The sequence below is a fragment of the Schistocerca serialis genome, chromosome 5 (assembly GCF_023864345.2).
Source record: "Schistocerca serialis cubense isolate TAMUIC-IGC-003099 chromosome 5, iqSchSeri2.2, whole genome shotgun sequence".
NCBI classification, from domain to species: domain Eukaryota; kingdom Metazoa; phylum Arthropoda; class Insecta; order Orthoptera; family Acrididae; genus Schistocerca; species Schistocerca serialis.
Window position 1 is genome coordinate 270,920,228 of NC_064642.1, and position 1,153,433 is coordinate 272,073,660.

The 1,153,433-nt window shown below is 42.6% G+C and overlaps 1 protein-coding gene and 1 long non-coding RNA gene across 2 annotated transcripts; both read left to right on the top strand.

Moving 5' to 3' along the window:
- Nucleotides 1–76,876: 76,876 nt before the first annotated feature.
- On the top strand, nt 76,877–791,291 carry LOC126481897 (nephrin-like; the record flags this gene model as incomplete). The annotated part of the gene is made up of 12 exons (XM_050105855.1): nt 76,877–77,687; nt 544,372–544,504; nt 560,215–560,420; nt 586,362–586,475; nt 588,319–588,522; nt 698,127–698,278; nt 707,782–707,926; nt 733,449–733,579; nt 755,266–755,425; nt 764,639–764,935; nt 783,387–783,683; nt 791,188–791,291. Coding segments are annotated over exons 1-12 (2,169 nt in total), but the record flags the coding sequence as incomplete, so codon positions are not given.
- Nucleotides 791,292–791,388: 97 nt separating this feature from the next.
- Nucleotides 791,389–839,109, top strand: LOC126481558 (uncharacterized). Its single transcript, XR_007587589.1, has 3 exons — nt 791,389–791,484; nt 806,542–806,672; nt 838,980–839,109. It is a non-coding gene; the product is annotated as an uncharacterized LOC126481558 (long non-coding RNA).
- The last annotated feature ends 314,324 nt before the right edge of the window (nt 839,110–1,153,433 follow it).

Consider the following 1,153,433-nt stretch of genomic DNA (forward strand, 5'->3'; position numbering starts at 1 on the left):
CTAAAGCGACCATTTAAATAGAAGCCCATGAAATGCAATCTTACATAAAATTATACAAGGTTGGCCTAACATGCTCTACAGTACACATATACCGCCTCTCAAGATGATGGGCAAGATAAAAACATATTTCAGGAACTAGGCCGTTACACTTCAAGCAATAAATTCGTTAGCACACCGAATCCGACAAGCATGACAGAGGCAGCTATTAACGTACGGCAGCTTGATAGGGAGATTACTAAACAACCCGAACCGCAGGTTGCCCTAACCCGCCCCTACTCCACAAGGGGAAAACGGACCATCCAATTCATGAATAACCACCTTCCCGCGGGTGGGCAAACGGAGAAGAATGGTGGGACGACCCCAAAACAAAGCGGCTGGCGACCTTGTAACACCATAGCTCTAAAGCTGTACGGATAAATTTTGCCTTTTGCTTTGGTTTAATGTTATAACATTGAATGTCTGTAAATGTGATTGAATCGATAACATAAAATTGTATACTCCTTTCTTGGTTAAAACTTTGATGTTGTGGTTTGATTCTGTGAAATGTAGTATATCTGTAATTTAAATTCTTTGTCCCATTTGGAGGGAACAAAACTTACTATATATAATTGTAATTTCTGTGTGAAATTTTTTTTGTAGAAATGTCAATATGTGCAAATGTTCTGTTTTATTTAATGCATTTGGTTGCTGTTATGTAAACTGCTGATCCTCACTTAGGGTTCTTAGTTATTCTGTAGGTAAAAGCTGTTGTGGTTCCCCTCGGGAACGGAAATGTGCAGCGCGCGTAAATTGTGGTTGGCCTAGGTAGAAAAGGTGGAACTGAGAGTCAGTCGGGGTCAAGCTACCAAACTGTGCACTGCCATGTTAAAGTGCTGGTTCCGAGAGAGGCTTTTTCTGCCACTTTCCAATGCCTCGGATGGATGGATAAATAGCTGGAACGATTCTGGAATTGGTATCCACCATCGCGACCAAGAAGGGACAGAGTCCAGCAATTTTGCCTGCAAATCCACCTACCAACATACAGTTGCTACCACACTGTGCAATCACTGTAACCGAATGCTATAATAATGTACAGTGAAGGATCAGCTTATTGGATGTGTTATTGTGCTCACATATAAGGTAACTTATAATTGAATTCATGTACCTACCTTGATTTTTTCCCTATCACAACACCTTTCAGGTTCTTCTCCATTTAAACTATGATTACCGAGTGTCCTAGTCTGTGGAAAAAATGAAAGCCTCAGAACATTAAATAATGTTGTTTGATCTTTGGTAAGAAGGGAGTATTCAGATTTACTGTGGATTTAGTGAAATTGTGGGAGGTAGTAAATGTGGTTTTGTGAAGTTTCGAAGTCACCTATTTAATCATTTACTTGAAAGTAGAAGACTGTGGTAATAAAGACAATTTACTGTTTCTTTTATAAATTAAAGTTCTTAAAGTTGAGGCTTATAAAGTTATACATAGTTAATGATCATAGTGCTACCTGTAGTAAATTTTAAAAGGTGAGTCAGTTTCTTGAAAATTTGTCAACATTGTGTTTCACTGTAGTAAAATTGGAAAACTGCAATAGTAGAAAATTATATGTTCATGATTGCTAAGTGTTTGTCTCTCTTGTGTACTGAAAGTGCATATTAATAGTGTAATAAGATCCACAGGTTATCCTTTACCACTGTTTATGAAAACAATAATTTCTTTATTCAAAATACAGTGAGAAGAAACCTGTTATTGAATTCCAATTAACTTTCATTTTAAATAGGAAAGTATTTAACTGAGAGAGACTTAACCTGTGACCAGCCCATAATTTTGCAGTGAACTGCATTTATAATTTTATGTCAGTTAGGAAAATGTTTGAACAATAATACTGAACTTATGTCCCATTAATAATTCTGTAGTGAATATTAATAGTAAAGTTATAAAGACCATTCAGTTTGAATAAGCCCTGAAAGTAATAGTGTGTTTCGGTATCTGTTATATTTTTGCCAATAGTTTATGCTGCTCTAGCTGTTAGCTTCAATCTTACTGTAAACATGTGTGTGTGACAGAGTTCATTGCACTCGCGTGTGACAAAGTATAGGTTGTGTTTACCCGTTAAAGTTATTGATAACTATTTTCTTGGACAAGAATGTTAATCGTTCTCTTGCCTAATTAGGCTGGCGATCGTTTTCTTTATCCGTTAAACAGTGCAGATGGGAAAAAATTTTGTTTGTTATTGTTCAAATATTTACGCAATTCTGACTTTCATTTCCGACAAGCCACCCCCGTTAGGTACAACTCGGTCAACACAACAAAATTCCTCTCAGAGAGTAAAACTGCTCTGTTGCGTTATGCCATAACTGCTTTAACAAGATAGTTTTATTTGACAACCCGCCTCCAGCTTTAAGGTTATGGAATAGCAATAGCAGACGGTAGTGTTGCAACCTCACCAAGAAAACAAGTAGAATTTAACAAGTAATTGAAACAACGTATCAGCAATCACTTAACTTCTAATAAACTGCGATTTCTGGCGAAGACCTGGCGCAGCACTCCCAAATCGCTCTCACGAACCGTCCGCTGCCAGCCGCTTCAACGGACGCAGGAAGGCGCGCCGATCTCCCGTCTTTCCTGGTCCGCACCGACTGCCCGCTGCTCCATCCGTGACTGTTGCTCCGTCGCGACTGCACTGCTGGTGCGTTTCCCACTCACTTCCAGGCTCACGATGGCGGAAATACTGGCTCGTACCCAACCATGCAGAGGAAACACGCCCATTGGCAAAACTACGTCCCTGTACCAGGAAACAACCGAGCCAAGCTCCACAAGATGGTAACTGAAGGGGCCCAGAAGCACTCGGAGAACCAGTTACACCAGGGCGTCGCAGCTCGCACCGTCCAGACCGATGTCGTGGGTTGACTCTTGTTGCTCTTGTGTCGGCCGTGAAGCCACTACCGCTCGCTATACGGCGCGGCCCACTAGACTCACGTGGCGACCTCACATGCGCAGACGCTCAAGGCGGACAAGTCATCTTGTGTCTCAGTGTGCGACCTACCAACCGATCGATCGACCCGCCAATGACCGTTGCCTGAACAACTCGAGAAGACTGGCGGCCTAACGCGCAGACTCAGATGCAGGAACTAAGCCCTCGACCGAGCGACCACTCGTTGAGTTCTCTCACTGCACCACAAATTCGGACGAGAGAGAGTCTAGCAAGCTGGGGACGAGAGACTGACGCCAGACTGACTCCAGACTCACCCAGTCTGACCACAGACTGACACGACTGACCAACTGACCGACTGGCGAGCTCATAGCGCCCCTTAAATGCACGTGAACAGGCATTTAAGTTTTTATTTCCTAATCTAATTCCCTCAGCATCACCTGATTTAATTCGGCAATATACCATTGTCCTCCTTTTGTTTTTGTTGATGTTCATCTAATACCCTCGTTTGAAAATACTGTCTATTCCGTTCAACTCCTCTTCCTAGTCCTTTGCTGTCCTTGACGGAATTACAATGTCATCGGCAAACGTTAAAGATTTTATTTCTTCTCTTTGGACTTACATTCCTCCTCCAAATTTTTCTTTTGTTTCCTTTACTGCTTGATCAATGTACAGATTGAATAACGTCTGGGATAGGCTACAACCCCATCTCATTCACTTCCCAATGACTGCTTCCCTTTCGTGCCCTCCAACTCTTGTTACTGTCGTCTGGTTTCTGTACAAATGTAAATACCCTTTCGATACCTGTAGTTTACCCCTGCCACCTTTAGAATTTGAAAGAGAATGTTTCAATCAACATGGTCAAAAGCTTTGTCTAAGTCTACAAATTCTCTTTTAGATTTCCAGAAGGCTTTGGACACGGTACGACTCAAGCGGCTTGTAGTGAAATTGTGTGCTTATGGAATATCGTTTCGCTTATGCGACTGGGTTCGTGATTTCCTGTCAGAGAGGTCAAGTTTAGTAAGTCATCGAGAAAAACCGAAGTGATTTATGGCGTTATCCACTGTATCGTTATAGGCTCTCTGCTCTTGCTTATATGTATTAACGATTTGGGAGACAATGTAGGCAGCCTTCTTAGGTTATTTGCAGATGATGCTGTCGTTTATCGTCTGGTAAAGTTATCAGGAGATCAAAACAAATTGCAAAACGATTTGAGAAAGAAATATAAATGGTGCGAAAATAGGAAGTTGATCCTAAACTATGAAAAGTGTGAGATCATCTACATGAGTGCTAAAAAGAATCCGTTAAGCTTCGGTTAAACGATAAATATGTCAAATCTAAAGCCCGTAAATTCAATTAAATACCCAGGAAGTACAATTACGAACAACTTAAATTGGAAAGAACACACAGTTGTACGGAAGGCGAACAAAAGACTGCGATTAATTGGCACAACATTTAGAATAAGCAACAGATCTACTAGAAGGATAGTCTACACTACGCTGGTATAGGATTAACGGGGCACATCGAGTAATTTCAAAGAAGAGCAGCACGTTTTGTACTATCGAGAGATATGGGAGAATGAGTCACGGACCTGATACATGATTTGAGGTGGACTTCGTCAAAACAAAGGCGTTTCTTGTTGCGGTGGGATCTTCTCCCAAAATTTCAATCACAAACTCTCTGCTGCTAATGCAAAAATATTTTGTAGACGCCGACCTACATAGGGCGAAACGATCATCTTAATAAAATAAGGGAAATCAGAGGTCGCACCGAAAAATTTATGAGTTTGTTTGTTCCGCGCGCTGTTTGAGAGTGGAATAATGGAAAATTATTGTGATAGTGGTTTTATGAACCCTGTATCAGACACTTAAGCGTGGATTGCAGAGTATCGATGTAGACAAAAGTGACGCCCGAAAATGGGTCTTTACCGCCGGTATTAGACACCGTGATTGAAGGAGCTAATTTACGTACACACAAACAATAATACTATAGCTCATTATACGTTATCCTTCGACCTAAGGGAGCTCCTTCAGTAGTGCATTGCCTTCTGGAAATTTCTACGGTATCTTCTGGGTGTTCGTGTGCGCGCCTCGGCGATGCGAAGTTACACAAGTGGGAAGAGAAGTTTCGAGTGTATTATTAGTCGTGAGACCAAGTCGGCGCCGAAGTATGGGAATAATACGCTGGGAGGCAGACTGCGATTGAAAATTTATTAATACCAAGTTTAGTAAGTTAGGAATATTTTTGTTATAAACACGCTGTCTCTAGTCTGAAGACTCTATTTTTTGTCTTTTATTCCAAAGTGTATCTGAGCTGCAGCTTCATTCGCTAGGACCATATTAATTTTTGCAACGTTACATCAGCGTCAGCGTTTCATCTGTCAGTACATGAATGACGTAGCTGTACATTTTACGTACAAAAAAGTCTAGGCACGAGATAACATACCTCATTTAGCGTCGACATGTTCATCTTCTGCATTGTGGCGAAATTAAGGTACTAATTAATAAGAGGTTTTGTTATACGACAGATAGATGACAAATCTGATTTTTGAACGTAACTGGCAACACCATAGTACATTGTTTATTCAGGGCAGTCATTGACAACACTGCCGCACTTGTCACCAAATTACTAGAGATCTGAGAGTAGTATTATACAGTGTTGTTACTGTGGTAGCGCCACCGAGTAGCACACAGTCGATTTGATTATTTTCTAGGTTGTTAGTAGTACCCCTTGTGAACGGAGATTGTAACGAAAAAATACTACTGCAAAATATTTTGCCGAAATAATACCTGTGCTTTGTTTGCACCACTAACCCACCGTTTTATGCCATTGTCAGCTAAGATATAATTCTTACCCTCATTTAAATTTATACTTTCCATATACTCAGGCCTTAAAATGTATTCCGTTGACATGTACCATTACCTAATGTGAAAACTCGAGGCATCTGTGACTCTCGGATTACTGGATTGAAGCTAGATGTCGTCCTTCACGTCGAGACGAATCAAGTGAGGCACAGTTGCTTTCAGCACTGCAGTTCAGCAGGCCGCTGCTACAGCCACTCTGCTGGTGAGCTTCAGCACTTGTGCCTCATGCTACAGTGAAACCACAGTCTTCCGGTAATCGTTCATTTCGTGAAACCACATACGCTCTAGAATTATCAAGACCATATGCAGTTAAGTTATAGATAAAAATAATGTAAAGGAAATAATGCAAAAGTTAAAATGAGCACACGTATATTCACTATTACTGAATCTACAGCCAGTATTTCTTACCATTTCTCCGTGTTACCATCCATTTAGATCTAACGGGTGACAGTTCACATATTTGATGACAATGAATGAAAGAGGAAGAGATCTGAGTTCTCGCAGTGGGTGTCGTGAATTCCAGTGGCGTTCAAAACATCAATAAAAACTTTCAATTATTCGGTACTACACTCTTGCTAGGAGTGGTATCAAAGAACCCTGACAGTTCAGTACCTAACATAATGTTGCGACAGAAAGAACAAAGAAAAGTCTGAAAACAGATCCATTGTTTTCGATGATTTGATGCCACTGTTGGACTAGACGTAAATGAAAATCTGCTCTTTAGCTGACTCCAGTAAGACTAATTTGCCAATGGTAGAACGAATAACAATATCAAAATCAGAAGCAAAAGTTCGCATTCCTGTCAAGGTGCTAGCTATGCAGTCAGTACGCACAACCCAATAGCAACTAGGTGAGCTATTCTGAGGTTTTAGGATGATATTTAAAATACCTTCCTTCAATGAGCCAATAATTGCCTTTCAGAAAAAAGAAAGAAAGACAAGTTTCCGCTGGAGTTACCGAGGTATCTGTGGCGAACATGTTTAGTTTCATGAACTCCAGTATGTTGCTGGTGAAAGGAACTCTCACCATCCACTCTCAGTAATCATTCCGCTTCATGCTAGTGGAATATTAGTTTCTGACAGTAAGTGTACCACTGACCTCATTATTCCGAAACTATGGGGAGTCTGTCTATTGGTTTCGTGTGGAGACTTTCATTTCTTAATATAGAAGAACTGACCCGTCTTTCACTAGAGTCCTTCTAACGTGCCCTACCAAAACACAGCGCTTGCGAAATAACACATGAGAATGCTGCGAAACTGCCACTACGTACCTAAATTTCGAAAAATATTTAGGAATACCATGTGTGAGAACGTTGTTAATTTTTAGTGATATATTTTTCATCTTTTTTTCACTTTATTCAAATTTTTACTAGTTCAGATAATTTTTTATATTGCAAAACGTCGCAAGTGTTAGTAAACCAAACTCTCAAAATTATTTAGGTGACAGATATACATTTAAGACCCAAGCTGAATTATTCTGTGGAAACGGAGTAACTAACGGGATGAAATGTCCTAGCTGTGGATCCCTATGTGGGGAATTGAGTAATAATGAAATATGGTTAATGAAAGGTCAGAAAGAAGCTAATTTTAAATGAACACATTAATGTATTTAAGAGAACAGAAACGTGAAATACTCTAACTATACGACCATACAAAAGAATACAAAATTTTACAACGTGAATAACACCAAATGAACCTGCTACTTCCGGAGTTACTTGAACGGTTTGAGAACATGCCCTGCAGTAGCAACTGACAGTCTGAAACGACACATAAGTTTCTAACTAAATGGGTATAGTGACTGTGAAGATTGTTCTAAGATACTGGTGCGGCTAATAATACTAGCTTTAAATGATCAACACGAGACGCATAGAGTGTTGCCGTAACAGTGCTCTCTAAAGCACAGAGTAAAGAGCTTGCTCCTACAGGCACGAACTCTGGAGTCCTGGTTGCCTCCTCGAATGGAGAGCGCTACTTAGAGAGTTGTTCACATCCAAGACACGTCTGTACTGACTATTTTCTGTCTGAATCACACATCCCACTCTTTCCTTTCCACCAGCTGCTGTTGAAGAATTCTGTCCGCCATTGGCGTACTGGTAATTGCTTCTTCTGCAAAAACCCGCCTAGAAAAGCCCTTTGTGTCAAAACTGCCATGACTATTTGATCCACCCTCTTTTCCATAAAACTTTTCCCTATGACCCATCCTCCAGGCGTTAGAAGTATTTTTACGCATCACTCATTTCCACATCCAGTAGCTAGCCTCGCGTCACAGGTAATAACAAAATAAAAAACTGTGCTTCAGGCCAGGCTCTTATCTTGCGGTGCCCCATGTTTCTTTTGGAAAGCACGAGAGTTTTATCTGCTGAACGCACTACTCTGAACATGGCATAATGAGGGCTCCTTCTGATGGTTCTTTCCCTCAACATTGCTTGGCTACTAGGGTGGAGACGTGTCGTAAACGACCAATAGCACCCGTCCCCCAGGGGACTTGCCCGACGATGCAGCTTTCACAATGACACGACTTCATACTACCTGTCCTGTTTCCTGTGAATGCCAGATGATTGCTTGGGACTGCATATTCTTTACATCAGACACTGACTTTTCTGTCCCAGATCCAGTGCGTGCCCTGTTCCGAAGCGTTCTCTGAAATCGAAGGTGGACCAACACTATGTTACATGTAGTTAAGATATAAAGTTAGGGGTAAGTATACACAATCACTGCAATCTAATTTGTTTTTCTGTGATATTTAATGTTTGACCTTCTCATTATCCTCTTAGATGGGAAAAATTCTCATACTAAACGAAAAGATACACACCAAATATCTTGCTGTTTTTCTATAAATAGTCTCGTAAATGACATAGGGTTCCAGGATAAAGGTCATGTATAATGGACTTTTTTCCTCGCTTTGGTCCATACTACCATCTTTCAAAATACGGAAAGCAAAGAGCTTGAAGTGGAAAAGATTTGTTTCACAACATCGAAGATGAAGTGCTCATGGCTCTTACGATACGAATTTTAGAGCCCATGTTTAACATACATTTTTGCTTCGATTGACCGTTTGTCATATCGCTTAATATTGACCATTGCTCCTCGGACATCCTGTATGGTGTCAGTTACTTCGGACCAGTCTGTACACAATGGAAGTCACAGAGGAAGAATGGTACTGCTCAGTGGACCATGCAGCAGACAAGAGAGCATTTTACAACTGAAGGATCTACTGTCGTTCCGCCGCCACCACAAGTCGCACATCTCCTCCCGCGCACAGATAAGTGTTGACGTAGAGCATTCTCCCAGTAAAGATCTGGAAAGCAGTTGCAATCATTTTCATGTAATTTCATTTCGGTGTTTCCCTGAATAAACGTAGTTTGATAATTAGTGTATTCAAATTTTTTTGGCTGTGTTTACTTATTACTGATCTGTCTTTATTGTTTGCCAGTTTTGCCTTTTTTTTTTTGGACTGCCATACCTTGTAGCATTTAGGGCAGTGTCTCCCAAGCTATCTTAGACCACAGCTCCCGAGTGCAGTCAGAGAGTAGCTAGTAACCCCCTCCTCTTCTCTGACCCCCCTCTTCCTCAAATTATTACCAACTTTAGCATCTAACTAAACTGTAAAACGAAAGACTTTTCTTGGAACATTTTTATTTTTAAAATGATGAAAAATGAATGATGTTTAGTTTGTGTGTGTGTGTGTGTGTGTGTGTGTGTGTGTGTGTGTGTGTGCGTATATGTGCGTGTGTGTGTGTGTGTGTGTGTGTGTGTGTGTGTGTGTGTGTGTGTGTTAGAAGGAATGACGAAGGAATTCGTCGTGTATCGTTCCGAGTCATTTAAAATCAAACAGGTTCAGGTGTGTCCACTATGCTTACTTTTTGTAAATATGCTTTTGTAAATATGCTTACTTTTTGTAAATCATTTGATCGCTGCACTCCTTACTTCTGAACCGGCAGAAATTTGGTGCCTTGAGTCTGTTAATGCCTTACTTGTAACCACTCTAGTAATAATAATAACAAGAACACTGTGCCCAGCACTCTAGTAGTCGTTGTGTAGTTACTCGGCAGAAATTTAGTGCCTTGAGTCTGTTAATGCCTTACTTCTAACCACTCTAGTAATAATAATAACAAGAACACTGTGCCCAGCACTCTAGTAGTCGTTATGTAGTTACTGCTTTGTTGTGCTGTCAATGGATTCATTTATCTGTCTCTTAGCAACTAATGAAGCAATTTATGGACTACGGCAGTTACTATCCACAACTTGGAGAAGATATTTTCTTGAGATATTCAGCTATTGTTATGTGCATGTCTCACTTTTATCGTCAGCAATGTACGGGGCAAGGCACAACGTATATGTCTAGTGGGTAATAATTATTGATATATAATCAGTATTAAAGTCTTACAAAATTGTGATAATACCGATGATCTTTTGACAATAATTTAGCTTCGTGACTAAAGAGAAACGAATCGTTTAGTTTCACCCCTCAAAAAATTTCATTTTACCTCTCAGGTTCTCAGGTGGTAACTACCCCCAGATTGGGGGACCACTGATTTAGGAGATGTACTTTGATATATGTGTGTGAAGTGAATTCTTTATGTAACTTTACATATTAAAATTTTGTAGTTAGTAAACTGTATATCAACACAGTGAGAGTTTTAAATCTGAGACCTGTCCGATGCTAGGAACATTTGTCTAAGATTTGGAATTCGCCACACTGCCGCATGCTCATAGTCATTGGCGAGCTTACTAGCACTTATATTTATTTTTGGGCAATAGGTACTTTTATAATTTATATTCCTTTGAGTTTTGTTTACTAAATTTGAATGTAACATTTACAGTATCTTTCGTTGTAAAACGAGTTCTTCCGAGTCTAAAATCATGAAATTTTACTTCATTGCGTTTCCGAGTTAAATCCTTAGACACACTCACTGTTAAAATTCGGTATCTAAATCTTTTCAGTGTCAGTTTCGCCTGTAGAGTCGGTTTTGGGTGGAGTGGTTTCTGCGCTGGGCACTGTGCATCCCGGGCAAGCTTTAACAAAGAATTTTTACTAAATCAAAAGTATCCTCCTTTGAAACTCACAAAATAGCAGTTTGACGGTTGCATGTTAATATGTGGCCCAGTTGCAGTTCCTGAAGTTTTGGCAGCACAACAACATAGTAAGTTAATTAAAATTTCTTCAGCGCAGTACTGAAAGAATTAAAAATTAACACCACACCATGAACACTACAACTAGCGGTCAAAACAAGAACATAACCAGTTCAGAATATTTGACCTCTTGGCCAAAAAAATACAGCAACTACAAAATGAAACAATACATACGATAAATTAAGAATTCAGCCCTCAAATTTAATTGTTCCTTCACACGTTAACACTGAACTATGCCACTCTCTCAAAAACAAAAGAGAAGATGAAAATATGAATCTTCCTTGAGACTAACAGCCACACACACAAATATGTTTTTGTTGTTGTTGTGGTCTTCAGTCCTGAGACTGGTTTGATGCAGCTCTCCACGCTACTCTATCCTGTGCAAGCTTATTCATCTCCCAGTACGTACTGCAGCCTACATCCCTCTGAATCTGCTTAGTGTATTCATCTCTTGGTCTCCCTCTACGATTTTCACCCTCCACGCTGCCCTCCAATACTAAATCGGTGATCCCTTGATGCCTCAGAACATGTCCTACCAACCGATCCCTTCTTCTAGTCAAGTTGTGCGACAAACTCCTCTTCTCCCCAATCCTATTCAGTACCTCCTCATTAGTTATGTGATCTACCCATCTAATCTTCAGCATTCTTCTGTAGCACCACATTTCGAAAGCTTCTATTCTCTTCTTGTCCAAACTAGTTATCGTCCATGTTTCACTTCCATACATGGCTACACTCTATACAAATACTTTCAGAAACGACTTCCTGACACTTAAATCTATACTCGATGTTAACATATTTCTCTTCTTCAGAAACGCTTTTCTTGCCATTGCCAGTCTACATTTTATATCCTCTCTACTTCGACCATCATCAGTTATTTTGCTCCCCAAATAGCAAAACTCCTTTACTACTTTAAGTGTCTCATTTTCTAATCAAATTCCCTCAGCATCACCCGACTTAATTCGACTACATTCCATTATCCTCGTTTTGCTTTTGATGATGTTCATCTTATATCCTCCTTTCAAGACACTGTCCATTTCGTTCAACTGCTCTTCCAAGTCCTTTGCCGTCTCTGACAGAATTAGAATGTCATCGGCGAACCTCAATGTTTTTATTTCTTCTCCATGGATTTTAATACCTACTCCGAATTTTTCTTTTGTTTCCTTTACTGCTTGCTCAATACACAGATTGAACAACATCTGGGAGAGGCTACAGTCCTGTCTCACTCCCTCCCCAACCACTGCTTCCCTTTCATGTCCCTCGACTCTTATAACTGCCATCTGATTTCTGTACAAATTGTAAATAGCCTTTCGCTCCCTGTATTTTACCCCTGCCACCTTCAGAATTTGAAAGAGAGTATTCCAGTCAACATTGTCAAAAGCTTTCTCTAAGTCTACAAACGCTAGAAACGTAGGTTTGCCTTTTCTTAATCTAGCTTCTAAAATAAGTCGTAGGGTCAGTATTGCCTCACGTGTTCCAGTGTTTCTACGGAATCCAAACTGATCTTCCCAAAGGTCGGCTTCTACCAGTTTTTCCATTCTTCTGTAAAGAATTCGCGTTAGTATTTTGCAGCCGTGACTTATTAAAATAATAGTTCGGTAATTTTCACATCTGTCAACGCCTGCTTTCTTTGGGATTGGAATTATTATATTCTTCTTGAAGTCTGGGGGTATTTCGCCTGTCTCATACATTTTGCTCACCAGATGGTAGAGTTTTGTCAGGACTGGCTCTCCCGAGGCTGTCAGTAGCTCCAATGGAATGTTGTCTACTCCCGGGGCCTTGTTTCGACTTAGGTCTTTCAGTGCTCTATCAAACTCTTCACGCAGTATCATATCTCTCATTTCATCTTCATCTACATCCTCTTCCAATTCTACAACATTGCCCTCAAGCACATCGCCCTTGTATAGACCCTCTATATACTCCTTCCACCTTTCTGCTTTCCCTTCTTTGCTTAGAACTGGGTTCCCATCTGAGCTCTTGATATTCATACAAGTGGTTCTCTTTTCTCCAAAGGTCTCTTTAACTTTCCTGTAGGCAGTATTTATCTTACCCCTACTGAGATAAGCCTTTACATCCTTACATTTGTCCTCTAGCCATGCCTGCTTCGCCATTTAACACTTCCTGTCGATCTCATTTTTGAGACGTTTGTGTTCCTTTTTGCCTGCTTCATTTACTGCATTTTTATATTTTCTCCTTTCGTCAATTAAATTCAATATTTCTTCTGTCACCCAAAGATTTCTAATAGACACACACACACACACACACACACACACACACACACACACACACATATATATATATATATATATATATATATATATATATATATATATATTGTAATGAAGTGTTGTGAATTTAAAATTGTTGCCTCTGATTAATGTTCCAACCAGCAAGGGCTATAACTGATTTGTGGGAGCGGTCATTAGCTCTGCGAAAACAGCAGTCCCAAGACGGTATCGCAAAAAATTCATTCCCGGTTGGACTGCGATATGCGGTGACCTGTACGCGGAGTTCCTCAAGAATGGGGATCGGGAAATTGCGGATGAACTATTATACAACATCGACTTTACTAGAGGGCTAAAATGGGAGAATACTGTTGAAAATCTAGACTTTTCAAAGTCAAGCCGTCAAACCCGGTCCCTACTGCGTAAACTTGGAGGCGCAAATCCACCTGAACATATAAAGGACGAACCATCTCCCAACAAAGTTGCATCCCGCACAGTTTCTGCGTCTAGAGCCCCACGAGATAGAAAGCACACAACAAAAGTGAAGAAGGACTTAAAATCATTAAAAAGGACTCGTGCAATGAACTCAGAATATTCATCAGATATTCGTATCGTGAAGGTTACCAACGCCCTGAAGATAAACCAGGCAAATTTCCGGGTTTCGATGGTATCCACCCTGAGTTCCTCATACATGTCGGAGCCTACAAAAAACAATGATTGGCTAAGTTCTTTAAGGACATTCTCCAAGTGGGTAACATTCCCCCCTCACTTAAACGAGCAAAGATCATCGCAGTCCTGAAACTTGGTAAACCAGGCGATAGAGAACAGAGAGCTACCACCCCATTTCCCTTCTCAGTATGGTCTATAAATTACTAGAAAGACTGCTCCTTAACAGAATAGGCCAAACTATGCTCAAAAGAATCCCTGCCGAACAAACAGGATTCCGTCCTTATCGCTGCCGTACAGATCAAATCCTATCACTGACAACATATATAGAGGCGGGTTTGCAGAAGAAACATAAAGTAGCTGCAGCATTCATAGACCTAACAGCAGCCTATGATACAGTTTGGAAACAGAGACTCATGTTCAAATTAATGTGTGCCGTCCCCTGCAAGAAGATAACCAACCTCATTGACGATATGTTGTCAAACAGAACCTTCCAAGTAATAATGGGGAATGAGAGAAGTAAACAGATGAAACTCAATAATGGACTCCCACAAGGCTCTGTCCTTCCGTCCCTTCTTTTCAGCCTTTAAATCGCTGACTTGCCTGCAACCAGATCGCACAAATTTGGTTATGCTGACGACTGGGCTCTGGCAACAGCCAACAGAAATATAGACACTGCCGAAGATATCCTTACGAGTGACATACGGATTCTCAGCGAGTACTTTAGAAAATGGAGGCTACAACCTAGTGCTATAAAGACGGAAGTATCTGCCTTCCATTTGAACAACAAAATGGCCTACAGAGAACTACATGTACATTTAGACAGGAAAATACTAAATCACAACAAACACCCATAGTACCTTGGGGTTACCCTAGATAGGACACTAACATTTAAAGAACACCTGACGAAAACTGCAGCGAAACTTAAAACACGCAACAACATATTGCAGAAGGTCTGTGGCACCACTTGCCTTGGTGTATCCAGTGGCAGAATACTGTGCCCCAGTGTGGCTCGACAGCAAACACACACACATGGTAGATAGCCAACTTAATGCAGCAATGCGTATTATATCAGGCACAATCAGGCCAACTCCTACAGTGTGGCTGCCCGCTCTCAGTAACATAGCCCCTCCTAACCTGCGCCGAGAACACGCTTTGGTTAGATAATTTCAAAAAATCATGACCAACCCTCAATTACAAATCCATGAAGATACTCACGACATCCAAGGAAACTGACTCCGGTGTAGGCATCCTCTCTCAAAGTGACGCTAGGTGCGACACGAATGTTGCCGGCCACGCCCTCAAGCCAAACTGTAGCGCGAGAACAGCGGGGTCGGCTGTTTGGGACAGAACGACCGATGTGCCACGAATTTAAAATTCACGAAACACTTTACACGAAGGTGTGAGCTGTCGTAGATAGTCAAGTAACTTTCACTGCTAAATCCAAATACGCCTTTAGGGTCGTTATTATCAAATGATTATGGTAGGGATGATAAACATAACTGGCTACAAGTGTGGTGCTCAGATACGAGGGCTATCCACAAAGTACATTACGTTGTGTAATTAAAAATAAATAAAGTATTGTATACAGAAGAAAGACACACTTAAATACTACTTTTCGACATAGTTGCCATTTAAATTAAGGCTCTTATCGTAGCGATGGACGGGCTTGGAAATTCCTACGTCGTAGAATTCGGCCGCCAGCGCCTTCAACCACTTGGTTACCTCTTCTTGAAGCTGTGCGTCGTCATCAAAACGCTGCATAGCCTACCACTTCTTCATTGCTGGGAATAAGTGGAAGTCGCTCGGTGCCAGGTCGGGACTGTACGGCGGATGAGGAAACAACTCGCACTTAAAAGATTCGAGAACTTCACGAGTGACATTTGCCGTGTGGGCCCGGGCGTTGTCGTGAATCAGCAAGATCTTTGAGCCCAACTTTCCCCTGCGCTTGTTTTGTATTGCTCTTCTGAGGTTGTGCAGAGTTTGGCAATACCTTTGAGAGTTTATTGTAGTGCCTCTTTCCAGGAAATCCACAAGAATCACACCTTTTCTGTCCCAAAAGACAGTCACCATGTGGTTGAAGGCGCTGCCGAATTTTACGACAAAGAAATTTCCAAGCTCGTCCATCGCTACCATAAGTTCCTTAATTTAAATGGCAACTATGTAGAAGAGTAGTATTTAAGTGTGGCTTTCATCTGTATATAATTAAAAAAATTTCCAATACTTTTTTATTTTTAATTCGAAAACGTAATGTACTTTGTGGATAGCCGTCGTATTTATAAGACTGGTTTCGCATCTGGTGGTCTCAGCAGGGAGTACATACACTCCTCGCGCTAGTCAAGGGTGTCATGCATGGTGGTCTCTACGCTCTCCCTTGTTGGCGTCACCTTGTAAGTAGGCTGTTTAGGGTTTTTATGTTGGTAGCGCCACGTAGAGCTCTGTATGAAAATCACTTGCTGTTCTGTGTGCAGTCAGTGGCTGGTTTGCATTGTTGGAATATTTGCTATTGTAGTGTTGGGCAGTTGGATGCGAACAGTGCGTAGCGTTGTGCAGTTGAAGGTGAGCCGCCAGCAGTGGTGGACGTGGGGAGAGAGATGCCACACTTTTGAGAGCGGACGATCTCGACGTGCGTCCGTCAGAAAAAGGAAATTTGTAACACTGGATGCCATGAACTGACTTTTGAACACTATTAAGGTAAATACATTGTTTATTCTCTACCAAAATCTTTCATTTGCAAACTATGCCTATCAGTAGTTAGTGCTTTCGGTAGTTAGAATCTTTTATTTAGATGGCAGTACTGGCGCTCGCTGTATTGCAGTAGTTCGAGTAACGAAGATTTTTGTGAGGTAAATGATTCATGAAAGGTATAGGTTATTGTCAGTCAGAGCCATTCTTTTGTAGGGATTATTGAAAGTCAGATTGCGGTTGCGATAAAAATATTGTGTGTCAGTTTAGTGATGATCAGAATAAGTAAATAGAGAAATGCCTGAGTACGTTCAGTTTTGCTCAGCTGTTTGAAAATCAAATAACACCAGTAAGCTAAGGAACGAATATCGACGGTTGTGGTTGTCCGTTGGAAATGTCTGTTATGCGTGAGAGCGGGACCAAATATCATGCAGATGGCGGATGAGGTCCTGACTGGCTGTTAGCGTAATTTTAAACAACGACGATATCAGAAAACCAATATGTGAACTCTGATATGAGAGCACATGCGATAATATGGGCTGATAAGTGGTATCTTCTGAATAATCGGACATATTATATTGGAAAGTACAGAATTTGGGAATGACCTGTACGGCCGAAATTCGACAATCATAAGAAATTAAATGAAGTGAAGACGTGCAAATTATACTGAGGTGCCAAGACGTCTGTGATATCCACAGAGGAAAAATATTTAAAAAAATAGTAATTATACTGTTTATATTACGTTACAAAATGATACATATTAGATAGTAATACTATAATTCGGTTACAGCTAGTTCATCTAATTACACTGTATTCAGAAATACGTACATTATTTACCTCTTTCACGTCTCAGAAACCCTTCACGTTGTGACACGTGAAACACGACTGAAGAGATCTAATATAAAAATAATATGGCCACGATATGTTTTCGTCTTCTGACGGCTTGATATAAATCCGCAGAGATTACAGCGAAGGACGACTAATATGCTTTTAAAACTGTATTACTGATTCAGAGTGCGTGAGGTGGTAGAGCGGTGGTTGGGTTTTACGTGACGCGTTCTTCTTTGATCTGAATCTTTGCATTATTCCTACACGTTCCTGCTATATTCAGGCCTTAACATCTCAAAAAATGGTTCAAATGGCTCTGAGCACTATGGGGCTCAACATCTGAGGTCATCAGTCCCCTAGAAGTTAGAACTACTTAAACCTAACTAACCTAACACATCACACACATCCATGCCCGAGGCAGGATTCGAACCTGCGACCGTAGCAGTCCCGCGGTTCCGGACTGAAGCGCATAGAACCGCTCGGCCACCGCGGCTGGCCTTAACATCTCACATGCAAATAAACATATGTTTGTCTCAGTTGAACTAAATCGATACCATTGTCTGGATTGTACCCTCTGCTTCAATTTTAAGTATCTTCCATGGTGGCCACTGAACATTACATAATCTAAAAGTGTGGTTTAGGGGCAGAATGGGATAGGGCACAACTGGGTACTGCCATACTAATAGCCCATAATGCTCCGTGTTAATTATTTCTGCGTTTATCTTTTTTTTAAATTTTGTACATATAAAACGTTTTGTTTTCTGTACAGAATGGTTCAGATATACAAGGTGAGAAAAAAATTCTGACAGTCAAAGTTCGTCTTGTATTCCCTTACAAAAGGTTCTACAACCTGTAATAACAGAAAGAATGGACAAGAACACAGCTCAACATCCCTCACACCACATTCATGAACATCTAAATCTACATGGATACTCTGCAGATGAACTTAAGGGCTTGGCAGAGGGTTCTCCGGGACATTTTCACAATATTATTCCAATCTAGAAGAGCGCGTGGAAAAAATGAACACCTACATCTTCCCGTGCGAACTCTGATTTCTCTCATTTTATTATTATGATCGTTTCTCCTTGTGTAGGTCCGGTTCAAGGAAATATTTTCGCATTCGGAAGAGAAAGCTGGTGATTGAAATGTCGTACGAAGATTCCGAGGCAAAGAGAAACGCCTTTGTTTTGATCCTATATCACGTCAGTGGCACTCTCTCCCCTATTTACGATAGTAAAAAACGTGCTGCTCTTCTTTGTATTTCCTCAATGTACTTCATTATCTTTTCTGGTAAGATTCCTGCACAGGGCAGCAGTACTCCAATAAAGGACGGATAAGAATAGTGTATGCAATCTCTTTAGTAGATCTGTTGCATATTCTGAGCTTTTTGTCGATAAAACACAGTCTTTTGTTCGCCTTCTCCATAACAATTTCCATGTGTCCTTTCCAATTTAAGTCGTTCGTAATTGTAATTCCCAGGTTGAACTTAATGCCTTTAGATCTGACTGATTTATCGTGTAACGGAAGTTTAACGGATTTTCTTAGCGCTCATGTGGTTGACCACACACCTTTCATTGTCTAGGGTCAGTTGCCAAATTTCGTACCATACAAATATTTTTCCGAATCGTATTGCAGCTTGTTTTGATCATCTGATGCCTTTAACAGAAGATAAACTGCTGCATCATCTGCAAACAACGTAAGGCGGCTGCTCAGATTGTCTCCTAAATCGTTTATATAGATAAAGACCAACGTAGGGCCTAACTTGGGGAACGCCAGTAATCACTCCTTTTTTACTCGATGACTTTCCCTCAATTACAACGAACTGTGACCTCTCTGACAGGAAATCGCGAAACCAGTCGACTAGCCGAGACAATACTCCAGTAATTTGACTACAAACCGCTTGTGAGGCACAGTGTCAAAAGCCTTCTGGAAATTGAAAAATAGAGAATCTATTTGTAATCTCTTGTCAACAGCACTCAACACTTCATGTGAACAAAGAGCTAGTTGTGTTTCGTAAGAACGAGATGACTGTGAGTCAATAGATCGTCCTTTTCGAGGTAATTCGTAATGTTCGAATACAATACATGTTTCAGAATCCTTCTGCGTATCGACTTTCATATGGGCTGTAATTTATTGGATTATTCCTGCTGCCTTTATTGAATATTAATGCGACCTGTGCAACTTCCCAGTTTTGGGTATGGATCTTTCGTCGAGCGAGCCGTTGTATATGATTGTTAAGTACGGAGCTTTTGCGTCAGCACACTGTGAAAGGAAACTAAATAGCATACAGTCTGGACAGAAAGAGTTGCTTTTATTGTGTGATTTAAGTTGCTTCACTACTCGCAGGATATTTATTTCTATGTCACTCATGATGGTAGCTGTTCTTAATCCAAATTCTGGAATATTTGCTTCATCTCATTTGGTCAAGAAAATTTCGGAAGGCTGTGTTTAGTAGCTCTGCTGTGGCTTGTTATCGATAGCATTTCCATTGCTGTTGCGCATAGAAGGCATTTATTGTGTCTTGCCGCTGGTACACTTTACATACGACCAGAACCTCTTTGGAATTTCTGCTAATCTTCGACACAAAGCTTCGTTGTCACAACTACTCTAAGTGTCTCGAGCTAAATTTCGAGAATCTGTAAGAGACAGCTAGTCTTTGGAATTTTTCATTCCTTTATATTTAGCATGCTTTTGTTGTTGTTTCTGATCCGTTTTGTGAACCAACGGGAATCAGCTCCGTCGTTTGTTGATTTATTTGGTATAACTCTCTCAACTGCTTTCGATATCATTTCTTTGAATTCAAGCCACATCTAAGTCTACGATGACTGGTGCATTGCTCATGCGGAAGGAGGGGACATTGTCTCTTAGGAAGGCGCCAAGCTGACTTTTATCTGCTTTCTTGGGTAGGTATATTTTTCCATAATTTTTGGAGGATTTGAGAGTTACGGTTTTCAGTCTCGCTACGACAACCCTTCGTTCACTTATCCCTATATCCGTTTTTATGCTCGTTATTAGCTCAGGATTATTTGTTGCTAAGACGTCAAGTGTGTTTCCACAGTCCATTACTCTTTGAGTGGGCTCATGAGCTAACTGTCCGAAATAATTTTCAGAGGATGCGTTTCGCACAATTTCGGACGATGTTTAATGTGTGCCTCCTGATTTAAACATGTATATTCGCCAACATATCGAGAGTTAATTGAGTCACCACCTACTATAATTGTATGAGTCGGGTACGTGTTCAAAATTTTACCCACGTTTTGTTTGAACCTTTCAGCAATTGTATCGCCTGAGTTGGGAGGTCAGAAAAAAGATCCAGTTATCATTTTATTCCGGTTGCCAAGAATGATATCTAGCTATACTAATTCACAGGAGGTATCTACTTCCAGCAGCGACACAGACTCCACCGCCAACTGTCTTTAGCCTATTATTTCTGAACACCGCTAGGTCCTTTGCAAAACTTTCGGCTGAACTTATCCCCGGATTTAACAGACTTTCAGTGCCTATAACGATTTGAGCATCAGTACTTTTTATTTGCGCTTGGAGCGACGGTACTTTCCCAACACAGTTACGTCGGTGTACAAGTGTTGTACGGATGGTTAGTGGATCTATGTTCTTCCTGTGTTTAACCTACACCCTTTGAGACTGAAGCCATATTTTTGTTTCCCCGAGACCCTCTAACATAAAAACAGCCCAGTCCATGTCACGTAGCTCCTGCAACCCGTGTAGCCACCTTCTGAGTGTAGTGGGTCCCTGAGTTATTTAGCAGAAAGCGAAACCCAACCACCCTATGGAGCAATTCGTGGAATCTGCAGCTTACATGGTAGTAGAACCATCTGAGCCTCTGATTCAGACCCTCCACTCAGACCCTCAGCCCTTAATACTTCTGACAGATACTGGAATCCTGAGAGAGTCTTTACCAGCCGGCCGATGTGGCCGAGCGGTTCTAGGCGCTACACTCCGAACCTCGCGACCGCTACGGTCGCATGTTCGAATCCTGCCTTGGGCATGGATGTGTGTGATGTCCTTAGGTTAGTTAGGTTTAAGTAGTTCTAAGTTCTAGGGGACTTATGACCTCAGATGTTAAGTCCTTTAGTGCTCAGAGACATTTGAACCCATTTGAAGAGTATTTTCCGGTCCAGAGCGACACATTTCATTGGTACCGACGCGAACCACCACCCGCATTTGGCTGCACTCTAAGCTCTTCATGGTATCCGGAAGGACCCTTCCATGTCTGGAATGCCTCCACCGGGAATGCACATGGAATATACAGATGCTTTCTTCCTCTCTTTGGCATCTATGTCCCTAAGGGTCTTATAACGCTCCTAACATTGGAGCTCCCAATTACGGGTACTCACGCCCTCTGTGACTATGCGGATCTTGCAGGCTGAGAGGTTTCCGCTGAAACAGGAGAAGCGACTGCATCTGGCTGTGGCACAGTGTCAGCCACAGAAAGCACTAGTTTGTCATACTAACTGAGGAGGCCTTACATTCAGAGGCAATCGCCTTGCCGCAGTGGATACACCGGTTCCTGTCAGATCACCGAAGTTAAGCGCTGTCGGGCGTGACAGGCACTTGTATAGGTGACCATCCGGGCCGCCGTGCGCTGTTTCCATTTTTCGGGGTGCACTCAGCCTCATGATGCTAATTGAGGAGTACTCGACCGAATAGTTGCGGCTCTGGTCACAGAAAACCATCATAACGACAGGGAGAGCGGTGTGCTGACCACACGCCCCTGCTATCCACATCCTCAGCTGAGGATGACACGGCGGTCGGATGGTCCCGACAGGCCACTTATGGCTTGGAGACGGAATGCTAAGTGATAACGTTCAGGACCCTGGGAGATCTTTCGCCGCCTGAAACGCCCCAACGCAATCTGCCAATCGACCATAGGCGAGTGGTCAACCAAAATGCGAGCATTAACTGGGCTGGCCGCCAGTGCTGAGAGATCGGCGGACTCAGACGTCCTGGAAGTCCGTTGGATCCCCATGACCTGCTCACAACAGTGATGGCCATCTACTGCAGCCTCAAAGAGTTTAACCGAAGCCATCACAGCCTCGGTTTGAATTCGCACACAGGCATCGCAGTCCCCATCCATACCAAAGACTGTGGAAGACTACACTACATAGACGAACAAAGGACTATCGACACACACTGCGAAACTCTACTGTAAATACTGATGAAAGCGCAAGAACTGTGTCTAATAAATTAGATTAACACGCAGAGATTGAAAAGTTGATCTAGCAAAGCACTCAACTGACACTAAATATTTCTCTCCTGATTAGGAACTTTTAATGTGTCAGAAAATTTATTTACTTTATGATACGAACGAAAATGCGAGAACTGTGACTGTTAAATATTAAATTAACATGCAGAAATTCAAGAAATTAAACTATCAAAGCTTACAGATGAAATTATACAACTTGTTCGTATTTAGGAGCTCGTTAAATGTCGTGAAGTTGGTTACTTCCCCGCAGCTGCTTGTGCCTCGACCAGCTGCTGCTGCCTGGCATTAGAACGCATGTGAAGAAAAAACTTCTCAACAAAGAGTGTTGTATTAAAAATGCAGTGGGTCATTTTAATTGTATCTTTACTGTACAAGAAGAGGCCAAAATAGTGGGATATTCGACTAAAATGTATGCTCAACTATCTTGAATAACAACTAATGAGCCTTGGGAGTCAGCATGTGAACTGTATAATCGTAGCAGTTTGCCTCATCCATTTGGCACTTATAGAAAAGTACGAGTAGAGTGGACAGGATCTTTGAGGCAGCATCAAATACTGAGTTTACGGAAACCAGAACCTAATTTAGCGGCTCGCGGTATGGGCTTTAATAATTCAGAAGTTGGCCACAACTTTGACTTGCTGAGTACTGTTGTCGACGGATACAAGCTTATTGGGAATAGAATATTTAATTGTGTTGAGGCTGGAATATCAGTGAAGCGTAAAGGCCATTCAAGAATATTTTCTCCGAAACGGCGCAGGCAAGTGGGAACTCTCTCCTCTGGTGAAATAGGTGACATTGTGAGAAAAGGGATCTGCTTTTCCGCATGTAATGTTTACGTCCCTGCAGTGTTAATTTTCCCAAGGAAACGAAGGAGGCAGCAGTTTCATACTGGTCTCCCAGCCGGTGCACTCTCAGTAATTCACGAAACAGTCTGCATGACTAAAGAGCTTTCTGTAGAATGGTTCTGACACTTCGTATCGTTCTCAGGGGTGAATGAACTAAATCCACTTCTGATCGCAGCCGGACATTCGCCTCGAAGTCAAAGGTGGTAACTAATCGATCTACCTATTGATAACGGGTTTAAAGTTCTCTGTTTGCCGTCCGCAGCTCGTGGTCTAGTGGCTGCCGGCAGGGAAGCTCAGCGTGTTCTATCAGAGAGTTAGCTGCCCTCTGTAATAAAAAACTGAGTCAACGACTTAACACTGAACTTGAACGGGTGTCATGGGACATCCGCACCAAACAAATGCAACGAACAAAATCGAACAAATTCAGAACAATTATAAAAAACGTGGGTAACGTTGCAAACTATGAATCATAGGGTCCCGGGTTCGATTCCCTACCGGGTTGGGGAGTTTCTTTGCCCGTGGGCTGGGTGTTTGTGCTGTCCTCATCATTTCATCATCATCATTCGTGAGAGTGGCTACACTGGACTGTACAGTAATTGTAACTTTGTACGGGCGCGGATGACCGCGCAGTTGATCGCCCCACAAACCAAACATCACATCACATTCTTTGTTTGCCGCCGCGCATATCTTACACCTTACAGCCATACAGCCACTGGATTAGCTTAAATGAATCCCCTTACTAAATACTATGAGGTTGAAATTCGTAAATGGCTGAAATAAAATCCTGGAAAATTTATAATTCTGTTTCAAACTGCGACCTCGTTTAAATATTTATGAGGGTGAAACTAGTAAATGGCTAAATCAAATCCTGTAAACGATCACACTGTTTCAAACTGCGACCTTGTTTGGCACTGCACATTTGCAGTCCCCGTCGATGTTACATGCTGTTTATGGCTTCCGAAAATCTGAAATTTAGCCTATTGAATGACTGACATCAGATCTTAAGATTTCACACCATCATCAACCCTGATATTGAGTTTCAAACTCCGGAGAATACATTAACAGAGCCGCGACACTCGTCTAGCACAGCAGAACTGGAAATTCCATCACAGGGGACAATTTCTACAACACATTTATCGAACATTCCTTCTGCAGAATGTAGCTACCACGTATCCTGACGAGACACAGTACGTTGCCAGTTCCGAAAGTACCACAGAAAATGAAAAGCGTGTCAAATAAAACTTAATTTAAGAATTTAAAAAACCCTGACATTCGTCATTTCGGGGGACCTCTAAGTAAAGCTATCCTTTGTAGAACAGAATACTTTCATTATTGTTGGGTATTGTAAGGCTCTTCTGTTCGGCATCATATCTCCCACTCCTGCGTATCCCGCATCCACACTTCAAAATACCTAGCGAAATTGTAATTACTTATGTATGTAATGTGACGACCAATCCGCCTTCAATCAGCATAACATTCGTAAAGAATAGACGTTCCTATTTGTTATATATCATATTTTTACATAATTACGTACTAACTTAGTTTCATGCATTAATCCACATTATGGGGCTTATGTTATGCAGTGGTTTAATGATAGTGCACTAATTCTCGATTCATTAAACCGAGAGAGCAAAGCACGCGATGCGCGGTCTGCTGCACGCGGGGCGTGACCAAGTGCGGCGACCCAAACGGACAGTCGCGCAAAAGGCCGACGTCGTTGACAGTTGTGTCTATATTGCGAATTTTTTTGGAGTAAATTAATGAAGACTATTACTCAACGATTAGCTATTGGTATGTTGATATTTACCCATGTTTCTTGGGTAGCTTACTCATATTTACATTTCATACTTCATCATTTTTAGAGGTATTCCGTTCTAATTTTATTTATTTCGTGGCCCCCAAAGCGACGACGCTAAGGATCAAAATATTCTTCTTATGCTAAATATAAAAGGGAAATAAATATTTGTTTTTAATTTTTAGAGGTCTTTTGGGGTAGGGTTTTTCAAATTGTTAATGTAACTTTTATTTCACCGCTTTTAAACTTAGTATTATACTAGTAGACTCGGTACAATCGATATTGCATTCCCAAATTCATACACACACTTTATGGGACGATAACGAAATGGTCACGTAAGATCTTGCCTCGTCGGAGTCTGCTTATTCTGACAGTAGATGTATTTATCTAAACAGTACTACAGTTAAGGGGCTCCGGAAAGGTTCAAAATCATGAAACGTTCAATTTTCACTTTTTTACGTTTTAAAAATCTACAGACTTTTACCTCTCAATTGATATATAATGTACTCATTTCAGAAGACTACAACAATTTCTGAAATATGTTCTGCATGGGCGTGACCCACTGTGGCGCTGCTAAACTGCTGCCAAATGTTTTACTCATGCATCTACATGCTCATCATGAACGGTTTAGTGATGTGAGAGAAAATACGTGTTAGAAGATAAATGTTGTGGCTAACCTGTTATAGTTCGGTATATATCGCTCGCTCGATTGTCGTGTGTCTCACGTTTATTTACTCTTTTGTAATTCTGAAAATATTCGCAGTGAATTATGTTAATTGAAGTCCCTCTTTTATTGAAGAATAATCATAGGTAAACGTAACGTGACTAGAAATGCTCTGAAGGCTTTTAAGAAAAGGAGAAATGTTGGAAAGTATAGGATAAACTCCGATAAAAAAGGAGTATAAGTAGGATACCGATACGCAACAATAAAGAAGCGTGATCTGCGCTCTCCGAATCGAAATAATTATGATCTTTGTTCAAAAGAACGAGCTTCTTTTGTTTCATTGTCTTCTCGATTCTGATGTTCTAGTTGACGGACGCTTATTATTCACGGTCTGTAATTTATAGAATTTTCTGTAGCAATATTACAATTTGCTTGAATATATATGAAATTACTAGTTATGAAATGTGTTGTTGTCAGTAGTGTGAGTACCTTTCCTGAATACGATTTAGTTACGTAATAATTAAATGTTGCCCTGACCATTTTTGTGTAGGCTCATTGTTGTAGAGACGCCATTAATGGTGAAAATGATATAAGCTCTTTTAATAGTAATTTCATGCTAAAAGTGTTAAACAGAACAATATCAATAAATGGAAAACGACGTCTTGTAATATTTTCTAATTAATATCAGGCCCGAGGTACACTTTTTTATTAACAGGAATTTCTATAAATGCTTACGCTGCCACTGCACATAGGTAGCTATCCTGGAACATCAAGCCTCACGTAAAAAAAATTAAGCATTGTGTTTAATGGATTATCGCGTAATATTAAGGAAAGATGTGTAATCCATCGTGAGTAAGACGGATGTCTTCACGTTCGGATACGTATGATATTTCTGGCGATAGCACACTGAGAAAATTCAGTCGTGGCTTTTAACAAACATAAAAATTTTGAAAACCATTTCATACAACAGGAATAAAGGCACAGCTATCGTTGTATGAATTAACAGCATTTTCAAAAAGTTAGCCGATAAAGGCCAAAGGTATATGTTTTTACCGTAAACAATAAAGACAATAACAAAGCCAAGTATGTGAATCTAACCTTACTGGTACACATCGGAATTACAATGAAACTGAACATTAGATTTGTTTATGCTTTGCGTGCAATTGGTAAGGGTGCTCCTGCAGGTACAGTTTTCCATGGCATGACGAGTCTTCCAAATCCCCCAGCCGAGTTCACGAACTGTAACATATTTAAAGGATCTAAAATAGTAGATGTCTGTATAGATTCTATGAAGAAAGCTGTGGAAGAACCAGTAATAGTGGTAATAGAGACTTGACCGCAGCATTCGATGTACCTGGCATAAACGGGGACACAGGTCTCTTCGCGGTGTAGTATCTGCCATCAGTATCTACATAGGAAAAGATATAGATGTAATAGCAATGTCTAAATATTGCACAAAAAATAAAGATACACATGAAATTAATTGCACAGCTAATATAGCGGCAGTAGTGCGGGAAAGGAAGTGCCTGGTGTTGCAAGTATGTTTTTTAACGTCCTGTTGCCTGTGATAGAGTGCGATATGTGAGTTACCTCGGTGACAGTGATTCTGAAAGTTTCAAACATATTCAAGAACTGTAGCCCGAAGTTGATGTTTTAGTATAGAAATCTGAGTGTATTGGACACGTACAAAAAAGAATGGGACCAGGATTTCGGCAACTGAAAGCTTTGTACAAAAAACAAAAACACAGTAATGGTAATGATTTGGATGGGTAGGGAAGGTTAACCAATAGTGTAATTGACAAAATACAGAATTATTATGGAGTGGATATTAGGCAAAACACACACAGTGTTGATGAAATGAAGAGGGTTGTTTGTGTTCTTTTTTTCATACTTTTTCAACTGATGAAAGTCCCTGCATTACTTGTGTCCCATGGGGGAAACAGTTGGTGTAAGTACAACAAGGGATCGCTAACTACTGAAGTATACGCTCTTAAACATAGTCTGCCTAAAGTGGTAATGGAGGTGATACAACCTATTTTCAGAGGCTTACCAGCACCTGAACTGTTGAATAAGTGTGTGGACGAACTTAAAACCCCAATGCAAGTGTAAATAGTGTTATACGGTCAAGAATCCCCAAGACTGTGGTTGTTGGTATAAAGACACTTCACTTTGGTGTGTATGATGCTGTTCCTACTTTCAGTGATGGCAACGTTGTAAAGTGCAAAGTATTTCGAAATATGGGAATGAAGATAGGTTTCAACATGGTACGAACGATGCTTGCTTTAAACAAGGAACGTCTTCGGGCTGCTTACAAAGCTACAAATAGCCTATAAATACAATCCGGTGTAAACAAGAAGAGAGCAAAGAGGAAACTGGAGGAGGAGTTTGCAGAAGGTGAAGGTAAGCTATCCTATGGGCCCGTAGTGCACTAAAAAGGTAATCTAAACTTTGTCACTCGATTACCAAGAGTTTTATTCTTTTTTTACAAATTACATGTTTTCTCAGCATACACCAAGGCAATTTACACTGTTCATTCAACGTAACTTAACAGTCTTTTTCCAAAAACCTGTACACTGTTAAATTTATAAACAAAACAAACGGCATAAAAGAGTAGTCAATTTTCATTACAGTAGAAAAATTAATCTCTAACAACTGAATTCAAATTTTTAAAAATTCCTGTGTTGTAGCCAACACTCCAATAAATGTCTCGTAAAAATTTCAACTTCCTAGCTCAAATACTTTCTGATGAAAGATGTAATTTATGAACGCTATTTTAACATTGGAAAGATAGGACTTTTCGGAGCCCCTTAAATCGATGGGAGGGAGTCTGAAAGACAAAACAGATGGCTTTCAATATAGCAACAAAGTCTGATGTTTCAGGGTTCTTAGAGAATATGTCTACATCGAAAGAATAATCTTCCCCCCCCCCCCCCCCCAAGTTTAAGTTGGGCTGTTACTGTCGTAAGTTGCCAGGGATCTCTGTAGAAAAGTTTTCATTCATTTAGGCAAATGTACTTTTACAAAAAGTCATGCTTACGTGGCCTTAAGTCGCGTAAAAAGCTTGCAGGGCATTGCTATTTATGAACTCAATCACATATAACTGTTCAGAAATTCTCATTACAGACTGGCTTTATGAGAATTGCAGGGAGTGAGGAGCAGTACTTCAGTACGTTAATTTTGTGCTAAGCGTAACACTTTATTTTCTTTTAATATTTTTACACTTAGAACACTTAGCAGTTCTCAATTGTTGCTAACATTAGAAGAAAAAGGTCTATTCTGACTTCTTTTCCTTATAGGGCGAAGCTAATTAATACGGAGTAAGTAAAAAGAAAAATGAAGAAGAAAACCAAGCGATATAGGACAAAGTCAGCAAATACGTGGTTTTAATTAGTCCAGGAGTCTAGGAAAAGTCTGGTGTAAGCAACAAACATGGAGCTACAACTGAATCGAAAATAGTTTCTGTGTGGGGGTGGACAGTGAGGACAAGTTTGTCCGTGAATGCACTCTACTCGGAACATAAAAGTTTGTAATTTGTATGCCATTTGTAACGAATTTTTGTATGTGCAATATATATATATAAACTGTTAGGATTTATTTTTACAAATGTATATAAGTGTTAGAATTTATTTCTACCATCAGTTTTTATGTGAATTATTATTCCCCATGTTGCCCCACCGATGAGGCAAAACAGGGAGAACTACCATTTCTCATGTTTTTCAATAAAAATGCAATGTAAGGTATTTAACTATCGATACAGTGTAATGTTCTGAAAGTTAATAGTTGCATAATATAATATAATATACAAGTTAATCTTTGTATAATAAAGAGGCCTGAACCAATTCAACAGCTTATAATTATCTTGTACTTCAAAATGTCTGTTGAACATTATACCCCGTTCTGTCATATGTTTCCCTTCTCTGAAATTTGTTTCTCCAATAAAAGGCAGTTTCATCAAACGAAGGCCTAACCTTCGATATTCATCTGTGCGAGCTCTGATTTCTCTTATTTTATCGTCATGATCATTTCTCCCTGCGTAGGTGGGTGTCAACAGAATGTTTTCGCAATCGGAGGAGAAAATTGGTGACTGAAATTTCGTGAGAAGATCCCGTTGCAACGAAAAACGCCTTTGTTTTAACGATAGCCACTCCAATTCGCGTATGATGTCAGTGGCACTATCTCCCATACTTCACGATAATGCAAAACTAGCTGCCCTTCTTTGTACCTTTACGATGTCATGCGCCAGTCCCATCGTGATGTGGATTCCACACCGCACAACAATACTCCAGAATAGGGCGGACAAGCATGGTGTAAGCAGTGTCCTTAGTTGGCCTGTTGCACCTTCTAAGTGTTCTCCCAATGAATCGAAATCTTTGTTTGGCTCTACCCACAACATTATCTACGTGATCGTTCCAGTTTAGGGTATTTGTAATTGTAATCCCTAAGTATTTAGTTGAATTTACAGCCTTCACATTTGTGTGACTTATCGCGTAATCAAAATTTATCGAATTTCTTTTAGTACTCATCTGAATAACTTCACACTTTACTTTATGAGGGGTCGACTGCCACTTTCCGCATATTGCCACTTTTAGATATCTAAAACATTTTGCAATTCGTTTTGGTCACTGATGACTTTACACGACAGCAAATGACAACCTCATCTGCAAACCATCTAAGACGGCTACTGAGATTGTCTCCTGCGTCGTTAATATAGATCACGAACAAGAGAGGGCCTATAACACTTCTTTGGGGAGCGCCGGATAATTTTTCTGTTTTACGACGTCCCACGCAATTCGACGCGCCTCTGGTCTCGCTATCCATTAATCCAAACTTTCGCTTCTCGGAGCGTGGATTAGGACGCGAATCCCTTCCCCAATACCGTAAAAGAAAGGTAACGAAATAAATACAAAGGCTCTGGGAGCGTATGTAACATAAAACCTCAAACCGAGACGGCAACCGTTACACGTCAGTACTAAATAAAATTGGGTTTTCAGTTCGATTTAACGCAAGTGGCCGAAATCAAAGCATTTTCTGAAATAATCTTCAAGAAGCATCAATTACCGGCCACTTTTAACAGTTCGAAATTATTAATAATTACGGCTTTACTGACTTTGAACAAAATACTTCAAGTGTAACAGTTCTGTCACTAAATGTAACTGGGTTTTCTCTTTGCATGCTAGTCAGTTGTAAGGATGAGCATTACTGCAAAGGGCATTTGATTCTAAAACATTATGTCAGGGTGAAAATACTAAATAAATTAATTTTTCTCTCTTAACAAGATGTGGGCAGGGTGGATTCTTCCTTGGCTCGGGTATGAGGTAGAATGAAACAGCACTTTTACATAAGATAACTTTTATTGCAAGTTTCGTACAACTGTTTCCTTACTCGATGTTCTGGCTCGAAGAACGGCAGCTGCGTCGTTTGCAAAGCCTTCTGCTGCGGCAGCGGCGGCGTCTCATTACGCGTGGCAGTGTGTATCTCGTGTCGCCGTCTCACCCAATTGACAGGAGACGCGCAGCGCGAGGTGGCAGGTTTAATTATTGCGAGCGAAGTCGTGCATCGGATGGTGATACCTTGGATGTGGCGTCCCAGTGTTTCTCTTCTCTAAGCGGCCGCGTGTGTTGTGCGTCGGCCAGCGGAGCGGCGCGGCGGGGGAAGGCCAGTGTCCCGGACTCGAACAACGGACTCCCACTTGCCAGTCTTCGGCTGTCAGATCTTCATCCCAGCTCACAGGTGACTGTTGATGTGAGGCCGTCTCCTTCCCGTCCTCACGAATCACCCGGGTACATAAAAATCAGACTTCAAATACCTTTTAATTTCTGTCTTCTGGCGCCGAGGCTGCTGTTTGCTATTCCATTACAGCGGCCGACTTGGTGCGTCTGTGTATGATGTAGTCTCTTCTTGCATGACGGTCTTCAGCACCGAAACTGACCGAAAACTACTGCTACTCTCTTCTCTTTTCTTCTTTCGTCTGTCGGGCCCACTGCGTCTCGCGTATTTATTCACATCAGTTTACTGGAAGTGAACGACTTCACGGTCATTGCCTCTTCTGTCACGTTGAAAAGCTTCTCGAAGAATCTTCTTAACGTCGGTCATTGGCTATTGGAATGTAGGCGAGGGCCTTTGCTCACATGTGACAACTGAGAAACACGTGAGCCGGTCGGGCGATGCCCTGACGGCTGAATCGACAGCGTCCGCTTATGAGGAACTTGCTGACTTCACGGTCATTGTCTATTCTGCTCTGCTGTTCTCCCCGCTGTTTGCCAGTATGTAACTCTCTAAACTAAACCAAGTTTTTCATTTATTTTCTAATTTCTACTTCACTTTGATTTCACTAATTTATTTATTTATCTTAAGTACCACTCAACACAAGAGCATACTTCCGGAAGAACTAATTAAAGAACAACACTGAGCTGAATAAAATAATTAGAACTCCCAAGACATGCACACATTCAAGCAGATGATATTAAATCAAACGTACACAAAACAGTGAGAAACAAACAACCTCACCACAATGTAGATTGCCGTACGATGGCACACAGAAATTAATGCACTTTGGTAATTATAATAATCGTCTCGTACCACTATGGAAACCTATGACTCACTTACTAGACATGCGAAATATTTAGGTAACAGAACGGCGTGACAGATCTTAACTGAGCCGGCCGCTGTGGCCGAGCGGTTCTAGGTGCTTCAGTACGGAACCGCGCAGCTGCTACGGCCACAGGTTCGAGTCCTGCCTTGGGATGTGTGTGATGTCCTTAGGTTTAAGTAGTTCTAAGTCTAGGGGACCGATGACCTCAGATGTTAAATCTCAAAGTGTTTAGAGCCATTTGAACCACTTGATCTTAATTGAGGATCTCTTCATAAATACGTCATACTAGCCAGTACAGAACCTCATAACTACGTACACAAAACTGCAAACAAACTGTGCATGATTCTCCACACAACAGGTGTCCTTACAAATGAACTTAAAGGAATGGGTTGTTTGGGGTTGGGTTGTTTTAGGAGAAGGAGACCAAACAGCGAGGTCATCAGTCTCATCGGATGAGGGAAGGATGGGAAAGGAAGTCGGCCGTGCCCTTTCACAGGAATCATCCCGGCATTTGCCTGGAGCGATTTAGGGAAATCACGGAAAACCTAAATCAGGTTGGCCGGACGCGGGATTGAACCATCGTCCTCCCGAATGCGAGTCCAGTGTCAAACCACTGCGCCACCTCGTTCGGTGAACTTAACGTTCAAAGCGTGCGCTGTCTTATAATACTTTCACTTAAGAAATCATATCCGGTTCGCAAGACACCACACAGTTTATCTAAGGCACCATAATGGCTAGAAGATCAGCCCCATTTTTCAATTTTTACAACTTGGAGCTTAATACTGTTGATAATTGCCGTCCTAAGCAATGGAAGTAAGGCTTAACAACACCAGCTAAATTCACAAGCCGGTATGATTTACCAGCAGCACTTCTCTTGACCTCTCAAAGCTCAATACAGTTACACAGAAGATTTCTCCTCAATCTTAGTGAAAATACACTGGGCACATGCCCCCTCTACTAAAGCCGTAACGCAATTGAGCGGCAAAACCGAAACACTGAGGACGCTCTTACACCAACAAATGTATCTTGAATCACCAGCACTCTCACCGTGTTCTCGTTAATGAGCAGAGTTCAGATTTCCCAACGAGTTTTCCTGCGTTTACGGCCTCACGAATGAATGCCAATTGCCCGGCCGCACACACAGCACGCACCATCGCCGCCGTATTCCTCGCCAACCCGGGCTGCTCCGTGTCAACACCGTATTGCAGCGCTCTCCGTACACGAACCCAGCCAGCTATCATTTCCTGGTGTCGACATCCACCGCAGATCCAACTTTTATCCTTCATTGTTTATTTCATTCCCCTCGCTCCATATGGGTGGGGAATGGTTCCGATCATTACGACACGCTCCTGATAGGACAGGGAAAAGTTAAATGTTCACTTTGCAGCAGTGTAACAATGTCTGGGAGACACATTACTACTGCGTGTCCGGCCGGCAGTCGAACCCAGTTCCACTCATTCTGCGAACAATGTTGTTGCCGGTTTAGCAACGCTGCATGCCTTACGTCTGCCAAGATTGTCTCTGCCAGTATCCACAAAGGCACTGTGCGTAGACTGAATAATAAAAGAGGACGAAAAGTACACGGGGTCGTCTGGATATTACAGTCGAGGAAGCGCGTTATTGAGATTGAGGCGTGTTCTTTTCTCACCATCATTGTGATGGGAATGACACCAACTAATCTCTGTATCCCAGAAGACTACCAAAGAGTGTGCATGGCAGGGATTGTGGAACGTGTACAACTACATGAGTGAGAATAGGTCGTTTTTCAGTTTGTAGTACAACTTACTGTACCAAGTCAAATTTCTTATTCAGCAAGAATTTTTCACTCTGCAGCGGAATGTGCACTGATATGAAACTGCCTGGCAGATTAGAACTCTGCTAGTTAGGGACTCGAACCATGAACCTTCGCCTTTATTATATAATTCTTCCAACTAAATATTTCGGAGGATATTTACGTTAGTCCTAAAAGGTTGGAGACTGGATTAAGAAAAGGTAGAAAAGACTTAAGAAGCTTTTAATGCTTCCTGCGTTCTGCATTTTCTCCTTCCAAATAAGTACAACGCACAGAACATTCGTAGAGTGTTACATTGGTTTGAATGTCGGTTGCGTCGTCAAAGCTTTGACCCTTCAGGTGAAGTTCTGCACTTTATCGTTTTGTGACAGTTTCGTACTGGTAATACAAGTCTCGGCATCAGTGATGATTTCTTCCAGAAAAGAATTCACCGCATTTTGCATTTCAGTAAATTCGCAGCAGGCGTCCACGCGTCGTTGTTTTTGATAGGGAGTCGACGTACGAATTTTCTTCGAAATAAAGTCCTGAAAACGTCTTGAACACTGCGACTAGAGATGCTGTTCCATTGCGATTTGTCTCACAACTTTGTTGCAGTACAGCCGCACATTCGCTACCTAACGCTGCTTGCTCATCACTGACTGGTGCGCTGCATATACGTTGTTTACCAATATAGTTAGTTCAAGGTGCCATCTTAGTTACTACGATGACAATACTTCTGGCCCAGGAATAAAATCACTCTCGCAACTTTTTGGACAGATGGTGTATGCATCTCTCCTCGTGTGATTTATGTTAATTAATGAGGCCTGGATGTATTAGATATAACACTTTCGTGTAACCACTGGCATTAGCTGGATGCACAGCACACACAGACCTATTTTAGTACTAATCTCAAAGTTATCTTAATATTTTGATTACACACACTTAAATTTTGGTGACGTACAAAAGTTTTTTTCTTCTACTGCCAGATAACGACAGAGGTTATCAAAGAGTCGTACGTACAATGCAGCCGTGCCTTGTTCACAGAAATGAACCTGGCGATGGAACTACAATGTTTCAAAACGTATAGTTAAATGTATACAGCCGGCTGCTGTGGCCGAAAGGTTCTTGGCCCGGTCGCAGGTTCGAATCCTGCCTCAGGCATGGATGTGTGTGATGTCCTTATGTTTAAGTAGTTCTAAGTCTAGGGGTCTGATGACCTCAGATTTTAAGTCACATAGTGCTCAGAGCCATTTGAACCATTTTTGAAATGTATACACATCAAAAAAGCTCCGGAACCTGTACAGAAAATTAGAATAGAGATCAACATAAACATCATTTCCGACATTTTATTGCTGATGAAAACCACACTTTGCCTGCTGTACCACCATAGAGCGAGACCTTCAGAAGTGGTGGTCCAGATTGCTGCGCACACCGGTACCTCTAATAGTCAGTAGCACGCCTTCTTGCACTGATGCATGCCTGTATTCGTCATGGCATACTATCCACACACTCATCAAGGCCCTGTTTGTCCAGATATCCCACTCCTCACCGTTGATTCGGCGTAGACACCACAGAGTGGTTGGTAGGTCACATCGTCCATAAACAGCCCTTTTCAATCTATCCCAGGCATGTTCGATAGGATTCATGTCTGGAGAACATGCTGGCAACTCTAGTCGAGCGATGTCGTTATCCTGAAGGAAGACTTTCACAAGATGAGCACGATGGGGGTGCAAATTGTCGTCCATGAACACGAATGCCTCGCCAATATGTTTCCGATATGGTTGCACTATCGCTCGGAGGATGGGATTCACGTATCGTATAGCTTGTACGGCGCCTTCCAGGACCACCAGCGGCGTACCTCAGCCCCACATAAAGCCATCCCAAAACAGCAGGGAACCTCCACCTCGCTACACTCGCTGGACAGTGTGTCTAAGGCGTTCAGCCTGATCGGGTTGCCTCCAAACACGTCACCGGTGATTGTTTGGTTTAAGGCACATGCGACACTCATCGGTGAAGAGAACGTGGTGGCAATTATCAGCATTCCATTCGGCATGTTTTTGGGCCTATCTGTACCGCGCTGCATGGTGTCGTGGTTGCAAAGAAAGTCTTCTCCATGGACGTCGGGAGTGAAGTTGAGCATCATGCAGTGCGCACAAGTTGAGTCGTGGCACGGAAAGCATTATTCAACATGGTGGCGTTGCTGTCAGGGATCCTCCGAGCCATAACCGTAGGTAGTGATCATCCACTGCAGTAGTAGCCCTTGGGAGGCCTGAGCGAGGTATGTCATCGACAGTTCCTGGCTCTCTGTATCTCATCCATTTCCGAACAACATCGCTTTGGTTCACTCCGAGACGCCTGGACACTTCCCTTGTTGACAGCCCTTCCTGGCACAAAGTAGCAATGCGGACACGATCGAACAGCGGTATCGACCCTTTAGGCATATTTGAACTACATACATCACTCCTTCCTGGTGGAGTGATTGGAACTGGTCGGCTATCAGACCCCCTCCGTCTAATAGACGCTGCTCATGCATGGTTGTTTACATCTTTGGGGGGCTTTAGTGACACCTCTGAACAGTGAAAGGGACTGTGTCTGTGATACATTATCCACATCAACATCTATCTCCACGAGTTCTGGGAACTAGGGGGATGCAAAAAGTTTTTTGATGGGTGTGTAATACAATACATGTAACTGGTTATAGCAAACTGTATTTTCAGTTGGTATTCACAACAGTCATAGTTAAGCAAAAATAAATATTAGTTGCTTATAAACCTACTGAATCTCTCTGAGTGTTTCTGGCATCTATGATTCTCCTCGAAACGTTTTACGATTACTACAAATGTCAGACACAGCTGTTTAATTTCCTCTGTCTTCTACTGCTACACGAAACTCAGAGCGCCAGTAGATCAGTTCCAAAGTGGAACGTCGGTCTAGATGACAGCTTGTGTGGAAAGATAGAGACACACGTTAATATGTCAAAAGTAGTGGGATGTGATTATTAAGGCGTACTCCTCAAAAACTTCTGTCATGGTCAATGCCAGACCACTGCGGAGGATTTGGTACTGACCCGTAATGATTACGTGTAACAAAAATATGGGCCATCGGACACGATATTAACGCAGCTTCCTTTACGGCGAGTCCACTGCCTCAGACACGGCGGAAGCATTTAGCACATTTGCTGTAGCCATTTACTGATGTAGTATATACACAAAAGAATGTTACTTTTTTCATATTGGCGGTTTTGCTCTCAGAACATTTATTACTTGAGTAGCCGCCATTGTCCGCGTATACATTTAATCAAATCTTGTTATAGCTCATCTCCTCTTCCTCTCTCTCTCTCTCTCTCTCAGTCCATCGCCAGCTTCCCCCCTCACTATTCATCTCTTCCACTATTTTTCTCTGCGATATGTGTTGTAAATATAGTTTGTAGCAAAGAATTTATAAATGATGCGGCAATCCTGCACGCCTTGTTTATGACGTCGTATCTCCTGAACTCTGTGTCATACACAGATATAATTTTGCTGGTGCATTCATTGTTATATTTGAATACATCCTGCAAAATGTGCCGTAAATACAGTTAGTAGCAAAGAAGTAATGGATTAAAACGTCACACTTCCTGCGCCAGTTTTACTGCGTATGCAGCGAAAATGCAGAAGTGATAAATTTTTTCCTTTCATCATTTTGTGGGCGTTGCCAGCGAGAAAAGTTTCGTGGAGGTTTTTTATTACGTGTAATGCTCGTTGCGAGTCATTAAATGCTATCATTCTCAAATACCGGATGAATAAAGCACGGGCGTCCCCCCCCCCCTTGGCAGGTAGGCGTGGTTCTTACCTCCTTACCTCCATAGCGATTTTATCCAGGCACTAAATGATACGTGTACCATGTTTCGCTGCAATCGGTCGAATTGTTTAAGAGGCGATGAATACATACGTGCATACATGCATAATACGTGTGGGTTCATTTGTTTCTGTTGACCGTAGACAATTGTATTTGCATGGTGATACATTTCCATAAAGCGAAGGAGATCACAAAGTTTCGTCATGGCTACCAGAATGTCAGTACACAACCAGTAGCGATGCGATCTTCTGTACTGTCCACCCTACAGTTTCACCTCTTTCTCCACCCCTAACTTGCACTGTGCTGTTTGTATGTAGTAAATGTTGGCATAGGTGAGATTGTGAAAGCAGCAACCGGTTCAGTGCATCCTGACTTACGTGGACTGTGTGCTTCCACTTCGCTTATTCGTGGAAATAACGTAATAACGTGCCGCCGTAAGTGTGTGTGTGTGTGTGTGTGTGTGTGTGTGTGTGTGTGTGTGTGTGTGTGTGTTTGTGTGTGTGGGTGTGTGTGCGTGTGTGCCACGTGATAGAATCCACTTCAACCGCCCTTCCTCAGTCGGAAACGTAAGATATTATGTGGAAATAATTCAATATTTTCTTTTAAGTCTTTAGCCTTAGTTGAGAAAACGGTCGTGACACATAATGGTTTACAACTACAAATTTGAACCTGAAAATGAAATAACATAATATGTTCACCTGTTCCAAGGAATGAATCCAGCATATGTGTGATTCAAATAACATTAAACAAATCAACCTGCTAATTATATTAACGAGGCCAACTCCTCAATAACACCGCTCAACGGAGCATAAGGTCCCCGGATTTAATTCAAAGCCTTATCACGTTGCTCTAATGATAAGTAGTTACTGACAATAGTTGGTTCCACACTTGCAATAACTTTTGTGTTCGTGGTGAGCGGAGTCCTGTGTGCTGACAAAAGTGTTATTCATGTCCTTTTCTTGCATTTGCATACTCCCTTTGTATGATTGGGGCCGAAGAGCACCAAATTATATTGTTGTTTTCTATTTCCATTATAACAGTTAATTACTCCATTTATTTTAGTTCAAAAAATAGTTCAAATGGCTCTGAGCACTATGGGACTCAACATCTTAGGTCATAAGTCCCCTAGAACTTAGAACTACTTAAACCTAACTGACCTAAGGACATCACACACACCTATGCACGAGGCAGGATTCGAACCTGCGACCGTAGCAGTCCCGCGGTTCCGGACTGCAGCGCCAGAACCGCACGGCCACTGCGGCCGGCTTTATTTTAGTTCTGTGATTTATATTGTTCGTTATCCGCACATCATAGTACCTCCTAGTTCATACATTTTGATGGTTTAGCTATCGTTCGGTGTGCGCAAAACTGCCAGTTGTCGCCATTTCTGTATAAATACTTCGCACATGTACTGTTTGAGTTGGCTGGGAGGAGCAAGTGATTTACGCCTGGGTGGACAGTGGTGGCAAGTGAGTAGCGTGTTTAGAGATATGCCGAATGAGCCTGGTGCCCCAGTGGAAGGAATAAGAACCGCCTGGGCTCCTCTTAGGGTTTATATTCCGAAAGCGAAAAGCATCCATCCGGCTGCGTCACCGTCGTCACCTTTGCTGCCGGCGATCTGCTTCATATAAACATACCGCTTGCCCCACTGGTCATCGCTAGCCCGAGTCTTCATTGCCAGTGTTCGCCTCGACCAGCAAGTCACCACCGTTTCATCGCCTGTTTGTCACCGCCACCAACTCCATCTGTTCATTGACGGATCGTATCACGTCGGAGATAATCTTTTTGTTCCCTACTCCATCACAGTTTCTCACCGTTGTTCCAGCTCCGCTTCGATGGCCGCTCTCCCCAGTCAACGCTACTCACCACAGTCAACGTCGCCCGCGACTTTCTGCCATCATGGTCCATACTGTCTCTCCATCTACTGCTCCCACTGTCGCTACATGGAACATATCCTACTCACCCCCGCCCCTCATCTACCCCCACTTACCTATGACATCCTGAACCACCAATACAGCAACGCAAGCATCTCATGTCCCCATGACCCCCTGCCTCTTCTCTTTCAGCCACAACTCACCAGCCAACTCCACTACTGCCACACACATCACCGCTCGCTGACTAACAGTTACAACAGATGATATCATAAGCATCAATTCACTGAGCCTCACTGCGCTGGCTGACACAAGCCATGTTGAAGTGCCTCCACATCACTGAGCTAACAATCACTAGCGTTATATCCCAGGACCCCTGATCCCATACCCATATTTCATTCCAACAGCCAATAAAAAACCTGAAAACTGTCAGAGCATCAACATCTCTACCACTCTTATAACTAAAAAATCACCAGCTGAACCTGCAGACAACGTACAGTCACCAGTCCTTTCCCTCCAACTCCTTCCCTAGAATCCAAACTTTCATCCCCAGCAAACCTAACCCAAAGTTACACAACCCCAAGACTGTCATTCAAGAAATAAAAAAAAATACCTACGAAACCTTCAGATCCAGCAAATTTTCCCATTTTACTAAGGTCCCTGAACTCCCTCTTCAACACTGACATCCTCTCCAAAATTCCTCGCATTACCTTTCATCATAATGCCTTCATAACCTCTCTAACCACCACACCCAGTTCCAAAGAAACCCTTCACCCTGCCAACTCCCACCCTCACTGTAGTGATCACAGAAACAGACCTTCAAGTCATGGATGAAGAAGTGGCATCTGAATTCAACAACCAAACTGTTTCAGAAGTATAAAAGGCCATTTGTATTATAAATTACATTCATCCAACTCAGCTTGTCCATATCTTCTGTGAACCTGCCTTCACCATGGAACTCTTGCAAAAGGGAGCCCTGATATACCACCACTTTTAGTCCTACCATTCCCAGATACGTCTCTCTTACAATGATCACCTTACTACAGATTCGAGACCCACTTCCCTATCCATGGCACAAAGACTACCATTTTTTTAATGTGCGCCCTAACCTTGCATCTCCTCCTACTTGCATCAACCGAAACGTCTCAAACCCCACCTACTCTGCGAAAGGTCCCAATTCGTCCCACTGACGCCCAATCACTACAACAATCCACTCCATCCTACTGTAACTCCGAAAGATATTATTAAATTAATTACCATTGTCCTCCAAAACATCTATCCATTCCAATATCCACACACTACAACAAATCTCCCTCACTGCCTGTTCCATATTCCATCTTAATGCCCAAGCCTTATTCTTCCACAATCAGGTCTACTTCGTCTACACCCACTTTGACATTCTTTGCCTAAAGTTCCTCATACCTTACCGTCACAAACCACTATTCTAACCTCTCCCTACATCCTCCACCACACACTCCCCCAGCCAGAGGTGAAGTTATATTTGATAACCAAAGGAAGCTCTTTGTTCGACCAAAATCATTATAATGGACTCCCACCAACCACCTTATCCTTAGCATCTTTTTCTAAATCCTAGACATTGTCTGAGCCAACATCTACATCTGATATAATCATCACATTCCCTGTGACTTCCTTAACCACATATGTCAAACCTATATTATTGCTGCTGAGCTCATCATCCATAGTTGATCCTCTGCCGAGCAAAATGAAACCACCCTCTATGCCATCCCGACATCGTCCAATATCTTAGAAGTCTCAGTGCAGAAGTCCTAAATCTGACTGGAAGGGGTGACAAACCTGTGCTCCTCACCATCACCTAGACACAAACCCCTGCCCATCCCATCGCAATCTCCATCCAAACGTTAACCAAGAATGCCCCTGTGCCAATTGGAATGCCTGTTGGGAATCTATTGGGAACCACTCCATGACCATCCTGCAACCTGACAATATGCATCATAGCACATAATTCCTACAGTAGACACATACTCCCAGCAAGACCATATATTCCTTCACAATACTACTCCTCTGAGAAGCCCATCACATGTTCCATACTTTCTTGCAAACTTGTGACCAAAATACCCTCACATGCTACCAGCAAATACAGAGACACATCAGAAACTTATTAAATGGAAAATGACAACTCAGAGACTTATGCCACACGAGCACCAGATTCAACAATACATTTCACATCAGCTATTCCAAGTATTGGAAAGCATTTTATCGATTCACTGATGATAACCCCATACCTCACTATCTGCTTCCTCACAATAACCTTCCATTATCTGACAACTTGATCAGAGCAAGCTATTTTGCATCCTCTCTCCCTAAAATGTTTTCATCCTAATGACCCACAATTCGATGGCTCAGTTTCCCTTCCATCCACGAATGTCAAATAGCTCTGTCCACTCATGGTCCCAGCATCGAGGACTTAGACAACATAGCACAAACCAATCACAACAAGAGTACACAAAGGTTACTCTAGTCACAACTGCATTACTTATGGACACTTTGAGGAATGACAACCTCCTTCCTCGTGACCCTTCCATTCCATTACTCCACCCTCTAACCCAACCAGGCATTTTCCAATAACTTAAAAGTCTCAATACAGAAGTCCTCAATCTGTGCAAATTATCCTCAACAACGTAAACCATTCAAAATCTTACTGTCCCCAAACTGTACAAACCTCCAACTCGTACCTCCCCCTGCCGACCTATCTGCGTTACCTCAGTATTTAGCAAAGTTTCCTAATTCATATTCTCCCAACACACCCATCAACACATGACGCAACATTACCTCAATTTCGTTAATCAGTCTGGTATCTGGACCAGTTTCTCCTGTGAAGAACACGTCCTGCGCCTCACAAAGCTCCTATCCCACCAACGCAACTCATGTAAATCCTCTCTTTTTGTCTCCTTCGACACACAGAAAGCCATGATCATGTATAGCATTCTCGTCTCCTTTTCAAACTACAGACACACAATTTCTAATTAACTATGTGTCCTTATTATATCCTTCTTATATTTCTGCCCCTTCTGTGTTACTATTAACAATACCAATATTTTTCCCATGCATCCCATCCAAGCGTAGGAGTGCTGTAAGGCTTTGTCCTCTCTCATGTAACGGTACTACACAGCCGATTTGCCCAACCCCCCCCCCCCTCCAACACCCACCGTCTGCCTCCTTCAGTAGGCTGATGTCGCCACTTTCCTTGCCCACTTAACTACACCCCATAAATGCCAACGAACACTTCAAATCCGTCTCAATCAGTCTGCCTCCTTGTGTAAGCAATTTCTCCTAAAACTAAACCCTCAAAAACCCAAGTTATAATTGTAGGATGAATCTCCCATGATTTTTAGCCTACCATTTACAACCGTGATATCCAGTTAATTAACACACTAAATTATCTTGGACTCGCCCTTGACTGACTAATGCGAAATCCTCAGCTACTAGACGTCCAACACAAACCCCCCATAAGACAACAATTACTAAACGTCTTAACTTGGGATTAACACCTACATAAGCCTGAACCGACCTATCCTCTGCTATGCAAAAGTTGCATGAAACCCCCAATCCACATAAGCTATAAAGTATGTGTCTGTGAATTCCTGAGGGACCAAACTGCTGAGGTCATCGGTCCCTAGACTTAAATACTACTTTAACTAACTTCTGCTAAGAACAACCCACACATCCATGTCCGAGGGAGGACTCGAAGCTTCGGCGGGAGAGGCCGCGAAATCCGTGACATGGCGCCTCAAACCGCGTGGCCAAACAGAGCGGCCATTCAGTGCGGCTGAAGTTCTAGATGTTCCTGGGAAATCCTCGAACGCCATACACTCCTTCTCACTGTCTGTGTCGTTTCACCTTCATCCCTCTACCATGTTATAAGATTCCCACTCCTCCTAACCTACATCGCACAGCTTAGAATCTCCTATACTATCTGCAAACTAGATTTCAATAGCTGCATTATCTGATCACCAGCCTGGTATGCTGCTGCGCCTCCTCTATCACGTCCCCCAATCCCTGCACCTATACACGCCTTACAGTCTATCTCAACGTAACTCCAACCAACTCCCTCTAACAGACACTGAAATCCAAATTGTTATCTACCTTTCCTACCACCTATAACTCTTACCCATTTACCCACTCCACATCAGAGCTTCTCTCTAATTTTCGCTCTCCATTCACCTGTATCGCTTTCCTCTTGTAACCACTACCCTCTCCACTCACCATACTTCTCATCACCGGTCCGTGTTTCCCACTGTACTCGAACTTATCCGTCATTTACCCAACATAACGACTGGAAGCTATTTGCTCCGGCTCGATCGTTTGTTCGTTCTAGAGTACTAAAAATTTTGCGTGCATTTTGCTGGAAACTGAATGTAATGTATTTCGTACGTCAGCCTGAAGCTGGTGGTAGAGGTATGCGACCATTATTATTAATATAACTGACTCGATTTTAGGAAAGATGAGCAGTCGCAAAGAAACAGGTACTAGTTGTTTTTCGGTGCATTTATTCAAATGACATGTTTCAGGCTTTGCCCACCATCAGATTTCCTGGTGTAAACAATAAAACGAATAAGTAGTTATACATTTTTGGATACGAAATACAGTACATTCAGTTTCCAGTAAAATGCCTGGCGGGCTGTGATGCTTGTGAATGTGGTGGAGATGGCTGGGGGTCAAGGGTGAAAGACAAGAAGTAGGAGTTGCCGCGGATTAAGATTCATGTGTTGCTGCTGTCGTGGGACAGTATGTCATAGGCAAGTACATGGGGAAGGAGTGGTGTATACATGTTCTATGTTGTGAAAGTGCGAGCAGGAGACTGAGAGATAGGATGAACCATGATGCCAGACAATCAAGAGCGGCGTTGACTCAGTGAGCGGCCGTCCAAATGGGTGGGGAGGACTGTGCTAAAGTTGTGAACGATGAGAATCTCTCAGATGTGATGAAGTGGCGGCACTAAAAAAACGGAGTTAGCGGCGGTGAAGAAGAGGCCATGAATCGATGGTGATTGGCTGGTGAAGGCGAATACTGGAAGTGAAGACAATTGCTATCGTTGACGAGTTGTGCGGGCGATATCTGAATGCAGAGATGATGACTGGTAGTAAGTGAATGCCATGACAGATACCGAGGACAGGCAGCGAAGAATTTCTGCGAAGGCGACTACGATGAGATAGACGGTTCTAAACTTTTCATTTTTTTCTTTCAGTCATCAATTTTCTGAATGGTTTGATGCGGCCTTCCACGAATTTCTCTCCTGTGTCGATCTCTTCATCTCAGAGTAGCACTTGCAACCTGCGTCCTCAATTATCAGCTGGACATATTCAAATCTTTGTCTTCATCTACAGTTTTTGCCCTCTACAGCTCCCTCTAGTACCAAGACAGTCAGCCACTGATGTCTTAACAGGTATCTTATCATCCTGTTCCCTCTCCTTCCCTTTGTGCGCAGACCCTCCGCATTCCTTACCTTATCAGTCCACCTAATCGTCAAAATTCGTCTGTAGCACCACATCTCAAATGCTTCGATTCACGTCTGTTCCCGTTTTCCCACAGTCCATGTTTCACTGCCATAAAATGCTGCACTGCAAACGTATATTCACAGAAATTTCTTCCTCAAATTAAAGCCTACATTTGATACTAGTATACTTCTCTTGGCCAGGAATGTCCTTTTCCCGGGTGATAGTCTCGTTGTGATAGCCTCCTTGCTCCGTCTGTCATTGGTTATTTTGCTCTTAGGTAGCAGAATTCCTTAACTTCATCTACTTCGTGACCATCTATCAAAATGTGAAGAATCTCGCTGTTCTCGTTTCTGCTAATTCTCATTACTTTCGTCTTTGTTAGATTTACTCTCAATCCGTATTCTGTACTCATTAGACTGTCCATTCCATTGAGCCGATCGTGTAATTCTTCTTCACTTTCACTCAGAGTAGCAATGTCATCGGACAATCGTATCATTGACACCCTTTTACCTTGAATTTTAATTCCACTCCTGAACCTTTCTTTTATTTCCATCATTGCTTTTTCGATCTACAGACTGAACAGTAGGGTCTAAAGACTACATACGTGTCTTACACGCTTTTTAATCCGAGCATTTCGTTCTTGGTCGTCCACTCTAATTATTCCCTCTTGGTGCTTGTACATACTGTATATTACCCGTCTCTATCTTTAGCTTACCCCTATTTTGTCAGAATTTGGAACACCTTGCACCATTTTACGTTGTCGAACGCTTTTTCTAGATCGACAGATCCCATTAACATGTCTTGATCTATCTTTTGTCTTGCTTCCATTATCAACCGCAACGTCAGAATTGCCTCTCTCGTGTCTTCACCTTTCCTAAAGCTAAACTGATCGTCATCTAACACTTCCTCAATTTTCTTTTTCATTCTTCTGTATATTATTCTTGTCAGTAGCTAGGATGCATGAGCTGTTAAGCTGATTGTGCGATAATTTTCGCACTTGTCTGCTCTTGCAATCTTCGGAATTGCGTGTATGATGTTTTTCCGAAAGTCGGACGGTATATTGCCAGACTCATACATTCTACACACCATCGTGAATAGTCGTTTTGTTTCCACTTCTCTAATGATTTTAGAATTTCTGATGGAATGTTATCGATTCCTTTTGCCTTATTTGATCTTAAGCCCTTCAAAGCTCTTTAAATTTTGATTCTAATACTGGTTCCCCACCTTTTCTAAACTGACTCCCGTGTCTTCTTCTAACACCTCAGACAAATCTTCCCCATCATTGAGGCCTTCAGTGTACTCTCTCCACCTATCCGCTTCTCCTCTACATTTAACAATGGAATTCCGTTTGCACTCTTAATGTTACATCCCTTGCTTTTAATTTCTCCGAAGGTTGTTTTGACTCTCCTATATGCTGAGTCAGTCCTTCCGACTATCATTCCTTTTTCGATTTCTTTACATTTTTAATGCAGCCATTTCGTCTTATCTTCCCTGCACCTCCCATTTATTTCATTCCTCGGCGACTTGTATTTCTGTATTCCTGAATTTCCCTGAAGATTTTTGTACTTCCTCCTTTCATCCATCAGCTGAAGTACGTCTTCTGTTACCCATTGTTTCTTCACAGTTACGTCTTGGCGCCTATGTTTTTCTATCCAGCTTCTGTGATTACCCTCTTTAAAGATGTCCATTCCTCTTCAACTGTACTGCCTACTGAATTATTCCTTATTGCTGTAAGCCTCAGAGCACTTCAGCGGTATCTCGTCATGCCTTAGTATTTGCGTATCCCACTTCTTGGCGTAATGATTCTGCGTAACAAATACATTAAACCTCAGCCTACCCTTCTGCTCTAGTACATTCTGATCTGGGTCTTTATATGCTCCTGGGAATGCCTTACATTCCAGAATTGGATTTCGATATCTCTGTCTGACCACAATGTACTCTAACTGAAATCTTCCCATGTCATCCTCCCTTTTCCAAGTATACCTCGTCCTCTTGTGATTCTTCAGAGGAGTATTGATATTACTTGCTGAACTTAATTACAGAATTCAACTAGTATTTCTCCTCTCCCATTCCTAGTCCCAAGCCCACATTCTCCTGTGACCAACCCTTCTACTCTTTCCCCAACAAGTGAATTCCAGTCCCCCATGACTATTAGAATTTCATCTCCCTTTACTTACTGAGTCACCCTTTCAATATTCTCATATACCTTCTCTACTCTTCATCTTCAGCCTGCGACGTCGACATGTGTAACTGAACTATCGTTTCAGTGTTGGTTTGCTGTCGATTCTGATAAGAATAATCCTTTCACTGAACTGTCCACAGTAATAAACTTTCCTTCCTACATACCTACTCATAACGGGTCCTACTGCCGTTATACCACTTTCTGCAGCTGTTCATATTAGACTATAATCATCTGACCACAAATCCTTGTCTTCTTTTCATTTCACTTCACTGACGCCTGCTATATCTAGATTGAGCCTTTGCATTTCCCTTTTCCGGTTTTCTAGCTTCCCTACCACGTTCAAGCTTCTGACATTCAACGCCCCGACTCATATAACGTTATCCTTTCGTTGATTATTCAACCCTTTTTCTCATGGTCACCACCCTCTTGGCAATCTGCTCCCGGAGATCCGAATGGGGGCTATTCCGGAATCTTTTGCCGATGGGAAGATCATCATGACACTTTCTTATCTGCGGGCGCCTTCTCCTGTGGATACACGCTATGGTCTCTGCTGCAGTGGTTTCCATTGCCTTCTGGATCTTTATGCCGTTGATCATTGCTGTTCCTTCCCACCCTAAGGGCAAGAGAGTGCCCTGGACCTGTGTCCGCTCCTTCGCCCTCTTTCACAAAGTTGTTGGAAGAATGAGGGTGACTTATGCCGGAAGCCTTTGGCCGTCAATGTTGATTATTAATCAAAATTTCAGCGATGGAGTGTTTCGAACACAGGACCGAAGACTTTTTAATTATGAATCAATGACGCTATTCCTAGAATATAGATAATCCTCAACTCTCCCCTACCGGAAATTAAACCCTAATACCAGCACAGGCACTTATTATTCCCTCCAATGTGGTTCTAGGCCCAGTCGGCATGCCTCTAAATACGCTACTCACTTGCCACCACTGTCCACCCAGGCATAAATCACTTGCTCCTCCCAGCCAAATCAGACACTACGTGTGCGAAGTATTTGTACCGAAATGGCGACCACTGGCAGTTGTGCGCACACTGAACGATAGCTGAACCATCAAAATGTATGTACAAGAAAGTACTAGGATGTACGGAAAACGGACGATATTAACCGCAAAACTAAAATAACCGGAACACATAAGTTTTATAATGGAAATAGAAAACAACAATATAATTGGTTGCTCTTCGGCCCCAATCACACAAAGGGAGTATACAAATGCAATAAAAGGACATGAAGAACTCTTTTGTCAGCACACAGGAGTCAGCTCACAAAGGGCACAAAAGTTATTGTAATTGTGGAACCAACAACCATCAGTAACTACTTACCATTAGAACAACGTAATAAGACTTTGAATTAAATTCCGGGAACTTATGCTCCGTTGAGCAGTGTTATTGAGGTGTTGGCCTAGTTAAAATAATTGGCAGATTAATTTGTTTAATGTTATCTGAACGACACATATGCTGGTATCATTCCTCGGAAAAGATGAACAGATTCTGTTATTTCATTTTCAAGTTTAAATTCGAAGTTGGAAACCATGTGTCACGACTTTTTGGCAACTAGGGCTAAAGACTTAAAGGAAAATGTTGAATTATATCCAACGAATATCTTACGTTTCGGGCTGAGCAAGGGTGATTGAAGTGGATGCCACCACGTGGCACACACACACACACACACATACACACACACACATACAAACACACATGGTGATAGGTTATTACGTTGTTTCTATGAATACGCGAAGTGGAAGCAGGGGTAGCGTCAGCACACAGTCCACGTCAGTCAGGATTCACTGAGGCGGTTGCTGCTTTGACAATCTCACCTATGCCAACATTTACTGCATACAAACAGCACAGAGCGAGTCAGGGCTGGAGCAAGTGGTGACACTGTGAGCACAGCCTTAAGGGTGGACAGTACAGAAGATTGCGTCGCTACTGGTTCTGTACTGACTTTCAGGTAGCCATGACGATACTTTGTGATCTACTTCGCTTTATGAAAATGTATCGTCATGGATACACAAAAGTTCTTGGGACAACAAAAAGATATGAACCCATACATGTTATGTATGTACGTTCGTATGTATGTATCGCCTCTTAAACCGCTCGACCGATTTCATCCAAACTTGGTGTGAGTATCATTTATTGCCCATATAGAATGGCTATGGGGGTAAGAACCACCTACCTCTCTAGGAGACGGGAGAGGAAAAACAGTGTAGCCCAACCCGAAAATGCCCGTGCTTTATTCACCCGGTATTTGAGAATGAGGTCACTTAATGACTTGAACGAACATTACAGGTAATAAAAAGCCTCCACGAAGGTGTTTTCGCTGGCAACGCCCACAAAATGATGAAAGGAAATGGTTTATCAGTTACTTCGTTTTCGCTGCATATGCAGCGAAACTGCCGCACGAAGCATGGCATTTTAATCTATTTCTTCTTTGCTACTGTGTTTACGGCACATTTTGTTGGTGGTATTCACATATAACAATGAATGTACCAGCGAAATTATATCGATGTACGACACAGAGTTCAGGAGATATGACGTCATAAATAATGAGATGCGTGAAGAACGGCTACATCATTTATTACTTTTTCACTGCAAACTCTGTTTAGAATCCAAATGTCAGAGAAAGATGGTGGATGAAATGAATAGAGAGGGGTTTATATATTGTCCGTTAGCACACATTTTTGAACACGTAGTCATAAGGAGTCAGTACCGTATCCTCCGCAATGGTCTTGCACTGATCATGACAGCCGTTATCGAGGACGACTGTGAGTACGCCTTCCTATTACATGCCGTTACTTTTTGACACAGTAACGTGTCTCTCTATCTTTCCACACGAGCTGGCATGTTCACCGAGGATGCACCTACGAACAGATCTACTGTCGTTGTTTCAAAAAAAAAAAAAATGGCTCTGAGCACTATGCGACTCAACTTCTGAGGTCATCAGTCGCCTAGAACTTAGAACTAATTAAACCTAACTAACCTAAGGACATCACGACATCACACACATCCATGCCCGAGGCCGGATTCGAACCTGCAACCGTAGCTGTCACGCGGTTCCAGACTGAAGCGCCTTTAACCGCACGGCTACACCGGCCGGCCTGTGTCGTTGTTTCAGTCACGATGTTCACTACTCCTGTTCAGTTTCACGTAACGGCAGGAGACAGAGGAAATTAGTGTCTGACATTTGAAGTAATCGTAAAACGTTTCTAGGAGGAACATAGATGCCAGAGACAATAAAATTCGAAAATTCTCGGGAAGCAAAGGCAGTTGCACTCGCGAAACAAGAAAGACCAGGAGTATGAGGACAGGCAAAAGTTAGTAGAGATTCGTGCTGCTGTAAAAAGAGCGATGCGCGAAGCATTCAACCACTACCACCGTCATACCTTAGCAAAAGATCTTGCTGAAAACCCAAGGAAATTCTGGCCTTACGTAAAATCGGTAAGCGGGTCGAAGGCTTCCATCCAGTCACTCACTGATCAGTCTGGCCTGGCAACGGAAGACAACAAAACGAAAGCTGAATTTTTAAATTTAGCATTTGAGAAACCTTTCACGCAGGAGGATCGTACAAACATACCGCCGTTTGAGTCTCGTACAGATTCTCGTATGGAGGACATAGTGATAGACATCCCTGGGGTTGTGAAGCAGCTGAATGGGTTGAAAATAAATAAATCGCCAGGTCCTGATGGGATTCCAATTTGGTTTTACAGACAGTACTCTACTGCATTGGCTCCTTACTTACCTCGCACTTATCGCGAATCTCTTGCCCGACGTAAAGATCCGACCGACTGGAAAAAAGTGCAGGTGACGCCTGTATATAAGAAGGGTAGTAGGACGGATCCTCAAAATTACAGACCAATATCCTTAACATCGGTTTGTTGCGGGATTATCGAACATATTCTCAGTTCGAATATAATGAATTTCCTTGAGACAGGGAAGTTGCTGTCCATTCATCAGCACGGCTTTAGAAAGCATCGCTCCTGCGAAACGCAACTCGCCCTTTTTTCACATGATCTCTTGCGAACCATGGATGAAGGGTATCAGACGGATGCCATATTCCTTGACTTCCGAACAGCGTTTGACTCGGTGCCCCACTGCAGACTGCTAACTAAGATACGAGCATATGGGACTGGTTCCCAAGTATGTGAGTGGCTCGAAGACTTCTTACGTAATAGAACCCACTACGTTATCCTCGATGGTGAGTGTTCATTGGAGGTGAGGGTATCATCTGGAGTGCCCCAGGGAAGCGTGGTAGGTCCGCTGTTGTTTTCTATCTATATAAATATATAAATGCAAAGGGTGGATAGCAATGTGCGGCTGTTTGCTGATGATGCTGTGGTGTACGGGAAGGTGTCGTCGTTGAGTGACGTAGGAGGATACAGGATGACTTGGACAGGATTTGTGATTGGTGTAAAGAATGGCAGCTAGCTCTAAATATAGATAAATGTAAATTAATGCAGATGAATAGGAAAAAGAATCCCGTAATGTTTGAATACTCCATTAGTAGTGTAGCGCTTGACACAATCACGTCGATTAAATATTTTGCTTAACATTGCAAAGCGATATGAAGTGGGACAAGCATGTAATGGCAGTTGTGGGGAAGGCGGATAGTCGTCTTCGGTTCATTCGTTGAATTTTGGGAAGATGTGGTTCGTCTGTAAAGGAGACCGCTTATAAAACACTAATACGACCCATTCTTGAGTACTGCTCGAGCGTTTGGGATCCCTATCAGGTCGGATAGAGGGAGGACACAGAAGCAATTCAGAGGCGGGCTGCTAGATTTGTTACTGGTAGGTTTGATCATCACGCGAGTGTTACGTAAATGCTTCAGGAACTTGGTTGGGAGCCTCTAGAGGAAAGGAGGCGTTCTTTCCGCAAATCGCTACTGAGTAAATTTAGGGAACCAGCATTTGAGGCTGACTGCAGTACAATTTTAGTGCCGCCAAATTACATTTCACGGAAAGATCACAAAGATCAGATAAGAGAGATTAGGATTCGTACAGAGGCATATAGGCAGTCATTTTTCCCTCGTTTTGTTTGGTAGGGGAAGAGGGAGAGAATTTGCTAGTTGTGGTACAAGGTACCCTCCGCCACGCACCGTATGGTGGATTGCGGAGAATGTATGTAGATGTGGATGTAGAAGAAAAGATCCTGTCAGTTTGTTCGCAAATAACGGGCCTTTATCTTACAAATTTTTATTTGTGCTTGACTTAGACTGTTACGAATACCAAGTGAAAATACAATTTGCTATAACCAGCTACTTATATTTTATTATAATTTTCCCTAAACGTTTCGAAGCACTGCACTTACATCATCAGGTTCATTTCCGTGAACTGTACGTACGACTCTTGGACAACTTCTGCCGTTGTCTGGTAGCAGAGTAAAAAAAAATATTTTTAGTACGATACCAAATTTTAAGTGTGTGTAATCGAAATAGTGACATATCTTTGAACTTTGTACTAATTTAGGCTCAAATGGCTCTGAGCACTGTGGGACTTAACTGCTGGGGTCATCAGCCCCCTAGAACTTAGAACCACTTAAACCTAACTAACCTAAGGACATCACACACATCCATGACCGAGGCAGGATTCGAAACTGCGACCCTAGCGGTTTCGCAGTTCCAGACTGTAGCGCTTAGAACCGCTCGGCTACTCCGGCCGACACTAATGTAGATCTTCGTCTTGTGCATACAGCCAATGCCAATGGTAACTCAAACGTCTAATATATAATACACACACACGCCTTGTTGAATAACATAAATCGTACGATGAGATCTGCGAACACCATCTGTCCAAAAAGTTCCGAGACTGATTCTATTCCCGGGTTGGATTTAATATCATCGCAGTAACTAAGGTGGCAGCTTTAACTAACAATAATCGTAAACAACGTATGTGCATCCCATCAGTCAGTGATGGGCATGCAGTTTTAGGCACCGAATGTGCGGATGTATTGCGACAAAATTGTGTGACAAATCGCAATGGAGCAACATCTCTAGATCTAGAGTTCAAGACGATTTTAAGGATTTCTGTGAAGATAAGAAAAGTGCTTGCAAAGCTTATCCCGCTGCTTTGACCCCGTAACAAAACCTACCACGCGTGGACGCCTGCTGCGACTTTGTCAACTTCAATATTATCCATTATAAATTAACACTAATTCAACATATATTCAATATTCAACCACGTGTCAACTTCAATATTATTTATTTACAGTAAGGCTAAATTAATCACAGTGGTTCAAAAAAATGGTTCAAATGGCTCTGAGCACTATGGGACTCAACTTCTGAGGTCATCAGTCCCCTAGAACTTAGAACTACTTAAACCTAACTAACCTAAGGACATCACACACATCCATGCCCGAGGCAGGATTCGAACCTGCGACCGTAGCGGTCTCGCGGTTCCAGACTGTAGCGCCTAGTACCGCACGGCCACTCCGGCCGGCACACATTGGTTCAGTTTAAATAACAAAATAACGAAATGTACTTGCTCTCAACGCAGCAAACAAAATGTGTATAGTTTCTCTTACGTTAAACATCAGTTTACAAAATACAAGATGCCTTACTAAATGCAAGTTTTGAATTTTTGTACAGCTAAAATTATTTTGAAGGGCAGCAGTTCTACCATTTGATAAGTTCTGCAAGACTCTGAGTTAATGGATATTTGCGGACTGAGCACTGGTCATTTTTCTTGTGTTTTACTTTCATTCGTTTCTTCTGATTTATTGATTTCTGATGCTAATATATGCGTTTAAGAGGATGGCAGGAACGTATCACCTACCGTCGAGAAGAGGGAGACTTGAAGTGTACAGTGGATCAGTAATTCACACCGCAGCAGGTAGAAGCACGACAGAATGCGTGTTACTTGACTTATTACTTCTGAGATGTGACGAGTCTTACACCTTTGACGTGTTGCCATGAGGGCAATCAACATCTCAGTATACTCACATGAGATGAATGCAACTAGACTGAAGTCATATAGCATGTGTGTGGTGGTTGATTCTTAATGACCACTGCATCCCCCACAGATGATTAAAATTCGTCTATAAAATTTTCTGAGAATCTATGTCCTGATGCTGCAGCCTCTTCGCTTCGAAGGTCTAATGACTGACTCTTGCGATTTCCTGAGTCCAGAACAGCACTCACCATTTGTTAAACATTTCAGCTTAATAACTGCTGAACTTTTCGATATCGTAAGTTCAGGAATTCTCCTGCCCTTGAGGTGGGAAATTACCGCTAAAAGACAGAAGGAGCAACAATGATCAACAGCGTGAGGGTACACTAGGCAATTAAAACTACTGCATTCAAACACATCAGGTATACCGACAGGATATGAGGGCTGTAACTGAAAAAGTGTGATTATGATCTCTCCACTGACAAAAGATTCCGAATTAGTCTCCCATTCAGAATTCCTGTAGGGGACTATGAATGGGGAGGTAACCGTGAGAAGAAGATTAAATAACCAACGGAAGGTTAACATTCTATGAGTCGGGGCGTGGATTGTCAGACGTTTGATTGTGATAGGAAAAAAAGAAAGTATGTTGTATATAGGAAGGTAGATCAGAGAGTAGGTTACTCTTAAAAGTTCAGCGATAGGATTAATATCATCAAAATAAGCAGCGAACCAGTGCTGAAATCGTCGACGTCACATGCAGAACACGAAGAGATAGACAAAGTAAACGAGGATACTGAACGGGCAATTCCTTATGTAAAGGGAGACGAAAATCTTATAGTCATGAGTGGCTGGGACGTAGTTGTAGGGGAAGGAGTAGAAGAAAGTGTTAGAGAGAACTGGGGCTTGGCAGTAAGAGTGAGAGTGGAGAAACACTAATTCCATTCTGGAATAAATTTCGAACGGTAATAGTGAATACTCTTTTCAAGAGTCACAAGAGGAGATCGTATACTTGCAAAAGACCTTCAATTTCAACATTTTGTTGATAGAGAAGCAGCAGTCTTCTTTTATGTACTGTAACTGTGATGGATTTGTTAATAAATGCATCAAGAAATTCCGAAATCTGATTTTGAATTGTAAGGCATACTCTTAACCGGATACAGCCTCGGACCAGTACACTACAATTCAGTTATGATGAAAGGAGGTTGAAATTTGAGAGAATTATCTGGAAGAATTAACGTGGTTGTAAGCAGAACACTGAAGTACTGAGAAATGATGATGTGTGTACGAAGTTCTATGAGGCATTAGATACCATAGTACACACATCAGATGAAAAGGACTGGAGATCTGTAAATAGGTCAGTCACAGTTAGGCAGACAAATGGAGATAGAAGGAAAGTTAGTGAAAAGAAACCTTGAGCAACGGAAGTACTTCAGATGATCGGCGAAAATGAAAGTAAAAAAGGAAAAAAGCAGGAGGAGACGGAAGTACAGCAGTATAACACTTCGGAAAGAAATGAATAGGAAGCGCAGTAAAACTGTAAGCGAAATGGCTGCAGGAAAAACTTGATGAAATCGGTAAAGAAACAGTAGTTGAAAGAATAGTCACCACGTAGAAGAGTCAAAACACCTTTCGATGATAGTAAAAGCAATGGCGTCAAAATGAGGAGTATATGGTGGAATTATGCTGATAAATGTATAGGGGAGGTAGAATTGGTAGAAGGAATACACTGAAGTTCTCGTCAGCGGGAAAGAACCATCTGATGACGTGACAGAGGAAAAAAATAGAAGTCAGTTTGGAAGACACAGAGGATCCCTTCTTCCAGACAGAGTTCGTCAGAGCTCTGGAAGACATGGCGTCGAATAAGGCAGAAGGCACAGTCAACATTCCTTTCGAATTTCTAAAATTATTGGACGAAATGACAACGAAACGACTATTCAAGTTCATTTGTAGAAACGATAAGACTGGAGTCATAAAATCCGCTTTTGGGGTAAACATTATTCCCAATATGCTGAAGATATCAAGTGCGGAAATCATAGCACATCAGCCTGACAGCCAATTCACTGAAGTTGCTTATTGGAAAAATGTACAGAAATTACGAAAAGAAAATTGTGGGCATCTTAGGTGACGATACGTTTGGCTTCAGGAAAAGTAAAGGCACCAGAAAGGCAGTTCTGACTTTCCACTTGATAAGGGAGCGACACTTAGAAGAACGTACAGTATATGTCAACCTAGAAAACCTATCGACAATTTAAAAAAATGATGTATAGTGTTCGAAATTCCGAGAGATTAGTAAGCTATAGGCAAAAACAATACAGAATATGTATAAAAACCAAGAATGGACTGTAAGAGCGGAAGATCAAGAAAAATTGCTCGGCTTAAAAACGGTATTAGCAAAGGATGCAGACTCTCTACTCTACTGTTCAATTTGTACACTGAAGAGGAAATGATGCAAATAAAAGGTGATTCAGGACTGGGATTGAAATTCGGGGTGAAAGGATATAAACGGTAACAAACTCTACGACAGAAAAAAAATAAAACTATGCAGCATGGAGTAATCTTCCGAACTGTACAAAAATTGGTAGACGTGACAAAAATATTGTTTCAGTTTCAGAAAAATTTGATTCTAGCAGAGGGAGCTTCACGAATTGAGCAAGTCAGTAACTTGTTGGTGCACCTCTGACCCGTATGGAACTAATTCTTCGGCTTAACATTGACTGACAGCGTTCTTGGATGATCTCCTGAGGAATATCGTGACAGATCTTGTCCAACTGGAGCGTTAATCATCAAAATACCGAGCTCGCTGGAGGGCCCTGTCCATAATAATGGCCAATGGTTTGGAAAGCACAAAGGCAAACAGTGGAAACACTCGTCATGTGTGTGTGTGGATGCATGATCTGAAATGTAAGCCTATGGTGGCTTGCTACGAAATTGACAAAACAAGGTGTACAATGACTCCGACATACCGCTATGGTTCTACGATGCCGTGGATGACAACCAAAGTGGTCCTGCTATGAAATGAAATGATTCCGTAGTGGGGAGGTTCTCAATAGGTGGTCCGCGGGCCCCCAGGGGTCCGCGAGGTATGCCAGAGGGGTCCACAAGTGCTATTAGAATAAAAAATATATTAAATATATTTCGTATGATGATTTTTTGTTTTGGCCGCTTCCTACATGAGCAGTTATAAGCGCGATGTTTTTTCAATAATGAATATGTCAATGTTTTTTGTAAGTACCAAAAATAGAAAACGTATAAGAAGACTCTTAATTTGGCTTTTTGTGTACATAATACTGTGATGTGACAAGGTACCAATCATGCCCCATGAGGGATTCCTCGAGACAATTTTGTTGGGAACCCCTGCCGTAGAGCATCACTCCTGGCTGTCGGACAGTATGATGGGCGACAGTTGTGTTAGTATTCCAGTGCTGTCCTGGATGTTCCCAAATACGTCTTCGCCGGTCATCGGGGGTCAGTTCGAAGCAGGGCCTTTACTTAAGACGACTCCAGTCATTGAGCTTCCAGGCGGAAGCGCTTGGAGACGCCCTGGACTGTGGTAGGATATCAACTTGAATGTCGCCCGCCATACGGCCTGGGGTGGCATTTCTTTATACGATAGGACCCCTTTGGCTGTCGTCCGCCGCACTAATATGGCGCAGCTGTACGTCGGCGTAGAATAACGTCGACGTACAGCTGTGCTATAATGGTGCAGCCGAAAACAACTAAAGGGTTCCTGTCGTGTAAAGAAATGACATCCCAGGCCGTATGGCGGACGACATTCAGGTTGATATCTTACACCTGTTTCGTTAACTTTCATGGAAAGTCATCCTCGGCCGCATTTCAGCAAAATAATTCCAGCCTGCACGTGGCGAGAGTTTCCAAAGCTTGCTTTCGTGGCTGGCAGACCCTACCTTGGCCAGTAAGGCTGCCGGATCTACGCCCAGTTGAGAAGGTTGGGAACATCATGCTCAGGGCCCTCCAGCAACCTCGGGATTTTAATTATCTAATGCATCAATTAGACTGAATCCCTCTTGAGCACAGCAAACAACAATTAATCAATGCTTAGCCGAATAACTGCTTGCATGAGGGCTAGAGGTGGACCAAAGCGTTATTGACTTGCCCAATTTGTAAAGCTCTTTCTCTTGAACAAATCATCCCATTTTTCTGAAATTGTATTTATTTATCCGTACATGTACGTCACTTCTACCGATTTCCATCCCAAGATGGTGCTGGCAGGAAATTCAAAACGCTAGATGGCACTCTTGGAAAACCCAAAATGCAAGGTGGCAGTTGGGAAAAATTTAAAAGTTGCAAAACTACAGCTGGCCCAGTTGAGATTCTTATCCTGTCTTGTTCCTCAATCAACCACCTTTCTCCCCTCCATCTTGGTGCTCTCCAGCCAATATAAGTGTAATATTTTAACGGACATTAAAATGAAACAACGAGTCACAGAGAAGCCCCAGAGTTGCCATCTTCGTTGTGCTCAAAAGTATCTGAAAGATCAATTTTCTGTGGAATGTTTTCAAAAGCGTTTGTTAGAAAAATTACATGAAGAGTGTATCTTGCAGTATTTCACATGTAAAATACGTCGCCCCCCCCCCCCCCCCCCCCCACACACACCAACACTTTAAAAATGTGCAAATTTCGCTTGAATTGTGTAAAATTGCACCCCGTAAGAAAATTGCGAACTAGCATTTCAGACTTCACTACATAAGTGTTTATGTGAAATAGTGTACCGTCTCGTCAATGAACGTCATCTCAGATCTGTAAATATCATTGGAAAACTATTTAACATTCGGCATGGATTAAGCGAATGAGTATAACGCATACTATCCTTAAGTAATTAAGAACTAATGCTCACCTATGGAACGTAACGAACGGATTAAAAATATATAGTTGAGTTTTACTTCAACTGCTATTCTGCAAAACTTCAGAATCCATCATAAAATCAACTGTTGCTTTACGTTCCTACTGCATGTCTGATACCATTTGCAGGTACTAATAATTCGATTATAGTACCGTGCTCGTTGTATGGCACAACACACCTTCACTTAAAGTATTTACCATATCCAAATTGTTCTACTACGCTTTTGAAGAATCATAATGTTCTTTGTAAGTCAATAAATGTTCGCAAAATTACACACACACACACACACACACACACACACACACACACACACATGCATGCATATTCATCAAAACAAGTGCTTAAAACAGATTTGTGAATTCTCAAATTAAGTGCACCAATGTTATTTCCATATCTAAACACACGTGGCTAAAAAATAAAACATTAACCATGTAGTCGAGCTTCACGTTTAGCCTAAAAGAGGTGATGTGCAAACTAATCCGACTAAGTTTATAACTGCAAAAATACAAGAACTGCCTAGAATGCGATGCTAAGCAGACAAGAACACAAACCTTAAGCAATCAGACTTACAAGCAACTACTGGGAGAATCTAAATAATTCCATTTTTTACGCCTCCGTAGTTTGTAAGGCACAAGAGACCCTAAAACTCAATATTTTCATGTCTAGATAGTTCTATGATGCTTGTCGAGTGTTACAATTACATCGCCATGCGTAAAATATGTAAAGTTTGTTAGCATTTCAATCTGATGTATATGATTGGTGGTTCAGAGCCCAACTGTCATTGCAACATTCTTTCACTTTAACAAGAGGCAGTTTAGGGGAGAAGAGGGTAATGTATCGTTATCTACTTTAGAAAAGTATTATATATTTGCTATTAAGACTATAAGATTGCTTTTTATTTGAATTTGAACTGGATGTACTTGAGTTTATTTATAGAAACTAATTTTGAGGGAGGCTGCAATAGGTACGAACCGGAACTCTTCTGCCAAGGCTCTCTAAAACGTTTGCAGACGGTGTTTCTCATAATCAACTACTACACGATACCAAAATTCTAGCCGGCCAAAGTGGCCGTGCGGTTAAAGGCGCTGCAGTCTGGAACCGCAAGACCGCTACGGTCGCAGGTTCGAATCCTGCCTCGGGCATGGATGTTTGTGATGTCCTTAGGTTAGTTAGGTTTAACTAGTTCTAAGTTCTAGGGGACTAATGACCTCAGCAGTTGAGTCCCATAGTGCTCAGAGCCATTTGAACCATTTGAACCAAAATTCTAATCACTACACAGTGTGAAAACGCAAACACACAACGTAGCCAAAATACAAACAAAAGGATAAAACATCATTTTAAGAAGAAAAGAGGTTTCGACGATATTTTCGTTGCGATGTAGCTCTTAAACTATACATTTTCGTAATACAGAAGGAGGACTCCAAAAAAATGTAGCGACACCACAGTTTAAAAAAAGGAAGTTAGGTTTGGCGCAATATTTGGGACCGCACAAGTTACAGCCAGGTGTGGGCCGGATTGCAGTTAGTTACACTGACCAGGAGACGCAAAGTGGAATGGAGGCCACAGGGGTCATCGAAGCGCTGAAAAGCGTAAACGTAGCGGTTTGCATGTCGCAAGTTACAGGAAGAAGGGGCCCACTGGCGCAATCGAGGTGTGGGGCGTACGTGACTCGGAGCGATGTGTTAGCGAAACAGAGGCGCGCAGGCAAATATAAATAGGTGTTGTTTTCTAATGAAATTAATTCAAGTATGACAGCTCTCCTGGATGGCAGAGCGTGTCACACTACCGGCGACACACAGCAACAGATAGGGCGACAGCGTACCTGTCCAAGGCGGGTCGTTGGTTCGACCCTCTGAGGAGGACATGGGGTCCGCAGCAAGCCAGCCACGGCGGGCCAATCTTTGGGTCGCTACCGCGGGCAGTCGTCTCGTCTCCCGACACACGCCGGATATTTACAAGACGAGGGCCGCAGGTTCGGACGCTGGAATTGGGGCGGTCGTTGCTGCCGAGTTCCCAGCTATGCCAGCCGAGCAAGAAGCAGCAGTGGGGCCGGCCTACGGCTCCCGGCGGAGCAGCGTGGAGTCAATGGGGATGGTGGCCACTGAGTAGGCTGCTGGCGCAGCCATCCTGACGTAATCGGAACTCTATAGCTGGCGAACAAGGCCGGCACGACACAGCGTTGCGTTGCACAGGTCGCTGGGGCAGTGGCCACAGCATTGCGGGGCCTGTGATGCGGACCGAGGTGCATGAAGCTCTGTAGTGGAAACAAATACATCATTTGCAAAGTTCTCGCCGAGTTTTAATACGGAAACTCCTGGCACCCACCTACTACATTTGGTGTCAGAATAGCGGACGTCGACTGTCCAGTACGACGTTGGAGCACCTGCAGTACAGTCACAAGACCTGGTGAGTGCTGTCAAAATTGTTCTTTTGAGTGTTGGACATTTTCTTTAGTTTTTGTTTATGTGTATGGCTCCTGGCAAGCCACATTTTAGATGTTTTGCGTATGCATATTATTTATTTTGTCAGAATAAGTGTTAGTGTATTTGGGACAGTAAGATGTTTTTCGTGGCATTTAATTACTTTGTACTGGTTTATGCTGTTACTGAGTATGATGATACGGAGTTGTAGGAAGTCAGATTATTCTTGTACTTAGTCCCGAAACAAAACGACTAACTGAGAACGAAAGCAACACAATGGCAGAGTCAAGGATGCAAGGCGTGTCGGAACCAGAAGCGGTACGAATTTTAATGGAAAAGATAGCACAATTGATAATTTATAACAAGCAGTTGAGAAGTGAATTAGCATCTAGAAGTGAGCGGGAAACCGCATCTGATCGGTAGTTGTTGCCTAGGGAGCAGGAGATTGATCCAGCCGCCGTGAGTTTGCCGTCAGGGTAAGGGAAATTAATGAGTTCACTTACGAGTTGGGTCAGAGCGATGAAGCGAATAGCGGTCTGTTGCAGGAGTCCGAGCAAAGGACACTTGATGTATTTTTCAGATGGTTACCGGCGCATATGTCACGGAAAGTGCGTGAAGGAACTCCGAAAGATTTGTATTCGGCCATCCTGCTGGCAATTCAGTGTGAGGAAATAGACGTGGCAACAGGAATACGCGAGAGGCAAGCAGTATTTGCAGCGGGTATGAAATGTTATAAGTGTGGTCATTTGGGACATGTTCAGAGGCAATGTACCCAGTCTCGAAGGACTAGATTAAGGGGTGGAATTCAGCAGCGTGGAGGATGGAGAAATGGAGATAGGACAAGTGGACAAGCGTTAAACTACAGAGGGGGCCCAAGACCCACCTAAAGGAGCTCCCGTTTAATTTCAATGCTACGAATACGTATGGAGAAGTGGAACGTTCAGTGGTAGGATCCGTAGGAACTAAAATGTTTAAGATTTTGTTTGACCCAGGGGCGCAAGTGTCAGTGGCTACCAAGAATATAATGGGACGAAGGTAGTTAGACCCACCACGTTACAGGTTGCGTGGAGTGGGGGATAAGGAGGTCACGCCTTTTGGGTCGGTGACAGTTGACTATCGCATAGGGAAAGTCCGATTTAGTGCATGCATGGAGGTGGTGCCATAGGTGAGCGAGGGCTACGACATGATCCTAGGAGTACATTACTTGCTTCAACATCATGCCAAAATTGTCCTTGGACAACGAATAGTGGAACTTGGTCGAATGTTATTTCCGCCAGGGGAAACTGTTGTTAATGCAGAGCCGTCGCGAGGGGCGTTCAACGTAATGAACAAACCAATTGAACCGCTTACATTAGCATTAAGACTTAATTCGCATGAGTGTGAGTCTAGTGGAACCGGGAAGTCGCTTTGGATAAGTGTGGAGTCGAATCTACCTGTGGGTACAGTATGTGTTATTGAACCATTGGAGGATAATGAAGATTTGGGTTCATTCGGTTGTTTTGTGAAACATAGTGTTGTACGCGTACAGGAGGGGAGCAAAGGGCGAGTAGTTCCCATGAACGTGGATAATTTTAGTGCTGTAGACGCGAATTTGAGTAAAGGAGTTTTAGTAGCAAATTTGGATGTGGCAGTTGATGAAGACTGGTGTTCGAGAGGCAGGTGAAGCGATCAACCACTAAATGCCGATAGAACTGTATTGCATGACAAAATTTAGCATTTGAAAGGAGAAGAAAGAGAGCAGATGGAAGAATTATTGTGGGAATTTAAGGATTTGTTTTTTCCACAAGGGCCGTTACCAGCAACTCCATTAGATCAACATAGGATCCCAAAAGGGAATGAAGCACCTGTTTACCGTAAACCATACATGATACCGAGGTATTTGCAGCCGATTGTGGAGGATTTCATTGATCAGCAGCTTGCGGACGGTATTATAGAGCATAGTAATAGTTTCCGGGGAGCAGGTATTGTCGTTGTGCCTAAAAAACCTGCGGATGGAACTGAGAAATACAGGTTTTTTTGTGACTACCGATACATCAATAATAAGACAGTAACGGACGCATATCCCATTCCAAACATATCGGGGACTCTGGATCACTTACGATAGTGCCAGTACTTTTCTACGACGGATTTGACATGTGGTTATCATCTGTTAGAGATGGCTCCAAAGGATCGTCCAAAAACTGCTTTCTCTACACCTGGAGGCCATTACTAGTACATTAGAATGCCATTCGGTTTGAGAAACACTTCGGCAATGTATCAGAGGTTGCTAGACAGTTTCTTGAGGGGTTTGAAACCACGGCAGTGTCTGGTCTATTTGAATGACATTATAGTATTTTCAAGTAGTATGGAGCAACACAGACAGCAGTTAAGGGAAGTCTTTATGAGTTTAAGAGCAGCTCTTTGGACGTTGAGCCTGGAGAAGTGTCATTCCCCTTTAGAAGAAGTAAAATATTTGGGTCATGTTATCAGTAAGGACGGAGTGCGAACAGATTCGAGGTTGGTACAGGTTGTAAGAGATTTCAGGGAACCGAATGCAGTTAAGGAAGTGCAGTCACCCATCGAAATTTGCAATTTCTATCGAAAGTTCGTGAAGGGTTTTGCAGATTTAGCATAGCCGTTGACGCGATTGTTACGGAAGGGTGTGAAATTTGAGTGGACAGAAGAGTGTCAGAAAGCGTTTGACAAACTGAAAGAAGTGTTAACATCAAGTCCGGTTCTTGCGTTTCCAGATTTTGAAAAGTAGTTTATATTAGCATTCGATGCATCGAATCAAGCATTAGGTTGTTTTCTTAGTCAGGAAACTGATGGGAAAGAACATTCTGTAGCCTATGCGTCTAGGCAGTTAAATACAGCAAAGAGGAATTACTCAACAACAGAGAGGGAGATGCTTAGCGTAATCTATGGAATCACATATTTTAAATGTTATTTATATGGGAGAAGATTTCGGGTAGTGACAGATCATGCTGCGTTGAAGTGGTTGTGGGGGTTGAAGGATCCATCTACTAAGATTCGCTCGATGGACTGTGAGGGTTAGTGAATTCAACTACGAGTTGGTGCACAAGCCTGGGAAGAAGTTCGGTAACCCGGATCCACTAAGTAGGAAGGTGGCAAAAATAGAAGTCATACGTTAGGTGACCTAGCAGTATGGCAAAAATTACAGGACGCGGACAACGATTGTAAATTGTATCGGACACAGCCACAGTTTAATGTGTACGACGGTCTTCTGTGTAGGGAAACGAAGTTAGGGTCAAGGGCAGTAGTGCCAACGAAACTGAGGGATGAGGTTTTAAAGGAAGCACATGATCACGTGTTGTCCGGTCATGGAGGGTGTAGAACGACGAACAGGAGAGTGGCGGAGAGGTATTGGTGGAGAGGTGGGAAAGGAGATGTGGATCAGTATGTCAAGAATTGCATACCATGTACGCAGAGAACAGATTTGCGTCAGAAACACATACAGCTACAACGATTACCGGGAGCAACATGTTCATTCTCTTTTCTGGGGATTGATGTCTTAGGACCTTTTTGGCGAACACCATCTGAGAACAGATTCGTTCTGACAATAACGGACCATTTTTCAAGGTATGTGGAGATGGTGGCTATGCCAAATCAACAGGCAGCAATAGTCGCGCAAGCGTTAGTAAATAACTGGTGTACCAGAGGCAATAATTACTGACCAAGGGACCAAATTCATGTCGGATTTAATGAAGGAACTATGTAAATTGTTGAACGTAAGGAAGTTGAGGACGAGCGCGCGTTGCATCCACAGGCGAACGGAAGGAGAGAACCAGTACACAGAAAAATCGGGAAGATGCTGAGTTATTAGGTGGATTCTCATCACCATCAGTGGGACGAGTATTTGAAGCATATTGTTACGCATACAATGCAAAAGTCCATACAAATACCGAAATACCGGTTTGTCTCCATATGAGGTAGTGTACGGGTGAAAAATGCCGAACTACACAAAACGCCCGATATGCTGGTGGACCAAGACACAGATGAAACATGTCCAAAGATACCTGTGGAAGAAGACATATACATATATCTCGAAAATACGATCTTGGTCACCGAAAAAAAACTGTTTATCGTAATATGTAACGCTTCATCTACACGCACAGCGCACGCGCACACGCTCAAGGTTCTTATTCTAATACACAGAAGTATAATTACAGCCCTATGACTGCCAGGGAAAATTCATACTTTGCACCAAATTAAAATTGTATTATATAAGGTTTCGTGCACAAAACACATGTTGCACTATCGTCGTAGGTTAACTGTTCCACAAGATTTTTAAAAACTGCACATGGCTTACGTATTGAACTACGGATAAAACTTATATGTTAAGCAATACCTGTTGATGATCAACGTTCATTTGTTGTATCACACACTGCAAGTACAGCAGACTTTCAAATTAAATATTTCCACTGTAAGTAGGCTGTTTATGTTTTCTTATTGGCAACGTTACGTAGCGCTCAATATGAAAATCACTGGCTGTGCTGTGTGCAGTCTGTGGCTAGTTTGCATTGTTATCTGCCATTGTAGTGTTGGGCAGCGGCAGCTGGATGTGAACAGCGCGTAGCGTTGCGCAGTTGGAGGTGAGCCGCCAGCAGTGGTGGATGTGGGGAGAGAGATGGCGGAGTTTTGAAATTTGTCATGAACTGCTATATTTATATATGATGATATCAAGGTAAATACATTGTTTGTTCTCTATTAATATCTTTTATTTGCTAACTATCCCTATCAGTAGTTAGTGCCTTCAGTAGTTTGAATCTTTTATTTAGCTGGCAGTGGTGGCGCTCGCTGTATTGCAGTAGCTTGAGTAGAGAAGATTTTTGTGAGGTAAGTGATTTGTGAAAGGTATAGTTTAATGTTAGTCAAGGCCCATTCTTTTGTACGAATTATTGAAAGTCAGATTGCGTTGCGCTAACAAAACATTGTGTGTCAGGTTAAGCACAGTCATGTATAATTCCTCAAAGGGGACGTTACATATGGCGACCCTGCCTCATAATTCCTGTAACACTGATGTATATGTTTATTTCTATTCTATTGTAAAGCCTGTGTTACTACAATTGTTATCTATATTGCTATGTTTTTAATGATGTATTTTGTACCTTTGTTATTGTATTCTTATGTTATAAAATTGTAATTGTCACCAGTTCATGATATTACTAACATGTAAGTTCCATTTCACTGCACACGTTTCTGTTGGTCATAGTATATGGACAATATGTGAGAAGTAGGGACTGTTAGTGTTTGCACGTGTGTTAATAATTCTGCAAGGGACTGGATAACAGCATTGCTGGATCTAAGGACAATTCCAAAAACTTCGTGAGTGCACAAGTGGTGGTTATGGACTTGCTACATTATCCGCAAGACTGTTCAATGGTGATTGTGCACCTGCACAATCGCAACAGAGGGCTGCTGGCCATCTCTACAAGGACTACAGTGGGCCTGCATCTATGATGACCCACCAACGCCATTATTTCTACAAGGACTACAGTGGGTCTGCGTCTTTGATGACCCACCGATACCATTATTTCTACAAGGACTGGAGTGGGTCAGCACCTCTGGTGGCCCACCAATACCACAATCTCTACCAGGACTCCAGTGGGTCTGCTCTGTGATGACCTACCTACCAATACTCTTCAAAACTTCGATTGACTCTGCTGTGGGTTTGCTCTGGTGTGGCCCATTACCTGTCTGCATGTCAAGAGTCAGCACTGTCTTTCCGTTGGAAGGACAACACTACTTCTTCAAGACGGCATGGAAATCCACTACTTCCGTGTGCATTGTCTTTTACTGCTCAGACTTTGAGAAAAGAAACGGCAGTTTCACTGTGATGAATGATCAGGACTGTCTTTATAGACTGTGAGAAAATTTGAGCTTTTGACCAACATAATATCAATAAGTGTGTGCATTTGATTTCTTTGTTATTGTAATTATGAAAAAATTTTTCAAATCTGTATTGGCCACTGCCCAATCCAATTTGTAAATTTTTTTGTGGGGAGCATGGGGGCTATGTAAGTAGGCTGTTTATGTTTTCTTATTGGCAACGTTACGTAGCGCTCAATATGAAAATCACTGGCTGTGCTGTGTGCAGTCTGTGGCTAGTTTGCATTGTTGTCTGCCATTGTAGTGTTGGGCAGCGGCAGCTGGATGTGAACAGCTCGTAGCGTTGCGCAGTTGGAGGTGAGCCGCCAGCAGTGGTGGATGTGGGGAGAGAGATGGCGGAGTTTTGAAATTTGTCATGAACTGCTATATTTATATATGATGATATCAAGGTAAATACATTGTTTGTTCTCTATTAATATCTTTCATTTGCTAACTATCCCTATCAGTAGTTAGTGCCTTCAGTAGTTTGAATCTTTTATTTAGCTGGCAGTAGTGGCGCTCGCTGTATTGCAGTAGCTTGAGTAGAGAAGGTTTTTGTGAGGTAAGTGATTTGTGAAAGGTATAGTTTAATGTTAGTCAGGGCCCATTCTTTTGTACGAATTATTGAAAGTCAGATTGCGTTGCGCTAACAAAATATTGTGTGTCAGGTTAAGCACAGTCATGTATAATTCTTCAAAGGGGACGTTACACCACGCCTAAATCGTATGTGTTTCATATTAAGATACATGCATCTTGCTTGCTGGCGCTGCTGAGATAAATTACTAGTTAGAAAACAGTTTTAGTTAGAATGTAGTACCACGCAGTAAAATCCTCAAACTACATGAGAATTCTTTCTATGGCACCACAAAACACACTTGACCACTACTGCTGCTCTAACAACTTAAGGTACAGCTGTTTACAAGACTTAGCAAAGTAAACAAAGTTATTCCCATGTCCAAATTCGTCGAAATATCATCTCCAAAACCAATGTGATTTTACACTGAAAGATATCGTGGCCGTATGAATCTATCACAGTCTGTTTATGCAAACATTAAAAAATAATTTTAAGAAGCTGGAGCTCCCAAGAATAAAATACATCACCGAAAAAGAGCAATAACTGAGGACAGAAATGCATCTGACATTTTAAAGCGGTACAAGAAAGCCCACATGTCACTACAACGCCAATTTATGGCATGATTGAGATCTCCCAAAGGAGTGTCCTTTCTCTCCATCATCAACTTCATGACGATAACCTACAAAATCGCTTACAGTTCACCGAATTGCGTCTGCAAACTGATGAGGCGTTTCCACGAAAAATTGTGTTTGTGCTAGAAGTAGCGTTTGCAAACTATTGGCATATGTATCTTGGCAATATGAACTACCGAACTGTTAAAAATAAACGCCGTCTGAGAGAAACAAGATGTACTACGAAGTATGTCGAAAACGTGTTAAGCGGGCTTACCCGATCACTTCTATGCTTACACTACAAGGTATTAACATGAACTGTTTGGAAACGGAACTCGGCTGCATGCAATTTACGCGAAGAAGAATCAAAGATTACACAATCGTATTCCTGTCAAAACTTGTAAATTCAGTGCTACTGTGTATATTACTAATGCCGTGAAATTTCTACGGCATTTTACACTTGGAATCACAGTCTGAACCTGGCTTACGAGTCTTTTTGACCTCTGAGAACATGAATGTACAATGGGAAGGTTTTGTAGTTATCCTACCTATGTGTAAGAGGACAAATGCTGCGTTAACCCAATGCAGGTCCAGTGCGCCTACCAGTCGGCAACCAGCTGACAGACACTTTGTGTCGATGCCATCGTCTGAAGTGTTAAGTTCAGACTTGTTACAGTTGTCGAACGACGTGCCGTAGGTCTTCAATCCTGGTAAAAATGGCAGTGGCCTGCTCACCTATGAGGCATCTGTTTTGAAGAGCTCTCTAGATTTGTCTCGTACATGTCAATTATAGAAGTCCTAAGCTCCATTTGTAGCATTGTTTCTGGGTTCTGGAGTTACTTGAAATTTATACTGCAGGCCGTGCCCCATTATAAGCTACCGTATAGTATGGTGGGTTGAACGGTTTCTTGGTATAGTCTAAGATTTGTTGAAGAGCTGAGATTTCTACTGAGGGACGATGGCGTATTGGCCTGTATCATTTTAAGTATCGCCTTCTTCTTCTGCTTGTTGTGGTTTGCAAAAGTTAGTTCTTTATCGAACTGGGCTCCAAGATGTTTGTAACTGCAAAGGTATCCAGCCATCCGATCTTCGCATGTTATTAATACTATGCGTAATCTCTTAGCAGCGTCAATGGTAGTCTTATTCTGCAGCGCCCAATTTTCAAGTCTGTCTAGTTGCCGCTGTGTATATCGCTGGCGTATGTTGCGTCCCATGCTTAAGAATATCGTGTCAATGGCGTAAAGACTTGTAGAAACGTCGTTTTCCAACGGTAGATCGTTAATATACACACTAAAAATAAGGCAATAAGACGAAGCCGTGCAGGGTGCCTGCTGGCGATATTTCATTTCGGATTTCTTGCGTAGTACTTACACAAAAAATTCTCTATCCTGCAGGTAATTCTCGAGGAATATTAATGTAATAGTCTTGAACTGGAGGGTTAATTAAAATATTCCCTAGGAGATTTGGTCGCCATACTTCGTCGTACGCCTTTTTCCATGTCTTTAAAACACTTAAAGTTGATCTGGACCTGTTGAAGTCATCCGAAGTAGCAGGACTTCCGGTGAATTCCTTGGAACGCAAGCTGCAGTGTTTTTTGGTGACCACGTTCTAGGCTGGTATTATTTTAATATCCATGCAAGCTAATTTGGAAACCCTCTTCTTTCAACTAACGATCTTAGTGTCCAGGGCATCTGCCGCTTGATGTTGAAAAGACAGAATCCTAGTAGGTTGCGGTGGTCCGTATACAGTCGTTTCCCCGTCTTGTTCTAATTCATTCAGAATTCTACCTTTTGAACTGGTGTTCGTCAAATGTCATACTGTATTCTTCGCATAGAGTTCCCTCCAAATAGTATTTTGTCGTATGTTTGGAATATTTGGCGGTATTAGGAATACTGACCTATTATGAGGTAGTTATGCCACAAACAGCCGGCCGGAGTGGCCGTGCGATTCTAGGCGCTACAGTCTGGATCTGTGTGACCACGATGGTCGCAGGTTCGAATCCTGCCTTGGGCATGGATGTGTGTGATGTCCTTAGGTTAGTTAGGTTGAAGTAGTTCTAAGTCCTAGGGGACTGATGACCTCAGAAGTTAAGTCCCGTAGTGCTCAGAGCCATTTGAACGATTTTCTTTTATGCCACAAACAAACTGCTGTTTGTTCTGTTACCGCCTCCACTTAAAAGGACGCCAAACGCTGTAATGCTTCAACAGATTGAATGAATGTTTCCTTAACACCGCAATGCCGCCACCTCTGCGTGCAACTCCGTCTGATAGACTTGATCCGTGGCGGGGTTGCTGTGGCAAGTTTTTGAATTCCTGGCGCCGCTAACTAGTTCTGTCGCGTGATGTCCCTCTGGTTTCAGGCCACTAGCCACTAAGATCTTTGCTCGAGTTTGTTGATGGGGACGGGTAGTGTTATGGCGTGGCGAGTTGGGGAGTGATCACGGAGCGAGGACGACGGTGTAAGAGGTCCCCCCAGCGAGTAAGGCGAGGACCTGCGTAAGCGTCTTGGCATGGAGTCCGGCGAGTGGTTGCTGGGCATATTTGTGGGCGGATATGAACCCGTGGCTGACTTCGAGTTCCATTTGCGTGCGTAGCCAGGGCAGTCAGCTCTGGATCGTGGCACACCGATGAGAGAGTTGAAGCCAGTTTCGCTGTGCTGAATTCTGCGTCCCCTTTGGAACCGGAAATCTTCAGCTTCGATGCGTGAACTTCAGTTAAGTTTTGGGTTTTGAGATTGTAGCTTATTTTCTTATTGAAACCTATAGGTCTGTTGGAATGACTGCGATTTCTTAGCTGATCTATTCCACCACCATTTGGTTGCTTGAACTGTGGATGTTTGCTTTTCCTCAGTCGATGCTGCCCTTATTTGTTTATTAAGAGAATATCTTAAGCTGTGTGAGCCGCAGCCGGACTGACAACATGTTTCTTCTACGCTACGGCCGGATCCCCGCCCCCTCCCCCACACCGTCACGCCAGTACCTAGATTTTTAGCCAACCTCCCTGCCAAATTTCTTCCAGATAAGCACCTTTCTCTTGTAATACGTCCGGCTGCCGGTTTCGAGATGCCTTCGGGCATTGCAGACGTTATAGCTCTGTTGATTATATTGGCTTAGGAGGTGCCTGGGCCTCAAAATCTGCAATTGCTGAGGCTATGTAATTGAGTTTGGCAGCATAATTTCCTTTCGGGCGTTTCGCCGTCGCGGTAGAGGCGGTATCTTGCAGTGACGCGGGTATATCATTTGGCCAGTTATTGTTGCTTTCACGTAATTAACTTTGCTGTGTTAATATCTAATTTGCCGTTCTGTACCCAATGAAAAGAGCCTCTGAACGCCGGTCCTCTCGTTGTATATAAACCTTCTGTTGCACTTCTTGTGAGGAGGGAATTAAAACTCTCGATTACTTGATTGAAACACTTGTTCATGAAGGCCTACGTGTTTTCTGTTTGGTAGTGTTACTCAGTTGAAGCTGTTATTAATGATAGTCCACATGTTTTCATTTTGGTAATTTTTCTTAAATGAAGCTGTTATTATTGAAAGCCTGCATGTTTTCTATTTGGCATTTCTACAATGAGAGGCCCGGCCTTCCTAGGCCCTTTTCGATGGGTACAGACCGGAAAAAGTAATATTAACACAGCAAGGTTAATTACGTGAAATCACCAATAACTGGCCAAACGGTATACCTCCGTGACTGTGAGACACCACCTCTACAACGACGACGAAACGCCCGAAATGAAACTAGGCTGCCAAACTCAATTACATATCTTCAGCAATTGCAGATTTTGAGACTCAGGCACATTCTAAGCCAATATAACTGACAGAGCGGTGACGTCTGCAATGCGTAAAGGTATCTTGAAACCGGCATCCGGTCGTATTACAAGAGAAAGGCGCTTATCTTGAAGAAATTTGACAGGAAAGTTAGCTAAAAGCATTTATGTACTGAGTGATGACGAGTATGGGCGGTGGCGAGGGGAGGAGGGGGGGGGGGGGTCCTGACACGGCATAGAAGAAACACACGCTATCGCTCCGGCTCAGGAAACACCATCGGCTCACACAGGTTAAGACATCCTTTTAACAAACAACCAAAACCAGTATCGACTGAGAAAAAGCGAACAACAGCCACAATTCGTGGAATCAACTGGTGGCGAAATAGATAAGCAAAGAAATCGCAATGATCGACAAACCTAGAAGTATCAATAAGAAACAAGAATTAAACTCTCAAAATCGAAAACTTAACTGAAGTTCACGAATCGAAGTTGAAGCTAGCTGGTTCCAAACGAGACCCACAATTCAGCACAGCGAATAAGGTTTCAACTCTATCGGTATGTTACGTCGCAGAGCTGGTTGGCCAGGTTACGCACGAAAACTGCACTCAAAGTCAGACACGGATTCAAATCCACCCACAAATATGTCCCGCAATCGCTCTCCGGACTCGGTGAACAAGACGCTTGCGCAAGTGCTGGGCGAACCTCTCACACCGTCCTCGTAGCACCGTTACCACTCTCCAGCTCGCCATGCCATAGCACACCCCGTCCTCATCAACAACCTGGAGGGGTGCGTATCCTCAAGCACGGCAGATCGAGCTAATGGCGCCAGGTACTGGAAAGGCGACGCCAGTGATCGCAATACATAAATATTTCGGACTTTAAAAGGCTTCTTCTTCCGTATGGGTCTAAGAAACGACGTCAATCATCTCAGTCTTCAGTTCACTGTCGTTCTATATTCAGAGGTGGAGGTGAATAGTTGTCTGTCGATTAACCATTTTTAATATGAGACGATTGATTTCATTATACCTTCGACATGTGCGAGTATACTAGCATCTGTACACTACTATTCCAAAAAGAAAAATATGGTTCCAGAGACCAGGGTGCTGAGAAGCATATATTGGAGCCCTACGCCGTAGCAGCGAATACTTCACCCATCTGGTGGTCAGGGCAGTATACCACGATGCGTGTGGCGACTGAAGTCATGGACGGCAGCAATCTGTTCTTAATGGCACGCGCCCGAAAAATGCAAGTACGCGGTCTGCCGTTCGGCTAATTCAGAACACAGGTACTTCCCTATGACCCTCTGGAACCCCGGTGTATTCCAGTTTGCAGGTGGACCCGATTGCTGGTCTGCCAAACCAATTTGACTCCGTCCCAAGATTATGCATGATGCAATATATGGAATGTATAGACAGCCGGCTCAAGACAAATAAGTACATACACGTATCACTCATGTGTATGTGATGCTAGAAGCAGTACCTATGACGGTTCAGAAGGTGACTGGCACAGACTCACCGTTTAGATAGAGACCTGCAGTTCTTTACTAGCGAAGCGCCAGTACAAGAGTGTCAGCTGTCCTCGCCAGCTCGGTAGCAAAGCACACTTACATCTTAGACTACTCCCACTTTAGCACAAGCCAATCATGAGCTGGGGCTCTCCATTCAAGATTAGAGACTGCCCCTTGCTCTGCATACACAGATTTGACCAATCAGAGACCTTAAATTGGGAGAAAAGGAGAAAAAGATTCAGCTTTGTGGCCTCTTTCCGACGCGTTCATGCCGTGTCTTTTGCTAACGACATGACCAGGATGTAACCACAGCCCTCCATAAAAAGACTATCTTCCCTGTAATGTCCATTTCGAAGTTTCTGAAGAATGGCCATAAACTCACTAAAAGCCTTGTGCCTTCACAAATGCGTTCTGTAACAGAGTCCAGACGTCTGGGCGCCAGTGACCTGCCCCACGGAAATTCGCAGAAGGCTCACAGTTGTCTCATCGACTTCCTGCCTAACAAGGCACCATCCTCTGCTTCATTGCCAGTCTTCAATGTGCTGGCCTTTGCAGCGGAGCCTTCTCAGCGCTAGTCAGCCCACCTGGACGCGACTGCCGACCGACCGGCGCTGTCCAACGTGTCTGCACAACGAGACTGCGGAACTCGACAGTCCAGCCCATCCTCTGCTTTATTGCCGGTCTTCAATGTTTTGCCCCCTGCAGCGGCGTCTCCGCGGCGCTAGTTAGCCTACCTGGACGCAGTCCCTGACCAACCGGCATCATCCAACGTGTCTGTAAATGAGACTGCGGAACTCAGCAGTCCACAAATTTTTTCACCAGCTTCTGCAGAAAAAAAACGCTCCCCTCGGCGCTCAGTCGCCTTACGCTTTTACTGCAGTCATTTAAAATGGCACCCCATTCCCTTGAACGCAGGTAAAGCTTACCGCTATTCCGCCACTAGAGTACACAAGCAAGAGCATTAATTACTGCCCACCATTTCATCATGATGTATGAAGCCAGATCGTAATAAAGATCATCTTCCCTACGAACATTAAGTGGCATGACACCAAATAAGAAGTGAGAGTGTCATGCAATATTTAGTTGTTGTTGTGGCTGCTGAACTGGTGTGGTTGATGTGGCCTGCTCCTCTTAAAGTTGCTATGTTTCTTTTGACGTTGGTCTAATGATCATTGTGCGTCTGGACGTTGGTGGATGGACACTGGCTTATCGTTGATATATGTGGAGCATTTGTTGGTACTTTGGACAACCTCTCCGTAAGAGGGGGCGATCCTTTTCCAATTTTCATTATTTGGAAGGAGTCGTTTTCGGCACTGTAGAGTCCCGGGAGTGGTCATTACAAGCTCAATGCTGGAAGATGGCCCTCATTTGTCATATGCTCGAAGAGCTAGCATGACTCACATGGCCCTTCTTTTCGAAATGCAACCGTCCACTCAATGTTTAGTGTAGAGTGTGCGTTGAAGAGTATTTATTCTGTCATTGCTTGTACCCTTTGATAAGATGATGATGTAAATAAGTAGAAGTCGCAAATTTATAATTTGTGTTCTTTAAAAAAGACAACGGCCATGGGTTTTGTCTAGTCGGTGCAGGAATCTAGATGATATTTTGTTCTGTAGCCTTGGTGGATCTTAACTTCTCATTTGATGTGCATTTGTTGTGCGGCGTTGAGCTCAAGAAACTTTTCTGCCTAATAAATGATGACGGGTAGCATTTTATTTGTTGATCTCCGAGTGTCGTCCATTGTTGTCTCCTGATGCTACAGTTAAGATTGCTGATGTTTGATGATACACCTTTGGGTCTTCCTCTTTGGGTCCTTGGCGGTATAATGAGAAGTTTACAGTACGTCTAATGTTCGTTTGGATGGATTAGAGTCTGTTGTCGATGGATGAGGTTTGTGTTGGCGTTTGCTTCACTTGTGTGACAGCAATTTTTTCTTTGTTGAGGGTTAATTGGTGGGCGACATCATGCGGTTTTCCATGTCGGACTTCCTAGCCCATCAAAATGTTCAAATGTGTGTGAAATCTTATGTGACTTAACTGCTAAGGTCATCAGTCCCTAAGCTTACACACTACTTAACCTAAACTATCCTAAGTACAAACACACGCACGCATGCCCGAGGGAGGACTCGAACCTCCGCCGGGACCAGCCGCACAGTCCTTGACTGCAGCGCCCTAGACCGCTCGGCTAATCCCGCGCGCCTCCTAGCCTATCCCTAGAATTCTTCGCCTTACTAGAGGAACGTGTGCTTGTACACACAGGTAGGGCCTGACTGCTCTTCGTGCCCTAACAAGCTGGCCAGCCCAGAATGTCTCGCCTAGTCCTATTCGGCTATGGGGCAATTTTGTGAAAAACTAGCTACTTAATTAGACGTCCTTTGTTTCTCGGGCAGGAATTATCTCCGAGCAGCAGTTCGTTGCCAAAGGCAGGTTGGAAGTTAACACACTGATCGCGACACGCTCGCGGCTCTCCGGATTCCAACCGGTGTGTGCAATCCTCAGCAATTGGCTCGGGCTGCTCGTAGCTAAATGAGGTCCAGGTCAGGATGCCTACTTCAGACGGTAAAAAGCGGCGACCACGATAGTTACAGATCGACACCTGGGTCGTACTAAAGAGACCCATATGACGGTTTACGCTGGTCCTCCTCCATTGATTGCGCCGGCGACACCCGGCGGCAGCGGCAGCGACGGCGACAGCGACGGAGAGCGGTTGTTGCTCCGCCGGCGACCGACTGCGCTCGGCCGTTTCCGGCAGCGTCCGGCGAATGGCGGGCGGCGACGGTGGCGCGCCCGCGGTGCGGTGGCGCAGTGGCCGCACTGGCGCGGCGCCGGGACCACGTGTTGGCGTCGCCAGGCCGCGCGCCCCTCGTAAACAACGTGACTGACGGACGCGCTCGGCCGTCTGACAGCAGCCGCTGCCGCGCGGACCAGCTCCACGCCTCTTGCGGAGCTTCCGCCCTCGTAGGCCTCGGCTGCGTAAATAACGCGCGTACAAGCGGCCATCCGCTGCTTCCAAACTATTAGGGATTACTGATCACTCGCTGATTTTTCAGCTTCCGAAATTTTTTTTTACGCCACTCCTCTTCATAGAGTAGCGCAAGCGGAGTGACACTTGTCAGTTCTCGGATCAGTAGTGAAACCTGCCGTCAATATAGGCTGTAGCTATGTCGTTTCGCTTCATTGCAGATGTTTCCACTTTCGTTATCTTCTATTATTAGCTTGCTTAGAACTTTCTTCCACAGACCCACAAGGTATATCCGTTTGCGTTCTCGTTCTTCCAGTGACAATGAACTTCGTCAGAATAGCCAACGATACGAGCGCGTTTCACGTGGTTTCTACTGATGAGGTCCCACATGCAGAATTGTGACATCTGTCAACTGCGACATGAGAAAGCTACTTTCGTATGAATGTTTATGGGATTTATTTTCTGTCAGTATGGAAGCAAAATATTGATGCCTAAAATGAGGACACTAGAATTTCTCTCTTCGAAGAGAGGAAGGAACTTCTCAGTGAAAGCCAAGACTACGAACATCCACGTACAGATGACTTTCCTTGCGACAAACTGTGTGCTGTGTGGATTTATCCTTCTACTACACGTCTGCTGCACTTCTTCCAAGCTGATGACCGAGGATGGTAAGTTATTGAAACATTTACTAATTTCTCTTTCGCTTTTCAGGCCGTTGAATATGCAGCGCACGCACGGGCTGGAAATTTCTTTTGAGATAAAACGCAAATGCCCTATTTCTTTTGCACTGGGATAAACGTTATCTTCCCGTGACATTCAGGTCATTGCGTGCAAACATTCTGATAAACGTAAAGGATTTGAAGATTGCAAAACAAGCGTTATTATGTGTAAGATTTCACTCTAAAATTATCCAGCGCACCGAATTTCGTGCAGGAAATGTGACACGGAAGGTCTTAATTTAACTATGCAGCCTGCCTGGCGTGGTTTAGCGCGATTACGGTAATAGTGGCTTTTCGTTCCTAGGTTCTACACTACTTTTCTTCCTTTTATTATACCTGCAGCTGCTTTTGATAATGGAACGTAAGCTTCATGCAAGGTTGAGATAAAAACCAATATTTCCCGACGTAATATTTCTGTTCCGCTATTAATGTTCTATGCTTAATATAATATCAAATATCACCATGAAGAAGCAACATTACCGTACTACTTCAGCTTGTGATGATATAATATTGACAGAATATACATTTACTCCAGGGAGGAATTTTCGAAAACATCAAACTTTCACCTTAAGACGTCGATGCATCCGCTGTTCACAATGTATAAATGATCGGAAGAAATACCTTGTCGTGATATTATCATACTCACCGAACGCTGCGCTCCAGTCACGTTCTTCTCGGCTAGTAGAAAATCTTTTTAATGACAGCTACCTTCCACAAGCATTCAGCATTCTGTGATTACATAAACGAGTTTTGTGTTTCCTGTCGTGCTTACCACGACGAATAGTACTTAACACTTATTTATGAAAAACCTTCTATCGAGATGAACATAAGAAGTTTATATCAATCAGTGCTCTACGTATCAAAAATTATCTCATTGTGCTTGTACGTTGGTCCTCAGCCACTATAATTTTTTTGAAGAATAACAATTTTCCACAATTGGTTTTAAGTTTAACGTCTCTTTATTCCTACTTACAGAGTTGTTTCGGCTATGAGTCAACAAGTTCCCTCATTTTATACCATCGTGAAAAATTCTCTAGGTCCTGTGCAAAATACACTTAAATACATTGTGAAAGTTTATGACGTGCCCCTATGAACTCAAGTCATAATTTTGTTAATGTCTTCGTTGCACTGCATACTAAGGAGAGGTACAGGTCCGTTACATTTTTTTACAGATGTTGATAAATGTTGTCATAAAAAACAATCAAACAAATAAAATGCTTATAACAAAGGAACTGTTCTGTCATCAAAGAATGAAGTAAATATTTGTTTCCTTGTAATAATGAGTAGACTGCACGGGTTGACCAAGGTGTTAAATTATGTTCACCTTCCAAGGTATGAATAATTGAACAAGTTGCTGTGTTTAAGAAAACACTTTCAAAAACGTACTGAAACACGTCCTCAAATAACGTCACCAAATTTTGGGCCCGGAGTGAAGTTAGACACACGAATAATTAGTCAGTCCAAGTAGATTTAACATCCAGATAAAAGTGACTGCATGCGGCGATTAGCACATTGTGAATGTGTCCGTGATCAGAAGACAATACTTGGGATACACAGAGGAACAACGGACCGGTGCGAAGCTCCAGGCATAGCAGACGGTTAGGTGTCGGTGCGGCCGCCCCCACTACTGAGTACAACGGTATCAGATTACAACGTACGATGCCACCCGTAATTACCAGTCTTGCGTGCAAAGGTTTCCGTTCTTCTTCAACAGGAGAGACGTAACGTGGCTACTGCTCATCGTTGAAACGACAGGACACATTTCTTCTACACAGCTTTAACATTTCACGAGCCTACTTTAGTATGATCACTTCAACGGACTCGCAGTCTAGCTCATCGGACAGGTAGCGGAAGCCAAGAGCTACGTACGCCTGTTGGGACACCACTGTAGATATCTCGAGAAGTGAAAAAGAAAACTAGACCCAAAGGACAGTGTAGCAATCCAGGTGCCGACTTGCTGCCAACAGTTTCGTGTTATCATCTCTTGATCTACATAATTGGTAGGAACGCGAGACGTGGTTCTCCTCTGCTCATTAAACTGTCTGAGTCGGCCCGCTCCCAGCGACTACGGCTTAGAACGACAATGGAGAACAGGGAACTGTATTTAATTCACCTTCTGTGAATTTACTGCCGGGCGTAATGTGCCTCGTGCAGCGTTTCTGTAATGTCAGTTTAATAATTCCCACAAAAGCAGGAGGGCATTTGTTTAATAGTTCCTCATTTCATTAGCCAGCTACTTTGTATGAACGCGGCGTTTTGATGTGGATGTTTAATACGTTCCTAGTATAACATTGATTTTACGTTTCCATAGACCTGGTGTGTAAAATCCCATAATCTACATATTCGTTCGTGTTTCAATTGTGGACTGAGATAATTTCCGGTAACCAGTATGGTTTAGTGTATACCATAAATGTCGGTGATCTTGTGCAGTATCTGGCAAAGGGGAATGTAGGAGAGTCGTATGTGCAATGATGTGTAACTTCACAGATTGGAATCACACAATACCGTCGCACAATCTGGGTTTGGAAGTTTGTTTGTCCGTTTGAGTCATATGATCTACCAGAAAATAGGAGAGCGACCCAAACGGTAAATCATACAAGAGAAGAACCAAATCCGGACAGTGTGTAAATAACAAATGGACGGTTTGTGGACACAAACATTTGGTCTACGCACCTAAAGCCTACAATCAGAAGAAAAGGGAATAACTTCAATCCACTTTGCCACATGACGCATGTTCATAGTAAGTCGCGAAACTGGCAAAGAGAAATTTAATATGTCAACGTACTTAATATCTATGGGGTGCCATTGACTGGCAGTTGACAGCCGTTCATACAGAGGAAAACACTAATCAACAGGCTAGCATCTCTTCATACCTAAAACAGCTTCTCTAGGCCAAGCTGAAATTACTAAACTATAACATTTTAAGGATAGCACATTCATGTAACAGAGACATACTGTCACATGGTAGCTCCCAGTTGTAATACAATTCATTTAATGCTAAGATATTCATTGGAATTTGTGATACTTCCGCATACGGCCTACATCTGTACAAGTATAACGAAGGTTTCGATCAATGCGACTATGCACCCAGTGAAAACCGTTTGTCCATATCGTGGATCTCAAAATAGGTCACTACAGCAGGTGATGAAGTGGCGTATTATAATTGCAGGACTTGTGTGTTATGTAACTTATTGCCCACAATTTACTTTTACCAAAGAGTACGTTAATTTCGTCCGTTCAATTATTGCACTGTGCCATTCTTCTCGGTGATGGGACAGTAAATATAAAGGTAATTTGACAATAGTCCAACATGCGACTTGATTGCATTTCGCAGAAAATAATTACAATTTGTGAGACCCATGTAAAGAAATCTGTAACATCGCTGGTTTTGACAACAGCTTAAGAGAGACAGGAAATCATATCCCCTGAGTGAAATAATTGGAAAGATCATGGAGAGTTAGTGCATGCTAAAGCGAGTACAGTGGTTTTTATGGAGATAAGTTTAAATACATTACTTATGACATACGTTTTGGAGTTCGCATTGCCGTTAACTTTTGTTTAACGTTTACGAAAATGACGGCCGTTAATTTAGTCTCAGAAATATCTGAATAAACCGATTAGAATTATATTATACAAAAATAATTACGGAACTGTGTCAACAGTTACGTAGGATATATTCAAATCGTATGGAGTTATAACGTTTACTTTTTTTTTCACTTATGGCCCTAATGTTGTTTAATATTAATCGCCTCAGTTACTTTAGAAATACTTTTTTATTGATTATGTTTCATAGTTACACTTGCATGATAAAGTTTTCAATTAATGAACTACAATTTTTCAAGTGGCTATGTAGCACCAGATCAGTTGTCAGTTCCGCGAACTGACGTCAGTTTTCTGAGATACATATACATCGTAGCTCTGGATACAGAATGTCAAGAGCTCTGAATGAGAGGCTTTCCTTACATTTATGTTTTCCAGCGACTGTAGGCTAGAGCCAATGAGGCACTTCCATCTGTTACATGTACGTACCGAATCGTGGTCTGAATCTGCAGCGAGGCATCGTTCCATAATTGCGGACATGACCTAATCTCCCGTATCATAGTCTGAGACCAGGCGGCTTAAAGACTACCGTTAACATGATGCTATCACGAGCTGGCCTCTTACGTGACACGTGCGATCGGAGTAATGCATGATAAGGAAGGAAGGTGGCCTCATCCTGCGAAGAGAACAAAGCGATTAGCAGCGTCTAGGATCTGTTTCCATTGTAATATCTCATGATGCAGATAACGGAAAACTGATTGACCTTCTAGTATTATATAGTGGGTGAGTAGTTGTTCTATCGTAATGAGCGACATAAGTAAATACATTTGAAAATTTAACTTTTCAAACATTTTCAGTGTAGTCGTGGGTGTATCACACAACAATTTCAAAACTTCAATCAAAAGAGAAAGGTATAGCAACAAATTTAAAATTCGTATTGTTTGTATATCCGAGCCGGAAGTATAAAGAGAGCTCAGATGGACGTTATTTCTTATGTCTCCATTAATTTTCATTTCAGCGTAATGGCTGGAACTATAGCATTTGTTCCGCAGTCTTTAACTTTTATTGAGCACGGCATTAAGTACTTTTGGTCTAATTTTGGTCTAATAACACTGATCACAGTTGTTCTTTCCGGTTATTTTCCTCGGCACTGATACCTGTATTCTGTTTTCGCTGCGTTCGAGTCCGCTTAATAGCCCACGAATGTACATAAATTTTCATTAAACGCAAAGTACGAGGTGCGGGCTAAGCGCGCGTTCCCTCAGATATACGACCCTTTTCAGGGGGCTCCCGCACGTTCCCCGTGTTTGCCGTTTACTGTCGTCGGTCACGCTAAGTGGGGTGAAATTCTGTGGGGGAAGAGCCGGCAGTATTTCGTACAGTTGCAACAGGAGGGGTAGCGGGCTAATGTTATTAGAAACCTGGTCGCTAGGGAACCGTTGCTGGGGGTCGGTGTCGCGCGTGTGTTGTTTGCCTGCGCGCAGGGCACTTCATGAGAGTTTAACGCTCTCCCGGCTGGCTCACAGTTTTTCTAAGCTGTGTAAGTTTTACGTGCATGTGAGGGAGGGAGGGGGGGGGGAGAGGGCGCACCTGCACACACACACACACACACACACACACACACACACACACACACACACACACTCTGAATATCTGAAAGTGTATTATGAACAACGGACGTTGAAATCGCCTCCTCTCTGATTTCTTCGACTGTTGTCTTTTGTACCACTATATTGTAACCAGCAGCTGTCTTTGTTTTCTCTGACAGAATTGTGTCCAGTTTCGTAGGATAATTACGCGACACAGTCTTCAAATAAATTTTATGAACTAGAGTTGCTGATACTCGGAATACGTAATCAGCACTGGAATGGCTTTATTTTTTGTAACTATAAAATACCTGAAAAATTGCTATTTTTAAAGGCAGAAGCAACGAATCTAGTAACTCTGTATTTATCAAACATCGTCTCCGATGTTACTTTACATCTCCCCTCTCTTTTACCAGAATCATCAACTGAAAATGGCACGCTAAACTAATGCAACAACTAAATGCATCTCGAATCTTCTCGAAAGATTCAGATTTGTTGTTAAATGTTTTTGAGGGAAAATACTACTTTATTTATTTTTAATTATCCTAAGGTAAGAGTGGAGTACTAATTTTTTAGAAAAGAACTACGTGGTGCCCTTTTCTATGTGTGTGCTTCGAAGTTTGACATTGCCATATCGGACTACGTGCAATAAATGTATATTTATTGGATTTCTAATTGATTGCTTTGCAAAAGACTGACACATCGATAGTCGACCTGGGAATTATTGTGTGTACATAAACTTATTAATTCAGTGCTAATTTCCGCGTCTTGTCACTAGGAATATGCATCAGAAACTTACTGCTCTCTGTGAAGCTAATGACCACATAACGCTTAGAGACTATCATTTTGTTTAAGAGATGTAAGTATCAAACTTACACTTCTTAATGTTAAATAAGAACTGCTCGGTTTACTTCCTCCAATGTAATCCAGACATGTAGATGAGGCGGAAACGTGGGATATCCAATTCTTCAGGAATGAGTTTCATAGTAATGTGATAGATGACAATATCACGACTAGTATGGAACTGTTTTATAGACCTCTGACGTAGTAATAGCTTCTTCGACTGTTGCTAAAACATTGTTGAGGACACGTATTCTACCTAGTGAGTCAATTGGATCTATCCTAAGACCTTACACAGACAAGTGTAATTTAGAACAGTGGTGAGCCCAAAAATATGGCTGAGTGATTCAGAATGAAAACTGCAGTCAGAGTGGTCAAGCATTACTGGGAGTTTTCGACGTTATGTTACGACCAGTCCAAGTCTTCTGTACTGACGATTTCAGGTGAACCACTCTCGACATCCATTTCTGTCGCGACTGTCGAGTATGACATCAAGCGGAGATACTGGGTGGTTATAATTAACGTGAAGCTAGTCGCAGAGATCCAGAATCGGCTGCAATCATCGTACAGCGGCGAAACTTGGTAGATATGCTAATGCGTTAATGCGGAACGGATGTACGCTGGAAAATAATGAGTTCCAATTTTGGCCACCAGGTGCAAGTGTCGCTCTGTACAGCATCTCGTCGACCTCTCTCGTGCTCGTATTGAACAAACTGTGTAAGCAGCCTTCAATAATAAAATTAACATTATGCCTTCCCGACTTGTTTGACCGTATCTGCTCACGTATTCTTACTACTTCATCACACACGGAAATATTTCTATGCGTCTTTCTCGCATTCTCAACGCCAGATTTTCACCTGGAGGCCAAAATTGGAGCAAATTTTTTTTACAGCCTAGTTCGGTTCCGCATTAATGAATCGGAATATTTACACAGTTTCGCTGCCATACGGTAATTAGAGCCAACACTGAATCGCTGAGAGTAGCTGCAATTTAATTAGAACCATCTGGTACCTCGGCTTGATTTCACACGTAACAGTCGCGGCAGGATATGGTAAGAGTTTCACATAGCTCCGCTCGCGGAGTCGTGGTTTGAGGCGTCATGTCACGGGCTGCGCGACCTCTCCCGCCGGAGGTTCGAATCCTCCCTCGGGCATGGGTATATGTATTGTTCTTAGCATAACTTAAAGTAGTGTGTAAGTCTAGGGGCCGATGACCTAAGCTGTTTGGTCCCTTACAAATTCACACACATCTGAACATCTGTATGCCCGTCTGCGGCTCCTTGTAGAAATTCCTTGAATAATCGTGAATGACCGCCCAACCCCCAGCTTTTTTTTAAAATTTGTCAGGGACAACGACATTTACACCTACATCTATGTTCTACACGCCATCGTATGGGGAGTGTGGGGAGTGGCGGAGAGTACTTTGTATACCACTGTCAGATTGCCCCAATTACTCTTCCAGTTGCGACTGGTGGGCGGTAAGTACCACTTCATGTGAACAAGAATCTCATTTTACATTCATGGACTTTTAACGAGATATACGTAAAATTAAGCAAAATATTGGGTGACTCCTCTAGGAACGTACGCTCTCTGAATTTTAACAGTAAACCACACCGTGACGCACAATGCTTCTCTTGTAGCGTCTGATACTGCAATAAGAATCACCTTCACGCTTTCGAGCTACTAAACTATACTCGCTGCTCTTCTTTGGATCTTCTCCATTTCCTCTGCCACGCCTGTCAGACAGACGAGCAATATTCAAGCATCGGTCGAATAAGGGTTAACCTGTATTCTTTGTGGGAGGATTAAACCTTCTGAGGATTCTTCAGTCAATCTCACTCTAGTATCCGCCTTACCTGCAATTAGTTTTATGTGTTCGATCCACTTTTATGTGAAACGAATGACTGCTCGTAGATATTTGATGGATTTAACTGCCACCATTTATTGTGTACAATCGTGTAATCAAACAAGAATGAGTGTTTTCTGCGTAATTACGCGCAATGCGTTAAATTTACGTTGAGGGTCTATTGTCAATCCCTTTGACAAGCGTAAATCACCTGCAGCTCCTCCTGCATTTCGCTGTACATTTCCAACAGCCGCGATGTCTCTGTACACAACACAGTCATCCGCGAAAAGCCTCATGACACTTCCGATGCTGTCCAGTACGTCATCTATTATACTAAACGACTAACTTGTTGCAAAGCGCATGGTTCCGATTACAGGTTTCCTATCTAACGGCTTGCCGGAGGCACCAAAAATCTTACTTTCGGTATTTCGTTTAATTATTGACTACATTTAAAAAATTTAAAATGCTGACATAATCTACTCGTGAAAAGGTATAATCTTACGTTAAAGGTTAAAAACATTAATTCCGGCTGAACAGGCTTCGGAAGGATCAACGGCACCGACCGACCTCCATCTTATCCTCATCGTAAGCCTCACTGAATGCAGATGATGTGGGGCATATGATCAGCACACCGCTCTCCCAGCCGTTATCAGTTTTCATGATCGGAGCCGCTACTTCTCAACCAAGTAGTTCTCAGATGGCCTCACAAGAGCTGATTGTACCCCGCTTGCCAGAAACGCTCGTCGGACTCACACGGCCGCCCACTCAAGCGTTAGCAAAGTCCGACAGACATGAACTTCGTTAATGACGGGAACCGGTGTTACTACTGCGGTAAGCCGTTGGCTTAACCCAATTGGCCAAGTGTTAAGGTTAGAAACACTGTATATGTCTTCAGACAGCGTAACTTATGGCGCACAAATTACATAGACTATATTCACCCAGTGTTTGAAAATGAGAGCAACTAGCAACATCCATGAAATTTTCCATACAATTTCAAGCAGAAAAGGATTTTTTTGTCGATGACACTCCCCACAAAATAATTACTACATTTTTGCTGTTCATGCAGTAAAACTTAGGCATCAGACATGATGTTTTAATTTAGTACTTGTTTACTATTAATTTTATTGGCGTTTTGCAGAGAATATTTACGTACACCACTGAATTTACCTGCGAAGTTATCATTGTACGACACACAGTTCGTGAAGTATGACGCTGTTTTCACGCAGTGTTGCTTGTTTGGAGGCAGCTGCGTCGTCCATGGTGAGAGGTATTGTCTAAGATTTTGTGTTCTCGGCATATTCTTGACGCTGTGGATCCCGCAATATTGAATTTCCTAACGATTTCCGAAATGAAACGTCCCATGCGTCTCGATCCAATTAACATTCTGCGTTCAAAGTCTATTTATTCCGGTCGTTCTACCAATAACTAATCGGAAACCTTGCACATACCTGAGTACCTGTCTAAAAATGGCAACTCCGCTGTTGTACAGCACTTTTATAATTTGTATACGCGAATTACCGCCGTCTCTATACGTGCATATCCCTATACCATGAACTTCGTCACCTCATTTAAAAAATGGCTCTGAGCACTATGGGACTCAACTGCTGAGGTCATTAGTCCCCTAGAACTTAGAACTAGTTAAACCTAACTAACCTAAGGACATCACAAACATCCATGCCCGAGGCAGGATTCGAACCTGCGACCGTAGCGGTCTTGCGGTTCCAGACTGCAGCGCCTTTAACCGCACGGCCACTTCGGCCGGCCACCTCATTTAATATCCGCAGCTACTGTGTACTGAATTTAAGTTTTTTCGACAAGCGTTGTTTACTGTAATTGGTATTTGTACTTCTCTGAAGAAACTAAGAACAATATATGATATTCGACAAATATAGCCGTATTTATATATTTACTGAACATTCCAGAAACAGCAGTTTCAGTCCTTATTGGAATGTCAAAATATTTACTGGTTCAGATTTTAGTGGCAGATTTATCCGAAGGATCCCATTTTTGTGGTCAGCTGGCCAAAGCCTTACTTAAATTAAAACCTTTCACACAGTAAAAAATTATGTTTAAATATCAGTGGACCAGATACCGTATCAATCACAGCCTGGAGAGATGGCTTTGATTCGTTTGCATACTGAATTTCAATGGATTAATCATCACGCTGTAAAAGCGAAAATACGTAATATCAAGAGAGAGTATGTTAAAATCACATTGGTTTTCATCAGCTGTCATAATCCACCTCATCGGTAAATACGCGAGCTGTTGAGATTCGCAAGGTCCAAAGTGACTCCCTGGTCAATAACGATGTTGCTCGCCTGCCGATTCCTGCAGGCACAGGAGGAAACATTGACCGAAGGCTCTGCCCATGGCAGACGGCTACAACGACGCCTCTGACCAGGAGTGTCTAACCCGCTTGCCGCAAGCAATCCACAACAAGTACCAAAGCGGTCAAAAAAGTGAGCATCTACTACAGGAGTGGTAAAAAAAATCCATAAAATTCTATTTATGTAAAGTTATGATAAACTGAATATTTTCAATTTGAAACTCCCGCCACGCGATGCTATTCTCTCGCTGGTCCAATCCTTTTCTTCCCCAGCAGTTGTTGTTGGTGTTAAGTATAATAAGCGGCTTTACAGTGCGGCCAAGGAATTAATGGCTGAAAACTCCGTATCTAGAATGTCCCCATCCATCGAAAATGGTGAGCCCTCCAAATCTAAAGGTCCTAATGTGAGTTAACGAGCATTTCGCTCTCATTTAAATATATGACCGAAAGAGTCAGCCCACAGGAATTGTGAAATGAACCCTGTCGTCCAGGACCATGTCCCACAAAGACCGCAGTTTCGCGACGGGATGAGGAAATTCACAGACGTCTATTGTACTGAATGAGGCCTAAGCGCTGTAGTGTGCGAGTGAGACAGACGAGACCCAAGGAGACGTAGCAGTGTTAAATATGGTGGACCTAAGATCGGCCATAAAGACAAAAATTCATGAAAACTATTTAATTCTGTAGTAATGCAGGGAATCAGGCCACAGGAATTTTAATCTGCCATCCTCCTTAAATTTTCATGGTGATCTCAATAACACTTGAATATTGATTATATCTATAATACTTTAGGATTTACTGTTAAAATGAAATTAACAAGTTCTGTAACAAAGAACTGAATGCTAAAGTCTGAACGGTTTGGTCGATCTTAACGATCGATATTTCATATAGAAGAGGATCATTAAAATGACAAATGTTGTAAATGTCAGTTCCATAACTTCATTTGTTTAAAAGATATAATAAATTTAAATAATCAGTATTTTCAGTTAAGCATGAGGTCATCATTTCCTCCACACAAACACACTGAACGATGACAGCATGACACTTTATCGAATCATTAGGTAATACAATATTTGTTGTAAAATTTAGTGCATAATAGTTACTTTTGTTCTTTGTTTATCAGATAGCACATTGGTGCAAGGCTACTGACCGTGACATTCAAAGTTAAGATGGAAACTGTATTGGTTTTATGCAAAAGAATTTAACAATGGATATCATTGTTACTTTATTTAGAACGTGAAAGTGGTTAAACGTTAACTATTTAAATATGTTAAATTGTAAAATAATGTAGAACAAGCTGTAGCCAATGAGATGGACGGCCTCAGGAAAGGGAACTGCCCTAGTCACTTGATCGAAGATGATCGGCGCGGAAAACGCGGCCGGGGACGGGCAGAGGGACAGTGCTGGTGGAGACGCGAAGGCGAACGGTCGGTCTTTAGGCAGCTAGGAAGTGAAACGACTTAGAAAATTTCGCGTTGTGTGGTATCGCGGGACTTAGTCTCTGAGCGGTGAGCGGCCACACGCCTGGTGTGAACTCTAACTTTTCGCGCGGATTACTTGTATTTCGTGATGAGATTGTGAATGATCGAACTGTGTCAATTGGATATGGCCTCGAGTGTAACACTAACTCTAAATACGACCACTTTCACTATTAGTTTGGTTTCTGAATGTATATTATTCTAATCAAATCGCAACTGTGTGGCCTACATCATTTATTGGTCGTTAGTTTTCCCGATATTATTATTACTGTTATTATATGTTATATTAACCTTGCGTTTCGCAAACTTGGCATCAGCCAGACAATTTAACCAAAGGGTAATAAGTGTCGAATTTATGGAGTGTAGTGCGACACATGCGGTTCAACCCCTAGACGAGTTTGAGCAAAGACATTTCGACGAAGAGGAACCGCATGTGAGCCCCAACATCCATGGGATGTTAGCTCGCATTAACAAGGATATTAAAACTCTGTCTAGATGTACTGATTGGGTAATTCAAATATTTTTATAGAAGTTTCTCTTCAACATTTCGGAATTTCCCTGATGTAGAACGGAGACTACTGTTGTGCACTGTCTTCCAACAAATTTAGATTGCTATTTCTCATCAATTACAGACACATAATGCGTTTCTTCTACTTAAATAAGGCTTATTCTGAAAAGTTGAAAACGTTCTTCCAATGCTGAATTGATCTGGGAAGATCCCTACGGTCTGTAATGACGTTTCACTGAAGTGATGCCTTGTTTTCCTCAGGCATTCCCTGTCAAAATGTCGGTGTCTTCTCGTGATCAAGTTTATCTGGGCAACGTCTACTTCTCCAAGTAGAAAACAGTATAACTCCCTCATTATTAGCGGGCATCGCCAGACAACACTTTCTAAAGTACTTTCTCTGGTAAATCACACGCCTCTGGGATTAAAATTAACAACCTGCTCAGCATCGGCTCCTTACCTACTTGTAGTGTGGCCCTCATTAATTACGAGTCTCAGAGAGCTGGATAGTGGTTGCAACTCGAATTTAATAACAGATTAGAGTTAATAATTAGTTCCTTTTTGAGAATAGAGATACAAATATGCACCCAGAGCAGCCCACACCGCAAAAGCAACACAGAGTGTTTCAATGCATGGACTTGAGATAAAGAGCATTTCCATAAAAAGCTCAAAAGGGACATTTAGACGAAATCCACACTAACATAGGGCCTGGAATAGAGTATCCAGACAGGGCTAGATGTGGGAAGGCACAATGCACCCACAAACGTTATCAAACATGACTGTTTTAGTGGTCCAGCCTTTATGGTGTGGGAAGGATAAAGTTTAATGGGTGTACTGATCTGCAAATCTTTGAACGCGGGGTACTCACCGGTCAACGTTATTGTGACACTGTACTTCTTCCCCATGTGCGTTCTTATTGCCTTTGAATAAATGTGTCTTTTTCTTTCGTCTCATTGAAAGTGTAGGCTACTTTCTGTAATACCACGTTGCAGCTGTTTCTATGTATAGTTCAAGTTTCCTCGAGTTATGTTTCATCATGCCAAAGTTACTTTCTTCCTTAAGTTTGGAGCGTTAGTGTATTTGTACGGCTCATTATTTGAACCTCAATTGCTGCAAGCCAAAGGAGCACAGAAAAGACATCACGATGGCATGGAAGTAGTGCCTGGTACGGCGTACAGCTTGGGCAGTTCATACTTTCGTTATTAGGTGAAAGTTACGCCGACTTTCAAAAACAATTGATCCGAGGTCACGTTATTTCTTGTCGCTACCGTCGTTCTCTGCTGTATTTTCGGCTATCGATTTGGTGTCGAGCTTACTTTCTACACGTCACGTGTTTCGTGCCGCTGACCTGTCTATAGTATCAGGCTACGACACTTAACTACAGGCAATGTTGCTCCACGTCACGTCACTAAGTATGTCATACGCCATTAAGTACATACATAGTGGACGCTGGTACACTCATAGTTAAATACCCTGAGAGACCTAAGTGATTTACGCAACTCTCTAGTCCATCAGTTCCAATTCTTACGCATATTGATTCAAATTTCTTACTATCTCCTGTGTCGTGTGTCTAGTCGTCGACAGTAACAGCTGTAAATTTTGTTTTTGTTGTGTTCCGACACATTTTTCTACCCCTGCACCGAACGGATTCAGAAGGGTAAGAGGGAATAAGAGTATTCACTTAGCGGATTTTTTGTGATATGCTTTTCATTACCGACTACCGGCTTCCATTTGCGCAGCAGATCATCTTCAGGTCTGACACCGCAATGTTCGGTTGGTCCACTGTGGCGTTGTTACTTTACTTTCATACGGGAGATAATATTTTCATACAGTGCACTCTGCAGTCTGAGATTTTAAGCCGGCCGGAGTGGCCGAGCGGTTAAAGGCGCTACAGTCTGGAACCGCACGACCGCTACGGTCGCAGGTTCAAATCCTGCCTCGGGCATGGATGTGTGTGATGTCCTTAGGTTAGTTAGGTTTAAGTAGTTCTAAGTTCTAGGGGACTTATGACCACAGCAGTTGAGTCCCGTAGTGCTCAGAGCCATTTTTGAGATTTTAAGTTCCAAAACTTGTGAATTCGAAATGAAGGCGAACAGACCTAAGGCAGTGTGGTTTCTCCAATTGCTGTTGCAGACACATTTAAACTTCACATAACACTCAATCACTGAAATTATGCTGCGTGCTTTTAACCACGTGCCTACCCCTACTCTTCTTTATCTTGTAAGTTTTCTAAAAAAGACTAATATTCAGTGCAAGTTTTCTTTGTTGATTCTCCGGTTCAGTTTTTAGATTTGTAAGTATCTAAGCATACATTTTTCAGAAAAAGTTATTAGGATTACATCTCAGTAAAACCTTTAGACTGCAATTTGAATGAAGGCAGTGTAATTTTATGCTCACTCGTGGCTGTATGTAACGTTATTTGCGTTGCATACGAAGCTTCTGTGTTTCAAGGTCCTATTATTACATGCTCTGTATGCAGTCCTCATGGACAATATTCGTCTGACCTATCACGTGTAATAACTATATTGCTGTGTAAACTTTGCACTAATCTCAATGCTTACATTTCCACTTAAAAAGTAATACACAAGCACTGAACTACGTACACCAGAATGTGAAAGTAATGTGCGTGATAATCACTGTTCCGCAAGTACGAAACACAATATTTGATTCTGTCCCTAATAATCTCTTTGGTTTACCTGTGTGACAGCAGATGAACAGCTTTGCCCAGAAATAAATGAGGCTGCTTTGTCATCATTTAATTAATCTTGCCATGTGCAGTGCAAGATATTGCCCAGCTTAACATGCAGTTAACTGTCGAATACTGCAGGCCACAATGAGAGTCCAAAATCTTTTTCTTTTAAAACCTTTGAATAGCAAGTGGGATATTGTGCCTTAATGTCAAATAATCTGAAGACTAATTTCACTTCAAATTTGTATTACTTAGGAGATATAAATGTTGAGCTCCTACACAACAGTAACGACAGGTGAGCTACTGATTGGTCCGACAGCTGTCGTCGTGGGAAGCTTGGACGGGAGCGGAAATGATTAGCGAACAAGTTATCACGTTAACAGAAGGTTTAATTGAGTTTTTCCAAGCGAACGAAGACTCATTTCAAATAATGCAGCAAGAAACAGTTATTAAAATTTCAAGGAGGATGAGGCACCATATAAGTGGTAATAACGATGGTGTAGTAGTGATGAGGCTCGAAGTCCAAGAGAGCCTGCGTACTGCCGCCAACCATCCCATATCGTGGTAGCAGCAGAGGGCACTCATAGTCCACAGCTGCTCGAGGCGCGAGTCAGCGGCCGCGCACCATTGGGTCCACCACAACCCGTGCGACCGCTTTCGGTATCAGACGGAAACTTGCAATTCCATTGCCAACAATAACACCCATAGGGTGGTATCGATATGTCATATCACACCATGTATTAGTAATACCTTCATCAATGAACAGTGCTATTAATAAATAGTTGATACTTGGAAATATAATAGTAAATGTACAAAACTATCCCCTCGACAAAACTTTCATGGAATTTAGTTCATTAAACAAAATTTATATTGAGCATTTAAGAATGAGAAGGGGTAACGAGTGATACATTTATATGAGTTTGTGCGTTTATGAGATAAAACAACAGTACCATAATAGAATGAGAATTTCACTCTGCAGCGGAGTGTGCGCTGATACTAAACTTCCTGGCAGATTGAAGTGCCGGACCGAGACTCGAACTCGGGACCTTTGCCTTTCGCGTCAGGTGCTCTACCAACTCTACCAACTCTCTTTTTTTTTTTTTTTTTTTTTTTTTTTTTGTTCGTTTTCTTTCGTTGCAATTGCTCGGGGTGGATGTCACAAGACATCCGTGTCAGTTCGTCGTTGATCCTAAACTCAGTTTTTTTTTATTACAGAGGCCAGCTAACCCTCTGACCGAACGCGCCGAGTTACCGTGCCGGCGCCAACTGAGCTACCCAAGCACGATTCCCGCCCCGTCCTGACAGCTTTACTTCTGCCAGTACCTCGTCTCCTACCTTCCAAACTTTACCCAAGCTCTGAGGACGGGGCGAGAGTCGTGCTTGGGTAGCTCAGTTGGTAGAGCACTTGCCCTCGAAAGGCAAAGGTCTCGAGTTCGAGTCTCGGTCCGTCACATAGTTTTAATCTGCCAGGAAGTTTCAGTACCATAATAGTCAAAGAATTGAAATCAAATCCAGATCAAAACTGAAAATGTTCTCCAAACGCGACATCCCACTTTCTGCAAAGGTAGCGCACGTGGCTGGATGTCCTTTAATATCTTCCAGATGACAGCAACAGCGTTCCGGAATTGGGCCTCTGCACCAGTACACACGTCTGCTTCCAGTCACATTCGGCAACACTCTCAATAATTCACACTTTAAAGGATTCTCAGGATATTCGTTTTTTGGGTTCTATTGTGAATTTTATGCCTTTAAATTCTGTTTGTTTTACGAACTGGCTACTTGACAATTCTGGAAACCAGTGTGTCTCTTATGTACACGTACTCGGGAAAAATGCTTAGCCCTGCCACTATATATATAACCTGTCAACCTTCAGTGTACCCCTCACGTGCTCTCGGCTGTGGTATGTCATATTTTAGTGCAGTGTTCCAGTGAATGTTCAGTGTTGTTTCATCTTTTCCCGTGTTGCGAACAGAAACCATGCTGTCGCTGGGTGTGAATTTTATGTCCTTTGCGAACACAAACCAGACTGTCGCCGTGTTTTTTTAATTGTCTGTCTATTATTTTACCTGTCTGCTTCGTATGTATTTTTATTAGCATCATCATCCCTTTTTTCTATGTTTTAAGTTCCACGATTTTTTCGCCATGTTACCCTTTAAGTCTTCGATTTTATCGCCTGTTTTTTTTATTATATATTATCTTCACCTTTTTAACACAAAGTCTGTAGGCTGAAGAGCGGAATACTAAGCTGCTGCCAGCCCGCCCCCTTCGGGGGGAATAGAAATTCAATATATATATAAAAAAAAAGCTTCAGTGTTCCGATGAAGCCTACTGTCGTTTCTTCCAGTATCTTGAGGAAGTCTCGCTGGACACTGGACCGGTCTGCCGCTCGCACTAGGTTGGTGGGCTATGTTAAGACCTAGATATAGAGGTGACCACGGTCCAGCCGCTACCATCCCAGAATTTCCGTCCAGCGACAGAACTCCGTCCTTTGTCCGGCTGAGCCGAGAGCGCTTCTCTCCGCGTTTAAAACTGAGGCTCCAGGGCACCGGATGTACGTGAAACGAGCGCACGAGGAAACTGCGTTTTACGCCGGCTCGCTTTATTTAGCCACCGCGAAGGGGCAGTGTCCGTCCACACCGCTATGTATACATTATGCTTCATATTTATTTTGTTCTGCTGCTGTTACACTTGCATACGTGTCAATAAAAACTTGTCTTCAGGACAATTTTCTAATACATTTCCGTGATGATTGTACCATACAAAAGCGTTAGGTATATGTATCAGCCCACTCACTGTATTGTGAATCATTAAGGCGATACTGAGATTTTCGTTTTGTGAAACGCCCAATTTCACATTCTTGAATTTTTAAAGCACCGTCACTTTGTAATCTTATCAACATTTCATTGAACATTTCTGCAGCTCTTAGTTGAACCGCACTTCGTTATCTACGAAGCTTCTGAGGCTACTGTGAATACTATATACCTGGTAATTAATATACAACATAGAGGGCGAAGATCCTAACACACTTCTCTGGTGCCCACCTCAAGTTACTTCTACACCACTTGACGACTCTCCATGCATGACTACGCGCAGTGTAGTTCCTTTCACGAAATTCTCAGTTGCGCAAGACATTTGTTTTAATATTCCTATGATTTATGTATTTCGGTATATAATCTGAGAAAAGTGCGAGCTGGGATTCGCATGACCGATGTTCCCGGTATTCGTGCTGGTCGACTTCAAGTAGATCATTCAGTTCGAGGTGTCGCACTATATACGGGTTCAGAACATGTTTTAGGATTCTACAAAAGACAAGCATTGATACTGGACGGTAGTTTAGCATATCCCTTCTGCTATCATTCTTGTAAACGTGTGTGTTATGTGCCTCCTTCCAAGCCTTGACCACAGATTTATTTATTCTAGCGATCTGTAGTACGATATATTATGAATAAAAAAAAGAGTTAATTCAACTGGGAATTCCATATAGAATCTGATAGTGACCCCATTATGCTCTGGAGCTTTGTTCATTTTTTTGTGAATTCAGCTGTTTCTCAATGCCACTGACACTAATATAAGCATTACAAACTTTTGCGATGGTGTGAGGATTAAACTGGGGCACTCTTTCTGGATTTTCCTTTGTAATGCAACTTTCGGAAACAATTGTATGATCACAAAGACTCAGTCGTTTGTAAAGCATGTAGCAGACTGCAGTTCATTGGTGGGAACTGGGAAAATGGGATCAGTCTACAAAGGATTTTGTGAAGTTCGCAGGCGTTCGCGACCGATGAGTCAGTCTGAATTAAAGTATTGTGAGTGTTAGGCAGCTTCATTATAAAACACGAAAACAAATGTACAAACGGACTTACGACCAGCTAGATCAGATTGTTAGGCCTGAAGGGGACCGTTCCGAAAATGACCGAAATTTCGACTGTACCTTTGTTTAGATGCTCTATAACTGCGCGACCTAGGACCGAAAACGCTTTATTGAAATTGACGCTGTTTATTCAGATGCAAAGGATTGCTAGCAAGACAGTCATGCGCCAAACCTAGTCTTTCGCTCAAATTTTTGGAACCATACGAAATAGGAATAACAGGTGACATAGAACGAATACAGAGAAGGGCGGGACGAATGATCACAGATTCGTTTGATGTACGAGAGGCGTCACGGAGATGCTGAACAAGCACATCTGGCAGAAGCTTTAAGATGAGACGCCGACTATACCACGGAAGCATTCTTAGTAGGTTCCACAAACGAGCTCTAGGTGAGGATTGTAGGAAAACCTACAACACTCCGCCTGTTATTCCCCTAGGCATCGCAGTGAATGTATTAGACAAATTATACGGTCCAGTGATACTGATGTGGCCACCTCCTGTGTTCGACGTCAACGTGCTATAACCACTCACAGACGGCAGGTGGTAGCACCAGCAGTGGAGGGTGGGGTGGGGTTGGGCCGGTGGCAGAAGAGAGGGGGGGGGGGGGGAGGGAACGGTGCAGTCGTTGTTGTACTGCGCAAACAGAGTGGTTTACCTCACTTGTAGAAGGGAATGATCATTGGCTTTCGGGACAAAAGTGGAATCATTTCCGAAACGGCAAAGTTTGTAAACTGTTCACGTGCCGCCGTGGTTAAAGTGTAACGAGCATGGCAAAATGGTGTGTTCAAAACCGCCGCCGAGGCAACAGTGGTGCACTACGGACCGTAAATAAGAGGTGTGAACGACGGCTGTGGAGACGTATTCGAGTGAATAGACGTGCAAGTGTTGAGCAACTGACCACCCAGATGAACCAAGGGGCCACCAACAGTCTCTCCTCTAGGACCGTACAGCGAACGTTGCTCCATATGGGTATCTGCAGCAGGCACCTGGTTCACCCACCCATGCTGACTGCTGCTCACCGACGACGAAGGCTGTAATTTGCAATCCAGTACTGCAACTGGACGTCTACTGAGTGACGACTTATGACTTTTGCCAATTAATCGCGTTTTAAGCTCCGTCGTACTGAAAGCAAACGCCCTGCAACAATCGCCGGAAGGGTTCGCGCCGGAGGAGGGAGCCTTGCGGTCTGGGGAATGCGTTCGTGGCATTCCGTGGATGAACTCGTCGTTCTGGAGGGCACAATGAATCAACACAAGTATGCGTCCTTGGTACCACGTCCACCACTACATACAGTTTGTTTAATCCTCAGCATGATGGAGTCTACCTGCAGGACAATGCAAGGTTTCACACAGCTCGCAGTATACGTGCATAGTTCGAAGAGCACCAGGATAAGTTCACCGAACTCCCCTAGCCACCAAATTCCTCTAATTAAAACGTAATCAAGAATCCGTAGGACCACCTCGATTGGGATGTTCGCACCATGAATCCTCAGGCGACGAATCTAGATCAGCTACCGGCCGCGGTGGCCGAGCGGTTCTAGGCGCTTCAGTCTGGAACCGCGTGACTGCTACGGTCGCAGGTTCGAATCCTGCCTCGGGCATGAATATGTGTGGTGTCCTTAGGTTAGTTAGGTTTACGTAGTTCTAAGTTCTAGGGGACTGATGACCTCCGATGTTAAGTCCCATAGTTCTCAGAGCCATTTGAACCATCTAGGTCAGCTGGCCACGGCACGGGGGTGGACATGACTCGGCATCCGTATAAGTACCTTCCACAACCTCACTCGCTCTCATGCTCTACATCGCGGAACGGTCCTCGTGTGATTGTTCAGGCTGTTAACAAAAAAATAGTTCAAATGGCTCTGAGCACTATGGGACTTAACATCTATGGTCATCAGTCCCCTAGAACTTAAAAGTACTTAAACCTAACTAACCTAAGGACATCAGACAACACCCAGTCATCACGAGGCAGAGGAAATCCCTGACCCCGCCGGGAATCGATCCCGGGGGCTGTTAACAGGCGGTCACATTAATGCGACTCGTCAGTGCAGAAGGCGAACACAGGCATTTAAGCTATCATTCCTTTCATGGTACATTTGTGAGTGGAATGGAAGAATTCGTGATACCTGGTACAATGTTAAAAACCTCTGCTTTACAGTTGATATTGATTTGCGAATGTAGATAGTCTACAGATGTATTTGTATAAGTACATCTGCATTTTTTTTCAAAACAAGCCAAAAATGTTTTTAATATTTTTTAATTTTTTGGACCATCGAATCAAGTGCAGAAGGAAAGGTAACCTCATGTAGTACTGCTAACGGATTGGTGTTTTGGTACCGAGATCACGGTATTTTGCTTAAGTAACAAATGGTAAGATCGAATAAACTGAAAAACATACCTCTATAACCCGACTGATTCAGCCTGTTCGAGAATGTTACTAGAATTTTGGATATAGTTTTATTTGCATCAGTGCAGGGGAGCGGTGTATAACATTGACTATAGACCAATTGTGTCACTTTCTTTCAACATTTCTCATAAATAAACCGAAAAAGTAAAGGAATTACGACTCATACATCGAGATTAGTATCTAACGCATTGCAGTACTATTTATACGGGAGGGATGTAGTCATCTGTTGTTTTCGCGAAACGAGCAGGTGGGGGCGGGGACTACGGCGCTCAAAAGAGTTCGATTTTACAGAGTACGCGAAGGAATTTGCCCCACTTCTTGCAGCGGTGTACCGTAGGTCTCTAGAAGAGCGTAGCGTTCGTCAAACAGATGTGCAGAACTATAGACCTATATCTCTAACGTCGATCAGTTGTGGAATTTTGGAACACGTATTATGTTCGAGTATAATGACTTTTCTGGAGACTACAAATCTACTCTGTAGGAATCAGCATCGGTTTCGAAAAAGACGGTCGTGTGAAACCCAGCTCGCGCTATTCGTCCACGAGACTCAGAGGGCCAAAGACACGGGTTCCCAGGTAGATGCCGTGTTTCTTGACTCCCGCAAGTCGTTCGTTACTGTTCCCCACAGCCGTTTAATGAACGAAGTAAGAGCATATGGACTATCACACCAATTGTGTGATTGGTGTGAAGAGTTCCTTGATAACAGAACTCCGCATGTCATTCTCAATGGAGAGAAGCCTTCCGAAGTAAGAGTGATTTCAGGTGTGCCGCAGGGGAGTATCGTAGGACCGTTGCTAATCCGAAAACAAAGGAAGTAGGTTACAGCACGTTTGTTCGCCCACTGCTTGAATACTGCTCAGCAGTGTGGGATCCGTACCAGGTGGGGTTGATAGAAGAGATAGAAAAGATCCAACGGAGAGCAGCGCGCTTCGTTAGAGGATCATTTAGTAATCGCGAAAGCGTTACGGAGATGATAGATAAACTCCAGTGGAAGACTCTGCAGGAGAGACGCTCAGTAGCTCGTTACGGGCTATTGTTGAAGTTTCGAGAACATACCTTCACCGAGGAGTCAAGCAGTACATTGCTCGCTCCTAAATATATCTCGCGAAGAGATCATGAGGATAAAATCAGAGAGATTAGAGCCCACACAGAGGCATACCGACAATCCTTCGTTCCAGGAACAAAACGAGACTGGAATAGAAGGGAGAACCGATAGAGGTACTCAAAGTACCCTCCGCCACACACCCTCAGGTGGCTTGCGGAGTGTGGATGTAGATGTAGATCGGTCGGAGCACCGTCGTTTGCAGCGCACATAACATCGGTGTAGATGCAGAGAGTATCGGGTAGCCATTTCATTCTTGTCACCACGCCAGCCCGACTACACATGGCCTATGTCGTTGTGTTCCGGAAATGCTTTCAATGGGTTCGTCATGCTGCCCTGCCCATCAGATAATCGCAAGATTTTTATTTGCACTGCCTGCAACGGTGCGCATAGCTGTGGCTGCCTTGGACTTCGCGCACTCGTCCAACCAGTTCCTTATACGCTTTCCCTCTCTTCCTCACCCCCCCCCCCCACTCTCTCTCACTCTCTCTCCCTCTCTCTCTCTCTCTCTCTCTCTCTCTCTCTCTCTCTCTCTCTCTCCCATCCGATAGTGCGACGCTCAGCGTTCAATATAGTGTCGATAAGATCACGTATATTGTCAAAAGCTCAACTCCAGTTTCATCACCAGATAATGCTTCAAATAATCCATCATAAAATATGAATTACCTTCTTGCTTAATCTGCTTAATCTGAAATACGCAGTTAATGTGTAACATCCAGTGAATCAACATACCATTCGTACCCGTGGCTATGCCGGATGTTGTGCCTTTCAATTTCAGTAAAGTATATACGGAAACAATACATTGTACGACTTTCTACTTACTGTAAGTTTTATGCCGTTGTTTCACAAAGTGTAAAACACAACACGATGCCAAAAGTTGGGAAAACAAAAAAACTCGTCATTCTGTCTCATGCTATAACAAACTGACTTGAAATACTTACATATTTATAAATTACCACATAAAATATATCTAACACTGCGTTAAATGCTATATTAGAGAACAATAAACAGCAATAGAGTATCGGTTTTAACTTGAGACAAGTAAATATCTCGAAAACGCCGCATTGTACCACAACAATTTTATAGGTGAAAAGTAATCTATCTGTTCTCAACTGACCGTCTCCTAACCAATTCCCTGCGTGGGCGGGCTATTGCATATTCGAATTCTACGCCAAAAAATACGTACTGCTTGCTGAAGTCATTGTTTCCCATTCGTGGCAGACGGCGCTTCTAAATTGCAAAAGCAGTTCACTTGATATTTGTCGATTACATCGGCATCTGCCACGAATAGGCGTAGAATCAGAATATGCAATATACAATTGGAATAAGCAATAAAGGGGGGTGGGGGGTTGGTTCCCATTTGAAAATACAAAGCTGACCCCACCAATGCAGTAACGGTGGTTAGGAGATGCCAATTGTAGGACACACCGATGTCGCTAAATGTGACGCCAAGAGCTGCACCATTCTACAGGAATATGTACTCTGTCTCTATTAGTTACTGATTTTCTACGTAGTCTGGATAATGAATGTTACGTGTATCTTACACAGCCGGAATTCATGACTCAATCTAAACTGCAGCTAAGTTTGAGTGAGACTATAGAAATTCACAGATCTCTGTGGAGGATTGGAGAAAACAGAAGTTACATAATAAAAGGAATTAGTGCCTTCATCTGTAACATAGAAATTAAATATAGATTGTGTAAATATAAATAAGACACTTATGTCTCCTGCATAGCACAGTGATGCCTGGTCTGTTAACAGTTACCTGGATTGTGCACCGCTTGAGACAAATAACGTTTTGTTTGAGATAGATAGGGTCTGTTAGATTTTTCTAACAGACACTTTAGTTTGTAGTAGTTTACAGGCAAAATTTATTGGTACCAATGGATAAAGATTTGAGAACATAACTGTGAGAGAACTATAGCTGTTCAAAGTCCTATATTTATATCAATTTTTAGGACCATTCTTTATCAAGAAAATCCATTCGAGCGCTGCGTAACTGGCGTTAAATCAATTAAATTCCCATGCCGTTTCCATTCATGATTAAAAATAAAGTATCGTTAATTTCACTACGTATCTGCAAATGTCTAGAATGGGGACACTGTATAGCGTTTGGATAGCAGTCAAACTTAAGTACAGCATTGTCCGTTCGGCGGTTACAGAGAGGGTCAGAAATTTGAGATGTAAGTTCCGTAGGGACCGATATCAACTTGTCAAACACTTACTGGTGAACCAGCAAACCGGATTCAAAATATCGTGTAAAAGCTGTTAATTGGTAGTTGTCCGATATGTAGCATTTTCTTGTGTTAGAGGATGCACTGATCGCCAAAGGAAAATATTTTCTAAGACTAAAACTCATATCTTTTGGATTATACTTTTCATATTACAAACGACGCCAACGGAAGTAGTTAAATGTATGCTGATTACACGCCATTCCGTGAGGAAATACCCATGAGAAAATGTCTCAATCAACAGCTACTTTTTCTGCAGCGAGGAAGGACATATGTTTGTGCTGATGTGAATGACGGCAACGGCCTTGCCGCAGTGGCTACACGGTGCCCGTGAGATCACCGAAGTTAAGCGCTGTCGGTCGTGGTCGGCACTTGGATGGGTAACCATCCAGGCCGCCATGCGCTGTTGCCATTTTTCAGGGTGCACTCAGCCTCGTTATCCCAATTGAGGAGCTACTCGACCGAATAGTAGCGGCTTCGGTCAAGAATACCATCATGACGACCAGGAGAGCGGTGTGCTGACCCCATGCCCCTCCTATCCGCATCCTCCACTGAGGATGACATGGCGGTCGGATGGTCCCTGTAGGCCACTCGTGGCCTGAAGATGGAGGGAGTGAGTGATGTGAATGAAACCTTTTCCGAGAAGTTTTTTCTCTTGTTTCTCACAATCTCTCGAATGTAAGAACATCACCAATCTGTAAAATCCCGTGCACAGGAAAAACATTATGGGTGATTCTGACATATGATACATATTGGACAGCAAGGCAGTTTGAAGCAGATTGTGAAGGTATCTTGAATCTATAAAAATAGGTGGGAAGGCCAGAAGAAACTTTATTGGCTTATGGTGGAGTAAGAACATCATGAAAGTTTCATGTAAACTTACAATTTATGTTGACAAATACACATACATTTGTCAGGCGTGGTCAGCGGAAACACGTGATTTGGCTCTTTAGCATGTATGTGTACTTTTTGTCAACACATAATCATACCCGTATATTGGATTTATCACTCACGTACCGAAGGTGCACAGTAATTAATTACAACAAAGTCTCAGGAAAAAGTCGATCCTCGCACAGTGCAATCACATTCTTTCAGCTCTAGGAACAAATTTGTCTGGTGAAATCCAATCCTACTGTTATTGTCTAGCCGGCCAGTGTGGCCGAGCGGTTCTAGGCACTTCAGTCTGGAACCACGCGACCGCCTGCCTCGGGCATGGATGTGTGTGACGTCCTTAGGTTAGTTAGGTTTAAGTAGTTCTAAGTCTAGAGGACTGATGACCTCAAATGTTACGTCCCATAGTGCTCAGAGACACTTGAACCACTTTTTTGTTATTGTGTATTATTGTGGTTCAAATGGCTCTGAGCGCTATGGGACTTAACTTCTAAGGTCATCAGTCCCCTAGAGCTTGTAACCACTTAAACCTAACTAACCTAAGGACATCACACACATCCATGCCCAAGGCAGGATTCGAACCTGCGACCGTAGCGGTCGCGTGGTTCCAGACTGTAGCGCCTAGAACCGCTCGGCCACCACGGCCGGCTGTATTATTGTGTATGGAACAGAAAATCTTTCTGTAAAACAAATGATTATTTGCGGATAAGCAAATAATCAATCTAGTTGCTTACTGGTTAAATTGTGAGCTACATCAGTGCCACTTACAGTTCACGGAAAGTTTTGCATTCCGTTTGTGTTCTTAACTAGTGAAATATATTTAAATGTTGCAACAGTCCATTACTAGGCGCGAATATTCCACTCTGCGGAGACGAATAATCACTGTCGCAGGGGCACGGTAGCATTTCAGTCCTCCCTTCCGCTGCTTTTGCCAAATAAAATAAGCGATCAACTGATAGCTTCGTCTTTAATGCCCTGGAGTTTTCTTCTCTGCAGGTGACAGAAATTAGCCGTAATCTTCACGAGGTTCATTTACTGATGTGAGCGCTATTGTGAAAATAAAGCTCGTCATTGAGTCAGCAGTGATTCATAGATCTTCCTCAACGATTACGTTAACTAATTGAATGGCGGTTCTAGGAAACAACGGGTGTCTGCAGATTCGTTCCATGGAATAGGGAGGTTTTTAATAAGGGCTCTCTCCTACACAGTCTGTTAAACGGATTACTCACTCCGACAGTTAAGTGCCATGAATTGAGTATTGTGCTATTAGGTGGAGCAAGAGACTATACTTCCTTCGATGTACTTATAATGTCCATAGTACAGTGTGGTATACTGCGGATCCACAAAAAGACGTTTGTAAGTATCACTATTTTTAATGTCGCGAAAAAGCATTTAGTCTTAGTTTGTGCTTGGATAGAGACTGTCAAGCGGTCTAATAAAGATAGGTGGTGAATAATTGAAACATTGTGTTTTTGGTAGAATTTCCAAATTGGAGCATTTAACATTATCACTTACACTGCTAGTTTATCGATCACCGCAGCATTCGCTTAACTAAACAACAGTTAACGCTTAATGCATTGTCTGTCAAGAAGATTGTTAATGCGGCGGGCGAGTTTCCCATAAACTGACACAAATACCAGTTACTTTGAACGAATAAAAAAACGAATATCCATAAACACATACAGTAAATTTTTTCATAAATATTTGGATCCAAGTCAAAACACTGTGCTACAGTAGAGATATTAAGTTTTAATTGTATGGTAAACAATACTTTCATTAAATCAAAACACAGATTTGTGATACACACACTCATTAGTCCTAATACGGAATGGAACAACCTTGCCACTTAAATCAGTGATATCATTAATATTGATGCTAATCAACATTTGGACAGTTTATACCCATAAAAAGCTGCAATCACATGCATCAACCTGAGAAAGCCAAGGATTTACTTAATTTAGAGTTATATCTGATGTGGAAAGGAAATCGACGTAAGCCTTTGTCTGGATGCGTGTATCTGATGTTTTTAACGGAGGAACGATGTACGCATCCGCGTAAATAATGTCATGTTGGTGATTGATTAATGCATTGCAGAACATGTAATCTGTACGTTGTGGACTTAATGGTCCATGTATTATTAAACTCCGTGAATTTGTAATGCCATCTACAACCATATTAATTCGAACACTCTAGCTAAAATTCTGCTTTGTCGTCCCTATAAGTCTAAACGACTACTGATAAATGTGCAACGAATATTATCTATATGAATGTGGCAAGTGTCCTACTGAATCACTCTTCGCGTTGTGCAACTGAAATAATTTCTTCCCTTACAAACGTTACTCCTTCCATGGACATAAGTTTGACGCTGGTCGGTGTTAAATGGGAGTGAATTACAGCTTATCCTCATGAGAACTATCCATTTACTCTAAATTACCTCCAAGAAATAACACGGCAGTATCTGGTCCTGACAATGCTCACATTGTCAACAGGAGTGTGACCTCTGAATTTAAAAATATAATGTTTTTACTGGAGAAGTTCCGTTGTCCCAGATCGCAATAAATACTCGTACAAGTATAAACGACTAGTTTCAGCTGTTTAAACTGGCGTCCTCAGCTCATCTACATAAGTCAACCATTGTGCCATTACATGTAGTGCGCTGTTGCCTAGTCATAAACCATATTTGGGAGCCACTCGAAGAAGACGCACCAGTGTAGCGTCATACATAATAAAGCCATAGTTGTGGTAAACAGTCACAAAGCTTTCAACATGTGTTGCTTGCTGTGTTTGTATTGACAGACGGCGGCACACTAAAGAGGTTGGAAAGTAGGAGACGAGGTACTGGCAGAAGTACATCTTTGAGGACAGGTCGTGAGTCGTGCTTTTTAGTTCAGTCGGTAAAGAGCCTGTCGGCGAAAGGCAAATGTCATGGTTTCGAGTCTCTGTCCAGCATACAGTTTTAATTTGCCAGGAATTTTCAAAACATATTTTATTTTCCCTAACACCAAAGCGCCGTCCCTTTAGACAGAAGTCCACCTTAAATGCAGAATAGAGTATCGCAAAACCAAGACAATGTCTTTAAGAGGCAATAGGATCAGTAATTTTCGTCATAACATTTGACCTTGTTAAAACGCTAAGGCTAGAAGCTATTAACTTTCCCATTAGTGCCTCACGACACTGCTGGCTGCTCGGAACATGGTTTTAAAACAGGGTAAATACTTTGAGAATATTGCAAGTTGACTAAACTGTTACACATTAACATACAGAGTCATCCTATTTAACAAGACCTCATCTTCTAGACGAAAGAAAATAGAAACATAGTTTGAATTTTAACTCACGCATTGAAACTAAAAAATTACGTTGGCGGCAGTTACAAGCTGCGGGTTCATGTGGTTGTCAGTACGGGCGCCCAGGCACAGCTAGACGGGTCGTTCCTTCCTTTGTCGCCCAGTGGGGGTCAGATTAATGGCGATAACACAACAGCAAAGGGAGTTTTGCGTTAAAATGTTGCAATTTAGATACAGCTCAGCAGTGTGATTACCGTCGACAGTACGGTCCCATTGATGGACCGAGATCAGCCATAAGGGGTCTCTCATTGCATCAAAGTCGCCTGAACTCACAATGTGTTGCTGTAGTCCTCCGTCTGAAGAATGGTTTGATGCTGTTTTCCACCATACTCTCTCCTGAGCAAGCATATTGAGCTCTGCATAATTGCTGCAGTCTACTTTCATTTGAAGCTGACTACTGTAGCTAGGCCTAAGCCGTAGTCTCCTACAAATTTTGCCATCCCACACTTCCTTCCTTCACCAAACTGACGAATTTTTTCTGTCTCAGAATGTATCCAATCAACCTCTCCCATCTTATAGTTACGTTGTGCACGAATTTATTTTTTTCTCATTTCAAAATCAAATGGCTTTGAGCACTATGGGACTTAACATCTGTGGTCATCAGTCCCCTAGACTTAGAATTACTTAAACCTAACTAACGTAAGGACATCACACACATCCATGCCCTAGGCAGGACTCGAACCTGCGACCGTAGCAGCAGCTCGGTTCCGGACTGAAATGCCTAGAACCACTCGGCCACAACGGCCGGCTTTTCTCAGTTCGATTCCGTACCTACTCATTAGGTATCTTAGGCAGATTTAAAATGGTTAATATATTTTCTTTCCCTTTTTTTATATCCTTTCCCTTGAAGCAATTCTGATAGAACTACAACCGCACATAGCAAGAGCAGTGCGAACAGACATACGCGATTTACTATGCTGTCTGGATGTATGTCGTGCGTCTGATGCAGAACACATCGGACATATGCATATCAAAACTGCGATCTTAAAAATAATTGTAAAATGTGCTCCAAGGCTTAATCTGAATATACACACCTGGAGAAAAAGTGAAGCACTCCGACGGGAAGGGAGAAATGAAATGGAACTTCACGATTTGAGAGTCTGCGATCACAATATAGAGTCAAATTTACAAACTTCTTGGCAGAATGAGTCCACTCATCGCCATGACGCTGCACCCTCTCTGGTCTGACTGCACGCAATGTTTCGGTTGAGGAAGATGTCACAGAGCCGTTGTATAATCTCCTGAAGCCTGCTAGCCAACAGCTGTTAGAGTTGCTACTCGATATTTTGGATACTGGCTCTAAGACGGAGCTGGTCCAATAGAAGTCCTATCTGGAACAGATCTGGGGGTCTTTCTGGCCACGGGAGTACATTAACATCACGAAGACAGTTCACACGCGTGCCGTGTGTAGTTGAGCGTTATGCTGTTCAAATATTGTGCCATTCAAATATTGAACGACGTTACACTCGCATGGGCGGTAACACACGAGGACGCAGAATTTCCGTGTCGCGCCGTTGTGCTGTCGTAGTTCCCTCATTGGTAACAGCTACGACCTCAAATCTTACACGGGGGTTCCCCACACTGTGATGGCTGTGCTCATCTATATCTACATCATGGATCACACTAAATGCCTGGCAGAGGGTTCATCGAAAAACCTTCACGATCTCTATTATTCCAATCTCGAACAGCGAGCGGAATAAACGAACAGTTGAGATTGAGATTTTCACTCTGCAGCGGAGTGTGCGCTGATATGTAACTTCCTGGCAGACCAAAACTGTGTGCCGGACCGAGTTTGGATGGTAGGAGATGGGGTACTGGCAGAAATAAAGCTGTGAGGACGGGGCGTGAGTCGTGCTTGGTTAGCTAAGATGGTAGAGCACTTGCACGTGAAAGGAAAAGGTCCCGATTTCGAGTCTCGGTCCGGCACACAGTTTTAGTCTGCCAGGAAGATTCAAACGAACACTTATATCTTTCCGTGCGAGATCTGATTCCCCTTATTTTGATGATCGTTTCTTCTTATGTAGGTCTGCGTCAACAAAATAATTTCGCTTTCTGAGTAGAAAGTTGGTGATTTAAATTTCGTGAGAAGATTCTGCAGCAAGGAAAAAGGCTTTTCTTTTAATGATAGCCACCCCAAATCCCGTATCATGTCAGTGACACTATCTCCCTTATTTCTCGATAGTACAATAAGTGGTGTTCTCTTTGAACGTTCTCGATGTACTCTGTTAATCCTATCTGGTAAGGATCCCACTCCGTGCAGCAGTAGAAAGTCTCTTTAGTAGATTTGTTACATTTTCTAGGTGTTCCGCCAATGAAACACAGTCTCGGGTTTGCTTTCCCCAACAGGTCGCTGCCTTACGCATCACCCGGGTTAGGGCAGAGCCGAGATTCAATGTTGAAAGTAATGCTACACCTTTCATCAGCAGTTCATCCTTCCTGGTCAAAGCATTACTCCAGCCCCATCCGTCTGTGCGTTAAGTTAACGGCAGCCCAAGCACAGAACGGCAATGCCATAGTCTGTTTGCTATCTGTGTCCTAAGAATGGTACTTATACTCAGATGGCAGGCGCAGATGTGGAAGGGTTACGGTGAGCTTATTGCAGAGTAGGGCGATCAACAGTGGGGGCAGTGAGATATGGTCGACCCGAACTTTGACGACCGTACCTCTCTTCATTTTGCTATGTAGTTCATTGTTCCACTGCCACATCCGAATGTCCCCAACCCCTCACCCCCCTCCCTCCTCCCAAATCTGGAAATTGTATAATTCAACGAGCCGACCAAGTGGACAGCCGCAATGAGGCTCCTTTCAAACTCTGTCAGGTGCTGATAACGCCGTCTCACACGCGTATGCTACAGACCCGTCTCCTTCACAGCTATTACTCGGTGAAGCTGGTAGCGGCTTTTACATACTCTTATAGGCCTGATTACAACGTTAAACACAAACAACACTAAAGCACTCAGGCGGGCCGTCCCACATGGCACACAGAATTGCAGCTCTGATCATTTGCATAACAGCCGGTGGTGTGTAGGAAAACTAAGTTACATTTACATGCACCCACGTCTTTTGAATGTTCCACTTTTTTGTCCATCATAAATAGAGAAATCTTTAGTCCTGTGCCTAAGTTCAAATTCACCACAAGTTTCTGCATTTACTCATGTTAAAGGCTCAGCGTCATGAAATCGGTTGAATCTTTTTGAAAACCTTGCACGCTGATGTGAGTACGATATTATACATCGCAATTGCTTACCTTATTTTCGATGCATATTTACTGCATTGCCAGTTTAAGTATTTCATGCTGTGGATATGAAGATGATGATGAAAGATGTTATGAATCCATACATACTATGAAAGTATGTATGTTCGACATCTCCTCCTTAAAGACTGGACTGATTTTAACCGAAAATGGGACATATTGCCCTTACTGTCTGCCAGCAATTGCTGTGGCGTAATAACCACCTAACTATCATAGTTTAGGAGATATGACATCACAAAGAATGAGATGCATGAAAAAGTATCGCATCTTGCATGACGTAGAAATTTACTACTTCTGTGCTTCTAATATCATTCGCTGTAAAATTTGCAGACATCGCTAAACGTACGAGTACTTACAGAAGTATACCATAGTACCAGAGATGGTTCAAGAGATATTACGTCATAAACACTGAAGAGCGTGAAAAACAACCGGATTGTGCATGACTTTTAATTTATTACTTCTTTGCTACCAACTTTTAGTATCAACACATTTTGCAGACAGTATTCATATATGCCGCTGGATGTACCTACAAAACTATGTTATTGTATGACACTTGAATCAGGAGATACGACCTCATAAACACTGGTAGGCGTGAAAAAAGAACCTCATCATGCAGGAAGTTTTAATACATCCATTCTCTACTACTTAGACAGTCCTAGCGTCCAGTCAGCTTAAGGAAATCAACGACATCTGACAGCGCTTTTGACAGCTTTCAACTGCGAAGCGCTTACGGCTGTAGGCGAAACAGTAACCGTCTATAGAGTTGTGACGAGGCTTTGACGCAGAGACCTTTACAAAATCGCACTGTAGACCAGCGAAGCAGCTGCGCCCAACGTTCTATAAACATTGTTTATAATCATTTTCTGAGTTAAATAAACATTACAGACAATTTGTATTGTGCATAGTATGTTTCTTAATCTGGATACTGTGTTTTTAGTGTAATATCGAAAAAATTTCATTTCCCATTTTCGTGGAGACACCTTTGAAGCTATGAAAATGTCTATATTACGCGTATTTCTTTGTACAACTCTTCCATAACTTCAAGGGTATTTTCAATGAATTTCTTCCAGTGTTAAACTACAAATGCAGTTCAGCTTCCCTTTCGTTTCTAGTAAAAAAACAACCCGAAACGCATGGCTTTTCAGCTAGTATGGACTAAACAGATTAAAACTTTGAACATAGGTGCAAAGGTTCAGTGACCGTGTCAGAATTATACTGTAACAAATAAGCCCTCGGTCACAAATATTAAGTCAAAATTGACCTGGTTTCGACGCTACTATGAGCGTCATCTTCAGAATTAGACTAACTGTACTAAAACATTAGGTATATAGTACATTAATAAAATTAAAGTTTGTACTGGCTCGAAATTATGGAGTACTTACAAGTCACATATCTTTTTAATATGTCACTTGTAAGTACTGCATCGTTTCGAGTCAGTATCTTTTTTAATATGTGACTTGTAAGTACTGCATCGTTTCGAGTCAGTACAAACTTTAATTTTATTAATGTACTATATACCTAATGTTTTAGTACAGTTAGTCTAATTCTGAAGACGACGCTCATAGTAGCGTCGAAACCAGGTCAATTTTGACTTAATATTTGTGACCGAGGGCTTATTTGTTACAATGTAAACAGATTAAGTCAGTCCAGCACATCACTGAGTGTAACCGTTTCTATTCCGCGTAAAATACCTTCTTGTCACAGCTCATGGTCTCGTGGTATCAATTTTCTGCAAGACTGAGTTCAGAATCAGTCCAGTCACATTTCATTATCCAACTTCCTCAGAGAGGAACGTAACGTAGATGGCCTTTTCGAAACGCAGAGTCTTGTGGAAGTGACAGTGCTGGGACAAGAAAGTGGGAAATGAATTATTGAGGCGCTGGCCGCCGTTATGAGGAGACTGAACCGCGCCACGCCGTGCCACGTCTCGTGACGTCACGTCCCATTGGGTGCGAGCGATATCGCGTGGGCGCAGCCTCCCCTTTCTTCCTCCGTGGCAGGCGGGCGACGCGTCCACCCTGCTCGGGACCAGCACCAGCCAGTTATCTGTCGCGCAGGCGGGGCAGCAGGAGGAATGCCGACTGAGACGGCACTCACTCCGGCAGAGTTTGCGCCGCTCGCGCTCTGCTTGACGGGTCGTAGTTTCTCGGAGGCTGGCCGAGCAGCAGAGGTGTAAGTGCCTCGCGCTTCTCGGAGAAGCTTTAAGCTGCTGCCAGAACGGCTCTGAACTTCAAGTAAGACATAAATGTAATTCTGTGTCACCGAGAGTTGGGTGTGGCGGGCACAGGCAGCATTATGCAAATCATAGTCGAAGTCACTCCCATGCTCAGTTCTGAGCGACGGGGCAAGGTGCAAAACCTGCACTATACTCTCGGTTGGGTCTTCAGATCAATAAAGACTTCAGTACCTATGGATGGGTGCCCAGACAGCTTGTGCAGGACAGCGTTATGTGTAATATTATTAAGTGAAGTCGGTTGCTTCCGCGCACTGTGCAGGTTTCGAATGACACCAACGGGTCGTCGATCGTCCACCATCCAGAAGTAATACCACATGCCTTCATGATACTTTCCCGCGTCCGGCCATCCTGATTTAGGTTTTCCATGGTTTCCCTAAATCGCACCAGGCAAATGCCGGGATGGTTCCTCTGAAAGGGCACAGTCGACATCCTTCCCCGTCCTTCCCTAATCCGATGAGACCGATGACCTCGATGTTTGGACTCTTCCTCCAACCAATCCAATCCTTCGTGATACTTTCTTTTTCCTGAACTTTATCCTCTATCCCAAAGGAGTAGGCATGTTAATTATTGGATCTGGCACTGTGAATCTAACTTTTTGATAGTTTTTATACTAAACACTGGCCCACAGAATTTTCCCTGACAAAGGCAACTCAAACTTAAACTATTCATTTATTAGCCACAATGTACAAGCCCAATGCAATCTGACTGCTTCACGTTGAAAACAGTTCTATTAATTAACACAAAAGAATGGCCCTGAATTGCAAAAAAAAAAAAAATCCTAAACATAATACAAATCCAAAAATTTAGAACTTAAAGAAATTTGAAACTACCTCCAACTCTGTTAATTGCCTAGACTAGCTTCAGTCCCGAAAACCCAATTCTTTTTTAAGTCACTTACCTCACAGAAAATCTTCATAGCACGAACTACAGCAATCACAGTAAGTAGCAACAACAGCCAGCTAATTAAAAAGATTCTAACTACTATAGACTCTAACTACTAGGAGGCATACGGTAAGCAAAAGAAAGATTTTGTTGTAGAGCAAGCAATGTATTTAGAAAATTTTACCTTATTTATGTGACATCCAGTTCCAAAAATTATATAGTTGTCAATAATTCCACTCCTCAAACATTATCAACTATACATCCATTATCATACCTTTACTTGTATATTTTCTTATAACAAATTTCATCTTACCTTACACCGCGTGTCCTACAAACACAGAGTCTCCAGTAAGAAAAACATGTCCATATACACTCCTGGAAATGGAAAAAAGAACACATTGACACCGGTGTGTCAGACCCACCATACTTGCTCCGGACACTGCGAGAGGGCTGTACAAGCAATGATCACAAGCACGGCACAGCCGACACACCAGGAACCGCGGTGTTGGCCGTCGAATGGCGCTAGCTGCGCAGCATTTGTACACCGCCGCCGTCAGTGTCAGCCAGTTTGCCGTGGCATACGGAGCTCCATCGCAGTCTTTAACACTGGTAGCATGCCGCGACAGCGTGGACGTGAACTGTACGTGCAGTTGACGGACTTTGAGCGAGGGCGTATAGTGGGCATGCGGGAGGCCGGGTGGACGTACCGTCGAATTGCTCAACACGTGGGGCGTGAGGTCTCCACAGTACATCGATGTTGTCCCCAGTGGTCAGCGGAAGGTGCACGTGCCCGTCGACCTGGGACCGGACCGTAGCGACGCACGGATGCACGCCAAGACCGTAGGATCCTACGCAGTGCCGTAGGGGACCGCACCGCCACTTCCCAGCAAATTAGGGACACTGTTGCTCCTGGGGTATCGGCGAGGACCATTCGCAACCGTCTCCATGAAGCTGGGCTACGGTCCCGCACACCGTTAGGCCGTCTTCCGATCACGCCCCAACATCGTGCAGCCTGCCTCCAGTGGTGTCGCGACAGGCGTGAATGGAGGGACGAATGGAGACGTGTCGTCTTCAGCGATGAGAGTCGCTTCTGCCTTGGTGCCAATGATGGTCGTATGCGTGTTTGGCGCCGTGCAGGTGAGCGCCACAATCAGGACTGCATACGACCGAGGCACACAGGGCCTAAGCCCGGCATCATGGTGTGGGGAGCGATCTCCTACACTGGCCGTACACCACTGGTGATCGCCGAGGGGATACTGAATAGTGCACGGTACATCCAAACCGTCATCGAACCCATCGTTCTACCATTCCTAGACCGGCAAGGGAACTTGCTGTTCCAACAGGACAATGCACGTCCGCATGTATCCCGTGCCACCCAACGTGCTCTAGAAGGTGTAAGTCAACTACCCTGGCCAGCAAGATCTCCGGATCTGTCCCCCATTGAGCATGTTTGGGACTGGATGAAGCGTCGTCTCACGCGGTCTGCACGTCCAGCACGAACGCTGGTCCAACTGAGGCGCCAGGTGGAAATGGCATGGCAAGCCGTTCCACAGGACTACATCCAGCATCTCTACGATCGTCTCCATGGGAGAATAGCAGCCTGCATTGCTGCGAAAGGTGGATATACACTGTACTAGTGCCGACATTGTGCATGCTCTGTTGCCTGTGTCTATGTGCCTGTGGTTCTGTCAGTGTGATCATGTGATGTATCTGACCCCAGGAATGTGTCAATAAAGTTTCCCCTTCCTGGGACCATGAATTCACGATGCTCTTATTTCAATTTCCAGGAGTGTACTTCTCTAACCACTCGCCAACTGCTAGTCCGTCCAAACACAGAATCTCTTGCCGAAGGCTCAGAGCACTGTCAGCGATATTAACACAGTCTATAGTGCTGCCAACATACAAACAGGCTGTTATTGGTAGAGGGTGGTCGAGTGCCCTTTCCCACCCTGGGGCGGAAATTGTGTACCCCAACTTCCTGAGTCAGCTGTTATCTTATGTGAAAGTCTGCAAACGGTTTCTGAATGTTTGCGAATCGTGTAAATGAGACGGGATGTGGATACCAGCCCGATATTGACGTAATAGGATGTAGGAAACCGCCTAAAAGTCACATTCACGCTTGCCAGTGCACCGGCCCTCTTCGCTGAGCCGCCGGAAGGATTCGATCGGGAGCTGGCGCGTCTCCACGAATCCCACAATCGACCAGTAAACGAGCATGACCATCTGGCCGGGTTCCTCATGATGTTTTGGAAAGAGGAGAGGATTCTGACGCAGATTCCACCGTCTGTCTCACGTGGATCAAATTTTAACGATGATAATTTACTCTCCCACCAAGATTCGAATTGTTAAATCCGGATCCAGCATCACCTGCTAGCGAGCGTTGGTGATGTCGACTACCATCACCAGTGTTACTCTGTGTGTCATCAATTTGCGGAAGTCTAATCCAAAATATGCCAATTAGATGAATGTTGATGAGGTTAACACATTTTTCTCGCAGCTTAATCTTGTGAAATAAAGAGCGAAAATAGGTATTCCACTGTTCCATAAGAGTTTTCCTTGTACCATGGAGAACAGACAACGAAACGTTAAAGTGTAAAATTAGGTGTTACTTCTAGATATCCCGGTATTTGTCTGGAAATAATTGCGAATCAGTAATGCGTCGAATGTAATTGTCCGCTCTACTCCTTGGAATAAAGATTGAGAAATGAAAAGAAAATAAAGGTGGTCTCATACGAACTCAAGATATACTTTGCATGAGGAACAAAGCATTCGCCGTCTTCTGTACAATAATGTTTTTACACCTTCGTAGTGGATACTGATTGAAGAAACCAATGAATGTTGGACATTAACACACAGTCTAGAGTGAGCTCATGTCGGTCTTGCCGTAAGCCACGGGTGGGCAGCAACAATGTTTTTTTTATTTATTGTCTATAGTAAGAGGCACTCAAATATTGCAGATGGTTTTTAAGTTATCTTCTTTTTATCAATGAAAATAAATATTTTATTCTGAAAAACGCAGAAGATGCTAAAATGCGATGCAGGATTGGAAAAAACTAAGTAAGTATTTATCAGTTGTTTTAATAAGAAACATTTTACTGACACATTTTGCAGATACGCTATCCTGTGATTAAATTATTTTAGTACTTCTTTTAATTGTATAGTACACAGAACAAATGTTAGAAAAATATTCTACTTTCATACACGGCAGCATCTGTTGCAGATTCTTTTTCTTTTCAGCGAACAAGTTGTTCTTAAATTGTTTTGACGTTTATGTCAGTGGAAATCCTCTTCTTGAAAAGCTTGAAGGTGTTCCACTCTTCAAGTTCGTTAAACATTTTTCTCGTCTGTACGACACCAGGTGCAGTTTTTTTTTACTCGAATGCAAAGTACACTTGGAAATATAATTATATTTTTGTTGTGTTACTATGAATATCAGCTTCATTTAAGCAAAAGAAAAGAAAAGTCCTTAAGCCGGAGCATAGTACCTACAAATGGATTCAGAATGAGATTTTCACTCTGCAGCGGAGTGTGCGCTGATATGAAACGAGGTACTGACAGAAGTAAAGCTGTGATTACCGGGCGTGAGTCGTGCTTTCGGTAGCTCAGTTGGTAGAGCACTTGCCCGCGAAAGGCAAAGGTCCCGAGTTCGAGTCTCGGTCGGGCACACAGTTTTAATCTGCCAGGAAGTTTCATATCAGCGCACACTCCGCTGCAGAGTGAAAATCTCATTCTGGAAACATCCCCCAGGCTGTGGCTAAGCCATGTCTCCGCAATATCCTTTCTTTCAGGAGTGCTAGTTCTGCAAGGTTCGCAGGAGAGCTTCTGTAAAGTTTGGAAGGTAGGAGACGAGGTACTGGCAGAAGTAAAGCTGTGAGTACCGGGCGTGAGTCGTGCTTCGGTAGCTCAGTTGGTAGAGCACTTGTCCGCGAAAGGAAAAGGTCCCGAGTTCGAGTCTCGGTCGGGCACACAGTTTTAATCTGCCAGGAAGATACAAATGGATTGTTAGATCTCGTCTTCTCCGTAAGTTTTACAGGATCCTTAGATACTTGACACTCTGACATTCTCCCAGACTCTTACGTTTTTCAATCTGGGGAAAATCGCAGTCACATGCTGCAAAGAATTACAAAGCTTTGTGCCAATTAGCCCGCTTTAGCCCCACCAGTGGGCCGGTACATACCGCGCGCTATTCTTCGGACCTCATATCCACTACTAGAAATGATGGTACCGCTTGCCCGCTTTTCAGTTTGTTGGCAACGGCACTTAGATTGGTTTTTAGGATCTAACTCAAAAAAATTATTTTTGGGCGCTTAGCCCGTTATTGATCTCCACTCCACAATTTATAATGAACTAGCTGCAATCATTTGCTTTTGTAAGAGTGTTATTTTCCACGAGGACATTTGAAGATAATTGACATCCCATGCCGGTCGGAGTGGCCGAGCGGTTCTAGGCGCTTCAGTCTGGAACCGAGCGACAGTTACGGACGCAGGTTCGAATCCTGCCTCGGGCGTGGATGTGTGTGATGTTCTTAGGTTCGTTAGGTTTAAGTAGTTCTAAGTTCTAGGGGACAGATGACCTCAGAAGTTAAGTCCCATAGTGCTCAGAGCCATTTGAACCATTGTTTTGACATCCCATCTCCTGATGTTTACATTTATAACATTTACATGTCATCAACGTTTTCTCTCCACTACGGCGTTGCAGAACTTTGTAACGGCAGTTTAGGGCAGCTATTGTCAAATGTTGTAAGTAAAGAGATAATGTTCATGACCGCTAAGTAAATGTAAACATCTGAAGATGGGATGCACATAAAATGAATGTCGTTTCTAAAACGCGTATTTTGAGGCATAATTTGTTGGCCTGAAGTGTCGAGATTGGAGTGCCATTCACATCAGTGCGTTATCCCATAACCGTTAACATCTAGGAGTGCGAGCTTAATTGTGTGAATCAGGCCAGCGGGTCACCTAAGGTTGAGCATGCCTGGTGTAAACCAAACTCATTTGTATGATAATATTTAGCGAGAGCACTTCTACGTCAGACCGGTGTAATGACGATACAGCCCGTGGGAAAACCAATTTTATGGGACAGTACTACACCAAGACAGACAACAGACTGTTCGCGGCAAAAATACTACGTATTTTGTGTTAGCAGAAGAGCCAACACCGTGTTACGAGTGGAGGCCGAAATGCACGCGTTTTAGCTCACGCAGGCTGGCGTGGAGAGGGAAGAACTATACTGTCGTGAGGTCTGGAACATCACAAGGAATGAGAATTCAGGAAGCGCACGTAATTAGTTTGATACTTTAATCCATTGATGATGAACGTCACTCTTGACGGTACATGATTCACAATATTATCTGTCCAGAATACATTCTGGAAGATAATAATTATAGTAACTGAATATGGTGCCTTGCTAGGTCGTAGCAAATGACCTAACTGAAGGCTATTCTAAACTGTCGTCTCTTGAAATGAGAGCGTATGTAGACAGTGAACCATCGCTAGCAAAGTCGTTTGTACAACTGGGGCGAGTGCTAGAGAGTCTCTCTAGACTAGACCTGCCGTGTGGCGGCGCTCGGTCTGCAATCACTGATAGTGGTGACACGCGGGTTGACGTATACTAACGGACCACGGCCGATTTAAAGGCTACCATCTAGCAAGTGTGGTGTCCAGTGGTCACTCCACAATGTATAGGGTCCAGTCACACTAATGTGACCACTGCCTATGTTCGCCATCAACGTGCAGTAACCACTCACAGCCGGCAGGTGGCAGCACCAGCAGTGGTGGGTATATGAAACACGGGGGGGGGGGGGGGGGGGGGGAGGTTGCGTTGGTCGGCAAATAGTGTAATTTTCGTTCTAATGCGGAAACGGCGCGATTTATCTGACGTTCAAGAGGGCATGATCACTGACTTTGGATCGATGGTGGACGTATTTGAGAAATGGCTAAGTTTGTAAAGTGCTTACTTGCCGCCATGGTTCAAGTATACCGTGTACCGTGAATGGCAAAATGCTGATATTAAAGACCGTCACAGAGACAACTGTGGTGCACAGCGGGCCGTAAGCGACAACGGTAACCGGCTGCTGCGGTGCTGTGTACCCTGCAACAATCGTCGGAAGGGCCCAGGCCGGAGAAGGGAGCGTTGTGGTACGGGGAATGTTTTAGTGATTCTGGAAGGGGCAACGATCAACACAAGTGTGCATCTATACTTGGGGACCAGTCCACCCGTACAAGCAGTTTCTTTTTCCTCGGTACGATGGCGTTTACCAGCATAACAGTACAACATGTCACGCAGTTCGAAGTGTACATGTGTGCTTCGAAGAGCACTAAGATGACTTTACCGTATTACCCTGGTCACCATTTCCCCGGATTTAAATCCAATCGACAGTCTCAAGGACCACTTCGATCCGACTATTCGCACTATGAATCTTCAGCCGCGAAACCTAGTGGAGCTGGCCACGGCACTTCAGCCGATACGCCTTCTCATCCCTGTCAGTACCTTCCAGTATCTCACTGAGTCTCTTCCTGCATATCTCGCAGCGATCAGCACTGTAAAAGGTGACAGGTGGTCACATTAATGTGATGGACAGTGTAAGATACCCGAAGAAGAAGCACTTAGCCGGCCGGTGTGGCCGAGCGGTTCTAGGCGCTTCAGTCTGGAACCGAGCGACCGCTACGATCGCAGGTTCGTATCCAGCCTCGGGCGTGGATGTGTGTGATGTCCTAAGGTTCGTTAGGTTTAAGTAGTTCTAAGTTCTAGGGGACTGATGACTTCAAATATTAAGTCCCATAGTGCTCAGAGCCATTTGAACCATTTGGAGAAGTAGTTAGAGGAAATATTTAGCTCATGTGCACGTAACTGCTGTGTAATAGAGAGTAGTCTTAATGGTCATACTTCATTCGATTGCAAGCGATATGCCCATTTTATGGTTTCTAACCAAATTGTCTTTTGAGTAAATTGCACTTAGTGGGAGACAAAATTGAGTCCAGTACGGGAATTGTACCCATTAAATAATAGCATTCAGCTTTTGTCTTAAAGCCGATCGTTGTGGCCGAGCGGTTCTGGGCGCTTCAGTCCGCGCTGCTACTACGGTCGCAGGTTCCAATCCTGCCTCAGGCATGGATGTGTGTGATGTCCTTAGGTTTAAGTAGTTCTACGTCTAGGGGACTGATGACCTCAGATGTTAAGTCCCATAGTGCATAGAGCCACTTGAACCATTCTGTCTTTAAAAAAAAAAAAAAAAAAAAAAAAAAAAAAAAAAAAAAAAAAAAAAAAAAAAGCGACCACACACGTTTTTCGTTAGCCCGAGCAATGATAACGGATTTGGCCAATAATTATTTCGGCTACATCAGTTTCACGTTGTCTCCCAGAAGCGGATACCAAGTCATTCACTGCTGGGGTGGGCTTTCTTTCAGATGGCGAGAGGAAGGCTGTACCTGGCACCAAGTCTGGCAATAAAGTGGCCGCAGAGCAGCGGTAGCAGCGGTCCGACATCCGCTGTTTATTTTTTTCTCCATGGCCTCTTAATCGGGCTGCTCCTTTTGCATTCGCAGCTGGACCGGCTGGGTTGGTTAGCTCTGCATCCGGCCACTCATCGAGAAATACTGCAATTGCGAAGGCGCTGCCAGTCTCCTGTAACCGTACAGGAACGTGACAGCGAGAGCTTCTGGAGAAATTCTTCGTGCCTGTTGTTTCGACATAAATCACGCTAGAAACAGGAATTTCATCGCGTTACAGCAGTAATATTTCAACAACTTCCTCTTCATCTAGTTTAATATTTCGTCAGCGCTCTACAGAAATTTTTAATTACGTCCGTTCATTCTGGTGTCCAGTACACCGAAATGTATAAGAGCAAATAGTAGTGCAAGAAAACGTACACATTACATAGCGTCATACCGCATCATTTATTGCGGCAACCTGATGCTAATTTTTTTCTGATTTCAAAAGTGTGTAATACGAATTATTTGCTATGTGAATTACACAACTTACTGCAGAGGCCTGTTCAAGGAACTAGGAATACTAAGTAGCAGTTCCTAATACATTTTTCCTTGATGAAATTTATACTATATATAATGTGTCTCGTTTACAAAGCAACAGGTAGAAACTAGCAATCTACGAATAAAAAATAATTTACTTCTATCAAGGAACGTGACCGTCATTTAGAAGAACACATTTTTCATTAAAGCTGTGAGGACGGGGCCTGAGTACGTGCTTTGGTGGCTCATTTGGTATAGCACTTGCCCGCTAAAGGCAAAGGTCCCGAGTTCGAGTCTCGGTCTCGCACACAGTTTTAATCTGCCATGTAGTTCCATATCAGCGCACACTCCGCTGTAGAGTGATAATTTCATTCCAGAAACATCCCCCTGGCTGTGGCTAAGCCATGTCTCCGCTGTATCCTTTCTTCCAGGAGTGCTAGTACTGCAGGGTTCGCAGGAGAGCTTCTGTGAAGTTTGGAAGGTAGGAGACGTGGTACTGGCGGAATTAAAGCTGTGAGGACGGGGCGTGAGTAGTGCTTGGGTAGCTCAGTTGGTAGAGCACTTGCCCGCGAAAGGCAAAGGTTCCGAGTTCGAGTCTCGGTCCGGCACATAGTTTTAATCTGTCAGAAAGTTTCACATTTTCCATACTTGCCAGAAGCCGTAAGAAGTTTACCTCGTAATAAAGTACCATTTAAGAGGAGCCAAAAACACTGAGAAATTTCTTAGGAAAACCTGCCGACGCACGTACTATTAATTATACGAAAGGATAAGACTATTACGTAAAAATCTTACATCTCCGCATCTACATGCAGTGGTGTGAAATGAATAAGTACTGTAAACGGCTTTCTGTTTAATGAAACGTGGATATAATATCCTAAGAAGCAAGTTATGATTTTCGATGTATATACTCTTATATTTACATATCTGTGCCCCGTCTGGTATTAACTGTCAAACGAAAATGTATTTCATATTTTAACTTTTTCCACGTAGAGGACTACGTGGAAGAAACATTAGCAGGAGGCGAGGTACTGGCGGAAGTAAAGCTGTGAGGACGGGGCGTGAGGCGTGCTTGGGTAGCTCAGTTGGTAGAGCACTTGCCCGCGAAAGGCAAAGGTTCCGAGTTCGAGTCTCGGTCCGGCACATAGTTTTAATCTGTCAGAAAGTTTCACATTTTCCATACTTGCCAATTCTTTTATTACGTAAATCTCTATCTTTGGTTTTGTGTCAGGTCCACCATATTCTGGATCTACGGAACCGAAATTAACTTTATCTATCTTTGAAGATTTTTAAAGATAAAAGAAACTAAGGGCGAAACATCAGGTTCGTAAGTAATCGTTAAAAAAAATGTAACCTCCATTTTTATCTCTACGCGAGTAATGTCTTAGTTTTCCATATTAGGAGACATGCTTGAGTCAACGATAAATGAAAAAGGTTCTACTGGAGGTTAGTACCTATGTTGATTAAATATCGTGTTTCTAAATAAAACGAAAGAGGGGCACAAGGGCCGTAATTTGGATTTATCCTAGATATTCCAAGTAAAGACCTATTCAATTTATAGGTGACTTGTGTTTGTCATAAACGTTTTGTATCCAAGTTGACGTACAGAGTAAAGGTCTTAAAACTGTCGCACATTGCAGTTTATGTTCAGCATCATAATTCTCGACGAGAGGAACCAGCAGGGTGTGGGATCAACGCAGCTAACTGAATCACTGCTGCAGAGTTCGGCCCTATTTGATGTAACTAAATTTTATGTGAGTCATAGGTCAGTGATTCCGGATTAAATTTATTACCTCGTAATTAAGAACAGTATCTAATAAGGAGCCTACTCAGGGTTCTCAGACAGGAGTTACATTGTACAATTAAAGGCAAACATAGTTAACTTTCGTAGCATACACGGTAATAATTGACAGATTTTAGTAAAGCCATTTGCATTAATGCTATCGAAAAAGTGAAACAGGGATGTAATCGTTTCATCCATTGTGTATATGCTAACTGAATACAAAGGTAATGTCGTTTTTTCCCATATTTCTGTGGTATGATATCTTAATACTATTCAATTTTCCATAACAAGGCGGAAGCTATTGTCGGAAGCTATAGTCTGAAGGCCTGTCATAAGAAAAAAGCCATGTTACATGTTACCTATGACATCTCTAAGTGCGAAAACTTTTATTATGTATGTCCAGACTTATTTCTGATAAAGTTGCAGATGTCATGTTGGTTTTGATATTTTGTCCTGTTACATTATCTGAGTAGTTCTATCATTTGTCGCAATAAAGTACCATAAATGTTTGTAACTAAAGACGATGGTACGAGGAATGAGAAATGTTTCCGTATTTAGGTTGATATGACGTACAGTTGGCCAGTTAGCGCAGCCTGTTGATCTTTTCGCATGAGGATCTTTGAGCGGGACCGCTGCGCACATCCCAGGCCGCAGGAAAAGCCTAATGCGGGCAATTAAGCTCCGTGCGCCGAGGTCTTTCAATGAGGTATCAAACAGAGCTTAGCGGATACTCGGCACAGAAATTTCGCAGCGTGGCGTGCATAAATCGCCTTGCAGCGACCTGAATAAACAGGAAACGAGGTGAGAGGCCAATAAATCACCCTGTCGCTGAGCGAAATAAAGCGGCTGCAACACAGGGCGGGAGACTTTTAACCCGAATCGTTGCACCTTTGTTCAAGTGACGCATCGGGGAAAAAATAGCACGTGATAAATGCTTTTGAAACAAAAAAAAAAAAAAATTCGCCCTAATCAAGTTTCTCTCTGGCAGTTTTCTGCCAGGAGAATTTTTCTGTTATTTTTAGATGCTGCTTGCAGGCTGCAGATAACCTGATTACTTACTGAATCAATAGTTATTTACTTACTGACAGGAAAGAAGTGGCCTATGGCACACAAGGAAGACATGTCGAAAAACAACGCATCGCGATCGTCCGACACATTGTGATTTACTAGACCTGTTTAGTCTAGAAGTCGACCTTCTCTTGAGTACACTGCTTTTAGAGTTCCATGCCACAATCTGTAAAAACGGTAACATTATAGGATCCCTTTGTTGTCTGTGTACCCGACTATTTTTCTCAGGCTTGAGTCGATATGTCAATTTGAAACATATGTCACATACTAAGGCCCACTGTCCTTTGTCGGTGAAAAATTTGAAGCTTCTAAATCAATTCAACCAAAAGATATAGCCATTTAGGTCACATATTTTGATATTCCCACACACCCATCAAAACTGATAGTGTGCTTTCCGTTGGCCTACAATCATGAATTGTGGAAAAAAGGAATGTTTCACAATACAACCAAAGCAAAAAAAAAAAAAAAAATAAATAAATCCAAGAACTATAAACCTGTAATTATATCACACGAAAAATGTATTTTTATCATTTGTTATAGGACTATCTGTCTGTCTGTGCGACCGTCTGTTAAAACCGCTTTTTCTCAGGAATTGACAAACATATCGAGCTGAAATTTATGTTGCGAGGTGCCGGGGCTAGCAGTGTAATTAACACTAAATTCTTCTCGAATCTTCATATGGAAATGATGCTCTAAGCCCCCCTCTTCTAACTCCTACTTTTGCTGTTGCACATGGATTAAGAAGAAACGCGAACTGACTAATCGACATTGCAAGTGGAGTAGAAATGAGTTTGGCACCTACAATAATTTAATTTGATAGACATTAATTAAATAAAGTAAAGTTTCAGTAACGTAGTGAGAAATGAAAGGGTTGCTCTACCGATTAATAGAATGAAAGTTCTGTCCAAAATAACAATTTGATTTATTATGACTAAACTCAAAATCATAAACAAAACACATGAAGCATTCACAATACATCAAAATGGATCAAACTGGATACTCAAATAAATGCTGTGAAGGTGAAGTTGTCCATAAACTAGATTGTGACATTTATGACGAAGTGGTATGTGGAGCCAATCCCTTTTTACTCAAATCTTAAGAGAAACACACAACCAACCCAACATTAATTTCTGCTACAGTAGTGAGGACTCAGACAATGAACACCCAAGAAAGAACAAAGTTAGAAAAAGACGAACAGGCGCGCTCTGCTGAGCTCTGATTATCACAGTGCAAATTCCCTACTCTGCCGGTGCTGCGGACATACATTACCAAGCTGTCTTCTTAACTGCAAGGACACGATCTGGCGTACCGGAAGCGATGGCTGGTTGCTTTGACATCCCATCGCGAGTATTGCCCGAAACAAATTGTCCTGGTCTGGTTGTTCCAGACTAAAGACTTCCTATCAATACAAATGCGCCTCTGAGGGAGACGAAGAAGGCTTGCCACACAATCACTGATGGTACAGTGATTGATTTTAACAAGCAAAGTCACACAGTAACTCCGATACAGCCAACTTTAGCCAAAACTGCCCAAGAGAGACAACATAGGCCGCTTGTATGCAGAACGCTCAATTGCCAACTGTACTCAGAAAGTTACATTGAAGTCGAAACTTCAGTAACTTCGTTAAACAGTTACAATCAAATAAAAGTATATTAGACAGCCAACGGAAGGCAGGCTGTCCAGAGCAGCGTGAGCTCAGTCTTGTAACCTACTCCGACCGAAAGGTAAGAGCCGACTACCACAAGAGCACCCGTACAAACCGAAAATAGAACATTCCCGCCCCCACTACAGTGGTCGTGGTTAAACGTTCCAATCAGCAACTCTAAAACCGGCGGAAAATTCCACTCTATTGCCAAAGCACTACCATTCTACCAATGGAGATTCTTGGTGCCAATTTCTGCGCCGATTTTGCTACGTCACGGAGCTATGCCCTGAGTAAGCCAATCACAGTTACAATTTTCCAGAAAACGCGGGAATTTGTCTGTCAAGACTGCATGGGAACACAAGTCATTCCCACGCCTCGCTGGTAGCCCGCCGGTAAGTGTTTTCGCTAAGTTTCTGCGAAGTAACGGAATCTATAGCCCAGCCGCTCCTTCAGGCCCCTGCAGGCGTGTCTCCGCCGCTATTATGACAATGTCGGCGTCTGGAAAGCATTCTCTCGACTCCCTCACACCCGTCGGCTTAACCTTCTCAAGATCCGCAGAGCCCGCCTGTCACCGGACCACCTGGGTGACGAGAAGTCCGTGTGTGAAGGAATAGCAACTTTTCACCGCATGCAGTTAGAGAGGAAAATCGAATTACACAGAGTAAGATAGAAATATGAGAGAGGGCTTCTGCCACCTCTCAATGTCATGTTCTAATGTCTATGGTCCATTGGTAGTGTGATAAAAGTTATCTATCAAGTCAATGTAGTAACACGGTATGGCCATTTACGTCACATATTCTGACACACGGAAACTCACCCGTCAAAACATACATGGTACTTCGGGGGTTGATCTACAGTCATGTAATTTGGCAAGAAGCAAGGTTTCACAGTACGAGTAAAAAAAGCACTCCATCGTCAGGCCACGAGTGGCCTACCAGGACCATCCGACCGCCGTGTCATCCTCATTGGAGGATGCGGATAGGAGGGGCATGGGGTCAGCACACCGCTCTCCCGGTCATTACGATGGTATTCTTGACCGAAGCCGCTACCATTCGGTCGAGTAGCTCCTCAATTGGCATCATGAAGCTGAGTGCACCCCGAAAAATGGCAACAGTGCATGACGGCCTAAATGGTCACCCATACAAGTGTCGACCACGCCCGACAGCGCCTAACTTCGGTGATCTCACGGGAACCGGTGTATACACTGCTGCAACGCCATTACGAGTAAAGGGATAAAAATCAGAGAATCGTTAATCTGGAATTATATCACGGAAGAACACATTTCCTCTGTCAAACTCGAAATTACAACAGTCAATAGTTGTGTTTTCAGACTGACTGGGTCGCAAATGGTGAAAGTAAGACATCAGTCAACGAATGTCTTTATTGCTCATAGGACGCATTTTAGAATGTATCCATGATAAGGTATCCAGGAGCGATTACTGCACGTAAATGGGCTTTTCAATTTGTATTTGAAATAAACATTCGCAGAGGAGTGTGTGCCTCATGCATGTGACGAACACAGAAGGCAAGTTTATCCACATGTTTCCTTAACGTTTTTGAGGAGGAGGTTCAAATTTTCAGACGTGTGTGAGTTCCATAAGGGGCCCAACTGCTAAGGTCATCGGTCCCTAGACTTACAGACTACTTATATTAACTCATGCTAAGAACAACACACACACCCATGCCTGAGGGAAGGGCTGCGCAGTCTGTGATACAGCGCCTCAAACCGTGCGGCCACTCCGATCGGTGAGGAGGAAGTCTTAATTGTCTGTAAGCGGGGGTGGTAAGGAGGAAGGGTAATTTCTGCAGTGCTCACAGACAGGCGACAGTCGTACGACTGAACTACCCATGAATCTTAAATTTTCTTACGAAATTGGGACATGTATTCAAGTTAACCAACTCTGGTTTTCTATGGCTGCAACAGTGCTCTTAACAATGAAAATGGTATTTAATGTACTGTATATACTTGTTGATCATCTGTATTTTAGATATTATTTCAACTCTGATGGGTATTTGACGACTTCTTGCAACTGCTACTGCCGTTTTGAAGTTGTTCATAGTAATATGATGATATTGTACTACATGTAATAAAATTTTTTAATATGACTTTATTTCTTCTGCGCAACTTAGACCTTGCCTGTAGCCTAAATACGAAATTTCAGAGATCACTGAAGTTTCAAGACGTGCTGAAAGAGCGCTGTAAATGTTTCCAAAATTTAGAATTCCGGCGGTGCGTCAAATGGCGTGAAAAGTCAGTTACTCTCAGAGGACCTGAACGCTTTCATTCAGGATCGTTTATAGACCCTCGCCGATTAAGCGCTGTACTTTCTCACCCGCCAGACTTGCTGCTTCGCCGCCTGCTAGTTCGGGATCGGGGGCATTGAAAGCCGATGTGGTCGTAATTTGTGGCCGGCGTTCGGAGTTTGCATAATAAGACCCAACAAAGGCGCTCCCGAGAGACGCAACACAAAGGGGAGATTGTGTGTAGAGGAATTCGGGGAGGAGGAGATTTCTTCTCAGTGCGTGAACTATGCTCGAAGTAAATGCTCGCATGTTGCTTGAGTACACGAATGCGTGACTGCCTGTATGTGTGAATGAACATCAGTACGTTTGTGTGTGTGTGTGTGTGTGTGTGTGTGTGTGTGTGTGTGTGTGTGTGCGTGTTCATGCTTAAGCTGATGACGGAAGGGAGTCCCTTACCGCCACGATCAAAGTTGACGGACGCTTGCAGAAGCGGATTTGTTGTTTAAGGTGCATTGTCTCGAGGTTCTCCCTCATGATTTATGTATAAAACCACAGGAAATCCGGATTTATCTGCGATCGACATTTGCGTAATCCGGATTTTCGTCGCAGTTCTAAGGAAACAAAGAGCCGTGTCGCCGTTATTTGAACGCGTCTCCCCAGAAGCGGGCAGTTCGCGGCTCTTCGGACGGAACAATTGGATTAAATCCCGTCTCAGCTCAGCGGAGGCGCCGCTTTGAATAGCGCTAATCTTATTTTGCAAGAGTACTTAATTTCTCTGAAGAGCTTTGTTTATCTACGGTGGGAGCATTTCACGCAGAGTAAACATATCGTACACGTGATAATTCACGCTGACGCAAATTGTACCCGGAGTCGCAAAAGATGAAACGCTACGTAAATGGTACCGTTTAAGGGAAACATCTAAGTGACGGCGCAGATTATTGTTTAAGACAGGGAAACTTGTGTAGTGGAAAGGGGATCCACTAAAGCCACAGTCTTAACCGTCAACTCAATGAAGAAAGCTCTTCGTGGCTGAATTCAGAGTTAATGTCTCATCGAAGCAGCGCTTCCATTGATGCCAACACTTTCAATGAAAGTTGCAATAAAAGAAGACACATCAGCTTCAAATATCGATATTTCTGAACGTTTTTACAGATCTGATATCCATAGTCACAGAAGTATTCACCACCAGATCAAAATTATCAGAACACCAATCAGTGGACCGTAGCATGGAATGTGGCGACCCCTCTCCTTTATGACAGCTTGAGCTCCCCCGAGGACGCTTTCAATGAAGTATGTGAACGTTTCTGGAGGAATAGCAGCCCAGTCATCCTGAAAAGTAGAAAACAGAGAAGCTGTTGATATTGGAAGCTGGGATGTGTCTCATTCCAAAGGTTTTAAATTGGGTTGAAGTACGGGCCAGGCTATTGCAAAGCTATTGTTGTCCACAAACCATTGCCTCACAGAGGTTATTTTATGACAAGGGGATTGTCATGCTGATACAATAATCGTCTTCGAACTGTTCCTCTTCGCAATACACAATGACATAAAACCTGTTCATAACCTTCCGCATTTTGTGTTATCTTAAACACAATAAGGGAACACATAGTAACCACGAAAAATTCACCAGTAGCATAACACTAATTTCTCCGTAACCACTGTTGGAACTAAACGTGACGACAGGTAATATTGTCCCTTTCATCGGATTGTCACAAGACATCACCCAAAATTACTCGTTGCCAGTCATCCAGTGTTCCAGTGCTGCCACTCTTTACTCCGCCTCATGCGTCACTATCTTCTACTACAGAAATTCGTAGCTTATGTGGTGTTGCTCGACCATTGGACGCCATTATCTTTAACCCCCTACGCACGGTCACTGAGCTGGCTGGACTACTGGTAGTCGTTTGGAGCTCACGTGTGATTCCTTCTGCTGATTTAATGCGACCTTTTTCAACAACCATCCGCAATGCCCCCCCACTGATCTTGGTTTAGCAGTGGTTGTTCCTTCGCGTTTTCGCTTGACAATCAGGTCATCAACAGTCGACTTGGCCAGATTCTGAAGAGTTGAAATGTCTTCGATGGAACTGTTGTTTATGTGACGCCCGATGAATAGTCCACGTTCGAAGTCACTCAGCTTACCTTATCTGACCGACACACTCTTCTGTACTGACAACGCAGTACTCTCCTCTCCTTACCTTTCTGTGCTGGCGGGTCCGCATCTCACGACATCTACAGGGCAGTTCAATATTATGATACGTGTCCAGGTAATTGAAGAGGTAGTGTATACGCGACCCAAAAGTTTGGTATAAATTTATTTTTCTTGATCGCATTATAAAGGAAACATCGTTATACAATGGCTTTCAGTTACTTACAAACAATCTTTAGATCATATCTCCAAATGCAGCAGGTATTGTGGGTCGTAACCAATAAGGAACGATTCCAAACTGTAAATTTCAAGGACTGGAGTCTGATAGTCGCTGTCTATCAAGCTGCTAGTACTTCAGGCACATTCTGAGCGCCTTGACAGTTTTCTGATTGTAATGCACTCGGTAGTTCTTTCGGCAAGTGCTAGATTACAAGATCAAAGGCTTCAGGTTCAATCGCTACACATTCACACGACCTTTATCTGATACTTATGAAATCTTTCACCTCTGGAAATGTCTGTTAATACGAAAAGTGCCGTCCTGCACCGTGGTTCGTAGTCCACGTTAAACTGTAGAGTCCTCTATATGTGACTGGGTATTTTCAAAGGTCAGAGGAATAGAACGGTATACCACCTCAGCAGGGCCATGCGTGGTAATGCACTGTCGTGTTCAAACTAACCATAGGCCTGATGACAGATTAATCTTTAATGCACCATTATTGGTTACATATCACATTTTTCATGTGATACAATTTGTATTAGATCTTACAGATTTTATTATTATATCTTTCCCCCATAAAAATATAATTATAAGATATGTAAGATCACCTACGGGCCGGCCGGTGTGTCCGAGCGGTTGTAGGCGCTTCAGTCTGGAACCGCGCGACCGCTACGGTCGCAGGTTCGAATCTTGCCTCGGACATGGATGTGTGTGATGTCCTTAGGTTAGTTAGGTTTAAGTAGTTCTAAGTTCTAGGGGACTGATGAAAAAATGGTTCAAATGGCTCTGAGCACTATGGGACTTAACTTCTGAGGTCATCAGTCCCCTAGAACTTAGAACTACTTAAACCTAACTAACCTGAGGACATTACACACATCCATGCTCGAGGCAGGATTCGAACCTGCGACCGTAGCGGTCGCGCGGGGGACTGATGACCTCATATGTTAAGTCCCATAGTGCTCAGAGCTATTTGAGCCAGATAACCCATGATACAGGACTTTCCCATTATGTCCAACGCTGGGGTGCTATTCCAATGTCGGAGAGCCCTGGCAGTAGTGACAATATGAGAGAAAATAAGCTGATGATATGAACTGAGGCTTGTGTTGCGGAGGGCACTCAACTTGGGTAGTTCGTGCAGCACTGTAAACCATAGTGCTGTGATAGTCTAATGGTCAGCATTTCTGCCTAGCAAGCAAGAAGACCTGGGTTTGAGTCCTGGTCGTAGCACAAATTTTAACTTATTTCTTCTACTTCAATCGTTATCGTAGCTTGTATTAGCTTTAGGAACTATGATCTGAAGATGGATCTTCGACAACTGAAACTGCTTACCTTACTGTTTCTTGACACTGCGATCGAGATAGATTTTAGTGATTTTTGCAATTGAATTCAAACCAGGTATAATTTCAGTACGACATATTGTACTAAGAACGCCACTACGCTGTATTCTGTCGTTGTCGTCTACAGCAGTTAATTATCAACGCTCCAGTACTTCAGTGGAACAGTGAATCACATGAAATTCGTGTTAACTGTAATCAGGGCATTCAGTATACTGGCATTGTTTGCAGTTATGTAGCAATAATTCGGACTGCTGCACAGAAATGGCTAAAATGAGACTTTAACGATTTCCCAGCCTTACATAATCCATCTCTAAACCCTTGTCCCGCTTCGCCTGATCTAGGAAGCCTTTTGTTTTGAACTTTGATCAACCAAAGCACTGTGCACGACATTGTTTGTGATGCCTGTTCAATTACTCCTAATTCATTAGTGGAAATACTTCAAACAAATACTAACCGATTCTAGTTACCAGATATTAATAATCGCGGCTGCTGCAGTAGCTTATCTGCGCAGTAATTTACAGCTTTTTAAATACGACTGTAAGTCCATTAGAATTCAAGCATGAACTTTATTGCAGAGATACGAAAACTGATCAAAATTTTCATTTTACCTAGTTTTTACTGCATTCTACCCGTGCACTGTTATGTAGTACGTCCGTCATTAAATTACGGCTTTCTACCGATATTGTTCTATTCGGAAGGGTCAATAATCTACGCGTCGTGCAACAAATCTCCCGACATTCCGGTCTATTACCTGCAACATACAAATAACAACATGTTTATTACAAGGTCTCACTTGAGATATCGATTTTTGTAAATTATTGAGTCGTGAGTCAGATACGTCTGAGAAAAAGGTCAAAGAATGGCAAATATTACCAGCTGGATCATATACCTTCAAACTTTACTCCAGAAATAAGACTGCTTCTTACCGTTGTCATCATAGGATACCTTCAAGATCGGTTTTAGTTTTAAACGGTATCCAGTCTCGTAATCCTTTCTCGATCCTTAAATTGTTTACTTGTGAAAAAGGTTAACACCTCAATAAAGAATGAGACTCCATAATGTAAATCATCTAGAAGGAAAGGGGAAAACTGAATGAAACTTCACATGAGGAGAAAGTATATGATGTTGTTTCACTATTTACAGTATTAGTAAATACTGTAAATACAGTATTTACCCATCGATACGACGATCCACTGCTTCTAGCTTCGAAGCACGCACAGGTTTGCATGTGCTGATTCGATGGCAGAGTGCCAAGGTGTCTTGCGTCAAGGTGTCTTTGTATCCTCTCCTGAGGCATGCTGGTCCACAGTTGTTATAACTGGCCCTGATATCCTGAATACTGGCGCCTGAACGGTATTGACGTCCGAACTGGATTACATTACATTACGTTAACACTTGTTCCATAGATCTCGAATACGACATTGTGGAACGTGTCAATTCAACCAAAGGATTCTTTACGTACCATGATTAAAGATTTCTTATTTTTATTTATCTACTTTTCTTGTACTATTACTAATTTATATCTAAAAATTCATCTGTTGTGTAGGAGCTGTCATTCAGAGATTCTTCTGTTTTTTTAATGTTCGTTGGCTATCTTTCAGACTTTTAGTGCTATTTGACAAGTGACAAAGAATTTTTGTGACAGCATACTTCACCTCCTTCTGTGCCAAATCTAGACTTAACCCAAAGTAGCCTTTCTCCTAATGCTGTAGCTTTGCACATTGCCATTTCTTTTTAGTTGGGATGGGTTATTAATTACAAATTTCTTGAGTGTCAATATTTCGAAGCTAAAGGGTGCAAAAAAGGGCAGCTCGTTTTGTATTATCACGTAATAAGGGAGAGAGTGTGGCAGATATGATACACGAGTTGGGATTGAAGTCATTAAAGCAAAGACGTTTTTCGTCGCGGCGAGAACTGTTTACGAAATTTCAGTCACCAACTTTCTCTTCCGAATGCGAAAGTATTTTGTTGAGCCCAACCTACATAGGTAGGAATGATCATCAAAATAAAATAAGAGAAATCAGAGCTCGAACAGAAAGGTTTAGGTGTTCGTTTTTCCCGCGCGCTGTTCGGGAGTGGAATGGTAGAGAGATAGTATGATTGTGGTTCGATGAACCCTCTGCCAAGCACTTAAATGTGAATTGCAGAGTAGTCATGTAGATGCAGATCCCTATCTCCTTAAACCCAAATAGCGTAAGTTGCTGAACCCAAACGTTTCAACAGATAATCAAGGTGTTCCTTCCAATTCAATCTCTCATCAGTGCACACAACCATATATTTGGAATATTCTGCCTTAGCTACACACTTCTGCTCAAACTTTTTACTTATTAACTATGCTGTGCCAATTACTGTACAGAATTGTATATACTGTGTTTTATCAAAGTTTAACGAGAGTCCTTTTGCAGAGAATCACTTATAATTTGCTGAAACACATTCCACAGCTAATTCTTGATTTGTAGGTGAAATTATTATATTTGTATCATCAGAAAAAAGAACCAGCTTCGCATCTTCCTGAATACAGAGTGGTAAGTCATTATTATCTATTATGAGCAATAAGGGACCCTACATTGAATCTTGTGGATCCCCATTATTGGTACCTCCCCAGTTTGAGGAATCCCCTGATATTTGCACATTATGTGAACTGGTTATTTCAACACTCTGTACACTTCCAGTTAAATATGAGTTAAACCATTTGTACTCTGACCCACTCATACCACAATACTTAAGCTTATCTAGAAGAGTTCAACGATCTACACAATCAAAAGCCTTGGAGAGGTCAAAGAAAATCCCGCTTGATGATGTCAACTTACTGAAGGCGTTTAACATTTCATCAGTGAAAGTATATACAGCATTTTCTGTTGAAAAGCCTTTCTGAGAACCAAACTGGCATTTTTACAAATATATGATGCTACTCTTGAATACATTACTTTTTCAAGAATATTGGGCCAAGATGTCAGGAGTGAGAATAGGCAGTAGTGGTTGGCAGGATACCTATCCCCCCTTTTATGCAATGGTTTAACAATACACAATTCAATCTATCAGGAAAAATGTCTTCTTTCAGTGAGCTATTACATGTGTGGCTGAGAATCCTACTTATCTGTTGGGAACAACCTTTTAGTCTTTGTTGGAGATGATATCAATGCCATGCGAGATTTTACTTTTGAGTGAGCTTATAATTTTCTAGCGTCGGTGGAGGATGTGGGAAAAATTTCAATTTTATCAAATTGCGTAAGTATTGCCTCTTCCATATATGGCTTTGTCTTTTCTAACGAAGATCTGGATCCTACTTTCTCCACAACATTTACAAAATGATTATTAAAAATATTTTCACTCTCTGACTTTTTGTTAGTTTGATAGAAATACAGTCGCTCTGTGCTCTTGGTTGCTGTGTGTTCCTTTCAACAATGTTCTTCATTGTTTTAATTTTATTATCAGAGTCAGCCGGCCGGGGTGGCCGAGCGGTTCTAGGCGCTACAGTATGGAACCGCGCGACCACTACGGTCGCAGGTTCGAATCCTGCCTCGGGCATGGATGTGTGTGAGGTCCTTAGGTTATTTAGGTTTAAGTAGTTCTAAGTTCTAGGGGAGTGATGACATCAGATGTTAAGTCCCATAGTGCTCAGAGCCATTTATTATCAGAGTAATAATCTTAGACATAATTCACATACGTCCTGACTTTATAAAGACTTTCCTTAATAAGGTACATCAGATTTTATTATATTTGACTGTTTCAGCGTCATTACTCTTTCTTACTATTAGATAGATTTCCCGTTTTCTGGTTACAAGGTATTTTTGTCTCTTTAGAAAGCTATGGTTTCTTACAATTGTATTTCATTGTTGTGTCGAGGACAGATCTGGAAAACTTGCTGGCCACGGGACTACCTCAGCAACACGCAGACAGTTCAGAGATCTGTGCCACGTGTGGACGAATATTCTGTTGAGAAATAACACCACGTTACTGTCACGTGAGAGGTAACAAATAAGGATACATAGTGTCCGTGTACTCCTGTGCCGTCACAGTTCCCTTAGTCACTACCATCGCCGGCCGTGGTGGCCCAGCGGTTCTAGGCACTACAGTCTGGAACCGCGCGACCGCTACGGTCGCAGGTTCGAATCCTGCCTCCGGCATGGATATGTCTGATGTCCTTAGGTTAGTTAGTTTTAAGTAGTTCTAAGTTCTAGGGGACTGATGACCTGAGAAGTTAAGTACTATAGTGCTCAGAGCCATTGGAACCATTTGAACCACTACCATCCGTGACATGTAGTCATACCCGGTGGCCACACACACACACGCACACACACACACACACACACACACACACACACACACACACACACACAAACTCTCTCTCTCTCTCTCTCTATGGTGCCAGGAGTAATATCGCTGTGCGTTCGCAAATCATTAGAAAAAGTGTTACCTCTCCACAGATTGCCGTTGCATTCACCGGCGATGGTTATTTGGAGTACTGCAGAACTACGATTTATAATTGATTACAGTGAGATACCATTCATGCTTCCTGGTCACGGTACAACTCCAGACGTAGCCGTTTGTGTTGTGTTAACGGCAGCCTACACAAGACGGTGATTCCCGAGTCCGGCTGCTGCTTATCTCTGACGAGTGGCGGGGGATGTCGCATGGAGTCCAGTACTTGCTCTCGGGTGGCAGGGGCAGCTGTGAAGGGGTTAAGATGTCCTGGTGCTCAATACGGCGATCGTCCCATGTGGTGGACAGATGTAATCGACCGGAGCTTTTGCAGCGAGTATGCCTTCCTGACGTTCCCGTGCAGTCCAGCACAGGTCACTCTCTCATCCGAATGCTCCACAAATCAAGATATTACACGATTCGACTAACAGACCAAACGGAGATCCACAATTAGGACTATTCCAAACTCTGTCAGATGCTGGTATGCGTTATCTCCTCGTCCTTTACAGTGACCGATAAACAACTGACGCTGTTCACGTTCCTTGTACGCCCTAACCAGGCCTAGTAACAAAACTAAATATAAACAAAATATGAGAAACACTGTTTCACTTTTGTGTTCGTTCTACATGTCACAGAGAGTTGCAGCTTTTACCATTTACACACTCACCGACGGTGACATCTGACCACGACTTCTGGGTTTTTTTTCCCCAAGCAATGTGTTTCTGTCACAGTTAGGGAACAGTTGTTCTCAGCGGACGGTGTTCTTACCGCTGAACATGCTTCATGAAATGGTACTATTACGACAGCGGCATGCTTATGGGATGTTTTGTTTGTAGACGAAAAGGAAGGAAACATACATCGACGTACACTCTTCCAAAGTTCGAGAACGATAAGAAGTTGATGGTATCTGGTACTGATTACGACACTGCTCGTTCAACGACCGTAAATGTTCAGTTTTAGTTGCAGAGAGATTTGCGGTACCCTGCTTTGTAATGAGTATCGACAGGGTCTATCCAAGCAGACACTTTGTCATTTGATGTGCTCTACTGATGTTGGAAGTTTGTTGTATGCCTCCTCTAGTACGTTGCGCTTTTCGGTTAGTTTCGCATTGATCTTTACCATACACAGTGTGGACCTCGAACACTTCTCAACCATGTGACACAGTCCTTAACAGATTTAAGCCAGGAGAACTATCGAATCAAATAGAGGATGTTTAGTATATTTTCTTGCTTTCGCCTTTGACCATTGGGAGGACTTAACGGAAAAATAGCAGGTATGGAGATGGAACTGTAGTGATGAGGCCACAGTTGTATGAATTACTAATTGAATACCAAAGGAAATTTGCCTGCTTGCCTGCCAATCACATCTATTTTTTCGTGGTAAGTAGTTCCTGTAGGGTCACAAATGTCAGCTTGTCCAAGACAGTAAGTGATTGCTGGGTGTCAACAACTTCTAATCGCTTCTCCAAATAACTCTTTTCTGATTCTGATGCAGAATTGTCACGGCTGGGCGAACGGTGGGAACGACAACATAAATTTGAATAAAGTTTGACAGGCAAGATCGCATTCTCTATCACTTGTATTTATCACTGATGACCGGTTCCAACAGTTAAAGCTGTCATCTTCTGATCTTTAAAATACTTGTTGTCATACGTCCTGTTCCACTGCACATCGCCGGCCGTAGTGGCCAAGCGGTTCTAGGCGCTTCAGTCTGGAACCGCGCGACCGCTACGGTCGCACGTTCGAATCCTGCCTCGGGCATGGTTGTGTGTGATGTTCTTAGGTTAGTTAGGTTTAATTAGTTCTAAGTTCTAGGGGACTGATGACCTCAGATGGTAAGTCCCATAGTGCTCAGAGCCATTTGAACCATTTTTTTGAGCCACTGCACATCGCTCCTTCTTTTCTCGAATTATGAGAAATGTGAAGAGAACAAACATCTGTTCTCAGGAAGTAATTGTCCGCTGTTCAGGCCGACATTTGGAAGATGACCGTGGCTCTCGCTTCCCTGCCGGCCACCGATGTGATCATCAGAGGTGTCTTCAAGGCTGTGGTCAAGAGTAGGCTTCCCCAGCACTAGCACGGTACGATGTCGTGGTAGCTCTCTGCCGCCTACCGTGTCACCTATTCGTCAAGAGTCATGTGACTTGGAGTCGTGCGATCAAAAACTCTCACGGATACTTTTTATTCGCCCTTCCTCAACGTCAGTTAACGCAACAAAGCATCTTTTCTGACGCCTTCTATGCACTACACTCAGGCCCTGTAAGTCACACAAGAAACAAATTTACACCTTGAACAAGTCGAGATACGGCCATTAATTTGCACACCACTTAGTTATTAATCCTGTGTCCTGTGACCATTATCAGTTAATCATTACCAGTTCTTCATACACACGTTCTGTGTTGAGGAGTCCTTTAGGACTGCGCGTATCAACAATGTAAAGCCTCTCAGTTGCCTGATGATGAGCAAGCCACCGTTTTTTTTCCTGTTAATTCCGTTGCGTTTCTAAAGAATAAATAGTCTGTTTCTATATCCCACGAGGAATTACACCGAGACGTGTGCATCGCATATATTCTGAAACAATAGAAGCGAATGAAAGATACAAGCAACTGAAACAAGACGGACGGAGGGGAAGCATCTTCATTCTGGATCACCGGGTGAGCACTCTTATCTCAGCGGTGGCATTCACTTTGTGCTGCAGCGGCAGCTACGCAGTGTATATATTCCCAATCTCATTAAGTGCCACTGTATTCGCGAGCGTTTCTGGGAAAGAGGTTCGATGTTAGCTAGACGGCATTCTTCGGGTAATGGAGAACGGAGGAGAAGACGAGCACGGGACGAGGAAGAGTGGAAGAACTGAAAAGGAGGAGGGAGCGGATAAAAGATGCGAAAAGGGAACGGTTGTTAGGTCGGAGCTTGTAAGCAAGGCAAAGGGAAACACGGAGGCGATACGGTCGCTGGAATTCCAGCTAGGCGCACACACGCAGAGGGGCGAAAGTCGCCTCGGCGTTTTGCGAGACCATAAAAAAAATGAAGTGCGCGCCTCAACCGCGCGTGAGCCTGCTCGCGCATGTGCACTCGCCTGTGAGGAGTATGAAAACGGCTTGCGCCGAATCTTTACACACGTCAACACTTCGGGCTGCCTTTGGCTTCGGAGTGTCTATAGACAACAAAGCAGTCGAATTTCCAAGCTATGCAACCGTATTTACGTTGTGGGCTTAAGTCTTCACGAGAGAGGTAACTGTGAAATGCACTTCGGTACAGTAACAGGAGCATTTAGATGCAACATCACAGGTATCTACATCTGCACTCTCGAAATCATTAGAGGAGGAGGAGGAGGAGGAGGAGATTAGTGTCACGTCCACGAGGTCATTAGAGACGGGGCACAAGCTCGGCTTAGGGACGGATGGGGCAAGAAATTGGCAGTGCCCTTTCAAACGAACAATCCCGGCTTTTTCCAGAAACGGTTTAGGGAAGAATACGGAAAACCTAAGTCAGGAGGAGAAATGCGTACCATCACGTTTCCGACTTTGATAAAGGTCGGATTGTAGCCTATAGCGATTGTGATTTATCGTATCGCGACATTGTGCTCACGTTGGTCGAGATCCAGTGACTGTTAGCAGAATATGGAATCGGTGGGTTCAGGAGGGTAATACGGAACGCCGTGCTGGATCTCAATGGCCTCGTATCAATAGCAGTCGAGATGACAGGCATCTTATCCGCATGGCTGTAACGGATCGTGTAGCCACGTCTCGATCCCTGAGTCAACATATGGGGACGTTTGCAAGACAACAACCATTTGCACGAACGGTTCGACGACGTTTTCAGCAGCATGGACTATCAGCTCGGAGACCATGGCTACGGTTACCCTTGACGCTGCATCACAGACAGGAGCGCCTGCGATGGTGTACCCAACGATGAACCTGGGTGCACGAATGGCAAAACGTGATTTTTCGGATGAGTCCAGGTTCCCTGATGGTCGCATGCGTGTTTGGCGACATCGCGGTGAACGCACATTGGAAGCGTGTAGCCGGCCGCCGTGGTCGTGCGGTTCTGGCGCTGCAGTCCGGCACCGCGGGACTGCCACGGTCGCAGGTTGGAATCCTGCCTCGGGCATGGGTGTGTGTGATGTCCTTAGATTAGTTAGGTTTAAGTAGTTCTAAGTTCTAGGGGATTTATGACCTAAGATGTTGAGTCCCATAGTGCTCAGAGCCATTTGAACCATTTGAATTTTTGAAGCGCGTATTCGTCTTCGCCATACTGGCGTATCACCCGGCGTGATGGTATGGGGTGCCATTGGTTACATGTCTCGGTCATCTCTTGTTCGCATTGACGGCACTTTGAACAGTGGACGTTATATTTCACATGTGTTACGACCCGTGGCTCTACCCTTCATTCGATCCCTGGGAAACCCTACATTTTCGCAGGATAATGCACGACCGCATGTTGCAGGTCCTGTACGTGCCTTTCTGGATACAGAAAATGTTCGACTGCTACCCTGGCCAGCACATTCTCCAGATCTCTCACCAATTGAAAACGTCTGGTCAATGGTGACCAAGCAACTGGCTCGTCACAATAGACCAGTCACTACTCTTTATGAACTGTGGTAAAGTGTTGAAGCTGCATGGGCAGCTGTACCTGTACACGCCATCCAAGCTCTGTTTGACTCAATACCCAGGCGTATCAAGGCCGTTATTACGACCAGAGATGGTTGTTCTGGGTACTGATTTCTCAGGATCTATGGACCCAAACTGCGTGAAAACTTAACCACATGTCAGTTCTAGTTTAATATATTTGTGCAATGAATACCCGTTTATCATCTGCATTTCTTCTTGGTTTAGCAATTTTAATTGCCAGTAGTGTATTTATTGAGAACTCTACGTGTTGGTCGCACATTGTTATGTAATTCACAGATTGATCGCTGACGGATTGCTGCAGTCATCAGATGAGTTAAAATGAAATGGAAAATGACACTAATGTAGCAATAATGGACCAGTTACCTGGCAGCAAATTCTACAGGAAAAAAACTAACAGTACATAATAAGCGCAACATCGCTGACACCGATATCGTTAGGATATTCTGACTAGTATCAATGTCATCTTCCTTGTGTACGCAGATACATGATTGTTAGCAATGGACTGAGAACTTCCTATACTTGCGCAAACAGGAGCTATAGACAAAAGAAGGCGCCAGCGATGAGGTAACGTAAGCATCCATCGTCATAGATTCAACAGTTTCATTAAATTACGTGGTTTGACGAGGCTACAGTATGGTTCTAATATTAAAATATAATATAAAACGTATTTAGCAACTAAATAAATTCTACAGGGCTATGACAGGAACAATCATTCGAAGCGAAGCTGTTTGGTAAACATAGGCTCTAAAACTTACACCTTAAGAGCTATGAACAATTCATCTTCGATAAAGTGAAACAAATCTATTCTACTGTTAGGTCTTTACTTTCTATATTGTGGGAGCAGGTAGTGTGGACCAGAACAAGAAAAAAAATCGTCTACCAAACTAGGGCTCCAAAATGCATACTTTAAGAGCTGTGAGCAGCTGTTCAGTAGTAGAGATGTGTTTCACAGTAGCGAAGGTGAAGTAGAAATCATAGCGCCTAAAGTATACGTTTAGGATCCCATGTTTACTAGACTTTTGTGTTTCTAACGATAGTTCCTGTAACATCGAATATTGTCCATTTCTCCTGGGACACCCTATATTGCGTAAAAGAAGTATACAACCTACTTACTGGTCCCTTTAATCCCCCAAACCAACCAACCAACCAACCTACTTACAGAAAGCTTTTAAGCATGACAAGGTAAATAAGACAACTCTTTGTGTGAAAAATGATAGTGACTTTCATTGAAATAGTTATTGTTTCTAAGTCGTACAATTTCCGTCAACATAAATAACAGTTCGTGGAATTCGTTATATTCCACTATCAAACGCTTATGTAGAGCTACCTCACATTTACAAATTTGGGCTCCAAGGAAAAGAAACAGTGCATCGCTGTTTTACTTTCAAGGGTTTCTTAGAAAGAGCGTCTGCCTCCGTCAATCAGTTGTGTGTCGCAGAATGCTGGATCCCTTGGAGAACTGTTGTCCAGTACAGCATCTACGACTCTCGTGTGTCTTCCTTTGCGAGACAAAAGCGGTTCAAATGGCTCTGAGCACTGTGGGACTTAATTTCTGAGATCATCAGTCCCCTAGAACTTAGAACTACCTAAACCAAACTAACCTAAGGACATCACACACATCCATGCCCTAGGCAGGTTTCAAACCTGCGACCGTAGCGGTCGCACGTTTCCACACTGTAGCGCCTAGAACCACTCGTCCACCCAAGCCGGCTTTTGCGAGATAAGGACATATTTTTGTGAGAAATGTCTCCTTTTTAGAGTGCAAGTATCAACTGCGACCATCAGAAATTAACCAATATTCGTTATAATGGACAAAAAATGCAGTAGCATGTGGGATCACATCAACTATTTATGAAAACAAGTCTACCTAACTATTACTGATACTTTATGACAGTGGTTTGTCTCTAGCGAGAGCATAATAAGGGGCGGATCTGAACCTTAAAAGCTGCTAGCGAGGTGCCGTTGTGAAATTATGAAGTTCAGGCAGCCGTTGTTATCGGTACGTTACTGCAGAAAAAAAATACTTGGTCGTCCGAATGGTGATTACTGCGAAGTGTTACATACACCGTTTCATCGTACGCTCTCCGACGACGGTGACCGAAGTTTCAGACTCCATTTCTTGATTATCTCCGCGAGAATTTCACGAAAGTTTTGGGGCTGCACTATTCCGGCCGCGCATTCCTCATTCGACAACTTTCATTCTATCGATATCTTTGGATTGGAGCTGCCATTGTCTCCCACAGCTATTCACTGCTAGACGGAGATAACTTTCCGGCACTGGCCGGAGTTTTCCGGTCACTCCCTTCAGTCCGGTACCCTTTTGCTCCCTGCTCCTTCCAACTTGTGGCAGAGATTCAGAGGGTATTCAACAATTCCGAACTGCATTCCGTTAAGACTTCAACATAGTCCTACCACAGTTGTGATTTTGTCTGAAATATAGTATAACAAACTGCGGTAGAGCTGTATTTTCTTACATAAAAATGAGATACCGTACAGACTACTCTCAGAGGTTTGTGTGTGTCTAATTTACAGTGATGTAGGGAAACTACGTAATTCAAAGTTATTCACACTTTGAGGCTTCTTTTACATGAAATAAGAATAATAGCGTTTGTGTGGGAAAAAAATATAATTACATAAATTGAATTAAATTGTATATACAGAAACAAGGCTGCTTGCTTTATTGTTTATTTTAGCAGGACCAGTATCAGAAAACATGCAAAAAATTCGGCGCTCTTTAACTTTTAGTTGACTTTTTAGTGCGTCATCATCTGGTTACGGATTCGGCAGTGTGCTATACGTTACCAACGATGTATTTTGTAATTTAATGTAATCGCTGATAACATAAACAACACTGCCTCATCTACATCGCAGTAAGGAGCACAGAAGATGGGCATTTAGCCTGCCACAAGTCCGATCGAAGTTTTTAAAACAAAGCAATAAAACCAGTAGCCCTGTCATCAACTTCATACAGCCGGCGGACACCGTGCACAGAAAAGAAGTAATAATGACCAAAACCCTTCCTAAAAAGTATGGTGTCAACAGGATATTTGAAGCTACTCGCTAAACAGTCCCAACGCAATAGCAGCACATTTGTCGAATATTAATAAGTGTATTTGCTTGTTAAAACAGTAGCATTAACCATCATTGTGAAAATTTACGAAAAACCTCTACTATATATCTTTGTCAATTGGTTCAAATGGCTCTTAACACTATGGGACTTAACTTCTAAGGTCATCAGTCCCCTAGAACTTAGAACTTCTTAAACCTAACCAACCTAAGGACATCACACACATCCATGCCCGAGGCAGGATTCGAACCTGCGACCGTAGCGGTCGCACCATTCCAGACTGTAGCGCCTAGAACCACTCGGACACGCCGGCCGGCTATGTCAATTAATTACTAATATCTATGCATAATTACTACGAAGTGCAAGGAATATGTCGTCTTTAGTCAAGGAAGAATAGCCTGAAAAGGCGAGAGAAAGCATTTTCTTTTTCATTCCGCTGTGGCCAACAAGGGGTCACGTTGCAATTTCTATCATTTACTTTGTTCTCCAATGTGAATTCATATTTTCACCCTTTGTCTTTCATCTTCCGTCCGATAACTTACCAACTGTTCTCTTACTCTTCGTGTTTTTGGATCATTTTAAATTTAGCACTTTCCGCCCGAAAATATGTCTGTCTGATACTCCTTCTTCTTTACATTGTGTTATTCAATTTTTTTTAACTTTTCGGATAAATTTCTTTGTTAATGTCGTTTCCCCAGATATGCTTCAAGATCTGTTATGTTGACGTATTGGCTTTCATCCTCTATAAGTGTCCACAATATGTATTTTATGTTATGGAACGTCAGAAGGTCCTTCGTTAATGCAACGCAAGACAACGCTTATAGAAGTGTGTGATACTGGTAATCGCTAGCGGCCTTGCCACGGTGGCAACACCGGTTTCCGCCAGATCATCGAAGTTAAGCGTTGTCGGACCTGTGTGGGTGGACGTCCGGGTCTGCCGGGCGCTGTTGACGAGTAGGAGTGCACTCAGGCCTCTTGAGCCACATGGAGGCGCTACTTGGTTGAGAAGTAGCGGCTCCGGTCTCACAAGTGACAGTAGCCGTCAGAGCAGTGTACTGACCACATGCCCATCCAAATTCGCACCTAGTGACCCCTGTGAGCTAATTCTGACACTGCGGTCGATCGTCGTCGTTGGGCCTTAAAAGGCCTGTTCGGACGGAGTTTTAACCACGGTTTCACTCAGCTCCAAGGCGAATGAAAACACCTCTTCCCGATAAACAGCTTTCAGGAGGGAGAATAACGTTGAGCAACAACATGCAGCCACATCACAGATATACTCTCTTTCATCTTTCGTCAGATGGAAGTAGACACAACATGCGTGTAATTATTTACCGCTGAAGTCGCGTTTTCTAGCATCATCAGATCAGATGATATTTTATCAGGTAAGACGTTACGTGATAAAATATCATCTGTCGCTCCTGGATACTAAACACCTTTTTCCAAAGCTGTTTCACAGAGGAAGACCGCACTGCAGTTCCTTCTCTAAATCCTCGCACAAACGAAAAAATGGCTGACATCGAAATAAGTGTCCAAGGATTAGAAAAGCAACTGGAATCACTCAATAGAGGAAAGTCCACTGGACCTGACGGGATACCAATTCGATTCTACACAGAGTACGCGAAAGAACTTGCCCCCCTTCTAACAGCCGTGTACCGCAAGTCTCTAGAGGAACGGAGGGTTCCAAATGATTGGAAAAGAGCACAGATAGTCCCAGTCTTCAAGAAGGGTCGTCGAGCAGATGCGCAAAACTATAGACCTATATCTCTGACGTCGATCTGTTGTAGAATTTTAGAACATGTTTTTTGCTCGAGTATCATGTCGTTTTTGGAAACCCAGAATCTACTATGTAGGAATCAACATGGATTCCGGAAACAGCGATCGTGTGAGACCCAACGCGCTCTATTTGTTCATGAGACCCAGAAAATATGAGATACAGGCTCCCAGGTAGATGCTATTTTTCTTGACTTCCGGAAGGCGTTCGATACAGTTCCGCACTGTCGCCTGATAAACAAAGTAAGAGCCTACGGAATATCAGACCAGCTGTGTGGCTGGACTGAAGAGTTTTTAGCAAACAGAACACAGCATGTTGTTATCAATGGAGAGACGTCTACAGACGTTAAAGTAACCTCTGGCGTGCCACAGGGGAGTGTTATGGGACCATTGCTATTCACAATATATATACGAATGACCTAGTAGATAGTGTCGGAAGTTCCATGCGGCTTTTCGCGGATGATGCTGTAGTATACAGAGAAGTTGCAGCATTAGAAAATTGTAGCGAAATGCAGAAAGATCTGCAGCGGATAGGCACTTGGTGCAGGGAGTGGCAACTGTCCCTTAATATAGACAAATGTAACGTATTGCGAATACATAGAAAGAAGGATCCTTTATTGTATGATCATATGATAGCGGAACAAACACTGGTAGCAGTTACTTCTGTAAAATATCTGGGAGTATGCGTGCTTAGCGATTTGAAGTGGAATGATCATATAAAATTAATTGTTGGTAAGGCGGGTACCAGGTTGAGGTTCATTGGGAGAGTGCTTGGAAAATGTGGTCCATCAACAAAGGAGGTAACTTACAAAACACTCGTTCGACCTATACTTGAGTATTGCTCATCAGTGTGGGATCCGTACCAGATCGGTTTGACGGAGGAGATAGAGAAGATCCAAAGAAGAGCGGCGCGTTTCGTCACAGGGTTATTTGGTAACCGTGATAGCGTTACGGAGATGTTTAATAAACTCAAGTGGCAGACTCTGCAAGAGAGGCGCTCTGCATCGCGGTGTAGATTGCTCGCCAGGTTTCGAGAGGGTGCGTTTCTGGATGGGGTATCGAATATATTGCTTCCCCCTACTTATACCTCCCGAGGAGATGTGATCTTCTCGTGAGGTATAAGTAGAATGTAAAATTAGAGAGATTAGAGCGCGCACGGAGGCTTTCAGACAGTCGTTCTTCCCGCGAACCATACGCGACTGGAACAGGAAAGGGAGGTAATGACAGTGGCACGTAAAGTGCCCTCCGCCACACACCGTTGGGTGGCTTGCGGAGTATAAATGTAGATGTAGATGTAGATGTGTACACTCGACATAGGAATCCACAATTCAGTTCTGCATTTTGAAATAATTCATTAAAGAGGTCAACTGGATCACCACAACGGTAGTGCGTACTTGACCTTGTGCACTGGTCACAAAGAATCGTTCAGTTTACCAGGACAGCTTTTAAATTCATTCAAACATTTGCCTCATTGTGTGTCTACTGATCTGTGCTTCACGTCCCCTGTGGAAGAGCTTACGCTAGCTTCCATAGCCAGTCAGCGATTGGTTTGAGTCTGGCCCTTGGAAAAAATTCATGGGAGAGAGAGAGAGAGAGAGAGAGAGAGAGAGAGAGAGAGAGAGAGAGAGAGAGAGAGCGAGGCGCTCGCTTTGAACTCGGCCCGGTAAGCATTTTCGGATATTTCCATCGACGACCGGCTCGAGTTTGTAGCTCATCATGCAGACCACAGAAAAGTTTACTTACTCAGGGCATTTGTAGTGCCTTCACTGACGCTGGATTTTAACAACGAAGAGCACTACCTTTTCAGTCTCAGCGGAAGTTATGAACCATGTGCTCGTGTGCCTGAGGAGATTGGGAAAAAATGCTGTCTCCCATGAAGGGCGTGTATTTTCGCCTCTGTAGCAGTGCTGCCAACATAAACACTTTGTTTACTGATTACTGCCTACATCTGTGCTACGCATTGACAAATCACAAATTCTGGTAGGATGCGATAATGGGAGAAAAATTAGCGACTATTTCGAAACGTGCAGATTTGAACAACGTCAGTAGGGGCGATAACTTGGTGATCAAATTAGGTTCTCGACTGGCTCTATTGGTAGACTTACTGGGACTGCGCAGAACTTTCTTGAATCCGTCGGACATCATCCTCTGACACATATGGTGGGGTTATATTTTTTCCTTTGAACACACTCCCAGTCTGTATAAACTGCTTAAGCCAACGGCTAATGCTTTAGCGAGTTGGTGGTTGAATACCGAATTTGATACGAAATGCCACTGCACTGCAATTTGCGACTCACTTTTCACAAACGCCGGCGGGTGTGACCGAGCGGTTCTAGGCGCTTCAGTCTGGAACCGCGCTACCCCGTCGGTCGCAGGTTCGAATCCTGCCTCGGGCATGGATGTGTGTGATGTCCTTAGGTTAGTTAGGTTTAATTTGTTCTACGTTCTAGGGGACTGATGACCTCAGCAGTTAAGTTCCATAGTGCTAAGCGCCATTTGAACCATTTGCCATTTCGCCGCCGCCCGCCAAATACTTTGAAACTTTCTCCTTTCCTTGGTATAAAGCTTGTTCATTTTGGATTTGTACTTGAATACATACGAATTTTTGAAAATGGGTCCATCATTTAGAATAACCCTGTGCAACACTAACGGCCACCTTTGGAGTCGTGTCGTGGCCGGGAAACATGGTCTGCTGATGAATGGTGTTGCATCGTGTTCAGCGATGACCTGTGGTTCTGCACTATCGCAGATGATCATTGTCTATAAATGCGGTGGGGACTGGTAAGTGGTCCCATTTATTTAAGGATGCAGAGTACTTATAAATGGTGGAAAAATCTAAATTATTTTATGACTTTTTAAATTCTACAGTCTTGACTGATTACATTGATACCTGCATTATAGGGTCTGAAATGAAAAAAAGACCTATATAAACCAAATTTTAAAGTTAGAGTCATGTCTGCCTCCACGCCCCCTTTATTTCTGTTACAGAAACTAGTATTATTTCGAAAAGAACTGTGAACTTTCTGTTTCCAGCGATTATACATATGATACATTGTAAATGTTGGTAACAGTGCAAGTTTTTAGCGTCTCTAAATGATTATCTTTGGTAGTATTTATTTTTGTTTCCCTGAAGCAGTTTGTTCAAGCTTTACTGAATGTTTGTTGCCCAAGTGCTACATATTTTTGTGGAACTACATATCCTTTAGTTTGCAATAAATACGAACTATGCTACGCATCAAGAAATTCAATAAAAGGAAATTCTGTGGTAACCAGTTCACAAGCAAAGCAAGCCCACTGTTGGAAGTAAACTATGTATCAGTTCTTCAGGGATGAAACTCCCACATGGCCGCATGGCCGCCTCCTGGTGATCTGATTCAAGATTTTGTGTTAACAATGTCACTGTTTGTAGTGGATTTGTTGTTGTTGATGTGAGTATCTTATCTTCTTTGATAAAGGAAAGTGGCGAAATGTAAGCAATATGATGGTGCAAGCTGTCTGGAAATAACTGAACAACAAAGTAGCAGGAAGGGTTTAGCGTCAAAATTAGTTTTCAGTGTAGATCCTGCAATAAATCTACCTCGAAAATGACTTCGAACATTGTGCATAATTCATATGATGTGAATCTGAAGTTATTGTAAGGAATGCGAGCAATAGGAAAACGAAAAAAGGCTGCTCAAACGTTTTGTGGTTTGATGGTTCTTCCTCCTCCTCCCAGTATTTTCAGCAAGTACATAAAAATACTTTTAGGTGCCTTAACGGTTGTGTCTAAAGCATCTATGAAACGTGCAGTAGAAGAAACTGTAAATATTATTGGAACCAGGGACGTTGCTGTTGCACTTGATGGGCCATAGCAACGTCGAGGGCATCGTTCCTTGAATGATGTTGTAAGTGCTCCTTCTCTGGAGAATTGAAAAGTTGTTGATGTTGATTGCTTATCTAAGTACTGCCACACCTGCCATGGTAACACTGAAACACATATTGAACATCAGTGTTCTATGAATTATGATGGTTACAGTGGAGGTATGGAGTGTGATGGAGCTTTATAGATATTTCAGAGGGCGGTGCACATTCATAACGTTAGGTATACGAAGTACCTAGGCGATGGGGACTCTAAGGCTTTCAATAAAAATAATGAGTTTAATGTTTATGGTGATATCTTGGTAACAAAACAGGAGTGTTGTGGACATGTTAAAAAGAGGGTGGTTGCTAGATTGAGAAAGCTACGAAGAGAAATGAAAGGAAAGTTGGTATCTGATGGAAAATCTCTGTCTGGCCGAGGAAGATTAACAGAAACTGAAATAGACGTTCTTCAGAGTTGCTGTGGACTGGCCTTTAGACGAACTGCACATCTGAATGATGTTACAGCAATGAGAAAAGCTGTATGGGCGATCCACTTTCACAAATTGTCCACTGATGACCACCCTGTTCACGGACTTGGCCATAAAGGAGCAGATTCTTGGTGTGGTTACCAAAAAGTAAAAAAAAAAAGTGGTCAAATATACCGTCACAAACATTCTCTTCCTGAGTCTGTTGTGAATGAAATGAAACCAATTTTTAGAGACCTGAGTGACCCTGATTTGCTTAGTAAATGTCTTCATGGCGGCACTCAGACTAGAAATAAAAGTTTCAACCATTGCATACGGGAAAGATTACCCAAGAATGTTTTTGTAGGACTACATACATTAAAAGTTGGTGTACCCGATGCAGTGATATGTTTCAATGATGGAGTGATAGGAAGGTTGGAAGTCCTGAGAAATTTAGGGATAAAATACGGCTCTAATATGGAAGATCAATTGCTAGGGTGTGACAGACAGTGGGTGCATAAAGCTTAAAGATTCACTCTTCAAGTTACCAAACAAGCAAGAAGTGCTAAAAGGAATGTCAAGAGGAAGGCTGAAGACGAAGAAATGCTGCAGGCTGAAGACTATGCTTCAGGAATGTTGTGATACACAGTTTTATTGGAATCACACGTTCATTCACAATTTCCCGCAAGTTATATTTTTCAGAATTCAAGTAAAAATATTTTGTAAAGTATATAAAGAATTGCTCTAATTTTTTTCTGCAACTTGCAGTAGTCCATAGTTATGTAGCAGACCTAAGCTTTATTGCAGAATCAATTAAATTATAGAAAAAATAACGTTTTTACTAGGAAAAAGCTATATGAAAATTAAAATTTAAGATGTGATATTTTTTATCCTTATATATAATAGGGGGAATTAAATAGGTCTAGTACCTCAGCCATCATGTTGTGCTTATCTGGTAAAAATTTGGTCTCCTTGAAATGTATGACATTGGATTAAATGGTACCTGAATTGGAAGAAGCATTTTGGAAAAAAATTGCATCAATTTTTTTGTAATTTTTTAATAACCCCAAACAGGTTCAAAAATATTCAATATACGTCTAATTTGTTTAGAAAGTATGCTGCATTACCTGATATCAACATAAAATCTGTTAAACAGATACATTATAAACAGTGCCTGAAAGAAATCGATGTTGATTTTTACATAATATTGAGCCGGAAAAGTACCCTGTGTCCTTAACAGAGGCTTAGCGATGTTCCTCTTGGCGTCATTATTTCGAGATCCTTCGGGTTTGACCTCAGGCCATGACTGGTACTGACTGAGGGAACATAGGGGTAAGTCGCGGACGTATTGCGTCCTTATGTGTTAGCTATCATGCGACGTATAGTAGTGCTATTTTTCTTCAGGACATTGCTCGTCCACGGCGGGGCACGTCTCTAAGAACTTCCTGCGTGATGCTGAGGTGTTCCAAAAGCCAGCACGAACCCCAGCTCTGGCCCGGTAGAACTCGTGAGGGACCAGCTCGGACGTCTACACCGTGCCACTGCCAGCATCCAGTATGTAAAGGACCTGTTACAACAGTTGTGGGTCCACTTGCCGCAGGAGAGAGTACGGTTCCCTTCGCAATACAATTTCCAATTGAGTGAGAGCATGCATTCAGGGTGAAGGGGTGGTGGAACGTCATGTTGATAAGTTGGCTCATACTGAATAGTTCTTTGTGTATTTGACTCGACATTGTAACTACATGCCCCCTCAACCCGTTAAATTTTTTTCCGTTTCCTCCTCCCTTTCTGGACCCTCATTTTTTCTCAATTAATCCCTTGATCCAACTGCCAGATGACTTCATATAGTAACGTTCCAATGAGATAGTGGCTGCTTGCTTGATATTAGCATACACATGATAATGATATCAATTGTGTTACGTTGTGTTTCACACGATGTGTATGAAATCGATCCATGATGAATAAGGAATATGTAAAAGCATACATATTGCACATTCCCTTCCCTCAAAGCGAATGATATGTACTGAGAACTATTTGGTTTATTTCTATATAGCATAACGGAAACAATCTTAGTTTTCACAAAGATACTGAAAATTGTCAGCCATAGTCTTTTGGAAAGAAATATTACGGGTTAATAAATTTTAATCTGACTACAAAAGACACAAAACAGTTACATTATGATGGGATTTTATCGCGGATATTCCTCAATACGAGCACTGATTTTAGCACTGTAAGAATTTAGCACTATAAAAATTTGAAAGTCTTCTGCCTTACCTGAGGTAAATTAAATTCAGAGAAACCTTTACGGACGCCAATCAAAACATCATCTTTTGAATGTTCTACACTATAAAAGTGGGTATTTAATCACGTTCAGAAACGTTGTAAAGGAGAAATTCTCTCCTCGAATGAAATCTAAAAACAGACGGAACAACCCACAATACGATATGAGGAACAGGGACTCTCATATTACAGAATTTAGGTGTCTGTCCAAGTACTGTTGCAGTCAAATTTACGCCGACCTGCCTTACAAAGGGCTTACATAATGGCCTGCCATTCTGTTTTACGACTTCTTTGCTAAAACAGTTTTATGTGGACGTCGTTTCACGATAGCTTAGCTCTTCATTAACATGCGCTACAGAACACTAAATCCTTAACGACTATCTTCTAGACTGGAGCACAAGATCAAAACTGTTGTGTGTTCACTACTTGGCCGTTGCAACTTCTTTACTGTACGCAATCTCCACTCCCTATTGGGATCCAAGTGATAACATGACCCGAAAAAAAAACAGTTATTTATACTATCGTCTGCCTTGTAATCCGATTTTACTCTTCCGGACTAGATTAAGAAAACGTACTATTTGTTTATTTTCAAACTTTTCGCACTTCTAGGTACTAGGTTTTGTGCAAATGTCCTCAAATTTCGTACCTAGAGTCCCTCAGTTTGGTGCTCACTTTTCAGTTAATTTTAAACCGCGCGCAGTGCTTAAAATGCTAACAATTTCTTAATTTCTTGTCTTTTTTCACCATTTCCGTCGTATCTTGTGCAACGGTGGGAACGGTACGTGATAACGTGCCCGTGTTCAAACTGGACATGAAATAAATAAAATTTATTGTGCCAGACAATCAAAAAAATGACATTTCGGAAACGGTTCATTAATTTCTTTTCCTTTTTCCTATTGTCTTCGTATTGTGTATAACGGTGGGGACCATGTGGTGGTACATCAAGCATGCTGGTGTTCAAATTGGACATATGACAAATAAAATTTATTGTATCAAACAATCCAAAAATTACACTTCGTTGGAGAAATCAATCTGCAATTCTCAAAAGATACCACAGTCTCTATCACTGTTCGAAAAAAAATTCATCTTAAAGGACACTAAGAACATTTACCAAGAACAGCAATAGATATGATATTTTGTTTTGTTTCACATGAAAGCTTCAACTGGTCCTGCAAGTTAGCATTAAGGAAACATTCTTCATTTTCACAAAGATACTGAAAGTTGTCAGCCATAGTCTTTTAGAAAGACATATTACGGGTTATGGCTCTGAGCACTATGGGACTTAACATCTGTGGTCATCAGTCCCCTAGAACTTAGAACTATTTAAACCTAACTAACCTAAGGACATCACACACATCCATGCCCGAGGCAGGATTCGAACTTGCGACCGTAGCGGTCACGCGGTTCCAGACTGAAGCGCCTAGAACCGCACGACCACACCGGCCGGCTATTACGGGTTACCAAATTTTAATCTGACTACTAAACATTCAAAATACTTACGTTAAGATGGGATCAAAAATTTCTTTTTAACAAAACACTTGAAATAAAACGTACTTTGGGTACAATACTTCACTGCTTGTAGGTCGAAAGTAACAATCCAATTGCCAAGTGTGCTGAACACTAAGTTTAATTCTAATTCTAGAGTAATAGGAACAAGAAGAAATCTAGGATCAGCACCATAAGAACACCCCTTCCTTACATTACACCAAAGTACACTAGCCTATACAGATTGACAATACTTATTCTAGGAGACAAAATGTAACAGAATCAAGTAACGACACAGAAAAGTACAAGACCACTGCTAAAAACAACTGTGTAAAAAATGCAATATCTGCTGAACGACATCACTCATGTACCAATCAGCACCTACAGGCCCAACAAAGTATCCATAAAACCACACTGAAAGCCTCTACCAGACAAAACGGTGCTATATAGCACCAGCTACTATTAACAAGTTCCACTTTGCTGTTGATTGCAACCTATGATCATTTGCAGGCAAAATAAGAATGATGTTATCATTCAAGCATTACTTCCCATATGTACTGATATGACGGGTATTGTGGGATACCTCCTAATATCGTGTCGGACCACCTTTTTCCAAGCGTAATGCAGCAGCTCGACATTGCATGGCCTCCACAAGTCGTTGGTAATCTCCTGCAGAAATATTGATCCATACTGCTTCTATAGCCGTCAGTAATTCCGAAAATATTGCAGGTGCAAGATTTTTTGTGTAAACTGACCACACAATTATTTCTCATGTTGGATGATCTGGTGGGCCAAATCATTCTCTCGAACTCTACAGAAAGTTCTTCAAACCACTCATGAACGATTGTGGGGTAGTGACATGGCGAATTGCCATTCATAATGATCCCATGGTTATTTGAGAAGATGAAGTTCATAAATGCCTGCAAATGGGCTCCAAGTAGCCAAACATAGCCATTTCCAGTCAATGATCGATCGGTTGGACGAGATGACTCAGTACATTCCATGTAAACACAGTCCACACCATTAAGGAACCACCACCCGCTTCGATAGTACCTTGTTGATAACTTGGATTCATAGCTTCGCGGGGTCGACGCCACACTCGAACCCTAGCATCGGCTCTTACGAACTGAATTCGGGACTCGTTTGATCAGGGAACGATTTTCCAGTCGTCTCGGATGTAACCGCTATGGTCACGAGCCGAGGAGAGGCGCCGCAAGCGATGTCTTGCTGTAAACAAAGGCATTCCGCCTGCTACTGCCATAGCCCATTAATGCGAAATTTCGCCACACTGTTATAACAGATACTTTCGTTGTACGCCTCACATTGATTTCTGCGGTTATTTTACGCATTGTTGCTTGTCTATTAGCACTGACAAGTCTACGCAGATGCCGCTGCTTTAGGTCGTTACGTGATGGCCGTAGGCCACTGCGCTGGTGCAAGATAACGCCTGAGATTTGGTACTTTCGGCAAACTCTTCACACTATGAATCTCGGGATACTGAATTCCCTAACAATTTCCGGAATGGAATATCCCATGCTTCTAGCTCCAAGGAGCATTCCGCGTTCAAAGTCTGTTAACTCCGGTCGTGCGGCTATAATAACGGGAAACCTCTTTATATGTCTCACCTGAGTACAAATGACAGTTCCACCAAAACATTGCCCTTTTGCACCTTGTGTACTTGATGCCACCGCCATCTGCATGCCGTTTACTCTAGGCGCTCCGTAGTTGCAGCGCCTGCCTCGTTGTCGGCTGGCTAACTCGCTCCTAGCAGACCACACCAGTGCAAGGTCGCTTCTTCGTCAAAGGGCTTTCTCAGCGCCTTGCAGTGACACTTCTCCGGAATCGATACATCCGAACGGCTGCAAGAATGGCTCATCGCATGTAAAAGCTGCTGCTGCTTAAGTGTATAGTTCCAGCATTTACTGCTTCAGTTTCAAGTTAATATTTTACACTGGCCGAGTATGTTGGTGTTGCTTGTAGCTTTCTTCGTTTATACATCACTACTTTCAAAGCCTTTGCCCACATAATTCTTACAAATCTACCTTGTTCTCAACCAGAAATGAAATTTGGCAGAGATACCCCGACTGGGGAGTTGGCCGCAGGATACAAGTATTTCATTTGATGTCATTTCGGCGTATTGTGCTTAGATCATGATGTAATGATTATAAGAGGCTACACATACACACAGTCCGATCGGAGAAAATCCATGACCTAGCCATAAATCGAACTCGGAGCCACGTGAACGCTAACCAAAAGACGACGATCTACTGAATTTCAACTATAAGGACAAACGATGTCAGTTATGCATGTTCCCAAGGACTCGACATTTGTGGAAGTGTCTCTCACTCTCTGTGATGCCTCTTCAAGCTATGGTCCCTTTCACCATTTCTATAAACTCTTTAGTCAGGAGAGAGATGCATCATATCCTTTCTAACACATTCTTTGCAAACGAGTGAATTTTCAGTAACACTGGTGGAGGTGTTGATGGAATTGTAACTGATATCTGTATATGCAGTTTCTAATCGAGACACTGATACCGGAAGTAGCCCAGAGGCATCTCGACGGAACCAAACGCCTTAATGTGCTCCTCTGATTCGGAGCAGCAATATTTCTACTGTTTCGTCTATATCTTTACATCAGGAGCACGTTTTGTCGAACTTGCGCACAATCTCCCTCCCTCTCCCTCTCTCTCTCCCTCGCCCTCTCCCTCTCCCTCTCCCTCTCCCTCTCCCTCTCCCTCTCCCTCTCCCTCTCCCTCTCCCTCTCCCTCTCCCTCTCCCTCTCCCTCTCCCTCTCCCTCTCCCTCTCCCTCTCCCTCTCCCTCTCCCTCTCTTTCTCTTTCTCCTCCCCCTATCTTTCTCTCTCTCTCCTCCCCCTATCTTTATCTCTCTCTCCTCCCCCTATCTTTATCTCTCTCTCCTCCCCCTATCTTTATCTCTCTCTCCTCCCCCTATCTTTATCTCTCTCTCCTCCCCCTATCTTTATCTCTCTCTCCTCCCCCTATCTTTCTCTCCCTCCCTCCCTCGATCATAATTGCTTGTAAAAGCTGTGGAAGAGTATAACATTGTAAGTTTTTATTTTAATATTATTTTCCATAACCGCTGACTTAAACTACTTTAAACATCACATTCCAGAAAAATGCGTTGAGCCCATGTATAAGCAGTGTTAATTATTTTCGTAGCAAACTTGTTTCTTATTTTCTGAAAATTCATCTATTATGTTCTCTTAAGTTTATTACCAAAGAGGAGAACACGGCGAATGCCATGACCGACTTCTCAGAAACTTCACTCAGTGGAATAGGGGTCAAAATAAATGAACACAGGTATCGGCTTACAGTACTCGACAGTTTCTGAGGAAACAACGATCAAAGTTTTTGAGGTGCTGTTTGTGCCTTTTACCAAGAAAGCAGAGCAGTCGAAACGCTGGCAACAGTCAACGACGTGGCTTTACACTTTTGCGACCCTTGTTTGAAACCCGATTATTATTATTATTATTATTTTATTTTATTTTATTTTACTTCCCAAACAATCTTGTAGGTAGAGCAACCACAGATATGACTAGTCATCTTGGGTATTAGTAAACAGCTTCAGATGTATTTAGTCCTTTATTTTTGAGTCACTACCGGTTTCGTGGGCACTGAAAACCACATCTTCAAGTTAACATCTGTGTAACAATAAATCCAGACGTAATAACTGCACTGAGATATCCACTGACACGGTAAATTTTCTAAAGTTGTCTAAAGATTTAGAAATTTTTTAAAAAGTATAAAAAACTTCCACTTGAGCATATTAAAGTATTTCTACTCACATCTCAGTGGATGTACCAGGGTAGTTATTCCTTCTGGATTTATTCTCATATAGATGTTCACCTAAAGATGTGACTTCTAGTGTCACGAAACCTGTAGTGATCTAGAAACAAAGGACTAAATCAGCTGAAGCGGTTTATTAATACTCAAGACTATTTTATTTATTTATTGTTTTTCGCTTATCTGCCCCCGTCCACTGAAAATTACTAAACGAATGTTTTCCCGTGTATATTGGAATAACTTTGTCCTTATTCGACTACTAGCTATATGGAGAATGAACTAAAAAGAAGAAAGACAATAAGTGAATCGAAAAATTGTTTCTAATTGGTTTCGATGAATTTCCTGCGGTGTATTTTGATTTATAAGCAGCTGTAAGCGCCAGTTTTCGGAAAAGTTATCCATTATGCGTGATTTGGAGAGGAGTTATAGCCAACGTTGGAAATCTGTGCCGAGTGAGATTCACACGAGGAAATGTCCCTGTCACAAACCTACCTTCCCGCGATACTCACATTGTTTGGAATTTCTATGTTTCGAACGTTTCTATGATAGGTATCATTCAAGGGAATACACCAAATGTTCCTGCACAAAAAACATAAATATAAAGTAGAGGAAGAACAGATATAAGAATGAAATATTAAAAAGACTGTAATTTCAGAAAATACCATAACATATGTAATAAATGTGTAATCAAAAGAGAACCACCTGCATGAATACCAAGTGCTCAGATGCAAAACCAGTCCTAAGCAAAGAAGGGAAAGCAGAAATGTGGAAGGACTTTATAGAAGGTCTATACACGGGAGATGTACTTGAGGGCAATATTATGGAAATGGAAGAGGGGTAGATGAATATGAGAAGGGAGATATGATACTGCGTGAAGAACTTGACAAAGCACTGAAAAACTAAGTCAAAACAAGGCCCCAGGAGTAGACAACATTCCGTTAGAGCTCCTGATAGCCATGGGAGAGCCAGTCATGACAAAACTCCTCCATCTGGCGAGCAAGATGTAAGAGACAGGCGAAATACCCTCAGATTTAAAGACGGTTATAATAATTCCAATTCGAAGCAGATGCTGACAGGTGTGAAAATTTGCGAACTGTCAGTTTAATAAGTCACGTTAGCAAAATGCTAACACGAATCCTTTGCAGAAGAATGGAAAAACTGGCAGAATCTGACTTCGGGGAAGATCTGACCCTACGACTTCTCATAGAAGATACATTAAGGGAAGACAAACCTGCTATGCTATATCATTTGTAGGCTTAGAGGAAACTTTCGTCTGCGGTGGCGTTCTCACTTTCCGCGCCCGGGTTCCTGGGTTCGATTCCCGGCGGGCTCAGGGATTTTCTCTGCCTCGTGATGACTGGGTGTTGTGTGATGTCCTTAGGTTAGTTAGGTTTAAGTAGTTCTAAGTTCTAGGGGACTGATGACCATAGATGTTAAGTCCCATTTGAACCAAACTTTCGTCAATGTCCATTGCAATACTCTCTTTCAAATTCTAAAGGTGGCAGGGATAAATAACAAGGAGCGAACGGCTATTTGCTATTTGCACAGAAACCAGATAGCAGTTTAAGAGTCGAGGGACACGAAAGGGAAGCAGTAGTTGAGAAGGAGTGAGACAGGGTTTAGCCTATCCACCAAGTTATTCAATCTGTCTATTGAGAAAATAGTAAAGGAAACAAAAGAAAAGTTTAGAGTATGAATTAAAGTCCAGAGAGAAGAAATAAATACTTTGAAGTTGGCGATGACATTGAAATTCTGTCAGAGACAGCAAAGGACTTGGAAGAGCAGTTGAACGAAATGGACAGTGTCTTGAAAAGGAGATATAAGATGAACATGAATAAAAGCAGGATAATGGATTGTAGTCAAGGTAAATCAGGTGATTCTCAGAGAATTAGGCTAGGAAACGAGACACTTAAAATAGTAGATGAGTTTTGCTATTTGGGAAATAAAATAACTGATGACGGTCGAAGTAGGGAGGATATAAAATGTAGACTGGCAATGGCCAGAAAGGCGTTTCTGAATATGAGAAATTTGTTAACATCGAGTATAGATGTGTCAGAAACTGCTTTCTGAAAGTATTTTTATGGAGTGTAGCCATATATGGGCTGGAAAATGGACAATAAAAAGTTTACACAAGAAGAGAATAGAAGACTTCGAAACGTGGTGCTACAGAAGAATGCTGAAGATTGGATGGGTACATCACGTAACTAACGAGGAGGTACTGATATGAATTGGGAAGAACAGAAATTTGTGGCACAACCTGACTAGAAGAAGGGATCGGTTGGTAGGACACATTCTGATGCATCAAGGGATCACCAATGTATCCAGGCGCTACAGTCTGGAACCGCGCCTCGGGCATGGATGTGTGTAGATCAATACGTTATATAGCGTGATTCAGCAGTCCATAATGCTTTCGTATTTTGCAACCCGCAATGTTGTTTCTGGCCTTCGTAAACCACGGCCGAGATTTTCATTACGTCTCGCTTGCTACGCGTGTGTATTAGTTCTACAGAAAAAATGAACAAGGCTTTTTTATAGGAAATTTAATGTAATTAAATTTTCTGGAGGTCATAACTTTCGAGTTATTCAAGAAAAACTACGTAAGTGATCTTCAAACGCACTTCTAACTCACATCATCCCTCACCAATCAGGACTTTAAGAAAATTATTCATGACAGCTCCTAGCATTTTACACTACGCGAACTATTACCGGTATTCGACCTTTTTTGGTCTATTATCTACGCTACTAAGCCACCAGCAAAGTCGAGTACTTTGTTGACATTAATTAATTAAACGTGGCCGTGTGGATAATGAACAAAAAATGACTTCTGTAAACGGTACGCCAAAACTAAATACGTTGAAAATTCAATCCAGACTTAACCCGTACAAGTGGATTACTTCTGTAGTCAGAAGATCTGACGAAAACAGCGCTGTAAATGCTTATTTTATGCTGTTAAAAGTCAGAAGGTTGCTAGATAAAATTTACAAAAACGTCATCTTTATCAAAAACGTCATCTTTACCATTTTTGAGTGCTCGGCTAAGCCCGTGGTCTAATAATGCCCGTGAATGAAGAGCAAGAAAGATCAAAAAATCACTTTTGTACGTATTTCCTGACTAACTCTAAAACTACTACCTCTAACGAAAACGTACCCCAGCACAAAACTGAAATTTCCTAAAAAATGGTCCTCTTCATTTTTCTGTCGGACTGATAGTTTCTCGCGTAGCGAGTGAGAGAATATGAAAATCTCGAGTGCGGTCTATGAAGGCCAACATAAAATTAAGGGTTGCATAAAACGACAGCCGTAGGAACAGCAAAGTTATCCCGTACATATATTTAAGTTAAAAGTAAAGTTCCAGTCACTGTACCTAGTACAGGTCCTCACCGAGTCTTCCTTCATGCCGCTAAAGTCTTGTGTCGTTTCCTCCTTTTCTATGTAAGACTGTCCGCAGCTCGTGGTCTCGCGGTAGATTTCTCGCTTCCCGAGCACAGGGTCCCGGGTTCGATTCAGGGCGGCGTTAGGGATTTTCACCTGCCTCGAGATGAATGGGTGTTATTGTGTCGTCTCCATCATCATCATCATCACGCATCCCCATTACGGTCGGAGGAGGGCAATGGCAAGCCACCTCCACCAGGATTTCGCCTAGTACGGTGGTGCGGGTCTCCCGCATCGTTCCCCTACGCTCTGTCAAGGAGTATGGGACTTCATCGTCATCATATACGACTCAACATGGAACCCCGTTAGTTTTGTTAGCACATCTGAACATATAAACAAGTTCGCAATCAATGCCGTTTGTTGCATTGAAAAATGTTAATTACATCCGGAGATATTGCAACCTAAAGTTGACGCTTGAGTACCACTCCTCCGCTGTTCGATCGTGTATCGGAGAGCACCGAATTACGTAGGGATCCAAAGGGAACGGTGATGGACCTTAGGTACAGAAGAGACAGGAACAGCACATTACGCCCACATGCTAACACCTTTTTATTGGTCTTTTTCACTGACGCACATGTACATTACCATGAGGGGTGAGGTACACGTACACACGTGGTTTCCTTTTTCAATTACGGAGTGGAATAGAGTGTGTCCCGACATGTCAGGCCAATAGATGTTCAATGTGGTGGCCATCATTTGGTGCACACAATTGCAATCTCTGGCGTAATGAATGTCGTACTCGCCGCAGTACATCTGGTGTAATGTCGCCGCAGGCTGCCACAATACGTTGTTTCATATCCTCTGGGGTTGTAGGCACATCACGGTACACATTCTCCTTTAACGTACCCGACAGAAAGAAGTCCAGGCGTGTAAGATCAGGAGAACGGGCTGGCCAGTTTATGCGTCCTCCACGTCCTATGAAACGCCCGTCGAACATCCTGTCAAGGGTCAGCCTAGTGTTAACTGCGGAATGTGCAGGTGCACCATCATGCTGATACCACATACGTCGACGCGTTTCCAGTGGGACATTTTCGAGCAACGTTGGCAGATCATTCTGTAGAAACGCGATGTATGTTGCACTGTTAGGGCCCCTGCAATGAAGTGGGGACCAATGAGGTGGTCGCCAATGATTCCGCACCATACATTTACAGTCCACGGTCGCTGTCGTTCTACCTGTCTGAGCCAGCGAGGATTGTCCACGGACCAGCAATGCATGTTCCGTAGATTCACTGCCCCGTGGTTTGTGAAACCTACTTCATCAGTAAACAGAACTGCAACGCATTCTCTGTTAATGCCCATTGACAGAATTGCACTCGATGATTAAAGTCATCACCATGTAATTGCTGATGTAGCGACACATGAAACGGGTGAAAGCGGTGACGATGCAATATGCGCATGACACTACTTTGACTCAGTCCACCGGCTCTCGCAATGTCCCGTGTACTCATGTGTGGGATCATGGCAACAGCAGCTAACACACCAACTGCACCCGCTTCTCCAGTGACGGGCCTGTTACGGACCCGTTTGCGTGCTACGACCATACCTGTTGCATACAGTTGGCGGTAGATGTTTCGCAATGCGCAGCACGTTGGATGCTCTCTGTCCGGGTACCGTTCTGCATACACCCTGCAGGCTTCAGCTGCATTTCGTCGACACTCGCCATAGATGAGTATCATCTCCGCTTTTTCAGAGTTCGAATACACCATGGTCACAGTTCCTACAACACTAGACTATTACAGACGTCTGGGAACACGGTGTACTACAGTTGGTCTGCGTGCGGAGACGAATGCAGAATAACAATAGCAGCAAGCGCTACATGCGGACACTGCGACAGCTAGACCAAATCACAACAGTGCACTACAGCCACACTCGTAAACACGGTCGTCATCGTAAACATGTCCCTGCAGATGCTGCTCGCCGACCGTGGCCCGTGTTTGTTACCACATGCAACTGAACGTCGGAGGTTTCAAGCGTCAATTTTAGGTTACAATATCTCCGGATGTAATTAACATTTTACAATGCAACAAACGGCACTGATTACGTATTTGTTTATATATTCAGATGTGCTAACAAAACTAACGTGGTTCCATTTTAAAAAAACCGTAGGTTTGTGTTAAGAAAAAATACTTCCGTGCATTTTTGTATGGTTTGCATTAAACAATTACACTAGCCCCTCTCGTCACGTTCGGTCTGTGGAATCGGTTGGTCAGTATTTGATGTGGTTTACGAAATATATCCAGCGGTAACGTTATGTGACTCACCCTGTATATTATGAACAGTAACTCTCGTACACACTACTCTGTTGTATCTCTGTGGATGATTTTTGAGCAAACTATTTGGCCCTCTGAAGAATAATGTATTCAAATTCCCCCACTGGAAAATCCGGAACTCTGTCAAAAACCTCATCTCGTGTTCTGTTCTCTCTATTTTTGTCCTTCTAGGTGGGAGTGCGACACTCTATGACAACTTTCCGAAATATAAGAGCATCAATCAGGCTTGAGTAACAGCGAAAATGTTGCATTAGCTACATATAGCCTTCAGGAACACACTGCAGATCTACTGTTGGATAAGCCGGCCGCTGGTGGCCGAACGATTCTAGGCGCTTTATTTCGGAACCGCGCGACTGCTACGGTCGCAGGTTCGAATTTTGCCTCGAGCATGGACGTGTGTGATGTCCTTAGGTTAGTTAGGTTTAAGTAGTTCTAAGTTCTAGGGGACTGATGACCTGAGATGTTAAGTCCCATAATGCTCAGAGCCATTTGAACCATTTTACTGTTGGATAATGTGCGAGGTACCGGGGCTAGCAGTGTATTTAACACTAAATTCTTCTAGAATCTTCATATGGAAATGATGCTCTAAGCCCCCTCCTTTTCTAACACCGACTTTTGCTGTTGCACATGGATTAAGAAGAAACGCGAACTGACTCTAATCGACCCTGCAGGTAGAGTAGAAAGAGTCTGCCACCTGCAATAATTTAATTTGATAGAAATTAATTTGATAAAGGAGTTTCATTAACGTGGTGAGAAATGAAAGGGTTGCTGTACCGATCTACAGAATGAAAGTTCTGTCCAAAATAACAATGTGATTTATTATGACTAAACTTAAAATAATAAACACAACACATGAAACATTTACAATACGTCAAATTGGATACTCAAATAAATGCTGCAAAGGTGAAGTTTTCCGAAAACTAGCTTGTGACATTTATGACCAAGTGGTATGTGGAGCCAATTCCTTGCAGCTCAAATCTTAAGAGAAACACCCAGCCAACTCAACATTAATTGCTGTTACAGCAGTGAGAACTCAGACAATGAACACCCAAGACAGCACCACGTAAGAAAAGACGGGAACAGGCGCGCTCTGCTGAGCTCCGATTATCACAGAGCAAACTTCCCTAATCTGCCGGTGCTGCGGACATACATTACCAAGCTGTCTTCTTAACTGCAAGGACACGATCTGGCGTACCGGTAGCGATGGCTGGTTGCTTCGATGTCCAGTCGTGGTGATGATAATGTCACGAGTACAGCCCGAAACAAATAATCCTGGTCTGGTTGTTCGAGACTAAAGACTTCCTATCAATACAAATGCACCTCTGAGGGAGACAAAGAAGGCTCGCCACACAATCACTGATGGTACAGTGATTGATTTTAACAAGCGAAGTCACACAGTAACTCAGATACAGTCAACTTTAGCCAAAACTGCTCAAGACACACAACATAGGCCGCTTGCACGCAGAACGCTCAATTGCCAACTGTACTCGGAAAGTTACGTTGAAGTCGAAACTTCAGCAGCTTCGTCAAACAGTTACAATTAACTAAAAGAATATTAGACAGCCAACAGAAGGCAGGCTGTCCAGAGCAGCGAGAGCTCATTCTTGTAACCTACCCCGTCCGAAAGGCGAGAGCCGACTCCCTCAAGAGCATCCGTACAAGCCGAACACAGAACATTCCCGCCCCCACGACTGTGGCCGCGGTTAAATGTGCCAATCAGCAACTCGTAAACCGGCGAGAAATTCCACTCTATTGCCGAAGCACTACTATTCCACCAATGGAGATACATGGCGCCAATGTCTGCTCCGACTTTGCTACGTCACGGAGCTATTCCCTGAGCAAGCCAATCACAGTTACGATTTTGCAGAAAATGCGGGAATGTGCCCCCGCCAAGACTGCCTGGGAACACAAGTCATTCCCACGCCTTGCTGGTAGCCCATCAGAAAGTGTTTTCACTAAGTTTCTGCGAAGTAACGGAACCTCTAGCCCAAGCCGCTCCTTCAGGCTCCTGTGGGCGTGTCGCCCCCACTCTTATGACAATGTCGGCGTCTGAACAGCATCCTCTCGACTCCCTCAAACCCGTCGGCATAACCCTTTCAAGATCAGCAGAACCCGCCTATCACCGGACCACCTGGGTGACGAGAGACACTGTGTGGGAAGTCAGCGTGTGAAGGAATAGCAACTTTTCACTGCATGCAATTAGATAGGAAAATATTCATATCTTCTGAGTTCTCAATACTAGCCTTGTAATGACCATACTCGACTATACTTTCCCAAATCGAATTACTCAGAGTAAGATAGAAATGTGAGAGAGGGCTCATGCCACGTCTCAAGTGCACCGTGAAGGGATTATCTGAATTGGAAGGAAATGGGCAGATGTGGCTCTGAGCACTATGGGACTTAACATGTGAGGTCATCAGTCCCCTAGAACTACTTAAACCTATCTAACCTAAGGACATCACACACATCCACGCCCAAGGCAGGATTCAAACATGCGACTGTAGCACTCTCGCAGTTCCAGACTGAAGCGCCTAGAACCGCTCGGCCACCGCAGGCTGCTGGGCAGATGTGATGTACATGTACAGTCAAATGAATGATTACAGTTTCAGAAAAACTGGATGATTTATTTAAGACAAAAAGCTTCACAAAATGAGCAAGTCAACAATGCGTTGATCTACTTCTGATCCTTAAGCTGGTTTTGACTTTTACTGATAGACTTGCTGGATGTCCTCCTGGAGAACATCGTCCCAAGTTCCGTCCAATGGCGTGTTTGATCGTCGGAATCCCAGGCTGGATGGAGGGCCCTGCCCATAACGCACCAAACGTTCTCAACTCTGGAGAAATCCGATGATCTTATTGGCCGAGACAGGGATTGTCAGGCACGACGACAAGCAGTACAAACCCTCGTCGTGTGCGAGCGGCTATTATCTTGCTGAAATATAAGGCCAGGATGGCTTACCATCAACTGCAACGAAACTGGGCGTAGGATTTTGCCGACGTACTTCTGTGCTATGAGAGTGCAAGGATAAAAACAAAAAAATCTCCTGCTACAAAAAGAAATGGCACCCCAGACCATCACACCTGGAATTCGGGATGTATGGCAGGTGGCGGTCAGTTTGGTATCCCTCTGCTGTCCGGAGCGTCTCCAGATACTCCTCTTGGTCCGAAAGAGCATACACCATGCTTTCATATAATTCATTTCCTCGTTGAGCATGAATCCACAACATGCAGTGCGGGTGCATATTGTTCGACCTCCAGTTGGAATTTAAAAGTAGCGAGCATGAAGGACATGGACAGGGACTGCGGATAGGTTGATCTGACTGGGCCGGAAAACGTGCCGGAATAGTCCATGCATTTATGATGAAGGCTCTGTCCGGATGGCGCAGTGGTTAACGCAACAGCCTCGTAAGCAGGAGGTCCCAGTTTCCAGTCCCACTTCAGTAAACATTTTTCACTCTTCGCCGTCGATACTGCATAAAATCCTGATGCAGCTGATACCATCATTTCTTTCCTTTTCCTTTCTCCTCCTTCTCCTTCCATTTAAATAATATGGACTAGAGCTGTCTTCAGTCATGAGTCCTACTTCGGAGTGAGCTCCGATGACTACGGGAGACGTCCCGCAGCAAAAATACGAAAAGAGGAAATATATTCTTCTTTTACTCATAAGCAGGTTACGTTTTCCAAAACTTTGTTTCACAGACACCACGGAAAGATCAGAGGTTTTGTGATCTTTATCACAGTGGGCCCATGTATGAGGCGTGTTTTCTGAAGTAAGTGCCGTTTTGAAATTAGAAAAAGACGTGCTAAGATATCTCAATAATTTTATTTTTACATGAAAGCCTGTACCTTAATCTACTTTCCTACATAATTTCCGTCAATATTGAGACACTTGTCATAACGTAATAGGTTTTGAATACCCTCCTCATAAAAGTCTGTCACCTGACTTGTTAACCACTGCATCACCACTGTTTTGACTTCGTCATCGTCTTGAAGACGCTAACTGGCCAGGTGTTTCTTCAAGTGCAGGAACATATGGTAGTCACTGGGCGAAAGATCGGGGATGTACGGAGGATGACCTAGTGTTTCCCATCGAAAAGATGTGATGCGAGCTTTGGTCTGATTCGCCACAAGCGGACGGGCATTGTCTTGCAGCAAAACGATGCCCTTGCTCAATTTCCGTGGACTGTTGCTTTGATTCTGGTGTGACGTAGGCCACCCATGTTTCATCGCCCGTAACAATTTGGCTTAAGAAATCATCACCGTCGTTGTGGTACCGCTCAACGAAAGTCAATGCACTGTCTAAAAGTTTGGTTTTGTGCACATCCGTCACCATTTTCGGTACCCAAATTGCGCACAATTTTCGGTAATTCAAGTTCTCGGTCACAATGCCATACAAAACACTACCAGAAACATTGGCAAAGTCATCCCGCAAGGAGGAAATCGTAAAGCGTCTGTTTTCTCTCACATTATTGTCCACTTCCTGCACCAAACTTTGATTAACGACCGAAGGACGCCAACTCAGTTCTTCATCTTGCACATTTGTGCCGCCATCTTTAAATGCTCTCACCCACTTTCTTACCATTCCATCACTCATAATGTTTTCTCCATAAACTGCACAGATCTAACGATGAATATCGATCGCTTTTAGGCCTTTAGCACTAAGAATTCTTACAACAGCCCGTACTTCACAGTCGGTGGGACTCACGATTATCGGAGGCATCTTAAACACTCAGTACACAACGTAAACAAGGAAGAATCAGACTGTAATGGCGTCAGTGCGTAGATTAAGATGCAGGCTTTCATGTAAAAATAAAGTTATTGTCATACCTTAGAGCGTCTTTTTTTTAAATTTCGAAACGGTACTTAATTAAAAAAAACACGCCTCGAACATTCTCTTAGCCATTATCTCTTGCAGTTGAAGTCCCTGAGACGTCTCTACAATGTGTCGTAAATTTCCGTACATTCGCACAATTCGTACAATGATTACATAATGGTTAATTCAGTATAAATCATAAAGCGATAATTTCGTGCCAACGTTTTTCGCACCATGTGTTTGAGTGACGTCAATTACTTGAATAGAATTAAGTGCCAAAATTACGTAATAAAACTCGCAATTACAAATCTGGGTTGAATGATATCACTCTGAACAATGGCGCGGTCAATGTATAACACGCCGGCAATGCGTAAATTATTACTGTAAATTGGATGATACTCTGGTATGAAATCGAGCAAATCGAATTAACGCCCCATAATCAATCAAATCTGTCACAGAATTTAAAAAAAGTCTTACGTCATATGACCAAGCGTCTCGATTTTTGATGCAGGCATGGTACGATGAAAAAACTAACTCACACTCTGTCCTGAGGATCTTAAAAAGCAAACTGCACGAACTTTTCTACTAAACAGTGTCGTGCTGCAGAATGCTACCCGTGTTTATGTAGCGCCGCATTTTTTATCATTCATTTTTAAATGAAATCATTTAAGTTAGAATGAACATATCTATGTGAAATTTTGGTTACAGGACCGCTACATACCCCTCAGGGTGCTGGTAAGTATAGTTATTCCGCAAGGCTCAGCAAACATGCTCTACATGTGAGTGCAGATCTCAATGTAGAAGTCAAACCAAATGCAAATATCTTAACTATAAATGGAAGAGAGGATTTTCAGTAAAATGCAGAAAGCAATATGAATGACTACAAAACGCACAGTGAAAAAAAAAAAGAAGTTGATCACTTGTAGTAGTTGTACAATCTATAATATGTGTACTGAACGCCATGTCAACCACACATCTGAAGTTGTCACAAGTTCACCAATATCGTAGCCTGGCCTATATATTTACGAATATAATTGATTATAAATGACAGTATGAATTTTCATGATACAAAATGTGTAAGTAATTTTTGGGGCATGTACGTGAAACGCAGTTTCAGTAAGTCTGCTATTCTCTTGGCATATATTTTAGATTGCCTGAAGAAATACACCTCCAGAGGTTGTGCATATTTTGTAGTTTTAAGTAGAATGATGCCAGTAGCACTTATTCATCCGTATGCCCAGATTAGGGGCCACAAAGTACTAGTGACTATGTTGGAAAATGTAGATTTGAAATGGACAGAAAAAACGCTTTCAAATGTTCATTCGTCTTCTACCCACTCAAGCTTGCATCTACGAAGACATTCGGTGGGTAGCGTCTTTCTGTTTCCCTTGACACACGGTGTCCAACTTTCCATTTCGTTCTTGGAATCATATATAGGGTTTTTCTGCCATTAGTCCGTCCATTGACTTATCAATAAGGATCAAGTTGCTTCGTGTTGCACTGTTAACGTATTGCAACTTCGAAACAGTGTTTCTGTCCCTTTTCGTGGATAGCGTTCTTTTGGAAGGAAACTCATAGCTGAACTGACTCTGACCACAGTTCCATACAGAACGCCTTTTGATGTTTTCTGTAGTGATATGAGCAAGACTTAAGCAACATGTGTTTGAGCTCTCTGAATCATCCCTTCTTCGTCGCCCATAGCTTTTCGTGCATGAGGCGTAACAATACGACAAGATTTTATCCTAAACTCGTTTTTCAAATTAGTAAAAAATTCCATTGACGCTGTAAAGTTTGTACATCCGAGATTTCTGTTATTCCGACTGTTAAATGTTGTAAGTGCCAATTACAAACGTAAGAACCCCATTCTCACGTATCTCAAACTTGCCCATTACACTCTGCTTGATCGTATTGAACAGGAGTGTACGATTTCCTTTCAAAACTGTGTTGCCTTCTCTTTTCTTTGCGATATGATCTAGCACGCTTCTAGTGTTTCTTTCAGCCTTCAATTTAGGGTCTCTTTTTCAGGAGCATGTCACATGTGTTGAAACCTCTGACGTAATAATCATCGTATTTGTTCTCTAATGTGTTGTGACCAAACATCTTGACGCTCTCGAATTTAAACTGCGTATGAGGTGAAGGTCTGAATTTATTTTCACTGCTTTTACGGTTTCTTCTGGAACTTGCAGTGCCGGCCGGAGTGGCCGAGTGGTTCTAGGGGCTACAGTCTGGAATCGCGCGACCGCTACGGTCGCAGGTTCGAGTCCTGCCTCGGGCATGGATGTGTGTGATGTCCTTAGGTTAGTTAGGTTTAAGTAGTTCTAAGTTCTAGGGGACTGATGACCTCAGAAGTTAAGTCCCATAGTGCCCAGAGCCATTTGAACCATTTTTGGAACTTGCAGTATAACTACCGCTTGCAGTGAGATGTTTGTCATTATCACGACTAGCATCATAATTATGTGTTAGTTGTACAACAGTTTCCGTTTCTAACGAATGATAATACTTTTGCGCTATAATAGATACCAGGACACATGCAAGTGATCCATTTTTAAGACAGGTACCATCTTTACGAAGAAGAGTTCGTCGTACCTTCATCTCACAGCAGTTGCAATACATTAGGAGGGTTGATTACCAGTCGCCGACCCATGTGACGCTTTACTACGCAAATGCAACTTCACATACAAACTGCACCATGTCTACTGGTCTCGATTGGCATAGCGGGAGGCAAAGGTCGAAATCGGCATGGCCTCTAATGGATGACTGCAAAGATTTGCAGATAAACGAATATCACTGCGCAGTAAGAGATTTCTAAATGATCCCTCACGGGCTTGTGGAATAAATGTGTTTGTTCGAACCCAAGTACTTTCCTTGTCGGTAAGCGCAATGTATAACATTTACCAGACTTTTGCTGCAGACAATATGCACCCACACCATAACTCCTGGACCACCAATAGGGTCACGTTCGACAATGTTCCTGGGCATTCAGCCTGTTCCCACCTCTGGCCGTGTAATCAGGAACAATGTCGAACGTGATCATTTTAGTGGTCCACGTTTTACGGTGTGGGCAGGAATAATGCTGCGTGTCCGTACTGACCTCCGAGTCTTTGAACACGGTGCATTTTCCCATCGACATTATTGTGACACGATACTCCTTCCCCGTGTCCGTCTTTTCAATGGTGCATTCGGCCCTGACTTCATTTTTATTGATGACAATGCGCGATCGTATGGAACTGCGCAGGTGGAGAAGCGGTTGGAAAGAGAAGATGTTCGGCGAATGGACTGGCCTGCGTTTCCTCCGACTTAAATCCCATCGATTTCTTGTGGGATGCGTTGGAAGTACTTACTGGCACGTCCACATGCACCAAGACCACCCAACAGTTAACAACCGGGCTGGTGTGGGAATGGACCACAAGAACTCCATATCAAAATTATGTCCAGCGTGAGAGCACGTTACAGTGCCTTGGTTAGTGATCACATAACTCATTAACAACTGTGTATCGCAATGCCGGAACCATTATGAATCTTGGTACTTCGGCGCAGTTCTTGTCTTTGAATAAAAGTGTCGCCCGCATCTCGTGGTCGTGCGGTAGCGTTCTCGCTTCCCACGCCCGGGTTCCCGGGTTCGATTCCCGGCGGGGTCAGAGATTTTCTCTGCCTCGTGATGGCTGGGTGTTGTGTGCTGTCCTTAGGTTAGTTAGGTTTAAGTAGTTCTAAGTTCTAGGGGACTTATGACCACAGCAGTTGAGTCCCATAGTGCTCAGAGCCATTTGAACCATTTTAGCCAATAAAAGTGTCATTTCTTTCAGTTACCTTTTGTACTGTACTGTAGCAGTTGTTTCTGTGTATGGTGTGTATGGATCTAGTTTCATCTACCTATGTTAGTTTGCAATGACACATCGTCCATAAGTTTGTACAGCCACAGAGTTACAGCATCTCATCAAGATAAAAACAGTAAAGGAAATTAGCCGCGCAGTCCAAAACTGGGAAGGAGACTACTGCAAATACACCAACTGTGATACTACATACATTTCATTTGGGGATTAAGTAGCAAAATAAAATACAAACAAAACTCTGCACTTCATTTTCTATTTGTCCCCAACACGAAATTGAAACATAGATTACGTAAGTGTACCTCTGTACAGTGGTAATTTTGGGCCACTTTAATGTTAATGCAACGTCTTTCAAAGATGCTGGTGACCATGAGAGGGGCCTTTAATTTTGAAGAAGGGCGCCAGAAGCACAAGGAGCCCTTACTCTTTTTTTATTTTATATTACTAATGCCGATCAGGTAATAGCAACATAACGGATCTGGAAAGTTCGCTCAGAACTTGCTTGTAGAATGGGCGTAGCTTTTTGTTGGAATGGCCAGTTAGAGCGGCATAGAAGATAGTGCCTATCCTGACAATCTGCCGTTATTCTGCGCGGACAGAGTTTTTAAATAGGACCCAGAAGGGTCACTGAGCTTTGCCTTCTGTCAGTGCCCTGGAGTAGTCAACATTTAATATCCGCGTTGTCAAAGTCATAAGATAGGACCTCGTGATAGGCGCCATGTAGCCAAAAGTCTGGCTTTAAGGTTTCACGCACTTAGAGGAGTATCTCTATGTATACATTTATTTTGAAAATATACGCTCCTGGAAATTGAAATAAGAACACCGTGAATTCATTGTCCCAGGAAGGGGAAACTTTATTGACACATTCCTGGGATCAGACACATCACATGATCACACTGACAGAACCACAGGCACATAGACACAGGCAACAGAGCATGCACAATGTCGGCACTAGTACAGTGTATATCCACCTTTCGCAGCAATGCAGGCTGCTATTCTCCCATGGAGACGATCGTAGAGATGTTGGATGTAGTCCTGTGGAACGGCTTGCCATACCATTTCCACCTGGCGCCTCATTTGGACCAGCGTTCGTGCTGGACGTGCAGACCGCGTGAGACGACGCTTCATCCAGTCCCAAACATGCTCAATGGGGGACAGATCCGGAGATCTTGCTGGCCAGGGTAGTTGACTTACACCTTCTAGAGCACGTTGGGTGGCACGGGATACATGCGGACGTGCATTGTCCTGTTGGAACAGCAAGTTCCCTTGCCGGACTAGGAATGGTAGAACGATGGGTTCGATGACGGTTTGGATGTACCGTGCACTATTCAGTGTCCCCTCGACGATCACCAGTGGTGTACGGCCAGTGTAGGAGATCGCTCCCCACACCATGATGCCGGGTGTTGGCCCTGTGTGCCTCGGTCGTATGCAGTCCTGATTGTGGCGCTCACCTGCACGGCGCCAAACACGCATACGACCATCATTGGCCCCAAGGCAGAAGCGACTCTCATCGCTGAAGACGACACGTCTCCATTCGTCCCTCCAATCACGCCTGTCGCGACACCACTGGAGGCGTGCTGCACGATGTTGGGGCGTGAGCGGAAGATGGCCTAACGGTGTGCGGGACCGTAGCCCAGCTTCATGGAGACGGTTGCGAATGGTCCTCGCCGGTACCCCAGGAGCAACAGTGTCCCTAATTTGCTGGGATGTGGCGGTGGGGTCCCCTACGGCACTGCGTAGGTTCCTACGGTCTTGGCGTGCATCCGTGCGCCGCTGCGGTCCGGTCCCAGGTCGACGGGCACGTGCACCTTCCGCCGACCACTGGCGACAACATCGATGTACTGTGGAGACCTCACGCCCCACGTGTTGAGCAATTCGGCGGTACGTCCACCCGGCCTCCCGCATGCCCACTATACGCCCTCGCTCAAAGTCCGTCAACTGCACATACGGTTCACGTCCACGCTGTCGCGGCATGCTACCAGTGTTAAAGACTGCGATGGAGCTCCGTATGCCACAGCAAACTGGCTGACACTAACGGCGGCGGTGCACAAATGCTGCGCAGCTAGCGCCATTCGACGGCCAACACCGCGGTTCCTGGTGTGTCCGCTGTGCCGTGCGTGTGATCATTGCTTGTACAGCCCTCTCGCAGTGTCCGGAGCAAGTATGGTGGGTCTGACACACCGGTGTCAATGTGTTCTGTTTTCCATTTCCAGGAGTGAATATAAGCGTAACAAGAAGCGCGACAGGAAAAGTGAGAGGTTTTGAAAATCGATAAGGACCTTTACTATATGTAAATGACATAGGTGATTCACCCGATAGAAATGAAACCGCCGGCGTAACACGGCGAGACGCTATGGGCCACAGCATTGGTAACACAGCATCATGCCACAGTGTTTATCCGTATTACTAATATTTCCCAGTTTTACTTGACGTAGTCAAATTTGAGGATCAGCGATCTGTTGTGGATTCAGAAATACCCTTAATAGTCAAGATCGCATCCACGATTTTATTAATCTCTAGTTTCGGCTTATCTCCAAGCCATCTTCGGATCATAACAAAATACATTGATTAGCGTGCGTCTACCAAACGGCGGGACATATTGGCAAAATATAATCCAGTAAGACAATGATATAAATTATCCTAACAGAATCAGTTTAGATATGTGAAGACTAAAATAACGATTGCTACATTAAGTTATTTCGCTCTCTCGCTTATCATAACCCCATAATGGTTTTCGTTTCTAGTAGATAGATATGAGGTAACGGCGGAGTTAAAGCTGTGAAGGCGGCTCTGCAGTCGTCCATGGATAGCTCAGTAGAACACCTGCCCGAGGAAGACAAAGGTCCTTGTTTCGAGTCACGATCCCGCCCATCGGTCTAACCTGCCAGGAAGTTTTTCACTCATGCCTGATTGTATGTGAAACCTGATACTGAATACTAGAGCAGTGCTTACAACCGATGAAAGCGCTTAATATTTGTTTTTCTGCTTGTTTGTAAATATTAAAGTCAAATGGTTCAAATGGCTCTGAGCACTATGGGACTTCACATCTGTGGTCATCAGTCCCCTAGAACTTAGAACTACTTAAACCTAACTAACCTAAGGACATCACACACATCCATGCCCGAGGCCGGATTCGAACCTGCGACCGTAGTAGTCTCGCGGTTCCGGACTGAAGCGCCTAGAACCGCTCGGCCACCGCGGTCGGCTTTTAAAGTCAGAGTACTTTCCAGTTAATGAATCAGATTTGTACGTATCATTGTAACGACTATGATAAGGCCTGTCTTCTGAATCGCTTGATGCGGCCCGTCACGAATTCCTATTCTGTGCCAACCTTTTGACCTCAGAGTAGCAATTGCAACACACGTCCTCTATTATGTGCTGGATATATCCCAATCTCTCACGCTCCGTCTAGTACCATGCAAGTTATTCCCTGACGTCTTAACAAGTATCCTCTCATCCTGTCCCTTCGTCTTGTCTGTGTTTTGCATATATTCCTTTCCGCACCGATTCTGCGGAGGACCTCCTCATTGCTTACCTTATCGTTCCACCTAATTTTCAACAATCTTTTGTGGCACCACATGTCAAATCCTTTTATTCTATTCTGTTACGGTTCTCACACAGTCCGTTCTCGCCGTCATACACTGCTGTACTCCAAACTTACAGTCTCAGAAACTTCTCCCTCAAATTCAGAACTATGTTTGGTGGAAGTAGACTTTTCTTTGCTAGGAATGCCTTTTCTGCCAGTGCTAGTCTGCTTCTTTTATGTCTCCCTTACTCCATCCGTCATGGGTTATTTTGTTGCCGAGGTAGCAGAATTCCTTAACTTCATCTACTTCGTGATCACGAATACTGTTGTTAAGTTCCTCGCTGTTTTCATTTCTGCTACTTCTCAATACTTTCGTCTTTCTTCGATTTACTGTCAGTCCATTTTCTGTGCTCTTTAGACTTTTCATTCCATTCAGCAGATGCTTTAATTCTTCCACAGTTTCATTGAGAATAGCAACGTCATCAGCGAATCTCATGATTGATATTATTCCACCTTGAATTTTGATTCCACTCTTGAACCTTCTTTTATTTCCGTCATCGCTTCTTCGATGTGTGTAGGTTGAACAGTGGGAGCGAAAGACTACAACCTTGCATTACACCCTTTCTAATTCGAGCCCTTGGTTCTGGGTCTTCAACTATCATTGTTCCCTCTTGACTTTTCTGCGTATTGTCTATTACCCGTCTTTCGCTCTAGTTTACCCCTATTTTCCTCAGAATTTCGAACTTCTTGCATCACTCGGCACTGCCGAACGCTTTTTCCAGTTCGATAAATAGTATGAATGTGTGCTGATTTTCCTTCAGTCTTGGTTCCGTTATCCACCGCAGCGTAAGACTACCTTTCTGGTGCCTTTACATTTCCTAAAATCAAACAGATCGTTATCTAACAAATCTATTTTATTTTCCAGTCTTCCCTATATTATTCTTGTCAGCAACTTGGATGCATGAACTGTTAAGCGAATGATGTGATTTCCCACCTTTCGGCTCTTGCCATCTTCGAAACTGTGTGGGTAAAAGTTTTTTCGGAAGTCTGATGGTATATCGCCAGTTTCACACATTCTACACACCAACGTGAATAATCGTTTCGTTGACACTTCCCCCAACGATTTTAGAAATTCCGATGGAATGTTAACTATCCCTTCTACCTTATCTGATTTTAGGTCTATGAATGATCATTTAATTTCTGACTCTGATAGCGGATCCCCTATCTCTTCTCTAACGACTCCTGTCTCTTCTACTGTCGCGTTATCAGATAAGTCACTGTCTCATAGAGGCTCTCAATGTACTCTTTCCATTTATCTGCTCTCTGTTCTGCATTTAACAGTGAAGTTCCCAGTGATAAGCTTTGATTAATGGATATTCAAAATACAGCTTGAGCACAGCTGTAAGTAGGGTCGAGTCAGACGCACCCTAGGCCATTTGGTACGGATCACAATCTTTGGATTGTATTTGTAAGCGGAGAGCGATGCAGGCGAGCTGTGCCGCCAAACAGTGGCTCGGCGCTGAGTTATTTTGCCTATCACGGACCAGGTCCCATGACATGGAGTAGGCCTGAGCAAGTGCACCGGCTCCTAATTAGTGGCTCACCACGGCAGCACGTTGCGGGGACAGTTCCCATTGTTTTCCCTCCTCTGTCTCTCCGTTACTTCTCGAGTCAAATCCACCCTCCTCCGGACACACACGCAAACAAATAATTAAAAAAGGTCAAACGAGGAGGCGTCAGTTCTGATCCGGTGACTCTGTGGAGGAGTGGCCGTCGAGCACGCGACACTCTGAGGCCGTGCCCCGTCCCGAGTTGACAGCTGCTCTGCGTCGAGGGGTGGGTGTGGGGTGGCGGTGAGGGCGGCCGCAGTCACGCGCGGCGTCGCGAGCCCCACCCCGTCCCCCCACCGCGTGCCCGTACCCACGTGCCCTCTTCCACACGACGCACACACACGCGGGCACGCACTCACGCTCGCTGGCGCCGGCGTCCCGGGCGAGGCAGGCGCTCTCGACGACGCACAAATTGGAGGGCGCGTTTTCGTTTGGCCGGTTACACCGAGAGCGGCCCGAGACAATGGCGAGGGTGCGCGGCGAGCCCCGCCACCCCTGCGCTAATTGGCGCTGCGCCGGCCGGCGCCTGCAGAAGCCACCTCGCCCCGACACCCCCTGCAGCTGCTACCGCTGCCGCTGCTGCTGGTCCTGCTGCTGCTAAAGGCGGACTGTGTCACTCCGCTCCTCGTTGGGGATGGCACCGGTGGCTTTTTTTTTTTTTTTTTTTTGGTCATCAGTCTACTGACTGGTTTGATGCGGCCCGCCACGAATTCCTTTCCTGTGCTAACCTCTTCATCTCAGAGTAGCACTTGTTGCAACCTACGTCCTCAATTATTTGCTTGACGTATTCCAATCTCTGTCTTCCTCTACAGTTTTTGCCCTCTACAGCTCCCTCTAGTACCATGGAAGTCATTCCCTCATGTCTTAGCAGATGTCCTATCATCCTGTCCCTTCTCCTTATCAGTGTTTTCCACATATTCCTTTCCTCTCCGATTCTGCGTAGAACCTCCTCATTCCTTACCTTATCAGTCCACCTAATTTTCAACATTCGTCTATAGCACCACATCTCAAATGCTTCGATTCTCTTCTGTTCCGGTTTTCCCACAGTCCATGTTTCACTACCATACAATGCTGTACTCTAGACGTACATCGTCAGAAATTTCTTCCTCAAATTAAGGCCGGTATTTGATATTAGTTGACTTCTCTTGGCCAGAAATGCCTTTTTTGCCATAGCGAGTCTGCTTTTGATGTCCTCCTTGCTCCGTCCGTCATTTGTTATTTTACTGCCTAGGTAGCAGAATTCCTTAACTTCATTGACTTCGTGACCATCAATCCTGATGTTAAGTTTCTCGCTGTTCTCATTTCTACTACTTCTCATTACCTTCGTCTTTCTCCGATCTACTGTCAAACCATTCTGTGTACTCATTAGACTGTTCATTCCGTTCGGCAGATCATTTAATTCTTCTTCACTCTCACTCAGGATAGCATTGTCATCAGCGAATCGTATCATTGATATCCTTTCACCTTTTATTTTAATTCCACTCCTGAACCTTTCTTTTATTTCCATCATTGCTTCCTCGATGTACAGATTGAAGAGTAGGGGCGAAAGGCTATAGCCTTGTCTTACACCATTCGTAATACGAGCACTTCGTTCTTGATCGTCCACTCTTATTATTCCCTCTTGGTTGTTGTGCATATTGTATATGACCCGTCTCTCCCTATAGCTTACCCCTACTTTTTTCAGAATCTCGAACAGCTTGCACCATTTTATATTGTCGAACGCTTTTTCCAGGTCGACAAATTCTATGAAAGTGTCTTGATTTTTCTTTAGCCTTGCTTCCATTATCAGCCGTCACGTCAGAAGTGCCTCTTCGTCCCTTTACTTTTCCTAAAGCCAAACTGATCTTCACCTAGCGCATTCTCAATTTTCTTTTCCATTCTTCTGTATATTATTCTTGTAAGCAGCTTCGATGCATGAGCTGTTAAGCTGATTGTGCGATAATTCTCGCACTTGTCAGCTCTTGCCGTCTTCGGAATTGTGTGGATGATGCTTTTCCGAAAGTCAGATGGTATATCGCAAGACTCATATATTCTACACACCAACGTGAATAGTCGTTTTGTTGCCACTTCCCCCAATGATTTTAGAAATTCTGATGGAATGTTATCTATCCTTTCTGCCTTATTTGATCGTAAGTCCTCCAAAGCTCTTTTAAATTCCGATTCTAATACTGGATCCCTTATCTCTTCTAAATCGACTCCTGTTTCTTCTTCTATCACATCAGACATATCTTCACCCTCATAGAGTCTTTCAATGTATTCTTTCCACCTATCTGCTCTCTCCTCTGCATTTAACAGTGGAATTCCCGTTGCACTCTTAATGTTACCACCGTTGCTTTTAATGTCACCAAAGGTTGTTTTGACTTTCCTGTATGCTGAGTCTGTCCTTCCGACAATCATATCCTTCTCGATGTCTTCACATTTTTCCTGCAGCCATTTCGTCTTAGCTTCCCCGCACTTCCTATTTATTTCATTCCTCAGCGACTTGTATTTCTGTATTCCTGATTTTCCCGGAACATGTTTGTACTTCCTCCTTTCATCAATCAACTGAAGTATTTCTTCTGTTACCCATGGTTTCTTCGCAGCTACCTTCTTTGTACCTATGTTTTCCTTCCCAACTTCTGTGACGGCCCTTTTTAGAGATGTCCATTCCTCTTCAACTGTACTGCCTACTGCGCTATTCCTTATTGCTGTATCTATAGCGTTAGAGAACTTCAAACGTATCTCGTCATTCCTTAGTACTTCCGTATCCCACTTCTTTGCGTATTGATTCTTCCTGATTAATGTCTTGAACTTCAGCCTACTCTTCATCACTACTATATTGTGATCTGAGTCTATATCTGCTCCTGGGTACGCCTTACAATCCAGTATCTGATTTCGGAATCTCTGTCTGACAATGATGTAATCTAATTGAAATCTTCCCGTATCTCCCGGCCTTTTCCAAGTATACCTCCTCCTCTAGTGATTCTTGAACAGGGTATTCGCTATTATTAGCTGAAACTTGTTACAGAACTCAATTAGTCATTCTCTTCTTTCATTCCTTGTCCCAAGCCCATATTCTCCTGTAAACTTTTCTTCTACTCCTTCCCCTACAACTGCATTCCAGTCGCCCATGACTATTAGATTTTCGTCCCCCTTTACATACTGCATTACCCTTTCAATATCACCATACACTTTCTCTATCTGTTCAGCTTCAGCTTGCGACGTCGGCATGTATACCTGAACAATCGTTGTCGGTGTTGGTCTGCTGTAGATTCTGATTAGAACCACCCAGTCACTGAACTGTTCACAGTAACACACCTTCAGCCCTACCTTCCTACTCGTAACGAATCCTATACCTGTTATACCATTTTCTGCTGCTGTTGATATTACCCGATAGTCATCTGACCAGAAATCCTTGTCTTCCTTCCACATCACTTGCACTGACCCCTACTATATCTAGATTGAGCCTTTGCATTTCCCTTTTCAGATTTTCTATTTCCCTACCACGTTCAAGCTTCTGACATTCCACGCCCCGACTCGTAGAACTTTATCCTTTCGATGATTATTCAATCTTTTTCTCATGGTAACCTCCCCCTTGGCAGTCCCCTCCCGGAGATCCGAATGGGCGACTATTCCGGAATCTTTTGCGAATGAAGTGATCATCATGGCGCTTCTTCAATTACAGGCCACATGTCCTGTGGATACACGTTACGTGTCTTTAATGCAGTGGTTTCCATTGCCTTCTGCATCCTCATGTCGTTGATCATTGCTGATTCTTCCGCCTTTAGGGGCAATTTCCCACCCCTAGGACAAGAGAGTGCCCTGAACCTCTATCCGCTCCTCCGCCCTCTTTGACAAGGCCGTTGGCAGAATGGGGCTGACTTCTTATGCCGGAAGTCTTCGGCCGCCATTGCTGATAATTTATCAAAATTTAGGCAGAGGCGTGTATCGAACCCGGGACCGAAGACTTTTTGATTATGAATCAAAAACGCTACCCCTAGACCACGGGTACGGTGGCTTTAGTAGGGCATTTCGACCACGAGACGTTTTGAACCACCATCAGCCGCTGAGTTCTTTTATAGCTTCTGAAACTCCATTTAAGAACCGCAAGACAGCTGTACTCGGTGATTGTTAGTTCTCACAATCTGTTTCGCTACAATGAAACAGCATCCTAAAGTGAACTACATACAAATCTTAAATAATTTCTATAGTATTTTCGTCATGTGTATTACACGGGATTCTTTCCGGCTTGCATACTTCACCTGAGGATGCTGTTCTAACGCAGCGAAACCGGTTGTGATAATAAAGGAATCACCACGTACAGCTGTCTTGCTATTAATTTTAGTTCGTTTCATTATAAAGTTAAACGGCTGTGACAGCCTGCATTTCAAAGTTCTATGTGTCCATTTACCCATTGCCTCCTACTCTCCATTATTGTCTTTTTCGCAAGTTTTCTTAAAATTTTTGGATGGATGAATCTGATGAAAAGGGAAATTACTCTATAAACCTGCTACTATATTGAAATTATTTGCTGGATCGAGACGTATATATTTCAGTCTGCATCTATACTCCTCGAGCCATCTCGCGGTGAGTGTCGGGGGTATATCTGCTGCCAGCATCTCCTCTCACTTCTTTTTCCATTCACCAAAGGTGCATGGAAAGAACTGTTGTTGGTTAACGTCCGTATTAGCTCCAATTTATCGTATCTTCTCGTCTTGATTGTTTTACTAAGCTCACACTGTCTGATCAAATGTACCCGGACACCCCCAAGTAATTCCGAACTGATCACTAGAAATCATGAGAAGTGGTTCTGCGCCGGCCGGAGTGCCCGAGCGGTTCTCGGCGCTTCAGTCTGGAACCGCGCGACCGCTACGGTTGCAGGTTCGAATCCTGCCTCGGGCATGGATGTGTGTGATGTCCGTAGGTTAGTTTGGTTTAAGTAATTCTAAGTTCTAGGGGACTGATGACCTCAGAAGTTAAGTCCCATAGTGCTCAGAGCCATTTGAACCATTTTTTGAAGCGGTTCTGCCAGCGTAAAGTGAGGGAGTGCTGCGCTGTCAGTACAGCAGAGTGGGTGGATCAGAAGTGTTCAGTGAGTTCGACGTGGACTCGTTATTGTATGTCAGCAGGGCAACAAATCCACCAGGGGCAGTTCATTATTTATAAACCGGAAACACACGTCTGCTAGCGACAAACATAGGCTATAACTTGAGGAAGAAATTTCTCAGCATGTACGTTTGGAGCACAGCATTGTATGTCAGTGAAATACGGACGGTGGGAAAACGGGAGCGGAAGTGAATCGACGCATTTGAGATGTGGTGGTAAACAAGAATGTTGAAAATTGCGTGGACCGATAAGGTTGTAAGGTGGCTATAATTTCGCACAAGAACTCATCCACATACTTTGCCGTGATCATGTGATAGGTTGTACATCGTATACAGGGTGGTTCATTGATTGTGACCGGGCCAAATATCTCACGAAATAAACATCAAACGAAAAAACTACAAAGAACGTAACTTGTCTAGCTTGAAGGGGGAAACCAGATGGCGCTATGGTTGGCCCGCTAGATGGCGCTGCCATGGGTCAAACGGATATCAACTGCGTTTTTTTAAATAGAAACCCTCAGTTTTTATTACTTATTCGTGTAGTACGTAGAGAAATATGAATGTTTTAGTTGGACCACTTTTTTCGTTTTGTGACAGTTGGCGCTGTAATAGTCACCAACTTATGGCTCACAAATTTAGATAAACAGTTGGTAACAGATTGGCTTTTTAAATAGAAATTCAGAACGTAGGTACGTTTGAACATTTTATTTCGGATGTACCAATGTGATACATGTACCTTTGTCAAATTATCATTTCTGAGAACGCATGCTGTTACAGCGTGATTACCTGTAAATACCACATAAATTCAATAAATGTTCAAAATGATGTCCGTCAACCTCAATGCATTTGGCAACACGTGTAACGACATTCCTCTCAACAGCGAGTAGTTCGCCTTGCGTAATGTTCGCACATGCATTGGCAATGCGCTGACGCATTTTGTCAGGCGCTGTCGGTGGATCACGATAGCAAATATCCTTCAACTTTCCCCACAGAAAGAAATCCGGAAACGTGCGGGCAATGGTATGGTGCATCGACGGCCAATCCACCTATCACGAAATATGCTTTTCAATACCGCTTCAACCGCACGCGAGCTATATGCCGGACATTCATCATGCTGGAAGTACATCGCCACTCTGTCATGCAGTGAAACATCTTATAGTAACATCGGTAGAACGTTACGTAGGAAATCAGCATACATTGCACCATTTAGATTCCCATCGATAAAATGGGAACAATTATCCTCCCTCCCATAATGCCGCGCCCTACATTAACCCACCAAGGTCACTGATGTTCAACTTGCCACAGCCATCGCGGATTTTCCGTTGCCCAATAGTGCATATTATGCCGGTTTACGTTTCCGCTGTTGGTGAATGACGCTTCGTCGCTAAAAAGACGCGTGCAAAAACTCTGTCATCGTCCCGTAATTTCTCTTGTGCCCAGTGGCAGAACTGTATATGACGTTCAAAGTAGTCGCCTTGCAATTCCTGGTGCGTAGAAATATGGTACGGCTGCAATCGGTGTTGCTGTAGCGTTCTCAACACCGACGTTTTGAGATTCCCGATTCTCGCGCAATTTGTCTGCTACTGATGTGCGGATTAGCCGCGATAGCAGCTAAAACACCTACTTGGGCATCATCATTTTTTGTAGGTCGTGGTTGACATTTCACATGTGGCTGAACACTTCTTGTTTCTTTAAATAACGTAACTATCCGGCGAACGGTTTGGACACTTGGATGATGTCGTCCAGGATACCGAGCAGCATACGTAGCACACGCCCGATGGGCGTTTTGATCGCAATAGCCATACATCAACACGATATCGACCTTTTCGGCAATTGGTAAACGGTCCATTTTAACACGGGTAATGTATCACGAAGCAAATACCGTCCGCATGGGCGGAATGTTACGTGATACCACGTACTTACACGTTTGTGACTACTACAGCGCCATCTATCACAAAGCGAAAGAAGTTGTCCAACTAATACTTTCATATTTCTTTACGTACTACACGAATGTGTAATAAAATATGGCTCCCCCTTGAAGCTAGACGAGTTTCGTTCTTTGTAGATTTTTCGTTTGATGCTTATTTCTTGAGATATTTGGCCAGGTCACTATCAATGAAACACCCTGTACATAGAGATTGTAGTACTGGTAACTAAAATACTGAGAAACCATGGAGCAGTGCAAGAGGATCCCCACATCAGGTCCATCAGTAAAATGTTTCGCGCTAACTGTGCAGATACATCTGTTTGGATAGCTAGTTTCTTCCCTTCATCTGCTATTTCCTTAACAACTTCCGCTGCTGTTGCAGAAAACCCTCTTTTCCCAGGCTAAAAGAAATACAGACAATCTAAGTTTGCTCTTCTGTAGAAGTCTTCCTGCATAATAGCGAGTAGCTTCTAGTTTGAAGAGATATGAAGAACTCTGTTCTTTTAGTGTCATCAGTTTGTCAGGTGCCTTCGCTGTCTGCCTCCTCGAACAACAGGCGTGGCCACACAGTCGGCACCTACTTAATGCATCTGTGTACTAGAGTGTTAAAGAAGCAGGGATATAACAGGAGCGATTACTCAGACAACAAGCCTAGTAATCATGGGCCCTAAAATGCATACCTTAAGGTCTATGGGCACTTCTTCGCCTTTGATTCTGTAAGACAAACCTGCAAGCTCTTTGCTTTCTATACTTTGTGAGGTGGTAGTAAGGACCAAGGAAAGGTAAAGGCACAAGAGAGGAAGATCTGGCACTGCGCTTGATAGTGGAAGCACGCACGACTAAGAGAAACCAAGAGACGCTCATAAGGTTTGACGATCTAGAAAAAGCAAGCGACTATGTAAAATAGTGCAAGATATTGGAAATTCTGAGAAAAATGGGAGTAAGTTATAGGAAAGATGAATAATACACAATATGTACAGAAACCAAGAGGAAACAATGAGAGTGGAAGATACAGAATAAAGTACTCGGATTAAAAATGTCGTAAGACTATGTTATAGTCTTTCACACCTAGTGTTCATTCTGTTCTTTACAAAATAAATGATGGAATAAAAGAAAGGTTCAACAGTGCGATTTAGATTCAGTGTGAAAGGATATCAATGACATGATCAGCTGATAACATTTTTGTTTTCAATAAAAGTGAAGAAGCATTAAAAGGTATGTAGAACGTGTGAGTTAACGAGCATTTCGCTCTCATTTAAACGTAAGGCAGAAAGAGTCAGCCTACAGGAATTGTGAAACGAACCCTGTCAACCAGGACCGTTTGCCTCAAAGGGCGCAGATTCACCACGAGATGGGGAAACTCACAGGCGTCTCTTGTCTATTGAGGCCGAAGCGCTGTAGAATACCAGTGAGACAGACGAGAACCTATGTCATAGGGAAACCCAGGAAAGCACAGCAGTGTTAAATATGACGGACCTAAGATCGACCAAAAAGGGAAACATTCATAATACAATAAACTGGTAGCCAAGATCGCAGGAATTCTTTTTATTCCATGATTACCGGTTTCGGCGAAACTAAAGTCGCCATCATCAGATCTTAGGACACATACAGGTTACAACTTCAAGGCAAACAATGGTAATCATGGAATAAAACCGAGCGAGGTAGCGCAGTGATTAGCACACTGGACTCGCATTCGGGAGGACGACGGTTCAATCCCGTCTCCAACCATCCTGATTTAGGTTTTCCGTGATTTCCCTAAATCGTTTCAGGCAAATGCCGGGATGGTTCCTTTGAAAGGGCACGGCCGATTTCCTTCGCAATCCTTCCCTAATCCGAGCTTGCGCTCCGTCTCTAATGACCTCGTTGTCGACGGGACGTTAAACACTACCTACCTACCTGGAATAAAAAGAATTCCTGCGATCTTGGCTACCAGTTTGTTTTACAAGCCTCTAGATCGCTCCCCACATGAGCACAATGTGCTCCCTACAATACAGGAAACATTTATGAAAATTATTTAATTGTGTAGTAATGTAGGGAATTAAGCCACCGCTATTTTACTCTTAATCTACCATCCTTCATAAATTTGCATGGTGATCCCAATAAAATTTAAGTAATGGCCATATCTATAATAGTTTAGGATTTACTGTTAAAGTTAAATTACCAAGTTTTTCACAAAGACCTGAATGTTAAAATCGGAACGCTTTGGTCGAACTTAACGATCAACATTTCATGTAGAAGCGCATCATTAAAATTATAAATGTTGTAAATATCAACTCTGTAACTTTATTTGTTTAAGACATATAGTAAATCTAATTTAACAATATTGTCAGTTAAGCATAAGATCATTTCCTCCACACAAAATACATTGAACGATGACAGCATGACACCTTATTGAATCATTAGGTAGTAGAATATTTGTTGTAAAGTATAGTGCATAATAGTTACTTTTGTTGTTTATTTATTTATCAGAAAGCACATTGGTGCAAGGCTACTGGCTGTGACATTCAAAGTTAAGAAGCAAATAGTATTGGTTTTATGTAAAAGTATTTAACGTTTATTGTGTAATGGATATTATTGTTACTTTATGTAGAACATGAAAGTGGTCAAGCTCTAATTATTTAAATATGTTAAAATGTAAAATAAGGTAGCATAAGGCGTAGCCAATCAGATGAACGGCTTCAGGAAAGGGAACTGCACTGATCAGTTGAGTGAAGATGCTCGGCGCGCGGGAAACGCGGCCGGGGACAGGCGGAGACAGTGCTGGTGGAGACGCAGAAGCAGGCGGTCGGTCTTTAGGCAGCTTGGAAGTGAAACGACGTAGAACATTTCGCCTTATGTGGTATCGTGGGACTTAGTCTCTGAGCGGTGAGCAGCCGCGCGTCTAGTGTGAAGATAACGAGGTGGAATATTAAACTTGTGTTTCGCGATGAGATTGTGAATGATCGAACTGTGTCAAATGGATATGCGCTAGAGTGTAATAGTAATTATAAATACGATCACTTTCTCCAATAGCTTGCTTTCTGAATAAACATTATTCTAACCAAATCGCAACTGAGTGGCCTACATCGTTTATAGGGTGTTAATTTAGTTCCCGATATTCCTATTACTGTTATTATATGTTATGTTGCCATCAGCCAGACAATTCAACAAAAGGGTCAGAGGTGTCTAATTTAGGGCCTGTAATGCGACACGTGCGGTTCAACCCCTAGACGAGTTCCAGCCAAGACATTTCGACGAAAAGGAACCGCATGTGAGCCCGAACATCTGTGGCATATTACCTCGCAAACGGAATGGTCGAATGACTACACAATATGGATTAAGGGTAAACTGAGAAAAGACAAAAGCAATGAAAAGCAGCGGAAATAAGAATAGCGAGAAACTAAACATTGGAATTGATGGTAGCGATGTAAATGCAGTTAAAGAATCCTGCCACTTTGCAAGCAAAATAATCATAATGGGCGAAGAAAGGGGACGCGAAAAGCAGATTAGCACAGGAAAGAGGGCAGTTCTGGCCAGAGAAGTCTGATATCAAATATACACCTTAATTTCAGTAATAAATTCCTGGGACTGCACGTTTGGAGCATAACATTGTGTGTGTTGGTGGATTACGGAATGTGCGAAAACCGACACAGGAGAGATTCCAATCGTTTGACATGTCTTGCTACAGACTACTGCTGAAAATTAGGTGGACTGATAAGGTAATATATGAGGAGGTTCTCCGCAGAATCGGCGAGAAAAGGAATGTATGGAAAACACTGATAGGATGATAGGACGTATGTTATGACATTACGAAACTACATCCATAGTACTAGAGAGAGAGCTGTAGAGGGTAAAAACTGTAGGGGAGGACAAATACTGGAATACGTCCAACAAGTAACTGATGAAGTAGTGTGGTGCAAGTGTTACTCTCAAATGAAGAGGTTGGTGCAACAGAGGCTTTAACGAGGAGGGGGGGATTTAACGGGGAGGGGGGAATTTAACGGGGGCTGCATCTTGCCAATGAGAAGACTGATGACTCAAAAAAGTACAGACCCAAACAGGGAAAAATATCCAGTATACATGTGCTCTAAAGTGCATACCTTGAGGGTTACGAGCACTTGTTCATCTTCGCTACTATGAACCATGTCTCTTCTAGTCGACAAGTGCTGATAGGTGTTAAGGTATGCATTTTAGAGTCCATATTTATAGTACTTTTCTGCTTCGATATGTCGTTCGTCGCATTTCCATGTGTACTGACCATCCGTCTTGGGACGTCTTGTATGAGAGTGCTTGGGAGCCCTTTTACGACCGATTTCTCCATATACGACATCATGCGGCTTAGTAGCCATGTTACAACAGTTTGCATTCGTGGTGCTCATATATGTTATTAGTCTTATACCCTTGCAGCAAATAGCCTGAAATACGTAAATATTAATAATTAACAGTTGTGATAGAGAAAGGCAACACCTATGTCAGACACTTCTCGTACCAAGCTGTATTGTCCACTTTCACTACCACTACATAGTTACTTGAATATAGGTATTAAGCATCAGCAGGAGCTCCATTACTCAGTCACCTTCAAGGACAAACTGATACTACTGTTTGATGTGCTCTATCGCAAGTTGCACTGCTGGCCAGTATAACTGCAAAACCATGTAGATAGAAGGTAACATACATCAAATGGGAGTGAACGGAACCACATGCATTTCAGCGTAAGGTCACAAATAAACTAGGAGCAACACTATGTCCCGTATACGAGGAAAGGTTGTGTAGCGGCTTTCCTATTCAGAAAGTATATTTTAATGTTACTGTGCTACGCTTCGTATAAGAAGCCGAAACATATGCTAACAAGTGTCAGAAATCGATCGTTGCCTGCGGAGGCTGAAATTTGTCGTTCCTTGACATAGGTCGGGATCGCACAGCTGCCATGCGAACATGAAACCGATGAGATCAGGAGGGCCATATGCAATTCTTTCGGGGTTCACTCTGGACTTGTGAGGCCAACTGATGAGCTACTTGACTGAGAAGTAGCGGCTCCGGTCTCGTAAAGTGACATACGGCCGGGAAAGCGGTGTACTGACCACATGCCCCTCCATATCAGCTTCCAGTGACGCCTGTGGTTGAGGATGACACGGCGGCCGGTCAGTACCGTTGGGCCTTCATTGCCTGTTCGGGTGGAGTTAAGTTCAGTTTTATATTCAATTCTCTGTAGATTTCATCGGCTCCAATCGACTAGCGACCTATAGGACAGACACATTGTTCGCTATGCTGTGCAGGATAACAGTACTACGTCAAGTACCTTGAGTCAGGAGATGGTTTTGTTGACAAGAGTAGTATACACGATAGCTGTGTGACGAACTCCTGAGCAGCATGCACTGCCAGCAGAGTGAAGGTTTTCTAGACGAGGTCCAGTTCTGCATACAGTATCACAATTAGTGTATCAGTTCGTGGAGTCTCGGAGGAGATCGTAAGGTTTTTGTATGTCCATCCCGAGGGACTAGAGCCGTTCACTTACGTAAGCTCTCATTTCGATGTTGTTTATTATACAGCTACCAGTTTCGGCTAATCAGTAGACCATCTTCAGGCATTAACTGACGCTGAGAGGGTGAAGTCAGATTGCATACACGTTCCCATTAGTGGCCAACATCTAAGAACTGGTTTCCATAGACTTCTGTAACAGCGATATTGTGTCCTTAACCAGCAATTACCAACTACAACTAGTTGACGGTTGCAGACACAAATTCGCTCTGCAATATTTCGAACAGTAACCAATACATTCGGTTCCTACGCCCTGCTTTCTACATCTTTCTGGTGTTATCTTTCAGCAAGACAGTAGAAGACTACATCTACTCATGCTGTCTTGATCTGCCTTGGTACACGGACTGGAATAGTCTTTCCCAAGCCAGCACATTATCCAGACCTCTCAGCCATTGAAAAAAATCTGATCTGGGTTGTCGAGAGGATGGCAAGCGTCCTTTCAGAAGGAACTACGAGTGATGAACTGTGGGAGAGTGTCCGAGTATCATGGAGAGACGTACCCATTTCCGACCTCCAAACCGAGTTGGAGTGTTTTCCCAGCCAGGTTAGAGCCATTGCTGCTCTCAGAGGTGACAGCTCTATGTACTTAATGTTTCGTCCTGTGTACTCTCAAGGCACCTGCAAATTTAATCACGTGTTTTCCTACTATACTAAATAAGGACAATTAGTAAAATTTTATTTGACTCGTACGCGCGCTCTTGTGGACGAGCGTTACACAGAGGGGAACTGTACTGCAGCGGCACGTGCCTGTGTGTTGTGGGGCGGTGTCTGCTGAGCTCGGCAGCAACACGTGTCTGGGGGCGGAGGCGCAGCGTCCGCCGGCGGCACATTAAATCAGGAGCGAGGCCACCTGCCGGGAAACGCCGCGCCGAGCGGAACGGGACGCGGCGGGCGCTGGCTGCGCGTGAAGATGCGCGCAGATTGTGCGCCAACACGTTACGCCACCCAGCCCGAGCCGTGGAGTCATTTGCCGCGGCCTCTAAACCGTGCGACACTACCTGGCCACAGCTTAATAACAGCTGTCTGCTCGCACCAACACCACGTCCTGAACGTCTCGCGGTACACGGCTTTCCTCAAGGAAATAATTCGGCCGACAAACAGGATACGTATACAGGATGGTCCACGGATCGTGACCGGGCCAAATATCTCACGAAATAAGAGTCAAACGAAGAAAACTACAAAGAACGAAGCTTGTCTAGCTTAAAGGGGGAAACCAGATGGCACTATGCTTCGTCCGCTAGAAGGTGCTGCCATAGGTCAAAAGGATATCGACTGCGTTCCTTTTAAAATAGGAACCCCGATTTTTTTTATTACATATTCGTGGAGTACGTAAATAATTATGAATGTTTTAGTTGGATCACTTTTTTCGCTTTCTGATAGATGGCGTTGTAATAGTCTCAAACGTATAAGTACTCGGTATCACGTAACATTCCGCCATGCGTACGGTATTTACTTCGTGATACATTACCCGTGTTAAAATTGACCGTTTACCATTTGCCGAAAAGGTCGATATCGTGTTGATGTATGGCTATTGTGAACAAAATACCCAACGTGCGTGTGCTATGTTTGCTGCTCGGTATCATGGACGACATCATCCAAGTGTCCGGACCGTTCGCCCGATAGTTACGTTATTTAAGGAAACAGTAAGTGTTCAGCCACATGTGAAACGTCAACCAAGAACTGCAAAAAATGATGATGCCAAAGTAGATATTTTAGCTGCTGTCGCGGCTAATCCGCACATCAGTAGCAAACAAATTGCGCGAGAATCGGGAATCTCAGAAACGTAGGTGTTGAGAATGCTACATCTACGTCGACTGCACCCGTACCATATTTATATGCAGCAGGAATTGCATGGCGACGACTTCGAAGGTCGTGTACAGTTCTGCCACTCGACACAAGAATAATTACGGGACGATGACAGATTTTTTGCACGCGTTCTATTTAGCGACGAAGTGTCATTCACCAACAGCGGTAACGTAAACCGGCATAATATGCACTATTGGGCAACGGAAAATGCACGAAGGCTGCGACATGTCAGCGACCTTGGCGGGTTAATGTATGGCGCTGCATTATGGAAGGAAGGATAATTGACTCCCATTTTATCGATGTCAATCTAAATGGTGGAATGTATGCTGATTTCCTACGTAATGTTCTGGCGCTGTTACTACAAGATGTTTCACTGCATGACAGAATGGCGATGTACTCCCAACATCGTGGATGTCCGGCACACAGCTCGCGTGCGGTTCAAGTGGTATTGAATAGCATATTCCGTGACTGGTGGATTGGTCGTCGATGCACCACACCATGGCCCGCATGTTCACTGGATCTGACGTCCCCGGATTTCTTTCTGTGGGGAATGTTGAAGGATATTTGTTATCGTGATCCACCGACAAAAAAAATGGTTCAAATGGCTCTGAGCACTATGGGACTTAACTACTGTGGTCATCAGTCCCCTAGAACTTAGAACTACTTAAACCTAACTAACCTAAGGACATCACACACATCCATGCCCGAGGCAGGATTCGAACCTGCGACCGTAGCATTCGCGCGGTTCCGAACTGCGCGCCTAGAACCGCTAGACCACCGCGGCCGGCCGATCCACCGACAAAGCCTGACAACATGCGTGAGCGCATTGTCAATGCATGTGCGAAAATTGCGGAAGGCGAACTACTCGCTATTGAGAGGAATGTCGTTACACGTATTGCCAAATGCATTGAGGTTGTCGGACATCATTTTGAGCATTTATTTCATTAATGTGGTACTTACAGGTAATCACGATGTAGCAGCATGCGTCTTCGGAAATGATAAGTTCACAAAGGTACATGTATCACATTGGAACAATCGAAATAAAATGTTCAAACGTACCTACGTTCTGTACATTAATTTAAGAAACCTATGGGAGGCTTGCGTGCCTCAGCGATACAGGTAGTCGTAGCCTAGGTGCAACCACAACCGAGGGGTATCTGTTGAGAGGCCAGACAAACGTGTGGTTCCTGAAAAGGGGCAGCAGCCTTTTCAGTAGTTGCACGGGCAACAGTCTGGATGATTGACTGATCTGGCCTTGTAACACTAACCAAAACTGTCTTGCTGTGCTGGTACTGCGAACGGCTGAAAGCAAGGGGAAACTACAGCCGTAGTTTTTCCCGAGGGCATGCAGCTTTACTGTATGATTAAATGATGATGGCGTCCTCTTGGGTAAAATATTCCGGAGGTAAAATAGTCCCCCATTCGGATCTCCGGGCGAGGACTACTCAAGAGAACGTCGTTATCAGGAGAGAGAATACTGGGGTTCTACGGATCGGAGCGTGGAATGTCAGATCCCTTAATCGAGCGGGTTAAAGTTAGATATAGTAGGAATTAGTGAAGCTCGCTGGCATGAGAAACAAGACTTTTGGTCAGTCGAATACAGGGCTATAAATACAAAATCAAATAGGGGTAATGCAGGAGTCGATTTAATAATGAATAAAAAAATAGGAGTGCGGGTAAGCTACTACAAACAGCATAGTGAACGCATTATTGTGGCAAAGATAAACACGAAGCCCACGCCTACTACAGTAGTACAAGTTTACATGCCAACTAGCTTTGGAGATGACGAAGAAATTGAAGAAATGTATGATGAAATAAAAGAAATTATTCAGGTAGTGAAGGAAGACGAAAATTTCGTAGTCATGGGTGACTGGAATTCGGTAGTAGTGCGAGGTGCCGGGGCTAGCAGTGTATTTAACACTAAATTCTTCTAAAATTTTCATATGTAAATGATACTCTAAGCCCCCTCTTATTCAAACTCCGACTTTTGCTGTTGCACATGGATTAAGAAGAAACGCGAACTGACTGTAATCGACCCTGCAAGTGGAGTAGAAAAGAGTTTGGCACCTGCAATAAAGTAATTTGTTAGAAATTAATTAAATAAAGGAAAGTTTCATTAATGTAGTGAGAAATGAAAGGTTTGCTCTACCGACTAACAGAATGAAAGTTCTGTCCAAAATAACAATTTGATTTATTATGACTAAACTCAAAATAATAAACAAAACATATGGAACATTTACAATACATTAAATAGGATCAAACTGGATACTCAAATAATTGCTGTGAAGCTGAAGTTGTCCATAAACTAGATTGTGATATTTATGACGAAGTGGTATGTGGAGCCAATTCCTTGCAACTCAAATCTTGAGAGAAACACACAGCCAACCCAAGATTAATTGCTGCTACAGCAGTGAGAACTTAGACAATGAACACCCAAGACAGAACAAAGTTAGAAAAGACGAACAGGCGCGCTCTACTGAGCTCTGATTATCACCTAGCAAAATTCCCTAAGCTGCCGGTGCTGTGGACATACATTACCAAGCTGTCTTCTTAACTGCAAGAACACGATCTGGCGTACCGGAAGCGATGGCTGGTTGCTTTGACGTCCCATCGTGGTGATGATAATGTCGCGAGTATAGCCCAAAATAAATTATCCTGGACTGGTTGTTCCAGACTAAAGACTTCCTATCAATACAAATGCGCCTCTGAGGGAGACGAAAAGGCTCGCCACACAATCACTGACGGTACAGTGATTGATTTTAACAAGCGAAGTCATACAGTAACTCCGATACACTCAACTTTAGCCGAAACTGCTCAAGACAGACAACATAGACTGCTTGTATGCAGAACGCTCAATTGCCAACTGTACTCGGAAAGTTACGTTGAAGTCGAAACTTCAGCAACTTCGTCAAACAGTTACAATTAAATAAAAGAATATTAGACAGCCAACAGAAGGCAGGCTGTCCAGAGCAGCGAGAGCTCAGTCTTGTAACCTACTCCGACCGAAAGGCGAGAGCCGACTCCCCACAAGAGCACCCGTACAAACCGAACACAGAACATTCCCGCCTCCACGACAGTGGCCGTGGTTAACCGTTCCAATCAGCAACTCGAAAACCGGCGGAAAATTCCACTCTATTGCCAGAGCACTACCATTCCACCAATGGAGATTCTTGGCGCCAATTTCTGCGCAGATTTTGCTACGTCACGGAGCTATGCCCTGAGCAAGCCAATCACAGTTACTAAACGGCAGAAAACGCGGGAATTTGCGCGCCAAGGCTGCTTGGGAACAAAAGTCATTCCCACGCCTCGCTGGTATCCCGCCAGAAAGTGTTTTCGCAAAGTTTCTGTGAAGTAACGGAATCTCTAGCCCAGCCGCTCCTTCAGGCCCCTGTGGGCGTGTTTCCGCAACTATTACGCCAATGTCGGCGTCTGGAAGGCGTTCACTCGACTCCCTCACACCCATCAGCTTAACCCTTTTAAGATCAGTAGAGCCCCCCCTGTCACCAGACCACCTGGGTGACGAGAGACGCTGCGTGGGAAGTCTGTGTGTGAAGGAATAGAAATTTTTCACTGCATGCAATTAGAGAGGAAAATCGAATTACTCAGATTAAGATAGAAATATGAGAGGGGGCTTCTGCCACCTCTCAGTAGGAAAAGGGAGAGAAGGAAACGTAGTAGGTGAATATGGATTGGGGGTAAGAAATGAAAGAGGAAGCTGCCTGGTAGAATTTTGCAAGGAGCACAACTTAATCATAGCTAACACTTGGTTCAAGAATCATAAAAGAAGGTTGTATACATTGAAGAAGCCTGGATATACTGACAGGTTTCTGGTAGATTATATAATGGTAAGACAGAGATTTGGGAACCAGGTTTTAAATTGTATGCATTTCCAGGGGCAGATGTGGACTCTGACCACAATCTATTGGTTATGAACTGTAGTTTAAAACTGAAGAAACTGCAAAAAGGTGGGAATTTATGGAGATGGGACCTGGATAAACTGACTAAACCAGAGGGTGTACAGAGTTTCGGGGAGAACATAAGGGAACAATTGACAGGAATGGGGGAAAGAAATAGAGTAGAAGAAGAAAGGGTAGCTTTGAGGAATGAAATAATGAAGGAAGCAGAGGATCAAGTAGGTAAAATGTGAGGGCAAGTAGAAATCTTTGGGTAACAGAAGAGAAACTGAATTTAGTTGATGAAAGGAGAAAATACAAATATGCAGTAAGTGAAACAGGCAAAAAGGAATACAAACGTCTGAAAAATGGCTAAGCAGGGATGGCTAGAGGACAAATGTAAGGATGTAGAGGCTTATCTCACTAGGGGTAAGATACATACTGCCTACAGGAAAATTAAAGATGTGGTGTCACCGCCAGATACCACACTTGCTAGGTGATAGCTTTCAAATCGGCCGCGGTCCGCTAGTATACGACGGACCCGCGTGTCGCCACTGTCAATAATTGCAGACCGAGCGCCGCGACACGGCTGGTCTAGAGACTTACTAGCACTCGCCACAGTTGTACAGCCGACGTTGCTAGGAAAGGGTCACTGAGAATTACGCTCTCATTTGCCGAGACGATAGTTAGCATAGCCTTCAGCTTAATCAATTGCTACGACCTAGCAAGGCGCCATTTATCCTTTTCTATGTATCTAATGAAGCATGTACAGTAACAAGACCGATGTTCACCAATTGTGGATTAAAGTTAAGTATTCCAGCAGCTACGTACTTCTCTTTATAGCATTCATTACGTATCCTGTTTCAGACCTCACGCAAGCCTGCGTGAGTTTAAGCGGGTGCCTTTCGGTTACCCGTCACTGTGGATTGGCTGTCTTGCCAGTCCACAACAAAAGAGACCTTTGGAGAAAAGAGAACCAGTTGTATGAATATCAAGAGCTCAGATGAAACCCAGTTCTAAGTAAAGAAGGGAAAGCAGAAAGGTGGAAGGAGTATATGGAGTCTATACGAGGGCAATATACTTGAGGACAATATCATATAAATGGAAGAGGATGTAGATGAAGATGAAATGGGAGATACGATACTGCTTGAAGACTTTGTCAGAGCACTGAAAGACCTGAGTCGAAACAAGGCCCCCGGAGTAGACAACGTTCCATTAGAACTACTGACAGCCTTGGGAGAGCCAGTCGTGACAAAACTCTACCATCTGGTGAGCAAGATGTATGAGACAGGCGAAGTACCCTCAGACGTCAAGAAGAATATAATAATTCCAATCCCAAAGAAAGCAGGTGCCGACAGATGTGAAAATTACCGAACTATCAGTTTAATAAGTCACGGATGCAAAATACTAACGCGAATTCTTTACAGACGAATGGTGAAACTGGTAGGAGCCGACCTCGGGGAACATCAGTTTGGATTCCGTAGAAATATTGGAACACGTGAGGCAATACTGACCCTACGATTTATCTTAGAAGCTAGATTAAGGAAAGGCAAACGTACGTTTCTGGCATTTGTATACTTAGAGAAAGCTTTTGACAATGTTGACTGGAATACTCTCTTTCGAATTCTGAAGGTGGTAGGGGTGAAATACAGGGAGCGAAAGGCTATTTACAATTTGTACAGAAACCAGATGGCAGTTATAAGAGTCGGGGGATATGAAAGGGAAGCAGTGGTTGGGATGGGAGTGAGACAGGGATGTAGCCTATCCTCGATGTTATTCAATCTGTATATTGAGCAAGCAGTGAAGGAAACAAAAGAAAAATTCGGAGTAGGTATTAAAATCCATGGAGAAGAAATAAAAACTTTGAGGTTCGCCGATGACATTGTAATTCTGTCAGAGACAGCAAAGGACTTGTAAGAGCAGTTGAACGGAATGGACAGTGTCTTAAAAGGAGGGTGTAAGATGAACGTCAACAAAAGCAAAACGAGGATAATGGAATGTAGTCGAATTAAGACAGGTGATGCTGAGGGAATTAGATTAGGAAATGAGACACTTAAAGTAGTAAAGGTGTTTTGCTACTTGGGGAGCTAAATAACTGATGGTCAAAGTAGAGAGGATATCAAAAGTAGACTGGCAATGGCTAGGAAAGCGTTTCTGAAGAAGAGAAATTTGTTAACATCGAGTATAGATTTAAATGTCAGGAAGTCGTTTCTGAAAGTATTTGTATGGAGCGTAGCCATGTATGGAAGTGAAACATGCAGGATAACTAGTTTGGACAAGAAGAGAATAGAAGCTTTCGAAATGTGGTGCTACAGAAGAATGCTCAAGATTAGACGGGTGTATCATATAACTAATGAGGAGGTATTGAATAGGATTGGGGAGAAGAGAAGTTTGTATCACAACTTGTCTAGAAGAAGGGATCGATTGGTAGGACATGTTCTGAGGCATCAAGGAATCACCAATTTAGTATTGGGGGGCAGCGTGGAGGGGAAAAATCGTAGAGGGAGACCAAGAGATGAATACACTAAGCAGATTCAGAAGGATGTAGGTTGCAGTAGGTACTGGGAGATGAAGAAGCTTGCACAGGATAGAGTAGCACGGAGAACTGCATCAAACCAGTCTCAGGACTGAAGACCACAAAAACAACAACAACAACATCTGTTACCAAGTGTTGGTCTAAAATTGTGAGGCACATGTTTGTGACTATTACAGCGCCATCTATCACATAGCGAAAAAGTGGTCCAACTAAAACATTCATATTTCTTTACGTACTACACGAATTTTAATAAAAAATGGGATTTCCTATTTAAAAAAACGCAGTTGATATCCGTTTGACCAATGGCAGCGCCATCTAGCGGGCCAGCCACAGTGACATCTGGTTTCCCCTTTAAAGCTAGACAAGATTCGTTCTTTGTAGTTTTTCCGTTTGACGCTTATTTCGTTAGGTATTTGGCCTGATCACGATGAATGGACCACCCTGTATATAAGATGACCATAGTATTATTACACCTGGAACTGAGGGCGGTACAGTCAGTTTAACGTGTCTAACGTGATATTTCACGAAGAAATGCCGAACGACTTGATATGCTTTGCACATCTGTCTTGAAATCATTCACAATGCTATGAATTTTCCTTAGCCATTACTGTACTAGTTTACTGTAACATCGCCGCATGTTTCCGATAACGACCACGGGAGGCCAAGTGCAGTAATACCGTGGTCGAGTTGTACTGTCTGACCACGATATTATTTCCCTCAGCCTTCCGGAGCCATTATCAGAAACACGTGGTGACGTTACAGTAAACAAATATAGTGGTGACTAAGGAAAACGCATCATATTGCGAATGATTTCAAGACAGTTACGCATGTACTGTCAAGTGGTCAAGCGTGTCCTCACGAAATATCGCGATAAAAGCTCATGATTACCTGACTGAAGCACAGTCACCCCCTGATGCAATAGTATCGTAGTTGTCCAATACAGACACTCACAGTCTAGTTGGATACACTCATGCGCCAAAACATTATGGCCACTGCTCACTGAGACAATGAACGCAACCAGTTTCCATTGCGGGCACTTAATGCTGTAAGGAAATTATGTAAGTGGAGGAGAGACGAAAACGGAACACGTAACCGACTATAGAAAATGGCAGACTATTACGCAGTGAATAACGTCGGCTCTTTGCGTGCAACTGTTGTGAGCACCTATGAAAATTCGTTGAAGGATGATGGAAAGATGAGTAAGTGACGAGATTTTGAAAGTCCAAGCCTCAAAACAGTACGCAGGAGGCTTCCCGGTTCTGTAAAGTAGGGTTCAAATGGTTCTAACAATGGAACCTCCCTATCGCACCCCCTCAGATTTAGTTATAAGTTGGCACAGTGGATAGGCCTTGAAAAACTGAACACAGATCAATCGAGAAAACAGGAAGAAGTTGTGTGGAACTATGAAAAAAATTAGTAAAATATACAAACTAAGTAGTCCATTTCAAGATAGGCAACACCAAGGAAACTGGGAGTCAAGGAGCGCGGTGGTCCCGTGGTTAGCGAGAGCAGTTACGGAATGAGAAGTCCTAGGTTCAAGTCTTCCCTCGAGTGAAAAGTTTAATTTTTTATTTTCAGTTTATGTGACAAACTATTACGTTTTCATCACTTTTTTGGGAGTGATTATCACATCCACAAGAAAACGTAAATCGGGCAAGGTAGAAGAATCTTTTTACCCATTCGCTAAGTGTACAAGTTACGTGGGCCGACAACATATTCCTGTCATGTGACGCACATGCCGTCACCAGTGTCGTATAGAACATATCAGACGTGTTTTCCTGTGGAGGAATCGGTTGACCTATGACCTTGCGATCAAATGTTTTCGGTTCCCATTGGAGACGCACGTCCTTTCGTCTACTAATCGCACGGTTTTGCGGTGCAGTCGGAAAATACAGACACTAAACTTATTACAGTGAACAGAGACGTGAATGAACGAACGGACAGATCATAACTTTGCGAAAATAAAGAAAGTAAAATATGCGGTCGGGGGAAGACTTGAACCAAGGACCTCTCGCTCAGCAGCTACTCACGCTAACCACGGGACCACAACGCAGCTGAGCACAGATTCGCCTGAATGTTGCTTATGTTGCGCATGAACTACTCAGTTTGTATATTTTATTAATTTTTTTCATAGTTCCATATAACGTCTTCCTGTTTTCTCGATTGACATGTTTTGAGTTTTTCAAGGCCTATCCGCTGTGCCAACTTATAACTAAATCTGAAGGGGGTGCGATGGGGAGTTTCCCTTGTAAGATCTATGGGACTTAACATCTAAGGTTATCAGTCCCCTAGACTTAGAACTATTTGAACCTAACTAACCTAAGGAGATCACACACATCCATGCCCGAGGCAGGATTCGAACCTGCGACCGTAGCAGCAGCGCGATTCTAGACTGAAGCGCCTAGAACCGCTGGGCCACAGCGACTGACTGTAAAGCTGGGTAGGCTGCGATCTGCGGCAGGTCTGATGACAGATTACAGTCCTGGTGCAGGCACAAGTGTTTCGTAGCACATCGTTCAGTACACATTGTTGAACATCAGGCAGCAGACTTCTTCTACCATTTCCCACATGGGAAAAGACGGTATTGTCCCTTACGACTTCAGTGGCCTGCAAACATCGAGATTCGATCGTAGAGGAAGGGAAGCTGACGTCTTTATAGAATGATTAACTTTTCTTGATACACCATGTCATTGGTCGCCGTCATTCACGCAAAAGACTACTGGAAACACACACTGAGCCGTGGAAGCAGGTCTCTGCGGTCAGTATTATGGTATAAGAACATTCACCTGATTTACCGTGAGACCTGTCGTAATAGTCGAAGGTTACCATGGTGGCTGTGGACTATTTGAATATGACTGCAAACCACCTTTTTCGACACACAGTTCAAGTCTTCCCCGATGGCATCTCCAAGCAGGACAACTATCCGTGTCACTAGTAAGAATCATGCAACCATACGTTTCAGGAGCGTGACAGTGAACTCAAATTATACTCTGGCCCCCAAATTTGCCTGATCTGAACGCGATTGAACGCATCTGGAACATAATAGCCAGTCATCGGCCTGTAATTTATGTGAACTGCGAGACTTGTACATAGATGTCTGGTGCCACACACTTCTGGAAAGCTTACAAGGGCTTGATGAATCTATGCTGAATTGAATCGCTGCTGAATTGCTTTCCAAAGGTGCCCCAAGTGACTATTAAACTGGAAGTCCTAATGTTTTGGTTCCTCAGTGCAGCCTGTCTGCGTTAATTATAAGAACGTAACACAGTGTTGCCCATTTAAATTACGCCAGGACGGATAATAAATACTGACATTTTATATTTTGTGCATTTACGACATGGTAGGACGAATACATGATGAAATTCATAAATTATTCGTAGTTAGGAACGGTACGAAATTTAGTACATCGAGCTGTCACCCCTAGCAACACAAATGGTTCCATCCGTGGCGTGTATCGTGTAGAACTGAAATTCTGACAGATACGGGTACTTCGTTAATGTGCTGGAACTCCGTACTAGAGTTTATCAGTCATAATGGCATTGTCACAGATAACCAACACTCAAAAACGCTTTCTGAATGAAACACTTGCTGCCAATTCGTTACTTAAATTTTGTTGCAGAGCAGCGTTGTTTGTGGGTGCTCCAATAAATTGTTCGACACACCGTGAAAGAACCCTATCGACTCAGACCTGCATCACAAACATAATCTACAGCTCGTGAGAAGTGCCAGTTCTGCAAACGCAGGACAACTCCTATAACTCATTGCCACACAGCAATCTGAGATATAGCAAGAAGCGCAAACGATATAGTATGAAAGTACCCGGAACTTTGTTCTGAAAACTCTATAGGTCGCAATAACAAAATGCAACATTCGAGACCCGCTGCTAGTATTGACAATGAATGCGGAGGCAGGGAAAACCGTCCGTACTTGAAGCACCACCACGTGGACACGACTACCGATACATCTGTTTAAACGAGATCAAGTGGCAATCCAGCTTTAAATACCCGTGTTTCAGACAGCTCGCGCTCAGTGTGTGTGTTCATTCCGTTTGCATCACCGATTCAGGCGGAATGACGGTTTCGCTACTTACTGCTGGCGAACCATGATGTGCTGCTCGCTGTCTGTCTGAAGACTTTAAGAGACTGCAACCTGCCGATAATGGGTGGACTTGTTCGCTCCTTATAGGTTGCAGCCGTGACTGATGTAGGTCTATGGACCGTTCCTCTGGTGAAGGACGTATCCCACCAACAGCAAGCTGCCATTTTCTGCTTCCTAGGTGGGCGCGTAAGTGCGGCTTCCCATGCTGTACGCTGTGCGCCTTCGTGGCTGTGCACGGTGTGTTTGCTGTAGGTACCTTGGTCTTCCACCTCCGCGACAACCGCCATCCGGAAGAGGCTGTGGGTTGGAGTCTAAGCGCGTGTCCCCCTTCCAGCGTCCAGAGGTCTTTTGCGTCAGGGTGTATGACCTGCCGCACGCTAGGCAAGCTGTTTGGGTGCTGTGTCCTGCTCTTCTCGCCGACGCCTGGGAGAGCTGCCCTGACTGTTTCCTGACCACCCGAGAGAGGCAGTATTCATTACAACAAGCTTATTAATAAATATTGTTTCAGAAACCTCTATTTGTCTGGTGTCGTCAGACGTAAGACTGAAACAAACACCAGCCATCGAACTCGGTTTCCGACGCTGTAAAGTCGCCACCTCACCAGTTCGAACTCGACGCCCACTGATCTCCCGATCCGAGAGGTGACCATTACAATATACACATAATGTGGACCGTGTTACTCCTTTGTAACTTGTGGGGTTAGAGTAAAGTATTAATAATGTCGATATCAACGCACGTCCGTTAAACATTTGTGACATATCGTCTTGATAGCGTAATCCCAGAGACCAGCTGTGTAGTTGCAGCAAGTTTCTGGCACCAACGCTAGACCAAGGAAGTTCGTCGGTAATACCGCTTTGCCCAATATAGGAATTGACTCGCCATGTAGGAAACGTTTATACAGTCGCTTGCAGAAAATTATGCAGCCGGGCTGTATAAATAAAATGGCCGTAGTATTCTCATTTCGGATAGAACTGACTCTGCAAGCCGGACGTCTGTTATCAAAATAAACGTGTAGAGAATGAATATGGCACGCTCCTATTTTTAGTCATAAAATTATTCTGCGGGTGAATGACAGAAAACTATACGATTGTTTTCTTAATATTATCATTTCCGGGGTGATCTCACAAGGAATAATTTGACCCATGAGTGTTCTGTTTTAAAATGACGTTCTGTACTGATGCTGTTCCGTTCCGAGATAGTATCGCGCTTACTCTAGACTGGATTGGATTCAGGTTTACATTTCCAGTGCCTATCCTAAATAATTATAGCTAAGCAGCTGTGATGATTCCTTCGAATAGGTCATTACCAATTTATTTCGCCGCGCGGGATAAGCCGAGCAGTCTAAGGCGCTGCAGTCATGGACTGTGCTGCTGGTCCCGACGGAGGTTCGAGTCCTCCCTCGGGCATGGATGTGTGTGTTTGTCCTGAGGATGATTTAGGTTAAGCGGTGTGTAAACTTCGGGACTGATGACCTTAACAGTTAAGTCCCATAAGATTTCACACACACTTGAACAATTTATTTTCTCCAGCCTTGTCTAGCTGCGCAGGAGTTCTGGTTCTAATGATCACGTGGAGATGTATACGTCCTCTTGTCTTTTTACGTTTAAGAGATAACAGGATGAACGTCTACTTTACAGCATGTAGTGATAATCACTTTTGAACTTTTATGTAAAATAAGTGTCGTTTTGTGTGCACACGTAGTTCACCGCTTTGCTGGAAACCGGATCTAGTTGGTGTCTCTCTTTTTTCCGTAGATGTGATTCGTCTTTTTTACGTAACAGTTTACGTACACTAGACTGAGTCTGCTCTTCGTGTTCTACGCCTGATTCAAAGACGAACCAGGAAAATTATATATTTAAGTTTCTGATTTTCGGAGTATTGAAGGGCAATCTGTTTCAATAGTTAAAAACCATTCAAAAACCAAGTTATCATAAAAATTTCTTTTTTTAAGACGACCGGTTTCAGCAGTCATTGCTGTCTTTTTTTGGTCTTTAACTTTTTTTTTTTTTTTTTGCTGTAACAAATGTTCATTTTACGCTGAATCTCCCGTACTAGATGTCAAGTGGTTAAAACTCAGTGCATTGTAACGTTATGACAAGCGTTTCTAATGTGCTGAGTTTTATCCACTTGACATCGTGTGCGTGAGTTTCAGCGTAAAATGAACATGTTATACAACAAGATGTTCAGGAACTGAAGATGGCAACAATGACTGTTGAAACCGGTTTGTCTTAAATAAAGAAATATTTTTAAGCAATATTGTCTTTCGAATGGTTTTTGATTTGTATATATCCTGCGATCACAGGCCCTGCAGACCACGCATTGCTTCGCCAAACTGACTTCAACCTCTACGTTTCGTGCTCGGTCCCTCCAGGTGTCTCAAATCCGCACAGCTGCCAGGTTCTTCGCCAGGTCTTCCATCCAGCGCCACTTCCGACATCTTATGGGCCGTCCGGTATTTGGTTTCCCCTCAAGTTCCTCCTTCACCCGTCTTCGCTCTGGCGTACGGGTTATGTAGGCCGCCCATTGGATTCTTATCCGCGTCACCTTCTGACATAAATTCCTTGTGGAATTTCCGATTGGGAGGGCTGGAGGAAAACATCTGCTTGTTGACATTGTCAAGTCAGTCGAAAGATAGGGATAAGGTCAGAAAGGTAGCGAGCGCAAAGTTTTAATTAGTCAGTGATAAGCAATTAAAAACATCGGTTGTCATCATTTTCCAAGTGTAAGTGGAAGTTCCATTTATTTCAGGTTTCCGCTGACGTAAAGGACAAATGCTATGCCGATATTGCTTGTTTTGTATACAATCCAACATGGTTCAGTTATACATGATGTATCATAATTAATATCGAAAACTGACACAAGCGTAAAGTACACGATATTAGAACGAAAAACTATCGAGTAAACTTAGGTCTGCAAATGAGCAGTTAGGGACATAATTACGAATGTATCGTTGTACTAGCCACCACAGACTTCAGTACGAGCTGTTGTCCTAGCTGGTGTTTCAAATGTAAGCTTTCCCATTACGTTCCCATCTAGATCAATGGTTCCCAACCTTTTCTACCCTCCCCCCCCCTCTCCCATTCTGCAATTCCAGAATGTCTCATGGCCCCATATGTTTATTTAATTTACCTATATTTATTAATTTTGCCTCTTTCGGAGAACATTAACAATTTCATTAACACGTCGCCAATAGTATGTAGTTTTTCGTTTCTTCTGTTAAGAGAGAAATTTCGTAGGACGCTCCAGTAAGTTTCACATTTCCCTTTTCGGATATCCCAGGAGGGTCCAGTTTCAAGCGATTTAAAGAATTCCTTTTTCCACAAAAAATTCTTCTAGTTTATTTTTCAACGTGGTTTGAGCTGTTGTTAGATGACGTTTCAGACGCGATGGCTGCACTCATTCGTCACTGAGAGCATTGTGACTAACAGTACACTGTGGCAGCTGGACAATGTCTTTTTCAATTATCGTGAATTCACACTTGATACATTTTTGTTGCACAAACTTGTTTTAATAGATATTTTCACTCTACTACTACACAGCACAACATGTGCAATACAAAATTAAGAAGGCAGAGCGCAGACTGAAGATGTGTTGTGTCAGTAATAACTTGGTGGCGAGCGAGGAAAGTTGATACTGCGAACTCTACAAAAAAGGCACTCACTAACTGCAGTAAGAAAAGAATATAAAATTTTTGACATGTGTGGCGCATATTTCTCCATTCTTCTGAGCTGTCTCCGTTCCTACTCCCCGCCCCAGGGAGGTGCCCTCGCCCCCCCCCCCCCCCCGTCCCGCCTTCGCTCGCCACTGACTCAGTTTCGTTTGTAGTCAGTGATCGGGAAGTGTGGTACTTGCGTGATGGGCCACCAGCTGATCTAAGACGACACAAATCGTGCCTGTATAGTTTTCGTTGGGTAGGTCGAGCAAGGCCTGTACTTCGGCGTTAGCTGCCCTCACTCCTCTTCATTATTGTTTGTTAAATCTGAGATCATCTCAAAAGTGAAGTATACAGGACCCCCCGTGATAGAATTGAGGATCTGTAGCAATGAACTGTAAGTCGTATCATCCTTTAGGAGATGACCCGTTGTCTTGGAAAGAATTTATTACTCACTGCAGGTACCAGTGTACCGTTTATTCGAAATAAGAGATCAACAAATAGAACTTCTCCACTGAAAATCCTCTTCATACAGTTCATGTGATGACCGCTGTTACTACGTCTTTAGTAGTGGGGATAATTCCTTAGGCTGTACTTGTAGGTCTCATTCGATTTCGGTAATACCTCACACCATCTTCTTGCCGTCCAATACGGTGAACATTGTTTTGTTATATCTACACAAAATGTAGTAAGGGACCGATGACCGTAGCAGTCTGGTCCCTTTAATCCCACAAACCAACAAACCAAAATGTAGTACCAAACTATTTGTAGCTATTTTTAAAATTGATAATAAAAAACTCCATAAATTTTAAAAAAATCAAGTTTTCGTGCGTACGTATGACCAACAAAGTGTTTAAATCGAGCTTCTGAAGACACAACGTAGGCAGTATTCAGACCCCAAGGGACACAAGTATAAAGATGGAATTAGGGATAACAGCCCAGTACATGTAACAAAGGACGTACGTGGAATGGTACCTCAGACAACAGACACAATATCAGAGGGCGTCCTTCCGAGTCTCGAGCAACAATTTGAACAGAATCGGCCTGAAAATGACACTGCAGCCGCTCCTGGGTGACAAGAACTTCGGACGTAACACAGCACACCACCGTAACAGAACGCCTCAATTCACAGAAGGACTCTGATGACGACAGTGGGCAGATAAAACGTCTAGCACAGCTTGGACGCCATTCAGAACTTAATTCAGCTATGAAATGAAATGAAATTATCGTATGGCATTGTTGGCCGGGAGGCCCCATTTGGAAGAGTTCGGCCGCCGTATTGCACATCCTTGTTAGGTGACAGCACATCGGCGACTTGCGAGTCAATGATGATGAAGGACACATAACATCCAGTCCCCTGCCGGGTATCGAACCCGGGCCCCCTGCGTAGTAGGCTGTAACGCTACAGCTACGCTACGGAGTCGAACAGTACAGCTATATTGAAAACGGATAATAGCCACAAAGTACGCGCACAGCGTTTGGAACAGCCGCGGCTAGAAGGAAACGCTACAGCCGTTGCTATTGGTCGGCGCACTCCACAAACAGAGCGCCAGACGCGGCGCAGACCGCAGAGGGAACGCCTAGAACAACGTAGGCATAAATACCGGACACGTTCCACACTGGAATCAGTATCGGACAGCACCTGAACAAGACTGTTAGTCATGCAGTTTAAATATCGTGCAGGAAAGACACGAATAATCGGCAGAAACCCGATTAATCAACAAGGCAACGCCTCGCCGGGAAAACCTGAAGAATTACAAGTTACTTACTTGAATCGACAGAAAGATCGACTGCGATAAACCCTTGCTCGTAGTAAAGTCAGTATATTCTTCAAGGATATCACACAAACGAGTTGCAATGTAAACTGCAGGCAAGGCTTTATGTTTGACAGCAGTGTGACAGCTACATCTACATCTATATCTACATCTACATCTACATACATACTCTGCAATCCACCATACGGTGCGTGGCGGAGGGTACCTCGTACCACAACTAGCATCTTCTCTCCCTGTTCCACTCCCAAACAGAACGAGAGAAAAATGACTGCCTATATGCCTCTGTACGAGCCCTAATCTCTCTTATCTTTATGGTCTTTCCGCGAAATGTAAGTTGGCGGCAGTAAAATTGTACTGCAGTCATCCTCAAATGCTGGTATTCTAAATTTCCTCAGTAGCGATTTACGAAAAGAACGCCTCCGTTCCTCTAGAGACTCCCACTCGAGTTCCTGAAGCATTTCCGTAACACTCGCGTGATGATCAAACCTACCAGTAACAAATCTAGATGCCCGCCTCTGAATTGCTTCTATGTCCTCCTCAAACCGACCTGATAAGGATCCCAAACGTTCGAGCAGTACTCAAGAATAGGTCGTATTAGTGTTTTATAAGCGGTCTCCTTTACAGATGAACCACATCTTCCCTAAATTCTACCAATGAACCGAAGACGACTATCCGCCTTCCCCACAACTGCCATTACATGCTTGTCCCACTTCATATCGCTCTGCAATGTTACGCCCAAATATTTAATCGACGTGACTGTGTCAAGCGCTACACTACTAATGGAGTATTCAAATATTACAGGATTCTTTTTCCTATTCATCTGCATTAATTTACATTTATCTGTATTTTGAGTTAGCTGCCATTATTTACACCAATCACAAATCCTGTCCAAGTCATTTTATATCCTCCTACAGTCACTCAACGATGACACCTTCCCGTACATCACAGCATCATCAGCAAACAGCCACACATTGCTATCCACCCTATCCAAAAGATCATTTATGTAGATAGAAAACAACAGCGGACCTACCACATTTCGCTGGGGCACTCCAGATGATACCCTCACCTTCGATGAACACTCATCATCGAGGACAACGTACTGGGTTCTATTACTTAAGATATCAGCTAGGCATTCACGCTCCACATCTGCTTTAGAAAGACATTTAAACACGACATAATGCGGTACTATGTATAAAGTAGAGGTTTTATAAACTAGAAGAATCACAAAGTTTTTTTAAATAAAGATATTCCATTTTTTTGGGGCCTCCAGACGTCGAGGTCTACTTAATAGTATTCTTTTTCTTGATAAAGGTGTATCAGGGATGAAACTTAACCACAATTTGCACACAGTGGGCAATATTTCTTGCTAAAGTCAGTTGCGGCTCCTTACCACGAAGTCAGCTGTGTCGCCAACGGTGTATGAGCCAAGTCACGTTTACTATAAAGCTTTCGCTTCAGTTGTAGTACCCTTTTACCTTTGGGCATATTGGGTATTAATTATAATTACCCTCTATGTAGCATAAAACCGTAACGGTGGCAAACTTCTGGGAACTTTTTGGCCTAGGCTGAACTCTCAATAGAGACTGCAGCGGCACTCGCGTAGCAGACAGTAGGCGTGTCCCGCGCTGCAGCCTTCTTCCGGTCCAGCAGCCCTTGCCCCTCCTGGCGACCCCATTTTCCTCCTCCTCCTCCTCCTCCTCCTCCCCCACCCACCGGCCTCGCACGCCTGCCTGGGTAATGACCTATAATTGCGGGCGGCGCTCCTTCAGCCGCCGGTGGCGCGGCTCTGCCGGGTGTGTAAGCTCGGAACCCGACTGGTGTCCGCGCTGCTCCTGCAGCAGCTATTCAGTCTGAACCCTACACAAAGTTGCCCTTTCAGCCCCTCCCCCCTCACTCCCCCTCCCTCTGGTTTCTAAGAGAAGCGTGTTTCCTCAAAAGAGCACGCGAAACTTATTCGAGTAGAAAGTTACCCTTTTATCCAGCTTACTGCTTAGCGTCTGGCGAGTCATGAAATTTCTCAGCTGAGCTCCATCTGACGATGTTTTTAAGGCACTAATTTTACGCAGGCTGAACTGTTTCCAGCAAAGAGCCCCTGAACCCTATTAAACTGTGAAAAATATTTCACATAAAGGAGAAATATTTTGGTTCTCCTTTTCTGCAGGTACCTACTTTATTAAAGACGATTATTATTTGCTTTCCATTTCGATGAATGACGTTGTATGAACAAAAAAATCTCGAACTCTTGTAATCTTTTTCGACACATCCTTCAGGGAGACGAAAGTCCGCATCTTGATTTGGAGGCATTCTTCCTTCTATAACACATCCCGTAAATACCTCCGATGATGATTACACCCTTATCAGCACATGGCACGTAATATTAGAAAGCTTTGGCCATGTCCTCTAGACTTGGCAGTGCAGTGCTGCATCACATCAATGTGGCAGGGTTACAGATCTGAAATTACTACGCCAAATAGACTGACGAAAAAGAAAAAAGATCACAGCACTAAAAATGGCAGCACAACACGTCGAATCACAGATTGAAGTACAAACTTTCGGTCAGCGTGCGTGAGATAACCACCAGAGCGCACCTGTTATACGACATCGTACCCAGGCTATAAAGCCGGGTGTAGTTCCAGTGTGTCTAGCTCGCGCACAGGTAGGTTGCAGGGCCTTAACTGGCCTCCTTCTAACCAGCACATGGCCATCACTGGCACCGAGATAGAACCAACATTCGTCAGAAAACATAGCAATCTCCATCTCTCGCTTCAAAAGAGTGGCTGTGGTTTGCTTCAATAATGGCTCTGAGCATTATGGGACTCAACCTATGAGGTCATCAGTCCCATAGAACTTAGAACTACTTAAACCTAACTAAAGCAGACATACTGTAACAACAGCTCATTTGGCAGGGTTCAGAAATTTGTTCTGAGTGATAAACAGTAAGGCTGTGCAAGGGTAATGAGAACCGTCTACTTGAGGTTCTATGTACAATGCAATACTGCGTTACAATTCAAATCTGTTAGAGAGGGCACTCAATTGAAACTACAGAAACTCGACTGATGTGCATGCATGCAGAAATTGACCTCACTTCATGTTCCCATATTCGCCATAGTTAGAAAAAGGAGACACACTTAGCAACAAAATTTAAACCAAACTTATACACTCATACCACGTATCAGAATTCCAGAGCCACCGGTAACAACCAGCATTCCAAGGTGAAACTACTTGGCAGATTAAAGCTGTGTGCCGGACCTAGACTCGAACTCGGGACCTTTTTCTTTCGCGGGCCAGTGCTGTACTGACTGAGCTACCCAAGCACGACTCACGCCCCGTCCTCACAGCTTCACTTCTGCCAGAACCTCGTCTCCTACATTCCAAACTCCACAGAAGCTCTCCTACGAACCTTACAGAACTAGCAATCCTGAAAGAAAGGATATTGCGGAGACATGGCTTAGCCACAGCCTCCGGGATGTTTCCAGAATGAGATTTTCAGCTAAGCTTCTGTGAAGTTTGGAAGTTAGGAGCCGAGATACTGGCAGAAGTGAAGCTGTGAGAACGGGGCGTGAGTCGTGCTTGGGTAGCTCAGTTGGTAGAGCACCTCCCCGCGAAAGGCAATGGTCCCGAGTTCGAGTCTCGGTCCAGCACACAGTTTTAATCTGCCGGGAAGTTTCATATCAGCGCACACTCCGCTGCAGAGTGAAAATCTCATTCTGAAAGCATTCCAAGGTATTTAGCGACATGCAAGTCTAGAAAGCTGCAGGCTTCAGTGGGAGAAACCGCCTATAAGGATTTGTGAGAACCTATCAGAGCAGCCGGTCTTGTCTGCGTCAAACCGCTAGAAAATTTCCATTGTCTCACCACTCATCATGTACAGATGAATGCACCTGAAATCTATGTGAATGCCCTCGCTGAGTGAACAACAAGAGGCAGCAAAGTCGCCGTGAGAAACTCTTGATTAGCGAAGAAATGTAATCGTATAAATTCCAGTCAGCGGTAGCGTCATAAGCCACGGTACTACAGAATTAAGATGAAGGTGGTACACTTGAGATTTTAAAGCCTCGACACTGGAGCAGGATGTTGTTAATATATTTTTTCTGACGTTCGATGCCAAATTTATGGGTCTAATCCAGTTATTTGATATATACGTTTAATGAGATTATTATTCTGGTCAAGCTCATGGCTAAGATTTCAAGAAAGTTAACAAGATTGTTGCCTCCTTCGCAGTTTCACAATGGATGAATAAGGCTACAGCTGGTCGACAGATTCGGTTATCTGGCGAGTAAAAGTAGGAACTTCTGGTAGGTCTGCTCCCTCTGATTATTCATGGTAGTATCGTAAATCTTCATTAGCCATCAGGGATGGCCTGACACAACTGCACAATTTTCTGCTCCTGCCGAAAACAAATTACCACGCGAAACACCACTTTATCACTGGGCTGTGCCATTTTGTTTTTGCTTCACTAGTGGTGAGTTAGGGTACTGAGGCACGAGATTTTGATGTGTACCACGGGTGCAGACGAGTTTCACATAGACAGAAGTTACTCGGTTAATCCTCGCAATAGCACCATATTTTCGATGATGTCTATTACCAGAGGGGGGAGGGGGTGCCTTATGTCCAACGCGTCCTCCCCTCAATCCCACAAAATTACATAAATAAAATAAAATTCAAAATTGGTTAACTGTTGTATACTTATATTTACAAAGTGGTAGTCAACCTGGTCCCAATCGCCCTCTGGAAAGAGTTCCGGTTTTTATGATGGGCAGCAGCCAGTAAGGGTTTTAAAAATATTTTCATAAAATTTTGACAAAGCTTTTGGTAAGTGATTATTATTATATGCTATAACTTGCTGTGACCTTACTTTATTCATTTTGAAAAGTTACTTCAATACTTGATAAATCACCATTACTAAGCGACTAGTGGGCGATTAGAAAATTGTGGTTCTAACAGAGATGTAACAGCGTGCAAGAGGTAAAAAATGTTGACTACCTGCCATTAACAACATACCTTTTAAAGAGGTTCTGATAGGTAAGTAAGGTCCAGAACTTGAAAACATCTTTTAGCACACCCTTAGCAATAGTAATGCAATTTAGTTACGCATACTAATAGGTGGGGGTGGGATAATTTGAGAACACCATAAAAGATTTAAAAATAAAAATCTCGTTAATTAATGTTGGCTTTTACTCACAACAAACCTTTTAGAGGTATGCTAATGTGTAATGGGATGTCCCCAGTCTGAAAATATTCAGTGTGACGTTCATTGTGAAAAGTCACACCCACCACTGAGACATATTTAAAACGTTTATGGAATGTAGTAGAAGACACTTTTCTTCAAATTTTTAAGTATAAAATACCTGAAGAAGATTGTGTGGATAAATAGTGTAATACCGTGTCGTGGATTCGAATTAAGTGAGATGTAAAATTGCGTTGGTCAGGGGGAGATATGTCGAGTGAAATATTTTGTCGCGAATGGTTATTAATTTGTAATTAATTTAAAAAAACCACAAATTTTACCAATGGAGAATTGGATGACAGTGTAATGAAGTACGAATGATGTCACAAAATGCATTAAGAATAGCAGAAAGCATAGAGAACCAAAATACACTCCTGGAAATTGAAATAAGAACACCGTGAATTCATTGTCCCAGGAAGGGGAAACTTTATTGACACATTCCTGGGGTCAGATACATCACATGATCACACTGACAGAACCACAGGCACATAGACACAGGCAACAGAGCATGCACAATGTCGGCACTAGTACAGTGTATATCCACCTTTTGCAGCAATGCAGGCTGCTATTCTCCCATGGAGACGATCGTAGAGATGCTGGATGTAGTCCTGTGGAACGGCTTGCCATGCCATTTCCACCTGGCGCCTCAGTTGGACCAGCGTTCGTGCTGGACGTGCAGACCGCGTGAGACGACGCTTCATCCAGTCCCAAACATACTCAATGGGGGACAGATCCAGAGATCTTGCTGGCCAGGGTAGTTGACTTACACCTTCTAGAGCACGTTGGGTGCCACGGGATACATGCTGACGTGCACTGTCCTGTTGGAACAGCAAGTTCCCTTGCCGGTCTAGGAATGGTAGAACGATGGGTTCGATGACGGTTTGGATGTACCGTGCACTATTCAGTGTCCCCTCGACGATCACCAGTGGTGTACGGCCAGTGTAGGAGATCGCTCCCCACACCATGATGCCGGGTGTTGGCTCTGTGTGCCTCGGTCGTATGCAGTCCTGATTGTGGCGCTCACCTGCACGGCGCCAAACACGCATACGACCATCATTGGCACCAAGGCAGAAGCGACTCTCATCGCTGATGACTACACGTCTCCATTCGTCCCTCCATTCACGCCTGTCGCGACACCGCTGGAGGCGGGCTGCACGATGTTGGGGCGTGAGCGGAAGACGGCCTAACGGTGTGCGGGACCGTAGCCCAGCTTCATGGAGACGGTTGCGAATGGTCCTCGCCGATACCCCAGGAGCAACAGTGTCCCTAATTTGCTGGGAAGTGGCGGTGCGGTCCCCTACGGCACTGCGTAGGATCCTACGGTCTTGGCGTGCATCCGTGCGTCGCTGCGGTCCGGTCCCAGGTCGACGGGCACGTGCACCTTCCGCCGACCACTGGCGACAACATCGATGTACTGTGGAGACCTCACGCCCCACGTGTTGAGCAATTCGGCCGTACGTCCACCCGGCCTCCCGCATGCCCACTATACGCCCTCGCTCAAAGTCCGTCAACTGCACATACGGTTCACGTCCACGCTGTCGCGGCATGCTAACAGTGTTAAAGACTGCGATGGAGCTCCGTATGCCACGGCAAAATGGCTGACACTGACGGCGGTGGTGCACAAATGCTGCGCAGCTAGCGCCATTCGACGGCCAACACCGCGGTTCCTGGTGTGTCCGCTGTGCCGTGCGTGTGATCATTGCTTGTACAGCCCTCTCGCAGTGTCCGGAGCAAGTATGGTGGGTCTGACACACCGGTGTCAATGTGTTCTTTTTTCCATTTCCAGGAGTGTATATAGCATAGCTGCTTTTGGAAAAACGATTTTGATTTCTTCATTTCTATGATAAAATCACAATGGAAACATCCTGGTCAATATTATATGGCCCCAGTGTGACTTGCCTAGTCGTCAAAGTGAGTAGAGTTTATCGGTACCTTTTCTCAAAAATTATGTACATAGTGATCCCTCATTGTATATGTGGGATTTTATGAACCGAAACTGCCCTAAGATCACGGAGACCGGTTGATTGCAATTTCCGCGCTCCTTATGCAACTGTAGGAAATAGTGAGAAAACTCCGGCTCTGGAATAACTGCTCCCCGGGCAGCACCGAATGTGATGAAATCGATGAGTCAGTGGTTCTGCTGCAGGGGAAGGACTCCTTTAAGCGACTGTTTATGACTGGGAGAGATTTTCCGTCGACAGCGTATCTCAATGTACGGTACGTCTCTCGACGGCGGCAGCCCTCACTGATTGCTTCATCAGTCGAGATTACTCCTGCTCTATTCTGGCGAGGTAAGGCGACGCACGGGCCTCTGACAGCCGTCGCGTGTCTTTTAATGACGTGTGAGACGCGGCTGCTCTGGAGCCGTATACTTGCTACCAAGAGGAGCCATCCACTCCAGCAAGCAACCCGTTTCTAGTAGCGGATACACAGAGTATTACCAACTTAACGTCGTGTTGATGAGATGTTGATTCTACTCGCAATGCACAGATCACTTGCAAATGGTACATGCTTTCATTAGGCAAACGATGCTCGTGTTAACAAACTAAATTTGTGTCTGATACGTCACGACAGCATCTACTGTAATAATTTTTTAAATCTACATTTCAGTAGGATTTAAGATTACTTTAGGTAATTCCTTATACATAGTTCTTAGAAGAGATGCTTTAAAAACGAGCAGACTTTTCAATCAGGGCACCTCTGACCAAGGGAATATGGGCGGTGCTGTAGACAAGGCCATCACTGTGAACGTTGCCAGTTGATCATTGAAAATAACAGCGAGCTGTTGGAACCTTCCTTTCAAACAATATGGATGCAACATAGGTTACAGCGCGAATTAATGTTTGTTCTGGAGTGCAAACCATTGGCAGGCATGTAAAATCGTCTGCTTTTCATGTCCATACGATTAGTATAAAGTAATTTCACAGTGATATCAGGAATCAGGAAAGTAGAAATCTAAGCTACATTTATTTATAAACTTGTCTTCCGTCACTGACGTCCTTAGGGTACGTGGGATGGTTGCCACCTTACATACAGGGTTTGTACAAAAATATGGAAACACGAGAAACAAAACATATTACCATACCTCGTTTTAAGACGTAGGAAACCAGATATTCGAAACAGCTTCCAGTCGTATGGAGTGGTCTTGTATGGTTTTCAAAGGACTTCCTGAAAAACATTGGCAAGCTCAGGCATCCTTCTCTCCAAAGTAGACCACAAAGGTTCAACAATACGTTAACAGGGTAGATGCCAAAGTTCATCCTCGTGGCCACAAAACGAATCCTTGATATGTGAGCTGTGTGAGTAGGGGCCCTGTTGTCTTGGTACACAGCGGCACCATCGGGGAAATACTGTATCGTGTTATAGACCTGATCAGAGAAGATGGTCAGATAATACGATCTTGCAGGGTAACAATGCTGCCCACGGCTGCCCAAATCATCACCGCACCCCCTCGCCCCCCTACTCATACACACCTCCGCTGTGTTTGCTATTCGGACGTATATTCGGTCAGAAGTTGGAAACAGTGTGAACCAAGGCCCCTCCGGTCAAATAACCTTCTTCCATTGTTTCACAGTACAGCTTTTATGGTTTCGAGACTAAGTTTTCTTATTATGTGATTTGCATCGCTGATGAGTGGTTGCAGAATTATGGTTTGCCCTGCAATTCTAAGCTTCTGGAACTCCCTTCGTGTTGTTTTGCTGCTGACAGGGTTGACGAGCGCGACATTCAATTCTACGGTGACTTCCTCTTACTTCTAATCGCAGACTTCTTCAATTACCGTTTGTCAGAATCACTCAACACATAGTTTCGTCCGCGGTGTGACTTAATGGATGATGTTTTCCGCTTTTCCTGTATGCGGTGTAAATCTTCGGTATGGTATCTTTTGAAAGACCGAACACCTGGACTCCCTCGGTTACGCCGGCCGTGGTGGCCGAGAGGTTCTAGGCGCTACAGTCTGGAACCGCGCGACCGCTACGGTCGCAGGTTCGAATCCTGCCTCGGGCATGGATGTGTGTGATGTCCTTAGGTTAGTTAGGTTTAAGTAGTTCTGAGTTCTAGGCGACTGATGACCTCAGAAGTCAAGTCCCATAGTGCTCAGAGCCATTTGAACCATTTGAACCCTCGGTTACGGAAGCAACCATCATATGAGCACCAACCATTTGCCCACCTTAGAATTCACTTTGCTCCAGAATAAAACATTCACGACTACAAAGAGCACTGTTGTGACCACGATTGACAAGTGCAACGTATTGAGGACACCGTGCGGATGCAGTTCGTGCTCAAGTACAGCAGTGCAACCTGCATGCTTGGCTAGTTTCTGTATCTACGTTCAGGCGTGCTCTTCTGGTGGTGTATCCATATTTGTGTCCATCATATGGAGTTGTGTAAATAGCGACCCCCTTTTCACTACCGCAGTATCTCATGGAAAGAATGCAGTATTTCCCGGTAAATTCAGGTTATCCTTTCGGTACATTTCCTCTCCCCATCATTAAGAACAGAACCGCGGATGTGAAGCTGCGTGAGTCATCCTCATCAGTGGAACTTCATACGAGGATCAGCTGACCAAGTCGCGTGACGCAAGTGCTGTCAAAAAGAGATAGTTGAGCAATAATGCCCAGGAGAATTGTGGATTAAACGTGTTGTGTGCCGAATGTGGGCATACTTGGATTTCACCTGGGATGAAAGAGCCATTTACGCATGGATTTTTGTAAATCAATGTAGATTTGATGTGCATTACACTCTTTGTTGGCTAATCTTCTGTTTTGTATTGTTATATTAAAGCATTGTAAAACAAAACTTCCTGGCAGATTAAAACTGTGTGCCGACCGAGACTCGAACTCGGGACCTTTGCCTTTCGCGGGCAAGTGCTCTACCACTGAGCTACTGAAGCACGACTCACGCCCGGTACTCACAGCTTTACTTAGAAGTAAAGCTGTGAGTACCGGGCGTGAGTCGTGCTTCAGTAGCTCAGTGGTAGAGCACTTGCCCGCGAAAGGCAAAGGTCCCGAGTGAAGTAAAGCTGTGAGTACCGGGCGTGAGTCGTGCTTCAGTAGCTCAGTGGTAGAGCACTTGCCCGCGAAAGGCAAAGGTCCCGAGTTCGAGTATCGGTCGGGCACACAGTTTTAATCTGCCAGGAAGTTTCGTATCAGCGCACACTCCGCTGCAGAGTGAAAATCTCATTCTGGCATTGTAAAACAGTTTTGTAACTTTGTTGTGGATGGCTCACACTTACATCACACGTGTCTGTTGCTATTTTAGGAGCTTTTTGTGAAGATATTAATCGTAATTTTTACCTATATCTTTTAGTAATCTTTTGATAGTTGTTGATGAAGGCCAAAAACCTACAATTTCTCGAAAGAAAAGTACGTTTTCGTAAAAAAAAAAAAAACACTCTCCCATATTTACATACATATTATCCTGCAGTATTTAATTACTTTCATTACCATCCTTAAGTTCTTAGTTATTACAAGAATTAACATCAGTTTATGCTTTATATTGGTGGCTGAGTGTGCAGTGAAAGTGCATTAAATTACCTGAAGTGAAACAGCAACCAGCCACTACTTATCTTCAAACATGGTTCAAATGCTTCTGAGCACTATGGGACTCCACATCTGAGGTCATCAGTCCCCTAAAACTTAGAACTACTTAAACCTAACTAACCTAAGGACATCACACACATCCAAGCCCGAGGCAGAATCCGAAACTGCGACCGTAGCGGTTGCGCGGTTTCAGACTGTAGTATCTAGAACCGCTCGGCCACACTGGCCGGTCACTACTTATCTAATTTTATCTGTCCCGAGATTCGCTTCGGGTTTTCACCTATATTCAGTTGCAGTAATATCTTCCAGATTAAAAAATAGGCGAAATGAGTTTGGCTCATTACTGTGTACAGCAATGTGTACTGTGTACAGCAATGTGTACTGGATATGTCTCTGGCACAGTAGATAGCTTATTTAACACAAAAATAAAGGTTAATCACAACCTAAAATGAAAATTATGTTAAAAGGTGTAGAGAGAAAAAAAACAGGCTTGTTACACCTCAATATCCTATAAAACGGAATAGATTTTTGGTAATTGCAGTATCTGCTTTTTGCTTTTCTGGCAAATATTCCCACCTCTGTTGTATCAACAGAGTTAGACATGTTCTCTTCCTCTGGTATTATTTTCTGCGCACTCTAATTTGTTTTCGTTCGAAATGTTTTCTTCTTTCTTTTACGACATTCGGTTCCTCTCTATAATCGGATATAATTTTCAGTGAATTGTTTCTCTTTCTTTACTATTATGCGCAACTCATCGTTTAAGAGAACTTTACCGGAGTGTTTCTAAGTTGCATTCTAGTACCTTGGAGTTGTGGAACATTTGAAAACATTCACTTCTGAACGTTAACAAAACCTCTAGAACGTTATAGACCAATCTCGAACTTTCCCTTGAAAAATATGTTGATGCGAAAAGACCGATGACCTGGCGACCACCACGATGCTATTGCTACCACTGAAGCACTCATATCTCCAAAGCTACAACAGCTGCCACCGCAAAAACACGATAGTGAACAGCTGTTTTCGTATACTGATTTACTAGACCCAATTTCCACAATCTCTTAGGGGCATGTAAATAAATGTGTCTGTAACCGACTGCGAATGCACAGTTTCCTAGACCAGGATGGGGCTGGACATCATTTTACATTTTCGCTCTTATTTCCTGTATTCTGAAATCTACTATATTTTTCAAAGTAGGCATATCTGTTGTAATATCTCTAAGTTATAAAAGCAAAAGCGCATTCTGAAAGTTCAGAATTAAAAAAAAAAAAAAAAACTGAAGAGACCCTGATTATTGGCTGTGCCAGATCCAGAAAAACGCCTCCTTAATAGTGGTACTAGGGACTGCTTTCTTATATGGACTCTCAGGTTTCCGATTGACAGAGAGGAGTTTCTCCCACTTTAAGACATTCTATGACATGATATGAGTTAGTATCGAACACCTAGAGCGCATCGAGAGATGCAGTAGAAGATAAATGAAGGGCTAACTTATTAATAGGGTATCATTTCTTTTGGACATGTTCGATAGAAAAGACACCATTTTGACCCAGTAACCATTATGAATCAAATAACAAAGGTGTTAGAGACATTAGTTGCTAGTGGGTGCGGATTTATGTCAATGAGACAAGTTTAAATTTTGTGACAGACCCGAAATCGAACCCGGCTCTCCTGCTTACTAGGCAGTTGTGCTAACCGCTACTCTATCTGAACAGTGTTCTCTAAACAGCTATGTGGGCTACGCTAACACGTCAGTAAGCAGGGGACTCGGTTTCGAGTCCCAATACAGCCTCAATTTTCAACTTGCCCCATTGATATAAATCATATAAATCAGTGCGCACTGGCAGCTAATGGCTTTAATTACCTTGTGCCTTGGTTCGTAGTGACTGTAGGATCAAAATGGGGTGTGTTCTTTCGGGCATGACCGAAAGTGCAGACACCATATATACATATATAATTAAGGCGAGACGACCAATGATCCCTTCAGAGCAGATGCACACCAAGCTCGAACTTTTTGAGGGAATCGGCAGGATACTGTGAGTAATGAGTCTAATGAGTAGGGTTACTACATCAGTAGTGTATGGTGCAATTTGGGAATTTGGTCTAATGGGAGGCGTGCTAGGGTAGTCCGTTCGATTGTGGTGACCACTGCGTCCGGATGACATAGTGGTCAGCGCAACTGCTCAGTAAGCAGGAGAGCAGGGTTCAAATTCCAGTCTGACACCAATTTTCAGCTTGTCCCTAGTTATAAATCAATGCCCACTGGCAGCCAACGTGTTTCATGCCGTTGTGTCTTGAAGATCTAAATACGAGTACGAGAAGTTTCGGTAAAGCAAGGAAAGAAGGTTGATGTTTTCCACCCCGTTAAATGAGTCATTATAGACGGAGTACAAGATAGGAAATTTTTAACGATATGGAAGGAAATCAACATTGTTCTTTCAAAGGAACAATTCCGGATTTTGCTTGAAGTGATGTAGGAAAATCACGGAAAACCTAAATCTAGATAGCCGGGCATGGGTTTCAACCACCGTCCGCCCGGATGCAATTGCAGTGCGCTGAACTCTCCGCCACCTCGCTCGATGTGTTTCGGTAAAGTGTTGTATAGATACTAACATGAATTGCGATTTTGCGATTTCAATGTCAAAGCAAAATTATGTTTTGTGTGTTATTTAAGACAGAATTTTTTTTACATATATTACAGTTTATTTTATAGTTTTAGTGCAAAAATGCGTGTCGAATAAATGCAAGGCATTTCTACAGTGAAGAATCTAGTGTTCACATATGACAAAAAGATTAATTGTTACTACATTTTTGCGTTGTATGTAGTCTCCTAAGATAACAGGTAACGTGCGTGAGAACATGTCACCGCCTGTACATTCATGCTTTTCCGTACTCTTGAATGTGATAATGCCAGAGTAAATTCCATTTTTCCTTGGCAAAATCTTCCCTTATTGTGTGTCTGCTTGCAGTGAATATTCATTCCTCCTGGAATTAGAATTATTTTACTTTTTCCTGTCTCCGGTGCATCTTGTAACTCAAGTGAGGAAAGAAAATAATGCCATGCACTATCTGTCAACGAATAGTGAAATTTCCTTTCACCGTGTATTAACTTTCTCGCTGTACGTGGGAGGGGGCGATGAGTACTCAATCTGATATTAAATTCAGTGCTTTAAAAAACTGGTCTGCTTCCCTCGGTACTGCCTAATCTTGGCGGAAACTGGCTTGAAGATACGCCTGGTGGACTCTGTTTTACACACCGGATGCCTGCCTTACTTTCTCAACGCACAAAGCTTTGCTATACAACTTATGATATACGAATAGGTCAAATGTAACGAGACTGTTATTCGCAGATCGCCCGGTGGTTTTGAAAACTGTTAGTCACGGAAATATACACGAAACGTGACGCAAGACGATGTTGTTTTCTCTCAAACTAACTGGGTAGATTAAATGAACTGTCATTAAATGAAACAGTACAGTAACAGTCGTACCACCACCGTCGTATAACACATATGGCTGTCACAAAAACAGACTAAGAAATACTAAGTAGTATACCTTTTCACCTCGGTACACATGAAAGTGGAACGAAGCAGAAAGTGAAATACACTGCTGAGAAAAAACAAAAAAGTGTAACGGCCACTGGAGGAGGAGGAGAAAAAAACAGTGAGAGCGTGTGTATTTTATTTCACTGTTTACAAAATCGAGTTAACTGCAGAAATAACTTGGCAGTATGAGCCCACTTAGCACTATGACGTTGCTGCCTCGGTGGCCTTGAGGTGTACACTGATTCGGTTGGAAATGATGTCATAAGGCCTTTGCATCCCCTCCAGAGGCCAGCTGGTCCACAGCTGTGTTACCTGATCCTTTACATCCTCCATACTGAGACGGGGATGGAACTGAGGTATAAGCTGGTCCCAAACGTGTTCTGTCGGGAAGAGATCCGGTGACTTCGCTGGCCACGGGTATACTTAAACATAACGCAGACTGTTCATAGACACACTCCCAGTTGTGGACAATAATTGTCTTTTTGAAAAACTGCATCACGATATTGTCCCGTGAGAGATAACACATGAGGACGCAGGAGGTCCCTGATGTATGGTGCATCCATCAGTCATTACCATACCACCCTGAAGTCATACCCAGCAACTCTCCACCCAAGACATCAAGAGTGAAACCACTGTGGCTCTCCCAAACGTTGTAACAACGAGACCTCTCACAAGATCGCCATCAATTCGCTGAACGGGGAGTCCATCAGAAGTCCGCACAAGATACCTGGCACATGAAAAGTAACAAATTTTTTACCGAAGCGTTGGGCGAGTTCATTCGTTTGCCGCCTTTCGGCCAGTTGGCGACGAGCTGTGGTGACAGAATCGAGGTGGACACCCTGAAATCTTTGTCAAACCATCTAATAGTAACCGTTCCGTATGAAACTTCATTTTTGCGTTGCTTATGGCTTTATAAGTCAGCCTAGTGCTAATGTGCCCATCATTTCGTTAATGGTCATAGTTATTGTGATATTTGCATTAAGTATGAGTCTCCTTTTCCATTGAAAAACTTGGTTCGCTATGATTTTGCGTTTGGTGCACGTTACATCACACATCGAATTTTTCTTTGCACTTGTGTGGAGGTCTCTAACTTACAAGACTTTCGTGAAAATTGATCTGATGTAGCACACTCGTTTACGATCGTGTGCACCAGCAATAGAACCGGAATGATATATCCACAACATTCCTCATATTTCATAAGCCGTTTGATGTATCAAGATGACATTTTGGCAATGGTAGCACACAAAGAAGAATGCATTTTGCCTTATATTTACTATGCACAACTTCGTTACCTACCACGTTATTTCGCTACCTGCAGCTTTTTTGATAAACGAAAGTCATTTTTAAGGGCAATCGATAACTGGTGAAATGAGAATGGTTTTAGAACAACGTAATTGAAGACATTACTGGTTATTTTCGTATCGTGGATGTGTTTTTTCGTAACCTACTTACCTTACCTTTCGTCAGTTAATAAACTTAATGAACCACTGTTTCAGAATTGTCTCACAATTACATCTGCACATGTTAGTAAGGTTCAAATGGCTCTGAGCACTATGGGACTCAACTGCTGAGGTCATTAGTCCCCTAGAACTTAGAACGAGTTAAACCTAACTAACCTAAGGACATCACAAACATCCATGCCGGAGGCAGGATTCGAACCTGCGACCGTAGCGGTCTTGAGGTTCCAGACTGCAGCGCCTTTAACCGCACGGCCACTTCGGCCGGCTTGTTAGTAAGGTGACATAGTGTAAACTACGCAGTGCTTTCGCAAAATAAGCAAATTTTAACATGGCAACAAGACAAATATAGATTTTACTACAAATTCTCCACTCACTACACTTCTATGAATGCTACAAATCGTTAAAAAGCCAAAAGAAAATAAATGGCTCTTTGTTGCATTGTCAGTGGAACTTTTTATAGATACTAACCAAAGTGGAGGTGGCAGCTGATATTTTGGAATCGTCACTTTGCAAGTGTGAGTGTGGTGGGTAGGCTTCAGTTCTGAATGGCACTTCCCTCCAGCGTTCGGAATTTCCCCTACAGTGCTTGCCCGCAACCCGCAACAGTATCACTCCCCACGCATCACCTACCGACCGCACGTACACCGGCAACCTTATTTTGCACGCACCCTCCTTGTTCGGATAGTAGGGACAGATGTGAATGGGCTACGACATGCGTGGTGCACTACTGCAGTCAAATGGTTCAAATGGCTCTGAGCACTATGAAACTTAACTGCTGAGGTCATCAGTCCCCTAAAACTTACAACTACTTAAACCTGACTAACCTAAGGACATCACACACATCCATGCCCGAGGCAGGATTCGAATCTGCGACCGTAGCGATCGCGCGGTTCCAACTGGAACGCCTAGAACAGCTCGGCCAACCAGGCCGGCACTACTGCAATCCTCCAGTGTAATGGTCACACGTGATCGACCGAAACGATGACGACTAGTGTTCCTGCTCCACGTTCTCATGCAGTCCAACGCCGAAACACAGTTACATTTGAATGCCCCATAAATCTGGATACTGCGCAATTCGACCAGCCTGCCAAATGGAGACCAATAATTAGTCTTCTCTCAAGTAGTCAGGTGCAGATAACGCTGTCACACACGTGTACACTCCATCTCCATGTCCTCCACAGTGGCCACTGAATATATGGCGTTGTTGGTTGGTTGGCTGATTTGGGGGAGGGGACCAAAGATCGAGGTCTTCAGTGCAACCGGATTAGGGAAGGATGGGGAAGGAACTCAGACATGCCCCTGTAAAGAAACCATCCCAGCATGTACCTCAAAAGACATTAGAGAAATTTCGGATAACCTGGATCAGGATGACTGGAAGCGGGTTTGAACCGTCGTCCCCCCGAATGCGAGTCCGGTGTGCTAACCACTGTGCCACGTCTTCGGTGGATGCTTGTAAGCCGTACCAGACCTGGTAACAACAATGAATATTAACAACGTTAATGCATTCTTGTCGCAGGAGAAGTTGCAAATCTAATCAGTTACATACTCGCTGTTGATGTGTAAGTGTACGAAGTTACTTTGCTATCCAACTATGTCTTCTAGGTGCTTCACTTTTTTGTCAGGAAGTGCAGATGGAAGATCAGGGTCAAATATCCCGTCGACGAAAAGGTCAATAGATTAGGAGCACAAGCTCCAATTCAGGCTGGCCGGCCGGAGTGGCCGAACGGTTCTAGGCGCTTCAGTCTGGAACCGCGCGACGGCTACGGTCGCAGGTTCGAATCCTGCCTCGGGCATGGATGTGTGTGGCGTCCTTAGGTTAGTTAGGTTTAAGTAGTTCTAAGTTCTAAGGGACTGATGACCTCAGATGTTAAGTCCCATAGTGCTCAGAGCCACTTTGAACCAATTTAGGCTGAATGTGGAAGGAAGTCGCTAGTGTCCTTTTCAATGGAAACGTCTCAGAATTTCACTGAGGTGCTTTAGGGAAACCGCGAAATGCTTTAATCTGGATGGGAAGACAATGATATGACAGTGATATGATCCCGCATCCTCCCGATGGCGAGTACACTGTCGTAACCACTTCATCATTGCGTTCTCTGAGAGAGACAGAGTAACACTGGTACTTAGTGCGTTCCGACATCTGTCCCTAGATGCAGATGCTAAGTTAACCTGCCGTTTTCAGGTATTGTTAACGTGACCTCCTAGTTGCTGATTAGGAAAACCTCCTCCTGGGAGTAGCCGAGATTTTGCACCAAACAGCAGAGAGCTAAGATGTTTTGATAACGGTACTAATCATCTATCTCTGTACTACCCGGATGGAGAACTTTCTAAACGTGCTGGCCAAAAGTCCTCGTCACTAGAACAGAAAACAAAGTACTTTGGAATTCCAGGCCCACTTCGATGGTTAAATGGGATGTTACAGATTTCTGAAGAGGTGCAGGCTGGACTGTTTCGAAAATTGTGCACATAACTATGGTATATCTGCTTTACCATTTCGAAACTCATGCGTGATCTTGACACTGAAAAAGCCTCTTTATACCACTGACGAGATGATACACATTCGCTGAAATAGTTTAGTTGATTTCACTATGTTCGAAGTGCCCAACTGGTTTTGTTACATATCTGAAGGAAGAAAGCTTTGTAGTCGATATTTCACATCTGAATATGACAGCTGTTTGCCGAAGCTGGTAATGTGAAAATATACTATATCGTTGACGTAATAAGTTATTGTACAAAAAGGACTCTGTGACGATCGGCCGTGTACTTGAAACGCAGTTCGCAACCACAGGATATTGTTGTTGCTCGTTACATATCTCTGAGTGACGAAACCAGTTCTTGAATATAGTATTGAATTCGTGGCAATGAACCGCCTTTCAACGAGACGATCTATTCGCCGAGACAGAAATCGTTGCTCACTTGAAACTAGAGTGTAAAAGTGGAGACTTACATTTGAGAGTGAGTGACAATTGTCAGGCAATGTACGAATCGTTTATGCTTTTTAGCCCTTTGTGTGTTTCACCACAGCCTTCTGACATTGCAGCTTACCTACATAGTATAGGTCTCAAAGTGAGCTTTCGATACCATTTGTTGGCTTTCAGCAGGTGACGTCATACATCTGAGGAGAGTTGGTTTTTTCCTGGTGCTTCACCTTTTTATCGGGAAGTGTAGATGGAAGATCAGGTTAAATATCCCTTCGAGGAAGAGGTCAATTGAGTTAGAGCACAAGCTCCAATTTAGGCTGTCATTGTTGTCTTCGCAGCATGGTTATGTGGAGAACTTTGTGAATCGTGATACGGATAGCACGATATTAAATCTACAAGATTAGCTATGAGAACAGAAGATTGTAACGCATCAGCTTAAACATTGACTTTGGTTGTCCTGGTAACGAACATAAGCAGCGACTACAGTACGCATGGGATTTCTTTCGACACTTACTTTTCGTCAGATGAGAACGAACATACAACGTAATGAAATTAATATAATTCACTGAATAATAACACAAGTGTTATTAGAATAAGAAGAGTTGATATCACGACGATTACGGATTACGTAAGTCTGCAAAAGTTAACTGTATATGAAGACCTTTAACGTGGAGTATAAGGAAAGTGATTTGAATAATTGAAAGTAACGTAGCGAAGTGGATCATAATTTGTTGCTATAAGGTTGAAAAAATCGGTGCAGAGCGATACGATAAAGCAAATCATCACCACTAGGCAAGCTTTCGTGTGTACTATCTCACATCTAAGTTATATCGAATGTAATTAGTTTTCGTGAGTTTGGGTTTCTATGCTGATATCTGACTTTTCAGTCGAACTATATTTGTCAGTAGTTTCATCAGTAGACGCGATTTTGGTATCGGTTTTTGCCTTTCCCTGTTGTTATCTGTTTTTGTCCTCTTACATTTGTATTGGGCTTTTGACTTCAACAACATATGTCAAGTCATGTTTTCAGTATCAGATACCGCCTTTGATAAGAATCGCTTTATCGTGTATCTGTGTTTTAGTAAATATATTTCATTATTTTCGTGTCTTTTGTTGTTGTTTTGGAGTTAAGACAGTCCTGGCCAAAATTCGCTATTACCCGCTGTTGTCCTGGTAGGTTCAGTATTTATTATTACAATTTTTATGTTTCTGTAACTGAAGTTTCTGTTGTCTATACTATAACTGTGATGTCATTTTTGTCATTTTAAAATAAAGCTGATTTTGCTTTTCGGGATTTGTGATGCTGTCATTGATCAAAGACGACGGTTGATTCATCCGATAATACCATCATCGACGAACTGCCTTACGAAGGTTCTTAGGCTCCAGTTACATGGTATTTCATTGTTTTTCATTTTCGTAGAACATACATAACTTTTTATCTTGTTCGACTTACTCGGAATTCTTCAGCTTCGTTTTCATTGGAAAAAATGTGTAAAGCAGTGACTTTGTCCAGCACGGAGGATCAGTCCACACCAGTCCTCTCCACGAAGGAAGAGAGAGTAATAAAATTAGTCTCTTAAATGATCACACATTCGAACACCAGATAAAATTGCGAGTAAACTGATACCTACCTCAGACTAGTCGATGAACTAATTACCAATTCACCAAACTTAACTACTGGTAAATTATTTTCCCAGGTTCACAGACACTACCTAGATGGTATCTACATAGACCATCAGTTGGAAGGGGCAGGACAAATTTAACATTCCCCGTTTTATTAATACAGAAAAAGCCAAGATGGCGAAATCTAGTTTGGTTTTCTGGTCGTTATTTCGAATCGCAGTTGAAGCCACGCGGTGATGGAGGTAAAAACAGTTCTCCCACGTTCTGAGAATTAGCCAATTCATGTCATCCAACTTGTGGGCCAAAACTCGGCTATTTCGGGAGGCCAGGACAGCAGAAACAAGTCCACGTCTCACCGCTGTTAGATTGGCTACAATGACCTTTTCGTACACCGCGGAGGCGCACGGTAGCTCGTAGACAGAGTCTTTAAACAATCTGGGGAACAGCTCTCCAGCCCACTCCGTTGCAGTTTTCAGAGGCGTCAACATCGCGAGATTCACAATATGGCAGTTTAAGCCACTTAGTGGCTGCTGGGAACAGCTTAGTCATCCGTGAACCACTCACGATGTTCAGAGTTACAAAGTAGATGGCAGTTACAGTGATTGCGACTGTACTGCTGTGCCGCAAGATCCTGGCGCTGCAGATCGGTATATGGCTTGGTATTCTGTTTCGGCAGACCTGTGTTACTGGTACTGTAAGCGTGACCCGTGGTTAGTTTCTTGTGTTATCATCCTCGTTATTTAATTTCTGTGATCTCTCTGGGGACTGATCTTTATTCTGAAGACGGTTTGAACTTGTCCTAATGATTGCCCAGCGGCTGCATCCAGTGAGTGGTAATTTACGGAAATTTATGTTAGGGATATCTCTCATTTATGATTCCATTTCGGAATATGTATTTCTCCTGATAATCCCCCCTTTCTTTGCCTATAACTTTCCTACTCTTGCTTTTGAAAGTCAGTTCCTAGCTAGTTGGTGAAACACTTATTGTAAGAAACGATATTCGACGTCTGTGGCACAAGATCCGCAGGTGAGCATCTGACTGGGAACAACGATAGTCGGTGCCGCTATAGTTTCGTCCACCAACACTCAAAGACTAAAAATGACAATTTCTAATTTCCGCGTGGATAGCACGTGCGCTGAGGCAAGTATTGCGACTGAGCGAAATACAGAAAATCTGCAAAGCAAGCTATGCAGTATTGTTTCTTCAGAGGCCTGTTGCAGGGTACTCAGAAACAAAATACCGAATAACAGTGCTGACGCACCGGCTCCGAATAGAGTGGAATGAGCTGCGGCGAGTGGCGCCGGGGCGCACGCGTCGGGTCGCGGAAAAGCCGTTACCATGGTAACGCAGTGGGCCGCAGGGCTGGCAAACCACAATGCGGAGCGGCAGCGCTAATGCAGGGCACTCGGCCTGGACCGATGCGGCCCGCGGCAGACCAGAGACGAACAGGGGGCCAGCCGGTTTGTCTCCCGGGACACGCCGCGAGGACAGGGCACTGTGGGACCCGAGCACAAGTGGGAGGCGAGCCTCAGTGTAAGGACGGCCGCTACGAACTGTCTTCTGATACGATTACTGCGACTTGTCTTGTTAATATATGAAGTAATTCTTACTTAGCGGTTACTTCAATTCAACAATAGCTGTTGCATCTACTTATGTTGAATCATCAGCAATGCATGAGGCGTTTTTTTTAAAGTAAGTACCGTTTTGAAATTAAAAAAATAACGTTGTAAGATATCTCAATAATTTTAGTTTTACATGAAAGCCTGTACCTTAATCTACTTTCCTACATAATTTCCGTCAATATTCAGGCATTTGTCATAACGTTGTACGAGTTTCTGAATACCCTCCTAATAGAAGTCTGTCGCCTGACTTTTTTACCACTGTATCACCACCGTTTTGACTTCGTCATCGTCTTGAAGACGCTGACCGCCCAGGTGTTCCTTCAAGTGCAGGTACAGATGGCAGTCACCTGGCGCAAGATCGGTGCTGTACGGAGGATGATCTAGTGTTTCCCATCGAAAAGGTGTGATGAGAACTTTGGTCTGATTCGCCACATGCGTACGAGCATTGTCTTGCAGCAAAAAGATGCCCTTGCTCAACTTCCATGGACTGTTGCTTTGATTCTGGTGTGACGTAGGCCGCCTATGTTTCATCACCCGTAACGATTTGGCTTGAGAAATCGTCACCGTCATTGTGGTAAGGAAAGTCAATGCACTGTCTAAACGTTTGGTTTTGTGCACATCCGTCAACATTTGCGGTACCCAACGTGCGCACAATTTTCGGTAATTCAAGTGCTCGGTCAAAATGCCACACTAAACACAGCTATCACGTAAAAATAAAATTATTGAGATATTTTCGCACGTCTTTTTTTTAATTTCAAAACAGTACTCACTTAAAAAACCTCCTCGTATAAACCAAATATAATAATTTAGTTATACACATTTGACTGCAGACTGTTAGAGAACAGGGAACAGGTTCTCAGAAATGTGAGTGGCTCGAAGATTTTCCGACCGCGGACATACAGCCCGGAAGATTCATCAGCAGCATGACCAATAGCTGTGAGTGTGTAACACAAGTGCTCTGTACTTGGCCTCCTTTACAGATGAACAATAGTTCCCTAAAATTCTCGCAATAAATCAAAGTCAACACACTGTCATCTCCACAACCGACCAAAACGTGCACGTTCCATCTCATGTCTCATTGCCACGAGAAGTTCAGATATTTAATCAGCGTCACTATGGTCATTTCGTATCCCTCTACAGTCATTCAACGACGACAATTTCCCAAACACTACAGCGTCGTCATCTAACAGTAACAGATCGCAGTTCACGCTATCACGGAGTTTTTGAGTATAGAGAACGTGAGAGCGGTCCTACCACACTTCACTGGGGCGCACCTGACTATACCTTATATGGATATGTTATCTGTTCTTTCTGATCATATCCATGTAAGTATATAGTTCTGGCAACACCGGCCATGACCCGCTTCTTCTGTGCGGATGCACACATGTTCCCCGTGCCCTTACGGAACTTGGCAAGAATGTCTTCCACGAGTAACGAGTGTGTTGAGGTGGGACACTACGAATGTAGTGTGTTGACATACAAGGTGAGAATATGGGTCTCGCGGGAGGCGTGCACGAGATAGTCCCTGCAGTCGTTCTATCCTCTGTGCCCTCAGTGGCTTAGATGGATAGAGGGCCTGCCATGTAAGCAGGAGATCCCAGGTTCGAGTCCCGGTCGGGGCACACATTTTCACCTGTCTCCGTTGATGTATATCAACGCACATTAGCAGCTGAAGGTATTAATATAATTCTAATTTGACTATACCTTTGTCTCTGAAGATCAGTCGGCGTCAACGAACTGGATTCTATTACTTTTTTGATAACAGTAGGAGAAAAACGACAACGATAAAACACAGCGATGGAAGAACACTGTTTCTTTCACTTTTATCAAAAACGTAACTGATCAGATCGACAAGAGTCTACAGAAACATATCATCACACCGGTCTTTAGACCAACTAAGAAAATATGTCAAGTACTCCGATCTGTAAATGACAAACGACTTCCTCCGTCAGCAAGTGGAGTATGTAAGATTACGTATACTTGCGTGAAGGTTCGCATTGAAACTAGCAAGAGAAGCATGAATACAAGACGGAAAAATAAAAAAGTGTTTGCCGGCTAGGGAAAACACATCCAGCTGTAGCAAAGTATGCTCTTCAGTCAGGAAATCATGACGTTTTATGAAAACAAAATTTCATCAACCATGACAAGCTGTTACACACGACTATATAGAGAAGCCATCCAAAGATATTAACACAGTGATAATTGTAACAGAAAAGAAGCAGACATGAAACAGGATGATACATGGACCGTAGCTCTGCAGAATAGACAGATAGCCGGCCAGAGTGGCCGAGCGGCTCTAGGCGCTACAGTCTGGAACCGCGCGACCTTTACGGTCGCAGGTTTGAATCCTGCTTCGGGCATGGATGTGTGTGATGTCCTTAGGTTAGTTAGGTTTAAGTAGTTCTAAGTTCTAGGGGACTGATGACCTCAGAAGTTGTCTCATAGTACTCAGTGCCATTTGAAAAGACAGATAAGTTTTTATCGTTGGCAGGTGAAAATCTATATTTAAGTTTTATGTCTGAGAAAGATTGTCTACTCATCACATGGATCATGCCCACTTTACACAGTATTCATGATGCTCTCCGATGTCCGACTCGTCAGTCGGCAAGACCCACCGTTACCAACAGTACCTCCGGTGATGTGCAGTGCAGTAATGGACGAAAAGTTTCTTGGACCACGGTCATAACCCGGATGATTCATCACCAACAATAACATCCGGTAGTGCAAGCCTTCACTGTATTGTTCATTTGTTTAGACTCCCCATCAGGTCGGATTAAAGGAAGACACTAAAACAGTTCAGAGGCATGCTGCTAGAATTGTTATTGATAAGTACAATCGACAAGTGGTTGTTGCGAACGTGCTCTGTGAACTCAAATGGAAAGAAAACTTTCTTTTCGCCAAATACTATTGAGAAAGTTTAGACAACCGTCATTCACGTCACACTGCACAATGTCACTGCTGCAGCCAATGTACTGGGTGATCACAAAGTCAGTATAAATTTGAAAACTTAATAAACCACGGAATAATGTAGATAGAGAGGTAAAAATTGACACAGGTGCTTGGAATGACATGGGGTTTAATTAGAACAAAAAAAGACAACAACGAAGTATTGCTAGACGCGTGAAAGGTCTGTTGCGCGCGCGTCGTTTGGTGATGAACGTGTGTTTAGCCACCACTTTCGTCATGCTTGGCCTCCCAGGTCCCCAGACCTCAGTTCGTGCGATTATTGGCTTTGGGATTACCTGAAGTCGCAAGTGTATCGTGATCGACCGACATCTCTAGGGATGCTGAAAGACAATATCCGACGCCAACGCCTCACCATAAATCTGGACCTGATTTACAGTGCTGTTCAGAGCATTATTCCTCGACTATAGCTATTGTTGAGGAATGATGGTGGACATATTGAGCATTTCCTGTAAAGAACATCATCTTTGCTTTGTCTTGCTTTGTTATGCTAATTATTGCTATTCTTATCAGATGAAGCGCCATCTGTCGGACATTTTTTAACTTATGTATTTTTTCGGTTCTAATAAAACCCCATGTCATTCCAAGCATGTGTGTCAATTTGTACCTCTCTATCTACATTATTCCGTTACTTATTCAGTTTTCAAATTTATACTGACTTTTTGATCACCTGGTACATCTCGCGTAAGGACCGCAAAGACGAGGTAAGAGAAATATAGTCATTTTCCCTTTGCTCCACTTGTGACTAGAACGGGAAAGGGTATTACTACTTGTAACAATGGTGCAAACCACCAGCCTCTGTGCTCCGTATGGTGAATAACGGAGCATGTGTGTAGCTGTAGATGCAGACTGATGTGTTTCTTGGCAGCACATTTGACTTATCTATAACAATAAAATGCGTCGCTTGCTTTTATGTTTTCTTTTCATGTGTCAATTGGCTCTCCTTTTAGCACTTAATGAGCACAATATTGCTTTCAAATCACCTGTCTCTCATGATCGGTCAATTCACTGGACATAACCTCGCTTTCTAAACACTGCACTTAACCTTGCTGCAGAGTTAACTCGACGGGTTCGTGTGTAATGTAGAGGGTAGCAGCGGGACGGGAACACACACACAGAGTGCCCACACCACCACACCATCCACACTTTCTCGCCACTCAACCATTACATTCAACTTCCACCCTCAGGAGTTCCTAAGATACCTCAGTCCTTCTTCCTATACTCTGCTGAACGGGACAAAGCCTTCATAACAGATACAACAAAAAGCATCCTCTGTCAGTCATTTAACAGCCTTGTTTAGAACGCAGATGTATGAGAGCTGGTGAAAAACGAGTGAGATCGATTCCCTTCACAGATGTTTAGATAAACATTTCCAAATTACTCCCCTTCTACTTGAACACACTTCGTGTAGCGTCTCAGCCAGTCCACGAACACACAGTACAGAACATTCCTTGTCACGTCCTTGAGAATCGCCTCACTTTTCTTGAGAACTGCTTCGCAGTTCGGAAACGGAAAGGCCCGAAGCTTTGCCTTTAGTGATTAGAATTAAAAAAAAAAAATAGTGAGGTGCAGTTTTCAACTGAGCCAGAAACTCCATGACTAGGTAAATGACAGCACCATCTGCAAACAATCTACGACGGTTGCTCAGATTGTCTCCTTTGTCTTTAATAGGCTTTGGGGAACGCCGGACATTATTTCTGTTTTACTCGATGACTTTCCGTTAGACTTGAGCAGCCGCTGGTGAAGTATCAGTGCAGAAGTAGTGCAGCAGCAGTGCAGTAACGAGTCGCATATTTAGCTTTCATATTTGTTTTGTAGTTTGATTCTTAATTTCTTTCCGAGTGTTTGTGCACTTTCATATTTAATTACATAAAATCCTTGCGCATTCTCGTATTTGAGAGGAGTAATATTGCTTATTGATAGCTGTAAAGTATAAATACGCGGAGTCGTTAGTCAGTTGTTTGTTTTGGACAGCCAGTGCTTTCTGTTTATTTCATAGAGTTAGTTAGCACCAGACAGAGGCTAGTGCAGTTTCATCTGTGCCTGCAGAGTGACGTGTGCGAGAGCAGTAGCAGAAACTAGTCGTATATTCAGTTTTTCGTATTAGTTCCGCAGGTTTACTTGAAATTACTTTGTGTGTTTGTGTGCTTGCGTGGTGAAATTTTTCGGATCTTTGCATATTTTCGAATAAAAAAGAGGTAGTATCAAATTTTAATAACGGTAGAGTGTAACATCGCGTAGGCGGTGGTCATTTGTTCTAAGACAGGGGTTGGATCGCATTGTAATATCTGTATAGGGGCGTAGTCGTGGTCATTTGATTGCTTAGTTCGTAAGTAATTGTTCATATATCGCATCTCAATTTGGCGCTGGTGACGCAACTGTGAAGTCGCATATTGCTGTTATATTTCTCGCAACTCTGTACGTCCAGATATTAGCAGTAGGATGGATAGGGTGTGTGCGTGCTGTGTGCGGGCGCAGGAGGAACTGGCCGCGGTTCGCGAGCAGCTGAGTGTGTCGGTGGCCACGGTCAGCCGCCTTCAGACTGCTGCCTCGACGTGCAGCGAGGGCGGAGGACCTGGCGCGTCGCTTGAGGAGGAGGAGGAGGAGATTAGTGTTTAACGTCCCGTCGACAATGAGGTCATTAGAGACTGAGCGCAAGCTCGGGTGAGGGAAGGATGGGGAAGGAAATCGGCCGTGCCCTTTCAAAGGAACCATCCCGGCATTTGCCTGAAGCGATTTAGGGAAATCACGGAAAACCTAAATCAGGATGGCCGGAGACGGGATTGAACCGTCGTCCTCCCGAATGCGAGTCCAGTGTGCTAACCACTGCGCCACCTCGCTCGGTGCGTCGCTTGAGACACCCCAGGTGTCGCTTGCTGCGTCTGCTGACTCAGCCGCCGAGGCACCTTCTAGTGTACCCGGAGCGTTGGGGCCGCCCTCACCTCAGGGTGAGTGGCGGACTGCAACGAGTTCGCATCGCTCGAGGCGGAGGGCCAATGTGGAGGCTGGCCGTCTGGCCTCGCCCGTTCATCCTGTCAGTGGGCAGGTGGCCGCTCTTTCAGCAGGGCCCGAGCAGGAACACGGGGGAAAAGGCTTGCTGGTTATTGGGAGCTCCAACTTTAGGTCGGTGATGGAGCCCCTTAGGGAAATAGCGTACAGGGCTGGAAAGAATTCCAACGTGCACTCGGTTTGCCTGCCGGGGAGCCTCATCCAAGATGTGGAGGCGGCCTTGCCTGCGGCTATCGAGCGTACGGGGTGCAGTCGTCTGCAAGTAGTTGCTCAGGTCGGCACCAATGATGCCTGTCGCTCGGGTTCTGAGGCGATCCTCAGTTCGTACGGGCGGCTGGCGGATTTGGTGAAGACCGCTGGCCTCACACGCGGGGTGCAAGCAGAGCTCTCTATTTGCAGCATCGTTCCCAGAGTGGATCAGGGTCCTTTGGTTTTGAGCCGTGTGGAGGGTCCCAACCAGAGGCTTCGTCGACACTGTAACGGTCTTGGCTGCAGGTTTCTAGACTTGCGCTATTGGGTGGGGAATTGTAGGAATCTCCTAGATAGGTCAGGAGTGCACTATACAAAGGAAGCGGCTACTCAGGTAGCAGAGTACTTGTGGCGTGCACCTGGTTTTTTTTGGGTTAGACAGTAGTGCGAGGTGTCCTGATGAACACTCACCAGTCGACGTGCAGGCAGGGAAATCAGAACGCGTTCAGTGTAAAGACACTTCAGCTATCAAGATATTAGCAGTAAATTTTCAGGGTGTTCGGAATAAAGTTCCCGAATTTACTGCCCTCTAGGAAGCGTGTGGCACGCAAATTATTCTCGGGACAGAGACCTGGCTGAACTCTGAGATAGGAAGTTCTGAAATATTTAGTGAGGGTTGGAACGTGTATCGTAAAGACAGATTAGACACCGTAGGAGGTGGTGTCTTTATTGCAGTTGACAAAAATATTGTGTCTACTGAGGTCGAAGTAGAGTGTGATTGTCAAGTTATCTGGACACGTTTAACAGAGCTAGGAGAAATAAAGTTAATTGTTGGGTGTTATTACCGGTCACCAGGTTCCACCGTGGCAGTTCTAGAATCATTCAAAGGGCGTCTACACTCTGTATTGCAGAAGTACCGGATCATGCTATATTAGTCGGAGCTGACTTCAACCTACCTAGTGTAGACTGGGATGTCTATGGATTCATTACAGGTGGTACAGACAAGCCGTCGTGTGAATTACGTTTGAAAACATTATTCGAAAACTGTCTTGAGCAGCTAAATCGACAGCCTACGCGTAATGGAAATGTTTTAGATCTGGTAGCCTCGAACAGACCAGACCTCATCGACGGTGTCAGTGTTGAGACAGGGATTAGTGATCATGATGTTGTCATTACGACTATGGTTACGAAAGTTAAAATGTCGGTCAAGAAGGCTAGGAGAGTATTCTTACTAGAAAGAGCAGATAAGCAGTTGTTAGCATCCCACTTAGAAAATGAATCGACTTCATTTACTTCCGGTACGATGGACGTGGAAAAATTATGGGCAAATTTTAAACACATTGTAAATCACGCATTGGACAAGTATGTGCCGAAAAAGTTGGTTACGGACGGAAAAGACCCACCGTGGTTTAACAGCGCAATTCGGAGAATGCTCAGGAAGCAAAGACAGTTGCACTCGCGGTACAAGAAAGATCGGTAGAATGATGACACGCAAAAGTTAGTGGAGATTCGTTCTGCTGTAAAAAGAGCGATGCGCGAAGCATACAACCACTACTACCGCCGCACCTTAGCAAAAGATCTTGCTGAAAACCCAAGGAGATTCTGGTGTTACGTAAAATCGGTAAGCGGGTCGAAGGCTTCCATCCAATCATTCACTGATCAGTCTGGCCCGGCAACGGAAGACAGCAAATCGAAAGCTGAAATTTTAAATTTAGCAATTGAGAAATCTTTCACGCAGGAGGATCGAACAAACATACCGCCGTTTGAGTCTCGTAGAGATTCCCGTATGGAGGACATAGTGATAGACATCCCTGCGGTTGTGAAGCAGCTGAATGGGTTGAAAATAAATAAATCGCCAGGTCCTGATGGGATTCCAATTCGGTTTCACAGAGAGTACTCTACTGCATCGGCTCGTTACTTAGCTTGCATTTATCGCGAATCTCTTGCCCAACGTAAAGTCCCGAGCGACTGGAAAAAGCGCAGGTGACGCCTCTATATAAGAAGGGTAGAAGGACGGATCCTCAAAATTACAGACCAATATCCTTAACATCGGTTTGTTGCAGGATTCTCGAACATATTCTCAGTTCGATTATAACGAATTTCCTTGAGACAGAGAAGTTGCTGTCCATGCATCACCACGGTTTTAGGAAGCATCGCTCCTGCGAAGCGCAACTCGCCCTTTTTTCACATGATATCTTGCGAACCATGGATGAAGGGTATCAGACGGATGCCATATTCCTTAACTTCCGGAAAGCGTTTCACTCGGTGTCCCACTGCAGACTCCTAATTAAGGTACGAGCATATGGGATTGGTTCCCAAGTATGTGAGTGGTTCGAAGACTTCTTAAGTAATAGAACGCAGTACGTTGTGCTCGATGGTGAGTGTTCATCGGAGGTGAGGGTATCATTTGGAGTGCCCCAGGGAAGTGTGTAGGTCCGCTGTTGTTTTCTATCTACATACATGATCTTTTGGATAGGGTGGATAACGATGTGCGGCTGTTTTCTGATGATGCTGTGGTGTACGGGAAGGTATCGTCGATGAGTGACTGTAGGAGGATACAAGATGACTTGGACAGGATTTGTGATTGGTGTAAATAATGGTAGCTAACTCTAAATATAGATAAATGTAAATTAATGCAGATGAATAGGAAAAAGAATTCTCTAATGTTTGAATACTCCATTAGTACTGTAGCGCTTGACACAGTCACGTCGATTAAATATTTTGGCGTAACATTGCAGAGCGATATGAAGTGGGACAAGCATGTAATGGCAGATGTGGGGAAGGCGGATAGTCGTCTTCGGTTCATTGATATGATTTTGGGAAGATGTGGTTCGTCTGTAAAGGAGACCGCTTATAAAACACTAATACGACCTATTCTTGAGTACTGCTCAAGCGTTTGGGATCCCTATGAGGTCGGATTGAGGGAGGACATAGAAGCAATTCAGAGGCGGGCTGCTAGATTTGTTACTGGTAGGTTTGATCATCAGGCGAGTATTACGGAAATGCTTCAGAAACTCGGGTGGGAGTCTCTGGAGGAAAGGAGGCGCTCTTTTCGTGAATCGCTACTGAGGAAATTTAGAGAACCAGCATTTGAGGCTGACTGCAGTACAGTTTTACTGCCGCCAACTTACACTTCGCGGAAAGACCACAAAGATAAGAGAGATTATGGCTCGTACAGAGTCATATAGGCAGTCATTTTTCCCTCGTTCTGTAGGAGTGAAACAGGGAGAGGAGATGCTAGTTGTGGTACGAGGTACCCTCCGCCACGCACCGTATGGTGGATTGCGGAGTATGTAGATGTAGATGTAGATGTAGACGTTGCTCAACATAGGCAAGTCGGCCTTTTTTGCAGTCCTCCAACCAACCAAACTCTTTTGCACGCCGTAGTGCATCTTCAGCGTACGCTTGCTGCAGCTTTTCGTTAGCTTCTGCGGGTGTGTGGGTTACACGAACACAATTTTACTGTGCAGCACTGCTTCTCTCGCGTCGCCTTCATTGTTTGGTCGGCGGAATGCAAAGAGTATCTACAAACAGAGCATTATTACCAACCTACCGATACGAGAGTGCTGCTGTTCATTTCAAGTACTCATGGTGCAGACAGGAAACTATCACGAAAGCTACAGGAGAAAAACAGTCTGAGTCTTTGTTGTCAATTAGACACGTCGAAGTGCAAGGGGCGCTTGCTAAGTGTCCGTATTGCATAAAAATAGAATCTGAAAGTATTATCTGAATTCTGTTTGTGGAAAAAGTTTGTGGGAATTCGGAAGAAGCAGTTTCAACGAGCGCGGCTTGTACTTGAAGATAACCGTTCCCTGAGATAGGGGTGACTAACAGCCAGAGATAAAAGGCTATCCTCGGATTTCATGGGACATTAGGAAGTCGGGAACAAAGGCGGCCAGTAGCCACGAGAGATGAACGCACAGGTCACACATTAGTGTGGAACTGGGTCATGTGGTGACTGCGGGACCGGGGACCTACGGGTCTTCTACAGTGGAGTACTAGAGAGGTTGATATACAAGCAAATGCCATATTTTACGAAGTGTTTCTGCCAGTAACTGTCTATGGGGTGTAATCCGTGGCCATTTGCGCTAATATCTACCTCATTCAGCCAAAGCAAAGACCATGACACTGTACTTTTAATGCGATATTCTAGTTCTCAGAATCGTCAGCAGACATTCGAAGTCAGCAGTAAATTACCGACGTCAGGGATCAGGTAGTAGATCCATTAATGATAGCCTCTGATCCGCAGCAGGAACATCATACATCCAGAGCTCCTTACATGCAGAAAACAGAATAATAACAAATGATTAAATGAGGTGATCATACGTCTCTGCGCGCCTCCAGATACACTGCCAAGAGTCGACGAGACCTTCGAGAAACTAATCGTTGAAGTATCTATTTCAGGAGAGGTAATGTTCGTAAGCAATGCCTCCAAAAAATCTCTACATACAGTAAAGTCCCACCGTTTCACGTCCTTCTATGAAATGTTTGCACATTCTGCCAGTTTCGACACTAACTTAAAATATTTTTCATGAATGATCCGACAAGATTAATATATGCAGAGTCCAACACATAGCAGGACTGGTTGAATACTTGTGGTAGGCATGCACCAGGTTTCTCTTGGTTTCTTTGGGTAAAGAGCTGTTACACCGTTGCTTGGCACTAGTTTTGACACGCTCTCGTAGTCTACGATAAACTCTGTTGTTAATGGCAGTTGTAACTCTGCAGTCTTCACGATGGACACCTGCGTCACAGATGCGTTTTAAGGGTTCACGAACTGTTCCGTCTCTGAACAGAGATCGCCACAGCTACGACGATATTGAGCAAACGCAGTGTATTAGTCTCCTGGTATACCTCGAGGTGATTGGATTAGGAGTTAATATCCCGTCGACGACGAGGTAATTAGATTGCTTGGGTTTCGGGAGATCAGCAGCTACGTTATTAGTGCGTTGGCCGTTAGATAAGAAGCGATAATAATTGGCGTCTTTTCAGGTGGAGCTTACTGGTAGCTTTCTCAATCGATTAGAGAAACCACGGAAGAAACCTGAACCTGGGTAGAAGGACAGGGATCTGAACAGCGAACCCCGCTTCTCCGAGACGTCCGAATGCAGTACTGTATCACGACGCTCAGTCCGTGTGCACCATGTTCGAATGAACTTTCCGGTATATAAATGTTCTTTTCGAACTACTCTCTGTTTAAGTAGATATAACTCTAGGGGACAGATGACCAGAGATGTTAAGTCCCATAGTGCTTACAGCCGTTTGAACTACTCTCTACAGATTTATCTAGAGTGCGATCCTAATTATGTAACGCACCACACGTTTATAGTCCTCGTTTCGACTGTCGATGGTTAATCAGAGTTGAATGAATTTCATGCAGATTAGAAAAACAGACAAAAAATTGGTTCAAATGGCTCTGAGCACTATGGGACTTAACTTCTGAGGTCATCAGTCCCCTGGAACTTAGAACTACTTAAACCTAACTAACCTAAGGAGATCACACACATACATGGCCGAGGCAGGATTCGAACCTGCGACCGTAGCGGTCTCGCGGTTCCAGACTGAAGCGCCTAGAACCGCTCGGCCACTGCGACGGGCATAAACATGACAGTTCCTGATTTGTCGTTAACGGGAGTCGGCCACCTACTGCAGTTAACAGCTCCGAAATGCAAGCTTCTACCGACACGATTAATGAGTAGCAACAGTTGAAAAAAAAAAAAAAACGGCATTTTTTCGTATGATTCCAAATACTTACGTTTCTTGCTCTACGCTTTGTACGACATAATATCGCAGGAAAATTGAATTTTACATAGTTTTTCCTGGTATCGACTCAAAGTTTTAATATCAGAAGATAGCAGAAAATCTCTTCCTGTGATGTTTTGCTCTTTACATTTCCATATTCATGCTACTCTTTATTATTCCTAATAGCCTGTGCTACGTATTTTAATTTCCGCTTCCGTTACTAAAACTGTAGTCTTGTATTACCCGGTTAACCAAGACAGTTTTCTCGTGGATTAGCTCCTCTAGAAATTTTGGCAACCATTTAACAGACACTTCCTCATCTACTCCATTAACTTAATTTTGTATTTTATCTGTTCACGTAAATAGGACTTGATTCCAGAGTATCACTCGGGAGAGTATTTTTAGGGCTTTGATGAGCCGGGGAATTCCTTATATCCTCGGGACTTACCCTACTTCGTCATAACTTTCTGTCTTCGTCCACCGTTATTGTATTATTTCCCTCGTTGAAGAGTTATGTCAATACATTGCTCCATTTCATTTCTTATATTTGTTCACGCTCATTCCCTATCATGACGATTCCAGTTGTTTCATATCGTACCTTTCGTTACATTGAATTATTTTACCCACAGCCTTGGAGGTCTATTTAATATTTTTATTCAGAAAGCAGGAGAATATAATTCCCAGGCCGCAGCACTGTTTTCATTTCTTACTTTGGAGCTACGAAATGTAAGGTTTTGAGTTTAAGTATTGACGTGCTTCATCAAAGATGGTTTCCGAGTAGAAGAATGTAACTGAATCGTGAACGATCTTCAAGTTATGTGTAGTCAAAGAACTCAACGATAAATAAAACTTCATACGCGGTGAAGTTGCCGAAATGGCTTTCGAACGCTTGTCAAGGTTGCACCAGAATTCTGGCTTGATAGCACAGTCGAAGTCGTTGCTATCATATAGTTCACAGAACTATTGCAACATTGAGTCACTGATACACGTATGTGTGTGTGTGTGTGTGTGTGTGTATGTGTGTGATCGTGTAAAACATGCAGCAAAAATATGTGCCTGATAAAAAATGTTCAACTAAATGAGCCAACAATCTTTTTCAGTGACTGCAATGCAATACTGCAACCAGTGTAACAAAATTACTTAGGTACTGTGAAGTTTGTACTGGTCTAAAAAAATGTAAGTATTCCATTGAACAGAAGTAAGAACTCTACCGTTATTCCGTAAGTATGCTATGAAATTCTAAAACTTTGACGAACTGGTCGAAACGTAACAGTGCTATCGATAGTAAACATCTTAGTCTGAAAACAGTTTGAATAATTTTTTCGTACATCTTTCTTGTAATACTCGCATCAGTAAAAATATTATATTTTTTCATCGCTTTGTTTTACGATCTGTGGGTCAGGTTTATTGCTATCAGTTTCTTTTCTCTCAGTCCTCATTGTTCCGGTCTCACATTCCTCAGCCTTGGACAGAGGAGCCATAGTCTGTCCAAGATATTTTCGACCTGGTCTACATCTATCCAGGAAACGCATGGCATCTCAGTTTTCAAGTTATCTCGTTGTAAATAATGTAGATTTTCTCTCTTCGCATTGTTTCCTAAAAACTGTTGGAGGTGTAAGCTACAAACATTCAAAATGATGAGCAACACATAAACTACCAACAGCTTCCCTCGTTGCTGGTCTTAGAATCGTAATTAAAATACACGTATTTTATTGGTTTTCAGCATACGAATTTAATTCAGAATTAATCGAACCTTACAACTAATATTAACGGAAATTCGATCTTGGATTATTTCTGAGGCTCTTATTTATAGGCTGATAGTTACACTTGAATCCTGGGAAGTCTGCATAAATTTAGGGCTCCTCGCCGACTACCTCTTTACTGAACAACAGTTTCATGTCGACGAATAATACGAGTACTGTGTTGCCTTAACGGCAAAAGTTAAAATAACTTTCTTTACAACATGGAAAGCAATGCTGTGGCAATTGCTTTCTCCTATAGTCGTTGATTGTGACCTACAAAAACGTTCATCGCAGCACTTCATATATCCCCACGGTCGCCATACTTCATAAATTGAACAATGTAGAAAGGGCAATAAACTTCTGTATTCTCTAGAATACGCGGTGGTCTCGGTAGATAGTGGCCGAGCGGTTAAAGGCGCTACAGTCTGGAACCGCACGACCGCTACTGTCGCAGGTTCGAATACTGCCTCGGGCATGGATGTGTGTGATGTCCTTAGGTTAGCTAGGTTTAAGTAGTTCTAATTTCTAGGGGACTGAGATTTTCACTCTGCAGCGGAGTGTGCGCTGATATGAAACTTCCTGGCAGATTAAAACTGTGTGCCCGACCGAGACTCGAACTCGGGACCTTTGCCTTTCGCGGGCAAGTGCTCTACCAACTGAGCTACCGAAGCACGACTCACGCCCGGTACTCACAGCTTTACTTCTGCCAGTACCTCGTCTCCTACCTTCCAAACTTTACAGAAGCTCTCCTGCGAACCTTGCAGAACCTTCTCCAAGGTTCGCAGGAGAGCTTCTGTAAAGTTTGGAAGGTAGGAGACGAGGTACTGGCAGAAGTAAAGCTGTGAGTACCGGGCGTGAGTCGTGCTTCGGTAGCTCAGTTGGTAGAGCACTTGCCCGCGAAAGGCAAAGGTCCCGAGTTCGAGTCTCGGTCGGGCACACAGTTTTAATCTGCCAGGAAGTTTCTAGGGGACTTATGACCACAGCAGTTGAGTCCCATAGTGCTTAGAGCCATTTGAACCATTTGAATCTCGGTAGATAACCCTGAGACATTTGATGCTACCCTGAAGTTTAATGAAACTTTAGAAGTAAATAGAAATCGTTACGCAACATCATCTCAGAACAAAATGAGAAATGTTAATGAGAACGTAAGTTTTTATTATAACATAAATAATATCTACTACAAATATTTTCCCCCGAGTTAATTCTTAACTACTGCAAGTGTTAGCGTTCCAAAACAGATTCTTATACGTATTTTCTCCTTTTTAGCCCGTGGACACGTGAGACATTCGTATGCGAACAAAAAACGACGTCTGATGACAGTTAAGATAGCTACAACTGACGTCCTCTGATAGATCGCAGGATACGGTATAAAGTTGAAGTATGGCTGAAAAGCAACTGCGGTACCTCACAGAAGTAAAAGTTAGCATTATTCAGTAAATAGTAAGAAGTTCTGCCTAGCCAGGAGATGATGTCGTTCAGACGTTGCACTCGCATTTGGAAAGAGAAGCGTTTTCATCCCATCGAGCCATCCAGATTTAGGTCTTACGTGGCTTTCCTCCTTTGGTTAAACCAAGTACCGGATATGAACTAATTATTTTCCCATCTTTGTCAAATTCGAGGTTTTTTCCCTATCTCTAATTATCTCGTAGTATAGAAACGTTAACGCCTATCTTCCTTCTTCTTAAAAAATGTTTTTCAATGTTTTTTCGCTAGGAATCTGTTCGAAGTGAGTCGAGGAACACTAATATTCACAGTAACTGAGATAAGGACACATAAAAATCAGCCCTTTCGTAGCTGTAAAAACTACTCTTTCTTCAAAACAGGGAATTTGTTGATCCAATGCCTGTGACGAAAGGTAATTGGAATGACCAACTTTACGAAGACGTGTCTAGGCCTCATTTACCGGACTAAACGTGATGTTGTTATTTTGGTTACAGTCAAAAAGATTGCCCTCAAAGCTAATCTGTCCTGTACAGTTTAATCTCTTCATCTTTCCATAATTAATGCAACCCGTATCCGTTTGATCTTCTTACAGTAGTCAAGTCTTCCGCTTGGTCTACAATATTTACCGCTAATATTTTCATCCAGTACCAAATCAACCGCCGGCCGGTGTGGCCGAGCGGTTCTAGGCGCTTCAGTCAAGAACCGCGCGACCGCTACGGTCGCAGGTTCGAATCCTTCCTCGGGCATGGATGTGTCTGATGTCCTTAGGCTAGTTAGGTTTAAGTAGTTCTAAGTTCTAGGGGACTTATGACCTTAGATGTTAAGTTCCATAGTGCTCAGAGCCATTTTTTGTACCAAACTAACCATTCCTTGATGCCGCAGGATGAGTCGTCGGCAAACTTCAAAGTTTTTATTTCTTCATCCTAAACTTCAATTTCCACTTCGGTGGTTTCTTTTACGCGTTACCCAATATGCAGATGGAGAAACATGTGGGGTATGCTACAGCCCAGTCTCAGCTCTCAACAAAAAATGGTTCAAATGGCTCAGAGCACTATGGGACTTAACTTCTGAGGTCGTCAGTCCCCTAGAACCTAGAACCACTTAAACCTAACTAACCTAAGGACAGCGCACACATCCATGCCCGAGGCAGGATTCGAACCTGCGACCGTAGCGGTCTCGCGGTTCCAGACTGAAGCGCCTAGAACCGCTCGGTCATACCGGCCGGCTCTCAACAAAACATTCCATTTCATATTCTCAGATTCTTATATTTGCAGTCCTCTTTCTGTCCAAGTAGTCCTGATTTTATCCCTGCCACCTTTCTAATTTCAGAGAGTATTTCAGCCAACGTTATCAAACACTTTCTCTTAGTATGAAGATAGTACCTGTTTTCGAAAGAACAGATATCATTGATGACCGTGCAGCTTCTCTAGAATAAATGATAATTAATTGAAACCCTCAGCTTCCGACATGTGTTGTTGACATACCTTGATGGGGACTGCTGATAATGTGTGCCCCGACCGGGGTTCGAACCCGGGATCTCTTGCTTACATGCCAGACGCTCTATCCAGCTGAGCCCCCGAGGACACAAATAAATAGCGCAACTGCCTGTACTTATCCCTTGCACGCTTCCCGTGAGACCCAGATTCCCAACTGTCCAATCAAGGTATGTCAACAACACTTGTCTGCAGCTGAGGGTTTCAACTAATTATCATTGATTCTAGAGAAGCTGAACGGTCATCACTCGTACCTCTTCTTTCGAGAACAGTTATTATCTTCATATATAGTTAAATGGCTACCCAGTCATTGACCTTCGTCTGTGCGAGTGCGCACAGGTTGCCCGAACTCTTATGGGGATCGTCAACTTAAGTGGGCGCAAGCAACGAGTGGATGGGCAAAGTATCTATTAGGAACATTACGTATGTAGATGGTGGACAGTTGGGAATGTGGGTCTCACGGGAAGCGTGCAAGGCATAAGTCCCTGCAGTCGCGTTATTCATCTGTGTATCTGGTTCTCAGATGGATAGAGCGTCTGGAATGTAAGCAGGAGATCCCGGGTTTGAGTCCTCGACGGGGCACACATTTTCAGCTGTCCTCATGAAGGTATGTCAGTAACACCTATCAGCAGCTGAGGGTTTCAATTAATTATCACGTTCTCTTAATCTCCAAATGGTATAAATTTAGGTTTGAATTTCTTCAATGTATCTTCTTAGGTACGTCTTAGGGTCTGTAGAGGCTTGCGTGTTCCTACATTTTTCCCGAATTAAACAAATCATCTATGATCTTATACCAGACTGCCTATTCTTCTTCAAATAGTTCATGTTAGTATTCGGCAACCATGACTGATTGTTTGCTATATTTACATCCGTCAGGACATGTCATCTATAGAGCTGGTGATATTTACATTCGTTTTGAAGTCTTAGAGTTTTTCGCCTGTAACATATATCTTATTTACAAGGTGGAATAGTTTTTCAATGGTCGGTTCTTCCAAGGATGAGAAAAGGTCTGAGGGAGTGTCGCCTGCTGCAGGTGCCTTGTTTTGATTTGAGCCTTCGGGGCTCTGTCAAATCCTACTCGCTGTATAACATCTTCAACTATCTCCTCTTCCCTTCCTACAGTACTGTCTACAAGTTCTTTACTTTGTATATTTTACATCTTAGGGTCTCCCTTGCTTAGTACCAGCTGCTACAGTGGCTGGTCAAAAAGATGAGAACTAAAATGTAGACTCCCACGGCCGGAAATGTCACGTCAATTATAATTATGCGGGCTGCTATGCCGTGGTCGGTTGATGAATTCTGTGTCAATTCCAACGTTTCGTCCCCGTCTGTGGAGGACATCTTCAAGGGGGTCTGTAGCTCGATGCAAGGTCCAACACACCCACTTTACAGACGAATGGAAACACTAGTAGAAGCCGACCTCGGGAAAGATCCGTTATGATTCCGTAGAAATGTTGGAACACGTGAGGCCATACTGACCCTACGACTTATCTTAAAAGATAGATTAAGGAAAGGCAAACCTACGTTTCTAGCATTTGTAGACTTAGAGAAAGCTTTTAACAATATTGACTGGAACCCTCTCTTTAAAGTTTTGAGGGTGGCAGGGGTACAATACGGGGACCGAAAGGTTATTTACAACTTGTACAGAAACCAGATGGCAGTTACAAGAGTTCAGGGGCATGAAAGGGAAGCAGTGATTGGGAAGGGAGTGAGACAGGGTTGTAGCCTATCCCCGAAGTTATTCAACACGTATTTTGAGCAAGCAGTAAAGGAAACAAAAGAAAAATTCGGAAGAGGAATTAAAATCCATTGAGAAGAAATAAAAACTTTGAGGTTCGCCGATGACATTGCGATTTTGTCAGGGACAGCAAAGGACCTGTGAGAGCAGTTGAACGGAATGGACAGTGTCTTGAAAGGAGGCTATAAGATGAACATCAACAAAAGCAAAACGAGGATAATGGAATGTAGTTGAGTTAAGTCGGGTGATGCTGATGGAATTAGATTAGGAAATGAGACACTTAAAGTTGTAAATTAGTTTCGCTATTTGGGGAGCAAAATAACTAATGGTGGTCGAAGTATAGGGGATATAAAATGTAGACTGGCATTGGCAAGGAAAGCATTCCTGAAGAAGAGAAATTTGTCAACATTGAGTATACATTTAAGTGTCAGGAAGTCGTTTCTGAATGTATTTGTGTGGAGTGTAGCCATATATGAAAGTGAAACATGGACGATAAATAGTATGGACAAGAGGAGAATAGAAGCTTTAGAAATGTGGCGCTACAGGAGAATACTGAAGATTCGATGGGTAGATTACGCAACTAATGAGGAGCTATTGAATATAATTGGGTGGAAGAGAAATTTGTGGCCCAGCTTGACTAGAAAAAGGGATGGGTTGGCAGGACATCTTCTGAGGCATCAAGGGATCACCAATTTACTATTGGAGGACAACGTGGAGGGTAAAAATTGTAGAGGGAGACCAAGAGATGAATACAATAAGCACATTCAGAAGGATGTGGGTTGCAGTATGTACTCGAATATGAAGAGGTTTGCACAGGATAGAGCAGCATGGAGAGCTGCATCGAACCAATCTCTGACCACAACAACAACGTGCTGTTAGAATCATAAATGGTGACAATAGCGCACGTGAAAGTTTAAACCAGTTTAGTAAATGTTCAAAGAGATATTTCGGAAGCAAGCGGCATTCAAGAAATAAAATTTAGAGTGCACGTGTTCGGGTAGGACTGTGGCTGCCTCCCTTTCACATATATCTCACAGATGAATAACGAGAAGGAGATAAGAGAAATTAGGAGACGCATAGGCAATCACATTTTATTCGTTCCATATTTGAGTAGGACAGGTTAAAAATCGGGTGGTACTGTTACAAAGTACACACCGCTGTGAACTATGAATTGGCTTGCAGTGTGTATATGTAGATAAAATTTTTGTCCTGCATTTGAAGCATTGTGGGGCAGATTCCACAACTGCAGGATCGATTTGCAATCAGACAAACGAACCAGTTGCCCTTTTTTATTTTTGTTTTAATTGCAAAGACCGGCTTGTGACCCCTCCCCCCCCCCCCCCACCCTCCCCTGAAAAGGCCAATTTACAATGGCAATCAAGAAAAAAATAAAAGTGCACCTGGTGCGTTTGCCTGGTTACAACCTATACCTATATATTAATGCAGATACTATGGAGACATGATAATTAGTAATTCGCCTTGCAATATTTTGTATTTAATATTTTATAACTCCCCTGTCTTACCAGAAAACATTATTGTTACATGGCCTGGTGATTATTATTATTACCAGGCAATGTAACACTGACGTTTTCTGTTGTTTTTTTTTAAATCAAACTCCTCTGCAGTATTCTTGAACAACTTGTCGGTATTTGTTTGCAGTGACCGCGTTCACATTAGTAAGGCTTTCAGGTTAGCAGTTTCCAGTAGTTTTGTAGGAAACAGCCGTGGCACTGTCCGTGGCCCCTGTTCTTTGAGTAGTGCATGTTAACAACATGTCAGAAGGAAGTTTGTGCTGCACCATTTTCAGCTTCCTCTCTTACGAGGCAGACTCATTTCTTTTACGCGACTTGAGAGCGCCTGCCCACGGCGTCCTCATTAGAACTCCATTGTCCTCGCCGCTAGGTCGTGTAAACAGACTTAAAAATGGATGCCACAGGCGCCTGGCCGAGACACTTCTCAAGGTTTCATTCTTCTTTGAAGTGCAGGCAAGTACGTTGCGAATCTCCGCCTCGTTAAGCGAATGCTGGCCTAGAGAGCGCACGAGCAAATTTTTGCACTGCAGCAGCACGGAATCGCCGCACCTCCCTATGAAGCTGTTTAATAGTTACTTAGCACCCATCACGTAAGCCTGTTACGCCAGTTTAGTAGAGCAACACTGATGTGCGATAAAAGTGTTGCAACAAGAACTTTACATTTTGTGTGTACTTTTGTTATTATGCGGCACTGCTGATTCGATACTGGCAGTGGAAACGTGTGATCATGCGGTAGTTGATCTCACACTCTACTGCTCAGCGTATTACAGAAGAAAGATTGTTTAGCGTCCGGCCGACAGCGAAGCCGTTAAAGATGGAGCACTAGCTCAGGTAGAAGGACGGGAAAGGAAGTCAGCCGTGCTCTTTCAATGGAACCATCCTGGCATTTTCCTTAAACGATTTAGGGGGATTATGGAATTCCTAAATGTGGGTGGCTGGACGGGGATTTGATCCGTTGTGTTTCTGAATGCGAGTCCAATGTAGAGTCACTTTATTGCAACTAATGTGTTTGATAAGAAAGTTTTTCCACGCATATGAAGCCCACAAATTTCCCTTGTACGTTTACTAGTGCGAAGCTGTATATTGGTGAAGATGAAAGAACAATGACCCTATGTTGCAAACTGGAATTTTTTATCCTCATGTAACGCGTTTCGCATTATACAGGGCATCTCCTTTCATATAAATTCCATGGCACCGATTTAGCAAAATTGGACTAGCAAGAAAAATTAAAATAACTTACAGGCAAAATGTGGTGTTAAGTACATAGAATACTCCGCAAACGTCCCAGCAGAAAACCACCGTGGTCACAATTTTGCAAGCAAGACTGTTTTTTCTTTGATATTATTACGACTAGTTGCTGTACCACACTGCAAAGGACTCGAAAAGTACTGGAGAAGAGTTTGCAGCACTGGAATGTTACTCATCTAGCCACACGAAGTTGCCTCCTACTAAACTTAACATTCTATAGGTATAGCCTATCATAGTAGTGTCATAGTTGGTATAACCATCATTCTATAAGTAAGACTCTTGCATGTGAGATGCTCCACAGTTTATACGTATTTGATAAAGGACATCTTGCTTTGTCCCACGAGCTGCACTTTGAAATGTTTTGTTGCCAGATGAATAACCGGGCATATCTCACAGAGATTCACAGCACTTTTAACAGTCGGCAGAATTTTATACTTAAAAGACACGTCGATTGACGTAGATGTGCACACTATATGCCACTGACATTGGGCTACATTCCCGAATATCGGTATGGCAAATAAATACGTTTGAAGTGCACCTCATGGTGTACGACAACATGTCCTTTCATATGGAGGGTGTAGCAGTAGACACAGAAATCAACGTGCAATTCTAATCTTCAGATAAGTGATAAGGTAGTTCAAGCATAAAACAGTGCTCGTCTGAAAATATGCACTGAACTAAAAAAATCGCAAAACAAAGTAACAATTAATGTAGGGTAGTGAAATTTCTGAATACATTTGTCCCAGTAACTTACTTAAGTGACTAACATTCCAAGAACACAGGTTAATGCAAGCGTGAGATAAATCGTTGCAAATGTGAAACGCTGCTGCATTAATAACCGGTGTAACCGCCAGAATACTGAATGTCAGTTAATGGGATGGAGCTCCATGCCTGTTACACTTGGTTGATCAATACAGGGACGGTTAATGCTAGGTGTGGATGACGCTGGAGTTGACGTCCGATGATGTCCCAAATGTGCTCCATTGGAGACAGTTCTGGGGATCGGTCAGGCCAAGACAACATGTCGACAGTCTGTAGAGTGTGGTGTGTTACAACAGCTGTATGTGGACAGCGTTATCCTGTTGGAAAACACCCCTGGAATGACAGGCAAAACAAAAGGTCGAATCACCAGATTTACGTTCAAATTTGCAGTCAGGGACGTGGAATAACCACGAGAATACCCCTGCAGTCATACGAAATCGCACCGCAGACCATTACTCTAGGTGTCGCTCCGGTGTGTCTAGCACCCAGACAAGTTGATTGCAGGTTCTCAACTTAGCTCCTCCTAACCAACACACGGCCGTCGCTGATACCTAGGCAGAACCTGTCTTCATCAGAACACACAACAGACCTCCACCCTTCCCTCCAACAAACTGTCGCTTGACACCACTGCAGTTGCAAGCGGCGATGTTTTGGGGTCAGTGGAATTCACGCTACAGAGCGTCTGGTTCGGAGCTATCATTGAAGTAACAGATTTGTAACAGTTCATTACTTGTTGTTATCACTGACCAATTGAGTCATTTATTAGTTTATTAGTCGATATTGCGTTGACCCATTCACAGCGTAATTACCAGGGATTATAGGTAGGGCGTGGTGACCATACGTGGATAAAGCTATGTCTGTTGTGTAGAACATGCTGGCAGCAAACCTAGTTAACATCAATAAAGAATGGCTTGTGATCAAAGACATCAACAAGTGTTGATAGTCTTGTGAAACAAGTTTATTACTCATACTGTCTCGACTAGGTGGCAGAGGTACGTTGAGAGTTACGTAATGTTATATTAATTGGTGCCAGTTAGGGTTAGACAGAAATAAATCAGGACAGAATCTGATAGATGGCTTGCCTCATAGCCTTCGAGAATTTATGCTTAGTTCTTAATACCGGTGCTCCAATGGTAAATAACGGTACGAGCGGCTGTGATTAGTAACGTTTTTGTAACACACAAAATCTTGCCGGCCGCTGTGACAGAGCGGTTCTAGGCACTTAAGTCTGGAACCGCGCGACCGCTACGGTCGCAGGTTCGGATCCTGCCTCGGGCATGCATGTGTGTGATGTTCTTAGGTTAGTTAGGTTTAAGTCGTTCTATGTTCTAGGGGACTGATCACCTCCGATTTTAAGTCCCATAGTGCTCAGAGCCATTTGAACCATTTGAACATAAAATCTTAATCATGTTCGATAGCAGTAGTTGTTTTCCTAACCTCCTTTTAAGAGGGCTTGCTAAGATGCTGGAATATCTGCAAGAGTTGATGTGTTAACCAGCTAATCTGTCTATCAGCTGTAATTGTTAAATATTACTTGTGACAATGGTTTAGTAGAGGACTATTCTTTCTTAATCTAGATAACAGATCAACAGTGTAAAAAAAAAGAAAAAAAGGGGGGGGGTGTCCTCCAAGTAACCGTAACAGTTCGTTGTGTCACTGTGGTGCTAACTGCTGCCCAGATTGGTGCTGCAGATGCAGTACAATGCGCCAGACCCGTAAGCAGACCACGATGATCTTCCCTTTCGGTAGTGGCACTTGGCCGTCCGGAGCCCAGCCTTCTTTCGATCGTACATTTGTGTGACCACCGCTGCCGGTAGCCCTGTACAGTGGCTCCATTCCAGCCAAGTTTTCCTGCAGTACCGCAGAAGGGACATCCAGCTTCTCGTAGCCTTGTAGCATGACCTCGTTCAAACACAGTGAAGTGTTGATAATGTCGTCTTCGTCGCCTCAAAGGCATTCTCGACAAACATCAGATAACCACGTGACGTTTCAAAGGTAACTAACGCTCACGACCGTCACAGCGTGTAGTTAAAGCAACCCTGATTTACTACTAGCGCCACTCTTCTGCGTCTGGCTTGGTACTTTAATAATCATCTTTCAGATTTAGAAACACGTCTACCGTATGTCGTATAACTCTTTCATGGTGTTGTGATTCTTTTTCTGTTAGTGTGTGTCCTTCTTCACGCCAGTTACTTGTACCCTGGCTACTGCACAATTTTCCTTTAATAGTCACGGACACTTCTCGTATAGCTTCTTCCCCTGGAACTTCTTTGATGCTTTCGCACAAACTTTAAAGTTTGTAGCAAATCGCTTAACTCTGCTCAAATTTCCGCTTGCGCTTTCATTAATCCCTTTTCAAATGGACCAGACTAGCGATAAATATTCGCACAGACGAAGATTTAGTAAGCGACCACTCAACTTCCTTCCGGCGATTCTAATGTGCCTCAGTTTAGAGACCCAGTGACATGGGACAATATTTAAGGCACGAGATTCGTATTCATGAGTAGAGGCACTCGAATCTCCGTCCCACCATCAGGAGTTACGTTTTCAGTGGTTCCCGTAAGCTAGTTCTTGCGTGGACTCCATGAGACTTCAAAAGCCTAACGGAACTATTTTAATCCATAACTGCTCAGTCGGTACTTGCCACTCGCGGTAGTTGATTGACCTTGGACCAAGTCAAGGACACCTGGCCCGATGGGGTCGCAGATTTCCTTAGAGTGAGGTCACGTTATCTGGAAGGCCACAAAACAGGGCGAGCTAACTTCAAAGAGTATCGTCACGAGAGTTGCATAAGTACTTTATTTTTATCCACTTCATCGGATATGAAAATAACTAGTCCACCGTATCTCCAGCTTATAACAGTAAGTAGCGGACACGAAAAGGTGGTAGCTGAAAAGTTGTATTATCAGCCACATGCAACTTTGATGGGGAATTGCGCCAGAAGAAGATATTCTTTTCGGACCCTTGGTTTGCATGGTGTTATCACTTACAAGATACGTCTAACAATAACGAGGATTGATCCGGACAATACTGCTGATCGTTAATGGAAGATGTACCAAGAATTCATAACACAATTAAAAGACAGGATATTGTCTGTTATCACCTTGAGGCACATTCCGATAATCTTTAGTAATTTGCAAAATCTATTTCTGAATATCACTGAAATATTTTACTACATTATCTCTATTCCTTTGGCAAGTACCGTACGAGTGAGACGATTGTTCAATTTCGCAAAGTGTTTTAATCATGTAACTTTCTGATTCATCTGAACAGAAAAGCTTCTGGTAATGTCGAGAGCACTGAGAGAGAGCTGAAGAGATATGCCGTCGATTTTTGAACACGATATTCTGAAATTTGTAAAACGACTGCAATCCACTTAATGAGTTGTGATTACCATCTAAAAATCGAACTAACATATCTGCCTTAGTTGAAGTACAGGTTTGATTTTTTTTTTTTCAGCTGCGTAGAGTTGAGTCGTTTTGAGATAAACTTTCGTAAGAAAGCAATAAATCAAAGCATGTAATGGAGTATGCGCGCAATCCAATTTCGGCCACACGTCATCTGTTAATGGAACAGAACGGAAATTGGTATCACGCATACTCAGCAGCGTGTCAGACACTAGATGGCGGAATACAGATTATATGCATATGCAAATACTGACGGCACCCGGCCGGCATACAAAACAGTAATTCAAATACTATAAATATTCATTTGATTCCTTTACATTTTTCATATTGTTATATCAGTTACACTCTCTTTGTCGAACATTGAAATAATTTGTTTTTAGAATGGTTAGAGACGCTGAAGCAACGAGAACCCTCTGTTGCTGATACGTTAATCCAGTGTGGGATATCTTCAGCACAAATGAAAAGATAGCTTTATTGCAACTTCATGTAGATTATGTGAAGGATTCTTACGGTCGTGCCATCTCATTTCAGATTGAAGAGCTTTAGCTTACAGGGGACGCTTTAATTTTGAACATACTTCAGATCCACCCACTTCTATTTTTTCTTCTTGCAATCTTGCTCCACCATGAATATTTTTTTTTCTTTTTTAGGGGCCTTGTGAATGGTTCTTCGAAAAGCATTGCTGTTTAGCGAACACTTTGGACAAATTATCAGAAGGAAAAAGAAACATTAACTCTTGTGTCGGCATTTTACAGTAATAATTTAGCGAAACATATTCCCATTTAGTTAAAAATATGCAGGCATTGATCTAAACTTGACTTGCCTGGCTTATATAAACAATGCTTCGTGAGTCAATTGATTTGTTCAAAAAAATGGTTCAAATGGCTCTGAGCACTATGGGACTTAACATATGAGGTCATCAGTCCCCTGGAACTTAGAACTACTTAAACCTAACTAACCCTAAGGACATCACACACATCCATGCCCTAGGCAATATTCGAAGCTGCGACCGTAGCGGTAGCGCGGTTCCAGACTGAAGCGCCTAGAACTGCTCGGCCACCACGGTAAGCAATCGATTTGTTCGCTTCCCATATTAAATGTAAAGAGTTCTTGGGTCGATTTAACCTAGATGCCAGTAATGAGCTCACAGGCATACTGCATTGATGGTCAGATGGCAATAATCATCCAGACAAAACATGTCGGTGAAAAAAATGATTCAAATGGCTCTGAGCACTATGGGACTCAACTGCTGAGGTCATTAGTCCCCTAGAACTTAGAACTAGTTAAACCTAACTAACCTAAGGACATCACAAACATCCATGCCCGAGGCAGGATTCGAACCTGCGACCGTAGCGGTCTTGCGGTTCCAGACTGCAGCGCCTTTAACCGCACGGCCACTTCGGCCGGCCATGTAGGTGAAGGAGAATTAATTCTCACAATTGATGCCAACTGTGCTGAAAACCACACAAAACAAAAAGTAGAGAATTTGTCCTCCTGGTCGTCTATCAGGCACTATGGTTAATCCTTTCTTTTGTAACGAGCTAATAAACCTCAAAACTATCCAAAATACCTTGACCGATCCCTCGCGCACAATATTTACAGCTAATTGCTAAAAAAACCAAAAAACGAAAGATCAAAATCAGTATAATAATGAAATTAGCAGAAACACTCTGGTGAAGAAAACTAGTTATTCATCAAACCATCACACAATCCCTGCTGATCTCTACCGCAGAGAATCGTGCAGGGAGGGCATAAAAGGGAATGAATTTATCCTTAAATGAGCCAATGCGTGACATAATTTTCAGACTTCGACACTTCATTCCGACGGGTCTGGGCAACAACAGACCACCGTTAGGGAACGGACGAGCGTCGTTCCACCATACTACCAAGAACATTTACAATTTAGAAACCACTGAAGATGTTCCCTCCGGTTTCCCTGGTGTAAATATATGTAGGAAGATTATATCCTATAGCAACAGCAATCCTTTGTGCTGACTAAAGCACGGGAGGAGGGACAGAAGTCGAAAATATGTTTGCAGTGTAATAGCGACGAACACCTCACTATACGACTTCCCGTATCTGAACTATCTATCAATATTTGACGGAGACTGAAGGGAATGCGTACACACCAAACCAGGGTTGCCGTACATGTGTGGGATATTGTTGTCAGCCCTGACTGAGACTATGGAACAGCAGAGCAAAGTGTGGAGCATATCCTACAGGCGAAGATGATATGAAACTATTAATTGACAGAGGTTTGTGATAGTGGAAAGCTGCATGTGGTGATCTGTAACTTTTTTTTAGAATTTTTAATTTGGAACTTGTAGATCAGTGGTAAGCACGGGTGACTGCCATGTGTGTGTGTGTGTGTGTGTGTGTGTGTGTGTGTGTGGCAGGGGAAAGGCGGAGGGAGGGGGTGCGATTCCCGGTACTTCCAGGAATTTTTCCTTGCCGGGAGTCCGAGATGCATTCAGCCACGTGAGGTCAACTGGGCAGTGCCTCCAGCTCACGTAAGCTGACAAAGGCTGCGGGAGCACTGTGCTGACTCAACGCCCGCCGTACCGCATCCAATGGGGCCATCGGCTGAGGAGGATGAATCGGTGGGCGATCGGTAAGGACGGGCCCGCCAGGGCGTGCGAATGGAGTTAACGTATACGATATTGAAGTTTAACTAAACAAATAAATAACTGGTGAGCATTGAAGGTGAAATTTAAGTTACATTAAATTTGAAGATTTGCTTGATTAAAGTCAGTTTGACTTTAGGAACGATAAAGGAACAATAGAGGCTCATATGATGTTACACTTGATAACAGAATCAAGAAACATCAAGACACTTTCCTAGGATTGGTAGACCTACAAATATCTTTCACCATTTTAAAGTTGTGAAAGAAGCTTGAAAACTTTAAAAAAATAGAGACACGTTTCAGAGGAAGACAAGCACAACATAATATTTACAAGAACCCATTTGGGAAAACAAGAAAGACCAAAAGAGACTTGCTAAATTTAGAGAGGGAGCAAAAGGGCGAAATTTTTCATTCTTTATAGCAAAGAAGTAACTAGTAAAGTGAGAGAAAATTTGAAAAATTTGGTTAATATTCTGTGCGGAAGGTGATCGGTGATGAAATTGTTGTACTCTGTGAAAGAGAGGGACTGAATAGGGTGAACATTCTGATAAGCACAGAACATGGGTTGAAAATACATGAAACCGAGACGAAAATATTAAGGATCAGCAGAAATGACATCTTCGGCAGACCGGACACTAGAACTGGGGACCATGTGTTGCACAAAGTGAAGTAATTCAGCTACCTTTGAAACAAAATAATCCATTAAAGGCATAGCCAGGATGTAAGAAGCATTATAGCCCATGCAAATAGGGCATTCGAAGGGTAGAGAAGTCCAGTACTTTCATTGACTTTAATTTGAAAATCAATTGTTTTGAGAATATGCGCCGGGAGTACTGTATTGTGTGGCAGTGGATCCCAGACTGTGGGAAAAACGGAAAAGAAGAGAACTAAAGAGTTTTAGACGTGGTGTTACAGCAGGATCCTGACAAATAAGAGAGGTGGTAACATAAATGTCAGTATAGATGAGGAAATAAATACAGGATGATCCCTAACTCGACCGACGAAATTTTGCTGGTTGCTCGGGAATATTTTATTAGTGTTTTGATTTGAGGGAAACTTCACCCACAAGAGCTCATCACAGAGTAGTAACGTAATTGGGAATTATATCCATTGTTACCCCAGTTATCTTTATTTCCGTTCGACTAATTTCAGAATAGTGAGATAACCTGTAATATACAATCACCAATGGGTAAAACACAAAACATAGACTGCTATATCAAGCCCAGTCCGCCAAAGTGCTGCGATGTTGTTGCTGCTGCTGCAGCTGCTGCGGGAACAGGTCAGCATGGTGTCTCTGAGCCACACTTCCAATCCATTCAGTGCACTCACGCACGAGGTGTACGAAAATAAATAAATAATAAAGAAATAAACCTAGAGACAGAGGCGAGCAGTACTGAACGCGAGCTTGAATATGAGGACTAAAGTGGGATTTACTGTTGTCAACAGCAAACAAGTCACAGTGCATATTGTGGTGTGTTGGCGGCTGTGCTGTTTCGCATACCCTTACAATGCTATAGTCTGATCTCTGGTGACCTACGCGCAGGGAATCATTACATATGATCATTAATTAAAGGTAATGGTAATGTCGCGCAACCGAAACGTCTTACTAAATAATATTTAATAGGACAGGTCTGGCCAAATCAGGCATGATAATGCGGGTACCATACCATGTGCGTAGACGTTTTAATACAACAAGGGGTCATCTAAACTATAACAGAAACAACAGGTCACTGTATCAATCAGGTTTATTATCTAAAAGCAAAATACATGAGATAGCAGCTGAGATGAACAATTAATAACTGGACAACGGGCTCTTACCGAGCGATATGGCGCAGTGGTTAGCAACTGGACTCGCATTCGGGAGGAGACGGTTCAAACCCGCCTTCGGCCATCCTGATTTAGGTTTCCCGTGATTTCCTTAAATCGGTTCAGACAAATTCCTGGATGGTTCCTTTGAAAGGGCATGATTGACTTCCTTCACCATCTTTCCCTAGTCTGATGGGACCGATGACTCCCTGTTTGGTCCCCTCCAAATCAACCAAGGCAGCAACCAACCAACCAAGGGGCTCTTATGTTGACCCCTAATCTTGGTACAGGTTGGTGAGATCGATGAATGCAAAGCGATGCAAATAATACAAGAATATGACCAGTGACTGTATGCATGAGTAGTAAATTACGGGAAGAACATAAAAAACAGGGTCGAACACCAGTGAGATCGCTAAATTGCATAATGGAAACAAGTAGCTGGCTGCGAAGCATTAAAACGGAATTACTGGCTTCTGAAGATAATGAACTGATACCGTGTCCCTACGAATCGGTAATCACAGTGCTAGCCCATGTTACCAAAAATATAGCGTAACATAGGAGGAAGTGACGGCAATTAATAGATATTCTTGAGTTCTCCGTACTCAGCAATCAAGCGGTAACACTCTTCCGTGCGACTGCGCGGCTCACCTAATCAGTCACACGGCAACAAGTCTTCACCCCAACGTCTCCTAGAAGCCATTATCTTCAAAGTTAACGCGCTGACTCGGAAACTCGTCGGCCAATACTGGCAGACATTCCGACTTTTGTCCAGTGAAACTTAACTAAATATGTTCAATAACCTCTGAAATGGCACGTACTCTACGGTAAATAGCAGTAAGAAACAATCAGAAGGGCGGCTTCTGAAATTAATTTAAACCGTATGTTATTTTATGGCGTCGCTTCTGAGGTAACGGATATTCACAACCTAGTCTCTGGAAAGCACCACCTGGCTGGATTCTTTAACTCCTTAAAATGTTTCTTTGAACAATGCTGGGGTGTTCTCTGGGAGAATGCTGTTCCGTCTCCTCCTGAAGTACAGGGATGGGGGTTGGGGAACTGAAAGCTTGAAACGTCCCCTTTGAACAATTATACATAACTGTGCTTAAACTGACACACAATATTTTGTTAGCGCAACGCAATCTGACTTTCAAAATTGCCTACAAAAGAATGGCCCTGACTAACATTAAACTATACCTTTCACAAATCACTTACCTCACAAAAATCTTCGCTGCTCAAGCTACTGCAATACAGCGAGCGCCACTACTGCCAGCTAAATAAAAGATTCAAACTACTGAAGGCACTAACTACTGATAGGGATAGTTAGCAAATGAAAGATATTAATAGAGAACAAACAATGTATTTACCTTAATATCATCACAAGTCATAATATATATATCAGTTCATGACAAATTGCAAAGTTCCGCCATCTCTCTCCCCACATCCACCACTGCTGGCGGCTCACCTCCAACTGCGCAACGCTACGCGCTGTTCACATCCAGCTGCCGCTGCCCAACACTACAATGGCAGACAACAATGCAAACTAGCGACAGACTGCACACAGCACAGCCAGTGATTTTCATATTGAGCGCTACGTAACGTTGCCAATAAGAAAACATAAACAGCCTACTTACATAGCCCCCATGCTCCCCACAAAAATTTTTACAAATGGTGTTGGGCACTGGCCAATACAGATTTGACAAAAATTTTTCACAATTACAGTAACAAAGATATAAAATGCACACACTTATTAATATTATGTTGGTCAAAAGATCAAAATTTCTCACAATCCATAAAGACAGTCCACATTGTTCATTACGGTAATCACAGGTTTTTTTTTTTCACAAAGTCTCATTAGCAAAAGAAATTGCACACAGAAGTAGTGGATTTCCATGCAGTCTTGAAGAAGTAGTGTTGTCCTTCCAACGGAAAGACAGTGCTGACTCTCGACATGCTGACAGGTAATGGGCCACAATGGAGCAAACCCACAGCAGAGTCATTCGAAGTTTTGAAGAATATTGGTAGGTAGGTCATCACAGAGCAGACCCACTGTAGTCCTGGTAGAGATTACGGTATTGGTGGGCCACCAGAGGTGCAGACCCACTGCAGTCCTTGTAGAAATAATGGTATTGGTGGGCCACCAGAGGTGCAGACCCACTGTAGTCCTTGTAGAGATAATGGTATTGGTGGGCCACCAGAGGTGCAGACCCACTGTAGTCCTTGTAGAGACGGCCAGCAGCCATCTGTTGCGATTGTGCAGGTGCACATTCACCAGCAAAGAGTCTTGCAGAGAATATAGCAAGTCCATAAACCACCACTTGTGCACTCACAAAGTTTTTGGAATTGTCCTTAGAACCAGCAATGCTGTTATCCAGTCCCTTGCTGAATTATCAACACACGTGCAAACACTAACAGTCCCAACTTCTCACATATTGTCCATATACTATGACCAACAGAAACGTGTGCAGTGAAATGTAACTAACAAGTTAATAATATCATGAACTGGTGACAATTACAATTTTATAACATAAGAATACAATAACAAAGGTACAAAATACATCATTAAAAACATAATAATACAGATAACATTTGTAGTCCAGGCTTTACAAAAGAATAGAAATAAACATATACATCAGTGTTACAAAAATAGTGACATAAGTACATACATAAAATAATGAGAATAGTTTTCGAAACATTAATTTCACACATGAACATTGAAACAGAACAGAATTGTAAACAACTTTACAAAGAAAATAACATATTATTAATGCAACTTATATTTGAGGATAACAGTATTCCTCCTCATAGTGAATATAGCTTAGTATTAGAAGAGAAAAAAAATTCTATGAAACAGTACACAGAGACAGGAAGAAAACAAATACTCAAGGGTACACAAACACATAGTGGGAAAACACAAAAGGAAAGGACAGGGTTCGTTTTCAGTGTAACATGTGGTACTGCGGTCCAACCCAAAACTTCATACTATAGATCTTTCGTCTTATTTCAACCTTTGCTTCCACCAAAAAAATCTTATCCAAGCATGCTTTCTGTATTCCGTTCATATTTCTTTCAAAATAATTATTTCTGATTGTACAATACTCATTTGGGCCCAAATCCTTTTTATATAACTTCGCAATGCATTCTTTACCTATTCTCCACAGTCAGTTTCTCATATAGTCTACCCCCTCTTAAGCTAACTTAAATCTACTGAGCTCAGATGCTAAACTAAGGGACGAGGCAATGCAGCAGCACAAAACATGTAACACAAACAGCAATGACCAAAAAAATGCAGAGTGCAAAGCAAGCAGCAGTAAATCTAATTTACAGATAAAATGCAAAATTACAACTAATATGAGCCAATGTGCAGCAACATGAAAAATCAATGAGTAGTAAAATTGGCTTAGCAGAGTAATGTAATGTGAAATTTAGTAGCACTATGCCTGGCAAACAGCAACAGCAAATGCAATAACTTATATCTAAACATGACATAGCTCAAGCAGAAAAAATATTACAGTAAAAACAACAATGCAGATAAGGGAAATGTATATTCACATCTTAATGTCTATGTAATTAAAGTGGTGCACCACAAGAAGTTATTCTACCAAAAAGTTACCAATTACTTGAAAAGAAAATTATGAATGCAGTTACTAGTTCCTTCTTATTGTTCTTTCCTTTCCAAGTGCTCCTTTTTTAAAGAATGTGGATCATAAAATAATTATTTAATAGATCTGTTGACAGAAAGTGTTCACATTAGCAAATGCATTTTATTTTATAAAAGCAATGCTGCAACACAGCTGGAAAACAGATGTCAAATGAAATAAGCAACTATGAAAAGCAAAGCATAAAAATATCATTCAGTAGTCATGTGACATTTCATAAGTTAGTAGGAATTCTCTCAACTCTCATAGAAAGACGCTTGTCGTAATCAGGTGTGCAGATGTACGAATATTTCCCATCAATTCATAAACATTTCAGTAATTAGCACAAAGTGCGAGTAATCATATGTTTTCAAGTAACGAGGGTGTCGCATTAGCGATGAAAGGCACACCCTAATGGCTTGTTCTCCAGGTGTTTGACACGTCCCACGTCCCCTTTTTTTTTTTCTACCTGTGCCGCTGAAAAGGGCTCGCAATAATGGCTTTTTCTCCAGGCGTCTGACACATCTGTGTGCCCGCGACGCATTATGTGCAGGTGGTCACTTAACTTTCGTACGGAAATATTTACGACAGCACTACCGTGGTAGTCTCATATAAAAATATTTCACAGGTCAAGAATTAGCGTTGCAAATCTGTAGAAACAAAATCCTATGAATATGACAGTGTCCAAAAAATGTTCAGTGGCATTGTGATACATTCACACATGATTCACACATGTCATAACTCTTAAAGTACGATTCTTGGTTTCCAACATCCTTTTTCACAAGTCAAGAGTCCCTACCCACTATTCATTACTCCTTACCTTATTACACATATAAGTATCCATCGACACTCGTCAATATTTCGTCATTATAAATATGAAGCATAATCATATAACTCATATAGCCTCAGCCTATTAATCGTAAACATACCTCAGCAGCATAATACACATCGTCGTCGTAAAAATAACATCATAACACCTCAGTCAAATCTCAAAATCGTCGTAGCTTCCTCCAATAATTAAAAAAATTCTCTGCTCATGTCAAAAGTGTCATCTGCCTCAAACGTACTTAAAAAAATCATAATCCCTTTACCAAATACATCATTCAAAGCTCTCATAGTATCACAATGATTCCGAAAAAATATGAACAGTTTACAAAGTACAGACAAAATACAGTTTCATAAGTGTGAAGTTATCCAACTGTGTAATTGCGTAAACATCTGTCACTGACGTAGTAAAAAAAAAATGTTTATCTCTCAGTTAAATGATCAGATAGCTGTGTAATTTGGGTGTTAGAGAAATATGGTACCGATGTGTAAAGTTGTATAAGCAAATACCATATTAGCTAGGGTTCCTTGTGCTTGCCAAACACATGGTACACAAAGTAAGCATGTACCCCCCTGAGGATTAATGTAATTATACCCTCAGGTGTTACAGATTACAGCAATGAAATGAAATGTATCACTGAAAACTTTCTTTGTAATTCAAAAATCTTTAAAAATAAATGTTTTAAGTACAAAATTAATCACTGAAATGCGTGTCCTGTAGCGCTAAATGTGCATAATCTCTGTGAAAGTGTCGTAGTTATTTTCCTCCAAAAGCTAAGTTCTGCAGAAGCCAATGTACTTACCTCATGATAAACAAAAGTGAAATGCTTTGCGTAGAGATATCTTAGTTATTACGCTTATTGTTGTGATGATGAAAGTACTGTGCTGTAACGTATTGTTGTGCTATGGAAAAGGCTGTCTCCTTGTAGCTATACCACAAAAGTTACTAATAAAACATGTTTTGATTTCCAGAAGAATTCAGAAAACTGTGCAGATATAAAACAGATACACCGCAAAAGCAACATTGTAAATTGTCACTCCTTAGTAGCGTCGTGATAAAAATCGTGTAGCTGTTACATAAACTAACCTCTGTGTCATCTGGTACCTCTCAGAAAGCATTTTAAATTCAGAATGTATTTTCAAATAAACCAAAATGTTGCATTAAAATCTCATTAGCAGTACTGGTAAATGTTCTAAGTATGTGAGCCTTATAGTCGTTACGTAATCGTGCAACAAACAAGCAAGAATGTACACACACAATAACACTGTGACGTCTGTTCACTATAACAATGCATTCGTCATTTCTGTTTAAATAAGTTATCTTGGTTCTTGATTGGATATTTAACTTCAAACATTGTTGTATGTTAACAGATTCTAAGTCTGACAAAGCATATTAGTAATGTAAAGTGAAAAGTTTTATGGCAAAGACAAAGTTAAAAAGCAGATTATCTTTCAATAATCGGTTTTACATGTGAAATGTGGTACAATCTTTTACTCTTCAAAGTACTCAGAATTTCAGCTTGAACGCAATTATCATGCAGTGTACGTCGGTAAAGAATACTGGAATTTTTCACAAGGTTAGCGTCTATGTTGTTTTTCTCTGATTTTGTTCCATTTGTTGCATTAATTGCAATAATAATGTATTAGTGTCTGGAATCTGTTTCTCTACGCTTTTCGGCAGTGCATTTGCACCGACAACATTCACATTTTGACAAGCAGAAAATGTGTCTTGACTTATTTGAGAAAACGGTGATGACCCAAAACCTGAATCTACAGTATTTGCGAAATTGTGTCCTGTCATTTCGGATTCCTGAGGCGAGCTGTTGCCGACCGATCGGTCGATAATGCTTCCCTCTTCACTAATTGTTTCACTGTCCGTGCCATTGTTTGCCGCCCGCTCCATTTCCCTATGCACGATTACCAAATTACTACTTTGAACATCAGTTAATTCATTACTCTGCGACGCTAACACACTGCCTTCGTCTTCACTGTCATTTCTCAGTTTACTTTGGAGCCTAGTATTACGTTTTTCACACGCCATTATTATCACAGTATTTCACACGACAACACAGAAAAACACAATTTGAAGAGCAAAATAAAATAACGTAGCAATGGAAATAATGTCTAGTTAATTGCAGCTGCGAAATACTTGGTGCAAATCTACATGCATGCCACAACTGTTTTACTCTACAACAATGAAAACTACAACTACAAAGGAGATTCTCTCTACAATTACGCGCTAGCAATAAACAAAAGCTACACTAAATACACAAACTACAAGAAAAATCAGAAGATTCCAGTGAGGTATCCTAGGCTAAGGGTCGACATATGAAAGTCCCCTTTAAACAATTTTACATGACTGTGCTTAACCTAACACACAATATTTTTAGCGCAACGCAATCTGACTTTCAAAGATCCCTGCAAAAGAATGGCCCTGACAAACATTAAACTATACCTTTCACAAATCACTTACCTCACAAAAATCTTCGCTGCTCAAGCTACTGCAATACAGCGAGCGCCACTACTGCCAGCTAAATAAAAGATTCAAACTACTGAAGGCACTAACTACTGATAGGGATAGTTAGCAAATGAAAGATATTAATAGAGAACAAACAATGTATTTACCTTAATATCATCACAAGTCATAATATATATATCAGTTCATGACAAATTGCAAAGTTCCGCCATCTCTCTCCCCACATCCACCACTGCTGGCGGCTCACCTCCAACTGCGCAACGCTACGCGCTGTTCACATCCAGCTGCCGCTGCCCAACACTACAATGGCAGACAACAATGCAAACTAGCGACAGACTGCACACAGCACAGCCAGTGATTTTCATATTGAGCGCTACGTAACGTTGCCAATAAGAAAACATAAACAGCCTACTTACAAGCTGTGTCCTTACCTGAGCTAAGACCCAGCCTTTGACTCTGAACATTTTTATGATAACCAGATCATAGTTTGTGAACTCTGCAGTCCCTAAAACAAGAGTAGTGAAAGGAAGGCGATAAATGGGACAATCATTAGTGTTACTGAACCGTGATTGCAATTATTATGCAGCGTTATAAGTCAACTACTTCATCAAGGTAGTGAGCGTAGAATATTCTGAAATATGTTGCGTGACAGTTTCAGAGAAAACTGGCCACATAACAATACCATCGACATTCCCATTATTTTGTAGGTATTTTCATAATATAACAGATAAAAAAGTAAATGAGGGTGAGAAACCAAACAAAATGCGGTTACACTGCCACTAGCCACTAGGGACCCTGGGTCCCTCGCAGCAAAATACTCTGAATATCCCTGAACAACACCAGAAATTTTGTCGGTGGAGCTTGGGCTCACCATCTTCATGGAAATCACCAACACTAGGTGGTACGATAATGATGTCATGGAATTTTACCATTGTGTTTATTTACATATTTTTTCTTTCTTATCCTGTGATTAGTACGAGGGTCGGTCAAAAAGTAATGCCTCCCATTTTTTTTCTACTTAAAGAAATTAAGTTAAGTAAAAATTTGAATTTGGCGCCATTCCTCAAACCTTCTTCTGCAATCCACTGCAGTAGTAACTTTGTGTCAACAGGTGGCAGCACAGCAGAAGTTTGTAAGATGGCCGACATCGATGTTCGTTTGAGACAGCGTTGTGTGATTGAATTCTTGAATGCAGAAGGTGAAACGCCCATACGCATTCATGAAAGACTGAAGAAGGTGTATGGTGTTGTGACAGTGGATGTCAGCACTGTTAGACGATGGGTTCGTCGTTGTAAGGAAGCTGAAGGGCAAACACCGTTGACTGACGAAAAGCGGAGCGGCAGGCCGGTGAGTGCAGTGACTCCACACAACATTCAGCAAGTTGATGACATCATTCGTGGTGACCGTCGGGTGACTGCAGATGAAGTGTGTCGCATTATTTCTCTTAGTAAAGGCAGTGTGATCACGATTATTAAACAATTGGGGTACTCAAAAGTTTGTGCACGGTGGGTTCCAAGAATGTTAACCGATCAGAATAAAGAGGCAAGGAAAACAATAGCCTCCCAACACTTGCAGCGCTTCCGTTTGGAGGGAGATGAGTTTCTGAAAAAAATTGTGACCGGGGACGAAACATGGGTGCATTTTTTTGAACCCGAATCAAAGAGGCAGTCAATGGAGTGGCGTCACACAAGCTCGCCGAGGAAGAAAAAATTCAAAACTGTGCGATCGGCAGGGAAAGTTATGGCAACAGTTTTCTGGGATACAGAGGGTGTGATTCTGGTTGATTTTTTGGAGCAGGGATGCACAATAAATTCTGTTCAATACGTCACAACCCTCAACAAACTTAAAGCACGTCTTCAGCGAGTTCGCCCAACAAAATCAATGGCAGATGTTCTTCTTTTGCATGACAATGCAAGACCACACACCAGTCGTCACACCTCTGACGAGATTGTCAAAATTGGATGGGAAGTTTTGCCTCATCCCCCATACAGCCCTGACCTGGCACCATCAGACTTCCATCTGTTCGGGCCACTAAAAGAAGCTCATCGTGGGATTCATTTTGAAGATGAGGAGGCCGTCAAAACATCCATGCGTCAATGGCTTAGGAAGCAGAGCTGTGATTTTTACCGTGCTGGGATACATGCCCTTGTTCAAAGATGGACCAAAACTGTAGAGATGGGCGGAGATTACATTGAAAAATGACAAAATGATCCTCAATGTTGTGGTTTTCAACCTATGTAATTGCATTTAAATTTCCTGACAATTAAACGTAGAAAAAAAAAATAGGAGGCATTACTTTTTGACTGACCCTCGTATGTTACCTAATATATGTAAGCTTGTGTGTATCTGAGTGTTGTATCAGTATATTGGCAGTTTGCATCTAATGGCCAATATTAGAACTTATTTTTTTCCAGCTTAAGTCTGTCCCACATTAACGCATTACGATATCTACCAAGTTTCGCTGTCAAACGATGATTAAGGCCCACACTGGACCTCTGTGAGTCTTTGAGTGGTTAATTATAACTACGCTGATCACTTGGCGAAAGGTGCTCAAAGTCTGTGAGTAACGCTGGTCATTCATTGTTGCCCCGTGTTGAAGGAAGTGAATCAGAAAATTACGCCATCTTAGGTCCCCTTAAATAAGGCTCTGAGGGGCAAAAGATTCACCTCAGACGACGACGTCCAGCTGTAGGTGCGGATCTGACTAACATTGCAGCCCCAGGAATTTTATGAGACAGCCATTAGCCACCTTGTGTCACAGTGGGACAAGTGTCTCAACATCCAGGGTCAATAATTCTAACATACAGGTACTGGTCTCTGTAATTATGCCTCCAGCTCATTGCTTTTTGAACGCCCATTATGTTTTCAACGTGCAACCGATATTTTTATAGGCCGGCAGGTGCATATTTTTTGCGTTATACCGATTATCTTTGCGATATATCGATGGGATAGGGCGATCTCTATAAATATCGATATGTTGGTTTCCGGATGTTTTTAAAAATATTAAGAGAACCCATCTAGCAGAGTTGAAAGCTGTACATTACTGGTAAAACTTATTTTAATGATTAAGATTTCGCAGCCAGGAAAACCTTTATTTACGATGTGAAGAACATCAGTTCCATTGAGCTGTTAGTCCGAGTCGTCAATATGGTGTTGAGTGGTACTTAAGATAGGTAAATAAATTATTGAAATCAATGTGAAGTAGAAATTAGAAAAGAAATGAAAAACTTAGTTTAGTTTAGAAGAATTACACGGTGGCAAACAACGGACAGAGCAGCAGTGGCAACGTCCGCCGCTCGCAAGTCAGCACGTTGAAGAGAAGCCATCGCCCTGCCCACATAAGTGGACGCTGACGATTCAGCTGTCATGGCATCGCCCGACCGGCTCACGTGTTTCTCAATTGTCACATGTAATCACAGGCCCTCGGCTACATTCCAAGAGCCAACGACCGACGTTAAAAGATTCTTCGAGAAGCTTTTCAACGTGACAGAAGAGGCAATGACCGTGAAGTCGTTCACCTCCAGTGAACTGAAGTGAATAAATACGCGAGACGCGGGGGGCCCGAGAGTAGTTTTCAGTTCCAGTACAGTGCAGTCGGTGCTGAAGACCGTCGTGCAGGAAGAGACTACATCGTACGCAGAAGCACCAAGTCCGCCGATGTAATGGAATAGCAAGCAGCAGCCTTGCCGCCAGAAGACAGAAGTTAGAAGGTATTTGAAGACTGATTTTTACGTATCCGAGTGACTCGTGAGGACGGGAAGGAGACGCCCTCACATCAGCAGTCACCTGTGAGCTGGTGATGGAGATCTGACAGCCGAAGACTGGCAAGCTGGAGTCCGTTGTTCGAGTCCGGGACACTGGCCTTCCCCCACCGCGCCGCTCCGCTGGCCGACGCACAACACTGACACACGTGGCCGCATAGAGAAGAGAAACACTGGGACGCCACATCCAAGGTAACACCATCTCATTCACGACTTCGTTCTCAATAATTAAACGGGGCGCTTCACAATGCGCGTCTCCAGTGAACTGGGCGAAACAGCGACACGAGATATACACCGCCAGGCGTAATCAGACGACGCCGCTCACGCAGCATGGCCGCGCAAACGACACAGCTGCCGCTCTCCCAGCCAGAACAATCCCATAAGGAAACCGTTGTACAAAACTTTCAAGAAAAGTTATGTTATGTACAAATGCTGTTTAATTCTACCTCATACCCAAGCCAAGGAAGAACCCACCCTGCCCACATGTTGTTAAGAGACAAAAAGTAATTTATTTAGTGTTTTTCGCCCTGACATAATGCTTTAGAATCAAATTCCCTTTGCATTAAAGCTCATCCTGACAACTGACTAACATCAGAAAGAAAAAACCCAGTAACAGTGGTATCTTAGGCCTGCTGGTACAATCACATGCAGGAATGCATATGAAATATGTTCAAGAGGAATAAAACAGTTTTTGGTGAATTTGTAAGGAAAGATCTATTTCTGTACAAAAGTGCTGGGGTGACAAGGAAATGATTGGGAACAGTGGTGCTCTCAGTCTCAGTGTGGCAAGAGCCGGAGGTGGCGCAGCGCCGGGCCTGTGGGGTGCGACGGGAGCGGCGGAGGACGGAGTGCGGTTACGTCGAGGTGGCTGCAGCGCGCCGTGAGTTATGGCGCGTCGTCCGCGGCTGCAGCGCGGCAGCGACCCTGATGCCGAGATTACGCGGACCGCAGGGGAGCGATCAGCCGCGGGCGGGTGCGACGCGCGGAGCGGGGTGGGGCGGGGAACGGGCGCTGATTATGCAGGCCGCCGGGGGGCAGGTGAGCAGCGGCCGGAGGCGGCCGGCCTGCCGGGTGAACCACGGCTTCCGGCAGGCCGCTGGTCGACAATGGAAACTTACCATTCCACACGTCCCGATGAGGTACAAAACATACTGACGAAGAAAAATTGCAACAGCAAGAAAGAGTTGTGTGGCATAAACGGAAGTTGATAGGCGTGTTCCTACATGTGAGAGATGATCCCTATTCAAATTTCGCGCCAGTCGTATAAGAGTGGCGCTAGTAACGATACATTGGGGATGCAAATCAGGTTTGTTTAAATACATGCCATTTGGTAGCGAGCGTTGGTTACCTTCTAGATCGGACGCTTTGAGTTGATGTTAGTCATGAATACCATTAATATGACTAAAACACCATTATCAACATCTCACTTAATCTGAATGAGGTTGTTCAATAAGACTTCCGGAAGCTGGATGTTAGTTCCGCTGTATTCCAGAAAGACTTAACAGGAATGCACCCACTGTACGTGATTGCTGGCAGCGGTGGTTGCAGGAACGTAGGGTAGCAAGAAGACCGAGCTCTACACGGCCAGCTGGCACTACCGAGAAGGAAGACCATCGTGCCGGCTTGTATTTGTGGAGCATTCAACTGCATCTGCAGCTGTAATGTGAGCAGCACCTGGCACCACAGTGATACAATGAACTACACTACTGGCCATTAAAATTCCTACACCAAGAAAAAATGCAGATCATAAACGGGTATTCATTGGACAAATATATTATACTAGAACTGACATGTGATCACGTTTTCACGCAATTTAGGTGCGTAGATCCTGAGAAATCAATACTCAGAAAAACCACCTCAGGCCATAATAACAGCCTTGATACGCCTGGACATTGAGTCGAACAGAGCTTGGATGGCGTGTACGGGTACAGCTGCCCATGCAGCTTCAACACGATACCACAGTTCATCAAGAGCAGTGACTGGTGTATTGTGACGAGACAGTTGCTCGGTCACCATTGATCAGACATTTTCAGTTGGTGAGAGATCTGAAGAATGTGCTGGCCAGGGCAGCAGTCGATGTATCCAGAAAGACCCGTACAGGACCTACAACATGCGGTCGTGCATTATCCTGCTGAAATGTAGGATTTCGCAGGGATCGAATGAAGGGTAGAGTCACGGGTCTTGACACACCTGAAAAGTAACGTCCAATTTTCAAAGTGCCGTCAGTGCGAACAAGAGGTGACCGAGACCTGTAACGAATGGTACCCCATACCATCACGCCGGGTGATACGCCAGTATAGTGATGACTACACGAGATGTCGCCAAACACGGATGCGATCATCATTATGCTGTAAACAGAACCAGGATTCGTCCGAAAAAAATGGTGTTTTGCCATTCGTGCCGCCAGGTTCGTCGTTGAGTACACCATCGCAGGCGCTCCTGTCTGTGATGCAGCGTCGAGGGTAACCGCAGCCATGGTCTCCGAGCTGATAGTCCATGCTGCTGCAAACGTCGTCGAACTGTTCGTGCAGATGGTTGTTGTCTTGCAAACGTCCCCATCTGCTGACTCAGGGATCGAGACGTGGCTGCACGATCCGTTACAGCCATGCGGATAAGATGCCTGTCATCTCGACTGCTAGTCATACGAGGCCGTACTATCCTCCTGAACCCACCGATTCCATATTTTGCTAACAGTCATTGGATCTCGACCAACGCGAGGAGCAATGTCGCGATACGATAAACCGCAATCGCGATAGGCTACAATCCGATCTTTATCAAAGTCGGAAACGTGATGGTACGCATTTCTCCTCCTTACACGAGGCATCACAACAACGTTTCACCAGGCAACGCCGGTCAACTGCTGTATGTGTATGAGAGATCGGTTGGAAACTTTCCTCATGTCAGCACGTTGTAGGTGTCGCCACCGGCGTCAACCTTTTGTGAATGCTCTCAAAAGCTAATCATTTGCATATCACAGCATCTTCTTCCTGTCGGTTAAATTTCACGTCTGTAGCACGTCATCTTCGTGGTGTAGCAATTTTAATGGCCAGTAGTGTATTACGTATCGGTTGCTTAAAGGTCAGCTCTTAACCAGACACCCTGTAGCTTACATTTTAGTGACCCCAAACGTCCACCATTAGTGACTAGTGGTGTCAAACGGAAGCTCTTTGGAGTGCAGAGTGGAGATCTGCTGTGTTTTATGATGAAAGCCGGTTTTGCCTCGGTGCCAGTGATGGTCATGTGTTGGTTAGGAGGAAGCCAGTTGAGAGCCTGCAGGTAACATGTCTGCGACCTAGACGTACTGCAACAACACCTGGAATTACGGTCTGGCGTGCAATTCAATATAACAGCAGTAATACTCGTGGTTACCCCACGCACCATGACTACCAAATTGTATGCAAATCCGGCCATTCGACCTGTTGTGCTACCATTCATGAAAACGTTCCAGGGGTGCTTCCCAAAAGGATAAAGCGCACCCCTGTAGCGCTGTTGTAGCCTAACATGCACTACAGACTGTCGGCATGTTGGCGTGGCCTGTTCGGTCACCAGATCTGCCTCCAGGCGTGCACGTGAGGGACATCATCGAACGACAACTCCGGCGTCATCCGCAAACGGAATTAACCGTCTCTGTATTAACCGAAAATGTGCAACAGACATGGAATTCCGTCCCATGAAGTGAGACATGGCACCTGTACAGTACAATGCATGCTCGTATGTGTGCTTGCATTCAACATCCTTTCGGTTACATCAGTTATTAATATACCAACATTCCACATTTGCAATGGCTTATCTCTCGCTTGCATTAATCCCTGATCTTGCAACCTTAATCACTTAAATATGTTTCCTGTATAAATATATTCCCGAAATTTTATGACTCTACATTAATTGTTTTTAGCGATTTTTCTTCTTCAGTGTATTAATCTACATAGCAATTTCGACGGTTTATAAATTTCATTTTAAGCATAAAATTAGACAAAAATGTAAATATATAAGAGAATATATATACAGGATGTCTATTCTAGGTGTGATTGAAAGGGGGGGAATAGAAGACAATGAAACAAGTATTACGCATACCTAAGTGCTGGTAAATAACTGTCGTCACTCGCCAATACCATGGCCTTCCACGTTCCTCGACTTGAACAGGAGCAGTTTCCTACACGTGGTGTTGTTTAAAAGCCTTGGTTTAATCCAGTCATACTGACAGGTCTGATGATCACGGGAACGCTCTTTATGTGGTTGTCAGCGCACTCGGAACGTGCCTGGAGTTTTAACTGTACGGTCATTGATGAGGCGAGTCAGGGACTGTGCGGCTGGTCCCGGCGGAGGTTCGAGTCCTTCCTCGGGCATGGGTGTGTGTTTTTGTCGTTAGCATAATTTACGTTAAGTGGTGTGTAAGCTTAGGGACTGATGACCTTAGCGATTACGTCCCATAAGATTTCACACACATTAGAACATTGATGAGGTGACATCCTCAAGCCTGCCTTCATATGGTCAGAGGCCATGTGGAACGCTTGTTGTGTGTGTGTCCTCAAATGCATACGTGCAGTTTGAATTTTGTAGTTCATGAACTCAGACATAAGACTTCGAATCACTGAAACCATTTGCTTCCACACCTACCTACGTCTGTTAGGATTATTTCCTTGTTTGATTGCCACCTACTCACCCTTTTCGTTTGTATCTCTTAAGACGTATATTTTGTATAAATAAGCATCATACGAGGCGAAGTCAGAATTTTAATTATCATATCGGAAAACAATAAGCAATACCCATGAAATTTTGTGATAACCCTTGTCTACATATTCCCCAATCATAGCGACATATTTTCCTCAACGATGAATAACTTGGCGGTGCAACTGGTTGTAGGAGTGGACGAATTGGCTCTTTACGAAACGTTCCACTTCAAAAATTACTTTGTCGTCGTAATGAGGAAGCTTGGCACGTAATAGTTCGTTCGAGGAAAGAGGAATAGGCCACCAGCTGCCACATCAAGAGAATACAGGGGACCAGGCAAAATTCGATAGCCCGACGAGTAGGCTTGTGTGGTACCGTGTCATGTGCAGAATGAGCGATGGCGCTGTCGTAGATACTTCCTCGCGACGCATCGTCTTGAATGCCTCAAGTTACGTTAGATTTAGGTTCTCTACTCCTGTGACTGCCAGTTTCCAGAATAACCTGTTAGCACTACAGTATGACAGTACCAAAAAGGTACTCTGAATCACCTTGCTCGATAATGTTTGGTCTTCACCTTTTTCGGTGAAGATAAACCCTCATGTTTTCACTGAGTTGGCCCTTGATCCTAGCGATGTACCAAGCACTCGTCCATGGTGATTAAAAATGGTTCAAATGGCTCTGAGCACTATGTGACTTAACATCTATGGTCATCAGTCCCCTAGAACTTAGAACTACTTAAACCTAACTAACCTAAGGACACCACAGAACACACAGTCATCACGAGGCAGAGAAAATCCCTGACCCCGCCGGGAATCGAACCCGGGAACCCGGGCGTGGGAAGCGAGAACGCTACCGCACGACCATGAGCTGCGGACCATGGTGATTAAAATCAAGAAAATATCACCTTGATGGATCTCACACAGCTACATTTCCACTTGCTATGTCGGGCATTTAGATGGGTGCGAATTGCCGCGGAACCCAGCAGGCAGCGACCTTTGTCGTAAGCCTACTCAAAACGTCACGAAAGATATTGTATACCGATTGTCGACTGATTTTCATTTTTTCCGCTATCACATCCATTGTGATACGTCGGTTTTCGATCGCCAAGGTATTCACATCACTTGAGACTCCTGGTTCTTCGCAGAAATATGGTCAATCAGATTTGTTAGATCACACTGAACTCACCACCAACAGGTCATCAACTTGCAATAATAACCCCTTCTTATTGTTATTATTATTATTTTTTTATTGTTACTGTTATTTTCGTTAACATTTATTCCGTCTAGTTATTGCTCCACGGTACTCAAGTTTTGACAAATTCTTGTTTATTTAACTCTGTGTCCATTTGACGTTACGAGCGCCTAGTTCGTTCAGATATATGTGTGAGCTTTGAACGTATGACTGGGCGGTTCACGGCCGGCTAGTGGCCGTGGTGTGGCCGGCTATGCGAACGAGGCTTGGCACCGGGCGCAGGCAGCCAGACAATGGGGTTTTGGCCAGGAGGAGAGGGCACCGTGGTGTGCCTTCAGTTCCTGGGAATATGGGGTAAAATTTTTCATATTCAGTGAAAATGCCTTACAGAGAAGCTACATTAAGATTAATACAGCTTATGAATCGCGGTGTTGGCACGAGCTTATTGCAAACTAAACCATGTTTGTAAACACACTGTTTATTAAATTATTAACGTATATATTATTATACTTTATAAAATTAAGACCAATTGAAGCGGACACGCAAATAAAACATACCAAACGGTTATAATTAATGTGCAGTTACTCATGGAGGGCCAATGTGGACTGTAATTATAGTATGGCAGAGAAACTTGGTAGACAGTGTTACAACATCCCGAACTCGAGGGCTGTAACGTGTCAGGACGACCGAGAGGTATGGCATGGGAGAGAGGGATGACTCACACCGAAGCATGCAGAGAAACACGGCTGTACTTATTCGTAGCGCAGCAATAGGCGAATTAATTCGTTTATGCATATCCGATTTAAAACAGAAAAAAATTAATTCCAGTTTCGGCTACCAGGTGCAAATTTGGTGCCGTACTCTGTATGTTGGTATGACATCCAAACAGTTATTTAACAAACCATAGCATGAATGAAATTTTCACTCTGCAGCTGAATGTGCACTGATATGAAACTTCCTGGCAGATTAAAACTGTGTGCCGGACCGAGACTCGAACTCGAGACCTTTGCCTTTCTCGGGCAAGTGCTCTACCAGGTTGTGGTTAAGCCGTATTTCCGCAGTATTCTTTCTTCCAGGATTACTAGTCTTGCAAGGTTCTCAGGAGAGCTACTGTGAAGTTTGGAAAGTAGGAGGCGAGGTACTGACGGAAGTAAAGCTGTGAGGAAAGGGCGTGAGTCGTGCTTGGGTAGCTCAGATGGTAGAGCACTTTCCCGCGAAAGGCAAAGGTCCCGAGATCGAGTCTCGGTCCGGTACACAGTTTTAACCCACCAGGAAGTTTCAAACCATGGCATGAATGGACAGTAAGGGTGTCCAGAAGAGTGACTGTGTGCTGTTAGTGAAACTGCTTTATTTGAACGACAGCAATTAAAGTGTTGCATTGAGAGAGTATCGCCGACTGAAAGATCTGAGGACAGGAGCGATGTAATTAAATGATTTAAAGATGATGATAATGAGATACGCAAACACGATCGAGCGTAGGTGGCACCTGGAAGAGGAAGGCGTCCCGTCCCGCTGGAATTTATATACAAGGTTGCTGCTGCTGTAACCGACCATGCAGCTCTTTTCCCGGCTAGTGCTAGTGCTTGTGCAGTGCCACCAGAATTGTCAATCCCATGGTCAACAGTACGCAAAGTTTTGGACTCTATTTTATACGGGTACCACTACAACATCCTGACGGTGCTACAACTGAAATGGTTCAAATGGCTCTGAGCACTATGGGACTTAACTTCTGAGGTCATCAGTCCCTTAGAACTTAGAACTACTTAAACCTAACTGACCTAAGGAAATAACACACATCCATGCCCGAGGCAGGATTCGAACCTGCGACCGTAGCGGTCGCGCGGTTCCAGACTGTAGCGCCCACTGCAACTGAAATCTCATGATCCGTAGCAAAGATCTGAATTTGCTCTTCGGTTTCTGGCACGGATCGAAGTTGATGACATTAGGCCGGCCGACATTCCATGATGTGACGATGTACACTTTACACCAGAAGGTGCATCGAATACACAGAACTGCCCAGTTTCGGGTACTGTTAAACCGCATGTTATGCACTAAAAACGTCTGCACTCGCCATATGTGACTGCGTGCTGTGGACTAAAAAGCGTCTTTGTTCTCGGTCCGTTCTCCTTCGAACAAAATGCACTCAGAGAGCCTATTTTGTGTACCGTGACGTGTGCACGTTATCGAGACTTCATTGTAGAGAATGTGATCCCTGCTTTGGAAGAAAGCAACTATGGGGAAAACAATGTTTTCGTGCAAGATGGAGCAACACCTCGTGTCGCTCGCCCAGTGAAAGATATGCTTAATGCTACCTTCCTCGAACATGTTATCCCCAGAGATTTTCCAAATGCATCGCCTGCAAAACACGTGATCTAAACCCATGTGACAGTTGTCTCTGGGTATACCTGAAAGAAGGCGTTTGACATGGACATATTAGGACTGATCCGAAGGCCAGTATACGCGAACAGTTTGATCAGATTTCACCGGAACTACTCCTAGCTACTGTTGACTACATCGTTATACGGATGCCAAATCTCGACGTCGTCTCCAGTGCTCATACTGATGAAAATGTTTAAGCGGCAGTTAATAACGAAATCACTATTATGCTTTCTCACTTGTTTCACATCTTTTTGTCGGTATCATGTTCCTAATGCATTACGTCTGTATACATTTCTATAAGTGTTCCTTGCATTCACAACGCCTGATTTGCGTTGGTAGTCAAACTTTTTTCCAGCGTAGATCGGTTCCTCATTAACGCATTAGAATATCTGAAACAAGTCTTGCTGTCACACGATAATTACGGCCCACACAGGACCTCTGTGAGTAGCTGCACTGAAATTATAAACACCTGGTATAACACTTTGGTAAAAGCTGTTGGTGTCAGCCATCAAGCCAACTCCTTATTTTTACAGTTAAAGAAATTGGTAAATAGTTATAAACAATTTATTTAAGAATGAGGAAAGATGTGCCAAAAACTACGATTTCTTGCCATGAATACATACTGTCAGACCATTATCAATATCCCAGTTATTTTTTCAAATGATTATGACGCTTAATTAACTGTAATGTGATGAGGCAGTATACTCACGTCATAAGAATAATGTAACTTTATTATGAAACTGCAGACTGACCCTAAATGTTTACTCTGTTTTTTAAATTGGATATGTGTGAAGTTTAATGTAAAAAGTTTATAATGATGTTAATTCTACAAATACATATGTTGAGCAGCGTAATGGTCAAGTGACCGAGACTTTCAAACGCGTTGCAGAGGTCAGCTCAACGTCTTTCGATCTGTGTTCGACAGTTCTGTAAGACCTCTGTCGGCTTGGGTAGCCAGAGCCCCACTGAGGCATTAGACTGCGATAGTAGAACTTGAAATATTTTGTGATAAAAACTTAGAAATTTTTCGGGACACTGAATTCCAGTTGGACATAGAAATTTGAACTCGCTTTCCGTGATTAATTCTTTTGCAATCTCGCGAAAATTCTTGCTGTGAAATCACTTTTTAGGTATTTATAATCAGCTGTGAACTCCTTTGATCTGGCTGCATATAATTTTGATTTAAATTTTGTAACGAACGTATTTTGGATTACTCGCAATCATCTTGACAAAAGTGGACGATAGATTTTGCTGAAATTCTGCCGTCGAACTTTAATATCTTGCTAATGATTCTTCGTACATTACTGCGTGACTTCATGCACTTATTCCGCATCTATTACTGCCTGTAAATGCTCTGTTGGTACTACATAATTATGTTTCACATTGTGAACTTGAACGTTATTCTGTTATTTTGACGTGATGTGAGGCCCCAATTGACACACGACTGTGTGATTCTTATTAACTTCCTGTACGATCACGAACTTTGTGGTGTAGACAGCATCACTATCCTACGGGGTCGCTTCTTGTTGTCTGTGCCGCCATTGTCTGTACTAGTAAATGGCCTTAAGATTAAATTTATATTATAATTTGGGCTTAAAAGCAACACTGTGGCCAGACGAAACAACAATAAACCGGCTACAACTGTTGGTTCTTTGACTGCTTTGGGAGATGTCTCTTCTTAGTTACAACATATTAAATATTAGATAATTTTATTACAAAAGTGAAGAAAAAGATTTACTTAATTTCATACGATCCTTTGCCACAGGAGTGATTGATAATTTACAGCTGTCATTGACTATTAAAAAAAAAAATCACCTGATGCTCTAAATAATAAACTGTTGTTTTGATGTACAATGTTCAGCATTTACAAAAGTACATTTCCATCTGAGAACTGAATAACTCTTTAGGGCTATTCGATAATTTTGAGTGATTCAGCTGAGGCACTAACTGATGAGAGTGCTTCCATATTCTGGCCGAGCGGTTCTGGCGCTACAGTCTGGAACCGCGCGACCGCTACGGTCGCAGGTTCGAATCCTGCCTCGGGCATGGATGTGTGTGTTGTCCTTAGTTTAGTTAGGTTTAAGTAGTTCTAAGTTCTAGGGGACTTATGACCTCAGCAGTTGAGTCCCATAGTGCTCAGAGCCATTTGAACCATTTTTTGCTTCCATATTCAGCTCTACATTGATCTCTGCGTCACAGCGCTTCCGCACTGGGAGTGAGGACTTGTCTTCTTTAGCCTCTTAAACTCTTTTTTTCGGGATTATAGCGAGACATCATTAACATCTGTGGTATCGATGTCTATTGCCTACTTTAGTGTGGCACTGCTGTCTCTGGCTGCTACGGTCGTAGGTTCGAATCTTGCCTCGGGCATGGCTCTGTGTGATGTCCTTAGATTAGTTAGGTTCAAGTAGTTCTAAGTCTAGGGTATTGATGACCTCAGATGCTAAGTCCCATAGTGCTTAGAACCATTTGAACCATTTTTGCTGTCTCTGGACGATACCACAGCAATGGTGTACGACCAACCGAGCAAGCTATTTTACCCCCGAATTGACGCGTCTTCTGCTGGTGTCGCCGCAGTTGTCAGTCACCTAAGACATAAAATTGTGAGTACCACCTGTGAATTCTGTAGACTTCGTTCTGTGTGTGACCGTATTTTAATTGTCTCTATATCATATTTCCCTAGACGATGGGCGTTGATAACTGCCTAAAAGCCATATTTGCTGGGATTTGATCCGTGCCTTCCTCACCTTCCTGAATCGCAAAATAACATGTGCTGTGCTGTACGAGCTGGTAACACAGATCCTCTTCAAATGCAAAGAATAAAGTACCCCACGAGAATCGACTTAACAACAACCTGCGCCGTTTTACTGTGTGTGGCTCGCTTACTGGTGCTCTACAGCACTGTGGCTCGGGAATTTCGTTGTGTACCAGTACTACGGACACGTACCTGCAAACAGACTAAAAAGCAAATTAATAAATTAAGGTTTTCTAGAAAATAGTTATACGTTATGACTACCCACGTACATTCCAACAACTGTAAAAAAATTAGGGCATCCATTACTTAAAGATACCGAATGCTGTGGCACGTATTACGAATATTAAAACTGGACAAAATCGACCGATGCCATTTCATGATATCCCAGTTATCGACGATTCTCTTTAATGTCATTTCATTCTCCCACCAGAAAGTGTGCTAGCAAAGGTTATATTGCTTTTTTAAAAATCATGCGAAGCTATTAGGTCACCTTCACGAAAATACATTTTTAAAACGAATTGTAATATTGGTGTATTCCATATTTACATGACAATATTATTGCAGATGTCGCAAGCGAACAGGATGAACCAGTCATGTAGTGTTACCTTTATATAATTTTTTCAATGAAATTTGACATTGTTTAATAGAAGCATGCAATATAGTTTGGAAAATACTTTCTTAGTCACAGTTTTCTTGACCACAAAGTATGCACGTCGTTTACTTGTAGTCTATGGAGGGCCCTCCCCCCCCCCCCCCCCTCCACTCTCTCTCTCTCTCTCTAAATACTTTCTAGTCACAGTTTTCTTTACTACATAGTATGCAATTTACGTCGTTTACATGTAGTGAATGGAGGGGCCTCTCTCTCTCTCTCTCTCTCTCTCTCTCTCTCTCTCTCTCTTACTCTTACTTCTTAACAAATACACTTATTTCTACATTACCTATCATGAACTACGTAGTTAAATAATATACAGTGTTTCACAATTTCTGCTACAGGCTCCTAGAAGTCGTAGAGGGTATTTATTAGATAACGCTCTCAAAAACAATCTATGTCTGGATATTTACCGTTTGGATATAAATTTAAAGATCGAATGATTTTCAATTCTCCCACTTCGCGGTACGCACAAAGAATGGGGCATTGTCAGCAGTCCCTGTTATGATTATGACGTCACATATAATCTTCGACCAATTACGAAAAAGTGCACAAGAAACTGATTCGTTCGCATTTTAGACCTTTGTAAAAAGCAACACGATAATCCATAGTGCTACATACTGAAGATCTGAATCTTTTTCGGAGATAAGTGATTTGAAATGGAATGATCATATAAAGTTGATCGTCCGTAAAGCAGATGCCAGACTGAGATTCACTGGAAAAATCCTAAGGAAATGTAATCCGAAAACAAAGGAAGTAGGTTACAGTACGCTTGTTCGCCCACTGCTTGAATACTGTTCAGCGGTGTGGGATCCGTACCCGATAGGGTTGATACAAGAGATAGAGAAGATCCAACGGAGAGCAGCGCGCTTCGTTACAGGATCATTTAGTAATCGCGAAAGCGTTACGGAGATGATAGATAAACTCCAGTGGAAGACTCTGATGGAGAGACGCTCAGTAGCTCGGTACGGGCTTTTGTTGAAGTTTCGAGAACATTCCTTCACCGAAGAGTCCAGCAGTATATTGCTCCCTCCTACGTATTCTCGCGAAGAGACCATGAGGATAAAATCAGAGAGATTAGAGCCCACACAGAAGCATATAGACAATCCTTCTTTCCACGAACAATACGAGACTGGAATAGAAGGGAGAACCGATAGAGGTACTCAAGGTACCCTCCGCCACACACCATCATTTGGCTTGCGGAGTATGGATGTAGATGTAGATGTAGATAACAATGAAGCATACCTTACTTGGAAAATCATATAGCATTTGATGTTTTCGAATCCATTGATTGTAGTTCCAGATGCAAACATTAAAATTCTTCGTCCTACATTTTTACAGTCCGTAACGGTAGACGTAATAGCGGGCATCTGGAACGGCGCCAGTGAAGTCGAGCCTTTGACCGCTTGTGATCTGTACGGCACCGCTGGGGATGTCCGTTCTGTAGATTAAATTATCTACGGACACGTCGGCCACGGGTTTTAACCAGATTCCGTCTGCCCTGGCGAAATTTAAATGGAATTAGCGCCGGCTTTGCCATAACCGCGTTAATGACAGGCGAACCTGGCCGGCGACGGTCGTGATCAAAGCAGTCCCAAATGAGCTATGATCACGTTTTCACCAGGCGACGGCGAAAATCGCATTTAAAGCCAATCTCACAGGGAAATACCCGCATATGCGTCTGTTTATCTATGTGATTACCAATCTGTCACGTGGAACGCAGCTCGAGAAATAATGTCGTTATATGTTTCGCCAGGGCGGAAATGACACGTACGGCGTCCGTTTCAGTAGTGTGGCACGATTTACACTTCGATCCAAAATCTGCTTTAATGAGGACGACAGTGTTTCGGCGACGATCTGTGCTACTATATGGTCGCCATCTACAAATTCGAGTTATGTTCGGCTGTAAAATCAGAAAGAAAATATTCACACGGGTGAAGTGACGGAAAAAGCGAACGGAAATGACAATGATTCACGTCCATGTCTCATTTCAGTGAAATTTTTTCGCGGTGATGTATTGACGTCCATTGTATTCACAGAATGTTTCAGTCCATGTTTCGCTCAATTTGATCATATTGTATTCTGAAGTAACGGCATTGAAACCTCCACGCAGCCATCAAGATTCACATGTCCTTAAAACTCTACAGGCGAATGCTGAAAGGGCTCTTTATAAAGCGTTACGCCTCGTTTCCTTTCCATAATATGTCGATAGTCTGAGTTTACTCAAAATAATTCACTGATAAAAAGTGCTCATATCATGTCGTGAGAAACCGAACAGCAATAACGTATTATAGACCTGCGAATAGATGAATCTTGGGCATCGGGCTCTTGTTTTTGTCGTTTTCAGTCCGACGACTGGTTTGATGCCGCTCTCCCTCTACTTTATCTTACACAAGCTTTCTCATCTCCGAGTAACTGCTGCAGCCTACATCCTTCCTGATTACTGTATTCACCTCTTGGTCTCCCTCTACGACTTTTAACCCCTACGCTTTCCTCCAGTACGAAATTAGATATCCCTTGATGTCTCAGAACGTGTTCTACCAACAGATCCATTCTTCTAGTCACGTTGTCAATCAAATTTCTTTTCTCCTCATTTATATTCAGTACCTTCTTTTTAGTTACGTGATCCACCCATATAATCTTTAGCATTCTGCTGTAGCACCACATTTCAAAAGCTTCAATTCTCTTTCTTCTCTAAACTACGAGTATTTATCAATCACGTTTCGCTTCCACACAACGCTACACTCCATACAAATACTTTCAGAAACGACTTCCTGACACTTAAATCAATACTCGATGTTAACAAATATCTCTTCTTCAGAAACTCTTTCCTTGCGATTGCCAGTCTACATTTTATATCCTCTCTACTTCGACCATCATCAGTCATTTTGCTCCCCATTAGCAAAACTCCTTTACTACTTTAAGTGTCTCATTTCCTAATCTAATTCTCTCAGCGTCACCCGACTTAATTCGACTACATTCCATTATCCTCGTTTTGCTTTTGTTGATGTTCATCTTATATCCTCCTTTCAAGACACTGTCCATTCCGTTCAACTGCTCTTCCAAGTCCTTTGCTGTCTCCGACAGAATTACAATGTCATCGGCGAACCTCAAAGTTTTAATTTTTTCCTTGGACCTTAATTTCTACCCCAACCAAAATCAACAAACCAATGAAAACTAATTTTCTCCTTTCTCCTCTAAAAATCTTCTTGCTAATTGCTGCGGCCTTCTGACTGCACTTCTGTCTCACTAATCGTTGCTCCACCAGCTAGCCTCACATTACAGGTCCACGAAATGATGAAAAAAAAAGGTTCGTGAGTCTAGTTGATTACTCTGCTGCAACTTTTGAACCTTACGTATGTCAAAGCTGCTTTGTCAAGTTTTTAGGAAAGGTAGGAAACGTTTATCCGCTCAAGTATTTGTTTTAACATGCTCATAGCGCCTACCACCTGCTGACAGAGTTCCGTCCTCTGGAACAGAAGCGTTTTTCTTGGCTGTCACGCAGGCCATGAAATGAAATGCCCAGCCACCTCTCCATCTTCTCACCATTTCGCAAAAGTCTTTCATCTTCTGGATGACGAGACAGCTATACCTGCTCTGTCCTCACTATAGTTCTGCAAAAGACGGCCGGCACATGGCTATCCATGGCTCGTTTTGTCAGGCCTCACAAAAAGTCGCCTGTCTCTTACTCACAGCACTCCTCATTCCGAAGCTCGCCTATAAAGCAAATTGACATACTCAGCATCACGTTAGAGTACAGAATATTGAGAAGAGGGCATCTGCTCATATAATGAGGGTGATCTCCTGTCTCCCATTAAAGTAATTCAACTCTCATCCGGGTGCATTATTAAATGTTGATAAGGGCAAGCCACCTTTCACAATATCTGGTCTTTTAATTGATTTACGTGCATTACATTGCATTTCTTTATATTGATGGACCACTTCCAGTCTTGAAGTCTTCTCTGGACTCAACAGAATACTTGCTGTGTCCCTGCCCTGAGATATCTGTGCTGTGTGAAAATAGTCGCACAACTTCAAAGTGCCTGATGACCTATCCTTCTTCTTTTGAGTGTGAAATAATTATCATATTTAAGCTACGTTTACACGTATATTATAGGAATATTAGAGTACATTTACAAACATTTTATACGAATTATCGATGTCCAGTGCTGATCTGCCAGGTTAGCCGATGGCGTTAATGCGCTGCTTCCTGGACTTGGGTAGGTGCGCCGCCCCCGGATGGAATCCGCCAAGCAGGTTAACGACAAGGGGTGCCAGCCAGCCTGGATGTGGTTTTTAGGTGGTTTTCCACATCCCACTACGTGAATACTGGGCTGGTCCCCACGTCCCGCTTCAGTTACACGAATACCAGACATTTGAAAACGTTCGCACTATTTCATGGTTTACACTAGGCAAAGACAGCTAGGGTACACTAATTCCGTCCCTGGGGTAGAGAGTGACGACAGGAAGGGCATCTGGCCACCCTCCGACACTAACATCGCTAAATTCATAGTAACCAGGCCAACCCAGTGTTGAAGTGGGACAAAGGCCCAAAGAAAATTATGATGATGATGATGACCATTCGATTTCCAGTGCAGAGTTTCTAATGTAACACTTAACAGGCTGATTTCTCAGTTATGTACACTATCTCATCAGAAATATACAGACTTTCCTATGTGACACTAGGTGTCACGAGAGGTTGTATAAATTAGGTGCAGAATGTTGTGTTAACAGTAGAGTAGCAGTAAAAGGAGAATGGGTTGATCAGGAGAGCTTAGTGACTTCGAACTTGGGTTTCACCTGGGTAACAAATCTATTGGAACGTTTCAAATCTTCTAAAGCTGCCACAGTCGACGGTGGTTGGACTGTGAACTAAAAATGCGAAACAACATCCACAGCTAAATCAAGACCTTTCGGACTTTATGTACTCATGAAAGGGGACCGTCGAGCACTGTGCAAGGGCCGGCCGGTGTGGCCGTGCGGTTCTAGGCGCTTCAGTCCGGAACCGCGTGACCGCTACGGTCGCAGGTTCGAATCCTGCCTCGGGCATGGATGTGTGTGATGTCCTTCGGTTACTTAGGTTCAAGTAGTTCTAAGTTCTAGGGGACTGATGACCACAGATGTTAAGTCCCTTAGTGCTCAGAGCCATTTGAACTGTGCAAGGTGGTTGATAAATTCGCTTGGAATCAGCGAAAGGAGTCGTGAATTCGTATGAGCTACCAGTAGACCACTTGTGCGTATGAAGTTAAAAAGAATGGGATACAATGATCGAGCAGCTCCTCGTAAGCCACACATTTCTGTAGTTATCTCTAAGTGACACTTAAGGAGGTGTAAAGGACGACACTACTGGACAGTGAATGGAAACGAATGATTTACTTTGATGCACCACGCTATATCCTATGGCAATCCGATGGAAGGGTTTGGGTTTGGGAGAGCTTGGGGAACGTTACTGTGATCGTGTGTAGTATCAATAGTGGACTACAGAGGATGGGGTGTTGCGGTATGACGGCATTTTTCGTGGTTAGCGTGTAGTTCACTTACTCCACTTAAGAAAACGCTAAACATGGAAGGAGATGAACAGATTTTACAGAACTGTGTGCTGCGTAAAATAGAGGAACATTTCCGGAACGATGATTGTCGTAAAGCAGAATCTGTGAGGCATTGGTTTGTGAATGAAAACTTTCCTGAAATGGACTGGTTTGTTCAGAGTAACGACCTGAAACCAGTGAAATACCTTTGAGATGAGCTAGGACTTTGACTTTGGCCCAGACAGCAGTGTCCGACAGCACTGCCTTGTCTGGTTTCGGCTTTTGAGGAATAACTGGATGCCATTTCTCCGCAGACGTACGGACACCTTACTGAAAGCGCCCCAGCAGAGTTCAAGCTGTCATAAAGGCGGATGGGTGGACGTGGACATTACCCATTTAAATTTCCACTGATAGGTGTCCGGACACTTTTGATCAGATAGTGTATATTGAGTAGGTATTAACGAGTCGTTTACCTTGCCAAACATATTGCTCAGTCACACTGTTTTTCATGAAAATTCCTTCCAAACATTTATAAAAAAAAAATGCTTCAAATGGCTCTGAGCACTATGAGACTTAACTTCTCAGGTCATCAGTTTCCTAGAACTTAGAACTACCCAAACCCAACTAACCTAAGGACATCACACACACACCCATGCCCGAGGCTGGATTCGAACCAGCGACCGTAGCGTTCGCGCAGTTCCAGACTGAAGCGCCTACAACCGCTCGGCCACATCGGCCAGCTCAGAAGCGTTTTCGCACATGGCTTTGTTTTCTTCCATTTTGAACTTGGTGAGTTTTGTGTTTCCAGTTTCCAGGCGTCACTTGTCCCGACGCGTCAGTCGTTATCTAGTGGTGTGGGATGAGCTTCAGGCGGGCCTCTGCAACCAGCCAAAGCGTCTGTGAGCCATCCACAGCCGTAATTTACAGCCAGGCACTGGTGTAGCACCCAGAGGAGTAGCGTTCTTCCATCATTGGTGGAATGGATTGGTACGTGCTGTAGCATATTGTGGCGTTTCTACAGGCAGCTACACAATGGGAACGTAGGTGCTATCTTAACACAACCAGTCAGAACGAGTGACATGCTCCCAGCTCTATGAGTAGCAGCATTCCTTCAATGCCAAACATGGGCCGTCGAATGTGCGGCTTAGCTACTGCCACTTCGAACAGCATCACCAACTAAGCAAAACCGCTGAGCTAGGTGCTATCACCTAGTTCTGATGATGTCAGACTTCGAACTGGATTTGATGAAGCAAGGTAGCCGTGTGGTTGCCATCGCCTGACACTACAGACAGTTTCCGGGGGTTAACTCGGATTCTTGCAAATTCCTGTCAGCCGTCACGGCCAACTGTGTTGGACACTATCCTCTGCCAATCACTGTTGTGCTGCCGCAGCATTGTGCTGCCTCAGCATGTCATTCGCTGCATTTTATCTGGTGGGCTCCTGGGTCGCTATCGTCTGAATGCTGTATGAAAGGCTACTGATAATTAATAGCTTCTTTGTTACTGAAGTGTTCGTGATTCTGTACTTTCCGCTAACAAGTGTCTCACATCAGTTTGTAATCAGGAAGATATGAGTGTTCTGTAAAGTAATTCATAAATGGTTCGAGATGTAGAAAGAAGGTTTGCCACAGAATAATACGTAAAGAAGGTGCATTTCGCTATTTGTTATATACCTGGAACGATTTTTGTGTACCTATATCTAAACGGAACCACTATATTTAAGTAGTACAACGGAAATTTTTAAGTTAAATTTGTAAGATCTGAAAATGTACAGTAGACGAGTAATTGTTCCTAGTGATACTGTTAAAAGATCCTGGAAAATCTTTACCATTTTGCTATTTTTAAATGAAAACGTAGATACAAATGCTCTCTCTCAGCAGTCTAATCCACATTTAGTACGTTACAACCTTCTGCACACAGTTGTTTCCCGGTCTGATGTCTTTGAACCATTTCTATTAGGAAAAGATTCTTGTGTCAGTATTGTTAATGTTGTCATTATTCCTGATGATATGGTCTTCAATCCTAAAACTGGTTTGATACAGCTGTTCGTGCTAGTCTATCTTGTGCAAGCCTCATCATCTGTGCTTAAGTACTGTAATCTACATCAATTTTAACCTCCTTAGTTCATTCAAACATTGGAATCTCTCCACAGTTTTAATTTTCATACTTCCTTCCATAGCCAAATTAGCTATACCTTGATACCTCAGCGTGTGTCCTACCAACCAGTCACGTATTTTTGACAGATTTTGTCATTAGTTTATATACTTCCCAATTGGACTCAGTGCCTCTTCCTTAGTCACCCGATCTGCTCAAATAACTTCAGCTATAATCTTCGGCACCATAATTCAAAAGCTTCTGTTCTTCTCGGAGCTGCTCACTATTGACATTTTATTTTCGTAGAAGTATACACTCCATAAAACTACCATCAGAAAAGTCTTGCTAGCATTTGAGCTGATACTCGATGTTAACAAATTTATCGTTCCCATCAATTCTTTTCTTGCTGTTGGCTGTTGCATTTTGTATCCTCTGTATTTCTGCCTTAGTCCCTTTTCTAGCCTAATAACAGAACTCATTTACTACATTTAGTATCTCAGTTCCTAACCTAATTCCCTCACCATTCCCTGATTGAAATTAGTTATTTTCCGTTCCCTTTGTGTTAGCCTTTTTTTTTTCACTTATACTGTACGGTGTTTTCAAGACACTATTCATTTCTTTCAAATTATCTTCCAACTTCACCCACCGCCACATTTAAACTGAGTACGTTTCTTATTTTGATACGTGGGCAGAAGCAAATTTAGGTGGAATGTGTCCTCTACTTAAGCAGATGATGGGACGAGTGTGGTTAAGGTATTAAAGGCTTAGAAAGTGTCTGGACTCTAGCCTAAGCATGTGGGCTGGAGATCTGTGTGTGAGGGAAAGTGCCTGGCTCACACACATTCATCCCAGTGTTTTATCCCTTCTGCTTTCAGAATTTCAAAGAGTGAACATTGCAGAAATATGTTCCAATAAGGTGCTCACAAAGGCGTTACAAGTATTAGTTAGACATTAATATACTCGCCCCTGTTGCGACGCCTGCTGTCAATCGACGGAAACCTTTCTTTCAGTAGTGGAATTATTTATTCAATATTTTGTCGCCATATACTCGGCGCCATGTGTATTCGTTCGCTTGAAGATTGAATGAGAAAGCAAGAAATGTGTGACGAGGAGAGCTATCCAACAGATTGGTAAGACGCCCAGGGAGGAAACGCCGAGCAAGCATCATCGAGTCGGCTCTGTAGTAGTTGCAAACGCGGGGAGTTGGGGCCACGCCATGTTGGATGCAGACGGCGGCAACGCAGCCCGCAGCAGGCAGTTACGTTGTGTCAACATGCGCCGCCGATGAAGATGGCCCTCTTAATTAAGCGCCTGTTGACGGAGCGCGCGCCGCTATCTGGGCGGCATCGCCGACACTGCCACGCCCAGCACGGCTCAGCCGGCCGGATAACAGCCTGGCCCGGGGACTGTGACGTCACGCACAGTATGCGTGCTGCCCTGCGCTGCGTTGCGCGGGGCCGCGAGTCGCAGAGCACAACGGCGCTCGGTGAGGGTGCTGCTCCATTAGTACCGTGGATTTTTTTTTTGTTATGGTTTTAGGGCGCAAAACTGCTACGGTCATTAGCTCCCGGAACCGTGGAAAATGTGGTGATCTTAAGTTAAGAGATAGGTACATACCAGTACCCTGAATTTTTCTTCCGCCGTGCATCTCAGCGATAACCTGACCAAAAGACATGAGTCATGACTGTGGCACAAACAATGTGTGTTAGCTTGCTGCTTATACTACGTGCTTTTTAGATCAAAAGTGACCTAAATTTTCAACGTAATCATTCCCTCATTTTTTTTTTTATCAATGAGCACATTCTATCCCAAAGGTGTATTCTGGAAATTCATCAAAATAGCGAACTACTATTGCCAAAATCTCTTCATTAGAGCCAAAACGTTCTACAGTCGCATATTTCTTGAGATCGGTGAATCGTTTCCGGCGTGTACACGGGTGTGTTTTATAATAATGCGTCAACACACAAAATAGGCTACGGTCTACGTAAATAAGTCAAATGCCGCATTGGATTTATTTTTGAAATTTCCTTCTCCCACTCCTTCTACAAATAGTGCAGACTTTGCAGAAAGCCTTCTCATTGTTAACCTATTGATTTACTACTATTTTATCCCTCTTCGACCCTTTATTTGTAATTTAAATATACGAAAATCAGAATTTTTGTGATACACACTTCCCTCAAAATTACATAATTGTTTTGACAGAATTCTTTAAAAATCTCCCCTTGCTGTGTATTGAAACGACCAGGATTAAAGATGACTCTGTTTCAGAAGTTTTTGTTGTTGTGGTATACCCGAAAAAATATAGGCATGTGCAACGCCACTAGACGTCACATTTCGTCTTCCTTGTTTTGCTCACTAATCAACTTCTGGAGAGTGGTTTTTTTTTTTTTTTTTTTTTTTTTTTAAGGTATTGGGAGCACATAAACATAACAAAATCCGAAAACGTTAGCTTATGATTCACAAAACATCGAAGAAATTGGGCGAGTTATAAATCACTATATAGATCGCTTTCTCAGATTTCCAGTGGCATATAACATGTCGTGCCATCTATTAAGAGAGAAGAAAGACTAAGAAGGTGCTATAGCTGCTCGACCTCTCTCTCAGGCGGCAATGTAATAATGGATTGAAATCTCCGGCCAGCTGTAAACCGGCTGTATAAGCCCATGGGTTAGTTAGTAATACACAGAGTGAACCGAAATTCGCTCACTCAGGCGTCATAGTGCTATCCTTTGCATACTAGCAGCACAAAAAGTCTCTAAAAATTTCTTGATATGAGAATTTTCTGTAGAGAATGGTGGTCAAATAAAGGTAACTAGCCGACACTACAGTCAAATGTACATCAAGTGTCTTCGTTCAGTACTCTATCTCAGCTAGTCTCTCTGAGTTAATGAACTGGATAGAGTTTTGCATTAGAAAACTCTAGTTCAATAGTTCAATTTGGAGTCCTAGTGCAATTTTCTGGTTTTAGACTGCATGGTACGGTATCTGGTTTCTTAACCGTTATTCAGCAGTTGCAGTAGGTCTTGCACATAACATGTGCAACCATCTAAAAGTAGCATAAAAGAGAGTGCTATGCTTCTCAATAATTTCCATTTTAAGGCGTATTTTACTTTTAAACGTTTACTCTGTTCTCTTTCACACTACACTCCCACATGCTTTCCAATTTTTTTTTCACAGCTGCCTTCTTTTTGTTCAAAATGGCTCTGAGCACTATGGGACTTCACATCTGAGGTAATCAGTCCCCTAGAACTTAGAACTACTTAAACCTAACTAACCTAAGGACATCATACACATCCATGCCCGAGGCAGGATTCGAACCTGGGACCGTAGCAGTCGCGCGGTTCCGGACTGAAGCGCCTAGAACCGCTCGGCCACCCCGGCCGGCTCTTTCTGTTCAGTTGTACGCCATAATTACCCTCCTCGAAAAAACAACCCGACTCAATGTAGGTATCATTCATTTCTCACAAACAATTTGTCTGAATGATCAGAAGACTTCCCACTTTGCGGCAGAGATTGTGGCTCTAACTTGATGGTGCACCTACACACTGCGGAATAAGTGTGTGACGGGACTGGTGCGTAGCCTTTCTCATGAAATGAACCGGTCAAGGAGGTTCTGCCTCTTTGCCTACTCCAGGTTTCCTCATATAAATCCCCTCAATTTCTTGCTGAGGGACACCTAAGGGAGCATGTCTGTTTTGTTCCGCCGTTGAATATAGAGGAGCTGAAAGTACACATCCAAACTTCTCTTGTAATTGTGGATTTGGCTGTACTGCGAAGAGTTCACAGATGCATGATACAGAGAGTCGCTAAATTTTTTGAGAGGTGGCTTTGACATCTGTTATGAGTATTGTGTACTTGTGAAAGCTCTCTTGTCACTGATAGTATATTTAAAATGTTACAATTGGCCTCTCTTACTCTTTTCAGTCTCTAATAGCCGCTTTGTCGATGAACGTCAATCTCCTACTCCTCTTTGTATATAGTCTCTATATCTGGACGTTGATAAGTTTCTTAGGTCTTTCATCAGGTAGGGGATTTAAGGGCAATGATGAAACAGAGTGTAAATCGTGCTCTGGACAAGTACGTGCCCAGTAAGTGGATTAAGGCGGTAAAGTCCTACCACGGCTTCGCTACGAAATTCGGAAAATACGGAGGAAACTGTTGTGACTTGGTAAGACAGCCAAGCCACTATGAGAGGAAGCCGAAAGGCACGCGTTAAGCTCACGCAGGCTGGCGTGAGGTCTGCAACAGGTCAAGGTCTTATAGTAGCGAAAATAGTACGTAGCTTCTGGAATACTTAACTTTAATCCATAATTGGTGAACATCGGTCTGACGGTACATGCATCACAAGATAAATAGCAATTGATAATGGCGCCTTGCTAGGTCGTAGCAAATGACGTAGCTGAAGGCTATGCTAACTATCGCCTCGGCAAATGAGAGCGTAATTTGTCAGTGAACCATCGCTAGCAAAGTCGGCTGTACAACTGGGTCGAGTGCTAGGAAGTCTCTCTAGACCTGCCGTGTGGCGGTGCTCGGTCTGCAATCACTGACCGTGGCGACACGCGGGTCCGACTTATACTAACGGACCGCGGCCGATTTAATGGCTACCACCTAGCAAGTGTGGTGTCTGGCGGTGACACCACAGAAACAAAGGCTGTTGAACTCTCTTTTCAAAACAGAATCCAAAAATGACGTCAGGCAAAGGTTAGTAGAGATTCGTGCGTCTGCGAAAATATCTATTTGCAAAATATACAAGAACTCATTGTCATACCTTAACAAAAGATTACAAGGCGTAATCTACGGCATTGGTCCCTTAGTTAGCTTGCATTTACCGCGAATCTCTCACCCAGCGGCAAGTCCCAAGTGAGTGGGAAAGAACGGCAAGGGAAAGGACCTGTCAAATTACAAACCACTATTCTTAACATCTTTTTTCTGCAGAATTCTATATATTCTGGATTCGAATATACAAAACTTTCTAGAAACTGAGAAGCTAATGTCCTCGAATCAATATGGTTTTAGAATGAACCGCTTATGTGAAGCTCAAATTGCCCTTTTCTCACGTGTAGTACAGCAAATTATGGGATGATGGGAAGCAGGCAGATTCGATATTCCTGCATTTCCTAAAAGTATTTGACATACGAACGTACGAGCATACGACGTAAGTTCCCTGATATGTGAGTGGCTCGAAGACCCCTTAAGTAATAGAATCCAATATGTTGTCCTCTCAGGTGAGTGCTCATCAGGGACAACAGTATCGTCAGGAGTGCCCCAGAGATGTGTGATAGGATCGCTGTTATTTATTATATTTTGCTGACGGTGCTGTGGTGTACGGGAAGAAGACAGAGACGAGTAACTCTCGGATGACAGAAGATGACTTAGACAAAATTTCTAGTTGGTGTGATGAATAGGAGGTGGCTCTAAATGTAGGAAAATGTAAGTTAATGCACATGAGTAGTAAAAGCAAACCAGTAATGTTCGGATACAGAACTGGTAGCGTCCTGTTTGGCAGAGTCATGTCGTTTAAATATCTGGGCGTCACGTGACGAAACTATGTGAAATGGAGCCAACATGTGGGGCTTGTGATAGGGAAGGCGAACGGTCGACTTCTGTTTATTGGGAGGAAAGGGCGGTTCATCTGTAAAGGAGACCGCACATGGGACGCAAGTGCGACCTGTTCTTGAGTACTGCTCCAGTGTTTGGATCCCGCACGAAGTGGTGTTAAAGGAAGACGAAGACCGCTATTCAGAAGTGGGCAGCTAGATTTATTAACGTTAAGTTCGTACACTCAGTGTTACGGCGATGCTTCGAGAACTCAAATCGGACTCCATGGAGGGATGGCGACGTCCTTTGCAAGGAACACTGCTGAAAAAATTTAGAGAACCTGTATTTGAAGCTAAGTACAGAACGATCCTAATGCCACCAGATACATTTCGCATAAGAATCAGAAGATAAGATACAAGAAATTAGGGCTCATTATGGGGCATATAGATAGTCATTTTTCCTTCACTCTGTCTGCGATTGGAACAGAAAAGGAAACGACTAATAGCGGTAAAGCCACGCGCCGTACGGTGGCTAGCGAAGTGTATATCTAGAGGCAGTTACAATTTATTTTTAATGATTATTACTCTTTCTTAGTATTTCTAGTAGATTTGACCAATGACAGTTACTATCAACGTTAAAAATTTGTAGTTGTAAGTATGTATCGTGTAACAAACAATGTGTACTTCAGGAACATTGGGTTGACCCAAAATAGAGAATTAAAGCAGAATTACACGAAGTGCGGAATCAGTTTCTCGAATTCAAGTATCCTGTTCCTTCAACTAAATAGGGCGCAGACCTGCCGAGTACAGAAGGAAGTTCGGAGAGAATCATGTACCTGTACCTGCAACGACGATTGCACGATTTTAGCATTTTGACTGTTATGGAAATGGAAAATGAGCGTTTGGCGTCATTGGCCGGGAGGCCTCTTGTGGAGCAGGTCTGGCCGCCTTGGTGTAGGTCTCATTACATTCGACGCCACAATGGCCAACTTGCGCGCCGGATGGGGATGAAATGATGATGAAGACAACACAACACCCAGTCCCAGAGCGGAGAAAACCTCCTACCTAGCCGGGAATCGAGCACGGGCCCAAAAGACGGCAATCCGTCACGCTGACCACTCAGCTATCGGAGCGGACTGTGACTGTTATGACCAGACCAGAATACAATCGTCCGACCATAACTACGGATTCGTAATTTGCTCTGGGAGCTCGCCCATTGGAACTGCAACCTATGGAATAATAATTTACATAGTTAAATGAATGATAAGAAGAATTACTTAACTTTCTACAATCCTTGGCCACCGGCCTGCTTGATGCACTAATTAACGAACTGTTCTGTTAAAGTAAAACGTTCAACATTTACAAAAGTTCATTTTCATCTGAGACATGAATGAATCTTTAGTCCTACTCGCTGATGCTGACTGCTTCACCTGAGATCACGAACTCAGAAGAGCACTTTGATGCTCGGCTGTATATTCACCTCCGTGCGATGGTGCTGGTGTGCTGAGAGATAGGGTATGTCTTCTTCAGCCTTTCCTATTCGTTGTTACGCATTGCAGCGAGACATCCTAATACTTGTGATACCGATGTCCTTTGACAATTTTGGTGTGTGCTGCAATCTTTGGACGATACCAAAGTGACAGAACAGTTACCCTGCTAGCAGATGCCATTGGAAAGACATGTAGCACAAAGGGATGCATATAGGGTGCAGTAATGTTCACGTAGCCAACTGCTAGCACTCGATTATTTCAACAGGTCCTACGGAATACCAGGTGAACGTCCACAATTGGATAATTAACCCCCATCCCTCTGTCCTTAGCACTGGGCGTGTTTCGAGGAGCCATTGGACTGGGAGATAGCAAACCCGTACGCGGTCACCAACATGATGTAATTGAGAACGTTAGTCGTTCAATCAGGCCACACATTCCATTTGATCAACGGTCTAATGGTGATGATCCCATACCCAATGTAATCGTAACTGACGTTGTTGTTGGATTAACATGGGAACACGTAGGGGTCTTCTGCTGAGGAGTCCATGTTCAAATTTGTGCGTTGAATGATGTGTTGCGAAACAGTTGTGCTTTCACCAGCGTCGCACTCTGTCACCAAATATGCAAAAGATCGCCACCTATGCTGCTTTACAAAGTAGACAAGTCTGCGAACCTCCCGTCCTGTAATGAGACGTGTACATTAAACACCTTCTCACCTACTAGCCGACCTTCAACCACTTCTGATGGACGCTCATAACAGTAGCATGAGACGCTAGTTCTCAGGCGTCCAGTGAAACAACAATCTGCCACTTGTCAAAGTCGCCTTGTCAATAAATGCTCCTTTCTGCAGCTCGTATAGCAGCTTGAGTGATGCCCCATTCGTCTCTGCTCCACTTCTATACTCTCCTTGCGGTTTCACTCTCCTGTAACGCCATCAGCCCGCATTAAATCTTCAGATGAGCCGATGTCATAGTTTTTGGGTTAATAAGTGTGGCATTCGCAAACGAACTACTTCAACGGAAGAAGCGATGAAGAAAAGCAGTGAGGAAGAATTTAGCATGACGAGAACCGTCTTTCAAATTTCTTGACTGAAGGAAGTAGCACTAATATTGACCGTAGACGCCAGATCATAACGGGCGTAATGTTTAACAATACTTTGGTTTCCAGTTTCACAGTATAAGAGGAAAAATCGATAGATTTGGTAGTCTCTGCCCTTAGTTGCCTTCAACAATCCGGCCCTTTGCACTGAAGCAACTATCGCGTGATCCTAATGTCGATCCATTCATATTTTAGGGGTTAAGGTTGCTCTTGGTTCTTTTAACTCTAATTTTCTTGAAGTACAGCCCACAAGCGTTCCGGGCTTCATCACAGCGTAGGCTGAGTGTTGTGGAGGCTGTGCACAGCTTACCTTGAGATGGGTGCGGTTACTGCTTTCTGCAACACGTCCTATTACACACCATACATCGAGCGCAGCCAAAGGGAAGTAAATAGTATCTTCTTCGCTTAAACAATAATTTTGAGAACGCAAAATGAAAAACTAAGCAGACACGTGAAAAATGGAGTGTCTGAGTCCTATTTATGATTCAGGAGCTATAGATAGCAATGTTACTTAAAGACTATGCTCTCTGTTTTGTATGTGTTACTTTCTCATGGAGCCGGCCGGTTCTAGGTGCTACAGTCTAGAACCGCACCACCGCTACTGTCGGAGGTTCGAATTCTGCCGTGGGCATGGATGTGTGTGATGTCCTTAGGTCAGTTAGGTTTAAGTAGCTCTACGTTCTAGGGGACTGATGATCTCAGCATTTGAGTCCCATAGTGCTCAGAGCCATTTGAACCATTTCTCATGGATGTCAGCGCGCAGAAAACTAAGAACTTCATCGACGGATTTTGTGATCTAAATACACAAGAACACAACAGACCATGGTGTTTAGTGATATATTTGTTTAGGAGCACTTATGGAACACCAGATGGTGGTTCTTTTAGTAGTAGTAGTAGTAGCAGCAGCAGCAGTAGTAGTAGTAGCAGTAGTAGTTGCCTTTTTCGACTTACTGTTTCACTTCTATATGGTTACGTATGCTACTTCTGCTTTTAGGCCATATTTTAGCTTTTTCCTGCTAAAGAAATTTTTTTTAATTTTGTACTACTTTCCTCATTTTATTAAGAATACGTACTTGCATTTGCAATTGACGTTGACGTGAGTACACAAGAGGCCTCTAGCGACACTAAATTTCCGCACGTTCTCTAGTAACTTTCGCTGCGTTTAGTTCAGCGGCTTTCTTGTATCAGTGATGTTTTCTGTGACTCCGTCCATGGGCGCACTTGTGAAACGTGTAAATACTGGTTTTTAACAAAAATTGTTCAAATGTGTGAGAAATCTTATGGGACTTAACTGCTAAGGTCATCAGTCCCTAAGCTTACACACTACTTAGCCTAAATTATCGTAAGGACAAACACACACACACCCATGTCCGAGGGAGGATTCGAACCTTCGCCGGGACCAGCCGCACAGTCCATGACTGCAGCGCCCTAGACCGCGCGGCTGTCTTTTAAATTTGACATGCCAATGCATCTTAAGCCAAAATATCTGGCTAATTAATGTGTGGACTGCAATTAGAGCACTAGTTGGGCATTTGAGTTAACCTGTACCTAGATACGTGTAATTATAATTTACTCTATGCATTACATTTTTGACATTGTTCGCTATTTTTCATAATTTAGTATGCTTTACACTTTATGTACAGTATAAACAGATCAGATGATGGTACCTCTGTTCTAACGCAACAGGTCTTACAAATACAATGTTGACTGAGAAGTTGTCTCCCTTCAACTGAAAAAGTACTTGAAGAAACAGGGTGGAAATTTGATGAAAGGGAAAAAAACGAAGGAACCATGTAGCAACAAAAAAATGTTATTTGCAAATTAATAACGTAAAAAATTGACCGTATGTATAAATGAACGTTTTTGCTTCATTGTAAGTTCTGTATCCTTTCCCCAGATGTTTACTTCGTATTAGTTAACTGCCTGTGTATGTATGTAAATATGAAGTCTCGAATGTTGGCCGGCCGTTAAACTCTACCTCTCGGTGGCTAAATACTGTCGTAAACTCCAGAAATGGAGATACGAAAAGAACGTGTCACTAATTATTGACAGCCACGCTCATTATTCCGACGCCCGCTTCTCGTTCCTATACTCCTGAACAGGCTCCGGTGGCAGGCGACCGCTGAAGCTAACGAGGCAATGCGACGTAATCACGTCGTCCTCTCCTGCGACACAGCACAGCAAGCGACGAGAACAAAAGCGGCGTTTTGGGGGCCGGGGGCGGCCTTCCGCCGGCAGCCATCGATCCCGGGGGCGGCGGCAGCGGCGGCGGCGGCGGCGGCGGCGGGGTCGCAGGCGTCGCGTCGCGGGCGGTATCTGGCGCCTGCAGCGGCGATGATCGCGCGCGGCCGTCTCATTATGCCTCGCCTAACGACGTCACTTAACGGCCGCGATCCGTTTAATGGCGGTCCTGGCGTGCGATTCAGGACCTCCTGTAAACAGGCGCACGTCGCCCAGCGGCCTCCCGATAGCAGGCCCTCTCGCGTTACTGCGCCGGCAACGTTCGCGGAACGTCCACATCTCTCACGGAAGGGGTTGCATTGTAACGGATTATATGCAGCTGCGCAACCTCTGAGCCTCAAATCTAGCTCACACGTGCACAGTAGTATAGGAGTGTCTCTTTGCTAGCGTTGCGCTCCTTTTTGGAGCGAGAATGAAGGTTTCTCCACTATTTTTATCATTAAGAGCCACAGCGATATAAATCACTTAATAATAATCCAAAAAAGAAGCACAGAAAAATCACGGCGAAATGGCTGCAGGAAAAAATGTGAAGAAATTGAGCATAAATTCCCGTCGGAAGAACTGATGCAGCATGTCTGTCTAGTCAAAACGTCCTTCGATGAGTTAAAAGCAAACGTGTCTACATTAAGAGTTCAGGAGCAATTCCGCTGTTGAGTGTAGACTGCAGAGACGATTGGTGGGAGGAATACAATTAAGTCGTTTACAAAAAAATGGCTCTGAACACTATGGGACTTAACTTCTGAGGTCATCAGTCCCCTAGAACTTAGAACTACTTAAACCTAACTAACCTAAGGACATCACACACATCCATGCCCGAGGCAAGACTGGAACCAACGACCGTAGCGGTCACGCGGTTCCAGACTGTAGCGCCTAGAACCGCTCGGCCACTCGGGCCGGCTAAGTCATTTACAAGGTGGAAAAACTGCCCCGTGGAGTGATAGAAGAAGAAATGGAGGTAGTCAATCGCATACATAAAGTCTGAAAAATGACTCCATGCTCATACTGTGACACTTTTTTTTACAGGTCTGTCTTGATCACACAAACTTTTACACTTCACTGTTACCGGTTCCGGTTTCTGTCACCTTCAGATCATAAAATATTGTGATGTAGGTATCAATGTCATATGTTACCTACACCACAATATATAATAATATAATAAAGTGACACTAGCCGAAACTGGTATCAGTGAAGTGTGAAAATCGGTGTGATCAAGACGGACCTGTAAATTAAAATTGAGGTAAATTTGGAAGACACAGGGGGTCTAGTAATTTAGTCAGTGTTTGACGGACGTTTGTGAGACTGGGATCAAATGTGACGAAAGACGGGGACAACATTCTTTTAGAATTTCTAAAATCATTACGGGAACTGGCAACTAAACGATTATTCAAACTCGTTTCGAAAAAATATCATCCATGCAGTTTCGAAGCCAGCAGAGGCTGAGAACTATGGGAATAATCACAGAATCAGCATAACACCTCATGCGTCCAAACTGCTGACAAGAATATACAGGGTGTGTCAGGAGGAAATGTACAGGCTTTGAGGGGTGAAAGTATAAGTGATTCTGAACAAAAAACTTCGCATGGACATACGCCCTATTGCGAATGGTTTCCGAGATAGAACGTATGTAATAATACTTTGTTACTTATTTTCTGTGTTATTCAAACATCGTTATTGTTCACAACTTACGGCGGTAGTGTAGAAGAAGCTGAGTCGAACAGTTTGACACTTGTGTTCGATCAGGTCGGGAAACTACTTCAAATTGGGCTACAAAGAGTACCTAAGCTACAGCGCACGCTAATCGCGCCAGGTTTTCAGTATCCTGGCGCTGTCTTTGGGCAAACTGTAAGTCCTACGGACACATGAATAAGTCCTTTTTTTTTAAGAAAACTAAATGTAATTTTTTGATGCTACATGTTTTCGCTGGAGGGTGCGGGGTTTCGAGTGATTCAAGACATGATAGAAAAGTGATATTACATGCGTTCTATCTCGGAAACCATTCTGAATGTTACATTTGCCTGTATGGAATTTTTTTATTCAGAATCACTAGTGCTGTCATGCATCACTGCATATACCTTTCCTCCTGACTCACGCTGTTTACAGAAGAATCGAAAGAAAAGTTATACGAACGCATATTGTCCGAAAGAACAGACACGATGCATTCATACAGCTGATTCGCCTCGATGGGCAATGGATCTACCACATTCAGTGCGGAAGCCCAGTTACGTCCGACCTCCCACGGAAATCTCAACGCAGCAAGCATGGACGACACGGACAGTGACTACGGATAGATGGAGCTAGGTGGGAATGTGGATCGGTTAAGAGGCGTGCCGAGATTGTCCGTGCGGGTGCGAAGGAAACTCTGTTCTGGTGGCGAAGTGGTTGACGTATCTGCCTAGAAATCAAGAGACTCTGAGTTTGAATCCAGGTCTGGCAGACATTTTCACTTGTCACCGCTGATGCATCACGCAGTCCCGATCCAGCCGATATCAATAATCCCTTCTCTTTCTCCATCTTCCTCCATCAATTTACAAAATTGGGAAGTCCTTAGGTGACCAGCACCTTGGCTTTCGGAAAAGTAATGGGAGCAGAGAGGCGATTTTGACGATGTGTTTGCTAATGGAAGCTGTAAAAGTCAAAATACGTTCACCGGAATTACTAACGTGGAGAAAGCTATTCGACAATGTAAAATATTAGAACATGTTCGAAATTCCGAGATAAATAGGTGTAAGACAAGGAAAGATGTGTAGTGTACGATACACACTAATGGCGGATAAAATCCCAATGCCTAAAAATAATTAATGATACTTCGAGGATACATTTGTCTGGTTAACATTTTAAAAGATTAACGATGCAAGATCACAGGTTAATGTAAGCTCGAGATAAACTATCGTAAATGTAAAATTCTGGTACATTAACAACCGGTGTAACCGCCAGAATGCTGAATACAAGCATGCAAACTTGCGTACGGTGTGTTGCACAGTGGTCAAATGCAAGTTTGTGGCATTGAGTTCCATCCCTGTTTCACTTGGCCAATTAGTGCAGGGACGGTTAATGCTGTTTGTCGATAGCTCTGGAGCTATCGTCCGATGATGTCCCGTATGTGACCGATCGGAGACAGATCTGGTGATCAATCAGGCTCAAGCAACGTGTCGACATTCTATCGAGGATGTTGGGTTATGTGACACCTCCTATTGTTGCCTGCTGGAACTTCCACGATCAGCGAAAGTGTAAGGTACTTTATCTATGCCCAGCCAGTATTCTTCTGCGTGTCGAGATACGTGAAAGGGAGGTGTCACAACATTAACTGTTATTGCAGTCAATATTTGTTGATAATGTCCGCTCTTTGCACTAATTTGAGTTTATATTTTGATCTACACAAACCTCTTAAAGTCTCCTTCGTTAACAATTTAACTAATTACGAGTATTACTATCGTCTAGCTGCGTTGTTTAGCGGTTGCCACCAAAGATGCTCATTAACAGTTACTAGGCGACCGATTCGCGTTTCAAAATGAATTTATATCTCTGATTAGCGTAGTACATGTACACCGAATTAATTCCTTCAAAAAGACACAGAATTCATTTAACACAGAACGATGTTTTGCCTGTTGAAAATTATTCTTTTAATATTAATGTGGACTAAAGTACTGTTATTATTATTTATTGTTGTTATTGTGATCTTCAGTCCAAAGACTGGTTTTATGCAGCTCTCCATGCTACTCTATTGTGTGCAAGCCTCTTCATCCTCTGAGTAACTACTGCAACCTACATCCTGTTGAGTCTGTTTAATGTATTCATCCCTTGGTCTCCCTCTACAGTTCTTCCCCAGCGCTTTCCTCAAGTAGTGAATCAGTGATCCCCTGATGCCTTCTTCTGGTCAGGTTGTGCCACAAATTCCTCTTCTCCCCAATTCTGTTTAGTACCTCTTCACTAGTTACATGATCTACCCATCTAATCTTCAGCATCCTTCAGTTGCACTACTGTTCAACACCTTTTATTCTCTTCCTGTCTACAATGTTTGTCGTCCATGTTTCACTTCCATGCATTGTTGCACTCTGAGCCGTGGCCAGCTCGCGCTAATGCCTTTTCTTCTTTAGCATTTTGTCGCAATCGAGTTGCGTCTTATTTCTCCCTGAGCTACTATCATGACGAGTTGCTGACTTTCCCCTGTCAGTGGCAACAGCAGCGCTTATCGATACTAGTACTGCTGTACCATCTTTGGTGTGACCACTATATTTCCGTGTGGTGGTGTGTGTGGCAGTCGGTCGGTTGGGACAGAGCAGCAAGGAAGTCTTCGCGGCGCGAAGCCAGGCCAGGACCACTGGCAGCGTGCACGCGAGGTCGGATTCTGAGGCGCTAGCTGCGAGAGCTACAAAGTTCGTTGCCTGCCGAACCTGGACACTGAAACTGAGTTATCAGTTAACCTGTTATGAAACCTCAACTGCTGTGACATCTCTTCCTTCATTGCCAGTTGTTGCTTCCTGGGCTGTTCCCGCTAGCAGTAACATAGGATGTGTTGGAGTTGGCGAAATTTTGCAGCTGTCTTCCTGTATGCTCTTTAACTATTAAATTGGTTGTTACTTATTAGTGAAGTGCACCAGCGGTATTTTCTGCCTTGTAACCGTGAACGCCCCAGTTACCTGCCCTGGTCGTTAGCGTAGTTTTCCAGCAGTTTGTGTTTCCCTGCCATGTTGATGATGTCCGGCAGGGCATGTAGTTCAACAGCCTTTTAGTTGTTTCTTCATATTTTTTTTTCTTAAGAGTGGTTATTGTACCTTGACTGTTTTTTAGATGCCAAATTCTAAGACGGAGTGGAGCTGGTATCTTCGTCCTCGGCTGGTATTTTCCGTTGCCGTACCGTTGGTCAGGCGGAAGGGAATTGATTAGGTTGTTGGTAGGTCTTACAGCCGTCCCTGGGTCGGGTTGCCAATCGATTATTTAACCTTACTCTTGGCTGCCTGTCTCACCTCACCTTACGTTAGAGCTACCTCCTCAGGCCAACCCTTGGAATACTTCTGAGCACCACTGTTCTGTTGGTTTTAGATTCTGATTTTCATTTTAATCTGATGTGCTGTGTGAGGCCTTCAGCCGTTTATTAATTTAGTTTGTTTTTAATTGAAAATAAGGCCTTCAGCTGTTTTAAATTAAAACATGAAGACTGATTTGTTTAGAAGCTAAATTTTGAAAGTCTGTTCTATCTGAAATTCTTGTTGTCCAGGCCTTAAGCCCTGCGTTTTTCACTCGCTTGTGTGTGGCCTTCAGCCGAGTATATACGGGAAATATTTTTTTGAGTAAGGTTTTCAGACGCGTGTATTCTTTAAAGCAAATTTATAGCTTGTGTTCAGGCCTACAGCCGTTCTTGTTTTTCGCGAGGTTTTGGGCCTTCAGCCCAGGAGCTATCGCATGTTTTCTTAACTAGGCTTTCAGACGCATTGTTTTAATTTGATCCTTTTAAGGAAATGTGTAATTAAGTGGTTCTTAGGAAAATAAAAGTGTGTCTGTTTTTGTGTGACTAACATCAACTGTTTATGGCCCCCTCCACAACCATAACCTGATCCACTCTATCCTGCGAAAACACATTTCATACTCCACACAAATTCTTTCAGAAAGGATTTCCTGACACTTAAATCTATACTCACCGTTAACAAATTTTTCTTCTTCAGAAATGCTTTCCTTGCTATTGGCAGTCTACATTTTATATCCTCCCTACTTAGATCATCCTCAGTTACTTTGCTTCCGAAATTGCAAACTCCATCTACTACTTTAAGTGTCTCATTTCCTAATCTAATTCCCTCAGCATCACCCGATTTGATTCGACGATATTCCGGTATTCTCGTTTTGTTATTATTATTATTTTTGTTTTTGTTATTATTATTATTATTATTATTGTCGTATTTGTGGTGGCGCACCGTGATACGTTAGAACGTGCACTACGTGTAGCAACTTCTTGAAAGGAAATCTGTGTGTTGTCCGAAATCTGAATGAGAAGTCATAATTGTGTCTCCGGGGGTGTGATAAAGCAAATTAAATGAGAGTTAATTGTTTCTCGTTACGACTGTCAATCAACTATTCATTCAGTGGCTTTACGAATTCATTGCGAATTAAGTATTGGTTCAAATGGCTCTAAGCACTATGGGACGCAACATCTGAGGTCATCAGTCCCCTAGACTTAGAACTGCTTAAACCTAACTAACCTAAGGACATCACACACATCCATGCCCGAGGCTGGATTCGAACCTGCGACAGCAGCAGCCTGTGTGGTTTCAGACTGAAGCGCCTAGAACCGCTCGTTCACCGCGGCCGGTAGTTAAGTATTGGGACTAAACCAGTGGGTGAGCCATTTTTACTAAGAATCTGTTTTCCATAATCTTATGTAAATGGTTAGTAACACCTGACATTAACAGGAAAGGAAAAAAGGGACTTCAGTCTTAATTATTTTTTAAATATTACATATATTGTCTTAAACTGTGTAGATCGTAATCAATATAAACATTAAATTAGGGAACTAGTTTCGGATGTTCATACAACAGTCCTCAAACCATTCATGGTAAAGGCTTAGTATCAGTGTATACAGTGAGGTTAGACTGCATTGTCTGCACATTTTGGTACATTCTCATATGAGAGATAACTAGGTTATTTCGTTTGTGAATCCAGCACTTCATTGAAATTATCTCTCATACGGGAATTTACCAATATATAGTGATAATGCCATCCAGTCTCGCTGTATACACTGACGCTGTGCCTTTACTGTGATTGATGTGAGGGTGGATGTACGAAGAATCGAAATAACTAGTGTAAATTACTTTGCGAACTTCTCCTAAGAAAGATTTTGATTGACAGTATGTGAGCGAATTGTCACGCGGTCATGCATGCAACTGGTTAACTATTTGTTTAGGCATACGTGCAGATAGCTAGACAGTGTTGATGATAGTTATCTGGATTCTTCAGCTTTTAGTTTTCGTGTATGATGAAGGCAGAGTGCCTGACGTTTTGTTATGTTGTTGCAAGGTTGCCCGTTGTAGGCACTGATTAAATTTGTTCCACGCTTGACATTTTTCTGTTGCTGTCAAACGATATTTTGTGTTCGAATATTCTAGCCCCGTTTAAGTTCTCTTGGAATAAAGAAAGTTACATTGCTTTACTACACACATCAAGAAAAGTTTTACATCACCCTCGTTCAAAGAACTCCTGAAGATATACGTTGTCTGTGGATATTGTATTATAGACACAGACCCTGTGACTGTTCAGAGATGTCACGAAACCCGTCCAAAGATGTAAACAACCATGCATGAACAGGAACTATTAGACGGAGGGGGTCCGACAGCCGATCAGCTTCAGTCATTCCAAGAAGGAGGTACACGGCTAGTGTTGTCTGTAGTTCAACCATGCCTAGACGGTCAATACCGCAACTCGATCGCGTCCGCGTTGTTACTTTGTGCCAGGAAGGGCTATCAGCAGCGGAAATGTCCAGATGTCTCGTAATGAACCAGAGTGATGTTATTCGGACATGGAGGAGAAACAGAGAGACAAGAATTGTCGATGACATTCATCGCTCAGCCCCCCCCCCCCCCCCCAAGGGCTGCTACTTCAGTGGATGACCACTACGTGCGGATTATGGCTCGGAGGAACCCTGACAGCAACACCACCATGTTGGGTAATGCTTTTCGTGCAGCCACAGGACGTCTTGCTACGACTCAAACTGTGCGCAACTTCACTTCCGCCGTCCATGGCGAGTTCCAAAAGAATGGTTCAAATGGCTCTGAGCACTATGGGACTTAACTTCTGAGGTCATCAGTCCCCTAGAACTTAGAACTACTTAAACCTAACCAACCTAAGGACATCACACACATCCATGCCCGAGGCAGGATTCGAACCTGCGACAGTAGCGGTCGCGAGGTTCCTGACTGTATCGCCTAGAACCGCTCGGCCACTCCGGCCGGCGGCGAGTTCCATCTTTGCAACCACCACGCCATTCAGCGCGACACAGATGGGCCCAACAACATGCCGAATGGACCGCTCAGGATTGGTATCACCGTTGAGTGTCGCATATGTCTTCAACCAGACAGTCGTCGGAGACTTGTTTGGAGACAACCCGGTCAGACTGAACGTCTTAGACACATTGTCCAGCGAGTTCAGGAAGATGAGGTTCCCTGCTGTTTTGGGGTGGCAGACGTACGCCACTGGTGGTGATGGAAGGCACCGTGACGGCTGTACGATACGTGAATGCCATCCTCCGACCAATAGTGCAACCATATCGGCAGCATATTGGCGAGGCATTCGTCTTCATGCACGACAATTCGCGCCCCCATCGTGCACATCTTGTGAATGACATCCTTCAGGATAACGATGTCGTTCGAAAAGAGTGGCCAGCATGTTCTGTAGACATAACTCCTATCGAACGTGCCTGGGATAGATTGGAAAGGGCTGTTTATAGACGACGTGACACACCAACCACTCTGAGGGATCTACGCCGAATCGCTGGTGAGGAGTGGGGCAATATGGACCAACAGTTCCTTGATGAACTTGAGGATAGTATGCCACGACGAATACAAAAAAAGGGTTCAAATGGCTCTGAGCACTATGCGACTTAACATCTGAGGTCATCAGTCCCCTAGAACTTAGAACTACTTAAACCTAACTTACCTAAGGACATCACATACACCCATGCCCGAGGCAGGATTCGAACCTGCGACCGTAGCGACGACGAATACAGGCATGCATCAGTGTAAGAGGACGTGCTGCTGGCTTTTAGAGGTACCGGTGTGTACAGCAATCTGGACCACCACCTCAGAAGGTCTCGCTGCATGGTGATACAACATGCAATGTGTGGTTTTCATGAGCAATAAAGAGTGCGGAAATGATGTTTATGTTAATCTCTATTCCAATTATCTGCACAGGTTCCTGAACTTTCGGAACCGAGGTGATGGAAATTTTTTTTTGATATGTGTATAAGTGGTTTCCGTTTTGTTAATTGATGTTTTTGGTGCTAAATAAATTATTGTTAAATTGAGCCCCATGTCAGCAAACTCTCCAGCCCGAGCCCAACCCCACAGTGCGCTACATTACATGTTATGGACTTGAGTAAGCCGAAGCTAGACGAAAGTAGTGAGAAGCAGCAGATAGGAGATCTGGGAGAACTTAATATGAAAACTGGTGTCAGTTGGGAGCGGGGTGTCTCGTGGAGAACGCACTTGTCGAAGCAGTCAGACCTTGCTCACATCCTGGGACAAATTCCGCGATTACTTTCAACAGCTTGCAAAACTTCTGGGAATTCCCATTTCTGAAGGGACGTATGGTATCTCCGGTAATTTATAATCACATAATCCTGTCACATTATTTTGTAAAATACAACATCTACTTATTAAGGCATTTGGAAATTCTTCACGAATATATGGTTAGCGAAGAAAAATGCGCCATTCTTCATTTATCTGCTAGAATGCCAGAAGTGCATCCTATAAACCGCCTAGTCCGAGGCAGTCGGCAATTAAAGCTTCTTTTATTATTCGTTAAACTCCTTCCTCCGTAAGGACGCATTAAAGTGCACTTACTATCCCCAGCACATAAAGCGAATAAAACGACGGAAAAATAATTTCTATAATTAAAATTCGTTTGTTATGAGAAAAATGGCACAACATATTCCACGGCCACGTGGCTCGGGTGATCGCTCACGACTGACTGTCAGCTGTCTGACCAAACTGGGTGCTCAGCATTGCGGCTACCTGCTGCTTTATAGCCGAAGCTTGTGAGGCCGTCCGCCTATAAATATTTTTATGTTTCATTTGTTACCCTGTAAATCAAGTAAAGCTGGGCTAGACTCGAAGAGTGATTTCAGCGTGATGTTGTGCCTTTGACTTCCTTCCATCTCAGAACGAACTTATAGAACCAATTAGCGGTGGATCTGCATTTCAAAAGATACTCCGGAATACGGTGCCACTTGACATGGTATTATTGTCTTTCTGATTAGTGAATGAAGCGGTTAATAACAAAGAAACTCACAGGATCAAGCGGAGATCGCACACAAAGCCTCAGTTTTTCTCTTCTTTTTTTAACCTTTCTGGTGCCCAAAAAAGTGAGGTGTCGCGAGGAGGAGGGCGCAGCACGACGTCAGACTCATTGATACTATCGACGTATATTTTTTCTGAAGAAAAACTTCGATGACCAGAGAAATAATCAGTTCTAAGTGTGGAAGAGGCAGGAATCAGCTCTTCATCATAGGAACTCCCCAGCTCTGAGATGAATTCAGGAAGACACTGCAAAGGAAACTGTAGAAATATTGTCAGTACTTTGGATTGCGGGCAATCGCACAATGGCGTTCATTATGGAACTGCCAAAAATCAAGTATACTTTTCTCGCCATCAGCATACAAGTAGTGTACTGCGTGTCCACAAATCCATTTCTCAGATTTCCTCTTCGCTTATGGGAAGCATCACGCGTCCAGAAAGAGGAGCAGTGGGATAGGTATCTGATGAGGAGTCGTACGGGTAATTATGGACAACACCTGTCGCACCATAAATCAGACACCTCTTGCCGATCTGCGATGCTCGTCTGTGTCCAAAACATCACATCCGACACACAACGGGCTGCCGGCGAGATGAAACTCGAGGAGGCGTGACAGGCATACTTGCTTCCGATTGACAGTAAGGTACCATGCAGACTGGACCTTAGTGTCAAAATAAGAAGCACACACCGATCGCCTAACGGCACGCCAGTCGAGTTGGGGATGCTTCCACACAACCACATTCGGTGACCTGCTGCCGAAGAAACTCGTAAATTGCCTTCGTGTATGTCAAGTGCGCTGGTAAGACACTTAGGACAACGGCGCCACAGCAAAATTTGAGAGCCAATGAAAAGAACTACAGCTCTGTCACACACATGATACATACCTAAACCACCCCTGCACCTCGGGAGGGTGAGGGCCTCGTGCCTTAATTTGAACAGCAAGTCGTCGCAAACAAAGAAATCCAATGCCACTAGCATGCGGCGGGTCATGGATGGCTGAATAGGAAGTGTCTGTGCCACGTGGAGGATACATGACGCCATAAATATATTTACATATTGTGTCCGCTGCATTCGAGCGCTCGTAAACGGTAATCTAAGAGCCCAGCTCGTAAGCACCTGCAGTTGAGGACAGTCGTACGCCGCAGATCGCATGCGAAGTCGAGTCCTGTGCATCGTATAGGCTACAGGCAAAAGAGGAGCACTGTCCGCAAGAGATCCGCACTTATAGCCGTGGCGCTCGATTTGAGGATGTTACGGCAGCTACCAGAAGCTTCGCCCTAGGTGGTAATCCGGGACAGTCATCCCCTGACCTCAGTACCGCTATGAAGAAAGGTGAATAGATCATCTGCATAAGCAGTGCGGCTGAATACACAGTCATCGAGAGACATCACAGACAGGCATTGACGGAGGCTGCAGAGCAACGGTTCCATGACGAAAGCATACTACAGTGCAGAGATCGGGTAGCCTTGAAGCACTGATCAACGGAAGGAGATGGGACGAGTTAGACGGCCAATGTAGAGTACACGAGTTGTAGCTGCACCAAGGAGAAATAACGACGTTGGCGGTAGTATCTTCTACTGCGGAGTGCACTTTCCAGATAGTCGTGATCGATCCGATAGAACGCCTGGCTGAAGTCAAGAGCTGCCAAAAAGTCCAGGTATACATTGAATGTGAGCAAGAGCATTATGTCCCGGTAGTGACAGAGGGGTGTGGATGTTACTGGCACCTCCAAAAGAAGTTTGATAGGAGGAAACCATGTACCGAGTCGTCCGTTTAAGCCGCGCAGCCAACAGCTTGGTTAATATCTTTGTGTTTCCATTGAGTAACGTCAAATGACGGTAATCGCATACACGCGAGGTTCCCCGAGGCTTGTCGAAGGAAATGATAAAACTATCGAGGAAACCATCTGGAATCGGCACGAAAGGTGACATAAGGCCCTGACAAATTTCCGTCCGCTCTGGCACTAGAAGGGGACGAAAAGTTGGATAAAACTCCAGTGGGACGCCGTCAGGGCCAGGCGACCTGTTCGTTTGAGCCTCCTGGATAGCATCAAGGACTTCGTCCTCTGTGACGTTAGCAAGCAAACCCACCCTCGCATCCACGGGAATCGAGCCAAAGAATAGGCTGAAGAGTGCTGCATGGTGGTGACGTTTCGAGGGTACAGCTTAAAATAATGTGCATAGAGGGCAGATCCTCTGTCCTGTTGGGTATCAAAACGCCACCCATCATCGGTCGTAAGAACTTCAATCAAAGTCATCCGACGGTGGCGTCGTTTTGCTTTGACATGATACGTAGATGGAGGCTCCTGCACTGAACTGACGTGTGCGCATCCTGACCGCAGCTCCTCCAAGGTTGCGACGAGAGAGGAGTGTGAGCTGTGGCTTGACAGACAAAACTCACCATCGCCTGGCACTCTGGCCAATATGGCGTCACAGTACATTCGTGGAGAATGATGAAACAGAATCCCTGAGTTCGTCACTCCCCGCCACGATCTCTCTTCCGTAACCAATCAAGGCCTTGCACAGCGCAGGCACGCGGAGTGGCCGCACGGTTTGAGGCGCCATGTCATGAATTGTGCGGGCCCTCCCGCCGGAGATTTGATTCCTCCCTTGGGCATGGATGTGTGTGTTATTCTTAGCATAAGATAGCTTAAATAGTGTTTAAAGCTAAGGACCGATGACCTCAGCAGCTTGGTTCCTTAGGAATTCACACACACACACACACACACACACACACACACACACACACATACGAAGCGCAGGATTTGCACAGAGCACCACCAATGACAGGGCAGACTGAAAGGCATCACGACGTCAACGAAAAGCCGTCCACGCCGATCTCAATGAGCTGCCGGCAGTCGGACCAAGAAAAGTTGGTCAAGTTCAGTTTCTATGGTCCACAGTCGCGCCACAAGCTCTGGCGACAGAGTCTGATGGCACAGATATAAGAGTCGTGGTCAGAGAACGGAACAGGCCAGACTTCAGAAACCTGCCCTCACTGGCAATATCGCGGAAGATGTAAACACGATAGAGGCGGCTTGAAGATTGGTTAATAAAATACGTGAACCCCAAATGACCGCCGCGAACATTTTCCCAAGAATCCACAAGACTGAGGTGCTGAAGAATTGTCGATATTACCGCGAACAGACGTGGTAGTTGGTCTTTGGGTGCCTGGGTGCAGTTGAAATTGCCTCCCATGATCAATGCAGCCTGCCAACACAGGAAACGAGGCACGGCTGCCTCTGAGAAGAAGGTGGAATATTCACGGCGACGACTCGAACCACTTGGTGCATAGACATTGACGATCCTGAAGCCACTAAAAGTGAGAGCCATACCTCGGCATCAGGAAGATAGGAATTTGCATCAGCGAAGATACCGTCACGTAAGAGAATCGCTACCCCACTACAAGTAGGGGAAGCGTGAGGGACATGCGCTGTAAAACCATGGGGAGCACAAAAAGTTGCAATCTGCACCTCCTGTAAGAGAGCAACGTCAACGTCTGCAGCATACTTCATGTCAGGGAGCAAAACCAGTTTGTGGCTTATGCGAATGGTATTGACTTTGACCGTGGCTATGTGATAAGTCTGGAAACCTGCCTTCGCCATGAGAACAGGCGATTCAAATAGGGGGGAGGCACTGGGAACTCTCTGTTATGGCCCTGGGAAAGGTCACGTCACTGCGATGGGGAGGATGCCGATCCCTCCAAGGGGACTCCATCTTTCTTTACACCTCCAGATTGTCTATCCTCAGCATCGACGTCGTACGCCCAGGAGACAGACGTGTGACTGGACCAGTTCAGTGGAACACTATCAGAGGTGCATCCGCAAGTAGTGTCAGACACAGAAAGGAAGGCAATCGCATCAGACGCAGGTGTGGGAACGTCGGTGTCCGGCGATGGACGCTGACTGAAGCTGGGGTGGGAAAGATTTCGCCTCTTCAGGTGTCAGAGCATCAGAGGGCAGTGCACCATCAAAAGCTAGGTAGGAATACTGCGCACACATCCGATGGAGTCGTTCATCAGAACGGTATAGCGCTCTCTCTTCCGTTTCCTCGGCGACCGTTACTTTCTAAGATGCTGTTCCGCGTCAGATGGCGAGCGGCTGTGCCCGATATGTGGCCAGAGGGCGGAAAAGCAGGACTCGGAACTGTTTCATGATCAACAACCACGGGGGGTCGGCACTGACAGCTTATGCCTGCTGACGGTCATCGTTCATTTGTATTATCTCCGGAAGGAGTATTGAACAGTCAGGCAAAACGTCCATCGCGTCGTCGAGAGGAGTCGACGCCGGTACCAATTGATTCAGAGAGAGGCAGCAGGCAGGACCGCTGCAGACGTGTAAGATATAAAAGAGCGACGTCTCCGATCGGTGTCTGAACCAGTCTTTGTCGGAGACATCCAGAACGGACATGGACTTCCCTGCCATAACCTGAACAGGCCGGCGATAACCAAAAAGGAGCCGCGTGGGGTAGCCGCGCCGTCAGGGGCATCTTGTCACGGCCCGCCTGGCTTTCCCCGTCGGAGGTTAGAGTCCTCCCTCGGGCATGGGTGTGTGTGTGTTGTCCATAGCGTAAGTCAGTTTAAGTTACATTAAGTAGTGTGTAAGCTTAGGGACCGATTACCTCAGCAGTTAGGTCCCATAAGGTCTTACCACCACCAAGTAGGAAAGGACGTGTTCCCGTAGTTCAATTTTTATCTGGCGGACGCCATTGAGGACACGGTACGTTTAGAATGTGTGCCACGTTTGAGCAACGTGACTGACGACGCTGCCTCGGGCATGGATGTGTGTGATGTCCTTTGGTTAGTTCGGTTTAAGTAGTTCTAAGTTGTAGGGGACTGATGACCACAGTAGTTAAGTCCCATAGTGCTCAGAGCTATTTGAACCATTTTTTTTTTTTTGGCTGACGACGTTTCCGTAAGGTTTAAAGGGGCCACCACAACGTCCGACAGTATCTCAAAAGGGAGATCGAAAACTCGCAACGTTCTGAGGCCAAAATCAGCGTGATCAACCACGACAGTCCCTGTATGTCCGTCAGAGTATCGGAACTTGAGAGCCTTAGCGTGGCGCCGCACAACGTCGGCCACATCTAGTCATTCGCCAGCTTCATGTACAAAGTATTTGCACTGAGGATCGAAAAACGAATGCCGACAATATCTTAAGGCAAGCGACGAATTTCATCCCGTATAAAAAATTCCACTTCATAAGCATTCGGTCGTTCGTGATCCAATAGAAAAGTGAATTATGGTTTGGGTAAAAATATGGCATTAATAAGTAACTTAACAAAAGGAACTACACTAAAAATAGTGAACAAATACTAATTCAGTAGAAGAAGTAAACAAAGAAAACAGTGGCATATGTGTTATTCGTTATTTAATTTACAAGTAATTTATTGCAAATACATTTGTTTGAATGATATTATTTGGCTAATTATCCAGATATGGATCTATTTGCATAATACCCATTTCTTTTCACCAATACACCTTACCTTTCCTTTCTCTTTCTATTCATATTACCAACTGTAACGAGTCCTGAGCCATGGTGGGGTTGATGGCGTCGCCTTTCGAATCCCTGGCGCCAGTAGCTCGATGTGTCGTGTGATGTCAAAAATGGTTCAAATGGCTCTGAGCACTATGCGACTTAACTTCTGAGGTCATCAGTCACCTAGAACTTTGAACTAATTAAACCTAACTAACCTAAGGACGTCACACACATCCAAGCCCGAGGCAGGATTCGAACCTGCGACCGTAGCGGTTGCTCGGCTCCAGACTGTAGCGCCTAGAACCGCACAGCCACTCCGGCCGGCCGTGTGATGTCCCTCTGGTTTGAGGCCACTAGGGTCTTTGCTCGAGGTTGTTGATGGGGCACGGGGCGTGTTGTGCCGTGGCGAGTTGTTGAGCTGACAAGGGACACCGCAAGAGAGGAGAGCTCGCCTTCTTCCGGCTGCAGCCTGGTGGCTTACCTCTCCCTCTGCTCAGTGGCAGGGAGGCTGTTGCTAGAGCAACTCTTCCGTATTTCCTCAGAGGGCTGAGTCACGTGTCGCGTCCCTGTGTTTTCAACGGAGCTGTTTGAACGATCTGTAGGAAGGGGAGAGTTTCTGCTCCCCCCGGTACTACCAGACACTGAGTGCGAGTGATAGAGGGAGAGGGTTGCAAGCGACGTAGTTTGTTCAGTGCAATGCAGTGAATTTTGTGCGTTAGCGGAAGTGACTTGGCGATGGAAATAGGACTTAAGTATGAATACTGGGTAATTGGTCGGCAGTTCCTGTTAAGCCTACATTTAATATAGCTTTGGCGACAGTGCCTTGTACATTACTTCTGATTATGTGGCGTCGCAAGAATGAAGACTGAACGTCAGTTGATTTTTTGTAAAGTCCGGTGACAGAACGTTCTAATAAGTATCTAGCTGGCATGTATCAATTTGGAGTATTTACCCGTGACTAATTCAACTACGTTATGCAGGAGCAAATTACATTGACTTATGTAATGTCTCAAAGCAAGTGTAATATTATTTCTGCCATTTAATATCATTTGAATGGGCTGTTCGTACTTGGCGTCAACTTTATTTCGACAGGGTCTTCCTGCACATAACTGTTAGTCGACTGGCTGCTGTACAGTTTGGCGCTGGTCCCGGCGGAGGTTCGAGTCCTCCCTTGGGCATGGGTGTGTGAGTATGTCCTTAGGATAATTTAGGTTAAGTAGTGTGTACGCTTAGGGACTGATGAGCTTAGCAGTAAAGTCCCATAAGATTTCACACACATTTGAACGTTTCGAACAGTTTGGCTCGAGCGCTCTGTTTGTAGTTAACGAAGATCGGTCTGTAGTGCCTCTCCTGCGCCGGCATGTTCGACTCAAGGTCCAGGGTTGCTGTCTAGGACTTCGGCGTCACGCGGCCGCCACTACTGACTCTTGTGACTTGTTCTATATCTCAAAACAGCTCATTTGATAACTTGTTCTTACGTGGAATTGTGTCGATGTAGCTTGCTGTGGTATCCTGACCATTATTGTTGTTGAGGTCTTCAATCCTGAGACTGGTTTGATGCAGCTCTCCATGCTACTCTATCCTGTGCAAGCTTCTTCATCTCCCAGTACCTACTGCAGCCTACATCCTTCCGAATCTGCTTGTGTACTCATCTCTTGGTCTCCCTCTACGATTTTTACCCTTCACGCTGCCCTCCAGCACTAAATTGGTGATCCCTTGATGCCTTAGAACATGTCCTACCAACCGATCCCTTCTTCTAGTCAAGTTGTGCCACAAACTCCTCTTCTCCCCAATTCTATTTAATACCTCCCCATTAGTTATGTGATCTACCCATTTAATCTTCAGCATTCTTCTGTAGCACCACATTTCGAAAGCTTCTATTCTCTTCTTGTCTAAACTATTTATCGTCCACGTTTCACTTCCCTACATGGCTACACTCCATACAAATACTTTCAGAAACGACTTCCTAACACTTAAATCGATACTCGATGTTAACAAATTTCTCTTTTTCAGAAACGCTTTCCTTGCCATTGCCAGTCTACATTTTATATCCTCTCTACTTCGACCATCACCTGTTATTTTGCTCTCCAAATAGCAAAACTCCTTTACTACTTTAAGTGTCTCATTTCCTAATCTAATTCCCGCAGCATCACCCGACTTAATTCGACTACATTCCATTATCCTCGTTTTGCTTGTGTTGATGTTTATCTTATATCCTCCCTTCAAGTTACTGTCCATTCTGTTCAACTGTTCTTCCAAGTCCTTTACTGTTTCTGACAGAATTACAATGTCATCGGCGAACCTCAAAGTTTTTATTTCTTCTCCATGGATTTTAATACCTACTCCGAACTTTTCTTTTGTTTCCTTTACTGCTTGCTCGATATAAAGATTGAATAGCATCGGGGATAGGCTACAACCCTGTCTCACAGCCTTTCCCAACCACTGCTTCCCTTTCATGTCCCTCGACTCTTATAAGTGTCATCTGGTTTCTGTATAAATTGTAAATAGCCTTTCGCTAAATGCTAGAACCGTAAGTTTGCCTTTCCTTAATCTTTCTTCTAAGATAAGTCGTAAGGTCAGTATTACCTCACGTGTTCCAACATATCTACGGAATCCCAACTGATCTTCCCCGAGGTCGGCTTCTACCAGTTTTTCCATTCGTCTGTAAAGAATTCGCGTTAGTATTTTGCAGCTATGACTTATTAAACTGATAGTTCGGTAATTTTCACATCTGTCAACACCTGCCTTCTTTGGGATTGGAATTGTTATATTCTTCTTGAAGTCTGAGGGAATTTCGCCTGTCTCATACATCTTGCTCACCATATGGTACAGTTTTGACACCAGGAGTGGCTCTCCCAAGACTGTCAGTAGGTCTAATGGAATGTTGGCTACTCCCGGGGCCTTTTTTCGACTTAGGTCTTTCAGTGCTCTGTCACTCTCTTCACGCAGTATCATATCTCCCATTTCATCTTCATCTTCTTCCATTTCTATGATATTGTCGTCAAGAACGTCACCCCTGTATAGACCCTCTATATACTCCTTCCACCTTTTTGCTTTCCCTTCTTTGCTTAGAACTGGGTTTCCATATGAGCTCTTGATATTCATGCAAGTGGTTCTCTTTTCTCCAAAGGTCTCTCTAATTTTCCTGTAGGCAGTATGTACCTTACCCCTAGAGAGATAAGCCTCTACATCCTTACATTTGTCCTCTAGCCATCCCTGCTTAGCCATTTTGCACTTCCTGTCGATCTCAAGTTCGAGACGTTTGTATTCCTTTTTGCCTGTTTCACTTACTGCATATTTGTATTTTCTCCTTTCATCAACTAAATTCAGTTTCTCTTCTGTTACCCAAAGATTTCTACTTGCCCTCACATTTTACCTACTTGATCCTCTGCTTCCTTCATTATTTCATTCCTCAAAGCTACCCTTTCTTCTTCTACTCTATTTCTTTCCCCCATTCCTGTCAATTGTTCCCTTATGTTCTCCCCGAAACTCTGTACACCCTCTGGTTTAGTCAGTTTATCCAGGTCCCATCTCCATAAATTCCCACCTTTTTGCAGTTTCTTCAGTTTTAAACTACAGTTCATAACCAATAGATTGTGGTCAGAGTCCACATCTGCCCCTGGAAATGCATACAATTTAAAACCTGGTTCCCAAATCTCTGTCTTACCATTATATAATCTATCTGCAACCTTTTAGTATCTCCAGGGTTCTTCCATGCATGCAATCTTCTTTCATGATTCTTGAACCAAGTGTTAGCTATGATTAAGTTGTGCTCTGTGCAAAATTCTACCAGGCGGCTTCCTCTTTCATTTCTTACCCCCAATCCATATTCACCTACTACGTTTCCTTCTCTTCCTTTTTCAACTGTTGAATTCCAGTCCCCCATGACTATTAAATTTTCGTCTGCCTTCACTACCTCAATAATTTCCTTTATCTCATCATACATTTCATCAATATCTTCATCATCTGCAGAGGTAGTTGGTATATAAACTTGTACTACTGTAGTAGGCGTGGGCTTCGTGTCTATCTTGGCCACAATAAGGCTTTCACTATGCTGTTTGTAGTAGCTTACAGGCACCCCTAATTTTGCTTCATTATTAAACCTACTCCTGCGTCACCCCTATTTGATTTTGTATTTATAACCCAGTATTCACCTGACCAAAAGTCATGTTCCTCCTGCCACCGAACTTCACTAATTCCCACTATATCTAACTGTAACTTACCCATTTCCCTTTTTAAATTTTCTAATCTACCTGCCCGATTAATGGATCTGACACTCCACGCTCCGATCCGTAGAACGCCAGTTTTCTTTCTCCAGATAACAACGTCCTCCTGAGTAGTCCCCGCCCGGAGATCCGAATGGGGGACTATTTTACCTCCAGAATATTTTACCCAAGAGGACACCATCTTCATTTAACCATACAGTAAAGCTGCATGCCCTCGGGAAAAATTACGGCTGTAGTTTCCCCTTGCTTTCAGCCGTTCGCAGTACCAGCACAGCAAGGCCGTTTTGGTTAGTGTTACAAGGCCAGATCAGTCAATCATCCAGACTGTTGCTCCTGCAACTACTGAAAATACTGCTGCCCCTCTTCAGAAACCACACGTTTGTCTGGCCTCTCAACAGATACCCCTCCGTTGTGGTTGCACCTACGGTACGGCTATCTGTATCGTTGAGGCACGCAAGCCTCCCCACCAACGGCAAGGTCCATGCTTCATGGAGGGAAGGGGGGAAGGTCCTGACCATTACAGGTCGTTAATGCGCAACCTTAGTGTGTTGTAGAGATGCTCTGCATCCGTCTGGCCTTTCTAACCGTGGGGCGGTGACGGCGCGCTCTCATCATGTCAAAGCGTTTGGCTGCACCCGTAATGAAAGTGTGTCGCATCGCCTTGTTATTTTAATATGTTTTAAACTCTTGTTGGTTTAATGCCCAAAGCTTTCTACGATTAATTACTACTGTTGAAAGGGAGAGTTTTAGGTCTTACTATTATTGCCATTTGGGCGTAATGTGTTATTGCTGCCGGCCGGTGTGGCCGAGCAGTTCTAGGCGCTACAGTCTGGAACCACGTGACCGCTGCGTTCGTAGGTTCGATTCCTGCCTCGGGCATGGATGTATGTGATGTCCTTAGGTTAGTTAGGTTTAAGTAGTTCTAAGCTCCAGGGGTCTGATGACCTAAGAAGTTAAGCCCCATAGTCGTCAGTGCCATTTGAACCATTTGTTATTGCTACGCAACATTAATTATTATTAAATTGGTCTCTGATTCTTTGTACTGAAGTCACTCAACGCTCGAATCTCTATATTTTATTTATTACTGGTTTAACTGAGAGTTACTTCTCTAAGTGTTTTGTAGCTGAAGTTGATTTAAAATATTCAGTCATTTGGATTTTACGTAGGTTGGAACTTAAATAGTGGCAACTATTTATTCGCAACCGATACAAAAGAGTTGCATGTTTTCACCTGCTACTGTCCTTCAAAGTAGTCACCAGCGTTGTGTAGAACCCGTTGCCAGCGATGTGCAAGGCGTAGTATACCGTTAGCAAAGCCTGTTCTGCTCATGTTGCGAATGGAGCGGTCTAATGTCTGTCGAATCTCTGGAACAGTTCTGAAGCGAATGCCGCGAAGTGGTTCCTTCATCTTCGGAATCAAATCAAAGTCACAAGGACGTAAGTCCGGGGAGTATGGTGGATGGTACAGTACTTCCAAGTCCCTTCGACCGAACAGAGCAGTCACAGCTTGCGCTGTATGCGCCCGCGCATTGTCATGCAAAATGATGGGTGGGTTACGCATAGAGTGTCGCCGCTTCCTTCGCAAAGCTGGTCGCAGGTGATTCTCCAAAAACGACCAGCTTTGCGAAAGCAGCGGCGACACTCGTAATAAATATATATGTTTTTGAATTGGTTAAATGTCTCCCTTTAATTCGATCTGTTGGGTATGCGAAACAGTCGAGCAGCATTCAAGAACGAGTGCAGAAGTGTTCAGTACGCATTTGCCTTTATAGAGGAGCTACACTTTCCTCGTATTCTTCGAATTAGCCGAAGATTCATCTACTCTGCAACCGCAACCTTACCCGTAGATATTTAACCGAAGAGACAGCAGACCGCTAACTCTGTGACCAAAGGTTTCAGGATTTTTTTCCTATTCACCTGCAATAACATTTTAGTTTTAGGACAAGCTGCCAATCATCACAAAAGAGAGTAATTCTGTCCATGCCATCATGGACCCTCCTTCAGTCACTCAAAGAAGACACTTTCCTGCATACTAAAGCATCGACAGAAAACAGTATCAGATTGTTTTATTCACGTATGTAGAGTACTATTACTGTTCCTGGGGCACTCCTGGAGATACATTTTTATTACAGATCTCCGTACCTTTTAAGTACGTTCGGATCTTCGGTAACAGTCTACAGTGGGGCAATTTGTCTTAACACTTTCCGGTCTCTCGTCATGTTTTGTTGCGATCTCAGGAACATTAGACACATCCAATACTCTCCATGTAATTACATCATTCTTCGTCTGCAGGGACAATGAAAATAGTGAAAAATAATCTCACGGAAGGATTAAATTTTAATCAAGATAAGCCACATTAATGGGAATAATGGAGTATCACTTCTGTAATGTCCGATCACGGTGTAATAATTTCAAATTCCATCAGTGTGTAACCATTTCACTCGGTTGAAAGCCAGAGAGAATTTTATTAAGTCATATGACTGTTAGGCCATGCATCCGTACAAATATTGCCAGCTTTTGAACAACGCACCTCAGTTACCATGCTTTTGAAGTGTTCCTGGGGCGACAGTACATGCATTTTGTGCAGCGATGTGGGGCGCTAGTCCGCATGAGCGGTCTGGCCTCTGCCCCGCCGCGCCACTCCGTGCTGCGCTGGCGCCGGTCGTCGACATCCGACCAAAAGCGGCCCGATGCCAGTCTCCTTCCTCGCGCCACCAGCCCGGCCGTATCCGTCTGCCGAGACACGCCCTGTCTCGTATCGACGTTTCTCTACCGCCTGTTTTCGCAGCCGCGCAAGTGCTCCCGAATCGCCGGGCTTAGGACTGACGGAATTTAGATAGGCGTCTTCTCTTCTCGCAATTTATCCGCGGCATCCTGTGTAACTGGAAACGGGGCGGAAGCGCCTGCGCGCTTGGATTTCGCCTCGTGAAGCGATACTGCGGACGCCTGGACCAATTGAACAGATGCGACCGGTGGAGAACTCTCCTCTCCGTGAAGAGAGAAACTTTATCTTTTCTCCTTCTTGCAGCCAACTGACGCAGTGAGATTGGAGAAATTTGTTTGAAGACGTATCTGCATCTCTTTAATTACACAATCCTTGCATAAAAACGTGTTTTCGTACTTTGAAATCTGTCGATGAAAATTAACCACTTTAATCATAGTTTTGTCCAAACAATGATGACGATTGACCCGACTGTAATTTAATTATAACTAGCTGAGTATGCGTCGTTGTCCTGGTACGTACTTATACCAATCTTCTGTTAGTACATCTCCTTCTTTCCATTCTCTGTGTCTGTGCACTTCCACACACCCTCTTTGTCTGTCACCTCTGTAACGTCTCTCTGTATACCTCTTTCATCCCCTCCACCTCACTGACCATCCCGTCATCCCGTGCCCCTCTCTCTGTCAATCCCCTCCTCTCCCTCTTTTTGTCCATTTGCACCTCCCCCCCCCCCCCTGTGTCCATCAGCTCTAATTCCAGCTACCCCTCTTCCTCTCTCTTTCTATCTCCTCGTCTCCTTCTCTCTGTCCATCTCCTCACCCTCTCCCAGCCATCTGTATGTCTTTGCTTTCACTATCACCATCTCTTCCCTCTCTCTGTCCAATCTCCTCGTCTTCCCTTTCTCTGTCCCATTCCTCCTCCCCCACTCTCTGTTCGTCTACATGTACCCCCTCTCTTTGCTTCCTGACCATATCCTTTCCTTTCTCTGTCCATTACCTCCTCTCCGTCTCTCATTTCCCCTCCAATCTCTGTGTCCATCTCATTTACCTCCCTTCTCTCTCCATATCATCACATTCCACCAATAAGACGCTTATAGTTCTTACACCGTCAATATGGCTTTCCAGATCGTACCTAACATCTGTACCAAATGCGGCTGAAATCGTTACAGGAGTTGAGGCTGAGCTTTTACCCGTGACTTCCCTGCTTACGCCTATGTCACATATGTTTCACATATATTTAATATATATTAACAGAATCTTCCGTCGGTTCTTGGTAGAACAACATTATGATAAATGAAAAGTACCAGTTTGCTTTTGTTCTACAATATTACTTTTATTGTTAACCGGTTTTCGGCTTACAAGGCCATCTTCAGACATTTATTCAATGTCTGAAGGCGGCCTTCTAACCCCAAAACCGGTTAACAATAAAAGTAATATTGTAGAACAAAAGCAAACTGGTGCTTTTCATTTATTATATTTAATGCATTTCACAAGTATTTGTACACGTGTTTCACCTGTATCTCTAGCGAATTTCTCCATGCAGTTTCGTTTTACGCAGCTGAATGTTTATGACGTCGTATCTACGAGGGCAGTTCAATAAGTAATGCAACACATTTTTTTTCTCGGCCAATTTTGGTTGAAAAAACCGGAAATTTCTTGTGGAATATTTTCAAACATTCCCGCTTCGTCTCGTATAGTTTCATTGACTTCCGACAGGTGGCAGCGCTGTACGGAGCTGTTAAAATGGCGTCTGTAACGGATGTGCGTTGCAAACAACGGGCAGTGATCGAGTTTCTTTTGGCGGAAAACCAGGGCATCTCAGATATTCATAGGCGCTTTGCAGAATGTCTACGGTGATCTGGCAGTGGACAAAAGCACGGTGAGTCGTTGGGCAAAGCGTGTGTCATCATCGCCGCAAGGTCAAGCAAGACTGTCTGATCTCCCGCGTGCGGGCCGGCCGTGCACAGCTGTGACTCCTGCAATGGCGGAGCGTTCGAACACACTCGTTCGATATGATCGACGGATCACCACCAAACAACTCAGTGCTCAACTTGACATCTCTGTTGGTAGTGCTGTCACAATTGTTCACCAGTTGGGATATTCAAAGGTTTGTTCCCGCTGGGTCCCTCGTTGTCTAACCGAACACCATAAAGAGCAAAGGAGAACCATCTGTGCGGAATTGCTTGCTCGTCATGTGGCTGAGGGTGACAATTTCTTGTCAAAGATTGTTACAGGCGATGAAACATGGCTTCATCACTTCGAACCTGAAACAAAACGGCAATCAATGGAGTGGCGCCACATCCACTCCCCTACCAAGAAAAAGTTTAAAGCCATACCCTCAGCCGGTAAAGGCATGGTTACAGTCTTCTGGGACGCTGGAGGGGTTATTCTGTTCGATGTCCTTCCCCATGGTCAAACGATCAACTCTGAAGTGTATTGTGCCACTCTTCAGAAATTGAAGAAACGACTTCAACGTGTTCGTAGGCACAAAAATCTGAACGAACTTCTCCTTCTTCATGACAACGCAAGACCTCACACAAGTCTTCGCACCCGAGAGGAGCTCACAAAACTTCAGTGGACTGTTCTTCCTCGTGCACCCTACAGCCCCGATCTCGCACCGTCGGATTTCCATATGTTTGGCCCAATGAAGGACGCAATCCGTGGGAGGCACTACGCGGATGATGAAGAAGTTATTGATGCAGTACGACGTTGGCTCCGACATCGACCAGTGGAATGGTACCGTGCAGGCATACAGGCCCTCATTTCAAGGTGGCGTAAGGCCGTAGCATTGAATGGAGATTACGTTGAAAAATAGTGTTGTGTAGCTAAAAGATTGGGGAATAACCTGGTGTATTTCAATACTGAATAAAACAACCCCTGTTTCAGAAAAAAATGTGTTGCATTACTTATTGAACTGCCCTCGTATATTCTCTACAATGATATAATTTTGCGGGTCGGCTACATGTAATGGTGTATGTGGCAAATATCTAAGAAATGTATTGTGAATAGAGTTAATAGTAAACAAGTAATAAATTGAAACGTAATACATGATGGTGCAGGTTTGCACGCGCATAAGTATTTATAATTTTATGGTTCCAAGACTTCTGAACTGTGTGTCGTAGAGTGATATAAGTTTGCTAGTACACTCAGGTTCTTTTTTTTTTTTCTTCTTATTTTGGAAGAGGGTGTTGTCAGTGAGAACTAGTTTCATAAGGGTTTGAAATAATGTGTAAGTTTTTTTTCTTGACGGTAAGTAAGTACTCTCTTTCTCAAACACTGGATCACTGAAGTACGGGTACTCATACGTCGTGGGCTTCATTGCTTTTTCAACCCCGCCCCACTCAATTGATAAGTAGGTGGTTCGTACCGCCACAGCGATTCTTTAGAGACAGTAAGTGATTTGTGTACCAAGTCTGGTTGATATTGGTCAAGTGGTTTAGGAGAGAAGTGGAACATACGTACATACACTATGTGATCAAAAGTATCCGTATACCTGGCTGAAAATGCCTTACAAGTTCGTGGAGCACTCCATCGGTAACGGTGGAATTCAGTATGGTGTTGGCCCACCCTTAGCCTTGATAACAGCTTCCACTCTCGCAGGCATACGTTCAATCAGGTGCTGGAGGGTTTCTTGGGAAATGGCAGCCTATTCTTCACAGAGTGCTGCACTGAGGAGAGGTATCGATCATAGAATGAAGGCTTTCGCGACCGGATGTTTCAGCTGCCGATAATTCTTCCGGGTCTTATGGCCGTGTTCCATGGAACTCTTCTATCTCTGACGTTTCATCGAAATCTACGTTGGACATCTTTAGAGATGCTCCTGGTTGTGCTGAGTCTTGCCGAATGACGAGTCGGATGTCGAAGAACAGCCTAAATACCGTGGAAAGTGGGCGTGGTCTGGATTTCACGTGATAGCAGAGATGAACCTTGTTAAGGATAAAATGTAACTATCGATCATAGTACGTCAAAAATAAAAACTTCTCATCGATTCTGTAGCGCCACTGTCCATATATCGCTGAGTTTCATAGCTTCTTCTTTTCTGTTAAAAATATCACCATGCTTATATATTTCGATGGCTTCTCGATGTCTGTCGATCACACTGGCATGAAGTCGGCGTTCCAAAGCATCCCAAAGGTGTTCTATAGCATTCAGGTCAGGACTCTGTGCAGGCCAGTCCATTACGGGGATATTATTGTCGTGTAACCACTCCGCCATAGGCGGTGCATTATAAACAGGTGCTCTATCCTGTTGAAAGATGCAATCGCCACCCCAAATTTGTCTTCAACAGTGGGAAGCAAGAAGGTGCTTAAAACTTCAGTATAGGCCTGTGCTGTGATACTGCCACGCAAAACAATGAGATGGAAGCCCCCTCCATAACACCACTGCCTACAAATTTTACTGTTGGCAGTACACACGCTGGGAGAGACGTTCACCGGGCATTCGCCATACCCACACCGTATCTTCGGACCGCCTCATTGTGTATTGTGATTCGCCACTCCACACAACGTTTTTCCACTGTTCAATCCTACATTGTTTATGCTACTTACACCAAGCGAGTCGTCGTTTGGTATTTACCGGTGTGATGTGTGGCTTATGAGCGGCCGCTCGACCATGAAATCAAAGTTTTCTCACCTCTCGCCTAACTGTCATAGTACTGGCAGCGGATCCTGATGTAGTCTGGAATTCCTATGTGATGGCCTGCATAGATGTCTGCCTATTAGATCTTACGACCCTCTTCACCTGTCGGTGGTCTCTGTCAGTCAACAGACGAGGTCGGCCTGTACGCTTTTGTGCTGTATGTGTCCCTTCACCTTTCCACTTCACTATCACGTCGGAATCAGTGGGATTAGGAATGTTTAGGAGTGTGGAAATCTCGCGTACAGATGTATGACACAAGTGACTCCCAATCACCTGACCACGTTCAAAGTCCGTGAGTACCGCGGAGCGCCCCATTCTGCCTCTTACGATGTCTAATGACGACTGAGGTCGGTGATATGGAGTACCTATGAGTAGGTGACAGCTTAATATACCTAATACGTATGTTTTGGGGGGTTTCCGGATACTTTTGATCACATAGTGTACATACATACTTACATATACAGGCCGAACATTAACAAAACCCACAAACTGCAAAGACGATGTATTGGAAGAAAGATTCTATGAACATGTATCCGGAATTGTATCGTTGCCACAGTAGATGACTCTGACGAGTGACAGTTCCTCTGACCAGGTGCCATGTGTTCCTTGTGTGCTGCAGGTTATGTGATTGAAGCAGCGTCGTGCAAACTGCAGATGGTCTTGTATTCATGTTGGGAATAAGCCGAGATGGTATTAGTGTACGGCCAAGCACACAGAAATGGTCGAGAGGCAGGTCGGCTGTACCAAAACAAGTACTCTCACAGACGCCAGTCCCATCACACAACATTTCAGGCCCATTTTGGGTCTTTATGTGATCAGGGATCGTTTCAGACAGACGAGCGTGCGCGGAGATTGCGGACCGTGCGTACATCAGATTTGGAGGTTCGGGTTCGACAGGATATTGAGACGACTACTGTCCCTATCACCTGCAATCCCATGGAGGCCTCTTCGACATCTACTGAGCCGTGGATGCGACACAGCACTGTACTGTATTACGGGATGATTTGTTGTTGCACGTACACCGTCAATTTCCGAAGACAAGTTCGTGGGACCCTTTTCCTCCATTTCCAGTCAGAAATTGGTTCCTGCAGTTCGTCGGTTTTATTAATGTTCACCCTGTATACATACATACAGGGTGACAATTATCGAACAATATGAAAAAAAAACGTAAATTAGTTACAAAATACGGCATGCACACATTTATTCATTATGTAAACATCACTACAGATACTCGAATTTAGGTTATGCCATCTTCGATATACCTGCCATCATTGGCGATGATGTAGCACAGACGAATAGCTAAATTCTGCTTGACCCGCTGAAGTGTCGGGACATCTATGCTGTCGATGACCTCCTGAGTGGCTGTTTCCATATCGGCAGTGGTTTCGGGATTATTTCTATACACCTCGTCTTTAATACAGAAACACAAAAAGGAGTCGCATGTGCTTGGATCCGGAAAATGTGGCGGCCAATCGAGGCCCATGACAGTGGCCTCTAGGTACCCCAGAGCCAGAATGTGGTCCTCAAAGTGCTCCTCCAGGGCTTCAAACACTTTCATGCTTCGATGGGGTCGAGCTCCATCTTGCATGAACCACATCTTGTCGAAATCAGGGTCACTCTGGATAATGAGGATGTTATCATCTTCGATAACCTTCACGAACCGTACGGTAGTCTCCGTCCCATCAAGGAATATAGCACCGATTATTCCGTGACTGGACACTGCAAACCACATAGTCACCCTTTGATCGTGAACAGGCTTCTCGATCACGAAATGCGTATTCTCCAATTGCACCAGTTTTCCTTACTGATGGAATCCCTTAAAATGGAAGTGGGCTTGGCCGCTAAACCAAACCACATAGCGTTTACGAATTCCCACCATGCCCTGCGGCCAACAACGCATTTCGGACATCCTAACGCGAATCGTTCAAAAGTTATGACGATTTTATTCTCACTCCGTACAAATATACATATATATATACGTACATCAATTTTTATAAGATGTATAGATTGTATGATTTGATAAAACAATACATTATATACTTCAGCTCAAAATAATCTGTAGCAGCGTATTTTTTCACACGTAGTATTTAGTAACTGGAATGACGTCAGAAGTCGGACTCGTTGAATATACCGGTTTTCACCAGATCACTGAACTTAAGCAATGTTGGACTTGGTAAATACTTGAACGAGTACCAGCCTGATACGCCAAGTGCTGTTGACTGCTTTCCCTTTGTTTTTACGCCAAATGAGAGGGCTTTCGGTGGCGTTCCTGATTCCTTGACTTTGCGCCAATGTCGTGGATGGAATTTCCAATTTTTCCGCTGTGCCCCTTGAAGTGAGGGCATGTGACACTGTTGATGACGATCCGACCATCACATGCAGACATTAAGCTCGGTGGCTCCCCTGGTGCTATTCTAAGAGGAGCAGACTACGAGCCGGCACAGAGTTTCACGCCCTACTCTCATCATCACCGTCATCATCCAACACAAACACGACACCACACTACATACGTCTATTACAATCGGCTATACTTACCAAACACATTTAAACACAGATCTCTCGCGCCTCACGAAGAAAAAGTGCCACTGTGCGCGAAGGACAGAAATACCTTTCCTAATTAGGTGACTGACTCTGCAGGTCCGGGTGCTATACGAAGACTAAATTGAAATTTTGACGTTAGTCGCGATGGGGCATTGAAATAAATTCAGTGGTCGTAAGTGAAAATTTATGCCGGACCGGGACTCGAAACCGAATTTCCCGCTTTACGCGAGGGGCTGCCTTAACCGCTTTGGCTATCCGAACACGTCCCAAGTTCAGGCACACTACATACGTAGCGGCCCAATTCATTACCCTCTTTGGTCACAGCTTCATGCAGATTTCCTCGAGAGGTTGGAAGAAGAGTACATACGTACTGAATGCTCGGTAATGACCGTCAAGGCAATTATATATGTGATGTCTGTTATTTCGGACATGTACGAAAGAACGGACAACACGTACATAAGTACATGCTATATGACATTAATAGGATATGCTGTTCCGGATATTTGGTACATGCTGTACTCAGGGCCAACCCGAACTGCAGCTACAAAATTTCGGAAGCTGTTTAAGGGTATTTCGATATCGTGGACTCATGTTTTGCGGTAGCTATTTACGGAGCAATAACGTTGTTCTTATTTATTCGGTTTATTATCCAGTTACCTTTTAATCTGTTGGAATATGATAACAACAAGCTTGTAATATGCAGGTACCAAAACGTTCAAGTACTGTGAAGCGCCGGCCGGTGTAGCCGATCGGTTCTAGGCGCTACAGTCTGGAACCACGCGCCCGCTACAGTCGCATGTTCGAATCTTGCCTCGGGCATTGATGTGTGTGATTTCCTTAGGTTAGTAAGGTTTAAGTAGTTCTAAGTTCTAGAGGACTGATGATCTCAGATGTTAAGTCCCATAGTGCTCAGAGCCTACTGCGAAGCGGCTGTCATTCCTGTGGGATCATAGTGTTGTCGTGCCGTTCATCCATTTCAATCAATTAATGTATTTAGAAGGTGCACATTGCCCAATTATTCTTCAGCAAACCTATCAGTACTGCTGCGTATCACTGTTAACGTACAAATAAAACTGCCATGCAAACAAACTCGAAACAGAACCGAGTAGTACTGAAAGCGGAAAATAAAGTGGGCGTAACTATTGTCAATAACAAGTACCGTAAGTGAATGGAACAAATTTGTTTCCAAAGAGGACACACAGCGAATACTATCGACATATGCACTGTTGTGCAGATATTTTCAGTGGCTGTCTGGTATAAAGTTAAACGCGGGTAAGCTATTAAACGAAATCCAATTACTACGTAACGAGCTGCCGCTGTCAACGGATCCCTCATACCAAAACGCTGGCCGGAGTGGCCGTGCGGTTCTAGGCGCAGCAGTCTGGAACCGAGCAGCTGCTACGGTCGGACGTTCGAATCCTCCCTCGGGCATGGGTGTGTGTGATGGCCTTAGGTTAGTTAGGTTTAATTAGTTCTCAGTTCTAGGGGACTGATGACCTCAGAAGTTAAGTCACAAAGTGCTCAGAGCCATTTGAACCATTTTGAACCACACCAAAACACTCAGAGAGTATCCACGAATATCCTCCACAATACCGTCAGCGGTGTCCGCGTTGCCTTACACCGTCTGATTTTCAACCGGGCATATCTATATTAACATCTCTACGTGATTATTCTGCTATTCACAGTAAAGTGACGGGCAGAGGCTTCTATGAACCACCTTCGAGCTGTCTCTACCGTTCCACTCTCGAAAACCGCGCGGGAAAAACGGACTCTTAAATTTTTCTCTTCGAGTTCTGATTTCTCTAATTTTATCGTGATGATTATTCCTCACTATGTAGGTGGGTGGCAGCAGAATGTTTTCGCAATCCGAGGAGAAAATTGTTGATTAAAATTTTATGCGAAGCTCCCGTCTTAACTAAAAACTCCTTTGTTTTAATGATTGCCACTCCAATTCACGTATGATGTCTGTGGCACTATCTGCCCTATTTCACAATAATACAAAACGAGTTTCCCTTCTTTGAACTTTTTCGATGCTATTCGCCAGCCGGCGATTCGGCATGATCACTCAGAGCGGTTGGTGGGTCTCGTCGCCCATAAACAGCCCTTTTCAATCTATCCGAGGCGTGTTCGATAGGGTTCATGTCTGGAGAACTTGCTGGCCACTCTAGTCTTGCGATGTCGTTGTCCTGAAGGAAGTCATTCACAAGATGTGCACGATGGGGCCGCGAATTGTCGTCCATGAAGACGAATACCTCGCCAACATGCTGCCGAAATGGTAGCACTATCGGTTAGCGGATGGCATTCACGTAGCTTACAGCCGTTACGGCGCCGTCCATAGCCTCCAGGGGGGGGGGGGGGTATTGTTTGTTACAGTATATCCAAAGCACTGCCTTCCTTGAGGCAGGACATACCAAAAAAAAAAAAAAAAAAAAGGTTCATATAGCTCTGAGTACTATGGAACTTAACTTCTGAGGTCATCAGTCCCCTAGAACTTAGAACTACTTAAATCTAACTAACCTAAGGACATCACATACATCCATGCCCGAGGCTGCATTCGAACCTGCGACCGTCGCGTTCGCGCGGTTCCAGACTCTAGCGCCTAGAACCGCTCGGCCACCCCGGCCGGCAGGACTTACAGGGTGGTGATGTATAATGTCATCTTTATTGAACGGTAAGGAGGGGCTTGGGCTTGAAGTCACTAGACCATGATGAGATGGTGGTTCATGAGGTTAATCTGTTATTGAGTAGCCTCCACAGTGGCGCAATTCACTTTTATCCGGTGCCACCTTTCTGGAGATACAGAACTGGTGTATTGAGTGTTTGGCCGTAGTGCATCAGCTTTGTCCAATAGTTTCCGCGTTCAGTCTTTCATTTAATCAGTGATAGTTAGCATTTGAAGTTCCGCATGTAGGTCTGCGATTCGCATGCATTATGGAGTACCTAGGTTCGAATCCTGCCTTGGGCATGGATGTGTGTGATGTCCTTAGGTTAGTTAGGTTTAAGTAGTTCTAAGTTCTAGGGGACTGATGACCTCAGGTGTTAAGTCCCATAGTGCTTAGAGCCATCTCAACCAGTTTTGAACCCCCGAAGTACTCAGTGCCCTCAAGTGTGCCTTCTTTGAACTTGTTGTTTTCGGGCTACCGTGGCAACGGGCAGGTGTTTATCTTAACACGAGAAGTAACACTCGCAAATCGAGTTAGTTTTAATCCTCGCGAGTAGGCTAAACTCGAGTGCCCAACACTTGAAAATTAAATAAACTGCGCAGTGCTCCCCAAGGTGACCCGGAACCAGGTGTGCGAACGAGTCGCGACGAGGAACAATCCGCAGCGGAACAAAGTGAGAGAGTCGTTGCTGTATTTAGCACGGAGACCTCAAACGGGAGGCTGAATGCGGTGGCCCGGGCATAACGCGCTCGCCGGGGGGAACGCGACAGCCGGACCCTGGAGGACTTCCCGTCTATTGAGGACGTGTTATTCGCAGTCACGGGCGGCCATTGTCCGCGCGTACGCTGTGGTTAAGTTGACACGCGTGCACCGCGGCGCGCCGTGGCCGCCTGCAAAGCGCTATTCAGCGCGGCCGCGCCGTCTGCGCGCTGCGTACGTGATGCCGGCAGACAGCGTGCCGCCTGCGCGCGCTGTGGGAAGCCCCGCTCCTGCCCAGTCGGGCCCATAATGAGCCCACGGGAGCTCCACACGTGCACAGAACTCCTGCTCCACGGGGCGCCCCTGTTTGTTTTCCTTTACGGGAGCCAGCGCGCACCTCTGTTTGCTGTAACGAGGAGCTCATTGGTGCGCGTGGGTCATAGCTAAACCTCAAACTGCGAATCACATGAGCACGGGAAATATTATTCGCGTGACTGATGATGGCCGAAGTAGAGAGGATGCAGGATACAGAATGGCTGTAGCACTAACAGCCTTTCAGGAAAAGGTTAATCCGTTAACATAGAATGTAAATATCAGGGTTAGTAAGGCTCTTTGAAGGTTTTTGTTTGGAGTGTGGCCTCGTACTCAGACAATAAGGGAATAAAAGATTTTGAAATGTGTAATGGAGAAGATTACAGGTGTAGTAAGTCACGTGCTGGATCCAAATGGTTGAAAAAATAATACCAGAGGTAAAGGAGAATGGTTCAAATAGCTCGGAGAACTATGGGACTTAACATCTGAGGTCAACAGTCCCCTAGAACTTAGAACTACTTAAACCTATGTAACCTAAGGACATCACACACATCCATGCCCAAGGCAGGATTCGAACCTGCGACCGCAGCTTTCTCGCAAATCCAGAGTGAAGCGCCTAGAACCGCTCTTCCACAGTGGCCGGCAGGTAAAGAAGAAATCGCATGATAAGACACATACTGGGACACGAACGAATAAGGAAATAATAGTAGGAAGAGGCTGGTGGGCGGGGGGTGGGCGCAGGAGTTGAAATTGTAGAGGGATAGCAAGGGATGAATACAATTAGCAGATTTAAACAGTTGTAGATATTCGCAGATGAAGAAACTTGCACTGGATACAGTAGCGTCGAGAGATATATCAAACCAGCTATCGGACAGAAAAACTACTACGACTATTATTTTGCTGAAACTGACGGCAGCTCAGACATAAGGCTGTATTTGCCTGTTAGCATTCATTGTTATTTATCAAGGCCTTTAAGCAGCTAATGGTCTGGATTTCGTTGTAATTTCATTGTTAATGCTGCGGAATATGTAGGTTTCTCTGGCCTTCAGGTGCAAGATCGTTGCTTTCTTCTCATAACTTGTCATACTCACATTTCTTTCTGCAACCATTTTGCCTTGGTGTCCATAAAAACTAAAACTAGACTCCTCCCGAACAGGCCATGAAGGCCCAACGGTACCGACCGGCCGCCGTTCCATCCTCAGTCCATAGGTACCACTGGATGCGGATGTGGAGTGGCATGTGGTCATCACACCGCTCTCCCCCGCCGGCCGGTGTGGCCGAGCGGTTCTAGGCGCTTCAGTCTGGAACAGCGCGAGCGCTACGGTCGCAGGTTCGAATCCTGCCTCGGGCATGGGTGTATGTGATGTCCCTAGGTTAGTTAGGTTTAAGTAGTTCTAAGTTCTAGGGGAATGATGACCTCAGATGTTAAGTCCCATAGTGCTCAGAGCCATTTGAACCATTTAAAAAAACACCGCTCTCCCGCCCCTATGTCAGTTTCCGAGACTGAAGCCGCTACTTCTCAGTGAAGTAGCTCCTCAGTTTGCCTCACAAGGGCTGAGTGCACCCCTCTTGCAGAACAGCGCTCGGCAGACCTGATGGTCACCCATCCAAGTGCTAGCCCAGCCCGACAGCGCTCAACTTCGGTGATCTGACGGGAACCGGTGTTGCCACTGCGGCAAGGCCGTTGGCCTTGGTGTCTATGGATTTCCTATTTACCTCAGTCCACATTTACATCTCTGTATCCCTGTCTTTACCTGAAAGTTTTTGTATTACCTTCTTTGTCGACCAACTGATGTATTTCTTCACAGTTACGTTCGCTGTACCTGTCTTTGACTGTCAAACATCTGTTACTGCGCTTTTGGTGATGTTCGTTCCACTTCAAATGAAATCCCTACTGTGGTATTCCTTATTACTGTTTCTACAACCTCATACAGCTTCGAAAGCATCTCATCATTCCTCAGTATCCCAGTATCGCATTTCTCTGCACATCGATTCTTCCGGACGACTACTTTAAACTTTCGCCTACTCTTGATCGTTGTTAAATTGCTCCTGGGTACGTCTTACAGACCATTATCTGATTTCGGAGTCTCTGCATGACGTTGATGAAATCCAGCTGTAATATTTCTGTATCTCCTTCTTTTTCCCGAGTACCTTATCCTCTTAGGATTTTTGAACAGTCTATTCCCTATTACCAGCTGAAATTTATTGTAGAGCTCGTCTCTTTCCTATCTCATTTCTACCAACCCCTACAACCATATTCCAATCCGCCATGATTGTTAGGTCAGATTACTGACAATATGAACCAAATGTAGTGTTGTGCGCACCCACTACAATCCATACCGCCACAGCAGATGCTGGACCCATACGACGATGGCCACTGCAGTCTGGAAACATTCGTCTTGCTCAGAGACTCCACACACGGGTACTTTCATTGTGTGATGTACACATAATTCACACTCCCTGAAAAGACGATCTTGTGCCAGTATTGTGATAAATGGCGGCGATGGGCGAGTATAATCGACTACTCTCTCTTTGCTGCCATCTCAAGAGAAGTGTCAGCAGTGACCGCCATAGTGAAAGGCCTGGTGCTCCAGACGTAGCACCAACCTCAATGGCAGCACATCTGACAAAGAAATCCTGACAGATGGTGTTCAGAAAATCAAATGACTCTGAGCACTATGGGACTTAACATCTACGGTCATCAGTCCCCTAGAACTTAAAACTACTTAAACCTAACTTACCTAAGGACATCACACACACCCATGCCCGAGGCAGGATTCGAACCTGCGACCGTAGCGACGACGAATACAGGCATGCATCAGTGTAAGAGGACGTGCTGCTGGCTTTTAGAGGTACCGGTGTGTACAGCAATCTGGACCACCACCTCTGAAGGTCTCGCTGCATGGTGATACAACATGCAATGTGTGGTTTTCATGAGCAATAAAGAGTGCGAATGAGCAACTCCTTGCTGAGTCCATCAATTCCTTATTCGCATGCCACTCATCGGACGCCGACTAATGCAAGCTGCAATTTTGCACGACGATTAACTGCTGTCGCGATGGGCCATGAATTTCTGACGCATGCTGGCAGATGTTTCTCTTTTTTATAGGAAGAATAGTACGACGTTATCACAAACAATAAACATTCCAATACATTTCATAATTTATAAACACGCTGTATAATATTTCCTGAAATTCTGGATGTAGATGGCGCTACTCTTAATTACAGGGTCCTTAGTTATACATAGGTGAAAAAGACAAATAACTGACAGAAATTTTCGATATAGCACTGAATGCAGTATATGTTCCAGATTTCTCTACAGTGACTACGAATGTAAGACTCCCAACTTGTTTAGCTGCTGCGTCAGAGACTACTGGCCGACCCTGACTTTCTGCCACAAGTGGTGCACAGTCAGTGTCTGTGAGACGTTTGTACCAGTTAATAATAGCTTGTCTTTGAGGTGTTGGCTTAAGATATTTAGTCCCGAATTCTCTCTGAGCTGCAGTAGAGGATTTGGATTCATGAATCCACAGACAATACTCTGCATGCTCTGCACTATTATACGGTTCCATGACGACTGTTGGAATCATTCGCGCAAGCCTCCTAGCGGGAACGTCGGAAACTAAAAGTTTTAGGCTGGAATAAAGCTTGAAGATATACCACATTCAGTGCTGTATCAAAAATTCCTGTAAGCTGTTTACCTCTTCACAATTAAAGGTTACTCTTATATAATTAATTTATAAACACCCTACTTTGTACGGTTGCGCTGAAGTCTAATCATTTTTACAAAAGTGGTTCAAATGGCTCTGAGCACTATGGGACTTGACTTCTGAGGTCATCAGTCCCCTAGAACTTAGAACTACTTAGACCTAACTAATCTCTGGACATCACACACATCCATGCCCCTGGCAAGATTCAAACCTGCTACCGTAGCGGTCGCGCGGTTCCAGACTGTAGCGCCAAAACCGCTCGGCCACTTCGGCCGGATAATTTTTACATCCCAAGATCTAATAAAGGTTATGGAAAATTGACTTTCGTTGCATATTACCTTCGGGCCAGCATTCTGTAACGGCCAGCAGTTTATAATACTTCCCACAAGATAATCCGTGGTCCATAACCAAGTACATTTGGCAGAACTGCTGTTAGTCCTGTAGGGTTAAAACTAAAAATTAGACAAATCGGAAATAATTGGTACAGAGAATTTTATTGTTTTAATGGCTTCATTTGTGGCCCAATATGACTATCCTAGGTTTTCCCCCTCGGCGGAGTTGTGGAAAAGTGGTGGGGGCAAAAATGTACCCGAAATAGGGGCACTTTTTTCGGTTTTGTGATTATATCTCGTAAATGACTCACAATGTAGAAAACATAATATAATTAAAAATTGTAGGGCATGAAATTCTGCATTGAATGAGACCATCCGCATATTTTGTGGACCATCCGTTTCAATATTAGTGCTCTTCAAAATTGGACCAATTTTACAAGTTCATGAAAAATTTTCGTTTTAACCTCTGTTTTTTGGTAATAACGTTGAAGCTAACCCATCTATCAATACAGTAGTTATTACAAACGATATACAGGAATAACTTCTGCCTTTGATGAGACCAAAAGTGAAATGAACTATCCGTCTCTGTACGGCTAAGATTGTACTTTCATTGCTATGCATGTAAGGTACTTCACATTTATAAAGCTAGGTCTCAAGATCAGTTTTATTCATAGAACTCAAAAATAACATTATCATGAGTAAAGATTGAAAAAAAAATTTAAAAACTGTTCAAATTCGGGGGTAAATTCCGTGACAAGAAATTTAAGGTCAACTTTGGCAATCCCTTATGAAACCGTAAAGCCTTTTTGCACCTTGTTATTCTGCCTTGGTGTATACGTTCTGCCTGGCAAGTCAGTGTAATAATGACAAAAGCGTATCTTTTGTAATTCCTAAGGTAATCGTCCATAAAGTTACCTTCAAAAAAATCAGAAACCTACATATGACAAAATTTGAAGGCAAATATATTTCTATAGCTCACCTTTGATTTTAATTTAAAATGCACCATTTGGAAGAGCAGCTTTTGCTTTAGTAGAATATTGTGCATAGTGTCAGTGTGCAGTTACCAGGCGGCAGCATCCTGCGTCCGCCCACTAGGTGACACAGTTTATTGCTCTCTAGTGGCGCCTGGCGCCACCCACGCACAAAAGGACAGGTGCGGCCCCGGTAAAAGCTTTTTCTGGCCAGTTCTCGCCAGTGCCCACCTTTCTTCCGGGTTGGACGCACGCCAAACGACACAGTTATTTACCCATAGAGAACGACACGCCACACGGCGATAAGTGCCGGTGTTTCGCGCGACCGCAACGTGCGACGTGCCGCGACGCGTTTTCCTTGGGCCGCCTCCGACGCATTTACGGATCACGCATCACCTCGCCGCCCTTGTGCCATCGTCACTGCCCCCGTAAGCACCATGTTTTTGCATACCGATACATACTATGCATATGACGAGTTGCGTCATTTTTCAAGTTCTATAACCATTCATTTCTTGAAACTTGGAAGAGGAAAGACCTCGTCAAAAGTATTTGATTCCAGCAGTTTCAAACTGGCAAACATCATCGGAAGCCCACTCACATTTCTTCACGCCATAAGTGGATGCGACACAACTTTAGCACTCTTCGGTCAGGGCAAAAATAAATGTCTCCTGGAAGGTATCAAACCTTTCTTACAGCATGACACTCAACCTGAAGCTCTAGTCGAATCTGGCCTCCAATTTAACAACCTTCTATGGAGGTACGGTTCAAATGGCTCTGAGCACTATGGGACTCAACTGCTGTGGTCATAAGTCCCCTAGAACTTAGAACTACTTAAACCTAACTAACCTAAGGACAGCACACAACACCCAGCCATCACGAGGCAGAGAAAATCCCTGACCCCGCCGCGAATCGAACCCGGGAATCCGGGCGTGGGAAGCGAGAACGCTACCGCACGACCACGAGATGCGGGCTATGGAGGTACGGCAGGAGACACTTTAGTCAATTTGCGATTCGACCTGTTTTCCAAAGCGATTGTGAAATCCAGATTCACCCTAGCATCCCTACCACCAACATCGGAAACAGCTCGTCAGCATTGCTTGATGACCTACTAATAAGTACAAATGTGGATAGGACACGAGATGGATCCGCTTCTCTGGGGATGGCAGGCTTCAGAGTTTGGTCTTGACTCCGTTCCTACCTCCAAAGAACAAGCTCCACAGTCTCTTCTCTCAACACTTTCCTGCAAATGCAACAAGGGCTGTGCAGGTAGGTGCGGGTGTCGGAAGGCTCATTAATTTGTGCTAATTGCAAGGGGAACTCATACACTAACTCCCTCCAATCAGACGAAACTGACGAAGCAGATGTTGACGAAGACCTGGACTGTATATACGAGGTGACGAAAATTACTGACTTTGAGGAGCCGAGTGACGGGGGTCGGACTCGGAAATTACAGACTTTGAGGATCCGGGTGGTGCAATGACAATTGTGTTCATACTTACTTTTACCCTTTTCATCTCATACATTTCTGTAAAATTTTGTAATTACGAAATATAATAACCACTACTTAATTTCATGGAGTGTCTCTCTCTTCCTGCCTCCTTCATATCAGTTGAATGGGTATCATTATATTATTTCGAGGGTTAAGATCGGAGACCATGTATCTGACAAAAGCCGAATTTTACAGGGGAGTTAAAAAACATAACTTTTTAACAAAAATTTTGACTGATTTTTTTTTAGAGCATAATTAATTATTATTCTCAGGTTGTGCGTTGCATCATTTTGTTAAAACATATATTTTTTCACTTACGCGTTTTTTGGAGCCAGGACTTTTTCTGACATCTGTCAGATACTAGGTCTCGATATATGAAAAAAAATGTAATGTTATTTTTCAAATTTTTAAAAATTGTAGTATTTTATTCTAATACTATATTACGTAAGTACAAGACAATAGATTGCTATAGTTCTGTGTTTAAAAGAGTGTACATAAGAATTACTGAAGAACTACATTTGAAATCGTCTTCACTGATCATGAGAAATGGTCCATCTGTAATGAGGAGCTGAACACAAATTGGTGGTCCAATAAATTCACTTTTGGTTTCATCGAATTCAGATATTTCTCTCTCCATATCATTTTTATGAACGACATTATTGATAGGTGGGTTAGTTTCAACGATATTACCAAAAAACAGAGGTTAAAACGAAAATTTTTCATGAATATGTAAAACTGGTCCAATTTTGAAGAGCACTAATATTGAAACGGGTGGTTCAGAAAAGATGCGGATGGTCTCATTCAATGCAGAATTTCATGCCCTACAATTTTTAATTCCTCTATGTTTTCGATATTGTGAGTCATTTACGAGATATAATCACAAAACCGAAAAAAGCACCTTTCGGGTACATTTTTGCCCCCACCACTTTTTCACAACTCCGCCGAGGGGGAAAACCTAGGATAGTCGTACTGGAACACAAAGGAAGCCATTAAAACAATAAAACCTTTTGTATTAATTATTTCCGATTTGAATGCTAATTCTACTGGAATATGTTCCATCTCCCTCGTGAGGGAAACTGCAGTGTTCGGATGTCATAGGTGGATCAATCAATGACAATGTAAGTTTGTGTCAAGCCTAAAAAGGTGTCAGGTATGCTAATGATTGAGGCGACATCTCACTAAACGTATTAAATCTAAGTTCGAGCCCCGTCCAGGCAACAGTTTTCAGCTGTCACGATGTAATTGTTTCTTTCAAAGATGATTTTGCTTTTTTTTAGTGGAAGGACTTGTCAATATCTTTTATAGGCTGATTCGAATGGAAACCTGCAGGGTGTCCTACCATCCGTATAATTATGAATTTAGATAGTTTAGGAGACCGTAAGCCGCAAATTTCGAGGTAAGACCCAGTTGTCGGAAGTGATTATCTGGGGTGGAGAGGACTTGAAAGACTGATGTGTGTGATGCTCATATTTATAAACTCCTTATATTTCGAAACAAACGTCTACCTACCGCACTGACAGTGCCAGCACTGTCTCAGAAACAATCAACAATCCTTCGTGATGAGCCCAATTTTAACTCTTTGTGACTGAGTGTCGAAGATGTAAATTTACCTGTTATTCCATGTTTCAGAGGTGCATTTGGGGTGTATCGCTACAGGACATACACTGAGGTGAATAAAGTCATACCATAGCGATATACATATGGCGTTAGTATTGAGTACACAAGGTATAAAGGAACGGTGTATTGGCGGAGTTGTCATTTGGACTCAGATGAATCATGTGAAAAGGTTATGGTCGCACGACAGGAATTAACATACCTTAGACGCGGAATGATAGTTGGACCAAGACACGTGGAACATTCCGTTTCGGAAATCGCTAGGAAATTCAGTACTCCGATATCCACAGTGTCAAGAGTGTGCCGAGAATGACAAATTTGTGGCCTTACCACTCTCCACGGACAACGCAGTGGTCGACGGCCTTCTCTTAACGACCGAGAGCAGTGGCGTTCGCCTAGAGTTGTCAGTGCTAACAGACAAGCAACAGTGCGTGAAATAATCTCAGAAACCAATGTGAAACGTACGACGAACGTATCCGTTACGATAGCGTGGCAAAATTTGGCGTTAACGGGCTACGGTAGCAGACGACTGATGCGAGTGCCTTTTCTAACAGCACGAAATCGACTGCAACGCCCTCCTGGGTTCGTGACAGTACTAGTTGGACCCTAGATGGCTGGAAAACAGTGGCCTGGTCGGATGAATCTTGATTTCAGTTGGTAAGAGCTGACTGTAGGGTTAGAGTGTGGCGCAGACCCCAAGAAGCCATGGACCCTAATTGTTAATAAGTCACTGTGTAAGCTGATGGTGGCTCCATAATGGTATATGCTGTGCTTACATGGAATGGACCCGATCATTGACAGAAAATGGTTACGATGGGCTACTTGGAGACCGTGTTTGGCCATTCATGGAGTTCATACTCCCAGACAACGACGAAATTTTTATGGATGATAATGCTCCTGTGACCAGGTCACATGTTCACGATTGCTTTAAAGAACTTTCTGCACAATTAGAGCGAATGATCCGGCCACCCAGATCGCCTAACACGAGTCCCATCGGAAATGTATGGGACATAATCGAGAGGTCAGTTAGTGTACAACTTCTCCACCTGCAACACTATCACATTTGTGGACAGCTATAGTTTCAACATGGCTCAGCATTTCTGCAGCTGACTTTCAACAACTTGTTGGGTCATGCCACGTAGAGTTGCTACGCTATCCCAGGCAAAAGGAGGTCCGACACGATGTATGAAAGTATCCCACGACTTTTGTCACCTCAGTGCATAGGGCACGGAAAGCCGAATAAAGACACAAACGAATATTCTAACATGCGTTCCTATAATTGGAAGAACTTTATCGCCGTGCATGGGAACTTACGAGAAACTCGGTCGTTTACGCCTCAGGGATCTGATCAAGGTTCTCGGCAAAGAAGTTCGGCAGAACTTTTTTATTTAATTTTACTTGCGCTATTTACGTTTGATCTGCTACCTTGCTTCTAGAAGAGGTTATGTTTTTATTTTGTTGCGCAGTGTTTTAACAAAGTTGCGCCGGACGGGGTGGCCGAGCGGTTCTAGGTGCTACAGTTTGGTACTGCGCGACCGCTACGGTCGCAGGTTAGAATCGTGCCTCGGGCATGGATGTGTGTGATGTCCTTAGGTTACTTGAAAACATATAACTAATTATGAAACGGAATTCCTTGAAATCAATAATTTATATGTTAGTAAGATAGGAAAAAAGGAAGATGATAAACAGTTTATATGGACAGAATACCACCACCAAAAGTTCCTAGGAAGTCCTTGACTAAGAAAGATATTGACCATTAGCCCTACGGCAGCCATCATCCGATCTACTACTGTTCGCCACCGGAGAGCGATGACCTCAGCAACACTTTATCGCCCTCACATGGCGTGATCCTACGTCTAGTTTAGATTCTGTTTCTCATGACAACACACCACAGCATGTGATGTCCTACATTTCTACTTTCATAATCTAATCTTACAGTCTGATGAGCACTTGTTTCCGCGATACTCTGGCGACTGTCATTAGTCACGGTTAATTTTTATCCTGTTTATAACTGGACACCTCATCTGTTGTTGCCTCTAGAGAATGTGTTGCAACAGGACGGTGCATTTTGAAAATATAAGATTTTCGTTCGACTGGCAGAATAGGAGCGTTTGCAGGGCCTCACTCTTATGGAGATTTCTTACTGTGTCATATAAGATCAGTGTATGAAACCCTTGCACAAACTACAGAGGAAAACGTTAGCACAGTGCTAGTTGCTTGTCGCACTGCGAACAATTGCTTAAATTAATGCTTTAACTTCTAAGTAGTTTAAATTTAAAAAATAGTAACATTCATTTCTGATTAATAGTGTCATAACTGAAAGTGCTGAGACAAAGTAACATTTATATTCTTCTGGCGAATGGCATTTTCATAAATTAAGCTACATGTAGCAATCCCTAATCAGGGAAAGAAATAGATTTTGTCTTTTACTAGAAGAAAAAGTTGTATTTCTTGTGAATGTTTTCTCAACTTTTCTACTCATAACATAATCACCTTCGATTCGATAAAATGTGGATTTACGGCGTATTAAGATACATTGTCAGTGTTTCCTGAGATTTCTAGAACTTATACGTAAGGACCAAAAGTGACCCTCAATAATCCTTTAAATAGTGTTACGAGATAGTATGATTTTGTACCTAAAGAAAACAACTCGGCGTTCGAGCAGTCATGTTGGAGAACAACTAGAAATAGTATAGGAATAACAAACCCAGAACTTCAGTCACATTTATTGTGATTATGACTCCAATGCCGTGACATTAGGGCGTCTCATTAACACAGCAAATGTAAAGAAAGAAGGCTAAATTTATTCCCATCAGAAAACAAGTATGTAACTTGCTATCCTGTGGCAATCCTATTTATTTCCTTTTTTCCGTATTTTTAAATGTTTATACAACTCAGTGATTGTGGAAAATTTGCATGTAATTACGCTAATATTAGCCGCCGTCCTATTACTTAATCAAGATAATACAAAAATCATGTAAGGACATTTCACATTATCTAGTATGATATTTCACATTATCTAGTTTCTCCTGTTTTGAGTAGGTTTAGAGCAGAACGTGAAATATCTCCTGTTTACCCCTGTCTGAAAACTTTTTTCTTTTGTTGACTATCTTCACTTTCCAATCAATAACGCGGTACTGATGTTAAAACTCACTTCGTTATGAGCGGCTATTTCTTTGTGAGCGGCTACACACTGGTTCCTTCGCAGAACATATTTCACCTGAAGTGAAATATGTTCTGCGAAGGAACCAGTGTGTAGCCGCTCACAAAGAAATAGCCGTGAAATTACGTCGAAACCTGATCGTGTCATCTGATACGCGTGTAGCAGCTTTTTATTACATGCAGTGGAATGTGTGTTTTGTATCTGTTAAAAACCCTTACTAAATTTCCGCGAATAACAAGTGTGCTTGATGTAATTTACACTCAATGTGTAGTCTTCGATTTCTGTTCAGTCTCGAACCTATAACGCTAAATACTCGTATATACATATTTTTAGGTAAAATCGAATATATCTAGAAATCACTCTGGACAGGCCCTCGACATTCATACAGTAGCGCTTCAAATCATCTAAACTTGTCTTAAGAGTCAATCTACTTCGCACGAATACCGAAAGCGGTTGGGATGCAGACACCAATACTCTACGCTCTGCTACACTTGATCTTGTGTATTCTAATAGGGAAATTGCCCTCCTGTGTGAGGAAAAATGAGGACACAATAAATCTTAAGTGAAGCTTAGTGAATTCATGAGAGTTAACACCGGTCCTGTTAGATCTACTCCCATTCAGTGGTTACCTGTTCTAGTATTACTCCGAAATATATAAGGAGGAGAGCACCCAAGGTAAACCAGCCGAAGAACTCTCTCTTGTACAGTTCCTGAAAAGTTACACTAACAACTCGTCTAAAATCATGCAAACAACTCCGGAATGATTCACAAAGTATCAGACAACACTGCAACGCATATCGACCCAAAAATGCTCTCTTGGTTAAAGATCCCACAAAGAAGGTTGAGGGATTCAAACTACCACGCCAAACCTGGTCGAAGCTGAACCGTATCAGGGCAAGTCAAGGGAGATGTGACTACAACTTGAAGAAGTGAGGTTGTCAGGGTGTATCTCCCTCGAGCATTTGACGATCATCTGAGGATTCCACACTGATTGATGATGCTGTGGAGTGGTTGTGAAAATGAACATTTCCAATTATTGTAGATACTTCTCCGTACCTATAAAATCACACGATATGTATATATACATCCTAATTCGAAAGAAAGACAGTCTTCTTCATTGAAACTCTTATGGTAGTTCATGATCTCCTTCAATAAGATTGAAGTCTACAGTGGGCATTTTTACAGAGTTAAAAAAAATACCTTCTTTGCACAATTATGGGTATCACGAGTTCAGTAGGCGACACTGTAGTTTATTTTTTTATAGCAAGCACTTGTATTTTTCTAACTTCACATACGCAGTTAGATACCCAGTAACTGACCTAACACGTAGTGTTCACTTTGTACAAGATAAAATACAGCCACAAAGCTACAGTGTTGCAGTGTCTCTTCAGCACTGCCGATCTAAGCTTAATATATCAACAACTGAAATGCTTGAGGCACTAAAATGCATTGTCTTTTATTGGTATAGCACTTCTTTTAGCATCAGAAATTTCATATATTATATTATACTTTAGGTTGTAATCACAGTTATAACAGGCCTTAACTTAACTCCCAGCACTCATAACTTAGCCTATTTTGCGACAAATTTTTTGTTTCACTTTTTCAAGAAACGGCCTTAATATCTTACAACACCAATCTTCATAATTCTTCTTTTAATTTACAAGTATGTCCTAATCTAGTGCCTCATTTAATTTCTTTTGTTTCTCTTAGTTGTTCTCAATGTTTATCTTTCACTTTATGTGTTTTGAATGGCATCATTTCTTTAATTTTTCCCTTACATTTGCCTTACTGCAGTCTCAGATTTAAAACGCTCTATAGCGCTTTTCATGTGTTATGTATCAGCATCATGGATGAACGAACATAAATACTAATATGTGAGGTAGGGAATCTATGTGAAACCTACACGTTCTTAATAATTAGCACACCGTACACTGTGCCAACTCTTAATGTCAGATTGATGGGAGAAGAAATATGTCAGGTTTACACCAGGTGCAGTGTAGTTTGAAGATTACACTGTCAAAATCTATCTTTTCGATCCATAAAATCCTAGACGCGTGTCTAACTCTGCGTCAGCTCCTAGATCGTTAAACACTGAACACAAGTTCCGATAGCAAAGGACGTGAACAGAAAACGGATACGTCTTTACCTCTTTTCCAAGGCCGTACACCGACCTTCACTGTCACCATTTTAGGAAATCGATGGAATTCATGAACAAGAATGACCGACGATGATTTGAACTCATATCCGAGTGAGTGCGAGTCGAGTTGTTTTATTACTTCTCCATGTCTTTCGGTACTATGCTTCGTATGAAACATTCTACTATTCTTTTTCATACATGCGCCATCAGTGGCGTTGAATCTATATTCGTCTCATATGTCACTGTGTGTCCACTTTACCAGTTATCTCGTATTCGCACGTCTACCTTCACCAACATTTCAGCATTCCCCATTCTTTTCCAGGCTACCTTCATGTACCATTTTAATATATATACCCGTAACTTCTTATAAGAAAGACGTATTAGGAACTCTAATCCGTGTCGTGTATTGATTTATTTATTGGTAGAAATCAAAGCAAGAAAATACTGTGTCCCGAAACCAGAATTTCATAGCAAAAACTCTGAGGTAATTGTTTATTTTTCCCTTTTTCAACTTCTTTTATGTCGAGAAATATCTACTTCTCATCTTCTTGCCTGCCTCCCACGGACGCGCCTGCGTGCAATCCAGATTACAGATTTCCTCGTCGACGTCGGGGACTGCACGCAGCGACGGACCAGTAATCACGGGAGGTACCCAGTATGAATGCTAATCGGCTGATCAGTATGCAGCGGTTATGAGAGGACAGGAGGGCGCCGTAGCGCGACATTGTCCTTCCTCCCCCACAACAACAGCGGCAAAAACAGACCCTCCCTTCCCCTTCCCTCATCACCCCCGTTACATCCCTTCTTGTAGTCGCTGGTCTCTGCACCTGCTGTTACGGAGCGCAGTTCCCAAACAGGGTCCACAGGCGGGCTGATGATACACGTCCGGAGGGGATGTAGATTATCAAGTTCTTCAGGAAGGCTGCTACTTTTTCTACTCCTTCCCACGTTCGGATAACGGTTCAGGCAAGGTATCGAAAGCCGTGATTTTTTCTTTCGTACAGAAGTAATGCACAATTTTATTTGAGAGAAAAACAAATATGAAAGAAAAAATACGAGAGATCAGTATAATGGCCATCTGCACTTCCTTACAGATCGCATATGTACTATTTGTATAGTAGAGAGTAATTTCTGCTTCGAAAAGGTACCTACTAAACGGCAACTAGAAAAAGTTAGTCAGACTCGTTATAGTTAAAATCTTCTCTGTTGTTACGCCGTGTCATATTTCCTTCTGATATAATCGAAGTTTCGACCCCCTGCTGGGATGTTCTTCAGGATCATATGGTGTCCACTATTGCTTGAGTATTCTAGCAATAGTGGCCACTGTATGGTCCTGAAGAAGATCCCAGCTGAGGGTCGACTCGTCGATTATTTTAGAAGGAAATGTGACGCAGCCTAGTAACCCAGAATATTTTAACTTTAGTGACAACGACCACGAAAGCCTGCAGACCTATAATGTCGGAGCTGTGGCATTTATATCGTGAGTACAGTCTCCCTCTAAAATTTACAGCGTTGAGCTTACTACCACCAGAACAACACATCTGGTTTTGCAATGTTCATCATTTGGAGCCTTGTAGGAAGCCAGCTACAGACCCTCTGAACGTGCCACGAAGTATCACATAAAAGGCTTTCGCGATGGTTCGTAAACACAAATAATGTTCATCATACAACCGTCCATTCTCAAAAAGTAGGAACCACCGCATAAGGTGACAGACCTGGTATTAACTGTACGAAGTAATATAATAACGTGCACAAAGCCCACATAGAGTCTCCGCTTTGCAAATCTCTCGCCAAAATATATCACAGGTTTAGAGCACTGAGTATGTAGCTCATATGCTTGGCAGTGAAGAGATTTATCCGTTAACTTACTCATCGACATTGAAATTAAATTGCGAGTAAATTAACCAGTGGTAAATTCCCATTTACGGATGAACTGCAATTCACTTTCCAGAAGCGTCGGGAGCAAAAATGATAATAAATAGCCGCGCGGGATTGGCCGAGCGGTCTGGGCGCTGCAGTCATGGACTGTGCGGCTGGTCCCGGCGGAGGTTAGAGTCCTCCCTCGGGCATGGGTGGGTGTGTTTGTCCTTAGGATAACTTAGGTTAAGTAGTGTGTAAGCTTAATGACTGATGACCTTAGCAGTTAAGTCCTACAAGATTTGACACACATTTGAACATTTTTTGATAGCAAATACAACAACAGAAATGTCGAAGGAAGCGACTAATTTTGTCGTCGTTTGTTTTATGTATGATGAGGTAATTTTTTGTAGGCACATATGTATACTGTTAATTCCCAAAAGTACATGGAAAGGTACACCAGTCATATATGTACGAGGTCCAACTCGAGGCCAAACGGATTGGTTCAGATGGCTCTGAGCACTATGGGACTCAACTTCTGAGGTCATTAGTCCCCTAGAACGTAGAACTAGTTAAACCTAACTAACCTAAGGACATCACAAACATTTATGCCCGAGGCAGGATTCGAACCTGCGTCCGTAGCGGTCTTGCGGTTCCAGACTGCAGCGCCTTTAACCGCACGGCACTTCGGCCGGCGCCCAACGGGTTCCAACATCCTCTACACCAATACTAAATTTCTTTATATGATATCATCCATGGCATGAACTGACTATCTAGTTCACCATTCTGATCCACTGCCACCCACTGGTGTTGACTGACATGAACCGAGCCCTATAATGAACCAGAGTTTCATTAGCTCACGTAGCGCATTAGAAAATCACTAAAACTGTAAATAATAACTATACAACCTGTAGAGCAAAGACGGGCCATTTGTTCCATTACATTGTACATTACCCCTTCCGCAGTCAACGGTTGAACCAAACAATTAAACGAAATGATACAAGGGGGTAATCTACACAAAACAACTTATGTATTACTCGAAAGAACAGTACAAAGTAATCCAACCATAAAACTACAGTAGATTACTGTAAGCAGACAACGGAAAACACGATATCTTGGTGTGAAACTCGACGAACGCTAGTCCTTTGACGAACACATCAGAACAACGACTGACAGGGCTGCCAAGATCATGCACAATTTGGTCAGTCTCAACACAACACACTTCAGGGTACCATTACACACATTGAAAATTTACCATTGTGCGCTCTTTGTGTCTGTAGTCTGTTTTGCAGCCAGTGCATAGGCCCACCGACTACGTCTGGTGACGAATCGGAACATCTAGTGGCGAGGCAGAGAAGTGCCCCGGTACGGAGCTTTCAACACCAAGTCAGTGGAATCTCTCTGCATCGTGCTTGGATCCTTCCCTATCAACATAAACATTCGGATTCGGGCTGCAATGTAGTGGCCGGGGAGGGGGACACAGGAGAAGGTAATCGAAATGACCGGACAGGACATTACGGAGAAGCACCAACTCGTTAAATGACGACTGGATAGATGTTGAAGGGAGCGAAAGTTAAGCGATAAGGACCGTAGGCTACATCAATTCTTCCCGGACATCAGGGAACGTCTGAGACTAAGCCATATTAATCCCAGCAGGCGTATGGTTAACTTTCTGATAGGTGGCGGCCCTTACCCTGCGCACTTACACCGCGTAGGCCGCAGCCAGAGTGCCACTTGTACCTGTGGGGAACATGGGTACTCAGAACACATACATTTTCACTGCCACCGATAGAGAGCAGCACATCAAACAATAACGCAGTACAACAATGACATGATACGGTCAGTAAGAGACAATGACGAGTGGCAAATAGTGAATAAAATGGCTGATGTTATCTCAAGGGCATTACATGACGAATTCAGACAGACATGGATGTATAACAAAACACTGCAACACACACGAAGCGCGTGAGATTCAAAAAAATGGTTCAAATGGCTCTGAGCACTATCAGACGTAACATCTATGGTCATCAGTCACCTAGAACTTAGAACTACTTAAACCTAATTAACCCAAGGACAGCACACAACACCCAGTTATCACGAGGAAGAGAAAATCCCTGACCCCGCCGGGAATCGAACCCGGGAACCCGGGCGTGGGAAGCGAGAACGCTACCGCACGACCACGAGCTGCGGACGAAGCGTGTGAGACAGTAGTTCCAACACAGCAACAGAGGCAGCAGACCCGAAACACACAGTCACTCAAATAGCAAACACTTTCACCAACACATACCACACACAACCTCACACAACATCTACAATAATTAAACCGTATAGTAATAAACAGTTTAATGTAATAGGTCCTGTAAAACTGTTCTAGCTCAAGTACAAACAACAGGTATATCCGTGCCGCGGGCATTAGACCGCAGTTGAGATGTAACATTTGTGATTTAACACTTAGTATATAAGGAAATATTTGTTGCTGTTGTTGTTGTTATGGTCTTCAGTCCTGAGACTGGTTTGATGCAGCTCACCATGCTACTATATCCTGTGCAAGCCTCATCACCCAGTACCTACTGCAGCCTACATCCTTCTGAATCTAATTAGTTTATTCATCTCTTGGTCTCCCTCTACGATTTTTACCCTCCACCCTGCCCTCCAGTACTAAATTGGTGATCCCTTGATGCCTCAGAACTTGTCCAACCAACCGATCCCTTCTTCAAGTCAAGTTGTGCCACAAGCTCCTCCCCAATTCTATTCAATACCTCCTCATTAGTTATATGATCTACCCATCTAATCTTCAGCATTCTTCTGTAGCACCACATTTCGAAAGCTTCTATTCTCTTCTTGTCTAAACTATTTATCGTCCATGTCTCACTTCCATACATGGCTACACTCCATACAAATACTTTCAGAAACGACTTCCCGATACTTAAATCAATACTCGATGTTAACAAATTTCTCTTCTTCAGAAACTCTTTCCTTGCCATTGCCAGTCTACATTTGATATCCTCTCTACTTCATCAGTTATTTTGCTCCCCAAATAGCAAAACTCCTTTACAACTCTAAGTGTCTCATTTCCTCATCTAATTCCCTCATCATCACCCGACTTAATTCGACTACATTCCATTATCCTCGTTTTGCTTTTGTTGATGTTCATCTTATACCCTGCTTTCAAGACACTGTCCATTCCGTTCAACTGCTCTTCCAAGTCCTTTGCTGTCTCTGGCAGAATAACAGTGTCATCGGCGAACCTCTCAGTTTTTATTTCTTCTCCATGGATTTTAATACCTACTCCGAACTTTTCTTTTGTTTCCTTTACTGCTTGCTCAATATACAGATTGAATAGCATCGGGGAGAGGCTACAACCCTGTCTCACTCCCTTCCCAACCACTGCTTCCCTTTCATATCCCTCGACTCTTATGACTGCCATTTGCTTTCTGTACAAATTGTAAATAGCCTTTCGTTCCCTGTATTTTACTACTGCCACCATCAGAATATGAAAGAATTCCAGTCTACGTTGCCAAAAGTTTTCTCTAAGTCTACAGATGCTAGAAACGTAGGTTTTCCTTTTCTTAATCTTTCTTCTAAGATAAGTCGTAGGGTCAGTGTTGCCTCATGTGTTCCAACATTTCTACGGAATCCAAACTGATCTTCCCCGAGGTCGGCTTCTACCAGTTTTTCCATTCGTCTGTAAAGAATTCGCGTTAGTATTTTGCAGCTGTGTCTTGTTAAACTGGTAGTTCGGTGATTTTCACATCTGTCAACACCTGCTTTCTTTGGGATTGGTATTATTATATTCATCTTGAAGTGTGAGGGAATTTCGCCTGTCTCATACATCTTGCTCACCAGATGGTACAGTTTTGTCAGGACTGGCTCTCCCAAGGCTATCAGTAGTTCTAATGGAATGTTGTCTACTCCCGTGGCCTTGTTTCGACGTAGGTCTTTCAGTGCTCTGTCAAACATTTCTCGCAGTATCGTATCTCCCATTTTATCTTCATCTACATTCTCTTCCATTTCCATAACATTGTCCTCAAGAACATCGCCCCTGTATAGACCCTCTACATACTCCTTCCACCTTTCTGCTTTCCCTTCTTTGCTTAGAACTGGGTTTCCATCTGAGCTCTTCATATTCATGCAAGTGGTTCTCTTTTCTCCAAAGGTCTCTTTAATTTTCCTGTAGGCAATTTCCATCTTACCCCTCGTGAGATAAGCGTCTCCATTCTTACATTTGTCCTCTAGCCATCCCTGCTTAGCCATTTTGCTCTTCCTGTCGATCTCATTTTTGAGACGTTTGTATTCCTTTTTGCCTGCATCACTTACTGAATTTATGTATTTTCTCCTTTCATCAATTAAATTCAGTATCTCTTCTGTTACCCATGGATTACTACTAGTCCTCGTCTTTTTACCTACTTGATCCTCAGCTGCCTTCACTATTTCATCTCTCATAGCTACCCATTCTTTATCTACTGTATTTCTTTCCCCCATTCCTGTCAATTGTTCCCTTATGCTCTCCCTCAAACTCTGTACAATCTCTGGTTTAGTCAGTTTATCCAGGTCCCATCTCCATAAATTCCCACCTTTTTGCAGTTTCTTCAGTTTTAAACTACAGTTCATAACCAATAGATTGTGGTCAGAGTCCACATCTGCCCCTGGAAATGCCTTACAATTACAAACCTGGTTCCTAAATCTCTGTCTTATCATTGTATAATCTATCTGAAACCTTCTAGTATCTCCCGGGTCCTTCCATGTATACAACCTTCTTTCATGCTTCTTGAACCAAGTGTTAGCTATGATTAAGTTATGCTCTGTGCAAAATTCTACCAGGCGGCTTCCTCTTTCATTTCTTACCGCCAATCCATATGCACCTACTACGTTTCCTTCTCTTCCTTTTCCTTCTGTCGAAATCCAGTCACCCATGACTATTGAATTTTCGTCTCCCTTCCCTACCTGAATAATTTCTTTTATCTCATCATACATTTCATCAATTTCATCATCTGCAGAGCTAGTTGGCAAATAATCGTCTACTACGATAGTAGGCGTAGGCTTTGTGTCTATCTTGGCCACAATAATGCGTTCACTATGCTGTTTGTAGTAACTTACCCGCACTCCTATTTTCCTATTCATTATTAAAGCTACTCCTGCATTACTCCTATTTGATTTTGTATTTATAACCCTGTATTCACCTGCCCAAAAGTCTTGTTCCTCCTGCCACCAAACTTCACTAATTCCCACTATATCTAACTTTAACCTATCCATTTCCCTTTTTAAATTTTCTAACCTACCTGCCCTATTAAGTGATCTGACGTTCCACGCTCCGATCCGTAGAACGCCAGTTTTCTTTCTCCTGATAACGACATCCTCTTGAGTAGTCCCCGCCCGGAGATCCGAATGGGAGGCTATTTTACCTCCGGAATATTTTACCCAAGAGGACGCCATCATCATTTAATCATACAGTAAAGAAGCACAAGTAAATTAACAGGTAAAATTCAAGACACATAATATAGGAACGGAAGGTGAATTAATAACCCCAAGGAATAACATACCTTACACTCACAAATCACTACGCTTTCTACAATCTAGATGATAGTTATATTGTTCTTGTAAGTAGTGTTTAGAAATATTCATCCATAAATTAAACTATAGCGAAACGGGACTGCAAGACTCGAAGTAGATCAGATGCGTCCAGACCAGGCTGGCTCAGATAGAGAAACATATTTCTCTCTCTCTCTCTCTCTCTCTCTCTCTCTCTCTCTCTCTGTCTCTCTCTCTCCACTATCCAAGTCTTTCCTATCATCTATCATCATATTGTTTTTTTTTCTTTGCATTTCTGACGTATATTTAATTTATTATTAGTTCCATTGTAATTGCTGGAAACAATAATTGCTCTTTGTAGTATGGGATGTGGTTATAATCTACACAAAAAGCTGTAAAATGAGCGACCTGTTTTAAAATGTAAGGCAATAGGTCTCTAAATGAGCAATAAATCAAATCAAATGAAATAATCAGATGAAAATGAGATACATGGAATAAAAGTAGATGAACTGTTATCTAGTGATTTCCAGGCGCATATGTTGCTTCCAAGGTACTCGGGTGTACTACTATATCCAATCGTTGAAAGTCCACAATAATTCGGGGAATTATCGTTCCGCCATCGTCAGGTGATACTGATGAGTCTGCTGCGTGTTGACTGTATTTATGCAGAGTTAAAATGTTTTTACACATTTGTATTACGTTCAGCATTTATGTCTGCAGAGTTGCGTACCATGAGATCATTACTGAACTGTCCAGATAACAGTACATTTCCATTTTTATTACAGATACATGTATTTATATTTATTATTTTTTTTATTGGGATTGTTATTTACCATGTTTTTTGGGACAGATGTCCATGTTCGGTTTATCTAACAACTGATTAGAAACTTCTCAGGAGATCAAAACTGTGTGCTGGACCAGAACTCGCCTTTCGGGAGACAAGTTCTCTGCCGACTGAGCTATAGGGTGTAACATCTACGAGATAAATTTTTGACTACACTGCGACGAGAGGAAAGTATGCCTCTAACAGTTATAAACATTATGTATTCGACGTATGGAAAAACAATGAAAACTTATAGTGAATTAATTATTTATATAATATTCTCTGATACAATTGGACATATCGATGTGTATCATACAAAGACAATAATAATTGTAAAGTGCTTTTATGATCTGCGTTTGTCTTCCTTTGTTTTTACCTTTTGTTGGTTGGCTTTTGTAGGTTCAGCTCGCAAGACGTATATCAAACTGAGGTCTGCTAAGAAATTGTATTTATTTGTTTATTATTACTTGAAAATAGAGTTCATTATTATTATAAACATGAGTGAATAATTATTTGTAACTGTAATTCCTCTCTCAGTAAGCGTTATCTGTGTTAATTGTTTCTGTCCGCTGCAAGGAGCGCACCCATTGATGATAGCGATTTGTATCGCGTTTCTGTCTGTGTTTTCCTTAGAAACAAATCAAATGTTTGCTTGATGAAGTCTAAATAGTGCACAATACGAAAGTAGAGTTTCTGTAAAGTTAAATAAGCATTTAAAATACGTATTTGCTGTAATAATAGAAAGTCTCTATCAATTGTCTGCCGCCATCTTCACAATTATCACAGCGGCAAATTCAAATTACGAAACTCTGCAGACATAAATGCTGAACGTAATACAAATGTGTAAAAATAAATGTGCACCTGTGGTCCCGAACTCATTTTAATGAAAATAATTCGAATCAGATCGGTTCTTTAAAAACAGTGCTCATAGCACTATCGTTATAACAAACTTTTCTAGCTGATGTGTGGAGCCGAAATTAATTATGCACGAGTTGCGAAGAGTATTTTTTCAGGTAACCTATGTCAGTGCTGTGCGCGGCTGATATTCGGTGGTTTTAATGATCATTTTGCTGAAGATAACTGCTTCCATCTTAATCAATAGCTGTATAGAATCTGTTGTATGAACTGTGATTTAGTGACACTTACACAACTTACAGACAACACTTTAACACGACGTTAACTTGGAGTTCTTTAGCAACTTGACCAATTCTTTAGTCGGGAGAAAATTTATTTACTAATTACTCAATGTAATAAAATAAGATTGTCATTTTCATTTACAAAATAGTTAAATACCAAACCATTGAATAACACAGCGAACGCCACACAGTTCACACCGCACTGCAGAGAACAAATTCTTTCAACCAGTCTGCAAATGATGGTCTTTCGTAAATAATGCGCATGGTATACACTTATTGCTTTGTACCGGTTTGTTATGTTTGTCGGTAGAGAGAGGTATAATTCTGGTTCCGATTCAAGTAAAATGGTAGATTATCAGTATGCATGAACAGTAATGAGGCCTTAGTGGAACCCTCAGGAACGTGATTTCCCTCCTTTGAAGAAAATTTGGTATCTCCGTTTGTGTTTCTCTAAGATGGCAATGTAATTTCTAACATTCTGCTTCTTAAAGCGTTTAACGTGCCATGGAACTTTAATTTATCTGTGGCAGCTGTGATTAACGCGATAGAAAAATCAGAAATTATCGTAAACTACTGTTGATACTGGGACGTTCCTGCACATTGCGTACGTTTTCCCTGAGTAATAACTAATCCGCCGGCGCTTAGCCGCGTCTGTGCGCTGCGCTTCTAAGGCAATAACAAGCGTCGTCTGCCCGCTATTGTCTGCTTTCCTGCCCTGCTTCATCTCTTACCTTTTGCCCCCGGCAGGACATGAACCACTACCCCAGACCGGAGGCTGCAACCGCAGTGACTGTGCGGTGCGAGCAATAAGCCGGCTGCTCGCCTCCTCCACATCACCTCCCCCTCCCCCCCCATTCTTCATTCCCGCATCCTCCCCAGTCCGCCAATATATTCTTCCTGCGCTGCCTATTGTCGCCGCGACACGCCTCGTCTCGCCTCCCTCCCTCGTACCGGCAAAATTAACTGAATTAATTAAGCTTCTTTGTGTACATTTAATCTTTTGATCTCTCATGTGTTAGGCAATCTATATGCAAATAGAAATTATGTTGATCGCCGAACCCCTCGCTGCTGACACATACCGTCGTCCGTCGCTTTCAACTTCGAGTCGCGATGCACCGCTATTAATGTGCTCCTCGGATTTGTCTTTCGACTTCTCCCGCAGTGCCGAAGAATCCGGTTGTGCATGGGATGCTCTCACAACAGTTTATGTCACTTCGTTTTGCCACTCTGAGCACAAGACCGGTAACAACTCCACTCTAACGATACTGGTTGAGTGTCTCCCTGTTTTCATCTTCAATCCACAAAGTAGGTTGCGCACCCAGAACATCATATACCATTGCACCTATACAAAATCGCAATTTTTTTCGCAAACGTTCACTTCTCACATTGGCTGTAAGTATAACATTCGACACTAATTCTCTGAATGGGAACCCCGTGACATCAGCTGTATTAGGTACAGATCTACAACCCAGTAATACGGAAATTTGTGCCGAACCAGGACTCAAACCCGGATCTGCCTTCCTATCGGTCCGGAGACCTTTCAAGGATAGCCGAAGCAGTTAAGGCGACCGATCGCTATAAGGAGGAAATCCATTTGAATCCCGGTTCGGTACAAATTTCCGTATGTTGATGTTGGATAGTAGATCTGTACCCAATGCAGCTGATTTCAAAGAATTGGCATTCAGCGAATTAATTAAGAATTATTTGGTAGAGCTGTAGATCGCGAGTATCTTTTGTTTCAGACGTGCATGTAACATAACATTGTTAGAATGCTGGTGGCTGTATGGCTGTGTAATCAATACGCTATATTGTACACCTTGTATCCGCGAGTGTACTAACTATATTTCTGGAGGGAGAAATACTTATGCGGAAATAAGTACACTGTGCTTTGCGGCTATTGTTAGCTTACGTTTGAGTCAGAAATATATAGTGTAGAATAATATTATTAAAACATACTAACGCTTAGGACGTTCAGTGATCCAGTAGAACGCCATATGGGCGCTATCACTCACATCGTTCAGAGTAACTAGATGTGGAGGTATTGTATCATTGCTCCCAGTTACCCGGCATCTAATGGGCCAGAACTACACGATGGCTCTAAATGGTTCAAATGGCTCTAAGCACAATGGGACTTAACATCTGAGGTCATCAGTCCCCTAGACTTAGGACTACTTAAACCTAACTAACCTAAGGACATCACACACATCCATGCCCGAGGCAGGATTCGAACCTGCGACCGTAGCAGCAGCGCGGTTCCGGACGGAAGCGCCTAGAACCGCTCGACCACACCAGCAGGCAGAGAACTACGCGCCATCCCTCCAACAACCGGTACTGAGAGATGTGGCATGCTGGTTGGAACACTAGACTGGGATTCGGGACAACAACGGTTCAAATCCGCATCCGACCATTCAGATTTCGGTTTTCCGTGATTTCCTTAAATCTCCTAAGTGGAATGCCGGGGTAGTTCGTTTGAAAGGGTAAGGCCTATTTCCTTCCCCGTTCTTTCTCAATACAAGCTTGTGCTCTGATTCCAGTGACCTCGTTGTCGACGGGATGTTTACCACTAAACATCCTTCCCTCCCCACTCCCTCCCTCCCTCCCTCCATTCCTCCCTCCCCTACAGCAAAAAGTATCTCAGGTGGGGACCTCTGCTTTCAAAGTGTGACCGTAAACGTAGTCAGTTTGTAAAAATGCAGGCATCCTTCATCAGCAGTGTATTTAATTGCTTATATTTAAAAGTGGTTGTAGATATGTTCAGCATTATTTGGGATTCGCCCGTGAAATGGAACAAAAACTGTAAAAGCTCTAAGAGCATTTTACTCGGAAACTGATAGATTTTTTAGAAAATCAGTACGTTTGGCCACTGTGTTGTGTTGTTGTTGGCGTTAACGTAGCTGCAAGGAGGCATTGTAACCTGTTTGACAATATCAAATATTTGTGATCAGGTAATATTAATTTTACATTGCTCTTTTTCTAAATAATAGCCATTCTGCATATATAGGAACTGTTTGCCTTATTTTGTAACAGACTGTGGTATGTGGATCGTATTAGCTTGTTTTATACATTCTGCTTGGAGGTCAACCGTCTCGCCAATGGCTACTCGAAACGGTAACGCCAGTGGTACAGCATAGTAGCGAAAACATGACTCATTTACTAAACTCGTGGAATAAATGTTAAAATCTTGTTTATTTCTATGAATTGCAACTAGAAATAAAAACGTGTGAGGGTACGATCAATCTTACAGAGATGGTACAATCATCGTCCTCAGCTCGTGATTTTTACATACTTTTATATCAAAGGTCCCAATCAGACAATCCTGTTGTTAGTATAAGCAATCATTATAGTGGATGGAGAGGCCGACTTGACGAATTTAATGCGTCTCTTGTTGCTCAACTGCCGTAATTTGCTGGTACCGTTTGCAGGTGGCCGGTTTTCATCACCATCTTAGCTGAACTGATTCACAAAAATGAAGCACGCCTCCTGTGATGGGCATATAGGACCGTTTGCTTTTGTATTGCCCCTTTGGCGTAGAGACTGGGGCAGGGGTGCTGTCGTCAGGATAATAAAGAGCCACATCTTTTCTGCCTGAGTCTCTCTACAGTGATGAGCCAAACCAAAAGCCGGCCGGGGTGGTCTAGCGGTTCTAGGCGCGCAGTCCGGAACCGCGCGACAGCTACGGTCGCAGGTTCGAATCCTGCCTCGGGCATGGATGTGTGTGATGTCCTTAGGTTAGTTAGGTTTAAGTAGTTCTAAGTTCTAGGGGACTGATGACCACAGATGTTAAGTCCCATAGTGCTCAGAGCCATTTGAACCATTTTTGAACCAAACCAAAACATTATGATCTCTGCACACCCGATACTGAACACCGTTTGGTAACGTTGTGGGAACGTGATGGTACAAGGAACGTAAATATGCGGAGTAGAGACTGAGACTAGCAGCGATAAGGTGCGCAAACGGAGAAATCGACCGTCCAGTGGATGATGCTAAATATGCGGTACTGCTGCAAGCGACAACTACGTATTCCACGACGCGACGTCATCAAGTTAGGTTACAGTGGGCACGAAACCAACGAGATTTGATCGTGTATCAGCAGAAACGTTTCGCCTGGTCCGATGAATCACGTTTCATGTTAAACCACGTGTTATGACGTTGATGCTTTAGCCTTCATACTCTCCTAAGCTGAGGCCGATAGAACTCGTTTGGGACACTATCAGGCAGCAGCTCGTTGGTGCACCAACTCCGCAGCATTCGGGAATCGTGTGACCCGCGTAGACATTTGCTGCCACATACCTCCGGAGATAGCCGGCCGGAATGGCCGTGCGGTTCTAGGCGCTACAGTCTGGAGCCGAGAGACCGCTACGGTCGCAGGTTCGAATCCTGCCTCAGGCATGGATGTGTGTGATGTCCTTAGGTTAGTTAGGTTTAATTAGTTCTACGTTCTAGGCGACTGATGACCTCAGAAGTTAAGTCGCATAGTGCTCAGAGCCATTTTGAGCCTCCGGAGATATACTAAGGACTTGATGTTCATGTTTTCAAGCCACATTAATTGATCCATAAAATTGCGAGAGTTCGGGTATCCGACTTGCTGCTATGATGGTTGGAAGTTTTACAGCTGAAGAATATGCAACAGTTGCTGAATTCCCGTAATATGTATAACAGATCCATGGAAGGCGTGGTCGAATTCAAGCCACGCAGAATCGCTGCTGTATTGTTTTCCAAAAGTGCATCAGCCCGCCATTAAGCAGGAGGGCTTAACGTTCTGACCTCACATCGTAAATCGCAGGCGTTTGCAGTTAGCGAAATCTGCTGGTCCTGCCAGGCGTTAATGGCCTTCGGAGAGTAAAGCCGTCGGCAGACGGACCGAGCATCTGAGCGTTGAGCGTGCCGAGGTTCTGACGTCATAGCGTGAAATAGCACGTTCGGGAGTCTTTCCGAACGTGCAGAGCAATATCTGACATGTCAGATATTCTGAGCGTGCGTCTGAGCGTTGACCAAAGAGATGTCACAGCGCCACCTACGTCACACGCATGCTGCCTCCCTCGAGTACAGAGTTCTGAGGCGCCATATTGGCATTCATTTCAAGCCTTATATGTATATATGCTGTTTCTGGGCATCAGAAAATTGAGAATCACTAAAAAACCCATGGTTAACTGTTTCATTCGTTCCAATAAAATAATGAGAAACATCATATTCGTGGCAAAAGAATTATTGTAACTTGCGTATTATGAGAGGAGGCTCTTTGAAGGCAGCGTCACACTGAAGATCCACCCAAAACGCATTCTTCTTGATACAATTTGTTATAATTAATTTCAGTTAGTAACAGATCCACGATTAAGTTTTTAAGCAAGGGGTAACGTAATATGATTAGATTCAAAGAGTGCGTTGTTGGTTTAGCAGCCGGCACGGTAGCTCAGTGTGTTCGGTCAGAGGGTTAGCAGCCCTCTGTAATAAAATAACTGAGCTAATGGATCAACAACGAACTTACACGGATGTCTTACGACGTCCGGCCCGAGCAGATGCAACGAACGATAGCGAACAAAATGAGACCTTTTTTTTCCTTAAAAAAAAAGCGTAGTGAGTAGCGTCACTGTCATTTATTGAGTTGTTTATTGAGGCGGTGGGTCGTGTTCTGACACTTCCAATCTTTTTCTTAACATTCTCGCTTTTATTAGGTTCTGGTACTTTATTATTAGCTTAATATAAGTATATACTATAATATTTGATGTTGTGTAAAACTTTTTTTGAAGGGTGTCTTTGTTCGATTGGCTTAATCTACAGGACAGATTGCGCTACTTGTATAAATATATTTCGCTCCTTTTTCTTTTATGCTTCGTAATTCACATGTTGCAAAGATTCTGCTACTTTTTTTAAAAATCTCATTTTGTTTGCTTTCGTTCGTTGTATCTTTTGGTGGCGGACGTCACAAGACACCCATTTCAGTCCGTCGTTGTTCCATTGACTCACTTTTTTTATTACAGAGGGCAGCTAATCCTCTGACCGAACGCGCAGAGTTACCGACACGGCATGACTACTGGGTAGGAACAGTGATCAAGTGAGACGGCCCTTGGAGTTTTACTAAAATGTGGGAATGATGAAATAATGTTTATCTTATGCGGAGGAGTATTCCAAATTTGTACCGCACTGTTTGTAATGGAACTTTTATTAGCCTGTGTCCTTGATAGGACATGATACTTTCCATTCGTGGACGGTGGAGGAAATGTGCGTTTTAATAGAGCTAACGTGGGAATTTTACGCGCACCCGTTGAGTAAACAGTGTGATTTACGAATTAGACACATCCCTCAACTGCCGCTGGAGTGCGTTGCGATCGCGTATACCACGTTGGGGCCCACGTACCGTATGTACAAGTCGCATCGTTCCTCAGCGTTCAGCAGCACGTTGAACTTGGCACGCTCACCATCAACGTTCGACAGCACGGCCCGTGTGTCAACGGATTAAGGCCTCTGTTGTTCCTGCGGTGATGCTTCACCCCCGGCCCCCCCCCCCCCCACCACCAATCCCAAGGCGGTGGTGTCTATCCTGTAGCGATCAGCTGCGACGAATGAGAGCAAAATTATTTGGAGTTAGCAGCAATGTGACGATAAGAAAAGTTAATACCCTCTTTGTATTTACCTTCAATTGAGAATAAGCGATGGTGGGGAGGAAATGGAGAATTGTGAAACTGTGCTCAGCAACAACTGAATGAGATGGACCGGTGACTGAGACAACTGGACAAATTTTCTGGAAGACGGTGGTTTATAAGCCGTGCAGCCATTCAGACCAACTTAAAAATGCTCTTGTGGCAGCATAAAAAGGCGAAAATTCCCCTATTCGAAAGACTGTGATAGAAAAGTGGGAAACCATCTGTCTATCTCATTCCGCCTTGCACCAAAAATTTTGGCACGTGAACATGTTTGCGCTCTTTTAGCACGGAACATTCTAAACGCTTTCACCGAGTATCTCACTGTTGTACTCAGCTTCAATGGTTTACAGTGAAGAGAAACTATGGAAGTGGCCATCCCCACAACTGGTGCTTTTGGTAGCCGAAAATCATGGTATACCTAATGTAAATGATCAACAGATTTGCTCAATTTACCTGGGTTGGAAGAAGCGTGTAATGTGTAAATGTTTACCCTTCCCTGCAGCATAGCTACAGTATGACCGTTCTTCCAGCCGGCGCACAAATGGTCGCTAGGCCAAGGACTATCACAAATACTCGACCCTTTATATTTTTGATTAATAGAATTTTGGCGTGCAGCTTTTCAGAACATAAACCGTTCCTACAGATTTTCCGTTGTAAATACAGTGAATTATAGATGGCCGGCCGGAGTGGCCGAGCGGTTAAAGGCGCTACAGTCTGGAACCGTACGACCGCTACGGTCGCAGGTTCGAATCCTGCCTCGGGCATGGATGTGTGTGATGTCCTCATGTTAGTTAGGTTTAAGTAGTTCTAAGTTCTAGGGGACTTATGACCACAGCAGTTGAGTCCCATAGTGCTCAGAGCCATATGAACCATTTTTTCTAAGCATTAATCAATAAACAAAAGTACCAAAATCAACTTTTCCGTCCTTCCCAAATCCGATCTTAACCTGGGAGCCCAGTGATTCCGACATTGTCGACGGGACGTTAATATCTAAGTATCCTGGTGTGCTATGAAAAGTTTATGAGGGTTGTTGCGACCTGGATGGTATTCCGTAATTAAGCACGTTATGCTTTTTCGTTGCACACTCTGAGCTTGAACCTACGTTCTACAGTTATTTCACGTATACTGGCTATTTGAACAAGTTTTTGAACTTTCCAACCATATAAATAATCTAAACTTTCTCGCGGGCTATAACTGCGAGCCAGACCGAGACTCGAACTCAGTACCTTTGCCCTTCGCGGGCAAGGGCTCTATGGACTAAGTTACGCAAGCACGACTCACGACCCTCCCTCACAGCTATACTTCCGCCAGTACCTCATCTCCTACCTTCCGAACTAACTTGACAGTAGTTTTTCTGCGAAACTTGCAGGACCAGCACTTATGGAAGAAAGGATATTGCGTAGACATGACTTATCCACAGCTTGCGGGTTGTTCCCAAATGCATTTTGCATGCTGATGCAGAGTGCTCTAGCCCGCAACAGGCAAAGGTCTCGTGTTCGAGTCTCTGACCTACACGCAGTTTTAATCTGCCAGCAACTTTCATATCAGCGTGACTTCGCTGCAGAGTGAGAAGTTCGTTCTGGAAACATATTACTAGTCTTTTACTGTATATTTCTCTAACAATTTTTTCACCTTCCGGACCCTTACTACGAAGCCGTGAAAAAAGCGTGAAATCATACCTCGGAGCAGGTAAAAAGCAAATGAAGTATGCAGCGCCACTGGTAAGAGGAAATGTGTGACTCACATTCGAGTTTCGAATGTAAATAGTGACTCATCAAACCTCTTTCATACTGTTGTGTGGTAACATCTATAAAAAGCTGAGACACAGAAAAGAGGGGAGGTCCTGAAATATTCAGACACTACCGTTTACAAATACTAAGAGAGAGCTTTATGTCCACAAAAATAAGGTTTATTATTTGTAGTATTCATGAATAAATAATAAACGTACCCTGGAACGAGAAACTCTTGCGTGCAGAGTCGTGTTTAAACATTCTGTTTTAATCGAAAGGCTTATGTAATGATACGAATTTGGTCGTAATGGGACACTTATTTAGAATGGGAACCATATAACTGTATTACATGCCATTGCCAGAGTATTCGTGAGCGATAACTAACTCATATTCTATTCAGATGCTTCCATGTAATTATATTTCACTCAGTGTTGGCTACATCTTTGCGAGAATTTATATCAAAGCTACAGAAATATTTAAAGTTTTTTCGATTTCCTTTGGTGGCCGTTGTAGGGGACTGTGTCACAGTCAAAGCAGAAATTATAAAGTATTTGATAATTAATGTGCCGTTATTTTCGTTGAACTCACGAAGGATTATTTTGAACTGCACGATGAACTGAACAGCTTTCGTCATAAGTGAAATGAAAACAATTTCTGAATTCAGAATCGGTTCTTTTTGTGTAATGACAGTGGGAACTCCGTTCCTTTGCTGAACGAGAAGGATGCGCCAAAGATCCAGTTGTGTAGACCTTCTTTTAAAATTCCGAAAATTATTCTAACAACTAGAGTCATATAAACTGACCACACGCTTAAAGGAATATTCGAGTACTACATTCGAAATCTAGGGCACTGCCGTGACTGACGTGAAACTTTTGCCAGAATTTTATCAGAATATCTAAACAAGATTTCGACTATCTCGTACAAGTAATTGGACCGAGAACTGCTAAAAACGTTGCGATGAATTTCCATTACCATACGTCTATGATAAAAAATATTTTATCATCAGACTATCGAATTCGGTCTATAATGACCATCTTCAGATCTGTTTTATAAAGACATGTCCTTATACACTGGAGCCATAGTGTCACTGTCAAATGCTAAACACAAAATCATCGCCAGCATCGTCAAATATATACATAAATAATAGTATATTCACTAGACATCTTGCCAGCAGCACTGCTGAGTTTGTGTTTAGCTTTTGACAGTGCCACAGTTGCTCCAGTATATTAAGATATATTTTTATAAAACAGATCTGAAGATGGTCGTTATAGACCGAAACCGGTAGTCTGATGACAAAAAGTTGGTGGCCATAAACGTGTAGTAAAGGAAATTTATTCTATATTCAGGTCGCTGTTCAATTCGCGACCATGTCGCAGCTCGTGAAAACCGATATAAATATGGGAGATTATATTGCAGTTACATACCAAACGGCGATCACCCATCGGTTTTTAGCTACTGATGACACCTGCAGAAGTTTGATATACCTCTTTAAAGTGCACTACCCATTAACAAGCCTCATGCAGTCCACTGGCGGAAGGACTGAATGGTTTCATAAAGTAAGCCTGAAATAAGAATAAAACTTCTGTTTCTATTTTGTGTCCACCAGCACACGAAAACAGACATGACAAAGCGCACAACAGAATCAAGTGTGATATCGACTTCAAAAGCCACAGCTCGTTAGCTGTCCGCGATCATTGTATAAATTAATCTAGTCGTAGACGAATCGCATTTGTGAAATTCATAGTTCTGTCTTTTGTCCTCTCCTGTATTGCTATATACAACGGACAATTAACAAAACAGGTGTACGCTGGTAACTTTCGAACAAAAGCATAACGATATTGTTTTTCACTCAGCGACGTGACGGCAACGCTGTCGGAGAGAGAAGTAGGAAACAAAAGGTGCGAGCGAGAGGGAAACATTGACAGACGAGAACAGAGATAAATATTACCATGCAGCACGAAATATTCACCGTCATTGGTGGATAACACCGACAACCTCTCGGCAATACGTCAGCAGCTACCTGCAACCAAGCCGCAAAATTGTTCTGTATGACGGCGACATTGCGGCTCTATAGACATCAACGCTATTTCCGTTGTATATTGCCGTACAGTATTCTCCAGTTAAGCGCACCTTAAAACCCACACGTATACTCACTCTTGAGAACCTTGGCATGCTGAGGCAGCACCTTACACTTTCGTTCCATCTCCAAATACTTCCTAAAGCAGTTTTAACCATTTCCTCCCCAGACCATGAGATGATCTTGCGATCATTGTTTGTTAATTTTATTTGGTATAAATTTCTCAATTGCTGTCGAACTATTTCTTTGAATTCAAACCACATCTGGTCTACACTTATAGGAAAACAGAAGATGGTGTCAGTTACATCAATGTCACTATTTTTCTCTATACGACTATGTGCAACCAAGTGTGGTGGCCCAGTAGTAAGACAGGGCCTAGGACAAGGGTTCAGTTCCCATCTGGCCAACCAGGTTTTGTTCCCTCTGATTGGGTGCGGCAGATTTCCTACCACGTTTTACCGTATACGAGTTTGTACTCGGAGTGTAACTATCTCGTTGTTGACAGACCATTAAATCCTAGTATTCCGTGCCGCTCTCCTTGCAACTATGTGCTATTATGTACTGCTGAGTGCTGCTGTTTCATAATGACTCTATCGTTGAAACTAGACAGCATCAAATGACACTGTATGAAATTTGAGGCTGCAAGCGAAAAATGACAACTTTAACATGTCTGTCAAAGATGTGAACACACAGTATAAGAAATATTAATAGCAAAATATTTGTATGGAGTTTGAATATACCTTCCTTAATGGTATGCGGCCGTGGGTCGATATATTGTTTGCCGGCCGTGGTGGCCAAGCGGTTAAAGGCGCTACAGTCTGGAACCGCGCGGCCGCTACGGTCGCAGGTTCGAATCCTGCCTCGGGCATGGATGTGTGTGATGTCCTTAGGTTAGTTAGGTTTAAGTAGTTCTAAGTTCTAGGGGACTGATGACCTTAGAAGTTAAGCCCCATAGTGCTCAGAGCCATTTGAACCATTTGATATATTGTTTGCCATTCCACCTGCTTTCTTGCAATTAATATATTATACGACACTAAACGTTAGAGTTGTGCAAAATGTTACGTTACATTTATGCTGAACAACAAATTGGTTACCTTACAGGAGACACCATACTTTCCTCTGTACCAACACGAGATGCCTCTACCTTGATATTGCTGCACAGTTATGTTGGTAATGCCGTTAGTACAAGGGCTTACTTTTCACTGGGCTCCGAAAATGAAACGTTGTACAGATAATGCTGAAAATGTCAATAAGTTATCCAACGTGTGCCATTTTTACACAATCCACTATCCAGTGCGCTTTCACTATTTTTCTTCAGTTCGTAAACGACAAATGAGAATAACATTTAACTAATTATTTAATATGTAAAATGATTATATTCTAAAGATTCCATGGGGCTTCTTCGTTTAAGCGTGTTTTTCACATAAAAAGAAGAACCATTTCAATAATTTGCCAGAGGTACGTGTCACAGCCGGACGTAAAAGAGCACAAAGCTTCCAATATCTCAGACAACACGGATATAAGGCAAGCGTCCAGAGAGGACACCACACAGCAAGAACTATGTTGTGATTCTGCCATAGGACACTCTAATGATCAAGAGGACATTCTTCCACCAGATATAGATAAAAGTGGACACATGGCTCCTCTCAAGTCAGTATCGTCAACAGTATGAAAAACAGTATCAACAGTAGAATCGACAGTACCTCAGCACTGCATCAGCTCTGACCGCCGCCAAGAGGAGCCAAACGTTTATATAAGTGATTGTAGTAACTGTTCATTGGATTCAGAGGTAGAAGAGAGCTCAAGTTAATATTAAACTACTGCCCTATACCACCTTCATCTGGATCACAGGGTCCTGGGTTCGATTCCCGGCCGGGTTGGAGATTTTCTCTACCCGGGGACTGGGTGTTTGTGTTGTCCTCATCATTCCGTCATCATTCATTAGCTAGACTGGACTATGTACGGATAGGGACTGTGTACAGGCGAAGATAACCGCGCAGTTGGGCGCCCCACAAACCAATACATCATCATCAAAACTAGCTTCATACTAAAGTTCAATAGTGTAACGTTGCTTTCCATAAACTGTAAATTGTTGCTAATTTGAGTTGTCGTATATTTAGTTTAGCTGTTGCCTAACACTATTGGGCCCTGTGATGAGGCTCAGTTACTGCGTGCAGCCAAGCTACCACATTATGGCGACTACTTTCGGTGTTAGAAGGCCTAAGGTGACAAGATTCTGCCACCATGCATCTAATATTTTGTGAATTCTTTTTGATGTATAACTGTATTAGAGCACTGTTTACAATGTGCAATCAGATTATTAATCATTTCAGTGGCTGACACTGGCTATCACCAAATACTAAGTAGTTCTGTATTACTGTAGTATTGCATGTTATTTAGAACTGAGCACTGATAGAAAAGACGAAATGGGCTATGTGTTCCTCAGAAGCTGCTATCAACTAAAGAGGGGCTGGGAAGAGTGTCGTCGTGCTCTGCAGGGGCGGACATCTACTGCCCGGGCTGGGCGAGGAGGCGTCAGTTTAGAATGCTGGAGGCCGCAAAATCCCTGTAGCGTTGACAGTGGAGGGGGAAGTTGCACTCTGGGTCAAGGAACATTATGGGTGGATCAAAGCGAAAATACATCCTTGAAGTGCAAAGGAATCTGTGGGGTAACAAACAATTGTCGCGATCAGCCCTCCAAGGGCACGCTTCCTGCCAAAAGGTGGGGATGCCCGTTTGCTTTGCGGAGTGCTAAGGATGTTGGAGGGGAAATGGAAATTCCAGAAAATCTTCTGAAAGCAGTAAGAGATTGAGGTGATTAGCTGTCAGATTCAGGACCCATGTAGTGGGTAGTAAATTTTTGTAATGGCCACTGAAATTCGTCGCCTGAGTGCAAACGTAGACTTCTCATGTCCAGGAGTGAGTGGGGTGTGGTGTGGAGACGTATTTTCTTGCGGAGATCGATTTAACACACTTCCCTGCAGGGATCGACCTAGAGATTTCAATGGCAAGAGCCACAGTGGAGAATCTGACAGATTTTATGAAGTGTTGCTTTCCACATAAAAATCATGTGAAGTCGTTCAGCTGTAAGCAGAGTTATTACTCTGTTCACTCGAGAGATGATTCTTTTGCACTCTCTGGAGTCTGACACATATTGATGTGCTTCTTTGTGGAAGAATACTTCAGTCAAATTTCTGTTCTTGGCTAATGAGCAAAGAGAAATCATGACTAGAGTTCTATCTAATTTTTGTAATTTCAGCCCTAGGAGTTTGCGGATGGGTCATTACGTCCACAGTGTAGGCCGAGAATTTAAGATTTCAGGTACACCATGTACGTGGTCTGCATAGCTGCCAACGCCCTAACGAGCAGATCATCGATGCCGTACAACAGCGGTCCCTACTTCAATAGGTGGATACAAGCACTCTGGTTCAACAGATACGGAAACACTTGCTGTAAATGTGCTGAGTTTCATTTGCCGGTCCACTGAGTTTATTCTGAAAGGGCCAGTCAGAGTGTAAGTCTTCTGTTACTCAGTACCAGCCTCAAAGAAAGTCAAGCATATGTTCTGCCAGTCTTGAAATCACATTTAGCGCAGAATTCGATCTCGTGTTCTTCATATTTACATTATTTTTTGTTCACACGTTTTTTGAGAATAAATCGTTTACGGTATACAAGCTGTGATTCATCCTAGTAGTATCGCGATTGGAATGATTGGTCTGATGTGCTAAGCTCAAGTGAAGTAAGCCCACAACACGATACTTCGTTTTATGGAAGTCCGTAAGTATAGTCTGTCAATGGCAGGGTCTTTTTAATCACTTGTAAGGGTGGAAATTCCAACGCGGAGACAACATTAGGCAATGTCACATTCACATGCTACGTGTTACAAAAACCATTATGGTTACAGGGGTTCTCTTCCTGCTGCTTATTTATGTTTGACGCCAAATATGTTTGGTGAATACAACATGAATCAAATGAAGGGAGGTCACAACTTTGGCCAGACTAAGCTTCCTCCTGACATCGCAAGCATCTCTGCATTGGAAATGTCATTATTCGGACGTGGCATAGTTTTCCTTGTAGATACTCAACCTGTATTGTCACAAGTCATAAAGACACCCGCGTGGCTACTTCATCCGACATCTATGCGTGGCCGCCTGTAGGCAAAGAACTTTGACAATCATTATTCAGTAAAGTGTTGCTAAAACGGAAATAAAGGTAGCAAAAGTTTCGTATGCAAATTATCTGTAGTTTCTGCAGGTCACTTTCCTGTATGCATCGAAAAGTCATGCTGCGTAATTCTCAACTCATCTTTATGCCGCGCGACCGCTACGGTCGCAGGTTCGAATCCTGCCTCGGGCATGGATGTGTGTGATGTCCTTACGTTAGTTAGGTTTAATAGTTCTAAGTTCTAGGGGACTGATGACCTCAGAAGTTAAGTCCCATAGTGCTCAGAGCCATTTAAACCATTTTTTTTTTCATCTTTATGATAAATCTACATGTAAATTCCTACTCAAAAAAATATCGAATGAGTGCTTACTCGTAATACACCACTGGCCATTAAAATTGCTACACCATGAAGATGACGTGCTACAGACGAGAAATTTAACCGATAGGGAGAAGATGGTGTGATATGAAGATGATTAGCTTTTCAGAGCATTCACAAAAGGTTGGCGCCGGTGGCGACACCTACAACGTGCTGACATGAGGAAAGTTTCCAACCGATTTCTCATACACAAACAGCAGTTGACCAGCGTTGCCTGATGATACGTTGTAGTGATGCCTCATGTAAGGAGGGGAAGTGTGTAACATCACGTTTCCGACTTTGATAAAGGTCGGATTGTAGGCTATCGCGATTGCGGTTTATCGTATCGCGTCATTGCTGCTCGCGTTGGTCGAGATCCAATGACTGTTAGCAGAATATGGAATCGGTGGGTTCAGGAGGTTAATACGGAACGCAGTGCTGGATCCCAACGGCCTCGTATCACTATCAGTCGAGATGACAGGCATCTTATCCGCATGCCTGTAACGGATCGTGCAGCCACGTCTCGATCCCTGAGTTAACAGTTGGGGACATTTGTAAGACAACAACCATCTGCACGAACAGTTAGACGACGTTTCAGCAGCATGGAGAGACTATGGTTGCTGTTACCATTGACGCTGCATCACAGACAGGAGCGCCTGCGATGGTGTACTCAACGACGAACCTGGGTGCACGAATGGCAAAACGTCATGTTTTCGGATGAAGCCAGGTTCTGTTTACAGGATCATGATAGTCGCATCCGTGTTTGGCGACATCGCGGTTAACACACATCGGACGCGTGTATTCGTCATCGCCATACTGGCGTATCACCCGGCGTGATGGTATGGGGTGCCATTGGTTACACGTCTCGGTCACCTCTTGTTTACATTGACGGCACTTTGAACAGTGAACGTTACATTTCAGATGTGTTACGACCCGTGGCTCTACCCTTCATTCGATCCCTGCGAAACCCTACATTTCAGGAGGATAATGCACGACCGCATGTTGCAGGTCCTGTACGGGCATTTCTGGATACAGAAAATGTTCGACTGCTGCCCTGGCCAGTACATTCTCCTGATCTTTCACCAACTGAAAACGCCTGGTCAATGGTAGCCGAACAACTGGCTCGTCACAATACGCCAGTCACTACTCTTGATGAACTGTGGTACCGTGTTGAAGCTGCATGGCCAGCTGTATCTGTACACGCCATCCAAGCTCTGTTTGACTCAATGCCCAGCCGTATCAAGGCCGCTATTACGGCCAGAGATGGTCGTTCTGGGTACTAATTTCTCAGGATCTATGCACCCAAATTGCGTGAAAATGTAATCACATGTCAGTTCTAGTACAATATATTTGTCCAATGAATACCTGTTTATCATATACATTTGTTCTTGGTGTAGCACTTTTAATGGCCAGTAGTGTACATTGAGCGTTATCAATCCTTTGGCTCAAATGGCTCTGAGCACTATGGGACTTAACATCTGAGGTCATCAGTCCCCTAGAACTACTTAAACCTAACTAACCTAGGGACATCACACATACCCATGCCCGAGGCAGGATTCGAACCTGCGACCGTAGCGGTCGCGCGGTGCCAGAATGAAGCGCCTAGAACCGCTCGGCCACACCGGCCGACCTATCAATCCTTCCTGAGGCCTTTTATTAAGAGGGTCCAATAAGTAATATAACATATTTTTTTCTGAAATCAACTAGGTTTTATTCAGTATTCCAATACATCATATTATTCCCCCACTGTTTTTCGCTATAAAACCCTAGTTTTCAACATAATCTTCGTTGAATGCAACGCCCTTACGCCACCTTTCTGGGACGGCCTGTGTGCCCGCATGGTAACAGACTACTGCTCGACGTCGTATCATATCTCTTGCTGCATCAATAACCTTCTCATCGTACATGTACCGCTTCGCACCTGGAGCCCGGCACGAATCCGCCCGGCAGATTTGTGGCGAGGTCCGGTGAACTGGCCAGTCTGTGAATGGTTTTTAGGCGGTTTTCCACCTGCCTCGGCGAATCCGGACTGGTTTCCCTTATTCCGCCTAAGTTACACTATGTCGGCATTGCTGCGCAAACAAGTTCTCCACGTTCGCGTACACCACTATTACTCTACCACGCAAACGTAGGGATAGGGGCTAGTCTCGTCTGGTGTGAGACGTTCCATGGGGTGGGGCGGGGAGGGGGGGGGGGAGGGTTCACCGGGGGCCGAACCGCACAAGAACCCTGAGTTCGGTGTGGGGCGGCGGAGAGGTGAAGTGGACTGCGGTAGTCGTCGTGGGGTTGGGGACTACTGCGGCTGCAGCGGGCACGGAGCCTCTCCGTCGTTTCTAGGTCCCCGGTTAAAATACAATACAATGCAATATTGTAGATACCGCAATGACTCATAACGTGTCCTACTAGCTGATCCATTCTTCTAGTCAAGTTGTGCCACAAATTCCTCTTCTCCCCAATTTCATTCAGTACCTCCTCATTAGTTACGTGATCTGCCCAATTTTCAGCATTCTTTTGTTGCGCCGTATTTCAAAAGCTTCTATTCTCTTCTTATCTAAACTGTGTATCATCCATGTTTCACATCCATCCATGGCTGCACGCCATAAAAATACTTTCAGAAAAGTCTCCCTGACATTTGAATCTACATTAAATGTTAACAAATTTCTCTTCTTCAGAAACGCTTTCCTTACCATCACAAATCTACATTTCACTTCCTCTTTACTTCGACCATGCTTAGTTATTTTCTGTACAAGCAGAAACACTCAGCTACTACTTTAAGTGTCTCATTTGCTAATGTAATTCCCTCAGAATCACCTTAATTAATTCCACTACATTCTGTTACCGTCGATTTGCTTTTGTTGATGTTCATCTTATACCCTCCTATGAAGATACTGCCTATTCCGTTTACATGTTCTCCCAAGTCCTTTGGTGCATCTGACAGAATTACAAAGTCATCGGCAAACCTCGAGGTATTTATTTCTTCTCCCTGGATTTTTTCTCTGGCTTCCTTTAGTGCTTGTTCAATGTACAGATTGAATAACATCGGGGATAGACTACAACCATTGCTTCCCTGTCGCGCCCCTCAACTCTTATGACTGCCTTCTGGTTTCTGTACAAATTGTAAATAGGCTTTCGCTCCCTGTGTTTTACCCCTGCCACCTCCATCGCACTATTAATCTGTCAGAAATACACAATGCACAGCAAGCGGGTACCAGGCAGTGGAAGCGTGGGACGGCGTCATTCAACTCTCTGCATTTAATGCAGAGAGAGTGAAGGCCGCTTAAGGCGACAGCTGTGAGGACAGCAAGAGGACGGGGACGGGAGGGGACGGAACAGTACGGAACGAAACGAAAAGAAAAGGAGGGTCGGTAGGGCGCGGCGGCCTGGAGCGACAATCTTTGTTAATACGAGGGAGCTCGGAATAACACAGGCGCGAGCCGGCTGAAGGGGGAAAATTAACCGCTGTCAGAGTTCATGGCCCATTACTAATTGCGGCTTAAATGTGGCTTTGCCGGTCCGGCGCACACCGCGACGCCCACCGCTGGCGCCGAAAACCGAGAAGATATTTAATTCAAGAGGAGAAAGTTTCGGGGCCTGTTGTGGGATATGACGGCGGCAGAGACGGTAGCGTCGGGCTTCCGCGCCTTGAGAGGGCACGTGGTTTGGTCGGACGCACAGTGGCCGCTTGCGGGGGAAGGGGTTTCCGCGTGGGAGGAGGTGACCCCCGCGTGCCGCAGCCACTTGCGGGCGGGCTGTGGGGCGGGCCGTGTGGTAATTGCCTACGAAATTAACGCAGTTTTCCGTGTCGTGTGACGGCCGTAAACGTATCCGTGCACCTCGGGGCGGTGCACGCGAGTTTCCGTCTGCTGTTGCGAATGCGCTAAGCGCCGACTAAGTGGCCGGGCGCTGGCTGCGTTCCCGCGTGTAACGACAGCCAGCACGTGCCACGTGACAACTTGCCCTCCCTTGTCAGAGTGTTCAGTCAGCACTGTTTCCACTGAATGCGTGTCTTCGTGAAATAAGCAGCATTGTGGAACCGACGAGAAGCGCATTTGGTGTAAATGGACGTATTACTCGAGTTCTTTCCTCGTCGTCACTAACGAGTGATAACCTGCTGGTAACAAGTTGGAGATAAAATAGAGAGTTGTGTGACATTCTTCACTGGGAAATCCCGAAGTGTAGGTTCAGCCGCCTAATAGGAAAGGTTTCTCTACCTCCACGTACAATGCCTCCTTACCTCAAGGCGTGTGAGGTGGTGGTGTTTTTTTTTTTTTTTTTTTTTTTTTTTTTTTTTGAAACTACAGGTTGAGTCACGAAAGAAGTAACACCCCCATTTATTTCGTGAATAATTTTAGATATCAAAACGATGTTATTGGCAAATGATGGTATGCTAAGGGGCACCTACTTCCGTATGGAACAAACGATATCATCTCCTGTATCGATCGAGATATTGAAACAAGTACGATTTTTTGGAACACAATGATATACCTTTTTAACAGCAACCGATAGCGCTTGAAAGACGAGTACAGTGATATAATGCTTGTTCATATGGGGGTTGAAACTCTTCGCAAAGGAAAGCGGGAAATAATCTGCAGTTGAAAAACAAGTCAGCCGAAATCGGCTACTGCTTTGTAAACATGCTCATGCCAGGCTATGTCGTGCTATCGACCCTTTCGACTTTTCACTTGTCGGCAATACACGATTAGCAGGAACGGTGCTGTCTATCGGCAGGCTTTTTCTGCTTAGACACTTCTTGCATGAAGGCATTTGCGCCTATGAGGAGAACTTAAATATGCTATTTCTACACCGAGTGACGTGGCGTAGTGGTTAGACACTGGACTCGCATTCGGGAGGACGAAGGTTCAATACCGCGTCCGGCCATCCTGATTTAGGTTTTCCGCGATTTCCCTAAATAGCTCCAGGCAAATACCAGGATGGTTCCTTTGAAAGGGCACGGCCGACTTCCTTCCCCGTTTTTCCCTCATCCGATGAGACCGATGACCTCGCTGTCTGGTCTCCTTTCCCAAACAACCCAACCCTACTTCTATATGTCGAATGTCAAGAAATACTGTCCAAATGGTAATGGACAATTCCCTGACGTAACTGTCGTGACTTCCACAATAATCTGGTAACATACGCACAATCGAGATAGTAATCCTAGCCCCATAGAACGCACAAGTACCAAGTATACGCCGTAGTTCCACACACAAAAATTATAGTTGATCCTATATCCACGTCGTATAGGAAATTAGTCTTTACGTTAGTTGCATAGGCCTATCCTGCTCCGTCGACCTATAACGACGCAACCTGAAACGAGAGCTCTGCTTGGCATTGTTTACACCGCAATTGCCGACTCTGCTCACACTGCTTTCCAATTTTAGTGCAGTCTCGGACTTTTACGAAAAAGGTTTCAACGACAGTACTAACAAGCTCTCTATCAGCGTAGATGTCTTTTCAAAAGTTATTGATTGCGATTATCAAATGTACCACGCAGCGGGCCCGGGTTCGATTCCCGCCCGGGTTGGAGATTTTCTCCGCTCGTGGAGTGGGTGTTGTGCTTGTCCTTGTCATCATTTCATCCTCATCATCGGCACGCGAGTCGCCCAATGTGGCGTCGGCTGCAATAAGACTCGCACCCGGTGACCGAACTTTTCCGGATGGCGCCTCTCGGCCAGCAATGGGATACGACCATTCCATTTTATCAAATGTATACGGGTCTGTTTGAAAACTCGTTTCAATATGTCGGTTGATATCAGAGTTCAGAACATTACCCATACAAAACACTTCGGGCCCCTCATCATAATATCAAATGCAGCAAACCTCGTTTCGGTATATGAAACTTTTCAGAAAATAAGATTTGTGTTACGCCTTACGTGACTTAGCCGTTATAGTTGTGTTATCAGTATGTCTATTAAGTACAGGTCCGCAGTTTACATGTGTATAGCGTTGTGTCATATTTTTGTTGCGTGATATCAGGTGCCGGTCGTTGTGGCCGAGCGTTTGGTTGGTTGGTTGGTTGGCTTGGGGAAGGAGACCAGACAGCGAGGTCATCGATCTCATCGGATTAGGGAAGGACGGGGAAGGAACTCGGCCGTGCCCTTTGAAAGGAACCATCCCGGCATTTGCCTGGAGCGATTTAGGAAAATCACGGAAAACCTAAATCAGGATGGCCGGACGCGGGATTGAACCGTCGTCCTCCCGAATGCGAGTCCAGTGTCTAACCACGGCGCCACCTCGCTCGCTGGCCGAGCGGTTCTAGGAGCTAGAGTATGGAACCGCGCGACCGCTACGGTCGCAGGTTCGAACCCTACCTCGGGCATGGGTGTGTGTGATGTCCTTAGGTTAGTTATGTTTATGTAGTTCTAAGTTCTAGGGGACTGATGACCTCTGCAGTTAAGTCTCATAGTGCTCAGAGCCATTTTTATGATATCAGGCGAAGGAACAGAGAGAAGCCCGATTCTGACAGTCTGTTCCGCTCGAATAATGCCATAGGAGTCACTGGGATAAACTAACCCTTTGTGACGATCGTCTGTCAGCATCGACAGTATCATACGCCCTCACTTGAAGAAAAACAAAAAAACAGTTGTACGTAATCCATTCATATGTTTTGCTGAAGATATTTAATTCACATAATCAGTTTCGAAATTCTACACTTGTGCAGAGCTTAAGGACGGAAGTAATTCTCGCATGATGCGTTACTCTCAAGTAACCTTTACGAAACTTTTAACATACATATGTACCCTTATATGGCTAGAGGTGGGAACACGTAATACAGCGCATGGATGTGCCGACATTCGAATGTTTAAACACGGTACACTCACCAGGCACCCTTATTTTGACTTTGAACTCCTCCCAAATTTGGATCATTTTGTGGTTGCGTTCGGCGCAGACTTAATTTTTATGGGCGACAGTGCGCGACCGCATCGTACGTCGCAGGTGGAGGAGCTCTTGAGCGAGAGGATATCCGGCGAATGAACTGTCCTGCTTGTTTCCCCCACTTAAACGTGACCGAGAACGTGTGGGATGCGTTAGGGAGACATGCTGCAGCACTTCCACATGCAGCGACGACCATCCAGCAGAATATACTTATATGGATATGGTGTCTGTTCTTTCTGACATGTCTGAACGAAGAGACACCATATCAATAAGAGAATATAGTTCTAGCAATACCGGCCATGATCTTACTCTTCTGTGCGGATGCACGCATATTACCCGAACTCTTACGGGACTTGGTAAGAATGTCTTCCACGAGTAATGAGTATGTTGAGTAGGGGCACTACGGATGTAGTGTGTGGACATATTTGGTGGGAATGTGGGTCTCGCGGGAAGCGTAGATAGTCCCTGCAGTCGCACTACACTCCGTGCCTTCAGTGGCTCAGATGGATCGCCCGCATCCTCCGCGCGCGTCTCCACACCGCTATCGGGAAAGCCATCCACACCGATCAGACATGTTTAGGTGGTGTCAGCAACATTTATACGGCGTTTGGAGCATACCGCGACGTAATTGCTTTGACGGCGGCCTCCAAAATGCGAGGGGCCCTTGTCACCGTAGATTTTAACCACGCATTCGACCGCGTCGACCACGGCTTCTTACGCGCAGTTTTGCAACACAAGGGCCTCTCTCCAGAGTCTGCACAGGTGGTCCTTCGACTGGTCCACGGAGCGCGATCCCGCACGATGGTAAACAGTTATCAGTCTGGTCACATTGTTGTTGGACGGTCAGTGCGACAAGTGTGCCCCCTGTCGGGTATATTATTTGCGGCAGCGCTTGAACCAGCTTTACATGGTCTACGGCAGCGATTAACTGGTACTTCCTTGCGGGACGTGACCTTTCGTTGTGGTGCATTCGCTGATGACGTGGTGTTCCTGGCCAGATCAGAGGATGAAATGCATGTGGGGCTACAGTGGCTACGCCAGTACGGAGCGGCCGCTGGGAGTGTCATCAACGTGAAGAAGACAAAATACATGGATGTCGGAGGAGGGCTTTCCCACGCAACGGCGGTGCCCTTTGACAAGGTGCCCGCACTCAAGTGTTTAGGAGTGCATTTCTATATCAATGTCTGCCTCACGGCGGCGGCTACGTACCGCCGGCTCCTACACCAGACACGTGCTCTGCTGCAGGACAACAAATTGCGTCGCTTGGATATGCTCCTCAAAACACATTATGTCAACACCTATCTTGTCTCAAAACTGAACTATTTTGCGCATGTCCTTCCCTTGGCGGCTACGATGGCCAACAGATTTCAAGCAGCATATGGACATTTCGTAAGCACCGGTCTTGTTTTTAAAGTCCGATACGCCACCTGAAACACGTATGTAACATAGCAGCGATGGCGAGGCATTGTAGCATCTGTGACCAGAGAGTTTGCGCTTGACCGCGCGAGTGTTGCGAGCGGTTCTCAGTCTGTGTGTAGTCGTTGCGAGTCTGTAGCTCTGTCTAGTTGCAGAGCAGTACGCTAATAGTCGTCATGCAGAGCGGTCGGTCAGTAGTAGCAGCCCAGTGCGGTTGTGTGATGTAGGCGGTCGGCAACACTGGTCAAGATGCTGAATGAGGTATACTGTTAATTAATATAATCATTAGATAATGTAAAAATTTATTTATTGTAATTATTCTCCAACAAGTGCCCCAATAATAATTTTTAATTTCAAAAGCATTTTTTCAAAAATTTTATTTTTTATTGAACTAAAGATTTCGTTGCACTTCCCATTTCATTCCACTTCTTTTAAAGAAAATTTTCAGTAAAATTACAGAAAAAAGGAATTATTATTTGCAATGCAGTTCCTCCAAGCCGTGCGCAGAAATAAGAGCAGAAATTTGACATCCAGTTATTCTGAGGTAAGACTTTAATTCTGATTGATTTACACAGGGCCAAAAACCGATGTTTCGGTTTAATTGAATTTTCTTATCACTGAATAGACTTTAATTTTTTTGTGAGGAATTTATATTTGAGTCAGATTGCGAATTACACATTTTTGTTGCCATTGTCAGTACATTTCATTGTGGGCAGGTTACGCATAGAGCAATGTCCATTAGCATTCTTAAATAATATTGTCCATACTTTTTCAAAATTATTGTGGGGAGGTTGCACTCGGCTCCCATTTGTATTGAGTATTGTCCTTTATTTCTTATAAAATTACGGTGGGGAAGTTACACACCCTGACACTGCCGCAGCGGGCGGGCGGTATCGGTTTATTTCACGTATATAACCGTGCGCGATCGCTTTATCTAAACACTATGCGTCGCACGTGGACCTCTGCCCACGCCACTCTGACGGGCACCCTGATAGCGGAAGTGGCACCGCCCTCTCTGCATCCCCCGGTTTCTGTAGGACACATTTCACCGGCACTCACCCACATCAGGGAGTTCTTGATTGACTTCAGCTACTTACGGTCAGAACCTCCGACGACACGGAAGCCCAGCACGAAAGACTATTATCGCCTCTATCAACAGCAGCAACCTCTAAACACGGTCGCCCACAAACATCCTGAAGTTGCCTGGAACACGGTGTGGCGAGCGGTACACACGCCTTTTCTACCCACGACGGTGCGTTCATTGTGGTACGTGGTTGTGAATGGGAAGTTCGCTACTCGTCAGAGGCTACATTCCATACATGTGACGGACGACCCCTTGTGTCCGACATGCTCAGTCGTTGATTCGGATGCACACCGCCTGACTTGTGCCGTGACAGGCGAGTGCTGGCTACTGACGCAGCACAAGCTGGCATTACTCTTGCGGCGATTGCCGGAGTCTATCTCCCCTGATGACGTATTGCGCCCCGACGGCGTATACTTTCCATCAACCAGGACGAACGCCGTTAACTGACTAAAAGGCATGGCTCTTTACTACGTATTTTGCGATGCTCCCAAAGGCACACTCGACTTTTGGTCCCTACTGATTCGACACATGCAGCTTTCAGCCGCCATCCGAAGTACTGAACTCATTTCGAAAATTACTTAGGTTCATTATTTGCGGATCCTCCTGCTCACTGGGGCGTTCCGGGTATGAGACACCGAAAATGACGAAGAATCCTGGAGCATATGAGCATATTGAGAACCGTGCGACTGCTACGGTCGCAGGTTCGAATCCTGCCTCGGGCATGGATGTGTCTGATGTCCTTAGGTTAGTTAGGTTTAAGTAGTTCTAAGTTCTAGGGGACTAATGACCACAGCAGTTGCGTCCCATAGTGCTCAGAGCCACTTGAGCATATTGATCCTCTACGGACGGAATAGGGGGGAACCCCTCCCAACAGACGAGAAGACAACTCGGACGCTCGGCTACGGCAGTTGTAGGATCATTTTTTGCAATGACACAAAAATAAATCTATAAATACAATATAAAATGAAAATTTTAAAAAAATAAAAAATGTTGTAAAACTTAAAGAAATAAATAAATAAAACAACATAGATCAACCCGCTACATCCTCTTCCTGATCCTTCGATCCTCGAACACGTTGCTTGGGCGTGGCGGCGGGATGGCCAGGCTTCGGGTGTCGACCCCTGCCCTACCCGTCGTCCTGCTCCTGCAGCGGTTCTTTTTTTTTTTTTTTTTTTAAGAAAAAAAGTCGTGGTATATCAGCCCGCGAAAGGCAAAGGTCCCGAGTTCGAGTCTCGTTCGGGCACAAACACAAACACACACACACACACACACACACACACACACACACACACACACACACAAAAGATGGATAGAGCGTCTGCCACGTAAGCAGGAGATCCCGGGTTCGAGTCCCGGTCGGGGCTCACATTTTCACCTACCCCCGTTGGTATATATCAACGATCGTCAGCAGCTGATGGTATTAATATATCATTCTAACCATTCAGCAGTTGTCAACCGCGCTAGTAGAGGAACGGAACTTCCTCCCACAACAACTTCTTACCAACCCAGCAGCCGGCATCAAAGGAAGTTGCGAAACATACATTACTGTCCGTGGTGTCCTTACCCCTTTTAAAAACTGCGTCGTGCTTTTCGTGATGTCCACAGGACCGTCTTAATCGCGGTGACGTCAGTGTAATCATTGTATTTGAATAAAAGTGTCATTTCTGTTCGTCACATCGCTTATATCTTTCACTTACCTCCCATACCATACCATACCATACCATACCATACCATACCATGCTACACCATACTGTAGCAATTCCTTCTATGTATGGTCCAAGTTTAATGGAGCAATGTTATTTCTGTGACACATCTTGTGAAAATTACTTTCGTCCTTAGTTTTCGCACGCCCTGTCACAGCGTCATCTCAGAAGTGCATAGGGCAGTCCAATGCAACCGAATCATCGATTTTCATTAAGTGATGCAAAACGTAGCCATATCGAAAATTAGTAGTTCTACTCTACGCATAAAACGTGCCAGTCTCCGTGTGCGTCCATCATGAGAACAAAACACTTGGATTTAATCAAAAGCATTGGCTCAAATTAGGTTACGCTGTTAACTCTTCTCCCATGCTGGCCAAATTCTGACGGTAAAAATTCTTCTACCATCAGGCTTCTAACTAGGTACCTCCAAATCGAGTGTCATCGCATAGGTATGCGCTAGCATCTGCACCTACAGAGACGGGTGTTGCCGGATACAAATTCTGATGTTACTTAACAAAATAGCAAACATAGCCATTCAGTGAATGAAAAACATGTTTATTCAATAGTCTTGATCGCTACTGGCTTTCGTTGTTACCGCCATCTGAAAACCAACTGAGGTATTGTTGCTACAATAATAATCTTAAATTAATTCACAACCATAGAGGGTCGAAAGTATCGATTCACCGTTAATGCCGATATTATAGCAGACAAATATGTCGGTGGCAGAAAACGTAAAAAAGAGTTCGTAGCGGCTACTGAAACCTCCAGACTTGTAATCTTCAGGCGCGTATGAACTGTAGTTCCGATGTGCCTGTGAGCATTAACTTAAGTAACAGGTAGGCATAACACCTTGTTTCCTCGAAGTATTACAGTGATTTCTTTCTATATAAACGTTAGAATGGGGAAGGAAATCTGATATGTCCTTTCGAAGTAATCATCCCGGAACTTGCCCGAAGAGATTTGGGGAAATAATAGAAAATGTAAATCTAAATCATAAACACAAAGAAGCATCAAAGATAAACCACGCAGGCAAATAAGTTCGTGTTAAATGCTATGTTCGGCCGCGCGGGATTAGCCGAGCGGTCTGAGGCGCTGCAGTCATGGACTGTTCAGCTGATCCTGACGGAGGTTCGAGTCCTCCCTCGGGCATGGGTGTATGTGTTTGTCCTTGGGATAATTTAGGTTAAGTAGTGTGTAAGCTTAGGGACTGATGACCTTAACAGTTAAGTCCCATAAGATTTGACACACTTTTGAACATTTTGAAATTCCATGTTATAGCATTTGTGTCGCATGTGGAGGAGCAGAAAATAAAACCAATCAGTTTTAAAAGCAATATTTCACCTATAACGAAAATTCTTGAAACATTCTGACTTAGTGCTCCAGCGACCTCGATGTCGACGGGACGTTAAACCCCAATCTTTTTTCCTTACTTCAAAGTACCAGTAACTTCCGCACCCACAGTGAGTCAGCAACATCGAATCCTACTGCCGTAACACGATTTTGTGTTGCTATTGATAATACCCTATACTCATCTGACCAGAAATCCTATTTCATATCGCTGACGACTACTATACATATACTATAGTTCTACAACAGCTTTCTTCTCTGTTTTACTACTCAAGTTACAGAATTCCTTAACAATGTGTCCCTGTGGTTTCGTATTCTGTCCGGTCGTAAATTGACAAGTTTCTTTCTTACTTCTAGAGTGCATACGTGCATTTGGAAAGTTTTACAACATGTTCATTATACGTTTTAGTGCTATACCTAGCCTGAGTCTTTGCATTTTCCTTTTCAGATTTTCTGGCTTCCCTACCACGTTCAAGCTTCTGACATTCCACGCCCCGTCTCGTACAACTTTCTTTGGTTGGTCAATCTTCTTCTCACGATCTCCTCCCCATTGGCAGTTCCCTCCCGGAGATCCGAATGGGGACTAGTCCGGAGCTAGTCCGGAATCTTTCGCCAATGGGGAGAGCGACACTTTTTCAATTACAGGCTGTGGTTTCCATTGCATTCTGCATCCCCATTGCTGATTCTTCCACCTTTAGAGGCACGTTCCGACCCCAGAGACAAGATAGTGCCCTTAACCTCTGTACACTCCTTCGCCGTCTTTGACAACGTCGTTGGCAGAATCAGGGTGACTCCTTGCGCCGGAAGCGTTCCTCCGCCAATGCTAATTATTAATCAAAATTTAAGCTGTGGCGGGTTTCGAACTTAGGGATCGAGAAAGTTTTAATTATCCATCAAAGACGCTACCACGGGAGAAATTAGTTTTGCATTATCTCAGTTTTATATTAGTAAACTATCCAAGTTTTACTGATCAATAAATATCTTTCCATGTTAGGTTAAATAATCTTCAGGGAAATGAAAGGATACAGCGGAAAATGCTCCATCTAAGCACGAAAAACGTGTTTGTGTTCCTTCTTTTTTAAAAAAAAAACACGCAGTGTGGTACCATCTGCGTCATTCTACCTTCTTCAGGACCTTCAAAATTTTCCCACAGGTTTTGGCATGCGAATTTATTCGTGCTTCTTTATGCTGAGAGGTAAAAAGGGGCCGTGGCAAAAAGACGGAAAAGTAATAAATACTGGAAGATAGTAGGCAGCGGTTGTGTTACAGAAAGAGCGAAGGAGACAGGGGCAGTGTGAGAGAAAGAGAACGACACAGAGACTGTGGAACATAGTTGACAATGACAGGACAGTGCTAGGGAAAAAAGGAGACAATATCAGTGAGTGGGGTTTTAAATGGTTCAAATGGCTCTAAGTGCTACGTGACTTAACATCTGAGGTCATCAGTCCCTTAAACTTAGAACTACTTAAATCTAACTAACCAAAGGACGTCACACACATCCATGCCCTAGTCAGGATTCGAACCTGCGACGGTAGCAGCCGCGTGGTTCCCCGGACTGAAGCGCCTAGAACCGCTCGGCTACCGCGGCCGGCGTGGGGGGGGGGGGGGGGGTTGGGAGGTTGGGTGGTGGTGGAGGAATACAGTGAAATATGAAGTGGAAGTGGGTGAGGGCCAGTAGTAGCAGTGGTAATAGGGACAGACTATATGGCAAGGATAACGAGGAAGAGACATATAGAGACAGTGAGCAGACACGTAAGCAGTAGGAAGAAAGGAATGAGATATTAGCAAGGAGGAGTCACTGACAGTGAGAGGGGACTGTAGTAGTAGGACAGTAAGAAGGGGACTATGGCTATGATACAGAAGATAATGACAGAAGGACACAAAGATATAATGAGTTGGACTAAATGAGTGAGTGAGAACGAAAGACTGGGAGTGGATGGGTATGAGCAACTTACAACGATGGGCTAGTGGGTGTGAGTGAGTTACAGCTACGGTAATTTGTGTCAGTTTGAGGTGAGTTGCTTGTTTAAAAGAAAAAAAAACCACGAATATGTTCGTATTCCAAAATTTTTGATAAAATCTTTAAATGTGCTGTGGAAGGCACTATTCAGAATTTTTTAAACAGGAAATTGTTAGCATTTTCTGTGTTCCGATAGGAGCATATTTCCGCTAGTGGTATCTTACAACATAATAGCTACTATGCTGCAGCAATCATGTTGACGTTTTCAAGAACATTTTACTTGTCCTTGCGAAGAACATTGTAATCAATTGCGTCCTTGACACTGCCTGTGCATAGTTCCTCTGAAAGATTTCTCCCTCAAGCAACGTGATTTGGCATTGAATATTACATGCTGATGATGGCTAGCAGGTCTTCTCTTCTTTGGAATTTTTGTACGTTCTCCATGATTGACCAGCGCTCTTTCGGGTGTTATAATTTTGAAACTAGTCGTAGTATACTAGACTTAGTTTTTGATTTGTATTTCAAGTTTTATCTTCTTCAAGATTAGTTGCTCTAGAAATACTATTTATTCATATTCACATTTCCTCCATCAGCAGCACAATTCAAGGCCATCGATCATGCTTCTGTTCTGCTTCTTCAAAATCAATCTTAATAAAAGTCTCATATTCATCTCTGGGCATACATTATGTTTCCTTTCTTAACTTCATTCCGCATCAGAGAAAAGATCATCGCTTAAAGGTTTTAAAAGTTTTGTGGCAGGTTTTCGTTAGGGGAGGATAATCACAAGTTCACATACAGAGTTTAATATCAGCCATTACGGATCCGAGGTACGGGTTGTTAAGTTTTAACAATTTGCAGCATTCGGTGGATATCTGCCCTGCACGCAGCTCAACAACACGTTGGAGGACACCTGTATAAGCTAAATTTTACAACCTGGTGATGACAGTATTGTCTATCGAAACGTGCTGTTGAACTGTGTGTAGGACAGAAATACGGTAGAATGCTACTAGTTATCAGTGTCACATACACAGTTACAGAAGTGTTCAATACCTACAGCTTAGAATGTTATGGTTGAAACACGTATTACCCACTTTATTTCGGAAGAGTTATGGCTGATTGCTGGCCATGGAATGAATGGAGTGAAATGACCTGACCTGTGTGCAGTGCGAGATAGTAAAGCAGTTTGTTTATCGAACTTTCCAACATTATTGGACAATTGCTGGGACCGTTAAGTGTTCTCGTTATTCGCCCTGCCGATACCACATGTAAGTGTATCTCTGTCAAGCAAAATTCGTTAGCAGTTTCATCAGCGCACAAAATGCCGTTTATTTACCAATCAAATCAGCGTGTTTATAGGTTGTGTCGGCTACTCTGATTTACAAACAAATAGGGAAACAGCGGACGTGGTTCATGTGGATTGGCTGTTAAACAATCAAAATCATTCCGTTATTTCATTTTCTTCCGAAACAGCAAAAGTTGGTATGTGTAACCCATTACGTATTTGTACTTCACTAAACAAATATTAACTTGATTTTTCTTGCTACTAACTGAAAAATATCACTGCTCTGTGGGAAAGAAGGCATCAAGTACAACAAATTAACACATAACAGAAATATTTCGTATTTCATTCTTCGTCCTACAAGTATTTGTAGTCGCTTGTCTTCTGTACAGTGAATTAGTGACATACGTTTTCAGTGCCTGGAAGCACATAGAGATCTTTTGACAATCTTCGTGATCAGTTTTATGTAGAAAACAGCGAAAGTTACGAAATGCAGTCCTTTTTATTAAATGGTAACTGCTTTCGGGCATCAGAACCCGTTCTCAAATCGCAATTCTGTTTGGATGACTTGAGAATGGGTTCTCACACCAGAAACCGGTCATTAATTTAATAAAAAGAATGGAATATCGTAACTTTCTTTTTTACATCAAAAGATAAAAGTAAGTTGCTATCCTGTCATTAAACCAGCATGCTGGAAATCCAAAAAAATTCGTAATCTATCCAGGCTAAAAGAGGGCTTTCATAATTTCCTATCTTTAAACAGAAATATGTCTTGAAACAGACGTAAATGTTAGATCTTCAATACATTATTTCTACTCCCTTTGTGAAGTGGAGGTTCTATGTATACACGGCGTCACACACACTTTCGAAATTACTTTTTAATAGTGTGCAAAAATTTATCTTGTGGTACATATTACGATTCTTAGATTTACTTTTTGACTACTTCATGAGAGATACGCAAACAGCTTAAGAATATTTTTAAATTCCACCCTCAAAACAGGATTTTCTAATTTTATAATTGAAGACCTAAACGGAAAATCATCCTAAGTCCATTGAACAAAATAAGAGGACCGGCAAAAAAATTTGAGCTGGTTTTTCTGTATCGGTGTAATTTTTAGTCATCACCTATTAATTTCTCACTTTTATAGTCCTTGTAAGTTTCAGACGCTTGGAGTGCACACATCAAGAGAAAATTATTAATATATAGTCATGGGCTTGGGATGTTTTCCAATGCATGGTAAAATGATAGACATTGGTGAAAGAAAAATTATTTTTAATTGTATTATTTAACCATATTTTTTCACATCGTAACATGGTTTATGACACTGAATATTTGAATATAACATCATAATCTTTGGAAATAAAAAAATAAAATGTTTGAAGTTTTTTCTGTGATGCAAGTTTTTTCTATTATGAAAAGTAACTTATTTTTTTCTCTATGTTGTTTCTTCTTCTTCTCCCTATTCCATAGCTGTTACTTAGGGGTTAGAAATATCCTGTGACAGAAGAATAAAAGGCTGTACCCTCTAGCGATAAGTGCTTACAGGACGTTTCAGGTTTTCCCAGCTTTCCTGTTTTTATGGTGTACAATGACAGAGTGCTGAAAGTGACCTGCTGGGACGGATCTTTCATCAACGGATATATTATGAAGTCTGTTGCTCCAACTGTTCCTGCAAGTGCAACTTTTCCCGGATATTTGTGTGTATATTTAAATATTTTATGTATATTTATATTTTAACAGAAAATTTCTGACCTCTGCTTCTTACTGACATTTTGTAATATTGACTTAAACGTCGTTTTTATTCCTTGAAGTCACCACTTGTGATCTGCACCACGTTGAAATTTGCCTCATTCTTGACAGTATGTTCCAAATATCTAGGCGTTTCTACCTCTTCTTTCTCTTTTAATTTTTTGTATTTTTGCAAATTTGGCGTCACATGGAGAAAAGCTGTGGCCTCTCATGTGAAAGTAATGACTGATGTACTTGAATCTTCCAGAAGCAACAAAAGTTGTTAGATAATGAACCGTTGCCATATTTTTGTTCTGGCCAATGCAGCCATCGGACAACAAGTAAAGTGCGTACCGGTAAACCTGCGGTGATAAAGTACTTGTAATGCAGCTGTTTAGGCATGAAATAACTTCATTAACACCCTTATGGCCCTGTGTTTTTTCCCACATAAACATTGTTTTTTGTGTTTTCTCACTGTGAATACAAAAGTTGAATTCTCAAAGCTAACGGAGATAGAATATTTTATTTTCGGGGAATAAAGGGCGTGGCAGATTCTGTTGGAAGTCAAAACTGAGAATATTCACATTTTCCTTTCCTCTGACAAGATTTGTGAAATTTTTCTTGCTGTCGTAGAAGGCAGAAGCTTTTCGTTAATGAATTGCTAATTTTAGTGTCATCTCTTTACTCCATCGTTTGCGCAAAATTTCAACTTGTTCTCTACCTCGGCGCATGAATTACATATGACTGTAGGAGGACCACCAAAACCGTACTTAAAATTGTCTGCGTAGTATTTATGAAATCACCGGTATTTAATTTTTGCATCTGCTTTTTCGGGTGAAGTACTACTTTTGATTTTTATGTAATTTTCTGGCTCACATTTCCCCAGATGCAGAGTGTAAATTTTCATAGTAGTCAGCTCTGATGACAAATATCGCTTCTTACTATTATTCCTCCCATATGTGCTCACTTTATAAGGAAAAGATCGTATGTGCTCATCAACGCGTTAGATTCTATAAGGGAAAACAATTACTACATGCGACCTCCACTAACTACATGATGAAATCATGAAAATTAATAATCCGAAGTTGGTTGGTTGGTTTGGGGAAGGAGACCAGACAGCGTGGTCATCGGTCTCATCGGATTAGGGAAGGATTGGGAAGGAAGTCGGCCGTGCCCTTTCAGAGGAACCATCCCGGCATTTGCCTGGAGTGATTTAGGGAAATCACGGAAAACCTAAATCAGGATGGCCGGACCCGGGATTGAACCGTCGTCCTCCCGAATGCGAGTCCAGAATCCGAAGTAAAAAGACGTATTACCTTACTTATGATTTCCGAAGATCTTTTGTGGTGTCTGTTAGTATGTACACTTATTTTCTCAGTAGGAGATTCCCCAATTGCAGTTAGTGTTGCCAGACATTTCACTCTCCCTTCTCCGGTGCCACGAAGACTGTAAAATGCCATGCACCATACAAAATGACTAGTTGTTGCAATAGTTACCTGAAACAGTATATAGTTTTATATGCCTAATAATGATTAATTTTACAGGTAAAAATCTGGTTCAGAATACGAGAGAGGAAAAGGAGAATGAGAGACGTCGGGGAGAGGGAGAACACAGAGAGGCAAAACGGGGGGGGGGGGGGGGGAGGGGGGGGGGAGAGAAATTATTATGAGTTTTCTATATAAGAGTTTGATAATGGACTTAAATATAAAAAAAGCACTAACATTTTGCTTACCTTATAGCCCATTGTAAAGGCTTTCTGGGAACGTTCGTCTGTGAGGAGTCTTCGACGAGAAACAACGTAGTAGACATCAGCCCACAGAGATAAACATCTTGCTTATTTTTCACAGCTAAACCTTTAAAGTTAGGTAAACTGACTGACTTTTCTTCTTCAGTGAACGGATGACAACATTTTCTTCTGCACTTGCATTTAGGACCTGTTTCTCGACCCAGATGTATTTCTCCTGTATGTTCGATACATTCTTCTCCCACATCACGTTTTTGTTTCGCCATATTTTTTCCATTCGTTAGGAGTTTTACGTTTTATCCACAAACTTCTGAATCGCCATCACTTGAAACCACTTCTACATAACAATGAAAAAAAAATCAACTTTCACAAATGGTGCGTTCACTACACAGGCTTCATGGGAACTGATTGGTAGTGAAATACATAATATGCCAAAATGCAGTATGTATAAGCCGGTCCATCGTTGTGAAAAAATATTTTTATATATTGTTGCAGCTGCCATGAGGTGCTGAAAACTGAATGTGGCTTCCAGAGTTTTACTGAATAGAAAAACTACTCAAGTCCATGGACTTGGGATGTTATTTCATTAATTTGAAAATGTATTGAGTCATTTTAAGGGGAGAGAGTGGACTTGGAAAATTATCCTCGGCAGGGACGTAGTTCTAGGCAGGTACATTCAGTTTCATATTAAAAGTGAAAATTGACCAAAGGTGGATTTGGGATGTTATTCCATTCAGGTCTTCAATTAGTGCTTCGAAATATTAGCTTTCCATATATATCTGCGAGTTTTTCAGCAATATTGTTACACTCTTTCGTCAGTCAAACAAGCCTTGTCTGTTTGTGCTGGCGCTATTTATATATACTCAATACACCCCCATGGTAAGCGTTTCTAGCTGCTATACAAAAGATCCAGGTTCGATTCCTGGTCTTCAAGGGATTTGTTCTTGGTGGGAGGACAGGATCGGGGTGCACGAAGCCTCGTGATGCCAACTGAGGAGGTATTTGATGGGGAGGTAGCGGATGTAACGTCAGTAAAGCCGACAACCGCTGGGAGAGCGTGTGCTGCCCCCATGGTCCTCCGTACCACATCCGAACGACGTCATTGTCAGAGGATGGCATAGCGGTCGGGCGGTACCCATTTTTTCGTCCGGCCCACGACGGGGAGCGGTAATACCCATTAATTTAAACTTACTTGAAGCAGTATTACTGTATAGGGGTGCATATAATTTGGAATAGATCTTTACCCTAGAAGAAGGGCATGATCATTGCCTTCGATAGTTAACTACGCCGAGTGATGAAGAATATCACAATAGATTTGTGCATTGCATTATATATTCAACATTTTCATCTTGACAACTATACAATAATTCACTTTCATCGCCTGGCTGCTGTAATGTGCGTAATTTAATATAAGCATTTAAATGCTCAAAATCTGTAAAATAAAGGAACTGAAGACATAGTCTATGCCTCGTAACAATGCTGATAAATTATTACATGGCCAGTTGGTGCGGAGGAACAAGCAAACCGTGAATGGGTTTCCTCCGTAAAAAATCAATATTAGTCACACTTATGTCGTACAGTGTTCAGTTCGGAATTTACCGACTTAGTGTAAAAGTCCGTAACGTTTTTGTTTTGTATGTCTTCAGTTGCTATTGGTTTATTTCCGATTGTCATGTTTCATATGTAGTTCATGTTGCTGTTTGAGTTTACCTACTGTCGTTTCATTATTTGGAGATAGTGAGTGGAGCTGTGGACGCTATAAAATCTAGTGCCAAGTGGAGAAACAGGAACATTACACACTTATTCTTCTGTTTAAGTTCTATTGAGGGGTGACCGCAGCGGAAGCAGCGAGAAACTTTTGCTTCGTGTATGGGGATAATACCATTGGAGAGACCACGGAAAGTAAATGGTTTGCTCGATCTGAGGAGGACCGTTTTGATTTTAGATACTCTCAAGTGCAACGTCGATGACACTGATTTACACTGTTTCGAGTGTGGGCCAGCAGCAGCTGTCAGGACCCTTGTACAGAAGATCGCGGCTTTCTACCTCCGAGCACCCCCACATCACGTCTCACCTACCATGGTGACATATCCGACACTACCTTTATGTTTGGTACGCCATCACATTGATCTGTGGCAGGGCTATCGAGTACCTCTCCCGGGACGACATCATGTTCCGGCGGAGTTCCAGATACGTCTCCAAGTACAGCACCACACCCAGAACCGACATCGACACTATAGGGTCACTTTCGCGAAATATTTACGGAGTATTTTTGCTAACCCGCCTAGGAGTTGGAACCTCGACCAACCGTGGCAACCAAGACACGACGATCCCACGTTCCCCTTCCATAGATAGAAAGGACGTTGTTCTAACGGCGAGACAATGGACAGCATGGTCCAGTAAGTCTTCCTAATATCGTTAACTTCCTTTTTTCTTCAGCTTCTAAATTTTTTTCCTGACGTATATCTACTCACGGATGGCTCTGCATCGCCGAGCGGTTCTAGGCACTTCAGTTTGGAACCGCGCGACAGCTACGGTCGCAGGTTCGAATCCTGCCTCGGGCATGGATGTGTGTGATGTCCTTAGGTTAGTTAGGTTTTAAGTAGTTCTAAGTTCTAGGGGACTGATGACCTCAGATGTTAAGTCTCATAGTGCTCGGAGCCATTTGAACCATTTTTGAGCACTGCATCTCCAGCCTTATTTGTTTTTTTTTTTCATTCTCATGCACTCTGCTTAAATAAAATAAAGTTATGTTGAGAAAGTATACTTATATACGTTTTTCCAGAAATATTGCTTATTTTTATGAAGAACGCAGTCTTTTATTTTCAGACAATAGAGGTTTTTATTTGTTTTCTCATTATCTACAACGTTCTGCTCATATAGTAGTGTTTATTGTTATTGTTCTCTATAAGAGAGACATTATTTTTTATTTCAGGAAGAGGACATTTGCTTACTTCATTGAAGACTCAAAAAAAGGAGAAAATGGTTAGGCGACCGCTCGAAATTAGCTAGAAATCCGGGTTGGGTTCCGGTCCAGCACAAATTTTTACTGTCGTCGTTCCATTATACAGCTAACAGTTGTTCATATTCCTAATTGCAAATACATTTCATTTATTACTAGAGGGATTTGTAGAGGGCAAAAACTGTAGCGGAAGGGAAAGAATTAAAAACATCCATCAAATAATTGAGGAAATAGGTTGCAAGTGCTAATCTGAAATGAAAAAGTCGGCACAGAAGAGGAATTCGTGGTGAGGTGTCGAGGTCCATCCATCCAGTCGTAAGATTGATGACTCAAAAAAAAAAAAAAAAAGTATGTGATTTGGCTGTACTACCCCGTACGTCCGAGCGAACACTCTCTCCTCTCCAGCGCTTGTCTCAAGAGTTTCCTTGAGATCCTGAAAAGCGTTGAGTACGGCTTCCTGAAACAATCGATTCCATATTCACACATTTGTGGAATCCCAATCATCGCCTTCAGAAATTTCACCTAACGATAGACGGCAGTCTCGATAGAGCACGGTCCTGCCGCCGGCGAATCGCAGTACGTGCTGCTAGACTTTTTCCATTTACAACATTCAAATGCGATTTCTGACTGAGAAACCCGCTGAGTAATCTTCCCTCGTATGCAGAAAATGGATAGTGTTACTCTTTCTTACTTCGTACGGTTGCGCCGAAATGCTACATTTTGCGTATCGAAGAGTGCCAGTTTGACGTATGGGCATTGTTGTTATAATGGTGCTGCAATTTTAATGCTGTTTACAGTTTGGCGCCTATAATGATTATAATTAAAAGAATGTGTAATACTCCGTGGTGAAAAAAGTCGTGGGACACGCCTCAAGATTGTGTCCGACCTCCTTTCGCCCGGTGTAGTGCAGCAGCTTGACGTGGCATGGACTCAGGAAGTCGTTGAAAGCCCCTCCAGAAGCATTGAACCATGCTACCTTTGTAGCTGCCCACAATACCGAATGTGTTGCTGGTGCAGGATTTTGTGGACGAACTGACCTCTAGGTTATGTCCCACAAATGATCGATGGGGTTATGTCCGACGATCTGCATGGACAGATCTTTTGCTTTAACTGTCCAGAACGTTCTTCAAACAAATCACAAACAAATGAGGCTCGGTCTCAAGGCGCACTGTTACCCACAAAAAATTAATGGTTGTTTGGGAATATTAAGTCCATAAATGGCTGCGAATGGTCTCTAAGCAGGCCATCCCATGTAAATACAGCCCACGCCATTGTGGAGCCACCGCCAGCTTGCACAGTGCCTTGTTGAAAACTTGGGCCTATGGGTTCGAGGGGTCTGCGCCACATTCGAACCATACCACCAGCTCTCACCAAGCGAAACTAGAACTCATCTGACCAAGCTATCGTTTTCCAGTCGTCTAGGGTCCAACCGATATGATCAAGAGCCCAGGAGAGGCACTGCAGGCGACGTCGTGCTGTTAGCAAAGGCGTTCGCGTCGGTCGACTACTGCCGCTGCCCACTAGCACCACATTTCACTGCACTATCTTAACAGATACGTTCGTCGTACGTCCTACATTGGTTCCCGTGGTTATGTCACGCAGCGTTGCTTGTTTATTAGCACTGACAACTCTACGCAAACGCCGCCGCCCTCGGTCGTAAAGCGAACGCCGTCAGTTACTGTGTTGTCCGTGTTGAGAGGTGAAGCCAGGAATTTTGTGTTCTCGGCACAATCTTGACTCTGTGGATCTCGCAATACTGAATTCCCTATCGATTTTCGAAATGTAATATCCCTTGCGTTTAGCTCCAGATATCATTCAGCGTCAATAATCACGTAGGAAACCTTTTCACATGAATCATCTAAGTACAAATTAGACCTGGCGTACTGCCCTTTTATAACTTGTATACGCAATTTTACCGCGATCTGTATATGTGCATATCACAGTCCTTGACTTTTGGCACCTCATTCTACATTTGTTCTTACGTTAAGCAGCACCGAGGTGTCGAAATTTTGTTGTCAGATGATGACGAGGCGCTGAGTAATTTCATCCTTTGAATCCTTACGTGCTGGAAAGATAATGACAAAATATGATATAGAAAACCGCGTGTTCTCAGAGAAATATCTAGTTTTCCAGTGCGGGTTTCCATCACTTAAGCGAAGCAGGTGGCGTTGTTGGCCTGTTTGCAGCAGAAAATAAGTGGCTCGGCTAATGGCCGCTAAGCTGCGGGACTCCCCGTCCGAAGTGAGCGATGAAGTCACTAAGTGCTTCTGACAGACGCTGCACTATTTATGGGCGGCTAAGTACCTTTAACTGCGCCGGCGCTCATACAGAATTCAGAGCAGCAAACAGGGGACGATTGTCGGAAGCTCTTTATTAATTGGCTGTCCAGTATTAAACAGGATTTACCTTGTTGACGAGGAGCCTGTGCGTTGCCAGCAGTGTGTCGTGGACCAACGACTCCCTAATCGTGTCGCTTGGACAACTAAGTACCCATTTCCTGGGACTGCAAAGCTTTTTTGAACATTTGCATGCGTTTCACTGTTTGTAATTCAGAGTTGACAGCATAGGGAAGCTTAGGTTTCATAAAGTTTCTTGAAGATGACGGGAGTGTTCAAGTCCGTAAGAATCGTGAAATCATCGCATTGCTTCTAACACAAAGCTGATGTATTAACTTCCGGTCGGTACTTGATAACACACGACAACAAAGTAAATAGGAAATTCTTTCCTAATGTTCTGCAAAATATTATTTATTTGATTACGAGCCGGGCTTCGGACACTTAGGCCGATTTTCGAGCAAATAAATATTTTTTTCTAGGATAATGTTTCCTATTTAACAAAGTGAATAATTTATAAGTTTCGTAATGCCAATACAGATGTTAGTTTGATCGCAGGGTGTATCGCATGACGTACAGTATCGCCAATAGACATTACCTTGCAACAGAAGAAACTAAGAAACTATTTGACGTGATACGTTGCCAGTGATGCTTATGTGTGCGTTGAAGACGTTGAACTGTGTCCACATGCGAGTGATAGTGAACAAGCAAGCTTCTATACACTCGCCCTGTGCTCCACGGGAAGTGAAAAACACGTCTGAATTTCCATGCACCCGCGAGAGAAACGATATGCTGACATATTTCTAACAGTCTATGCGGCGCATGCAGACTGGACTCAGAAGGTTGGTACTATGAAAGCGACGACCACTAGCGGAACACACTCCGTAGTATATGAGAAAACCAGCGTTGTCAAGGTATTTATTTGTTGCTGTACCCGATACTTCGACTCCCGGAATTCATTTTTAACTTGTCTTCGTATACAAAGTTTGAATTAGTATTGTTGCGTACTTGAATGAACTGGTTCGCTTCATTAACATCGGAGGGAGGCACACAGAGTCGGCCGTTCGAAAAGCAACTGACAGTAAGGTCCACGTCCGGAACAGGCAGCGCTTGGTCTTGAGCTTCGTTTATAAACATAACATAGCATAAGCTTACCGGGAATTGCAGACGTTTAAAGGGAAATGGTAAATTGCGAGAAATAAATGGAATCTGCTGTACAAAAGCTCTCTCGCCTTTGCCACCCCCCAAGAGCATTTCCGCTTCTATGACGTTACGTTGTAGAGAAATAACTTCAAGTGTGAGGGAGTGAACGATTCTGAGAAGTGAAATAATTTATGACCTCCTTCATGAGAGATCGCTTCTTGCTTTAAGAAGTAGTTTTCAAAGAATGAAACACAAACGTTCTCTTCCGCAACAAGTCTCGCCTCTAGATCTTGATTGGACTCTTGATGCGGCGTAGTCCTCAGTCCTTTAGCCGTTCTGGTGTATTCGGAAAGACTCGACCATTTCCGCAATTTTGTTCGAAAACAAAACGGAATCAGACTGTAATGAATAGGCACCCAAATGAAAAAGAATACAAGAAGCAGTCAGAATATTTCAGTTCGAATGACAAACTAATTCTTTACTAACCTGTCTGTGCTTACATCCCTCATCGGAATCGCACTGCATTGCATATAGACCTCAGCAACGCCCACAAACGGAACCTTTCTTATCATCCCTTATAAATTCGTTTTTCCTAGAAAATAATGTAAATGAAACCCATCGAAAAAATAAAAATCAGTAAACCCGTATATACTATCCAAGTAAATTCACCGGTAGTTTGCATTGGTAATAACATCGTGGCGCTTCATTCTGACTTAAAATTTCGAAAATACCTCCGTAACTAATTTTTAATAAAAGAAGGTAGCAGTGCAATCTACTGGTTCTTAGGTGTAACAAGAAACTAACAGTTGCGTCTGATTGGTTCTTGGTGTCCTACACCATGAAGATTAAACATTCGACCTACTAAGATGAAGAGATTATTTTAAATAAAAATGTAAATTACGATATCTTTTCTTTTCAATGTTCCGGTTTCACTTAAATAAAGCCCATACGTTTTCCCAAACTACTCTCAACTTACCTCCGAAAATCCCATGAAAATTCATCAAGTAGTTTGGTGATCAGTGTGTTCAAACAGACAAACAAAAACACACGACAGTTTTAAAATTATGCACATTCCAGTCCCATTAATCTGACCACCACCATCTTCCACGTCAACGTGCAACACTAACCACTCACAGACAGCAGGTGGGAACACCAGCTGGGGGGGGGAGGGGGTGTAGGGGGAGGGGGAAGTACATGAAGCGCGTCTGAGGACAAGGAAACCAGTCGCTGTCGTAATGCGGAAACAGAGCGATGTTACTGATATTCATATGGGCATGATTGCTGGCTTTCGGACGAAGGGTGGAAACATTTCCGAAACGGATTAGTTGGTAAACTGTTTGCGTGCTTCAGTGGTCGAAGCATTCTGCGCAAGGGAAAAATGGTGCTATTCAAACTAGGCGCCGAGTTAAATGTGATGGACTAAGCGCCATAACACTGGAGTCGGCATGGCTCCATATCCCTATTGGTACCTTCCAGAACCTCTTTGCCTCTATTACTGCACGTCTAGCAGCGGTCTGCGTTGCGAAAAGTGGCCTTTGATGGATTTGACAGGCAGATACATTAATGTGACTGGACCGTGTGCTATTAGTACAGATGTATATGTATACAAAGATACAGCATGTGCACTACATTTTACGACGGAGTGCAACAGCAAATTTCTATTTAAGGACGGTAGACAGCTCAGAATAATGGCTGCAAATAATGAGGCAGGGTGCAAGGAAACAGTCCTAGACCCACACTCCCTTGCATTCCGCAGCTGCCTACGGACATCATTACCGTTCGTCCTAGAAATACTAGCTTAGTAGTACAGCATTGCCTTACTGTATAGTGTTCGGTAGTTCACGGAATATTTCTTCAATTAGTGCGATACAGAATACGAACAGATCAGAGCCCCTACTTGAATTTTAGCTAGAATCATTAGCTACGATCCTAGCACATATTCATCTAGAATTGCTTGCGCTGCAAATACTCTTGTGTGATTATAAACGAGAGCAGGTGACTCCTCTTTACAAAAAGCGTAGGAAACCCGATGCACAAAACTATAGATCAATATAGATGACATCCCTTTCAGTGTCCTAGAGCGTTGCTCAGCTCAAAAATTAGAGATATAAGAAGATTTTGCAAGAATTAGCAAAAATTCAGAAAAAGCCAGTAGGAAATACAGCTTGCTTTATTCATACAAGACACCTGGCAAACAAATTATGCAGGTGAACTGCTTGCTTCCGCTTTCTAAATATCCGTAAAGCATTCGCCATTTGTACCACAGCGTCGACTGCTACGATATCATCACTTTATCTTCACAAAAAAGTGATTGGCTACAGGAACATTTGACTTATACTATTTAACAACGAATCTACATCTTCATCCATACTGTGAACACCACTGTGAAGTGTATTTCAAAGCGTTCGTCCCATTGTACGGGTTCCAAGGCCTTTCTCGCTTTCTGGTCAAGGACGTATCTCAGGCAGAATGTTTAAAAGTCTCTGTGCAAGATAACACACATAGTTTAGAGAAAGAACTGTACGGTATCTTATTGCAGGATTAGTGGTGAACATGTTGCGCACATTAAATCATACAAGTGTTTAGATCCCAAAATAAGGTCATTCATATTACTCAGGGAAGTCTCTGTGCAAGATAACACACACAGTTTAGAGAAAGAACTGTACGGTATCTTATTGCAGGATTAGTGGTGAACATGTTGCGCACATTAAATCATACAAGTGTTTAGATCCCAAAATAAGGTCATTCATATTACTCAGGGAACTTTTCTGCCTCGCTGTCGCAATTTGCAACCCTCTACCACAATAGGGCTCCGAATTCTAGCTTGTAAAATGGCGGTGTGAAACCTACATGTGGCGGTACGGGAGGAACAGCGTGCTGTAATGGAGTTTCTAGTCACACAAAACTTCGCGAGCACAGGGCCCACCCTATCCTTCAGCATCACAGTGCGAGACCACACACGAGCGCTGCAACATACGCAACAATCCGACGCCTTGGTTTCACTCTCATCGATCATCCTCTATACAATCCAGGCCCGATCCCAACCGATTTTCGCCTGTTTGCAAAACGTAAATATCACGTTCAAGGAATACTCTTTGATAGTGATGAAGTGGGACAAGCAGAGGTGAGGCTGTGCCTCCGTCACTAAACACTCTATAGTGACAGTATTAGTAACTGGTCTCTAGTTGACAGAAGTATGATCATCGCCATTATGTAGACATGAAGAATAAAAATTTAGCACATTAACAACGTTATCTGTATAAAGCTCTAAGAGTTTTCACTTAAATAATTCGGAGACATGAGATTTCAGCTCTAATTTTATGTATATAGGGCTTTCTCAGCATAGTTTACTTCTATCGTCAAGATTACGTGGTTCAGTTCTTCCATCATCTCCGCAGAAACTAAAGTAATACCGGGCGTACCCCGAAGAAGAACTACAGGCCCTGTGTTGTTTTCAGTGTACACTAATCAGCAAAATTTAAGAGCGCTGTGGGACTATCAAGAAATACACTCGACGAAACTTGGAGCAGGCATCAAAATAAATGCTACTGTATAGTGGAGAAGGTAAATGAATGAAATACGCCTTCAGAAATTACCCTTTTGTTCAATGAGTATAAATAACGTGAAGTTACAAAACGCTCGACATGTGTCTTCATGATGTTTGTGATTACCATTGACTGCAGTGCATGCCCTGAAGCGTGCTCCCACGCTGGTCACGAGGTTTGTGAGGAGTTCCTGCGGTAGGGCGTTCCGTTCTTGCACCACCGCGATTGAATACTGCAGGATGGTCTTTGTGCATGTGGGCGTGGTGCATTACGTCTCCCCAAAGCATTCCACAAGTGCTCGATAAGATTTACGTTAGGAGAACGGGCAGCCCAGTCCATCACTAAATATCCTCTCGTCGTGGAAGTCCTACACCTGCGCATTTCGATGCGGTCGCTCATTGTCATCCATAAAAATGAGGCCAGGGACGAGCTCATTTCTGAAAAGGCGCACAAGGAACAGTAGAGAGTCACAATACCATTGACCGGTGAGACTACTGTGTTCTACGGTTTGGGGATGAGTACGTCCACGCAACACACGATAACACCTGCATTGCGATAAAGATCACGTTCGACAGTGTTCCTGAGTGCAGTACGCGTTCCCACCTTTCGCCATATGTGGATACGTTTAGCACCGTAAGGAGTGATAGAAAGACTTCAGCAAAATTTCTGCTTGTTGTGATGGGGATAAATGTAAGACAACGCCTTTTGTATAGAGAAAAACTGTAAAAAAATCTGCTCACAAGATCGGCGGTGAACACAGTGCGACACTAAATCACACAAGAACTAAGGACAGGTATGAAACGGATCTTGTAAAATCATTGTTAGGGAAAGCGGAGGGCAGGATTCTGGGAATGTGCAGTGCATTTGAAATGAGAGTTGCGTACGAGACTCTACGCGACTAAACCTATGGCTGTGTTCCACGTTTTTGGAGTTGCTATCACGCAGACAGGACAACAGCCATCGAACAGGGTTGTAACAGGTCTGTAAATGCCTCACGAAAATCTGACAGAAGTGATCGGGGAACTACAGTGGGACTCCCTGGAGTCCACAGCTCGTGGTCGTGCGGTAGCGTTCTCGCTTCCCACGCCCTGTTTTCCGGGTTCGATTCCCGGCGGGGTCAGGGATTTTCTCTGCCTCGTGATGACTGGGTGTTGTGTGATGTCATTAGGTTAGTTAGGTTTACGTAGTTATAAGTTCTAGGGGACTGATGTCCATAGATGTAAGTCCCATAGTGCTCAGAGCCATTTGAACCATTTGACTCCCTGGAAGGAAGAGGACATAGTTTTCGAAAAAACATTGCTGGTGAATTTATGGAAGCTGTATTTAAAGAAGACTGAGTGACCAATTGCTGTCACTACCATTTATATCTGGCGTAGGGAGGACGCTAACAAAGTCAGGCGTCCACGTACAGAGCCAGTAATTTTCTGTAGCCACGCGTATACGCGAATAGCACAAGAAAGACCATAAATAACTTTGGTTCGATGTATCCTTCGCCATGCACTGTACAGTAGCCTTCGGAGTTTGTAGCTATGTATGTGCGGACATCCTTTAATTAATTGCACCCCTTGCTGTTTTGACGTATTGTTCTTCTCATTATTGAAGAAGAGTTCTTAAATCAATGACTTGTGAGTCAGTCGACAATGAGATGATTTATGCTGCCTCAGTAATGTCTGGACATCGTAAGCAGGGGCTGAAGACACATAACGATTGTAAAGTTACAATAATGTATATTATAAAATCACATGAACAATTTAAATATCTAGCTAAGTAAAAAACTTCGGTTACTGGCAGTTATGCTGGAACTATTGCAAAAATTCGGAAGTAGAGTTACTTCTTCTGGTGAATGGTCTTTATATACTCATAGAAAAACGCGTCCAAAATATAAAGAAAATACTTTTCTCGGTGCTATTTCGGCAAGAATCTGATAAGAAACACTGTAAGATATTTCAGTTTTGTGCAGAGCAGTGTCCCCACTGTGATTACCTCCTCAGGGCAGTTAGCAACGTATTAAGAGGTGAATATTCTTGTATGCACAGTACCAACAGCAAAAATTTTATCCAGCAACTGTGAATACAATGACTACATAAATCGAAGATTTGACCATTATTCCTTTCAGAAGATATCGGGACGCTAAGAAAGTGCAACGACTTAATATATTCACATCGAGAGAGTATTACCGTTGTTCTTTTTATGACAACTGGCTCATACTAAATTTGGTTAGCAGTTCAAACATTCGTCAGTAGAAGGCATCCTTTCTGTTGTGGACTATATTTGACAATTCAGTTTTCATACACAACGTCCACACCACTCACATAGTCGTTTTCGTCGGGTTTTGCAATCGGTGGTACGATAAATGCTTCGTAGACTCCAGCAGTACAAAATGCCACCCATAGTAAGGAGACAGTTTACTAGCACACTTGAAGGCAAACGCCAAACAAACACACGGATCACATCGCGTGGAGACACTATTCACCCCTTCGTGTTGCTGTTTTCCTTTACTCCGTTTTTTACAGTTTTAAGTTTCGTGGTCAAACGTATTTCACAGTGACACGTGATTGTTGTATCTAAAATGGTATTTATGTCCTTATTCAAACTTACTTTTATTTTCCCTTACGATTTGCTTCTTCACAACATAAGATAATTTCGAAAGGTGAAGTAAAATAATGAGTGTTGTGTATCCTAATCCATGTTTAGTTATTTCTGACGTTTGAAGTAAGTAGTTCTCCTATGCTTTAATATATTGGACATAATGAACATCAAGTCATGGTCTGGGGAGGGGCGAATCAACTTCTGCGCTTTCTGACTTGTTGTTTGAAGGAGAGTACAGATGCGCACTTAGCTTAAGTTGGTGCCGTTCGCGAAGTTAGGACGTAACCCGGTTCCACGCTCCACTTCAGAGGACGTGCCGTCAGCCCAAGCAAGTATGAAATTACACCTTAAACTTCGGCAGAGGTCTCACAGTCCACGGCACCTCTAATCGCTCAAGCAGTCTTAAAATGTGCTTCTAAGGACAGAGTCATTAAATCTCTTTCCAAACATTCACCTTAGCCCCTTCCTCTTCAAAATAGAATAAAATAAATGCTAAGAGGCTAAGAAATAGTTGTATAACTTAAAACCTAGATATAGCAATTGATAATCATGTCTCCTGAAATGTTACTGATAAACTCATCCATTCCATTTTCTAAGGGTGAGATACTAATTCATAGTTGTATTCATTTCTTAATATATTTATCAGAGACATCCTCTTGAGAATACGGTATTTCTACATCTCCAGCCTCGTTTATGTCGTAAAAGCATGTTTACAGAACTTTACTTCCTCACAACTCGTTCAAGAATTGATAGTTTCCTTAAGCCTGCCAAACGGAACGTCGAGGCTTACTTCAGAATTCCAGTTAATTAGGTAAAAGTTTTTGACCTCCAAATTCCTGTTAATGCATTACAAACCATAGGTTCAGATGCCCAATATTACAGACCAATCAATCGTTATCATACGATATGAAGGAAAAAGAGGTAAGTGTTGAGATATTAAACAAGAAATATTTATATAGAGGAATCGTAGCCATGTTATCGCATAAAGCCTAAATGACCATGAAGTCATGGCATGGATTAATTTTCAAATAAAATATCAGCAATAAAAAGTATATATGCCGGAACGATCGACGAGTGTACGACAATACATTGAAGAGGAACCACTTGAGCAACACTTTCAGCTACTAAACGTACTCCCCATAAATAACAACAAAATATATCTGATTTTGTTTGTAAACCAATCGCGTGGTTGTCTTTGCAGCTTTTTACGCATTCGTTAGAGTGTTAAGAAAGTTACTAGCAGTAAAGTTGTAGATAGTATTTTATCCTAAAAGGAACAGAGAATCCGAAGGTAGGAGACGACGTACTGGCGGAAGTGAAGCTGTGAGGACGGGGCGTGAGTCGCGCTTGGGTAGCTCAGTTGGTAGAGCACTTGCCCGCGAAAGGCAAAGGTCTTGAGTTCGAGTCTCGATCCGGCACACAGTTTTAATCTGCCAGGAAGTTTCAGAGAATCCGAAGTTTATGTATATTACATGAACAAGAGACTCCCATTAATGAAGAGACATAACCGTTCGCAGACTTTCATTTACAAAGCTTTGACGTTCGAATGAACCACAATTAGCAGAAAAATTGAAGCCGTTATGATGAAGCATTGTTCTTAAGTTAGCTCTTGCAATAAATAAAAGTTGGTGGCCAGAAGCTGTTATATAACATAACGCTCATTTCTTAAAGTTTCAGAAAAGAACATTAAATTTGCCATAATGTAGAAGGAACTAACATCACACTTTAATGACACAAGTAGAATCAAAATATGAATGGGTAGTGGTAAAGGTGAAATTGATTGAGGCAGGGCGTGATATTTGCATATATTTTTTACATAAGTAGGAAAGAAAACTATTAAAAAGGCTCTATTAGTGTGTTTTTAAACATAACAAAGGCAAAATTTTGCAGTAATCAGTTATTTAGAAATAACTGGCTTCATATTATGCTAAAGACGTGTACACTATGTGATCAAAAGTAACCGGACACCTGGCTGAAAATGGCTTAAAAGTTCGTGGCGCCCTCCATCGGTAATGCTAGAATTCAGTATCCACTCTCGCAGGCATAATTTCAGTCAGGTGCTGGAAGGTTTCTTCGGGAATGGCAGCCCATTCTTCACGGAGTGCTGCACTGAGGAGAGGTATCGACGTCAGTTGGTGAGGCCTGGCACGAAGTCGGCGTTCCATAACATCCCGAAGGTGCTCGATAGGATTCTGGTCAGGACTCTTTGCAGGCCAGTCCACTACAGGGAGGTTATTGTCGTGTAACCATTCGGCCACACGCCGTGCATTATGAACAGATGCTCGATCGTGTTGATAGATGCAGTCACCATTCCCGAATTGTTCTTCAAGAGTGGGAAGCAAGAAAGTGCTTAAAACATGACTGTAGACTAGTGCTGTGATAGTGCCACGCAAGACAAGGTGTGCAAGACCCCTCCATGACGAACACGACCACTTATTATGGATGAGACATGATTTTAGTGATGTATTTTCTGTGCAGATTGTATATGCGGAAAAACCTGAGTTAATTCCAAACATTCTGTTTCATTGTCGTATACAACGTGGTAGCGTAGATGTTATTACTTTACTCTGAAGTCTCAGCTATTAACATCCTCGTCACAAAATGTTTTTGAGGAGGATTTCCGGAATTGTGGAATAGTGGTGCCGATTGCACTTGTTGCACCATGTGTTATTCAATAATGTGAAGACTGTTCTAGTCTCTATGACGATTCAAGTGACTTCTAGCAGTCTCCCTAAGTGAAATACTGGATACAGATACTAAACTGTGAAAATGTCAGCGAGGTAAGAAGTGGGATGTAATTCATAACAGATGAAATTTGTACTTATTAAGACATATGCAATACCTGTACAGCCATCATAATTTAGGTTCTTCTTGGTTTCACTAATTCTAAATGGAGGTACCCTCCACATGACATCGAACATTTTCGTTGACCAGTCTCCTCCACTACTTTCGCCCCAGTGAGGTTTGTCTCTAATGGGTTGCAAGCTGCGGAAATTAGGTTTTAATTGGTAGAAAATCGGACAAGGACTTAAAAGTGTGAACGAACAGGCCAAGCAGCGAGTGATCATATCGCAAGAAGAATAAAAAGAGAATGCCTAAAGTAGTGACGAATTATCGACCAATAGTGCAAATATCAACAGGTAGAGCAAGCAAGAGATGGGAAGATCAAATAGTAACTAGCCACAGATAATAAAGGTATTGAACAAGAGGCCACCTAATAAAAAGGCCTACCATGTGAGAAAAAAATAAGAATCTGAATTCTGTGATTCCATAAGAACCATTTTTTATTCACCTTCTGATTCCAGTGCAATGATATATAAGAAAGATATTAATTTATTTAATTTATTTTTAAGCCATTATGGTTGGTAAGTGTGATTATTCTTAGGTTCACATAAAGTACTTCAACAAAGCGTACAGTTCATTGCTGACAGCCGTCTCAATTGATCAATGTGTCGACTGCGACTTAAATGGAGAAAAACCGAGTTTCGTGATGTTATTAAACAGTTTCACCTGAATGGTTGTTCTGCGCAAATATCAAAACAGAATTGGATAACGTTCAAGCGGACCTTGCACCACCATTGAGAACCGGTTACTTTTGGATTAATGGATTTAAATGTAGTCGGACAAGCACCGGAGATTAAGCTCGCTCCGGCCGTTCGGTTGAGGTTACCGAGTAGGAAACTATTGACAAAATCCATGATATGGTAACGTAAGACTACCGAATAAAATTTTCGTGAGGTTGCTGGCACAGTAGACATCTCAGCTGAGTGAGTGCATAATGTTCTGCTCGGAGAACTGGCTGTGTGCGGGGTGGATGCCGCGATTGCTCACAGTCCAACAAAAGCGCATCCGGCACAAAATTTCAGCACAGTGTCCGACAATGTTTAGTTACAGTTCACAAAATTTTTTGCTCCGATCTGTGACTGTTCCTTGAAACTGGGATCATTTATTACACACTAGACACTAAACGGCAATGAAAACAATGAACAAAGCGTAGTGAAAGTGCACCAAAGACGGCAAACACCATTTTGTTGGTTGGTAAAATGATGGCCACTGCTTTCTGGATTTACGAGGAATAATACTGAAAGATTACTTGTAAAAAGGCAGAACCATAAATGAACCCTGTTATGCTTCATCGTCCGAGCGATTGAAACTTGCGTTGGCTCAAAAAAGACCGAGGTTCACACGCTAAAACGTGTCCTTTCACCATGATAATGCTCCATCCCACACGTCAACGATATCAATGCCGTAAGTGCTTGATTGAGTTCTGAATTGATTTCTCGCTCACCCTGTTCACCAGTCTTAGTCCCCACTGGCTTGCTCCTGTTCCCTAAATAGAAATTTTGGCTGAAGAAGTTTTCGTGAAATGCGGAAGTGATAGTCGCAGTCAACGAGTATTTTGCAGAACTTGTTTTTCCGATGGGATGAATAAGTTGGAGGAGCGCTCGACCAACTGCATATCCCCCAAGGGAGACTATATCGAGAATTAAGTCGAGCTGTTTACGAAACAAAAACTTTTCCTTGCTTTTGTAGTACACTCAGCAAATCACCCTCTTGGGGAACTCGTAGTACGGTTTCCTCAGTGAATTTTGGTAACAGGCAGTCAGTATTTTGGCTTTGTCTTTCTCAGTTTCCGTTTAGAGGCCATTATGATCACAGGTGTCTGGACAGGTGGCTTTTATCGGTTTACCGATATGGTATATTGCCGAAATGTTAATTGATTTAAGTGTAAGAAACAATGGAAATTCGCTAATAACGAGGAATAAGACATTAGACGTTGTAAGTCATTTTATAGCCATTACGGCCTGGGCAACTTCAGCAAGTTGAGACTTGAGACTTGGTATGGGGGGGGGGGGGGGGACAACCCCTAAGTGAGCTGGAAGTCAGCTCACGGGGACTGCAGTGCCGGCAGAACTGCCGCTCCTGCGCGGGGGCCGACGGCTGCGCGGGCGGCGGCGGTGCGGTCTCATCTAAGCGTTCCATAATGACTCCTTAACTTCCTCGAATTAACCTCGCCTTGAACCGTCCTTTTTTCTTACTCTCTTCTCTACTTTCCAGACTTCATTCTTTTCTGAGCGCAAGTGGACTTGGTGTATTTGTGGCAGTAGGAGGCAGATGTTCAGAAAACCTAGCGATCTGACCACTACTTAGTATTCAGACGTTTGAGTTTCTAAGAAGTGATCGTACTGATGATAAAAAAGCCAAGAACTTCGTATAATGAGTGCTCCTTCTTTTTGTGATAGAATGTTGCTAGATAGAGCTTCTCTACGCTAAACAGAAGTTTACTTCACTCGTTGTAATACTTCAGTAGTTTTTTTTTTAAGTTTCTGAACAGAATATAGTACTCAACTGAGAAACGGTAAAATCGTTTTTGGCCTTCTTTCTTCCTGGAATTTTTGTAACAGAGCTAGAAAGTATTGTGCCCAAAAAATAAATATATTGCATTGCCTGTTGGCTTTTTAATTGGGATCTTCGGCCGTCATTTAATATATATAGAACGAGTGGATGAAGTTGTCAAAGGTTCACCTTTCCATATTGGAATGGCTGGACGATCAGTCAGTACCAGAGGTCGTTGAAAATGAACTACACTCTAAGACAAAAAAAGAGACGCATTACAAAGGAATTATCCGAAAGGAATGAAAATGGGTAGATGTGATGTACATGTACAGGCAAGAAGTGATTGCAGTTTCAGATAAACTTAATTATTGATTCAAGAGAAACAGCATCACAAATGGAACAATTCAATAACGCATTGGCCCACCTCTGGCCGTTATGGAAGCAGTTATTTAGCTTTACATCGATTGACTGATTGAGCTTTTAGATGTCCTGCTCAGGAATATCGTCCCATATCCTGCCCAACTGCGGCTTTAGATTCTCAAAAACCCATTACTGTGCCGGCCGGAGTGGCCAAGCGGTTCCGGGCGCTACAGTCTGGGACCGCGCGACCGCTACGGTCGCAGGTTCGAATCCTGCCTCGGGCATGGGTGTGTGTGTGTTGTCCTTAGGTTAGTTACGTTTAAGTAGTTCTAAGTTCTAGGGGACTGATGACCTCAGAAGTTAAGTCCCACAGTGCTCAGAGCCATTTGAACCATTTGAACCCATTGCTGTTTGGAGGGCCCTGCCCTCAATCCCCTGTAACATTCTCAGTTGGGGAGACATCTGAGGACGTTGCTGGTCATCATAGCGTTCGGCAAGCATGAAGACAAGCAGTAGCCGTGTGCGAGCGGGCATTATCTTGCTGAAATGTACGCCTAGGATGGCTTGCCACGAAGGACAACATAAAGGGGCGTAAAATATTGTTGACGTACTAAGCTGTAGGGGTGTCGCGGATGACAACCAAAGAGATCGTGTTGTGAAAAGAATTAGCAACCCAGATCATCACTCTTGATTGTCGGGCTGTATAGCGGCGACAGTCACGTTGCTATCCCGGGGTGTCTCCAGTCACGTCTTCGCTGGTTATCGGCACTCAGTTCGAAGCGGGACCAATCACTGAAGACACTTTTACTCCAGTCAATGAGTATATAGACTGAAGACGTGTCTGGAGACGCCCCAGACAGCGGTTGGATACCAATTGAGTGTCGGGCGACATACGGTCCGACACCCAGGTGTTACGATCAGGGGTGACATTTCATTTCATTCCAAGACCCCTTCGGTTGTCATCCGCTGCACCTTGACTGCACAGCGGTACGTTGACGATATTCTATACGCTTCTTTTTGCCCTTTGAGATAATCCATCAGAATTCTATCATGGACGGATCTGGCGATATTAATGGCAACAGGATTACATCAGAAAGCTGTAGAGACAAGTGTCATATCTGGACGAGCATTTCCCTGTTGAAAAGTGGCACAACAATACCGTCTTATGAGCGGTAACGCATGCGGTGATAGACGTCCGTGACGTACCGTTGTTTCATCGGTCTTTATCAACCGTGATCTGAAGGCACAGCAACTATGACGCCGGGAGTAACGTCGCTGTTCCTCTCCGAAACATAGGGAGAATAGAATCTCTTGCAGCCACAATCGGCGATGATAATCATACCGGGTAATGCAGAACCCTGATTCATCGCTGAACACATAGCGACGATATTGAGTAGCAGTGCACACTTACAGGTCGTGGCACCAATCCACACGCAATCATTTGTGTCGTAGTGCTATAGCATCTCTCGAGAGGTCTGAATGATCTAAATAGGGTGAGGTTCCTTTAATTTGTAGTGCTAGTATCGTTGAAATTATTAACGGAATGGGTAGGAGGAAGCAAATTATTAGCTTGCATTCTTACTATTTATTACATCTTAAGACTGAACATTTAAGCTGTACAAGACTACACAGGGTTGGTGAGTGACGGGAAACACAGTCATTAATCCATTGTTCTTATGGGCGTTATGAGTACAATACATCGAAATTTGTAGGAGCAGAAAACGTCGGAAAAGAATGTTATGGCATTACCTCTAATAATCAGAGTAATAAAGTTTGTACATGTAGAACAATTAGTACTGCTATTGAGACATGGACAAATTACGTATGTGAAAAGAGCCAATACCACCTAGTCTACATTACGTGAGCAGTTACGTCAAAGTAAGCATAAGCGCGCGATCAGGTAGGCAGTGTTCCGTTCACGAGCACCGGGTACAGAATTTAGTGGCTTTAGCTGAACGTGATATGCATAAAACACTCGTCTGTGGGTTGCTGTCTCAGTCAGAAAATAATCCATCGGATTCTATTATCTCACTTTGCAAAGCAGCGCTTACCATTTGAAGAGTTGAAGTTAGAGCTTAAGACAACATCTGGTACCTTCCGGATTGTATACTACAAATCTTCACGTCTGCTTCCTTCCACGGCCATTATAGAAATGCTTCACGCCTGTTTCCCTTTACAACTGACATCAGAATGATTCCCAGAGTACCTCTGTTTTGAGCACTACTAGGCTCTGCATACGAAACCGTATAGGCTAAATTTTAGCCAATGACGTTGTAGCAACAATTTACCCGCCAATTAGGTGAGTTACATTATGCAGGTAATATCCGCTCTCTGTGGAGTTTTCGGCCAATGGGACATAAGGAAGCCGACCTTCTATTCCCTAATACTAAACTCGAATGGAAAACGTCCAGTAAGACAAGAGTGAACGAAAGACAAGGTGTTAGGAAGACAGAGTGTGTTTGTACAACCAACTCTCTGGCGCCTGCACGGATGCGATTATTAGAACCTTTCAGAAAATATCATGTTGTTAGGTTTACGTCAGAACCTACGAAGAAGTCTTTCCCTTCCTTTATCTAATCTGAGTTTATTCCGAGCGTCTACTGAGAAGAGGTGTTCAATATGCCTCACTTCCAAAGGTGCGGCCGAACCATGCCGTGCATGTTTGTGCGCACATTGTTATAAAACAGCTAGGTGCTTAACTGCGATCTGGCACCCCACAATTGTGATACCAACCTTATAGTGATCGGTTGAAGTATTCGTCTTCCCAACTCGCTTTAGACCTCCTGCATAGGACGTGCAGCTACCTGCTACTGCCACGGAGAGACGTCCCGTGAAGCGCCGCAGCCGAAACGGTTTACAGAGTGTACAGGTGGGAGGTAACTTGTCTCTCTGGATGGATGAGTTTCCTCTACAGCGAGGGGCTCCCGGCTGTTTCTAAATTCAGTGCTGATGTCCTGTAAGTGAACTTACATCACCGTTTAAAAATTTAACCTCTTACACAGTACGACCATAACTGCTCATTCTCTGCTAACACTATATGCAACAACTACTTTACAATTGTAAGGTACGAAAAGAGAGTTGTTGTTTATTGTCCTTAAGCAGTTGTTTTTGCTCTAGGTTATTACCTTGCCTTGCTCTCTCCCAGTCTATTGGAGGGGGAGAGGGCGGTAATCAAGTAATAAGCAGAGACGGATATTGACTTTAATGAAACAATGCAGCCAGCAAATGACAGCGACAGTTTCAGTGTTAACGAGGCTGCCTACGCATGGGACGGCTGGTGCTTGTCTCTGACCAGTGGCCAGAGCGGGATGTTGCAAGTAGCCAATACTTGCTCTCGGATGTCAGACACAGATGTGTTTGACGGACAATATGGCAATCCTCACGTGTGTTTGTGTAGCATGGATGACCGTTATGTTGCTGGCCCCAACAATCCCAGGCAGTCCAACGTCAGGCTACTGTCACATGCTACTATCACATCCATATGCCACTCAAATCTGCGTATGTATTATTCGACCTAAATGAACATCCACACTGAGGCCCTGTTCAAACTCTCTCAGGTCATGACAACGCTGACTCATACGAGTGCATATCATCTCCGTGTCCTTCACTGTGACCACTCAACATCTGAAAATGTTCATGACCCTTGTATGCTCTAAAAGGCTTTGTAACAGAGCTGCACACGAACAACAATAATACACTCTGGAGGCCTCGCTACCAATCGCAGCTCTAATCAATTACATATCCTCCGGTGGTGTATATGTGTGGGAAGTGACATTGACGTACGGCCATGTCTTCGGGATACTTAACAATTTTCGTAAGACGAAAAATGTTCATAATACATCAGATGTATCACTGCAACAAATAAATTACAAAATTTAGAAATTTTAAAGAATTTAAAGCTAAATAAAATCTATGCTTACTTATTATGACACCTACTGAATATTGGTCTCAGTATTATATATACTGGTAATGAAGAACAGATTTTATTTATTCATTACGAAATATTGATAGCCTTCTGTAGCCATAAATTGAAAGTTTCCGGTCAAACTGGAAATTTGGTCCAGCACCCGGTCGCTGACGTTCGATATCCTGCACTGATGTGATGAAGTGGCAGTAAGAACCACATTGCTGAACAAGAGCAAACTTTGTACATGGCGGCTGTGCGAACCAAGCACGCTATAGAGACACAAACCACGTTTTCAGTCGGTGTCTGTTGGCAAGCAGTCGTTTCCTTATGGCGCTACATGGACGAAATGACACCGCAGAAATGACGTGTTTAAAGTCACAGGCCGAGAGAAAGGCATCTTGTCGTAGGTAGAAAATGAAACACGCGGGAAAAGAGAATTTAAACACATTTTCTGGTTAGCTCTCAAACTATTTTTATTTCTCGTATTTTTTCGGCCAGTTTCCGTGCCACTGTCTTTGCAAGGACTTATCTCGCCAACCGCTTGGAACGGCTCTGCTGATAACAGCCGACTTATACGTGTCAATCAGAGACGAGAGACCGATGGTATCCTGATAACAACACGCGCTTAAGTACTGTCCTAATCTAGTAACCAGCACAATAGGGCTTAGTAATAGACGTGAGTGGTTTTCATTGTTATAATGAGAATATTATTATTTTATTATTCCAGCAGCAGTGATGGGAATATGAATTTTACCTTTTATCTGTTTTTTGTAGAAGGTGACTGGAATTCCATAACGGTGGTCCAGAAACAACAATGTGTGAAAAATAAATCATAATAGCATGAGCTCTTCCCATTCCTGCTTGGCGCTCCTAATTGTGTACTTTTTAATGGGCGAAAGCCGCATTCGAGTGCTATTATATTATAATTAGTAAGCGTAACTATTTTCTTCTTATTGGAAGTTAAAGACATAGTGGTACCACAGCTGCTGTTATACTTAATTCGGAATTACTTTTATTTACTGCAGTTTACACGAATGCCAAATTTAAGCATTACAGGGCATTCTCAAGTTGTATAATATCAAGACACCAACAGCATGCAGACATAATCATATGTTAGATCAAGGCAGGTAGGAGCTAGCAGAGCAATGTATCTGGCTAACAGTGACAGATATTTTCCGTTCGTATAGCTAGAGCATAATCATGTAACCTTCAAACTAAATAAAGAAAAAAACATTTACTGTATTCAGATACCATTTTTTTTATTTAACACATGCACGATTATGCTATCGCCTTTGAAACGGTGATATATGTGTGTGCATTATTTATAATCGGATACATTACTGTTCGTGCTTCCTCTTGCCATTGAGGACACTGGAAATACCAGTATGAGTATGGCTACATGTTGTTCGGTCTTTTGATACATACAGTAACTCCAAATAATCACAGTTGTTTCCCTCACCAGTTTAATATCACCAATATTTCTTATCTGTTTGTGATTTAGGAGTACGTATTAATAACAAGATTACTTTTATAGAGCCAGATCTTTGGAATATGTCACAAGAGTTTATTTTTCAATTATTTTCTTCTATGTACAGCTGTTTTAATTTGTCTGTAGTTTATTAGTTAATGTGTCACATATTTTATCTTAGTTAAACAATGTTACATCACATTTACACTGCAGTAATCCCTCGTCATTTATTTCTAGTTCTATGATTTTCATTTTCATCTCTGGAAATGGAAATACTCTGTAGATGAACTAGATTAAAACCTTTGATCCAATAAAATTTCACTGCACCATATACTAATCTTTGCACCTGATGATGGCGTAACATCCGAATACGGGTTCGTGTAAAAACAATAAATGTTGTAGAATAGCACACCAGTATTGCGTGTGTTTCATTTATAATGAAAATGGTCTGTAAGTCATCAATTAGCCAGTCGTGCTAAATTTAGTATATAAAATATTTACAAATCAAGCGGTAATTGCTGAGGTGAGATTATATCTCTAACCTTGAAAAGCAACCGAATTTCAGCACCACAGAATAGGAGCCCAATGTATGGCCTAAAAATACCACTGTTACAAACATTTCTCCAAAATGTGTTATATTGTGTGATAATATCCTTTGATGAACCAGGATTTGAGTGGTTGGTCTCAAGTTGATAAGCCTTTCTAAGATGACTGGAAGTTATATTAAATGCTTTTGTACTTCTGTTTATTACATTTTCCTTCTACGAGCTAAGGTGACGTATCTGGTTTGACACAGGACCCTATGAACATAGCTCAATTCCGAAAGAGAAGCGTTTCTGAATAAACCAGTATCTTAAACTTGCGTAAAGCGCTACAGAAATTCACCAGATGATGACGCAAACAATGTTTGAGGTCATACACAGAGCTGCGACTGGCATAAGCGATCGAATACCACACGAACATCGGCTGCCGTTGACGATTGTTCCGTTTGGTCGTCAATTAACATCACAAAAAAAAAAGGTTCAAATGGCTCTGAGCACTATGGGACAACATCTGGGGTCATCAGTCCCCTAGAACGTAGAACTACTTAAACCTAAGTAACCTAACGACATCACACGCATCCATGCCCGAGGCAGGATTCGAACCTGATACCGTATGAGTCGCGCGGTTCCGGACTGAAGCGCCTAGAACCGCACGGCCACCGAGGCCGGCAACGTCACAAAAGAAAGTATTCAGGAAATGACGCACCTGCCTCTGAAATGCTGTAGAAACCATACAATATTTGTACAACACCTTGGGAATAAATTATGCTACATGACAACATGTTCTTTCAGAATAGTCGAGAAGGATTACAGAGAAGTTTGTACCATGATTTCTTCAAGACGGCAAGAAGGAATATTAAGTGCAAATTTGCGGAGAACTTAAACAATTGCTTCAAGACGTTTCAGATATTCTGTGAAAGGGGTTATCACTCGTGAGAAAAGTTGAGTTAGTGACGATGACACCGGTTATTAACATCAAATATCGCAGCAGAAGACTCCTTCGTCTCGGCCAAGAAAAGCTTTACAAAAATAACATCAACCTATTGCTGATCTATTTCCTGTTCTGTTACAGTGCATAAACGGGAGTATTTATTAAGACTTTCTCCAAGCCACAAGGTAAATAAAGGGTACTTTCGCAATGCTGTAAGATGTTTGAGAGAGAAAACGAGGAGAAAATGTTCACAGTGGCGCACAAGCGACCGGGTACTCCTCCACTACAGCACACGACCTCCTACATTATTCAGGAATTTTCGACCAAAAATTAGATGACTGTTGTTTGTTACTCACCGTACTGACCAGATTACGCTCTGTGTAAGATCAAAATCAACGGTGAAAATGTGATGCAATGAAGAAGATTCAAGCAGAAACGTAGAGGGTACTAAACACAGAGAAACCTCCAGGATCCATTTCAAATGTGGCTGAAACGGGGGAAAGGTGACGGTGCTGAATGAAATCTGACTCAGACGTAATCATTTTAAATCATATATTTCGGAAACATCTGGATGCCACCTCTTACACAGTTCCATCAATAACCTAAGACAACGTATTTGGCTAGACACAGGACCCTCAGTACTTGGTTCAATCATTAGAACACTATGTTACGCCATTATTAACATGGGTTTTACCGTCTTGATTGGTTTTATCCAGTAATAATTACCTCTTCTTCCATCTCCTCAACGTGTCGTAAATTCTAGCGTTCGAATAAATATATTACAGGTGCTTGGTTAGAGAACAAACGGAAGTGTTTGAAACTTTATCGATGAATAATATATAACGCTTCCATTTTATTTTGGTTCCCTATCACAGATTCTCTTTATCTACCTTAACAAGATGGTGTACAATTTTGCTTTTACTTATTATGTGTACGTCATGCCACTATTGCACCTGAGCTCGCTTCCTCCAGAAGAGCACAGTTCTAAGTTGCTGGGCGGCATTATTAGCGATGGAAAGTTCTCTAGTTTCTCTTTCATGACCGATAGGTCCTACATACAGGGTAATCCGTGGTGAGGTTACCAACTTTCGTGGATGATGAAGAGGGATAAATGTATAAATTTGAGGTAAGGCTCACTGTTCCCGAAACGAGCGAGTCGAAAGTTGTAAGCGAAAATCATCCTGATATCTCTGGCAGTGGGATACATGTTCCGATGCTAAGAGTGTAGGGTAGGCACCACCGACGAGCACTTAGGTGTAAGGTTGACATAATAACACAACCAATGCACATGGCGTACTGTGCACTGTTATGAGCAATCCTGGTATACAAGTTCTTTTCTGTTGTAAATTGCAGTCTGTGTTTAAAAGTTGAAATTGTCACGTCTATTTGCCCGAAGCAAACCGTGTTTTAACAGGTGACGGAACTTGCAGACATAATTTTCATGTATGGACAAGCAAATGGTAACAGCAGAGAAGCGAAACGGTTGCACAGGACCAAATATCTGCGTAGAACTTAAACAATTGCTGCAAGACTGTTGAAGCGATTAAGTGAAACAGGGAAATTGTTACCATAGTAAAGTGACCGAGGGGGACGACGAACTACACGAACTCCCGACTTAGAAGATCCGGTCCATTCTCGAGTGGATGAGGTGCCTCTAATCAGCACTCGATGGTCTGCATGTGAAATGGATGTTTCGCAGAGTGATGTTTGGTAAGTATTACGGGAGATGCAGCTACACCGCTACCATCCACAGAAACTACACGCATTGATTCCTGCTGACTTCGGTCCTTGCGTTCAGCTGATGGATCCTCAATTTCCTGCTACGTACTTTTCACGGATGATACCCTTTTCATCAGAAATGGAGTGCTAAATAGTCGCAATCTCCATTTTTGGACCGATTAGAACCCTCACACTACAGTCGTGAAGAGCCGTCAACACAGAGTGTCAGTCGATGTGTGGGCAGGCATAGTCAATGATTACGTGCAGGTCCCTTCCTTCTTTCTCTCCACTTAAATGTACGAGTTAATACCGTGTTTATCAGGGACGCACTACCCAGGTTCCTAGAACATATCCCACTTATAAGTTAACGGATGTGGTTCCAACATTCTGGAGCCCCACTTCTGTTTAGACTGAGTGTTCGTGAGCGCCTGGATCAGATATTCCGTGAATAGTGGATAGCCAGAGGGGGTCATGTTCCGTGGCCAGAAAATTCACCTGCTTGTCTGCTTCTTGTGTGACCATGCCATGTGAAAATTGACGGCTGTCGAGACTGAAGAGGACTCCTGGCAAGAATGTTGGCTGCCTGCGACACTCTTCAGACGGCAGCGGGGACCTCAGAACGGGTCCAGCGGAACTCTGTGGGACAATTGAATACCTGCATTGACGCTGGGGAACTGCGTTTTGAACGTCTGTAGCAGCCTGTGAAACTTGCGAAGATAAATGAAATTTATTATTTCTCCACACCGCATTTAGGAGTCTCGGTCTCTCTTACTTCAGTTCACGTGCTCCATTTCTAGTCCATCAACAAGGCCAATTATCTAAGGGTACTGGGAAGGACATACCGGGAATTCTGTACGTTATGGTCGAGGTTCAGAAGCCGAGGCACTCAGTTTGTGCACCGTGCGAGGTTAAGGTAGATCTTGAGCGGAGTTTCGCTTACACCTTTCTACTTAGTATTTGCCATACTAGGATTCATAACACCAAACTGATACATCATCCATGAAAGTCTTGTAACAGCCCTGTATTTTGTAAAGACGCTCGTTATTGCCCGCAGAACCAGGAGATTTCCGGTCGATGGTTGAGAGTAACCACAAATTTCCATGGACTCTCGCACTGTTTACGGCAAACTCGGTATATTTCAATGGCAGATCCTTTACCGTGCAGGTCACTAATCATTTGAGTCCGAACGATATGAAAAGAGATATAATTGTAACATTTGTGACAACAATAATCTTTATTATAAGAGTAAGCAACGAATACAAGAAGAAATTTCGGAAAAGTAATCTCTGAACTATTTTAGGAAGGGGGTTTCACTTTAGAATATAATTTTAAAATTCTTCACAAAATTAATCTTTATCATCTTAGTACGCAACGAGTGCAAGAAGAAATTGGCAAAGAGTAGAGAGTCAATGGTTTTAAGGAGGTGGTTTCACATTATAACCACTAGGACGTGCAGTTTCCAGCCGTCCATCATTTCATGTGATACATTTGAAAATATATTCTCATCCGCCAGGTTAGCCGAAAGCGCTAATGCGCTGCTTCCTGGACGCGTGCCGGCCCCAGATCGAATCCGCCCGGCGGTTCACCGCCGAAGGCCGGTGTACCAGCCAGCCAACCTGGATGTGGTTTTTAGGCAGTTTTCCACATCCCACTAGGTGAATACTGGGCTGGTCCCCACGTTCCTCCTCAGTTACACGACTCGCAGACATCTGAACATGTTCTTACTATTCCATGGATTACACTAGACACAGACAGCTGGGGTACACTGATTCCGGCCTGGGGGATATAGGGTGGCGACAGTAATGGCATCCGGCCACCTCTTAAATTAACCTTGCGAAATCCGACCCTAAGCATGCCGACCCTGCAGAACTGCAGTACAAAGGCACAAGCAAAAGAAAAGTAGATTTGAAAATATATTCGCATTTTTGTATGTGAACTCATAATACCTAAAACAAAATATAGTCCTAAATACGAAACAAAATCAGGGCCAGAGGCAATGAAAGTTTGAATCAAAACTACATACCGTCCCCGTAGTTTCACTTCGAATCACACATAAAAGCATTAGTACAGTCTGAAATTTAATTTATAATAACTTTCGATATAGTTACTTTCACTGTCATTGATCTCTTTAATATGACCACTACAAAAAAATTGCATGTCACTATCTCCAACATTCACGTAGCACTATGTCCGTTCCGAATGTTGCTTTCAACTCTAAAGTGTCTACTTCGATGCACGACTTTCGTAGGAGTACATCAGTGTACCACTAGATGTCTCTGACTTGCAACACCGTAGGTTGTTTGATGCTAAAGGCACTGATACTTCAAAAACAAACCAGCACAATTGTGGTTTCAGACGGAGACCACTCGTATTTTAAGGGTTTAGCGGAAGTCTTATACAGTGACCCCAGAGCGACCTAGAAATTTTTCTGTCCGTGATTTGTTAATAACATCGTAGACTTCATTTTCTGAGCACTAATAGACACATACACACTGTCCCCACTTTTTTCCTTCACCAGAAATCACAAGTAATATCAGTTATAGGAGTCGTGTAATTACGCCAGAGGAGAGGAGCAGTTCCATTTTCGTCTGTGTTGTCTTAGTTAAGATGGCCCAAAGAATTACTGCTTCAGGCATGAGTCTCAGCTTGCGAACCGAAACTGCTGGAACTGTTGCAAACACTAACATTCAAAGGCAGCTGTCACACACACGTAAGCCGGGACGCTGTAACTGGGGTCACTGGCTGTAATCGTCATGGCGAAAGAACCAGAGGAGCATAGGTGGAGGTAGAATCGATAATAGAATGTTACTGACCACCAGATATTGCACCAGTGTCGATAATAAATTCAGATTTTCAAGCGTTGCAACATAATCACAGCAAAATTCATAGTGAATCGGGAAAGGTTTTTTTATATTGTTCCACTTCCAGATTACAATACTTCATGACGGGTTATTGATTTAGGCCTTTGATAATCGTCTTTAAGATCTGAGAAAAACTGTGTTTCAGTCACATTTGTGCAGCATGTTTAGGGCTCAATATGGAACAGTAGAAAATAATCTAAGCCAAAAAAGCTTCTCCGTTTCGTGTAAAAATACATGTACCAAATACAAACTAGCCGAAATTGGGTGTAGATTTCACATGTTTTAGTATACTGTATTAAGGTCTAGAAGATGGTCATCAGAAAACGAAACTAATTACCTGTCGTAAAATATTGTGATCAATAACTGGGATAAATATGAAAATAAATTCAAAAGCTTAAGTAATGTCTAACGGTACGTAGGTTATCGTCCATGGGATGCCGTCGTTAAACTGACCGCTTCCCTTAACTCTATACGAGAGATGCCAGCTATGTATCGACACACGGTTCCACCCTCTAATTTCTACGTTATGTGAAAAACACGGGGAAGCACTGTACTCCATATGCAATGGTCAGTCACAACACATATGGAATGCTGAAACTGGACTGAAGAGACCAAAGACGTAAATACAGCGGTTGGTTTATTTATTGCTGCTTATATCTATTTCGGCTATCGTCCTGTTGTCCTTCATAGTAAGGATGGTTGAAGTGACGCTTTAACAATTCAGAAAGAACTGACACGGAAGCCGCCGAAATGTCGATCTGTTTTAAGAAAACGCTTTAAACGAAAGGCAACATTAATTTTGCGTTTCGTTGAATACAAGCTGGATATCTCCTATGGTCATTAAGTTATCTATTAATAAACATGAACCACCTCAAGAATTGACGTTGCTAACACTTCTTTGTTCCATGAAGAAAACAAAGCGAAACTTATAACGCGGTCCTTGGGATTTACTGTTTACTCATCCTGCTTAATCAAATGTGACCGTGAGTGCAACGGACCCAACGCCGTGTTATAACGGATATACCGCAAGCACATGCTGCTACAAAATTTTACTCTTTCGTGTATCTGCAGAACTTTGAAATTATAATTTTAAAAGAGAAAGCAAACATTATCCATAATTGGAAACCTGACGGAATTATTGCTAATAATATAATATACAGGAGCACTCAGTCATATTATATGGCATCGCAATAAGAGTAATCACAACACTATCATGCAAATTACACTACCAGTCATGTACTAAGCAGAATTAATATTAATACACCAGATACCCTGCAGTTTACCAAACCTACTACTTTTGAGCAATGCCTATAATATTTTCATGAAGCGTCTTTGATCATCTTTAAGTGGCAAAACTACTTCTGTGCTAGAGTGGTAGGTCGCAGAATGAAAGTAAAGAGAGGTCATGGCACAGGTTTGCATTTACATAGAAAGAAACATCGAAATATTTACTGCGAAACTGTACTTTATTATATTTCATTGCAAACTTAGATCGTTTCGTGCATTGTTGAAGTGGACGTTGCCATTAAAACGCACATCTCAGTGTCACGTTAAATCTCTTCCTCCAGAGCAATAAATGTCTTCTTCTTTCATTAATGTCTCTCCTATGCAAATATGAGAAACATTCTTCTCTTCCGTACAATACAGGCTGGAGCAAATAAAACTGGCCTGGACGAGTGGATACGATTTGACGTGAATAGGAGGAGGAAGGGACCTGGAGCTCCTTCCAACACGATGGAGTAACTGCCCACACAACCGACCAAACCTTGGACCATGTTTACATAATCTTTACGCGAGACAGAGCAGTTAGCAGAGGTCAGTCTGGTCACAGGCCTAGCTGGCTACCCAAGTCACCTGATCTGACAGTGTGCGATTACTTTGTGTTTGTGGGGGGGGGGGGGGGGGGGGCTCAAGTCTAAGGTGTATTCCAACAACCCTCATAGTCTTCAAGAATTACGGCAGAACATTTCGGATGATAGTGAAGCAGTTCCAGTAGTTCAACTTCGATCCGTCTTCAGCAACTTACTGACCAGGGCCCATAAAAGCCAAGAGGTGAATGGTCGTCACTTTCAGTATGTGTTACAGTCAGATTAGTACTGTAGTTCCTTTTCTCTGCTTCGTTTCTTTGTTCCCTGGAACTCTGTTCTCCGGGCCATTTTTATTTACCCCACAATGTACTTTTCATCCCACTGCACTTCAAGCAACATTCACCATCACATTCTTAGCCGGCAACAGACTACTACGATCGATAAATAATAAATGATTGTGCCTAGCAAGTGCAGTTCTCTTACAGGCTTAATAAAATGTTTTACATACTTTCACTTTTTCTCTTTTGTGTAACTGTTGAGAGAATGAGTCCCAAAATTAATAATATATGCAATTACTAATTTTCTCACACAGAAAAGTGACAGTATTTATGCAAAAACTTCTCTACGTTACTGACAGAAGGCCTTTGTTTTTACATTTACGTAACTTAGGCACACACATCAAAGTACCCGATACTGGAGTACTATTTGAAATTAACAAGTAAACGAACCAATATTATGCTGGAACTACATGTTTTGAAAGTGTGTATCTTGAATGTATGTTGATGTTTTTATTTAACTGTATCATTACATTCTATTGAAGGAACTTGTTGCTTTATACGTTCTGAAATTTCTGTTCATCTGTACATTTTTCCAATTACCAAATGATGCTCTTTATATGCTTAATTCCCACCAATCCCTCCGCCAGAAGCTACTCTTCCCAGATTAATCGACAAACTGTGTTACGCGGTATTCCGTTGCTAGGTGAATATCGTATGACTACGTACATCCATCTCTGCTGAGAAAATTCTGTATTCCCAAGATTACTTGATATTGAACTATGCTATAATATTTCATGAATAGTAATAACTTCTGGTAGTTCGGATTTCGCTAAGCAGAACTAATAACGATTGGTTTGGAAACAGTACTATTGATAGAGCACGCACCAGTGTTATCGCCATCAAGTTCCCGCATATGCATGATGCTGCATTCACGTTGACTGCATACATTAATCAGTTGTGAGAACAGCACGTTCTGGTCACCCGACACGGTGTTGTATAAAACAGGTACCAGAGGAAAAACATATTGGGTCGAATGCACGTCCAGAGAATGGGAAGAGCTGCTAAAAGCTTTGGCAGAGTTTCACTGTCATGGAAGCCAAGAGGCCTGTCGAAGAGTCACATAGTGGTAGGATTGAGGAGGAAGTGGTAAATTGTAGGGCCAAAATTACTTTATACATTTTACCAAAAAAAATAATTTGTTACACGAAGATTGCATTTGAATATTAAAGCTTAACACTTAGTTATCATTTACAATTAAGTGTGACCTACACTTGCTTTATATAACAGTTTCTAATGACACAATGCTACAAGAATAGCTGCTTGACAGTGATACGGCACCGCACTTAAAATCAAACTCAGATTACAAGCTAACACACAGATTGTAGCTTAGGAAAATGAAGTTTCAAAACTTGACATCAGTTTCACTGAGCTTAGGTAACAAATATACAAGTTAAAGCCTGAGTTAGAAAACTTAGCAGCGCTTCCGCAAATTTTGACGTAATCCAGTTCCAGAAGAAAGAACTTGAAGTTACCTTGTAAATTATTGACACTTGTAACTGTCCTCAAAGTTCTTTCCAAAAGAGTTACAATAATTACATAACTTCAGTTAGCGAACAAATACGCAAATGCCAAATAACGTGAATCTCAGGCTCACAGCCTCTCCATACAGTATCTGCCAAGCATCCCATTTGAAACAGTGATAGTTCCAAGGAAACGGTAGTGACAATTTAGAGTTAAAGAGCGATTTCCTGTAAATAACACCAAGTAATAATTATCACTGACTAGCTAACAGCATAACAGATTAAAGCGTTGGCTAGCTTACAACATGACAAATTGAAACCTAAATAACTTACCTTAAAAACCTGGCTCCAAGTAATAACACACAGGTACAACCCCCGCTGTCAGATGGCTTCTTCCTGGGCTTTTAACAAAACATCAGTCATCAAGGCGGCCTTTACAATGCGTTAGCAAAGAATAACATGTGGGCTGAAATACCTGTAGGCTGCAAACTGGAAAACGTACATTCCAAGATCGCTGCACGCTATGAACGAGGACGACCCGGATCGAATGATGGTGTACTGCAAATGGTTCGAAGACATGCTTCGCGAGGATGAACGGCTTGCAGGGATGGTCATCTGGTCCGACGAGATGCAACTGAAACTGAATGGCACTGCGTGTCCTGGGCTCCTGAAAAGTCCCACGCTCACGAGGATAGACATGTTACTCTACAGGGTGTTAATGTGTGGTGTGGTTTGTCATCTTGCGGTTTGATTGGCCATTCTTTTTTGAAGGTACCGTAAGTGGCGAGGTCTATCTTCGTATGCCGCAAACATCGATTTTACCTGTTATCCGAGAGCTGTTGGGAAAGGAAGGGTTTAACCAACAATAATATGGCGTTCCACCTCACTATCACAGAGATATCAGAGCCTACTTGGATGGAAAACTGCCTGGACGGTGGACAGGTCGAAGAGAAGGCGTAGAGTACCCGCCACGGTCTCCAGACCTTGCACCTCTTGACTTCTACCTGTGGGAGACCATAAAAAGTGATGTTAGTCAACAGAAGCCAGCTACACTGAAGGGGTTACGAGAAACCATCGAGGCGTCCTGTACGGCTATCACGCCGGCCACACTGACAGCCGTAGTTCGGTCAACAGTTCAGAAGCCTCGACATTATTTGGCTCACAATGGGATCATTTAGAACACACAAAATGACCTTCACCCTAAGAAGGAATGGTAACGGCATGTCATTTTGTTCCATTAATATTGACTATCAAAAGAATGTCTACATATTTTGGAGCTCCCTGTAGATGTTGAAACGGCTCGTTTTTCAGTACACCTACCGTGCATTACTCACTGGTACGTTAATATTCTGGAGCCCTAAATTTTCTCAGTTTTCGGGGAATATCTAACATATTAGTCTCCATTTATCTATAAGTTCCGAATAAAATAAATTGGTTTATATACCCGAAGTACTCTTCCATGGGCCTGTGTCATTCTGTCAAGGATAGATCACAGGCGCACTGAAGTATTAACAGAGATACTCGAGAAAATGATTTGTGTGCACTTTATTGTGATCTAAACAGGAAATACCGTTTTGTTCTTTTGCATCGGAAAGCTTTAATTTGGGATGCATCTTTCCTTGCGTCATTGTATGACGATCAAAACATCTAGGAATGAAATCTCTTTCCGAGAGAAATTATAACTAATTAGCTTCAGTTGCTACGTAGAACTGACGCACAGGCATCTAATCAGTTGAAAAGTGAAAACTCAAAATATTACTGGCGACATCATTCTCTCATAGATGTTTTCGAAGTAGTGATTCCTACAGGCTGCATTCACCAAGTGCTTATTGGGCTCTGAGGCCCTCAATAATTGACCTTTAGGTTAGGTTTGTTCCCACAATGAGGACAAAAATAAAATTTCAATACCGTGGTGCATAGCAATGTGACGTAATCTCAGCATTTAAAACGACCAGCAATCAATGAAAACTTGTATGTAATACGAGCTGAATACTGTATAAATCAACTCTTTTGAAGTCCCAGAGTTCCTTATTCTTAGAACGCTCTAATGTCCACTCGTCCTTTTGCAATTTACGAGTATATCCTCCCCCGTTTTAGTTAATTAAAGAATTTACGAATACGTAAAATTGCCGATATTTTGAAGCTGACTTGGTAATGGACATTTTACAATAGCAAAATTTCACAATTAAAGAAATATTTATTGTCCTTACACAATTGCTAAGGATCTTCCCTTTTTAAGACCAGTTTCGTAAGGATGTGAATTCCCGTTACTTTTGAAATATTGTTTTATTTCTCGTGCTTATGAAAAATGTACCGTATGGTTTCTACTGCGTTAAATGCGCTTTACCGTCCATATGGAGGACTGTTGCTTCTGTAAGGTGTCTAATTGGTTACGCAACACTTCCTTCCACTGTTGTCCGATTAGCGAATCTCTCATTCTGTTCAAGTAACTGTCTTTGCTTGATTATCAGCCCTTTACGTATGTCAAGTTTCTGATACTTTGATACATTTAGAAACGCAGCTCTAGTATCATATCTTCCAACGATAACCACAGTGCGTTCATCACTGCAGAAGTCTATACTCTTTTGGGAGCTGGTTTGTTGGGTATATGCTGTATGCTGTCATCTGTGTTTGAAGTCATACACCAACTGGGGTTAAGATTCAAACTAGACTTCCCAAAATTTTGCTTTTCTTGGTCTGTATAAGATAACACAGGCGAATGCTGTTATAGTTCGTTCAATACGGTCATGATGGATTGATTCCTCCCCCATCCTGGTTGTACTGACTTGTGCACAGCCTATAATATCAGTGCTGTTCTTTAAACAAAGATGTTCCTTTTATCTGTTAGTCGGTAACCGATGTCTAGATTTTCAATGGATGAGAGACGTGGAGAACGTGCCAACTAAGGCAATTGTCGAGAGCGACTCACCTTGAGTACTCATGAGTTCTTCTTCTTGCTTCGTTCTTCCCAAACTCTTCATACGTTCACTGTGTTCTCTGTTGCCTCTTCCGACCATCTCTTTCCCTTTCTGTTCTCCGTGTGTTCTTTATGAACTGTTTTCTATTGTTTACGTTGTCTTGTGTGATTCTCAGTTCTCTAATGTCTTCTTCTATTTCAGTGATCCACTTTGTCTTGTTTTTGCTCTTGCTTACTATATCAAAGATTTGCCTTGTGAGCCTGGTTTTATCCATCCTCCTGATATGTCCATAAGATTTCATCCTTCTCTTTATAACTGTGTCTGTTATTGTTTCTATGTCTTTGTAAATCTTTCTATTTGGCCTCTTCATACAAATTCCTTTCCGAAACGCTGGTCCATATATTTTCCTCTGAAATATATTTGCCTTGTGAGCCTGGTTTTATCCATCCTCCTGATATGTCCATAAGATTTCATCCTTCTCTTTATAACTGTGTCTGTTATTGTTTCTATGTCTCTGTAAATCTTTCTATTTGGCCTCTTCATACAAATTCCTTTCCGAAACGCTGGTCCATATATTTTCCTCTGAAATTTTCTTTCCTGCTTTTCGATCTCTCTGATCTTCGTATGACCATGAATCACTGTAGTTTCTGCAGCATAATGTACCTCTGGTAGGACTACTGTGTTGTAATGCCTTAGTTTCGCATTGACAGAAATAGATTTCTTATTATAGTGATTCCAAGTGAGCTTATACGCTTTTTGTAATCTGGAGATTCTATCTTTACTGGCTATTGATTTCAGTCCTGATGGTTGGATTCTCTCTCTCACATATCTGAAGTGGGTAACTTGTGCCACTTTCCCGTATTGAGTAGTAATGGAGAGATTATCTACAGGTTTGTTATCCATGTACTGTGTATTCTCGTTGGAGATTTGTAGCCTAGTTTTTTGTGATTTTTTCGTGTAGTTTTTCCAATCCAGTTTGGCTTCCTTTCTATTGTTCGTTAGAACTGCAAAATCGTCGGCGAAAGCCATACACTTACCCCTGATTCTCTGCCTTTTTTTAGCCCCAAGCTGAATTCCTTTTATTTCCTTTTCCCATGTCCTCACAATTTTTTCCATAATCATGTAAAATAAAAGGGGGGACATTCCATCTCCTTGGCGAACACCGGTATTGATATGAAGTGCTTCTGATGTTTCTACCATGAATTTAACTTTGGCGTTTGTATCTGTTAACGTCTGTTGAATAACTGACCTTGTTTTCCTGTCGATCCTGAGCTCCTCTAAAGTGTGGAATAATGTCTGTCCATCTATTGAATCGTAAGCCTTTATAAAGTTGACAAAAGTTACCACAGTATTTCTACAGATTCTCATTTTCAAAATTGCTTTTAAGTTCCAAATCTGTTCTATGCAAGATCGACCTTCGCGAAACCTTGCCTGATACTCCCCTGTTAACTGCTCCGCTTGTTCTTCTAGTCTGTTTAACAGGACCTTTGAAAGAATTTTGTATATTAAGGGCAGCAGTGAAATTCCCCAGTAATTATTTGGATCGATTTTTGCACCTTCTTTGTGAAGAGGGTCAATTAATGCACATTTGCACTCTGCAGTTTCCCAAATGTTTGATATAATTCTCTGGGTTGCTTGTGTGAGATTATTGTCATTTAATTTCCATACTTCTGCTATGATTCCGTCTTCCCCTGGAGACTTGTTGTTCTTCAAAGAAGTGATTGTTTCCTTTACCTCTTTAAGTGATGGTGGATTTTAATTGGGATTGGATGTGGGCTTTTCGTAATCTAGTTGTTCTGTCGGTGGCTCGCAGTTGAGAAGTGAGTGAAAATATTTAGATAAAATCTGACAATTTGTTTTTAGGGTTGCTTTCCAGTGATCCATCGGGCCGTCGAAAGCACAGATTAGGTGGTCGATATACTGTTAGGTTTTCTTTGAAAATTTTGAAAAAATTTCTCTTGTTCTTGATAGATTCTTTTTTCAGTTTCTTTAAGCCGGCTCATATCATATCTACGTTTACCCCTTTGTATTGCCTTGGATGAACACTTCTGATTTCTCAAAAATTCCTGCCATTTTGCCATTTTTCTGTACTTTTGTAGCTACTGAAAGTTTTCCAAGCTTGTATTCTTTCTTCTACTGCTTCATTACATACGCAGTTTCACCATCTGTGTTTTCTCTTTCTTGGGGGTTTGTCAAATTTCATAGTGTTTTTCAGTACTTCTGCAAGTTCCTTCTAGTTCGTTGCGTTTGATTGCCCAATTTCCTGGAGAATTTCCGTCTTGTTAAGTTTAAGGTATTCTGGATCAATTCTAACTGTTTTGTGCATTGGTGTTTTCTTTCTCTTGAAATCTAATCTTTATTTACAGTAGATGATGGTCTAACTCAAAAAATCCCTTTCTTGTATGTACGTTTAATATTTATTTGGTATTATTAGATATGGCAACATGGTCAATCTTAAATTCACCCGAAGTTGAATTTGGTGCTTTCCATGTTGTAAGTTTGTTTACAGGTTTAAGGAATTGTGTGGACCTGATTTTAAGATCAAAATTTTATCAGTCTCTCGCCGTTTTAGTTTTCTAATGAGCCGTATGAATTCCTGTTGTTTTCCTGAATTTTTTCTCTTTGCCGAGTTGTCCGTTGAAATCTCCTAACATAATTTTCATGTGATGAGTAGGGATTTTATTTCAAGTTTCCTCCTATAGTTCCCAGAAATCATCTATTACCTGTGGATCTTTTCTATTGTAATCATTTGTGGGGGCATGTGCGCTGACCAGTGTGTATGCCTTGTTTCCGGATTTATTGAGATTGCGGATATTCTTTCTGACGTTGAATGGAAATTTATAACAGAACCTATAATTGATTTGTGCACAACAAAATCTGTGCCAAATTGTTTGGGTCCCTTCTTCAGCTGGACTGCATGTTTTCCTTTGTAGATTCTGAAGTTTCCTGAATCAAAATTTATTTTGGTCAGTAAATCGTGTTTCTTGAATCGTAAGGACTTTTATGGGGAATTTTTCCATAGTATTTGTGAGTTGTTTGAGTTTATCTACTTTGAAGAGTGTGTTTGTGATGAGAGTTTGCATGAAGTTTTCCTGGTTTGGTCTTAGAGATTATGAGAAGCTCCGACTTCTGCGCATGACGTTCCTCATGTTCAAAATGTATATGAATTTCTAAGGGACCAAACTGCTGAGGTGATCGGTCCCCAGACTTATGCACTACTTGAACTAAATTAAACTAACTGATGCCAAGAACAACAACACACACACCAATGCCCGAGGGAGGACTCGTACCTCCGACGGGAGTGGCCGCGCAATCAGTGACATTTCGCCTCTAACCACGCAGCCACTCCGCTCACGTTCGTGTCCCCCAGAATCCGATGACCAGGAAAATTTAGTCTTGAGGCTGATGCCTGGGGTAGTGGATTTCTTTCCTTTTGTCCCATCATGCTTACTTAAGCTGAAACTTGTTTTTTGGTGATCTTCTATGAAGACCATGTTTACGACTTGATTGCTGAGATCAAGAAGAGCATGGAGCAGCCGCACCAGCTAGATGAACAGACGCTGACCTCTACCCGCTCGATTACGGAACAGACGCTAGTGGATTTGTGTTGCCTCTTCCGCCAGTTCCGCCGTACCGATGATCTTCATCTCCGCCTTCGCTGCCGTTGACGTTTCCACCGTGTCCCTGGTAAGGGTCCCTCACAAGGTAGTATCATCACCCGGGCCAGGTGAACCTTGGTTTTTTAACGAGGTTTTACTCCTCCTTTTTCAACCAGGCTTGGGACCGGCTTTGGCCGTATATTACAGGACAGTGCATAAACACAGACATTGTATAAACCATTGTTTCATTATTTCTTCATGCACACCATTGTTACACATGAATATACTGCACTAGCCGGTATGGAATGACAAACACATTTGAACTCACTCAGAAATTAACGCTGTGCCTTTCACCCCGAAGGGGCGTTAGTTCGCTTGCTTCCACGTTCAACGAATCTGATCTTGGTGCAGCACTGGCGTGACGCGTCTGGACCAGTCTGTACGCTATCTTTCCTCAGTAGCAATCACTTATTACTACACTATTGTATTTATTCTGAGAGTCGGGAGTCATTCGTTATTTGTTTTCAAAACTAACAAATATTAAAAATCTTTAGTGTTCTACAATAAGAACGATTGATTAAGATCTATATCAGTCCTGGTGGTGCGTACCCTTAGCTGGAAGTAATTTGGGACTTTTCTTCGGGAATTTGTTAGTCGCCAGAATTCATTCTCGCTCTTGTGTGGCAGACCTACCATTACCAGTCACTCAAAAAACTACGAAACATCTTCCATTTACACAACGCGAAAATCTGTCTTAAGAAGGTAGTTAATGATGATTTTCACCAGATGTTAAATCTGATGATATCTTTGTTTTTCATGGTCAGGTGGCTGTCCACACCATCGAACTCGATAGTCAACGATAGAAAATACATGATTCCCCACTCCTACGCCTGGTCGAAGAATTTCCTCTCTAAAGTTGTCGAAAAAACTCGACGGGCGACAAGACAAATTTCTGGGAAATGTTTTGAAGGGAACCTCTGAAGTAGTGTCGCTAGACATAATATTAGTACAAGAAGTACATAATTGCCCCTACAGATTTCTTGTATAGTGAGCACGGAACAAAATGAGTTCGGAGAATCGCTTCAGGCTTTAAGGTAGTTCTCGAAAGCATATCCTACGGGCCGTTATAACTAAATTTGCCTCGCAGCAAATTAAGTGGAATGAAGCTGGCATGCCCCGCTTTTAGAGAGGTGAGAGTTGTCATGAGGCGCGGGTATAATGAACAGTCTGCGGTGAGCACCTCCTCGTTTCCATGGCGAAATTGTGAATTAAAAGTAATAAAGTGTTATTGTTCTTTTACTAAGCGAATTGCTAACAAAAGACCAAGAAATAATTACAGGCCATTACAAAGAACTCTTGTAATTTTGTGTGACGAACTAGGTGCAGAGCCTTTATTGCATTTTATTAAACATAATATTACGAAAAGAATGAGTTGGACATTGTGGACCAGTAAAAGCCATTTTGGTGTGCTTCAGATGAGATTTGTTTAATTACATTTCCAAAGTGATTGCTTATGCTCACAAAATTGCCAGCTCGCAGTGACTGCACAGATTTCTCTTTGGGGTAGCTAATGTATCAGGAATATGGTGACACAGATGGATGAGTGAATGAGATGGATTACTCTTTGCCAATACATATCGGAATTCAATTAGCTACAGGAGTTCCGACAAGTTTGGTCCTCAGGTTCGAGAGATGGAAAGAGATTTTAAAAATAAAACAAATGAAAACTGTTGTTTCCTGATCTGAATACCTCTATAGGCTTAAACCGAAAGATTTAATAGAATGACAGAAAATATCTTGTTGCTGAATGTACAGTGTTTCTTTCAGGCGCTTTCAGGAGACGAATAATTAAGAGACTGCGTACATGTATATGAAATGATGGATCTTTTAGATACCTGCATCTTATATCATGGATGAGTCTGTGTATACGTAATATTAACATTTTCCTGTTACAAACTTTCCAACTCCTCCCATCCCAACCAATATTATGCCTCTCTCTCTCTCTCTCTCTCTCTCTCTCTCTCTCTTAGCGTGGACGAAGATGCTCTGTCCGTTACGGCCAGGCGGACAAGATGGCGGTCATCTTGCACTGTGGTCACAGTGTGTCGTCCAGTACCCCTGTGGGCGCCGTGTATGGCTCTGTTCTCTCCTCCGGTCCCACAAACGCTCCACTGTTGAAGCACCGTGCCCTGTATGAGCTGCATTGTCAAGGAGCGACAGACTGGCTTCCTGTAGACCAAACATTCTGCCCTGCTCGAACACGCTAATAAGTCGATATTCCACCATGCGATGCTGTCGAGGCACAATGGCACTCCATTACACGTTTCCACTTCGTATGACGACTGAGCGATGCCTGATACTGACCTGCCCCTCACACAAAAGAGGGCGCTGAGAGGCCTAAGTGCACGCCACCTCTCTGCCATTTAAATCTCTTAGTGTCGTTCTGCTGTTCTACACGTTTACTTATCTTGGCGTGTTGCAGACCATTCCTTCTGAGTGTTTCACTTTTTAAAAACGGTAGTGTAAATTCGAGTTTGCGCGACTTCACTTCCTTCTCTGTCTATAAATGAGTAGGCCACAAGATTCAGGCCGAACCGTTTTATAGTTAATTTCATTTCGTAACTTTATGGTACAGTTGCAAATGATATCTGATTAGTAGTTTTATTGCCAAAGTTCCGTTCACTCGCCTGTGTTGTGCGAAACAAATTGGTAAGTAAGTCCCTGTCTGGCAGCTGGCGGACAGGTTGGCACTGCACAAGAAGGCACCTGAAGCGTCGTAAGGGCCGTTCCAGAAACAGTGTTGCGACCAATTGCGACCCGCGGACAGCAGAAGTCGCTTGGTTTGTACGCGGCCAGGCAGGCAATGCCGCCTTCCTTTCAGACGCAACACAGGCAATAAAAAGGAGAGTCACTTGGACATTATTTGTAGCTCTCAGTGGCGGAGGCTGGATGAGTGGCAACCAGATAAAGCTGTATCTGAGTAAGCCCGAGGCGGAGGAATGCAGGCAGAAGAGCGTTCGGGTCTGATATCATCTTCTCCGGACTCGTCAGATCAGATAAGCTCTCACAATTATACGCTTCATATTTGGCCAAATTCTTGTGGGAGAGGAAACTCGTCACTAGCGGAGGGATGGTTTTTGGATGTGCTTCCTCCCATAGGTGAGGGTGAGTCTGATTGATTCCTTCCAAGCCGTGCAGGATTAGACGTGTGGTCTAAGGCGCTGCAGTCATGGACTGTGCGGCTGGTCCCGGCGGAGGTTCGAATCCTCCCTCGTGCATGGGTGTGTGTGTTTGTCCTTAGGATAATTTAGGTTAAGTAGTGTGTAAGCTTAGGGACTGATGGTCTTAGCAGTTAAGTCCGATAAGATTTCACACACTTTTGCACATTTTTGATTCCTTCCTGTTGACCATGTTGATGGGAAAACAAACTTTATTCTAAATTATTCTGAATAGGAACTGCGTCTCGCGACTGTCCAGCGACTTCTTACAAGGGAACCTCCCCATCACACCGCCCTCAGATTTAGTTATAATTTGGCACAGTGGATAGGCCTTGAAAAACTGAACACAGATCAACTGAGAAAACAGGAAGAAGTTATGTAGAACTATGAAAAAATAAGCAAAATATACAAACTGAGTAGTCGATGGGCAACATAAGCAACATCAAGGATGTTGTGGGCACAGGAGCGCCGTGGTCCCGTGGTTAACGTGAGCAGCTGCGGAACAAGAGGTCCTTGGTTCAAATCTTCCCTCCAGTAAAAAATTTAAATTTTTATTTTCAGACAATTATCAGAGTTCAGGCACTCACACATAATCAATTTCGCTCTCCAAAATTCCGGGACATGTTCAGATTTGCTTGGACATATGCAGGATTTGACGGTCTACACACGGAAAAATTTGAAAACGTTAAAAACATACGTTTTGACAGAGCACAGAGAAAACTGTGCGACTGTGAAACTGTTGCAATCATTTGTTGCAGTTTATGTGACACACTCTTATGTTTTCATCACTTTTTTGCGAGTGATTATCACATCCACAAGAAAACCTAAATCGGGCAAGGTAGAAGAATCTTTTTACCCATTCGCCAAGTGTGCAAGTTAGGTGGGTCGACAACATATTCCTGTCATGTGACGCACATGCCGTCACCAGTGTCGTATAGAATATATCAGACGTGTTTTCCTGGATCAAATGTTTTCGGTTCCCACTGGAGAGGCACGTCCTTTCGTCTACTAATCGCACGGTTTTGCGGTGCGGTCGCAAAACACAGACACTAAACTTATTATAGTGAACAGAAACGTCAATGAACGAACGGAAAGATCATAAATTTGCAAAAATAAAGAAAGTAAACTTTTCGCGCTAGGGTAGACTTGAACCAAGGACTTCTCGCTCCACAGCTACTCACACTAACCGCAGGACCACGGCGCTCCTGTACCCGTATGATCCTTGATGTTGCCTATGTTGCCCATGGACTACTCAGTTTGTATATTTTGCTTATTTTTTCATAGTTCCACACAACTTCTTCCTGTTTTCTCGACTGATCTGTGTTCAGTTTCTCAAGGCCTATCCACTGTGCCAAATTATAACTAAATCTGAGGGGCGTGCGATGGGGAGGTTCCCTTGTCAGGGAGAGGCGAGGATGCACTGCTCCGAGGCTAGGTGGAGAGTTGCTGGCTTCTACAGAGAAATCGCTTATTAGATGTAACTTAATAAGTCTTCGAAAAGTTGTAGCTTGCCATAATTGGAGCTAAAAATTAGCCGTTTGCACTGAGTAATATCGCAGACTTCACACCGGGCAATCGATGGACGATAGTGGAAGATAGCAGAAGCATTGTGTTCGTATCCGCTGTTGGTGTACTAGGCGAGGGCATGTCTTGCACCTGCACCATGCTGACTGTTGCCATAAACAAACAGCCAGGCACAGAAAGATCTACTCAATTCGAAGTATGAAGTTCACATAGGAAGGAAGAGAGATGCCATTCAAGTTAGATGAGGTGCGACTCGATTAACAGTAATATGGGTAAAGTGGAGAACAGAACTTGGACAGATGATGCCAATCTTCTGCCTTTCTTTTCTTATTCTGACATGTTGTCAACGATTTTTATCTAGTGTGACAAAGACGTTCTATACTGAAAACAAAGAGACACGTTTTTCTGCTTTTTTGGAGACAATGCCTTGTTTTTGAAGAAAACTAGGTCAAAGTTGATGACGGAAAATTGATTTTCAGTGCTATACAACGAAAGCTCGTCTAAAAAGAATTTTTATGAAAATAATTTGAGTTCCGACGTTGTTAATGCTGTTTTTTGACGCTCTAGATGGGTACCAGTCATTCAGCGTGGAGCGACGTACTGAGTGCTTACGCAACCGATACTGATCAGGCGCCCAGTTTGACAAGGATGCCCCCTGCGGGCGCTGCTGTACACCTTCGCCCTATAATTATTGTTTGTGGTCTGCGACAACGATTGAAGTGCATGTCACTAGGTGGATATCGATTTTGCTGCACCGCCTATGCGGGCAATTTGGTGCTCTGCCTACGACGTGCCTATAGTATCCGGGCACCGCTCGCGAGGACAGCGGCCTGGCGAGGCATGGGGCAGCTCCCTTAATGCACATAAATCGCGGACAATGTCTATCGGTACAGGCCTGTCTGAGGGGACTGTTGATCCGCTCAGCGTGACTGATGCCTTACGTTGGCATCGGTTTTACGGTCGACCTGGTGCGTATTGCGGCACTCAGCTGCAAAACGACTGCCGCAACAGATCAGGTTTGGACTCATTTACATCGCCTCCGCTGCTATGACCTCCTGCAACGTACGCGCTATCTCAACATTTGCATAGCGTCGCGAGTCCCTCAAGTGCTGCAAACACTTCCGGTCCCGCACACCCACGCTCTTTACTTCGGATAGAACAGAAGCGTAGCGTAAGAACTTGATGGTACCAAACTGCTGGTGCGTGTTCGATTCTTGATCGTGGCATTCTTTTCAGTCCATACGTTTTTCGTCTCTCTGATAGGACTCTGATAATCAGAACAATTTTCTTTGCCTTTTTTAAGTAACATCGGAAATTATGATTCGATATCAAAAATGTTTATATTATAATGTATTTAATGCTCTTTGAATCGTGACACACAATATAAAATTACGCCTAAGGTATATTACTGCTTAGCCACAATCGATCTTCGGTGGAATTTATTATAGTCAAAACATAAATATTTCTCCCAACTTACGGAACACACGAGCGAAATGTCGCTGCATTGATGTGTCTTTCCGGTGCATTGTTCGTGCGAAACATACCTGATTCATAATACTAAAAACAGATCCCTCAGCTATCAGTTTGGATGCGTACTAAGTGTATAACAGCAGGACTTGAAAGACAGGTGCGGACAACTGGTTGGGACCAACGGATGAATTTCGTAGGTCGGATGTTATCCTGTAATTCTCTTCTCTGCTGTTACGTCGCATGATTTTGAAGTCGTGCAATGAATTACCTTACTCGTCGAAAATAGTAGATTTCAAACGGTTCACAAAGTGAGGAATATTTCGGTGGTATCACATTCACGGTGCAGGTCGGCTGAATATCATCATTCGCGAAAATGCTATCCTAAGCTTATGCATTACGATGAAAACAACTGTCTATACATTATATACATTTAATTGATTATTAGTCACACCTTCCGATGCTTTACTTAAAAAAGGAAAGAAAGAAATTCCCAATACCAAAATATTTTCAGATAAACCGAAAAAAAATTAGTGAAAAAATCTACTATCAGGAATCGAACACGGACCAGCAGTCTGGTACTGTTATCCTTTCACCGCTCGACCGCCGACCTCGCTCTGCTAGATACGTTGAACGGCGGATACCCTAGGTACATCATGAAGACACAACAACGTTAATAACTCGAACAATATTAATGTCGGACCCTCATATTATGCTAATAAAAAGTTTCCTTTTAGACGATCTTTCGATGTATAACACTGAAAATACAATTTTCTGTCATCATCTTTGACCTCGATTATTTCCAAAACTAGAAAGTGTGTCGGAAAATGGTGACACATGTGCGTCTTTATTTTCAATATAGCAAGTCCTAGCAGAACTTCACCTCAGGAGAGCTCCACAGAAAAGCTGAAAAAACCTGAATTGGTAATCTTTTCATTGTAAAAACAAACTGTCTTGAGAAAACCAACTTACAAAATTTCAAGGATCAGTATTGAGCCATGAAACGACGGCTGTCGACTAAGAAGACGACAGCTACGAAAGTCATTGCAGAGCTGAATGTTACCGTCGCTAATCCTCCAGGCATCAAAGCAACACGAAGGGAGCTCCAGAAGAGAGAATTGCAGGGCGAGATACGAATACAAAAACACTCGTCAATGGTGCAAATTCCAATAACAGGAAAACGTTTTCCCCCAAATGACAAAATCCGAACTGTGAAGCAATAAAAGAATGCAATTTGGTCGAATGAGCCCTGTTTCACACTGTTAACAACTCGTGTCAGAGTTTACGTCCCAAGAGTGAAACATGGCGGAGGATTGGTGATGATTTGGACAACAATATCGTGATATTCTATGGGTTCTATTACTGCCAAGTATTATGTGCCCATTTTATCTTAGAAGGTCCACTCTATGGTACTATGTTACCCCCACTGGCAATGCCCTAATCCAATACGACAGAGCCAATGTTCATACAGCTCGCATCGTCTGGACTGGTTTTGTGAGCATGAGGATGAACTGTCGCATCTTCGTTACCCCTCTATTATTCAGGCTTTGTGGTCTACTTCGGAGAAAATTATGTGTGATCGCTATTCACCTTCATCATCATTACCTGAACTCGTCAATATTGTGCTGCAAGAATGACGTAAGAGTCGCTTATAAACCACACAGAACCTATATTTATCCACTGTGACTCGACTAGAAGCTCGTTTTCATGCCAATGGTTTTCCTGCACCTTATTCGGCGTGGTAATGTTTTGCATTTTTGGTGTTTCCCAATTGTGGCCCATCTACTGTACACGTAGATGGGGAGATAAGCACTCCATACATTATCAACTTTCCGGAACATTTCTTCACTTCGGAAATGCTGCTTTCATTGAACTCTTACTTCTCTGTGGTCTATACAAACTGTTGAAACGAATGTTCATGAACCGCATCTCGGGACATACAGAGAGATTGTTACTAAACAACGGGCAGGTTTACGCCCGGTATAATTATTTTGTGGTCAGATTCTCAACTTAACTCAGCATGTAGGGAACGGATACGAGAGGGCAGATTCAGGCTTGGCATTCGTGGACCTAGCTGCGGCTGTGACCCAATAAATCATAACAAAATTGGCACAGAATATTTTTGCTATCACCAAGGACTACCGATTATTGTTGTCCATCCATAGCTTGCTACAAAACAGACGGTTTCTCGTCACCCTGAACAACAAGAAAAGCAGTTGGAGAACCCGTAGGAACGGTCTTCCTCCAGGAAGTTTGTTGGCACCACTGCTGTACAATGTCTCCATCAATGACCAACGTGTCGGAACAGACACAAGATCTTCCATTTATGCCAACGACTTTGCATTTGCAGTCCAAGGAAGTACTTTTGAGGAGGTACAAGTAAAACTGACCACAGTGCTCAGTGATCTGGCACAATACTATGACAATAACCACCTAAAGCCTAACTCATCCAAGACACAGGCATGTGCGTTTCAGTTCAGAGACAGAGAAGCCAGGAAAAAACAAGTAGCGACTGGGAGGGGAAGGAACTACAACCACTTACTTACTTTCAAAGACCATCGGGAGAACATGAAGCTTAAAGTCTGCAGCCGAAATAATAATATAAGCAAGCTCACTAACAGCACATGGGAGGCTCAGCCAAATGTTCTACGTACGTCTGCTCTAGCTCTCTGTTTCTTTACGGCAGAATACGATTCAGAACTCAACACACACCAGGTACGTTGACACCGCTCTTAACGTGACTGGCTGGATTGTAACTTGTTGCCAACTGCCAGTTCCAGTTAACAAAATATACCATCTTAAAAGCATAAGACCCCAGATATTAGACGAATAAACAGCAGTATAAGTTGAGAACAAGAAACATGGAAACGATTCCAGGCACTCCATGTTTGTAAGCAAAACATCAAGATATAGGCTGAGTCGAGAAAGAGCTTTCTTCGAACAATTGAAACCACTACGTCTCCACCTTCCGTTCGCAAAATAGAACTGTGGCGAAACAAGGCACCTGGAAGTAATAACCGAAACTTAAAGGAAGAGATCGCTGCTGGTCTCTAACAACCTTGCTGGACGTGGGTGTCTTTGAACAGTCTGCGAACTGAATGACGCGGTGCAGACAAAACTTGAAAAGTCTACATTACTGGAGCTGCAACCTGCGAATATGGAGAACTTCAAGACGCTGAACAATTCTTCGTCTGCCTGGAGTTGTCTGAAGCCTGCACGCTTGTGGACATAGTTTCAGAAAATTATCCAGCAATCAAGAATGCCGAATTTTGAGCCTCAGAATCAATTTGATATGCATAAAGTCTTGTGCGTATAATGAATTGGCAGATTACTGTAGCGTACTGTTCTGGATACGATAATAATAATAATAATAATAATAACAATAGTAAAAGCTGAAGTCTTTTATTTGTGTAATTTGAGAAGCTTATTTTCTTTGTGACTTTCTCCTAATCTGTTCTGTGACTAATTTAAAGGATGCACTGGCTTCAGATCACTTTCTTTTATGATTACATGAAATGGTTTTGGGAATGGCTGTCATAATACAGTGTTTATGTAGTTGGACGTACTATCTATATATCAGTGGTATTCCTTGTTAAGAAAAACCTACGATGAATTTAAATATTGGGTACATCTATTTCATCCTTCTTATTTTCGCGTTCCACGATAACAGCCTACTTTTCTCCACTGCGGAAACAGTGATATTATTTATGTCGCTGAAGATCTGTCCAATTAATGTGCTCGTGCAAGTTGAGTCGAGAAAAATCAATGCCTCGGCTTTCATCTGAAAGCTTGTGAAGTTCGTTCAGAGCCGGCCGAAGTGGCCGTGCGGTTAAAGGCGCTGCAGTCTGGAACCGCAAGACCGCTACGGTCGCAGGTTCGAATCCTGCCTCGGGCATGGATGTTTGTGATGTCCTTAGGTTAGTTAGGTTTAACTAGTTCTAAGTTCTAGGGGACTAATGACCTCAGCAGTTGAGTCCCATAGTGCTCAGAGCCATTTGAACCAAGTTCGTTCAAGCACATTTAGGAACATTAAATTGAGACGTTCACCAGGATGGAATAGATCTGCCATCTAGCTTTTCTCCACTACGGAATTAAATCCGACATGGGCAATGTTAATTCGCTTCATGCCTCACAGTCCTAATTACCTAGCTGTAACTGGGAATTCATATTATGCGAAGCAATGCGCTGCATCAAAGGGCGAAGGTCGCAGGTGCAGTTCGTGAAGAGACTTCGGTAGATTTAAGGGCCAGGCAGGTGAAGAAATACCAGCAGAACAAATATGTAGACAATTTCTTGCAAACAATTTTATTTAGTGATCCATGCAATTATACCTCATCATCTGTCTATATCTCTTGCCATAGCGTCGGAAGTTAATAAATAACGTATTGAACTTTGGGCATAGTATACAAGAAACTATATGCCAACTGCGATAGCACCGTGTTGTTTCATCATTTCTCGAAATAGATTAAGGTCCATTCAGCAAATGTGCCCTACTTCACATACCGTAACAGAAGAGGGATGCCTATTTTGGTTACGAATCTTTAATTACAGATAGACGCGCACATGAAAAAGCTGCAGGAAAGCTGTCATTAACAATACTTATAAGTAATTAATAAAGTAATAATTGAAATTTCAGCCAGGAAAGGGTTTCGTTGGCGGAGCCACTCTTGATACCCATTTTATTTGTGAAAACGCTTACTCTGAAGCCGATTACGAAACCGTATGTCGGGTTATAAATCATAAAAGAGGTGAACCGTCCTTGTTTATGCAGATTAGCTTCGCTGTAACGATAATCATGTACTCCCTAATATCTGCAGCTTTCGTTAACAGCACACAGTAAGTAATTTTTATTACAATAGTAAATTGATTGTTGATCATTCTATTAAAGATCACGTTGCTCATCTGAAAGTGGAAGATATTTCTTTTTGCCACATACCACTGTTTCGATAGAATTACAGGATCAATAATCTATGTTGACGGTCGGTTTTTCTCATGCAAATAAACTATTTATCGTTGTTGCTGTTACCTATCAGCCTAGTGCGGGCAACATTCCCACTGCTGCGGGCTGTCTACTACTAATTTCCTTGATAATGTATTCTGTGTGCGTCATTCTTTTCCCTAATAATATGTCCACAAGTCCCTACCAATCGAAATTAGATTCTGTCAGAACCTTTAATGTGTGTAAATTCGTAAGGGACCAAACTGCTGAGGTCATCGGTCCCTAGACTTACACACTACTTAAACCAACTTTTGTAAGAATAAGACACACACACACACACACACACACACACACGCCCGAAGGTGGACTCGAACCTCTGGTGGGACGGGCCGCGCAATCCGTGACATGGCGCCTCAAACCTGGCAGCCACTCCGCGTGGAGTCAGAATTTTCAGCATTTGGTCCCAACCACTTGCCTTCTTAACAGTTTTCACTTATTCATCGCGCTATTCTCGCTAGTAAAATTTCATTTAGTTCTTAGCATATTTCAATTGCGTCACTGAACAGACGCCTCCGGCTACTTTTTTATGAAACTTCTTGGCAGACGAAAACTGCGTACCGAACCGGTACTCGAACTAGAGGCATTTTTTCTTTCCCGAGTGGGGCGCTCCACCGACTGAGCTACATGCACACGACCAGCGGAACCCGGCCTCACGGCTGTATTTCCGCCATTATCTTTTCTCTTACCGTCAAAACATCTTTTCTCGCTCATCCAATGTTAAGCTTATCTTCCAAGCACAATCGCAATCTACCATTTCTGACTCCAGTTACTTTACCTTTTTGTCTGTCCTATACATCTTATTTCCTTCGCCATAGTTTATGATCTTGCACCGCAGATACAGCTATTGCTCTGAGTCTTCTTTTGTGTTCCCCATGTCTACGTCCAACATTGTTCCTGATATTTCCATTCCTTATCTTTTCCCACTCTCTGTGCTAATAAGCCGTCAGTAACGATTAACAGTTCATTAAATTATGTTCCTTCCTTGGAAGGCATTTATATCAGTGAACAGTAGTAACATCTATAGCCTTCCGCTTCACGTTCTCATTATGCATAACAATCAAAAAGTTTCCGTTCGAAGGCCGTACAGTCCAGAAACAGTCTGCCGGTGAGGTAAAATTGCCGTGAGCACTGAGACAATCAACCCTCCGACACACCAGATTCAATACACCCCTTTGGTAAAACACCGCGTTGTGCTGTGTGAAGAAGTGCATAACTGCCTGCTGCACGTCCTCGTCCGACAGGAATCATACACCCTTCAAAACCTTCTTTAAGGGACCGAAAGAGTGATTATCGCATTGTCGAGAAATCCAGACTATAGGGCGGGTTCTCAAATGTCATGCCTGGGGCTGGCCTCCCAGATCGACCCGCGTCTTGTGTAGAATCGCGATCAGCATGGAATTTGGCGCACAATTCCACGGTTGTGGTTTCTGACATGCATGCTGCCCCATACACATTCTTCAGTCACCGCTGGACGTCTACCGGTTTTTCTCCTTCGACAGCCAAGAAAATGGTCCTGTTTGGAAGTATTTGGTAATGACGTCACCATAGCCGGCCGGAGTGGCCGAGCGGTTAAAGGCGCCACAGTCTGGAACCTCACGACCGCTACGGTCGCAGGTTCGAATCCTGCCTCGGGCATGGATGTGTGTGATGTCCTTAGGTTAGTTAGGTTTAAGTAGTTCTAAGTTCTAGGGGACTTATGACCACAGCAGTTGAGTCCCATAGTGCTCAGAGCCATTTGAACCGTTTTTGACGTCACCATAGTTCACGTTTCCTTATTTCCCAAATGAACGTCAGAAATACATGAATGCCACACTAATACCTTGCGAAATGTCGGTGCTTATATACCTGCATAGGGGGCGCACTACGTTGTATGTACCCTGCAGCAACACCCACAAATGGAAACTTTTTTTTTATCACCCTTATGTTTCCTAGTCCTTTGCTCTCTCAAGATATAACATGAATAGATATTATGATAAACTACAATGTATTTACGCACAAGGTTCTGCATTTTTATTCTCACCTTATTATAACCACTTTAGATATTGCAAACCAACCATCTGTTCCAGTACTTTGCTATCGGTAGTTCATACTGTTGACGACTAGACTCACATATGCTTGAAACCATTGTATTCACATCTGCCTTCGATTACAAACGAAATGACAGGACATTTTATGCACGTAGATTCCATTTCTGAAACTCATCTGAAGGTCCTTTGTATCAGATACAATTTTCAATTCACTATCTGATTCATTCGAATAATTTATGTAGATGGAATCTCAAGCTGACCTTGTGATAACCGTCAAATGTACATACGTTGTAGCACAGCATTTGGGTAGAATGGGGCTAGGGCTGGGGGTTGTGCAGTCGTGGGCAACATTGTTAACAACATGCATAATAAGACACAAACCCAATGACGTCAGTAAAAATGAGTGGCAGCTAATAAAAAAGAGCAGTATTTTGGCCAGGAATAGCTCTTATGTTAACTGGACGTGCACAGTCTTAAATAACAGTACGAGAAACTTGTCCTAAGCAAATTTATTAATACATACAACTCTGATTCGATAACCGTCAAATGTACATACGTTGTAGCACAGCATTTGGGTAGAATGGGGCTAGGGCTGGGGGTTGTGCAGTCGTGGGCAACATTGTTAACAACATGCATAATAAGACACAAACCCAATGACGTCAGTAAAAATGAGTGGCAGCTAATAAAAAAGAGCAGTATTTTGGCCAGGAATAGCTCTTATGTTAACTGGACGTGCACAGTCTTAAATAACAGTACGAGAAACTTGTCCTAAGCAAATTTATTAATACATACAACTCTGATTCAGGCTCTGTGGTATGCAAGTGACCAACAACCAAGAACAACAGGATAAACCACAATTTTCACAGTTTCAGTCCGTATTACGTTTCAATCGAGCAAACATACGTTGTAGTGACACAGTATAATAAATTAATAAAATCACAACAGCTTTTACCTTTACCACCAACCAACTCCACTAGCTACTCTGTACCGCAACAATAGACTACGCCAGGCCGAGTGTTCTACTGACTAGAAAAATCCACATAAAATGCAGCCAACCTACTATGTAGTGATGTACAAAAATCCACATAAAAGGCAGCAAACCTACTATGTAGTTACGTAGAATAGTTGATTGTGCGTCAAGATTACTGAGTAACATACTGCAGAACTGTCTCTCGTACGCAGCTGAACATGTCCTCGGCGTGAAAATAGCACACAATACTGAATGCACACTCTTGTACCCTTTCAGCTACACTGTACAATATAACAGTTGTAACGAATGCGCCGTACTCAAACACACACACCAGCCACTGGCTGTCATCATTGTGCTCATTACCCTACCTAACACTTACCAGCTGCCCACCAGTCACTGTGGACAATCAAAGCACACTCATAGTGCTCTCTACATCACAGCAATAACACGTCCACTGTTTCCCATCTCTGGTTGTGGTTCCCACTACCCTGGGAATTAGAAAATACACACTGTTTAACCTCCGGGAAGGTGATGACATCTTGGCAAAGCCTACACTGAAAGTTACGACTGTACAGGCAGCTCGGCTCCATGGCACACGACGTTGCATACTGGAGCCATCGGCTGATAGCCACCTACAAATCATATGGTCTGCTTCTTTACGGTCCACGACAAGTTGGGCCTTTCATACCATAAAGGAAACAGGTCTCGACAGCATCCCATAGCACAACCGGTGCTTCCACATGACTCATCCACGACTAGGAACGGTGGCTTTAGCTGCTGGCTGAAGTTGTAGTCCCCAGATCTTCCTGTCCCACTGACCAACTGACAGATACATCTAGGCCTAGTCTGCCGATACAGACAAACTCGGTTGCTGCACTCATCCAGTGACACGCCCCAGGTTCATCCACCGCTTCCACGGTGGCGTCCTGATGGCATTCTCGTTACCACTTTGTGCAAATGACTAACCTCTTCCATTCTGGATTGTACCACATGTTCCCAGTGTGACACTGCTATGGCTCAGGACACTGCCAGCCATGTCTTGTTGCCGAACTATGAGTGCCAGAGCATCTCTGCCTCCCACATAATGTCAGAGTGGCAGTGCTGCTGACCACTAACCAAGCATCTGGCCTGCTCCAACTCTGGTCCATGCTAACGACTTGGGCCCACGATGTCGCACTAAAAACAAGTCCTCTAGTTGGGTCCTTTTTTCGAACGTACTGCATTGAACGAACAGCCTCCCCTCTTAGCAGAAGATGGAATAAAAATATTGGGAACATGACAAGGTTGCTGAAAGATGCAAAATCGTGGCATGCTTTTCTGTCCAGAGCAGCGACCAGGCAATATCCCATGCTGTGCCCAACTGAGAAAAAGAGAACCTACCTGGTACAGAACCAAATAGCCTACTAGCGTTTATCCTGGGGCCATCGGTGTAATAGTACCCTAATAGCACTAGTGCCTCTTCTGATATCCGGTGTGGATGATCCAGACAAGCAACTCACTAATCCGGGCGTCTGCTCGCGCTTCCCGATCTTGTAATTCATTTGCAGCCTGCCTACCTTATCCTTCCTTCATTAACAGTAGCAAGTCATTAACCCACATTAACTAATGCGTGTCATCTACACAACGGAACGCAAAGAGGAGTCACATATCCCCAAAAAAATTCTATATTAGTTCTGAATGAGAACCAACATGATATTGTTGACTGATGTCACTGCTCACATAAATCCACTCACCCACCGTGAACTGCAATGGCTCACCCATAACCTGCTGAAGCTGCTGGTTTAGCTCAGCCACAGTGCTGACAGAGGCCCATACTTGAATGGATATAGGCCAATTTCTCCTTGTGCATTCATGTTTTACCTGGCATCTCACCAGAAATCTTACTGTAACACCAAAAAGAAAAAAGCAAGGAGCCGGCCGGTGTGGCCGAGCGGCTGTAGGCGATTCAGTCTGGAACAGCGCGACCGCTACGGTCGCAGGTTAGAATCCTGCCTCGGGCATGGATGTATGTGATGTCCTTAGGTTAGTTAGGTTTAAGTAGTTCTAGGAGACTGATGACCTCAGTTGTTAAGTCCCATAGTGCTCAGAGCCATTTGGAGAAGCAGGACACCAGTTCTTAACAATCTAAACTTGAGGCAACAGGCACCAAACAAGTACAATGCACAACGACATATGCTTCCAACTATAGCACAGGATTTGGGTGGAGCAGGTTTTGAGCTGGGAACAGTGCAACCTTGGGCTTAGTTTACAACAGCAGTTGCTAAACGACATATGTACTGGGTGTTACGCGCATAAGTGCAGATATATTTATTGGTGACTGATGCCAGTGTACTGAACAATATTACGTCAGTATATACTTCATTTGCAGACTAATAACTACAGCTATTAGGAGTAGTATATTTTTAGGTTTGTTGGTACTTCTAAGAGCGTGGGGCAAGAGCAAGCCATTAATACTTATTTCCCCTTGGACAGCAGTTCACGTAGATGTAAAACGGGAAGTCTATACTGACAGGCATAGTCCTTATATTCATACAGTTACGACTACCCAGAAGGCAACAGGAGAAAAGTTATGTGACGAGTTTGCGGAAACATTTTGAGGCACAGGACGAAAAAACGTTACACACTGAAGTGGGTCACATTAAGGTACCAACGATCGCAATATGTGCACTTCTATCCCTAAATCCCTGTATATTAACACGTAGATACAACGATATCAAGAGAAACGATTGACATTTAATAAAAAGTCGACAGTATTATGCCCAGAAATAGTTCTTATGTAAAAGTGGGTGTCTCGCAATAATAAATAACGCAGAAGTAAGCACCGCAGCTCCTCACAGTAGTTGCAGCGAACGAGTATGTTTCCACGGCAGCACTCACAGGCCGCGCCAGAGCACTTTGGCAGGTGTAAAAATCTGCTCGGTAGCGTGAAGGAAATGAACTTCACAAGTAGGATGGTACTCCTTCAGGTCTTATCTCGTATCACAGACCTCAGATACGGCGGTGAAGGATTTTCTACCCGCTAAATCCTTCACTATTGTTTCCTAGAAGCTATGAGCACAGCATTGTATGGTAGTGAAACATGGACTGAGGGTAAAACCGGAACAGAAGAGAATCGGAGCATTTGAGATGTGGTGCTACAGAAAAATGTTGAAAATTATGTGGACTTATAAGGTAAAGAACGAGGAGGTTCTGCGCAGAACCGGAGAGGACAGGATTATGTGGAAAACACTGACAAGGAGAAGGGACAAGATGATAGGACATCAGTTAAGACATCAGGGCATGACTTCCATGGAACTAGAGGAAGGTGTAGAGGGAAAAAGCTGTAGAGGAAGACAGAGATTGGAATGAAGCCAGCAAATAATTGAGGATCGCCAGTGATACTCTGAGATGAAGAGGTTGGCACAGGAGTTTGCGAGGGGCCGCACCAAACCAGTGAGAAGGATGACGGCGCAAAAAAAAAAAAAAAAAAAAAAAAAAAAAAAAAAAAAAAAAAAATAATCTACACAAGCTACACTACGTCAGTGCAAAATTGAAGTATGTCAGAACACCACTAATTCTTCCTCCTCCGCATTTCCCCATTTTTGGAAATGCCCTTGGATTGCTTGGATTGTTCTGCTCCCTACTGAAACGATTTCTGTATTTAGTCTGCTCTTTTTTCTATGCTTAGCTGTTTCTTTTGCCAGACAATGTTAATATTTCTGCATTCATTTTCAGATCTCTTGTCCAATAACCGTGACATCTTTTCCGTGTAGTTTTCCTGAACAGTATTCACTACTGATTTTCCTTTGCGCCAAGGACATCCTTCAAGTATAGTATTTCACTGTTAATTCTGTGTCATGATGCCATCAGCAACAATTATCTTTCGAAGAGTCAAGAGTTGTGTCTTCACAGCTAATGTTAATTGGGTGGAAGTTGGTCACAGGGATCTGTCGCCGTAACAAACTGTACAGGTAGGCAAAAGATTACTTGGCACAAGTTGCTGAAGAAGTGCTACTCTGTTGGCAAATTGTGGCAGTCATGGCTATAGCTGGGTCTGGCACGGGTATGCGTCTGTTTACGCTGAACGTTTGCCAGTAGAGCTAGCTATCAAACACGGAACTAATATCGACCTAGAAGAATGTGCCCATGTGCCCGCCGCTTGTAACGCTATCCTGGCGGTCGCCATTATTCTACGGCCTGGAGATTCTTCATTGGTCAGGTCATCCTGCTGGTGGCGATGTTCAAAGCGCCGCTCGCAGCTCACGCACGAATCTTCATCGAGGCACCGACTCCAACAGAATCGATAAACTACGACACTACATTATGAATAACTTTTTCTGTTTTGTCTATAATTTTTCCAACACCTGTCTTCTACCCATACCTGTTTACTGAGCGCTAGTTATGTTGATTTTCGTTGTGTTCCATTCGTAGATTATTGAATAACACTCGGTGATTTCGACAATAGATGCTGAATAAAGAACACAGGCCATGAACTATACGTTACTATTTTGTGATCTACGAGGTGCAACAATAAAGTAATGAGACTGATGTAAAAAAAAATGTTGCTTACCATTTTAGTCAAGTTTAGTGTTGTCTACTTCAAAGTAGTTCCCTTCTGATTGCACACACTTTTTCAGCGCTTTTGCCATTGATGGTAACATTTCTGGAAATCATCTTGTGTAATATCTCCAAGTCCCTCATCACAGCTCTTTGGACATCTTGTGTTGTTTCAAAATGGTGTCCCTTGACCGCCGTTTTGACTCTTGGAAATAGAAAAAGTCGCACGGAGCGATATCTGGTGAATAAGGTGGCTATGGTAGTACTGAAATTTGTTTTGGGCTAAAAATTAATGTACTGACAGAGCAGTATGGGACGGCGCAGAATCCAGGTATCAACAATGTTGGCATGTACACGAAGAACTCTTTTACGCAGTCTTTCTAAAGTTTCTTTGTAGTAATATTGGTTAACTGTTTGTCCAGGAGGCACCCACTCTTTATGAACAATTCCCTTGGAATCAAAGAAGCACACAAGTGTGGATTTCACTTTTGAATTTGACATACGAGCATTTTTTGGGCTGGGTGATCCCTTTGAGCACCATTGCAAACTTTGTCGTTTTGTCTCTCGATCGTACTGAAAGAAACAATTTTCATCACCAGTGATAACACAGCTCAAAAGTTCCGGATTGATTTCCGTTTGGTCTAACAGATCGGCTGCCACATTTTTCTGTGTTTCTCGCTGTTGTGGTGTGAGATTTTTGGAGACCATTTTTGCGCAAATCCGTCACATACCAAGATCTTCAGTTATTATTAGACGAACCGTTTCTCGATTGATGTTGAGTTCTTCTGCAATCATTTCCATGGATAATCTTCAATCAGATCGTACAAGATCACGCACCCTGGCCAAGTTGACATCTGTCCATGAGGTTGATGGTCGTCCACTGCGGTTTTCATCTTCAACATTCGTTCTGCCTTCACTAAATATTTTATGCCAATGAAAACTTGAGCTCTTGACATAACCTCCTCTCCAAAAGCCTTCTGAAGCTTGCCGTAAGTTGTCGTCGCGTTTTCACCCAATTCAACGCAAAAAGAAATGGCATACCGTTGCGCAATACTATGCGTTTCCATTTCCGTGACGAGAGACACAAACACGTGTTAACGTATTACAGCACAACTCACGACTGAGCAGCTGCATCGATGTGCTGCTTGGAATAGAAGCAACTTGTAGACCACGGTCAAAGATATTGTGCTTACGCAAGCCTACAGGGTTGCCACATCTTGCAAATAAAATCTCTCTCATTCCTTTGTCACAACTCGTATGTTCTCTGTACCTTACAATGAGCAGATCGGCAATATTTACGCCTTGAAAGTAATATGCAGACTAAATGACAGCAACTTCCACCATCTGAAAATGGTCCTTTCTGAATGAGTTAAAGTTCTTCATGACGCTGAGAGGTCAAGGCAGACAATTATCGCCATAGTCGTAATAGGAGAAAAGGTGAATCATATTGCATACCGATTAGCATCTCCAGTATTCGATCGTGAACAGTGAAAACCAAGCAATCCTATGATGCGAAGACAAACTATATGATGTGCGTGGTTACTGAAAATCTATCACTATTCAGAATGTGTAAGAGGAGAAGAAGGTAGCATTATATGTAAAGTGTCGAATATTCCATTTCTTTAGAATTGCTGACAATTGGCTAAACATTCTTTAACGTCTGAACGCCCTTCGCACAAGCAAATAAGGCTGACAGTGTTACCTGCCTATGTTTTAATACAGTCATTTACAGGCGCAAATCATTTTCAAACCTTTCTCACCAGCAGTGGCATCAGTTAGGTTCTTACAAAAGTCCCTGAGAGTTGTTATGTTGTTGATGCTATTAATACGCTTGTTATTAAATGGTCATATGCACTACGAGTTCGGTTACCAACAGATAAGTTCATGGTGGGGGAGAAACTTCCTCCGATATGCTACTGAGGGAAGTTGGATATTTTTGGTAGGTTGAGACAAGACCTAAAGGAAATCTCTGTGTAACTTGTAATAGTTGCTTCACATTGTCGATGTCACCCCCCAGGAATTCCACATAATTATTCTCAGACTTTTATGCAGGAATCGACCAGTCAACGACAAATGGTGATATAGTGCAGAAAATTACATGCAGCGCATCATTTTGCCACGATTTATGAGGTGTCATACGTACCTTGGACTGATACGCATCTTAGACCACACTGATACGGGGCTATACTAGGTGTGACTGGGTTTTTCAGATAACGCGTACGAGTTTTAATTGTGCGACGGCGGTCTGTCATCGAATAAAATTGCCGTCTCAGGCAAGCGAGTGGCAAATGATAATAGTGGCAACTTTGACGCTAAATCTGTACCATAGCGGGTGACATGATGCGATGTTTTGAGGACAAACCTTAGTTAACATTCTAAATAAATATCGTCCTGCAATTCCTTGTCCGTAATTTTGCAACCTCCTTCAATGCTCACTTCACGTTTTTTCCTCACTCGCCTACACATATGCCGCGCGTGCCTTCGGCTTAGATTATATGGATCATTGAGAGTGCGAAATTGGCCCCATAAATTTCTGTATTTGTGGCAATAAAAATGTGAAGTTGGATGATCGGTGGTTGCTGGACAATAGTATTTCTGGTTTGAGGCCTTCGCTAGAGTTACCTAGAGTTAGCAACTGTGGCGAAACCCATATTCTGTCACCTCGTGATCATGAACCTGAAAAAGGAAGAGAACGCCGTGTACACCTTGTGTGTGCTAACGAAATTCAATTCCATTGTCTTCGTGTTTCTGTTTGTTTCTGTGTTGCGTTAATGTGACGGAAATATGGAAAAAACGGGATTTTCAAGACTTTTAGTATTTTTGTGCCAGTGACGTAGAAATAAATGGCTGCAGTAAATCTGTGAATATGTTGTCACTGAATGTTTTTATTGTTACTTATACAATTTAACCTGTATCTGTACTGCGTCCTTTGAAGAGACTTCGGATCCATCAATTAAGAACAATTTGTTTCTACGTGTTTCATTAAGTACGAAGACTGAAGAGGTGCAAGCAGTAAATCTGTGCACGGGAATGCAGCGAGTTATGCGCTAATTCTGAAAGGCTACGTAGTTTTTTTTCACATAACTAGAAATTTGGAATGAATGAAATTCATGTCGGATATCGTAGACGGCAGGTCTCCTGAGTACTATTATTTCTGCCGATCATAGACCATTCGTTTTCTGCCCAAACTGACGTTTCTGTAATGGACTCTGCATTGCTTAAAAAGGGCAAGTACTCCAAATAGCTGACCGAGCACGAACAGGTAATGTTACGAGCGACCGATGTATTGACCGGTAGTTGTTAACTCGCAGTCACCATTCGATCTGCTTCTGGTTCCATGCCCTGTCTTCCCCGCTGATACATCTCGGTTAAATACAGTATTTGTGCTGTCTTTTGTCACTCTTCATACATATATGTATATATATATATATTGGGTGATCAAAAAGTCAGTATAAATTTGAAAACTGAATAAATCACGGAATAAAGTGGATAGAGAGGTATAAATCGACACACATACTTGGAATGACATGGGGTTTTGTTAGAACCAAAAAAAGACACAAGTTCAAAAATGTCCGACAGATGGCGCTTCATCTGATAAGAATAGCAATAATTAGCATAACAAAGTAAGACAAAGCAAAGATGATGATCTTTACAGGAAATGCTCAATATGTCCACCATCATTCCTCAACAATAGCTGTAGTCGAGGAATAATGTTGTGAACAGCATTGTAAAGCGTATCCACAGTAATGGTGAGGCATTGGCGTCGGATGTTGCTTTCAGCATCCCTAGGGATGTCGGTCGATCACGATACACTTGCGACTTCAGGTAACCCCAAAGCCAATAATCGCACGGACTGAGGTCTGGGGGCCTGGGAGGCCATGCATGACGAAAGTGGCGGCTGAGCACACGATCATCACCAAACGACGAGCGCAGGAGACCTTTCACGCGTCTAGCAATATGGGTTTTTTTTGTTCTAATAAAACCCCATGTCATTCCAAGCATGTGGTCAATTTTTACCTCTCTATTTACATTATTCCTTGGTTTATTAAGTTTTCAGATTTATACTGACTTTTTGATCACCCGGTATATACACAAGGGTTAGAACTTTAATAGTGAGAACTAGGCAACTATTTATTTACAGCTCTTACAAAATAGATAAAATAGATACGAGTTTCAAAGTCTTACTGACCTTCAAAAAAATGGCTCTGAGCACTAAGGGACTTAACATCTATGGTCATCAGTCCCCTAGAACTTAGAACTACTTAAACCTAACTAACCTAAGGACATCACACAACACCCATTCGTCACGAGGCAGAGAAAATCCCTGACCCCGCCGGGAATCGAACCCGGGAACCCGGGCGTGGGAAACGAGAACGCTACCACACGACCGCGAGCTGCGGACTTTACTTACCTTCAAAGTAATCACCAGAATTGTGTATAACCCGTTGCCAGCGATGTGGAAGTCGTAGGATACTCTTAGCAGTGCCAGTTGTGTTGACAGTCCGAGCGGCGCGGTCTGTTGCCCGACGAATTTGTAGCAGTTCTGAAGCGAATGCCGTGAAGCGTTTCCTTCAGTTTAAAAATCGAGTTGAACCTACGAGGGCTTAATTCGGGGGAGTGCAGTAGGTGGTATAGCACTTGGCAGCCCCATCAGTCAAACAAATCAGTAACAGCTTGCACTGTACGTGCTTGAGCATTGTCCTGCAAAATGATAGTCAAGTTCTGCAGAATGTGTCATCACTTCTGTCTCTAAGCTGGTCGTGGTTGTGTTCCAAAAATGACCAGTATAGAGACAGAGGTGATGCCACATTCTGCAGGACTTGACTATCATTTTGTAGGACAATGCTCAAGCACTTACAGTGCAAGCTGTTACTGATTTGTTTGACTGATGGGGCTGCTAAGTGCTATACAACCTACTGCACTCCCCTGACTTAAGCCCTCGTAAGTTCAACTCGATTTCTAAACTGAAGGAATGAGTGACTGTAGGAGAATACAAGATGACTTAGACAAAATTTCTTGTCGCTATGACAAATGGCACCTAGCTCTAAATGTATAAAAATTCAAGTTAATGCAGATGAGTTGCAAAAATAAACCCATACTGTTCGAATACAGCATCAGTAATGAGACTGCTTGACACAGGTACGTCGATTAAATATGTTGGCTTAACATGGAAGCAATTCAGAGGCGGGCTGCTAGATTTGTTACCGTTAGGCTTGAACAACACGCAGATATTACGGAGATGCATCTGGAATTCAAATGAGGACCACTGGAGGGAAGGCGACGTTCTTTCCGATTACAGATACTGAGACAATTTAGAGAACCGGCGTTGTGGCTCACTGCAAAGCAATTCTTCTGCCGCCAACGTACATCTCGCATAAGGACCACGAAGATAAGGCTATAGATATTAGCATTAGCACGTAGGGATACAGTCATGTTTCCTTCGCTCTGTTTACGAGCGGAACACTAAAGCCGTCGTCACACGGACCGTGCATCCGAACGCTGAGCGTTGAGTATGCCGAGTTTCTGACGTCGTACCGTGGAACAGCACGTTCGGTAGTCTTTCCGAACGTGCAGAGCAGTATCTGGCATGTCAGATATTCTGAGCGTGCGTCTGACCGTTGACCAATGAGATGGCACAACACCACTTACGTCACACGCACACGGTCTCCCTTCGGTACAGAGTTGTGAGACGCCATATTGGCATTCATTTCAAGCCTACATGCATATAAGCCGTTTCTGAGCATCAGCAAATTGAGAATCATGGAAAACCCGTTGTTAACTGTGTGATTCGTTCCAATAAAATAATGAGAAACACGATATTCCTGGCAAAAGAATTATTGTAACTTGCGTATTATGAGAGCAGACTCTTTGAAGGCAGCGACACACTGAAGATCCACCCAAACCGCATTGTTCTTGGTACAATTTGTTATAATTAAATTTCAACAAGTAACATATCTACCATTAAGATTTTCAGCAAGGGGTAACATACTATGTTGGATGTTACAGGGGTGCGGTTGGTTTAGCGTAATGAGTAGCGTCACTGTCCTGTATAGAGTTCTTTGTTGGGGTGGTGGTTCACGTCATGACACTCAAATTGTTTTTTTCCTGACAGTCGCGTTTTTATTAGTTTCTGATACTTTATTATTAGTTTAATCTAAGTATATAGTATGATATTTAATGCTATGTAAATATAAATTCATCTTTCTTTGAGGGGTGACTTTGTTCGATTGGCTTACTCTACAGGACAGCTTGCGCTACTTGTATAAAGATATTTTGCTCCTTTATCTTTTACGCTTCGTAATTCACTTGTTGCAAAGATTCTGCTACTGGGTAGGAACAGTGATCAAGTAAGACTGACCTTGGGGCTTTAATAAAATGTGGGAATGATGAAATAATGGTTGTCTTAGGCGGAGAAGTCTTCTAAATTTGTACCGCACTGTTTGTAATGGAACTTTTATTAGCCTGTGTCCTTGATAGGACATGATACTTTCCATTCGTGGACGATGGAGGAAATGTGTGTTTTAATAGAGCTAACGTGGGAATTTTAAGCGCGCCCGTTGAGTAAACAGTTTGGTTTCCGAACTAGTAACATCCCTCAACTGCCGCTGGAGTGCGTTGCTATCGCGTATACCACGTTGGGGCCCACGTGCCGTAGGCACAAGTCGCATCGTTCCTGAGTGTTCAGCAGCACGTTGAACTTGACACGCTCAACGCTGACATTCGACAGCACGGTCCGTGTGCCGACGGCTTAAAGGAAATGACTATTAGTTGTACAAAGTACTGTGCGCCAAACACCATACGGTAACTTGTGGTCGAAGGGCTTGAAAGTGGGATAATTTCGTGGAGCGTCTGGAGGTTGTGAAAATCGGGCAGTCGGCGGTCAATCCTCATGGTGTGAAGCAGACGGGTGCTCGTGGGGATGAAGGAGATATTATAGTAATGTAGGGAGGGATTATCTTTTATAGTGCGGGACGTTGTGAGGTGCTGAAGGTGTGTTTCCGTGCTCCGTCGTGGATTTCAACATCAGCTGTAGTGTTGCCCTAAAAAGTGAGCGCACACGTGCTCATACGGAAAGAGAACAGACCCGAAAAATTTCAGCCCCATGTCCCTAACATCAGTATGATACAGAATTCTAATTTCAAATTTAATAAATTCTTTCAGACAAAAGAATTCTGTCCACAAATAATTATGGATGCAGAAAGCATCGCTCGCGAAGTTCTGCTTGTTCTTTATTCGCATGATATTCTCCGAACCAAGGATGAAGGACTACAGGAAGATTCCATATTCCCAGGTTTCCGGAAAGCGTTTCACATGATGTCACACTGCCGAGTTTTAACGAATGCCCTGGCACACGGACTAGATTGTCAGATATGTGAGTTTCTCGAGCACCTTGTATGTGCTGGTACCCAGTGCGTTATCCTCGACGGCGAGTGTTCAGCAGCGACAAGTCTACCGTCAGCAGTACCACAGGGAACTGTCACAGGACCGGTCTTGTTTTGAATTTACTTAACTAATCTGAATGCTAGAGTGAGAAGCCATACTTCACACAAGACGCCTACAGAAATATCCTATTGTAGGGCACTTGGGTTCATCAATGAAAATAGATCACGTTTTCTACGATTTGTGGCTGAGCGGTTCTAGGCGATAGAGTCTGGAACCGCGCGGCCGCTACGATCGCAGGTTCGAATCCTGCCGCGGGGATGGATGTGTGTGAGATGTCCTTAGGTTAGGTTTAAGTAGTTCTAAGTTCTAGGGGACTGATGACCTCAGAAGTTAAGTCCCGTAGTGCTCAGAGCCATTTGAACCATTTATTTCTACGATTTAATATCTTATTCTAATTTTGTTTAGTGATTTTTTTTTTTATTATTTGTACGCGGGGTTTGTTTTTCACAACGATTTTTCTAACTCACTAAGTGTAAGGTTTTCTTGAAAATAACTTTTGATGATACTTTCTAAAAGTAAAATGCAGACTGTGCAGAACGGTATAACGTAAATGATACATGATTTTAAAACAAATTTTTTATTGTTTCCAATTTTTAAAAATAAAATAGTAAGTGGGGGTCCGCTTTTGGGCACTTTCCTCTACCTTTGCTTGGCGAAATGCTGCGCTAGCTGTTTACTGCAAGCAGTGCGATTACCGCCACTAACACGCCACTACAGCGACTTTGATACTTCGCATACAGCAATGAGCTACTGCAGGCATTGAAGTGAAGTCATGGCCCGTCCTTCTACTCTGCAAGATGATCTTACAGGCAAAACGTTGGGTGTTCCGCGATAATCCACTCTACGACGGCACAAGAGGCTAAAAAATTTTAATACTTGGACACCGTTTTATTCGAAAGACATCTCTGGCAGAAATTTTGTTGCGAACGCGCTTTTGTGAGAGCATGTGCCGACGCGTTGAGGTCGCCGGCACCCTCCACCAATAATTCGAGAATGATTGCCCCGGGGAAGCGCTGCCGGGGGAGAGGATGCTTGACCCCCGCTTGTGAGTCACGACCCCTGTATATGGCGGCCGTCTCGCCGCCGGAGTGCCGACAGGCATAAGGCTGAGTTACCGCGGGTAAGCGACGCGGGCCCAGCTGGCTACGGCCGGCACCCCTAATAACTGTTGTGCCCGCACAATTGTGCGCGGCCGCAGAGCTCCACAGCTGACCCTCCCACTGTGCGTCCTCCCTCTCTCTCTCTCTCTCTCTCTCTCTCACACACACACACACACACACACACACACACACACGCACACTCAGAGAGAGAGAGAGAGAGAGAGAGAGAGAGAGAGAGAGAGAGAGAGAGAGAGAGAGACTCTCCGAGCCGCTTTGATGCATGGCCGCTCCACTCCGGCTGCAGTAAACTGCATTATCGGATTATGAAGCTTGTATGGCAGTTCCTCCCTCAATTATTCCCATCTCATTTCAGCCGCAGCCCACACCCCGCGCCTCTTTCTGGTGGCCTCTCTTCTCTCTTTTGACAACTGCGTCCTGTAGGGAACGGGAGACGGAAGAACGCGAGGACCGCGCTGGCACAGTGAAAGGGGACGGGGAACGGCCGTCATGTTGTCGCATAGGGGCGGCTGACGTGAGTCACAGCGCGCGAGGGGTGCAGTTCCACGCGACGCCATGTCGGCTGAGAGGCGTCGAGGGCGGCGCTGGCTTCGGCCGCCTCTTATTGCTTTCAGGGCTGACGCCGAGCATAATAAAGGCGGCCCACAGCACTCGGAAACTCGGAGTCTGTAAACAGATACGCGACGCTTGGTTCAACTCACAAATCAAAGGTTCTGAAAGCAGGGACATGGACAACCGAAGTGGTACCTCCGGGGTGACCGAAAAGACCCGTTGAGGAGGGAAACCACATTGGCAGGCTATGTGACATTAAATTTTTGGGTGGGAAAAATTAAATAGAATTTAATCAAATTTTGACATCATTTAATTCATATTTCTAACAGTTTTTGTGAATTTTTTTGAATAATTTCGGCCAAAAATAACAACGTTACGCTGTGATGTCCACTGAAGTTTGTGAATACAGTTCTCCAATTGCATGCAGTGTAGCCATTCCGATATTCATCTGAAATCAAAAAGATTTCGATTTTACATTAAAAACTTATTTTCTAACAATGTGAAGCGCCATGCAGATCAAAATAATGAAAATTAAAAATTTTGCAGGCGTTGGAACAATTTATTTCGATTTTCACAATGTTTTTCTCTAATTATGCAAAGAAAAATTCACTTAAAACCATGATATCATCTCACAAGTTGGTTCATATAATTCGTATTTTATGAAGAATCATTCTATCAATTTTCATAATGATCGGTTCTATACTTTTTGAGTTAGACTGCACGCAAATGTGAGAAAAGCCATTTCAACGTAAACGCGTTGGATAATAAATTCTCGGAAACTAGAAATTCAAGGCAGTTAACGATAATGTGAAATGCTTACCGATTAATCTGCTATTCCAGCACCATACAGTAATCCTTCTTCTTCACAGGCTTCGTTTTGCGCTTGCAGAGGGGCTTTCCGAGCTTTCCGACCTTCCTTCGACTCCAGTGAACTACGTCGATTCTGCCGGCTCACGCGCTAGTTATCCATTTATTCGGCATGATTGAAGCTTTCATTCGCTAGTACAGTTCCTGTCTCCTTCATTGAATAAGCCCACCGCTGAAAACGATGTCAGTTCAACGACTTTTAATGAGGAGTGCAAGTGTTTAGGAGCTATTCTCCAAATAGTGAAGTTAAAACTTTCATTCGTATTTTGTGTGTGGCCACCTAAACATCTCTCCAGTAATTAATCCTTCGATAAATCTTCATATATTAGAAGAATTTCCTTCTGTACGTCGGGGTGCAATGGAGTAGGGTGCGGTGCATGTTCAATTCCAAGGACTGTTCGTTTCTGCCAGTCGCACCAGATGTCTTCTCCCTTTGGGCAACACTCGTTTCGAGGATTTTCATCCGTGGAAATCATATGATAGTATGTCACCATAACTGTTTTTTCACATCTTGCACGCTATCTATATGTCTTTGAATCGCTAGTCTACAATAAGTGCTGAGTTTTTTCACTAATGACATCGTGAGTTAGCCTTTTCCACCAAGTTTTTCAGTTTTTCGAATGTTTCGGAGTCGTGTCCCCATGAGGTAGTGCTCCGTCCCATCTGCGCTCGAGCCTCTACCCGATGTGTACTCCGCTCTGTGCTTATTAAATCTAAACGTATGCGAATTTTGCTTTGAAATTTTGACGGCGTATTCTTGGATAGTAAAATAAATATCGTGTGGCTAGGGCCTCCCGGAAGGTAGACCGTTCGCCTGGTGCAAGTTTTTCGATTTGACGCCACTTCGGCGATTTGCGCGTTGATGGGGATGAAATGATGATGATTGTTAAGATTACAAAAAGCAGTAATTCACGGAATAATGTACGCGCGTGAATTTCTTTTATTTTTTTCCCATCAGTCTTGTGGGTGGTTTGATGCCGCCCGCCACGAATGCTCTGTAAACTTAATTACCCATTCAGATAGTTAATCCATCCTGGAAATCAACAACCTCAACAATTTTTGCTTATTGTCGATATCGATAATGCAAGATATTGGTTTAGGGAATTGCTAAATCATACCCGAATCTCTACAGTTGTTCGACTAGTCCTCACGTACAAAAAGAAGCTAGCAAAGGACTTAAGCTTATATATGTAGTGAGAGAAGCTCCAGTAAAAACCTTTTTATTTACTTACAAAAACATGACCACAACGTACATTTTATGTTTGCATGCAATAAGGTTCTTCTGTTATGCTTGTGACAGACGATAAATATAATGTATGTTCAAATGGCGAAAAGGTATTTTCTTACGTGACTTAATTACAATTTAACGTCAACTACATTGGCTGGGTTGGTCAGCGCGCCCAATTACCATGTACGGAGCCGTGGTTGGTTTCCCGGCTGGGTCGGAGATTTTCTCCTCTCGGGAATTGGGTGTTGCGTTGTTCTCATCCTCATTTCATCAGCATTGACACGCGAGTCGCCCAGTGTGGCGTCAACTGAAAAGACTCTCAACTCGGCAGCCGGATTCCTCCAGGTGGAAACTCACAGCCATCATTGCTGTACGATCATTTCAATATTTTCCATTTAATTACAGTTTAACATGTTCCATATATTTCACTTTAATTTTGCTGCAAGACCTTACATCTTGCCGGATTTCATGATTCTACGTCAACGGGAAGTACCCTGTAAGTTTTCATGAATGAGTTTCCGAGTGTCGAAATACCTCGTATGTGACGTAAATGATTCCATTGACTTAGAGGCTTTCTTTGTGACACGACAGAGGGACGATAGACCTGAATATGTGACATAAATATGAACTTGAGACATCAAAATGTTCCAGAGAAGAAGGATGTTAATGTCTAAAAAGTTAACAAAAATATTTTTTCTTGTTATAGAATTACAAATTAACAATTTTCTGATTTTTCCTTTACTTGCACTCTGAAACCTTGCTTACTGCAAAATATCATGATTCTACATCAACGGAAAGCATCCCACAGGCATCCCACAGGTTTTGAAGAGTGAGTTTTCATCAAAATGTGTGACGTATGGCCTTATCTGTTGATTGCACTGGCTTAGAAGCTTGAAATTTGTCCACCACCGACGGACTATAAAACTTAAATATGTGATAAAAATTTTAACTTGATAAGTTTGCCGTTTCTGAGATAAAAAATTCTTAACAATCGGACTGCCTGACAGATGGAAGCAAAACGTATTTATAAGAATACCGTTTTTACAGATTCACGCACGAAACCCTACAAACGGGTGCAGAAACAGGACAACAGATGGCATTGCACAGCAACTTGGTCGGCCGGTGTGGCCGAGCGGTTCTAGGCGCTTCAGTCTGGAGCCGCGCGACTGCTACGGTCGCAGGTTCGAGTCCTACCGCGGGCGTGGATGTGTGTGATCTCCTTAGGTTAGTTAGGTTTAATTGTTCTAGGGGACTGATGACCTCAGATGTTGGGTCCCATAGTGCTCAGAACCATTTTTGATCGGCATGAGAACACCCACACTGCAGAATCTGAGCTACCGAAAATCCTAAAACTGTTATGGCGTGACGAGAAGGGCACGGTATGGTGTGGCGTGAACCCTTTTGCTTCGAGGAAATGCAGGGTGCTGGTGCTTTTCAAACTGTCAGCGTGACGGGTGCGAAATATGCCGGTGGGTTACAGAATCGCATCATCCCTAGCAAGGCAGATAAAAACCTGCTGGGAAGTATGACTTTTATGCTGGACTGAGCTCTAATGTTTATTGCTACAGGTATAGAAGATCTCTAGCGGACTTTTTGGGTCACCTTTTATATTCATATCGATGCGTATTCGTATTGATCAAAACTCATCAGCTTCAGTATCATCATCACTGTTGCAGTGCCTAATGCTGTCTCATGGCTTCGTTAACGTCTCCAAATAAAGCTACTCATTACTTTTGCTTTTCTTGTGCCTACGTCGCGCATCTTCCCACTCTCGGCATTATTAGTAGCGGAACTGGCATCGCAAGTTTAAGGGGTTGCAGGATGCCCTTCCTGTGTCAACCCCGTTACTCTCGTGGGGCGGAGTATGTGTACCCCAGCTATCTGCGTGTAGAGTAATTCGTTTGAAAGTGTGGTAGTTTTCCGAAAATGTTTGTGAATCGTGTAACTGAGGAGGGGCCTTGACACCAGTCCGGTATTCAACTAGTCGGACATGGGAAACCGCCTAGAAACCATGTCCAGGCTTACCGGTACACCAAACCTCGTTGTTAATCCGCAAGGCGTTTTCGATCTTGGATCGTCGCACACCACCGTCCTGGAAGCGTTGCTTTAACACTCTCGACTATCTGGGCAGGTCTTAATGCTACAGATTCTAATTATAATTTTTCTATCTTTCACTCACTTTTATTTAACAAATTTTACTGACTTCACGGGTTCCGGCAGCATTGTAAGCTACTTTATAGTTACATGCACGTTAGTTGTTTATTGTCGATTTCTTCGGAGTTTGATGTGGAATGGTTGGTGAATATATTCTTGTGTGGCACACCGAGAACAAGGATAAACACTATACTATCAGTTTATACTTTCCCTTACAATTATTGACTTATTCGATATTGTGAAGACAATTTCGTAATGAGGTATCCAGCAATATTTACCTCTGATATTATTGAGTCACTAAACCTTTTCATACTAACAAAAAAGGACAGTGCATCGGAAAAACTGTTGAATACATGTACATCATTACTTTCGATCCTGTTATTGAGCAGCTCTTATTATGTACTATGCTATGAATGAAAATTTGTTTTTCTTCATATAAGTCCATTTTGTGTCCTTTTTCCAGTTTATGAAACACGGTGTCCATAGGTCATTCGCGAAATATTAGAATGAGAAGGTAGTATTATTAATGTGGGTGGCTGTTACTTATTTAGCGCAATTATGTGTTCGCTGAAACACACACATCACACTGAAGCGCCAAAGAAATTTATGTAGACTTGATTACTCGAATACAGACATATGTACATAGGCACAATACGGCGCTGTGGTCGGCTACCCCTTTGTAAGACCACAAGTGCTTGGCGCACTTGTTGGATCGGTTTCTGCTGCTACAATGGTAGGTTATCAAGATTTAAGTGAGTTTGAACGTGGTGTTACAGACGGCGCACGAGCGATGGGACACAGAATCTTCGAGGTAGCGATGAAGTGGGGGTTTTCCCATACGGTCATTTCACGAGCGTACCGCGAATATCAGGAATACGGGTAAAACATCAAATATTCGACATCGCTGCGACCGGAAAAATATCTTGCAAGTACAGGATCAACGACGACTGAAGAGAATCACCCAACGTAACAGAAGTGCAACTCTTCCGCAAATTGTTGCAGATATCAATGCTGGGCCGTCAACAATGTCAGCGTGCGATACATTTCATGAAACATCGTCTATATGGGCTTTCGGAGCCGGAAGTTCACTCGTGTACCCTTCATGGCTGCACAACACTAAACTTCACGCATCGCCTGGGTCCCTCAACACGACATAGGACTGTTGACGACTGGAAACATGTTGCCTGGTCGGATGAGTCTCGATTCAAATTGTATCGAGCGGATGGACGTGTACAAGTATGGAGACAACCTCATGTATCCTTGAACCCTGTATGTCAGCAGGGGACTGTTCAAGCTGGTGGAGGCTCTGTAATGGTGTGGGGCATGTGCAGTAATATGGGACCCTTGATACATCTGCATACGACACTGACAGGTGACACGCACGTAAGTATCTCGTAAGATCACCTGTATCCATTCGTGTCCATTGTGCATTCCGACTGACTTGGCCAATTCTAGCAGGACAGTGCGACACACCACACGTCCAGAATTGGTGCAGAGTGGCTCTAGGAGCACTCTTCTGAGTTTAAACACTTACGGTGGCCACCAAACTTCCCAGACATGAACATTATTGAGCATATCTGGGATGCATTGAACGTGCTTTTCCGAAGAGATCTCCACTCCCTCGTTTCTGGACAGCCCTGCAGGATTCATGGTGTCAGATCCCTCCAAGCACTACTTCAGACATTAGTCGAGTCCATGCCACGTCGTGTTGTGGCACTTCTGCGTACTCGCGGGGACTCTACATGATATTATGTAGCAGTTCAAGTTTCTTTGGGTCTTCAGTGTATTTTAAAAATCTTCAGTACTGTCGCTGACTTCAACAAATCTTATGCAACACAGTTAAATTGAACGTACTCATTATCTTTACACGAACATTTCACATTAATTTCTCAACACAGTTTCATGTCATAAACAAATGCTTTGCTTGTAGTACCAGTTGTCCAGTTAGTTTTCAACGGCAACAGTTGATGAGAATTGTCGGTCGAAATGGTTTCTAATAACTAAATTCTATCTAACTGACAGATACGGATATTAATAATAAAGTAGAACCAAAATCAAATAAACTTTCAGCAGTGGCAAACTAAGAATATAATAAGTAAAAGTTAGTGTCGAGTGCCACCACAAGATGTGTCAGATGAAGAGTGTAAGCGTAGTCTAGGTGAAGAATGGAAAGGGCCGAGTAGCTTTCTCTTTCGTCAGCAACAATTAGATCGAGAAGGAAAACTAATGCAATAGGAACTTGCAGAATTATTTTGAGAATTTTCTTCTGTCGCATACATTCTTTACACATACAACAGCCATATCAATGCTCTACTCACAAGGAAAGAGAAAAGCTCCACATAAGAACCCTAAGGTCTATCAGCCTCTCTCCCTGACGTCTACGATATTCACTAAAATTTTTATTAAATGCTAGTGGAATATTGCATTTTAACGACATTAAATACAGGATGACATAATGAAACAGAACAATGTAATAATGTGCAAGTCGAGCAGCCTGAGCCTTGTGTAGGACTCACAGTTCTTCAGAAATATTTCTATTCAATTTCCAAAGTAACTGTACGAACAACTTGTGGCATAAGAAAGGAAAGAAGAGCAGCGTTTAATGTCCTGTCAACGGCGACGTCACTAAGAACGAAACAAAAACTGGAACTGAAGGAGGATACTACGTCAACGTGTCGTGTGAAAAGCACTATACCGACATTTCCTGCCACAAAGGCCACAATTTGTAGTGACTGAGGGCGAGTAAAACAGAAGGACTACGCAGCGTTACCCAATGAAGTCTTACATACCCTTCGCTGTTCCTATATAAACTATTTAAGAGACAATGTGAGCAGCAATCTTAGCTTGTTTCCAGATGATCCTATCATTTACCGTCTAATAAACTCGTAAAAAGATCATAACCAATTACAAAGTGATTTACTCACATTACCTGTATGTCACGAAAAGTTGCAATTGGTAGGAGATAATCAGTGCTAAAAGGAATACGTTAAATTTCGGTTTCACAATAAATCAAACAAATCGAAAGGCTGTCAATTGAACTAAATACCTGGAGCTTACGTTTATGTGTAACTTAAACTGGAGTGATCACACAGGTAATGTGGGGAAACGCAGCAGAGAGTGAGTTTTAAGGGCTGGACACTTAGAACACGCAACGGGACTGTTAAAGAGACTGCCTACTCTACGCTTGTCCGTTGTCTTTGGAAGGAAAGATTGTCAGAGTGTATTAAAAATGTTCAAAGATGAGCAGCTCGTTTTATATTATCGCTATATAGTGAAGAGGGTGTCAGGGATATAATAGAAAGTTGGGTTTGTAAGCATTGAAACAAAGGCATTTTTTCATTGTGATGAAACCTTTTCACGGTATTCCAATCACCAATACCTTCTTCCGAATGCTAAATATTTTGTTGATGCCCACCTATAAAGGGAAAAATGATCATCGCAGGAAAATAGGAGAAATCAGAGTTCGCACAGAAAGATTTAAAGTGTTCGTTTCTCCCGTGCGCTATTCGAGAGTCGAACGACAGAGAAATAGCGTGAAAGTGGTTCGATGTGCCCTCTCCCAGGGATTAATCGTGAAGTGTAGAGTGTTCATGTAGATGTAGAAAAGACGCAGGCTGAACGGCGGGAAACCTAAATTTCGATGGGTGGTCAAGCGATGGGACGTCCGTCCTCCCGTGTCTCAAGCACTGTCTCTCCTCTCGCTGTTAACAGGAAACTGAGATATATAGAATTCAGACAATTAGCCTGCATATCACAAAAATTCAGCGGCCACAGAGGAAATTTTCCTGTCCTCAAACTGGGAGAACAGAGAGTGAGCACGTGGTGTAAATAAATTTGCAACCTAGTACAGCAAGTAGAGCTTCCTGTAACCTGTTTTGAAATTTCTACACCTTACTACATTTATCCTCCACTCATGTTTCCAGTGCGTAGTTAACTGGTTTTAGATGCCGTAGAAGACGTCCCATTAACTCGTCCCTGCTTCTGGTAAGTGTCTTCTATATGCTTATTTCTTCCCCACTATTCCTCCCAATTAACACTCTTTCACTCTTCTCTTCCAATCAAGCTGTCTCCAGACTTTTACTTTCAGGAACTTTTCCCAGATTTCCTTAACAATATGTGAAATCTGTTGGCCTTTTCCATTGAACAAATGTTTATTCGACTGTCTCCGTCAACTTGTTGTGCCTTCTTAGCTTCTATTCACCTGTATCGTTTCCGAACGTGTCTTTCTCAATTTTATATTAAATTTTTATTCTTCATCGTTTTATTCTTAGTCACCTGCTTTGATTTTTCTATCCTTAATGAATGTAATGTGGTAAGTATGCAATCAGTTCCTTTCAACCGGCCAGAAAGAGTATTGTCTACAGACATTAGCATTGTTCTCTGTAGCCCTTATACTTTTATTAGTCTTTGGAAATTCTCATTTTCAAAATTCATTTCATCTTCGAACTATAAGCTGAATTACAGTGTCTGTCTACAATCATGCTTTACACATCTTTGATAGCGAAGATTGCTATTTCTTGATGTCTCACATTTCTCACTGCAACCTCGGATTGTAGAAGTTGTAGATTATTCACCTCTGTGAGATTAGCTCCACTCGTCCACGAATTGACAAATTCAGACTCTCATTACATTGTTTGACACTTTCCCTGGGTGCATAAATGCTTGTATACATCATGATTTCTTTTAGTCCCTCTTCCACAACTAAGAGCAATCTCGAAATTATTTCGCCAGTACATTTCGCTTTCCTGAAGCCAAACTGAGAGTAAGTCTTAATTTTTCTAGTTTAGGCTCTACCATTCTGGTCAGTAGTTACCAAACGTGGTTTGTCAAATTAATCGTGCAGTAATGCCTGCCTTGATAAACTTATGATAACGCATACCAGGAAATCTGTTATGTAATTTCGAAGGTATGTAATCGACATTACAGAATGATATCATTCAATGACACTAACGCAGAATACCTTCGCATTCGTATGTCTTAAAAACCTTAATTTCTCTGTTTCCTCATATAATCTCTTTCTTTCCTTATCATCGTACCAGTGACATTGAGTACATCATGCACAGTATTTTTTGAAATATATAATCTGCATGTTGTATATGACTGCTTATTTATGAACTGCCTTGCTTTATACATATTATCGAAAGGCTAAAGCGGTGCACCGTTCCAGTTGCATGTTGCTTGTGTAATGTCTTTCGGGGGCAACACAAATTTGATTTTCAATGTTTCATGTACGAGTAATCGCTGACAGAATTGAAAAATCTGTAAAGCTTTCATAACAGTTATAATCTGACTTTAAATGTTTAGTGTTGTTGTTGTTGCCTTCAGTCCTGCGACTGGTTTGATGCAGCTCTCCATGCTACTCTATTCTGTGCAAGCTTCTTCTTATCCCAGTACTTACTGCAACCTACATCCTTATGAATCTGCTTAGTGTATTCATCTATTGGTCTCCCTCTACGATTTTTACCCTCCACGTTGCCCTCCAATGCTAAATTTGTGATCCCTTGATGCCTTAGAATATACTCTACGAACCAATCCCTTCTTCTTGTCAAGTTGTGCCACAAACTCCTCTTCCCCCCAATTGTATTCAATATCTCCTCATTAGTTATGTGATCTACCGTTCTAATCTTCATCATTCTTCTGTAGCACCACATTTTGAAAGCATCTATACTATTCTTGTCCAAACTTGTTATCGTCCATGTTTCATTTCCATACACTCCATACAAATACTTACAGAAACAACTTCCTGACACTTAAATCTATACTCGATGTTAACAAATTTCTCTTCTTCAGAAACACTTTCCTTGCCATTGCCAGTCTACATTTTATATCCTCTCTACTTCGACCATCATCAGTTATTTTCCTCCCCAAATAGTAAAACTACTTTAAGTGTCTCACTTCCTCATCTAATTCCCTCAGCATCACCCGACTTAATTCGACTACATTCCATTATCCTCATTTTGCTTTTGTTGCTGTTCATCTTATATCCTCCTTTCAAGGCACTGTCCATTCCGTTCAACTGCTCTTCCAAGTCCTTTGCTGTCTCTGACAGAATCACAATGTCATCGGCGAACCTCAAAGCTTTTATTTCTTCTCCATGGATTTTAATACCTACTTCGAATTTTTCTTTTGTTTCCTTTACTGCTTGCTCAACATACAGATTGAATAACATCGGGGATAGGCTACAACCCTGTCTCACTCCCTTCCCAACCACTGCTTCCCTTTCGTGCCCCTCGACTCTTATAACTGGCATCTGGTTTCTGTACAAATTTTAAATAGCCTTTCGCTCCCTATATTTTACCTCTGCCACCTTTAGAATTTGAAAGAGTGTATTCCAGTCAAAAATGTTTAATATAAGAAGACAAATGTTAATCTTGGAAACTGTTGCTAAACGGCTAAAATGCTGTACTTTGCCAGTTGCAAGTTACCTATCTAATGGCTTGTACAGACAAAATAAGAAAAAAAAAAGACTTCCAATATTTCATATGATTTTGACCGAATTAAAAAGGTATAATACCGTCATAACTTACTGATTAAAGGTTTAAGTCATTAAACAAGTATTGATCTTAGGAAATGTGCGTATGTCTTGAGACTATGTAGCTCACGGTGCGCAACTTACCCAGATTACATTAATCTAGTATTTGAGGATAATTTTAAACCTTTTCCAGACCATTTTCTCGTAAACACTCCCCACAAAGTAATAAAAGAAGAGAAGATTACCGCTTACTATTTCCATTATTCATGCAATGAAAGCTCAACACCAGACACGATGTTTTAATTTTTTTCTTTTGTATTACTAACTCTATTTGCAACATGTATTTCAAACAGGATCAAGATATGCAATTGAATGTACCCGCAAAATTATATCATTGTACGATACATAGTTCATGAGATACAACGTCATAAAAAGTGAGATGCGTGGTAAACTAGCTTTTCTTAAAACAGAGCCGAAATTACCCAGAATGTACTCACCAACAGTTTGATATTAACAACACTTAGTGACTTCCAACAAATCCAAAACAAATAAAATCAATATCACTGGGCATTTGTGTTTTAAACCACAAAGTTTTAAAATGCCTAACGTTGAATATTACGTATATTAACTCATTTGTAAAATAATCAGGCGCTAGAAGCTGGTTTACATATAGGGTTGAGTTCTTTAATGAACCGGGGGTGAGTTACTGGCTATTTACTAACACACAAGTCGGTGTAAAATTGAACTGAAAATATCCGACCGACTTGATAATGCTGCTGTTATGTCTGAGGGTAACAATGAAACAAGTTAACAGCGACGCAATATATTTGCTTCCTATTGTTTGGCCTGTGTGGTTTGAATAGCATCAGTGTAGACTGCAGAATGTTTCGGAGACGATTTATTGTTTGAGCAGAAACGTTTGGGTCGGTGGGAAGGGGAGGGGAGGCCGTAAACTATGGTTGTGGGAGGTTCAGTAGCCATTCCCCGTACTGAGCATTACAGCGGCCCGCTGGTGTAATGGGAGTGTGGGAGGGGTGGTGGGGGGGAGGAGGGAAAGGGGAGGCAAGGGTCTAGGCAACGGACAAAAGAAAGAGTATAATACGCCCCACAGAAACTAGACAGCCGTTTCGATTCAATAGGAAGGCAGACAGGCGAACTGCCCGGCACGCACCACCAGCCCCTTCTGCCAGGACTGCTGCTGTTTGCGCCACATCTTGCGAGTCAGTACCGTCGACAGACGGCCGCATGTAGCCGTGGAACCTTACGACCCCCACCATTCAATTGCAGCAGCGTCACCTCACGTTACATCGATTTTATCAGTTACCATCGAAGAGCCATACACAGTAGCAGCCTATGCTAGTTCTTTCTGCTATCTACGATCACCCAGTCTAGTGTAGCATGAATGCAGCAGCTCTTCAGCCTTTGATTAATGACAATTTACAGCTACGTAAACCATTCTTTGTCAGCCTAACTGAAGATCGTGTGACACCATAGTGATGTGCGAATTTCTGAGATCTGTGACTGTCATGGTACTTTGGACTCCTGTTTTTTCGAGGTATGAGACTTGTATGGGAATAAGACTGGAGACGGTTCATAAGATAAATGAAATTATGTCGGTTACATCTTAGATGATGAAGGCTATGCGGTTGACGATAATCATATACAGAAAGGGAGACAGAGTGCATATCCTGAATAAAATGTTATAGGTTTACAAGCCACGCCATTTCGAATAAAACACTTGAGCTCTCGATAGCTGTCTCCGTCATCCTCATCACTAGTTGAAATCACGGTCAGTGATTGAAGCATACCACTGCAAAAGACTCCGATGACACAGAGTGCATGTCAATAAAGGATTTGAAAGGTGAGATAGACTGATAGAAAAGTAAAGGTCTAAGTATCATTCCCATAGTGGTGGCCATTCCCACAGTGGTGGGTGGTACTGCGAGTGATGGTAGTGGGATTTAGTCATAATCTTCAGCCACTCTGTATTCCTGTGGGCTTTGAACAGTTCACTTGGCTGATCAGACGTCTGTAATATTTAACTAGTGTTACAAAAGTCCCAACAGTCGCATGAGTCTTTCTAATGATGCAGGTCTTAGCGTAGTTGCATGAGTTTCGTGTGTACTGAGCTATATCTGTCGAATGTAGCAGTCAGTCTTTTAACTTAAATGTTCCGGTATTTGGATACTAACAAATAAATTGGTCAGTGTCTCGAAACGGGAACTTTCTCAAAGAGGTATCAAAACTTTTTTTTCTAAACCTTCATAATGTACGTATATGCTGTCATGGACCATCCTATACCCAAACAGCGATGTAAGCATAATTAGATGTCTCTATAATGCCAATTTAGTACAGAGTTCTTTCACTCCCAACCCCTCTAAAAAGTAGTTAGTAGCTAAATCAGACAGAACTCATGCTGTAACAAGTGTCAATCGGCTTCGCAAAACGTTAGGATATCCAGTGCCACTCCCAAATAAACAACACATGCAATCCTTTACTTGCTGCAAACAGACATTTGACTGTCTTCTGGTCTCTGGGAGGGAATATCGCAGAAATAGTTTTCTGCGATCTGCTCGCTCGCTACCTTAGATACACCATTTTCGGTTTTAGCCAGAACATTAATGTTTATACTATGGCTTCCACAGCTTTTGTTGAGTTCACTTGAAATTTCCGGGCTGTCAAGCCATGATAAGTTTACTGAAGTTTCTTCGCCATGTGCAGGAAACCTTTTCAGAGACAAATCAGAATTCCCTATTTCTTTCTGAACGTGTCTCTCACACATGCGGACGAAGAGTAAATGAATAGCTTCCTTTAATGGACAGTAAGATAAAGATGTGGCAGATGGAAAAAGTTGTTTAAAAAAATCGGTTTATACATCTATCCCACTATAGGACAAGACGGTTAATGCCAACATGGAAAAATGTTGTGCTGTTGCCTATGGAACCATGATTGTACCAAGACATGCACCTCTTCATCCGAAGGAAGTCGACGGCCATTAATATCTTTCTTCAGGGTTCCAACAGCATGGAAACCGCATGACGAAAGATCGGGACAGTATGGAGGACGTGTAAGGGCTTCCCAGCGGAACGTCTGCAGCGTAGTTGAAGCGACCTAGCCAACATGTGGACAGGCATTATCCTGCAACAGATTGATATCGTCCGTCAACATTCCTGGGCGCTTATACTCGACCGTGCGCTTCAGTTTTTGTAAAGCGTCCACCTACCGCTTGCGTTAGTTCTGGCTCCGCGTTCCAGGAAGTCAATGAGCAGCAGGTTCTTGCAGTCTAACAAAAAGATCATCATGACTTTGCCGGAGCTAGTGTGCTTGTTGTTTCGACTACGCTGTCGAAGTTTCCCTGTGAAACCTTTTACACGTCCTCCATTCAGTCCCGCCACGCGACTACCGTAGTTTTCGAGTCCTGAAGAAGTAGATTTCCTTCAGACGAAGAACTACAAGCGTGGTTACAATCATGGTACCGCACCGCAAACATTTTTTCGTGAAGGCACTGACCGGGTTCTCTCACAGTGAGTAAATGTATTTCCAATCATAACAATTACTTTTGAAATAATAAACAGTTTTCTGACATTTTTTTCATCTGTCTTGTTTTCATTTCATTTCGCCTTATACATTGGCGAAGAACTTTCAGGCCGGAAGTGCTAGCAGGAGATCTGTGATCTTGTTAACCTATCTGTTGCACCCAACAGAGGGCTGCCTTCCCACGAGGAGCGATTCATCCTTATTGATTGTGTGTATCAGACCGGCCTGACTCAGTTTATATACGTGGAAGTGGGGACGAGCAAGCTAAGAACCCCTGTTAGGATGACAGTGTTGAACATGTGTAATTCCCCTACGCTGTTGTTACGTAAAGGCATGCATGAATTTAAGGGGGGGGGGGGGGGGGGCTATGAGTGCTTGAAGGTGAGAGACAACATATCAAAACTCAGAATTCGTAAAACGTCATCCAGTGTCAGCATCAATAAAAGACACGAACGGGAATAGCAAGTTCTAAGTTTTGATCTGGTTATGGCAGTAGCTGAAACGACCTCACAAATAAAAAATATATTAAGTGATTTAATCAGCTTTATTCTCAAAATGTCCACAGTGATCGGAAACTCATCCATGGGACTTACTTCTTTTATTAATGAGACAGCAAGCTGCTGGCTATGAAACCCACTGTACTACCGTGGAATTCGTCCTTACGGTCACACATGCAGGATCAGGTCCTCGTCACTCGACTCTGTATTCCTCCGGACGTAGCCTCCGTATGCCTGACATTTTGCACTGGCGGGAAGTGAGCCAGCGTTATCGGCACCTCACAGATTTTGAGAATGGCCTCATTGTAACCTCATTTGACCGGCTGCTCGAAACGTGCAATATCTAGATCCATGAAGCAGCCGGATGTGACAATAGCCCGATGTTGGCATGTCTGTGAACGTGAGGGCAGGTGTACTGGTCGTCAAGTTCCCGGTAGACCATGCGTGGCCACCACAAGAGGGCATCACCGAGTTGTTCACCAAGCTCACATCTGCGCCCACCGTGCGAGGACGAGTAATGGAATCCGTGAAGCATTCTGTGCCACCTCGCACCATTGGTCGGAGACTATCAGCAGCCAGAATCGGGAATTAATGTCCAATGCGTTGGCTGCCATTAAAATCAAAATATAACCGGCTGCTCTTGTGATGGAGTCATGGCTGGGAAGCATGGACTGCTGGTGACTGGCGTCACATTGCGATCAGCGATAAATCAGTGTTCTGTACTGTCCTGGGCAAGGAATTGGTTTTAACGTCACGTCGACATAGCGGTCATTAGAGACACAGCACGAGCTCGGACTGTTTCATGGATGGGAGAGAAATCGGCAGTGCTCTTTCAAAGGAACCGTCCTTGCATTTGCCTGCAGTGATTTAGGGAAATCACAGAAGGCCTAAATCTGGATGGCTGGACGCGGGTTTGAACGGTCGTTCCCGCGAATGCGATTCCAGTGTGCTAACCACTGCGCCAACTCACTCGGTGCAGTCCTGAGTGACAATCGTCGTCGAGTATGGGGGTGGTTTGGAAGAGGTTCCAATGTTTCAGTGATTCGAGGAGACGCAGCAGCGGTGCTTCTTGCGTCTTGGTATGGGGAACCATCGGTTATGAATTCAGGTCACGTCTGGTGATAATTGAGACAACACTTATGGCTCAATGGTACGTGAAGGACGTCTCAAACCACAGTATCGTGATGATATTTTCCAGCAAGCCAATGCTCGCACACATCCGCATCTACATACATACTCCGCAATCCACCATACGGTGCGTGGCGGAGGGTATCTCGTACCACAATCAGCATCTTCTCTCAATGTTCCACTCCCAGACAGAACGAGGGAAAAATGACTGCCTATATGCCTCTGTACGAGTCGTAATCTCTCTTATCTTATCTTTGTGGTTTTTCGCGAAATGTAAGTTGGAGGCAGTAAAATTGTACTGCAGTCAGCGTCAAATGCTGGTTCTCTAAATTTCCTCAGTAGCGATTCACGAAAAGAACGCCTCCTTTCCTCTAGAGACTCCCACCCGAGTTCCTGAAGCATTTCCGTAACAAATACCAGTAACAAATCTAGCAGCCTGCCTCTGAATTGCTTCAATCCGACCTGATAGGGATCCCAAACGCTCGAGCAATACTCAAGAATAGGTCGTATTAGTGTTTTATAAGCGGTCTCCTTTACAGATGAACCACATCTTCCCTAAATTCTACCAATGAACCGAAGACGACTATCTGCCCTCCCCACATCTGCCATTACATGCTTGTCCCACTTCTAATCGCTCTGCAGTGTTACGCCCAAATATTTAATCTACGTGACTGTGTCAAGCGCTACACTACTAGTGGAGTATTCAAACATTACAGGATTCTTTTTCCTATTCATGTGCATTGATATACATTTATCTATATTTAGAGTTAGCTGCCATTCTTTACACCAATCACAAAAAAATGGTTCAAATGTCTCTGAGCACTATGGGACTTAACATCTCAGGTCATCAGTCCAATAGAACTCAGAACTACTTAAACCTAACTAACCCAAGGACATCACACACATCCATGCCCGAGGCAGGATTCGAACCTGCGACCGTAGCGGTCGCGCGGTTCCAGACTGAAGTGCCTAGAACCGCTCGGCCACACTGGCCGGCACACCAAATCACAAATCCTGTCAAAGTCATCTTGTATCCTCCTACAGTTACTCAACAACGACACCTTCCCGTACATCACAGCATCATCAGCAAACAGCCGCACATTGCTATCCACCCTATCCACACATGGCATTTGCTTCTGTGAAATGTCTAGGTGACGGTAAGGTGAACCTCCCCCCCCCCCCCCCCAGTTACATCTCCGACAGAACATGTATAGGACCAACAGGGATGTCAGATGCGTCCCATTGTCATTATGCACGTTTCGAAGGACCAGTTATGGGATCAGTTCACCGCGGGAAGGGATTTAAAGGCTTTAGGACACACTTCTCAACCGAATAGCTGCTTGCATACAGACCAGAGGGTGCACGACGTCATATCGATAAGTGGGCTCATGCTATCACCTTCTTCGTAAATGTTAAGAAAGCTAGAGCGGTAAATGAATTTTCCACTTTTTACTCTTCGCACTGGCTCAACAACCACAATCGACTGTCAGTTGCAAGGAAATGAAAATAGGCTTCTTGAATGTATCCTCTCACACGCGGAGGAAAATCATTCTGGGGAGAATGAGTCCGCCTACGACATATTGGTGCAAAAATGCCACAAACTTTCTACACTTTCATAATGGAAGCATTCAGTGCATGTCATCGGTCGTAAAACGTGTCGATAAGTAGTGAAAAGAAAAAAAAAAGTGAAAAAGAGTGTGGCGTCGTGCGACTACTAGCATCGAGTCGGTAAGGTGGAACAGAGGAGTGAGAGGCGACGGCTGGCAGCGGCGTTTGTTTGCCGCGGCGCGAGGGCGGGGATTACAGCGGGCGGCGAGTTACTGCCTGAGCCCTCTGGCTCAGCCGCGTTCCAAGACAAAGAGCGCTGCGCTGCGGCCATTCGGTTTATAAAGCGGCCATCCTGGCACGCGAGATCTGCCGCCAAGACAAACACGGATGTGATTCTCTTTTTCCCTCCATTTCATTTCTCAGTGGTGGTATTTCCTCTGTTATTTCCTCTTCGTTTCAAAAACAACAGCTGACAGTTACACACCAAGCTGTTTTACGGGGTTGGGATTAACCGTCCTGCCCCGCCACTGTTGACAAGTTGAACCAGTTCTCCTTTTGCATCTGCTAAGCTGTGCCTGCTGACATGTCCTCTCACCTGTTACGACAGTTCTCCAGCATCCGAAAAGCTAGTAAGGTAATCACTGACCTCACGCACACACACACACACACACACACACACACACACACACACACACAACGTATGTTAGGTTTTAAAAGAAACAGAGTGCAAAAGGTTGTGCTGAATAATTCAGAAAATGTCGGAAAGGTGCAATATCTTAGTGACCGGAGAAAAAAATCACAAAGGGAGTCTCACAGTGTTCAATTTTGGATCTAGTCCCATGCTTACACTGCGCTTGTAAATGTGAATGATCTTCCACGTAATATTCAAGAAGCAAAATTGTTATTTAAATGACAATGGTGGTTTAATGAATCCCATTAGACAGAAAGCGAAAGAAGAGTTGGTAGATGATATCTTACAAAGGGTTATTGGTCTACGTAATGGATTGACAATTCATACAGTGAACAGTTGTCTAAAACTATTAAAACATAAAACTGAATGAGAAATCCAATAGTCCGCTGTAGCTCCATTTATGCAGGGTGTTACAAAAAGGTACGGCCAAACTTTCACGACACATTTCTCACACACAAAGAAAGAAAATATGCTATGTGGACATGTGTCCGGAAACGCCTACTTTCCATGTTAGAGCTAATTTTATTGCTTCTCTTCAAATCACATTAATCATGGAATGGAAACACACAGCAACAGAACGCACCAGCGTGACTTCAAACACTTTGTGACAGGAAATGTTCAAAATGTCCTCCGTTAGCGAGGATACATGCATCCACCCTCCGTCGCATGGAATCCCTGATGCGCTGATGCAGCCCTGGAGAATGGCGTATTGTAACACAGCCGTCCACAATACGAGTGCGAAGATTCTCTACATTTGGTACCGGGGTTGCGTAGACAAGAGCTTTCAAATGCCCCCATAACTGAAAGTCAAGAGGGTTAAGGTCAGGAGAGCGTGGAGGCCATGGAATTGGGCCGCCTCTACCAATCCATCGGTCACCGAATCTGTTGTTGAGAAGCGTACGAACACTTCGACTGAAATGTGCAGGAGCTCCATCGTGCATGAACCACATGTTGTGTCGTACTTGTAAAGGCACATGTTGTAGCAGCACAGGTAGAGTATCCCGTAGGAAATCATGATAACGTGCTCCATTGAGCATAGGTGGAAGAAACTAAAATGAGCTCTAAAATGGAAATTAAGCGTTTCCGGACGCATGTCCACATAACACTTTTCTTTATTTGTGTGTGGCAGTGGTTAGACACTGGACTCGCATTCGGGAGGACGACGGTTCAATCCCACGTCCGGCCATCCTGATTTAGGTTTTCCGTGATTTCCCTAAAATCACTCCAGGCAAATGCCGGGATGGTTCCTCTGAAAGGGCACGGCCGACATCCTTCCCTAATCCGATGAGACCGATGACCACGCTGTCTGGTCTCCTTCCCCAAAACCAACCAACCAACCTTTATTTGTGTGTGAGGAATGTTTCCTGAAAGTTTGGCCGTACCTTTCTGTAACACCCTGTATAAGTCGATTAGAGACCCACACAATCAGATATGCAACTTTTAAGTAGCATCTTCCGGTGTATATAAATGCTGTGTCATGTAGTATATGCAGTCGTTACAGAATGCCACACAGTAACACGTCGCGTAGCTAAGCAAAGTTATCAGTCCCTCTTCAATTGGTTCAAATGGCTCTGGGCACTATACGACTTAACTTCTGAGGTCATCAGTCCCCTAGAACTTAGAACTACTTAAACCTAACTAACCTAAGGACATAACACACATCCATGACCGAGGCAGGATTCGAACCTGCGACCGAAGTGGTCGCGCTGTTCCAGACTGTAGCGCCTAGAACCGCTCTGTCACTCCGGCCAGCCTGGACTTTTCATTCTGTTTTATATTTCAGTAGTTGTACCACTTGTATTTGAACAACTGTTTACTGTATGAGTCTGCCCCGATAGCTGAGTGGTCAGCGCGGCTCTCTGTTACGCCAAGTGGCCCGGGTTCGATTCCCGGCTGGCTCGGGGATTTTCTCCGCTCAGGGACTGGGCGTTGTGTTGTCCTCTTTATTATTTCATCATAATCAGTGGAAGGCAACGGGAAACCACCACTGAAATCACTTCCCTAGGCGCTCATGCGGTTAACCTCTCGGGCGAGGCTTCCCCCATGACAAGACCTGCCGTAAGGCAGAACACAAAATTTTAGTTACTGTATGAACTGTCACTCACTCATGTATAACTATTTTAGCTATGATTAGCCCACTTTTAAAATCATCTTTAATTACTAAGCGGTTCTCTGGAAGTGGACACTCCCTAAAATTCGAAAAAGCACACTACATTCCGTTCTGTGCAAGAAACAGAATCATACCGATTTCTGATGTAGCATATGAGCAGGTGTCAGTAACTAGGGTAAAATGTTCTAAATTTTTTGATAAGAGCTTCAACTGGAAATCCATATTACTGAGATTCTCATACAGTTAAGTTCAGCTACCTTTTGACTTCGTATAATTGCTAACCTTGAAAACTAATGTATCAACCTCCCGACACATTTTGCTTATTTCCCCTCGATGATGTCTTACGGACTATTTTTCTGGAGTAACTCAACACAAAGAAAGAAAGTATTGTGTGCATAAAAGCGAGCAGTAAGAATAATATGTAGCGATCGCTTACGGAAGTCATCTAGGCATCTCTTCAAGGAACTAGTTACTTTAAGCGCACAGTCACAATACATTTATTCCATAATGAAATTCGTCATAAATAATCCATCAGAATTTGAGAAGAACAGAGATGTCCATATCTACAGCAATAGAGGGAAAATGACCTTTAATACCCTTCGTGAGAGCTGTCAGAGTCTCAGAAAGGAGCTCAATATGCAGCAACAAGGATTTTTGATCGTTTGTCCAATAATATAAAATCTCGGACGTGTAAGTTGTGGATGTAATTTAAAATAATTTATCCTTGACAAAAACGTCTATTCCATTGACGAATTTCCACTCAAAAACTGGTTGCCAGAAAAAGAAAAAAGTTGTAGTTGCATAAATAGGACTAAAAATATCAATATGTTCATTAATGTCAATTCTAAACGTTTATACATATGGCGTAAATTGACTCTTCCACATCATTTAGATAAAAGAATCGTCCATATGACCTAAGGAACATGTAATTAACATGTAATTAAACTAATCAGCAGAATAAAACTGTGTGCTGGGCCGGGAATCGACGAGGACCCATTTCCTTCGCGGGTAATGCTCTAAAGATCTGAAGCATTCAGGCGCGCCCTGCCGTTACATATGTCGTAGCTTCCAAATTACACAGACTCATTCCGGCTTAGCTTTCGGGAAGATAGCATTTTTCGAAGAAATGGTTGGACCGCAGTCCTGGGGATACTTTCCGGAGGAGCTCTAGTGCAGCAAAGTGTTCCGGAGAACTTCTATGAAGAATGTAGGGTAGGGGAGCGGTACTGGCGACTGTGAAGTTGCGGAGACGAAACACGAGTCACGCCTGGATAGCTCAGTTAATAAGTGCGTTGAGTACTACTAGGCAGAATCAGGGGCTCGACTCCCGGTCCGCGCCACAGTTTTAATCTGCTGCCAGGAAGTTGCAGATCTGCTCCGTTGCAGATCTACATATTCATTCTGGAGACAGGGACTGGCAAACATCAGACTTTGTGGACAACACTTACATCCAACATCTGTAATCGGCAGACCACTGTATTCTGTATGGATGCACAATATTTTCCTTCCCCGACCACTCCTGTACCCAATAGCTTGGGGAACGTCTGTTGGGAAGCTTTCCATGGCCATTTATTGTCACTCTTAAAGGAGGAAGTATCATATTGGCTGAATCTTTTTGAATTTTGACAGTAAATCTCTCGGCGACAAAAAACGCCTCTAATGTAATGTCAGTCAATTCTGTTGGATGGATATCACGGCACTTATTAAATGAACCCTACATGGTAAAGTATCTACCATGAAAGGGTTCTGTAAGATAGCTATTTCGCACATGAGCTACGTTTACCTAGAATTCTTCTAACAAAACGCAGCCTGGCAACTGTATCTCCTAAGACTGGTTAGACGTCGTTGTTCCACTTAGAGCTGCCGCAGACGCTATACATATTCTGCATGTTGCTAGTGATTCTCCGACGATTAGGTAATCGAATAAATTTTTTCTGCCTATTTGTACGCAACGAGCTCTACTTTTCGATTTTATGCTTAGCTACCAGTCCTTACATCGAGCGTATATACTGTGTAGGTCTTCCTCAACCTGACTGCAAGTTCCTGGCATTGCGATTTCCCTATACACACTGTTTTCATACACTGAGATCATTTCTCAGCTTCCGACATCATCCATGTAATCACACACTAGGTGATAAAAAGTATTCGGATACCCCCCAAAACATAATTTTTCATACTATGGGCATTGTGCTGCCACCACTGCCAAGTAGTCCATATTAGCGACCTAAGTAGTCATTAGACATCATGAAAGAACAGAATGGGGCAGTCCGCGGAAAACACGGACCACTATCCCTAGATCCACTCTTTCCGATGTGATAGTGAAGTGGAAATGTGAAGGGACACGTACAGCACAAAAGCGTACAGGCCGACCTCGTCTGCTGACTGACAGAGACCGCCATCACACAGGAATTCCAAACTGCATCAGGATCCACTGCAAGTACTATGACGGTCAGGCGGGAGGTGAGAAAACTTGGAGTGGCTACTTGTAAGCCACCTGTCACACCGATAAATGCCAAATGGCACCTCCCTTGGTGTAAGGAGCGTAAACATTGGACGATTCAACAGTGGAAAAACATTGTGGTGGAGTGACGAATCACGGTACACAATGTGGCGATGCGGTTGCAGGGCGTGGGTGTGGCGAATGCCCGGTTAACGTCATCTGCCAGCGCGTGTAGTACCAACGGCAAAATTTGGAGGCGGTGGTGTTATGGTGTAGTCGTGTTTTTCATGGAGGGGCCTTGCACCCCTTAGTGTTTTGCGTGGCACTATCACAGCACATGCCTACATTGATGATTTAAGAACCTTCTTGCTTCCCACTGTTGAAGAGCAATTCGGGGTTGGCGGTTACACCTTTCAATACGATCGAGCACCTGTTCATAATGCACGGCCTGTGGTAGAGTGGTTACACGACAATAACATCCTTGTAATGGACTGGCGTGCACAGAGCCCTGACATGAATCTTACAGAACACCTTTGGGATGTTTTGGAACGCTGACTTCGTGTCAGGCATCACCGACCGATATCGACACCTCTCCTCAATGCAAGAATGGGCTGCAATTCTCCAAGAAACCTTCCAACACTTGATTGAACGTAGGCCCGTGAGAGTTGAACTGTCATCAAGGCTAAGGGTGGGCCAACACCATGTTGAATTCCAGCATTACCGATGGAGGGCGCCACGAATTTGTAAGTCATTTACAAATGTCCGGATACTTTTGATCACAGAGTGTAGATAACTGATGTCCCTTCTAACAGTTGTCAGGCATCCTCTGATATTTCCGTAGATATTTGAATTTTTTATTTCAATTTATAGCGGGAAGCAACCCAGACAAACACTGTGCATTACGTCTTTCATTCGGCGCCCATCGTCGACGAAAAGGATAGATATTTTCCGTTACAAACAAAATTATTTTTAAACCGTAATTTTAATTGCCCTTTCGATAGAGCGGTCACAAACTAGTGTAGTGTGAAATTCTTTTATCAATATGTATTGAAAGGGACAGTAAAACACGGATATTAATTAGTACGCAGCAGCAGCAGCAGCATCAGCACCGCCCTGGTCCTCGCTGACTACTACACCAGTGCAAGAGCGCTGCTCAGTCACTGCAGGAGTCTGATTATACTTCGTGTTTTACTGTTCCTGTTAATACATGCCGATAAAAGAAATTTGATAAAAGAAATCTGGGACCGCTCTACCGAATAAACAATCAAAATTACGTTTTTAAAATTCATTTGTCACTAACTGGAAGCAAATTACACTTTTCTTCGACACCGAACGTTGTATTAAAGATGTGTTGAACAGTATTTGTTTGGGCTGACTCCAGCTACACACAGTGAAAATAAAATTCTAAATATCTGTCCAAACACCAGAGAAAATGCTCCTGACGTCTCTTAGGAGGGGCACCTTGTATATGTAGACAACAGTATTGGCCGAGCTATCTTTTAAAATTAGTTTCAAACCGTCGCCATCGGTTTCACCCATTATCTCTTGCTCGTTTCTCTTCCTTCTTCCAACTCAGCACTATTCTTAAGAAAATGAGAAGAGGTCTAGATCAGTTCGAGCAGCGAACTTGAGAACGGAAAACAAGTCAAAACAGCAAAACAGACAACGTCATTTCTTGAGTCTCATTGAGACCAAAGAAAACAAATACGAGAAATCAAAGTTTTTCAATGATTATCCTTTTCTTTTGTCTTCTCTCTCTGTATCAAGATTGTTTTTAGGCCATGCATAGAACATCTAACTTCGAACTGATTCTCTGTTATACCTTATGCGCGAATTTTTCTTATTCACTGGAATGGCGTTACATGGCATCAACATTAGTCTACATTTATGTAATAAATTTATACTTTTTACACAATTATCAGTGCCTCCTACTTCAATCCCGTCGTTTAATCACACAAGGTATAAGAGGTAGAGAAAAGATGACCTTCAACGTTTACGAACGTAAAGGCAGCTTTTGTTCCAGGAAAGTATAAAATTAACGATAATTGAGGGTGTAATTAACGTCGCTTAAGGTAATGCAAATTCCATGACCATTTTTAGAATCTCTTTGTGTATGCTGCACTCACTGGTCAGCGTTAATATGACATTTTACTCCTTCCCGATATGCACAAATATCAGGGATGCATTCGGCCCTTTTGATGGCAATGCGCGACCGTCTCCACTAACGCAGGTGGAATGAGAGGAATTTCAGCGTATGGAATGGCCCCCTGGTTCCCGTGACTGAAATCCCATTGCACACATCTGTAATGCTTTGGGGAGTCGAATTGCAGTACGTTCATCTGCACCAACGACTATCAATAACTGTCAACCGCGCTAGTGGAGAAAAGGAACGCACTACCACAATAGCTGCTTGTGGCCATCATGGGAGCACTTCACATAGCCTGAAGTGTTAGCCGTGGTGATCACACACCCCTTACGAATCATTTCCCGTCTTTCGTAATATCCAGCGCACCATCATGAATCGCGATGACTTTAGTGTAATTATTATATTTGAATAGAAAGATCATTACTGACCGTCTAGTTGTGTATTTAACTTACCTTCTACACTATACTTTAGCGGTTCGTAGAATGTATGGTCCAAGTTTTATCGAGCTATGTTACTTGCAAGTGTCGAACCATGCGAAAGATCATTTCCTCATTAAGTTTCGCACACTAGTGTATAATGTCTTTTAAATAGTCTTCCTATCTTTGAAGAGACGCCCCAGCGTAAGGTAAGAAAGCAGCCTATCTACATACACCTTACTGGTTCGGACAAAGGTTCGAATTCGAAGGCGCGACGGATCTGTTTGTAAGTGTAGGGATTCCGCTTCAACATGTGCTTGAGTTGTTCTAGCACTTGCGTCAAGCTGTCCGTGACCGAGCTGGCGTAAAATTTTCTTGTCAAATTCTGCAGAGTCCCCGTGCATTGGTACAGTACCTGACAAATCATTGCATTAGTTTGTGGTCCGTATGCGTTAGTGGTCTGTAAATTACAAAACGAGAAATTTCTTTACATTCGTGTTCAGGGACATTTACAAACGTGATACTTCCTGTCTGTTACGTCTGCATGACGACTCATCTTCCTACACTGACTCCATGCAGGTAACTGGCACGTACTTAACACTTCGCTGCTGTGACGTGCGTCAGCAGTAGAGGTCACATGACTACCTTCTGCGGTCTACATCACGTGCGGCGCACCAAATTAACCAGTGAGCTGTTTCGAAGGGGTGACCAATATTCTATCCGCTGAACTTGTTTATGATCCCATTAGACCTGCAAGAAAATAAACTTCATTATATCCGTAAGAAACATTCGGTGGTGTATAGCATACGTATTTATTTTACACGTAATAATAAGATTCCGTATTTATTCTAACATCCTACACATTCGGGTGAATAGTCAGCGCATGTTGAGAGTTTCTCCACGACTTTACAACCAGTTATGTACAGCCATCAGAGACGTATCTGTATTGCATATATGAACATCAGCAGTTTGTTTAGCATGGAATTTGCGTAGCTACTTTGTAGCTTGGAGCAACAGAAATGGAGAGCGCTATCGTATCTCTGCTCTTAACGAGAATCTCCAACAAAAATTTTGACACAGTAGTTAAGGCACTCGTATTCAGAAATAGCATTGTGCTAATCCCTTTAGCTCTTTTAGTCCTTCGTCGTTTATCAAAATTACTTCATATGGCTTCAAAACTTCTTCATTACAAAACTAAAATTTGTGTCTACATACTAAAACCGTGATGACACAGCGGTAATATTCCGTTATAATGGTTATGTCTACTAAACAACAGTTACAAACCTTTCTTTTTAGAAATCGGTATCATAGAACGACGTAAAGCTGTTGTATTTACTCACCGTCAACTGGTTTCGGTCAAGCAACCATATTTGAGTCGTGAACACTATGTGAAGTTTAAGAAAATTTTAGTGAGGCCAAATACATTATGTTATTGTAATTAAACAGGTGTTTGTGGGTGCATCCTTCAGCCTTACTCCTATAGCAGCAGTACTCGTTTGTTAGCGGTTATGTCTACTAAACGTTGGTTACAAACCATTCCACCACCTAAAATAATTATATTTATTCACAGCCACCTGGTCTCGATCAAGCTACTCTCTTTAAGTTACAGACGCTACATCAAGTTTAAGAAACCATCGTTGACGTCCAATACAGTATATTATTGCTGTTCCAGCATTTGTCACGTACTTGTACACTCAATGGCACAAAAAGCGGGCCACCCTTGATTTCGAATGTGTAGGCTGTATATGACTCTATGCAAACAACACTGCATGGCTGTGTTGTAGATTCTCTAAACCTTCCGCAGTACGGACGTATGACAGTCCACAATGGGTACCACAAGAGACTACTAGACAACACTGCTCTTCATGGCAGTCCAGGTGCAAACCAATACTGTTGTACAACAAAATTAGAAAACACCTTTTCACAGATGAGAAAGTCCCTAAAACTTGTAAATTAAACTTCATTATAGTAAGTGACACCTCAGAAGTCTTATCATTAAATGACATGATGAGCTGTAGTTTGCGGTACGAATTTTAAACTAGTTAACCAAACATATCTTGCATGTCTGATCGAGACTCAACTAGGCATAAAGATATTTAAAAATCGAAGTGATCACCAGTATCAGCTTACAAGGCCTGATGTCCGAACTTGGAAATATATGACAATATACTTAGCAATGATGCTTATATTGCCCTGAGAAGTAACCACGGAAGTTACGAAATAAAGTGCAAAGCCCAAGTGTGAAACGACATAAAGTAAAGCTGTGGTGATGGAGTAGAACGCGATACCTGTATGAATAGTTAACTAAGCACACTCAGATGTTAGATAGTAAATATGTCCACCTATAGCGTGATATTGGAACCTGAAACGACGACGCAAATGATTTGTGCTTGGCAAGGATTCGAACCCAGCACCTTTCGCTATTTTCTTACAGCTACGAACAGACACGAATTCTTTGTTGTTTCTTCATTTAGCGAGATATACACATGTTCGGCTACAGGTAACGCAAGGAATAATACCGCGCTGCCTGGGACTCGAACTCTGTGCGTATTGTTGTTGTTGACTGCACACAAAGAGGTGTCAGCTATGAAACTTTTTCACTAGTAGAGTTGCGTCTTTCGTAGAGACCTGGAGGAGTTTGCCATCTTGAGGAAGCAACGAAATGATAGAACAGTATCATCTCGAAGGGTTCAAATGCTGAAAAAAAAATGGAATCGGAGCTCAAATACCAGTCCAGTGCCAACATTTTCCAAATGTCAAGGTCACAGGCGCAGGAGCATTGACTCTGTCTGCCTGTTCCTGTTCATGTTCTACAATGATTTCGCTAGGCGGGACCCTATCGGTCGGCGATTGCACGCAGTTCTAGGTCACGGTCAGTCTGTGAGACATCAAAACAAGATCGAGCCCAAGACCGTGAGTATAAATTTTTAAAATATTGTAAACATAGAGTGAAAGTATGCACCGATACTAGTTTTTAGATAAAATACGCAATAACCGGTGAAAAGGAGCCGAATAAGAAAATGCATAAGCAACATGCAAGTGTATATAATACGATCTCTAGTGATAACCAATTAACCTTCGTGCGACACTTCCCTTCAATAGACATAATGAGGTTAAAAGAAAGGAAGAGGGCTGACGGTAAACGAGATTAGACACGAAGCAGAATCTTGAACTGAGAAGGATGGGGAAGGAAGCCGTCTGTGCCCTTTCAAAGGATTGACCAAGTCGTTTGCCATAATAGATTTAAGGAGATCGCCACAGATCAGTGCGGTTTGATGCCGATTTGAAGTATTATATGGTAACTTCATAATAAGGAAATAGTGGGTAAACCATAGCAAACGTTACCTCAAACGAGTGCCTGTTTTTATCCAAAAAATGTTATTGATATGGGTCTGGTGGCACAAAGAAAATGTTTTGTTTTACGAACTGTTTCACGGGGATGTGTCCTTCGCCGTTGGCTTTTTATTGCCAACAAATGAGATGTCTTGCAATTGCAAAGCAACAAGAGCAACCTGGAAGCTTGGTTGATCTCTCCCAGTGTGGCACTGCAACAAATGGCCTGATGTGTATTTCTACTTGCCGCTCTTATGCTGATTTCAGGAGAGGAAGCAAACATATTTACGTCAAAAGGAGCGCAGAGGCAGAGCGATCTGTGGTGGCCGTGCTAGTTTATCCCTATATCGCTGAGTGTGTGAGGGGGTGGGAGTGGGGGAGGGGGCGCTGCTTGCCGGCCACTGCCAGCTCACTTGCTTCGGTCTTGCCTAGTCACCAGCCCATCAGTTGTCCAGCCTGGCTAGCCCTTAGCCCTTAGCTCTTAGCTCTTGAGCCACGGCCATTACAGGCCCAGTACGCAAAGCCATGCTCGCCCCGTGAAGGATCAGACGTTTCATCTACCGTACCCAAGTCTGTAGTATAAACTAAGGCAGCTAGAGATATTTTGCTAAAACGTAATTTTGATGTTTCATTCAAATACTTAACGATAGCTGGCCGTTGGTGGCCGAGCGGTTCTAGGCGCTTCAGTTTGGAACCGCGCGACCGCTACGGTCGCAGGTTCGAATGCTGCTTCGGGCATGGGTGTGTGTGATGTCCTTAGGTTAGTTAGGTATAACACTCATGTAGTGACTTGCCGATTCTGAGTTAAGCTACGTTTAAATTGCAGTCGCAAAAAAAAAGAAAACAAAACCCAACTTTCCTGGTGGCTGATCGATTAGTAAACGTCCGGTAGGCATGTTTGCTAACCAAGTTTCTTGGTGTTGTGTTTCTGGCTGCACTCGTTACTCTGCAACTGAAGGCATCTCACTTGTTGATAATAAACGTAAGCTGCGAAGAACACATCCCTGTGAAGCAGATCGTAACACAAAACACCTGCTTTGTGCCACCCGATGCATATAAATAACAATACATTTTTGAACATAAACAGGCATTCGTTTCAGATAACATTTGTTCTGGCATACACACTATTTTCTCATTATGAAATTTGCATACAGTTCTTCAAATCTCCACAAGCCGCAATGATTTACGGTGACAACCGTAAATCCAATATGGCAAACGCCAAGGTCAATCCTTTGAAAGGGCACCAACGACTTACTTCCCCATCCTTCCCACAACCAAATTTTGTTTCACGTCTAATCTCGTTTTCGATCAGACACAGTACCATAATCCTCCTCCCTTTCTTTTTACCTTAGCGTGACTACTAAAGGAGAGAGTAACAGAAGATTAATTGGTCACCACACTTGCCACTTACCGGATGGACTATCGTTGATCGTTGTAGTAATTCACAGAACCGTCCCTCGTCAACACTTTTGTCTTCCTTAATGTAATGATCAGTTTATCTCAAAATTATCGTCCTTCAAACGATACAGCTTGATTTTCTTATAGCATTCACTCAATACAGATGTTTCGAGCTGGCTCCAACACTTTTACGCTTTTATTAAACACAATGTCAAAAATGTTTGGCCGGCCGGTGTGGCCGTGCGGTTCTAGGCGCGTCAGTCTGGAACCGCGTGACCGCTACGGTCGCAGGTTCGAATCCTGCCTCGGGCATGGATGTATGTGATGTCCTTAGGTTAGTTAGGTGTAAGTAGTTTTAAGTTCTAGGGGACTGATGACCACAGATGTTGAGTCCCATAGTGGTCAGAGTTATTTTAAAAAATGTTTGACTTTCCTCATTTTTAGACTCCGTTTTCTAATGCATAAGCGACACTCCTCCTAACGTCAAAAATGAGATATATTTAAGTTGTCGTGGCACGAGCTGTACCACAAACTTGAAAACAAAGCCATAGGTAAATACTTTAATAGCAACATGCCATGCCGAATCTTCACTGAGAATGGTGAAACATAGTATTATATCATACTCAATGTTACACAATGTTATACTCGCTAATTTATATGTAGTCCCGGGTTCGATTCCCGGCGGGGTCAGGGATTTTTCTCTGCCTCGTGATGACTGGGTGTAGTGTGATGTCCTTAGATTGGTTAGGTTTAAGTAGTTCTAAGTTCTAGGGGACTGATGACGATAGATGTTAAGTCCCATAGTGCTCAGAGCCATTTTGAACCATTAATTTTTATGTAGAAAACTGCGCTAGGGAACATAGCCTCAATGGCCTATGCGTCGCGGTCAGCTGGGCGGACGCCAGTCTGTATCAAGCGGTTGCTGGCTGATAGCACTGAAATTGGTCTAACCATGACAGGCGCCCATGAGCTCATTCAGAAACATGTTTCCACGTGATTTTTCTATTACTGGCTGGTTAGAAAATGAACGAAACTCTCTGACCTTCTGTCTGACTGATGCTCTTACGAGACAGACAAGAATAAATCTAAAAAAAGAAAGGAAGAAAAGTGAGTTTGATAACACAGCTTTGCGTCAGCGCTACATGACGTTGACTATATAAACAATACTACGAATAGCTTATTCGCAACAGCTCAAGTGGAAATCAACACTTCTCGTACCGTGTGCTGCGTACCCCACTATGACAAAAACATGATTCTAACACTTGTGAAATTCGGTGTTTGGTTGGACTGAGGCTAGCTTGTAATGGCTAAGATTTGGGTCAGATTCCCGCTGGGAGTTCCAAATCAACATTAAACTCATCCATTCGCTAGTGACTGGAAGAGAGTTGGATTAATTTTGGCCGCGAGAGGCGGAGGTTGTTGCTTGCAGAAACTTTCTCTCTAATAAGCTTTCTTATACTAGTCATGTTATTTTAGTTCACACACTAATCACCATGTAAGGTAATAGCAGCCTCATTTCTTATTTTAAGTGATCTTGAGGTTTGGAAAATACTGGCAGTGGACTGGGATTCCAACTCCAATTCAAAATTTTTTTCTGTTTTCGAGTCCGTCGAAATCATTCTGTCCAATCATTTCATTCTTCCTAATGATGCTAAACTCCTCCAGGTTTATACGAATAGCGCGATCCTAACTGCTAGTGAAAGAGAATGATAGTGACCACCTCTGTGTGGAGTCAACAATGATGATATGCACGGGACTGGAGTCATAGGAATCACACCATTCGTTGTGTTCCCTCTAGCCGAACATGTGCACGTCTCGCTTCTGATGAAGAAATAATAAATACTTCATGCCTATTCGCAGCTGTCAGTCAATAACGAAACTTCTGGTTTCGAAGACCTGTCAGGCCAAAATCATTTGTATTGTCGTTTCAGGTTCCAGTGTCACGCTACTGGTGAACATATTAACTATCTAACATCTGTGCTTGGTGAACAACTGATACAGGTGTCTGGTTCTATTCCCAGTCCATCACAACAACTTTACTTTAGGGAGTTTCACACTTGTGCGTTGCACTTTATTACGTATCTTTCGTGGTTGCTTCTTAGATGCAACGTAAGCTTCACGGGGTTCCCGGTGCAGCGATAACCGTATCGTCCTTTATTTACAAGTTCGGACAGTCGGCCTTGTAAACTGATATTGATGAACATATTGATATTTTATGGCTCTCTATGCCTAGACGATTCTCGATCAGACATGGAAGCTTTTTTTGGTTAACAGCGGGTTAAAATTCGGATTACGAACAACAACTCGTCATGTCATTTAATGGGTGTGATCATAGTTGTGAAGTGCCACTTATTGTAATGAAGTTTAATTTACAGATGTTACGGACTGTCTCGTCGCTAATAATGTGTTTTCTAGTATTCGTTGTATCGCGTTATTGATTTACATCTGGACTGACTGTCATAAAGAGCAGTATTCTCTAAGTAGTCACTTGCAGTAACCATTGTGTGTATTCAAACGACTGTAACCCGAAAAGTTTCGGTGTTTACAGGACCTGCGAGACAGCTTATTTATGTTGCTTGCATTCAGAAGTGGCCCACTTTTTTTTTCTAGTGTACGTCTATTTTACGTTTTTCATCAGTCACCAAGTACACAAATCGATATTCTATTGTAATGTCAAATTTTCTCTCTGACAAAATCGTGCCATAAATTACCTTGACAATATTCGATTTTCATAAATTTTAAAGTATACGAGATAGTAACCAATGGCTGTGAACATTTAAAAAGTAAGTGATAAATTTAAGTCTGCTTATTCATAATCAACACGATCACTCTCGTGGTACGCGAATGCCCAGTGGATATTCAGTTTCTTTGCAAGTCCGTTCCAGGAACCCCACGGTACTGCGAATTCATGTCTTCAAGTTCTACAAGTCTGTAGCATTGACTAGGCACATATGATCCATTAGCAAATCACAGGGATGTGAGTTCAGGCGATCGTGGTGGCCAACAAATCGGACCATCTCGTACAGTCCACCTGCCCGGAAACTTTTCATCTAGTAATGGACGGTTATTTAGGGACCAGTACGATGTTGCCCCTAGTGTTGGAATATAACGTCAGATTTCAGATGTTCCAAGTACGTCACTGCAGATTCTTGTAAATATCGAATCACATGTCAGTGTTAACTCTGGAGAAGCTGAAAAAGAAAGCTGCAGCTGTGCACACACTGACATTTGCACTCTGCCTTTCCATTTCCCCATATATGAACTTTGTAAGGCTTCTGTTTGCCATATAAGTGAAAACTGACTCATTGGCAAAAGAAATCTTGTACGGAATGTCAAAGTTTGCCTCAGCCTTGGGAATAGAATGACGCGGCACCTGCTTGTAGACAGTATTAGATACTGTATTCCAAGTGGGTCGGGATTGAGGTTCCCTTCCGTATTGTGTCCGAAAGTTTCGTTGCACTTCGGTATTAGCTTTTCCCTAATGTTCCATGCTGTGTACTGACTTTTACCCTGTGCCGTCTACATCAAACCTGTGTCACGTTGAATAATCTTCGGGTTTAAACTTGTCAAATGTAGAAAACCAGCGGTTATTGTGTAGTATTGTTTGAAAATTATTTAACTCAGGAGCTGTAACGATAATTCATGTACACGCTGTATATTACAGCTGCCAACTGAATCACGGCACTTACGCTAACAATCAGTCTGCTGATCAACAAGTACACGATGCCATCTCTCTTCTTCGTGGAGACTTAGCTACGTCATTCATGGCAGTATCAGTGAACCAACTCAACTGCGTTCGCGCATGGCCAGATATTGTCAGAAATGTTTCACTTTTTGCCACGTAATAATTGCGTCCCCGGGGCGATACGAGACAGCATCGAGCGGCAACCCAGTACCACGGCGCACATCCATCACAGCGGGCGCCGGGCGTCTCGAGCGCCCCCATCAGGAGGCGCAGGCGGCGACAGTAGACGAGCGGAGGAGACCCACTCATTAGGGCCACGGCCCTCTCTGAGCTCATTAGCGCCGCTCGCGACGCTGTGCAGACAGCCAATCTAAAAACAAAGGCCCGCCACAAAAAGACATACGGCGCCCTAGTCACCGTACACCGCACTTAATTTGAATAGCGGCGATTATAGTCTAAGCTCAGTGTGAAATACGAATTACAGCATTGATTTTTGCTAAAAAGAAGTGAACTGACAATTTCTTCCACAATTTTAGCATTTACTGAGCTATTAGAGGCGACTATTTGCATAATTCCAGTGCATGGTAAGTACGTGTTTCGACTCGTATATTAATTCAGTTAGATTTATACAAAATGCTTAGATTAACGGTTTCGGCAAATAGTTGTCATCTTTCGATCGTACAGATACACAAATATGGTTAGGCCCTTTGAACGTCTTAGAGTCATTTAACAATTCAGTGAATGCATATAATACTGCCATATCGCCACGTTACTCGTGTTTATACTCCACAAGTCCCCCTCCCTGTCCAGTTCACGAATGGTGTGTGGAAAGAATGATTGACGGCAAACATTCTACCTTCTGTAATTTTCTTGTAGTGGTTACTTAGCGAGATGTGTGTGTGTGTGTGTGTGTGTGTGTGTGTGTGTGTGTGTGTAGAGGCCGTTTCATCCTGGAACGTAAACTCTCTGAATTTCAACAGTAATCCCCTCCGTGATGCGTAACAACTCCGTATCGCTCTCGCTCCGGCTAAGCGATCCCTTGACGAAGCACTTCGCTGTTGTTTCGTTTTTTCTCTATCTCTTTTGTTAAATCCAACTGATAAGAGTCCCATACCGATGAGAAATGCTCAAGAATAGGTCTTAACGAATTTTTTGCGACTTTTTATCTGGAGGAATTACATTTTCTTAAGATTCTGTCAATGAATCTCAGCCTGTCATCTGCTTTTCCTAGAATTAGTGATGTTTTTGTTGGTTATTCTTAACCAACAACAAAGCATTTCTTCGCTTATTAGTGCGAAAAAGTCACATTTATTTACGCTCAAGTACAACTAACAGCCCTTGCACCAACTTTCAACGTTGTGCAGGTCCCCCCTGAATTTCGCTATAGTCTTCTCGCTTTGCAACCTTCGTATAAACAACAATATTGTCTGAGAACAGATTCACGAAACCTATAACGCTAGATGAGTAATATATATTTCGAACATTAACGGTGCTCTTACAGTTTCTGTGGATGCGCCTGATCGTTCCTTTACATTTTCCAAGTTTGTTCCATTAAAAACGACATGCTGAATTATATCAGCAATTAAGTCCTGAATCAGATAAAAAAATCTGATCTTAGGCTAGATATTCTTGTGTTTTGTTCCCCAGTCGAATGTGTGGAACTCTATCGACTGCCTTCCTGAAGTTGAGGAACACAGCATGAAATGGCTTCCATTGTCTACGGTGCTGTGGATAAAAGACGGAAATAGAACTCTGTTTGGCGAATCCATGTTGATTAATATGTATGAGATTGTCTTGCTCAAGAAATGTCATAATAGAGGAGCATAATTACCCATAAATTTGCAATAGGTGTACGTCATATATGCAGACCTATATTATACCCATATTTCTGATGACTCTTGTTTAGAAATGCCAATTGGATTTCAGCATATATTGAACAACGAGAGCCGACTATGTACATAATCAGTGCATGCTATGTACGAGTTAACTTCCTGTCCCCAAAATTGGGTTCTGTCACTTCACCAGCGACATCCCTTTGTACATAGACCTAATGTTTTGTATTGCTAGTTGTTTTATTAGTCTGAGATACTGGCGTACGCTGTAAGCGCAGTAGTCAATAGCTCCTGCACTTCACTATTTCATGGAAGAACCCTCAAATGCGCACGTATTTTCACGTGTCTTCACCTCTTTCGTGATCAAGCAGTGAATAATCCTCTACGTATCGGAGTTACGTTTGGTTCGACTCTTATTATTTACTTTGACCCGATGATACAACCCACTTTTGACCCCCGTACAGCAACAATGATCTGGCACTGACGCTACCGCGCGTTGTGTCGTCCTTTTTCAGTGGCGCCATCGGATGGGGTATGGAGAGGCTTGTAGTCAGCACTCTGCTCTCCCAATCGCTGTGGGGTTTGTTGACCTTGTAACCACTACTAATCGGCCCAGTAGCTCGTCAGTAGGCCTCACGAGGTCAGTCCTGCCACCAAGAAAATGTCCCCGATAATATCGGAAATCGAACCCGGACACCCCTCATGGCAGTCAGCCGCGCTGACCATTCTGCTCGGGAGGCGGACAACAACAATGGTAGCCCAGTTATGTAAGGTTAAGAAGTCTTCTTCGCTTTGTGCTCAGTGGTCATTGCGCTGTTCCCATGAAGTGTCTAAATCTGTGAATTACGATGTAGCATTCCCATTTATGATGGTCCTTACTCCATCAATACTCTCTGGTAACGCAGTTTAAATTATACGGTGCCTCTTGTATTTCGCCTTTGAAATTATCTATAATTAGATGATCAGTAAGGTCGTTTCTGGAGACGCCACAGATAGCGGTGAGATACCAACGTGACTGGCGCCCGCCATACGGCCCGACAACCAGCAGTGATGGTGTGGTGTGCCATTTCCTTTCACAGCAAGACCCCTTTGGTTGTCATCCGTGAAACCCTTACAGCACAACGGTACGTCGGCGATATTCTACACCTCCTTTTGTTGCCTTTCATGGCAAGCCATCATGGACTTACGTTTCAGCAAAATAATGCCAGTCCGCTCTGGGTGACAGGTGCTAAGTCTTGTCTTCACGCTTGCCAAAGTCGTCGGATCTCGCCACAATTGAGAAGCAAGTAGCTCGGGATTTTTAGGATCTAACGCGCCAATTGGTCAGAATTTGGCACGATATCCCTCAAGAGGGCATCCAACAACTCTGTCAGTCAATGCTAAGCCGAATAACTGCTTGCATAAGGGTCAGAGACGGACCAACGCATTGACTTGCTCAATTTGTGAAGCACTTACTCACGAAAAACATCATTCTGTTTTTATGAAATAGTAGGCTTAATCATTTGTTTGTCGGTACACGTACATCACACCTACCGATTTTCATCCCATTCGGATAGTTCCAACGTGATGGATTGTCTCTCTCTCTCTCTCTCTCTCTCTCTCTGTGTGTGTGTGTGTGTGTGTGTGTGTGTGTGTGTGTGTGTGTGTGTGTGTGTGTCTCGGTCTGTCTGTCTTATCGTGTATTTAAGTTACAGTTGCAATAACCTTTTCTCACTGGCTGTTAATTCCTCCGAGTCACTCTTAGCAGCCAGCCGGAGTGGCCGAGCGGTTCTAGGCGCTACAGTCTGGAACCACGTTGCTGCTACAGTCGCAGGTTCTAATCCTCCCTCGGGCATGGATGTATGTGATGTCCTTAGGTTAGTTAGGTTTGAGTAGTTCTAAGTTCTAGGGGACTGATGACCTCAGAAGTTAAGCCCCATAGTGCTCAGAGCCATTTTTTTCACTCTTAGCACTCCTAGTGTCATCCAGTGTAGCATCTTGTAACTGCACAGGGCAACCTGTCATATACCACGTGCCCTCTGTCAGCAACTTCGTTAGTATGTTTGTGTGCGCATACCTACAGCGTTCATGAACTTTGTCCATGGCGGGACGGTAGCTTGGAGATACCACAACGAGCGGGCGCTTCTTTTCAAAAAAATGTTCAAATGTGTGTGAAATCTTATAGGACTTAACTGCAAAGGTCATTAGTCCCTAAGCTTACACACTACTGAACCTAAATTGTCCTAAGGACAAACACACACACCCATGCCCGAGGGGGACTCGAACCTCCGCCGGGGCTTCTTTTCAGCTTGGGAAGTATCACAGTGAGGAGAACACATAAAGTATGTGTGGAATGTTTATGAGAATGAAAGAGCAGTTATTTATGTATTAAAAAACGTTTCTGTCTAATACGTTTGTGCGGACTTAAGACGAGCCCTCTCATACCTTAAATACAGAACTTAAAGTACTGGAGTACAGTAGCCAGACGCCAGAAAGTGACATACAGTCGAAATTTGTCGCCAGTGTTTACCTGGCACCTGAGGAAGATGGAGTGCCTTTACTTTTTATCCTCTTTGTTATCTGGGTCTCCAAGTTGGTATGAGAGACGAGTAGAGTAATACGTTGCTGAACTTCTTGTGTCATAATTGGAATATAGGTTTATAGTTAGCACCGCCGTCGCTGGTCACGCGCATACATTCGTAATTCATATATTTTCTGAGACTTCGATCGCAAATTGAAGAATGTTGTTGAACCGGAAGTACCGCACAGAAGAACTGAAAATCTTTTACCAATGTCAAAAGTAAAAAGAAAAATTACTGTATTTAGTACGAAAATGAAATACTGCTGTTTCATTTTGTCAGCTCATTCGAAAACGCTACCAAGTATCAGTATATGACATCGGAAATAATACCAGATGACCAACTCATGGTATCTCTCTGCATTTGAGACATATCCTAATTAGACTGCATTGAATTCTGTATAATTCACATATGTATCAAGCGTGAACATACGCATCGCTGTTTTTCCAGTGACAGTACGGGGGAAAAAAATACATACGCTGTAGATGCGTAAATACGGTATTCGTTTCCTCGAAAAATAGGACTCGCTTCCAGGAGACTCCGCATATGGATATTCTGTTATCTTTATCGGAAAACTTCTGGCATGGGGAGCGGCACTGCACATTTTTTTTTCCGAGCTCGGACAAACCGAAAAAAATGCTGGAAATAATGACAGCCGGGATTGTGCGCTCGGCAGCGGGCTCCTCATTTAACGATTGCGCCGCTCCTTTTATGCAGTTTTTTATGTAACAGCCATTAGCGTGCGCTTCGGCTGCCCAGGCTGTGCCCGCGTCCATTACGACTATGCGGCCCGGATCGCGTCGGCAGAGGTCAAACCGAGGTCATTAAGGTCCAGAATAGCGGTTGCCCATTGTACAATACGCGCCACAGAGGGATTGGTGCGCGCGTGTTTTGAAATCCTGTGGCACTGCCTCAAAGAGACAGACGGTCCGCCCGCGCCTGCAAGAACCGCAACGCGCTCGCCACACACGGACACACACACACACACACACACACACACACACTCTGCACGTCCGCCGACGCACGCGAGCACTTGCCGCCGAGTACAGTGGGACTCGGCGTCGGAGTGTGTGCGTCGTGCTGTCTCCCAGTCGCGCACGTCCGTCTGCCCGCACGCGCGCGCTCTCGCAGCACGACTCTGAACCTCTCACGCATCCCCTTGTTAATTGCGTTCTGAAGAGCGGGTTAATTTGCCGCGGCCGTGGCCCACAGCTCTAGGGGGGAGGGAAGGCGCACGCGGAGGCAGCCGCCTGCTGGCACAGACGGAGAAGGCACCGCAATGAATTACGACGACGCTGACACGGAAATTCGCTCCGGCTTCACACAGGCGTGTTCTTCGGCGCCAGCCCTGCTAGCTGGTGATAATAATTAGCAGGAAAGGGGTTGAGGCTGGCGCAAGCGTGAGTACTACGCGTACCCCACCCCCGCTGTCCCTCCCCTCTCTACCATCCTTGCTTTGTACTGCACCCGCCCCTTAAAGTGACCTACGAGTGTCTTTCTCGCGACCCCTGCCACTTTGGTTAGATCTCGAAACGTTGCAAGTATTAAAAAGTTGGCTAATTGCCGGAAGTGTTTCGACAAAGCGAAGTATGTCCCTGGTGACGAGAACAGGACTATCATTGTTCCTTGTATAGGAAACAAACGGTGTTGAGTGGAAATTATGAATTACTGTACATATTATTGTTTTCTCTACCCGTTTTGGAGGAGTATAAGAGGCGTATAATAAGCAAATGTAACACATTTTTTTCTCGGATAATTTCGTTTGAAAAAATGAAGGATTTGTTAAGCGATATCGCCCCTCCTACCGAGCGAGGTGGCGCAGTGGTTAGACACTGGACTCACATTCGGGAGGACGACGGTTCAATCCCGCGTCCGGCAATCCTGATTTAGGTTTTCCGTGATTTTCCTAAATAGATCCAGGCAAAAGCCGGGATGGTTCCTTTGAAAGGGCACGGCCGACTTCCTTCCCCATTCTTCCCTAATCCGATGAGACCGATGACCTCGCTGTCTGGTCTCTTTCCCCAAACAACCCTAATCCCTTCAGCCCCTCCAGTTTCTTGAAACTCCGACAAGTGACGGAGATTTACGTTGCCTTCAAAATGGCTTCTGTAACTGAGGTGTGTTCCAAGCAGAGAGCTGTAACTGAGTTTCTTTTGGCTGAAAAAAAGAGTGTCGCAGATATTCATAGGCGCTTGCAGAATGTCTACGCAGGCTGACAGTGAACAAAAGCAAAGTGAGTCGTTGGGAGAGACGTCTGTCATCTTTACAGTAAGGTCGCGCAAACCAATCCAGTCTTCCGCTCGTCGGCCGGTCGCACACAGTTTTGGCTCCTGCAGTGTTAGAACGTGCCGACATTCATTTGAGGTGATCGGCGGATAACAGTCAAATACTAACTGCACAACTGGACATCTTCTGTTGGTTGTGCTGACACAGTGTTGCACCAGTTGGAGTAACCAAGATGTGTGTACGCGCCGGGCTCCTCGTCGCCTAACAGATCCTAAACAGCAACGAAGGACTATCTGTGCGGAGGTGCTTGCGCGTTACGAGGCTGATCGTGAGCATTGTTTGTCGAACTTCGTCACAGGCGGTGAAACATGGTTTCTTCAGTATGAACCGAAGAGACAATCCATAGAGTGGCGCCACATAACCTATTCTCCGAAGAAAGAGTCAGAAGCCGCACCTTCAACCGGTAATGTGTTGGCGACGGTCTTCTGGGTCACTGAAAGGGTTATTCTGTTTGATATCCTAGCTCATGGTGCAATGATCAATTCTGTGGCGTATTGTACTACCCTCAGAAAACTGAAGAAACTTCAGCTTGTTCGTCGCCAAAAAAAAAAATTCAAACGAACTTCTCCTTCTCTATAACAATGCAAGGCTTTGCAGAAGTCTGCGTACCCGAAAGGAGTTCATAAAACTTCATAGGACTGCTCTTTCTCGTACGCTCTACAGCTCGGATCTCGGGACTTCCATCTCATTGGCCCAATGAAGGAGGCACTCCTCGGGAAGTAGTCCTTCTATGATGGGGAGGTTATTGATGCAGCAAGACATTGGTTCCGACGTCAGTCTGTAGAGTGGTACGATACGGGCATACAGTCTGTACTAAGGTGGCGTAAGGCCGTCACATTTAGTGGAGATTGTGTTGAAAGAAAGAGTTTTGTAGCTAATATGATATTGATATTCCGTGACAGAGCGTAGGGGAACAATGCGGGAGACCCGCATCGCCGTACTAGACAACGTCCTAGTGGAGATCATTTGCCATTGCCTTCCTCCGACCGTAATGGGGATAAATGATGGTGATGAAGACAACAACACCCAGTCAACTCGAGACAGGGAAAATCCCTGACCCCGCCGGGAATCTAACCCGGGACGCCGAGCTTGGGAAGCGAGAACGCTACCGCGAGACCTCGAGAAGCGGACAATGTGATGTATTGGAATCATGAATAAAAGCAATTCTTTTCAGAAAAAGGATGTGTTGCATTATATAATGAACGAGCCTTCGTAGTTACGTAAATGTAGACATTGAAGCCATACATCGTCTGTCGTGCACAATCCTGCACCCTGAAACGGAAGAACGTCTTCTACCATGAAATAGGCGATATTTGCAAATGAACTGGGTTTGTTTCATGTTTTGATAATTTACCATGTCCTGGAAATGGAAAATCGAGTTAGTTATCAATAGCTTCTGTTTCAAAATCTTTTTCATCTAGAACTGGTTTCTGGTAAAACTTCTTTTTAGTTTGATTTCATCTGCTGATTATGGTTATGTAACATTTTCTCGAGTGTAACACTTTTAAATTGGAACGCAATATTTGTTCCAAGTATACGGCCATGCAGTACCTTGGAATACTTTCTCACATTTGAAAAAACCTAGTTGTTCCTGAGTAAATTTTGCAGTTTGGAAAATATGCAGCAGCAGAGAGTGAGTGAGCGCTGTCATCTCAGAATGGAGTACGAAAATATATTAAGTTTGAAGTCAAGTGGCATATTTGATAACATCTGTTCAAATGGTTCAAATGGCTCTGAGCACTATGGGACTCAACTGCTGTGGTCATAAGTCCCCTATAACTTAGAACTACTTAAACCTAACTAACCCAAGGACATCACACACATCCATGCCCGAGGCAGGATTAGAACCCGCGTCCGTAGCGGTCGTGCGGTTCCAGACTGTAGCGCCTTTAACCGCTCGGCCACTCCGGCCGGCTGATAACATCTGTGAACGGAAATACAAGGTGGGATAAATAAAAGTGTCCCGGAGAACAGAGTTCCAGAGTACAAAGAAACACAGCACAGGAAAGGAAATACATTACTAACCTGACTGCAGCAGATGTTGAAAGTGACCATCATTTATCCCTTGACACCTTTGGGCCCTGGTCAACAAGTTGCTGAAAGCGGATCAAATGGCTCTGAGCACTATGGGACTTAACTTCTGAGGTCATCAGTCACCTAGAACTTAGAGCTACTTAAACCTAACTAACCTAAGGACATCACACACATCCATGCACGTGGCAGGATTCGAACCTGCGACAGTAGCGGTCGCGCGGTCCCAGACTGTAGCGCCTAGAACCGCTCTGCCAACGCGGCTGGTGAAAGCGGATCGAATCTGGATTGCTGGAATTGCTGCAGTCTAATCCGAACTGTTCTTCTACAGTTCTTGAAGACTATGAGGGTTGTTGCGGTACACCTTAGGCTTGAAGGCTCGCCACACAAAGTAATCGCACACAGACAGATCAAATGACCCGGCTGGGCATCTAGGGCAGCGACCAGACTGACCTCTGCTAACAACTCTGTCAGCCATGAAGATTGCATAAATGTGCTTCAAAATTCAGCCTGCCGTCCTGTTGGAAGAAAGTGTAGGTGTTTTCCTCCTCGCCGCGCAGGATTAGTCGAGCGGTCTCAGGCGCTGCAGTCGTGGACTGTGCGCTGATCCCGGCGGAAATTCGAGTCCTCCCTCGGGCATGGGTATGTGTGTTTGTCCTTAGGATAATTTAGGTTAAGTAGTGTGTAAGCTTAGGGACTGATGACCTTAGCAGTTAAGTCCCATAAGATTTCACACCCCAATTCTCCTCCTCTGTTAATGCTGTCAAAGATGATTTCAAAATGTTGTCAATGTAACGCGGTAAAAATCAGATTCTGATCGAAGAAGATGGGAAAATTAATGCGGCATGCAGTCGCTGCCCACCAAACCCCAACGTTCTGATCATGCAGTGGTGTTTCGAGGAAATTATATTGATTCTCTGCTGGCAGAAAACATGTGATTCTTTGATCCGACATAACCACTCAAGTGAAACCAGTTTTCAACAGACACACAGAACAAATCCATGTCCAAGCCGTCCTTTGTTGTCAGAACAGCCACTCAGAAAACTGGAGGCGCTGAAGAGTACCTGCTAGCTTTAACGCGTAAACAACAGACACTCGTTCGTGATGCACGTGCAGGTATAGGTGGAGTAGTGGCCCGCATTATTGACGTGATATGCCGGCCTCTTGCAACAGGCGTTGGTTTGATTTGGCAGGAATCTGAAGCGTTTTCTGGAGAACAGCAGTCTCATTTTCTAGTATGCGATCACGTTTCGGAATGTTTTTGGACTTTTTCAAAACAAATCCCGTCTGACGCCATTTTCGGACTATGCGCCTTTGTATTATCGCGAAATATGGGAGAGAGAGTCACAGATATGATACAGGATTTGGGCTGGAGATCATTAAGAGAAAGGCGTTTTTCGTTGCGATGGAAACTTCTCACGAAATTCCAATCACCAACTTTCTCCTCCGAATGTGAAAATATTTTGTTGACACCGACCTACATAGGGCGGAACGATCACCACGATAAAATAAGGGAAATCAGAGCTCGTACGGAAAGATGTAGGTGTTCATTCTTTCCGCGCGCTGTACGAGATTGGAATAATAGAGAATTGTGAAGGTGGTTCGACGAACCCTCTGCCAGCACTTAAATGTGATTTGCGGAGTATCCATGTAGATGTAGAGTTCCAAATCGCCCAGTCATTCTCCCAGGCACACTTTTCCGTGAACTGGGCTGTATATTATGCGCTTGTTTGTAGTAACCAACACGATTATTTTGTGTGGCAATATAGAGATCTACGGTCCAGTCACAATAATGCGGCCACCGTCTAAGTTCGACGTCAGCGTGCGGTAACCACTCACAGGCGCCGGGTGATTGGCTTCAAATGGCTCTGAGCATTATGGGACTCAACTGCTAAGGTTATCAGTCCCCTAGATCTTCGAACTACTTAAACCTAACCAACCTAAGGACATCAAACACATCCATGCCCGAGGCAGAATTCGAACCTGTGACCGTAGCAGTCGCGCGGTTCCGGACTGAAGCGCCTAGAACCTCTCGGCCAAACTGTGGTGCACCACGGGCCATAGACGTTAGGAGTAAACAACGGCCGCGGAAATATGCTTGAGCGAATAGACGTGCAACTGTTGAGCATCTGGCCTTCAGGATGTCTCTTCGACAGTTCAACAAACGTTCCTGCGTATTGTTTTCTGCAGCAGACTGTTCATCAGTGGCGAAGGATAAAATTTGCACACCAGCACCTCAACTGGACGTCCACTGAGAGGTGAAAGGTGCCTTTTCTGATGACTAATAGCTTATGCTCTATCAGACTGATAACTGTTAACGTGTACGGCGTAATACGTCTGAAAGAAAGCACCCTCCAACATCGTCGGAAGGGGCCAGGCGGGAAGGCATTCCCTGGATGGTCTCGTCACTCTGTAAAGAACTATGTATCAACATAAATATCTATCTGTCGTTGGGGACCAAGTGTATCCCTAAATGCTACTTGTTTTTCATCGGCACGATGGCATCTATCAGCAGGACAGCGCAAAGTGGTAGACGGTCGCACTCTACATTCATGGTTCGAAGAGCACCAGCACGAGTTTATCGTACTCCCCTGGACACCAAACTCTCCGGATTTAAACCTGATCGAGAATCTGTGGACCACCTTGATCGGTCTGTTCTCAAGTAGCATCAACCGAAAAACTTCGCGCAGTACAAATTTTCGTGAAAGCAGGCCAAGACTGCTGTGTTGGGGATGTCAAACTTGCCTTCAATTATGCGAGTCACATTTTTCCAATTTTATTTAATACGATGCAGTCGATGGCCCGTTAATGTCGACCAACTGCTGACTTCAATTTTCCACAGGGTCCATGGTCCTAGCGGCAGTGTTTGTTCCACTCGAAAAACAGTTGACGGATTAGGTCTTTACCTAACTTAAGTTTTATGGAAGTATCTGATGTTGTATACATGGAAGAAGCCTGGTGATACTGGCAGGTTTCAGATAGATTACATAATATTAAGACAGAAATTTAGGAACCAGGTTTTAAATTGTAAGGTATTTCCAGGGGCAGAGGTGGACTCTGATCACAATCTATTGGTTATGAACTGTAGAATAAAACTGAAGAGACGCCAAAGAGGTGGGAATTTAAGGAGATGGGACATGGATAAAATGAAAGAACCAGGGGTTGTACAGAGTTTCAGGGAGAGCATATGGGAACAATTGACAGGAATGGGGAAAGAAATACAGTAGAAGAAGAATGGGTAGCTTTGAGAGATGAGGTAGTGAAGGCAGCAGAGGCCCTAGTAGGTAAAACGACGAGGGCAAGTAGAAATTCTTGGGTAACAGAAGAAATACTGAATTCAACTGATGAAAGGAGAAAATATAAAAATGCAGTAAATGAAGCAGGCAAAAAGGAGTACAAACGTCTCAAAAACGAGATCGACAGGAAGTGCAAAATGGCTAAGCAGGAATGGCTAAAGGACAATTGTAAGGATGTAGAGGGTTATCTCACTAGGGGTAAGATAGATACTGCCTACAGGAAAATTAAAGAGACGTTTGGAGAAAAGAGAACCACTTGTATGAATATCAAAAGTTCAGATGGAAACCAGTTCTAAGCAAAGAAGGGAAAGCAGAAACGTGGAGGGAGTATATAGAGGGCCTATACAAGGGCAATGTACTTGAGGACAATATAATGGAAATGGAAGAGGATGTAGATGAAGATGAAATGGGAGATACGATACTGCGTGAAGAGTTTGACAGAGTACTGAAAGACCTGAGTTGAAACAAGGCCCCGGGTGTAGACAACATTCCATTAGAACTACTGACGGTCTTGGGAGAGCAAATCCTGACAAAACTCTACCATCTGGTGAGCAAGATGTATGAGACAGGCGAAATACCCTCAGACTTCAAGAAGAATATAACAATTCCAATCCCAAAGAAGGCAGGTGTTGACAGATGTGAAAATTACCGAACAATCAGTTTAATAAGTCACGGATGCAAAATACTAACGCGTATTCTCTACAGACGAATGGAAAAACTGGTAGAAGCCGACCTCGGGGAAGATCAGTTTGAATTCCGTAGAAATGTTGGAACACGTGAGGCAATACTGACCCTACGACTTATCTTAGAAGAAAGATTTTTTCTTTTTTTTGGTCATCAGTCTACTGACTGGTTTGATGCGGCCCGCCACGGATTCCTTTCCTGTGCTAACCACTTCATCTCAGAGTAGCACTTGCAACCTACGTCCTCAATTATTTGCTTGACTCATTCCAATCTCTGTCTTCCTCTACAGTTTTTGCCCTCCACAGCACCCTCTAGTACCATGGAAGTCATTCCCTCATGTCTTAGCCGATGTCCTATCATCCAGTTCCTTCTCCTTATCAGTGTTTCCCACATATTCCTTTCCTCTCCGATTCTGCGTAGAACCTCCTCATTCCTTACCTTATCAGTCCACCTAATTTTCAACATTCGTCTATAGAACCACATCTCAAACGCTTCGATTCTCTTCTGTTCCGGTTTTCCCACAGTCCATGTTTCACTACCATACAATGGTGTACTCCAGACGTACATCCTCAGAAATTTCTTCCTCAAATTAAGGCCGGTATTTGATATTAGTAGACTTCTCTTGGCCAGAAATGTCTTTTTTTCCATAGCGAGTCTGCTTTTGATGTCCTCCTTGCTCCGTCCGTCATTGGTTATTTTACTGCAAGGTAGCAAAATTCTTTGACTTCATTGACTTCGTGACCATCAATCCTCATGTTAAGTTTCTCGCTGTTCTCTTTTCTACTACTTCTCATTATCATCGTCTTTCTCCAATTTACTCTCAAACCATACTGTGTACTCATTAGACTGTTCATTCCGTTCAGCAGTTCATTTAATTCTTCTCCACTTTCACTCAGGATAGCAATGTCATCAGCGATTCGTATCATTGATATCCTTTCACCTTGTATTTTAATTCCACTCCTGAACCTTTCTTTTATTTCCATCATTGCTTCCTCGATGTACGGATTGAAGAGTAGGGGCGAAAGGCTACAGCCTTGTCTTACACCCTTCTTAATACGAGCACTTCGTTCTTGATCATCCACTCTTATTATTCCCTCTTGGTTGTTGTACATGTTGTCTGACCCGTCTCTCCCTACAGCTTACCCCTACTTTTTTCAGAATCTCGAACAGCTTGCACCATTTTATATTGTCGAACGCTTTCTCCAGGTCGACAAATCCTATGAAAGTGTCTTGATTTTTCTTTAGCCTTGCTTCCATTATTGGCCGTAACGTCAGAATTGCCTCTCTCGTCACTTTACTTTTCCTAAAGCCAAACTGACCGTCACCTAGCGCATTCTCAATTTTCTTTCCATTCTTCTGTATATTATTCTTGTAAGCAGCTTCGATGCATGAGCTGTTAAGCTGATTGTGCGATAATTCTCGCACTTGTCAGCTCTTGCCGTCTGGTATATCGCCAGACTCATATATTCTACACACCAACGTGAATAGTCGTTTTGTTGCCACTTCCCCCAATGATTTTAGAAATTCTGATGGAATGATATCCATCCCTTCTGCCTTATTTGACCGTAAGTCCTCCAAAGCTCTTTTAAATTCCGTTTCTAATACTGGATCCCCTATCTCTTCTAAATCGACTCCTGTTTCTTCTTCTATCACATCAGACAAATCTTCACCCTCATAGAGGCTTTCAATGTATTCTTTCCACCTATCTGCTCTCTCCTCTGCATTTAACAGTGGAATTCCCGTTGCACTCTCAATGTTACCATCGTTGCTTTTAGTGTCACCAAAGGTTGTTTTGACTTTCCAGTATGCTGAGTCTGTCCTTCCGACAATCATATCTTTTTCGATGTCTTCACACTTTTCCTGCAGCCATTTCGTCTTAGCTTCCCTGCACTTCCTATTTATTTCATTCCTCTGGGATTTGTATTTCTGTATTCCTCATTTTCCCGGAACATGTTTGTACTTCCTCCTTTCATCAATCAACTGAAGTATTTCTCCTGTTACCCATGGTTTCTTCGCAGCTACCTTCTTTGTACCTATGTTTTTCTTCCCAACTTATGTGATAGCCCTTTTTAGAGATGTCCATTACTCTTCAACTGTACTGTCTACTGAGCTATTCCTTATTGCTGTATCTATAGCGTTAGCGAACTTCAAACGTATCTCGTCATTCCTTAGTACTTCCGTATCCCACTTCTTTGCGTATTGATTCTTCCTGACTAATGTCTTGAACTTCAGCCTACTATTCATCACTACTATATTGTGATCTGAGTCTATATCTGCTCCTGGGTACGCCTTACAATCCAGTATCTGATTTCGGAATCTCTGTCTGACCATGATGTAATGTAATTGAAATCTTCCCGTATCTCCCGGCCTTTTCCAAGTATACCTCCTCCTCTTGTGATTCTTGAACAGGGTATTCGCTATTACTAGCTGAAACTTGTTACAGAACTCAATTAGTCTTTCTCCTCTTTCATTCCCTGTCCCAAGCCCATATTCTCCCGTAACCTTTTCTTCTACTCCTTCCCCTACAACTGCATTGCAGTCGCCCATGACTATTAGATTTTCGTCCCCCTTTACATACTGCATTATCCTTTCAATATCCTCACACAATTTCTCTATCAGTTCATCTTCAGCTTGCGACGTCGGCATGTATACCTGAACTATCGTTGTCGGTGTTGGTCTGCTGTCGATTCTGATTAGAACAACCCGGTCACTGAACTGTTCAAAGTAACACACCCTCTGCCCTACCTTCCTATTCATAACGAATCCTACACCTGTTATATCATTTTCTGCTGCTGTTGATATTACCCGATACTCATCTGATTAGAAATCCTTGTCTTCCTTCCACTTCACTTCACTGACCCCTACTATATCTAGATTGAGCCTTTGCATTTCCCTTTTCAGATTTTCTAGTTTCCCTACCACGTTCAGGCTTCTGACATTCCACGCCCCGAATCGTAGAACGTTGTCCTTTCGTTGATTATTCAATCTTTTTCTCATGGTAACCTCCCCCATGGCAGTCCCCTCCCGGAGATCCGAATGGGGGACTATTCCGGAATCTTTTGCCAATGGAGAGATCATCATGACACTTCTTCAATTACAGGCCTCATGTCCTGTGGAAACACGTTACGTTTCTTTAATGCAGTGGTTTCCATTGCCTTCTGCATCCTCATGTCGTTGATCATTACTGATTCTTCCGCCTTTAGGGGCAATTTCCCACCCCTAGGGCAAGACAGTATCGTGAACCTCTATCCGCTCCTCCGCCCTCTTTGACAAGGCCGTTGGCAGAATGAGGCTGACTACTTATGCCGTAAGTCTCCGGCCGCCAATGCTGATTATTTATCAAAATTTAGGTAGTGGCGGGGATCGAACCCGGGACCGAAGACGTTATGATTGTGAATCAAAGACTCTACCCCTAGACCACGGGACATTAAGGAAAGGCAAACCTACATTTCTAACATTTGTAAACTTAGAGAAAGCTTTTGACAATGTTGACTGGAATACTCTCTTTCAAATTCTGTAGGTGGCAGGGGTAAAATACGGGGAGCGAAAGGCTATTTACAATTTGTACAGAAACCAGATGGCAGTTATAAGAGTCGAGGGGCTCGAAAGGGAAGCAGTGGTTGGGAAGGGAGTGAGACTGGGTTGTAACCTATCGCCGACGTTATTCAATCTGTATATTGAGCAAGCCGTGAAGGAAACAAAAGAAAAATTCGGAGTAGGTATTAAAATCCATGCAGAAGAAATAAAAGACGTTCGCCGATGGCATTGTAATTCTGTCAGAGACAGCAAAGGACTTGGAAGAGCAGTTGAACGGAACGGGCAGTGTCATGAAAGAAGGGTATAAGATGAACATCAACAAAAGCAAAACAAGGATAATGGAATGCAGTCGAATTAAGTCGGGTGATGCTGAGGGAATTAGATTAGGAAATGAGACAAAGTAGTAAAAGAGTTTTGCTATTTGGGCAGCAAAATAACTGATGATGGTCGGAGTAGAGAGGATATGAAATGTAGACTGGCAATGGCAAGGAAAGTGTTTCTGAAGATAAATAGTTTGGACAAGAAGAGAATAGAAGCTTTCGAAGTGTGGTGCTACAGAAGAATGCTGAAGATTAGATGGGTAGATCATATAACTAATGAGGAGGTATTGAATAGGATTGGGGAGAAGAGAAATTTGTGGCGCAACTTAACTAGAAGAAGGGATAGGTTGGTAGGACATGTTCTGATGCATCAAGGGATCACCAATTTAGTAATGGAGGGCGGCATGGAGGGTAAAAATCGTAGAGGGAGACCAGGAAATGAATACGCTAAACAGATCCAGAAGGATGTAGGTTGCAGTAGGTACTGGGATATGAAGAAGCTTGCAAAGGATAGAGTAGCATGTAGAGCTGCATCAAAACAGTCTCAGGACTGAAGACCACATCAACAACAACAACTGTTGTCCCTCTGCTCTCTCTCTCTCTCTCTCTCTCTCTCCCTCTCTTACACACACACACACACACACACACACACACACACACACACACACACACACACACACACACACACAAACAAACAAAAACAACAACAACGGCACAACATTACTACAGATGACCACGCACTTTGAGAAAAAATGTTTCGTCACGTAATTATCTACTACACTGTATCTTATGAAACAAAACAATGTTGTCAGATAGACAACAGTTAGAAGAAAACGGCAACTTTCCAATCAAACGACATATCACTTTAAATATGGGGAAACGAAACTAAAAAACGAATACGATTACAGGTGCTCGTGCTGTCAGCAGCCGCTGAATGGCTGCGCAACGTGTGTGCACATAAAGGGCTGCAGAGAAGTGTAGGACGCCATGTTTCGTTATTTGCGAGCGGCAAACGTAGACTGAGAGATTACAGTAGACCGCACCCGCCAAATGAATTGGCGTGATCGATCGACCATCGTGAATACGGTTTGTAGTCTTTTTCAACAGCTGTCCGTACTGGGACGTAGTAGTTGCGCGGGAGGTGTGTAGCGAACAGAACTGGGATCTGGAATCTGAGATCCACGGGTGGTGACCGTCACCAGAACCACACAGCACAGACAAACCACCACTGTCTTCCGATATTTTCATCAGAGAGTAATTTCGTAAATAAACTGGAAGCAGCCTTGATCCATTAACTTTTTTAATGGTGACCTGTTTCGATCCTGTTATCAGATCTTCTTCGGACCATGAATGTCTGACGGTGGCGGCGGTACATGGCACCACCAGCCACAAACAAGAGGACTGCCGTGCGCCACCGCCTCCGGCAGACATCAAATAAATGTTCAAATGTGTGTGAAATCTTATGGAACTTAACTGTTAAGGCCATCAGTCCATAAGCTTACACACTACTTAACCTAAATGATCCTAAGGATAGACACACACACCCATGCCCGAGGGAGGACTCGAACCTCCGCCGGGACCAGCTGCACAGTCCATGACTGCTCCGGCAGACATTCATGGTCCGAAGATGATCTGATAAAAAGATCGAAACCTGTCACCATTAAAAAAAAAAAAAAAACAAGCGATCAAGACTGCTCCCAGTTTATTTATAATAATTACAGACCTTTTTTTTGTTTACATGAGAACTATGTTCTTTAAATCGTTAAAAGTAGTTTAATAGCCTCTTATTTATGTGCATACCCAGTATTTGTGTAAACAAGTAAAGGGCTTTGCTAAAAATACGGTAACGCCACAATAAATGTATGTGTTTGTACATAAATATAAATATTAGCCAATCCTTCAGGATGCCCTTTTGTGTTTGACGATGAACAGCAACTGTTCAAGGTCCTCAATAAGTTACATGTGTCAGTCGTGGTCAGAACTGGCTTCTGTGCAGTTATGAGTGCATTACGTCGGAGCTCAGTGACTTCGAAATTAGGCAGACTGTTCGAGCTCGGATACTGGGTGCTTCCGTATTCAAGGTAGCAGTAGTGTTTGGTGTATCAAGAGGCTCCGCATCGAAAATTTATACCATATATAGGAAAGGCGGAAATACATCAAACGCTAAGTGAAAACGTGGACGGAAGTCTGTGTTGAGTGACCGTGACGGACGGTCATTGAAGAGGACGATAACAAAAAATAAGTAGAAGTCATTGCGGAACTAAATGCTGCTGCACTCTCAATGCCCGATGCCTGTCAGCACAAAAAAGAAAAGAAGCAAGCTTTATAAACTGGGAGTTGAGGAGTGAAGTGGAATTCATAAACGTGGTGCCGGTGCCATAAAGCCTTTGAGATCCAGCAGTGGAAGACTGTCATGAGTGTTATTCCACAGTGTTTCCAACTTCTCGCAGAGTTGTCGTTCGAGTACGACGTGGACGGGGTTCAGTGATGATTTGAGCATCCCATAGGTACTATGCCTTACCGCCAAGGATTATGCTGCTGTTTTAGCTGGTCAGGTCCAACCCATAGTACAATTTCTGTTCCCGAATGAAAATGCTGTGTGCCAAGACGACAGGGCTGCTGCTCACACAGCTCTCATCGTCCAGGACTGGCTTTGTGAGTACGAAGGTGAATTGTCCCATCCCCCCCCCTCCCCCCAGCTGGCCACCAGAGTCACCAGATCTCAATACTATAGAGTTTGTTGTCTACTTTTAAGGGAAGAGTGCTTGATCGCTCTACAACTCTATCATCGTTACTCGTTCTATTTTACAGGAGAAATTATATAGGATTCCTTTGAAAACAGCACAGGATTCATATTTGTCAATTCTGAGACGACTGGAAGCTGTTTTTAATGTCAAAGTGGTTCAAATGGCTCTGAGCACTACGGGACTTAATTGCTGAGCTCATCAGTCACCTAGAACTTAGAACTACTTAAAGCTAACTAACCTAAGGGCATCACACACATCCATGCCCGAGGCAGGAATCGAACCTGCGACCGTAGCAGTCACGCGGTTCCAGACTGTAGCGCCTAGAACCGCTCGGCCACTCCGGCCGGCAATGTCAACGTGTTTCCTACATGATATTATGCGTGGTAATGTGTTGCGTTTTTGCTGTTCCCATATTTTTGTCCTACTCATGTGTGTCACGCTACTGTTGTAATACTGTATATTACAAATTATTATTATAAATACTTTATTCATGCTTTATTTGTTTAAAGGCCAGATAATTAATTTTAACTACGATGATTTTTTTCTAATTTTGAATGTTTTATGCAGGCTGTATTTAACGTGAATAGTTTTAACGAATATCAGAGTGCGTCACAACAGGTACTACAGGTCTTTCATAATAATGCGGAATTTAAAGAGAGAATTAGGTGGTACATTTAATAGATTTAGACGACGGTAGCTGCATAGCCGCGCGGGATTAGCCGAGCGGTCTTGGGCACTGCAGTCACGGACTGTGCGACTGGTCCCAGCGGAGGTTCGAGTCCTCCATCGGCCATCGGTGTGTGTGTTTGTCCTTAGGATAATTTAGGTTAAGTAGTGTGTAAGCATAGGAACTGATGACCTTAGCAATTAAGTCCCATAAGATTTCACACAAATTTTCGGTTGCTGAGTATCGAGAATCGGGTTAGACGCGTGACCGCAAGAGCAGCAGCAGCAGCAGCAGCAGCAGCAGGAAGCAGCCCCCTTGCCAGTGATGGCGACCGACACACGTAGGAAACTATGGCTAGTCTTCAGGCTGAACCACGACGACATCTGATGACTAAATAACACATAATGATGTACGGTTGAATTTAGTACTCCCCGTGTACCAAATTACATGAGGCACCGCGAGCGCGTTATTGCTGGAGTCATACACGGCACAATCACATTAATATAACCACCGCCTATATTCGACATCAACGGGGAATAACCATTCAAAGACTGTAGGTAACAGCACTAGCAGTGGAAGATATATAAAGCTTGCCGGGGGACGTGGAAACAGTGCAGTCGTAGTTGCAACGCGGAAACGGATTTATCTGACGATCAAAAGGACATGATCGTTGGCTTTTGGGCCAAATGTGAAATCACTATTTCCAAAACAGCTAAATTTGTGAACAGTTATTGTACTGCTGTGGGCAAAGTATACCGTGCGTCAGTAAATGGCGCTGTCTAGAACCGGTGCCGAAGCGACTGTGGTGCATCAGAGGCGTTAGATGACAGGGGTGAGCGACGCATGCAGAGACGTGCACGAGCGAATACACGTGTAATTGTTTAAGCAACTGACCACTGAAATGCCTGAATGGGCTACCAACGGGGTCTCCTTAGCGACCGTTTAACGAACTTTGCTGCGAATAAGCCTCTACAGCAGACGCATGTTTCGTGCACCCACTCTGACTCCTGTTCATCATCGACGATGGCTGGAGTTTGCACACCAATACGGGTACCATACGTCCACTGCCTGTAGACAGACGACCTTTTCAGATGAATCACATTTTACGATCCATCGGACAGATGGCCGTTGACGTGTATGGCGTGAAACGTGTGTAAGCAAACACCCAGCAACAATCGAAGGAGATTGTTCCCCGGATGATCGCTATTCTGGAACCATGGGGAGCCACGTCTACCCCTACATACAGCTTGTTTTTCCTCTGTACGACTACATCTAACAGCAGCACAATGCCACGGGTCACTCAGATCGCACAGTAAGTTCGAGGTGCTTCAGTATGAGTTTATCGTATCCCCCTGAGCAACCAATCAACCGGATTTGAACCAAGTCGAGAATCTGTGGTACCACTTCGATAGGGCTGTTCGCCTCATGGATCCTCAGACCGGAAACCTAGCTCAGCTGGCCACGGCACAGGAGTTCGTATGGCTCCATGTGGCATGGCGTCACTTCAATGCACTGCAATGATGGTGGCTCAGGCGTTTAACAGGTGGTTAAATTACTTTGAGTCGAAGTGAACACGTACACACACACACACACACACACACACACACACACACACACACACACACATACATACAAAGAAATGCGCAAGAGGCATATCGTGTGGGGACATACGCCGCATCAAAATAAAGGAACTTAGTGATGAGTGTGGCTCCATAACTGTCTTCTTCAACAACCGATTAAAGTGTCTTTACAAAGAAAACTGCAAAACGTGTATAGCTCTTTGCATTTTGTTACCTTTCTGTCGTCCGCTTGCTTAGCTGAGTGGCGCTCAGAGGTCTTCCACCGCCAGTCGCCGTGGGCCACATAGCTCCTTCTCTCGCCCACATCCGACATTCCCTGGCGACCCGATCTACATGATCGAGAATCTAGCGGCGATGAGGGCGCCGAGCACGAGAGACTGTTACAGCATCTATCAAGCTCGACAACCCTGCAACAACGTCGAACAACAACACCCGGCAATGCGGTGGACCAGGGTGTGGCGGGCCGTCAACACGCCATACCCGCCCACACACGCTCGTTCCTTGTGGTACGTGGTGAACGGAAAATTAGCCACATGCCAGCGCCTCCATTCCATCTATGTTACGGACGACCCTTTGCGCCCGCAATATGCAATCGTCGATTCGGACGCGCACCGTTTCACGTATTCTGCGACGGGCAGCTGCTGGGGTCTTACACAACGTATATTGGCTGCTCCTGTTGCGACGTCAGCCAGAATATATCATGCCGAACAAACTCCTACGCCCAGGTTCTGTTTATTTTCGTACCTCCATCCCGAAAACTGGGAACTGGCTGAAGGACATGGTGCTGTATTACGTTTTACAAGCATCGCCCGAGAGCGCTCTCGACTCGTGGCTCCGCCTGACGACTAAACGACTCATGAGATGTTCCGCCGCCATGCATTTTCCGAACACGACTATCGAATTATTTAGGCCCATTATTCGAGGATCCTTCTGCCCAATGGGGCGTACCGAGTACTGCACTACTGGCCATTAAAATTGCTACACCACGAAGATGGCGTGCTACAGACGCGAAATTCAATCGACTGGAAGAAGATGCTGTGATATGCAAATAATTAGCTTTTCAGAGCACTCACACAAGGTTGGCGCCGGTGGCGACACCTACAACGTGCAGACATGAGAAAAGTTTCCAACCCATTTCTCATACACAAACAGCAGTTGACCGGCGTTGCCTGGTGAAACGTTGTTGTGATGCCTCTTATAAGGAGGAGAAATGCGTACCATCACGTTTCCGACTTTGATAATTGTCGGATTGTAGCCTATCGCGATTGCGGTTTATCGTATCGCAACATTCCTCCTCGCGTTGGTCGAGATCCAATGACTGTTAGCAGAATATGGAATCGGTGAGTTAAAGACGGTAATACGGAACGCCGTGCTGGATCCCAACGGCCTCGTATCACTAGCAGTCGAGATGACAGGCATCTTATCCGCATGGCTGTAACGGATCGTGCAGCCACGTCTCGATCCCTGAGTCAACAGATGGGAACGTTTGTAATACTACAACCACCTGCACGAACAGTTCGACGACGTTTGCAGCAGCATGGACTATCAGCTCGGAGACCATGGCTGAGGTTACCCTTGACCCTGCATCACAGATAGGATTGCCTGCGATGGTGTACTCAACGACGAATCTGGGTGCACGAATGGCAAAAGTCATTTTTTCGGATGAATCCAGGTTCTGTTTACAGCGTCATGATGATCGCATCCGTATTTGGCGACATCGCGGTGAACGCACATTGGAAGCGTGTATTCGTCATCGCCATACTGGCGTATCACCCGGCGTGATGGTATGGAGTACCATTGGTTACACGTCTCGGTCAACTCTTGTTCGCATTGACCGCACTTTGAACAGTGGACGTTACATTTCAGATGTCTTACGACCCGTGGTTCTACTCTTCATTAGATCCCTGTGAAACCCTACATTTCAGCAGGATAATGCACGACCGCATGTTGCAGGTCCTGTACGGGCCTTTCTGGATACAGGAAATATTCGACTGCTGCCCTGGCCAGCACATTCTCCAGAACTCTCACCAATTTAAAACGTCTGGTCAATGGTGGCCGAACAACTGGCTCGTCACAATACGCCAGTCACAACTCTTGATGAACTGTGGTATCGTGTTGAAGCTGCTTGTTCAGCTGTACCTGTGCACGCCATCCAAGCTCTGTTTGACTCAATGCCCAGGCGTATCAAGGCCGTTATTATGGCCAGAGGTGGTTGTTCTGGGTACTGATTTCTCAGGATCTATGCACCCAAACTGCGTGAAAATCACATGTCAGTTCTAGTATAATATATTTGAGCAACGAATACCCCTTTATCATCTGTATTTCTTCTTGGTGTAGCAATTTTAATAGCCAGTAGTGTAGAAGGCACACACTTGAAGAGGATTCATGACCCATGACTGATCCTCCGAGGAAACTGTTTAAAGTGAATCCTCTCCCCCCTCCCCCTCCAATCCATTAATTTACGAGAAAACGTCTCGGAAGCTTCCGGTGGCGGTAGTAGGATACGATTAATAATAGCAAAACAAAATAAATAAATGAAATATATACATTTATAAACACATAAATGAATTTGTTCAGATAAAGCTCTCTTTATCCTGTAAGACCCTTTTCCTCTATTGGCTCTGGGAGGGTGGGAATGGAACATTGAGGCCACGCCTCTGGAGGCGACTCCTACCCTATCCTCCTTCTTATTATATGATAACGTGTTTGCCTACCATGCAGCGGTCAAAGGTTCGATTTCCGGCCAGGATGGATATTTTTTCTGCTCGTGGACTGGGTGTTGCGTTGTTATCGTCCTTTCATCATCATCATCACCGCCGATCAAGTCGCCGAATGTAGCGTCGCCTGAAGTAATACTTGCAACCCGATGGCAAAACTTCCCGGATGGGGTCTCCCGGCCATCAATGCCACGCGACCATTTCATTTATTTTACCTTTCTATCACATGTCTATTTGCGGCACGTAAATCTGACTTCTTGTAATTTTCTTTACGTTTCCTATTCTCAACATGAAACTTAAGTTTTGGAAAATAGTGCAATTCACCACACACAGATTACGTCACTGCATACTTAGCTTCAATAATTTGCAACAAGGCTCCAAACTTTGCAAACAATGGACGCCAACATACTGTCAGGATCTGTTGTTTTAACTTTTTATGAAGCAAAAAATGGTTGATTTGGCCCTTATACAAAAATGATGACAGTAAAAAATACTCATAAGAAGTAGAGGAATGCGTGGAACAAGTCAAAGAAATAATGTATGTGAAAACTATTTGTTGCAGTGTTTTCTCGTATATTCTGTCTTAAAGTAAACTACGCCTTTGAGGATGACTTGGTGACTTCAGTTGGAGTCCTTAGGCACTTGTGTTGCACGAGGACACATTGCTGTAAGGAGAGAGGAAAACACGATGGAAATTGGAGAAAATACGCGAAAATTGTTTCCAGGCGTAAAAGCGGAGACTAGCAATGAAAAGAAGCCCCTAAGGCGAAGTTTTCGTAATCATCTCGGAATGAGAAAAGTTTGTTGGAGAATTTCACTTCCACGACAGTGCAGCATTATATTTTCCCTCTCTTCTCAGAAATCTTTATCTGACAAAAGGCTCCTACTCTAGACGTGTCACCGTATTTGTCAGCTAAGAGGCCCTGTGACAGTCCCTATATTCATGAATTAACGCTTGTCACGATATGTTCACCCTTGAACCGCCACGATTTTAAGAACGAAAATTTTTTAGAAATCATTTACCTAACACTTTTCCTGAACATACCTTTTCAAGATGCGAGTGCGTAGGCTTTCACTGCTTGGTAATTTATGGTAGGTTTGTCAGCTTTGCTGTCACTCTCACAAATCAATCTAACATTTCGGTGTTTTAACTGCCCGCCTACTTCAAATGCAAAGTTGATCTGCAGCTCAGCTTTGCGTCTGAAGATTGCGGCCAAGTGCAAAGCTGAGACATATGTCAGGTTGGCATGAGGACACGGTAACGAAACCGACAACCACTGTTTAACTTCTACTGTTGACTGATTTATTTTTTCCTCTCCACCATTCCGCGCTCTTGAATCCATTAACTTTACTTTCAACCATTACAACACATTTTTGTATCCTGCATCATCAGTTAGTCTGCAAAACGTTGACATTCTATCATCTCAATAAATATACCTTAGGAAAGCATGTTCCATTCCCAAACTTCGTAAAAAACATTTTCTGTATTTCATTTTCATTCACTCTATATTCCTTTGGATTTACTTTTTCTTATTAATGGGCCATCGATTATGCAATCGGATTCGTGCAGAAAACAGTTCTGCCTAGCTGCCAACGACTTAGGGTTTGCTATAGATAAATGTTAAAAAATCTGAAATAATGGAATGACTTATTTCTCTGCGCGTCGACGTATAGGTCTATCGCTAATTAGTTATATATCTGCCGGAACAAGTTCTTTAACATTTGTGTTATTCTTAGGTTTTCATGGAATGTGTTACTCACATTTCCTTACAAATGGTCAGTAGTTTCTTACTTTCTTAATTTTGCTTATCTTTCGTCAGATTTTAACAGACCCCTGTAAAGCATTACCAAAGCTTTGAAGTCTCTTTTCTGGTTTTCATTGTCGGTACAGATCCATGCTGTTGGCGGTACTGTATTGTGTAAAATTGGCGAAATTGTTTTCTGTTTTAACACTTTTGGTACGCTTGCTATCAAGGGTATGGAATAGAAGATGAAATCTAGGAAATTTGTGTTAAGTTCCTCTGGGACCAAAATGGTGAGGTCATCGGTCCCTAGTCTTACACACTACGTAATCGAACTTAAACTGACTTACGCTAAGGACAATCCACACACCCATGCCCGAGGGAGGACTCGAACCTACAATGTGGTGGAGCCGCACGAACCGTGACAAGACGCCCTACACCGCACGACTACCCCGTGCGGCGGTAGAAAGATGAAAGTTAATCGATCTGACACAGCAACAACAGTCATATAAATGAAATTTTCTTTTTTGCAATGTTTCAACATTATGTCCAGTTACATAAAAGAGTGTCAATATTAAAAACTTGATCTACAGAATAGCTTTAATCTATATATTTTTGAAGTCGCCCTGCAGCAAGTGTTTCCTCCAGCTCCTTAAACTGGAATAACGTACAGTCATAAGATCGGAAAGGAAAATTTACCTTCAGTTACTGAGGATTCGTAAGGATTACTTCTTTTCATTTCCAACATTTTGACGTGGCCTCAGTTCTTCTGGAAATAATCCACATGAAAGACGTCATATCAACTTACTCGTTGATTAACAAGTTGAAATAGGGCCCAAATTAAACGAATGACAATTGAAAACATGTAAAACACTTTACGTCATAGATGTATTACTAATACGAGTGCGGTGAATTTTAAATGACAAATCTACCATATTACAGCATTGTGCAATGTTGATGTTTGCAATGTCCATATTTCAACTGTTATGGACTGTAGCTTTTCAAACTTTTTAAAAGAATCTTTCCTATGTTGTGCATAGATTTGTTAGCATGTGGAAGACGCTGTCTGCCACGTAATGCGACCACAGCAATAGACGCAGCGCGGCCCCAGACGGGATCTCTTGACCCTTGCCATTTCATTTTTTCGTGGTGTAGTTCCTATGGACTTTCACCAATATTACATTACCATGGGCGAAGAGTAGTGTACTTTACTTCTGGTCTTCGCATATGAGTCCACGTTTTTCTAAGAAGAAAGTTATTTTTCGTCTTGATAACACGTTCTGAGAAGTCTCAAATCGTTGAATTTACTACATTATTTTCGCTTCTAAGCGCATCGAAACACACCACACTCGAAGAGGTTAGGTTTTGTTTCGAAGTCTGAAGAAATGCGTGCGTGGACGCAGAGTAATATCATAAGATGTGGTAGAAGGACAGTCATAAGATTTTAATTTATCACTCTCAAAAATCCGAGCAGCGATTATGAAATTTGGTGATAACGATTCTTTTGTACATATTCACATTTCAGTGCATCACACTTTCGCCGACAGTGGACCGGCAGAGATCTTGCCATAGAAGACTACTTTGAATTTATAGGAAACATTTCACCTCGAAAATTTCTGAACATTCCTGCAGAACAGAAGAATAAGTCGCAGGGTGTCATGTCCGATGTAGTGTCGTCTGAAGGAAGAGGTACCATGTCAGAGCTAGTAGCTCATGACGGAACCACAGCTGAAGACAGTCGCTGGCGAAAGATTAGTGGCGTCTGAGCGCAGAGCCGCTCACCCCACTCTGCTACCACCGCGTACGACGTCAGCATCTTCATAGATCCAACAGCAACGCGAGCTGTATTAGAAATCAGAACCGTATATGGAAGTTAATAGTCATCTATATGTTGAGGAGAGACTGTCACTCTGTATTGTATCAAGTAATGAGTTGTAGAGTGCAGCGGCAGTAACAAGCACAAGGACATCCCAATGGACATGGATTGCTTCCAACGTAAGTATTTCAGAATGTTCAAGTTTTAATAAAGTCTTCTAATATTTTGTGTGCGCTGTAGCATCTGCTGGACCACATCCAGAAATAAATTTATGTTTGCGAGGGCCCCATACAGTGCCGACGCCAAAGTTTCAAGCAGTTTTAGTCCGGGTGTACATCAGAGGAATACGGAGGATGCAGACGTTGATAGCCCCAAAGGGCCATCGTATATGATTGTGTCACGTGCAGAATGAGCTGGAGCAAAATCGGATCCTTTGGACAGGCTCCCGTGAAGCTTCATTTTGACATCGTCCAGTAAACTTGTCAGGATATTTCGATACCATACTTGGAAATTTGTGGTAAATTCCTATGGGACCATACTGCTGAGGTCATCGGTCCCCTAGGCTTACACGCTACTTAGATTACTAACTTACGCTAAGGACAACACACACACAACCATGCCCCTGCCCCTCCGACGGGGAGGGGGGGGGGGGGGGGGGGCACGCGACTACCCGGCGCGGCAATAGATACTTCTGTGACGGTCTGCCCCCTTACGAAGGTAAACTCTTAGCTCAAACACTATAGAAGTTCCACTCGTCCCTCCCCCAAATACAAAAGAGAAAAAAAATCACTCAAAATCAATTTTTCCAATGATAGTACGGTCTTCACCTGTTCGCCGGCGCTGAATCGACACTCTTCCGCTATTTGTATTGTTGCTTTTTCTGTGGGGTAAATGGATACATCCAGCGCTCCCCCGTGACTGTCCAGCAGAACAAACACAACTGAAATATATACATTTCTTTAATAGTGCGACGGCAGCTTGGCGTTTGTTTCAGTGCGGATGCACCAATGCAGTCCGAACTCTTACTGGAGTTAATTATTTACAAGTAGGGGACTAATGGATGCGGTAAGCTGGAAATTTGAATCAGCCAGAAACCGTGTCCAGATGACCAAAGTGGTTAAGGCAACCGCTAATGAGAAGTTGTATATGCGAATTCGAATCCCAGACCGGCACAAATTTTCGACTTTCGCCTTTGCATTACTACAGTGCCCTGTGCCGCTGGAAGTCACGAATTACCACCCATACTTTCCCTTTATTTCCCCCTTCTGTATTTCATATAACTACAAATAGTATTATATGCCTAGACAGGCTACGACAATAATAACAATTGCGATGACTGTGTTGTGTATGCCTAGATAGGCTACGACAATAATAACAATTGCGGTGACTGTGTTGTGAAGAAGTACGATGCAGCGTTCTTCCGAGCATGCATGCAAGTCGGAAGACTCATTACATCGTATTTCTTCACAATGCAGGCACTACAATTTCTTAATTGTCGGGCGACACACACTGGACTCGCAGGCGGGAGGACGGCGGTTAAAACTCGGGTCCAGCCAGCCTGATTTAGGTTTTCCGTGGGTTCCCTAATTTGCTTCAGGAAAATTCAGGGATGATTCCATTGAAAAGATACGGTCGATTTCCTTCCACACCCTTCCCTAATCCGGTGCAACGATTACCTCGCTGTTTGGGCCCTCTCCCGAATCAACAGCCCAACCAATCGGCCGACACCGGGCCTGCCATAAAATGTCTCCCCTGTATGGAAAAAACATTAATGGTGTGTACTACACTCATGCTCATAAATTAAGGATAATGCTGATAGATGGTGAAACAACACTCTCGTGGGCGGTTTGCGTGTTTACATCACCTCGGGGTATGACCATGCGGTTCATTTGACCTGAGGTCGGTGCACGGTGTCGCTGGCAGGAGTCTAAATACGCAGAGGCGTGGTGGTGCATGTCAGAGTACGGTGCAGCGAAAAGAGAAGCAGACGTTTTCAGACTTGGTAATGGTGACTGTGTGTTGAAATTGGCTAAAGAACACATATTGATGACGTTATGAGGTGTAGAGTACTAGGGCGACTGGAGGCTGGTCAAACACAGCAGGTTGTAAAACACCACAAGAAGACCGATATCTCACCATCAGTGTCCGCAGACGACGACGGGGTACAGCAAGTAGCCTTGCTCGGGACCTTGCCGCAGCCACTGGAACAGTTGTCTCCAGACACATAGTCTACAGACGACTGAACAGACATGGTTTATTCGCCCGGAGACCTGCAAGGTGCATTCCACTGACCCCTGGTCACAGGAGAGCCCGTAAATCCTGGTGTGAAGAACACAGTACATGGTTATTGGAACATTGGTCATGGGTTATGTTCACAGAGGAGTCCAGTATAGTCTGAACAGTAATTCTCGCCGGGTTTTCATCTGGCGTGAAGCAGGAACCAGATACCAACCCATTAATGTCCTCGAAAGCGGAAAGGGACCTGTATGGATTTCGTCGTTCGATGGTGTGGGTGGGATTATGATTGCTGCTCGTACACCGCTGCATGTCTTTGACAAAGGAACTGTAACAGGTCAGGTGTATCGGGACGTCATTTTGAACCAGCATGTCCACGTTTTCATGGATGCACTGGCTTCGACCTTCCTCCTGATGGATGATAACGCATGGCCCCACCGAGCTGCCATCGTGGAGGTGTACCTTGAAACAGAAGACACCAGGCGAATGGAGTGGCCTACCTGTTCTCCAGACCTAAAACCCATCGAGCACGTCTGGGATGCCCTTGGTCGACGTATCACTGTACCTCTTCAAACCCCTAGGACACTTCAGGAGGTCCGACAGGCACTGGTTCAAGAATGGGAGGCTATACACCAGCAGCTGCTCGACCACCTGATCCAAAGTATGCTAACCCGTTGTGCGGCCTGTGTACGTGTGCATGGTGATCATAGCCCATATTGATGTCGAGGTACATGCGCTGGACACAGTGGCGATTTCTAGCACATGTGTTTCGGTACGGTTTTCTCAACTTACCACCAATGCCGTGAACTTACAGATCTGCGTCGTGAGTGTTCCCTATGTGCCAATTCTATTAGCGCCAATTTTGTGTAGTGCCGCGTTGTGTGGCCCCGCATTCTGCAATTATCCTTAATTTATGAGCATTAATGTAGTACATGCCAACGACCTTGCCGCAGTGGTAAGGCCGGTTCGCGTCTGATCACAGAAGATAATAGCTGTCGGGCTTGGCTAGCACTTGGATGGGTCACCATCCGTGTCAACCGAGTGCTGTTGGCACAAGGGTGCACTCAGCGCTTGTAAGGCCAATTGAAGAACTAAGTGTTTAAGAAGCAGCGACACCGGTCACGAAAATGACAACGGTCGGGAGAGCGGTGTGCTGCCCACTTGCCTCACCGTATCAGCAACCGGTGACGCCTAAGAGAGGAGCAAGACACGGCGGCCGGCCGGTAGCGCTGGGCCTTCAATGCCTGTTTCTGACGGTGTTTGTCTTTGTTTGTACGAGTTCAGGTACGACACATGGATGACGACATATGAAAGTTTGTCTAGTCCTCAGTCGAGTTCGGGAAGCCGAAGTGGACTAGGAGACAGTCTGCGAAAAGCAGGGAATGTAGATTCGAGTACCGGTCTGCCGCAAATTTTCATTTGTCACTAATAAACAGCGCAGCCGAAGGCTAATAATACTTAAAAATCCTGAAGAATTTCTTAGGACCCATTGTAATGTCCACTAATAGCGTCAGGATAATTTTGATCACAGGTGTATAATGATGTTTGCCATGTATCAACATGGAAACCATTTATCGGAAACGGGCTTGAGGTCGGTGTAATAGAACGGCCAAACCGATTGTAATAAAAGCAAGGGCAATAAATACAGCTAAATGTGTCACCTATGCAACATAATGAAATATATTTCACTGTGGTTTTAAAAAGATGCTGAGTAGTACGACTGAGCGCACCATTCAAGACTGAGAAGACTATTATCTCTTAACTTTTGTTTCCCTTCCGGGCTTTGCACGTTCGCACGTCCGTCGTAAGTGCGAAAGTAGATCGCACTGCGCAGTCCGTCGTAGCGTCGAGGTCCATGGGGACAGTGAGGCCCTAGACGCCTGCCAGCAACCTATTGAGTGCGACGACGCCCGGCGTCGGGACGCCGTGGACAAAAGACGCCGGCTGGCGCAGCCAGGGAATCAGACGCGCAGACACTTTCTCCCTCCCATTCTCTGGCCCCCTCTTTCCTGTCGGGGAATTAAGAAGCGGCCGGCCTGCGTTAACTACGGCGCCCTCGGAAGCCGGGATTACATTTCACCGGCGCCTCCGCGGCACGGCGGTTTCTTTTACCGCTTCCTTCCTGCCCGCGCTGTTCTGCGGTGCTCTTTGCAGACGCCCTAGCTTGGGCTAGGAGGTGGAGTCGGCTGGGCAGGGAGGGACTGGGGGAACGAGGGGCGGGGACGTGTTGAAAGAGGGCCGCGCTTGTAAAATGGCAGCCACTTCATTCTGCGCGCCAGCCGTCTTTGTGTTCACCGCTACTGAGAGTGAGAAGCAGAGGCCACAACATGCGGGGATTACAGCGCTGAAGGGAAAAGGCGAGCGACTCTAGATGGCAAACTGTTGCATTAAGGAACGACTGCCACACATTAGGTTAAGTAGCCTAGCAATATTTACTACTTCTCTTCTAAATTTGGAATTCCGCGCGATTATTGCTCATTTAAAGGATGTGTTTCGAAGCGGAATAATATTATGATCGACTCTCAGCGTGCTAGCTACGTTAGATGACGACTAATGCACCACATTTACAAAGTAATCTCAGTTCTCTTTAGCAAGACTGAAACTGCCTTGATCCTTTGTCTTGGAGTGTGTCGCAATGTTGTTCTATTAGTTTCGCTTTCAAGAGGCAGTGGTTATTGACCGGACTCTTAACGATAAGCGCTGGAGTCACTTCTGTTTATGACTCCTTAAATAATCAGTAAGTCCATTGTTTTTGACCACAAACGTTCATCATAGCAACTATAGCATCCTCTTGGACGAGAGGGTGTCAGTAGTGGATGAAGTTGCTGAGTCATGGGCTCGCGTTTACGAAAAAACAAAAGACGGTGTTTGAATTCACTATTCACAAACAGAATGTAGGTTAGCTCCAAAAAATCATGTTTTACTTCAGATTGGACCAAAAACAAAAGAATGGCTGACGACATTCTACTCCCACATACTCCAGTCAAGGTTTTAGCCAACAGAATTCAAGAGGACACAGATCATTGCCATCCTCAAGCCAGGAAGGCCATACGATAAACCAGGAAGCTACAGACCCATCACCTTCTTAAGTGTAGCATATAAACTGCTTAGTCTTTACAACAGACTAAACCCAATCATACCAGCATCTCTGCCTATCGACCAAGCCGGTTTCAGACTCAATCAAAACTGCGAGGTCCTCGCATTAGCATTGTTCATTGAGCGGGGCTATGAACAACGCCTGAAAGCTGGTGCGCTTTTTGTAGATTTGACAGCAGCTTATTATGCTGTCTGGAGAGAGGGAATAACATATTCTGAAGAAGGATGGGTTATCCCAACTGAAACCTAGGTAAATCTAGGTACCGGCCATTGTGCCCGAGCGGTTCTAGGCGCTTCAGTCTGGAACCGCGCGTCCACTACGGTCGCAGGTTCGAATCCTGCCTCGGGCATGGATGTGTGTGATGTCCTTAGGTTAGTTAGGTTTAATTAGTTCTAAGTTATAGGGGACTGATGACCTAAGATGTTAAGTCCCATAGTACTCAGAGCCATTTGAACCATTTTTAAATCTAGGTAAACAGTGCAACTGAGGCTGTTGTTAACTTAAAATTAATAACATATAAATTCCTAAAAGCTACTAGATGTAAAACTATGACGTATCTATTAGAGAACGTGTTGCCAGATAGGGTCTTGCAGATGTCAGTGGTTGGCTCTTTCAGCAAATCAGAACTCCTGAGTAATGGTCTCCCCCAAGGATCAGCGCTTGCGCCTCTACCGTTCAATCTCTATGTAGGCAACCAACCAACCACAGCATCCAGAAAAATTATTTTAGCTGACGACATCACCCTTGCATGCCTACATGCTCTTGAACAGACTCTTACCCAAGATCTGAATCTGATGGCTGAATACTTCAGGAAATGGCGACTAATCCAAAGCGCACTTAAAACGTAGACCTCATGCTTCCATTTAAATAATAGGCTGGCTGGAACGCCTCTACAGATATCTCTGAATGATACTACGCTTCCTTACAATTCCCATCCAAAATATCTGGGCGTAACATTGGTTCGCACTCTCTCTTATAAAAAATGCCTATCAAACCTGGCCGCAAAACTGAAATCCCAAAACAGCATCCTCCACAAATTAGCGGGAACGGCCTGGGGAGCTGATGCAGAGACACTCCGTACCACCGCTCTAAGCTTGGTCTACTCAACAGCTGAATACTGCGTATTGGTGTGGCTAAACAGCCCGCACGTGGGAAAAGTAGATGTGGTGCTAAATCAGACGATGTGAATAATAGCTGGAGCTAGTAAAACCACTCCACTCTACTGGCTACCATCCCTCAGTAACATCGAACCGCCTTGTGTACGACGATGCAGCATACTCATAAGAAAGTTTAAAAAGATCTCCAATAACACATCCTTGCCACTCCACCAGGACCTTACTGTATTTACATCACTCAAATCCAAAAATTCTCCTGTGAAGAATGCACAGCAGCTTCTGAACCAAAACTACAATAGCGTTGCAATCTGGAGAACGGGCTACAGAAACACAGCCTATCCAAGATGGCATACATTATTTGAGGCCCCCAACCACGCAGAGGGCTTTCACCTCCCAAGGAAAACCTGGGTAACACTGAACAGAATACGGACAGGTTATGGCCGATGCGGATCCTCGATGAACAGATGGAACTTGAGACCTGACCCTGAGTACACAAGCTGTGGAGTGGCTGCAGAATCTAAGTGTGGAATTGTGGTTGCTGTAAATACTGGAATCTGAACTTTATGCAAGCTTATTGTTTTGTAATTTAGTTATACATTCATTGTTATGTGCCAATGTTCAATTTACATTACTTTATTATGTTTGTATTCTATATTTTAACAATATATGTTCTCTTTTATGCTGTTTCCAATGTAGTGTGTCATACCTTAAGCTAAATAAATAACTTCAGATTGGTGCAACTTGCAGACGGAGAATGTGTTACACAGCTCCTGCTTATTGATGTCTATAAAGGGTAGCTCTGTGATGTGACAGTCTTTCAGGGATGATGGAGAAGGATAAATTTAGCAATCAGAGTTACGGGACCCTGATTTGGAAACGACCGACTTCAAATTTGTAAGCAAAATCAATAGAATACATTACTAAAATTGTAGGGTAGCAACTTTCAGAGGTTATTGTATCGAACAAAACAAGGAAAAAATGTCTAGTAAACTTATGGACGCTTGTGCAACTTCGACACCGTGAAACATGTCTTCTGCTGAACAAGTGTCGGTAGTTTTTAAGGTATGCCTTCGGAACCAATGCTTACTGGCCGGTTTTTTCTTGTTTTATTCCATGCTAGTTGCTGGAAAAATATAGAAACCAAAACGTTTACAGTAGAGAGATGTGTTTCACAGTATCGAAGATAAACAAATACTCATATCTCTTAAGGTATGCATTTTAGGACCAATGTTTTTCGAGATATATTTTTCTTTTGTTTTAGTTCACCACTTTTGAAAGTTGCCAACCCTACAATCTTAGCATCAACAGTCCTGGTACATGTTTTCCACTGTAAGAGAAATCAGAACGATTTTCGCTTGAAACTTTAGACTCCGTCGTTTGCGGACCTGGATCAAATGCCTGAAATTTATACATTTACGCTTTACCCTGAAAGTTTGTAACATCATCAAGGAATCCCTCTGTAGATGCAGCTCTAGAAAATGTATGGTTTGAATGGCTGTTCGCACTGTAAATCGGGCTTACAGTTGAATGACGTCGACGTCTTGCCACGGTATTTCAGGCGACAATTATCTGATCATCTTCATGTGAGTTTTACGCAGTGTCAGGTGAAACTGCGTGAAAGATCTAGACGTCATCCGTCTGCACGCCCGAAATCTTATCGAAAGCAAACAACTTGTCAAAATGGAAATACCAAGACAAGTAATTGTGAAAAATATTTTTTAAAGATATAATATAAATTTAACTGTCAGTGAATCTTTTTTGAAGGTTTTCTATTGAGCTTAGGCTAGAAGAAGGAATCGGTTGGTTGGACAAGTTCCGAGGTATCAAAGGAACACCAATTTAGTATTGGAGGGTACGAATAGTAGAAGGAGACCAAGAGATGAATACACCAAGCAGATTCAGAAGGATGTTATTGTTGTTGTTGTTGTTGTGGTCTTCGGTCCTGAAACTGGTTTGATGCAGCTCTCCATGCTACTCTATCCTGTGCAAGCTTCTTCATCTCCCAGTACCTACTGCAGCCTACAGCCTTCTGAATCTGCTTTGTGTATTCATCTCTTGGTCTCCCTCTACGATTTTTACCCTCCACGCTGCCCTTCAATACTAAATTGGTGATCCCTCGATGTCTCAGAACATGTCCTACCAACCGATCCCTTCTTCTGGTCAAGTTGTCCCACAAGCTCCTCTTCTCCCCAATTCTATTCAATACCTCCTCATTAGTTATGTGATCTACCCATCTAATCTTCAGCATTCTTCTGTAGCACCACATTTCGAAAGCTTCTATTCTCTTCTTGTCTAAACTATTTATCGTCCTCGTTTCACTTCCATAGATGGCTACACTCTGTACAAATACTTTCAGTAACGACTTCCTGACATTTAAATCTATACTCGATGGTAACAAATTTCTCTTCTTCAGAAACGCTTTCCTTGCCATTGCCAGTCTACATTTTATATCCTCTCTAATTCGACCATCATCAGTTATTTTGCTCCCCAAATAACAAAACTCCTTTACTACTGTAAGTGTCTCATCTCCTGATCTAATCGCCTCAGCATCACCTACTTAATTCGACTACATTCCATTATCCTCGTTTTGCTTTTGTTGATGTTCGTCTTATACCCTCTTTTCAAGACACTGTCCATTCCGTTCAACTGCTCTTCCAAGTCCTTTGCTGTCTCTGACAGATTTACAATGTCGTCGGCGAACCTCAAAGTTTTTATTCCTTCTCCATGAATTTTAATACCTACTCCGAACTTTTCTTTTGTTTCCTTTATTGCTTGATCAATATACAGATTGAATAACATCGGGGATAGGCTACAACCCTGTCTCACTCCCTTCCCAACCACAGCTTCCCTTTCATACCCCTCGACTCTTATAACTGCCATCAGGTTTCTGTACAAATTGTAAATAGCCCTTCGCTCCCTGTATTTTACCCCTGCCACCTTCATAATTTGAAAGAGAGTATTCCAGTCAACATTGTCAAAAGCTTTCTCTAAGTCTACAAATGCTAGAAACGTAGGTTTGTCTTTCCTTAATCTTTCTTCTAAGATAAGTCGTAGGGTCAGTATTCCCTCACGTGTTACAACATTTCTACGGAATCCAAATTGATCTTCCCAGAGGTTGGCTTCTCTCAGTTTTTCCATTCGTCTGTAAAGAATTCGCGTTAGTATTTTGCAGCTGTGACTTATTAAACTGATAGTTCGGTAATTTTCACATCTGTCAACACCTTCTTTCTTTGGGATTGGAATTATTATATTCGTCTTGAGGTCTGAGGGTATTTCGCCTGTGTCGTACACCTTGCTCATCAGATGGTAGAGTTTTGTCAGGACCGCCTCTCCCAAAGCTGTCAGTAGTTCTAATGGAATGTTGTCTACTCTGGGGGCTTTGTTTCGACTCAGGTCTTTCAGTGCTCTGTCAAACTCTTCACGCAGTATCAAATCTCCCATTTCATCTTCATCTAGATCCTCTTCCATTTCCATAATATTGTCCTCAAGTACATCGCCCTTGTATAGACCCTCTATATACTCCTTCCACCTTTCTGCTTTCCCTTCTTTCCTTAGAACTGGGTTTCCATCAAAGCTCTTGATATTCATACAAGTGGTTCTCTTTTCTCCAAAGGTCTCTTTAATTTACCTGTAGGCAGTATCTATCTTACCCCTAGTGAGATAAGCCTCTACATCCTTACATTTGTCCTCTAGCCATGCCTTCTTAGCCATTTTGCACTTCCTGTTGATATCATTTTTGAGTCGTTTGTATTCCTTTTTGCCTGCTTCATTTACTGCATTTTTATATTTTCTCCTTTCATCATTTAAATTCAATATTTCTTCAGTTACCCAAGGGTTTCTACCAGCCCTCGTCATTTTACCTATTTGATCCTCCACTGTCTTCACTACTTCATCCCTCAAAGCTGCCCATTCCTCTTTTACTGTATTTCTTTCCCCCATTCCTGTCAATTGTTCCCTTATGCTCTCCCTGAAACTCTGTACAACCTCTGGTTCTTTCAGTTTATCCAGGTCCCATCTCCTTAAATTCCCACCTTTTTGTAGTTTCTTCAGTTTTAATCTACAGTTCATAACCAATAGATTGTGGTCAGAGTCCACATATGCCCCTGGAAATGTCTTACAATTTAAAACCTGGTTCCTAAATATCTGTCTTACCATTATATTATCCATATGATACCTGTTAGTATCTCCAGGGTTCTTCCATATATATAACCTACTTTCATGAACGATGTAGGTTACAGTATGATGGATGTAGGTTACTGTAATTACTCGGAGATGAACAGGCTAGCGCAGGACAGAGTAACATGAAGAGCTGTATCAAACCAGTCTTTGCACTGAGTACCACAATAACAGCTAACCAATCGTTAATGAGAATCGTATTCGATCCTACAGAACAACGTTTTTGACATTTCTGATAAATCAATACTAGGTTAGGATATGCTAACGTTCCACCAACGACGAATTCAAAGGAGATGAGTTGGATTTGTAAGAATGTGTAAGGCAGTTGGCATTTTCAAGGGAACTAGCGTGGTATTCGGCGTAATAAAATTGGAAAAACATGGTGATTGTTAATCTTGTTGGCCAGAGTTGGGTTAGAACTCATCTCTTCTATAGCAGGAGTTCAGTACTAAGCCACTGAGGCAACTGCTCGGCCGGAAGGACATTGACGGAAGAACATAAATAGTTGGTGGTCACGTCTTTATCAATTCAAGTAACGTGGAACATACGCTCTCGAGATTGGTAGGACAAGAAGTGAAGGAAACTTCTGAGTTGCAGACTCTGTATGTCTATAATAAAATGAAATAATATTCATCACACAGACATTACGTAGTATGTTGGTGGCGGCAGGAAACGGCCTTCTACACCTACATCTACGTAGATACTCCGCAAGTCACCGTATGGTGCTTGGTGGAGGGTACTCTGTACCACTACTAGTCATTTCCTTTTCTGTTACACTCGCAAATAGAGCGCGTGGAAAACGACTGTCTATACACCTTCATAAGAGCCCTAATTTCTCGTATGTTACCTCTGGGGTCCTTATGCGCAGTGTATGTAGGCGGCAAAAGAATCGTTTGGTAGTCAGCTTCAAATGCCGGTTCTCTATGCTTTCTAAATAGTGTTTGTCGAAAAGAAAGTCACCTTTCCTCCAGGGTTCCCCATCTGTGTTTCCGAAGCATTCCATAACAATTACATGGTATTCGAACCTAACGGTAAGAGACCTAGCAGCCCGCCTCTGAACTTGTTCGATGTTTTCCTTCAAACTGAACTGGTACGGATCTTAAACACTCGAGCAACACTGAAGAATAGGTCGCACCAGCGTGCTATATGCGGTCCCGCTTTAGGTGAGCCACTTTTTCCTAAAATTATCCCAATAAACCGAAGTCGAACATTCATCTTCCCTAGCACAGTTCTCACATATTCGTTTCAATTCGTATCGCTTTGCAACGTTTCTGTCCAGATATTTAAACGACTCGTCTGTATCAAGCAGGGCACTAGCAATAGTGTGTTTGAATATTACAAATTTGTTCTTCCTACTCATTAGCTTTAACTTACAATTATCCACATTTAGGGCTAGCTGCCATTCATCACACCAACCAGAAATTTCGGCTAAGTCGTCCTGTACCTTCTTACAGTCATTCAACTTCGACACCTTACTGCACACCAGGGCATCATCAACAAACAACCGCAGATTGCTTCCGCCAACTATTTACATATATGGAGAACATCAGCGGTCCTATAACACTTCATGGGGCACTTCTGATGATACTCTTGTCTCTGATGAATCCTCACCGTCGTGGACATCGTACTTGGTTCTACTACTCAAGAAGTCTTCGAGTCATTCAGACATCTGTTAACTTACTCCATATGCTCGTACCTTCGTTAACAGCCTACAAAGGGCACTGTGTAAAATGCTTTCTGGAAATATGGAATTCGCCTATCGCCCTTCATACATAGTTCGCAGTACATCATGTAAAAATAGGGAAAGCTGGGTTTCGTAGGAACGATGCTCATTTGTGGTCCTATAACACTTCATGGGGCACTTCTGATGATACTCTTGTCTCTGATGAATCCTCACCGTCGTGGACATCGTACTTGGTTCTACTACTCAAGAAGTCTTCGAGTCATTCAGACATCTGTGAACTTACTCCATATGCTCGTACCTTCGTTAACAGCCTACAAAGGGCACTGTGTAAAATGCTTTCTGGAAATATGGAATTCGCCTATCGCCCTTCATACATAGTTCGCAGTACATCATGTAAAAATAGGGAAAGCTGGGTTTCGTAGGAACGATGCTCATTTGTGGTCCTATAACACTTCATGGGGCACTTCTGATGATACTCTTGTCTCTGATGAATCCTCACCGTCGTGGACATCGTACTTGGTTCTACTACTCAAGAAGTCTTCGAGTCATTCAGACATCTGTTAACTTACTCCATATGCTCGTACCTTCGTTAAGAGCCTACAAAGGGCACTGTGTAAAATGCTTTCTGGAAATATGGAATTCGCCTATCGCCCTTCATACATAGTTCGCAGTACATCATGTAAAAATAGGGAAAGCTGGTTTTCGTAGGAACGATGCTCATTTGTGGTCCTATAACACTTCATGGGGCACTTCTGATGATACTCTTGTCTCTGATGAATCCTCACCGTCGTGGACATCGTACTTGGTTCTACTACTCAAGAAGTCTTCGAGTCATTCAGACATCTGTGAACTTACTCCATATGCTCGTACCTTCGTTAACAGCCTACAAAGGGCACTGTGTAAAATGCTTTCTGGAAATATGGAATTCGCCTATCGCCCTTCATACATAGTTCGCAGTACATCATGTAAAAATAGGGAAAGCTGGGTTTCGTAGGAACGATGCTCATTTGTGGTCCTATAACACTTCATGGGGCACTTCTGATGATACTCTTGTCTCTGATGAATCCTCACCGTCGTGGACATCGTACTTGGTTCTACTACTCAAGAAGTCTTCGAGTCATTCAGACATCTGTTAACTTACTCCATATGCTCGTACCTTCGTTAAGAGCCTACAAAGGGCACTGTGTAAAATGCTTTCTGGAAATATGGAATTCGCCTATCGCCCTTCATACATAGTTCGCAGTACATCATGTAAAAATAGGGAAAGCTGGGTTTCGTAGGAACGATGCTCATTTGTGGTCCTATAACACTTCATGGGGCACTTCTGATGATACTCTTGTCTCTGATGAATCCTCACCGTCGTGGACATCGTACTTGGTTCTACTACTCAAGAAGTCTTCGAGTCATTCAGACATCTGTTAACTTACTCCATATGCTCGTACCTTCGTTAACAGCCTACAAAGGGCACTGTGTAAAATGCTTTCTGGAAATATGGAATTCGCCTATCGCCCTTCATACATAGTTCGCAGTACATCATGTAAAAATAGGGAAAGCTGGGTTTCGTAGGAACGATGCTCATTTGTGGTCCTATAACACTTCATGGGGCACTTCTGATGATACTCTTGTCTCTGATGAATCCTCACCGTCGTGGACATCGTACTTGGTTCTACTACTCAAGAAGTCTTCGAGTCATTCAGACATCTGTTAACTTACTCCATATGCTCGTACCTTCGTTAACAGCCTACAAAGGGCACTGTGTAAAATGCTTTCTGGAAATATGGAATTCGCCTATCGCCCTTCATACATAGTTCGCAGTACATCATGTAAAAATAGGGAAAGCTGGGTTTCGTAGGAACGATGCTCATTTGTGGTCCAATAACACTTCATGGGGCACTTCTGATGATACTCTTGTCTCTGATGAATCCTCACCGTCGTGGACATCGTACTTGGTTCTACTACTCAAGAAGTCTTCGAGTCATTCAGACATCTGTTAACTTACTCCATATGCTCGTACCTTCGTTAACAGCCTACAAAGGGCACTGTGTAAAATGCTTTCTGGAAATATGGAATTCGCCTATCGCCCTTCATACATAGTTCGCAGTACATCATGTAAAAATAGGGAAAGCTGGGTTTCGTAGGAACGATGCTCATTTGTGGTCCTATAACACTTCATGGGGCACTTCTGATGATACTCTTGTCTCTGATGAATCCTCACCGTCGTGGACATCGTACTTGGTTCTACTACTCAAGAAGTCTTCGAGTCATTCAGACATCTGTTAACTTACTCCATATGCTCGTATCTTCGTTAACAGCCTACAAAGGGCACTGTGTAAAATGCTTTCTGGAAATATGGAATTCGCCTATCGCCCTTCATACATAGTTCGCAGTACATCATGTAAAAATAGGGAAAGCTGGGTTTCGTAGGAACGATGCTCATTTGTGGTCCAATAACACTTCATGGGGCACTTCTGATGATACTCTTGTCTCTGATGAATCCTCACCGTCGTGGACATCGTACTTGGTTCTACTACTCAAGAAGTCTTCGAGTCATTCAGACATCTGTTAACTTACTCCATATGCTCGTACCTTCGTTAACAGCCTACAAAGGGCACTGTGTAAAATGCTTTCTGGAAATATGGAATTCGCCTATCGCCCTTCATACATAGTTCGCAGTACATCATGTAAAAATAGGGAAAGCTGGGTTTCGTAGGAACGATGCTCATTTGTGGTCCTATAACACTTCATGGGGCACTTCTGATGATACTCTTGTCTCTGATGAATCCTCACCGTCGTGGACATCGTACTTGGTTCTACTACTCAAGAAGTCTTCGAGTCATTCAGACATCTGTTAACTTACTCCATATGCTCGTATCTTCGTTAACAGCCTACAAAGGGCACTGTGTAAAATGCTTTCTGGAAATATGGAATTCGCCTATCGCCCTTCATACATAGTTCGCAGTACATCATGTAAAAATAGGGAAAGCTGGGTTTCGTAGGAACGATGCTCATTTGTGGTCCAATAACACTTCATGGGGCACTTCTGATGATACTCTTGTCTCTGATGAATCCTCACCGTCGTGGACATCGTACTTGGTTCTACTACTCAAGAAGTCTTCGAGTCATTCAGACATCTGTTAACTTACTCCATATGCTCGTACCTTCGTTAACAGCCTACAAAGGGCACTGTGTAAAATGCTTTCTGGAAATATGGAATTCGCCTATCGCCCTTCATACATAGTTCGCAGTACATCATGTAAAAATAGGGAAAGCTGGGTTTCGTAGGAACGATGCTCATTTGTGGTCCTATAACACTTCATGGGGCACTTCTGATGATACTCTTGTCTCTGATGAATCCTCACCGTCGTGGACATCGTACTTGGTTCTACTACTCAAGAAGTCTTCGAGTCATTCAGACATCTGTGAACTTACTCCATATGCTCGTATCTTCGTTAACAGCCTACAAAGGGCACTGTGTAAAATGCTTTCTGGAAATATGGAATTCGCCTATCGCCCTTCATACATAGTTCGCAGTACATCATGTAAAAATAGGGAAAGCTGGGTTTCGTAGGAACGATGCTCATTTGTGGTCCTATAACACTTCATGGGGCACTTCTGATGATACTCTTGTCTCTGATGAATCCTCACCGTCGTGGACATCGTACTTGGTTCTACTACTCAAGAAGTCTTCGAGTCATTCAGACATCTGTTAACTTACTCCATATGCTCGTACCTTCGTTAACAGCCTACAAAGGGCACTGTGTAAAATGCTTTCTGGAAATATGGAATTCGCCTATCGCCCTTCATACATAGTTCGCAGTACATCATGTAAAAATAGGGAAAGCTGGGTTTCGTAGGAACGATGCTCATTTGTGGTCCAATAACACTTCATGGGGCACTTCTGATGATACTCTTGTCTCTGATGAATCCTCACCGTCGTGGACATCGTACTTGGTTCTACTACTCAAGAAGTCTTCGAGTCATTCAGACATCTGTTAACTTACTCCATATGCTCGTACCTTCGTTAACAGCCTACAAAGGGCACTGTGTAAAATGCTTTCTGGAAATATGGAATTCGCCTATCGCCCTTCATACATAGTTCGCAGTACATCATGTAAAAATAGGGAAAGCTGGGTTTCGTAGGAACGATGCTCATTTGTGGTCCTATAACACTTCATGGGGCACTTCTGATGATACTCTTGTCTCTGATGAATCCTCACCGTCGTGGACATCGTACTTGGTTCTACTACTCAAGAAGTCTTCGAGTCATTCAGACATCTGTTAACTTACTCCATATGCTCGTACCTTCGTTAACAGCCTACAAAGGGCACTGTGTAAAATGCTTTCTGGAAATATGGAATTCGCCTATCGCCCTTCATACATAGTTCGCAGTACATCATGTAAAAATAGGGAAAGCTGGGTTTCGTAGGAACGATGCTCATTTGTGGTCCTATAACACTTCATGGGGCACTTCTGATGATACTCTTGTCTCTGATGAATCCTCACCGTCGTGGACATCGTACTTGGTTCTACTACTCAAGAAGTCTTCGAGTCATTCAGACATCTGTTAACTTACTCCATATGCTCGTACCTTCGTTAACAGCCTACAAAGGGCACTGTGTAAAATGCTTTCTGGAAATATGGAATTCGCCTATCGCCCTTCATACATAGTTCGCAGTACATCATGTAAAAATAGGGAAAGCTGGGTTTCGTAGGAACGATGCTCATTTGTGGTCCAATAACACTTCATGGGGCACTTCTGATGATACTCTTGTCTCTGATGAATCCTCACCGTCGTGGACATCGTACTTGGTTCTACTACTCAAGAAGTCTTCGAGTCATTCAGACATCTGTTAACTTACTCCATATGCTCGTACCTTCGTTAACAGCCTACAAAGGGCACTGTGTAAAATGCTTTCTGGAAATATGGAATTCGCCTATCGCCCTTCATACATAGTTCGCAGTACATCATGTAAAAATAGGGAAAGCTGGGTTTCGTAGGAACGATGCTCATTTGTGGTCCTATAACACTTCATGGGGCACTTCTGATGATACTCTTGTCTCTGATGAATCCTCACCGTCGTGGACATCGTACTTGGTTCTACTACTCAAGAAGTCTTCGAGTCATTCAGACATCTGTTAACTTACTCCATATGCTCGTATCTTCGTTAACAGCCTACAAAGGGCACTGTGTAAAATGCTTTCTGGAAATATGGAATTCGCCTATCGCCCTTCATACATAGTTCGCAGTACATCATGTAAAAATAGGGAAAGCTGGGTTTCGTAGGAACGATGCTCATTTGTGGTCCAATAACACTTCATGGGGCACTTCTGATGATACTCTTGTCTCTGATGAATCCTCACCGTCGTGGACATCGTACTTGGTTCTACTACTCAAGAAGTCTTCGAGTCATTCAGACATCTGTTAACTTACTCCATATGCTCGTACCTTCGTTAACAGCCTACAAAGGGCACTGTGTAAAATGCTTTCTGGAAATATGGAATTCGCCTATCGCCCTTCATACATAGTTCGCAGTACATCATGTAAAAATAGGGAAAGCTGGGTTTCGTAGGAACGATGCTCATTTGTGGTCCTATAACACTTCATGGGGCACTTCTGATGATACTCTTGTCTCTGATGAATCCTCACCGTCGTGGACATCGTACTTGGTTCTACTACTCAAGAAGTCTTCGAGTCATTCAGACATCTGTTAACTTACTCCATATGCTCGTATCTTCGTTAACAGCCTACAAAGGGCACTGTGTAAAATGCTTTCTGGAAATATGGAATTCGCCTATCGCCCTTCATACATAGTTCGCAGTACATCATGTAAAAATAGGGAAAGCTGGGTTTCGTAGGAACGATGCTCATTTGTGGTCCAATAACACTTCATGGGGCACTTCTGATGATACTCTTGTCTCTGATGAATCCTCACCGTCGTGGACATCGTACTTGGTTCTACTACTCAAGAAGTCTTCGAGTCATTCAGACATCTGTTAACTTACTCCATATGCTCGTACCTTCGTTAACAGCCTACAAAGGGCACTGTGTAAAATGCTTTCTGGAAATATGGAATTCGCCTATCGCCCTTCATACATAGTTCGCAGTACATCATGTAAAAATAGGGAAAGCTGGGTTTCGTAGGAACGATGCTCATTTGTGGTCCTATAACACTTCATGGGGCACTTCTGATGATACTCTTGTCTCTGATGAATCCTCACCGTCGTGGACATCGTACTTGGTTCTACTACTCAAGAAGTCTTCGAGTCATTCAGACATCTGTGAACTTACTCCATATGCTCGTATCTTCGTTAACAGCCTACAAAGGGCACTGTGTAAAATGCTTTCTGGAAATATGGAATTCGCCTATCGCCCTTCATACATAGTTCGCAGTACATCATGTAAAAATAGGGAAAGCTGGGTTTCGTAGGAACGATGCTCATTTGTGGTCCTATAACACTTCATGGGGCACTTCTGATGATACTCTTGTCTCTGATGAATCCTCACCGTCGTGGACATCGTACTTGGTTCTACTACTCAAGAAGTCTTCGAGTCATTCAGACATCTGTTAACTTACTCCATATGCTCGTACCTTCGTTAACAGCCTACAAAGGGCACTGTGTAAAATGCTTTCTGGAAATATGGAATTCGCCTATCGCCCTTCATACATAGTTCGCAGTACATCATGTAAAAATAGGGAAAGCTGGGTTTCGTAGGAACGATGCTCATTTGTGGTCCAATAACACTTCATGGGGCACTTCTGATGATACTCTTGTCTCTGATGAATCCTCACCGTCGTGGACATCGTACTTGGTTCTACTACTCAAGAAGTCTTCGAGTCATTCAGACATCTGTTAACTTACTCCATATGCTCGTACCTTCGTTAACAGCCTACAAAGGGCACTGTGTAAAATGCTTTCTGGAAATATGGAATTCGCCTATCGCCCTTCATACATAGTTCGCAGTACATCATGTAAAAATAGGGAAAGCTGGGTTTCGTAGGAACGATGCTCATTTGTGGTCCTATAACACTTCATGGGGCACTTCTGATGATACTCTTGTCTCTGATGAATCCTCACCGTCGTGGACATCGTACTTGGTTCTACTACTCAAGAAGTCTTCGAGTCATTCAGACATCTGTTAACTTACTCCATATGCTCGTACCTTCGTTAACAGCCTACAAAGGGCACTGTGTAAAATGCTTTCTGGAAATATGGAATTCGCCTATCGCCCTTCATACATAGTTCGCAGTACATCATGTAAAAATAGGGAAAGCTGGGTTTCGTAGGAACGATGCTCATTTGTGGTCCTATAACACTTCATGGGGCACTTCTGATGATACTCTTGTCTCTGATGAATCCTCACCGTCGTGGACATCGTACTTGGTTCTACTACTCAAGAAGTCTTCGAGTCATTCAGACATCTGTTAACTTACTCCATATGCTCGTACCTTCGTTAACAGCCTACAAAGGGCACTGTGTAAAATGCTTTCTGGAAATATGGAATTCGCCTATCGCCCTTCATACATAGTTCGCAGTACATCATGTAAAAATAGGGAAAGCTGGGTTTCGTAGGAACGATGCTCATTTGTGGTCCAATAACACTTCATGGGGCACTTCTGATGATACTCTTGTCTCTGATGAATCCTCACCGTCGTGGACATCGTACTTGGTTCTACTACTCAAGAAGTCTTCGAGTCATTCAGACATCTGTGAACTTACTCCATATGCTCGTATCTTCGTTAACAGCCTACAAAGGGCACTGTGTAAAATGCTTTCTGGAAATATGGAATTCGCCTATCGCCCTTCATACATAGTTCGCAGTACATCATGTAAAAATAGGGAAAGCTGGGTTTCGTAGGAACGATGCTCATTTATGGTCCTATAACACTTCATGGGGCACTTCTGATGATACTCTTGTCTCTGATGAATCCTCACCGTCGTGGACATCGTACTTGGTTCTACTACTCAAGAAGTCTTCGAGTCATTCAGACATCTGTTAACTTACTCCATATGCTCGTACCTTCGTTAACAGCCTACAAAGGGCACTGTGTAAAATGCTTTCTGGAAATATGGAATTCGCCTATCGCCCTTCATACATAGTTCGCAGTACATCATGTAAAAATAGGGAAAGCTGGGTTTCGTAGGAACGATGCTCATTTGTGGTCCTATAACACTTCATGGGGCACTTCTGATGATACTCTTGTCTCTGATGAATCCTCACCGTCGTGGACATCGTACTTGGTTCTACTACTCAAGAAGTCTTCGAGTCATTCAGACATCTGTTAACTTACTCCATATGCTCGTACCTTCGTTAACAGCCTACAAAGGGCACTGTGTAAAATGCTTTCTGGAAATATGGAATTCGCCTATCGCCCTTCATACATAGTTCGCAGTACATCATGTAAAAATAGGGAAAGCTGGGTTTCGTAGGAACGATGCTCATTTGTGGTCCTATAACACTTCATGGGGCACTTCTGATGATACTCTTGTCTCTGATGAATCCTCACCGTCGTGGACATCGTACTTGGTTCTACTACTCAAGAAGTCTTCGAGTCATTCAGACATCTGTTAACTTACTCCATATGCTCGTACCTTCGTTAACAGCCTACAAAGGGCACTGTGTAAAATGCTTTCTGGAAATATGGAATTCGCCTATCGCCCTTCATACATAGTTCGCAGTACATCATGTAAAAATAGGGAAAGCTGGGTTTCGTAGGAACGATGCTCATTTGTGGTCCTATAACACTTCATGGGGCACTTCTGATGATACTCTTGTCTCTGATGAATCCTCACCGTCGTGGACATCGTACTTGGTTCTACTACTCAAGAAGTCTTCGAGTCATTCAGACATCTGTTAACTTACTCCATATGCTCGTACCTTCGTTAACAGCCTACAAAGGGCACTGTGTAAAATGCTTTCTGGAAATATGGAATTCGCCTATCGCCCTTCATACATAGTTCGCAGTACATCATGTAAAAATAGGGAAAGCTGGGTTTCGTAGGAACGATGCTCATTTGTGGTCCTATAACACTTCATGGGGCACTTCTGATGATACTCTTGTCTCTGATGAATCCTCACCGTCGTGGACATCGTACTTGGTTCTACTACTCAAGAAGTCTTCGAGTCATTCAGACATCTGTTAACTTACTCCATATGCTCGTACCTTCGTTAACAGCCTACAAAGGGCACTGTGTAAAATGCTTTCTGGAAATATGGAATTCGCCTATCGCCCTTCATACATAGTTCGCAGTACATCATGTAAAAATAGGGAAAGCTGGGTTTCGTAGGAACGATGCTCATTTGTGGTCCTATAACACTTCATGGGGCACTTCTGATGATACTCTTGTCTCTGATGAATCCTCACCGTCGTGGACATCGTACTTGGTTCTACTACTCAAGAAGTCTTCGAGTCATTCAGACATCTGTTAACTTACTCCATATGCTCGTACCTTCGTTAACAGCCTACAAAGGGCACTGTGTAAAATGCTTTCTGGAAATATGGAATTCGCCTATCGCCCTTCATACATAGTTCGCAGTACATCATGTAAAAATAGGGAAAGCTGGGTTTCGTAGGAACGATGCTCATTTGTGGTCCTATAACACTTCATGGGGCACTTCTGATGATACTCTTGTCTCTGATGAATCCTCACCGTCGTGGACATCGTACTTGGTTCTACTACTCAAGAAGTCTTCGAGTCATTCAGACATCTGTTAACTTACTCCATATGCTCGTACCTTCGTTAACAGCCTACAAAGGGCACTGTGTAAAATGCTTTCTGGAAATATGGAATTCGCCTATCGCCCTTCATACATAGTTCGCAGTACATCATGTAAAAATAGGGAAAGCTGGGTTTCGTAGGAACGATGCTCATTTGTGGTCCTATAACACTTCATGGGGCACTTCTGATGATACTCTTGTCTCTGATGAATCCTCACCGTCGTGGACATCGTACTTGGTTCTACTACTCAAGAAGTCTTCGAGTCATTCAGACATCTGTTAACTTACTCCATATGCTCGTACCTTCGTTAACAGCCTACAAAGGGCACTGTGTAAAATGCTTTCTGGAAATATGGAATTCGCCTATCGCCCTTCATACATAGTTCGCAGTACATCATGTAAAAATAGGGAAAGCTGGGTTTCGTAGGAACGATGCTCATTTGTGGTCCTATAACACTTCATGGGGCACTTCTGATGATACTCTTGTCTCTGATGAATCCTCACCGTCGTGGACATCGTACTTGGTTCTACTACTCAAGAAGTCTTCGAGTCATTCAGACATCTGTGAACTTACTCCATATGCTCGTACCTTCGTTAACAGCCTACAAAGGGCACTGTGTAAAATGCTTTCTGGAAATATGGAATTCGCCTATCGCCCTTCATACATAGTTCGCAGTACATCATGTAAAAATAGGGAAAGCTGGGTTTCGTAGGAACGATGCTCATTTGTGGTCCAATAACACTTCATGGGGCACTTCTGATGATACTCTTGTCTCTGATGAATCCTCACCGTCGTGGACATCGTACTTGGTTCTACTACTCAAGAAGTCTTCGAGTCATTCAGACATCTGTGAACTTACTCCATATGCTCGTATCTTCGTTAACAGCCTACAAAGGGCACTGTGTAAAATGCTTTCTGGAAATATGGAATTCGCTTATCGCCCTTCATACATAGTTCGCAGTACATCATGTAAAAATAGGGAAAGCTGGGTTTCGTAGGAACGATGCTCATTTGTGGTCCTATAACACTTCATGGGGCACTTCTGATGATACTCTTGTCTCTGATGAATCCTCACCGTCGTGGACATCGTACTTGGTTCTACTACTCAAGAAGTCTTCGAGTCATTCAGACATCTGTTAACTTACTCCATATGCTCGTACCTTCGTTAACAGCCTACAAAGGGCACTGTGTAAAATGCTTTCTGGAAATATGGAATTCGCCTATCGCCCTTCATACATAGTTCGCAGTACATCATGTAAAAATAGGGAAAGCTGGGTTTCGTAGGAACGATGCTCATTTGTGGTCCTATAACACTTCATGGGGCACTTCTGATGATACTCTTGTCTCTGATGAATCCTCACCGTCGTGGACATCGTACTTGGTTCTACTACTCAAGAAGTCTTCGAGTCATTCAGACATCTGTTAACTTACTCCATATGCTCGTACCTTCGTTAAGAGCCTACAAAGGGCACTGTGTAAAATGCTTTCTGGAAATATGGAATTCGCCTATCGCCCTTCATACATAGTTCGCAATACATCATGTAAAAATAGGGAAAGCTGGGTTTCGTAGGAACGATGCTCATTTGTGGTCCTATAACACTTCATGGGGCACTTCTGATGATACTCTTGTCTCTGATGAATCCTCACCGTCGTGGACATCGTACTTGGTTCTACTACTCAAGAAGTCTTCGAGTCATTCAGACATCTGTTAACTTACTCCATATGCTCGTACCTTCGTTAACAGCCTACAAAGGGCACTGTGTAAAATGCTTTCTGGAAATATGGAATTCGCCTATCGCCCTTCATACATAGTTCGCAGTACATCATGTAAAAATAGGGAAAGCTGGGTTTCGTAGGAACGATGCTCATTTGTGGTCCTATAACACTTCATGGGGCACTTCTGATGATACTCTTGTCTCTGATGAATCCTCACCGTCGTGGACATCGTACTTGGTTCTACTACTCAAGAAGTCTTCGAGTCATTCAGACATCTGTTAACTTACTCCATATGCTCGTACCTTCGTTAACAGCCTACAAAGGGCACTGTGTAAAATGCTTTCTGGAAATATGGAATTCGCCTATCGCCCTTCATACATAGTTCGCAGTACATCATGTAAAAATAGGGAAAGCTGGGTTTCGTAGGAACGATGCTCATTTGTGGTCCTATAACACTTCATGGGGCACTTCTGATGATACTCTTGTCTCTGATGAATCCTCACCGTCGTGGACATCGTACTTGGTTCTACTACTCAAGAAGTCTTCGAGTCATTCAGACATCTGTTAACTTACTCCATATGCTCGTACCTTCGTTAACAGCCTACAAAGGGCACTGTGTAAAATGCTTTCTGGAAATATGGAATTCGCCTATCGCCCTTCATACATAGTTCGCAGTACATCATGTAAAAATAGGGAAAGCTGGGTTTCGTAGGAACGATGCTCATTTGTGGTCCTATAACACTTCATGGGGCACTTCTGATGATACTCTTGTCTCTGATGAATCCTCACCGTCGTGGACATCGTACTTGGTTCTACTACTCAAGAAGTCTTCGAGTCATTCAGACATCTGTGAACTTACTCCATATGCTCGTACCTTCGTTAACAGCCTACAAAGGGCACTGTGTAAAATGCTTTCTGGAAATATGGAATTCGCCTATCGCCCTTCATACATAGTTCGCAGTACATCATGTAAAAATAGGGAAAGCTGGGTTTCGTAGGAACGATGCTCATTTGTGGACATAAGCTTCTGAGTCTCAAGAACGTTTAATATATTTTAACCGAGACTATGTAAAAAGATTCTACAGCAGACAGAATTAGGAATATTGGTTTCCAATTTTACGGGTCCATTCTTTTACCATTCTTATATATTGCAGTCACCTGCGCTTTTCTTCAGTCACTTGCAACTTTGCACTGGGTGACAGATACACGATAAATACGTGCTAGGCAAGGGGACAATGCCTTACAGTACTGTTTGTAATAGCGAATTGGGTTTCCATCCGGAACTGGTCATTTACTTGTTTTCAAATATTTCAGTTGTTGTTCAACCCCAGGAATGCTTATTACTGTGTCGTTCTTTTTGCTACCTTCAGCTGCCACGTCAGACTGGCCAACAGGGGACTGAATGGAAGCTTAGCGATTTTTCATAGGACCAGAACTTTCTCGGGTTCTCTGCCAGATCTTTCGCTACCATGTGGCAGTGGTAGTTGCAAGCTTCGCACATAGATCTTCTCACAGAAGCATGAATCTCTAGTAATCTTCACATCTCGTCACTCGTGCGTTCTCTTTTGAACCGAGAGCGCAACAGCCTCTGCTTCCTCAGCATCTTCCAAATTTCGTTAATACACCATGGTTTGATCTTTTCCATAATTTATCCACTTTCTAAGCACATAGATCTCCTGACCATGATTTACAATCTGCTTAAACATTGCCCGTAACTCCTCTACATCCATCTTACTCGAACTAAGTGGTTTTAGTTCATTTCCTAAGAGAGTTTCTAACAACTGCTTATCTGCTCCATCCAGCAGAGACACTGTCCTAGCCTTTTTGACTAATTAACGTTCGTAATGATGATTGCTGTAATGACAAAATCAAACGGCTCTAACCACTACTGATGTCATCAGTAGCCTAGACTTAGATCTACTTAAACCTAAATAACCTAAGGACAGCACACACATCCATTCCCGAGGCAGAATTCGAACCTGCGACCGTAGCAGCAGTGCGGTTCCGCACTGAAGCGCCTAGAACATCTTGGCCACAGCGGCCGGCGCTATAATACGCTATAATATGTAAAATTCTGCCATAAAGTTTCACCGAATTTAAATTCATTACCATATCAAAATTTAAATAAGTGACTACATTTCGTTAACTTTTTATAATTAAAGGATACTATTATTTAAAACAAATCTCTTGATATTAGAGGAGCTACACTGTGGATGGGTAGCATTTTATTTTCGTTTAGGTGTCACAGCAAGCTGAAGAAGACTTCAACGCAGAACTGTTAATAATCCCATTGTCAGTAGTACTCTCTGATGAGGCACAAATTAAAATGACGTTTTGAATGGTATTGAAGCAAAGACAAGTTTCCGTATACCGCTATTTAACTTGCCTTGGCAATAAACGTGTCCCAATAGGTGAATTGCATCTCATTCGACGATCCACACCAAAACCACGAATAAGTGACAGTGTACCGCGTAAAAAAAGAAAAAGTAGAAGTCACAACAGCCAGCATCAGATTGGAAGAAAACCCCTCATAACATAGATGGTCGCATTTCGTAGCGACGTAGAATGGGAAGCCGTTCAATAGCATTATTCAGACAAGTTTTTGGTGGTTTCGGCCTACAAACATACAATTACCATAATGTACAATTAGAGCACTGTGTGTTGGACGTTTTGCGCCTTATATGACGCGCATTTGTGTTCTCGTGTTACAGTGCCGACGACGAACGTGCAGGCGGCGGAAGGGGGCGTGGCTCGGCTGCCGTGTGACATCACCCCAGCCGTGGCCGAAGACAAGCCGCTGCTGGTCATCTGGTACCGCGAGGACCTCAAAGCACCCATCTACAGGTCAGAAATAATTCCACGCATTGCTTGTTTGTTCCGTACATGATTTTCTCTTCGTCGTAATGATCGGTTACGAAAGTTTCACAGTTGAAGGTACCTTTCTCAATGTGTTGACTCGTGGTACGACCGAAATGACGTAGCTGTTATGCCGATAGTCCCACTTGCTAGAGGGCGACCATCCATATTTAGGCCTTCCGTAGCTTACCCAAATTACTTTAGGCAGAACTGGTGATCATTCCTATCAATGGGGCTTGACCGATATCTTTCCCCAACCAGAACTTGTGCTCTATCCTACAATATACTTGTCGCCAAATACGAGGTCTATTGCGAAAGTAATGCCCAATCGCACATGAGACAGAAATCAAAGTGAAACTTCGAGAAAGCTTTCCTCAGATATGTTGGGCAGTGTCTCTGGTATGCCCGTCGATCTGGTCACGTCGCTCTTTTTCAGTTCTGAGCACGCAGTGAGCACGTAAAATAGCCTAGAAAACAGTATCTCCCGCCAAGTATGAGGGCTTATAACTTCCGTTTGCTTACTTCTTCATGAGAGTACTCGGCAGCGCTATGCGGGGGAATTTAAGGTGCTCCTGCAGCGTTTTCGATGGGAAGTTTTGATAACCTATAGTACATCCCATAATTGGTTCCCCCAGAGTTCCATCTCTGCCCACATGAACCGCTGGTTATAAAGACAACATTTTGGCACAGAGAAGTAGCTGTAGATCAACTTAGAGAATTGGCGGAAAGCACAGACCGTTGCTTTCTATGAAGAGGGTATTGGAATGTTGGTACAACGCTACGCCTTATGTCTAATTCAGTGCGGCAACTAATTAGAGAAGTAGCTGAAAGGTCTAGCTAACATTTGTAAATAAAATAATTTTGTTTTTCACTGTGGTTTCCATTCCGCGAGTGATCGGTCGTTAGTTGGCGAACAGTCGTCGTACATCTACATCAGGGCTTCGCAGCAAACTCGCTCCGCCAGCAAGCGGTGAGCACAAGCCCGCAACGAGCGAGCACTGTACCCTCTCCAGTGTCACCGGGAGGACACCGTCGCAGCCGGCCGAAGTGGCCGTGCGGTTAAAGGCGCTGCAGTCTGGAACCGCGAGACCGCTACGGTCGCAGGTTCGAATCCTGCCTCGGGCATGGATGTTTGTGATGTCCTTAGGTTAGTTAGGTTTAACTAGTTCTAAGTTCTAGGGGACTAATGACCTCAGCAGTTGAGTCCCATAGTGCTCAGAGCCATTTGAACCATTTGACACTGTCGCACTATAGGTCAATTACTTCAAGCTGCTGATCATCCTGTCTTGGGTGCTGGAAGCTTTCTCAGTTTCTCATTCAGTTGCGCTTCGAAGCCGGATTTACTTCCCATCATGACTAACGCTCCAACTGCAGACACACAAACTAATAATCGCCGTGACAAACCTACGTTTTATACATGTTCTCCAGAGCTACTAAGAATGTCACATTCAGTTTTGTGCTTGTGATATCTACAGTTTGATACAGGGCTAAATTTTTTACAGAAATATTAAAAGCCCACTCTGAACGTCACTTTCCATAACAAGTGTGGGATGTACGATTGTCATGTATTATAAGACACCACGTGGAAGTGGTTTACCTGAAGTGGACGTAAATGTTCAGCTGCATCAACTTAGCATTCCTCAACTAAATATCAAAATTTGGAAATTTGTGGTATGTTCCTATGGGACCAAACTGCTAAGGTCATCGGTCCCTAGGCTAACACACTACTTAATATAACTTAAACTGACTTATGCTAAGGACAACACACACACACACACCAATGCCCGAGGGAGGACTCGAACCTCCGACGGCCGTATCCGCGCGGTTCGTGGCAAGGCGCCCTAGTCCGCACGGCTACCCCGCGCGACCATTAAATATCATCCGTGATAGTTTCCAAAGACTTTATTAAAAGTAATGCTGTTCTCTTCCTTCAGACGGCTCCATTTTGCTTTTTAAAACCTCTTGTACTTGATCAGGTCCTTCTCATTTTCCGTTTTCTATTCTTTGAAGTGCTATGACAAGCAATACCCATCTCATCGCGCAGCAGGTAGAAAGGCGAAGACATTGTCGGTGTTACACAATGCTGACTCGACATTAGATGATACTGCTACCAAAACTGACCTTCCACAATTTCACATTTGGCTCTTCTACCGCGCTGCAGGGATCACATACTACACACGCATCTCCCTCACTCGCCACCACGCCGCAATAGATCTGTTCGCAGGTAAGAGCGTGAGCAGAATGGAGTGCTCGCGCTCAGAATTAGCGAGTTGTTAAGCCTTAACCTATATTTACACCTGTGGTCTGCAAACCATTGCGAAGTCCGTGGCCGAGAGTGCTTTCCATCGTACCTCTTCTTCTTAGCTTTAGTCCCGTCTAGTAACTGGTCCACCCCACTCAGGATTTGGGAAAATGTTATTAATTTCCTTTCCTTTCTTTAATATCGCGGGCAGGTGCCCTTCCTGTCGCCACACTCGTCAGTTACCCAAGACAGGGAAGTCGTCACTGCATTGTGTAAAAATTGTTCCGTTTGCAATCGTTGTTTCAACGGTTTTGTATCGTATTTTATGGGAACCAGTCCAGCACCTCCATAAAGGAGAGTGGCAAACCGCCTTAACGCCACATTGATTTTGGCTCGTACACCAGCCACGTTTGTTGGCCCACAGTACGGGTTCGATCATGGCCTGACTCACTATTCCGTACTAGAACGTAGCGTGCTGTGCGTTACACCATAGCAGGCATACAGGTATTGTATGGCATATTATGGTGTAGAAGTTACATCATATAACACTGTAAGCTGCTGTCTGATTTATGAGCCACTAACTATTGGCACCAAGAATAACTCCGAAAGTATGATAGCGACTGAAAAGTTTGTGAGGCAATTGTTGCATGGGACAACAGGGCCATAATATGACGTTGGTTTGAAGTGATGACGACTGGTATCAATGCAGTGCTGTAATATTCTTATCATGGATTGAGTGGTATTCCTTATCACATCGGCACTTATCCCAGCACATGCTCCGACAATTCTCTCTCGCATATCTTCAGGTATAGTTGGAACGTGTTTATAGACAATGTCTGTTACAAATCCCCACAAGGAAAAATCCAGAGGCGTAAAGTCTGGCGAACGAGCCACGACACATCTCCCTCGCGTCCAATCCAATGATTTGGGAATTGTCTCTGCAATTCATTTCTGGCCATCAGCAAAAAATGTGGTGGGCACCCATCGTGTTGATACTACATTCTGTTCGTTTTTCCTAAAGGTATTTCTTCCAGTAACAGGCCCAACGTTTCTTCGAGGAATGTGGTGTACTTCTATCATTAAGATTTCCTTCGACGAAATAGGAGCCTATAATTCTGTCTCCAGAATACCACACCATACGTTCACCGACCACGGTTTCTGGTGCGCAACTTGCCGCAGCCAACATGGATTTTCAGTTGCCCAATAATGTCTGTTATGCAAATTAACATTTCCATGATTCGTGAATGTAGCCTCGTCAATAAATAAAATGAAATTAGGAAATGTGTCATCCCTCTGAACGTGAAGTTGAACCCATCGGTAGACTTCAATGCGACGCATACAATCGGTACCAGTTAATTCTTGGTGGAGACTGATATGGTAAGGATGATATTTATGGCTACGCAGAACACGCTCATGTCAGATTCCCTTACGATGTGATGCAAACTAACATAAGGATCGCCGGCCGGTGTTGCCGTGCGGTTAAAGGCGCTTCAGTCTGGAACCGCGTGACCGCTGCGGTCGCAGGTTCGAATCCTGCCTCGGGCATAGATGTGTGTGATGTCCTTGGGTTAGTTAGATTTTATTATTTCTAAGTTCTAGGCGACTGATGACCTCAGAAGTTAAGTCGCATAGTGCTCAGAGCCATTTGAACATAAGGATCTCGAACCACAGTGGCAAGAGTACCAATTTCAGTTTCTCGTTAGTAACTTTTCTTTGCCGGATATGTTTCCGATGCGTTAAAGATCAAGTTGTTCTCAATTTATCATACACATATTTAAATGTACGTCGTGTAGGATGAATCGTTGAGGATATCTTTCAGCGTATAAGTCTCTATCTCCCAATGAATTTCGTTGGCATTCTCCGTAAATGAGAAGCATATCGACTCGTTCTTCGAAGGAATACATCATTTACATTCGTCTGATTCTACGATACTAAGTCTTACCGTTGCTATTAGAGTTGCATTGCGAAACCATCGAATGGTATTTATACATCAATGGCACGTTAGATGGATACGCCGTATTCGGGGAATATTTACTATTTGCACGATATAGGAGAGAGAATTGTCAGAGCATATGCTTCGGTAAGTGCCGAAGTAATAAGGAATACCACTCGATCCATGGTAAGAAGATTGCAGAGCTGCATTGATACCAATGGTCATCACTTCGAACATCTTCTGTAAATACCACCTTTTTGACCTTCGTTGACATTCAAAGACCTTACTGTTACACATCGTTGGATTCGTCTCTATAGTCGCTATCAGAAAATAAGTACCAAACCATAGCATCCCATATAAAGGAAAAGTTGACCTTCATATTTCTGACGCAACCCCATCTAGCAACAAAAAACCAACATCATCAAATAAATAATTTTCAGGCCCCTGACTTTTAGCCTGTCTTGCATGGCAACTGTGTTCTGATAGTAGTGTCGGTCTGCTTTATTGAACTGTATTTCTAGGGCTAGATGAGTTGATATGCTGGGGCAGGTTGAAATGGACAGAGGAGGGAATGGACAGACTTAGGGGAGGAGGAATTGCTTGGAGAATAGGTAGAAGAGGGAGATTCGGATGATTTAGAAGAGTAGTATGCAGGTGGAATAGGAATTAGGGGAGGCAGAGATAGAAAGAGTGAGGGAGAAAGATGTGGGTAGTTGGAGGGGAGAAGAAGATATGGTGATAGTGAGGAGACAGAGGAAATGACCAAAGACAGGGCGAGGAGGCAATGAAGAAACAGATAGGTGAGGATGAAATGGACAGATAGAATTGGGAGAATGAAATGGATAGATGGAGGAAGAGGGGGATAGAGGAGGAGATGTATTCAATATGTGTGTCGAACGCACACATGGGCGAAGCTGAGACGAGAAGTCTAGTTTATACTTAGTCACTTTCTCGCTGTTCAGAAGAAAGTGTGATCAGTAATGGTCTTTGACCAAAATCTAGTCTCACATTAAAGAATGAATTAAGCAGCAGCTTATAGTGTTACGTGATGTCATTTATACAGTGTGTGCGAGTTGTAGGAAACTATAAACTAAAAATACTTATTAGGAGCTCTTATCATTCCATTCGCATATGTGCAGTAGAAAAAATAAAGGTACAAAGATCTCTCTGTGCACTGTAATTACTTTTTTCTTCACTGTCCACACGGGACCAACACATAAAAGGTTGTCGTATGTTTCTAGGGTCCTCAGTGCTGGTTGTTGAAACATTTTTAGATAGTTGATACACGTAAACATGGTTCGTCTTCGGATGTAATATAATGTTTATTTAATCGTTCGATTAGCTAATTTCGACTAAGCGTCATTGTCAAGTACATTTGTAACATCTGTGTTTCATGTGCTTGACAATGACGTTTATTCTAAATTACCAAATCGCACGATTAAATGAATGTCACATTACTGCCTGTTACGAACCATGTCTACGTTTATTAAGCATCTGGAAGCTGTGGATTTCCACAAACGCAATATTTTCAGACAGGCTTTCGTTGGATACATGGCGTCTACCTTCTTGCGTCTCCTAGTTCATACTCTTCAACTTCTCCATGGTGAAACTTCCTGGCAGATTAAAACTGTGTGCCCGACCGAGACTCGAACTCGGGACCTTTGCCTTTCGCGGGGAAGTGCTCTACCAACTGAGCTACCGAAGCACGACTCACGCCCGGTACTCACAGCTTTACTTCTGCCAGTACCTCGTCTCCTACCTTCCAAACTTTACAGAAGCTCTCCTGCGAACCTTGCAGAACTAGTACTCCTGAAAGAAAGGATATTGCGGAGACATGGCTTAGCCACAGCCTGGGGGATGTTTCCAGAATGAGATTTTCACTCTGCAGCGGAGTGTGCGCTGATATGAAACTTCCTGGCAGATTAAAACTGTGTGCTCTGTCACGTAGCAAAGAAGCCTGTCACCATATGCATTGCCCTTCTCTACGTACGTTCTGTATCCACTGATAGTCTTATTTGTTATGGGTCACATACACTCACATAATATTCTATGATGTTCCCACTGCTGCTTTTGTAGTCCTAGCAACCATCGAAGTCTTCTACCCAGTTTACCTATGACTAATCCTATGATTCTTTTCTCATTTCATTACAAATGATAGTACCTAGGTATTTGTAGGAGTTAAGTGTAAATCGTAAGCTTCATGCCTTTAAGGAACGAGTGCTGGCTTGTTGTACATACTTTAATTCGCAGTTGTTCGATGGAATATTGTATCGAATAAGTATTTATTCAGCAAAACGATCATTAATACCTCAGCACAATGAATGTAATGTGTGTCTTTTACCTCGACCACATAAAATATCTTTTAATTCAGGAGGAAAATAAAAATATATGTAAACCAAAAATTGTTTAGCGACCTGCAGGACATTAACAAGATGACCACCTTACTTATAACTTGTTCGTTACAAAAACATGAACTACAATACTTCTTTCTTTAAACAGTGCACAAATTTTTTTATTAGTAATCTATCACCTGTCTTTAAGATCTATTCAAAAACGTATCGCAGTGTACCACTCACGTTATTGGAAACGTAACACAACACTGACATTCACTCGCTAATACTAGCCCACATTGCGGGTACCCGAGGTAACATGACTAACCGAAGACAATGAAAATTTGTGCCGGACCGAGACACCAACACAGATATCCCGCTTATTACGAGTGGTCGCCTTACCATTTAGCATTATGTGGCTTATGGTTGTTAATATTCGCAACTGCAAATTCATTTTTTTTACTCCATAACGGCTGTAGTCCCCGCATTGCCTGTTCCTCCAGACATGCGTGCTTGTGCGTAGGAACTTGGCATCGTAATTCGGAATAACACAGTCCCTTCAATATCGAATGAAAGTATTTCCCGCGAAGTAAGAGCGCTTCCACCTCTAGCAGGTTTGATTTCCGCATCATCCCACAATTAGATTTAACTGATGGTTACAGAAGCCCTCCCGGCTAGGCGCGCGATCTAACGCGCCACTTCCCGAGCGGGAAGGCGTGCCGGTCCCCGGCATGATTCCGCCCCGTGGATTAGTGTCGAGGTCCGGTGTGCCGGCCAACCTGTGGATGGTTTTTAAGGCGGTTTTCCATCTCCCTCGGCGAATGCGGGCTGGTTCCTCTTACTCCGCCTCAGTTACACTATGCCGACGAAGCACTGTCTCCACATACGCACGCACCATAATTACTCTACCACGGAAACATTTGGGGTTACACTCGTCTGGTATGAGACGTTCCCGGGGGAGTCCACTGGGGACCGAGCCGCACAATAACCCTGCGTTCGGTGTGGGGTGGCGGTGGGATGGGTAGATTGCTGTGGCCTGTTGTGGGTTGCGAACCACTGAGGGCTACGGCGGGACGGCGACGCAATGCTTACAAAGGATATTAACTTGAAGTTATCTGCAAAAACAGTAACCGGTATTAGGAGAGCTATTTGTTACACTTTATTATTGACAGATTATTCCTGTAAGATCGTTGCCACAGAGTACGCACATAGTATACTTTGCTTTGCTCCAAAGCGTTATTACACAAAGGAAACTAAAATGAAAAAGTTTGTAATCTCATTACGTATTTGTAGCCATAGTCTCACTATAAGAGGACTTTTTTAGACGCAGACAAAAAGTTTAAGGTATCCATAAATTATTACAGATAAACAACAGCTAGTAGCTTAATGACAAAAAAATGGTTCAAACAGCTCTGAGTACTATGGGACTTAACTTCTGAGGTCGTCAGTCCCTACTTAAACCTAACTAACCTAAGGACATCACACACATCCATGCCCGAGGCAGGATTCGAACCTGCGACCGTAGCGGTCGCGCGGTTCCAGACTGTAGCGCCTAGAACCGCTCGGCCACACCGGCCAGCGCTTAATGACAATTATAATGACCGGTGTTGCTGGGTCTCCCGTCAGATTTGAGGTATGTTCGTTATTAGTTTTCTAGCAGCCAGCAGGAGGAGTCACCGCCGCCGGGATTCATTGTCATTTGTTTCATGTGTGTGAGAATTGGGTTGTGAGTGATGACGTTGCGAGGGAGTGGTGCAGAAAACTCATGGTTGATTGTAAGGATGTGCGGCCTTGACATTTCTTCATCTTTACCATGGAGAGAGGGAGGAATTTCCGAAGAATAGTGAGTAGAGACAATACGTAGAGTTCAGTACGTCAACCCGAGAACTAAGGAACAGTGTAAATACTGGAATCTCACTCATTCTCCCAATAAGTCTAAAAAATTTCAAGCAGAAATTCTCAAACCGTAAAATTTCGTTTACATTTTTTATGTTCCTAAAGGAATTTTGACAAGTGAATTCGTGAGATTAACGCCTCAGTAAACTGTGATATCGAAGATTAATTTTGAGGCTTTTCGGAATCTCCGAAGGACAATATACGACAAACGGCGCAGAATGATTGCCGAAGGACTCATTCTTCTTCAGGACAATGCCCTTCTCCTTACTCGAATAGAACATTTGAAAATCTCAGACTTTTTGGGTGGAAGATTTTTCAGCATCCTTCCTATAGTCCGGAATTTGCACGAAGCGACTTTTATCTCTTCCTCATGAAGGAGGTCTGGCTGACAACTCAGCACTTCACGGCCGACGGTGAGCTTAAGGATTCTGTCAGCTAATGGCTGAGGCACCGGGTGACACCATTCTTCGATCAAGGAATAAAGAAGCTGGTATCATTGTGCGAAAAGATTTCTCAATTTCTATGTACATTTTCTTCTTGTAACAGCTATTCGGACGTTAATTTATGAACAACTCTCGTAGTAATGGGAACATTTCATTTCTTTATCATCAGCAGAAAAAGGAAAATAAATTTTACATTTGAGGTGTCGTTCAGAACTTGTATATCGCATCCGTTTCAGCAAGGAGAAAAGTAATGGTACATGTCTCAGAATACATTACTTACACTTTCTTAGAAAGAGTACAAAACATTGAAGTTCAGCAACTGAGCATCTGCTTTGAGTTTTACTTCCTTCTAGACAAGATAGGGGAATTCAGACTTTTTGACCAGAGCCCTTTTCATACTAGAAAGTGTTAATGTTGTTGTGAGCGATTTTAATTGTTTTGTACATCATTAACGCGTAATTTGTAAATTATAGGAGGTGAAATAATTAATGACTCATGAGAGACGCGCATTCCATAGTTCCCCAACCTAAAGTAAGTTTCGTTTTCGTACCAGAGGTTATCAAACAGATCTACAGCATTTTGATACTCCGAAAAAATAGGGATCTCATGAAAATTCATGTGTAACTTAACTATAGCCTTCTTTTCTGATAATAGTATGATGTTTATGATCAATCATTTACTGATTAGACCTCAAATTTATTTAAATACATCTTTTGAGCAACAATTACACATTTTATAATGAAAGGAGGCATGCAGATGTGTATTTCTTCTTAGTTAATTCGTTGTTTCTTGATTCAAGGACTGTTTTACAGCAATATGAAATACGTCAGATTTTTACAACAACAAAACACAAAGGAAAGTCTACACTTAATCTTATTTAGCAGCTCAAGTTTTATACCTGTACGCATGTATTTATCCTCAGGTCTGGTTTAAAGGGAATTTTTATACTTTGTATAATACTTTTTTTGTATACAGACACGCATGTGACAGCTTATTGGGGACTCCCCATTCAGAATAACGTTTCATTTCTATACAACACACTATTGGATGCAAATTAGTTGATAATGACGAAACTAATGTAATGGTATTCACTTACACCTCGTCACTAGTAACGGCAGACATTGCACATAGTCCGTACGCTACACATACGGACACACACAGGCAGAGTGTCCATGACAATAACATTTCCTGTTCTTGCATTACTTCTACTTCCTCATTTGTCTGTCTGAGAAGTTGAATTAATGGCTGCTACTCAATCCACTATTTCAAAAACTCATTTGCAAACAGAAATAGTCGGGAAGAGACAAATAAATTTTGCTTGTGGATAAAGACACATGCTGTCTACAGGTAGAACATATTAGCTACTTATTAACTACACAGAAGAACTTGTAACTAAAGACTACTGTAGCCTTCAAATACCTCCATCTCCACGATTTGCGAGCACACAAACATCACATAAAGTGTTGTGTGCATAAAATCGTCTTTTCAAAACCTTCTTTCCTATTTTAGCATCTGTCCTAATGCTGCGCTATAGGCTACTGTTTATTTGTTCCATTTGGCCAATTCTTGTCAGCACTGGTCGGAGCACAGCATATAGCAGAATCCGCTCGATTGCCTTGTCTCCTCTGTTGTACTGTGTGGTAAATTTTGTAACATTTATAGGTGCTAGGGGTACTGGACACACCGACTTGTTGTTCGTAGCGAAAATTACATCAGGTTCAAAATGGTTCAAATGGCTCTAAGCACTATGGGACTTAACATCTGTGGTCATCAGTCCCCTAGAACTTAGAACTACTTAAACCTAACTAGCCTAAGGACATCACACACATCCATGCCCGAGGCAGGATTCGAACCTGCGACCGTAGCGGTCACGCGATTCCAGACTGAAGCGGCTAGAACCGCACGGCCACACCGGCCGGCAGTACGTCAGGACGAACATGTCTGAATAGTTTGCACAACGAAACTTTTCTCTAAATCTAACTGAAAATCCAAAGAGATTCTGGTTCTATGTGATGTGTACTAACGGTAAGATACAATCAATACTTTCACTCCGTGATGACAATGGTAATGTTACCAACGAAAGTGCCACTAAAGCAGAGTTACTAAAGATGGTTTTCCGAAATACCTGCAGTGAAGAATTTATAGTAAATATCCCGGAATTCGTATCAAGAACGGAAGCGACGTGAGACTCTGAAGCAGACAGCATCTGCGTAGCGAAGCGATATAAGTCAGGTAGTAAAAGGAAGTCTTCCGATCCAGACACCACTTCGGTAATTTTAGACGTACGCTGATGAAATAGCTTCATTTTCTTGCTAAACATATTCAGCTGTTCGCTCGACTAAAGATCTGTACCTTTAAACTGTAAAGTTTCAAGGATCACAACAACGCACAAGAAAGTAAATTGCAGCAATCCGCCGAATTACGGTTCCACGTCTTCGACGTAGATTTTGGGTGGGATTTTGGAACATATACTGTGTTGCAGCATTATGAAATATCTCAAACACAGCAATCAACCGAGAATCAACCAGCACTGATTCAGAAAGCATTATTCTTGTGAAACACAACTGGAACTATTTTCTCATGAAGCAATGATTGCACGCCTGTGGAATACCGTCTTAGCTGTGCGAGAAAATTCGTGATTTCATGTTAAAAGCATCACAGTTCGTAGTAAATGACGGGAGGTCATCTACTGAAGGCGGAGTGATATAGTTACGGCGTTCCCCAGATAACCGTTATAGCTTCTCTGCTGTTCTTAATCTATAGACACGATTTAGGAGACAGTCTAAGCAGTCATATTACACTGTTTGCAGATGATGCTGTCGTCTACCGTCTAGTGAAGACATCAGAAAATCAAACTGAATTGCAGAACGATTTAGACATCTATAAATTGTGAATAAAGGCTATTCACCCTAACCAATAAAAAGTTTTAGATCCTCGTGATGAGTTGTAAAACACATTTCGTTAAACTTTGGTTACTGGATGTATGACATAAATTTAAAAGTTACCGAAGTTAAAGCCTGCGGTTTGTCATTACGAAGAACCCCCGTTAGAACCGTAACATAGTAACTGTTGCAGCGAAACCGTTTTATTGGCAGAACACTTATAAGATACGATATTCTAATGAAGAGACAATGTCTGTTCTCTTCTGAAGCACTGCTTCGCAATATGGGACGGTTAGCAGATAGGATTGAGAAAAGACATCGAAAAGAGTTAGAGGGGCAGCTCGTTTTTTACTATCGCGAATAGGTGAGAGAATGTCACGGATATAATAAGTAAGTTGTGGTTGCAGTCAGTAGAACAAATGCATTTTTCGTTACAGCGAGGCCTTTCCACGAAATGTCAGTCGCTAACTACACACTAAGACAAAAAAGAAATGGTGCACCATGAGCGAATTATTAGGCGGAAATCGGTTGATCTGATGTACGTATACAGAGAAATTGGTGATTACAATTTCAGAAAAGTTGGGTGACGCCTTAAAGAGAAAGAGCTTCCCAAATTGAGCGTGTCAGTAACGCCTTGGTCTATTTCTGGATGTTATGCAAACACTTATTCTGCTTGACATTGATTGACAGAGTTGTTGGATGTCCTCATAAGGGATATCGTGCCAAATTCTGTCCATTTGGCACGTTAGGTTGCAAAAGTCCTTAGCTACTCGGAGGTCTAGCGCCATAATACTCCAAAAATTCTCAACTGGGGAGAGACCTGAAGATCTTGCTGGCAAGATAGGCTTTGTCAAGCACGAATAGCAGAAACTTTTGCTGTGTGCGGGCAGCCATCATCTTGCTGGAGTATAAGTCTAGATGGCTTACCATGATGGGCAACGAAACGGGGCGTAGAATACCGACGACAGAGCCATGTGGTTTTAGGGTGCCGCAGGCGACATCTAAAGGGTTCCAGCTATGAAAATAAATGGCGCCACAGAGCATCACCCCTAGTAGTCGGGCTGCATGGCGGACGAAAGTCAAGGTGGTATGCCATGACTGTGTGGGGAGTCCCCAGGAACGTCTTCTCTGGTCATCGAGGCTCACTTCGAATCAGGACTCATCACTGAAGACAGTGCTACTCCAGTCAGTGACACTCCAGGACGAAGACTGTCTGGAGACGCTGGGGACAGCGGTGGGATACCAACCTACCTGTCGCTCGCCATGTGGCCTGACAACCAGGAACCCTTTGGTTGTCATCTACGGGACTCTTACAGCACAGCAGTATGCCGACGATATTCTAAGCCGACCGGGGTGGCCGAGCGGTTCTAGGCGCTACAGTCTGGAACCGCTACGGTCGCAGGTTCGAATCCTGCCTCGGGAATTGATGTGTGTGATGTCCTTAGGTTAGTTAGGTTTAAGTAGTTCTAAGTTCTAGGGGACTGATGACCTCAGAAGTTAAGTCCCATAGTGCTCAGAGCCATTTTAACTATTTGAAACGTTCCGTAGCCCTTCATGAGAAGCCGTCCTGCGCTTACATTTCAGCTAGATAAAGCCCACCGTGGCGTAGGAGGGTTTCTACTGCTTGTCCTCGTTCTTGGCCAACCCTATCTCGGCCAGTAAGGTCGCCAGATTTCTCGTCAACTGAGAACGCTTGGAGAATTATGGGCAGGGTCGGGATTTTGACGATCTAACGCACCAATTACACAGAATCTGGCATGATATCCCTCAGGAGGTCATCCAACAGCTCTATAAATCAATGCCAAGGGTAATATCTGCTTGCTAAAGGCCTAGAGTCAGACCAACGCGTTATTCACTTGTTCAGTTTGTTAAGCTCTCTCTTTTGAATAAATCATACAATTTTTCGGAAGCTGTAATAATTTTTTATGAGTTGCTCCATTACGTCTTGGAAGAAAAATTCCATGTCTATGGTTGAATAACAAGTGCACAGTTTCTGTTCCACTGATTTTTGTTTTTTTTCAAATTAGTTTTCTGCCTATTAGGGCATCTTTAGACGGTAGCCAGTTGTTACCTGATGATAGCCTAGTAAGCCGAAACTTGTCTGAAGTAAACAAAAGTCTGTAAAATAAAAACAGTGCACTTGTCACTCAACCTTAAGAAAATGTCATCATTTGTTCGTCCGTATATGTGCATCACATCTACCCGTTCCCGTGCTGTTCGAGTAATTTCTTCGTGGTGCGTCGTTTCTTTTTTTCTAGGGCGTATTTTCTTCGAAGGCCAAAACATCTTGTCGTCTCCCATTGCGGCGGCGCGGTTCTTTCCGTCCCTTTACGAAGGACCTGCACCTACCTGTGAACATTGTCTCAGCAAATCATCAGTAGGAATGCTGAGTGAAACCTACTGTACTTCGACGTGAACCAGGCTGCAATTTAAGTCACTAATCTACGTTTCTGGAGAATGTTTTCACACAAATGAAAGTTTGGAAATTTTGTCCTCAATTAATGTATTCTGAAACTTAGGTGAACAAGTATCGCCAAGCTCGTGCTAGTCTTAACACAGTCACTCACAATCCCTTTCACTCGCGTTAGCAAGTTTATGGTGTAGCATTTCCCGAAAACGTAATGGCTACAAAAATACTGATTGTTTTTGATTGATAATGCTCGCCAAATTTTAAGCCTCTCGGTACCAAATGCAGTAACAGTTTTTAGCCACCGACCTGCTCAGTACGCCACGCGGAATATATGTCTTTTCTCGTCACAAAATTCACTTAAAAATTCCGAAATTTCTACACACCCATCGGGATCATTATGCCGTCACTTTACAACTCTTTTGATGTATGGAACACTGCTGGATCCGGCAACTTCTCATTTCTATCGGAACTGCCACTACACACGTCCCACCTGTTTCACGGCTAGGCTCCGACTCTCCTCTAGAATACTCCAACTCTTCTCTACCAGCAGAGAAAGGCGAACGAAGTATATTGCTTTACCATTGGTCAGTTTATCAACAGCCGATAGCAAAACAACATTCTCCCGCGTCAGTCCGCGCTTTTCATCCATAACCACTCGCAAAATAGTAAACCTAACGACTGCACTTTTTACCGACGTAATTATCTAATATGCTGAAGTTTTGTTTATGCACAAAGTTATTTACTGTTGTTATTTATACCTGAATTAACTTTCCCTTTACCGTAAACTTACTTTACAAATCTATTCTACAGAAGTCCCCTTTGTCCACATCCATACTTCTTCAAAATGTTCCCACAGTAAATCCCACTACATAACTCGTTAAACAATTATCTGTATACTAAACTTAAACCACACTCACGCATCATTCATACTGCTAAATCACATTTATAACATTTTACATAAACAAAAAGACATAATAACACTTTATGAAAATACTAGAACAGTTTATGAAAAACATTCTATTACTTTAGTGCACTCTAGTGGGCAGAATGGAAACTAAAATCACAGTCCCCCTATCCAGAATTGTCCTCTATCGGCTGATACGTAAACTACGTGCGCGTCCAGTCTGGCGTCACCATCTGTCACTATCCAGCTCTGAGACACATCTCCCACTTAACCGCCTCCAAGGCAGGATCCTTATATGGCGCTACGCCTCACCATCTACACAAGAAGAAACGTCCATCTTAATAAAATAAATCAGAGCTCAGGCACAAGGGTTAGCTGTTCCTATTTCTTTTGCGTTGTACGAGAGCGGAACGGTCGTGAGGTCTGACGCTTAAGTACCTGTTGCAATGTAATCGTGTGGATGTAGACGTATGCACGTACGTCGCTGCTGCTCCCGCTGGGCTACTGCTGGGGCTCCTACGTTGTCGCGGCCTTTGTTCACCCTGTCTGGCTGTTGTCGGCGCATTTACAGGAGCAGCCACATACGCGCGCCGCGCCTTCCGTCGTGTATTAACTGTACTGTGCTTTACTCAGTCCTGACGCTGTGCTTTGCCGGCAGCTTCGACGCTCGCACGTCGCCCCTGGCGGGCGCGGTGCGCTGGCAGGACGAGCGCGCGCTCAGCCAGCGTGCCGTCTTCCTCTACAAGCGGCCGTCGGCGCTCGTCATAGAGAACGTGCGCGAGGCGGACGCCGCCGTCTACCGCTGCCGCGTCGACTTCCGCCGATCGCCTACCAGGAACTACAAGGTCAACTTCACCGTCATCGGTAAGTCTTCCTCCAACGCTCAGTTTTTCCCATACGGCAAACAGAGGAAATTTTTATAATGTTGTTGGGGGGTTTATGTTGTTAAGTACATGAAAAATTTAGAGCACATTGTAAGGTCGTATCTTCAACACACTGATTTAATTTAGTTTAAAATTTGCAACTTTTATTACAGTCTTCAATAATACACGCACACAAATTATTATATTATGTAAGGTTACACTAATGTATTGGTGTTCTACAGAGATAATAGTGAAAACTCGCAATTAATACCTGTAACTGAAAAAACTGTCAATGAAGTAACTACATATTTGTTACTAAAATAAAGAGCAACACCAGTTTGAGTAAAAACTGACAAATAACATTATTACAGTTTCTGTTAATTGTCAGGAAGTCTGTCAATGAAGGATCTTTCCTCTGGGTCACAAAATGATCTGAAGCAGTGTTTCCCAACCTTTCTTAGACCATCATCTGTGAATGCAATCAGGTATTAGACAGTCCCCCCACTCCCCCACCCCACCATCCCACTACCACCAATCTCCCCACCGTCACAATTTTACATCACAATGAAAAAGAACTTTCTTTGAACACTTTTGTTTTAAAAATAGTAGAAGATGAATGATATTTTGTTTTGTGGGTGTTTTATTGCTTCACAAACTAATGATACAATGAGACAACTGGTATTGCTTATGTCTAACAACCATTTTTCTATCTGAGTTGTTTTCAGTAAACCATGCTCTAGATCCATTCAGTTACTTGTTTTAACAATAATATTGTTATCAGTCCTCGATTTTGCCATTTCTTGTTTTAATTTTCATTGCTATTACACTTCAAAATCTACTTTCACATCTATAGATCTTGAATCCCACATTTCTTTCCCACGTGCCATGTGTTGTGTGTCCGGGGGTAGAAGAGATAGATAGACAGACAGAGAGAATATGATGAAGCAATTCCCACTGCATTTCGGGTACTAACCACTTCTTCCCCTCAGGTAAGAAAGCTAACTAGCAACAGTGATGGTAAGTACTTGTCACAAGTGCGCTACTACTTTCCCTAGTGGCACTTGGTTCACTTGCACCTCCATTTAAAATGAACCAAGTTGGTAAATCAATTGATTGCTGGCTACCTTAATTATGAACTAGCAGAAATTGGAAGACTTCAGCCTGTAGTATCATCTAACACAGCCACACATCGATCAAGACGCATCCAACACATGGCTAAGAAAAGGCAATATATACAGTGAGACAGAAGGATTCATGATTGCAATACAGGATCAAACAATAAACACCATAAATTACAGCAAGCATATTATTAAAGATCCCAATACCACAAGAGATAAATGCAGACTTTGCAAACAACAAATAGAAACAGTAGATCACATCACAAGCGGATGTGCAATACTAGCAAATACAGAATACACCAGAAGACATGACAATGTAGCAAAAATAATACATCAACAACTTGCCATACAACAGAAACTAATAAAACAACACGTTCCCACATACAAGTATGCACCACAAAATGTACTGGAGAATGATAAATACAAATTATACTGGAACAGAACCATTACAACAGATAAAACAACACCACATAACAAACCTGACGTCATAATCACCAATAAAAAGAAGAAATTAACACAACTAATCGAAATATCCATACCTAATACAACAAATATAGAGCAGAAATAGGAAAAAAAAATGAAAAGTACACCCAACTGGCTGAGGAAGTCAAGGACATGTGGCATCAGGGTAAAGTTGACATTATAGCAATTATACTATCAACTACGGGAGTCATACCACACAATATCCACCAGTACATCAATGCAATACAGCTACACCCAAACGGATATATACAACTACAGAAATCTGTAATTATTGGTACATATTCAACTACCCGAAAGTTCCTAAATGCAGTGTAACATATACCGTACGGATAAAAGGAAGTCACGCTTGATCAAGGTCCGCGTCACTTTCCATTTTTAACCAGACATAACGTCTGATAAAGGAAAGAAATAATAATAATAATAATAATGTTTACAGCACCAGAAAAGCCTTGTAAACATGGGCTCTACCTTAATAGCTATAATTACTTCTTCATCTTCCATACTATGAAACAAATCTCTTCTACTGCAAGCTCTTTGTATCCCGTGTTTTGGGAGGAGACAATATGGTCCAAAATAAGAAACAACTGTTCAAGACACATGGCCTATAGAATTCTTAACTTAAGCATTTTGGGCACCTGTTCAGTAGGAGAGATGTCTTTCAGACTAGCAAAGAAGAACCAGTGCTCATAGTTTATAAATTATGCACTTTTCAGCCCGCGTTTTCTGGACATTTTTCTTGTTTTGATCCTTACTGTCATCTCTCAAAACATGGAAAGAAAAGAACTTGCAGTAGAAGAAATGCGTTTCACATTATCGAAGATGAAGGAGTACTGATAGGTCTTAAGCTATGTATATTACAACCTATGTTTAAAACACATTTTTGCTTCAAAAAATGGCTCTGAGTACTATGGGACTTAACTTCTGAGCTCATCAGTCCCCTAGAACTTAGAACTACTTAAACCTAACTAACCTAAGGACACCACACACATCCATGCCCAAGGCAGGATTCGAACCTGCGACCGTAGCGGTTGTGCGGTTCCAGACTGTAGCGCCTAGAACCGCTCGGCCACCCAGGCCGGCTTTTGCTTCAAGTTTTTGTTTCTGTCATATCCCTGAATACTGACCATTCCTCCTGGGACAACCTGCATATTGTTGTGCTTTCAATTAGTTTATTTATCTGTTCAGAAGCGAGCAACGATTAAATTTCTGGTATATTGCAGGAACTGTCTACAACAGGGAGGTTTTCATGACGTACTTAGCATTTGTTACATATATGTCTCACTTTTACAATGATCGCTGTATCGGACAAAGCACAAAATATTTGTGTAGTAGGTTGGACAATGTGAGAAACCTGTAATCTCCATAATGTTACCAACTGAGAAAAAATAATTATTGATAACTTACATAGTCAGTATTAGTATTAGAAAGTTGTGATAGTAGTAAAGATCTTTTACAACTAATTAGGATTCATGACTGAATCACAATCAAATTGTTTTGCTTTTATCCCTTAGAGCGTTTCATTTTACTCTTCACGAATTACCTCCAGGTCGGGAATCGCGGATCTAAAGGCTAGTATATCAGTAAATTTTGCTGCAGAGATTGGATGCAAAGCTAAAATAGACGTTACAAATTAAAAACCTCCATATTCCCAGCATGTTTGGGAAAGTTGAACACCTTCCTGTACATGCGCTTACGTTTGTAAGATGTCTCTGGAAGAACAAACTCACTGATATTTCTGGTAAGTGTAGAGTTTCTCTTGGAACATTTACAACAGCTCTTCCCCAATGGCCATTGTAACAGTCTCTCTGTTCCATGAATCTTTGATGTTCAGTGGAGATGACAAGTTCCCTTATAGGTCTTGTTTTAAAAGGGCAAGCTTTTCTGAACAAGAAAGTAAAAAACTAGACCCATTGACGAATTTGGTTGGTCGATTTCGATTACATGGAAAGGGAAAGGATTGTTTCAGGCACTCCTTAAATGATCTGGCGTTTTAGCTGCTAATTTCTCACTAATGATTGCCCACAACTGGAAATAGTCCTTTCACACAATCTAGGCGTTTGGCATGATGTACTACAAAGCGGAGAAATCTGAAAGCAGTCAATTTCTTGTTCTGTCCATGTGCAGAATAACAGAACGTTGTCAACCGTTTAAAATCTTCGCAAACCTCACAGAATATAAAATGATGTGAAACAGAACACACTTCATCCGCCCGCGGCATTATGTGCAGCCGTCTCTGGGTATGTATAGAGTACCTATATCCACTAGACAAAATTTGTGTATTGAAGGAGAAGAGTGAAAGCAGACTGCGATAACATGCGTCTTTAGCCGATAATTTAGTTGTGGATAAATTCTTTTGCCCATTCATCATCACTGCATTCCCATTAAAACCTTTCCTTGAAGTGAGCCTCGCAAATGTTTATCTGCATAAAACCATTCAGTGTTTTTATGATGCAGTTTGCTTTGAATGCCTAAGTAAACGACTGAGCTTCAGTTTCCTTTCGCTGTGTACAATCTTTGTTAAGTGAATCTACTTTTGACTTTCCATCTTAAACTCGGCTGCATAAGTGTCGCATGTGCAGCAAGTATCCGTGAGAGGATATCAAAAACTTACGTTCAATTTGTAACAATATTTTCCTGTAGCTTTCATATGATACTAGGCTACTAGGAGTATCCATAAAAATAGCATGCATTATCTTAACTAATAGCCTATCTGGCAAGTACATTTTTAGTGAATCATGTATACTACAATAGCTCAGTGTTATTTTACAGGAATGTATAAGATCCTTAGTAGAACGCAGTGCTAATTCTGAATGCTTTCGTGACCGATCTGTACGTTTCCCGTGTGCAACCTGGGATGCACCAGCCTTTAGAATTTTTTGAAAGATATCTAGCCGTTAGTAATACTGAAAATGGACAGAAATTCTTTATAATGTAACTTATTTCAACTATACGACCGTTGTGAGATTATAATCTTATGCCTGTAACTTTGATCAAGAAACTGTGGTTTAAGTTCCGTTTTCTTAGACGTCCTTCGAGCAACTGGCATAATCTCTATAAGACCAAATAAGTACTGAGCAGATTAAAGTCATGAAGAAGCCTTTTCTGCTTGATAGGTTCCCGGGAATTACACCGGATAATGTTGTAGAAACCGCACAATATTTCAGCGAGACGACTGCCCGCCATCTTCAGACCTCGCCCATCAAGAAGTTCATCAGTGCCGTTGAACAAGTTGTTTTAAAACTTCCGAATGATGCTGCTGAAGAAATAAGGCGAGAGGCTTGCAGATCAATAACCAGGATGCCTCCACCCAAGCAGAACGTCACCATTGAAGAAAGAAGAGCGCTCCGATCTTTAAAAGAAGACAATTTTATACTAATTTTGCCAGCTGACAAAGGTAACGCCACTGTTCTTCTGCCTGCTACATCTTATTTTGGCAAGATAGGATACAGCGTATCGCCGTCTCCAGAAAGATCCGACGGATGCCTTACAACGGAAGACGTCCGCTCTCCTCAGATCCAGCCAACTTCCCGACCATCTGAAGAAGAGTTTAAGAGAACGAGCACCAGTTCCACCAAGACTTTATAGCCTGCGAAAGATACATAAGGAAAATGTTCCGCTTCGCCCTATTGTCAGTAATATAGGTGCCCCAACATACCACCTAGCTAAACATCTGGCTTCTCTTCTGAGTCCCATGGAGGGGAAATGTGAAGACCATATTCGAAACTGAGAAGATTTTATACGGCGATTGAAGAACCTGCGCCTTGAATCTATCGACTTATTAGTGAGTCTCGATGTGGTTTCTTTGTTCACACGAGTGCCTCTGATGGACTCATTACAACTCATAGGAGCTAAGCTGGAAGAGGACATCTTACACCTTTCCAAACACGTGCTTACCTCGACTTACTTTTTAATTAACGACCAGTATTCTGAGCAGACTGACAGTGTTGCTATGGGTAGCCTTCTGTCTCCCATAGTAGCTAATCTGTTTATGGGAAATTTCAAGGAAAAAACACTTCTGACGGCGGTTTTGAAACCCAAATGTTTTTGGAGATATGTAGATGATACGTTTGTGGTATGGCCGCATGGCACAGCAACGCTTGCTTCTTTTCTGGAACATCTTAACTCCCTCCTTTCAAACATCTGTTTCACCATGGAGGTAGAGAAAGATGGTGAGCTCCCATTTCTGGATGTTTTGGTTCGTAGAAAAGGAGACGGCTCCTTGGGTCACACTGTGTTCCGGAAGCCTACGCACACAGACTTGTATTTACAAGCAACGAGCTGTCATCATCCCTCACAGCACGGTGGTGTATTACGGACGCTAGTACATAGAGCTAGAGCTATCTCAGATCAGGACACCTTATCGGCACAGCTTAGCCATCTCCGCTCTGTACCCAGAACGGGTACTCCGAGAAGCAGATCCGGAATACATTTCGACCAGCACGCTCCAAACCTCAAGAACAGCCTTAAGAAGCAGAGAACACCACGGGGTTGGTTTTTCTGCCGTATGTCGGTGGTGTGTCTTTTAAGAAGGGCAGAATTTTCAAGAAATACCGGATTAAATATGCTTTCCGGCACCCAGCACAAATGCAGTCAATGCTGGGCTCTGTTAAAGACAACCTCGGCCTGAGGAGACCAGGATTATATAAAATCCCGTGCCACTGTGGGAAGTCTTATATTGGACAGACGTGTCGTACGGTAAAGACAGATGCGACGAACATAAACGTCACACGAGGTTGGGTCAGCCAGAGAAATCTGCGGTTGCTGAACACTGCCTTGACACGGGACACGGTATGAATTATGAAGAAACCAAGATCCTCACGTATGCTTCCACATTCTGGGACTCCATCATCAAAGAGGCGGTCGAAATACGTATAAGAAGAAACCAAGATCCTCTCGTATGCTTCCACACATTTGGACTCCATCATCAAAGAGGCGGTCGAAATACGTATAAGCAGTGACCTAATAAACAGAGACACGGGGTTTCACCTGAGCAAATCCTGGGAGCCAGCCTTGGTGGCACTAAGGAATCGTCAGCCGCAGATTAGCAACTGCACCGATTCAACGCAGATGGGAAACCGTAGCGCAATGCTTAAATCGTGCGCCGACACCTCGCCCGCGCGAACGGGGTCCGTCGCTCCCGGCCGCATTTTCCCGCGCCGCGGCGCGCTTCCGCAGACCGCGAGCCGTTTCTCCAGCAGAGGGCCCTCGTATTCGACGCCAGCCACGATTGGTCTTCGATGACGTTATGCCCCCGCTGGCGCTTGCACTGTTCTAGAAAGCCAACATATAAATTGGCGAGCCTCTCAGCGACGCGACAGTAGCACCTGAAGATGGAGGGCAGTTGTCTTGCTGAAATATTGCCCAGTTTCTACAATATTATCCGGCGTAATTCCCGGGAACCTATCAAGCAGATGCAGTGTCGGAAAAGCCTCAAACAGCAAGCCTTTTTCTGTTGTCCTCAGAAATGTTTTGAAAACACTGCAACCTACTGTTATGACAGTTTTCCCCTTGATCATGAGATTTTACTTCAAATTCCTTTGTTACCTCCGCCATTATATACAAAATTTGTCTCTTCTTGGTAGACAGCAGGCTTGTGTTACCATTCTGTTCTTCAGACATGGTAATTATATGCAAAATAATCAATACAACACAGTCATGAACAACTAACTCGCTGTAAGTTGAAACCACTGACTGTTAACTCAGCATAGTGTGAAACATTGCTGTCACATACCAAGCTGACATTTCCCTTGGTTTTATTGTTGTGTGGTACTATTCTCCTTTAGACCATAGTACATAGAGTCTGCAACATGTTACATTTCAATGACGTTTCTCTGTATTTGGTTGGACATTGTCTGAAATTACTCTCCTCAGGAAAAAGCATATGTTGGTAGTGTTACTTCATTTCTCGTGTCACGTTACATTCCCCCTTTATCCCGTGTACCCTTCAATTGACGAGGACAGTAATTAAATTAAGAGTCAGCCATAGGATCCTAGTACTGTGTTATCCACCAAGCTAACATTGAGTTGCACAACATTATACTGGCCCCGTTCGTGTTGAGTACAAAATTACGTTAAAGAGAAAAATGTACCAAAAGTTGGATGCTCTGTATAGAATGAATAAAATAACATCGATGAAAACATTGCTGCTGCATGTGATTTCGGAACTTAGACTGCGCCATACTGAAGCATTGGTCCTCAACCTCCCTGAGAACATAAACCTAAGTGCAGTCAGGCAATAGCTCGCACGCCACCCCCTGTTCCCTCCACCACAAGGTCAACATGTAAGCGAAATTAGGAAGAAAAAAATTCTTAGAACACCTTTATTTTAAAAATGGCCAAAGATAAATCGTATTTAGTTTTCGTAGCCGTTTTATTAAACTAATGATCCAGCGAGACAATGATACTGGTTATTTCTAACAACCTTTTTTTATAATATGGTGAAATGACCCTCTATTCACCACAGGTACTACCTACAACTCCTCAGAAAAGAAAGCTAACTATCCACTTGTAAGGCAGTAATATATTTCCGCTATACATGCAATATTATTCCAGTTCGCTTGCATACTTTATTCGATATGAAATCGAGATTTAAGGTGGGTGGACGGATAATTGATCATTTCTTTAGGTCATTCTGGGTAGCACCATGTACTAATATTTTCTGTAGTTTTGCATGGCTAGGAATTAATTTGAGCGGGACACTGACATTTACATGTTCCTGTAAATGCATCAATTAGCAGAGGAGAGGTTAGAAGAGGCATCTTCACGTGTTAGACTGAGAGGGCGTTTTAGTACTCTAAAGAGAATAGATTGGAGAGCGATAGCATGTGCAGGGATCAGGAATGGCAGACGATAGTTGACCCTTCGCAGATCTTTTCACACGAGACAGCGAGTCACCTTTTCTGAAAAAAAAAAGCAGAGAAGAGAATTTAATTGGTGGAGTCCTTAGAATGCTCTAGAGCAGCGTTCTGTACAGAGTATGAACTGTAAGTGATTGGTTGGCAGCTTCCCCATGTAGTGAGAGGCACTGCTATTGCAAGACGCTAAGATTTGTTGCAACGAGCACACACGAAGGCGCCGCGAACCTTGTTGGAAACCAGCATGTAGGGTGAAAAAGGGCTGTCCTGTGGGTGTCGACAGAGGACTCATCACATGGGGAGCGACTTGAGACGTCGCTGACAAGAGCGTCAGTGAAGAGTCTCATTGTTAGAATTTTTAATGTGTCGATTTCACCACTAGGAGCAAGTTGAGCCGTTTCTTTGTAAGCGCAATGATGATACTTGGCTTCTCTGTGGAGTCTGAGGTGTACTAAAGTGCTTCTTTACGAATGAAGACTTAAGATCGTTCCGGGATTATGAGCAAACAGATGTCTCGACTCGTGTTTTTTATCGTACTGAAGGAGTTTCAGCTTTAGGAGTTTGCGGACCGTATATTACGTCCACTGTATTGACAGAATTTATAGGTAGGCAAAGTACATTCTTTTCACGGCAACCAACGGCACCAAGCAGATCGACGCTGCCGGACCACGTCTTCCAACACTGTAACCGGTGATGTACGCACCATGGATCCGCAGATAGGGAAAAAATCACAGTAAATGGGTTGAGCACCACTTGCTTGTTCTTTGAGCTCTTTACTGTCAGTTCCAAATGGCTCTGAGCACTATGCGACTTAACTTCTGAGGTCATCAGTCGCCTAGAACTTAGAACTAATTAAACCTAACTAACCTAAGGACATCACACACATCCATGCCCGAGGCTGGATTCGAACCTGCGACCGTAGTGGTCACTGTCAGTTCCAGTCAGGGTGGAGGTCCTGTACTTCTCGATGCAACTTAGTGTCAGCTAACCTAGTATGTCCATCTAATAAATGGAGAAAGTCACAGACGTTCTACCAACCTCAAAGCTATGTTAAGAGTAAGATTTAACATTCCATATTGATTTTATATTTTTGAACTTTTCTGTTGTTTCAAAATAAATAATTTGACGGTATCTACTTGTATTCATTTTTGTATGATATCTACTCAACGTTATCGACCTCCTAATTAAGGAATAGTAGAATATCGTCACGGTTAAATATCTCATCTACTATATTCCTCTCGGTGTAAGTTGTCGATGACAGGGCTGTTTCATTTATTCATAAACGTGATATTTCCGTTGCCGACACAACATTAGGCAACCACACATACACACGCCGTATGTGCACAACACCACCCAACGGTGTTTGGCAGGAGACACTTGTTGCAGAACATGGTTCCTCTGCGATATTCGTCTCCCTGGTGACATTGATTCACCCAATTTAAAATCAACCAAGTTAAGATGCATGCACTATATTTACGGCTTGTAAATCATTTGACTGCTGGACACCTTATTTCTGAACTGGTGGCAATTGAAATCCTCTAGCTGCCAATGACTTCTGTCTGAGCACTACCGCTCATAGTAATAAAAAATGAAAATTACACTGCCGTGCAGGCCCTGCAGCAGTGTAGTAGCCGTTATAGGTTATTAAACACTATAGTGAAGGAATATCAAAAGGAAATCGAAGACTGTGTTTGAAAAGTATGGCAATTTGAAGGTATGGGGGACGACAAAAAAAAAATCTTAGAATGGCTCACTACATGACACGATTTTCATATGGTTCAGGACAAAGAGGGAGAGTGGCGATCTGGTTTCAGGACTGAATTTGCAGGAAAAAACGAAAGATTTGAAGAAGAAGCAGAGAACACTTCACTATAGCTAATAACTGAATCATCCGGAAAAAGTCTATGGTAACTATCAACAATGTCTGAAAAGTAACCAGTAAACAATACGTACAACAAGTATCCGAAACATAAGGCGTTATTTCTACATCGGTTGATAACTCTCCTTCAAGAAAAGATGTTGGTTCCTTCCGACCAAGAAATCCATAGCCCAGTCACAAATTTGCTTGGCACACCATAGGATCGTACTTTCGACAGCAAGAGTGGGTGCGGTATTGAACCAAACACTTTCTCGACTGGATCTACCTGACTGCCTTCATCCGTAGCTCTCAGGATACCATGTGAGAAAAGTGCAGGTTGAGTTTCAACTGATCCATGTTTTCGAAATCCTTGCTGCTCGACATGGAAGAGGTCATTCTGGCCGAGATACTTCATTAATGGATGTAACGTGCGCCTTCTTCCAACCGCTCAGACACAGTATTTGTGGAGGGATTTTCAGTTTTGTATGGTTAAAAGAGTGGTAAGCTCAGCCACTAATTCGGTACAGAAGGTGACAGGAATTCATCAGCTATTTCGCAACACCAGTAGCACTAATATCCATTTTACTCATCATTGCAGTGGTACGAGAATTAAATTGAGGTAATAGCCTACTCTGTGTAATTCTTTGTAGAGGAACATTTGGTAACGGAGTTGAGCTTTTTTAGAATGAGATATTCACTCCGCAGCGGAGTGTGTTGTGATATGAAACTTTCTGTTAGATTAAAACTGTGTGCCGGACCGAGGCTCGAACTCGGGACTTTTGTCTTTCGCGGCAAGTGCTCTGCCATCTGAGCTACCCAAGCACGACTCAGGTCCCGTCCTCACAGCTTCAATTCTGCCAGTACCTCGTCTCGTACCTTCCAAACTTCAGGAGAGCTTCTGTGCCTGAATAACATGAGGCCACCAGAGCATTCACATTGAGTGCACTTGTGTTCCTTCCGAACCCTTGTATCCATTTCCTCAAGGCCCACCATTATTTACTGCATTTTTGAACTACCACCTTCCTTATCAAGTTTGTCTTCACTTGACACGGGCACGGAATGTGTCCTAACAAGTGACCTGAGTCTCACTGGCTCAGTTTCAGCATCAGTGGGAGACAGCACCTCGAATTTGTAGGGTAGGGTCTTGGGTATCACATCCCGAGTTCTCCCTGAACCATGTCTCCCCTCTACAGGGCGCCTGGACCTACTATTGACACGGCGCTCACAGTCAAATGGACGAGTATGAAGGCAATATCCAAAGGAGAGGATAGTACATATAGTAATCTGTATCGTGTCTTGTACACCGATCCATAGAAGCTACCGATGGAGACCGACAGCAGCAAGAAAAACGAATCTGAAATTGAGAAACTTGTTGACATATAATATAACTTTAAATATTAGGAAACATTTTCGAAAGCATTCTGATGGAGTATAGGCGTGTACTGAAGTTAAACATGGACTATTAACGGGTCAGAGTAGAAGAAAATAAAAGCTTTTGAAATATGGTCCTACAGGAGAATTCAGGTTTACTGAATAGAGCTAAGGGAGAAAGGAAAATTACGGCACAATTGGACAAAAAAAAAATACGTTTCCTTTGATGACAACAGATGCTGAGGCATTAAGGAATCTTCAGATAGGGAGGACGCGTGATGGTTAAAAATTTTAGGGGGCTTGATTGTAGTAAGTTGATCAAGACTGATGTAGGTGACACTTGTTATGCAGTGATCAAGAGGTTTTCACTGGATCTACTAATAAGACAGTTCGCAACAGTCCCCTCAATCATATTCAGATCTGTCGACGTTGCAAACTGCTCTGTTACTGTAAAACCGTTCTCTGACGACCACATATCTGACGTATTTATCAAGGAAAATTACGAAACAAATTTTTTAAGAAATTTATTTTATTTATTTTGACCACTAGCTTCGGCATTTCAATATGCCATCTTCAGGCCCTGCATATTAAAATGAGTATACATGTAGTGTGTAAGAGGGTATACCACAATTAATTCTGCAGAAAATGAAGTGTAATAATAAACGTTCTTACAACCTATAAAATGCAATTAGCAACGTTAAAACAAGTACCTGTGAACATACAGCACGAGAACGTAGAATATGTACACATACTGGTAAGCACTAAAGCTACTTTAACGTCACAGAGCTATAACAGAGTGTGACAAACATTTCAAATGATTAAAAAGCAGGCAATACAAGTAATAGTGGGTATCTAAATGTTACGACAGAAAATTAGTAGGACACAAATTTACTGTAAATGTAATATGCATTAATTACCATCAAATGTAACTAATGTAAGGAAATAAAGAAAGGCGGTGAATCATAAAAATATTACGGAACATGTGTTCTGTTTCCATTTGTCTAAGACAAAAAATACGAGAAACGTATGTACCTAAATTTTATGGAGAATGATGTAATGATAGCTTGCAAATTTCGCTACAGTAATTATTATACATTTCATAATAGACAAGTAATAAGATACAGTATTACATACGAGTGCGTGGCTATTGTGACAGTGTGTACTATATTAACATCGTGACACCTTATTGAAAGTCAAAAGCAATTTAGCCACTGTATTATCTCTTGGGGATAAGTTACTTGATTTAGCAGGTGTTACACTTTAGGACCCTGACATGACTGTCTGAATTTTATTATCGCTAATACCGATTGTGCGAATATTGGTTTAGGCTAAGAGAGGAAATCATTTGTGTGGATAAATTAATTTGCTAAAATCAGAAAACAGAAGAATATAATTCGAGAAGTGTTACTCCCCAATCCCGCACGAACTCGTAACAAGAGAAACCTCTACTCTCTGAGAGTAAAAAACTGAGCTTGAGCCAAATGGGTGCGTCTAATTGGAAGAAAGCCGGAAACATTAATAGCATCCTGTTCCGGTGGTCTTAACGCTATTTATATAGAATTCAGACAGCTTACATGACATCTTCTTCCTACACCAGTGGTGAAGGATTTAAGGCCCCTAAATATACTCGGCACATGACTGCGCAGCCGCCCTAATACTGTGGCTTGAGTAATTTGCCAGACATTCAAAGGGTTCATTACGTACGTTAGGCCTGTGTAGCAGGTGAGGCCATTCGCCTTCTAAATTCTGTACTTATCAGTGCAAATAGAGAAATGTATCTTTGTGGTTTGCGAAATCCAGAAATTACACAGAGATACATACTAGGAACTGTGTTGTCGTGAGTATAAATTTTTAATGTTAAAGGGTTACTCTCGGACGTTGGTTATCGTGTGTGTTATAGGTCACCGCCTTCCGAAACGCACTTCCGCTGTTCCTTCTTCGCTATTAGTGGCATTTTATGATGTCTCTCTATGGTATATCTTGCCAAATAAAATTTGGTCAATTCCAAATTTTGTGATGAAAATAAATACGTTTACTCACATTCATCGCCAGGGGGTTTATTTCAAAGATTATACCGCTTCGTTCACAAGATAAATGCAGCCTACTTCACTAGTAATAAATCTTTCTGGAAAAATTTTATTCGGTGCGTCGGTGGCCTTCAGCTGTATATAAGAGAGGGTTATATGCTTAGAGCTGAGCCGTGATTTCGTTTTCTTTTTTCGTTTTCACTAAGGGCTGGGGAGGGGAGCGGAGTTGGTAGGCGGGTGATTAGTCTCCACACTGATTTGCAACCTCTTCGATTCAGTGTAGAACTTGCATTTAGCACTATACCCTTGATTATTTTCTTACGTATGTTCCAGTCCCTGTCCTCTGCAGTTTTTGCCGTCTACGATTTCTTCTAGTATCTTCGAAGTTATTGCTCGGTGTCTTAACTCATGTGCTATATGCCCCCTCACTTCTTCTAGTCAGTGTTTTGCCCACACTTATTTACCTCGCCAGTTCTGAGTAGGATCCCATCCCTTAGTAATAAAATTAAGTGACGAACTTGGGTGTAACCAGTTTTATAAGCATCTCAACTTGTCACAGAAAACTGTTGGCGCACGCGGAAAGGCTTCCCCTTGTCTCTATGCCCTACTAAAGTTTTGCGCAGTCATTTGTTCTACCGAACCTTCACTACTCCGATGTAACCTAAAATGGCACAGGTAGTGAGTCTGCTAGATGGATACAATTAACCTAGACTGTTTGTGTCTATTATATCTGCAATATCGTCTATACGACCATCAGTGCTTCATACGCCAAGTTACGTTAGTTGTGGTCAGACATCTTACCACACGCTATGTTTTCTTCATCGGCTCGTCAGTGCACAAGCAACCCTGTGCCTTGCGTCAGAGATTAAATACCCGTTAAATATAGTCGGCACGACACAAGAAGACCCGACAGTTACAGCGGGCTGGGCGCGGCTGGTTCGCGCACCTATCCCAATCCGTCATTTAACGCGAGTCTGTAAACCACTGTAAGGTAACACCTCAGTATTGTCACAGCTCTACAGGCGGCTGTTGTTTCGTCTACAGCTGTTTGCGATTCGCAGCTGGAAGCTGGAAGAAGCCCTCCTAGCTTTCAGATATTCTCTCAACGCCGTCTTTTCTATAGTACTCTGCCTTAGTCCATCGACAGAAGAAAACCATTCGCATACTCTTTCATTATTGCTACGGTCCACATCTGGAATTAGCTAACGGCACTCTGAGCAGAATGATATGTCTGGTATTTTTAATATGAAGGAATTCCTTCTCCCACTGTCATAACATTTCCCCACAAAATAGAATATATGACCAGTTTTCCTGCAGTGAGACAGCAAAGCAAATGCTCCCAAGTACTCCCACTTACGTTTGTTTCTCTTTTCATTTATCGGTAGGTGACATGACTATTTTCCCTGCCATTGTTAATTGCTCCTTTCTTAAATTCCTTTCTCCTCCCCTCTTCCACCCTATCTGTCATGACCATTGCTGCTTTTCTGCAAGTTTTTTCTACTATTGTAGTCATGAACGAACTTAAACTGTGTTTTCCTCTCTTTCTACACTGTGGTAAGTAGTAAGATGTAACTTATGACATACTTAACGCAATCAATGTAGTGGAAACAAGTAGAATGTCTGGTTAAGCTGTTCTGGTGGCCCTAATCGAGCCAGGTTAAAAAAATAAACAAATCAATAAAACTAATTTTCAGCATACTCCTTTTATTCCAGATCTCAAACTCTTAAATTCTCTTCTTTTTCAATTTTCCAACAGTGGATTGCAGTTCACTTCCATACGACGTTGTGCTCCTAATGTACATTTTCAAGAATATCTTCCTCGAACGGAGGTTTTTTTTTTTTTTTTTTACCTAGGAGACTTATTTAAGCGAAGAATGCTCTCTTTGTCTATGCTAGTGTGTTCTTTATATCGTCCTCACTGCGTCCATAAAAGTTATTTTCTGTTCAAGGTAGCAGAAACCCTCACTTCGTGGTGCACAATTTTCATGTTAGATTTATCGCCAAACTCATTTCAGTTACTACTCATTACTTCTACTTTCCTTCGGTTTGCCTCAGTCCATATAATGCGCTCATTTGACTATCTATTCCAATCAAGAGTTCCTGTAATTCCGTCTCACTCTCACTGGAGGTAGTGATGCCATCAGCAATCTGGTCATTGGTATACTTCCACCCAAAATTTTAACCCCATTCCGGTAAGGAGGGGTAAGCTACAGAGTGGTGTAACAACTGTCATTATAGAAATTCTGGACAGGAGCGTGTGGCTAGTCCCGGCGGAGGTTCTAGTCCTCCCTCGGGCATGGGTGTTTGTGTTTGTCCTTAGGATAATTTAGGTTAAGTAGTGTGTAAGCTTAGGGACTGATGACCTTAGCAGTTAAGTCCCATAAGATTTCACACACATTTGAACATCTTTTTGGACAGGAGGAGGAAAGATTAGCGAAGAAGTTAACACAGAAAATTTAAGATTTACTTAACTTGTATCTCTCCTAGCCTACAAAGACTCATCGCAAATAGTGCAGTAAAAATTAAGAGTCAAGATCATACAATAGCAACAAGGATGAGGCTCTGTAAAGTAAGAACAAACCATGGTTTTTTGAATGCATGGTGTCTGCTCCTTCGAAAGAACAGACACAACGCAGATCCCGCTGCTGTGAGAAGCTATATGTAAATTGAAGTGCGATCAATGCTATCAGCTGCATTGAGTGGACTAAGCGGTGAGGAACGAAAATGTGTACCGGACCGGGATTTGAACCCTGGATCTCCTCCTTACTAAGCTGGTGCGGTAACCACAGCGTTATCGCAACTGCATGGCCTATCCCAGTGCACCTCACGGCCGATCCACACTCCAGCCGAGCACAACCTATCCACTATGGTATCTGTTCTTTTGAAGGAAAGACGCCATGCACTCAAATAACTGATAGGCCTTGCTGGGCAATAGATCCACTCTCTTCAGTTCGAATGCACAAATACGTCGTGTGGGAATCTCTAAGTAGTGAACAGGAGCATAATGGACAGGGGCTGCGGACAGGTGGCTCTCGGCGGGAGTGTGGATCGGCCGTAATGCGTACCGAGATAGTCCGTGCAATTGCGATTACGCTCTGTCTCGGATGGCCCTTTGGTTACCGCACTTGCCAAGTAAACAGGAGATCCCAAGCTTCGAGTCAGGGTCTGGTACACATTTTCGTTCGTCGCCGCTGATTCCGCTTAATGTCCCACCGCAGCTGATATCAGTGACAAAATGAGGGATTGGAGCTGTGATCAGATGGCGTTTTCATAGCGTCACATACCGAAGTGGCTCCAGCTGCGAGTGGGCTGTATGGCTGCCGCCAGACGTCCTACATTGAGACAGCAGCCGCTGGGGGCATGGCTCAGCAGGCATGCTGCACTGGGTCCCATGGATGCTGCACAAGCACTGTCGGCATGTGACGGAAACTTGCAATTCCGCTGCAAACTTTATGAGGCCTGGAGGGTGGTATCGATTTGTGATACCACAGTTTCAACGTTAGGGGAGGAGATTTATTCCTTTTTCTTAGATCCTAATTAATACGAACACTTTTCTCTTTATATTTCATTATCATTAGCTCCTTTTGTTATTTACACATGTTATGAACACCCCATCACCACCCATAGCTTTATATGTCTCTTCTAGAGAATATAAAATATTTTGACCCATTTTATTTCTTTTGAGTCGACATGTCCTGCGAAGGTGTGTTCATTAATTTCAAGTTTTTTTTTTGTTTTTTTCTTTTTTTTTAATCTTATGGGACTTAACTCTTAAGGTCATCAGTCCTAAGCTTACACACTACTTAACCTAAGTTATCCTTGGGACTAACACACACACCTATGCCCGAGGGAGGACTCGAACCTCCGCCGGGACCAGCCGCACAGTCCATGACTGTAGCGCCTCAGACCGAATTGCAAGTTCAAAAATGGTTCAAATGGCTCTGAGCACTATGGGACCTAACATTGGTGGTCATCAGTCCCCTAGAACTTAGAACTACTTAAACCTAAGTACTCTAAGGACATGACACACATCCATGCCCGAGGCAAGATTCGAACCTGCGACAGTAGCGGTCACGCGGTTCCAGACTGAAGCGCCTAGAACCGCACGGCCACACCGGCCGGCCCGAATTGCAAGTCTTCCCTCCATTATAAAGTGCAATGTCAGAACCCTCGGGTACTTTTATCTGTCCTAAAACCAAACTAATCATCTTGTAACAGATCCTCCATTTTGCTTTTCACTTTTCTGCGCGTTATTCTTACTACAGGGTGCATGAACTGTCAAGCTGCTTGTGATATCTCTAGCTTATCTGCCTGTCATAGTCTTCTGGATTTTGTGAGTGATATTCATTGGAAAGTTCGATAGTATGTCTAATATTAGTCAATATTTTGTGAAGAATCATATAGAATTTTGACTCAGTAACCCTTGTACGTCACTATTTTTATCCGATATAAATGTATGCGAAATTCAGGTTTGCCGCGGGGCAGATGCGGCGGATGCATTCCAATGTGACTAGCCACTGTAGACGTCTACAGTTAGTGTGGTTCACGAATGGAATCACACGGACGCAGGGGACAGCTGGGTTCGCCTCGCTGCACAGGCGACACCACCGCCGCGTGTATCTATCGCCTCCAGTTGCTTTCTCCGGGCTCGGCTCACATGTCGCTGCTCGTTTGTTATTCCGCGGTAATGAATGCGTCCCAGGACGCTGATGAACGTGCCCGTCATTGTTCGCCTTAATCTGCGCGGACAGCCTGAAATACCTTCCGATCCAATAAACAGCTGACGCTGTTTCGCTCGTTAGCTCATACCACACGGTCAGAATTTAGGATGCCGCTTTTTTACCGGGTCCCTGCTGGAATGTGTCCAGTGATGAACGACGACTGGTTCTTCGGTACCGCTCTCCATTCAGAAAATAAGTTCGTCAGCCGTTGCAACTGTCGGCACGATAAAGGAATGAGAAGTATCACACAAAGGCATTTCTTCTTTCGTGTGTTGTACCCAAAGTCAGGGTACGTGTTCCACTGATTACCTCCTTTCTATGTAGTATACACTTCTTTTTGCTACATCTCTGAGCAGAATTCCTAAGAACGAAACCTGATACATAATCAATTAATTTCTGAGAGCACTTTGCGGGACACGCATAAGACATATGAAACATATGGCTTGATTAGATTAATTTCTATAAACAAGGTAAGAGTATTTCTCTTACTTGCAATAGCTACAGCGTGAGAAATTAACTCATAAATGTTTATTATAAAAGGTATCATTAAGGATACTTTGCTCTCTTTCTTCTTCTTATTCTTCTTCTTCTTTCTCTTCTTTAGCCTACGAATCCCACTGGTGCATTCTGGTATCGTTTACAGCTTTCAATCATCTTCACTTCGGATCCATCTCGTACCATGGTATTCAGGGTACCAGCTTCGAATCATCAATCCGCCTCTTTGATGCTCTCCCAATATATTTCTTGAGCTCCCATGGTCTCCACTGTACAAACCACGATGATATAGATGCAAGGAGTAAGTCTCAAGGATAGCATCAGATCAGAGGGGATTAGAAGAAGAACAAAGGTGACAGAAGTGAGGGTATTTATTACACGAATGTAATCAGCTATAATCTCAGTTCGCTGAACTGATACTGAAGGTAAGAATAATCTTCAAAAAGGTTAAAAATCACTTAATTTGGTCCAGAAAGATTTCCGTTATTCAGGGACATATATTTTTAATAACATGCCACCAGCAAAAAATGTGAAGCTACTAATAACGGCCGGCCGGAGTGGCCGTGCCGTTGTAGGCGCTACAATCTGGAGCCGAGCGACCGCTACGGTCGCAGATTCGAATCCTGCCTCGGACATGGATGTGTGTGATGTCCTTAGGTTAGTTGGTTTAATTAGTTCTAAGTTCTAGGTGACTGATGACCTCAGAAGTTAAGTCGCATAGTGCTCAGAGCCATTTGAACCAATACTAATAACGCTCAGGTTAAGCCAATTCTTACTCTATTTCTGAGTTTCGTCATAAATCCAACTGATGTGTATATATTAGTGGTAAAATCAAATGTAATGAGTACTACATAAAATCTGTAATGTAGCCATTGTACGTAAATGTTGTAAACAGAGTTTCTCTTGATGATACGTTGCAGCTTTAGCAAAAAGATTATCGTGTCTCGACCACAATTCTTTTTCATTAACCCTACGCGCTCCAATCTTTCGTCAATTTCAAAGGCTACAAAAATTCAACACGAAACTGGTATCAGACAATATGAAAATCTTATATATTTCACCATTGACAAGAGACATATTATGCCAGCTAGAATATGGCTTTCTAGCATACCAGTGCTATGTCAGTCATATAAAACCATTACATACATTGTATCAAGTCAACATTCTCGAGCACGAGACAAGTTCAAACTGCTGCCAGGTGAAAATTTTGGAAGCCACGTGCATTCAACCGCTAGGCGCCGCTGAGTGCGTGCTACACGCTGCAATTTGTTTCTCTTTACAACTACAGTTTTCATCGTTACAACGTATAAAATGATTTCAAGTCTACTGCATTATTTACAGTGTATCTAATGCTTTTATATGGCTGACATCGCACTGGTAAGCTAGGGAGCCATACTCTAGTCGTTGTAGTATCTCCCTTGTCAGTGGTGAAATGTATCATATTTTTATGTCGTCTGATACCAGTATTGCGCTATATTTTTGCAGGCTTTGAACATGAAGGAAAGTCGAAACGCGTAAGGTTGATGAAAAAGAAAGGTATAGTAAATAAAAGTGCACCCAGATGATCGCGTAAGCTCACAGCATTTTCATGCAAATTGCAGCATAATCATATGTACCTCAGTGTATTGTATATTTACATCTTTGGCGACAAGTTTGTTACAATCCTTTGAATGAAAATTCTTGGAATCTCTTCACTGTGGATCTGAGTTACAAGACGTACATTTCATATAATCCATTCTAATTATGTGTGTGAGTCGATCAAATATTAATGTGTACTATATGTACACGTCACTGATTACTCAAATTATATTTGCACATGAATCAGCAAACCCTTTAAGAAACTAAACTACAGCGTTATAACAAAAACAACAACATCCGAGCTAAACATAAAATAAGGGTAACGATTTTATTAACTCAAAAATGTAGTTATACACAGTACACATACTAAAAAATAGTCGCCAAAACTGTTGGCACGTTTATCCCATTGCGACACTATCCGGTCGATTTCATCCTTGAAGAAGCTAGTAGCTGCTGTCCGATGCAGGCCTGGACCTAGACACACAATTCGTCGTCCGTTGTGAATCTATGTCCGCGAATAGCGTGTTTTAGAAGTCCAAACACATGAAAGTCACACGGTGATAGGTCGGGACACTCTACATCTACATCCATCTACATCCATACTCCGCAAGCCACCTGACGGTGTGTGGCAGAGGGTACCCTGAGTACCTCTATCGGTTCTCCCTTCTATTCCAGTCTCGTATTGTTCGTGGAAAGAAGGATTGTCGGTATGCTTCTGTGTGGGCTCTAATTTATCTGATTTTAACCTCATGGTCTCTTCGCGAGATATACGTAGGAGGGAGCAATATACTGCTTGACTCTTCGGTGAAGGTATGTTCTCGAAACTTTAACAAAAGCCCGTACCGAGCTACTGAGCTTCTCTCCTGCAGAGTCTTCCTCTGGAGTTTATCTATCATCTCCGTAACGCTTTCGCGATTACTAAATGATCCTGTAACGAAGCGCGCTGCTCTCCGTTGGATCTTCTCTATCTCTTCTATCAACCCTATCTGGTACGGATTCCACACTGCTGAGCAGTATTCAAGCAGTGGGCAAACAAGCGTACTGTAACCTACTTCCTTTGTTTTCGGATTGCATTTCCTTAGGATTCTTCCAATGAATCTCAGTCTGGCATCTGCTTTACCGACGATCAACTTTATATGATCATTCCATTTTAAATCACTCCTAATGCCTAACCCCAGATAATTTATAGAATTAACTGCTTCCAGTTGCTGACCTGCTATTTTGTAGCTAAATCATAAGGGATCTATCTTTCAATGTATTCGCAGCACATGAAACTTGTCTACATTGAGATTGAATTGCCATTCCCTGCACCATGCGTCAATTCGCTGCAGATCCTCCTGCATTCCAGTACAATTTTCCACTGTTACAACCTCTCGATACACCACAGCATCATCTGCAAAAAGCCTCAGTGAACTTCCGATTTCATCCACAAGGTCATTTATGTATATTGTGAATAGCAACGGTCCTATGACACTCCCCTGCGGCACACCTGAAATCACTCTTACTTCGGAAGACTTCTCTCCATTGAGAATGATATGCTGCGCTCTGTTATCTAGGAACTCTTCAATCCAATCACACAATTGGTCTTATAGTCCATATGCTCTTACTTTTTTCATTAAACGACTGTGGAGAACTGTATCGAATGCCTTGCGGAAGTCAAGAAACACGGCATCTACCTGGGAACCCGTGCTGTGGCCCTCTGAGTCTCGTGGACGAATAGCGCGAGCTGGGTTTCACACGACCGTCTTTTTCGAAACCCATGCTGATTTCTACAGAGTAGATTTCTAGTCTCTTGAAAAGTCATTACACTCGAACATAATACGTGTTCCAAAATTCTACAACTGATCGACGTTAGAGATATTGGTCTATAGTTCTGCACATCTGTTCGACGTCCCTTCTTGAAAACGGTGGATGTTCCAGCGTTTCCCACAGAAACTGCTGCAATGTCGTGGTCATCACATTGGTCGAGTGTGGGAGGGCATTATCATGCAGGAGGATAACGCGGTTGGACAGCATCCCTCGGCGTTTCGACTTGATGGCTCGTCTAAGGTTCTGTAAAGTGGCTGATAACGCTGGGCGTTGATGGTGGTTGCTCGTTCCAGGGACTCGACAACCAGTGGGCACTTGTGGTCAGAAAAGATCATCATGACCTTATCAGAACTGGTGTGCACAGCCTTTGATTTCTTTGGAGGTGGTGAAGTCGCATGTTTCCAGTGCTTGCTCTGACGCTTGCTTTCCTTTTCAAAATAGTGACACCATGTTTCGTCACCTGTGACAATATGCGACAGAAAGCCGTATTTGTCCTCATGATAAGGTTGCAGATGACTCAAAGACAGTGCCATTCGAATATTGCACTGTTCAGCGGTCAGTTGGTGGGGAACCCATTGCCTACAGATTTTTCGAAAGTTCAAGTGTCAATGCATTATGGTGTGGGCGACGTCTACGCTTATACCCCGTAACAGATGGATCTCGTTCACGGTGATACTGCGGTTGTCCAAGACTAAAGCATTCACTTCCGGAACCATTTCCGATGTGATGACAGGACGAGTCTGTCCAGAACGAGGGCCAGTGACTCGAGCTCCTCAAGGAATCGTTTGCGCCATTCCACAAACCCCTGAACGACTCAGACTGTACTCACCGTACACAGCCCTCATCCGTCGATACATTTCACGGACTCCAACTCCCCTCTCTCTCCCCCCCCCCCCCCCGACGACAAAAATCGCAAAATTCGAACCACTCCTATTTGTTCTTGCTTACTCGCCTGCATGTTCAGTAGTGGACAATAAATTGTGTGACCACCTTCTATACGGAATGAAACCACAATGGCGCTACGCAATATCAAATGGTGCGCACGCGTCAGTCTATTAATAGATGGCGCCACCATACCCGCAGTTACTACGTGGTACCACCTTACGTGTAAGGCAACGGTAGACGCACTGACCACGTTTCATTTCATTGAACCTCATAGCAATGAACAATAATGAAATCCTTACACACAATACCAAAACTAAATTTTATTTGTGAGCTATGAAATCAGTCCGAAAACAAGACCGATTGAAGCCAATGTAATGAACTATCCTTCTTGACCTTATTTATGTATTTTAACATTTGGTCTTCATGACCATACAGCTATCTATGTATTTCAAGATTTCATAACACAAATCTAGGTCCGTTCACTGTTTTGCTGGTCCACCCACGTGCTCACAGAACATGGTTCGTCTGTGGCCCCCCAGCCACATAAATTGTACAAGTTGGCCAATTGTATTGTTTTTTTTTTCTCCTCTTGCTCGATAACCAGAACATGAGGTACGTACTTCGAACTGGACGACTAGAAACATTATTGTATCTTGTTGCTATCTCACATTATTACAACGCGCTTCGTAGTTGAGACTGTTGTACCATGTAGCACTGTTTCTCGAATGACACACGCTTCTGCGGTGAAGGCAGATTTTTCTTTGGGCTACCGAATTCTTCGGGGGAAAAAAAAAGCATAATCTAAATTGTTTCTGTCCTGAGATTTTGTTCCATCGGTATAAATTTGGTAGGAATCGTGCTACTTTCCATTAATGTAATTTCGAATTTGCAGTTCTGTATCGTGTACTCTCTTACGCAGCAGGCATATACCGCTCAGCAGACGTTTAGCGTTGAGCTCAGATATTATCACATCATATTTCGGCCAGTATGTTGCAAGTCATTAACCACAGATATGATAACGACACATAACTTGTGAGAATAGCTACCTTTTGGTGGAGGAGGAGGGAGTATCGATGCTCTTGAACTGTGAGAAGATGATGACAGTCGTCATGAAAACCGCGAAAGGGACAGAGAGCTCCCAAGAGAACAGAACATCTGCCGTAAGACGTGTGGAAACATCAAAGCTGCAAAATGAATTTTCACTTTGCAGCTGAATGCGCACTGTTATAAAATTCACTATCAGGTTGAAACAGTATACCGTTTCAAGACTCGAATCCGAAAGCTTGCCTTTCGTGAACAATATTTACCATATCAGCTATCCAGGTTTTGCTTCGACACAACACAAAATCTGCCAATACCTCCTCACACATGTTGAACTTCAAGGGCGAAACGTCGGTTATTTTAGTATTTTAGACTTCAAGTATTTTATAAGATGACAAAGGAATACAATCTGATGGACTATAATAACATTCCCTTTTGAAAAGTGTACTCGGTTAGTACTTCTAGAAGAAACAGAGTCGAGGAGAAGCATAGGAGTGGTTTCAACCATAACTTTTCATTCTGCAGAGGAGTCGCGCCGTTATTCCACGATGCGTTCTATTTGGGAGATGAGGACAGGCGAAAAGGGAACTGAGAGAGTGGCTCATAAGTCGTCCCTGGATAAATCAAAGGTGATGAAATAAATAGCCTAACATATTCAGATGATTTTCTCATGCTTTCTGAAAACGGATATCCAGTATATGTTGTTTAAAGATCTTATACATGGCTGCGAAACAGCAACTGTATAATTCAGAACAGGTTAAAAACTCAGCCTACCAGTTGCAAATAAAGGTTTATTATTCCTTGACTATGGTTTCGATATCTATTAAAATATCTTTTTCAGAAGTATTGGCCTTATTTCATTACGTGGTGCCACAATAGATTAGAAGAAGCCCAGTGGCTCTTGTCGTAAACGAAATTGATGAAAAATGAGTTATTGCTGGACATGGCTTTAGATAGCGCCAGATTACATATATCGTACTTCAGAAAGACTACTCAGTGGTAAAAGCCCACAGGTAGAAGCTCTTGTCAGCATATAAATGAAATAGGCGACATAAGATAAATTATTTGAGTAAGTTAGATGTACCTTATGTCAGATTTTAAAGATATTTCAGAAAAAATGTAGCAAATATTTTAAGAAGCTAAATAAAAAAGGTAAGTTGATATTTGGGAGAAATAATTGTTGAGTTCCGGAGAAGAAATACACAAGATGTGAACTGCGTATGGGATTCTAGAAACAGAAGTCGTACGACTGAAGACCCAACATTACATCTGTGGTAAATCTTCAGCAGTTAGATGCGCACTTACAATCGTTTCCATATAAGAGTTCAAAAGTATTCGTCTGACGTGTAGCGGTGACCGTAAATGTCTTCAACCTATTAGCTTTAAAATACAGCCTAATTTAGCAAATAAGAATTTAGTTTGTATTGTGGCTGTGGCGGTAAGAAAATTGGGCTACCAGAAAGTATGTTCTCTGTCGACTGGTCTTGGATGTCAGGCAACCAGAAATGGTCTTTTCTACCGACAGGTCTTAGGAGACAGACTTGAATGGAGACACTGCATCACTACAGTCTGAATATGTGTTCATTCAGTAGATATATCTACGAATTCATACTTATCATAGTTTGACCTAAAAAACAGTTTCATTGTTTCAGTTTCTTTCACGAGTTTAACTGTTTCTAAAAGTAGACTATTATTTTTTCAGTGCCACCAAAGAGGATAATCTTTCTGGATGGAAACGGAGAAACCATACCTCACTACACTGTTGGTCCTTACAACGAAGGATCCACAGTGGAAATTACCTGCATTGCTGTGGGAGGTACGTTGAACTAAGAGACAGCATTAATTCAGAGTTAAAGTTCAAAATTAGTGCAAGAGTGTATTATGCAGATGTGTGTTGAGGATGCCTGCATGTTAATCTATGATAAATCGATGCAAGTGAAACTAGCTGACAACGTTCTTATGACACCAACACGCTAAGGGTCATGTACGAGGTTTAAGTTAAAGTAGCGTTGAAATTGAAATCATTTTTAAAATATATATAAAACAACATACACAAAACCTTTGTTTTGTCTGTGACACATTTCTGAATGATTATGCCCTGAGTACAGGAGAAAGGGGCATCCAAGAATGGCAGAAGTCCCTTAAACAGCATCCTTTCATAAGTTGTGCAGACTGTAACCTAACACAAGTTTCGCTAAGCACATTTTACCATCAAAACAGTAAAACAAGAAACAGCTGACAAATATGGATCTTGAATAATTTTGTTTTACAGAGGGGAAACTTACTGCTGTCCATTTTTGTTCACTCACTTTTATTTAAAACGTGGTGTGATACGTTTGTTGTAAGTTATTATTTTATTGAAGTATATTAGAGTCAGTATTCAAAGAACCGCCTATGTAATGTTTCAGAAGTCACTTATGAAGATGTCCTCCTCACGAATCACCTGTTAAATGAAACAACCAATTAGTATAGCAATAATATTACACTATGTATCGAAACACAGTTCACAAGATGTTTTCCAACGGCTTATGGTGAACCAATGAAGATATTATCATGAGACTGACCGCAGGTCAGGGGATATTCTTGATGTTAAAGCCACATACTTTCTTTAATGCATTCCTGTATTTACATTTTTACTGGGAATCATGAATACTGAGGCAGCTGTGACACAACTTCAGTGGCTAGCTGAATACAGAAACTGGGCGGGAACTACCTGGTCAAGAACTACTGATGAAAACTCCAGATCGTGAAACATGCTGTGGCAGTAGCTGTTACCGTAGCGAACACCAACTTTACCACATAGTAACTTCATTCATACGACTTTTTTTTCCATTATGCGATTGTGTCAACAGTGTCAGTTTCATCTTCTTACACTAATAAACAATTACCAAAGAATAAAAAGAAATTAAGACAGGTGAGATGATCCAAGATCATATCAAGCTGAGGAAAGAGGGGAAGGAAATTGCTGTCGAAGGTACGTTGAACTAAGAGACCGCTTCATTCTAATTTAAAATTCAAAATTAGTGCAAGAGTGTATTATGCAGATGTGCGTTGAGGATGCCTGCATGTTAATTTAGGATAAATCGATCCAACTGAAATTTACTGGCATTTACCTTCAGTGATGTAGCGAAATCTTAAATCTGATATTTGGGCATGAACTTGAACCACTGCCCTCCTGAATGCAACGAGTCCAGTGCCTTACCACTCGGGGAACTTTGCTTCTTGATACAGAACAGCAGCCAGCAGCCCTATCACTTGGGCGTAATCTTGCAAGAATCAATATACCACATACTGCCAATAACAAAACTGTGATATTTTTATACAGGTCGTCTGCTGACTAATTTGACCTTGTGCGGGAACATTTTGCGTCTGACAGATTATTGAAAGGCAATATCGCAGTAATGTATGTGCAGCCAGTTGTTAGTAATAGAGTTGAGGTGTTAGTATACAGTTCACCACCACAACACGTGGTGTGATCCCAGGACAACACACTGCTGAAGAATCGCAGGATAGCGACCTGGCAGGAACACATCTGCAACAAGCTGTCAGCTGCAGAGGTCTCAGACCATCGTTCTGGTGACGAACCGCTGGGAGGTGATCTCCCAACAGCGCGTGCGCAACTCACTACGTATGATAAGAGCTGCGATGTCGCTGTGTAGGTCGGCCACCGCCGCGAGTGACTTGGTGGCAGGACAACACGCTGCTGACGGACCGCTGGGAGGTGATCTCGCACGAGCGCGTGCGCAACAAGCTGCGCCTGCAGCAGCTGTCGCGCCGCCAGCTGCACGCCGTGCTCACCTGTCAGGCCGAGAGCAGCCCGCTGGCCGCGCCCGTCGCCGGCTCCATCACGCTGGACCTCAACCGTGAGTATCCCCACCTTACCTTGCCTCAAACTCATAAATTCCCGTCATTTATACAGTGAAATTTACATGTAATTATTTCTAAGTGCCAGTAATATGAACCCGATCAAATTCAAAGATTACCAAATTTACAACTCACATGGACTGACTTGTCTTGTAGCCAACTGTTTTCATATTTACAGATAGACTTATTCATATGTTGATAGAAGTGTTATTATAAATTTATAAATAATGAACACTAACCTAGCATAACATGTGTTTACTTGGCTTCCAAAATAAAAACAATACCAGTGTGATACAGTCAATTATCTCCCTGCGGTGCCAACTTCAAACTAGGCAAAAACAGTACAATGCCATACTGAAAAAGTACACATATCTGCTGCTGTCAAGGAGTCTTCTAGATACACCTGTCGGTACCGTGTCAAGACCGACATCACTACCGTCCAAGTGCCCATTCCACCTCAGGCTTTTGGTTTTATTCTAGTGTTCTTGACGTCATTCCCATGACGTCGACAGAACCTACGCCAGAATTGTGGCATGTCTCGTGAATCAACTCAATTTTAGTGTCATTTTAAGCTATACTGACAGCCAATTACACAGATAAATCACTGCATCCAAATGACATTTGGTGTTCATTACAAATTTCGTTCACATATAAACTGTATTCATAATATATGGGTTGAACCAGGTCAAAGAGAGTGGTAGGGCTAGGAACGTACAGACACAAAAAAACTAAATAAATACCAAAATAAAAATCAATCAGAATGTTATCCTGAAGGATATCAAACGATTCTGTTTGAACAGAGGTTTCCGAAACTGAATTTTGTATAGAGAAAGCAATAACTAGAGTTGTCAGTGCTTTAATTAATTAATAGTAGTCGACCTCCTGCTCTGAATCAAATAGATCAGTTGCTTCAAAAAGCTTTTAAAAAAAGAACAAAATTAAAGTGAACGGTGTGCGGGATTAGTTGATGGGATCTATGCTCTACGAAACATATTATCTCACTCCGTATAAATGGTTGTTAGATTTGCTATAATATGGATAATTTCTAAAAGAGAAACCTAATAGAAAACTCGGCCCCTTGAAGGAAGGTGATTGAGTAAATACAAAGACAAAGACTACTGTAGAAAGGGACAGATAATTTAAAGCAGTTTTATATAGTGGCCGAAATTGACTGTTATGGTACATCATAATCAAATTTTATTCCACAGAATTTAGATTATGACGAAAAAAGCGGTTTTCATTTATAACAATCGATATGGATTTCACCGAGTGGTTGAAATCGACCTCGAAATTCTGAAAAATTCCGCTAGCCGAACATAATTGTATGATAACACTGTGTTTAACAGTACATATACATTCTATTTACACAAACTGTATTCTAGGAATGTGATCAAAGTGAAGTTCTGACGTTAAAGCATTTACCACATTGCGTACGACAGAATTTGCTATACAAAGTATTATATATGATCACAAATTCGTGGTACTGAGGCGCATTTAACTTTCTGATCCCTTGAAGAAAAAATGCAGATTCTCCACAATGGAGTGATTGATGAAAACTGAATTTTGAGCGGCAGTATTTCTGAAATACTGATGTTTTGAAATTCCTGATGAAGTATCGGAAGCAGCGATCCGCTACATGAAGCTTGACACAATTCTCGCTATCGAACATTAAGCACGCCAACTGACATCCTAAATTCAAACAGTTCACCACTCAAAGAAGCTGAAGGTTAACCAAAGGATCTGAACCTCAAGATTCGGTGAAAAATGTTGTTGTAGGGTTTCAGAAGCAGATGATGGAAAACATTTCGTCTCCTGCTTTTCGGTGATCGACAGGGTTCTCCTGTGAGTCACGTTTTAGTGTTGTAGTACGGATGGAAGTCAAGTGCCTCCGAAAGAAAATTTCGAGAACAACTCTACAACAATTGACTGAAAAACACAGTAGCGTCGACAGTGGTGCTGTCTGCTGAATGTTGTCCCGCTTTTTCTTTCATACGCCTTTAGATCCATTTGGAAGTGTCTCTTGAGCCTGTCTTCAGATCACACTTACTGATTCATACATTGCTTATTGTCACTAAATGACCAGTTGTATGAGGTATCAGATGGAGCTGCATGGGGAGCCCGCTGTCACCAGTAATGCGATTACGTTTATGTAACATTTGAGGAATGTGCCGTGGTGTCGACGACCTTCGAACGTGAATGACATTTCAGGTATGAAAACAACATTTTTGTTGTCTGGAATCAAGGAAGTGAAAATTTAAACAGCTTTTCTGAATATCTTCTTCTTCTTTTTCTCCCTTCGTGGATTAGGTTATTTCACCAATTCCGGTCAACAACGTCTAGCCTTCTCTTACATGGTCTTCCCCTCGTGGTTTGTAGTCAAGAATTAGTTTTGGAAGTCTACTTTCAGGCCTCCTGTCTGCATATTCTACATCTATTTAAATTTATTTGTTTTGTGCATTAAATCAACATGTAATTCATTTCAAATGTCTTCACGTCTGAAGTGATCTTCTCTGAGGCATTTTTGCAGCCTGGATCCTGCTCATATCCTTTTGTGAGGGAATCCACGGTTCACAAGTTCTTCAGAATATCTGAGTCCAATCCACCGATATACTTGCTCCACTTTTGAAGCGGGAGAAGATGGTTGTCTTTCCCTCCTTGATGTATTGGTTGTGATGATAGTAGATGGTACAATGGGGAATGCCGTTTCTAGGATCCCATCTCTCACTGGTTTTTTTTTTACTAAAAGATGATAGTTGTCACTATCCGGCTCAGCATGTAGGCGTACTTCGTACCTGTGTTCATAGGATCCAGACGATGTGAAACCCTGAAGGTCTTTCAGCTGAGTTAGCCTCACCTCGAATTCACCTTTCGCCGCAATAGGTTATAGTGTAAGACAGTTCAAACACACATTGTGTTATCGACCAACCGTGAATTACCTGAGCGATCAAAATGAGGAGGTGGATCCTAAGTTTATGACCTTTCCTACCTCAAGTAGGTAGCATTACTAACGAGACTGGATGTGCTCTATGGGAAAGACGTGAGAAGTAAGTTCTTTTACCATTTTAGGGCTATGTCTCTTTTAAGATCGCCGGCCACTGTTGCTGAGCGGTTCTAGGCGCTTCAGTCTAGAACCGCAGAGCTACTTCGGTCGCAGCTTCGAATTCTGCCTCGGGCATGGGTGTGTGTGATCTCCTTAGGTTATTTAGGTTTAAGTATTTCTAACTCTAGGAGACTGATGGCCTCAGATGTTAAGTCCCATAGTGTTTAGAGCCATTTGAACTTTTAAGATCTGTGAAAGATGATATTGGTTTTGTAAGACGGACAGCTACCGTATCTCTTGTTGCTTTCTTATGTCATACATTGGTCAAACTGTCTGGATCATGGAAGAATGGGGTACAGACAATAAGCGTCAAACATGCTTTACAACAGCCGAGCAGGTTTGCTACTGCAGAAGATCATCCTGCGAAATATAAGTATACAGAGATTCTGGCGTGCACTTCCACCGTTTAGAACAGTGTTATTGAGGAACCAGTTGAAACTAACTAAGCAAGTAATCTTATACGCACAAACGGAGATTATTACCATAATTCTGTTTGGAATGTTGTTCAGTCTCTGACCAGGCAACAGAGGAAGAAATTTACGTAGCCACTGCTACATAAGGTGTAAATTTCCTTACTCAGCGCTCTCTCGTTGCCTCTGTGACTTGAGAATCACGGGATGTTCAGCTGCCGAAATATATGCGGTTGCTAAGGACGTCACCTGTTTCAGTCCCGTAAGTGGTTTGGAGATTTTACCAGGTGTACCGGTATGAAAAGAGCGTTAAGATACAAATGTGTTGATAGGGAACATTTGTTGTGAACGAGCCTTCATTCTTTTTTGTTTGGTAGATATGACATCTGTCAAAGATATTTAGTATGCATCAAGTCATGGAACAAGCATCATCATACGTTTTCATCGTGTTAACAATGTCGAATTTTGTACCAGAGAGTGATGATTTGCAGAAAGCATTAATTTTTATTTTTCATTTGAAAAAAAGTGCTGCAGAGTCGCATCGAATGCTTGTCGAGGCATGTGGTGATCACGTACTGTCAGAAGCAACATGCAAAAGATGGTTTCAACGGTACAGAAATAATGATTATGATCTAAGAAATGAAGAACGCGGAAGACCACCAAAAAAGTTCGAAGACGCCGAATTGCAAGCAATATTGGATGAAGATGATACTTTGAGTCAGTAGCAAATGGCAGCAATGCTAAATGTTGCACAACAAATAATTTATGACCGGTTGAAAGCTATGGGAAAGATCCAAAAGTGTGGGAAGTGGGTGCCACATGAATTGAATGAAAAACAGATGGAAAACCGAAAAACCATTTGTCAAATTTTGCTTCAAAGACATGAAAGAAAATCAATTTTGCATCGAATTGTTACTGGCGATGAAAAATGGATTTATTTTAAGAATCCTAAACGGGAAAAGTCATGGGTTAATCCGGGACAACCATCAATATCGAGTGCAAAACCATGTCGATTCGGCAAGAAGACAATGTTCTGTGTTTGGTGGGATCAGAAAGGTGTGGTGTATCATGAGCTTCTAAAACCTGTTGAAACTGTGAATACTAATCGCTACAGACAACAAATGATCAATTTGAACTATGCATTGGTCAAAAAGAGACCAGAATGGGCCAGAAGACATGGCAAAGTAATTTTTTTACACGACAAAGCAACTGCACACAAAGCAAAACTGGTTCAGGATACAATCAAAACACTTGGCTGGGAGCTGCTACCCCAGCCGCCGTATTCACCAGACTTGGCCCCTTTCGACTACCATTTGTTTTCATCAATCGGACACACATTGGCTGAAGAACACTTCGATTCCTAAGAAGAAGTCGAAAATTAGGTGTCAGATTGGTTTGCTTCAAAAGACGAACATTTCTATTGGCGTAGTGTCCACAAAATGACAGAAAGGTGGTCAAAATGTATAGAAAGCAATGGTCAGTACTTTGAATAAAATGTTTTTACTTTTCAATTCAAAATTAGTGTTTCATTTTCACAAAAAAAAACGCTCATTTCATAAAGGTACACCTGGTATGCACCAGGAGGAATTTCAATTTCACGTGGCTTATTGTTGTTGTTGTTGTTAGGATTTGAGCCTGTTTTCGCTTCGTGGTTAGCAACACCTAATACATAGCGATAGAATGCCTGATAAAGAATGAGGTTTTCTAGAAAGATAATGCTCCTTACTAAATGGCTACAGATTTCAGGACAATAGCCTCGTCGAACCTAGTTAAGAATTTTCTGACTGAAAAAAAAAAACTTATAAACTTTCTGTTAAATTTTGAAAAACGGTAGATTACAATTTATGCTGTAGTTATGAAGTCTAATTGCTATATACATGAGAAGGTGAAAACGTCAATACACGTTATGTATAAAGTCTATACAGCTATGAACTGGATAAGCTGATCAACAATCTTTAAATAGCCTTTTCTGAATAACACCTGAATCCAAATTGCACTCCGAATGAAGATTCACTATCAGAGTACAGGATGCCATAAAACAAAGAGACTGGTACAGTAAAACTACAGGTACATGTGAACTGTTTAACAATTCCCGAAACCTGGTGCCAGAATACACAGGGAAAAGAAAACTTCACGCACTTGCACTTCGCAGGGCGATTCTTCACATACTAGCAGCACAAAAATGCCTTTCACATAATTTCGTGCAGTGCATATTTCCGGCAGTAAATGGACGTTAAAGATTGGCAGCCTGGCAACACTGTAATCACATTTACGGTAACTACCTCTATTAGCAGTCGACAGTTCTTTGCAGTTGGTGTAGTGGATAAGTTCTATTTAGCTTGCAGGATGTCGAGGGCTCGATTCTGGGACGAGGCGTGTTTGTTTTCTTTGCTAAATATACTCGCGTAGTATCTGGCGTCTTAATCGTCACACAGCCATCTGCAAAACATTTGCACTTACGTACTACAACATAGAAATTGAAGTACAGTCGTTTTCATTAGTCAGCTGTTAAAGAACCCTTTCGCACGTCATCGATGCGAATTGTTTCCCACCACTGCATCTCCTAGATTACGAACCTGCTTTCTGTTATCCACCCCCCACGGACCCATCGATTGTTAACCACTATCATTCTTGCCACGTTCAGGTCCATTACATTTTGATCAAACCATACGTGAGAAATTATGCTCGAAACATACTCCGAAAATAATTTCCTAACTCGTTTGCCATCTGATAGTCTTATCCCCATGTAAACACTAATTATGCCTTGCAACATTGAGTGTGATCAGCGCGTGCTGTGTAGTAAGTATCTCCATGCGTTGCCTTATTATTGTTATTATTGTCATCAACGATGGAAATATGGGAACAGCACGTCCATTGCCGTTACAAAAAGGGTGTAAATGTCGGATACGAGTGGCTTATGAAACGTTGTATAATACAGTATTATATGGCACGACAAAACTGACAAACAGAAACAAATACTCCTCGAACCAGAATCAAACCCTCTATCTCCTGCAAGCTTACCCAAAACGCTATCCACTGTACCAACTACACGGCTCTGCTGCTGTACGCTGACAGAAGTAGTTACCGACATGCGATTACAGTGCTGTTTACTGCCGGAAATATGAGCAGGACGAAATTTTGTGAGAGGCGTTCTTGTATTGCTAGTAAGTAAGCAATCGCTCTGCGAAATCCGAGTACGCCACTTTTTTTTCTTCACACTGTATATATAAAAGGAAAATAACTTAAGATTACATCAGTAATATTTATTACTCTTAGATTTTAAGACTGTAGTTCTTTATCAAGTGAATTAATTCTTGAGCTAGTTTCATGACATAAAGACGTTGACGGAAATGAACTGCAATACTACAGTTGGGTTTGCAGGACAATGTAACCACTACAAACAGTCCAATTTCCTGTTATTTGGCAAACTGTCTAAGCTAGTGGTTGTCAAATTTGCGGCCGGGGTCAAGTATCCTTGTGGCCCACAGTTCTCAGCGGTAATTTGCAATAATAAACCTCTAACAACAAGTAGAAGAATCCATAATGTCAAATAACGTTAAGAGGGTCTTGAGAGTGTCTTTTCCTGCTCAGCAACGAAAATATTTAGAGGAGCATTAACATTTTAAGACGTGCTTAATATTGATTGACGTTGGTGATGTGTGTCGCGAGCTAAGTAGAGTTGTCCGCCTATCTCAGGGGTAGAGCGCACGTTCTGTTTCGTTATTCCACCTGGGACTCTTGACACTGCAGGGTTAGAGAACGTGAGAAGGTGAATGTTTTATTGTTTGTCTTCTGTCAACTCACGATCGTGCGAGTCTCGAACCGATCGGTTGCTGTGATATAAATTTCAAACGGGAATAAGACGGATTTGTGAATTCACATTATAGAGATGGTACATATTTGTAGCAAAAATTGGAAATCTGAGATAATGACTATGGGATCAAACTACTGAGGTCGTTGATCCCTAAGCTTACGCACTACTTGATGTAACTTAAACTAACTTACGCTAAGGACAACACACACAGCAATGCCCGAGGTAGAACTCGAACCTCCGACGGGGGGAGCCGCTCATTTGTAGCACACAATATGAAATTAAATAACGCAATGAGTAGAAGAAAGATCATGTTCGAAACATTTACTAAGCATTTGTGATCGTGTCCCACATGGCATAATGTATTTAAATGTAACTACAGTTACTATTGTAAATCAATAAATCATCCGCTCACAGACAATATCACACTTCGTAGGGTAATTACACGTTCAGAAATTTTTAGTTACTGAGGATAGCAGCAGTCTGAAACAGAATTGTCGATACGGATAGTTCCGGATGCTGCCAACTTTCAACCTACAACACCTACGAACAAGTGGACAACTTATCGCATCCTTACTGTACTTAGTCTGTAGGGGTATCTCAAAATACTAATTTATGCAGGCTACCGGTTACTAACAAGGTAGGTACGTTTGCAACCCGAGGCACCTTCCTACAAATTCAGTACTCTCTCTTCGCTAAAAACGTTTGACGACAACTGGTTTCAATGCTGTTTGTTAGAAACTGCCGGCATCGAATGATCAACATCTTGAATCGTCCATCTGGATGTCGAGTGCAACTCTCTGGCTCAGCGCACGTGATGTGTGGTTAATTCCACCTGGAACTCTTGCCAGACGACTGTTGGCTCGTTGATGTTCACGGAAATGTATTATATTGCGAATATTAACTGAGTCTTGAACATTCCAGGGTGCTTCGCGCTCTATATCTGCATCTACACACAAATGAAAACTTTGCAAATTCACGCTTACGTGCTTGTCAGAGGTTTCCCAGAATAACTTTCAGACTATTTCTTGCCCTTACCGCTCTCAATCATCACATGGAAAAAATGAGCAACTAAATCTCTTCGCCCGAGCTCGGATTTCTGTTATGATAATCGTTTCTCCCCATGTAGGTGGGAGTCAACTAAATATTTTGCATTCAGAGCAGAAAACTGGTGTTTCAAATTTCGTGGAGAGATCTCGCTGCTACGCAAGACGCCTTTGTTGTAATTTTTCTGTGGCTGACGCACTTCTAGTGAATCAAGAATTGGAAGCCTATTGGAATAAGTCTCCCAGAGCTTTTTTTTCTGGTTTTCACGAACTTTTAGAACACCGCCCATTCCTAACACTGATGTTTTACTATTTTGTAGCCTGACAAGTTTCAGTGCATACACATTTTAAATATTCTGGACAAAGCATAAATTAAAATTCAAAATCAGTTTTATAACATTAGTATAAAACATTAGTTACACACAGCAGGTATTTTAAGACAAAATTTAAAAATATTAAGAAGTTGGGGTTTAAGTTGGTACGTCGCAAGTATGGCATGTGCTCCCATGAATATTGCCGTACGATCGAAATCTTTTTTGTTGTAGCTCTGAAGTGAGTGAAAGGACTATTTTACAGCAAGCTTTATAGCATATTTCCGAGATAGTTTCAGTTGTAAATGACAACTGATGTAAGGAAGTTTCGTGAAAAGAAAAATCGCAGATATCTGTCGAATTTTTCACTGTAATTTATTTACACAACAATCTGTTATTTGATTATCTACGTATCAATAATTAACAAGTAAATCCGTTTCTCTATTAACAAAGCGACAATAAGAATGGCCGGCCGCGGTGGTCTAGCGGTTCTGGCGCTGCAGTCCGGAACCGCGGGACTGCTACGGTCGCAGGTTGGAATCCTGCCTCGGGCATGGGTGTGTGTGATGTCCTTAGGTTAGTTAGGTTTAAGTAGTTCTAAGTTCTAGGGGACTGATGACCTAAGATGTTAAGTCCCATAGTGCTCAGAGCCATTTGAACCATTTGAACCAATAAGAATGACATTACAAAAGCATTAACTATGCTCATTTGCCCTCACAGGCGGATAAGAGCACACAGTCAGTCGATCAAGAGTTCTTAATTGAAACTCTTCGGCAATGGTCATAGTGTTATCGTCATGAACCTTCATATTCCCTACAGTTAAAGTACCATCATTCTTCACAGTTACCGTACTGTATCAAGTCGTCTGTAAAATTACATCAGCACCCCGGGAAAACGCAATTTTCGGGGGGATTAGTTTTCTGAGGAGCTATGAGCTGTTTCTCTCCTGCAGAACGAGCTTTTTTCTGTTCTCGTAAATCCTGTATTTTTTCCTCTCATCTATTGTTCTTTTCCTGCTTAACCCCCTGATTTTTATCACGAGCTTTTCTTACCGCTGGCAGGATCTACGATTTTTGGGCCCTCCGCTACTTTCCGTCAAGTGACTATTCTAACAGACAACATATCAGGAATGGACGTGTGTTCTAGCACACCGCAGCACTCATTACTATCACTGCTTTAAACAAAAAGTCCTGGATGAATATTCTTCGCTGGACACTTGTCTCCGTTCTTGTTTTACCCAACTATCCGAACTGCAGCTTTGTTGTGGGTGTCGCATTGTCCTGCTGAAATTGTCCAAGTCCGTCGAAATGTACAATTTACATCAATGGATGCAGGTGATCAGGCATAATGCTTACGTACGTGCCACCTGCCAGAGCCGTATCTTTAAGTATTAGGAGTCCCATATCACTTCAACAGCAGACGCGACGTACTGTTAAGGAGCCTCCACTAGCGTGAACAGTCCACTGTTGACACGCAGGGTCCATGGATTTATGAGGTTGACTCCATCCCCGTACACGTCCACCCGCTCGATACAATTTGAAACGAAAGCCGTCCGACCAGGCTACATGTTTCCAGTCATCAACAGTCCATCGTCGGTGTTGACGGGACCAGGCGAGGCGTAAAGCTTTCTGTCGTGCACTAATAAAAGATACACGAGTGGGATTTCGGCTCCGAAAGAACATATAGATGATGTTTCGTTGAACAGTTCGCATGCTGACACTTGATGGATCAGCATTGAAATATGCAGCAAGTTGCGGAAGGGTTGAACTTCACTCACGCTGAACGATTTTCTTCAGTCGTCTTTGGTTCCGTTCTTGCAGAATCTTTTTCCGGCCGCAGCGATGTCGGAGATTTGATGTTTTACCATATTCCTGGAATTCGTGGTACGCTCGTCAAATGGTCGTACAGCAAATCCGCACTCCATCCCCACCTCGGAGATGCTGTGTCCTACCACTCGAGCGCCGACTATAACAGCACGTACAAACTCACTTAAATATTGATAACTTGCCATTGTGGCAGCAGTAATCGATCTAATAACTGCACCCGACACTTGTTGTCTTAGATAGGCGTTGCCGACCGTCGCGCCGTATTCTGCCTGTTTACATCTCTCTGTATTTGAATACGCATGCCTGTACCAGTTTCTTCGGCGCTTCATAGTGTAAAAAAAAATGTTGACTTACAACTCTGGACAAGAAATGTAAGTATGCCCACTCTTCGACAATATGTCATCTGAACCGAAATTCACTTAGCATTACGATGTCGTACGTTAAATAGTATTCTGTTGAAGATGGTACTTCAGTGAATCCGCCTGTCAGCACGTCGCTTCAGGGATTCGCGACGGCCCCAGATGGATTCCTTCGATGGATTAACAGCGAGGACAGTGTGACGGCTAGGCTGCATATTGTTTGTAAACGGTTTTCGATACCCGACTATAGTATGTCTGTAAAGTCAAGAGCGAGCAACGCTTTTGATGGGGGAAGTGGCCTTTCCCGGAAGAACCCTGCCACTGGCCTACAGGGCAATCCAAAATCAGTTGCCCGTTACCTGTCCAGGGGTGTAGTTCGGCGTGCAGTGATATACGTGTTTTCTGTTCGTGGGATCTTAGTTGCCAATCTCAGTCAGTTAACTTTGTGTACTCACTGATATACATCAGTATCCGGAAGTGATGGATAATCGCCCTGAATTACAAGAAAATGTGCAGAGTACGAAGAAGAGGAGATATTTGCGGAGAACGAGCGTTTGATTGTCTCTAACGTTATTACAGCGTGTGTTAAGGAGGCTACACAAAAGGAACTGTTGGCTAATATTACCAGCCCCAATCGTTTATGCAAACGGCAGCCTCGCCACAATAGGACGCATAAGGAAGGAACGCGGAAACAAGGCTCATGGTTTACTGGAATCGTCTCGAAGGAAAACTAATAATTTAGGGAGGAAATCCATCGTTATAGACAGTTTCACAAAATGGGTCATTCGACAAACGATGGAGTACTTTTACATAAAACAAAAAATAGTGCCCACATTGCGGAAATTACCTACTGGCGTGAAACAAAAAATACATTTTCTTTGGAGAAAGATGTTTTACACAAGACATTGCGTGAAATGGGATTTACCTGGAAATACTTTTCAGACAGGTTTACGAAGACAGTGACAAAAAAAGCAGTGCGAATCGAACTAATATAACACACGAAATTATAAAACACTCTTCGTGTTGCAAGAATTGTTAAGTGTCAATGCAGCCCTTCAAAGAAAACTACTACCTTTTAGTAGAAGCACAAAGTAAGAACAAGCCTTATATTCTACAGACTGATTGCACTATATCTGGTTCGTCTTACGAATAGAGGAACATGCATTCATATGAATAGGTATTTGGTTCTATGTTACCAAAAAATAGTGCCCACATTGCGGAAATTACCTACTGGCGTGAAACAAAAAATACATTTTCTTTGGAGAAAGATGTTTTACACAAGACATTGCGTGAAATGGGATTTACCTGGAAATACTTTTCAGACAGGTTTACGAAGACAGTGACAAAAAAAGCAGTGCGAATCGAACTAATATAACACACGAAATTATAAAACACTCTTCGTGTTGCAAGAATTGTTAAGTGTCAATGCAGCCCTTCAAAGAAAACTACTACCTTTTAGTAGAAGCACAAAGTAAGAACAAGCCTTATATTCTACAGACTGATTGCACTATATCTGGTTCGTCTTACGAATAGAGGAACATGCATTCATATGAATAGGTATTTGGTTCTATGTTACCAAAAAATAGTGCCCACATTGCGGAAATTACCTACTGGCGTGAAACAAAAAATACATTTTCTTTGGAGAAAGATGTTTTACACAAGACATTGCGTGAAATGGGATTTACCTGGAAATACTTTTCAGACAGGTTTACGAAGACAGTGACAAAAAAAAGCAGTGCGAATCGAACTAATATAACACACGAAATTATAAAACACTCTTCGTGTTGCAAGAATTGTTAAGTGTCAATGCAGCCCTTCAAAGAAAACTACTACCTTTTAGTAGAAGCACAAAGTAAGAACAAGCCTTATATTCTACAGACTGATTGCACTATATCTGGTTCGTCTTACGAATAGAGGAACATGCATTCATATGAATAGGTATTTGGTTCTATGTTTGTAGTAGAATCCTGACTTACGTTCTTATGTTAATATTATTTACTCTAAAAAGTTTTGTTTCGAAGAAGCTACCGTCTTTTGTTTTCCTTATACTCTTAACGCATTTGTCTAAAAATAAACGCAGCCGGGACGTATCTGCACACAGCGTCGCCACAGATTTAAAGCGCGCCTCGCGGAAGGACCGGCACTACGTTGTGAAACAGCCTGTAGAAGCGCCCTGTGACGTAGCAGGGTAGGCAGAGTGGAGACTCGCGCGCTCGCTCCTCATTTTACCGACAGACTATAGGTGAATACGGGATGGTACCCACGTTCCGTGTCAGCTATGCATTCGCACACTTACACGTGGATTAGCACTTGACAAGGAGATGGGGTCATTAATTCCGTCGCAGGGGAAGAGGTGGTGACAGGACGGATACTTGTGATAATTTCAGAAAAAAGGACGAGGCAGTACTCGAACGAGACATAGGGCTATGTGACAGTAGCTTTTCAACAGAATTTCGTCGTAATTACAGTAACACGTTCCAAATGATGTAATAGGAAGCTGTTGAAAGTTCGCACTATTCGATTCCATTTCGTTCAGCGGACAGCTGACTACTGGCTAGCCACGCCGGCGCAGCGACCAGCGGTGGATTGCGCGGTCGTGTGTCTGGCTCGGTGGTCGTTTTGTAGCCGCGCGGACCGGTCCTGCTTGGAGGGCTGCCCGCCTCCCCGCCTGCCTGTTACTGCTGTCGTGTGGCGGCCACGCGACCGCCACGCTGCCGGCCACGGCCTGGTCTGGTCTGGCCTGGCGCCACGCCCACCGCCCGTGCGTGTGTGTGTGTGTGAGAGAGAGAGAGAGAGAGAGAGAGAGAGAGAGAGAGCGTGCCACAGCTCCACCCACGGCCCGGCACACTCCTTGCTTGCGACTTAAGCCGTCGGCACACGGACCGTGCATCCGAACGTTGAGCGTTGAGAGTGCCGAGTTTCTGACGTCATAGCGTGGAAAAGCACGTTCGGGAGTCTTTCCGAACGTGCAGAGCAATATCTGGCATGTCAGATATTCTGAACGTGCGTCTGAGCGTTGACCAATGATATGGCACAACGCCACATACGTCACACACACGCCGTCTGCTTTCAGTACAGAGTTGTGGGGCGCCATATTGGCATTCATTTCAAGCTTATACGCACATATGCCGTTTCTGAGCACCAGCAAATTGAGAATCACTGGAAAACCCGTTGTTAACTGTGTGATTAGTTCCAACAAAATAATGAGAAACATCATATTCGTGGCAAAAGAATTTTTGTAACTTGCGTATTATGAGAGTAGGCTATTTGAAGGCAGCCACACACTGAAGATCCGCCGAAAACGCGTTGTTCTCGGTACAGTTTGTTATAATTAAATTTCAATTAGTAACGTAGCCACGATTAAGGTTTCCAGTAAGGGTAAGATAATATAATTAGGTGCTAAAGCTGTGATGTTGGTTTAGGGTAGTGAGCAGCGTCACTGTCACCTAACAGATGTTTGATAGGACGCTGGTTCGCATATTGACATTGCTAATTTTTTTTCCTAACTTTGGCGTTTTTATTAGGTTCTGATACTTTATTATTAGTTTAATACAAGTATATACTATAATATGTGAAGTTATGCAAATATAAGTTCACCTGTTTTTGAGGGGTGACTGTTCGATTGGCTTAATCTACAAGAAAGCTTGCGCTACTTGTATAAAGATATTTTGCTCCTTTTTCTTTTACGCTTCGTAATTCACATGTTGCAAAGTTTCTGTTACTGGGCAGGCACAGTGACCAAGTAAGACTGACCTTGGGGTTTTACTAAAATGTGGGAATGATGAAACAATGTTTATCTTATGCAGAGAAGTATTCCAAATTTGTACCGCACTGTTTGTAATGGAACTTTTATAAGCCTGTGTCCTTATTTATTGGACATGGTACTTTCCTTTTCGTGGACGATGGAGGAAATGTGCGTTTTAATAGAGATAAGGCGGGAATCTTACGCTCGCCCGTTGAGTAAACAGTGTGATTTACGAACTAGAAACATTCCTCAACTGCCGCTGGAGTGCATTGCGATCGCGTATACCACGTTGGGGCCCACTTACCGTATGCACAAGTCGCATCGTTCCTGAGCGTTCAGCACCACGTTGAACTTGGCACGCTCACCGTTAATGTTCAACAGCACGGTCCATGTGCTGACGGCTTCACGAAGCCTCCAGTGGCGTGCGAGAACCAGTCCGGGCTTACTGTCATACTATGCTGTTTGTTATCACTGTTCGGAAAGAGGCTACGGAAATGCAGAGCAGGTTCACTACTGCCAACAGCATTGGACCAGCATGCAAATGTGGACGCATGGATCGGTTTTGATTGGGAGTCGGGAGGCGGGTGGGGGGGGGGGGGGGAGCGGAGAGGACGAGTGGGGGGAGGCGATTAGAGTTTGTTACTATTTTTGCCTCCTCACCCTGCTAAAAAATGAAGCTCCCCACTTCACAAATCTTAATTTGACTCAGGTAGGGTCAGTTTCAATAACAATAAAACATATAAAATATATCAAATGTTAATAATAAAACATTTAACTATCACAAAATATAAAATATATTCGAATATAATAATAATTGTAAAATACTGATAGTAACATTAAGTTGCTTACACTAATGAATGGATATTGCTTTACCATAACGCCGAAGAAACAGTATTTGGAAAGCATATGTCAAAAAGTTAGAGTAGTGGGCTACACGTGGTACGGAATTTACGAACTACAATTGCATCTGACTCTCATAACTTTGATAACGCCGTAATTTGAACAGTGTAAAGTCGTTCTATCATATTTCGTTAAGGACAACGATCGTAAACTCTTGTTGGTAGCCTATAGCTATACGAGAGCGGAAGTGACGGGAATGCGGTTTCTTCTTATCATTTCTTCATACCAGTAAGACTGCGTCTCCAGGACCTGGTTGGTCCATCGGTACCGACCGACGGCCGTCTCATCCTCTGCCAATGGCATCACTGAATGCTGTAGGAATGGGCGTTGTCAGCATAACACTCTAACCGTTGTCACTTGTCGTGACCTGGAGCGGCTTCTCGTCAGTGAAATAGCTCCTCAGTTGGCATCACGAGGCTGAGTGCACACTGTACCACTCCTCTCACCGAGGAAAAGTCCCTGTCGGTATCGGATAGCGAATTCGGATCCTCTACATCTGCAGGCAGGGGTCGAGGCTATGGATGTGTATGAAGTACCACTCGGCTGTGCCCCTCTGACTTCAGAATGCCCTAGCTGAGGGACTAGGGTTGTAAGCGTGCTTTCTGTGTGTAAGCTTGTGTTTAGTGTTTTATGTATGTGTTATTACTCTCTAAAGAGGAGTGTGAGGGTTAATTTTGGGCGTTTGTGAGCACAGTAATTCATTAATTTTTGTAAGGGGACGTTACATATGGGCGCTACGTGGCGTTACCAATAAAAAAACCTAAACAGCGTACTTACAACTTGCCTGCTGCATTTTCCAACATTGTAACGATTTACATTTTACATTATATGGATTGTATCCTCATCATTGAACACGAATCGTGAAAGGAAATTATTTTCCATCTCCACACTCATGAATTCAGAAAATTCTACGTGTTGTTGTTTATCGCCGTCAAGAATGATTTTTAACAACTGAATCCTCTACGGCTTGAAGCACAAACACCGCTCCACACCAGACAGGTACATAAGGAATGACTTACAATCAACTTGTTTGACAAGTAGACTTCAGTGAACTACGTGTAAAAACCCCTGAACGAGCACGCGGTGGCTACTTGAGGATTTCCGCCTACATAAATAACCTTGCGTCGTTGAGTGTTTTGAGGTGCGGGAGTTACAGTCCCGTACTCCAGATGAAAATCATGCGTCACAGATGTAACTAAATTTCGCATATTAAAATTAAGAACAAGAAAAGCCTATTGTTGCTGTTTTAGAACATCTCTACTGTGTGATGCCGTAACGTTTGTGTTTTTCATACAGTAAGGGCGTGAGACGCCGCTGATTGTGATCCGTCCGGCGGACGAGGACGTTAAGGTCAGCGGCCTCCTTTGCGTTATTCGAGAGGAGTAGGCAATGTGCCGTCGCCATGTTTCACGCTCTCCCTCCTCTTATACTCGTAAAACACAAACATGACACTACACTACACAAACGCTATTACCTTCACCTTTCGCAAACAGAATTTGGCATTGCGCCTAAGTAGGCTTGCCCTTGTGTTCTCCCAGCCTGCAATGCCACAGCACTTTACTGTTGTCCCAATTTCTCTCTTTATTCTTGTGGAAGAGGCAGACATGTGAAGTGGGATGAAAATTTTTGAAGCACGCTGCAGTTTTACAGTTTTTATGCCGCTGTTGCTCTTGCATCAGAGACGTAAGTGTGGTACGGACCTGTTTCAGAGAAGCTTATTAGAAATTTTTAATCATAATTAGTAAATAATATGGAACTAGTCAAACTCAGCCACTTTATTTATGATTCCACAGCCGTTAGAAATTTGTTAAAGTTTAATACTATGGTATCCTTGAACACTAAGCTCTTACCAGGATTTAGGTTTGCAGCTTGTTGACATTAAATGAAAATGACCCCTAAGAGATAAAGAAATCCGATGTAAACTACAAGTAATTTTTAATTTTTGGCAGAGCTTACTGCCATGGTGGGATCTCAGTGTTAAACTTAAAGAGGGTAGTGACACCATTGTCGTTCGGTAATTTATTCTTCCATGGGTCTTACTTGCTAGTCTATCCAATGATGACACCACTAGAAGTACCGAAGTACCGTAATAAATCAGTATCAAATTGAGGAGAATTAAACAAGAAATAGGGAGGAGGAGGAAGAGATTAGTGTTTAACATCCTGTCAACAACAAGGTCATTAGAGGTTGAGCGCAAATTCGGATAAGCGAAAGATGGAGACGGAAAGCGGCCGTGCCCTTTTGAAGGAACCATCCCGCCATTTGTCTTAAGCTACTTATGAATATCGACGAAAATCTAAACCAGGATGGCCAAACGCAGGTTTGAGCCATCGTCCTGCCAAATCCGAGTCCAGTGTGCTAACCACAGCGCCACACCACCCTGCCGATCAAGAAATAGATACAAATAATGACCACAGTTTCATAATGAATAGACAAAGAGGAACAACATTAAAATATATCCATAACGGTTTTATTGTCTTCTGGTGAAAACAATTCTTAAATCTCACACATCTGTCCATATTTGTACGTACAGTGAAAATGGATCTATTCTCATAGACAAAAGTATCAGAACGACATGAGTTGCGTTTAACCTGATTTGCATGCATTCCACTTAACGTACCTGTTTTGCAATGATTAGAATTTGATTTAACTAACTGTGTCACATAATTCATTCCAGTAATCTTTATGCAAAATTAAATATTACAGTTTTGAACATGCCTGATACACACAAGGGAACCTCCCCATCGCACCCCCCTCAGATTTAGTTATAAGTGGGTACAGTGGATAGGCCTTGAAAAACTGAACACAGATCAATCGAGAAAACAGGAAGAAGTTATGTGCAACTATGGAAAAAAAAGCAAAATATAGAAACTGAGTAGACCATGTGCAAGATGAGCAACATAAGGCAACTGTAAGCTCTGGAGCGAAGTGGTCCTGTGGTTAGCGTGAACAGCTACAGAGCGAAAGGTCCTTGGTTCAAGTCTTTCCTCGTGTGAAAATTTTAATTCTTTATTTTCAGACAATTACTATCCGTCCCTCCGATGCGAAGTAACTGCGCCGTAATATGGGGACGCTACACCTAAACAAGAAAACCTAAATCGGGCAAGGTAGAAGAATCTTTTTACCCATTCGCCAAGTTAGGTGGGCCGACAACATATTCCTGTCATGTGACGCACATGCCGTCACCAGTGTCGTATATAACATATCAGACGTGTTTTCCTTTGGAGGAATCGGTTGACCTATGACCTCGCGATCAAATGTTTTCGGTTGCCATTGGATAGGCACGTCCTTTCGTCTACTAATCGCAAGGTTTTGCGGTGCTGTCGCAAAACACATACACTAAACTTCTTACAGTGAACAGAGACGTCAATGAACGAACGGACAGATCATAACTTTGCGAAAATAAAGAAAGTAAATTTCTCATGTGAGGGGAGATTCCAACCAAGAACCTCTCGTTCCGCAGCTGCTCACGCTACCCACAGGATCACGGCGCTCCTGAGCTCACAGCTCCTTAATGTTGCCTATCTTGCGCATGTACTACTCAGTTTGTATATTTTGCCTTTTTTTCATAGTTGCACATAACTTCTTCCTGTTTTCTCGATTGATCTGTGTTCAGTTTTTCAAGGCCTATCCACTGTGCCAACTTATAAGTAAATATGAGGGGGGTGCGATGGGGAGGTTCCCTTGTCAGCAACCGTATACTAGAATAAAATTTTCTCTCTGCAGCGGAGTGTGCACTGATATGAAACTTCCTGGCAAATTAAAACTTTGTGCCGCACCGAGACTCGATCTCGGGATCTTTGCCTTTTGCGGGAAAGCGCTCTACCATCTGAGCTACCCAAGCTATTTGGCTATGCTCAAGTCAAAAGTAAAATAAAACGTTCTAGCCTTTGCCAAATGTGCCCAGCTGGGAATAACATCATTCTGATGTTGTTTCCAGCTGGGCACACATGGCAAAGGCTAGACAGTTTTATTTCACTTTCGAATTGAACGTAGGTGTTCCAAATTCTGAGTACTGCTTCTTAGCTGTGTTATTTTGCGATTTAGCAATATTTCATTCTGATGAAGACAGCCTTGGTAAATGTCGAAACCTAGGTCAATGCGTCTGATGCTTGTGCAACCGATTAGCTGTTTAATCCTATGTCGAAAATTAAATATTTTTATGACCTAGATAATTTGAGACAACATCTTGACAATTCAAAGTAAGTGGTTTTGTCCTACAAAAGGTTTTCCTACACCATTGTAAGGTCGTTTCCGATACGAGTAATTTGTCATACAGTATGTTGAACTAATCGGTTAAAAGGAACGCGATTAACAGAAGCAAGCGTCCTACGGAACTCTCAAAATTAACTTCATATCACCAGTAATTTCTCTATACGCATGACTGAGCAATTATTTGTCCACATGTTTGTACTTTAAACGATTCGACGAACTTTTCTTTCTGTAACTATATTGAAATCAAGCAAAAAATGGCTCTCATCACTATGGGACTTAACATCGATCGTCAGCAGTCCCCTAGAACTTAGAACTACTTAAACCTAACTAACCTAAGGACAGCACACAACACCCAGTCATCACGAGGCAGAGAAAATCCCTGACCCCGCCGGGAATCGAACCCGGGAACCCGGGCGTGGGAAGCGAGAACGCTACCGCACGACCACGAGTTGCGGACGAAATCAAGCACCTATAGCCACTGTAACCAAGCAAAGTTTTCGGTCATGACCAAAATTCGATCACACAAATATTCGTGACTGGTGACCAGGAGTAAAGAATGTGAAATATCGAAGTTTTAACGAGTATCAGTCAGCAAATCCGAACTTGATAATTTGTTTCCCTTACCTGGATTCCTGTCAAGACCATTATTCGATGTTAATTAAACACGGAAAACGTTTAATATAATTTCAAGTAACAAATTTTGCACGTGTTTAAAACGAAGTTCCGTGATGTAAAGTTTTGTAACGGGGACTCGAACCTAGCACATAATAAAACTGTTAACTAATTAATACCAAATATTAGATATCGAATTTATCCATCATCAGCAAGATTTTTGAACTTGAAATGGGGATCACTTTGTTTGCCGGACAGGTAACCGAATCCGTCACCTACCACAGTTGCTTTCTATCTACGTCTTGTTTGTCCACCGGTAATGAGATGTATGCGTGCTTGACTAGGAATAAGTGTACCTGTCATTATTGGTGACAAACATGAAGATACTTTAAAAATGAAAATTATTCATCACTAGTAGTTCGGTATGCATAAGATAATGCCTCAAATGAAACCAAGGATATTATTGTGCTAGACCAGGGTTCAAACCAACATACGTGCCCTTCGTGGAGACCTAGAGGAGTTTGCAATCTTGGGGGAAAACAATGAAATAGTCTAAACATATGGTTCTGTGTGGGTCAGATTTCACGAAAGACGAAATTAGAATTCGAATCCCAGCCCAGAACCCAATTTTTCAACTTATGAAGTCCAAATGAAGCAAGAACCTTTGACCTTAAATGACCATTGGCTCATTAAATGAAAAAAGTTTCTTCTCTAATGATACTCACTAACGAGAGAGTTTCTGTTTGCCGGCCACGGTGGCCGAACAATTCTAGGCGCTTCAGTCGGGAGCCGCGTTGCTGCTACGGTCGCAGGTTCGAATCCTACCTCGGGCATGGATGTTTGTGATGTCCTTAGGTTTAAGTAGTTCTAAGCCTAGGGGACTGATGACTTCAGAAGTCGAGTCCCATAGTGCTCGGAGCCATTTGAACCATTTGAAGTTTCTGTTTGCTGTATTTTCCGTCTCTGCTATGACCCAACATAAACCGTCTTTGTCCCTTCGTGGTAGCGAAGGGAAGTGATATTTATAATACCGACTCTTAACAAAGTGCAACCTGACGTTATTGACCTTGCATTACCAGACGTTCATGAGATCTGTGTTTAACACATAACGGAACTGAGAATCGAACCCATACCTCTCAACTACGTAAGGATCAGTCCACGAGACCACTGAAGCCCACATTTGCCTCATTCATGATTGTCACACACCGTACGATGCGCTTAGCTTAAAAATTAGACCAAGTGGAAAAACTTCAGCTCCCTATTAACTGGCTACTTCATAACAGAAATTGTGTTACATTATTCCATTTACCTTAGCAAAATGCTAAAACCGGCGGTGAACAGAACTTTAAAAGCCAGAGAATGTTAATGTATTCTGTTAAATGTCACGATCATTCTGTGCAGATGATTTCGTTGACATCACCAGTTTCAGTTACTATAAGAAAGAAGATGTTTCACAAGAGCAACTGTTTTTGTTGCGGCAAACTCATTTTATATCGCCCAAGTTTAAATTTTCGCGGAATTTGACTGTAGTATCCACTTCAACAATGTAGAAAAATATTTCGACTGTACAGGACTGACATGCAACTCAGACGTCTTACACTTACTTGCCAAACAGTAATTCTGTCTTCGTAGGACACCTGTTTTAGTAAGCTCATGTAGCGTAGACTGTTTACCATTGCTCTTCCTCATCGGAAAATACACAGCTGACTTATTTGGCTCTTTAATTATACTGCAACAGTAATTTCATGTGAAAGCAACGCATACAAAATGCAAAATTTAATATTGAGGAGCCTTCCAGTTTTATACATTCTTGATCTAAACCGGCTTTGATTCATTTTAGGACCGAGATAGTGCAACGTCATACTGACACCAACAGTGTGCTCGGACTGTCAACTTCACTGTTCGTTTCATGTAACTTTGTAGCCACTTAAAATTGAAGTCATTTGACCTCTCAATATGAGAGGTTTCATTTTGATCCTCCTTTTCCTCTGGGAGATTAGTTTTCCGTTCAGCAATGCGGCAGAAAGTGGCCGGTAATCGCTTCACAAACAGCTATTTAGTGCTGTTAAGAATGTTGTTTTTAACGCAGTACTAGGTGCAGGAATTTAGTGTTTTGAACATATTAAGCAGCAACATTCACAGATTTACGAAAATGTTGATCTTATTGTCCAGGTAGGGAAAGTTTCAAAAACAAAGTCTGCAGAATCTGGGGATGTCGACCTTTTCGTCCTGTAGCACAGCGTTATAGATTGCCAACGAAGTATCACACGTTGTGTTCCTAAAGCTGTGGAAACCGTTAGTTGAATCAGAGTTTAACATCTAAGGGCATGGTACTGCTAAAAATACAAAATGATTAACAACCGAGTAGTGAGTTCATTCTCAAAAAATGACACTGAGCACTATGGGACTCTACTTCTGAGGTCATCAGTCCCCTAGAACTTAGAACTACTTCAACCTAACTAACCTAAGGACATCTCACACGTCCATGCCCGAGGCAGGATTCGAACCTGCGACCGTAGCGGTCACGCGGTTCCAAACTGTAGCGCCTAGAACCGCTCGGCCACTCCTGCCGGCGAGTTCATTCTCAGTCTGAGGTCTGTTTATAATAGCGAGTGTAGAGGAGATCTTCTGTCCTCGCCTTCCTCCTATGAGCACTGGAAGCCACATGCGTACTCGTACATGTTTACAACACTACGAGTACTTTGAACCTTATAACTGACGTTGCCCTTCTAAACTAAGAATTCTTTGTTTACAACGAATTAAAATTTGTAGAAACGGTAGAATTCTAAACCGATAACAGAAGATTACAAACTGTAATGTAATTATGAGGTAGCACAGTTGACTAAAATACGATAGCCATAACAACATGATCTACATGACCACATGAATCTATATATTACCTTAAATCTTAATTTTATTACTATGTATGATGTTTAGAGACGAAATATATTCACACGACGCTGCCAACAATACTCATTAGGAAGTAAAGCATTAAATATTTTTCCAAGGCAAAAAGTCGCGATTGAACTTGACCTCTAAGGTGAAGGAAGTGCCGTCCACATTGTAACGCTCTTCGTTTTTCTTCGTGCCTTGTCAGTAGGTCCTTACCTGAGAAAAGCCATAGCTCAAGAAATTTGATAAATGTCGCATACTTGCGCTTTATGAACATAGATATTTTATCCGCGCCGTTTCCCGTGCCTTAGGATACAGAAAATCTACGTTTCATCTCTAGCTTGAGAGGATGACTGAGGAAGGCCACGAGGGCCGTCGTCGTAGCCCTGGATGTCCGTGAACTAACACTGCAGTGATGAAGAACATTTCTGGACTAGCACGGAAATTAGGAAGATCCTCCAGGTACGTGTAAACAGGTGTACCAGTCGTCGTCGTCTCACAGAGAAAGGATGGTGTGGATGAAAACCATTGGATAAGGAAATACTGAAGGAGCATTATAAGGCTGCCAGATTAAACTTTGCTTTGGCGTACTGAAGGAAACCGTTTTCGTATTGAGAGCAAGTTGTATTTACGGCCGCTAAAGTGTTTTCTACTGCACTAAATATAATAATTGGCGCACGTATATCGACCAAGTGAGGCGAGATTCGACAGAAAACATGTCCATCGGACACAAAGGTCTGACCAAAGTTGTGTCACAGTTGGGGAATTGATATCAGCAAGTGGTTGCGGCTTTCCTTGGCAACTGACCCGTCAGTTTTCTAGTCATTTCTACTACGAAACACTGGAGAACATAATGCCTCATTTGTTTGCCTGAGATTTTTCGGGATGTAGAATAATCATCCAATATGACCATTCTCCTGTACACATAGCTAGCTGTGTTAAACACTTGTTTCAAATGAATGGAGATTTCAAGCCGTTGGACTGGTCTCCCAAAAATGCTGACCGCAGACCCATACAGCATGTATGAGTAGAGACGGAGAAAATGATAAGGCGAGGAGGACAAGCACCGATAACTAAGCTACCGCTGTCCCAAGCACTTCATGGCACTTGGGAAGAGTTGTCAGAGAATAATAGTTTCATCCTGAAACTTGTTGCCTCTATTCCCCGGCGGATAAATGTAGTTGTAGAAGAGGATGGATACTGGACGCGTTACTGAATTATTGTGTTGTTAGGGAGAAGCTTTTGTTTATGACAAGTGAACTTTTTGTTTTCTATCGAAGATGAGGTATAAATTTGGTCTTGACGCTTTTTCGCTTTTTAAAAAAATATCTGAGAACCGGTTCACAAACATAGGCCGTCTATTTCACTCTTTTCAGTCGTTAAATAGATTTTAAATTATTTTGCGACCATCGATTAGAAACGCTAGGACAAACTTGAAGCTATTTTTATTTTTTATCATGAAGCTCATGAAGGTAGTGCTGACGAAATCACCAAGGAGATAGTATTCAGTCTTTTTAAGCCGAGAAAAAGCATCATATCAGTTAGTGTTCTCTTTAGTTACATGCAAGGAGGACGTCAGTACTGACAAAAAGACAAATCAGATATCATTTCCTTTAAATGCCAAGCAGAAATCACAATGAATAAAGAGAAAAAGTGCCGAAAATGATGCAAGACTGGCGATGTAGACGCAGTCGAGCATTTTAGTACACTGCATCCTCAGCTATGAGCACTTTAAAATTATAAATACTTAATAATTATCGTTGTCTTCCTAAACTAATAGAGCTTACAACGAATTAAATTTCAGCAAGTTACAAAATTCGGACCCCTATCCCGTTGATTAAACTGACCACCCTAATTTCTACGCCACTTATAATCACGTATGCTATAATGAGTCAAATGGCTCTGAGCACTATGAGACTTAACTTCTCAGGTCATCAGTCCCCTAGAACATAGAACTACTTAAACCTAACTAACCTAAGTACATCACACTATCCATGCCCGAGGCAGGATTCGAACCTGCGACCGTAGCGGTCGCACGGTTCCAGATTGTGGCGCCTAGAACCGCTCGGCCACTCTGGCCGGGCGTATGCTATACTTACGAAATCGTATGATATGGTGTGTGATGTTATACCTTCTCCACGAAAATGAAGAGATATACCGGATGAAAAAGGAGCATAGCATCATCGACCGATGTGGGGAATGTGTGCATTTAGCGACTTGGTACAAACGTTACACATAATTTCAAATCCTTATGAAACTTTTTCTCGTTGACATCCCCCATAAAACGATGAAAGGGAAAAGTTAATCGCTTGCAACCTTTTTTCTGTTCCTTCAAGTAAACTGTTGCATTTTTATGGCATTTTAATTTATTGCTTCTGCACTACTACCTGTTATTAACACATACCACTGAATGTACCTGCAACATCATATCTTTTTACGATCCATAGCTCAGGAGATATGACGTCATCAGACTGAGATGCATGGAAAAATGCCGCATCATGCATGATGCTTAATTTTATTACTTATTTACTACTAACGCTATTCTAAATACATTTCACGCACAGTAGCGACATATACCGCTAAATGTGCCTGAGAAAAATGAACGTAGTTCAGTACGACGTCATAAAGATTGGGATGCGTGAAAACGAAACTGCAGGGCGAAATTCACTAGAGATGCAAGTGAAGAATGTTAAATATACGTTAAATGCATGTGAAATGTGGCTATGCTGTAAATCCGCAGGTAAAAATGCCCTCAGAAGCTCCTGGATCTATTTAAGCTAAACTTGGTACTTGTATTACCACTTGGTAATATATACTGGTGGTAAGAAACAGCGACTTCGTATTTGGATGGGGATAATAACTTAGAGAGCGAGTGGGGGAGGAAAAGATCGACAGACAGGGAGGTGGAAGGAGGAGGTGGACACAGTTATGGGAGAGGAGGAGGAAATGGGCAGAGAAGGAGAAGAGGAGGAGGTCGACAGAGAGGGGTGAGGAGGAGAAGGAAAGCAGAATAGGGGAGGGAAGAGATGGACTGAGAGAGGAGGAGGAGGATGAGGGGGAAGAGGGGATGAGGATGACATGGGACAGGGGGAGATGGACTTAGAGGGAGAGGAAGAGATAGAGTGAGAGACTGAGAGGAGCAAATGGAGAGAGAGACGGGGCAGAGGAAATGGTCAGAGAAACAGCAGGTGGACAGAGAGAGGAGGGGAGAGGAGACTGAGGGGATGATTAGAAGTTAGAGGGAACAGGAGGAGATTGACTTAGAAGGAGGAAGAGGAAATGGACAGATGGGAAGGAGCTTATGGACAGGGAGGGAGAAATATCTGGACAGAGAGAGTGTGATGGGGTAACAGTACAGAGAGAATGGGGGGCTGTAGACGGACGGAGAGCGACCGAAGGAGGTGGACAAAGTGTGGGAGATCGAGGAAGTGGACAGTGACAGGGAGAGGAGGACAGAGAGGGGGCGGAGGAGATGGACAGAGAAGGTGGAAGATGGACTAATGAAATCGCAAAAAATACATAGCCATGCAGTGCCAGATAATCGGTCATTAGTATGATCAACAATAAAACTGTAAGACTGATGTATCTGTCTGTTTGACTTGTAGAAAACATTAATCTTCAGAGCTACTAAACGGATTTTAAAGGTCTTCTCGCAGGTATCGTGAGGGTTAATATATGGGCTTTATTTCATCAAAAACACTGAAAAGAACGTATCGTAATTTGGAAAGCTTTATCTGACTCGTCTTCTCAGTTCAGTGTTGCGGATGTTTAATCATCACAATGTAGTACACCAAAGAAAAAATAGATGGGGTTGTTAGTTTCATAGTACACCGATGAACGAATAGATGACGCCGTTAGCTTATTTTGACTCAATGGCAGGAGTATTTTCGGAAGTTTACGCCAATGACAAAATTGTGTGCCTCAACCTTATCTTTACGAATACAAATTAAGGTTGATGAAATAACTTGGCTAGAATATGCGGATTAACTGATTTCGCTTTGTGTATTAAAAACCAAGCGACACTGCTTTGTTGTTTTAGACAGGTATTGTTTATACTCCTCTTCTTTTCAAGGAAGTTCTTTAACCTCAGTGACAGAAGTATTTTAGGAAGTTTACATCAGGGAAATAATTAAGCTCCACAGTCGTATATGTACGGGTACAAACCAAAATTGAATTTACGTGGCTAGCATATACATATTTACCTTATTTCACTTTGTGCTTTTAAAGACTTAACTACACTGATTTTCTTCTTTAAATAGTATTTATTTACATAAATTGGTAGGAAAAACGAATTTATTAAGTTTGCTTTGCGATTTGGATGCCTATACATTAAGTTTTGATTTCGTCTTGCTTGCGATTATACATCTCCACTCTTATGAATACACCAGAACGGCTGCAAGACTGAGGAATATGCGGTTTTAAGAATACAATGAACATCGTGAGGCGAGGCATGCTGCGACTCGAGAACATCAGGATTTATCTTGCTCTTTGGGAACTCCCTCCGAAATCGGGGCACGACGTAACTCTGAGTCATGCTGTATCCACCACCCCTCTCCACACTACCACCATTACATATTATAAATAAGTCGTCCAGGTGGCATCGGTCGTTAGACCAGAACAAATCGTGCAACAAGTAACAGAATTAAATAAGTCTGCAGAGCATTAGCAGTGTTTAAGAGAACTCTTTTTGAGCTATTTTCGTCGATCATAAATAGCGCTGAAACACCGCCAAAAACTTAAAAATAGCCTGGTCTGTGTTCCAAAAAAATGGTTTAAATGGCTCTGAGCATTATGGGACTTAACTTCTAAGGTCATCAGTCCCCTAGAACTTAGAACTACTTAGACCTAACTAACCTAAGGACACCACACACATCCATGCCCGAGGCAGGATTCGAACCTGCGACCACGTGGTAGCGCGGTTCCAGACTGTAGCGCCTAGAACCGCTTGGCCACTCTGGCCGGCTCTGTGTTCCAGGAATATATCGAATACCGATGCGGAAATTAAACATAGAATGCGCCCAGATACAGTGAAAGTGTCGACATCACTAACGAAGTGGTTGCAGGAAATGCCCGCCTCACTCTTACCACATTCACTACTCAATAAAGAAGCGGCGTGGATTCTATTGAATTTAGAGGTCGGATCCCGTGCGCCGAATGGAATCCTGCGGTGGGAGGCGGGGCAGGGATCGGCCTCCGGCGTTTTATTGGGACCGACGAATGGGTGTGATGCCGGGGAACACGGCACCTGGCAGTCGATACACGGCCTCTAATTAACACGATCGGCCGTCTGGCAGAGACTCGCGTCCCGGCGGGAGAGGCCGGACGCGGGGGCCGCGTCCTGCTCTCCGGAACAGATTCCGCGGGCAGCTGTGTTTGTCACGAAGCGCGCACACGCGCCGCCGTGCTAGGACAAAGTAGACCCCTGCTCAACTGCACACTGTTAGGTTTTGTACGTTTCGCAGCCCTTCCACGACCACAGAAAAATCTTAGTGGTGGGACCGTGAATCTGAAATTAATTAGGATTTTCATTTTCACTTTATTGCTTGAGGTCTCATTCCCAGTTGATGACACTGGAAAACTAATTACAAAATTTGGCGAATTTATTGGTATCCAAAGCTTCCTCTAAGCCGAGTGATTCAAAATATACAAAGCACGTTTTTAGGGTTTCCTACCTCAGTCGGTAAAAATGGAACCCTTAAGGGGGGGTAGTACGTCAAACGGGCCGACTTGGAGCAGGAGAGGCAATACAGAACATTTTAATTTCCACACTCTATAATTTTACAAATAAATTCATTAAACGTTGTCAGTATGACCAGGAAGGATTCAGAATTCACTCTCATAGCACTTGAAGTTCTAAAACATAACGAAGTAATTTTTTACGTGTAAAATTTCATCATTTTTTGCACTTACTAATGGCAGCATTTGTTGCTGTAGGTACACACTCCTTCATAAGTTAGAGAGATTCTTCGATAAATTTTGCACAGCATACAAACCATTGTTTCAAATGGTTCAAATGGCTCTGAGCTCTATGGGACTCAATATCGGTTGTCATCAGTCCCCTAGAACTTAGAACTACTTAAACCTAACTAACCTAAGGACATCACACACATCCATGCCTGAGGCAGGATTCGAACCTGCGACCGTAGCGGTCACGCGGTTCCAGACTGAAGCGCCGAGAACCGCACGGCCACACCGGCCGGCCTACAAACCATTCTTAATGGTATATGAAACCCTAGAATTTTCCAAATCTATTAAAACTGTGGTAAAAATTGAGGTAATTAACTATAAAATTTGTGTTTTTTCTGAACATTAAGTTTAAAATATAACGGTTCATTCGTTTTTTTCATAAATTGAATAAATTCTAGAGTTTCATACACCTGTGAGTGTGGTATGTATGCTGTCCAAAATTCATCGAAGAATCTCTCTAACTTGTGAGAAAAGTGTACCTATAGCAACAAATGCAGCCATTAGTAAGTGAAAAAAATGATGAAATTTCGCAAGTAGAAAAATTTATTTTGTTTTATTTTCGAACTTCCACCACTGCAATTAGTGTGAATCCTGAATCTTTCCTGGTGATGCTGACCAGGTTTTATGAATTTATTTGTAAAAGTATAGACACTGGAAATTAAAATGTCCTGAGATGCCTCACCTGCTCCAAGTCGGCCAGCTTGTCGTCCTACCCCCCTTAAAGGTCCACTTTGTTGTGCGTCTGCCTGACAGTCCGCCTGTTAATATCCCTTTTTCCCAAGAATGAGTTAGACGTGTCAAGTTGAAATTTGTGTCATGTACTAAGGTCTATGGTGTCTTGGCGCTGTGATACATATTATTTACAGCAATCAAAAGATACGGCCATTTGTGTCATTTAATTTGATACTCGTAAAGTTACTCACCAAGACCTAAAGGGTACTTCCCGTTGACTCGGAGTCGTTAAATTTGGCAAGAAGCAAGGTTTCAAAGACTCCTTTTTCTCAGGAACAGTTATACGTAATAACTCGAAACTGATGTAGCATGTTGAGGTCTACGGTTTCTACATGATGTAATAAATGTAAGCCTCTAAGTCAGTATAATAAAAAGGTACAGCAATTTATGTCACATGTTTCGATTTTTTCAAACTACACAGTAGAACCAGTTACGTATTTCCCATTGGCACTGAATCATGAAATGTGGCAGGAACAAGGTTTCACAATACAAGTAAAGGAAAAAATCTAAATTTTAAATTTGCAATTATATCGCATGAAAAAATTTTCTTATGACATCTGTTTTCCAAGTTCAAATTTGAAAATTAAACAAAATCTTTATCCCGGGCCCGTTGTCTTGCTATTATGAATGTCGATAAGAGACAAAACTCGTCGATAGTCTCGATTTCCTAGCTAAGAAAGTTGTGAGACTGAATCACAGGACACACATACCATTCGGCAATATCGAGTTCAAGATATAATGTACCCGTAAAATCCATACTCGCTGAAAATATTTCTTTCATTTAAAGTTCGTTTGGTTCGAATTTCTGGGCTGTAGACTTGCGTTTGTGCTGAGGATTGGGCATATCACACTGAGGTATCCAGCAGTGGACAGACAACTTTCTGCATGCCATCCGACCCTGATACCGCGAATCCATCACCAAAATGATCTGCTGAAAATGTTCACCATGTTCGTTATTGACTGAACCTAGGTTCCCAGGAAGAAGTCAAGATGTTAAATGGGGTAATTAATTTTGAGGGAACTGTCGTGTTCATCCTCCCCCCATGAACCAAAGACCTTGGCGTTGGTGGGGAGGCTTGCGTGCCTCAGTGATACAGACAGCCGTCCCGTAGGTGCAACCACAACGGAGGGGTATCTGTTGAGAGGCCAGACAAACGTGTGGTTCCTGAAGAGGGGCAGCAGCTTTTTCAGTAGTTGCAAGTACAACAGTCTGGATGCTTGACTGATCTGGTCTTGTAACAATAACCAAAACGGCCTTGCTGTGCTGGTACTGCGAACGGCTGAAAGCAAGGGGAAACTACGGACGTAATTTCCCGAGGCCATGCAGCTTTACTGTATGATTAAATGATGATGGCGTCCCCTTGGGTAAAATATTCCGGAGGTAAAATGGTCCCCCATTCGGATCTCCGGGCGGGGACTACTCAAGAGGAAGTCGTTATCAGGAGAAAGAAAACTGGCGTTCTACGGATCGGAGTGTGGAATATCATATCACTTAATTGGGCAGGTAGGTTAGAAAATGTAAAAAGGGAAATGGATAGGTTAAAGTTAGATATAGTGGGAATTAGTGAAGTTCGGTGGCAGGAGGAACAAGACTTCTGGTCAGGTGACTACAGGGTTATAAACACAAAATCAAATAGGGGTAATGCAGGAGTAGGTTTAATAATGAATAGGAAAATAGGAATGCGGGTAAGCTACTACAAACAGCATAGTGAACGCATTACTGTGGCCAAGATAGATACGAAGCCCATACCTACTACAGTAGTACAAGTTTATATGCCAACCAGCTCTGCAGATGACGAAGAAATTCAAGAAATGTATGATGAGATAAAAGAAATTATTGAGATAGTGGAGGGACACGAAAAATTAATAGTCATGGGTGACTGGAATTCGAGTGTAGGAAAGGGAGAGAAGGAAACGTAGGGGGTAAATATGGATTGGGGAAGAGAAATGAAAGAGGAAGCCGTCTGGTAGAATTTTGCACAGAGCATAACTTAATCATAGCTAACACCTGGTTTAAGAATCATGAAAGAAGGTTGTATACATGGAAGAGCCCTGGAGATACTAAAAGGTATCAGATAGATTACATAATGGTAAGACAGAGATTTAGGAACCAGGTTTTAAATTGTAAGACATTTCCAGGGGCAGATGTGGACTCTGACCACAATCTATTGGTTAAGACCTGTAGATTAAAACTGAAGAAACTGCAAAAAGGTGGGAACTTAAGGAAATGGGACCTGGGTAAACTGAAAGAACCAGAGGTTGTACAGAGATTCAGGGAGAGCATAAGGGAACAATTGACAGGAATGGGAGAAATAAATACAGTAGAAGACGAATGGGTAGCTTTGAGGGATGAAGTAGTGAAGGCAGCAGAGGATCAAGTAGGTAAAAAGACGAGGGCTAGTAGAAATCCTTGGGTGACAGAAGAAATATTGAATTTAATTGATGAAATGAGAAAATATAAAAATGCAGTAATTGAAACAGGCAAAATGGAATACAAACGTCTCAAAAATGTGATCGACAGGCAGTGCAAAATGGCTAAGCAGGGATGGCTAGAGGATAAATGTAAGGATGTAGAGGCTTATCTCACTATGGGTAAGATAGATACTGCGTACAGGAAAATTAAAGAGACCTTAGGAGAAAAGAGAACCACTTGTACGAATTTTAAGAGCCCAAACGGAAACCCAGTTCAATGCAAAGAAGGGAAAGCAGGAAGGTGGAAGGAGTATACAGAGGGTCTATACAAGGGCGATGTACTGACGGCCTTGGGAGAGCGAGTCCTGACAAAAGTCTACCATCTGGTGAGCAAGATGTATGAAACAGGCGAAATACCCTCAGACTTCAAGAAGAATATAATAATTCCAATCCCAAAGAAAACAGGTGTTGACAGATGTGAAAATTACTGAACTATCAGTTTAATAAGTCACAGCTGGAAAATACTAACGCGTATTCTTTACAGACGAATGGAAAAACTGGTAGAAGCGGACCTCGGGGCGATCAGTTTGGATTCCGTAGAAATGTTGGAACACTTTAGGCAATACTAACCTTACGACTTATCTTAGCAGAAAGATTAAGGAAAGGCATTCCTACGTTTCTAGCAATTGTAGACTTAGAGAAATCTTTTGACAATGTTGACTGGAATACTCTCTTCCAAATTCTGAAGGTGGCAGGGGTAAAATACAGGGAGCGAAAGGCTATTTACAATTTGTACAGAAACCAGATGGCAGTTATAAATGTCGAGGGGTATGAAAGGGATGCAGTTGTTGGGAAGGGAGTAAGACAGGTTTGTAGCAGTAAGGGAAACAAAAGAAAAATTCGGAGTTCGTATTAAAAACTATGGAGAAGAAATAAAAGCTTTGAGGTTCGCCGATGACATTGTAATTCTGTCAGAGACAGCAAAGGACTTGGAAGAGCAGTTGAACGGAATAGATAGCGTCTTGAAAGGAGGATATAAGATGAACATCAACAAAGGCAAAACGAGGATATTGGAATGTAGTCGAATTAAGTCGGGTGATGCTGAGGGAATTAGATTAGGAGATGAAACACTTAAAGTAGTAAAGGAGTTTTGCTATTTCTTGAGCAAAATAACTGATGATGGTCGAAGTAGAGAGGATATAAAATGTAGACTGGCAATGGCAAGGAAAGCGTTTCTGAAGAAGAGAAATTTGTTAACATCGAGTATAGATTTAAGTGTCAGGAAGTCGTTTCTGAAAGTATTTGTATGGAGTGTAGCCATGTATGGAAGTGAAACATGGACGATAAATAGTTTGAACAAGAAGAGAATAGAAGCTTTCGAAATGTGGTGCTACAGAAGAATGCTGAAGATTAGATGGGTAGATCAGATAACTAATGAGGAAGTATTGAAAAGGATTGGGGAGAAGAGAAGTTTGTGGAACAACTTGACCAGAAGAAGGGATCGGTTGGTAGGACATGTTCTGAGGCATCAAGGGATCACCAATTTAGTATTGGAGGGCAGCGTGGAGGGTAAAAATCGTAGAGGGAGACCAAGAGATGAATACACTAAGCAGATTCAGAAGGATGTAGGTTGCAGTAGGTACTGGGAGATGAAGAAGCTTGCACAGCATAGAGTAGCATGGAGAACTGCTTCAAACCAATCTCAGGACTGAAGACGACAACAACAACAACAACGTCGTGTTAATCGCCAAGGTGACTATGTTGAGAAAATAAATATGTCCACATGAAGAATAAAGATTTAGAACAGGTGACCTCAAACTTCGGCCGGTGGGCGGGATGCTGCCAGAATCAAGTATTCGTACTGCCTGCGGTTCTCAGTCGCATTTAGCAATAATACGCATCCAGCAACTAACATCCGAATCCAAAAAGTCTGCTAAGATGATCTTCAGAGTGCAGTTTTCCTGCTTGGTAACGGACAGAGAGAGTAATATTTCAACATGCGCTTGTTGTAATGGACGTTGATGAGTTTTGCCGAGACCTTACTGCAGTTGATCTCTTATCTCCGGAGCAGACGGGGAAGTAGTGTGGCTTCTGCGGGGCAAGAGGATGTGAGAAGGGACATTTTTTTATTGTTTATCGAACAACCTACAGGTGTGTGTCCCTTGCGCTGGTTAACTTCCATGGTATAAATTTCAGACGGAAGTTACCTGCCTATTATGGGGAAACATTTTAAAGGCCTGGTAACTAAAAAAAGGACAGAGTACAAGGAAATAAAGTAGGATCTAGAGAACCAGTATGTGGAAAAGGTAGAGAAAATAAAAACGAAAGAGATATACAAGATGGTTATGAAAATTAAAGTGGGGAAAACATCAGTGCCTGGGAATGTACCATCAGAGTTACCGAGTTGTAGCGCAAGTATTCTGTACGAATACCTGAGCAAGATATTTAATAAATGTGTATGGTATGGGGAGGAAATTCCAGCAGAATGGAACTTAATATATCTAAGCTCCCTAAATAAGAAAAAGAAACAAAGTTTCTAGCAGTTATCGTGGTATAAGTGTCACAAGTTCAATTAGCAGATTATGCGGGAGAATTTACAATCAAGATTGGGAAGATTATGTTTATCGACAAATTCCACTTTAGCTACTAGTAATTTTCTTGATTTATTCCACTGCCGGTGTCGAAGCTTAAAGTTCCATCTTCACGTCGCAGCAAGTAATGATGGGAACATGAATGTGTCGCGGTCGGGCCAGTCAGTCACACCCACTTCAAACAAACGCGTGCAAGATTAGGACCAGGAGCCATAGCGCCCACCTGGACATCACGACTTGGAAGTTGAATAACAAAGTTGTTTTTGGCGATGTAGGTCATGGGTAGATCATGAGAGGAAGTTGGAAAGGACCTTTTCAGTCATTTGGTTTTCGTAAATAATGAGAACGTATACGACGCAATGCTACTAAGGATACTGTTAGAGGTGTTTTGGAATAGCCGAGAACTAACACGAGAAATACCATAAACCTCTACAAATCGGTAGCATGTATCGTTAAAGTGGGGGCGGAAATTTCTAGAGAGACCTCCAGAATAAACAGAGGACTGAAATACGGACGCTGTCTCCCACACTCTTTAACAAGTACCGTATGTGGAGAAGACACTGGATCTCTGGTGTAGAAAGTTTATGGTCTTGGTGAATTAAGTAGGTAGCCAGTTTATGTACAAACTTCTCTAAGCAGATGATCAGGTCTTTGCAGCAAACAGTGAAGAGGATATGTCTTACATGCTTAGGAAGTTGTTAGAAGAGTATAAAAATGATATTCGAGTTTTGAGAAGATGGAATATTTGTGTTGTGGAGCGGAGAGGAGCAACTTGCACATTAAATTTCAACGTGTGAAGAGTTTTAGTTCCTGGATAACATCCTACCAAGTGATGGAAGATATGAAAGTGATATCGAACGACATATCAGGAAGGAAGGGAGGATATCCAAAAATTAAATCCCGTACTACGATTCTCAAAAAAGAGTTTAAAGGTTAATTTAGCTTATACAGATTCATATTGGAACCAATAACAAGTTATGGGAGTGTGTGTTGGGAACTGGCACTTAAGAAATAAATAAAAAGATACTGTGAGCTTTAGAAGCGGACGCTTGAGAACAATATGTAGAATTTGCCGACTTGACCTTGTAAGAAATTAGGAAATAAGAGAAAGGACGCAGACTCTAATATTGCTAATGGAATAGAAGAAAAGAAACTAGGATGGTTAGGACATGTCAAAAGAATGGACCAATAGTGGTGGCCATGAGAATACTTTCAAGGCAACCACCTGGAAGGACAAGAAGCGGAAGAATGACGAGGTCAGGGCAGAGGCAAGAGATATATGGGATGTTTTGACAGATGTAGGACCCTCGCTACAACAAGAGAAGTAACGCGCATTCGTGAATACACATTATAGAGAGGGTTATCTTCAAATGCGTAACCTATTAGTAGCAAGGAAAACGAAATTAAAGTAAGGCAGTTTAATACAACTCAGTGAGTAGAAGAAAAGGATATTCAAAATATTTAGTAAGCATTTGTGAGCTTGTCTCATACGGTATAATGCATGTCATTATAAGTACAATTTTAGTTTTTAATGAACTAGCTGATAAACCAGATAATGTCCGAGAATTCATTTTGCCAATTTTCTGTTGGAAAGGAAAAAAAAAATGAACTGTTTTTGTAGTGAAGTATCGAAAGAAATTCATTTTCATGTATGCGTGAAAACATCTTTGAAATGATGAAACAGTCGTGCAAAGAAATATACATGATGTATAAATTTATATGTACAATATCCAGATTGAGAAACATCATTCTGGACAACTTCTGTAAGGTGGGTGCAGCTGCTTCCCATCTATGCAACGTGGTTTTGTAAACACCTCTACGGCAATTCCTCTTCATAGCTCTATAGACAGCTATTGCTATCGCCTACAGCCGTTTGCGCTTCGCAGTTGAAAGCTGTCAAATGCGCTGCCAGGTGTCACGGATTGACTCGACTGCTGGAGTTTCTTCGGCTATGTGTCGTACAGCGATACGTTTATGTAGATACATTCAGTGGCATATGCGGATACTGTCGGTGAAATGTGTTGCAAATAGAGTTAGTAGAACGGAGGTATTAAATTTAAACATCATGCCCAATGCGGTAGTTTTTGAAGGATCTCAGTGTTTAAGACGTCATGTCTCCTGAACTGTGATAGGTAGGTGGTTCTTACCCTCATAGCGATTATTGCCGGCAGTAAGAGATATGTGTACCAAGTTTGGTTCAAATCGGTCTGCTGGTGGTTTAGGAGGAAATGTGGGATATAAACACACAGTTACGCACATATTTACATCCATTTTTATAATATGTATGGTTGATCATTCGCCCACATACATAACACAAAAGCACGAAGTCAGTCAATTGCAGCGTCACATGTCTGGTGTCACTGAAGGTGGCAGCAATTTAAAGCAGTCAAAAGTCGGCTTGAAGTTTTCCGTATGTTGCCGCCTTTTAATGACATTATTTGGGGGCCAGCGGCCAACTTATCGCGTGCGTAATACAGCTTGTTTATTGGTGACTAAGAACATACTAATTTATGTGCGTTGCCAACTAATAATAAGATTAATGTTAATAACGTTTGTTATATGTAAAGAGTTTTAAGATGTTCCAGCACGCCCTCGTAAGATGTCCTACAATGAATGATAGTTTTCACAGACGGTGCGAAGTGAAGGCAGCTACAAGTACAACCGTGTTGGTGTGGTTGCCTTCCTTCCAGGAGCCATGGCTGCATATCGCCAAGTTCTGATGCCTGAGTTTATAGCAGATAGTTTCGTTACCGCTATGAGGCAAATACTAAACAGAAGCTGGTGATTATTTTTAAAAGCGGTATATAATATACAGTTTAAGTTATATGTGGCGTATTCTAATAGTAAGGTGGGACACACACATACAAGTGTGTAACATGTTCGAATCATCTGCCTTTATTTTTCCTGATTCCATGTAGAATATGTTATCGCTTTGAAAGTTATGTAACTCCACCCTCAGATACACATATGTTTTCCCGTCAGTCAGTGGATGTCTGAAGTTGGAGTTACGTAACTCTGAAATTGAGAAGATACAGTACATGCGCCGGCCGGTATGGCCGAGCGGTTCAAGGCGCTTCAGTCTGGAACCGCGCGACCGCTACGGTCGCACGTTCGAATCCTGCCTCGGGCATGGATGTGTGTGATGTCGTTAGGTTAGTTAGGTGTAAGTAGTTCTACGTTCTAGGGGACTGACGACCTCAGATGTTAAATCCCATAGTACTCAGAGCCATTTGAACCATTTGAACATTACATGCAAAGAGAAAAATTAAGACGGATGACAGGAGAGTATCACAAACGCCAATAAATACGGATGAATGCACAAGTGCTTCACATACATAAACAAATCACACAGACAATATATGTAGAGTTGTATATTACCAAAAACCTGGAGGAAAATATCTGTCTATTCAGCCGATCAATAAAAGAATTCGGTTAGACTTCATAACGACATTGTAAGTAACAATTCTGCATGCCCACGAATATGAAAGGAAATAGAGGATGTACATTTTATTTAAATACGAGGGGCCTTAAGTATATAATTAAACAAAATGGCTGTGAGCGCAATGGGACTTAACTTCTGTGGTCATCAATCCCCTAGAACTTAAAAGTACTTAAACCTAACTACCCTATGGACATCACACACATCCATGCCCGAGGCAAGATTCGAACCTGCGACAGTAGCGGTCGCGCGTTTCCAGACTGTAGTGCCCATAACCGCTCGGCTAGCCCGGTCGGCTGTAATGCAACACATTTCCATGCTGAAAGCAGGTGACTTTTATTCAGGATTCCAGTACACTATATTATACACCACTGGTATGTCAACAAAATCCTATTTTTTTTCCATTATCTACGTTCAATTCGATGACATTACACCATCTTACTGGGAGGGCCTGTATTCCCACATAGTACCTCTCTATGTTCGACGTCGGAGCCAACGTCTTGCTGCAATAACTTTCCCAGCATCCACGTACTGCTTCCCGTGGAGTGCATTCTTCATCAGTCCAAACAAATGGAAGATGCGAGATCCTTCCTGTAGGGTGGATGAGGAAGAACGATCCATTTAAATTTTCTGAGTTCCTCTAGTGAGTGCAGACTCCTCTGAGGTCTTGCATTATAATGGAAATGTTTGATCCTGTTCCGTCAATAAGCTCGAATGAGAGTGTTCGGACGTTCCAATATTGCACGGGTCACAGGTGTGTGCGGCCGTCGGGTATGCGGGAGACTGGACAGGTTGGCAGGACTGCGGCCATGACATACACCTCGTCAAATGAATCACCATGCTTACGTTCACAGACAGGCGTCCGTAGCACCTAAGAATATCTGCGATTCTCTGGTTTTCTGCTCGAAAACGCACCTCCATTACAGACGCCATTTTGATGGCTATGTATGGTCCCGCCACCTACCTAACTTCGTAAAATTACAGAAGTTGAAGCAGGAATAGTCCACAATGTCCGACAACAAATTCGGCACATTTTCAACGGAAACTGCCCGAGAAAAAAATTTATTACACTACTTACTGAACGCCCCTCGTACAATACCACGTGGTTGTCAACATCAAAAAATTTTACGGAACTGTTATGGTAAAGTTAATTTCATGATAACCGAAAACATGGATATTAAGATTTTCTGTGAAGGGACTCTTCTGTGTGGTAGAAGAAGTTTCTTTTAGTGTCAAGCTTCACAAGCTTAGTCTGATCTGGCAGGTTAATGAGTACATTGGTACTAATACCTCTAACTACCTTTTAGAATAATGTTAACTTCAAGACGCCTTTCTAGAGAACAGTTTTGTCTCTAATATTACATTTATACATCGTTTTGGAAAGAAAAATGTAGGTAATGTCGAAGAATTTTACTAAATCTATGTACTGTAAACAGTTTCCAGTTTACAGGATTAACACCACACACAGGGCGAGCTTTTATCTTGAGATAACGATAGACCTCAAATATTACACATTGCATTAACAAGCGAAAAAAATGCGTTATAAATTTTAAAAAATGCTGTCTGGGGGTACCAATGTTGACTCCGAGGGGGTGGAGCGGTAATTTTGATCTCATTAATAAGAAAACCAATTTTTATTGTAAAATCGGGTTCTACGGTAAAAAGTATGTAACTTCTGTATGTAACACTTCATTTTTTGCGTGATACATGACACTATAATCGATAAACTACACAATGGGGTTCCGAAACGGTATTATCTCGAGAAAATGTACTGGACCAAAATTATGAAAACAGACTGCATGGCAAACAATTCAGCGTTTTGCAGCTTTCTCCAAGTAGCAGATTGAAACATTCATTCATTCATTTATTATCTGACTTCTCATATTGCGTACACGTCGTTGCACATTTCTCAAATACGCTCTTTCATAACCTGTGTTTTTAGTGAAAATACAGGCCGTTACTTTAAAAGAGAAAACTGAAATGGTTTTAGTTTATGAAGAAAGGAGCAGGAATGTCGAAATCGATGTAACTCTTTACGCTCGACTTTTCCAAACTGGATGCGATTACGCGTGTCTTTCTGCTGGCTTATTTGTCAGATCTCGACCGGAGGAGCTTTACAGTCACGAAAAAGGGACCGTCGACGAAAAGTTGCTGAAGAGAATAATGGAACTACAATAGTAACAGAATTGAATTATAACACCATATTAGCACTTGGTAGTTAAGTGGAAAACTGGGAATTAGTATTCTCAAGCGTAGAAAATATCATCCATATCATATTTCCCTCGATCAGGATTTCCAGAACAGATTAACATTTTGCCAGTGGTCGCTTCAGCAGACACAAAGTGGTCCCAATATATTTGGCAGAGTATTGCTCGCTGACGAGACGGCTTCACGTACGGCGGTACGATTAATCGAAACAATATCCATTATCAGAATGTGAAAGACCCATATAAGTTACGCCAAACTGAACATTGACGTCCGCGGAATGTGAATGTTTGCTGTGGAATAATTGGTGACAAACTTGTTGGTCCAGTCCTTATCGATAGCACCTTCTACGATGATAAATGCGGAATATTCTTGGAGGACGGCCTTCCAGCACTGCTTACAGGCCTTTCCTTGACCTTGGCGACAAACAGTGTGGTTTCAATACGATGGTTGGCGTAAAGCACTTGGGGCTGCCTTCTATGACGGCGGTATTAGAATGTTGGTAAAACGGTAGAACAAATGCTTACGTCGGAGTGGTGACTATCTAGAGAAGTAGTTAGAAGGAGTGGCTAACTATTGATAATAAAACCTTTCCGATTTTCCCAGTGGTTTCCAGTTTTCGCCGGATCAGACCTTACCCTCCGAATAGTTCTTGTATACTAGCACAGGAAGCATTAGATTCCGTGTTCAATCATCAGTGGATAGGAAGAGGCAGCCCAGTGCTTGGCCTGCAAGGTCGCCGGATCTTACTTCGCCTGACTTTTGTTTGTGGGGTTACTTGAAGAGGAAAACTTATGACTAAGTGCCAACATTGCGCATTAACGTTGTTCAGCGTATCACCAATGCACGTTATTAGAAGATTACATCAAAACATTTCTAAAGCCTGTCGAATCATTCATTGTTCGAATAAATAGGTGAATAGTTACTGTGAAAGCCCATTTGGTGAAAGGCGAGAGGACACATCTCAAACAAGTTTTTCACAATTACTGATCCGGTAGTATCCCTAATACGTTTCTCGAGATATTACTGTTTTTGAACTAAATTTCATTTTTCTTTATGGATTACAGCGCCATATATCTCTCAACGAAAAATGTGTTACATGCAGAAGTTACACATTTGTCGGTTGACGTGTTACATGACATGCACATTACTCCGTCGATTTACCTGTTTCGCTGAGGGAAGTTGCCACCCTCTGCAGCTAGGGAGCTCCAAATTATACTATGTAACGTGGTGATATGTAATGTAGTTACGCCGGTGTGTGATAATGAGCTCAGAAAATTAAAAGCATGAATTTGATCAGTTCACCCACACATGGAGCATCCTCTCGGTCAACATGCCAATTCGAGACCACACACGAGAGCTGGAACATCCGAAGAAATCTGTCGCCTTGGGTTCGCTGTCATCGCTAAAACACTACACAGTCTCGACTTAGTCCTATCTGATATTCATCTGATCCCAAAACCTAAAGAACACCGTCGAGGACTTCACTTTGATAGTGATGTAGCGTTGCAGGCAGAGATGAAGTTGTGGCTCCGTCGCTGACATCATACATTCTACAGCGACGACCTCAATAAACTGCTCTCTCTTTGGAAAAAATGTGTTCGTCCTCAGGATGACTATGTTGAGAAATAAGTATGTAGACATGACAAATAAAGATGCAGAATTTTAATAAAGTTTGTTTTATTTAAAAAGCTTTACGAGTTTCCTCATAAAGAAATACGAAGGTATCACTTTTCAGTGTGGTGGTACATGAAAATGTGATATTACTATTTAAGGTTACAAAGTTGCCCAACAGTGGTATTGCTGGATCTTCCTAAAAATATTGAACACGCATTTTTCGTTTTTTCAATCTCACGTGCTGTTTTGAGGCGTTTCTTCGTCTCAAATTAAAAAACTTATGTCATATAATTTTTGTAATACATTTAAAATCAGAAAATACTGTCACTATAAGTCGAATCTCGCCAAAATATGTTCATTAACATATGCAAGTATGCAAAATTAAACTCATTTCTTTACGTTAAAATTATGTTTAACGGATATCATGCAAGCTGGAAATGTAAGGCACGTTCCTAGTAATTCTAGGGCGTGGAATTTTGAGTTTAGATGGATGATGTATGTGTAGTCTACCAATTTTTATATTATCTGTTTTTATATTTCATTCTTTGTATAGAATGTCTCATAGCTTGAAGAGCTCTGTAAGATATAATGAAATGTATCTCCTGTCTCCTACAAATATTTGAAATTCTGTTGACCTCGAACCAGCAGTTGACGTATTTAGATAGCTGCCTTTCCCGTACACATAAAGGAAGAAATATCTAATCTCCCGTTTATTACACGTGCATAGCCTCGTCGTAGATCACTTCCCACACGCAGTGACACATGGCCACAAAAATATTACTTCTGTTAATAAAAAATTATTAATCATACCTCCAATGGATGATGTTAAACGCTTTTCTGTTACGGTTTTCTGTCTTCATCTAAGATGAATCTTACCTGTTTAATTGCTTCTGTATTCTGCTTTTTGATATGTAACACAAGCAAAAAAAAGAAAAAAAATTAGTTACCGTCGAATTGCCAAACAATCAGTGAATATCAGTTGAAAATTCATTTACCTGTTACCGTCTCTGCAAATGTCATCATCAGATAGTCTTCTCTTCACTACATTTACCCTACAATCAGACCAAAAACATCATCTCACATAACAAGAAATTTGGCTAATTTTTATTTTATATGTGAAACAGGGCTATAAATACAAACAGGGTTGTAATTACAAAATCAAACAGGGGTAATGCAGGAGGTTTAATAATGAATAAAAAAATACCAACAGCATAGTGAACGCATTGTTGTGGCCAAGACAGACACGAAGCCCATGCCTACCTCAGTAGTTCAAGTTTACATTCAAACTAGCTCTGCAGATGATGAAGAAATTGATGAAATGTGTGATGAAGTAAAAGAAATTATTCAGATAGTGAAGGGAGACGAAAATTCAATAATCATGGGTGACTGGAATTCGAGTGTAGGAAAAGAGAGAGAAGGAAACATAGTAGGTGATTATGGATTGGGGCTAAGAAATGAAGGAGGAAGCCGTCTGGTAGAATTTTGCACAGAGCGTAACTTATTCATAGCTAACACTTGGTTCAAGAATCATAAAAGGAGGTTGTTTACATGGAAGAATCCCGGAGATACTAAAAGATATCAGATAGATTATATAATAGTAAGACAGATTTAGGAACCAGGTTTTAAAATGTAAGACATTTCCTGGGGCAGGTGTGGACTCTGACCACAATCTATTGGTTATGAACTGTAGTTTAAAACTGAAGAAACTGCAAAAAGGTGGGAATTTAAGGAGATGGGACCTGGATAAACTGACTAAACCAGATATTGTACAGAGTTTCAGGGAAAGCATAAGGGAACAATTGACAGGAATGGGGGAAATAATTACAGTAGAAGAAGAATGGGTAGCTCTGAGGGATGAAGTAGTGAAGGCAGCAGAGGATCAAGTAGGTAAAAGGACGAGGGCTAGTAGAAATAATTGGGTAACAGAAGAAAAATTGAATTTAATTGATGAAGGGAGAAAATATAAAAACGAAAACGCAGTAAATGAAGCAGGCAAAGAGGAATACAAACGTCTCAAAAATGAGATCGACAAGAAGTGCAAAATGGCTAAGCAGGAGTGGCTAGAGGACAAATGTAAGAATGTAGAGGCCTATATCACTAGGCGTAAGATAGATACTGCCTACAGGAAAATTAAAGAGACCTTTGGAGAAAAGAGAACCACTTGTATGAATATCAAGAGCTCACATAGAAACACAGTTCTGAGCAAAGAAGAGAAAGCTGATAGGTGGAAGGAGTATATAGAGGGTCTATACAAGGGCGATGTACTTGAGGACAATATTATGGAAATGGAAGAGGATGTAGATGAAGATGAAATGATACGATACTGCGTGAAGAGTTTGACAGAGCACTGAAAGACCTGAGTCGGAACAAGGCCCCGGGAGTAGACAACATTCCATTGGAACTACTGACGGCCTTGGGAGAGAGAGTCCTGACAAAACTCTACCATCTGGTGAGCAAGATACATGAGACAGGTGAAATACCCTCAGACTTCAAGAAGAATATAATAATTCCAATCCCAAAGAAATCAGGTGTTGACGGACGTGAAAATTAACGAACTATCAGTTTAATAAGTCACAGCTGAAAGATTCTAACGAGAATTCCTTACAGATGAATGGAAAAACTGGTAGAAGCCGACCTCGGGGAAGATCAGTTTGGATTCCGCAGAAATGTTGGAACACGTGAGGCAATACTGACCCTACGACTTATCTTAGAAAATAGATTAAGGAAAGGCAAACCTACATTTCTGGCATTTGTAGACTTAAAGAAAGCTTTTGACAATGTTGAGTGGAATCCCCTCTTTCAAATTCTAAAGGTGGCAGGGGTAAAATACAGGGAGCGAAAGGGTATTTACAGTTTGTGCAGATCCCAGATGGCAGTTATAAGACTCGAGGGGCAAGAAAGGGAAGCAGTGGTTGGGAAGGGAGTGAGACAGGGTTGTAGCCTCTCCCCGATGTTATTCAATCTGTATATTGAGCAAGAAGAAATGGAAACAAAAGAACAATTCGGAGTACGTATTAAAATCCATGGAGAAGAAATAAAACCTTAAGGTTCGCCGATGACATTGTAATTCTGTCAGAGACAGCAAAGGACTTGGAAGAGCAGTTGAACGGAATGGACAGTGTCTGGAAAAGAGGGTATAAGATGAACATCAACAAAAGGCAAACGAGGATAATGGGCTGTAGTCGAGTTAACTTGGGAGATGCTGAGGGAATTAGATTAGGAAATGAGACACTTAAAGTTGTAAAGGAGTTTTGCTATTTGGGGAGCAAAATAACTGATGATGGTCAAAGTAGAGAGGATATAAAATGTAGACTGGCAATGGCAAGGAAAGCGTTTGTGAAGAAGAGAAATTTGTTAACATCGAGTATAGATTTAAGTGTCAGGAAGTTGGTTCTGAAAGTATCTGTATGGAGTGTGGCCATGTATGGAAAAGTAACATGGACGATAAATAGTTTGGACAAGAAGAGAATAGAAGCTATCGAAATGTGGTGCTATAGAAGAATGCTGAAATTAGATAGGTAGATCACATAACTAATGAGGAGGTATTGAATAGAATTGGGGAGAAGAGAAGTTTGTGGCACAACTTGACAAGAAGAAGGGACCGGTTGGTAGGACATGTTCTGAGGCATCAAGGGATCACAAATTTAGTATTGGAGGGCAGCGTGGAGGGTAAAAATCGTAGAGGGAGGCCAAGAGATGAATACACTAAGCAGATTTAGAAGGATGTAAGTAGGTTGCAGTAAGTACTGGGAGATGAAGAAGCTTGCACAGGATAGAGTAGCATGGAAAGTCTCATCAAACCAGTCTCAGGACTGAAGACAACAACAACAACAACAACAACAACAACAACAATGTGAAACAATCTCCTTATGCTTATCACTGGATAGCTTCTACTAGAATATCTATGGGCAAGCTGGATCACTTTAACCTACCGACCTCTGCTAAATGGTTCAAATGGCTCTGAGCACTATGGGACTTCTGAGGTCATCAGTCCCCTAGAACTTAGAACTACTTAAACCTAACTAACCTAAGGACATCACACACATCCATGCCCGAGGCAGGATTCGAACTTCCAGACTGTAGCGCCTAGAACCGCTCGGCCACTCCGGCCGGCCCTCTGCTAAAGTTCCTGATGGACATACATGTACCTGTCTGGGGGCACACACAGATATTGCCCCAAGCCCTGCCATCTTATTAAAGACGTTAACATAATCATGTAGCAGAACTCCCCCTTCTCAGTGATGTCCTCATGCTCCTCCCCTCTGCCCTCTCCAGCCTTTAACCGAGTAATATTAGAACAAAACAGCCAGTCACAGTATAGTATTTTACTAATCATAAAAATGGAACAATGAAACAGCCAGTCACAATGTAGACCCAGAGCAGCAACTTTGGCCACGTTAAAATATAGCCAAATCAGCTGGTATTTTTGTTTCACGCGCAGTATTTAACCGAAAAATTGCATGAAGTGTGCATCTCGCAGTATTTCCACACCTAAAATACGTCAGCAACAAACACTCGTTCCCTCCCTCCCTGCCCCTCCCCCTCGCCCTCGCTCTACCCTTCCCCCTCCACCTTCCCCTCTCCCTCCCGCTGTCCGTCCCCCTCTACCTGCCCCCCCTCCCTCCCTCTTTCTTTCTCTTTCTATGTCTCTCTCTCTCTCTCACACACACATACACACACCAGTTGGCATCTATAACACGCAAGTAAAATCAAGAACTTCGGTCATTAACGAACATTCAAAATTTGCGCAAAAATAAAATTCTGTTGTTTTAAAATACGTAAGATTCTGAGTACAAGATACATATGGCAGTAAGGTCGTGAGTTACGTGCGCTATAAGATTTTTAAAAAAATTGCGTGACTTGCATTTAGCGTTACTGATAACATTCAGAATAGGCAGTAGTTGGGATGAACAAAGTTCGATTGTTGAGCCACATTTCTCAGTTACTACGGATTTTCAATTCATACATGTCCACATCTACATTGTCTTTAGTGCTTACTAAAACAAACGTATCTCATTTATTGGCAAGCAAATAATGGATTAGTAGATGAACATGAATTATGCATTATATTGATCAAAATACATAAAAACCGGTTCTATAACAATGGAAAACATGCATGAGCTCTGCTGCTGATCTAATATATGGTTTAAACTGCGTTTCCTCATGAGAAATACCGAATTAAAACTGTCATTCCACATATAAATTCCTCAAAACTCGTCTCTGATAACTGACTCGAAAATCCTTGGATCGTTATAGTGGTCCTATGCTTGCAGCTCAGTGCGTTGTCAATTTCTGCTGTCACGTAGTGGAAATTACATGATACTTCAATGAAACAGCATATTGACTTTCATCAAACCTTTCCTCACTGACATGCTTACCCCTCTCCCCCCCGCCCTCCCCTACACCCAAACTGATGAAAGAAGAACAGATTATTACTTATATTTTCACTGTTCTTGCAGGAAGGCTTTAACATCAGGACTGAGGTTTAAATTAAACACATTTATACTGCTAACTCTGCAAAACATTTTGCAGATAGTTTAGGCACATATCACTGAACGTATCTGCACAACTATATCATTGTACAAGACTATGTCCTTTTGTACAAGACGATGTCCTGTACACTGAGGTGAGTACAAACTAGCTTTTGCTTAAAATGGAGTCCTGATTACCCTGGATATATTGCGCTAGTGTATCATAATGCGAGTCCTTGGCGACTTCCAAATAATTTTAAACATAATTTCAAACCTTTCTAAATTTTATCTTCCTAACTTGCTTCACGCCAAATATCTAATATATTAACTCATCTGTATTGTAATCAGACTCTCAAGCTGATTTACACATGGGAGTTAGGTTACATAAAGAATCAGGAGTATACTGGTAGTATTCCAAAACCCAAAGCTAACAGTTTACGTTCCATAACTTTGGAGACGGTGTGAGCTTCTGAATCTTAGAACTATTGTAACAATCTAGGTGACAGTGTCTATGTCTATTGTTAGTCAGTTACTGGAGGTGTTAGATCCTGAGGGTGTTATCTACTGGGCTTGCTCTCCATTTTACAGCAAAACTGTAACAAGGTGCCATCATGTTACAGCAAAACTATAGAAGGTTCCCCTCCATATTACCTCAAACCTGTATCATTTCACCCTACATTGCAGTGAAACTGTAGGAACGTGGTCTCCATGTTACAGTATTTTCCAATGTAATTGTTTTCCAGTGTAATTTCCTTCAAGTGCAATCATTGTCCAGTGTACCTGTTCTGCTTATCTTAATGAGTCGTAGAATATTGTGATTGAATGTTTGGCTTTAATACTAATGCTGTTAGTGTTTAAAGTCCTTTCGACAACGAAATCATTAGGGAACAAAGGCCATTATCGTCTGGAGAGAGAAGGCGGAGGGGTAACGGGGAGTGGGGAGACGGATAGGACTGAACACGTCGCTGAAAGGGAGTGTGGTGTGTCATATGATAATGATATTTTAATTGATAAGGGCAGGGTTTGTGACATCATTCAGTGGGAAGGTGGATCTCTGGATGGGAATATGTGTCTGAAAGTGCACCAGCTTATCCACAGATGCACAACTACCGTAACGGCCAAAAGGTTATCTGACCGTGACAGTAACTGTTGAAATCGGTAGTCTCTGAATTAATAGGAAGCTTGGTTGCAATTGGTTAATAAAAGTAAATGGATTTAAATTTGTTTGTGCTCAGGTACTGTATATTTTGCCTATAATGTCAACATTCTTAGGTCGCCTGCTGTCTCTGACTCGTGTAACCTCAGCACATACCTAAAGTTTAATGTGTACAGGTTAATAACATATTGCCGTTTAGATATCTCATTCCCTCCATGTTACCAGTGCACACAGTTTATGTAAAGCAGACTCGATAAAATGTAAATTGCTCACTTCATTTACTGTAGCATTTATTCTGATTCAAATGAAATAAGAAGACAAACGTCCTGTCAATGAAGAGATTCGTAGCTGGAACGAAACACAAACCTTCCTCAAATTACTTCTACCAGAAATGGCTATATTCATATAAAAAGTTAATAATAATAACAATTTTCAATGAAAATCCAACTATTATATCCCGACTGCTCGTAGCCAACTGGTGAAATGGAAGACATACCTGTTTTACAAGCAAGTCAAAAAACAACACCTCATTCATCATGCAGTTTGGAAAAAAGTACAAAAAAGACAGAAGTAAGATTCATATCACTGCAAACACAAGTTTACGTGTGGCTAATAAAAACAAAAATGGAGAAAACATTAAAACAGGAACTTTTTGGCAGATTAAGACTGTGTGCCCGACCGAGACTCGAACTCGGGACCTTTGCCTTTCGCGGGCAAGTGCTCTACCAACTGAGCTACCGAAGCACGACTCACGCCCGGTACTCACAGCTTTACTTCTGCCAGTACCTCGTCTCCTACCTTCCAAACTATTACAGAAGCTCTCCTGCGAACCTTGCAGAACTAGCACTCCTGAAAGAAAGGATATTGCGGAGACATGGCTTAGCCACAGCCTGGGGGATGTTTCCAGAATTCATTAAAACAGGAAGTGTTCGCAAATACTCGGACCTATTTTGCTATGAAAACAAATTAGTTGCAATTTAACCTTTTCAAATTACTCAATGTATGACTTAAAGTGCCTGCGAATTAGGCTACTTGAGATAGGTAACAACAATGAGAAGTCATAAACGTAACCTCAGCAAATTTAATTATCTGCTAGCCATGGCGGCTGTCTCGATATCGACCCTTGCCGTCTGTTTTGATCTTTGGTCGTCGGGTGTGTGACCCTAGCGCTAGGTAGCACGCTCTGGCGAAGAGTAAAGCGAGCGGTGGAGAGAGGTGATGGTATTAGGAAACTAGCAAGCGGTCGTCGGTTTGGCCAGTGTCGACAGTACGTGCGTAGTATTGGGGACTAGCCGGGGGATCCTAGGTGCCTGGGGGGGGGCGTTGATGTTGGACAAGATTCACTTACCTGCCAACTGCCGGCCGGTGTGGCCGTGCGGCTATAGACGCTTCAGTCTGGAACCGCGTGACCGCTAATTTTTTACCTGCCAACTGCAGAATTTATGCAGTCACATGTGGACTCCTCGATATGTTTGATTTCTCTGTACATACGTCGTTTTATTTGAAGGTGATTTCTGACGTCTTTATTCGCAGATGTATTTACTCTGAAGTTCCTTGAAGTGCAATTTCCTGTTTTCTCTTGAGCTCTCAATTCATATTCATGATTTATTGCACGGGTCAGTGCTACGATTCATTAAGTTCAGAGAGGTGGTGAGTAGTAATTCAGTTTATCTGCACCAGGGTTTGAGTTGTTCCACTGACATTATAACCTCGAAAATCTGTGAACATGTAGTATTTGTTGTATTACCCTATTTCAGTTTTCGCATTTAGCGTGTTCCAGGAGGCTGTGTGAATTGCCGAGCAGAGGTCATTTTCGACAGACTTCGTATTCATCGGATAATTTCTGGGGAATTTTGGATATTGCCTCTGCACCGGATAAGTTATGACTGTAAAGTAGACTTATAATTGGATATTTTAAGGATTAGGATTATGGCAATTTTGATGCGATATTGATCCGAGCTTTAAGATTTAAATTTCTTGCTCACTTGACTTGGCTGTAGCTCTTTATGTCTTCATAATTGATGTTTTTTATTCTCAACTAAAACTGTGCCATCGCATAAGTTCACAGTTTATAGCACCGACTAAGGACTATGAAATATAAATGTACTGAACAGCTTATCGCCATAAATTAATATTTAAAAAAATAATATTACCACAACAAAGCTCGAAAGGTAGTGAAAAACGTTTAATAAGTGTTGTGACGTGGGTAGACATCACTTTTTTCCTTCTAGGGGAAAATTATTATTAGTATGATTGCGTCCCCTGTGCGTTGTTATCTGTTGAAAATAAATGTCACGAATTGCTATTATTCGTTGGACTCTTTGTTAATTTGCCCACTATGAGGTTGTTGTTATTGGCGTGTTCTGAGGCTTAGTTGTGTTAATATGATTTGGTGTGCGCGCACTTGGGGTGTCCGTAATTTAATGTTTATCAGCGCATGCTCTGTACTCCAGGTATTTATGCGAGACGTGATTGCTTGTGGGCCTTGTACTGCTATGTAGGGGCGTTAGTGTTTATGCCAGGTTGGGAGTTGTGATCCTTGTTTCGCACGTCCGTAGTCAATCGGTACACTGTTCATCTCTGCGACAGCTGTCGAGTGGTCGCGTAATCGAGGCATTAACTATGCCCGACGTTGTGTGCGACTGTGTTATCGGAGACCACTCTCTCCATGGAATTCGTATATAAGCTGTTTCCGTTTTGTACCACCCTTCAATGTCTTTAACACAATTTGGTGTGTTTCCTTCACTAGCTTGTGCTTTTCAAGATGTCACTAAAGTTTATGTTACAGGAAAGGGTTCTAATTTCGTATATTTCCATACCTCGTGGTTGTATGTTGAGATTGATATTTTATTTTACTGTTGTTGAATTTTTATACTTTTGAAGGAGAACAGGTTCATATGTTAATGCTTTCCTAAAGAGGGACTTGAAAAATTCCACCCTTGATATTCACTAAGACCCTGGGGGTCTCTTGTCCGCACTAACACCAGTTATCATGTATTGTTCAAATTTATTTTAATAAGCAGGGGTTATGATACCCTCATTTTCGTGAATCGAGTTACTGCCCTTTATTGTCATTATCTTGGTCCATCTAGGGGAAAATTATTATTAGTATGCTCCATTAAATTTCGGGAATGCAGCCGCATAAATTCTGCTTCTTCTTCTAATATTTCGGCTGTATATCTTTCAGCCATCTTCAGAGAGAGCCGTACGACGTAATAATCATACTATTATTAGTATGATTGCGTCTCCTGGGCGTTGTTATCTGTTGCAAATAAATGTCACGAATTGCCATTGTTCGTTCGACCCTTTGTTAATTTGCCCACTATGAGGTTGTTATTCAAACAAATTTTGAAGTTCCTTTGAATTTAATTATTGTTTTCCTACCTGAAAGCTTTATATTGTCGAAATGCTGTTTTAAAATTGTAAACATTGTTTAGGTATACAGAACCTTTATATTTTCATTTAAAGTTCATTGTTTGTTTTAATTCTGAAGCTTTTGTTAATAAATCATTTTGTGTGCAATAAACGCTGAACGAATATCCAAAAGCCTGGAGTCCAGTCCTCCCACTAAAACCCTTATTGATGATTTAGGAGCTCCTAGCTTTCCTCATTATATCTATAAGCCCTTTTCAAACCAGTTTACTAGAGGAGAGTTCCTGAGAATCAAAGTCTAACGAAGTAAAAGTTAACTGTGGGAAAGGGCCTGTGGTCATCACAGGCTGGCCATGAACCAAACAGTGCACTCCTTATTAACAACTGTTGCTGTAACTGTCCTCTTGAGAAAGGCCGCTTGTATACAGATGCTATTTACTGTCTCCTCGAGCGGAAATATCTCTAGTCGGTGACGTGCGCCAGACACTTCACTCAGAAAAAAAAAACATTACGTCTACCCACGTCACAACACCTACTAAACATTTTTCGCTACTTTTCAAGCTTTGTTGTGGTAATATTAGTTCTTTAAATATTAATTTCTGACTACAAGCCGTTCAGTACATTTATATTTCATAATACTCAGTCCGTGCTATAAACTGTGAACTGTCCACTGGGCAGTCCACCGTGAGCATTGACAACAGTTCTGCTGGTAAACATGTCTCTTCACCGTTCCGGTGATGTAGTTTTTGCATTTTTATTTTATGATACAATAATTTATAATCATAATAATTTTGATCTACGCCTCAGTAAGGTTAAGAATATACAGCATACACCGAAAACCGTCAACTCTAAACGCCGAAAACACAGTACGCAGTGAGAAAAGCTGCTCACACGCAATAGTAATGTCTTCACTTATATTCAGAATCCTTTGTTACAACTCCACATCGCGACCTGTCGATTGGTGTTCAAAATGCCTCTTTATAGTAACATACTGCATTAACTACAATTTTACAGTAATATATAATTTTGTGCATCTAGAAATATTTTTAACGATTCTTAATGAAATGAATGTATGAATATACAACAGTATAAAATTAAAATAAATTAGAATTATGTTCAAGGTAGTTATAGAACGCACATAGAAAAATTCACAAAGCCTGCACTACTGTAATTATCTTTGATGTGACAAGATAAGAGAAAATAATGAAAGGGAAAACAATGTATTAGACTACAGATCTTCGGATAGCGACAGAGGATGAACATGAATTAGACGATGATGAGCAAGTATGGTGCCCATAACTACGACCGAGAAATTATTTACACGTTCATCTCAGATGATTGGTTAAACCTTACGTCAAAATACCAGACTGGATTTTAAAACAAGCGATTCCAGATTGTTAATTTGATCTTTTAAACACGAGTTCATTATATTTTGTGCTAGTTTCTTTAAGCTTCATTCTTTGTTCGCATTCTAATAATAAACATATAAGAGAAAAAATAATGCGTCCATAATTGTTGTTTAAAGCCTGTGGTACTTTGTACGGGTAAGGCTTCAGATGTGTTTTTATTGAAGTGGTGCAGCTGTGTAATTGAGATACTCTTGTATGTCTTTCAACCTAAAACACTGGAAATAACATCATGTAAAATACTGTAGCTCCATATTCTTATTTCTTTGGTTATGTACTGAGTATAAACGGTGGTGCTTTAATGTTTTCTTTAAAACTTTTTCCCCTTGATACACGCTGTTTGCTGTTGGCGTCCAAGTTATTCTATAGCCCGAGGGTAACACTCTTACTTTTTCGTTTAAATGAGAACTTTCCTCTGCTTTTAAAATCTTTCCATATTAAGAGAAGCTCCCTCTAAATCTATTTTTATGTTTCCCCATTCCTTGTTTCTCTTGTTATTCAATGTTTTTCTCTATGTACCAATCATTACGCATTCCACTTCTCAGTAGCATTTGCTGAAGGTAAAGAGAAATTGATCAATTTTGCAGAAGCAAACAAGAAATGTGCAACGTTTATATGAAAATTAAAATCAACTAATAAAAAGAAAACATACGGCAATTCCCCGTAAATTTGGTATGCGTCTCTGAAAAGCTGAAAATTGTAGAATTTGCATGTTTACTGCAGCTGCGATAATAAAAAGTATTTCTTTCTATTACCTTCAGCTTATCAATTTATAATTGATTTGAAGAATTTCATAACCCCACTTCGTTACCCAATCATTACTTTAAGTAATACATCACTCATTTAGTGCTTAATTTATTTTTGTTGACATCAATAATCTGTCACTATTATTTATAAACATAAGACCACCGTTTAATGACCACCTCTACTGCATCATATGATGGCTGGAAAAGTCGAATATTCTAATTGGTAAATTTATCAGGTAGACCAAAAAGTAATATATCTCTTTTTGTGAGTGATTTAGTCGTATCCAAAAAACTGAGGTGGTTTCCTGATACCAAAGAACTACGCTGCCCAGTTCATCACTGCAAAACATTGTGAGACAGATCAGAAAATAATTTATGAAGAGCTTTCTATGCGTCATACCAAGGAACTGGTCCTAAATCGAAGTGCCAATCAAAAAGTTATTGTTTCAAATGCCACTAACAATGAGCTACTACATTTCATTTGTGATAATAAAAATACAGAAATAAAACAGTAATGTTTTAAATAGTAGAATATTAACTAATAGAGATGTAATAAAAACCTTTTTCTCATCTTTTGTGTGTTTTAGATGATAATAACAAAATTAAATTCAAGGAAAATCACTCACTATTGATTTCTGTTCTCTTCTCGGAATCAGACTTCACAAGCTTGCTGTAAAACTCCCTGCACTGTTGAGGAGGTAATGCCAACGACGTCGACAAATGTTTTTGTGATGCATTTGATAAACATGGCTGGTGTTTCAGAAGAAGTATTCAGTGGCATACGTCAGACATGATCTTTCCACGTTCGAATAAAACGACTTTTTTCCCCGCTTCTGTTTCTGAGTTAGAATTTTTCAGAGCTATTTGAGATGGGTTGTCTTACACGCTTTACTCGTACTGCATTTGGAGAACTTGCACACATGTGTTAACAACAATATTTCTACAGCATCTTCAAATTCAAATAAGACCGTTATATACATTAGAAACACATGAAATGGGGTCATAGCTTTAGCCAACTCAACAATCTCATGTATATCATTAGGATCAGAGGCCTTGCCTTCCTGTCCTTGTTTTTCTGTAGTCGCGAAATTCTTTCGCAACTCTGAGAGCTGTGCTCGAACACCAGACAAGTTGTGCGTTATCTCTTACAAACATCCCAATGTAACTGGAGGTGACCTAGGCTCATGGCCCTTGGAACTGCAGAAGGAGGTACTGTTTGACACAAAGACCTTGCACCGGCTGTTAATCAATATTTAAAGTATTTCGTTTCTGAGTTATTACTTGGGACAAGGCTAGGGGCATGTATCAGAGTACGGAGCGCACAAAAGCACCGGAAACATTTTTTACGTAAAATTTCTCTCAGAAAGTTTGCCATATCCGCTCTTCGTATGATATAAGAAACTGTTCCTTCATTTCTTCCCTCACACTAAATTCTCCGCAAGGCGTGTATATGCCAATTTCCTAGGATTAATTGCTCCTTAGCAATGTAGATAAACGTCTTAACAGAACTTTGGCGTAGTGAGATGGCGGTGTTCTTAGGAGACTGGAACTGTGTGCTGGAGGAGAGGGTCTCAGTTTCTCATCCAGCCCTTCTAATTTACTGAGGAGAATACTGAGACGGGTCTTTCAATAGGGCTGCTGCCAATTTCCTTTGGTTTATTTTCTGTATTTGCTGGTGTTCCCAATTTAATGTCGAAATGGTGGATAGGTCACGTCCCTGTCACAATCGTTTCTGACTTATTGCTTTCCTTTCATACCCTTCGACTCTTGGAACGGCAGTATCGTTTCTGTATAAATTGTGATAAGGTAACGCTTCTTATAGTTTTTTGAAGACAACTTTACGAATCCAAGGAGTGCGTAACAGTCGTCCTGCGAATACTAGGTGAGATTCATCAACAAACTGAATCATAAGACTGCACTGAAATATGACACAAAGGATTGGAAAAAGTGGTTATTGTTATAATGAATATGACCACATATGCGTCTTGGAAATGGGGAGAGTAAGGGATTCTAAATACGAATATTTGTGATAAACACCTGATTTGTATAATTCAAGAAATTTGTGGTTAATGAACAGTTTGATTTCAATGAAGAGGACACAGTGGACGAAGATAAGTATTTGCAGATCTTCCGCATTCTAACATGCGGGAAGGCATTGAGTTCTAGGAAAAGACGTTGCCTAAGTCAACATTACGTCGAATGATAAATGCATTTTTCACCTAGCAGATACATTCTTTCAAGGCCCAGTCGATATAGAGTCTAAATGCCTTCATAAGTCATTTTTGGGGTCATCCTTGTACTCTTATCAAGCAAAGTAGTTATCGCTTTAAAGCCGCTTGTGCTTTCCACTTGTCTCTTACATTCCATTATACCTCTCTCGTTCTGTTCTGATCCTCCTACTCCCTTTGCGCTTTCTACTTTACCTTTCTCCCGCCTTCATGCCACTCACCACCCTCCCCATTTTCTAGGTACGCTCGGGACATTTAAAAGTACTTCCACCTGGGTGCTATCAAGTGTATACACGAACACACACACACACACACACACACACACACACACATGTACTCCTGTCCACGCGACCGTGCAGCCGAATGCATAATTCAGAAAATGACCACTCTGGTAAACCCGTTTGTTGTCGAGGAGTTTCTTCAGGGTCACTCGCACCCGCCAGGGACGGTGTGGTCGCTGGAACCAGAGCGGACATGACAGTGATGAAGAGCTCCGGCAAAACCGTCACACAAAGCCGTGTCAGCAGGAGACACACACACGCTACCTGTGTCGCCAAAATGAGCACGGGACAAGCGGAGCATCGTCATTCAGACTGTCCCAACAGCGGATACTCGTTTTGGCGTAGGCTCTGTCTCTGTTACTAAATGTAAATATTTATAATCGGACAGAGCAGACTTGACGACAGAAGAACAAGGCGAAGGACAAGGGGAAGCGCTTTTTATCGTTCTGATTAAATGACGAATTCTGCGGCCAACTCCGGATATCACATTGTTTTTCGGGTGAAGACGGCAGCATTCAGAAACTGTTTTCGCCACAGTTTTAGGCTTTATTATTCAGGGGAAGGCTTGATTCAGTGACATAGAAATTTGTTTCAGTTCGTCGTGAAGCACGATGAGTTGATAATGGCAAGTTTTTCGCTTTCAGCAGTCTAGGTAATTCATTGGCCGGGGCTTGAAGCTGGTCCATCTCGTTAAGGCAACGCTGCCGCGTTATCATGCCTACACAGCAATGGACCGGTTTCAAACCACTGCCGGATGTTGTCATATTCTCGTCAAGCACTACACGGAACAAACAGCCTCAAACTGGCACACTGTCTGTTCTGAACTCCATGATTGCCATAAAATGCCAGGTAGATACCGTCCGCCGGACACCTACAAAGTCTATAAATTCTCACGTTATGACAGTGGAATCCATCTCCTGTCAATCCATAGTTCTGACAAATAAATTTGAATCAATTTTTTAAAGGAATTGGTTTATGATAGGCAACACCTACACAGAGCGTTTCGTATAACGTGTTTTCCCTGTGCCTTACAAAATTATAATTGAAAGTTGTATTTGGTTAATTAAGTAAGCGTAAGATGAGTTACTTTTCTGTGGGGTTATGAACATAGCTTATTCAATTATTTTAAGGGGGTTAAATCAAAGAGTTGTAAACATTTTTAATTCGACATTACTGTTTCCAAACATGTAGTTTCTGTATTGAAACCGGCTGTGGACAAAGTAGTGAAGTAATTTTCTGTTCAAACTTTAGAGAGGTGGTTGAAACATCCTGCACATAATTGGCTGAGTTGAGATAGGTGTTCTAATGTTGTAATGTTCACTTTCCTGATTCCGCAACTCAACGGCTCACCAAAACAACCAAAGGACGATAGTAATGTTGCTTGGCCTGCAGGATTTCGAATGAGAAAACTGTAACGGGTGACCGATATTTTCGTACTCCACCCTGGTTGTCGTGGAAGAGGTTATTGTGTTTAAGATACTACTTTATGAAAAAGAACGTCATTGCACCAGGCTGTGCTTTATACACCATTACTATAAGGGGTGGTCAGAAAGTTTCCGTTTGAGGGCGTTGCGGCAACGTATATGCAACTTACAACGACTCAGATGCGGTTGTATAGCTACTGACATATCGGCAATGTATTAATGTGGCATTCGTGTCTACCCGATGTGCCTACAGTAGACGGGGAAACGTGAATTGAGGCGACGCTACTACAAAATCCGTCCAAACAGGAAAACCGTACTGTTATTACACTGAAGAGCCAAAGGAACCGGTACACTTGCCCAATGTTATTTAGGGCCCCCACGAGCACGCAGAAGTGACATGCACTCGACTAATGGCTGAGGTAGTGTTGCAGGGAACTGACGCCATGAATCCTGCAAGGATGTCCATAAATCCGTAAGAGTACGGTGGGTTGGCGGTCTCTTCTGAGCAGCACGTTGCAAAGCACCCTAGATATGCTCAATAATGTTTGTCTGGGTAGTTTGGTGGCCATCGAAAGTGTTTAAACTCAGATGAGCCCCTCTCTAGCAATTCTGGATATGTGAGATCACGCATTACGCAAGTCCGTCGGAATGCACAGTGGACATGAGTGACAGGTGATCAGACAGGATGCTTACGTACGTGTCACCTGTCAGAGTCGTATCTAGACGTATCAGAGGTCCCATATCACTCAAGCTGCACACGCCCCACACCATTACAGAGCAGCTATCAACTTGAACAGTCCCCAGCTGACATGCAGAGTCAATGAATTCATTTAGCTGTCTCCATACCACTACACGTCCATCCGCTCGATACAATCTGAAACGAGACTCGTCCGACCAGGCAACATATTTCCAGTCATCAATAGTCCAATGTTGTTGTTGACGGGCCCAGGCGAGACATAAAGATCTGTGTCGTGCAATCATAAATGATGACTGGACCTTCGCCTCCGAAAGCCCATATCGATGATGTTGCGTTGAATTGTTCGCACTCTGACACTTGTTGATGACCCAGCATTGAAATAAGCAGCAATTTTCGGAAGGTTTGCACTTCTGCACGGTGAGCGATGTTCATCAGATGTCATTGGCCCCGTTCTTCCAGGATCTTTTTCCAGCGGCAGCGATGTGGGAAATTTGATGTTTTACTGGATACTTGATATTCACGGTACACTTGTCAAATGGTCGTACGGCAAAATCCCCACTTCATCGCTACCTCGGTGATGCTATGTCCCATCGCTCGTGAGCCGATTATAACACCACGTTCAAACTCACTTGAATCTTGATTTTCTGCGATTGTAGCAGCAGTAACCGATCTAACAACCGCACCAGACACTTGCTGTCTTATACAGGCGTTGTCAACCGCAGCACCGTGTTCTGCCTGGTTACGTACCTCTGTATTTGAATACGCATGCTTACACCAGTGTCTTTGGCGCTTCAGTGTAATTTCGTGGCTGCCGAAGGGCAAACACCGGTAAACACTGGTAGAAGTATGAAGAATGTGTATGGGGCAGCATATCTGTCGAAAACCACCGCTGTGGAATGGTGCGACAAGGGGTGCTGCTGTTTCATGATAACACACGTCCACATATCGCAAATGTCGTAACGCTGATGTTATGCCAGCTCAAGTGGGAGACGCCTGAGCACCAGCCCTATAGTTCTGATTTCTGCCCACGCTATTTTCGCGCCTTCGAACCCTTAATAAAGGCTTTCGGGGATCGACGATTCCTCTTGAACGAGGATCAGGAAGCAGTTACGGCCCTCTTCACGGTGTTTTGCCAAACGGATATCTTCATCCTGGTGTGACGATGGGATGATTGCCTCAGCGTTCACAACGGTTTTACCTGATTGGCTTACTGATTTTAGACTGTATGGCCTTCCAACGGAAGCTTTTTCATTCCCCCCTACCCCCCTCCCGCCACCGATAAGGTAGATTTTTGATCACATTAAAAGAAACGTGAAAACAAAAGCCTCAGAAATTACATACAAGTAAAACAATATGTTCATAAGCATCATAAATTGCAGTGTTCCAATACAGAAAACAACTGAGATAAAATATAGCAGCGGAACAAGGATAAAGATAATAAGTGTCAGAGACAAGTGTATTAACAATTACGTAGATGACATATGCTTATAAGGCATAAATATGTATTTATGGATATATGTGTGTGTGTCACTGTCAGTAGACGTTAATAGTACAGTACAAACTATCTTATACAGTTGACGCGTTGTTTATAAAACTGTTGAAAATGAAAATCTGATATTCCCTGTGGTGGTGATGATGATGATGATGATGATGATGATGATGATGATGATGATGAGGTCTCACTCTCCGAGGAACCTGGAAGACGATAAGGGAGACCTGAACCGCCTACTAGGCAAGATCCTAGCGGAGGTGGTTTGCCATTGTCTTCCTCCGACCGTAATGGGGATGAATGATGATGATGAAGACGACACAACAACACCCAATTATCTCGCGGCAGGGAAAATCCCTGACTCCGCTGGTAATAGAAACCGGGACCCCGTTCGCGGGAAGCGAGGCTGCTACCGCAAGACCGCGAGCTGCGTACAGAATTTTATTATACAGGGCAAGTCACCTAACGTTACCGCTGGATATATTTCGTAAACCACATCAAATACTGACGAACCGAATCCACAGACCGAACGTGAGGAGAGGGGCTAGTGTTATTGTTTAATACAAACCATACAAAAATGCACGGAAGTATGTTTTTTAACACAAACCTACGTTTTTTTAAAATGGAACCACGTTAGTTTTGTTAGCACATCTGAACATATAAACATATACGTAATCAGTGCTGTTTGTTGCATTGTAAAATGTTAATTACATCCGGAGATATTGTAACCTAAAGTTGACGCTTGAAACCTCCGACGTTCAGTTGCGTGTTGTAACAAACACGGGCCACGGTCGGCGAGCAGCATCTGCAGGGACTGTTTACGATGACGACCGTGTTTACGAGTGTGGCTGTAGTGCACTGTTGTTGTTTGGTCTAGCTTTCGCAGTGTCCGTATGTAGCGCTTGCTGCTATTGTTATTCTGCATTCGTCTCCGCACGCAGACCAAGTGTAGTACACCGTGTTCCCAGACTTCTGTAATAGCGTAGTGTTGTAGGAACTGTGGCCATGGTGTATTGGAACTCTGAAGAGGCTGAGATGATACTCATCTATGGCGAGTGTCGACGAAATGCAGGTGAAGCCTGCAGGGTGTATGCAGAACGTACCCGGACAGAGAGCATCCAACGTGGCGCACATTGCAAAACATCTACCGCCAACTGTATGCAACAGGTATGGTCGTAGCACGCAAACGGGTCCGTAACAGGCCCGTCACAGGAGAAGCGGGTGCAGTTGGTGTGTTAGCTGCTGTTGCCGTGAACCCACACATGAGTACACGGGACATTGCGAGAGCCGGTGGACTGACTCAAAGTAATGTCACGCGCATACTGCATCGTCACCGCTTTCACCCGTTTCATGTGTCGCTACATCAGCAATTACATGGTGATGACTTTAATCATCGAGTGCAACTCTGTCAATGGGCATTACCAGAGAATGCGTTGCAGTTCTACCTGTTTACCGATGAAGCGGGTTTCACAAACCACGGGGCAGTGAATCTACGGAACATGCATTACTGGTCCGTGGACAATCCTCGCTGGCTCAGACAGGTAGAGCGACAGCGACCGTGGACTGCAAATGTATGGTGCGGAATCATTGGCGACCACCTCATTGGTCCTCACTTCATTGCAGGGGCCCAAACAGCTGCAACATTCATCGAGTTCCTACAGAATGATCTGCCAACGTTGCTCGAAAATGTCCCACTGGAATCGCGTCGACGTATGTGGTATCAGCATGATGGTGCACCTGCACATTCCGCAATTAACACTAGGCTGACCCTTGACAGGCTGTTCGACGAGCGTTTCATAGGATGTGGAGGACGAATAAATTGGCCAGCCCGTTCTCCTGGTCTTACACCTCTGGACTTCTTTCTGTGGGGTACGTTAAAGGAGAATGTGTACCGCGATGTGCTTACAACCCCAGAGGATATGAAACAACGTATTGTGGCAGCCTGCGGCGACATTACACCAGATGTACTACGGCTTGTACGACATTCATTACGCCAGAGATTGCAATTGTGTGCAGCAAATGATGGCCACCACATTAAACATCTACTGGCCTGAGATGTCGGGACACACACTATTCTACTCCGTAATTGAAAACGGAAACCACGTGTGTACGTGTACCTCACCTCTCATGGTAATGTACATGTGCGTCAGTGAAAAAGACCAATAAAAAGGTGTTAGCATGTGGACGTAATGTGCTGTTCCAGTCTCTTCTGTACCTAAGGTCCATCACCGTTCCCTTTGGATCCCTACGTAATTCGGTACTCTCCGATACACATGATCGAACAGCGGAGGAGTGGTACTCAAATGGTTCAAATGGCTCTGAGCACTATGGGACTCAACTGCTGAGGTCATTAGTCCCCTAGAACTTAGAACTAGTTAAACCTAACTAACCTAAGGACATCACAAACATCCATGCCCGAGGCAGGATTCGAACCTGCGACCGTAGCGGTCTTGCGGTTCCAGACTGCAGCGCCTTTAACCGCACGGCCACTTCGGCCGGCGAGTGGTACTCAAGCGTCAACTTTAGGTTACAATATCTCCGGATGTAATTAATATTTTACAATGCAGAAAACTGCACTGATTACGTATTTGTTTATATGTTCAGATGTGCTAACAAAACTAACGGGGTTCAATTTAAAAAAACGTAGGTTTGTGTTAAAAAACATACTTCCGTGCGTTTTTTTATGGTTTGTGTTAAACTATTACACTAGCCCCTTTCCTCACGTTCGGTCTGTGGAATCGATTCGTCAGTATTTGATGTGGTTTACGAAATATATCCAGCGGTAATGTTAGGTGACTCACCCTGTATTACATGTAGTAGCATAAAATTATACACTTTCTGAGAAGATGGTCACCTGGCAAATACATTTCACTGACGGAATTAAATTTTAGTTTTGTTCAGCGTAGTAGAATCATGCTGGTATAAAAGTGAAAGAATAAAATACAATCTGCGGCATGAGTCTAATACACAGTGGACGAGATCGAAAATACTGAACACTCATCAGATTCGGCGCCGAAGCGCAAAGCAGAAAGCACAACCAGAAGCAACAGATACTCGGTTCAAAGTATTTGATCAAAGTTATCTAAAAAAAGTCTTTGTTCTTTAACTCTGTTTCACTATTGAGAATGCTGTTGGGATGTTCACACAAATGAATGTATATCTCAAATCCTCCAAGAATGCTTATAACTCTGGCCTTGCTATTTCGTGCAAAACCCGAAGCACCTGATGCACTAGTATCAATAGCTGTATATGGCATTAAAAATTCTTTCCTGTCAAATTTTCTTAATATGAGCAATAAACGAGGTAATCGGTTTATCACGATATTTCGTGGATGAACAAAGATACACAGGGAAATCTAGTGTAGTTATTTTAAATAATTATTGCTGAATAGTAACAAGAGACATTCTCTTAACACAGTACCGTGGCAGGTCAAAAATGGAAGATCTTAAATATTTAATTCTTTCACCTTTCCTTGTAAGATAAGGCAAATAAATATTGTTGCCTTAAAGTTAACAACTATTAAGGACGACCGGTTTTCGGCTACTATAAAAATAAAAAACAGAAAGAAATCATAGTCTATTCACTATAATATTTAGTTCACAAAATTTGTGGAACAATATCTTTTGACTTTCAGGCTGATGTTCCTGAACAGCAAGTCTTTTTTCCAAACTTCTATAACCTGTAGCATTACTTTGAAGTATGGTATCAATGAGTATCTCCAAGAATGAGGCGTCCGAGGTGATCTGTCAGCATTCTTGTGTTTTCTCTTTTCCTCGCGTTATTTTAGCTGCTGCGTTGACAATATTTAGTCCGATCGTTTTGGACAAGGTAGTGTTTTAAGTGTGACAAAGTTTGCAGTTACCAATATTTCGTCCGCAGTAAGAGTATCCGCCTACTGTTTCCTACTCATGGCTGACTTTTTCCAATTTTCTGATCCTCCTCCAGCACCGCAAGCAGCACACGACAGCTGCAGCTGACAGAAGGCGAGATGAGTGGGAAAATAAAAGTTTTCAACTGAGATACCTCTCTCTGTCCGTTTTAACCGCTCGTGCTCTGTTTTTAATTTGCCTGAATTGAATATGAGGGACAGCAATTTAAATTACAATTCGGTGATAATTCTGGTCTTCATTTCCACTCACTTAGCTGCCAAACTCGAAAGATCTGAAAGCAAAGTTTCTCAGAGCACCAGACATTTAGAAACATGTTAGCTACAGGATTCTGGAGCAGGTACAGCATCTCTATGTCAGTTTTTCGAATGTTCGTAAGGCCTCAGCTCGACTATGCGTGATGTATGAGTCAGCCAGTGGGGTACATACAGTTCATCTGCTGAGGCTGGCGAGCCTCCACTCGACATCAGAAAACAACTACTCCTAACGTGGCAAGCACACAAAATTTATTCCTTTCCGTATTCGACAACTTGCAGAAGTGCCTTTTGAAATTTCTTTGGCAGGGATAAAGATGAGGTGAGCATATAATTTCGTCACCCATGTTAATGAGCATTCGCAACTTGCAGGGAGGAATTTTTGAACAGTGGTCTAGCGGCCAGAGACAGCAGCTTCGGATCGAGCCCTGTTAGTGGGAAATTTTAAGTACCGTGCCATGCACAACGAGCGGTCTTCCTTCCATCGGCAATTCTGTGAGATCTATACTTATGGTTCAACCTAACACGGATAAACTGTGAGCATTTTGCAGCTGGAGAGAGGCAAACAGACACACCCAGCGTATCAAGCGAGATAAGGACGTAAGTTTAACCATCAGCAGTGTAAAAAAGCATATTTAAAGCTTAGTAATTATGTTCCTCCCTTTATAGAGATTCAGAGTTTTGAGTAATTATTATTATTAACTAACGGAGAAGATTTGTGTATAGTAGTTAAAGGATAGGATATTTTTGTCAAAGATTATAATATGCTCCCTGACATTATGAATCATCAGTGAGGTATGACTATTAAAAGCTCGCGGACTTTACAAAAGGGTGAAATTCATTATTAATCGTTAAATTCGCGCTTTTGCAATGATGATGGTTATATTTAAGTCATTGTCTTACTTGATATGCTGGATGGGCCTGTTGGCCATTCTCCAGCTGAAAATCGCTCCAAGTTTGTTATCAATATTAGGTTCACCCATAAGCACAGATGTCACAGAATTACGGTTGGGAGATAAACCAAACATTGCTCAAGGAACCGTAGTGTTGTCTGATGGCCAGTAACCTTTATATTGTATTTTGAAAGCTGAAATAAACTTTTCCCCAAACAGGGCTCCATCAGAAGCTGCCGGCTCTGGCCACTAGACCACTGTGCAATAATTCCTCCGAATCGCAAGCTGCGTATGCTGATTACAGTAGAAGAAACTTTGTAAAATTATATGCACACCTCACGTTCTTTCCCACCAAACTACAGTAACGTTCCCTGGCCTCGTTTTATCAAAAATGAAACTAATGTGGTCCACGTCTCTGTTACCGTTTAAGTCATTCCAGCTCATTTTATCGAATTATAAAGAGAGCAGTTATAGATTACGTCTTATATTTGAATATTATATTTGAAAATGAGACCATTTCGAATACATGAAAAGATTTAGCTTTTCAATTTTGGGGTAGCGGATACGAATTATTTGCTCCAAGGCGTAGGTGCATACCTTCATTTGGTGCACAAAATTATTTTAGAACTATTCTGAAAAATGAATGCACTCCACAGTTAACCATTAATTTCTTGTGTTTACACGAGTAAAAATTAGTCGTCTCAGCGAGACATCATGCTAATACTGTGTAACAACATATTGATAACCTTCTCTGTCCATAACGACAGGCCACCGACATCCCCAGGTGTGCCCTATTCAGCAAAAGCGACCCCGTGATTGTTACATTCCGTAGAGCTTCCAAACTGCGGTTGATTGTTAAGTGACTCCAAACGCAAATTTTCTATGGAACGGAGGTGGGATAGGGCCTGAGCGTTCGTCAAACGAGAAACGTATGCGTGCAGCCCTGCGAACACAGCTGTAGCATTGCGGGACAGGCATGTCTATAGCGTACTCATCATGAAGATGAAGAACAAAGGGCAAAAAGTGATCACTGAAATGTTGAAATAAACATCCTGAATCATGTTCACGGTAACCTAGAACAGTGGTCACAAGTCATAGTATGGAAACGACCTACTAAACATCACTACACTTCCATGCAAAGAGGCTTCTACATCTACATCTACATCTACATTGATACTCCGCAAGCCACCCAACGGTGTGTGGCGGAGGGCACCTTACGTGCCACTGTCATTACCTCCCTTTCCTGTTCCAGTCGCGTATGGTTCGCGGGAAGAACGACTGTCTGAAAGCCTCCGTGCGCGCTCTAATCTCTCTAATTTTACATTCGTGATCTCCTCGGGAAGTATAAGTAGGGGGAAGCAATATATTCGATACCTCATCCAGAAACGCATCCTCTCGAAACCTGGCGAGCAAGCTACACCGCGATGCAGAGCGCCTCTCTTGCAGAGTCTGCCACTTGAGTTTATTAAACATCTCCGTAACGCTATCACGGTTACCAAATAACCCAGTGACGAAACGCGCCGCCCTTCTTTGGATCTTCTCTATCTCCTCCGTCAACCCGACCTGGTACGGATCCCACACTGATGAGCAATACTCAAGTATAGGTCGAACGAGTGTTTTGTAAGCCACCTCCTTTGTTGATGGACTACATTTTCTAAGCACTCTCCCAATGAATCTCAACCTGGTACCCGCCTTACCAACAATTAGTTTTATATGATCATTCCACTTCAAATCGTTCCGTACGCATACTCCCAGATATTTTACTGAAGTAACTGCTACCAGTGTTTGTTCCGCTATCATATAATCATACAATAAAGGATCCTTCTTTCTATGTATTCGCAATACATTACATTTGTCTATGTTAAGGGTCAGTTGCCACTCCCTGCACCAAGTGCCTATCCGCTGCAGATCTTCCTGTATTTCGCTACAATTTTCTAATGCAGCAACTTCTCTGTATACTACAGCATCATCCGCGAAAAGCCGCATGGAACTTCCGACACTATCTACTAAGTCATTTATATATATTGTGAAAAGCAATGGTCCCATAACACTCCCCTGTGGCACGCCAGAGGTTACTTTAACGTCTGTAGACGTCTCTCCATTGATAACAACATGCTGTGTTCTGTTTGCCAAAAACTCCTCAATCCAGCCACACAGCTGGTCTGATATTCCGTAGGCTCTTACTTTGCTTATCAGGCGACAGTGCGGAACTGTATCGAACGCCTTCCGGAAGTCAAGAAAAATAGCATCTACCTGGGAGCCTGTATCTAATATTTTCTGGGTCTCATGAACAAATAAGGCGAGTTGGGTCTCACACGATCGCTGTTTCCGGAATCCATGTTGATTCCTACATAGTAGATTCTGGGTTTCCAGAAATGACATGATACGCGAGCAAAAAACATGTTCTAAAATTCTACAAGAGATCGACGTAAGAGATATAGGTCTATAGTTTTGTGCATCTGCTCGACGACCCTTCTTGAAGACTGGGACTATCTGTGCTCTTTTCCAATCATTTGGAACCCTCCGTTCCTCTAGAGACTTGCGGTACACGGCTGTTAGAAGGGGGGCAAGTTCTTTCGCGTACTCTGTGTAGAATCGAATTGGTATCCCGTCAGGTCCAGTGGACTTTCCTCTATTGAGTGATTCCAGTTGCTTTTCTATTCCTTGGACACTTATTTCGATGTCAGCCATTTTTTCGTTTGTGCGAGGATTTAGAGAAGGAACTGCAGTGCGGTCTTCCTCTGTGAAACAGCTTTGGAAAAAGGTGTTTAGTATTTCAGCTTTACGCGTGTCATCCTCTGTTTCAATGCCATCATCATCCCGTAGTGTCTGGATATGCTGTTTCGAGCCACTTACTGATTTAACGTAAGACCAGAACTTCCTAGGATTTTCTGTCAAGTCGGTACATAGAATTTTACTTTCGAATTCAATGAACGCTTCACGCATAGCCCTCCTTACGCTAACTTTGACATCGTTTAGCTTCTGTTTCTCTGAGAGGTTTTGGCTGCGTTTAAACTTGGAGTGAAGCTCTCTTTGCTTTCGCAGTAGTTTCCTAACTTTGTTGTTGTACCACGGTGGGTTTTTCCCGTCCCTCACAGTTTTACTCGGCACGTACCTGTCTAAAACGCATTTTACGATTGCCTTGAACTTTTTCCATAAACACTCAACATTGTCAGCGTCGGAACAGAAATTTTCGTTTTGATCTGTTAGGTAGTCTGAAATCTGCCTTCTATTACTGTTGTTAAACAGGTAAACCTTCCTCCCTTTTTTTATATTCCTATTAACTTCCATATTCAGGGATGCTGCAACTGCCTTATGATCACTGATTCCCTGTTCTGTACATACAGATACGAAAAGTTCGGGTCTGTTTGTTATCAGTAGGTCCAATATGTTATCTCCACGAGTCGGTTCTCTGTTTAATTGCTCGAGGTAATTTTCGGATAGTGCACTCAGTATAATGTCACTCGATGCTCTGTCCCTACCACCCGTGCTAAACATCTGAGTGTCCCAGTCTATATCTGGTAAATTGAAATCTCCACCTAAGACTATAACATGCTGAGAAAATTTATGTGAAATGTATTCCAAATTTTCTCTCAGTTGTTCTGCCACTAATGCTGCTGAGTCGGGAGGTCGGTAAAAGGAGCCAATTATTAACCTAGTTCGGTTGTTTAGTGTAACCTCCACCCATAATAATTCACAGGAACTATCCACTTCTACTTCACTACAGGATAAACTACTACTAACAGCGATGAACACTCCACCACCGGTTGCATGCAATCTATCCTTTCTAAACACCGTCTGTACCTTTGTAAAAATTTCGGCAGAATCTATCTCTGGCTTAAGCCAGCTTTCTGTACCTATAACGATTTCAGCTTCGGTGCCTTCTATCAGCGCTTGAAGTTCCGGTACTTTACCAACGCAGCTTCGACAATTGACAATTACGATACCGATTGCTGCTCGGTCCCCGCATGTCCTGACTTTGCCCCGCACCCGTTGAGGCTGTTGCCCTTTCTGTACTTGCCCAAGGCCATCTAACCTAAAAAACCGCCCAGCCCACGCCACACAACCCCTGCTACCCGTGTAGCCGCTTGTTGCTTCAACGCCTCATTTGGCATTTGATGGCTTTAATCAGCTGAGAAGAGGTAAAATGTTAAAACCTGACTCCTCCAGTGACCGACTGTCCAGTTTTCGTACTGTTTGGCTCATTGACGCTATGAGTAATAGCCTTTCCCGTGGTACTTGACTCAGAGTGTCCATTGCACGCAGTTCCCATCGCAGTGTCTGATTTAAAATTGGTTGAAATGAACATGCGTATACTGACAGCATCAGTTCATTTCGAATTTGGAACCGATGTCATTGCCAAGGCGTGACGTATTATCTCCAGTTTCTGTTGGTTAGGATCTACTTACGATGACTAATCCTACACCATTCTTTGGAGGCATGTTGAAAAGTCTACGTTGACACATCAACAAAGCGTACCAGTTCACCCATGGCGTGAGCACGGGATCGTCTAAATTCGATAGCTTATTTCTGACATTGTCCCACGTCTCCACATAGACACATCGTACCGCTTCGACTCGATAAAAGCGAATGGCACATATACTCCACTTCGCTACCACGACGTACGTTAGCTGTACCAGTAGTACGCCATCTGCATCGCTCCAAGGACTACTGTGTTCTTTTTAAAGAGTAACTCATAAAACATCCGCGGAGATTGTGTGTATCTGTGTCCTACGAATAAATGTCAAGTCGTTTTGCACAATCGAATATTGACAAGATTTGCCTAGATTAATGTGTATCGTCAGGTTTATGGATCACTGTAGAATGAATTTTGTCGTTGCTCCAAGAGAGATTTAGTCGCATAAAACTAGCGCATGGAGTAGAAATGAGGATCATTCTGTTTTCACTTACGGTTTTGTTACCACTACTGAGAACTTTTTCCTGCATCGGATTTCGAACAGCGCTCTTCCAAGCACAAAGTTAAGCTCTGGTGACGTCGCCTGTAGAGACGACTGTTTGTACGAGTAAATTACGTCTCAGAGGCATTTTTTAATCTGGCTAGCCAGTACGTACCTAATTAAATATCAACACCTTGTAAAGTTTTTAACTATTAATTATACCAGCGGAAAAGGAAAGGTGAATATGCTTCTGTCTAGAAGACTGTGACCGAAAGAGGGATATCAGCTGCCTCACGATTCTTTCCTCAGTACCTTTAAAATTTTTGAAATGGGAACATATTCGCACTTTTTTTAACATGCAACTCACCTCTCATCCCCACAACCTCCCCTAATTGCAACTAGCTCACAGTCACTAGTCCGCCGCTGTAAGTCGCTGATACCCATGCACTTCCACTTTACCATTCTCACTCACTCAATCAGCTCAGCTCATTGGCATTACCTATTTGTGCCTCTCTATCTGTCACTCTGTCTTGTCTCAGAGCCTCAGTCACCTTCGTTCCGCCATACTACTACCGTCCCCTCTCATTGCCACTGTCTCCCCCTCCCTCTCTGTTACTGCCACTATCTCATTCATTCCTATCCACTGCTGCTGTCCTTTCTCACTGTCACAATCTCTCTCTTCCTCGCTCTCATAGTCATAGACTGTCTCATTATCACTGGCTCTCACACACTTACACTTTCTCCTTCTCTTTATTCCTCTCCCACTGACAATGTCTGCTTCACTCTTTCCGTAGCTCTTTTGTATCACTGTCAACTATGTTCCACTGCCACTGTGTCCTTCTCTTTGTCTCACAATATTATCTCCTTCGCCCTTTCTACACCACAACTACTGTTTACTATCTTCCAGTGCTTACTACTTTTCCGTCTCCCTCACACTGCCACCATCTGCTTCTCTCTCGGCATAAAAAAGCGCGATTATGTTAGCATGCCAAAATTTTTGGTATAATTTTTAACAGTCCTGAGGAAGGTAGAATGATGAATCAGCTGGTACCCCGCTTTTTCTTCAATGTCTTTTGAGCGTATTCGCCTCCTTTGAGATCCGATAGGAGCATTATTCCACTGGTTCTCTTACTTCCCCTGCTGCAGCAGGGCGTGTCACTCATATGAAACGAAATTAAGTCGTCAATAAAACATTGATTGTTTATGTATGTGAAATTTAAATAATACAAAACTTAATTTTATTCTTTATGCATTACATGTGGTCTACGGTGCACTTCAAGGAGCTTGTGGAGGCATCCTTTAGTTCATGGGCGTGTCCTGAGGAAACCGGAAAAAACTTCTTTTTTGCCACTATTTCGCTATAAAATAACTAACAGCAGCAAATTTCTCAAATTTTAACGGAGCATTCTCTAGACATTTATCCGGAAGTGATGTCTTCCCGTTTTCAAAATCGTTACCCGTTACAAACAAAGCTTGGGTTTGCATACCAAAATATAGATGTACAGCAATTTGCAGTATTTCTTACGTTATAGCACTAAGGTCCCAATCTCGAAAAAAATTGAAATTCTTCATCCGTTTGCTAGGTATAGAGGTTCAAAGTTACCTCGTTTGCACACGTAAAATACGCATGTAAAATCCAATTGCCTATGGTGGTCAAAGTGTATAATATTCCAATTTTTACCTTGTACTGAGTGATAGTTACAGTAACACGATCCTTCAATTGAGGATGCAAATGGCCCAACCACAAGGGCTGTCCAAAACACTTGACCCTTCCTTCCTATCACCAACATTACTAGAGGTATGAGTCCCAGAAAAATGTGTTGCGCTTTGGGAATATATGATGTCATATATCTACTTTCAGCTAAGTGGAACTACAAAAATATTATACGTATGGGAGTGTTGAGCTACACAGGTGACTTACAGTAGCTTACGCTAAGGGTCTTACAGAATACGTTCGATAATTTGTCATATTTCTGTTGGAATTCAGTATTCAAGGATTTACGGAGCTGTTGATTAAGGTGTTTACAGCGGACATGTTGCCACAATTCATCCTAAATCGACAGGATCAAACGCAGCGACCTCCTTTGCCGCTGGAGCAGCCGGTTAGCCCCATTACTTAGTAATTAAATTTTATGGGCCAATGAACATTTAAGGAGGAGGTCAAGCCATTTTAATTTAGTTCCGCGGGATGATACTGAGACGATGAACGCCTCTTATTAAACACAAATGGGCCGAAAAATCGACACATCTATTTACATGCTTCTGTGCTTCCTAATTTCGGTCTCACTACAAGCTGTCAACACATTAAATGACTGTCGCTCATCGTTTTTCACGATTTCCCTGCATGACTTCTAGTTGCATGCCACATTTTCAATTAGTAGATGCTTTATATTCTACGAGTCATTTGCAAGTTGTTAGCATTCGTTTCGAACAGGTATTTTTTTCTTTATATCCACGTTTATCTCGCTGGATTATATGAGATAACTGCAGAGTGCATCCTATTATTAACAGATCTGTATACTTTAATTATAAACAAATATGCACATATTGAAGACATTGCTTCAATTTTAACCCTCCTTTCAGCAAGAACGATATGGATATTAGCTTTTGAACTGTGTTTGTATTATTATTATAATTATTATTGTTAGTATTATTACTATCGTTAATGCAGTTATTATTTTGATGAACGCGCACATACACCAACTCATGCAAACACAATGCAAACGAGCGACATATACTGGGCTTAGAATCAACAGATCGAGGCTGAAGGTACACAATGACACACCACACAAACATATACAGGTAGCAACATTCTAAAAATGTAAGAGAGAGAAATAATACTGAAAATCAACAACACAGCACAGAAAGGACCAAAAACCGTAGCAGAACAGAAAGGTAAACACTCCAACTCTGGAATGAACCAGGAACACTGCAGCGTGCGCGTCAACCTTCGTAATTCAGTGGTACCACCAGAAACGGGAAGTTTGGCTCCCCATCCAACGCATCGTGTGCCGTTACCTCTGCTCCCTGCCAACGACGGCTACCTCGGAGTTTCTGTTTTTACCCCAGCCCCCACACTGCCCTCTGGCGAAACATCACGCAGTCACATGGTTTCGAGGACAGGCTTTAAAATACCTCTTTCACAACGATCCACATACAGTCCTCGACTACTGGAATGGGATTGTGATCACGCACTGTATACTCATCCAGTCGCCCCATTACCGACAAACCTTCGCAGGGTATCTCCGCAGCGTCTTTCTTGATGCCCCACCCCCTTAGTGTACCCCATGTCTCCACTTCATGACGCATCCTGATAACATTTCGAGGTACGGTACATCAACGTGTACAGGCAAACGAACAGATATAACATGAGATAAATAAATACGTAAATAAATGAAAGAATAAATACATGAAAAATCTTGTTTCTTGGATATTGGGATCCCCTAAACCTCATTCCTATCGCCTTTAATAATCGTCGCTCGAACGACATCCAGTTTTAGTTTCCGTAGGTTAAGCGAGGGGTGGCAGGAGGTTTAGCTATACTTAACATGGAAACGCCTGAAGAGGGATCCGTTAATTTTTGTTCGGTCAGGTCACATTTAGCGATGCCTTGTAGGGTTGCAACTGCTTTTTGTGTTTTTCTTTGATTGGCACCATTGATGCTATATATTATGTTAAAAAAAAATTGGTCAGCGCGGCTCTCTGCTTTGCTAAAAATCTGGGTTCGGTTGCCAGTGCTGGCAAAGATTTTTCCGTGGGATACCAGAACCGAGACGCAATCAGCCATATGAAATCAACTGAGGAGTTACTTGACACAGCGGTAGCGGCTCAAGGTCACGAAAACCGACAACAGACGGCAGAGTCATGTGTTGATCCCACGGCACTGACAGAGGATGATACGGCGATCGGTCGGTACCGATGGGCCTGCAAGGTTTTTTGGGCGGAGCTTAGAGTGTGAAACACGTGCAAATCAATGTACAGAGTTATCTGCAACAGTCTGAAAATTTCGTAAGGATGTTGCTGCTGTGGTTGTGCTGAGAAATAATTGTTAAGAAACGAATTCGATACGTTGGTCCGCTTCCGAGTTATTTAGTACACTGTAGCCAATCTGGCCGTCACACGCCCAGATTCAAGCAGCGTGACAGAGGCGGTGTCGCCAAACGTTATCTTCGTTTCGTTTCCTCAAACCGAAGAAATTTAGCTTTTCCTGGCCTAACTCAAATTTATCGTTTTTTAAAAACGCAAATTTTAACCGGCGATGAACATTTCCACAAGTGTCTGCTCACAGACCCACAGATGTCTGTTCATTGCCGCATTTTAGAACGTGCAAGTGCTTGAATTAGTCCCTCACAATGACCTGATTGACTAACTTCAATGCTAAATAACTGAAACTATGCGACGAATCGAATTTTTTTCTTTACAATTATTTCGCTGCACGACCTCCCCTGGAACACCCTTATAAGATTTTCACACTGCCTCTGGTCGCCCTGTACATTTTGTTGACCAACATGTAACGCAAGGTGCATAAAGAACATGAGACGAAGTGGTGAGAAAACACTACAGGTGTTAACTCAAGTACTGACGCAAAAAGAAATGTTCTACTGATGAAAATCTATATAAGGAAATGAAAAAGAGAGAATCGGGAACGACCAAATAATAATAGTTTGACTTAAATTTCTTCCCGTGTGTGTGTGAGTGTGTGTGTGTGTGTGTGTGTGTGTGTGTGTGTGTGTGTGTGTGTTTTCCAGCATACCTTTGGAACATCAGGAGCACTTTCAACCGAACTTGGTACACAAAGGACTTTCTGTCTGGAAAAATATGAAGCTAAACCATCATCAAGCACTCTCAGGGACGCATGATGAGCGATACACGTAAAGATAATTGGAAAGCGGCTATATTAACTTCGAATCATTATTGTCTGGCTGACTGATGACATTTTTATTGGATATAACCCAAAGGGATTAAGGAGGGTGGGAAGATAACGAAACAGTACTCGAAAACGACTGATAATAATAAATTGATTTATGGGACATTTTTTAAAATTACATTCTGGATGTATACTTTGAAGAGAATGTAAGTAACCGAAGTTCTTCCAGTGTAGACGTAAGCAGCTAGAATAGCAGTAAACTAAACCTATTTTAAATACTTCTATCTTTACCCGTCACCGAAAGTCAGTTCGAAGCAAATACAAATACATTTTAGTTATAATAATAATAAAAATGAATATTATGGACTTTTCTTGAGACATATAATTCCATGAGCATATTCCCCAAATCAGTTAAGGGTAAATTAAGGAAGGAATATTTAGACATTCACAAATACGAGCAGTAATGTAGGCTTATATTGGGAATTCCGTGATCAGGGGATAGTGTCTTCGACTAGTAAGCGGAAGTACTGGATGGCGGATTCGAAACTCGACACTCCTTCAATTTTCAATAAAAGTCACCAGCAACGGCGGTCGAAGACATCCGGCATAAGAAGTCATTTTCATTCAGCCAACGGCGTTGTCAAAGAGGAACGAGGGGCAGTCAAAGGTAAGGGAACTGTCCTGCCGTTAAGGTGAGAAACCGCCTCTAAACACGGAATAATTAGCAAAGATCAAAAGCATGAGAATGCGAAAGGCAATGAAAACTACTGCATTAAAGACGCTTAACTTGTGTCAGTAGTACATATGGCCTGTAACTGAAAAAGATTCATGATGATCAGTCCACTGGAAAAAGATTCCGGAATAGTCCCCAATACAGATATCCGGAATCGGACTGCCAAGGGCGACGTAACCATGAGAAAAGAGTAACCAACGAAACGGTAACGTTCTAGCAATCTAGGCGTGGAATGCCAAAAGTTTGAATGTGGTAAAGAAGCCACAAAATTTAAAAAAGGAAACGTTAAGCGTCCGTCTATATACAGCGGGAGTAATGAAGTGAAATGGAAAGAAGATAAAGATTTCTGGTCGGACGGAGGTACCAACAGCAGCAGAAAATGGATTCATTATGAATAGGAATGTAGGGCAGAGAATGAGTTAGTAAGAATTGTTTAGTGTTAGGGATGTCATCAGAGTCAACAGCAAACCAACACTGACAACAGTAGTTGAGGTATATATGTCGGCGGTCACAAGTAGAAGATGAAGACCTAGGGCAAGTGTGTGCTGTCCATAATTAAAGTTAAATTTTAAAAAGGCTGCGCAGAGAATACAACTGATTAGAATGACGTAAAATTTCAACAACATATTACTGCCGCAGGGGGACTGTCAGGAAAAAAATAGGTAATCAAAGAAAGAAAGAAAGAAAATTTGACCAATAGTTGGAGCTGTAAGCGCCAGAATACGCACACTAACAGACGCTAGGCACGGGACTGTTTTCCAGTTTGCATCTGAGATGCCCAACATGACTCTTTCCATCAAAAATCGTGCGCTGCTGATAAAGCAATTTCATAAGAAGGGTGACTGGGCGCCAGTAGCCCTGCAGAAGTTCCGGACACTCAAGGGTAAGAAAAACTGCATTGGTCCGATATCTGCTAAGGGTATTGAGAAAATGATTACAAAATTTGAAAAAAACAGGTTCCTTTGAAGTGCAGTTTGCAAACGGGAGGAAAGCAGTTGATCCCACAACACTGCAGAATGGGTAGAGCGATAGTGTGCAAACATGCAGCGAAAGAGGGGTTGCCTAACTTTGGACATGCCTGCGAGCACTGCGCGTAAAAGCCTACGAAACGACCTGCATTGTTTTCTGAACAAAATCATACATCTTCAGGAGTTGCTTCCTGCTGGCCAGCCAGCAAGACAAACGTTCGCTTTGGAATTTCTTGCTCGCATGGAAGTGGACAATGAATGGCCACAGAATATTCTGTGGACAGACGAAGTACATTTCCATCTCCAAGGACATATAGATAGCCTGGCGGAGTGGCCGAGTGGTTCTAGGCGCTACAGTCTGGAACCGCGCTACTGCTACGGTCGCAGGTTCGAATCCTGCCTCGGGCATGGATGTGTGTGATGTCCTTAGGTTAGTTAGGTTTAAGTAGTTCTAAGTTCTAGGGGACTGATGACCTCAGAAGTTAAGTCCCGTAGTGCTCAGAGCCATTTCAACCATTTGACATATAGATACGCAGGATTTCAGAACAATCGCAACAGAAAATCCGTAAGCACATCAGTCGGTACGACTAAGTTCTTAAAAATGACTGTGTGGTGCAGGTTGACGGCATTGTTTATTCTAGGGACGTATCTTTTCGAGTAGATGAGTCCTGTGGGTCCTATTATCTTTACTATAACTGGTAAACGCTATGAGAGTGTTTTGCGCACCATCATTCTAAACACTCAATAGTGTGTGTGTGGGTAGAACAACTTTTATACAAAATGATGCTGCTCCGCATATAGCAAGGCAAGAAACTTTGCTACAGCAGAAGCATTTCGGAAATCCTAGAATTATCAGCCATCGTTTTCAAGAGCCTGGACGACCACATCACCTGGTCTTAATCCGTGTGACTTCTGGCTGTGGGGTTATCTGAAAGATGTTGTCTTCAGTGTTTCTTTTATGAACGTAGCTGAAATGGCTGCCGCAATGCACAATGCATTCTTAACGTGACCCCGAGACACACCGATCTTTTGTGGAATCTGCTGTTTTCCGATTTGGGTTTGAGGCAGATGACGGTGGACATCATACTGAATGTGTCTTGCGCCAATCTCACCACAACTAGAAAGTGATGTCATTTTGATTTTTGTGCTAATTTTGGCCCCTGGATATTTAAAAATTGATGTTATTTTGCTTTTTCTGCGGTTTTGGCCCACGAAAATTAAAAACCGATGTCATTTTCATTTCTATGCTGTTTTTGGCCTCAGGACAATTATCCTAGCAGTGGTGGATGGCCTTACCTAACGAACAGTGACACAATAGTTGAATGCCGAACTTGTGCGGTCGTGCACATAGAGCAGTACTAAAACCATATCTGTCGTATTGCGCTTCATATGTCATTTGTAGCCAATCTCATTTACGTTAAAACGATTAAGTGCAATCTATTAGTAAAATTTTCGTTAAAAATTTTTTCTCTTCCATGACATTTCCGTTTTCATCAATAATATGTTTATGAAGCGTCCCCCACATCAATAATGTGTTTAAGACGTTTCCACCTTCATCAAAAATGTGTTGTTCAAATTTGACGTCATTCTGAGCAGTAGTTCTCTCTCTCTCTAGCATTTTGAAACTGGAACTTTAATTATGAACACTCTGCATATGAAGATATCAACCGAATCTTACACTAATGGGGTATTAGAATGTGGTTGTACGGGAAGGAGTAGAAGAGAGGGTTACGGGAGAATATGCGTTTGCTAGTACGAATGACATAGGAGAAACATTAATTCAGTTCTGCTTTAAATTTCAGCTATTAATATCTAATACCATGGTGAAGGATCACAGTAGCAGGAGGTGTACTTGAAAAATGATGGAAGATACAGGAAGAATTCAGTTCTATTATATCATCGTCAGGCAGAGACTGCGAAATCAGACATTAGATTGCAAGGCGTACCCAGGGGCAGACATAAACTAGATTCACAATGCAACAATGATGAAATGTAGGATGAAGTTCAAGGAACTAGTCAGGCAGAATCAATGTGCAAAGATTTAGGATACAGAGGGAGCAAAGAATGAAGACATACGGCTGAAGTCCTCCAAGGCTCTAGGTATTGCGTTGATGTATAGCACAGAAGATCCTCAGCCTGTGGTTTGCGGTAGCGTTCTCGCTTCCCGCATTCGATGTCTCGCGTTCGATTCCCGGTGGGGTCCCAGTGGGGTCAGGGAATTTCCCTGCTTCGAGATGACTGGGTGTTTTTGTGTTGTCTTCATCATCATTATTCATTCCCATTACGATCTGAGGAACGCAATGGAAAACCACCTTCGCTAGGACCTTGCCTTGTCGGCGGTGCGGGTCTCCCGCATCGTCTCCCTACGCTCCTCGGAGTATGGGGCCTCATCATCATCGTCATCATCATCATTATCATGGCACAGAAGACAGCTAAGTCGAAATGAAACTGACATCTGTACAAAAGGGGCTGTGACAGAAATTGGAAAGAAACACTTAAGCACTTTTGGTAAAGAAAGAAGTACAAAGATGTTCACGGAATTTCGAAAATACAGAAACACAAGGCACTTAGGAACAAAGGAAATAGAAATTGAAAGGAAGGTAAGGCGAAATGGCTACATGAATAATGCCAAGAAATCGGAGAAGAAATTTTTGTCGGTAGTATTGACTCAGCACACAAAAGTGGCAGAACAGCGTTTGATGAAATTATAAGCGTATGTGGTAACATTAAGACTGCAATGGGAACTCCAGTGTTAAACGCAGAGGATAGAGTAGATACGTGGAAACAGTACACTGAGGTCCTCTATGTCGAGAAGGACTTGTATGATGACGTGATGAAAGAAGAAAGAGAAGTCGACAGAGAAATGACAGTGGATCCAGTATTAGAGTCAGAATTTAAAAGAGCTTTGGAAGACTTTGGTCAAATAAGGCAAAAATAGATAACATTCTATTGGAATTTCTGAAGTCTGTAGGGGAAGCAGCAACAAAGTTACTGTTCACGCTGGTGTGTAGAACGTATGATTGCGGCGATATACCATCAGACTTTCGGAAAAACATCAACTACACAATTCCGAAGATAGTAGAAGCCGACATATGCGAAAATTATAGCACAATCAGCTTCACAGCTCATGCATCCCAACAGCTGACAAGAATAATATACAGAAGAATGGAATAGAAAATTGAGTATATGTTAGATGACGATAGATTTGGTTTTAGGGAAGATAAAGGCACCAGAGTGGCTGTTCTGACGTTGTGCTTGAGAAGCGAAGCAAGTTTGAATATATGTTCATAGAATTTGTCCACCTGCGAAAAGTGATGAACTGTGTCGTATAGTGCAAGATGTTCGTAATTCTGAGAAAAATAAGAGTAAGCTATATGGAAAGACGGGTAACGTACAATATGTGCAAGAGTTATAAGGGAACTATACAACTCGCATACCAAGACCGAAGTGCTCGAATTAAAAAGTGTGTAAGACAGAGTTGTAGTCTTTCGCTACAACTGTTCATTCTATACACCGAAGAAGCAATGACCGAAATAAAAGAAAGTTTCTAAGGTGGAATTAAAATTCAAGGTAAAAGGATATGAGTGGCAAGGTTCCCTGACGACGCTGCCGTCCTCAGCGTACTTGAATAAGAGTTGCGGAATCAATTCGATGGAATGAACAGTCTGATGAGAACAGTATACGGATTAAAACTGAATCGGAGAAAGACGAAATTAATGAGAAATAGCAGAAACGATAACAGCGGGAAACTGTACTCATAGGCACTGAAATAACTCGTGATTGACGGGGTGAGGGAGACATAAAAGGGCAGGCCAGCAGTGGCAAAAAGGGAAGACAACTAGTATCCTATATAGGCCTAAATTTGATGAAGAAAATTCTGAGAAAATACGTTTGGAGCACAGCGTTTTATGGCAGTGAAACGTGGACTATGGGAAAATTAGGACAGATGATAATCGAAGCGATTTAAATGGGATGCCATAGAGAAATGCTGAAAATTAGGTGGACTGAAAAGGTAAGGAATGAGGAAGTTCTCAGCAGAAAGGGTAAGGAAAGGAATAGATGGGAAACACTGACAAGAGGGAAGGGACAGGATGATAGAACATCTGTTAAGACGATATGGAATATCTTCCACGGTACTAGAGTGAGCTGTAGAGGGTGAAAATTGCAAAAGAAAGAAACTGAATACATCCAGCAAATAACTGAGGACGTAAGCCGCAAGTGCTCCTCTGAGATGAAAAGGTTGGCACAAGAGAGGAAAATCTATGTCACATTAGAATTCAGAAGAAATTGGAATAGAATTACAAATTTCACGTTCTGAGACAAAAACATGTAATTTGGTAAATCTGTTTTAGATACCTCTCATGACGAGGCAAATCGTATTTGATTTACAAAATATTTCAAAGGATTAAGTCTAATTATACTTCGGAATAATCACGAAATTAGTTAATCCTCATAGTATATCTCTTTATTATGTGACAGGTTATATAATCAGACTGGAATGAAATTTTTCATTTGAATGACTACTGGTCTGGGTTAGACTAGCTGTCACAATATGTTTAAACTAAATGCCCATTCATTCTTAATGTCCCGTATCACGTAACAAAGTAGAAACAGTTAATCACATACACGAGATACTGCATACACGTTTTGCCATTTTTTACCTTTCCAGAAGCGTTGAAGTTTCACAAGTGTAGCCGTATACAGAAATAAACATGAGTGTATATATCGGATGCGTTAATTGCGGTATTCTCCATATTCGCACTTCCGTGAAATTGGAAATTGAACTTCGAAACTCCTGCTTGTTAACTTTTGACCGCTTGTTGACCGTAGTCGGCAAATACCACATAAGAACGATGATACGCACTGACACATTCAAACTGGCTTCAGAAAATTATTACAGATAACTCCAACTTTCTTGTACTATAAGTTATTCACCACTACAGTTTGCCACTTTGGATGCTATTAAGATTAACGTATTTGGAATTTTTTTGTGATGTCCACAGGTGCAGATTAGTTTTCTCACTGGTTTATTAACAACCGATGTGCCGTGTTAGCTGCCGTTAGGTAAATAGCTTAAAAGTAATGAATACAGAACTTTGTTTCAGATAATAAATCATGGATCAGCACATTTATTGGTCCCAATATTCATTTGCTTAAGAAAATGACATATTTATAGCTCAAGGTGACGTCTTCGTTCTAGCTTCCTGTAAAGGAAGACAGGTAAAAAACATACTGTACTCATCCAGTCACCTGTTCTATGCCTACTCAAATCAAACGTTATGAAATAATGTGAAATAGAGTCATGTGCGAAACTAAAGGACGAAAGTAACTTCCACATGATATCCCATTACCGAGCAATATAGCTCGATGAAATTTGGACCGCACATTCAATCGAGACTCGTCCAGCCAGGCAACATGTTTCCAGTCATCAACAATCCAATTTCGGGTGTTAAAGGGCCCAGGCAAGGAGTAAAGCGTTGTGTCATTCAGTTATCAAGAGTACACGAATGGGCCTACGGCTCCGAAAGCCCATATTGATGTTTCGTTGAATTGTTCGAACGCTGGCCCAGCATTGACATCTGCAGCAATTTGCGGAATGGTTGCATTTGTGTCACGTTGAAGGATTCTCTTCAGTCGTCGTTGGTCCCGTTCTTGCAGGATCTTTTTCCGGCCGCAGCGATGTCGGAGATTTGATATTTACCTGACTCCTGATATTCACGGTACACTCGTGAAATGGTCGTATGGGAAAATCGCCACTTCATCGCTTCTTCGGAGATGCTGTGTCCCATTACTCACGCGCCGACTATATAACCATGTTCAAATTCACTTAAATCTTGATATCCTGCAATTGCAATAGCAGTAAGCGAGCTAACAACTGCGCCAGACAGTGGTGTTACATTGTCGTTGCCGATTGTAGGACAGTTTTCTGTCTGTTTACGTATTTGTGTATAAATACGCATACATTTACCAGTTTTTTGGCGCTTCAGTATATCTACTGTCCCAGTTTTATCGAACAATGTTGCTTGCCAGTGACACATCATGTGAAAGTGGCTTTCCTTCAAAATTTTTGCATGCCAGTTTCTTTAACTGGGCCAACGGCCTTGCCGCAGTTGTAACAACGATTCCCGTCAGATCACCGAAGCGCTGTCGGGCTAGGCTAGCAGTTGGATGGGTGACCATCCGGCCTACCGAGCGCTCATGGCAAGCTGGGTGCACTCAGCCCTTGTGAGGCAAACTGAGGAGCTACCTGATTGAGAAGTAGCGGCTCCGGTCTCGGGAACTGACATACGGCCGGGAGAGCGGTGTGCTGACCACATGCCCCTCCACATCCGCATCCAGTGACGCCTGATGTCTGAGGATGACACGGCGGCCGGTCGGTACCCTTGGGCCTTCATGGCCTGTGCGGGAGGAGTTTAGTTTGGTTTCGTTAGGTTTTAGTTTCCATAACTGGAGAATACGGATAAACTGAGATGAACAAAGCGTGCTATTTAGACTGATGCCTGAGAAGGGGAAAGCTCATGATATCGAAAACGATGTACAACTTTAGGGTTCCTACAGCGATTACAGGCAATACCACAGACGTAACTACATAGCGAAAAGTGTAGCGAAGTAATTTGTGTGTGTGTGGGGGGGGGGGGGGGGCAAAGGAAAAAGAATCTGTGCTCCTTATATGCTACTGTTTTCTGGGGCCGCTAGGTCACTGCAGAGACCTAACTTCAAAATACAGGGCACAGGTTGTTGCTTCGGAAAGCTATAGTAAGCCGAGTGGTCAAAGGCGCTGCAGTCATGGACTGTGCGGCTGGTCCCGGCGGAGGTTGCAGTCCTCCCTCGGGCAGGGGTGTGTGTGTTTGTCCTTAAGATAATTTAGATTAAGTAGTGTGTAAGCTTAGGGACTGATGACCTTAGCAGTGAAGTCCCCTAAGATTTCACATACACACGAAGGTATAGTATATATAGCATTTCTCCCTATGAGTTTAGGCAATGCTGGAGCGAATTAAGGAAGACCTGAAAGTGCGACTGCCTTGCAGATGTGTCAGTGCTGTGTACAGCGAGAGAAAACTCCTAAGTTTTGTTACACATTTTCAGAGCATACTCGCTCGGCGTATACTAATTACTGATGCTGCATCTTGTTGACGTCTGAGGGCACCCGGGTGGTCCCTAGATATCGTTATTAAATGCGAGAAACGAACCGTGTCCTATTAGAGCCCTCCTGAAGAATGGACAAACAATGTTATTTGTTCGGAGACATAATTAAAGTTTCATCTGTCCTCATTGTCGGCCACAATAAACTTGCAAATGGGCTCCTCGCAAGTCGCGGCGTCACCGCAGGCACAGCCGCAGGACCGTGGTATCGATTCGCCGGCTTATATTTATTAGCTGGGAATGGAGGAGTCAGATTTATTTTGTGGGTCAGGAGCGCTCAATTTATACAACAGGTAGCCGTGGAAACGGGGCGCAGCGCAGTGGGGGGCCGCCGCCTCCCATTACGGACCTAATTAGGACCATAAATCCCATAAATAAGGCGGGACCTCCAGCGCCAGGCGCCGCGCCGCTTTCAGGAATCGTATTTTATGCCTCGAGGGGCGCTCCGCGGCGCGCTTCCTCAGGCAGGATCACGGGACTTCCGCGCGCCCCACGCCGCCGCCACAGCAGCTCGCGTACCGTTATCCAGTCCTCCCTGCAGCTGCCGGGGCAGCTCGTCCTTTGTCACTGCAGATCATCTGTAAAGGCGCCAAAAGAGCGAAAGAAAAAGTCGTCAGCGCTGGACTGTGATTTGCAAACTGCTGTTATTTATGATCTAAAATAAAATATTTATCTATGTTCCGTCGTCTTTATTAAATTTTCACCAAATCGCCTTCCGTAGACTAAAATCTGCAATAGACGCAGCTTTTTGATGGAAGAGATTGTTGAAAAAAATTCAGAATTTAATCGAGGGACACATTTAGCTGAAACTCTCAGTAAACTTGATCGAAATAAAACTGTCGTTCTTCAAAATCGTATGTGTCCGAAAGGTGTTCAACGATTACTTGGAAAAGTGGACACAACGTTGCGTTCGAATACGTATCCGAACATGCTAATTTTGCTAAAAACGTATCACCTTTATATACAATATATTTATTTATATATACCACATAACACTTCAGTAGCTAAATAAAAACACAAACGTATTCGAACGCAATGTTTTGCAAAAATTTCAAAGCATTCGGTGTAGAACTTTCAGAGATTTTCGATTTTGTACGAACGTACATTTATATCTCCATAAAGAAAACTGTAAATGTCTGCGTTATTTCTGTGTTCGAAATCTGGTAAGTTCTTTAACGATTGCTTTGAAATTTTTACAACGTTGCGTTTGAATACGTGCGTGTTTTTCTGTATCTAATTTTAATATCTTTTATATATACATACAAGAGGTAATGTAGAAAAGGGAAACGTTATTACCAAAAAACCTACAAAAGTTCTTCACCCATTTAGTTTAAATTTTTACACGATTTCCTAATGAACATTGGGATAGACTGATTGATATATATATATATATATATATATATATATATATATATATATATATATATATATATATATATATATATATATACAGTATGGTCCATTGATAGTGACCGGGCCAAATATTTCACGAAATAAGTATCGAACGAAAAAACTACAAAGAACGAAACTCGTCTAGCTTGTAGGGGGAAACCAGATGGCGCTATGGCTGGCCCGGTAGATGGCGCTGCCATAGGTCAAACGGATATCAACTGCGTTTTTTTTTTATAGGAACCCCCATTTTTTACTACATATTCGTGTAGTACGTAAATAAATATGAATGTTTTAGTTGGACCACTTGTTTCGATTTGTGATAGATGGCGCTGTAATAATCAAAAACTTAAATTTACGAGGTATCACGTAACATTCCGCCAGTGCGGACGGTATTTGCTTCGTGATACATTACCCGTGTTAAAATGGACCGTTTACCAATTGCGGAAAAGGTCGATATCGTGTTTATGAATGGCTATTGTAATCAAAATGCCCAACGGGCGTGTGCTATGTATGCTGCTCGGTATCCTGGACGACATCATCCAAGTGTCCGGACCGTTCGCCGGATAGTTACGTTATTGAAGGAAACAGTAAGTGTTCAGCCACATGTGAAACGTCAACCACGACCTGCAGCAAATGATGATGCTCAAGTAGGTGTTTTAGCTGCCGTCGCGGCTAATCCGCACATCAGCAGCAGACAAATTGCGCGAGGATCGGGAATCTCAAAAACGTCGGTGTTGAGAATGCTACATAAACATCGATTGAACCCGACCATATTTCTTTGCACCAGGAATTACATGGCGGCGACTTTAAACGTCGTTTACAGTTCTGACACTGGACACAAGAGAAATTACGGGACGATGACAGATTTTTTGCTGGCGTTCTGTTTAGCGACGAAACGTCATTCACTAACAGCGGTAACGTAAACCGGCATAATATGCACTACTAGGCAACGGAAAATCCACGATGGCTGCGACAAGTGGAACATCAGCGACCTTGGTGGGTTAATGTATGGTGCGGCATTATGGGAGGAAGGGTAATTGGCCCCCATTTTATCGATGGCAATCTAAATGGTGCAATGTATGCTGATTTCCTACGTAATGTTCTGCCGATGTTACTGCAAGATGTCACTGCATGGCAGAATGGCGATGTACTTCCAACATGATGGATGTCCGGCACATAGCTCTCGTGCGGTTGAAGCGGTATTGAATAGCATATTTCATGACAGGTGGATTGGTAGTCGAAGCACCATACCGTGGCCCGCACTTTCACCGCATCTGACGTCCCCGGATTTCTTTCTGTGGGGAAAGTTGAAGGATATTTGCTATCGTGATCCACCAACAACGCCTGACAACATGCGTCAGCGCATTGTCACTGCATGCGCGAACAATACGGAAGGCGAACTACTCCCTGTTCAGAGGAATGTCGTTACACGTATTGCCAAATGCATTGATTTTGACGGACATCATTTTGAGCATTTATTGCATTAATGTGGTATTTACAGGTAATCACGCTGTAACAGCATGCGTTCTCAGAAATGATAAGTTCACAAAGGAACATGAATCACATTGGAACCACCGAAATAAAATGTTCAAACGTACCAACGTTCTGTATTTTAATTTAAGAAGCTACCTGTTACCAACTGCTCGTCTAAAATTGTGAGCCGTGTGTTAGTGACTATTACTGCGCCATCTACCACAAAGCGAAATAAGTGGTCCAACTAAGACATTCGTATTTCTTTACGTACTACACGAATATGTAATAAAAAATCGGGGTTCCTATTTAAAAAAACGCAGTTGATATCCGTTTGACCTATGGCAGGGTCCATCTAGTGGGCCAACCATAGCGCTATCTGGTTTCCCCCTTCAAGGTAGAAAAGTTTCGTTCTTTGTAGTTTTTTTGTTTAACGCTTATTTTGGGAGATATTTGGCCCGGTCACGATCAGTGGACCACCCAGTATACCATATATCGCTTCAGTAGCTAAATAAAACTACAAACGTATTCAAACGCAACGTTTTGCAAAAATTTCAAACCATTCGGTGAAGAACTTTCAGAGATTTTCGATTTTGTACCAACGTAAATTTTCATCTCCATAAACAAAAATGTTCGAAATCCGCTAAGTTCTTCAAAGATTTCTTTGAAATTTCAACAACGTAGCGTCTGAATACGTGCGAGTTTTTCTATATCTAATTTTAATATATTTTATATATACATAAAGAGGTAATGTAGAAAGTTGAAACGTTATTGCCAAAACCCTCCAAAAATTCTTGACCGATTTATTTTAAATTTTTACACGGTTTCCTAATGAACATTGGGTTAGCCAGATGCCATATATATAAATATATATATATATATATATATAATCACATAATCTGCAGTAACAATAAAAAAGGGCTGAAGGTCGGAGAGAGGAGAATGAGGAGGTAGGTAGAGGGGCGGGAGAAAATGAAGATAGAAAGCGGAAAGCAGAAGATGAATAAAGAGAGGGTGCAGGAGAGACTAGAGAGTGAGGGGGAGGGGAGGATGACGTAAAAACGGGGGAGCAGGTGGTGGACAGAGTCAGGAGGAGAATGAAAGGCAGGAGGAAATGGAGATAGGTAGGGGAGCGAAAGATGGACTGAGAGAGGGGGAAAATTCGGAAATTTGCAAATTTGGTGTAAGGTCTTACGTGACGAAGCTGTTGAGGTCATCGGTCCGTAAGATTACGCACTACTTAAACTAACTTACGCTAAGGGCAACACACACACACCCATGCCCGAGGCAGGACTCCAACCTCCGACGGGGAGAGCCTCGCGGTCCGTGACAAGCCGCCCTACACCGCGAGGCTACCCCACGCGGCGTGAGAAGTGGAGGAGATGATGAAGAGAGGGAGAAGGAGGAGGAGGTGGACCACTAACGGGTAGTCATAGATGGACAGAGACAGGGGAGAGAAAGTAATTAGGACGTATATCCAGTTCTGATACATATTTGAAACTAATTCGAACTTTTCTATCATTTCCAATTACCAAGACTAAGCCACGACAACTCGTGGACGGAAAGAGCTAGTAAAACATAAAATTCTGAATTGTTTTCGGTTGACTGATAACCATCTCCACATCATGCTTACTAAAGAATCAGTAGCTATGAAACAAAGTTGGAAACACCACCATAACTACTGAGTGTAGGTCACATAATGTTTACTAAGGAATCGGTGCAAAACTACAATGTTTTCCATATCTTAGTTGCAAAGTGTAACTCGTCAATAGTAACGAGTTGGTCAAAGCATGGGTGTTAACTCGTCAAACCTTCAGAAGTCGACTCTCTGCGCGGGCTTGGTTGCGCCCACTCTGCCCAACACCCTCCTTAGGTACCGATTCCTTAGTAAGCGTAATCCCAGCTGAACTTAGCAGCCAACACTGCACATCGGCAGGGGTTCTTCGCTTAACACGATCTAAGAATAGTTGTTAGTAAACCGAAACCGGTATTCAGCAAGTTGTATTTTTTTTTTTTTTTTTTTTTTGCGATCAAGGCCTTTCGGTTGTTTAAAAAATTGTAGAGATCGCAGTATTTCTTTTAGCCGACGATGTCAGATCTTACAGGCCAACCTAGAACTGTGACATGGCCCATCAGGCGTTAGCTGGGATAGATACCGGGGAAAACATCAGACAACGTCCGAGGGCCAATGCTTTGGTTACGCCGTGGGCTCGAAGATCCTAGTGTGGAGGGCCGGTGTTGTCCCGATGGCGGTCATCGTGTGGTCATTCAAGGGCTGAGAAGTGATTTCTTGGTTCTGCCCTTGGATTCCAACGAAGAGGTGAACACAAGAATTCTAAAAAGGTGCACGTTGGTGGCGCGTGTATCAGACTTGTGAGTGGTGTAAGCTTTGCTTCGGTATTGCTGTTTCCAGTTAGAGCGCTGGTTGGGAGTACTGGTAGGCACCGTTCCTCAAATAAAAGCCTTTTTTTATCTTTAAAATCTCACACCTTTGTTAGGTTGATTTTAAAGTAATACGTGAACATTCGTTATCAGGAACAGGTAGATTCTCAATATAGTTTCTTAACGGAAATTCCTGAAGTATTATTTTGACAGACGCAGAACAGCTCTCAGATTCAATTTACAACGTTTAAAACCCAAAATCACTTTTTTTCGCAAAGAAAAAAATGCAAATTGCATAATGTAAGGTTAAATAAAATATTCTAACGCCACACGGAAATACCAAAATTTTCCTAGGCATCACCTGTGATGTCTAGAGGAATAAAATATTGATCACCAAATTTTAATTAAAACAAAACTGTAATAAAATCCTATTAGGTTCTACGAACACTCAAACCCCGTAGCCTCTACGATGAGCACCGTATCATAAAATGTTTTCCTTCCTTTTAAACACTTTATACCATAAAGCACCCTACATGTGATGCATACTACACCCAACGAATTATGCCAATTAAGCATCTATGTTATAATTAACCAGTTATACAAATCTTTTCCTTTCAGAATAAATAAAAAAAGCACAACTCAACTCTTAAGCTCAGCTGTTATATCCGTTAAACAAAATACAATACAAATCTTTTGATTTCGTCGTCGTCATGCGCTGTTGTGCACCGTGCTCTCCTTCAGGGTCACGTGCAGCACTGGAAAGATTTTCTCCGATGTACAAAACGTTAACAGGGCGCTATCAACTTACACAAATTGCATGTTGGGATTATACGCTGATATGGATGCGGCTCGCAAATCTTAAAACGGGCGAGGGAGTAGATGCGGTACTAGTGAACGCTTCGACTATACCGCATCGCACCATACAGCAGTACGGTAGCGTAGACAAGAGAGAAATCAGCAACTGTTGGAAGGCAGCCCCATCAAAGGCAATAAGAAAATATTTGAGGCTTTGAACTCTTAGGAGGACCACACCAAACCATACAAAGATGTCCCAAGCTAAATTATGAAAATACTATCGGCGATTTCGCCAAGAGAAGCAGAACCCAAAAATACTATAATAAGTGAACTGCCATTAACACGATCACAAGCGTCCGACTGAAAAGCTCCGTAGTGAATCTTTCCCTTACTACAAACACTTAATAGAGCCTCCAAAGTTCAATCGTTTACACTACCAGAGTGTCAAATTACTCGTTATAACTGTAGATAACAGAGTTTAACACGCTGGGGACGGACTTAAGTTTCTTAATAAGACAAGCAATGATTCGGTTCCTCACTTGGTTCCACCAAAAAAAAGTCATTTACCTTAAAGCAGCTAAATAGATGACAATATCGATATCAACGCTCTCTTCCCAACCAGCGCTCTAACTGGAAACAGCAATACCGAAGCAAAGCTTACACCATTCACAAGTCTGATACACGCACCACCAACGTGCACCTTTTTAGAATTCTTGTGTTCACCACTTCGTTGGAATCCAAGGGCAGAACCAAGAAATCACTTCTCAGCCTTTGAATGACCACACGATGACCGCCATCGGGACGACACCGGCCCTCCACACTAGGATCTTCGAGCCCACGGCGTTCCGTCCCCAACCGACTGCTTCCGCTGGGCCCACCCTCCAAGCGGCCTTGCCCTCCGACACCGACGTAGCTGCTCACGCACAGTCCAGAGCTAAGTCCTAGGAACCCCCCTTCTTCCTCGCCCTGTCGCCTCGCGGTAAGCAAAGATATGCGGCGACCAGAGACTCCAATCCGATCTCGATATTGACATCGTGGCGAGTACTGAGAAAGCGGGTGGTTTCAAAAAACAAAAAATTTAAATAGCGAGCCGAACCGGCTCAGACTGGTTGATCTGAAACAAAAGTCTTTGATAAAGTTAGTAGAAAAAAACAGTGTAGCATAATTAATGAAAGAGATTACCCTCTCCATTTAATAAACACCTTAAGAAACTTATACGAAAACACAACAATTACGTTAAGTATAAATGCAGAAATGGCAGTAGGGTGGAAGGGGCTGGAGTGCGGATCAGACAACGATGTAACGTTTCACCCACACGTTTTTGACGGTTTACTGCGAGATTGGAAAGCAAAGTATCATACAAGTCTTCTATAATACTTGAATTGTGTTTTACATTCAGACGATGTCACACCTTCAGCAAGGGAAGAGAGTGACCTGCATAATGGAATTTGTCATCAGAAGAAGAGCAGAGACAGGGAGGATGGACAGAGAGGGGGCAGGAGGAAGAGGGGAAGGAGTTGGGGGACACGTACAGAGAGAGAGGGAAAGGAGGAGATAGAGAGAGGAGGAAGAAGATGAACAGGTTCAAATGGCTCTGAGCACTATGCGACTTCACTTCTGAGGTAATTAGTCGCCTATAACTTAGAACTACTTAAACCTAACTAACCTAAGGACATCACACACATCCATGCCCGAGGCAGGATTCGAACCTGCGACCGTAGCGGTTGCTCGGCTCCAGACTGTAGCGCCTAGAACCGCACGGCCACTCCGGCCGGCGAAGATGAACTATTAAAAGGTTAGAATAAATAAGTACCAGGGAAGCTCCGGTTTCTCAGCTAGTACATGCATAAAAAAATCTACAAAGAAGTGTGGAACTGACAACAAATCGACTATTTACGTTCGTTTGTATAATGTCTGACAGCGGCTTCGAACGATCAGATTCCCAGAAAAAAGATTATCCACAAAATTGCGATGATTCCAAGAATTGACAAGTGCGAGAATTACTGCACAATCAGTTTAAAAACTCTTGCATCCAACGTGCCGACAAGAATAATATAGAGAAGAACGAAAAATAAACTTGCCTATCTTTTAGATGACGATCAGTTTGGCATTAAGAAAGGTAAAGGCACCTGACAGACAATTCTGACGTTGCGGTTGATAATGGAAGGGTTTCGTAGCATTTGTCGAAAATTTACCTGGAAAAAAGTTCGAGTGTAAAATGGTGCAAGACGTTCGAAAATATGAGAAAATAACAGTAAGCTATAGGGAAACACTAGGATTATACAATGCGTACAAGAGTAAATAAGGAACGATGAGAGTGGGACATCAAGAACTATTTTCTCGGGTTAAGTAGGATGTAAGACAGCGGTGCAATCTTTCGCCCCTATTGTTCACTTCTTACATCGAAGAAGCAATGACGGAAATGTAAGGAAGGTTAAAATACAAGGTGAAAGCACATCAGTGGTAAGATTGGCTGACGGCATTGCTATCCCAGTGAAAAAGATGAAAAATTGCAGGAGTGTAGAATATGGATTGAGAGTAAATTGAGGAAAGACGAAAATTGTGAGAAGTAGCTGAAATGAGAACACCGAGAAACTTAGCATCTGAGATGCGGTGCTACAGATGAGTGTTGAAAATTGGGTGGACTGGTAAGATGAGGAGGACGTTCTCTGCAGAATAGAAGCGCGAGGCAATATATAGAAAAGAATGACAAGAAAAAAAGCACGCAGTGGTATGACATGTGTCAAGATATCAGGGAATAACGTCCATTTTACAACAGGAAAATGTACGGGGTAAAAATGTAGGGGAAGACATCAGAATATATTCCAGCAGATAATTGAGGACGTAGTTTGCAGATGCTACGCTGAGATGGAAAGGTTTGCACAGGTGACAAATTCGTGTCGCGCTGCTTCAAACGACTAAGAAAAATAAAGAAAAAAGCTTTCCCTGTCATCGCCATTTCACTCAGATTACTATTTACACCTCAGTGTGCGTCCGGTTCAATATGTTTTTTGTTTCATGTGTCTCCTGATAAAAAAGGTGGAAATAAAACATTAATAAAACATTCCTCAACCATTTTCGAAACTGATGATTATCAATTATGAGCAGGCTAAATGAAATGCTGCAACTACCGAAGAGTTGGTATTGGTTGCGTGTCAGGTTCCATTCGAAAAGATACCATTTCAACCAGAAAAGACAATTTATTTACAAAAAAATAAAGGCATAGAAAGAACTAAGCGATTGTAACTACCGATAAACGCCTCTTAGCAACAAATGTTCAAATGTGTGTGAAATCTTATGGGACTTAACTGCTAAGTTCATCAGTGCCTAAGCTTACACACTACTTAACCTAAATTATGCTAAGGACAAACACACACACCCATGCCCGAGGGGGGACTCGAACCTCCGCGGGGACCAGCCGCACAGTCTATGACTGCAGCGCCTTAGACCACTCGGCTAATCTTAGAAACAGGGGAGGTTAATTATGCCTAATACACACAATATAAAAACCCCACGTGATAGTGGATAACTCGAAATAGGTTCTCGTACAATCTGCACATCAAGGAAGTCCATATGGCTCAGCCATTCACTATGCCTACGATTTCCGTAGATACCAAACAGCAGTCATAATAAAAAGGCTGGCTTCCACGAGATTCGAAGATCGTGTTTTCTTGGCAGTGCAGATATTCGTCCTAAGTGCTGTAAAATTCCGACAGTTTTTTCTACAGCGTCCAAGTACAAGTAGCTCCTGTGATAGATCGTAAACAACTGAGGCCGAGCTGATGTGGGACAACATTAAGTCGACGTGTCTGACCCAGACATTACGCTAAGTGGGTTGTTGCCTAGAGATTGGATTAGATTAGATTAATTATTCATTCCATAGACCTATAGAAGAGGGAATCCCCCTGGGTGTGGAACACCTTTCTTCTTTTATTTGTGTAAGGTTCCCAGAATGACTGTGTAAGGTTGCCACGGCCTCTTCATAGGACTCACAAATAGCTAATATACTGTCAGGAACTCCAATCGGTTAGTCTCTCCGTTGTCAAAGTTCGTTTGTGGACAGGTGCTGACTCTGGGTGAAAGCCTTTAGCTTACCCCAGGTACAGTGCCTGATCAAAAGTATCTGAAAACATCTATGAAATGAGGAGCTAACAACTACGATCGGACTCACCAACATAAGAGGAGGCGGGGTGTATTTTGTTGTCAACAGAGCAGCAGTAACAGTAAAATTTAGTGACTTCAAACATGGGCAAGTAATTGGACGTCACTAGGAACGCATACCCATTAGAGACCTTCTGCGTGTACTCAAATCGACTGGTGGTGATGTGACTGTGAACCGGAAAAGCGAAGGAACAAACACAGCTAAATCAAGACCAGACGGATTAAATGTAATGGAGGATACGAATGATCGCCATTGCAGAGAGCAGTTATAAAAAATCGAGGGAAGGAAACACTCATGAGTTACAAAGTGATAGCATTCCTGCTAGTTCATTGTCTGTGCGTAAGGCGTTAAAATAGTTAAAATACCACGCATTGCTGTAGTCAGTGCTAAGCATCTCCTGAGGCAGTATAAAGAGCGACACCACTGAACCATGGATGACTGGAAACGACTGATTTGGCGTGACGAACTACGCTAGACCATGTGGCAATCCGATATAAGGTTTCTTCGTAACGTTACGGGCCATCATGTATGGTACTAATAGTGGAGTACGGAATAGGTGGTGTTACGGCATGTGGGTGTCTTTAGCGTTTATAGTCCGCTCCCTGTATTATGCTCAGTACAATTCCTAAATGCACAAGGATATGAACACATTTCACAAGATTGTGTACTGTGTACTGTACAGGAACAATTCGGAGACGATGATTGTTTGCATCAGTGTGACATTGCATACACGTCGCAAAACAGCATCTGTGAGAGGGTGGTTTGTTTACAGCACGTAGTTTAAGAGGTGCGACGTTATAAACCCTGAGCTGTGTCAAAATGAAACTGCAGGGCAAAATTCACTTGAGATGCAGGTTAAATGTGTGTGCTAATACGTGTGATATACGTTAAGTATAAGTGCACATATGTATACGTGGGCAAAGCTGCGGGTTAAAAGCTCATCAAAGTCCCTGGAACGATTTCAACTGAATTTCTACACATGTTAGTTAAACTCTGGAGAGAAATACATTGGCGTAAGAACGACCAGTCTCCTATTCGGATGAGCGTGTCAACGTGGATAGAAAAGTGTGACGAGGAAATGAAGTGACAGTGAGGATGAAGGAGGGGAGGGACATAGATGGAGAGGAGGAGGACAGAGGGAGGGGTGGGGGAAATGGACAGAGAGAGGGGAGGGGAGGAGACGGAGAGAGAAAGGGAGAAAATGGACAGAGACAGGGAGAGAAAGAGATAGGCAGAAAGAGGGGGAGGAGGAGATAAACAAACGCAGGTGGAACTTGCTGGGAGATTAAAACTGTGTGCCGGACCGATACTCGAACTCGGGACCTTTGCCTTTCGCGGGCTAGTGCTCTACCAACTGAGCTACCCAAGCACGACTCACGCCCCGTCCTCACAGCTTTACTTCTGCCAGTATCTCGTCTCCTACCTTCCAAGCTTTACATTCATTAAAACTTTCTAGTCCAGGTACACTTGGAACTCCGCTACCACCTCTTACTATAGCAACTGTCAACCATCCATTCCCATGAGAGAAGTTAACGTTTATGTCCAAACTAAAATTAAGACTACATCCAAGAAACCAGATGGTCCATCAACGAGCGCGTTTGCTGCAACACTCTTCACTGGAATGCGATTTTTCTTGTCGCCTGTTGTTGTTGTTAGTTCGATGTTTTCTATATTTTTGTAAAGTGTTGTGCGACGACGACGTCGGTATCTCCTGCAGGAGAGCTTCTGATAAGTTTCGGAGGTTGGAGACGAGGTACTTGCAGAAGTAAATCTGTGAGGACGGGGCGTGAGTCGTGCTTGGGTAGCTCAGTTGGTAGAGCACTTGCCCGCGAAAGGCAAAGGTTCCGAGTTCGAGTCTCGGTCAGGCACACAGTTTTAATCTGCCAGCAAGTTTCATATCAGCGCACACTCCGCTGCAGAGTGAAAATCTCATTCTGGAAACGCAGGTGAGTAGGAAATGTACAGAGAAGGGAAGAGAATTGGATGGATAGAGGGAGGAGAGGAGATATGGTCAGAGGGGGCCGGAGGTAATGGACAGAGGGAAGGAGGAAGAGAAGACAGGCAAAGAGAAGGGGAGGAAGAAATGGAATTATAGGTAGGAGGAGGACACAGACAGAGGTGGAAGGAATTGCTGGACAGGGGAGGAAGGAGCAGACTGACAAAAAAAGGGGCGAAGGAGGAGATGGACAAAGTGGGGTGAGGGGTGTGATGAGCAGAGAGAGGGAGAAGCAGAAGATGAACTAAAGGAAGAGGGCAATAAATACATACCAGGAAATCTCGGGTACTCACTGGTAAAAATATAAACTCAAAGCATTCTACGGGGATTCTGACCCCTCCTTCAAACTGGGTCCAAGCCTGGATGCTTACCTGCTGCCCTGTTCTACTCGTACAGCTTAACGCGCTATGAGGTTGCTAACGAATTACGCAGGTCAGCCAGAACCGAATCCAATCCGTGTTGGTTACAGAGTGCCCGTTCCTAAATCAATCGACAAGTTTCACATGAGACACAGAATACCGTTACCAACTGGACTGAGGTCTGCATTAACTTCGCGATCAACGTTTAGAGGGGAGCAGGATTATCAGGGGCGAAGCAGCACACCTGGAGTTCAGTTCCGCGATCCCTGTTTCGCGCAACGCGGCAGGGCCACACCGCAGACGGCAGCCGTTTCGCCAGAAGAGACTCGCCGCTCTAATCGAGCCGCATTACGAATATTAGCGTAGCTCAGCGTTATCCGCGGGCCGGCCGCGCGCGACTGTTACCGCTCTTCACAATTACTGCACGCATCTGCTCCAGGCCCGCTAACCCCCTGCGCGCTCGTTGTTCATGCCGCTAACTGCTTATGGGGTTCGGTGGTCCCGGCCGTCGCACAGCCCTCGAGCGACAGCGATCGCTTAATTGAGATACGGTGCACTCGTGCTCCGACCCGTCCGCCACTTGTTCGACCGATAACACAGGCGAGAACGGAGCGACGTGTAGCACCCGGCGTGTTTGGGAGAGGTCATTTCGTTGGCACCCAGTTCCTGCAGCCTATACGTGAACTGCTCTCGTGGCCTAGAACTGTACACAGCGGAAACCACATTGTTACCTGACTACACGTGGCTCCTGCACGATTCAGTTCTATCTAATGGGTAAGTGTGATTTGCAGAGAAAATTCCACTACCTCGTAGTACTGGCACCACGGTACTCTCTTACGTTGTGACAATGAACAGGGTGACAACTATTGAACTACATGAAAAAAATCGTCATAACTTCTGAGACGAAGTCCACTTTCATTTGGATAGTCTCGAGAATGAGCAAAATTGGCGCATTGGGGAGTCTGAGAATCTGAATTTCGAGATCGAGAAGTCTATCGCCCTCAGCGGATGACAGTGTGGTCTGCGATGACCAGTTACAGAAGAATCGGTGTGGCACGGTGACTACCGAACGGTACGTGAAGGTTTTGGAAGATGATTTCATCTCCATTATTCAAAGTGACACTGATTTCGACAAGATGTGGTTCATGCAAGACTGACCTCGAACCTATCGAAGCACGAGAATGTTTGATGTCCTAGAGGAGCACTTTGGGGACTGCATTTTGGATCTGGCCTTTTCTTTCTTCATAAAGTTCAATATTTCTCGTCCTGTACTTGTAGCACAGATTATCGTGTAATGCGTTATCTGAAGGGGATTATAGTCAACTTTGCCACATGCCTTTAACACGCAGTGTTGCCTGTTAGGGCTGTATGACAATGCAGTGTGTTTCAACTCGAACTTCATTTAACTGAAGGAAAGTATTTTTATGCAACAGTCTTAAGAATAAGTTGAAGTGAAACGACATCTACAACAAACTATGTGACACAGCTTCCTCTCACAACATCGAAAAACCCAAGTACATAACATTACCATATTCAGGTGTCATATCAGACAAAATAGCCAAGCTGTTTAAAAAAACAGACATCAGGATCACCTTTGCCACCAACATCAACTTAAAAAGGAAACTGATACATGACATCTCACATCCTACAGAGAAACTCAACAAAGCAGGAATTTATAAAATTACATGCAGTCATTACAACAAATATTACATTGGCCAAACGGGAAGAAATTTTAAAGCCCGCTTTAAAGAACACATTGACTGTCTCAGACTTGGCGAACCGTATAAATCAGCTATAGCGAAACATATAAATGAAACAGGACACAGTGTCACAATAGACAACGATCTCAAAGTACTACATAACTTAGAAAAGAGCTGGAAAATGGACATCTTGGAAGAAATGGAAATATTCATCCATGGCCACATGGGGAATAACGAGATCCTGAATGAAATGACAAACTTAAAAAATTCACATTTCTTTTCCACTTTCACTACAGTACTCCTAGAACAAGAAAATACATAACATGACACTCATTTCACTCTAGCCCCAGCAATAGTTTAGAAATATGTAAAGTAAATTAGTTTACTTCATGATGTGTTCAATAATATTGTAATAGGTGCTCAATTTGTAATGTATTTCGTCAACCTACATCTGTAATATGATAACAAGACGTGCAGAAGACATGTAAACGTCTGACACCACATAGATCGACAAATCGATAGTCAAATCCAAACCAGCTGTATTTCGTCCGCCATCTTGTCCACTGCACTACAGAACTGTCTGTGATCGTTTTCCAAGTTACTGCTATGTCAGTGACAATTCGTGAACAGTGACCAGGAGAGCCACAGAAATGGAGGCACCCCAGCGACCCACAACGAGGCTGCCTCGCCAAAAGAAAAAAGTGAGTGACCGCTACAAAACATTTTCGTGCAAACATCAGTCCAGCCTCCAAAGTGACATCATCTCTTACTAAGTTTTCTCTTCTTCCACTGGATGATCACAGCATTTACGAAAAGACTATGTAACATCAGTATGGAATTATTGTAAAGTTGCTTTTGTAATGCCATTTAGCCTGATGATGAGGTATTACCTCGGAACATGTCGGTAAATAAGTAAGTAATACGATAGTTGACGAAGTTTGTGGCTGGTAGCGGTAGTTAAAAAAAATAAAAAAAACCTTTACATATTTCTTGAGACGGTCACGGTCGCAAAATAGTCAAAATGGCTTCAAATTCTTACAAACATTCCCTCATCTTTCTGGCACGTATCAGGGACAGGAAGATTTCTTCTTCTGTTGTTCGGGCTCATAACCGGATAGCCGTCTCCCAGCTAAGTCGGTGACTGAATTAAAAACCACTTCCCACAATGATGTACTGTGGAGTAAACGCACGCGCATCATAGATAAGACGTCAGTACAATAATGTCAGTCACACATAAAACCCTATCAATCTAAGCGAAATCAGAAAATCCTTCAAATTGATAGTATGTTTGTTATCTGCGCCTGCAAATAATGCCACAGCAACGGAGGACGCGGAAGCAACGACGTTGGCAGCCAGCGAACAGGTTACGACGCCCGCCGACTGTGGGTCCTCATGCCGTGCGTACTGGAGAGAGCTTCTGGTTCGGATATTCGGTCGCTTAGACGCGTGTTAGTCAATCACAGCACTTTAGTACTGGGCGTAAGAGTACTTCGTCGTCTTCTCGCGTGTCAGCGCGTTATCAGGATTGATAGTATATGAACAACCGACCTGAAGGCATCGACAATACGATGCATTTCTCTGAGTCAGCACTGTTCTTGTTTACTGTAACGTCACCACGTGTTTCTGATAACGGCCAAGGACAATAATATCGTGGTTGAGTAGTACGTGTTAATGGGAATCTCTCCTTGTTTGATCTCTTGGTTAGGTGCGTGGTTGACGTCCTCGCTTGTGTTCTGGCCGCGACTGGTTTTTGCCCTTCGGACATTGTAGTTCTCGCTGCTGAAAACTGGGTGCGGCTAGGATATAGCAGCATATGTTGTAATACAAACAGAGAAGCCTCAGAACACACCTGTTTTCGGAACTCGGAAGTGAACTGAGCAATTTCCATGAATTGTTGAGTTGGATCTTATTTCGACGGCTTCCTTGACCACTCAGTTCCTGTATTACGAGGATGTTGCCAGTATAACGACATTCCCGTAATCTATGGAATGACCTGCAGAAATGTAATGCTCAGTCAAAGCAGATTTGTTGGGCAGTAGAAGGCGTATGAGTCGCCGGCGTTCGGTGCGCGCTGTTATACCGTGCGTATTGTTTGTCCTATGTAAATGTTACCACAATGTACGAGAGTTAATCCCAACGTGTCAGGAATCAGTGACTAAGGAAGCCGTGTAAATATTAACTGCTAAACCGAGGAAAAGGGTTTCCAGCTCGACCGCGTTCACGGAGGAATTCTTGTTCTGAGTTTTGAGCGCACAGTCGATTTGCTGAATTTGCGCATTGATCCTGCACTGTTTATGACCGACGTTCCTGTTCTGACTGTGTTATAGCCCTGATCTGCGATCATTTAACCGACCGTATGTGTTTGTGTAAAGCCGGCTGTCGTGGCCGAGAGGTTCTAGGTGGTTCAGTCTGGAACCGCGCGACCGCTACGTTCGCAGGTTCGAATCCTGCCTCGGGCGTGGATGTGTGTGATGTCCTTAGGTTAGTTAGGTTTAAGTAGTTCTAAGTTCTAGGGATAGCTAACACTTGGTTCAAGAATAATAAAAGAAGGTTGTATACATGCAAGAATCCTGGAGATACTAGAAGGTATCAGATAGATTGTTGTTGTTGTTGTGGTCTTCAGTCCTGAGACTGGTTTGATGCAGCTCTCCATGCTACTCTATCCTGTGTAAGCTTCTTCATCTCCCAGTACCTACTGCAACCTACATCCTTCTGAATCTGCTTAGTGTATTCATCTCTTGGTCTCCCCCTATGATTTTTACCCTCCACGCTGCCCTCCAATACTAAATTGGTGATCCCTTGATGCCTCAGAACATGTCCTACCAACCGATCCCTTCTTCTGGTCAAGTAGTGCCACAAACTTCTCTTCTTCCCAATCCTATTCAATACTTCCTCATTAGTTATGTGATCTACCCATCTAATCTTCAGCATTCTTCTGACGCACCACATTTCAAAAGCTTCTATTCTCTTCTTGTCCAAACTATTTACCGTCCATGTTTCACTTCCATACATGGCTACACACCATACAAATACTTTCAGAAATAACTTCCTGACGCTTAAATCTATACTCGATGTTAACAAATTTCTCTTCTTCAGAAACGCTTTCCTTGCCATTGCCAGTCTACATTTTATATCCTCTCTACTTCGTCCATCATCAGTTATTTTGCTCCCCAAATAGCAAAACTCCTTTACTACTTTAAGTGTCTCATTTCCTAATCTAATACCCTCAGCATCACCCGACTTAACTCGACTACATTCCATTATCCTCGTTTTGCTTTTGTTGATGTTCATCTTATATCCTCCCTTTAAGACACCATCCATTCCGTTCAACTGCTCTTCTAAGTCCTTTGCTGTCTCTGACAGAATTACAATGTCATCGGCGAACCTCAAAGTTTTTATTTCTTCTCCATGGATTTTAATACCTACTCCAAATTTTTCTTTTGTTTCCTTTACTGCTTGCTCAATAAAGAGATTGAATAACATCGGGGAGAGGCTACAACCCTGTCTTACTCCCTTCCCAACCACTGCTTCCCTTTCATGTCCCTCAACTCTTATAACTGCCATCTGGTTTCTGTACAAGTCGTAAATAGCCTTTCGCTCCCTGTATTTTACCCCTGCCACCCTTAGAATTTGAAAGAGAGTATTCCACTCAACATTGTCAAAAGCTTTCTCTAAGTCTACAAATGCTAGAAACGTAGGTTTGCCTTTCCTTAATCTTTCTTCTAAGATAAGTCCTAAGGTCAGTATTTCTACGGAATCCAAACCGATCTTCCCCGAGGTCAGCTTCTACTAGTTTTTCCTTTTGTCTGTAAAGAATTCGTGTTAGTACTTTGCAGCTGTGGCTTATTAAACTGATTGTTCGGTAATTTTCACATCTGTCAACATCTGCTTTCTTTGGGATTGGAATTATTATATTCTTCTTGAAGTCTGAGGGTATTTCGCCTGTTTCATACGTCTTGCTCACCAGATGGTAGAGTTTTGTCAGGACTGGCTCTCCCAAGGCCGTCAGTAGTTCCAATGGAATGTTGTCTACTCCGGGGGCCTTGTTTCGACTCAGGTCCTTCAGTGCTCTGTCAGACTCTTCACGCAGTATCGTATCTCCCATTTCATTTTCATCTACATCCTCTTCCATTTCCATAATATTGTCCTCAAGTGCATCGCCCTTGTATAGACCCTCTATATACTCCTTCCATCTTTCTGCTTTTGCTTCTTTGCTTAGAAATGGGTTTCCATCTGAGCTCTTGATGTTCATACATGTGGTTCTCTTATCTCCAAAGGTCTCTTTAATTTTCCTGTAGGCAGTATCTATCTTACCCTTAGTGAGATAAGCCTCTACATCCTTACATTTGTCCTCTAGCCATCCCTGCTTAGCCATTTTCCACTTCCTGTCGATATCATTTTTGAGACGTTTGTATTCCTTTTTGCCTGCTTCAGTTACTGCATTTTTATATTTTCTCCTTTCATCAATTAAATTAAACATTTCTTCTGTTACCCAAGGATTTCTACTAACCCTCGTCTTTTTACCTACTTGATCGTCTGCTGCCTTCACTACTTCATCCCTCAGAGCTACCCATTCTTCTTCTACTGTATTTCTTTCCCCCGTTCCTTTCAATTGTTCCCTTATGCTCTCCCTGAAACTCTGTACAACCTCTGGTTCTTTCAGTTTATCCAGGTCCCATCTCCTTAAATTCCCACCTTTTTGCAGTTTCTTCAGTTTTAATCTACAGGTCATAACCAATAGATTGTGGTCAGAGTCCACATCTGCCCCTGGAAATGTCTTACAATTTAAAACCTGGTTCCTAAATCTCTGTCTTACCATTATATAAACTATCTGATACCTTTTAGTATCTCCAGGGTTCTTCCATGTATACAACCTTCTATCATGATTCTTAAACCAAGTGTTAGCTATGATTAAGTTGTGCTCTGTGCAAAATTCTATCAGGCGGCTTCCTCTTTCATTTCATAGCCCCAATCCATTTTCACCTACAACGTTTCCTTCTCTCCCTTTTCCTACACTCGAATTCCAGTCACCCATGACTATTAAATTTTCGTCTCCCTTCACTATCTGAATAATTTCTTTTATTTCATCATAAATTTCTTCAATTTCTTCGTCATCTGCAGAGCTAGTTGGCATATAAACTTGTACTACTGTAGTAGGTGTGGGCTTCGTATCTATCTTGGCCACAATAATGCGTTCACTATGCTGTTTGTAGTAGCTTACCCGAATTCCTATTTTCCTATTCGTTACTAAACCTACTCCTGCATTACCCCTATTTGACTCTGTGTTTATAACCGTGTAGTCACCTGACCAGAAGTCTTGTTCCTCCTGCCACCGAACTTCACTAATTCCCACAATATCTAACTTTAACCTGTCCATTTCCCTTTTTAAATTTTCTAACCTACCTGCCCGATTAAGGGATCTGATACTCCACGCTCCGATCCGTAGAACGCCAGTTTTCTTTCTCCTGATAACGACATCCTCTTGAGTAGTCCCCGCCCGGAGATCCGAATGGGGGACTACTTTACCTCCGGAATATTTTACCGAAGAGGACAATCTATTGGTTATGAACTGTAGATTAAAACTGAAGAAACTGCAAAAAGGTGGGAATATAAGGAGCTGGGACCTGGATAAACTGACTAAACCCTAGGTTATACAGAGTTTCAGGGAGAGCATAAGGGAACAATTGACAGGAATGGGGGAAAGAAATACAGTAGAAGAAGAATGGGTAGTTCTGAGGGGTGAAGTAGTGAAAGCAGCAGAGGATCAAGTAGGTAAAAAGACGAGGGCTAGTCGAAATCCTTGGGTAACAGATGAAATATTGAATTTAATTGATGAAAGAAGAAAATATAAAAAAACGCAGTAAATGAAACAGACAAAAATGAATACAAACGTCTCAAGAATGAGATCGACAGGAAGTGTAAAATGGCGAAGCAGGCATGGCTAGAGGACAAATGTAAGGATGTAGAGGCTTATCTCATTAGGAGTACAGGAAAATTAAAGGGACCTTTGGAGAAAAGAGAGCCACTTGCATGAATATCAAGAGCTCAGATGGAAACCCAGTACTAAGCAAAGAAGGGAAAGCAGAAAGGTGGAAGGAGTATATAGAGGGTCTATACAAGGGCGATGTACTTGAGGACAATATTATGGAAATGGAAGAGGATGTAGATGAAGATGAAATGGGAGATACGATACTGCGTGAAGAGTTTGACAGAGCACTGAAAGACCTGAGTCGAAACAAGGACCAGTTAGTAGACAACATTCCATTAGAACTACTGACAGCCTTGGGAGAGCCAGTCCTGACAAAACTCTACCTTCTGGTGAGCAAGATGTATGAAACAGGCGAAATTCCCTCAGACTTCAAAAAGAATATAATAATTCCAATCCCAAAGAAAGCAGGTGTTGACAGATGTGAAAGTTACAGAACTATCAGTTTAATAAGTCACAGCTGCAAAATAATAACGCGAATTCCTTACAGACGAATGGAAAAACTGGTAGGAGCTGGCCTCGGCGAAGATCAGTTTCATTCAGCATAAATGTTGGAACACGTGAGGCAATACTGACCCTACGACACATCTTAGAAGCTAGATTAAGGAAAGGCAAACCTACATTTCTGGCATTTGTAGACTTGGAGAAAGCTTTTGACAATGTTGACTGGAATACTCTCTTTAAAATTCTAAAGGTGGCACGGGTAAAATACAGGGAGCGAAAAGCTGTTTACAGTTTGAACAGAAACCAGATGGCAGTTATAAGATTCGAGGGGTACGAAAGGGAAGCAGCGGTTGGGAAGGGAGTGAGACGTGGTTGTAGCCTGTCCCCGATATTATTCAATCTGTATATTGAGCAAACAGTAAAAGAAACAAAAGAAAAATTCGGAGTAGGTATTAAAGTCCATGGAGAAGAAATAAAATCGTTGAGGTTCGCCGATGACATTGTAATTCTGTCAGAGACAGCAAATGACTTGGAAGAGCTGTTGAACGGAATGGACAGTATCTTGAAAGGAGGATATGAGATGAATATCAACAAAAGCAAAACGAGGATAATGGAATGTAGTCGAATTAAGTCGGGTGATGCTGAGGGAATTAGATTAGGAGATGAGACACTTAAAGTAGTAAAGGAGTTTTGCTATTTGGGGAGCAAAATAACTGATGATGGTCGAAGTAGAGAGGATATAAAATGTAGACTGACAATGGCAAGGAAAGCGTTTCTGAAGAAGAGAAATTTGTTAACATCGAGTATAGATTTAAGTGTCAGGAAGTCGTTTCTGAAAGTATTTGTATGGAGTACAGCCACGTATGGAAGTGAAACATGTACGATAAATAGTTTGGACAAGAAGAGAATAGAAGCTTTCGAAATGTGGTGCTACAGAAGAATGCTGAAAATTAGATGGGTAGATCACATAACTAATGAGGAGGTATTAAATAGAATTGGGGAGAAGAGGAGTTTGTGGCACAACTTGACAAGAAGAAGGGACCGGTTGGTAGGACATGTTCTGAGGCATCAAGGGATCACAAATTTAGCATTGGAGGGCAGCGTGGAGGGTAAAAATTGCACAGAGAGACCAAGAGATGAATACACTAAGCAGATTCAGAAGGATGTAGGTTGCAGTAAGTACTGGGAGATGAAGAAGCTTGAACAGGAGAGAGTAGCATGGAGAGCTGCATCAAACCAGTCTCAGAACTGAAGAGAACAACAACAACAAGTTCAAGGGGACTGATGCCCTCAGATGTTAAGTCCCATAGTGCTCAGAGCCATTTGAACCATTTTTGTTTGTTTGTGTAAAGTGGTTTTAATTCAGTGACCGACTCACTTTGATGACGCCTGTACGTATCAACCTTAATACCACAAAAAGAAATATTTTCTTCGATTATTACTACAGATCCCATGGAAATCCAAGTGAAAATCAACCGTGGCATAATACTGTTCCAGTAGACCTGTGTCTGTGGTGCTGTACTTACGTTGAGCAGTCATTTTCCTGGATGACAACGTATTCGGACACGACCACAAGCCCAGTGATTAAGAAATTTGATTCTCTCGACCAGGCGACGTGTTTTCACTGCACCACAGCCCAATTTCGATGATCCTGATGCTGCTGCAGTCTTACCTGATAATGTTGTGGCTGAGCATCACAACCATTTTTCATTGATCCGGGTCCAATCTCGATGGTACCGTGCCTGTTGCAGTCGTAAGCGACAAAGTATTGGGTCATTAGGCAACTCGTAAGGGTCGTTTGCTGCGGAAGCCCATGTTCAACATTTGAGCTGAACGATGTGCTCCGAAACTCTTTCACTTGATCCAGCATTGTACACTGTCATCAGATCTTCCACAGGTCACCGCTTAACCTACTTCACATAGCGGGCAAGCCTTGGACCTCCACTTTCTATCACGTGGCATGACGATCCAATAGCTTGTCGCCTACTACTCCAATCACATTCCACAGATGTTCATGACAGTAGCACACGGACCAGCTTCACTGTCTTAGAGATGCTCGTTCCCTGGTGCCGAGCCATAAGAGCCTTCCCTTCGTCAAAGTCGCTCACGTTAGTGGATTTTCCCCCTTGCGATTCGCACCGTCGCTAGAATGATCCCCCTTTGGTCTCTGTCCCCTTTTGCAGACCTACTCTCCTTAAAGCGTCACATACCAACATGCGGCATTCAGTCTAGAGTGGGTTGTGATCATAATATTTAGTTTGATCAATTGAAGTGCCCTGTTATTATCACACGTGATTCACATACTCACAAAATCCTTGTCCTCTCTAGTAAAGACAAAAAAAAAGTCGTGGAGGCTAACAGTCCCATCTGACGACAATCGCCATCTGGAAGGGGCACTACTCGTCAGACATAGAAGAAAACTTCCTACAGTGGGGTGTCCGGAAAGCAATACCTGTTCATGTATGGACCAATCTGTGTTCTCATTACCGTCTGCATTTTACTTAGAAGCAGACACTATTTAAACAATGCTGCTCGTAGTTTGGAGACCCATTAATTACGAATTACCCGACCCCCCCCCCCCTCCCCTTCCTCTCTATCCCTTTGTGCGATGTGGGAGGCCCCCTTCACCTTACGTTAAATTTACCCTGTAATTGTTAAACAGATTTATTTGATACGTTCATGTTTCAGTTTCATACCACTAAAAATACCTTTCAGGTTACTCGGAATTATTTTTATGAAACATAACGTTATCCTTTATAATAATGGACATCCTGTGTATATTCACTGTTATTTGACAGGTTTCAAGATAAGCAATTTAATTAAACTCGTTATAGTGCACCTTAAACGTAGTTATCATTTTCACCTCTGTTTTACCCAGAAGTGTAGTACATAGATTTAGAAACTGCATTACACTTTACTTATAATGTGGGATGAAAAACATTTTATTTTAATCATGTCAACCACAAATAGTATCTGTGTCGACAAACAGAGAGGCAGACGAAAAAAAAGGCTCCTCGAAAATAGTATTAACCCTATCGACGGATACTCAAAAACCTTCACTTATTTTTCAGATGGACGACAAAGGTCTTTCTATCTTCCTTCGAACGCTATGATTACGTGCTTTTCAGTCTCTTGATTTATGTGGTATCTGAGAGAACTCTTATAAGTGAACTTCAGCTTAGCTTAATCCTACAACGATTGTCTTCTTATACGAACGTGTGTTTCAACTTGACGGCAGGCCATTTAACATGTTCATTGTAAAAGTTTCGAGGAAAGTTCGTGTTTAACACAGTAACATTGGTGTTCTATGCTTTGCAGAATATCACAGCTGACTGACACGCACTGATTTCAACCGATGGCGGCAGGGAATTATCAGAATTAAATCGAACACTTGTGCAGCACTTGTTTCTAATTGGAGAATCCCCGGCATGCAAATGTGGAAAGTATTCAGTTAAGTGCAGAGAATCCACAAATACTGGTGTGCACTTCAATAATTTCTATGCTCGGGATTAATAAAAAACAAAGTGATCCATTATTATAACGTATATTCTCGGAATTAAAATCTGATTTTCATTTCCACCCATCCCCTTCCTCAAACCTCTCTTTAAATGAAATTTGGTGAGATTTTTTCGGACCTATCCCCCCTAGTTTTGAGCTCACATAATTACCATATATCATGGCAAAGGCTTCAGCCCTTCTTCACAGTGGATCACGTACTATTTCTAGAATACTCGGTCCATTCGAATCGCGTCCTATGCATTGGACACTCGCTTCTGTAACGTCAGCACATCGTCGATGGGTTGGGAATACAGTAATGCATTTTAATGTCGCCATAGCCACATTTCAAAGAGATTTTGGGGTGATGAGTGGGGAGGCCATCCAACTCGTCTTCTTCGACAAATCCATTGCTCATGAAACGTCGCTGTGACTCACTTTCGCACGATCCATAGAAAACTGTGCGGTGGCAAGTAGTTATCTTCCGGCAAGGGTAACGTTCTCAAATAAGGCTGGTAATTCATGGTGCAGAGTTCGGTGGTACACGCCTGTTACTCTTCCTGGCAAAGTTTATAGTTCTATGCCAAAGGCCTTGTCGCAGTGGTAAGACGTGTTCGCGTCAGATCACGTAAGTTAAGCGCTGTCGGGCTGGGCTAGTACTTGGATGGTTGACCGAGACCTGTTAGTAAGTGGGCTGCTCTCTGCCATTGTGAGGTCAGTTGAGGAACTACTTGACTGGAAAGTAGCGGCTCCGGTTACGAAAACTGAAACTGTAGGGAGAGCGGTGTGCTAACTATGTGTCCCTCCGTATCCGTATCCAGTGACACCTATCTGGAGAATGACACGGTGATCGGTCGGTATCATCGGGTCCTACGACGCCTTTCAGACGGAGTTAAATTCGTTTTAGTATGGTTCTATCTGTGGTTCACTGGCAATTCCTGTTCATACATTGATCCTGATGTCTCATCTACAAGATTGCTGAATCATTTGCAACTCCCGAGACATGCGTGTAGTAACGATTTATTATGCCATCTCTTGTGAATTCTTCTTCGTCTGCAAATAATATGCCGTAACAAGTTAAGCGGCCCACATCTCAGCAGGTATTTGGTTCCTGGAACTTTTCTTCTAGTTTTGAACAACCATGTCCTGCAAAAATATGTAACACTTTAGTTAAACACCCTGTATAGTACCACAATGAGAAGTGGTGAAGACGTTAGGGCTTCCAACCAGTGGCGATAAAGAAAAGGTGAGCTCATGGTAAGCGTAAATGCCTTCTTGCTAGAACGGTGGGGGTACATCTGAATGCGTGTGTTTTGCAGTTCGGCCGGTGTCGGTGCGCATCCGCGGCCGTAACCGGCCTCTGTCAGCAGACGCCCCAGTGGAGGTGGACTGCGAGGCGGTGGGCACGCGGCCGCCGCCCGTCTTCTCCTGGTGGAAGGCCGGTGTCCAGCTGCGCAACACCAGGGAGACGGTGAGTCACACCACACTTTCTGCTCTTCAACAGAAGTCACAATGCAGAGCAATCTACTACGTGCGTTGGACAAAATAATAGCCGCATTTCGACGAGAAGTTCAGAAATTTCTTAATGTACACCATATCAAGCTGAGGACAGTTGTGATTAGATCCCGTACGTGCAGCTCCTAACACGTGAGACGTTGTTTAGTTTGTTTCACCCGCTGTTCCAAACAGTCCCAGACATTTTATACGGGATTAAAATCGAGAGATTCCGCAGGCCTATCGAGATGTGAAATGGTACCTGAGTGTCATCCAGGCAAGGAACTTGATCAGCATTTTAGACGGTTACAAAGTCTGTGTATATATAGTGTCTGTATCTTCACAATAAGTGTCCAGAAATGCACGCACTCAATATGTATCCGTGCGCTGACAGGCTAAAGTTACGAATATTTATCTCCCAGTGAGAGAGTCAGGAATTATGAAAGCATAAGGGCAGCCATGACTGAGGAAAATGAAGCACAATGACTAGGTAAGAGTTTGGATCAGTCTTGGAGGCGCGCTCCGGTAGCCGACGAGATTAAGGCGACCGCTCGCTATAAGCGGGAAATCCGGGTTCGCGAACAGCTGACGTCAAAGTACAGTCGCAGAATGCGAATCTATTGGGTAATTTATCAACAGTGTTGCTATCTTGGAACATAGGAATTTCCACATCGTACTCAAATTAAGGTTTACATGAAAGTTCAACTCTTGGTCACCGGAATCTTGAAATGAATGTCTTGGTTTATGTTTACGGTCACCTAAAAGCGGAGACTCATATAACTGTACGAAAAACACTCCCTAAACATCACAGCACTACCTCCAGGCTAGAGATGCACTGCTTTTATGAAGTGGCCTTTGGCTTGCGTGTATTGAACCATATCGCAAACAGCTCTTATAATTATGAAATCACATACGGTGTACAGAAAAATCACAACATAAATGATTTGGGCAATGGTTTAACATTATTTTACGGTGGATGAATATGAGTAAACCCAAGAAACACATTAACATGTCTAATACGGTGTGGGAGACTCGTTAGCCTTAAAAATAGTTTCCAGTTGTCTCAGAATGGATAAAAAGATGTCCTGCATGGTTTTCAGGGCAATATTATACCACACGTAATGCAAAATAGCGGCAAGGGCAGGTAACGATGATGGAGTTGGATAGCGATCACTCACCCTTCTCTCCAAATTAGACCACAATGGCTCTACACTATCCAGATCTGATGACTGTGGTGGCCAGAAAGGATGCAACATTTCATCTCATATCTCACAGAACTAGTTCTGAATATTTTGCGCTGTCTGAATAGGGTCGCGTCGTCGTAGAAGATAGCATCACCATTGTGGAACAAATATTGTACCGAGGGATGGATCTCGCAGGCCAAAATGATCCTATAAAGCTTCATAGTAATGTGACCTTTGCGGAGTAATCACGCTGCCTATGGAATACCACGGCATTGCTGCTCAAATCCTCACCGAAGTACATCTGTGTTTCTCCCTTGGGACATAAACTCGGCCAGAAATTGGAAAAGTGTACAACAAGACTAATCCGACCATGTTACTTACTTTAATTGCTCCGTAGTCTTTTTTTTGTGGCTTCGGCACGTTTTCCTATTACGGGCATTCGAATCACTCATCTGTTGCTGCTGTTTTGGTGTTGACAGAGTTCGCACTGCGATATTAAATTCTGCAGTGACTTTTGTAGCTGTCATCCGGTTATGTTTCTAAACACTCCTCTTCAATGGCCATCTGTCGCGATCACTCATTGCACACTGTCATCCATATTGTGACTAAGCGGGTGTTTTCCCGTTTTTCTTGTATGTGGTATAAACTATCGATACGGAGTGTCTTGAATCACCAAACACGTCGCTTAGTTTGGCTGCGGGATCAACCGGCCGCTGTGGACGAGCGGTTGTAGGTGCTTCAGTCCAGAACCACGTGGCTGCTACGGCCGCAGGTTCGAATCCTGCCTCGGTCATGGATGTGTGTGATGTCCTTAGGTTAGTTAGGTTTAAGTAGTTCTAAGTCTAGGGCACTGATGGCCTCAGATGTTAAGTCCCATAGTGCTGAGAGCCATTTGAACCATTTTGTTGCAGAATCATCCACCATACGAGCACCAACAATTTGGCCACGTAAGAATTCATTTAGTTCCGACACAATGCACACACAACTACACAGAGCACTGTTCTCACTACGACTGAGAACTGTAGAGTATTAAGGACTTTGCATAGGTGCTGTTAGTGACCAAATGCAACATCAGAACCTGCAGGCTGGTCTAGAATCTGCATTTCTGTTCAATAATGCGTTTCTCGAGTTGTTTCCACATTTTTGTCCAATCCCTACAGGTATAATACTTACAGATAAGGAAACGTGACGTAGCAACTATAGACGAAACTGTGAGATTACACATGCAACCACCGATAACGCACCAAACGTCATGTACAGTCATTATTATGTCGTATAGAAGAAAAAGGCGTTTCTCATATTTGAGATGTTCATGACGCAATAAAACTGTAGCACTTGCGGAAGGAGAACCTTTAACTTCACAAAATTTTGAGGAAACTGTTTTATTGTGCTTCGAAGAAACTGCAGAAAAGCATCAAGTGGTTTACATCACGTTCCTCTGTCTGATGACATTCGTGGTAAGGTTTTTATTGATGCCACTCAGATGTAAGAGGGACACAGTGCGGATTGAACATCTTATTGAGCCGTCTGTGGACTCAGCACCTTGCGTTATTTCAAAAGAAGCAAAACCACTTCTCCACAGGCCCTACTATACGCCTCCAGTCAGCTACTTTCAAGTTTACGCGATGTCTGGCCCGTCAAAGACGGGCATCTTAATGTGACACTTTGAGAGAGGTCTTCTACCAGGTGCCTAATTCCCAATCCCCATTGTATGCATTTCCCCTCTCAATGTTTTCCCGGAAATAGGGTGAGATAGACTGCCATTCTGTCACGTCTCCACGTCGACCCATTTTATTATGTTCATTCTATGCAGCATGATGACGCAGACACACACCACTTCACTGCCATGACCTAGGTCAGCGGTGGCGGGTCACATGACCTCCTTCAAATGGACTCAAATGGCTCTGAGCACTATGCGACTTAACTTCTGAGGTATCAGTCGCCTAGAACTTAGAGCTAATTAAACCTAACTAACCTAAGGACATCACACACATCCATCCCCGAGGCAAGATTCGGACCTGCGACCGTAGCGGTCGCTCGGCTCCAGACTGTAGCGCCTAGAACCGCACGGCCACTCAGGCCGGCTGACCTCCTTCCACCAAATATACAATGTTGCAGAGCTCCAAAGCAGCCAGTGTTCTCTTTTACAGGGCCACTAATAATTCATTTAGGGGACGTACTAAATGAACATGCGACAAACCCATCTACTTGCACTGTTCTCAAATTCGTTTATTTTATTCAAGTGACTATGTTCCGATTGCACGCTGCCCGTTAAAGTCAAATTCATAGAACATATATTACAGTTTTCTATGAGTATGTGTAGATGAATTCTTTCGCAGGTAATGTCAATAATGACTAACGGGCTTTAGCTGTCGTTCAACAAGTCTGCAAATCTTACATTTTGTCTAGAGAGTTGCTGCTTACCCGCATCTGCGAAGATGCTCCTAGCACCTCATAGTTAAATATCGTGGACAAAATAAGGGACTAGTACACCGTATTTTAACCGAAATTTATTTTCTATTGTCATGCCTTAGCAGTAGTTGGGACCTGGCGGCAACAGGACACTTTTGCTATGAAACTGATACGCAAATTAAATTAAATTAAATTGATCAATTAATCGCCCCCGTCCCCGAGTAGGCCCTCCCCCATTCCACGATAACATCATGTGTTTTTCTCAGCCTACAGGTGGGGCCCAGCCCCTGTCCCTCCTTTCCACCCTTCCCCACACCCGATTGGTGTGTGAATTTCGAATTTTGGTGGGAATTACGTTGTCTCAGGACTGTGCTGATTCCCTTCCCCCCCCCCTCCCCCCCGCCAAACCGGGAATTGGCGCGAAATAAAAACTGGCAGTGCCCTTTCAGGGACACGACCCCTGGTCCCTCTGGCCAGAAAGCCCAAGAGCGTCCTACTAACACAATTATACTACCAGAGGCACTTGGAATTGGCGGGAAATAAAAATGGCAGTGACATTTCTGGTACTCAAACCATAGTTCTTCTGGATGGAAAGCCCAAGTGCTTACCGCAGCACAAAGAAACTGTCTAGATGCAGAAGAGGAAAGTTAGGTTAGTGTACTTTGTTTTGGTCTGGACATTTCTCATAAGTTTTTCTTTGCGCGTGGTTCCACTGTGTCTTAGAAAGAGAGGCATAATCCCCCTACAAGCAGCCAGATGTTAAAAACACAGCGACTTTATAACGAGCTAGAACCGTAGGCAACGTCTAACAGCACTGTTGGTGTATTAATACGCATTCCAGCGATCATGGTCTATATTCAGTGACGAGGTATTTGTGTGGAAAAACCACTTCAGCCGGAGATAATGCCATACCTCAATTTATAAGGCTTGTATAGATTTTAACATGGATATCGTTAGCGATACTAGTGAGCACCTGTAGAACCAATACCGCATGTGTCAGTAACATAGCCGTTCGATCATGTTTTTAACCTATGGCGGCTCATAGATCGATTACGCCTCTCTTTCTAAGACACAGTCGTACCACGTGAAAGGAAAAACTTATGAGAAATGTCCACCTAGCATTGGTTTTCGCTCAGTATTCTTCCGTATTGCCAGCATGCAGTTATAGATGAAGTAATATACTTAGTAGTAGTAGGGGAAGTGTGATAGAAAGAGTGCTATAACTGGTTAAAGTCTGGATGCTTATAGTTCCCTCAAAACAGCAACGATTTTGCTCATAAGATTAATCTAAATCAGCTGTCTCTACTCTCGTGGACTCATGACTGTTTTTTTATTATTACGGCCACGATTGCGTGTTAAAAAAAATTGGCGTTATTTCATACATCATAACTTCCAATTATAAAGTAGACACCACTTGAATAATAGCTCATTGTGCAATCTAGAAATGATGGCGGGTTGTTTCTTAGACATACGAGTTGATGGCGAGAAACGGTAGTGATGATCAATTGTCTTGCAAAACTAGAACGCAAGAACCTGCTGTCGTATGACAGAAATTTTAGGCATGTCGTTAGTGGTGAGTTATGCATAAAAAATGTCAATTGTGAACATGCAGATGGTAACTGTTTTTGATGTCATGGAAAAGGTGCGTGGTAAAATCTTACGAGATTACATTACAAGACAGGTGCTCACGATTTGTTTCATGAACGCCTGTATGACATAGTACTGCAACTGTAAAATGATCACTGCCATAGTGTACAAAACCGTTACGTCCTTTTGAGTAATAGCTTCTTGTTGTCGAACGTGAAACGATTGAGATTTTTTTTTCAGATATGTGAGCTAATGGCGTGAAAGATTGTGTTGTCTCCTGTCATTTTACGTGTTTGAAATGTTAGTAACACACTTGATCATCTGTAGTGGGTGGCAGTGCACTTCACTGGATGTCGCAAAATTATGAGATGTGAATTGTATCCTGCAGTTGAATATAAAAACTATACCATTTTGCTCATAAAACTAAAAGAAAATGGCCTGTGGTTATTTTCGTGGAAAGAGGACACTTATTATTGCCGTGATATAGTTGCTTTAATATAGGAGTCACGTTGATATAACCGTCCAGTGCTCGGAAAGGCGTGGTGGCTGAGTTCCTTAAGATGTCGCAGTTGTCCCTTTGGACAAACAACCAACGGTTGGGATAGTCTCCTTTTATCATAGTTTTACTGTGAGGGATGACAGCGTCACACTCTACAATATGTGTAGCCTTTTTCGGCGTCGATAGCACTGGACGCCCAGCAGTGTGCTCGCTGGAGCTGGCTGTGGTGAAGACACTGTGGTGTGAGGCTTTGGTCACTTCAGGCGGAAGACTTCCTGTTTCCATAGCACCCGGCTTCTGAAAAACCCATTTGGAGCGTCATCCGGAATTTCGTTGTTGTTATGGAGGGGCTCTATCTTTCCAAAAAATACGTTTAGCTGATTGCAAGAAAGAATTTCTTTGATGGTAAGTACAATGTTTTCCATCGCAGAAAGGTGGACTGCTGGGGGAAAGAGGGGGGGGGGGGGGGGGGGCGACTGTCTACAGTGGGTGGTCGCCGGCCACAGCCACACTCTGACCACGGAGTGGCATGTGGGAGACGTGCCGCTATATTTTAGATGAACAAGTTGCGCTTGATGCGGTCATCCTTTTATCTCCTATTGTTTACTCCGCTATACACGCTTTTGTGTTGGCTGAGGACCATCGCCTCAAGGCGGTCAGCGGACACTTCCTGCCACGAGGCATTGTGTGGAGCGGCTGTTCGTTTGAAAAAGCCTGTGTCGTCCACGTATGTGGATGGATGGAAAGAGAGAAGGATGTGAGTGGGTCTCGAGTTTCAGCAGTTTGTCGACGCTTCTCAAGGAGAATGCACGATCAAATCTCCCCCTCTGCTGTTTTTTAGGACATTTTTCATAGTACATGTGTTACATTATGACACGTCAATTACAAGTGCTGGTTTTTTCACAACAATTTTGAAGTGTAATTAGTGCTGTGATGCATGTTTTTCATGAGTTATGGTAGTGTATGTTGGCTTCGGTTACCTGGACTGCAGCGTGGTTTTTGAGCAGGAGTGTGTAGCGAACTCTGATGTTCAGTAACAATAGATATTGTCCTCAGCGGTAAGCTGTCTCCAACACCAGCATCTCATCACTTGAACCTATTACCCATCAAAAAGAATAAAGATAGTACCTTACGTCCCATCCTTTTTTCCCACCAGCTTATGGGTGAATAGTAGAGTTCGAGTGTGTCTCCACTAGTTTCGAACGGTATTGCGAATTTTTTTCCGAGCTGGATAACACCAGTCGTATGGTATCGTAATATAAATGTGGACACGTAGTTATTCGGCTGTCAGTAAGATTAAATGGCAGCAATTGACTGTAACTGAATAAGTGGAAGGTTTTTATAGTAAGCAGCTTTCCTCCAAGGTTTTCGATTGTAAATTCGGCCTGAATACACAAAAAGAGTTTTTAGCAGTTTACAGATAGTGCAGATTTGAATAACTGTTTATATTTGTTAATGTATTCAATAATTATCTCCAAGTCCATGGAAATTTTCCTTCGTGACAACACACAAGGACACGATAAATCAATGAAATGATAAATAATTTCTGGTCAGTTCTGGCAGTGGACGATATCTATTTCTAACAACCATACATAAAAAAAATTAGTGCCGATACCCTGAATTAAATTCCAAACGCCTCTTATAAAGCAAAAGCTCAGTAAAACCAACCGTGTGTATCCCAGTGTTGATAGCAATACGAATCCCTCTTCTTATTACTCTGGAGAACAGGTGGTGCTATTTCCAAACTCAGGATTGATGAAAAATAATGTACTGCATGTAACTGATTTTTTACTCTTTGAAGAAGGAATAAAAAACATGCAGAACGAATTACGATACTTCAGTTTAAGTGGCTTCAGAAGTCTTCATTCCCAGTTCGCTCCTCGTTTGTGGAAACTGTCGTTAGGTTGTGTAAATCACTGGTGTCACCTTGGTGATAGAATACCTGTGTACTCCATCCCCTTACTCCAACGTTTGGAATAACTACATAAACTGGTGGTGGAAAGAGTATAAGTAGTGACTATGTTGAGGAACCCATCGACGTCTCTAAGCTATATACATAAACGGATATTCAAATACGCACTTCCCTTTTTTGTCTGGAACGCGTTGTCCCAAAAATACACTAAAGGAAACAAATACCAACACCACGAAGGAATTGTGCGACATAAATGAGAGATGATAGGTCTGTTTATAGGTATGAAAGATGACGTCTATTGAAATTTCAGGCCAGTCACTTAAGACTTGTGCTGGTATCACCACTATGAGGATTCAAATGTGGTTTGCTTTAAATACATGCTGTAACGGTCGTGAGGGTTAGTTACCTTTGAGATTAGGCATGGTGAGTTGAAGTTGGTCAAGAATGACTTTAAGGCGGCAATGACGCCAATATCAATAACCCATTGAGTTTGGTCGAGGTCGTGTAACAGGCCTATGAGATGCTGATGATTCTTCTACGATGCTGCAGAAAGACTAGGAAAGAATGTAGCCTCTACTGTTGGCGCAGTGGTCACGAGAAGGTACAGTCGCAAGAGGACCAGGCTCCGGACGGCCTCATGGCAATCGGAGAGGACGACCATCCTGTTCGGCGTATGGCTCTGGCACATCTAGTAAGTGCATCTGCAGTTGCAATTTCAGCAGCAGGTGGTACCACCGTAACAAAACGAACGGTAACAAATCTGTTACTTCAAGGACAACTCCGACCCAGGCGCCATGTAGCGTGAGTTCCATTGACATCAAACAACAGCCCATTTGCGACATCTGTGGTATCAAGCGAGAGCTAGTTGAAGGCGGAGTGGAGGTCTGTTGCGTTTCCTGATGAAAGCTGGTTCTGCCTCGGTGCCGCCCATGGCCGTGTGTCGGTTAGGAGAAGTAGGAGACAAGCTGAACACATGAAACCAACTTGTCTGTGCGCCAAACACACTGGAACTGCGCGTTGAGTTATGATCTGGGCTGCGATTTCGTATGACAGCAGGCTCAGTCTTGTCGTTGTCCCACGCACCCCGACTGAAAAACCGTAAGTCAGTCTAATGATTCAACGTATTGTGCTGTCATTCGTGAAAAGTATTCCAGGGTGTGTTTCCCAACAGAATAACGTTGGCCACATACCACTGTTGTAGCCCAACATGTTCTACAAAGTGTCGACATGTTGTATTGGCTTGCTCGATCGCCAGATCTGTCTGCAATCAAGCAAATATGGGATTTCATCGGACGAAAACTTGCATTGATCGGCCAACTGCAACAGGTGTGGTACTCCTTCCAACAATCTGATATCTGGCATCTGTACAACACAATGCATGTACGTTCTTGTAGTGTTAATCCATTAAATATTTTACCTACACAAATGTACTCCCAAAATTTCATTATTTACATTAATCAAATTGTGGAGGGTAATAAATATGTCATACTCGTAAATCCCCCGTTTCCGACCAAGCTTCCCGAGAAGTTTTTCTTTGGAAATAAAGCAGAACCGATGTCTGGAAACACCAACTAAAAACATTCCAACAGGAATCCTTTCTGCCCCAATACCAACTCTCCTGGTATTTGGCCGAACAGAACTCGGCTCGATAGTGGATAAGAACTCGAATATCCCGTGTTAACTTCTGAGTTTTGATATCAAAGATATACATAGGAAAAAAAGTGTCCAGTGGTCAAAGAAAACTAAAACCACCTCCAATCAAAATTGCTGTACAGCATATATTTAATGGGTTGATATTTCAACACACACAGTTTAATACACTGAAACCATGTGGGCCAGTACTCGACGGTGAAGTATGATTGGAACCTCGGCGGTGCCTGTTGCAGTCGAGTCCGGACGGCAACGTGACCACCAGTACGCTGACGTTCGTGCCGACCATGGAGGACAGTGGGAAGCTGCTGACGTGCCGCGCCAGCACGCCGCTCATCCCCGACAGCTCGCTGGAGGACTCCTGGAAGCTAGACATCTATCGTGAGTAGCCCAGTCCTCTGGCGGCGGCAGCCTTCAATCTGTGCCTTAGAGCAGTATTCACGCGTTCACAAACGGCTAGTTAATTGCGCTCAAAAATACAACTCAAAGAGACATGCTGTTGCGGTTCATAGCAGCCTACGTCTCCTGTAGAGAAAGTAATGTCCAAAGCCTATCTTATGTTAAACAACCATAGAGATTTAAATTCCGTATTTAGCTCGCGTGACCATCATCCAATAGTCGCATTTCGCTCCTTACTTAGTAGTCTCTCTTTCAAAAAGCAGGGTTGGGTATATCGAGACTGACTTGCCAGTGGCTGTTGGACACAATTATGCATTTAAATTGCCTTGTTAAATGTTCACTCAACTTTTGTTTCCTTCTTTGTGTCTGAATTTTCTTACTTTCTGAAGGTTTTCCTATCTTCTATGCACTGACTTGCTACCTCATGTTACTACTATTCATTAGGTATAGACACTCTCTATTACCTGTCTGTTTGATTGGATGCTTACCTTTCCAGTTCTGTATGCGTGCAGACTGCTAAAATTTCGATTAATCGCCACTCTTTGGGGCGAAGGCTTCCGACATAAGAAGTCATCCTCATTCTTCCAACGACCTTTCTCAAAGATGGCGGAGGAGCGGGCAAAGGTTCGGGGCACTCTCTTGTCTTTTGGGTAGGAAACTGCTCCTAAAGGCGGAAGTACCAGCAATGATCAACGACATGAGGATGCAGAAGACAATGGAAACCACTGCAGTAAAGACAAGTAACGTGTACCCACAGGACATGTGACCTGTAATGGAAGAAGTGTCCTGATGATCTCTCCATTGGGAAAAGATTCCGAAATAGTCCCCCATTCGGATCTCCGGGAGAGGCCTGCCAGCGGGGAGGTAACCATGAGAAAGAGATTGAATAATCAACGAAAGGATAATGTTCTACGAGTCGTAGCATGGAATGTCAGAAGCTTGAAAGTAGTAAGGAAGCTAGATAATCTGAAAAGGGCAATGCAAGGCTCAATCTAGATATAGTAAGGGTCGGTGAAGTGAAATGGAAAGAAGCCAAGGATTTCTGTCAGAAGAGTAATATCAACAGCAGCGGAAAATGTTGTAACGGGAACAGGATTCGATATGAGTAGGAGGTAGGGCAAAGAGTGTGTTACTGTGAACAGTTTAACAGAAATTGAGGATGTGTTAGATGACAAGCATTTGGACCATAGGAAATGTAAAGGCACCAGAGAGGCAATTCCGACGTTGCGGTTGATAATGGAGGAAAGACTAAAGGAAAATCAAGATACATTCATAGGATTTTTTGACCTGGAAAAGCATTAGATAAAGTAAAATGGTGCAAGATGTTCTAAATTCTGAGGAAAGTAGGGCGTAATCTGTAGGGAGAGACGGGTAATATACAATATGTACAGGAGCAAAGAGGGAATAATAACGAAGAACTATGTGCTCAGACTAAAAAGAGTATAAGACAGGGTTGCAGTCTTTCGCTCCTACTGTTCAATATCATATCGAAGAAGCGATAATGGAATTAAAAGTAAGTTCTGGAGTGGAACTAAAATCCAAGGTGAAAGGATATCAGCGGTACGGTTCGCGGATGACGTTACTATCCTGAGTGAAATTGAAGAAGAATTACATGATATGCTGAATGAAATGAACAATCTCCTGAGTACATAATATGGACTGAGAGTAAATCGAAGAAAGACGTAAGTAATGAGAAATAGCAGGAATGAGAAAAACGCGAAACTTAATATCAGGATTGATGGTGACGAAGTGTATGAAGTTATTGAATTCTACTATCTGGGATGCAAAATAACGAGTGATGGACAGAGCAAGGAGGATATCAAAATCAGATCAGCGCTGTCAAAAAGGGCGTTCCTGGCCAAGAGCAGTCTCCTAGTATCAAACATAGGCCTTCCTTGGAGGAAGAAATTTCTGAGAATGTACGTTTGGAGCACAGCATTGTATGGTAGTGAAACATGAACTGTGGGAAAAAACGGAAGGGAAGGAAATCGAAGAATTTGAGATGTGGTGCTACAGACGAATGTTAAAAATTAGGTGGACGGATAAGGTGAGGAACGAGGAAGTTCTGTGCAGAATGAAATGGCTCTGAGCACCATGGGACTTAACTTCTCAGGTCACCAGTCCCCTAGAACTTAGATCTACTTAACCCATTACTGGCCAAAACTCTGTCGTATCATTTTTTGCAAACTTTTATACATAAATACGTTACATTGAGTGATTAATTGAATAAAAAGTTGTTTTGAAGATTTTCAGTTTATTAGAACAAAAACTACAGACCGTCGCATTTTTGGGACATTGGCCAAATGCGCTATCCAAATTCACAATCTTATTTTCCATGCATAATATTGTAAGAAACAACAAAAACAATAAATAAAGAATGTTTTAATATTATAAAATGTCTATTCCGTATGAAATGAAGGAAAACACTTGTCGTTTACACCAACATTGCACCTATTACAAATTTTTGTTGTTTTTTTCTTGCAGTAAACACATCTCATCTCTGTTTTACTTGACACAATGAAATGATTTCCTGGATCTAGTCGTACATCTGTGCTCACCCGTCCTCCCATCAATTTGCTTCCTTGTGGTTCTTTGTGTTTTGGTACTGATCCTGTTTTCTTTGATAGGTAAAACATCACTATTCTCCGTCGGACATCCAAAAGTGAGAGCTTCTCAGTAGAGTTAGCAATTTGGTATGCACGCCATGTGTTTACTCCGCAGATATTCATCAACTGTGTGAATAATGGCCGCCACCATTTCTTTGACCTTATCCTCGTCCTATAAAGTGATATCTGCTTGTCCAGTAGATCTATGCCACCCATATGGGCATTGTATTCTTCAATGAGCTGTGGCATTGTAACAGATATTTCCTTTTTCTTTGACCGTCAGTATCTTTTAGTAGAACTCAGAGGAGTAATAGTACTGTAATTTGTCGCTTCATCTCGGCTAGTTATGACCTCTAAAGTACCGGCTAGATCTTGTACAACAGACTCACTGTGCAGTACATTTTCGTCAATGTCTTCTTCATCTGTTATTACATCTTTATCTGGTGGAATAATCGCCAATTCTACGTCATTATCTTCATCGTCGCTCTCTGATAGTTCTCTAGTTCTGGTAGAATTTCTTCAAGTGTAAGTCTTCGCGGCATCTTTTTATCCTGTTGGAATCGTAAAATTCGAATAGAATATGAAAAACAGCAGATATAAAGAACGTAAAATGCAATTCTTCTCTGTATAACACGTGTATACAAGAATAGGGCACATCAACAATAAATGATAATGTGACATGCCATTGTCCCATTAATGGGACGCATAAAATATGTCGATATTGCACTTACTTGAAAAAATCTGAAGTATACTTAATCTTACACGGACATCCGTATGTTCACAACAAACACGCCCAGACAACTAAATCACAGCTCATTGTCGTCCAGGAACTATCAGCAGACATACAGTGCTGCCAAGTGCGAGAACAAAAAATCGGCAAGTTTATAATTTTTTCCTGATGTGAAGTACCTAGGAAAAAGTTATTTATTTTGCAGTTACAGGCATTATAGCAGTTAGTTGAACCTACAGGTGCAACAATAAAGGCTAAAAGCTCCATTGCTTATGTAGAAATAAGTAAAACATACGCGTCCCAAAAAAGGGACAATGGCCAGTAATGGGTTAAACCTAACTAACCTAAGGACATCGCAGACATCCATGCCCGAGGCAGGATTCGGACCTGCGACCGTAGCGGTCGCGCGGTTCCAGACTGTAGCGCCTAGAACCGCTCGGCCACTCCGGTCGGCTGTGCAGAATCGGAGAGGAAATGGATGTGTGGAAAACACTGACAAGGACAAGGGACAGGATAATAGGACATCTGTTACGATGTCAGGGAATCACTTCAATGGTGCTAGAGCGGGCTGTAGAAGGTAAAAAACTGTAGAGGAAGACAGAAATTGGAATATATCCAGAAAATGCTTGACGACGTAGGTTGAAAGTGCTACTCTGAGATGGAGAGGTTGGCACAGAGAGGTATTCGTGGTGGGCTGCATCGAACCAGTGAGAAGGCTGTGTGCGTGTGTGTGTGTGTGTGTGTGTGTCGTGACATTTAGTTTAATTTAGTTTTCTTAAGTTTTGGTAAATGTCAAATTTCTCTACTGTTCCTACTTTATGTCTTCTGTTTTAGTTTGCCTGCTATACGGTCCTTTTCTATTTGCTGCCGTTAGTAAATTATTCTTCATGATTCACTCATGTAAGTGATACCGCTTCACAGGCAGTAAAATTCACTTGGTTGTTTCCTAGCATTCTGTTTGTTTTTCTTTGTTTGTTGGTTGTGATTCTTTTTGTTTGATAACTTTGAAATAGAAATCAGTTCCTGCGTAAGGCTCGACATAGTTGTTCTATTGCACCACTGTATTCTTACTGTACTTTTGGTACGAAAAAATTCTACAGCGCTAACAAAATATTAGATACTTCACTAAGAGAATAGGGGTGCATATCTAAAACGAGTTCAAACGTACAAACAAAAAAAACTACGCCAAGAAATTAATCAGCGATTACAATCTTCTTTCCACAACTAATTCAAAACCTAGAACTCGCCGCTTACTTTTTTATGTGGAAGGTGAAGTAAAAACAAAATTGTTAAGGCTTTCGCGGCCACTTGTTGACGAACTGCCTATTGGCTCCTGTCTCGGTTTCTTCGGCCGACGTTCATCTAATGATTTTACTGACGTTTCACCAGCACTATTGGCTGGCTTTGTCAAAGTTTCACCCTCCATTGCCGGTGGCGAAGTAAAAACATCAATTGCTGACAGCAGTGACAGAAATATTAAAAGCGAGAACACAGATGGTGGCAAGGCATTAGCGTTTCAGCGCAATCACACAGAGCAGGTAGGAGTAACACCATCTACATTCCGTTTATAAGGAAACATTACGCATCGTTTTCTCATTCGAAAACCACACTTTAATATTATTTGTCGTCTGAGACGTTCGTGTCGTGCTTCGCGGAAGAACAAGTAACGCCTGTCAGCATGTGTCCGAACTCGACAGCGGTGGGATCATCGTCTATCGAGAGTGCGGTTTATCGTTACGTGATATTGATGCTCGCACTGTTACAGATCTAAATACTGTCTGGTGAATACAGAATCTATGAGTTCAGCAGCGCCACACGGAACGCTGTGCAGGATGCCATTGACGAAACGCTACTAATACGCAAGGGCACAGGCATTCTGTTCACTCAGCTCACTTCGGCACGCACCTTGAATTAGAAAATGGGCTTATTTACAGCAAGACATATATCCACACGGACAGGACGACGACGTCAGAAGCACCACGGCGATCATTTCATGCTTCCAAGCAGTGTGAGACTTGGGAACAGGGGTACACCCGTCGACGACCTGGACACATGTTTGGCATCACGTCGTCCTTCCAGCCTAGTCTCGGTTTTTCATCGTGATGAACATATCGGCCTGTGGAGGCTCCGACGAGTATGAGCCTTACTAGATTGCATTCGTCATCGAGATATGAGCCTACCTAGAGTACACATCACAATCACCTCTGCTTCGCATAGCTACCCTCCTGTTCGCAACGCTGGTAATTTGGACGGCAGCCGTTACATTTCTGACTAGTTAAAGTCGATGAATCTTTCCTATTCTTGGAGGGGAAAAAAAGGAAGATGGCGTGTATCGTCCAGTCGATGTCGAGATCATTATAGGCGGGGCACAAGGTCGCATGGTGTCAAGGATGGGGAAGGAAATCGGCAGTGCTACTTTAAAGGAACCATCCCGGAATTTGCCTGGAGCGATTTCGGGAAATCACGGAGAATCTAAATCTGGATTACCGGACGGGGGTCTGAGCCGTCGTCCTCACGAATGCGAGTCCAGTTTGGTAACCTCGGCGCCACGTCGCTCGGTCCCTACTTTGATGTCTCCGTGACATCACTGCTCAACAATATGCGTTAGCCTATTGTTCATACCGTCGTCAGCTATCTCGATGTAGAGGGTGTATGACTGCTGCCCTGATCAACGACTTCTCATCTAGTAATGGTTATCGAAGAGGCTGGCCCGCAAACACTCGCCAGCCACTACGATGATCTATGACAAAGAGTTGAAGCAGCTTGAAATGACGTTTGTCATTCAATCTCACTTCGGTTATAGCAATTGTTGTTGTGATAGGCGGATGCTCTAAGTACTGATTTTTGCACACTGCACACAAACCATCTACAAATATGATAATTTATTATCCTATTGCGCCGTATACCCACAGTAAGTAAAGTTTCGTTATTCCCATCTCACTGGGGTTGCTGTCTTAATTGCCAGTATAGCAATTTTTGGTGGTTTCCTTAAATTGCTTAAAGCAAGCACTAAGATGCTTCCTCTAACAACGCGACCAGTTAGTTCCTTTCCCCTCAAGTTCGCAGTCCGAGCTTTGTCTCTGTCTCTGATGAGCAAGACGTTGACGAGGAAATGAAACAATCATCTTCCTTTTCCTTCTCTAGCAAGTATTTATTATGCAGCTTTCCTATCGGTCTGTCTGTTCCGTATATGTTTTGCAGTTCATTTTAAACTAACTACCCGATCAGCGGGAGACTTAAATTTTCAATGTGATTCAGTTCTGGATGACAATACAATATTATCTTTCTTGATGGTGTGTGTGGCTATGGTACTTCGTGTACCACTACCATGTCCTCTTTATCCTGTTCCAATCAGGACTGGTTCACAGGAAAAGTGATTGCATGTAAAATTTGATTAAAGTAGAAATGGAGGAGGAAGCAGTATTTCGGTTCAGTCTGATAAAGAAAGCTGTATACAACCGAAATTTATCACATGTGTTTGTTGTAATCTCATCAAAATGCTGAAAATCGACTGAAAAATGTCACATATATTACAGTTAAAAACAGAAATTTTTTCTTTATTACAACATGATTCAAATCGAACTACGAAACATAAAATAATTTCTCCCAGCCCCATAAAAATTCCTAATCCCATAGAGATGGTGTTGAAAATATTTGGTTAGGCTATAAATTTTTTTTTGCTACGAAAATATTTGTAAGACATAAAACGAAAAACATAAGGTGCACGGATTAGACTGAAAAATGTGATATATTGAAAATTCATTTCAGTTAAATAATTATTGAAACCTGCGAGTGGCTTCAATACGGTCCTCAAAAGGAATTCATGGGACAGCATGTACTCCTCCCGTGGTGCATTTTCGGGTATTCGCCATTCCGTTGTTCGCATTTTTTCAGTATAGCTTCTGTATACTACAGCCCTCATACGTTAGGTTCAATCGATCTAGATTTCTAAACTTTTTAAAATGAATAAAGAAATGGCGGGTTACTTTTCTTAGTGTCCCAGAATCAGTCCATGCCTCTGTGATCAGACATCGAAAGAATTTTTGGACAAATATTTAAAAAATCCTTGCTCATAGTGGGTGTATATTAAGACACTACAGTTCAAACACTTTAATGAGCTGCGTGTTGCCAAAAACCGAAAGTTACTCATTACTACTCGTCAACGGAGACCGCAGGTCTCATTGTGGTATTTTGATTTTCTATTCCTTCTCGTTTTAACAGTAGTTACATAATTCTTGTTCTTTGTGGACGTATTAGAACATTGCAACTGTTGAAACTGTAATTTATAATGAATTAACTGCAAACAGTTGCTTTTATAGGCGTCTGTTCTTCTGTGACAACATTTCAAGATGCTTGGCATCCCGTCATGAGATATTTACATTTTTTTACGTGTCACGAAAATCGTTTATTTGCTAATGGCGTTGCAGAATTTTGCAGTGGAATTTTTTAAGACAACTATTGTAAAATGTAAGTAAATGAACAATATTTACGACAGATATGAAAGTTAAACATCTGAAGATGGGGTGAACATTAAACGGAAGTACTCCTAAAAACTCGAGTTTTGAGGCATACTTTGTTGGCGTGGCGTGTTGAGAATGTGGTGCCGTTATTGCCAATTGTGTCGGCCCATTACCCCATAGAAAATTACCGTTACAGGCTCAGCTGTTTCTACTTTATGCAATAGAGTGCTGCTGTAGTGTCAGGTCGTTAGCCGGCCAGCGAGGTGAAGGGGACGGACCAGGGTGACGCCCGATTTTGGAACCGACATTCTAGATTTTTTTTCAATAAACTGTCATACCAAATTACAAAATCGACTTTAGAGCTTTATTAAACGCCCTTAACACACACCTAAAACTTGCACCCAGAGAACATCACACACCTACGACAAGAGAAATGGTTGAAATGGCTCTGAGCACTATGGGACTTAACACCTGAGGTCATTAGTCCCCTAGAACTCAGAACTACTTAAACCCAACTAACCTAAGGTCACCACACACATCCATGCTCGAGGCAGGATTCGAACCAGCGACCGTAACGGTGGCGCAGTTCTAGACTGAAGCGCGTAGAACCGCCTGACCACACCGGCCGGCCGATGAGAGACCTTCATGGAGTGCGTGGTTGGTTGGTGGGAGCCCTGAACGCCACAACGTCTGACCTAGAACAATATTTCAAAAACTGCTTTGAAACTGACGATATTGTCTAACATACTATCTGGTGTAATTTAAAAAAATGCCAGCACCGTGCAGTTGGCCTTTTCCTCGCCGATGTGTACTCTCATTTTCACGAAATTACGACAGTTAACTGGCTTCTGGTTACGAATCAAACAGTTTTCTGTACAATTGTCATTACTTTTCGAACCTTTTCTGTCCGTATAAATGCGTTTGTCATTTTCAGGAATCAAGTTTTACTTGTATAAAAAAATGCGAAATGACAAACTAAGTATACGCGAGGTAAGCACGTGCTTTCAGACTGTTTACCGTGAACGAATCATGTTACGAAGAGAAATCTTGTTGAGAATAGTATTTTACAAAGAAATGAATACCCTTAGCTGCATAAAGGCTTTGATATAAGACAACGGGGAGATTTGGAAATGTGTTCCCCGACCAAGACTCGAACCCGGGATCTCCTGCTTACATGGCAGACGCTCTATCCATCTCAGCCACCGAGGACACAGAGGATAGAGCGACTGCAGGGACTTATCTCTGGCACGCCTCCCGTGACCCCACATTCCCAACTTATTGTCCTGCACTATATTCATAGTGGTCCTGCCCATTATACTCATTACTAGTGGCTTTACTGCCGATTTTCGTAAGAGTTTGGGCACTTTTTGTGCATCTGCGCAGAAGAAGTTGGTCAAATGGCCGGTGAGCCTTATATATGCTATCTGTTCTTTCGGACATGTCATAGTACACCCGTTCCGTCACTAATTATGTAAGTATTGGTTGTATTCGAGCTCTCGGATGTTCCTGACCCCCATGCAGTAAATCGCGGTTTTAACATATTTTAACACTTGTGGCACGCTTGATATGAATGAATCTTAAAAATAGACACTCCAAGGAACATTATAAACCACTAAAAAAATTACGCTACAAAACTTTCTACTGTAGTGTACATCATTAAGTAAGTATGTGAATTAGGCCTGCGGGTTCACAAGGTTTTTTCATGGCTGAAGTAGATGGTATTAAACGACACGAGCGATGTAGACTGCAAGCAAATCAAAAACACCCGATATCACGACGAGGAATGTTAGCTCACCAACTCCATAATGCAACATCAGTTTTTTGTTCGAGGCTCTATTTCTCTAGATTTTTTCTTTTTTTAAGTGTAGAGCCGACTAACGCTCGTTATGGAATGGAAAATTTACTCGGTAGCCGCACATGGAATTTTTCCCGTTATCATAATTGGGCAGTGGCCCCAATTTCGCCATTAGGACGAGCGGGTGGTTTCTTCCGGGCGGGGCGCGTGGCGCGCGGCAAGCGAACGCCCTGATTGGCAAACTGGCCGCTGTGGCGATGCGGCGCTGTCGGCGCATTATTTACGGCTTCCCGCGGCGGCCATGCGGCGTGTTGATGTATAATTTGCATTGAGTGGGAGCCGCTCATAGTAATCTGGCGCGGCGCGTTTTGCCCGCAGCCCAGTGAATGGCGGCGCCGTTACTGGGCCGCTGTAATCCGCTTCCTCTCAATAATGAATCGCCGCGCCAGCTGCTGCCCGTGGTCCCCGATGAACAGCGGCCCGTCGCTCGTCGTTTACTTATTCCGCAATTTCGAAGCTGCAGAGACATTATTGTTTTATTCTCTAACGATATTATTTTTCTTGGTCGGAATGCGTCGTTTAAATGGGTCTTCTAGTCTCCCACCAATACCTTTCTCCGTTACCAGCACCAACACTGGCATGAAAGGAATCATATATCACCATCTACATATACATACATAACCCGCGAACCACCTTACGCTGCATGGCGGAGGGGTCTTGTACCACTACTAGTCATTTCCTTACCTGTTCCACAACCAAATGGAGCAAGCGAAAAACGACTGTCCAAAATCCCCAAATCCCCGTACGAGCATTAATTCCTCGCATCTTATGTTATGGCCCTTACGTGAAATACACGTAGGCGGCAGCTGAATCGTTCTGCAATAGACCCCAGATGTTTGTTCTCTACATTTCAACAGTGTCTTGCAAAAAGAGCGTCCCCTTTTCCCATGGATTCCCATTTCAATTCGTGAGGGATATCCGTAATATTTGGATGCCGGTCGAACCTTAATCAGACAAGATGGATAACCCAAACACTCTAACAGTAGTCCGAATGTGAACCAGTAGCACTACGCCTCTATACCCCGTATTCTATGTGGATGAGCTAGACCCAAAATTCTTCAAATAAAACGAAGTCGAGCATTCGTCTTGCCTACTGTCAATCTGATGTGCTCATTCCATTTCATATCATTTGGAAGCGTAATGCCTAGATATTTAATCAATGTGGTTGTCTTTAGAGCTAGCTGCCACTATCACAGGAACTAGGAATTTCGTCTAAGTCGTCTTGTATTTTCCTACAGACACTCCACCATACCTTCCAGTACACCACAGCGTCATCAGCAAACAGCAATAAATTGCTGTTCACCCTGCCAATCAGGTCATTTATAAACACAGATAAAAAAAAAAAAAAAGCGATCGCATCCCACATCTCTGGGTCACTCCTGACGATAACCTTGTCTTTGATGGACACTCACCTTCGAGGTCAACATACTGGGCTTTATTACTTAAAAAGTCTTCTAGCCACTCACTCATCTGGCAACCTATACCGTGTGATTGGATCTTCCTCCACCGTATGCAGTGGGGCACCGCGTTGCACGCTTCCCGGAAATCTAGGGATACAGGATCTGGCTTTTGCGCTGTATTCATGATTTGCAGAGTATCGGGAGAGAAAAGGGCAACCTGAGATTCGCAAAAGAGATGCGTTGTAAATCTGTGGTGATTTGTGTACAGAAGGTTTTCTATATAAAGTAATTTGTTGTATTCGAACTTAGAATATGTTCAAGAAGTCTGTAGCAAACCGATTTTAAGGATATTACTTTCATCCTTTACAATACAGATCACGAGGGCGATTCAAATGAAAACCTCAACAGAACAGTAAAATTCCTACATGTCGTAGTAATGATTTCGCAGTTGGCAGGAGCTACCCTTGCGTTACGACAAATGACTAACAGTTGTAATCTCTTGTTGCATCACAAGAAAGGAAACTGTGTCAGTGCGGCCGCTCCATTATCGACTTGCACAGCATTTGAGATGCGATCTGTAATATGTTTTATTAGTTGTAAAGCTGCTGAACCTTTGAATATGCATCATAGGATGACAACACAGTATGGCGTTTCGTGCTTGTTCTTGCAGCGCTTGTGCAAGTAGTGTAGAAAGTTTAAGAGAGGTGTAACTTCGGTGGAAAATGCTCTGCGTCCAGACAAGGCACGCCGCTTACTGGCGGAGAAAATGTTGCCGTTGTGGAAAAGCTTATTAAGTAAAACCAGACGTATAACTTTAAACTACTTTGGACATTAGTGTTGGTTTAGTGCACTATGTTGTCCATGATATGTTGTGAATCAGTGAAGTGTCAGCGAGATGGTTGCCACGTCAGTTAACTGCAGAATCGATAGATCATTGCGTCGAAGTCTGTGAGGAACCTTTACTAATTTTCCTGGTTGAAGGTAATGGACTTTTGCATAGAGGTGTTGCAAGAGATGAAACCTGGCTGCACTGTCATTAACCTGAAATGAAAAAAAAGGTCGAGAAAGAAATGACGCTGTAGTTCTGTGACAAAACCAAAACGCAGCTCGCTGAAACGTCGGCAGAAAAATTCATTCTCACTCCCTATGGAGTAATTTTGGATCATTCCTTTGAAACGGGAATAACGGAGACCATTAATTCATACTGAAACATTTTATAACGAACGAACAAACACCCTCTGGATTATAGCTTTTATCGCAGACATCCGGTATCAATAGGTGCTGTAGAGCACCTTCAGATACGGCGACGTGGTGTGCTGTTTGTCAATAGTGCTGTAAAACGATTGTAGCACCAATATCGATTGTAAGTAGTTTATACTGTGTAATTATGTGTATGTGACTACGAAGTGTTTGTTCTTTACTAATGAAGGTCATTGAATCGTCAGAAAAGAAAATTTAAGTTTGTAGTATATGTATTATGAAAACCAAAATAATGTTTAAAAAAATGAAACTTTGTAAAATAAGTATGTTCAGTAAGGGAAATTGTACTTTGAATGCTGGTTCATGCCTACGGAACTTGTGTTGTGTAGTATAAAAAGTGCAGGGAACCCCCTCCGCTACGGAGGTGGCTTGGCGCGCGTAAAAGGTGGATTTGGCGGTCGACCTGGGCAGCTAAAGGGTGAGCACGCTACGCAGTCAGTGGCTAGCCATTCTACGGTTAACATCGATGGTGCCAAGTGAGGCATTTGAAAGCCAATTTATGTTGAAATTGCCTCGGATGTGGTTTCGGCTGTCGTATGGTGCTCTTGTTATTATGGAATGGCTCTAAAACGAGGATAATACGTCGCCAAGAAGAATTTATAAAGAGCAATCTACAGCAAGTGTGTGAGACCAGATATCCGCCATGTGCTTGCCACCACTATTGCGCCACTTCTCCGCCTGCTTCAAAAATTGTTTTCAGGACATTTGCAGATGCAATATATAAGAAACTATCAGCCTCGATTGCAGTAATGAAACCAACCTTTACCTAGGTTTCAGCCCAAATAATTGAGACTTCTTTAGAAGATATACATGAATCTATAATTTGTCTAAGAGGGCATGGTCTAGAAATAAAACTAAAACAGCCTGAATAGACGCAATCACATTTTAAAAATGCTGTACGTAAGTACTAAGTCAACACCAAGACTTAAGTTAAGCTCTAGCGTGCGCCTCTTCTCCAAGGACGCCGTGCGGTGGGCCTCGGGAGCTCACGTGAAACTAAGCAGGACTAGATAACGCACTGAAAATCAACATTCATTGTGCATGTCTAACTGAGACCATGACTGTCAAAGATAAAAGACCGACGCAGTTATATCTTGAAACAAATAACTTATAGAAAGGTTGAAAATCTAAAACATAAGGATTCTGCACCAGGTTGTGACTAAAATGTAACAAACTATGCACAGGTTTGTGTAAGTTCGAACACACTACCCCGACTTACGCTATTAGAATATATCGGCCCCTTCACAACGAATGCTGCATAACGCACCAATAGTTATTAACGAAAGATGACGTAGGACATAAAACAGCGAAACCGTAGTATGCCATAATGCAATAATCTCGGTTCGAACTTACACAAACCTGTGCATAGTTTGTTACATTTTAGTCACAACCTGGTGCAGAAGCCTTATGTTTTAGATTTTCAACCTTTTTATAAGTTATTTGCTTTAAGATATAACTGCGTCGGTCCTTTATCTTTGATAGTCATGGATTCAGTTAGACATGTGCAATGTTCCCCTGAATGTTGATTTTCAGCGCGTTATCTAGTCCTGCTTAGTTTCACGTGAGCTCCCGAGGCCCACCGCACGGCGTCCATGGAGAAGAGGCGCACGCCAGAGCTTAACTTAAGTCTTGGTGTTGACCTAGTACCTTTGTACCTCATTTTCAAAATTTAATTACCCCTATTCAGGCTGTTTTAGTTTTATTTCTAGACCATGCCCTCTTAGACAAATTATAGATTAACATAGACAAATGTAATGTATTGCGAATACATAGAAAGAAGCATCCTTTATTGTATGATTATATGATAGCGGAACAAACACTGGTAGCAGTTACTTCTGTAAAATATCTGGGAGTATGCGTGTGGAACGATTTGAAGTGGAATGATCATATAAAATTAATTGTTGGTAAGGCGGGTACCAGGTTGAGATTCATTGGGAGAGCCCTTAGAAAATGTAGTCCATCAACAAAGGAGGTGGCTTACAAAACACTCGTTCGACCTATACTTGAGTATTGCTCGTCAGTGTGGGATCCGTACCAGATCGGGTTGACGGAGGAGATAGAGAAGATCCAAAGAAGAGCGGCGCGTTTCGTCACAGGGTTATTTGGTAACCGTGATAGCGTTACGGAGATGTTTAACAAACTCAAGTGGTAGACTCTGCAAGAGAGGCGCTCTGCATCGCGGTGTAGCTTGCTCGCCAGGTTTCGAGAGGGTGCGTTTCTGGATGAGGTATCGAATATATTGCTTCCCCCTACTTATACCTTCCGAGGAGATCAGGAATGTAAAATTAGAGAGATTAGAGCGCGCACGGAGGCTTTCAGCCAGTCGTTCTTCCCGCGAACCATACGTGACTGGAATAGGAAAGGGAGGTAATGACAGTGGCACGTAAAGTGCCCTCCGCCACACACCGTTGGGTGGCTTGCGGAGTATAAATGTAGATGTAGATGTATATCTTCTTTAGAAGTCTCAATTATTTGGGCTGATACCCAGGTAAAGGTTGGTTTCATCACCGCAATCGAGGCTGACAGTTTCTTATATATTGCATCTGCAGATGTTCTGAAAACAATTTTTGAATTTCTTAGGCTCCAGGTTCAATAATTTCTATTGAAACAACAGCATCTCCAGGTGCCATTGATTTTTTCCCTACACTAAATGGCTTTATTCAACTTACCTGACGATATTTTCGGAGTCGTATTATTTTCACTATTACGTCAGTGATCTACGTTTCAGAATTATCTGCTGAAAGAGATGCAAAAATAAAGGATTTTTGGACACCACTTACAGTTTACCCTGTGCTATCTTAACTGATGAAATGTCATGACTACTTAACGTAAGTTACTGATTTTTCTTCTTCTTCTTCTCCTTCTTCTTACTTACTTACTTATTTTCTTACTTACTGTCTTCATTATTTCTGCTAGAAAATTTTTATATTGTGTTTTCACATCTTCCCGTTTCATTTGGAGCTTCATACAAAATTCTGAATGGTTAAGGGTACAGATACGTAGTATCAGGGTTGGAACTTTAATAGTGGAAAATATTTACTTACAACTTACACCTAACAGATAAGTATTCCAAGATTTATTATCCTTCAAAGTAGTCACTGGTATTGCATACAACCCGTTGTCAGTGATGTGGGAGTCGTAGGATACCCTTAGCCGCGTCAGTTGCGTCGACAGTTCGTGTTGAAATCGGGGACTTGTCGTGGGTGCGACAGCCCTTCCCATCGCCAATGAACAAATCAGTCAAAACACGCCATAAGCTCCCGAGAATTTTCCTGCAAAATGCCGGGAGAGTATTGAAGAAATTGCCGCCTCTTTGTCAAAGGTAGTCATATGCTGTTCCCCAAAAATGAGTAGCTTTTAATAAGAAGGGGGTGACAATTTTTGCAGAAACTGCCCATCATTATGCGTATATGGCGCCAGTTTGACTGATTTGTTCGGCCGGTGGGACTGGGAAGTGCTGTACCACCCACCATGTTCTCCGAACTTGTGTCCTTGTGACTTCAACTTGTTTCCTGAATTGAAGGAAGAAATTCATGGTATTCGCTTATGAACTCTTACAGATATTGTTAGGGCAATTCACGGCTCCATTCGAACTGCCAACACAAAATTTGGTCAAATTGCTCTGAGCACTATGGGACTTAACATCTGTGGTCATCAGTCCCCTAGAACCTAGAACTACTTAAACCTAACTATCCCAAGGACATCACACACATCCATGCCCGAGGCAGGATTCGAACCTGCGACCGTAGCGGTCACGCGGTTCCAGACTGAAGCGGCTAGAGCCGCACGGCCACAACGGCCGGCTAACTGCCAACACAACTGGCGCTGTTAATTGTATCCCACGTTCTCCATATCGCTGACAACGGTGCTGGTGGCTAGTTTGAAGGATAATAAAGTTTTGAAACATGTATCATATATTTGTCTTGTGTAAACCGTAAATAAATAGTAGGCACTATTGAAGTTTCAACCCTTGTAACTTTTCTTTTTTACAGATAATAACACCACAGAATTGAGAAATATTCTGTATACCTTTTCTTCGGTTTGTGACAGCTGATGACTCTGTCTGAGTTTTAGTATTACATGACATTGGTCTCTATGGTCGAAATTCACCACTTATGATGTGAAAATGAATTATAAACTTTTAACAAAAGCGAATGATCCCGGAGGAATCTTAAATTCAATCTTTAACAGATAACAAAGTTCTTAAAGTCAGCAGCGGGGTATTTCATTACCGTACATCTCGGTGTAAAACACTTCTGAAATCACGTCGATCTACACAACAAAAGATGTGATTCATATCTTATTTTGTTCACCGAACACACTTTACTATCACAAGCTCTGGATAAAATAAACACGCATCTGTGCTATCATCTGACGAGTTATTGTATTGTGAAAATATGGGAAATTTATTATTATGGGCCGATGGGAAAAAATCCATAGATTCACTGGCACTTAGTTATTTTACTTTATTCCATTAAATGCTACCTAACCATCCGTAAATCTGCGATCTAGTACTTGCCAAGCGTGAAGCACAAATGCGTCACTGTCATCTAAACAGAACATTGACTTCCGCTAGGTCTCTGTAACACGCTCTGTCTGTAGCGTCAATAAAGAGCAATATTAGGGAGTCACATGGCGGAACACCACTCTCCCCCTCGCACATGTCGCACCAACACTGTACTTGTTCTTAACGTAGGCTTTAGTAAAGGTAACAGAGGCCCTAACTGTTCTCGCCTTTCTCTTTCCCATTTCTTATAAAGGAAACTTCCTTAGGGGCTGAGTGGGGTAAGCAGGTACCGGAAGTCTTCGCCTGCAGTATAGATGTGAATCTTAACGGTGGTAATACAGATGCAAACACACATTCGTTCTTCAAAGTATATATTTTGTACAACAGAATCTGAAGGGACCGGGACGTTCTTAACCATCATTCCGTTTCCTATATTAGTTATTTTTCCGCAATTGTATTCTTTATTGCACAAAAGAGATTTACATTGTGTTACGTGAGAAGGGAATCTGCAATAGGTATCTTTTCTTTTCGCGTCGCGTCATCGGCTAATGACATCTAAGCACTTCTGGAAGGCAGATGATATTTTCAGACTTCAGGGCATATTTTTCTAAGGAAAGAAATTGTGTTTTAAGATGTAATTATACACTCCTGGAAATTAAAATAAGAACACTGTGAATTCATTGTCCCAGGAAGGGGAAACTTTATTGACACATTCCTGGGGTCAGATACATCACAAGATCACACTGACAGAACCACAGGCACATAGACACAGGCAACAGAGCATGCACAATGTCGGCACTAGTACAGTGTATATCCACCTTTTGCAGCAATGCAGGCTGCTATTCTCCCATGGAGACGATCGTAGAGATGCTGGATGTAGTCCTGTGGAACGGCTTGCCATGCCATTTCCACCTGGCGCCTCAGTTGGACCAGCGTTCGTGCTGGACGTGCAGACCGCGTGAGACGACGCTTCATCCAGTCCCAAACATGCTCAATGGGGGACAGATCCGGAGATCTTGCTGGCCAGGGTGGTTGACTTTACACCTTCTAGAGCACGTTGGGTGGCACGGGATACATGCGGACGTGCATTGTCCTGTTGGAACAGCAAGTTCCCTTGCCGGTCTAGGAATGGTAGAACGATGGGTTCGATGACGGTTTGGATGTACCGTGCACTATTCAGTGTCCCCTCGACGATCACCAGTGGTGTACGGCCAGTGTAGGAGATCGCTCCCCACACCATGATGCCGGGTGTTGGCCCTGTGTGCCTCGGTCGTATGCAGTCCTGATTGTGGCGCTCACCTGCACGGCGCCAAACACGCATACGACCATCATTGGCACCAAGGCAGAAGCGACTCTCATCGCTGAAGACGACACGTCTCCATTCGTCCCTCCATTCACGCCTGTCGCGACACCACTGGAGGCGGGCTGCACGATGTTGGGGCGTGAGCGGAAGACGGCCTAACGGTGTGCGGGACCGTAGCCCAGCTTCATGGAGACGGTTGCGAATGGTCCTCGCCGATACCCCAGGAGCAACAGCGTCCCTATTTTGCTGGGAAGTGGCGGTGCGGTCCCCTACGGCACTGCATAGGATCCTACGGTCTTGGCGTGCATCCGTGCGTCGCTGCGGTCCGGTCCCAGGTCGACGGGCACGTGCACCTTCCGCCGAGCACTGGCGACAACATCGATGTACTGTGGAGACCTCACGCCCCACGTGTTGAGCAATTCGGCGGTACGTCCACCCGGCCTCCCGCATGCCCACTATACGCCCTCGCTCAAAGTCCGTCAACTGCACATACGGTTCACGTCCACGCTGTCGCGGTATGCTACCAGTGTTAAAGACTGCGATGGAGCTCCGTATGCCACGGCAAACTGGCTGACACTGACGGCGGCGGTGCACAAATGCTGCGCAGCTAGCGCCATTCGACGGCCAACACCGCGGTTCCTGGTGTGTCCGCTGTGCTGTGCGTGTGATCATTGCTTGTACAGCCCTCTCGCAGTGTCCGGAGCAAGTATGGTGGGTCTGACACACCGGTGGCAATGTGTTCTTTTTTCCATTTCCAGGAGTGTACATTATTTCCCTTATTATTTTATAAAATATTCTTTTTATTGTGTGAAATCTGTAAACGATCAGTATGGAGCAATGTTTAAATACAAATTAATTTAATAACCAGTAAATTCACTCGTTCCACGTCATTACGATACATTGCACAAGTGAGGCAAGGGATGCGCAATCAATCATTACTAAACAGGTGAAATCATTGTGAAATTTAAAATTATATTTGTAAATGTACTAAATTAGACGCGCGGGGGCTCATCTGTCAACTGACGGGATTATTTTGAAAATACTTTGCTGTTGTGTATTTCATTATATAGCGTGAACTGAGGTGAGTTCTCTCAGCTGAGTTCTCTAGGGGAAGATATCTGAACAAATAATAATTTGTTTCTATGTAGGCCTGGCAATCTATCAGTCGCCGGCAAGGTAGCTCAGCGTGTTCGGTCAGATGGTTGGCTACCTTCTGTAATGAGAAAATAAAAAATAAAAATAAAAAGTGAGAGAAGATTTCAATGATAAACTTGAAGGAGTGTCATGTGAGGTCTGCCCATACAAAATGTCGTTAACAATGGCGGAGGAAAAGAAGAGAAAGGGGGAGGGGGGCAAGAAATAATTGCGACAAAGCACTTGCATGTAAACCAAGAAGGTGCGGGATCAAATCCCGATCGGACCGGTGATTTTTAAGTCTTTGTTTAAACTTAGCCTTCATCTCTCAACGCTGTGAGGAGTCACCAGATGCGACACGTGATTCGGATTCCATGTGAAACAGTATGTCACCTTACCTCTGTTGGATAACTGGGGTAGGTTAGGGACACGCAAGTCGCCGAAATAGCGTTCAAAAGAAAAACCTGCACCATACCTGTGAACTGCGAATATTTATTATTATTAATATAATTATTATTATTATCATTGTCATTGTCATTTTTAGTTTTCTATACTGCCAAGACAATAATACGATATAACAAATAAATTTCTATAATACCAAGTTTTAGTGAGAAGTATTTGTGTTTTCAGCGTCTATCTAGATTAAATCGTAATTATAGTTTTGTTTTATTCTGTTCATAGACTTAAAGATAATTGCTGGAACAAATAAAATCAGTAATATTGCGCATCAGGTATGTGATTTTGTCAACGGGGTAATCTAGGTTACTGAATGACTATTCAGAAATCCAGTACGACTTGCAGGTTGCCTATCTAACTGCTTCAGTGGGCAATAAAATTTTGATTTCAAATTAACATGTAATTATTGACCAAAATTAATAATTTAAAACGCTCTTTTAAGCTACTCATTAAAAGGTATAACCTAATGAGAAGTTTAACAGCGAGGAAAGTATCACAATCAGAAACTGTGGGTTCTTCTTGAGGCAGTATAACTGACGACACGCAAATACCCGTACATTTTTCATCCAGTATTTGATGCACTTAGTGACATCCAACAAACTTTACACATAATATAAAAAACTTAAAGAAACTTTTTCTAGCTGACATCTACACAAAATAAAGAAAAGAAATGAGTGAATTAGTTACTACACTTTCGCTGTCATAGCGTCACATATCAGGTAGAGACATGACGTTTTAATGTATAATTTCGTTACTACCAACTCTGTTCGCAACAGTTTGCAGACAAATTAAATAACTGTACGAAACGCAGTTAAAAATGGCTCAAATGGCTCTGTGCACTATGTGACTTAACTGCTGAGGTCATCGGTCCCCTAGAACTTAAAACCACTTGAACCTAACTAACCTAAGGACATCACACACATCCATGCCCGAGGCAGGATTCGAACCTGCGACCGTAGCGATCGCGCGGTTCCAGACTGTAGTGCCTAGAACCGCTCTGCCACTCCGGCCCGAAAACGTAGTTCAGGAGCTATGACGTCATAAACATCTAGACGCACGAAAAACTAGCTTCTGTTTAAAAAGGAACGCAGTGAAACTTCAGCATCAGGCATGACTATTTAATTCATTACTTCGTTACTGCCACCTTTACTATCGAAACCCTTTTAGACATTAGCTACATACATCAATGAACGTACCTGTAGAATTACATCATTGTACGACTCGTAATTCAGAAGATACGACGTCATAAACAATGAGACACGTGAAAAACTTCGTTTTGCCTACAATGGACTACACTCATGCAGTATATCATAATTAGTGCACTTACTGGCTTCCAACTAACTTCAAGCATAATTTCAAACCTTAAAATCCTTTCTTCAATTACACGCTTACATTTTAACTCATTTATAAAGCATCAAGGCATTTGAAGCTGTTATACACGAGCACATGGGAGTTCGATTCTTTAAATGCTCGGCGATTAACTGCTTGTATATGAAAGAAAGTAAATTTAGTTATACGTTTCCAACCTATAAAAAGTCTTGCATTAGAAACCTATCGCTTTGCGTTCGACATCTAATACACCTAGCGGCTTTTCGTCATCGTCGCTAGTCAGACTGAATACTCTTCTTCACCGTCTGCCATTTGATACAGACCAAGGGCAGAATAATTTACAATAAGAATAATTTATCACCACGCCATCCAGACTATCTGACAAAAATGAGCACTCTGCATGAAATGCTCTCACTTTTCAAACAGCGTCACTTCCAAAAAAATTCTCGGATGTTGATTGCTGTCACTGTCACAATCGTTGTTAGCTAAAACATTGCTGACTGCCTGTAATTTTCGGTGATCTTGTTGGTGTTCCCTTTTCCTACTGCATATTCACATCATCATGTGCTTATGAATCATTCTTTTCATCACGTTACCTCTTCTACCCACTTTAAAGTTGTGGAAATTTAAAAATCTTTTTACTTTTCTGGATTTTTAAACAAGTATGTCCTATTACACAGATGAATGTATCTATGGAATTTGTCGAAATGGCTATTCCTTTCGCGAATATACTGTTGGTATGTGTTTATAGAAAAAGTAAAGATTTCACTCCTAAAATATATAACATCTTGTCATCTACCTACTGTGTCTATACTTACGTCGACAACGCAACGGGAACCTTCAATTACGAGTGGTAGCAAGTGCTTATAGCTACTATTTTATTCTTGTTGTATCGTTTTTGAGATAGTTACTTGGCATATTTTACAGAATATGTAAACGTTCTTTGACATCGCTTCTTTATCTACTTACAACAAGATGGCACGATGGAACAATTTTCTGCACTATGGAGTGCTGTTGTGATTGTGTTGCAAGAAATTCCTCTAGTTTCGTTCTTGCTCTCGGTATGCTGCATTCAAAGTTAAATCAACTTACGTTGAGAACAGCGAATTCTTCTACTTGGATGATACTGTGGCGCAAGAATTCACTGAGAGAGTTGTCGGCAAATAACTGGGACGCCACTAATTGTTACGCTATACGATGTTGCAGTCCGTATGTTATTTCGAATTACGATGCAAAGTTCCTTCGGACATGCATGCATGTTCGAAGGACGTTCCATTATACAGCTAATGGTTGTCCACATTCCGAACGGCGAATACATTTCATGTATTTCATAACGACTGCAGTCGCCGCATTGCCTGTTCCTTGGGACATACATGCGTGTCTGACGGAACTTTGCATCTTAATACGGAATAACACAGGCACAGCAATATCATATTTATCCCCCGACATATAGCAAGCGGCTTTCAAGTAAAATGTCTCCCCTGTACTGCAATACTGTTACCGTACGGGTTGCATAAGAGTGTGCATGAGGCGTGGATGACGGTATAAAATACAATTTCTCGCAATATCAACTCGCCAAAAATCAAATTTTTAACTGTTCACAAGTTCTATATGAGCTCGCAGTCCCCACGTGCTACTGCACGAAATGATTTACCCAAACATTACACAACACAAAACCCTTCAATGGGCCCTCGTAAATGTGGTCGGTCGTACACGTTTGGCTACATTTCGTCTATGGGCCGCCAACTCTCATTCATCACAGCGCACCCAATATCCCACGAAAGTATTTATTATATATGCTGGGAGGATTTGTTATGAAAAAGTCTGGGACACACGTATTTTTTTTTTAAATTTTACAAACCCGAGTTTTATTTCCAACAAGCACACAGAAAAATCGCAAGTCGCACGGCCCACAAGAATTCCAGAGCCTGGCCGAGAAAGACCTTGGAGGCGGTTGAATTAACCAATATAAACTGCGTGAATTATCTTAGAAAACTGGTAAAGTTCTACAGACTATCAAACTATAAATGCCGCAATGGCTAGAGGCTGAAACCTTATAAGTGAGGTTTGCATTACCCGCAGCTCGAAAAGTAACAAGTTCATCAGACGCTGAATAATAATATATCCCCGAAAGCAGAAACTCTGAATAAATCACACATGCGAACTGGCGGATATTTCACGGCTCATCAGACAGAACTTTCTCCTAACACAACCCGACCGCTTCCAACGGCGTCCGAAGCTAAACTCCCCTCCAAAGAGCTGCTGTTCACCCAGGAAAGCTCGGTCAAACATCACTGAAGTCATTTAAACTACTGGAAATGAAAATAGCTGAAATTGTTAATTTTAATATTTTATACACATATGACATATCTAATCACACGAAAATTTTCCGAGAAATATTTTGCTGTTATCAGTTTTCTTTTATCTACCATAGTTTATTTATACCAATAATTTCTATTGTTTTCCTCCGTTTTCGGATTTTTAAGTGTAAATATTAATAATTGATTTAAATTAATAATTAAATAATAATAAATAATGAAGAAATAAATAAAATAAATTAATAATTAATAATAATAATAAATTCAATAATTTCGTATATATCTAACTTTTACTGTACTGCCACTACTTTCAATATTTCTCCATTTATTTCGTAAGAAAAGCTGTTTTTTAATTTCGCGAAATCCACTTTTCTGTCTCATTTAGATGTGTGGATAATCTCAGTAAATCTACTACTACAGTCGATACAGCCCTCCAGGCTGTATTCGTACACACCTCATTTGCTTTAATCGGATAATGCGTTGCCGAGATATTCACTTTCACAGTTCCGGAATTATTTATAAAATTCAACTTACAATAACTTATAAACTAATACGGATATGAAAGGCGCGTCTCCACACGCTTAATCGTCCCTCTTTTCATTTCCAATGTACCTATGGCTCTTCAGTGACACATATGCCTCACTATTTATTGATTTTAAAATAATCCTTAATTTTGCACTGAACGCGAGAAGCGGCTATGAGAAATAAGCTGCCATTGTGCTGCCCAACGGACGGGTTTCCCGGTAACACGATCACCTTATCGGCCGTTGGAAGTCCAGAGGCAACACCATCTGCGGAGCATCGTGTGAAACTGGCCCTCCACGTGCTCTTGTAAAGCTGATTTCAGCTGTCAACACGAATATGGCCCGACCTGCCGCCGCCTTTGTGTCCGCGGTCGCGTGTTCGTGATCGAATAAAGTGTCTCCTCCTTTTACAATAGGCTATCGTGATACAATATACATCAAAGATGTACAAGCACAGGTTGTTAGACACATGATTAGCCGGCACGGTAGCTCAACGCATTCGGTCAGAGAGCTGGTTACTCTCTGTGATAAAAAAACTGAGTGAAACGATCAACAAAGCACTTCAAATGATGTCATATGACGCCCGCTTCCATCAAACAACGAAAAATAACAAGCAAAATGAAAAGAAACAAGTATGTTAGGGCTACGGCTCGCAATAAGCGGGAAATCCAGGCACGAGATCCGATTCGTCATTCCATTATACTGTTGATGGTAGTCCACATTTGCAACTGCGAATACATTTAATGTAATATACACTTCCCCGATTATAATATTACCAGTAATGCCGAAGATACAATCCTCTGAAGCAAAAGTTGAAATTGATATTGCTATTTTGATATTGATATAACATTGGAAGAGATATCGGCCATATATATTGATTGTTTTTGTAAACAATATCGATGCATTGACATATCGATAATTTATCAAGAGCCCTAGTTCAGACCGACTATTGAAATTCGAGAAATGGCTGTAACTCCCCGAATAATTTAACTAATTACCAACGTTAGCCTAAGGAATGCTAATAATTTCTTTTTGTCTCCATAATAAATACAAAATTCAACTTGGAATATTTGGAATACTATCCACAGAATCAATTTAGAAACGAACATGGAACCTTCGTAATAACTTGCAAGCAAGATAATAACAAAGTAAACCCGCATACCCGTGTTAGCTGTAGAATGACACATTGGCACAGTAAAACTTCAGTTGTACATATCCATATGCAAGTTAATTATTACTGTGCCAATGTATCATCCTACAGCTCGCTCGACGTTGTGATGTTGATCATAGTGAAGGCACTAATATTTATGTACGTTTCTAGAAACAGTTATTTGGAAGGCTTTTCATTACTTAGAGCAAGCTTTTTCGTCTGTAATATTAAGCGTCATCAGCTGTACGTTTTCAAATAATCGGTATTGGTGAAGATATGTAATATCTGCTTATGTTACAATAAATAATAAATCTACCAGGTTTTTTTTTGTATTTTCTTTAAGGAACAGTACATCCTACTACTTTATTCTTTTCGAATATTTCTCAAAAGTACATGCTTGTCATGTGCTGGATGTTCGAAGAGTTGATGGTCTGTCGGTTCAATTAATTTTCGTGTTTTCCTCTGTCCACAGATGTTCCAGTTGTGTCTCTTGAGATAGGAAGCAAACTAGACCCCAGCAACATTCGGGAGGGGCAAGACGTGTACTTCGAGTGCAACATCAAGTCCAATCCTTGGGTGTACAAAGTCAGCTGGAGGCATAATGTGAGTATTCACGGAATAATTGCTAATACTACATCCGAAAATGTAATGAGCTTTATAAAATGGAATCAATAACTTGGATGAACACTTGAAGAGATACCATTAGTCAATCACGTCAAGAAAACCTGAGATTAATCTGACCTATTCTTAAACCCCTTCTTGAATAAGTCACAAATGACTTTCCTGGGGATGAAAAGAGAACTGTGTCGGTTTATGCTTCATGGACAACCTTTTACATGTGCATCTATACTCAAAACGCCACTTTATGATGTTTGGTATATGGTCCTTGGCATCCCACCGACATTCCTCCGTACCTCAATCGGTAGATACGTTACCTTTACGAGACCACTTTGTTGTCCGTCTGTCTGTCTGTCAATCTGTTGGTCTGTTCGACTGTTAAAATGGGTAGACGTGTGAAACAGAAACATACTACATATGTCCCTTGTCCCTTGAAGCTTCTATCAAGGAAAATTCCCCATCGCACCCACTCTCAGATGTTGTGGGAAGATAGCCCATGGGATATCCCATCAAAAACTGAACACAAACTAAGCATGAAAACAGGAAGAATGTATATTGAACGGTGAAAAAAAGAAGCAAAACAGAAATCCTGAAAGTCCAAGCTAAAGATGAGCAATACTGAGCGAATTCCAAGAACAACGTGCGGCGGGGCTGGGTCGGTGCGTACCTCGTACTGCTCTTATTAAATGTCCATCTACCTCAGTACGGCCTCCGTTCGATGACCCTTCACTCTGCTGTCGTAGGTACTTACTAGACAGCGAAAAAGCAGCGATGAAGAAAAATACCACCTAAGACCTACCCTGCTCAGGCCGCGTAACTAGTAGTGAAAATCAGGTCCTACAAGCCCATATTTATCAAGATTTCGGGCGGTAATATGGTGTATTTTTGACTTAAATAAGCGTCCGAAAATTCCAAGACCAGGCTTTATTATTGCTTAGGCAACAATTAGAAATGGATATCAAGTCCACTTTTAGTGAATACATCAGCTATGTCACTAAGTTCACAGTCAAACAACAAATTTCATACGCAAAACCAGCCAGAAATAGATTTCCAGTGCGACCCGACGGAATACGCAAACTAGCAATTACTGATCCACTACTATAAGCGTGTTTCACATTCGGTCTTACAAGTGGTCTTCTATAATAGAAGTGCTCGCCAAATGTTTCATAATGAAAACAGAATATTCCACGCTGTATTTTCACTAAAGGCCGAAATTTCACACGCTCGTAACTTTCCAACAAATGTACCCAGAAACATCAAACTTTTTCACAAATGTTCGTAAGTCCAAATTCCCTTAGTTACGACAAGATCCAAACGCGAGGAAATATTCCTTCATCTTACACACAATTTTTACCGTGACATCTATCATGAACTTACACGTCCGACGGGTAGCGAGCGACTCGTTAGATGCTACCCCACCCTCTACCTATCTGCTTTCAGTACGCGGAAGACAATTCTGATTGGCTGATCAATCTGACTGACCATTCAGAATTATCCATCTAGATCCTTCTTGCTGCAAAACTTGCCTAAGACAATCACTCTTCAGAAAGTTATTTACGTCATTCAAAAATGCAAATGTTAATATAATGTTTAATGAAAAAAATCGAAATGAAAAATAATCTTTAAATTAATTTAGAAACCGATTACACTTCTAACTGATATTCTGGCTGCTCTTTTATAAAAGCACGCACTCCTCGACATACGTCATCACCAACGTGGGTACAATTCATATTTCCCACAGCCCAGTTTCGACCAGTTTTACAGAAAATAATATTGAATTTTGACGTATGGCCCACATACACTCTCATCCATTCCTATTTATTCACACAACAACATAATAAACAAATATTAATTTCTTATGAATTTTATACAACGAAATTCAAAGTAATTAAAGATTTTGAAAAGAAAAAATCCCATTAAATTATTTTGTATCCTGAAAATTCTGGTATTGATTTCAAATGATAACAAAATACCAACTGTTATTATTCATAACAAAGTTTCGTAAACTGAGTGTGGGTTTTATGACTTCAGTAATTTTTTCAATCTCCGAAACTATATCAGATAAAAAACTGAGCCTACCAGTTTCGAATCCACAATAGTCGTCTTCAGGCCCAGTAGCTTGATGAGATCTTTTACTGAATAACAAAAAGTAGTATACTAAGTTTGAAACCAATTGGATAATATGTACTGTAGTTTAGATTCGTAGGGTATATAAATATACCTTCGTAGTATATGACACAGTAGCCCGTTCTCAATCTGGCTCGTAGACACAGTTGTGCAGCCTACTTTCAGCCACCTGCTCCAGGTCTGCGTATCTTACTGCAACAAATGTTATCCCGCAATAATTACCCACGTTACAAACGGAGTAGTACTTTTGTGGTAACGTTGTTGGTCTGAAAAGTGGAAGATCTGCGTTCAGATCTGCTTCCTGCCCATATATCTTTTTCTCACAATACTATGAACTGTCCGTGCGGTTATGTCTGTTCGTTGTGTTCACACTTGTGTGTGTGTTGTCTGTGTCGTTGTGTGACGTACGTTTGCAACAACGAGGTGTGAGGAAGGGACTTCCAGACGTACGTACCTCCTGTATGTTCTACACAAGTACCACATGGTATGACACTCTCGTCCCGGTTTTTGGAAGTTTTGACTCTTGAATTTTTTCGTTCTAAAATTTTCACACCTGTTTATTTGTTGTTTTTCATTTCAGTGAGAGCTCTAGGCAGAATCTCACCTCCTCTCACTATTTATAACATTTACTTGCAATGGCAATATATTCTTACTCATATTCCATAACCCCCCCCCCCCCTCAAGAACCATGGACATTGCCGTTGGTGGGGAGGCTTGCGTGCCTCAGCGATACAGATAGCCGTACCGTAGGTGCAACCACAACGGAGGGGTATCTGTTGAGAGGCCAGACAAACGCGTGGTTCCTGAAGAGGGCAGCAGCGTTTTCAGTAGTTGCAGGGGCAACAGTCTGGATGATTGACTGATCTGGCCTTGTAACACTAACCAAAACGGCCTTGCTGTGCTGTTACTGCGAACGGTTGAAAGCAAGGGGAAACTACAGCCGTAATTTTTCCCGAGGGCATGCAGCTTTACTGTATGGTTAATGATGATGGCGTCCTCTTGGGTATAATAATCCGGAGGTAAAATAGTCCCCCATTCGGATCTCCGGGCGGGGACTATTCAAGAGGACGTCGTTATCAGGAGAAAGAAAACTGGCGTTCTACGGATCGGAGCCTGGAATGTCAGATCCCTTAATCGGGTAGGTAGGTTAGAAAATGTAAAAAGGGAAATGGATAGGTTAAAGTTAGGTATAGTGGGAATTAGTGAAGTTCGGTGGCAGGAGGAACAAGATTTTTGGTCAGGTTAATACAAGGTTATAAATACAAAGTCAAATAGGGGTAATGCAGGAGTAGGTTTAATAATGAATAAAAAAATAGAAATGTGGGTAAGCTACTACAAACAGCATAGTGAACGCATTATTGTGGCCAAGATAGACACGAAGACCACGCATACTACAGTAGTACAAGTTTCTATGCCAACTAGCTCTGCTGATGACGAAGAAATTGAAGAAATGTTTGATGAAATAAAAGAAATTATTCAGATAGTGAAGGGAGACGAAAATTTAATAGTCATGGGTGACTGGAATTCGGTAGTAGGAAAAAGGAGAGAAGGAAACGTAGTTGGTGAATATGGATTGGGAACTAAGGTATGAAAGAGGAAGCCGCCTGGTAGAATTTTGCACAGAGCACAACTTAATCATAGCTAACACTTGGTTCAAGAATCATAAAAGAAGGTTGTATACATGGAAGAAGCCTGGAGATACTGACAGATTTCAGATAGATTATATAATAGTAAGACAGAGATTTAGGAACCAGGATTTAACTTGTAAGACATTTTCAGGGGCAGATGTGGACTCTGACCACAATCTATTGGTTATGAACTGTAGATTAAAACTGAAGAAACTGCAGAAACGTGGGAATTTAAGGAGATGGGACGTGGATAAACTGACTAAACCAGAGGTTGTACAGAGTTTCAGGCAGAGCGTAAGGGAACAAATGGCAGGAATGGGGGAAAAATACAGCAGAAGAAGAATGGGTAGGTTTGAGGGATGAAATAGTAAAGGCAGCAGAGTATCAAGTACGTAAAAAGACGATGGCTACTAGAAATCCTTGGGTGGCAGAAGATATATTGAATTAAATTGATGAAAGGAGAAAATATAAAAATGCAGTAAATGAAGCAGGCAAAAAGGAATACAAACGTCTCAAAAATGATATCGACAGGAAGTGCAAAATGGCTAAGCAGGGATGGCTAGAGGACAAATGTAAGGATTTAGAGGCTTGTCTCACTAGGGGTAATATAGATACTGCCTACAGGAAAATTAAGGAGACCTTTGGAGAGAAGAGAACCACTTGTATGAATATCAAGAACTCAGATGGCAACCCAGTTCTAAGCAAAGAAGGGAAAGCAGAAAGATGGAAGGAGTATATATAGAGCGTATATACAAGGGCGATGTACTTGAGGACAATATTATAGAAATGGAAGAGGATGTAGATGAAGATGAAATGGGAGATATGATACTGCGTGAAGAGTTTGACAGATCACTGAAAGACCTGAGTCGAAACAAGGCCCCGAGAGTAGACAACATTCCATTAGAACTACTGACGGCCTTGGGAGAGCCAGTCCTGACAAAACTCTACCATCTGGTGAGCAAGATGTATGAGACAGGCGAAATACCCTCAGACTTCAGGAAGAATATAATAATTCCAATCCCAAAGAAAGCAGGTGTTGACAGATGTGAAAATTACCGAACTATCAGTTTAATAAGTCACGGCTGCAAAATACTAACGCGAATTCTTTACAGAAGAATGGGAAAACTAGTAGAAGCCGACCTTGGGGAAAATCAGTTTGGATTCCGTAGAAGTATTGGAACACGTGAGGCAATACTGACCCTACGACTTATCTTAGAAGCTAGATTAATGAAAGGCAAACCTACGTTTCTACCATTTGTAGATTTAGAAAAAGCTTTTGACAATATTGACTGAAATACTCTCCTTCAAATTCTGAAGGTGGCAGGGGTAATATACAGGGAGCGAAAGGCTATTTACAATTTGTATAGAAACCAAATGGCAGTTATAAGAGTTGAGGGGCATGAAAGAGAGGCAGTGGTGGGAAAGGGAGTGAGACAGGGTTGTAGCCTCTCCCCGATGTTGTTCAATCTGTATATTGAGCAAGCAGTGAAGGAAACAAAAGATAAATTCGGAGTACGTATTAAAATCAATGGAGAAGAAATAAAAACTTTGAGGTTCGCCGATGACATTGTAAATCTGTCAGAGACAGCAGACGACTAGGAAGAGCAGTTGAACGGAATGGATAGTGTCTTGAAGGGATGATATAAGATGAACATCAACAAAAGCGAAACGAGGATAATGGAATGTAGTCGAATTAATTAGGGTGATGCTGATGGAATCAGATTAGGAAATGAGACGCTTACAGTAGTAAAGGATTTTTGCTATTTGGGGAGCAAAATAACTGATGATGGTTGAAGTAGAGAGGATATAAAATGTAGACTGGCAATGGTAAGGAAAGTGTTTCTGAAGATGAGAAATTTGTTAACATTTAGTATAGATTTAAGTGTCAGGTAGTCGTTTCTGAAAGTATTTGTATGGAGTGTACCCATTTATGGAAGTGAAACATGGGCGATAAATAGTTTAGACAAGAAGAGAATAGAAAATTTCGAAATGTGGTGCTACAGAATAACGCTGAAGTTTAGATGGGTAGATCACATAACTAATGAGTAGGTGTTGAATAGGATTGGCGAGAAGATAAGTTTGTGGCACAACTTGACTAGAAGAAGGGATCGGTTGGTAGAACATGTTCTGTCGCATCAACGGATCACTAATTTAGTATTGGAGGGCAGCGTGGAGGGTAAAAATCGTAGAGGGAGACCAAGAGATGAATACACCAAGCAGATTCAGAAGGATGTAGGTTGCAGTAGGTACTGGGAGATGAAGAAGCTTGCACAGGATAGAGTAGCATGGAGAGCCGCATCAAACCAAGGTCAGGACTGAAGACCACAACAACAACAACAACATTCCATAACCAATGTATAGTACGACAATTGTTAAGACCATATAAAGCGAACAGACGAATAAAACTACTGGAAGGAAAGTTATTAATTTCTTGAAATGAAAAAAAAAATATGGTGGCGTTGGAGGGGGGGGGGGGGGGGAGCGTGTACACGAGACAGATCTGAACAGAGATCTCCCACTTCGCAGTCCAACACCGTGGTCACGCAACCACGACGCCGTGGTTCTCGCATCTCGCTCGATGTTGGACACCTTCAGCGTGAACCGTTCACTATTTCTATTTTTCTTCAGTTTTTACAGTTCAGTACACCTCCTTCCTGTTTCAATGGCTTTTTTTCTCTTCAGCTTCTGACGGTCTATCCACAGGTCCAACTCACCACAAAATCCGAGATGAGTGCAATGGGGAGTTTCCCTTGTAAGTCAATGCGATCATGTCACGTTTTGATGCGATCAAACTCATTCATCAGAACCTGTAGAGTACCTCCTGTTGATCTAGAATCATGACATTTGGCAGTAAGCAAGGTTTCGAAGTACAAGCCCAGGAAAAAAAAAATCAGAAAACTGTTGATCTGTAATTAAAACATAGGAGAAAAATGTTTCTTGGTCATTTGTTATCCGACCCTCTGTCTTTCCGTTAATGTATTAAGACCCCTTTTCCTCAGGAACGAGTAAACTTATAAGTTGAAATTTATGTCGCATACTGAAGCCTGTGTGTCCTGGAGGTGTAATAAATATAAGCCTCTGAATCGACGCAGACACAAAATACCACCATTACTGTCACAAATTTTCATACTGCAGAACTGACTCATCAAAATCTGTAGTGTGTTTCCTGTCGACCAAGAATCGTGTAATTTGGCAGGAAGCAAGATAAGACAGTGAAAACAAAGGAAAAATACAATAATGGTTGAACTGTAATTATATCACATAAAATAATTTTTTTAAATTTTTTCTCCGATTGTGTGTCGTTCTGTTAGGACTCCTTTTTCTTAGGAATGGATTGATGTACATCTTACCTGCACTAACGTTGATAACAGGCAAAAATCATTGTGATTCTCTATTCTTGGAATGGTTGAACTATCGACACACATAATTAAATTCGTGCGCCATCCTCAGTGCTCGAGTCCTAGTCGCTCTTCTCCGAATTTTTTCTGTTCCAGTTCAAAAGGGTGCATGGGAAGAACGATTGTTGTGGCCCTCCAAGAGCTTCAATAATTGTTTTTCTACGGTCTTCTCGCAAGAAATTCGTAAGAGGAACAGTCTATTCGTTGACTCTTACACGAACGTACGCTAAAAAATTTTAACGGTGAACCACATCGTGACTCGCATCGCCTCTTCTAAAGTCCGTCACTTGATTAGGATGTACATCTCTGGGCGTCTCTCGCCGAAACTGTGACGAAACGTACTGCTTTTCTTTGAATCTTCTCTATTTCGACTGTCAGTCCCGTCTAGCAAGGATCACAGACTGACGAATAATACTGAGGCATGGTCGAACGACGGTTTTCTGAGCTACCCCCTTCATGACAGATCTCAATTTGTAAGGATTCAGCCGGTCGGGCTGGCCGAGTGCTTCTAGGCGCTACAGTCTGGAACCGCGTGACCGCTACGGTCGCAGGTTCGAATCCTGCCTCGGGCATGGATGTGTGTGATGTCCTTAGGTTAGTTAGGTTTAAGTAGTTCTAAGTTCTAGGCGACTGATGACCTCAGAAGTTAAGTCCCATAGTGCTCAGAGCCATTGTTTGTAAGGATTCATCCAACGAATCTGTCTGTATCTACCGTTTTTGCGGTTAGTTTTATGTGGCCGCTACTTTAACTCGCTTGGTACGCGAAGCGCACTTATTTAATGGATCTGACTACTTCCAGCCACTGTTCGGCAATCATGTAACCATACAATAATGGCGTTTTCCTCCAGTTTTGTGTATCTTTGTGAAAATGGAAAAGTATGACCTGTTACTTTCCATCTTATTCTTTTCTTTCGAGCTCGAACATATGAGTAATAATGTGTAATGAGCTACAAAATGCCCTGTGCACCCAGCATCGGAATCAATTCCAACATGCAACAACTTCCTCTACAAACATGTCCTTTAGCTAAACTAGAAAGCATGTTGTAAGAGACAGTCGACATCATCAGATAACATTGTCACAATGTACTGTAAAAATATCAACAGCTGTTACCTTTATAGCTAGTTGCTGAGTTTACCAGTTTCGAATCCATAATAGAGTCGTCTTCACGCCCAGTAGCATGAACGACGATAAGCCTCCAGCATTACATGTATATAACACGAAACTAATATTTGCGCCTGGTTTCCGTAGAAGACTTCACGAACAGTGTATCTCTTCACACATATAACAACAGCAGCACGTGGGGCAAGGTCCCATACTAGCAGTGTTCTGTAGTGGCACAGTGGTTTTACACGTGGCGTCATTGTGTGGACACAACGGCACGACACGAAAATCTTTTTTTCTCAATTGTTATATTCCATCTGACAGTATTATAGTGCCATTATTCGACAGGACAAGGATCATATACACATGGCACATGTCTTTCCGAACTGTCTGCGTGATGCTGAGGGACTACCGTGGACAACAGTACCCCAAGCCTATTCCCGAAAAAACGATGTGACACCAGCACTGACGTCATCTCCGTCCCGGTGGCAATATCCAAGATATAATGTATGAGTTAAGAACACTTGTGGGCCAGCTTGCCTCAGAAGAGGCTACAACAGATATAAGACACTTCCAGCCGAATCAGTCAGGCAGCTTGAATGTCGTCAGTGCATACGTAACGAAATGCAGTAACTTTCTTTAGAAATGTTTCGGTAGTTGCGTGCATTCGACTGTCAGTGAATTATAGTTGTATAATAGGCTATATCAGTGCACCAAGCACTGAGTTAATAACGGAGGGTTTTAAAATGAAAAAAAAAAGATATCCTTTTGAGTACCAGGGCAACTGGTGCATAATATTAGAGCTTGTCGTACAATAAACGAGTCGTGATCTGAAGCGGAAATAAGAACGTGCTGTGGCACCGCCCGACACTGAATTAGGGTTGGTGGGGGTCCTTTGTCGTAGGGCTGGGACAGATGGCAGCGTGATGCCCCATAATTCAGCAGTTTAGGCGTGAAGCATGCGGGCCCCTACACAATGCGACACTCCACTCGCGCTTATGGAGCACGTGCCGCGAGATTAGTTTCCTATGGGCGAGCAGCAGGCGGCAGTGCATATTGCGGTCAATCGCTGTGTACTGGTGGGTCGCTGCTCGTATCAGTCATTTGAGGGCTATTAAGGAACAATTTTAGTTGGCTTCCCGCAGGTAGACACGTCTTTCTACGGCGGGTGTAAATCAACAAGCTGACTGGTCTATGCACGACGATCGTGTGCACACAACAATGCACAGAAGGCGAGGAATGTTGGATCAGCAGCGATTTTCAGCAGTATATTGTTTCATAAAAATTTAAAAACAATAATTACGAAATTTATGAGTCACAGATTCCTGTGATTAAATTACCACAGTTACGTCTTTCAACAGAAAATGATAAAATACCGCACGTGCATATTGTTACCTTATAACGCAATTTCTTTTGAGCCTTTGAAATTTCGCACCCACAAAGCATTGTTCTCTTTTAATAAGGGAAAAATGAAGTATTAGAATGATGTATAAAATTACTGTGAAAGACAATCAGTTTACTTCTCCCCAAGGAAGGATGTCGTGACACTGAATGCTTTAGCAGAATAAACAAACGATCGATACGAAAGAAGGAAGATACCTTGCCAGTACACAACTATCGTTGTCAATAATGAAATGATTTGGCCCAGTCTCACTGTTCGGTAATGACGTTGACTGGAGACAATTATATCGCAATACGATAATGTGATAAAATGATGTTGGGAAGAATTCCGCTAACGGCTGCTAAAATTGGTGTTTACTGCAACAACTTGCTTCGCGGCCTAAAGCTGGTCATCAGGTGGAACCCATATGGTAAAGAGCAACGTATAGTGTCATCACTTTGTAGATAATAAAATTAATGAACGAATATCTAAAATATACTGACAACGTTAGATGTTCATAGGCCTACTCATCGCGCCTAGTCAAAATTTGCTGTCCAATGAATATTGTGAATCCTATGACGAACGATAGGTAATGAAGCTGTGCTCAGTTCATTTAAGACAAATTGCCGATAGGTGAAACACACAGTTACAGAGCCATGTTTTAAAGTCTGCCTGCGTCCATAAAGAAAAATCTTTCATAGGGAACAGGCACTGGATATACTTTTAAAAAAGGGCCACATTGACGATAAAAATTGCTACTGCCAACACAATTAGTCGCGGCATTACGCAGATTACTCTGTGGACTTCACCACATGGCAACGTCTTACCGATGTGACGGCAGGCAAAGAAGTTCTTTTATTCTAATTGGTTATTCAACGTTCACTGTGTATTTTCTTTTTGTGTCTAAAAATATCTACTTCCTCTATTTTAAAACGTAGCTTTTTTCTTTTTTATGAAGCATTTTTAAAATTTATGAAGGTGTTGTGATGATATGCCCCTCTGCTCATCGCTGTTAATGCAGATTGGGGATTATCTAAGTTATTGTTCCTGAAATCCTATTCGGAATAACCTACTGGTTTCCCTTATACATTTCTTAGGGAAATCATTGCATGTAATATACTATACACCCGCTTCGTTACATTTATTTACCACTGCTTCATCCCTGTGTCTGAGGTTTCTACGTAGATCCGAAAAAGTAAAGTACGCTGGAATAATGAACTTACGTCTCATACATCTGGCTATTTTTTCGGATACTGCACCCAGATATGGCATTACAAAAAATAAAGCGTTTCATTCTCTGCTCGGCTGGTCTACGCTTTATAAAATCTGCCTCTGATCCATTAATGGAAAGAGGATATTTCTTTATTTTAATATACTTCTATCAACTACATTAACAAATCCTGGATCATAACCATTTCGATACGCTGCATGCTATATAACCCTATATTTAGCCATTTGAGCTTCGCTACTAGGGGACACATCATACATACGGATTAACTTGGCTCGGAATGCCACGGGTTTATATTTCGTTGGGTGATATGAGTGCCTGTGTATAACGAGATCTGTCGTTTTTGCTTTCTGTACATATCGAAGCCAGTAATTCCACTTTTATAGATACGTGCAGGTCCAAAAACGGTAAAGTGTCATTCTCACCGCACTTCTCAGTACACTGTATACATCCCATTCAGTAATTTGCATAGTGCCGCGACGAATTATGTTAGCAGTGACAATTTTTAACACTAATCCGGCCTTTTTTAATAAATATTTGTATCGTTCTCTCACTACAAAATATATCCCCTTTTTGTTTTTTGGTGCGGGTAAATTTTATAACATGGCTCTGTAACTGCAAGTTTCACCTATCAGCAATTTGTCCTAAATGGTACAAATGGCTCTGAGCACTACTGGACTTAACATCTGAGGTCATCATTCCCCTAGAACTTAGAAATACTTAAACCTAACTAACCTAAGGACATCAAACACATCCACACCCGAGGCAGGATTCGAACCTGCGCGGTTCCACACTGAAGAAACTAGAACCGCTCGGCCACTGCGGCCGGCAATTTGTCCTAAAGGAACGAAGAACTTCTTCGTTACTTTTCGTTCGACATAGAACTGACATAGATTAATTCTTAATTTCTTTGCGTGTTTTTGGTACTTGCATTGTTTAATTCATAAATTTCGAGCGTATTGTAGTATTTGAGAGTTGTAGTATCGCGTTTTAGTACCTGAATAGTGTACATTCGCGTAGTCGTTTGTCTACTGTTTTGTTTTGAACGGCCAGTGTCGGTTGGTCACAGTCAGTGTGCTCCCTGCCGCCGTTGGATAAGCAGCTGAGCAGCAAGTCGTATACTCCTAGCTCACTCATTTGTTACATAGTTTAATTCTTAATTTCTTTGCGTGTTTTTGGTACTTGCATTGTTTAATTCATAAATTTCGGGCGTATTATAGTATTTGAGAGTGTAGCATCGTGTTTTAGGACCTGAATAGTGTAATTTCGCTTAGTCTCCTTCCGCCGCCGAGCAGTGTCAGCAGTGCGCAAGTAGCAGCATTACTGCATTTACTAGGCAATCTTGTATTTTAATAACCGTTTAAATTTTGTCGATTTGTTTACGCTCTCTGTAGATTAGTTCAGACGTTCTTAGCAAAACAGTTTTTAGCATGGATAGGGACTGCAACTGCTGTGTTCGGATGCAGGCTGAGTTGGCATCCCTTCGCTCCCAGCTTCAGGCAGTGTTGGCTTCGGTCACACAGCTTGAGGCTGTTGCCAATGGGCATCACTGTGGGGGTCAGGATGGGGGTTTGTCGGGGACGGCCAGCTCGTCCCACGCATCCCCTGATCGGACTACGACTGTGGTGGCCCGGGATACTGCCCGCATTGAGGCTGATCCCTCACCTGTGGTAGAGTGGGAGGTCGTTTCAAGGTGTGGCAGGGGGCGAAAGACATTCCGGAGGGCTGAACGGAAAGCCTCTCCAGTTTGTCTGACGAACCGGTTTCAGGCTCTGTCTCAGGCTGATACTGATCTTCGGCCTGACATGGCTGCTTGTCTTGTTCCAGAGGTTGCCCCTCAGTCTGCAAGATCCGGGCAGTCGCAGAGGGTGGGCTTACTGGTAGTTGGGAGCTCCAACGTCAGGCGCGTAATGGGGCCCCTTAGGGAAATGGCAGCAAGAGAGGGGAAGAAAACCAATGTGCACCCCGTGTGCATACCGGGGGGAGTTATTCCAGATGTGGAAAGGGTCCTTCCGGATGCCATGAAGGGTACAGGGTGCACCCATCTGCAGGTGGTCGCTCATGTCGGCACCAATGATGTGTGTCGCTATGGATCGGAGGAAATCCTCTCTGGCTTCCGGCGGCTATCTGATTTGGTGAAGACTGCCAGTCTCGCTAGCGGGATGAAAGCAGAGCTCACCATCTGCAGCATCGTCGACAGGACTGACTGCGGACCTTTGGTACAGAGCCGAGTGGATGGTCTGAATCAGAGGCTGAGACGGATCTGCGACCGTGTGGGCTGGAGATTCCTCGACTTGCGCCATAGGGTGGTGGGGTTTCGGGTTCCGCTGGATAGGTCAGGAGTCCACTACACGCAACAAGCGGCTACACGGGTAGCGTGTGGCGTGGGCTGGGCGGTTTTTTAGGTTAGATGGCCTTGGGCAAGTACAGAAAGGGCAACAGCCTCAACGGGTGCGGGGCAAAGTCAGGACATGCGGGGACCAAGCAGCAATCGGTATTGTAATTGTCAACTGTCGAAGCTGCGTTGGTAAAGTACCGGAACTTCAAGCGCTGATAGAAAGCACCGAAGCTGAAATCGTTATAGGTACAGAAAGCTGGCTTAAGCCAGAGATAAATTCTGCCGAAATTTTTACAAAGGTACAGACGGTGTTTAGAAAGGATAGATTGCATGCAACCGGTGGTGGAGTGTTCATCGCTGTTAGTAGTAGTTTATCCTGTAGTGAAGTAGAAGTGGATAGTTCCTGTGAATTATTATGGGTGGAGGTTACACTAAACAACCGAACTAGGTTAATAATTGGCTCCTTTTACCGACCTCCCGACTCAGCAGCATTAGTGGCAGAACAACTGAGAGAAAATTTGGAATACATTTCACATAAATTTTCTCAGCATGTTATAGTCTTAGGTGGAGATTTCAATTTACCAGATATAGACTGGGACACTCAGATGTTTACGACGGGTGGTAGGGACAGAGCATCGAGTGACATTATACTGAGTGCACTATCCGAAAATTACCTCGAGCAATTAAACAGAGAACCGACTCGTGGAGATAAGATATTGGACCTACTGATAACAAACAGACCCGAACTTTTCGAATCTGTATGTACGGAACAGGGAATCAGTGATCATAAGGCCGTTGCAGCATCCCTGAATATGGAAGTTAATAGGAATAATAAAAAAGGGAGGAAGGTTTATCTGTTTAGCAAGAGTAATAGAAGGCAGATTTCAGACTACCTAACAGATCAAAACGAAAATTTCTGTTCCGACACTGACAATGTTGAGTGTTTATGGAAAAAGTTCAAGGCAATCGTAAAATGCGTTTTAGACAGGTACGTGCCGAGTAAAACTGTGAGGGACGGGAAAAACCCACCGTGGTACTACAACAATGTTAGGAAACTACTGCGAAAGCAAAGAGAGCTCCACTCCAAGTTTAAACGCAGCCAAAACCTCTCAGACAAACAGAAGCTAAACGATGTCAAAGTTAGCGTAAGGAGGGCTATGCGTGAAGCGTTCATTGAATTCGAAAGTAAAATTCTATGTACCGACTTGACAGAAAATCCTAGGAAGTTCTGGTCGTACGTTAAATCAGTAAGTGGCTCGAAACAGCATATCCAGACACTACGGGATGATGATGGCATTGAAACAGAGGATGACACGCGTAAAGCTGAAATACTAAACACCTTTTTCCAAAGCTGTTTCACAGAGGAAGACCGCACTGCAGTTCCTTCTCTAAATCCTCGCACAAACGAAAAAATGGCTGACATCGAAATAAGTGTCCAAGGAATAGAAAAGCAACTGGAATCACTCAATAGAGGAAAGTCCACTGGACCTGACGGGATACCAATTCGATTCTACACAGAGTACGCGAAAGAACTTGCCCCCCTTCTAACAGCCGTGTACCGCAAGTCTCTAGAGGAACGGAGGGTTCCAAATGATTGGAAAAGAGCACAGATAGTCCCAGTCTTCAAGAAGGGTCGTCGAGCAGATGCGCAAAACTATAGACCTATATCTCTTACGTCGATCTCTTGTAGAATTTTAGAACATGTTTTTTGCTCGCGTATCATGTCATTTCTGGAAACCCAGAATCTACTATGTAGGAACCAACATGGATTCCGGAAACAGCGATCGTGTGAGACCCAACTCGCCTTATTTGTTCATGAGACCCAGAAAATATTAGATACAGGCTCCCAGGTAGATGCTATTTTTCTTGACTTCCGGAAGGCGTTCGATACAGTTCCGCACTGTCGCCTGATAAACAAAGTAAGAGCCTACGGAATATCAGACCGGCTGTGTGGCTGGATTGAAGAGTTTTTAGCAAACAGAACACAGCATGTTGTTATCAATGGAGAGACGTCTACAGACGTTAAAGTAACCTCTGGCGTGCCACAGGGGAGTGTTATGGGACCATTGCTTTTCACAATATATATAAATGACTTAGTAGATAGTGTCGGAAGTTCCATGCGGCTTTTCGCGGATGATGCTGTAGTATACAGAGAAGTTGCTGCATTAGAAAATTGTAGCGAAATGCAGGAAGATCTGCAGCGGATAGGCACTTGGTGCAGGGAGTGGCAACTGACCCTTAACATAGACAAATGTAATGTATTGCGAATACATAGAAAGAAGGATCCTTTATTGTATGATTATATGATAGCGGAACAAACACTGGTAGCAGTTACTTCTGTAAAATATCTGGGAGTATGCGTACGGAACGATTTGAAGTGGAATGATCATATAAAACTAATTGTTGGTAAGGCGGGTACCAGGTTGAGATTCATTGGGAGAGTGCTTAGAAAATGTAGTCCATCAACAAAGGAGGTGGCTTACAAAACACTCGTTCGACCTATACTTGAGTATTGCTCATCAGTGTGGGATCCGTACCAGGTCGGGTTGACGGAGGAGATAGAGAAGATCCAAAGAAGAGCGGCGCGTTTCGTCACTGGGTTATTTGGTAACCGTGATAGCGTTACGGAGATGTTTAATAAACTCAAGTGGCAGACTCTGCAAGAGAGGCGCTCTGCATCGCGGTGTAGCTTGCTCGCCAGGTTTCGAGAGGGTACGTTTCTGGATGAGGTATCGAATATATTGCTTCCCCCTACTTATACTTCCCGAGGAGATCACGAATGTAAAATTAGAGAGATTAGAGCGCGCACGGAGGCTTTCAGACAGTCGTTCTTCCCGCGAACCATACGCGACTGGAACAGGAAAGGGAGGTAATGACAGTGGCACGTAAAGTGCCCTCCGCCACACACCGTTGGGTGGCTTGCGGAGTATCAATGTAGATGTAGATGTAGATGTAGAAAAGCAAATTTTGTCTAGGAGCGATTGGTATGCCTATGAACCTTTAACGTTGTGAGTATATTTTACAATATTTTCATTAATTTTAATATCTACAAAGATGTGACAGTGTACACTGCCCTTTATCGTCTGAGTTGCACCAGATGATCCGGCTTTAGGCGGTGAAACCTGTTGTGTATCAATAAACAGCAACTTTACCAGCTGCTAGTGGAATTCCTTCTAGCTTCATACCTTTCAACAGATGCAGGTGCCCTGAGTATGAAAGGCCATAAATATTTGATTTATATTAATATTGAACTTAAGAGAATTTAATAGATGATCTAAAGATCTCTTGGACAATAAAGAATTTTCAGCAACAATTTCGACTGATACATAAAGCAGTCAAAACTTCTGGGCACCGTAATGGCAGTGTTCGGTGTGACGTCTGGCTCTCCTTCGAATAGTAATCAACTGCAACGATAAAGCTCCATCATCGTAATGGAAATACTATCAGCAAAATTCAGTCAGCAGATATAATTGTATGAGCTGAATCTCCGAGGTCGTACATCTCGCCAGAGAATTTAAGGTAGTTAAAAGTGCCGCTGACCGTTCTTTCACACATTATTGGGAAATGTTAACATTCAATGATAATACAGACAGGCCCCAGAGGACAGCTTGTCGGAACAACTGAACTGTAAGGTCCATAGAACGAGCTGACGAAGTGACTGAGGCACTGAGCTAGCATGCGGAAGGAGCGCTTAGATTCCTGTCCCTCATTCACATTTATTTTTGCCCTGCTTTTCCTTAATCGATTTATGTGAAAAATAGGTATAATTCATTTCAAAAAAACATAGCCAGAATTCTTCTCTAACCTTCTTCTGTCTGGTCTTGTGCTCAATTTCCAATGATTTAGTTGAACAGAGAACGCTTCCAACCTCCTTATTACTAACCCCTACATCTTTATACTAATCTCTGTACGTATCTTCGCTACTGCGAAACACATCTCTTCTGCCGAACAATTGCTCACGGCTCTTAACGTAAGTAGTTTAGAGTCCATGGCATTCACTTCAGTGAAGATGCAGTAATATCGTCCAAATTCCTACGAAATCAATAATTTGCGTGTAGGGCGTAATGGATAAGGGACGCTGCAGTGCATAGCGCGATAAGTTGGAAATTATGGTCGGTCAGGGACCGTAGGTGGACGACCGAAGCGGCTACGGTAACTGCTCACGGAAAAGTGTTTAATCTGGGTTTGAGTCCCGGTTTGGCGCATATTTTCAAGTTTCGCCATTGCATTTTCACAATGCCCTGTGTGGCTGGAAATCCCTAGTCCCCCACAAATCCCTTCCCTTTTCTTACTATTCCTCCATTCCATATATAGTTTTAGAGTCTATGTTTACTAGACTTGTTTGCTTCCAGGAAAACTGACTATTCCTCCAGGTACATCCTGTTTATTTACCTCGTTTTCATTCGTTGTCAACAAGATTGTCCTCTCGCTGCTACTTCAGTGGAAAACGGAATTTGGGATGGATACAAACTTATTAAAAACACACATTAGCACTGGTAGGATTTTCAAGGTTGTAAATATGTTTCTATTACTTGTCTTGTTATGCTACATGTCGTAAATAAATTTGTTGCTGGTATCGCAGTCGTATTGATGTACCACCAGCTACACGGTTAAAAATCAGAGTGGAACAAAACGAATTTCATGTTGCACAGTATACTTTTTTTCGAGTGAGTGGAGCTGGCTGTTCGGGATCCAGCTCATTAATGAGGCGCGTTCCTGTTTCGCTTATTAGCATACAAGCTGATAACGGGTCAGTTAGGGGATCCCAATAGGAAAAAAATAGTCATTTTTCTTAGAACGAAGAGAAAGCTCCAGAACGGAGAGAAGTGGAACCATACTAACTTATTTCTGGGATATCGTCCTTCATTGATGAGTTGTCCCAGCCAACAATTCAAATGTTGCATATGTGCAAAGTGAATATTTGTTGTATTTATGTGTGTATATAGAAGTTATTAATAGAGTGAATTTATTTGTTACAGGTAGACTGTACAGTATACCAAACCAAAAAGTCCACGAACTTTGGCCAGCGATAATGCTCCTAAAATGATCTGTTTCATAAATCATAAGAGGGAAAATTTTATTTTACGTCTTAGTTGAAAATTTTAATCGCTGCTGCAGTATGAACGCACACGTGACTCAGTTTATTTGTGATTCGCTTCTACTGTTTGTATTTTTCTTTTCTGTTATCGAAGATGTGTGATAGGAAGCTGCGCTTAGCTCGTTACATTCGCATAAATAAACAAAAGATCGTATATGCTTTTATTATTACAACAAAAGTTAATATTTCTTTATGGCACTATCTGTGGGCAGTAAATATAGCGGCCGAGGAAACACAGAACTCTTTGTTGCCTTACGTCGAGAACACGGCAAGTGTCATTACCCGATCTTCCAGAAACTTTGCTCTGTGGAAGAGGTGTTAAAATAAGCGAACATGTGTCTCAGTTTATACGCGGATGCTCGACCATTTCTGAGAAAATCATGGTTGAGGTTTTAGACATATTTACACTAGCGTACAGAGGCACGATAACTTCAGCCGAGGTGAGGGCACAATGTCTAGCGTCGTGGCTTCATACTTGTGTGCCCCATATTCGAAACTCAGTTACTGTCTTCACATGGTTTTCATTTATCTGCCCGTCTTAGTATAAGGCAGCTATATGAATGTGTAAAGTGATAAATGAGTGAGACAATTATCTGAAGTTTTTCCAGCGAAAATCCTGTAATGTGTCTAGTCAATAAAATTGGTGGTGGTACGTTGTTGTTCCGGAGAAGTAGTGTCTTCTATACAACCGAATCTGACCTTCCCAGCAGGTTTTGCCCTCTTGAGGAAAGAAGTAGGGTAAAAACATGATTTCCGAGTTAGTTCACAAAGAGAACAGACAGTAATGGAGCCTCTAGCAAAATTAACAAAAAATTTAAAAAAAGGACCACGCAAATCGATCTTCAGGCTACGTGTTATACGGAACGTCGGTGGATACTCTATATAAGAGGGACGCTGCGAGCCCTAAAATATGAGAAGGAATGACTGGTGCAGTATAGTACTGTATTGAATTGAAATTTCGTAGTCAGTAAAATACAAACAATGAAAATGCAATCGATCAAAAATCCAGGCTAAAGAAATGGAGGGAAAAAAGCATCACTCTTAACGCTGCGGGTTGTTTACTGATTGAAACGGTACTCTTGGCTGTAGAGGAAACTTCTGGGGGAAATCGATGAAGGGCATACTGCACATACCATCGTCGATTAAAATCCTTCCAGTTCCCCAGAAGGAAGTGAAGCGAAGCCAAACATCGACTCAGTCCACTACAATTGAACGAAAATTGAAATCTACATTTTTTTTATAAATGCAATCACAAGAATACATGCAGTGTTAAAATTTTGGACAGAAAGTATATGAGAGAAAAGAGCAACATTTCATTTTTGACTGCAGGTGAAGGCAGTAAGAGTCACTGCCCTCCATCTCGGTGAGCCTGCCTTGCTTAGTCGTTTTAGGGTGCTTGTCGATCCCAGCTGTAGCAGCAAAATCTCTCTGAGATCTAATGTTGTAGCCGTCACAGTAAAGGCTTAAAACCCATGAGCTTTCGACAGGGGCGCCAAATTGTAAAGTGTTGTAAGGAATTGATTTTAATTTACATGTACATGTATATGAACATGCACATATACATATAAATTTGTATCTAGATTCCTTGTGCGCATACAGCCAGATATTTACTGCATATAACTGCTTCCATAATTGGTGTGGCAACTGAAGAGAGGAAATGTAAAACGTTGTAAGTGTCATGTTTTCACAAAAGGCTTATTAGTGCTGTTGTGCTCTCAGCATATTACTGCATGTCCCCAGACATGATCCAGGTGAAAACCACGGAGAAAGTGTTCCAAAATGCTGTTGCTGATGTCGCATGGTCTTTCTGCAACGTTATTCTTCCTTTTGGAGTTCCAAAATTTAAAAGCTACGAGAAATCGTTTTACTGACTACAGATCTATTAGTTAGTATCTTTCTGTACTAGTATCACCATAGATAAAGCGTATCTCAGCACTAATGGGGCATGGAACAAAAACATTCGTCCTGCAGTTTTGTGTAAAACTAACGTATTTGAGACAGTGACAGCGTAGAAAAAAAAAAAAATAAATTACTTCTTGCAAAGAAGAAAATGACAACCCTTCACTCTTAATAATGCTATTTATTTACACAAGTATCGTTGTTACCTGTTTTGTACCGAAACTAGCTATTGGAAAGAAAGCCTACAATTAACGTAAACAAAAACTTCAATATAAACGATGTAAAGATGAACCTGACACTTTTAAACCTGTAAGGACGCTATTTGTGTAAATTCCTAGCATTATTAAGAATGATTGGTTGCTGTTTTCTCCTTCCAAGAATCAATTGTTAAAAACATTCGTATCGGTACTTAAAAAAGTCATATTCCTGCAGTGATCTTCTTAATGAAGTATTTAGTTTCTAATTTGTATGATTTTGTTTTCAGCAACACGGTAAGCAGCATAATTCTGTGTTATGAGAATATCACCACAAGTTTTTGGATACAAATCAGTTTTGTACGAAAGATAGGTACATCATTTTTTTATTATTGTGACAAATGACAGAGATGTCAGAAAATTTCCTCTTTACGCTCTTCCGTTGTGTCATCATTCAGTAGCGGGCCTTATATTTGTTTACGTTCTAGATCAGTTGCCAATCCCTGCAGCAGTCTTCGACCCACTATAGGTTCTTCTTATATTTCGCTACAATTTTATAGCGTTGCGCCTAATCTGTGTGTAATATCAGCATCCGGGTAAGCCTCTAGGAACTTTTGCCGTTATTCAATAAATATCTTTTGAAAAGTAATAGTCCTACAACACTTCCTTGGGTGTGCCCAAAGGTACTTTTACGTCTGAAGATATCTTTCGAGTAGGGACAACATACTGTATTCTGTTAGCTAGGAACTCTCAAATCCAACCACAAAATAGGTCTGACATTCCATGCGGTTGTATTTTGTTCCGTAGGTGACACAGAACCACTGCATCGAACGCCTTCTCGAAATCAAGGAAAGTGCCATAGATCGAAGCGCCAATCATCTACTGTTTTCTGTGTGTCGTAGAGGAGACCCAGAATATCTTTTGAGAAATAGCAGCATGCAGCCGGCCGCTGCGGTTGAGCGGTTCTAGGCGCTTCTGTCTGAAACCGCGCGACCGCTATGGTCGAAGGTTCGAATCCTGCCTCGGGCATGGATGTGTGTGATGTCCTTAGGCTAGTTAGGTTGAAGTAGTTCTAAGTTCTAGGGGACTGATGACCTCAGATGTTCAGTCCCATAGAACTCAGAGCTATTTGAACCATTTGAGCAGCATGCAACTACTTAAATGCAACTTGTTTCAAAATCAGATAGTGGAAAGGAGCACTGGTACCGTGTTTAATTCCTATTACCTGTAATAACTCTCCCAGACAAAGCGAGGTCCAATGCGGTGCTTCGGTTGCAGGGCAAGCCGCTCCACAACAACGCTTCCACGGGAACCATCTTGGCCAACCAGAGCCTCGTGCTGCAAGCTGTGACGCGCGATCGCGCTGGCATCTATACCTGCGTCGGCAGCAACCATGAGGGCGACGGCGAGAGCAACCCCGTCTACCTCAACGTGACCTGTGAGTACACAGCAGTGCCATCTTGAAACAGACATTCTGCTTCTCAGCTCTCCTATAATGAGCTGAAACAGTTGGCGCAAGTAGTATGTGTCCCATTCACCGTAAGGATAGAATGTTGTAGCAATCTCAGCTTGGTTACTATGAGCTAGTGTTCTCTTGTTGTATTGATTACTAATTTAAACCCCTGGATGTTGAAATCTACATTCGCATATGATAGGACAAAGAAACATCAACTCGTATGGTTGGCTTGACTAATTTTCATACAAGTTACACTGTCGTAACACATTTATTTACTTACATACTTTTTAAACTTTTGACAAAAATTATTGCATCTGTTTATATCTTGTTTATTACGTAGGTTCACGGCAAGCTTAGTTCGGCATATGTGACAGTTTCAAGTGCTCCTGTCGACATTGCACTTACGTATCATTTTATTCTATGTCTGCACAACAGTACAATGAGATTTTGTCTTTTATTATACTTTGGTGCGTTTATTCGTTTAGGATGTGTCTAGTTCTTCCAATATGTTCATGGTTGGATCTTTCACGCACACATAAAAAGATATCCGCATGACATCCTGAATGAAGAAACAGACCGAAAACATAAAAATTATGTGTAAATCGTTGTTGACGTTATAGAAACAGAAAATGGATGAACACAACTCGATAAAAAAAAAAAGAAATAAATAAAATACACAGCACTATGACCGCACGTCTACATGACGTCACCCTATCTTGACCTAAGTATAATAGAAGGGGAAATCTCATAGTCCTATTACATTGACATTGGAAAGATCTATAATTTTAAAACTGTCATAAAAAGTAATATAAAATTTCACTCTCATTCTTCTGTAAAAAGTAAATACGTGACCTATGTTAACAACGTGGTACATAAAAGAAATTACGTTCGAAAATATTTGTGGACGTCACTCCATCTATATGTAACATAGACCTACAATAAAATTAAGTACAAACGTAATGTTAACAGGTACACTTGAAAATGGGACTTATGCCAAAAAAAACTTGTTGTGAAACAGTGTAATCAACAAGAAGTAAAGAGTTGAAGTTAATTCTGTCAAAAGTATAAAGAAGATCTCATGTCGACTTTGTGCAAGATAGGGGCCCAGCAGAGAAGAAGTGTACGGGAAGCTGTCGAAGTTGAGTAGCTGTATGAGGATGCAAAATGACTTAGACAAAATTTCTAATTGGTGTGTTGAATGGCAGCAAGCTCTAAATGTGGAAAAAAGTAATTTAAATCGGATGAGTAGAAAAAACAAACATGTAATGTTCGGATGCAGCTGATTGTAACAGTAGCGCCGTTTTAATATCTCGATGTAATCATGCAAAGCGGCATGAAGTAGGACGAAAATGTGAGGATCTCGGAGGGAAGGCGAATGATCGACTTTGGTTTATTGTGAGAATTTTGGGAAAGTGTGGTTCATATGCAAAGGACTCCGCATATAGGACGCTACCCGACCTATTCTTGAGTACTGCTCGAATGTTCCGATTCATTACCATGTCGGATTAAAGGAAACAAGCATTTCCCAGGCGGGTTGCTAGATTTCTTGCCGGTAGATTCAAGCAACACTCAAGTGTTACGGAGATGATTCGGGAACTCCAATGGGACTCCCTGGAGGGAAATCGAAGTTCTTGTCGAGGAATATTGTTGAGAAAATTTAGAGAACCGGCATTTGGAGTTGACTGCAGAACGATCCTACTGCCGCCAACATACATTTCGGGTAAGGACCACGAACATAAGATACGAAAAATCATGGCTCATACGGAGGCATATAGATGATCGATTCCTCTCGCTCTGTTCGTGAGTGGAAGAGGAAAGGAAATTATTAGCAGTGTTACTGGGTACCTAACGTCGCGCACCCTATACTGGCTTGCGGGGTATGTATGTGGTTGTAGATGTAGACGTTATTGGATTTACTTTCGAATAAGATCAGAGTGCAATAATTTTAATAGTGTTACAGTTATTACACAAGTTCATTTCCGTCTGTTATCAGAATTCTGAGATTCTCAAGTAAATTTAACAGACGTTACAAGCAGTCACTCAGTGGAACTGTGGTAGAAGCGGCATACATCGTGTTGTATAAAATATAAAGACAAACCAACGATTCAAGTGTTTTACACTGCAGACATGTAATAGAGAAATAATCTAAATCGTAGTAAGTTACATTTATTTGTTTATAATAATAATAAATGAATAGTATACAAAATAATAGGAAGCAATGTACCCTAAGCATGCCATTTAATACAGAAGTAGGGAAGTCAGTCATATGGCATGTTCGCATTACAAAAACAAAAACAGTAAAAATGCAAATGTCATAAAATGCAAGGAGCATAAAGCCTCGAGAGCCATGCACTGTGTTTGGTGCCTCGGTGAGTTAAGCAAAGGAGACATCAAGTGCTCCACCGACAACTACCAAAAACACGTCATCCTAAGTACAGAAATTATACGATGATATCACTGAGCTGGCTTCATACAATCACGTGATTTACGCCATCAACATGTAGCTAGACTTTCAGGTACTACGACTGGGTTCACTACTTATGTATTAAACGTCACATTGGAGATATAGTGCTCCCTGTTCTGTTCTTCAATTTATAGATTTTTATAACAAACTCTGATTTCGATTATGTATTTATTGTATGTCAGCACTGTAACGTTCTTCGATCATTCGTTTTTTTCATTTTTTAAATGGCACGACCCATTTTTCTTTGTAAATTATGCCACAGTGCCACCTTGTGGCTGCTTGTAACGTCTACGATGTTTACCTGAGAATCTCAGTCTTCATTGTGCAAATGTACGAAAATGTGCTTGTGTAATCAGTGTAATACGCACGTTTTTCATGTACAGCTGTTTTATGATTCATGAGAATAGGAATGGCTTTAATGTGGCCGGCTAGTTGCGAAATAAGTCACAGAGTATTTCTGTAACCTTTTGCTGTTCATTTTGCGTTTCGGGCTCAGCCCATCTTCAGATGACCTAGTGATAAATACGTTTTTTTACAATCTTGCAAAATTACACTCGCGTATAAATGGAGCCCCTATAGTAAACCACCATACAACAACAAGACATTTAAGACGTAATACATACCCTTTGATACAAAGTGAACATAAAAGTTTGACAAAGTTGTCAAAGAACGTCAAAACCGACATAGGTTTTACAATTCCACAAAGCAATGTAAGATTTCACATAAACATGTGTGCTACTAACAGCCGAGTGAAGTGGCTGGCGTCCGTTCCCGCTTAAGAAAATTAATCGGTGCGAAGTGACACTAGCCACTTCACTAGGTTGTTAGTAGCACACATCTTTAGGTGAAATCTGCTGTGGAAGATTGTAAAGAAATATATTTATCGCCATGTCATCTGAAGATGGGCAGAGCAGAAATGAATAAAGAAATGTTTCAGGAATATCCTGTCACTATTATTTCTCGACTAACCAGCCATTTTAAAGCCCTTTCTCTTCTTGCGATTGTAATTGTCGTATGGATCTACAACGACTTTGTCACTTCTATGTTATTTTATGCTTGACTTGTTAATATACTGTTTTTCTCATGTTCATGAAAAATCGTTCTATGATACGATTCGATATAAAATGGATCTTGTGTAGATTAACTGAAATGTACTACAGAAGGTATGTTATACGCAGTAGTATAGTCTATACTTATGTTAAGTTGTATTACACCCTTTTATATCTGATTCCAGTCTGCTTCGAGATGTTGATGTATGCTTTATAGATCTGGTGACGGCAGCGTAGTTTGCTGAAACCGGTCGCCACAATAAATACCGTACAACAGGGATCTTGGTTGTTTGAAGTTTTACTTCTGTTTCTACTTAATACAATAGCTTACAAACTAAAGTACAAAACACCTGGAATTGAAACTAACCCGGGGAGTAACACCACTCCATTAAAAAAAAATCGGAAACGGATTCGCTAAATATGGAGGGAGCAATAACCATTAACACAGAAAATTAATGTGAAATAAAAGTTTTGGAGCAAATCACTTCAGTGGCTCATGTGTCCCGGAAGGGAATGCAACCAGAAAAGTCCCAATAACAGACTGTAATGCTGTCTCTAATGCGTTTCGCTACCAGTAATACGAATCTTCAAATCTCTAATCACTGTTGTCAACATCCATAATTCGGAATATAATTCCAAACAGAGATTCGACTGAATGCAGCAGGGTACAATCAGAGTTCAATTCTAGGTAATTTACTTTTAATATTTGTTTATTACAGGCCATTGTCTTGATTACAACAAAGGGACATTACACACAAAATTATATGTGCATGTATTTCCAAGATAATTTTATTTTCCTATCTCCTTTTTCTGTTCTGAACGTCACTAAGTTTGCATTGTCTACAACACTATTACTTCTTGTCTTTATTTTGTCTGCTACTTTTATCACTGTAACGTTTAGATTGTTATCTATCGTTTTCCTTGATGAATTTTTCGTCATCCAGAGAACGAAAGCTTTCAGACTAGCAATATTGTCTGGTGTATCTTTAGCCTGTATATTCCATCACTAAGTCGTACAGCACATCAACACAACTTTTGGTAACATTATAATTCATGTTGACTTCTGGCCTGGCGTCACTTGCTTCTTTAGCACCTGAATCATAATGATCTTGGGATGAGAGAAGTAGTACCGCTCTATTATTTGCTGGCGCATAAGTCGCCAACGTTAATTCATTGGTAAGTGAATAGTTTACCGCCCTGTGTTTGTTTTTCAGAATAGGAATGCTGGGAACTCTGACTTCTTATGCCGCAATGTGCTTTCCTGCTTCATATTCTGTGCTAGAAGGAACTCTCCTAGCTCACAGAATGTAAAATAACTGTTAGCTGTGACGGCCCTGCCGGTCCCATATAAATTACAGATCACATGCTTGGCTTCACGAAGACTTTAGGTCCTTTCTCTTCCCTCGTTATTTTTTACTGTTTACACTTCTATACTGTGTGCGTAGAAAGCTTGGGCGTCTACTGCAATCAAAACTTTCATTCAATATTCGGTTCTTTATCTTCTCCTGAACAGAAGAAATGGACATGTTCCCCTAAATGCAAACCAACTGTTCGTTTGAAATCTGCTGGTTGCACTGTCAAAAATTTTTCTAACTGGAGCTAATGTATCTGACATTCTAGGTTCAAGTCTTTTCATTTTATCGTCAAAACGAAGGAGACGTGAAATTTGAACAAATCTGACTTTTCCCAATTTTTCAGTAACTACTGACCTCGGCGCCATGAATTTACTACTGATTCTTTCTTCACTCTCATAAGACTCGCAAGAATACGCAGTCCACAAAATACTATCAATTCTTCTGCAGTAATACCGTTCAACGAACTTCGGTGTTTAGAAGTGCCCTCAGAATTAGTTTGGAGGCAAATTTCATTCTGCATATCACCAGTAAAAAAAGTTTCATGGTTTCACTGTAAGCTGTCAACTCTGGCTTACCTGTAACCATGCTGTCTGCAACGACTTTGAGGAGGAGATAACTTTTTCCATAATTTACCTTTCTCCTGTGATTTTTTCGACCATTTCCTTGTCACCAGAGTCTACATTTTCATCACCTGTTTCAAAATTGTCCTCATTTTCAGAGAGATTCACTTCGTTAACGTCTGGATGTTCACTCGGTCCATCGTTAGTAATGACATAAGTATCAGCAGAAAACATATCTATATCACTGTCGTCATCTGAACTTGCATCCAGTACCTGTTGTAGTACTTTTTCTATTGCTTACGTACGTCCTTTATAGGAAGCCGTTTTCGTCAGGTAAATGTCTGCAGCTATGAGTTTGTTGCTTGTCAACAATCACTTGAATGTTTATTTTTAAATGATGAGGTTTGCCAACAGTGTAATTAGAACAAGCAAAACTTAAAATAAACGTTAGCCACATCAACCACTAAGTGGTTGTCGATCGGTCCACTGTCATTGTTACAGTGCATACGTATGTAAATATAACTTCGATCATGTGTGTGTAATAATAGTACCATAAATCACAAGTACAGGAAATGCTTAAAAGTTTCTTTCTTACTGCAGCGTCCCATATAGTGCAAAATTTAGGAAATAATGAACTGTCCAATGTAAGAGGAATGTCACAAGTCGGGTGTAAAAGTTCCGAATGAGGTGTAAAATTTCCTCTTTGTCAGTAACTATACCGGTGTCCCCTTCTATTGCAATGAATTGCTTCTGGCCCATCATGAGCTTTCGTTTAGCTTAGTGTAAGCTACAGAAAACTTTATAAAGGATGGCGTAGGTAAAAGTAGCCTGAGTATGTCTAAAGAAAATGCAGTGAAATTTCAGAAACAGTGAGCTAAAATGAACTTACTATTTACGTAGGATGGAAAACATCCTGAAAAATAATTTGTAGAATATGTTGAAAGTGACCCCCCCCCCTAACGTCAGTACACAGCTGTGCATGTCTGAGCATTTTCACATACATGCGGCGTAACGTTCGGATATCGACAGCGATAACTTCACGGCTGATTTTGGCTTTCAGTTGCTGCATTATGTGTGGATTTTTTTTCATACACCTTGCTCTTAAAGTGTCCCATTGGTAAGAAATCACTTGTTGTTTTATTCGGCGAATGTAGTGGCCATAAAGTTTTGCTGACAGTTCGCCCTCAGTGAAGATATCATGGACTGCTTCATGGATACCTCAGACGCTTGGCATGTTGCCCCATCTTGCTAGAAGAGCAGGTATTGTTTTTCATATTCAGTAAGTTGAGCACAAAATATATCAAAAATATCTATACATGCAATAGTCTTGACGGTAGTATCAACAAATATCGGTACAATGATGCATGTTCCTGATACAGCGGACCAAACTCCGATTTTTTAAATCATGGAATGGTTGCTGACACACGGTGTTAGTGTTCTCCGTTGCCCAGTACCTCGTGTTCTGTGGATTCACATGACCAGAAAGGCGAAACCATGTTTCATCACTCATGAAGTAATGGAAAGGGTCTAACAAACCATCTTTAATGTTATTCAAAAGCCACGTGTGGTAAACTACACGTTTATGACAGTCATCTTCCCGTAATTACTGCACAACAATCACTCGATATGGCTTCGGATTAAGACATATAAATAAAAGCTGGAACCCCCTCTACTTACAAACATTTAAAATAAAATGAAAACAGTCTCGATCAAGTTTTCAGATTCTTTATTTGTTAGCAGCATTTTTCTGCTCTTTGCTCAAACCCCCTTCAGCAGGCTTGTCCCCGTCATTATGGATGCTGGTGGCGGGAAAAGCCCGAAGATGATCTCAGGAAAGGGCTGAAACCGGCTGCTAAGAAATTAAAAATCTGAAAGCGCGATCTGGACTGTTCTTATATGATTTTTAGCGTTTTATACCCATCACTGTGCTGCTGTCACAGAATACTTTATAAAATTTTACATACACATTTTGTGTCAATTTACATGTTGACTTCTTTAGGCTCTGAATAATTCTTCTGCGAACATCTGCAGTAACCTCTGACGTGCGAGTTGAAGGAATTCTTTGTCGTTGTACATCTTGCCCGATCCGTAGGTGCGCCAATTTTTATACAGATTTTGTATTGCTCTCTCTGCAGGTAGTCGTCTATTCGGATACCTCACCACGAAAATTTCACTAGTTTCCTTAATAGAACTTGTTTATATATACTTCCACAATTTCAGTTCTTTCTTCTGTGGAGCAAGTCATTTTGCAGACCGCAAAGAGAAACTTCTATCTTCCCTGACTGAATGAACTGAAATGCTGATTGAAGAACGATAACAATTTATTATTGCGGAAAACGGCCCTTTGATTTAGCTGTTTATTTATTTTATTTATGTATGCATTTATTTTACCTGGCAAGATTAGAGCTTTCAGGCCCTCTCTTACACCTAACTAGGCATACTCAGATTGAACGAATTTCAGTTTGTACTGAACATTATGGACATACCACGTGTTATACAGTATTAATGTTAAAGAAAAAATAGAGATTATAATAGTAGTATAAGGATAATTATAACAATAAAAAATAATTATAACAATCAATAATAATAATAATAATAATAATAATAATAATAATAATAATAATAATGACTATGTATATGAAAGTAAACATATTTTTCTTTTATGAATGTCAGTCCTATTGCTAGTTGGGAATTTTCTCGTTATGTTCTTGCAGCTTGTGAGTTATTCACATCGAATAGAGACATAAGACAAGAGAATGGGGTGAAAGAGATTTAGAAGAGGAAGAGCAATAGAATGGTAAAATTCGAGGCTATGATGCAGAGGAGAAAGAAAGAGATGAGAGGTGCACAACGATGGTGGCTATACCGTCCCTAATATGTAAGTTTTGAGTTCCCTCTTGAATGTTGAGTGGTTCTGGATGAGACGTAGATCACAGGTGAGCGCGTTCCATAGTCTTATGGCTGAGAGGGAGAATGACACGGAGAAAGATTTTGTGTTATGTAAAAGGTACAGCCAAGAAGCTAGACGTATCCGATCTGGTATTGCGGTTGTGGAATGATGATAGGTGTTTAATGTGAGAAGATAGGTATTGGGGGCACCAGTGACTAAGAAATCGATGAAGAAAGTGCATCGTGTGGAGATCGCGTACCTTATGTGGGCATAGCCAACCTAGATGGAAGTATGAAGGATTGATATGATCATACAATCGTGTATCACACACGTATCTTACACTAGCTCGACGCATCTCGAATTTTCACTATTTGTGCCTTGTTGAACTACATCACAGTAGTAAAGATTAGGCAAGACTAGTGTTTGGAAAAATTTTTGTTTAACATTGGTTGGAAATATTTTTCTTAATTTTTGGATTGCATGTAGGGAGGAGAGCGATTTCGGGCAAGCTGTGACTGTTTGTTCTTCCAAGTTTAGGTGTTCATCCAAGATTATTCCAAGGTCTTTTACAGTTTTTTGGTACGGTCTTTGGGTACTATTGAAGAGTATTTGAGGGACTGTTTCGCGAAAGTACCGGCTGATTTACTTTGGATAGATAAAAGAAGGACCTGGGATTTCTTGGGGTTTAGTTTCAGACCTAGGTTCTGTGCCCATCGAGAAACAGAGCAAAGGTCTGTTTACTCTGCTTCAGGAGTCGAGGTACTGCTTTCGCATTCAGAGGGGAACGTGCTACTTGAAAAGTGCGCCACCCGTTAGTTTGGCATACAGTAGCTGTAAGACTCTCCGCCTAACTTACCGCTGCTGGCCTGGTGCGCAGACCGGCCGCTGTGCTCGGAGAACCAGCAGCTGACGTACGGCGTGGCGCGGCGCGAGGCGGTGCGCGTGTCGTGCGAGGTGGACGCGAACCCCAGCCACGGGCTGTCGTTCAGCTGGAGCTTCAACGGCAGCGCTGACGAACGCGAGCTGCCGGCCGCCGCGTGGTCGGTGGAGCGCGGCCGCAGCCTGCTGCTGTACACGCCGCGCGCCGAGGCCGACTACGGCCAGCTGGTGTGCCGCGCCAGGAACGCCGTCGGCACGCAGCGCGCGCCCTGCGTCTTCCAGGTCGTGCCCGCAGGTCAGTAGTCGCACGCCTGCAGGCCGGATGGAAATGAGGTATCCTCTGATATTTGTTCCATCTCTACCTACTGTTACTGTGTCTCAGTTTGCTTAAATAGAAAAGAAAGGAAAGAGAAAGCACACGTTTTCAGCGAATTTTTATTTTTTTCCATTATTGAGTTTCGATTCCCCCCGAAGGCGGCAGGTTGGCAGCAGCATAGGACGCCGCTCTGTAGCCTACAGAGTTTGTTTTTAAAAGATGAAGATAATAAACAATAATTTAGGCGATAAAATCGGTGACTTAAATGGTAAAATGGCGGAAAATCGTGGAACTTAAAACATAAAACAAAGGGTTGATGATGCTAATAAAGTACATATGAAACAGACAGGTAAAATAATAGACAGACAATTAAAAAAACACGGCGATAGTCTGGTTTCTGTTCGCAAGAAATATAAAATTCACACTCAGCGACAGAATGATTTCTGTTCGTAACACTTTGGAAAGGCGAACAACACTGAACATTTACTTGAGCACTGCACTAAAAAGTTGGCACAGATGTGGCATATCACAGCCGAGTGCAGACGGGGGGAATCTGGACAGATGATGGGAAAGAAAAGGGAGGGGGGAGAAGGAGAGGAGAAACGAAGTGGGGGCGAGGGGGAAAGGAGCCGATGGAAGACGAGGACCCATAAGAGGGGCGGGGGGTGCTGGGCAGACAGGGAGTGGGGAAAGGCGGAGGAGGGGAATACAAAAGGACTCGGGGGGAGGGGAGGCAGAGAGAGGTTAGGTGGGGAGAAAACAGGATGGAATGGGGGGAAGAGGCAGCCCAGGGAAAGGACAGTGGAAAGGATGTGGGGTAAGGATCAGAGTTGATAGGAGGGATAAATGGAGCGAGGGAGGGCATCATCCAGGAGGGGGAGTTGACGAAAGCCACCTTGGGAAAGGAGGTGAAGGGTGTAGAGATGGAGGGTAGGAGGGACAACAACAGTGAATGCGTAGCAGAGGGTGGGGATTGGAGAGGAAAGGAGCAACCAGGGGGTGAGGGGCATCAAGTTGGTGGGAGGTGTAGAGTATACAGAGATGTTCGAAGAATAGGAGCAGATGGGAGAAAGAAATGAGGTCATAGAGGATGCGCGTGGGGGATGGGAGGCGTACACAGAAGGGCGAAAAACTGTCGGGGGTTTAAGATTTTGAGCAAACCAACATATACACTTTTCTATATGTGGATGTAGATGTTCGTTTTCTCAAAATATTAAATCTCCGTAGGATCTTCGCCGATTGCGTTGAAAGTCTGCCAACAAATTTTTATTATATACCAATTGGGGCCCCACATGGTGTATATAGAATGAACGTTAATAAAATGGACAAAATTCATGAACGGAGATGGAGGAAAAAAGGTTCTATGAATCTGTGTCTTGAAATGCATCGTTACCACGACAATGGCGCGGACGAATGGCAGTTCCTCTGACCTCGTGCCGTGTGTTCCTTATGTGTTGCTCCTTTATTCCTTTGTTCCTTTATTGGGTTTCGATTTCCCCCCCCCCCCCCCCCCCCCCCCCGAAGGAGGAGGGCTGGCAGCAGCTTAGTATGCCACTCTTCAGCCTACAGAATTTGTTTTAAAAAAATGAAGGTAATAAATAATAAAAACAGGCGATAAAATCGGAGACTTAAATGGTAACATGGCGAAAAATCGTGGAACTTAAAACATAGAACAAAGGGATGATGATGCTAATAAAATACATATGAAGCAGACAGGTAAAATAATAGACAGACAGTTAGAAAACACGGCCATGGTCTGGTTTCTGTTCGCAAGAGACATAAAATTCACACCCAGCGGGCAGCATGATTTCTGTTCGCAACACTTTGGAAAGACGTCCAACACTGAACATTCACTTGAGCACTGCTCTAAAAAGTTGGCAAATATGACATACTACAGCCAAGGGCAGACGGGGGGAATCTGGACAGATGATGAGAAAGAAAAAGAGGTTGGTTGGAGAGGAAAAACTAAGGACGGGGGGAGGGGGCAGGATGTGTGATTGACACAGCGTTTATGAAGCAGCATGGTCCGGTACTCATGTCGGGAACAAGCCGAGTGGAAGTTTTCGTGCCGCCATACAGACTTGAACGGCTTACAGGCAGCACAGTTATATCAAAATTAGTACCCTGACAGACACGAACCACATCACACAACATTTCAAGGCCTTTTTGGGTGTCTGTATGATCATGGGCCCTTTCAGAGAGACGAAACTGCAGGGAGGCGGTGTACTGTGCGTATACCAGATTTGGAGTACATACTAGGTTCTGCAGAACATTGAGATGGACACTACTACAAGCTCCAGACAAGTTGCCCGCCAACCTGGTGTGAGCGAAAGTACGATTATCTGTTCCCTTGAAATGAAACTCTTCTATGCAAAAACAAAAATTATTTAATTAAATAAGTTGCTCTTTGAATCTTGTATTTCACAAAGATAAGATAGGTACGGCACTAAAAAAAAAAACTTTCTTTTGATTTGTTTTGCCTAGAAACATAAGTTATAAAATTCTTACCTAACATAAACAATCTGTGAAAAAATTTGACTATTGATGAATGTGTTTTCCTCTTGGCTGCTGTAAAGAGAGAACGGGTTAGGTACAGGATGAGCTGGTGGTCGGAGGTTTCTGCTTCTCCGGTTCTCAGAGAACGCCAAGCAAAGACGGAGAAAACTGCTACAACTCGCGATGAAGACACCGTCTGCTTTAGCAGCTACGATATTCACAGTCGCCGTAAGATATGGAATTCTAGACACACTTTCAGAATGATAAGGTTGATCAACAGTGGCAGTATGATATATTCTGACTAACAAACTAGTCGCTTAGGGAACGTCTTGAACATAAAAGCTGACGGCGAAGTATTGCGCGTCGTTCGGGCCGTGAGAGTAGCAGATTCGCCCAGTATTGTTAATTCGCGAAGAAATCACTACGCACTGTGTTACTAAACACATTAATTGCTTTTATGAAGGTCCGAGGATCCAATATCGAGTAAAAATTCGTAAGGATATTTACCTTCCTTTTGTCCACAAATTCAATTTTTATTCTAGATAATCGCGATTACATGTTGACCTCTGCACTTAACAATACTTCTGTATGCAGACTTATCTCCAACAATTACAAGAAAAACATAGATGCTCCTTTTTTTCAGCAAAGAGCGTTGTCGTTAGAGCAAAGAGCGTTGTCGTATCATATTACGTTTGCGCATTATTGCTGGTACTCACAGCCGGAATATTACAGTTATATTACATTACGTAAGGACATTATATCCCGTAAATCAACTGAGAACTTTACACCTACAATCTCATGATGATTGCTATGGACATTCATCATAATGTGCATGCGGCCCAGTTGTGTAATGCGTTATGCACAAATTTGTTCTCGTTACGGCGCACTGCCCATGTTCAAAGCATTTTTAAACTCCTTGTGCATGCAGAAATCTGTTCTTAAACATTGTCGGTTTTATTAATCTTAACCCTGTGTACCGGACGCTTCAGGTGCCTTTAATTGTGTGTTTTATGCAACCCGTGACATATTCAAATACCACGCGCAAGGTTTTCAAATTTTCTCGGTCGCTATTCGCAAAGTACCAGTCTTACGAAAAAATAAAAAATAAATAAATAAATAAATAAATATGAAGTGACCTTTACGTAGGAAATTTAATGTAGTTGAATGCCGTATTGGAATACGGTTTCGCTAGAGGCAGCAGTTTTCGAACTATCCAAGAAAAAGTGACCTTCAAATACGGTTTTCTCGGATAACTCGAAAACTGTGACCTCCAGCAAAATCGTATCCCAGTATGAAACTTTAAATAAAATTTCCCACAAGAAGTTCCTATTTATGTTTTCTGTTGGACTAATAATTTGTGTGTAGCGACCAAGCGAAATGAAAACTCACGTGATTTCTAAAGATACTGCAGGTTCCAAAAACTCCACAGGTAGGAAAAGCTGAATCTTTCTTACATATATATATTACATTTTTATTTATTATTTATACAATACATACATTTTACACATCATACGACGCTCCAGTAGGTGTATAAAACATGTATGTATTCGAAGGAAATCTTGTGCGAAAATTTGAAATCAATTATTGAACAGATTTAAAATTGTTGACAAGCAAACATTAATATTTTTATTTACAATTATTTCAGGCATGCCTCCAGAACAACTATACTTCCCCTGTTTATATTATTGCTGTTACTCTCACAACCATTTTCGACACCAGTTAGTAATTATTGTCACTGTTACTGTTGTCGTTATTGTTGTAGTTGTTGGTGGTGGTGGTGGAGAAGCCAGGTTTCTGTTTCTCAGGTAAATGGAAAAGTATACAAAGCTTTTTCCAGTTAAAAGATAAAAATTTAAAACGATTGGAAGATCACCGTAAAAGTCACTGGGTTGAACACTCAGCAGCAAAAGAGTATTGTGATATTTGGAGAGGATGAGGAGATTATTGTTTAACATCCCATCGACAATTAGGTCATTTGAGAAGGAGCAAAAGCTCGGATTAGGGAAGGATGGAGAACGAAAGTGGCCGCCCCCCCGTCCAAGGAACTATCCTAGCATATCCCTTAAGAGATCTGGGGAAATCACGGAAAACCTAAATCAAGATGGTCGGAAGCGGGTTTGAACCATCGTCCTCCCAAATGCGAGTCCAGTGTGTTAACCAGTGACCTATCCCACTCGGTGACATTTGCACAATCAATTGAGACACCGATCTCATCTAACTGGATGAATAAGGTGTGAAACTCGGGCCGAATTGCTTTAATACGGAAGTCTGTAACTGAAGGAATACATGCTACATCTCACTGATATATATTCGGCTGCAGGTAAGTAACCTGATGAGCGTGATTTGGCAAAAATATTCTCCATATTCAAGAAAGGCAACATAACTGACCTAGACAACTGTAGAGGAATTAGCCTCGTTAACAGAGGCCATGACGTCTATAACACTTCGTTAAATAATAAACTGCGCCATCTCAACAATCTGTTTAGAATAGTGGATATAATTTAGCAAAGAACGATGCTGCATTTGCCGTTTTTTTTAGTCTTCAACAATAGGTAAACAAAAGGAATTAAGTATACTTAGACCATTTTTAGGTTATGCAAAAGACTTCAAAAAGGTTAATTGACACCTGTTGTGACTGATTATGGAAGAAAGAGGCGTCCAGCAGATCTAATTACCTCTCTTAGAACTCCTTACAAAGAGACAAAAATTACAATCGAAGATGGAGATAACATATATAAACAAATATTAACACCACTTGGAGTTACGTTACAATGTGACCTGTCCCCAACTCCATTCAACGTCCACACAGATGACCTAGTCAGGGCCTTGAAACAAGGTATAGCATAGAGAACGACAAGGAGAAATATTTGAATACTCTGCTATAGACATATAATCAAATAATAATGCAAGAAAATGAAAATAATCTTCAAAGAGGAGTTCATAGCTTGATTTGTCAGCATCCAAAAATAATATGAATATATTCTGTAGTATACAAAGATTATGACATTCAAAAGAAAATCGCCCACATGAACTAAAACAGTAATAAATAATGTAACACTTCCTATCCTCTCTTTCTCTTTCCTCTCTCTCTCTCTATCTCTCTCTCTCTCTCTCTCTCTCTTTCCCTGCCCTACAGCAGTTCCTAAGATTACTCTGAATATTCAGACAGACACAGCCACAGGATATGTACACTCCTGGAAATGGAAAAAAGAACACATTGACACCGGTGTGTCAGACCCACCATACTTGCTCCGGACACTGCGAGAGGGCTGTACAAGCAATGATCACACGCACGGCACAGCGGACACACCAGGAACCGCGGTGTTGGCCGTCGAATGGCGCTAGCTGCGCAGCATTTGTGCACCGCCGCCGTCAGTGTCAGCCAGTTTGCCGTGGCATACGGAGCTCCATCGCAGTCTTCAACACTGGTAGCATGCCGCGACAGCGTGGACGTGAACCGTATGTGCAGTTGACGGACTTTGAGCGAGGGCGTATAGTGGGCATGCGGGAGGCCGGGTGGACGTACCGCCGAATTGCTCAACACGTGGGGCGTGAGGTCTCCACAGTACATCGATGTTGTCGCCAGTGGTCGGCGGAAGGTGCACGTGCCCGTCGACCTGGGACCGGACCGCAGCGACGCACGGATGCACGCCAAGACCGTAGGATCCTACGCAGTGCCGTAGGGGACCGCACCGCCACTTCCCAGCAAATTAGGGACACTGTTGCTCCTGGGGTATCGGCGAGAAGCATTCGCAACCGTCTCCATGAAGCTGGGCTACGGCCCCGCACACCGTTAGGCCGTCTTCCGCTCACGCCCCAACATCGTGCAGCCCGCCTCCAGTGGTGCCGCGACAGGCGTGAATGGAGGGACGAATGGAGACGTGTCGTCTTCAGCGATGAGAGTCGCTTCTGCCTTGGTGCCAATGATGGTCGTATGCGTGTTTGGCGCCGTGCAGGTGAGCGCCACAATCAGGACTGCATACGACCGAGGCACACAGGGCCAACACCCGGCATCATGGTGTGGGGAGCGATCTCCTACACTGGCCGTACATTACTGGTGATCGTCGAGGGGACACTGAATAGTGCACGGTACATCCAAACCGTCATCGAACCCATCGTTCTACCATTCCTAGACCAGCAAGGGAACTTGCTGTTCCAACAGGACAATGCACGTCCGCATGTATCCCGTGCCACCCAACGTGCTCTAGAAGGTGTAAGTCAACTACCCTGGCCAGCAAGATCTCCGGATCTGTCCCCCATTGAGCATGTTTGGGACTGGATGAAGCGTCGTCTCACGCGGTCTGCACGTCCAGCACGAACGCTGGTCCAACTGAGGCGCCAGGTGGAAATGGCATGGCAAGCCGTTCCACAGGACTACATCCAGCATCTCTACGATCGTCTCCATGGGACAATAGCAGCCTGCATTGCTGCGAAAGGTGGATATACACTGTACTAGTGCCGACATTGTGCATGCTCTGTTGCCTGTGTCTATGTGCCTGTGGGTCTGTCAGTGTGATCATGTGATGTATCTGACCCCAGGAATGTGTCAATAAAGTATCCCCTTCCTGGGAAAATGAATTCACGGCGTTCTTATTTCAATTTCCAGGAGTCTATTTCACTTCATTCGGTTAAAGCATCAGTGGTTGCATGCTCGTCTATTTTCTATATTCATACAGACGTGGACATTTTCTAAGTATTTCTTCCTTTGGCAGCGATGTTTTCTCCTGAACTTAGGCCTCATTTCAGCATTATTCGTACCTTTCCCCATATTAAATTGCTCTCACACAGAAATAGTTTTATTAGAGCTCTGATTAAGGAAGCATAAAATTGGCCAGAATATATATCTGTCTCGGCGAGATACGAGGAAGATTTGAAAAGGTTTCAGGTCTTCTTTATTTCGCCACTGTATTAGCATATGTGAATATGCTTTGCTATCAAAACATCTTTCATATCTTTAACGAAATGAAATGATCTCTGTAGAAAAGTGGAATTTCTAAAGAAAATATCTGAAATTAGCTTTAAAGTATGTACACAGGAAAATGAAAGTAATAATAACTAATCTGCAAAGGAAATATCGAGCTTGGGTTCGCAAAAGTCGAGAACAGCTTTTACATTGCTCGTATATCGCCTACAAGTTTCACCAAGGGCGAATTAGGTGTTAAGTAAGGAAAACTTGTAGTCGATTTGGAGGGCATATTATCCTCTAACTCGCCAAGCTTGCCACTCTGAACAGGACAGCAGACGTTCAGTTGGAGTAGCACCTTATATGGAAAGACAAATGTTCTCAGGAACTGCGCAAGGAAGATTTAAATAATACCATAGCTTCGGTATTGTTATGGTTTTCGCCATTTCTCGTCAGGTGTCACTAGTTAAAGACACTAAGCTTGTTTGAGATCGCTTGAAAATATAATGGTACGGTTCCTTGCCTTGTAACACGTTGCATTACCCAAAATTTGGTGAGCTCAAGGAGGACTTACCCATTTTTGGTTCCCTACACATTTAGTTACATATGTAGATAGTTCATACACCCCAGGAAGTGAGAATCTCGATGATATTGGCCTGTTATTGATATCGATGCTGACAAGATATTCTTTATGGAAATTCCAAGACCGTATCGGAATCTCTACAGTAGTTCATGAGACTAGCCCGAACATACAAGAGGAAGCGAGCAGGGTACTTAAGTTTACGTATGCAGAGAGAGAAGATTTAATGAAATATTTCTATTAACTCACTAAAACATGGCTACTAGTTACAATTTGTCTCTGCATACGGTGTCATTTTTTATGATGCTGTTGATGGATGATGATTAAAATGTAAGTTATAATGTCAAAAAGGTATTCTTATGTATCATAATTGCATAACAACTTTCGTATTAACAAGTGGCTTGTGCTTATTCATTTGTACTGTGAAACTTTGCTTCTGGCGAAGTTTCTTGATTCTATGTCAATGGGACGTACTATACAGATGTTAATGAGTTTGTGAGTATCAAAGCATGTGACATAAATGGTCGTATCTTTTGAGTATTTAGCGTTAGAAGCTTAAACTTTTTTTAATTTTGTAAGGGACCGTACATCCTAGTACGTCACATACATTTCAACTTGATATGTCTACCCGTTTTTGAGGAAAAGGTTTCTTAACAATCGGACAGACAGTAGACGGACAGAAAGAGATCCTATAAAGTTTCTGTTTTTACCGACTGAGGGATGGGAAAAAACTGTCATCTTCGAAAACGGTGGAGTCATCCACTTTACAGAAGGCGACTTAGCAAGTAAATCTCGTCATCTGTCTTCATTCTCTACCACAGCACAATGAAACATACACCGCGTATACCAAATAACATGCACACAACCAATATTTCATTTATGATTTGAGATAACCTATTAGAAGTCAGTGTTTGATTAATGATTTGACACACCGAGCGAAACTTCACTGGTGAGAAAAAAATAAGCAGTAGCAACGATCAGATATAAATGTAACTTCGTACATGTACACGCCATAGGCGGATATGTAAATAATTAGATTTGCAATTCTATGAGACAGGAAAAATAGAACGGCGACCTAGAGCGCATTACTGGTGTTTGTGTTTAGTATTGTTACCATGCCTGGAGAGGTCTATAAGCGGCATGAACAGCACCAGATGTGTAGTTACTGCGAAAGGCTCGAATACCCCACTATCAACACCAGACTTAGCTTGAAAGGGGCCTTGTCGTGAATATCAATTTGGACGACTGGTGCTATCGTGCAATGTCGAGGTTTGTGGGGTCTGTCACAAACTGCATGGGAACGTAAGGGAATGCATATACGCCATCAAGGTTCCACTCGACCACGCCTTACCACCACAAGAGAGGGCCGCCGTATTGTGCACCAACCACAATGGCGCCTGCCATCCGAAAACGGCTGCTGGATTCCCTTCAGAATTCTGTGATATCCCGCCTCATTGGTCGGATGCTACCAGCAGCGACAGTATGGACACCATCTCATGTGTTAATAACACAAAAGGCTACCTCTAGTGTGGTGCCACAAGAGGGAAGGACGGACTCCTGACGAGTGGCGTCACATTGTTTTCACTGTGGGCGAGTGTGGCGGCGACCTGAGGTGAAGTCATTTTCCTTCCATGTTTGGAGAGTCACTTTCCACCCATGTTTGGAGAGTCACTGTGGTACGAGAATTACTCGTAGCCCTAATGGTATATTGACCAATCGAGTATGACCCATTGTCACAACTGGTATTGACTGATGGGACTCCGATGGCACAGTGGTATGTTAAGGACATCCTGGGACCTATGTGTTGTCTCTCATGTCATAACGTCGTGGTGCAATTTTTTAACAGAGCAATGCTCGTCCACAGATAGGAAGCATCTCTATTAACTGTTTTCGTGATTTGCAGTTGCTCCCGCGGCCAACCAGATCTACATATTTATCCCGAATTGAACATACATGGGACCTCTCGGATGTCAGTTCCCTCCCAGTGTCACTGTATAGGACATCAAGGTCCAGCTACAACAGCTGAGGGCCACCTTGCCCCAGGAAAGGACACAACGTTTTTACGGCACCCTTCCGCACTGAAATAGATCATACATCCATATCGGCTGCAAAGTCGTAGATATACAGAGTGAACAGGAGTTGGTAGGGGTGCTGCAAGGTAGAGAAATAACTGTTAAGAAAAAAAATCGCCATTTCCGAGCTAATTAGAATTGACATTAAAATCAACAAGTTACGTGAGCAAATTCAGGCGGCCCACCGAATACAATTAGTGTCAGCCTTTACTCATAGCTTTGAGGATAGCGCACGAGACTGTGTCTCTGGTTCGATCGTTACTACCGTCCCATGTCCAGTATTTGTATTGCTATGTTGTTCGGTTTTAGGAGACCAAACGAAGATACCATCTACGGCGGGCTGCTGTATAGGATCTTACTGCCAAATTCCTTGTAAATGTGACTCGATATTATCGTCAGTGCCGTAACATCACATAATCTCTCAACCCGTAATATTACATTTTGTTTCCTCCTACCCTTCTGGGTGCTTCACCTCTTTTGTCAGGCAGTGGTCACAGTGAGAATCTCGTCATGTGAATAACGTTTATGGTTACGGTGGAGAAATAAGGCCTTGTCACAAAAGTAGTAAGAACTTGATATTTGCTACTGAAATAAATTGCCTCAGTAGACTTTCAGAGTTCTCGGCCTCTTTCGACTAGCTGAAATCTTGGAGAGATAGGAGAAGGATTTGAAAAAGTTTCAGGTCTTCCTTGTTTCGCCGTTGTATTTGCATATTTGTATATTCTGTTTTTAACTTTGCTATCAAAACATCTTTCATAGCTTTAACGAAATGAAACGATCTGTGTAGAAAGGCGGACTTTCTAAAGAAAATTTCTGAAATTACCTTTAAAGTATGTACACAGAAACTGGAAAGTAATAAGAAGTAATCTGCAAAGGAACCGTGGACATGGTACTACATAAAACCCAATAAATGTAAGGATCGAGGCTTCTTAGAAGCGATGTTCACGTGATTGTTATAAGATGGATTTATGTTACCCTCTTTGTTTCCAATATATCTTGCTGTTGGTGTCTTTTGACAAGGGACGAGAATTACTTCATCTATAATCAGGTAGCGTGATTTCGTGTCACATTCTTGGGAGTATTAGCGACAATGATTACCCTATGGCAGTGTACTTTTATAAAATAACACCGTAGGAGGAGAAATCAATTGGAGAAACGCCGAATAGATACGTTACGTGACTTAAAATGTAATATTTCTCTCAGTATGTTAAATTCTTACGATAATTAAGACAAGCAGTTGTGTCAAGTAAAATGATATACCAAGCCTTGGGCCGCAAAAGTCTGGAATAGCTTTTATATTGCACGTACAGGGCCTACTAATTTCAGCAAGGGCCAGTTACGAGTCCAGGATCATTCCCGGATTAGTCTACGATAATTAAGCAATCTGGTGCGGACTTCTAATGCCATACGTAGGCTACATGGTATGGCGATCTGAAGCTTCTACCAGAACTATAGATACACTAACATGTTACTGTTTTCGGAAGTCATGGTGCTGCTGCTCACCAGCGTGTCACTTACCGTAATGATACTGAGAAAAATAAAAAATATGATTACTTTTTAAGTTAAAAAATTCCAGAATAGGAGAAGCGTGGGCATAAGGCCCATTGCTGACGAAGCGGCCATTTCGATTTGTTAGTCCATATAGAGCTGCAGTCGCATGAAAACTGCACAGTTGTGTTACTCGGAACACATCGAGTTCCGCTTATCGATTTGAAAGAGACAGGACGTCGTGTTTCTCGTAGTCACGTTGTGTGTGGTCTTGAGACCCTCTCATGTAAGTTAAGTGCGGATTTAATATAATTATTAAAAATTTACATAACAGGTTACGTTTTTGGAACTTAATTGTGTTGTAAAAGTCGTTACTTAGCAATCAATTCTCACGTCGGCCATTGCTTCATCGGTGGCCTTCGCCTGCTGAAAACACCTTACGTGAAAAGGCGTCTAGGAGACACAATAGACAGCCAGTAGCCACTATATCCGCAGTGATGCATACATTTTCCTTCTGTTCCTACTGTTATTAATGTGAACAAATGTTGAATACTGACAAGAAAATGGTGTCTGGAGAGTTTCAGTCATTTTTACATCAAAAGAAAGAAAGCAAATTTACGACCATCTGTTATTGGACAAGATTTCTCGGTATTTGAGGTAAGGATCTACTATGCACAGTATTTTAATTGTCCGAAAGGAATAAATTTTCTCTTAATTTTAATAAGGAAACCTGAATGACTGGAAATGGATGGACGGCTGGTTTCTTGAAACGGTTTGCTACATTGAAAATGACCCAGGATATGCAATGTAGGCCTACGAACAGAGTGCTTTTACTGGTGAGGATTAACATGACTGTGTGGAGACTGTGCCTAAAATTTCTGGAAACATTTCACCTTACTTTTTTCCGGTAACAGTAAGTAATGGGTTTTGGAAAAAAATACATAATAATTGTAAAGTATAGTTAACGTATGGTTTTTACACAAATAACTTATTTCGTCTCTCAGTACAAATCTTCAAAGTTAAAACTGTTTTTCTCAATTTATTTAGGCCTATTTAGCAATGTGGCTATTATGCGCTACCACGTTGGGCACAATGGGGACCCGTGGATTTTTCAAATTAGTGATTATGTAGGTGCTTTCCTTTTGTCCATCGAGAAGGGAAAAAGTAGGGAAGATAAGACGGTAATCTGACTATACATCTTGTGTTGTTAAGAGTTTCTAAGTTGGTTGCCACTCAGCTACAGAGATCATCAAACCTTTGGCTTGGTGTTACGTCCGCTCTTCCCCTACAGTGCTATGGTCTATGCAGAAAACTACATATGATAACTGAAAGATATGTCAATACCTCTATCTGCACATCTATTGCATGAATTTTGACACTTTACTGCCACTGAATTGTGTTTCAGTGGATATAAGTCACTGTTTAAACAGCGGACTCCAGTATTTTAGTTCGGTGGGCTCCAAAGCTAAAACAGACTTTCTGAATTATAACAAACTGCCGCACCAAGTGACACTGGTTTGATTAAAATATCGTTTATTTTTGGATTATCCTCTTCTTTGAGCGTACTATTTGTGTTGTGGTTGTTTCTACTGAGTCTGAGAAAACACCTACGTCATCCACGAACGCTAAACGTTCTATTTGTAGGTTGTTCCTTTTATATCTTTTCAGATACGTTATTAGTGACGTTAGGATGTCCCTTTGTCATACTATTATTATTAACCTACTCTAACTTCCACATTGGTTTCTCTTTCTCCTAATGACATTCTCCATTCCCTATGAGTTTATCTGGAATTCAGCTCTACACTTTACTTTGAAAGTGGTGTTATGTAGCCTCTGTATTTTGTTACTTAGCATTAGCGAAACAATTTCAGAGGGTTTATTCGTCTAGATTTGTCTACTTCTGTTGTCCGCCTGCAACGCCCACACATTCGGCTTGCTTAAGTCGCGTGACCCACAAATCTCGGAAGCACAGCCATCGGTTACTAATTCTGCCGAATGGAAATGGAACATATACAGCACAGTCCCTCGAAGGACAATGACAACTCACCCGACTACAATCTCTTTAATAAGGAATTATTGGCGAATAAAGGGATTAAATTTGGTCATGACTTTTCAAGGAAATACGTACTTACAACTGGCTGAAATTTAGCTGCCTGAAATGAAATTGTACAGTTTTGCAATAATACGGTCGCCAGTCGATCTGGACAAACTTAACTGCAATAAAAGTTAATTACAGAAACGCTGTGCGTAACTAACGCTGTGCGTGTAGCTCGATTATGCAATTTTGTAACGTGCTTGCTGATGCAAATATTCCCTGCGATTACTGTACTGAATTTAGCATGCCTGAATCACTTTGCTCAATAATAACTGAACTTTATTAGTACAGTTAAAACGTACTGTGAACACTGTAACATTGAAATGAACTTGAGCACAAGCATACATTGACGTCGTAGTACACTCTATTTATCCTGACATATTTATTTTCTGATGAAGTAAGTAGAACAGGGAAATAAAATAACCTCTTGTCTGATGGACCCTCAGCTTTCATAAGGTCATAATGTGACATCATCTTTACACTTTACACTTTACACTGACAAAATTAGCTACAAATTGTTAATCTTCTGATGGCTACGTAAGTTCACGACAAGCTTTTTTCGGCATATGTCCTATTACCATGTGTACCTGTTGACATTACATTTACAACCACTTTATTCTACGTCTGTGTAACGGTAATATGAGATTTTGTCTTATATTATTCTTATGTGTAGTGGAGTGGCTTCCTCAAATCATCTTTGAACTTAAGTTATTTTATTCACTGTATTGCTAACACAGGTCACATTGTTACTTCAATAATAATAGTGAAATTTCGTATCGTTTTGTGACAGTTGTAAAATGAGAGATCGTTCATATGTGAATGTAATAGAACGATGAGATATTATGTCATCTTGTACTTAAGTTTAGCTGGAATGACATCCATAAATGATCTTGGAAAGTGTTCTTTTGTGTAGTGCGCGGAAAGTAAGTATGTGATCTATGTCAGCAACATAGTACATAAAAGAACTTACGTTCCAAGATGATTTATGGACCTCACCCCATCTAGAAGAGAATATAATATGAAATCTCATAGTACTTGTACATAGACATGGAACAAAATGAAAGATAAATATAACGTCAACAGGAACACTTGATAATATGCCGAAACAACCTCGTCGGAACTTACGCAATCAACATGAAATAAACAATTTGCAGATAATTTTGCTAAAAGTATAATGGACACTAATAAAACTTTCAAACGACTGTAAATCACTATGAAATACCAACTGCTGGAGCAACATTGAACTGCTTACACATTGAGATCAATACACAACAAAATAAAATTAAAAGCAATTTTCCTTCAATAGTTATTTAGTGCCACCATTCAAATTAAATAATGACTTGCAAGTATAAGAATACCCAACTGAAGGCCTGTTACTGTGCGAGGCATTACAGGCCAAATACTGCTGAGTCGACAGTATACGATATGAATACACACATGAATCGAATGGTCGAAGGTTCTTATCACTCGGAAATTGCGAATTACGAATGTAACATATAAATTTATAAATGAAAGACTGCTATTAAATAGAATCTGCAGGTACTATTTGAACGACTTCAAATGATGAGTATGATAGTGGAAGTACTTTTGAGAATGCGGTATATTTCTGCAAAACACTTATTGGTGTCGATGGTCCAGCAATTAAGTAAAATATAAGTTGAATAACAGGGAAACAATAGATCCCTACTGCACGTAATGAATTATGAACAACAGAAAAGCTCGCGAGATATTCACTTATAAACGCACAGTACGTCTTCACTGTAGAAGCCACGGAAATCTCACAAGTTCACAAGGCAGCACTACGAAATATTTCTATCTTCCGCGACCACGCGCAAATTGCTCCACTGTCCAAGTCTATCCCGCAACTGTGCGTCCGCCGCGCCGTCGTGTCCAGCACTCACTCCCGTGTCCTGTTCCGTACTCTCGAACTCCCTTCCATTCACCTCGGCAGTCGCCTCCCTTAGCAACGAGCGCTGTGATTAGCTAGAGCGCTCCCTCCACTTCTCCAAGTTAACGTACACTCACAAATATAAAACACTTTCGAAATACTGGATTTACGTTTAAATAAGTTGAAATTAAATAAATATTCCTACGGCTGGACCATAAACACGCTCTAACACACATTATTAGATACTTAAACAAATTAAATAAACATATATCAAAGGAATAGAACAAAGGGTAGGCCGGTAGCCTAATGTCTCTGTGCTTTCTAAAACACACTAAATATTTAACGAATTTCTTCAGGAATAGTATATATCGGATAAAAACAAAGACATAAATGAATAAATATGTTTATAAGTATGCTGCTACCGTTTTTTCGTGTTAACTGTGGAGTACTTATGGCCTGACGCGATCGATAGTAATCGGCCACTTTGACCTCCAATAACTCATGTATTATTCAAGTTACATGCCTGTAATTCATACCAATTTAAGTTTACACTAATAGCTTTCTAAAGACACGGATATCGACAAAATAGGAAGAAGCGTTTGTATTTTGGAAATTCGTTGCTGGGTATTACTTGTATAATTTACCGTCAGATACTAAAGTTTAAACTAATAAATATATTGAAACTCTGATTACACCATCAGAATCGCCGTGCAAATAATGGTAATGTACATGTTTCTTTTAGAGGTATCATGATATTAATTTCTATACGAACTGTGAAATGTCTACCATTAAAGTTTGACGAAGTCCGCCATCTTTGGCACTCCGGGCGTGTCTCCTTCATCAACATAGTGTCTGCATGGAATTCCCAGCCACGCGGCTGGACCCCTCTCGCTTCGGCCAGCGTCTAGCACCACGTGGTCAGCCTGCCGAGAGGCCAGCGCTCGCCAAGAAGCTAGTGCGGCCACTGCTTCCTCCGAACTTATAATATTTTGAGGGCGCGACGACTTGCCCGTTACCTCACACAACTAAAAGCCATAATAGTGTAGCGGCACCAGCGTTAAGCAGTCCGTCTCTTGCAGCCATTTGGTATGCGAATCATCCGTTACAATCATCAAAGCACACTGACGAAATCAGCAAGTTGTATTTGTGGCATGCTGTATTCAGTGGGGGCTCAGGTTTTATTTTTATCGACCCCAGGCATGGGTATGATCACAGCGTCTTCCTCGGAAAGACATTAGGTAATCGCGAGGAATCGAATCCGAGATTTCCTTGTGAGCAGTCGTCAGTATTAACGACATGACTGCGGGTACGCCAAGGTTACAGTAACGCAGTCCGATCACGTATTGCAACAGTCACTTGCATCATATTACCTTAGGAATGACGTAATCCTGAAGCACAAGAATATCTACAACTACATCTACATCCATACTCAGCAAGCCACCTGATGGTGTGTTGCAGCTACAAGCAAATCATTCATAAAGCAGATTATTGCAGCTATGCAGTGCGAACAAAGTGTAGTTAGTTTGTCATAATTATATCAATCTCTGTCTTCCCCTACAGTTTTTACCATTAACTGCTCTTTCTAAGATCATGAAAGTTGTTGCCTGACGTCTTAACACATATCCCTCACCTTCTTCTAGTCAATGTTCTCCACATGACCTCTCCTCATCGATTAGGCGGAGAACCTCCTCATTCGCTATTTTCGACATGTTTCTGTAACAGCACATCTCGAAAACTTGGACCTTCTCTTTCGACTTCTTCACAGTCCGTGATTCACTTCCATACAATGGGGTGCTCGAAACTTACCTCCACAGAAAGCTCTTGCTCTAGGTAAGGCCGATGTTTCATCCTACTAGGCTGCTTTGGACAATTATGCTCTTGAGGCCAGTGAGAGACTGCTTTTCGTTTCTTCCTTGCTTCGCCTATCATGGGTTATTCTGCCTCCAAGGTAGCAGAATTCCATCACCTTGTCTACCTCGTGGTTCCTACTTGTGGTGGTCACTGACTGTCTCATTTCTAGCGCTCCTCGTTAGTATCGTCTTTCTTCGGTTTACCATCAGTCCATATCCTCTGCTCGCTAGATTATTTTTTCTTTTCTACTTAATATTCCTTTTAGCTCATTCTCACTTTCAGTGATGATAGCTGTGTCACAGCAACTCCTGTCATTGATATCCTTACTCCCAGAATTTTTGTGACAGTTCTAAACTTCTCTTTTATTTCCGTCGCTAATAAAATAAGTTGTGATGTAAACAGTTTTGCTTATTCGCTACAAGAAGAAAGAGCTTGCATTAAGAAGGGCGTTAGACACTGATGCAGTCTTTCTCCACTTCTGTCCAGCACCTACGTAGAACATCCAATAGCGTCTCAGAGTGGAGGTTATGATTGTTTAACAACTGTAAGAGAAGCGATCACCCTTTCTAAGACATAGTGTCAATTGTGAGACTTGGTTCTTGGTCTTCTTTTCTTCTTGTTCCTTCTTGATTCTTATAAAAACTGTGTATTACCTGTCTTTCCCTACAGATTAAGCCGATTTTTCTGATAATTTCGAACAACTTGCACCATTTTATATTGTCGAACCCTTTTTTGTAGGTGGACACATCGTATTAACGTGTCCGTGCGAGCTTCAACTTCGGTGATTTTCGCATCACTATACGTGGAAGAAATTTATGAGTCTGAGTCTTCTTGGAATCCGCCGAATGTGCTGAAGTGCTCAAAGAAACTACTGTTTCATAACTTTCGTATTCGGAAACAGTAAGTTGCTAGAATGCGTGAGGACTGTTAAACAACCAATAACTGCGGATCGCCGCTGCTGCTCCCATTTTCCTCTTTGCATCTAATTACTAACAAGACACGTTCTTAGAGCGTGGTTACAAGTAAAACACACTGTGCATGCTACGTTTGTGGGCAGGTCGTCCCGACCCGCCGCACAACTGCAGCATCGTGAACCAGACAGCGGACTCGCTGCACGTCGAGTGCTCGGAGGGCTTCGACGGCGGGCTGCCGCAGGAGTTCGTGATGGAGGTGTACGACGCGGCGTCGCAGACGCTCGTCGGCAACGTGAGCTCTCGCGCGCCCGCCTTCACCGTCAGCGGCCTGCAGCCGGGGCTCGGCTTCGACGTGGCGCTGCTCGCCGCCAACAGCAAGGGCCGCAGCCGCGCCGTCACCCTGCACGCCTACACGCTGCAGCCCGCAGAGCGGCGAGCAGGTACTCTCCCAGAAACTTTTTCTTAAGGTGGCTTTCGGTACGTGTCCACGCATCTCCACTATGAGCATCAAAGAATCCCGACACCAGGCTGAAAATGACTTAAAAGTTCGAGGCGCCCTCCATCGGTAATGCTGGAATTCAATATGGTGTTGGCCCACCCATAGCCTAGATGACAACTTCCACTCTCTCAGGCATACGTTCAATCAGGTGCCGGAAGGTTTCTTGGGGAATAGCACCCCATTCTTCACGGAGTGCTCCACTGAGGAGACGTATCTATGCCGTTCGGTGAGGACTGGCACGAAGTCGACGTTCCAAAACATCCCAAAGGTGTTTTGTAGGATTCAGGTCAGGACTCTGTACAGGCCAGTCCATTTCAGGGATGCTGTTGTCGTGTAATCACAACGCCACAGGCCACAGGCCGTGCATTATGAACAGGTGCTCGATCGTGTTGAAAGATGAAATCACCATCCCCGAATTGCTCGTCAGCAGCGGAAAGCAAGAAGGTGCTTAAAACATCATTGCACACTTACCCTGTGACAGTGCCACGCAAAACAACATGGGGCGCATGCCCCCTCCATGAAAAACACTACCACACCGTAACACCACCGCCTCCGAATTTTACTGTTGGCACTACACGCACTGGCAGATGACGTTCACCGGGCATTTGCCATGCCCACACCCTGCTACCGAATCGCCACATTGTGTTCCGTGATTCGTCACTCCACACAACGTTTTCCACTGTTCAATCATCCAATGTTTGCGCTCCGTACACCAGGCTCCGTACACCCAGCGAGGCGTGACGTGTGGCTTATGAGCAGCGGCTCGAACATGAAACTCAAGTTTCCTCACCTCCCCCTAACTGTCTTAGTACTTGCAGTGTATCCTGATGTAGTTTGGAATTCCTGTCTGCCTATTACACATTACGATCCTCTTCAACTATCAGCGGTCTCTGTCAGTCAACACAGGAGATCGGCCTGTACACTTTTGTGCTGTACGTGATCCTTCACGTTTCCACTTCTCTATCACATGGGAAACAATGGACCTAGGAATGTTTGGGAGTGTGGGAATCTCGCGTACAGACGTATGAGACAAGTGACATCCAATCACCTGACGACGTTCGAAGTGCGTGAGTTCCGCGGAGCACCCCATTCTGCTCTCCCACGATGTCTAATGACTACTGACTTGCTGATATGGAGTACCTGGCAACAGGTGGCAGCACATGCACCTAATATGGAAAACGTATATTTTTGGGGATGTCAGGATACTTTTGGTCACATAGTGCATTTCAAATGTGGAGTAGCAGTTGTGACGATAATAACACAATACCCAGTCACCGAGCGGAAAAAAATCTCCGACCTGGTCGGAAATAGAAACCTGGCCCCTTCAGTCAGCAACCTGTCTTGCTGATCGGGCAGCTACCGAGGCAGACTCACAAACACTCTCACATACCATTTGGGAAGTGATGTTTTAACTGCGATGGAAGAAAATGCATTCTGATAAGATAGCTCCATGTATTTCTCTGTCTCAGCAACCCCATATGAATGTTAGTTTCTTAGAATCCCATCTGGTCCACTGGCGAAAAATGAAGATGCGCTTTTCTGTGGACGCATATGGCAGCTTTTCCTACGGTAACAACTAACGCGCTGAGTCCGACTGACGCAGTAGTAGTCAAACTACTTGAAAAAGAGAGGAAGAAATGTGTTTGTGGCAGTACTCATTGACAGCTATGCGTATTTAGAGGATCAGTTTCACGAACAGTGTACATTAACAACTTACGTTGTTACGTTCCGCTAGTGTCATCTCGGGGTATGCGATACTGCTGGCTACTTCCTGGAATATTCAGACTGCGTGCTGGACCGATACTGGAACTCGAGACCTTTGCCTTTCACTGGCAAGAGCTCTATTGACTGTGCTACCCAAGCACAGCTGACAACCTGTCCTCACAGCTTTACTTCAGCCAGTACCTCGTCTCCTACTTTACAAACTTCACAGAAATTCTCTAGCGAAACTTGTAAGACTAGCCCTCCTGGAAGAAAGGAGAAGAGCATTTGTCCGTGAAAGGCAAAGGTCCAGAGTTCGAGTGTCGGTCCGGAGCACATTTTAATCTGCATGGAAGTTTCGTGTCAGAGCACACTCTGCTACAGAGTAACGTTTCATTTATAACCTATTATGCCGATCATTCCTAGTTCTCTACTATTTGCATACTTTATACAAAATTCCGTGTGAAAAATAAAGGAAAGAATAGTTACAGTCAAAATAGATTAAATCACCTTCAAAGTAATCACGATCAGTGATAACAAACTTCTTCTGAATTCGCACGAATTATGGTGGTAAAGCATTATTGGATATACACAATGTCAACGAATGTTCATAAACAACTATGCTTCTGTCTTTGACTACCTTCAACCCATGTGCTCTCATTCTAAAAGACAGCCGCTGTTCATCCGCAAGTGTCTGTCTCGATAGTGTCATTGCAAAATGGAGCACAAAATGGGATAATGTAATAACGGGAAGCTTTGCTTCAGATTAGGAAAACGGCAACGGAGACTCATGGAAAGTTAGTTCAAGTGCACGCTGTTAAAGCAGTGAGTTAAAACTGTGTGAGTCGCTTAAAGGCTTTAGCGAGGGAAAGGTTGGTGTCGAAGATGAGCCGCGTTTGGGTCAACATGTGCAATCCAAGGCAACGTTGAAAAAGTGCGACGGGCGCTCGAGGATGATAGACGGCTGTCTTTGATAACGAGATCAGAAGAGATGAAGATAAGAAAAGCCTGTGTAAGTGCTATTGATCAAGAGCATGAGCAGACGTTGCTGATATACAACACACCTGACCACGTTGCAACGGCCGATTTCACGAAATGCGTCTGGTGACGATTTCCTACAGGCTAAAAACCAATATCAGAAGTTTATTGTACGTAATGATGCTTACTTTGAAGACCAATAAAGATGTTTTGCATGTAACTCATGTTTACTTCATTTTCTGAGACTATTCACCGATAGTTTTAGACGCATCTGGTGTTCATAAAACAGAACATCTAGCGCGCTAGGTTACGAATCACGAAGGTGAGCCAGACAGGGATCGATTCCGCATATCGAATTAACGACGGGGGCTAGTACACCGGTAAGTCTGGGTGTGGTACTTAGGTTGTTTGCCATGCTGGTTTAACCAGATATTCTGTAATATTCCCAGAATATGCCCCAGGGAACACACAGATTGTTGAAATGCTTTGAAAGACAGAACAATTTAGTAAAGGGTACAACAATCAGTCCCAGAAAACATTTTTGTATGTGAATTTCTCGGTCACTGAGTGGCCATCTTCAGTGTATCAAATGTAAGTTAAAACATTGCAGCCAGTTATGTATTTTTACACGTATAGTCTAGTTGGGACTGTGTGCGTGTATGTGGTTTTAATGTTTTAACTTATATTTACTGCACTGTAGGTGGCCACACAATGATGGATATCTAGATATGCAGTGAAGATTATTTGCGACTGATTACTGTACCCGTTACTTCTTTAAATAAATAGGCTAAAGTCACTGTACACAACAGTTTCTCAATGGAATCAAACCTGATAACACAGAAGAAAGTTACCAAGCTCCACAGATGACGCATACGAGTTCCCTGCCGTATGTTACGTTGTCGACTGTAGAGTCACGAAGAGCATACGGTCACCACGTTTAATAATAAAAGGAAAGTTTGGGAAATGCTGAAAAAAAAGCAGTACCGTACTAGATGGGATGAGCGCTAAGGAAAGAAATCGTGAAAGAAAGCGTAGTCTACGAGTGTTAAGTATTAAATAACGAGTGAGCATCACATATGACGAAAGGATTTGCAGGAATTTCGTAATACAAATCGGAAGCAATTGTTGAATCATAGAGCTATTCAACTCTAGCTAAACTGAAAACAAAAATTACTTAGAACGGCAAAAGTTCTTAAAAATTCTAACACTGAAATACATACCATAATTTGGCAATAAATACTTCGAGGAAAAGGAAAACCTTGTGTTGACATAATATCAGAACTGGAGATTTGCTCCAGATCTTAACTAGACGTCTCAAATACGAGAAGACTTCGGAAAGAAAGTCACATGCGCCGTCCGGCTCTAAGACCATTTGTTTGAAGAGATAACCTATTCTGCATTTTTCGTGAACACAGTTCTGTTGTGCTAGGGATGACAAATACATCACACTGTAGAACTGAAACTGTGCGGCAACTGGAAGCGCACTCTGAAGTTGAAAACCGCAGGATAGTAAGGTTCTTGTGCGCAAGTCTCTATTGCACACGTATTTACCGTATTACTCTGGCGGTATATCTACCAAATGCAGTGTTGTGTCCAGCCTTAGTGAAATGTTGCCAACGATTTGAACAAGCCCGCGCAGACATCGATTATGTCGATCGGGGCGTAAGGCCACTGACATCGACCACATTCGCAAGTATCCGATGAAAGAGACGTTCACACAGTCGTTCTGGAATGACTCTGTGACTAAGGTGGGGAGGGGGGGGGGGGAGGAGGAAAAGGAGGGAGGGGGATTTCTCTTGTAGAGGCGTTGAACTATTCGTAGAATGTTGTTTACAGGGACTTGGTGACTGTTTAAATGGAAAAAGAGTCGCATATCTGTGGTACTTCTGAAGTGTAATGCTGCATTGATAAAAGTTGGTTTGTAATTATGTGTAACTTACTGTTGGAAGTCCCCGTCGTTTATTTCCTGAAAAATAAGAGCTTATCATAATAATGTGAAACCAAGCCGGCCGGAGTGGCCGAGCGGTTCTAGGCGCTACAGTCTGGAACCGCGCGACCGCTACGGTCGCAGGTTCGAATCCTGCCTCGGGCATGGATGTGTTTGATGTCCTTAGGTTAGATAGGTTTAAGTAGTTCTAAGTTCTGGGCGACTGATGACCTCAGAAGTTAAGTCCCATAGTGCTCAGAGGCATTTTTGAAACCAAGGCCGTGTTTCACTTATTTTTGTTTAATATAGATCCTTCAAAGGAGGAAGCTTTTGTTTTTCTCTCTTTTCATTCTCCATCGTCTACTGCACGCATTATATCATCCAGTTTTACAATAATTTCGCCATGAATTTTACAATTGTGAAAGTTTTTTGTAATTAGATGCATGCATTACAGAGCTAAAAATATAATACATGGAGTGATTCAAAACGTTTTATACATACTGGAGGGGCTGACAAAGCAGTCGAAATACGACAACTTTGGAACATGAAATAATAGGCATCGAAGTAATCCTGAGACAATGAAAGCTTTGGATCCTCAGAAACAGCGAGGAAAATTAATGTACAAGCACCCTGAGGTGGGCAAAGGTAGTGTATCGTTTACTCAACAATGTTGTATATTACAGAAGGTGTTTAAAATAGCGACCAAAACATCTTCGTATCCAATTATGGCACACTCTACAAACTACTCAAGGCATCCCACGAACCTAATTAGACTCTGCAAGCTTTCTGGCTATAACAGTCTGAGAATGTACCATTTAACATGCATTATTAGGTGTTAATGCAACTAGACGGGGCACCTGCTACTTCTTTGAGCATATCATTGCAACAGACGATGGAAGGGGAAGTCCAATTACATGCCCCCAACTCCTTGCTGATCTAACACCACATGACCCTTCGGTTTGCTTTTACAAGACCAAGCCTCGTATATGTGATACCAATGTAAGTGTATGACATTCTCACCAGGGTACTAGAAGAGTCTGATGAGGTTCATGCGACACCTAGTGCACCTCTTAGAGAGAGTCAGAAAGTTCTACGGGGATTTTATGCCTGTACGAAATGTACTGATTGTCATTTTGAACAACTTCGGTGATGTCCAACATTTTTCAGTAAAGACTATATTATCTCTTTTAAACATAACGTTCATGTGGATTGACTGTCCTCGGTGTTCCTGAATTTCCAAGCTTTCATTGACTCAGTATTACTTGCAAGACCATACTTTTCTGTTGTTGCACGTTGTAAGATAAAAAAAGACGTACAATAAAGGAATTATCCGAGATGGACGGAAATTGGTAGATGTGATGTGTCTATGCAGGCAAGCAAACGATTATAATTTCAGAAAAATTGTATGATTTAGTCAAGAGAAAGAGCTTCCCAGACTGAGCAAGTCAGAAACGCGTTGGTCCATCAGTGGCCCGTATGCAGCCAAATGCTCGGCTTAGCATTGATTGACATAGTTGTTGGATGTCCTTCTGAGCGATATCGTGCCAAATTCTGTCCGATCTATACATTGAAACGTCAAAATACTGAGCTGCTTGGAGGGCCCTTTACGTAATGCGGCGAACATTTTCAATTGGGGAGAGATCCGCAGACATTGCTGGTCAAGACAGGATTGGCAAACACGAAGAGTAGTAGAAACTCTCGCCGTGTGGATGTGGGCCATTGTCGTGCTGAAACATAACCCCAGGATAGCTGACCATGAATGGCAAGAAAATGAGGCGTAGAATACCGTCGAAGTACCGCTGTGTTGTAAGTGCATCGCGAATGACAACCAAAGATGTTCTGTTATGAAAAGAAATGGCACACGGGACCACCACTCTCGGTTGTCGGACGATATGGCGGGCGTCAGTCAGGCTGGTATCCCACTAGTGCCGAAGTGTCTCCAGGCACGTCTTCGCTGGTCATCGGGGCTCAGTTCGATGCAGGACTCATCAGTAAAGACAATTCTGCTCCACTCAGTCAGCATATAGACTGAAGATGCGTCTGAAGACGCCCCGGAGAGAGTTGGCATACCATCCTAGCAGTCTGGGGTGTCTTTATTTTCATTGCAGTATTCCTTTGTTATCATCCGCAGGAGCCATACGGCACAGCGGTACGTCGATGATATTCTGCTCCACGTTTCGTTTCCATTCAAGGCAAGCCAGCCAGAGATTACATTTCGGCAGCGAGAGTTTTTACTGCTTGTCGGTCTCCTTGGCCGGCGAGGTCGCCAGACCTCACCCCAACTGAGAACGCTGGGAGCATTATGGGCAGGACTCTCCAACCAATTCAGCTGGGGATTTTGGTGATTTAACGCGAGAGTCGGACAGAATTTATCACGATATGTGCCAGGGGGACACCCAATAACTTTGTCAATCAATGCCAACCCGAAGAACCGCGTGCCTAAGGGTCAGAGATGGACTAACGCGTTTTGACATGCTTAGTGTGTGCAATTTGTGAAGTTGATTCTCTTGAATAAATCATCAAACTTTTCTGAAATTGTAACCATTTGTTTGTCCGTACATGTACATCACATCTACAGGTGCTTTATCATTTTTTATTACTTCTTTTTACACTTCTCTACCAGCTCTTTCAATTTATGCTCAACCTTTCGAATCATCCTGTAAATGGCATCGGAGTAGAGATACCTGCAACGTTCCAGCTGCGACAGTTCTACGACGACGGTACATCGTCGGCTTTACGTGGTACTTAGCTTTCTGCTCTTACTCATGAGTACGGTACAGAAAATAGTGCGCTGGCACGGATGTAGCGAGGTGACGCGGCGGCGCGTGTGTGCCGGCAGCGTCGGCGGGCGTGGGCCGGCTGGCGCCGCTGCTGGGCGTGGTGGCGGGCTGCGCCGTGCTGGCCGTGCTGCTGGCCGCCGCCCTCGCGACGCTCATCGTGCGCACGCGGCGCCGCCGCCGGCTGCGCGGCTACGACAAGGCCGCCAACTGCGACTCGGGGCTCACCGACGCCTACAGCTCCGGCAAGGAGGCGGCCGAGGCGGCGGCCGTCGCGGCGGCGGCGCCGGGGGCCGGCGTCGCGGGCAGCCGCGACAGCATCGACGACAAGAACCCAGACGTCGTGCCGCACAACAGCGGTGAGTCCACTAATGCAGCACGGGAAGGTGGCGAGGAACAGCGGTACTCATTCGAATTAGGAGGATTGCATTATAGATGGTTATTCACCTACCCCCCACTGATGTCTTTCTATGCAACCCCCGGTGTTGTAACTGGCCTTCGAAAACCACACGTGAGATGCCGGCCGGTGTGGCCGAGCGGCTCTAGGCGCTTCAGTCTGGAACCACGCTACCGCTACGGTCGCAGGTTAGAATGCTGTTCTAAGTTCTAGGGGACTGATGACCTCAGATGTTAAGTCCCATAGTGCTCAGAGCCATTTGTACCATCTTTTTAACACGTCAGATATTCATATTCTCTCTCTCGCTAAGCAGTGTTAGTACTACAGAAAAAATGAACAAGCCTTATTTCTCAGAAATGTAATGTAGTAAAATTTTTCTCTGGAATACGTTTTCGCTGGAGCCGATGGTTTTCGAACTGTTCAAGAAAAATGCACAAAAGTGATCAGCAAACGCACACCAACCCCACAGTGACCCTTCACTATTAAGGATTTCCAGGATGCTGCACGTGGTATCCCTCCTACCACTGTACAAACATTCCAGACTACTCGATCTACCCACAATATTCAACGTTTTTGGTCTGTATTGACAGGGCTAATAGTCCACTACCATATTCGGATATTTCGTTAACATCGTTGCTGCAGATGTGACAGTGAGATTAGTGAAACAAAAAACTAATTTTTTAAACGTAACGAATGCACTATTTTCGTTGACATTTCGATCCAAACTCGACGCTTACAAGCACCACAGTTTCGAAGTAAAAAATCCAGATGAATACAACAGTGCAATCGTTTATTTTAAGCAGTTAAAATTCACAAAATTGTAAGCAGTTAAAATTAACAAAATTGTTGGATAAAATTTTCACAATGATCAGTTTTACAATTTTTAAGTCCTCGAATAAGCCAGTGGCGTAATAAGACCCGTCAATTAAGATCGAAAATTTCGTATGTGAGAAATAATTAGAGACGTCGCATATTTTTGTACAGTGCTAGCAGCGAGTGCCGTGAACAATATACTAGAAATCCTAAACTGTGGCGGCCGAGTGTCACAGTGGGGGTGAGTTTGAAGTCACATTTGGAGTTTTTTGCTGATAACTCGAAAACTATGGTCTGTACAGAAAACGTTAAATTTCCTATAAATAGATCCAACTCTAATTTCTGTAGGACCGTTAGTTTGTACGTACTGTGCAAGAGAATAAAAATATCTTACGTGTTTTTAAAGGCCAGGTATAATATTGGGGGTGCATAAAACAACATCGGCAGGGGCAGATGACTCACCCTGTATAGTACAACCAAATATGTTCACTGGTGTTACTATGTGAAGTTTTGCCTGGACAATTTGCTGTCGTATTTATTGTTAAGTGAGCTGAGATTACTATTCACACTTTCTGTGCCGTTAGGATGCTACAATCATTTTTTTTAATAATGCAGTAGTTTCATTTACATCTATAAGGCACCTGGATAGACTTTAGAATGAACTCACCTTATCTGAATACAGTATGTGCAGTAAATGTCTATTGTATCACAATATCTAATAAGCTACGCAAAGATGCTGTTCACCATTCGTAAATTAACAATAATAAAATCTACATCTGAAGACACAGTGACACACTGAACAAGACAGTTAAATTATATGCCCGGTCCACCGCTTTCGTTACGTGTCAACGTACAGTAACCAAACACAGTCAGCAGATGGGAGCACTATCAGGAAAGGGTACAAAAAGCGTGTCGCGGGGATATGGAAAAAGTGCAGTTGCTATCGTAATTCGGAATCGCAGTACTTTGTCCCGTCAAAAAGAGCATACTGACTGGCTTTCAGCCCAAGGGCGGAAGCATTTCCGAAACGGCTAAGATTTCCCTCCCCCCAATAGCATCTAGCACCAGGACAATGCAATGTATTGCACAGCTCGTAGTGTACGTACGTAGTTCGAGGAGCAACACGCCCCAAAATCACCTGATTTTTGTAGATCGCAGATGCATTGGAAATAATTCCAACAACATCATTGAATGTTGGAACAATGCATGGCTGAAGCCCTCACTTAACACGAGCAATATAACAGTGAAACTTAGTTAAAGTGCACTTCGCAACTGTGAATCAACACTACTAATCTAGCAGTTCTGCGTACCAATGCTCAATGGATTTTGTTCACGCATAAAAAAATACACATTAGAACTCTACTGTAGTTTAGAGTCAGTTAAACACCTTGAACTTGGTCGTTACATGTTATTTGTTTTAGAAAAGAAACACTAATCTTGCAAAGTTACAAAAATTAATTTACACAGATATCAGCTTTCGCTTGTTGTGAACGATGATAGTGAGGCTGATCCTCTGTTGGTGAGTGCTCAGACATGTTTACATCATTTTGTACAGCTCAGTTGCCATTTGAAAGTTCTTCTTTCGTGTAAGTATTTTTACAGTGAATGTTTGTTACTACAGCTGTACTTATTATGTAACATCAGTCCAAAGTCACGAGGGCTATTCGGAAAATGAGAAACGATCGGTCGCAAAATGGAAACCACTGTGGAAATCCGACGAGGCTTTTCACAGACGTTTTGGGCAGTGTCTCTAGTATGCCTGCCGATCGCATCAAGAATCATTCATCGTGACATAAGTGCAACCCTTCCACACATTGCTGCAGATTTCAGTTGTAAGCTATCAACAAGTGTCAGCGCGCGAACCAATCAACGAAATAACCTACACTCCTGGAAATTGAAATAAGAACACCGTGAATTCATTGTCCCAGGAAGGGGAAACTTTATTGACACATTCCTGGGGTCAGATACATCACATGATCACATTGACAGAACCACAGGCACATAGACACAGGCAACAGAGCATGCACAATGTCGGAACTAGTACAGTGTATATCCACCTTTCGCAGCAATGCAGGCTGCTATTCTCCCATGGAGACGATCGTAGAGATGCTGGATGTAGTCCTGTGGAACGGCTTGCCATGCCATTTCCACCCGGCGCCTCAGTTGGACCAGCGTTCGTGCTGGACGTGCAGACCGCGTGAGACGACGCTTCATCCAGTCCTAAACATGCTCAATGGGGGACAGATCCGGAGATCTTGCTGGCCAGGGTAGTTGACTTACACCTTCTAGAGCACGTTGGGTGGCAAGGGATACATGCGGACGTGCATTGTCCTGTTGGAACAGCAAGTTCCCTTGCCGGTCTAGGAATGGTAGAACGATGGGTTCGATGACGGTTTGGATGTACCGTGCACTATTCAGTGTCCCCTCGACGATCACCAGTGGTGTACGGCCAGTGTAGGAGATCGCTCCCCACACCATGATGCCGGGTGTTGGCCCTGTGTGCCTCGGTCGTATGCAGTCCTGATTGTGGCGCTCACCTGCACGGCGCCAAACACGCATACGACCATCATTGGCACCAAGGCAGAAGCGACTCTCATCGCTGAAGACGACACGTATCCATTCGTCCCTCCATTCACGCCTGTCGCGACACCACTGGAGGCGGGCTGTACGATGTTGGGGCGTGAGCGGAAGACGGCCTAACGGTGTGCGGGACCGTAGCCCAGCTTCATGGAGACGGTTGCGAATGGTCCTCGCCGATACCCCAGGAGCAACAGTGTCCCTAATTTGCTGGGAAGTGGCGGTGCGGTCCCCTACGGCACTGCGTAGGATCCTACGGTCTTGGCGTGCATCCGTGCGTCGCTGCGGTCCGGTCCCAGGTCGACGGGCACGTGCACCTTCCGCTGACCACTGGCGACAACATCGATGTACTGTGGAGACCTCACGCCCCACGTGTTGAGCAATTCGGCGGTACGTCCACCCGGCCTCCCGCATGCCCACTATACGCCCTCGCTCAAAGTCCGTCAACTGCACATACGGTTCACGTCCACGCTGTCGCGGCATGCTACCAGTGTTAAAGACTGCGATGGTGCTCCGTATACCACGGCAAACTGGCTGACACTGACGGCGGCGGTGCACAAATGCTGCGCAGCTAGCGCTATTCGACGGCCAACACCGCGGTTCGTGGTGTGTCCGCTGTGCCGTGCGTGTGATCATTGCTTGTACAGCCCTCTCGCAGTGTCCGGAGCAAGTATGGTGGGTCTGACACACCGGTGTCAATGTGTTCTTTTTTCCATTTCCAGGAGTGTAGATATGGGCTTTCGGAGCCGAAGGCCCACTCATGTACCCTTGACTGCACGACGCAAAGCTTTACCCTAAAACCAAGGCCGTCAATATTGGCATTAGACTGTTGATGACTGGAAACATGTTGCGTGGTCGGACGAGTCTCGTTACAAATTGTATCGAGTGAGTGGACATGTCTATCTCGTGGGCCCCTACCACCACGGCACAGCGCGTCCCCAGGTTGCGGACAGGGGATACGGCCTTCAGGTATGAAGGGTAGCTGCAAATACAAAAAAATAAGCAGTTGCGGACAGCCGGTGGGGAGCAGGCGATGGCGTGATGAACCATTCCTGCTTCTTCTCCTCTTACTATCAGATCTATTCATCAAGAATCAGCAAATTAATGGGCATGGGTCCCTTTGAAGTAAAATATTCCGGAGGTAAACTAGGTTCCCATTCGGATCTCCGGGCGGAACCTACTTAAGTTTGAACAGGCCATGAACGTTCCAGACATTATTAGACGAATTAGATAGATGAGATGTAGACATTGAAGCTATTCAAGAAACTCGGTGGCTAGGGGAGGGTAGCATAAAGAGGGGTAACTATAAATTTTTCTATGGAGATGCAGAAGCTCACAGTTTCGGAGCAGATTTCGCAATACAGACAAAAGTGCTACACACAATCAGAGATTTAAGGTTCATTAGCGACCGACTATCTGTTATAGTGTTGTCCGTCTGGTGGACGCACCAACTGAGGACATTGAAGAGGTTGTTAAAGACGGCTTTTATGAGGAACTAGATCAACTGTTGGATGAATTCTCCTCGTGCAATATAAAATTAATCATAGATGATTTTAATGCGAAGATGGGGATGGAGGAAGCATTCCGGCCTACAATTGGGAAAGAAAGTTTGCATAACATTTCGAATGGTAATGGCACAGGGGTGGTTAATTTTGCTGTTTCAAAGGACGTGATTGTTGAGAGCACATATTTCAAAAGGAAGGACATTGATAAAGCAACTTGTGTCTCTCCGGATGGACACACCCGAAACCAAATTGATCATGTTGTTGTAGATCGGCGATGGCACACTAGTATAGAAAATGTTAGGATTTTCAGGGGAGCAGATTCCGATTCTGATCACTTTCTTGTAGTAGCCAAAGTTCACCAACGGCTATCTACAGCAACATCATGGTGTCACAATGCAGAACTTGTTAGGTTCGACACTGACAGGCTAAATGATGAAAACTTTAGAAAAAGGTACATGATAGAAATTTCAAATAGGTTTGATGCTCTCAGGACACACAAAGATCAAGAGAGGATGTAAATAAACAGTGGATCACTGTGAGGAATAATATCAAAGAGGCAGCGAAGGTCACAATAGGTACAATTAAGAAGAATAGGAGGAAACCGTGGTTTGATGATTAATGCAAGAAATTGGTAGAGGCAAGGAGAAAAGCGCGATTAGATTGGGATAGAATGGGAGACAGAAACCGAGAGGAGTTCTTAAACATGAGAAGGGAAGTTGGTCGTAGGCTACGGGCAAAGAAGAGGGATTATTTGAACAATCAAATCAAAAAAATGGAAACAAACAGTAAAAAAAAATCATTAGGGAACGTTACCTAGACATATATGGTTATAGGAAGGGGTTCAAGGCTAGGACAAATGCACTTCGAGGGGATGCCGGGAGAATATTGACAGACCCCAGTGCTATATTAACTAAATGGAGGGCGTATTTTGAGCATGTATTAAATGTACACCAGGAAGCAGGAAATGAGCAGGTGTGCGGAATACATACAGCAGAACTCCAGATACCTGAGGCAACGTTAAAGGAAGTAAGAGATGCAATCAACAAATTGAAAAATCATAAAGCACCAGGATCAGATTGCATAACTGCATACTTATTTAAAAATGGGGGACAGAAATTGGTGGAAGTAGTTCACAAAGTGATAACTGAAGTATGGAACTAAGAGATGATACCTGAAGAGTGGCAGGAATCGATGCTGATCCAAATTTTTGAGAAGGGCGACAAAATGGATTGTAGTAATTATAGAGGGATATCGCGATTACCAGTATGTTCTACAGTTTTCTCGAATATTCTGCTAAGCAGGCTTACACCATATGCAGATGAAACTGTGGGGGATTACCAAGATGGTTTTCGGAGGAACAGATCAACTATACACCAAATATTACCCTGCGTCTAATTTTGGAAAAGAAGTGGGAATACTATTAACCAGTTCATAATCATTCCATGTTGTTGTTGTTGTGGTCTTCAGTCCTGAGACTGGTTTGATGCAGCTCTCCATGCTACTCTCTCCTGTGCAAGCTTCTTCATCTCCCAGTACCTACTGCAACCTACGTCCTTCTGAATCTGCTTAGTGTATTGATCTCTTGGTCTCCCTCTACGATTTTTACCCTCCACGTTGCCCTCCAGTGCTAAATTTGTGATCCCTTGATGCCTCAAAACATGTCCTACCAACCGATCCCTTCTTCTAGTCAAGTTGTGCCACAAACTTCTCTTCTCCCTAATCCTATCCAATACCTCCTCATTAGTTATGTAATCTAACCACCTTATCTTCAGCATTCTTCTGTAGCACCACATTTCGAAAGCTTCTATTCTCTTCTTGTCCCAACTGGTTATCGTCCATGTTTCACTTCCATACATGGGTACACTCCATACAAATACTTTCAGAAACGACTTCCTGACACTTAAATCTATGCTCGATGTTAACAAATTTCTCTTCTTCAGAAACGCTTTCCTTCCCATTGCCAGTCTACATTTTATATCCTCTCTACTTCGACCATCATCAATTATTTTACTCCCTAAATAGCAAAACTTCTTTACTACTTTAAGTGTCTCATTTCCTAATCTAATCCCCTCAGCATCACCCGATTTAATTTGACTACATTCCATTATCCTCGTTTTGCTTTTGTTGATGTTCATCTTATATCCTCCTTTCAAGACACTGTCCATTCCGTTCAACTGCTCTTCCAAGTCCTTTGCTGTCTCTGACAGAATTACAATGTCATCGGCGAACCTCAAAGTTTTTATTTCTTCTCCATGGATTTTATTACCTACTCCGAATTTTTCTTTTGTTTCCTTTACTGCTTGCTCTATATACAGATGGAATAACATCGGGGAGAGGCTACAACCCTGTCTCACTCCCTTCCCAACCACTGCTTCCCTTTCATGCCCCTCAACTCTTATAACTGCCATTTGGTTTCTATACAAATTGTAAATAGCCTTTCGCTCCCTATATTTTACCCCTGCCACCTTCACAATTTGAAAGAGGGTATTCCAGTCAACATTGTCAAAAGCTTTCTCTAAGTCTACAAATGCTAGAAATGTAAGTTTGCCTTTTCTTAATCTTTCTGCTAAGTTAAGTCGTGAGGTTAGTATTGCCTCACGTGTTCCAACATTTCTACGGAATCCAAACTGATCTTCCTCGAGGTCCGCTTCTACCAGTTTTTCCATTCGTCTCTAAAGAATTCGCGTTAGAATTTTGCAGCTGTGACTTATTAAACTGATAGTTCGGTAATTTTCACATCTGTCAACACCTGATTTCTTTGGGATTGGAATTATTATATTCTTCTTGAAGTCTGTGGGTATTTCGCCTGTCTCATACATCTTGCTCACCAGATGGTAGAGTTTTGTCGTGACTGGCTCTCCCAAGGCCATTAGTAGTTCTAATGAAATGTTGTCTACTCCCGGGGCCTTGTTTCGACTCAGGTCTTTCAGTGCTCTGTCAAACTCTTCACGCAGTATCTTATCTCCCATTTCATCTTCATCTACATCCTCTTCCATTTCCACAATATTGTCCTCAAGTACATCGCACTTGTATAAACACTCAATATACTCCTTCCACCTTTCTGCCTTCCCTTCTTTGCTTAGAACTGGGTTGCCATCTGAGCTCTTGATATTCGTACAAGTGGTTCTCTTCTCTCCAAAGGTCTCTTTAATTTTCCTGTAGGCAGTATCTATCTTACCCCTAGTGAGACAAGCCTCTACATCCTTACATTTGTCCTCTAGCCATCCCTGCTTAGCCATTTTGCACATCCTGTCGATCTCATTTTTGAGACGTTTGTATCCCTTTTTGCCTGCTTCATTTACTGCATTTTTATATTTTCTCCTTTCATCAGTTAAATTCAATATTTCTTCTGTTACCCAAGGATTTCCATTAGCCCTCGTCATTTTACCTACTTGATCCTCTGCTGCCTTCACTACTTCATCCCTCAGAGCTACCCATTCTTCTTCTACTGTATTTCTTTCCCCCATTCCTGTCAATTGTTCCCTTATGCTCTCCCTGAAACTCTGTACAACCTCTGGTTCTTTCAGTTTATCCAGGTCTCATCTCCTTAAATTCCCACCTTTTTGCAGTTTCTTCAGTTTCAGTCTGCAGTTCATAATTAATAGATTGTGGTCAGAATCCACATCTGCCCCTGGAAATGTCTTACAATTTAAAACCTGGTTCCTAAATCTCTGTCTTACCATTATATAATCTATCTGATACCTTTTAGTATCTCCAGGATTCTTCCAGGTATACAACCTTCTTTTATGATTCTTGAACCAAGTGTTAGTTATGATTAAGTTATGCTCTGTGCAAAATTCTACCCGACGGCTTCCTCTTTCATTTCTTCCCCCCAATTCATATTCACCTACTATGTTTCCTTCTCTCCCTTTTCCTACTGACGAATTCCAGTCACCAATTACTATTAAATTTTCATTTCCCTTCACTAACTGAATAATTTCTTTTATCTCGTCATACATTTCATCAATTTATTCATCATCTGCAGAGCTAGTTGGCATATAAACTTGTACTACTGTAGTAGGCATGGGCTTTGTGTTTATCTTGGCCACTATAATGCGTTCACTATGCTGTTTGTAGTAGCTTACCCGCACTCCTACTTTCTTATTCATTATTAAACCTGCTCCTGCATTACCCCTATTTGATTTTGTATTTGTAACCCTGTAATCACCTGACCAAAAGTTTTGTTCCTCCTGCCACAGAACTTCACTAATTCCCACTATATCTAACTTTAGCCTATCTATTTCCCTTTTCAAATTTTCTAACCTACCTGCCCGATTAAGGGATTGGACATTCCACGCTCCAATCCGTGGAATGCCAGTTTTCTTTCTCCTGATAACGACGTCCTCTTGAGTAGTCCCCGCCCGGAGATCCGAATGGGGGACTATTTTACCTCCGGAATATTTTACCCAAGAGGACGCCATCATCATTTAATCATACAGTAAAGCTGCATGTCCTCGGGAAAAATTACGGCTGTAGTTTCCCCTTGCTTTCAGCCGTTCGCAGTACCAGCTCAGCAAGGCCGTTTTGGTTAATGTTACAGGCCAGATCAGTCAATCATCCAGACTGTTGCCCCCGCAACTACTGAAAAGGCTGCCCCTCTTCAGGAACCACGTGTTTGTCTGGCCTCTCAGCAGATACCCCTCCGTTGTGGTTGCACCTGCGGTACGGCCATCTGTATCGCTGAGGCACGCAAGCCTCCCCACCAACGGCAAGTTCCATGGTTCATGGGGGAAATCTTTCCATAGATTTTACAAAAGCATATGATTCAGTATTGCAATCAAAATTGTACAGATTTCTTTTGGAACTTGGAATACCAAAGAAGTATGTTAGGCTTACAGAAGCTAGTTTGAAAAACACAAAAGGTAGATTACGCGTGGGCAAATTGGAGTCAGAAGAATTTGTAATAAAGAACGTACTTAAGTAGGGAGATGCCCTGTCTCTGCTACTTTTTAATTTAGCCCTAGAATATACTGTACGAATGGCAGCAGATAATTCAGAGGGTGTGGAGTTAAATGGAAATGTTAAGATATTAGGGTATGCAGATGATCTAAACATCATTAGCGATAGGAAAGAATCTGTAACAGGCTAGTGAAGATGTAATTCTAACGATAAGTGAAGACAAAACGAAATACCTGGTTACTACTAGAATGCCAACAGCAGTAGATCAGGAAACGTTAAGAGTTGGAGACATGCAGTTTGAAAAAGTGAACACATTTAAGTATCTAGTCGTGGAAATCACTTCGAGAAATGAGATTGAATCCGAACTGAAGCAGAGATTACGGGCGGGAAATGCGTGCTATTTCTCACTGAATAGATTACTTTCATCACGGATATTGTCGAGGAATTTAAAAATTAGAATATACAACATTATTATTCTACCAGTTATGCTGTATGAGTGTGAGACCTGGTCTCTCACTGTGCAAAATGAAAAGCCGTTTCGAGTATTTGAAAACAAAATTTTGAGGAAAATTTTCGGAGCAAAAAGGGATGACAAGAGCAGAGAGTGGCGAAAACTGCATAACGAAGAGGTTTACGAACTCTATTCAAGCCCTGACATAATCAGTATTATTAAATCGCATAGGCTACGATGGGCGGGTCACGTAGCTCGAATGGATGAGGGCAGGGCAGCGCGCAGAGTACTAGTAGGGCACTTAGAGGGTAAACGTCCTGTGGGGAGACCGAGGCGTAAATGGGGGGACAATGTGAATAATGATTTGAGGAGCCTAGGTATTGAAGGAGAATGGAAGGAAATAGCCCAAGATAGGGACAGATGGCGAAAATACGCTGCTGCGGTAATGGACTCACGAGTCCGGTATGACCAGTGAGTGTGTGAGTGAATGGACATGTACTGGTATGGAGACAACCTCATGAATCCTTGGACCCTGAAAGTCAGCAGGGGCTGTTCAAGTTGGTGGAGGCTCTTTAATGGTGTGGGGCGTGTGCTGTTGGGGTGATTTCTGACCCCTGATACGTCTAGACATGACCCTGGTAGGCGACACGTACGTAAGCGTCCTGTCTGATCACCTGCATCCATTCGTGTCCGTTGTGCCTTCCGACGGAATTGGGCAATTCCAGCAGGACAATGCGATATCTCACACGTCCAAAAATGCTACAGAGTGGCTACAGAAACACTCTTCTGAGTTTAAACACTTCCGCTGACCTTAAACTCCCCAGACATGAACTTTACTGAGCATATCTGGGATGTCTTTCAACGTGCTGTTCAGAATAGATCTCAACACCTCGTACTCTTGCGGAGTTATGGACAGCCCGAGCAGGATTCATGGTAGCAGTTCCCTCCAGCACTACTTCAGACATTAGTCGAGTCGATGTCACGTCGTGTTGTGGCACTTCTGCATGCTCGCTGGGGCCCTACACGATATTAGGCAGGTGTATGAGTTTCTTTGGCTCTTCAGTACATTTAAAGTTCCAAAGACTAACATCGTAACTGGTACATAGTGATCGCAATACTTCAGTAATACAAAAATTAATTTCCATCGCTGACGTGCTACTCGAAACTACACTTTTAAAAACTGATTATGTTGCGCAAGGCATTGCAATAGGTCGCAGGTTAAGAAAACTAATTTGTGGTCCAGATGGAAATTAATTTTGGATGTTGCTAAGTACTTGTGGGATGTAACTTCATCGTTTTCAGCAAATACTATCGAATTGTAATGTATCATATTTCTTCCAAAGTATCGGTTTGTTCCATGAGAATAGAATGTTATTGAAGAAAGGGTAGCCGCGCGGGATTAGCCGAGCGGTCTCAGGCGCTGCAGTTATGGACTGTGCGGCTGGTCCCGGCGGAGGTTCGATTTCTCCCTCGGGCATGGGTATGTGTGTTTGTCATTAGGATGATTTGGGTTAAGTAGTGTGTAAGGTTAGGGACTGATGACCTTCGTAGCCAAGTGCCATAAGATTTCACACACATTTGAACTTTTTTTTTTTTTTTAAGATAGGTTACATCACATTGCCACCAACAAGGGAAAACATTTGATCATTAAAATTAGAGGAAAGTACTGGTTCTTTTACTCTTTCCTTGCTGCCTAAGAGATTCAGTAAGAGGTTGCGAATTTTATTTCATAGTCATGTAACATATGCTGCAGGCCAGGATGTCGTCGTTACAACACAGCGAGCTTAGTGTCTAGAAAACGTTTTGGTGTTAACTGCGAATACATATGAAATTGCTTATATAACAACAATCACACTTCTTGTAAAAAGACAGAATGAAGGTTCGACATACAAATGTTGAAGTGAGAAGACGATAGAGTGCTTACAACGCGCAATCGTCGGGTCGTTAAACGGAGTACGTCCAACTAATTTAAAAGGCCAAAAAAATATGCAAAAAGCTTCATTAGTCCAGGACTGCAGCATTGTGCACTATGCTCCAAAATGAAGACTAAATAATTCATGCAGCATTATTACTTCACAACAGAAGTCAAGATACCGGAATAACACAACACTCTAGGAAGAAAGAAATTACTACATTTTATTATCTTAACTAAAAGTTTCAGAAGACTTTCACAGACATGACGTTTATCATCAGCAATTTAATCTCATTTTCCCTTGGAAGATTGTATGAAATTCAGTCAGTTAGATGCTTATAATTAAATCATTTGCTACAATGTGTAGACATAGCCTAAAAGCTCTAAAATTCTATGCTATGGACACTGTTGTTAACCGAAATTGATATACTCGAGCTCCACTTACAGAGTTTTTAGTAAGGTACTCTATTACTTTGTATTTGAACCTCTGAGTATTTCCAAAGCAAGTACTCACTACACTTCAGTCATGTGACGACAAAGAAATAGTTTCACCGGGAATACATTGTAACATGAGTGCAACGTCTTAAACATTGTACACTTTTGCCCGCTCATGACACTGACGTACTTCAGTCTCTGCATTGGTAAAAATCTGTGTGACTATGCGATGTTGTAGTCATTCTCATGCAAATATTTCACCATTCTATGGAGCTGCCAATTTCCCAACAATGGAGTCGTATCTTCGGGAGGATAAACAACGAAACTTGCAAACAGTTATCGACCTGACAGAAAATGCTAAGAATTTTCGGAGTCTCGTTAAATCAGTAAACTGATCAAAATCATTTGACCATACACTCAGTGACATTGTGGCGTCGAAAGAAAGCATGAAAGAGAGAAGGCTTTTTGCAAAATTGCTTCACAAAATTATAGTATCTACTGGTCAACAAACATTAATGCAAGTTAAACCACTGGATACTTGCATATCACAATATATTTTAAAATGTACGTACATGTAAATGAATGTTCAACATCTCCTCCTGAACAACTGCACCGATTTAAACCATACGTGGTAGACATATTACTTGCTATCTGGAAAGAAGTACTGTGGGGTTAAGGACCATCCACATCTGATTGGGATGGGAATGAAAAGGGGGTGACACAGAAGCATAACTCATTAAAACCTGGAGCAATTTCAGCCAAATTTGTTCGGTACACGACTCATAACTTGCATATTGATATTGTGAGATTAAGATGCTCCATTACCAATAGGGGTGCCGATGTGAATGAGAATCGGTGACATGAAAATATTCGAAAACGGCCTATTGATATTTATTTCCTGTATTTCCATGAGATACTTTTAAAAATACGAAGTTCAATGTGTCTATGTTCGACGTGTCAACCAGGTCACCAGAACGCGAGCTGCAGCGAGCCAATAATTTTGTCACAGTATTTCAGGACTTACGATCAAGCTACACGGCTGAATACACACCATTTCTGGAATCTTACGGTGTAAAATAGCAGAGAATCAGTCATATATATGTGTCAGATACGTATGTGTTCGACGTCTTCTCCCAAGCCCTTGGTTCGATTTGAACTAATCTAATTACACATATTGCTTACTGTCTGGAAAGGAATACTTTGTGGGTGAAAACTACAAATACCCACTTGAGTGGCGTTGGTGGTGAGACAGAGAAGGATGGGAGGAGAAGGTAGATAGATAGAGAGAGAGGATGATAGGATGCTTAGGCATATAGTGTCAAGCAAATGGGCATAGAGAGAGGAGGACGAGGTGGACAGAGGCATAAGAGGAGACGGACAAAGAGGGGTGGAGGAGGAGATGAATGGGAGAGGGGAAGGAAGAGATGGACTGAGAGAGGGTGACGAAGTGGTGCACAGAGAGAGGGAGGGGATGAAGAGACGAACAGAGACGTGAGGGATGGATGGAAAAGGGGTAGGAGGGGGAGGAGGGGAAGGAGGAGGAGGGCGTGGACAGAAGGAGGGGGGAACAGGACATGGACAGAGAGAGGAGGAAAGAGATGAACTAACAGAAGACTGCAATAAATAAATACCCAGGCATTGCTGGATTTCTCAGGTAGTACATATTTGAAAAAGATGTTCTGCAAGAAAGTGAACGAAGTGGAAGTAACTGAAACTTAAAGTTCCCGAAGTTCATCGTCTATCACAGGAGAAAGTCATTGGAATTTATAATAACGTGAGGATGTACCAATAGCGTTCAACACAACATGGACCACGCTAGGACACATATTCGAAGGAAGTATTTGCGAGTCTATCAACAGCAGTTGGGAGCAGCGAATAGAATCAGTTATCTGAGGTTGTGGTGGAGTCGCTAAACCTACGATACCCATGGTCTCTGTCACTCATCCGTTGATAGCAAAGATGTAAGATTACCTGGAAGACAGTGTCAAAAAGAATGAAATCAAGTAGTTTTTGCGTGTACTTTTATCAACAATTTCCTTCACTTAACGTCAACGAAGATTGTGAGAGATGCAGTCGTGATACATTGCTGTGTTTATACTTCCATGGGCACCTGGAGTATATCAATGCTTTCTGGATATTTATAAGGAAGATGTTTACTATAATTCACGATTGTGTAGTTAGTAGCCATAATAATAACGTATGCCTGTAATAAAAGCAGGCGCACTGTTAACTTCATCTACGTCGTGATATGGTAACACACTCAAAAGCATTTATTCAAAATAGCTAATACTGCCTGTTTAAGCCCTTGTACTTACAACTGAATTCTCTAACTACAGCCAACGTGATAGCGACAAGCACCCTGTAACGCCAGCTAGCCGTGTGTATGCGACTGCGCAGTGAGCCGATGTTTTGCCCTTTTGCCCGCAGACGCCGACGTGCAGGACGATGACGACGACGACACCGGCGGTGTGGGTGGCGGCCGGCACGGGCGGCATCCGAGTGGCGGCGGAGGCGGCGGGGGCGGTCCGGGCAGCCACGTGCGCTACGTCACCAGGAACGTGAGTACCGCCACACGCCCCGCCTCTGCTCGCACCGCCCACCATCGGGGATGCCTCAACTGCCACTGCCAGTGTCACCCTCGCACAGCCACCTGTCTCACACACTTACGCGTCAGAGAGATTACTGGACAGGCTTCCAGAAGTTTACCGTAGGATATTTTGTCTACAGGAGAATTCACACATAAACTCACATCTACACACCCACCCACCCAACCACCCACCCCAGACACACACACACACACACACACACACACACACACACACACACACATACACGCTCAAACCCACACAAACACACACAAATAGATTTTACAACGAAAGCGGAATTTCTAACACAGAGAGAAATGTGCATTCTTTTATTTAAATGAAACATACACGAAAAGTTGGGTTCTAGCCAGGACAGCAAGTGTTGCTCATGGCGATAGAGTCATGAGTCAACATCTTAACAGCCCTAGTCAAAGCTTCGCCTTTTCTGTTGAGCAGCTTCTCCTCATTCCCTTCACCTTCATATGGCGCAAACCCCAGCCACCCTCCTGATTATATTACTTTGTGGCAAATACTTCTGATTTAAACGCCAACTACGCTCACATAATATGCGCTAACTGTCGCATTTAATGACACATTTGCGGACTTTCAGTTGCCACTACCAGCAATGGAAGTGAATTTCGCCAATAGATATTTGTAACTGGGAAATTGAGCCATGTATGCCGCAGTTTTAATGGTATTCCATTTTGTTGCTACACAATGGAAGTAAATATAAAACACTCAGGAAAAAGGAGAATATTAAGCAAGTTAATATACTCAGTATGCTCGCATTCTCATGTGTTTCAGCGGATATTGAACACTCCTCTACTCTGTGAGCGTACCATCTTCTATTGGTATAGGAAACAAATCGTAAATTTTAGTAGTAGTGTTAAGCTCCAAAAATTCTCAGACAAATATCTTTCAAACAATGATTTTCTATCATTAGAGATGCAAGCAATCATGTCCTCTGTGGGCAAAAGATTTTGTGGCAACTCAAAATAATATGTATCACTGATCATGTGAATACTTTTACGGCTTTAAGTAAGCGTTCTACACCAGCATACTACATTTCATCGTATGGAGTGAGGTGTAAACTATGTACTATACTTTTCATTTACTCTGATAACTATTAAATTCATATATTATGCATGGCAATAACGAGTGTCGGTAATTCTTCCATGCCTGCTCGATTTTCTCTATTCTACTTCTTTAGTGTAAGCCGTAAGACGAGATACTTGGTGAGAGTATGAAATGTGTTCTACGTCTACTTTTATAGCACTTACTCTCAAATATTTAATTCTAATCCCTCGAGTGATATTCAATATCAGTCACATAGCTTCTCCCAACGGAGTTACCTATTCATTTCTGCGACTTACGCAGACTGGAGAAACCCACGACGAAATGTGCGGTTCTGGACCCGGTACACAGACACAAGCTGGAAAGCTCCGTCATCGATATTCGTTGGACGACAGCTTGTAGGTGATATAATTCAACCTTCACGTACTTAGATACACTTACTAACTATTATTCCCATGAGTCTCTGCTCTGCCACTGTCTTGTTTACTTTGGATGCCAGACTTGCACCAAGCGTTGATGATTGGTAGGGTAAGTTTCCTGCAATTATCTAATTATGATCTCTCCTTGTGTCTAATGGTGTCGTACGAGAACAGCCTCACAGAATTACTAATATAATACTTTAAGTTTCTTATGTTGGAACATAAACGATCAGATCACACGTCCTTATGGACCCGTACAAACTGTTGACGCTCCTTCCATCGAAAACAACGCACACAGTTTTTCTTTCGAAGAGGTTTTATGTCCAGTCATGGAGTTCGTATAATACTGAGGTCCACTAACATTTGCGGGGCAATAGTGAGGAAATCAGTGAGACGTTTTCTGCCTGTAAAGATAGACAATGTGTCCCTATTCATAACACAGTTTCCCTTATCCAGAAACTGAGACTTCGCTCTTCTGACTCGTTTGGTGCTGTCATCCACGAGTTCCTCTCCTGTGCCAAAGTCTTCATCTTCAGTAGCACTTGCACCTTACGTCCTCAGTTCGCTCGATTTATTCCAATCTATGCCTTCTCTTACATTTTTTACCCTCTACATTTGTCTCTAGTACCACGGAGATTATTCCCAAACGCCTTAACGCAAGTCCCATCACCTTGTTCCTCCTTCTTGTCAGTGTTTTCCAAGTGTTTCTTCTGCGATTTTGTTTAGAACTTCCTCATTCCTCATCTTATCAGTTCACCTTACTTTCGACATTATTAAGTATCACCATCCCAAACGCTTCGATTCTTTTCTGTTTCGGTCTTCCCACTATCCATGATTCACTACCGCACAATTCTGTGCTCCAAACATTTATTCTCAAAAGTTTCTTCCTCGAATTAAGGCCTATGTTTGATACTAGTAGACTTCTCTTGGGCGGGAGTGGCCTTTTTTTTCTGTGTTGGTCTGTTTCTTATGTCCAACTTCCGTCGTCCACCATGGGTTATTTTGCTTTCAAGGAAGCAGAATTGCTTATCTTCGTGTACCTCATGGCCACCAATGTTGATGCTAAATTTCTTGCTGTTCTCATTTTTGCTACTTCCCGTTACTTTTGTCTTTTCCCAGAATACTCTCAATCCATATCCTGTACTCATTAGATCATTTCATTCAGTAGATCCTGTGATTCTTCTTCACTTTCACTGAGAATACCACTGTCTTCAGCGAATCGTATCATTGATACGCTTTTATGCTGAAGTTTAATCCCAGCTTTGATCCTTTCTTTTATTTGCGGCATTGTTTCTTCGCTGTATCGGTTGAACAGTCGGAAAGAAACACTACATCCTTGTGTTGCACTCTTTTCCATCCGAGCACTTCGAATTCGGTCTCCGAGTCTCATTGCTCCCCCTTGCTTTCTGTACGTATCGTACAATAGACGCCTTTCCTACTGTTCTTAGAATTTCGAACATTTTGCACCATTTCACACTCTCCAAACCTTTTCCTAGATCATCAAATTTTATCTTGAGTTTGCTTCCTCTAACAAACACGAAATCGGAGCTGCCTCTCTGATGCCCTTACCTCTTCCAAAGCCTCTATTTTCTTTTTCTGTATATTATTCTTGTCAGCGGCGTGGACGTATGAGATGTCAAACTGATTGTGTAGTAGTTGTCGCAAATATCTTCCCTTGCTATTTACGAAACTTTGCGGATAATATTTTTCCAATAGTCTGATGGTACATCAACAGTCTCATAAACAGGTGTTTGGTTGCAGGTATGCCCCCCCTTTCCCAAATGATTTTTGAAATTCCATATCATCTACCCCTTTGCTTTATTTGATCACAAGTCTTCCAGAGCTCTTTCAAATTCTAATGCTGGATCGCCATTGTCTCCCTTGCACACTTCACTTTCTTCGTCTATAAATTCATCAAACAATTTCCCCCCATTTCCCCCCCCCCCCCCCCCTTCATAGAGGCGTTCAGTGTACCCTTTCCACCTATACGCTCTTTCCTCAGCGTTAAAAAGTGTAATTCCACATTGCACTACTAATATTACCCCCCTCACTTCCAACATTACCGAAGGTCGTTTTGACATATCCATGTGCTGAGTCAGTCTTATCGTCTGTGAAAATTTCTTCACATTTTTCCTGTAGCTATTTCGCCTTGGCTGTCATGCACATCCTGTTTATTTCATTCACTAGTGATTTGTCCCCCAAATGAACCAAGGAACTAGCCGTTAGTGAGGAAGCTTGCGTGCCTCAGCGATACAGATAACCTTACCGTAGGTGCAACCACAACGGAGGGGTATCTGTTGAGAGGCCAGACAAACATGTGGTTCCTGAAGAGGGGCAGCAGCCTTTACAGTAGTTGCAGGGGCAACAGTCTGTATGATTGACTAATCTGGCATTGTAACACTAACCAAATCAGCCTTGCTGTGCTGGTACTGCGAACGGTTGTGAGCAAGGGGGAACTACAGCCGTAATTTTTCCCGAGGGCATGCAGCTTTACTGTATGGTTAACGATGATGGCGTCCTCTGGGGTAAAATATTCCGGAGGTAAAACAGTCCCCCATTCGGATCTCCGGGCGGGGACTACTCAAGAGGACGTTGTTATCAGGAGAAAGAAAACTGGCGTTCTACGGATCGGAGCGTAGAATGTCAGGTCCCTTAATCGGGCACGTAGGTTAGAAAATTTAAAAAGGGAAATGGATAGGTTAAAGTTAGATATAGTGGGAATTAGTGAAGTTAGGTGGCAGGAGGAACAAGACTTTTGGTCAGGCGAATACAGGGTTATAAATACAAAGTCAAATAGGGGTAATGCAGGAGTAGGATTAATAATGAATAAAAAAATAGGAATGCGGGTAAGCTACTACAAACAGCATAGTGAACGCATTATTGTGGCCAAGATAGACACGAAGCCAGCGCATACTACAGTAGTACATGTTTATATGCCAACTAGCTCTGCAGATGACGAAGAAATTGAAGAAATGTGTGACGGAATAAAAGAAATTATTCAGATAGTGAAGGGAGACGAAAATTTAATAGTCATGGGTGACTGGAATTCGGTAGTGGGAAAAGGGAGAGAAGGAAACGTAGTAGGTGAATATGGATTGGGGGTAAGAAATGAAAGATGAAGCCGTCTGGTAGAATTTTGCGCAGAGCATAACTTAAGGGGCTCCGGAACGCCCTATACTTGCAATGTTAAAATAACGCTTATAAATTACATCTTTCCTCACAAAGTATTTGAGGTAGGAAGTTGAACTTTTTACAGATTATTTATTGGAATATGGGCTACAACTTAGCACAGGGAATTTACAAAATTTTAGTTCAGTTATTAAAGATGATTTTTTTTTCAATTGTAATGAAAATTCACAACATTTTTTTGCAATTTTTTTATTTATATATTAAAAATATACAGTTTTTTGGAAAAAGGCTGTGTTAAATTATGCAGAAGGTACTGTGTAACATTTACTGAAAGTTTGAAACAAATATGTTTGGAACATCCTTAGAAAACATGTAATTAGTATGAGAATATAAAAGTTTTGGGAATCGAGCGACAAAGATTGGATTAACTTTTTAGTGCATTCCAGGTCCATAGGATGGATTATCCTCATCCTCTGCAAACTCCTCCTCCAGCTTCCTGTTGTTTCTCCTCCTGTTTACTCTTGCTTGTATTTGTAGACTCTTTACAGCCCTGTCTGCAGCCCGAAGGCGTTCCTTGTCTAAAGCAAGCATCGCTCGTTGTTGTGTTCGTAGATGTTGCTACCATTTTCTTCAGTTGCAGTTACTGCAACACTGTTCCAAAAGGTGGTCATGTATGAACACTTATCACATTTCAGTTGTATTTCACTAGCAAGTCCTACGTGCTTTATTATGGAGAGTTCCAGACCAACTTCACTACAATGAATACATCTTACACAGTTTGAAAAAATTCCTTTGAGAACCGACATATCAAATATTTCATTCACATCCGATTCGCCCATAAAACGTTCATAGTTTTCACTCATTGAACCAAGCTTCTTCTGTGAAGTATTTTCTTTCCCACTTTGACTGCTATGGGCAGGTGTACTTGAGAGGTTAGGTTCACTCACTTGGTTATCGTCTTTATTGTTTACAGTAATAACACATACCTTTGGCTTTCCAACATTTCTCCTTTTCTTAAAAGCCTTCAGAGGATTTCTAATAACTTTACTTTTACTCATTATTATACTTCAACAAAACAGAGACTCAAGAAACAGAATTAATTACGAATATTTTCGAGATAACGACAGAGTAAATAAACATGAAACAATCGACAATCACACCAGCGATATATATTAAACCATCACAGGTTAGCCACAACACATACTTTATCTCACATCACTAAAATGTACCTGATGAACACGGATGTTAATAATAACACCATTTGACAGCAGTTTAACAGCGCCACAGTGGGTCACGCCCATGTAGAACACATTTCAAAAAAAAATTAAAAATAGTTGTAGTCTTCGGAATTGAATAAATTATATATGTATTAAAAGGTAATAGTCTTCAGATTCAGAAAACGCAAAAAAGTAAAAGTTGAACTTTTCATGATTTTGAGCCTTTCCGGAGCCTCTTAATCATAGCTAACACTTGGTTCAAGAATCATGAAAGAAGGTTGTATACACGGATGAACCCTGGAGATACTAAAAGGTATCGGATAGATTATATAATGGTAAGACAGAGATTTAGGAACCAGGTTTTAAATTGTAAGACATTTCCAGGGGCAGATGTGGACTCTGACCACAATCTATTGGTTATGAACTGTAGATTGAAACTGAAGAAATTGCAAAAGGGTGGGAATTTAAGGCGATGGGACCTGGATAAACTGAAAGAACCAGAGGTTGTACAGGGAGAGCATAAGGGAACAATTGACAGGAATGGGGGAAAGAAATACAGTAGAAGAAGAATGGGTAGCTCTGAGGGATGAAGTAGTGAAGGCAGCAGAGGATCAAGTAGGTAAAAAGAAGAGGTCTAGTAGAAATCATTGGGTAACACAAGAAATATTGAATTTCATTGAGGAAAGGAGAAAATATAAAAATGCAGTAATTGAAGCAAAAATGAGATCGACAGGCAGTGCAAAATGGCTAAGCAGGGATGGCTAGAGGATAAATGTAAGGATGTAGAGGCTTATCTCACTAGGGGTAAGATACAGGGTGTTTCAAAAATGACGGTATATTTGAAACGGCAATAAAAACTAAACGAGCAGCGATAGAAATACATCGTTTGTTGCAATATGCTTGGGACAACAGTACATTTTTAGGCAGACAAACTTTCGAAATTACAGTAGTTACAATTTTCAACAACAGATGGCGCTGCGGTCTGGGAAACTCTATAGTACGATATTTTCCACATATCCACCATGCGTAGCAATAATATGGCGTAGTCTCTGAATGAAATTACCCGAAACCTTTGACAACGTGTCTGGCGGAATAGCTTTACATGCAGATGTGATGTACTGCTTCAGCTGTTCAATTGTTTCTGGATTCTGGCGGTACACCAGGTCTTTCAAGTGTCCCCACAGAAAGAAGTCACAGGGGTTCATGTCTGGCGAATAGAGAGACCAATCCACGCCGCCTCCTGTATGTTTCGGATAGCCCAAAGCAATCACACGATCATCGAAATATTCATTCAGGAAATTAAAGACGTCGGCCGTGCGATGTGGCCGGGCACCGTCTTTCATAAGCCATGAGGTGTTCGCAGTGTCGTCTAAGGCAGTTTGTACCGCCACAGAAGTGGCTGTGGGGTTAAAGGCGCTGCAGTCTGGAACCGCGAGACCGCTACGGTCGCAGGTTCGAATCCTGCCTCGGGCATGGATGTTTGTGATGTCCTTAGGTTAGTTAGGTTTAACTAGTTCTAAGTTCTAGGGGACTAATGACCTCAGCAGTTGAGTCCCATAGTGCTCAGAGCCATTTGAACCATTTGTACCGCCACAAATTCACGAAGAATGTCCAGATAGCGTGATGCAGTAATCGTTTCGGATCTGAAAAATGGGCCAATGATTCCTTTGGAAGAAGTGGCGGCCCAGACCAGTACTTTTTGAGGATGCAGGGACGATGGGACTGCAACATGGGGCTTTTCGGTTCCCCATATGCGGCAGTTCTGTTTATTGACGAAGCCGTCGAGGTAAAAATAAGCTACGTCAGTAAACCAAATGCTGCCCACATGCATATCGCCGTCATCAATCCTGTGCACTATATCGTTAGCGAATGTCTCTCGTGCAGCAATGGTAGCGGCGCTGAGGGGTTGCCGCGTTTGAATTTTGTATGGATAGAGGTGTAAACTCTGGCGCATGAGACGATACGTGGACGTTGGCGTTATTTGGACCGGAGCTGCAACACGGCGAACGGAAACCCAAGGCCGCTGTTGGATCACCTGCTGCACTAGCTGCGCGTTGCCCTCTGTGGTTGCCGTATGCCGTCGCCCTACCTTTCCAGCACGTTCATCCGTCACGTACCCAGTCCGTTGAAGTTTTTCAAACAGATCCTTTACTGTATCGCTTTTCGGTCCTTTGGTTACATTAAACCTCCGTTGAAAACTTCGTCTTGTTTCAACAACACTGTGTTCTAGGCGGTGGAATTCCAACACCAGAAAAATCCTCTGTTCTAAGGAATAAACCATGTTGTCCACAGCACACTTGCACGTTGTGAACAGCACACGCTTACAGCAGAAAGACGACGTACAGAATGGCGCACCCACAGACTGCGTTGTCTTCTATATCTTTCACATCACTTGCAGCGCCATCTGTTGTTGAAAATTGTAACTACTATAATTTCGAAAGTTTGTCCGCCTGAAATGTACTGTTGTCCCAAGCATATTGCAACAAACGGTGTATTTCTATCGCTGCTCGTTTAGTTTTTATTGCCGTTTCAAATATACCGGTCATTTTTGAAACACCCTGTAGACACTGCCTACAGGAAAATTAAAGAGAACCACTTGTATGAATTTTAAGACCTCAAACGGAAACTCAGTTCTAAGCAAAGGAAGGAAAGCAGAAAGGTGGAAGGAGTATATAGAGGGTCTATACAAGGGCGATGTACTTGAGGACAATATTATGGAAATGGAAGAGGATGTAGATGAAGATGAAATGGGAGATATGATGCTGCGTGAAGAGTTTGACAGAGCACTGAAAGACCTGAGTCGGAACAAGGCCCCGGGAGTAGACAACATTCCATTAGAACTACTGATGGCCTTGGGAGAGCCACTCCTGACAAAACTCTACCATCTGGTGAGCAAGATGTATGAGACAGGCGAAATACCCTCAGACTTCCAGAAGAACATAATAATTCCAATCCCAAAGAAAGCAGGTGTTGACAGATGTGAAAATTACCGAACTATCAGTTTAATAAGTCACGGCTGCAAAATACTAACGCGAATTTTTTTACAGACAATTGGAAAAATTGATAGAAGCCGACCTAGGGGAAGATCAGTTTGGATCCCGTACAAATATTGAAACACGTGAGGCAATAATGACCCTACGACTTACCTTAGAAGCTAGATTAAGGAAAGCCAAACCTACATTTCTAGCATTTGTAGACTTAGAGAAATCTTTTGAAAATGTTGCTTGGAATACTCTCTTTCAAATTGTGAAGGTGGCAGGGGTAAAATACAGGGAGCGAAAGGCTATTTACAATTTGTACAGAAAGCAGATGGCAGTTATAAGAGTCGAGGGGTATGAAAGGGAAGCAGTTGTTGGGAAGGGAGTGAGACAGGGTTGTAGCCTCTCCCCGATGTTATTCAATCTGTATATTGAGCAAGCAGTGAAGGAAACAAAAGAAAAATTCGGAGTAGGTAATAAAATCCATGGAGAAGAAATAAAAACTTTGAGGTTCGCCGATGACATTGTAATTCTGTCAGAGACAGCAAAGGGCTTGGAAGTGCAGTTGAATGGAATGGATAGTGTTTTGAAAGGAGAATATAAGATGAACATCAACAAAAGCAAAACGAGGATAATGGAATGTAGTCGAATTAAGTCGGGTGATGCTGAGGGTATTAGATTAGAAAATGAGACACTTACAGTAGTATAGGAGTTTTGTTATTTGGGGAACAAAATAACTGATGATCGTCGAAGTAGAGAGGATATAAAATGTAGACTGGCAATGGGAAGGAAATCGTTTCTGATGAAAAGAAATTTGTTAACATCGAGCATAGATTTAAGTGTCAGGAAGTCGTTTCTGAAAGTATTTGTATGGAGTGTAGCCATCTATGGAAGTGAAACATGGACGATAAATAGTGTAGACAAGAAGAGAATAGAAGCTTTCGAAATGTGGTGCTACAGAAGAATGCTGAAGATTAGATGGGTAGATCACATAACTAATGAGGAGGTGTTGCAGACGACTGGGGAGAAGCGAAGTTTGTGGCACAACTAGACTAGAAGAAGAGATCGGTTGGTAGGACTTGTTCTTAGGCATCAAGGGATCACCAATTTAGTATTAGAGGGCAGCTTGGAGGGTAAAAATCGTAGAGGGAGACCAAGAGATGACTACACCAAGCAGATTCAGAAGGATGTAGGTTGCAGTAGATACTGGGAGATGAAGAAGCTTGCACAGGATAGAGTAGCATGGAGAGCTGCATCAAACCAGTCTCAGGACTGAAGGCCACAACAACAACAACAAGTGATTTGTATTGCCTTATTCCCGTCTTATTTTTGTACCTCCTCCTTTCGTCGATCAATTTCCTATGTTGTCGAAGGGCTCTACAGTTACCTTACATGTACTGTCTAACATCTGTAACTGACTTTTTAGAGTTGTCCATTCCTCTTAAACTGCCTAGCCTACTGTAATATTCCTTAACGCCGTATCCACGTTCTTTGTTAAATTCACACATCTTATCACTCTTCAGTGCTTCAGTATCGCATTTCCTTCCACACTGATTCGTCCGTACAACTTCTTAAACTTCTGTTGCTGGCCGGCCGAAGTGGCCGTGCGGTTAAACGCGCTGCAGTGTGGAACCGCAAGACCGCTACGGTCGCAGGTTCGAATCCTGCCTCGGGCGTGGATGTTTCTGATGTCCTTAGGTTAGTTAGGTTTAACTAGTTCTAAGTACTAGGGGACTAATGACCTCAGCAGTTGAGTCCCATAGTGCTCAGATCCATTTGAACCATTATGAACTTCTGTTGCTCTTCATCATTTCTAAATTTCGATCTGAGAGTATGCTTGCTCATGTGTACGCCTTAGAAACCAGTATCTTATGTCGGTAACTCCGTCTGACCGGGGTGTAATTGAGCTGGGACCTCCTTGTATCTTTTCCAAGTATATCTCCTCCTCTTGTGATTCTTGAACTGTTTTCGCTATTACATAAGAAACTTATTGCAGAACTTAACTAGTCTTTCTCTTCGCCCATTCCTTCTTCCAAACACTTATTGTCCAACAACCATTTCATCTTCTTCCTGTTCCCCCGAGTTCCAGTCCCCCATGATTATTACATTTTCATCTCCCTTTACACACTGAAATATTCGCTCCATAGCCTCATATATTTCAATATCATCCTCGTATGCTTGGACGACTGGATGTGTACCTGAACTATCATCGATGGCGTTGGTTTGCTGTTGAATCTGATTAGAACAACCAGATCATTGAAGAGTTCACAGTAACTCACTCTCTGACCTACGTATTCCCCTGCACATAACGAATACTACTCCCGTTATACCATTTTCTGCTATTTTTGATGGTTCCCTAAATTTTTCTCATCAGAAATCCTTATCTTTTCCCATTTCACTTCACTGGCCGCAACTGTATCTGGAATGAACCCGCCTTTCCCTCTTCAGATTCTCTAGTTTTCCTGCTACGTTCAAATTTTTGACATTCAGTTAATTCTTCGGCTCGTAGAACGTTATTCCTTCGTTGGTTGTTCAATCTTTGTCTAATGTTCAGCTGCTCCTTGAAGGTTTAAGGTTTTCCCGTAATAAACACTGAATACGTTCAGCATAGTCCTCCTTGGGTTTGCTTAAGTTGTTAAGAGTGTCTAAAACATGTTACACACTTAGCTCCTGACCAAGGTAGCATTTCAGGTACTACATCCCGTCACTATCATACATTCTACAATTGGCTTAACCCTTTACTAGACTGTCGCACCATGGGATTGCTGATTCAACCATCATTTAAGAGGGTCTCATCTCAGTTGATTTTATGAATTCACTAGTAAAACTATCCTTTTATTTTGTCCTCGGACATAATCGTTTAGAGTCTCACTCTCGGTTGCCGCCGGAGTACACGCGCTCTTGTCACGTGAAATAAATTGTGCGACGTATATCCCCGATGATTAACCAGCAAACGTTTATTTGCGAACCCGAATCTGTTTTCTTTACTGAAACGCAACATATTCTTTTGTCTCATAAGATTCACTTTCCGCAATTACGCTGAAACTAATTGTTGAAAACTAATTGTTGATGCCCTGTAGCTACATAAGAAATTACACGAAATTTTATAATATTCAAAAGTTGAAGCCAGTAAGCCACAAGGTCAGAATGCAAGCACTCTTCATTTCCAGCTTCCCCGCACTCCACAGCAATCTGCTACTTTCAGTCAGGCCTTGTCGGAGGTTTATTTCCAAGTGGTATTTCCAACAGCTAGAAAACATCTACCTTCAGAAGAAACTCACTAGCCATCAAGACAGCCTTGCACGTACCGAAGAACAATTAATTCAATTGAATTTACCCTGCGTACTTTCTTTAAAAAAAGCTACACCTGTATGCTCTTTTGAGGCATAGCGACCGGAGTAGTTTATAAGGGCACAATACTCATAAATTATTTACCGCTATTACCATTTTAAACCTAAGTTCTATTTTCCCATCGCCGGTTACATTTGTGCCAGGGTTATACGATTCCGAAAGTAGGTGTATCGCGAATGAATTATTTGAATGGCAAATGCTTGGTAGAATCATCCTAGGAAACCAGCCACATTTTTGTCAGTCTAACTTCGATTAAAAATTGTAGCACCAAACTGGTGATATTCGACAACGTGCGAAGTATCGGAACTACACTGTTCTGACGACTTTGGCTCTGGAAATAACAGTATCTATAGTATTCTTATGACTGTAAGTGGTTTTTCACATAAAAGCTTTCATCTCTATTGAGGCTTATGATGCGCTGAAATTGCTTTCCAAGTCAGTTCTATACCTCCCTTACGACGGACATAGACTTCTTTTTTTTTTTTTTTTGCACACACTGGAACACACGCCACAGTAACTTTACATGCCAGTCACCTTATAAGTCTGCTGAATACAGGGAACTTATCACACATCCCCTACTAAGTAAAATACTTCACCAGTAACTGAATGCTGGTGACACCAAACAATACTGAGCGAAAATCTGCGATTGATTGACATGCTCCACTTGTCACTTGTTGTTCATATGAAGGCACCAGTGTGTGTTAGGAAGAAAAATGTAATCATCTTATAAGCGACCACCTATTAACAACACGATCGCAGCGACTATGTTACTGTCACCCTGCATAAAAATCAGTCTTGGTTCCACAGGCACACACAGGTGTCGCTTACGATATGTATGTTAAAGACTATATATTTTTTTTAAATCAAGAGGTTCAGCCACCCATCCGTGGGTTGTAGTCAAGGGAGGAAGACGGTCGATTGAGAATAATCATATACAGTAGATGGTGTGCTGTTTGAGGAGTCATTTAAAAAATGCAATGCTAAATTGAAGTCATAAGAAATTTACAAGATCTTAATACCAATAACTGGCTTTTCAGATCTACGTTGATACACTTTCTTGTAGAAATACCATCTGCAATTGCAATAAAGTATCTCCATTCAAACACATTCTTTTGTTGGATCCTATGGAGATGACTTTTAATGATTTCAGCCACTGATGAATCACAGTCGTGGCACTCTCATATCACGAAACAAGACACCTTTTTCGAACTTATCTCCTGAGGTCACCATACAGCAAACTCCTGAATGATTTTAGACAATCTGTCTACATCTTGTAAGTGTTCCTCACTCACTGCCCCATCCTCCCTACAGCTTTGTCTATGTGATCATCCCAAATTTAAGTTGGAGCTGAGCAGATGTCAGAGAGCGCTGTATCCAGCGTATTCTGCATCCCATGGGGAAACAGGACAGGACAGGTCAGGATCATGTTTTGACCACTAGGTGGAAATGGGAACATATTGTAGTAGCTCCGCCAGCTGTGTACAGTGTGTAAGGCCAGTGCCAAACGAAGATTTCTCTTTCAGCAAGAAGTATTAGAAAAGGCAGTACGAGCATTTAGATCGGTGTTTCCTATTGGGAAAACTTGGAAGACTCCACATCATATGGGAACTGCAAGAAGGACAAGGGTTTTGCTACCACATTGCTGTGCATTTCTAAACTACATACAGATACTGTAGTCTGAAGGAGATCTGCATCCCTCAGGGCTCATTCTTGTACACCACCCAAATATTCTTTATATCATCATTATTCTGTACCGTCCAAAAGAGGAAAAACTACAAATGGGAAACTTGGCTGGTAAATAATTTGCTAAGATATCGCTGCATTCCTCTCTTCTGATATGTCGAAAACAATACCGTCAGTGACCTGAGATCAAGAATATGTGGCAATGCTATTAAATATACAGGCACTGGTCCAGTGGAGCAGGTAGGTAGTGATTGAGGTTTCGTGCACAGGCCAGCGTGAAGGTTCTTGGCCTGTACTGTAAGAGGACGATACACCACAGACCTCCAATCACAAGCACAGGGTTCTTGTTTTGTTCTCTCATAAGCAGTTTGATGCATTGTTTTTCTGCTGTAACACACAGGAGCAGTGCATAACTACAGTTTTGTACATCATCATACATTTTGTTTTCTCACCATGACTTCGAGGTCTGTGTCAGGTGCTAAACCGACATTAACACTTTTCAGTCGATTGACTCTCACAGAAAGTTGGACATCACATGATGTAAATTATGCTGTTTCCAAAATCCACAAGATGGTTCAAATGAAACAGAGAGTTGGTGTTGCTTGCTTACAAAAGTATGGAGGACATCCAACAAGTGGAAACTGGAAGAGTTTGCGACATTGTGGAGCATTTCCAAACAGCTGCCTGAAGGTGATAACCTCCACTTTCAATTTCGTCTTCCACAGTGACGGGAGAGCAAATGTCTAGGTTGTTCATTTTGAAGAGACCAACACCACTGATTCCTCAAGTTGCATACACGTACGAGGTCACTGTTTTGGTGCTGGCCATACTAATAAGGTCTTGCCCCCACCAAGACTCTCGCCATCCCAAACAAGTGGTGTTAGTCAATCATTATGTGGTAATCAACAGAGTACCAGTGGACAGATGGGATGGAAAAGATACAGCTGATATGGGACAATGTACTTTAATAAGCACCACAATCCATAGCGCTATCAATTTTAGCAATTTTAGCAGTTTTTGATTTATTGCAGTGCTGAGCAATGAGACGGCAGCATGCTTCGCAATTTCTGTATCAATAAACTACCCCTCCAGTACTCAGTGTGTACCATATAATAGATTGCGAATGTAGATAGATAATTGTGCAGTACGTCCATTCATAGTTAATGCTCGAACATATACACCAAAGTATACCAGGCAGCGACTCATACCAAAGTGGTTATATTTCTAGCACTTCGATCATGTGTGTAATTTACATTTACGATTGCCCATTTTCCCTATGTGGATGGGAGTCATGGATTATTCTACCATTCTTTCAATAAAGCTGCAGATTGAAATATCTTCCTGCATTGTCTTTGATCAACTGTCCATGCAATATTGTCGCCGATTTAATTTGCAGCTGACCAGAAATAGCATTGTACTATGCCCACTACAGTCCATGTCTCGTGAAGGAACAGATTGAGCTGATTCGATAACTACTATTCAGCGAAGACTGTTCCAGACTAATCTTACGGCTGCCACACAAGAGCACAAGATCTTTCCAGGTGTGTGCATTAAAGGAGATAAGCACACCTTATGCATAGGTATGAAAGTGTTTTGATGATACACCAGACGAATGAGAAGAAACGTGTGGTTTATGCATGATGGAGCTACAGATGGAAGGAGTTTGAAGCATTTTATCTAAACCAACTGTACTATAAATTCTAATGAACTGTTCTAGTGTCTGGGGCCAGTACCAAGAAGATATCGCAAAGTGAGAAACGATTGCAGAACATAAACACATGCACTTCTAAGTTAACATGATTGTGCACTTAAAAACCCTACAATGTTAAAACGGAGAGAAGCGGGAGAGTTGGGTCATGTGAAGGATCCACAACACATGCACAGTCACTGACGACACAGAAAACAGAGACAATGCACTGTAGCTGTAGAATATGTGCTTGGAAGTGAGTGGATGCATTCGAACATAGCGCTCTACAATACCATCCCACCACAAAACAGTTCATTTGCGCTAGGCGTTGACAATTCTACTACATTTAGAAGCAATTTTAGAATACGTTTCGAGAAGAGATTTCATGATCGCATGGGCAAAAGTGACATAAAATTGATAAAATTACGAAAATTGAGGGAAAATACGTATCAGTTCAGGTAAAATACACCAAAATGCAGGGAAATTGAGGGAGGAAGAGATAGTTCTTGCATGTCCTCTGCCTGGAAATATTGACGCACATGTGAACTAGTATATGACAGCAAGAGAAATACGAGAAAAAGGTGATGTGGGAGCAACTGGAACCAGGGAAACATTCATTTGTTATCGACAGCGATAAAACGACTGTATTACAATTTTTTACGTATTTTACCACCAGAATCGGAGAGGAAAAGAATATGTGGAAAACACTGATAAGGAGAAGGGGCAGGATGATAGGACATCTGCTAAGACATGCGGGAATGACTTCAATGGTACTAGAGGGAGCTGTAGAGGGCAAAAACTGTAGAGGAAGACAGAGATTGGAATACGTCAAGCAAATAATTGAGGACGTAGGTAGCAAGTGCTACTCTGAGATGAAGAGGTTAGCACAGGAAAGGAATTCGTGGCGGGCCGCATCAAACCAGTCAGTAGACTGATGGCCCAAAAAAAAATTTCTGTAAGGTGTCCTCAGGTAAAGAGTGTCGTATTATCAGCGTTCTATTTCTGGTCAGATTAATATAGGGTAACATCAACAGCAGCACAAAATGGCGTAACAGGAGTAGAATTCGTTATGAATAGGAAGGCAGCGCAGAGACTGTGCCACTGCAAACAGTTCAGTTATATGGTTCTTCTTATCAGAATCGACATTAAACCAACACCAAAAACGATACTTAAGGGACACATGCCGACGTCGCAAGTTGAAGATGAAGATATAAAGAAAGTATATATGGATACTGAAAGGGTAATACCATACGTAAAGGGAAATGAAAATCTAATAATCATGGGGTACTGGAATGCAGTTGCACGGGAAGGAGTAGAAGAAACTGTTACAGGAGAATATGGGCTTGGGACAAGGAGTGAGAGAGGAGAATTACTAATTGAGTTCCATAATAAATTTCAGCTGGTAATGACAACTATTCTGTTCAAGAATTGCAACAAGATGAGGTATACTAGGAAACGGTAGGGTGATAGGGAAGATTTCAGTTAGATTGTAACATGGTCAGACAGTGATTCCGAAATCAGATATTAGATTTTAAGGTGTACAGAGGTGCAGATAAAGACTCAGATATCGGTGTAATTGCGATGAAGACTAGGCTGAAGTTTAAGAGACAAGTCAGGGGGAATAAATACACAAACATGTAGGATACGGAAGTACTGAGGTATGACGAGAAATGCTTGAAGTCCCTACGGCTGTACATACATGAGTAACGAATAGTTCAGTAGGCAGTACAGTTGAAGATGAATGGACATCTCTAGAAAGGGAAATCAGAGAAGTTGAAAAGGTAAGTGCGAAGATATCATGGGTAGCAGAAGAAATACCTTAGTTGATCGATGAAAGAAGGTACAAAAATGTTCAGGGAAGTTCAGGAGTACAATAATACAAGTCGCTGAGGAATGAAATAAATAGCAAGTGCAGGGAAGCTAAGACGAAATGGATGCATGAAAAATGTGAAGAAGTCAAATAAGAAGTGATGTCGAAAAGACTGACTCTGTTTATAAAAAAGTCAAAACAACCATTGGGGAATTAAACGCAAGGGTGGTAACATTACGACTGCGACAGGAAATCCACTGTTCAATACAGAGGAGAGAGCGGATAGATAGAAAGAGTACAGTGAAGGCATCTATGCGGGGAAAATTTGTATGATATACCGATTTAGAAGAGATGGAATATCCAGCATTAGAATCAGAATTTAAGAGGTCTTTGGAGGGCTTAATATCACATAAGGCAGGAGGGGTAAGTGGTAGCAAAACGATTATTCCCGTTGGTGTGTAGAATGTATGAACCTAGCGCCATACCGTCTGAGTTAAGGAAAAATATCATCCACACAATTTTGAAGACTGCAAAAGCTGACAAATGCGAGTTTTTATCGCACAATCAGCTTAACAACTCGTGCATCCAAGTTGCTGACAAGAATAACATACAGAAGAATTGCGGATGTATTAGATGGCGATTAATTTGGTTTAAGAAAAGGTTAAGACACACAAGAGGCAATTCTAGCGTTGCGGTTGATATTTGAAAAATCAAGACACATTCATAGCATTCGTAGACTTAGAAAAATCGTTCGACAATGTTAAACGGTGCAAGGTGTTCAGAATTCTGAGGAAAATAGGGGAAGGGTGAGGTGGGTAATACACGACACGTACAACACCCAAAAGGGATTAATAAGTGTGGACGATTAAGAACAAAGTGCACAGATTAAGAAAGGTGTATGAGATGGTCTTTCGTCCCTTCAGTTCAGTCTGTACATCGAAGAAGCAAGGATGGAAATAAAAGAAAGGTTCAAGAGTGGAATTAAATATCAATATGAAAGGATATCAATGATACAATTCACTGATGACATTGCTGTCCTGAGTCAAAGTGAAGGAGACTTTATGATCTGCGGAATGGGACGAAGAGTCTGATGGGTAGAGGATATGGATTGAGAGTGAATCGAAGAAAGACGAAAGTAACGTGAAGTAGCAGAAATGATAACAGCGAGAGATTTAACATGAGGATTGATGGTCGCAAAGTAGATTGAGTGAAGAATTCTGCTAACTAGGCAACAAAATGACCAATGACGGATCGTGCTAGGAGAACATTAAAAGTAGACTAGCACTTTCAAAGAGGACACTCCTGCCAAAGGGAAGTCTAGTAGTATCAAACATAGCCTTAATTTGAGGAAGAAATTTCTGAGAATGTACGTTTGGAGTCCAGCATTGTGTGGTGGTGAAACATGAACGGGGGGGGGGGGGGGGGGGAGGGGGGAAACTGGAACAGAAGAAATTCGAAGCACTTGGGATGTGGGGCTACAGACGATTGTTGAATATTAGGTGGACTGATAAGGTGAAAAATTAGGAGGTGATGCACAGTAACAGAGAGGAAAGGAATATGTTGAAAACTCTGATAAGGAAAAGGGCAGGATGGTAGGGTGTCTGTTAAGATATCAGGGAATGACCTCCATGGTACTAGAAGGAGCGGTAGAGTACAAACTATGTAGAGGCAGAAGTATATTGGAAAATATCCAGCAAATAACTGAGGGCGTAGGTTGCAAGTGCTACTCTGAGATGAAGAGGGTGGCACAGGAGTGGAATTTGTGGTGCACCGCATAAAATGACTCAGAAGACTGATAAGCCTAGCAGAAAAAAAATACCTGTGGAGGAACTGCAATATACAACTACAGAATGTATTGCGTGTTTGGCCCTCACTAACAAACAGTATTGACAATGTGCTTCCCTGTACTGTCCAGTCACAATCATGCAGCATCATCTAACAGTTATCCTACAAAATAGTTGCTGCATGGCTTTTAACAACATTCCACTGTATATGTGTTGAGTTATTAGTGATACATGCCAGCTGACTGTTGTCTTCGATGCTTTCCTGGAAAGGAGAACCCTCAGCCTCTAAATTGACGTGGATCTGCATTAAATAATTATAGAAAGTAGATGGAGTGATTAGTTGAGACAGGTTGTAATGAAGTATGATACAATGTAGACAGATTATCCATTGTAGATAGAGAGAGAGAGAGAGAGAGAGAGAGAGAGAGAGAGAGAGAGAGAGATGCAGCAGCATCTCCCTCTCATGCTGCTGCATGGCATTTATCACGCATTTAACAGTTTTCTCCCGTTGTTCTCTTGGGTTGCATTAGTTGCGTAGTATTGAATCATTTACGGATGATTGTTCTGTGTGACTTAGAGCGCTATTCACCTACTGCCTTTAACAGCAAGCATGTCCATACTACAGTCAACAGAGGACTTCTGACACATGTCTGGTGAATCATGTCCATCCATGAAAAACCTGTTGCAGCACACTCCTCTAGACGAACGATGTTTATGATAAGTACTCCATTTCTCCGCCACATTTGAATCACAGAAATCGAGTATTCATTTTCATAACTGCAGTGATTCTTAGTTAGTGACAGATGTTCCTGAGGTACTTCAAATGCAAAGTATTCATTTGATTCACGAGTTTCCTGGTTAAAGTGCTACTGTGGTATGGCGTCTAATTTCACATGTCAAAAGCCACGGCTACGAGTTTGTCTGTTTCCTTGTAAGATGCATATCCTATCGTTGACGATCATTTTTTAGGACTGATGTGAGCATAGTACAAATTCTGAACCGTAATCGTATGTGAACAATGGGTGTTATACACCTCTCTAAAGCTTTATTGTACATGTATCACAAAGAATCTTGTTTTCTTTGATGAAGAAGAAAGTAGTTTTATCATCTTAAAATTTGTCACCATGGTGAATGGGATAGAAATCTTCCAAGGTGAACGTATGGTAGACGTTGGACGTACATATCCTGTATTAGTGTGTTAAGAGCGTTGCAGTCTACATGACTAGTAATTCGGAAACCACGCGGCTTTAATATTACAGCGTGTTTAAGTGCAGAACCGTGTAGCTTTAGGAGTGTGTCGATCATTTCTCTCTTGACGATATCTTCTTGATATTGGTCCCAGACACTAGAAAAATCGTTTGGAAATGATAGTGGAGTTGATTTAGGTAAAATGCTTCACACTTCGTCCATCATGCATAAACCACACGTTTCTTCTTCTCAGTTTTTTATATCATTACAACACTCTCATATCTGCTATACCCAGATAAGCGGTGCTAACCTCCTCAACATGCACGAGTCAGGAAGGATGTTGTTCACTTGAATGGGTGCTGTGAGTCAGATTGGCATTGGGCAGCCTTTGCTGAGTAGCAGTTATAGATTCATCTCGATCTATTTCCTTATGAGACGTGGAATGTAGCAGATGTAGTACCCACCAACTTATGGTCAACTGCAAATTAAATCGGTGACTGTGCTGCATAGACAGTTGGTCAAAGACAATGCAGGAAGATCTTTCAATTTCCAACTTTATCATATAACTGAAAGAGTGCTCTGCGACTATCATCTACATAGTGAAATACAGGCAATCGTAATCTTAAATTTCACACTTTGATCGAAGTGCTAGAACTACACTCCGGGAAATTGAAATAAGAACACCGTGAATTCATTGTCCCAGGAAGGGGAAACTTTATTGACACATTCCTGGGGTCAGATACATCACATGATCACACTGACAGAACCACAGGCACATAGACACAGGCAACAGAGCATGCACAATGTCGGCATTAGTACAGTGTTTATCCACCTTTCGCAGCAATGCAGGCTGCTATTCTCCCATGGAGACGATCGTAGAGATGCTGGATGTAGTCCTGTGGAACGGCTTGCCATGCCATTTCCACCTGGCGCCTCAGTTGGACCAGCGTTCGTGCTGGACGTGCAGACCGCGTGAGACGACGCTTCATCCAGTCCCAAACATGCTCCATGGGGGACAGATCCGGAGATCTTGCTGGCCAGGGTAGTTGACTTACACCTTCTAGAGCACGTTGGGTGGCACAGGATACATGCGGACCTGCATTGTCTTGTTGGAACAGCAAGTTCCCTTGCCGGTCTAGGAATGGTAGAACGATGGGTTCGATGACGGTTTGAATGTACCGTACACTATTCAGTGTCCCCTCGACGATCACCAGTGGTGTACGGCCAGTGTAGGAGATCGCTCCCCACACCATGATGCCGGGTGTTGGCCCTGTGTGCCACGGTCGTATGCAGTCCTGATTGTGGCGCTCACCTGCACGGCGCCAAACACGCATACGACCATCATTGGCACCAAGGCAGAAGCGACTCTCATCGCTGAAGACGACACGTCTCCATTCGTCCCTCCATTCACGCCTGTCGCGACACCACTGGAGGCGGGCTGCACAATGTTGGGGCGTGAGCGGAAGACGGCCTAATGGTGTGCGGGACCGTAGCCCAGCTTCATGGAGACGGTTGCGAATGGTCCTCGCCGATACCCCAGGAGCGCCAGTGTCCCTAATTTGCTGGGAAGTGGCGGTGCGGTCCCCTATGGCACTGCGTAGGATCCTACGGTCTTGGCGTGCATCCGTGCGTCGCTGCGGTCCGGTCCCAGGTCGACGGGCACGTGCACCTTCCGCCGACCACTGGCGACAACATCGATGTACTGTGGAGACCTCACGCCCCACGTGTTGAGCAATTCGGCGGTACGTCCACCCGGCCTCCCGCATGCCCACTATACGCCCTCGCTCAAAGTGCGTCAACTCCACATACGGTTCACGTCCACGCTGTCGCGGCATGCTACCAGTGTTAAAGACTGCGATGGAGCTCCGTATGCCACGGCAAACTGGCTGACACTGACGGCGGCGGTGCACAAATGCTGCGCAGCTAGCGCCATTCGACGGCCAACACCGCGGTTCCTGGTGTGTCCGCTGTGCCGTGCGTGTGATCATTGCTTGTACAGCCCTCTCGCAGTGTCCGGAGCAAGTATGGTGGGTCTGACACACCGGTGTCAATGTGTTCTTTTTTCCATTTCCAGGAGTGTATATAGATAACCTAACATCATTGGTATAGGACGCTGTCTGGAATAATTTGGTGTATATGTTCTAGAATTAACCGTGAATGGAAGTACTGCACTGTCATCCATGTACATTATCAGTATTGTATGTGGTACACCTCAAATTAATGGAGGGGTTGTTTGGTGATGATACAGAAAATGGGAAGCATGTTGTCATGTCACTGACTGGCGCTGAAAGTATGGAAAAAGTGGTAAAATTGCTAAATTTGAGAGCACTATGAACTATGGTGCTTATTACAGTACATTGTCGCATATTGATGGTGGCTTCTCCATCCCAACCATCCTCTGGTACTCTGTTGAGTACTACATAATGATTGACTGACACTACGTTTAAGATGGTGAGAGTGTTGCTAGGGGCAAGACCTTCAGGATATGGCCAGCACGAAACCATTGATCTCGTACAAGGATGCAATATCAGGAAACAATGCTGTTGGTCTCTTCAAAATGGACTACCTAGACATTTGCTATCCTGTAACTGTGAAAGATGAGATGAAAAGTGGAGGTTATCACCTTTGGGCAGCAGTTTGGAAATATCCCACAATGCTGCAAACTCTTCCAGGTTCCACATGATACATGTCCCACACATTTTTGTAGTTAATGAACACCATCTCTCTATTTCATATAAACCATCCTGTCTGTTGTGGGAGCCGCATAATTTACACAATACTATAGCCAACTTTCTGTGAGACACAACGGATCAAAACGTGTTAAAGACGGTTTAGCACCTGACATAGAGGTCGTGGTGAAGAAAAAAAATGTAGGGTAGTGTAAAAAACTGTAGTCATACACCGATTCTATGTGTTACAGCTGGAAAACAACAGCTTATGAAGTAACAACATAAGGAGCCCGTCCTTGTGGTTGTTAGAGTATGGGACATGGTACTCCTATATTATGGGCGATGGAATTATACACTTTCGTGCGAGTTACTTCGATCACTATCTGTCAGCTCCATTGGACCAATGCGTGTATATATAATAGGATGCCAGATATTCTTGGTGTGAGCACAGTATATGTTTTCGATATATCGAGAGAGAGGGACGCAAGTTTTGTAATGGATTATATTAGCAAAGTTTTTGTAGTTTTTCTCTGCTGGTTGGAATAAAATAACTGGGATAGATATAACGTCTGAGTAACATACATGAATGCACCCTGAGGGATGTAGATATGCTATGGACTGATGTATCAATAGGCAGTTAGGAAACACACCACAGTGTGGTAGCAAATTCATTGCCCACCTTCTAGTCCCCATATGATGTGCACTCTTCCTAGCTTTCCCAGTACGAAACACCAGTGTAACTGCTTGTACTGTCTTTTCTGCTATGTCGTGTTGCAGGAGAATGATTCGTTTGGCGCTGTCTTTTCACACTGAACGTAGTTGGCAGAGCTACGACAACATGTTCCCATTTCCACCGAGTGGTCAAAACATGACCTGTCACATTAACCCAGCTCACGCAGTTTCTCCATGAGATACAGATTGTGGTAGATATGGTGCTCTCTGACTTCGGCTCAGTTACCACTTAAACTGGAACGTTCATGTGGACAAAACTGCAGGGTGTTAGCAGCAATGACTGAGAAACACTTACAATTTGTAGAGATACAGTCTAAAACCACTTGGGAAGTTTGCTGTATGGTGTACTCAGCAGATAGGTTCGATAAAGGTGACTCATTCCGAGACATAAGAGTGCCACAAATATGTTTCACCATTGGCTCTGATCACTAAAACATATGACCTTAACATCCAACGCAAGCGAGTGGTTGAATGGAAAAACTTTATTCCAAATCGGCATTTCTACCGGAAAGTGTAGTGCTATGGATCTGACAGCCAGTATATTGATCATAGAATGTTGTACTTTCCTTACGACTTCATTCTAGAACTGCGTTTTGTAAATGATTCCTCGCACAGCACAGTATCTTCTTTAGGTCAAGAATGAGATTTTCACTTTGCAGCGGAGTGTGGGCTGACATGAAACTTCTTGGCAGATTAAAACTGTGTGCCGGACCGACAGTCGGTCCGGCATACAGTTTTAATCTGCTAGAAAGTTTCATCTTCTTTAGGTGAATGTTCTCAATCAACCATCATCTTCCCTACCCTGTAGCCTTACAGATATATTGCAGAACGTCTGTTGCACTGTCTACATGTTATCCAGATAGAATGCGTTACAGATTGTGTTCGTCAGCGTAAGAAATACCTAGGAGCGGCATGAAGGTATTGCAAATATCGGCTTAATACCACGTTTCTTAGCCGAATTGCTTCTAAATAAGAAGGGTGATTTTTTGAAGAGGTTACACGGCTGGCAACGTGTACCCACACTTTCGGCCAGTTAATACATGCCTCGCTATAGCCGCCTATATTTAATATCGTGGCATTTGTGTGGAAGACCACTTCATTCGGAAGCAGTACCATACATCGATTTATAAAGCATCTGTAGTTCTTAACATGGATATCATTTTGACTCTTGTGTGTATCTTTGAGACGAAGACCACTTTTTCATGCAGGGTAACAATAGCATGGTCGTTGCCAGCGTGTTTTTAATAGCAGGTCGCTTGTAAGACGATTACGATTGCCTCTCTCTTCCTAAGACACACTGGAGCCTCTGCCAAGAAAGACAAATGGAGCATGTCAATCGATCGTAGATTTCCGCCCAATATTGTTTGGTGTTACCAGCATTCAGTTATAGGCAAAGTGTTGTGCTTAGTAGTGGATGTGTGATAGATTCTCTGTGATCAGCAATCTTATAAAGTGCCGGGATGTAAAATTACTGTGGTCTTTGTTCTGACATGCGTGAAGTAGATAACTGTGAGGTCATAAGAGAGGTATGGATTTGATGTGGAAAACAGCGATTTCAGTGAATCGATAGAATAATGGGAATGAAAGAATATCGTCAAAAATTATTTCAAGTCATTAGAATGGTACAAATATTTATATTTCCAGAGCCACAGTCACCAGGAGGAGACATTTCAGATGCTTTGCTATTGTCGATTGTCACCAGATTGGTGCAACGACAGTAATATTTAGTTGGAATTACACTGATAAATACGTGGCTTGTTTCATCGTACGATTTGGCCTGGCATGTGGGTGTTTGGCAGGGGTACCCAGTGACCAGAGCGAAATGACATTTCCAGCGTCAGGCGGGAGCCATCGCTAAGCCTCAGGAACTGGTCAGCTGGGTGAATAGCGAACTAATACTCACCTTGGGTTTGGCTGCCTCTGCGATCGTTTGTGTTGCAAGTCTTCTCCGATTTTTATGTCGACATTTGAGACGATCCATCATGGTGAGTATTGGCACCAGATGTGTTGATTACATCCAAATTCGAACCATTCCGGTCATCCTGGACACCAACTATGAGCAAGCGATCTTTTCCAGTGGGCACAGTCTGACTAAAATCGGGCGCTATCGCCAATGGATTGGGACACGAGCGTGTGTTATGTCAGAGCATTTCAGGGATCTCCAATGTCTAGCCATGACAACTACTACTATGGATTGGATTGTGTTTTAAGTGTGCCATGTTTAGTGCTTCTCAATACATCGCAGACGACTCTGTTTTGCTGTGATATTTGTGCTGTTGTCTTTATCCTACTCCATAGTAGGCCCTTCCTCCTCCTTCTGAATGTAGCAGAGAGAAATAATTTAAGAATCCTATAGTCCTTAAAAAAACCAGTCACAACGTAAAAATCCCGATTGATCAACTTGTTGTTTCCGATAGCGGTACTGTGAGCGCGCATCTCTCCAGCCCCTCCCACACATTGTGTAAGAACATACCATGCAGATGAGCTGAGTTCCATATTCTCAACTGCCCCCAACGTAATGGACCTCTGCCACATGACCTAACTGTGCTAGTATCCCCAATAGGAGGAAAGGGGAAAAAATCTGGACGGTGGAAGAGAAGGGTTAGGAAACTAAACAGTTGGTGGATCGAATATCGCCAAACATACCATTTCTAGAATCCACAAACAGAATTCAATAAAAAACTGGCTGCACACAAAGTAACTGACTTAATTAACTATTCAATCAAGCTGATTGAGTGAGGGAGGGTTTACTACCAGATGTCTACTACTTTGTTCAGGATAAAGGGTAGCGTTAGTGAGGCACATGAGAGATGCTACCTACTTCTTCTTGAATGTCCTTGTTCCATTCGCTACAGATTTCCATAGCAGTTTAAATGTGAGAACTAAGAGATGATGAGTGTTGAGGGGGCAGGGGACAGTTAAGGCAGAGAGAAGGTGTGGGGGATGGATCTTGGTCTGTGTGTTTTTGGCATACATTGGTTCATACAAACAGGAAGCAGCCACTTGGGGCAGAGAGGTACAGAGAGAGAGAGAGAGAGAGCATATGTACCGATAGTAATATCTTGGGTATCAAAACTCGAAGGGTTGCTCCCACCTGAAGCATTTGTTTGGGAGTTAGGGTGACATCCAGTCTGCATGCCCCAAAAGTCGGCTGGCGTGTGGTGCAGCTAACAGTGGTTGCGGGCCCTGAGCATGTGGGAATACGCAAGGTCGCTGGCACGTGGTCAGGCTGGTGTACAGCGGACAGCACATGCTTCATGATCGAAAGATTTTTAACGGGGTAATTTTGTGTGGCTAGTTATGTTGATGGTATTCCTTGTGCAATCAGAATAGGAAAGAAACGATCGATTTAATTACTTCTCTTTTATGTATTCTACAAGATCTACATTTTGCCAAACAGGAGAGAATGATGAGCAAGAGAGATCCATCCTGTGCAAATAGAATTTTATAAATAAATAGTATATTTTTAACTCAATTTCCTGTCATGGGGTCCCTCCTGTCAAGCACAGAGACACCAATTTCCAGCTGTGGAGTAAGGGGGGCTCGGTGATTTCTCTGAGAGGAAAGGGTTAATTGATCGATTTAGTTATTAGCCAATCAAATTGATAGATTGGAAGATGGCTATTCGAATAACTCAGGCCTCAAAGTATACTTGTTTTGGCGACGGGGAAGGTACTGGGTTGGAAGTTTCCAGAGGGCTGGGGGAGGAGCAGTGGGATGGGAGGATTGTGATTGGTTTCTCAGAAGGACAGATTATATCAAGGGGTTCGTAAATCCACCCCCAAGGGTTCATAAACCACTTGACAGCACAGTATGTTAAGCGGACAGGGAGAGAGGTCATACATCAATTACATTTTCCTATGAATTATGCAGCCCACTCCAACGAATGTCCTTGTAGACTCCTTGCTCCACTGCTCACGACGATAGGCAGTAGAAAGCTTTTTTACCCCACGCACTACTCGTTTCAGCAGCATGTTCTTTATTATTATCATTCATAAGATCTTCATAAGATGATTTTATTTCCTGTAAAATGCATGCACAATATTTTGATTTACAACAAGCCTGTTTTATAACATTTGCAGTAGATATTCTTCCAGTTTGTGGAAAACATCCTAGGGTCGTACATGATGAATAACTTTTGGCTGAAGCACCTGGACCGTTTGCACATTGCCATATGTTGTATCACTGTCAGAAGTGTCTTTCGATTCAGATGCACGATGAAACTATTCTCATGATTGTCAGATGCTTTTATTAAAGATTCCAAATGACAGTCGGAAGGAAGTCATCTTGTAATTGGAATTGTATACATGATCTGCACCCTGCCAAACAGTTGATGGAACGGTACTGGTAGCTTTAATGCTTTCATAATTTGGCCATAACAAGAGACCTCCATTGCTGTGTATCTTCACACATTTAAACAATAAACAAGCAAAGACCATCATTTTTATAATAAACGGCTGTACGTGTATCTCAGACACATAGACACAAAATTTTACAACCGTTATTTGTAAGGATGGTGAATTTTTAAACACACATGCCATACACTGCCAAGGGACACAACTGTAACAAATTAAGCTATAACAAGAAGAGAGAATTTTTTTGAGCCTTGAATAAGTTGAATGTATAAAAAAGCAAAGCTATAATGCTTCTAGCGCTAGTGTTTAGTATCAATTATGGCGTCCAGTCTAGTGAAACCCACACTTTTATTGCACCTAATTAATCAAAAACTCGATTTTTTTGAAGTTGTGGGCTATAAAAGAATCCTTAAACATTTTAACACATTTCAGTATCGAGACAAATACTGAGAACTGGCTTCTACATAATGCTAAATAATGGTGTGAAAGCTGGACTATTTACACAAACTTCTTTCTTCACTATAGCCGACATATTCGTCTTAAGAGATTCAGCAACTGTATTGATAGTTGACATAATTCTCATTTGTTGTTATGCCTCAGCTGCATATTTTTAAGGAGACACATGTTTCTATCACTCAGAATCATCTTTAAATTTAAGTATTTGTGGCAGAAACCCGTCTTTCCAGTTCAGAACGATATACACTGAAGGGCTGGTGCTCGGGCGTCTCCCACTTGAGTTGGCGTAACTTCAGCGTTACGAAATTTGCGATCTGTCGACGTGTGTTACCATGAAGCGGCAGCACAATTCGTCGCACCATTCCACAGCGGAGGTTTTAGACAGATATGCTATCTCATAGACATTCTTCATACTTCGACCGTTGTTGACCGGTGTTTGTCCTTCGGCAGTCACGAAAATAGACTGAAGCCCCAAAGAAACTGGTACAGGCATGCGTATTCAGATACAGAGATATGTTAACAGGCAGAATACGGTCCTGTGGTCGGCAACTCTTATGTAAGAAAGAAAGTGTCTGGTGCAGTTGTTAGTCGATTATTGCTGTTTCAATGGCAAGCTATCAAGATTTAAGTGAGTTTGAACGTGGTGTTATAGTCGGCGCACGAGCGTTCGGCCACAGCATCTCCAAGGTAGCGATGAAGTGGGGATTTTCCCGTATGACCATTTCACGAGTGTACCGTGAATATTAGATATCCGGTATAACATCAAATCTCCGACCGCTGCGACCAGAAAAAGATCCTGCAAGAACGGAACCAACGACGACTGGAGAAAATAGCTCAACGTAAAGTAAATTTGTATGTACTGACTTGGCAGAAAATCCTAAGAAATTTTGGTCTTATGTCAAAGCGGTAGGTGGATCAAAACAAAATGTCCAGACACTCTGTGACCAAAGTGGTACTGAAACAGAGGATGACAGACTAAAGGCCGAAATACTAAATGTCTTTTTCCAAAGCTGTTTCACAGAGGAAGACTGCACTGTAATTCCTTCTCTAGATTGTCGTACATATGACAAAATGGTAGATATCGAAATAGACGACAGAGGGATAGAGAAACAATTAAAATCGCTCAAAAGAGGAAAGGCCGTTGGACCTGATGGGATACCAGTTCTATTTTACACAGAGTACGCGAAGGAACTTGGCCCCTTCTTGCAGCGGTGTATCGTAGGTCTCTACAAGAGTGTAGCGTTCCATAGGATTGGAAAGCGGCACAGGTCATCCCCGTTTTCAAGAAGGGACGTCGAACAGATGTGCAGAACAATAGACCTATATCTCTAACGTCGATCAGTTGTAGAATTTTGGAAAACGTATTATGTTCGAGTATAATGACTTTTCTGGAGACTAGAAATCTACTCTGTAGGAATCAGCATGGGTTTCGAAAAAGACGGTCGTGTGAAACCCAGCTCGCGCTATTCGTCCACGAGACTCAGAGGGCCATAGACACGGATTCCCAGGTAGATGCCGTGTTTCTTGACTTCCGCAAGGCGTTCGATACAGTTCCCCACAGTCGTTTAATGAACAAAGTAAGAGCATATGGACTATCAGACCAATTGTGTGATTGGATGGAGGAGTTCCTAGATAACAGAACGCAGCATGTCATTCTCAATGAAGATACGTCTTCCGAAGTAAGAGTGATTTCAGGTGTGCCGTAAGGGGGTGTCATAGGACCGTTGCTATTCATAATATACATAAATGACCTGGTGGGTGACATCGGAAGTTCATTGAGGCTTTTTGCAGATGATGCTGTGGTGTATCGAGAGGTTGTAACAATGGAAAATTGTACTGAAATGCAGGAGGGTCTGTCGCGAAATGATGCATGGTGCAGGGAATGGCAATTGAATCTCAATGTAGACAAGTGTAATGTGCTGCGAATACATAGAGAGATAGATCCCTTATCATTTAGCTACAAAATAGCAGGTCAGCAACTGGAAGCAGTTAATTCCATAAATTATCTGGGAGTACGCATTAGGAGTGATTTAAAATGGAATGATCATATAAAGTTGATCGTCGGTAAAGCAGATGCCAGACTGAGATTCATTGGAAGAATCCTAAGGAAACGCAATCCGAAAACAAAGGAAGTAGGTTACAAATGGTTCAAATGGCTCTGAGCACTATGGGACTCAACTGCTGAGGTCATTAGTCCCCTAGAACTTAGAACTAGTTAAACCTAACTAACCTAAGGACATCACACACATCCATGCCCGAGGCAGGATTCGAACCTGCGACCGTAGCGGTCTCGCGGTTCCAGACTGCAGCGCCAGAACCGCGCGGCCACGTCGGCCGGCGAAGTAGGTTACAGTACGCTTGTTCGCCCACAGCTTGAATACTGCTCAGCAGTGAGGGATCCGTACCAGATAGGGTTGATAGAAGAGATAGAGAAGATCCATCGGAGAGCAGCGCGCTTTGTTACAGGATCATTTAGTAATCGCGAAAGCGTTACGGAGATGATAGATAAACTCCAGAAGAAGACTCTGCTGCAGAGACGCTCAGTAGTTTCGAGAACATACCTTCACCGAAGAGTCAAGCAGTATATTGCTCCCTCCTACGTACATCTCGCGAAAAGACCATGAGGATAAAATCAGAGAGATTAGAGCCCACACAGAAGCATACCGACAATCCTTCTTTCCACGAACAATTCGAGACTGGAATAGAAGGGAGAACCGATTGACGTACTCATGTTACCCTCCGCCACACACCGTCAGGTGTCTTGCATAGTATGGATGTAGATGTAGATGTAGAAGTGCAACCCTTCTGCAAACTACTTCAGATTTCAGTGCTAGACCATCAACAAGTGTCAGTGTGCGAATCATTCAACGAAACTTCATTGATATGGGCTTTTGGAGATGAAGGCCCTCTAGTGTACCCTTGATGACTGTACGACAGAAGACTCTACGCCTCACCTGCGACCGTCAATACCACCATTGGACTGTTGACGACTGGAAACATGTTGTCTGGTCGGGCGAGTCTAATTTCAAGTTGTATCGAGTGGATGGACGTGTACGGGTATAGAGACAAACTCATGAATCCATTAGCACTGCATGTCAGCAGGTGGCGGCTCTGTAATGGCGTAGAGCGTGTGCAGTTGGAGTGGTATGGGATTCCTGATACGTCTAGATACGACTCTGACAGGTGACACGTAGGTAAGCATCCTGTCTGATCACCTGCGTCCATTCAGGTCCACTGTGCATTCCGATGAACTTGGACAATTCCAACAGGACAATGCGTCACTCCACACGTCCAGATTTGCCACGGAGTGGCTTCAGAAACACTTCTGAGTTTGAACACTTCCACTGGCAACCAAATTCCACGTACATGAAGATTATTGAGCATATCTGGGATGCCTTGCAACGTGGAGTTCAGAACAAATCTCCACCGCCTCGACCTCCTACGGAGTTATTCCGAGCCCGAGCCGGATTCATGGTCTAGTTCCTTCCAGCACTACTTCAGCTATTGGTTGAGTCCATGCCACGTCGTGTTGCGGCGCTTCTGCGTTCTCGCTGGGGCCCTACGTGATATTTACAGGTGTACCAGTTTCTTTGGCACTTCAGTGCATATGAGTGTGGTACTATGATATCTGTTTCTGAACTGGCGAGACGTGTTGCAGAGGTGTTGTAAGTGATATTGTGTATGCTTTTTATGGAAAGGCGAAGATTCACACAATACGAAATAGAACTGTAACGCTCGGTGTCGGCAGGGAGACGAAGTGACGTACATCGAGCTTCCGGCGCCGCGGGCGCCACAGGCTGTGGCAGTGACGGCGCCGCCGACGCCGGCGCCGCGGCCGACGGTGCGCTTCCAGGACGAGGTGGTGGCGCTGGAGCCGGGCGAGGTGGGCCCGTACGGCGCGCGGCCCGGCTACAGCTCGCTGCAGCGCCACGGCCACCGCCCCCACCCCCACCCCCACCACCAGCCCCAGCAGGCCCGCCCCCACGCCGTCCGCAGGCCCTCCGCCGAGGGGCTGCACCTGGGTCGCCCGCTGCACCTCCACCAGCCGGTACGGTAACAACGTGTCCGCCCTCTCCCTGGCCGCTACTCTGATGTGCGCGCTTACGTTGTCTAACACGAATGTAAACCGTTCTCTAAAACAACGCAACACGGACCATAGGACAATCGCTGCTTACAACGTACCCATAGTCCATTGTGTATGTAAGGAGTTCCTGTGATACCTGTACCGATCAATGCTAGCCTATGGAATACAGATAGTTTCCACCCGATCGCTATCGCACTAGCGTTTGTTACTGCGTACATCAACAATCGAAATGTACGAGGCCTGTTCAGAAAGTAAGCTCCGATTGATTGCCAAATTGAAACCACAGTGAACATCAGAAATGTTTTACTTGTAACAATTAGCTACACCTTTCAGCTACTTCTCTACGTAGTCGCCGTTCTGACTTAGACTTTTGTCATAGCATTGTACCAACTTTTCAATAGCCTCATCATAGAAGGCAGCCGCCAGTGCTTTCCGCCAATTCTCCACGCTGGCCTACACCTCGTTGTCTGTGTCAAAATGTTGTCTTCAAAGACGGCGGTTCATGTGACCAGAGATGAAACTCAGGGGGAGACAATTTCGGACTGTATTGTGGGTAATCTCACATTTCCATTTGAAAACGATGCAGGAGCATCTTCTTGCCCCTGCAGAATGCGGCTGAGAATTGTCTTGAAGAAGAAACAGCACGACAGTTATGTAATGTTAGCTGCATAGCTTCAGGCGAAATTTCTCACCAGGCCCTCGTACTTGGCGGCAGACACTATTTTCTAGACATCTTTACGCACTCACTGCGAGCTCAGAAATGAGAAGAGCGACGTGATGCTAACTGGGGTTATACTAGAGACACTACCCAAAACATCTGCGCAAAGCTTTATCGGATTTTCATAGTCGTTTCCCTTTCGCGACCGATCGGAGCTTACTTTCTGAACGCCCCTCGTAAAAGACAATGGTAATAAATGAAAATCTCACTCTAGCTAGCCGTCGTTCTGAATGCCAGAATTTAGTCTTAGCGCATTCAGATTTTGGAATAAAACGGTCACGAACTCCAAAAAACGGGCAAAAGCTAAATTCGATAAGTGGTTGTAATAATCGCCGGAATATCATGTGGCAAAGACAAAGCAGCAACTCGACAAAATGTACACGCGCTAACTTACACGTAAAATACACAATTGATCTCAACACAAAAGACCTTAATTTGTAATGCAATGATGTTAGTTACCATAACGATCACTAATAATAACCAACGACTAACAACACTTTATGGAAAGTACTATCCACGTAACTCAAGATAATGCTGTCTGTTAGAAAAAAGCCTAAATCTGACAAAAAGAGTTTATCGTTCTTTACTTACTGTTTTCCAAGCAACTGCGTCTCAGTAATTGTGAAATTGGAAAAAAAAAAAGCTGCGAAACGTTTTTCCTGCGGTTGAAACACATTTTCGTTTGAACTTCAGGCTAGCTGCACAGATCGAAATTGGAGAAGTTCATGGGAACTCTGGGGTGGTACATTATGTGCAAATTTCATGTCTTCGAGTCAAACTTGGGTACGTAATCATTAAGGCTAATACAAAAGCTCCATGCTGCTGGAGAAGCAACATCCATTGCACAGTTTATAGCCCCGTCGAAGACAGAACAATAACTAGACCGACTGGAATTTATTATTGGATGGCACGGAACGAGACACGGTTCAAAAAACTACGAAGATTGTTGCATAACAATGTGATATCTCATCAACACAACGTTCAACAATTTGAACTTGAAACACTAATGGGTAATTTATGGATGGTCTTCTTATCTTCATGGAACTCACAGAAAGGAATACGAGTATTTGTCATTAGAACATTATTGTCAGATGACAAAGGCAATCTCTTTATGGTTTAGGAACGAAAACAAGTATTGTTCCCTTGGCGTAGGTTTTTTTATGATTGGCAGTTGAAGATTTTAACATTTAAATGCAGCATGTGTTTCTACAGTTATCCCTTGTGCTTCCTTACACTGTGAATGCCACTTCTCCGAGATTAATAGCACAAACATTGTACCTTATTGTCCTTAATTATGTGCTTTTTCCTATGAATAAATTAAGGCTTCCTTGACCTCTTTGTAAGTTTGTTTCAGTCCACTAACAAAAGTGATACATGATGTTCGTGGCGGCCATCTTAAATATTAATGTCCGCATCCTACGAACTTCCTTCATATTATGTCTTCTTCCGTAGTAATTCATCGTTTCAATATGAGCCACTTTAATTATTCGAAGCTGCGGTTGTTACATTTTAACAGTAACAGCTGGTTACCGTTGTATGCCGTTTCATGTCCAAGACTCAAGTCAAGAATGCATTTTCGATGACAGTGCTCTGATCACGATATTTTAAAACTCAGCTCCTGAAATTGATAGATTTTTGCGTCTGAGAAGGACATCCGAGAGTGGGCAATGAAAGTGAAAGGCCAAGAACTAAGTCCTTAGATTAAAAAGGGAGTGCGATAGGGATGTAGTCTTTCGGCACTACTCTTAAATCTATACATCGAAGAAGTAATGACAGGAAGAAAAGGCTCAAGAGTGGAATAAAAAATTCACGGCGAGATGATATCAATGATAGCATTCATTAGTGGAATTGCTATCTTTGGTGAAAATAATTACAGGATATGTTGAATGGAACTGGCAGTCTAATGAGTACAGAATCCGAACTTAGACTAAATCGTAGAAGAAAATAATGAGAAATAGCAGAAATGAGAACAGTGAGATCCTTAACATTATAACTGGTGATCACGAAGTAGATGACGCTAAGGAATTCTGCTACGCCGGCCGGAGTGGCCGAGCGGTTCTAGGCGCTACAGTCTGGAACCCCGCGACCGCTACGGTCGCAGGTTCGAGTCCTGCCTCGGGTATGGATGTGTGTGATGTCCTTAGGTTAGTTAGATTTAAGTAGTTCTAAGTTCTAAGGGACTGATGACCTCAGTAGTTAAGTCTCATAGTGCTCAGAGCCATTTGAACGAATTCTGCTACCTAGGTAACTACGTAACCATGATGGACGGAGAAAGGACGACACCAAAAGCAGACTAGCACTAGCGCAAAAGGCATTTCTGGCCAAGAGAAGTCTACTAGTATCGAATGTAGTGCTTCAGTTGAGGAAGAAATTCCTGAGAATGTACGTTTGGAGAACTTCATTGCATGGTAGTGAGACATGGACTGTGGGAAAATCCGAAAATATGAGAATCGAAGCCTTTGGAAACTGGTTCCGCAGAAGAATGTTCAGAATTAGGTGGACGGATATGGTAAGTAATGTACAATTTCTCCGGAGAACCGATGAGGGAAGGAGTTTATGGAAAACACAGAAGAAGGAAGGGACAGGATGGTAGGAAATGTGTTAAGACATCATGGAATTACTTCTGCGATTGCAGAAGGGGCTGTAGACGGTAAAAACTGTAGATGAAAACACAGATTGGAGTACATCCAGCAAATAAATGAGGTGATCGGTTGCAAGCGCTTCCGTTAGATGAAGCGGTCGGCACACGATCGGAGTTCGTGGTGGGCAACATCAAACCAGACAGAAGACTGATGAGTAAAAAGGAGGAAAAAGAGTATTTTCATGACGAGAGCATTGTCTCTCGAAGCGGGAGTTATGTCCAAGACATTAAATGGTTGAATACTACCAATTATTACTGTTAATTCTTCGATTTCTCTGTCTTCAGCCATTCTGTGGATGTAATTCACAGTTCTTTTTGCGAAAATTGTGTCGGAGCTAGGAATGGGATGGTTTATTAGGGTTTGTGTTGTACTTTTCTGAATTATTATGACTCACAAATTCACTCATCGTTAAAAAAAATATGCTGTATTTTCAGCATCACGACATCGATATATAGTCAAATGGACACTCACATTTTGAGCTGTCGCATTGAACTTTTCGGCACGCTGAGGTAGCCTCTGTGTGCCGGAGGAAAGCAGTTACCTTTTTCCAATTGCCGGCCAGAGCGCACTCTCCAGCCGAGGAACGGTTAGTTTTTCCTGTAGACTTGCGAGCCATGTCTGGCGACAGGGCGACGAAGCAATTTTGTGAGCCAACACTTTTAATTTCAGTAATGAAGGGAAGAGCGCGGCGTGTTTACACAGGGTGGCGGACTGGGAGGCTAGCGGCCGCCCACCGCACGTTTCGCCTCCTCGAGCCGCAGCGGCGCCGGTCTGTGTGACGAAAGAGCCACCTGGGACAGCGGCAGGCGGGACGCACGCCGGTTTCCACATCGGCAGTGTGTGCGAGGGCGTCCTCGGTGTGTTATCAGCGCTTCCAGAGTCCGCGCGTCTGCAGACGCAACTGTTGGCGCTTTCACGGCAGCTAGTAGTTTCACGTTTGCTGTCAGTGTAGGCTTTGTGGAAAATGTAGATACTGAAGACATCGTTGGGTTAACCAGATAAGCATGTTTACATACTTTCTAATAAAGTGCAAAAACTGTCCAGAAATTGGAAAACTTTTTCAATCGGTCTTGACTTTTCCAAACCTTTATTTAGACCACCCAAAAATCGTAAGAGCTTACTACATATATGAAACAAAATTAAAGTTGTTTTTCTCTCTCACGAAACAACATTGTTTTTAAGGTGCCGTTGCTCACTCTGTAGAAATAGAACTCTTGTAGGATCACTTTATTGTTCGTCAGTTTGTCTGTCTGTAAACAACCTTTATTCTCAGGAACTAGTAGACGTACCAAGTAGAAATTTATGGCATTTATGAAGGTGTATGGTCCCTTGGCGATGTTAAAAATTTAAAATTCTATGTCAGTTCAAAAGATACGGCACGTATTATGATACAGGAAAATTCACCCTTCAATACTTGTAGCGCACTTCCTGATGACCTAGAATGATGAAATTTTGCAAGAAAGCAACGTTTCACAATACAAGTTCTTAATTTATAATTATACACCACAATAAAAGTAATTTTTTGCCATTTTTTACCCGCCTATATGTTTGGCTGTCCGCCTGTGAATACCGTTTTTCTCTGGAATAGTTTAGGGGAACAGGTTAAAATTTGTATCACGTATTAATGTCCGTGGTCTTTAAAAAAAAAGTAAATAAAAATTCTGATGTGTGTGAAATCTTATGGGACGTAACTACTAAGGTCATCGGTCCCTAAGCTTACACACTACTTAACCTAAATTATCCTAAGGACAAACACACACACCCATGCCCGAGGGAGGACTCGAACCTCCGCCGGGACCGTCGCACAGTCCATGACTGCATCGCCTGAGACCGCTCGGCTAATCCCGCGCGACGTCCATGGTCTCTTGGCGGTGTAAAAATTGGAGGCTTCTGTGTCAATTCACTTTGTAGATACGGCCATTTATGCCACTTATTTTGATACTGGAAAACTAACTAATCAAAACCTATAGGGTACTTACCGCTGACCTATGCCATGAAATTTTCCATGGAGCAACGTTTCACAGTTCGAGTACAGGGAAAAATCAGAAATTGTTAATTTGCAATTATGTCACAATAAAAATTATTTCTATTGTTATTTGTTATCCAATTTCACACTTGAAATTAAAATATTGTCGAAGGTTTCGGGTGCCCTTGAAGCGTCATCTAGTCAATGGCAATGTCGACAACAGGCAAAAATTATCAATATCTTCTGTTCCCGGAATGGATAAACTGTCTGTGTGTATATAAGTAATTAAATTCGTAGGCAAGCCTCAGTGTGTGAATCCTACTCGCACCTGAACAGTTTTTCGAATATGTTATCAAAAATAAACAAGAAACTAAAGCAACAACTATTATCTATTTACAGGTTATTGAATATTACGAAGAGTCTAAGAATTAAAAAAAAAGTGGATACTGTAATAAAAGTCATAGGTGTGGAAGGTTAATAAACTGCTGATTGTACTCCTTCTTTTAATGATCTGTATACAACATCCCTAAGATTTCTTCCAGAGGCAGTTTATTATGAAGTTACGTGTCTGAGATAGGCACTATACTTCTTGGGAAGCTTCATGATATCTTAAAATTTCTCAGATTTAACTGACAGAAGTATTTCATACAGTTTTCCTCAGTTAAAGTCAGTGTTCTGAGGCTTTCTGAATGACGAAATCATGATAGGTAAGTTGTGATAACGATGCGCTACTGCAAACTATATGCTTGTGTGCAGTGGAGTACTCAAAGAAACAGTCCTTTAAAACTTCTCGTCATCTGCTCTCTTAATGTCAGACCGAACCAGCTTTTCTGGGTGAAAGAAGAGGTCTAATAGTAGGACTTGTGTAATATCAACCACAATGAACTTTTTGGATTTATTTCACTTGTCAGAATCTGACTAAGCTTTGCTGCATTGGCAAAACAAGCCCTGGTCATATCTGGTTTTAGCCCCAAGCACACGGCGTCGACGAATCCAGTCCCTACATTATTCTGCTTTTGGCCCATAAATACAGATATGTCTCATTCTTCACCACACCATAGAGAAATTTTCAAATTATGCAATGGTAGTAAAACCTCATTTTCGGCCAGAAGTAGACAAACCTGGCTATTGCACCGATCCCTTCACTTGTTATGAATTTCACTTTTTTGCCTTATATTTCCTTCCTAATGCACTTCTATGGCCAATTAACATTACATAGATCTCACGGATGTACAGAGTGCCACACTTTCATAAAACCGTGTACAATCTTTAAAAGGTGATAACTACTGAAATGTTCGAACGATACACTGTAATAAATTGAGCTGTAATGCGATGAGCTATATATTGACGCATATATTCCTAATATGGTATTGCATTACTGCTGCACAAGTGTTCGATCGCTAAAAGGCGGTTTTAAAGTGGCAATGAAAACAAGAAAGTATTATAATAGGCCACAACAACCAGTGGAACTAACAAATTAATCGTATAACTGCGTAGGCTTCCGCGGCCAGTCAGTCGACCTAAATGTTTTCTGGGAATGGTACCGCGTCATAATGTATAAAACTACTGCTGCTGGAGAAAAACCAACGTTTCGGCCACAGTTGCAGCAGCTTTCTTTTGTGTCTACTGGTAGATGTAAGAGATATAGTGAAACAAGTGACCATCATTGCTCTATTACATTATGGAACTCGGTCACCATTCCACACTAAGAAATAGGTTTGTCAAAAAAATTTCTGTTTGAAATTCTGGTTAGAAGAACCAGTGTATACCAAAAAAGTGAGTGTTGTTGTTAAAATAGTGAACTTACACTCACTATTACTGAGTTCCAAATCCTGATCAGGCTATCCAGATGTAGTTTTCCCGTGATGTCTTTAAGCTGCTGAAATCTATTGCTGGGCCTGTTACTGCAAAAATGCCCAATTTACATTTGCCATTCGAATATTGTCTTGTGTATTAAATGATGGTGGGTCTCGTAGAATAATACAGTGTTCTATAATGTTTGGAACACGGCGAAATAACGTATGTAATTAGTGGGGATAACGTTTTCGTTATATGTGGCGTATTTCACGTTCAACACAGGGGACGGCATTTAGTCTGAAATAGAATGCGCTCAGTTGTTATAAACCAGATATTAGTGGTTGGTATAGCTAGACACCTTCTGTTGTAATTGCATCTTTCTGTCCGAAAAGATATGAAGTTGCCTAGTACAACAGAATATGTTATGCATAAATTCATCACCCCCCTCCCCCCAATTTTCGCACTTACTAAGAACGCGAGATTGTTTTCCCATGGGGATGGCACACCATCATATTACCTCCAAGGCGTAAAAGTTTTCATCGATGATTTACTTTTATCGCTATGATGAAGTGACAAATCTGTGATCTGCACGTTCTTCGTACTAAACACCACTCTACTTCTGACTACAGTGAACCCCTAACAAAACTGTATGCCACAGATAAACAGCTCCACTTCTGACTTGCAAAAGAATTTGTAACATAATGTTCAGAAATCATAGCGACCACAATAGCGAATGTTGGTCAGTTCATTGTAACTGGAAACACCTGGGAACTGATGGTGATAAATTGGAATAACTACAGTAATTCTTGAGTTGAAGAACTGTGGTGTATGAATTTATTATTTCGAGTTACCGTTTGTAAATGTTGTACTTTTTTTCTATCGCTCATATATGTATAAATTTATTGAGCATCCTCTATATTACTGCTGCTAGGGAATCTTTAGAGTCGAATACCGAAATTAATGAATCTAGGATTATACGAAAAGAACCAAAACCTAAACTCCAGTATAGCTATTCTTCTTGACTGAAAATCATTTATTATACTATTGTGCGGAAAACTTACTTAATATCAGGCCATCTGTTATAGCTACCACTGTATGTGTACAATATTTGTTACTTACGATAGTCAAATGCAGTCAAACGTTTGAAACTTGTCTCATTGCCCGATATCCTTCTCACTTTTTCTAATTTCTGATTTTTATCCATTGAAATTTACAAACGTACTTTACGTTGACGAAAACTTTAAAGTTTCCTCAATCGAGAAATAGCTAGAATTACAGCGAATTTAAGTTCCCCCTCAAGCTATAATTGCTAATAAATTCGAGACGATAGCGGGATGAGTGACTGTTGAGATACGTATAGAACGTGCTCATGTTGTGAGAAAACCTTGAAGGTCAAGTGAACACCGACGTTGTGGCTACAGTTAAGCCGATCGGGCCATGACGACCGCTGTGTCAACGGCTCCATGTGAATTCAGTATGGAGGTGTGAGGTCAGCACGCATCATTTCCAGCCATTGTCGCTTTAGAAGACCTGGTGCTGCTGCTACTCTGTGAAGTAGCTCGTCAAGTGGCTTATCGAGGCTGACTGTACCCAAATCCTGTCCTCCTAACGAGGAAAAATCAGTGATTGTACCAGGAATCGATCGTGGGCCATCTGCATGTCAGTCAGCCACACTGCTCACTCACCTAAGGAGGCAGACAAAGATAATGGACCTTAATAAAATGAAATGGTCACAGAGATCTTTTAAGAATCAAATCTCTATGTTCTATGTGTACAGATTGATGCGATGAATGAAAGTTTGTACCAAGGCTACGATTCGAACATGTCTCCCACTCACAAATGAATAGGGTAAACCACTACGCCATCCTGGCTCAGTGCGGTGGTTTTGCGCGACTCCTAGTACTATCCCAGCACGTCCCCCTCCTCAACACAAATTCCCATTCACGTATGAGGCCATTTTGTATTCCCCTGAAACTTGAACACTATTGGAGAGGTTTTCCAAATGAACTGGAATAGCATCTCGGCATCTAACGAAACGGGCAATCCTGCCTGAAACATAGGCATGATACTTTAATCGAATGAAACCGTATTGTTCCAGAGATGAAGTCTCAACATCTATAATGTTTATATGCAGAATGAAGCGACGAATGAAAATTTCTACAAAATCTGGGATTCAAACCAAGTCTCCTGCTCACAAGGCAGATGCACTAACCAATACACCACCGCAGCACAGTGATTTCCCGTAATTCCAAGGGGTACCCTAGCTCGCCTCTCTCATCAATCAGAGTTGCACCCTAAATTCGAACAGCAGTGCAGAGACACTCTAGCTGCATTGGAATAGTAAGTCAACATCTAACGAAGAGGGCGGTCACATAGTTTCATTTCATTAAAGCACTCATGCGTGGGTTTCAGGCAGGATCCCCCGTTTCGTTCGATGCTGAAGTGCTGCAACATACATTTCAGTTGCGCTAGTGAGGGCGCTTAAATAAATGGTAAAGTGACTCTGAAGCTATCTTAAATCCTCTTGTTTCATTGTTTGAGCAGTTCATGATAACAACAGAAAAGTCTAGAGGTAGCTTCAACTGTGTCCTAGACGTAGAACTCAGTTTGAACTCGATTTTGATGATAAACGGGAAGAAGCATATTACTATGGATTTCACAAACCCAACTTCAGCAACTTTAGCTGTTCGCATAATTACTAGTTTTTAAAACAAATAAATTAGCATCAGAAAATTATTTCTGTGCGTCTACGCATTTATGTCTTGTGGTAAAAGGTGTAGACGGGAAGTTCTAGAGGGCACTTAACAGATCAGGTTTTACATAGGAACACATGTCCGGATACATCATCCAACGACGCTACAGAGCGTCAAAGTTACAGCTGCCGGCGCCTATAAATATATGTATATCCAGGGTAATTCCCTGATGATGTAAGGAACTTTCTAGTATGGCGGAGAAGAAGGTCTCTGGGCCGGATACAAACGAGTCAAAAACTACAAGCGAGAACCATTCTGATACCTCTGACAGTGGACAACGTGTACTGGTATTGTTGTTCTAAAACTGTAGAGTAAGCTACTTCCACACGTGATAGTATGGACCGAAACAAGGAAAACACGTCTGGAAACATGGACTCTAAAATGCACACCTTAAGAGCTATGAGGACTTGAGGACCTATGAGCTTTCGACTCGTTTGTGTCCAGTCCAGGGACCTTACGTCAAACTGACGCATTTATCCTTCTCCTTATCCTAGGAAGTTTTTAACGTCATCGCGAATCACCCTTGATATACATGTAATTTTGGCGCTCTGTAGCGTCGTTGGATGATGTTTCCAATCACGGATTCCTATGTAAAACTTGATCTACTAAGTCACATTTGCAACATCTTGAAGTTTGTAACATGAATTGAAAAACACCTTGTTGAAGAAGATATTGAATATACAAAAGAGAGCAATGAGAATAGAAATATCATCCACTAATTAGCAAAACTATCAGGGTGGTTAAAATGAGTTCAGTATGGAATTTCCCAATAACATAAAACGTATGAAAAATAGCGAACTCTATGTTAAATCTTATGAAAGGATTTATTCTGAACAGTTCCTATTCTGTTGTTGTTGTTGTTGTTGTTCTTGTTGGGCGTGTCAGTCTGCAGACAGTTTGACGCTGCTCTTCAAGCTGCTTTATCCAGTGGAAACTTTGCACAAAAGAGTATCAGATTAAAGGCTGGTACCATGTGTAATATAGCAGAAAAGATATTGTTGTTTGTTAAATTGGTGTTCCGTTTGAAATCTGAAAATAAAAATTGTATTCTTTTAATTTAAACTCTCGTGTTACTTAGAAATCTACAGATAACCAAGATATAGATACTGCTCACAAATAGATCATGAATTACACCGTGTCTAAAGTGCCCTTCTACGTTTCGATAGAAATCACGGAAATCTTATATACAACGTGTAACTGTCTAACCAAAAACACCAGAAGCGTGTACAACATCTTTGCGAATGAGAGCACTATTTGTTATCTAATGGTGTCTTGTAAAAGATAACTTCTGTAACAGCCGTAACTCGTTTGCTATGTTTTCCAGGTGTTGACGGCACAGGAAGCGACAGTTGGGGCGCCTGGGCTGCTGCAGGTGCCCATCAGAGGGGGAGCCACCAGATTCTGAGGCCTGTCCTGCGAATTGGCAACCTCTGCGCGTCTGTACAAAGTACACAACAAGCCAAGGAAGCATCCAAAGAGACTACTCACGCCAAACAAAGAAGTTCACTCTTGTCACGTTTGTTTATTTCTAATGAAATACTCTGAATACATTATTCTCTTACGTATATTTTACTGTGATAAAGTACAATATTCGGTATACGTTTGTATGTGAGCCAAATGATGATACCAAATTTGTGTAAATAATAAAGTGATTATTTAATTCCTTATTCAGTATTCCCCCCTTCAGATTACAGTGATTAAAAATATTACGTACTTCTGACCGGACATTCTTGTAATAAGCTTTACCACAGTCTTCTACGCTATAAGTAATACGAATGGAGCACTTAAAGAAACAGAATAATATAATATTTAAGCGAACTACTTCCCGCTGTCTTCAAGTGCAACTCAATGTTTGACTGGCAGACATAAAGCTCTTCCGTCCCGTACTGTCATATTTGATCGCTCATGCGGTGCAAATGTTGATGAAACTGTTTTTCCCCTAACTGCCTATATAGCTTCACCCATGAAGTACTGTTTGATCCAGACATTACTAGTTCGAAGCAGTATGTACCAGTGCCCAAGTCAAATCTGGAAAATCTTACCCAATAGCTAATGAAGAAATGGTAAATGAAACTGATAGTTGTACGACTGGTTAATGGAAACGTTGTAGAATGAGACCTCTTAACAGTGATAAGGAAGCAGTATGTCGATAAGGTTCTCACCTGATCCTTTTCGATTCCTCATTCACTCGTTGTAGCTAATACAGAGCGCTTCACATTGCAAATAGTTATCTATGGAAAACGGCTACTCAATAAATATTTTTCGCTGAGGAAATATGAAGATCATACACCGATATTTCCTAGCAGTGGCCATGCAGTTTGATCACAGTCAAATTGAACGTGGGTTCTACAGATGGCCTGTAATGGCGTAAAAAGTAACTGCCACGAACTGCTACACTTGAGATACTGATACATGTGCGGTCCTGTACACAATGATATCGTCCTCGTATTCTAACCCGCAAAAATCGCATCAAAAGGAGGAGTTGGCAGGTGTGTTTCTACATATGAAGCATGGTGTCCACTAAATTCGGCAGCCGTCGGATAATAGTGGCACGAGTAGTGCCGATATGAGGATGATCATCAGGTTTCCTTTAAACACACTCTTTAACGGTCGTGAGCGTTAGTTGCCTTTGATATTGAACGTGGTGAGCTGATGTTAGTCACGAATGCCTTATAGGTGACAAAGACGCCATTTTTAACCTTTCACTGACTTTGAACGAGGTCGTGTAATAGGCCTACGAGAAGCTTGATGTTCCTTTTTCAATATTGCAGAAAGGCCTGGCAGGAATGTAGCCACTGTACATAATTGTTGGCACCGGTGGGCACAAAATCTAGATAAGCAAGAAGACCTGGATCCAGATGGTCACATGTTTCTATCGAGAGGGAAGATCATCGTGTTCGAAAAATGGCACTGACGCATCGTACTGCATCTGCAACAGCAATTTGAGCAACAGTAGGCACCACAGTGACACAACGGACTGTTACCGATAGGTTCCTTCACGGACAGCTCTAAGCCAGACGCTCTGTAGCGTACATTCCATCGACTCCAAACCATCGTCATTTGTGTCCTCAATGGCGTCAAGCGAGAGGGCAGAGTAAAGGTCTGTTGTGTTTCTGATAAAAATTGGTTCTGCCTTGGCGCCAGTGATGACCGTGTCTTGGTTAGAACGAGGTCAGTTGAGTACCTGCCACCACTCTGTCTGCATAGTAGACATACTGGACCTGCCGCTGAGTTATCATCTGGAGCGGAACTTCGTATGACGATGGAACACTCTCATTGTTATACAACGCACTCTGTCTGCGAAACTATACGCCAGTCTGTTGATTTGACCTGCTGTACTGCCATTCATGCACATCATTCTAGGGGCTGCTTTCGAACAGGATAACGCTCGTCGACATACCACTGTTTTAGCCCAAATTACTCTACGGAGGGTCGACATGTTGCGCTGGCCTGCTCGATCACGAGGTCTATGGCGATTCGAGCACATGTGGGACATTATCGGACGACAACTCCAGGGTCAATCACAAACAGAACTAATCGGCTCTGTATTGGCCGATCAAGTGCAACAGGCATAGAACTCCCCAGAATGCAACATCCGGCACTTGCATGCAAGTTTGAATGCTTTCTTTCAACAGTCTGGCTGTTACACATATTATTAACGTACCAGCATTTCACATTTACAGTGTGTAACCTTTGATCTTGCGAAGTTACCTACGGATTTGTATTCCCAAAATTTCGTTACTCTACATTAATTATTTTTTGGTGTTGCAATTTTCTTTCCGACAGTGTTTATGAGCGGGAAACAAGGATTATTATGCTAGGGGCTCCGTTATGACCTACGTTAACAGATAGAGTTAATATATTTATTGTTGGTCGATCGCTACGGGTTCAGATGTCACTGTTGCTGTTCACTGTTCACTTATATCCTCATTTAAAGAGTAGTAAATGCCATCCATAGTTTGAATGACTTTCTGCCAACTGTCTGTAGTGATCCCTCGATGAAAATAAACTTCGTCGGGAGCTTCTGGGATAAAGGCAAAACCCCATCACGTTGTTTACTGGAAGTTGTGAAGGCTGATCGGTGTTACAGTGTGACTCAGGCTGTCATGCTGACAAGGGCAATTTGATTTCAGCACATGTCAGCTGTTGTCAGGTCGTTTGCGTCGGCACCATCTGCACACCTCGACAACAGCCCCGCCTGTGGACGCTTCAGAGGCTCATGCCAGCAAGGTAGGCCCCGACAGACTGAAGCTACTCAGTCGGAGAAGGCCATCATTAGGTGAAGATGCAGGGAGAAGCCTCGGTCAACAACTGATCGGAAGATTAGCCAAATAAGAAACTAGAGCGTGAGGCCCTTTTATTTTTGTGGTTTCCGGTCATCTGTAGCTTGTGAGAGATAAGCGTTAGGTCAAATGTAATTTGTTTTTCGTAAATTGCCGAGGCCATTAGTGACCGCTCTAGGTTCTTATGTCCTCCCAGTTCATTGGGAAGTCATTTTCATTTTCCCAGATCGTGAGAATCCATCCGCCATCATCTAGTGTCATGTGTCTCCTAATATATATAATGCATCAGCAGCGTCTAGCGTCTCCTGAACCTCGAAACACCGTAGCGCTATACAGGCTGGTCCACTGATAGTGACCGGGCCAAATATCTCACGAAATAAGCATCAAACAGAAACTCGTCTAGCTTGAAGGGGGAAACCAGATCCCGCTATGGTTGGCCCGATAGATGGCGCTGCCATAGGTCGAACGGATATCGACTGCGCTCTTTTAAATAGGAACCCCCATTTTTATTACATATTCGTGTAGTAGGTAAAGAAATATGAATGTTTTATTTGACCACTTTTTTCGCTTTGTGATAGATGGCGCTGTAATAGTCACAAACATATGGCTCACAATTTTAGACGGACAGTTGGTAACGGGTAGGTTTTTTAAATTAAAATACAGAACGTTGGTACGTTTGAACATTTTATTTCGGTTAATCCCATGTGATACATGTACCTTTGTGAATTTATTATTTCTGAGAACGCATGCTGTTACAGCGTGATTACCTGTAGATACCACATTAATCCAATAAATGCTCAAATTTGTGTCAGTCAACCTCAATGCATTTGGCAATACGTGTAACGACATTCCTCTCAACAGCGAGTAGTCCGACTTCCGTAACGCTCGCACATGCATTGACAATGCGCTGACGCATGTTGTCAGGCGTTGTCGGTGGATCTCGATAGCAAATATCCTTCAACTTTCCCCACAGAAAGAAATCCGGACACGTCAGATCCGGTCAACGTGCGACCAAGCCACCTGTCATGAAATATGCTATTCAATACCGCTTCAACCGCACTCGAACTATGTGCCCGACATCCATCATGTTGGAAGGACATCATTCTGTCATGAAGTGAAACATCTTGTAGTAATATCGGTAGAACATTACGTAGGAAATCAGCATACATTGCACCATTCAGATTGGCATCGATAAAATGGGGGCCAATTATCCTTCCTCCCATAATGCCGCACCATACATTAACCCGCCAGGGTCGCTGATGTTCCACCTGTCGCAGCCATCGTGGAATTTTCGTTCCCCAATAGTGCATATTATGCCGGTTTACGTTACCGCTGTTGGTGAATGACGCTTCGTCGCTAAATAGAACACGTGCCAAAAGATCTGACATCGTCCCGTAATTTCTCTTGTGTCCAGTAGCAGAACAGTACACGACGTTCAAAGTCATCGTCATGCAATTTCTGGTGCATAGAAATATGGTACGGGTGCAGTCGATGTTGATATAGCATTCTCAACACCGACGTTTATGAGATTCCCGATTCTCGCGCAGTTTGTCTGCTACTGATGTGCGGATTAGCCGCGACAGCAGCTAAAACACCTACTTGGGCATCATCATTTGTTACAGGTCGTGGTTGACGTTTCACATGTGGCTGAACACTTTCTGTTTCCTTAAATAACGTAACTATCCGGCGAACGGTCCGGACACTTGCATGATGTCGTCCAGGATACCGAGCAGCATAAACAGCACACACCCGTTGAGCATTTTCATCACAATAGTCATATATCAACAGGATATCGACCTTTGCCGCAATTGGTGAACGGTCCATTTTAACACGGGTAATGTATCACGAAGCAAATATCGTCCGCACTGGCGGAATGTTACGTTATACTATGTGCTTATACGTTTGTGACTGTTACAGCGCCATCTATCACAAATCGAAAAAAGTGGTCAAATAAAACATCTATATTTCTTTACGTACTACACGAATATGTAATAAAAATGGGGGTTCCTATTTAATACAACGCAGTTGATATCAGTTTGACCTATCGGGCCAACCATAGCGGCATCTGGTTTCCCCCTTCAAGCTAGACGAGTTTCTGTTTGATGCTTATTTCGTGAGACATTTGGCCCGGTCACTATCAATGGACCACCCTGTATAGATGACAAAGCAGTGGGTTGGGCTTCAACTGTTCCGCGGTGATTCGCGACAAGTCAGTTGTTTGTTAGTTGTGATTTTTTTGTGTTTGTGTGTTGTATGTGAGTGTTTGTATATTTGGGCTGTTAATAATATCTCGTAAGATCACATCATACTACGCACAACATGTTCACTACAACTTATTATCATGGGCAAGTATTATTGTTTTGGATATTGTTAAGTCTTTCTATATCCAAGTGCCCCGTAAACAGGTCACCTTGGAATGTCGGTATGTACGTGAAATAACTTAGCAACACATCGGTATGAAACCCCTTAATTCTTTACGTTTTGAAACATCTCCGGGTTGAAACTAATACCCTTTCATTCGGATAATAATTACACTTTCGTGGGTTTACGTGGAGAACCGCCTGGTATTGTTATTTCAAAGCTGATAACTTTCTTAACTGTAAAAATCTTGTCACTTGAAGCGGCAACTACAAAATTTATCATATCGATACACCTTTTTGCTAAATGAATGAAATTAACTTTACTTTTGTATGTTTACTCAAGAATTACTTGTAAACCCTCTCCAGTTTTCTTTAGATCACTTAATATTAGATTAATTTGATCAAGAATCTGCAGTCTTGCAAATGACAGCCAACAATACAAATTATATCTCGCGCTGTATCGCACGTTATTAATCTCTGAAAAATCTACCATTAAATTTTCACACACGTAGGGATGCTACCCCTACTGAAATAAGTCGTTTAGTTATATGTAACAGCATACATTTACCAGAAGTGCGTTACAAGGTACATACGACTCGGCCCTCGTCTTTCTGGTATGAAGATCCGAACAAAAGCAGTACAATTCAGAAAATCTATTTCTATTGTTTCGTTGTCCTAAAACCACCATTATCCTGCAATATCGCTACTGTTTCTCACATACACCACTGTGAGATAATTAATATTTTTTGTCTTATTCTTTCTCACACAAAATAACAGTTCGTTTAAACATTTTATGTCAATGAGAAATAAATATTTCTCGTTGCCAGAGAACCAGTACAATTCCCCCTGGAATGACTGGACAAAATTATATTAAGTTTTGTGGACAGACATTCCACATTTACTGTCCGTTAATTCGTCCCACAGCAGTTTGTCACAGTGCACTCGTAAAAACAAAAAGGCAAGTTAACAATGCTTTGTTATGTGAACCCTCTTACGTCAGCTGTGGGCCCATAGTTGTAATTGTTTTAACTAATTATTAATTAATTAGTTCATATATATATTTTTTTCACATTTATGGCAGGTTTGCAATCATATCTGCATTAAGTAGTTATTAACCCAACAGCTCATCAAGCATCTTTAGTTACACATGATTACATTGGATATTAGTTCAAAATTACGTTTTAAGAAAAATCATCAGTTGGTATTTAACGATAGCTAATATATAAGGTTTTTAGCTATGTTATTTACATTTTCTTTGGGCGTTATATTAATAACGTTTTGCCCATTTCTCACTACACTACTGCAACCAGTGAAAACTGTCTGGTAAAGTTGAATATTCCACAGAAAGATACTTAGTAACTCCCCCATTTGGGTTGTAGGCAGTGAGAAAAAGCTGAGGACGACTTAAAACCGAGTCCGGAGTCTTCAGACTGTTCCCATCTGAGCACTCGCACAATAACAAATACACTTCTGGAAATGGAAAAAAGAACACATTGACACCGGTGTGTCAGACCCACCATACTTGCTCCGGACACTGCGAGAGGGCTGTACAAGCAATGATCACACGCACGGCACAGCGGACACACCAGGAACCGCGGTGTTGGCCGTCGAATGGCGCTAGCTGCGCAGCATTTGTGCACCGCCGCCGCCGTCAGTGTCAGCCAGTTTGCCGTGGCATACGGAGCTCCATCGCAGTCTTTAACACTGGTAGCATGCCGCGACAGCGTGGACGTGAACCGTATGTGCAGTTGACGTACTTTGAGCGAGGGCGTATAGTGGGCATGCGGGAGGCCGGGTGGACGTACCGCCGAATTGCTCAACACGTGGAGCGTGAGGTCTCCACAGTACATCGATGTTGTCGCCAGTGGTCGGCGGAAGGTGCACGTGCCCATCAACCTGGGACCGGACCGCAGCGACGCACGGGTGCACGCCAAGACCGTAGGATCCTACGCAGTGCCGTAGGGGACCGCACCGCCACTTCCCAGCAAATTAGGGACACTGTTGCTCCTGGGGTATCTGCGAGGATCATTCGCAACCGTCTCCACGAAGCTGGGCTACGGTCCCGCACACCGTTAGGCCGTCTTCCGCTCACGCCCCAACATCGTGCAGCCCGCCTCCATTGGTGTCGCGACAGCCGTGAATGGAGGGACGAGTGGAGACGTGTCGTCTTCAGCGATGAGAGTCGCTTCTGCCTTGGTGCCAGTGATGGTCGTATGCGTGTTTGGCGCCGTGCAGGTGAGCGCCGCAATCAGGACTGCATACGACCGAGGCACACAGGGCCAACACCCGGCATCATGGTGTGGGGAGCGATCTCCTACACTGGCCGTACACCAGTGGTGATCGTCGAGGGGACACTGAATAGTGCACGGTACATCCAAACCGTCATCGAACCCATCGTTCTACCATTCCTAGACCGGCAAGGGAACTTGCTGTTCCAACAGGACAATGCACGTCCGTATGTATCCCGTGCCACCCAACGTGCTCTAGAAGGTGTAAGTCAACTACTCTGGCCAGCAAGATCTCCGGATCTGTCCCCCATTGAGCATGTTTGGGACTGGATGAAGCGTCGTCTCACGCGGTCTGCACGTTCAGCACGAACGCTGGTCCAACTGAGGCGCCAGGTGGAAATGGCATGGCAAGCCGTTCCACAGGACTACATCCAGCATCTCTACGATCGTCTCCATGGGAGAATAGCAGCCTGGATTGCTGCGAAAGGTGGATATACACTGTACTAGTGCCGACATTGTGCATGCTCTGTTGCCTGTGTCTATGTGCCTGTGGTTCTGTCAGTGTGATCATGTGATGTATCTGACCCCAGGAATGTCAATAAAGTTTCCCCTTCCTGGGACAATGAATTCACGGTGTTCTTATTTCAATTTCCAGGAGTGTAATTTAGTTACCAACTGCGCCCCTTAAGCTGTAAATGAAATTTTTAAAATTCACTACATGTTCTTTCTAAAGCCTCAGAACAATTATATGTTCGTTAAAACAAGTCGTTTCAACTTCATTCCTCATATTATTCTTTGAATCTCAAGAATGCAAATTCTTTGAAAAAGTAATGGGTTAATTGTCCAGGTGTAACAAAATATTTGTAGAATTTGTATTTTACAATTTTGCAGCCAACTGTATAAAGAGTTTCTTCTTGGGGTGTCTGCGTCTGCAATTTTGACCCAAGGTACAGGAAAAGACGCTCGTAGACGTATGTGGGTGGGCCGGTGATCTGCAATGAAGCACTCCCCTCCGGTGGTCAGCTGTTGCAGCCGGCTCTGCCCCCCGGGCCAATCAGCTGTTCGTGCGGCGCGCGCCCATCTTGTCGCAGGTATTATTGCCAGTTGAACATGAACATGAAATGTTGTCAACACAGAATTAACACACTTATCAGCAAGGTTAATTTAGCTGAAAAGAGGCATGATTAATTTCCTCTCATCCCGCAGTTTTTCTTGCGTTTGTGGGTGATGTGTTCGGTTGTAGCGTGAAGCAGTTATTCATTCCAGTATTTCGTACATTTCTGGATTGTAGACTTTAACCGTTTTAATTGACCTACATTGAGCATTACTTTCTAGTCTGTCACGGAACTTTCAAGTGCCCGCACTGTCTGTAGACACTATGTTTACAGTCGTAACCGGTTTGTCGTGCTTTCCGAATTCACGGTAGCCACACCTAGCGCCGCAAAGTTCAAATGACACATTTCAACTGTAACTGTCCGCTTGGCGAGTAAACTCAGTCAGCTTTAAATCGTATAGCATAGTCTCAGTTTTCACTTACAGAGAACATTTCTATAGACATCGGATGGGACGTTTAAACTAAATAAACTCGTGAATTACGGCCTGAATATCACTGACTGATGTGTCAATCACACACTTGCTATAATTACGCAGATTATGTTCCTTAGCGTCACTCACAGACTAACCACTCGCACATTTTCATGCTCACAGTTTTTTTTCATACTTAAAGTGTCCTCGTACATTGTTCAGTTCGTACATCGTACATGATGGAAAGAAACACTATCTGTATTTTGTTCTTTATGTGTCATTTGCACACACAGAATGTATCTTACATCTGAGTGTCACATATTTTCGCTTACAATATGCTGCATATCGTTACTTTTCACCACTTCAGAAAGTAACTAATCATTCCTCCATGTCGAAAGGCTGACCATGAGTCATCTGGACTAAATAATTGTTGTGGTTGTACAATCATTCATAGAGAGGCATGCCGTAAGAAAATGCTGCAGCGTGATATTTAAACAAAGGACACGGTCTCATCCTTCCAAGCTTTACTGTGACATGAAGACTACCTCATCTCGATTGAATGTAACAATTACGAAACACGCATGATGGGATTCAAATGTCCTAAATTAGGACAGATCTCATCCTGAATCAGGTGCCCTGAATAGCAAAACAAGAAATCAGAGCGATATGATCAGAAGTTCGAAACTGAAGGTAAGTAATATTTGGCCCTCGGTACATGCAATAATTTCGTACTGAGGCTCACTCAAGTGGACTCGAAATTGCTGACACGGCTTCCTTCTTGTTATTATCTATATACTGTATTGAAATCATGTGCGGCATTTAACAACGACACTTCACGGTTAGGTATGTCATTACGCATACAAATTACACATGAAAACCAGTAATAATACAAATATACATAAATAAAACTCAATCAAATAAAAAGTCATACATATACTAACTATTCAAACAATATAAGCATTGTTGTTCATGCTAGCAAACCTTTTTTATCAACTTATTCAGGGACAATAAAAGGCTTTAAATCCCGGTGTCGACATAGACCTTCTATGTTTAGTGTCCATGGATTAGCAAGAAGCTAACAACCTTCGTGAGATATTTTCAGGATTAAATGTGACTCTGTGTACAAGATTTGCCACATTTTTTTCTTTATACTAGAAGCCTTAGGATGAGTCCTCGGTAAGGCCAGATTGCCTTCTTGGTACTGATGTATCGAATCTCTGCCGCTTATTTTTTCGACTCCCTGAGTTGAACCTATCTGCTTATAAAGACTGCTTGATTTTATCTTTTCTCACCATATTTCTACATGTTTGAGGTACATTCAAGTTCTGATGTCATGAGCTCAGTAGGCTGAAACCTGTCAACTTATGGGGTAAGCTGCTGTAAATATTCTCAAATAGAGGGACATACAGCACCCACTTAGTATGCTGTGTTGGTGAGTCTTACAAAGATGTCAAATTCGTGAAAGATTCTTTCAACCGTGTTCGCTCTGGGATTAAAAATGGACATCAAAAAGGTTTTAACACCTTGTTCCCTTATAAAGGTCTTCATTTGTTGCTTTTGAAGTAAGCAGCATCGCCTGTCAAGAAAGAAACTTTTCTCCTTACTTTTGGGATGTAGTCACTTATTAATTTTCTTGTGATGGAAGTGAAGTTAGAACTTCTAGTAGGGTAGAGTTGTATGTGCTTGGAGAATACATGATAAATAGCTACCAAGTACTTAGCGCCCCCCCTCCCTCCCTAGCCGTAGGTAAAGGTCCCGTCACATCGACACCTGCTAATTGTAGTGATTGTGATGGTATAATCGCATGTACTTCGCTAAATGTACTACAGTTTGTCGGTTTAACCCTTAGACAAACCAGACAGGTTCTTATTAACTTCCTAACACGTTCATGCAAATTGGGAAAATAACAATTGGTATGTATTTTAGTTGCACATTTTTTATGCCGAAGTGACCACAGCTGTGGTGTGTGTGTCAAATAACTTTATCTGTACTCTCTGCTCGGATATATACACACACCAATGCTCTCTATAAGGGTGCTACCTAGGGAATAAAACATCATTCTGCAGCTTGTGTGGCTTCCTAACGTCTCTTTCTGGATTACTTTTTAATAATTCTTTTTTCCTTCTTTGAGTAGGAATCTGCATCTTGTAGGTCCCTCATGTCCTCATATTTTCTCAGATATGCTTCTCTCTGGCTCCCGTCTTGTATCAACATCATCTTATATTCGGTTGACTGTCGACAAGTTCTGTGAATTCGGGCAACCTTGGCGGCAAACGGGAGAAAGCATCCGCTACCACATTATCCTTTCCATTCACATGTCATATTTCAAGATCATAACCCTCCATGGCTAATACCCACAGGATTTGCCTGGCTCGACGGGATAAAACCAAACCCAGTCTTGACGGTCACAGAAGCCCACTACGTGTTGACCTGAAACGTAATAATGGGACTTCTTTAGTTCCTAAACCACAGTCAATATTTCGAATTCAGTTGCAGAATATGCCTGTTCACAACCGGATGAGACACGACTTGCAAATCATATCATTTTAACCTAGGTTTATCCCGAGGTCTGATCGATGTGGAACAAACACGCTCCTAAACCACAGTTCGGCGCATCTGTCGCTAGATAAAAGTATGATGTAGCAGTTCAGAAGTGACTAGAGCCTCTTTGATTCTATCAAAGGCTGTCTTGCATTTCTCAGAGAAAAACCAAAAGTGCGTTCGTCCTTAGCAGGCTTAACAATGCAACATTGTTCAGCATCTGTGCAGGCACCAAACATCTAAATAATAACGCTAGGCCTAGGAAAGCTTCCAAGGCAAATGCTTTGATAAGGTAAATTTCGTATCGCATTAAGCTTACCCGGATCAGGCATTATCCCTATAGGCGAGATAATATGATCCGAGAACTTTATCTCCTCTTTCCCGAAGTTTGAATTTTCTAAGTACACCGTGACACCCGCTCCCTGCAAATGTCTCAAGAGCACGATCTATGAGTTCTGAACGCAACTATAAGTAAGTTAACATAGAGCGTTACCTTATCTAGCGAGTCGGAACCTATGAGTGTATTTAAGTCCGCAAACAAGACTCCGGCGCTCCCATTGAGCCCGAAGGGTAATATTCTGAATTGTTAACTTCGGCCAGCAAAAATAAAGGCAGCAGACTTCCTGCATTCTGCTGAAAGTAAGACCTGCCAGTACGAAGTTTTTAAATCAAAGCTCGTTAAATACTGTGCTCCTTGAAATTTTTGTATTTGCTCTTCCACATTTCCAGGTCGGGTTCGCACTGATACGATAATCTGATTGATATCACGTGCATCAAGCACGAGACGTATGCTACCAGGAGATTTGGGGCCAGCGGCTAACGGTCTGCTATATGGATATTCCCATTTAATCATAAGTCGTATGTCCTTAGACACTGCCTCCTTTTTACACCATGGTACCGAATAGGTAGCACGGCAATAGGTGTCACGAGATTTGACCTGCATATCGTGTATGTATATGTTAATTATCCCCGGTTTTTCGGAGAATACCACTGCTTAATGCTTCAATAGCTGAGCGAGTTGTTGCCGCTGTTTACCATCGAGACCTCACTTTTGCCTTTTTCAGTTACACACGGATATCTTTCCCGAGTATAGTCACTGGCTATGTGCAGTAGTTTAGATTTCAAATAGGTTAACTTCAACCTTCTGCAATACTATTCATGTAAGCAAGTTGTTTTTATCATTACCAGTTCGACTAACTATCCTTCATACGTAAGTGAGCAGACAGCTCGAGAGTGGCAGATCCTTGCGTCCCTTCTCTTAAAATTCGCCAGCCTAGAATATAGGTAACCCGCAAAATTTTTCACGACGAGGAATGAGCATTTTATCGCTTCATTTCCCACTTGAATGACGGCCTGTACCTTGCTCTCAATTCGCTGGATACGTCCACGTATGGCTCCTACAATTCTTCAATTTAGAACTGGCGATGTTGGCAACTTATTCACTTGATTGGTGCAGTTGCGTAGGTCGTCGCCCGTAACAAATACACTTGTACCTATATCAGTAGTTACATTCACAGGCATTCCGCGTATTTTTGCCTTGATTGCGGCTTGTACCAACTCAGTATTTCGCTGTACACATTTTTTCGCATGCGCACAGAGTTCTTCTTTCAGATCCAACTCTTCGTTGTATCTAAGCATGGATATATTTACATATCGACAGCCCCGCATTCGTGTTCCCACGACCACATGTAAAAGGCTTACATTAGTCGTGTAGAGTTTGACACTTGGGGTGTACTTAGTTGTGTGTCACCTACCATTTTTACTATTCTGACGCTATGAGATTACTGTGTCTGTTACAATATGGCATTCTTTGCGGGTGCCCGCTGTGGCTGTTGTCTATGAGCTGGCATACCGATGTTATTCACAGAATGGCTCTTACTCTGTGTTGTTTGGTTTGAGTGCCAGTTTACTGGTTCTGTCTTTTGTACTTCTTCATTCACCTCCCTCGTGTTTTCTGGTTGGAGCGAGGCATAGTAGCCTTCATTTCTCCTCTTTCTTTAAAAATTGTTGGTCCCGTTCTTAAACGAATTGCTATTGCTACCGCCATAATTGCCATGACTTCCGTACCCGTTTTGGTGGTTGCCAATTTTTCTGATACTGAAATCATTGCCTCTTTGGTGTCCATTTTTCTTCGGACTGTTTCCATTCTGATTTCCATTTTTGTAAAAATTATTATAGCCCATGCCACTGTTCCCTTTCTCATTTTACTTTTCATTTTTCTGTATGAGGTCAAGTGAATCAACAGTGGCCATAAACCGGCCCAGGTCCGTATTAAGGGCTTGGAAAGTTTTTCCCTAAGGACTGTTGGTAATCTGCCTTTCAGTATGTGCAGTACATCTCTTGGACACACTGGTTCATCCCAGTACGAATTCTTTTTGTAAGTACTTTACAAAGCATTTTCGCAGGTTTCCCTCTCTAGGATTATATGGTTCGGGATTATTAACCTGTTTCCTTCAGCGTTCTTGAACACACTTCGACCAGAAGAGTGATATAAAACACTTCTCAAATTCCGAAAAGTTCTGACAGGTGTCAGTGATTTCCATCGCCTTCAATCCTACATCGTGAATTATAAAGGGAGTAACAAACTGAACCCATTGTCTCTCTGACCAAGAAGTAGGCAGTACATTCCTAAGACTCTCAAGGAAAATTACGGGATACACCGTCTTTTTCTCTTTCAAGAACGTCTGGATTTGTTTATGTTTTAGAAGCGACTCTGTGCTTTAAATTCTCCAAGGTTGGCACTGCAACGCCAGTGGCTGTCGCGCCAACAATGCACCCGTCGCTGCTCGGGCTGCTTGACCGCCGTTTGAAATCTCGCAACGTGCAGTTACCGTACCGATTACTATTATTTAAGGTTTCGTTAGGTTCTCTAATCCTGTTCTCGATAGTTTCATGGCCTGTCAGAGCTATGCGCTTCTGTATTTCAAGCACATCCTGTGGCCGTCGTTTATTAGTCATCTTTCTCACGATTTACTGCACTGTTCAAACGTTCCAATGTCGCAGTAGCTTCGGCTACTACTTGCCACAGTGCTAGTAATATTTTTAACCTGGCCTTGAGGTGTTTTGTGAGTTTTTTCTAGTATATTTACTAGTGAATCCAGTTCACCCACTTTGCAAGGCAAATCCTTATTTTGAGTAACTAGTTCTTCCATTTGTGCTCATATACTATCTATTTCTCCCTCTATATGGACGAGGATACACTGACCGCCAGCGTCGAGAACCTTACGAAGTGGCTCGGTCATCCTATTATCTCTTTCGAATTCACGAATTCTTTCCCTTTCCTCACGTTCCATTTCCTAAAACCTTTCTTTTTCTTCATTTCCTTTACTTTTTTCCCTTTCGTCTTGGTCCTTTGCTTCCATCCTTTCTCTTCCTTCCCGTTCCATTTCTTTCTCGTTCTTTTCCTTCATCCTTTCTCTTTCTTCTCGTTCCCTTTGCTTTACTCTTTCCCTTTCTTCTCGTTCTTTCCCAACAGAGAAATCGTTTTCTGTCGCCGTAAGCAAGAACTCCTCATCAGTCGTTACGGCTAGTACGGTACTTGCAGCAGATGTGCCGCTTGTCTGTTGTTCCAGCGTTCCCACGATAGAACCAGACATCTGACTACCTATCTTGGTTTCCAAATTCTGGAATTCCGAGCAATTACGCTCTATTTCGGTATAAGCAAACTCGCGAATGTTATCAGTTTCCTGTAACTCTGTCACGTTATCTCCCTGTAACCTTACTTTTCTCTTGGGCCTACTCATATTGAGTACCACAGTACACTAAGCGCAACATTCAAACGAAAAGACAAGATACAATAAATATTAACTCGCTGGAAACACACTATAATCTAAATAAAAAAAGATCAATCCCACTACTGTTTCCCACCAAGAAGCAGTACTGAGAATCCAAAAATGAAATTTCACCTATTGCATGCCCCAATGGACACAACATTTATTCTTGACGCTTGAGATTGCAATGCAGCGTATCTTTACCTTGGATGTTATGCAGTTTTATAGTGTTGCTCGGGGTCTTTAGCAACAACGTCTCTCAGTATATTGTTTTGCCGTTCAATTTGTACCCTCGTAGGTGATGTTGCACATGAAAGAAAATACAACATACATTACAACACAAATGTTCTGTCTTGCGCCATACACGTATTACTGGCCCCACGTTGGGCACCATTGTAGTGATTTTTTTAATGTTTGTGTGTTGTATGTGAATGTGTGTATACTTATGACGTTAACAAATGTCCTAAGATCACACAAGGCTACACTCAACATATTCACTTGTAACGCTGCGCTTGTGGGCACACGATACTCATTAAAGCCTGTACTATGGTAAGCTGACGGGCTTCACCTTATGAGAAAGGATTTTTGTATAGATATTGACCGCGTGTACCTGAATGGTGGCAAATCAGACTTACACTCTCTTTGTAATAACAATGGTACGTCAAGCAAGTCCGAAATGTAACTACACGTCAGGACGGACAAGAAACAACACAGAAGATGCTACCAATTTGTTAATAATACGGTCGCCAGCCTAATTAGGCATTAACTGAGTTTCTTCCCTGTACAAGTTGATGTACGTGCATGCAAAACAACACATAATAACACTGCATAATATGATAAATTTTAGAACCGGAAAATCTACTGAACTGATAATTTCACTTTCTGTACTAATATGGATAAACCATAAATACATAACATTACACTACAAAGTTTACTACAAAACTTCGTACTGTCTATTGATCTGATTAAAATCGGGCATAGGTTACCCCAGAAATAGCACTTTCGAAACACACACACGATGTCAATTTTGATAAAGGTAAAACACTGATAAATTTTGGTTTTTATATTGGCTTTAACTCTGCTGGTCTAATCAGTTTAGAACACTCCAGAATTCAAATGAATGAAAAAGGGGGGGAGGGGGGGGGGACCCTGAAACTGTTATGATCACTGTAAAAAAAATTTAATTACTGAAATAATTGTGTGCTCAAAATTTCCACTATATGAGTTACTACTCTTTTTATCTTATTTCCTGCTCATTTAAATACCATTATATCCGTCTCGAAATATTTAAACTTCATTACTAAACCAATTTCAAAATTATCTTCCAACTTTGTCAGACCTTTGTTATTCGTCTATTAGTTCATTAACAACAAAGTTCTTTAAACATCATTCTAACATAACTAGGTCTGCAGGTAATTATTATTAACATTTCGGGACACTCGGATTGCTCAACATTTGGAAAGGACCCTGGCTAGGTTAGTTGTGAGGATAATTAAATGATAGGACAGTTCTGGTAAAATTTAAGTTGTTATTGAACAGTATGAAACAAAAGTAACACTGGTCCACACGAATACAGTACTAAAAGTTTCAACCTGTTCGTATCGATGCGGCGGTTGGCAGGCAGCGAGATGGCGAGGCACAGAGCACACATACAATCACAGCAATGGCTCTTGATGTATCGGCACTTTACTTCTTCTTAGCGTCGCAATACTTTTCCATTTAGTGCCTATAGAATTTTGTCATGCTGTATAGGCGTCGGAACGGCATATCCGAGGCTCAATGACACTACGTCTTCCAGGGGAGCCTTCTCGATCCAGAACGTGTTGCTCAGACCAATGCCCAACTCCGACTACTACTGCTGAGCCCGTTGTGCCGTACAGCGCCCGTGTGCATTTTCCCGCGCTCGCCTGCCATCCACCTTTTACCGCTCCCTTACAGACAGGGTATTCACCCGAGGTTTTGCATTCTACATATCCTAATACATTGCCTACGTATGGACCAGACGCACAATTACAATTTTAACATCTTACAACAGTCTCGACAATTGTTACACTTCAATTCTATTGCAATATTGCTGAAAATTTGACATAAACATTAATATTCACATTGATATTTGTTTACAGTTTCTTTAACATAATGGCATGAAACAAAAAAAAAAAAAAGAAATGAAATCGGAACATCGATTACACTAATTTATCGAAAAATCAAAAAAAAAAATATTATTTGTATAATAGTACAGCGTTGTTGTTGTTACACACTACAACTTCGTATCACGTGCGATTACTATTATTTTTTATATTGTTAAGTCTTTCTATACCCAAGTACCCGGTAAATAAATCTTGGTATGTCGGAATACATCTGAAATAAATTAGCATCAGATCGGTGTGAAGCCCCTTAATTGTGAAAATCTCGTAACCTGAACAAAAGATAGCCGTGAAGCTGCAACCTCAAAAAATGTTTAATATCGATGTGACTTTTTGCAAAATGAATGAAATTAACGTCACTTTAGTATGTTTACACAAGAATTGCTTGCAAGCCCTTTCCATTTTTCTTTACGCCACTTAACACTGGATTAATTTGAACAAGAATCCGTCGTCTTGCACATGGCGGCCAGTAGTACAATTACAATTCGCACTGTATCGCACGTTATTAATCTCTGAAAAAAACGTACCACATATAGGGATGCTACTCCTACTGAAATCAGAGATTTAGTTATAAATGAGGTCATACATTTACCAGAAGTGCGTTACCAGGTACATACGTCTCCAACCACGTGTTTTCTCCCATGAAGATCCGATCAAAAGTAGTGTAACACAGAAAATCTATTTTTATCGTTTCATTATTCTAAAACCACCGATTATCCTGAAGTATTGTTTCTGTCGTATTCTATTGCACATAAAATAACAGTTCTTTTAAACATGCCAAGTCAATCGTAAGTATATATTTCTCTTTCCCAGAGGACCAGTACATGGTGTCCTTGTATCTGCTCGCAGTGCAACATTTGTGGCAGCTGAGGAAGAAGAAGCAGAAAGGAAGATTGGGATTTGACATCTAGGCGAAGTGGTGGTCATCAGAGCTGTAGCAGAAGCACATACGAAAAAGGCTGTATTCTCTTCAGCGGAACCATCCCAATTTCTGGCGTAAGGGATCAAGCGAAACCATAGAAAATCTAATTCTGGATTGCTGGATGATGATTTCAATAACCGTTTTCCCTGTTGCTACTTCAGTGTCTAATCACTGCGTGAGGTCATTCAGTGAAGGAAATGGAAGTTATATAATATTGTGATCCTCCTTGTTTCTAGCAATTAGTGGGAATGGGCACACATTCTTGGACATCTGGAAATCTATTGCTAGAACCTAAGCATATGTGAATCTCTTCCACAAAATTCCACATAATTTAGATAAGGCAAAAGTTTATGTGCTAATGAAAATGAGTAATAAATCGAAACCTGTTTTTTCATTAAAATATTTTATGCAAGTATTTGACAGCAATGATTTTCATTGTGAAGAGCGACGTACTCACTATAGATTACCGCAAGAAACATGTAAGAGTAAAAAAAAAAAAGGGTCAGATAAATCCAGGAAACGGAACAGAAACTTCACAGAAATGCAGTCAATTGAATCATTACGTTGATAATTAATTGAGACAGGCAATACATCATATATTCAGCACATGAAACTGAACGAACCTCAATGATACAGAAAACACTCTGCACGGTGACCATGTTGTTGTTGTTGTGGTCTTCAGTCCTGAGACTGGTTTGATGCAGGTCTCTCAGTAAACCTGCATGTCCTCGGGAAAAATTACGGCTGTAGTTTCCCCTTGCTTTCAGCCGTTCGCAGTACCAGCACAGCAAGGCCGTTTTGGTTAGTGTTGCAAGGCCAGATCAGTCGATCATCCAGACTGTTGCCCCTGCAACTACTGAAAAGGCTGCTGCCCCTCTTCAGGAACCACATGTTTGTCAGGCCTCTCAACAGATACCCCTCCGTTGTGGTTGCACCTACGGTACGGCCATCAGTATCGCTGAGGCACGCAAGCCTCCCCACCAACGGCAAGGTCCATGGTTCATGGGGGGGGGGGGGGGGGGGTGTGACCATAACGGTGACCATATAACGTAGATAAAAATGAACGCAACGAAAATGCGGCTATGCATACTGGGTTTTAAGGGTTAATACAACTAAATTTATGAATATGTCGGTTAGCAGTGTTGTAAAGGTAAGTGCTCGTAGTTTATAGACTGCATAATGAATAATTTTTGAAGCACCTCATAAAAGTTATAATATTGCCACTGTTAGTCATAGATTGCTGTCGTTGTTGAAGACATTACAGTCTTTTAAATGTGCTAATAGTATCACATAATAAGTGACGATAAGTGAGCTCCAGAGTAAATCAAGAGAGTAACTGTGACTAATGCCAAGGCAACAGTGCGGGAAAACAGACCGACGTAAAATGAATGAGTTCATTAAAGGCAAAGATGTGACACAGTTGGATAAATATGCGCACTGAATTTGAGTATACTACCAGTTTACATGCCTGGAACACACACAGTAAACATAAATCACAATCACGGCGGAGAAACCGAACTTGTTTCTTCTAGCAAATGAATTATGTCTTAATTACAGATAAATATCTTCTCTTTTAAAGAACATAGCATAATTGACAGAAGTGGTACCCATAACATAATAATTATCTAATATGTCTGCTGACGTATAGTAAACTTAAAATTGAAAGCATACTTGCGCAAAGAACCATAACCCTGTAACGTGACCATCTGTTAAAGTACTAAAAATTTGGTAACGTGTGCTAAGCGGTCAAAATTGTTCGGACATCGATATGTAATGCGGAATGAACCAGTAGATCTCACGAGAGGCGGAGAGGTCACGAGAGGCCGGTACAAAAGGAGACGAGGGGTGCTGCTCTGTCGGTAGAGAAGCAACAACAACCGAATGGGTCAGTCAGGAGACCTCTGTGACTTCGAACGAGGACGAGCCATTTGAAGTCACCTCAGTGGCGAACCACTTAGGGACAGTTCAAGTCGTCTACAGCTTGCCAAGCTGGCAGTTGATGATGTGGCTGTGGAGTTTAACAGCGAAGGAACAAACACAGCTTAGAGAAGAGCAGATTGACCTTACGTACTGATGGACAGGGATGGTCCAGCATTGCAGAAGGTTGTTGAAAAAAGTCAAATGAAATCGGTGGAGGGAATCGTATGTGAGTTCCAAAGTGCTACCAGCAGTCCAGGCACAACAGTGACTGTGCGTGAGGAGTTAAAAGGATGGGGGAATAATGGTCTAGCTAGTGTGCTCATAAGCCACCCATTTCTGTAGCTAATGCTATGAGGCGGTTATTGTGATATATAGGGCTATACCATTGGACAAAACTGGTTCAAATTACTCTGAACACTATGGGAAATAACATCTGAGGTCATCAGTCCCCTAGAACTTAGAATTGCTTACATCTAACTAACCTAAGGACATCGCACACATCAATGCCCAAGGCAGGTTTCGAACCTGTGACCGTAGCGGTCGCGCGGTTCCAGACTGAATAGATGATTATAATGAGTGATTTGGAGTGATGAATCACACTATACCGCTAGGCAGTCCGATGGAAGGATTTTGTTTTGGCGAATACCGGAAGGGTGGTACCTGCCATCATGTTTAGTGCCGTCAGTGAACTACGGATGATGTGGTGTTACGGTATAGAAGCATTTACCGTGGTAAGGGTTTGCCACCCCTCATTTCGCTTAAGAAAACGCTAAATGTGTAAGGATATGAACACATTTTACAACACTGTGTGTTTCGTACAGTAGAAGAACAGTTCGGAGAGGATTAGTCTTTGTAACAACATGGCAATTCACACGAAGCAGCCTATGTGAGGCAATATGTGGAGGAATAAGTGGACAATAACATCCCTGAGATGGACTGGCTTGCCCACAGTGCTGACATTGTGAAACCTTCCCGTCTCCTCCATACCTCTTTTGTTAATGATAACCTTCCCTTTTACAATAAACAATGAAACCTTTCCGTAGGATTTCTATCTCTTGCTTAATAATAACAAATGAAATCTTCCCTTTGAAATTTATTCTATTTCTCCATCTTCGCATACAAATTTAATTTCTACTTTTTAAAAGTGATTTTCAGCAAAGCTTACGTTATTCTTTAATTAATTTGGCTGAACTTACGTAATTCATAGTTAAACCTTTTTCTTGACAACAACAAAATTTTGCAAAGTTTTACGTTGATGGTTTTTGGGATGGATTATAATTAGAAATACAATATTGCTGGCGAAAGTTAATTATATTCTGAATGAAATGATTTTACAAACGTTCAAATGGGACTTACTTTTTACAATAATCTTACAACTAGCAATGCGCAAACATACCTTCAGTAGTCTTGAGTTTCTCAAAAAATTTATTCAATAATATTAGTTCCTCTTATTATAACAGTTAGCTGATGTCTCTGTACATCCGTTTATAATCTCTTGAAAATCATAGCTGGTGGCTGGCAGGCACACCGCTTCTCTCAACCTCTCGCTTCAGACCTGCTACCGACTCGCTTCACTTCTCGCTTACTACTGACATCCTACGAACGCTAAAGTGCGGTATCTCCTGCCAACAATGCTTTCAGGTGCAGACAATCTCTGCTACCATTACAAAATCTATCAATGCGCGGTCTTTCCCGCTCTTTTCTTAAAATGTATCCGTCCATATTCCTACTTAATCCTATTACTAAAATATAAACATCTTTCATAAATTGTGGTTGGACAATAGACAATAGAAATATACACGTCTTACAATTGACGCAATGGAACGCCTTTTGGATGCGTCAGAACATCGACTTCGGTCCAGACCCCAGCGTCGGAAATACCTACCTTTCCTGGTTTCAGCTCTTCAGAAGGAATGGGCTGCCATCCTTCCACAGGCATTCAGACACGTCGCTGAAAGTTCAAGCCGTCATAAAGCCTACACCATATAATGTCCGGAGACTTTTGAGCAGAAAAACTACAGTAAGATTTGAGAAAATTATTATACTCAAAATTTTTGATTTAAGTGAATCTGAATTATAAGTCAGCGAAGAACGTTTTAGCAGCAGATCATGACAAAGGCTCAACAACATTGTTTCATTGGTGGTTGGAAAGATCAACATGACACTACACCTGCAATCATCAAAGGGAACAATAATGGCGCGTAAATTCCTATGAGGGACAACCATTTGTTGTTAGCAATCTGGTTTCTCATGTAGTAAAACTGTACGTCGAAACTGGAGTTAGGTACATCATCAATGTGTGCTCAGAACCACTGAACAGAATATGGGTCGAACACAAGAACTGAACCACGCAGTCTTGTTACAACATATGATGACCGCCCGTCAGCTCTGTGGCTCTGGTCAGACCACTTGGTTTTCCACCGCAAGCAACTCTCAAAATACGAGATAATAAATAATTAATAGTTGGTCATATCAGTGTGACATCTGCGCATTTTATACACGGTGTCCGAGGATATGCAGGTACTGGATTTGAGGACACCACAGATTTTCGGACGCAACCAGCTCACGGAAGGATCTACCGGGTCTATCTATCATTCCACGACTCCCAGGCGACACTTTTCTCTCTGTCATGCTCCTCGAGAGTTCTGACAACATCGCACTGCTCGAACACAATCCCTGTGCTTATTTTGCTCTCGAAGCAAGGACAGGACATCGTAGTGTTTAACATGAAAATACAAATTGTTCAAATAATAATCCATCTTCTCTAGTCTAGCAGAAAGCGTTTTCGGCCTCAGAACATGTCTAAAACAGAATGAGATTTTCACTCTGCAGCGGAGTGTGCGCTGATATGAAACTTCCTGGCAGATTAAAACTGTGTTCCGGACTGAGACTCGGGACCTTTGCCTTTCGCGGGCAAGTGCTCTACCAACTGAGCTAGCCAAGCACGACTCACGACCCGTCCTCACAGCTTTAATTCCGCCAGTACCTCGTCTCATACCTTCCAAACTCCACAGAACCTCTTCTGCGGACCTTGCAGTTCTGCATCTACCCATATCTTGTAATTTCTGCGGCGTGCAAGAAATTTAGTCAGTGTATCTGTGGTTTTGTAAGTCGTGAAAAGTGTTAGGAAACTTAATTGTGAAACTTATTAGGAAATATCAAGGTGACGTGGTTGGTACAATACTACATATCGGATAGACACGCAGAGAATAATCGACTTATCATCAGACGTAGTGAGTGTATCTAAATTGCAATGATCATCACCAGGTGTACGACTGACGACTGTTACACACACCAGCAACAGATCACATAGGGAGATCACATGGACGACAGCACGTTATTATTTGGCCTCATTCGTACATGCGTCGTTATTTTGGATTTATATCTTGATTTCTGTCCTTAATGAACGTTTATTGTAACTTTGTAAAATATCTGTGACGTGGTGAGGACTTGTAGTACTCTGTGAAATCTCTGGCTTCGGACATGAGCATGTCTCCGGGCAGTGTTATCTCTTCGTTAGTTGCGTCACGTTATAAAATGGATTATAAATCTTGTCTTGTTCGAGGAACTTGTACACCCGTCTGTATTGAACTCGATAAATTTGCTGAATGCTAAACAAAATCCATAGAGAACAATAGCACAGTATACGTTAAAAACTTAAAAATTTATCTTTGCAGGGGCAATGTAAAAGTTTCCGTTTGAAGGCCGCACAGTCCAGAACCGGCACTCCAGTCAGGCAAGATCACCGTCTGCATTGAGGCTATCATCCCACCGATGAAGCAGGTTGAAGATCCATTTTTGGTTAAACACCATGTCCTGCTGAGTGAAGAAGTCTGTAATTGCTGCTGCACATCTGCGTCCGACAGGACTAGCTGACCCTTCAGGGCCTTTGTTAAGGGACGGACGTCGTGATAATCGCATGAGGAGACGCTGGGGATACAGGGCTGGTGCTCCAGTGTCTCTCACCTGAGTTGGCGTAACTTCTGCTTTGCAACTTTAGGCGTATTGGGACGTGCGTTATCATGAGGCACCAGCACACCTTGTCGCACCATTCCACAACGGTGCCTTTAGACTGACATGCTGCCTCAAATACATTCTTCATTGCTGTCTACCGGTGTTTGTCCTCCCGCAGCCAAGAAAAGAATAACAGCACGTTGGTCCACTTTAGGTGCAATTTGTGATAGCGCCGCAGTAGTTCACGTTATTGCTTTCATCATATGCACGTCGGTATGTTTTCTTTTTCTCTTTTAATTTTGTTTTCTGTAGCCTTTACGAAAACTTAACGAGTGTCGCAAGTTGTGCCTGTACTCTGTGTCTATTTTAATGAAAGAGAAGACGAGAATACATATCTTCGAGATTGGCGTAGAGTCTTTGTTTTGATCTGGAAAGGTGAAAATAGATCTTTTTCGATGTTTGGTACAATTACTTGTAGTTAAGAAAGAGGACACTGAAAAGAACGTTGCAAACAATTCTTCGATCTAGAACCCCAGAACGGTGTGACTTGCGAGTTGACCGCTACCTGTGAAGACGGAAGATAATAGAAGTAAAGAATAAAGCCACCTCAGAAGTTAAGCAACTTAATTTTCTGGAAAAAACTTCGCTCCACGATGAATGTTAGTCGCAAAGAGCGCTGACGATGACCACTGTAGTTTACCTCAGACATACAGTGGAAGGATTCACTAAATTATAGCCGTGGACTGTCGTAGTCTCGAAAAGTATATGTATAACGCGGCTAATTAATTGCTTTATGCTGTACAAATTAAATTGGAAGTCGGACTTCGTGTCCGTAAGAATGCGAGTCCTTTATTCGCACGATAAAAGAATACGATCTGGTAAAATGACATTTCGTATTATGCTAATGGTGGACTGGCCTCACGCCCGAAATTTTATGTCTCCTTTCACGTTATAGCTTTATATGAAAAGCTGATAACTATATAGCATTAATACACAAGGAAATTGTCTGGCTTTCAAATAAATAGGTTAGATAAACATTAAATGAATTCTGTATACTCATAAATACTGGAAGACTAATGTATTGGTGCTTACCCGATGGCAACTGTAACAAGAAAAACAGCGCGAAATAGCAAGGGTTCTCCTCGCTGCTCGCAGTGGTCTGCGGCTTCTTCTATTCATAAGTGATCTTATTACAATAAATTAAATATCACTACGGTTCTCTTTAGTCCTGTGTCTCATGACATACTTTGTAAACTTAACGTATTGAATGCAGGTTAAAGAAAATAGGATATGGGATCTTATGTTTGTCCCCTTGATGACTACGATACAGGCTATCTAATTACTGTGAGCAGTCATTCAACTAACGACGATAATATTAACATACATGAGGAATCGTAATATACACATTTTTAAATGACAGGATAGAGGCTTACATTAACATTTTCAGTTCATTAAATAGTTGGAAAATGAGCGTATTCTCATCATCTCACATTGAGGTAGTATTAGAATATTTCATGTACATGTATGAATCAAGGTGTTTTTGCCTTAGTAGTTAATTACTTACGTTTGGGAAAACTTTCATTTTCAGCACTAGTAACGGGAGGATGCACATACGTCACGTTAGCATAATGTTTTTGTTTGTTTTGTAGAGGTGACGAAGGGCCAGTAGTCTCAAGTAGTTGGGCATGACAAACTCCGCTGTGGGTCACACACAATGGCTGGTGTAACGCCAGGCATAATGCTGATGACCTCGACTGGTCGTCAGACTCTGGGTGGGCACGTCATCTACGCACAATATTTGTTATTTCTTCAGTCGGCAACCGCAGTTGAGCTTTTCAATCTTTCATCTCACCTCTACTTCTTATTAACTATTCAGAGCATTCATCCCAAGTTTCATGCCACAATCGTATTATAACATTACTTTCTTTTTTAAAAAAAAGCTCTACCAACATGGCACAGACAGCAACAAAATACATACATACGGCAAACAAAAACTCGATTTTGATCACAGAATGAACAGAAATTTAATTTTCCACTGTACATAGCATACGTTTTGTGCATAATTTATTTTTTATTCGGACTGAATTATATACGGACTTGGACTTTGCCCAGTGAAGAGTTTTGAAACTCAGTCAAGTGTAAAAGTACGTTACTCTAAACTGAACCACAATCACCTTTCTGTAAGAGTCGCATATCTCTCGGTTTTCCCCAGTATATAGTTTTTCTTTATTATTTTAAAGAATTCCTTTTATTTTGGTAACTGCACTGTCGCGCTTATGTTTGAACACTGAATAATGAGCTCCACAATGTAGTTCCACAACAATCACTTTGACTGTTGGCGAGGCTGCCGTTCACTCCACAAGTAGCTGCTGTACGCGACACGGTATGGACGTGTTCTAAGACTTCTTAGTCAAAATCTTGTTTTTGGAGACGTGTTTGAAAGAGGCTTGTGCCTTGGGTCAAATCGGGTATCCTCCTGTGTCACCCTTCCTGGAGAGGGCAGTTTCACTCGTCACAAGGTAAGTGCACATTCTTTTGCACGACAGAAATGCCGTCTTCTCATCCCAATGTTTCCAGCATTCGCCCAGGAACCGAAATCACACGCACAGTATTTTAATACCACTCATACTCACTATCTTAACATTTTGACGTTATTCGTTTCGTGTTCATTCACTTAAAATTTCAGTTACACATGTACCAATTCTTTGTATTTTGCAAAGAGCTTAAATTTTCGTATATCCTACATCCAAGTTATTTATGTGTATTATTCTTAGTTAGCTAGATTATTCCACAGATAGTGCAGCAAGGATAGAATCCCAATGGGTGTGGGTCGTGCTGGGCTGAGATAGAATACACCAAAATTTAGACATTATTAAAAACATTTATTAAATTCTGACCATTAGTACCTTCCAGAGCAGTTGATCACTTTAGTTGCTACCATAAGTGAATTTTAATTCATCTCAAACGGAAAATGCAATAACAAGCCTGCTACGTTAGTCTCTTTATTGCCAAACTTTGTCAGTTATAAGTTCATGCAGAAATCTCAACTGTTCCCAAATTCCTAAGCCACAGCTCGTTACAGTACACAGTTTCTCCTTTACTCCGGCCAATTGCCTTCTAATAATGTCAAAAGCACGGTGAAGATTCAACTACACCACTAATGCTGTGTACCCCGATGAACACATCCTCTCCACTCGGTGGTCAAAACTAAAGACCAAGGGACTTCTTCCCGTCCACGTCGAGTCCGCCGCGGGCCGCCGCAAAGCCCTCGTTCAGATGGGGACTCAAACAGCAGACGTGCGATGCTGCGCAATTGGCCACTGCGGCAGGAAATTTAAGCGATGACGTTGACAACGGCACAGTTAAAACGTTAGGTTATCAGCTTTTTAAAATTTTAATAGTTTTCAGAGCCTGGGTAAAAGATTTGTACCTTACAAGAACTAGAATTACGGAGTCGTACTGCTTAAAAGGCAGGCGAGAGAAATGTCACTACTACACATCATTACCCAAAGTATATGAGTGCGACTTAGCAAAACTCCTACTAAAGACACCAATTAAGCATAAAACAGATACATTGACTTAATTAACGTGAGCAGTGACAAACTCTTTAGTCACAACTCTCACGTCAGCAGTACACTACACTTTTCGGTACTTACTATTTATCTTGTTAGTGTACTACTAGACTCTACTTAATGAACAAGCTACTAGATTCAGTATTTGCTTGTTCTTTCAGTGACATGTTGTCATTCTATAAAATTCTAACGTTCAGTCATAACTTCTAGCGATCATCCTACCTCAGTAGGAAGTGAGTATCATAGTGTTACGTTGTCTTACCTAAGTTGCTACGTTACCTACGTTCAGCAATTCTTTGATCTGAGGTACATCCTAAACCTATACAAGTGAAAATATTTACAGCACAGGAGAGAATCATAATCAAAATAGGCTGGTGCAATTGCTCTTCTTGCTTTTTCTACTATTTAGACAGATAATATTTCGGTAATTATTTTTTGTAAGCATTGGTATCAGAGTTCACTCTTCACGCAATGTCAAATAATTTTTTGTTTTACTATACTTACTCCTTAGATATAGTAGACAAATCGGCAGTTTCATGAAATTAGTACGGTGATTCTTGTATGTCGATTCAAGTTTTACATTTTGTGATACCAATGTGAGTTCACTATACATGAGAATTTCTTTGAATCTTTAGCGAATTTTCGCTTACCTCGTGCACTTGGGACAGGTATTGTCCTCTATTCATGTCCATTTCTTGGGGCAAGCTTCCAGAAAAGTTTTTGTGTGTCATAGTCACGGCATGCTTTCTTAGTCTTGCCGCTAACATGTGTTCGTCTGTGTGTTAAAGGCAACATCCATTATGTTGGCACTTTAGTTGACCATTCGTTTATTTCATAGTTTATCATTGTTTGTGTAAATCGTTGGATGGAATGCGTTTCTTCACACAGTACATTGCTAAGGAACTAACTACCATATAAAGTGTATATTGAGGCGACAGTGATTTATCCTCGCTTGTGGGATAGGTGTAAGTATAACAGGTGCTGTCGTTATTACCTGGCATGAGGTTTTTAACTGAACGCAGTCGAGTTGAATGTACTATTTAAATTCAGTTTCTTTAGGTCAAGTCTCAGGGTTATACACGGGTGAGCGATGATTGTATGTGCGTCACTTACAGGTATTAATCGTGAACATGCATTCTTCGTCAGCTACCATCGTATGGTTGGCTACCAACCCTCGCTATCTGCATTCGAGTAGCAAATTCTGCAGACGAGAAGTCATCTGTTGCGTCCTTGCCTCTATTTATAAATCAGTTAATATTCAGGTACTAGGAACGTGCATTTTACGCCATTTTCCAGGTAACTGTTCACTAAAACTATACCCTAAAGATGTGCGACTCGAACCTAATAGTGCAGATATATCAGTGCTCCAGATCTTAGTAACGGTATTAATCCTGAATCCGCGTCACGAAAATGTGCCATATAATACAATATAACACACTGCCAACGCTTATAAAACTATTTCTCTAAATTTACATAATGCTGCTGGTGTCGTGGCTTAAAACGCTTTACTTGAAACTCCACGACACATTGCGTTTTCGTTAGTTAAGATATGATGAAGAGCCGTGTCATCGTTTTAGCTTAATGTACTTACTTACCTTACTAGATCATGTTTTTAGTTTCTTTGACTTCAGTTAATTTGAAATATGTTGTTGCCTTCGTCCAGTTAAGTTTATAATGTGCCATACTGCACCCTTTTTGTGGTGTCTGTTTGTTACTAGGCATAGATTGGTTAGACTGGTGCAGATCGGAATGTAGCATGAAGTATCGTTTGGTTACTGTTTTTTGTTTATACGTTACCTAAAACCCGTACAACTTGTCGTAATGCAAGTGGCAGTTCGGATGATCCTGGCTACTATTTTTTTCTGTTTTTGTAGCCGTACAGGTTACTAATTAGTTTCCGTACGACTGCAGGATCACTAGTAGTAAAATTCTTTGAACGCCTGTGTAGTTAACTGTTTGTGTTTGAAAAAAAAAATTGCGGAACATGGCAACATGTGAAAATTTCAGTACAGCCCCCAGATTATATGTCTTGTAAGGCTTTTTGTCATGCGTGCTACTAGGCTAGTTGATGTCACGTGCAACGTCATGAGAGCATGAAATTATTGAAAAAGACTCATATCAAAGGGCAGGTTGTGAAAAGATAGATTTCTGTGTAGCCTATTAGTATAGTGCTTGGTTTCAAAATAGTCCATGACAAACTTATTTTGTGGTAGCCCCTCACTTGCGTCCTCTTTGACTACTGATATTGAGTCAACACTTCAACTTTCACTGAGAAAATCGTAGTCGCAAAAGGCAAAACGGAAAGGCAGTTTCCCGATTTTTGTGTGTTCTTGCAATCATCTGTTAATTCTAGCGTGGCAAATGGTGGAGAAATAATTTACATTATTTTCTACACATGTTCAACCCGTAAGCCAGCATTTGCAAGAGGTAATAGAAATCATGCATATATTTTCCTACATGGTAAATCATCATTTGTGAAGAGTAATAGAGAGAAACCGTGTTCTGCATATTGTACCTGTTTCCGTATGTTTACTAGTGAAATATTTATTTGTTCTGAAACGTTTGTGTATATTCTACTGACATGGTCTCCAAGTTCAGCTGCCAGTTCATCAAACTTAGATAATACTTTCTCTGATACCTCATTGCCAATTGGATTTGATAATATTTTTGATGGGTTGACTACTGCTCTGGCAAACGTTAGTTAAGTTCGATGCATTTCTGTACAGCGTGTCTTGTTTTCTTAAATCCTTATTTTGTTCAGATAATTTATCATTAGATTGTATGTTAGGATATGGTAATTTTATGTTGGACTATGACGATGATAAATCAGAAATATGTGTTAATATTGTTTGTCACTTCGTCAGTTGTTGATATCATAGCAAGTGTAACAAGGTTGCCGTTCATATTGTTCATATTGTCTACGGTTTTTTGCATCATTCTCTGTATAATAAGTTCACTAGATTTCTGGGCTGTCTGTCGGTTGAATATGTGGCTGATCTGTGTTATTAACAGTTGGTGTACCCATTTTGCATGCTGCACCATTAATGTTTTTCACAATACTACTATTTTCTACTTCACTGGTTTCTTCGTCTGAAAGTATGTTATTGCTTCGCCCATTATTTGTTTCTTTATGATCTTTACCATAATAATCAGAAATTATCAAATCGCCGTGGAGCGTGTTTCTTTATTTTTATTTTTTTATAACGTTAACTCGCAGCTGAAATTATCAATACTTCAGTTGCAGAATGACAACACAGATAGCTTATACTTCAGCAATGGAACACGGTATTACGTACGATATGAGTAAAAGTCGTCCGTCTTAGAGCAGCTAAATGACGTATGATTGTGTTGGCTATGTTATCTGTAAACTGTATGATGTGTAAGCATGTAGTTATCCGAGACAGAAAGAATAAAGTACTAATAAATTTGTAAATAAAAGTGTAAGTAAAGCAGTCTAGCACTCAGTACTTTAAGCAATGAAGCGCAATAGTAGTTCTTCTCTTAACTGAAATATTTATGTGCTGCTTTGGCATCTATTTATGTTATAACTTCTCCAGATTGTTTTATACCATATTGTTTCAACATTAGAGCTGCACATCCATATCCATTCACCAGTTAGATATAGTGTCCACACCGCAGTGTTTCAACAGTACGTAGATCATACAATAAACTACATTTAACAAATATTACTGTTTTTTCTCAACAGTGCAGGCGCCGTTATCAGTGTGAGTAGACCTCTAACTGTGAAGATGGAAGAAAGTCAAAGGAAGTAAAAAATAAAGCTTGTAAATAATTTCGCCACCTCAGAGATCAACCAAATTAATTTTCTGGAAAAACCTTCTCTCCACTAACTACGTTACTCGCAAAGATACTGATGCTTATCACTGTAGTTTCCTTCAGTCTTACAGTGAAAGGATTCCGTTAGTTAAAGCTGTGGACCATCGTAATTTGGAAAAGTATATGCATAACACGAGCAGTCAATCGCTTTATGCTGTACAAAATAAATTGGAAGTCAACTTCGTGTCCGTAAAACTACAGGTGCTTCACCAGAGGGTAAAACAAAATTTTGTGTCTCCTTTAACGTAATAGCTATAAATGAAAGCCTGATAATTGCATAGCGTTAATGCACAAGGAAATTATTTGGATTTGAAGTAAGTGGATCAGCTAACTTTAAACGATTTAAATATATTCACAGTTAATGGCAGATTAAAATATTGATGGTTAAACGGTAGTAACTGAAACAAGAAAAAGGGAGAAACTGCAAATGTTCTCCTCGCTGCTCGCAGCGAAAAAGGGAAAACTGCAATTTCCTCTGTTTATAAGCGATATTATTACGATAAGTTAAATATCACTAGCTATCTCTTTACTCCTGTTTCTCATGACATTCATATTAAGCTTTACACACAAAAGACAGAAAGAAAACTTGATACGGATTATGCAATTTTCCAACTGTCTTAAGTTTTGCTCGATCATTTGCCACCGGAAAAAGTGCGAAGGTGAGATTTTCTGTATGTGTCACAGATACTCTGCGACTGAGGACGGTGACGCAAAACATTGGTTCGTGAGTCGGGGGAAGGTGTTTGAAGATCTGAATGCATAAAAGAGTTATGTGAGCAATACATAATGTCAACGGGAGGAAAGTGACGAAATATAGTTATCGCCAGTGCAATTTGTTAATTCCTAACATCAAGATTCTGCCCGGGAAAGCGTTTGCCACAGGCAGGGCACGCGAAATTGTCGGTTATTGTGATGTTACGATCGTATGTGAACATTTAGCTGGACGGAGAAAGTTCTGTGACCATATTATACTTTCATTTCATTCCTATAAGACTGTATAACGTACAAACTCATCAGATACATCCACATGCCACAGAAACTCAATTATGGTAAAATCTCTCTCTCTCTCTCTCTCTCTCTCTCTCTCACACACACACACACACACACACACACACACACACACGGAAGTGACCTACCTGTCATTGTTTTGGAACTCCATTCTTATGTTCGAATACTAACTTCCCAAAGAGGGCTCATATTGAGCTGAGACTAATTTTCTCTGTAGCTCTCTCTCACCGACAAGCTCACGACGTATCAACAGTTTTCTTTGGCATACTCTGATTTTCTGTAGTTTGTTACCGTTTATACTGCTGATTGTAAGATACTGTTTAACGATATTCTATCCAGTAAAAGAAAATATAACACTACTCCTTGTCTCGGAAATTTTGGAAAATCATTTTGATGTCACCATCCTAGCCTCTCAGCCAAACACTGAAAGCGGAGCACGCTATCGCTTTGACGCAAAGCGTCACACACTATCGTTTGATTGGCAAGGTTAGTGGTCTGTGACGTTGACGCGGTCGGGGTGACGGCTATGCGATGACCTTACCAGATGTACTCGTTTGTTCTTAATGTTATATTTTCCTCACTAGTGATTTTCCGTACCTTCTGTCGTAATGTAATAGAGTATCCTCGGTTGTTTTGCCAGTTATAGTGTCTTAGTTGCAAATGAAGTGCAGCCAACCCTACGGAGAGTAATTTACATAAATTAACATTTTGTGCATGAACACTGCGAGTAGGAACAGCTGAAACGTGCATCGTGTGTTACAGCCACAGTACACTGCTTTTAGCTGGTGCTTCCCGTGAGATGAGAAGTGCATGCATAGCGGAAACGAATATGCAATTCTGTTTGTTCTCGCAGTGAACTCCGCTACTGTTACGTCACCGCTGTTGTCACCAGCACCAGACAGAAACTCAGCAATTTTATGAGCAGTCTTCCATTTCCGCCTCTCTGTCTATCTCTCTCTCTTTCTTTCTCTCTGTCTCTCTCTCTATGTTGTTTGTGATTACTACGCATTTTTCTGAAAGAATGCTACCAGAGCAACAAACTGGAATGTTATTCCACTGTAGAGCTGCCGTTGCCTTTTGTTTACCTCCCTAAATTGAATACTTTCCCTTCCCATAACATTTTAGCTTCCGTCGTATATCCGCCACCAACGCGGTTATCGAAAAACCAGTATTCGATTTCTCGTCGGCTATTGGTCTCTACAGGAAATGATCTCTTCGCTCCCCCTGTCCGTAGAATGAAATGTGGTAGCGCTGCTCCGGCATAAAATAATACTTTATCCGGTGGATGTATTATTCAGGAAAATGAAGCTTAAAAGCGCGGAATCACTTTGTTCATAATATAACACATTGAGCCTATAATTATTCCGTTTCTGATGAAGTGTTCAACTACTGACGTAAGTACTACTACCTTGTAACTGACACGAGCTTTTACTGATGAAGTATTATACACAATGACAACATGGGTAATCAGTTTAGTACTCATGGAAGAGTTGGCGGTGAACTGCGGAATCATTTCACCGTCAGATGTTATGTTTTACGAGCAGTTTCGAACTCAGTTTAGTGGGCACAGATATCAAAAATGCCGTCGGAAGGCGATCAGGTAGGGCCTGGAAGGGCAGCATGTGTCACGATAGATAATTAAAAGTTTTAGAAGCCGGTAGGTATCTTCAGCACTTTCTTCGATTTGTTACAAACTGAAGTGTACGGAAGACAATTGCATCACATTTGATGTAAAAACAGAAGTAAGACATTCCTGATACAAGGTCTCCTGTCGTACGTGAGCGCTAAGTTGTTAGGTAGATTTTTATTTTTCGATTATTTTTCTCAGGGACCTGTATTTTGATTGTATTCACAGGACAGTAGTACATTTATGTATAGTCTTCCACGAACGTCTTCTCTCTTTAGTGTTGTAGGGAGGGAAGGCAGAATTCCGTAGTCTAAGTGAATTTATTGCTGATGAATTTGCGCTAAAAGCAGCCCAACACATATAACACTATATTTGCAGCTTTTCTCTGGAAACATATATGACTTGAAATACACATTTTTTCCCTGCTGGGAGAGTACAAAAGGCCGCGGTGGTCTAGCGGCTCTAGGCGCTCAGTCCGGAACCGCGCTTCTGCTACGGTCGCAGGTTCGAATTCTTCATCGGGCATGGATGTGTGTGATGTTCTTAGGTTAGTTAGGTTTGAGTGGTTCTAAGTTCTAGGGGACTGATGACCACTCATGTTAAGTCCCATAGTGCTCAGATCCATTTTAAACCATTTATGAACCAGAATTAAATTTGTAAACCTTTAGTTAGAATATATTTAAGTAAAGTTGAGTAACGCACAAGAACGGGATCCAGAGGTACCAGTTATTGAATGAGGAAGTGACTAACCCTGACAGTTGAAGAACGTTCAGCTTCGTCAAGTAAAATCACACTGTTTACTATTTCGAAAATACTTTTGAATAAACCTGCTTTAACCTGAGGATGTATGACATGTGATACATCTGTGATAATTTTATGAATCAGATGATGGTTCAGAAGAAAAACCGGCAGCAAAATAAAATAATATTATTGACAGCACAGTGGTGTGTATTTTTTAAAATTTGTACATGGTGTTCCCCCCGTTGCCTAAGGGAGATAATTTCATGAACACTGATAATAATTTAATTTTCTATACCTAACTGGCAAATAGCAATTTCTTCTCGACTAATGAAGTGGTTATCCTGCCCAACCTGGCCCGCAAAGTATCCCGTTTATAACAGGTGAAGAAACAGCGACAGTTACTCATGCAGAATCAAAAACTTGGAGTACTGTCTGACAAATCACACTTATTTCCCAGTGACTTGTGGTGTTTCGTACGCAGAAGGCGTAAGAAAATTTCACGGGAAGGCTGCGTCCAAGGAAAACTGAGGAACTCGGAATTTTGTTTGGCAGACTTTTCAATTTTTCATAAAAGTTTCCTTCGTGTTGGTGGCAAGCGCATTGAATCGGAAGGGTGACATTGAGCTGAGGGACAATAAGTTATAGCCCTCTGCCCCTCATCCCAATGGAGATTGTAATGATACCACCTACGTTTTTTTTGGGGGGGGGGGTAACACATAAAGTCCTCGGAATTGAAGTATACTGCACCTGTCTTCGCGCCGCCGTTAATAGGATGCGACATATTGCAAACTGGCAATCTACGCTGCTTATGTGGCAGGAACAGTTAGCCATAGGAAAATACCTACGTCAAGCCACCGATAATTAAGGCTGTTTTTTGAACCACATTATAAAGTAGACTGCTCCTTTCACTTTGGTGAGCTTCTGCAAAACTGAAAAGTGTGAACCACTATACAGTATGTGTTTCAATTTTCCGTTATAGATTCAGAGTATTTTTTATTCCATCTTTGAAGTGTGAGACGCTATTAGCTGATTTTTGGCAAAATTCCATTAAGATCCTGTGGAACGAGAATACCTTCGGCGTAGCACCGACAGAATAAACAAGCTCAAATTCAGCCAAAACTCGTCTCCATTAAACCTTGAAAATTTTTCTGCAGTTGCTTAAGTGAGCGATAAAATTTTTAAGTAGCATCCGAATTTAAGAACCATTTCAACAACATACTTGAGTAAATATAAAAGCTTATACCTGTTGCTGAAGAAATTGCGATGATATCAGAACGAGTAAAGCAGCATGTAACAGTATGGTCTTAGAATTATTTTCTCTTGCTGCCACACAAAGCGCGGGAAATATCAACACTGTTTCGAGGACGTAATGAGGGGCGATTTCATATCTGTATCGTTTTTGTAGTGATACGTGATCAAGTGACAGGGTTTTGACAATATCTTTTCAGTTAATACAGAGAGTGCTTGTACACTTTCCAATTTTTCTCGTTTTGTACGTGAGGTAGTAAAGTATTATTTACGCTGCTGTGTTGCTCCAGTGGTGCTCGGTTTCAGACAGTTTTTTAATTCTTACAGCACCTTGAAATTCAAAATATGCAAAGGTAATAAATGGTTTCAGAGTACAAAATACCAATTAAGATTGTGGTCTCAAGGAAACAACGATAAACGTTAACTATAAACACTAGATTTTGAAATCCAGCCTTAACGACTTCCTTTTAACCCAATTAGGAATCACTGGCAGCAGTCATAGAGCATGGACTGTTGTTAATTGCTACAGTCGCAGGTTCGAATCCTGCCTCGGGCATGGATGTGTGTGATGTCCTTAGGTTAGTTAGGTATAAGTAGTTCTAAGTTCTAGGGGACTGATGACCACAGCTGTTAAGTCCCATAGTGCTCAGAGCCATTTGAGCCATTTTTTGTTGTTATATTCTTGCTGGCAAAGTATAATGAGCTGGGAGCTAAGCGAAGGGGTCCTCAAGAGAGAATATTTGGCGGGAGATTTCTAATTCCTCCTCATAACCAAGGAAAACATCCTTAAAACCCTTTATCGGAAACGGGGAATCCTAATTACTTTTGCTGTCCGTTACTCACACAAAAATTAAAAATGCGATGGGTGAACATGTTTAAAGGAAGAGTAGATAAATACAGAGAGTAGATAACATGTGCTAATTCAGCAAAAGTACTTACGCGATAATTTTGCATTCAAAATGTACAACTAAAATTATTCCTCCGTCCCACATGTATATGTTTGTAGATAATATTGTTTCATACAGTCACAATATAACGATTATAGTAGCAGCGTACTAAAACATTCCGTTGGCCCATCATTGCATTTCTACTGCCGACTGTCACTAATGCTTTTCATTTCAGCATAACATCTGCACCGTAAATCGTCAACGATTGTTACGTATTCACGATCTACTATCCACATGAATCTTTCCTTTCGTCTTCCTTCCAGTACAGTTTCCACCAACGATCCACATTGTAATGCCCATATCAACCACTCGATCTTTTTGATTCATTTGTTCTTCATTAGGAATTTCTCCTCATTGTATTGTTTGGAACGTGTTCGGTCAGTCCATCTGATCTGCAACAGTTTCCTGCAGCACCGTATTCAAAGGCTTCTAAACATTTCATATACGCCTTCTACTTGGCCCGCGTTTCTCACTTATCGATAACTGTCCTCCAGACGTAAATCTTAAAGAATATTTTTCTGTCATCAATGTTTGTACTATTGGACACTTTCGAGTAGGTTACGTGAAAATATGAACATCTCAAAGAGCCTTAAGCAGTCAAATCAACGATTATTATTAGCAGGGGAATAATAGAAGTTTTCCGGTAATTCAGTTCGCATAAGTTTATCCCAAAACGGTTGTATGGATTGCAAATATAACTAGTCCCGCCATGTGCCCAACTGAATTGTAGATGAATTCATTTCAATCAGTGAACGTAAAAATGTTGTGTTGCGAAACGAACTGATTACGTATGGTATACAGGTAATTTTATAAGTATCCTGCACTTACTTGCTACTGCAGTTCGATACAAATTTTTAAGTGCATGTGGTGCCCTCATCTTGCTTATTACCAAGTCAAATATTACAGCAACTGTTCGCTGAATAAATATAGACTACGAACGAACAAACTGGCCTGAGATTTTGAAATTTTCATGTAATGAATGTTGTTCACACAAATACATGGTGACGGTGATTAGCGAGACAGCCGGCCACTGTTAAAATGACAAGGGCCACTGTTAAAATGCGCGTACTGTAAATGCACGAGGAGGTAGTATTGAGTTGCTGCACTGCAAAGAGTTGTATACATTGGGAGGAGATAAAGTAATCAGTGTTGCGTAAAAACTTACATGGTTTGATCGAACCACAACTTTCCAGTTACAGGACCTTTTCATTTTTTTACAGCTGTTTATTTTCGATAACTGTCTGGAATCCGAGGAGACAATGATTTCCTCATTTTTATAAAAATGGTTAAAATGGCTCTGAGCACTATGGGACTTCACATCCGAGGTCATCTTTCCCCTAGGACTTAGGACTACTTAAACCTAACTAACCTAAGGACCTCACACACATCCACGACCGAGGCAGGTTTCGAAGCTGCGACTGTAGCGGTCGCGCGGTTCCAGACTGAAGCGCCTTGAACCACTCGGCCACAGCAGCCGGCTCATTTTTATACGATTTCCTTTTGATACTAAGGATCTGATGAGTAGTGAATTAATTTATTCCCTTTCTGACACTAAATATCTCCTTAATTCAACTTTTAACTACTTTTTATACATGTTTACGATGTATCTCTTTATATAGATTACAAGTATTTACATTTGAGAGTAAAATTAATGAAGTTTGCTGGGAAATTAGTTATAAACTAAACAAGTTAAAAAAATAGTCGAAGGGGTAGAGAGAGGTACCCTGTCCGCAGCTCGTGGTCGTGCGGTAGCGTTCTCGCTTCCCACGTCCGGGTTCACGGGTTCGATTCCCGGCGGGGTCAGGGATTTTCTCTGCCTCGTGATGACTGGGTGTTGTGTGATGTCCTTAGGTTAGTTAGGTTTAAGTAGTTCTAAGTTCTAGGGGACTGATGACCATAGTTGTTAAGTCACATAGCGCTCAGAGCCATTTGTGAGGTACCCTCTCAAAACTTTTGCAGAGTATTGCATCAGAGTTTCATAGAATCATGCACTCATCGGGTGACCTTACGGAACGACAGTTACAACAGACCCACAGATCTGACACAACCTCTGTCAACTAAGCTCACATTTTGCTGGTGATTCTGTCTCTAAGTACTTTTAATGATCCTGCATTACAGGGTTCGCGTTTAACGTTATTGAATGTGTTAGCAATGCAGTCTGATATCTATGTTTCATAATAAAACTAAGAATTTGACTTTAAGGCTAGTACGTAATTAAAATTAGATATTAACCTTATTCTATTAGGTCTAAATATGAGTCTTCAAATGGTGAACGCTCGACGTTGCCTCAGAATTGAGTACTGTGGCATTATTGTCGGTTACTGGGCGTTAAATCAAAATCGTACAACTGTGACGTGCCCTCGATAGCTGATTTGCAGAAACGCCATCGGCGGGTTTGCCTTCTCCACGAAAAACAGAGGTCCACAATGCAGATTACAGATCCGCGATGCTTCCTGGTGTGTGTGACACTAACACAACTACACGCGTTCCACTTCATAACGACACATTCACTTAATCTAGTTCTTCCATACTGGTAAGTTCCTCCCTAAATAAGTTATAATATTTCTGAGTATGTCAGACAAGGACAAAGTTCCGTTTAGAGGTGCATCAAGTACGACTGTGCATTTTCTTGATATTCGAAAAGAAGTAACACACTCTTCGACCTTTACGTTATGTTAACCGGAGACATAGGAATGACGGAGAGGCTCCGTCCCCGCCGCAGCCGCAGTGGTCCACAATCCCACGACGCCTACCGCAGTCCACTTCACCCTTCCGCCGCTCACACCGAACCCAGGGTTATTCTGCGGTTCGGCCCCCAGTGGACCCCCCAGGGAACGTCTCACACCAGACGAGTGTAAACCCTATGTTTGCGTGGTAGAGTAATAGTGGTGTACGCGTACGAGGAGAACTAGTTTGCGCAGCAATCGCCGACATGGTGTAGCTGTGGCGGAATAAGGGAAACCAGCCCGCATTCGCCGAGGCAGATGGAAAACCGCCTAAAAACCATCCACCGACTGGCCGGTTCACCGGACCTCGACACAAATACGCCGGGCGGATTCATTCCAGGACCAGGCGCTATTTCCCGCCCGGAAAGCCGTGAGTTAGACCGCACGGCCAACCGCTTCGACCCTTACTCACTGTGTCTTGTTGACTCTACGAGGCACCCATCCTGTAGTCTTGCTGCTGGAGTTTACTAGTGATACTGGTCCCAGTAGTCTCTCGGATTATCCTTTACCAGTACGTAGATGTACTATTGTCAGCATTCAGAAGTTTATTCCCTTCTCACCACAACATCAGCGATTGGAAGTTTATTCCCTTCGCACCGTAACATTATCTGCTCCAGTAGCTCACAGTCCTTTCCTTCTAATGAAATCCTTGAGTCTGCAACAATAAAAGCATCAACAAAATCCACGTATGCGACTATGCATTACACATTCGCGTTCCCCTCAGTTGGTTGAAGGAGGTGTTAGTGATGTCCCTGATATGAATCCACAGATCGTTCGCTCCCGGTACCCCATAGTGAATGCTTTATCTCAGCAGTTGCAGGAACTGCGCTGGAGCGATGTGGGAACTTAAGTTCCCGTAATAGCGCTAACAGCGTAGCGCAACAGTGGCCAGTCATGATAAGAACTGGGATCCCGTCTACTACTTTCAGTGCATCATTTACTGCTTTGCCAATAAAGTCATCATATATGAATCCACATTGCCATCCTCAAAGTCCATGAAGTTCCATGCACGTAAGTAGTACTTAACATTGCTAAAGTTGAGGCAAGGCACTGGCAAAGCAAACGACACTGAAGAACTCCCCCTTGGAGGTGTTTTTCTTGTTTTTTTTTCAGTTGTTACTGTTTCCGTGATTTCCACATTATAGCACAGGTCCCAGTTGCAGAACCTCAATCAATAAAGGACGTAGGGCATCATAAAGGAGCGAATCAAACGAAACCCGTTCCCGATGCTAGTTGGCAACTGATCGCTTGTGAATTACTTCCTGTAGGTAGCGCAACTGCAGACTGACTCACAAGTTAATCTCTTGCTGAACATTACCAACCATCTGTCAGCGACTCGGGGCCCCGCGTTGACAAACGATCTGAGCTGTATCGTGAAAATGAACGAGCCGGTTGTGGACATTAGTTTGCACGGGAAGTGAAAAAAATATTTCGTTTTATACAACTACAAGCTCCCGTGCTACTCCTGGAGGTATTTGATACAGAAAGCGTGGTGTGAAATGAAAGAAGTTCGTAAGACAGGTAAGTAATATACTGTGCATCTGCTGATTACAGTAAAATTACTGGTAAGTCAATGGGAACAAACACACAAGAAAATATAAATCATACCGGGAGAATTCTTCCGCATGACTATCAACGCCTACTTCGTTCGGGAAAATTACGCTGCATTCAGTCGAAAAATTAAAACGACAGAGAATCGACGGAAAAACCATAAAATTATCGATACTTGTAAACACAATGGGGCCCAAAGCGGCTGTATGGAGCACAAATGAATGTCGTCACGAATCCATGTGTACAAATCTAATGGCACCAGGGCGCTCAAAATAAAATAATGTTCAACACGTTAAAGTGAATAATTGGTTTTAGATTCACTTGACACATACCAAAAGATGCTCATATGCAAATAACTGTACTCCCTCTCCTTAACGCTCGCTCACGGCAACTGTAGTTTCTCATATTAAAAAGGCTACGCAGTGCCCGCTACAGTGTTGCCAGCGTGTCTGCTACCAGTCGCCGATTTTAGATCTCGTGCCCATTGCGTTCCTTTTCAGTTTCCCCGTGTGTGGACGGCCTTTAGAATTGCGCGATTCAGGACTTGACATGCTGCAGAATCTCTGAATAGATACGTGCCGGTTCGTGATGGTTTCCCACCCTTAATATTGTCAACATCAGCGCAAGCTCCTCTTACATGCGTGAACTGGAATATGGACGTACAAGATTACTCTTATTCAAGGCATTTCCGGGTACGCAGATGATTTCCAAGACGACGAAAAGGGTACCCTTACAAACTCCGGGGATGACAGATTTGCAAGAGACAAAACACGTGAACACTTGAGAAACTAATTACACATGTCTAGCCCGCCCGGTTGGCCGTGCGGGAAGGAGCGCCTGGTCCCCGGTACGAATCCCCCCGGCTGATCTGTGTCGAGGTCCGGTGAGCCGGCCAGTCGGTGGATGGTTTTTAGGCGGTTTTCCATCTGCCTCGGCGAATGCGGGCTGGTTTCCCTTATTCCGCCTCAGCTACACTATGTCGACGATTGATACGCAAACAAGTTCTCCACGTACGCGTACACCACCATTACTATACCACGCAAACATAGGGGTTACACTCGTCTGGTGTGAGATGTCCCTGGGGGGGGGGGGGGGGGGTCCACCGGGGGCCGAACCCCACAATAACCCTGGGTTCGGTGTGGGGCGGCGGAGGAGTGAAGTGGACTGCGGTAGTCGTCGTGGGATTGTGGACCACTGCGGCTTCGGCGGGGACGGAGCCTCTCCGTGGTTCCTAGGTCCCCTGTTAACATACAATCCAATACAATACACATGTATTCTCATAGCAAAACCATTGCACAAAAAGACTGTCGCATTGTCAGAAGAGAGCACATTTTTCGGGTTTCCTGCAAGAAAAATTGTTTTGCTGCACGGAAAACAGGTGCGTTAAAGTGTGGAAGTCAAATGGTGCAGCAACTTTAAGAGCACTCGAAAGCTGAAGTACGCGGTACTGTATGAATCTTGTGGTCAAACCGTCTAGACTGTACACAATTGCACCGTGAAAGTCTTGTGGTATATGAAGCAAATGGAATTTCGCGTCCAGCCGCAGACGAAAGGTGCCAACAATTTGACGAAGGTCGCACAGACGTGAGTGATGGTGAACTTGATACGGTCCGGGTCATGCAACATGTCGTTTCAATCGGCAAGCTGAAAGGGTATCTGGCTGTAAAAGAGTCTTTCCAACAATGATGACGTTCACACAGCGTTTACCGAAATGCTCCGTGACGAAGGAGTGGACTTTTGTCGTCGAAAACTGAACGATTAATACAACATCCCGACCAGGGTTTGCAAGAGACTTGGTGACCATGTCGAAAATAAATGTATTTGACTGCAAATAATAATGTGCAATTTACGCCTAAGCCACTTAAATTGAGAGATTTACAACATTTGAGTCCAATTCTACGAGTACTTCTTTAGCGTCTGTGTCTATTTTGTCACCAGTTATAGTCCCGTTCCCTTTATTGCTATTCATTTTAAACGTAACACTTGTTTTGAATAATAATCTCATGATTCAGGAAATTCATTAATGTTGGCTCCGTCTCATTGTAACATAAAGTCATTCAGTTGCTAATTCTGTTCTCTGTATTGCTTTTACGTAGTTACTTAACTTCTACATTGTATGCCCTAAGCTGCTAAAAAGCATCATTGTGGCAAATTGGACTGCACCTATAGAGATACAGTTGTATTGTGCTACCCCTAATTAATTCTTCCGTCCGCCGTGTATAGAATCATACAGTGTGCAGTCCGTGATGGTGCAGAATGAGAGTGCCAATGCCAGGGAGGGACGCCACTCAGTGTGCCAGTTTTGATTCAAATTCTATTAGATACTTTCTATTTTTTAACTAAATATGATGCTGTTCGCCAAGAAACTATTAGAATAGCAAAAATTCGGCTGGTAACATACAGGGTGTTCGGAAATAACCGTTACAAGCTTCTAAGATTTGTAGATCGGTGTGAGTACATACTCGTATTTTGAACAGGAATCCATGCCGGAAACGTACCGTTTCCGATCTACGACGTCACGTCTGCTGCACTAGAAACTGAAGGGAAACCAGGCGGAATAGAGTGTGTATACCGACGCACGCGACGTCACGTCTGCTGCACTAGAAACTGAAGGGAAACCAGGCGGAATAGAGGGTGTATACCGACGCACGCCTCGTAGGTGCAATGTCTGCAACAACGTTGGCAGCCGCACATCGAGCAACTGTTGTAATGCATCACTACTGTTCTGTACCTACAGTACCCTGGGTTCTCCTTTGTTTTGGAATAAGTGATCACGTAAATTTAAGTGTTAATACAAAGAAATGTCCTTAAATCGCAGATGTATGTTTCATATGTTTCCTTTCAAATTGTTACCTAATAATTGTACTGCGTCGTGCCTGATTCAATCCCTCAAGCAAAAGTGGATGAGTCAAACATATGAATTAAAAAGGGTACGTTTCCGGATGCGGGTTTCTATTCAACATATTATGTGCTCACTGTCATCTACAAGTCCTAGAAGATTGTAACGGGAATTTCTGAACACCCTTTATAAATCTCGTGTTAGATATTACGTTCGACTATATCAAGTGCAGTGTCCAAGTACACTTTAATTAGTCTCGTCTGTGACTATCCGATGGCATTTAACCTTGAAGGTCTTGATGTTTTGCTTCTGCCTTTTTCACGAATCGGTGCTGCTTCTTCATTGTTAGTTATAGACTTCGCATGGTTAGTTTTACGGGTGGCCGGATGTCCTTTCTGTACTCCGACTGTCTGCATTCTCATGTGACTGTGAGCGTTAGTTTTCGAAATATTTGCGAATCGTGTAACAGATGCAGAACTGGGGAACCATCACAGAATCCATTTGGTGGGATGTGGGAAACAGCCTCAAAACCACTTGCAGTCTGGCTGGCACACTGACTCCCTTCATCAATCCACTGGGGGGATTCGATCTGGGGCCGGCTCATCTCTCCATCCCAGAAGCGGCACATTAACAAGCACGGGCATCCGGGCGGGTATTTACCTTTAAGAGATACGCGTACAGTATGGCGAAATGTTAGAGATCTGTTCATTGTTATGTTAGTAACAAAATAACCAGCATGGGTAGTGGCAGAACATAATTACTTCCAGATACGCCCGACAATGAAGTTTATTAATTTGTACGCCACTTTTTAATTAAGGTTTAAATGTGTCACGTTTCAAATGGCGAAGTGCTCCAAATGAGAAATTAATTTTCTGGGATATGCCAACGATGAACTTGACATTTAAAAATACTGTTGGACACTTGTGGAAACAGTTACAATTGCTTTTATACCACCGAATCCTGTTTGTACTGTAACAGCATTTCGGCATTGACATCATGCTTCACCTCATGTCGAAATGGGTGTCAAATTTCCTTAAAGCAACAGTATAATGTATGCATCTCTTGAAAGAGACGGGGAGACAAGCGGCCAACAGGTTTGGCGTTATTTATCGCGACAGTGATGGCCAGTGGGAGGGGAGAGAGGGGGGAGGGGTGAGCACGATGCTTCTCCCCCAGGAATATTCCTAATTGCTACCCAAGTACGGTTCCTCTAATGGCCTTGCGTTAACAAGCTCCAGGCATCACAGGTAATTAACCCAATAATTAATTTACCTACGGTACGTCGGAATGATGCTCGTTAAGGGAAAAACATCCCAGTGCTGTTTCGTCCACTCTGATGGAATTCATTGAATCAGAATAACTGGACTGATAATTTAGATATTCGTTCCCATCAGCGCCCTACACGCTGAATCACCAAACAATACAGTGACGTTGGACTTTGCGTCATCAAGTCATATTATACTCTCTAATCACCGTCGTCATCTACACATCAATCCACCAAGCCTGTCAAAATATATTTATTGGCTTCTACCACGTTTGTTCGCCTTTGGAATCGTACATACCATCGAACAAACTATTCGTACGAGACAAAAGTTTACTGCGTAACGTAACTACTTCCGGCACGACTGGCCGAGAGTCCCTCAGGACAGTTGTTCAATCGCCCGTTTACTAGTTCTTTCAAGTGGACTCCACTTCGTGTAATTCCTGACATATCTTCACGTCAGTGAGCTGGGAAGGTTAGCGTAAAGCCCAACATTCCGATGTGTGAGTGGGATTCAGCCCTGCGACCTAGCGGGTTCCGGACTCACACTTTCCACTGCAGCACCAAGACCGACACTTTGCACTGCCTCGTGTACGATAATTGAGTCTACTGGGTCTGTGCCGTCGGCAGAGTGCACACCATAGACAAAACTGTATTTCAGTTTAAAACCTTACCAAAAATTTTGCTCTAGAATCATCTTGTAGTTTCATAATGGTTACTGTTCCATCGTGCCACAGCTGCTAATAAAATATAATTTTGAGCTTGGAAACTAGAGGTTTGCTAATCGGCCGCTTCGCTTTGTCACACTCAGCCGAGCACACCGCTCTAGGGCATAGCGTGTGTGAGCACGAACGCTCGGAGCTGGCAGCCTATGGTAGAGGGGAGGGCATAGGACGATCGGTTTGATGCACCCACCGCGCTGCGGTTGTGACCGGTACAGCAGTAGCTATGTGCGTCTGCAGGCTGGTGCTGCTTACGACATACTTCCACCAGATGGTGAAACTGCACTCACATTGCTTTAGCTACGCTGCAGACGTACATTCTTGGATGGTAGTGCCTCATCACTGCATCATTATGATCCATACAAGAAAATAGCTGTATACAACAACGAAAATTTTGAAAAATTTTAGAGTTTCACAGGAAAACTATGGCACTACCATTTTGTATAATAATGGTTGGTGTCGGAACCAAAAGTCATATTGCTACTTTTTACACTGAGGTGATAAAAGCCTTGAGATAGCTCCTAATATTGTGTCAGACCTCCTTTTGCCCTGCGTAGTGCAGAAACTCGACTTGGCAAGGAATCACGAAGTCGTTGAAAGTCTCCTGCAGAAATATTGTGCCGTTTTACTCTTACAGCAGTCCGTAATTGTTAAAGTGTTGCTGGTGCATATGCACGAATTGACGTCTCCGTTATGTTCCATGAATGTGCGTCAGGGTAAGGACGTAGCCAGCATGGGGGTGGGGATTTGTTAAAGATGACCTCAAAAAAGGCTTAGGTTTCTCATTCTGGAAAATGTATATATTAATATTATGTACATAATTGCTTTCGGAAGGCCTTCCACAAATAGCGTATCGTCTATAAAATTAAGGAAGGAAAGCTGTTCTTAAACAAAGTATAACATATATTCTCAACATTGAATTTACGTATTACCCAAAGGCACAATTAAACATTTCTCTATATAGCAATGTAATAACTTTACTGCCAAACGAATTAAAATTCGAATATAATGTGTTCCCTCTTTGCTAATAAAACACAGTATTACCTCTTTGCTAACAAAGCAGAGCTGTTTCCTAATATAACGGTGGGTTGAGTATCATATAAAGTTAAATACGTTTAAATCACATTTGACAATATCTATAGAACTCCTACTAAATTTTTGTATTTTAAATTTATGACTTATCTAAACTAAGTCAGAATTTCTCCCGCTCATCAAAGCATCTCAATTCAAGCTTAAATGTTATTGAAGTATCTTTCATTTCATTGAACTTCTTCAATTTCCTTAAGTGATCAAGAACATTTTTTAAACTATAGCAACAATTTTTTTTTTCATAAAACGAAACGTAATAAACAGATAGAGTGAGATACGCTTTTGAGATGTTAAAACTGATTCTCGTATTAATTTTAATTAGACTCCCAACATATGCGACCTCATTAATTAGTTTGCGTTTACCTATGATAATATGGCTATACAGTCGTTGATACTAATAAACTCCTCGACGATGTACTACAAATGTTGCCGTTTGTATGACTTTTGTTTACAAACGCGTTAGAGTTTCATGGTTGCACTCATTTTTCCGAGGATACTACAAATAAGATATTCCGCAGTAGAACGTCGTTCTTGTAGCAAACCTTCAAGACATGATTCTTTCCCATTCCTCAAATAAGCTACCTTTATGCACATGTACATAGTACAGAACGACGATCGCAAGCCGGCTTCCCATGTAAACATGGATTTCAGTTCCGAGAGTCTCTGAAGAGAGTTCACCTTTCATGCATTTAAGCACAGAGGCTGCATCTTCAAAGGAACTGGAATCTATTAGAAAAGAAACGAATTCGGAAGAAATTGGCTGTGGCCTATAGTACGTTACCAACCCCGTTAGTTGCCTAAATTGAAAATAGAAAACACCAGAAAACCGTTTTCAAGGTTACCAGCGGATGGATTCGAACCATCTCTCCTGTAGTACGCAGGGATTGCTAGCTCAGCGCCTCAAGGCAGAGGCATACCCCGTTCAGCAGAGAATTTGGGAAAAACTGGTGGTTGTACTTTGTAAAGATAAAATAAAATGCATTACAAGAAAAGATTCTGATCTTGTGCTTTTTCTCCTTTAATTGTGCATGTTTCGTCATTTAATAGGGCACGGATGCTTGCGTACATTAAGATTTAGTTGTGCACTGAATTCGTGGCTTGAGTTATTATAGTATTACAAGAGTGTAAATACATTTTGGACGTAAGATGGAGGCGATGCAGGGCGCACGTTGCTAGGAAGAATTCAAGTAGCCGGAGAAAATTGATTTTAGAGACAACGAACTCTAGAATGTGCTGTCATCACTTGTCCCTTCCGTTCTCCACAAAACCCTCCCCATAGCTTTTGTAGATCAACGCGATTTTTGGGGGACATGGGGCAACCCAAGTGTATTTTTATGCATTAATTTTAATTTAACGTTATTTATAATGCTGTTTTCCACTCCACTGCCTTGTGAAATACTGAAAGTTCTACCTCTCTCCAAATAACGACTATCAAACTGCTATAGATAGATACTTAGGCTATTATAGTAGTCTGTATATATCTTTCTTACTATAACGCCAGTGTACGAATCAAAATCGGTTTTCCTCTTCTTCTTGTTACAAATGTATCCATAATTAGAAGGTATCGGAACAGCATACAGCACAAAAACAATAAAGGTCAGCACATGAATTAAATTAAACCGCAAGTAATAACTGGACTGATTAACAGAACAATAAACCACACGGATCTTGGAAACATACAGATACACACTAATCCTTGCCTATAAGTCGGAGCTTATATCCTCACATCGGAGTCGTGGTATGTTGTATATATAATGCAGCAACTCCTTCGGATGGAAAGGTTTTGATCGCAGATTATGTTTGTCTTTCAATTTCACACATGGCAACTAGGTCATGCGTCATTCCCTTTATGTGATACGTCGGTCCACACCACTTGGACTCGCCACTCCTTTGGCTACGTCCTTGGATGGATTCATTCGTATGATGTAGGTCCGCAAGTCATTCGTTGGAATTGTTCTTCAAACCAAGAACATGGCGCATTGTCATCCATAAAAATTCCATTGTTCTTTGCTAACAAGAAGTGCATGAATGGCTGCAAATTGTCTCCAAGTAGTCGAACATAACAATTCCCAGTCAATAATCGGTTCAGTTGTTCCAGAGAATCCGATCCATTCCATGAAACACTGCCCACACCATCATGGGGAAACCACCAGCCTGCACAGCGACTTCTTGACAACTTGATTTCATTTCTTCGTGGAGTCTTCACCACCCTTCCACCCTACTATCAACTCTCACCAACTGAAGTCCGCCTGCTTAGTTGGTAGGTAACGTGCTTGTCTCCCTTGAACTAGGCCCACGTTCGATTCCCCGCCGGATCAGAGATTTTCTCCGCCTGTGGACTGGGTGTTGTGTTGTCCTCACCATTTTTTCCTCATTATTAGCCACAAGTCGCCCAATGTGGCGCCAAATGAAATAAGGCTCGCACTTGGGGGCCGAACCCGAATGAGACATCCCAGCCAACAGTTGCGTACAATAATTTCATTTAATTATCACCGATTGACTCGGGGTTCATTAGACCAGGTCACGGTTTTGCAGTCATGTAGTTTTCAACCAATATGGTCACCAGTGGGGTTGACACACTACAGGCGATGTCGTGCTGTTAGCAAAGGCACTCACGTCGCTCGGCTGCTGACGTAGCCCATTAAGCCAAATTTTGGCCCCACTGTCTTAACGGATGTGTTCGTCGTATGTCCCCACATTGACTTATGTGGTTATTTCCAAGAAGGATAATTCATTAGGTTCAGGCTCAGTTTTCATTTTCTAGCTCACTCACTCATTTCACTCGTTCCTTCACTAGAAACTGAAAACCTACTCTACAGAATTATCCTACTACAAACAACTTTTCAGGTCCAACCTGTTTAATTTAATTTAAATTACTTGCAGAAATTAACAAAACTGAATATTTTTTCGTGTCACGTTCGCCACTTTTCAAAATAATTATTTTTTCATTCAAAAGGTGAACATAAGAAAATAAAATTTAATATTTTTTTTATAAAAGGTGACTGTAAGGAAATAAAATTTAATATTGTTTTATAAAAGGTGAATGTAAGAAAATAAATAAAACGCATTATGGTGAATGTAATAAGTAACTTTTATTTTTCAGGAGTTTGTGAGCATACACCGTGGAATTACATATTGAATAACCATGGTTCTGCTTCAAAAACCCTGGAATAACAAATTCATTATCAAAAGGTCGAAAATATCATACTGTGAATTCATTATCATGAAATTCATTATTTGTGTTTTTAAGTTTCTTCATACCTTTACATTTCATTTTCATCTGCTCGTTTTCAATTCATTGAAAATCCAAATCAGTAATTCATTTAGAATATCTGTCTGGTAAAATAATCTTAAACTCGTTATTAAGCTCAATACATTCCCAAATATATAAATATTCACATCCAATAACATTATATAAAACATTTATCTTTACCTTAATTAATTTTTTTTATTTCTTTCAAGATGTGTTGTTGAGCTTCTTGATTAGAGTCTCCATTTACAAAGAAGAATTTTTATTAGATTGTCTATAATTTCTAATGACCATATGGTAATGGATGTCATCACAATGGCTCACCACTTTGTTACATCGTGTTTTTGACTTCGAATCATATTAATTCTTCTGTACTGTTCTCTACTGTTAAACAAACCATCTTTATATTCTTCTAAGTTTATTCTATTTTTGAAAGTATATTTCTCAATCCCTTTAGATTTTTTCTCTCTTTTATTTTTCAATTCCATTAATCTTCTAAGTTCTAGGGGACTGATGACCTCAGAAATTAAGTCCCATGGTGCTCACAGCCATCTGAACCATATCCTAAATATGTAAATAATAACAGAAACCATTCTTTATTTACAGTCTCCTTAGTTAAGTAAACACATATGTCTGTTTCCAGGGGAGCATTATCTTTAAGAATAATTAGTTTTCCCTTTTATTTTAATTAAAATTATTTATAACTGACTAACATTTGTAGTAATGAAGGAAGGAAGGAAGACAGAAATGCTAAAATTTTAGATCTGTTCTACAAGAATAAAATGTATTACCAAGAAACAAGAGAAAAATTAAATAGGTTGATCATACAGTGTAGGCTTTCACAGCCAGTATTGTCTTCCCCTAAAACTTCGCCACTTACCTCGGAGGATGTCTCCCACAGTTGGAGACGAAATATGAGGGAAGAGTTTTATACATCAATCATGGCCTATCACTTCAGAAGTTTAAGTGAGTTAAATAGTTTGTTAGATGAAGAAAACCAAGTAAAATGTTTGGATTTATTTTTACTTAAAGACGATTATCTAAAAGTTACTGTGTACAATATAGGAAAATACACATTTATAGAATTAAAAGATTTAAATAAATGCAGTCGAGAGAAACACATTAAACAGTTTCTTGAGGCGATTAACAAATGATATGTGGAAGGAAACGATTCGGATTCTAGTGAAGAAAGCAAAACATACAGCGATAAACATTAGAAAGAACCATTCCCACAAGAAGAAAATGTCATAGACCACAATGGTGGTCGAATTTACTGAAGAAGACTTTAATTTTTATTTGTTGTTCAATTTTATGTTCAAATTTTTCAAATTCAGTGCCCCACATTGGGGACACTGAATTTTAAGGGTAGTTAGTACAGAAAAAAATTATTTTTCACATTTTCGAATTTTTATCTCATTACAAAATTTCCTATATTCTGAATGTTGCTTATAAACTCACATGGGAAGTATTTTATTTTATTCTCTTTCAATATAATCTTCACTGGTTGAAAACGTTAAAATTTTTACATGCATTGCTTCTGGATTGCTGTATTTTTTATACAGAAGGCTGTGGATTGCTGTGTTATAAAGGTTTAATTACGTGTTTGTATTGGTTGCACTATCAAAAACAGTATCGTACCCGTTTCATAGTATGAACACTTATTGTATGTCGAAGTGCTAACTTTTTTCCGAGGAAAAGTGACAAATAGATAGGTAAATCTCTCAAAAAGTAGAGTATGACGCGAAAACGAAGTGTTTTTAAGATATGTGGATTTCATGGTAATAAATTTTCGAATAATGGGAAACATTGTGATCAACATGTAGCATGTGAAGTTACAGACAATGAAATACTGTCAAACTCGTCAGTATGTAGAGACACAACCATTAGTGCTTACAATATTAAAATAAAATGTTTTGATACTCAGTTTCCTCAAAGCGAAAGTGATATAATTGGTAGGTTAGGTTGTGTTCTGTTAGATTTACGCATCATAACAAGGATGTTACGTGAATGTGTGTGTTGTAAAATATGTGGAGAGCCAGTTGGTTTACATGAAGACGTTTTGAAGTAAATGTTAGGTCGTTTTATGGGTTGAGAGCTGCTGGCAAAGCATACACTGTAGGAGAAACGTCAGGTGCCATGATGAAAATGCCACAGCCACCTTGTAAAATGGCCAAGTGTGCAGGCTGTATTGGAGCTGCTGTGGAATGAGTTGCATGTGAGTCAATGAAGGGTGGTGCAAACGAAGCTGTTGAAATAAATTATGCTATGAATGACATACCAGTAGCTTTTGTTGGCACTTGGCAGAAACATGGCTACAGTTGCAAGAATTCTGTTGCAATGGTGACCAATGTGGACACTAAAAAAGGTAATAGATTTCCAGATTTTAACCAAACATTGTTATAAGTGTAAATCAGGGAATGAAGAAGGGCATATCTGTGACAGAAATTATGAAGGAACAAGTTGTGGTGTGGAGGCCTCAGGCTATTGAAATTTTAGTCAATCTGTGAACGAAAGGGGAGTGTGTCACACTAAGTTCTTAGGTGATGGAGACTCAAAAGCATATAACACTGTAGTAGTCACACAGCCTTACCGTGAAAAGATATGATTAAGATATTTTTTATTAAAGAATTGTTAAGCTAAAATATTAAAAAGACCAATTTTCACTTTAATTTTCTTTATTGCTAATTTGGATGCACAGCAGTGGTCAGAAAAAAATGACCGCTACAATTAAACCTGAAACCAAGATAAATTAATCAGCCTTAAAACTGGAGGTAAATTAATTACACTCGAAATGAAGACAAATTAATTAAACTCAGAACGACGATAAAATTAACAAATATTTTTCTGATCAGTTAAATTCGAAACGAAAATACAACAACATAAAATTATAATGGAAGAAGACTAGGAGAAAGAAATACCATTTCTAGATGTGCTTGCCACAAGGAACCTATTCACGTTATTTGATTGGAATAACTTTTCAAAAATTTTGTATGTGTTTTTTAACAAAATTATATCTCCTTTTACTGTTCTTTTCTAAGCTTTTTAAAATAACTCAACTATGTTGTTCATTTTATTTTGGTTACATTTATATAGAATTTGGTTGGGAAATCTGCGAAATTAGATCTTGGTTTGCAACCTGGAATATTCACTCCAAAATGCTCTTTAGTTCACTATCGTCACGAATTAGTACTTTTCAAGCAGTGTTGTTTGTCTGGCAGCACTCTGACAACTCTATGCAAACGCCGCTGCTCTCGGTCCTTAAGTAAAGTGACTGCGTTACCCATGGCGCTAGTTAATGCTTGAAATATCGTATTCACGGCAAACTCTTGATCTGTGGATCTCGGAATATGCAAATCCTTATCTATATTCCATGTGTCTAGCGCCAAGTAATATTCCGAGGTAAAATACTGTTAATTAACATCGTGCAGCCATAATCGCATCATAAAACTTTTCATACGAATCACCTGAATACAAATGACAGTTCCGTCAATCCGCTGCCATTTTATACCTTGTGTATGCGATACTATCGCAATCTGTATATGTTCTATCCCACGACTTTTGTCACCCCCGTGTATAACATCATCAGCCTCATTGTGTTATATTTACATGTGTGAACGTTATCACCTTGGAGGTTAGATATCCACCAGGAACAAAACTGTAACCACATTGTTATGTTAGTGTTGTAATTGTAAGAGACTGTCGCGATATTATAGACTCGTTTTGGATTAAACATCTGAGGTAAAGTTCTCATCCGACTTAAATTTCTTTCGGTAGGCTACCTGTCCGCGGTAAATATAGGTTATTAGCCGATTGACTATGAGGTGCCCTACAGTCTAAGTCACTGTGTTAATAGTAGCTCGCAGAGACACCTTTGGTAAATGGCGTAACGCTTAGGATTGCTCTACTGAGCTCAACCGCGCCCATGACCACAACGGCTTATTTCTCCAGTGGAGCTCCCATTGTCAGTCAGGGATAGTAAATTGTCAGCCTCATAGTTAACTGTATACATGCCGGTTGTGCAAGTTATGTTTTGTGAATATATCAGATATTTGCAAACACGTATCGTCCGAATGTCGCACTTCACAGAATAAAAACCGGTAGAAAAACGATGGATTAATCAATAACGCGTTTTTAGAAGCTGAAGATTCATTATTTGATAGTTTCAAAAATGAAACGGAAATAATTTCTGCTATTAAATCTGTACCTCTGGATGCAAATGCAGTTATGAGAAGGATTGAGGTTAGGATGGTTCAAATGGCTCTAAGCACTATGCGACTTAACTTCTGAGGTCGTCAGTCGCCTAGAACTTAGAACTAATTAAACCTAAATAACCTAAGGACATCACACACATCCATGCCCGAGGCAGGATTCGAACCTGCGACCGTAGCGGACGCCCGGCTCCAAACTGTAGCGCCTAGAACCGCACGGCCACTTCGGCCGGCTGAGGTTAGGAGTTCCGATGTTACTTCACAACTAAAACTGACTTTTACAGCTGCAACTATTTTTCGCTACTAGCCTATTTGACGAATCTACGGAAACATCCTCAAAGAAATAAAAAAGCTGAATGTGATATACATGTAGAGACAAACAAATGTTTACAATTACAGAAAAACTGGATAAGTTATGCTAGAGAAAGAGCTTCACGGAGTGAGCATGTCAATACGCTTTGGTCCACCTCTGGTTATTTGGCCTGGCAATGATTGATAGAGCTGTTTGACGACCTCTTGAGGAATATAGTGCCAAATTCTGTCAAACTTACGCGTTAGATTGTCAAAATCTCGAGCTGGTTGTAGAGTTCTGCCCATAATGCTCGAACAGTTCTCAGTTTGGGACAGATCCGTTAACCATGTTGGGCAAATTGCGGTCTGGCAAGCACCAAAACCAGCATAGAAACCCTCACCTTGTGCGGGAGGACATTATTTTGCTGAAATGTAAGCCCAGGGTGGCTTGCCATGAAGGGCAACAAAACTGGTAGTACAATATCTTAGATGTACTGCTGAGCTGTAAGGGCGCCACAGATGACACCCAACGGTGTCCTGCTGTTAAAAGGAATGGCGTCCCAGACCATAACTCCCAGTTGTCGAGCCTTATGGCGGGCGACAGTCTGGTTAGTATCCCATCGCTGTTCTGCGTGTCACCAGACACGTCTTCGCTGGTCACGTATGCTCAGTTCGAAGTCTGACTCATCACTGAAGACAAATCTATTCCACTCAATGGGATTTACCGACTTTAATGTTAGAAACTTAGTAGGAAATCAGTTTGTTATCTGAAATGAACTTGCGTCGAGGGGAGAGAGATACAGAATCCAAGATAGGTCAGTGTGAGAGAGAAGTGATACAGGGACATTGAAATTGAGTTCTGTGTTTTGATGAAATTTACATTAGGAAACAAGTGTAATAAAAAAAGCATTTGTTTAACCACGTAAAGAATGACAGAAGTAGGCAAGATGTCTTGCCTGTAAAGTGATTCGGCATCTGGCTAAAAATACGAGCAGTGTTCTACTTCATATAAAGCACACAACAGTAGCATGTCTATAGGGCACTGGCTCACGGCTTGTAAGCACAGTAAAGTACCTTCCTTAGTACCGTCTTTCTGACGTTAAATGTAAGGGTTGCCTACATGCAAAGGCTACTTGGCAGACGAGGAGAGGGGCAGGCGAGGAGAGTATACACACACACACACACACACACACACACACACACACGCACGCATAAACACGTAAACACGTACACATTTTGCTCTCTGTCACATGTTTCAACTCCATCATAAGTCATCTGCCGCTTTCCCAACCCCCAGCCCTTGACGACAAGTATGCTTGCCTTCAACTGCCCCCTGTAACAGCACCCTAAAAATCTCGATACTGCTTGATTTTACTAGCTGTTGAAATAAGATCTACAGTGAGGCCTCTTTGATAGCACTACTCTCCGCAGCGATCACTCACCATCTGATGCTGTTCACGTCAAGACTGGGTGTTGTGTGATGTCCTTAGGTTAGTTAGGTTTAAGTAGTTCTAAGTTCTCGGGGACTGATGACCATTGATGTTAAGTCCCATAGTGCTGAGAGCCGTTTTTTTTTTCTTTGTTCACGTCACGTACATACCTTACTACGACTGGTAACAGTAGTAAACACTAATCACACTAACGTACTCCGAACAGCAGCTGTGATCATTTATATATTCCCAGTAGTGTTTATGTGTACGAAGTTACACCGATTTCCTTCAATGTCTTCTAGGTGCTTCACTTTTTTTTGTCAGGCAGTGTATTTTAAAACATGCTGCTGAACACAGAAGTACATTACATTCTGCACTGGAAAAGGGCCACTGTTTCCGAAAGTCCTGTCTCATGCATACTGCACTGCTCTTACGTGACCTTTTCTTCATTTTGCTCCCCAGAGTTCTGAATCATGCCTCACTATAAAATGACACTTCCTGCAGGACCTGGCCATCATTTTGCATGACAATGTTCAAGCACGTACAGCGCAAGCTGTTACTGATTTGTTTGATTGATGGGATTGCTAAGTGCTATACCACCTACTGCACTCCCCTGAATTAGGCCCTCGTGAGTTCAACTCGATTTCTAATCTGCAGGAAAAACTTCACGGGATTCGTTTCAGAACTGCTACAAATTCGTCGGGCAGTAGACCGCGCCGCTCGAACTGTCAACACTGCTAAGAGTATCCTACGAATTCCACATCGCTGGCAATGGGTTATACACAATACTGTGAAGATCAGTACAACTTTCAAGAATGTATCTATTTTGTACGAGCTGTAAATAAATAGTTGCCACTATTAAAGTCCCAACCCTCGTATGAAACGTAACTGCATGTTCAGTCTCGTAACGCTGTGTGATGTTATATTCTTTTGAACCGAGACAGTTTCATTGCATATCAGACACATGGCTTTTGTTTAATGTTCACAAAAAATTAATGTACAATCCACTCGTCTTGGAAGATTCTCAAAGCCTCTGTAACTTTTGTCTTCTTAGGTCCTACTTGTTTCCTACTTTACGCAATACCAAGCTTACGTCCTGAACTGAAACAGACATTTTTTACCACAAGTCGGAAACTGACAAAGAGATCACACGGCAGACGGGGTTTTATTTAAAGCTTCGGTTTTTTTTCCTGTTTGACTCGGAACCCTAAAAATGGGACATTTTAAGAAGCATAAAACTGGATTACGAATATGATACCAGAGAAAGAAAAAAATATTTAAGTCCACTGATACAATGATGTATCAAGACGAAAGCCGAAACTTCCCAACAGAATTTCCAAATCCATTCAATGTTTCGGATATTCTTTTGCAAATAAAGTCCTAAGTACATCGTAAAAGCGAAACTATTAACCGGAAAGGAAAAAAAAGTCACGATTGATTCCACTGATTCCTACAAAATTACCATTCACGTTTACGCGGCTCCAATTTCCGGTACGTTTGGCGTACAGTATAACTATCAGTGAACCAAAACGTGAAATATGATGACTCAGTTTAAATTAACCGGGTATCCCTCAACGACAGCTATAATTAACCTTATTCGCGTGTTGATCATCCGACAAACTTACTCGTCTTTACAGTCATTAGCAAAATACCTAATAAAGCTTATAAAAGCGTACCTTGAATAACTTAGATGTTATATAAAGGAAATAGTTAATTTCATATTCGTTTCCAGTGAAGAAAGCAAATGAAACAGCGACAAAGCGAATCGGGTCCTTTTCAGTTAGCGACAAACCAAACGAAACGTTAAAGTCCCTTATTTAGATGCCATTAATGACGCCATGTCTTACTGAAGACTTGTAATAAAAAGGCCGTCGATCACACTCGTTATCCTTGGTGAAAAGTAATGCCGGAAGTTTCGTATTCTCGGCAAACTCTTGACACTGTGGATCTCGGAATGTTTAATTCCCTAACGATTTCCGAAGTGGGTGTCCCATCCGTCGAACTCAAACTAAGATTCCTCGTTCAAAGTCTGTTAATTCACCTCGTGCGGCCATAATCACGTAGCAAAGCTATGTAAATAACTGCTCCGCCCACCCACTGTCCTTTTATACCTTGCGTAAGCGGTACTTGCGGTATCTGTATATTATGAATCAAAATACATACATGAATTTCGCTTGAAACAATTTCAAATAGTTCTCATGTAATTACTGTTTTTTCATTTTTTAAATTCATTCGCCAAACGTTCAATTAGTAGAGGAATAAGGACTACATTTCCCTATACATTGTACAACATTCTTCTAGTAAGCTTCTACGAAAATGGGTAGGTAAATGAAAAATAAAAATACAACTAATAGTCGAGTTTCTAAGACGGTGCGCAAAATTGTAGCTCTGACGCTAGCGAGTGCGCCAGAGCTTCGGATGAACAATTTACTCGCTAAAAGGTACGTCAGTACCCAAAACCTTAACCGTCGTTTTCTCAGCCAAGTTTGAGTATCTGCTTATAAGCCGAGACACGTCTACACTTATGACCCCTTTCACACTGAGCGAAGTTTATGGGAAATCATATTATGGCAGTTGCCGTGTTATCCTTGTAAGCGATCGACAACTTCATTGCCGAGGATCCCTCAGTGGGCTGTTCTGCGAGTGAGCAGTTGTGTTTATTATCGGTATTTAGTCAACGTGCTAAGGAAAACTTATTTGGTGCCGTAATAGAGCCTGCATGCTACAGGTGCTTTACAAAGAGCTTGTCTGTTGAACGCTTGACGAAGTGAGCAGAGCCGTTAAGCCGTCTGAAGACGTGCCAGTCTCTAATTAATTAGCTTGGCAGCGAATAAAATATTACAGAAATCTCGTCTAAAGGAGCGTCTGCACTACGCTATTGAAACGTGAGAGCACTCTTAACTGGTGCCCAAGGAATGAAACGACGAGTTGAAACGTTGACGCCAAAGAAGCAAGAATAGCCCCTTATTGCTAGGCTGCTCTCGGCAAGTAACAGCGCTAGCGGAAGATGGCGTCTTATAGCTCCGAGTTAACAATGATAGTTTAATAATCAGTAAATCCACATCCCCGGTTCTCCAAAGACTCGACCTCACATGTTCAAAACTATTTACTTTACAAAGTACTGATTAGAAATAAGTTAATGTGTTAAACGGATGAAGTTAAGAAATTTTCGGAAGAAGTTTAAAATTATTAGTAAGGTGTAGATGTTTTAGTTATCAAACAAAAAAAATGGTTCAAATGGCTCTGAGCACTATGGGACTTAACATCTGAGGTCATCAGTCCCCTAGAACTTAGAAATACTTAAACCTAACTAACCTAAGGACATCACACACATCCAAGCCCGAGGCAGGATTTTAACCTGCGACCGTAGCAGTCGCGCGGTTCCGGACTGAGCGCCTAAAACCGCGAGACCACCGCGGCCGGACCAGTTATGAAACACTACTAGATGAGTAGGCGAAGGGTCTGGTTAATTTGCGCTCAGTTTCAAGTGAAAGCTAGGTTGTTCTGATAAGAACAACCCTATCACTGAACTGTTCACTGGAACACCTGCTACACGCGACGATAACCTCACTGTCACACTCAACTTCGACCTCAAAAGAGACAATATTTTTGTCAGCTGCAATGGGCACACCCCTCCTATGGTTCTAATCTGTCTTTACCATGTACGTACCACGTCACTCAAAACATCTCAGAGCTTTTCGAGTTTCAGCCAGCTCCCGATCCCAAAAATATTTTGAGTGCGAGGCCTTCCTGGAGAGTAGTAATTTTATAGCTTTATTACGAATACTTCGACATTTTACTGATAAAATTGTGACAGTTCAGGTGTCTTTATTCTGAACGCCGTTTGACTCCCCTTGCTGCATATCGATTGGCGAGTGTTCATCGGAGCACCTCAAACTACTGGCTCTCCCAGTGAGGTGGTGAGGGGCCGTCGCATTGATAGGAGGTTATGATGAAAAGTAAGTTTCTTTTTGCCAGAAGTGTGGGAAATAATGTAGTGTATTGGAATCTCAATAAAACCAACATGCTTTCAGAAAAAAAGTGTTGCATTATTTATTGAACGCCCCTTGTAGCTATTGACAAACGTTTATCCATTCAGTATTTCGCTTGGGGTGTCGTGAAATAGTTTCGTGATAATTTGAAATTAAGTTTAAAGTTTGTTTGATGACGCTAAGTGCCCTCACTCTCAAACTGTGGATGAATTTAGCCCGGGTAATTTGCGCACCATGAGTTAAGCTGCCTCCATATTTACACACAGTTGCTAGCTGTAGTACTTGTATAAGATTAACCCTGTTAATGAGCAAATTATGACAGAATTTCAAATTATGAAATTAAGGCAGTAATCATATGAAATAATGACCATCAAATTTTTGCTGCCTCTGGAAGCCTTCACATCAGGGACAGTCATGTATTCGGCTCACGAGCAGGGCGGTTGCTAGTGTGGCACGCGTCTCTCGCCTGGCTGCGTGCTTTCCCCGCCGCCACATCACGCTGTCTGACTGCAGGGAGGGGGAAGAGGGAAAATGTGAACGTGCTGCACATAAATGGCGATGCAGATGCTCTGCGTATGGCTTAGTTTCATTTTTCGTGTTTTTTACAACATAGCCCACAGAGAAAAATACTACTATTTTTTATTTAGTTTTGGCGTCATGAAGGTATAATTTTTACCTGGTAGTATCTGTTGGCATATGAACAGACGCAGACATTTTCGCAGCTTTCCGCACTCATGTTATGATGTAATCATTACTCAATTAGTTTCACAACCGAAAAAATTCTTTTGCGCAAATTTGTTGATCGAGATATTTTATCACGTTTGCAAACGCACTGCGGAGACGTCGAAACTCTTCCAGAGAAACATTGTAGAGCTGCTGGACAGCCTGAACGTAAAGGAGAACACTACATGGCAGATCTGTCAGTTCCATCTGCATATGCTTAGGGACGCTTTCAACTGAGGCGCAAACGCTCTCGACAAAAGCTCGAAAATAGATGTACGACTGACAAGTGTTCTGAAAACTATCAGAAATCTATCCCTGCAATTCTTTCGAAACCGTAATGAAATCTTCAGACCTCCTGTTTTCTTTAACGCCATTGAGCTTAGGGAAATGAACCGTGTTACTTGTTATTTGTTCATTCCACAATTTAATTTTGTTTTAAACGTGTCCCTATCACATCATAAGTAGTTTTGCACAGTCTTTCACTGTAGGTAGTGTGCGGTCAAGTCAACTTACAATGAGAGGTTCTAATTTTCGTTCTTCGTCTTAGTTTTGCTTTATAAATTGAACAATAGGTTGTTTTAAATCAAAAGATCGTTGCAGGCATGCCATTTTATTTAACCAACATATTTTGCAGCAATATACCAAGTCTCCACACACTTCGTTCAATTCCATCGAAAACCGCATAACTCCTTTCTTCACTATCGTTTTGAAAACTGAAGAATGGAACGTAATTATTTTCAACAGTACAACATTTTATTGTATTGGAGAATTCAACAACGGTTATTCTTCTTTTTTTATTTTTTAAACCATATTAGCCGATACAGGCGTCACATCAAACAGTAGCGCTATATGGATATAGTCGTAATACATGAGACCTCAGTTAGGCTAATAATTGCTATGTCAGTTATTTGACATAAGGGAAGTTGCTGTGAAAACTGTAACCAGTAATAAAGGGCATTAATTCTAATTTCTTTAAAAGAGGCTTCACTATCCGTCTATACTCCATTCATTGTTAAAAACGTGACTAAACTGTCTTCAGAATTACAGAGGAAGAAAATAAAATAACTGACATATACTTTACCAATTAGAACGTTACAATTGTATTGTATCAGCAATAAAAAGTACGAGAATGTATCGTTTATAGGTATAAAACATTTAACTTCGTGGCAGATTAAAACTGTGTGCGGACGGAGGCTAGAACTCGGGACCTTTGCCTGTCGCAGGCAAGTGCTCTACCGACTGAGCTACGTAAGCACGACGTACGACCCTTCACCACAGCTTAAATTACGTTAGAATCTCTTTTCCTGCCCTCGAAAAGTCACAGAAGCTCTATTGCGAACCTTGCAGAGACATGGCTTAGCCACAGCCTGGGTAAACATCCCTCAGGCTGTGTCTAAGCCATGTCTCCGCAATATGCTTTCTTCCAGAAGTGCTAGTTCTGCATGGTTCGCAGGAGAACTTGTGTGAAGTTTGGAAGGTAGGAGACGAGATACTGGCGGAATTAAAGCTGTGAGAATGGGTCGTGCTTGGGTAGCTCAGTCTTTAGAATATTTGCCTGTGAACGGCAATGGTCCCGAGTTCGAGTTTCGGTCCGGCACACAGCTGTAATCTCCCAGGAAGTTTTATATCAGGGCACACTCCGCTGCAGAGTGATAATTTCAATCAGAAATAAACCTTTCATTTAATCAGCAAATTTACTTGCTACGTCACAGGACAAAACCTTGAGACAACAGCTAGCAAGTGACATCTGGTACGCCTGTCACATGTGAATAACAAGTATATTTCAAACGATAAATCAATGAGTTTTTGAGAACACTTTGAAGGAAAGCCATGTTTAAAACATGATGTTTTGCAGTAGCAGTAGTAGTAGTAGTAGTAGTAGTAGTTGTAGTAGTATTGGTAGCATTAGTAATAAGACGCTACAAAAATGAGTCAGGCACAGCGTACATGGTCCCACAGTCCCATCGCCCACTCTCTCCTCTCTCGCCTTGGACATTCATACGTGGCACTCATCACTAATAAATTGCAATATTTCTCTTAATTCATTGTAAATGTGGTCTTCAGGTATTTTGAATGCATTTTTGTGGTAGTTTCTCAACCTCATTGTATAACTAAATCGAATCATCTACGTGCATATTCCTGTACTATGATTTTTCTCTTTAATTTCGGGATTCTAATAAAAGAATTTGCAATCCAGGGAATTTGTAAAAATATCAATCTGGATCCCAGTCAAACATTTGACGTTGCTAATGCATGTTGAAGTTGCCAACTTTTTCCACTGAATCTGAAGTAACTGAAAGACTGTACTAATTCCGTCATTTTCACCAGTTCAGATGAAAGCTATTGTATTTATTCACTTTGACCTCTCAAACCAAAGTTTGAACTACATGTGACAAACGGTAATCTGTGAAGCACTAGTGAGAACGCTTCTGACTGTTATTTATGTGGTGACTTCGCGAGCACAATGGCAAACAGACTCATGGGTGTCAGAAAGCAACCATTAGTTAGTACTCCAAATGGGTATAAAGATTGTGAACTCTTAGCGTGCTGGAGATTGTCTTACAGCGTTCGTCCGTCAAATGCACATGTTAATGCACTTTGTATAATCTGCAGCAACTCTGAACCTTACTCAAATGCAAAAGCATTATCCTCTGAAAACAAAAGGAGCTTTCATACGAGCAATTGGTGAGAGCTTATCTGTAGCTTTTGAAGACTGAATTGGTGCATTTGCCATCAGTCTGCTTATAACATTATTTGCGTTTGGTTTATTTAAATTTTTCTAATTTTTTTGCTTTAAAATTTTCTGAAATTTGTACTGTATTTTATGTATATGTAAAGTAAAGTGTCTTATACTGGAGGCTGCAATATTTTGTACTGTGTGTGAATAATCTAAGTAAAATGCTATGTAAATTGCTTATTACGGTAAATAATTTTCTGATGACTTCTTTTATTTAAAAATAATTGTATGTATAAACTGTTCATGTTGATTTAAATTTGGCTATTGTAAGAAATTGTCACGTTTGGAAAACAATGTAAGAAATAGGTTTTATGTAAAAGCCATTTTGCTTTTCTTTGGAACGAAAGCGACTCTGGGGAGTAGAAAAGGTGGCAAGGGCGAGTTGGAGCTCTACCTAGAGCAAGCGCGGGAAGTAAATCACGCAGTCTGTAAGCAGTAGTGACTGAAACAACACCCTCGTGGAGCAGGAGAAGCTTATCCTGTAAATTTGCACAAAAATGTCTCGGATGAGGTCAGCAAACGGCTTACGGCATGGCTGCGAGTCGGTGGGCTACTGTATGTAAAATTGAACGACACCAGGAAGAGAAATTGATCCCATACAGTAAGATACTTGCAGGCCGTACTGTGGGTAGTGTAACAGTCATAATTGTTCACTACATCGAGATCCGCCCCTCGTAGCTGAGTGGTCAGGGCGACGGAATGTAGTACCTCACGGGTTCGATTCCCAGCTGGGTCGGAGATTTTCTCCACTCAGGGACTTGGTGTTGTGTTGTCCTTATAATCATCATTACATCCCCATCAACACGCAAGTCGCCGAAGTAGCGCCCACTCGAAAGACTTGCACCAGGCGAACTGTCTACCCGACGGGAGGCCCTAGCCACACAGCATATCCGTTTATCACACCAAAGCCTACAGCCACCACATAAGATATATTTGTATTTTTCTTTTGTACAGCGTGAACCATTAACTTAAAATGTGTTTTAATAACCATTCTTGAACTTAAAAGAAACTGGTTTCAAATCAAATGGCTCTGAGCACTATGGGACTTAACATCTGAGGTCATCAGTCCCCTAGAACTTAGAACTACTTGAACCTAACTAACCTAAGGACAATACACACATCCATGCCCGAGGCAGGATTCGAACCTGCGACCGTAGTGGTCGCGCGGTTCCACACTGAAGCGCCTAGAACCGCTCGGCCACACCGACCGGCGAAACTGGTTTACCTCGTTATTTCATCCTGATCATGCACCTATATAGCGTTCCTTCCTGTTTTACAGTCTTATGAAGTGCCAAGTTAATATAAAGAAGCACCATTTAAATTGTTTCTGTGTAAATAATGAGAAAAGTTTCTTAAATTTAGCCAAGTGTTATAGTAAGAGTTTGCTTACGTAAAATTCGGCCAGAGTGAATCAAACTTACCAAAATCTATTAAATGAACATACAGAGTTAGTTCGAAGAGTAACAGCTTCTGAAAGGAAATTCCAGTAAGAAAGAAGTATTCTTAAAGTAAAATTTTCAGTATAAAAAGTTTGTGCTGTCGTATCTAAGTATTTTAGCATTTACGTTTGTTGTTTATGGAAAGTGCTTTTCTAAAGGCCCCCTTGGTCAAATATTTTTAGCTTCCTTGAAGTTATTCATACTTCTGCTTTTCCAATACTTTACTATTTCATTGTCTGGATGGGCTGGCGACCATTAGTACATGCTTTAAACCACTAAATGACTAGGAACTGAGTTGTCCTAGCTTCAATATATTATTCATACTGCGTTTCTATCTAACCTCTGGGTAAGATCTTGAGACAGGGTTTTCTTTTATTTAGGTAAAAGCATGCCAAATTACAATAGTAGTGATAGGATTGTATGCTATGTCAGTACTTTCCTAATTTATATTATGAGAGTTTATATTCTGAAAACCGAACAACCCCTACAAAGGGACCATCGAATGGTTCCATTCAAAAGTAAGCACAAAACCAGTTAAATCATTTATGCCACTGGAAGATGAAGCGATCATTACCTGTTTCGCAGAACGTGATCGACCGCTGGTGGATCCCCGTCAACTCTTGCACTTCCTCGTCCGACTGAAACCGACGTCCCCCTAGGTCTTTTTTAAAGTTGGTAAATCACACGGTGAAAGATACGGGTTGTCTCAAAGGTACTGCAGTGTTCCCCAACAAAATCACTGAAGCATTGCCTTCGTCAGATTCTGGTTCCACGGCCGAGGAACTTGTTTCCCTGTCATGGCTGTAGTCCACCAAGCGAGCGAGCAAGGAATGCAGGTCACGTCTGCTACATAGCCGTGTGAACGGTAGTCAAATCATAGACACTAGACAGCTGGACGAACACTCTAGGCCAGTCCGCCAACAGCGGCCTGCACCTGTGATGTGGCATTGTGTCATTCCCATACTACAGCGGTCACAGGGTCGAAATGCAACCATAGGATGGCCATTCGTTGCGAGGACTGTTTTTTATGGCGGGTATTAGGTTTTCATTTGACTACCCTGCACTGAGTTCGTATTTTAGTGCACTCAGCTTGCTAGACCCGATCCACGCTACCTACTATTTCATCTGTTAGAAAATGTATTCAGCGTTCTGTATGACTCGATTGACTCTAAAGCAGGAAAGCTGACAGTCACGGGAAAGGCCCTCCCATTTCAAGGTGTGCCATGCACGACATCCGAATTTTGGAGAAGATGCGGCGCACGGCGCGAGTGTAGAGTCAACGTCTGAGCAGTCCCTACATGTACATATGCACAACGTAGTAGTAGCCACGAGTTAACTAAATCGCCATGTGGGTAATAATCGACGCAGGATACTTGGACCACGCATATGTAAGATCACACAGGAAGTCAGGTTTCCGAGGTTGTCTGAATTTATTGTTGTTCTTCGAAATCGCAGAGACCTCGCTTGCACACGCTTGGCCAGCGACAGTCTACTAAGAGTCAAATCGCCGCTGATTATTGTTTTTTAGTGTTTCGTTGTCAACTTCATGATGTAAAAGAAATATAAATAGCATGTTTGCACGTTTGGGCGTCGAAGCGAACAGGCTGTCAATACATACTCGATCTCGGGAACTTTGCATTTCGCGGGGAAGTGCTCTACCACCGAGCTACCCAAGCATGACTCAGTCCCCGTCCTCACAGCTTTACTTCCGCCAGTACCTCGTCTCCTACCTTCCAAACTTTACAAAAGCTCTCCTGTGAACCATGCAAGGCTAGCATTCCTGAAAGAAAGGATATTGCGGAGACATGGCTTAGCCACAGCCTAGGGGATGTTTCCAGAGTGAGATTTTCACTCTGCAGCGGAGTGTGCGCTGATATGAAACTTCCTGGCAGATTAAATCTGTGGCAGATTTAAACTGTGTGCCCGACCGAGACTCGAACTCGGGACACTTGCGTTTCGCGGGCAAGTGCTCTATCAACTGAGCTACCCAAGCATGACTCACGCTCCGTCCTCCCAGCTTTACTTCCGCCAGTACCTCGTCTCCTACCTTCCAAACTTTACAGAAGCTCTCCTGCGAACCATGCAGGACTAGCACTCCTGAAAGAAAGGATATTGCGGAGACGTGGCTTAGCCACAGCCTAGGGGATGTTTCTAGAATGAGATTTTCACTCTGCAGCGGAGTGTGCGCTGATATGAAACTTCCTGGCAGATCAAAACTGTGTGCCGGACCGAGACTCGAACTCGGGACCTTTGCCTTTCGCGGGCAAGTGCTGGCAGAAGTAAAGCAATGCTGTGAGGACGGGCGTGAGTCGAGCTTGGGTATCTCAGTTGGTAGAGCACTTCCCCGCGAAAGGCAAAGGCCCCGAGTTCGAGTCTCGATCCGGCACACAGTTTTAATCTGCCAGGATGTTTCATATCAACGCACACTCGGCTGCAGAGTGAAAATCTCATTCTGCAATACATGCTTTATCTATACACGAAAGTACAATCGTCTGTCCTTAAATGTGGACTCTGTGGTTGCTCTGGGAGTTTGTACACTGGATCTGCTAGATATGAAATATTAGTTCGCTTTTTTACATGAATGAATGGAAAGACTGAATTAACCTGGGACAATCATTTGCCACCGAAGTTCAAATGGTTCAAATGGCTCTGAGCACTATGGGACTTAACATCTTAGGTCATCAGTCCCCTAGAACTTAGAACTACTTAAACCAAACTAACCTAAGGACATCACACAACACCCAGCCATCACGAGGCAGAGAAAACACCTGACCCCGCCGGGAATCGAACCCGGGAACCCGGGCGTGGGAAGCGAGAACGCTACCGCACGACCACGAGATGCGGGCGCCACCGAAGTGCTTGATAATTACAGCTTTTGTTGACTATTAGAGCAACAAGTGTTGCACTAATTAACAAACTCTCTTCTTGAAGTGGCCATGGCCTTGCCGCAGTGGATACGCCGGTTCCCGTCAGATCACCGCAGTTAAGCGCTGTCGGCAATTGGATTTGTGACAAAACGGGCCGCCATGAGCTGTTGCCATTTTTTGGGGCGCACTCAGCCTCGTGATGCCAATTGACGAGCTACTCGGCTGAATAGTAGCGGCTCCGGTCAAACAAAACCATCGTAACGACCGGGAGAGCTGTGTGCTGACCACACGCCCCTCCTATCCGCATCCTCAGCTGAGGATAATACGGCGGTCGGATGGTCCCGATTGGCCACTTGTGGCGTGAAGACGGAGTGCTTCTTTGAGTAAAATATTCAACATTTACATAAGTACGAGGGCGGTTCAGAAAGTAACCTCCGATTGGTCACAGTGCGGGTTGTGGGGGGAGTAGCGACGCCATCTGTGCGTTCACGCACTCAACAGGCCAGTCGGCATCAAGCCGTGGTCGAGTGAACGTCGTACCTGCGCTAGTTTAGTTTTTGTGGCAGTTTGAAATGTGTGCTGCAATAGAAAACCCCGCCAAATGTGAAGCGCGTGCTGTCATAAGGTTTTTTACAGCCAAAGGATATTCTGCAGCAGCTATTCATCGTGAGCTTTGTGCCGTGTACGGACCAAGAGTTATGAGTGAAGGAGTTGTCCGTGAATGGGTACGTTTATTTAAAAGTGGACGAGAAAACGTTCATGATGAAGAGAGGAGTGGTAGAGCATCATTGGTGACTGACGAACTCGTTCAGACAGTTGATGCAAAAGTTCGTGTAAATCGACGTTTCTCAATGTCGGAGTTGTCTACTGGTTTTCCACAGATTTCTAAGACTCTCTTGTACGAGATAGTGACAGCAAGATTGGGTTACCGTAAGTTCTGTGCACGATGGGTGCCCAAAATTCTTACCGACCACCACAAAAGTCAAAAAATGGCCTCTGCATTAGACTTTCTGTCACGTTATGAGGACGAAGGAGAAACATTGTTAAACAGAATCGTGACCGGTGACGAAACCTGGATTAAGTACGTGAACCCTGAGACAAAAGAACAATCAAAGATGTGGACACATTCAAATTCGCCTACCAAACAAAGAAAAGCCTCGCAAGATTTTTCTGCCAGAAAACTGATGGCAACGGTGTTTTGGGATGCCAAAGGGGTGTTGTTGGTTGAATTCATGGAACGTGGTACGACCATTAATCAAGACGGGTACTGTGAAACAATAAAAAAAGTTACGACGGGCTATACAGAACAAACGCCGTGGTATACTGACTTCCGGTGTCGTTTTTTTGCACGATAACGCCCGTCCTCACTCTGCTCGCAGAATAACGGCCCTTCTTGAGTCCTTCAAGTGGGACGTTATTAACCATCCACCTTACAGCCCAGACCTGGCGCCAAGTGATTATCACCTCTTCATGCATTTGAAGAAATGGCTCGGGTCACAGCGGTTTGATGACGACGAAGAGCTCAAAGATGCGGTCACAGGCTGGCTCCAGGCACAAGCGGGTGATTTTTATGCAGAAGGAATTTCAAAGCTTGTGAAGAGATACGATAAGTGCCTCAATCGCTATGGAGACTATGTAGAAAAATAGTGCAAAGATGTAGTTGTAAGATGTATATATTAAAATATTTTTATTTAACTTGGTGTATTTTTTTAAATCAACTGGAGGTTACTTTCTGAACGGCCCTCGTACATTTCCACCTGAGACTTGAACAAAACTTTAGCCCTACTCAATGATGCTGACTACTTCAGCTGAGATCACGGATTGTACCAGAGCTTTTCTATGTGCAGCTCTATATTGACATCTGTGTGAGGGCGCTGCTGGGCTGAGTGAGAGAGCGTGTCTCCTTCAGGAACCCCCATTCGTCGTTACGGATTGTAACGAGACATTGCTTGTGTCTGCGGTATCGATGTGCATTGCAAACTTTGATGTGGCGCTGGCATATTGGGGCGATACCACATGGCTGAATGAGATTTTACAATTAAGCTTGTTTGTGAAATCTGTCGGCGAACAATAACTCTGATACGTTTTGTAGAATAATAGGCGGCCAATCAATTGCAAACTGGAAGGTCTGTTTGAATCTTCTGTCAGCCACCAGCGTCGCACGTCAGTCTGGAATGGTAAGGACAATCCGAACCCATCAAATTATGCACCATTCACATTGAAACTACTACATCTCTGGCGGTTTACTAGTACGTTACAAACAGATTTCTTGTGCCAGTGGACTGTGTACTAACAGAAAAACACTATTTCTACACACCTTAACTTCATCTGTGATTCATGAACGATCTATGCGACATCTATATATAATAAAATTGTCGGTTATACACCACAAGGCTTCGAAAACTTACGGCTTCAAGCTGTTTCTTTTTATCTGTCCACAACTAATTTCAGTTTGCCATAGATTATATGCACTCATTAATATAGTGGACTGTGACTATTCACATAATCCAGTATTGGTGCCAGATCTTTAGCTGGTGCGTTCCTGCCACTAGATATATTCTGGTGGTGTGCTACTGCATTCATGCTTCGTTAAAGCAAACAAAAGAATATTTATGAATAGCAGAATTTCACCTACTGTGTGCAACAGAATGGATCGCATTTTTATAGCGTTTGCCTCTAACGCATTTTGACAAAAGGAACTTTATTTTAACGGAATGAATACACCACTTTATCATGTCCACACTGGATGTGCAATTTAACATGCGAAGTTCACTTTGTGGAAATTAACTTACATTCTAAATGTAGAAACATGTACTGGTTTCTGAGCTGTTAGGAGTAAATTGGCAACATGTATATAAACTTTGTTCTTTGTTTATGACAGTCATTGTGTTGTCAAAATAAGAAATACTAGATAAATCGTTTGAGTAACATTTTCCGTAACCTTTGAAACATATTCAGAGATAAAGCAGTGAGTTTTTTGTCATGATTAAGGTAAATTAAACATTGTATAAGACACTATGACCCTACATAGAGACAGCTTAAACAGTGAGAAATTTTTGTTGACGAAATGGACATTCGTAATGCAATTTTTGGAATACGATAGCTGTTATAACGAACGGTTGCAGTTTCGCTCTCTCTCTCTCCGTTCCTCATGTAGCTGCATAGCACTTCAGAAATAATCAGCTTTAATTACTTGAGCATTGTGACACAGAGTGTTCAGATCTACAAGGGCCGGAAAATTATTGGTCGGATAGCCAGAAAGTACTCGAGGAATCCTGTCCACAAGTCCACAATCCAGCTCTCCGAACTGACATAAAATGTTCTAACTCACTATCAGGAACCATGACGTGCGAGTTTGATGTTTTAACGTTTCGGTACTCTATATTCAAGAAATTTTCACAAATAAAATTTTTTGTAAAACTTCTTTAAAGCTTTCCTACCGTAATAAGCACTCGATACAATTCAGAGACGTCCTCCACTGGAAGTTTCAGGCATTGCTGATTATCGCTCCGTCCGCAGCTCGTGGTCGTGCGGTAGCGTTCTCGCTTCCCGCGCCCGGGTTCCCGGGTTCGATTCCCGGCGGGGTCAGGATTTTTCTCTGCCTCGTGATGACTGGGTGTTGTGTTCTGTCCTTAGGTTAGTTAGGTTTAAGTAGTTCTAAGTTCTAGGGGACTGATGACTATAGATGTTAAGTCTTATAGTGCTCAGAGCCATTTGAACCATTTGATTATCGCTCCAGCTGTTAATTAAGTACAGTTAATTGCTCACGTTCAGAGTGATGAAGAGTCCACGCCACGTGTCACGCGTTTCTTTAAAACACTAAGGCGGTACATTACATAAAAGTATCGAAGCTAACACATAGGCTTTCCAGTAAATTAAAAAGTCCACGAATTTTCACTTCTACACATTTGCGCAAAAATGCGCAATAACGAAGTGGACCGATAAATACTCAGGTCGTCATCTTTATGCGAGGTTTAGCGTACAGAGGTACGGCACGTCCTGAAGCGTAGCGAGATACATCACGAGCTCCTGCCCGTCTCTCACACAGCGCTACGCAGGTCCTTTTATACTGCCAGTGCAGTTCCGCAAACGCAACACTTGTAGATATAAAGCCTTTAGCGCCTGCAGCAGTGCTCAAATGGTACCCTTTTTGACTTCAAGACCTTACATGTCGTTGACAGTTGAAGACTAACAACTTCCCCAATTATTCTATGAGAAATATTGTACTCTATGTATGTTCAATAATAATATGCGTCAGATAACTCTTAAATCTTACTTAAGGATTCTTCTAAGGGAAAAGAGGGTAGTCTGCGATCTATGAACTGTATTCTACGGTCTGCACCTCTGTAAAGTTACGTAATACTCTTGTAGTTTGTTACATCTCCGTTACTACTACTAATAAATGTACTGATGAAATTTTATCATTGTAACTTATTTTTAAAGGCCAGTTAATGTAGCAAGATTTTACGAAATTTCATACAAAAATCAGTGTTTACTTAATAATTTGAAAATCTAAGAGTTAACTCCAAAAGAACCACAACAGTAAGTTTCTGCATCAGACGGAACCTACGTCCAGAATTACACGCAAAAAACTTCAGAAAGGCTGTGTGTAAATCCAAATACATTATCATGAAGCAAAAACTTTTTACTTTAGGCTCAAAACTGGAATATTCACAGTTTTTACCTATCTAATGGCACAGGTGGAAAAGAGGGCTGTGACTATATACGAGGGTGAGTCAAATGAAAACCTTAAATATTTTTTAAATATTATTTATTGTGCAGAAGTGGTACAAAGCTGTATGACTTTTCTACATAATCTCTTTCACGCCCAGTGCAAGTCCTCCAGCGCTTACAAAGTGCATAAATTCCTTTAGAAAAAAATTCTTTTGGTAGTCCGCGCAACCACTCATGCACCGCGTGGCGTATCTCTTCATCAGATGAACTTCTTTCTTCCAATTGCGTCTTTCAGTGATCCAGACATATGGAAATCACTTGGGGCAAGATCTGGTGAGTACGGTTGATGAGGAAGACACTCAAAATGCAGGTCTGTGGTTGTTGCAACTGTTGTACGGGCAGTGTGGTGCCTTGCATTGTCGTGTTTCAAAAGGATACCTACTGACAGCAATCTACGTCGCTTTGATTTGATTGCAGGCCGCAGATGATTTTTTAGGAGATCTGTGTATGATGCACTGGTGACAGTGGTCCCTGTAGGCATATAATGCTCCAAAATGACGCCAAATGACGCTAAATTAATTGTTGCCGTAATGGTAGGCTCAGTGAAAAGAACTGTCCAATGACTATAGCGTGCATTAAACCATACCACAATGAACATCCACTTAGGGGCGGCCCCTTATCTATACGTGCATGTGTGTCCCCCCAAATCCGGGAATTATGTCTGCTTACTTTCTCGGAGGTATGATAAGTTGCTTCTTTGGAAAAAAAAACGAACTTTGTTAAGATAGTCATCGTCGGCACGGATTCGTTACAGCATCTTCCTAGCAAACTGAGCATGAATAGGCCTATCATCTGGCTGCAAAGTTTGCAGAAGTTGCACTTCATACGTATGGAACTGCAGCAGTTTGTATTAAATCTTCACGACTACGATGTGAGGTATCCGTGTTTCTTTCCAACGACTGCGATGAAACGCTGTACCCACGGAGTCAACAGTGTTGTCACTCAAGGTATACCGATTCTTGTCCTGTCACAGACAGTACAGGCCTTTTTTAAACTTTTTATACAATCGTTTGATGCTCCTGATATCTGGCAGATCTCGACCGCAGGCTCATCGGAACTGTCGACGAATTGTAATAGGAGAATGTGTTCAACGGCAATACAAAAAACATTGTGCTTACTTCAGTTTGGACGCCATATTATATGTTATGAGAGCACACAGTAGAAGTATCCATAAAAACTTCATGACATAAGTTAGAATTTACGAAAAGCACATAAAATATGGAATTATATCCACAATAAGACTCTACAAATGAACCCACCATTTGCGACAAACCGTACAACTATATCTGGTACAGGTCCTTAGAAATAAAAGTTGGTAAGCAGGGTAGACTTTACGTTGACCTGTACATCTCTTACGTCAATCTTTTAGTGTCAACATTCAGTATCAAATTATCATTTTCCATGCTCTCTGCAGTGACAGGTGACTGAGGTCTGAGATCATCAGTCACCTAGACTTAGAACTGCTTAAACCTAACTAACCTTTGTACATCACACACATCAGTGGCCGAGGCAAGATTCGAATCTGCGACCGTAGCAGCAGCGCGGTTCTGGACTGAAGCACCTAGAACCGCTCGGTCACAGCGCCCAGTTACATCGGCTAGTGACAGGTGACTTGTCGGCATTAGTTTTAGCAAGTATTGGTGATACCACATATCACACATTCAGTCACGTCGATGCTGTACGTGTATTCAGACACCCGAATTCACACGCGGATGCATTCACTGAATTTGAGTAAAAGGGAATACCTGAAATTAAACTCGTATAGGTATTACTACTTTATATATATGTACGTCACGTAATTTTTTTTACCTGCTAATAAGTGAGATAGCTTGTGAGGCTGTGAGGGGGGTGGGGCGGGGGGGGGGAGTAGCAGAATTCGGATCAAATCTACTCTGAGGATTAAAGACAATGGGCGCGTGCACCAGCCAGCCAGAATGTAGTTTTTAGGGGGTTTCCCACGATATTTCACGTAAATGCTTGGCTGTCACGTTACTCAAACAGTTATAATATGATAACACATACAACTCAGTCTCCTCAGGTTTCACCTGAACGAGGAACAGTGACAGTTAAAAATTTCAGTTGCGTGCTACGACCATACCTGCATACACATGTTTTGCAATGTGCGGCACGTTGGATGCTCTCTGTCCGGGTACCGTTCTGCATACACCCTGCAGGCTTCAGCTGCATTTCGTCGACACTCGCCATAGATGAGTATCATCTCCGCCTTTTCAGAGTTCGAATACACCATGGTCACAGTTCCTACAACACTACACTATCACAGACGTCTGGTAACACGGTGTACTACTGTTGGTCTGCGTGCGGAGACGAATTCAGAATAAAAATAGCAGCAAGCGCTACATGCGGACACTGCGACAGCTAGACCAAACCACAACAGTGCACTATAGCCACACTTGTAAACACGGTCGTCATCGTAAACATGTCTCTGCAGATGCTGCTCGCCGACCGTGGCCCCTGTTTGTTACAACACGCAACTGAACGTCGGAGGTTCGAAGCGTCAACTTTAGGTTACAATATCTCCGGATGTAATTAACATTTTCAATGCAACAAAAGGCACTGATTACGTATTTGTTTATATGTTCAGATGTGCTAACAAAACTAACGTGGTTCCATTTTAAAAAATCGTAGGTTTGTGTTAAAAAACATACTTCCGTGCATTTTTGTATGGTTTGTATTAAACAATTACACTAGCCCCTCTCCTCACGTTCGGTCTGTGGAATCGGTTCGTCAGTATTTGATGTGGTTTACAAAATAAATCCAGCGGTAACGTTAGGTGACTCACCCTGTATAAGGCCATCACAGCAGCAGTGAAGACAGTCCTGACGATGATGATGGAGGCTATCGTCGAAAGCTCCAGATTCTATCCCGAACTGAAGTGGCAAGAAAACAGAGAATATTTTACATTCGGTGTCACCGCGAAACAAATGTTCAAATGTGTGTGAAATCTTGTGGTACTTAACTGCTAAGGTCAACACTCCCTAAGCTTACACACTACTTAACCTAAATTATCCTAAGCACAAACACACACACCCATGCCCGAGGGAGGACTCGAACCTCCACCGGGACCAGCCGAATCGCGAAAGACTTCTTCCTCATTTTGATTAATTGTTTACATAAATAAAACTTTCTGTGCAATAAAAGAATAAAATTACAATCAAATGAACACCCTTAGCTGCGTACAGGAGTTGACATACGTCAACCGGAACAGATGAAAATGTGTGCCTCGCGCGTGACTCGAACTCGGGACCTCCGGCTAACATGGTAGACACTCTATCCATGTGAGCCACCAAGGACACGGAAAACAGCGCCTCTGCAGGGATTTTTCTCTGGCACGCCTCTCGCGAAACCCACATTCTCAACGTATCGTCCCGCACTACATTCGTAGTGCCCCCCGCCCATTATACCTATTACTCGCGGCGCGTTGCCGATTCCTGTAAGAGTTCGGGCTCTGTTTGTACGTTGATAATGTGGGTTTCGCGGGAGATGTGCCAGAGACAAATCTCTGCAGTCGCGCTATCCTTTGTGTCTTCGGCGGCTCACATGGATAGAGCGTCTGCCATGTAAGCAGGAGATCCCGGTTTCGAGTCCCGGTCGGGGCACACATTTTCATATGCCCCGTTGAGGTATGTCAACTCCTATAAGCAGCTAAGGGTGTTCATTTTATTGTAATTTCATTCTAACGAGCTGCATGGTCACCGATGGTATCTGTTCTTTCGGACATGTCCGAAAGAACAGATCAGTATATATAAAAGTATAAAAGGTGAATAAAGTTCTCTCTGCCACCCCCCCCCCCTCCAACCCTCGTCTCCCCCCCCCCTTCCCCGAAGGTCCAGTCCCTCCATTTAGACCTTCATGAGCGTTTTACGAGACGCCGATATGTCCCATTATCAGAAAGTTAAATTCACCTTAAAGTGTGCGCACTAGTGTATTTTTCGCTCGGCTGCCACGTACTTAGCTAGCTCGTCGTAAGTTTCTGGTTTTTGAGTTTAAAGTTTCCGTATGCTCAGAAATAAATGTGTCACTACGTTCTATTTCCTTAGCGTTATATACACTCATTAAATGCGACCTCTAATAAACCGCCGGCCTCCCAAAGACAAACATCTCCGTGCCGACAGTAAACACCGCAGTTAGTCTGATATTGCGTGCAGCTAATCTCGCAGGTAGTTTATCAGCTTGTTGCAGGCAACCTAAATGTCGCAATCAGATAACCAAATGCTCCAAAAAGAGAGCAACGAAAGCGCTGCATCCGACGCAGAAAATTGTCCGTGATAACAGCGGCGCCCGCTTTGAAATTCCGGGTCACGTTTCCAATCTGGCGACTGAAACAGGGCGACGTAACGGCAGCAGTTAAGACGAATGCAGCGCCCGAGATAACCGGCGGCGGCTACTTTATGCGGCGCGTAATGGGGTACGCCGGATACTGCTTTGTGGAGCCGGGCACCGCTGATGAGATTGCCGGCCCCGGGGGTGGCCCTCGGCCTGCTGAAGCATCACTCTACTTCTGCCCGCCGACCCCCGTAGAGAACAGCTACGTCTTCCTTAAACACATCTCCCTCTCGTACACACACTTCCGTTCTTCTTGTACGTCGACGAGGAAAGATATCTCCGCTAGAATGCCTTACCAAAGGCAGATTCGATGGACGTATCTTGTTTTTCTTTACTTTCCTTCCTTAGTTGACAATTATGTCGCCTAAGGAATATGGAAATGTAAGTTCCAGAAAAATATCCGTGGTAACAGCGGCTCGGCTTTATATTTCCTGTCTTTATAACCTTTTCTACAAGTGTCATGTAGTCCAGCATAAACTTCTTAGAATTACAGTACCGTATCAAGAATTAAAAAATATGCGGAAAGAGATGAAGGAACAAACGATGAAATTGTTGACTAATAAGGGGAGGCCCAGACAGTCAGATAATGGGCTTACTTCAAACTTTGTACACTTTTAATAATCCATAAGGAGAACATAATGTGCAATTAGTAAGACGTACCACTTAGGCGATTTTCAAAAAATCGGAAGAGAAGTTTTACCGGTCGATGATTTACTGATGCGTTGAGAGCATCTGCGTGCACTCAGAAATGTTCAAATGTGTGTGAAATCTTATGGGGCTTAACTGCTAAGGTCATCAGTCCCTAAGCTTACACACTACTTAACCTAAATTATCCTAAGCACAAACACACACACCCATGCCCGAGGGAGGATTCGAACCTCCGCCGGGACCAGCCTCACAGTCCATGACTGCAGCGCCCTGGACCGCTCGACTAATCCCGCGCGGCTCTGCGTGTACTGACGCCGATTCTGTGGTTAGTGTCCAAGCTTCATTGTGATTCTTTTAATTTCTTTTTTTTCGACACTGCTCATATTATTCCATATGTACTACATTTGAAAGATAATATGATGACATGACACGGGTGTTTGCATGAACTTTTATTGAACTTTCAGTGTTGTTTTGACGTTTAGTAGTTATTATTATTGCACCAAATATTATGTGACTTTTCTTCTGTAGCAAGCAAAAAACTTTATGAAGAGCTCTCCAACTTGTTCATATTTGACTGGCAACGAAAGAGAGAATGCTTCTGCTGAAGATGTTATTAAAATACATTCAATGTATATCGCCAATTTTCGGTACCAATATGTACGAAAATGTGTTACGCACTGTTTTCATAAAAAATTGTTCGAAGAAAGAAAAAGTTTTCAAATGTCAATGAACCTTTTTTTCCTTTGAAACTCTGAAGATTCCTTGTGCATACAGGAAAATTGCGTTCATTCCATGTAGTAGGTGGTATTTTAATTTATGCTTTTCGTGTTTGTGTGAAAAATAGCAGCCTGCAAATTGTAAAGTCGAAAGCACATCCGACGATTACTTGTCCTTTAGTCGCATATTCTAACATATTGTAACTAATCATGTTATTCAGTAAAGTTAATTGCACCATTATTTGTCGCCATTTGACTTGCGCTTTCCAATCCTGTCCCTCGTCCTTGAAACTTGCGTTTGCATATCAAAGGGTGTAGGTCAGGACAGCTTTCGATGCCTCACCCGATTTCAAGTATAATGGATTTCGGAAATCACGAAAGGCACTCATTTCCAGAAAAACTTCAGACGTTCGATCCTACACTTGTCGACAGTTATAAACATAAAATTTCTTGTGGTGGCAGAAATTAGGAAATAACCAAATAACGTAGGAAATTCAGTATAATTTCATGCAGATATTTGTTTCTTTTCATCTCCTTTCTTTCAAATAACATATGTATGAAATAATATGACTACCATTGAATAAAATATAAATAAAGAAAATCATGACTGGGACTCGATTCAGTGATTCACCGATTACGTACTCTGGGTCGCAACGCACCGGTTCATCAACACGGCGTAAGAATTATCTTGCTATTTATTCGAAATCACCTAAGTAGTACGGCTTATTGCTTGCACATTATGCTGTAATAATGGACTACTAAAACTGTACAAAAGTTTGAAGTAAATACGTGATCCGAACCTTGTGGCCTCCCCTTGTTAGTAAACGATTTCATCGTTTGCTCTTTTATCTATTTTCGCATTTTACTAATCATAGATACGGTACTGAACATCTCACAAAACTTTTGTGAGCAGGGAGATTATTCTCAGAAAAACGATTTGCCTAATACACACAACAAATAAACGCTTCCAACTCCCCTCAAGTCAAAGTGTACGGGATATTTCACCGGTCCTAATGCAGGCCGTGTAGAGCAACGATAGACGAGGATTTACGCAGAAACATAGTCTGAAAATGATCCGTTATCATATTACATGGAACCGAAAATAGTTTCTTGCTTCTACTTTTGCGCACACATCAAATTTTCCTTCTTCATTCTGAACTATAAAATCTGCTCCATTTGCCGACGCTATATTTTCGTCATGAACTTATGTACACGGCGACACCGTGGTTCTATGATTGTATTCTAATGACAGGGGATTGTGTATTGTACTGTTTTCCTTATGGTTCAAGCAGTAGCTAGTTCTATGTTCTTGTGTTGTCCTTTGGGTTTGTCTGGCAAATGATGAAGGTTTATTAAACTGTTGGTATCAGAATGAGTTGGTAATATTTCACAATTATTCAGTATGACTACTTGTTTATTTTGTCACGGGCTTAAATAAATTGTCACTAGTAGTTGAAGCCCACTTTGTGGTCTATCGGAGCCAACCATGATGATTTTATCTACGTATTAAATGTATGTGTAAGAATACGTTGTGTTGTATATTATTGTTACCCACTGCAGTTAAGAATAATCATATCTCTGCGTGGCGGAAATATTGTTTTATATGTGCAAAATAATGTTTTATTTCTAATATCAGAAACTTTCTGAATTCTTTATTTCTGTTACTGAATGATATAGTCATTTTCTTATGTTCTTGCATGTAGTAATCTGTTGTTTGATAAAGAGGGTATTTACTGCAAGTCCATGCTCGTCCAACAGCCAGGTGTTGTTTGATAAAGAAGGTATTTACTGCAAGTCCATGCTCGTCGAACAACTAGCTAATTTCCACTCTACCCAAAACCTCTGCCTGTGACATGGCCCTTACAAACACTGTGGCGGAATTATCCCAACAATATTGTCAGGTGATGGGAAAGACATTGCAAGCGCCATTTGGAAAGGAAGGAAGATCATTGTGCAGCAGAGCACGTTTGAAACGGATCACGAACTCTAACTAAGGAAGTATGCTGGAGGAAATCGGCTCTGCCCTTTCAAACTAACCATTCTGGAATTTGCGTTCAGCAATTTAGAGAAATCACTAGAAACCTAAATCAGATAGGCCAGATGCACATTTGAACCATCATCCTCCCAAATGTGAGTCCAGTATGGTGATCAGTGTGCAGCCTCACTCTATGACATCTGGGGAGCGGATGGAAGTGAGTAAGTAAATTCACAATATTCAGTTGACCCAGAATAAAATTGAATTGGTACTTAAGTTTTCTGGAAATGGACACTCTTTCTACGCCTCGATTGGAGTGTAGGCATTTTTATTGTCCGAAGATGACCGGTTTCAACCGTCTGATGCTGTCACCATCTGATCTTTTGGAACTTGTTATAAAATACCATGTTACATTATAGAAAGTCGAAGTTTAAAGAGTGTGACTTGTCCATTTATGTGCAGTTATAGACGTTACAGGAGTGTACTTTATGTGTAGGAGAAATGATTTAAAATTCATAATTAAGGAGGGAGAAAGCAAGGGGCATTGAATAAGTGGGAAGATAGGGCTGCGTGGGTAGATGTAGTTGTTAGTCATTTGTTACTACTGTCATCCTTGTAGGATAATACGATAGAACTGAATATGATACAGGCATTAGAACATGAAAGCAAAATGATGAAGATAACAATTTGCTAGATTACCTCATGATGAACAATCATGAGTAGTATTCTGTAGTTTATTTTATAGATTCAGTACCGGAGGGAGTACTATGCCTATAGTATCTGGTGACATTAAGAGACAGAAAGATGCATTCGTGTTTTGTGAAGTGGAAAGTATTTTTCTTGGTATTTGTATTTGACAGAAGCAGGTCTTAAAATTGTAACTGGTGCTCTTGTTTGCCGCATAGCGGTCAAAACTTTCTTATGCTGTTGTGTGACTTGCCCTGGTTTCTGTTCTCTCCTTGTGCTTGCAAATTCACTTGTTGTTCTGGTTCCTCGGTGTCAGGAATTGTGAACTCTTTTTGTGAAGTTTGTAAATTTGCTTATTTATTATTGCAGTGGACAACGATGCTCCATCCATGTAGCTGGATGGGTATTGTGAGTAGTTTTATGGGGAGGGTTGCGTCTGTACCATTCATGGAACTGAAATTTCGTGGCATACATATCATCCCTCCTGCTGCCTTCCCCCCTCCACACCTCGACTCATAGTCGTGTCTGCGAGGGTCAGACGCCTTTTCTAGCTTCAGAGATGGTTACGGCGTCAGGCTGCACTAGTTGATTTCAGCGTGGCTGGCCCATGGAGTTGCCTCAACCAGAGTCTCGTGGATAATCTAGACAGTGGGACAGGGCAGAGATGGCCAACTTGCACCATCCCAGAGGTTTATTGTGGAACAGACAGCGTTGCACTGTGGGCCTTGGTGTAAGAGGGTGTAATATTTTCATTGAGAAGTTAGATACAATGCGTAATTGTGGTTCTGTAAGTGTATAGTGGTGACATTGTACTGAATTCCTTATGGTCCACGAAGTACTTAGTTTTGTGTAGTTGTGCTGTCTGTTTGGGCAGGTGGTGAAGATTGAGAGAAGTAGATTACAGATGTCACAGGGTGTTGGGTATTTTATTTTTTCAGTAAAGATAATCGCGAGCATAAACAAGTTATAATTTTTTTTGTTGGAGCTTGCTTTTATAGTTTACCTGGGCCGACCAAGACTATTTTACCTAAATAATGTATGGATCTGTTTTGGAATAGGTTCTGCTTTATATTATTGTAGGCCATTTGAGATAGGAATTATTATATTTCTGTATGAGTGAAATATTGCCTGATTTCTGGTATCAGCAGTTTTCTGTATTCTTTAACTTTGTAGACAAATGTTGGTGTTGGGACAGCAACCAGCCACAAAAATACTTTCAGTTCCTTTATTCAAAGGGGACCGTTACCGGTTTCGAATCGTTGTGATTCATCTTCCTCGGAGTATTTTTGACTGATATGAATCTGTTCCTAGACTGTCTGGACACAGTCGTCAGTGCTTTATGTCCGTCGGCCTTCCTTCTCGCTTGGGATCACACATCTATGCCGTCGTGGACGAAGTTTTTCTAGCATTCTCTACATCGTGGCATGACGCTGTATTGGGTCTGTTCAACTATAGAATTTCGCTGTGAATCTTCGTGCGATTTAGACGTTTTCACCGCAAGACTCGTGCTGTGTCGCGTACTTCAACTTTTGTGTGCATGTCGTGTAGCTGCGTCATTTTAATCCCATGGCGTGATGCACCTGTAATCTGCAACTCAACAGAACTGTCTCTGCAAGAAACCCAAAACATGTACTCTGTTCTGGTAATGCGCCACTCTTGTTGCAAAATGGTTGTAGAATGAGTATACGTATGCAACCTTCTTTTTCAAGTCCCCTGTTCTGTCACGACGCGTTTCCTGTATTAATGTGAAATTTATTATTTGTTTTACGTCTTAATTGCACATTCAGTATAGTTTCAGTCCAAGGTCATCATCATCAGATATATGTATTTGCGTAAGCAACTCGTCGTTTCCATATGGACATATAGTTTTAGTCCTGTATGCAGTTCTGTACGGACACAACGTGTAGCTTACGTATCTGCACAGATCTGAAGATGGTCGATTATGATCGAAACCACAGGTACAAAAAACACTAAACTTTAAATATCAAAACTGCTGCTGAATTTATCTCGACGTATATGTCGAGAATAGTGATGTATTAATGGTAGCGGTGTAATTTTTCAATTCTCTGTATAAGTGCGAGCTTTCTTCAAGAATTCCGATTTATGTAGAAAATTAATGTGACAGGTTCACAGTTTTATTTTGTAAAAGTTTAAGCGTTGAATGAACTGTTCGAAATCAGATCCATCTCAGCCAGTTACCGGTAGTGCTGCTTGAGATGCAGAGGCCCCCCATATTCGGCACATCTATGAGAAGATTTTAATTTCTGGAATTTTCGTTGAACCAAGGAAACCTCACGATGACCTTGATCGGAACTGCTTGGACAGAACCCCTTTTTAATTTTGTTTGGCTGAAATGGCTCTGAGCACTATGGGACTTAACTACTGAGATCATCAGTTCCCTAGAACCTAGAACTACTTAACCTAAGGACATCACACACATCCATGAGCGAGGCAGGATTCGAGCCTGCGATCATAGCGGTCGCGTCGTTCCAGACTGTAGCGCCTAGAACCGCTCGGCCACTGCAGCTGACAATTTTGTTTGGGATACTACGTCCAGGGGAGACTAATTGTATGTTTATGAGTGTAAGCGAATTCTATAAATTGTTCAGTGTACGTGCCCGCGGCATAAAATCGCGAGACTGTCCGAGTTCCGTAGAAAAGGACACAGACAGTTTCCATTCTCATCCTTCTTGCAGTACAAACTTTTATTCCGTCTCCGATGACTTTTCGTTGACAACGCGATAAATCGTAATCACGTCTCCTTTTATTTTCACTATGGAATGACGATACTTAATCTCTCTGGTGTTCACCTTCCCTCTGTTTTCCACACGTTGGTCCTCCTATAATTTTTCGTTCAGTTTTAATTCGTGAATATAAGAGTAACACATTAATCCTCACGGTGCACCTCCCCCCCTCCCGCCCCCACCACAAACACACAGACACACACGCGTACACGTAGCTGATGTTGTCAGATGTTTAGTCACTCCAAGCCTTGCTACCGCTGTTTTCTGTCAGGAGCTCTTTAATAGCTTCCCTTCACCACGCGTCGGTAGTTCATCATCGTAACAGTAATAGGTTAATATTATGACTGAATTAGGAATTTAAGGTAATCAAATTTAGACACAACTGGGACTATAGAAACGGGAAGGGGTGGGCAGAAATATTATGAAGGAACCAGCGAAATCCAATCCAGTGAAGCCGATACTAATTATGTGGTTAACCTTACCACCGCAAAATGAAATGAGTCTTGTTATTAGTCTGGATGACAGAAGGAGGATTAATCTCAAGTTGGGGGAATTCAAAAGTGCAGTCCCATCATGCCGAGTTTAGCGTCGATGTTTGCTGGGTTCCGACCTCTCGCGCAGAATTCCTACTTTGGCGCTGAGGCGTTGAACAACTTTTACATTATGGTGGCAACCTATCATATAGAAGACAAGCATTGTCATATCGAGCACCTGGTATGGTTGAGAACTTCTTGGTATGGTAGATATATGCAACGTGACAATATTCTCAGTAATGAGAGAAATCTACGAATGCAACTGCTGACCATAACTGTCTAACCTTTGCCAAGTTTCCTCACTCATTATGTACAAATAGCATTGTGGAATGCTATCGCTAAGGTACATACATCGCCTGCACTACAGAGATACAATACTCGTGTGTGACGTTCGTAGCTGACAGTAGCCATCTCGGCATTATGCGTAACACTGCAGGTAGATTTTTGTATGTAGTCTACTAGAGGTAGTCACCTATACAGATCATCTACAGAAGATCTACAGAACTCTACACACTCGGACATAATGTAGGGAAGCTGAGGAAAAAGCTGCTCAATTTCCGGTTTCTCTAACACTATGGTCAGTGTTTGGTAGAATTTCTCGCTATTTCAAACAGAAGTTATAGGTTTGGCTACCTGTGACCCATCCCAATGCCAGCTCTGTCTGATTGTTAATTACAGAGAAATTTGCATTTTGGCTGAAACAAAAATTCCGGAATTTTACCCTAAAAAATGCGGTAAGGCTCCACAGTATGCGTCTTTGATTCATTTGAGATCAACATGGATAACGGTGAATGATGGCATAACAAAAACGCTTGAAATAACCTTTTCTAACATTATAGTGTTGTAGCCAAATCACCCAACACAATTTTGAACTGAAATTTCTTATAAATTTGAAAATAATGGTGAAAATATTTGTACAATATAATACTTTGTTCTTAACGAAAGGAAGACTACTCATTAAACCTGAAGGAGTTACTGAGGCTATGTTCGTCCCTAGTAAACAATTTTTTTTTGTTAGGTCCTCTGATTCTTCCTTGAAGTCTCAGGTTCTCATTCTTCTTCTTCTTCTTAGAATACTCCTTCGCCAGACTGTAAATTCACATCTATGTCTGGGCTACTGTCAGGATACGAGAAGTGTGAATATGATGCTGAAGAATAATCAACTGACTGTTTGACCAATTGTCTTCCATTTTTTGGCTTGGATGTAACGAAATCTAGCATAGGTCGTTTTCTTTGTACAGCACGCTCTTTTCTTTCTTTGGGAAGTCTTCCATCCTCAGTAGCAAGCTTTTCTTTCCCCATGAATTGTTCTTCCATTCGCTTTTTAATGGATGTTGGTGCTAGAAGCACAGATTTCAACGCCGTGCTAGAAAATTTCTCTCAGGTTTTTGTTTTAGACAGCGGAATTATATCTTCAGGCGAGCCAATCGAAGTCAATGTGTGTTGAATGTCTTCTTTTGTCGGGGTTATCACTGAGGCATGATGCTCACATTCTTAGGGTTGCAGTTATTTACCTCAGAATAACTGAATGTATGTGCCCCACTTACCCGTTTTCTGACAAAAACAGTGTTGTTGATTTTAGGGGCCAAAAAACTGGTTCAAATGGCTCTGAGCACTATGGGACTTAACATCTGAGGTCATCAGTCCCCTAGAACTTAGAACTACTTAAACCTGACTAACCTAAGGACATCACACACATCCATGCCCGAGGCAGGATTCGAACCTGCGACCGTAGCGGCCGCGCGGTTCCAAACTGAAGCGCCTGGAACCGCTCGGCCACTCCGGCCGGCTTTAGGGGCCAACTGGAGCAATAATTTCTTCGCGAATGTCAAGTTTAAATGCTGTCGTATGTGACACGAAAGCTATTTTTTGTAATTTGTAGAGAAAAGTTTGATCGCAGATCGCAGGGCACGCGCGCTGTGGCCGGAGAGACTGGCAGGGGAAGACGGCGGCGAGCGAGTAGTCAGCGGCAGATCGCACCACGTGGAGCTGTCAGTTTCAAGCGGCTGGCGGTTACGTGACGTCATGAGGGTTTACACCGGTCGAGCACACGACTTTAAGACAGTGCTTTATCCACGTTTGCGTTGACTACACGGAAACAGAAATTAGTACATCAGACTACGATGCGGCATAGGAAAGAGTAGTTGAGAGAAATCAGCCGAGACGTTGATTTATACGAATTTTTCATCAAAAGATATTAAATAAACAAATCTGTAGCTTGTGCAAGTTACTGAATAGTTTATAGATTTTGAACCAGTGCAATTACGGTGTAGAGTAAGTGCTCATTTTAAAGGTTTCGTCGAAGCTCAACGGGTGACATACTTGTATAATTTGCAGCATTAATATTTCACTGGTAAAACACCAATTTTATTAATTTGTTGCTAATAATTAATTAAAATAAGTACTACAACACAGATACACGAGCAGCAAGGCAGTGCGTGACAGCGGTTGTCGTTATACACGTTTCTACGTGGTTAGTTTGTGATATTTGTAATTATATTTGGAATTATTAAGATATGTTGTTTTTCCTTACAAATAATTTTCGCACAGTTTTGCCCATATTTTTTTAACCTTTGTATATACATACATTCTGATCAGTGTATCAGATAGACCGCTTCAAATCCATGTGGAATGTGGTGCCTTGTAAATAACTGCAATGTTGTTTAGTGTCATAAATGGACGAAAACTATTTTCGCGGTCTGCAAAGATAATTACAAAACAATAACACGTTAATTCTCCGCAAATTATTGCAGCTACAGATTTGTGTAATATATGGTTTTGACGACAAATTGAGCGCGCATATAATGCTGCAAGCAGAATGAAGATTGCTCTTCTACGTAAACTTTTGCAAAGAAATGGTGGTCAATGGAAAGCACTTACATGACGTAGCTTGGGAAATTTCGGATCGAGGGTATTTAAGTGGAGCTGACACACACGTCTGGGGCACCCAACAACCACATCACACGCCATCTACGCGTTGGCCTGACCTGCTGAAGGATTAAGTTTTACTAATCCCCCAACACATTGCGTTTAATTGTCCACAGGTATTCACCAGTAAGGACGAGCCAAGAAGGCAGGTAATGTATTTTCTCCCCATTAGGAACTGCAGGAATGGCAATTCTGTCTAAACTGCACCATATCGAACCAAGGGCCCGGCTCGCCATATAGCGTCAGCGTCAGCATCAGCATCACCTATGCGGACGCCGGACCTGTGTTGCTCGACGCGACACTTTGTTGATAGTTTTGCGGTTCAAGAAGTGTTGAACAGCCGAATTCCACGTGTGCACGAAAATGGAGGTTTTCGCGAAGAATCCGGATTTAGGATATTTTCGGTGTGGAACACAGTAGGGACTTGTGTTTTTTCACACGTTGTGTCTTTTGGTGATTATTTTTGTAAGCACACGGGACTTTGCTGAAAAATCGTAGCTGTGGGAATCTGTTTCCATTCGAGTGCCGCCACACTTAGCCGCTATAGCACTACTGAGGGACTCTGTTTATGTTTGAGTATTCTGAACTGTGTTGTGGGATACCAATGGGACTACGTTTCTAGGATGGACTCTAATTATTTCGCCAGGTTTATGTGATTGTTTCTGAAACAGTGCCACTGGACTTCAACTGAGATTAAACCAGTCGGGACTTAGAATATTTTGTGGCATCCGACACTTAAGAATTCGCGCATCGGGCTAGTGTTGAGGGAACTTCAGGTCATCGGGATTAGGCCGTGTTTTTGCGAACTGATCGATGTCCTAAATTTCAATCGATGTTCTACAGCATTCGACAACTTTTATTAAAATTTACAGCGTGTTTAGTATCGTTGTTTTGGGCTCGATCATAATTAAAACGACACGTAACTGTTTGGAAGATACCACCAGTTAACTGTATTCAGTTACGAATAAAAACTTGTGAATTTTAAGGAACTTAACACACACGTTGGATTCATCATTTGACATCAGCTCCCTAGGCTGTATCTAGGTTAATTTTTTGTACTCATCGGTCAGCAGCGTCGAGAGTATTTTATTTAGACGCTTTAGCAGGTATCAAGCGCACATGTCTGCCGGGATGAAGGGTATGAGTTAATCCCCGAGTCAGAAGACAAGAGCCAGCGATCTGAAGCATTTGAAGCCACATTTCCCGTCCCTCTGACCGTTCCAAGTGGGGGCTCGTCCGGGATTGAAGCATTAGGAGCTCCATTGCCTTTGCACCGACCGTCGGAAGTGTCAGAGGATAATACGTTCATTCTTCTTTTCAAACCGTGCATTAAACCAAGTTCAATCAAAAAATCAGAAACGTTATATGTAAGTAGTTAAAACAGGCTTGCCTCGTTTTTTAACTTATGGACCAACCTATTGGGACGAAATTTCATGGAACAGTAAGTTGCAATAGAAGCAACCTATCACCTGATGGTCAACTGCTGAATCGATGGCAGTAAGTTAAAAAAATCAGGGCGGGTTTGTACCACATACGGGGCTTTATCCCTACCTATCCTATACATTCTCAACAGGTGAAAAGACTTCACAACGAAGAACTTAGATGTTAGCCAAATTTCACGTCGTCAATCAATTTTAAGTTTTATACATAACGAGAAGTCGGAAGCCGGTGTCTGACGTTCTTAGAGGTTTGAGATTAACGCAGTGACACGCAAGAAGTGACATGAAGAGTCGGTCAGTAGCATCATGACAGAAAAATGCAGATATTCCTTGCATGTATGTGTATCATGAAGCGGAATTTTTTCCAAATTTAATATTATCAGGAGCTATAAAACGTAAAGATTTTATTTAAATAAAAGGGATAGAGAGACTGGACTCTAAAATCGCTCTTTCTGTCATCGACAGGGCAAGGAATATACCAGAAATCGACGAGTCGTCAATATCAATAGTTATCATCTATTACGCAAGGACGTATGCTCCGAGAAACCAATAGGTGCTACTGTCGCATTGTTTATGGCTCCCCGTATACTTGTTTGGTGGCGGAAAGACATTCGCGTTTATGTCCTGTAGAAAAACATGTTGCAGAAGCCATCTTGTTCATAAAGCATAGGCTGGTCTGTACGCAATAGTAATGTTATCCATTTAGCGTCGGCTCGTATCTGTTCATACGATTTAATATTTTTGTGGTGCATACTTCTTTCGGTTGTAAGCAACATCATTCCTGTGTGTTGCGGAAGTGGATTATTCAAAGAATGCTTAGATAAATAAAAAGTTATGTCTGTTTTCTAATACCGATGGCCAGCACCCTTTACTACCAAGATAACTACAGCACCTAGATAAATATCACATATGAAAGCATGAACGATGCGCGATGGGCTAAGTGACTTCCCTAATACTAGATAACGTGAGAAATGTATGTCTACTATATATAAGTTTGTAACATGTGATTCTCCATTTCATTTCCTTGTCGGTTCACGAATTTTCCAGCGCTTTTTTGCTGATAATCCTTGCAGTCTCTTTTATCCTTGAATTCCTTTTGGTGGTCACCATTAAGTTAGTCTTCACTGACAATCCGTCACTCAGCTCTATTAGCGAGTGTAGTAAGTTACAAGCTTTGTTTTCTAAGTTATTAAAATTTACGAGCTACAAGGATATTAAGGATCTTGAGGAGATCGGCACCGTAATCACCTAATTTTGTATGTTGTAAAAATTATACAGTAGCTTCTTCATTTTTTTAGGTTTTCTAGGTCATTATTCATAGACTGATTTGCTTGATTCTGTCGGTATGTGATTTATACTTTAAGGATCTTACAGGAAGGGTATGGTAATCACGGGTCGACGATCAAAGATATACGGACCATGAACCACTATGAATGTGAAACAAGGCAACCACTGTTACCGGGAAAAGATAAGATAAGGCAAGAGTGTACCGCCGAAGTAAATAACATACAATGTGAGAAAACTTTGTGTCGTAATTTTTAGATACGAGTAGAGAAACATACGACATAAATTCGTGAATGAAGTGTAAATGAATTGTTATTATGTAAATCAAAGAATGTGCTCGAAATTTTTAAGACAGAGATCTATTGTCTGAGTTAAATATCATGATATAATATTAATGTATGGAGGTATGTTTTCGGAGGAATGTACAGTCAAGTTCAGGAATGTAATAACCTAACATACTTACAGTACCGAAGTTGTAATATTAATGTATGCATTGTTAAAGTATCGAAGTTGTAATATTAGTGTATGCGTTGTTAAAGTATTTGACGTCACACCAGTCACACGTTGGAGGAAGACATGAGAGATTTGCTGACAGATCAAGACAGAGGGTGTGAAGAATGAATAGAAGATGCATGTTTGCCTAACAGTTTTGGTCCAACGCACTCGCTGCACCACAAGAAACCAGTCCGACTGGTCGCTCAACTGTGACGTGTTCCATTACATAGATCACTGTCCGATCATCCAGACAAGCTACTGTCAAGACAATGTTCGCTGGTTACTCACCAATGACTTAGCCCTGAACAAGCTTCGGTCCCGAGAGAATTTCCTGGAACATATTGCAGCCACGCGGCGTGGTAACAGCGAGCAAACGCCAAGCTGGTTATCTGAGGATTGACAAAGGCAAGACAGGCGTGCTCTAGCAATATTGTTTATCTATGCTAAATGATGGTGTCATGTGGGATTGCGTCTAGGTACTGTCAACAAAATATTGCGTGTTGCTCATGTGATGAATGTACTTGTTTTTAATGGACAGTGAGACAATCACATACATGTTCACAATTCCCAAGGTGATACGCGCGGAGGACACATATCTCTGACTTCAATATAGAACATTACGAATGGATTGGAATGCTTTGTCGAGTGAGGAAACGTTGCCTACTGATTCTCAGATGAAAACTAATCACGATGCACAACGTTCTACGCGTGAAAGACACTCAACACATCAATTTCGATGAATCACGTGACATTGTTAAGACGAATTTTAAGACAGATTATGGTCAGTAGTTGTGATTAAAACTGATGATAACATTTCGTTTTCTTCTTCTTTCAGGAACTGTTTAATGTATTGTTGTGTGTTTTATATTTGGTGCAACAGAGACTAACCTTTAGGTCTTGACTGTAAAAAAAGTGAAGAAACACTGTTGATATACCATGTATCTGCTAATTGACAGTATTGTCGTAAACGTGTATACTGCGAACGTGTAACGTAAAATTTTCGTTTTCTTTTAACTTCTTGTTTAAATTATAATCTGATATTTAGGACGTATGTATGATTTAAAGTTTGACTCCACTGTTTTGTATCACTATTTGTTTAATGTTTGACTATACAATTTTGTGTCACTATTTACAAATGTGCACACAATTTTTGATGAGTACTGACGTAGAAGTGAGTTTGTACGGAAACCTGAATGTTTGTGTTATATATGCCTTGAATTTTGTATATGTTTCGTGCCATTTGCGTTGTTCAACATACACTTTGAATTTCACAAATATTTAGTGCTTTGTATGTTATTGAGTGACGATGAACTTCCAAGTACATTTTATTATGTTTACGATGTATTAACTTACGTATTTGGAAAAAGGGTGAATGAGTTAAATTTGAAAATCAATGTTGTTTAAGCGACTGTGAATGATTATTTAATGCTTACATAATGACAAAGTCTTCTTAAGCCTATGCCATCAGTGAGTTAATGAGTAAAATAAATTTAAAAAGAGCAGCAAGCGATAATGTTACGCCACCTTTTTTCCGAAAGTCACTGTAATTTACGTAAAACCAGTGAGAAAGAGTCAAATCAAAGTAGTATAAATTATTCCGCACGAGATAATGAAATAGGAATCAGTTTCTCTGAAGGCAATACTTAATGCCTTACAAAAAAGTTTCCTATCTCAAACTGCATACATAAATAAATGAAAATCCACAGTGAAAGCAAGTTGCACGCCTTGGAGAATGAGGGACATGCAATATGGTTATAAATTACAGGCAGTTAATCCCCCACCGTAATGGGCGGCGCATGATAGCAGGCATAGGGAGAGAGAGAGACAGAGAGAGAGAGAGAGAGAGAGAGCCGGATATACTGTGGAGCGCCAAGGCTAAAAAGGTTAACTTCCTGCTTAACCACCTGAAACGCAAGTAAAGGAGTGAGACCAGCATCTTCTAAGACAGCTTCATACTGATCGGCACTTACAAAAATTAAATTCTTACTTATCAAGTATTCAAATTACAATAATTATTGTTCGGACAATCACATGTCATGCCGAAAAACAAAGAACATGCTCAGTAGATAGGTACATCTTACTTCAGCTTCTTGAGTAGCTGGTTTCTCTGTGGGCAGACTTCAGTTCTAGACGGCTTCCCCTGGGTCGTCCGGAGAAGGAGCAGGAGGTTAGTGTTTAGCGTTCCGTCGACAACGAGGTCATTAGAGACGGAGCAAAAGCCCGGATTAGGGAAAGATGGAGAAGGAACGCAACCGTACCCATTCGAAGGCACCATCCCAGCATTTGCATTGCCCTACCCACACGGTCGAGGCTCGTCCGGAACGAGAAGCTCTCACCCAGCTGAGATGAACTTAGATACAGAGACGGGTTGTTGGTAGCGTGCCAATAACTGATTTTGCAGCCGATCAGCCTCCGCTTCCAAATTACGAGTGTCGTGAGATCCGGTTAAAATGGTGAAGCAAACTGCAGGAAGGGCCAATGATTTGTAACATTGTAGAGTAATTTCAGTGCTGAATATGAAGACTTGCTTGTAGTTAGAGGTTCAACATGTTTTCAACTCTGCCAACAGATGCACATGCTTCTTCGTAGTATTCTCTGTCCCTGTGTACTAACCGTTGGTAATTGCAGTACGACTTCCATAATTGTAATTCCTTTGTCCAGATGCGTATTTACATGAATCATATTTCCAGGACCATTGTCCAAATTGTCGAAGTATTAATATACTCACTTCAATGTATGTTCGACTCGTTTTTTGTGAATTTAATTATGTACATATGCAACAAACAGAGTTCAATGAGATCTTCGTCTAATTTCCTGGTCAGATGAAAATATAAACTTAGGTTACAAACTGTAAGGTCAAAAAACAACTACCGTGAACACCAAAGAAAACGTCGATTCTTTGTAACACAAACACTAGATGGTTTCCAGAGTTGTATGATGCCCGTAGTTTACAAATTTGAAGCCTGATTACAGTTGTTCAGAAATAATGATATGTTCACAACAGTCCCATAAAATGATCGTCGACAACTGAAAATGATTAAGAAGAGACAGAAATATCTTACGAGGAAATAAACATCACGATCAGTAGCCAAATGAGATGTAACAGTCTTACCGCAGTTCCACGCCCCCCCCTCCCCCCCCCCCTCTCGCCTCGTAACCCTCCTTTCGCTCGCAGAAGTCATTCCACTATTGAGATGTATGTATGTAGCATCAGTACACTTCCTGCACAACACACAATTTTATTGATTTCGTTCAGTACTCATTTCACGGCTTTTTTTTCTCCGATTTTATAGATTCTCATTCAATTTGAGTAGTTTTACTAGTTTTTTGCTATATTATCTGTTTCGTTGCATTTCCAGCAGCTTTACCGATTTCACATCAATTTTTCGTGGCTGTACTAGATTTTTCTCGAATTTCACCGATATTATGTAACTTTTTCATATTTTTTCGACCGTTTCCCGTACGAATATGGTCAGATTGCTCAATTATTCATGTTTTATTTGATTTTCTATGAGAATATTTTCACTTCTTGTACACCGACATACTAAAGTAACCCTAATATTTCCCCTCTTTCCGAAGAGCCACGTGCATGCATTTTGGATAGGACGATCATGAGAAGTATAGTAACAGTCCCTTTGTACCTTTATGTGATTCAACGAGTGGTGCAGATGGTGAAGGCATTGGAACCTCGAAGCCTGGAAACAAGTCCGTGTACTGCTCCAACCCATCACAGGGCACGTCAGCAGACTTGTGTGGTGATGCACTTCATGGAAACTCAATGTCTGGAAACTGTTATACAGGTTCACTTGACTTCCACTATACCTTATAGGGATTAATGTCGCCCAAACTGTTAGATCTGCGGTGCAGTCTAAGCTGAAGAGTATCGTGATCGTGTCAGACTCTCACGGTCTGTCTTTGCAAAGATTATAAGAAAAATTACAGAAACTGGGAGTGTGGAGAGTAAATTTCACCAAGGAAACAGAGGAGCAACTGGAGAAAGAAATGAAACTGAGTCTTAGCAGCACTAACACACAATACAAATGTCTCTAAAAGGAATTTTGGGAGTACGAGAGGGATAGGCAAGACGAGTGTTCTGCGAACATTACAGTACATCGCATTGCATCCTCTCCACATTTGGCTGCATCTACAACTTTAAAGCAATGATTCCAAAACTAGTTACAGTTTTCCGAATGATATCTAGCAAAAGCGCAAAGCGATGCAGCACACCTACGCAACATTTTGTTTGAGATAAAAAAAATCATATACAAACCATGGGCAAGTCAGTCGTTGCAATATGCACTTTTCTTTTGTTGGAAATCCACGGTGACTCAAACAAGTGATTAACAGCAACATTCTTGATCTATCGATGTTTGATGGGTATTTTTTCAAGACACGCATTTTTGGTCCCAGTTTCACAAGATGATGGGTACGAAACTTACTGAAACTTTGCAAAAAGAAGACGCTAGAACTCGGTTGATCACCTGAGAAGATTTCATCACTGGAATTGCCCGTGATAGCCTGCAGTTGCATATAAACTGAAGTAAGATATGCTGCTGCCGCATCCTGCTGGACGTAAGACAGTTAGTATGGTACCAAGACGACGGGTATGTCCCCATTTTGCACATATAATGACAGAACCTGTTCGGAGAACATTTGAGAGCACTGAAATTGTCGTTAGCCGGCCTTTGCGACCGAGCGGTTGTAGGCGCTTCAGTCCGCCTTGGGCATGGATGTGTGTGATGTTTTTAGGTTAGTTAGGTTTAAGTAGTTCTAAGTCTAGGGGCTGATGACCTTAGATATTATGTCCCATAGTGCTTAAAGCCATTTGAACCATTTGAATGGTCGTTAAGGACAGGTAAACTGGTGTGTAGACACACCAGACCTAACACTTGTATACTTTTATTTGTAGTAAAAATTAGAACAGGAGCTCCATTATCGAACACCAATGATTTCTGAAGGTATGAAATGTCTTATAACACGGAACTGCGCTGTCGTTAATTCCAGATGAAATTCAACGTGCAATAGCATGTCTCCAGATCACTTTATATCGTGGATCAGTGGTCAAGATGAACATTTTCAATATTTGGTATGACAGGCGTAATAATAAAAACAAGAACCATACGCGATTACGTGTTTATTTGCGGAACAATGGTTTGCGAGGCATTCATGTTGATAATAATTAATCAAGTCCGGTACACGTTATGATGTTCAAGTTCTGTTACAATATTCTTCCAAGTGCCACAGGAAAAATATACTGTTCCATCAGGAAAAACGTTAGGTGCCGTAAAACGGCGACTATAAACGATAGATGTTACTTTAGAACTTCGGGATATTCGCCATATTTTCCACTACAACTTGACAAAAACTGCACGTCCACATATTCATTCATTCCGGATATATTAGGAGTGGTCTTTCTTAGCTGTCTTACCCTATACATAAGAAATAAGAGTGGACCTAAAACTGAACCATATGGGACACGTGTCTCCTTTCCTAAACATTATTATCATCATTTTCAGCCAACCGTAGTGGCCGAGCGGTTCTAGGCGCTTCAGTCTGGAACCGCGCGACTGCAACGGTCGCAGGTCCGAATCCTGACTCTGGCATGGATGTGTGTGATGTCCTTAGGTTAGTTAGGTTTAAGTAGTCCTAAGTTCTAGTGACTGATGACCTCTGATGTCAAGTCCCATAGTGCTCAGGGCCATCATTGTCAACAGCAAAAACTGACATAAAAGTATTCACGTTCTCGCGACAGTATACATAAGCAATAAGAGTGGGACTAAAACCGAACCATATGGGACACATGTCTCCTTTCCTTTATCGCCGTTATCATCATTGTCAACAACAAAAACTGACATAACATTATACACCTTGTCGCGACAGAAACTCATCTGAGACATTTACAGTTAGGTCTTCTGCCACGCAAGCAACACAAATGGTGTCAAATGGAAAGGGCGTCGCATAAGTGACCAACAAGATGAAGAAGAAAAAGAAAACAAAGAGAAGAAGAAAAAGGTTCGCCACCACTATCGATGTTGAAGACTGTGACGGACGACGTTGTGTACGTCTCAGCCTTCCTAACGAAGTTTGGCATACGGCGTTAGTCAGGATCCGTGAGATAGGCTCCTCGGTGGGACCGGGAGCGGCGACCGCGACCCTCGCTCCGCCTCTCGCCTGCGGCTTGGCGGCTGGCCGGCTGGCGGCGGCCGCGACTGCGATAAATCGCGGAGCGCCGCGCCACGCCGGCTTCCTGCCCGTCGCCCTCTTACACGGAATTAGGCGAATCGGAATTAATGCCCCGCCTCTGCCGCGCTATTTATCACTGTTCAGGCTGGCGGCGGAAGGTCTCCTCCACCCGCGACTTTTAGCTTTCTGCGCGCGTTCGCCACTGTCGACACTGCCAGAGGGTCGTTTTTCCTCCCACGTGCTACTCGGCGACGGACGTCTTAATCTGGTTTTCTCCCTTCGGTCCGGTCTGGAGCCAGAAGCTGGAGTGCCTGCCTCCCACATCTCTTTTTGATACCGCAAAGACACTTTAGTTACCATAGTGTAAAGTAAATGTAGGCGCAGCGAAAGATTAAGAAGGTTCTGGGAAGAACGTCTATACAGTCGACCCTTGCTAAGTTGAACCTAGATAAACTGAATATCAGGATAAATCTAACGGTTTTTCGACATACTCGAAAAGCTTCTACAAATTGTAGAAACCATATGGCATTTGACACACTGAATAAACCTAAGTGATGATCATAACACACAGTCCGCCAAATTACGATGTGCTTTCAGTATATAATGCAACAAACTTTTCCGGATAGTTTTGTTTGCGGAATTTTATGTGGAACATAGTAGAATATGCCCGCTTCATCACACGCAATTTCATGAAGTTCCTATAGGTGGTGACGCAGTACGTAGCCTCCAGAATGACATCTTTAATGAGGGAACGTTACAAGTAAAGAGCTGGAATTGAGTTTCTCTTGGTGGAAGACCGGAGCATACCAGGTATCCGTGGAATGTCTACGGGGACCTGGAAGTGAGTAAAAGCACAGTGAGTCGTTGGGTGAGGCATCTGTTATCATGTCAACTTTTCTTCATCATCCACCCTGCAGCCGACGGAGTGGCCGAGCGGTTTTAGGCGCTACAGTCTGGAACCGCGGGACCGCTACGGTCGCAGGTTCGAATTCTGCCTCGGGCATGGATGTGTTCGATGTCCTTCAGTTAGTTAGGTTTAAGTCGCTCTAAGTTCTGGGGGACTTATGACCACAGCAGTTGAGTCCCATAGCGCTCAGAGCCAATTGAACCATTTGAACCATCCACCCTGCAGCCTGGCTCTCGCTCCTTCCGACTTCCATCTGTTTGGCCAAATGAATGATGGACTCCGTGGGCAGTGTTTTGGGTGAGGCGGAGGTTAATGTGACACTTAGGCTACGCCGTTTACCAGTAGAGTGGTACCATGCGGGTACAGAGGTCCTCCCAGTAAGAGGGCATAAGGCCGTTGCATTTTAACCGAGATTATGTTCTAAAACATGGTTCTGTAGCCAAAAGAGTGGGGTATAATAAGGTGGATTGTATTTCTGAGTAAAACCAACATGTTTTTGGAAAAAAACGTGTTGCCTTACTTGTTGAATAGTTCTCGTATAATTACGAGTTCGCAGCTGTGTAACACTCTTTGATCCAAAGCGTTTAGTCCGTTGTTCTGATTATTATTTCCAATTAAACTATTCGTGAAATTTCTTGGTTTTCACAATAGAGCATTAATTTATGCAGAACATAAATAGGTTGTAAAAGTGACTACAAAGAAGTAAAAGTTTCTTACTGTAGCAAAAACGCAATAGGTTATTGAGGCCTAATGCAAAGAGAAATAAAACAGCAGATGTGCTAAAAGCATTCGGAATTCCATCATCCATGCTGTCGAAAATGTTTTGTGAAGGGGTGTTTAAGAGCTTTTACTTCATCTGAAACTGAATTTGAACTAGACAGAGTTTTATTGCTACCTTCAACAACGATCCCTCTCTCTTTCTGTATCTGAAGCATGCCTGGGATAGGGGACGTGGACAAATTCGACGTGGTTTGTAGGCGTGTCAGCGACAACATCGAATATTGTGGTCAGCCACTATTACTTTACCCCCACGGAAAGTAAATCGGACGAATACCGGCCCTCGGTGAATTCATTACCACATACTATTCATGTTCAAAATCTAAGCAGCACGATGTACAACGCGTAAAAGGAATTACATCAATGAAAGTTACGCTTTCCACACTCATTGTGTACTGGCCTTGCCATGTTGATAATGGCTGCCATGGAGGCATAAAATGGTTGGAGTGGGTGCAAGGTATATATCGCAAATCAAAATACACTCCTGGAAATTGAAATAAGAACACCGTGAATTCATTGTCCCAGGAAGGAGAAACTTTATTGACACATTCCTGGGGTCAGATACATCACATGATCACACTGACAGAACCACAGGCACATAGACACAGGCAACAGAGCATGCGCAATGTCGGCACTAGTACAGTGTATATCCACCTTTCGCAGCAATGCAGGCTGCTATTCTCCCATGGAGACGATCGTAGAGATGCTGGATGTAGTCCTGTGGAACGGCTTGCCATGCCATTTCCACCTGGCGCCTCAGTTGGACCAGCGTTCGTGCTGGACGTGCAGACCGCGTGAGACGACGCTTCATCCAGTCCCAAACATGCTCAATGGGGGACAGATCCGGAGATCTTGCTGGCCAGGGTAGTTGACTTAAACCTTCTAGAGCACGTTGGGTGGCACGGGATACATGCGGACGTGCATTGTCCTGTTGGAACAGCAAGTTCCCTTGCCGGTCTAGGAATGGTGGAACGATGGGTTCGATGACGGGTTGGATGTACCGTGCACTATTCAGTGTCCCCTCGACGATCACCAGTGGTGTACGGCCAGTGTAGGAGATCGCTCCCCACACCATGATGCCGGGTGCTGGCCCTGTGTGCCTCGGTTGTATGCAGTCCTGATTGTGGCGCTCACCTGCACGGCGCCAAACACGCATACGACCATCATTGGCACCAAGGCAGAAGCGACTATCATCGCTGAAGACGACACGTCTCCATTCGTCCCTCCATTCACGCCTGTCGCGACACCACTGGAGGCGGGCTGCACGATGTTGGGGCGTGAGCGGAAGACGGCCTAACGGTGTGCGGGACCGTAGCCCAGCTTCGTAGAGACGGTTGCGAATGGTCCTCGCCGATACCCCAGGAGCAACAGTGTCCCTAATTTGCTGGGAAGTGGCGGTGCGGTCCCCTACGGCACTGCGTAGGATCCTACGGTCTTGGCGTGCATCCGTGCGTCGCTGCGGTCCGGTCCCAGGTCGACGGGCACGTGCACCTTCCGCCGACCACTGGCGACAACATCGATGTACTGTGGAGACCTCACGCCCCACGTGTTGAGCAATTCGGCGGTACGTCCACCCGGCCTCCCGCATGCCCACTATACGCCCTCGCTCAAAGTCCGTCAACTGCACATACGGTTCACGTCCACGCTGTCGCGGCATGCTACCAGTGTTAAAGACTACGATGGAGCTCCGTATGCCACGGCAAACTGGCTGACACTGACAGCGGCGGTGCACAAATGCTGCGCAGCTGGCGCCATTCGACGGCCAACACCGCGGTTCCTGGTGTGTCCGCTGTGCCGTGAGTGTGATCATTGCTTGTACAGCCCTCTCGCAGTGTCCGGAGCAAGTATGGTGGGTCTGACACACCGGTGTCAATGTGTTCTTTTTTCCATTTCCAGGAGTGTATACGTCCCACCATCTTCTTTGAACTCTTGCAACATTTATTTACTCAGAGACGTCAATCATGGCGGGAAAAAGGTGACTCGCATTTTTTGTTCACTAAAAATACTCATCTCCTAAGTACATCGCAAACTACTAACATTTATTTGTCCAGATACGTTTATTCCCTTTCTCCATAAACAAACTGATATCTAACTCGATGTTTTTCCGCAATACGAAAGGGCCTTCCACAACTGCAGAACCGTGCACATCTTTGACCCCACATTCCTGCGTTGCTATCCTTGGAAGAAAACTCAAGTTAGCAGCAGCTTGACACTGCATAGACAACATCTATGAAAGCTTCCTCTATTACATCAACAGACGATACACTCGATGCGATTCAACACCAAAACCAACCACCAGAAAAAAACGAAAGACGTCATCATCCACATCTACATGGATACTCACTCAAGATCACACTTAAGTGCCTGGCAGAGGCAATTCTCCATTATTCCAATTTAGAACAGCGCGCGGAAAAAGTGAACACCTATATCTTTCTGTGCGAGCTCTGATTTCCCTAATCTTATGATGATGATTGTTTCTCTCTGTGTAGGTCGGCGTCAACAAAATATTTTCGCATACGGAGGAGAAAGTTGGAAATTTCGTGAGAAGATTCCACAGCAACTAAAAACGTCTTTATTATTATGCCCATGCCAAGTCCTGTGTCATGCGAGTGACACTCTCTCGCTATTTCGCGATAATTATAAACGTCGTGCCTTTGTTTGACCTTTCTCCGTTAATCCTATCTGGTAAGGATCCGTCACCGCGCAGTAGTACTCAGAAAGGAGAACGGATAAAGTAGGTAGTCTCTTTAGTACATCTGTTACATTTTCTAAGCGTTCTGCCAATCAAACGCAGTCTTTTGTTTGCCTTCCTCAAAACATTTTTGTGTGATCTCTCCAGTTTAAATTGTTCGTAACTGTAATTCCTAGGTATTTAGTTGAATTTATAGCATTTAGATTTGACTGATATATCTTTTAACTGACGTTTAACGGATTCCTTTTTGCGCTCATGTTGATGACCTCACACTTTTCGTTATTTAGTGTCAATTGCCAGTTTTTACACCACACAGATACCTTTTCTATATCATTTTGCTATTATTTTTTTTTTTTTTGGTCTTATGATGACTTATTAACGATAAACGGCAGCATCATCTGCAAACAGCCTAAGACGGCTGCTCAGATTGTCTCCTAAGTCGTTAATATAGATAAGGAACTGCAGAGGGCCTTGGGGAACGCCAAAAATCGCTTGAGTTTTACTCTATGACTGTCTGTCAGTTACTACGAACTCTGATCAATCCGACAGGAAGTCGCGAATCCAGTCACATAACTGAGACGATATTCCACAAGCACGCAATTTCACTACAAGTCACTTGTGTGGTACAATGTCAAAAGCCTTCTGCAAATCTCATGTAAATATTGTCACTGAGACTATGAGGACACTTGAGGTTCAAAAATGGCTCTGAGCACTATGGGACTTAACTACTGTGGTCATCAGTCCCCTAGAACTTAGAACTTAGAACTAATTAAACCTAACTAACCTAAAGACATCACACACATCCATGCCCGAGGCAGGATTCGAACCTGCGACCGTAGCAGTCGCACGGTTCCGGACTGCGTGCCTAGAACCGCTAGACCACCGCGGCCGGCGGACACTTGAGGATTGGTACGGGATGTACACTGAAAAATAAAATAACACAGTTCACCCATCCCTTCTCTATGACATACTGGTACCAATCTACCGAAATACAATGACATTATGTGCACAAAGCACGACCTGCTGCTCCATCGAAGGTGGACGCGTTGTACCCTTTCAGTTCAAACATAAATGTAAGATTCCTGAAAATTTATTACAAAGAGCGAGGAAGAGAGCAGAGAGAAGTTAGTTCCCCTGTCTTGAAGAAGCCTCAATGAATTGGCTTGTTCAGTGTCGGAGATTACATGCTTAAAAATGCAAAGCTGTTCCAGGTCAGTTGTGGCATTAAACGTTCACCGCTAGTGTGGGGTGGCTCACTAACTATAAAAGATGACAGAACTTCGATTTTAAGAAGACGTGTGAAGATAGCGTGAAAGCTGATGATAGTTTTTTCACACAGAAAACTGAACTTTTCTGGTGTGTACTCGGAAATTTGTAGAAGGCTTTCGTTTAAGGTATTAGTGTAAACAAAAAATAATAAAATTGGTAAAAATATAAGTACTCTCCAGAGTCCTAGTTGTTACTTTCTGTTTTGCTTCGCAAAGAGATACGAATATTACTGAAGCTACAGTACTATTTCTTAACTTATTCTCTTATTTCGACCTTTACCTAATGGATCTTGATCAATCAAACTTTCATTTAATCAAACTCTCTATTTTTCGAACTCTGCATTAAGCTTCTTCACCTTCCAATTATCAACAGCAGCAACCTCCAAGAAAATGTATTGAAGAATGCAAAGTAAGTCAATAGTGTTAAAGTTTTAACGGCAAATAGCGTCTCGACGAAATAAAGCTGTGACCACGAAACTTAGAAATAGTGTTCCTTGACATCACGTTCAGCCTATAACACAACACATGCTTCCCTACGATGATGATTCCTTGGAGACCTTGATTATAGAAGAAGTTATGTAGGTATTTACGAAATCCGTCCACGCTATGGCTTCATATCCGAGGAAAGAGCGAAAAGTCGCTAGGTATCATAACAGGAGAATATGAGGCGTGACGCCCTGAGTTTTCGTAATCCATGTAGCAGCATTTATGGGTGTGTTATGTACAGACCGAGACAAGCCGTTGCTACGGAGGGAAAACAGCTCGTTGAACAACTTACCACTTTAACCTGTCTCGATAGCCTCTCCAACGGATTTCAGAAGTATCCTACTCTGACGTTTGGTACCTTACGGTCATATTCTGTTAGTGCCAAACAATGACAATCGTGAAACGTACTCAGCGTCACCTTTCCCGATGATGGATCTTCACTTTTTGCGACGGTGGGAAACACATGTATTATCCATTGTTTGCCACAGGATACTCCTAGAAATAGTCATTGGTAATTCCGAAGCTACAGACGTCGCTTATTCTGCTGCCTCGGTTCAACGAGTTTGACGTCCTTTTATTATGTTCAGAGTGTTATTGATCCATTACTTATTTTCACTTTTTCGCTATTGTGGTACGCCGATCTTCGAGCAATATGGCATGTACTTCTCTGGCGATTCCCGATTCATCATAGAGCGACGATCTGACGCTTCGATTTCATCACGGAGTTGTTCGACTGCACTGAAGGCCGCCTACGCCACCTACACCGACGTGACAAAAGTCATGGGATAGCGACATGCAGATTTACAGAATGGCGGTAGTATCGTGCACTAGAGACAGGATGCGGCAAATAAAAGTGGACCGGACTAGTGGTTACGACTCGACGTAACATATGCACATAATCACACTCCGTGACGCGCACACCACGTGTACGCCCGCCATGTAATTCGTGCCGTTTTGGAATGTAGTACGAACTGTGGTAGTGTGCGTAGAGTAATGAAAACGGAACGATGTTACTCACAGAGTAAGAGCAGTTATTCGTCATGAAAGGATATGTGACAACGAAGTCGTGGAAACGGTTCGGTCAGATGCTTGCTCAGAAGTTTAGTCACGTCAAAGTACCAGCAAAACCGGCCGCTTGTGGTCGAGCGGTTCTAGGCGCTTCAGTCTGGAACCGCGCGACCGCTACGGTCGCGGTTTCGAATCCTGCCTCGAGCATGGATGTGTGTGATGTCATTAGGTTAGTTAGGTTTAAGCAGTTCTAAGTTCTAGGGGACTGATGACCTGAGATATTAAGTCCCATAGTGCTCAGAGCCATTTGAAGTACCAGCAAAAAAAGTGGAGTCAAGTGGTGTCGGGTAGGATCTGTTTTTGATGTCAAAAACCATTCCGAAACGTGCCTGCATACCAGAAAATGTGGATGCACTTCACCATAAACTGCTACCGAAGCCTACCACATTAACCTGACACCTGTCGCAGGAGACTACATTATCATGTCGATCATATGTACAAATACTTCAGCTGGACCAACACGAGTGTCTGCCGTTCATGCATTAAAACCAGCAGATGCTCTTCAGCGCCTCCAGTTAGGTGAGTGGCTTTTCACTGAGATAGCAATGAACGGCTCGGACGTCGATCTGTTCTTTATGTCACATGAAGCCTGGTGTCTTCTGCCTTTTTATATCAACTCACTCTGGGCAGCGGAGAGTACGCGTAACTTCCACGAAACGTCATTGCATTACCATAAAGTTGGGGTTTATTGTTCAGCATCTCCACGCCGCATTATTGGTCTCACCTTCTTTCATCACACACCGACTTCGGCGCGTTACGTTGCCAACGTTTTCAAACATGTTAATTGAAGAAGGGAAGACCTATGGTGACATGCAACTGGATGGAGCAATTGGTCATACCGGCCGAACCTTGGAGCCCATTCACAAAATCTTCAGACGTGACAGGGTTGTTGGCAGAGCCCAGTGAAATAGCGGCCTAGGTCACTTGATCTGTCAGTGTGTGATTAGTTTGTACGGGGAGCCCTCATAGTCTTCAAGAACTGCAGCAGAACATATTGGATGAGACTGCAGCAATTCCAGTAGTCCAGCTACAATCTGCTTTCAGAAAATGGCTGACCAGGGCTTAGAAATGCGAAGAGATGAATGGTGGCCACTTTCGACATTTGCTGTAGGCAGATTAGTAGCGTATTTCCTTTCCTCTGCTAATTTTTATTTACACCTTGAAACTCTGTTCTCCGGGCCACTGGCCGCGTTGGTTAGCCGCGCGGTCTAGTTCGTCTTGTCGCGGTCCAGGGCGTCTTGTCGCGGTCCGTGCGGCTACCCTCGTCGGGGGTTCGAGTCCTCCCTCGTGCAAGGGTGTGTGTGTCGTCTATAGCGTAAGTTAGTTTGATTAAAGAGAGTGTAGGCTTAGGGACCGATGACCTCAGCAGTTTTGTCCCATAAGACCGTACCACAAATTTCCATTTGCCCCGCTGTATGTAAAAGGACAGTGCGTTGACGAAATAGTCGGTGAATTCGTGTGAAAACGTGTCCTACGTGATTAATGCCGAACGATGGGAATCAACAGGCTTTGAATGTAGACTGGTAGCTGAACCCCAAGGACAAAGCACTTGCCGACGGTTTTCACTTAAAGACCGAGAGTAGCGGCGTTTGCGTAAATAGCGTAACTGTTATCGAGACAAATATCGACAAAGCAGATTGCGACCTCGATATTGGATTAAGAAAAGTTTTCGGTCCATGGGCCCAGTGATTAGCTCTGTTCGACCTTGTGTTGTCAGTCCTAACAGACGAGTAACACTGCGTGGAACAATCGTAGAAATGAATATGAGACGACAACGGACGTTTCGGTTAGGTCATTGCTGTGAAATTTGGCGTTAAAGGACTATGTCAGTGGACGACCGACGCGAGTGTCTTTGCTAACAGTACGACGTCGCCTGCAGTGCCTTTTCTGGGCTCGTGATCTTATCTATTGGATCCAGACGACTGGACAACCGTAGCCTGGTCAGATGAGACCCGATTTCAGTTGGTTGGGTTCGAGTGCGGCCCAGACCCCACGAAGCCATGGACCCGTCTACAAGACACTGTGAAAGCTGGTGGCGGCTCTGTAATGATTTGGGCTGTTTTTACATAGAATGAGCTTGGTCCTATGTTCCAATTGAACTGATCATTGACCGGAAATGTCTATGTTCAGCTACTTGGAGAACATTTGCGTCCGTTAGTGGACCTCAGTTACCCAAACAACGATACATTTTTTATGGATGACAATGCGCCATGTCACCAGGGCCACAACTGGTTTGTAGAACATTCTGGAAAATGATTTTGCCATTCAGATTGCCCGACATGAAGACATTGAACATTCATAGGGCATAAAGGAGAGGTCAGTTCGTGCACAAAATCCTGCTGGCAACAATTTCGCATTTATAGACGGCTGTAGAGTCAGCATGGTTCAATATTTCTTGAGGTAATTTTAAACGACTTGTGGGGTCCATGCCATGTCGAGTCGCTGCCCTACGTCGGACGGAAGGAAGGGCGACATGATATTAGGTATCTCATGACTTTTAGCACAACATTCTAATCGCTGTGTCATATGATGATGCAATGTTGCAGTAGCTTCCACCAGTTCATCATGAATTGTAGAGTTTTTTTGACAACAAATGCAGAATACTATACTCGGCTTTAGCAGTAGGGAGCGCCGTGCTGTTTTAGCTTATGTAGCAGCGTGCTACGGTACTGCTTAGTAAGACCTGTGTCTCTCCCATCATCTTCATATTTTGAAGGATTACCTGTGTTAGTCATTATCGATTACATATGACTGTGAGTAAACATCACACGTTTTTAACAATATTTTTGAACAAAACTTCATTTATAAGTGATGGATCAGCCCACAGTTTTGCTTCTAAATACATCAGTTATGGAATTTTTTCAAAATTTCTGAAGGTATTAATTTTAGTTTCACAGAGTTAATGTAGCGGTGAAGCGTGAAACTTGCTGAATTTCTCCGTTCGAGAAGTTCATCTGTTTCTTACCCTTGAATTATCACAATCGCGTGCATGTACATATGAATATAACGCGAATTCTTTACAGACGAATGGAAATACTGATAGAAGCCGACCTCGGGGAAGATCTGTTTGGATTCCGTAGAAATGTTGGAACACGTGAAGCAACACGGACCCTACGGCTTATCTTAGAAGACAGATTAAGGAAAGGCAAACCTACGTTTCTAGCATTTGTAGACTTAGAGAAAGCTTTTGGCAATGTTTATTGGAATACTCTGTTTCAAATTCTGAAGGTGGCAGGAGTAAAATACAGGGAGCGAAAGGCTATTTACAATTTGTACAGAAAGCAGATTACAGTTATAAGTGTCGAGGGGTATGAAACGGAAACAGGGGTTGGGAAGGGTGTTAGACAGGGTTGTAGCCTATTCCCGATGTTATTCAATCTGTATATTGAACAAGCAGTAAAGAAAACGAAAGAAAAATTTGGAGTTGAAATTAAAACCCATGGAGAAGAAATAAAAACTTTGAGGTTCGCCGATGACATTGTAATTCTGTTAGAGACAGCAAAGGACCTGGTAGACCAGTTGAACGGAATGGACAGTGTCTTGAAAGGAGGGTATGAGATGAACATCATCAAAAGCAAAACGAGGATAATGGAATGTAGTCGAATTAAGTCGGTTGATGCTGAGGGAATTAGATTAGGCAATGAGACACTTAAGTAGTAAAGGAGTTCTGCTATTTGGGGAGCAAAATAACTGATGATGGTCGAAGTAGAGCGGATATAAAATGTAGACTGACAATGGCAAGGGAAGCGTTTCTGAAGAAGAGAAATTTGTTAACATCGAGTATAGATTTAAATGTCAGGAAGTCGTTTCTGAAAGTATTTGTATGGTGTGTAGCCATGTATGGAAGTGAAACGTAGACGATTAATAGTTTGGACAAGAAGAGAATAGAAGCTTTCGAAATGTGGTGCTACAGAAGAATGCTGAAGATTAGATGGATAGATCACATAACTAATGAGGAGGTATTGAACTGAATTGGGAAGAAGAGGAGCATGTGGCACAACTTTGACGAGAAGTAGGGGTCGGTATTCTGAGGCATCAAGGGATCACCAATTTAGTATTGGAGGGCAGCGTGGAGGGTAAAAATCGTAGAGGGAGACCAAGAGATGAATACACTAAGCAGATTCAGAAGGATGTAGGCTGCAGTAGGTACTGGGAGATGAGGAAACTTGCACAGAATAGAGTACCATGGAGATCTGCATCAAACCAGTCTCAGGACTGAAGACCACAACAACAACAAGGAACACGCTTGTGGTTTTTTTTTCAAAATGAAGGTAAAATGCAGCAGAAACTAACAGGTACGTATATGCCGAACACTGGGACTGACGGACAATATGTAGTGGGAAAGCATAAATGTTTAAATGTGAAACGCAAAGCATGCATGAGTTTACAAAGATAAATACCACTTGTACGAAAATGTTGAATAGTCGGAGAGGGAACTAATTGTATTAATTCTTTTAGGAAAGAAATACTAAGCAAGAAAAAAACTAAAATAAATGGCTGTTAAGAAAACCTGTGTAAAGGAACTTGATGGTGATGTTATGGATAAGAAAGAGGAAGAGAAACAAGAGGGCACGAGTCATGCGGGAAGAACAGTATAGACTGAAAGACCTAACTTGAAACAAAGTTACTGGAGTAAACAACATTCTTTCAGAAGTATTGCAATAGTTTGGAGAGTCAAGCGTGGCAATAACTATTTACACCAAACATGCAAGGTATATATGAGACAAACGAAATACCATCAGACTTCAATGAGAATGCAACAACCTCATTATTAAATGAGCCATAATCTGAAGTATGTGAGTATTGCCGATCTATTGGTTTTAGTACGTCTTGGTTTAAAACTTCTCACGAATGATCTATCGTTCAATGAGACGGCTGACAGAAGCCGGCCAGTTGGAACTTAAGTCTGGGTTCAGGAGAAATGTAGGAACACGAGTCATTATTGACCTTATCATTCAGGTTAGATGACAAGTTTCAGAAAGACAAACCCATAATAGCAGAATGAGTGGACTGAGTGAAGTCACTTCAACAATGTCGATTGGAATAGACGGCTTGGAATTAAGAGGTTATCATGGATAACATACAGGGAGCAGAAATTTTATCTGCAACTTGTACATTAAACGGACTAGCATTAGGGATTGACGTGGAAGGAAGCCAATTTTAGAGGAAGGTGAGTGTGTTTCATGTTGAACAGCTTGGCTACGTTCGCCTACACCAGATACTGAGCCCCACGTATACAGAACCTCCATTCCGAACCCCAATTCACCTAAATCCCACGCCACAGGTGTAACACAGTGTTTCAGTATATGCTCTTCATTACACAGACGGCGCCTAGAGCAGAGAATAAATAAAGCGAAAGATAAATTGAGAAAGGGAATTGAAATTAAAGGGGAAGGGAAAAATAACACGTCAGTGTTTGTCAGTGACATTGTAATTTCTTCGTAAATTGCAAGCTCTTTGAAAAAAAAAGTATCGGAATGCACAAAGTCTTGAGAAACATCTTACAAATGAATAGACGTCAAGAAAAGTAGATCATGGACAGAAGGGCATCACAGTAGACGACTTTTGTTATTTATTGAGCGAAAATAACTGACTATGACCGAAGTACACACTTTCCTGAGGAATCAAATGCTTAATTAAGTGTTAGGAAGTAATTTTGAATTTATTTGGTTGGGTGAAGATGTAAGGAAGTGAAATCTGATGGTCGAACGAAACATACATGAGGCTGATAGACATTTTGGTAATACTGAAGATTTGAAAGCAAGATCGGATAACAAAATGAGACTGAAATGTATGAAACAGGTGAGATAATAGCTTTATGGCTCTGTTTGACTGCAGGAAGAGATAGACTTACAGTTCACAATGCAGTCACTTTGGTAAAGGTGAGGGCTACGGCAAGTTAAAGCGGTACAGGTTTCAGTAAAGTAAACAGACTCAAGTAAATGTAATAATGTAGAGACGGAAGACCAGCTTGAGATTGATTAGTATTAAGAGCTTGGGCGTCCCTAATGAGACTTCGCTACACCCAATGATTATTGAGTCCATCTCACAGTCCGATAACATATAAGATTTGATTTAAAATTTTCAATTTTTTGGAAAATTGTTTTGTTACCCCAAGTGATAACACAATGAAACATAGGTTGTCAATGAGACTGAAAAATATTGTATAGCAATAAATGGTATGGACACTCACTGCAACTTGAGAAGTTGCAACCATTATGTCACTGGCATCGACTTACTAGTAGCTCTCACACTAGATATACATTTGTTCCAGTCACATTCGTTGAAACAAGTTATCTTACTTTGTCTAGAAAATGAGATTGATAAATGACTTCAACCAGCTTCTACGGCCTCATGTCCAATACAGTAATTTGTAGTTCTGCAAAATTGCATTCTCGTAGCATCGTGTTTGGTAATCCGTATCAGAAGCTATCTGAAAACTGGTAGCTTTTGCCCCTCCGTAAGATTTTATGACGCTGTTATTAGCAAATAATATGCCTCTACATGACGTACCTCACCTCCAGTGAATCATCTGAACTATCCCTGCTTTGGGTTTCCATCTGTTGCGTGTATTGAATTCTACTTGTTCAATGAAACAAACGGTTATTATCACGCACCAATCTAATTACAGTTCTAAGACTCGCTATGGTTGCAGGAACTATTCATTTCCTTGATCTCGTAGAAAAGTGTGTTATGTCCACACCGTTAACGACGCTTACAAGGAGAGAAAAGAAAAAGTGAAAACGTGTTTTGACATTGCGGTTAGCTCGTAGCGGCCTGCAGAAATTGTCACTGCCATTCGCCGGTCATACCTCCGGGAACAGTGATGGAAAGTGATCAAGAACTTCATGTCGCCACATCTTCTCCACGTAACAGCCAAACGTTGACCACGAAAATTTCTTGTATATTCAGGAGTCAGATCGGAGAGGCTTAATATAAGGTAAATGGATCGATCAAGAGGGACCGGATACAGGCCATATCTGGCTATACGAAAACAATAAAACTGAGACCCATAAATTAATGAGAGAGTACAGTCATCTGTCGCAACACCGGATCATATCACGCACGAGTTCAATATACAGTCAGTAGCGACTGATGACTGTAGAAACTTTTCCCAGAATAAACAGGTGTCGATAATATTGAAAGAATTAAGTCTGTGGCACAAAAAAAAAAACGAAAGAAAACAAATAATGTTCGTCATGTTGGATTGCATTTGAATGATTGTGCCTCACCTCCATTACGTAATCCAGAACAGAAAGAAGGTCGGCATCGGTCGTAGTGTCATTGTCCTTTTTAGTACATTGTAGATCTAGATTTCAACTGACGGTGCAGCTGTCATCAGTGCTTTACAAGCAGTCATGTAGACTGAAAGTAACTAGTACGACACATATTCCAGTCTCACTGAGGCCTGTACAAGTATTTGTCCAACTGATTCAGTTACTCTTATTTATTTTATAATACATTTTTTGACTTTTACATTAAATATCAGAAACATCTCCGACATTTCAGCCATCTGGAAACTATCCAGATCTAGGAGGCTTACTTCCTAAGAATCACGAACAGAGTAGTCTGGATAATAGACACAGGCGACAACCGCACACTATCGTATCAGAAGTATCGGGACACACTTGTGTAACGCGGAGACGAGAGGCGCACCAGTCAATATAAAAGGAGCATTGCGTTGCCTGCAGAGAAGCAGTACAGCAAAATGGATCGATTTGGTGAGATTAGGGACTTCAAACTTGGACTAATTATTGGATGTTATCTGAGTAACTGATCCATCAGGAAATGTTCAACCCTTCTAAAGCTGCTCCAGCGACTTTTAGTGATATGGCTGTGAAGTGGAAACGGGAATGAACACCTTAACCAAGACCAGACGGATATGATGTTGACCGACAGGGACCATCAATCATTGTAGGGGTGGTTGTGAAACATTCCATGATATAAGCCTGAGGAATCACTCGCAAATATCAAAGTGCTCCAGCAGTTCAGGTTGCACAATAGCTGTGCTAGGAATCTAAGACGAATGCGGTGCAGCAGCCGAGCACCTCTTCATAACCTACAAATTTTTATAATCAATGCTGAGCGATACTTAAGGCGCAAAGCCATTGGACAGTGTATATGGGAAAGAGTAATTTCGAGGGATGAATAACGCTATAGTTTGGGACAGTATATCCTGCCGTAAAGCAGTATTTGTAAGGTTTGTGGACAGCAGCAGTCCTGAAATGGACTAGCCTGCTCACAGTCCCGACGCGAACCAAAGAAACACCTCTAATATGGCTTACAACGTCGGGTTCACTCCAGACCTCAGCGTTCGTCATCACACAGGATCTGATGCTTAAGGAATAATGGGTTGCCATTCCACAGCAGGCACTGAAAATGTCCTCAGTTGAATTCAGGTCATTATAAAGGCGAAGTGTGTGCCCCTGCTTCGCCTTATTATAGTCCACTAACAGGTCACTGGATACTTTCGACCAGATAATGTTCATGTTTCGTTAAAGACATAGTTAACAATTAGAAATCTATGATTTGCATCATGATTTAGAATGAAGAGTACTCTAAGCTGTACTTTGTAACGAACTGTTGTACAAGACGTAAGAACGAAAGTAACTTCCGTCTGATGTGTCACTGGCAAGTAACATTGCTCAATTAAATTGGAAATGGAAAATGGAAATGGAAATGAGCGTTTGGCGTCAATGGCCGGGAGGCCCCTCGCGGGGCAGGTCCGGCCGCCATATCGCAGGTCTTATTACATTCGGCGCCACATTGGGCGACCTGCACGCCGGATGGGGATGAAATGATGATGAACACAACACAACACCCAGTCCCTGAGCGGAGAAAATCTCCGACCCAGCCGGGAATCGAACCCGGGCCCAGAGGACGGCAATCCGTCACGCTGACCACTCAGCTACTGGGGCGGACAATTAAATTGGAAACTTTCATAGATACAACAGTTTCTAGGAGCATTGCGTGTTCCCACCTCTCGCCATGTGAGGATATGCCTAGCATTGTCGAACACGATTGTTTCGATGATGCAGGTGTTATAATGTTATGAGGTACAATGTTACATGTGCACACTCACATCCAGATCTTTGAACATGGTATACTCATAAGTTAACTTTATTATTGTGCTTTCACCACGTGAGTCTCTTCAGGTGAGAATTTGGCCGTGATTTCATTATTATGGATGACAATGCATAGGTTTGGAAGCTCTTACAATGAGAGGCTACTTGATGAATGCACTGGTCTACAAATTCTCCTACTTAAAACCCTTCAGAACGTGAGCGACGCGTTTGGTAAGGTATTTCAACACGTCCACATACACCAACGACCCTCCAGCAGTTGTCAGCTGCACTGGTGGAGGAATGGAACACCTACCACAAGAACTCCACACCAGCCTTACGGCCAGGCTGGGAGCACGTTGCAGAGCGTCCATTGCCGTCCGTGGTGATGACACGCCCAATTAAGAGCGACAGTCCGACATCTGTAGCATCCAGGGGATCATAATGAATAGCAGATACTTCTGTGTAATAACTCCGTTTAAATGAGAAAGTCATTTCTGTTCTTTTCACAGCATGTCTCTTTCATTAACCTTCTGTACAAACTGTCTGTAAACCTCCTTGGTGTTTGTAACAAATAGTATCTCTGTGTGTGTGTGTGTATGTGGTTGTCTAATGTTGTTTACGTAATGGAATTCTTACATCTACAAATTATTAAGATGACCCTTTCATTCACAACTCACACCTATGGATTACCAAAGAACGAATTAGATGTTGCGCGTTTACTTCACTTATCACATTAAACCAATTGTTTCTATCAGGGTATTATTAGAATGAATCAGAACGTGGATGATGTAAATTACTTATTTTGGAAAAAATGTCGGTTGTAAAAAATTGTATAAATTTGAAGTATTCAACGTCAGATTCTATGCTACATCCAATTTCGAAATTTGCAGGACATTTGTTTGAATTTCCTTAGACCGCCACCCTCCACCTCGCCCCACCCCGTTATTTGACGGACACAAGCGGTGAGAAACGTAAGTCCTACATCCTGACTGGCACTTTCAGAAAACGCACGGTGGACAAGGAAATAGAAATCACCACATTTATTGTGTTTCCCTATCCGTCGAACCGGACGTGCATATCACCTATTGAAGTGCTGGCAGCACTTTACTGCACCGAATGTGCTTGCTGGGCCGCTAGCTTCTGGTTAGATGACGTACGTTACATATCTGCAATTGTCTTTCTTCACATTGCAGCCAGTATCCCATCCGAAAACTCCTAGGGCCGAAATTACCTCAGTACAAGACAGAACACGAGTAAATATTTCTGCTTAATATACAGCAATAGAAATTTTATTCAAGTATTCTCCCATAAAGAAGCACTTCAATGTGTGTTACACTCCACAGAGGCTAGAGAATCGTCATTCAAGCAAACAGAATAACCGGCCTGTGGCAGAGAAACGATTTCACCTTCTCCCTGTGACGAATGCAATACTTCGCAAAATGTAACCGTTAAATTCTCCGCAGTGGCTCTCGCCAGCAGTGTTTCTAGGTCGATCCTCGGAGGAAACTGTCTTCGATCGATCATGGCAGGGAAATTCCCTTGATTCATTAAGGGAGGAAAGTGTTCTCTCCATGACAACCGTGCTCCCTCCTGCAGACGTGGCATCCACGTTTGCGCTCAGGTGATGAATTCCAGCGGCCACTTCAAATTAGCTCTCAGTATATGGGTCATGAATCCGCCAACCAATCACATGAAGCTCACACTCTTTCAGAAGATTTTCTGCCATTTTCATTTCCCCTCCTACCCCTTTTCGGTAGGAAGCATGCTCTGGCACTTTCCGAAGGAAGATTCCCTCGAGGGCAGCTCGCGACAATCGGTTATGTGCCCAAGCACTCCTCCACACTAAAAGGATTTCTTTTCGCCTCCTTCCGCCCCTGACCTCATTCTCCAGGTAAACTATTCTGAATTCGTTTCCGTCCCACCAGAAAGCAAACTCCCACCCACTCTGCCTGTGCTGCAGGGGTTCTACGGCCTCCAGAACTGTAAACCACCACCATCTGACTCTCCTCCCTCTCAGCGCACTAAATGTCCACACCTGAAGAATACGATAAGGATCTTCTCAGCACCTCTTTAACCAGTAGCGGCTTTTGAGGAATTCATGGCCCACTACACCCTTTCTGTCAGTGCTTAGTTCGAATTAACTCCCACACACGTGGTACTGCAGAAATTGTTAGCATGCTATGCTAGCCAGTATCAGCCAATGAAATAATTAACAATCCTGTGGCCCATTGTAAACAGTAATCTGACACGAATGTATTCATGATACATTGCAACTGCCGAAGTTCTTTTTATGCGTGGTTTAAGTTTAATGGAGCTATGTTACTCCCAGTGAAACATCATGTGAAACTTTATTTCGTCCTTATGTTTGCTGTATCAGTGTAGTGTGACACATAAAACATTTTAGCCCGTCAATCAACTAAATTTAGTAACACTGTACCTACCCACATAGCCGTGCATGTTAAAGCAACGTTTTTCGATAATGGGAAAGTGCGCCCACCCTAGATCGAATACACTGTCTGCATTAACAATGAGGGTTGGTCTACTGCAATGGATGTGGTTATTAGGCGCTTACCCAAATCCCGTTAGGTGAATATGGGGATGGTACCTGAACAACGAATTTACTTTCAAAATCTATTCTTAAAGAATTTACTTTATTTACTAGCGATTCATCAAGAACACTAACACATTTAAGCGTGGAAGGAGTTGCTAGGGAGTAACTGATGAAAATGAAATTATCTTTAAGAAATGGGAATTTTATTCGTAAAAGCCTTTTCAAAAACAGATTTAAAATTTATAAGCAGAAAAGCACCCTCGAAATATCAAGTTACAATTTTATTTAGAGGCAGAAACAACAATATTGACTGTATGAGCCTTCGGGCTGAGAAGCTTGCCGTTCCCTTTCAACACGGCCGTAGTCATGAACCGCTCGCAACAACTTCTGAAAAACTACACTGGTGCAAATCTGCAACACATCAGATTACTTTAAACTAAAAATTTTAACAACTCACACAAGCACATTAACTATGCACCCCGTAAGAGGGATGGAAATGGTACAAACACTCACACTAAGAAATTATTTGCCACCGAAAGTGCAATTTGTTTTTAAAAGGACTCTTACGGTGTAAGTGTGGTAACTTCATAAAAATGATTATTTAAATAAAACCCATGAAATTCAGACTTACATAAAATGTACAACATGCTCTACATTACACATATAAGGGGCCGATGACCGTAGCATCTGGTCCCTTTACTCCCACAAGCCAACCATTACACCTATACCGCCTCGCAAGATGATAGGCAAGATAAAAACATATTTCAGGAATTCGGCCTTTACACCTTAATTCTATAAATTCGTTAACACCGAATCCGACAAACATGACAGACGCACGGTTAACGTACGGCAGATCAACAGACAGGCCGACACTAACTGCCTAACAAATGCGGACGGGAGACAGACGAGCAAGCTGGGGACGGGAGACTGACCAAGAAAACAAGTAGAATTTAACAAGTAAATGAAATCGCATATCACCCATCACTTAATTTCCAACAAAATGCGATTTCCGGCGAAGACTCGGCGTAGCACCCCCAAAACGCTCTCCCGAACCGTCCGCTGCCAGCCGCTTCAACGGACGCAGGAAGGCGCACCGGTCTCCCGTCTCACGGCGTCGCAGCTCGCCCCGGCCAGACCGATGTCGTGGGTTGACCCCTGTTGCTCTCCTGTCGGCCGCGAAGCCACTACGCCTCGCTATACGGCGCGGTCACTGGACTCACGTGGCTACCTCATACGCGCCGACGCTCCAGGCGGACAAGTCATCTTGTGTCCCAGTGCGCGACCGACCGGCCGATCGATCCAATCGCCAATACCTACTGCCTGAGCAAACTCGAGCAGACGGGCAGCCTAACACATATTAGCACTCCGGACGACAGACAGAGACATACCCAGACTTACTTGGCTGACCAACTGACCAGACTCGCCGAGACTCACAGACTGATCCAGACTCACTCCGACTGACTGACCCTCTTCCGAGCTCATAGTGCCCCTTAAATGCACGTGAACAATCAACATTCCCCCTTTCCCACCAGAGGGAGACACCAAAGCTGCGATTGCCACAGCGGCGACACCGCCAGAAACGGAAGCCGACTGCTTTATACTACGCGCTGCGGCGGGCTCTTCAAATATAGCAAATTTTACCACGGCTCAGTACCTAAATGTCATCTCAGTTACATGGCTTGCAAACACTTAGAAAACTTTCGCTCACCTTCACATGAATAACGCTACACACAGACTGGTGGGGTTCACATAAGCAGTCCCAATGGTGTAGGAGGTGCGGGGAGGGGAGGGGGGGGGGGGGGGGGGGAGGGAGGAGCGCGTCTGGCCACACCTTAAACTAAACTGCCACATCCGTAGATAAGCATGCCGGCAATGCATTAACGCAGGACAAAGCCCCAAGCAAAAAATGAAAAAGAGTTAAACTGAGCAACACCAGGTACCTGTACGTTAAGGACTTCCATATTAGCGCACGATGCTGAAGAGACTACCTTTTGGTTATGAATTTGGGTATGCTGTCCCATGTGTGTCGTGTCCAAGAGTCTTAGAAATGCTTTTTGCACACTTTTCGAAGTAACTGACAGTAATCCTCACTGGAGTAAATGACGGGTATTTCCATTTGCTTCCACGTCCAGCCACTCGAAACTTCTGAAGGCCCATTACTTTCCTGAAGTGGTGGTCGATGAGGAGACGTCGAGCGGCACTTGATCCGGCAAGCAGCCAGCTGTTGTCGCGCAGCGGCCGCGCCTCCTCGGCAGCCGATGCGGACACGGCGGGGCGGTCGCGCTCGCGGCACGTAATTTCCTCTGGGAGGGGAATATTAATATCAGGGACGCGCCGCGCCGGCTGGGCACCCGGGCCACGCCGCCGGCCCCCTTACGATATATCGATCCGGCGCCACCGCCACCGACACCGACACCACTGAACGCCCCCTGTGCCGTCCACCCCTGCCGATGCCGCCGATTTTTGTTGCCCTCCGCGTTCCGTTAAGCCCGCTCTCGTATCTCCTTTGCCTCTGTGGGCCATTGGAGCTACGTATTTTCCTCCAAGAGGAGTCGAAGCGCCAGACAAGCTCAATGAAGAAGGAAGGGCGGGGATCAATGTCCAGTGGACAGCGAGCATATCAAATAATTTCGAAAGGTGAGGGCGGAGAAATAACAAAAGGAGTTCCACAGGTTTCAATTTTGGGTCCACTTGTATTCCCTATACAAATATGCGTGTGCGCGGGTGACCTTCAACTAACGTTCACGAAGCGTAATTACTACTTTCTGCAGACGATCTAGTGTTGCAATAAGCCCCATTAGGAAGAAAACAGCAGTAGAGATGATAATTGATATTTTAAAAATAATTGTAAATTGTTACTCAGAAAATGGATTCACCATAAAATTCGAAAAAAAGAACACACTATATTCCATTTCCGAACAACTAATTTGATGTAGCACAAGATCTGGAATAAGTATGGAGGGTACAATGCTACAAATTTTTGGATGTACATTCCCATGAAAACTTGTCCTGGAAAGAGTGTATTCTGAGCTTGTCAAACAGTTAAGTTGAACTACTTTTGCTCTTCATACAATTGCCGATTTTGGAAACATGCGAAATAACTTCCTGCTAAATTTTCCATATTTACACTCAGTTAAGTGTTATGGAATAATTTTCTACAGTAACATCACTTAAAAAGATCGACTGCAGAAAAGCAAGCTGTGAAAGTAACACGTGGCGTTCTCCCAAGAACATTATGTACAGGTACGTAACGAAATGCATCGTAAATAATTCATCACGATTTTAGAAAGATAGTAACGTCTATACCTTCAACGCTAGAGGGAGACATAACTATTATTACCCATTATTAAAGCTGTCAACTGTCCACAAGGAGTTCAGTATACAATAACAAAAAGTTTTCATCCTTTTCCCAATAACATAAAATATCTGACGGGTAGCAAAGCAAGTTTTAAGTCTAACTCCTGGATTATTCCGTCTACTTCGTTTTAATTCAAAATTGGTACCAGGAAAAAGAATATTGCTTTAAGTGTAGCTGCATGAATAGCACTAAAACAATAATGTATACATTAATGTTAACACATTGTGTGCACATATCCTGTATACAGCTTCTCTCTGCACTGTTTCGATAAGAGAAACGTTCAAATGAGATATGGAATATATAACTAACCGAATAGCCAACATGGATTACATGTAATATCTGAGGAGTTGCCAAGGTACCAAACGAAAGGCCTACCTTATTCCAGGTTTCAGACTGAATTTTCACTCTGCAGCGGAATGTGTTCTGGTATGGAACTCCCTGGCAAATTAAAACTGTCGGACGGATAGCATTCACACCCAGCACCGTCGCCTTGCATGGTTCGACTCACAGTCCGGTACACAGTTTTAATCTGCCACCAAACTTCCTATCAGCCCAAATTCCACTGCAGAGTGAACAATCATTTCGGAAACAGTCACCCAGGCCATGGACAAAGCATGTCTTCGTAATACCCTTTCTTCCTAGAGCGCTAGTCACGCAAGTTATCAAGACAACGTCTGTAAAGTTTGGAAGGTAGAGATGTGGTACTGTCGAAAAAGCAGCTCTGAGGATGGGTCGTACGCTGTTTTCAGGTAGAGCACTTGCCTGCAAAGGGCAAGTGCTCCTAGTTGGAGTCCTGGTCTGTTACACAATTTTGTTATAGGTTACTAGACACCCATGCTGTGGTGTCACCGCCAGACACCACACTTGCTAGGTGGTAGCCTTTAAATCGGCCGCGGTCCGTTAGTATACGTCGGACCCGCGTGTCGCCCCTATCAGTGATTGCAGACCGAGCGCCACCACACGGCAGGTCTAGAGAGACTTCCTAGCACTCGCCCCAGTTGTACAGCCGACTTTGCTAGCGATAGTTCACTGTCAAAAAACACTCTCATTTGCCGAGACGATACTTACCATAGTCTTCAGCTACGTCATTTGCTACGACCTAGCAAGGCGCCATTATCAGTTGCTATTGATATTGTAAATAATGTACAGACAAGAGCTACGTTCAACATTAATGGATTAAAGTTAAGTATTCCACCATCTGCGTCCGTTTTTCTAAGTTCTAATTCCCTTGTCCTGTTCAAGACCTCACGCCAGCCTGCGTGAGCTAAAATGCGTGTCTTTCGGCTTCCTCTAAATTTAGTGGGTTGGTCCCCTGCCAATCCACAACATTTTGGCGACGAGGTTTTCCGTGTTCTTATCGATATTGCCCTGATTTACTCGTGTAATGGCTTCGCCACAATCTCCAGATGTACTGTCAGAATGTTATCGCTTACAGAATCAGCAGACGCAGGTCTTACTGGATGCCCTTGGACAGCTCGTCCACGGTCAACGAGCAATGCAAAACGATGCGGCAGCCGCCGCTCCACCGCTAACGCAGCCACAACACGCTGTTGCACCAACTTTTCGACCTTTTGATGCTGCACTGGAAAGCTGGACGGAGTGGTCACGCCAATTTGGATTCTATCTCGCCGCCTACAGAATTCAAGGTAACCAGTGGCAGCCGTTTTTGTTGTCTTCCATCGGCGTCCACACGTACCGTGTGATAGTCAAATTATTTCCCCAGCGCAACGTCGCAACTCTGTCCTACGACGAACTTTTGTCTGCATTAGATGCATATTTCAAAGAATCAGTCAATGTAGTTGCCAAAAGGTATACCTTCTTTCATACAAAACGTACGGCAGGTCAGACTAATCTGGAGTGGGTTGCCACTTTGCAAGGCCTTACTAGGGATTGTGCTTTTGAGTGTCAATGTGGACTCCCTTATTCAGATACTATGGTACGTGATGCAATTGCTCAGAACGTTTCTGATGTTCGTATAAGGGAACAGATTTTGAAACTAGTCAATCCCTCCCTTCAACAAGTGATGGACATGTTGGATCGGCAGGACACACTTGGCTTTGCTCAGGGATCATTTGAAACTTCACCACCCGTGTGTCACGTTAACCAGCCCGCCAGGTGGGCTGCACGGAGCGGTAAACAGCCCTCGTGCCCGGCCGCGCCGATGCCACCAGGTACTCAGCCACGTGTGCCGCGCAGGCAAGCAAATGCAGTGCTAAAATCATGCCCGCGGTGTGCTACTAGACATTCGCGTGAGAATTGCCCGTCACGCCAGGCTATTTGCTTTTTCTGTAACAAAAAATGACATGTTCAGAGTGTTTACCAGAAAAAGCTCACATCGGATACTCTCAATCATTCCAGGCCCTTTGCTTCACGCTGGAATCGGAATCGAACCAAGGATTCTCCGGCTCGTGAAACTTCGCCCCTGGAAATTCATGTAGTTCATTCCACTCCGCCCAGTGCCACTCCCTCTAACAGTGTCTGTGTTCGTCCCACAAATAGTGTGTGTCGACATCGCCAGAAATCCCGTCACGTCGCAAGTGATTTTGTACCCATGTTAGTTCCCGTTGCACGAGACAGTCGCTCTTGTTGTCAACAGGACAATAAACTTTTTGTAGATTTGGACATTAACGGCAAAGTGATACCATTCCAGCTCGATACCAGAGCTGCAGTTTCACTGATCAATCACGACATGTACAAACAGCTGGGCACACCTCCGTTGCGTGCCGCAAATGTTAAGTAGTTATTCAGGACAAGCGATCCCTGTGTTAGGACAGTGCAGCCTTCTTGCAACATACAAAGGACAAACAAAACTTGCGTCACTGTACGTCCTTCGTCCTTCTTCTGCAGTGAACTTGTTTGGTTTCGAATTATTTCAGTTGTTTAACTTGTCTATAGTGAATCAGGTCCTATCAGTGAACCAGACTGTGCCTTCTGACAGTGTTTCTTGTCTATGTGAAGAATTTACAGACATTTTTGCACCGGGCCTTGGTTGCGCTAAGAACTATAAAGCACATTTGGAACTGAAAGTCAACGTGCAACCGAAATTTTTCAGAGCACGCAATGTTCCCCACGTATTGTGTGATGAGGTCGCAAAAACATTACACGATTTGGAATCACAAGGTGTAATTGAACGTGTGCAGGCTTCTCTCTGGGCATCACCCTTAGTAATTTTACCAAAACCTTCCGGAAAATTGAGACTTTGTGTGGACTTTAAGGCAACAGTAAATCCCCAACTAGTGATTGCAACTTTTCCTTTACCCCGCCTGGAAGATCTTTTTGACAAACTGTGCCCGGGTAAATATTTTTCGAAGTTGGACCTAGCAGATGCGTACTTGTAAATACCAGTGGACGATGAATCCCTGCGCGTTTTGGTGGTTAACACGCATCTTGGTTTGTATCGATTCAAACGACTGCCATTCGGGTGTGCATCCGCCCCTGCATTCTTTCAGCAATATCTACAAACTGTTTGTGCGTCGGTCCCTAATGCAGCAAACTATCTGGACGATATTGTGATCTCCGGAAAGACGGAAGAAGAACATTTAGCTAATCTCAGAACATTATTTCAGGTCTTGCGACAAAATGATCTTCGCTTGCGGAAGGACAAATGTGTGTTTTTTGCTCGTGATCTACCCTACCTGGGACATGTACTCAATGCCCGAGGCATACATCCTAGTCCCGAGCACCTCCGTGCCGTACAAGACTTGCATTCGCCGCAGAATCTGAGGCAACTACAGAGTGTGCTGGGAAAAATTAATTATTATCATCGCTATGTTCCCCATGCCTCTTCCATTTCAGCTCCGCTTCATCGCTTACGCCGTAAAGGTGTTCCGTTCGTCTGGACGAGGGAATGCGAACGCGCCTTTCGCCAGTTGAAATCGGCGTTGCTTTCCAATACTTGCCTTACGCCATTTAATCCCCAGAAATCCCTTTTGTTGATGGTGGATGCATCGGATTTCGGGATCGGTACTGTGCTTGCGCACAAAGATGGATCGCATGATCGCCTTATTGCCTTTGCGTCCAAATTGCTCTCGTCTGCGCAACGAAATTATTCACAGATCGAGAAAGAAGCATTGGCTCTCGTATTTGGTGTTACCAAGTTTCATGATTTCTTGTATGGTCGTCACTTTACCATCATCACAGACCACAAACATTTGACATCGCTTTTTCATCCGAACAAGCCTGTACCTCCACGTACAGCGCAGAAATTCATTCGCTGGTCTATTTTCCTCTCGCAGTACCGCTACGATATCTTGTATCGGTCCACTGCTAAGCACGGAAACGCCGATGCGTTGTCCCGTTTGACTGTTGCTGAGGATAGAGCATTCGATTCCTCCGAACTTGCTTGCATGTTCATTTATGCGGAAACCGATGACGTGGTCGAATCGTTTCCGATTGATTTTCGTCGTGGAGCTACAGCCACAGCTGCTGGCCCTGTTCATGCTACCGTTCTGCGTTTTGTTGCTACGCAATGGCCCCTTGTCAAAGTCACGGATCGGGGATCCAGTGGTTCGCCGATTTTTTGCTCACAAGGAGAGACTTTTTGTTCGACGTGGTGTTTTGCTGTTGCGTTCTGATAATGATCAGTCCAGGGTCGTGGTCCCACGTTCGTTGCAGTCCTCTGTCTTACAGCTTCTCCACCAAGAACATTGGGGTATAGTGAGACCGAAACAACTTGCTCGTTAGCACTGTACTTGGTTCGGAATCGATGCCGCGATTACGAATATGTGCTCTTTTTGAAAGGCGTGTGCCGAACAACAATCCGCACCACCGAGGAAATTCTTTGCATGGCCGAAAGCCACTTCCCCTTGGCAACGCTTACACATCGATTTTGCTGGTCCATTCTGGAATGCTCGGTGGTTGGTTCTGGTCGATTCATTCAGTAATTTTCCTTTTGTTGCCCGGATGTCTTCCACGACGTCATCTGCCACCATCCAGGCGTTATCTGCTATATTTTGCATTGGAGGTCTTCCACAGACTATTGTTTCCGACAATGGCCCACAATTCATGTCCGAAGAATTTGTCATTCTGCAAGGCCAATGGTATTCAACATCTGACATCCGCGCCGTTTTCGCCACAGTCAAACGGTGCCGCTGAACGATTGGTCAGGACTTTCAAGTCACAGATGTTGAAGTTGAAAGAGTCTCATTCTCGGGAGGACGCGTTATTGCTCTTTTTTGTCCTCGTATCGCTCTCAGCCCCGAGATGGTCACTCGCCGGCTGAGTTGCTCCACGTTCGTCGTCATCGAACCTTGATGTCTTTGCTACATCCGCCGCATCAGGGTCATGTGCAGCAGCAGACACCTGCTTTTGCTCCAGGCGACGTTGTCTACTATCGTCACTGTCGAAGTTCACGGCGTTGGCTTGAAGGGCGCATTATTCGCTGCCTCGGCCGCGCTATGTATCTGGTTTTGGGGGCCTCTGGTGAGGTGCGTCGGCATCTCAATCAGCTGCGCTTCTGTCGTCGCACGAGATCTGCCGTTTGCCGTCTGCTTTCAGCTACGGTGCCGTCCGGTCAGCGCCCTGGGGACCCATCTACTGGCTGGCCTCAGCCCCAGGTGTTGCCGACGCTGCCTTCCATTTTGCCCCATGGCGGCCGCCGCCGCCGCCGCCGCCGCCGCCGCCGCCTATTCTCCCGCCGGCGACGCCCGCAGTGGACGCGTCGCTGCAACCGCCGGGCGCCTCCCTGGGTCACGCGACGCCTATCGCTTTCCGTGACCAGTTGTCCTCCGACATGGAACTGTTGCCCGCTCCGGGCCGTATGTCGTCTTCGCCCGTCGGGTGCCCCGACCCGATGGAGGTCGACCCTTCTGCCCCTCCTGTCTCTCTGCGGGCGCATACACCGCATGTTGGCGTGCACCCTGGAGCAGGTTTTCAGGCGTTTCATAGCTCCCCGCGGACCGAATGGCAGGGTGCGGGTGGCACAGCCTCGCCTGTTGTTAGGCTCCCCACCTCGTCGCATAAGTCAACATGGGGTCCTCCCCACGGCGGGCGGAAGCCTTATAACACAACCGTACGCCGATTTGCGGGGGAGGAATGTGGTGTCACCGCCAGACACCACACTTGCTAGGTTGTAGCCTTTAAATCGGCCGCGGTCCGTTAGTATACGTCGGACCGGCGTGTCGCCACTATCAGTGACTGCAGACCGAGCGCCGCCACACGGCAGGTCTAGAGAGACTTCCTAGCACTCGCCCCAGTTGTACAGCTGACTTTGCTAGCGATGGTTCACTGACAAAATACGCTCTCATTTGCCGAGACGATACTTACCATAGTCTTCAGCTACGTCATTTGCTACGACCTAGCAAGGCGCCATTATCAGTTGCTATTGATATTGTAAATAATGTACAGACAAGAGCTACGTTCAACATTAATGGATTAAAGTTAAGTATTCCACCATCTGCGTCCGTTTTTCTAAGTTCTAATTCCCTTGTCCTGTTCAAGACCTCACGCCAGCCTGCGTGAGCTAAAACGCGTGCCTTTCGGCTTCCTCTAAATTTAGTGGGTTGGTCTCCTGCCAATCCACAACACATGCCACATGTAAAACTCTACCATCTCACAGGCAAAGCGCCACTAGATATTTGTCGTGAAGCAACTGCGAAATGTGGAGATAACAGATCAGGGTTATCAGTATAGTCATCCATTAAAAGAGCACTCTGCATCGGCCCCAAGATTGAGGTCCAAACGAAGTTTCCTCAAGTCCACTTCAGTCTGGCAAACAACAGGAACTACAACAAGGAAGTAGCAGTGGATATCTCGAGTTCAGATTGATTCTACCTTTGGAAACATTTCACAGTGGGAGAGAAAAGTGTTGGATTGTGTGGAGGTAGCTTAGCTGCCTTCGTTCCAAGATCCAGGAGTATTAGAAATGACATACTACCAGCTGTGACTGTTGAGAAGCACCGACCATGAAGAATATACTGGTTTGTCAACTGAGCCCTGCCTATTCTGCTTTAAATTCCGAGCTCAAATGAAGCTGAAGATTTTGGTCAGTCACAGTGTAGCGAGATCATTATTTCTTTCAATTGTTTGCAATGTTGATTACCATGTATCGTATTTATTTTTGACTCTATTAGAAAATAATAATACACGACTGTTCGCGAAGATATGTGACCCAGGTTAGAATTCACGACCTAGGCGCAAAATTAGTTTTTAAGATAAATATCGAGGCAGTATCTGTGATGAGTAATGTTTTGACATAGGATTATGTGAACTGCTTTTTAATGCAAACACAGCGGACAAAAAATTATTCGCCCACGACATCAGTGTCACTGCCTCTAGTATTGGCCTCAACTGGGTGAGGAAGAGGGACCACAAATTTCATGAGTTGTGTCATATTTAGTTAATCCAGATCGTGGCATACTTCATGTCTTAACTAATCATACCCCATGCATTTGCAGCATGTAAATCTCGGCCTGGAGGCTGATTGTGCATATGGAGGGAGAAGGACTCCAGAACACATACTGCTACACTCCAACCGTTGGTCGCAGGAAAGACGGCATAACACAGTCACCCTCAGACCAGACTTCAGGGCCCAGTCTCAACGACTGTGCAAACAGAGCGTCTCTAGCGCTTCATAAAGAGTACTTGCAGGGACGAGAGTAGAGGCGGCAACGAACGCAGGCGATGAATGATGCCAAGGAATATACTAGCGAGACAGGCAACAGTAGAAATGGTAACAGGTTAGACGAAGGTGGCACAGGTGAAGACGGGCAAATATAAAGAGTATCAAGAAAGTAAGTGTTCATTAGACAGTAATATTCGATTGTAAGAGAAAGGTAGAAATACAGAAAAGCACACGCTGTCGTTTAGATTCACCCAAACTACTTTTAGCATCACTCCGTCTCGCGGCAAGAAGCTCAAAGCATTGTTGAGGTCCTCGCACTCGAATGGCGAGTGATAGTAGATAGTGCGAAGGCTGCCCAGGGGTAAGAGCTCGATGTCTGTCTGACATACTTCCTACTGGCCTTTATGCCCGAAGGTAAACAGCAAAGCCAGCAAAGGTTGCATCACATATATTCACTGCCAGAAATCCTAAGTTGTACACACATGTTTCGGTAAACTCATCGTGACCTTGTTATTGGAATGCAGGGGCCCAGAAACAGCGACGCGTCATAAAGTCAGAATGCCCGCGGATGCTGGCGAACGGAGTCATCCTTTTCCGCATACCACTCGTCCTCACACTGCTAATCGGACAAAGTCTAGACATCAGCGATTTGGCTGGGAATCACTTCGACATCCTTCGTACAGCCCTGGTCTTTAATCGTGTGATTTTACATCTTTGGTGATCTGAAGAAAGACATGCGTGAATGTCGGTTTCAATCGGACGAGGAAATACAAGGGTGGGTGCGGTCGTGCATATATCAGCGGCCGAGCGCTTTCAATGGAACAAGAATTGATTTTTGCTACCGAGGGCTGCTATTGCTGTTAATTGTAATTTGTAGACGGTCGCTGAACATGCAGTCATGTTAAAAATTTTAAGAATTGGTCGTCTCGAGTCTCGGTGGGATCAATCTCTTAACGTGATGGTGATTACTTTTGAATTTACCGGTGGCTGACTGCGTTCTACGAAACAAGAATTGATTGTCTCGTCTCCTGGTGGGATACATGTCATAACGTGTATGGAGATTACTCTTGAATGGGAGCATTCTGTGGTCCCTTTGTGGCACGTGAGATTTTCATTTCACTGCCCCTCATACTTTATTTACCTTCGAGAAATGTCGAATGTAATCTTTACTGGACGTACGAGAAACATCCAGATGATATTAAAACTCGTCTGATGTTTGTCTGGGGCCATTGCATTCACTGCGTAAGCTTACTCCTGTGTTAAGAACAGATATCCACTATCACTAGATGTTAGACGAAGCAGTGCAATGTGAAGCAACGCTCTTCTTTGTAAATGCTCCTGAATCAACGTTTAATTTGTAAACGCAGCCTGACAACAAGCTAATAAACGAATGTAACATAGTAGACATACACAAATCTACACAACCCCAAAAAAGAATATGCTTAGGCTATGTTCAAATGGCTCTGAGCACTATGGGACTTCTGAGGTCATCAGTCCCCTAGAACTTAGAACTACTTAAACCTAACTAACCTAAGGACAACACACACATCCATGCCCGAAGCAGGATTCGAACATGCGACCGCAGCGGACGCTCGGTTAGGCTATGTAACTGAACTTGAAGCAGTAGGTAATGACTCATAAAATTCTACCAAAATTATACGTTTTAGGTAAGCACAGTACACTGAGGAACTTCCTCCTTATTGAAATTACGAAACTCGGATTCTAAAAGATTTATTGCTTTAACGCCTTAAAACTGACATATTTAATCAGCTTGAGGACTGAATCTTCAAACATTGTTAGAACTACGGGAAGCATCTCTACCATGTACTACAAAAGATATCACGTTGTCTGACAGACATGAATACGGACACTCAAATGTCCTCCGCTGCATTCGGCATTCCAGACACAGCGTCGAAACTAACATTTCTCCGCCTGCAAATTACTCATGTACAGAGAGAGATATCTACCATTAATGAAAAGGAACGCCGTGTAAGATGTTGCTGTTGGCTTAATCGTAGACTGATGAATCACTCAAGAGGCAAAACGTGGATCTAGACAATCGGTGTCCAGAAGATGATGCCAAGCTGCCACACCAAGCATACACATACCTTAAGTGCAAGAACTAATAAACGGTTCTGGGAGTGCAAATATAAGTAGCAGTAACTCTGAATTAAGAAACTATATTGACCTGAAATTCGTGAGACAATTTCTATAAACCACCTAAGCATCTCAATACGTTACACACGAATCGAAGTTCAGTAAAACCAACAATACATGTTCTCAGCGCACATCTTCCACTAAGCCAATAGCTATTTAAAGTGCAGGAGAAAGTAGTGGTAAGATTGAGTGCATATTGAAACAGATTGAATAAATAGAACTCGATTTTGTAATCAGCTTCCAGCTTATGAAAACGAGCGATCTGTGAGCCTTTGTGGCGCTTCCCTCATGAACACCAAATCACATTTCAATTACCTTCAAGTTCTGCACATGAAATTATTCCAAAATAACTATCAAAATATTGGTATCACGGGCCTTAAATTATCAAAACGTTGCCTAACCATGGAAAATGTCTAAAGTGGTCTAACAAAAGTTTCCAAAATTCCAGTCGTCGTTCCCAAATTTCTAGCATTCGAATCCCAGAACAGAAAATGCTTTCACATACTTCCACCTACATGGGCCAGAAGACTGTACATGTCCCGAATGGCTAAGAGACCGAGAGTCGTACCAAAAGGTAATAAACACGTACATCAACGCCACAAAGAGAGAATTCAAAGATATATACAGCGTGAATATCAATAATACCGACAAACTGCAATGACGGATTCCTGACTGGAAGAAAGGTCCTATGAACATGTGTCAAGAAATCCATCGTTACGACGGTAGATGGTGCTGGCGAATGACAGTTCCTCTGACCACGTGTCGTGTATTCCTTGTGAGTGGCTGCGTACTGTAAGCAGTAGAATCGTCCTCTATTCGTATCGGGAACAAGCCGAGATGGTGTTTGTGCGTGGCTAAGAAGATGGATACGATCGTAAGGCATCACGGCTGTAACAGAACAAGTACCCACATGGACACCAACCACATCACACAACATTTCAAGCCAGTTGTGGACATTTTGTGTGATCAAGGTCCTTTCTGACAGACGAACATACAGGGAGACGGCGGACTGTTCTTACACCCGTACAACAGTCCTGAAGGACCCGCTCCTGCGGAGTATTGAGGCGAAGTGCCTCACCCCCCCCCCCCCCCCAGAAAACATAGTGTCAGCCAAAGTACGATTATGTGTATCCTGCTGTACTTGTCACCTGCAGCGATTGCAAGTATTATCAGCAGCGGATTTCTCTTTATGGGAAGGCTTTTGTAGGTGTTTCTTGCACCAGACCATGATTTCTGTCATCAATCATTTTTCCCGACGAACCATTCTGCTGCTTACAGTACGCTGTGTCGGTTACACAGCCTGCAACGCACAAGGAACAAATGACACGTCAGAGAAACTTTCATTCATTAATAGCATATACCAGCAACTATGCATTTCCGGACACATATTCATAGGACTTTTTTCTCCACTCCGGGTGGCCAAACGGTTCTAGGCGCTACAGTCTGGAGCCGCGTGACCGCTACGGTTGCGCGTTCGAATCCTGCCTCGAGTATGGATGTGTGTGATGTCCTTAGGTTAGTTAGGTTAAAGTAGTTCTAAGTTCTAGGGGACGGATGACCTCAGAAGTTAAGTCGCATAGTGCTCAGAGCCAGCCATATTACGTGAATCAGCGAATCGCTACGAGTAATGAGGATAAAGGGCAGACGCACTAGATCAGTAGTGAGTCGATAAGTGGGATATTTCAGTCTGAAAGACTTTTTGTAGATGGCAGTGGCATTCAAGGCAACCGTTCGCATGAAACGAAAAAAATCCGGGTTCGAGTCGCGGTCTGCCACAAATTTTCAACGTTCCCCATTCATGTATTCCAGTGCCAGCTAGTGTCTATTTCCTTGGCACAGGAATTCAAAGCCCAACCGATATCGATTAGTGGATGTTCTTGCTGAAAATAGCAAAGACGATGTCACGATTTGAAGGAAATCAACAACTATGGACAGAAATGAATGTGCAACTTATCATACAACTTTCAACTGCTATTGTTGCGTGGCATCACATTTCACCCTAAACTGTTGAAAGGTTAGACAAATGTGGTCTCTCACAAGGCCTCCAAAAGAGAATCTCACAGTCGGGGAATGGCCACCTTGGAGGCCACTGGTGCAGTGTGAAATCTATACGCGCTTAGATGCCCAATCCATCGTTTACATAGCTCATTGTAACGAAGTAGTGTTACATTTGCGTGTCAGTAGGTAACGCTCTATCCTGCTCAAAAATAGCGTTTTCACCATGTTCTAGTAATTGTAGAGGAACTCAGACCTTGAATGTACTCACGTAACTATTGTGGACGAGAGCGCCAGCTGCGCCAGCGATCCACCGTTTAAAGAGGCAGCTTAATACTGTCACCAATGGATTTTAGTTTCGATGATTATGTTAAAATCTACTTAGTTTCTATTTTTATTCTTGCTCAAGAATTCGGCGAGTCTTTTAGAAACATCTGGTTCTCCCTTGATGGGAGGAGCTTTACAATTGGTTCAGATCGAACGAGGAGATGCTGAACTAGCATTCGGTACGGACAGAGTAAATCTAGACGTAGATTTTTTCAAGCTTTTCGCGAAATCAATTAAGATACTGGTTGATTTCAAGCAAAATGGATGTAGCCGATCAGCATCGCCGACTTGGCGCCGTAAGTGCGTGCACTGATTCACTAATGACATCATCGTCGTTAATACATTTACCTGTGATTATCCTTGCATATCAGTGGACAGTTTATACAAATAATTAGGAAAACATATGTTTCATTGCCTAATGGAAAGGTGACGTCTCACAAAAAAAGAAACACATAGGATATCCGCCTTCGAGAGACAGTTCTAGCAGAAACTTTCAGTGGTCACCATGGATTCTGAGATGCTGAGGTGGAACAACTGCATAGCAGGGATACTATTGGGCGAGCAGTTTCCAACGAATTAGCTGATTCAGGAATAGCTCTGGGAATCTACCACTGAATAGTGTTAGTTATCTGGAAACTCTCCACAATAAATGAACTACGCGGTCCAGTCGCATTACTGTGACCGCCAGTCAAAAGGATGAAAAAGCACCTTTTGCAATTCAGTCGGGCAGGAAGATAGTTGGTGAGATTCTGGAAAGCACCGACAGGGATGTGGCACCATGCCGACTCCAGTGCTAGGCAAAGGATTCACGGGATTCACGGCTGAGGATACATGACGCGAATAGCTCGACTGAGGTGGTTCCACAAAATCCCGACTGGGCACATACCGAGCGGGTTGGGGATTAGTGGCCAGGGGGTACAATAAATTCATCCGGTGCTCTTCGAACCACGCACGTACACTGCGATCTGTATGACACATTGTATTGTGTTGCTGGTAATCCTGTCGCGCCGAGGAAAAACAAACAGAACATTGCCCCAAGGATAGATGCAACTTGTGCTGATGCATTGTACATTCCAGAACGACGAGTTCACACAAGGACTGCGACGAAAGCACTCCGCAGACCATAACGATCCCTCTTCTGACTTGACGATAGTTGCTGGATTTTTTACTTTTTTCAGACGTTTCAAGCTGTACACGCCAACGGCCACCTGGTTCGATGGTGCATAAAACGTAGTTTATCTGAAAATCCATCTGTCGCCACTCATTGGGCGTCCAGTTGCGGCACTGGCGTGAAAATTCCAGCCTCCGTTGACGATCAACAGTTGTCAACTTGGGTGCATGAACCAGGCGCCTGCTGTGGACAGCCATTTACATCAACGTTCGCTGAACAGTCGTTGAGGAGACGCTGTTGGTAGCTCCTTGGTTCACTTGGGCTGCCACCTTCTCAACAATTGCACGTCTGTTCGAATATACACGTCTCCGCAGTCGTCGTTCGCGCCTCTCATCTGTGGCCTATGGTGCACAACAGTTTCTTCCGTGCATGTTTTAGATAGCGCCATTTTGCGAAGCATAGCATACTTTAATCACGGCCGCAAGCGAACAATCGCAAACTAAGCCATTTCGAAAATGTTTCCACCCTTACCTCTAAAGACAATGATCATGGCCTTTTGGACGCCAAACAATTCGCTCCGTTTCCCTGCATTAGGACAATGACTGCACCGTTTTCCGCTCCCCCCCCCCCCCTCCCACCCCCACCGACTCGGTTTACATGCCATCCAATGCTGAATGCTGGTGCTGACGTCTGCTGCCTGTGAATGATTATTGCACGTTGACGTCGAACACAGGCGGTGACCACATCAATGTTACTGGACCATGCAGTATCAATATCTAAATTATACTTTATTCTTGCAATCATGCTAGCAATTCTGATGTGTCGTGTACAACTGAAGCCATAAATAAAACGTGTATTAGACGAGGTCCATAAGCTCGTTGTAGCTGGCAGCACTGACGTCTTGGAAGTATGTGTATAGTACTTTCTAGTATTGATATTGATACGATCATTGAGTTTTTTCCACAGTTTGTGCAGACTCCTAAGGAAGAAATTTGTCCCCTTTATTTCATATGGAAGATGTGTCTTATTCGTCTTGAGAAGGTTCAGAGGCTCAAATTGACCACCAATAGATTCCACGTGCTTCTAATTTGAACAGGCTGCTTCATGAGCTACTATCGTGAAACTGTCCACTGTGAAAGCTACAATATTCCAGTTCAGGCCATCTTCAGATTTCTGACAGTCTGACCTAATTTCTGTTGTGCGCAGTAGTTAATGTCTCATGTAGGTTGACGGCCACTGTGGTTAATCCGATGTATGATCTGAAAAGGTGACCACTGTTGTTAATGCGATGATTGATGTGAAATTCTGTTGTATCAGTTCGTTCAGTGTTGGTAAGAGACCTCGAAGCAGTAAAAGGGGCATTTGCCCAGCATTATCCAACACCTCCCACTGTGCACCGCTGTCCGCCTCCCGGCCAGCGAACAGGTAGTTGCCGAAACCAGGGCCACTTCCGCATGCAGCTTACGTGATATTTAAGGCAGCAACACTGCAATAAAATCACTTTGGTCCGTACTGACACTGACCGTCTGGCTAGGCAGGCCATTGGATGTGTGAGTCATCTACTCGATGACCATCGCAGTGCCAGCGGTCCAGCCATCACAGTGATGAGCCGAGGGGCGAACTTGGAATCTCCTAGGCACCGAGACATTTGGTGTCCAACAGAGCCAGACGCTGGTCTAGTGGGTAGGAAGAGTTCTCCCCGCCATGGATGCGGCACGCTGACGCCCCATACTACTCTATGTCTAGACATGCCAGTTTGCCGCATCAGCTCTTAACGCAGCTCGACCATCTGCAGAGACTGTTTGCCACGCAAGGTCACAGCGCGCCTGGGCTGTGCTGGGCATAGCAGCTGCAGGTGTGTACGTACACAACTCTTCGAGATACATGGGTCGATGTTCAGCACCCACCGGTGCAGGCTTGAGCTACTGATTTAGATTGATAGAATGAAATAAATCCAGTCTGCTGTCATCAAGCAGCTTTTGAAACACCCTGACGCACCATAGTCCACTAAAGCAAACCCAGACTGGTTTCGTTTTCCATTTAATTCCTAGCGTTTGTGGGCCATTGGGAACTGCTCTATTTGAGGTCCGAAGTAATTAATGTGAGACAACAATCATGAGAGCAGCAAAGTAAAGTGAACTGGAGTTCACAGATTAATATTATTCTTATATTGTTGCCAGACTAAGTTCACATCAACGGCCACTATAAATGTACCTAACGTTTCTTGGAGACGATGTTTGTTTCGTTGTTCGCAGTCCTCAAATTATCCTAAGGAAATAGAGGCTGTATATTGCAGATATTTATTTTACGCAGATGAATATGTCTTGAATTTCTACATCTATATCTATATCTACATGGATACTCTGCAAATCACATTCAAGTGCCTGGCAAAAGGTTCATCGAACCACTTTCACAATTCTCTATTATTCCAATCTGGTACAGCACGCAGAAAGAATGAACGCCTATGTGAGCTCTGATTTCCCTTATTTTATCGTGGTGATCGTTCCTCGCTATGTAGGTCGGTGTCAACAAAATATTTTCGCATTCGGAGGAGAAAGTTGGTGATTGGAATTTCGTGAGAAGATTCCGTCGCAACAAAAAACGCCTTTCTTTTAATGATTTACAGCCCAAATCCTGCATCATTTCTGTGACACTCTCTCCCATATTTCGTGGTAATACAAAACGTGCTGCCTTTCTTTGAACTCTTTCGATGTACTCCGTCAGTCCTATCTGGTAAGGATCCCACACCGCGCAGCAGTATTCTAAAAGAGGACGGACAAGCGAAGTGTAGGCAGTCTGCTTAGTAGGTTTGTTACATTTTCTAAGTATCCTGCCAATGAAACACAGCCTTTGGTTCAAATGGCTCAGAGCACTATGGGACTCAACTGCTGTGGTTATCAGTCCCCTAGAACTTAGAACTACTTAAACCTAACTAACCTAAGGACATCACACACATCCATGCCCGAGGCAGGATTCGAACCTGCGACCGTAGCACTCGCACGGCTCCAGACTGCGCGCCTAGAACCGCGAGACCACCACGGCCGGCAAACACAGCCTTTGGTTAGCCTTCCCCACAACATTTTCTAAGTGTTCTTTCCAATTTAAGTTGTTCTTAATTGTAATACCTAGGTATTTAGTTGAATTTACGGCTTTTAGATTAGACTGATTTATCGTGTAACCAAAGTTTGACGAGTTCCTTTTAGCACTCATGTGGATGACCTCATACTTTTCATTATTTAGGGTAAACGGCCACTTTTCGCACCATTCAGATATTTTTTCTAAATCACTTTGCAGTTTGTTTTGATCTTATGATGACTTTATTAGTCGACAAACGACAGCGTCATCTCCAAACAACCGAAGACGGCTGCTCAGATTGTGTCCCAAATCGTTTATATAGATAAGGAATAGCAAAGAGCCTATAACACCACCTAGGGGAACGCCAATTTGAAAACCTGGTTCTTCGAAGTATTTATTGAGTTCTTACATTATGACAAACTGTTTTTCATCTTCTATGCCTTCTCAGTGATGGGTTCTTTCTACAATCTACGAATGACACTGTCATTTAGGTCCTTGATGTGCTCAGTAATTTAAGACTCAAACATAGTTTGACGAACTAATTCCACCCAATAGCACTTCGGCTGTGAGCCATTGTTGAAACACTCAGAGGTTTCAATTTTTAACTTACATACTTAAAGACCACTACACAGACTAGTACAGAATAAATTACTTATTGCACTACAGACTAATTGCTTTTACACCAGTAATGAAGAACTTCGGCCTGCTCGAATGATCATTGTTGCTATCACCCAATGATTATTTGATCTGGGACTTATGTATCTCTCGCAATTTGGTTCTTTCTAATTTTGACATTCACACTTCGCACGCCACCGAGACGCCGTGATATCTTTTTTCATTGGTTCTACCGCTGAAGGATGCTGAGGAAAGCTTCAGCTTCTTGTGAAATTCCATCTAGCGGCACCAGGATTGATAAGCTCACAGAGCTATGTACTTTAATGACTGACCAATATAAAATGTAGTAGGGATTGTTCATGCTACTGCATTCAATTCTGATAGAATTTTTCCTTCTTCTGTCTCTGCCTACCACAATCGCACTCGCAGTCACTAAGTTACTGACACTATTTTCACCCCCTCTCCCTCGTTTATTTAGGAAACAGAAGTTATGAGTCGAAAGAGTTTTCTTTTGGTCAGTACTTAAAATCATTTCCTTAGAGTCGCAGACCTAACATACAATAAAACACAGTAATAATAAAAAATGAACAAAATTGAAAAAGCAATTTTTAAAAGTTTTGTTGTCATTTATGAGTAGCAATATTTGCATAAGAGTATTGGTGTGTAAAAACTCTACAATTCTCCGCCCAGTGCTGTCACAGCTTGCGAAGTTAGTAACCTGCCTGAGCACCACCAAAGCACCTGATTTCATATCCTACTGGCAAACGTAATTAATCGCAAACATTTGCTTTGTTACAGTTAACATGATTCAAGTTATTATTAAAAACAGAGAATATGTGGGGAACTTGAAACAGAAGTGATGTAGATTTCGAGCAGTCTCAAAGAAACAGATAGATATATTGAAATCTAGTGTCACATGTACAAAGGACGATCGTTGGCAGATGTAATGGTACTGAAATAGGTGTCAAAGAGAACGGAAGTTGTTTAGCACAACCTCAGAATAGATTCGGTACTCATTGGAGAAAACAGAGCCCAAGAAATGCACTAGGTGCTGAAGCGAATGTGACAGATATCGGCAAAGAATGATACAATAGCGGTAGCTTTACCAGAGTGGCAGTATTAACACTCTCATGACTCAGCGGCGATTGCACTTTCGAGCTATCATCGTTATTTTACTAAATTAGTCAGCAGGCGTCAGCCCTAAAACATCTGTAGACGTTGCGCCTGGACTGCAGGTCCATGTAATGCGGAGGCTGACCACACCAGTTGGAGAAGTGGTTGTTGTTACCTGGAAGCTTGACCAGACTGGCAAAATTTTGTGCCATTGTGACTGGATCATTGTACCATATACTGACAAGACCACAGCGTGATGTTAGGTTGACAGGCCCGCGTGACGTTTTACTGCTAGCTCAACCACTCAAGAGTATCCATGTTCGTGAAGCGAGGGTTATATTACAATTCTTTTAACTGAAAGTGTCTCTTAGGCGATAATTTGGGACTTCTAATGTCATTGTACAATGACTCGTAACGTGTGTATATATTTTATGATAGTAAATGGGTTACTGACTAGAGTGATGTCTGATCGTAAGCCTTATATTTCTTAAAAAGCAGTCAGCAGGTCCTTTGCTATGAGCGATTGCGAGAAAGAAAATGTTGCACCGTGAAGATGTATGCTTTAGTATCCTTCGTTGCAGTGAACAGGGCACTAAAACCATTACAGAAACTTTCTGTTGATCTATAGTGGACGCGGGACAGCGGCTTGCCAAATATTTAGCAAGAAAAATCACAAAACAGCCGTACGTTTTGATAAGTTATTTTATTTGGACAACCAGTTTCGGCATCCCAATAACACCATCTTAATGTCCTGTATGCATTTTATGTTCAGACAGTCAGGTGTATCGATACTAGCATACTAGAACCATCAGCATCTGGATACCGTGAATGCGTTATCTGATTGTTTCCTTCGAAGACATGTTAACAATTGAGTGCACGTGCAGGTGTGTTCGGCTGTTGAGTCTTCGAAGGAAATACTCGAATAACGAATTCACGGTATCCAGATACTGATGGCTCCAGTATGCTAGTATCGATAAGTCTGACTAGTGAGGCGGCGGCGCCATCTTTTACGAGAGCCTAGCAACTATTTTTGTGGTCAGCAAGAAAGCGATGGAGAACATACCGACCATAGTTTCTAGTCTGCAAGTCCACATTATTGTCCAGCCCACAGAAAGAAATGTTTCTGTTCTCTATTTACTCAGCCGGGTCACGAATTATGATTATAAATGACGATTTTGAGTTGTACTTAATACATTCGTTTCATAAATTTTCACACACACAACATCGTAATATTCATGACGTTAACACTAATAATAAATCACTCTAAGCTAAACAGAACTTTGAACATTTCAGAGGAGACCTCCACGGTAAGTTCCTACTAAAATGTCTTTCACCCTGACTTCTGATAATCAAACTAATTGCTCGTACAACATTTAAAAATAATTGTCACCACTTGCCACGCGGACTTCTTAACGCTAAGGGCGGCACACTAACAGTTACTTACGCGAAATCTAAGCGATCCATTACGGTGTACAGTTCTCGCGATTTCACTTCCTATTTGTACCGAAAACATGAGTTCAGTTGCAGTATGACTGTGACGTCATTCGAGGCATCACGCACTCCGGCGTTTGACTGACGTGGACCACACAGTAGCTGCCTCTCGGCCCGTATTTATATATGGGCGCAGCGGACAGCCAAGGGAACATCTGAAGTTATCTGCTCTATGCCCACGGTAGTAGCTTCTAAATGGCCTCTTTTTCGGGCACATAATATTTTATAAAATGTGGTGTGTTAATTTAAAATCATCGTAATTTTTGTATGAATGCAATTAAATTGGCTACAACCACACAATAAGATTTAGCTCGCCTACATACAGATTTTGGCGTCTATAATTTTTAAAACAGAATTGACAGTAGAACATGACCTCTGAGGCCGGCCGAAGGGGCCGTGCGGTTAAAGGCGCTGCAGTCTGGAACCGCAAGACCGCTACGGTCGCAGGTTCGAATCCTGCCTCGGGCATGGATGTTTGTGATGTCCTTAGGTTAGTTAGGTTTAACTAGTTATTAGTTCTAGGGGACTAATGACATCAGCAGTTGAGTCCCATAGTGCTCAGAGCCATTTTAGCCATGACCTCTGAACTACAACTTTAAGAGAACTTGTTTTGGTTGTTATTAACATCAAGGCCTTAAACCGTGTTAATCTCTATTATTTAATATGTTTCATCACATGGTGTAGTCAGAACATTCTAGCATTAATATAACAGATACTTAATCAACTACAAATTTAGCTTTTAGTAAATTACACGAAGACAATTAGAGGTAGCTCACTGGAGTCACGTAGTATTTTTGTGTATGAACTGAAGCGTCATACAAATTTTCATATTTCGAATTCTAATATTTAGACCCTTCAATTTAAAAAAAAAAAAAAAAAAAAAAAAAAGACGTGGATTCTGACCAAAACATTGCTCTAATCACGTTGAAACTTGTACCAGTTAATTTTCATATACATCTGCACATTATGACCGATTTTTGGCTTTATAGCTTTGTTATTTCGCGCCACCTGTTTTTTTCCTTAAACCATGTATTTAGGAAAAGTTACTCATCTAACAAATCTGAGATTTGACGGTTTAAACATTAATATAGCAAAATATATCCTGACAAAGTTTGGAAAAGAAAGTTTAATTTTCCATTTCATTCTTAAATTATGGTGCAATACTTGCATGCTACGCACAAACGCGTTATGGTGACGTGGCGCTACTAGCAGTGAACTGGGGTAAGTCCCGGCACACTCGCTCGCCTCTGTATCTCTCAAACGATACAGCACTTGTTTCGGTGCATTTGAGGCCTGGAAATGGAATGATTGTGATGCCGAAACTGGTTGTCTAAATAAAATAACTTCTCAAAACGTACGGATGTTAGGTGGTTTTCTTTGGTAAATTAGATAAAATGTTTCTCCCATATAATGTATATTCTTGCTCCTTATATACAATTTTTACTAAAAATTGTTTACACATCAATACGCTGTTTTGTTCCCTTCCATTCAGCCCGTTTTAACAGACAGCAGTTGTATTTATTGCTCATCGACTAATAATTAGAATGCAAATACCGAAAGTCAGTCGTCCGAAACAGTAATCCTGCCCGTTCGCAGATTCAAACTATGCGAGGAACTGTCACTGAAGCTTCTGTCCTCACAGATCCAGCAGGTGGAGAGCTGTCTCGCATACGACATACATCAATGATCCCATTCGTCTTACGCACTCACTTTAAGCGGCTGAAGTTCCCGATCAAAGTTTTGTTTGCAGTGACAGGTCAGAGAAAGGTGACGGACCGACAGCCGGTTTGGGGTGGAAGGTAGGGGGGGGGCTACCCCCCATATAGGGAGTGTGAAAGAGGAGATGGACAGAGACGGGTGACAGGAGGAGAAGGAAAAAGAGAAGGTTAGGAGGTGATAGGGACGAGCTGGATAAGTTGTAAGAAGAGTGGGGGCAGGAGGAAATGGACAGGGAAAGAAGGAAGATGGAGACTTGGACGTGTATCCAATGCATATTTAGCAATAGCAATGGATTGCATGGTTCGCTAGATCGTGTATAAAGTCTTTCATTGATTGTTAACTCCAGTAATTTATGTCACTTAATTCTGTATTATTATGGAATATTATCTTAATGTAGCCACTTCTTGAGTATATGGGGTCACACGTGAAACCTACAATACTTTTTTGTAACGAATGATATAATCTTCCGGACTAGGAAAAGCAAACAAACGAAAAGCATGAATGAACAGGTGGCGTTCTGCTTTGAGATTAATTCTCGTCACATTTTACAATCACGCGCATCAGAAGATGAAAGTTTACAAAAACAATGGTTCATTTAAGAGAGATGTTGTCACGGACTCATTTTCCCGCGGAGCCGGGAAAATAAGAGAGGAGAGAAATTTTCCTGTGCGATGTTCGTAAATGAATAAGAGAGTTTTAGAATAAAATATAAAAATTGTTGCAATTTTCCGGCGGCGTAACAAAGTTATAGCGGGGCGGACACGGCAGGCGCGTGCGGCGCCTCAGGGAAATCAGCCGGTGATTGTGCTCTCGCCGGCTGTGCGCTGCGGGTTGCTGCCCGCGATGCGCCGCGGCATCCGCCAGGCGCTGTGCGTCGCCACGCAACACGACACGGCATGGCGCTACGCTTCCAGAGGCACCGTCCGATGCTGCCCACGTGGTGGTGTATTAAAGCGTCTCGCACCTCGCACACGGCAGACAGCCGCAATCTCGCTAACCAAATTCTGTGGATCATTGAGTTGTGCCATTCCATACTCTTACCGCTGTCGTATATACGACCGCTGAAATATAAAGAAAAAATGTTACACTTGTAACGAAGACGTCTTGTATAGTAGATGTTCTGCTTATGTTATCAACGTTCTCCCCAACAGACAGCATAGGTGCGGTGCAACCAGAGCGCCATCTGTGTATATCCATCAATAGGGAACGCTCACAGTCAGAAGTCTCGGTGAGATGCAAAGGTGTCAAGCAAGCAGGCACCAAGTCAGGAAAACGCAATCGTACTTCCTACAGCAGGCTGAACAAGTTTGAAAGGGGTCAGATTTTTTTCTTCCGAGTGGTGGGATGATCCTCTCGGAGAAATGCAATAGAAGCTGCATGTGCTGCGTCAATTGTGCAGTGATGCCGGTATCAGTGGACATGGAACATTCTCACACCAATAGACGAGGTTCTGGATGTCCACGCAGCACAGACATGCCCACCAGAATCTTCGTATTGTAAGAGCAGCGATACCAGATCGTAAAGATGTCACATCACAGGTAAGAACGATTGTGAGCCGCCGGCCAGTGTGGCCGAGCGGTTCTAGGCGCTTCAGATTGCAACCGAGTGACCGCTACGGTCGCAGGTTCGAATCCTGCCTCGGGCGTGGATGTGTGTGATGTCCTTAGGTTAGTTAGGTTTAAGTAGTTCTGAGTTCTAGGGGACTGATGACCTCCGATGTTAAGTCCCATAGTACTCAGAGCCATTTGAACCATTTGATTGTGAGCCCAGTATTGTCAACATGAACTATTACCAACCAATTAATAGCAGCGGAACTATGGGCCCACACCCCTCTAGCGAGTCTTCCACTCACCCCACAGGATCGACGTCCACGGCTCAACTAGTGCCGTCAGATGATCGCTTGAATGAAGGAATGGAGCGCCGTGGTCTTCACCTATGAAAGCAGTTTCTTCCTGCATGCAAGTGATAGTCGATTTCACGAACGATGTAGTCCTCTCGAGCGCTGTTTTGTAGAGTGCTTTCGTCCAAATCACACTGGCCTCACCCTAGGGTTTACAGTCTGGGGAGCGAAAGGGCTCAGTACGTGCAGAAAGTAGTTAGACCCGTTCTGCAGCAGGAATATGATGCGTTATTCCAACAGGATAACGTTCACCCACAAGCTCCCCGTGAAACTCAAGCTGCTCTGCAAGACATGCAGTAACTTCTTTAGCCACCACGGTCTCCGGAGTTGTTTCGAATCGATCACGTGTGAGATATGATGAGACAAGCTGTGTCTCGTGCAACTTGTCAGCCGACAACTCTTACAGCACTCAATGAACAGGTCGAGCAGGCGCATTCCAAGACAGTATTCGCTATCTGAACGACCAACTGGATGCCAGCTCGGACATATAGAAAGTTGCGAGCAGGGGACTTCAGTTGAATAAAACATCTTTAGTTTCGTGTCGAAAATGACTCCATTTTACATTTTACGCTTACATGCAGTAGTGTTTGTCTATTACGCTTCTGACGGTTGAAGAATTCAGTGTATGTTCAAATGGCAAAAGATTTTTTTATATGATGTAATTATAAATTAGCAAGTTTCAGGTTTCTTACAGCACTTGTTCTCTGAAACTTTGGGTCTTACCTAATTTTGTGATTCTAGGTCAATGGGATGTAAACTATAGGTTTTAGTGAACGGGTTTTCAAGTATCGAAATATGTGACATGAATTATCGAATCTTTTGACTTCATTGATTTTGAGGCTCGTATGTTTTTACAGCGCCAAGGAACCTTATACTTTTATACATGACATAAATTAGATCCCAACACGTCTACCTATTCATCAGGAAAAAGGTTCTTACCAGTCGGACTAATAGATAGACACAGCGACAATAAAGCAATCCTATAAGGCTTCCATTTTTAGAGATTGACTCACGGAACCCTAAAAAGGCGGTGGAAAAGCTCTGCGAAACACTTCCGGTGGCAGTAGACGTACAATTACACCGCTAGAGGATCGATACGTACCCAAACTGGCAAAAAGGAACGGACATATCACTCTTAGCAGATCCTGCAGACTTTGCTGGCCCTACCGATACACGTTTTTCTTCCGGAATCACTCCGCGGCGATTAAATCACACTGATTTTATGGTCGAAAGCCTGTTGCATTCCTCTCACTTGAATTCTGTCATGGAAGAAAAGAGTTCATAGATGTAGGGGACATGTCGGTTGCGGTCAGGAACAGTGGTCCAGAGTGATACTTTCCGAAAAATTCCACTTCACTGTAGTGCAGACAGAGTGGAGAACACATTACACTCCACAGAATGTTCATGGACGTCATCGGTATGGCCTAGGCGTTATGGTGTGAGTAGGCATTATGCACAATGGTCGAGCATCGAGGCACCCTTATGGCATAACGGTATTTCCAGGAAGATTATTCTTTATCATGTCCGTCTGTTAGTGATGCAGTAGGTCCCGACTCAGTGATTGTGGGCGAAAATGCTCGCTGAGAAGTCGAACAAACTGGAAGTGAAGATTTTCACTGGAATGTGAAGATGCTAAAAGTATGGAATGGCCTTTCTACTCCACGGACCTAATTCTTATATAGAATGCCTGGTATACTCTTGGAAGACGTGATTATCAGCGGACATCCACTCTCCGTTCCTGTGTAGTGAAACTTGTACCATTTTTCTTTATAAATATAAGAGGTGCATTCAAGGTCTAAGGCTTCCGATTTTTTTTCTCCGGACTGGAATGAGATAGAAACATGTGCATTGTTTTAAAATGAGGCCGCGTTCATTGTCAATACGTCCCAGAGATGGCAGCACCGTATGACAGATGGAATTTTACCGCCAGCGGCGAGAATGAGAACTGTTTTAAATACTTAAAATGGCGACGTTTTCCTTACTTCAACAGCGTGCAATCATTCGTTTTCTGAATTTGCGTGGTGTGAAACCACTTGAAATTCATCGACAGTTGAAGGAGACATGTGGTGATGGAGTTATGGATGTGTCGAAAGTGCGTTCGTGGGTGCGACAGTTTAATGAAGGCAGAACATCGTGTGACAACAAACCGAAACAACCTCAGGCTCTCACAAGCCGGTCTGACGACATGATCGAGAAAGTGGAGAGAATTGTTTTGGGGGATCGCCGAATGACTGTTGAACAGATCGCCCCCAGAGTTGGCATTTCTGTGGGTTCTGTGCACACAATCCTGCATGACGACCTGAAAATGCGAAAAGTGTCATCCAGCTGGGTGCCACGAATGTTGACAGACGACCACATGGCTGCCCGTGTGGCATGTTGCCAAGCAATGTTGACGCGCAACGACAGCATGTAAGGGACTTTCTTTTCGTCGGTTGTGACAATGGATGAGACGTGGATGCCATTTTTCAATCCAGAAACAAAGCGCCAGTCAGCTCAATGGAAGCACACAGATTCACCGCCACCAAAAAAATTTCGGGTAACCGCCAGTGCTGAAAAAATTATAGTGTCAATGTTCTGGGACAGCGAGGGCGTAATCCTTACCCATTGCGTTCCAAAGGGCACTACGGTAACAGGTGCATCCTACGAAAATGTTTTGAAGAACAAATTCCTTCCTGCACAGCAACAAAAACGTCCGGGAAGGGCTGTGCGTGTGCTGTTTCACCAAGACAACGCACCCGCACATCGAGCTAACGTTACGCAACAGTTTCTTCGTGATAACAACTTCGAAGTGATTCCTCATGCTCCCTACTCACCTGACCTGGCTCCTAGTGACTTTTGGCTTTTTCCAACAATGAAAGACACTCTCCGTGACCACACATTCACCTGCCATGCTGCTATTGCCTCAGCGATTTTCCAGTGGTCAAAACAGACTCCTAAAGAAGCCTTCGCCGCTGCCATGGAATGATGGCGTCAGCGTTGTGAAAAATGTGTACGTCTGCAGGGCGATTACGTCGAGAAGTAAAGCCAGTTTCATCGATTTCGGATGAGTAGTTAATTAGAAAAAAAATCGGAGGCCTTAGAACTTGAATGCACTTTGTGCATCTCCTCCTCTGTTACATATGAATTGCCTAAGATTATTACTCTCCAACAATATTTCTGTTCCTTATCAACTCTAAAGCAGGGTATTAACTGCTGCTGACGAACTGAACATGCAACCTCGCTACTTAATGTTGATTGTATTACATAAACTGTCACTGTAAAATTATTGAAGCATGCGTCCATAGAAACAATAATCTACACTTAAATCTACATCCATTCTCTGCAAACTATTGTGAAGTGCACGGCAGGGGTTATGTCACACTGTACTATTTCTTAGGGCCTTTTCCTGTTCCGTTACATATGGAGCTGGGGAAGAATGATTTCCTCAATGGTTTTATGTGGGCTGCAATTAGTATCATCTTGTCTTAGTGTACCCTAAGGGAACGACACATATGGTATTATAATATACATTCCTTGGTTCATCACATAAAATTCGTTGAGGAAATTTTCTTAGTTGGTCTTCACCTGATAGTTTGCGTCTATTATGAAGCGTCTGCCAAGTCAGGTCTTTCAGCTTCTTCGTGACATCCGAATACATCACTTTTATTAATTTTCTGTCATAATTTGTTGTCTAGTTAGCGTAAATAGACACATATACCTTTCTTCATAGTTATTAAAGACATGTCACCATTATGTAATACCCACCTATAAGAATTTATTAGCCAGGTAACAATTTCCTCCACACTTCCAGCAATCAGACTAACACCTCACTTCTAATTTACAAAGTCTCATCATGAATAATGGTGTATTTGAGTGTAATTTCGCGAATGCTTACGGTTTTTTCTGTTTTCAACAACACAACAGCCCGTTGACGCGACACTAGCTGATAAGTTGGAGCACGACATACATCTGTCCAGAGCACTTTCGCTCAGCGAATCACAGTGCATGGGTGGGCTATTTAATATTTGTGAGTAGGCACCGAAATTATTTCCTACTACCACCATCTCTATGAGAGGAAAGGAAAACTGATATTTAGTATTGTTAGTCAATTCCCTTCCCTCTTTATTACTATTTTATGTGTTGTATTATATACTTACGGTTTACCTTCAGTTCCACAGCGCAACTCTAACATTCTGCGTGGTGTCTGTTTGTTCTAAGTCGTGTCTCCCTACCACTTTTGCGCAACGACGATCTGAGCGTGTTTTCTAGGGAATTGTCTAGTTTGAACCTGGGACCTGTTGCTGGTAAGGAGACGCCAGACCACACATGACATGTATTTTTCAGAAGAGTTCAGTGAGACTAGCGATGATATAATCAAATACTTAATGATTTCAGCGTCAGCTCCACTACACTCCCTGTAAAAGAATCTTAATACTAACTAAATTTAGTGGAAGGGGTTCAAGGCTTTCCTATTTTTAGTTAGCTGGTAAAATGACTTCGAAAAAGCAGTTAAGTTTACCATTGGAATTTTTATCTACTCAAAACTGTTTATTATTGTGTTATTGGTAAAAGGAAATATTTTAATACAGGATGATGAAAACCAACTGCATTCAATAAAAAATGTGAACGAATATTCCCTGAATGGTTTTCCAAGTTATATAATGGATCGAAAGATGACCTATGCCATGTTGTTGTTGTTGTGGTCTTCAGTCCTGAGACTGGTTTGATGCAGCTCTCCATGCTACTCTATCCTGTGCAAGCTTTTTCATCTCCCAGTACCTACTGCAACCTACATCCTTCTGAATCTGCTTAGTGTATTCTTCTCTTGGTCTCCCTCTACGATTTTTACCCTCCACGCTGCCCTCCAATACTAAATTAGTGATCTCTTTAAGCCTCAGAACATGTCCTACCAACCGATCCCTTCTTCTGGTCAAGTTGTGCCACAAACTTCTCTTCTCCCCAATCCTATTCAATACTTCCTCATTAGTTATGTGATCTACCCATCTAATCTTCAGCATTCTTCTGTAGCACCACATTTCGAAAGCTTCTATTCTCTTCTTGTCCAAACTATTTATCGTCCATGTTTCACTTCCATACATGGCTACACTCCATACGAATACTTTCAGAAATGACTTCCTGACACCTAAATCAATACTGGATGTTAACAAATTTCTCTTCTTCAGAAACGCTTTCCTTGCCATTGCCAGCCTACATTTTATATCCTCTCTACTTCGACCATCATCAGTTATTTTGCTCCCCAAATAGCAAAACTCCTTTACTACTTTAAGTGCCTCATTTCCTAATCTAATTCCCTCAGCATCACCCGACTTAATTAGACTACATTCCATTATCCTCGTTTTGCTTTTGTTGATGTTCATCTTATATCCTCCTTTCAAGACACTGTCCATTCCATTCAACTGCTCTTCCAAGTCCTTTGCCGTCTCTGACAGAATTACAATGTCATCGGCGAACCTCAAAGTTTTTATTTCTTCTCCATGGACTTTAATACCTACTCCGAATTTTTCTTTTGTTTCCTTCACTGCTTGCTCAATATACAGATTGAATAACATCGGGGAGAGGCTACAACCCTGTCTCACTCCCTTCCCAACCACTGCTTCCGTTTCATGTCCCTCGACTCTTATAACTGCCATCTGGTTTCTGTACAAATTGTAAATAGCCTTTCGCTCCCTGTATTTTACCCCTGCCACCTTTAGAATTTGAAAGAGAGTATTCCAGTCAACATTGTCAAAAGCTTTCTCTAAGTCTACAAATGCTAGAAACGTAGGTTTGCCTTTCCTTAATCTTTCTTCTAAGATAAGTCGTAAGGTCAGTATTGCCTCACGTGTTCCAGTGTTTCTACGGAATCCAAACTGATCTTCCCCGAGGTTGGCTTCTACTAGTTTTTCCATTCGTCTGTAAAGAATTCGTGTTAGTATTTTGCAGCTGTGACTTATTAAGCTGATAGTTCGGTAATTTTCACATCTGTCAACACCTGCTTTCTTTGGGATTGGAATTATTATATTCTCCTTGAAGTCTGAGGGTATTTCGCCTGTTTCATACATCTTGCTCACCAGATGGTAGAGTTTTGTCAGGACTGGCTCTCCCACGGCCGTCAGTAGTTCCAATGGAATATTGTCTACTCCGGGGGCCTTGTTTCGACTCAGGTCTTTCAGTGCTCTGTCAAATTCTTCACGCAGTATCGTATCTCCCATTTCATCTTCATCTACATCCTCTTCCATTTCCATAATATTGTCCTCAAGTACATCGCCCTTGTATAGACCCTCTATATACTCCTTCCACCTTTCTGCTTTCCCTTCTTTGCTTAGAACTGGGTTTCCATCTGAGCTCTTGATATTCATATAAGTCGTTCTCTTATCTCCAAAGGTCTCTTTAATTTTCCTGTAGGCGGTATCTATCTTACCCCTAGTGAGATAGGCCTCTACATCCTTACATTTGTCCTCTAGCCATCCCTGCTTAGCCATTTTGCACTTCCTGTCGATCTCATTTTTGAGACGTTTGTATTCCTTTTTGCCTGTTTCACTTACTGCATTTTTATATATTCTCCTTTCATCAATTAAATTCAATATTTCTTCTGTTACCCAAGGATTTCTACTAGTCCTCGTCTTTTTACCTACTTGATCCTCTGCTGCCTTCACTACTTCTTCCCTCAAAGCTACCCATTCTTCTTCTACTGTATTTATTTCCCCCATTCCTGTCAATTGCTCCCTTATGCTCTCCCTGAATCTCTGTACAACCTCTGGTTCATTTAGTTTATCCAGGTCCCATCTCCTTAAGTTCCCACCTTTTTGCAGTTTCTTCAGTTTTAATCTACAGGTCATAACCAATAGATTGTGGTCAGAGTCCACATCTGCCCCTGGAAAAGTCTTACAATTTAAAACCTGGTTCCTAAATCTCTGTCTTACCATTATATAATCTATCTGATACCTTTTAGTATCTCCAGGGTTCTTCCATGTATACAACCTTCTTTCATGATTCTTAAACCAAGTGTTAGTTATGATTATGTTGTGCTCTGTGCAAAATTCGACCAGGCGGCTTCCTCTTTCATTTCTGTCCCCCAATCCATATTCACCTACTATGTTTCCTTCTCTCCCTTTTCCTACACTCGAATTCCAGTCACCCATGACTATTAAATTTTCGTCTGCCTTCGCAATCTGAATAATTTCTTTTATTTCATCATACATTTCTTCAATTTCTTCGTCATCTGCAGAGCTAGTTGGCATATAAACTTGTACTACTGTAGTAGGTGTGGGCTTCGTATCTATCTTGGCCACAATAATGCGTTCACTATGCTGTTTGTAGTAGCTTACCCGCATTCCTATTTTCCTATTCATTATTAAACCTACTCCAGCATTACCCCTATTTGATTTTGTGTTTATAACCTATGCCATATCACATGTATAATCTAGGTTTAAATTAAGTTTCATAAAAGAGATAACTATAAAAAATGGTCTACAGTGACCCTCAATTATCTGTAATTACTTATTTAACTTGTCGTCAATTACAGTGGCTGATGTGGCTTCTCAATGATTATATAACAGAAAAATCATCGCATTTCAGATTTTAACTTCAGGTAGCAAATGTGAATACCACGAAGTTTCATTGACGATCGACACTAGTATTACGTAAAAAGGGAATGTAACAGATGAGACTTCTGCAGTTCTAAGTAAAGCCTTATGCCCTCTTATGCAGCATTGCGTGCGTTCATTACCTTGTCAGTGGTTAGGCAGCGTCAGGGGTGGCAGGCGGCGCAGATCCACACAACTCACCGTCTCGGTAGCAACTCTATCTAACTTCTCCTTACTACTTTTTACCGAAGTTGGTTTGTGAAAAAGGTATCTGGCTGTGTTTTCAACTGACCAATCAGCGTCTCAATGTTAACCTTAAGCTCCACCTACAAAAATTCTGTCTATCCAATGAGAAAAATTATACTTTTCGTGGTGGGGCAATGTTTTTAATGTTTGCTATGTAACAGAGATGCGTATAGTCTCACGCTAAAACTTGCCGCTGGTGTGGCCCTTTTAGTGTTATCGTAAGATCTATACTGTTCTTCTCGAGGGCTATATCTTTTAACATGGGCTGGGGGATGGACCTCCCGGCGGTCGGCCGACGATGTGGGTGTCCCATTGACCCACTCTTATCTTAGAGCCTTCTAGCCTATACGACTCTGCTCTCGGCTTCTGTTCTCGTTTCTCCCCTCGGACCTGCGTCTGTTTGACAGTGTGAAGGTATGACATGCATTTAGGCATTTTTTTGTTAGTCTGTGGTATTCCATTTGCTCACTTGTTGATCGTATTACTTCGGTTAATTTAATGCCAGGATTTATTCGAAGCTATGTGGCATATTACCGGATTTTCTATCATGTCAGGGATTTCATGGAAGGTGTTGGATTTGCCTGACACACAATAACTACCTGATGCTTCACTAACTGATATGTCCGCTACACCATAGCTCGTTGGCAGTAGCAGCAGCAAGCAGATATTTCAGAATCGTTTCCTTCAATGCCACAACCTCTCTTGTCTCAGCTAAGTGGTCACGGTGTACTGTTGTATGCCACTGTATATAGTTTGAAAGCGAGTGGATCCAAACTTATAAGTACAGTTATACGCAAACAGTACATGTGATGTAGTAACAGATATCGAGGGTATTAAAAATGGTATTAAATTGGGATTTACAGAAACTGCGTCTGAAGAGATACGTCGTGTGATATCATCCATCAGTGCTCATATGACAACGGAGTATTACACCTTGTCCACCTCGAGACATACATCTCTTTGGTTTGAAACTATCATAACACTCGTCCATAATTGCTAAAAAGTAACTCCAGTAACACTCTTCTGAGTTTCAACACTTCCGCTGGCCACCAAACCTCCCAGACATGAACATGATTGAGCAAATCTGGCATGCCTTGCGAAGTGCTGTTCAGTGGAGATCTCGACCCCCTTGTACGCTTAGGAATTTATCGACAGCCCTGAAGGATTCATGGTGTAAATTCCCTCCAGCACTATTTGAGACATTAGCCGAGTCCATGCCACGTCTGGTTGCGGCACTTCTGCCTATTCGCGAGTGCGCTGCACGATATTAGGTAGTTATACCATTTTATTTGTATTTTCTGTGTAGCATCTGCAGTTGTAAGTCATTTTTGTTCTACCTTACGAGCCGCTATCTGTTTGCAAAGGTAGTAAACCTCTCCGTAGTAGGTAAGTTGTTTTGTTCCTAATATTCACCTTCATATTAGTACATATGTGTCCTTTCATATACTTTTCCAATTTCTCTATCCAGCATGTGCGACTGTAATGAGTGAGCGTTAGTGTTAGTTTTGTAATGGAAATCAGTACCTACAGTTTATGGGTGCAGTTTTGTCAATAGCGAGAGCTTGAGGCGGGAAGACGAAGAGATTTAGCGATACTGTAGATCATGTACCAGAGCAGATTTACAGTTAATTTAGCAGGAAGGGCATTGTTCTTCTTTGGCTGTTCCTACATGCTGAAAAGCGAAAATGTTCCCTATCCGTCCAATGTGACACCCTGGCGCCAAGTGTGGGTAAGAACAGTTGTCCTGCAGATACTATGTAGAAAGAGGTATTGGAATCTACTTAGTGTGAAAAATTTCGTCATCTGTGATTGAACATTTTGAATTTGAGGGTAAAGTTATACACTCCTGGAAATTGAAATAAGAACACCGTGAATTCATTGTCCCAGGAAGGGGAAACTTTATTGACACATTCCTGGGGTCAGATACATCACATGATCACACTGACAGAACCACAGGCACATAGACACAGGCAACAGAGCGTGCGCAATGTCAGCACTAGTACAGTGTATATCCACCTTTCGCAGCAATGCAGGCTGCTATTCTCCCATGGAGACGATCGTAGAGATGCTGGATGTAGTCCTGTGGAACGGCTTGCCATGCCATTTCCACCTGGCGCCTCAGTTGGACCAGCGTTCGTGCTGGACGTGCAGACCGCGTGAGACGACGCTTCATCCAGTCCCAAACATGCTCAATGGGGGACAGATCCGGAGATCTTGCTGGCCAGGGTAGTTGACTTACACCTTCTAGAGCACGTTGGGTGGCACGGGATACATGCGGACGTGCATTGTCCTGTAGGAACAGCAAGTTCCCTTGCCGGTCTAGGAATGGTAGAACGATGGGTTCGATGACGGTTTGGATGTACCGTGCACTATTCAGTGTCCCCTCGACGATCACCAGTGGTGTACGGCCAGTGTAGGAGATCGCTCCCCACACCATGATGCCGGGTGTTGGCCCTGTGTGCCTCGGTCGTATGCAGTCCTGATTGTGGCGCTCACCTGCACGGCGACAAACACGCATACGACCATCATTGGCACCAAGGCAGAAGCGACTCTCATCGCTGAAGACGACACGTCTCCATTCGTCCCTCCATTCACGCCTGTCGCGACACCACTGGAGGCGGGCTGCACGATGTTGGGGCGTGAGCGGAAGACGGCCTAACGGTGTGCGGGACCGTAGCCCAGCTTCATGGAGACGGTTGCGAATGGTCCTCGCCGATACCCCAGGAGCAACAGTGTCCCTAATTTGCTGGGAAGTGGCGGTGCGGTCCCCTACGGCACTGCGTAGGATCCTATGGTCTTGGCGTGCATCCGTGCGTCGCTGCGGTTCGGTCCCAGGTCGACGGGCACGTGCACCTTCCGCCGACCACTGGCGACAACATCGATGTACTGTGGAGACCTCACGCCCCACGTGTTGAGCAATTCGGCGGTACGTCCATCCGGCCTCCCGCATGCCCACTATACGCCCTCGCTCAAAGTCCGTCAACTGCACATACGGTTCACGTCCACGCTGTCGCGGCATGCTACCAGTGTTAAAGACTGCGATGGAGCTCCGTATGCCACGGCAAACTGGCTGACACTGACGGCGGCGGTGCACAAATGCTGCGCAGCTAGCGCCATTCGACGGCCAACACCGCGGTTCCTGGTGTGTCTGCTGTGCCGTGCGTGTGATAATTGCTTGTACAGCCCTCTCGCAGTGTCCGGAGCAAGTATGGTGGGTCTGACACACCGGTGTCAATGTGTTCTTTTTTCCATTTCCAGGAGTGTATTAATCATGGTAGGAGAAATTTCGGAGGGGATTTGCCATGTATTTTGGTGTTTGAATTATTTTTCAGTTCGTAAAATAAGATGCGTGGGGTTGAACGTCATAGGTTCCATGATTATTTGGGGCTTGAAAGTAGAGGGTGTAGTTCAGGTAGCACACCACGTGGGAAATGGTAGGATTTGAGCTTGTTCCTTGTTTTTACCTCCAGTAAATACTTATACCTTCAGTGCTCAAGGGACATAGATAAATATTTCTAAATTTAAGCTGATTTTCTCTGTAAAAAGATGTGTACTCGAAAACGTGTCAGTAAAAGTACATTGAAACACGATTCTTTATTAATCATTTTATATATATATATATATATATATATATATATATATATATATATATATATATATATATATATATATATATTCGTGGAGTAGAGTGATTATTTACATGGGTGTACCATTTTTTTTTGTAATTTTGGAGACGTGTAATTTAATGGAGTTTTCGTGGTAAGGAGACTTGTCCAGATTATGCACGTTCTTTCATGAGTTTTTTGGTAAAGTGCCTGTACCTTTACTGCTCACGTTACTAACGTGCACTTTTCCGCTTTCGTTTAAGCCGAATTTTCTAATCGAAGTGGGGAGGTTTTCTATGTGTACACAGCACTTTGTTCAACCACGTAATAAAGCACATCAGAATTCAGATCCTTGCTGATCACTGGTAAGATAAAAATATGCAGAGGAAAACCAATATCTGCTAATGTGCATTACTTTTTCTTATCTTGACATTATGGAACGTAATAGATTTTTGATGGTTTGGCCGTTGATCAAGATTGAGGCAGGTCGTCTATGCTGAATAAGCAGTAGCATTCGTAGTGACTCTCGGTAATAAAAAAAGCACTTTCACCTCTCTTTGTTGATACAAGAACTAATGTGTGACTGCATTTACCCTAAAGCACTAGTCCTTTCGTGAACATATCACGGCTGTCCCTTCCATATAATATTTAGTGCTGGTTTGTAGATAAATTTAATGTAACTCTTCTATGATGTAGGGACTGTGCCTCTGTAGTACGTTGATGTCTGATCTTCCCCACTTGCTCGATAAATAAATCATTGAAACCTTATAAGAGATCCACGTTCAATGTAATTCCGTCCCATCCTCAATGTGTTTATGATATAAGAATATAAATTTTCTCAACAATAGACATAAGTGTGGCATTCTGATCCTTTGACTAAATGATTTCAGGAAGCAAAGTTATGAGTTGCAAATTATCAGACTTACGCCGTATGCGGTCCAGGAAGTCAGTCGAAGTATTAAAGACAATTAAAATAATTGCATAACTGTTCGTTTTATGGCAAGGCTGAAAATCAAATGCGTTTCATATCACCACCTACGTAAATAATTAACTGCAATCTTTCAGGTGGTTCCTCTTCTCAAGATCGTACAGTTATCAGATAACAGGGATCTATCACTGTGTGTGTGTGCGTGTGTGTGTGTGTGTGTGTGTGTGTGTGTGTGTGTGTGTGTGTGTGTTGTGTTTCTGTATATGTTCTGCGTAATGAGATTTTAAATTTATTTACACGGCGTTGTCTCATTGTATCTGTTCGTTTAAAATGACAGGATGTGTATCTCTCAAAATACGGATTGAATTCCAGTACGTTAATTGAATATTATTAGACACGTCTATTTTCCTGGTATATGGAAAATGTAGAGCGTTGTGGACCAACGAAAAATGAAACAAAAGCCTAGGATCCAATCACAAGTAAGCATGTGGAAGTTTGTCCGGTAACGGAATGCTTTAAAATGTATCTAGCATCACAGTTGTTGTTGCTGATCTCCACTTCACTCTGAAATAATGTTCGAAGTAGGGTTTTCGGTATATGCTGTAAAATATGTAATTAGATAAAACAGTGTATAAAATTAATCTCGTTTTACTTTTTCACTATTGTCTGAGTTTACACTTACTAATTCACTGCAGTCACTGGCATAAAAATATATTCATGCCATCTGTTCATTAGTAAGATTGACAACATGAGGCCATTATATTTCTTTACTAAAAACTTTGCATCCTGCTGTACCACATATCGACTATCGTTCTGGAATGGTGTTTGTACAGTATAGCTTATTATCTCAAGAAATTAGTGACATTAAGAGTAACTTTACATAACTGGTTTAACAGTCAAGCTTTATCCAGCAAATATTACAGAAAATTAGCTTCTAAAGTAATCAGCCATAGATAGGTATTTAAAGTTTGCCTGCCTTTGACTGTCCGGTTGGGGCCATTAACTTCAGCTAACTTAGTTAGTAACTGCGCCTTTTAGCGTAATAGGTATTAGCTGGTCCAGGTTCGTTTAAATATCTGGCTGACGTTTTATAGCTGTAATTTCACAAGAGTGTTTCCCTGCCCTGCAGTTATTTGGAAAATCCTACTAAGCTCCACGTCCCCTTGACCTTACTACCAAGTTGTTTTCCATGCATCATAGTTCCTACACTCTAAAAGTATATCGCTTTACAGGATCATCACTATCTGACTTCACTCCGTAGACTACTGGACGTTCTTAACTGTTAACTAGAAAGGAAGAAACAATAGTTGGAAGAATTCAGTTATAAGTTGTATCCAATGAAACTAGTGTGTGAGGTAAGTGGGTGTTAAGAAGGCGTCAGAGGGCTAGTTCATATTCAGTCTGCACTGAGGGCATGTCGGGTTTGGCGTCTTTCCGACGCCGAAAATGACTCCTAGCTGCGTTTGGTGCGTGTACCGTTGTTTCTGTACATGATTTTTAGGTATTATCACTCTGTAGCTGACGATAATTCGTTTCGGGAAACGTAGACCTCATAGTTCCGTTCATTTAATCACAGACTGTGTGTGTTCACTACACAAACAAAGCGAATGTTCCTTGGTTTAATATTTGCGTATTGCCTGTTCTGTTAACTACTGGGAGGGGGGGGGGGGGCGGTGTTGGTTGCACCTTAGTAAACCACTGTACGCTGTTCAGTCCTTCGCTTTTAGTATAGATGTAATAGAAGTTTAACTTATTTTCTTATTCCATTTTTATGCGCTGCAATCTCTTCCCGAAATTCCAAGAATTACTCAAGAAAATTAACGTTTTTTTCAAATATGGAAACATGCTGCATGTAAAACATGGTCATATACCTGGAAACAAATAGACTGAAATTTACAAGCGTTACAGTCGAGAAAATTTCCTTATTCCGGTATTTAATAGCCTATCTGTTATATTACTAATCTCCTACACACAAATAATCAGTAGGTAAAATTAAATTAAGCACGTTATATACATTATGAAATAGATGCTATTGAAAACTGACAAGTTTCTGTTTCCTGGGTAGATGAAATTGTTAAGACCTTGAAGGAAACTTAGTTCTTTTACAAATATCACTTTCAACTATCACAAGTTCCATGCTGAGAGGCCTTCTACAAGTGTCAGCTGATATAGGACCGACAAAGTACGGCTTCACTGTCCACATGTTATATAAATAGATGTAAAATATATATGGAGACTTAGTACAATACTCCAAAAAGCCTTGATATATTGTACAGCAGTAAAATGTACAGAATGTGAAAAATTCACAGATGCTGCACAGAACACAACCTGATGCGTAACAACGACACAATCGATAGAAAATGCCGAAAACTGCTTACGGCAGCCTCCAGTGCATTAATTCATGAGATTCTAAAATCAGTCTCTACTCTAAAGCACCGACCAAAAAACACCGTATGTTTCCTGGTATATTATCTTCTAGATACAACGCATATTTACGTTACTTTAAAGATTCATTTGCATGCTGAGATTTATTAGCAGAAAACGTAGTTATAATTAACGAAATAAAGAAATAATTTGAGCCACAGATATATTCCACGGATGTATAGGCCTAAATATTGTATGTAGCCGCTGGAAATTTTTTAAGAATTTTGAGGCACCTTTTGTTTTCTAGGTCTTGTCCAGATAGGACATACTATAGCACACCGACATTATTACTACATTATTTCATTAATATATTCAGGAATTGCAACCAAACGGCACTCGTAACAGCATAATGTAAGTGTTCTTCTTTTAATTATGTTTCTATTTCAGGATATACTGTTATTACTAGCCTATGTATGTTTTATTTTCTATTTTTAGCCATTGTAAGATTGTTCGGTGACCTGGCATCGCAATATGTTCCGTACTTCTAATCAAAAAGTCGTCCAGCTCGATCCACCGTCGTCTTCGTGTGCTATCTTATTACGAAGTATGATTTAACATCGAGAGAAGAAACAGGGTTAAAAATACATAAACTGACCTTTAACAAAAAAAAAAAAAAAAGAAAAAAAACCATGCTCAAGCACCGAGAGTTTGTACGAGATTTTTTGATATTCATTACTATAATTCGTTTTATGGTCTCGATGCCGTAACGAATGAGCCTAAAAAATTGATTAAATTACGGTGTTACCCACGAAGTTTATACGTTTCATAGCAATAATGGACTAAAATTTCCGTTCGTTATTACGAGAATTATCTCAAATGTAGTTCACCATACTGGTACCGGTCGTAACTGAATATGAAGGAAATGCATTGGAAACAGTTCAGCAGCTCGGAAAACAACACCTTCGAAACGCTAATGAAGCAAATAGCTGCAAATAAGCTTCTCGGGTTTGCCGCCGGATCGTATTGTGTAACTCGCACATTATTTTATCGATGCAACTGCTCGACATCATCAGATGGCGGTAGCTGCTGCTGTCACTGCTGCAAGACAGCAGGAGTAAATTATCTCACCTGGCCTCGTCATGGCCATGGTGAACGTTAAAATGACAGCGCTGTGCTATTTTCCGTGACTATCTTGACATAGTATCAGTCGCGACTTGCAGCAGTGACAACAGCAGCTACCGCCACCTGATGTTGTCGAGTATTTGCATCGATGAAACATTGTGCGAGTTACACAACACGATTCGGCGGCAAACTCGAGAAGCATATTTGCTACAGATCCGTCGGGAAAGCATGAAAACTCACAACAAGAAAGTAGCTGTTTTCATCTCTACTGTTGTCACTGATTACCGTATGACAGTTACTGGAATTCAAAGAAACTGAAGTGAAACAGTAGATAGTGCGTTCGACGAAGAGTTGTTAAGTTCTTTAAGGCCACATATCTGCTGTTTTAATTGTATGCAGCGAAACATTGTACTGCACGATAATTATATCGTCGCTTCGCCAGTTATTTCCCAAAGGACGATTTTAATTATTTCAGAAACAAATGCACTGCGGAGATCAAATTAAAATTGCGCAAAAGTATGAAATTTGAACTGAGTTTTCTTGTCGAAAATAACACCTCCAAACACTGATACTCCATAGTGACTTCCTAATTACCCCCAAAAGGCGCTGTTTGAAGGTACGGCGATGGATATAATTATGATGATTCAATATTTATAAAACTTGTAATACTTCAAATGAGTACGATTGGGAGAGAAATTTGGAAAATAAAAGTTCGCATGTCAGCAGTGGAACAAATGTTTAGTATCTTCGGTCCTGCCACACAGCCGTACATTCATGTATTTTACGTCCTTTAGATAAAAAAATTTATTGATACTGTATTATTTATATTTAAATGCAGTACGTATTATTTTATGCTATGTGTCCTCATATTGCCTAGAACTTATCAGTTCCTTTCTAATTCCTCACTAAGTCTATCGTAATATCGATGGTTGCGGAACCTCGGCTGTTCGATATAAAATATTCAATGAAAACACCTTTTGAAGTCTAAATTTCCAGTTGTTTTATTTCAGAAACCAATTTCAGCGCTGCATTTATCCATTTCAGGCACCATAACAGACATGGAGGAACAATCTCACATCTATTGTTGTCAAAACAAGGTCCACGTTCAATGACTGGCATCCGTATATTTCCTCTTGACACGGCGAAACTTTCGATCATTACATGCCAACTATCACTATGCAATGATCGAAGGGATCGCTTGTTGTTCAAATAAAATAACCGGAATTTGGACGGCTGAAGGTGTTTTGACTCAACGCGTTGTACAGTCTTTACGGGAAGAATCTAAATATATTTTGGGACCAACCAGCAACCACGCATAACACCGCTCCATGACAAGGATTTCTGGTCGGATGAGTATCGGGTAAAATGGTATAACAGGAGTAGGATTCGTCATGAATAGGAAGGTAGAGCAGAGTGAGATACTGTGAATAGTTCAGTGATATGGTTGTTCTTATCAAAATCGACAGTAAAGCAACACCAACAACGATAGTATAGGTATGCATGCTGGCGTCGCAAGTTGAAGATGAAGAGAAACATAAAGTACATGAGGATACTGAAAAGGTACTACAATACGTAAAAGGTGATGAAACTCTAATAGTCATGGGGGACAGGAACGCAGCTGCAGGGGATGGACTAGAAAAAAAGGTTACAAGAGAATGTGGGCTTGGGACAAGGCTTGAGTGAATGGAAAGATTAAGTGAGTTCATTTAAATTTCAGTTAGTAACAGCAAGAAATCATAAGAGGAGGAGGTATACTTGAAAAGGCAGGGTGACATGGTCAGGCAGAGATTCCGAAATCAGATACTGGATTGTAAGGCTTCCCTGGAACAGATATAGACTCAGATTGCAGTTTAATAGCGATGAACAGTTGGTTGATTTTTAAGTGATTAGACAGTAAGAATCAACATGCAAAGAAGTGGGACACAGAAATACTAAATAACGAGACACGCTTGAAGTTCTCTAAGGGTGTAGATACAAAAATGACGAACAGCTCAGTAGACAGTACAGCTGAAGAGGAATGGACAGGGCAGTGACCGAAGTCTGGAGGAAACACATAGGTAGAAAGAAGGTAACAGCGAAGAAACCATGGGTAACAAGGAATACTTAAGTTGATCGACGAAAGAAGGAAGTACAAAAATTTTCGGGCCAATTCAGGAATACAGAAATACATGCCGCTGAAGAATGAAATAAATAGGAAGTGCAGAAAGCTAAGACGAAATGGCTACATGAAAAATGAGAAGAAATCAAAAACGGAATCATTGTCGGAAGGACTGTCTCAGCATATAGGAAAGTCAAAACAACCTTCGGTGACATTAGAAGCAAGGCGGTTAACGTTGAGAGTGGAACGGGAATTCCACTGTTAAATGCTGAGGAGACAGCAGATTGATGCATTGAGGCCTGTATGAGGGGGAATATCTGTCTGATGTGACAGAACAAGAAACAGGAGGGGATCTAGAAGAGATAGGGGATCCAGTACTAGACTCAGAATTTAAGAGCTTTGGAAGACTTACAATCAAATAAGGCAGAAGCGATAGATAATCCATCACAGTTTCTAAAATCATTGGGGGAAGTGACAACAAAACAATTATTCACATTGGTGTGTAGAATGTATGAGTTCTGCGACATATCATCTGACTTGTGGACAAATATCATCCACACAATTCCGAAGACTGCGAGAGCTGATAAGTGCAGGAATTATCGTACAATCAGCTTAACAAGTCATGCAACCAAGTTGCTGACAAGACTAAGGCACAGAAGAAATGAAAAGAAAATTAGGGATGTGTTAGACGGCGATCAGTTTGGCTTCAGGAAAGGTAAAGGCACCAAACAGGCAATTTTGACGTTGTGGTTGATAACAGAAACAACATTAATGAAAAATCAAGCCACGTTCATTGAATTTGTCAACCCGTAGAAAGCGTTCGACAGTGTAAAATGGTAGAGGATGTTCGAAATCCTGTGAAAAATAGGGGTGATATAAAATATGTACAAGAGCCAAGAGGAAATAATAAGAGTGGACGACCAAGAACGAAGCGCTCGGATTAAAAAGGGTGTAAGACAGAGAAGTAGTCCTTCGCCCCTACCGCTTAATCTGTACATAGAAGCAGTAATGACGGAAATAAAGGAAAAATTCAGGACTGGAATTAAAATTCAAGGTGAAAGGTTATCAGTGATAAGATTCGCTGATGATGTTACTATCCTGAGTGAAAGTGAAGAAGAATTACATGATCTGCTGAATGAAATTAACAGTCTAATGAATTCAGAACATGGATTGAGAGTAAGTCGAAGGAAGACGAAAGTAATGAGGAGTAGCAGAAATGAGAACAGTGAGAAACTTAACATCGGCATTGATGGTTACGAAGTAGATGAAGTTAAGGAAGTCTGCTACCTAAGGAGGTGTAAAACAACCAATGACGGACGGAGCAAGGAAGACGTCTTCTGGCTGAGGACAACACGAACAACAACATAAACAATTAGAAATATATGACTAGACTTCGCTATTAAATGAATCTACTGCATGCCGCACTTTACGGCTATGTACGTAGTGGCACGTCCTGTATGACATCAGTGTTTTCAACACTCCAGTTTCTGGAACAGACCTATCAAAAAAGTTGAAACCACAACTCGTACGCGAAGTACATTCTGCGAATTTTTGAGAGACCTGTTGACATCTTCCCCTTCAAATTCTTCCAAGGTCCTTACCCTAAATTGTTTAAAAGTGATGATTTTAATCGTTCGCTTAGCTGATCCCAAGAACATGCTTGTTTATTTCACAGTGCAAATAATATTCAGAATAAACTGCAACCGCTGTCTAATATCAAGTAGTTTTCTTTTAAGACATTCTGTCAATTTAATACAGACAGAATCGCCACTTATCTATTAATTCTGAAGCCTAAGATTTTGTTGGGACCACGCAGTCGGGAAATTTGATGACAATTCGTTATGTAATTTCCTTTTCCACACTAACGCTGCACCAGTAAGTTCACTCTTTAAGAGAAAACATGATTTTTTCAGTAACAGTTTTGCAACTATAACAACGGAACAACAAGTTGTCACGTCTCATAAGCACCGGAGTACCGCATCATACTAGGTAACGGTACTGAAAAGGCTCAGAAGAAAGGTAGGTACTGCCAAGCATATCGGTGCATCCAAGTTTCCTTATAAAACGAGAGTGCCGCTTATGGTAGACACCCTGAAATTCTGCTTTCTTTTATTGCAAACAGTTTGTTGTTGTTGTGGTCTTCAGTCCTGAGACTGATTTGATGCAGCTCTCCATGCTGCTTCATCCTGTGCAAGCAGCTTCATCTCCCAGTACGTATTGCACCCTACATCCTTCTGAATCTGCTTAGTGTATTCATTTCTTGATCTCCCTCTACGATTTTTACCCTCCACGCTGCCCTCCAATACTAAACTGGTGACGTATTGATGCCCCAGAACATGTCCTACCAACAGATCCCTTCTTCTAGTCAAATTGTGCCACAAACTCCTCTTCTCCCCAATTCTGTTCAATACCTCCTCATTAGTTATGTGATTTAATCTTCAGCATTCTTCTGTAGCACCACATTTCGAAAGCTTCTATTGTCTTCTTGTCCGAACTACTTATCGTCCATGTTTCACTTCCATACATGGCTACACTCCATACAAATACTTTCAGAAACGACTTCCTGACACTCAAATCTATACTCGATGTTAACAAATTTCTCTTCATCAGAAACGCTTTCCTTTCCATTGCCAGTCTACATTTTATATCTTCTCTACTTCGACCATCATCAATTATTTTGCTCCCCAAATAGCAAAACTCCTTTACTACTTTAAGTGTCTCATTTCCTAATGTAATTCCCTCAGCATCTCCCGAGTTAACTCAACTATATTCCATTATCCTCGTCTTGCTTTTGTTGATGTTCATCGTGTATCCTCCTTTCAAGACACTGTCCATTCCGTTCAACTGCTCTTCCAAACGGTATGTATTCCTGCAAACTGTATGTTGGTTATAGATATATTTTTAGTCGTTCGTATTAGTGACATTATTCGTACTTAATTGGATGGGTTATTGTGCCTTTTACGAACTGATTTCTTAGGTTCATTTACGTATTCACGTTGTGAAATGATTGTGAAGTGGATTATAAGCTCACTGGAAAAAATGCTAGTCAACCCCTTAAAAGAGCACAATGGGGGGGTCGGTGAGTTCTGGAAGGGATGATTTTAATCGTCCTTAAGCTGAATCTAAAGGTATGCTTGTCTACTTTATACGAGAAGTAGTTGTACACGTGTTGCTCTAGGACCTGGAAACCACCAAATTCGGTTCTCTGATCCCATGGGTTTATCAAGATCGAAATATTGATGTTACTGCAGCACTATTCCGGAAGCCGGCAACAGTTACAGGCTGCCTACTTAACGGCTCCCTGGGCAATAAAAATTTGATTCTCAGTATTTCACGTTGTTACTGACCGAATTGAAACATTGACAAGGATATCTTAATCTGCTCAGTAAGAGGTATAATCTTAAGGTAATACTTTAACGCAATAAGACAACTGTTACCGCAAGAAACTGTGAATACTCGAGTGTCTTGAGGCATCGTCACTGACAAAGAGAGAATTCCCGTTCTACATTCATCTGTACACATTATTTCAACTCTTAAAGAACCTTATACTAGCTGACACCCACCACAAGTAGTTGGAAGGAAGAACGTATATCGCTTACTATATTTTCGCTGCTGATGAAGCATTATTCATGACGGTTTAATTTATTACTGTTTTAATACCGGCTCTACTCACAACACAGCTTGGAGACAGCGTCCACATATAAAACTGAATGCACGTGTAAGAGTATGTCATTGTGCGCGACAAAGGTCAAAAGATATGACACCATAAATACTAAGATGTATGAAAAACTAACTTTTGTTTAAAATGGAGTGCAAATTACCCAAATATATTCATCCAGTACTCCGCAGTTAGAGCAGTTAAAGACTTCCGACAAAGTTTGAGCATAACTCAGATCTGTTCTAGAATTTTTTCTCGTTTACATGCTTAAAGTGAAATATTTAATTTATACATTCGTTTGCAAAGAAATCAGACGGTTGAAGCTATTTTACACGTGCGAGCTCGATTCTTTAAAGAATCGACGATTATTGTTTACTCTTCTAGGATGTACAGAAAGGCTATAAAAATTTTGAAAAATTCACAAAAGCTTTAATAAAGAAGCTGAAGGGTTGAAATGAGACGAGTTGTGGAGCTTGGTATTAAATAATCACCCATAACTCACGTCTTAGAAACCCCTAAATTTTAGGCAGTGGTCAAAATGTCGTCACGAACCGACCGTTCTCTGGGTACTTGCAACCAGTTCTGCTTATTGAGCTAGTCTCTGATTGTAACTCCTTTCTGAGTTGATACAGCCACTGATGATATCTCTAGCACTGGAAGACGGAGCCAGGGAAATGTGACTCAGACCACGCCGTAATGTCCATTAAACAAGTATCGCCAGAAAGGCAGACACTGTCCGTGAAGCCTGCATTGCGTGATCGACTTTTCTATCGTCGTAGTCCAACGCTGAGTTACAAGCCTATCAGGTACCACATTGAACACATATCTTCAGCGGTTACTGCAATCCTGCAGGAGCTTAAATTAATTTCGTTCATTAGCAGGAGCCAATATATTCTGACAATACATATAAATTAAATCACGTTACGTTCATTATGTTTTTATACGCATACCTTTTACCGCCAAAAAAAGAGGACGCTTCAATTATTCAGGTGTAAACAGAAAACTGTGGCTCATTTTGCTTTCACTTCCAAATTCGACAAATTAGTAGGCTTTTTCAGCGTTGCCGCTAAAATATGAATCGCTAATATTGTTGAAATTTTATCTGAGTTATTAATTTTAATGAGTTGAAAATAAATCGATTCTCTTTTATTAATTAGAAATCAAAGGAAAACATTTACTACACAGTGGCAGGTAATCACTTTTTAATGGTACCAGCATTTGCAGTGGCGGTAGCCAACACATGCTGGTGTGACAACATTCGGCCTGAGAATAGGCGTCTCGAATGAGCGTGTTAGAACGCGTCATACCAATATTTGGTCCATAACTGGAGGAATGGCTGAAGGTGTGAGATCCGTAACACAATATTACTCGTCATTACCCTTGGTTCAAGCATATTCGTCTCCACAGTACTAGATGCCGATAGAGATTATTTTCATTTATTTCGTCTGGTCCGTTATCGGACGCACATATCCATCATCAGCGGCATCTGCATTCCAGAAGACAAAATATCTTTTAAAATATATTTATCACCAGTGTATAGCGTTTCGCATGACACAAAGTCTATTCTTGCATGTACAGTAATTTGTTCTGGTTTCTCAACACATGCAAGAGATGTTTTCCAACGATTTTCTCATACGTATCTAATTATCTAACGATAATTTTCATCAGCACATTTCGAGGTCGTGCTTAAAAGTAATGCCTCAGAATTATTTGTGAGAAATGTCTTAAAGATTTTTCAATAAAAACAAAGTTTTTTAACATTCTAAATCTTAATTCTTCCTGTCTACGTATTTATTACTCAACGTAGTCACTCTGGCAACGAGAACACATTCTTCCCAACGAGATACCAGTTTGTAGATAGCGTCACTGTAGAATATATGAGTACGTTGATGGAGCCACAACGTCACCTCTGCTTGCACCGCTTCATCACTATCGAAGTGAAGTCCTCGTGATCGTGCGGTAGCGTTCTCGCTTCCCACGCCCGGGTTCCTGGGTTCGATTCCGGCGGAGTCAGGGATTTTCTCTGCCTCGTGATGACTGGGTGTTGTGTGATGTCCTTAGGTTACTTAGGTTTAAGTAGTTCTAAGTTCTAGGGGACTGATGACCATAGATGTTAAGTCCCATAGTGCTCAGAGCCATTTGAACCATTTTTTGAAGTCCTCTAAGATGTTCTATAAGTTTCGAAAACCGACGAAAATCGGATGGGGCCAAGTCCGGACTGTATGGAGGAGGGTGACCGGTGACAGTGAACACAAGATATCGGATTCTTGCAGACATCACGGCTCTCGTGTGTGGACTGGCGTTGTGATACTGAACGAGAGGGCGCTCCGTGTGTGAACGATCTCTTTGAAATCGAGACTCTATTACAACATGCTGTTTCTCACGCACTGACATAGTTACGTTTAACAACGAAATGTTACACGCTACAATTCGGAGCCCCGTAAGAATGAAGATGTCGAACGTTGGTAAAATTTGTTTTAGATAACTATCTCAAAGAGTTTACACATAAAATATTCGGACGCATTACTTTCAGCACACCCTCTTAATTTGGATATTTTGTAATAGTCAACGGCACTGTGCTATACATCAATAGATTATACGTAATGGCATTCGACGTAACCACAAGGCAGATTAACTAGGGAGAGAAGCGACTATCAGCAGAAGATCAAGGACATCAAGCTCCCATATGCACACTACCACCCATAAATAAAACGACAGGTGCTTATTTCATGTCAGCAACAATGGACCGAAAGCCGGAAAAGCAATGGGTGAATGCTACGCAGGTATACAACCGCTAATACCAAGACGGCAATGATTTGTAAAAAAACAAACACTCAAGGGAAATCGTAACGGCCATTGTGAATGTGCATCTCTTTGGTGGATTTTTTTCCCACTTTCATACATGGAAAAGTTATACAGGTCAAATGGCGTCCTATGCCACTCTAATAAAGTCTGATTAGGATCAAACACGTTTCGCATTATTCTAATACATCTTCAGTGGTTTGTGTTATTCTTTCTAATGCCGTTCTTCACGGTATTCTACATATAATTAATAGATTTCAGCACATAGCACTTTCGCTAACACTAAATATATTCACGTTATTCTGTTATGAAAAACCGCTCCTATCCCGTCAATATGTGCAGTTTGTTTTGGTGTGCACATGAAAACAAATTGCACAAAATGGCGATATGGTGATGGTACGTCACAGTTATGATCTGAAGACGCATTTGTACGTGTCTCCTCTTAGAAGTATGTCTGACCAAGTTTAAATGTTACTTCGACATAAAATTTTTAAAATTATAGTGTAAATATTGTGCTAGAAACCAAAGGAAATAAATAATTTTTAAATTTTATTGTCTGTGTTCACAGAATATCTAAACAAAGGAATGTATTCCAGCACTAAAGGTTCAAGAGAATATTAGTGAGATCTGAGATGACTGTATTGTTTTTTAGATTCCTCTGTTTGTTAAAAGTAGGGCCAGTATGTTTCGTCGAGTAAATGAAAATTCCTATTTCTTCTAAAATATTTAGCAGGCTACCCATTCTGGCAAGGTGTAGGATTGACAGGCATTGTGCAGTTTCTTTGTCTGTATGTTTTAGTTCTTTTAGGCTTCTGTCAGTAAGTTTTTGACGTTCTCTGAATCTTGTTTTGAAATTTCTTCTTGTCTATCCTATGTGGATTTCCTCACAGATATCGCATTATCTTGTGAATGCTTGAATCTTTTGGCAAATGGCTTTAAGATGTGGTAAGCAACCAGTAAATAATGGAAGTTAAACTACATTAAATAAAACTGGAGTATGACCCGCACTCTGAGGATTGCTTATGCCTGTAGACAATAATAGTTTTGCTTGGCTCATTGGGACTGTTCAAGTACTTCTACTGGCCGCCACTTCGGTCATTTGGGTATCCCTAAATTACCCTAGTTACCCAACCGGGGAAAGGGAAGCAATAATTTAATGTGGAATCTGAAAAATGTGTTGCTTATAGCGACTCCTTATATGTTTGAGAGATGAGGACAACGACAGAGATAGGACTGAAAAATTGGTGGTCAGAACAAGATTCGATCCCACAATCTCACAGTTACCAGATATGACCGCTATAGTTAAACAACCAGGTCCCACATTTATGCAGATAGTTTGTAAATAGGTTCTGGTCAGTGAGTTTGCGAGTATCAAAGTATGTAATATATGTGATCGTATCTTTCGATTTCAATGACTTTAAAGTTAAACTTTTTTGCACCGCTATGACCCCATAGCGATTAGTATATGAGGTAAATTTCCACTTGGTATCTCTACCCTTTTCTGGGCAAAAGGGGTCCCTACAGACGTACAAACAGACAACAAATGATTAAAAAATCCTGTTTAATGTGACATAATTACAGAGTGATAGTTTTAGGATTTCTTGATGTATTCATTCCGCGAAACCTTGCTTTTTGAGGAATTTCATGATTTTAGGTCATCGCGAAGTACCCTCCAGTGAGTGAGTTAGCCAGCATCAGCATATGTGATATAAATGGCTGTATCTTTCGATAACATAATGAATTTTTACACCGCCAAAAGACTGTAGACCTTCGTACCTGACATAAATTTCCATTTCCTGAGAAAAATGGTCTTAACAAAGAGGTAGAGGGACCGAGGAACAACAAAATAAAAAGAAAAGAAATTTTTATGTAATAACAAATTAACAATTTTTGCATTTTTACTTTAGTTGTCCTGTCAAATCTTGATTCTTGTCGATTCTTGAAATTGCAGGTCAACGTTTTAACGAATGAAATTGAGAATATTGATGTATGTGACATAGCTGCCAGTGTTTCTTCTTTGCACTGCCTTGAAGCTTCAATTGTTTACACCACCAAGTGATCGGAGACCTCAGGATGTGACACAAATTTCAAATTCTTATATCTACCCGTCCCATTAGAAAAGGCGTCTTATCAGTCGGACAGAAAGACACATGGGCGGACAACAAATGGCACAAAGAATCATACTTTTTATGTAATATAAATTCAAATGAACAATTTTCAAATTTTTTCACTTGTTTTACCAAATCTTTCTGTTTCACAAATTTTATGATTGTAGGTCATTGGGATGTATCCTTCAAGTTTTGATGAGTCAATTTGCGAGTATCGAAGTAGATGACATATACAGCCGTATCTTTTCGTGATATTGACTTAAAAGCTTAAACGTTTTACATCGGCAAGCGACCGTAGGTCTTAGTATGCAACGAAAATTTCAACTTGATAGTCCTATCAGTTCCGTAGAAAAATGGGTTTTACCAGTGGGTCACACAGACAGACGAAGAACAAAATGATCCAATGAGGGTTCCGTTTTTACCTACAGAGGTATGGAACTCTAAACGTAACTGTCACATTAAGTAGTATGAAACAGTAGAGATAAAAGTATTTTGAAAGGTATTTTGACTTATGTAATGCAGATTCCGCTGGTGACTGGTGTGTATGACTGACGCTAGGCTGGCAGTAAATAGACGAAAGTAATCTGTGCTGAGGAGCTTACGTGAGCCCTCTCTGCCGTGATCATCTCAAAGTACGGAAGCATGACAAGACGCCCTGCACGTTATCATTGCATCCAACTACAATAATCAGTTATGGCTAAGACGACGTGCACAGTATCCGAATAAAGACCAATGTAGGGGGAAATATAAAATTCTCCAGTTTTTGCAGAAAAACCATTTTGCTTTACTCAATTAATACTGCAGCGTGACTTTCAAGTCATTTTACAAAGAGACGAAACTTAATGTAGTTTTTGTGATAGTCCTTGTTTAAATCTAATACAGTTTTCTTGAGAGGCTTTGTTGATCTGAGAAGTAAGACATACATTTTGGAAGCTCTTATGTTATGTAGCTTCATTACCGGCAGTATGGCCAGAATAATTACCAGTTTCAGCACTGACTCATTTTCTCTGGGTGACACATTTCTCTTCAGCACTGTATTAACCGTCGTAAATGTTCATTGGTTTATTAAGATGTAAGTATGATAAAGATCAATAAAGACACATTTACCTATATCCAACAATGAGGCGGCTAATGAATGAAGAAGTACTAAGAAGAGTGGGAAAGAGCAGGCAATTGCTCTAGGTAATACAAGATGGAAAAAAAATGCATTGAAAATTCTTCGTGGGAAAAAGTTATATTAAAACCAGTTCCTGAAGTCTCTATGGACGGAAAGGGATTAACAGAACAGTGAAGATTTTAGTTTCAGGGTATTCAGAAAGAAGAGAATCGGTTCGTAACTAATGACGAGTAAATGTAACTATTCATAAAAGAGGCAATAATCCATAAGTCTTGTCTTCCAGATATCATCAGAATTACTGATCCACATTTCTGCTTTGAATATAACAGTACCGATTTCAGGAAATTAATTTTTACAGTATCATTCGAATCCTCAGAAATCAAACATAACTCCAGTCCTGTTTTTACATTAGCTATAAGAGAAATAACTGCCTTAATAATGTACCACCATCAATAATGATTTCCTATCTGCGCAGTTGACATTCTTCGGCGCTGACGTGTTTTCGCGTTTCAAGTGGCAAGAAAGGTAAAGATTTAATATGTAGCTAGACAATCATGTTCATTTCGAAACCTAACGACGTGTCATATTAACGAAACGTAGAGTATTGCAGGGGAAACAATATGGAAGCACTCATAAGGCATTAAATTCAAGACTGCTTTGTGTTGCTGTCACTTTAGGCAGAAATTCTTTCGCTACACCAACTTCATGCACATCTGTTCTACAAGAGAACATACGGTGTACAGCGGAGTTTGCAGAATGTAGCACAATTATATTACGGTTTTCTTATTTTATTAGAACTGATCGTTCACTAATCCGTAAGTAGAAGTAGGTTAAGAGGCCACAATCACGAACAAAGTTCCGCGAGGTATTTCGTCTTTGGATGTTTTCTCTTTCTTAGTGTTCTTCCATCGAAGCAGTCCTAGAGCTAGATCTATGTTGTAATTTACATTGCTAAACGAATATCCGAGAATCTAGGGCACCATGCCGAACCCCATTAGCAGGTTGCCTATCCAATAGACAACGAAAGGTTGATATTCATTATGTCATCTGATTATTGACGAAACCAAAAAATTTAAAACTCTGAAATAATCTGCCAGTTTAGACGTATAATCTTATGTTAAAAGTTAAACACAATGAGGCAAGTATTATAGTTAGAAACTGTGTGTTTGTCTCAAGAAAAATTAACTAACGGTGCTCTTATGCCCAGTATTTATTCCTCCAGTATTTGGAAATGATAACACTTAGAAACTTCCAACAATCTTTACACACAATTTCAAAACTGCTAAAAAAATCATCGCGCATTCTTTACTGTTTACACTACTGGCAACATAGTTTTCACACAGTATTTACTTACACCACTACTGTGCGTGCTGAATTTTGCCAATACACAATATGCCCTGAGATGACAAAAATCATTGGGTAGCGACATGCACATATATAGATCGTAGTAGTAGCGGGTACACAAGATCTAAGAAAGCAGTACATTGGTGGTACTGTCATTTGTACTCAGGTAATTTATGTGAAAATGCTTCCGGTATGATTTTGGTCACAAGAGGGAATTAACATACTTTAAAGGCGGAAAGCTAATCAGAGCTAACGCATGGCACATTCCATTTCGTAAATCGTTAGGGAATTGAACATTCCGAGGCACACAGTGTCAAGAGCGTGTCGAGAATTCCAGATATCAGGCATTACCTCTCACCACAGATAACGCAGTGGCCGACGACCTTCTCTTAACGACCGACAGCAGCGGCGTAGAGTTTTCAGTGCTATGAGACAATCAACACTGCCTGAAATAACCGAAGAAATCAATGTAGAAGGTATGACGAACGTATCCGTTGGCCAGTGCTGCGAAGTTTGTCGCTAAATGGCAGTGACAGCAGACGACCGACCCGAATGCTTTTGTAACCGCACGACGTAGCCTGCAGGCAAATTAAAATGTCCTGTGGTGCCTCTCCTTCTCGAAGTCGGCCCGTTTGACGTCCTACCCCCCCTTAACAATACCATCAGCTCTCATGAACTGAAATCGCGACTCATCTTACCAGGCCAAGGTTTTCTAATAGTCTACGGTCTAACCGATATTGTCTCGAATCCATGAGAGCCTCATGGATTGTTAAGGGGGGGGGGGGGGGGTAGGATGTCAAACGGGCCGACTTCGAGAGGGAGAGGCACCACAAGACATTTTAATTTGCACTGTCTATACTTTTACAAATAAATTCATAAAACTTTGTCAGCATGACCAGGAAGGATTCAGGATTCACACTCATAGCAGTGGAAGTTCAAAAACACGAAAAAATAATATTTTTTAAATGTGAAATTTCATGATTTTTTTCACTTGCTGTTGGCTGCATTTGTTGCTATAGGTACAGATTTATTCATATGTAAGAGAGATTCTTCGATGAATTTTGCATAGCTTGCTAACCATACTCACAGATTCAACTTTTTAGTCCTGTCTTCCTCAGTTGCGTGTAATATTACGGTATATTGATAATTTTTACTTATGGACCGTCTGACAGCAGCTGAATAAAACACAATTTTAGTGCCATACGCGTTTCGCCTTTATTTTCTGCAAGGCATCATCAGTGGCCTGGAATATGTACATATGTTAGTTATTTAATTTACATTTTTGTCACTGCCTATAGGTTATTAACAGTTCTAGTGGTTGGTATTTCCTATTAAGTAGTAATGTTTTGAACTGTACTTACAGGCTGCGTGGACAATTTCTTACGTATTACGCTCCTGTTGCATTTTTGGTGTTGTTCTTCTTCTTATGAATGCCAATTTGCGAGTTTTTCCCCACATTCCACAGCACTATGAACTGAAAGCTTGTTTCAATGCAATGTTTTGGTTTCTGTTGCCGACTGTCAAATGTTTTTGCCAAAGATCGAATGTTATTCCCAAACTTTCCAGTGTAATTATTGAGGTATCTGTGATCTGATCGTGAATGCATTTGTGTGTGCGTTTATGTATGTGTGTGTGTGTGTGTGTGTGTGTGTGTATGTATGTGTGTGTGTCCAGATGGTGTGGGGAAGAGTTTTTTTTTGTTTTGTGTTATCATTTCTTTTGTTAAGTGTAGTAGGGAGCCTGTGCTGATGTGTGTTTGTTCATTTATCACATGTTTGTTTTCTGCTATGGCTTTCTGTATGTGGAAGTTTTCTTGCGTCTCTATAAGATGTTTGTCATGGTTGCCTATTCTCATTATTTTCATTTCATGTTTGTAGGATGATGGTTTTGGTGTTTTAAATGCTCTGCAAATGTGGAATGGTTCGTTTCATACTTCCAACATCTGATATGTTCTCTGTACCTTGTTTCAAAATTCCTGAATGTCATGCCTATGGATACTGCATCACAACTGTGACATTCAAGTTTATATATTCCTGATTGTTGGAACAACAACAGAAAAAAAAAATTGTATTGAAACAAGCGTTCAGTTCATAGTGCTGCGGAATGTGGGAAAAAACCGCAAATTGGGATTCATAAGAAGGAGAACAACACCAAAAATGCAACAGGAGCGTAATATGTTAGAAATTGTCCACGCAATAGTACAGTTCAAAACACTACTGCTTAATAGGAAATACCAACCACCAGAACTGTTTACAACGTATAGGCTCAGTGACAAAAAATGTAAATTAAGTAGCTAACATATGTACATATTTCAGGCCACTGATGATGCCTTGCAGAAAATAAAGGCGAAACGCGTATGGCACTAAAACTGTGTTTTATTCAGTTGCTGTCAGATGGTCCATAAGTAAAAATTATCGATATACCGTAACATACTCACGGAAATCGTTTAACACCTTAACCCTTTTGTAAAGTAATCAGACGTTCGACGGTGTTCCTTACATGGAAGTTCGATTTTTTAATGAATATCAGATTTACTTGTTTCAGCTAAATAACCTCCAAATGGACAGAAACAGAAACTGGACGATAGCGACTGATTACTGTAATTGCCCGCCGAGGGTGTAATCAGATAATGTATGACGCTTTCGTGTTGTATTTATGTGCATTACATTACACGTGTCTATGTTCGAGTGAAGAGGCTGTTCAGGAAGGTAATCAATTTATTGATGTAACCTGCCGAGCGAATTAATGAGCAAATATTTGCGGAATTTCTGTTCTAATTGTAGCTGGATAACTGAATGAAGGCATTTGCTGTATCGATTTTCTTAATGTAGCGCCCTCTATGATCAAATTTGTTCCAGAGGGGGAAAGGATTGTTTACCAATTGGCGCATCGGCACCTTTGAAATCGCTACAGAACCTCGAGGCTGTTACATGTCATTCGTATGTGGTTCTAGGTCATACTTTTATAACTGAGCCACTTAGGAGACGAGGGCCTGCCTGTGCTCACAGCTGATGTGCTTGGCAAATGCATGTGACCGGTTGTTCACCGTGCAGTTTGACCATCACATACCTTGGGAAAGTCGTCAAAGTTATCAATTTGACTCTGTTATACACATTGACAGATGTTCTAATAAGTATTAGCCGTTCACAAGCTCACCTCATAAATACCTTCAAAAGAAAGTACGCTGGCCACACTGGAGCACTGGAGGCAAAGAAGGCGTTGACGGAAGTCAAGGCAGTGAAATGACATCTGTGTTTCAGATAACGGTTTAGGATAATTAATTGATGGGCAGATCAGACAAGCGGCTGGGAATAAGCTGTCGTATTTGGACCTACTCGTACCACACCTTGAATACAGTAGCCCGATTGATTGGTTTATAACACGGATTTTCCAACATGTCTATAAAATTTGGTGTAGGCCTGCTACACGCAGCCGTGCAAACCGGAGTGAGAACAGTGGTCGTACAGATACAGTAACCGAAAACAAGTGCCAACTATTGGCAATCCTTTTGAATGACAGCCGGTTTCGAACCCGACTGAAACTGCTGCTATCAGTATATGCAGATCCATCTCAACCATTTTCTGAAACAGAAAGACGCATACAATGGACTTCATGAGCCGTATTTTTCACAAAAAGATCACACACAGCACCACATCGAGCTGTACCTCTTCTGTGTGTGTGTGAAGCACACAGGAACTTGAAGGTAGTAGACTTGTTGCATGTGATGTGATGCAGTCTACTGTGACTTTTTACTTTTTCAAGTGATACAGGCTGTCAAGTGCACACGCAGCTCAATGAAGCGCCGAACCTGCTGTGTGTGAAGAGTGTAGTTCTGGGGAAACTGGAACTGTCACGCTACTAGTGATGTTTTCGTACCGTTATTTGGACCCACTTATTCAAATCACCAGTTGCGGACGAAGACTTCCGACGTAAGAACTCACCTTCGTTCTGCCAACGACCTTGTCAAAGAAAGGCTGAGGAGCTGTCGGAGGTTCAGGGCACTTTATTACCCTTTTTGTGGGAAACTGATTTTAAAAGGTGGACGAATTAACAATGATCAATGGTGTGGAGATGCAGAAGGCAACAGAAACTACTGCATCAAAGACACACAACTTTTATCCACAGGATGTATGGCCCGTCAATGGAAAAGTGACGATCTCTCCACAGGCAAAATATACCGAAGCAGACCCCCATTACGATCCCCCGTGGTGGGCGGTAGGGGGGTTGGGGAGGGGGGACGGACTGCCGGGTACAGGCGGGAGAAGACCATGCGAAACTGATGGAGTTACCTGACGACGGGATAACATTCTGCCACCCTTCAGAAATCTAGCCTTGGGAGGGAAGCCAGAAAATCTGAAAAGCTAAATGCAAAGGCACAATGTAGATGTAGTGGGTCAGTGAAGTATGGAAAATGGATAAGGACTCCTGGTCACGCGAATACAGGGAAATATCAACAGCATTTGAAAATTGTATATTGAGAGTAGGATTCATTATGAATAGGAAAGTACGGCAGAGAGTGAGCTAGTGTGGTCAGTGATATGGTTGTTCTCACCAGATTCGGCAGCAAACCAACGCCGACAACGATAATTCAAGTGCGCATGTCACTGTCTCAAGCAGATGATAAAGAGATTGGAATTGTACTCGTACGTGAAGATATTAAACAGTTAATATAGTATACAAAGGGAGATAAAGTCAAATAAAATTGGTGTTTGCAACGCGGTTGTAGGAGAAGGAATAGAATAAATTGTTACATAAGAATACGGGCTTGATAAAAGTAATGAAAGAGGAGAAAGACTAATTGAATTCGGTAATAAATTTACGAAATTTATATGAAATACTCAGTTCAACTAAGAGGAGGTATACTTGGAAGTAACCCAGATTAAAGTGAAGACTCCGGGTGAATTCTATCATGGCCAGACCAGCGGATCAAGAACGTACTTCCAATCTCAAAGTCTCCTCCCCATACGAACTAAAAGGGAGTTGCTCGATTTCTTGGAATCGTCAACTTCCATTGTAAGTTTGTCCCTAATTTCGCTCAACTAGCTGCCCCTCTTAACGATCTTCATAAGAAGGAACTGGATTTTGTATGGGGAGAGAGCCACAAGGCCGCATTGTAGGCCATTAAGACACCTCTAAAAAAGCCGCCAGTATTATTGATTCCTAATTTCGGGAGGAGATTCATTCTCCAGACCGATGTGTGTAATGCCGGGGCGGCAGTAGTCCATTCACAGGAAGACCCACTTCAGAGACGACCTGTTGCCTTTGCCTGGTAAAGATTGGCGGTGTATGAGTGTGAGGCTCTGTCTACTCTGTTCGCTACCGCAAAGTTTAAATTTCATCTTGACCACAAAAAATTTTACCTAGAGATTGATTGGGAAATTATCCAAGCCCAAGATTTGTTTACCTTGTATTTTGTTATTTTCGCAATTCCTTATTAGGTGGGCATCCGGGCCTTCATAAACCCTTGCTAATGTCTGTGCTCATTTTAAACGGCCATTCTTGTATAAGGATACTCGCAGGTTGGTTCACGAGTGTGAATCTTGCAAAATGGCGAAGTCCAGTCCCAACTCACGTAAAGGCTTATTGCATTCCGAACGGGAGCGAAGCCCTATGGATGAAGTATTCACTGATTATGAGTTCCCTGCCTTTAACAAGAGCTGCGAACGGCTATCTAGTAGTTGCTGTTGTTGCTTTCTCTCGTTCTGAGTTCCTTTTGCCAAGTAGAGAGGTTAAAGTCAATGTAACAATTCGTCATTTAACTTAAATATTTTCCTGGTTCGGGCCGCTAAAGGCGCTTGTGAATGACAGTGATCCCAACTTCGTGACACAAGAATTTAAGCAGTTTTGTTTTGGTAAAGCCATTCGGCGCATTGCGACTATTCTCTATTACCCTCAGACCACCTTTTCTGAGATGGTTAATCGTAATCTTAAGGCCACTTTAATTATCATGCTAAGAATCAGATCACATGAGACATTTCCACTCCTTGGATTATGGCTACCTTTAATGCAGCACAGCATGAAGCTTCTAAAGCAGTTCCTTCTGCTTTGATGTTCGCTTAGTCCGTTGATTTTCCCCTGGTTAATTTGTAGAGTGTAATGAATCTCTTGCCAGAGCGAATTAACCTCTTGCCTGATTAAAGAAAATAGGGATAGAGCTTGGAAAAATGTCGATCTAGCCCATCGCCGTCAAGAGAGACAGTTTACTCAGGCAAGGAGACCCTCTTGCAGCCAAGTTGGAGAAAAGGGTTTTGATCGGAATTTTAGCATAGGTTGCAGTCAGGATACTGGTATTATTAGGAGGCTTGCTCCTACATTTGTGGGACCCTTTGCTACGGTTAAGACCTTAAATCTTATTAATCTGCTAGTGTGCAACCTTGTGACTGGCAAAATGATGAAGTTATATGTGAACCAAATAAAAAAAATAAAAAATAGCTAGCTAAGTGACTCGTTTCCCTCTTTCTATCCTCAAAGAAAAAGAAAAAAAAATAAAAATAATGGTAGTGAGTGAGAGAGAGAGAGAGAGAGAGAGAGAGAGAGAGAGAGAAAAGGGGGAGCGGCTTTTGGCCTGAGTAGGAGGTTGAGCCATGGCGGCTCGTTTACCCTTTCCAGTATCGACAGCTTGTAGCCGGCGTCTCACCAGCTGGTGTGTGTGCGGTTGCCGCTCCCCCGGTTAGGCTTCACCCAGAGTGCCGTCGACAGGCCTTCGAACAGCGCAGTGCAGGCAGTTTATGTGTGGAGCTACCCAGTCCATGCGAAGAAGAGTGAACGACGACCCAAAAAAGACGCAGTGCAGATCGCCTATGCCGTTCGTATCTGGTTGTTGAGCTCTGTACACCGATTTCCTGCTCCTCAAACTGTTTGACCAGATTTTCGTGCTTATATTCATTGAGTCGTCATGCACTTTGTTATTTGACTCTGTGTCGTTCTGGGAAAAATTTATTTCCTGGCCTGATCTTCGTGTTGTTTTAAATGACTTGTATTAATCTGTTCGCCAGGCTTCTTTTTAATGACTTGCCATGATTAATGTTGTTACGGCGATTTGTGCAAAATTGTATCGAAGCCCTATGAATTATCTAGTTCCCTAAAACTTTACATCTTCTTTTAAATTGTTTTGTGGGAATAACAAATTGGTTGTGAATTCTAATATTTGCTTTCACTGCGTTTTAGAAGCTGGTATGTTTTCTGATATTATTATTATTATTATTATTATTATTATTATCTTGCCAGTTAATTTTTATGGGTTATGACCTAAAGCTAACCGTAAGACCTTACCGAGTTGTCATTTATATTCCATCCTTGACGAATTTACAGCTCTTTTTCACTAGTTCTCTTTAAAACCTTAGGTTTTTAGAGAGTCTTATTTGCTGGAGCGTTTGACCCTATTGGAACGGTTCTATAAGTGCAATCGTAGCTAAACAATAACCTTCAGGTGTAGTGTAATTCATTGAGACATTAATGTTGGGCGTTCGTTGGCAGCATCAACTAAGCTACTGGGAAAGCCTTCCGTGTCCGTTGCATCTTGCCGCCTGGGGCCGTGCGGAGTGGCCGCGCGGTCAAGGCGCCATGTCACGGATTGCGCGGCCGCTCCCGCTGGGGTTCGAGTCGTCCCTCCGGCAGCTTAGATGTGTGTGTGTTCGTGGCATAAGTTAGTTGAAGCTAGTTTAAGTAGTGTGTAATACTAGGGATCGATGACCTCAGCAGTTTGGTCCCTTACTAATTCAAACACACATTTGTAGATTTGCCACCTGGTCCTGGCTTGCTTGTGGCTGTGTGGACGACTCTCGAGTATTTCCTAGAGCGGCTTGCTGTTTGTTTGCTGTCACGAGACGTGACTGTCTATGCTCAAGTTGTAAGTAGGCTGTTTAGGTTTTTATGTTGGTAACGCCACGTAGCGTTCTGTATGAAAATCACTGGCTGTGCTGTGTGCAGTCTGGGGCTGGTTTGCAATGTTGGAGTATTCGCTATTGTAGTGTTGAGCAGTTGGATGTGAACACCGCGTGGCGTTGTGCAGTTGGAGGTGAGCCACCAGCAGTGGTGGATGTGGGAAGAGAGATGGCAGAGTTTTGAGAGAGGACGATCCGGATGTGTGTCCGTCAGGAAAACGAAATTTGTGAGACTGGATGTCATGAACTGATATATATATTATGACTTTTGAACACTATTAAGGTAAATACATTGTTTGTTCTCTATCAAAATCTTTCATTCGCTAACTATGCCTATGAGTTGTTAGTGTCTTCAGTAGTTAGAATCCTTTATTTAGCTGGCAGTATTGGCGCTCGCTGTATTTCAGTAGTTTGAGTATCGAAGATTTTTGTGAGGTAAGTGATTCATGAAAGGTATACGTTATTATTAGTCAGAGCCATTCTTTTGTAGGGATTATTGAATGTCAGATTGATTGGCGCTAAAATTATTGTGTGGCAGTTTAGTGTTGATCAGAGTAAGTAAAGAGAGAAATGGTTCAAAAATGGTTCAAATGGCTCTGAGCACTATGGGACTTAACATCTGAGGTCATCAGTCCCCTAGAACCTAACTAACCTAAAGACGTCACACACATCCATTCCCAAGGCAGGATTCGAACCTGCGACCGTAGCGGTCACGCGGTTCCAGACTGAAGTGTCTAGAACCGCATGGCCACACCGGCCGGCCGAAGAGAGAAATGTCTGAGTACGTTCAGTTCTGCTCAGCTGTTTGAAACTCAAATAACGTAAGAGGTTTATCAACACGATACTTCGCTAATTTTTGTAAGGGGATGTTTCGAAGTAGAGTGCTTTATATTATCTCACTTGCACTGCAATGGACGTTTTGCTGTTGGCCAAAAAACATTTGATAAATTGGTTTCGGACAGGGAATTTTCCCTTAGGTGTTATTGTTCTGCTTAATACGTATTGCAAGCCTGTATTAATTTTTATTTTAAATTGTTTGGCGTAAACACATTGGGTAAGCCCTAAAGGCAAACTGTTATGTATTGTAAACTACTTAATATTCATCCTTTGTGGGTCTGTCTAATATCTCGGTTTTGAGCTCGCTTGTAGAAATTTATCTAGTGCTCAGTTCCAATCGTTGGATGGTTTATCTAAAGCTTCATCATCTCCCAGTACCTACCGCAACCTACATCCTTCTGAATCTGTTTAGTGTATTCATCCCTTGGTCTCCCACAACGATCTTTACCCTCCACGCTGCCCTCCAATACTAAACTGGTGATCCCTTGATGCCTCAGAATATGCCCTACCAACCGATCCCTTCTTCTAGTCAACTTGTGCCACAAATTTCTCTTCTCTCCAATTCTGTTCAATACCTCCTCATTAGTTATGTGATCTACCCATCTAATCTTCAGCATTCTTCTGTAGCACCACATTTCGAAAGCTTCAATTCTCTTCATGTCCAAACTATTTATCGTCGACGTTTCACTTTCATGCATGGCTACACTCCATACAAATACTTTCAGAAACGAGTTGCTGACACTTAAATCTATACTCAATGTTAACAAATTTCTCTTCTTCAGAAACGCTTCCCTTGCCATTGCCAGTCAACATTTTATATCATCTCTACTTCGACCATCATCAGTTATTTCGCTCCCCAAACAGCAAAACTCCTTTCCTACTTTAAATGTCTCATTTCCTAATCTAATTCCCGCAGCATGACCCGATTTAATTCGACTACATTCCATTAACCTCGTTTTGCTTATGTTGATGTTCATCTTATATCCTCCTGTCAAGACACTGTCCATTCCGTTCAGCTGCTCTTCCAGGTCCTTTGCTGTCTCTGACAGAATTAAAATGTCATCGGCATCTAGTAGACGTTCCTAAAGTTTAGATATCTGTAACATTTTGGATCATAATTTCGTTCGAATTTCAGTTTTAGGGGACTCCTCCAGCTCGTTCCTTTGGACCGAACGACATCTTGGGTTTTCCGCGAGGTATTCCGGAAGGCACGGCAACGGCGTCGCTTCGGCCCGCCAGTGTCCAGGGCGCGGTGCGGCTGTTCGCCTTTGATGCCAGGGCGGCGGCGGACACATGGTCCGGCGCACGCACACGCTGGCGCGCCTGCACAGTGTCACGCACACGCAGACAGACACAGAGGGACGGCACGGTCGGTTTACTGCCGCTGTGCAGGCGCGCAAATGGAATTGCGCCCTGCCCCTGCGCTGCCCTGCGCGGTAGCCAGCTCGCCTCACCCCTGGCCTGCACTGTCGGTCCTTCCGGCTACGCCGACGGTGGCCCGGGCAGCGGGCAGCAGCACGGCACGGCGCGGCGCTCTGCTCCACTGTAGCTCGTTCCACGCTTTTATGTTTTCTCGCACATAAAACGGGCGCCAGTCACTGGCGCGGCTCCAGCTGCGACTGCGATGATTTACTGCAGGGACCAAACCCTAGTCGTCTCCTCACTCATGAGGCCTCTGGCGACATCGAGGAAAGGTCAACACTCGCCACTGTGATTCAGCCAATCAACACTTCAAATGTTCATATGTGTGTGAAATCGTATGGGACTCAACTGCTAAGGTCATCAGTCCCTAAGCTTACACACTACTTAACCTAAATTATCCTAAGGACAAACACACACACTTATGCCCGAGGGAGGACTCGAACCTCCGCTGGGACCAGCCGCACAGTCCATGACTGCAGCGCCTTAGACTGCTCGGCTAATCCCTCGCGGCCAGTGAACACTGATCGAAACCATTAGGATTGTCGCTGCTTCCGCGAATCATTTGCGATAAGGCGACAAAATTCACAGGATACCGATAAAAACAGATGCTAAGCTGCTAAGCTTCAGTTACCGTGTCATAATTGTATTAGAACAAATAAGCCCTCGGTCACAAATATTAAATCAAAATTGACCGGGTTTCGACGCTCCTATGAGCGTCGTCATCAGAATTAAACTAACTGTTCTAAAACATAATAGGTATATAAGACATTAAGAAACTAAAGTGTGTACTGACTGGAAAGAGATGCAGTACTTACAAAACAGTTTTGTTGCAACCCGTGTTAACTCAGGTACGACCAGCCCTTAGTTAGTTTAATTCTGAAGACGACGCTCATAGTAGCGTCGAAACCTGGTCAATTTCGACTTAATATCTGTGACCGAGGGCTCATTTGTTCTAGTATAAGATGGCGGTAGTATCGCTTACACAAAGTATAAAAGAAAAGTGGGTGGTGGAGCTGTCATTTTTACTCAGGTGATTCAAATTAGACGCGTGCTGCAGTCCACTTGGGAAATCGTTAAGAAATTCAGTGCTCCAAAATCCACAGAGTCAGGAGTGTGCCGAGAATAACGAATTTCAGGATTTACCTCTCACCGCGGGACAATGCAGTGTCTTCATTTAACGACCCCGAGAGCAGCGGCATTTGTGTAGATTTGTCAGTGCCCACAGTCAAGCAATTATGCATGTAACAATAGCGGAAATCAATGTAGGACGTACTACGAAATTGGGCGTCAGCTCTTATTCAATTCAACTGCCGAATTACTGATGTCGCCAGTGTGGAAGCATCATCCACCTTTAGACTTTCAGTGCCAAAAGTCTGTTTTGTACAGATCACCATATTGCACCAACAATTAAATCCTGCAAAGTGGCCTACAGATCGTCAAATACAGAAAGACTCTTACTCAATTACACTGCTCTAAAACTGTGGACACGAGCTTGAATATTACAGCGTGAAACCGATCTCCAACCCAGCTATATATCACTGCAAACCATGTCGATATAGTAAACATACGATTCATACCTTGCGCCATTCAAAATCGCTGTGTTACATGATTCATATAGCTATTGGCCACCAGACACTCATACATATGTCATGAAGACAGGCAGCAAAATCACATGAACCATAGGTGTACTCCTTGCTGCACTGGATATTTCCTAAGTTTATCCACTCCCAAAGCATGACCAGAGAGACGTCAGTGGGCCAAAGTCACTATCAAAACTGTTCTAGAAATTCGGGTCGTCCACCCTCGGCACAAAAGCGTTACAGCATATGGTTCCGACCTGCTGGCTTGCTTGCTTTTCTACACCCATCTCCTGACTCTGGGATTATAAGAACATATGTAATTTCTCATCGTTTGCCAGATTATAATTCCATTTCAGAGACACTTCTCAATGTCAAGCACATAGCCATATCGCTTGCATAGCAGAATCACTCACGCGACATAAATCCGAATTTGTAGACTGGGAGTTATTTCTCTGCAAATACGAAATTTTAACGATGTGTAGTGTGCTGTAAACCACTGAGTAACTAGATACTTAAACTGTCTGCGAAGAGCTGTACATGGAAACTAGAAAAAAGTAAAGGAAACTGAAAATTCCACTCAGGAATACCGATGTTGCTGATGTAACAGATTCCAAATCATCCCTCTAATTACAAAATCGACTAAGGGTTTCCTCATGTCTAGAGAAGCAGAAAACGTGTCTTCTACCTATTTTCCACCTGCTAGATGCACACACCACAATCGATGTTCCCCCAACTATATAAAGGTGAGAAATGTGCAGAAGTTATCAGCTGGACAATTTCCATGGAAAAGAATAACGGTCAAGCGCAAACACACATCCATATGGAATCTTCTCACAGTTCCACGCGATCGCGAAAGCTGCCCAACACCCACTAAGTATTTGTTCGCTGTTCGGCCTTCTAGACGACGACGCAATTAAGTCAGCTACATTAATGCATCCCAACAGGTGTTTACAGTCGGACAGCTCCTGGCGTTACATGTTACGTTTGCAGTCAAAGTTGAACAACATTAGACAATGAGCGAAGTATCGACTGCATCTGCGGCTCTGGAAATAGAAATATGTGTACCATTCTTATGACTTGACATATTCTTCCTTTTGCTATCACAGCACTCCACACCAAATCCATATCTTCCTTACGACTGGACATAGTCATTACCTTTGCACATGTCAGTACACTAACACGTACTTTATAAGCCTGATGCTGAAGGCAAACCTATCACACATTCCCTGTCATGAAGTATAATACTTCGTCAATATCTGATTGCTAGAGATACTAAATAATACTGACCGAAACTCAACGATAGGTGGTCATGTCTCATAAGTTTTCTTGCGGGAGGTACATTGTGTATTAGAACATGTTTAGTAACCGTCTTACAAACCGCCAGGTGTTAAAAAACTCAATTAAATTACTATCACAAGCGGTCTTGGTTCTACAGGTGCATACAAGTATGCATGTTAAAAGTTATATTGGCTTTATATATCGAGGTATGGCGTTATCTCTGAATGAAGTGTTTTCTTCCAGACAAATACCGTGACACTGAACATAGGCGGTAATCGCCGAAGTGTATAGTATCAGACCAACAGTGTGGTTACACATCGTTGACAGTGCCACCTCGTAACAAAATTACCGAATTTAGAAAGTGATTCGGCTAAGGGAAGTGGTATGAAACCGGTATTTGCAACTCCCTCACGCCGCCGCCGCTGGTTATTTCTCCAGTATTTGTAAGGTATTGTGTCTCGATGCCATGTCAGACGTTCGGTGACATATCAACTGGGTTATAGACGATGGTTGAATGGGAAGAATCACAAACAGTAAATGGTGTGCTGATTGAGGTTGTAAGGATGTACAATAGCTTTTCAGATCTCTAGTGCTACGCTATCCGCTAGAAATGCTGTCTGGGATTTGGAATCAAGTCTCTTCATTCAACGACAGACCTGCCTTTGATCCTATGGAGAAGACCTTTAATGATTTCACCCACAAGTAACTCATATTTCAGGTACTCTGATATCTTGAAACGAGTCACCTTTCTCGAAACTATCTGCTGCAGTAAATTGACAAGGTCGTTTCAGGTAGTCCCTTTGTATCTTGCAACTGCCGCCATTTCTGCAGCTTTACGCATGTAATCGTTTCAATTTAAGTCGGAACTGAGTAGAAGTCGGAGAAAGCTGTAATCACCACCTTCTGCATCCTGTGTAGAAACAGGCTAAGCTGATTTACTGCGACAGGACTGTGTTTTGACCATTCGATGGAAATGGGAACATATTGTCGTAGCTCCGCCAACTGTGCTCGTTCTGTAAGGTCAGCGCCAAACGAATCCCACTCCCACAATACGAAGTAGTAGAAAAGGCAGTATGGGAACTGGGAGAAAGACAAGGATTTTGCTGCTACTTTGTGGTGCATCCCCAAACTACATGCAAGTACTGCTGTCCAAAGCAGATCTGCATCCGTCCAAGCCCATTCACGTCTATCACCCCAACATGCTAACTTCGTTATTCTGTACCATCCAACAGACAAAAATCATGAACTATAAAAGCTCCACTAATTTCATCTGATAGAGAACTCGGTAAAGTTGTTTCCGCATCTCTTTCCTCCCATATATCGAAAATAAATAACGTCTGGTTGGCGGCATCGAGCACATCTGATGATCCTATTAAATATACAGCTATTGATCCATTGCATGGACCAGTGTAAAGGTGCAACGCCTGAATTGTAGGAATAAAAGACAGTATGGGAACTAGGAGAAGGATAAGGATTTTGCTGCTTCTTTGTGGTGCATCCCCAAACCACGTGCAAGTAAAACCACTTCATTCAGAGATAATGCCATACCTCGTTATATTAAGCCATTATAGCTTTTAACATAGATACCTGTAGAACCAAGACCGCTTGTGATGGTAATATGGTTGAGTTTTTTAACACCTGGAGGTTTTTAAGACGATTACTACTCATTTTCAAAGACAGAGTTGTACCTCCAGCAAGAAAACTTATGAGACATGTCCAACCATTGTTGATTTTCGGTCAGTATTATTTAGTATCACCACCAATCAGTTATTGACGAAGTATTATACTTCATGGTAGGGGATGTGTGATAGGTTTGCCTTGAGCATCAGGCTTGGGTACTGGAATGTGCAAAGGAAATGACTATGTCCAGACGTAAGGAAGGTATGGATTTGATTTTGGAGTACTGTGGTAGCAAAGGGAAGAGTATGTCAAGTAATAAGAATGATACATATATTTCTATTTCCAGAGCCACAGATACAGCCGATACTTCGCTCATTGTCGAATGTTGTTCAACTATGACTGCAAATGTAACATGTAATTGCAAGTATAGCGATTAAATATATGTGTAACCGATTCCCTAGGTTGATGATTCTGTCTATTCATGCTTAGCGTGCATTGTCAGTTGCCTGTGGTGGTAATATTTCAGGTTTCCCATTAACGCCAGGAGCTCTCCGACTGTAAACAACTGCTGAGATGCATTAATGTAGCTGACTTAATTGTGTCGTCGTCTAGAAGGCCGAATAGCGAACAAATACTTATTATGTGATCAGCAGCTTTCGTGATCGCATGGAACTGTGAGAAGATTCCATACGGATGTGTGCTTGCGATGGACTATTATTTTCACCCATGTATATTGTCTGGTTGACTGCTTCTGCACATTTTGCACCTTTATTTAGTTGAGGGAACATCAAGTGTGGTGTGAAAGACAGATGGAGAAAACACGTTTGCTGGATCTCTAGACATAAGGAAGCCCTTAGTTGACTTTGTCATTATTATGGGATGATTTGGAATCTGTTGCATCACTGACTTCGGTATTCACCAGTGGAATTATCAGTTACCTCTTTTTTTTTTTTTTTAGTTTTCGTGTAAAGGTCTTTGCACACAGGATACATTTCTAGTTACTCATTGGTTTACAGCACGCTCCACCTCACTAACATTTCGGTTTTCTTGAGAAGTAATTTCCAGACTATTTCTTCAGAATTATGTTGCATGAGCGATAGTGATATGCAACTGATATTGCTATGTGCTTAATATCGAGAAGTATCGCGGAAATGTTATGATTTTTTGGCAAACCATGCAAAATTACATATGTTCTTGTAATCCCAGAGTCTGGAGATTGGTGTAGAAAAGCAAGCAAGCATGCAGGTCAGGGCCGTATGCAGTAACGCTTAAGCGGTGAGGGGGGCCGACCCCGAATTTTCAGAACAGTTCTAAGAGTGATTTCGGCCTGCTGAGGGTGTTCTGGTCACACGTCGGAGTGGATGACCTCCTGATCTCGAGGGAAATATCTAGTGCAGCGAGGAGTGTACCTACAGTCCATGTGCTTATGCTGTCTGTCTTTGTGGTATATGTACGAGTGTCTGGTGGCCGATAGCTATATGAAGGGTTTAAGAGAGGCGATTTTGTACGGCGCAGGATGCGAAATGTATGTTTGCTACATTGAAACGTTGTGCGGTGATACTTTGCTCTAATATTCAAGCTCGTGTCGTCAGTGGCAGAGCAGTGTATTTGAGTAAGAGTTTTTCTGCACTTGATGATTTGTAGGCCACTTTGCAGGGTTTAATTGTCGGTGCAACAAGGTGATCTGTACAAAATAGATTTTTGCCGTTGTAGCTCTTGTCTGCAGAAAGAAAAACAATTGGGACCGTGCTTCCACATGGACGGCATCAGTGATTTGGCGGATAAATTCAATAAGAGGTAATCATAACTCTTCATTCATTCAGAAGGCATCCTTTGTACTAGGAAATAGGAGCCTCTACTTAACAGTGAGTACATTTGCTTTTCGGAGATATTTGTTGAAAGCAGGACTTAACGATTTCCAGGAATGATCGCACATGGTGGACGGGTTGTCACTTTAGATCCATCAGGAAGAATGCCTCCGGAGTTATTCTGCGTTATTTTAAAAAACAGGTTCTGTTAGGGCAAGAATTTCGATGCAGACGTCAGTATAACATTGAGAAACTTTCAGATGGTGAGTCGCCACATGGACTTTCCGAGGCGATGTGTCAGCCACGCTTGGGAGGTAAACACGTGTGCAAGGCTACACACCCCTCTCATGTCCCACTAGGGTCGCTTGGGAGAAAGCAGTCAATGTAATTCTGGAACAGATTACTATAGCACTACCAGTGGTGTGAGTATCTACAGGTATAGTGCCAGCAATGGTAACAACATATGCCATGTGGCAAGAGGTGTCTTGCATAAGCCGGCCGAAGTGGCCGTGCGGTTAAAGGCGCTGCAGTCTGGAACCGCAGGACCGCTATGGTCGCAGGTTCGAATCCTGCCTCGGGCATGGATGTTTGTGATGTCCTTAGGTTAGTTAGGTTTAACTAGTTCTAAGTTCTAGGGGACTAATGACCTCAGCAGTTGAGTCCCACAGTGCTGAGAGCCATTTGAACCATTTTTGTCTTGCATATTGGACCGGAGTGAGTGCACCGCCCAGTGAATGCGCCTTGACGTTCTGTAGGGCAGCAGTTCGCTGATACATAGCAGTTGACTACAGGTCTATAGTCTTTTTTATGTGCACTGAGTGTTTGTGCAGTGTGTTATTTTCAGCTGTTTAAGCATTGTGAGTGTGTTGGCAGAGTGTTATATATACATTATTTTGGAGCTTTATGTGTTGTTTTTAGTCTTTCGCATTATTTTGTGAAAAGGTCTGTAGGCTGTGCAATGCATGATTTCGACAGTTGACAATTAGCAACCGTGTTTTCAGAGCCTTTTACATGCATTATTTCAACAATTTACAAGTTTTCTACATCTCTGCACGTTACAGCACTGCATTATTTTGGTGATTTACGAGTTGTTTTCACGTCTGTAGGCTGTGAGTTGCGACCTCAAGCAAGTCAGAGATTGTGTTTTCTATCACTGTAATAAAGAAGCTACGCAAAATCCTTCCTTGCATCAATTTTCAAAAATAAATAAAGTACACTCATTCCTCCCTCCAGCAGCCCAGCACGGGCTGCGTCCTTTTCCCGCCATTTTCCCCTCCAGACCGCCATGGGATGAAAGCACATTCTGGTGGCATACTGTGTACTACGGCAGCTGGACTCCATATCCCATGGTGAACATAGTCAATGGAGCAACTGCAATAAATTGTTTAAGTAAAGACTGAAAATAGAGACTTATGTCCATCCTACCCGGTACAGACTGAGTCCTTTTCCTGCCAATTCCTAGGAAGAGGGGGCGGTCGGATGACTTAGGTTAGTGTAGTCCAAGTGAGCTCTTTTGCCGCCATTTACTGAGGTTGGTGGAGGTAGCCATGGTGTGTAGCAATTTCCTGCTGGAATTTGAACTTCCCTCCATTTTCTGTGGGAGGAGAGAGGAAGGTAGGTGTTAGTGAAGGTAGCACAATTGACTTATTTTCCCGCAAAAAATTGAACTTCCCTCCATGACTTCTTTGCGATATTGCCATATCTATCTCCACTCTCTTGGGTCCGCCATATTGGATAAATTAGGAAACAATGGAGAGTGGGGCAGAACATACTTTGTTCCACTGCTAATGTCCCATACCAACACACATTTGTCAGTTACTTAAAACTATCAAGTACATTCCATGAAAAGGGAGTGGATGGTACGATGCTTTACCAATACCTCGGTTGTATGCAACTTGTGTGTGTGTGTGTGTGTGTTATTGTATTTATGTCCTGTACAGGGCCAATTACGACGTGAATAAAAGCTGAATTTTCTGTATATGGACAATAGTTTTATATACAAATATTTTACTTACATTACTTTGCTAGACTTGTACTCAGGAATGTTAGGAATTTCATTTGACTACTTTGATGTCAACTAATGTTGTCCCTGTGGCGTGAACATGTTTCAGAGCTCGTGCAACACAGTGCTTTTCGTAAGTCACTTGTGAAACCATGAACTATCTATCACTAGCCGACTCTGTCCGCTGAAGCTGTACATCTTCCATCAGCAACGGGCATCAAACTCTTGTTGACACGTCAAATGTCTCACCGATACCTACCAATCACATCCTAGGCTCGTACTTTTTGACTGAAGATCTCGTGCGGTTTAAGCACGAAGCAATCTCTTATTTGGCAGCGTATCGAGCCAGGTTGATGTAGTTTCTTGTCTTGTATATTACTTCTTGCTGTGTAGAATTTAGGATGAGTGGTTTTGTCGCTAGTGGTTGTGCAGACGTGGGGCTCAACTTAAGAATTATTTGAATGAGCATCAACAGTATACAAATAAACATTTACGAAAACCGTTTATTTCTGTAGCCCGTAAATACAGTATCTTTAAGCAGGGCTCCACACAATCAATACAAAAATGCCTTGCAATATATGAAACAATAAAACACAGTTTTGGCCGTAATATACACAATCGCGCAACATAATTAACAATTTACAAAGCATGGCTTTCGGCCTTAAGCACTAGTCTGAGACAACTTCAAAAGTAAATCGTTGGATGGCAAACAAATCATATCTAGGATAATAAATAAGCACTTTTGTGTCCTACTACCACCGTCACCAAATTACCTACGGATATATATATCTTCACAAAGTCTTATACAATAAAACAAAAAATTGAATACTCACAAAGAGCAAGTAACGAAATGGATTCTCAGCAATCACGTTCACAGAGTGATTTGAGCAAAACATTTTAGTGTTATTACAATTAATCATTCTCACAGCATATATTTGTAATGTGGGACTGCTCTTGCTAATAGCGCACACACCTGTGCCCCATCAATAAACCGCCACTTTTTATTCGACAACCAAAGACTTCCCTTCAGAATGTTGTCGTTAGCAAACACATACAGTGCACCATTCATATACCAAACCGTGCGCTCTGTCAATCATAAAACTACCAGCATGTAAGTGTCAGCTGCAAAAGCACTGAGGCAGTGCTCCCCATGATCTGCAAAAACTCTCTCCTCTGCCTCCACTGGGATCGCTGTCCGTCTGGCCTGGATAAGATACGAATTGCTACATCTGGCTGTTGTGCCCACAGCCCAGCCATGCGCCGCTCAGACCCGTAGTGATATCTGCCTGACAGTGCCGCAGCACACCAGTTTCTCGAGGCCATGGCTCTCTGCCGAACACTCGCTCGTTGCTCCCCGTGCAGCCACTGACTACTGCAACAGCCTTAACAATAGTCCGTCTTACGGGTCACCTAGTCCGCCACGCAAGCTCTCCGCCCACACGAGACACGCAGCAGGCTTATCTACCGGTTTCACTTCACAGACAGCAGACTTATAATGTATCTGTAACTTCAACGATTTACTATCTTACACGTTTTCCTTTGTTCACAGCATTCAGCCCGTGAAGGTCACCTCGATGTGTAAATACTTAAGATTTGGTTCGTATAAAGCGTTATCCATTCACTTGCATTGGAATTTGCTCCGGAGCTTCGAAATACACATAAGCAGCACAAATTTTCAACAATTCAGATAAGGTGCCACAAAGCAGAGCTTAGACATACATACGGCGGCAGAGACAGCGCCAACGTGAATTGCTGATTCCACCACGAAAGCTGCAAAAGTTTTGCCTTTTCTTCCTCTGTCGTTTTTGAATTTTTTTGTCATCACTCTTCTGACTGGTTTGATGCTGCCCGCTACGAATTCTTCTACTGCGCCAGCCTAATCTCAAGAATACCACTTGCATCCTACGTCCTCAATTATTTGATGGATGGATTCTAATCTCTATCTTTCTGTACAAGTTTTACTCTCAGCAGCTCCCTCTTTTACCATGGCAGTTATTCCCTGATGTCTTAGCACACATATCCTTTAAGCGTTTAGCTTCTTCTTGTCAGTGTTTTCCTTATATTCTTTCCCTCTCCGATTCTGCGCAGAGACTCCTCATTCCTTATCATATCAGTCTACCCAATTTCCAACATCGTCTGTAGCTCCACATCTCAAATGCTTCGAATCTCTTCTGTTACGGTTAACCTACTGTCGATGTTTCACTACCATAGAATGTTGTTCTCCAGACGAATATTCTCAGAAGTTTCTTTCTCAAATTAAGGCCTATGTTTGATACTAGTATACTTATATTCGACAGTAATGTCCTCTTTGTCAGTACTAGGCTGCATTTGATGTCCTCCTTGCTCCTTCCGTCATTGGTTACTTTGCTGTGCAAGTAGCAGAGTTCCTTAGCTTCATCTGCTTCGTGACCATCAGTCCCGATGTTAAGGTTTCTCTGCTCTCATTCTCCTACTTCTCATTACTTTCGTCTTTCTTCGATTTACTCTCAAACCCCACTCTGTATTCGTTAGACTCTTCATTCCATACAGCATATCTTGTAATTATTCGTCACTTTTACTGAGGATAGCTATGTTGTCAGCGAATCTCATCATTGATATTTTCTCACCTTGAATTTTAATTCCATTCTTGAAGCTTTCATTTATTTCGATCATTGTTTCTTCGACGTAAAGATTGAATAGGTTCACCTTGAATTTTAGTTCCATACTTGAAGCTTTCATTTTTTTCGATCATTGCTCCTTCGACGTAAAGATTGAACAGCAAAGGCGAAAGGCTATACTCCCGTCTTACAACATTTTTAGTCCGAGCACTTTGTTCTTGGTGCTTGTACAGGTTGTATATTAGTGTCCCCTATAGCTTACCCTTATTTTGCTCAGAATTTGAAATTGCTCAACACTTCTTGCAGGTCGACAAATTCTAAGAACGTATCTTAATTTTTCTTTAGTCTTGCTTCCATTATCAACCGCAAGTCAAAATTGTGTCTCTGGTGCCTTTAGCTTTCCTAAAACCAAACTGATAATTATCTAACACATCCTCAGTTTTCTCTTCCATTCATTTCGATATTATTCTTGTCAGCAACTTGGATGCACGGCCTGTTAAGCTGACTGTGAGATAATTGTCGGCTTTAACAGTGTTGGAAACGGTGTGGAAGAAGTTTTCCCGGAAGTCAGATGATATATCGCATTTCTACACGCAAATGTCAATAGTCGTTTTGTTCCCACTTTCCTCAATGATTTTAAAATTTCTGATCGAATGTTATCTATCATTTCTGCTTTATTTGATTAAGTCTTCCAAAGTTTTTAAATTATCATTCTAATACTATCTGCTTCACACTAATCTTACCCTCATAGATTCAATGTACTCTTTCCACCTATCCTCTGTCTCCTCCGAATTTAACAGTGGACGTTCCACTGCAAACTTTACGTTGCCACCCTTGCTTTTAATTTCACCGGAGGTTGTTTCGACGCTTCTGTATGCTTTGTCAGTCCTTCTGACAATAACTTCTTTTTCGATTTCATCCTGTTTTTTATGCAGCCATTGCGCTTTACATTCCCTGCACTTCGTATTTGTTTCATTTCTAAGCATCTTGATATCTGTTTTCCTTAACTTCCCTGAACATTGTTGTACTTCCTTGTTTCATCGATCAGCTGAAGTATTTCTTCTGTTACCAATTTCTACTTCGCAGTGACATTTTTTGTACCTATGTTTCCCATTCCAGCCTCGCTGATTGCCCTTTTTAAAGATGACCATTCTTCTTCAACTGAAATGTCTAGTGTGTTATTCCTTATTGCAGTATCTATAACCTTAGAGAACTTCCAGTGTATACCTTCATTCTTTAGTACCTCCATATCTAACTTCTTTGCGTATTTATTCTTCCTGACTAATTTCTTAAATTTCAACCTAGTCTTCAACACGTCTAAATTGTAATGTGAGTCTGTATCTACTCCTGAGTACGCCTTTCAATCCGGTATCTGATTCTATAGGCACTGTCTGATCGTTATGTAATCTAATTAAAATATTTCCATATCTCCTGGCCTTCTCCAATTATACCTCCTCCTCTTTTGACTAGTGAACAGCGTATTCGCAATTAGTAGCTGAAATTTATTGCACAATTCAATTAGCGTTTCTCCTATCTCGTTCCTAGCAACAAGCCTGTAAATTTCAATCCACCACGGCTATTAGATTTTCATCTCCCGCTATATACGTGATCACCTGTTCACCACCCTCATATACCTTCTGTACCTCTTCATCTTCTGTGTGCGACGTCGGCATGTACACCTGAACTACTGTTGTCAGTGTTGGTCTGCTGTCGATTCTGATGAGTTAGACCTAAAACTTATAACGTGAGGGAAAGTGGTTGAATATTAGGAACACAGGAGAGAAAGCTTTTTCGATAGCAAAGGAGCATGGTAAAATCGTATATTTAGAATCTATATCACTAAACTTTGCCAGTTCTTAAATACGTTCTCGTGACTATTTCCTTCGTACAGTCTCTTAAACAATTAGGTAAAAAATTTCAAAATAGTTACGCTAAATAAAATCTAAACTAATTGTTGGACTCTCGCCTTCCTGTCACCAAAATCGTTTGATGCCGTCTCTACAGTTTATTCAGTATTTATATTCATTTTGCTGCTTTAAAATAAATAATAGACCAGCTTGAAATCCATTCAGAATTTAATGTGTTATACAGTCAAATCTCGATGTAATGAATTTCGTGGGACCATAAAAATTAAATTGTTGTACCAGGGTTATTGTTATAATGAGGTTATGTTATCGTGACTCGGAGCAAGGAGTCATGTTTCCGTGGCTGAGAAGTACGTTACAGTAGTATTTTATGATGAAAAATAACATTAAATGACAAATAATGAAACACATTTTGTTCACTTTATTTATTAATACTGAACCTGTAAAATATCTTACTTCTGTATACAGAAATATTCACTTATTTTCCTTCGGTTCGTTTTTCTTAAAGATTCTCTTGTGAATATTGTCTTTATCTCCTCTAAAGCAATCAACTGCTGCGTTGGAACACTGGGAATAGAAGATGCCACATTCTGAATGGTTTCCAACTGACCTATTAGATCTATCAGAGGAGAGGGACTGCCACTTACCACATCACTGTCATCGTCAGAATCTTCAACAGGCGAATTACCCTTTAACTCCTCGATGATAGATTCGTCGGTTATACTTCAAACACCAACGCCTCATCACGCACTGACAAGTATTCAACTACTGAAGCACCTACCGTTTTACCAGTAACGCTGAATACCATCCAGCGTTATTTCACCCACCACAACATTCTCACCAACATCTTCACTTGCATATTCCTGCAGCTCACGATCACATTCGGCTGTACACTGTTCTAGGAACTAGCAATCATGTCACACGCCTGCTTCACACGGAAACTGCAGGGATTGCTTACCTTTCTTTCAATGTTTGCGATCACGTGTTAAACTAAACGTGAACGATATTTTGTCTTAAAGTTCATAATTATCGCGATATCTAGTGGCTGAAGAATCGAACTACAGTTCCAGGGGGAAGTAGCATAGTTCAACGTTTTTCAATGCTGGCATGTTGTTATGCGCACTACAATTATCCAACAGCAATGCAGTTTTCTTGTTCTTCATTGACATTTCTTTATCACGCGAAAGCAGCCACTCACTAAAAAGAGTAGACGTCATCCATGCTTTTCGATTTGCCTTGTAATTGACTGAAATAAAAGAAATCACAATCAGCTGAAGCTATACTACTTACAAATAAAATGTAAGTACCCTCTTACCTGGTCAGCTTATTACATTTTTGAAGCAAAGTGGGTTTGATGATTGTCCGGTCACCATTGGTGTCAATTTATGTTTCCCTGACGCGTTGCTGCAGAGAAGAACAGTTAGGCATACTTTAGATTGCTTCCCTCCTTTACACTTTTCTCCTCTAAGGGCCATCGTCTTCTCTGGCATCAGTTGATAAAACTATCCCGTTACATCTGCTTTGTACACGTTTTCAGGGCTATCTTTTTCTAACAGTTTACACATGGTGTTTTCTCTTCAAAATTCTGCATCGCCTAAAGGTGCTGATTTTTCGTCTCTTGAATTCAATTTAAAAATGATCCCATGCCTGTCAAATCCTTGCAACCATTCGTTACTTGCCTTAAAATAGAATTGCCAAGCAAGTTTGAGAAATCTAACACTTTTTCACATATCAACTGACCATTAATTGGTACATTCTGCGCACGAATCTTATTAAACCAGTGCAGTGTAGCACTGTCCACATTGTCAGCAGCAGCCGTGTTCATTCTTTTTCTTGAAGGGTTAAATTTGCCACCAACAAAACTTTCTTCAATTTCTTTTCGTAACTAACATTGATTGTGCAGGTCCGTACTTCGTCGACTGTGCAAGTCCATACTTCCTCGCTACGTCTACTTGTTTCATTCCGTTATCAATGTCCTTCAAAACCTCCATTTTTATCTCCAACCTTATGTGTTTCCGAGTTCCAGCCATTGTCCAAATCTTATCGAACTCCAAAGCGTTTACATCAACTAAAAACGTTCACAGATTGCAAAAATCACGGAGATAAGCTGCGTATGACTCCAACAAAACACTTGTGTCTGCTACTGAAGCTCAACAATGGAACAACTAAACAGTCGTTCAAACAAAGGAGCTCTTTGACGTTTGCCACTCGGCACAGTTCGCCCGCGGCTGTACGCTATTCTCTTTACCGTCAGAATAAATACAGTACTATCGTATGTAGCGAAGCTTCTGGGAATAAAGCGCCGAAAGTGTAGTGGCTAAATGAGAAATACCTACCGCTATAGTGAGTTTCTTAGAAGTGGGAAATGGTAAATTCCTCGAAATTTTGTCTTCGTTACAACAGGGTGTCGCTAAATTTACTTCATCGTTATAAAGAGGAGTAATTAACATAGTACATATAAAATTATCGCTTTACCCGGGTTTATCGTTGTATTGGTAACAGTTATACGGAGTTTGGCTGTATAATATGTTTAAGTATCTCTACATTTTCTTTCTTTTAGTGCAGTTTATTTTAATATATCTTGCACAGTTTTCAAGATTAATTAAATAGTCCAATACTTACTTATATTGTGGATCATAACAAGTATTAGGTTCTCATAATATATCAGAAGCACATGTAACAATTTATTTTGTTTATTTGTATGTAATAATGCTAATAACGTTCGACATTGTTAATTAAAACACTTACATGTATTTAACTGGTAGGGAGAGAACTGTTCTATTTCAAGGTGCCGCCGCAGATGACTTTTTAATAGCGCTCTTGCTACCATTTAATGTATTGACCATCTTCGTAACTTTGTTTATTTGGAGTAACGAATTCTCCAGTTATATGGCAGTTTCTGCATTTTCAGCACACAAATGGTTCAAATGGCTCTAAGCACTTTGGGCTTAACATCTGAGGTCATCAGCCCCCAGACGTAGAACTACTTAACCCTAACTAACCTAAGGACATCACACATATCCATGCCCAGGGCAGGAGTCGAACATGCGACAGTAGCAGCAGCGTGGTTCCGGACTGAAGCGCCTAGACCCACTCGGTCACATCGACCGGCTGCATACAAATCTGCTGTCATAATTAATATAGAAGTTGAGGAGTATTGACATCAATTTCGCACAACAAAAATATATAATTTAACTAGTGTTCCTTTTTGTTTTGTCATGGGTACTGTTTTGTCTAAAATCTCGGGGTGCACGGTAAATGTATTCACATTCATTCCATCTTTGGCTGATAGATGTTGCAACACATGCAGTTCATCTTCATCCTTGGAATCTTCCTCGTTCAATCGTCGTTTCACTGAGCTTCCATCTGATCTCTATTCTGATAAGTGTCTGATAATTACCTGGAGGTAGCCACAAAATTAACATTAATCCACATGACCCAGCAAAACAAAACTTGTTGTAATAAATGCAACAAAACTAAGTATAAATGGTATGCGGCTGCAAACAATGGTTACTCTTTAATACATGAACAAGCGAATGGGTATGCATCTCATTACATAGTGGGTGGACATAAATTAGTAATTTTACTGTTAATTATCAGCATAATATAGACAGACAACGGTAAAAATAAATGGAAATAAATTATTTTAGTGAAAGGAAAAAAGTAATTTAGAATACTTGTAAATATAGATGATTCTATTTTTTTATTTCTTCTGGGTTTTTCTATTGCAGCATAACAATTACAGCTTTATTTAAGCTTTATGGGATCATATTCTTTAACTGACGTTTTGTAAGTAACTTGTTTACCCCTAAATCGCATTATTTTTCACAAGCTTTAATCCCGTGTTTTGGAATATCATCATAAATAGGTGCATTCATCGAAGGGATTCATGCATTTCATCTACGTTTATCAACTGAATATTATCATTTCAACTTTGAAAAAACTGTGTTTCTGATCGTCGCTTGACTGTAAGAAACATCTGAAGAAGGGTTGGAATGCATCCACAGTTTTCCCTCCCCTCTTTTACTATTCTGTTTCTCTCTAGCATTTTCTCGAAGAGATTTCCCAATGGTTACGTTTCATTCAGTTTATTATGTGATGTTTCTAATAGCATTTGCTTGAAATTTTTTCCATAACTTTAATAGCCCTCTTTTTCGAAATTAATTTTATTCCCGTTTGCCTTATTCGTCCCGTAATAAAGTTTTCTGTTTGTTCCAGTATGTTTGTTAAATAATTCTTTATATTATGCGCGTCTGTAATTGGTACATCTTTCAAAGTTCTGAATTTGTTGCGTAATTTCATCTTCATACTTCCACATCTTCAGTAAATTAACGAAATACTTATGTCTGACGAGTTTTGCAACTGTTTTTACTCTACACCTAACGAAAGTCGACTCTAATTTAGAATCAACAGATGTACGGAATATCTCAATTTTTTGTAAAAATATCGTAAATTTTATTTTTGTTGCATTTAGTTTTCATCAAGTCCACGTCTTTTGGGACAATTTCGTGATTGTATACATTTTGTTCTTCTCGTCGATTTTGTGGCATCATACCTCTTAACAGTCTCATTTTTCAGGCTTCCTCCTAATTTTACATTGATATCCCCCACTGTTATCATGCATGATATTTACTGTTATTCACAATTTTCTGTAATTCTTCATTAATATCGTCTGTTGCATGGGAATACCAGTACGTTTCTTCATAGACTTCATAGACATGGAGTACATTAAATTTATTTTTAAAATTAATATATTTTACCAGAAATTGCTTTAGTATCAGTAATATTCCCTTTAATTTTTCGTTCATAACAAATCCTAGGTAACAATTATTCTCTTTGTTCCCCCACAGTCGGAGAACAGTGTGGTGTCTCAGGTGCTGTTTTCCCACACTTTGTGTTGATAAACGGGTAAACAGATTAAAAAAATACCATTTTAAACACCAGTAGAGTACCTTGGTTCTGAGTAGCAAATCCAGTGCGAAGAAGCGATGCGCAAATCCATTGGAGATCAGGGAGACGCGATACATTCCTGGATGTTGGACACGGCGACCTGACCACCCTGTATACTGTATATGTAGAGTAAGATTGCTGAGACATGGTGGAGGAGATGGCAGCCAATCCTCCCTTTGGCATGGCCAGTGCCAGCAACGCGCACACCTCTCTACGCGCTCAGACATTTCCGCACCATTCAAACACATAACTGCTGGTACGTAATCCTCCTGAGTACGAAGCTGTTCTACACTGTTAATCCATGAGATTCGAAACACACAGAAATCCCCTGAGAGCCTGCTTTACGATTATTTTATGCGCTAGAGTCTCTGTCTATCTCTCATTGTTTACACGTCCCTGTGTCGAACATTTTGATTGCAAATAGCGTTATGAAGTTTCTGAATTAATAAATGGTTGTTGATTTGTCGCATGTGTAGCACGATTCCCCTACACATATAGTTATTAGTGATGTAATCACAGGCCAGAGTTCGGTCACTGTATGTGATTAATGCTTCTACTTTCGATTTCACTTGCTGCAGGTGGACATTTATTATTGATAATGTACTCACCGCGCTAGCAATGTTGGAAAACTGCTAGTAATACGAGTATAACGATATTCAATCCCGCCCCTTGTCAGTATAGTTTTTCGCTTTGTAGATGATGATTTATACGATGAAAAATTAGAATTACAGGACCAGTATTCAGTCCCTTATGATCTAATACAAAAACTCGATTTACAACTAACTTACAGCCATAAACATTATGACCCTCTCGCCGCGTGGTTGTAAGCCGCCTAGTGGCGTGTTGGCACTTGACGTACTTAAGGAAATAACAAAAGTGAAGAAATAGACGAATGAGGAATCACTATAGCGAAATGTGGGAGGCGAAGTGAAACGTCGAAGATGGTCGTCTGTTTCCGAGCTATAGTCGTGAGGATCTGTGGAGAGTTCAAGTGTGGGAAAATGTCGAGTGGTCGACAAAGTGTTGGAGTGGAACATGTATGTCGGAAGCGTAATCGTTCCGAGAAGGAAAATGACTGTCGTTGGCAGATCTGTCGACATACTGCAGTGCTGGAGCCGAAGCAAGTGTTTCGTAGCATACAGTTCAGCACACGTTCTTGAACCTGGGGCTCCTCACAACACCAGATTGGACAAGGATTAAGGAAAAGATGTCGCCTTCACAGATGTAACGAAATCGTTGTTACACCAGGCCGATGATAGCGTCCAGATAAGAGTTCTTGTTACACCCAGTCGATGGTCCGGTCCAGATATCCCGTACGACTGATGAAACTAGCATCGCGATACGGGTTCAGCCACTGGGGCCTGCATTACGCTTTGAGCATATCCACGTTGGCTTCATTGGAACTTGCGGTAATAACCGAAGGCATCATGACGCTTTTGAACTACGTGAACATAGTTTAGACCATGTGAATCCTTTCTTGCTTGATGTCTTCCCCACGGTAATGGCATCTTCCATCAGGAAAATAGCCCGTATCATTCTGCTATAGTGGGTTAGCATGATAGTCAACTGAAGCTTCTGTGTTGACTATGGCACACTTTTTAGTTTTTAAATCTCATGAGTTAACATTTTACAACCTGTTAACGGCAGCATTGTCTCTCGAAACGTTCTGCTGACCCTTATGTAGCAAATCAGTGCGGTTAATGGTACCAGTTTTACCATAAAACGCAGCTACCGTTACCTCACCAAAGCATTATATTCACACGATATGAACACCCCGCAACACATCGGAGACGCTATCGGACACCAGCTCCGCGCTAACAAACCGCCAGCTTGGAATTTTCAAGAACTGCAGGAGCTGATGGTAGCTATTCGGTGACATATACATCTGGTGCCGCATCAAACGCTTTTCGAATCTGTCCTGACGGAGTTACCGCTATACAGGTACTTAAAGTGCATCAGTGCACTATTAAGTGGATGGTCATAATGCTTTGGCTCATCAGATAAATTTTATTTGCAGTAAGAGTATTTTAATGAGTAGAAATTACCAAGTTTTTTAAGTTAGTGTAGATCCTACGGTCAAATGACTCTGACCTGTTTGAAATACCGACGTATGTGTTAGCTTGCCACTTCCACTTTTCAGTAGTTAATAATACTAAACCGATCCTGCTACATTCTATATACGGGGTGTTTTAAAATGAATATACGGGTTGACGCTTCGTAGTATTTATTACAATCAAATTAAAAATTTATAAATAATACATCCAAAGAAATACAACTCAAACAGTTTTTCTTACAAATTTTCATGTGTGGACCATTCCTCACACATCGAGACGATAGCCGAGTTCTTCCCAACCCTTGATCAGCGTGTCTGAATTAATTGTTGCTACAATGCTGTTTATTAAGCCGGGTAGATCAGCTTGCAGTGGAGGTGCGTACGCATGGACCTTTATGAACTCCCAAAGATAAAAATATCGTGGCGTCAGATCTTGTGTGAACGTGGAGATCATGCAAACAAGGTCTGTCATTTAAGACCATTGTGGCCAATGTAGCGGTCGCTTAAGCAATCGTGAAGCTAGTTAGGCCAGTGAGGCGGTGTACAACCTTGCTTCCAAATAAAATTGGGTGGTTCATCTTCTTCGAGATCAGGAAATAGCCATAATTCTAGCCCATGAAGATGGCAAACACCAGTTACAGTTGCTTCAACGAAAAAGAAAGTACACAAACTTCCCAGCGGTATATGGCAACAAAAACATGCAATTTAAGGGAGTCTCTTTACACTGTACCTTATAGTGGGGTTTCCTAGCCCCCACATGCGTAGAATATGTGTGTTTACTTTGACACCTAGGTAAGTCGATTCATCCTTGAAGACGACAGGTCCACAAAATCTTCATGCACCGACATTTGGTTCACGAAGTTGGCACGTAAACCGTAGTGTCTAGGCTTTAGAAATTGTAACAGCTGCCAGTTGTGATCGATTCTTTAAAAGTCTTCACACAGACCTCACAGGAAGTGCTAATTCACGAATAGCCATCCGAATTGACGCCGGGGTGGAAGATACGTCTTAAAGACTCTCTCTCGTTCAATACGTTATTCAGTCACTCTTGATCTTCTCATACTCTTCCCTTTTCGTAAAGGTATATAAACACAACTGAGTTTCTCTTTCATTTGAAATATTATCTGAAACTATAAGCTGAACTTAATAAACGCTACGAAACCTTAAAACCCACATATTAATTTTGACACACCTTGTATTATCGCACTTCATGCCGATAATATATTCTGTGTTCCAAGTAAAACGTACGATTGGACTTAAGATGTATATCGCAGAGGATGTCATTTTGACGCGAGCCAATTATAAGCTGAGGTAAAAGTGATCCTGCTGACACTAGTAAGATTTTCACAGGGTAATAGCTGCTAAAAATGGGAGATGGTCTAAAACCTTCCAGAACAAAAGTCAGACTTATTTTCTTAGTGCCAAGATGAGATTAAGGTATTTCTTTCGTCTGAATTAAATTTTTAAAGACTAAACTTCCGTATAAACTGTAGAATAAGAGGAAATGTTAACAGATTGCAATCAGATGGGAGTAATATTTAAACTCTAATAAGAGAGATATGCTGCGGTCAGTAAAAATACATACAATTGCAGCACATAGATATATTGATATAAATACAACCGAAAATGGGATAAGAGTACTGAAACCACAAGTAAGAACATAAGACCAAACCTGGAAGAGACTGCGGGGATAATAGAATAAGGAATTGAATTCACTTTTTGTAAAGGAGAACTAGATTATGAGGCAAGGGAGATTAGGTACAAACGTTAAATAATACAATGGCAGTACACTACTTGAGCAGAAGCATGGTTGTTACTGAGGTTCGTAACAAAATCATCTAAATGACTGCTTGTCGAAGTAGCATTTCAATATAATTCAAAGGATTCCGCTTCGAGTAACAACTTCAAAACAGCATGATGCCTCGTCTAACCTGACAGTACATAATAGCGATCGCTGAAGCTTGTGTTGTCTCGACGTAGTGCTAAAAACGAGAGCATCTGCCCTCCGTGGGTCCGTTTTAAACTCTCATCAAGAGAAAAACTTTCTGGTCATTAGACTGGAACTACATTTCTGAATATCTTAAGTGAGTCTTCTGCGGCAATTCCTGAAGAAAACACTTTGCGACTTAAGGTTGACATCCTTTGACGACATTTTACGTCCAGTTTCACTTTGTGGCAATCTCTATCCACATGAAGGGGTTCCTTATTCACAAGTGTTTCATTTTAACGGTAAGCAGCATCCTGTAATAATTTGTAACCTTTTAATGTCCTCTCTTGCAGAGACGACGGAAAATAGAGTAAATATCACTATATATATATAAATTACTACGTTATCATAAAACCTCGGCCACTTCGGAAAGTTAACAAATTTAATGAGCAAATTCCCGTGCTCAATAACTAATACAGTATGTAAATTAACTTTTACAATACTTGATTCTGTTTACTGACTGTAGGCGTAACACTGCCGCTGCCTGACGGTGTGACATCAGATAGTCTGGTAAAATTCACATTTAGGCAGTTATGTATCATTTAACCTTTCGGTTACTAATTATGTTTTCCTAAAAAAAATCATTGCTTTGCTACCCAGTTCTTCGAATTAAATAGTGATTTTTCAGATGTATAAAATATTCAGAGGTGCCCCCCCTCCCCCCCCCCCCAAGCGGGGATACAACGCGTCCCCAAATGAGGACACTGTGTTCATTTGGGTGCAGTGTGAGCCGAAAACTGGAAGTATTTTGACTCTATTTCATCAAAATACATAAATTACACAAAGCTTACTTAATGATTATATAAATAAACTATGGTTTTGCATTTGTGAAGAATGATAATGAATGAAACAATTTTTTCCATTCAGGCATAAGTGAATGTTACACTTCAGACAATGAAATTAGATTTTGCATTTGCAGCCCTGTTTCTAGAATCTGTCAAATGATTTTTTTGTCATTGAGCACTGGAAGATGCCCATCGTTGTCCAAACGAACATCAACTTCTTGACGAACTACCGCATTGACTCGTTTTTAAGTACTTCGAGATGGCACTGGTCGCTTACTAGTCGGACACTTCTTTTCCTGACAGCTGGATTATCTATTTTTGTCAGTACTTCGACCACAGCTGCCCTAAAGCGAAGCAAATCTAGTGTCTTATTTTTATGAACACCTAATTCTGATGCATTTTCTTGTATTCAGTACATGCATTTATACAGGCAATATCAATTATATGAAGAAACATGGCTGTCGAAAGTCGTGTTCGGTTTCAAAAGCAGCTAACTGCATGTTGTCTTCAGGTGCCAAGCCCGTTAAATGCCCAATAGGGGCTGTGGCCCTGCCATGTCAACACCCAAAGCACGTGAAAAGACATCAGACTTACCAATCTGCATATTCCAAGCTACCTTTCAGTCTGTTTCGATTAGAATAGATATTTTTGTTATTCGGCTTTAGGCTGGCTGCGCTGTAACAAATTCGTACGCAACAGTAACATTCTCGCTGCCAATGCATTGTCGTTTGGATGGGAAGATCAAGTGTTCAGATGTGTGTGAATTCCTAAGGAACTGCTATGGTCATCGATCCCTAGAATACACACTACTTTAACTTATGCTTAAAACAACACACACACACCCATGCCCGAGGGAGGACTCGAACCTCCGGCGGGAGGGGCTGCGCAGTCTGTGAGGATGGGAAGAGTGTTTCGTGATTATCTCAGTGTCACTTATCATGCAGTTAGCGGGCTTTGCGGCTAGACTACTCAGCTTTCAATATACCGTATGATATAAATCGCCTAACATTACTTCCATCAATGTCCTCTGGTTAAAAATTATCGCGAGGATCGTCGGATGGATCGTCAGTTTCAGTTGAAATAAGGAGCTCCATCACTTCTTCTTCTGTAAGTGGCCTTCGTCTATCTTAGACTCGGGGCATTATGAAATCACCATAAGATAACTAAAAAGTCAGCGAAATAATGTCCTAAATTTATATGCTATTGCAACCTTTTAATCAGAAAGTCCTCATTTGGAGACATGTATAGTATTATAACTATGTCCCTTACCTTTCGTTCTGAAAGACACCCTTAGTTTTCACCTTCACGATCGCACCTTTCTACGCACAAATGAATTTCTTACCCAAACTCAGAAGATATTAACCGGCTGATGGAAGGTACAAACATTACTGGAGCGTCCATGTGACTGTGCGCATTCAGTTTTGTTTCTTGGTACCACAGATTGACAGAAGATGTCGTTGCGGTTCTCCAATAAACTCTCTGCTTGTGACAATATGAGGACAACAATCACAAATGGTAAAATTTAAGGAATTGTATTATACTAAGCATTTATCTTGTATGTCCTTATATGAGGACGCCATGGCCGAAAGGGTTAAATGTTCGAATTAGAAAAGGTACTGATCTGCAGTTAAATGGTCCAAGTGGAATCAACGACTAAGATAATGAATGTCTCTTACTGTATTTCGTATACTAGATGATTCAAAAGGAATGTGAGGTTTTCAATTTTTTATTACAGACAAACTATATTAGATAGGAACATATTGTACATGCCACTGCATAGAAGAAGCTTCAAAGTTTTACCACAGTTTTGTTTGTTTGTAACAAGATGGCAGTAGCAGCACAAAAGAAACCAGTCTTTGTGTTGGAATTTGCGCGAAGTCAGTCCATTGTTCAGGTGCGACGTGCATTCCGCTGTAGAAAAAGCAAGAAGTCACAATCACACAAGAAGATTTATGACTGACATCCAAAATTTTTGGAAGTTGGCTGCATATGCAAGTCGAAGAGCACTGTTCGGCCACGCACGTCTGTTGGAAACGCTGAGCGTATCCGAGGTGCGTTCACACGGGGCCCTCGGAAGTCCACTAGAGGGGTAGGCAACAATCTTCAACTTCCTCCAACAACGGTGTAGCGTGTTCTTTACGACGCCTGCGTATGATGCCTTACAAATTGTAGTTACTGCAGAAAATGCGTCCCATGCGACCATAACAGGAGGTAGAATTTTGCATTTCACTTCTCCAGGATATGGCACAGGATACTAGTTCCGAACTAATCAACTTTTCGGAGCAATTGATGTTACATCTGTCTGGTAAGGTAAATTACTATGCAAGAATATGGGGCTCACAAAAACTGGCTTCATCATCGAACATGAAAGAGGCTCATCGAAACCGAACGTGATTTGTACGATCTCGCTTCAAAACTATACAAACCTTTCTTTTTTTTACAGAGGAATCTGTGACAGGTATTTTATTCCTGGACTTGCTGCAAGATTGATTGTTTCCTCAACTTCATGAAGATTCCCATGACTGCATTTTTATGCCTGATGGTGCCCTACGCCACTTTCACATTTAGATGCGTCGTTATTTTAACACCACCATCCTTGGAAGTTGAGTATAACAAAACCTTTTTTATTGCTTTTGGCCTCCCAGGTCACTAGACATGTCATCTTGCAAATTTTTTTCTGTGGGAGTACATAAAAGACAGAGTCTTTATCCCATCTATGGTTGATTCTCTTCGAGAGCTGAGGAATCAGATTGTTGAAGCTGTTGATCCAACGAACAGGGATATGAAAATGCACAAACAGGGATCTGTTGATTGGTGTGCGGAATGAAATGTACTACCGTTTCGGTTTTTCTTGAGGAACTAATAGTGCTTGTGTTGAGTATAGTGTCTGTACTAACATGAAACATTGGGCCCTGAGCGTCAGTTAACGCCTATAGATAGGGTATTGGACAATCTAAAGTAGTAGCTATATAATAAATAGCATCGGATGGACGGCAGCAGGTGCTCCATTTTATTACAACTGCCCTGTCCTGCGAGATGAGAAATGTGTTTATATCTTTCATAGTTTGTCTGTAACAAACAACTGAAATCTCTTCTTTCTCTTTGAATCACCCTACATATAATTTATGAATTAATATTAATTTCTAGGTAAGTTTGTAAGGAAAATAAAGCGCTCTATCTACTATAAAATATTTTGAGTAAGGTTTTCTTAAGAAATCCATCAAAGTTGCGCTTTTCGATGATATGACATATTGAAAACTTATGGAGGACTCACTTACTTTATTGTAATCAATATCATAACAAAGTTTTTATAAAATAATTGGGTACCGTATCAATTAATTGTGCAAATAAAAAAGTTGATCCTAAATCCACTACTGGATATTAAAATAGCTACACCAAGAAGAAATGCAGACGATAAACGGGTATTCAATGGACAAATATATTATACTAGAACTGACATGTGATCAAATTTTCAAGCAATTTGGGTGCATAGATCCTGGGAAATCAGTACCCAGAACAACCACCTTTGGCCGTAATAACGGCGTTGATACACCTGGGTATTTAGTCAAACAGAGCTTGAATGGCGTGTACAGGTACAGTTGCCAACGCAGCTTCAACACGATACCACAGTTCATCGAGAGTAGTGACTGCCGTATTGCGGCAAGCCAGTTGCCCGGCCACCATTGACCAGACGTTTTCAATTGGTGAGAGATATGGAGAATGTGCCGGCCAGGGCAGCAGTTGAACATTTTCTGCATCCAGAAAGGGCCGTACAGAACCCGGAAAATGCAGTCGTGCATTATCCTGCTGAAATGTAGGGTTTCGCAGGAATCGAATGAAGAGTAGAGCCACGGGTTATAACAGATCTGAAATGTAACGTCCACTGTTCAAACTGCCGTCAATGCGAAGAAGAGGTGCCTCAGACGTGTAACCAATGGCAGCCCATACCATCACTCCGGGTGATACGCCTGTATGGCGACGACGAATACACGGTTCCAATGTGCGTTCATCGCGATGTCGCCAAACTGGGATGCGACCATCATGATGCTGTAAACAGAACCGGCATTCATCCGAAAAAATGACGTTTTACCATTCGTGCACCCAGGTTCGTCGTTGAGTACTCCATCACAGGCGCTCCTGTCTGTGATGCAGCGTCAAGGGTAACCGCAGCCATGGTCTCCGAGCTGATAGTACATGCTGCTGCAAACGTCGTCGAACTGTTCGTGCAGATGGTTGTCGTCTTGCAAACGTCCCCATCTGTTGATTCAGGGATTGAGACGTGGCTGCGCGATCCGTTCCAGCCATTCGGATGACATGCCTGTCATATCGACTGCTAGTGATACGAGGGCGTTGGGATCCAGCACGGCGTTCCGTATTACCCTCCTGAACCCACCGATTCCATATTCTGCAAACATTCATTGGATCTCGACCAAAGCGGGCAGCAATGTCGCGATACGATAAATCGCAATCGCGTTAGGCTACAATCCGACCTTTATCAAAGTTGGAAACGTGATGATACGCATTTCTCCTCCTAACACGAAGCATCACAACAACATTTCACGAGGCAACGTCGGTCAACTGCTGTTTGTGTATGAGAAATCGGTTGGAAACTTCCCTCATGTCAGCACGATGTAGGTGTCGCCATCGGCGCCAACCTTGTGTGAATGCTCCGAAAAGCTAATCATTTGAATATCACAGCATCTTCTTCCCGTCGGTTAAATTTCGCGTCTGCAGCACGTCATCTTCGTGATGTAGCAATTTTAATGGCCAGTAATGTATAAACATTATATCGCAGAAGCATAAGTCACCTCTAATAATACGAGGAAATTAAAGCAAATGACGCACATGGTGTGCGTCGCAGGGCACACCAAAAAGTGTCTTTGCTTCGTCGGGGGCCAGATAAAAAGTTGGTACCTCAAAGCAGCACGAGTAAGTACACATGGCCCATTGTTTGTTTGTTTACATTTGTGATGGCATGCGATTAACGTCACTGATCTAGTGATGTCAACGTACTTTTCGCTGACGTCAACGTTTTCATCAGTTACATCACATTTATCAGTTGCCGTGCCCCAAAATTATCCCCAGCCAATTATAACCCAACATTAAAAATACAAAATGGTCAAAACAGAACAGTTGCAGCAAACGAAAATTTAGAAATCCATTACAGTTCCGACTCCCCCTGCTTACATTATCCACCAGAGTGTAAAAATTGTGTCAAGTTATATTACTTACACACAGACCGACTGCGTGCTTTATAATCCCCCTACTCTTTAGTTCATCCAGTCGCATAGCACAGGAATGAAAATCCAAGATGACTGTAACAGGCCAGTCGTTTACTTTATATCCCACGCCCCCTCCGCTCTATCTCGAAGCAGTCTGGGTGTAGTATTTAAATGTCGTCAAATAACATTATTTTCGGTGTTGGCTTTCCCTTCTCCTTCTAACCCTTTTAATGTAATTTTTAAAAGATATCTAGAAATGATGTAAAATTACTTTATTTGTGATATACTTGTCAAGTCACACCCCATTCCCCAACCCTTCACTCTCTCCATCCTTATCTCCAAACAGTCACTGACCAGTATTAAACATGATGGGAAAAAACAGTTGTTCTATATATCCCATGTCTTCTATCATTCATATCTCCTACCAGGCAGTGAGTAGTAGAAGAAAACATCAGTATGCGGTAAAAATTGCGTAGCCTCGATTTGAAAATCTCATTATTTCCCTGAAAGTCAAGGAAGTTTATTACATTGAGTTGACAAAAATCATGGGATAGCAGTATCCACGTGTACAGAACGCGGTAGTATCGCACACCACACGCAAGTTATAAATGGGCAGTGAACTGGCGGAGCTGCCATTTGTACTCAGGTTACTCACGTGACAGTTTTCTGACGTTATTATGGCCACACGAAAGGAATTAACTGACTTTGAATGCAGATGTTACTTACAAGTAGACGCATGGGAAATTCCTTTTCGGGAATCGTAAGTAATTTCAATATTCCGAGACTTTTCAATATTCCCAGATCCACAGTGTCAAGAGTGTGCCGAGCATACCAAATTTCAGGCATTACGTCTTTCCACAGACTAGGCAGAGGGCTGCGGTCTTCACTTAATGACGGAGAGCGGCGGCGTTTGCGTACAGTTGTCAGTGCTAAGAGACAAGCTGCACTGCATGAAATAATCTCGGAAACAATCTCCGTTAGGACGATGCGGCGAATTTGGTCGTTAATGGTCTATGACAGCAGAAAACAAACCCCAGTGTCTTTTTTAACAGGACGACATCGCCTGCAGCGCCTTTCCTGGGCTCGTGACCATATTGAATGGACCCTGGACTACGATAAAGCCGTGGCCTGCTCAGATGGAAACAGATTTCGGTTGTTAAGAGCTGATAATAGGGTTCGAGTGTGACGCAGACTCCATGAAGCAATGGACGGACCCAAGTTGTCAACAAGGCAGAAACTGTAGTACAACGTCGAACAGCCAAGATCGCTATTGTATAACCTTTATTATGATGACCGGTTTTAGCAAACTATGTTACCACCACTTCATTAAATTATGAAATTTCGTTGTGTGATATACATTATGAGATGCATTTCGTCAAGATTCAGTGAGATGTAGTGCAGAAAATCTGATGATAGCAACGTAGTTTGCAGAAACTAGTCATCAAAATAAAGGCTGTCCAATATCGATCTTAACTGTTTGAAGCTATACTTATGTTTCTGCATTAATCTAGATCACCCCCTAGCTTGACAATGTGAAGCATATATGTTGTCAACAAGTCACTGCGCAAGCTGTAGGTGGGTCTATAATGGTGGTGGCTGTGTTTACATGGAATGGACAGGGTCATCTGGGCCAACTGAAACCATCATTGAAGTGGTAACTTCAGCTGCTCGGAGGACATTTTGAGTCGCTCATGGACTTTATATTCCCAAACGAGTCACCGGACAATAACTGTTCGCGATTGGTTGTAAGAACAATTTGGACTAATCGATCGAATGATTTGGCCACCCACGTTGCACGATATGAATCTAATCCAACATTTATTGGGCATTATCGAGAGCTCAGTTCGTGCACAAAATCCTACACCGGCAATACTTATGCAATAATCGACGGTATCAAGGTTCAATGTCTCTGCAGAGGACTTCCGACAAGTTGTTGAGTCCACGCCACGTCGAGTTGCTGCACTACACCTAGAAAAAGGAGGTCCGATTCGGTATTACGAGGTATCCCATGACTTTTGACACCTCCTATTTTGTACATATAAATAGTGCAATGTTACATTGTTTATGAGTACATACACACACATAACCGTGATGTAACTATTGTATCTCTGTCATTGAGGAAGTTTGCCTTGGCTTGATATAGAAATATTAATACCTCCTAGCCAAGGTATGGATTACATACTTACATACACACAATTCTACTCTTTTACATGTACCCGCATAGAATAATGTCAATACAGCTTTCTCTTGCGTCTGAAGTAGATAAATACCAGTGCAGCGAGAGAAATCTGAGCACATCTCAGCTAATCCGATCTGATGCAGCACAGCTGAGAGAGACACTTTATAGCGTTTCGGTTGGAACGGGCTAAAGAGGTAGTGCGCTAAAATACAAAAAATACTCTACGTGGAAAATTTATTGTAAACGAAATTCCTTTTCCAGTGTTGTTGTTGTGGTCTTCAGTCCAGAGACTGGTTTGCTGCAGCTCTCCATGCTCCTCTATCTTGTGCAAGCTTCTTCATCTCCCAGTACCTACTGCAAACTAAATCCTTCTGAATCTGTTTAGTGTATTCATTTCTTGGTCTCCCTCTATGATTTTTACCCTCCACGCTGCCCTCCAATTCTAAATTGATGATCCCCTGTTGCCTCAGAATATGAACTACCAACCGATCCCTTCTTCTAGTCAAGTTGTAACACAAGTTTCTCTTCTCTCCAGTTCCATTCAATACCTCCTCATTAGTTATGTGATCTACCCATCTAATCTTCAGCATTCTTCTGTAGCACCACTTTTCGAAAGCTTCCATTCTCTTCTTGTTTCACGTTTATCGTTCACTTTTCAATACCATACATGGCTACACTCCGTACAAATACTTTCAGAAACGATTTCCTGACCGTTAAATCTATACTCGATGTAAACAAATTTCTCTGCTTCAGAAACGCCTTTCTTGCCATTGCCAGTCAACATTTTATATCCTCTCTACTTTGACCATCATCAGTTATTTTGCTCCCCAAATAGAAAAACTCATTTACTACTTTAAGCAATTCATTTCCTTATCTAATTCCCGCAGCATCGCGAGATTTAATTCTACTACATTCTATTATCCTCGTTTTGCTTTTGTTGGTGTTCATCTTATATCCTCCTTTCAAGACACTGTCCATCCCGTTCAGGTGCTCTTACAGGTCCTTTGATGTCTCTGACAGAATTACAATGTCATCGGCAAACCTCAAAGTATTAATTTCTTCTCCATGGATTTCAATTCCTACTCCGAATTTTTCTTTTGTTTCCTTCACTGCTTGCTCACTATACACATTGAATAACATCTGGCATAGGCTACAACTCTGTCTCGCTCCCTTCCCAGCCACTGCTTCCCTTTCATGCCCCTCGACTCTTATAACTGTCATCTGGTTTCTGTAAATAGCCTTTCGTTCCCTGTATTTTACCCTGACACCTTCAGAATTTGAAAGAAGGTATTTCAGTCAACATTGTCAAAAGCTTTCTCTAAGTCTACAAATGCTAGAAACGTAGGTTTGCCTTTCCTTAATCTATTTTCTAAGATAAGTCGTAGGGTCAATATTGCCTTACGTGTTCCTACTTTTCTACGGAATCCAAACTGATCTTCCCCGAGGTCGGCTTCTACCAGTTTTTCCATTCGTCTGTAAAGAATTCGTGTAAGTATTTTGCATCCGTGGCTTATTAAACTGATAGCTCGGTAATTTTCACATCTGTCAACCCCTACCTTCTTTGGGATTGGAATTATTATATTCTTTTTGAAGTCTAAGAGTATTTCGCCTGTCTCATAAATCTTGCTCACCAGATGGTAGAGTATTGATAGGCCTTGCTCTCCTAAGGCTGTCAGTAGATCTAATGGAATGTTGTCTACTCTCGGGCCTCGTTTCAACTTAGGTCTTTCAGTGCTCTGTCAAACTCTTCACGCAGCATCATATTGCCTATTTCATCTTCATCTACATTCTCTTCCATTTCTATAATTTTGTTCCCAAGAACATCGCCCTTCTATAGACTCTCTATATACTCCTTCCACCTTCCTGCTTTACCTTCTTTGCTTAGAACTGGGTTTTCATGTGACCTTTTGAAATTCATGTAAGTGATTCTCTTTTCTCCAAAGGTCTCTTTGATTTTCCTGTAGCCGGTATCTATCTTACCTCTAGTGATATGCGCCTCTTCATCCTTACATTTCTCCTCTAGCCATCCCTGCTGAGCCATTTGGCACTTCCTGTCGATCTCATTTTTGAGACGTTTGTATTCTTTTTTGCCTGCTTCATTTATTGCATTTTTGTATTTTCTCCTTTCATCAACTAAATTCAATATCTCTTATGTTACCCAAGGATTTTTACTAGCCCTCGTGTTTTTACTTACTTGATCCTCTGCTACCTTCACTATTTCATCTCTCAAAGCTACCCAGTCTTCTGCTACTGTGTTTCTTTCCCCATTCCTCTCAATTGTTCCCTAATGCCCTCCCTGAAGCTCTCTACAACCTCTAGCTCTTTCGGTTTATCCAGGGCCCATCTCCTCAAGTACCCACGTTTTTACAGTTTCTTCAGTTTTAATCTACAGTTTATAACCAATAAATTGTGGTCAGAGTCCACATCTGCCCCTGGAAACGTCTTACAATTTAAAACCTGGTTCCTGAATCTCCGTCTTACCATTATATAATCTACCTGAGACCTTCCAGTATCTCCAGGCTTCTTTCACCAAGTGTTAGCTTTTTCATAATTTCTATATAATTCTGTTATTTACATCTGTATAATATTCATATTATGTTTCCGCTATTTACATTTTAGAATATAAGTCAGTCATATATTGTTATTATATACAGCAGAATTTTGTTCATGTATCTACATTACTTGTAGATTTTCTCAAGTATTTAAATTATTATTGTTAAACCAATCAGGTATTTTACGCTACAAAAAGTTATCATTTTTCAAATATTTAAATTTTTACGACAAAAAACAATCAATTGTTTACAGTTACCATCAACTTTTCTGATGCAGCCATGTCTCCACACCAGTGTATTCACCATATCGGGAAGTATTCATCATTTATCGTTCTAAGCAGATGAAGGGAGTTTGTTTACTAGACGAAACAACACACTGCTGTAAGTGAATAGCAAACTGTTCAGTTAAAGGACAATTTGAAGTTTTCCACATCAGCTGTTTACTATAAATACTTGATTTCACGTATTTTGCAGGACTGGCCAATTTCGGTCTTGCAGACCAATTTCCAGGCCAGTAGATCGACATGTGTTGTACAACCATCATGTTATTATATGGTGAATATAACAGAGTCTGTAGCGAGCGCCTAACGTGCAAGCGGCAGTGTTGAAACGAGAAAGTTGACTGCATGCTGTTAGCTTTCCGGGTGGAATACTGACACTTGCACATTCGGCGTTCGCTTTCGGATCGGCTGTATCCGCTGTTTTATAACAGGATAATTATCTTTTGAAGTGTGCAGGGAATTTGTTCAGTATATACCCGTAACGGAAAACGAAAAGGAGCGTTTTCAAAATATCTGAAATCGGCATTCGAACAGCTAATGGTTTGTCGGAGATGACATTTAGTCTATGAAGTTCAATGGCGACAAGATTTTCATTAAAAATAACGCTTCTTTGAAAATACGTTTTGAAATTCACCTATCCCAAACTCACCCTATCATGATGCTGCCCCGTTTCCTCAGCACACTTTGCATGGTTTGGCCGAATACGGCGTAATTTGTGAGTTTGAAGAAGTTTTTCTCAAACGTGTTTCATGCAATCATGCCGTTTTGTGTATTAATCTCTATGTATGGCTTCATCCAGGGAGATTTCCTAAACTATAGCAGTCGATGAATGCTTTTCAAACCAAATTAAATTTTCACACTTTGTTTCAAATATCTATAACGAATGACATCACTTTCTTTTTGTCAGTCAAAGTGACAAACATTTTGTTAAACTTTTTGTTGTTGCGCCATTTTTCCCGGCTTATTGGTAAATCGGAACGTAAATCAAGAATAATTTCCAGGTATTAAAGATTTACTTCAAATATGGGTCGAATCGTCCGGTACGTTTTCCACATCAAAAGTTCTGATGTGCTCTGAAGGAAGCCATTTAGAATTAGATACGAGGTGTTGCAACGTCGCCCAGCTGTATAAGCTATTCACATCAGGGTATATGACACAAGGTTCATCGATTATTTTCATTATAGTCGGGCGTGGATCTTTTATTGGCAATTGCTTGTTTGGAAGAACAGTGTATAACTCCCCCTCCGATGGCTCATTACACGAACTGGTGTTCTTAGATATTGGCTATTAGCCTGTACTCTGGTAATTTTCAGCTGAGTGTTCCCTATCAAACCAGGTACAGTAGTATAATGTGCAGGGTCCAGTTCATATGTCTTAAGGCAAAAACCCGAAAGTTTCCAAACACTCGGCAAGGAATAGCACATCAGTATTGAAATTCAAATCAGAGTCTTCTCTGAACGTCTTACAACTGAATGCCTTCCACAAATTGCACAATCTGTGGTACTGAGCCTGTGTTATCGTTTCGCCTTTTAAGCTTTTCGACTGAGTGCAGGAGATATTCCAGAAGAATTGATTCATTGGTTACAATTTCAAATGGGAAAGTTCCCTTGTGGTTAATTAAATTAAACTCACGAACGTCAGGACAATATGCTTTCAGTATTTTGAGTTCTTGTGTCTTCGGTTAAGATGCACACATTTCGAGGCAGCACGTCATAAAACTACCCCTCTGATGGCTAGATCAGTAAATTAGAAATTTATGTTGCATGAATACTCTTTGTCAAAGATTTATATTATTCCATAGTCGATGGATCTATCCTCCGCTTCGATAGCTGAAAAAAAAAGTGGTTAGGGTGACGGATTGACGGATTGCCGTCCTGCGGGCGCGGGCTCGATTCCCGGCTAGGTCGGGGATTTCCTCCGCTCAGGGACTCGGTGTTGTGCTGTCTTCATCATCCTTTCATCTCCATCCGGCCCGCAGGTCACCCAATGTGTCGTCGACTGTAATTAAGACCTGCACCAAGGCGGCCGGACCTGCCCCGCAAGGGTCCTCCCGGCCAGGAACGCCAAACACTCATTTTAATTTTTATGGATGTATCTAACAGATACACGATCAGGATTTAACGTAATTTTATCAACGCCGTCCGTTGTCTTTGGTTCATATAGGTTTGTGATTGAGGAATGTATATCGTAACTGCTAAGATTGTCTGTAATCGTCCGCAGCTCGTGGTCGTGCAGTAGCGTTCTCGCTTTGCACGCCCGGGTTCCCAGGTTCGATTCCCGGCGGGGTCAGGGATTTTCTCTGTCTGGGTGTTGTGTGCTGAACTTAGGTTGGTTAGTTTTAAGTAGTTCTAAGTTCTAGGGGACTGATGACCATAGATATTAAGTCCCATAGTGCTCAGAGCCATTTGAACCATTTTTTTGTCTGTAAGTCACACACCTGTGAAATGACAATGATCCCGATACTTTACATCGTCTTCCACAAATGGTTCCTCACGAATACGACAGACTTCTTCCGAGCGAAACGCTGATTCATCCGTAGAGCATAATACCATATGTTTATTTTGCAATAAATTGCAATTCACAGTTTCAGTGTCTTCATAGAGTTCTTGAGTATATAATTCCATGGAATCGCTGCCTCTGTATAATTAAACTGGGAATATTCGTGGCAGTAGGTTCAGTATACCATAAGTAGTAGGCGGCACTTAATGGTCTAAGCAAAATTACGTGATGTGTACACGACAACTGCAGTCCGTGACCGAGTCCAATATGCATTCTGTATCAGCATAAATCACAAAAGCAGTTTCAGTTTATTACTAAATTTTGTAAATTCACTAGGTATGAGACTGGTGACTTGTTTTCACTGTGCAGAGTCAACTGAATTTGCAACGAATCTTTCCTTGGAATAAAAATAACACAATCATCGCTCACATAATGCAGTACACCAATGAAAAGGAGCAACACTATACTGTTCTATTATCGATAGGTTTTTACGTAATAGAAACGTAGAATATCTGAATTTTGAGGGTACCTGCAACATGTCCGTTATGACGGCGTTTTGTAACCTGCGGTGCAACAACTCTAGCTTCTTTGTCTTCCGTTTTATCTTCTACAGTTCATGGTCTCAATACTGGACGCCACAGACGTTTACAGGTACATCTACATTCTGTTTTTCGAAAATATGAACATGTTTGAGCTCTGTTTGGAATTGTATATTGTGAAATTTTAATATCTTTACATGTAATCAATAATTAGACTTGCATTTTGCATCCTTAGTTACAGAGTACAATTCTACTAAAATTTATCACTTAAAATAAGCGTTATCCTTTTCATCACTTCCATTATTCCACTTTTATTTACCTGGTATTAGCTTAGGAAGTTGTGTACTCCTGCAGAAATTACATTATTTTCATTAAAATGACAATGGAAATAAATTATTTACTTCAGTGCTCTACCAGAAATGTTAGCTTCGAAAATGTTCAATTTTTTCGAAAGTCGCTCTGTAATACTGGTTGAGTACCAGTCACTGATGTCAGCAGGAGACAGTAAACGACACACATCCTTTTATCGAAGTACATCTGTTCTTCATGACCTACCATTGGTAAAAGTAAGTTGCAGATTAGCGAACAATTAATCTAAATTGGCTGGATCATCTGACGAACTTTTGTCTCAGAAATGGGGAAACAAGCACCCAAGAAATATTTTGGTTTCTTAAATCCAAGATTATTATCCATACCACCAATGCATATCCGAGACAGTCATTTAATTTAACACGTTTTTCTGCTGGTTCAGACAATACAGTAATAGTATTGTTAGATTAGTCAAAGAAAATTTCAGCCTACCGAGGTGAAGGTCTTCTTCGTCCTCTGCAGGTTCTCTGCTTACTCTGCAGATTATTTTCCCTGATCCCATGATGTTGAATGTCCCCAACGGTTCGGTATCAACTGGGAGCTTCTAAGTGAGATTTCCTCATTTTATAGCCTCGTTTCACTGCTAAAAGACAGCTTCACACATAAACTGTACTCAACTGCTCACAACACCATGGGTACAAAAAGGTCAGTAACCTGAAGACGTCAGAAATCGGCTCTTAGTTGATGAAATTTGGTCCACACGTGTGTGTACCTCATGCTCTCATGTGTTGCTAGAACGACCATATTTGCATTCTAAATTTATTTTTGGACTGGCTCCATCTTGCAGAAACCCAATCTTCTCTTCCTTTTACCAAAGCATGTTTCACTGCAGTTTCGCCATCAGCTTTCTTTTCTTTTATTTCTACTAAACAACACAAAAAATAGCCCTTTATTGTCTGTGTACGTAGAAATTACCGTTTCTTAGGAAACGTAATCGCAAATTTTTTACCACATTCCTTCTCACAACATGTGCTGTGGTTTTTGAACTTCCGTATTTTGAGTTACAGCTGTTGTTCATTCACAGTTTGCCATCTGCGACCATACAGGTATGGAAGATTGTACGCGTATATATATATATATGTGTGTGTGTGTGTGTGTGTGTGTGTGTGTGTCAATATGTTTCTACTTACTTCTCTTTTTCACTGATTACGAGTCGTAGCTGTGAATCATGTTTTGCCCTTAGGATTCTGGAGGTGTTTCTGGTGTGCGTGCGTGTGCGTGTGTGTGTGCGTGAGAGAGAGAGAGAGAGAGAGAGAGGGAGGGAGGGAGAGATATATTTTATTGATTTAAGTCGGCCAACGGTCTCTGAGGCACAAAACAGCTTTCAGTACTTTGTGGGCTGTTGCTTTATTTGAGCATTTTTAGGTTGTAGTTAGTATCTGTTGGTTTGTGGTCTACGTCCCCTTTGTCAGATATGTCTTTCTTGCTACTGGCTATCAGCATTTTCATCCTCCTTAGTTCGACTTCTATCAGTTATTTTTCTGCCCGTATAGCAAAACTCATCGGCTATTTTAGTGTCTCATTTCCTAAACAGATTTCCTCAGTATTCCCTGATTTAGTCGTCTAACGTTCATTGATGGGGTAAAACAGCCTTCTGTCATTGATAGTCTGTTTTACTCAGTCATTAATCTTTGTGGGCAGTAGCTGCATTTGAGTATTTTAGGTAAGAGTTGATGTCTGTTGGTTTGTGGTCTACGTCCCCTTTTCAGATATGTTTTTCTTTCTCCTGGCAGTCAACATTTTATGTCCTCTTTAGTTAGACTTTTGTCAGTTATTTTGCTGCCCAAATAGCAAAACTCATCGGCTACTTTTAGTGCCTCGTTTCCTAATCTTGTTTTCTCTGTATTCCCTGATTTAATTCGACCACATTCAGCGAAGTACGTATTTCTTGTCCCTGAACTTTTTATTCCCTATGCGTATTTCTCTTTGGTTTTCCTGAAATCTTGGCCTTTCTGTAGATTGAATAACATCTGGGATAGATTACATCCCTGTCTCAGTCGATTATCAACTACGTCTTAACTGTCATGACGTTCGACTCTTATGACTCCAATCTTGTTTCTGTACAAGCTGAAATAACATTTCGATCTCTGTATTCTGTCAAAATTTCAGCAAGTATAGCCCAGTATACATTGTCAAAAGCTGCCTCCAAATCAATCTACCCCGAAGTCCACTTTCATTAGTTTTCCGCTCTTCTGTTAACAATTCGTGTCAGTATTTTGCAGCTATGACTTACTAAACTGATACTTCGGCAATTCTCAAAGCTGTCAAAACCTACCTTCTTTGTAGCTGCAACGGCTGCTTCTGCTGAACTCTGCTCTCTTCAACTAATGTCGTGATTTAGTACTCGTAATATGATGTTGGCAGTAATTCGTTAAATTTGTATAGCTGTCATAGAATTTGAGTGCGGAATATTTCGGATCGTAATAACGGCATTAATGTTGAAATTTTTTATTCTGATGTTTCGTTTCGGATTATTTGTTTTAGGAGCTGACAGGTACAGCATCTCTGATTTTCCTTCAGAAGCTTTCTTCTTCGTATTCATTTCATAGAGTTTTCTGGAATTTATCTCACAGTCATCTCTACCTTGTTAAAAATAAAAAGAAGATGGGAAACGTAAACCGATGCGTTCCTCTTCATATAACAACATCGTTACTCCTACATTCGTACCCACAGTATCCTTGCAGCTCTTCTCAACAAAATATTCAAAGTTATTTCCTTTATTACCCCCGACGATTTCCACTAGCTTCTACGAAATTCAAGTAATTACTCATTTTGGTTGGTATTTGTATTCTTAAGAATCAGCCCCACCCTGGAAGTTTTAACAATTAATGACATTATATTCAAAATTTTTTATTGAATTTTAAATTAAATTAAAAAAACTATTCATGCCAGAGTTGCCATGGTAGCAAATGACAACAAGAGCCCGATGGGCTGCACAAAATTCCCATTTTGCTGCCAATGGAGATACTGAGTTTGTGCAACATGGCCGACACAAATGCGATAATCGGATTGAATCAAAACTGAATTGCTTGCTCATCCTGACTACCTAAATCTACATAAATAATTCACAATTCATCGTACAGTGCATGACGGAGGGTGCATCACAGTAATGATATCGCTTTTTATTCTTATGAAGCTATAAACGACTCTGTATGTGTCCTAATCTCTCATAGTTTTTTCTCCTGCTCCCTTCATGGTAGCACAGTAATGTTTGCACATTCAACTTTGAATACAGGGTAATTAATTGTCCAAAAAGGACTGCATGAGAAGTATATCATCTTTCATTCAAGAATTTCTATTTAATTTGTACGAGCATTTCTGTTACACTTATACACAGGTCACTCTGACCAACTAAGATCCTAGCAAGTCGTTTCTGAATTCAGTTTCTAATGTCATCCATACCTGACAAGAACTCCAATTACTCGAACAGTATTCTACAACTATATGCACTCACTTCTTATATTTGATTACCTTTAGAGAAGTACTGCACTTATCAAGAAATATCATTGTTCCACTGCTCTTCCTTGACACTGATTGTGCGGAATCATCTCACTTCCTATATCTTCTTATTATTACCCCAAACTACACTGTGCAAAAGAACTGAAGGGTTACTTTTTCGACACTCCCGCGATTTTCCCCAACAGAGAAGCAGAAGTCTCAAATTTGGCTCTCTGTAATGGTGCAAAATTGTGGCACCCCATCCCTTCACTCTAGATCTCGGCTATGCTTCAAACGGCAAGGCGTCAACAAATGTGAAATAAAGGCCAGAGCTCAGAAGTTCTTGTGAATGTGTAAGTTGGGTCAAAGTTCTAAGGCACCTGCGCTCAGGCAATTCCTTCGACACCCCTCAGATTCCTCATACCAGCAAACTGCTACTGGAGCAGCAGTATAGCGCCACTCAGCCGTACGTTGTTGGTTGGATGCTTGTAGGTGCCTAGAAATGGGTCGAAGGTTTTCTTTGAACAGATTCATTTTTAAAGAGCTCAGGAGAGATACACTGAAGATGTTTCGAGACTGATGGGATCTTAGAGGGACTCTTTGGCAGTTTGGTCACGCACTTGTCAATGTTTCAACTTCCACATGACCAGGCCACAGGAGATTATGAAACATGAGGTCTGACAAAGTATAAACATCCTTCGGTGTTTTGAATCACTTTGAGGTTTCGTCGAAAGTTTTTGAATGGTCCCAAGGGGTTCTAACCTGTAAACGAGAGTAAAAATTGCGGTCGTGCTACACCTCAAAGCAGATCACATTCAGTGGGGTTGCAGCCCCACTGTGTCCTTAGGGAAGGCAAGAAACGCTCCGCAATATCCTTTCTTCCAGGAGTGCTAGTTCTGCAAGGTTCGCAGGAGAACTTCTGTGAAGTTTGGAAGGTAGGAGACGAAGTAATGGCAGAAGTAAAGCTGTGAGGACGCGGTGTGAGTCATGCATGGGTAGCTCAGATGGTAGAGCATTTGCCCGTGAACGGCAAAGTTCCTGAGTTGGAGTCTCGGCCCGGCAGAGTTATAATCTGTCAGGAAGTTCCAGGGTTAAAGGAGGTCACGAAAGTCGTTCTATTGCGCATGGAAATAAACACTGTCGTTTTAGACTGCGAATTGTCGTAACCGAATGTCCCAAAGCGAAGGGGTGGTTTCACTGACGCCCTTTGTGCCACCTCCTGAGGACTTTTCGTGTCGATTCTGAGTACCAAAGTGTCTAAAATGTATCGCCAGTCACCCGTAAGAAAGCTGTGTTTGATTTAAACATTGGGAATCGTGGTTCTGCCGATCGTAGAGGCGTCAAGATGAGTGAAGTGTGGTTAAGCGAGAGGAGGGGAGGGAAGAGGCTGCCGCCTTATCGTCTTATGATACGTTGACAGTTACGACGGGAGGAATTGTGCGGAAATTTATTAACAACGTGATTTAGTAACAATGTGACCTCATTAACCTACCTTAAAACTCACCTGAACTTCTGCAATTTGACCTTTCTTTTTCTACATTTGTTGACACTTTGCTGTTCGAAACGTAGTCGAGATAATTCAAAAATCTGTTTCATGTTTATGTTTCAAGATGTACCGGTCTCACAGAGCTATGGTGTTACTAACATAGTTTAATGTTTACCTCTTGTAATTTATGTTAGTAATGATTATTATAAATTTGGATTCTATCACATTTTTATTTTGTATACGAGTCAAATTTGTCAGTAAGAATTAATAATTTTTGACAGCGGGTAGTTGAATTGTGTACCTAACTGGAAAGCCTTTTGTCAGTTTACGTAACCAACTACCATTTTTTTCATTTTAGGAAGAAGTATAATGACTGTCACGCACTGAACAACATTTTACAGTTTGAATATGTCTTGTCAGTGATTCGAAATCAGTACTCAAAACCGAAAATTTGCTATCTTGACGTAGCAATTTTATACATACATGCCATAAATATCGATAGTTACAACACGATCGCTATCGCTCGAGTGTCTGTTACTATGTACAACAAAGATCAAAATGTAAAAATGAAAAAAAAATGTTATTACGTTTAAGTTTCACTGTAGTTAGCCGGAATTTCTAAAGGAAGAATGTGTATTGAGTTGCAGAAGAAAACGTTCGCCGGATCCACAAGGAAAAAAATCAATTCTGGTAAATTATTATAATAGCTATGAAATTACTTAAATATTGTGAGATATGCACAAAGCTGCAACTGGACAAAATGCACCAGAACAAACTTACATGTAAAAGACTTATGTGACATGAACACTAAGTCGTTAATTTGGAATGCAATAATGTTAGTTACCTTAATGATCATCAATAACAATCAATGACTGGCAACATTTCATGGAAATTGCACTGTTTTATGTAATCCACGATAATGCTCTCTGTTGGAAAAAATGTCTAAACTTGACAAGAACTGTATAATTTTTTGCTTATTACTTTGCAAATCACTACGTCTCATACTAAAGCCATAATAACTTTCATTCTTTGCAACAACTGCTATTCGGTACTAATGTTATGAAGACTTACACACACAATACCATTAACGAAATACTTTGGCTACTTGAAAGCCAGCATGCATTTGTCATAGAAAATGAGTATCACCTTAAATCACTTACAATTTGAGGTGATGACCTGCTGCAGTAGTGCAATACTATGTCAGCAACTACAGCTAGTACTGCCTTTCATTACAATAATCACTCGATTGAAAACGGGCTGTACATTTGGTTAGAATTGTCTTCTTAGGCTATTTGCTTCACCTGTGACTTCCTCGGAATTCATGGTGAAAGGATAGGACGCTGCCGATGTTTAACGACTCGGGTAAATCAAATTTCTCTGGACAAGTTTGTTCTTTGACTAAGCACAGTATAATGTTAGATAACATTATTGGCAGTTATGTAAAATTGGTAGGAAACAGTCTCGATCTCACAGTCATTTATTAAAACTATTACCGGTTTCGGCCTATAGTAGTAGGACATCTTCAGATAATACACCACCCGGCTGACGATGACGATGCAAAACTGGTGGGATCAGCACAGCCGTTCCATGCGTTATCATCGTCATCGTCTGAAGTCGGCCTACTACTAGAGGCTGAAACCGGTCGTAGTTTTAATAATTTTTTACTAATATTATACTACAACGTTCCTACAAGTTACTAAGACCCTGGCAGCCTATTACACAGATATTGGCTGGATCTTACTTTGGCATACGTTGCTTGGGGCGAGAAGTAGTGCTTACCATGAGATCCAATTTTGGCAACAGGCTTTTGAAGATTAACGAGAAGCTTGACTATATCTGGGCTGTACAGTATTCTTCATTACTTCCAAAATCTTCTTACAACCATATACTGTGCCCACATACTTGATAGCCCACTTATAACTTACCTAGCCACATGTTACAACATCATTTTCGACGCAAAACACTCTATCATTTGCGCGCCAACACATACGACTGTTCCTCACCATAGATGTTTCGCAACTACTTCTCTCCCTTCACCTCTATGACTGTGCGCACTCGCACCAACGGTCTTATTGTTACACGAAAGATATTCTCTGCACTTTATTTAATAAAGGCTTCCCTGACATGGCCAGGGTGTTTACTACAATGATGTGACGCAAATAATTCATAGTTAGCCTATGGACAAACGTTACATTACTGAAAACATTCATTAATATATATATGTACAAAAATGGTTGCAAACTCAAGAAACCACATAGCTGAAAAATACACGAGGCACTGGGATGTAGTGCGACAGGTGCTCCATGTGTGGACGAACCCTTCGAATCCGAAACTCGATTATAGCACGCTGTTTCTTAGGCACCGACATATCTTCGTAACGCTCAGCCACAACTCGAAGAGCTCTAGCGCCACAGGGTTGAAAGTATGTGGACATGAAGAATAAATGTGGAGAACGTTAACCCTTAACTGGTCTAGTGGGGTCTGTCAGACCCCAGGACTTTTTTTCTACACCTACCTCTATATCTAGGCAACAGATGGCGCTGGCGGTTTCGGTATTCTCTATGATTGAAATCAAACCAGTGGTAGGACTGTTATACCTGGCAGGTGTATTGAAATTAGGAAACGAAGATGTTTCTATCCTTTTTGCTTTAGATGGTACAGGTAGAGAGACCTTCCGGGCCACTATGAGTGTCAAGAGATTCTTGTTTATTCTTGCTGCTTTGCGGTTTGACTGTGCCCAGACACGAGCAGAGCGAAGGCAAACAGATAAACTTGCCCCTATTCGTGAAATTTGGGATGCATTCATCCATAATTGTATTCAGTACTTTGTTGTTGGAAGCTTTGTGACTGTAGACGAAATGCTGGTACCATTTCGAGGACGATGTCCTTTTAAAATGTACGTGCCTAAAAACCTAATAAATGCTGAATAAAAGTTCTCTGCCTTGCAGATTCCAGGGACTTCTATACGAATAATGCTTTCATTTATATTGCTTCGGAAAGTGAAGTTCGCAGAAATATGTTAGAGCCAACGCAAACAGTGGTGCGATTAACTGAACACATCAAAGGGACAAATCTAAATGTGACTGTTGACAATTGGTTCACCTCCACTGAACTTGCTGAGAAATTGAAAACACAGAAGCTCACCATCCTGGGAACAGTAAGAGCCAACAAATGTGAAATTCTAGAAGAATTTAAAGCTACCCGGCATAGACAAATTGGATCTACTCTCTTTGGACATACTGCAGACCTCACGCTTTGTTCACATGTTCCGAAGAAGAACAAAGCAGTTATTTTATTGTCTAGCATGCATCACGACCAGAAGATAATAAACTCTGGAAAACCTGAAATGATAACCAACGACAATCAGACAAAGGGTGGGGTGGATACCCTTCACCAGCTAGTGGTACATACAGTACTTCGAGACGCACAAGGAGATGGCCTATGGCTATTTTCTTCGCAATGTTGGACATTGCTGGTGTAAACAGTGCTATTGTGGCATACTGCAAGCTTAATTCAACAGCACAGTAGATGACAAGAAGGATATCTTCCACGGGAGCTGCAGCTGGTTGCTGTAAGAAACAGAGGTGGAGACGAAGGAGTGCGGAGTTCAGAGCCGCGTGTCAGAAAGGGGCGTTGTCAGTTGTGCCCTCGAGAAAAAGATAGAAAGACAAAATTTTCTTCTGTGAAGTGTCATAAGTGGCTTTGTTTGGAACACAGTACATGTATTTTCCCAGACTGTGCAAAATAACATGGCTTATTTTACATGAACAATTTAATTATGTAATCACAAATAATTAATGTATATACATATAGTTAATGTATTACGCATTCACATTTAATAATATGTATCTTATTGGACAAGTAAATGCAATTATTTGTGAATGTTGTGTCCATGGACCCAACCAACCTACCAAGCAACCAACTCGCGCAAGCGCGCCCTGACCGTGACATCGCTGGCCACAGTTCCTGTCGCGGCCGTCGGCGTCTCAGGGCGTTACTGCCGACGGATGTCGTCGCACCATGGCTGAGCTCGGGTCCGCAGGGCCCTCTGCCTTTTGCATATGAGGAGCGCTGGTCCCGAGACGGACAGTCTATTGTCGATTACCTATTGCTAGCCTTTCGTGGAGTTTATAGCGGAGCTATTGCAGTGTGATAATTGCTGTTGTATTCGACTAGGCTCAGTACACGGGCTACTGTTGGATATTACTTGGACTTGTATTGCTGGTTCACGTTTCGTCAGAAATAAAGATAAGTTATCTCTTCATTCTCGCTGGCGCAATTCTTGTCATTAATTATTTTTCTACCAACGGACATAGCTACGTCCTGGTCACTACCTACACTTTATACAATTTGTGGTGGCTGCCCCAAAAGTACTGCCGAGGACCTTGGGTTTGGGAGCCGTCACAAAAGTGATAACATTTCTTTTTCAATCATTGGGGTTTCTCAGACCCCACTAGAGTTTTAATGCAATTTTTTTTCACCGGACCAGTTAAGGGTTAAAAAACGTTTGTTTTATTTTAAAAACTTAAGAGTTTTCACTTAAAAAATAAACAAGCAATATTTTTCAAAAAAAGAAAATGTTCAAATGGGTGTGAAATCTTATGGTACTTAACTGCTAAGGTCATCAGTCCCTAAGCTTACACACTACTTAACCTAAATTATCCTAAGGACAAACACACACACACCCATGCCTGAGGGGGGGGACTCGAACCTCCGCCGGGATCAGCCGCACAGTCCATGACTGCAGCGGCTTACACCGCACGGCTAAACCCGTGCGGCAATATGTTTCAGCCGCCTTCGTAAATAATGTTATCGGCACATTGGAATGCACCCAAAAATGTTCAAATTTGGTTACAAAAAAATAAAGAAAGCTGAAGTCAATACATGTATGCTACGTTGTGTGAGTAGGATGTTTACAGGGACAGTGTACTTCTATAAAGTTGGGCATCTAATAGGTTGAAGTGTAAAACTGTTGTTACTTCTTTACGACGTTTTCCAAGTAATGAGGTCACTACGGGCGTGCAGCTTTAATGGCCATAAACTCTGGCCAGAGTTGGCTCTCCGTTACTTGACCAGACCAGTGGTACGGGGCGAGCCAGTCCGCAGTGCGCCGTTAGTCATCGCGAGGGCGTTGCAGCCGCTTTGTTGGGGCGCTCGTGTCCACCTTTTAACTGCGAAGTACATTATTACGCGATTGTGCCCATAAAGCGCAGTGAATGGGAAGATGATACTGCCGCAGGAAATGGCGCGGCTCGTAAAAAGAAATAACCATCACACGTCCGGATGTTTTTCCAAGAGTAACGCTCGCGGAAACGACATCAGAGCATCTCGGGGTAATGCACAAAGTTGGGACTCGGGAATATTACATGCATTCTTCTTTATTGCAGCAGCTTAATTCGCCCGAACGGGAATGCGGCGGTGCGTTTGTGGCCGGCGGGCGGATCCCCGCCACGGCGATGGCAGCGTCCCGAGTGGCCGTTGCGAGCGATCCGTGCGCTGCCCACAAATTTACGGCAGCAAGTCCGTTCACCGCTGTTATTCACGGCGCGACTCGTAGTAAGTGAGTGCGAACTGATACTGCAGAGCGAACGCCGCGATGGGGATCGCCGTGTAGCAGAACCAAAACACCAAACGGAAATCTACTGGTGACTGTAGAAAGTAATTAAAGACTTTCAGATTGTGCTGCTGGAGTAATCTAGTGTAGTCAACACTAAATGAGTGTTGCTGTGTAAGATCTTACACTTATCTTGTAGCCATATTACTTACTTTATTTAGTCTAGAAATTTCGGTTGAATGGATAACAACTTAAAAACACACCTCATTTTTTCTGTCCCTTCCACAGGGTAATGATCATTTCACGTTACCTACAAGTACTCATTTATTTTTAGTCTAATGTATTCAATATTCTCGTTGTATATTCATCTACACTGAAATATTACACACGACCGGCGTAAAAGATATCTAATTTTGTTGTTCAACATAATAGCCTAAGCGAATTTACCGTTCCTTTTACATGTTCTTAATACTTCTTAATAGATTACCAAGGAAATGCTTCTATTATAGCCTCTGCTTAACATAGCTCCACAGAGGATAGTGATAATTACAAATGTATTTGCAGCCTTTGTCCTAACGCACGCAATCTTCACTTTGTCTATTTCAGGCGCTGTGTATTTAAACCTGTATTATGATGTCCGTATTACGACGTCTGATATGTGCAATTACCCAGACCACTTTTATTCATTTCCAAACCTACATGTTTATATAACTGACTAAGTGGTTTCTAAGGTCGCATGTTCGAATCCTGCCTCGGGCATGGGTGTGTGTGATGTCCTTAGGTTAGTTAGGTTTAATTAGTTCTAAGTTCTAGGCGACTGATGACCTCAGAAGTTAAGTCGCATAGTGCTCAGAGCCAATTGAACCATTTGAACTAAGTGGTTTGATGCAGTTTCGTGTACAGAGTGCTATAGCTGATAAGAAATACGCTATCGTAAACGATTAATAGATAACCATTTAACTTTTCTTATAACCTTTTTGGCTACCTAAAAAGTAAAAGTACTACAGGAAACGCCGTAACCAAAACCACCTTCGATAACTAATGTTTTTTATTCATTTAAACTATCGGTTTCCATCGTTACGATCATTTTCATTTACGAGGGCAGTTCAATAAGTAATGCAACACATTTTTTTTTCTCGGCCAATTTTGGTTGAAAAAACCGGAAATATTTTCAAACATTCCCGCTTCGTCTCGTATAGTTTCATTGACTTACGACAGGTGGCAGCGCTGTACGGAGCTGTTAAAATGGCGTCTATAACGGATGTGCGTTGCAAACAACGGGCAGTGATCGAGTTTCTTTTGGCGGAAAACCAGGGCATCTCAGATATTCATAGGCGCTTGCAGAATGTCTACGGTGATCTGGCAGTGGACAAAAGCACGGTGAGTCGTTGGGCAAAGCGTGTGTCATCATCACCGCAAGGTCAAGCAAGACTGTCTGATCTCCCGCGTGCGGGCCGGCCGTGCACAGCTGTGACTCCTACAATGGCGGAGCGTGCGAACACACTCGTTTGAGTTGATCGACGGATCACCATCAAACAACTCAGTGCTCATCATGACATCTCTGTTGGTAGTGCTGTCACAATTGTTCACCAGTTGGGATATTCAAAGGTTTGTTCCCGCTGGGTCCCTCGTTGTCTAACCGAACACCATAAAGAGCAAAGGAGAACCATCTGTGCGGAATTGCTTGCTCGTCATGTGGCTGAGGGTGACAATTTCTTGTCAAAGATTGTTACACGCGATGAAACATGGGTTCATCACTTCGAACCTGAAACAAAACGGCAATCAATGGAGTGGCGCCACACCCACTCCCCTACCAAGAAAAAGTTTAAAGCCATACCCTCAGCCGGTAAAGTCATGGTTACAGTCTTCTGGGACGCTGAAGGGGTTATTCTGTTCGATGTCCTTCCCCATGGTCAAACGATCAACTCTGAAGTGTATTGTGCTACACTTCAGAAATTGAAGAAACGACTTCAGCGTGTTCGTAGGCACAAAAATCTGAACGAACTTCTCCTTCTTCATGACAACGCAAGACCTCACACAAGTCTTCGCACCCGAGGGGAGCTCACAAAACTTGAGTGGACTGTTCTTCCTCATGCACCCTACAGCCCCGATCTCGCACCGTCGGATTTCCATATGTTTGGCCCAATGAAGGACGCAATCCGTGGGAGGCACTACGCGGATGATGAAGAAGTTATTGATGCAGTACGACGTTGGCTCCGACATCGACCAGTGGAATGGTACCGTGCAGGCATACAGGCCCTCATTTCAAGGTGGCGTAAGGCCGTAGCATTGAATGGAGATTACGTTGAAAAATAGTGTTGTGTAGCTAAAAGATTGGGGAATAACCTGGTGTATTTCAATGCTGAATAAAACAACCCCTGTTTGAGAAAAAAAATGTGTTGCATTACTTATTGAACTGCCCTCGTATATCTGCGTCTTCCAGCTTAGTAAACAGTCTGCTACAGACGGTCCTATGACATGGACTATTAAAGTTTATCAGAATTCAATTATAGTTTTGAAGTGTGTGACTATATCAACGGTATTTATACATTTTATTTAGTTCTTAGCAAGTTTAAGAACATAGACGAAGCTGATGGCGATCATAATGATCAAAACCGATTTTTTTTTGTCATCATTCTTCTGACTGGTTTGATGCGGCCCGCCTGGACGCCTCTCCTGCGCCAACCTCTTCATCTCAGAGTAGCACTTACGACCTACGTCATCAGTTATTTGCTGGATGTAGTCCAATTTCTGTTTCCTCTACAATTTTGGCCCTTTACGGCTCCCTCTAGTACCATGGAAGTCATTCCCTGATTTCTTAACAGATTTCCTGTCATCCTGTTCCTTCAACTTGTCAGTGTTTTCCACATATTCCTTTCCTCTACGATTCTGTGAAGAACCTCCTCATTCCTAACCCTATCAGTCCATCTAATTTTCAACATTCGCCTGTAACACCATATCTCAAATGCTTCAGTTCTGTCCCGGTTTTCCCACAGTCCACGTTTTACTAACATCAATGCTACGCTCCATATGTACCTTCGCAAAATTTTCTTCCTCAAATTAAGGACTATATTATGTACTAGTAGACTTCTCTTGGCCAGGAATGTCCTTTTTGATAATGCTAGTCTCCTTTTTGTGTCCTCCTTGCTCCGTCTGTCATTGGTTATGTTGCTGCCTAAGTAGCAAAATTCCTTCACGTCATCTCTTCGTGACTATCAATCCTGATATTAAGTTTCTTGCTGTTGTCATTTTTGCTACTTCTCGTTACTTTCGCCTTTCTTTAATTTTCTCTCAATCCATATTCTGTAGTTCATTCCATTCAGCAGTTCATGTATTTCTTCTTCACATTCACCGACGATAACAACGTAGTCAGGGAATCGTATCACTGAAATCCTTTCTCCTTGAATTTTAATTCCACTCCTGAATCGTTCTTTTACTTCCATCATTCTTTCTTCGGTGTACAGATTGAAATGTGGGGGTGAAAGACCACATCCCTGTCTTACACCCTTCTTAATCCGAGCGCTTCGTTCTTGGTCATCCGCTCTTTTTATTTCCTCCTGACTCTATATTAGCCTTCTCGCGTTATAGATCACTGCATGTATTTCTCATAATTTCGAACATCTTGCACCATTTTATATTGTCGAACGCTTTTCACAGCTCTACAGATCCTATGAGCGTGTCAATTTTTATTTAGTCTGGCTTCCATTATCGACCACAACGTCAGGATTGCCTCTCTGGTGCTTTTTACCTTTCCTAAAGCCAAATCGATTCTCAATTTTCTTTTCCATTCTTCTATATACTATTCCTGTCAGTAACTTGGATCCATGAGGTGCTAAGCTGATGGTGCGATAATTCTCGCACTTGTCAGCTCTTGCAGTCTTCGGAATTGTGTAGATGGTGTTTTTACGAAAATCAGATGGTATGTCGCCTTACACATACATTCTACATGTTGTTGTTGTCGTTGTGGTCTTCAGTCCTGAGACTGGTTTGATGCAGCTCTCCATGCTACTCTATCCCGTGCAAGCTTCTTCATCTCCCAGTACCTACTGCAACCTACATTCTTCTCAATTTGCTTAGTGTATTCATCTCTGGGCCTCCCTCTACGATTTTAACCCCCCATGCTGCCGTCCAATACTAAATTGGTGATCCGTTGATGCATCAGAACATGTCCTACCAACCGATCCATTCTACTAGTCAAGTTGTGCCACAAACTTCTCTTCTCCCCAATCCTGTTCAATACTTCCTCATTAGTTATGTGATCTACCCATCTAATCTTCAGCATTCTTCTGTAGCACCACAGTTCGAAAGCTTCTATTCTCTTCTTGTACAAACTATTTATCTTCCATGTTTCACTTCCATATATGGCTACACTCCATACAAATATTTTCAGAAACGACTTCCTGACACTTAAATCTAGACTCGATGTTAACAAATTTCTCTTCTTCAGAAATGCTTTCCTTGCCATTGCCAGTCTACATTTTATATCCTCTCTACTTCGGCCATCATCAGTTATTTTGCTCCCCAAATAGCAAAACCCCGTTACTACTTTAAGTGTCTCATTTCCTAATCTAATTCCCTCAGCATCACCCGACTAAATTCGACTACATTCCATTATCCTAATCTACGTTACTACTTTAAGTGTCTCATTTCCTAATCTAATTCCCTTAGCATCACCCGACTTAATTAGACTACATTCCATTATTCTCGTTTTGCTTTTGTTGACGTTCATCTTATATCCTCCTTTCAAGACACTATACATTCCGTTCAACTGCTTCTCCAAGTCCTTTGATGTCTGTGACAGAATTACAATGTCATCAACGAACCTCAAAGTTTTTATTTCTTCTCCATGGATTTTAATACCTACTCCGAATTTTTCTTTTGTTTCCTTCACTGCTTGCTCAATATACAGATTGAATAACATTGGGGAGAGGATACAACCCTGTCTCACTCCCTTCCCAACCACTGCCTCCCTTTCATGTCCCTCGACTCTTATAACTGCCATCTAGTTTCTGTACAAACTGTAAGTAGCCTTTCGCTCCCGGTATTTTACCCCTGCCAACGTCAGAATTTGAAAGAGAGTATTCCAGTCAACATTGTCAAAAGCTTTCTCTAAGTCTACAAATACTAGAAACGTAGGTTTGCCTTTCCTTAATCTAGCTTCTAGGATAACATTCTACATACCAAAGTGAATAGTCGTTTATTGCCATTTCCCCCACTGATTTTATATATTATGGTGGAATGATTTCTATCGTGCCGGCCGGCGTGACCGAGCGGTTCTAGGCGCTACAGTCTGGAACCGCGCGACCGCTACGGTCACAGGTTTGAATCCTGTCTCGGGCATGGATGTGTGTGATGTCCTTAGGTTAGTTAGGTTTAAGTAGTTCTAAGTTGTAGGGGACTGATGACCTCAGATGTTAAGCCCATAGTGCTCAGAGCCAATTGAACCGTTTTGTCACTTCAATTCATTTTTAAGGAATTGTGAAGAAAGGCAACTGCTTCTTTCTGTGACCTGGAACCCACAGAAACATCATACTGGCTCCACCAAAAGTGAGCAAGTGACAGTTTTACTGCAGTCGCTGCACTAATGGATGGGCAGTGTACAGCGCACTTAGACCTTGAATAGCGCTGAGTGAGTCTGAGCAGAGGACACAGCTGAAAAGCCTATGTCGCTGGATGTACTCCCTGGCCTGATACAGAGCGAAGAGCTCGGTTGTAAATACTGAGCATCGTGCAGGAAGCCAATATCGAAAGACGCCGGTGCCAATGACGAATGCACACCCGACGCCACAGTCAGTACTATCGTGAAGATCCATGCGAAAGTCGTGAAACTTAAGGCGATAGACCGAGGCTGGAGTAGTTGTGGTGTCACCGCCAGACACCACACTTGCTAGGTGGTAGCTTTAAATCGGCTGCGGTCCATTAGTACATGTCGGACCTGCGTGTCGCCACTGTGTGATCGCAGACCGAGCGCCACCACAAGGCAGGTCTCGAGATACGGTCTAGCACTCGCCCCAGTTGTACGGACGACGTAGCTAGCGACTACACTGACGAAGCCTCGCTCATTAGCCGAGCCAATAGTTAGAATAGCCTTCAGCTAAGTCAATGGCTACGACCTAGCAAGGCGCCATTAGTAACATTGCATGTATCTAAAGAGTCTCACTTGTATCGCCACAATCTCCAGATGTACCAAAAGGATGGATTAAAGTTAAGTATTCCAGAAGATACGTACTTTTCTTTATAGCATTCATTATGTATCCTGTTTCAGACCTCACGCCATCCTGCTTTAAATTAGCGCGTGCCTTTCGGCTTCCTCTCATTGTGTCTAGGCTGTCTTGTCTAGACACAACATTTTTGGCGACGAGTCCAAAAAGGGTCTTGTTCTTTCTAATTGCTTACATTTACTTCTCATGGCTTCGCCAGATGTACTGTCCGAATTTTATCGCTTGCAGAATCAGCAGACGCAGGCGTTATTGGATGCCCTTGGACAGCTCGTCCAGGGTCAACGTGCACTGCAAAATGATGCAGCAGCCGCCGCTCCACCGCTATCGCAGCCACAACTCGCAGTTGCACCGCCTTTTAGGCCGTTTGACCCAGCTATGGAAACATGGACGGAGTGGTCACGGCAGTTTGGATTTCATCTCGCTGCCTACAGAATTCAAGGTAACGAGCGGCAGCCTCATTTATTGGCGTGTGTAGGGGTGCAAACGTATCGTGTGATAGTGAAATTATTTCCCCGACGCGACGTAGCAACTCTGTCCTACGAAGAAATTTTTTCTGCTTTAGATGCCTATTTCAAGGAAACAGTTAATGTAGTTGCAAAAAGGTATACTTTTTTTCGTACAAAACGTACGGCTGGTCAGACTAATACGGAGTGGGTTGCAACATTGCAAGGCCTTACTCGGGATTGTGCTTTTGAGTGTGAATGTGGACTCCGTTATTCAGATACTATGGTACATGATGCAATAGCACAGAACGTTTCTGATGTTCGTATACGGGAACAGATTTTGAAACTAGTTAATCCCTCCCTTCAACAAGTGATAGACATAATGGATAGACAAGACACGCTTGACTCTGCACAGGAATCATTTGAAACTTCGCCAGCCATGTGTAACATTAACTGGCCCGCCGGGCGCGCTGCACGGCCCCGTAAACTGCCCTCGCACACGTACGCGCAGCTGCCGCCACGCGCTAAACCAGGTGTGCCGCGCCAGCATACAAATGCAGTGAAATCTTGCCCGCGGTGTGCTACTAGACATTCGCGTGAAAATTGCCCATCATGCCAAGCTATTTGCTTTTTCTGTAATACGAAAGGACATGTTCAAAGTGTTTGCCAGAAAAAGCTCAGATCAGACAATCACAACCATTCCAGGCCCTTTGCTTCGCGCCGGAATCGAACCAAGAATACTCAGGCTCGTGAACCTTCGCCCATGGACATTCATGTAGTTAATTCCACTTCGTCCAGTGCCACTGTCTCTAACAGTGACTGTGTTCATCCCACAAATACTGTGCGTCGACGTCGCCGGAACTCGCGTCAAGTCGCAAGTGCTTCTGTACCAGTGTCAGTTCAAATTGCACGAGACAGTCGCTCTTGTCGTCAGCAGGACAATAAACTTTTTGTAGATTTGGACAATCATGGCCATGTGATAGCATTCCAGCTCGATACCGGAGCTGCTGTTTCATTGATCAATCACGACACGTAGAAACAACTGGGCAAACCTCCGTTGCGTGCCGCAAATGTTCAGTTGCATAGTTATTCAGGTCAGAATATAAATGTGTTAGGACAGTGCAGCCTTCTTGCAACATACAAGGGACACACAAAACTTGTGTCATTTTACGTTCTTCGTTCTTCTTCTGCAGTGAACTTGTTTGGTTTAGATTTATTTCAGTTGTTTAACATGTCTATAGTAAATCAGGTCCTATCAGTAAATCAGACTGTGCCTTCAGACAGTGTTTCTCGACTGTGTGAAGAATTTGCAGACATTTTTGCACCGGGCCTTGGTTGCGCTAAGAACTATGAAGCACATTTGGAACTGAAAGTAAACGCGCAACCGAAATTTTTAAGAGCGCGCAATGTTCCCCACGCATTGCGTTATGAGGTCGCAAGAACATTACACGTTTTAGAATCACAAGGTGTGAGTGAATGTGCGCAATGCCTCTTCCCTTTCAGCTCCGCTTCATCACTTACGCCGTACAGGTGTTCCGTTCGTCTGGACGACGGTATGTGAACGCGCTTTTCGCCAGTAGAAATCGGCGTTGCTTTCTAATACTTGCCTTACGCCATTCGGTCCCCAGAAACCCCTTTTGTTGATGGTAGATGCATCGGATTTCGGGATCGGTGCTATGCTTGCGCACAGAGATTGGTCGCATGATCGCCCTATTGCCTTTGCGTCCAAATTGCTCTCGTCTGCGCAAAGAAATTACTCGCAAATAGAGAAAGAAGCTTTGGCTCTCGTGTTTGGTGTTACTAAGTTCCATGATTTCTTGTATGGTCGTCACTTTACCATCATCACAGACCACAAACCTTTGGCGTCGCTTTTCATCCGAACCAGCCTGTACCTCCGCGTACAGTGCAGAAATTCATTCGCTGGTCTATTTTCCTCTCGCAGTACCGCTAAGATATCTTGTATCGGTTCACTACTAAGCACGGAAATGCCGATGCGTTGTCCCGTTTGCCTGTTGCTGAGGATAGAGCATTCGATTCTTCCGAACTTGCTTGCATGTTCATTGATTCGGAAACCGATGAAGTGGTCGACTCGTTTCCGATTGATTTTTGTCGTGTAGCTACAGCCACAGCTGCTGACCCGGTCCTTGCTACCGTTTTGCGTTTTGTTGCTACGCAATGGCCTTTGTCAAAGTCTCGGATCAAGGATCCGTTGGTTCGCCGATTTTTTGCTCACAAGGAGAGACTTTTTGTTCGACGTGGTGTTTTGTTGTTGCGTTCTGATAATGATCATTCCAGAGTCATGGTCCCACGTTCGTTACAGTCCTCTGTTTTACGGCTTCTTCACCAAGGACATTGGGGTATAGTGAGAACGAAACAACTTGCTCGTCAGCACTGTACTTGGTTCGGAATCGATGCTGCGATTACGAATATGTGTTCTTCTTGCATGGCGTGTGCCGAACAACAATCCGCACCGCCGCGGAAAGTCTTTGCATGGCCAAAAGCCACTTTCCCTTGGCAACGCTTGCACATCGATTTTGCTGGTCCATTCTGGAATGCTCGATGGTTGGTTCTGGTAGATGCCTTCAGTAATTTTTCTTTTGTTGTCCGGATGTCTTCCACGACGTCATCTGCCACCATCCAAGCGTTGTCTCCTATCTTTTGCATTGGAGGTCTTCCGCAGACTATTGTTTCCGACAATAGCCCACAATTCATATCCGCAGAATTTCAGTCATTCTGCCAGGCCAATGGTATTCAACATCTGACATTCGCGCCGTTTTCGCCTCAGTCAAACGGTGCCGCTGAACGATTGGTCCGGACTTTCTAGTCACAGATGTTGAAGTTGAAAGAGTCGCATTCTCAGGCGGCCGCGTTGTTGCTCTTTTTGTCATCGTATCGCTCTCAGCCCCGAGATGGTCGCTCGCCGGCTGAGTTGCTCCACGGTCGTCCTCATCGAACCTTGCTGTCTTTGCTGCACCCGCCGCATCAGGTTCCTGTGCAGCGGCAGTCTTCTGCTTTTGCTCCAGGCGACGTTGTATTCTATCGCAACTATCGAGTTTCACGGCGTTGGCTTGAAGGGCGCATTCTTCGCTGCCTCGGCCGCGCGATGTATTTGGTTTTGGGGGCCTCTAGTGAGGTGCGTCGGCATCTCAATCAGCTGCGCCTCTGTCGTCGCACGGGTTCTGCCGCTCCCCGTCTGCTTTCAGCGACGGTGCCGTCCGGTCAGCGCCCTGGGGACCTATCTACTGGCTCGCCTCATCCCCAGGTGTTACCGACGATGCCTTCCATTTTGCCCCATGGCGACGCGCCGCTGCCGCCTCCGCCGCCGCCGCCTGTCCTCCAGCCGGCGCCGCCCGCAGTGGCCGCTTCGCTGCAGTCGCCAAGCGCCTCCCTGGGTCACGCGCCGCCGATCGCTTCCCGTGACCAGCTGTCCTCCGCCTTGGAACTCTTGCCCGCTCCGGACCACTTGGCATCTTCGCGCGTCGGGTACCCCGACGCAATGGAGGTCGACCCTTCGGCCCCTCCCGTCTCTTTACGGGCGCATACACCGCATGTTGACGTGCACCCTGGACTAGGTTTTCAGGCGCTTCCTAGCTCCCCTCGGACCGAATGGCCGGGTGCGGGTGGCACAGCCTCGCCTGTTGTTAGGCTCCCCACCTCATGGCATACGTCAACATGGGGTCCTCCCCACGGCGGGCGGAAGCCTTATAACACGACCGTTCGCCGATCTGCGGGGGAGTAATGTGGTGTCACCGCCAGACACCACACTTGCTAGGTGGTAGCTTTAAATCGGCCGCGGTCCATTAGTACATGTCGGACCCGCGTGTCGCCACTGTGTGATCGCAGACCGAGCACCACCACAAACAAGGCAGGTCTCGAGATACGGACTAGCACTCGCCCCAGTTGTTCGGACGACGTAGCAAGCGACTACACTGACGAAGACTCGCTCATTAGCCGAGCCAATAGTTAGAATAGCCTTCAGATAAGACAATGGCTACGACCTAGCAAGGCGCCATTAGTACATTGCATGTATCTAAGGAGTCTCACTTGTATCGCCACAATCTCCAGATGTACCAAGAGGATGGATTAAAGTTAAGTATTCCGGAAGATACGTACTTTTCTTTATAGCATTCATTACGTATCCTGTTTCAGACCTCACGCCATCCTGCTTTAAATTAGCGCGTGCCTTTCGGCTTCCTCTCATTGTGTCTAGACTGTCTAGTCTAGACACAACAATAGTGTCCTTACGAAACGAATGGAGGCCAAGGTTAACATGGGCTGCTTCACGAAGCCAAAGTGGTGATGGGTTCACACCCACTGCGAAAGTTGCACGTAGTGTGAAATTAAGCCGTCATAGCAAGTGCCGAAAGCGGACTCTAGGAGGTAACAGTGAAGAGGGACGCGCCACGGACTCCAGGAGGTAGCAGTGAAGAGGGACACGCCCTATACTGGCGATCATAGGAATCATTGAAGAAGGGTCATAGGATGGGTTGCCACGCATGGCACACCTGCTGAGGAGAAAGTCACGGCAGTAGGACAGTGGTAGTTCAGCAGCTTCTGCATACAGACTCTCATCCGGGCTAGTGTAAAAGGCGCCCGTGGCCAAACGGATGCCACGATGGTGGATAGCGTTGAGATGGCGTAAGAGGAATGGACGTGCAGACTCATAAACAAATCACTCATAATCGAACAAGGGATCTGTAAAAACGGAGAAGCGTGGTTCGATTGGCACCCCAGGTAGTACCATTGAGGACATGTATGACACTGAGGAAACGCGTACAGTGAGCTGCACCGGTAAGACACATGGGAGGGCCAAAAGAGATTCCTATCGAGCATGAGCCCCAGGATGAGCCCCAGGGATTTCGTATTTTCAACGAATGGAAGGGGAACAGGTCCAAGATGTAAAGATGATGGGAGAAACCGACTGCGTCGCCAGAAATTCATACAGACAGCTTTGCAGAGGAAAAGCGAAAGCCGTTGTCGATGCTCCAAGAGTGAAGACGATCCAGACATAGCTGAAGACGCCGCTCAGTGAGACAGGTCCGAGGAGAAATGCAATAGACAGCAAAACCGTTAACAAAAAGGGAGCCGGAGATGCCTGGCGGCAGGCCATTATAGTGTTAATGGCGATAGCAAAGAGGACGACACTCAGGAAGGCACCCTGAGGCACACCGTTTTCTTGGATAAAGTTGTCCGACAAGGCAGAACCCACACGCAACTTGAAAACTCGGCCGTTTAAAAATTCCTGAAGCAAACAGGGCAGGCGGTCACGGAAGCCCCATGTGTAAAGTCTACGGAGGATACCAGTTTTCCAGGTGGTGTCGTAGGCCTTCTCCAAATCTAAAAACACGGCCGCAGTCTGCGATTTCCGCAGAAAACCATTCATGACATGGGTGGACATAGTAACGACATGATCAACTCCAGAACGCCGCGCTCGAAAGCAACGTTGTGCATTCATCAGTAAACTGCGAGACTCGAGCCACCATACCAGCCGGGCTTGAATCAATCATACGTTCCATCACCTTGCAAATGCAGCTGGTGAGAGAGACCGGGCGGTAGCTAGAAGGATGGTTATTGTCGTGACCGGGCTTAGGTGTGGTATAAGGTTGGCTTCACGCCAACGTCTGGAAATGTGCCCTCCGCCACGATGCAGATGTACATGTTAAGCAGAAAGTTCTTGCCCGTAAGAGGAAGGTGCTGCAGCATCTGAATGTGGGCGGCGCCTGGCCCTGGGGCAAATGATCGCGATGAACTGAAGGCATGATTTAGCTCCCTCATAGTAAAGGCAGCATTGTACCACTCACTATTCGGAGTAGAGGTATCGCCCGAGCGTCCTCCACTCGTTTCCGATGGAGGAAGGCAGGGTGATAGTGGGAAGAGCTTGAAATGTCCGCAAAATGGCTGCCCAAGGTGTTGGAGATAGCAGCAGGGACCACAATGACATCGTGTGCTACTGACAGGCCGGAAATTGGGAAATGGATCTGTGTCCTAGAGAGCCGTCTGTGTTCGGCCTACGCGACAGAGGAAGGGGTGGAACTTTTAAGAGAACTAGAGAATGAAATCCAGCTAGCTCTTCTGCTATCCCGAAGATCGCGACGACACTCTGCAAACATCGGTTTATAATGAATATAGTTTCTCATCGCAGGACGACGGTTAAACATGCGGAAACCACCTCTCCATGCGCGAATTGAGTCGCGGCATATCTCAGTCCTCCAAAGGACTGGGACACGACGTGGTAAATAGGAAGTTGGAGGAATGGAACGTTCTGCAGCAGTAAGGATATAGTCCAAATGTTCAATACAACTTGGGAAACTTTGTCCTTCGAAAGATATCAGGGAGGAGTAAAGCTGCCAGTAAGCCTTAATTAGCCCCAATTGGGCGTGTACGCATATGGAATAGGAGTCAGCAAACGGATAGCAAACTGGAAATGGTCACTCGAGTAGGTGTCAGAAAGAACGGACCACTCAAGACGATGGACAAGGTGGGCAGTGCAGAAGGATAGGTCTAAAAGCGAGGAGTCGGAAAGGAAAGTGGGTGTTACAGTGTTAGGGTAGAAGAGGTTAAGTTGGTTAAGAGGGTCAGACAAGAGGCATGTCTCTGGGAAAATCTCAAAGGAGGTGACGCACATTAAAGTCACCAAGTAGAAAAAATGGAAGAGATAGCTGCCCAGTAAGCTGAAGGAAGTCTGACCTGGTGACATCGAATGATGGAGGAACATAAATGGTAGAGTCGGAAAAAGTCAGGTGGAGAAGGAAAAGGTGAACTGCAACAGCCTGAAGATGGATAGTCAGGAAGATGGGGTGACAATGAATACTATCCCGTATGAGCAGAAAGACGCCCCCATGAGGTGGAACGCTTACCTCAGGAGAAAGGTCAAAACGAACCAGTAAGAAATGTAAACGCTCAAAGCAGTCGTGGGGTGGCAATTTCGTTTCCTGAAGGCAGAGTACAAGGGGACACTGCGATGACAAAAGCAGCTGTAAATTCTCTATGTTGGACTGAAGGCTGCAAACGTTCCGTTGGAGGAGAATCATGATGAAGAAGAGATGTAGTCTAACATTCTGCGTAGTGTCTGTTTGTTCTAAGTCGTGTCTCCCTGCCACTTACGCGCAACGACGCTTTGAGCGTGTTTTTTAGGCAATTGACTAGTTTGAACCTGGGACCTGTTGCTGGTAAGGAGACACCAGACCACACATGACATGTAGAGTTCAGAAGAGTTCAGTGAGACTAGCGGTGATATAACCAAATACTTAATGATTTCAGCGTCAGCTCCACTGCGCTCCCTGTAAAGGAAACTTAATACTAACTAAATTTAGTGGAAGGGGTTCAAGGCTTGCCTATTTTTAGTTAGCTGGTAAAAAAAACGTAGAAAAAGCACATAAGTTTACCATTGGCAATTTTATTCTACTCGCAAAACATTGTTTATAAATTGCACTACTGATAAAAAGAAATGTTTTAATACAGGATGATAAAAACCAACTGCGTTCAACAAAAATGTGAACGAATATTCCCTGAATGGGTTTCCAAGTTCTACAATAGATTGAAGTATGACCTAAGCCATATCACATCTATAATCTAGGTTTAAATTAAGTTTCACAAGAGAGAAAACTATCAAAATGGTCTACAGTGACCCTCAATTATCTTTAATTACTTATCTAACTTGTCGTAAATTACAGTGGCTGATGTGGCTTCTCAATAACTATATAACAGAAAAATCATCGCGTTTCAGAATTTTACTTAAAGTGGCAAATGTGAATACCATGAGCTTTAATTGACGATCGTCAATAGTATTACGCAAAAAGGGGGTGTAACAGATGAGACTTCTGCAGTTCTGAGTGAAGCTTTATGCGCTGTTATGCGGCATCACGTGCGTTCATTACCTTATCGGTGTTCGTCAGGGGGTGGGGGACAGCACAGATCCGCTCACCTCGCCGTCTCGGAAGCAACTCTCTCCTAATTTCTCCTTACTACAATTTACCGAAGTTGGTTTAAAAAAACTATCTGGCTGTGTTTTCATCTGACCAATCAGGGTCTCAATGTTAACCTTAAGCTCCGCCTACAAAATTTCTGTCTATTCAATGAGAAATGTTATACTTTTCGTGATGGGGCAATGTTTTTAAGGTTTGCAATGTAACAGAGACGCGAAAAAGTCTCAGGCTAAAACTTGCAGCTGGTGTGGTCCTTTTAGTGTTATCGTAAGATCTATACTGTTCTTCTGGAGTGCTCTATCTTTTAACATGGGGTGGGGGGTGGTCCTGACATAACAGAGACGCGAAAAAGTCTCACGCTAAAACTTGCAGCTGGTGTGGCCCTTTTTGTGTTATCGTAAGATCTATACCGTTCTTCTGGAGGGCTCTAGCTTTTAACATGGGCTGGTGGGTGGTCCTAGCGGTTAGCTGGCGACGTGGGTGTTCGCCCCTTATCGTAGGGCCTTCCAGCTTAACACGGTTCTGCTCTCGGCTTCTGTTCTCGTTTTTCCCCCGGAACTGCGTCTGTCTCACGGTGGGAAGGTATGACATGGATTTAGGCATTCTTGTGTTAGTCTGTGGTATTCCATTTGCTCACTCGTTACTCGTATTACTGTGGTTAATTTAATGCCACGATTTATTCGGAGCTATGTGGCATACTACTGGATTTGCTTATCATGTCAGGGTTTTCATGGAAGGTGTTGGATTTGCCTGACACCTTACATATCACCACCCTTCGAATTTAGTTTTTGTACTGAAGTTAGGCAATGATTGAATCGTTGTCTAAGTCAGTCAAAAATTATTCCGTTATATAAATTTTCTTGCCTACTGCTCAGCCACGTTATTCTGCTCTATGCTAATTTGTGTTACAAATTTATATTTTTATATTCTTCCACATTAATATCAAAAAAATCTTTATATTGACAAGGGAAGAATATTTTTATTCTATTATAATCATTATTTATAATTATTTTTTCCATTATTTAATTGTGAAGTTTGTTTTTTAAGCAGTTTGTTATCGAAAGTGAGGAGTCTTTCACATCGATTTTCTTAGAAATATTGTTTTTATAAATGTAGTAATTAAGTAAAATCTATTCCTAACACATTTTCTACATATCATGTACAAGTAAAATGTTTTTGTTTCTAGACACTCATTTCAACATTGTTACACTAACAAATAAGAATTATTTCCAAGAATTGCTTTGACAAAGAAATATGCATACACAAGTATTGAGATATTATCCTAACAAATGGTACAAATGTTAAAAAAAGGGAAAACATCCAACAAGATAATTTTTTATTCTTTGTTTTTATAAGAAGAAAATATGTAAAATATAGTTATCCTTTTATTTTTATGAGGAGAAAATAAGTGGCATATAGTTTTAGTGTTTATTATTGCTTATTTTTGTTCTTTATATACTGTCCATTTTAGAACTAATGACTTATTTTTATCGATAGTCTATTTTTTAATTACGTCCATAGTCAATGACTGTTATTTTGTAGTTTAATAGCTGTCTGGTGTGCTTAACTTATTTAGTTTTTCACACATTTCTTTTGCACAATTCCTACATCACATAATTTGATTTCACACATTCCCACAATCCTATGCATGTTTAAGTGTGAAGTTGGCGAATGTTTTTGCACGAAGGAGATGGACTTGAGTGAGATGGATGTGGGCAAGTATTCGATGTACAGCTTCGTTCATCGTTCCTTGTTGACTTTGCAAGTGTGTGTTGCTGTTGTGGAGATCCCATAATGGAATGGAGCTGTGAGTGCAGAATCTCGTGGTTTACTGGCTTTCTATGCGTGAAAGTCATCGTTATGTGTCACTGAAAGCGGTCGTTCTTCGTTGTAATACTTTGCAGACGACTAGTTTACAATAGGATAGGGATTTGGGAAGGTATGTCGTCTATTCTTCACCCATCTTCTTTCTTGGTCTCAATCTTGCAAATCTTCAACTTCTGTTATTCCTGCTTTTTCTCTGCTTCTTACTTGCTTCTTGGTTCTTCTCTGGGCGGGATATGGAAATATTTATTGATAACTAGTCTCTTTGAAGTTCTCCTCTTAGTAACAGCTCGATAAATTGTTTGGGCGTGTCATTTTTACTTTGGGGAAGTTTTCTTCAGTTTCGTGCATCAGCGTGCTGTTTAATAGCAGTAGTGTGACTTTTACACATATTTTTTTGCCAGTGATGGCTTGCCCAAACCGTCTTCTCGTGGGGCCATTTTTCGCTCACTCCATTGAGTTGGGGCGGCCCGTGGTTTATGAGCGGTGGAAGTCTGGTGTCTGCTTGTCAGTCCCTGAACTGGTCCCTTCAGCAATAGATTTACTAGTGCCTTTTATTGGTCTCACTGACCTTTCCCTTCTCTCGACGCTTCTGCCTTGTAGGAATCGTGTGTTGCTAATTACATCCATTTCTTTCTTGATACTTCTCACGTTGCAACTTTTGGGTTGTTGTATCTGGTCCTTGCTGGAGTTTTTACAATGGCTCTTACAAAAAGCTTTATTTATATTCATCTAACATAAGTCTAGTACCTACATTGTTTTGCGCCTTTTTAAAAAGCTTTACAAATTTCGGCGCACTTTCCATGTTACAATTCTAAGATATTTTGAGTCTTAACTTCTACAAGAAACCTCAAATTCGTTTTTTATTTTTGTGTAGTGTCGTGGTGTATAGCATTTTAGTATTTCATGCTGTTAGACTATCTACGCTTTATCCCTTCACCGTAATCTATGGTACTATTTGTGTTATTTTTTGTTTTTGTTTTTATTGAAACTACTTTATTTTTCCCACCTTCCTTTCTCTTCATTCTTCTTTCTCCTGACTATCTTATCTGCAACATAATCTTGAAATATTGTGCCTATTATTTACCAGTAATAAAATTAATCTTCAAACTTGTACTGAAAGTGTTTAATACTGCCAGTCTTAGGTGAAAATACCTCTGCTTTATCTCGTAAAATACCCTCTAATTCTCTTTTGCTGTGTTCCGAAATACCTTGAACTTCTTGCAATTTTTCGTCGATTTCTTTATGAACTTCTAACATGAGTTGAGGCGATTACCCCTTTTGTGCATACCTTTCTAATTCTTCATCCTCTTTATCTCGCATCATTCTTAATTGTTTGTTTGTAACTGGTATTTCTTCTAATTTTAGCATTTGCTCAAAGAGAAGTGTGACATTCCCGAATATTACGCTACTTTTCCCCACATCTATTATCGCTCGTCTCTCATTTAAAAAATCTGCACCTATAATCAAATCTACAGTTAGTTTAGGTATAATCACAAAGTTGGTTTCGATATTTTGACCTTGACACGAAAGAGTTAACCTTGTTTGTCTCGTAACTTTCGCAGCATTGTTTCTAATAGGACCTCTTACTTTAATCTAACGTGTTTTCAGAACCGGCAATTCCTCATTGGCATTACACTGCATGAATAAATTTTCTGAGATTGCAGTCAGTTCCGCTATCAATTACAATATTGACTGGGATATGCTTTACCATGGCCTTCACAATTGGTTGAATTTGAAAAGGTTTGTTCTGTTCTTCTTCTTCTTGCATCAACGAATCCTCCACTGAATCATGCATGAGCCTTTTTAGGAATATCCCTTGTGAATTCGAACTTTTTGTAGGATAAGCTTCGACTGCTATCTCTCTCTCTTTTATTTCCCCTTCTCTATTTCTTCCTTCATTTACGCTTTCTTCAACAACCTCTACTTTTTCCTCATCCTCGTCTATCTTCTCCTTCTTCGCCGCTACTTCCACATAATCGCATCTAAATGCTCTAATTATCGCTTCATAACTTCCTTCATTATATACGTTGGGTTGTGTGCCCACTCGTAACTTATTTTCAACTTCTGTCGACTGCGCATTATCCTCATTGAATTCCCTTTCCCTGGTTTCCATCTCAAATAGCTCTGCAATACTCATTACTTCGTCCTTTCCTCCTACATTCGTTGTGCATGCCTCTGGTAATTCATCTTCCTCGTCAGTATTCTCCCAATTAATTTCGTCCCAACACGATATTGTTATTTTCTTGTCTTCGTTTACATCTGGTCCCTGCGGATTTTTTTCTTCCTTCTTCTCTTCTCGTGATAAGAATTTACTTCTCTGTTCAAGGTGCTGCAATTGTCGTGTGTCATTCTCTTTGGCATGGGCGCTTAGCTGTCAATTCGAACGTTTATCGGGGTTTGGTGGTCTTACCGCCACCTCCTCTATCTGTATTCTCTTTTCTTGTTCAGCTTGTTGATAATGGTTTCTTTGTTGATAATTTGAAGGTCTATTGGTTCTCCAGTACCCGTTCCGGTTGTCGTTATTCCCTCTGTAATAGTTGTTGCCGTTCCTGGGTGAATTATAGTTATTGCCATATTCTCTTCTAAATCCGTAACCGGTTCTTTGTTGAAATCTATTGTCGTTTCTTGGTGCGAAGTTATCACATGGTTCGTAATTATTGTTTCTTCGTACTGTGTCTTGTGGATTCCACTGCTTTTTGCTTTCGTTTTCACTTGCGCTTCGTCTTTTTCTTGCGTCATCTTCCGAAAATATGAATTCTAGTTCCCTTAGAATACCATTAAATGCTTCGACGTCATTGCCTCCGCGACATACTAATGATTGCTGGTATTTCAATGGTAGCTCCATCGCGCATAATTTCATCAACTCTCCGTCACTGTATGGTACAACTAAGCACTGATTTTTCTTTGCCATTAATTCGAAAAATTTCACGGGACTCTTCTCTCCTGAATTTTCAAAATATGGGTTCTGTAATAATTCGTACTTCACTCTGTTCTGTGCTTCGCTGGACCAATATCGTGAGAGAAACTTCTCTCTGAAATCTTCGTACGATCGGCATGTCGCTGCAACATTTTGCATGGTTTCTGCGACTGTTCCTGACGTGTGTGCACATATAAAGTCTAATTTGTGTGCTAGCGTCCAGTGTTCTGGTAATCCTACCCAGAACGGATCAATAAAAGTTCATGGATGTAATGAGTTTCCTTCTCGAAAGTGTTGAAATTTTTTGACTGTGAGGAAATGATCGTTGTCGTACTTCGTCATAGTTGCATATGAAATTCGCGATTCTTCGCCACTTTTGTTTCTGATCATTTCTCCCGTCGTTCTTTCCGGTTGTGGTAGATCCATTGGATATTGTCCACTGTAACTTTCGCCTACCCTTGCGTAGTATTGTTGGAGTGGTACGCAATAATTTTCTTCCATCGGTTGTGAACGTGTAGCTGAATCCATTGCGCTGTACTCTTCGCGACCTGGCTTTCCATTGTCAGGTATTGGCTCGGTATCTTGTCTGGCTAACCTTGCTGCTTCATTGCACGATCCAAACTGTCTGGAAACATACATTTGTGGTTCCGCATGTGTTTGTGATGACGTTTGTTCATCAAGAATTTCTAAACGTGTTTGTTGCTGTGCAGGTTGTCTGATTTCACGTATGTTGCTTTCCGCCTGTGATTGGAATCGCAAATGCGTAATATCTTCGTTAATTGCTTGATTTTACGGTGCTGTTACAGATACGGATGTGGTTGCAGACTCTGTGCTTGTTCGGTCCTGTTCACTACGCTCTTCAATGGTTTGCAACAACTCTGTTCGCAATTTCTCAAATGGTCGCTTCATTTGCGCTTCAATTTTGACTATGCGGTTATCATATCTTTTCAGCGCTGCTTTTGTGATACGTTTGTGTAACACACTGTTTTCAACAACTTAATGCACTGTACCTACTGCTTGTCTAGTAATTTCGTTTATCTGTTTCTCTAGATTCTTGACTTTTCTCTGGGTGCTGTTACGTAATGTTTTGATCTCGTCCTGAATGTCATTACGCAATGTTTGTACGTCCACTTGTACCTTGTCAATGTCTGTTCTCAATTGATTGTGACCTGTTATTAAGTTTCCTATCACTTCTCGAGATTCTTTTGCCTCGTCTGCAATATGACTTACGTGTAACTGAATTTTTTTGTGTTGTTCTTTAATCTCACGCATTTGTCTCGTGGTTTCTGCATTCTGAATTTGAATTTGGTTCGCTATGTCTTTATTTTGCCTTGTCATGGTTTCCGTAATTTATTGTAATAATTCTGCCAGATTGGTGCGTCCTATTGCGTTTTCTTCCGACGTCCTACGGTCTGTGTTTTCGCCCAAGTGTTGGGTTGCAACCGATTGCATTGAACTGTGCTGTGACACGTTTTGCTGTGACACGTTTCTGCTCGCATTCCTTGTACTCTGTGGTGAGGGAGCCCTGATTACTTGTACTATGGGTTCTACGTATTCAAGACGCAAGTTAGAATCCTCATCGACTGTCTATCTACTTTCCTGCTCCTCTGTCGTATGCTGACTTACGTTTTCTATGCCTTGACGCACATTATCCTCGTTATGGTGCGTTATATGTCCTATTTCTCGCGATACTGCATCGTCTGTTGTACTGTCCTCTATTCTCTGTCCATTTTCATGCTGGGTCTCTACCTCAATTCTGTCAAGGTCTCGATTTGCCTTTGCTAATCTTTCCGAATCCCTTATTTTCTGTTTTAAAACAATTCACACGCCCTACTTCGAGTGAACATGCGCTCATACGATCTCACGCGTTTCATAAAGTTTTTGTTCACACGACGTGACACTTATTATATCCAAGACCGACAATCCATTCACTTACTTGTTGGGTGAGAACCAATTTGTCAACGATGTATCCGCCACCTGTGCGCTTGCATTGAGGAGAAAACTTAATTCTAGCAATTTTTAAAATTCTTAACTTAATTATGCTATTGTCTCTGCTAGACTGTGTCACTATCTATCATTGCTGCTACGGTTTTCAACTATCTACGACTTTAAAAAAAAAAATTTTTTTATTACGAAAAATTTTTAACAGGGTACTTTTCTGACCATCCTGGCAGGGTAGCCATTCTCTAACATTCTACTTAGTGTCTGTTTGTTCTAAGTCGTGTCTCCCTACTACTTTCACACAACGATGCTCTCAGCATGTTTTTTAGGGAATTGACTAGTTCGAACCTGGGACCTGTTACTGGTAAGGAGACGCCAGACCACACATGACATGTAGAGTTCAGAAGAGTTCAGTGAGACTAGCGGTGATATAACCAAATACTTAATGATTTCAGCGTCATCTCCACTGCGCTCCCTGTAAAGGAATTTTAATACTAACTAAATTTAGTGGAAGGGGTTCAAGGATTTCCTATTTTTAGTTAGCTGGTAAAATATCGTCGAAAAAGCAGTTTAGTTTACCATTGGAAATTTTATTCGACTCACAAAACATCGTTTATAAATTGCAGTATTGATAAAAGGAAATGTTTTAATACAGGATGATAAAAACCAACTGCGTTCAACAAAAATGTGAACGAATATTCCCTGAATGGGTTTCCAAGTTCTACAATGGATTGAAGAATGACCTATGCCATATCACATCTATAATTTAGGTTTAAATTATGTTTCACAGGAGAGAAAACTATCAAAATGGTCTACAGTGACCCTCAATTATCTTTAATTACTTATCTAACTTGTCGTAAATTACAGTGGCTGATGTGGCTTCTCAATAACTATATAACAGAAAAATCATCGCGTTTCGGATTTTGCTCACTCGTAACTCGTATTACTTTGGTTAATTTAATGTCACGATTTATTCGGAGCTATGTGACATACTACTGGATTTGCTTATCATGTCAGGGTTTTCATGGAAGGTGTTGGATTTGCCTGACACCTTACAGTAGGGGTGTCCCCTCAGACGCTGCCGAGTGACAGCCTGTGAAGAGTCGCTGTTAGAGGACACAGAAGCCGGAAGATATTGGTCCATGGCGTCAGCAGAAGTATCGGCTTGCTTGTGCGGTCGATCTGTGGAGTCCTACGCTGAAGAACAGTTGGTGGCGCTCACTGGCGGCATGGAGGCAGGTGGGGCCAATGTACCTCGTGGTGAGACCGTTTGCCTTTGGTGGACTTCTTCGAGTCTCTCCGTTTAGAGTAAGAGCTGGGTGTAGCCTGGCTGGAGGGATGTAGGAAGCCTTCACGAGAGTACTCCTTCTGTTCTTTTCAGTCTTCTGGTTGTGTAGATGGTGGCTTCGCCCATTAAGGCAAGAGGTTGATGGCTTGTTGCACTGCTGGACAGGGTGTGGCGATGCTACCTTGACACCGGGTGATTTCACAACCTCAGAGCTGAACTAGAGGTCGCATGTCTGCGTGGCCATGTCCTTCATGGAGCGAGGGGTAACAAAAACAGAACTATAGTTGCCAGACTGGAGAACGCAGGGTTTTCGGCTACCCAGTAACTTGAGAGCTCCTGGAAAAGGCACTTTTTCCTTTACCAGGATCTCTTGGACAGCTTCCTCATCAGTTCACATGGGGCAATCCCGAGAGGAGGCGAGATGGCCGTCATTTCTGTTGATACAGTGGGGAGAAGGAGGCGGACAATCGCCCTCGGGCGCATCCCTACCACAGGTTACACATTTTTCTGGGTGTCGACAAGAAGATCTAGTGTGGTATCAGCGCATCGTGTTCGGAAAGTACGGCTGGACTGTGATAATTTCATAGTCTGATTTAATTTTGGACAGAAGCACCACTCTATCAAAGGTTCGAGTCCTCCATGGGGCATAAATGTGTGTATTTTAGTTAAAGTTAGATTAAGTGGTGAGTACGCCTAGGGACCGATGACCTTAGCAGTTTGGTCCCATAGGAACTTACAGTAAATTTCCGTATTTCACATCCATGTCACCTCTCTCCAAAAAATTCTAAAGCTAAACTACGTCGGAGCAGGCTTAGGAAGGCCCAACGGTACCGGCCGACTAGCGTGTCGTCCTCATCTGAGAGGCGCCCCTGGATGCGGATATGGAACGATGTGTGGTCACTAGCTTTCGTGACTGCTGCCGCTGTTTCTCAATCTATTAGCTTCTCAATTGGCTGAGTGCACAACGCTAAACAACAGTACTCGTCAGACCCGGATGGACACTCCTCCAAGTGCAAGTCAAGCCCGATAAGGAATGGCTTCGGTACGGAAATGCCGTGTAGCTAGGTCCTCCCGTCGTTTTGACCGATCGCCCGGTGCAAGTCTTTCGAGTTGATGCCACTACGGCGACTTGCGTGTCGATGGGGATGAAATAATGACGAAAAAGACAACACAACACCCAGTTCCTGAGCGGAGAAAATCTCCGACGCAGCCTGGAATCGAACCCGGGCCTTTCGGTATGACATTCCGTTGCTGACCACTCAGCTACCAGGTGCGGACATGGCTTCGGTGATCTTACGGTAACTTGTGTTACCACTGCGGGAAGGCCTTTGGCTTTCCAGGAAGTTATTGTACCGTTTGTGTATTGGCAGCCATGGTGATAGTTATTTGCTGCGGTGTGTCTGACATTTTTTCCTGCGTGGAAGTCCAATCTGATTTCAATATCTTACTTAGTGCATTGGTGATATAGTGAATTTCAGGTAACTGCAACAAACGGAACTTGTTTTAAAATTAGTTTTTCAAGAAGATCGGAGTTTGTTCTTCGATAGCTATAGGTCCCAAATTGCAATTAGTAAAGTCTCCGTTTTTTTTCTGGTCATGTCTCTTAAATAACCGCCGGGAGTATGGACTTTGTAATGAATGGGGAGTTCTTCAACAATTGGTACGTTCTACTGGCTGTAAGGAGTAGTTATTAATGAAAGAGGACATATGAACGTAGGGAATGAGGGACTGTGTAAAAGGACAGAGAACTCGATTAAATGGCACGCCTGTCGATGTGTCAACTAAATTTTGTTAGTAGTATGAGTGGCCGTGACAGGGAAAAAAGCATTGCGAACAAGCGACGCGTGATTAACGTGATAAACGCTGACACGTACTGCGCACTCGGCTTGTTATAGAGTCGTGGAAAAGATTAATTGGTCAGTCGTGCTCTCTCACTGTGCAAGATTCAACATCATCTATATTTTCCTACCAGCACCTGTAATACTGGTTCGATTCTGATAACAGTATTTAATGCAACGTAAACCATGTGAATAAGAAGTATAACGTCCCTATTGATATTTAAGTGAAAGTGTACTGCATTTATCTTAGTATAAGACTGTTGTTCGCTTAAAGCGAAATAAATGTTTTTTTAAAGTTCTTTTACGTTTTCACAGGCAGTGCAAATTCCTTGAATTGTTTCTTTTCCAGCATGTGGAAGATCTTACTGGCAATTCTGCAACCATGGTAATGGTTTTGAAGAAAATCTCCACACCAGTTCCGCAACCATGGTAATGGTTTTGAAGAACATCTCCACATCAGTTCACGTTTCTTTTTGTTTAAAAACTACAATTTGTAAATATGAGAACTTTTCGAAATATGAATTGGTATTTATTATATGTAGGGATGGTGGTGCATTTTTTCAGGAAATCTTGTGACAAGATTGGTACGCGAACCTGGTTACAGCACTCAAACGACTGACAAGTGTGCTATCGACCCGAGTCAAGAAACATTCATATCAATGTGTCAAGCAGGAATATGCTCCGTGAAATCTTCAGCTGAGTAATATTACATATACTGCTGGTGAACGCAGTGGCATGTACAGTAGATACAGCCCAAGGCAGCATCGATAAGAAAGTCACGTCAAAGCGATAAGAAAGTAATTTCGAACCTGGAAAATGCCTACTTATCCTTTGGATACCGTGTAAAGCACCGTAAAATACAAAAAAAGTGACGTATTAACGCAAGAACTACAGGAGACACAGCGAGGTCCATTCTACCAACCAAAGGCTACTAACCAAAGGACGACAAGAGCAGACTACCCCACGAATCACGCAGTTCACGAAGTTAAGAAGGCAAATGCACTGATCTCATATCGACGAAAACACAACCGAACATCTCTTCTCGACCATGGTTCGCCTAGGTGCAGTTTCGTAGACGTCATGTGACTTCTATCATTCGCATGAGGTTGGGACACGGTTATTACCCTGCACAGTTATCGGTTGGAGATTATTACGTCTGGACACTGCGGTAAGGACACAACGACAGTAGCAGATCTTAACCACATCATATTGCTATGTTCCAAGTACATGACTGCACAATAAGAATTGTACAAGAAACTCGTTGCGACAGGTTATCCCCTCCTCACCAGTGGTCCTGTTTTACTCCACCGTTTTGATAAATATAACTCGCTCACAGACTATTTGAAAGCCACCGGCGTCCAAATTTAATTTACGAGTTGCGAGGTCTTCATTTCCGCATGGCATCAGTTCGGTTCGTAATCAGGTGCGTAATTTTGTGTTTTAATTTGCGTACAGACCTCTATTTGCACATTAATATTTCATTATTGCTCTCTTGTGCGTTTTATGTCGATGTTTTGCTGGCACTATTGTACGTACCGTTGGTTTTATTGTGTTTGTCATTTTGGTTTTCCTTTTATTTTAAGTACGTTTTGTTTGCAGTTTCGTTCTTCATCTATTGTTGTACTTATTGTATGACGTGTGGTGTTTGTCAATTCAAGCTTTGTCTTTTACTTTAAGGGCATATGCATGTTTGTCATAATGTTGTTGTAGAGTACTGTTTGTAATTCTGCTCTAGTGTTATTGTTGTCACTGCCGCCAGCTGTCTGACGTTTGTCTAGTTGCACTTTTATTTTACTTGAAGACAGTGTTAGCATGCCAACTTCGTAATTTTGTTCTATTCTGCTTTTTTTTGCAAATATGTTTCTTTGGCACTTTATAAACCTTGTTCGCTATCTAGTCCTTGTAACGCAAAGTCAAACTAATGAAATAAAAAAGAAGGCAAACGAACAATGCAACATCACACCAGCTCTTATTTAACAGTGAAGATCAATTCAGAACCCTAAACTTCCAGACAAGGGAAGACTTTTGGGAAAAGTAGTTGTACACTAAGTTCGAAATAGGTGACTAAGGCCGACATCTACAACCACATCACCTACATCAATATTCTGTACGTCACCTGACAGTGTATGGCGGAAGGTACTCTATACTGCTAAATGCTCTCCCTTTCCATGTTCCACTCGCGGATGGAACGTGGGAAGAATGATTGGTGGTAAGCGCCTATATTAACTCTTCTCGAATTTTCTCATTGTTTTCATATAGCGTGACGCATGTGGGAGAAAGTAGTATGTTGTCCGACTCCTGCTAAACAGAACTCTCGCGAAATTTCAATAGTACACCTCTGTGTGATGCACAATGCCTCTCTTGTAGCTCCCCTATTGGCGTTCGTTGAGCATCACTGGAAGTGTAAGAACGGAAACGAAGCTGGCAGTTTGTATGTAGACACGCTGCCCTACTCAGCGCAGCTATACTCGCCTGTAGTTAAACACAGAGAATGCTGGTTAGCCAGTCAGTCAAGGCGCAGCTGTGACATTACAGGTAGAGCCTTAAGTGAACTCTGTTACTTCTGTCGTCTTTGTCACACGAATTTATAGAAACAATTAATAAACAAAAATGATTTTTAAGTTACATACAGCTTTATACGTCAGCTTCATGGTGAAGCTCCCATCATCCCGCTAATTGTTACTTTTATTGTGATATTCTCATTTAAGTATCGCTGATGAGCGAAATTCAATGAGAAATATGTGTAGCTACAATTTTGGATTTGGTGCGTATTACACCATATGTTGCTGCAAACGAAATTTAGTTAAAATACTGAATCTTTCTTTAGATTGGGTGGAGGTCTGTCTGTCTCAAATCTCGAGGAAATGGAATTAATATGGCGTGTGAGCGTGAGTGCGAGAATGAATTATTCGTAACGTACCTCATATCTTCCAAACCATTCGAGATACAAATACGAGGTACTGTCAGGTAATATCACTCGAATCTTGCAATGTGGTTAATATATGAAATTTTCTTAAGTATAGCAATACAACAAATCTATAATTTTTACTTTTTTCAGTCCAGTAACGCAATTTGTTAATATTAGAACAAATAAGCCCTCGGTCACAAGTATTAAGTCAAAATTGACCAGGTTTCGGCGCTACTATGAGCGTCGTCTTCAGAATTAAACTAACTGTTCTAAAACATAAAAGGTATATAAGACATTAATAAACTAAAGTGTGTACTGATTGGAAAGAGATGCAGTTTTTACAAGTCACATTCTAAAAAAATCTAAGACGAAAAGGCGACGTCATGAAAAGTTGTAAATAAGATAAGATGGCGAGCCGCTAAGGGCTGCTCGTACCTGAGTGAACACTTTAGTTTATTAATGTCTGATATACCTTATATGTTTCAGAACAGTTAGTTTAATTCTGAAGACGACGCTCATAGTAGCGTCGAAACCTGGTCAATTTTGACTTAATATTTGCGACCGAGGGCTTATTTGTTCTAATATAATTCTGACACGGTCACTGAACCTTAGCAGCTATGTTCAAAGTTTTGCAATTTTTTAAGTTTTCTGCCGGCCGGAGTGGCCGAGCTGTTCTAGGCGCTACAGTCTGGAACCGCGCGACCGCTACGGTCGAAGGTTCGAATCCTGCCTCGGGCATGGATGTGTGTGATGTCCTTAAGTTAGTTAGGTTTAAGTAGTTCTACAGGGTGTTTCAAAAATGACCGGTATATTTGAAACGACAATACAAACTAAACGAGCAGCGATAGAAATACACCGTTTGTTGCAATATGCTTGGGACAACAGTACATTTTCAGGCAGACAAACTTTCGAAATTACAGTAGTTACAATTGTCAACAACAGATGGCGCTGCGGTCTGGGAAACTCTATAGTACGATATTTTCCACATATCCACCAAGCGTAGCAATAATATGGCGTAGTCTCTGAATGAAATTACCCGAAACCTTTGACAACGTGTCTGGCGGAATGGCTTCACATGCAGATGAGATGTACTGCTTCAGCTGTTCAATTGTTTCTGGATTCTGGCAGTACACCTGGTCTTTCACGTGTCCCCACAGAAAGAAGTCACAGGGGTTCATGTCTGGCGAATAGGGAGGCCAATCCACGCCGCCTCCTGTATGTTTCGGATAGCCCAAAGCAGTCACACGATCATCGAAATATTCATTCAGGAAATTAAAGACGTCGGCCGTGCGATGTGGCCGGGCACCATCTTGCATAAACCACGAGGTGTTCGCAGTGTCGTCTAAGGCAGTTTGTATCGCCACAAATTCACGAAGAATGTCCAGATAGCGAGATGCAGTAATCGTTTCGGATCTGAAAAATGGGCCAGTGATTCCTTTGGAAGAAATGGCGGCCCAGACCAGTACTTTTTGAGGATTCAGGGACGATGCGACTGCAACATGGGGCTTTTCGGTTCCCCATATGCGCCAGTTCTATTTATTGACGAAGCCGTCCAGGTAAAAATAAGCTTCGTCAGTAAACCAAATGCTGCCCACATGCATATCGCCGTCATCAATCCTGTGCACTATATCGTTAGCGAATGTCTCTCGTGCAGCAATGGTAGCGGCGCTGAGGGGTTTCCGTGTTTGAATTTTGTATGGATAGAGGTGTAAAATCTGGCGCACGAGAGGATGCGTGGACGTTGGCGTCATTTGGACCACAGCTGCAACACGACGAACGGAAACCCGAGGCCGCTGTTGGATCACCTGCTGCACAGCTGCGCGTTGCCCTCTGTGGTTGCCGTACGCGGTCGCCCTACCTTTCCAGCACGTTCATCCGTCACGTTCCCAGTCCGTTGAAATTTTTCAAACAGATCCTTTATTGTATCGCTTTTCGGTCCTTTGGTTACATTAAACCTCCGTTGAAAACTTCGTCTTGTTGCAACAACACTGTGTTCTAGGCGGTGGAATTCCAACACCAGAAAAATCGTCTGTTCTAAGGAATAAACCATGTTGTCCACAGCACACTTGCACATTGTGAACAGCACACGCTTACAGCAGAAAGACGAAGTACAGAATGGCGCACCCACAGACTGCGTTGTCTTCTATATTTTCACATCACTTGCAGCGCCATCTGTTGTTGAAAATTGTAACTACTGTAATTTCGAAAGTTTGTCCGCCTGAAAATGTACTGTTGTCCCAAGCATATTGCAACAAACGGTGTATTTCTATCGCTGCTCGTTTAGTTTTTATTGCCGTTTCAAACATACCGGTCATTTTTGAAACACCCTGTAAGTTCTAGGGGACTGATGAACTCAGAAGTTGAGTCCCATACTGCTCAGAGCCATTTGAACCATTTCAGTCTACAGGAGGTATTGAAATGGGAATATGCTAGTATGTAGATAAATGCGAAATTTCTTATATTATAACAAATTGACACAATGATGTTTGCTGTAAGGTACTAACCACCCTTCTTGGCTATATCTTGTTTAATAACACACTATCTTTCAAGATACTATCACAATAGCTACTGCAGGATGATTTTTGCTATTTATACTGTTTTGGCAGAAAAAGCAAAATTAAATCTGTCAACAAGAGAAACGCCCCCTCTCCTCGTAACTGATGAAGTTTCTTCCAGTGAGTAATGGTTAAAAATTCAGTGTTGCTGTATAAAACTCTCTTTTTTCTGTTAAAATGGTTTTGAAGTAGTATGTATCTCAGGTTTTCGTTTCGTGCCAGACTTTTAAAACGAGTATTTTTTTTCATCGAAATTCTCGCAAATGATAATTATTAATATCAAACGTAAGTGAACTTCTATTACCCAATGTACTTCCCAGAAAGCACCTGCGGACTGGATAGCTAATGCGCTTGCCATAAATCTTTCTGGGAAAACACACATGCGCAGCATATTTAAGTTTCGTGCCCCTTCTGACGTAAAACGCCCTACTCGAAACGTCCTGTCCCATTCTCTCGGTGCAAAACTCCTGCTCCAAGGATAACCTGGCTCAAACGATCCCGTGACGAAACGCACCGCTCTTCGTTTGATTTTCCCTACCCCTTCTATATGCCCTATCTCGTAATAACCCGTATTAATGAAGAATACTCAAGAATTGGTCGAAAAAGCGCCTTGTAACCATTCCCTTTCGTGGATGAGTTACATATTTTTAAGATTATTCATATGAATCTCAGTCTAGCATCTGGTTTACTCACTATTTGTGTGATCATTTTACTTATGGTCGCTCTGGATAGTTACTCCGATATACTCTACGATAGAGATGTTTTCAGCAATTTTTAACCAATGGTTGAGTTCTACGGTAGTGGATTTCTTATCCTACGTATGCGCATTACACTTATTTATGTTCAGTTTCAAGTGCCATAGCCTGCACCATTCATTAACCCTCTGCATGTCATTTTGCAAATTTATACTGTCTTCCAGCGTTGTTAATTTCCTACAGAGAACTGCATTGTCTACGAACAGTCTTAAATAGCTTCCGACGCTTTCTACTAAATTATTTACGTACACCGTAAACAGTAACGGTCCTATCACACTTTCTTCGGGTACTCCAAGGATCATCTGTACATCTTTTGTTTCATTAAGAGCACGGTGTTTCAGTTCTATCGCCATAGATCCCTTGAATCCAGTCGTAAATTCGCACGATTCTCGGTGAGCTCATATTTTTTTCGCTACATGGTATTTTGGAAAAATGTCATATACCTTCCTTAAATCAAGGAGCATCTCATCGACAGGACTGCCATTGCCTATAGCGCTGTAGGTCTCATGGAGAAACAGAGCGAATTGAGTTTCACAAGATCTCTGTTTGCGGAATCCATATTAACTTTTATAGAGGAGATCGTCATTCTCCAAAAACTGTCAACAGGGTGAAACGAGTTAGTGAGGTGTTGTAATAAATGTGGGTATTGTAAACGCCAAAATCAGGTCATTTAGAGTATGGAGACGGCGTAATCGTATCTCCAGGAAGCTACACATGAACTAACAACACTGGAAATCGCAACTGAAGTCGTCTCATAAGTAAAAGAAGCATAAAACAAAATGTTTTTCATGTACTTGCATAGACAGAACATGTTGTTGTTGTGGTCTTCAGTCCTGAGACTGGTTTGATGCAGCTCTCCATGCTACTCTATCCTGTGCAAGCTTTTTCATCTCCCAGTACCTACTGCAACCTACATCCTTCTGAATCTGCTTAGTGTATTCATCTCTTGCTCTCCCTCTACGATTTTTACCCTCCACGCTGCCCTCCAATACTAAATTGGTGATCCCTTGATGCCTCAGAACATGTCCCACCAACCGATCCCTTCTTCTGGTCAAGTTGTGCCACAAACTTCTCTTCTCCCCGATCCTATTCAATACTTCCTCATTAGTTATGTGATCTACCCATCTAATCTTCAGCATTCTTCTGTAGCACCACATTTCGAAAGCTTCTATTCTCTTCTTGTCCAAACTATTTATCGTCCATGTTTCAATTCCATACATGGCTACACTCCATACGAATACTTTCAGAAATGACTTCCTGACACTTAAATCAATACTGGATGTTAACAAATTTCTCTTCTTCAGAAACGCTTTCCTTGCCATTGCCAGCCTACATTTTATATCCTCTCTACTTCGACCATCATCAGTTATTTTGCTCCCCAAATAGCAAAACTCCTTTACTACTTTAAGTGCCTCATTTCCTAATCTAATTCCCTCAGCATCACCCGACTTAATTAGACTACATTCCATTATCCTTGTTTTGCTTTTGTTGATGTTCATCTTATATCCTCCTTTCAAGACACTGTCCATTCCATTCAACTGCTCTTCCAAGTCCTTTGCTGTCTCTGACAGAATTACAATGTCATCGGCGAACCTCAAAGTTTTTATTTCTTCTCCATGAATTTTAATACCTACTCCGAATTTTTCTTTTGTTTCCTTTACTGCTTGCTCAATATACAGATTGAACAACATCGGGGAGAGGCTACAACCCTGTCTTACTCCCTTCCCAACCACTGCTTCCCTTTCATGTCCCTCGACTCTTATAACTGCCATCTGGTTTCTGTACAAATTGTAAATAGCCTTTCGCTCACTGTATTTTACCCCTGCCTCCTTTACAATTTGAAAGAGAGTATTCCAGTCAACATTGTCAAAAGCTTTCTCTAAGTCTACATGTGCTAGAAACGTAGGTTTGCCTTTCCTTAATCTTTCTTCTAAGATAAGTCGTAAGGTCAGTATTGCCTCACGTGTTCCAGTGTTTCTACGGAATCCAAACTGATCTTCCCCGAGGTTGGCTTCTACTAGTTTTTCCATTCGTCTGTAAAGAATTCGTGTTAGTATTTTGCAGCTGTGACTTATTAAGCTGATAGTTCGGTAATTTTCACATCTGTCAACACCTGCTTTCTTTGGGATTGGAATTATTATATTCTTCTTGAAGTCTGAGGGTATTTCGCCTGTTTCATACATCTTGCTCACCAGATGGTAGAGTTTTGTCAGGACTGGCTCTCCCACGGCCGTCAGTAGTTCCAATGGAATATTGTCTACTCCGGGGGCCTTGTTTCGACTCAGGTCTTTCAGTGCTCTGTCAAACTCTTCACGCAGTATCATATCTCCCATTTCATCTTCATCTACATCCTCTTCCATTTCCATAATATTGTCCTCAAGTACATCGCTCTTGTATAGACCCTCTATATACTCCTTCCACCTTTCTGCTTTCCCTTCTTTGCTTAGAACTCGGTTTCCATCTGAGCTCTTGATATTCATACAAGTCGTTCTCTTATCTCCAAAGGTCTCTTTAATTTTCCTGTAGGCGGTATCTATCTTACCCCTAGTGAGATAGGCCTCTACATCCTTACATTTGTCCTCTAGCCATCCCTGCTTAGCCATTTTGCACTTCCTGTCGATCTCATTTTTGAGACGTTTGTATTCCTTTTTGCCTGTTTCACTTACTGCATTTTTATATTTTCTCCTTTCATCAATTAAATTCAATATTTCTTCTGTTACCCAAGGATTTCTACTAGCCCTCGTCTTTTTACCTACTTGATCCTCTGCTGCCTTCACTACTTCATCCCTCAAAGCTACCCATTCTTCTTCTACTGTATTTATTTCCCCCATTCCTGTCAATTGCTCCCTTATGCTCTCCCTGAATCTCTGTACAACCTCTGGTTCTTTTAGTTTATCCAGGTCCCATCTCCTTAAATTCCCACCTTTTTGCAGTTTCTTCAGTTTTAATCTACAGGTCATAACCAATAGATTGTGGTCAGAGTCCACATCTGCCCCTGGAAATGTCTTACAATTTAAAACCTGGTTCCTAAATCTCTGTCTTACCATTATATAATCTATCTGATACCTTTTAGTATCTCCAGGGTTCTTCCATGTATACAACCTTCTTTCATGATTCTTAAACCAAGTGTTAGTTATGATTATGTTGTGCTCTGTGCAAAATTCGACCAGGCGGCTCCCTCTTTCATTTCTGTCCCCCAGTCCATATTCACCTACTATGTTTCCTTCTCTCCCTTTTCCTACACTCGAATTCCAGTCACCCATGACTATTAAATTTTCGTCTCCCTTCACAATTTGAATAATTTCTTTTATTTCATCATACATTTCTTCAATTTCTTCGTCATCTGCAGAGCTAGTTGGCATATAAACTTGTACTACTGTATTAGGCGTGGGCTTCGTATCTATCTTGGCCACAATAATGCGTTCACTATGCTGTTTGTAGTAGCTTACCCGCATTCCTATTTTCCTATTCATTATTAAACCTACTCCTGCATTACCCCTATTTGATTTTGTGTTTATAACCCTGTAGTCACCTGACCAGAAGTCTTGTTCCTCCTGCCACCGAACTTCACTAATTCCCACTATATCTAACTTCAACCTCTCCATTTCCCTTTTTAAATTTTCTAACCTACCTGCCCGATTAAGGGATCTGACATTCCACGCTCCGATCCGTAGAACGCCAGTTTTCTTTCTCCTGATAACGACATCCTCTTGAGTAGTCCCCGCCCGGAGATCCGAATGGGGGACTATTTTACCTCCGGAATATTTTACCCAAGAGGACGCCATCATCATGTAATCATACAGTAAAGCTGCATGCCCTCGGGAAAAATTACGGCTGTAGTTTCCCCTTGCTTTCAGCCGTTCGCAGTACCAGCACAGCAAGGCCGTTTTGGTTATTGTTACAAGGCCAGATCAGTCAATCATCCAGACTGTTGCCCTTGCAACTACTGAAAAGGCTGCTGCCCCTCTTCAGGAACCACACGTTTGTCTGGCCTCTCAACAGGTACCCCTCCGTTGTGGTTGCACCTACAGTACGGCTATCTGTATCGCTGAGGCACGCAAGCCTCCCCACCAACGGCAAGGTCCATGGTTCATGGGGGGGGGGGGGGGGGGGGGGGGGGAGACAGAACATACCTCCATTAATTTTGAAGCAACGAATGAACGACGGAAAACGAAAAGAATCCGATTGTAGGACTACTGCTATTATCAATTACCCCGCAAGGGGAGCGAAGACTCTCCACCTCCAGAGTCTGAACGACATGTACAGACTGCATGCGAGTAGAATACTAATAGGAAGTAGGCAACTAGCTGCGAGCTGTATAGTGTATTAGAAGGCCACAACCCAAGGAAGCGGTAAGGTAGTAGCCATATCTCTACCTGTTACGTATTAATCCTTTCTCTCATACTATCTTTTACTAGACTTCTTCAATTTAACCCCCCCCCCCCCTTTTTTTTACATGCATATCGGATGAAGTATTTTCAAGTTGCAGAGACCATTAGAAGAACTGTTATTATTCATGTCATTACAGTAATTTTTTACGGCATGTATATACGTGTTGTAATAATAAGCAATAACTGTAAAGAAATATATTGTTGTAACGATAGGTGTTGTATGACATTAATAGCATGTATGCTCCGTTATAATGTCTAGAGTTCTAGACGATAGTCCACAAAATACTTGCAGCAATTAAATCCATAAGTAATTCTATTCGAATTTAAATTATTTTTAATCACTTACTTTGCCTTCTCAGTTGCACATTATTTCTACTGTATGACTAATTTCGATTATAAACGATCATCCTCAGATCTATTTGGAAATCCGGTCTCTAATATCTACAGGTTAATTAAGAAACTACATTGATCTGAAGATATTTATCTTCGCTCGAAATTAGTCTTACTGTAAAATACACATACAACTGTGACGAAAAAATGAATGATTAAAAAAATTCTAAACGCCAACATAGCTGCTTACTTATTTCGCGACAAATATTTCGGCAATAGTGAATTATATTTCATTTTAAGACGGTGACCACGACTTGTGTGTAATCATTTTAATAGTTGCAGCGACGTGTTTTAATGTGTGACACAAGCGCGGCAGGCCGGTGTGGCCGTGCGGTTCTAGGCGCTTCAGTCTGAAACCGCGTGACCGCTACGGTCGCAGGTTCGAATACTGCCTCGGGCATGGATGTGTGTGATGTCCTTAGGTTAGTTAGGTTTAACTAGTTCTAAGTTATAGGCGACTAATGACCTCAGACGTTAAGTCTAATAGTGCTCAGAGCCATTTTAACCATTTGACACAACCGCATAAGGATTGTGTTTTTAATTTTTAGTGTAACATGTGAGATAGTTGTGCCTGTGCCTACTACGGCTGGCGAAACGCTTGTTAGAACCGCCATCACTTATTGCTTATTCCTCACACCGATGTGTGGACTGTATCGTGCAATATGTGTCACAATTATTAGTATGATGTAATGCCTAAGGAGGAGAAATTCGCTAATGGCGAAATTATAAAATGAACAGTTCATTTCAAAATGATCGAACACCCTACCCAGGAAAATTGCTTCCTTTAAGTAATAAAGAATAAATAATTTTCATCTACAGCGATGAAATATCGAGTCTTAAAACGAGACACTCAGACTTTGCACTGCTTTATGAAGGATAGTTTGCATCTAAAATTTTTAACATTAAAACGAGAATATTCTTTGACGAATTTTCTGGAGAAACAAAAATTTCGTAACGCCCCGTAACTCCACAGTCGTGAAACTTGCCAGTATGTCAGCTCTCCATGACATTAAACATTGTCATACGACTTCCAAGCATTTGACGTTTGTATACTTAAATAACAAGATATGAAACTTTAAGGATTCAATAATTTCAAAGCTAACTGAAATGGACAAACGCTGAGAGGTAATAAGGTTCTCATCCTACATCCTCCAGCCATGTGCCGCTCTTATTCTATGAAGACATGTTAAAACTTTCCCTTTGCCAAAACGTAGCCTAAACATCGCACCCTAAAATACGTAACAGATAAAAAGCAAAAATCCACCAGTCTCTCGTCTGTACATAAAAATGAAGTACAGAGACTGTCATTTGCTCATTGCCTGAGAATTTCCATCATTTTCTAAACCTCTGAAGACAAGTGTGGGAGAAGATGATTACTGACTTATCTCAGTAGGTAACAGTCCAGATATACTGAATTAAGTACAGGGTAATCCAAAATCCGTTAACATTTAACAGTTCAGTACTTCGGGGAATATTGTAGGAAGAGAGATAAGAATTGACGCTCAAGCTTTATATGAAGAGGTGTTATATAGAAACGAAAATACAGAGCACAAAATCAACAACAGATGGTGCTTCGTGTGATACGAAGGCAATAAGTAGCATAACAACTGACATTTAGTAAATGTGTGTGAAATGTAATTGGACTTAACTGCTAAGGTTATTAGTCCCTAAGCTTACACACTACTTAACCTAAATTATCCTAATGACAAACAAACACACCCATGCCTGAGGGAGGATTCGAACCTCCGCCGAGACCAGCCGCACAGTCCATGACTGCAGCGCCTTAGACCGCTTGGCTAATCCCATGTGGTGACTTTTAGTAAAGACGATGTTCTTGGTAACACATACTGTCATTCATCAACAATACCTGCAGTCAAGGGATAATGTTGTGAAGAGCACTTTACGGGATATCTGCAGGTATGGCCAGAAACTGCCTCGGATGTTGTTTAGCATCCCTAATGAGGTCGCACGCCGACTTTCAGCATCAGGTAACCCCACAATCAATGATCACGCAGACTTACGTTGTGGGATCTGGCAGGCCGAGCATAATGCAATTGGCGGCTCAGAATGCGATCCTCACCAAACGATGCGGACAAGAGATCTTTCACATGTGTAGCAATATGGGCGGAGCCCCGTCCCGCATGAAGGTCGTACCTTCCAGCAGGTGTTTACCAACCAGACTAGGGACGATGCGAATCTGTAACTTATCCGCGTATCTGCCATTACTCTGGCAGTTTGAAAAGCAGCGCCCCACCGTCCAACGTCATCTATTGGCCGTTTTGTCACTCGTTTTTCGTTTCAATAAAACTGTGAACATATTGGTGCTCTTCTTTAAGTATCTTGGTTGACTATGGGGTGAGGAGCACTGAATGTTAATAAAGAGGCAAAAGAGAGATACTTGTTTTATCAAATAAAATTTTTTTATCTTATAAAGTTTCTCCTTTCAGTTGCAAGAGGGGAATATTTATCTTTTCTAATGTGCATGTTTAAAGAAGTTTAAGCTTAGCAGTACTTTCGATGTATGAAGCTATTTTGTTTCTTGTTTAGAATTCATTTCGTTGAAGACGACTGTAATCTAATGACTGTCAACTGTTGGACATTTACACATGCAAATTAGTTGACATTTCCAGTGACGATGTCAAACGAAAATAGGTAAATAAATAAAAGAAACGAGATCATTATAAGGGAGTTGGGTTAAGTTCCGACAGCAAAATGGATCAAGTAAATATAGTTACTTGAATGTAAAATTTCCGAAGCTTGCAATGGGGCAAAGCATCTTGTCATATTGATCTACGTTTGTTTCGACAGGATTCAGTAATACAGAACTATGATCTTCATTTGTAGCTTTACGATAGTAAGAATATCTTTCATCTAAATAAAACTGCAGAATCCAAAACAATACCAAACATTTTGTCAATAAATAACAGATTTATAGTGATAAGCACGTCCAGGCGTTTCTGCCTGCAACAGACCTGGCGTTCGCCGTGCCTAGCTGGTGTGACGTCATCAACAAGCGCCGAGGCCTTCCTCTGAGTCGATGTTGGCGCCACCAGTGCCTCCTTGGCGCACAGCTCCGTGGCAGCTGCCTGCGGCAGCGCATTCCTACGCGGCGCCGGCACCTGCTTCGCCAGAGCAGCCTCCCCTGCCACACCGGCGCCTGCCGCGTGACGTCATCGGCTGTGCCGCCAGGAGTCGCGGCGCGACACGGGCTGGCGGCACCGGCTGCGCCCCACACGCGCGCCCTGGTCTCCATCAAAGCCGCATCGCTCTCCCCTCCCGACCCCTGCAGACTAAACACTAGCGGCACCGTCTACAGCCCTGTTCTACATGTAGATTTGCATCCCGCAAGCGAACGGTGTCTAGCAGGATGCACATAATTTATCACTGACCTTTCCCTTCCTCCATGCTGTTACAGTAGCGAATGTCACTAGGACAGAACAGCTAATGTTAAGCTTCAGATTTTAGCATCTCTTATCGTGAGCTATACACTACTGGCCACTGAAATTGCTACAGCAGGAAGAAATGCAGATGATAAACGGGTATTCATTGGACAAATATATTATACTTGAACTGACATGTGATTACATTTTCACGCAATTTGAGTGCATAGATCCTGAGAAAGCAGTACCCAGAACAACCACCTCTGGCCGTAATAATGGCCTTGATACACCTGGGCATTGAGTCAAATTGAGCTTGGATGGCGTGTAGGCATGTACAGGTACAGCTGCCCATGCAGCTTCAACACGATACCACAGTTCATCAAGAGTAGTGACTGGCGTATTGTGATGAGCCAGTTGCTCGGCCACCATTGATCAGACGTTTTCAATTGGTGAGAGATCTAGAGAATGTGCTGGACAGGGTAGCAGTCGAACATTTACTGTATCTAGAAAAGCCCGTACAGGATCTGCAACAAGCGGCCATGCATTATCCTGCTGAAATATAGGGTTCCCCCTTAAACTTCCCAACAACCACCAACAACAACTATAGGGTTTCACAGGGATCGAATGAAGGGTAGACCCATGGGTCGTAACACATCTGAGATGTAACGTCCACTGTACAAAGTGCCATCAATGCGAACAAGAGGTGACCGAGATGTGTAACTAATGGCACCCCATACCATAACGCCGAGTGATACACCAGTGTGGCGATGACGAATATACCCTTCCAATGTGCGTTCACCGCGATGTCGTTAAACACGCATGCGACCATCATAATACTGTAAACAGAACCTGGATTAATCCGAAAAAATGACGTTTTGCCATTCGTGCACCCAGGTTCTTCGTTGAGTACAGCATCGCAGGCGCTGCTGTCTGTGATGCAGCAAGGGTAACCGCAGACATGGTCCCCGAGCTGATAGTCCATGCTGCTGCAAACGTCGTCGAACTGTTCGTGCAGACCGTTGTTGTCTTACAAACGTCCCCATCTGTTGACTCAGGGATCGAGACGTGGCTGCACGATCCGTTACAGCCATGCGGACAAGATGCCTGTCATCTCGACTCCTAGTGATACGAGGCCGTTGGGATCCAGCACGTCATTCCGTATTACCTTCCCGAACCCACCGATTCCATATTCTGCTAACAGTCATTCGATCTCGACCAATGCGAGCAGCAATGTCGCGATACGATAAAACTCAACAGCGATAGGCTACAATCCGACGTTTATCAAAGTCGGAAATGTGATGGTACGAATTTCTTCACCTTACACGAGGCATCACAAGCTAATCATTTGCATATCACAGCATCTTCTTCCTGTTGGTTAAGTTTCGCGTCTGTAGCATGTCATCTTCGTGGTGTAGCAATTTTAATGGCCAGTAGTGTATGTTTGAGAAATTTAACGTTACTTGACTCTACGTAAGACATGCATTCCCCGAATCTTGTGAATGAAATGAGCTGAAAAGCACAACAGCTTTCTGGTTGCGTTTGCAAGTGGGACTGCATGAGCGTCAGCGGTCCCTAGGCTTACACAGTACTAAATCTAATTTTAACTAACTTACGCTAAGGACAACACACACACACGCACACACACACACACACCCATGCCCGAGGGAGGACTCGAACCTCCGATGGGGCAGCCGAGCGAATCGTGGCAAGGCACCACAGACCGCGCGGCTAATCCGCGCGACTTCAGTGATTATATCTCCTGCACGAAGAATGCGTTAATTCCTCAGATCTCCTTCTTTCTCCAATCGGAATATGCAGTTTATATATAACACCCTAAAAATAATGTTTCTAGGTATTCCAGAAAAAAAGAAGTAAGTTGTACAGCATGGCTTCCAATACATGCTTTTAGAGATTGCTGCTGCCCTCTCATATTTATTCTGACATCTCAGTATGCTAATTAAGATTGTACTACAACAATGAGGTATATGTAAGTGTTTCTGAGTCGTGTAATTTAATGTGAATGAACGATAAGTATAATTCGTATTATTTAAGTACATAATTTAAGTCAGTTAGTTATGCTGATTGCATTGCATTCCCTCCACTGCCATGTAGAGGCTTTTAGTTTCAAGTTTTTCGATTGGTCTGCTGCACGTAAAAAGGGTTCTGTTTTATTTGGGCTCAGCAGCAAAAGAAGTAGGTGATGTATCCCATGGCGCCAACAAATAAATGAAATATACTCATTTACATTTATCTCAAAAATACTGTACAGAGGTACATGAATAAATAAAAATTTTATTACTTTAAACAGTAATTATAAAAACTGCTTTATTTCCCTTAAGAGTACAATCTATAACACCACTTTGTACAACGTTGGTGGAGCAAACACGATGAGAATGTCACATTTTCTTTTGAAAAACCACGGTGGCAACCTAAGTACAAACATAATGAATTACATTACCTTCTTGTGGTTCTGGTTCAAATTCATCACGAAACTCAAACATTTTCAAGCAATAACCCGGAAATATACAACACGAGATTGTGATTCACCATCTAATGTGCAGCTTGTTAGGAGCCGTACTCACGGAGAACAGTCTAAATGATGATATTTTTGCGATATGATTATTCTTTCACTTGCTTTTGTCCACAAAGAAATAAAAGAACAGCCAAATAACGATGGTGCTGTGATGTAAACGGTACGTGTTGTGTGGCGCTGTGACGTACGATTAAATTGACGAATACACTAACTTTAAAAATAAGCGCTTGTTTAACAGATAGTAAGTTGCATCTAGTTAATTCATGAGAGTAATACCAGAGCATATAAATTTTCTGCCGTTAATGGACGGAATGACGGAAGCATTGTACATGTTATGACTGCAATCTTCCCTAGAAGGGTAAAGACGAGTAGGCTGGTGCGGGGTGGGTCAGCAGAAGAAATGTCTCTCTCTCTCTCTCTCTCTCTCTCTCTCTCTCTCTCTCTCTCTCTCTCTCTCCCTCTCCCCCTCTTGCATTCAGCATGAAGTGACGTTTCTGACGCCTCACGTAAAATGTGATCTCTGAAATGAGAATGCACTCATTTCAGGAGACTGAAGTAAACTACCTGCCTACATTAGATTTTTTAAACAGACGCAATTGCTAACAGACTTGACATCTTACTTAATTGTAGATTTTCGCTGTTTATGTCTGCATATTTATGTATTCTTATTTATGTCCTCTTATCCTACTGAGCACAAATTTGCTGTGTTCAATTTTACGATTATACGAGGAATTGAACCGAACTAGCGGGTACATCAGAAAAAAATTTTATCCACTACCTCGACTAGCACCCCGTGACTTGGTCGTTGATGACATCATCAGCTCATTTGTTACAATGTAATGAAAAAATTAGTGATTGCTGGATTTTAGGGCTTCTGGCAACTCTAAAACGATCCAGATCCTAAGAACATAAAATCTCCTGGTAGACTGTCGCCAAGGCCACAGTATCCTTCTGACTTCTGCAGCCCCCAGCACCACGCTGTCATGTCCTGCCAGTATACAGAGAAAACTAACATTGGTGTCTGCCAGGTAACGGGAGGGGCAGCGCCTTCTGGATCCACTTCTTTGTGTTAGCAGCAAGTATCGGATGGTGCTTATAGTCACTCAATGGCAGATAGAGAACAGAGAGACTATAAAGCCGATAATGGAACAGTTGTTCGAGGTCAGGAATCTTGTTCTTTCAGTCACAACCAGCAGATCGGTTGGAGTCGTGAAGACGCTAGTAATTGCGTCTATTGCTTTACGATCTCAAGGAGACATGTACCCTGCAAATTCGATCAAGAGCAACCGAGTAGCACCCATCGATTCAACGACATTTCCTTTACGGTGGTAAGCCCGACTTTTTGGTAATTCCGTTATGACATATACTCCGCTGTCTACGAACAAAATGCAGTGGACTGTTAGTTGTTCAGAAGCGTTGGTTCCTTTATTAAATGATAATTTTTATGTATTTTAGTGCTATTGAGTCGTATTTTATTTTAAATCACTCAACAATTTTTTAACCACAGCTGAGCGCCAATCACTAGTCAGTTATACGCGATTGTTTACTCAATGTGCTCACTGCAAAGTTTCCTAATAAATGCTTTTACATACAGATAAACATTGGTCTATTACACGCGATTCCGGTATGTTCGTATGTGCAATAAATACCTTTTTGTACACATAGCTGTGGCTGGTACCTTTGTTGTGAGATACTGTGTGCCCATGATAACTATCGTGAAATAGTCTACAGGACTAGTACCCCTTGGCTGAAAGTAGGAGACATTGGTTCAGTAGCTGGTACAGGTACAATCCGGAAAGCCTTAAGAGTGTGAACCAAAGTAGCATCTTGTAACATTAACAAAAGCATAAATGACTTGTTCATTCCTTTAAACAAATCTCGTACCTGAAACGTAGTAAAGTGTCTTGCTGTACATTTCTATCACGATTGTAGTTCTAACTGTAGCACAGTAATGCGAATAGTACTCAGGAAAACTGAACAGTTTATTTATTTTTTATAGAGATAACACTGCCTTTTGCGACGTGTGCATTTTTACCTGATATTGACAGTTGCTCTTGAGTACAACTAATGGTAAAACGGTGTATACGAATCTCAAAAGGACACTGTCCGAAAACCTAAACATGTACGTGACACAAAAAGAAGAAATGAAATTAAGAGAAGTTTATGGAATGCATGTAAATGAGTAAGCAGAGTAATTGGCGTATTTCAGTTTCTTCAGTGATTATGCAACAGCCTCCTCCCCCCATCCGCTCGGTGTATATGTAATTTATTGTTCAAAAGTGTGTGAAATCTTATGGGACTTAACTGCTAAGGTCATCAGTCCCTAAGCTTACACAATACTTAACCTAAATTATCCTAAGGACAAACACACACACCCATGCCCGAGGGAGGACTCGAACCTCCGCCGAGACCAGCCGCAAATATAAAATTTGTTCTACGAGTTTCCGTGCGTATGTGAACTTGTGAAGAAAATGGTGTTTGAGCTGTAATATTATTTTTAAATGCGGTTATATGTGATCTCTGTCTATTTCTGGAAGCTTTGCACTGTTATGGAAAGTGTTATCCATGAAAAAAGAAAAAAAAAATGAGATCGCTACTGAAAGTTGATGAGGAAGGAGTTCGTGGTAGGACGTGAAGGTCTTTCGATAGTCTGACGCTAGCGTGGGACCGATTTATGTAAAGTTAATTGTTTTACGGATAACAGCGGTGAAAGGAAGAGAAGGTATTAACAGCTCAAGGACAGTTAATTCCGACGGGGAGCTGTAATTTACACGGAGAGATGAGTGAAAGTCAGACTATTTCACTATTGTTGGACTAATTTACTAATATTTGGAGAAGACGATTTATACCGAAGACGAACGCAGAAGAGTAAAGTGTAAGTGAAGAATACCAACGAAGAAATGAAGAATTACAAGCGAGAAGATTTATTTCAAGGTCATTAATAAAGATGTCGGGAAGAAGAAGAAGAAACTGATTATACATTGAACAATCTGGAACCAGGAGCAATCACTTTAAGAGAACGTAATTATACCGTGTTTTCTTTGAACAATCAAGGGAATTATTCTTCCGAGTTACATTAGATAGAAAATAGACTGTGGAAATACTGGTCTATGGACTGATGATTGAAGACCAACCAATAATGATTTGTGCATTGAGCTGTAAATTATCTTAAAAGATAAGACTAAATTGTTTGAGGGCCCACGTTTCTCATCACTGATTTTGAACTGAAATTAATGAACAGACGATCTGCCACAGAAACGTACAATTATGAAGTCATCCATTGTCAGACTTAAATGTGTATCTGTCAAGTTCACTAATATGACATATTCCATTCCGGGTCCTATTTACTCAAAGTTTTCTACAGTGTGGATTTCAATACAGAGTTCGTGCTGGAGCAGCTTCTGGACATTAAATCCGAATTTTGGTAATTAAATTTCTAATCGACGAGCCAGTCACCGCCATTAAGATATGGACCAACGGTCTTCAAAGAGCAGCAACATTGCCACGACCGCACCAAGGAGTTAACTTCTCTGTAGTACGTCTCCAGGTCAGCCACATCTGCTATTCGTAGTTATTGTTCAGCCACCATTTTCATTTTTATATTGTATAAAAAGTAAAGTATCGACGAACTATAAAATTAAATTGAACAAATTCAGGGTACCATTGTTTTCATTTCATGCAGGAAAGAATGAATTGTACTCCACATTATATCAATTATATTGACAGCAATGAAACTCCCAATCATACTGTTAGAATTCGCAATCATACAAAATAATGGGATCTGTGTAAGTGTTCGATTTTATGAATGTAGTAGCATAGTAATAATTACCGAAATAATTTTCTTGAGCACTTATGAGATAGATGTAAACAAGATTAAAGACGATAGCGTTATTTACTTAACAAAATGAGATCAAAAGGTAAGACTTAGTGTGAAACATAACCAAAGATTGCGTTCAAGTTGCAGGAACGATGGTTTTAGATTTCGTACAGACGTGCTATTGTCATTCAGTGATCTAAGTGTATTTGTGTATCACGATAACGTTGGTTAGGTTTTCAAATCTACATGCGATCGCAATTTACAATCGACAACATTTTAGAAGTACACTCGATCCGAACGTCTGACGCACCACCAAATAGCTCATACACATCAGCTGAGTATTTTTGTTCACTTGTCCTTTGCGTCACAATTACATCATACATAATTGAGATATTTGTCCACATATCCATTTACAATATCAAACAGTCAACTTCTCAGTAATCAACTTTACTTTATACCTCCTGGTATATGTATATTTATAATCTCTGTATGTTTACATTTGTCTATATTGCTTTGTAAGAGCGATTCCGAGAGGCTGTTACCTTGCTCAACTCAATTACGTGTAGACGTGTAGACATTGAACCACATGATGATTTCAGGGATTCTGTGTTAAGTGTAGGCTGTCAAAGGAGCATGGTATTTCAAGTTAAATTTGGTCATCTACATCTGCATACATATTCCGCGAGCCACCGTACGGTGCCTGGCTGTCTGTACCTTGTACCACTACTAATCATTTCCTTCTCTGCTCCACTACTAAACAGGGTGAGGGAAAAACGACTATCTGTATGCCTCCTTGTGGGCCCTAATTTCTCTTGTTCTATTTTGTGGTGCGTACATGAAATATACGTTGGCGGCAGTAGAATCATTCTGCGGTCAGCTTGAAATGCCGATTCTATAAATTTTCTTAATGATGTACCTAGAAAAGTATATCGCCAACCCTCTAGGGATTCTCATTCGAGTTCCTTAAGCATTTCCGTAATACTTTCGTGTTGCTCCAGCTTACCGGTAACAAATCTAACAGCCCGGTTCTGAATTGCTTCGTTGTCTTCCTATAATCCGACATGGCTGGGATCCCAAACAATCGAGCAGTACTGAAGAATGGGTCGTATAAGTGTTTTATACACGGTCTCCTTTACAGATAAATCACATTTTACTAAAATTCTCCCAATAAACCTGAGTCGGCCACTCGCCATTCCTTAAATACTCATTCCATTTAATATCAAATGGTTCAAATGGCTCTGAGCACTATGGGACTTAACTTCTGAGGTCATCAGTCCCCTAGAACTTAGAACTACTTAAACGTAACTAAACTACGGACATCACACACATCCACGTCCTAGGCAGGATTCGATCCTGCGACCGTAGCGATCTCGCGGTTCCAGACTGTAGCGCCTAGAACCGCTCGGCCATCTCGGACGGCTCATTTAGTATCGCTTTGCAAAGTATCACCTAGGTATTTAATCGACGTGACCCTAGATAATTAATCGACATGACTGTGTTCAAGCAGAATACTGCGAATGCCGGGATTGCTTGAAACTTCCCCTCTGAAAATTACGAATGACAGTGCTGGACAAACTCTTACATTATTTGATTTTCAAACAGCTGAGCGAAATTGAACGTACTCAGACATTTCTCTCTTTACTTATTCCGATCATCACTTAACTGACACTCGATATTTTTAGCGCAACGCGATCTGACTTTCCATAATCCCTACAAAAGAATGGCCCTGACTAACAATAATCTGTACCTTTCATGAATTACTTATCTCACAAAAACCTTCGTTACCCGAACTACTGCAATGCAGCGAGCGCCAATACTGCCAGCTAAATAAGAGATTCAAACTACCGAAGGCACCGACTACTGATGGGCATCGTTAGCAAATGAAAGAATTTGATAGAGAACAAACAATGTCTTCACCTTAATAGTGTTCAAAAGTCATTATATATATATATATATATATATATATATATATATATATATATATATATATATATATATATATATATATATATGTAATATCAGTTCATGACATCCAGTCTTACAAATTTCCTTTTTCTGACGGACACACGTTCATATCGTCCGCTCATAGTAACCTGTCAAAACTCTGGCATCTCTCTCCCCACATCCACCACTGCCGGCGCCTCACCTCCAACTGCCCAAGGCTAAGCGCTGTTCTCATGCAACTTCCCAACACTACACAAGCGAATATTCCAAAAATGAGTCCGACCAGCCACAGACTGCACACAGCGCAGTCAGCGATTTTCATACAGAGCGCTACGTGGCGTTACCAATATAAAAACCTAAATATCTTACTTACATGCTTTCCCTAGTCAGCACTGTCAAAACAAATTTTTCTACATTTCTAGCTATCTGTCATTCATCAGAAGAATTAGAAAACTGGTCTACCTCATTTCGTATCCGCCTACTCACACTCTCCCTTACACCACAACATCATCAGCAAACAGTGGCAGATTGCTGCTCAACTTGATCATTTATGTGGATGGAGAATAATAGCAGTCCTATCACACTTCCCAGTGGCAGACCTGATGATACCCTGTCTCTGACGAACACTCGCCGTCGAGGGCATCGTATTGGGTTGTATTACTTAAGGGGAGTACATACGTCCTATACCCACAGTGTTAAATTTGCAATATTGATGACCCATTATCTCAGAACCTGTGACAGATAGAGATCTGAATTTTTTGGGATGTATAATATCACTCCTTTTCTGATTACTGAACCAGAATCAAAATGTATAGAGAAATAATTAGATAGTTATGATTTTTTAAAAATGTTGTTCAATATTTTCTTTTAAAAGTCCACTTTTCCTTCCGTAAATAAAAAACCGTTAGAGGTAGAGATATTTGGGAGGTTCCGTAGCTGCAGTATACTAAGTGGTAACATAGTGTAAAATTAGAGATATGTATCCGTAATAGTTCCTGATATAATTGGTGAAATAATTTTAAAAATGTCATTTCCGGCCATTCAAGTTCAAACATTTTATTTGACATTAACTTACAGTTGGAGGCATACCAGCTTCTAGAAACAGCCAGGCCCATAATCAGCATTATCTGAATCCCGTTCTTGACTATGCTGCAAACCTAGAAGCTTCCTTCTTTTCCTGCCTCTTGCTTCTTTAGTCATTTCCTCTGCTTCACGCTTGGCTTTCATGATCCTAAGTCGATCCATTCGCTGAAAGGCTTGCAGTGTGTTGGCACCTGGAGTGATCCCAAGTTCCTCTAGTGCCCCAGTTCTTCCCTTTATACCATCATTAAATCTTATCACAGTACCACGAACACCCAAGCATAGAGTTTTCCCTCCTACAAATACATTTTTTGGTATGCCGGTCCAAATTACATTATTGAAAGACTCATTCGGGTTTTGTGTTCGCCCATGGAGACATTTGGAAGGAAGGTCAGGATGAGCTAATTCTCTACATATTGGTTTAATAGCTTCCATCACTGCAGATGGTGTGCTATTTTTGTTCCTAAATTGTTCCTCGCTACCCGCTGCCTGAGCTTTACGGTACTTGCACCATGAATCAGCACCAGGTGGACAAAGACCATGTATACGTGTATCATCAGTGGAAGATTTGTGGAAGGATGTAGCCCACACTGTTCATTTCATCCCTTGTAGGACATGTGTATTGTTTCTTATTGCCATTCCATAATAATGCTGGAGTTCATCAATGTTTTTCTCTGTAAGTCTTCCTTTACCATTTAGAGTCTTTCCATCTGATAACTTCTCTTTTCCTTTTGTCTGCTTCAATTTTCGGAGACGTGTTCCCATCCGTTTTTGAACGTGGCACCCACATTCAGTCTTAACAATCTGCTTATTACCATAAGGCTGGCTTTCCACTATCGATTTGTAAACTTTTGAATCACCATTCCCTAGGTACTCTGTGTAACACACACCTCTCTCCTGTTGTGAACGTCTGAACATAGAAACAACTGCAGTAGTCTCCATACCCCCACTAGTTCCCTCATAATTCGTAGCACAATTTGTTTTATGGCGTTCACTTGTTTCATCAACTGATTTACACTGATGACAGTATTTAGTTAGCACTTCAATGTCTAGAAGTTTAGCTGTGTCAACACTAGTGACAGATGCAACTGCATTTTTTGATGTGTGCCATCAACTGCCACAGATAAGGCTATTGTGTTATTTAATTCTACTGCTTCTTTAGCAGCAGCTTTCATAGAAGCAACAGCAACAGATTTGACACATTCACCTATTACTTCTGTGCACTTACTTGATCTGGTTGGTGGGTTTGGCAAGTTCAGCGTCGCACATAATATTTCAGCTGCAGTCAATCCCTTCCTGATGCACCTCATTCCATACAGGAATCAAACATGGCTCTCAAACAAGTCATTCTTGTACTTTTCAGAAGTCCAAAATGATGTCGAGAGCCTACAAACATCGCACTGAATATCAAGTTTGTTAGCCAGTCCAGTCCTTGCAAAGTCCTCAGAGATGCTAATTTGCTCACCACAAACCTTACATGACACAGCATCTTGCAAAACGTGTCCTAACACACTCAAATCTAAACGAACATAACCTAAACCATTTTGATCTTTGCCAATAAATAAATCCTCATGGTCTCCAAGTTTCCTCTTCGAAGCACTAGTACGCATGTCCTTATCACGGGTCTGTGAAAAATCTATTTCAGGATCGACAATGGATTCAGATTTTGTGATATGCTGATTTCTATGGAAACGTCGCTTCTTAAAACAACCCTTTCTTTTCGTCATGTTGAAAAGAGATATAAGAGAGTATAATTACACACCAAACCACTATGTTTTTAGTTCAAAACTTATGAAAAACGACAACCACAAAGTAAATAAACAAAATGCAAGTGCTATACCGCCATTTCTATTTACACAGTGCATCTAACCTCTTAAAGGTGCGTTTACACTGCGATTTGTATCGGCACATGTATGAGATACAAGTATATGCGACTTTGCGACATGTATCGCGACTTGTATGAGTTGACAAGTATCAACCTCATACATGTATGAGCGTGCGTTTACACTGGTTGATGTGTATCACTGTGCGATAGCTTCCGACGACGATTTGGAAGTTTTCACATTTTTATGTGCTGATACACTTGCTCTTTTGGAAGATGATAAGAAGAAAAGGCGGAGGAAGCGTAGATGGTGGCACAGAGAGTTTCTCGCGAATTAACGCTAGAGGATGGCGCATATTTTAGAAATTATGTTAGGATGAGTATGGAGGATTTCCGCGGTTTGTTATCACTTTTGGCTCCTCTTGTGTCCAAAACCAACACAAACTTTCGGGAAGCGATTCCACCAGAGGATCAGTTGGCAGTAAGAATCCGTTTTTTAGCCACTGGGGATTCCTCGTAAAACGAAGATTTCATGACAAAACATTTGCATTGTCGCGCGATAGCTAATGCCAACGTCTCACACACGATTGTCGGCATCCGTTGTCAACATTATCACGCGAGGCCGCCGGAATAACAGCAAAACATTGATATACGTGCCAGATGCATGAAAAAATTATATAATGTATTACATACTCTGATATATATAAAACTTTTACCTTCACTTATTGGGATAAAACTTGCACAATGGCCTCTCAAACACGAAGAATAATGTTGCATATGGCACTTTTTGATATTCTATGCAGATACATTAACGTCGAAACGACAGTCGGCACCTTCAAAACTCAAACAGCCGCCAAAGAGCCTGGTACTACGCATACGCTAATCGTCGAAATAAGCGGCAGTCGACAAGGCGACAGGAAATGATAGTACTGCGCATGCGCGAGTTCTTCAAATGTCGCTCATACATGTCGCGTATATGGCCAAAAAGCGATATACAAAATGTATACGCGACATGTATGAGCTCGAGGGTCCGCATACAAGTTCCGTGAATTTTTGTATGAGGTGATGTATCGCGACATGTCAAATTGACATGTCGCTCATACATGTCGCGATACATGTATCCCAGTGTAAACGTACCTTAACACGAACATTAACATGATTTCAAGGAATAAATAGCTGAAAACCACAGCCTTCTAGATTGAATAGTTCAAGAGATAGAGATACTTAGGCAAGTCAGTGCAGAACGACCGAATAATTTTACACAGGCACTATCAACTTTGAAATGATAAAAACGACACTTCCAATTGGAATTTTTCGACAAATAGTGCATCAAATTATTCAGGAGAGATCAAGTATTAATAAGAGATAATAATCCGAAAATGTAACTTTTTGACCAATTCCGCCATACGTACTCCCCTTACAAGATCTTGTCACTCACGTGTCAGGGAACCTATTCCGTATGCTCGTCCCATCCTTAACAGACCGCAGTTAGGCTCCGTGTCAAACGCGTGTTGTTGCGACCACGTTTTGTAATGAGGTATTAAGCGGTTGTGACAGCTTAGTGAACACCTGCTGTCAGAGCATTGTAGACAGTGTGGCGTGAGAGTAATGGATTCACTCATACTTAGCAATTATATTAAGAGACTGGTTTATGTAAGCGAAACAATTAATTAAAACTATGAATAACTAATCCAGCAATCATAGTGGCAGTAATCGCTTGGTTTAGACGGAAGACTCAGACAGAAGAAAGTGACGACCAATTTAAACTTAAGAGATGTTCCGAAAACGCTACAGTATATTCGAGAAGAAAGACGAACATATGGAATGCACGTAGTTGAGTAAGTAGACTTAATACCGTTCATTAATACAACTCCTAAAGGTGAAACCAGCATAATGTAATGAAGGCAATAGTTCCTAAGAGGGATCGCTTTGTATGTGGCCAAGACACACTTATATAAGAATTAGCTCTGAAGTGTGTTTCGCAGCTTGTTTCATTGTGCATCTGCTATGTTACGAACAACACTGAACTACATGCTACGAATAGAAAGGACTGTTCTCCGCCGACTTATTACTTCTGGCGCAGCTATTTATTTAAAGAAAAGGAATGAGGTAGTAATTACAACGTTACTGCGTGTTAGGCACTCTGCCTCACATTATTGCACGCATCATGACCCGGAAAAATACAAAAAGCTGCGGCTGTTATTTCCTTCTGAGGCCACCAGTCCTTTATCGATGACATCACCATCACATCGAAGCAGCTCACAACACACTGATATCAGTTTCCTCGATCTTCCCTATCGGAGAGACATGATGTATCTTTTCAAATATTACATCTATAATATATATATATATATATATATATATATATATATATATATATATATATATATTATAGATGTAATATTTGATGTTAAAAGAGTTAATATTAATTTATGTCGTTCGTCCTCCGTAGAGTTTTAGCTGGTCTGGCCTTTGGGATTCACCGTTGTCTTGCAAATCTGATATCACCTGTTTGCTTATACTGAAACAGGTTTTTGGTTGTAAGTCAGTCAGGAATTTAATAAAAGAAAAAAAAGGAACATAGCACCGTCCGAACAAGCATTGAAGACCTAAAGGTACCTATCGGCCACCGTGTCATCCTCTGCCCACTGGCGTCACCGGTTGCCGATAGGGAGGGGAGTGGGGCCAGCACACCGCTCTCCCGATCATTGTCAGTTTTCGTGGCCGGGACAGTCAGGAATACAGATGTTCTTTTCAGGGATTGTCAAGCATCGACAGTAACACACATTATTGTGAAATAAATATTAGATACAACAAATATGGTTTTATGATCCTCATTATTCGTATTTACTTTCAGAAGTTTCTCATTTGCATTTAATGCAGGAGGAGTCAAACAACTTCCAGTTTATAGGACTATGTCTTCACATTTTTGCAACGTCTCTTGGTCATTGCTGTTAAAGTGTACTTAACATACACTACTGACCATTAAAATTGCTACACCAGGAAGAAATGCAAATGATAAATGGATATTCATTGGACAAGTATATTATACTAGAACTGACATGTCATTACTAGACATAGATCCTGAGTGCATAGATCCTGAGAAATCTGTACCCAGAACAACCACCTCTGGCCGTAATAACGATCTTGATACACCTTGGCATTGAGTCAAACAGACCTTGGATGGCGTGTACAGGTACAGCTGCCCATGCAGCTTCAACAAGACACCAGAGTTCATCAAGAGTAGTGACTGGCGTATTGTGACGAGCCAGTTGCTCGGCCACCATTGACCAGACGTTTTCAGTTGGTGAGAGATCTGGAGAATGTGCTGGCCAGGGCAACAGTCGAACATTTTCTATGTCTAGAAAGGCCCGTACAGGGCCTGCAATATGCAGTCGTGCGATATCCTGCTGAAATGTAGGGTTTCGCGGGGACCGAATGAAGGGTAGAACCACGGGTCGTAACACATCTGAATTATAACGTCCACTGTTCAAAGTGCCGTCAATGCGAACAAGAGGTGACCGAGAAGTGTAACCAATGACACCCCATACCATCACGCCAGGTGATACGCCAGTATGGTGATGACGAATACACCCTTCCAATATGCGTTCACCGCGATGTCGCCAAACACGGATGCAACCATCATGACGCTGTAAACAGAACCTGGATTCATCCGAAAAAATGACGTTTTGCCATTAGTGCGCCCAGGTTCGTCGTTGAGTTCACTATCGCAGGCTCTCCTGTCTGTGATGCAGCGTCAAGGGTAACCGCAGCCATGGTCTCCGAGCTGATAATCCATGCTGCTGTAAACGTAGTCGAACTGTTCGTGCAGATGGTTGTTGTCTTGCAAAACGTCCCCATCTATTGACTCAGGGATCGAGACGTGGCTGCACGATCCGTTACAGTCATGCGGGTGAGATGCCTGTCTTCTCGACTGCTAGTGATACGAGGCCGTTGGGATCCTGCACGGCGTTCCGTATTACCCTCCTGAACCCACCGATTCCATATTCTGCTAACAGTCATTGGATCTCGACCAACGCGAGCAGCAATGTCAAGATACGATAAACAGCAATCGCGAAAGGCTACAATCCAACCTTTATCAATGTTGGAAACGCATTTCTCCTCCTTACACGAGGCCTCACAACAACGTTTCACCAGGCAACGCCGGTCAACCGCTGCCTGTGTGTGAGAAATCGGTTGGAAACTTTCCTCATGTCAGCATGTTGTGGGTGGCGCCACCGGCGCCAACCTTGTGTGAATGCTTTGAAAAGCTAATCATTTGCATATCACAGCATTTTCTCCCTGGCGGTTAAATTTCACGTCTTTAGCACGTCATCTTCGTGGTGTAGCAATTTTAATAGCCAGTAGTGTATTCTGTAGCAGCATATGGAGTTGCAAAGGGAACATTTTAATACTGTTTTGAACTCGGAATCGAACGATTTGCTGAAATTTAACCGCCAGATGCGGGAATACCGAGTAGGTGCCGTCCATATCTGTACACAGCAAATGAGTAATGGATAAAGTTAATGTTGCATGATATTGTTCACAGTATCGTATTTCACGAGAAAGGTAGGGCTCCTCAGCATGCAGACAGACAGAAGTATTCAAATTTCAACTGAAAGCTACTAAATGACAACGTTTTACTACCAAAACACTGACAGTAAATTAAACAAAACAAAAAAATGGTTCAAATGGCTCTGAGCACTATGGGACTTAACTTCTGTGGTCATCAGTCACCTAGAACTTAGAACTACTTAAACCTAACTAACCTAATGACATCACACACATCCATGCCCGAGGCAGTATTCGAAACTTCGACCGTAGCGGTCTAAATTAAACAAATCTCTTCTTTGTTTTAACACGCCTATACGTCATTTTTTATGGCACATGTATTTACTTAAATTGAATACAAATGAATTTTTAGTAACGAAAACTGAAAAATGATCTTCCAACATTTGGACATAAGTATTCAAATAAAGAAAACACAGTAGTCTGGCACTGGTTCTCATGACGTGCCTGTGAGTAACTGCTCCCGTACTCCATGTCTTTGAATGTATGTGCTTTCTGGTTAAGTTCAAATCGATGTCATTCCATTTCAGCAGAATAATGTTTTGCTGTGTTGTTTTACTTACGTTGAAATGTTTGCTGATCGTATTTAGCAATTTTCTATCTGGTTAAAGTCGAGTGAATGAGGTGGTGTTTTAAGTGCTATGGTGTGTTGTATATGATTCATAACCCAGACACTTCAGAGATTTGATTGGGATCGTTATCTTTCTGGAACTAAAACTCATTTTCAAAATTTACTTTTGAATCACTTTTGCGCAGAGGTTATTACAGTAAAATGTTAAAAACACCTCACCCACACACTTGATGTTACACATCCTCATTACGCTGTCGCTCCCATATCTGACCGTAGCATCCATCATTTCAAGATCCCAGCAATATTATTCTGCCTTTACACCTTTAACCTACTATGACTTCGATATACATTGAACTTACTTATAACACACGGCCCCAGAACTCGTTTTTCTTCTTTACGTACACATTGGCTAATATTAAACGATTGTCCCAGTTTGCTTTACTTGCATATGGCTTTCTTCTGGATGTTGTGGAATTATAACTGGTATTGTTCAGTACGTCCGCAGCTCGTGGTCTCGCGGTAGCGTCCTCGCTTCCCGAGCACGGGGTCCCAGGTTCGATTCCCGGCGGGGTCACGGATTTTCCCTGCCTCGAGATGACTGTGTGTTGCTGTGTCGTCTTCCTCATCATTCATCCCCATTACGGTCGGAGGAAGGCAACGGCAAACCACCTCCACGAGGACCTTGCCTAGTAAGGCGGTACGGGTCTCCCGCATCCTTCCCCTAAGCTCTGTCACAGAGTATGGGACTGCATCATCAACATGATCATTGTTCAGAACCCTACGAAGTGTTCTTTCATGGACCACCTTCCCGAGATGTTCTTCCATGTATGCTCTACATTCTGTTACTCTTATTTCCCTTCACTACTTGCAGCCTTGTCTTTTACCTGTAGAAGAAAGCAACAGTGCAGTCGTTGCCTAATGCGGAAGCGGAGCAATTTATCTGACGTCCAGAAGGGAAAGATCATTGTCTATCGGCCCGAAACGCTTAGGTTTGTGAACTATTCCCTTGCCTCCAGGGTTAACGATCAGCGAGTAAGGCAAAATGACCCTATCGAAAACCGGCGACGAAGGCACCATGGGCTACAGATGAAAAGGGTGAACGACGGCTGCAAAGAGGTGTACAAGCGAGTAGACATGTGACTGTTCAGCAACTGACCATCAGGATGAACCAAGGAGCTACCAACGGTGTCCACTCATTCACCGTTCAGCGAAAGATGCTGCGTATGGGCATCCATTGCAGGCGCCTGGTTCGTGCACCCATGTTGACTTCTGTTCATAGGCGGTGAAGGGTGGAATTGGCACGCTATAACAGCACCTGGACCTCTACTAATTGACGACAGTTGCCCTTATCAGATGAATCACGTATTATGTTTCAATGGACACATGGCGAACTGACTGCAACAATAGTCGGAAGGATCCATCCCAGAGGAGGGACCCTTACAGGTCTGAGGAATGTTTCCGTTGCAGTCTCTGCGTGATCTCGTCATTTTGGAAAGCACAATGGGTCAACAAAAGTATATATCTGTCGTTCAGAAGCATGTACATCCCTACAGCGTGTTTTTCTTCGCCACGAAGGCATCTACCAGCAGGATAGCGCACCGTGTCACACAGCCCGCAGTGTTGGTGCATGGTTGGAAGGGCACCAGTATGCGTTTATCGTGTCCACATATCAACCAAACACCAAGAGTTTAAGACTAATCGAGAAGTTGCGGGACCATGTCGGTCGGGCTATCCGCACCATGGATTCTCAACTGAGGAATCTAGCGCAGCTGGCCACAGAACTGGGCATAGCGTAGCTCCAAACCCCTACTGGTACCTTACAAATCGTCACTGACTCTGAGATATTCCAGTACCTTTGTTATTCCACATTAAGTCACACACCTTCGCATTCCGCAACTGGTGGATAAGTGTGTGAGCACTGCCAACAGAGTGATTGTGCAGTTTGGTATTTCATTGTGAACCGTCGATCACCTTGTATGAGAGTGTCCGCACGTTCCAACACTGCAGGGAGTCACAGCTGTTAATGGCCCGTCGCCACGTGGGAGATAAGACAGGTTTGCACAACCGTGTTGCTTGGATGACAGACTCCTCACCGAAAGACTTACCGTGCTTTTGTTCACTGACAGGTCTCCGTAGACATTGTGTAAGCGCCTATGAACATTTGCAGTGCTCTGGTTTTCCGCCAAAGGAAACTCAGTAGCAGCTCTCTGCTTGGAGTGCATCTCCGCCATAGTCGCCTTTTAGTAGGCTACATCTAGTGCCGCCAAATATCGGAACTTCATGAAATTACAGAAGTTGAAGTGGGGATATTCACAATGTCCCACAAAAATGCCGCTTCTTTTTTTTTTTTTTTCAACCGAAAGTGACCGAGAAAAATAAGTTAGTGTTACTTACTTGAAATCTGGTTTTGCAGGCTAGAGCGGACCAGGTTATGGTTGTGGAGGGGGCCGTAGTCACTTACTCTCAGTTGCACAAAACACACAAAGTTTGACTTTCCTAAGAACCACATAATTACACAGTCCCTTAAAAGGATCAAAGTTGAACAGTATAGCTGAAGGCCTAATTGAGAAAACTTGAGATACCTCCTGGGCTGAAGGCCGAAAACCACACCAAAAACAAAAACGGCTGAAGGCCTGAACCCAAATAATAAAAAATTGCCTTAAAGAATACATGCGGCTAAAGTCATTACATAAAAATTTTTTCACGTAAATACTCGGCTAAAGACCACACACAAGACACTGAACAACTCAGGGCTTAGGGCCTGGAAAACAAGAATTTTAGATAGAGCAAATTTTTAAAAAAATTCGTTTCAAACAAATGATTCTTGGAATTTTAATATAACACGGCTGAAGGCCTTACCTTAAAAAATATTTCACGTAAAAGCTCGGCTGAAGGCCACACAATGGACATTGAACAACTCAAGGCTTAAGGCCTGAATAACAAGAATTTCAGAAATACCAAAATTTCAAAATTTCGTTTTTAAACAAATCCATCTTCAAATTTTATTTTAAGTCGGTTGAAGGCCTGGATAACCAGAATTTCAGATACAACAAATTTTCAAAATTTAGTTTTTAAACAAATCAATCTTCAAATTTTAAGTCGGCTGAAGGCCTTATCTTAAAAATATTTCTCGTAAAAGCTCGCATGAAGGCCACACACAGGACACTGAGGAACTCAGGGCTCTCGCAGCTAGCGCCTGACAATCTGACCGCGCTTGCACGCCGAGAGCAGTCCCAACCTGACTTCACGCTGTGGAGACTTCCTCACTGCTCTGTCCCAACCGACCAACTGCCAAACACACCGATACACGGATATATAGCAGTCACATCAAAGATTGTACAGCAGTACTAGTATCGATAAGCGCTGCTGGTGCCACTGACGGAGGCAAGTCAGCAACTCGTTATGGTAGTAACTCAGGAAGAAGTAAGACGCCACTCTATTGTAACAAAATGCCAAAGAACAAATAGCATCAACGTGAGCCGGCACATCTCATTACTGAACATCGCTCATATTTATGTGTAAACAAGGAAAACGGTATTACTACGATAATCTGAGGATACGTTCACTAACGACAATGATTCGCTTATTTTATGGAATTCTTGCTACATTCTCGTTGTAATCTGATCAACAGTATATTTAATGTGACTTAAAGAATTAAAATTAGAATAGGCTATCTAGGTAGTCTTGATAGCTATAATGTAGTGTCTACCATTATTACAGAGATTTGTTGGATTAATTAAAACGTACTTGTGAACAGTGTTAATTCTCCTACTCCATGCATTGTTCTGAACAGTGCACTTCAAATTCTAACATATGTAAATAGATTGGTTGACAGAAAGGGAGAAAAAAAAGGAACAGAAGAAAAGAGCTGAGTGGCCCTCGCATCTGAATGTGTTCCGAACCGAGAAATTCCTGGTTATTCCAGGGATTTTTCGTTGATGAAAGATTGGAAAGAGGTGCAATCAGTTTCTTGAAGCAGGCTGAGGGACCACTTGAGTGATAGGAAGCGGCTGCAAAGTTTATAAAGGGGACAGAAAGGTGAGAGAGCGGTTTGCTAACGCTGTGCCCACCGTAACCCATCCAAATGAAGCCGTATGGCGAAGGGCAACATGGCGGCCGGCCAGATTCGCGTGGTATTCTGGAGCGATTGGTGGAACTACATTGTTTTGGTGTGTCGAGGAATGGGGAACTGGGGCAGAGAATGAAAAACGTTATTCTGAGTGCAACTGTGGTGATAGTAGACCAGACATTAGTGCCATCAGCGAAGACGATGCTAGAGGAGTAACCGAAGTAATAGCGATATTGGGAAACTGAAGCAGACCAAGGCTGCAGCCATCAGCTGATGAGATGCTTAGCGTGAAACGATCTTCCGGTGCAGTTGAAATCCCTCTACAGCGACCGCGATCTGCCCACAGCTCGTTCATCGAGCCGCCACGCATCAATCCTAGTGGAAACGGGAGACTAGCGTTAGGGGGGCCCAGAGTACCCGTGCGGGGTCAACGGCCGGAGACGGGCCGGCTGAAACTTATCGGGCAATGAAGGGCGCCGGCAGGAAGGCCAGCCGTGTTCCGCGCGGCCGGCCGCAGGCTGGCCAACTTAATGGCTGCTCTTTGGAGCCGCCGACTGAAAGGGGAGCTGCGCGCCCCGCCGACCCGCTCTGGAATTGCCTGAGTAATAAAGTTTGGCGCAGTTTTGCCCGGGCGATGCGGCGCCGGGAAGCGCTTTCACTGGTTATTTACCAACTCCGCCGCGGGACCCGGCTGCCGGATAGATGGGGGAGCACAGCACTCTTTGGCACCCGGAACTCACCCCCGCTTTGTCGGTACACTGTTCGATACATACAGCCCTGCCGTTCCGCGGAGAGGCCAATTTTGTCTTTGATAAACTTACGTAATTAGCATAGTTCTACGTCTTCGCTGCCTCTTCTTCTTCTTCCCACCCTCCTCAACGTTTGCGCTGTCTCCTAGCCAGTGCGGGAGGGCGAGGACTGTCGTTTCAGTACGTTTCTCTGCAGCGATTTTAGTTACAGTTCTGTATCATTCACATCTACAGTGGTAGCAATTAATACTGCAGCACCGTCACGGCAAAGGGCTTGAATTGAATTACATGCTTGGATATGTAAATGATCAGCATTGTGTGATATCCCCATCGACTTTACTGCCGAACCCGATGCAGGCACGTGCGCTTTTCAGGTGAGCAGGTAAACTTCAGACACACGCCTTGAACGTTCTTCCCTCACACTTTGCATCATCCGTATCTGTATCCTTACGCAGCAGAAGCTGAGCGATCGTATTTGCTTTGCTAACAGTGATCTTGATTGCAAATTATGATCGCAACAAATGCTGCAACTTTCTATAGGCTGCTTGGCCATTAGCGTTGAGTATTTGTATATTTCTAGAGATGCCAACATACTTTTAGGGTTCTGTACCTTAGTTTGTAAGAACAAAACCCGTGAAGGATCACTTTCATTTTCCGTCTGTCTCTCTGTCTGTGGAAGGCAGCGGCCTTGACGCAGGGGATCCACCGGTTTCCCGTCAGATCACCGAAGTTAAGCGCTGTCGGGCGTGGCCGGCGCTTGGAAGGGTAACCATCCGGGCCGCCATGTGCTGTTGCCATTTTTCGGGGTGCACTCAGCCTCGTGATGCTAACTGAGGAGCTACTCGACCGAATAGTAGGGGCCGCGGTCAAAGAAAACCATCGTAACGACCGGGAGAGCGGTGGGCTGACTACACGCCCCTCCTATCCGCACCCTCATCTGAGGATGACACGGCGGTCGGATGGTCCCGATGGGCCACTTGTGACGGAGTGCTTTCTCTTTCTGTGGGACTTTTAAAAATCCTTCTTCTCAGGAAAGGCAGGATGTATCAACCTCAAATTCTTGTTAAGCACTAAGGCGTATGGTTCCATGGCGGTATTATTAACCTTTTTCTTGTTTTTTTTTTTTTTTTTTGTTTACTTCCACCGTGAAACTTTCCTTCCTGTCAAATTTCATGCGTTTGGATCCACAGGCTTTGATGAGTGGATCTGCAAGTGTCAAAGAATATAAGACATACACGTAGCATAGCATGTCAATATAGCTCAGATAAAATAGCAAATGAGAAACAAAACAAAAAAATCAGCTTAATGCTAAAGCGTTTTCGTAAGTCTTGCATTTCCTGGGACCGATATCTTGCCATTATCGATACTGATAACTGGCAAAAATCGTTGAGATTCTCAATTCCCGTGAGAGATGTACTTTCTACACTCCTGGAAATGGAAAAAAGAACACATTGACACCGGTGTGTCAGACCCACCATACTTGCTCTGGACACTGCGAGAGGGCTGTACAAGCAATGATCACACGCATGGCACAGCGGACACACCAGGAACCGCGGTGTTGGCCGTCGAATGGCGCTAGCTGCGCAGCATTTGTGCACCGCCGCCGTCAGTGTCGGCCAGTTTGCCGTGGCATACGGAGCTCCATCGCAGTCTTTAACACTGGTAGCATGCCGCGACAGCGTGGACGTGAACCGTATGTGCAGTTGACGGACTTTGAGCGAGGGCGTATAGTGGGCATGCGGGAGGCCGGGTGGACGTACCGCCGAATTGCTCAACACGTGGGGCGTGAGGTCTCCACAGTACATCGATGTTGTCGCCAGTGGTCGGCGGAAGGTGCACGTGCCCGTCGACCTGGGACCGGACCGCAGCGACGCACGGATGCACGCCAAGACCGTAGGATCCTACGCAGTGCCGTAGGGGACCGCACCGCCACTTCCCAGCAAATTAGGGACACTGTTGCTCCTGGGGTATCGGCGAGGACCATTCGCAACCGTCTCCATGAAGCTGGGCTACGGTCCCGCACACCGTTAGGCCGTCTTCCGCTCACGCCCCAACATCGTGCAGCCCGCCTCCAGTGGTGTCGCGACCGGCGTGAATGGAGGGACGAATGGAGACGTGTCGTCTTCAGCGATGAGAGTCGCTTCTGCCTTGGTGCCAATGATGGTCGTATGCGTGTTTGGCGCCGTGCAGGTGAGCGCCACAATCAGGACTGCATACGACCGAGGCACACAGGGCCAACACCCGGCATCATGGTGTGGGGAGCGATCTCCTACACTGGCCGTACACCACTGGTGATCGTCGAGGGGACACTGAATAGTGCACGGTACATCCAAACCATCATCGAACCCATCGTTCTACCATTCCTAGACCGGCAAGGGAACTTGCTGTTCCAACAGGACAATGCACGTCCGCATGTATCCCGTGCCACCCAACGTGCTCTAGAAGGTGTAAGTCAACTACCCTGGCCTGCAAGATCTCCGGATCTGTCCCCCATTGAGCATGTTTGGGACTGGATGAAGCGTCGTCTCACGCGGTCTGCACGTCCAGCACGAACGCTGGTCCAGCTGAGGCGCCAGGTGGAAATGGCATGGCAAGCCGTTCCACAGGACTACATCCAGCATCTCTACGATCGTCTCCATGGGAGAATTGCAGCCTGCATTGCTGCGAAAGGTGGATATACACTGTACTAGTGCCGACATTGAGCATGCTCTGTTGCCTGTGTCTATGTGCCTGTGGTTCTGTCAGTGTGATCATGTGATGTATCTGACCCCAGGAATGTGTCAATAAAGTTTCCCCTTCCTGGGACAATGAATTCACGGTGTTCTTATTTCAATTTCCAGGAGTGTATACACACTGCCCAGTCACATTAAGGCGACTACCTGTCAAAAGCCTGAAAAATTACTTTTTGTCGCTGCCACAGGTGCAGGTACAAATTCACTGAGATACATGAAATGTATTCTCAATTGCGAATATGGCAACCATCACCTGTATAATGGAATGACGACAGTGAATATTTGCGCTCGACAGGACCTCGAACTCGGATTTCCCTCTTTTCGTGAGAGGTGGTTAAAATATCCGGCGATGAAATATGGCTTAAACACTTGGAATAAGAAATAAAAAGGCAATCTATGTAGTTGTTCAGCATCACCTCACCTCTGAAGGCGCACCCTTGGCCGGTAAAGTCATGGCGACATTCTTCTGGGACCATAGAGGCGTTATACTGTTTGACGTCCTCCCTCATGCTCCAACGATCAACCGGGAATGGTATTGTGCTGCTCTCAGCAAACTAATAAAACGGTTTCAGAGTCTTCTTTGCCACAAAAATGTAAACGAACTCATCCATCTCCATGACAACGCAAAGCCTCATACAAGTATGGCATCCGAGAGTAGCCAACAAAGCTTCTTGGGACTGTTCTTCTTCATCGTCCCTACAGTACGGATCTTAAACCTTCTGACTTTAGTCTCTTAAGCCCCACGAAGGATGTACCCCACAGGAAGTGGTACATGGATGATGTGGAGGTTACTGACGCAGCGAGATGTTGGCTAAGACGTCGTCCAGTAGAGTGGTACTACTCGTGCACACCGGCCGTTGCATTGAACGTAGAGTATGTTGAAAAATAAGATTTTGTAACCAAAAGAGTGGGGAATAGAATGATGTACTGGCATCCTGAATAAAAACAACCTACTTTCAGAATTTTTTTTTCTTTACTTACTGAACACCGCTCGTAACAATGAACTTCAATGAAATACGGCAACAGAGACGAAAAGTAAATTTTGATAAAACGAAGAACATAGAACAACTATAATGGTACTACAGATGGCAGTTGAACTGGATAAAATGTTGTTCACTAATTATTCATCGTTATTTCATTGCTTAATAAAAGACTCATAGTGCAAATATTGCTTACAGGCTTTCACAGAGAGTACAATTTACGCAATATTTAGAAATTATTAGCTTTTATAGCATAACATTTTAAACACGAATCTGCTAATTCTGAAAAAAATATGTACATTGCTCTTTACAGATGATAATTAAGACATTGCGAACGCGTTATCTCACTCCGCTTTCAACCCTAAATATTTTAATCTGTATGTGAAAAATTACTATTGTGATAACCTGTTATTTATACTGTTCATACAAGCATAAGACGTCAATGACGTAACTCTAAAGTGCCACCACATAGCATGTCAGGCAACATGTAAATCTAGAATCAGCAAAAAATACGTAAATGCGGGAAATTAAATTCCTAATTTCAATGTACTTCAGCTGAATTATAGCTTGTTAATTACTAAACAACTTCTGGTAATTGCTGTCAATATTACGCTGAAAATTTAACAGATAGGATTTTTACACTAGGTTCAATAATGCTGCAACGTATTTTTGACAGAATAAAATTCGTAAACAATGCACATATTTTAATAGGTGCCCAGATGAAGAATCCAGGTATAGATAACAATGACACAGTTAGGTGATACGACAAAACTTTTTCAACGAAGGGATTGATGCTGCAGAAATTAGCAAAAAAATGCCAGGCGACCCTCTGGATGAATAAAAACTTATGGATTTTTATATTATGATCGTTGATCCAGAAAATGCGACGGCGTCGGATAACGACGATGAGGGCCCACCTTATTCATAATATTAAACGATACATTACCTTAGCGTACACTGTCTCTGTGCGGAATATTCGACTAAATTTTTTATTGATCTGCCCAAATCCATTACCATGCCTCTTTATTTATGCAAAAGCAACTACATATTTCGATAAAGTCTTGCACTTGGTAACTGTGGGGAAAGCACGATTCGCCAGTTTTCCTCACCGATTCAACAATAGCCCCATCCTTTAAACAGCAGAATCCCTCCTCCTGGAGACGTTTCTTTAACAGCGTGCTTAACAGCTTTACAGTGACTCTGAATATTGGCTAGCCGCATAGAAATAAACATTTCAGAACGGTTTCGAGAGCAAGCACAAGTTTCCATACAATATAACTTTCTAATATAACATTTACTGCGTGCCCATAACCATATACATAGTGTATTCCAAACTTTACACTGCGAAAAAATCTGTAAAAAGAGAAAATATAGAAAAACCTAGCCGCATCTGTGTTCTCTTGTTATAACTGATATTTATGAGACAGGAAACAATGTTGATGCCCTTCCATCATACTTACCGAATACTTTTCAAATTAGTGCTACGAACTATGTCTCTCAGGCAAGCAGCAACTGTGGTAGGCTAACACGGAAATGTTCCAAAGTGCCGAGTTTTCATTCACGTGATAAAAGAAATCCCAGATAGAAAAAAAAATTATTGTAGTTCTGAATGTTATAATATCACTCTGTACAATACTTAGAAAGCTATTAACAAAATTCATTAAAAAAGGGTCAACAGTGACGTAAATTCCATAAAGTAACCTAAAATTCCAGTCAGATTAGAGCAACAACAGAAAAATATTCTTCAGAGAAACACAAGACGGTAAACGATGATGTTTGCACAAAAAATATTCAGCTCATCTTTGCTACACGGAAGCGAAACTTCAAAACTCATGAAGAGGAAACGAAAAGAGCTCTCCACGAATGAGCTTTCTCCCAGCTGTGAAAAGAAAAGGTTCAAGAACAACATTGTGGCATTCCATCGGGGGACATAATCCATAGGGCAGTACGTGCGTGAAATCTTGCATCGGCGGCAGCCGTTTCGCAATTACGGATGGCTGTAGAGGCAGCACGGCCGAATGTTTCTGGAAGGGACTTACAAAGATTTTTGAGTCCATGCCGCGTCTAATTGCTGTACTACGCTGGGCAAAAGGAGGTCCGACATGAGATTAAGAGGTCTCCCATATTTTGTCTCACCTAGTTTGTGTCTTGATTAGCAGTTGACGATATCGTAGACTGTAGAACGCCTCTATAGAATATAGGAAGACGATATGCAGGGAGCGAACATGTCGCTGGAGACTGGCTGTGTAGGCGAATGCGTAAGTTAATTCCAAGATGTCGCTTAAGGCTAGTCGTCACATCACGATCTGTCTACGCGGACACAGATCACTGCAAATCTTGTGATACCCCACAGTTAAATTTAAGAAGACGGAATCTATTTATCTACTAACACGTACTCTTTGTACGATATCGCGTATGAATAAGACCAACTGTGTGTCATACTAGAGGTTTTTCCTGAATCATTCTTAGAGATAAGGTTTTTCACCTCCAGCAACAGCAAACGTTTAAACTAAGAATATATTCTAGGATCCTACAGCAGAAGCAGAGCAGCGATATTGGTCTATAAGGATACTATTAGTTACCTCTTCTGTAAACACGACTGACTTGCACTATTATCCAGTAACATAATACTGTTCGCTGCGCAGCAGATTCACGATAAATGTGAACTACGAAAGGAGCTAGTCCTGCGGTGTATTCGTTGTATAACGTAACTGTAATTCCCACAATGCGTGCTGCTGAGCTCGCTTCAACCATTATTAATTATTTTTGAAGACCGGGACACCTGTATCACTATCTAATTTTTTACTTACCTCCTTAACCGATCGTTCACGAATCGATAATCTCATTATTTTACACATTAGTACTTAAACATAGATAAAGTTCGCGCTTTGCAAAGGTATCTACTGATTACTTACATAGCAAGAGCAATTACTATGATATAAAACGCAACATAAATTTGTTATTTTCATTCATGCTTGTTGAAAGTCGGATATGCCCAAAACACACATGTCTTCAAAAGTGATTTCTGAGCTTTTATAAAAATTGTAATCTAAAGTAATGTGCAGTTTCAGTGGTAGATAAACTTGTAAGTCCGCAACGTCGTCAACGGTTTGCAGCAGTTGCATACCAGTGTATACACGGTGTCCCAGGAGGACTGATTAATACTCCGAGATATGTCAGGAACGCTCATCTGAAGTAATAAAATGTCTTAAGGACATATGCCTTATTCCGATTGATTTCTGACACACAACAAATTTAATGTATATTTATTTTTGGGCTACTGACACACATGTATGTCTCTTACCCTTCCAATCCCTTTGACGTTTGGTCCTATTTCAGCTTACCTCATCGCTTTCAATCTCTCTGCTCGGGCAGTGTTTTTGCAATTAAACTAGCCCGCTGAACGCAGTTTTCCATGATGTGATTCATGTAGTGCGAGGGAATCAGAGAGTAGACTCGGTTAACTTCGTCTGCACACGCGCTGTCTAAAATACCACACATCTACAATAGTGAAGAATGTGCAGATGTGGTGTGTGTGTTTTGGTATTCTGTGATGGTAATGTTCCTGATGCTGTCGAAGAATACCGTCGGCGTTTTCATAAACGTCGAATTCCTCATCGTAGTATGTTTACCAGAGTTTTTGGAAATTTGTGGTAAGGTGTTATGGGACCAAACTGTTGAGGTCATCGGTCCCTAAGCTTACACACACTTAATCAAACTGAAACTAACTTATGCTAAAGACGACACACACACCCATGCCCGAGGGACCACTCGAACCTCCGACGGGGGAAGCAGCGCGGACCGTGACAACACGCCTCTGACCGCGCGGCTACCCGAGCGACTTTTTACCAGAGATTCAAGCACAATAAGTGAAACGAGTATTCTTCCAATTACGCATTTTTGTTTTGAATATAATTCAACAAGCTGTGAGGAATCACCAACACATTGTGTAAATGGTACAGCATAGTTCTGCTATCAGCACAAGGTGACTGTGTGCAAGTGTGTGGCGAATTTTACACGCGGAAAACTTGTACCCTTTTCAATTACAGCGTGTCCAAAATTTCCACATTTGCGAGAACGCCACATGACTTGAATCTGGCACCTGGTTAAATGACAAGCGTCATTTCCTTCAATTGTTATTTCCTTTCGTCAATGCAATGATAAAAAGTGTAAATGAAATGTGTTCTACCTCGGAAACAGTCAGAAATAGGGCATAATTCAATGCGAAATTTTTTCTTCAAATGATTCTCTCTGTCATATTCCTGAATACTGGCCATTCCTTCTGTGACACACTGTATAAGGGGTACATGATATGTGCATAATACAGGACACAGAATTATAGTAATTGCGAAATAATCGTTTCAGACGGTCCAGAAGACGCGTTGGGTGAAGAAATTGATATTTTTCGAAGCGCGTCTGATGTCCAAATACTCGTTCTGACGGCAAAATTTTGTTATTGATACAAGCAAATTCAAGATCAGCGAAAATTTGAAACGCGTCTTATGCTAAATTAAGTAAAAAAAAAGTATTTGGGTGCTGTACATAGTCAAGTATATCTACTAGATGGATACCTGCCTGCACAGGAGCAACTGTATCCCAGAGATAATTTTTTTTGGAAAACCAGACAGTTTCTCACTAAAATATGATCAAGTGCTTTCTACGTGGAGAAACCTTAAATGATTTAGATTTCGAATTGGGAGATTCAAATTTCAGCATTAGAGACTTCAGTCATGTGACGACCTTTTATGTTTTGCGTAAGAAATGAAACGACTGGTGACGTGATGATCTACTTATTTTGATGCGCGGCAGTAAGTACGACGGATAGCGAAAAGAAATCCCGAGAGAAGATGTCAGACTTTAAGATGCGCAGAAATCAAATTTTTCCTCCTAATAGGTTTTGAAAGAATGGGGTAAGTATTTTATATTCTGCCAGAAAGCCGTCTCTCAGAGCAGGCACCAGCATTGGGCAAGTCGTACAGCCATAACAGAAACCACCCTTGTTACGGAATGCAGAGACGACGTCCTTAGAAGCGAAAAGGATAGTTAACATATGCAGATTTAAATTAGATCGCTAAATTCCTATAACGTTTTTCAGTTAACTGATACTATTATCGGTAGGTTTCCCTCTAAAAATTTTAAAAGGAAGTCTTGATAGTTCAGGTGCTTCAATATAATTTACGGTTAAAATTTGATTCTAATTGTCCCGCTTTGCATTTCTTACATAAGCTGTGTTATCGTTTAACAATTAGGTACCTATATTCTAACTGTATTGCTCGCAGCGAGTAAATAATTGCACTCACGAGCGAGTGAATTAGATATAACTGCGGTGCAATTAGCATGATGAGTGGATTACCTCGACATTTCATGTAAATAGAATGTCGTCAGAATTGCACTGGTCCTCAGTGCCACGTGGCACTGCGACAAAGATGCGTCGTGAATAGCTCTCGATACGGACAAATTCATAGCTACCCAATGGCAACCACTGCTGACCCTAACATTTAGATAATTGAGGTCGCCGTCGATTGCCGCGAACTTTAACACTGGGGAGGGCCACGTAACAGAAAATCCACCGTCATTTCAGTCCTGCACAGCAGCTACTGGTGGCGCGAATATCTTCCAGATCGATTTTCGCAAAGCGGTTCAGAAAAAACCACCACCTACTTCGGTACATCTACTTCCAATTCGTCACCGAGCACTAATATTACGAGGAGACTTCGTAAAGTGAGTTACACTTGTCGCCCACGTTAAGACCATGGTGCAACAGTAGCAGTGCGTTGTGAGAAGAGGTACTGCTACAGGCGCCTCGCAGCGTGGGAATGAAATTCCGCAGCAACTGGCAATGTACTCCACAGTACATGGGATAGCACGATTCTTTCGGGTATAACGTCAAAATGACACACAGATTCACCGCGATATTCTGGTGGTATATGGACCAAATCCAATGTCGTATAAATGATTCCAACAATATGACCAAAGCGTGACTGATGCACATCAGGAAGGAAGTTACCAAGGACGACAATGTCCAGCAGTCGAGGAACTATTTCACGACATTCTCTGATTTTCCAGTGATGCTGACGTTCACACACCGTTTTTCGAATGGCTCCGTGACCAAGCAGCGGATTTCTGTTGCCTGTAAACTAAATTATTGGTAGAAAAAAATGGTTCAAATGGCTCTGAGCACTATGGGACTCAACTGCTGAGGCCATTAGTCCCCTAGAACTTAGAACTAGTTAAACCTAACTAACCTAAGGACATCACAAACATCCATGCCCGAGGCAGGATTCGAACCTGCGACCGTAGTGGTCTTGCGGTTCCAGACTGCAGCGCCTTTAACCTAAGGACATCATACACATCCATTCCCGAGGCAGGATTCGAATCTGCGACTGTAGCGGTCTCGTGGTTCCAGACTGTAGCGCCTAGAACAGCTCGGCCACTCCGGCCGGCTGAGGATGTAAGATACGTAAGAAAAAAATTTTTTTAGAGACAAACGTTGTATTACATATGACGTCAGCAGACAAGGTGCAGCATCATTGCGGCCAGATCGACAGCAAGACTGAGGAGAGCAGTTAGGCGTGAGAGGAAGGGACACTGAGTGTGAGTGCCTGGTACGTCAGCTTACGAGATGACGAATGAAGAGGCCTTGGTTGAAGCAACGGTCAAAGAAAATAATACCTCTATGGAAAAGTTAGGAGATCTAGAACGCATCCTGGACACAATCTACTTGTACCATGATGTGAGCTTCATTCATATGAAAGCCACATAAAAACGTTATAACAATGGTTTTGCGGGAGTGTTAGATACCTCGGCACTTCTATCACGAACTGGTTAGAGCAGCATAAGGAGATGATGGATGTCCACCGAACCGGAACGGAGGCGGACATATTACAGCAACGACGAGCGGGTGTTTAAATTCGCCACGGGAAGAAGAAGGGACACGTTTCTGCAACTTGATGTTCATATTAGCTGAAACTGCTGGAGTACTTGTGCAGAAACGGAAAAGCTTGCACATGGTGGAATAGCGTGGACCGAAGACCACGTTGTCAGGGGACGAAATCGGTTGTGCCGTTGTCAAACGAACCAAGTAGGCATTTCCCACGATCAATTTACGGTAAAGAAATTAAAACTTTAGCAAGGGCGTATGGTGCTTCGAACGTTTGACAAGCAGAAAGGACACTATGATGATGATATGACATCTTTTAAGACAACTGAGTATAACTTCCATAGTTACAGTCTGGAACCACGAGACCGCTACAGTCGCAGATTCGAATCCTGCCTCGGGAATGGATGTGTATGATGTCCTTAGGTTAGTTAGGTTTAAGTAGTTCTATAAGGACATTGAATGCGATCACACCCCTTTGGAGTGGATCACGATTTTTGCTCCCGTGTATGGTTGGGAACCGTGGGGACCGTTCGAAACCATTCAACAAGCTTGTGTGTTATCTGAAGCACAATATGATACTTATGTTTTTTCAGCCTTTCTCTTTTCCGCCATCCTTGGATATGGGAGTGCGAGATATACATTTACGGCATTTACATTTATATGAATAAACGGCAAGAGGATCTCTCTGAGACCCTCCAGTTTGGCGACACCCTGGGTGCCACCTGTGAACCAAGTTGAGCACATTAGAAATGTTTCTTCAGAAATTTACACATCAAATGAGACTGGCGAAAGGTGTCGTGTCTACAGGTTAGGCAATCCCATAGACATCACTTTAGTAGGCTTTCCTAACTTCAGGACCTAGAGCAGATGGCAGGTTATATTTAATAACATTTCTAATAGGTTCATTTGTAACCTGCTCAACGAAGTTGTGTGGGCAGAACAGATGGTGTTGCCGAACTAGGGGATTCTTTGCAGGTCCCTTTGCCATTTTGTTCATTCACGCGTTAATGTTGTACGCCTGTGTGACTACTCTACAAGACAGCGGAAAACAGGAGGACTGAAAAAGCGTAAGTACCCTTTGCTGCTTCGGATCACGCTCAAATTTCGTTTATGATTTTGCACGGTCTCTAGTGTTTCCACCCTGCACACGAGAGTTCTGTGCTGAAGTCCAAAGAGGCGTGGTCACGTTCGAAGGGAATGCAACCCCGCAATGTCCTTAAGAAGGATTGAAACGTCCGATCGTGCCAGCAATGTCAAAGATGGTCAAAAACCTATTTCCGTTTCCTATTGCACTGCGAAATGGTGTGAAGTTTTAGGCATCTTTGAGCCGAATTTCTGACCTATACGTCCCAATGGGAGACAATTATGGTGTTCCGAAAAAGTGATCTTTTTTGTTACGTAGTTTAATTTCCGCAGTGTCGTCAGTTTTACATTTTATTTATTACCACTGTTTTTGTTCATGTTCATCTTATAATCTCTCTTAGAGATATGATCTAATCCATTTAACTGCTTTTAAAGTCCTTTGCTGTCTCTGACATAATTACATTAACATGGGGTAACATCAAATTTTAATTTCGTCTCCCTGAAACTTAAACCCTTTCTCAATATTTCCTTGGTTTCCATACCTATTCTTCCTAAGCCTCTCGATAACGAAGTATAGATGTTAATATTTATTCTGAGACCAGGATCGTGTGCTTCATTTGTCTGATCGGCCATCTGAGTTACAGAATCATTTAGCATGACTACTGCACCAATGGCGGTAGATTATTCTGCAATGGTCGATAATTCTGCCATTTCAGTGCTGAGTGCAGCAAGAAGTCTGTCGTTGTCCAAGCCGCAGATAGGACTACATGGCGCCGGTTCAGCTGGAAGGAAGCCGTCATATCGAAGCCTGGGAGGGGCATGGGGGAAGATGCAATACGCTGCGCCGTTCGCCCTGGGCCTATTCGCTCTACCGTCTTTTTATTTGCCTGTACGATATTCTGCTGCACCCGAATGTCGTCATGGAAGCAGTCTCTTTTTCCCCTGAGGTTCTTAGACGGAATCTCGATCTTTCCTCTCTGCCTCTGGTGTTTCAGTTACGGGTAAAGGCCTGTTCTTCAGTGTACCGTTTTCGTCACAAGTTCATCAAATTCTGTCCTATGCAAGACTTCAAAAAATTCTGTCAGCTTTGTGTTTAAGGGTAACGTCACGCATATTACGCTTAACATAATTGCAAACAAAGATGTATTATTTTTTGTTAATTTGTTTTTCATGCGTAGTTTTCGTAGTATCAGCTTCTAGAAAACACAAAAAACTCAAGCATTACGTGGAAACATTCATTAATTTTCATTACGCTTCTTATTTAACACAGACTGCAATCAATGTATTTCCCACGTGTTGCAAGATCGCATTTCCATTAATTAACATCTTCCTTCCTAGCTCTTCTAAATGTATACAAAACAACTTGATGTGTTAAATAACACCATTTCCACATTTATAAAAACTGTGAAATACAACGAACAATAACTATTTAGGAATCTGCCAAGACAGCCGCGAAGTGTTACCCTAATACGTCGAGTAAAACACAGAATTCAACAAACAATGCCTAGCTAAGGAACTGATACCGACGTACGCCACAATCAATATCAAGGTAAGTATTCAATAGAAAAATGAGTGGAGTAGAGGTGTGCAAAAATGTTGCTCACTGAGGAATTCGTGAGAAACGTAAACTTAATGCCCGTTGAAAGAAGTACATAGCACACTTGAAATTTGAAAGACTCTTAGTGAGAATGTTTTTCATTTGACGTTTGATTCAGTAAATGATTTCATTGATGCGAAAACTTCAGCACTTACACAACGGCATGCAAAGAAACTGGCCGTTTAGTGATAAAATGAATGAACGGATTATATCTGAGGGCAAATTTTAAGAGAAAGTAAGTAGCCTGACAGATAACACATTTGAAGGTCGGAAGACAGATTAGTTGCGTAAATATGTAACGAACTGAGAGAAAAACTGCGAATGTCATGGATGTATAAATTAGTAAACAAACGTTAGATAAAAAGTGAATAACTGATAGGTGCTTGTTAATGAATATCATTGACTACTGAGAATAACCATTAAAACTGTTTCAAGATAATAATATTACTCAGATTGATAGTGTTTTCACGACAGTGATAAGACGGAATAATTCGCTTAATACTGTCTGATGTAAACACTCAAAACAGAACTAAATTCATTGAGGGACATAGCCACAGAAACTGAATGCAATTGTGAATTAGCTAATTAAATCCGTGCACATAAGTAGAATAAGAGCTGCAAAAGACGTGTGGGAGAAATAACCTTAATAAATGAAGAGGGAGATAAAGAAGAAACTAAAATATGCAGTTTTACCGTACGCCGACAAATATCTGAGTAAATTAGCTATGTATTTCATAAAAAAGGAATAAAAATTGGTTTTCTGTCTCCCCATTACTACAAATCAGGCATATATAAAGTTCACTGTAACGACAGCAGTAAATATCACATTCTAAAAGCCCGGTAGAAAAGTAAGTACACAATAATAAAGAACATTGTAACACCGATAAAAGCAGTCTATCGACATTTGCTTTTTTTTGTTTTTGTTTTTTGCGAAACTATTCCTCCCATTGGTCAGTTTGATATTCCATCTGTCCGTATCCCGTTTTACGTATGGTTACGAAAATTCGGACAAGAAGTTATTGCGTAATTCCTAGGGAACCTTGTTTTCGCTCATTTTCAAACAAACACGTTTTAACAATAGTGAGTTTCAGTTATTTTTGAGGTTGGAGGTAATGAGTTGATGTTCGTCAAGAACGCCTTTAAGGCAACAAAGACGCCATTATCAACACCTCACTGATTTTGAACAAGGTCGTGGAATAGGGCAACGAGGAGCTGGATGTTCCTTCCGCGATACTGCAGAACGACTTGGCAGGAATGTAGCCTCTATACATGATTGCTGTCAGCCGTGGACACTTGAATGTACTGTCTGAAGAAGACTAGGAGATTTCGTATGACAGCGGGAGCAGTCTCATGGTTATCCCATACACCCTGAATGCAAATTTGTACGTCAGTCTGGTGTTTAGACTTGTGCTGCCAGTCATGAAGAGCATTCCAATGGGCGTTTTCCAACAGTGTAACGCTGGCCCACATAACGCTGTTTAACTCAATTTGCTGTATAGGGTGTCAAAATGTGGCCTTGGCCTTCTAGATCACAAGATCTGTCTCCAGTAGACCACACATGGGACATCATCGGACGACAAATCCAGCGTCATCCACA